Source organism: Lissotriton vulgaris, chromosome 10 (genome assembly GCF_964263255.1).
Source record: "Lissotriton vulgaris chromosome 10, aLisVul1.2, whole genome shotgun sequence".
NCBI lineage: Eukaryota > Metazoa > Chordata > Amphibia > Caudata > Salamandridae > Lissotriton > Lissotriton vulgaris.
The window spans coordinates 8,581,869-9,735,301 of NC_141698.1; the positions used below are offsets into that span (position 1 = coordinate 8,581,869).

Genomic DNA, 1,153,433 nt, shown 5'->3' on the forward strand with positions numbered 1-1,153,433 from the left:
CCTGTGCATGTCCATCACCAAGCCTGGCCAACCAGCAGAAGGGCTGCATAGTTAATCAAGCCAGCAGCCAGTCTATATTGCTCATTGCATGTTCTGTTTTGTGGTTTCTTGCTTTGCAGTCACCCAGTTTAGCAGTTGAGTGTGGGTGAACTATCACCGATCCAGTACCTGTCCTCGATCAGAATTTACTAATGTACATCACTGACTGACTGCAGAAACCTTGCCTCCTTGATATGTTGCCTGTTAACTCACCCCACCCACATCTTGTAGTCGGATTACTCCATGCATGTTAGCTCGCCCAGGGACCAGTCACCAGTTGGCTGTGGAATTAACCCGGAGCCGGAGGCCTCGGTGGGACGAGGATCACAGCTGACCAGCCTTGGTCGGGTTGCAGTTAATTGTCATCCGCTGCTGCCACAAGTACCCGGCTCAGCCAGAGGAGAGCCGCGCTGTGCCCCTCGCCCACTGCCTGGTGGATGACAGACCCCGGGGGCTGTGATCTGGAGACCCCTCTCTGCACCCATGCCCAGCCCCCGTCTCTTGCATGAGGCTCGCTCTGAGTAGACCGGTCTCCCCCCCGCCCCCAGCATGGCATCGGTGCCCGTCTACTGCCTCTGCCGCCTGCCCTACGATGTCACCCGCTTCATGATCGAGTGCGACGCCTGCCAGGACTGGTTTCATGGCAGGTGAGTGGCTGAGCCTTCCTTCGAGCCCTCTGGTGTTCCAGCCTCTTTATATTGTCAGAATTAAAAAATGTCCTCTCTATCTTACTGGTTAACAGTATTGCTAAAGTTTTCTTTCCTTTTCCTTGGTACTTACTTTCGTCACCAGTGTGAATTTTTTTTGTTGCATTTTTTTTAACCTTACCTCTTAAATCACGTTTCTAGGATTCCCTGTAAGTTCCGCCTGATTTTCGTGGCCCCTTTCAGTTGTTCTTTCCATGAGGTGGCTGTGTCCAGGCCAGAGAGCCTTAGAAGGATGAAGCTTGTATCATGGGAAGCGCTGTAACAGCTGACACAAGATGGGCTTACTTGGTAGAAACTCAACACCCCTGAAGTTTATATGTAAACTCCATGCTGCTCAGCAGGAACCAGTCAGGCAATGGAATGAGAGAGATCACATCTGGACGTTCTACCCCATGTATGGTTCATCATCTTGCTTCCCTCAGTCAGTGGACCGTGGAAGGGGTAGGTGTGCTCGTGCCTTCTCTCCTTACCACCCCCATGATCCGCGTCGCCTGACATGCCCTGCTGAACTGCAGCTCGCTCTGACCACTCCTGCCCGAGGGTCCTGGGTGATCTCCTCTGGTGATTGAGGCTACAGCGGCACCTGAGTGAGGGCCTGGTGGGTGCGCCTGGTGTGGCTACGCGCTGTTAGAATGAAAAACAACAAGGGTATGGAGGGATGAATCATTCATTTATTTCCGTCTAAGGCACCATCAATTACCCTGACGATCGCAATCGTTTATATTGCTGCACATACTAATGGTTCAATTAGATACACACACCATTGGGCAGGTCTCCGGCACATCAAATGATCTAACATAAATCCATCACAAGAACACACATGATTATACATATATACATTTCAGAAAACAACATACAAATGTACATATACACAATATCTACAATACCCTAACATTTACACATACTCGTGTGCACTCATAAATCTGAGTGTTGCATCAAGAGATAGTCCTCTTCGCACATGAGGTATCTCACCTCTCTATCATTTAATTGTGTGCGCATATAACATTTCAACCATGCTCAAACTAATTGGACTCCTCAATTATAGCTGTCGACGCGGTCGCGTTTCACTCGTCATGACAATGGTTTAAAATATCTACAATAATAATGGAAGCTTCCAATTACATATATGCACGTTATTTACACATATCTTTATCTATCCCATATTCGCCCACACAGTACTCCGTGGTGGTGATGGAAACACCCAAAACGCAGAACCACCTGCACCAAATCAAATAAAATGAAAAGTGAAGAAGGGGGTGTAGGTAATTGTATGTGTGTGGTTCTCGTGCATTAATAGGCGCTTGAGTATTTAGCCGGTTCCAAGGAGAATCCATTTTTGACTCCTGTCGGCCCATGTTGTACTTATAGGCTTCTAGATTGAACATGGAACCTGGTTATGTGGAGGGCGTACCCCCTCAGTAGTGGATTGGTGTCGACCCGAGAGCTGAGATAAGATTCCAGGTATTTAGATTTTGACCTGGTGTGTGTGATTAGATACTCCTGGGGAGCGCTGATGTAGTGACCTATTTAATGACACACACATTTGAATGTGCCCAGAGGAATTGTTTGATTTTGTGCACCCCCTTCCTAACTTTTCATTTTATTTGATTTGGTGCAGGTGGTTCTGCGTTTTGGGTGTTTCCATCACCACCACGGAGTACTGTGAGGATGAATATGGGTTAGTTAGAGATATATATAAAGAATGTGCATATATGTAATTGGAAGCGTCCATTATTCTTGTAGATATTTTGTACCCTTGTCCTGAGGATGCCGGAAGAAATTGACGAGTGAAACGCGACCGCATCGACCGCTAGAATTGAGTCCAATCAGTTTGAGCATGGTTTAAATGTTATATGCGCACATAATTAAATGTGCGTAGAGCTCTTGGTGTAACACCCAGATTTATGAGTGCACACGAGTACGTGTAATTGTTAGGGTATTGTAGTTATTGTGTATATGTACATTTGTATGTTGGTTTGTGAAATGCATATATGTATTATCATTTGTGTTCTTGTGATTGATTTATTTTTTATATCATTTAATGTGCCGGAGACCTGCCCAATGGTGTGTGTATCGCATTGAACCATTAGTATGTGTAGCAATATAATCTATTGAGATCGCCAGGGTAATTGATGGGGCCTTAGACGGAAATAAATGAATGATTCATTCTTGAGATGGTCGGTGCCCATGTATAGGAGGGTGATTTGGGCATACCCCTTTTGTTGTCCATTATGCGCTGTTAGGTCACACGTTGAGCGGGACGATGACCCCAGGACAAGAGAATAGAGGTGAACAGCCAGATTGGCCTCATGCTGGTATTGACTCTAGATGTGGACTGGAAATATAAATGTAGCTTTGGTGCCCAGCTCAAGTTAAAACGGTAGATGACCTACAGGTACATTGAGGAGCTGTTCTTTAGGGTCTGCCAACCTGACCGATGGTCTCCGCTGCAGATCCCTGGGTTACGCCACTGGGGCGCTGAGCAGGTAAGTGGGTATTCTGATAGCTATCAGAAGGCATTAAATATAATAATTGTGCTTAGGGAAGCCTTCATTGTTACCATAGGTTGGGGGAGCTGGCAAATTATGTTGTTTGGCATACAGTTAATAGAACAGCTGAATTAATTATAAAAGGCAGTAAATTTCGCCAGCCCAATCATTGGTCTATTTCTACTCCGCTTACTAGTGGCGTTCTCTTCTCCGGCTCTTACTACTGGCCCCAATCTCTTGTCAGTGAGGGGTCAAGACAGGTGTGTGGAATTTAATAAAATATCTCCTTGTCCATGGGGCAGGTTGCTTCAAAAATCGACTTGTCCTGTAACAAAATCCACTATGTCTGTTAATTAGCTGTCACACTGTACCGGGGCTGGGACAGTCCAGGCCCACTGAACAAAGGAGACAGTGGAGCCAGCATAGGTGGGGTTCCCCCTTGAAGTTTTGGTGGGAAAGTCTGTGGCAGTGATGTCAAGTAGGAGTGGAGCTAGGGCCCTCAAAGAAGCTGAGCACATAGTCCACTTGAAGGCGCCATATTGGATTGTCTGATAATACTCTGCAGGAGGGTTGGAGGTGTGACGTGACATCCTAGAATTTGCCTGGCGTGCCTGGCATCTAGAACCTTTCACCCACACTTTTACACTTTTGCACGAGAAAGAGATGGGGTCCTGGACCCTGGTCTTGGAAAGCAGCTACACCACTGACAGCTGGAAGGGCAAGCTCCCTGATGAACTAAGCCCTCTGTCTGCAGATGACCACAGGGCCAGTGGAGACCACTTTGAATAAGACCTGGACTTGTGTACCTCAGCAAGAGGCGAGGAACACCAGGCAAGCAAAGGAGGAAAGCTGGCGCAGGGACCCAGTGAAACCAGCTCCATGTAGAAGAGGCCTTCTGAAAATGTTCTAGGTGGTTGGTATTTTGGGGGTCATGACCCATTAGGGGTCAGATTTGATTTTAGAAGGTCATTGTGGTCGTGGGGGTGTAGCGGGCCGGCAAATCAGGCAAGGAGGCTGGATGTAGTGGGCTATAGTGGGGTTTTATTTGAGTTACAAGAGTCAAAGGAAGAGCCAGTACAGAGTATTCCAGATGGGTCGGGTAATTCTTCCTGGTCGGCTAGCCTCCACTCGGGTTGGTCCACGGCTGGGCTCTGTCTCCGTTGCTGGGGAGGTACCTCGCAGGGCAAAAAGAGAAACAAGGGACCGTTAGTCCGAACAGGGACTCAGTACGTATGCTCCTGCACCGACACCGGGAAGTGAGGGGGACAGAGAGGAACGAGTCGTGAGGGAGGGAGGTACGGGGAAGAGGGACAAAACGGAAGGGTAAAGAACTAGAATATAGCAAGGATGTCAGGGTGAGCATGACGGGAAGAAGGGCTTCTTATGGTGAGGGTGCTTTACGTTATTCACAGTGCGTCTACTACGTGATAAGTGCCTAAGAGGGAGAGAACTATACAGAATATGTACACTGAGCACCTAGCGTGCACACGGGGAGGTTTATGCTACTCACGCGGTCCGCCGTAGCTCTCCAGTGAGCCATGGCCGCTCTTCAGCCACCTCCTTAAGGACTCCACCAGTCCTCCGACCACTTGTCTTCTTCTGGTTGTTCCTCTTCTCCGTCTCCAACGCCAGTCTGAGTATCCTGCCACAATGCTCCGACGATGTCGCTTCCGCTTTTCACTTGTTCTGTCGCTGCCTCAGGGGTGGGACTTCCGGGGTTGAGGCGAAGTGCTTCCGGTTGTTGCTGGTCGCTGATTGGCTCCTGGAATAGAGAGAGGGGCGGGGAACTGTGGGTCATGGTTATCGCTCCGGCAATGTTACGGACCCGAGGAGTTTGGAGGAAAGTGCTTGTGCGTGACACCCCTGATAGCGGTAAGGGTTCAGGGGGGTACAGTCCTGGTGGGGGTGACAACGGGGCCAGATCACATCCCCTTCCCCTAGCTGTCCTTCTTGTACGGGTTGGGGAGGTGGGGTAACGGGATAAGAAGTCTGCATTGCCTTGTTCGGATCCTTTTCGGTGACGAGTATGGAAATGAAAGGGCTGGAGAGACAGGAACCAGCGGAGGACCCGGTCGTTATGTCCTTTGTTCCGGGCCATCCATTCCAAGGGGGCATGGTCGGTATAAATGGTAAAGTCTCGACCCTCCAGATAGTACCTAAGGCTTTCGATGGCCCACTTGATTGCAAGGGCTTCTTTCTCGACTACAGCATAGTTTAGTTCTCTGGGGAACAGTTTCCGGCTGAGATATAGAATAGGTTTCTCATTTCCTTGTTCGTCCAATTGTGACAGGACTGCCCCTAAACCCTGATCAGAGGCATCCGTTTGGAGTATGAAAGGCCGGGAATAATCAGGGCTTACTAGGACAGGGCTAGAGGTTAGGGCTCCCTTCAGGTCAGTGAATGCCTGCCATAAAAGGGGAGTGGGGTGCTTCAGGGCGAGCTCTGTGTGTGTAGCTTTCTTTAGAAGATCTGTAAGAGGGGCAGCTCTCTGAGAAAAGTTGGGAACAAATCTTCTATAATAGCCCAGGAGTCCGAGAAAAGCTCGGAGATCTTTTTTCGTCCGGGGGAAGGGAAGGGTGTCAATAGCATTGGTTTTGGATTTCTGGGGTCTGATCAGACCTTCGCCCAAAAGGAAACCGAGGTACTAGACGGTTTGTGCAGCCAGGGTGGTTTTGGCTGGATTTATGGAAAACCCAAATGAGCCTAGGGAAGAGCAAACATCATGCAAATGTACCAGGTGTTGTTGCCAGCTGTCGCTGTAGATGACTGTCGTCTAGATAGGTGCCTGCATATGGCTCGTGGGGACGTAGTACTTGATTCATGGCACGCTGGAAGGTAGCGGGGGCACCGCGTAGCCTAAAGGGCATGACAATGAACTGAAATAACCCCTCAGGGGTAGAAAAGGCGGTCTTCTTCTTGTCTTGGTCCCGGAGGGGAATCTGCCAGTACCCCTTGCAGAGGTCAAGGGTGGAAATCTATTTGGCCTTCCCTATTCTTTCGACCATTTCGTCAACCCTTGGTAAGGGATATGTGTCGAATCGAGATACCTTGTTTACCTCTCGGAAGTCTATACAAAACCTGACAGACCCATCAGGTTTTGGCACCAGGACTATAGGGGAGTTCCATTCACTGACCGAAGGCTCTATGATCCCCATTTTTAACATGTCCTCGGTCTCCCTTTTTATGACTGCTCTTCGAGCCTCAGGGACTCGCTAGGGTCGCAACCGAACCACTTTCCCTGGTTCTGTTTCAATTGCGTGTTCGATGACGGTGGTTCGTCCCGGATAGGACGAGAAGACCTTCATCACGGGGGACAGGGCTACTTGGAGTGCCCGGATTTGTACCTGGGTCAAAGCAGGATCTAGGCAGGGGTCAAAGGGAAAGGAAGATGGGGGCCTGATCCCCGTGAACACAGGGCGGAGTCCTTCCCATTTTTAGGTCTCGCCCTGCGATTGCAGGCCAAAGGCTTGCTGTCGCAGAGCGAGACTATTGCAATCATTCTGGCTTTCAAGGACTGAAAGGGAGAAGACAAGAGACTGGCACGCGCACGCAGCAGCCTGCCGGAATGGGATCAGGTCGCGCGCGTCAACACACGCTCCGTTTCCGGCAGGCTCTTCACACACACACACAATGCATACAAACGCGCACAACCAGACAGGCACACACAGACACATGTACACAGACACACGCACACACACACGGTCACACACACGCGCACACACACACACGCAGACATATGCAGACACATGCACGCACACATACAGAGACACCCCCCCCCGCCGTCGCACACATTCACACACATGCACACACACACACAAGCTCACCAAGCCCCCCCCTACAATTAAGGGCCACTTACCGCCACTCCGGACATCTGCAGCCTCTGCGGGGCTCTTCCTCTGGCCAGGCACTCCGTGGGCTTCACAAAACAAAAGTCCCGTCCCCACGATAGGTTTCGTTTTCGTCAGTGCGCGTGCACGCGCACGTCTTGTTTTTTATCCTGATGAGAGCTAATTTATAGCAGTGGCCACGGACAGACCATGCAGTTCGGTTACCTGGAAGCAGCAACTCATTTGCCAGCTTTTCACGTCTCTCAGATTTCGTTTCATTAAGCCTAGCTCTTTAGAAAAACATTTGCTGTTCCATCCTTTTGCTTTTGCCGCTTTTCTTTTTATGACGTTCAAACCCCCGAGGGTGATAATCATAGCTAGTGTAGGTCTCAAGGTTTCTAACCGTTTTTAGAGATCAGAATTGTAGTATTTGGGAGCGCATGCAGATCACGGAGGTTTCTCACGCTCCTCGTAGATTGCGTTGCAGCTTTAGCAATCGCTGCTAAATGTAGTTAATCAGCCAGAGAGGAGTGAATACATTCTCTCGGCATAGCTGATCCCTAAATAAATCCATGATACATAGCAACGCGAACCAAAGACACAGAAGGTGGCCAAACGTCCTACACCTATCTACTGTCTTTCCAGAGTTCATTTCACTGAACGATCGATATGCAACTAGCGATCCGCACCTGCACGCAGCTGCCATCTCGACTGGGCCCTTTCAGACGCCAGGCTTCCTGTTTTCTTTGTACCTAGAATGTAGACAAATGATGCTGGTCCCGTAGAGACCTACCATTTGTTCTGCCACTTAGGGTCGAAAAGTCCACTGTTCTAGGGAGGGGCGAGTAAAGAGAATACACCGGAAGTCTTGGAGACACCACAATCCATGCTCTTACAGGCTTATTAGGATTCAGCCTGCAACATATGTTCTGTTCTTTTGCAACTTTTCACGTGCACAGCGTTTACCCGTGCTCTGTGCCATCCACGTATAGCGCACTACAACAGAGATTTTAAAGGGTTATTGTATATAAACACATGAAATTACAATCCATAATTTTCACTGAGTGTTTTGATGCATTCATTTGCTCATGTTTGTACTTGGGTTGCCAATGTCAAGATACTTATATAATCATTTCTCTGGATGACAGATCGCATCATGAGTCTAAAAATTTGAGAAATATTCTCTATAAATGAGTACTTGGGTACCGCTGTTAAACATTTACCATGGAGCCTTAAGGGTCATCAGTCCAGATGTTAAGGTAGTTTAGACTTCTCGTACGACATAAGTATTGTCAGGTTAAGGGGAAGCAGGGGAAAATGGAGTTTGTTTGTAAGTTAGTTTTGGCAGTGGCGTGCCCGTCACCGCAGTGCTGTTGCATTTACATGGTGTGTATGTTGTTTTTGCTTGGTCGGGACGCCACGCTTTCCGATTTAATTTACAGTGTTTCTTGCATACTGGAAAAATGAGCTGCATGTTTTCAGGCAGCGCTTATTTTCTTGGTGTATATTGTTTGTGCGTTGCTGTGCTTATGTCAGCTATGTTCTGGCCTGCTCCATTAAATTACCTGCATGACAGAGCCTGGCTGGCGCCTCAGACTTGTTTGTGTGGTGTGTCCGCTTTCAGGCCGGTCATGAAGCTTGGCTCGTCCCTGCCATGCCTCCGGGAGGCCTTGGTTAGGAACATGTCTCAACAGCCCTTCGTTTCACACACTTGGTCAGGTGGTTGCTGGCCACGCTGTTCGACCTCCGCATCAGGCAAACACATTCAAGTCTGCTCCAATGACAGTACCTACACATCTATTAACCATTACACTGTTACAATTGTGCCAATTATGACAGTTCGAGGCCCCCAAAGCTATAAGAATGGCCTGGGCGGTAGTATTCGTTTTTAATGTATAATACATTAATAAACAACTGTTGTTCTGCTTATCTCTAAATTACACAAGCAGTACCAGCATGTTGCAGCTGTCAAATGTGCTGGTATTGACATTTAAGTGCTGGTGCCGATCACTGGAAAACAGCGTCTCAAATTAAGCACTGGTCTCACCACAGCTAGTGGTAGTGTGTGCCAGCAGACACCATGTGTACTAGAACTGAGCTGGTGTTTAACAACTTTATGCGATCTGGTAGTTGGACCCTCGGCTTGCTTCAGTGGAATCAACTAGAATAGCCAACCTGAAAATAATGAATTATAAAAACTCCCTTCCTTAATATTTTGTCGTTCATGACATGAAACAAGTGTAATCTTATTTGTGGCTAAGCCTGGGCGGCACACCCTGCCTTACCACCAAACCCGGTCACCTGCCCCACAGGCCTGGCAAATAACTGCTTTATTTGCCCATACCTGCCCTGTGCTCTGTATTTGGTTAATTGATTGCACCTCTAGGAGGGCTGTGTTATACCCAGTATGCAGCTGGGTTACGCCTGGTATGCAGCTGAGAAAGATACAGCTGATGAGGACACGCTTGACTAAAGGGACATTAGGTGAGGCCTATGAATAAACGCCTATGAGTTGTGGTTTCTGGTTTGTTTAAGAGATACTCCAAGAGAAAAGTTTATTTATGTATTAGCGAAATTTATTTCACATAATACATATAATTTCAGGGAAAAAAATCACAAATTAAATACACCTTTAGATTTCTGAAACGAGCATGCAAAGCAAACTTCATAATTTGAACAATTGCCCTCAGAAGTCACAGGAGTTACCACCGGCTGTGCATTTATATGCTCTTGCAAATTTTTACAATTGTATAACCATGAAAATAGTTCAATGAACATTATTTGATATCCGCCTTTTTCTAGGCATTTAGACAACTAAGTGGGTTCAAGTACCTACTGCTGAGATTTCTTTAAATCCTGCATTTCACAGCCATTTAACTTAAGCTGTATATAGTGAGTTAAAACCCTGATGCAGGTCTGAAGGGTGGGTCACAGTGAGGCAATGGTAGAGACTTGAACTACCATAAAATTATTGAGGAAAGTTGTCTTGTTTTTCAAGTCTGTATGATAGCAGGCTAGATCTGCATAAATGGTGGGACGAGCATGTGACTGCTATAAGAACAATCATTTGCAATGCAATAGGTCTCGCATGTGCAAGAGTTTGAGCTATTGACATTTTAAATGTCAATGTCTTTTGCAAGTGGTGTGTAAACATACACTGTGTACTTATATAGTCCTTGCATACGAGAAGCAAGGCTGGCAGTAAAAGAGGAAAAGAGGTGCAGTTATGACTATGTACAAAGTGCGTGTTTACACAACGCTTGTAGGTTTTTAAAACACATAAAAGGCATTGTCATTTATAATGCCAATAGCTCAACCTCTTGCAAATGCGAGACCTATTGCATTGCAAATGCTTGTTTAAGAGGTTTATGTGATATATCTGGGACGTGCCTCTTGCGGGGTCGAGTTCAATCTCATAAGTAACCGGGGTCACCCGTCGCCGGATGGCATAGGGCCCATGCCACTGGCCCAAGGGTTTTTGGTCGGATGAGGGCATCATCAGGAGGACTAGGTCCCCGACGGCGAAAACCCTGGCTTTGGTGCCCTTATCATATTGTTGTTTCTGTGTGTCTTGTGACCTCTCCATGTTTTGTTTAACTATTTCTCGTATCTCTGCTAGATGGGTCTTTAGGTTGTTTACATACTCGGGTAAAGGGCGTGTGCGGTCAGGTTCAGCTTCCCAGGCTTCCTGAGCCATATTCAGCAGGCTACGTGGGGGTCTCCCATACAGTAACTCATAGGGGGAGTAGCCTGTACTGCTCTGAGGTTTACACCGTATGGCAAAAAGGGCCAGCGGTAGGATTTCCTCCCACCGTTTGGCCTCCAGCCCTAACAGTTTTTTCAGGGTCTGTTTTAAGGTGGCGTTGTAGCGCGCGACCAGTCCGTCCGTTTGCGGATGGTATGCCGACGTCCTGATTTGTTTATCCCTAGCCTAGAGCAGACCTGTTTCAGCAGTGAAGAGACGACTGGGGTGCCCTGGTCAGTGAGGATCTCACAGGGAAACCCTACTCGGAAAAATAGTGTGATGAGAGCTTTGGCTATGTTCTGAGCTGTGGGTTGGCGTAACGGAATGGCTTCAGGGAAGCGGGTGGCATAGTCCACAATGACAAGTGTGTATCGACATCCGCTTCGGGAGGGTAATGGGGGCCCTATTATGTCCATTCCGACCCTACTGAATGGGATGTCGATGAGGGGAAGAGGTTGTAGCGGCACCCTATGGGGTCGGTATCGGCTATGTTTTTGCCAAACAGCACTTTAATGGCAGTAGGTTTTTTAAAACATTTTTTTAATTTTTTTTAATTTTTGAAACCTTTATTGTGCATCAGAAGAATACAGTTACGGGCCCACAACCACACGGGCCGGCCTCGAAAACAATCGATAGCACAAAAAGTAAGGATAGAGCAGCCCAGCAGTCCCAAACAACGAAATGCAAAAAGTGTCAAGGACGTGGCATATGGAAAAAGGGACCGCCGGGTACAGGAGGAATTAGGTTAATTTTAAATTTTGTAGATAAGAAGGACCAGACGCGGTCAATCCACCGAAAGTACATGGCAGGCAACGAACCAGCGAGTGGGCAACAGAACGAGGGAGAGTAGTTAAAAAAGCAGCGGAAAATAATACGCATCAGGATAATAGCACAATCAAACAGTACATGCTGGCCATCGCCCGCCCCACGGACTCAGTACTCCCAAATCCACGATAATAACAGCATAAGCAGCAGAGAGAATACGCCGCGCTACCCCTAAACACCCGCCTGACCCAAAGAAAAAGGGGAAAAGTAAGAGAAACCAAGAAAAGAAGGAAATTAAAGGCCCATAGAAACTGAAACTAAACAAAATCCCCCACCCTGCACGCATGCGGAGCTACGGCCTACCCTCCCCCCCCCTAGCAGTGTGCCTGTCGGCCTTAAATCGAACCCGAAATTTAGAACAGAAAAGGGAAAAGGAAAGAAATAACGTAATACACAGAAGACCGGAGGAGGGCCACAGTTACAGCCAAAACTACCAGCACATATCACTCCGGCCGCCCGTTCCCAGACCCCGCCACCGATACAATACCCATACTCCATATCCCCGGCAGTCCATCAGCATCCCAGCAGTACATGCGAAAACAGTCCGAACATAAGAGAAGACACCCTCAACCTTGCCCCCTGTGATGCGAAGCAGCGACATAGTCCAGCCTCATGGTAGACCTCTTGGAAGAGGCGAGCGAGCAAAGTGGCCACATCCGAGTGGGGAGTGTCCATCAAAGTCCATCCGACACACAGCCATGTAGATAACAGTGGTACCGGAAGAGGCAAAGTCCATCAGTGAACCTCCAAAATCGGCGAGCCCAGTCAATAGGAACCACTCCAGGATAGGGGAGCAAGTCATGCCAGTAACCCCGCGAGGAGTCGCCAAACGTGGCGCCCGGACATTTTTCTCCAGCCACATCGCAGCTCCAGAAACTGCAAGCCTCCCCGAGGATGTAACAGCCGGTACCTCAGCAGTAGTAGGGTCTCGCACCCCCAGTGTGTCAATAGCAACCGGGGAGGAGGAACAGAAGGCAGAAGCAAGGTGTGGCACAGTGTCCTGCTCCCAGAGGCGTCCGTGGTCAGGCAAGGGTGTTGTAGATAAAATCCCATCCAGCCGGTCCCCCAATTCACGGGCAGCAGTACAGAAAGCCACTCTCAGAATACGTAGGGCTCCCAAAATGTCACCAATCAGCACCGGTGTATCTGGGAGAGAGGACACAGCATTCCTCTGCACACAAGGCAAACAGATGCAACACCGTCCCGGAAGTCGGCCGCCATCACCCTCCACAGTCAGCTGGTCACCACTCCGACATATACCATGGCACAGCCCGACCGGGGGCACAAGGGAAGCACACTCCATGGCCACACAGTGTCGATGTAGCGTGGGCAGACGTCCGCGTCGTCAAGTGCAGCCCAGGGGCCGCCGTCGCAGGAGAGAAATGCAAGCTGTAAGATGGCGCCCAGCACTACTCGCCAAGAAACAAAGTATCAGGCAAGTCGTCCCCGGGCTGAGGACACAATACAATGTTTCCCCCGCAGCGGCGGTGCCCAGAGCCTGCGAAGCGATGAATCAAGATGCAGGGTACAAGACACGCCTGCCACGCGTATTCGGCCGATTCCGATCCGCCTGTAATGGCCGCTGTTGTTGTACGCAGTGCCGGCCAGCCAGAGAACAAAGACCCGGCACAGCCGCGCAGCGCCAGGAGGAGGCGGGGGCGTCTTGGCACTCTCGCTGCCGGGATCGAGCAGGGAAGCACATCGGTAGATCCGGGTTCGCCTCCCGTTTCCGCTACCGCCACTCGTTTACAGGATAGACAACAGGATAGGGCGGAAAACTGGAGAGAAGCGAGAGGGTCGGCGGAGCCGAGGAATCAGGCGGCCATCATGGTTGCGAGCCAGGCTCCTCCCCCACGGCAGTAGGTTTTGATGCGCTGGTAGACTCCGGGCCAATAGAATTTTTCTAGGACCGTTTGGCTGGTCTTTTCATCCCCAAAATGACCCCCTAACAGGTGACTGTGGGCCAAAAAGAGGACCTTGTCCTGGAAGGGACCAGGAATCAGTAATTGTGGGTTTTGTAGCGGGCCTCCCTTTCTGTATAATAACCCCCTTTCTTGAAGAAATATGCACCTACTTGTGTGGGCTCCTCGTTGTCTAGGGCCCTTCCCCATGCTTCTTGTAGGAGCGGGTCCTCCTGTTGAGCTGCTCGGAACTCTTGGTCGGTTTGCCAGGGATGTTCATCCACATTCACGGGATAGGCAAAGGTATGTATATTTTTCTCCTGTCTTTTCTGGCTCTTGGTTTTGTGGGGTTTAGGTTCTTTAGGGGTTGAGGACAGACCCTGAGGGTAGGGGGCCTCTTTCCACCACTGGGCCAGGGAGTCCGTAGTGTCCTGGAGAAGAGTAGGGAGTCAGGGATAATCACTTCCCAGGATAGCTTGTTCAGGCAATGCCGGTACAAGACCGACCGTGAGGTTGGTTCCCGGATCACCGGGGTGTTGCACCCAAACCTGAGTGGTGGGGTAGCGTTTTAGTATCCCCATGGATGCACTGGATGGCCACCACTCCTGTTGGAGAACTCTGGGGAAGAGCCAAGTCTTGAGGACGGAGGACGCTTTGCCGACACCCAGTATCAGCGAGGGCCAGGACTTCCTGTCCGTCAATGGACACGGGACAATGAAACGGAGGGGGAGTAGCCCCCGGCGTGTGGCAGACGTAGTTTCTGACCAGTCCGATTTCCATTGGCACCTCCTTCTGGGGGCACTTGCGGGATATTTGTCCAAAATTCCCACAATGGTAGCACTGGGGTCCGGGATTGGGGGGACGGTACAGGATTGGAGACGGCAAGAGAGGAGCAGGTTCGGGTCTCCGGGAGAGCAAAGGCCGGGGATGACGGTTGGGGTTATGAGGTCTGTGTGCGGCTTCCTCCTTACCGCGTTGCAGGTCCTGAGCACGGCCATAAGCGCAGGCTATTTCCACGGCCGTCTCCAGGTTGAGTCTGGTATGTTGACGTACCCACCTCTGGGTGGCGGGATGTAGGGAGTTCAGAAATTGTTCGAGATAGATTTTCTCTAAGATGTCCTCTTTCGTGGAGGTCTCCGGTCTAAGCCACTGGTTGGCGAGATCTTTGATTCGAAAGGATAGAGCCAGAGGGTTTTCTTGGGGCCCTTCCTTGGCCTGTCTTAGTTTCATCCTGTGTGTGTCATCGTCCACCCCCAGACGCTCTAGGATACATTTTTTCATGTCGGCATAAGGGTTGTTGCCTTGGATGTTGGCCTGTTGGTAAGCGGCCTGCAAGTCCCCAGTAAGAAGGGGACCCAGGTATTGGCCCCATCGCTCTACAGGCCAGTTCGCGGCTTGAGCCAACCTCTCAAAATTAGTAAAGAAGTAGTCAGGGTTCTTCCCCCAGGACGTACTTCTGCAAAACAACGGATGGGAGAGAGGCTATGGGTCGAGGTTGTCCTAGGACGTCGGTCAGTTTGCCCATTGCTTGTTCATGCACGGTTCCTTGGCCCTTAAACCTCCTGCAGTTGGCCTCTGTCATCCTCTGCTGTTTTCAGGAATTGTTCCATTAGCTTCCCCAGTTGCTCCTGGGAGTCGGCCATTCTCTTCATGACGGCCTCCATGCTTCCAGCGGATCCCACTTCTGATACCAGATGTGGTCGTGGGGGTGTAGCGGGCCGGAAAATCAGGCAAGGAGGCCGGATATAGTGGGGTTTTATTTGAGTTACAAGAGTCAAAGGAAGAGCCAGTACAGAGTATTCCAGATGGGTCGGGTAATTCTTCCTGGTCGGCTAGCCTCCACTCGGGTTGGTCCACGGCTGGGCTCTGTCTCCGTTGCTGGGGAGGTACCTCGGAGGGCAACAAGAGAAACAAGGGACCGTTAGTCCGAACAGGGACTCAGTACGTATGCTGCCACCGACACCGGGAAATGAGGGGGACCGAGAGGAACGAGTCGTGAGGGAGGGAGGTACGGGGAAGAGGGACAAAATGGAAGGGTAAAGAACTAGAATATAGCAAGGATGTCAGGGTGAGCGTGACAGGAAGAAGGGCTTCTTATGGTGAGAGTGCTTTACGTTATTCACAGTGCGTCTACTACGTGATAAGTGCCTAATAGGGAGAGAACTATACAGAATATGTACACTGAGCACCTAGCGTGCTCACAGGGAGGTTTATGCTACTCACGCGGTCCGCCGTAGCTCTCCAGTGAGCCACGGCCGCTCTTCAGCCACCTCCTTAAGGACTCCACCAGTCCTCCGACCACTCGTCTTCTTCTGGTTGTTCCTCTTCTCCGTCTCAAACGCCAGTCTGAGTATCCTGCCACAATGCTCCGACGAGGTCTTCGATGTTGCTTCCGCTTTTCACTTGTTCTGTCGCTGCCTCAGGGGTGGGACTTCCGGGGTTGAGGCGAAGTGCTTCCGGTTGTTGCTGGTCGCTGATTGGCTCCTGGAATAGAGAGAGGGGCGGGGAACTGTGGGTCATGGTTATCGCTCCGGCAATGTTACGGACCCGAGGAGTTTGGAGGAAAGTGCTTGTGCGTGACACCCCTGATAGCGGTAAGGGTTCAGGGGGGTACAGTCCTGGTGGGGGTGACAACGGGGCCAGATCACAGTCATTAACGGTATTTCCTCTGGTTTGTATTTGTACATTGGTGTGTAGTATTTAGTAGTTTGTGTGTAATCAATGTACTTGTTCCCTTTTCAAAGAAAAGAAGAGGCTGGCCAATCACTTGTTGAGTTTTATTATTGCATGCCTGCTCTGCTTTACTGCCCTTAATGTCGGGCTTTACAATTGGGTGCTTTGTTCCTAGTGAGGAGATAATTGTGGACTGATTACTTGTGCTGGCCTCACATCCTGCACAACCAATACCCCATTTCTTACACCTCCTATCTAGTAGTTTGTGGATTAAGCTGTTTGTCATTGAAGAAATTCAAACTGTTAGACCCAATTCCTGTTCACTCTCAAAAATTGCCCGAATGATAAATTATTGCACAAGCTTCAAGGGTGATCACTCAAATTCAGGATGCAGGAACCCCTCGTGTTTCAGTACCCATTGCTTTCAGGTTTTAATGCATTCTTCTAGAGACAACCGTGTACCCTACTGAGCCTGTGAATCCTTTATTACTAGGTTAGATACTTGGCTTTTGTCCAGAAGAGTCTCGTGCAGATGTTTGTCAATCTTCTAATTCTCCAATAGGGGAACAGAACATGCCACAATGCTTTAGAAGCATACCTCTGAACCAATCTGTGGCTCGTATGCCATTTCTTGTTCCACAAAAGATGCCTCCTCCTAGGATAATAAGTTAACTTCCTCTCCTAGTGGCCAATCTCCCTAGTTAGTGGAACCAGAGTGTGCAACAAGCACAGTAGTTTGAAAGAGGAGGGATGTAACTTGTACTTCATCTCCATGTTCTTCCAGAGGTCAAGGATCCCCTCCCGTCTGACTGTTGGTTAAGCAGCAGAAGAAGTAATCTGTTTTCCTTAGCTAGGACATCCTCCCAGGGGAGGTAAGTGAGACTCACCCACTTCCTTATAAAGGGGCTCCTACGCCGGACCCATTTACAGTGCATTCGCTATCCATGTTTCATACGTTGCTGTGGCGGCTGGTAGCCCACCTTATGTCAAGCCAGGCACATGTTAATAGTGCCTGCCCTGTAAGCTGGACTGTGTCATTTGAAAAATAGCATTTGGGGGCAGCCGGTGCAAAAGTCCAGTGTGGCCCAAAGCAGAAGTATGAGATCACTCCATGGCCGCTTTTTCTTTTTCCTTTAATTTCTGTTTTGTTGAGTTCTGCATACCACCTGGAAAGGAGTACAATGGGGTGGGCAAAATACATAACATAAAGCAGGAAAAGTGAAGTTCAGCAGATCGGAGTACAGTTTCTGGAGCAGATGTGTAGAATTAGGCGGAAGGAGGTAAGCATTTAGATGTTCATAACTCGGCGTAAACTATACAGCTGACGGCAGGATGAAGACGCCTTACATTACTTTCAGGGCTTAGGGAACAGCCTAATGAGATCGGATTTCTTACAGTGGAATGTAAGAGTAAGCAGGAGGCAGGAGGCAGTGGTAAGATCATTTCTGTTTAGTTCTTGGTGGAAAATGAAGGCCAGTCACATGAAAGTAGCGCAAGGTTTTGTAGACCGTCTAAAGTTCTCTTCAAGTTTCAAGGTGAGGGGTAATGAGTTCAGAACCGTCTCCCCTTAAAGTTGCAGTGTTGTAGAACCAGTTTGTTTTTAAGCCTTGGTGGCTAAACCGAAAGCCAGTTGAAGGAAGCCAATCTCTACTTGTCCGTGCTAATGAATGGTGTTCATCATGGAACCAATTTTCAGTCATCTTTTGAATCTTTCTGTTGGAGCATTTGTAAAAGGGAGTTTGTATTTGATTAAATTCAGTTCCTGTTGATGTCAACTGACAAAGTAAGGTCTTTTGATGTGATTCAGTGTGAAGTTAATTCTAGCCTGGCCTTGAGAACTGGAAGTAGTCTAGTATTTGGAGACGTGGAGTTATTTGCCGCAGTAAATGCAACATGTGGAAGTATGCTGTTTGTCTCAACTGGTGGAAGCCCAAGTTACATATTCCTTCTAGAACTCGTGGCCCAAATGGAATTCTTCCAAAGCAGGATGATTAATGCACTGCATTAGACGGGTGACCTCTTTTGAATATAAAAATGTTTTCCCATGCTCTGTATTGCCCCCCTAACGAAATGTTCTGTTCCAGACTATTTAATTATTTTAAAGAATTTTTAGACATATATTAATGTGATTTGGGGAGATGCTGATGAGTGTATTATTTGTTTATATTCAAGTGACTACTTCTGAAGCTGCATGTAACTTGTGTTTATTCTGCTATGATAATATGTATGTTATTTTATGTGGCCCTTAATAAGAGCCAAATCATAATAATAAAACTTTGAACTTTGGGTGACCTCTTTTTAGCCTTGAGCCCGGAATCAAGTGTTCTGTTGGAGTATTCCGCGCTGGGAATGCGTGGGTTAACTCCCACACATGCATCCTTCGCAATAGGTATTTGTAATAGGTGGGCTCCAAACTCTCTCATTGTGAGCATATCTTTGACCTCCAGTAGAGTGAAACGCTCAAACTCATCTCTACCCCATGGCATGTCTGTGGTCCTTAGGCATCCAAGCGGCCTCTCCCACACCCCCACCGATGGAGTTTGCATTGCAGGTTGATCGAGAATATTTGGCGCATATGTATATTCTATTTTCCCTGAAAGGTACTCTAGCTTGTTTTAATGTTGACAGAAGGTTTTGGTGGGACAAGACAGACTTGGGAGTAAATAAGAGTAATGTTTTAGAGCAGATTATTGGCTCAGAGGTCCATTGTTAATAAGGTGAGCCAGGGGACTACTGCAGAGAGATGAAACTTGCTTGTCCATTCCGGTCTTTCTCCATTATGGAGAGTCATTTTGAGCTGAACATATTTCATAAACATGTTTAACTTTTTACACTTGTTGAAGGGTTCCCTGCACTCATGATAATACCAAACTGTCCGTTTTCCCCTTGGAGTTCTGACTGTTGGTTTCACATCAGCTGGTCCCCTGAGAGGAATTAGGCTGGGTTCTAAGCATCAGCAGGCAAAGTGACCAACAGCACCTGGAACTCTCTGCAGTTGTACAGTACACCCTCACATGTTACCCTCACGTTATCCTTGCACCCTGTCAAATGGGGACTGCACCACGAGTGGGCTGGAGTGGGGCTTGAGAGTGGTTCATTGGTATCCTTCATGAATACTTTTTGTTTTTCCTGTAGCTGTGTCGGGGTAGAGGAGGAGAAGGCGACTGACATAGACCTGTACCACTGTCCAAACTGCGAGATTGCACATGGACCGTCTGTTAGTAAGTACAACTTTCTACTCTGCAGGTTGTCTGCCAGCATCTAGATTGCTCACCACCAGAATGAGTATTCGTATTTCTCTTCTCACATCGGGGTCTGTTAGTTGAGAAACTATCTGCCAAGAAAGCGTACTCTTTAGATCTTCCAGTAGATCATTCCTTGAGGCTTGGATGTGGAAGCTAGTTGTTGATTCCAACAACACATTTTGATTTAGCTTTTTTTCTTGTTCTTCAAAATGCTTCCCCCCCTTTTTCTTTTTCTCCTTCTCTGGGATCAGTGAAAAAACGTCGTGGTGGTCAGAAAGTGCAGGATCCGCAGGTGGTCAAGGAGGTGGCCAAGCCAGTTCAGACCGGCACCCAACTTTTCATCAAGGAGCTGCGAGGTCGGACGTTCCCCAGGTAACCTGCCGCAGCTTCCTTGTTCACCTCGGGGGTGTGCCACTTTTGTATCCCTGCATGACCTGGTGGGTAACGCAAGATATTTTTGTGTCCAGTGCAGACGAGGTGATTCTTAAACCGTCTGGGGTGCAGCTGACTGTGGAGTACCTGGAGGAGAACAGCTTCAGCGTCCCTATCCTTGTGGTGAAGAAAGATGGTCTAGGCATGACCCTGCCTGATGCCTCCTTCACTGTCTCAGATGTGGAGTACTATGTGGGTAAGGAGCTCCGCTTGGTTTTACAGGTTATATCGCACTTTTACCAAGTGACAGAACCTTGAAAGTGCTGGTTCTTTAGAGTAGATATGCTCTTGATGTGGCACTTAGTTACCAGGATGTGATATTTTGCATCACATAGGAGAACTAATGCAGCTTGTAGAGAGTGGCCCTTCTCGAGTGCCAGAGTTAAATAAAAATAAAACATTGGGAGAGTGGGCACCATGCTTTGTGTCACATTCCAACAGGAACGCAGAAAATATAACCGTGAAATCCAGGGGTTTACTGGCCCTAAGCCCAACACCCCCCTCCCCCCCCCCCCCAACCCCAGGACTGTCATCATAAATAGCCATTTGTAAGTCCAAAACCTTCTTTAGCATGCAATGATAGCATCACAGGAGGTTGGAGCAGATTGTGTGCAGAGGCCAAACAGTCCTGGAGGGATCGGGGATTGTGCCTGGCTGACCTTGGTAGCACGAGCCCGGATGGATGAGTGTGAATCAGTGTTTGGGTCTCCTCCAACTGCCAGTTTGCAAGGACTTTGGCCAGTATGTTTGTCTTTACGTTAAGGGTGGAAAAGGTTCCATAGGAGGAACTCTTGTAGCAACTGGCCAAGAGGCAATCGTGGTTTGTACTTAGAAAATGTCAATAGCATTTATAATGTTCTGCCGCTCTCCGCAACCCGGCATCCATGGTGTGCAAAGTGAAGGACTTACGGTCAGGCAACTAAAACATTCTAAAACAATTGACAACCACGTTGCACTGTTGTAAAATATTGGAAACAAGCCCATAACTTGTAGCGTTCTAATCTAGGACCCTGATCGATACTGTGACCTTATGCCCCTATACGGCTATAAATCCATTTATTCCCTATATTGGCATAACCGATCAAATGCAATATTCAGAAACTCGTCTCTGGCCTCACACGAACAGAGCCACATTTCAGAATCGCTTCCTATGCCACTTCCTTTGCAGCTAATTAGTGCAATGACAGAGCAGAAGTTACTATCTAAGATTCCTAGATTAACACTCCGAGTTCTTCAACAAGATAAAAACTCAGCAACCTGGGAAAGCCCGCTTGCTATGTTTTGATTAGTAATAGAACTCTAATGAGCACTGATAGACGATCACTTCCTAGTGACATCTTTATTGATGTCTTATGTCCAAAAACTTACGTCAAACAAGGCACCTTTCAGGTATAAATATTACCAACGTTGCCTTAAGCAAACGCTGAAGCTGCTGCTGAAGTTGCTGCTGTTATGCTGATGATACCATAGCTGCTATCGCAACTGCTATCGCTGCTAACGAGCGAACGATGGTGTGGTGAACTTAGGAGCTGAACAGCCGTCCCCCTGCAAGAGCCCAGCAGATGCAAGCTGCCCGCGGACTCTGCCCCTCCTCTTCCTCGACGCGCTGAGAGAGACGCTGTCTTTTCTCCTGCAGAGAAATCCAGCTCCGGCGTTTCCAGGCTACCCTTGCGGGTGACTGGGATATCGACCCCCTGAAGGAGATACCAGACCTCCATCATTCTATTTCAGAGGTATGGTGTTGACTAAACCCTTAGATAGAATTCTTGAAGCAAACCTTGGCAAAACCAACTTAACTTAAAGCTACTTACTCCCCTCCCAAGTATTAGGCTTAGGTCAGGTACACTGGGGTAGGCGTAGTTAGAAGCACCAGTTGAGTATTTTAGCCTAATGTATATATGAATGTATATATGTTTTATTCATTTTAAACCATTGTATGGCTAAGAAACCATATCAATGCTTTTACAGTATTATTTCGCAATACTCATCTTACTGTACGTACTTTTTATAATAACCAGTCTTGCAATTGTGGCAATTCATTTCTCTTGTACGAGAAGAAAGACTGTTCAATAAATGTTACCCTTTATTGAAAACGCCCGTCTCTCTATTCTCTACATATTGTGAAAGTAATCTGCACAACAACTGACTGAGTAAAATAACTGTCTATTGTTCACACGACTCTAGAGATTGACTCTTATCTGAGGAGCAAAGTTGTCATGTTGCACGGTTGTTGGAAAAGTGAATCCCTTGTCTGTACCAAGGAAGCTGATCACTTCCTATTCAGAGAAGAAAGTTTCCAGTGACCTCTGAGCTAGTTGGTAACAAACCCAATTAAGTTTAGCATAGTCAGTGGAGGCCTGGAAGATCCGCACTTCTACGTCGATACTACTGTTTGTTATTCCAATGCGCAGGGCCTATTGGGAAAATAGGAACTACACTACAAACTGTCATACAATGTTCTAAAGGCAGCATGGTGTATATGGATGAGGTTGCAAAGAAGAGCCCTTCTAATCTAGGACTCCGATCAATACTGTGACCTTATGCCCCTATACGGCTATAATCCATTCATACCCCTATATTGGCATAAACGATCAAATGCAATATTCAGAAACTCGTCTCTGGCCTAACACGATCAGAGCCACATTTCAGAATCTCTTCCTCTGCAGCTTCCTCTGCAGCTCATTAGAGCAAATGACACAGCAGAAGCCACTATCTAAGATTCCTAGATTACACTCCGAGTTCTTCAACAAGATAAAACTCAGCAACCTGGGAAATCCCCGCTTGCTATGTTTTGATTAGTAATAGAACTCTAATGAGCACTGAGAGACGATCACTTCCTAGTGACATCTTTATTGACGTCTTCTGTCCAAAAACTTACATCTAACAAGGCACCTTTCAGGTATAAATATTACCAACGTTGCCTTAAGCAAACGCTGCCTCAACGACATCGGCGAACGATGGTGTGGTGAACATAGGAGCAGAACAGCTGTCCCTTGCAGAGCCCAGCAATGCAAGCTGCCCACGGACGCTGCCCCTCCTCCTCCTCGACGCGCTGAGAGACACGCTGTCTTTTCTCCTACCGAGAAAATCCAGCTCCGGCGTTTCCAGCCTACTCTTGCGAGTGACTGGGATATCGAGTCCTGGAAGGAGATACAAGACCTCCAACATTCTATTCCAGAGGTATGGTGTTGACTAAACCCTTGGAGAGAATTCTTGATGCAAACCTTGGCAAAACCAACTTAACTTAAGCTACTTACTTACTCCCTCCCACGTATTAGGCTTAGGTCAGGTGCACTGGGGTAGGCGTAGTTAGAAGCACCAGTTGAGTACGTTCGCCTAATGTATATATGAATGTATATGTTTTATTCATTTTAAACCATTGTATGGCTAAGAAACCATATCAATGCTTTTACAGTATTATTTCGCAATCCTCATTTTACTGTACGCACTTTTTATAATAACTAGTCTTGCAATTGTGGCAATTCATTTCTCTTGTATGAGAAGAAAGACTGTTCAATAAATAATACCTTTTTTTATTGAAAACGCCTGTCCCTCTATTCTCTGCATATTGGTGAAAGTAATCTGCACAAAACTGACTGAGTAAAATAACTGTCTATTGGTTCACACGACTCTAGAGATTGACTCTTATTCTGAGGAGCAAAGTTGTCATGTTTATGCGGTTGTTGGAAAACTGAATCCCTTCTTGTCTGTACCAGGGAAGCTGATCACTTCCTATTCAGTCAAGAAAGTTTCCAGTGACCTCTGAGCTAGTTGGTAACAAACCCAATTAAGTCTAACATAGTCAGTAGAGACCTGGAAGATCCGCACTTCTACGTTCATACTACTGTTTGTTATTCCAATGTGCAGGGCCTATTGGGAAAATAGGAACTACCCTACAACTGGTGTCGAACTTTACATGTTGTTCAGTCATCCGCATTAACTATTCGATACAAAGATGTGAATCAAGTGGCCGAGATGTGTTCTGGGTTCTGTTGGTGCAGGTCTATGCAGTCTTGATCAGAATATCTGCATCACATCTAGGTCCTATCTATTTAGTCTCATGCTAACGTCTTGCTACATTCATCGGTTGATTTGTTCTTCATGTTTTGCTACCCAGGATCGGACCGAGAGATCGACGTGATTGATGTGACACGGCAGGCAGACTGCAAGATGAAACTGGGTGACTTTGTTAAGTATTACAACAGCCCCAACCGAGAGAAAGTGCTGAACGTCATCAGCTTGGAGTTCTCCGAAACAAGGTATTGCCTCTCCCAGCTCCCTTCATGTAGTGGAGTGAGTTGCAATGGAGTGGGGTTGTTGGGCCCTTGAAGGTGAAGGTAGGTTGGTTGCTTGGTTGGTTTGTGTGGGATTTTGAATAAGGAGCCATTCTTGGAATTGATGTTGCTTTGGCTTGTTTAAGTGATAGTCTTCATTTTGTACACTTCTCACTCCAGAAACAGTCTCTTGGTGCCGGTCCTTTGATTGTTGAAGCAATAGACTAATGTTATTTTCTTCTTTGCATCTTTCTTTCTTGGACGCTCGGTAACCTGCAGACTGACCAATCTGGTGGAAACCCCAAAGATTGTTCGTAAACTCTCTTGGGTGGAGAACCTTTGGCCTGAGGAGTCTGTGTTTGAGAGGCCAAACGTGCAAAAGTACTGCCTGATGGGCGTTAAGGACAGCTACACAGATTTCCACATTGACTTTGGGGGGACCTCTGTTTGGTACCACGTACTAAAGGTAGCTGCTGCTATGTATTTTATTGAGGGTTGTCTGAGGTGACATCTGTCTCACTCCTGATCTTTGGAATCCCTTTCTCTGTTTCAGGGCGAGAAGATCTTTTACCTTATCCGTCCCACAGCAGCCAACCTGGCCCTCTTTGAATGTTGGAGCAGCTCCTCCAACCAGAATGAGATGTTCTTCGGTGATCAGGTGGACAAGTGCTACAAGTGCTCTGTGAAGCAGGGTCAAACGCTCTTTATCCCCACAGGTGTGTGAGCTGCACTTTGTGCTGCTGGAAATTTGTGATCAGGGTGTCGTTTGGGTTGGCGAAACTAGAAAGCAGTGGCAGATGCTTTTCAAACCCACACATATATGTGGCCTGAGGCATGATTGTTGATGGTGAAACTACAAGGGTGGTGGAACTATGGAACTCGTGAAGCAGTGTGGGTTCCTCTGACCGCTGCTTCTGAGCTCGAGCAGCTTCTACAGGTTGTATTTTGCTAAGGATGTCATTTTTCTTGCTTTCAGTCTTTAGTCTGATTTCCAGACCAAGGGAACAACATCCTCTTCAAAAGATCTCTGGGAGAGATAAAGACGCCCAAGATCTCACTTATATGGGGTGCCATGTATTTGCTAGACCCAATAAGCAAGAAACCTCAGAAGAGGATTGCCCCCTCCTCCCTAGACCTCCATCTCTCAAGATTCATCGACTCGTGTAAAAGTGAGGGAGGCTTCAAGGAAAGAGCGCTTTATTGTGTATAGGAAATCAGCCTAGTAGAAAAGCTCGGACTATTTTGTTTTTGGAGGAAGCATGTGGCTAGCACCTTGTTTTAAAAAAAATGCCTGCTCCAGATATCTTTGTGCATGAATAATGCCTCCCTTATTGATTCTTAGGTTGGATTCATGCTGTGCTAACACCGGTTGAGTGTCTGGCTTTCGGAGGCAACTTTCTTCACAGCCTCAACATCGACATGCAACTTAAGTGAGTATTGTGAGACTTGAAGGGTCGACGTTTCTGAAAGCTACCCGTATTCATGGATGCTGCTGTGGCTTTGGTTAGGAGGCTACAAAGAGAGCTAACGGATATTATTGCTGACCTCACCTTCTTCTGAAGTGTAACGTTCTGATTGTGAATGTAGGATGAAAGTCTGCTGCATTCTTGGATAGTAAACAAAGGGGGGACCTTTTTGGACTGCCCAGTAATCTATTTGTGTTCTGTGAAGTTGACTGTTAGTTATCCTGTCCTTTTGCCCAGCATCATGTGCCCATCACCACTCCTTTTGTCCCCAAGTCTCTTGTCCTCTGAGTCCATACATGCTCCACTGACTCAGTATGTGCTGTTTGTCCCTGTATTGGCGTCTGATCTGCTTTTCTCCTTCTGTCCTGCAGAGCCTACGAGATTGAAAAGAGACTGCATACAGCTGAGCTCTTCAAATTCCCCAATTTTGAGACCATCTGTTGGTATGTGGGCAAGCACTTACTGGACACTTTCAGAGGTGGGAGCTCTTTCTGCGTCTGTCTCTTTTACCTTGCATGTCTTTCCTAGTATTCACCTGTTCCAAGCTTCTGCACTGGAATTAGTTGCACTAATATACGTTTCTTGGGTGAAATTTGTTTGTGTGCCATAAAGCCTTTTTTTTTTTTGACAGCCGTTCTAGGCCAGTGAATGATCCCTCTGATGAGCTAATTGTGAAAAGCCACAAAAGGACTGTCTTGAATCTCCGATTAGAGGAGTGTGGATGGCTCATACATGCGAGCCATGACTCTGCAACCAAAGCCTTTACATAGCATTTTTATCCAGCTCTCTGTAGGAATAGAACTGAACTCCTAACCCTTTCTTACCCAGAGATACAACCACAAAAACTTGTAACATGGGCTGATGGAGTAGTTTTTTTTAGGTCTCGTGGCGTTTACAGCGCAAATCGCTGTCTCGCCAGAGACCTATTGTGAGCAACTCCGCTTTCCAGGAGACAAGAGATGGCCACGCGCATCTTCCAAAAGTGGAGCGGGCCGCGCGCGCATGCTGTGGCCATCTCCTGGGAAGCTCCAACACAGCCACACCTCCCCCTGCTTTCACAGACTCATGCGCACACACACGAGCGCACATACACGCACGCACACAGACACCCCGCCGCATACATACATACACACACACACACACGCACACACACCCCCCCGAGACACCCCCCCCCCCTACAACTAAGGCCCACTTACCGCCACTCCGGACTTCTGCAGCCTCCGAGTGGTGATGACGTTGCGCCTGACTGAAATATGTTCCTTGGGCTCCCTACGCGCATATGAGCATGCGCAGATTATTAGTTGAGCCGCTCTGCTGCTCGGGCTTTCAGAGTGTCTGTGTTGACGTCATTCCTGTGGGCCACGACCCCGGTCCCCGCGCTCCCGGCTCCGCCCCTGGTGCCGTCCCCCGGTGTTCGAGCCGCTGCCACCGCAGCTCTAGTGACTGTCGCGAAACCCCCTTCACCTGACACCCCCCCCCCCCCCCCCGCACTGACAGACATGGCGGCGGCTCCCCCTGCACACCCACCCCGTGGGCCAGGTCTAGCCCGGATCTGATACTATGAGCTGGAGCGGACCATCGGCAAGGGTAACTTCGCCGTAGTGAAGCTGGCGACACACATCGTGACTCGCGCAAAGGTAAGCCCCCTTGCAACCCCACACCCAAAGGTGGACTGCTTCCTACGTGGACCTTCGAACTTCACTTTCCAATCCTGGGACTCCTAACACAGATAGATGAGTAGACTGGATAGTGCCAAGATGAACCCGTCCATGTACCCCCTGGGGTGGTGGGAGAGTCTGCAGTATGACCATTGCACTTCCTACAGAGGCATCCTGCTGTAGGGCCTGCCTGTACCTGGGGACCCTTGCTAAATGATCAATTGATTTATGTTCAGGTGGTCTCTTCCTTTTTTTGCTACCTGGCCAACACCTATGCACACAGACCTACACCAGCTAGCCTCATGGGACAGTTAATTCGAACAGAAATGTGAAACTTCCCTTATTGGACATATTCCCATCTAGTGTACCTGCAGTATACCTCTGCAAAGAGGTAGTAACAGAGACTTGTACCAAGGTAACCTCCTGTACCATGCTTGAGGTCGGTGGTTGTGAGGTGCGGGAATGCGAGGGATGGATTGGCACCTTGCCATATTGCCCTCTCGTATTTTTTCCTGCTAGCATCAATGACCGATATGTATCCGTAGACAGGTTAGTGTTGAGGTGAGTCCCAGTCATTCCTACTAGATGTGAACATGTGAAGACACTGCCTTCCCCACTCACTTCCGTGCATACACCTTGCACACATCAGCAGAGAGGTGCATCATCAGAGCTGTGTGAATAATAACAGCTGTGAGCCCCGTGCCTGAGGTACATCATCAGAGCTGTGTGAATAATAACTGCGTCAGCCCCGTGCGTGAGGGGCATCATCACAGATTGTGAATAATAACACCTGTGAGCAACAGCATACTCTTGCACACTCTCACTGCTCACCAATTCAAAGTTTGCTAAAAATTTTATGCACACATTGTCATACACAATGCCAACAACTCAAACTTTAATGCTGCGAGACCTATTGCATTGTAAATGCTTATTGTTCTTGGGGCTGAAATCTATGGTGTTTGTGGTTCACTTTTAAAGTTGCTGACTTTGCTGCTGTTATCCCCCAGCCACTAAGTGGGGCAGAGATGCCACTTGTAGAGAATCAGTGCATCATGTTGAATATTAAATGTTTGTTCTAGTTTTATGGTGGTCTTAGATGTCAGGTAAGTGCTCTCGGTGGGTTTGAGCCTTCCTGGGTGTTTCATTTTTCACTGAAGACAGTAAAACATTAAAAAATACATCTCTTGCACCGGAAGGTGATGGTGGGTGCGTTTCTGTGTTCACACAAACCCCAAGAATAGAGGGGTCAGAATATTAGAAGGATAGCAGATCAGGTGCTGTAGTTTTGAGGGTTCCACTGACTCTTGGTTCAAACTACGCTGGCATATGAAACTACTCGCATTCAAATGTAATTCAGAACCCGATGTCCAAAAAACCCGTAAGTAAACCACTGCGTTCATCGGTACGCTAATGCACATATGTAGAAAGCTGACTCCAATAGCAAGTATATTTATATATGTTTGGTATCAGAGAAAAATTGTTCGGGTAAGTACGTTTTAAAATATAAATTATTTTCACTTTAAAAAGTGGGCACACTGCAATTTCTTGAGTTCTGCAATTTTACCCTATGGAAGGAAAAACAATTTCTGCAACCAGTTACAGTACAGCGACTTATAAGACAAATATCCAGGAGTTGAGGTGAGTGATGGGTAAAGTCAAAAGGCAGCACGAACAGTACAATCAACAACACAAGGGCAGCTGGTTGCATGGCGCAGATCAGCATTGGGGGCCCAATGCATTTGGATTGGGATCAGTCACTGTAAAAAGTACCTGCGTGCTCTGGCTATGAAGCCAGTGGGGGTGAACCTACAGGGGCGTTCAAGGCTTTCGATGCTCTGGTACTGTGGGACGACATTGGTCCTCTTCTCCAAGGCTATGGGCTGATTGTTGCAGTGGTGTCTTTAGGCTTTCCTTACCAGAGCAGTCGTGGTTGACTGGGCCTGTGTGCAGAGAGTCTGCAGGCAAACTCTGGGAGTCCAGGAGGGGTGAAACCTCGATGGACCCTAGCTCTAGAGGGTTGGAGAACCTTGTTGGCACCCGTAGCCCACTTCAACATGGGCCGGAGTCGTTCGGTGCAGTGGGGGCTTCCGGTTTCAGATTTTGGTGGTTCCGGAGACCTCCGTCTTTTCTCTTGAAGTTTCTCTTTTTGATGCAGGGAACAGTTCGGCTGTTCTTCTGGAAGTCTTGGTCTTTACTGAAGGCAGGCAGTCCTCCCAGGTTTTGGAGGTACTCGGCTGCAGGACGAGTTGTCTTTGGCGCAGGGTTGACCGAGAACGGCAGACGGGACAGCAGTGCTCGGGCAAAGTCTGTTGCTCTCTTCAGTCTCCTGTGTCTCTTCATGTCTTTCTTCTTCATAGGTCGTCGGGATCTGGTTCTCAGGTACCAGGGATTCCCCTAATGCTGCATTCTGGGGGTTAGTGGAGTGTAGGGTAGTAGCTACCCCTCTATATGACCACTTCCTGTTCTTCACAAGCGCAAGTTCTCTAGAAAGAGTGAGTGTCAAAAAAGCCACATTTCGGCCCTAACTTCAGTATTCTGGAGTCTTAAGTGGGCTAGGGCTGAGCTCCCAGGATGTTCAGTTCTACCCCCACAAAAGTGGGGTATCTATTTCCCTTTCTGATGCGGCTTGCAAAAAGAAGCAAAGGCAATAGCTATTCATTTATTTTTGTTGTTGATTATTTTTTATTTTTTTTAAGGTGGGGTAAGTGATGTAGAGCCAACAGCCCCCATAAAAGGCATGTGCATCTGCCAATGTAGTTTTGCTCTACCTGCTGCCGCTACATTCTTGAAGCTGGTTTGTTGCCAGGTAGTATCTCCGTACTCGGATAGTTTTTCTTGCAGGGAAGAAATTAACTTTACTCCTCACTTCAGGGTAAAGTTATGCGTACTCAGCAGCAGAACAGTTGTTCCTTGTCACCTGTCTGTCTCTGGTGTCACCTTTCTCACTTTGAGCCTTCCTTGTTCTGGTTACTGTTGGATGATCAAGAAGATTATGATGGAGCACCTCTGCGGCAGCAGTGTCGTGGACTGCCCTGCTCTGCACCTCCGCGGCAGCAGTGTCGTGGACTGCCCTGCTCTGCACCTCCGCGGCAGCAGTGTCGTAGACTGGCCTTCTCTGCACCTCCGCGGCAGCAGTGTCGTGGACTGGCCTTCTCTGCACCTCCGCGGCAGCAGTGTCGTAGACTGTCCTGCACCTCCGCGGCAGCAGTGTCGTAGACTGCCCTGCTCTGCACCTCCGCGGCAGCAGTGTCGTGGACTGCCCTGCTCTGCACCTCCGCGGCAGCAGTGTCGTGGACTGCCCTGCTCTGCACCTCCGCGGCAGCAGTGTCGTGGACTGCCCTGCTCTGCACCTCCGCGGCAGCAGTGTTGTGGACTGCCCTGCTCTGCACCTCCGCGGCAGCAGTGTCGTGGACTGCCCTGCTCTGCACCTCCGCGGCAGCAGTGTCGTGGACTGTCCTGCTCTGCACCTCCGCGGCAGCAGTGTCGTGGACTGCCCTGCTCTGCACCTCCGCGGCAGCAGTGTCGTGGACTGCCCTGCTCTGCACCTCCGCGGCAGCAGTGTCGTAGACTGCCCTGCTCTGCACCTCCGCGGCAGCAGTGTCGTGGACTGGCCTTCTCTGCACCTCCGCGGCAGCAGTGTCGTAGACTGTCCTGCACCTCCGCGGCAGCAGTGTCGTAGACTGCCCTGCTCTGCACCTCCGCGGCAGCAGTGTCGTGGACTGCCCTGCTCTGCACCTCCGCGGCAGCAGTGTCGTGGACTGGCCTTCTCTGCACCTCCGCGGCAGCAGTGTCGTAGACTGGCCTTCTCTGCACCTTCGCGGCAGCAGTGTCGTGGACTGGCCTTCTCTGCACCTCCGCGGCAGCAGTGTCGTAGACTGTCCTGCACCTCCGCGGCAGCAGTGTCGTAGACTGCCCTGCTCTGCACCTCCGCGGCAGCAGTGTCGTGGACTGCCCTGCTATGCACCTCCGCGGCAGCAGTGTCGTGGACTGCCCTGCTCTGCACCTCCGCGGCAGCAGTGTCGTGGACTGCCCTGCTCTGCACCTCCGCGGCAGCAGTGTCGTGGACTGCCCTGCTCTGCACCTCCGCGGCAGCAGTGTCGTGGACTGCCCTGCTCTGCACCTCCGCGGCAGCAGTGTCGTGGACTGCCCTGCTCTGCACCTCCGCGGCAGCAGTGTCGTGGACTGCCCTGCTCTGCACCTCCGCGGCAGCAGTGTCGTGGACTGCCCTGCTCTGCACCTCCGGGGCAGCAGTGTCGTGGACTGCCCTGCTCTGCACCTCAGCGGCAGCAGTGTCGTGGACTGCCCTGCTCTGCACCTCAGCGGCAGCAGTGTCGTGGACTGCCCTGCTCTGCACCTCCGCGGCAGCAGTGTCGTGGACTGCCCTGCACCTCCGCGACCGCAGTGTCCTGGACTGCCCTGGCCTGCACGGCCTGCAGCAGCGTCGCCGTGGACTGCCCTGGTCTGCACGGCCTGCAGCAGCGTCGCCGTGGACTGCCCTGGTCTGCATGGCCTGCAGCAGCGTCGCCGTGGACTGCCCTGGTCTGCACGGCCTGCAGCAGCGTCGTCGTGGACTGCCCTGGTCTGCACGGCCTGCAGCAGCGTCGCCGTGGACTGCCCTGGTCTGCACCTCCCTTAACAGCGTTGTGGACTGACCTGGCCTGTAGCAGGAGCATCTTGGACTGCGACCGACTGTCTGCACCCCCTGCAGCAGCAGCTTCGAGGACTGCCCTGGTCTGCATCCCCGCAGCAGCAGCGTCATGGACTGGGGCGTTCTGCACCTCCGCAGCAGCATCGCGGACTGCAACAGACTGTCTGCAACTCGGCAGCATCGTGGACTGCGACGGTCTGCACCTCCGCAGCATCGTGGACTACTTATTTTTTATTTTTTTAAGGTGGTGTAAGTGATGTGGAGCGGCCGTGTTCTGCCTCAGTTTTTGGGAGATTAGCGCCGGGACACACTCTGTGAGTATCTGCGCACTTTATAAATACCCAATTTCATTTCATTTAATTTCATTACACACTACACCACAAGATTGTTGTCAGTCAAGCCATAGAGCGTTAGTTGGCCAGGAAATGTTCTATTCACTCCTCTTATGATTCTAGCTGTCAGAAAGCTCCAGTGTACGAAACCTGATTAGATTGCGAGTTTCCTGCATTCCTGTTGCTCTCATTGGTGGTTTGTGTCTAGTTGGACCATCTTTCCTGACCTATAACTTATGAAGATGTCTTAAACCAAAGGAGGAGTTATCGACAAGTAAAACATTCATATCTTAAAACAAAATCTTTCTTACTCTGAGTTTCCCAACAATTTCCTATTGCCTCAGTTGTAAACACACATATGTGATAGCACACTTCTCCTGTGAATGCAAGACTGCACGAATACAAATGTTCCTCACTTGTCTCCCCTTCTCCCCCTTTACTTATTCTGTTGTGGCATGTCATTCATCTCGCTACTCTCCATTTTCTAGGCTTGCGGGAGAACCGAAGACACCCAGCTTCATACCTGGTGCACGGAGCAAAGGCTCTAAATATGGCTTTCAGAGCCTGGACTAAGAAAGAGGTGAGTGCTCCCTGATTGTTTTTCATGTATGTTAGCCACGGTTTCACTGAAGTCTACAGAGACCGTCTACCTCACAACTTTACAGGTGCATAGATCGGCAAGCGCACTCTTGTCTATAGAGCCAGGGCTGGAAGAAACTGTATCGCCTCATCTTTCTCAGCGCTTGCATCTTTAGAACCTGGGTGTGGATAGTGCAGAGGTGTATTTAACTATGAATACATCAGGCAGGAGAACAGCTTTCCACTTCTCCAAGAAAAAGCTAAAGATCCTGTGCTTTTAAAAGACCTGCTTCCCTTTCTTCATTCTTTTGATGGCATGTACCAAAATTGTTTTCTAGTGACCGGATACCCTGTGCCTTGGGCAGCAGCGCCCTTTACGTATATTTTAACCAGGGCTCCCAGTTTTCCATTTCAACTTATTTTCTTTACAGATAAATACATTAGAAAAATCAATGTTTTCCTTCCTCCATTTTTAAATATGGAACAATAAAGACCTTTCTCTTATTTTATTATTCTCACTACTGTCTGATGCTTGGCAGGTCAGCTGGTGAGTCGATTGACAGGGGATTTAAAAAAAGGAAAACTATTTCTTAATGATGGTTAGATAAGTGCAAATCTAAAGCTGTATATACTGTTCTGCAAAGCCAATGTTTTCAGATGACTCTATAGTACCATAAACAGCTAAAGCCTCGGACATTGAAATTTGAGTGTATTTTTATCCGTTACATAAATGTGGAAATATGCCCTATGTGGGTTCGTTTATAGAGGAAACAGAAAATAAAAATGGATAAATAAAGATGGAAGTGTAATAATAAATATCATTAAACCAGGAGGCCTAATTATAGCTTAACTGATGTCACTAGAGCCATGACCAGACGAAGGGATATTGCCCTCTCAAGGGCTCCACAGGTGTGGATCTACAGATGCGTCCGTGTATCTGCAGCCTTGATGGATGAGAGGGATGCTTTTGAACATTTCCTGTTTATGTACACATGGACTTTTGAGAGATCCTGCCTGTGCTTCGTTTTTCATGTCCCATCATAATTGTGGAGTTCTGCTGAGTAATGTATGCCGTCACATGCATACACATGGGATTTACAGTGCGAGCTCCCCCTGGGAGCTGCTCACAAATCCACCATTTTAATGTCATCAACATGCTTCGTTCACTGTTCTGAGTGTTATGTCTGCTCTTACACATGCCTTGTTCACAGTCCTGCTGAGTCAATCAATCGAATTTTTAAAGCGCGCTACTCACCCATGAGGGTCTCAAGGCGCTAGAGGATGGGGAGGGTGGGTTTTGAGCAACTCCGTGGTCATCCGAAGAGCCAGGTCTTGAGATCCTTTCTGAAAAGGTGCAGTGTCGGGCATAGTCTGATGCGGAGGGGGAGTTCGTTCCAGGTCTTGGCCACAATGTAGGAAGGTACCTCCTGACTATGGTTGCCCCCAACTTTTTGCCCTGTGTTTTAGCTGGTTTTTGACATAGTCGACCTGGGGCCCTGCCAATCAGGACCCCAGGCCTACTGCTCTCTCTGTAAAATGGATTCCATGTACCCTAGGTGCATTTCCAATTGGTACTGGGCCACCTTATCAGACCCTGTAACTCAGGGCATAGGTGTACCCAGGGCTGCCAGGGGCTGCACATGTATTATGCCACCCCTGGCTGGCCTCCTAAATTTGACACAACTGGCTGCATGACAGCTGGGGCAAGGTCGTGTAATCACCCTTTGCTGTAGGTGTAGTATACCTATACCTAACCCTAAAATGGACACACAGATTCCTATCAGTCACTCCTATGGCAGGCCTTGACAATCCTGAAGGCAGAGTGCTTGGAATCGTGTGAGATGGTGCTCTGGCATGAGCTGAGCCTGTCTGCAGCTTGCGGAACCAAGTCCTAATAGCTGTTCCATGATATTGCATACCATATACTCTTAAGTGCATTATAATCCTCGCGGTTAAATGCTAACTTTGGTATTGCTTTATCAAAACATGTCGAGTAAGGTGTCATACGAATTGGAATACTAACCCCTCGCCAATTCTGGCGACGGGGTTAGCATTCCACCCTTCTAGAGGGACACGACATGTATGTAACTGTGAACCCTGGTTAAAGTTAACTAAAGCCTCAGCTCCACAAAATGGATGCTGCCACCACAGACACGAGTCTGACCTCCTGCTGCTGGGAGTCCTTCCAGCGAGGGAGGCTTGGACAAAGGGTTTCCTGTCCGGGGCGGTGCTAGCACCGTCCCAGACATGGTTTTGTGTATCCTGGGTAGGCAGGGCTTTTCAGGAAGGTGACTGCTGAGTGGCACCCCGGTGCTCACTACGCATAGGCCAGTCAGAACCAGTTCCAGGGGCACACCAGCCCTTGCCTGGGGAAGTCCGGCAGGGGAGAGGGGTGTAACCACCCCCCTCCTGGTCCCACCCATAGGCAGGACCTAGTCACCGGGTCAGCCCCCTTTTTTAGTATAAAGATGGGAGCGGGCCCCCTGTTCAAATTAGATCATCTTTGGAATCAAGACACGACTTTCTGCGAAAGGACTTCAAGATTTCTTCCTCAATATTCTCCCTTGTGGCTAAGGAGTAGTCACCCTGCATCAAGCGGGCACCATCCTAAGAACACTGCGGTCTGCTGCAAGTCCTTCTTCACGAATCCGACGACCCAGCTCGACGAGACCCGGCTTCCCTGGCACCTCTGACCTCTACTCACCTCTACAGCAAAGCTGAGAACCGTGAGTGCGACGAGACCTCGAGGGACCGACGATCGCCAAGACTGCACGACTTCTTTGTAACAAGCCCACCGAGTCTTCCACTGGTGAGTGCTTTGGGGTCCGAGAAGCCCCAACCCTGCGCAGCTCCAGCACCCAAGATCAGCCTCCCTGCATCTCCACGATCTGCGTGGGGCCCTTCTGCTGTTTGCTGTGCACCGCGTTGTTTGGCTACTAGCCGGCTGGCTTGTGGCCTTCTGAACGACGCCCGACGACATCACTGCTGCTGGTCTGGTTGCTCCAGACTGGCCCTTGCTTCCTTCTTCAAGAGAGGCACCCCGGACCCTCCTGGTCCACTCCAGACGCCATTTTAGGTCCACCGCGTGGGCTTGAATTTGCCAAGGCTTTGTTGCCCAATCCTGGGTCCAGCGACGCCGACAGCTTCTATCTTCGTGGGACAGCTCGATCCTCCTTCCTGGTCGTCGACAACGCCTCCTGGTCCGTGAGATCTTCGAGCACAGCGTCACCCACTCGCCTTGTCGAGGTGGCTACCATCCGGTGCCCTCCTGGTGCCCACTGACTACTGGCTAGTAGTCTCGAACTTGGTCCCCTCTGCTTTCAGGTGTCATCTTCCATCGATCCAGGCTTGGATCCACCGAACTTTCTTCACTGGTCGCCTGCCAGCAACTTCTTTCTTCCAGGCTCCTGGTCCGTCAACGAGGATTCCCGACGTCCTTTGAGTCCTATGCAGCTGCAGCCCCTGGGCTAGGTAACTTCGGCATTTCGGTGCCCCAGCATAGCCTCAGTATCCAAGGGTCAGAATCTTTCGTTTTCTTCCTACCAGGTCGGGTTCGCCCGAGAACACTAACTTTGCAAATTCTAGCTACCATAGACTTTGTCCCGCATCTCGCGTGAGAGTGCACACACTGCACCCGAGTCCCCTGGGTCTCCTAGAAGTAATCTAACGATTCTATAGTCAAGTCCTAGCGATTCCAAAGCCTATTAGTACTGTACTTACCTGCTAGTAATTTCGCATTCCACTTTTCTAGTATATGGTTTTCCGTGCCCCTCGGGCATTTGTATATACTGTGCTAACTTAAGTATTTTTGTACGAGTTTTGGTTTGTGCTTAGTACCCTGTCCTCATAAAGAGTACAGGGCTGTTGTGATTCTTAATAAATAACTGTTTATTTTCATAACACTTGTGTGGTGTCCTTTCACTTGGTGTTCAAGGGGTATATGTGGTATAACAGCTGGCTTAACACGCCCTCTCGAGTCTTTAGCCTTAGACTGCTCGTATCCACGCTACTAGGATAGCTGGTCTATAAGGTTGACTTACAACCAATCATCAATAAGGGTTGCTGGACTGATACATAGTGTTCACTAGAATAGTGAGCACTGCATATCAGGCCACCTTCTCACACACAATGTAGGAGAAAGATCTGCCACCTCCTCTGGTCCTTTGGATGCGGGGGACCGTGGCAAGGACTAGGTCAGCAGAGCGGAGGTTTCTCTTGGGGGCGTGGAAGGAGATTATTTCGTTGAGGTATTGGTGTCCGGTGGTGTGGAGGGCTTTGTAGGCGTGGGTGAGCAGTTTGAAGGTTATTCTTTTTTAGACAGGGAGCCAGTGGAGGTTGCAGTAGTGTTTGGTGATGTGGTCAAATCGTGGGATGTGGAGGACAAGTCTGGCTGTGGCGTTCTGGACGGTCTGGAGTTTGTGGAGCAAAGTTTTTTTTAATTCAGCGTAGAGTGCATTTCCGTAGTCCAGTCTGCTGGTGATGTGTGCGTGGGTGACGGTCTTCCTAGATTCGGGAGGGGGGGGGGATTCCAGTTAAAGGTCTTGTGGAGGGTGTTGAAGCATGTGGAGGACACAGCGTTGGTCTGGTGGCTCATTGTGAGAGAGGAGTTGAGTATGATGCTGAGGTTTCGAGTGTGGTCCGTAAAGGTGGGTGGGCTTCCGAGGACGGGGGGCCCCCAGGTGTTGTCCCATGCATGCGAAAGGGGTGGGTCAGAGGATGAGGACTTCGTTTTCTCCGAGTTGAGCTTGGTGAGGGAGAGGATGAGTTGGGTGTCATCTGCATATGAGACTGTTGAGTCCGTGTTTTCTATTGATGGTTGCAAGGTGAGCCATGTAGATGTTGAAGGTCGGCCTCTGCGGACTCCCCCTATCTACAACTGCACCCCTGAGAGCCTCTTTGAACGCTGCAGCAAGACTCATCACTGGATCAAAAAAACACTCTCATATTTCCCCTGACCTGAAATCCTTGAACTGGCTACCTTTTGAAGCCAGAATAATCTGAAAATTGCCTGCATGACTCACAGGGCTGTACACCACAACTCACCGGGCTACCTCACTCAGAAGCTGACAATATCTGGTGGCTCAAGAACCACTAGAAGTACAAAGAATCTTCTTCTGAAACCTCGGAGATCCCGTAAGGAAAAAACATATAAACGCTCCTTTTCAGGAATGGCACCCAGGATTTGGAATTCACTCCTTCCAGAAACCAGGCTTATCTCCTCCACTACATTTTTTAAGAAAGAAGTAAAAGCTATCCTCATGGCTAAATTCACCTGAACTTTTACTTTGGAACTATTTGAGACTCTGCACCTATTTGTACTACTCGTTTTTCTGATTGTCTATTTGTATTATTGGTTTAGCTGATTGACTATGCTCCCCCATGTACCTACCCTATTTTGCTACTCATTTATTACCTACAACTATTCTTTGCTCAAAAGTCTGTTAATCACTCTCTTGTTTTCTTACCCCTTGTCTTTGTAAAGCGCTCTGATATCTGCAAAGATCTTGTTCGCGCTATATAAAACTTTCCAAAAAAAAAAATGATTCTTGGGGTACTCCGCATCTAATCTCTGTAGGTTCTGAGAAGGGCGGGAGTCTTATTCTTTCTGTTCTGCCTGAGAGGAAAGATTGAATCCAGTTCACTGGATTCTGGCGTTGTGGAGTCTGGCGGCTAGTGGGAGACGGTGTCGAAGGCTGCTGACAGGTCTAGGAGGTTGAGGGCTGCCGGGTAGTCTTTGTCTAGGAGGGTGTGGATGTTGCAGTGGCGGCTTTGAGGGTGGTCTTGGTGCTGTGGTTGATGCGGAATCCAGACTGAGAGGAGTCAAATATGATGTTGGTTTCTATGAAGAGCGCTAGCTGGGTGTTGAGTACTTTCTCAATGACTTTGACGACCAAGGGGAGAAGAGAGATGGGCATGAAGTTCTTGAGGTCTGTTGGGTCTGCCGAGGGCTTCTTGAGGAGTGGTTTGACTTTGGCACGTTTCCAGTCATTAGGGAATGTGACTGTCTCGAGGGAGCAGTTGATTGTTTGTTGTAGTTCGGTGCGATGGTGGAAGATGTGCAGTGGGTAGGGGGTCAGTGGACGGTTTTCATAGTTTGTGTGCCGTCTTCTACGGTGAGAGGTGTCCAGGTGAGGAGGGTTGGCTGGATGGCGTAGCTGGTGGGGGGTGTTGAGTCAGTGCCGTGGTCTCGGTCTTCGAAGTTGTTGTAGAGCGTCTTGATTTTGTGGTGGAAGAAGGAGCGGAGTTTCTTGCAGAGGTCTTGGGAGGGAGGGACGTTGGTAGTTTTGATGTTCGGTCTGGTGAATTGTTGTATGATGGCGAAGTGTTCCTTGGAGTTGTGGGCGTTGGAGAGGATTCTGTCTTGGAATAATTTTCTCTTTGGTGATTTGATGAGTTGGTGGTGTGCCGTGGTTGTGGCCTTGTAGGCTGAGCGTGCTTCTGGTGTTTTTCAGTTTTTCCATGTTTTCTCTAGTCGGCAAAGCGGTTGGATTCTCGGAGGTCCGTGTTGAACTACCTGGCTTTCACGTTGTCGTCTGGTGGAATTCTGGAGGGGACAAGATTGTTGGCACAGTTGGTGGTCCATTGGTGAAGGTTGTTTGCTGCTGTGTTGGCGTCCATCGTGACAGGGGGAGGAGTGCAGCTGAGGGCGGAGGTGAGGTGTTCTTGTGTGTTATGTCGTCTACTCCTACACATGCCTCGTTCACAGTCCTGCTGAGTGTTACGTCTGCTCCTACACGTGCCTTCTGAACGCTTGTGCAGGGGTTTAGATGCATCTTTCCCCTCACAGGGGCTCATAAGCCCCATAATTTTAGAGTGTCCAATGTTCCTAGTTGAAAGTGGTGCTAAACGTAATGTCTGCTGCGTTCCCAGGCAATAGCGGACCACGAGGAAGAGATCCCGGAGACGATTACAACCATGCAGCTCATCAAGGACCTCGCCAAGGAAATCCGCCTGGTGGAAGTAAGTGGCCTGCTCATATAGACAAAGCCATGGAATGGAATGGATGGGTGAGCAGCAGGGGCTCAGAGTGGGGAGGCAGAGAAACAGCAACTCATGGAAGGGCCATCATGCCAAGGTTCAGCGTATCAGCAGGAATGACCACAGATAATTTGCATGTGGCCGTGCAATCTGTATTTGTTTTTATTAAACATCCTCTGCAGATTTTGCTTTATACAGGTGTCCATGGAGAAGGAATTGCACACTCTCTCTGATGGTAACTGCACCCTCTACGAGGTGCAGTCTCTTCCTTCACTGAGCTGCACATGGTTATTGTTCATGTGCATTTAAGAATATTTATTTTTCTCTTTTTGCCATAACTTCTCAGCAACATGCTGAATGACCAGATCTAAACAGAATATGTAAAAAAAAACCATATCATTTATTTCCGGGCCAGCTCTCCCCTTTTCACATCGATTTGATCAATAGCAGAATAGTAAAATAAAAATAAACTGTTTGTACATTAATGTTATTAAACATTTATTATGCATATTCAGCAATCAAATGCTTGATTGATCATATTATTAATTCTTGAACTCAAAAGTGGAACATGAAAACATGAAAAACTGTTTTGTTTCCTTGCTAAAGAGCAGCCAAATGGAAGCTTTGACTAAAGAACAACCCAGTGTCTTAAAGGCGTTTATGTCCTGGGGACAAGCCCTTTGATTCCAGATAGTGAACCCTGTATAGACCAGCAACTGCCATGAATGAGAGTGGGCTCTCAGAAATGACTACATGTCAATCAGTTGTTGTAAATATGTCTGCTTGCTTCGCAACAAGCCCATGTGATCGAGACCCCGCTGCGCTCCTCTGAGCACCTTTGCACATCCTACATGTTAACTCTGTAGTAAGTAATTGGCCAGTTGTATGTGTATTGCAGAGCAGCTGTGTGTGAAGTCATTACTAGGTGTGTGGCATGCTACATTCACTCCTGATCTTTCCACTGGAGAACCCCGTGAAAAATATGATAATAGTATTGAGTTCCAACTTCTGCTGGCCTAATGGTGTGCTCTCTTCTTTGACCCCTGCACCTGTAAGCAGCAAGTAACAATGCTAGTTCGATAAATACTCCGTATAGGAGTACATATTAGTTTTGTTTGTTAAGAGCTAGTTATTACCTCCATGAGACACTGATCATGCTGGCATGCTGCCTGCAGCGCGGCACTTTAATACATTATTCTGTTAGAAGAAATATTTTCTTACATTTTTCTTCCTGTTTGAATGTGTCACTATTTACAATATTAAATATTCTCCCTCAGGGAAGCAGGAAGTTTACGCTCTGTGTCCTTTGTAGGAAGCTGGCCTGCTTTATGTAGTGTACTACCAAGAGGTACACTACATAGAGAGTCCTGACTACCTGTATTGGCTTGTATTGCTTAAATAATAATCCAAAATGCTCTGTTTTGTGGAGGTGTGGGCGAGCAGTTTAAGCGTATCGGAGGGTAGTGTTAAGCTTTTCTTTTTACACACAGAGTAAATAAATGAGATACTCAAGAAGAAACTTGAGACCAATGTAGAAAAATGACAGATTTTTTTTTTTATAATTCTTTTTATTCAAATAAAACACCAGCAAGGAGAGACAGTACAGAGGTTTGCTCAAAGTTGCAGATTCTCCTTCAGGGGGTCACAGGATAATCAATACATACCATTGAAAGTAGAAAAACAGATTTTTATATTATTTTAGACACGAAGATCTTTAGAATTAGTAAGTACATTTTGAGTTATCAATTTTTACAGTCGAGCAAAAATGTCACACTCATGCGCTTTTGTGCATTAATGCTTTCCTATGGCGAAAGAAACATATACTGCATACAAGTATTTTCAATCTTATTTCGGACTTATTGGGGCTGTCGGGGGTAAAGGTTGCAAGATTTACTAGCGTTTCGGATTTACCTGCCTTAGTGTCCGAGTGCAGAGGTGCTGAATGGATTGGTAGCCTTGCACTACACCGTTGACAAAGAAGGGGTGGCCACCATGAAACAGGCTGCAGAGGGGGACTTTGGGACAAGTACGGAAGCTTCCAACCAGGCGTTCAGTTCGTGAGGGTCTTGGGAGTCGGAAGTACGGCGGGGGGGTTACAGTTAGTATTCGTGGGGCTGGGGAGCTCTGGTGCAGAGGGCTGTGGTCGGCTGTTCCTGTGTGTCTAAGGTGCTCACAGCTATTGGTCAGACCTGCAGAGGGGGACAAAACTGGACAGCAGGGCCAATCTCCGCGATGGTCTTTCTGCTGCAGGAGTCCCACGTCTGCAGATCAGTCTTAGTGGTGTTGGTGTCCGGGCTAGACATTAAACACGCCATTTTTGCTGCAATTGATCCGGTAACCCGGGTAGTGGTGCAGGGCAGGTCCTGGCGTATTTGGACTTGGTGGGGAAACTGATCTGACCCTCTAGAGCTCACTGACCTCCTGGTTGGCTGCTGCGTCGTTGGACTCCGCGATCAGCATAACGGTTAACCGGACCTTGTGATCTGTGCCTGCAGGTTGCAGGGAAGTGGTTCCTCGACTTCAGGGGAGATGCTGGCGGTTTAGCGAAGTGCTGGCAGTCCTTCCGATGATTTTAGAGGATGCACAGCTGCAGGATGAGGCTGGTATTTGCAATTGTATAGACAAAAGCAGGCAGACAGGGTTTGGCACCAGGTCCATGTATAGTCTTCAGTTGTTGCGTTCTGCGGCTCTTCTTTGTCCTTCTTTTTGTGTCAGGTGAATCAGCGTTCCTGGTGTCAAGTGGCTGCCTAAATGCTGGATTTAGGGGTGTTCAGGGGCGAGAAAGGTAGTAGCTAATGGGTTACTTAACCAAGATGTGCTTTGTGTCTGGTCCCAGAGAGTAGAGCTCTCGACCCAGGGGTCTAGAAACATGTCCGGTGGTGGCAGGCTGCCTAAAGCCAGTCTGTGGCCACACCAGGGTTGGTATTTTTTCAGGGGGCACTTCTGAGGCGCCCCTTTGAGTACAGGTTTCAATAACTTCCACACTGGTATCAGTGTGAGTTTGACGGGGTAGTTTGGTCCCAGATACTCCTGGGTTCAGAGAAGCCATCATGGTTTCCAGCCTATGTACTCTCTATGGCTTCACTGGCCCTTAGAATATCTAAGAATGGGCGTAAATATTGCAAGGGCAGAACTGCTCATGCAGATATGCCCACACCTGTGGTATCCTGCACCCTGCCTTAGGGCTGTAAGGCCCGCTAGAAGTGCTAGTTGACATGGCACACAGGCAGCGTGCCCTGTCAACTTTGTCTTTTGTCTGCACCAGGGCAGGCATGCTGCTGTGGCAGTCTGCATGGCCTAGGTGAGGGGTCCCTAAGGGACCCTCTCCGGTCCCAGTGCCCCATAGGTACCCAGGTACCTGAAGGGCCATTTGCCGGATCATTTTTAGGGAAAGAAGACCATTACTGGGATCCTGGAAAGCAGGGTCCCAGTACGCTTCGGTCAAAGTTGTCTCACAAGCCAGGCAAAAAGTGTGTGTTTTGCACACCTGCATATTGCTGATTGTGTATCCTCCCATAGGATAACATTGTACTGATTGCAAAATGTAGAAAGTGTTCTCTTTTTACATTGAAAACCAGAGATATTGCAAAACCTATTTTAATGCAACTAAGAATCTATGGTTATAAGTAATATTTTTACAAACCATTGGTCCCGGATTCAGAAATTGTGTGTGTAATTATTTCTTGCCTATTTGTGTACAACCGATGCTTAGCACTGCCCTCTGATAAGCCTACCTGCTCGCCCACACTACCACTAAAGAGAGCATTAGTCTTAGCTACTTGAGCCTCTGTAAACCCTCTGGGGATCCACTGGACTCTGTGCCCACTATACCTTACTTTGGTAAAGTATATGCAGAGCCAGCTTCCTACAGCCAGACTTTTTATCCTCTCCTCAGCCCAACCTAATGTCTTGTCATTGTCTTTGGACTCATTAGGGGCGCGACATATTGTGGCTGATGAGGGGTTGAGCTTTGGGCACTGCATCCTGCCTGGCACAGCGGGTGGGGGGGGGGGGGGGGGGGGGGGGGGTCTATGGAGCAGACCGGGATCAGTGGGGAGATAGGTGCATTGCAAGACGAACATGTGCCCAAATTGAAGCTTTCTCTTTTTGCAGGATATCTTTCAGCAGAACATTGGGAAGACTGGCAGCCCCTTCGGATTTAAGAGGAGCCCGCCATCCGGTGTTGTCTCGCCATCCAAGCCAGTGCTGCTGTTGGCTGCGTCGAGCAGCAAGAGTCAGGTGTTGATATCCAAGGAGTTGAAGCGTGGGCGAAAGTCCCGGGAGGGAACGTCTTTGATCCCCAAGAGACTTGATCTGGAGCTCCTCAGCCCCTTCGAGCTGCAGGCCCTGAAGGAAAGTGGCTCCCTGAAGAAGGAGGTTTGTGGGATTCCAGCTACTCCTTCCCTGATGAAAAGCATTTGTGATCTTTGTGCTATGAACCTGATCCCCCTCGTCATTCAGGCCCTATCCGGCGTTGCCTTTATGATCTGACTCTCCGCTTTCTAGTGCCTTTTCTGTAGGTGAAGCTGATGTTCCCTAGACCCCCCCCCCCCCCCCGCCCCCCCCCCCCCCACCTCTACTCTTCTGTGGCTATACTTTCATCCCTTAGTTGCTCATTTACCACTTGTGATATAACGCAAGGGCTTTGACTCCTTTTGTTAGATTGTTTTCCCACTGCCGTCTGGTTTGGGCTTGTGTGCCCCTCCCCTGTATTCCATTCTATTCGGTACGACTCTTCGGTTCGATCAGGTCTTCGGCAGTGCTGTTTGTCTCTGTCGTGCTTGTCAATTACTGTGCCGCTTTAAAACTTCATCAGGTCGGGCACCGACCCTTGCCCGTCTCGCCCTACTGTGCACAGTCGATGTAGAAGATGTGTTCCGGATGGAAGAAACACTTTCGATTTTACCCGCGAGGACACTCTAAATATCCTCATACAGATCAACGCCCGGTGTGCAACCTCTGCCACGCCTCAACCACTGCAAGGCTGTCTGCAAGTCTTTCCGTTCCAAAAAGAGTCTCCAGGACCGAAGGGCTCGTCATTTGGAGATGTTTCATCGGACTGAAGATGAGACTCCTGACATTTTTGGGGAGGAACATGTCCAGGAGGAGCCTGCTGCAGAAGAGTAAGAAGGGGCTTTCTCCGTTGAAGAAATCCCGGTGTGGAGGAGGAATTGGAGTACACCCTGACACCTTGGCAGTGCATGAGTACCATAACCCCAGACCCTGCTCCACAACACAAGCATAACTTAGAAGACGCTCCCTTCCCAATATTCGAGGTCACTGGACGGTCACTGCTATCTGGCCATGATCGGATAAAAAAAAAAACACTCTGGATGCCCGGCCCGGCACAGAAATTCCAGCAAAGCTATGCCCTATGTGTTGACTTTCTTGGAAAGAGCTTATGCCCAACCCTCGCGACTGACTCGGCCACCAACCCCATCTGTCTCCATGCAGAGTAAGAAAGGTTCAGCCATTTCAAAACCCTTAGGTCTGAAACAGTCTGAGAATAAAACCTCGAAGCATTCCTTGGTTTCAATGTCTCCTGTAGAGCCTATCCTTGAGACGATGGACATTTGAAAATCGAAGACTCAAATTCAAGAAGGCACTGGACGAGTAATGGCCTTACCTCCACCAAAGAGGCACTTGACCTTTGAGGATGCATTGGGCGCTCTTGTTCGCCCCAAAAAAAGAGAACAAAGGATAAAACATTCAGTCCTACTAGTCCTCGTGCTATGCCGCTACTGGTCCTCGTGCTATGCCCCTGCCACCACCACTACCTGATGCCACACCTTTAGAGTTACTAAAATAAGACTGGGCGAGTGGGAGAGCCGTAAGGGGATCCTGACCCACGGACACACATGACCCAGCTTGAGTTAACCTATGCACACAACTTGTAAATCGCTCTGATGCCTTCGGGTCTCACTAGCAGTATATAAAACTCAAATAAATACAGATCCCATGACGACAAATGATCCAGGCCTTTATCCAGCCCGCCCCTTCCCTTCGGAAGGTGCTAGTTCTTTCCAACAGGTCATTGCTGGAGCAGCTATTTATCATGGGATTAAGCTACGCAAGAAGTATTTGGAACAAGACTTCCTCTTCTATACCCCCTCGTCCACCCACAAAGATAGTTTTTGCTAATGCTTCCTGGCAAGTTACGACAATCAAATGACCGCTTCAAAGAGCCAGTCCATCCCCACGGGTAGATAAAAAAATACTAAGCGGCTCCGTCAGGCCCCTCTGTATATGGAGTCATGGACCAACAGACTCCATAATTGCCACTACTGCTCGTAAAAGAGCCAACCGCCGGGCAGCTAGGGATATGCCACCTCCTGAAAAGAAAACTACGTGGATTGACGCAGCGGGGAATAGAGTAGCAGCACAGGCATTTAATCACTGGCACATTGCCAGTTCACCAGGCCCTTCTAGTACATTATGACAATCCCATTGGGATGAGATGGGGGAGCTACTACAGTATCTCCCCGAGGGCCATTGTAAACGAGGACAACAAATTGTTGCAGAGGGTCAGCTTATCGCCAATAACTCCATTAGATGTGCCCTAGCTGCAGCAGCTAGAAGTATCAATACCAGCGTGCACCTTAGACACGCTTGGCTCACGTTCCGGCTTCAAGCCAGAGGTCCAGCAGGCAGTTTTCAACATCCCTGTGACAAAGAACATCGTTTAGTCTCACAGGTAGACTCCACCTTAGATGAAATAATAGACACAGACCCTGCTGAAGCTATGGGATCCTTCAGACTATTTCTCCTAAAGGATCCTTTCGTTGTTCCAGCTTCGAGGGAGGTCATAAAACCACCACCAGAGATGCATCCACTTCTCTATCAAAACAAGGCCAATCCATCTACTGTAAGGGCCATTTATGGGGCTCCTTCAGAGGTAATAACAATAAAGTAACGGGCAGGGCCACTGACCAACTCGTAGCAACATCCACTGCATAACCGTGACTACCCAATCCTTCCCCGACTGCACACACCGTCGCGGGTAGGCTACAGTTTTTTCACACGTCTAAGAGTCCATTACATCAGACCTTTGGGTACTGGCCTTTATCCAACATGGCTAATGTCTGGAGCTCTTTACCACACCACCCAGTATCTCACCTGACGTTCACAGGCTATCATAGGATGACCTAACACTTCCTAAACGAGGTGAAAGCCATTCTTCTCAAAGGGGCCATAGAACCAGACCCTCATCAAAAACCAGGCACAGGAGGATATTCTCTATACGTTCTGATTCCAAATAAGGGCAGGACACGAAGACCAATCTTAGACCTCAAACCTCTGAACCACTAAATCCTATCAGAGCACTTTCATATGGTCACTCTACAGGATGTCATCCAACTTGTACAACGGGGCGACTTTATGGCAACATTAGACCGAAGGATGCTTAATTTCATATACCCATACATCCTGCTCAACACGAATACCTCAGGTTTGTCATAGGAGGAAAACACTACCAATTCAAAGTTCTTCCGTTTGGGGTCACTACAGCACCCCAAGTTTTCACGAAGTGCTTGGCAATGGTCTCAGCACATCTACGACGACCAAACGTTCATGTGTTCCCATACCTGGACGATTGGCTCATCAAAGCCGGCACACTCCAGCAGTGCCAACAACACGTTCAGTTGACCGTGGATCTGCTCCACAATTTAGGGTTCACCATCCATGTCCCCAAATCTTACATTCAGCCTTTTCAACTTCAAATATTCTTAGGAGCAATCCTTAACACACAGTAGTGTTTAGCGTACCCCAATCCCGCTCGAATATTAAATATTCAAATAATTCTACCTCAATTCCAGCGAAACAAAACATTTGCAGTTCGGACTGTCCTGGGAACGATGGCGTCTTGCATTTCCATAGTTTCCCACGCAAGACTACACATGGGCCCACTACAGCAACGTCTGTCTCGCCAGTGGTCTCAATTACAGGGTCCCCTCGAGTTTCTAGTGTTGATAGACCGCCACACTCACCTTTCTCTGGAATGGTGGAACTCCAACAATCTGTTGAAAGGGCCTCCTTTCTTACACCCTGTACCTCACATCACTCTTACAACAGACGGTTCAGAGACTGGTTGGGGTGCCCACTTGCAAGACTTGACAATACAATGTCTTTGGGATCTCGGCACATCAGCGACCTGAAGCTTCAAGTGATCTTCTTTGTTCTGGAAGCTTTCCTTCCTTATCTATCCCACAAGGTTGTCCTATTCCGGATGGACAATATGACAGCCATGTACTATCTACAAAAGCAGGGGAGGACACAGTCCTCTCAGCTGTCACACCTCTCTGGGATCGTCGCCATCACATTCATCTGTTGTCAGAGTATCTGCCATGGATGGACCGCAATCTTTCAGACCTGCTCAGCAGGACGTCCCAACAGACCCACGGATGGGAACTCCACCCACAAGTCCGCCTGTCTTACTTTTAAAAGTTGGGGTTTCCCCTGATCAACCTGTTCGCCATAGTCCAAAAAATGCTCAGACTTCGCCTCCAGGTACCCACACCTACTATCCAAGGGCAACGCACTATGGATATGTTGCGCCGGGATATTCGCCTACGCATTTCCACCTTTCCCTCATTCCCTTTCTAGTTCAGAAACTCAGGCAAACTTCTCACCATGATCCTTGTAGCTTTAGCTCGCCAACAAGCCGGTGTAGGTCAGCCAGTGCTACGTACCCATTTTCAAAGTACTGCAACTCCCACAGGCTAGCCATAGCTTGTAAGGAGGGACTGCGTTACAGAGCATGTGTATCTACAACCATGCATTCCAGTGAACGGATTATGCTACTTACCCTAGAAGCATCTGTTCACGGCATGTAGTGCTGTAGATTCAGATACGGCCTCCCCGGATAGTTACGTTCCATACTTCTCTCATGCATTTAAATCCTTATTCTTACTCTTCTTACACTTCCTTCTCACCTGCCTGCGGGAAACAATCTAACAAAATAGCCTGTCCATGCGCAGTATCATTGAGAGGAGGAGACACTCTGTCTCCAGGCTCGAAAGATTTCTTTGAAGAAAAATAACTTGCACAACTGAGAGCCCAACACTAGATGGTAGGAGTATGCAGAGCTTATGAACCTACAGCATTATGTGCCACGAACCGATGCTTATAGGGTAAGTAACATAGTCCTTCTGCTGTCCCCCCCCCCGCCCCCACAGCACACTGTCTGAAAAGCATTGATGATTGGTTTGCTGCTCCAGATTCTCACATTCCCCTGCTCTAGATTGTTGGATTCTGACCCCTGTGTTCACTTTTAGTCCTACTGATGAGTAGTGGTCACGTGCAGCTCTCGAGTGCCCTCTTACTGGAGTTTCTCTGCTCTTTACAGTACGACCTCCCCAGCTCTCTCCTGGAAGGCATAGACGACAACTTTGACCTGGATCCCAGCTTGGCCGAGAGCCGGCTGAAGCTTGTTCTTTCTAATGGCAAGTCTGTTGGGTAAGTGGAGCCCAGATGATGGTCTTGTTCAGGGCCACTGGAATTATGAGGCTGGGGAGGACCAAATTATGCGGGAGGGTTGAGTAAATTATGAGGCAAGAAAAGGCAAATTGTGCAGAATAATGCAACATATTTTGTGATGGTATTGCTTTCTTTTATGATTTTTACTCATGGTAACACTGTCTTGCAAATATTTCACCTAATCCGTACTAGTTTAACACCCAAATACAGCAATAAGTAACTGAAATATGGCCAGTTAGCTTTTGCAAAGAGCCTCTGCTGCGCGACAACTGGGGTTGAAAAATGTTTTGTAACTTTTAATCTTTTTATTGTACGGAGCTTTATATAGCGCAAACTTGACCTGAAGGTATTGGGTATCGGAGCGCTTTAGATAACACCAGTTGTGTTACATGAGGACACATTCATTTTTGTTAGGCACAGGAGATTAGGTAATCCATTTAGAATGACAGGAGGTTTTGCGTCAATGCCGAGACTCAAATCCAGTTCCCCAGATTCGAGGTCATCCGCCCTAGCCATTAGGCCAACTGCTCTCATCTTTTGAGGGGTGTTAAGAATGGGTTTCCCCCATTTAGCACGCCATGATTTTTTGCAATGGATTTCCTAGTTTTTGGACCTTCTTTATAGGCGAGTCGCCCTAAAGAAGTCGCACCTCCAGAAATGTCATATAAATTGGGCTGCGAGTGTGAACCACCAGTGTCCTCTTTTAAGATACGGCTGCTGCGATGGAGGTAGGGTAAGGGCACTGGGTTAGTTATACGTGAAGAGTTGAAACCTAGGAGCTGTGCATAGGTAACCTACTTGTGTTTGTTTTAACCCCTTCCATGCTCATGACTAGCTGAGCTCGTCATGAGGCTCAGTTGAGCTGTGCTGATGACGAGCTGAGCTCGTCATGAATACATGAGAATTCCCATTTCCAGCACAGGGGAAAAATAACCACAGCAGCGATGTGGTTAAGCTGCAAATTTGACTTGTCAAAATACCCCTTTTGATAGGCATAAACCTTCCTTTTAAATATGAAGTCGCACATATCTAGGCCTTCGTTCCCATAAAGACAGGATTCCGATATTTCAAAGTAGGATGTGCCGACTTTAATGTTGTTTGTCCTTGCAGTGGAACATTTCCCAAAGTGGTTTGCAATGCAGCATAGCCAGCGGCGGCCTTGGCAATCATTGATCTGTATTATTACATTTATTAAATGCTACATTTAGAAAGTTGGCGGCTAGAAAAATATTTCTTTCACTCGTTTGAATTGTAATTTAAGGTCCTCTTTAATGTTTAAATTATTACTTTAGAAATGCCACTTCTAGTGAAGTATACAAAAAGTGATTGATGCAGTTCTTGAATTAAGCTCAGTTACTGGTAACTACTCAGTCTGTATCCCAGTCCATTGTTTTTTGCCCAAATGCCACCTCCGTTTGGACCTAGCCATATGCAGATCAGTCTTGATCCAGCTCCTACTGGGAACAGCCCAGCCCGAACGCCAGGCCAGGTCCTCCTTTGAACCGAAGGAAAAGCAGCCTAGGACCAGTTTTGTCCAAGTTAGGGGTCTTCAGCCAGGTATATAGCGGAGACTGCAATGTACCTACTTCCAGGCAACATGTGGAACAAGCATTGGAAATGCAATAGGTCTCGCAGCATTAGAGTTAGTGCTTTTAGAATTGTTTATGGGTTTTTTTTGTAAATCTTTAGCATTTTTGTTTCCTGTAGCCAATGCTAAAGAATTACAAATAAAAAAAAGCCATAAACAATTCTAAAAGCTCTAACTCAAATGCTCCGAGACCTATTGCACTGTGTGAGGGTGAGGGGTTGAGGGTGGGTGAGGGTGGGTGAGGGTGGGTGAGGGTGAGTGAGGGGTTGAGGGTGAGTGAGGGGTTGAGGGTGAGTGAGGGGTTGAGGGTGAGTGAGGGTGAGTGAGGGTGAGGGTGAGTGAGGGTGGGTGAGGGTGAGGGGTTGAGGGTGAGTGAGGGTGAGGGTAGGTGAGGGGTTGAGGGTGAGTGAGGGTGAGGGTGAGTGTGATGCTGAGGGGTTGAGGGTGAGTGAGGGTGACTGAGAGTGAGGGTGAGTGAGGGGTTGAGGGTAAGTGAGGGTGAGTGAGGGTGAGGGGTTGAGGGTGAGTGAGGGTGAGGCGTTGAGGGAGGGTGAGGGTGAGGGTGAGTGAGGGTGAGGGTTTGAGAGTGAGTGAGGGTGAGGGTGAGTGAGGGTGAGGGTTTGAGAGTGAGTGTGGGTGAGTGAGGGTGAGGGTGAGTGAGGGTGAGTGAGGGAAGAGAAACTTCGTAACATATCTTGAATTAGAATGAAATGAAGTTTTGCCAAAGACACACTATACGTGGCTACAGGTCTGAAAATTCCAAAGCCTGCATAGAGTTTTAGAAAAGTACAACATTCGCGCTTCAGCCGTAAACGCATCATATAAAAAAATCTATTGCATTTACACTTGTTTGAGTTATTGGCATTGTAAATGGTACTGGCTTTTATAATAGCTCTCGCCCCCCTGCGTGTTTCCTGACAGCTCCCCCTTGGTAGACATTAAAGAGTAGTGCAGGAGGGGGCAGGTGCTTTTTATTATTTAGGGTGTCCACCCCTCCCCCCGCTGTCACTAAACTGCCTGTTTGAGGGGACACACACCCATGTGCCTAGGATCATAGAAGAGAAAGGTGAGCTTGAGATGCCCTTGCATGGGCAGTAGTGGACTTACTCAAGAGTCGAGGCCGGGCTCCGTCCACCAGGACACAGGATGTCCCAAGGAAACCTATGCATGGAATGAACACAGGTTAAGGGGAATGGGTGAGGGGGTCGAAGTGTAGAGGTGACTAAAGTATGTTATAAGATATTCATAGCTAGTTGAACAGGGTGATTAGCGAAGGGTCAATCCATCGCAAAGGAGCTTGGGTATGCTGCCTGTGAGTTAGAGACGGAAGATAAATCAATGGTGTGTGCAAGTGTGGTATGCTGCAAAGTGCTATGTCTAGTGGTGGTCAAGAGGGGGGTTGCAGGGCCAGGGCGCAAGGAATGCGGTGGTCAACCCGCGTGTCAGGCTGTAATGTTTGCGCGAGTCAGATCACTATGGAAGACACTACTGCGAGTGCGAGGATCAGGAGCGGGACGGGAAGCTTGAGAGGCAGTGCAGCGATGCAGAAGGTTGAAGGAAGCATAGCAGGACTCTGAAGGAGAGTCCACATAGTCGTGACGGGAGGTGCAGCAATGAGGGAAGGAAGCATGGCAAGGCTCTGAAGGTCCACAGAGTCACGGTGGGAAGTGCGGAAATGAGCACCATAGTAGGGCGTCAGACGCGGAGAGCAGCAGGGAAAGGAGGGTTCGCTCTGGATCGGTTCAGAGAAGCGGCATGAATGTCCTACAGCAAGGGAGTCAACGGGATGGGGCAGCGTGTTAGAGAGGAGCGCTCCATATTGGAATAGCAGGGTGGAAATCCACAGGAGGGAAAAGTAAGAAAATGGGTCAAGGAGGCCCTACGATGGGAAAACCGCGGGACGCGCCAGTGTATTAAAGGGAGTGTTAGATCAGCGGGATGGAGGAACCCAGGAGGGGGGACACTTACTGGAAATAATCGGCAGCCAGGATCAAATCGCACGAGCCGGCATTAGTCAAGCTATGTGCGAGGTGCTCAGGGCGGAAATAGATAAGGACGCGCAGCCGATCTCGTGGGTGGAGGGAAAGAAACTGCTTAAAATTCTTGACGCGCTGGTTGTCTAGTTTTTCGCTGTCGGCCATGGTGAGTTGGGGACTACGGGCATCGCTGCACTAACCATCTGGTGAAAGAGACGGAGGGCGACGGGACTCACAGATGGTTCTCTGTCAAATGTTGCTTGGGCTCAATGCCGGGACAGAAGGAGGAAGCCTCGCTCTGGGAGGTGTTGGCGTGCCACGTCCATTACGAGGGACAACCAAACAAGACGGAGGGAAGAGAGGGGAGGGGGGAGGAGAAATGCGACACGGCGGGAAGGGGAGGGGGCGGAGCGGGTAAACCAAGACGGACGTGCACGCGCTTTTAAGCTCAATGCGCATGCGCATTGAGCTTAAAAGTCACGGGCACTGCAAGGAATCGCCACGATTCCTTGCAGTGTGGATAAAAAGTGGATAAGTCCCAATACTCTCGCTTGCTCGATGCGCATGCGCATCGACAGGCGAGACCTAAAAAGCGTAACAGTCTGTTCTTCAGGAGGTGATTTGACCTACTTTTTTTTATATTAACCATAAAAGTTGAGCAACTACATAACTGTGGCATTTATTAATCTTTTTACAGATAGTAGTCCTCAGTTATACGTTTATAGATCACAGTGGCAGATGGATACAGCCAGGTAATTGTTTTTGTGCCCATGACAAAAAGGGGTTTCATTTAAGCCCAATATTTCAGCCTATCCACCATGAGCTTAGTATATGGGCCGTTTCAGGAATTTTCCTGCACGTCTGCTTTCCTCTTGGAGTAACTCTGAGCTGTTCCGCCCCTCTATTGTTAGGCTACATCCTTCTCTGTAATGGCGGTACCCAAACCCACAAATGCTCAGTTGTAACCATCTAGGTCATTAAAAGTGTTGAAGTGCTTGCGAGGGAGTTGGAGCACTTGAGTAACCTATAATGTCCAACAGAACACTTCCCACTGCCTCCCAAAATCCGTTAATGAACCTTCAGCTTCATAGCATGTGGAGAAAGTGCATCTCTTCTGTCTGACATATCAGACAAAGGGAGTGGAAAAGTCTCTTCCCGTTGTCCAGTCTTGCTCTGGTGAAGTATACATATATTGAAGATAGTTCAGTTGACTGTGAGTCGAAGAGACATCAATGTCCTTTAGGGCTGTCGGTGCCAACTGTTAATTTGCATCTTCCTTTGAGCCAAGACCTGCCTCCCCGGTGGGCGCCAAAGACATTTGGAGCACGTAGCGCGTTTAGTTAAGGTCTATATTTAAGGTATATGTTCTTGTCTGGAAAGGCTGGACCTGTATGGCTTGCTTTAAAAGATTGAACCCCAGGAATTAAAGAGTTCAGTCAGGAGACGGTGCATGGTGGAGATGTAGATATTGAAAGGACTTGGATTGGGGGAAGCCACATTCTTCATGTTGGTCTTCAAAGGATGTGATCTAATTATGTATGTGAGATAACTGCTTCTAGCGTAGACCCACTGTAAGAAAGTGACTCTGTATATACTGGACCAAAGTAAAGTACAGTGTGCACAGAGTCCACAGTCCCCAGAGGTTTTGCTGAGGCTAAAGTTAGATATAATCTTACTCTCTAGTGGTAGCTTGGTCGAGCAGTAAGGCAGTATCAGAGGACAGTGTAAAGCAATTGTTGTACACACAGAGTTGTGCTTCACCTTGCCTCTCCCAACTGAGGGGTGGAGTAGGCACAGGCTGGCACACCCCCTTTCCTCTCGTAGGATTTCTCGCCAGAGTGGGGGTCCGAACTGGTGGTGGCCAGTTGCTGAGTACAGCAAGTGGCCCGGAGAAGCTCACAAAGGCTGCATGCCTTTTGAAGCTTCCCTCTGCCCATCCTGGGGGAGGAGACCTAGCACCTCGCCCAGGATGTGCATTGTTGCAGGCCCAGGAGAGCGGGGGCTCTCCACCCAAGGGTCCAACAACATGTCTGCTGTGTGGCAGCCTCTCAGACCAGACGCGGATTGTAGGTTAGGTTTTAGGGGGCATCTCTAAGATTCCCTCTGTAGTGCATTTTACATTAAATCCCACACTGGCATCGGTGTGGGTTTAATGCGCTAAGAAGTTTGATATCAAACTTGTCAGTCTTCAGTGGAGCCATTATGGTGCTGTGGAGTTCGTAATGACAACCTCCCAGCACCATATACTCTTAATGGCATCCCTGCACTTACAGGGCCCAGGAATGGCCCTGGGTACTGTAGGGGCATAGGGCACCCAGCTAGAGGGGTGGCTGTTGTATGCCAGGGCAGTGGGTTTGTGGGCATGGCACACAGGGATGTGTGCCATGTCGACTCCTTGTTTAGTTCTGCACCAGGACAGTCAGCCTGCAAAGACAGTATGTGTGTGTCAGGGCACAGGGCCCCTAAGGGTGGCACAATAAGTGCTGCAGCCCTCAGGGGTCTTCTCTGGTCACAATGCCCTGGCTACCTAGGTTACCATTTACCAGGGGCTGACATGTGGCCAGAGATGCCAATTGGGTTTAGCCTCTAGTACAGTTTTTAGGGAAGAAACACAGGCCCTGGATACCTGATTGGCAGGGACCCAGGGCACACCAAGAAAAAGTGCATCAGGTATCAGGCAAAAAGTGGGGGGGGTTACTGCAACAGAAACCCACTTCCTTACATCCACCAGCTGCGTCCTACTTCACGGAACCCCTCTAGTGCCACAACTAAAACGTTCCATCCCAAAAAAGAGGGGGGGGGGTCTCCATTGCCTTTTTATTATACTAACCATGTTGAGGGATACCTCCCATGCCACAATCACTGCATTGGTGGCCGAAGGGGCCCACACACCCCATAGAGGAAATTAATTGGGCGCATTGGCTGGGTTTGTTCCGGCAGTCATTGATGAACCCTAGTTGGTAAGCCCAATAGGAGGTCAGGAAATCAGCTGTGCCCAAGGTACCCTCATCTGCTGAATTGCAGCATTTAGCCATGGCTGTTCTGGTAATCAAATTGTTCCAGAGGACGACCCTGGGTATCACATTGATGTTCGTTATCCTTTAGGGACTTCACTTTCTCTTTCATTAAGGTCCTTAACCGTATGTTGCAGCTCAGGAACGCTCTTAGGACCCGGCTCTTTCCTAAGTAATTCTGAGTCTAGGCTTTGTTATCAACCTTCTAATGCACTCATTTTTACTTTTTGTGCTCTGTCGGGGGCTTTTACCTCATTCATGCTCTTGTGATCTTAATCATTTTAGAGGCAGCACCAGGATACCAATTGGTGATGGAACTCTCTTTATAAATTCTATAAATACAAATTAATAAGTGTACTCGTTGTGGATTGTGCGGAGGGCAAGGGATGGGTCTGTAGTTGTTGCTGCCTAGGGAGGAAAGTTTCACTTCCTTTATTTTTCGCTTTCAGTAATAAGAGGACCCTCATTTCTTCGAAGCGCCAAAAGACCAAGCACTCGCACAAGGCCAAGCTCCTTCAGCATAGCGCCTGCTTTGTGGATGGCATTGACCTGGATTCTGAGGAGGACCTTCAAATCGACGAGACACCACGGAAGGAGAAGAAGGTCCCCTCCCCAAGGAAGAAGCTTCCAAGTATGTAGAGATTGTCCTATCCGAAGTGTTTTTTGTTCTTGCCTAAGTTCAGAATGAACCTGCTAACCACATGGTGATCAGATGTGTGCAGAATGAGCCTGAAGAGATCGCTTTCTAGTATGAACCTTCATTCTCTTATTCCACAGCTCCCCCCCCCGGAGATGCATTCCTCTACATTCTGTGCGTCTTTGCTGCCACACGGTCTCCTACCAATAACCAGATTCTCAAAAAGAAGCTGAAGGGGCGGAGAGACCCCATTGCAGGGATAAGATCAAGCTCACAATACCATAGGGACGCCCCGGATGGTCCCTCTCTCCGCCCCTCCACCTGGCCCGCCTTCTCCCTGGGCTACTTCTCCCTCCCCCTGGAGCCCCCGGCCCACTAGATGAGCCACTCACCATGACCTAAGAATAAGAAATAAGGTGACAAACTTGCAGGCAGAGGACCCCCGGTAGATTAATACGTTTTAGTTTGATATCTATTGTTTCGCAGATGCCTTAAACTTGTTTTCTTTAGTTTTATATTACGACATATATACAGATACATATAGGGCATAATCGTGAGAGAACGATAGTGCGGACAATGGACACAACTACTCCCCACAGGGCCCCTTGACACAGGAGGAACATGTCGGTACCAGTGGCCAAACAGAGGGGCGGCAATTACCCAAGGGAATGTTGTCTGTTGGGGATGGACTTTCAAGGAATGATTATTGTTTTGCTTAAATGCCAAAGAATGCCATAGATCATGATGACTATATCCACTCCAAAGTGTGATCCTGCTGTTGATGTGAAAATCTACAGATTGTACCGAAGTTAATTTTTTAAATGCCAATAAAAACAATATTTAAAAAAAAAAAAAAGCTGACGCAGGCAGGACTCTCTGTGGGAGGTGATGAGACACATTAGGAAAAGTCCTCTGAATATTGGGAATGGGCACGGCTAAACAGTCGTACTAGAAGGGGTTATGGAGGGACCAAGGAGGTTCGTCCCCCATTCCCAAACTTAAATCCTGTAAATGACAAATGTTACAGAAACAGCTGTTCAGGGCCAACGTTTTCAAAATACCGGTCATCCTACGAAAACTAAGTATTCAGCCTCTTTTCAACTCCAAAATGTCTCAGAATCCCACCTCAAAGTTGTTTTTTGTACTGTATGGCATGTCTAACATTTCCTTTACTGATAGCTTTGTCCTTTTTCTTTTTCTTTGCAGAGTTCCCACGAAAACTGCCGCGTGCTAAACCCTGCTCTGATCCCAACCGCATTCGCGAGCCCGGTGAACTGGAGTTCGACGTTGAGGTAGGAGCATGTGCGTGTGTGGTCTTTTGCTTCTTCAGGCTAAAATTATCTTTAAAGTGTATGATTTTGGAATCATTCTTTAATGCCTTGAGTGATGAATGACCCCTTATTCTTATCTATAATTTCCACTTTGGTAACTTCGAAGTCATTCAGTCTACCAAGTGTGATGGTGTGGATCGCCTCTTGAAATGTTTTGTGCATTGTTTGAGTTGCTCTGTTGTGAAAGTGCCTCTTTTGACATGGTTAGGCCCCCACTTTTTTCCTGGACATTGATGTGTTTTCGATTGTAGTGCACAGGGTCCCTGCACGTCAGGTCCCCTGTGCCAGTGCTTCTTCCCTAAAAACTATTCCCCAATAGGCTCTTCAGGCCCCTTTAAGTCCCTATTAAAAGGTACCTGGGTACCAAGGGCATTTTGACTGAAGAGGGTCCCTTAGGGACCCCTCACCTAGGCAATGCAGACTGCCACAGCAACATGCATGGTCTTGTGCAGACAAAATGCCAAATTCGACATGGCACACTATCTGTCTGCCTTACCCGCTAGCATTGCCTAAGGCAGGGTGCACTATATCCCAGGTGTGGACATATCTGCATGAGCAGATATGCCCCTACAATATTGGGGTCTGTTCCTTAATGTTGTAAGTGCCAGGGAAGCCAGAGAGGTACACAAGGGGGTGGTGATGGACCGAGCATCTGAACCAAACAAACACGAACACCCAGTCAAAAGATCTGGGTTTGATCCATCACCGTTCTTTAGCCCACTCTGCCACCCCAGTTCAGACATGGCTATATGCAAATCAGTCTGACTCTGTGCCTCATGGGAACAGTCCAGCCCGAACTGCCAAACCATGCCTTCCCTGGACCGGAAACAAGCTTCCGAGGACCGGTTTCTGGCATTCCAGCCGTCTTCAGCCCGGCTTGCTTGAATCCAGTGGCAAAGTGAGCAAGGGACTCACGTCTGCACATACCCTGCCACACTTATGGCGGCCAAAGCGGTACAAAAGGGGGTGGTGATGGACGGAGCATCTGAACCAATCAAACATGGAATCCACGGCGACGCCTGCAGCCTGAATCGAGAGCCTCCCCCTGATCGCAACCGACTGTCATATGTAGATGTTCAAAGGCACCCGTCGTCTCTGGACCTTAATGAGCTGAATCTATGGTGCTCCTATGACCCCTACATCTCTCCTTACCTCTGCTGTCCTTGATCTCCCTTCTGCAACCTCTAGTGCGACAATTGCAGGCTATTTGTTGAAAGCAGAATCTCCATTGAAAAGCATTGGGCGCCTGATTCTGAATTTGCACCCTGCACCGGCCACCCCTGTGCTGGTGGTGTATATATGGTGCTGCTTTGTGCCCCCGCTGAACTTGACCTAACCACCAAAGCTTGGCCCATGCAACTGATTTGCTTACCTGCAAGTAGCGTAGCTCCGAGCACCCCCAGTCTCCATTGAAGCGCATTGGACAGACCTCGGTTTTTTTCCTCTTGTATCTTGCCGCTGGTGGTGCTTGTTTGGTACTCGCTTGTTGACCTTTGGTCCTGAAGACTTGTACTGTAAGGTGTGAACCTACTTGTTCACCGCATTACTATTTTCATTATTAGGATAACCTTGAACTGTTCAGAAATTGCAGAAAGTGTTTACTTTTGAAAGTGAAAAGTATTTTTATTAAAAACATACTTAACTTATTGCAAAGATCTTGGTCTTAAAATAAAGAACAAACAAAACTTTTTCTAAAATTGCGATGAATCTACTTCTAGAGTCGTGTGTGCATTATGGATCACTGTTGTGCAATAAAAGTGTTACACTCCTCTGTTAGGCCTAAGGCTGCTCGCCCACACTACCCCTGATGGAGCACTTTGGGTTTTACCTTGAGCCCGGTACACTTTTGGGGAACCCTTGGACTTTGTGCAGCCTACCCGTGGAACTGGAACCGCTCCATCACTATCAGTTTTCATACAATCTCTGAACATGTGGCTTTCGTACAGTAATAGGTGTGTTTTCTTTATGGATTATCACTGCCCATAACTAGGACCCCAGAATCTTAACCATCATGTCTCTTCAGCTCCAGGACACCTCCGGGCAGGAATATGCGCTTAATAAATCCTTCCTTCATTCATTCATTCATTCACTGTATAACCACCTAGCAGTATACCATATACAGAGTAGGCTTCCTAAATTGATGTTGCAGCAGTGGGCTCAAGACTTTCATTGAATTTTTGTTTATCCCTCTCCCCCCCCCCCCCCCCCCCCCCCCCCCACACACACACAAAAAAACAATTATTGGAACAGTGTTAGGGCCTTGGCCCCCACTTCAGTTTAGAAAATAAGTCTATTAAGTAGTTAGGCCTTAGTATTCCTTCTGCATATTTTTTAATCTCTAATAAGACCCCAACTACTTTCAAAACCATGTCCGAAACTCCAGGGACCAGCCAGGAGGTCAACCTGGCCCTCTATGCACTTCTGTAAGTTTCCCAACTTTAAGATTTATGCAAATCAAGGAAAAGTGCCCTGGGCCCTAAACCCACAAAAGGCAGTCTCCTGCAGTTGCTGGCAGAAAATGACAAGGCCATGACCAATCAAACGTTTTCCAATGGGGAAGAGGAGGAGGAGGAGGAGGAGTCCCAAGAAGTAGAAGAAGGGGACTATGAGACCATCACTATCCCTATCCAATGGGAGGTAGGGGGCCTTTGATGGGAGCAAAGCTCCTGGACTTAAGCTCAGGGCAAAGGGTGCTCTGGTTTAGCACAAGGTGCACCCATAGTGGCACAGGGGTGGCTGGGTGCAGGGTGCTGTTTTGGCCTTGGGTGCCCTCTTTTCAATGGAACTTGCCAGTTTTGGATTTTGGCTGCAGGCTCCGTCCAGCTTCCCAGGTAAGTTGGAGGGCTCTGGGACATAGGTGCACCTCGGGTTCTTTTCTTCAGGACGCAGGGCGGCTGCATGCAGGGGTGTCTTTTGAGGTTGTATGTCACCTTATCGGGCCACTCAAAGTTGGGTGGGTTGCTGTGCCGAAGTTGCAGGCAACGTTGGGGAGTCCTGGAAGGCTCCACCCACGGTGGACTCAGACTCTGGAGCGCTGGGGGGCCTCGCTGTGACTGGTGGGCCAGCCGGATTCGGGCCGTAGGCGTCTGGTGCAGTGGTGGTTCCAGGTGTTGGGTTCCTATTGTCTTCAGCAGGCTTGGAGTCTTTCTTTGGAGATACTTTTGAACAAAGCTGCTGTTAACAGGAGATCTGGTCTTTGTTCTAGGCAGTCAGCCCTCCCAGGGTCCTGGAGGTCGCTGGCTGCAGGACAAGGGGATCTCTGGAAACGGCAGACCGGTCGGTAGGGTTGGGGCCAAGTCAGTTCTCTGCAGTCTCCTCTGCTGGGCGTCTTCTTTCGTCCTTCTTAGGTAGCGGGAATCTGTCTAATTGGTTCAGGGCTGCCCCCTAAATACTGCATTTAGGGGATGTTTTAGGGGTCTAGAGGTCAGTAGCCAATGGCCTACTGACCTTAAGGTGACTACACTCTTGATGTGCTCACTCCAACCCCTAACCCTGATTGGGGAGTGCCTGCCATCTACAAGATGGCGGGCACTGGAGAGTGGGCTTCCCCACGCCTCCCCTACCTGAGGGGTGGGGTTGGCAGAGGTGCGCACACCTTCTGGGCTGGCTAAAAAGGTGGGGAGGTTGGGATCAGGCCCAGGAAGGGGGCCTGCTCCTGATAGCAATTAAGGCTGGGGGGTCGCATTACAAAGGCTCCCCTTCCACATACGGCTCTTCCTGGCCTGGGGGAGGTGTGAACACTTCCCAGGAAATGCTTCTGGGCTCAGGGAGCGATGGCGATGGGGGTCCAGAAACATGTCTTTTGGTGGCAGGCTGGTGTGTACCAGTCAGGGAACCCACCAGAGGCTGGTCGTTTTTCATGCAGCATCTCTAGGATGCCCTCTGTGTGCATCGTATAATCAATTCCAAACGGGCATTTGTGTGGTTTTATTATGCTGAGAACTTTGATACCAAACTTCCCAGTATTCAGTAAAGCCATTATGGTGCTGTGCAGTTCGTAATGACAATCTCCTAGACCATATACTCTTTATGGCTTTACTGCACTTATAATGTCTAAGAATGGACTTTGACACTGTAGGGGTACAATGCTCTTGCAACTGTACCCTCACCACTTGTATAGTGCATCCAGCTAGAGGGGTGGTTTACCTATATCATAGGCAGTGGGTTACAGGTATGGTAAATAGCATACATAGCTATGTCGAGTCTTCACATTTCTCTGCACCAGAACATGCAGCAGAGAGAGTGAGTGTGAGAGAACAGGGCCTCTAAGGGTGGCACAATATATTTTGCAGCCCTTAGAGGCCTTAGAGGCCTTCCCTGGTCACAGTGCCCTGGGTACCCATGGTACCTTATACAAGGGACTGATGTGGCCAGAGAGGTGCCAATTGGGGGTACAATGTACAGTTTTGTGAAAGAACACAGTCCCTGGGACCTTGTCTGTCTGGGATCCAGAGCACATCAAGTCAAAGTGCATCAGAAATCTGGCAAAAATTGGGAGGGTGGGGTTACTGCAACAGAACCCGAACGTCTGCCACCTGTGGAAAATTCACAAGGTGAGAAATCTGCGGTTATATAGAGAATCCACTAGAAAGAACATTACCGAAGGTAAGTAACTTGTTCGTTGGGTCTGCTGCCTTAGGGTGAGGGTCATTGAATATGGGAAGAGGGGGCAGAGGAGGGTTGTGTATAAGCCCTGGATCCCAGTACTCTTTTAGTATTGTGTTCTCCTGTGTTCATATCTGCTGTCTGGTGGGGAGGAGCAGTGAATTTGTAAAGTGGGAGGGGGGTATTTTTGGCAAAATGATGGGTGGTTTTGGTGCATACCTTAGAACCCACAGTATCTCCCCTGGTTTATGTTCTATTTCCTGGTTTCTTGTCTTTCAGGAGGACTACACAACGGACGAGGAGCTGGACAACATGATGAGCCAAAAGCTGGGTGCCAGCTCTGGCGCTGGAGGGATCCTTGATCTGCTCAAGGCCAGCCGGCAGGTGGGCGGGCCGGATTACGCAGCACTGGGGTAAGCGGAGGCTTGGAGATTGTTTTGTCTGTTATGGTTTTTCCTGTCCCATAATCCTGTACTTCAGCTTTTCATTTCAAGCAATTTTCCATGTTCTCTTTGCTTCTGTAACTTGATTGTCTACTTTTCTGCTCTTTCACACAGCAGAGTATTCAGTATGCACCTATCAGCCCCTTAAACATCACGTTGTTAAATCAAACCTTGATGCCCAAATGCCTTGGGATTGGATGCACCAATCCAAGTCTTTAGCCTAATGTACCTGCTTCTGTTTTTTATAAAGCTATTTTTGTAAAGATCTTGTATAGGGGTTGTAGGAAGCTGGCACTCTACACAGCATGGTTCGTTTTAGTGTTGTATATGAAGTGTCCAGGCAAACCTTATTGTTTTACAGATGCTAAAATGATAACCCTCAATGCTCCGTTTGTTTAGAAAAGTAACTTGTATTTTTACATACTTTTTTATACCAAGAAGTTCGTTATCAGTTAAATACCTTTTTAAATATTGATTTTTGCAGGGTTGTAAAATGTTAATTTAAATGCGTCTGCGCAGCAATGCTTACCTATGCCGAAAAAAGGCATATTTTGCCTACAGGTTTTTACAGTCTGTTTCCGGGTGTCTCTTTCAGGGTTGCAGTGGGCCAAGGTCCAAAGTACAACCAGCAGTTACTCGTTACCTGCCCTTGGGCATCTGGGTGCAGAGGTGCTGGTCGGGTTGGTAGCCTTATGCACTACACTGGAGGAGAGAATGAGAGGCCAACCTAAAAACTGGCTGCACATGGGGACTTAGGGACAACTCTGGGAACTCCCATTGGGGTGCTTGGTTCACAAAGGTCCTGGGAGCAAGGCAGAACAGTCCGTTCTCAGTAACCTAAGCCAGGGTGCACTGGTGAAGAGGGGTTTGGTCGGCTGGGCTGGTTCATCACCGGGCCTTGTGGTTGACTGCAAAAATCAGGACAGCTGAGACACTCTGGAAGTGAGTCTCTACGGTGCTGACGTCCCTCATCAGCTGCTCCGTCTTGGTGCGGTTGGAGTCCCATCTGGACTTGGTTGCTGCAAGGGGTCAAATGGGTAGTGGTGCTGTGCAGCTCCAGTTGGTCCTGGCATCTTCCCATTTGATGGGGAGACCGAGCTGAACTTCTGGAGCACGGAGACCTCTTCCTTGGCGACTGCTGCCTTAGTATGACCGGAGAGCGGCCATATGGTAAACCGGATTTTGCTTTTTGGTGCCTGCAGACTGCAGGGGAATAGCTTCTCTGCTCGAAGGAAGATTGCTGGTAATTTGTGACTGTCTGGCAGTCTGCCGGGGTTCTTGGTAGGGGCTCGGCTGCAGGATGAGCTGGTTTCTTTACGAGTGTCGAGACTGGTGCAGTTAGGAAGGGGTTGGCACCAAAAGCCCACACTAAGTCTTCAATTCTCGTTTTCGTGGCTCTTCTTTGTCTTATTCTGGATCTGTCGAATATGAATTCCTAGCATCAGGGGTGCCACCTTCAGGTTCAATTTAGGGGGCATTAAGAGAAGTGACAGGTAGTTGCTAATGGGCTACTTTAGGGTGACCACTCGTATATTACCATTTCCTGTGGGGAGTGGCCATAACCCTGCCTAATTCCATCAAAAACTGGGATGGTGGAATTCTAGTTGTCGTGTTAACAACAGGTAGTCAACCTTAGGGTAGTGTTGGTGTAGTAAGATGGCTCTGTATATACTATACCAAAGTGAGGTATAGTGTGCATAGTCAAGTGGAACCCCAAAGGTAGGCAGACTTAAAGTTAGATAGCACCTCACTCTCTATTTGGGGTAGTGGGGTCGAGCAGTAAGGCTTTATTGGAGGACAGTGTTACGCATTTGAATTCACACACTCAAAGACTTCAGACCAATTGTTTTTGTATAAAAAATATTCTTTGTGTTCTTTTATTTTGTAGAACTAAGCAGGCCTGGTACAGGTCAGCAATAAATACTTTACAGTAGTAATGCAGTTTTAAATTGCAATTGTAAATGTACTTTGATTTGATTACAGCAGTGTTACTGATAATGCGGCACTTTTCAGAATACAGTACATGTACTTTGTAAAGGATTTTGAGTAAAATGACCAGTAGATTATTTTACAGATTACTTTTCTTACACAGTGCAGTATGCCTGGATACTGCACTGGGACATTTCCTGTAAACAGGTGAGTAAAAGCGTTTTTGTTAATTAGTAACATTTTAAAGAATTTCTTTAGGTTTTTAAACTCCGCACTTAAAAACGTTTCCAAGAAAAACAGTCCATGCTATTCTATGGAGGAAAATAGTGTTATTGGTTTTCGGGTAAGTATTCGGTAGTGGGAGGTGAGGTTCTGGGGGTTGGCTCGGGGGTCCCCAAGAGTCAGGGATGCACTCTTGTTACACCCTCAGCGGCACTAGGGCGGCCGGGTGCAGAGTGCTGAGGCCCAATGTTATCCAACAGGGGCCTCCAGTTGGTGGCTGCTAGTGAGCAGGCCACTTGGTTGTGGAGGCAAAGCTCCTGGACTTTAGATCAGGGCAAATGGGAAAACAAAGTAGCACCAAAGCTGCACCCTCAGCGGCACTAGGGCTGCAGGGTGCTGTTTCGTCGTCTGGTGCCCTGTTTGCAATGCGGAACCTCCGGTTTGCAAAGGCACTGCAGGCAAGTTGGGATATTGGGGGTTGGTTAGGCACCGTCTGTTGGGCCACCCAAGGCAGTGGGGCGTCTGGTGCAGGAGTGCATTTTAGGGTCTAATCTTACAAGCTCCTGGTCATGGTTGGGGGGACCTTCCAAATTCAGGCTGCAGTTGTCGGCGGGTGCAGATTCGCAGTGTCCGGCCGGAGAAAGTGGTTGGAGATGAACAAACCTGGTGTTCACGGGAGACAGTCTTTGTGGTTGAAGGCAGGCAGGTCCTCTGGGGTTTTCCAGGTTGCTGGCTGCTGGACATACCAGGATTTCGCAAGAGCAGGTTCAAGGTGGAGACAGGCCGGTAGGGCTGGGGCCAAGTCAGTGGGCATCTTCCTCTTGTTAGCTTCGGCACAACTGTTCAGTCTGTGGTTTTTATTTTACTCCAGTATTGGAACTTTCATAGATTCCCATTGCTTGTATCATTCCCCGTCGTCGGAATGGGAGCCTCGGTAATAATATATATATATATATATACCTAGGTAAATACACCCTAATAGGTGTAAAAAAGGTAAAAAATTAGGCCTAGGCCTCATTATCTTTTGCAGCCTATTGCTGTCATTATGTAAAAAGACCCAAAGTCCCCTTAGCAACCAATCAGATCAGCCTCACCCTGTAGAACCTTCCTGAGAAAGCTCAGAGCCTCAGATTTTCTACCGCTTCGTTGGTGACAGGGAGTCTCCTTAGAGCTCTGCTCTAACTTCAACTTGAGGTACTGTTTAAACAGTTTTCTTTAAGGATTTCTTTCAGCTTTGTCATGGCTGATAAGGAAAAGAAGAGCCTTTTCAGGTCTTGTGCCACTTGTGGCAAAAAACGACTTTATACAGAGGATCAACATCAAGACTGTATTTACTGTCTATACCCAGACCATAAGGTCGATAAGTGTAGTATATGCAGGAGAATGTCTGTTAAAACCCTCCGTGATCGTGAAGGACGGCTGCTTCTGTGGCTCAGGAAGTTGGAAAGGAGGGAGGAAGTAGTGTCTGGTGATGAGGAAGATGCCAGATCAACATCTTCAAAGACTTCATTGAAGAGGGGCGGATCGTCTGTGGACACTTCAACTGAACCCCCCTTAAAGGCTGTGCGTGTGACCTCTGATAGGTCTGGCAAGCCAGGGCCTATCGAATCTCCTCACGTGAGTGTAAAGGAGAGGGAAAGGCAGGCACTGCAGGTGCAAAAGGCTAAACTGGATGAGAGCTCGGCTGGGCCTTCCCACCAGGTTAAAGTAGCCAAGTCCGTCAAAAAACCGACTGTAGAGGCTTCTACAGGGGTCAAGAAGGACTCTAAATCATCTGAGGTGATTTTGTCTCCTCAGTCGTCGACGAGCCATCCAGCGACGACGAGGACGACGACGAGAGCGTCGACGAGGACCTCGATGTCGATTCCGTCGACGAAGACTGGATCGACGACGGCGTCGTCGACGATGACCACGTCGACGGTGACCACCACGTCGACGAAGACCATCCCGTCGACGATGACTATTCCGTCGACGGTGGCAATCTCGATGACGACGATCCCGTCGACGAGGACGGTGAGCCCGTCGACGACGACAGCTCCGTCGACGAGCCCGTCGACGATGGACCCGTCGACGATGACAGTTCCGTCGACGATCCCGTCGACGGTGAACCCGACGACGATGATGGTTCCGTCGACGATGCCGTCGACGGTGAAGGGACTCTCGTCGACGATGCCGTCGACGACGATTCAGAATATAGAAACGGTGGATTTGTTTTCAACGCCGTTGACGACAGGAGCGCCAGAGAACAACAGAAGGAGGAGGATAACCCCAGATATGACTTCTCCAAGGAAGGTACCATCATTACCTCCACCCCTTTTGTTGGATGAAGATGACTACTCAGAAGAGGAAAATGAGATGTATGGGGACGCTTACAGTCCATCACAATTGAATCTGAAATACCATGATTCGGATTTGGATGAGGAATATTATTATCAAAAGGAACAGCGGCCAGAGAGACAGGTTGCATACCAAGATACCCAACCACAGCAGGGCATGGTATCGATGCCTATAAGTCTTTTGACAGACTTGAGGGCTATGCTGGAGGAGTATAGGAGCAAGAAGGGGTTGCAACCTGTGGAAGGTCAAGCACAGGTTCAACCGCAGGTGGTGGCAGCACAGTCAGTGCGGCCTGCACAGGAAGAACATGAGAGGGCATATCCTCCGCAAGTCCAAGTGGATACCTCGGATGAAGAGGAAACGGGGCAAAACCAAGATCAAGAGAGTGAATGGAACCAATATATTGCTCCGGATCCGGCTTCACCAGTGCCAGACCCGGTCGATTCGCCTCCGGCTGATGTAGGAGGTTTCTTCAGCCTGATGGAAAGAGCCACAGCGCGCTTTAAGTTAGCGATGCCGACAACATCTACAGATTGTTTTTTATACGATTTCAAAGAGGCATACCGTAAGGCCGTGCGCTCGATTCCCATTGTGGAGCACATATGGGAGGAAGGGAAGAAAGTGATGCAGACCCCAGCGACGGTCATTCCAACTCTTCCGCGCTTGGAGAAAAAATATAAAGCTCCAGATGACAGTCCCGCCTGTTTGATTGGACAACCTAGACCTGACTCGGTCATATCGCAGGCGGCACAGAAGAAATCGCGGAATCCTTCGGCCACCCTCACGACTCCGCCGGATAAGGAGGGTAGAAGGTTGGACAACGCTGGGAAGCGTTTTTCGTCGATGGCTAGCTTGCTGGTCAGAGCGGCGAATGCCTTGGTGATCCTAGCAAGGTACGACCGCCAGATGTGGAGTGATGTGGCACACTATGTGAATCTGCTAGCGGATGACCAGAAAGCGGAAGCACAGAAACTTCTGGAAGAGGGACAACGTTCCTCTTCGGAAATGATTGACTGCGCGATGGACATCGCCACCATCTCTTTCCGTGCCCTAGGCAGTGCAGCGGTTCTTCGGCGACAAGGATGGCTGAGAGCTACATACTTCCGGCCAGAGGTCCAGAATAGGATTTTGGATTTGCCCTTCGACGGGGACATGTTGTTTGGGAAACATGTCGACGATACCCTACAGGGTATAAAGAAGGACACAGAGACAGCAAGGGCTCTGGGGAACCTGCAATATAGAAAGACACCGTTCCGTGGAGCACGAGGAAGAGGTTTCTCTTCACCTAGAGGAGGTTATCAGCAACAGCGATATTCACAGCAGTCGCAGTCTTACAGGCCCCAGTACGGCAATCAATACTATCAGAGGCAGTCGCAATCCCAGTCTTTCTCTCGCCAGAACGCTCGTGGACGACAGGGGCGTCAGGGCAAGGACGCTGGCAAGCGTCAATAGCGGCCTCCCGACTCTGCCAACTGTTCCTCCGCTTCTGGGATCTCCAGTGGGCGGCAGGATATCACAACATCTGAGCAGCTGGGAAGAGAATACATCGGATCAGTGGGTATTAAATATCATCCGAAATGGGCATACTCTAGAATTCCAGGACTTTCCACCTACAAGAGCTCCCCACGCCGCTACTTCCAGCCATCTGAACCTTCTTCAAGAGGAAGCTCAACAAATGCTTCAAAAAGGGGCGATCCAGCGTGTTCCCCTATCACAAAGGGGAGAAGGTTTCTATTCCAGATTTTTTCTGATCCGAAAGACAAAACAAAAGTGGCGTCCTATCCTGGACTTGAGGGAGCTCAACACCTATCTCACGAAACTATCGTTTCGGATGATTTCACTCCAGGACATATTGCGCCTCTTGAACCCAGGCGACTACATGGCAACATTAGACCTGGAAGATGCCTATTTTCATATCCCGATCCATCCAGCTCACAGACGTTTCCTTCGCTTTACAGTAGGCAAGAGTCACTTCCAGTTCATGGTGCTCCCATTTGGATTAAAGTCCGCTCCTCGGATATTCACAAAGGTGCTGGCACCGGTAGCGGCATTTCTGAGAAGACAGTCGCTGGAAGTATTCCCGTACTTAGACGACTGGCTGCTGAAGGCCCCAAGCTTGCAAGAGGCATCGAAGGCAGTGGACACGTGCTTGAACCTCTTTATTCATCTGGGTTTACAACTCAACAAGGAAAAGTCAGTTCTTCAGCCTGCAAGTACGGTGAAGTTCTTGGGAGCGATACTCAATACTCAGGAGTGCAAAGCCTTCCCATCGGAAGAGAGACAGATGAAACTCATATCGTCAGCCACCCGTTGCCAAAAGAGAAGTTGGATGACAGTCAGGATGTACAAATCTCTTCTAGGGTCGATTTCATCCTGTATTCAATTGATTCCGCATTGCAGACTGCGAATGCGCCCCCTGCAGGAGGAGCTGGACCTTCAGTGGAGACAAGTGGAAGGTTCGTTCGACGACAGGGTGGCGATAACCCAGCGGATGAAACGGTCGGTTTCATGGTGGATGAAAAGATCTCACCTCACTGTGGGACTCAGTTTCAAGGCTGCAAGGGCTCCTCAGGTCATTACCACGGACGCTTCTCTTCAAGGTTGGGGAGCGGTCATGCAAGACCTCCAGGTCAGTGGTCACTGGACTCAGGAAGAACGTCATCTACATATCAACGTTCTGGAGTTAAGAGCTATTCGACTGGCAATGTTGGCTTTCCTCCCAAGGATTACAGATTCAGCAATCCTGGTGCGGACGGACAACACCACCGCAATGCATTACGTCAACAAGCAGGGAGGCACAAGATCGCCACTGCTTTCACAGGAAGCCCAAATACTGTGGGAATGGGCGATAGCGCAGAACATCACACTCGTAGCAGAACACCTTCCAGGAGTATGCAACACGAAGGCGGATACGCTAAGCCGCCTGAGAGCAGTCTCGCACGAGTGGGAATTGGAGGACGCAGTGATCAAGGACATCTTCTCCCGTTGGGGGACCCCAGCGATCGACCTGTTTGCAACACCGGGGAACAAGAAATGCCGGTGTTACGCAAGCAGGGAACACCATCGAGGGTCACTGGGGAATGCCCTTTCGATGTCCTGGTCAGGCGCGTTTGTTTACGCCTTTCCGCCATTTCCCCTAATTCCTCGAGTCCTCAAGAAACTCAAGATGGACAGGTGCAGGATGATACTAATAGCGCCTGCCTGGGCTCGCCAGTTTTGGTACACGGAGTTGCTTCTCCTATCAGAGACACCACCCATTCATCTGCAACCCAAACTGACACTTCTGTCTATGTACAACGGCCAAGTTCTTCACCCGAACCCGAGCTCGCTTCAGTTGGCGGCTTGGCTCCTGAATACAGAGAGTTTAAGGATTTAAACATCCCGGAAGAATGCAGGACCATCTTGGCACAGGCACGAGCCCCTAGCACTAATAAGACATATAGAGCGAAATGGAAGAGGTTCCATTTGTGGTGTCAGAGGGAAAAAGTACATCCTTTCTCGTCAGCTCCGCATCAACTCTTACCATATATTCTTTCATTGGCACAAGCAGGTCTGGCTCATGCTTCTATCAAGGTCCACTTGGCAGCTATTTCCAGGTATAGGAGAACGAGATCGGGTCCCTCTCTATTATCAGCGAGAGTAATCAAACAATTCCTGAAAGGACTGTTTAGAGTTTTCCCGCCAGTTAGGCCCCCACCTCCGGTGTGGCACTTGAATGTGGTCCTGGCTCAGCTAATGAGACCGCCATTTGAGCCAGTGCATAAAGCGGACCTGAAGTTCCTATCATGGAAAGTGGCGCTTCTTTTGGCACTCACCTCTGCAAGGAGAGTAGGAGAGCTTCAGGCTTTAACCATCAAAGAACCCTTCTTACAGTTCAAGAATGATACAGTTATCCTGCGGATGAACCCCAAGTTCATTCCGAAGGTACCGACAGACTTTCATCTTAACGAGCCAGTGGTTTTGAAATCTTTTTTTCCTCGGCCTTCAACCCAGGCTGAGAGGACACTTCATTCTCTGGACGTTCAGAGATGTTTGAAATTTTATCTACAACGCACAGCTGGATTTCGAAAAACACCCCAACTGTTTGTGGCTTTCGGAGCCCCAAGGAAAGGATTTCCTTTGTCAAAACAAGGGATATCTAGATGGATAACTAGTGCGATCCGGTTCTGCCACCAGGCGGCAGGCAAACCTTTACAAGGACAGGTGAAGGCACATTCCACAAGGTCGGTCTCAGCATCAGCGGCACTGTTTGCTGGAGTATCCATAAAGGACATTTGCAGAGCAGCCACCTGGAGCAGTACGCACTCCTTCACGAGACATTACTGCCTGGAGGCGGCTGCAAAGGAGGATTCGGCTGTAGGACAGGCAGTCCTGAGAAATCTCTTCCAATAAGAGGTGAGCTTTCCTCTCTTCCCTCCTCCTGTTTTTTCAAACATTTCGTTTATTATGCTTTGTTACTGCTTTATAGTTGTTATAATCTGTGAGGTCATTGGCTGATAATGATTCTATACTGTGCACGAAATGTTTGAGGTATGCTAACTGCTATCTACTCTGATACAAGCAATGGGAATCTATGAAAGTTCCAATACTGGAGTAAGAAACAAGTTACTTACCTGTAACTTTAGTTCTCCAGTATTGGTAACTTTCATAGATTCCCATGCGCCCACCCGCCTCCCCTGGGAAAGCTCACTTTAGGGCTAGGTGATTATGTGGCAAAGCAACGGCTACGAAAATCTGAGGCTCTGAGCTTTCTCAGGAAGGTTCTACAGGGTGAGGCTGATCTGATTGGTTGCTAAGGGGACTTTGGGTCTTTTTACATAATGACAGCAATAGGCTGCAAAAGATAATGAGGCCTAGGCCTAATTTTTTACCTTTTTTACACCTATTAGGGTGTATTTACCTAGGTATATATATATATATATATATTATTACCGAGGCTCCCATTCCGACGACGGGGAATGATACAAGCAATGGGAATCTATGAAAGTTACCAATACTGGAGAACTAAAGTTACAGGTAAGTAACTTGTTTCTTCTTTTCTTTGAAGTATCTTTTGGGCTGAGGTAGCAAGGTTCAAGGGTGCCCTAGATACCAGATTTAGGGGTGTTACCGGTAGGTAAAAGGTTGGAACTAATGGGTCCCTTCTCTGGGGTGCGTACACCCTCTATTAAGCCATCCTCCAGTGGAAGGATGGCTTTCCCTGGTTTGCTGGGTCCCCTCATCTGCAAGATGGCCAAGACTGAGAGTTGTGCTTTACCTTGCCTCCCCCACCTGAGGGGTCCAGTTGGCAGAAGTGTTATGTCCTTTTTCAGGGGGCATCTCTAAGATGCCCTCTGTGTGCATTTTTCATTAAATCCCACACTGGTATCTGGTTTAATGTACTGAGAAGTCTGATACCAAACTTCAGTTTTCAGTGCAGCCATTATGGTGCCGTGGAGCTCGTAATGACAAGCTCCAAGCACCATAGACTCTTAATGGCAGCACTGCACTTAAAAGGTTTAAGAATGGACTTAGACACTGTAGGAGTACAGGGCTCATGCGCCTGTACCCTCACCACTGGTATAGGGCACCCAGCTAGAGGGGTGACTGGTCTATGCCTGGGCAGTGGGTTGTAGGCATGACACTCCGGGATGTGTGCCACGTCAACTCTTATCTTTGTTCTGCACCAACACACGCAGCCTGCAAAGGCAGTGTGCGAGTGTAAAGGTACAAGGCCTCTAAGGGTGGCACAATAAGTGCTGCAGCCCTTAGAGACCTTCTCTGGCCACAGTCCCCATGGTACCTATGGTACCATTTACAAGGGGCTTAACTGTGGCCAGAGAGTGCCAATTGGGTTTGTTTTTCAGTGCAGTTTTAGGGCAAGAACCTGTTTGGCAGGAACCCATGGCACACGCAGTTTGACAACAAGCATTTACAATGCAACGGTTTCGCCTTTACAAAAGTTAGAGCTATTGGCATTGTAAATGACAATATTTTTATTTATGTGTTGGTTTTGAAAACAGATAAATAAATGGCATTGTTATTTACAATACCAATAGCATAATCTCTCACAAATGCTAAACACACACACCCACAGAGAGCCCCCCCCACAGAGCCCCACCCACACACACAGAGCCTCCCACACACACCCACACAGCCCGGGCGCGAAGCTTGACAAACTGGAAGCCCACGGCATGGGGGTCTCTCCTGAGCCCACTCCCCAGAGTGACCCACTCTTTGGGGGAATTGTCACTTCCCCTGATCCCATTAACACTGTTGGACTACTCCAAGCACCCTGGCACCTTATTACCTTACGATTGGAGGGCTGGCAGGAGTGAGTGATTGTGTGTGTGTGAGTGAGTGAGAGAGTGAGTGTGAGTGAGTGTGTGTGTGTGTGTGTGTGTGTGTGTGTGTGTGTGTGTGTGTGTGTGTGAGTGAGTGTGTGTGAGTATGCGAGCGAGTGAATGAGTGAGTGAGAGTGTGAGTGAGTGAGTACTTTGCACCATAGCACAACTCTAAATGAAATCACTAAAATAATGCGTTTTCTGCTTTTACACCCCGCCATTCCCTTAAACAACACCCTGCAGCTTTATAGATAGGCTGGTGCAGCATAGTTTTCGAAGCCTTACTAGCGATAGAAGGCACTATCAGATAATCATAACACACTGCAGCTACCTACAGCTCCTCCAGCCTGAACGGAGTGATCTCTCCCGTATGTTTTACATAGTTCTTCATACAGCCTGCCAGATTTCTAAGCACTGTCGGCTTTTGTCAATAAGAAAAGAGGGGAAAGGAGTGATTTGCCCAGGATCACCGCATTAAAGTACTTAGTCACACATGCAGAGCTCTCTGACATCTTTGTTGATCACAGTGCTCTCCGAAAAGGAGCCTCGCACCCAGCGCTTAATTTGCATATTACCGCGCTGCCAGTAAAGCACTGCCATGCTTCTCCCAACCGCATTTAATCCAGCCTTCCAAAGCAGGATAACCTTAGGACTTTCTCACCTTAATTACCCTTCTCCCCACTGGATAGACAAATGCCCTAATTTCAACTAACTGAGCGGTGAATCTGCCCTAGGGTAATTCCATTACTATATGTTGCACTTATCTCCAGGAAAAATTCACTTCACTATTCCGAATGCAGAAATGGAGGTACCACATCCTAATTCCCACTATTTTCCTCGTTCTGAAATGCCACCCTTTGTAAGCTCCCTCTTACATAGACACAAACACACACACACTCTTTAAGGTAGTACCTGGAGGAAAATGTGTTAGCAATTGCCATACAAAGTTTAATGTGGTTCAGATGTAAACACAGTCAGCACCAGAGTCTCCAATTACCTTCGTTAGTCGGAATGGAGCCCTGAGCGCCTCCGCTGTAGACTGATAAAAAATATTCTAAGGTAAAAGCAATGGGAGAAAATAACATTATCGCATAGCGGGAGATTTTAGGAAATATTGTGAAGTTTTGAATTTTAAAGTAAGCAAAACGTTATCTTCTTTTCCGACAGATTTCACAAGAAAAGTCCTCCGATTAATGGGTGAAGGACTTCAGGCAGGGAATATCCCCAGGACCCCGCGCAATTTGGGACCAAACCTGAATCTGAAGTGACACAAATACCATTTCTTCCCGATCTGAATTTAACAAGACACAGAATGATCCCTAAGACCAAAAAAATAAACTTATTTTTCCATTTTATGTAACCTTACATCCATCTCCACTTCCAACGTAACTTTCCAGGCTCTGTCCTATTTCTTCTAGGTCAATGGTTCCTTCCTTCCCTTATAAGTTAGTTTTCTTGTCATCAACCAGGCATTTTTATCTCATTGGCCGTTTCTCATCAATTGCCATCGCTTTTCCAGCAACAGCCATGTCACTTCAAACTTCTCTTTTTTATGTGGGGACCCTTACCTAAATTCAAATTAAGTTTGCAGTGTTGCACCACATAAAAGAATGTAAGAGCACCTACAAACAGAATAAACAGGAGAAGCCACCTGAAAACTGTGATGATCATATAGTGCCAGTAAGTCAAGGAATCGAGTGAAAAGAGTTATACTAGCCAAAGAATATGGGAGAATCTTTAAAAACTGTTTTACGATCGACAAGTATGGAAAAAAGAGGCAACATGTTAATTTGTAGTACATGCTCTTCTGATAAAACTGTAAAACAAAATAAAATATATTTATTTTTGAAACTGCATATGCTTTAAAACTAAAGGGAGTACTGATATGTCTATAATGTAGAATACATAATAACCCTTTACAAAGCAGATGTGTTTTGGTGAATAAGTAAAATGATACAGTGATTAGCTATTGCAAGTATTTGGAAGAGATGCGTCTGTCGAACATAAACTCAGCAGTCCTAGATTTATCTGTCTTCATCATGGTCTCTGCAATTCCCGATAAGACAAGCTCCAACCCCTTGTTCTACCTCATGCTCTTGCCCTGATCAGTCTCCGAGTGGCACCTTTACCTCTCTTTCATTGCATGCCATGCTAGTATTTCCTTCCTTGTAAGCCACTGTCCATTTACATGTATCATTTAGGTACCAAGAGACCATTCTATTTGTGGTGTACACTTTTTTATGCAATGTTATTATATTGGTTACTATCCATCCTAACTCCGCTGATCCTTCCATGGCCTGACAATTACTGAGCCACTCTTCTTATCTAGGTTCTCCTCCGTGGTCCCTACCTGTCATTTTTATTGTCCGTCACTTTACCATTCTTTTCTCAGTGTCTGACCGACCTGACTCTCCTGATCAGTGTCTTGCATGCCCCTTCGTAAGTGTTATGTCCCATCATCTGCCCATCTCACGTAACATGGTTCCTCATTTACCCTCGGCCTTGTTTACTTTCCTCACCATTCACAGCCCACGCGACACGTTGCCCCTCTCTCGTCATTTGTCCCGTCACTATTCAGACGCCACCCTTGTAGGTCACTCTCCTCCACAAATCGGCGCTCTAGTCTCTTCCTATCATCACTGTTGCCTTACTCCTCCCTCTGTGGTCCAAGTCACGGTCCTTATCAGTTCTCTCGTGTCACTGCCTCTTTCCCAGATACCTGCCTTCCCGTTTGTCAGACACTCCTCTTGCACCCATATTGCTCTCTGCCTTTTCCAAGTAACACTCTCGCACTCCTCCCCATCATCCTCTCTCACACTGTTCTCTTCATACTTCATATTCACTGTCGTATCACTCTCCTCATAAGCTTCCTCGCCCCCCTCTATAGCTGTACACACACCCTGACACCAGCTCCCCCATCGTCCCACCTGGTCCATGCATGCCTATGTCCTGAACACCCCTCACTTCTGCCTCAGCTTTCCTCCCCACTACCTGTCCTCTCCCAGCCACTCCGACCAGCCCCTCTCCTCTTACAGCCGTTCCCATACCTTCTTCCTCTACTCCAGAGGAGAACCATTGGCCTTCCACATACATACCCTGTACCTTTGCACATTCCAAGCTCTAAGTACTCTAAGTAACTGCCCTAACCGACCAAAATCTTCCCAAGGCGGGTTGTCGTCCATTCTTTACCTGCTGTAACGCGCTCCGGGCCCGTTCTCCTGGCCGTGCCTCCCTGCTCTCAGCGCCGCTCCCTCCCGGGCCGTCTCCGCTCCTCCTCCATCCCCGCAACTCCCACTGTAGCCTCCCGCACCCCGTACCGAAAACAACATTCGGTGACGTCACTCGCCATCACGTGACTGACCCAGCGTGCCAAAAATAGAATGCCCCCGCCTTCTCTGAAAATGGGGCGTGGCCATTGGCGAGAAACTCGGGGGGGGGGGGGCCTGGAAGAGAGGGAGAGAGCACGCACAAGCCATTTGGAAAAGTGAAGGAACAAGCATTTACAAGGGGCCGGAGACACAGACCGCGGGAGGGGGGGGCGGGAACGGGCACACCGAGAGGGGGGGCGGGAACGGACAGCGGGAGAGGGGGGCGGGAAAGGGCACGCCGACAGCGGGAGAGGGGGGGTGGGAACGGACACACGGGGAGAGGGGGGCGGGAAAGGGTATTCAAAAGGCAGAGCACTCACCTGGACTTCTTGGAGCAACGAGAAGTCGACAGGCCCCGGCGCCATCTTCGGCGCAATGACAAAAACATGACTTGAGGAAACCAAAAAAATAACCCCGCCCACCGCCGCATGACTACACAGAGGGAACGCCCATGGAAAAAATCTCGGGAACGCCCCCGAATCTGGTCCGTGAATGACGGACAGATCTCTGTTCCAATGGCTAGCCTCCATTTATGGAGCTAGCCAATGGAACAGAGGGGCGTATTCAAGTCCCCCTTACTGAAAACTAGAGATTTCTCCTGGGGGCGGAGCTAAAGCTCCGTGCCCAAGGCGAAACCTAAAAAGTGGGGGCAACCTTGCACAAAGAGGGCACTTTCTTACAATGCTTCACTGAATCCAGGAGTGTTTAGTATCAAACAAGTCCTCTTAATTAACCCACACTGATGCCAGTGTTGGATTTATTAGAACATGTACTCAAAGGGCACCTTAGAGGTGCCCCCTAAAAATCACCCTGGTGTGCTCTCTCACTGGCTTTAGGTTGCCTACCACCAAACATGTTTCTGGACCGCTGGGTGGAGAGCCCTGCTTTCCGAGGCCACAAACCAAGCCCATCCTGGGCGGAAGTGTTACACCTCCTCCCCCAGGATGGGCCCAGTGCACTAGAGGGAAGCTTCCAAGGCCTGCCACCTTCGTATTGGAACCCCAGCCTCTGCTGCTAGGGCAATGTGTAAAGCAATTGTGCAACACACTCACACAGCAGCGGCACACTAGGCACGCAACAAAAGGAACTCCCCACAATGTTATTTAAAATAATAGCCTTTGTATTATCCATAAAAACACATTAGAAAACAATCATTCATATATATAAACGGAAAACATTGATCAAAAAACCCAAAAAGGTTTTTTGATCCATGTTTTCCGTTTATTGACATGCTGGAACCGAAATGAATGAATAAATAGAAACATGAGCACACGCGCTTTCCTCGTTGGAATTTTGTGAAGGGCTGGAGTGGTAGTGCATTCGCACAGCGGCCGCTGTGCGTAGTGAGAAGTGTGTGTATATATATATATATATATATATATATATATATATATATATATATTTATTTACTTCCACTTCCAAATAAACGTTTAAACCTGCTACTCACTTGAGTTTGGATCGTTTGTGAGCTTTACATTTGGCTGTCTGCCACGGCGCTTTGAGGTCTGCACCCTGCTGCTGCCTGTCATTCACTGACAGGTTGGGATTCCTTTTCTCTTTTCATATATATATATATATATATATATATATATATATATATATATATATATATATATATATATATATATATATATATATATATATATATATATATATATATATATATATATATATATATATATATATATATATATATATATATATATAGTGTGTGCATACTTAGTGTGGGCTTTTGGTGCCAACCCCTTCCTAACTGCACCAGTCTCGACACTCGTAAAGAAACCAGCTCATCCTGCAGCCGAGCCCCTACCTAGAACCCCGGTAGGCTGCCAGACCTTCACAAATTACCAGCAATCTTCCTTAGAGTAGAGAAGCCATTCCCCTGCAGTCTGCAGGCACCAAAAAGCAAAATCCGGTTTACCATATGGCCGCTCTCCGGTCATACTAAGGCAGCAGTCGCCAAGGACGAGGTCTCCGTGCTCCAGAAGTTCAGCACCTGGTTGGCAGGACCCCTGTGCACTAAACCACATCAAAACCAGGCCAAACATTGGGTGGCTAACAATGGTAAACAAGCATTGGAAATGCAATAGGGCTCGCATTAGGAAAGTTTGAGCTATTGGTCTTCTAAATGAAATTTTTATTATTTGTGTTATTTTTTAAAATAGCTAAATTAATAGCTTTGTCATTTACAATGCCAATAGTTTTAACTTTCGCAAATGTGACACCTATAGCATTTGTAATGCAACATGTTTTATATTTACGGGACTTAGATGTATTGATATGACAAATAACAATTGCTTTTAATTTTTTTAAATAATTAATACTTAAATAATTTATTTAATTTGTAATGGCAATAGCTTAAACTTTTGTAAATAACTTTTGGGAAGATTATTTTAAGTGTTTTTTATTGTGACGAAAATCCAAGAACAGAAGTGAAATATTAACATCTTTTTATGATTTGTAATAGAGCTTGAAAGCTTGAAAACAGCTTGAAACATTGAAAGAACATATTTGAACCAGTGATGCTGTGGTTGCACTGAGTGATGCTGTGGTTGCGCTGAGTGATGCTGTGGTTGCGCTGAGTGATGCTGTGGTTGCGCTGAGTGATGCTGTGGTTGCGCTGAGTGATGCTGTGGTTGCGCTGAGTGATGCTGTGGTTGCGCTGAGTGATGCTGTGGTTGCGCTGAGTGATGCTGTGGTTGCGCTGAGTGATGCTGTGGTTGCGCTGAGTGATGCTGTGGTTGCGCTGAGTGATGCTGTGGTTGCGCTGAGTGATGCTGTGGTTGCGCTGAGTGATGCTGTGGTTGCGCTGAGTGATGCTGTGGTTGCGCTGAGTGATGCTGTGGTTGCGCTGAGTGATGCTGTGGTTGCGCTGAGTGATGCTGTGGTTGCGCTGAGTGGGAGATGGGGAGAGGGAAAAAAAGGAGAGCAGGGAGAGGGTAAAGAGATGAGAGAGGAGAGAGAGGGGGGAGGAGAGACGGAGAGGGAAAGGGAGAGAGGGAAGTGAGGGAAAGGGAGAGGAAAGTGAGGGAAAGGGAGAGAGGGAAGTGAGGGAAAGGGAGAGAGGGAAGTGAGGGAAAGGGAAAGAGGGAAGTGAGGGAAAGGGAAAGAGGGAAGTGAGGGAAAGGGAGAGAGGGAAGTGAGGGAAAGGGAGAGAGGGAAAAGGAGAGAGGGAGGGAAAGAAGAGAGGAGGAGGACGAGAGCGAAGGAGAGAGGAGAGCAGGCAGAGGGGTAGATGGGGAGAGGGAGAAAAAGGAGAGCAGGGAGAGGGAGAGGGTAAAGAGATGGAGAGAGGAGGAGAGAGGGGTAGAGAGGTGAGGGAGACAGACTGGGAGAGAGGAGAGGGAAAGGGAGTGAGGGAGAGGGAAGTAAGGGAGAGAGGGAAAAGGAGAGAGGGTAGAGGGAGAGAGGGAGGGGAAGAAGAGAGGGGGAGGACGAGAGCGAAGGACGGAGGGGGGAGAGGGGAGAGAGAGGAGAGCAGGCAGAGGGGGAGATGGGGAGAGGGAGAAAAAGGAGGGGAGAGGGGGGGAGAGGAGAGAGAGAGGGGGGAGAGGAGCGAGAGAGGGGGAGAGAGGAGAGAGACGGAGAGGGAAAGGGAGAGAGGGAAGTGAGGGAAAGGGAGAGAGGGAAAAGGAGAGAGGGTAGGGTGAGAGAGGGAGGGGAAGAAGAGAGGGGGAGTACGAGAGCGAAGGACGGAGGGGAGAGAGGAGAGCAGGCAGAGGGGGAGATGGGGAGAGGGAGACAAAGAAGCGAGTTCCTCTTGCAAACTAGCTTGAAAAGCCAGAGCTCGGGGTATGGTGGGTTGAGTCTGCACGGGCACACCATGCCGAGCAGCTGCAGCCCTGGCAGGGCTCAGAGGCAGCGTCTTCTGCCCTAGAGAGACGGCCGGGTGAAGTAAGAAATAGAACAAGACGGACATGTGGACTGTCAGAACTCCCGTCAGCCTTTGATGTAAAACACATTAAGAGGCATTCGCTGTCCTCATCTGCTTGGAGCTCTGGAATAAGACAAGAGGGTGGGTGCGAGCAGTTCACGGTCTGCTGCGAACATTGCCAAGCACAGGCACTATGAAAGGAAAACAAGGAATGCGAATGCGCGTGTGAAAATGCGCTGAAACTAAAAAAATAAATGTTACTAAATTCGACTAAATCAAGACTCTTGGGGGCGAACTGGCGAAGCCCTTGTGAGTAGACTTGGACATTTCAAACTCTCTATTCATGTTAACGTTTGGATATTTTCGATTGTAGCATAAAAGGAGACACGGCCTTGCGGCCGTGAAACAAAGTACGGCCGGCGCTGGGAGGAGAAATGCAGAGCGCACGCTGAGAAGCTTGTGGGAGGGAGGCTGGGCTGCCTTTGATGTGGTAATGCGAGGCAGGCAGGCAGGCGGCTGGTGGCATTGTGCACGCGCTTTTTAGGGCTTGCGCTTGCGCAATGACCTAAAAAGCACATGCACTGCATGGAATCGCCAGTGGTTAAACTCTGGATAAGCCACTATAGAGCTTCGCCAGCTATGCGCAAGCGCATCAGCAGGCGAGCCCTAAAAGGTGCTTTCTCACTCCAACTTTTATCTAGACAGGTGTGTAGTCTGAGCTTTATAAACTAAAGCATCTGCGCCGCTCACTTTCATTTACCCAAAGGGCCTCAGAGTTCTTGTAGGGCAAGGAGGAGAAAAGTCCAGGGATTCATGATGCTTTCTCTGGTTGCTGGTTGCTCTTCGATCCGTATGGATGATGTATAAAGAAGAAAAAAGCTTTGAAACTGACTTTTTAATACTATTTTGCTCATTTGACAAACTCGGAACCAAAACACTGAACCCATCCTTGAATAGCTGTGCTTGGGAAAATGTTTATCGCATTTGGTGTTTAAAACCCACTCTGCAGAGGATGCCAGTTTGTACAGCTTGTAATTGGGACTTAAGATGGGTGTGGTGGGTGGGTCCTCGGTGCGGGTGGTGGGGTCGGGGCCTCAGTGTGGGTGGTCGGGTAGGGCCTCAGTGTGGGTGGTGGGTCCTAATATACCACCTTTGTTTCTTGTACAGCACACATTTCCAGTACAGCCATTGTATTGTACATTCTTCATATATGCTGGAAATGGAGCACTATGGGAATGAGTGAGTGTAATGTTACAGTATTTTACAGTTTGTGCTATGGCAATTCGACTACTAAATGTTGGACCCAGCTTGTTTCCTTGTTTCCCTGTTGGTCTGGTTATATTTTGGAAAAATAAGACTAGCCAAGACAGCACAGGATTGTGGCTAATGCATGCATCTACTCTGTCTAGATGTTGCACAACAATGGCCCAGACTGTTTAAACAACTGAGAATCGGCGAGCTGCAGCAGTCCCTAACAGCGCCTTTTCAATCATCCCTCTAGTCTGCGTAAATTATTTAAAAAGTTACTCTTGAGAGAAATACCGGTTGGACCTCTTTCTTTCTGTGGCATTTAAAAAATGAGGCTGCTCGACTCTTGTGGATGCAGTCAGCCCCGTTACCGGTGTGTCCACCAGCCCCTGCTCATCTTATGACCGATCCAACAAACCCACATAGTCCTAATCAGCAATATCGTGCCTACAAATGATCAGTCTTGTGATGGGTGTTAACCCTGGTTCTAAATTTCACAACGCATATTTGGCCACAACCAGAATAATAACTAACAGACAGAAGGCTAATATACCACGTGTCCTCTGTAATGTAACATTCTCCTGAGATACTGTGGAGGGCATGCTGCTTGTTCCTCCTTTTGACGACCTTCACACATTATACAAATGGATGATGAAACTGACTTTGAATTGGGTGTTTTCAGCCTGTTCTATGGTTCACGAGCAAGCATACATTTGCTAGTACTGGGCTTTATGTTTTTGGTACCTGATGTGCAAGACTGTCTTTGTGTCCCCCATGAGTACTTGGATTTTTTATGAATACCTACATTTTGTCAGGTGTTTGCTAAGCAATCTGCAGTTGACTACTCTTTTGTCTGTCGTCCCCCTAGTGAAGCTCCTGCCTCCCCCAGCACACAAGAAGCCATTCAGGGGATGCTGTGCATGGCCAACCTCCAGTCCTCGTCGTCCTCTCCCGCAGCCTCTAGCCTCCAGGCCTGGTGGGCCGCCGGGCAAGAACGCAGCGGGATTGGAAATGCTGGTGGCAGTGGCCCCCTTGGCACACCAACGAAGAGTAAATCTGGCAGCAGGAAGGTAATAGAGAGGCCTGGAAAGAGGCCGGTGAAGCGGCCAGCCCACCACAGCATGGATAGCGATGAAGAGGAAGGCAGTATAGATGAGCATGAGACTCTCGGAACCTGTTTTAGAGATGCAGAATATGGTGAGTAGTGAGCCTCAGCGTTGCCTATCATGTCTGCCTCACTGTGTGTCTCTAATGCTATCTTTTGCAGAGCCCTCACTCTCCTCCCTCCTAAAGAATGTGCGCAGGATAGAGGTGCTTACGGATATCCTTTCTCTCACAGAAGGTGGACAACTCTTGTAATTGCTTGTTGTACATCCTTTGCAGTTTACCCCTCCCTGGAATCAGACGAGGACGACCCGGCCCTCCGATCGCGGCCAAAGAAAAAGAAGGCAACTGACGATGCTCCTTGGAACCCTAAAGGTAAGGGCTGCCCCCCGCCCCCCTCCCCCCCTTACCCATCTCTCAGAACCCTCTCACGGCGTGCCATTGCCCCTGAAGGCGTGCCATTGCCCCTGAAGGCGTGCCATTGCCCCTGAAGGAGTGCCATTGCCCTCGCCTCTGACGGCGTACCACTGCTTCAAACTTGCTAGTTGATGTGTGGCGCCTGCACGCTTCCGCCTCCTGTATCTAAAAGAGCCAGGTAGGCAGAGCCTATCATTGCTAACCTTTTGAACTTTCTTTTTGTTTCAAGCCCGTGTGACTCCAACGCTTCCGAAGCAGGAACGTCCAGTGCGGGAGGGGACCCGCGTGGCCTCGGTGGAGACTGGGTTAGCAGCTGCAGCTGCTAAGCTTACACAACAGGTACTTCTGTTGGGACACCACAAGGGAAATTGGTCTCATTTTAGGGGAAGGGGTAAAACACAACACCGTGTGATGCTGCCCCCTAAGCTCGGGTCCTAGTTTGTTCATGTATCGGTTCAGTTGCACCCAGCACACGTCGTCTTATGCTACTTTCTGAGCTTGTCAGTGGGAACTTGAAGAGGGCTCCTTTTAGAGGAATGGTGGTCCTTTGCTTTTGAATCCTGCCCTGATGGTTGATTGTGCTAGTGAAGGTAACACTTGCTGATCTGCTTATATTTGTCTCTTTCCTTGTGTAATGTGCCTGTTGTCTCTGCTTTTCATCACAGGAGCTGCTGAGATCGGAGCAGCGGAAACTTATCCAGAAGAAGCCAGCCATCATGGAAGCTGAACAGCTTCTGCAGGTGGAGGAAGAGGTTGAAACAGTGCTTGAGGAAGAGGATGAGGATGTGGAGGAAGAGGAGCAGACCACTCCTTTGCCAGCGGTGGTACCAGAGTCTCCACAGGAGGTGTTTGCTGGCAGTTTGGCTGATCACGAGTACACTGCTGGACCTAACATTTTTGGAATGGCACAAGTAAACCGAGGCACGACACCCATGGCTCCGGGTGTGTTTTTGACTCATCGGCGGCCATCGTCGTCCTCCCAGATCAGCCAGTCATCACTGGGTGAGTGTGGCAATTGCAGGCGAATCCCAAGCTGAGATGATCTCACCCTGTACTCCGTTATCAGTCACCAGTAATCATCACTGTGCAAGTTTAGTACTCCTCCTTATGCACCACTGCTAGATCACCGGTTACCCTTGAGCTTTACTAGTGAGATTCATTGCTCGCCCTAAGGCATGACATACCAGGCTTCAGTACTCCCTCTTAGGAAGGACTGCCTGGGTTCAATACTAACCCGTGGGTACAACTGCCCGGATTCAGTACTAACCCTTGGGTACAATTACCCATGTTCAGTACTGACCTTTGGGTACAACTGCCCAGATTCAGTATTGACCTTTAAGTACAACTGCCTGGTTTTAGTACTGACTTTTAGGTAGAGCTGCGCAGGTTCTATACTGACCCTGGATGAGATTGACCGGGTTCATTTCTGACCCTTGGGTTGGAACTTTTTTCGATGCAGCCCACTAGTGGTATTTTCTTGTTGTCTTGTTTTTGCTGTTTATAGCATCTGAGTGCAGGCTTGTAGGTGGTTCTGTCGCTGGTTTTGTGGTTGGCTCTCCATTTCCTTTCAGGCTTTTTACAGTGTTGTTGGGCCAGCTGGTACACAAGACAACCAAGATTCCAGTTTGTATGATCTACTATGCTTGTTGGGTTCGAGGAAGTCAGTGCAGTTCTTGATCCAGGTTGTCTTTGGGGCTAGGTTGATCCGTGCTAGGGGCGCTGAGCCAGTCTGCTTCTGAGATGTTGCCCCAGCTGCAGCTTGTACAGCTGAACCTGTATGGGTGTTGACTTAAGGCGTGTTAATTTCGAAGTGGAAGCTGGAATGGTCGGTCCATATGAGCAATGTGATGAAGATGGGGTCCAGTATGTATCTTGTGGTGCGAGTTCATTCTGGGATGGACTGGGTGGGTTCAATGTTGCTCATGCTTTGAAGGAGTGCTGTGGAATAATGGTCGTTCCAGGTGGAAGTCGAAGTCACTGATGAGAATGGAGGTAGCGGTGTCAATAGTGAGCGGAGCGACAAAGTTGATGATGAGGTTGGTAAAAGTGGCTTGTTGTCTGTAGGTGAGGGTTCCGTTCAGTGTGAAGTTTTCTGAGACTTGATGCTTCAAGTGCAGATGTTCCATGAATGATGTGGCGTTCTCTGTGCATGTTGTGAATTTGATAGATTCCTTTTAGGCGACAGCTAGTCCTCCTCCTGGCTTGTGAAGGTAGTCACATCACGCAATCTTGTAGCCCACTGGGATTGCCATGGTGATGTCTGGAGCCTATGAGGGGTTGATGTGCAAGAAAAAGAGAAACCGCTCGCTTCCAAAACAGTGCTCTTTTTAAAGAGTCAAATACTGAAATTAATAATACAAGAAGGTTTTTTATATCTAGAATTAATCGTATACTTGTTATTTATAAACTCAACACCGTAATCACTTTTTTTTAGAACATAGTAACTTATACATAATCATTGAGCAAAAGAGAACCATCTCACCCTCATGAACTAAATCTCATCACCCTCACCAACTTTATACATACCACTCACACTTAACACATCTTCCAACAATTTATTAAAACTATACTGTACCATGCTTCTTTGATCTAGAACAAACCTGAATCAAATGAAAATTAATTATAAAATGCAATGAATAATTTTGATATATTTTGGAAGGCTAGTAGCCAGAAAACCATTTACAGGTCACAGTCAGGCATATCTTCAAACAATTTAAAGTATTCATACTATTTATGGCATATGATTTTGTCGTCTTGATCATTAGTATTTCATTGCAATTTTAGAGAGGCAGAAACGCAGGTGCCGACCACGTTTCGGTGTACCATGGCCAGCCAACACCCACCTTCTTCAGGGCATAGGCTGGAAGTTCCAACCAAGATAAAGAGGGAAAAAAATACTGCCCACCTGTTCTTTAAAAATAGAAAGAGGTATTTGAATAACTAAACAACAAAAGGAAGTCCTCCATGCATGCATAGGCACCTCAGAAGTACAGGATTTTTTTTTTTATATAGCGCAAATCACCAACTGGTCTCTAAGCGCTTGCTTAGGGAACCCGTCCTGGTATTGTATGTATGTATTTGAGCTTATATAGCGCACAGCTACCCACAAAGGGTTTCCCGGCGCTTGCTTAGGGAACCCGTCCTGGTATTCCCCTGTGAGATAACCCCGGCAGGGTATCCACAAGGTGAAAGCCAGGCATCCCGCCGTGAGGGGCCGTTGTGGAGATTAAGCAAGCTATTGCCCAGAGTCGCAGAGTGTGAACCCATGAGTTGAGAAGGCACCGGAGCGAGAATTATCGAGTCCGTGGAATTTTTTGAGCCCAAGACCCGCCGAGGCGGGGAATTGAACCCTGGTCCCGGGCCGATCTCAGCTTCCAGGTCTGCCTCCTCTAACCCGTGAGCCACACTTCTCCACAGCTCCGTAACACCCAAGAGAGAAGACAAAGTGCAAGAGAAAATACAGTAACCCTATACTTACCCAAGTCCATAATCCATACACCCATAGAGTGTACCAATTAGGAAAATAAGTCAGGGAAACCTAAGCAACCATCACCTAGCCATGTGAAAAATAATGCACCCATCATCAACCAAAATTGGTGTGTATCATATTTGGCTGATATGTCAAAAACCTGCGGCAACATCTTCTAATCTTGTTATTAGTGATCTAGATATGTATGTAAATATGCACTGGTTTCCACATAGCTGGTATCAGGAAAGTGTAGAGGAAGTAGATATTTCCAAAGCAGTCACAGGGCTCCTCCTGAACTCCTACCAAGAAGAATCGATGAAGTAAATCAAAAGATTAGGCCATTATGAATCTAGGAGGCAGCCAATCTTCCAAGTAACTAAAGAATATGGAAAAGAAGAATATACCTACAGTGGCTGTTCCAGTTACCTTTTATATTGCTACACATAGATGTAAACCTCACAAGGGCCTCACAATGAAGAAAACGGGATGGAAAACGATCCCCATCAGAAAGAAAATGACCTAGGAAACATGCATCCTAAGTCTGGCAATCAACAAGCGATGTCCATGCCCCTGTGGGCCACTTAATTGGGGGTGAGGGAAAGCAAGTGAAAGCCACATGTCTACTTGCACCGTAGAGAGGTTCCGATCGAATACTACATGAGCAGGGAGACGCCGCGCCCTGGCGAATGCTCGCTCCTCTGTCAAACTTGCTCAAACAATGGTTGTGCAATTGCTTTGGTTATAAATCCTGCCTAGACACCTTCATAGCAGAGGAGGACGTGGGACCTTCCCTAATGCACATGGATGCGTTGCACCTGGGAAACGGTTGTATCAGAAAAAAATGGCAGCCATCTTCAGAGAGAGTGCCCATAAAACAAGAAATTTCAAACTTCACTGTGCACAAATTACTAAACCAATAGATTCGCGATCAAAGCTCAGGAGATGACTATTAGGAAACATTCCATTGAAGAAAGGGAAAGCCTCCAAACCCTTTCTCTGAAATGGAAAAATAGCGCAGACTTTGAAAGATGGCCTCCGGGGCGGCCATCTTATAGTGGTAGCCTTTTGTTAGGGGAAAATGCCGGGCTAATTGCATATTGCTAATGAAAATACAAAATAAGTAAATACACTTCCTACATCCTTCCTAATGAACTAAAGGAGGGTAGAGAACCATATCAAACAAGCATTGGCATAGCCAAAAGGTCTCGCTTTTGGGACCTTAGTTTTTAATTTAATTAAAACGATCACTTGATCATCGGATAGGAAACGAAAGGCTTTCCCAAATGGGGGCCACAACAGGGCCCGCGGAAGGAACCCAGTTTGAGGTCACTATATAAGTCCTCTATAGCCGCAGCAGCAGGCAGGCCAGTGTTCACTCGCTGACCCAAGAGGGCTGCTGGAACTGGCTTGTGCGGGGGTGGGGAGATGGCAGGCATGCAGCAATACTTTAGGCAAGCAGATAAACAGGGACACACAGCAAGAAATGGCCAGATTAGTAGAGCGAAGATCGGTTACATCAACTACCAGGACCACCTCTACCGGGTATAAAAAACAGGCCTAAGGCGGGGTCGGTTTAAGACCCCTGCTTTTAAATTTAGTTTAAGAATGTTCTACGAAACCCACACTCTGCCAGTATATGCTTTCCCGCAATATTACCGGGCGACGGAGGTTGGATGACCCTCCCACTCACTCCGTCCCCGAATAGCACGTGCTACCCCCTCCTCCTATCGGCTAGAAAGACTCACCGGTTCCACGGTCGCCATCTTATATCGATCTGCCGCTCATACTACGGGCAGGACACCAAGCATTCAAACCCGGTTGGTTTGAAGCTACCCACGTGACATACAAGGCCGTTGCAGTCGACTGGGGCGTGTGCACGCACAGTGTAGTGTCCAGCGCTTTCTACTTAGCCTCCTGTTGCGTTCCACGTCCACGCGCTTCTCAGAGAATCGTGACCCGGTGTGTGATCCGGGCGTTGTGACGTTATTGTGCGAGTGGTGAAGACGTCTTGGAGACCGGTGTGGGTGATGAATTAAAGAGGCAACAATATTTTTTTACCGAGAGTGGACGTGAGATAGTTTGCCAAGAAAGATCTAAAGTGACTGAGGTTCCGAACCCGATGTGATCTGCAACAAAGCGAAGCCCGCCGTTGAAAGAATGAACAAGCGCGCGGGCCTCGCTCTGAAAGGAGGCAGCAGGGGGAGGGGAAAGAGAAGGGTGCCGGAGCCTGTTTATTTTGCGGGAGCGAGCAGGAACCATCTGTTAATTACTAACAGATGGTTTTGAAAGCTCGCTCCTGCAAGGGAATCGCCAAACGTGCAATTAAAAGCAATGCAAAGCGTGCATGTTTTGGCTGAAAAGGCAATTTGATTGCTACAGGTCTTTTTCCTGCGCGCTGCGTAGGCGGAGACCTATAAAGGAAAAGCTACATAAACTGCCAAAACCACAAAATATGAAGGTCCGAGAAACCAGTTTGTGCCGCACCGATCGTGGATTTTCACACTGAATTCGGTCGTTGAGGCACTTAGACGTTTTCTGGATTTTTTTACTCGGACTCCTCTTTTTTTCCTCTATCTGCTGTTGTAGGAAGCTGGCTCTGTGTATGATATTATCACCAGGTGGTAATACTGTGCACAGAGTCCAGGGGTTCCCTAGAAATGTACAGGGCCCAATGCAAAACCCAAAGTACTCTAGAAGGGGTAGTGGGGGAGAGCATCCTTGGACTTAACACAGAGGAGTGTAAGACATTTATTGCACACACATGATCAATAAAGGACATGAGTCAAGGAGGTGATCCAGACCAATTTTTTAAAATTATACTTTGGTTGTGCTTTATTTTAAGACCCAGACCTTCATTATAAGGAGAATAAATGTTTTAATATAAATACTTTTCACTTTAAAAAATTGACACTTAGAAACTTTTTCACACTGTCCAATGTTATCGTATGGTGAAAACAATATTGCGGTTAACAGGTGACTATCGAACTTAGTTTGTCTTCAAAGCCAAAAGTCAGCAAGGGCCAGGTCAGGCAGGTACCAAAACTGAAGAACCAGCAGCACAGGTATGGTCAGGTGCAGAGGTCCAAATCAGAGTTCATCCCAATGCTTCCCAATAGAGACATGGGGTGCCTGAACCCACACTGCATGCAGGTAAGTAAATCATTTGCCAGGGCCAGGCTTTGGGATTTAGGTTAAGCATGGGGGTCACAAAGCAGCACCAAGCATACGCCACCAGCGGCACAGGGGCAGCCGGGTGCAAATTCGATGTCTGGCGCCCAGCTGAGATTTTTGTGACGGCTAAGAGGCTATGGGCGTGGTACCAGAGGTTGCAGGAAGACCAAAAACAGCAGAGGTAAGTTAGGGTGAGGGTTGGGCATAGGGGTACAGTTCGTTCAGCTCACCAAGGCCCAGGTGCTTTGGGTCCACTGGTGCCTTTCAACGTCCGAGTCTTCTTACCGGAGTCTGTCACATTCGGGGGGAGCCTCTGGATTCACACTTCAGGTGCTGTTGTGAAGGGCAGGAGAGGGCAACGCTGAACGCAAGGTCCAGATCACCGGGGAGACTTCACTGCACAGATGAGCCACTCAGACTCTGCCCCTGTCCGTCTTGTGTAGAGTGAGCTGGGGATGCTGATCTGCCTGGATCCAAAGTCTTTGGACTCAGTTTCTTCTGGACAGGTCTGCTGTCCTTGGGGGGGATTGGCGTCTTTATTGAAAGCAACAGTCCTTCCAGGGGTTTTTGAGGTCATTGTTGCAGGACAGGTCGCAGGTAACGTCCAAGCTGGAGACAGGCAGGTAGGGCTGGGGCCAAGGCAGTTATTGTCTTCTGGATTCTGCAGCAGTGTGTGTTATTTCTTCTTAGGTAGTTACAGATCTGGTTTCCAGGTCTGGGGTAGCCACCTAAATACTACATTCAGGAGGCGATTTAGGGGAGTGGCAGATAGGGCCAATGGGCACCTCACCCTGGGTGACCATACCCTGTATTATGCCACCCTCCTGCTGTTGGGGGAATAGACCTAGCCACGATTGCAGGGGTCCCCACATCCTCAAGATGCCGAGGACTGAAAAGTGTGCTTTACCTTGCTTCCACCCAACTTAGAGGTAGGATTGGCAGAGGTGGGTACACCTATCTTTTTTTAATTTTCCCGCTGGTTTTCCTGCCCAATGTGGGGGTGTAAACCGGGGGCTGCCATCTTCTGCTAGCAGCAGAGTCTGGGGGTTGCGTTTCAAAGGTGGAAGCCTCCCTCTTCGTGTACTGGCCCTTCTGGGGAAGGAGGTATGACACTTGGTACCAAACACTCCTTGGTTCGGTGAAGCCATCATGGTGCTGTGGAACTCGGGTTGTCCAGTTGCCAGCCCATGTACTCTCTAGGGCTTCACTGACACAATATGGGGAATTGGTGCCTAACATTGTATCTGCATAACTGTTCAGGCAAATATCCCCTCACCTGTGGTATAGTGCTCCCTGCCTTAGGGCTGTGAGGCCTGCTAGTGGGGTGAATTACTTATGCTGCCAGGCAGGGTAAGCTGGCATGGCATCCAGACAGAGTGCCATGTCACAGGGGCATGGAAGGTGCAGGGGCAGTGGCATGGTCCCAGCGAGGGGGATCCCAAGGGATCCTCTTCAGCTCGCAGGCCCTAGGTACCCAGGGCACCAGTTTCTAGTGACTTACAGGGGACAGACGTACCAATCAGGAGTTTGTTTTAGGCAAAGAGCACTGGCACAGGGCACCTGGTTGGCAGGGACCCTGGGCTCTACATTTGAAACTATATCAAAACCTGGCAAAAAGTGGGGGGATAACCATGCAAAAGAGGCCCTTTGTCACAGCCGTGTTGTCCTGATTATGGATATTGGCTATTTTCTGAAAAGTCCACCTTGGGTCCTTTTTCTTTGTCCAAGTTCAAGGCAGTGATCCACCATAGGGGCCGGTGCTTTTTAGGTCGAGCTAGAGGACGCAGGCGAAGCATGCGTCTAGCTCGACAACTATTGTCGCCGGTCTCCTGGGAATCTGAGACGGGGGTCGGGCACGCGCGTCAATTGCACCTCGTGGGCGCGCACGTCCAGGCAGGTGCCGTGCCCATCCCCTGCCTCAGATTCCCTGAGGCGCACACACACACACTCACTCACTCACTCACTCACTCACTCACTCACTCACTCACTCCCACCCCTCTCACCCCTCTCACCGGGGCTGTTGGACTCCTCGCGGTGACAGTCCACCCACTCACTCACTCACTCACTCACTCACTCACACCCCTCTCACTGGGGCTGTTGGACTCCTCGCGGTGACAGTCCACCCACTCACTCACTCACTCACTCCCACCCCTCTCACCGGGGCTGTTGGACTCCTCGCGGTGACAGTCCACCCACTCACTCGGGCTGTGGAAGGAGCGAAGACCTCGGCGCTGCCCGGGTGTAACTTTGCAGCCTCTCTCGGCAGGTAATCCCCTCGGGCAGCTTCTTTCCGCGGGAGGGAGTCTGTCGCAGTCACAGCGACCACCACGGCTGATAAGATCGCGTACAGGAATCCGGGGAGATGAGACTGCGCGCGTGGTCACGGGACCGCAGCGAACCAGAGGCCATGCAGTTGGCAATGCGACGTGACGCGGTAGAGGCCGGGTGGCTCTCAACCCACGGGTTGCGCAACAGAGAAGGTGCTGCGTAGTGAAGTTATTTTACTTATTATCAACTCTGACTGTATTGACGGCATGCATTTACAATGGTGACCATCTTGATTGCATTCTGACATCTGGGCTGTGCTCGCTGCCGCCCATAGGAGCCACTGGACATTTGATAGAGGAGAGGAATACAGACCCTCCCTTTTCGTGGTCTTTGCGGCTGTCCACGTTGCAACCTCGAGGCAACGGCCGCAGTGGAGGTGATTGGCAACTGGGGCGGTTGAGGCAGGGACCTCCAGGGCTGAGTTGAGTGGTGCCACGCTGTGAACGGCGGAGGCGACAGTGGTGCCAGGCAGGCAGGAACAGCAGGGCAGGGAGCTGGCGCCCGATTTCCACACCCATCAAAGGTATCGTAAGGAGCCTATTCCCACGCTTGGTGTTGTGACTGCTGCGAGTGCAGGAACTGTACTGCAGAAAGAAAAGACCAGAGTGACCTTGAAGGCGGGCGTCCAGGGCTCGGTGCAGCTTGTTTTCTTTAAATTACATACCTTTGCAGGCAGGACATGCTATCCCGCAACAGCATTTTTTTTAGCAAGCGTTGTGCGCCTTAACAAATGCATTTTTTTAAAGCACTGAAACGTCGCGCTTTTTCTTTAAATAATTCCTTTTTTCATCCTTTAACAATGGCGCAATTAAATAGAAAAGAAAGGCGGCGGCTGCCTTTACATCATTGCAGCTTTTACGTTGGCTATATCTTCAAACATGGTGACCGCCACCTTCCTTTTCTATTTGTTTGCTTTTCTAACATTCGCGGCACGGCACGCATGCAGTGGAAGCTATTTAGTGTATGGTGGCGAGGTGCTTCTGGCTCCTGTTGGCGCCTGCTTCCCCTTCCAGGTGTGAAGCTTGCAGAGATTAGGACCACTGGGTGGTGGCGAGATGATCGGTCGTGTGCTGTCTTCTACAGCACTACTTCCTTTCACTAATAATTCTCTCTTCTGCGGCGATTGCCAATGACGCATTGAAGTGCTGCCATGAAACTCTTACAATATTTCTCTACACTTCCGAGTGCAATCATGAAATACTGCATTACAAGTAGTAATCTTCACAAAAGTTATTTACAAAAGTTTAAGCTATTACCATTATAAATTACAATAACTTTTATTTAAGTTTTAATTATTTAAAAAAATTAAAAGCCATTGTTGTTTGTAATATTAATACATGTAAGTCACGTAAATACAACACATATTGCACTACAAATGCTATAGGTGTCACATTTGCGAAAGTTAAAACTATTGGCATTGTAAATGACAAAGCTATTAATTTTGCTATTTTTAAAAACAAAACATTAATAAAAAATTTGTCATTTACAATACCAATACCAATAGCTCAAACTTCACTAATGCGAGACCTATTGCATTGCAAATGCTTGTTTTAGTAGCAAATAGCCAATTTTTGTTAACTGAACCTCGTTCTCAACTCTCTTCCTGTCTTGCCAACATAGCTCAAATTGCTTGGGCAAATGATTAAATATGACGTTACACCTTTTACAGTTTACGGCGGTAGAGCTTGATTCTAGTCTTGCCACAAGTTAAATTGTCCGTGACAGTAGCACTGTCACAGGGGTGGCAATAGCCACAGCGATGATTCCCTTTGATAGGGTCACCTGAGATGGACTTCTGGGCAAACGATGACTGATATTTAGTTCTAGCTTTAACTTTCTGATCCCACAGATTCCTGTAGTGTGTAAATGTGGAAACCGCTTAGGGTAACGTTAGGCCATCATCTTATAGACATCTAGTCGCAGATTCCTTATACCTAGTTTGGATAAAATTGACTCAAGTAGGTATAAAATCCGAGGGAGGTTTTTAAACCAGAGAAGTTGGAATCTGATATCTGTTCCTTATTGGAGAAGAACTTTTTAGGTCTAGTACTTCAGAAGAAAGCATGAAAGCCCTTTTCCCAATTCAGATGTATCCAATCCTCTGTCTGGGTACAAAAGAAAGCCCTTTTGCAAGAACCACATTAGTTGCTGATCAAAATGGGAAATTGGTCAAGTTATATATAGGAAGATAATCTGAGGGGTTTATGGTTTACACTATTGCTGCCAGTGCGTCTGCAGATATTGATATCAAGCAGAACCCCCCCCCCCCTCCTTCCCGGTGGTTCTGATATCGTCCCCGGAACCCACCCCGTTTCGGCATAAAATAAAATGTTATTACCCGCAGTTAGTTGATCTCTCTCATTAAATTGATTATATCTATTAGAACCGCCCTCTATAAGTGGAAGCTCCAGAACTGTTCTAGAACACGTCAAGGGTGTTGGAATATAGTAGGGTCAGGAGATAGTTTGCAACATTCTTTCAGGTCTCCACCTCTGACAGCCTTTATGGCAGATGTACAACTTACCTGAGGTCTGGTGTGCCCTCTCGAACTTAGCGTTTTTATAATGCCTTTCCTTTGGGTCTGATGCGCCTCAAGGTTTCTCGTGAACTGAACTTTCTTCTGCTGTGTGGGTCTGATCGACTGCAGGCAGCCCAAGGCCCTGAATTTTGAATTTGTACTTGTAAAGCGCACTTATACCCCAACCAGGGCTTCCTGGCTCGGTACGCATACCGCTGTGGAACCCTTCCTGGCTTTTCCCTGTGAAATGTCCACTCCTGGGCACCCTCAAGGTGAAGCCAGGCATCCCAGCACTGTTGGGGCCATTGTGGAGATTGAGCAAGCTATTGCCCTGAGTTGCAGAGTGGGACCCATGATTAGAATAGGCACTGAGGCGAGAATTATCAGGTCCGAGGAAATTGAGCCAAGACCCGCTGAGGCGGGAATTGAACCCTGGTCCCGGGCCAGGCCTCTGCATCAGGGTCTGCTGGTCTAGCCATTGAGCCACACTTCTCCACATGAGGCCATCCTTGATAGATTCTGCCATCACAGAAGGAAAGAAAGAGGATCTTTTTCATGGCTGTGAAAGTCATTCTGATGTGAAAATGTTTGAATGAAATGTGATCAGAGTGGACATTTCTGTCAAGAACGCTGTGAAGCCTGAGCCCAGGGCTCCAGGATTTGGTTTAGAAGAGCAAGGAAAAAGAGCAGATAGGCCAGCACGTGTCATTGAGGGACTCTGGGGCTGTTGCCTTCCTTAAAAGTGCAGTGTTATCTGTAAGATTTTTGGGCGAGCCTCAGGATTTACCATCAATTGGTCCATGTCGGTACTATTTGTCCTCAAAGGCCCCCCACCGATCCTCCCGAACGACTGCCCTCTGATGGTCACTGACGGACTCTTTAAGTATCTGGGGGTGTGGGTGACACTGTAACTTGCAGCCACCGCTTGAACGGTTTCACACGGATGTTAGGCATTGGCATACCCTACCTCTAACTCTGCTAGAAAAAGCTGCGTTATTTAAAATGATGATGTTACCGCGACTGCTTTATATCCTGGAGAACACTCCATTTCTCGTGCCTTCCAAATACTTTCAGTCCATAAACGCGCTAGTTTCTGGCCTACTATAAGGGGACAAACCGGCACGCATTTCCCGACAAAAGTTGGTACGAGGATGGTTTGACGGAGGCATTGCCCTCCCGGATGTCCAGTTGTACTATTGGGCATCACAGCTAAAGATCATAAATCACTGGCTCCACGCCCCGCAGACGGAGCCCTCATTCAAGGCGGATAGATATGACCTAGGGGCCGGAGGAGTGATGGCCGCAATTTATGATCCTCGAGGCGTGGCGGCCCTTGTGGGCCCCAGCGCTCACACGGTGAAGCTCTGGCACATGGCATCGGCTCGTCTCAAGTGTCAGAACACGATCACACAGATGACGCCACTTTGGGTATCACGCCGCCTCGGCCGTCTCTGTAATAGTAAGGGATTTGAGACCTGGGATCATATAAGCATTTCGACAATTGGAGACCTTTATAGGCGGGGTAAAATCCTCACTTTTGACCAACTCACGGCCCAATTTACTTTGGCGGAAGCGGAACGTTTCCGCTATTTGCAAATCAGTCATGCCCTTAGGTCGGTGCTGCCGGCTGAAGGAAAGCTACCAGTCTGTCCTTTAGAGGACAGACTGCTTACGGAACACATGCTTAGCATGGCGACCTCATTGGTCTACCGTAAGTTGATTAACAACATGCCTGACCCCATGGACAGACTTAAAACCACCTGGACTGCGGAACTAGGTGACTTTGACGAGTTGGACTGGCCAACCGCTCTCTCGTCGCCCCAGGAGGTCGCTGTATCATCAAGGCTCAGACTGATACTATTGAAAGTCCTACACCGTGTCTACTACACCAGGGTCACATAAGATAGGAAGAACCACACACCAGTACTGCTTGATGCTGCGGGGAGGCGGGGACGTTCTACTATACTATCTGGGATTGCCCATTCATTGCTGATTACTGGTCCAAGGTTATGCGAACAATATCTCAAGTGGTTAATGTTTCGCTGCTCCCAGAGCCGCGTCGTTGTCTGCTGAACATTTGGGAGCCTAATGACTTAAGCAACTCGATGCAGGATTGGGCAACACTGGGTATTGTGTACGCGAAACGAAATGCGGCCAAGGCCTGGGGTCCCACGTGTCACCGGTGCTCAGAGACTGGAGCACGGATATGGACTCTGCAATGGTTGCCGAAAAGGTGGTGTATTTAAATCGGAAATGTCAGCGAAAATGGGGGAGAATCTGGGGAGCCTGGAATGAATATAGAGGATATATTTGTGAACCACCTCAGATGGAAAGTGATACTGATTCGGAATGATAGGGAGGGAAGATGGGATGTCCTGGAGGGGAGGGCTTGTGATGTACAGATAACCTGAATGTAGTAATGCTGCTTCCTTGAAGTCATGTGATGTGTCCACTATGTGTCTTTTTATTAACTGTGCACGATTGCACATTTTCAAGGTTTACATTGTACTTATCAATGTTCACTTTTTTTGACAATAAAAATGGTTTTAAAAATGAAAAAAAAAAGTGCAGTGTTGAAATTAGAGCTTCAAAAAGCTGCTTCTGTCTATGACTCAACTTCGTCTCATCCCAGTTATGGCATCCTTTTTAAAAGGAAACAGCAATCCAAGTCTGTTGCAAATGACTTCATTTTAAAAGAATAACAATTATAGCTCAGTTTTTGAGTCTTAACAAATTTGGACAAAATTGTAAATTTTTCAGAAAAAATGGAATGCAAGGGTAGCGCAGTTTAAACGAACTCCAAGATTCCAGGCGCAGTAGAAAGGAAAATGTTTGAGTGGGAAGAGGTGATATTTGGAGGTTTTGAGAGCGTTTACTCAGGGCCAGTAGACTGTCTCGGCCTTGGGTGAGCTCTGCCTCAGTTGGATGTCCCTTATTGAATGGCGAGCCGGCCGTCCGTAAATGAAACTTCAAGTGAGGCACTGAAGTATGAACAGGAGATAGATTGGGTTCTTGACGAACTGTGGGTTTGAGGCCAGTGACCCTATCGGCAGCTTGGTGAGGGGGCTAAGAAAGGGGCAGCGAGCTGAAGGCAGTACCTTGAGTACCCCTAATGGTAGCCTGGGCGGTGAAGTAGGAGGCCGCTGGTCCTGTCTGTTGCAAGCTTTACATGCTTTCCAAGCGTCTGCTGCTGTCGACATTATCAAAGGTGTACAGGGGAGGACTGCGGATCTAGTGGTAGTTGCAGCAGTGGGGCAAGGGTCACATCACATGCTACTTGACTCTAATCTATGCAGTTTGTTTGAGTCGTTGCTTTCTTCTAACCTTGTTGCCTGTCTTTAACAGGGAAACGACCCAAGAAAGGTTTGGCCACCGCAAAGCAGCGTCTTGGGAAGATCCTGAAAATCCACAGGAACGGGAAGCTGCTGATGTGAAGCGTCGACCAGCATGTCTGTTCTTCTTGCTGCTGTCCTCCCATACAAAAAGGGTTGACCTTCAATATCCCTGTGAGGGGCTTAGGACGCCGTACTTCTTGCCTCTGGTGTCTCTAGCTTCCAGTTCGAACATTCATCTGGCCACTTCGCACAAAGGACTTCGTTTTCTACAGAAACACAGAACAACTTGCAGTGTTAAACTCTTGAGTCAGATCCTAGTGGTTCCCTTCACCACAGTACCGTTAAGGCAGAGGCTGAGGCTCTCTGTGCATTGCCACCAGGTCTGCTCATCATCAGAATCTGGATACCAGAGGATGCAGTTTGCTTTGGGACTAAAAACCATGCTACACTGCTGTTTTCATCCTGTTCTGACCATTACTGCTTCGTTATCTTTGCAGTCTATACCCTTTCCCTGCCCACCCAACAGATTGCAGGGCTTAATTGGGGGGCGGGGGGGGGGGGGGGAGGGGGGGGGAGCGTTTGAATCTCATATGTTGGTCCTGAATTAGGACAGACAGAACCTAGGCAATTCTTTACATGTAAGAGCTCGAGGCTCCCAGTTGCCCTGCTGTGGCATGACAGATGTCCCCTTTTAGTTCCAGGAGCAGCTGGTCAGCTGCAGGAAGGGTTGTTGGGGTTGAAGCCAGACAGTAGTTTGAGTGGAAGGAGCAATCACCTATGTCCAAATAAAGGGTTCTTTTAGATGAGGGTTGAATGGAAAGGTGTGGCGATAGAGCGGAAGAAGATCTCTCTTTGGAGTATCCCTGCTTGGGATGTAATCCGCACATGGCAGGAGCTGCGAGCGAGCCTTCACTTGCCGTCTTTGGAGCATGGAAAGGAGTAGTCTGGTGTAGGTGGAGATGCACCTGAACACAGAGTAGACCAAAAATGTGAGGTATCAGCAGGCTGTGGGAGAAGCCACCACCGCCTTGAAACGAATCCTCAACCAGCTTGGAAAGAGCACCAAAGCATGCCCTCGGGTTGGTGAAGCAGCCCTGGCTGGAATGTGGAAGAGCCTGGGAACAGGATGTGAGGGACAGCCCGAGGCTGGGGTATGATTTGGAAACCTTACCTGGATTATAAAAGGTGGATTTAGAGTGGGATTTTTAGTGTGGCCTGCATGGGGTTTAGTGGTCTTTCTTGGAGGTATAGAAATGGTGGCAAATTGGGCAACAAATTGGCTTGGGGCTCAACGTATTAACGGCTGGGGCTTTGCCTGGAAGTCTGATACCATGATTGCATGGTGGATAGCCAAGGGATACGATGCAAAGGGCAGAGTGCCTGACTGTTCTGAAAATCTTAAAACTGATTTTGGAAAGCACTTGGAACAAAGTAACAAATATCATATTGGGGTTTGATGCAGTTGGGCCAGGTTTGGCAGTTCTCCTTACTACGAGGAGCGTATGTCTCTTTTTTTTTTTTTTTTAGAGTGAAGATGGCAGTGGCCCTTTCTCTGCGTTCCTGTGGGAAAGATACCCGTCCAAATGGAAGCCATGCCTTCCCCATCTTGTTTAGGTCCTCCTGATTCTTGTAGGCAGAGTTGCATCTCCTCCGGTTGGATGGAGGGGGCTGCTAGATGCGCATTCATTATTTCCCAACTGGTGCACCTTGGAGCGGGCAGGCACCACAGGGGACAAGGGGCTGCATCCAGAGATTGGCTGGTCTCCAAAGGGCCAGTGTGTAGTGATAAGTAGGTGGGGTGTAAATTTGAAAGCCATTCACCTACACAGAAGGAAAATAGACTAGGCATGAGGGCTTGCAAATTTTTTTTCTCCTCTTGTCTGTCCCCGATATGGAAGAAAACCTAAAGTTAAGAGGATTTGTTTTGTTTCTGTGCGTACTTCAATGTGGGGCATGAGACCACTTTGCATTGTAGTTTGAATGCAGAACAGTTTCATGGCCATATTGACACACACCACTTAAGTCATATCAGACCATGCACAGAATGGTACACCTTGTGAATTGGGTGGAGGTTATTCACCTCCAGGGGGTTTGATTGTTTGATATGAACTTTTAGAGGGTTGGTTGAAGTTTGTGAACTTCCATATGCTTGGTTGTGGTTCCTCCATCTCCAGGAGTTTAGCGGTATTTAGTGCAACGCTAAGGGTTTCTTTGATGATAGCTTATCATGTTAAGCGGTTTGGCTGTGGTATATCTCAGGATTTAGAGGTTGCGTGTGCACCTCATAGAGGCTTGTTCTCCTCCTTTGGTTGCACAGCTCCTGGGATTTGGTGGTGTTCAATGGCTCTCCATGCAAGGCACCTACAGGGATATTGTAGAAAAGGAGTTTAGCTGTGGCTTGTGCTCTTCCATCTGTAAATTGGGAGCATGTGCACTTCCAGGAGTTTGATGGTAGTGTCAATACTTCTGGGAGTTTGTTGGTGGCATGTTGCTCTTCCAAGTGTTTGGAATTAGTTTGAGCACTTTCAGGAGACTTGATTTTGTTTCTGTACATCCAGGGGATTGGTTGTATCCTATACAGTAGAAGAGGTTTCATGATTGTTTGTGTGCCTCCAGGGTATTGGTTGCTGAATGAACAACTGATAACGTCAGCTAGGCTCACCACCTTGACATTTTGCATTTTGAATTTTGTCTTTGTGGATCTTTGCAAGTTTTTATTGTGTTTCACTAGTTGTCCTTGGTGAATTTCCAGAATCCTTACTTGCTTACTGTGCTAAGCCTAACCACCACACAGAGAATTGGGAATGTCGCGGTAAAACGTTTGGGTCATCAAACACATCATGTTATTTCTTCATTAACCAGATTGTTGCTTTTGTAGAATTATGATCAAGCGCATTTATTTCCCAACTGAGTCCAGTGTGTAGATGTTGCCTGCTTGAAGCACACCTCACATTAAGTTGCGCTTCTTGGTGTCACCATAGGCCTTTCAGACCATGACAAAGCTTTTAATACTTGTCATTTCATACCTGGTTTCTAACAATCAATGTGTACTTTTTGGTTGTAGGGAGGAACTGTAGCATGGAGCTCATGAAGGTTCTGGATGTCCTTATGTGGTTGATTAAGGTTCAAGGTGTAACCTGGGTGGCAAATGTGAGGAGCCCAGTAAGACGAGGGTTTACACAAGCATTTCTTTTCCAAAGGCCTGCTTTTGATCCAGGACAAGGCCTGCAACCATTTAGAGCAACCCCTTTGGTGATCTATATAAGGCCTGCAATGACAGCCTGGCCAGGGCTGTGTGACTCAAGGCAACGCTTATGATGTGGTGCAAAGCAAGCAAGTCTGTGGCGGCACAGAAACAATCTTGGGTGCTATGCAATTAAATCTGTGAACCACCTGGGCTCTACCCCGTCCAGCTCCTTCAGAATTGGTGGAACCCATGACTGTCGGTCGTAGTACCGAGTGATTTCCCAATACCTACCGTCCGTAAGAACTCCTCGTTTAAGTGGCCAGTTGGACATGAACATCTTGGAACAAAGCACAACCAACCCTCACCCCCCAGTGAAGACCAAGCTACGAGTGTCTTGGCATAGGAAGATTAGGATAGCTGTAATGATGGAAGCATTCAGACCTCACACTTTGAAGGCCATTATGAGCAATGTGTTCCCTCGCTTCTGGATCGTCCCCACCAAGGGCATCTTATGACCAGCATCTCATCGATCCTCGATGCTGACTGTTTTTAGGAGTAATTTTCCTTTCCGTTAAGTTATTTTTCTTCTTCAGAATAGATTTATGTCTTCAATTTTTCACTAACTGTGTGGTGTGTAACTCTCTCCCCAGCCACGATCGCCAGCTGTGGGAGACCCATGATGTTTTATAGTGATTAACTGCTCCTCCAGAGATTTTGGACACACTTTTTGCATTTGTACAAACAGGACTGTTAACATTTCTCTCCTTTGTTTTATTTTTTTAGTGGGGGGGGGGGGGGGATATGAAAGAGCACTGAAGGAATATCTATAAATATAAACTTATTTTTTTTAAGCAGCGAAAAGGATGCGGTTGTGTGTTTTTTTTTTTTGTTTGTTTTTTTTTTAACTGTGATTTTTGTTTTTATAAACTAAACCCAAATGGGAAAAGAAACGAGAAAAAAATGTTATGTTCCTCCTGAGAAGGAGGCTTATAAGTTGTAAATGCATTTCTTTGCTTATTGAAGTGTGTATAGACTGCAGTGTGGGGGGAGGGGCATTGGCCCCACTGTCTTTGTAGGGAGTGGAGGTTGATCATACTACAGTTCCCACTTGGATTTTGTGTTCTCTGTTCATGATGTAATTTATATTTTTCTAGCGCTTTCTTCTTTCCTAGAGAAATGAAGTAAACCTTACGATCTGGTTTGATTCTTTTGTATTTGTATCCTCTTTCTTTGTGTTTTGTAATGAATGTAGATTTTACTTGCAATTGTGAATGTTGAGGATACAGGAGCGCACATTTTGCTTCATCTGACTTTACTCTGAGGTACTGGGCAACCTAATTGATCAGTATTTTATCAAAATAAAGTTGTTTACGGAAGAGAACCCTCTGATTCAGACTGACACCTCATATGGCAGTCACATCTTGTAAGAAGTCCTTAATCAGTGGAGCCGCCTTTGAAGCTGTACATTTTTTAAACTTTTTCCCAGCAAACATCAGAAACCTCTAAGACCACCTGCAGTGCAGTAAGGCAGTGAAAATGTCCCTGTTCCCAAGACAGCCCCCCGGGAGTAGACGGAACCACTTGCCATTGCCATGGAGGACTGAACGTGCCGAAATCAGATCAAGTCACCCTAAGCATGGCAAGAATAACATCATGCATAGCTGTATGCACTGCCTTCTCTCGGTTGTACTCCAAGGATACTTGAAGCTCCACATTTAGTGGCCTCCTACAAGAAGCCTCTGCACACATTCATGACACCATTTCACTGCCCATATCGGCTGTGCTGAATCCAAACATTTGTGTCCATCAAAAACACTGTTGATTGAAAAGTTTGTGTCCCGTCTTGCCTTCCTTTTTGCCTCACTGCATGCCAAGATTATGCCCCCAAAAAGTAGTGGCAATGGCAGCAGTTTTTATGTTTCCACCTGCAATATCTTTCCTGCACCACAAGGTGGTACCTGGCCGCGGCTCCATCTCTTGACATGTTGACTCAGGAGTGTATTTGATACTAACTAGCGCATTGGTGTAAATTCCTGCTTCTCAACGCAGTTGAGCTTGCTCATGGAGTCTCACAAAATTCTATTTTGACACCAAATTTGTCAAATATCTCCTCTAAATGTATGTTTCTGATGGATACATCTGCCTGTGGTTTCCTCACCGTATGAATATCCCCTGCGCCATCATTCTGCTGAATTGTTTCTTAGCTATCTACACCGACGAGGAAGTCCCAATGCCACGGCTCCGCTCGTGACTACGCATGACGTCACCGGAGCCATAAGAGAGCCTCGTCGGTGTGATGACCTGGGTAGTGGAAATCCTTGTCTGGTGCCCCGTTTTAGTAAACAGTTTGAAAAGGTTACCATTAATTCTTATAAATGCTTTTAGATTCAATTAAAAGGCCAATGTCCTTCTAAGGAAATCTTCTCCCAGGTCAAATTGGTTCTGGAGGTCCTTCAGAAAAGTCCAGAAGACCCGGTCAAAGGCCTTTCCTGTATTTACTGCTATTGCTGCAGCGGGGAATTTATTCCGCTTTACTCCTCTGTAATGCTGGGGCAGTACAGATAGAGCTATTCTTCCAAACACTGCTGTACTGAACCAGTGCCCTTCATCTGTAAGCAACACCATTAGGAGGACACTTTTTGAGCCAAATGTGTACAAATAAGGAGCACATGATTTGTAACTTCTAGTTTTCAAAATGGTGACCAAACTGAAATGTAACTGTCGCTTTATTGACACATGGCCATTACAGGTCTCAATCTAAGCAGGGTCCCATCCTAATCTTCTCAACACAATAATATGTACTACAGACCAGACAACTACTTATTATCTCCTGAGCGCAGAGGTCAACTATAACTAGGTCCAATTGGGATGAAAAAAGCACCAGGAAAAACGTCAAGTTAGCAGGTTAGAACATACCACTCTCACATCCCTGAATTGATACCATGCCTGTCCAAATGACTACCGGAGCTGCATTATTACACAACCCACAGTCCTCATATGCCTCAGTTACAAGAGTATTACAGTATTTGTGTAAAAGTCTCCAGACTGATTACTCTTAAAGCCATAGCTGAAATCAAGGAAAAAGATCAGATGCAGAAGACATCAAAACAGGCCAGAAAAGGGTTAAATCTGACCTACTTGTACCTGACTTGTTCATAAAATCTAATTTGGACCAAACAGCCAATATGAACCCAATCCTTCTGAGACTTTCATCCTATCATGACCTAGGCCACGGTCCAAAAACGAGAACGAATAACATGCAAGCAGATATCTAAGGTATAAGAAAAGACTTTCAAGACTTAGCAGTAAGAATTTCCGAAGCCGAATCAAGGATCCGCCATCTCGAGAAAAAAATATTTCACAAGCACTGAAGCTGACAGGATCCTTATGTACCAAAGTTGCAATCTTGACAAAATAAAAAAATTGATCTTGAAGATCGCAACCAAAGAGGACATTAGAGAATATTTGGCCTCCTCGAGGAATCAGAAAATGTGTCAAACTTGTTTGGAATTCCTAGACTCCTGGATCCTTAAACCCTGGACCTTTCCATTACAAAGGACTTTGAAAGAGAAAGAGTGCTTAGAATCCCAGCAGGAAAGCGCTCTACGGGGTCACCTAAAGATCTGAAATACCCAAGAGCAATGAACGTAAGGCCTCCAAGATTTAGACCTAAAGAAGAAATGCTCAAACACATGAAAGAGGTCAAAAGATCGCTTGTAACAGTGCAAAGATTTGAATTGCCCAGTTTAGGAACCTGGTTCTGTATATACTATACCAAAGTAAGGTATAGTGTGCACAGTCCAGTGGAACCCCAAATATAGGCAGAGGCTAAAGTAAGATAATACTTTACTCTCTATTTGTGGTAGTGTGGGAGAGCAGTAAGGCAGTATCCAAAGACAGTGTTACGCATTTGTTGTACACGCTCAGTTAGCAAATGAATTCACACACTCAAAGACTGAACTTCAGATCAATTGTTTTTGTATACAAATTTCTTTTAAGGCTTTATCAGAGGGTAGTGTAAAGCATTTACTGTACACACTCAGACAAGAAATTATGTCACACACTCATCGACAGAACTCAGACCAATTTTGTTTGAATACAAATATTTAGTTATCATTTTATAGAACCAAGCCAGACCTAGTACAAGTAAGTATAACAATACTTAATATTTACACAGTAAATTACAGTTGACTGCAGGTTCAATGCAATTTGATGATTTACAGGCAAGTCAACAGTAAAAATTAATTTCAGTTGCTTTATTTGATTTGATTTTTCTATTTGTATAGCGCGCGATTGCCCGAGGGCGTCTTGGCGCTGAGAAATCCCAATAGCTCATTAAAGGTGTGTGGTTAGAGATGTTTAGCGAAAAGCCATGTTTTAACTTCCTTTCTGAAGGATTTCAGGGATGGACTGGTTTTTATGTCTAGCGGTAGTTGATTCCATGTTCTTGCCGTCTGTACCAGAAAACTTCTACCGCCCCAATTGGTTCTTCTGAATCTGGGTACCTTTATGAGTTTCATTTGACTGGATCTGAGAAGTCTGTTTGGCTCATATAGTTGCAGATGTGTTCTTAGGAATTTTGATCCAGTTCCGTTTATTGCTTTAAATGCCAAGCATAGTGATTTAAATTGTATCCTGCTTGCGATTGGGAGCCAATGCAAACTTTTTAGTTTATGGCTTACTTTTTCATACTTTGGTATTTCCAGTATCAGTCTAGCTGCTGCGTTCTGCAGGCGTTGTAACTTAAGAAGGATTTTCTTCCTTGCTCCGGCATATAGGCCGTTTCCGTAGTCCAGTCTGGACAAGGCCAATGCTGTCACCACTGTCTTGCGTGAGTCATACGGTATGTATGGTAAAATCTTTTTAATCATTTTTAAGATGTACCAGAGTGATGAAGCTAGTTTGCTTGCTTGAGCGTCAAAAGAAAGGTTAGTGTCTAACATGATCCCTAGGTTTTTCACCTTTTCTGACGGCTCTGGGCATCTTCCCATGTCTGTAGGCCACCATAGAGGGGACCATATGTTTGTGTCTCCTCCTAGTATCATGACTTCACTCTTGTCGCCGTTCAATTTTAAGCAGTTCATTTTCATCCATTGGCTGATTTTTGTCATGCAGCATTGGAATTTTCCTGCTGTGTCTTGTACCTCCTTACTTATTGACACTACAATTTGGGTGTCGTCGGCGTAAGATATAGGGGTGAAGCCGTTGTTCCTTATTATTTGTGCAAGAGGAGCTACATATAAATTAAAAAGAGTGGGGCTCATTGATGAGCCCTGCGGGACTCCGCATGGTAGGCTGAACAAATTGGATTTCGCTTCTCCTGATTCAACTGAGAATGTTCTGTTCTCTAGGTAGGAGGCTGTAAGGGCGCAGGCTGAATCATGTATGTTTGCTGTTTTTAACCGCGTTATAAGGATTTCATGGCTGACCGTATCGAAGGCCGCTGATAGGTCGAGTAGTATCAGCGCGGCCTTCGATCCGTTGTCCATTATTTTCCTGAGTTCCTCCACTGCTGTGATCAGGGCTGTCACCGTCCCATGTTCTACCTGGAAACCGAACTGTGAATGGTCCAGCCAATCTCCGTCCATCAGGTGTTGAGATAGCTGTTTGTTTAACAGCTTCTCCAGAATTTTAGCGGCAAAAGGGATCCTGGCTATGGGTCTGTAGTTGTTGGGATTTTCGCAGTCTAGATTGGTTTTTTTTAACAGTGGTCTGATGGATATCATTTTCCAGTCATCTGGGAAGATGTTGGTATTAATGATTTTGGAGAATAATTTTTCCAGAACTAGGCTTAGTTCTATGGAACAGGCCTGCATGATTCTGGGTGGACAGAGGTCCGTTGGGCTACCAGAGTTGGTGGTGTGGATTTCTTTCTGGATCTGCTCAGCTGTAGGGGGTATAAATCTAAAAGTTGATGTTTGGTCTTGTTGTGTTACAGGATTTATTGGGTATGATATGTCCTTTTCCATTGTTTCGGTATTCTGATTTTTGAAGGAGTCATATACTGATGAGACTTTGTTAACAAAGAAGTCCCCTAGTAAGTTGCAGAAGTTTGATGACAAAGCTTCTGGGTTATTGTTTTCGAACTTTGAAAGTTTTTTGACAGTGTCAAAAAGAATTTTGCTGGAGTTTTTTGACTCGTTAATCTTATTAGTGAAGTATTTGCTTTTTTCTTCTATTAGTTTTTTGTAATTGTTTAAGGTATCTTTATATTCTTGTCTGAGGTGGGCGTCGTAGTTAGTTCTCCATTTTTTCTCTGCTCTTCTACACGTTTGTTTTTGTGTTTTTAGAGCTTCTGAGAACCATGGTTGTGATGGGGTTTTTCTTTTCAAGGTTGCCTTTTTTTGAGGGACGGTCGAATTGACTGCCTTGTCTATCCACTCATTAAATTGTTTACAGGCTATATTACTATTGTCGTTAAAAATGGGATGGGATGTTTGGAGTTTTTCTATGAATGCCTGGTTGTCAATTTTAGACTAGTCACGATAGGTTACTTGCTTGATAATTTCCACTGGTCTTCCAGTGTCCTTTTTAACTTCCAGCGTGAATCTTACTAGTTTGTGGTCTGTCCATGGGATTGGGAGGGTGTCTATTTTATTTAGGTTCTGGCAAGATGTGAAGATACCGTCTAGTGTATGTCCAGCGTTATGAGTTTCTAAATTGACTTTCTGTTTCAGATCGAAACTTGCCATTGCATCAATAAATGCCGCTATCTTGGGGTCTGATTTTTTCTCTAGGTGTAGATTGAAATCACCTAGGATGGTGTAATCGGGGCATGTCACACTAGATTCAAGAAAAGGGCTTAGCAGGTCGATTTAAGGGGGTTTTTGCATTAGGTGGTCTGTATATTAGTATTCCATTAAAAGTGTAATTATTTGTAATCTTTATTTGGAAGATTAATATTTCGCAGTCTGAGGTGTTACCTTTATCTGAGATTTTAATCTTAAGATCTTCTTTTGCTATGATCGCTAAACCTCCTCCTCGTTTTATTTTTCTGTCGACTCTGGAGAAAGAGTATCCATCCGGAATAGCTAAGGCTAGGTCAGCATCTGATGCCTCGTCTGCCCATGTTTCGGTGACGAATAATATATCAATTTTTTGCCCATCTATTAGTTCGGATGTCTGTATATTATGTTTGACCATTGATCTAGTATTGATCAGACCGATTTTCAGAATATGGTTTCTGTATTTCGGTATCCCGGCTTTATCCACGTTTTTGGCGGGAAGAAATTCGAATGTAAGTGGGCATGACAGACATTTCTTACCTTCTATGTGTGGCTCTATCTGAGAGCATGTGAAGTTTGGTCTCAATCTTCTTAGTTCCTGGCTGGAGTATTTCAGTAGCCCTTTATCGAGGTCATTTTGGCCAGGGGATATGGCTCTGGGCCGCTAACTCCGCTCCCCTTCCCCAGGCATGATCAGATCCAACCGGGAAAAACATGTGCTCCAGTTGGACACTATGAACCAGCAAAGAGAAAGCGCCTCACACCCCAGGCGATGGCACTCCTTCCAGAGGAAACTCAAGCAAGGATAGCCCCTGACCAACTATTGCAGTCCGCTCTCCCGGGGCAAGCACTGATACCTCTGGGAACCGTAATCTCGACAACACTCAAGGGAAACGGCCCCAACGATCTATGTGTAGCTGTGCAACAAAACCAGATGGTGACTTACCAGCCATCACAGCAAAATACTGCTGTCTACCAACCAGTGATCCAGGAAAGCATAGCACATCCTTCAAATGTTCAAATGCCGCATCAGAGCTATACATTGCTCAAACCAGAGTACATTATGAAAGGTCGCCATGACCTGCTGAACTGTGGGAATATACTAAAATTACTTCGGGCAATCCCCACCTTGAATGACCTGAATACTTCAGATTTGCTTACAATTGAGTTCCTCCCCGCAGATAATCCCGAAAATTTGGAAACAACAAGGGCACTATGGAAATCAGCGGCTACAGCGCAAAGAGTACTAAATCATTACACCACCTTTAAGGATTGGGGCATTCAAATCAGTCCCTAACATCTTCCAGCTTATCCGGCACCGCTATTAATCATGAGCCCAAGACAAGCTCCACAAAAATACTCTCTGCCTTCCACCTCGGTTCTAAAAGGGGCTCTCAGTTGCTCAGAGCCTAGAAGGATTGTTAACGGAGGTAAACAATTTTCTCCTTTAAGGGCGGAACTTTCAAGCAGCCGGAACTCTGGTCTTGCTGACCATTGTGTCAGAACAACAACCCTGGCAACAGTGACCCAATGACATAACAACTATGTAGCCCAGGATAAAGACACGCCGAAACTAGCAACGATACGCCTTTGCTCGTGGAACATAAATGGTTTGGCAGCAAAATCTCAGGACTCAGACTTCCTTCAATATCTTAACAACTTCGACATCATCATGCTACAGGAAACATGGCTCACAGAACCACTGCATATCCATGGCTTTCGCTGTTTCGCTCGCCTCTCCACTAAGAGAAGCAAAATGGGCCATGCTTCAGGGGGGCTGGCGACCTACATCTCAATAACATCTATACTAACAGCGGAAGTAACGGGGCCGGCAAAGGATGTAGCACTAGCAGTGAAATTCACTCTCCCATGGGCAGAAGCAAAGTCTGAAGTAATTCTGTTCAATGTTTACATCCATCCGAAACGAACAAAAACGGACACGGCAAAACTAATAGAACTAGTAACCTCGCATGTAGACAGCTCGAAAGTCTCAAACTTTATTCTGTCGGGGGACATTAATCTATTTTTAATGGGAACATCAGAGTCAAAGGAAGTATGCCTCCAATCACTATACTACAACTTAACACAGCAAAGCTCCTTTTCGCACGGGAGGCCGAACAAGCTAAATCGTCAGTTTCTGGAAGATCTTGAACATCTAAACCTGAGGGCCCTTAATGGAAGATCACCCAACGACACTTCCCCAGCGGCAAGCTACCACACTGAGCAATCAAACTCGCTTATAGACTACACGTTTGTTAGCCTTCCAATGCTGCAATATGTAACAGGTTTTAAAATGGGCGATATAGGGGACAGTGAACACCGCCCACAGGAGGCTACTCTATCGGGTACGGCTAAGCACAGTATATTCCCAGTTTTACAATTAGGCTCAAGCTACACAACCAACTATAAGAGGATCAAGTTCTCGACAAAATCCATAAAGATTGTAACAGATACAGCAATCAACCTTATATCGGCCCAATCACCTGGCGAGAACCAGATAAATGCCTGGGAACGTTTTACAAGTAACCTTAGCGCTCTAAAAGCAACAGCTATTAAACCAAGGCCCTTTTACGGGCAGTCACAACCGAATAAATTATCTACTAGTCAAAGATTACAAGTAAAAGGACTGAAAAAATCAATAAACGGCTTGCTTAGATCTTTACGCCTGGACCCACGCAATATTACGCTTAACTCTAAGGTGCGGGAACAGAGAACCACACTAAAGAGGCTGAAATGGAATATCAATAATAACAATGAACAGGACCTTTGGGCCAAACTCTTGCATAACATCAAGTATAATGCCAGCAACAGATTCTGGAAAACGGTCAATAAGATAATACACCCGAACCACGGGGGACTTACCTCCTTCATACTAGAGGAAACATGGGCAAGCTATCTAAAGTCCCACTTCAACAGCCAAAGTCTTACTGACTTAACGCCGGGGAAGATCGAAATAGCCAATGAACCAGTTGATTCTATCAACTGTAGCAGGGCAAGCGGCAGCTCCCCTCCCGCAAACCACGAAGATGGCTTTTGCTTAAAGACAATTAGCACATCTCAAACCGCTGGAGGAAAGCTATACGGCAACAAATGTTCACCCGCCACTGAACAGCTCTTAATCAAAAAACAGATCAAGAAGGGCAAAAAGGAGGGGGCACCGGGGCCGAACGGAATCCCACCAGCCGTGTTTATGGAAAAACTGGAGGACTGGGCAAAAATACTCCACTCACTATTTCTGGAAGTACGATACCTGGGCACAATTCCAGACTCATGGAAAGGGTCGATAATCATCCCAATCCACAAATCGGGCAGCAAGAATTTACCCGCTAACTATCGATTAGTACCCCTGATCGATAACGAAGCCAAATATTTTGCAGGCACATTGCTGGAGGAACTGTCAACCTAGGCAGAAAACAACAAAATAATCCCGTTAAACCAGACAGGATTCCGAAAATGCTCCAGTACAACAACCAATATTATGGCAATGTCACTGTTAATCAACATGGCAAAAACCAGGAAAATGCAGCTCCATGTCTGCTTTATTGACTATAGTGCAGCTTTTGAAAATTATGGTCCAAGTTGGTCAGATGGGGCATTCCCAACAACCTCCTATCAATGATCATGCTCCTACACTCCGACACCTGGGTTCAAGTAAAACTGGGCTCAGGAACGCACCTCTCAAGGAAAATCAAAACATCGAAAGGGCTGAAACAGGGTTGCTTGCTGGCCCCCATGTTATTCAATCTATTCATGGCAGAACTAACCCTGGTACTTCATAAATGCATTTCGCACGCACCCAGTTTAAGGGGTTCCCCAATATCTAACTTACTCTACGCGGACGACCTTGTCCTACTCAGCTACACAGCAGTGGGCCTGCAACATCTCCTGAATTGCCTAGAGGTCTATGCAGAAGAAAACAGTCTCTTAATAAACCTAAGCAAAACAAGTACCATGACAATCAATAAGAAACGAAAAAAGTCCCATCAATGGCACCTGGATAGTAAACACATTCAGCCAGTAGAGGCTTACAAGTATTTGGGAATCGAAATAGACAAAGAAGGTTTAATCAGCCGCCAGCAACAGGAGATCAAAAGGAAAGGGATGATCCTCGCACTCTCACTGAAAGGAGTATCAGCGAAACTACTCGGCCCCACTCTGAACCCTCTCCTGATGGCAGCCCGGGCCAATATATTACCTTCGATTACCTACGGCACCGAGGCACTGCGAGGGAGAGTTAGCAACCTCCTGGACAAAACACTGGTCAAAGCATATAGAACAATGTTCAGCCTCCCGACCTACAGATCACCGGCACAAATTCGTTTGAAGTTTGGTCTCATAAAGCAAACCTGGGCCAGCTATGGAGCTTTCATCAACTGCTGGCACAAGATTAGGTCAGCAAACCTTAACACATTAAATCACCTCCTTTGGAAAGAGATTCAACTGAGGCAGAACTCACCCACAGGGCAATATCTTAAAGAGGCTTTGATAACCACAGGCCTTTCCCCCTTATGGGACACACACTGCCTCCATTCAGCGTTCAAAAAAACAGTGTGGAAGACGTTGAAGACACATTCCTTGCTAGAGGACAAGGCAACCTTTTCGGCTAGAGCGCACGCCTGGATGACTCTGGCCACATATAAGTCCCTAGCCCCACAACATTACTTTAATTTGGGATACTCAAAAATACTGAAATAAATTTTTAAAAATTTCAGGCTAGGAGTGTTACCAACCACGCAGCAGCTCCCTCCCTGGAAATGGGTGCAGGCTTTCACACAATGCAGTCTGTGCAGTAAGGATCAAGGTGACATCGCACACATCATCTGCACCTGCACGGAGCGGAGTTAAGACAGGAGACAGCTGCTAAAAATCCCCTTCAATCAAAGAGGGATCAGGACAAGGAGACAAACAGTCCTGGCATGGTTTGATCCTTCATCGCCACAATTGAACACAAGGTTAGTCAGATTCCTCGAAGCAGCTCGGTCAAAATTGCCAAACGGACTCCTTTTCTGCAGACAACTGGTCTACGAGGGCAATCTTTATTAAGTGGACGGCCAACCGCCACAGCGGATGGCAACTTTTCTATAGGTCGCAAAGGCATAACTAGCCGGGTCACTATAAATGTAATGACATTGAAAATCCTTTGCAGTTCACGCTGCGACACTCATGAAAGAGCATGAACCTTTTAAATATGGACCTTTTTAAATTTGGATCATTTTAAAAATGGAATTATTTCTTCTTTTTGTATGTACTGCAATGGTTTTAAGTAACTATGCCAATAAAGTTTTACATATCCATAAGGGTGTTTTGGACATCAGCCGAAAAGTTGGCGCCACCGTGGTTGCCATCGCTCTGCCTAGCGAGTCCGTTGTATCCAGTTCACATCGGATGGAATACTGTGCAGCATCTCGACCCTCAGCAAGGGCTTGGGCGAGTTTAGTCCGGGCCTCCTCCGGACATTTTGGCAGCACGTCTGCGACCGTGTCCCAGAGAGAGTGGGAATAACGGCCCAAGAGGCACGCAGTGTTAACTGACCGCAACCCCAAACTCAGTGAGGAGAACATCTTCTTACCATACTGTTCATACCTCTTGGATTCCCGATCGGGGGAGCCGTCGGGAATGCGGTCTGGGAGTTAGAGACCTCTATGACCAGGCTCTCGGGAGTGGGGTGGGTGAACAGGAAGCAAGGGTCGCCCGGAGCCGGGCAGTGGCGTCTGAGCACGTTCCTATCTACAGGGAGACCTGTAGCGGGCCTGGACCAAGTGCCCAGAAGAACGTCAGACAAGGCCTCCTTAAACAGCAACAGAGGCTCCGAAGAGCTTGCTTGCAGTTTAAGGACCTCAGGGAGGAGGTTAGTCCTCACGGCCACAACGGTGAGTTCAAGGGATAAGGCCTTGGCCGCCTGCGTCAACATCACACTATAGGCAGCCCCCTCCTCCGTAGCCACGGTAAGAGGGGAGACAAACCAGTGTCTGGCGAAGTGTCCAAACCACTGGCATCCCCAAGATCACCTGCCCAGTCCTGATAAGACTGGCACTCACACCCTAGGGCCGGCGCCGGTGAGGTCGTAAGGTCGACTGGCGACGCCCCGGATCCGGAACCGGATCCAGTGGGGCCCTGCGGCGTCGGGACCGAAGTCGCCGACGGCGCTGGGGCCGAAGCACCCGGCCCACTTGGGCTCCCAGTCAGGACCGCAGGGCCCGAAGGCGCCGCAGAACCTGACGGAGGAGTAAGCGACCTCATGGCCGTGAGGAAGGCATCGATCTCCGGCGTCGCGTTCTGCCCAGGGACCGGCGGGTATGGAGCAGGCCTTGACACCTGCGGCGGACCCACGTGGGCGGTATCGCCCGAACCCCCGGCCGCGTGGCGCGAGCGTCAGGGAGAGTCAGAAGAGCGATGTCGCTTCTTCGACTTCTTGTGCCTCGTACCTGAGGACTTTGAGCCCGAGGAGTGGTGACGACTCTCCGAGCTGTGATGACTTAGGCCCGTGACTGGTCCCTCGACCTCCCTCCGTACCAGGACCTCGAACGGCGCGGGGTCGCCTGCCAGAGCTCGAGGCGCTTGTGGGACTGCTCCCGCCTAGCCTTCGACGTCAAGGCCCGGCAGTTGGGGCACGACTTGTCATCGTGGTCGGGCCCCAGGCAATGTAGACATCGGCTATGGGGGTCGGTAACCGACATCAGTTGGCTGCAGTCGGCGCAGGGTTTGAACCCGGGCATCCCTACCGGCACCGTCAGAGTCGATCGACTTCAAAGAAAGATAAAAAATGATCTAAAAAGTTTAGTCAAAAATTGACTAAAGATACCACTTTTTCCGGATCGGCGCTTGCTGGCGCGGAAAAAAGAAGAACTGATGTCAGCGCGCGAGGGCGGCATCTAAGTACTCCGGCGACGTCATCCCGGCGCCAAAGACGCCGAAGACTGACGCGGAGCCGCAGACGACGCCTACCAACATGCAAGGGTACTGCTACGCAAAAGTTTCCAGATCCAGTCTGACGCCTGGGGATATTCTGAGGCAGAGGTTGTAGGAGAGTGGGGTCTGCAATCCTATGGTCACCCCCGATTTTTGCTTCACTGGTTTACGACTTTCCCTGGCTGTGGGCCTGCTAATCAGACCCACAGCCTAGCTGTTCTCTCTCTAAATTGACACGCATGTACCTTAGGTGCATTTACCAATTGGTACTGGGCCACCTTATCAGTCCCTGTACAGCATACCTTAGGTATCCAGGGCATAGGTGTACCCAGGGCCTACCAGGGGCTGCAGCATGTATTATGCCACCCCTGGCTGGCCATCCAAATCTGACACAACTGGCTGCACGACAGCTGGGGCAAGGTGGTGTAATCACCCTTTGCTTTAGATATAGTATTCCTATATCTAACCCTAAAATGGACACATGTATTCCTATGAGTCACTCCTATGGCAGGCCTTATCAATCCTGAAGGCAGAGTGCTTGGAATTATGTGAGATGGTGCTCTGGCATGAGCTGAGCCCGTTTGCAGCTTGCGGAACCAAGTCCTAATAGCTGTTCCATGATAACGGTTACCATATACTCTTAAGTGCATTATAATCCTCACGGTTATTTGCCAACTTTGGTATCGCTTTATCAAAACATGTCGAGTAAGGTGTCATACGAATTGGAATACTAACCCCTCGCCAATTCTGGCGACGGGGTTAGCATTCCACCCTTCTAGAGGGACACGACATGTGTGTAACTGTGAACCCCGGTTAAAGTTAACTCGAGCCTCAGCATCACAAAATGGATGCTGCCACCACAGACACAAGTCTGACCTCCTGCTGCTGGGAGTCCTTCCAGCGAGGAGAGCTCGGACAAAGGGTTTCCTGTCAGGGGCGGTGCTAGCACCATCCCAGACAGGGTTTTGTGTATCCCAGGTAGGCAGGGCTGAGAGGAAGGTGACTGCAAGTGGCACCCCGGTGCTCACTGTGCATATGCCGGCTCAAACCAGTTCCAGGGGCACCCCAGCCCCTGAGCTGGGGAGAGACTGGACAAAGGAGAGGGGTGTAACTACCCCCCTCCTGGTCCCACCCATGGGCAGGACCTAGTCGCATGCCAGCCCCTTTTCTTAGAATAAAGGTAGGAGCGGGCCCCCTTCCCAAATTAGATAATCTTGAATCTTGAACTACTTTCCACGAAAGGAACTTTTGACTTTCTCTGAAGACTCTCCCTTGTGGCTAAGGAGTAGCCACCCTGCACCCGCAGGCACCACCTAAGCATCGCGGTTTGCTGCACGTCCATCCTCCGGATCAAGACTGACCAGCTCAACGAGACCCGGATTCCCTGCCATCTCTGACCTCTACCTGCATCATCAGCCCAGCTGAGATTCATGGGTGTGACGAGACCTGAGGGACCGGCCATCTTCAAAACCTGCACGACGCTTAACCAGCACGACCGCCGAGGGATCCTCGAGTGAGTGCACTGGGGTTTGAGAAGCCCCAACACAGAGCAGCTCCAGCACCGAAGTCCAGCCCCCCAGCATCCACGAGATCTGCGTGGGGCCCTTCTGCTCTTTGCTGCTTACCGCGTTGTCCGGTCACTTGCCCGTTGGCTAGTGGCCCTCCTGACGACGTACCACGACGATTTCACCGCTGGTCTGGTTGCTCCAGACTGGCCCTTGCTCCCTTCGAAAAGAGGAGCACCCCGGACCCTCCTGGTCCCCTCCAGACGCCATCTTGACTCCACCGCGTGTGCTTGCCTTTGCCAAGGCTTGTTGCTCCAACCCTGGTTCCAGCATTGCCGACAGCAGACACCCTCGTGGGACAGCTCGCACCTCCAGCCTGGTTGCCGACAACGCCTCCTTGCCCGTATGACTGCAGAGTCCAGCGTCGCCCACTCACCTGATCGCGGTGACCTCATCCGGTGCCATCCTGGTGCCCACACAATCACTGGCTAGTGATTAAGAACTGAGTCCCCTCTGCTTTCAGGTTGTCTCCATCACCGATCCAGGCTTGGATCACACTGAACATCTTCACTGGTCGCCTGCCAGCAACTTCTTCTTTCAGGCTCCATAGACTACAACGAGGATGCCCGACGTTTTTTGAACCCTATGCAGCCGCAGCCCCTGGGCTAGGTAACCCGAGCATTTCGGTGCTCCAACGCAGGTTCACTATCCAAGTGTCCAGATCCTTTTTCGTTTTAAGTCTACCTAGTCGGATTCGTCCGGAAACAGTAACTTTAGAAATACTAGCCTCCTAAGACTTTGTCCCGCATCCCGCGTGAGAGTGCACACTCTGCACCCGATCTCCCTAGGCCTCCTGCTCCTAACCTTAGAGTTCAGTAGTGTAGTCCTAGCGATCCTGAAGCCTCTGGATCGAGTAACTCACCTGCTAGTATTTCGCATTCCACTTTTAGAGTATATGGTTTTTCGTGCCCCTCGGGCATTTGTGTAAATTGTGCAACTTGAAGTATTTTCGTAAGAGTTTTGTATTGTGCTTAGCTCCATGACTCACAAAGAGTTCAGGGTAGACTGGTTATTAATAAATATACTTTATTTTTTATAACAACTTGTGTGGTGTCCTTTCACTTGGTGTTCAAGGGGTATATGTGATGCTAAAACAGCTGGCTTAACACGCCCTCTAGAGTTTAGCCTAAAGACTGCTTTTGTCCACGCTACTAGGATAGCTGGTCTATAAGGTTGACTTACAACCAATCATCAATAAGGGTCGTTTGGTATGATACACAGTGATCACTAGAATAGTGAGCACTATATATCAGGCCAACTTCTCACATTGGTGGCAGCGGTGGGATTTGAGCTTGCTGTTGTTTTATCACACACGTATCCTAAGATTATCATTTGAAAGATCACATAAGTACCAAGGTACATATAACTTAGCTTAGAATACTCTGAGTTCTACTGAACCAGCTGTTGTAGTGTAACAGGGCTTAGCACACCCTGACTACAACTCTTAGCACGGGATCAGTAGGTAAACCCATAGTGTAGGTAAGTGCACCACTTACACCTCACTAGAAGCATGTCTACCCATGGAGAGTCTGCAGAGACTCCCCTTGTGGTTATTGACCCTCCACAGGTCATTTCCAGATATGTAGCTCTTAGCTTCCAGGAGATGAGACAATTGTGTACCTCCAGGAAACTAAAACAGGGTTCTAACCCTACCACTCCTTTTCTGATAGGTCTCTTGGAGACTTATGAGGCCAGGAGGGCTTCTAACCCAGGCCCTTCTAATCCAGATGGGAGCATGCCCCCCTTAGAGGGAACCCTTGGGGACCCAGACCTCAACCTCAATGGAACAGAGAGTGAAGAGGAGGAAGAGGTACAGGAGTTGTCAGGGGATGAGGCAGAAAAAGGTCCAGTAGTAGTCAGTAGGCTCACCAGGACCAACTTAAGCATGCATGAGAATGGAACTGGGGGACCCCAGGCCCACTCTCAGGCAGGCTTAACCTGGGGAATAGACGAGTTAGGTCTCACTCCAGAGGCTCTAACAGATCTATCCATTCCCATGGCTCTCAGGCATCTTCTCACGGAGGGATGACATCCCCTCAGAGAAGAGAGCATGAAGCTAAAATGAGGGAAGTCAATCTGAGGATTGAGAGGGAAGAACTTGCCCTTGCCAAGGAAAGACTTGCCTTTGCCAGAGAGCAGAAATTGAGTGAGGCAGACCCCACTGGTGGCAGCATTATCCCTAGAGATAAGGACAGGAGTTTTGATACTAGACATCTGAGTAAAATAGTGCCCCCCTTTAAACAAGGGGATGACATCCACAAATGGATGACTGCTTTGGAGAGGGCCTGCACTGTCCAGTGCATCCCCCAGAGTCAGTGGGCAGCTATTCTGTGGCTCTCCTTTGAAGGTAAAGGTAGAGATAAGCTCCTCACTACTAGAGCTGAGGATGCTAACAATTACCAAGTCCTGAAGAATACACTGATTGATGGGTTTGGCCTAACCACTGAGCAGTACAGGTTGCTGTTCAGAGATACCCAGAAAATTCAGTCTCAGGATTGGGCTGACTTTGTTGATTGTGCCACTAAGGCTTTTGAAGGCTGGTTACTGGGAAGTAATGTTACTGATTATACAGGATTGAATAACCTAATTATGAGAGAACAAATCTTAAGTAATTGTCAAAGTCAGTTGTTGCATCAGCACCTTATTGACTCAGATCTGACCTCTCCCCAAGAATTGGGAAAGAAGGCAGACAGATGGGTCAGGACAAGGGTCAAGCAGCAGAACCAGAACCAGGGTGGTGGCCAGAAGAAAGCAGACCAGAAGGGTAATGAGAGTAAACAAAATTACAAGAAGTCTTCAACAGGGACCCAACAATCTAAGGAGGGTGGGTCCCAGAATTCCCAAAAGAAGAATAATGGTCAGAAGAAACCATGGTGCCAATACTGTAAAAGTAATACTGACTGGTTTAGTGAGTGCACCAAGAAAGGCACAGCTCCTATCACTACTGCCCCTAAGGGACCTGCACCCCCTAGTACAGTTAGTAGTGGTAGTGCTCCCCCTAAGGCTATAGTGGGGTTGACATTGGTCTCTGAGGCAGGCTCTGACCTAGTCGGAGTACTTACCCAGGCTGTTCTTGTTTGTACTGGGGACATGGATTTGACCCCTACAATAAGTACCAGTACTCTGGGCAAGTACAGGCAGACGTCTTTAATCAATGGAAAATTGGCTCAGGCCTACAGGGACACCTGTGCCAGTGTCACTATGGTGACACCAAACTTTGTGGACCCTGGACAGGTAATACTAGGTTCAGACTACCTAGTGACCAACGCTAGCAATGTCACTACCACCCATAGTATGGCACTTGTTAATTTCTCCTGGGGAAGGGTAAATGGCCTCAAAAGGTTTGTTGTTAGTTCAGACCTCCCAGTGGACTGTCTTTTGGGCAATGATTTGGAATCCTCCCTATGGTCAGATGTGGAGTATAGGACTCATGTGGAGATGTTAGGTCTGTCAGCACATGTCCTTGCTGTGACTAGGTCACAGGCCAAGAAATGCCCAGCTGAACTAGTGCTGGATCCTGGAACAATGGACCAGACACTCACCAAGAGAAAGAACAGTAGGGTTAAGGCAGTGCCTTCCCCCTTGTCTCAAGGAGAGGATCAGCTCTCACAGGAGACTGACCCAAAGACCCCAGAAGGAACTTGAGCCTGAGCAGGTTGAGTTTCTTGGGACAGGGGGACCTTCTAGGGCAGACTTGAGACAGGCTCAGTTAGACTGTTCTTCTCTGGAAACCCTCAGACAGCAAGCTGCTGTTGAGGCTGCAGGGAATGCCACAGGTGCCCATAAAGTGTATTGGGAAGATGGACTCCTTTACTCTGAGGCAAGAGACCCCAAGCCTGGTGCTACCAGGAGGCTGGTCATCCCCTTGTCTCTGAGAGGTTTCCTTCTCACCTTGGCCCATGAAATTCCCCTTGCAGGTCACTTAGGCCAGAACAAGACTTGGGACAGGCTTGCCCCACACTTTCACTGGCCTCATATGTCTGAGGACACTAAAGAGTTTTGTCGCACATGTGTCACATGTCAAGTCAGTGGCAAATCAGGTGGCACAACAAAGGCCCCCCTTATACCACTACCTGTGGTGGGGGTACCCTTTGAAAGAGTGGGGATTGACATTGTTGGACCAATGGACCCCCCCCAACAGCATCTGGGCACAGATTTATACTGGTGGTAGTGGATCATGCCACCAGGTATCCAGAAGCTATTCCCCTTAGGACCACTACAGCTCCTGTTGTGGCCAGGGCCCTACTTGGAGTTTTCTCTAGAGTGGGGTTTCCTAAGGAGGTTGTCTCTGACAGAGGTGCAAACTTCATGTCAGGCTATTTGACTGCTATGTGTAAGGAGTGTGGTGTCAACTACAAGTTCACCACCCCCTATCATCCACAATGCAATGGGCTTGTTGAAAGGTTCAACAAGACCCTAAAAGGGATGATAAAAGGGTTACCTGAAAAGCTTAGGCAAAGATGGGACATCCTTTTACCCTGCCTTCTGTTTGCTTACAGAGAGGTCCCACAGAAGGGGGTTGGCTACAGCCCTTTTGAGCTTCTATTTGGGCATCCTGTAAGAGGACCCCTGTGTCTTGTGAAGGAAGGATGGGAGTTACCTCTCAAAAAGCCTAAACAGGACATAGTGGACTATGTACTTGGTCTCCGCTCCAGGATGGCAGAGTACATGGAGAAGGCATCTAAAAACCTTGAGGCCAGCCAAGAACTCCAAAAAGCTTGGCATGACCAAAAGGCTGTCCTGACTGTGTATCACCCAGGACAGAAGGTGTGGGTGTTAGAGCCAGTGGCCCCAGCAGCTATCCAAGACAAGTGGTCTGGACCCCATACCATTATTGAGCAAAAGAGAGAGGTCACCTACCTGGTGGACCTTGGAACTCCCAGGAGCCCTCACAGAGTACTTCATGTGAACAGGCTCAAGGCATTTGTCAACAGGGAAGACATGGGCTTGCTCATGGCTACAGATGAGGGACAGGAGGAAGAGAGTGACCCTCTCCCAGACCTGCTCACTCAGAACCCTGATGATTGGTCAGTAGATGGTGTAGTCTTTTCTGACAGCCTCTCTGAGCATCAGCAAGAGGATTGTAAACAGATTCTTCAATCCTTCAGACAGATGTTCTCTCTGACACCCAGTCAGACAAACTGGTGCACCCATGAGGTGGACACTGGTGACAGTCTGCCTATAAAGAGTAAAATCTATAGGCAACCTGACCACGTCAGGGACTGTATCAAACAAGAAGTACAGAAAATGTTGAAATTGGGAGTCATTGAACCCTCAGAGAGCCCTTGGGCTAGTCCTGTAGATCTCGTGCCTAAACCTCACACCCAAGATGGTAAGAGAGAGATGAGGTTTTGTGTAGACTACAGGGGTCTCAATGCTGTCACTAAGACAGATGCCCATCCAATACCAAGAGCAGATGAACTCATTGACATATTGGCTTCTGCCAAGTTCTTGAGTACATTCGACCTGACAGCTGGTTATTGGCAAATCAGGTTAGCTGAGGATGCCAAGGCCAAAACAGCATTTTCTACCCCAGGAGGTCATTACCAGTTTGTGGTGATGCCCTTTGGTCTGAAGAATGCACCTGCCACTTTTCAAAGGTTGGTGAACCAAGTTCTCTCTGGGCTGGATGACTTCTGTGCAGCATATCTAGATGATATTGCTGTCTTTAGCTCCACCTGGGAGGATCACCTGATCTACCTGAGGAAAGTTTTGGAGGCTCTACAAAAGGCAGGCCTCACTATCAAGGCTACCAAGTGCCAGATAGGGCAGAGTCAAGTTGTATACTTGGGCCACCTTGCAGGTGGAGGCCAAGTTCAACCTTTGGAGAGCAAGATACAGGCCATAAAGGACTGGGGGGCATATTATCAAGGACAGGCGATACATTATCGCCGCTTTTATCGGCAGGAAACTGCCGATAAAGCGGTGATAATGGCCTTGATAATATGCTCTATGAATTCCAATCGAAGCCCATGTTAGATGTGAACACATCTAACATGGGCTTCGATTGGAATTCATAGAGCATATTATCAAGGCCATTATCGCCGCTTTATCAGCAGTTTCCTGCCGATAAAAGCGGCGATAATGTATCGCCTGTCCTTGATAATATGCCCCTGGGCTCCTCCAACCACCCAGACACAGGTCTGAGCTTTCTTGGGCCTGTCTGGTTACTATAGGAAATTTGTCAGAAATTATGGAACCATTGTGACTCCACTTAATGACCTGACAAGTAAGAAAATGCCAAAGAAAGTTCAGTGGACAGTTAGCTGTCAGAAGGCATTCAATGACCTAAAGCAGGCCATGTGCACTGCACCTATTCTCAAGAGTCCAGATTACTCCAAGCCATTCATTGTCCAAACAGATGCTTCTGAGTTGGGTGTGGGAGCTGTTCTTTCTCAACTGAATATTGATGGTCATGACCAGCCCATTGCTTTTATAAATAGAAGGCCGACCCCTAGAGAGAAACGTTGGTCAGCTATAGAGAGGGAGGCCTTTGCTGTGGTTTGGGCCCTGAAGAAGTTGAGGCCATACTTGTTTGGCACTCACTTCAAGATTCAGACCGACCATAAGCCCCTCTTATGGCTAAATCAAATGAAGGGTGAAAACCCCAAACTTCTTAGGTGGTCCATTTCCCTACAGGGGATGGACTTTACAGTGGAGCACCGCCCAGGAACTGACCATGGTAATGCAGATGGTCTCTCCCGGTACTTCCACTTAGAACAAGAAGACTCACCTGGTCAAGGTTAGTTTAATGTCCCTAAGTTTGGGGGGGGGGGGGGTTTATGTAGGAGAGTGGGGTCTGCAATCCTATGGTCACCCCCGATTTTTGCTTTTTGCTTCACTAGTTTACGACTTTCCCTGGCTGTGGGCCTGCTAATCAGACCCACAGCCTAGCTGTTCTCTCTCTAAATTGACACGCATGTACCTTAGGTGCATTTACCAATTGGTACTGGGCCACCTTATCAGTCCCTGTACAGCATACCTTAGGCATCCAGGGCATAGGTGTACCCAGGGCCTACCAGGGGCTGCAGCATGTATTATGCCACCCCTGGCTGGCCATCCAAATCTGACACAACTGGCTGCACGACAGCTGGGGCAAGGTTGTGTAATCACCCTTTGCTTTAGATATCTGGGGCCTCATTTATGAAAAGTGACGCATCGCTGCGTGAAAACAGCGATGCGTCACTTTTCACTGCGCACTCCTTGCGACACCAATGATGCGTCATATTTAATGTATGACGCATCATGTCGCAAGGACTTACAGATACGTCAGTATTTCTGACGCATCTGTAAGCGCAAAAGTGACGCATTGCTGGAGTGTGTCACAAAAGTGACGCAACTCCAGCAATGCGTCCTTTCACATGGGGAAAGCCCCATGTGAAAGAGCTTGCGTCAGTCTTACGCCTGCTGTGAGGCAGGCGCAAGATTTTGACGCAACAGCATCCTAAAAGTGACGCAGTGAAATCTAATAGATTTCACTGCGTCACTATTACGAGGGAACGCCCCCCCTGCATACATTATACCTCACGCAGGTATAATGTGGCGCAGGGGTTTAAAAAGTGACGCATCTACCTAGATGCGTCACTTTTTAAATATGACGCAACAAGGCGCATTTTGTACGCCGCTGGTGCGTCACAAAAAGTGACGCACCGGCGGCGCAAAACTGACGCAAGGTCTCATAAATAAGGGCCAGTATTCCTATATCTAACCCTAAAATGGACACATGTATTCCTATCAGTCACTACTATGGCAGGCCTTATCAATCCTGAAGGCAGAGTGCTTGGAATTATGTGAGATGGTGCTCTGGCATGAGCTGAGCCCGTTTGCAGCTTGCGGAACCAAGTCCTAATAGCTGTTCCATGATAACGCGTACCATATACTCTTAAGTGCATTATAATGCTCGCGGTTATTTGCCAACTTTGGTATCGCTTTATCAAAACATGTCGAGTAAGGTGTCATACGAATTGGAATACTAACCCCTCGCCAATTCTGGCGACGGGGTTAGCATTCCACCCTTCTAGAGGGACACGACATGTGTGTAACTGTGAACCCCGGTTAAAGTTAACTCGAGCCTCAGCATCACAAAATGGATGCTGCCACCACAGACACAAGTCTGACCTCCTGCTGCTGGGAGTCCTTCCAGCGAGGAGAGCTCGGACAAAGGGTTTCCTGTCAGGGGCGGTGCTAGCACCATCCCAGACAGGGTTTTGTGTATCCCAGGTAGGCAGGGCTGAGAGGAAGGTGACTGCAAGTGGCACCCCGGTGCTCACTGTGCATATGCCGCCTCAAACCAGTTCCAGGGGCACCCCAGCCCCTGAGCTTGGGAGAGACTGGACAAAGGAGAGGGGTGTAACCACCCCCCTCCTGGTCCCACCCATGGGCAGGACCTAGTCGCGTGCCAGCCCCTTTTCTTAGAATAAAGGTAGGAGCGGGCCCCCTTCCCAAATTAGATAATCTTGAATCTTGAACTACTTTCCACGAAAGGAACTCTTGACTTTCTCTGAAGACTCTCCCTTGTGGCTAAGGAGTAGCCACCCTGCACCCGCAGGCACCACCTAAGCATCGCGGTTTGCTGCACGTCCATCCTCTGGATCAAGACTGACCAGCTCGACGAGACCCGGATTCCCTGCCATCTCTGACCTCTACCTGCATCATCAGCCCAGCTGAGATTTGTGGGTGTGACGAGACCTGAGGGACCGGCCATCTTCAAAACATGCACGACGCTTAACCAGATTGCTTCCGCTTGAACAGCCAGGTCTTGAGTTGTTTCATGAAGGAGAGATGGTCCAGGGTCAGCCGTAGGTGAGTGGGGAGGGATTTCCATGTCTTGGCTGCCAGGTAGGAGAAGGAGCGTCCTCCGTCAGTGGATTTCCAGAATCGTGGGACGGAGGCGAGGGCGAGGCTGGCGGATCGGAGCTGGCGGGTGGGTGTGTAGAATGTGAGGCGGCTGTTAAGGTACTTCGGCCCCGTGTCGTGGAGAGCCTTGTGTGCGTGGGTGAGGAGTCTGAACGTGATTCTCTTGTTGACGGGGAGCCAGTGTAGGTCTTTCAGGTGGGCAGAGATGTGGCAGCGGCGAGGTATGTCCAGGATGAGTCCTGCTGAGGCGTTCTGAATGTGCTGGAGTCTTTTCTGGAGTTTGGCTGTGGTTCCAGCGTAGAAGGTGTTCCTGTAGTCCAGACGGCTGGTGACGAGGGCCTGGGTGGCAGTCTTCCTGGTTTCGGTGGGGATCCACGGGAAGATCTTTCGGAGCATGCGCAGGGTGTTGAAGCATGATGACGAGACGGCGTTCACTTGCTTGGTCATCGAGAGGGAGGAGTCCAGGATGAAGCCCAGGTTGCGTGCGTGGTCCGTTGGTTTGGGTGCGATGCCCAGGGCAGGGGGCCACCAGGAGTCGTCCCAGGCAAAGGGAGATGGTCTGAGGATGAGGACTTCCGTCTTGTCTGAGTTCAGTTTCAGACGGCTGATCTTTATCCATTCTGTGACTTCTTTTATTCCTTCCTGGAGGTTGGCTTTGGCGGTGGCGGGTCGTTGGTGAGGAAGAGGATAAGCTTGGTGTCGTCGGCGTAGGAGATGATGTTGAGGTTGTGTTGGCGAGCGATGGTTGCGAGAGGACTCATGTAGACGTTGAAGAGGGTGGGGCTGAGTGATGATCCCTGCGGGACGCCGCAGATGACTTCGGTGGGCGCGGAACTGAACGGGGGAGGCGGACTCCATCGGTTCTTCCGGCGAGGAACGAGATGATCCACTCCAGGGCCGCTCCTTGGATTCCGGTGTTGCTGAGGTGCTGAATCAGGGTGCGGTGGCATACGGTGTTGAAGGCTGCTGAGGGGTCTAGGAGGATGAGGGCAGCAGTTTCCCCGTTGTCAAGCAGGGCCCTGATGTCGTCGGTAGCTGCGATGAGGGCGGTCTTGGTGCTGTGGTTTGCTCGGAAGCCGGACTGTGAGGGGTTGAGGGATCCGTTGGTCTTGAGGAAGGCGGAGAGTTGTCTGTTGACGGTCTTCTCGATGACTTTGGCTGGAATGGGGAGGAATGAGATGGGGCGGAGGTTCTTGAGGTCCGTGGGGTCCGCTGTGGGTTTCTTCGGGAGGGCGCTCAGCTCGGCATGTTTCAAGCTCTCCGGGAAGGTGGCGGATGTGAAGGAGCTGTTGATGATGTTCCGGAGTTGGGGTGCGTAGATGGAGTCGGCTTTGTTGAAGATGTAGTGTGGGCAGGGGTCGGAAGGTGAGCCGGAGTGGATGGTGTTCCTCAGGCGGGTGGTGTCTTCGGTGTTGACAGGGGTCCAGGTCCGGAGGGTGGTGGTGAGGGGTGTTGGTTCGGTGGTAGGGTGCGTGGTCTGTGCGCCGAAGCTGTTGTGTATGTCGGCGATCTTGCGGTGAAAGAACGAGGCGAGTGAGTCGCAGAGATCTTGCAACGGTGTAATGTCGTTGTTGCAGGCGCTGGGGTTGGAGAGCTCTTTGACGATGCTGAAGAGTTCCTTGCTGTTGTGGGTGTTGTTGTCCAGTCGTTCTTTGAATGTTGTCCTCTTGGTGGTGCGGATCATCTGGTGTTTTCGGGTGGCGTTCTTGAGGGCTGCCATGTTTTCTGCTGTCTGGTCGTGGCGCCAGGCTTTCTCGAGGTTGCGGCTGGTTTTCTTGGAGTTTTTGAGGTCGATGGTAAACCACGAGGCTTTCCTGCTGCAGGGTCTGCTGGGCGGGGTCTTCAGAGGTGCGAGGTCGTCGGCGCAGTTGGTGAGCCACTGTGTGAGGTTGCGGGCTGCTTCGTTCGGGTCCGTTGTGTTAGTGGGTGGGTTCTGGCTGAGGGCGGTGGTGAGCTGGTCGGCGGTGGTCTTGCTCCAGCTTCTATGGGGAACCTGTTGCGGGTGATGGTGGGTCGTGGTTCTCCTGAAGGTGAAGTGGACGCAGCTGTGATCTGTCCAGTGTAGTCCAGTGGAGTGGCTGAAGGAGATGTGCTTGCTGGAGGAGAAGACGGGGTCAAGCGTGTGGCCGGCGTAGTGGGTGGGGGTGTTCACCAGTTGCTTGAGTCCGAGGTTGGCGAAGTTGTCCAGCAGGGTGGTGGTGTTGTAGTCCTTGTTGTTCTCCAGGTGGAAGTTGAGGTCCCCTAGGAGGATGTAGTCGGAGGAGGTGAGGGCGTGTGGACTGACGAAGTCTGCAATGGCTTCGCTGAATTGCTTGCGTGGTCCGGGGGGTCTGTAGATGAGGGTGCCTCTGAGGGTGGTCTTGGGGTCGGTGTGTATCTGGAAGTCAAGGTGCTCGGCGGCGGTGAGGGTGTCGTCGGAGTTGGTCGTGATGCGGATGGTGTTCCTGTGGACGATGGCGATGCCTCCTCCGGTCTGGTTGACACGATCCCTCCGGGTGATCTTGTATCCGTCCGGGATGGCTAGAGATGGTATAGGAATACACAGCAACTATCGGGGTTTAATGGGCCGAATCTAAATTAGGGCTGTGCAGGAGGCTTCTCCACACCACTGGAGTCAAGCTATCCTGGCTGAAGACAGCTGATAGCAAGAAACCGGTCCTAGGATGCTTCATTCCGGTCCAGGAAAGACATGGCTTGGCAGTTCGGGCTGGACTGTTTCCATGAGGCACAGGGTCAAGGCTGATTTGCATATGGCCATGTCTGAACTGGGGTGGTGTGGAGTGCAATAAAACGATGGATTTAGGCTCAGATCTCTGTACTGGGGTGAATGTATGACATTGTTGTGCATTCTGTCCATCAACTGTTGTTTTTGCGGAGGCTTCTTGACAGCACTATCACACATGAACAGGAATGGCAGCAAAACTGCAACAACTGGCCTGAAAATGCTTTATTATGGAAAATACTATGGCAAATGGTCAAATGTAATTTTGCCTCAAGCTCTGAAAATGCCTGCATCACAGCAGATTTGCTGAAGCCAAACTGCTGTTAGCTAAAACACCAGGACTCACAGAGATAAGACTCTCAAATGAAACCACTGGACAACAAAGTGTAAGGCCGCTAGGTTACCAGCATTTGCACAGCACAGTTATGCCCCATAATTTGTAGAATTGGAGTGACTCGGAGGCTACAATCTGAAAGACAGCGCGTGCTAAAGTTTCTGGCTATTACATTGTGAGTCTCTAATATTCCTTTCCCTTCTGATGGTGTTTAATCCCACCCAAGTTTTGTGAACCTTTTACCTGTTTTAAGGGCGTGTACAGTCCATGCCACTGTTGCATGCCCTACGTGTGTGTATTTATGTGTGAAAGAATATCAGCTTGTCTGATTAAGAGACCCGTGGCTGCAAACGACAAAGGATATATATAGAACACCATTGATACTCCTGATTATCAGGCAAACCCAATATTGCCTGTAGTTATGAATTACTACACTGACTTATACTCTTCTAATCATCATAGTACACAATGCATATTAATCACTATCTGAAGGACACAGTAATGGCCTGGATAATTGATGTATACAGACTATACTTTGATCAGTCCTAATAAGAAGAGATAAGGGAGCTGATAAATGGACGACCAACTGGCAAGACTACCATCCGAATGTTACAGAGAATTTGTGGATCAGCTGGCCCACACTTGCTGGCTTGAATTGAAGAGACATATACCAAGTATGTGCTGTCACCAATTATGAGAGACGTGCTCACTGCAGCATTAATAAAGCCAGGGACAGCATCAGATACAGACTAGTTGGAATGTGTGTATATCTTTAATATATTCCAATGCACAGGCTTCTCTAAATCGTTTGTGAATTGGATTAAAATATTATATACTAATACCTCTCGGAGCGTTCGAAACGGGAATATATCTCCTAATTAAAAATATCTAAGGGCACAAGACGGATGCACCCACTCTTATTTCTTGGTTGCTTTGCCACCAGAGCCGCTGGCAGCAGAGGTGAGGCAACAACACTCAGCATGTGCCTTTAGATACAAATCAAAGTCCCTCTTCATTTCACTATACGTTGCTGATATGATATTGTATAGGAGAGAAGCACAGACTAGCCTGAATCAGATTATGACTCACTTTCCCTACAATTGTAGAATATATTAGATTCCTTTAAGTACAAGGACATGTTGTATCAAAACTCAAGAAGTGAAAGATGAGGAGATTGGGAAGCGGGTATTTTTGCATGATTGTGCTAGCAAATTTATGATTACTGGCAAACCGTGGACAATACTGTATCAAAAATAGTAGACTATTGTATCCGTTTCACACCTCAGATGGCTTTGCTGGGATGAGTAAAAGAGATACTAAGCATCAACGGAAAGCTGGATGTTCTGGCATTACTGTTGGCTAAGATACAAGTGGCAAAACGTTAGGGCAGAGGATGGGCCCCCATGCACAGCTTGTGCCCGCTGGACCTTATTTACTGCAACAAACAATGCAAAATGTGTGAACACCTGTTGAGTGATAATGTTTGTGCAAGTGCTGTGAGGCAAAACTCGATTTATGTTTGGCAGTGGTTAAAAAACAGAAGTAGAGGAGTAAGGAAATTATACTGCAGGAAAATGTGTAAACTTGACCTACGAGTAGCTTCAAATGTTTAGACTGCTGAGCAATGAACCGATGCAAAAGGCAGCAGCAAGGACGCCAAAAGGCACCAGCAAGAAAAGCTAAGGCCATGGATGAAGCACCACTCTGCCTGCAAAGTAGCATATGTTTTTAAGTTTGATTTTGTTTCAAAGTGAAATTTGCTGCCATTTCCTACCTTTATGCTGCTGGGTCTCGGATTACAGGAATGTCAAAGTTAAAGTCTCCACGTATTTATTATTTGCTCTGACTGCTGCCTCCAATCAGAGAGAGTCCTGTTTGCGATGGTCAGGATTCTCGAGAATTAACGGCAGTAAACGTGCTTCACAAGTCGCAATGAATGATGTAAAGGGGAAATCTTTCTGTGAAGCTCCCGCCCCCCCTGGGATGTTTCCTCGCCCCCCCCTTGGGGGCGCGCCCCACAGTTTGAAGACCTCTGTTCTAAGGTAAGGAATCTAATACTAACCTGTTTCTTTCAGATATGTTCTTAAGTACCCTCTGGACCTCATAAAGGTGATTGACTGTACTGCCACCTGAGCCTAATACCATTGCTGTTAAGGATTGCTTTAAGTACCGGTATTTACTCTCCATAATTGAATTTCCTTCAGGATGATACGGAGAGGAGTACCACAAGACCACACCCAAACTTCCCATATCTTCTTTGTAAGCCTGAGAGCTAAACGTCGGGCCTAGGTCTGAATGTAATGTGCCAATTGTGTATATCTCTATAAAGACTCGCAAATCCTTTATAACAGTTCGCGCTTCAGCCAAGCACTGGGGACAAACCCACAGGAATCTAGAGCATGCATCCACTGCCACCAAGATGTACTGGTAAGCCCCGTCTGATTGTAAGGGGTCATAGTGGTCCAAATAGACACATGCAAGAGGTCTGTCTGATTTCAGTAATGGTGTCTGTGGTGAACGTGCAACGGTGGAACCCTTCATCTCCTGACAGATGTTGCACTTAAGAACAAAGCCCTTGGTCTATATGGTCAGACATAGCCACCAATACTGTTGTTTTAATAGAGAAACCGTCGCAGTAATACCTGCGTGTGCTGAACCCAGACCCTTGTGAGCAGCTAGAATTGACCCTAATCTGTGATCCATATTTGGTATTATTCTATCCACCCTCCTGGAACAGGGCCGGCCTTAGGCATGTGCAAGCTGTGCACCAGCACAGGGCCGCCAAACCCCAGGGGCCGCCACGAGGAATCGGATAAAATACATATTCGTGGGCGTGGTCTCCCCTGGCAGGGATTTGGCGGCCTCCGGCTTTCACTAACTTGCAAACACCCTGACCCCCCCCCCTTCACCCCCTCCAGTCCTCCCTTCACCCCCGCCGGCAACAGAAGATTGCCCAACTGATATTTCCCGTTCTTCCAGGGCAGTTCTCACTCACATGCTCGAGCACAATCCTTCTCAGGCCGTGCGCCAGGAATATGGAGCAAAATCTTTTCGCATCAGTACTGTCACCCTTACATCTGCAGTTGAGAAAGGAGTTTGGGGTCTTGTCTCTTTGCACATGTTATCCGCCACTCACTCGATGCTTCCTGCCTTCCACCTGGACCCAACGCTGGTTCTTGGATGAGATCCAAATGCCCCTTCTCTCGTGACGTAGGTGCGTTATTTCACGGCATATATGTCCCGTCTGCAGCTGGACTGTCTTCCTGCTCAGCCCCAATTAATGGCACCAAATGTCCTTCTGTACAAAATGCACTACGCAGCACTCGATTTTATATTAGAGTAGGGAGGTGGTCTACAGGAGTAAATCCATCACTAATTCTACACTGAAGTGTGCCAGTGAACTACATGCTGCCCGAGTTAGCACAAGGGTTTTTATTTTCATTTCCAAAAGATGCTCATGCTCAGAGGAAATGCTCTGTACCACCACTCCGACCCCAGACAATAGTGTCACCGGCTGCCCACGCCGTCTCACTCCACAGTCGGACTGCAGGCAGTTGTAATGGCACAAAGTGGTAATTGTGCACAGAGACAGTCGTGCACATATTAATCTGCTAGCCACGGGGCCCGCCATATGAAAAGCAAAACTCCAGCCACACTCGTGCACCAAGAATTGACACGCACGCACCACGCCCCCAAGTGGAGTGGTGAGAGCACGCACTGTCAGTAGTGCACTCATGGTGCACATGCGATAAGGAGCCAAATGCCTGGATCTCCTTAAGAGTTAATGTTAAAGTTGTTTCTCATTAACCGGAGGTATTTACTTCTGAAACACCATTTCCAAGTAAAACATTTCTCAGCCCAGTAATAATTCTCCAGAATCCTTTCCACAGTGTGGCTATTTAGGTCACGAGAACGTTGTAGAAAAGTGTACACACAGGGTCCGTTTAAAGCCTTTCCCCACAAGCGGGCATTGTGCTCTTCCGACACTGTCACCCCACCGGAGCCACAAATAAAGCGTGCCCCAGGCACTCCTCGCTAGGCTCCCTTCTCTTTGTCATGAATGCTCATGTCTTCTAAATGTAACAATATGAAGGCACCGTACCTAATGGCGGAATTAAGGGCAGGCACGCTGCAACATGAGACAAGCACTGTCAAAGCCAATAGGTCTCTCCTATACTAGAGCTATTGGCTTTGCCACTGTGTTTTAGCCATGTTGTACACCACTGTGGCTGCTGTTCAGCATGGCTAAAAGTTAGTGGTGTGGAGAGTCCTAGAATGGAGTGGTGGGAGTAGAATGTCATTGTGAGAAGTTGGCCTGATATATAGTGTTCACTATTCTAGTGAGCACTTTGCATCAGTCCAAACAACCCTTATGGTGATTGGTTGTAAGTCAACCTTATAGACCAGCTATCCTAGTAGCGTGGATACGAGCAGTCTTCGGGCTAAACTCTAGAGGGCGTGTTATGCCAGCTGTTATACCATCACACATACCCCTTGAACACCAAGTGAAAGGACACCACACATGTGTTATGAAAATAAACAGTGTATTTATTTAGATCACAACAGCCCTGTACTCTTTATGAGGACAGGGTACTAAGCACACAACAAAACTCTTACGAAAATACTTCAAGTTGCACAATTTACACAAATGCCCGAGGGGCACGAAAAACCATATGCTATGGAAGTGGAATGCGAAATTACTAGCAGGTAAGTACTGTACTAATAGGCTTTGGAATCGCTAGGACTACGTTACTGAACCTTCAGATTACTAGTAGGAGGCCTAGGGGACTCGGGTGCAGAGTGTGCACTCTCAGGCGGGATGCGGGACAAAGTCTATGGGAGCTAGTAAAGACAAAGTTAGTGTTCTCGGGCGAACCCGATAAGGTAGGTCGAAAACGACAGTGACTCTGGACCCTTAGATAGTGAGGCTATGCTGGGGCACCGAAATGCCGAAGTTACCTAGCCCAGGGGCTGCGGCTGCATAGGTCTTTACAGACGTCGGGAATCCTCGCTGACGAACCAGGAGCCTGAAGAAAGGAGTTGCTGGCAGGCGACCAGTGAAGATAGTTCGAAGTGATCCAAGCCTGGATCGAAGATGGATGACACCTGAAAGCAGAGGGGACCAAGTTCGTGACCACTAGCCAGTGATCAGATGGCACCAGGAGGGCACCGGATGGTAGTCACCTCGACTAGGTGAGTGGGCAACGCTGGGCTCTGCAGTCTCACGGACCAAGAGGCGTTGTCGATGACCAGGATGGAGGTGCGAGCTGTCCCACGATGGATGATGCTGTCGACGTCGCTGGACCCAGGATTGGGGCAACAAGTCTTGGCAAATTCAAGCCCACGCGGTGGACCTAAAATGGCGTCTGGTGTGGACCAGGAGGGTCCGGGGTGCTCCTCTTTTGGAAGGGAGCAAGGGCCAGTCTGGAGCAACCAGACCAGCAGCAGTGATGTCGTCGGGCGTCGTTGAGAAGGCCACAAGCCAGCGGGCTAGTAGCTAAACAACGCGGTGAGCAGCAAAAAGCAGAAGGGCCCCATGCCGATCGTGGAGATGCTGGGGGGCTGGACTTCAGTGCTGGAGCTGCTCAGGGTCGGGGCTTCTCGGACCCCAAAGCACTCACCAGAGGATCCCTCGGCGGTCGTGCTGGATAGAAGTCGTGCAGTTCTGATGATGGCCGGTCCCTCGAGGTCTCGTCGCACCTACGGTTCTCAGCTTAGCTGTAGAGGTAGGTAGAGGTCAGAGGTGCCAGGGAAGCCGGGTCTCGTCGTGCTGGTCGGTCGGATTCCTGAGGAAAGACGTGCAGCAAACCGCAGAGTTCTTAGATGGTGCCTGCGGATGCAGGGTGACTACTCCTTAGTCACAAGGGAGAAATCTTGAGAAGAAGTCGAGAGTTCCTTTCGTAGAAAGTAGTTTCTTGATTCAAAGATGATCTCATTTGGAAGGGTCCCCGCTCCTGCCTTTATCCTAAAGAAAGGGGTGGGTACGCGACTAGGTCCTGCCCTAGGGGTGGGACCAGGAAGGGGGGTGGTTACACCCCTCTCCCATGCCGGACTTTCCCCAGGCCAGGGGCTGGTGTGCCCCTGGAACTGGTTCTAGCCGGCAGATGCGTAGTGAGCACCGGGGTGCCACTTGCAGTCACCTTCCTGTAAAGCCCTGCCTACCCAGGATACACAAAACCCTGTCTGGGATGGTGCTAGCACCGCCCCTGACAGGAAACCCTTTGTCCAAGCTCTCCTCGCTGGAAGGACTCCCAGCAGCAGGAGGTCAGACTCGTGTCTGTGGTGGCAGCATCCATTTTGTGGAGCTGAGGCTTCAGTTAACTTTAACCGGGGTTCACAGTTACATACATGTCGTGTCCCTCTAGAAGGGTGGAATGCTAACCCCGTCGCCAGAATTGGCGAGGGGTTAGTACTCCAATTCGTATGACACCTTACTCGACATGTTTTGATAAAGCAATACCAGAGATAGCATTTAACCGCGAGGATTATAATGCACTTAAGAGTATATGGTATGCGTTATCATGGAACAGCTATTAGGACTTGGTTCCGCAAGCTGCAAACGGGCTCAGCTCATGCCAGAGCACCATTTCACATGATCCCAAGCACTCTGCCTTCAGGATTGTCAAGGCCTGCCATAGGAGTGACTGATAGGAATCTGTGCGTCCATATTTAGGGTTAGATATAGGTATACTATATCTAAAGCAAAGGGTGATTACACCACCTTGCCCCAGCTGTCGTGCAGCCAGTTGTGTCAGATTTAGATGGCCATCCAGGGGTGGCATAATACATGCTTCAGCCCCTGGTAGGCCCTGGGTACACCTATGCCCTGAGTTACAGGGTCTGATAAGGTGGCCCAGTACCAATTGGAAATGTACCTAAGGTACATGGAATCCATTTTTAGAGAGAGAGCAGTAGGCCTGGGGTCCTGATTGGCAGGGCCCCAGGTCAACTAAGTCGGAAAACCAGCAAAACACCAGGCAAAAAGTTGGGGGCAACCATAGTCAGGTATCCACCTTCCTACAGTCATTGACTAGGTTAGTTGTCGTAGAGTAGAGTAGCAGAAGTGGAGTTCAGTGGTTCATAGGCGGAGTCTGTCATACAGTGCAGTGTCGAAGAGTGAAGTGGCATAGAGTGGAGTGAAGTGTGATGGAATAGGGTGGAGTGGGTTGGAGTGGATTGAGGGGGATTGGATTGGGGTAGAGTGGGTTGGATTGAGTGGGGTGGCAGGGGCGGCCTTAGGCATGTGCAAGCTGTGCACCTGCACAGGGCCACCAAACCCCAGGGGCCACAATGCTAATATGTATCCTTAATACAATATATATTTGCATGGCGGCCCCTGGCAGGGATTTGGCGGGCTCCGGCTCTGTTCCACTTTCACTGGCCTTCGCGCTCTGCCCCGCCCGGACCCCCTCTTTCAGGGCCCCCTACCTACGCTCCCTGCACAGGGCCACCATGAGCCTAGAGCCGCCCCTGCCTGGAATTTGAGCATATGGAATGCTTTGAGCATCTAGCTTGTAGGAGTACTTGAGTGGAAAGCCGTTTGGCAAGGATGAGCTGTTACGCGTAGTGTTCACAGCTATCATTATCTGTCCGTCTATCCTCGTGCTAGAACGGGTGATTTCAGCAACGGCAGAAGTTCTCACTGTCGCCATGGCAGCTTAATCAGCCAGCGAATTCCCTTCAATGTGCACGCCAACATGCTGATGACTCAATGTGTGAATTACATGAGTCCGTGGCAAGCCTTTTTTCGGCTCCTCCACTTGTTGCCAAAGCAATTTGTGCTTTATTGTGCAACCTTTGGAATCTTTAAAGCCATTCTGGCCCCAATAGTGAAGATATTTGTTGTATGACTGGAAACAGTAAAATGAATCGCACACAAAGTATGGGGAATTCCTGATCCGTTTTTTTTAGCGACAGTATCAGGGCTTTTAGGTCTGCCAGCTGTGCCGTGCAATCTCCTAGAGACTGCGTATTGCTAGGACGCAACTTGCCGTCCCCCATATGTCCCTTTAAAATCGCACATGCGGCACTGTATTGCTGTTTACTTCCTACGGCAGGCTGGGCAGATCTGTCAGAGTAAATTATGTATTCATACTGATATACAGGCATTATCATTCGAGAGAGGAATTTCGTGTTTGTACTGCAAGGATGCTTGCGTTTTTAATGTAGAATCAAATGTGTAGTCTACAACTGTTGCAGTGAGAGAATTAGCCCATTGTAACCATTACAGATGCAGTGCTATTGCGTTTGGTACGCTTGCTTTAGTAACAGCCTCTAAAGTCAGTACTGGAGTCAACAATTATGTGTTTCCCCAAAGCTAGTACTCTTTCTCTCACTACAGCACTCTGAACTGCTGTCAGTATCTTTTCTTTAGATGCAAAACGCATTTCAGTGTTTGTGTACAAATGAGACTTGTATGCAATGGGTACCATTTCGCCTTCATTGAAGGTTAGGTAAGTATATCCTGATTGAGCCACTATTACACGGATCACCAAGCTCGTAGTGTTCACGTGTGTGTAAGTGTTTAGAAGCGATCAAGTCAGCTTGTAAGGAACAAAGAATTTCTGTGTTCCTGTGTCCAATGCCGGACTGAAAAATCTGGTCTAATTGAGTTGTAGAAAAGTTGACATTTTCGACGTAATCAAAAAATTTATGTTTTGCCAAAATTTAGAAATCCTAAAATGGATTGTAAGTTTTTCAGAGTCTTTGGAGGTTGGAGCAGCGCACATTTTTCTAAAAAATTAGCTGCCAGGCTGTTTTCTTCATTTGAGAGCTCATATCCTAGAAATAGGACACTGAGGTGGGCTATTTCTGATTTTGTGAAGATACATTTGTAGCCCTCAGAAGCGAACCCCAGAATTATGTTGTTCACCCTGTGCAAATGATCCAATAATGTGTTGTCTGTCAGATAAATGTCATCTACATAGGACAATGCCTCCTAATCCCTCCCAATTTAGAAGCAACTCTGAATCTCTTGCTGGGATCAACCCAGGGCTATTCTTATACCCTTGGGGCAGCATACAGAATTGGCATTGAGAGCCGAAAATGCAGTTAAATATCTGCTTTCAGGTGCTATATTTTGACAAAAGACTCCATTTGAGAGATCTAGTGTTTTGTTTTTCTTCTGCACAATGTTATTCATTTATAATGCAAATGTCTGTGTATGTGTTTAAATGCCTTTAGTCCAAGACCAGACAGTATGAATAATCAGGTTTCATTACTGGAAACAAAAGTGCATGGAAGAGGTGCAATTTTCAATAACAGCTTGATTTTCAAGTTGATCTAAGATCTCCCTGACTTGCTTTTTTGGGTCATGATTTTGGGGTACTGTCTCTGTGGAGTCGTAGTTTTTACTTTGATTTTATGATGAGGTGACTCAGCATCCCACCCTACATGATTGCGGTATAATGCAAGAGCTAGTGCTACTGCCTACTCTTGCGCAAATGTGTGTTTAAGTGATTCTGGAATGAGGTCGGAGAAGGCTGGTAATATTACGGCTTCTCCTTTGGGCAGTCCATAACAAACTCAGGTGGGCAATCTTTTTCAGCCAAAAGGATATCTTATCCATATGCCACGTTCTCCCAAAAGAGACCTTTGGTATATCCCCTTCCATTTGGAGTGTTATTTTGTATAACTGATGTGGGACACTTACCCTAATATCAGGGGTCCCCACAGTGATATGTTCATTCAACTCTGATGTCACCAGAAATTTCATCAGGTTCTGGTGAGCTATTGTTACTTCTGCTGTGCTGTCTAGCATCGTCATAGCCCATTCCCCGTTCAGTAGTTGAGGCCTCAGTAGCCTGGGTATTTCCTATTTTAAGGCCAGCTACCTTCTTCTTTTCAAATCGAGGTTTAGATTTTTGTTTATCTCCTTGTTTGATAATGTAGTCTGAAGTGCGATGTGTGTCTCTTGTCTTGACTCACGCTGCTGATCTGGGTCCTGACCATCCTTCCCCCTCCGAGTTTTTTGATGGACACGGAAAGTATCCTGATGCCTGTCAGGTTTTTTGACATTGCCATGGTTACTTATGTTACATGTTTGATCAGAGGGCTCCTGTTAGAGACCCACCCTGTGATTGTGATGCATTCTTCTTATTTTTTGTTTGTTATCCCATTTATTTTGAGAGGAATCGGGTGCTGGCTTTAAGTGATCCTTTTCAGGCGTACCAATTAATTGTGGTTTCACCTGTCTATCTCCCAAATTATCTCTACCCAGCAACACATCGGTATCTTCGATAATTTTAGGTAATTCTCGCTCCTGTTGTTCAGGAGTGCATTCCCCTAGGCGTTGGCAAACAGCCACTGCTGCTGCCTCCCCTTTTATTTTTGCTAACAAAATTGTGAATACCTGGGGAAAATTGCCTATCAATTTCTTCCTTAAGTCCAGGGCAGGTTCTGCCCTGTACATGTTTCAATACTTCTGGTATGACTGCTATTGATGGGGGTACCATGCGTTCTGGTGTAAACGGCAGTGAAAACTGTAACCTAAGTGGTACTGTCTGCTGTCGGGGAAGCTATCCCCATCGACAAACAAATTGTCAGTATTGCGTTTTTTGTGCAGGCCTCGATGAGGAAATACTGCCTCAAGCTGTGCTATTTTCTGTGCTATCCACAATGGCATTTGCTCATGTTTAGTGGGCATTCTTCCCGTAATCATGTTCAGCGTTTGTGGAGTGATTTTAGTTGTGGTCCCTTGTAGTTGACCTGCTAGAGTGACCATTGTAGGTTGAATTGTAAGTGTTTGCATTATGAACTGTTGCACAAGTTACTACTTGTGTAACGATATATCTGTAAGAGACATTAGTTAGTGATAGATTCCTTACCTTAGAATATCCCCAGGCGTCAGACTGGATCCGGAAAGTTTTGCGTAGCAGTACCCTTGCGCGTCGGTAGGCGACGTCTGCGGCTCCGCGTGAGTCGTCGGCGTCGTGGGCGCCGTGATGACGTCGTCGGAGTACTTAGACGCCGCCTCCGCGTGCTGACGTCAGTTCTTAGCCGCAGCTTTTCCGCGCCAGAAGCGCAGAGCCATGACAAAAACTGACACTGGTGCCAAGAAACTAGGGCCCTGAAAGGGGATGACCTTAACCCTAGATATCGGTTTGCAGAACGGGGAGGATGGGTGGGTCGGTAAGGAATCTATCACTAACTAATGTCTCTTACAGATATATCGTTACACAAGTAGTAACTTGTGCATCTGAAAGAGACACGTTAGTGATAGATTCCTTACCTTAGAATAGATACCCCAGCAATACCATCCCTGTGGTGGTGGGTCTGCGAACCAATATTTACACTAGAAAGTCCTGGAGAACGGAACGGCCGAAGTAGCCTTCCCTCTGGACTTGACTGTCCAGGCAGTAGTGCCGCACAAACGTGTGCAACGAGGCCCACGTAGCTGCCTGGCAAATGTCCTGCAAGGGCACACCTCGGCCCAAGGCAGTTGTAGTGGACGTGGCTCGAGTGGAATGAGCCCTCAGCCCAACAGGGGGTTCCTTCTTAGCCAAGGAGTAACACGCCTGGATGCACATGATAATCCATCTAGAGATGGTCCGTTTGTGCACCGCTTTCCCTTTCTTAGCGCCCGCGTACCCAACAAAGAGTTGATCATCCACCCGGAACTGGCGTGTGCGATCCAGATAGAACGAGAGCGCACGTTTTGGGTCCAGACGGTGGAGCCTCTCCTCCTCTCTCGAGGGGTACGGAGGCGGAAAGAAGGTGGGCAATGTGATGGACTGCCCAATGTGGAAGGCCGTCAAGTCAAGTCAAGTCATCCGGATGGACTGAAAGGAAAGGAGGCTTACAAGAGAGAGCCTGGAGCTCACTCACTCTCCTGGCAGAGGTGATGGCTACCAGGAAGGCAGTTTTCAAAGAAAGAAGGCGAAGAGGACAGTTGTGAAGTGGCTCAAAGGGAGCGCACATCAGAAATGTTAGAACCAGGTTCAAGTCCCACTGAGGCATCACGAAGGGAACAGGAGGAAAGGTATGAGTGATGCCCTTCAGGAATCGGTTTACGATAGGGGACTTGAACAAAGAAGGCTGGTCAGGCAGCCTCAGAAAGGCTGAAAGAGTCGAAAGATAGCCCTTGATAGTGCCCAGAGCAGAGCCCTGCTGGGCAAGAGAAAGAAGGAAGAGAAGAACCTCAGAGAGAGGGGCATTGAGGAGATCCACAGCCTTTGCTGTGCACCATGCCACAAATCTGTTCCACCTGCAGGCGTATACCGTCTTTGTGGAGGGACGCCTGGATGCCAGAATGATGTTGCAAACTTCAGGAGGCAAGTCAAATGGCCTCAACTGTCGCCGCTCAATCTCCAAGCATGGAGGTGGAGACTGGACAGGTTCGGGTGGAGGACCGTCCCCTGCTGCTGCGACAGAAGGTCCTCCTGAAGAGGCAGACGAACCGGGGGAATCGACTGACATACTGAGTAGCTCGGGATACCAGTACCTTCGTGCCCAGTCCGGAGCCACAAGGATGACTTGTGCCCGGTTGCGCTTGATCTTCTTCAGCACTCTGGGCAGAAGAGGTATAGGCGGAAAGGCGTACAACAGACCGCAGCTCCACTCGCGACGAAAAGCGTCTCCGAGCGAGTGCCGCCTTGGAAATTCCAACGCGCAGAACTGATGACATTGCGCGTTCTCTTCGGTGGCGAATAGATCTAACCAAGGCTCTCCCCATCGCAGAAAGAGCAGGTGTTGAACCACCAGAGTCACGCCCTGATGTTCCAGCCATTGCCAGAGACGCAGAGCCTCCTGGCAAAGGGTCCACGACCCCACTCCGCCCTGTTTGTTGCATTACCAAATGGCGGTGGTGTTGTCCGTGAACACCTGCACTGCACTCCCTCGGACAGACGGGAGGAATGCTTTTAGTGCCAGACGAATCGCCCGCAGCTCCAACAGATTGATATGGAGCCAGGACTCCGCCGGAGACCAGAGTCCTCTGATCTCCGCCTCTCCCAAGTGGCCTCCCCAGCCCTGGAGGGACGCGTCCGTCACAACTACGTGCTCCGGTTGGGGAAGGGAGAGGGATCTGCCGTTGACCCAATCGCGGTCCGTGAGCCACCACTGCAGCTGTCTCGCAGTGCCCTCCGAGATCAGGACATGGTCAGACAGGTTGCCCCGGTGCTGGGCCCACTGAAACTTCAGGTCCCACTGCAGAGCCCGCATCCGCCACCGTGCGTGATGCACCAGAAGGATGCAGGAGGCCATCAGCCCCAGAAGCCGCAGCGTCAACCTGACCGAAACCCGGGATAACGGCCGGAAGATCGGAATCAGAGCTTGTATATCCCGGACCCGCTGTTCGGGCGGGTAAACCCGAAACTGCGCCGAGTCGAGAACCGCTCTGATGAAAAGGAGCTTCTGAGAGGGGCACAGGTGTGACTTCGGCACATTGATGGAAAATCCCAGCAGGTGCAGGAGATCTGCCGTAGTCTGGAGGTGGTTGACGACTGCCTGGGGTGAGCCCGCCTTCAACAACCAGTCGTCTAGATAGGGGAAGACTGAGACCCCTAACCTGCGTAAGTGAGCTGCGACCAACGCCATCACCTTCGTGAACACCCGTGGGGTGCTGGTAAGGCCGAAGGGGAGCACGGTAAACTGAAAGTGCTCAAGGCCTACCGTGAACCGCAGGTAACGCCGCTGGGCCGGCAGGACGGGGATGTGGAAATATGCGTCCTGCAAGTCCAACGCTACCATCCAGTCTCCTGGGTCTAGGGCAGCCAAGACCTGAGCCAGTGTCAGCATTTTGAACTTCTCCTTCCGGAGGAAGCCGTTGACGTTCCTCAGATCCAAGATAGGGCGTAGGCCCCCTTTGCCCTTCTTGGGTACCAGGAAGTAGTGGGAGTAGCAACCACGACCTACTTCTGGCCCAGGAACGCTCTTGATGGCCCCCTTGGCCAAGAGGGCCGAAACTTCCTCCTGCAGGAGCCGCAAGTGATCCCCCGATACGCGGTGGTGTTGCGGTGGCATGGCTTGAGGGGTCGTCTCGAAGGGGAGGGAGTAGCCCCTTCGGACGATCTGCAGCACCCACCTGTCCGAAGTGACTGTGCGCCAGTGAGAGTGGTGATGGCGAACCCTGCCTCCCACTGGCGTCACATGGGCCGAAAAGCACGGACTAGGAGGGTTTAGAGGCGGATGCTGCGGGGGCAGGTGTGGACTGGCTCCGCTTGTTTCCCCGACCGCCTCCACGGCGGCTTCCACGGCCGCCGCCGCGCTGGACGACAGTTTGCGGCGAGTGGCTGGCGGCACGTGTGGGTGCGCCCCTTCCTTGGCCACGAAAGGAGCGAAAGGCACCCATTTGCTGGCGCCGGGCCGAGAGGCCCAAGGACTTGGCCGTAGCCCTGGAGTCCTTAAAGCACTCAAGCGCGTGGTCTGCCTTGTCGCCAAAGAGGCAACGGCCATCGAACGGCATGTCCATGAGTGTATTTTGGACGTCTGCCGAGAAGTTGGCAGATCTCAGCCAGGCGTGGCGTCGTATCGCCACTGTCGTAGCCATCGCTCTGCCCAGCGAGTCAGTAGTATCCAGTCCGCACCGGATTGAATACTTCGCTGCGTCCTGGCCCTCCACTAGGGCTTGGCCGAGTTTGGCCCGTACCTCCAACGGACACTCTGGCAGCACTTCCGCCACCGTTTCCCACAGAGAGTGGGTGTAACGGCCCAAGAGGCACGCGGTGTTGGAAGACCGCAGTCCCAAGCTAAGGGACAAGAATACCTTTTTGCCATAGGCCTCGTACCTCTTGGATTCCTGATCGGGGGGAGCCGTCGGGAATGCGGTCTGGGAGTTAGAGGCCTGGATAACCAGACTCTCGGGGGTGGGGTGGGTGGACAGGAAACATGGGTCGCCCGGGGCCGGGCGGTGGCGTCTGGCCACGTTCCTATCTACAGGCGAACCTGTAGCGGGCCTGGACCAAGTGCCCAAAAGAACGTCCGTCAAGGCCTCATTAAACGGCAGCAGAGGCTCCATGGAGCATGACTGCGGCTTAAGGACCTCAGTGAGGAGGTTAGTCCTCACGGCCGCGACGGGGAGCTCAAGGCCCAAGGCCTTAGCAGCCCTCATCAACACCACACTATAAGTAGCGCCCTCCTCCGAAGCCACGGTAGGAGGAGAGACAAATCCAGTGTCTGGAGAGGTGTCCAGGCCACTGGCCTCCCCAAGGTCTCCTGTCCAGTCCATGTTAGACTGACACTCCCTGGTCAGAGGGTCCTCAGACCCCTCCCAATTCTCCTCTTCCCCATCTCCTGAAATTCAGGGTCATAAGTGAATGAGGTCGGTTCATAGAAAGTAAAATCTCCGAACGGCGTCGAGAGCGGCGCCGATAGGCGTCGTCCCGATGTCGGAACCGATTGAGAGGAGGCATCGGGGACGGTGCCGCCCGAGATCGACGCCGGAGGGGACACCACACGGACCGACGCCGGGGGGGGTCGTAAGGTCCACCGGTGACGATCCATGGCCCGAGGAGAGGGCGCCGAGCCCGAAGGCGCCGACGACGCCGGGACCGCTGCACCCTGCGGCGCCGGGCCCGAGGGCACCGGCGGTGTCGGGATCATGGAGCCCTGCGGCGCCGGGCCCGAAGGCGCCGGCGGCGTCGAGGCCGAAGCACCCGATGGCGTCGGGGTCGTAGCCCCCGACCCACTAGGGCCCCCAGACGGGTTCACTGGGCCCGAAGGCGCCGCGGAACCCGTCGGAGGAGAAAGGGACCTCATGGCCATGAGGCAACGCTCGATCTCCTCCGGTGTCGCGTTCAGCCCAGGGACCGGGGGTATGGGTCCGAACGCGGCGCCCGCGACTCTCGAGGAGCCGCGTGGGCGGTGTCACCCGAACCCCCGGCCGCATCGCGCGAGCGTGGGGGGGGGGGGGGGGGGGGAGAGAGAGAGTCAGAAGAGCGATGATGTCTCTTCGACTTCTTATGTTTCTTACCTGACGACTTGGACCCGGAGGAGTGGCGCCGACTCCCGGAGCTGTGACTGCTCAGTCCCCGCGACCTGTCCCTCGACCTCCCGTGGAACCGGGACCGGGACCTCACACGGCGCGGGCCCACTGGCGGATCTCGAGTCGCCTGCGGGACCGCTCCCGCCTGGCCTTCCTCGAAAGGGCCCGACAGTCGGAGCAGGCCTCGTCGTCATGGTCGACGCCCAAACACATCAGGCACAAGCGGTGGGGATCCGTGACCGACATGGTACGGTCGCACTCGTCGCAATGCTTGAATCCGGGCATCCCTAACGGCACCGTCGGAGTCGTAAAGACTTCGAAATGGATCAAAAGATCACAAAAGTTTAGTCAAAAAGTGACTAGGGAACTGCTCTTTCCAGATCTGCGCTGGCTGGCGCGGAAAAAAGAAGAACTGACATCAGCATGCGGAGGCGGCGTCTAAGTACTCCGACGACGTCATCACGGCGCCCACGACGGACGCGGAGCCGCAGACGACGCCTACCGACGCGCAAGGGTACTGCTACGCAAAACTTTCTGGATCCAGTCTGACGCCTGGGGATATTCTAAGGTAAGGAATCTATCACTAACGTGTCTCTTTCAGATTCAGATTTCAGTGTAGCTTTATTATTTCTTTGTGAAGTGGACATAAGTCTGCTGCTGGCAATGTGTCAATCTCTGGATATGGTCTGTAGGCAGTTAGAACTGGCCATGTTGCGCCGTTTCTGCTGAGCGGACCGAGTCTCACTTTTGCTGTGGTATGTGGGAGGGCGCCTTTAAAACAATTTATATGCTCTTGGTAAGTTAACAGGACTTCTATGTCCTCATATGTAGAGTATTCATCTGGAGTGTAAGAATGAAATGTATGGGGGAGGAGCCTAGCCGGCGACCAAGATGGCCGCCTGAACCCTCGGCTCCGCTGGTCCGTTTCCTTCTTGTCCGAGCCGCTCACAATCCTGGAATTTACGGTGCACCCTTTCTGCGGCTTCGGACATGGGAGGCGACGCTGCGCCCGACGGTGTGCTCCCCGTCGCTCTCCACTCGGCAGAAGCGAAGGAACGTCCCAGTCTGCTTCCCGGCGTACCCTGATGGCGTTCAGGTCTTTGTCTTCGTGAAAGGCTGGCCCCGGCGGAGTGGAGCAGTGGCCGTAGACGGCGGATCGGAGTAGACTGGCTGTGAATGGTTGCTACAACGAGTCATCCGCAACATTGTTGCATCCGCTTTCCTCTCCGCGTTGCACTGGGATCGCGGCAACCAGCGATACATTGTATTCCTCCCTTGGAATCATTGTTAGCCTTCGCCTTCCGACGACTTCCCGGGGGCCATCTTGAGCCGGGCGCTCCTGAGCTTGCTGTTGCAGACACGGCCGGATCCTGACGATATTACTGTCTTCTGCCCTTATACTACAGCCGGGATATCGCCATTATGGAACATGCAGCCCTTGTCCCTGAGATCCGGGTGTGCAAGTTGAGACGCCGCAGGCATTCCGTGCAGCTGGACAGTGGTGCTGGCAGAGGGACCCAAGAACTGCCTCACGATTGTGAGCCCCACGGACATGATACTATGCCGTCCCTTTCTCCTGACCTGCCCCTGTGCCTAGGGGACATTCTCGACGCCCTGGTCGCCTTGCGGGCAGATGTGCGGTCCATAGCTCGGGACCTGGGAGGTCGACTGGACGCCGGTGGGCTCGCCCTGCCCCCCGTTGATCGAGCCTGCGTCCTCCTGCGGGGCGCTTCGCCATACCCTGTGCTCGGTCGTGGTGAACCGACTGGACGGCTATGCACGGAAGTGCTAGTAGACCTGGACCTAGTGACCGCCTCGACTTTGCCGGAGTTAAGTGCGGACAGTGTGGGAGCTCCTGAATTACCGCGCCGACTTGAGAAATGCCACTGGGAGCCATGTTCTGGACTTTCCGTGGGTACCGCTGGCGGCTCTGACTACTGTGGTGAACCCATGTCGCCACCGTATAGCTGGATTGTCGTGGGAGACTCGCTGCACTGCACTGCTTCTCTCTATACAGTTTGGGACTCCACGGCACTGGACTGGTTGGACGCTGGAGGCAGGCACCTTGTCCCGTGGTGGTTCCTGTGGCTGTTAGCACTGCACCGGACGGCTGTTTTGTCCCTACACCTGCTTGGCGCACTGGACCGAAAGGGACAGGGGTGAAGGCGATCCTTCTTTCTTGTTTGCTTCTAAGGGACTGATTTGCCGAGACTGTGGTGGGTAGACGGGAGTGCCAGGAGTTGGGTCGGGGTTTTTTTCTCGCCTGGGGTCGAGGGTGAGGTGGCCGTAGACATATAACTTTGCCGTCCTTTGGGCACTCACATCTGGCCCTCCTCCGGATACAACTGTGTACCTTTTTTCTTTCTTTCTTCTCTTCTTCATTTCGGGTACTCTTTATTGGGCGACAGACACACTGCAAGGGGGGGTAGGCCGTAGCCTCTGCATGCGTGTAGGGTGGGGGGGATTTTTCTTTGTCAGTTTTAGTTTCTATGGGCCTTATTTTTCTCCTGTCGTTGTTTCTTTTTCCTTTCCCTTTTTCTCTGGGTCACTGGACTGTGGTGGGGTGGGTGGCGTCCGGCACGTATCATCCCCTGTGATTATTGCTCCTTTTTCGATATCCTGGTACCGCCATCTTGGTTCTGTATTATTGCTTGCCTTTGTTTGCAGGACGTCGCCCATGAACGAATCTGAACGGATTGTTTGAGCTCAGACCCTTTTCAATGTTTACTATTTTATTGTGTTCTATGTATTATAAATTTAAACCTCCAATTCTCCTTCTTTTCGGTGGTGCACGTATTGCCAGTGTAACATTATATTTCCTTTCTTCCTTTCTCTATGGAACTCCTTTTCTTTCCCACTTTACTTGTTTCTACATTTCGGGTTCTTTTTTGGGGCGACAGACACGCTGCTAGGGGGGGGTGGGCCATAGCCTCTGCATGCGTGTAGGGTGGGGGGTCTTCTTTGGTTCCTTTTCGTTTCTATGGGCCTTAATTTTCCCCTGTTGTTTCCTTTACTTTTGCTTTTTCTTGGGTCAGTGGGTTGGTCTGGTGTTAGGAGGGTAGCGGCTGGCGTGCACCATCCGCTGTGTTTCAACATCCTGCTGTGCTAGCTCTGTGCCACCATTTTGGCTATGCTTATCGTTTGTTGGATTTTATTGAAAGACGTTGCCCCCTTATTACTTCAATGGATGTTCTGCACACTGATCCGTTCTAGCTTCTGTATCTCCTTATATAAAAAATCATTTGAAAATTAACCTTAACTTCTCCTGACACTCGGTGCTCGTGGCATTTAGTGTAATACATGTTGTACGCTTTTCTGTGCTGACGTGCTATCGAGTTGACGTATAGTTTGCTACAATGCTTGCGAAGTGTCGAGGCCGGCCGGCTGGTTGTAGGCCCGTATTTGTTTTCTGAAACTGCACAATAAAGGTTTTCAAAAAAAAAAAAAAAAAAAAAAAAGAATGAAATGTATGTATGCGCGCATCTGCAGGTGGGAATTAACCCCAAGAATAGAACACCCCTGTCCTGTATGCCTTGTGAGCCTCAATCACGAAGATTACGGTCCCACCTAATAATGAGACCAAAATCTGCTAGTTTTATAGTAAGTGCATTTCTGCAATTTTCTGAAATGTTTATAGCACCACCTGTTCAATCTCCTCACCACTAGCACCACTAGTATCACTATTACCTGTGTCTGCCCTTTGAGACATTATGGGTGGATGTTCGATGAAAAAAAAGAGAAGGTTTTGCACAACGTGGGGAACTATAATCCTTCAAGCTTGAATAAACCTACAGCCAATACATAGGGTATACCTACTCAGCTTAGGTGGATTTTCCCGCCCCACACCAGACATCCCTGGGTGTGAGTAGGGATCTCTGAGAAAGCAAAATTGGACTACCCAGATTTGACCGTTTAATAAGAACCAAACCAAGGTTGGTGGTGCCATGTCGTGAAGTTCTTATAACTCTATATAGAATTTGCACGTTTAGATAACAAACTAGGGTATTGCTGTCCGGACTGATTCCAGACACACCCAAAGGATATTTTAGTCTGTAGACCAGCTAGCTCACAGTGCCACTATTTGCCCCACAACCGTACCAAGGCGCAAATCGTTTCTACTATCGAACATAACAACCCTGACCCCTCAGGGATCGTGAAAACAGTACAGTACTTTTTGCTCAGTCACTTGTCCTCACTTCTTCTCAAGAGAGATATACAGAATAATTAAAGGGGACGTTTTCAATAAGCATTTATTAAACCAGCGTCATTCTAGTATAAAACATGTGCTGCGACAACCAATAGACAGAAGGAAAATCCTACTTACCACAGTATGCATCTCTTCTTGGCATGTAGAGCTGTAGAATCTCATGCTATGCATAAATCGCCATCTAGTGTTGGGTTCGGATGTTTGCACTTTGTTTTTGTTCGAAGAAGTCTTTCCAGTCACTAGGTAGGTGACTCCTCCTTTCGGTGATAGTGCACATGGGCATCAACGACATACTTAGATTGTTTTGCCGTAAAGGGTGATAAGGGAGTTAATAAGAGTAAAAAAGAAAAAAGATGTCCATGTATATTGTATCTAAGTAAGATAGTACTGCAACAGGTCTAGGTATCCGGGGAGGTGGGTGGGCGCATGAGATTCTACAGCTCTACATGCCAAGAACAGATGCATACTGTGGTAAGTAGCATTTTCCGTTTGAGGCATGTGAGCTGTAGATCACATGCTATGCATAGACTATATAGCAGTTACATCCCAAAGCAGTGGCTAACCTGTAGCTGTTGCAGTTGTTTGAAATAGTGTACATAAAACTGCCTGGCCCACACTAGCCTGTTGTCTAGCTAACACATCTATAGTGTTTTGTAAAGGTGTGTGGTGTAGCCCATGTTGCAGCTTTGCAGATGTCATTTAGGGAATATTTCCTAAAAATGCCATAGAGGCCCTAGTTTGCGAGTGGAATGGGCTCTTGGGGGAATTGTTAATGTGCGTTTAGCTTTAATGTAGCATATTTGAATGCACTCAACTATCCACGTTGCAATACCTGATTTTGATATTGGATAGCCTTTATGTGGTGGAGCAAAGGCAACACAAAGTTGCTTTGTTTACCTGAAAGGTTTTGTTCTTTCAATGTAGTACAGTAATGCTCTTTTAAAATCTAATGTGTGAAGAGCACGTTCTGCCACTGAATCTGGTCAAGGGAAGAACACGGGTAACTCAACCGATTGGTTGATATGAAAGGCAGAAATGACTTTAGGTAAGAATTTTGGGTTAGTCCTAAGAACTACTTTGTTTTGATGCATTTGTAAAAATGGCTCTTCTATGGTTAGTGCCTGAAGCTCACCTACTCTTCTCAGGGATGTGATGGCTATGAGGAAGGCTACCTTCCAAGTGAGAAATTGCATTTCACATTTGTGTAATGGTTCAAAGGGTGGACCCATGAGCCTTGCAAGAACTATGTTGACATTCCACACTGGAGCAGGGAGGAATGATTCTTCTAAGTCCTTCCATATATTCTTTAATAGAAGGCACTCTAAAAAGAGAGAAATTCTGTCTGTTTTGTAGATATGCAGCTAGATGTAAGTGTATAGATGTGAACACTAAATTTGAACTCTTCAAATGTAATAGATAGCAAATAATGTTTTGTATTCGAAGAGTCCAACGGATTGATTTGATTGTTGTTACAGTAAACAACTAACCGCTTCCACTTTGCTGCATAACAAGCTCTTGTGGTAGGGCGCCTAGCCTCTTTTATAATATTCATGCAGTCTGGCGGAAGATTAAGATAACCAAACTCTAGGACTTCAGGTGCCAGTTCCCAAGGTTGAGATGACTGGGATCTGGATGTCTTATCTCTCCGATGTTCTGAGTGAGAAGATTGTGTAGTTTTTGGTGAGGAACTACTGATAACTACAATAGGGTTGTGAACCAGGGTTGACGGGCCCATGTGAGAGCAGCTAGGATTAGTGTCAGGGACTGCTGTCTGAGCTTCCGAAACACTAATGGAATGAGTGAGAGAGGCGGAAGAGCGTAAGCAAATATCCCTGACCAATTCATCCATAGCACATTGCCGTTGGACAACAGGTGTAGATACCTGGATGCGAAGTTTGGGCATTTTGTGTTTAGGTGGGTGGCGAACAGATCTATTTGTGGGAAGCCCCACATTTGGAAGAATGGGAGGAGGACTTGAGAGGGAAGTTCCCATTCGTGGATCTGCTGTCAGTGACGACTGAGCAGATCTGCAATCTGGTTGTTTACTCCTGGAAGGTGTTCAAGGAGATATATTTTTTGAGGTATGGCCCATTTCCAGATGCTCTGGGCTAGCTGTGAGAGCTGGAGGGTGTGTTCCCCCCTGTTTTTGTATGTAGTTCATTGCTGTCATGTTGTCTGTGCAAATCAAGACAACTTTGTCTATCAGATGAAGTTAAAAGGCTTTTAATGCTAGAAAAATTGCTAGCAATTCTAGATGGTTTATGTGGAGTTGCTTTTGCTGCAGAGTCCACCTTCTCTGAATGGTATGTTTTTGAAGATGAGCTCCCCAACCAGTGAGCGATGCGCCTGCTGTTAGTACTATCTGTGGAACCGGGTCGACGAATGGCCACCCCGTTGGAAAGGTTTTGTATGTTGTTGTTCTTCCTCGACTCCTTGAGGTTGATGTTCAGTTTCGCTAAAGATGTCCTGTGCGGAGCCCCTCTGGTGTTGCATTTCGTGTCGTCGAGCCCACCGGTCACGAAGAGTCTTTTTCGATCGAAATGATCAACACGCATCACAGTTGTTCTCGTTGTGTTCCGGGGACAAGCAGAGGTTGCACACTTCGTGCAAGTCGGTCTGTGGAAACTTAGCACGACCTCCGGGACATACCTTGAATGGAGTCCGTTCCATCGACTGCTAGTGCGGTCGGCGCGGGTAGGCTCGTTGGCCTGCCATGAGTTTCCTGATCTAAGGTTTTCCGAAGTAAGACGATGCGCGTCTAATGGGGAACCGCGATCAATAACAATACTGTCGAGGGTAATGGATTGCACGTCGAAGGGGTCAGAAAACGGTACAGAACTGGAGCGCAGCAATACACATCCGATGGCGGAAAAAAACAATCTAAGAATGGAGTCGATGCCCATGCGCACTAGCACCAAAAGGAGGAGTCACCTACCTCGTGACTGGAAAGACTTCTTTGAACAAAAACAAAGTGCAAACATTCGGACCCAGCACTAGATGGTGAAATATGCATAGCATGTGGTCTACAGCTCACATTCTCGAGTTGGACACCCCGCAAGGAATGTCGGACCACTGTAAGCTGAAGTTTCTGCGTGCAGGGACTTCAGCGTCTCGTGTCAGCATGGAAGCTTCTCCTCTTGTTCGCCCAGCGAAGATGTGGTACTTATATACTCGAAAGGTACCCTCAGGTGTTCTACCTAGATGTGTCATGGTACTGTGGGCCTGTCGTCCAAGGAGGACGACAGCAGGATTTGATTTGATTTGTTTTAGGATTTGTAGAGCGCGTAGCTACCCAAGGGCGTCCCAGCGCTATAGTATCAGCATGAAGTGCTCCTGGGGGGGAATTATTGGGGGAAGAGCCAGGTCTTCAGTAGTCTGCGGAAAGGCAGCATGTTGGTTTCTTTACGGATGCTGAGGGGGAGGCTATTCCAGAGCTTAGGGGCGTTGTATGCGAAGCGGCGCCCACCCGTGCACGCTCTTCTTATTCTGGGGATGCTGGCAAGGAAAAGGGAGTCTGACCTAAGCTGTCTAGTGGATTTGTGGAGTTTGATGAGTGGTTTTAGTATTAATTAATTAATTGCGGGTTTATATAGCGCTAGGAATCAACTCCCGGAGGAGTATCTCCACGCTTCGTATGGGAGTATGGGAGGGCCTTTACCCTGTAGGATTTTGTGAGAGATGTACAGGGTTTTAAAGGCAATGCGCTCCTGAATGGGGAGCCAGTGAAGAGCTTTGAGGGAGGGTTTAGTCGAGCATCTGGGTTTCGTCCCCGTGAGGAGTCTAGCTGCGGCATTCTGAGCGTGCTGAAGTTTTTGATGACAGCTACATGTCGCCCAGGTACAGGGCGTTTCCGTAGTCCAATCTAGAGATAATAAGGCCCTGGATAAGAATTTTTCTAGACTGGGGGGGGATAAGAGGGAGGATCTCCCGGGCAGTTCGCATGAGCCCAAAGCATGTGCCGGCTGTCTTTCTAGCTTGGGCTCTGAAGCTGAGATCCTGGTCAAGCCAGAAGCCTAAGCTCTTGATTTCATTTTTTGGTGTAGGGGGGGGGGGTCCATGCTGGGAGGCCAGGCAAGGGACTTGGGGAGTTTGTGCGGGTCACCTAGGAGAATAATCTCCGATTTCTCGCCGTTGAGTTTGAGGCTGGAGTCGCCCATCCATTTAGATATGCTCTGTAGGCAGGAGACCAGATTCTCCATGGACTGGTCAGACTGATTGATGGAGACGACTAGTTGGGTGTCGTCGGCGTACATGACCACCTTTATGCCGAATGGTGAGGCTATGTCGTCTAAGGTTGCCATGTAAACGTTAAAAAGTGTGGGGCTCAAGGACGATCCCTGGGGAACCCCACATTGAAGGGGAAGGGCTTTGGAATGACCGTGACTATCGGCCACTTGGAAGGTCCTATGCTCTAAAAACGATTTTAACCAGGCCAGGGCAGTCCCAGTGATTTCAGTTTTGTGGAGAAGGATGGTATAGTCCACCATGTCAAAGGCGGCGCTCAGGTTCAGAGGATCACTGCCACTGATCCCCCTGCGTCCAAGATGGATCTAGTCTCCTCTGTCACGGCCAGGAGGGCGGTGTCGGTCCCCTGTCCTGGTCTGAACCCTGTTTGGGAGTGGCGAAGGAGGTGTGGGTCTCTAAAAAGGTGGATAGGTGTTCATAACTATAAGAAAAGAGGGGGGTCCTAGGGGATGTTTATCGACCGGTCATTGCTACTGCCCCAATGCATATACAACAACCAACAATAATGTAGCAATGGGTCAAGGAGAGAACTCTATTGTATGTGTCTGTCAGTGCGTGACCTCAACTGTTAATAGTAAACAGCGAAATCAAACCTCGGGTACATTCTCTCCGCAAAGAAAATTCCCATCAGATTACCAACCTGTACCGCCCAACATCATCTGGGAGCCTTCACCATGAAGGTAGATGATCGTACCCTCGGAAGATTTGGCCAGGCTCAGCCTAATCTCACCAGTATGTCCCAGTGTCAGTGTGATCTTTTTGGGTATCAAGTGGTAACTGAATGGCAGTGCTAACTAGTGAAAATCATAAGTGATTGAAGTGAAAAAGAGTAAAATTGGGTGGCGAGGAGGAAAAATGTTTTTAATAGGCACCTCCTGACTCTCAAATTTTAAAAAAACAGTGCAAGTAGTAGTGTGAACAAATAACTACTAGGATAGGTTTTAGGTTGACATGTTTCTGCAGTTAACCGGGCCCACAGGTCTCCTACTGCTTCATCAGGACCATGAATGCTACTGCTAAAATAATGTGAAACAAGTGAATTTTTTTTTTTTTAGATCACCTGAAATTCTCCTATGTGGTAGGAGAATGTAGCCCCACCTCACCTGGCCACAGCGCAGGTAAAACGGAGCACTGCTCTGTCTGTCGGTACCCCGGACGTCTTTCTGGGCTGAAGGTCTAAAGTTGGAGGGATCCGTGGGGTCTAGGTGGGGTTTCTTGAGGAGTGCGCGTACTAACGCGCTTTTCCAGTTGGCGGGAACTATCCCTCTGGAGAGGGAGGCATTAATCAGCCTGGTTAGGAGGGGGGATATTGTAGGAGCGAGTAATTTTAATTTGCTCATGGGCGCTGGATCCTCCGGAGACCAGCTCTTCACCTGGTTGAGGGTGGCCACCAACATCTCAATGGAAATGGGGGGGAAGGCGTCCAGGAAGGGGGCGTCTTGGTCGATGGGCCAGGCTGGTGGGTCTGTCGGGGGGTGGAGCGGGGGGAAGGTCTTTAGGATTTTGAGAATTTTAGAGGAAAAAAACTCGGCAAGTTGGGTGCATCTAGTGCTGGTAGGGTCAATGACCGGCTGAGGTTCGGGGACTTTCATAAGTGATCGTACTATACGGTAGGTCTCCTTGGAAGAGTTGGCTGCCGCTAGAATTTTTCCTTCAAAATAGGCAGCTTGCGAATCTTTTATAAGTATTTTATACTGTTTCATGGATGATTTATAAGTTTCTTTGCTGTTTGCTGCCCAGTCTTTCCTCCAGAGACGTTCTAGTTTTTTGCATTTTTTCCGCAGTTTTCGCAATTCAGGAGTAAACCAAGGTGACTTGAATGATCCCCTCTTACTGGGGAGGGGTTTATAGGGGAGGACCGAGTCTAGGGATGTTTTTATCCAGGTTCGAATTTGGGTGTCTGCTAGCGAGGGGTCCGGATCCAAGGTGGGGATGGAGGTTGTCAGCTGGCTGGTCCATGCGTCCGTGTCTAGTTTGTGCCACGGGCGGGAGGGTGCCTGGGGTGGAGGGCTGTGAGTGGGTTCGGTGGTGATTGGGTGATTAAGAAAGATCAGGTGGTGATCTGTCCAGGGGATGGGGAGGGGTGTTGATATGGTCAGTTCTGGGATATTAGAAAATATAGGGTCCAAGAGATGGCCCTTGATGTGAGTGGGGTGGAGATTTTTTAAGGAGAGGCTGAGTGCGGCTAGATCTTCTTTGAGGTCTACAACTATTTTGTTCCCTGGGTCGTCAAAGTGAATATTAAGATCTCCTAATACTGCAGGGACTTTTATACAGAGTTATTATGTAGAAGAAGGCAATCCTGCTGTGATATTAAGAATCCTCATGCGTATTATATGAGGCTAGTTTTAGAAGAAAAGCACACAACATTTATTTGCCACCTAACTAGGTAAAAGGTCTGCTTCAGAGGGGTTATGTAGAGCAAGGTAGGACAAATGTAGGTAAAAAGGTCATGCAGGTACCTAGGCCTATATTGAGGTACACTGGGGCTCAGAACAGTGCATCCCAAGGAGATAGTATTCTTAGAATAGGGAGGAGGTACTGGCCAAAAGAAGGTGGTGGTATCATCAGCAATTCCTGTATCTTGTCTGCTAGGCAATGATGTGGAGTCCTCATCATGGGCTGAGGTCGGAAGAAAGACCCATGCAGTGATGCTGGGTTTACCGGAATGGGTGTGTATAAAAACAAGAGCTCAATTTAAAGCCAAGGGTAAAAAAAGATTTGGAGCCTGGACAAGTGGCCCAAACTTTCTAAGAGGAAAGGTGCGAAGACTGGGAAGCCAGCTTCTGATCAGTCATCAGATCAGGTCCCCTCTCCTCAGGGAGAAAACTGGTCAGCCCCAAAGCTCTTGGGCAAGGGGGACCCTCTAGGGAAGTTCTGTGCCAGGGACAGAGGACCTGTCCCACTCTTGAAACCCGAGACAGCAAGCTGCTGATCAGGAAAAGGGAGATGTCAGTGGCTGCCACAGGACCTATTAGGAGGACTGACTCCTTTACACTGAAGCCAGAGACCCCAAACCTGGTGCCACTAAGAGAGAATGGTAGTGCCTCAGCACTATAGATAATTTATCCTCACATTGGCCCATGACACCTCCCCCCAGCTGAACATCTTGGCCAGGCCAAAACATTGGGTAGGTTAGTCATCTACTTCTTCTGGTCAAGAATGTCCCAGAAGGTGAAAGAGTTTTGCAACTCTTATGCCACCTGGCAAGCCAGTGGCAAGACAGGTGGCCACCCAAAACCTCCTTATTCCACTTCCAGTGGTTGTGGTTCCCTGTGAAAGGGTAGGGATTGACATTGTCGGTCCCCTTGACATCCAACTGCATCAGGAAATAAATTTATACTAGCAGTAGTGGATCATGTTACCAGATAGCCTGAGGCAATTCCCCTAAGAACTACTAATGCTGTATCTACGGCCCTCATTGGTATCTTTAACAGAGTGGGGTTTCCAAAGGAAGTGGTATCAGACAGAGGTAAAAACTTCATGTCTGGCTGACTAAAACATATTGGGAAGTGCAACAGAGGGAGTATGGTTTTTCCCCTTTGAACTTCTGTTTGGTCATCCTGTGAGGGGAACATTGTGTCTTGTGAAGGAAGGCTGGGAGAGACCTCTCAAAGAGCTTAAACAGGACACCGTGGATTATGTGCTTGGCCTTTGTCCAGGATTGATGAGTACATGGAGAAAGCATAGAAAAACCTGGAGGCCAGACAAACATTCCAGAAGCACTGATATGACCAAAAGGCTGCAATGGTGGAGTTCCAACCAGGGCAGAAGGTGTGGGTGTTGAAGCAAGCCTGTGGCTCCTAGGGGGCCCTCCAGGACAAATGGAGTGGACACTACCCTATTCTAGAAAGAAAAGGGGAGGTCAGTGTCTGGTGGACCTTGGCAGTTGCAGGAACCCTAAAAGGGTCATCCAAGTAAACAGCCTTAAACACTACCATGACAGGGATGATGTGACCATGCAGATGCTCACTGATGAGGATCAGAAAATAGAAAGTGACCTTTTCCCTGACCTCCTCGCCAACAGCCCTAAAGGTGGGTCAGTAGATGGAGTGATCTTTTCATACACCCTCTCTGCTCAACAGCAAGCTGGCTGCAGGCATGTCTTGGAGCAGTATACCAAGCTCTTTTCCCTTACCCCTGGTCAGACTAACTGGTGTGTCCATGATGTGGATACTGGTGACAGTCTGCCTGTCAAAAGTAAACTCTATAGCATCAAAGCTGAGGTCGGCAAGATGCTGGAGTTAGTGGTAAATGAGCCCTCTGAACGTCCCTGGGCAAGGCCAGTGGTCTTAATCCCCAAACCTGCTCTTGGGTTAAGAGAGCCAGGCAAATGGATGGCGACTACTCATGTTTCATGCTGGTGCTCACAGGTCAACAGACTCAAAACTTCTTGATAGAAAAGTTGAGATTCCACTAATCCCGGTTTTTGTTTCTTTGAATGGGTATAGCCCTCCCCTACAACTCATGAGCCCTCGGGAATCCAGAAAACAGGATGCCCATCCTTTCAGCGGCTGCACATGCTCCTTCAGAAGCAAACTATAGTAGCTTTCCTAGAAGTGCAAGAAAAAGGAAAAGGAGAAAGGCTGGTTCTGGAGGCCTGTTCCCTTGTCCTGACCTACAAAGTGGTTTTGCAGCTGCTGCATGGTCTGTGAGGGCAGGAACTGCCTTTACTGAAATCCCTTTGAAAAACCTTTGAATTTGCGAAATTGGCTCAAGTCCATCGCAAGGGTTTTGAGCTCTAGCTTTGACATGGCTGACATCCTTTCCACTTTAAAGTGTTATAACGCGGCATCACACTTGTCTTTGAAGAAATGTTCATCATCAAACAACATGGCCTTTACACTGCAAGAAAAGCCTGTAGATGGCAGCCAGGCGCAACAGTGTAAGGCCATTGAAGACCCCATGGTCCCAGCCACCAAATCAGATATGTCCATAGCTTTCCTGACTGTCCCACAATTCCTCCTTAAATATCCATCATGTTGCCAGACAAAGGCTGAATGAATGTCTGGTACATATTTTAACTGTGTGGACATAAGATATGGGAGGATAAAAACACTGGGTCCTTGAGCAGACACACAAACATGTTCTTGTAGCAAAGATATTACAAGCACAAATAATTTACCAGTTACAACGGGTCAGCAAAAAGAGAAAGGAGAAAAGACCAAAAGATGACTTTTTACTAAAAGAATAGACCTTTATTAAGCATTGTAAGTCTCTTGGCATTAACTGAACAGCAAACTTGTGTCCATCAAGAAACAAACCCAAAGCAATCCACTTCCCTTCACAAAAGCTTCCCCGAAGAGTCAGCCATTCAAACTTACATTGATAATCTATGGAGCTGTTGAAAGGGGGTTGGGTATGGTGCAGGACAGTTCGGGTGGGGAAGGAGTGGATCTGGTAGAGAGTTGGAACTTCAGGGGGTATATTTCTGTGTGCAGGGGGAGCAGGAAAAGGGAAGAGTAGCACATTTTGCACTCACTAAAACGGGTGTCATTAGCATAAAGGAACATATTACACAGAGAAGGAAACCAGGATACCATTCTCTAGTTTTTCATAAACATGTACGGCATCATTTAACAGGTGTAACTAAAATAGTTTTGTATTCTTTCCAGTGAATATTTAATCTAATCATATATATTAAAAAGAAAGGACTGTTTAAAAAGAGCATGGATTAGTGATAAAATCTGCAGCTAAACTTGATCAAGCTCGGAAAGGGAGGAAGGCTTACAATAAAAGTTTAAATGTCTATATTTGTTTTTTAACTGAAATTAAATTTTACTAGTTAAGTACTACAAACAAGGGAGAACCATAGTTCCATAGCATGGGAGCAATAGATACATCAAGGGGAAAGTGTTGGCCCCGATTAGACAGAGCCATGTTTTTATGTTATTAATTCATTTTTAAACATTCACGAACAAAAAACCCTTAGAAATTAATGACAATATTCAACTCCAAAGCCCTAAGCAACAACAGGTGGTGAAGAGTTGCATAATTTTTGAAACATCCTCTAGATAGCACAAACAATCCAAAAAAAGGAAGGAAGTTGAGATACTGAGAAAAATGTAACAACAAAATAAAAGTGAAAAATAGGTTTTAGAAAATACACTCCCGACCAGGAACTACACATCAGCAAAACTTTGGAAGGTGAGTAGTGACACTTGCATCACAGGAGGAGATTTTTCTGTTGTAACACACAGTTAGTAATGGTGAGACTTCCTATATTAGTCAGGCAACAGTGCAAATTACCAGCCTGTTTGACAATAACAAATCCTGAATTATAGCCTTCCCCTTGAGGTGGGACCTGTTACTGATCCCTGGAGTGTGTGTTCGCCAAAGGTCAGATACCCTACTGAAATACCTAAACCTAACGAAAATGACCAATTACATTGTATAATCATGTTTCACAATACATATGGGGATTATTATCAGCATAGCAGGTCTAGGCCTTCTGACAACAGGACCCAGCAGTAGTTTAAAGCGAGTTAAGATAGAAGATAAAACAAGAGGGAAAAACAGCGCCAATAACGCAGCATGTGTTCATTGGTAAGATTAAAATGCCTGCTAATCACAACAGAACAGTAATGGTTAAATATTAATGAAAACATTTGTGCAGCTGTAAAAATGTGGCTCGTGGACATGAGAAGATTTTTCGTAACTGTTCATAGCAGTATTCGCTCACAAAACGGCAGCGTTTATTGGCTACATCTCATAAAATGTTAACTTCCCATCTGGGTGTCAGAAGAGGATAGAGGGACTTTTGATCCATCATGGGGAGGGAAGGATGCAGGCATAGCCCTTTGCGGCCCTGCTAGAAAGTGTCCTAATATCAGAACAATGATGACAAAAAGCTGATGCCCCTAAAGCATCTTTGTTGGACTAACAGATGGTAGCTTCCACCACTATGAAAAGGGGTTTAAAAGTGGGCATAGTGCCTGGAAGCGATCCTACGGTAAACGTTAAGCAATCCTACCAAAGATAAAGGATGCTTCTGCATTCAACAATTGTATTGAAGTTGTGTTAAAAGTTTGAAATTAGGGGAAATTCATGAATGCTTCAATTCAATACAGCCATAAAAGGCTATGGCTGGGATTGGCTGAAGCCTGACAAAAGTAATTCACACAGAATTTAAGTATCTCAAGTTGAAAAACAATAATAATAAAAAATAAAAATATCCCTCATCATGATAAAAACCTTAAAGGTTTCATCAAAATAATCATAATTATGTATGTTAAAAGGTCGGTTAAATGACCCCAAAATATGCTCCTGTACAAAATAAGCGGTCCCCACACTTTTGAAAAGGGAGCCCGAGCTCACTTTTCCTCTTCATCAGTCTTGGAAATGGCAGGGGACGCCTCGCCTCATGAAGTGCGACTGGTAATCTGCAGGAACCACAAGGGCCATCTCTAGGTCCGGCTTGAAAATTAGGAAACAGCAGCCAGGAGTCCTGATGCATGTGTGCATGGGATGTATTTTGGAAGCAAGACATGCAAACAAGGGGGTTTACAAGAGGAGTTTCACAGCGGACACGAAAGGTCCTTATCCTCCTCCCCTGCAGGAATGATCTTGCCCAATATGCATGCAGATAAGCCAAAGATTCTTTGATCTTGGGGGGCACTGCACAGCCAAAAGGAGATGCCAAGTAGCTTCCTGGAATAACAGTATCAATTAACCTATGTTTTGAACAGAACCAGTAGTAATGAAGTCGGCTTGGAGACCTGCTACGTGCAACTCCAGCAACCAACATTGAGGTCACAGCATCTCCCTTACAGGGAAGCTGAATGTTTAGAACTATGGGTGTCACAGCAAGTTAAGGAGACACAGCTGAAAAAGGTCTTACATGGTCAAAGACGGTGTGCTGCTGAAACAGGCTTGTCTGTAAGTCACAATGAGTTCCTTTGCAAGGGTACTCACTGAGTCTGAATACTTCATGGATGACTGGTGACATCGCATTACATAAGCCTCTCGTAGTCCATATGAACCACTAGGTATCATCAGGTGGTTATCGGATGCCGCTCGGGTTTATGTCAATACTGAGAAAGGATGCTGTATGTTCTGCCCCATGAAGAATCAGTACATATATGTAGATGACCAGTTTGCAGCACAGTAGTGCAGGTCAAAGTCATAAGTGTGTTCAAATGCACTTTCACCAAGGTGGTCAATGCATTCAACTCAATCTCTGCTTCTCCCCCTCCTCTAACAATGTCTACTAGATGCTCAGGTAGGAAGGTTTGGTCTTTGCAGAGAGCCCCGTGATGTGATGGGAAGGAAGGCTGGCTGCAGAGGAGCCTGGGGAAGAATTCAATTGAGCCTCCGACACTGAGCTCACGGTCTGGTCATTCATGACCAATGCGGATTTCTCGGGTACCCACAACCACTCCAAGGATCTCTGACGAGCACAGCTAAAGGATTTACAGACATCAGGTCATGCATGCCTCATCACAGCCCTCCTTCTAGAGCCAGACCTCCAGATTGGCACATCCAGAAAAACCAAAAAGGTGCACTAGCAAAAGGTAAGTGAACACAACACGAAAGTGCAGATCAGTGAAAATAAAAGATTTAGAATGTATAGGGATTAAACCACTTCAATCACAAGTGAAGGCAGAGTGTGAGTCTTTACTTTTACTGCAGAGCATGCAACAACTGCAAATAGATATTCCTTGAAGAAAACACTCAATGGTGCATTCGACAGTAAAAAAAAAGGTGATGCCTGAGACCAAATGTCTCAATCCAGGCAAGAAGCTAAAATGATGGGCCTTTGAAGAGAAACATCCAGGAATAACAAAGAGCCATGGATTATTTTTTTAAATAAGGTAAAATATAACCTTCTCCCATATCCAGCCAGCAAGTGGCACCATTGAAATCTAGGGAGAAAAGGACACTGGGTAAACAAGAGCAATCCTGCAAGAAGTGACTTAAGTGAGGCTCATTAAGAAAATGTTTTATTCCTAAAACATCTCCCAGTTAACTTTGTTGTTAGGTGGCTCTGATTGTGAACTGTACATATATGTTGAAAGAAAATGTAATGATGAAGACTACACTGGGTCAATTTCAAGGCATGTGTTCCTTATGCCACATTAAAGAAAGAAGACCCTATGGGTGGACACAACTACCAAGAATAAAAAGTCCTAGTTGACGGATGGTAGGGATGACGCAATACAAAACGCTTCTCTTTTTAAGTTCCACTGCCAGAACAAGGTTTCTTGTGCTGTGGACACATTTTTTTCCTGGCTGGGAGCTTTATACCAAGGACTACAACAGTTCGGCCGTAGACTATCCTTTGCCAGACTCCTCTTGGATCCAGAGCGGTCATTGTCTGTGAGAAACCTCAGAAGAACAATAAATGTAATTTTACGGACATAAATGAGACTTGAACACACATGTGAAGAAGCCCCTCAATGTTGTAGATAATTTTACAAGCTCTCTCGTTGGCAGCAGATCTCTCCTAGTAAAAACTGGGGTGCAGGTCTCCTTTTTGACGTCAAGGAGAGTCATTAAGGAGTGCCTGCCAATCAAGAGCTGTCCTGTTTCAAACACTGCACTCCGTATCGGACGTGGAAATCAAATAATGCGCTCTAGTAATATTTTAAGGCCCCAAATGTAGGCCATTCACCAATGATTAGGAAGAGGAAGAAGACTGAAAACTCCCCTAAATACAATCTGTGGCCTCATGACATTACAAAGTAATCTCAGTCTCCGATGGAGTCCTAACATAATATTGTTTATTAAATAGTATTCATGAACTAGGTAAAGTCCCCAGCATGCAGCCAAGTAGTGTCATTGGCTGCTTCTCTTCGCGGCTTGTGGATTCATGGTGCTGTTTTGATGATGCTTTGCTGGCACCCCCACTTCAGTCTACCCAACAGCTGAAGGTGTCAATCCTCCTGTGCTGCTTGGGGATTCCAGGCCTGCTGTGCTCATTTAGTCTTGGTGGAGTAAACCAGCTGCTGTGCTTGTTTCTTGGGAAAGGCGTGTGCAAATGGTTTATATATGCGTTACAGGAGAGTCTAAGAACACTCGCCCTACCACAATGTGCCTGGATGCCCAGAGAACCAGAACATTAATGTTACTTATGCATGATTGAATGGCCACTGCTCCCACAAGACAAGCCAGCACCTTCATGAAGCACTGCATGTGTGTGTGTAAGCACAGCTTTGATATTACATCTGGTGCATGGTTTGTCTGATCGATCCCCCCACTCAGAGTTGAAACCCAGGAGCAGTCCTGAATACCGCTCTGGGACAAGGATTCGGCTGAGATGATCTCCTATTACAACGGGGTAGTAAGATTCAACGGGTAGGATGTGTCACCGTTTTGTAACCTGGGGCTGGCAGTCTGATTGCCAGAGCCATGTGCAGGGACTCCGCACCAGGACGAGTCCATTCGTCTGTGCTCACAGAAGTGATCAAAGTCTGAGGAACCACAGCAGGAATACAAATATCTGGTGTCTGCTAAAAACACCTCCACGTTAATACCTGGGAGCAGTCCGATTATCATTGCAAATCCCAATACCATCATTGTTGGGTAAATGCTCTGTCGCTGGTGTGGCAAATGAAAACATCCATCATTGGATCCTTTCGCTCTTGACTTCAATCATTTTTGGCATTTGCTGGATGCCACTGGTCAACACCCGAACCTGAAAGACACTTCACAAGAAATGCCCTGCTCCCCTAGGACACCGATAGCTTCCTAGGTATATATTTATATATAAACATCTTTCTCTCTACATACATATATAAAGTTTGTGTGCGGCCATGCATGTTTGCAGACACGCTCAGGAATATATATCATGTATATACACGCACATTCACTTTCTCATCAAATGAAGATTCTCTCCCGCTTTCACAACTCATCCATAACCCGCTCACTGATGCAAACGTTGCAATGTCTGTTCACTTGAACATCTGAGAAGTAGATTAGGTCAGTGACTCAGAGGCTCCGTCGTCTGTGCAGCGCCAATTGGCAGGAAAAATCTGCCAGTTACCTTCAGATCTCTAATCTCCTTGTACAAAGGTTCAATTCATATATTTGTATGTATGCATACAGTAGGAAATAAACGGGGACAAGCTCTAATCATGTACAGGGCTGATATGCAGACTGAGCTCACCAGACTAGACAGTGAACCGGGACGCCCACACCAAAGCTTGTGTTTTCAGGGAAGAAGAGTGCCAGTGCCACTCCATAGGAGCTTTAGAGCATGGCCTGTCCTCCCCAGCGCCCCCTCCAACATGTGTTCACAGTATATGTAACATTCATACTGGGGAAGAAGCTAGGTAGACACTTCAGGTCATAGGTCCATCATCTTTATACTCTCAGACCTCCCTAACCACACAGGGCAGGGAATATGGACAAGAAAGCCACATATGTGTCCCACTATTCTTTGTCAACTCCCCAAATCTCCCCTCTACCATTTATGTGCCATTACTTCCACCTCTTGAAAAAGGAGACTGGAAGGAGGGTAGGACTGCACAAGAGAATATTTTTTTTAAAAAAATGGCACCCATATAAAAAGGGATTCTTGCAAGCCTTCAAGTTTGGGGTCATTTCTTGTCCAGCTTCCCTCACCTGTTTCATTTAGGTTAGTGGGAGCAGAGGAGGGGCCTTCCTCACCAAGATAGCAGCCAAACTCTACCCAGTAACTGAAGCCCACCACCCTGGCCTTTCCCCAAGCTGAGTCTGTCCATCAGGTACTGTACAAGATTTCACCCCGTTTCTTCTTGGTCCTGTGTTTCACTCCTCCTTCTGAAGGGGAGCTGCTAGCACCTTTTCCTCTCGGCAAGAGTCACTGTTCTCTCCAAGAGTGCTAAAGTGGGGTCCCCCAGGACTGGTATCATTGCACACATCATTGTCTCTGGGTAAGGCACATGGGGGCAGCGGGGCGGTCGGGCCACTCTCCTCCTCTGCCGCTGTGCCGCCACTGCTTCCGTCGTTCCCATTGACTTGAAGGGGACTGCGGTTCTGTTCTGTTGGCTTCGAGGCTCCATCTGCTGAGCTCTGTAGATGAAAAAGTGCAAGTTACTTACCAAGGCAACTGTGGCTTGAGTACTTTCATCTCTAAAATCATGCAAATGAGATAGCTGAAGAAATACTTCAGAAAACAAGCAAAACAAAGCCAGAGAAGGTTATGTTCTATAAAGCACTCTGCCACTGAGCTTCTCAACACTGGCTAAAAAACTAGCACCACAATGACAAAGAAGAGCAACAGAATGTGGGACAGAGGCTAAAAAATGTTGTCGATTAGTAAACCAGGTCTGCAATACCTTTCTACAACCCATCAGAATGGGTTCATCATGTAGAGCAAGGTAGAAGGCATTCCAGAATGTGGCCGCTGCAACGGAAAAGGATAGCCCCATAGCTCGCAGATTTTGCTTTATAGACCACAAGAGGAAATTGGATAAATGAAATGGTCAATTTGGAGTATAGCACTCAAAATCTGAAGGCAGTAATGCAGCAGTCTTTTGGTGCACAGCTTATTCTTCCAGCTCTGAAACAGCGCCAGCTACGGATGGAAAGCCGTAGGAGAAAGTGCTCCTGGCTTCAGAGCCAAGCGACCACCAGGCAGCAGCATTCTGCACCAGCTCAAGATGAATATAGCCTTTTCTGAGTCAGGGCAGGGTATGTGTAGATGTTCCAATATGTCTATCAACTCAAACTTTTCTCATCAGTTCCCTTTCTATGCAGACGTAGAATCTATTTTAATGCAAGGGGCTAAGAGGGCACAGATCAGGAGCTGGATGCCTGAGAGCTGCCTGATTGACTAAGTAGAACAATTGTTACTTACCCGTAAACAGGTGGTTCTCCAGTATTGGTGTCTTTCATAGATTCACATGCTTGAATATTCCCCGTCGTCGAAGTGGGAGTCCCACGGTACATAAAATAGCAATAATGCTAAATATATATATGTAAATATATGTGAAAAAACATAATACATAATAAAAGAAGAGGTAAATACAAATGAAAAAACCTCCAGAACAATTCCTACATAGGAATGCATGGTAAAGAGAAAAAACACTTGTAACACATTAGTGTCATAATGTTAGTCCAAACTACAGCCAATCAGGCGCAAGTACCCTCTAGAACCTTCTCCTCAGAAGCCCAAGTCCTTAGATTTTCGTAGCACCAAAGAGACCTAGGGCCCGATGTAGGTAAATGCCATTTACCGATTTTAAAATACCGAATCCTACCGATTCGGTATTTCAGAATCGGTAAATGGTATGTAGGTCACAACATCTGGATTCGTTACCGAATCCTTAACAATTCTTTAATTACCGATTCGGTAAATACCGAATCGGTAATGGCCATTCATTCCTATGGGCTTTGAAGCCCATAGGAATGATTAGGCATTACCGATTCGGTATTTACCGAATCGGTAATTAAAGAATTCACAAGGGTGCAGGGGGTGTCACTTTGACACCCTCTGGCACCCCCAAAACAGGCACAGGTGCCATGTGGCAGGCATACCTGCCCTAAGGGCAGGTCTGCCTGTCACATGACATAGGTGTGCATGCACACATGTGCATGCACACCGGAATCGGTATTTTACCATGGATTTGTATTCCATGGTAAAATACCGATTCTGTAAGCCATGTGCAGAAGGTACATTGCCTACCTACATTGTATTTTCGGAAATTTTACCGAATCGGTAAATATTACCGAATCGGTAATTATTTTACCGATTCGGTACATATTACCGAATCGGTAAATTTACCGATTCGGTAATGATACCGATTCGGTAAAATTTCCGAAAATGTGCCCCTACATCTCAATAGCCCTTTACCGATCGGAAACGGCCAAAAATCGGTATTTTCGGCCGTTTCCGACCGGTAAAGGGCTACCTACATCTGGCCCCTAGAGTGCATGAGGAGAAGAGAGCCTCTGAGGGGAGGAACGGGTGGGTTGCATGTGAATCTATGAAAGACACCAATACTGGAGAACCACCTGTTTACAGGTAACAATTGTTCTTCTCCAGTATTAGGGGTGTCTTTCATAGATTCACATGCTTGAATGGAATAGAGAGCAGTAACCTCCGTAGAGCTGAGATTGCTAGGCACATATGGAAAAAGCCAAAGACAGTAATAATACAGTCATGTAACAATAATAGCAATCACAGCAGAACACAAGGAGGAGGGAACAGAGGCTCACCTTATTTGAAAAGATGACAAAGTACTGCCTGCCCCACTGCGGTATCTGCTTCATTGATGGCATCCAAGCAGTAATGCTTGGTGAAGGTGTGCCTGCTGGACCATGTCGCTGCACGGCAAATCTGATGAAGTGGCACACCAGCAAACAAGGCGGTGGATGAAGACATCGCCCTCGTAGAATGAGCCTTCACTGAAGACTGCAGTGGTTTGCCTGCTTGTTGATGACAGAAGGTAATGACAGAAGAAAGCCAGCGGGCAATTGTTGGTTTGGTAACTGGATGCCCCTTACGCAGTCGCCCATGAGCAATGAACAGTTGGTCGGACTTGCGGAAGGAGGCAGTTTTGGCAATGTAAAATTTAAGGCATCGTTTGATGTCCAAAGAATGCAAGCGCTGCTCGGCCGGAGACCTTGGGTCCGGAAAGAAAGTCTTTAGGAACACAGGCTCATTCAGATGAAAATCCGTAGGCACTTTAGGTAAGAAAGAGGGGTTGGTGCGAAGCACCATGCCATCAGATTTGAATTGTAGATAAGGTGGCTTGATAGTGAAAGCGTGAAGGTCGCTCACGCGATGAGATGAAGTCAAAGCTAAAAGCAACGCAACCTTCCAGGCGAGGAACTTGATATCAGCCCTATGGATAGGTTCAAATGGTGCCTTCATACGTTGAGATAGTACAACATTGAGGTGCCATGGTGGAGGAGGGCGCCGAACAGGTGGGAAATTACGGAAGAGCCCTTTGAAGAACTGGCGTATGATTCTGGATGAACAGAGGGAGGAAGAGCCATTGTGTCGGAAGCGAGAGATTGCAGCTAGGAAACCTCTCAAGGTAGCATATGAAAGTCCGGACTGAGCGATACTTCAGAAGAACGGAAGAAGTTGCTCCAGAGTAGAATAGATTGGATGGACATTTGCTGCTACCCACCAATGACAGAATCTTTTCCACTTGAGTTTATACGTTTTGATGGTAGACGGAGCCCTAGCATGAGCGAGGATGTCTCTGCTTTCTTGAGATATGTTCAAGTCTGCGAATTCAAGGTGCTCAGGTTCCATGCTGATAACTGTAGCGTGGAGGGATCTGGATGGCACACTTGGCCTCTGTCCATCGTTAGGAGGTCTGGACGAGGACGCAGAGGGATGGGCTCGCAGTGGGACAGCAGAAGCAGTTCGGAAAACCATGCCTGTCTGGGCCAACGAGGTGCGATCAATAGGATGTGACAGGGCTGCCTCCGCATCTTCCACAGCACCCGCAGTACTAACGGAATCGGCGGAAAAGCGTAAGCAAACAGATCGCACCAAATCGATCAAAAGGGCATTCCCGCACAAACCGGGGTGGGGATGCCAGCTTGCGTAAGATGGGCAGTTTCGATTCTCTGGCGTTGCAAAGAGGTCTAGAGTTGGACGACCCCATCGGTGGAACACAAGATCCAGAGTCGGCTGGTGCAGTTCCCATTCGTGTGTCGATGATGTGGACCTGCTTAGAGAGTCCGCTAGGATGTTGGACACGCCCAGCAGATGGACAGCCGTCAAGGTGATCTGATGACGGAGAGCCCAAACCCAGATTGACTGGGCCAAGCGAGACAGGTGTGGAGACTTGGTTCCTCCCTGTTTGTTCACGTAGTGCATGCTGGTGGTATTGTCCGTTTTGATAAGCACTGACTCTCCGTGAACTACAGGTAGGAATGATTTGAGCGCTAGGAAGATCGCCACCAACTCTAGCCTGTTGATATGCCACTTGCGTTGGGGCGGAGTCCACTTGCCTTTGATGGATAGGCCTTGGATATGAGCGCCAAGCTCTCCAGAGAGGCGTCTGTCGTGAGCGGGAGATCTGGTGAGTGAACGAGGAACAACGTCCCCATCTCAAGGTTGGTTGGCTGCGTTTACCAATGGAAACTCTTTCATGCGGGCTGGGACTGCAACTAGGTCGTTGAAGGACCCGGACACCTGACGCCACTGTCCGTCCAGTTCCTCCTGAATGGGACGGGTTCGCAACCTGCAATTTGGGATCAGTGCGATACAAGATGATGCCATCCCCAAAAATGATTTTAACGTCCGAACAGAAACGGACTGTTTTCTTCGGATGAGGGAGACCAGACGAAGGATCTTCTGTTGCCGCTCTTGCGAGACGAACGCTTTTAATAGTCTCGTGTCTAGGATAGCTCCCAAGAAATTTCTGGTTTGCAGCGGCGCAAACTGTGACTTTTCGACGTTGATGGCCAACCACAGGGATTGAAATACCTGCTGATAAAGATGAGTGTCCTGACATAGTTGACGGTGGGATTGAGATTTGAGGAGGCAATCGTCCAAGTATGGGAAGATTTGAACACCTTGGAGACGCAGGTGAGCCACCACAGGAGCCAGTACCTTCGTGAACACACGAGAAGCTGATCGAAGTCCGAAGGGCAAGACCTTGAACTGATAATGCGTTTGTCCCACCTTGAAACGCAGGTATTGGCGATGCTGTTGGAGAATCGGGACATGAAAGTACGCGTCTTGAAGGTCTATGGTGGTCATGAAATCCCCGCTGGATAGAAGATGCAGGATCTCTAGTAATGTCAGCATGCGGAAAGATTGGCTCTTGAGGAATTGGTTGAGAGCCCTCAAATCCAGAATGGGCTGCCAGTCTCCGGTCTTCTTGAGTATGAGGAAGAATCAAGAGTAAAACCCCTCTCCTCTTTGATGCACAGGGACCACTTCGACTGCACCTTTTTGAACAAGACGGACTTGATGGTAAAGCTCCTTGAGGTGTGGAGTAGGCAGGGCCAGATGGTGGAGTACGAGGAGGAATCTTGACGAATTCTAAGGTATGACCCCTTTGTACAATGTCTAAAACCCAGCGGTCCGAGGTGATGGAGGACCACTGGGAATAAAACAGAGCGATTAGACCTCCAACACTTTGGGGATGATAAAAATCTTTGGCACTTAGGAGTGGATCCGCGATAGGAGGATTTACCCCTATAGGGTCTGGAGGACAGCTGACGATTGGACCGCTGCTGATTGGATGCGTAACGCTGGTTGCCCAGATTGTATGAGCGATTCTGTTGTCCTCCTCGAAAAGTGGATGAAGTGCTGCGTCCGCGCGCACCTCGAAAGGGCTGTTTTCGAAATTGCAACGTGCCCAATGACTTAGCGGTATCGGTGTCCTTCTTAATGGACTGCAGAGCGTCATCTATGTGAGACCCGAACAGCGACTCCCCATCATATGGCATGTCAAGGATCCTGGATTGGACTTCCTGTCGGAAGGAGGTGGATTTTAACCAACCCTGGTATCGGAGGGCTGCTGCACTTGCAAGCAGACGGAAACCTGTACCAGCAATATCGACTGCACAGTCGATCATTTCTTCCGATGCTCTCTTCCCATCTTGAAGAATCTGTTGAGCGTCCGCCTTGGAGGCCTCCGGTATTAGATCCACTAACGCAGAAATGTCCGACCACATTTGTCGGTCGTAGCACCCCAAAATGGCTAAGGCATTGGCTGCTCGAACAGAAGTGGAAGCCATGGTAGAAAACTTGCGGCCAATAGCATCTAGGCGCCGACCCTCTCTATCGGGAGGCGCGGTGATTGGAGACGCTGGATTCCGAGCTCTACGTTGTGCAGCTTGAGTCACTACTGAGTCTGGCTTAGGGTGAGAGATCAAGCATGCTGGAGAACCGGTTGGGGCCTTGTATTTCTTCTCAAGGCGCAGCATCTGAGCAGGTAAAGTCTTTGGAGCCTGCATGAGTTTAAGTGCTTCCTTCCAAACAAAATCGATGATTGGAATCGTGTGGACTTGTTTGTAAGGTTTATTTTTAAAATCGTAAAGGAAACAGTCCTCCTCACGAAGTGTTCTAGGTAATTTAAAATGCTGAGCCGCTTTGTCCATTAGAAGATGAAAACTGGCGATATCTACTGGAGGTGAATCACCAGAGTCTCCAGGCTGAGGAGATGGCGTCTGCGTTAGGTAGTCGTCCCACTCCGCCATACCGGGTTCGCCTGCATCCTCATCGGAATCCTCAGGGACCTCTCCGTCCTCTCGCTCTGGAACCGCCTCATCATCCGCATCCTGCGGATACACGGTAGTTTGAATTCTGATGGACGTCTGAACTTGAGACGAAGTTGTGGGCGGTAAAATTGGTGGAAGAGACGGTGGAGTGCAACGGCAGCAGGATATTGCACAGAAGTACCTTGTGGCGTTGCTGGGAAACAACGGTTGTAGTCATCCAGCATATGCTGGAGATTGGAAATCAAAGAAAATGGTAATGTAGCCATAGGGACCTGGACAAACTGTTCTTCAGGTTGAGACTCGTGGTCTCCGCCATCGTCGTCCGGGTCAGACTCTTGACATTTGATGATCAAATCAGAGGGACTATGGGCTGCCCCAAACGTGTCATCTTCATTCTCAGAATTAGTGTCATGCTCAGAGGTAGAGGCAAACATTGGAGGTGGTTGCAGCTCTGGAGCAGATAACTGATGGCATGGAGCCTTACTGCGATGTTGGGAAAGATCAGCAGCTCCAGAGGATCTTGAAGACTTCAAAGGCACTAAAGGCAACGAGGCAAAGGAAGCCGGTGCCACCATCGACGGTGCCATCGACGCTATCGTCAACGGTGTTCATTTGGCGGTTGATTTTGAAGAATTAATCGTCGACGGTGTGGCCGTCGACTGAGTCGCCGTCATACCGTCGACGGGCGAATCGTAGTCGTTGTCGTCGACGGTGCACTCGTCTACGCAGACAGAATCTCCGTAGACGGAGCCCTCGTCGACGGGGCTTTGGTCAACGACGAAGATTTCTGAACGGCTTTCGTCAACGATGAAAGCTTCTTCGTCGACGAGGTGATGGGAATCGTCGACGATACAGGCTGAGAAGGCAAAGAAACTCTCGTCAACGTGAAGGCTGACGACGAGACCGTCGTCGATGAAGCAGAAGCTGATGTCGTCGTCAACGTCGACGATGAAGACACTGCGGCTCTCGTCGTCGGAACGCTCGTAGACGGTCCCGTCGACGACGGAACCTTAAGAGGCGTGGAAACACTCCTAGAAGGCAGCAGAAGACGCCTGAGAGACAGGTCACGTGGGCGTAATGGTAGTAGGAGTGGTAGGAGACACCACAGAGGCCAGAGGCAAGGCCAGTTTCTTCCTTTTGAGGAAAGGAGAAGGAACATCCTGAACACTACCACGCTTAGAAGCTGCTGAAGGACCAGAGTGAAAACTTTCTCACGCTTAGAAGCTGCTGAAGAAGGACCAGAGTGAAAACTTTCTGCGTCTGACAGAAGAGAGTCCTTGTCTTTAAGACGCTGGAGCCAAAGGAGAAGCCGGCCTTCTCTGTCCTTCAGAGTTTTTGTAGAAAATGTTCTACAGAACTTGCAGCTGCCAACTTCATGGTCAGGGTATAGGCAATAAATACACATCTGGTGGGGGTCTTTATCAAAAAGACGCAGCTTCCCACAAGAAGAGCAAGGTCTGAATAAAGACTTCTTACTTGACATGTTGAGAAGACTGGAAGTAGAAGATTTGAAGCAAAGAACTGAGCAGAGCTCAGGGAGACTCCCTTCACACGACGTGCAGTAGAAAATCTGAGGACTTGGGCTTCTGAGGAGAAGGTTCTAGAGGGTGCTTGCGCCTGATTGGCTGTAGTTTGTAATGACATAATGACACTAATGTGTTACAAGTGTTTTTTCTCTTTACCATGCATTCCTATGTAGGAATTGTTCTGGAGGTTTTTTCATTTGTATTTACCTCTTCTTTTATTATGTATTATGTTTTTTCACATATATTTACATATATATATATTTAGCATTATTGCTATTTTATGTACCGTGGGACTCCCACTTCGACGACTGGGAATATTCAAGCATGTGAATCTATGAAAGACACCCCTAATACTGGAGAAGCAAAGTTAGTTCTGTAAGGATAATGTTACTTACCCAGTAATCATCTGTTCTTGGCATGTAGAGCTGTAGCTTGAGCATTTTGCGTTTTCTGCTGTGAAAAACAGGTCTATTTGAGGAAATCCCCATTCCTGAAAGTAGGGAAGGAGAACCGGAGGATGCAGTTCCGACTCGTGCATTTGCTGCTTCCGTCTGCTGAGAAGGTCGGCAATCTGATTGTTTACTCCTGGAAAGTGTTCTGACAGCTGTCATGTTGTCCGTGCAGACTAGTACAGCTTTGCCTACGTAGTGAGATTGAAAGGCTTTGAGCGCTAGAAATACTACTAGTAGCTCTAGGTGATTTATATGGAGACTTTTGTGCTTTAGACTCCATAATCCTTGGATTGTATGATCCTGTAAGTGAGCCCCCTAACCAGTGAGCGATGCGTTTGCTATCATTGTCTGTGGAATAGGGTCGATGATGGGCCGTACTTTGGATACATTTTGTGGGTTCCACCGCTGCAGAGAGCGATGGGTGCGGCCGTCTAACAAGAGGAAAATGCTACTTACCAGTATGCATCTGTTCTTGGCATGTAGGGCTGCTGACATTCATACCACCCCCTTTTGTACCGCTTTTGGCCGCCATAAGTGTGGCAGGGTATGCTCAGACGTGAGTCCCTTGCTCACTTTGCCACTGGATTCAAGCAAGCCGGGCTGAAGACGGCTGGAATGCCAGAAACCGGTCCTCGGAATCTTGTTTCTGGTCCAGGGAAGACATGGCTTGGCAGTTTGGGCTGGACTGTTCCCATGAGGCACAGGGTCAGACTGATTTGCATATAGCCATGTCTGAACTGGGGTGGCAGAGTGGGCTAAAGGACGGTGATGGATTAAATCCAGATCTTTTGACTGGGTGTGAGTGTTTGATTGATTCAGATGCTCCATCCATCACCACCCCCTTTTGTACCGACATTCATATCTTAGCATAGATCGCCGCCTAGTGCTGGGTCCGGATGTTTGCACTTTGTTGTCCTGGAAGAGTCTTTGAAGTATCACGAGATAGGTGACTCTTCCCCTGGACTACAGTGCGCATGGACATCTTTTCCATCTTCAGATTGTTTTTCGCCATTGTGGCAAAGATAGAGTATAGAAAAGTAAGAGATGACCATGTACATGTATGTAGAAAGAAATACTGCAGCTGTGAAAGGCACCGGGGAGGAGGGTGGGCGATATGAATGTCAGCAGCCCTACATGCCAAGAACAGATGCATACTGGTAAGTAGCATTTTCCGTTCGAGGCATGGGGGTTGCTGAATTCATATCTTAGCATAGACTGTATAGCAGTATCTCTTCTAGCGGTGGTCACCTGTACCAGCTGCAGCAGTTTGAAAGAGAGTTTTTAGGACAGCCTGGCCTACAGCAGCTTGCTGCTTTGCTTGCACGTCTTAACTGTAGTGTTTAGTGAAAGTGTGTATGGTAGACCATGTAGCTGCTCTACATATGTCTTCGAGTGGAATATTTCCTAGGAAAGCCATGGATGCCCAAATTTTGCGCGTTGAGTGGGCTTTTGGGGGAATTGTTAAGAGTGCGTTTGGCCTTTTGATAGCATATTTGAATGCACTTAACTATCCATCTGGCTATTCCTGATTTTGAAAAAGGGTTACCCTTATGCTGTGGAGCACAAGCAACAAATAGTTGTTTTGTCTTTCTGAAAGCTTTAGTTCTGTCAACGTAATATAATAGAGCTCTTTTTACATCTAGTGTGTGTAGAGCTCGTTCAGCCACTGACTGCAGGTTTTGGAAGAAAACTGGCAAATCTATTGACTGATTGAGATGAAATGTTGATATAACATTTGGCATGAACTTAGGGTTAGTACAGAGCACTACCTAATTTTGAAGTATCTGCATGAAAGGTTCTTGAATTGTTAGTGCCTGTAGCTCGCTCACTCGCCTGAGCGAGATAATGGCCACTAAAAATGCCACTTTCCATGTTAGGAATTGTAATCCGCACGAATGGAGTGGTTCGAAAGATGGCCCCATAAGTTTGGTAAGTACTTCGTTTAAGTTCCAGACTGGCGAAGGTGGTTGTCTTAGAGGGATAATTCTTTTAAGTCCTTCCATAAACGCTGTGATAGGTGGTATTCTGAACAGGGACAGGTGTCTGTTTTGGACATATGCTGCTAAGGAGTTGGTACCCGGTCTGGGTAATACCGAGGAAGATGAAGTGGTTACCCTGAATATTATCTATAAGAGCATAATGGCCCACCGAGTGGAGACTAAGGCGGAAAGTATGAGAACTCAAGGAGCAGTGCGGAAGCTGCAAAATACGGTACGCCGGATGGCAAAATCGTATGCAGAGATAACCACGAGGGTAGTTGAAGCTCAAGAGCGTATTGCCGGCGCAGAGAACTCTCTAATTAAGCAACAATAGGCTATAGAGACATTACAGAAGACAAAAGCAGGCGTTGAGTGGAAGCTCACAGACCTGGAAAACCGCGCAAGGTGCAATAATCTACGCGTCCTGGGTATACCCGAGGCTAAGGAAGGACAGGATGTGTGAAAATTCCTTGTTGAAGTCTTTAAGGAGGCCTTTCCTGAATTAAAAGATTGGCAGTGGGAAACTGAGGTCATCAGGGCTATTAAATTTCCCTTTGTGCAACTCAGGCGCAATGGTGATTTCAGGGGAGGGGCAAATGTACAGTCCAGAGCAATCATAATATGTCTTAAAAATTATCTACTCCGCAAGCAATTTATGATTTGGAGCGCCCTGATAGACGTCGTTCTGGCAATAGATGTGAATTTTTTGTCCGTTCTGACTTCTGTCCCTCCACTGTCCAGCAAAGGTGGCAGCTGAGGCAGCTAATTTCGCTGTTTCAAGCGAAAGGGGGCCAGGCATTTCTTTTAAATCCGGCCAAATTAAAAGTTATTTATAAAGAACAAACCCGATATTTCACATCTGAGATTCTGGCTAGATTGCATCTTTGAAGATGTAATAAGTAACATATTATGTTTTGGATGGAGGCATCTAATGGATTGATTTGGTTATTATTACAGTAAATTACAAATCTATTCCATTTAGCTGCGTAGCATGCTCTAGTAGTTGGGCGTCTTGCTTCCTTGATAATGTTCATACAGTCTGGAGGCAAGTTAAGATATCTGAACTCTAAGACTTCAAGAGCCAGATCACTAGGTTCATCTGATTGGGATCTGGGTGTCAGATTTCTCCACGGTTCTGCGTTAAAAGCTGTGGACGATAGGCGCAGCCTTTGGTGAGGGACTACTGAGAGTTCTAGTAGTGTCGTGTACCATGGCTGTCTTGCCCATGAGGGAGCAACTAGGATCATTGTGAGGGATAGCTGCTTTCGTTTGCGTGCCACTAATGGAATTAGTGGGGTTGGTTGAAAAGCGTATGCAAATCTGCCTGACCAGTTCATCCATATCGCATTGCCCTGTGACAACGGGTGTGGGAACCTGGCGGCAAAGGACTGGCATTTTGAGTTTTCTTTTGTGGCAAACAGATCCATCTCTGGATGCCCCCACTTTCTGAAGAATGGTTGGAGGACTTGAGGGTGAATCTCAGGCTGTGTCTGCTTAGTAGATCTGCGAACTGATTGTCTATTCCTGGGAGTTGTTCTGCCAGGAGAAAGATGCTTTTTGGAAATGCCCACCTCCATATGCTCTGTGCTAGGTGAGACAGCTGCAGAGAGTGTGTCCCTCCCTATTTCTGTATGAAGTACATGGCTGTCATGTTGTCCGTCCGGATCAATACAGCCTTGTTGTCCAAGTATTTCTGGAAGGCTTTCATTGCTAGAAATACTGCTAGCAACTCTAAGTGGTTTATATGCAGTGTCTTCTGCTTGACTGTCCAGAGCCCTTGGACTGTGTATTGAAGTAGGTGGGTTCCCCAACCTGTCAGTGATGCGTCCGCTGTTAGCACTACCTGTGGAACTGGCTCTTGAAACAGTCGCCCCTTGTAAAGGTTTTGTGAGTTCCACCACTGCAGAGAGTTGTAAGTGTGACTGTCTACCAACACTAGGTCTTTTAGTTGTCCTTGAGCTTGGTTCCACTGCCGTGCTAGGCATTCCTGCAATGGACGCATTTGAAGTCGGGCATGAGGGACAATGAATATGCAGGAAGCCATCATGCCTAAGAGCTGCATGAACACTCGAGCTGGCAAGGAGTGTTGTGGGTGAAATCTTTGAATTAGAGACTGCAAGTTGGCTATCCTGGCTGGATTTGAATATGCCTTTGCCACTGAGGTGTCTATTGTTGCTCCCAGATATTGTATGTGGGAGGGCTGCAGATGTGATTTTGTGTAGTTTATGGAAAAACCCAGACTGTGCAGCCGCTGAATTGTCTGGGATTTGTGGCTTGCACACTGTGCGTATGAGTTGGCTTTTATGAGCCAATCGTCCAGGTAGGGGAACACATGGATATGTTGCCTTCTTAGATGTGCTGCTACTACTGCTATAAATAACAAAAAAAGATGCCAGTGCTGATAAACGTAACTTTAGAAGTATGATTAATCCTCCACAAACAGAAAATCAAATTCCAGAAAGGGAATGCTTCTTAATCGCAATTTTATTATATGTAGAAAATCAACAATATTTTATAAAATTCATTTTTACATTTGAAGAAAAAGACATTAGGAGAAAATCAAAAGTGAGAGTGGACACATGAGAATACAATTATTTGAAGCGAACCACCATTCGAAACTGCAATCATATCACATTCACCATGCATTCAACACATACATACTTAGCTTGAACATACCATATATACATTATCTACAAAAGGAAGGGTATATAACTGGAACTGCCTTAGTGGAACAGAACATTCAGGAGATGGCCTATCTCCTCACTGGTCTGCCCTGGTCTGCCCTTGGGTTTAAGAGTCACATCCATCCATAGACTCTTTTCCATTTAGTTGTAACTAAATATTTGAAATTTGAAAATCTGTTTGTGTTATACAACTTTTCAATCAAAAACCTGAATGTTCTGTTCCACTAAGGCAGTTCCAGTTATATACCCTTCCTTTTGTAGATAATGTATTGTAGATAATGTATATATGGTATGTTCAAGCTAAGTATGTATGTGTTGAATGCATGGTGAATGTGATATGATTGCTGTTTCGAATGGTGGTTCGCTTCAAATAATTGTATTGTCCACTCTCACTTTTGATTTTCTCCTAATGTCTTTTTCTTCAAATGTAAAAATGAATTTTATAAAATATTGTTGATTTTCTACATATAATAAAATTGCGATTAAGAAGCATTCCCTTTCTGGAATTTGATTTTCTGTTTGTGGAGGATTAATCATACTTCTAAAGTTACGTTTATCAGCACTGGCATCTTTTTTTGTTATTTATGATATAGGCTCAGCCTTGCTGATCAGAGCCAGCCCCTTTTTTGTTCTGCTACTACTGCTAGCCATTTTGTGAAAACCCTTGGTGCTGTAGTTACCCCGAAGGGGAGAACTTTGAATTGATTGTGTTGACCTTCTATTGTGAACCTGAGGTATTTTCTGTGAGCTGGATGTATAGGAATGTGAAAGTATGCATCCTTGAGGTCTAATGTAGCGAGGAAGTCGCTTTGTTGGAGTAACAGGAGTACTTGTTGAAGAGTGACCATATGGAAATGCTCTGAGAGTATGTATTGGTTCAGAGGTCTGAGGTCCAATATTGGTCTGAGGGACCCGTCCTTTTTGGGAATAAGGCAGTATAGGGAATATACTCCTGTCCCTTGGTGTTGAAAAGGGACTGGCTCTATGGATCCCTTTTCTAGCATGGATGTTACCTCTTGTTGTAACAGCGTGACGTGTTCCTTGGACATAGGACGGTGTTTGGGTGGTATGTTGGGTGGAGTAGAAGTGAGTTCCAGGCAATAACCATACTGGATAATTTGTCTCACCCACCTGCCTGTGGTAATTGCGTTCCAGACTGGTAGGAATTGTGTTAGTCTGCCTCCGACCGGTGTTAAGTGGTCTGGAGGGAGTGTGAACAAGTCACTTTTTGGTGGCGGTGGAGGCTGTGGTGTTGTTGCCACCATGTCCTCTGCTATTGTTATTATTGCCTCTATAACCTCCTCTGTTGGAGCATTTATTAAAGGTGCTCTGGGTATTACTCTTGAAAGTAGAGGAAGTTTGAGATGTGTTGCCTCTACCTGTGCCTCGAAAGGAGGAGCGAGTAAAGGAACTTCTGGATTGTTGGAAATGAAGTGCGCCCATTGACTTATCAGTATCGGTATTCTTTTTCATCTTTTCCAAGATGGTATCTACTGCAGGGCCAAACAGAAAGTCTTGGTTAACTGGTTGGTTGAGGATGGTTGACTGCACTTAATTTTTAAACCCGGAAATGCGTAACCACGCATGCCGGCGTAGTAATAAGCTAGTGTTAATGGACCTAGCTGCTGTGTCAGCTGCGTCAAGTGCACATATAATGGAAGCATTTGTTATAAATTTGCCTTCCTGTATTAGGTCGTTAACTTTAGATTTGAATGGTTCTGGGAGGTGTTGTAGTAAACCTTCCAGCTGGTCATAATGTGCTCTATCGTATCGTGCTAATAGAGCCTGTGTGTTTGCAATTCTCCAAGTGTTTGCTGCTTGGGATTCCACTCTTTTGCCTGAGGCTTCTAGTATCTTTGACTCTTTGTCAGGAGGGGGAGCATCTCCTGTTGTCTGTGAATTAGCTCGCTTTCGAGCGTTTGTTACCACTAAAGAGTCTAAAGGCAATGGTGATTTAATATAAGAAGAGTCTTTAGGGCCTGCCTTATACTTTTTCTCAATTCTGGGATTGAGGACACGCGCTCTGGCTGGGTCTTTAAATATGTCTGGCGCGTGTTTGAGTACCCCTTTTAACATAGGGAGTGTACGTACGCTCTTTTCTGAAGTAGGAAAGGTGTCAAATAGGAAATCCTCTTCTATTGGGTCAGTGTGCATGTCTACATTGTGATATTTAGCTGCCCTAGCCACTAGTTGGTTAAAGACAATGGTGTTGTCAGTAGGCGACAGCTTTGTGGGATATGTAGAGGTGTCAGGGATGGGTTGTGGGTCGTATGTATCATAGGGATCATTTTGGTCATCCCATGTGTTATCCTGCACATCCGGATCCTCAGGGACTCCAAAGTTTTCTTGAGGATCGTCCAATATGTTTTCTGCCTCATCATAATGTGAAGGAGAGTAAGGTACATTAGGCATGTCAGGAAAGAAAGGAGGAGGAGTGAAAGGCCTTGAGGGAGATGTTGCAAAGTCTTTCTTCTTTGGAGGAACAGGGGAAGAAGTGTCAGTGTCCAAAGGTCTCTTCTTCCTGTGGTAAACTGTTACCCGTGCTGTTTTAGGATCTATATACAGTTTAGGTTGTTGTTCTTCCACTGGATCAGGGTGGAAAAGTTCTTCCTCAACTGTTTTTGCGCCAATGATTTTGGCTTAGTCACTTGTTTTTGAGTCTTTGGCTCGAGGGCCTTAGGCTGTGGAGCTTCTTTCGGCTCGACTCCAGTTTTCGGGTCAGTGATCTTTTTCTGCTCGGGGACTCCCTTTGGTTCGACGTGTTTCGTCTTTACTGTATTTTTTGGTTTCGACGACCTTCTTTGGTTCGACGACCTTTTTCGGATCGACTGTGTTCTTTGGTTCAATAGCCTTTTTCGGCTCGACCAGTGTTTTCGGTTCGATAACCTTTTTCGGATCGATCGTTTTTTTCGTCGACTCGGTTGCCTTCTTCGGGTCACCAGGAATTTTAGTGTGACCTGTCTTTGGGAGGTCGACACTCTTTTTCGGCTCGACGGCCTTTTTCGGGTCGACTATTCTCTTGGGATCTAAGACCTTTTTTGTTTCGATGATTTTCTTCGGCTCGACAACCTTTTTCAGTTCGGCGGCCTTTTTGGGAATAGTGTAGCTAGTTCCCGGGGTCTCAGAAGGCTTGGGTTTGGTCTTCGGAGCCGAGCCGGAAGGCGGGGTCTCTGAAGGGGTTTGTCGATCTCGGCTAAAGCCTTTAGGCGATGCTTCGACCGGAGCCTTGTCTTGAGATGGAAGCTGGGTAGGGGGCGTGGTACTCACGGTTTGCCCCAGTGTGATCTGGTCATCGGAGTCCGACTGGTCTTCTACAGTGACAATTTCGAGGTGGGAGTCCGTCGCTTCTGGGAGGTCGTGTTCATCATCGAAAATGTTCTCCGGTTCCGGTGCCCGCCACTGCATCTCTTGTCTAGCGGCTGTATTGGAAACTTTCATAGATTCCCATGCTTGAATCATTCCCTGTCGTTGTGATGGGAGTCCCCGGTATATATATAACATAGCAATAGAAACTATTACAATAAGAAGAAACTGGGCCTAGGCCCATTCTAGTTTTGTAACATATCCACCTCTTTTTGTAAAAGAGACCAAATAAAGTGAACAAACAATCAGATTAGCCTCACCCCCTAGAACCTTCTGGAGAGAACCTCAGAGTTGTGTAACCATATAACTGAAGATGCTGAAGGCCGAGCTTACCCAGGGGAGGAGGGTGGGTTTTCTGTATTTTTCTTTTCTCAGCTTGTGTCCTTCCTGTTTGCCCGCCTACCCTCGCCGACCTCCGTCTTCCCTCCCCGCCACCACCGCAAGCCCCGCCCCTTTTTTCATTCTGTTCCCTCCCCGCTCCCGCCTCCCAGCTGCTCCGCCCACCCGCGCACTTGGCCTTTATATGGCGACCGTGCGACACAGGTGAGTGTGACCCACTTGTGGGACACCCCTGCGCCGCACGGCCGCCAGCTGCTGCGTGTGCCCCTCAGCCTTCCCTGCCTCGCTGCCTGCCTCGCTGCCGGCCGACTCGGCTGTCGATTGTTTTGACTTTGTTTTGTCCGACATTTGTGCTTGCTAAAATTGTTTTCTTGTTTCCTTGCCCGTGTTAGCGTTTGCCTCTGTTTTTTTTTTTTCTGTATTTTTCTTTTCTCAGCTTGTGTCCTTCCTGTTTGCCCGCCTACCCTCGCCGACCTCCGTCTTCCCTCCCCGCTCCCCGCCACCACCGCAAGCCCCGCCCCGTTTTTCATTCTGTTCCCTCCCGCCTCCCAGCTGCTCCGCCCACCCGCGCACTTGGCCTTTATATGGCGACCGTGCGAACGCGCAGCGGTCACGCGCAGCGGGCGCGCCGATTGTGCGCCGAAGGCGCGCCAAAGGTAAGCCCGTCTGCGCCCGTCCGCGTCTGGACCGCGCCCAGTGCCAGGACCCCTGGCCCACGAAGACCCCGACCGACCCGCCTGACGTACTCCGCCGCCACCCTCACCGCTCTCAACACCGGCCGACTCCCAGATTGCCATCAAGCCACTCCACGACGTACCCACGGACCTTTCAGCTGCCACGCCTGCAAGTTCACATGCATCCGGACCAGCCTCGCACCAGCACCCGCCAAGTCGAACACCAGCAGCACCCACCTCAAGTGCATCCTGCTCAACACCCGCTCCGTCCACAGACACGCCATCGAACTCTGGAACCTCCTAGACGCCACAGCCCCTGACGTCGCCTTCCTCACGGAGACCTGGATGAACACCTCTTCAGCACCCGACATCGCCATCGCTATCCCAGAGGGCTACAAGATCGTCCGGAGGGACCGAAACGCCAACCAGATGGGAGGAGGCATCGCCATCATCCACAGGAGCACCATCCGCATCACGACCAGCACCGACAACACCCTGACCAGCGCCGAACACCTGCATTTCCAGATCCACACCAACCCGAACACCACCCTCAGAGGCACCCTGATCTACCGACCCCCTGGACCACGCACGCAATTCAGCGAGGACATCGCCGACTTAGTCAGCCCGCATGCCCTCCCCTCCGCTGACTACATCCTCCTGGGAGACCTCAACTTCCACCTGGAGAACAACAACGACCGCAACACCAGCACCCTGCTCGACAACCTCGCCAACCTGGGACTCAAGCAACTGGTGTCCACCCCCACCCACCTCGCCGGACACACACTCGACGCAGTCTTCTCCTCCAGCACAGACATCGACTTCAGCCACGCCACAGAGCTTCAATGGACGGACCACAGCTGCGTCCACTTCACCTTCAAGAGAACGACGACCCACCAACACCAGCAACAGGCCGCCCGCAGAAGCTGGAACAAGATCACAGCAGACCAGCTCGCCACCTCCCTGAGCCAGCACCCTCCTGCCAGCTCAGCGAACCCCAGCCAGGCCGCCGACAACCTCACGAAGTGGATCAGCAACTGCGCGGACGAACTCGCCCCACTGAGGACCCCGCCTAGCAGACCCGGCAGCAAGAAGGCCCGATGGTTCACCGACGAACTCAAGAGCTCCAAGAAGAACTGCCGAGCCCTCGAGAAAGTCTGGAGAAGGGACCCGACACCGGACAACAGGACCTCCTTCAAACTTGCCACCCGGAAACACCACCAGCTGATCCGCGCCGCCAAGAAAACAGCATTCAAGGACCGGTTGGACAACAACGCACACAACTGCAAGGAACTCTTCAACATCGTGAAAGAGCTTTCCAACCCCAGCGCAGGAAACAACGACGTCACCCCATCGCAAGACCTCTGCAACTCCCTCGCATCATACTTCCACAACAAGATCGCGGACATACACAACAGCTTCAACAACCAACCATATGCACACCATGACCGAGCAACCACCCCCCACCACCACCCTCCACGCCTGGACCCCGATCAGCACCGAAGACACCATCCGGACGATGAACTCCATCCACTCCGGATCACCGACCGACCCCTGCCCTCACCACGTCTTCAACAAGGCCGACGCTGTCATCGCACCCCACCTGCGAGACATCATCAACACATCCTTCGACACCACCATCTTCCCCGAGAGCTGGAAACACGCCGAACTCAGCGCTCTACTCAAGAAACCAACAGCGGACCCCACCGACCTCAAGAATTACCGCCCCATCTCGCTCCTCCCGTTTCCAGCCAAAGTCATCGAGAAGACCGTCAACAAGCAGATGGCCGCCTTCCTCGAGACGAACGGATCCCTTGACCCCTCACAGTCCGGCTTCCGAGCCAACCACAGCACCGAGACCGCCCTCATCGCCGCCACCGATGACATCCGAGCCCTGATGGACAATGGAGAAACAGCGGCCCTCATCCTCCTAGACCTCTCCGCGGCATTCGACACGGTCTGCCACTGCACCCTAGTACAGCGCCTCAGCAACATCGGAATCCAGGACAAGGCGCTGGAATGGATCATCTCCTTCCTCGACGGAAGAACACAGAGAGTCCGCCTACCACCGTACGAGTCAGAGGCCTCCGAAGTCATCTGCGGAGTCCCCCAAGGATCATCTCTGAGCCCCACCCTCTTCAACGTATACATGAGCCCCCTCGCGGCCATCGTACGCAAACACAACCTCAGCATAATCTCCTACGCCGACGACACCCAGCTGATCCTCTCCCTGACCAACGACCCCGCCGCCGCCAGAGCCAACCTGCACGAAGGGATGAAAGAGGTAGCCGAGTGGATGACGACCAGCCGCCTGAAACTGAACTCGGACAAGACGGAGGTCCTCATCCTGGGCTTCTCACCCTCCGCCTGGGACGACTCCTGGTGGCCTCCCGCCCTGGGCACCGCACCCAAACCGACAGACCATGCACGCAACCTGGGCTTCATCCTGGACTCCTCCCTCTCCATGACCAGGCAAGTCAACAACGTCTCCTCGGCGTGCTTCAACATCCTACGCATGCTACGGAAGATCTTCTGGTGGATCCCCACCGAGACCAGGAAGACCGTCACCCAGGCCCTCGTCACCAGCCGACTGGACTACGGCAACGCCCTCTACGCCGGTACCACCGCCAAGCTCCAGAAGAGACTCCAGCGGATCCAGAACGCCTCAGCCAGACTCATCCTCGACATCCCACGAACCAGCCACATCTCCGGACATCTGAGAGACCTTCACTGGCTCCCCGTCAACAAAAGAATCACCTTCCGCCTCCTCACCCACGCACACAAAGCCCTACACGACCAAGGCCCGAGCTACCTCAACAGCCGAGTCAACTTCTACGCTCCCAAACGCCACCTCCGTTCAGCCAACCACGCCCTCGCCGCCGTCCCCCGCATCCGAAGAGCGACTACAGGAGGAAGGTCCTTCTCCCACCTGGCCGCCAAGACCTGGAACTCCCTCCCGACCGACCTGCGCCTGACCCAAGACCACCTCTCCTTCAGGAAGAAGCTGAAGACCTGGCTGTTCGAGCAGTAGCGGCACCCCCCCCCCCCCCCCCCAGCGCCTTGAGACCCTACGGGTATGTAGCGCGCTCTATAAGTGTCACTGATTGATTGATTGATTGGGTCGCATGGGAATCTATGAAAGTTTCCAATACTGGAGAACCAAAGTAACAGGTAAGTAACTTGTTTTCTTACTCCAGTATAGGAACTTTCATAGATTCTCATTGCTTGAATCAGAGTAGCTAGCAGTTATGAGCACATTTGTTTAGCCTGGATTTGTCTATTATTGATTATTAAAACCGAAAGCCATGAGACATTAATAGGTGTAAGCTAGAAAAGAGAAGTAGCCAATTCACCAAAATCACAAAGTCAATGGTAAATAAACACATTTGTAAACATAATGAAAAGGAAGAAACAAGCAAATGAACTTCAAAAATGAGCAAAGAGCTTAAACAAAGGCGAAAGGAGAGTTGTAAGGGAAAAGCTCACCATTTAATGAAAGAGGTTCCTCAGGACTGCCTGCCCCACTGCTGTGTCACTCTGCGTTGAAGAATCCAGGCAGTAATGTCTTGTACAGGTACGAGTACTGCTCCAGGCTGCTGCTCTGCAGATGTCCCGGATAGGAACTCTGGCACAGAGGGCTGTCGAAGAAGAAATCGCCCTCGTGGAGGGAGCACAGACACGACCTTCAAGGATCTTGCCCGCTGCTCGGTGACAATACTGGATAGCGCTGGTAATCCAACGAGCAATCCCTGCTTGGAAAGGGGAAAACCCTTACGAGGATCGCTGAAAGCCACAAAGAGCTGAGGTGACTTCCTGAAGTCCTTAGTACGTTGAAGATAGAATTTTAAGCACCGCTGAATATCCAGTGAGTGGAGTGGAGTGTTTTCCTTGCTGGAGTAGTAGGTTGAGGGAAAAAAGTTTGGAGTATAACCGGCTCATTCAAATGAAAGTCTGAAGGCACTTACGGTATGAACTTTGGGTTGGTATGGAGTACCACTGTCCCCTTTTTAAATTGGAGAAAAGGTTCCTAAATGGTGAGTGCCTGTAATTCACCTACTCTCCTGGCCGAAGTTAAGGCTAGAAGAAGAGCCACCTTCCAGGAGAGGAATTTGAAGTCCTCCCTATGAATAGGCTCAAATGGATGCTTCATGAGCTGGGCGAGAACCAAATTAAGGTGCCAAAGAGGCGGCGGAGACTTGACTGGAGGGAAAACTCTAAAAAGGCCCTTGAGAATCTGTTTAATTATCATTGCCGACCAGAGGGAAGGACCAGAAGATGTGCATCTGAAGCGAGAGATGGCAGGAAGAGGAACTTTGATGGATGAGTGAGCCAGCCCTGTTTCCACTAACGAAAGAATGTAAGGAAGAACTTCATGCGGTGCAGAAGAAAGAGGATGAATGCCCTCCTGCTAGCAACAAAGGCATGAATGCTTCCGGTTTAGCCGGTAGTATTTGTTGATACTTGGAGCCCGTGCCTGAGAAAGTACGTCTCTACATTCTGCTGAAAGGGTCAAACCAAGAAATTCTCGGTGCTCAGGAGCCATGCCGATAACTGCAGGGATCGAGGATCCGGGTGCCAGACTTGGCCCTGGGACATGGTCAGCAGCGAAGGAATCGCTGCAAAGGAAGTGGATGCTCCAGGGAGAGGAGATGCCGCTCTGTGAACCAAAATTGGCAGGGTCACGCAGGAGCTATCAAAATCATCTTGCAAGGCTCCGCCATGAGCTTCCTGAGAAGTCTGGGGATCAGCAGAATGGGGGGAAAAGCCTAGACAAAGGCACCTGAGCAGGCCATTGAAAGCGCATTCCCCAATGATCCCGGATGGTGAAGACTGCTTGCGGAGAATAGGCATTTCTTGTTTTCCGGCGTGGCAAAGAGGTCTATGGACGGCCTGCCCCAGAGGAGAAAAACCTGCTCCAGAGTGGACTGGTCCAGTTCCCATTCGTGGCTGACTGATTTCAGTCTGCTCAGCGTGTCTGCCGTCTCATAGAGAATACCTGGAAGATGATCCGCTTTTAGCGATATTCCATGCTGGATCGCCCATTCCCAGACTGTCTACCGCCCTCTTTGTTTATGTAATGCATGGCTGTCGTATTGTCCGTTCGTAACAGGACTTCAGACTTCTCTATCCGCGGGGGGAAAGCCTGAAAGGCCAGGCAAATCACTCTGAGCTACAGCAGATTGATATGCAGAAGACTATGTTGGGGTAGCCAACGGGCGTTTACGTGAAGGTCTTGCAAGACCGCTCCCCCGCCTTCCAGCGAGGCGTCCTTTATTATTTGAGGAGCTGGGGTGACCCTGAAGGAGAGGCCCTGAGAAATGTTTTCCTCGTTAGTCCACCATGATGCGGAGTCCCTCATGGACACGGTAACAAAAATCTTGACCTCGAAGGACCCGTCCACTTGGCGCCACTGCAAGTCTAGCTCCTCCTGGAGAGGGCGCATTTGTAACCTGCAGTGAGGAATTAGAGGAATGCAGGAAGAAATGGACCCTAGGAGGGACTTGTATAGGTGAACTGACAGTGATTGCCTTCTTATAAGTAGACTGGCCATGGCCATCAGCTTTTCTGGTCTCTCCAGGGTCGGAAAGGCTTTGTTGAGGGACGTGTCCAGAATGGCTCCCAGGAACCGGGCTGTTCTGGATGGGCACAGAGTCGACTTTTCCGTGTTGAGAGTAAGACCCAGATTGTTAAAAAGGTGTGTGCGCGCCGCAACTGATTTCTCTGCCACGTGCTTGGATGGAGCCTTTAGCAATCAGTCGTCCAGGAAAGGGAAAACCTGATGCTGTTGCTTTCGCTGAAAAGCTGCCACGGGAGCTAGTACTTTTGTAAAGATCCGCAGTGCAGATCTGAGTCCAAATGGTCAGACCTTGAAATGAAAGCGGCTCTTGGCTACTGTGAAGCGAAGGAACTTCCTGTGGCTGGATGGTTGGGTACATGAAAGTATGCGTCCTCTAGATCCAACGTGGCCATGTAATCTCTTGAGTTGAGGAGTCTAAGGATGTCCTGCAAGGAAACCATTTGAAACGACTGTTAGATGAGATAGGTGTTGATCTCCATCAGATCGAGAATAGGGCGCCACTTCTCTAAGGTCTTCCGAACTAGGAAGAACCGGGAGAAAAAACCCTCTCCCTGCTGAGAGAGAGGAACCGGCTCTATTGCCCCTTTCAGGAGCATTTGTTGGACTTCTAAACGTAGAAGACAACGATGTTTTGAGTCGATGGCGCAAGGGGGCTTGGGAGGCAGTGCATGGACAAACTCCACAGATCGCGCTTCAAAGATTGACTAATGAGCGAGGAGGCGGATCGTCTGAGCCCCTGTTGTCGTGCAGTAGCAGTAATACTTACCGAATCCACCGTGAAACCGTGGAAGCGTTGGTCTGCTCTGAGTTTTTGGTACCCTGTCTACCCTGAATGAAATTCAACCTCAGGGACCTGTTTTACGGAGGAACTTCTTTGAACTATACCTGAGCGGATTGAATAAATTTCTCTATTTCAGGATCCTCATTCAGTGCCCTGGTTGTTGCATCTGACTGCGGCAGTGTTCGCCCTCCCATCCTGCGGTGTCCTGTCCCACCTCTTATTGTTCTTTTTTCGCCCCGATGAAGGTGTAGCCCCGGCTGGGGCAACACAACAAAACGCGCATTGGCGTTGTTCGTGAGGGGGTAGCTGGAATAGATCTACCCCTTCCCCCCACAACATATAGTTTCTTACCTGTCGGTGTAGTTTTGCAGCTTGAAGATCTTTCTGGATTCACTATGCTATGCATTATTCCGCGGTCTAGTGGTTGGGTCCGGAATCGTAGTCTTTTCTTTTTTTTTTTGTTAGCCCAGGTGGGCGTCGACGTCCCACCTTTTGGTGTCTGTCCTGTGACGTCGGCATGCTTCCTGCGGAAGCTCCCACCCTTGGGCGCCATCTTCGGATTCTTTTTTCTTTTCCGTTTGTGTTCTGTTTCAGAATTGTATGGCAATGTTTTTATCTTTTCTCTTTTAGTTCTGTCTTCCTTGAAGTGCCATGAAGTCTTTTAATGATACATTTTTTTTGTTTTTTTGTTGTTTACCACCTCTTTTCTCCAGCCTCATCTTTCTGGCGGAGGTGGGTGGGTTCGCTAGTGAATCCAGAAAGATCTTCAAGCTGCAAAACTACACCGACAGTTAAGAAACTATTCGTTTTGCAGCGTGAATCTTTCTGGATTCACTGTGCTGTGCATAGACTTCGTAGCGGTTTGTTGTTATTGTGGCGGCTGGGTGGAAGATGAGCTTGTGTTCTTGAATATGTACTGAAGCACTTTCTGTCCCACTTGTGCTTCCTTGTTCATTTGTATGTCCACACAGTAGTGTTTTGTGAACGTGTGCAAAGAAGCCCATGTTGCCGCCAGGCATATGTCCTGAATGGGAGTGTTTGCCAAGAAGGCTTTTGTAGCTCCCTTCATTCTTGTTGAATGGGCCCTTGGCCCCTCTACTAGTTCTTGTCCAGCTTGTTTGTGGCAGAATTGTATAGTTTGCGCTGTCCATCGTGCAATTGTTCCTTTAGTAACAGCTTTTCCCATGAAACTTTCAGCAAAGGAGACAAAAAACTGTTTTGTTTTTCTGGATCTTTAGTTCTCTCTATGTAATGCATAACTGCACGTCTCGCATCCAGAGTGTGCAGTGCCCTTCCTGCTTTTGTTGTTGGTTTCTGAAAGAAACTTGGTATTTGAATCGTCTGGTTGATGTGGAACTTGGACACCACCTTTGGCATAAAGTGTGGGTCCGTAGGGTTCCTGTAGTGTTAACGCCTGCAGCTCGCTTACTCTGCGTAGCGAGGTGATTGCCACTAGGAATGCTGCTTTTAACGTTAGCATCTGTAGTGAGGCTTTATGCATCGGTTCAAAAGGTGCTTTCATGAGTTTTGTCAGTACTATCTTGAGGTTCCATGCAGGTGCTGGTAACCTTTTAGGTGGTGCTATTCTTTTTGCACCTTCCAAGAATATTTTTACAATTATAGAAGTAAAGAAGCTTTTGCCTGTTTCTCCTCTAGTGTAGGCGACAATGGCTGCTAGGTGTACCCTTAGCGATGATGAGCTCAGGTTAGTCTCGAGCAGGTGTGTGAGGTACTTAAGGACTGTAGAGTCTCTTGTCATCTTGTTGTGCAGACCCTCCTTTTTGCACCATAATGTGAAACTCTTCCATTTGGCCACGTAGCACTTACGTGTGCTTGGTCTTTTTGCCTCTCGAAGTACCCTCAGGGTGCTCTCAGGTAGCCTTAGGTGTGCAAACTCTATGTCCTCAGGAGCCAGGCTGCTAGGCTGAGACTTTCTGGCTCTGGATGCAACACCGCTCCGTTTTGCATGGAGAGTAGGTCTTTCCTCCTCCCAAATTTGTGAGGTGCACTCTGTGTCATTTCCATAATCTGTGAGTACCATGTTTGTCTGGCCCACTGGGGTGCGACCAGTATGAGGGTCATGTTGCTTGTCCTGCACTTGCTGAGTACCTTGTGTATCAGGGGAATCGGCGGAAAAGCGTAGGCAAATGTCTTTGACCAGCTTATCCATAGGGCATTCCCCAGGGACCCCTCCCCTGGTTGTCTCGATGCGAAGTGTTGGCATTTTGCATTCTGGTGTGTTGCAAACAGGTCTATTGACGGTGTTCCCCACCTGTCGAACAGTCTCTTTGTTTCTTGTGCATTCAGCTCCCATTCGTGCGAGGCCGATGTGTGTCTGCTGAGCCAGTCCGCTTCCACGTTGTCTTTTCCTGGCAGATGTATCGCCAGTAGATCTATTTTCAATGGTATTGCCCCTTTCCATATTTCTTGTGCTAGCTCTGACAGCGGTGCTGATTGTGTTCCTCCCTGTTTGTTTATGTAGAACATCGCTGTTGTGTTGTCCGTCTGGATCAGCACTGTTTGATTGCATAACTTCGTCTGGAAGGCTTTCCTAGCTAGGAGAACGGTCTTTAGTTCTAGGTAATTGATGTGTTTTACCGCATCTGCTTGTGTCCACAAGCCCCTCACACGTAGTTTTTCCATGTGTACTCCCCATCCCTTTTGGGATGAGTCCGTGGTGATGGTCACTGTTGGGTGTTGGTGGTGTTAGAAGTTTCCCTTTTGTCATGTTTTCTTTGTTTCACCGTGATATCTCCACTTGCACTGCGTGCGTCACAACCACTAGGTCCTCCCAACACCCCGTCGCTTGTGACCATTGGTCCTGCAGCCACTCCTGGAGTGGTCTCATGTGTAGTCGGACATTTGGTATTATGTGGATGCATGAGGCCATCATGCCCATCATCTTGCTCACCGTCCTCACTGTCAGAGCTTGCCCCTTCTGGTAGAGGCGCGCCTCCTTCAACAGTGCCGTCGTTCTCTTCTCGCTGGGGAACACCTTCCCCTGAATGGTGTCGATTTGTGCCCTCAGAAATATCTTGACCTGTTGTGGGTTTATGGAGGATTTCTTCCAGTGAATGGAGACACCTAGGGCGATTAGTGTGTCTGTCACTCTCTGAGCGTGCTGTTTGCATGTATTGTATGACTTTGCCTTTATGAGCCAATCGTTTAGGTAAGGGTATACGTGTATCCCCTCCCTCCTTAAGTGGGCTGCGACTGCTGCCAGACACTTTGTGAACACCCTTGGTGCTGATTTTAGTCCGAAGGCCAATGCCTTGAATTGGTAGTGGTCTGAGTGGATTGCAAATCGTAGCAGATGCTTGTGCAGTCTGTTCATTGGGATGTGTAGGTAGGCATCCTTTAGGTCTCTGGTGACCATGAAGTACCCTGTTTGGATCTGTGGGAGTACTTCTTGCAGGGATGTCATTTTGAATTTCTGTGTCTTTATGAATTTGTTGAGGAACTTTAGGTCCATGATGGGTCTCATTGTTTCGTCTACTTTGGGTACTAGGAAGTACGTAGAGTACACCCCCTTGTTCCTTTCCATGGGAGGTACAGGCTCGATAGCCTCCTTTAGTAGCAGTTCCTCTGCTTCCCTCTGAAGAAGCTCTAGTTCCTTTTTTGCTAGTGCTCTTTTCTTTGGTCTTCTGCTTGGTGGTGTTTTTTCTAACTATGCAGTACCCGTACTGTATTGTGTTGATGATCCATTTGTCCGTTGTAATGTTTCTCCACTCATGGAGGAAGAGTTTTAATCTTCCTCCCACTGGTGTTACGTGCTTGTGGTGTTTCGGTGTGTGAGACTCCTGTTTTTTTGCTTTTGTGCTCCACCCTTGGAGTTTTTTGTAGGGTGTGCACTGTCAATGAGGCCGAGTCACTTGGAGGTGGTTTGCTGTCCACCCCTCCTGGTGTTTCCACGTCCTCCGCTCTCCCGCGAAAGGACTGGCCCCTATGTTGGTATTGTCATTGCTGTTTTTGATGGCCATGTTGTGTATGGGGGTCGCTGTGGTGGGAATGTTGGAAGGACTGATGCGACGTTCCCGGCTGGTTCCCACCTCTCCCGTCTGGTCCCCTTGACGGGGTCCCTCTCTTCTCTCCCCTGAATTGCAAGGCCCCCATGGATCTTGCGGTGTCATTATCCTTTTTGAGCTGTGAGAGCTTGTCGTCCACTATTGCACCGAACAGTGTCTCACCGTTGAACGGAGTGTTCAGGATGTTGTGTTGCACCTCCGGTTTAAAGCCTGATATTCTGAGCCAGGCTTGTCTTCTTTCTGTGATGCCCAGCATCATAAGCCTGCTGGCCGTGTCTGCCCTGTCCAGTGCTGTTTTTAGGCAAGAGTTTGCCAAGTTCTTGCCTTCCTCTACTAGGTGCGAAGCCCTTTGTTGGTGCTCCTGAGTTAGGTGTTTCACCAACTGCCCCAGTTCCTCCATGATCTGGTAATGGTGTCTGTTGAGTAGTGCATTGGAATTAGCCATGCGCCAGTGCATAGTGCATTCCTTTCAATCTTCCTTCCTGTTAGGTCCATCGTTCTGCTCTCTTTATCAGGGGGTGGACCCGAAGTAGTTGGCACATTGGCCCTTCTTCTTGCTGTTGCCGTGATGATAGAGTCAGCAGCGACCGTCCCCTGTATGTAGGCTGGGTCCTTTGAGGAGTGCTTGTATTTTTTCTCCGTCCTTGGCGTGACGGGTTTACAAGTAGCAGGCTCCTTGAATGCCTCTCTTCCTTGCCCTTTGATGCTTTCAAGCATTGGCAGGTACTGGCTCCCAGTGTGCATTGGAAGTAGTGTCTCTACTAGGAAATCCCCTTTCGGCACCTCCTCTTCGAGCTTGACCCTGAACGCTGTTGCAGCGTTCTTGATGCATTCATTATAGAGCCCAATGTCGTCCGGTGGCGAGGGCCTCGCTGGATATGTGTTCACTCGTCTTCTGGACTTTCGGCGTCGATGTCCTGCCACTCGACCTTCTGTGTATCCGAGTATGTTGATTCTTGGTACACCGTCTGTTCGTCCTCTCTCTCCTCCTCGTAATAGGCATTATCATCTTCCTGATATGCCAGATCTTCCAAGCTCTCCGACGCTTGTTCTACTTAGAAATCTTCCTCTTCATCTTCAACCACATGTACCTCTGGTGACTTTGGCCTCGAGGGAATTGTGTAAGATTTCATTTTTTCTTCGAAATCTTACTTTCGCTGCAGGATGTTCTCCATCTCTGCTTCGAGTCTCCTCTTCTTGCTTTCCATTTCCGCCGGCTGTTCGGCGTCGAGTGCTTGTGCCGGTCTCTTTGGCGCGTTAGCTGGCGCCGAGATGGGTTTCGGCGTCGAGACTGGTTTCGGCAGCGACGCTGTTTTCGGCGTCGAGGCTGGTCTTGCGTCTTTCGTCGTCGACTTCGAAGATGTTTTCGTAGTCGAGCGCTCCTTTTCTTGGAGGCTTTTCGACGACTTTGGTTGGTCGCCGTCCTTCGGCACCAGGGAGTCCTTATGAGAGGATCCGCTGGGTCTGGATGTCGCTGCGGACGCCGAAGTTCTCGGCGTCAGCGCTTTCGGGGTCTTGGCCTAATTTTTTCGAGAGTCTTGGGTGGACTGTCGAGAGTCTTTCGGGCCTTTTTGGGGCGTCGATTCTCCTACCTTTTCAGTAGTCTTCTTATTATCGGTCTCTGTGACCCTGTAGCCGATGTCTTCTTCGGCGACGTAATCCTCCTCATCGGTCGAGAGTCCCAGGTCTCGAAGGGACGGAGGTTGGGCCTTGCCCTGCATGGTGTAGTTTGCGATCCTTTGCCTCTCTCTCACTTGAAGGGTCTTCGGAGTGAATGCGGAGCAGGCGTTGCATTCTCTGCTTTTGTGGTCGACCGGCAGGCAGAGGTTACAGACTGGGTGTTGGTCCTTCTGCGCGTACTTATGATGGCAGTTGCGGCAGAATTTGAATGGTGCGTTGTCCATGTCTTGCGTTCAGGAGGCTCCCTGATTGCGCATTCTCCTCTGGACGTCGAAGAATCTCGAAATTTTTCCCTTCTTCGTCGTCCTTTCGATGGTGTAGTCGTCCTTCGTCTTTTCCAATGTTTTTCTCCCAAAACTCGAGTCTTGCTTCTTCTTTTCTCCAAATCTCTGGAGCCCTCTCGGGAACGATCCAGACCCAACGGCGGAAAAAAGAATCTGAAGATGGCGCCCAAGGGTGGGAGCTTCCGCAGGAAGCATGCCGACGTCACAGGACAGACACCAAAAGGTGGGACGTCGACGCCCACCTGGGCTACGAAAAAAACAAAAAACAAAGAAAAGACTACGATTCCGGACCCAACCACTAGACCGCGGAATAATGCACAGCATAGTGAATCCAGAAAGATTCACGCTGCAAAACTATGATGATATGTTCCATGCTGTCACTTGACCATCTTGTGGGCGTTTCTGTATTGCTTTCATTAATGAATGAGTTGTGAATTGTGTGACTGAGGTATGGGTCTGTTTGGTGAATTTTGGGAACATTTGATGGATTGATTGTTGGGTGTGAAACGGGAGTGTGGGACTTGATGAATTGGAGTATGTTGCTATTTATTCCTAATATGTTATTCATCACTATCCTAAGTATTTAATAATTGTGAAATGTTTGTAAAAATATCAATAAAACTAATATATATGTTATGTATATCTTGATGTGATTGCGCTCTTCTTTACTTGATCTGCTCCGGTGATAGTGTGTCTATTGAAGGACCCCGTGCTAGGGCCTAATTAGAAGATTTGGGGTTGGTACCTTTTTGCCTTTGGTGCAAACTCCAGAGTATAGCCGTATTGAATGATATTCAGAACCCAACGATCCGATGTTATTTGCTGCCAGTTGTGGAGGTAATGTGAGATTCTGCCTCCCACTGGTGTTACAGGAGGAGAAGGAACAGCAGTTAGAGCCAACAAGCCACTATTGACGCTTAGAGGATTCCTTCTCCTGGCGTCCTTGTCGTCCTCTGATGTTAGATCTAGAGAAAGTGGATGATTGACCCAGCCGCTGGTTATATTGTGGGCGGTAAGATTGAGAGGCTGATGCATATGAAGAATACTGTTGTTGCTGGTATCCTCCTCTGTAGGTAGGAAGGAATCTGCCTCTGGCCTAACGAAAGGGTACCTTGCGGTATGGCAGAGTCCCTTAGGATTTTGCGATCTCTGTGTCATTTTTAATGTCCTGGAGCGCATCATCGATGTGCTTCCCAAAGAGCACCTTTCCATCGAAGGGAAGATCCAATATTTTGTTTTGGACCTCTGGACAAAATCATGTAGCTCTAAGCCAGCCTTTGCGATGAAGGACAGCAGCTCCTGCTAGGGAGTGTAACGCAGTTGTTGTAATGTCCATTGCACAGTCAATGACCCCTGAAGAGGTTCTCTATCACTCCTGAAGAATCTTTTTCATCTCCACTCTCGCATCTTCCGGCAATTGATCCAGATAGGGGGAAAGGTCACACCACATCTGACGATCGAAGCGACCAAGTATTGCAAAGGCGTTTGCAGCCCTGACGATCATGCTGGACATGAAGGAAAACCTCTTGCCGACGAGTCTGCCCTCTTTATCTGGAGGTGTTGTGAGGGGAGCTGAAGGATTTTTGGACTTTCTTTGGGCTGCCTGGGAGATGACAGAGTCTGGTTTAGGCTGACTGACCAGGCAGGCCGGGCTATCCTCAGGAGCCTTATATTTCTTTTCCAGGCGAGGCAGTGCTGGAAGCACCGTGGCTGGACTTCTCATCACCTTTAGACCATCTTCCCAGACATGACCAACTATAGGAATGGTCCGAACCGATTTTCTGTAAGGCTCTTTAAAGTCCTATAGGAAACATTTGGACTGCCCAGTGGGCATGGGCAGTTTGAACCTCTTAGCAGCCCTTTCCTCCAAATTATGGAAACCCCCTATGTCTCCAGGGGAAGAATCTACTGCAGCTGGTGCAGGCGAAGCTGGATCAGGAATTATATAGGCATTCCACTCCGTGTCTGGATCAGAGGTATCCTCCTGGATGAGAGGGACGATTGGCGGTGTATCTGGAGCCACGGGCAGTGGTGGAGGCAGTGGCAATTGAGGGGTAGAAGGCAGTGCAGGTGGAACAGCTGTAACTGGCACCCCAACTGGAGCCGGAGATTGTGTTGGGAATCTCAGTCCATAGTCCGAAAGCATAATTGTAAGTCCGTTAGTAGGGAGAAAGGCATAGAGACCATCTGTTGCTGGTAGACCTCTTGATAACCCAAGGGAGGATCATACTAATGCTCCTCCACGTATTCTTCCTCAGAGTTTGTCCTGGCACACAACGTGCAACTGAGACGGGCTATTCGCATACCCATACAGCCCGTCTTCCTCCTCTTCAAGAAGGAGTGCAAGTGGAAGAGGTGTTACCCTCCCGGGGGAAGTCATCTCAGGGGTAATGTGGCGCTTCCTGATAGTTATTGCAATGTTTCCCTCGTCGACGAGGTTGTCGACCAAGACCTGAACACCATCGACGGTACCGTCGTCAAGATCGTCGTCACCACTGCAGCAGATGCTGCCGTCGTCGTAGTAGACGTGGTTGCCATCGTCACCACAGCTGTCGTCATCCTTGGCGACGACAGAGTTGCCACCACTGCGGATCCCACAACCGGCGTCAATGCTGAACCATGCAGCGTAGGCGAAGGACTTTGACTGTACCTTTGAAGTCTTCGTCGACAGAGTCGTCGACAGAGTCGTAGACAGCGTCGTCGACAAATGAATTTTCTTCACAGGCTTGCCATCAGAAGAGACAAATGAGGGCTTTTTGAAGGCTTTTGGAGCTGTCGGAGGAGAAGATGGAACTGAGCTGGACTTCCTCTCTGATGTCACTCCTGCTGATAGTCCTTCCCTCTCCTTTACACCTGGGTGAGATTTGTTAGGACTGCGCCTTTCAGACCTATGAGAGGTCTTTTCAAGACATTACTGGGATGGTCTTTAGAAGGTGAAGAAGAAGACCTACCTCTTAGAAGATGAAGCGGGAGGCTTTATCAGTATCACTGGAGACTGGCTCCTTCCTTGACTTCAGCTTCTGGAGTCCGGTCAAGAGATGCCCCTCTCGGTCTTGCAAGGTTTTTGTTGAGAAGTTCCTGCATATTTTACAGTCTGCTGCTTTACGGTCTGGGTACAGACAGTAAATGCAATCTTTGTGCTTGTCCGCCACATAAAGTCTCTTCTTAGAACAGGTTGCACACAGTTTAAAGAGGACTTTATTCTCCTTGTCAGACATGTTGACACGTAGTCTAAGCAGGTCTTGTAGAAAAACAGGTGACAAAACTGTGGGAATAAGGTTGATAGGAAAAAACTGAGCAGAGCTCAGTGGAGACTCTCTTGCACAACGTGCGGTAGAAAATCTGAGCGTCTCAGGAAGGTTCTAGAGGGTGAGGTTGATCTGATTGGTTGTTCATTTTATTTGGTCTCTTTTACAAAAAAGAGGTGGATATGTTACAAAACTAGAATGGGCCTAGGCCTGGTTACTTTTTTATAATGGTTTCTATTGCTATTTTAAGTATACCGGGAACTCCCAACCCGATGACGGGGAATGATTCAAGAATGGGAATCTATGAAAGTTCCAATTCTGGAGGAACACTAAATTGGTTAATTGACCCTGCAATTGGTTCCACTGACTTGCTAAGCATTCCTGAGGGGGAAGCATGTGAAGTCTTGCATGGGGAATGATCAGTATACAAGACGCCATAATTCCCAGCAGTTGCATGAGGTCTCTGGCTGGTAATGAGTGGTTGGGCTGAAACAAAGTGAGAAGAGGCAGAATACTGTGAATTCTGGCTGCATTGGGAGTGGCTAGAGCTTTTTGAGTGTCTATGGTGGCTCCCAAATAAGTCTGTGTGTTTGGAGGCTGCAGATGGGACTTCAGGAAATTCACTGTAAATCCTAGTTGGTATAGTAGGCGAATTGTGGCTTGAATGTGTTGGCGACACTTCTGGTAAGTGCTGGCTTTGATGAGCCAGTTGTCCAGATAGGGGAAGACGTAGATATGCTGTCTTCTCAGATGAGCTGCGACTACTGCCAGGCATTTGGTAAATACTCTGGGAGCCGTGGAGGCTCCAAACGGTAGTACTGTGAATTGATAATGTTGACCCGCTGTCACAAATCTGAGATATTTGAGATGAGCAGGGTAAATTGGAATGTGGAAATATGCTTCCTATAAGTCTAGAGTAGACATAAAGTTGTCCTGTTTTAAAAGTGGGAGCACTTGTTGAAGTGTTACCAAGTGGAAATGTTCTGACAGTATGTAGAGGTTCAGTTCTCCAAGGTCCAAAATAGATCTTAATGAGCCGTCCTTTTTGGGAATTCAGATTCTTTATTTCATAAATAGTTACTTAAAACCATTGCAATATTATTACATATAACACAAAAATAAAGTAGCAAGTTCATCAGTGTGTGTATCTAGTTAAAACAAAATGTAAAAGCCCTTATTGGGAACATCTTTATCAGTATAAAGTCTGCGTTAGTTGTAGGCATTGTGTGGGACTTTGAGTGTCTTAGTACTATGAGTTACGGATACGTGGAATTTTAGTCCAGCCATGGGAACTTTTGCAGGTCATCATGATTGTTTTGGTTCAATTATCTCCGCTTGTTGTGAGGGTTAGCCCTTTACTTCTAGAAGTGTGTTCTTGTTATGGGCTGGTTAGGAACATATGCTTTTTAGCGTTGTACAGCTCGGGCCTTGTTCAGTTTCCGCTAACTTGAGCATTTTATGTTCAGGCAGGGTAAGGAATTTGACCAATCTACAATTTAATTGTGTATTTCCTGGGCTAAAGCATGCTAACACCGCTTGTCTCCTGGTCCTAATGCCTTTCTGTCGGAAGGGCTCTTTGAGAAGCTGATTCCGTGTTTGGCGCAGGTCCTCACATAAGCAGATTAAGTGTAGTATGTCACCTCGTTTGGTGTTGCACAGCCTGCACGACTCATTTGCTAGTGGCCTTTGCCATGGAAGAAGATGCTGAGCGCATAGGAGGATTCCCATCCTGTGCCTCAAAAAGTTCATTTTTATGGACTTCGAGTAGCCCTGTTGGAAATACAATTGTGGAGCCAGTGTTTTATAGGAGTGAAGGGTCATCCAGGCGTGCAATCTGTTTGAGAAGGTTGCTTTGTCTTCCACCAAAGAGATTTGTTTTAAGGATTTCCAGACCAGTTTCTTGAAATTGGAATAGCCGATTTGTGCATTCCAAAGTTCTGTGAGTTGGGTAGATTCTAGGGCAAATTGTAGGTAGCTTCTGGCTAATATTCCTCGTGCTGTATGTCCTGCCATAGCAGATAATTTAGCGTATTTGTAGTGGCAGTTCTGATCCTGTGCAAGCAGATTTTATACACACCATGCCTAGCTAGATCTTGCCGTAGGAGACCAAACTCCAGCCTTATTGAGCAGGTGATGGGTAGGATGGAAGACTGAACAAGGTTCTATAGGCCTTGACCTGTGAGCTTTCCAACTCTTTTGCATCTCTTCCCCGCATTGCCTCATTGCCATAGGTAATTGAGGGGAGTAATTTGTCCCAGACTACTTTCAATAGCGGTAGACTGGTAGGCCCCATCGATTTGCTTGAAAGATTTTTCATTGTTAAGTCAATCAGTAAACCTTTCATTCTAGCTTCCTCTTTCTGACGCCTAAACGTCCCATCCTTGTCAAATATCACCCCAAGGTACTTGTATTCTTGAACTGGGACAAGTTTTGGACCGCCAAGGAACCAGCTTTTTTGGAGGTTCTTTTTATTGACATTGTCCGTGTCTTGCTCAAGTTTATTTTTAGGTTGTTTACTGAGGCGTGGTTCTGCATTGCCATCAGTAGACGCTGGAGACCAACATGCATGTGACTACATCATCGGCATACATGAGATTTGACAGTGTTTGCCCTCCAATCCTTGGTGAGTGGGAATTGCAGGCGTGAGCGCCTTTGGAAGGTCAGCCATAAACAGATTAAACAGGGTCGGGGCAAGCACACAGCCCTGTTTCAGACCCTTTGTTGTGGGAACCTTTGCGGTATCCGTATGTAGAAGTTTTCGCATATTTAGAGTGTGCTGAGGTATGCTCCATTGAGCCAATTTCCCCCACAATCTGCCCCTATCAACGTTATCAAAGGTAAATGTAAAGTGATTTTTGAAGGCTTTGGCTGCATCGATTATTAGCGAGATTATGAGGATGTTTATGGATGTACTTGCCATTTTACGGAAGCCGGTCTGATTCAGCGGTATTACAGAATTCGTCTCGGCCCAGTTTGTCAGCTCCTCTAATACGGTGCCCAAGAAGTATTTAGCTTCATTATCTATTAGAGCTATTAGGCGGTAGTTATTGGCCTCAGCTTTATCACCTTTTTTGTGGATTGGCACTATAGTTGAGCCTTTCCATGATTCCGGTATTCTATTTAGCCGCCTAACTTCCAGAAATAAAAGATGCAGGATGTCCGCCCAGTCCTCGCTTTTAGCTTTAAACAGGGCTGGTGGGATTCAGTTCGGACCCGGGGCCCCTTCCTTCGGCTATCAGCTTCTTGATTAGGAGGGGCTGAGAGCAGTTATCTGAGGTGAGAGGGCTGTTTTCTTTGAGCGGCGGCTCCTAGTTCCTCGTCCCCGATTTACTTGCTCTATCTTGATCTTCAGATATCCTGCTTTCAGCCATTAGTGTTCCAGCACTATCGGTCTGATTGTTGAAGTGAATGGTAAGGAAATTTACCCAGTTTGCTTCGAAAAATGTGTGACCCAATACCCTTATGGTGTGGGTGAATAATCCAGTTCACCGGTTTCCAGAAGCGGGCACTATTATTACTGTTTGTGTTGTATAAGAGTTTTGCCCAAAACACGTTCTCAAGGTTGCTGTTGATGTTCCATTTCAGACTTTTTCATTTTGCCCTTTGCTTATTCAAGGACGCTCGTGCAGTGGCATTCTCTGGGGATCTTCTCAGCCAGCATAGGGTTCCATTTATTGATTTTTTGGCGTGTTTCAGCTGCCGTCTCTGATCCTTCGAGATTTTATTTTTCACCCATGCTTTCTGGGGGTTGTTTTTTGTTTCTGCATGTTGGTCTAAAAGCTTGTCCGTGAATTGTTCCCAGTGGGCAATTTTGTGTTCCGGACTGAATGTTGGCGAATTAAAGAGTTGAATTGCTGCTTCGGCCTGAGAGTTTGTATTATTTATTGTACATTTTATCCTTCTAAAGTTGGACATAGAAATGCGCCCCAGAATTGCATCTGTGCTAATAGGTCTTGCTACGGTCGCTGTTATTTGAAATTCTTGTGGGCGATGGTGGCTATCGCCCTTGTCCCCCATTCTGTACCCAAGTATGTATGTGAAGAGAGCAAGGCTTACAAAGCTATAGTCCAGTATGGAACTTGTTGTAAGAGAGTAGTAAGAGTCAACTGGTGGAGAGTCGTCCAAGAATCTTCAGTTTGAGGCTCGCAGATTTAGATGTTCTAGTTCTGCAAGTAGGCAACTATTGCAGTGCTTCTTCTTTCTATTCTGTGGATAACTTTGTATAGTGATATTATGAATTCCATTTTGTATAGCAACTGCCTCTCCTTGTGACAAACCTATAAGATACTGGCTTTCGGAGTGGAAGGTTTAGGCTCAGAAACCGTACTTGATTTCGGCGTGGAGGATTTCTGCTCTGAAGCAGTCTTCGGCTATGAGCTCAAAGGTTTTGGCTTGGTCCTGGACTGTGGCCGACTCGATCCTGAGCCTGAAGACTTGATAATAGGTTTTGGTGCAAAGCCAGGAGGTGGGGCGTCAGAAACATTGCCCCTGGGCCAAGGTCGGCACTGAGACAGAGGTGGAACTGAAGCCTTTTTTTTCCTTTGAGTTGGATTACAGGGCAATGGGTGTTCGGTACTCACAGGGCTTTGACCCTGCAGTAAGTCCTCTTCCATCTCGGAGTCCGATTGAGGAATCGATAAAGGGCGTTCTTCCGGTTTCCTATCCGGCCCCTTGTGCATCAAATTCTTCTTGCTCGGATCCTTCACCGAAGATGTCCGGCGTGTATTTGATGCTCTGGCTTTGCATGTCACGACATCGAGCCAGACGATCACGAAAAGTTTTCTAGGATCGGAAGGTTCTGCACGTGTCTCGGTCTTGTTCGTTGTGCTCTGGAGATAAGCATAGGTGGCACACTTTGTGCGAGTTGTAGCAAGGAGGGCAGAATTTGAATGAAGTCAGTTCCCTCGATTGAGAGGTGGACGCGGTTAGTCCCGACAGCCTTGCACAAGTTTTCTGATCGAAACTGAAATTTTCTTCGACCAAAACCATACGCAGAGAAGTGGGATACGCGTAAGGAGACAATACCGACGCAGGTATAGTGGATTGCACACAGAGGAGAACCCGAAGAAGGGTTTCGAACCGGAGCATAGCAATTCATGTCCGAACCCGATGGCGGAAAAAAATAATCTAACAATGGAGTCGATACCCATGTGCACTATCGGCGAAAGGAGAAGTCAACTTACCTCGTGACGGGAAAGACTTCTTCGAAGAAAAACAATTTGCAAACATCCAGACCAAACACTAGATGGGAGGAGTATGTAAAGCATGTGATCTACAGCTCACATGCCTCGAACACTTTATGTTCCAACAATACGACTGCTCGTATGTGTTTTCTAAACTTTTCATAATGTATTTTTTCCTTTGAAAAAACCCATTAAGAATAAGAAAAGATGTCCAAATTAGTCAGATTTATAGCTTAAATAATAAAACAGCCGCTCACTTACAAGAAACTAATCAATAACCTCCCAGACACACTCGGACCACTACGGGTAAAATGGGAATCGGACTTGGGCTTACTAGAAGACGATGAATGGAACGAGGCCCTGCAGTGCCCCAGGGAAGTGGCGATCCGGGCACGATTCCGTTTGGTACAGCTCCGTATACTCCACAGGTCCTTCACCCGCGCACGGTGCAATTTAAAATATGGTACGCTACGTCACACTTCTGCCTGAGAGGGTGCGGATACGAGGGCACATTATAATTATAATTATAATTTATAAATAAATTATAAATTATAATTTATTCATCCCAATGACTGTTTTAGATTGGACTGATGTGATTTTCACACTGTAAGCTAATACTGCTTTTTCACTGCTCCAAAATGTGTATTACGGTGGAACTGTTTTTCTTTCAATAAAAAGATTTTCACAAAAAAAAAAAAAACAGCCATGTTAGTGCTAAAAACACTTATTACAATTTTTTTAATGGCAAAGTAAAGGGAAACAAATAGTTTCTTACCTGTCGGTGTAGTTTTGCAGCTTGAAGATCTTTCTGGATTCACTATGCTGTGCATTATTCCGCGATTTGGGGGTTGGGTCCAGAATCGTAGTCTTTTCTTTCTTTTTTTTTGTAGCCCAGGTGGGCGTCGACGTCCCACCTCTGGTGTACTTCCTGTGACGTCGGCACGCTTCCTGCGGAAGCTCCCACCTTCGGGCGCCATCTTCGGATTCTTTTTTCTTTTTTTTTTTGGATTGTTCTGCTTTTCTAATCCTCTGGCAAAGTTTATCTTTCTCAGTAAATAACTTCTTCCCGCTTGTCTTTCAAGGTGTTTTTTTTCCCCCCTTGTCCTTGTTCTTTTTACCACCTTCTTCTCCAGCCTCATCTTTCTGGCTGAGGTGGGTGGGGTCGCTAGTGAATCCAGAAAGATCTTCAAGCTGCAAAACTACACCGAAAGGTAAGTAACTATTCGTTTTGCAGCGTGAATCTTTCTGGATTCACTATGCAGTGCATAGACTTTGTAGCGGTTTGTTATAGTTGTGGCGGCTGGGTGGAAGATGAGCTTTGTTTGTTGAAAATATGCTGAAGCACCCTTTGTCCTACTTGTGCTTCCTTGTTCATCTGTATATCCACGCAGTAGTGCTTAGTGAACGTGCGTACGGAAGCCCATGTTGCCGCCAGGCATATGTCATGAATGGGTGTGTTAGCCAGGAAGGCTATTGTTGCTCCCTTTTTCCTAGTAGAGTGGGCTCGAGTCCCCTCTGCTAGCTCTTGGCCTGCCTGTTTGTGGCATAACTGTATGGTCTTTGCGATCCATCGTGCGATCGTTACCTTTGTTACCAGTTTCCCCAGGTAGCAGATTGCGAAGGACACAAAGAACTGTTTTGTCTTCCTGTGTTCCTTTGTCCTTTCTATGTAGTGCATTACTGCCCTTCTAGCGTCCAGAGTGTGCAGTGCTCTCTCTGCGCTTGTTGTTGGCTTCTGGAAGAAGCTTGGTATTTGTATGGTTTGGTTGATGTGGAACCTTGACACCACCTTTGGCATAAAGTGCGGGTCAGTTCTCATGACTACCCTATCCTTGTGTATTTGGATGTAGGGTTCTTGTAGTGTTAGTGCCTGCAGTTCGCTCACTGTGTGCAGCGAGGTGATTGCCACTAAGAAGGCTGTCTTCATCGTTAGTAGTTGTAGTGATGCCCTAAGGACCGGCTCAAACTGCGCCTTCATGAGCTCTGTCAGCACTAAGTTGAGGTTCCATGCTGGCGGTGGCATCCTTTTGAGTGGTGCGATCCTCTTCGCCCCTTCCAGGAATCTTTTCACAATCTGAGATGTGAAGAGGCTCTTCCCCGTTTTTCCTCTTGTGAATGCCACTATCGCCGCCAGGTGTACTCTAAGCGAAGAGGAGCTTAGGTTCTCTTTTAGCAGGTGTGTGAGGTATCTTAACACCGTTGACTCTCTTGTCAATCTGTTGTGAAGTTTCTTCTTGTGGCACCATATAGTAAATCTCTTCCATTTGGCTGCATAGCACCGTTGTGTGCTAGGTCTTCTTGCCTCTCGTAGTACTCTTAGGGTGCTCTCAGGTAACTTCAGGTGCGCAAACTCTAAGTCCTCAGGAGCCACGCTGCTAAGCTGAGGCTCTCTGGGTGCAGGACCTCTCCGCCTTGCATGGAGAGTAAGTCCTTTCTTTTGCCGAACTTGTGGGGTGCACCATGTGCCATTTCCATTATCTTTGAGTACCAGGTCTGCCTGGCCCACTGTGGTGCCACCAGAATCAGGGTCATGCAGCTGGTTCTGCACTTGTTGAGTACCCTGTGTATCAGTGGTATCGGGGGGGGGGAGGGGGAAGCATAGGCAAATGTTTTCGACCAGCTTATCCATAGGGCATTCCCCAGGGATCCTTCCCCTGGTTGCCTGGATGCGAAGCTTTGGCATTTTGCATTCTGGTGTGTTGCAAACAGGTCTATTGTCGGTGTTCCCCACCTTCTGGACAGCCTTTGCGTCTCCTGTGCATTGAACTCCCACTAGTGGGATGCTGATGTCTGCCTGCTCAGCCAGTCCGCTTCCACATTGTCCTTCCCTGGTAGGTGTATGGCTAGCAGGTCTATTCTCAGTGGTATGGCCCATCTCCATATTCCCTGAGCTAGTTTTGATAGAGGTGCTGATTGTGTTCCTCCCTGTTTGTTGATGTAGAACATCGTTGCTGTGTTGTCTGTCTGGATCAACACTTTGTGGCCGTACAGTTTCGTTTGGAAGGCCTTTAGGGTGAGGAATACAGTCTTTAGTTCCAGGTAGTTTATGTGCCTGACCACATCCGCTGGTGTCCACAGGCCACGCACCCTGAGTTTGGTCATGTGCGCCCCCCATCCCTTCTGGGATGCATCTGTGGTGATGGTCACTGTTGGGGTTGGTGGTGCTAAGGGTTTCCCTTGTGTTAAGTTCTCCTTGTTCCACCACGATATTTCCTCCTATACTGCGTGCGTTACAACCACTAGATCCTCCCAACTTCCTGTAGCTTGTGACCATTGTTCCTGCAGCCATTCCTGGAATGGTCTCATGTGGAGCCGTACATTCGGGATCATGCGCATGATCTTGCTCGCCGCTCTCACTGTCAGAGCTTGCCTCCTCCAGTAGCGGTGCGTCTCCCTCAGTAGGGCCAGTGTTCATTTGTCGCTGGGCCGCACCCTGCTCTGTACTGTGTCGATCTGTGTCCCCAGGAAGATATTTACTTGTTCTGGTTCCATTGAGGATTTCACCCAGTGAATGGAGATTCCCAGTTCCACCAGTGTTCTTGTTATGTGGTGTCCGTGTTTTTTGCAAGCTCTGTATGACCCTGCTTTTATTAGCCAGTCGTCTAGGTAAGGGTATACATGTATCCCCTCCCTCCTTAGGTGCGCTGCCACCGCCGCCAAGCACTTTCTAAAAACCCTTGGGCGGATTTTAGTCCGAATGCCAGGGTCGTGAACTGGTAGTGGTTTCTGTTGATGGCAAATCGCAGTAGGTGTTTGTGCCGCCTGTTCATTGAGATATGCAGGTAGGCGTCTTTGAGTCTATGGTGGCCGTGAAGTCCCCCTCTCCTAGTTGAGGAATGACCTCCTGTAGTGACGTCATTTTGAACTTCTGAGTTCTTACGTACTTGTTTAAGAACCTTAGGTCCAGGATCGGCCTCAGTGTGTCGTCTACTTTCGGGACCAGGAAGTATGTGGAGTATGCTCCCCTGTCCCTTTCTGTGTAAGGGACTGGTTCTATGGCTTCCTTTTGGAGGAGCTCTTCCGCTTCCTTTTGAAGTAGGTCTAGGTCCTTTCCTGACCGCGCCCTTCTCTTTGGCCTCCTGTTTGATGGTGTTCTTTCCAGTTCTATGCAATATCCGAACTGGATGATGTTCAGTATCCACTTGTCTGTTGATATCTTCTTCCATTGCTCCAAGAAGTGACAGAGTCTGCCTCCTACTGGTGTTACATGGTTATAGGTGTTCTGTCCGTGCAACCCTTCGTTTGTTTTCTCGTGCTCCACCCTGGGAGGCGCTTTGTGGGTGGGCACGTAGTGCGAGGTCAAGTCACTTAGAAGTGGCTTGGTGGCCCCCTCTTTTATTCTGTCCATGTCCGTTCGCCCTCCCGCGAAAGGACTGGCCCCTTGGTTGGTAGTGCCAGGTTTGTTTCTGATGCCCTTGCTGAGACTGGCTGTCCCCTTGGCTGGACTGCTGGAAGCTCTGGTGGGACGTACCCTGCTGGTTTCCCCCTCTTTCGTTAGGCCTCCGTGCCCGAGTACCCCTTTTGTGCCCCTGAACTGTAAGGCCCCCACGGACCTTGCCGTCTCATTCTCCTTCTTGAGTTGGGTGAGTTTTTCATCCACTGGGGCCTCAAACAGTGTCTCCCCATTGAACGGGGTGTTCAGGATGTTGTTCTACACCTCCAGTTTGAAACCTGATATCCTGAGCCAGGCGTGTCTCCTCTCCTGCTATTGCAAACATCATCAGCCTGCTGGACGTCCAAGGCTGTCTTAAGGCAAGAGTTTGCCACATTTTTCCCCTCCTCCACGAGGTATGTAGCTCTCGGTTGGTACTCTTCTGGCAGATGTTTAAGCAGCTGTCCGCCATGATCTGGCACTGGTGCCTGTTTAGCAGGGCGTTCGAGTTAGCCATGCGCCAGTGCATTGCCGCATTTCTCTCTATCTTTCTCCCTGTTAGATCCATCCTCTTGCTTTCCTTGTCTGGTGGTGGGCCTGTTGTTGCTGACACATTTGCCCTTTTTCTGGCAGTCGACGCAATGATGGAGTCTGCCTTTACTGATCCTCTGATGTAGGGCGTATCCTTGGAGGAGTGCTTATAGTTGTCCTCGGCGTCACTGACCTGCAGGTTGCTTGCTCCTCGAACGCCTCCCTCCCCTGGGCCATGACGCTTTCCAGCATGGCAAGGTATTGGCTCCTAGTTTGTATTGGGAGCCAGGTCTACAAGAGGAAGTCCGCCTTCGGCTTCTCCTCCTCCAGCTTAACACCAAAAGCTGCTGCTGCGTTTTTTACGGCGATATTGTAGGCCCCAATGTCGTCTGGTGGCGAAGGCCTCGAAGGATACGAGTCTACGCCCTCTTCTGGATTTTCGGCATCGAGGACCTGCCACTCCAGGTCCTGCGTTCCAGAGGATATTGATCCGAGGACTGTTAGTTGATCGTCGTCGACCTTTTCTTTGTAGTAGGAGACCTCTTACTCTGTTTGTTCCAGATTCTCAGGACTCTTCGGCGGCTGTTCTGCCTCGAAGTTGTCCTCCTCTTCCAGCTCGACGATTATCGCTTTTTCTTTCGACAGTATCGCAAAGCTCCTTATTTTCCCATCAAATTCTTTTTCTCTGCAGGATGTTGTCCATCTCTGCCTCGAGCCGTCTCTTCTTCCTTTCCATTTTGGCGGCCTGTTCGGCGTCGAAATGCTCGGCTGATCTCTTCGGCACCGACGTCGAGAAGAGCTTCGAGACGGGCTTTGGATCCTTGTTCGACGCCGAAGCGCCCTTCGGGTCCTTGTCTTTTGAAGACGTACGCTCCTTTTCGGGGACGTTCTTCGACGACCTTGGCTTTTTGCCGGTCTTAGGCACCTGGGAGTCCTTCTCTGAGGATCTGCTGTGCTGCTTGACCCTGGATGCATCTGCGGCCGTCGAGGGTTTCGGCGCCAGTGCTCCTTTCGAGGACTTTGGGTCCGTTTTTCGAATGTCTTGCTCAGACCTTTGAGGGTCTTTCGGGGTTTTAGGGGTCGTCGACTCTCCTACCCCCTTTGAAGTCTTATCGGTCTCTACGAGCGTGTAGTCGTCGTCTTCCTCGGCGACGTAGTCCTCCTCGTCACTGGATAACCCCAGGTCTTCTAGGGACGGTGGTTGCCCCTTGCCCTGCATGTTGTAATTGGCTCTCCTCTGACGCTCCCTAACCTGGAGAGTCTTCAGCGTGAAGGTGGAGCAGGCATTGCAGGCCTTGCTCTCGTGGTCGACCGGTAAGCAGAGGTTGCAAACCGGGTGCTGGTCCTTCTGCGCGTACTTGTGATGGCAGTTGCTGCAGAATTTAAACGGTGTCCTGTACATCTCTCGTGCTCAGGGGGCCCCCTGTGCACGCATTCTCTGTCGGGCGTCGAAGTTCTCAAAGTTTCCCTTCTCCTTCGTCGCCCCTGCTCGATCGTGATGTTCCTCGTCGTCTTCCCTCGTCTTTCGTGTTACTTGCATTTTCTTTTCTCCAAAACCTCTGGAGCCCTTTCGGAAACGATCCAGACCCAACGGCGGAAAAAAGAATCTGAAGATGGCGCCCAAAGGTGGGAGCTTCAGCAGGAAGCGTTCCGACGTCACAGGAAGTAAACCAGAGGTGGGACGTCGACGCCCACCTGGGCTACAAAAAAAAAAAAAAGAAAAGACTACGATTCCAGACCCAACCACCAGATTGCAGAATAATGCCAAGCATAGTAAATCCAGAAAGATTCACACTGCAAAAGTATAGCTTCCAACACAGGCTGTGCATACAGTCACAAATAGTACTACACCTTTATGATATCCAGAAGCGGACACCTATCTATCCTCCTGCTCTGCTGCGACAGCCAGGCAGTTACTGTGTGAAGGTAACATAGTCAAAGGATTTTGGCACACCAACACAGAGGGAAGGAGGATGATCAACAGTTCAGAGTGAAACCGGTTCAAGGTAGAATAGAGTATCAAGATCAACACAGAACCTTGCTTCAAACGTGCCACTAACACCACTGATTGATAGAAAATAGATATATTAAGCACACAAATTACACAGAAAGGCCTGGCCCCTTAGGAAAGCAGTCTTGGTGTCAGAATCAGTACAATAGTATTTTGTCAACATATGAACAGGGACTTCGAAGCAGCCTCCCAAGCGTGGCATGAACAAATATTTTGCTTACCTTCTGTAATAATGTTTCTGGTGGATACTTTTAACTACAGATTCCTCACCTTTTAAATCACCCCAGGCACCAGACTGGATCCGGAAGTATTTCAAAGCAACTCCCTTGCATGCCAATTGCTGGTGCCCAGTGGGTCTACGTTGGATACGTCCACTCCCGGATGTGACAGCAGGGCCACTATATCTGTGCCACCTCTGCATGCTGACTGCAGTTTCTTTGTGATCTCTGTCCAAAGAAATCATAATACGCCAGTGTGCAGATGTTTCAGATTTGTGATCTTATTAATGGACTGTATGAGTCCATTTGACAGAACGGGGAGGAGGACATGTCGGTGAGGTATCTGAGGTTAGGTAGAGTCTCTGCCAGAATTCTATTGGGAGACCTCAATTTCCACCTGGAAAAGAGCAACAACAGCATCACCACCACCCTTCTGGACAATCTCGCCAACCTCGGACTCAAACAACTTGTTAATACCCCCTCCCACAATGCAGGTCACACACTCGACCCTATCTTCACCTCCAGCAAACATATCTCCTTCAGTCACACCACAGCTCTCCATTGGACGGACCACAGCTGCGTTCACTTTATCTACAAAAAGACCACAACCCAAAACCACCCTCAACCTTCTCTGCGAAGAAACTGGAACAAAATCACCATCGACCAGATCTCCTCATCGCTTCTTCAAAACCCCCCTGCCCACTCTTCGAACCCCAACCAAGCAGCCATTAACCTCACTCAATGGCTAACCAACAGCGCCGACAACCTAGCACCCCTGAAAAAACGTCAAATCAAACTAGGCAACAAAAACGCCCCCTGGTTCAATGATGATCTTAAGAAATCCAAGAAACTCTGTCGCTCCCTTGAAAAGGCCTGGAAAAAAGACCCAAACACCAGCACCAGGGACGCCTTCAAAAACGTCACCCGCACACACCACCAACTGATCCGGACTGCCAAGAAAGCCGCTTTCAAAGACCGACTTGACAACAACGCCCACAACAGCAAGGAATTATTCAACATCGTCAAAGAGTTTACCAACCCCACTGCCAACTCCAACGACATCACTCCCTCTCAAGCCCTTTGCAACTCCCTAGCTTCGTTCTTCCACGACAAAATCGCAGACATCCACAACAGCTTCGACAACCAACCCGGAGACCAACCCACCCAACCTTCTGCCGTACCTTCACCCCCCTTGAACATCCTTAATGACTGGAACCCAATCTCCACTGAGGACACCATCCGCCTGATGAACTCCTTCCACTCAGGATCCCCCACAGACCCATGCCCTCACCACATCTTCAACAAAGCAGATTCCATCATAGCACCACACCTCCGAGACGTCATCAACTGCTCCCTCAACTCCGCCACCTTCCCGGAAAGCTGGAAACACGCCGAACTCAGCGCCCTTCTGAAAAAACCCACAGCGGACCCCACCGAACTGAAAAACTACCGCCCCATCTCGCTCCTTCCATTCCCGGCCAAAGTCATCGAGAAAGCTGTCAACAACCAGCTCGCCGCCTTCCTCGAAACCAACAAATCCCTCGACTCCTCACAGTCCGGCTTCCGAGCCAAACACTGCACTGAGACCGCACTTATCGCAGCAACAGACGACATTCGAACTCTACTGGACAATGGAGACACAGTCGCCCTCATCCTCCTCGACCTCTCCGCAGCCTTCGACACAGTCTGTCATAGCACCCTGTTACAACGCCTCAGAAACAGCGGAATCCAAGGAAAAGCACTGGAATGGATCACCTCGTTCCTTGCCGGAAGAACCCAGAGAGTCCGCCTCCCACCATTCAAGTCAGAGGCCACTGAAGTCATTTGCGGCGTGCAACAAGGATCCTCACTCAGTCCCACCCTCTTCAACGTATACATGAGCCCCCTCGCGGCCATCGCACGCCAACACAACCTCAACATCATCTCCTACGCTGATGACACTCAACTGATCCTCTCACTCACCAAAGACCCTAACACCGCCAAAACCAACCTGCTTGAAGGAATGAAAGAAGTAGCCGAGTGGATGAAGCACAGCCGTCTGAAACTGAATTCCGACAAAACAGAAGTCCTTATCTTAGGTACCTCCCCCTCTGCCTGGGACGACTCTTGGTGGCCAGAGTCCCTTGGAAAAGCACCCATCCCGACAGACCACGCACGGAACCTGGGCGTCATCCTGGACGCCTCACTCTCGATGACCAGACAAGTCAACGCCGTTTCATCTTCTTGCTTCAACATTCTTCGCATGCTCAAAAAAACATTTCGCTGGATCCCCACCGAAACTAGAAAAACGGTCACCCACGCACTGGTTACAAGCCGACTGGACTACGGAAACACCCATACGCCGGTACCACCGCAAAACTTCTGAAAAAACTCCAACGCATCCAGAACGCTTCAGCCAGACTCATACTAGACATCCCGCGTAATGACCACATTTCTGGTCACCTGAAAAACCTCCACTGGCTCCCCGTCAATAAGAGGATAACATTCCGCCTCCTAACCCACAAAGTACTTTACGAACTTGGACCCAAATGCCTCAACACACGACTTTCCTTCTACACCCCCTCCTGCCAACTACGCTCCTCCAACCAAGCCCTTGCTGCTGTACCTCGCATCAACAAAACCACCATGGGAGGAAGATCCTTCTCCTACCTGGCGGCTAAAACCTGGAACTCACTTCCCATTCACCTTCGCCTCACTCAGAACCATCTAGCATTCAGAAAGCAACTTAAAACCTGGATATTCGACAAGTAATTCCCCACCCTTCTCCAAGCGCCTTGAGACCCTCTGGGTATGTAGCGCGCTATATAAATTAATTGAATTGAATTGAATTAATTGAATTGAAGGTAAGTAACTTGCTATTCTGATAGATATCCAACTGCAGATTCCTCACCCTGTGAATAGATACTAAAGTAGTACCTCCCCAGGTGGTCGTTCTGTGGAATGACTTCGACCTTGAAATCCTGCAGGACAGATCGGGCAAAGTGCCTGCCCTCCCAGACCTGGCTGTCCATACAATAGTGGTTCATGAATGTGAAGAGGGATACCCATGTAGGAGCCTGGCAGATGTCCAGGAGTAGCACACCATGTGCCAAGGCAAGGATAGCAGCCTTTGCTCTAGTGGAATGAGTGCACAAGCCTTCTGAGGGCTGCTTCTCTACAAGCCCATAGCAAATCTTTGTGCATGATACAGTGCATCTGGAGAAGGCTCTCTTTTGTACTGCTTTCCCCTTTTAGGCTACAGAGAAACCCACAAAAGTTGATTGCCTTATCAATGGTCTCTGGTCCGCTCAATATAAAAACTGAAGGCCCCCATAAAAATCAAAAAGGTGGATACACTTCTTCTTGCAACAGATAAGACTGGGCATAGAAAGACAGTAAAGTAATGAATTGCCCTTTGTAAAATGGCGTGACTACTTTTGGCAAGAAAGCTGCTTTTGTCTGTAGGACCAGTTTGTCTGTAAAGAAAGATGTGTAAGATTGCTGGACGGACAAGGCCTGGAGTTCACTCACTCGACGAATGCACATCAAGTAGGTGAGAACCAAATTGAAGTAGCACTGCAGCATCAACAAAAGGTATTGGTGGGAATATTTGGCTCCGCCCCTCTAGGAAACACAACACAACCAGTGATTTAAAAAGGGATGGCTGATCTTGCAACTGTCGGAAGGCTGATTTAGCTATACGATAAACCTTAACTGTCGCCACAACAAAAGCTAGCCAGACAAAGCAAAAAATGTCAGACAACTTTGCCTGCAAAGGCTGAATGTCACAGGAGGAACACCAGACAAACCTCTCCAGCATCATGTATAAACAGTTTTAGTGGGAGGCTGCCAGGATGACACCAACTACTTCAGGAGGAAGATCGAAAGACAACGACTGTCGCCGTTCAATCTCCACGCATGGAGGTGTAGGTTGTGCAGGCTTGGTTGCAAGACCTGGTCCTTGTGTAGCAACAGAAGATCTCGCGAAGGGACAGCCAAATTGGAGGATATATGGTCATGGTCGTAATTTCCAGTTACCACACTTGCCTAGCTCGCCCAGTCCAGAACCACAAGGATTTTCAATACTCTGGGCAGTAGAAGTAGGGGAGGAAAAGTGTACAGGAGTCCCGAGCCATAGCCCAAGCAGAAGGCGTCGCCAAGCGAGAACTGCCTCAGAACTCTAACGTACAAAATCTTGGACAATGTGCCTGTTCTGCGGTGGCAAATAGATCGAGTCAGGGTTCTTCCCATTGTTGGAAGAAACCCTGAGCCACCTCCAAGTGTAACTGCAATACGGGATCGACTAGGCAAAGTTGGCTGAGTTTGTCCCCTCTGGGGTTAAAGATCCTGCCAGGTGCTCAGGAAGATGCTTTGAGCATTCAGCCACTTTCAGAGGAGTAGAGCCTCCTGGCTCAGAATCCATGTATCAATCCTGGTCTCCAATGAGACTTCTACTGGATCCCCAGAAATGGATTGCTCAATCAGATTCTAGCAGGTTTATTGAGGACTGAGTTCAGCGGTTACCAAAGGTCTCACTGTACGATTTAGTTAGCACCTCATGATAATGTGTACCACAGTAGACACAGCTTTCCTGACCACTGCACAGGGTAAAATAAAATGGGGAAAACTAAAGAAAATTACAAAAAGTGACAAGAAAAATGAGAAGGGGGGCTCTGATACATATTAAAGGGTTCGAAAAAAGAGATCTGATATGGGTCTGCCAAGGTGGGTGTGATTTAATTCCAGTGAAATCATTCTGCCGTTGCTTTGGATGCTGGAATGGAGCCAGCACTGCCTACCAGTAAAAAAAGACCTAATGATTCTACAGGTGAGGAATCAGCAGGAATCTGTTGGTAGAAGTATCGTCAGATATACAGACTATGGATTTCTAGACAATTCTAAGAGAGAATTGTTACTTACTTGTAGTCCTACTTCTGCATCAGTGGAATCTTCCGTGAAGGGATAAACGAAGATCTCAAAACATTTCATTTACAGACTTAACAAAAGAATTAAATGGAGGGTATATCACTGCCATTTCCGAAACATAAGTTAGGATTATGATGCTGATTGTTTTTGCCTGTTAAAATGGAGGAACATACTGCTCAGAAACCCTTCCATGTTGTTATGGAGACATTCAATGATTGTGAATATTGATAAAGATCCATTGGAAAATCTTTTTTTCAGCATCCCTACATATTACAGGGGCTCTATCAAATTCAACTTACAAACATTTGCATGGAAAAATTCACAACACAGAGCAACTGCATTTCTTTTTACAGCCGTTTGGAAAAATGTGAGCATATGTTTACCTTTTTATTTCCTTTGGCAGTTTTTGCAGCCAACTCTCTCCCTCGTCTGTGAAGTGAAAAATATCAACGTCAAGATTACCGAATAAGCACATGCAAGTATTTGGTATTCACAGTTCAAACACTATTCTATCACATAAGACTACCTTAATTCTGCATGTGCAGAAAGAGAAAGTGAAATCGTTTAGGCTTTCCTCTGTTAAGAACAGTGGTGTAGGTCAGCTTGAAAGAAAAGTAAACTATGCCAGAGAAGCAAATACATAAGATGAAAATAAGTTCCTCACCTGTAACTGCAGTTATCCAGTATTGGTATCCTTCATAGATTCACATGCTTGAATCATTCCCTGACGAAGTGGGAGTCCCACGGTACTATAGTAATATCAAGCAGTAATATAAACTATCTTACGCTAGAATGGCCCTAAGCCATAGATTTAATAGCCGATCTATGTCCTTTAAACAAAAAAAAAGGGACTAAATTCGAACTATAACCAATCAGCCGCTAGCACCCTCTAAAACACTCCCAAAAGTGGCCGAGTCCGTCAGATTTTCACTGCACGTTGTGTGTTAAGAGTCTCTCTGAGCTCTACTAAGTTTCTCATTTCAATGCATGTTCTTCTGCATATTACCAATATGTCAGACAGGAAAGACCTCTTTCGCCCTAGTAAGCCCCGTGGAAAGAAGAGAGTTCATGTGGATATCCACAAAGGAAATGCATCTACTGCCTCTATCAAAAGCATGAGGGAAAAGAGTGCAACATTTTACGTCTTCCGACGCGGACCGTGAATCCTCTGCCAGGTCTCATAAGAGGGCTAGATCTTTGGAAGGAGCTTCAGAGGCGTCCAAGAAAATCCCTCCGTACTTCCCAAAAGCCTCAGCTCCAAGAAAAACGAGATGGTATGTAATTTCTTCTCAGACACATCTTTACCTGGCCCATTCTCATCTTTTGCCAGGGGAAAAAAGACAACCCTCATGCCTCATCTTCCAGCGGTGTGAAGTGATCTCGTGCCAGCGCTCTACATAAACAGAAATTTTTGCATCCACGTGTGGTGGGGGGATGGGGGGGGGGGGGCGAGGGGGGATGGGGTGGGGAAAGCTTGACTGGAACCCTGAGAAGCTCATTGTTTTCTGGCAGAATCCCGGCCTTCTTGTTGTGTCTCTTTCAGCCACCCTGGTGAGAGAAACCTGCCGTCGATGACTGATGGTAAGAGGATTGGGTGTACGTCTGTCGGTACTGAGGTTGGCACTGTCGATACTGCTGATTCGACTGATAGCCGCCCGATATGTAGAGAACCCTCGCCCTCTGGCTCCTCTGAAATGTATGCGTCTCTATTATATATAGAGCACCTAAAGATTTTGCAGTGTCTGTCATTTTTGATTGGCAAAAGGGCGTCATCTATATGTTTCCCGAACAGTGAATCCGCCATGTCCAGTATTTTCATCTGAACTTCGGGTCTAAAGGTAGTCGCCTTAAGCCAACCTTGGTGTCGAAGAATAGCTGCCCCAGCTAATTGCTGAAAGCTGGTGTTAGCGATATCTAGCGCGCAGTCAATTGTTTCGGAGGCAGCTCGTTCACCTTTTAATAAGATCTTCCGTGCCTCCTCTCTTTGATCCTCTGGGATAAGTTTATCAATCTCGCTATATCGGACCACATTTGGCGGTCATAACGGCAATGATTGCCAAGGCATTGGCAGCTCTAATTGAAGCTGCAGCCATAGTTGATAATTTTTTCCCCAAAAGGTCCAGATGACGTCCTCCTTTGTCTGGAGGGGTGGTAATTGGTGTAGCAGGTCTTTTCGAATGCTGTTGTGCAGCCGGAGATATTACCGAATCTGGCCTCGGATGACCTATGAGGCAAGATGGACTGTTTTCGGGAGTGCTGTATTTTTTCTCTATTCGAGCTAACACTGCAGTTATGGATGCCGGTGTCTTCATGATTTTCACTCCCTCTATGGAGCAAATGATCTTCCTAGTATCTTCTTTGAAGTCATGTAAAAAACAGTCTGTTTGACTGTAATAGGGAGCTGGAACCTAGAAGCTGCTCTCTGCATTAAATTATGAAGTCCTCCGATGACCTCGGGAGGAGAATCAGAGGGCAAATGTGGAGATGGTATCTCTATGATATTTTCGTCCCATGGATCTTGAGCATTTGCCTGTTTAGGTAACTCGCCTTCCTCGACCTCCTTATCCGAGGAGGAGGTGTCTTGCTGTCCAGTTGGATCTTGTGCATGAGCCGGTGTACCAGGTTGAGTAGGATCTGGTACCGGAATAGGAACCTCCACTTGTGGAATTGGGTTCTCTGGTAGAATCTGCTGTGGAGAAAATCTGACGCTAATTGGCAAACATGGCCTATAAGTCTTGTATAAGTGCTGGAGGAAGACAAGACATTTCCCTCTGACGAGATTCCTGCCGTTGATGGAACTGGTATGTATGCCGTGGAGCCATATATTGCCCATGGTAGTAGTGTTCCTCCTGGTAATCATCCTAGTCAGTATCTTGACATTTAACGTTAAGCTCAGATGGACTATGAGCCACTCTGTATGGATCTTCCTCTTCATAATCGTCGTCCTCCATGAAGCCTTCTAACAGATGGGAAGGTGGTAACGGAGACATTTTACTATAATCCTGAAAAGTCCTTTGAATTGTCTTTATTTGATAAACTCTCGTCGACTGGTGCGTCAACGGTGCAGAGATCTGAATGGTGGAAATGTCTCTCATCGACAGTCCCGTCGTTGACGGTGGTAGAATCACAGGCACGTTCATAGACTGTGCCGTCGACGGTGCAGTCGTTGATGCCTCTCCCATCGATGGTGTCGTCGTCGACGGTATTGTCGTCAATGTTTCTCCCGTTGATGGCGTTGTAGTCGACAGTGCAGGAGGAATCTTTGACGGTCTCGACGATGGTCTTGTCGAAATAGAAATTCTCGTCGATGAGATAGGTGATAAAATAGCCGTTGTTAAAATAGTCGCCGTCAACGATGGCGTCGACGACGTAACACATACCGTCGACAATGTGGTGAAAGTAGTTGTCGATAGATTCTTTGTGCTTTTTACTCACAGTTTCTGAAGAGGATGATCTTGGAGTAGAAGGCGGAGATGATGCTGGCTCAGGAGTGTTTAGAACTTCTTTCTTTGTGAAGAAATTTTTCTTGGGAAGTTTTCATATGTTTTCTTCCCTCACCTGAGGAACCTTCTTGAGACCTAGCCCTCTTGCTAGACGTAGAAGCTCGCTCCTCTTCCTCAGCCGAAGAAGGATGCTCTTAAGACTTGAGTCAAGTCAAGTCAAGTCAAGTCAAAGCATTTATATAGCGCACTACATACCCAGAGAGTTTCAAGGCGCTTAGGAAGGGGAGGTGGATTATTTGTCAAATATCCACGTTTTAAGCTGCTTTCTGAACGCTAGGTGATTCTGGGTGAGGCGAAGGTAAGCGGGGAGTGAGTTCCATGTTTTGGCAGCCAGGTATGAGAAGGATCTGCCTCCCATGGTGGTCTTGTTGATGCGAGGTATAGTGGCGAGGGCTTGGCTGGAAGAGCGGAGTTGGCGGGAGGGGGTGTAGAAGGACAGTCGAGAGTTGAGGCAATCTGGTCCGATGTCGTAGAGTGATTTGTGTGCGTGGGTAAGCAGTCGGAAAGTGATCCTCTTATTGACGGGTAGCCAGTGGAGGTCTTTAAGGTGACCGGAGATGTGTTCGTTGCGTGGGATGTCTAATATGAGCCTGGCTGATGCGTTTTGGATTCGTTGTAGTTTCTTCTGGAGTTTAGCGGTGGTACCTGCGTAGAGGGTGTTTCCGTAGTCCAGTCGGCTCGTGACTAGAGCGTGGGTGACTGTTTTCCTTGTTTCGGGGGGGATCCAGCGAAATGTTTTTCTGAGCATGCGGAGAATGTTAAAGCAGGAAGAGGATACGGCGCTGACTTGTCTGTTCATTGAGAGTGAAGAATCCAGGATGACGCCAAGGTTCCGTGCGTGGTCTGTCGGGATGGGTGCATTTCCGAGGGCTTCCGGCCACCAGGAGTCGTCCCATGCAGAGGGGGATTTACCTAAGATGAGGACTTCTGTTTTGTCTGAGTTCAGTTTTAGACGGCTTTGTTTCATCCATTCGGCGACTTCTTTCATTCCTTCGTGTAGGTTAGTTTTAGCGGTGCTGGGGTCCTTGGTGAGAGATAGGATCAGTTGAGTGTCATCGGCGTAAGAGATGATGTTGAGGTTGTGTTGGCGGGCGATGGCCGCGAGGGGGCTCATGTATACGTTGAAGAGGGTGGGACTGAGTGAGGATCCTTGTGGTACGCCGCAGATGATTTCGGAGGCCTCGGACTTGAATGGTGGAAGGCGGACTCTCTGGGTTCTTCCGGTGAGGAACGAGGTGATCTTGCCTCTCTATCCCTTAGAGTCTTGATGGAGAAGGTACAGCAGATTTGACAGTCTTTAGCCTCATGTTTGGGGTGAAGGCTATAAAGAGAATCTTTGTGAAGATGTTAATGTTAAGCTGCATTTATAAAGCGCACTGACACCGGAGGTTTCCTGGCGCTGAAATTGTGATTGGGGTAAGGCTGAGAGCTAGTGGGAGTTCGAGAAGAGCCAGGTCTTTAAGCTCTTTCTGAACCTCAGCAGAGTGTCAGAGGTTTTAATTTGTAGGGGGAGAGAATTCCACAGCTTGGGTGCCAGGAAGCTGAATCTACGGCCACCCAGTTTTTTTAGTTTGACCGCCGGGATGGTAAGCAGGTGGAGATGGGCAGAACGGAGGTTACGGGCCGGGCAGTGTGGGTTGATGAGGGATTTCAGAAAGGCCGGGCACTTGGTCTGCCGGGCCTTGTAAATTAGGCAACCGATTTTGAAGGCAGCCCTTTGTTCAATGGGCAGCCAGTGCAGCTTGGACAGAAGGGGTCTAGCAGATTGCCATTTGGGGGCTTTGCAGATGAGTCTTGCTGCCTGGTTCTGCACCATCTGGAGGCGGTGGAGCAGGGACCTGGGTAGGCCCCAGTAAAGAGAGTTGGAGAAGTCGAGGCAGGAGAGAACAAGAGAAATGACAATTTGCACCAATGCTTCATGGGAGAGCAGGTGGGAGATTTTACGGATTTTTCGTAGCTGGAACATACTGGCTGAGATGATGGCTCCTACATAGGTTTTAAGAGAGAGGTCATTATCAATAGTAACGCCCAGGCTTTTTACCGCGCTCGATGGGCTGGGAGGAGTGCCTAGCTCGTTTGGCCAAAATTGTGGCCCCCAGTGTGCCGAGCTAGTGCCAGGCAGGATAAGTCCACATGGATGAGATCATCCATGTGGACCCTCTTCTTCCCACAGGTCCTGCAGGAGCGGAAGAGGCCAGTCTTATCAGACATGCTTGCTTGAAGAGGTTAAGAGAAGAAAACGGAGTAGCACTCAGGGAGACTCCCTTCAACACGACGTGTGGTGAAAATCTGAGGAGGACTGCTTCTGTTGGGAGTGTTCTAGAGGGTGCTGATAGCTGATTGTTTGGAGCTGACTTTTGGTCCTTTTCATATAAGGCTGTAGATAGGCTACTAAGATATAACCTTTGGCTTCTTTTGGCCTATTTATTACTCATGGCACTGCTTTTGTATTTTACAGTGGGACTTCCATCTCTGCGACTGGGAATGATTCAGGCATGTGAATCTATGAAAGATACCCCAATACTGGATAACAATAGCTTCAAGAAAGCTAGAAATAAAGAATAAAGCATGTTAAGATCTTGATGCTTAAGGACTGTGGTGGAGCTTTCTGAAGGGTAGTAAATCGCCCATTTTTCTTGGATTAAGTTTCCCTCAATGTCGAGTGCCTATTCCCTGCTAAGTGGGTTGAATACTTTCCTAATAATTTGGACCTTACTGATATGCCATCTGACCTTTGCTTTTAGGGCACTATTTACTGTGAGGGTGCTTGAGAACTTAGCTGGAACATAGAAGTGAGGAAAATCAGCTTCGCTAACAATAGCCCTAACAGGAAAGACTCAAGGTTCGGACAGTGCACACATGGATGTAGTCATAGATACCATTCCTTCATCTGCCCCAATTTTAACCAATGCTATAAGAGCAGCGATTGTAAATACTATTCCTGCAGTCAAAGTTCCCATTTTGAGGGGGGACAGAAACTTGCTATCACTCAGTCTCATTAATTAATTCAACCACAACTATTTTGGGCACAGTACTATTGTCGAGGCTGGAGATATGGGCAGAGGAAAATGCCGTCCTGCTTATTGTATTGAAAAGGGTGGGCTGAGGGACGATCTGTGTGGGACAACGCATATCAATTTCTTGGTCTCTGATGTCAAGGGTGGCAGCCTGACTCTTTGGGTTCTTCCAGTGAGGAAGGAATAGATCCATTTGAGAGCAGATATATGTATGCCAATTTTGTGGCACCCTTTTCAACATATACATGACACCGCTTGCCAAAATCATCCAATTACCATCACCATCATCTCCTACGCCGATAACACTCAACTCATCCTCTACTTGAAGGACGAGACAACCACCACCAGGACAAACTTCACTAACTGCATGACCATGGCAGACTGGATGCGAAACAACTGCTTGCAACTCAACTCCGACATGAAGGAAGTACTGGTCTTTGTCAAGAAGATCTCCTCCTTGGGACTTCACCTGGTGGTTGCCGGAGCTAGGACCAACATACACACGCACCCACAGACCACACAAGAAATCTAGAGATCATCCTAGATGACAAGCTCAACATGACTGCTCAAGTTAACATAGTGTGCACCTCCTGCTTCCACATTCTACCCATGCTACAAAAGCTCTTCAAATGGTTACCTCAAAACAACAGATGGACCATCACACAAGCACTAATCACCAGCAGGCTGGACTACGGCAAAACTCCCTAAGCCGGCATATCCAAACAACTCCTACACAGACTCCAGACCATCTAGAACACCGCTGCAATACTCGACCTCCCACGCCAAATCCAAATCACACCTCAAGAAGCTTCATGAGCTCCCCACTCACAAAGAGCAACCAATTCACACTTCTCACACACAGATACAAAGCTCTACACAGCTCAGGACCAGAATACTTGAACAGCCGGATTCACTTTCACCAATCCCACAGACAATATCTCTGCCTCACTCGCACACATTCTCCACATCCACAAAAGCAAAAGCAAAACTGGAGGTCGCACATTCTCCTACATTGCACCCAAGACATGGAACAATCTCCCTCAATGCATTAGAGCCTCCTCCTCATTTCTTAAGTTACAACAATAAGCTGAAGACTCGGCTCTCCTTATAAGCACTTGGGGACCACACATGTACTCAGCTTCCCAAGCACCTGGATACACTCTTGGGCAATTAGTGCGCTATTCAAATCAATGTAATATAACACAACAAAACATAACATCTCAAAGCGATCCCAGATAGAGAAATCTAAAGTAGACACCAAGATCACCAGAAAACATTCCCTATGAATCTGGGCTCCACAAAAGGAATTGTTTAATTAATTTATTTGGTGTGTAAACTGTAAGTATACTGAAGTGGGTCAAGCTAGAAGTTATATTCAGGTGTGGGTCACGCACTCCTCTGTGTGATTAAGGTAAGCTGGTTGTGGTGTGCTTCAAAGATATCACCCCCTGACAAAGAAGGTGTGGAAATCAGACTTCTGGTTAGTGACACCTAGGGTAGGTGCCAGCTCTCTGAGCACAACCTCAGTGAAACAAACAAGTTTCTTTAACAAGTGCTTCAAATGTCGCAATAAATTAAACCAGTTTTGTGTTCATATTCTTCATGTGAATTAAACATGAAGAATACGAACACAAAACTGGTTTAATTTATTGCGACATTTGAAGCACTTGTTAAAGAAACTTGTTTGTTTCACTGAGAAATAGCAGAGGCTCACCTTATTGAAAAAGATTACGCAGGACTGCTATTCCCACCGAGGCATCGGTATCGCTTGAAGAATCCAGACAGTAATGCCTCGTGAATGTGTGCCTGCTGGACCAAGTTGCAGCTCTGCAGATTTGCAGGAGAGGCACCCTAGCAAACAAAGCAGTTGAAGAAGAAACTGCTCTCGTAGAATGAGCTCTGGGTAAGGTCTGTAAGGGTTTACCTGCTTGTTGATGGCAGAGCCCTATCGCTGAAGAGACCCACCTAGCGATAGTCTGTTTTGTCACTGCACAGCCTTGTCTCGGTTTGCCATGCGCAACAAATAGCTGATCCGTTTTCCTGATGGCAGCTGTCCTTGAAAGATAAAACTTAAGTCATCTTTTGATATCTAGCGAGTGTAAAGTACGTTCAGCTGGTGTCTGCGGATTTGGAAAAAACGTCTTAAGTATGACTGGCTCATTCAGATGGAAATCCGATGGTACTTTGGGCATGTACTTCGGGTTGGTGCGCAGTACCACCGAGTCATTTGTGAATTGTAAGAAAGGTGGCTTAGATGTGAACGCCTGCATGTCACTAACCCTTTTGGCTGATGTTAACGCCAGCAGTAATGCGACTTTCCAAGTGATGAACTTCAGATCAACTTTATGAATCGGCTCAAAAGGATGGCGCATGAGTTGAGCTAATACTATATTCAAATGCCAGGATGGAGGTGGCCGACGTACTGGTGGAAACATACGAAATAAACCCTTAAAGAATTGCTGGATAATTCTTGAGGAGTACAGCGAAGTCTTACCATCTTGACGGTATCGGGATATAGCTGCTAGAAACACCTTAAGTGTTGAGTGTGCCAATCCTGATTTAGCCAGATGTAAAAAGAAGGGTAAAATCCTGTCCGGTTCAGCATACATAGGATGTAAATTCATAGTTTTGCACCAAGCACAAAAGCGCTTCCATTTAAGCTTGTAAGTTCTGTTTGTGGAAGGCGCTCTAGCATTGGCCAGGACTTCTTGGCAGTCCTGTGAAATGTTCAGGTGAGCAAACTCATGGTGTTGAGGAGCCAAGCTGATAATTTCAGAGAATGAGGGTCCGGATGATATACCCTGCCTTCTTGAAGTGTTAGAAGATCCGGAATTTGAGGCAGTTGAATTGGTTCGCACTCTGAGAGGAGAAGAAGCTGTGTGAACCAATATTGCCGGGGCCACCGTGGAGCGATTAGAATCATACGACACGGTTGCCTTCTCATTTTCTTGATGACCTTGGGAATTAATGGAATTGGAGGGAAGGCGTAGGCAAAGAGCCGTTCCCAGTTCATTGACAGAGCGTCCCCGCAAGATTCCTTGTGGGGAATCCAGCTCGCAAAATGAGTACATTTCTTGTTGTGGTAGGTCGCGAAAAGATCGAGATCGGGGCGACCCCACCTCTGGAAGATTTGATCCAGTGCTGGTTGATGCAGTTCCCACTCGTGAGTGCTGCTCTTGGATCTGGTCAGGGAATCTGCTAGCACATTGGCTACTCCTTTGACATGCACTGCTGTCAAGTTGATGTTGTGTTTCAGAGCCCAATTCCAGATCTCCTGAGCCTGCTGGGACAACCGGGCTGATCTTGTGCCCCCCTGCTTGTTTAGATAATGCATGCTCGTCGTGTCGTCTGTTCGGATCAACACGGACGAGTTTGCCAGAGTCGCCTGAAAAGATTTGAGGGCGAGGAAAATGGCCCTCAATTCCAACAAATTGATGTGCCACTTCCTTTGCTGCATGTTCCACTTTCCACTGATCGTCATCCCTTGAAGGTGAGCGCCCCAACCTTCTAGCGAGGCATCCGTGGTTACGATGAATCTGGGGACTTCTGCGAGAAAGGCACAGCCCACCTGCAGGTTGCGTTCTTGAGTCCACCACAGGATTGCATTCTTCATTCGAGGCGTTAAGACGATGACATCCTCGAAAGAACCGGACACCTGCAACCATTGGTGGCTGAGTTCCTCTTGTAAGGGTCTCATCCTCAGACGACAGTTTGGAGAGAGGAGGATGCACAATGATAACATCCCTAGGAAAGATTTGAATCTCCGAACTGAAACGCACTTTCTTCTGAGGAGTGCAATCGCCATCTCCTGAATCTTTTCTTGCCTTTCGTTTGAAATGAAGACTTGAGCGAGCTTGGAATCCAGCGTTGCTCCTAGGAAAGACTTCCTTTGAGATGGTACCAGGTCCGATTTCTTGAAGTTTATTGAGAATCCTAGACTTTGAAACAGGCAAAGGCATTTCTGGATATGTGTGCTTGCGGTGGCGTAGGAATTGGCCTTGATAAGGCAGTCGTCCAGATATGGGTATATCTGAATACCCTGTAACCGTAAGTGGGCCGCCACAGGTGCCAACATTTTTGTGAATACCCTCAGGGCTGAACGTAGCCCGAAGGGAAGGACCTTGAACTGGAAATCCCTGCCAGCCACTCTGAACCTTAGGAACTTCCTGTGCCTGGGGAAGATGGGTACGTGGAAGTAAGCATCCTGAAGGTCGAGTGTTGCCATGTGGTCCCCTACCGTCAGAAACTGGAGGATCTCTTGGAGTGACAACATTCTGAACGTTAACTTCTTGATATATTTATTGAGGGCACGCAAATCGAGGATGGGGCGCCATTCCCCCGATTTCTTGCGTATCAAGAAAAAACGAGAGTAAAATCCTTTTCCTCTCTGATGTTGAGGTACTTTCTCGATTGCCCCTTTTCGAATCATTGCATTGATTTGGATGAATAGCTCCCCGAGATGTGCTGGGGGCGGTCCTTTTGGGGGTGAATTTGGAGGGGTCTTTATAAATTCCAATATGTGACCTTTTGAGATTACATCCAAGACCCATCTGTCTGTGGTAATATTTGACCATTGTGAGCAATGTAGGGATATTCTTCCTCCAATTTGTTTCTGGCTGGAGCAAAGTGGTGGCAGGATGCGTTTCTCACTTCTTGTTAGCGTTGTCCCTGCCCCGATAGGTTGCTTTCCCCCGGGGCTGTGTATAATTACTTAGTCTTTGGCCATAAGGTTGTTGTTTATAAGGCTGGTACCTTTGGTTGGTTTGGTTGTTAGTATGAGCGTTGTTGGTAATATCCTCCTCTACTTGAGAAGTTACCCCTTCCTTTAGCACCACGAAAGGAAGATTTACGGTACTGCAGAGTACCTAACGACCGTGCAGTTTCCGTATCTTTCCTAATGGCTTGCAAAGCTTCGTCCACATGTGAGCCAAAGAGAAACTCCACTGTAGTGGGGCGTCATCACGCCCCCAACAATTGCACTGCCAAGTGTGCCAATAGCCTTCATGTTTCCTTATTTCCTTTTATTTCTTCATATTCATCAAATTACTCCTTGTCGATTTCACATTTATCATCCTTCTTAATCAGTTTCAATGCGAGTCTGCGCGCCGAGTGTACTTGCTGTTTACGAGTTTTTACTGTTCACCCCATGTCTATCCGGACTTTGTGAATGAACAGAACCAAGGCAATAATTCATGTCAAGCAGCGTTTTATTAAAATACCCAATGCATTGGGGGCGTGATGACGCCCCACTACAGTGAAGTACTTAACCCCGTTGCCACGTGGGCATGGCAATCAACTCAATCTGCACGCACTCTGGAAATTAAAAAGGACAAACATGAAAGAAAAATAATTTAAAAAAGGTGTGCATCCTGACCCCCATATACACCCCAAAGAGAAACTCGCCATCATAAGCCATATTTAGAACCTTGGCTTGTACCTCTTGTCTAAAGGATGTAGATTTCAACCATCCCTCTCTTCTAAGTACTGCAGCTCCCGCCAATTGCCTGAATCCTGTGGCAGCCACGTCCACTGCCGCATCGATGATTTCAGACGAAGCACATTCGCCTTCTTGCAAAATTTTCGTGGCCTCGGAACGGTCTGGTTCAGGCAGTTTCTGAATGTATGGCGATATGTCGGACCACATTTGCCTATCATACCTGCCGAGAATCGCCAACGAATTAGCAGCTCTAACTGTGGTCGCCGCAATAGTAGATACTTTTTTCCGATGGTATCGAGACGCCTCCCGTCCTTGTCGGTAGGAGTCGAGATCTGAGATGACGGGTTCCTTGCTCTCTTCTGAGCTGCCTGCGCAATAACGGAGTCCGTCTTTGCCTGACCGATCAGACAAGCCGGTGAAGAGGCGGGCGCCCTATATTTCTTATCTACTCACGGCAATACCGCAGGCGAAGAATTTGACGTGGCCATGATCTTGAGACCTTCTTTCCAAATAAAGTATATAATAGGAATAGACCAACTTTGTTTCTGAGACAGACTCTTAAAATTCCCCTTCCTCATGGGTGTCCTCATCAGTATTGCCATCCTCCTGTTGGTGGTAGGAGACCGGTGTTGAAGGCCGGGCATGCTCTGCCCCTTCCGTCATCGCAGCCCCTGAATTTTGAGTTGCCTGAGGTTGTGGGGAAGTGATACGAGAATCGCCTGACTCCGAAGGCGGGAAACGGCGATAATAATCGCTTAACATATACTGCAAATTCTCAAAAAGTTCCATTGGCATTTGCATCCCTGGCGCTGGTGTATTCACCAAAGTAGGCGCTTGTATTTGCTGTTCCTCATCCTCCTGATCCTTTACTCGTATAAGTAAGTCAGATGGGCTTTCAGCTGCTTGAAACAGTTCATCTCCAGATCCCTCTTCCGAATCTAAGAGCCTGTTAGGCATTTGAAGTGGCGACATAGATGTGGACTGAGATGAACGTTTCTGCAATAGAGCCGCAGTTGTGGCTGGAGATGGTAGGGGTATGGCAGTGCTCCTTGCTGACCATACCTGAAGGTCTGTGCAAGACGACAGCTTTGGTGTGGTTGGATTCTCTTGTAGTAGGGTTAAATCCGAGTCTTGTGATGTTGTCTTCGTCGTCGAGGACAATTGCTCCGTCGACGTCAGAGGCGGTGTTATTTTCGTCGACGTGGCGGATTTAGTCGTCGACGAGGGAACCGTCGACGGAGTTACCTTCCTCGTCGACGGGGCCGTCGTTAAGACAATCTTCTTCGTCGACGAGGCCGTCGTTAAGACAATCTTCTTCGTCGACGAGGCCGTTGATGACGACTTCGTCGACGTGTCCGTCGACGGGGTCTTCTTCGCCGTCGAAGAGTTCGTCGACGGCATCTTCGTCGACGACGATGTCGACGTCGGCAAGGTCTTCGTCGTCGACGGTAAGGCTGCCGTCGAAGACGGGGGTTTTTTAGACGATGGTTTCATTTTCGTCGACGTCTGATCGTCGACGAGGGGTGTGACAATCTTCGTCGACGAGATGGGACGAATTTGGACATGAACATAAGTTGGAGAGGAGGCTGAGGACATCACCATAGACGGTTTTGGTGAGGAGAAAGTCATAGTAGAAGTTACAGCAGAGGCAGCCTGACTGGAAATTGGCAGAGCAGTTGGTGCCTTAATCATAGGTCTCTGAGGAGACACTAAAGTCGCAGTCCTTTTAGAGTCTGTAGGCTTCACAGACTTCTCAGAGGATTTCCTACTTTTAGAAGTAGAAGGCTCACCAGCATCTGAAGCGAGCTGGGCCTGCTTCGCCACTTTAGCCTTAGGAGCAGGCATAGCACCCTCAGCCATCCTCTTTTTTGATCCCATAGAAGACCCTGAGGCAAAACTTCCTACCTCAGAAAGTGGCGCATCTTTATCCTTAATTCGCTGAAGCCACAGCAGCAGGCGACCCTCTCTATCATTGAGGGTCTTAGGAGGAAATTTGCGACAGATCTTACACTCCTTAGCCTGATGATCAGGGTACAAACAGTAGATGCAGCGAGTATGCGGATCCTCCTTAAACAGCCTTGCTTTTTCGCAAGAGTCACAGGCCCTGAACAGGGACTTTGAAGTAGACATGTTAAAAGTAAATCCTTACAAGTAGAGAAAGAACTGAGAAGAGCTCAGAGGGACTCCCTATCACACGACGTGCGGTAAAAAATCTGAGAGCCTGGGTCTCTGGGGAGAGCATTCTGGTGGGAGCTGTGGCCTGATTGGCTGCAGTTTGGTCTATACATAATGACCTGGATAGTCACTAATGTGGAAGTTTTATATGCTGTAGCTGGGGCTACTTTACTTCCTGGTTGGGTATACTGTTATTTGTTATGTACAAATGGTATATTTTACTGATTTTTTATGTACCGTGGGCTCCCACTCCGACGACGGGGAATGATTCAGGCATGTGAATCTATGAAAGACACCCCTAATACTGGAGAATAAGAAATGTGATCGATAAACAATACCATCGAGGGTAGGGGATTGCGCGTCCAAGAGGGCCCGAAGAACATTGCTGAACCGGAGCGCAACAATTCACATCGGAACCCAATGGCGGAAAAAAACAATCTAACAATGGAGTCGATACCCATGCGCACTATCACTGAAAGGAGGAGTCACCCATTTCGTGACTGGAAAAGACTTATTTGAAGAAAAACAAAGTGCAAACATCGAGACCCAACACTAGATGGTGATTTATGCACAGCATACGATCTACAGCTCATATGCCTTGAACGTAACATTTTCTAGTATAGCATGTTGGGGCTACGGTACTGGTTTTATGAGCCAAGAAATAAACAACACCATGACTTTATAAAAGCATTTAATAAAAAACATCCCCATCTCAACGTAGAAACAGAAATACTTATTTCTGAAAGAAATGCAGCCTGCTTTTAGCTGGTTAAAAATAGGATAATTCAAAAGGTTACTGAACAAGGTACTGAAGAGTCTTGGAGTGGGGTAATGATGGAGGTAAGAATGACTAGACGATTGATATAGGAATGAGTAATTCATTCAGAAGTCAGGATAACTTCATGACTGACTTGTGTTGTCAATGTTATGGCATATTTTATATGTACTGTTATCTCAAAATCGACACAGGTATTTTGGGCAATCTTTTCCCTTTGAAACTTTTAGTTCAATAGTGACTATCACTCCTCTTGAACTTCAACTCCAATTACTAGATTGTGTCTCAAGAGACTAGATAGACTGCACCGGTGCTCATGCCACAAAAACAGGTTTCTGTTCAGGGACATGATTTTAGAAGCACATTATGTACAAACATGGTGAAGTTAAATCGTGATCAAACCCTTACCCCTTTCCTGGACCTCCAACCGACACCACCTGCATACCGAAGGATCCTCTTCCCCGTGAAGGCTTGCTGCCAGCCCACTGGCCAACAACCATTCCAGCTATCTCGAGCTTACCACCCTGGGGTGGGATCTGGTGAATACCTGTTGACAGAGGAGTAGAAAAAACATGAGAATCTGAAAATGAAGGAACAGACAAGTGACCCTATAGGAAGCTGGCTCTGTATATACTTTACCAAAATGAGGTATGGTGTGCACAGAGTCCATTGGAAGCCCAAAGGTAGGCAGAGGTAAATATAGATAGCACCTTACTCTCTATTTGTGGTAGGGTGGGCAAGCAGTAAGGCTTTGTCAGAGGGTAGTGTTAAGCATTTGTTCTACAAAATCATGGAAGAAATGATGTCCCACTCACAAAGACTGAACTCAGAACAATTTGTTCCTATATAAATATTATTTAGTTATTTTATTTCTAGAACCAAGTCAAGCCTAGTGCAGGTAAGTGAAATAATACTTTAGAAAATCTAATGCAGTGATATACAGTTGCATGCAGGTTCAAATGCAGTTGTTTGAATTGAACAAGTTCCTTACCTTCTGTAACAATATATGTAAGAGACATATATTAGTTATGGATTCCTCATCTTTGAATTACCCCCAGGCGTCGGACTGGATCCGGAGAATTTTTTCTTCAGCAGTACCTTTGAGCGTCAGTAGGTGGCATCGGTCGAGTCCGCCTTCGTCGTTGGCGTCATGATCGCCAGAATTACGTTGCGGTATTTACTTAGACGCAGCCTCTACGCGTTGACGTCAGTTCTTTAAAAGACATTCCACGCCAGAAGCGCAGCCCCATGCAAGACACTGACCACTGGTGCACAAAAACTCGCGCCCCGAAAGGGAGTCCCTTACCCTAGAATTCAGTTTGCAGAACGAGGAGGATGTGTGGGTGGGGCGGTGAGGAATCTAAAACTGATATAGGTCTCTTACAGATCTATTGTTACAGAAGGTAAGTAACTTGTTCATCTAAATGAGACTATTAGTTAATGGATTCCTCACCTTAGAATAGATACCCGAGCAAAACCAAACCCGGAGGTCGGTATGCTACCTAAGTTCACACCAGAAAGTCATGGAGAACTGAACGGCCAAAGAAGCCGTCCGTCCAGACTTGGCTGCCCAGGCAGTAGTGTTTAGTAAACGTGTGCCATGAAGCCCACGTGGCTGCCTGACAGATGTCATGAAGAGGGACACCACATCGATTAGTTACTTACCTGTAATCCTAGTTCTCTTCCAGGGGTATCCTCATCAAAGTCATAAGCATTAGAATATTCCCGCCCATGCGCGGGGCCCCGGAAACACTATATTATATGTGCCCCACATATATATACTCACACATATATATATATATATATATGTACATATATATATATATATATATATATATATATATATATATATATATATAGCATGTGAACAAGGGCTTTCCTAGCCCCAAACGCGTAGTGCCCTCTTGCCTACCGGCTTCTCTGCAAATAAAGATCCTGTGCAGCGCATTTGGTGGTCCGTCTCCTATGTTCCCTCGCCGGTCTGACGTTGGTTGACCTGGAAGTGGTGTTTTGGAGTTTTTGCGGATATATATATATATAAAAACAAGCCAAATACACAATAGAGCTGAATTATGCTGTAAAGAATTTCCACCATACATTAAACATATGCATTAGAAACATGAAAAACAACACCAAAGTTTGTTTTGAAACTGTTTTAATGCTGAAAAAGCAGTAGAAATTCTTATTATATCCTGAAAGCATAGAAAGCTCCCAGGCTGCATTGCAAACACACAGTCTAAGAAGACTGAAAAGCTAACCTGTAGCCGCATTTTACAAAAAACAGACACTGTGCCTTTAAGGCACTCATGACCCACAGTATCCCATCATTCCTCAGGGGTGACAGTTGGGTCAGTTGTTCTTTTCGGCGACTGAAAAACCATGGAAACAAATAGGTTAACAATATCTCCAAGTTAATAAAGATCCTTTGCCCGGGGAGGCGGGAGGGTTGCTTATAACTTTGATGAGGATACCCTTGGAAGAGAACTAGGATTACAGGTAAGTAACTAATCCTTCTCTTCCAGGGGATCCTCATCAATAGTCATAAGCATTAGAATAGAATAGCGAGCCTCACCTCATCCCTGCGGGCCAAGGAGTAACAATACAGTAATAACAATACTAAGCCTAGAAAAAAACTAAGCTTGTACAGGCCGCAGGCTACCCAAATAGATTCCTCAAAGAGGCTTGTCCTACTTGAGTATCAGCCCTGGAATCAGATTCTAGACAGTAATGCCTTGTAAAGGTATGAACTGTTCTCTAGGTTGCAGCCTTGCAAATCTCTGACATAGGGACATCATGCAGGAAAGCTACTGTGGCCGCTTTCCCACTAGTAGAGTGTGCTTTTGGTGACAAAAGTAAGGGCTTGACTGCAAGCTGATAAGCCAATTTAATACAGGAGACGATCCATCTGGAGATGGATCTCTTGGCAGCTGGAAAACCCGTTCTCAGTGGACCATCGTTGATAAATGATTGGTCCGTCTTCCTACTCTCTTTGGTCTTTTCCAAATAAAATTTAACCCCTTCGATGCTTATGACGGAACGGTTCCGTCAGCGTCGGTTGGGCTGTGCTGATGACGGAACCGTTCTGTCATGACCACGCCCGTTTTTAGAACCTTTAGCACAGCGCGAAAATTCGCGCCGCGCTGAAGTTGTTAAGGACTCTTTTGAGATCTAAGGAGTGCAGTGACCGCTGAGCCGGGGTCGTAGGGTTTGGAAAATAAGAAGGAAGAGAAATAGACTGATTTATATGAAAATCAGAGACAACCTTAGGTAAAAATGATGGATGTGCCCTTAAGACTACTCTGTTGTGATGGAAAACAGTGTAGGGTTCTTTTGTACACAGCGCTTGTATTTCACTTACTCTGCGGGCTGGTGTAATTGCAACTAGAAAAGAGGCCTTCCACGATAGGTGTTGCAAGGAAGCTCTGTGGATGGGTTCAAAGGGGGACCCATCAACTTAGACAACACTAGGTTTAATTCCCACGGAGAAGAAGGGTTTCTAACAGGGGGGTACACTTTCTTTAACCCCTGTAAGAAGTCCTTGACCACCTCCATCTGGAAGAAGGAGGGCTGAGTAGGAGACTTCCTATAAGCCATAATGGCCGAGAGGTGCACCCTGATCGAAGCATATTTAAGACCAGATCTTGCTAGGTACAGCATGTAGGGCAGAATCACATCCTCCTGTGCTGATGAGGGATCAAAGTGACGCTCTCTGCACCAAAGAAAAAACCGCTTCCACTTAAACACATAAGACTTTCTTGTGGAGGGTCGTTTTGCTTCCTTTAAATTGTGCATACAATCAGGTGGCAAATTTAAATGTCCGATTTGTAGGACCTCATGAGCCATGCTGTTAAGTGCAGTGAGGGAAGGTTGGGATGAAGAATCCTCCCCCCCATCTTGGTCAGCAGGTCCGGCCTGCAGGGCAGTCTCCTGGGTGGAAGCACCGACAGCTGTAGAAGGTCCGGGTACCACCACTGCCAAGGCCAGTCTGGGGCTACCAGGATCATGGTCATGCTGGATCTGATGAGTTTGGACACCACCTTCGGAATAAGGGGCAGAGGAGGAAATGCGTAAGCAAATGTCCCTGACCAGTCCATCAAAGGGGCATTCCCCTTGTCCCTGGACGGGGAATCTGGACGAGAAGGCGTGGCATTTTGAGTTTTCGTCGTCCGCGAACAGATCTATTTCTGGACGACCCCAGTGATGGAAGAGGTCTGCCACCACCTCGTCGTGCAGCACCCAGTCTGGCTGATCTTCGAAGTGACTGCTGAGTGCGTCTGCCTTGATATTTAGCTCTCCTGGGAGATGCACCGCTACTACTGTGAGGTTCCGGGCGAGCAGCCAGTGCCATATGGCTTGTGCCTCCAGAGAGAGAGGACGCGGCCGAGTTCCGCCCTGCTTGTTCAGGTAGAACATGGTCGTCGTGTTGTCCGTTTGGATCAGAACTGAGTGTGATTCGAGTGCAGGAAGGAAGGACTTCAGAGCCAGATGGACTGCTCGAAGCTCCAGCATGTTGATATGGTAGGTCTGTTCTTTTGCTGAACACTTTCCTTGAATTTGCAGACACCCCATGTGTACTCCCCAGCCTTGGAGAGACGAATCTGTGACTATAGACTGTGTCGGGAGAGGTTGGTGAAAAGGCACTCCCACCAGAAGGTTGCGAGGGTGAGTCCACCATTTGATGGAGGTCTTCGTCACCTGGGATAGATAGATCCGGTCTTCCCAGAGCCCTGTCGGCTGATCCTATTGACCCTCCAAAGCCTGCTGCAAAGGTTGCATCCTCAGCCTGGCGTGAGGAATCAGGAAGATGCAGGACGCCATGGAACCCAGCAGAGACGCTACTTGACGCGCTGTTAGATTTCGGGACTGTAGTAGAACTCTGCACTTCTGCTGCATAGAAAATAGTCTCTCCTCCGAAGGATACGCTTTTCCCAATTTTGTATCCAGAACGGAGCCCAGGTAGTGAATGGATTGGGGCGGTAGTTGTACTGACTTCTCCATGTTGACGTGGAGGCTGAGCCTGTGCAATTGTAGCTGGCAAAGGTGGAAGTCGTTCTCTACCTGTTGAGGAGATGAGCCTTTTAGGAGCCAGTCGTCTAGGTAGGGATAGACGAAAAGTCCTTTTTTGTGCAGAAAGGCTGCCACCACTGCCATGCATTTGGTGAAGACTCTCGGCGCTGACTTTAGCCCGAAAGACAGGACCCTGAACTGGTAGTGTTTGCTGCCCACCAGAAACCTTAAGAACTTTCGATGTCACATGGCAATTGGAATGTGGAAGTAGGCATCTTGCAAGTCCATCGAACACATCCAATCTCCTACTTGCGGATGCGGACATATTTGGTGAAGAGCAAGCAGGCGGAACTTCTCCTTGACTATGTTCTTGTTCAGAACACGAAGTTCCAGGATGGGCCGGAACTTGTTTTCCTGATCCTTTTTGGGGACAAGAAAGTATCTGGAGTAGACTCCTTTTCCCCTTTGTGAGGGAGGCACCTCTTCTATAGCTCGTTTTTGGAGAAGAGCCTTCACCTCTTTTCGGAGCAGATCGAGTTGGTGTGGACGAGATTTCTTTGGGGGAATGTCCTGTTGAGGCGCACGGAAACGAAGAGCATATCCATTTCGCAGTGTATTCAGCACCCACCGATCGTTCGTGATGCTGCCCCACTCTGCCAGATGTTTTGAAACACTTCCTCCCACTGGAGTGGACAACGGCGCTAGAGGAAGCCAGTGCTCATTGTTTTCCTCCTCTCGTCGAGGTAGAGGACTGCTGGTGACCTCTACCTCGGCTGGCTTTACCACCCCGAAACTGGGTCTTGTTTTGGGACCACTGAGGGGTTTGAACCCTCTGTTGAGCCCCTCTGCCGGTCTTGAAATGGCGTTTAAACTCTTTCTTTTTTTCTAAGCCGACTGCCTTGACGGTGTCGAGCTCGACTTTCATCTGACTCATCTCGTCATCTGTTTGCTGGCCAAAGAGAGATGTTCCGGTAAACGAGAGGTTCAGAATGCGCTGTTGCGCATCGGGCTTGAGGCCTGTCAGGCGCAGCCACGATGAACGTCTGGCACATACCCCAAGGGCATATGTATGCCAGTATTGCTCCATCTGCAGCAGTGCGAATTATCTGGTTAGCCACCAGACTTCCTTCCGTCAGGGTCTACTCGAAGTCTTGTTGGTCCTCCTTAGGCAATTTTGATTTAAAACACTCCATTGAGTCCCATAAGGCTCTATCGTACCTGCCTAAAAGCGCAGCCACACTAGAAACCTTCAGCGTCGAAGCGGAAGAACTGCAGACCTTGGGGCCCCATGAGTCTTACAACTTGCTGTCCTTATCAGGAGGAGTTGAGGAGGAGGGAGAGACTGAGTGGGTTTTTCGTGCCGCCGCCACGACTACTGAGTCGGTGGGCGGGTCCGCTTTCATAAAGATCGGATCAGAGGGTGCGGCCTTATACTTCTTCTGGATGCGAGCCGGCACCGCTTTTACCGATGCTGGAGCCAGGAACACATCATTGACAGGATCCATGATCCCTGGGACCAACGGTAGCACTGGACGAGACCCCAACTTTTGGTGAAAAGTCTCAAAGATCACTGTCGTGGAGACCTGTGGCACAGACAGCTCGGTGTTTAATTTCAGTGCACCCCTCTGTAGGACATCATGATAGGTGTTGATATCGTCCACCGGGGAAACCCTAGAGACAGGGCTATCAACCAAAGTGGGGGAGTAATCCCGTATGGAAGAGCGGGTAGAGGAGGTATGAGAGGTAGCTGGTGTTCGAGCTCTCCTTTCGCGAGATCTTCTGGCGGGTACCTCCCGTCTAGGGGAACGATTGTGCCTCCTCTCGTGAGACCTCCCTGAGCGCTCGTCTCGTGCAGGGGAACGAGATGGAGCTAGTCTCACAGGGGATCTTTCTCTGCGCCTTGAAGGGCTGCGACTATCCACTTCCTCGACCAGTCTTTGCAGAGGAGATCTGTGTACTGGGCTGACATATTCCTGCAGCCGTCTTGTAGCCCATGAGTCTCGCCAACTGTGCAGAGGCATATTCCATCTGGGAGACAACTGCACACCATCAGTGGGAGGTCTGCGGGCAGGACTTCTAGATCTGCGGGTAGGACTTCTGGATCTTGACGGGGATCTGGAAAAGCCCGAAGAGTGACTGGCGGCTGATTCAGTCACTAGGATCACTGAACCATCCCTGGATCTCGTAGCCGAGCGTCCTGCTCGTTCATGGTGTCTCGACGTCGATCTGGACCGTTCATGGTGCCTCAACGTCGAATACTCTGAAGGCGCATGCCTCGACTCCGAGCGATGATTACCTCTCGACCTCGACCGGCGCTGCTCCGCCTTCGACGGAGACCTTTCCCTCGACGCCGACTCTCTCTGTGGCATCGGTGGATCAGGCAATCTCGACGTCGTATGCCTAGACGGCGAACGTCGAGAGGAATGATGGTCTCTTGACGCCGAGCGGCACTGTGTGGCCGACGAAGGTGCTTCCTCTCTTGACATCGAATGTCTACGTGACGTCGGCGGAGGGGTATTGGTCGCCCTCAACGCCGAACGTCAACGCAACGTCGACGAAGATCTCCTCCTCGACGCCAATCGACGCCTGATTGTCGACGGCCGAGAACTTGGGGCTCTCGACGTCGAGCGTTTAGTCTGCGACGACGGAGGTGAGCCAGCTCTCGACGCCGAATGTCGTGACGACGCCGAAGGCCGAGGCTCATTACCCCTCGACGCTGATCGTCGCCTGGTTGACGTCAGCGGAGGAGTCACACTTCTCGACGCCGGTCGTCGCCTGGTTGACGACGGCGGAGGTGTAATGCCCCTCGACGCCGATCGTCGCCTGGTTGACGACGGCGGAGTGGTCTTATCTCTCGACGCCGATCGTCGCGGAGGGTCTGGACATCTCGATGACGACATACCTGATCTTGACGGCGAGCCCGCTGTCGACGGTGATAAACGTCGTTTTTTTGAAGAATGACCCACCGGTTGTTACTTTCTCAGCGCCGAGCTCGACGCTGAAGCTGCAGGACGAGAAGACTCGCCCTTTGAAGGTTCTCTGGACCTCTTGGAGCTCTTCTTGGCTGGGGACCTCCCTTTAGAAGACCTATGGGCTAGGCCATAGATTCGAATTCTCTCCCTGTCTTTCAAAGTTCTTGATGACAGAGACTCACAGTGAGGGCAGGTCCTTGGGTCATGGTCTTCAGGTAGGCAAAGGATGCATAACTCATGGCTGTCCGTCTTTGCCTTCTTCTTGCCACAAGAAGGGCATTTGTCAAAAAGGGAAGGCATATCAAGATGGAAATGCAACCAACATGAGAAAACCTACTTGACTAGATGAAAAACGTTGAAGTAAGATCAAAAATGTAGAAAACTGAGAGAATTTTCTGTCAGAAACAGAAAAAGAGTGGAGCTGTGTTACCAGGATCCTTCCTGAAGGAGGCGGAAAGAACAACTGACCCAACTGTCACCCCTGAGGCATGATGGGATACTGGGGGTCATGAGTGCCTTAAAGGCACGGTGTCAGTTTTTTGTAGCATGCAGCTACAGGTTAGCTTTTAAGGCTTTTTAGACTGTATGTTTGCAATGCAGCCTGGGAGCTTTCTATGCTTTCAGGATATAATAAGAATTTCTACTGCTTTTTCAGCATTAAAACTGTTTTAAAACAATCTTTGGTGTTGTTTTTCATGTTTCTAACGCATATGTTTCATGTATGGTGGAAATTCTTTGAGGTTTTGAGGCTTTTCGGATGGTAGCTTTCATAATGAAGCATGGTGTTTTTGTCCGTAATCTTGCGGTGTAGAGTGGTGGTCAATTTGCTGTCTTGTGGGAAAACTAAAACATCTAAGAAGGTAAGAGATGTTGTGCTACGAGTCATTGTGAATTTGATGTCAGGATGTCTGGTGTTGAGCCACTGATGGAATTGGGCAAGCATTTCTTCAGACCCATTCCATTGACACCAGATGTCATCTATGTAGCGATACCATGTTGTTATGTTTTGTCTGTATGGATTGTTCCGGTAAATGAAGCGGTCCTTATACAGGGCCATGAAGAGGACCACCATTTCCGGGGCATAAGGACACCCCATGGCGGTCCCCTTCACCTGCACTTAGAACGCGTCCATGAACCTGAAATAATCTCTTTTGCGGGCTATCCTCGCTAAGTCAAGGATGTAATCAGTGGGGACTCTTTGTGGTCTGGATCGTGTTTCCAAAAAATATTCCATTGCTTCTAGTCCTTCCTCTTGCGGGATTTGGGTGTATAGGGAAGTGACATCAAAGGATACTATGAGTTCGTGACTGTCATCAAATGGGACACCCTCAACTCTGTTGATAAAATCCATGGTATCTTTAAGGTATGATGCAACTTCAGGCATGAATGGTTTTAGAAAAACATCCACATATTTAGCCAGTGGTTCCAATATTGAGTCACACCCGGAGATGATGGGTCTTCCGGGTGGCTCAGTCAAGTTCTTATGTATTTTCGGTAGAAAATAAATAACTGGAATGCGGGGACTTTTTTTGTCTAGATATTCAAATTCTTTTGCTCCTAGTATTCCTTTGTCACGTCCCTCTTTTAGTTTAGTCTGGATTTCTGCTTTTATTTGTGGAGTTGGATCTTCTTTTAGTTCTCTATACCACTCAGTGTTTTTTATTTGACTGTTGGCTTCTGCAATGTATTTATCCCTAGCCCAAACCACCAATGCGCCCCCCTTGTCTGCGGGTTTTACGACTATCGATTCGTCGTTGCGGAGATTGTTTAATGCTATTTGTTGTTCTCTGGTGATGTTTCTCTTCAGAAACATCTTTTGTTTGCCCAACTGTGTGATGGAGGAAAGAACTATTTGTTCGAAGGCTATTATTTCCTTGGGTATTGTGTATGTTGGAGGAATGAATGTGGATTTGTTAGAGAGGTTCGAGGGTTCCATTGCTCTGGTGTCTTCTTTGTTATGGAAAAATGCCTTCAATCTTAGTTTGCGGCAAAATTCTAAAGCTTCAATTTTCAAATTGGTTAAATCTGTGTTGGTTGTTGGCACGAATTTCAGGCCTAATTCCAAGACAGATTTTTCATGTGGGGTTAGTTCTTTATTGGATAGGTTTACAATAGAGGTTGGATTTACGTCTTGTACTGGGTTCTTCGTGTTCTCATTTCCCATGGTTGAGGCTGTGGTTTGAATCTGACTCTGCCTTCGCCCTTCTCTAAAAAAGGATTGATACGTTTGGATGGGCCCTCTCTTGGGTCTGTATCGCTCGCCGACTCTGATGATGAACTTTCTGAGAACGTTACGAATCTGTTTTTAGACCTCCCTTGGTATTGGGATAAAACTCGTCTTGATTCGATTTGTGTGTAGTAGTCCTCTTTTAGATAGGGATAAACTGTCTCTATTTTAAAAGACTTAACGTCTTTCTCAAATTTGTTAGACCTGAAGTTGATGGTATTGTCCCTGAAAGTCGCAATTTCTTTGTCAATTTTTTCTAGTAACGCTTTTGCTTCAGTCACTGTGTGGTTGTCTTCTATAGCTTTAATTAAAGCCTCGATTTCCTCCTGCTCTTTTTGACATATTCTTTTAGCTTTTCCACTGTATGGACCATAAGGTCTCTGCTACATTTTGTCGCTATGTAACTAAAACCCTTCTTATATACTGGGTCCTCTGTGAACACCACCGGCATGTTTTTGACTTTTAGGCCCCAAGGAATGGTGCCTGATTTGAGATGTTCAAATAAAAAATGCCCGTGCAGTTCTGTGCGTATATGTTTCTTATTGAGTCTTAAGAGTTTGTCACTTTCGTTTTGTTGTTGTGCGTTCGTGCTAAGTTTGATTGAGGAGAAAGGAGAAGGTCCCGAAATTAAATTTTTCATATGATCTACAGAAAAGGAGAGTGTTTCCTCCTCTGACATAGTTAAACAGGTTATGTTCTATAAAACTTTTTGTTTTTTAATTTTCACGGGGTAAGCGCTGGGTGCGTTCCCATGTACGCTTCCAGGTACGTGTACCCCGAGCGTACCACAGGGAAAAACTGTGAAAGAAAATAGTGTAAAATAAGAATTTGGAGTGCTTAGAGGTAGGGTAGCTCTAAAAAGAGCTGTTGTGTTATGTGGGTGATTTAAGTACCTACAAGTAGGTACCGATGCAGAGTCTAAAATTCAAGAGAAAGACTCTGTTTCCCCTCATATGAGAAATGTACACTGTCTCCTCTGTAGATATCTTGCATGTTGTAACACAAGTTATTGTGGTATATGGAACCCATACCATAGTCTCTCAGGAAAGCAGAAACAGATCCTTCAGGGACCCCCTGAGAAGGCCTAGGGGGTCAGGGGCACTCTACCCTGCCCCTTTTTCACGTTCTCAACTATTACATTTCACTCTCTTCTGAAACTACACAAAATGGCGGCGATAGGGTGCATCAGAGACAGACAGTGAGAGAAAGGAGGCAGGAGATGAAGAAGAGATGTCAAATACACATTGGAGAAAATATAGTGGGAGAAGGGAAGTAACTATGAGTAAACTTACTATGTAACACAAACATTTTGCACTCTATACTATAAGTCTCACTTTATACCACAATCACTTCGCTACTACCTCATAAATTACGAATAAAAATGAATAACGTCTCAATTTATAATTTTAAAAAAAATGTAAAAAAAATTGGGGCCTGGGGGGTCCTTGTGGGACCCCCTGAACACGCCTAGGGGGCCAGGGTGCTTCTACCCTGCTCCCTTTGCGCGTTTTGCACCTTTGTTTCACTGCTTTCTTGTGCCTTCGTTCTAACGAGGCACAAGATGGCTGCCAACACTTCCTGGTTTGTAGTGTTGACAGACAGTGGCAGCCAATCAGCATGCCTTCCCGAGAAAGCTGCATGCTCATTGGCTGTCAACACTTCTAACCAGGAAGTGTTGGCATCCATCTTGTGCTCGATAGACAAATGCAAAAGAAAGCAAAAAAACAAACGTGAAGAACATAAAAAGGGGGCAGGGTAGATACACCGTAGGCCTGCCCAGGTGGTCCCACAAGGACAAAAAAGGACCACGTTTTTTGTTTTAAACCTGGTCTGTTTTTTAAAACATTACCCCACTGGGGGACCAAATCGCGGGGGCATAGTGATAAAGAAGTGTGGGGGGTCCACAATCCCCCCCACACTTCCCCGGGGACTGTCGCCCCCGGGGCAAAGCAACGCAGCCCCTTGGCGCATACTGGAGGCTCCTGGTTGGCTAGTTGCCCCCCAGGGACCCCCCCCAGTATGCAAGGGGAATTAGTTCCTACTCTGCAAACACGCAAGGGGTTGCGCTGCAGAGTGTTGTAAAAAGAGGGCGTGCCCTCTGAACACCTACCTGCAAAAATGTAGTAAATCAGTATAAAAAAAAACCCAAATCAATACATTTAAAAATTGTCATTTAAAAAAACGTCGAAATTCAATGATAAAAACATCGCTTTCAGGCCTTATATAGTTAGGAATTAGCATTTAAAAAACCTTGCAAATTCAATTAAAAAACCATAGGTTTCAGGCCTTATATAGTTTTTTTTTTTTTTGTAAGACCTTTATTGCAAATACGTGCTTATACACAGCAGTGTGCCTACAACCCTATACAGGGCCGGCCGCTACCAAATCAACAATTAGCAATTAGAAAGCACATATCAAATGACATCGTGCGAGCGCATACAAGATCGCAGAGGGTAATAATATGTCACAATGCAAACCCAGGCCGTCCTCCGCAGTCGCATCTCGCTCTTCACATATAGTCTTATTTTACAGTTTTTAAACCCAACTTGAACAACCCCCAACCCCCCATCCCAAACATTCCCGGTCCCAGTCGCAGTGAAAGTCCAGTTAAGTAGCACAGAATGACAGATTAATCCAGAAGGTACTGAAGACATCCTCAGTGGTCAAGCAAGCTGTGCAATCTTGGGACTCAAAGCCTCGCATGAGTCCAGTCAGTGGTTGAGCACCATCAAACCCCCAGAACCAGACAGCCCCTCTGCACGGTTCTCCTACGGCAAATGGTAAGAACAACTCATCCCCGGCAACGTCACAGCACATCCATTCAGGTAGGTAAACACTCAGGCTCTCTATCTCCCGGCAACAGACTCTCACCCTCAGCGTCGGAAGCATCATCATCCTCCAGAGATAGCATATACGCAGTGTATGGAGCCCAAATGTCGCGCGGACGCGACCTCATCGGCAGAGCTTCAGCATAGCAAGTCAATTGGTCCCTGCAGTAGGCCATATCTCTTAGCCACAACTGGACATCAGGCGCTCGTCTTCCACCCCACACCATAGCCACCCTCCGCTTGGCAAGTTGTAACGCCAGAAGAACCAACCTCCGCTCCCCACTAGGCACACCAGAGGCGAGCCCCAGCAAGCAAAGGCGTATATCCAACGCAACCTTCGTAGTCACCATCTTAGTCAGTGCCTCAGTCACAGCCACCCAGAAGTCATACACTCGTGCACACCCCCATGCCAAATGCACGAAATCCGCATCATCTTCTCCACACCGGACACATTGAGCAGAGTCGCGTAACCCGTACCTAGCTAGCTGTGTGGGTGTGTAATACCATTGATGCAGAAATCTAAAATGTAATAGGCGAAAATTGCCGTTGGCTACATATCCCCCAGTCATGGAGCAGCATTCAGTCCATTCATCATCCGCTAATGGCTCTGGCAGACATTTATCCCATCTGGCTCTAGCCAGCTCTGCACCCCCTCCTTCGTCCTCCTGAGCAGCGCGGTATAATCTGGAAAGTAATTTAACTCTGTCAGTCGCGGTGTAGAGTAACTGCAAGGCCCCCAATGCTAAAGGCTCCTCCGGATATGTAGGGTATAAGGAGTGTATAGCCGCCCGAAGTCTGACATAAAGGAAAGTAGCCTTTACCACATTCGTAGATCGCTCCGTCACAGTCTGCAACGAGAGGAACGTGGCTCCTGGGAAAAGGTCACCCATATTGTGCAGTCCAGCTCCCTGAAGAATCTGTAGACCACCGATTTCGCCCGACACCGATACTTCGGAATGGTATAATAGCGGCATGTTTGGGGCATACAACGGCAACCTGCCCGCTCTCCTACCCAGCTCCCGCCACGCATTCGCCGTGGAGCGCACCGTGTCCACCTCGCCCTTTTCGAATAGAGAGTGATTGTTACCCATCATAGCCCGCAGTGGGTACGGGAGAACAGAACTGGCTTCAAGCGCCACATGCGGGGTATACGGGGCGCAGACACCCAATATGCAGCAAAATGCGCTTGTGCACACAAATAATATAACTTCATATCCGGCACAGCGTAGCCTCCCAGAGTGTATGGCTTAGTCAGCACATCCCACGCCACTCGTGGCTTTTTCCCAGCCCAGATTAACGTGGTCAACAAGGATCTCAGCCTGGCAAAGAAGTGCGACGTCAGCGGAAGCGGTATGTTAACAAAAAGGTATAAAAATTTCGGGAGCACGACCATTTTGATTAAAGACACCCGATCTGCGAGGGTGAGAGGGAGCTTAGTCCATCGAGCTACCTGATCCTCCAGCTTGGATATCGCCACGCCATAATTGGCTCTAATGACTTCTTGACTATCTCGATGAACCCAGATCCCAAGGTAGCGCACCGAGTCCTTCGCCCATTCTAGTGGAAACTCCAAGGGAAACGGTAGGATAACATCAGTGAGTGGCAGCATAACAGACTTATCCCAGTTTATAGTCAGACCCGAGTGGTGGCCAAACCGTATGAATTCTCTAAGGATAGATTCTAGATGACGAGCAGGCTCGCGCACATAAAGTACCATGTCATTGGCATACATGGATACAGCCAGCGAGCGAAGGGGGAACTTTAGAGCTGCGTCAGCATACCGCTGCCTTAGAACACAGGCCAGGGGCTCCATCACAATGGCGAACAGCAAAGGTGAGAGGGAGCACCCCTGCCGAGTGCCTCTCTGTACCGAGAACGAGTTCGAGACGTGTCCGTTAACCCTCACCCGCGCTATAGGGTTAGTACAGAGAAGAGTCACCAACGATGTGAAAAAGAATGGAACCCCCATCCGGTGCAAAATGGCTATCATATACCGCCATGCGACTGAGTCGAAGGCCTTCGCGGCGTCAAGCAAGACAGCCACCGCCGCCAGCTCCGGTTTGAGCAGATGTAATACAGCAAAAAGAGCCCTGAGATTGTGGGTGGTAGACCGACATGGTACAAACCCTGACTGATCAGGTAGTATCATTACCGGGAGGAGCAGTTTCAGCCTAGTAGCGAGCACCTTGGCTATGATTTTAACGTCCGTGTTCATGAGGGAGAGAGGCCGGTACGAGTCACACTGGTTAGGAGGTTTCCCGGGCTTTGGCAATGCAACTAGTAGTGCCTCCCTCATTGTAGTTGGAAATTGGCCCTGCTCTACCGCTTCCTCCAGCACCATCGCCAGGTGCGGGAGAAGAAGATCGACATACTCTTTATAAAATTCAGACTGGAGACCATCTGTGCCAGCAGCTTTCCCATTAGGAAGCGCAGCTATCGCCTCCCGAAATTCCTCCTCCGTGATGTGGTGCATTAGGAATTCCTGCTGTCCCCTCGAAAGCCAAACCAAAGCTATATCCTCAAAGTAACGACCTATTTCCTCCTCCGTCGCCGTCTCCCGATGCTCGTACATTCTTTCATAATTTCGCAAAGCAGCTTAGAATGCCCGGCGTGTCTGTCACAACCTCCACCCCGTCTACTATTTCCTGCACCGTGCAGTGTTTGGCCCATGGCTCTCGTATGCGATCCGCCAGGCCTTTCCCGGGCCTGCCCCCTTCACCATATTAACGCGCCCTGGTATGCTTGGATAAGAACGACACCTCTTGGTCAGCCAATTCGTTGTACTCAGAGACTTTTGACCTAATGTCTGCTAATAAGGCCTCACCAGGGTAGTCCTCCAATTGGCGCTCAAGTGTCAACAGGTCTCTTTCCAACCTAGACATGGAATCTCTGAGCGATGTCAGTGTGAGAAGGTGGCCTGATATGCAGTGCTCACTATTCTAGTGAACACTATGTATCAGTCCAGCAACCCTTATTGATGATTGGTTGTAAGTCAACCTTATAGACCAGCTATCCTAGTAGCGTGGATACGAGCAGTCTAAGGCTAAAGACTCGAGAGGGCGTGTTAAGCCAGCTGTTTACCACACATATACCCCTTGAATACCAAGTGAAAGGACACCACACAAGTGTTATGAAAATAAACAGGATATTTATTAAGAATCACAACAGCCCTGTACTCTTTATGAGGACAGGGTACTAAGCACAAAACAAAACTCTTACGAAAATACTTAAGTTAGCACAGTATATACATATGCCCGAGGGGCACGGAAAACCATATACTTGAAAAGTGGAATGCGAAATTACTAGCAGGTAAGTACAGTACTAATAGGCTTTGGAATCGCTAGGACTTGACTATAGAACCTTCAGATTACTTATAGGAGACCCAGGGGACTCGGGTGCAGAGTGTGCACTCTCACGCGGGATGCGGGACAAAGTCTATGGTAGCTAGTAATGACAAAGTTAGTGTTCTCGGGCGAACCCGACCTGGTAGGAGGAAAACGAAAGTGGATTCGGACCCTTGGATAGTGAGGCTATGCTGGGGCACCGAAATGCCGAAGTTACCTAGCCCAGGGGCTGCAGCTGCATAGGTCTCAAAAGACGTCGGGAATCCTCGTAGACGGACCAGGAGCCTGGAAGAAAGAAGTTGCTGGCAGGCGACCAGTGAAGAAAGTTCGGTGGATCCAAGCCTGGATCGATGGAAGATGACACCTGAAAGCAGAGGGGACCAAGTTCGAGACTACTAGCCAGTAGTCAGTGGGCACCAGGAGGGCACCGGATGGTAGCCACCTCGACTAGTTGAGTGGGTGACGCTGTGCTCGAAGATCTCACGGACCAGGAGGCGTTGTCGGCGACCAGGAAGGAGGAGCGAGCTGTCCCACGAAGATTGAAGCTGTCGGCGTCGCTGGACCCAGGATTGGGCAACAAAGCCTTGGCAAATTCAAGCCCACGCGGTGGACCTAAAATGGCGTCTGGAGTGGACCAGGAGGGTCCGGGGTGCCTCTCTTGAAGAAGGAAGCAAGGGCCAGTCTGGAGCAACCAGATCAGCAGCAGTGAAGTCGTCGGGCGTCGTGTAGAAGGCCACAAGCCAGCCGGCTAGTAGCCACACAGCGCGGTGAGCACGCAAAAGCAGAAGGGCCCCACGCAGATCGTGGAGATGCTGGAGGGCTGATCTTCGGTGCTGGAGCTGCTCAGGGTTGGGGCTTCTCGGACCCCAAAGCACTCACCAGTGGAAGACTCGGTGGGCTTGTTACAAAGAAGTCGTGCAGTCTTGGCGATCGTCGGTCCCTCGTCGCACTCACAGTTCTCAGCTTTGCTGTAGAGGTGAGTAGAGGTCAGAGGTGCCAGGGAAGCCGGGTCTCGTCAAGCTGGGTCGTCGGATTCGTGAAGAAGGACTTGCAGCAGACCGCAGTGTTCTTAGGATGGTGCCCGCTTGATGCAGGGTGACTACTCCTTAGCCACAAGGGAGAATCTTGAAGAAGAAATCTTGAAGTCCTTTCGAAGAAAGTCGTGTCTTGATTCCAAAGATGATCTAATTTGAACAGGGGGCCCGCTCCTATCTTTATACTAAAAAAGGGGGCTGACCCGGTGACTAGGTCCTGCCTATGGGTGGGACCAGGAGGGGGGTGGTTACACCCCTCTCCCCTGCCGGACTTCCCCAGGCCAGGGGCTGGTGTGCCCCTGGAACTGGTTCTGACTGGCCTATGCGTAGTGAGCACCGGGGTGCCACTCAGCAGTCACCTTCCTGAAAAGCCCTGCCTACCCAGGATACACAAAACCATGTCTGGGATGGTGCTAGCACCGCCCCGGACAGGAAACCCTTTGTCCAAGCCTCCCTCGCTGGAAGGACTCCCAGCAGCAGGAGGTCAGACTCGTGTCTGTGGTGGCAGCATCCATTTTGTGGAGCTGAGGCTTTAGTTCACTTTAACCGGGGTTCACAGTTACATACATGTCGTGTCCCTCTAGAAGGGTGGGATGCTAACCCCGTCGCCAGAATTGGCGAGGGGTTAGTATTCCAATTCGTATGACACCTTACTCGACATGTTTTGATAAAGCAATACCAAAGTTAGCATTTAACCGCGAGGATTATAATGCACTTAAGAGTATATGGTATGCGATATCATGGAACAGCTATTAGGACTTGGTTCCGCAAGCTGCAGACAGGCTCAGCTCATGCCAGAGCACCATCTCACACGATTCCAAGCACTCTGCCTTCAGGATTGTCAAGGCCTGCCATAGGAGCGACTGATAGGAATCTGTGTGTCCATTTTAGGGTTAGGTATAGGTATACTACACCTACAGCAAAGGGTGATTACACGACTTTGCCCCAGCTGTCATGCAGCCAGTTGTGTCAAATTTAGGAGGCCAGCCAGGGGTGGCATAATACATGCTGCAGCCCCTGGCAGCCCTGGGTACACCCATGCCCTGAGTTACAGGGTCTGATAGGGTGGCCCAGTACCAATTGGAAATGTACCTAGGGTACATGGAATCCATTTTAAAGAGAGAGCAGTAGGCCTGGGGTCCTGATTGGCAGGGTCCCAGGTCGACTATGTCCAAAACCAGCTAAAACACAGGGCAAAAAGTTGGGGGCAACCATAGTCAGGAGGTACCTTCCTACACAACCCCCCCCCCCCCTCCTCCCAAACGAAAGGAGATAAGGCTATCCTTGTCCAGGTAAGCCTCTATTACCTAAGTGGCCATATAAGGAAGGACCCGCTCTGGCTTGGTTTCCCCCTGTGTCATGGTCCACTAGGCAACCCCTCACCCTAAGGGTATCTGAGGGTCTCCACCATAGGGAATCTCTGGTGTGTCTTGGGAAAGTAAGAGGCTGATGCTGGGATGGAGTACTGAAGTGAGGCTCCTCTACCTTTGGGCTCAACTTCCTCCAATCACCATCCATCATGTGTGCCTTTCTTTCTTTAGCTGAGATGCACTGAGCTCTCAGGGTCAGCCTCTGGCTACCTAAAGCTGGAGGCTGAGTCCCTCTGTTTGGCTTACTGGAGGGACAGGTCAGGTCTGGGGTTTTTAGGCCCCATGTTTGGCTGTGCCCAACAGTGTCCAGCTGTGGGAGTTCCCTAACTACTTTGAAGGGGGATCCCTCAGGAGTCTGTTTTATGTTCACTTGGCTAGGTTTACCAGCTTCAGTGATCCTGATCTGCTGATTAAGGGGTTCTTTTGGACAGGGGGCCCTTTGGGGTCCACCACTGGCCTCCCTGACCTCCACAGCCCTGGGCTGACCGAGGCAGGGTAGAGAGGTGCAGGTTACCTGCTCCAGACTGGGTCTCACCTGGGAAGGGTCCACTGCCATCAGGGGCTCTGCCAGGCTAGGCCTGACTACCTCTGGGGCAGTTCCTTCAACAGGGGTAGAGTCAGTTCCCTGAGGAGGCTGGCTCTCACCTAGTGTCTGGGAGGGGGAAGACTCTTCTTCCTCCTCAATGCTCTCTGTTTGAGTGGAGTGATCCATTGTTTCAGGCTTCACAACCTCACTATCTGTTTGAGTAGAGGCTGAGACCATTTCAACCTTGCCAACCTTTTCAGGAGGGCACTCAGTCTGTGTTTGGGCTGTGACTGTCACAGCCCTCCTATCCTGTTCTGGAAAGTCTGTCTGAGCCTGGGCAGTGGCTACCACTGCCCTTCCAACCTTTTCAGGGAGGAATGGTGCTTGGACTGGGGCTGTAGCTATTACTGCCCCACTAACCTGTCTGGATAGGCCTATCATTCTGGAGTGAGTTTCTTGTTCCACTTCAGCCCATGCTGAGAGTTCCAGGTCATTCCCCAGTAAGCAATCTACAGGTAGGTTATCTGTCACTGCCACTCTCATGGGCCCTGTGACATTACCCCAGCTGAGCTCGACTACTGCCATGGGATGCCTTCTCTTCACTCCATGAATGTCTGTCACCTGATAAGTAAAACCAGGGGTCAGTTGAGCAGAGGGGACCAGATGGTCAATCACCATGGTGATGCTGGCCTCTGTGTCTCTGAATGCCTCAACTTTCTGACCATTCACTAACACCTCTTGTCTATACTTCCCCAAAAGGTGGGGTCCAGTAGTGAAGTTGGCAAACCCCATGCCAGTCTCACAGACAAGAGTGTGGTCAGGGAACCTGGCTAGGCCATAGTCCTCCTGATTGCCCAAAGTAATGCCCACCACATTCTTGGGGGCACTCCCACCACCTGGGGGATTACCACTAGTGGTAACAGGAGGTTTAGGAGTATTACCTGGGGGTATATTTCCCTTATTACCATTTTTAGGGCAACTGGCATCACTTTTGTAATGACCCACCTGTTTACAGGTATGGCAATAAGGTTTCTTCTGTTCTGAAGGAGTGTTTTGGGACCCACCACCCTTGTTGGAGTTTTGGGGCCCTTGGGAAGTCTTCTCTGTGGATTTATCCCCACCCTTCTCTTGAGGCTTGGTTGATTCCTTTTTCTGGTCACCACCCTGGTTTTTAGGCCTAACCCTGGTTCTGACCCATTTGTCTGCCCTCTTACCCAATTCCTGTGGAGAGGTCAGATCAGAGTCTACCAGGTGCTGGTGTAATAACTGGTTCTGACAATTATTTAAGATTTGCTCCCTCATAATTAGATTATACAATCCTTTAAAATCAGTAACCTTACTACCCAGGAGCCAGCCTTCAAAAGCCTTAGTGGCACAATCAACAAAGTCAGTCCAATCTTGAGACTGAGTTTTCTGGGTGTCTCTGAACAGCATCCTGTATTGTTCAGTGGTTAAACCAAACCCATCAACCAGTGTATTCTTCAAGATTTGGTAATTGTTAGCATCCTCCACTCTTGTAGGGAGGAGCTTATCTCTACCTTTACCATCAAAGGAGAGCCACAAGATAGCTGCCCACTGACTTTGGGGAACACCCTGCACAGTGCAGGCCCTCTCCAAAGCAGTAATCCATTTGTGGATGTCATCCCCTTCTTTAAAGGGGGGCACTATCTTATTCAGGTGCTTTGTATCAAAACTCCTTTCCCTATTGCTAGGTTTATTGCTGCCACCAGTGGGCTGTAGCCCACATAATTCTTGCTCTCTAGCAAGGGCAAGTCTCTCTTTGGCCAGGGCAAGTTCTTCCCTTTCAATCCTCAGTTTGATTGCCCTTTCTTCAGCTTCATACACTCTCCTCTTAGGGGAAGACATCCCTCTGTGAGAAGAGTTGAGAGAGCCATTGGTTCGAAAGGATCTGTTAGAGCCTCTTGATAGAGACCTAACTCGTCCATTCCCAATGTTAAGCTGACCTGAGAGTGGCCCCAGGGGTCCCCCAGTACCAATCTCATGTCTGCTTAAGTTGGACCTGGTTAGTCTACTGACTTCTACCTGTCCCTTATCTGCCTCATACCCTGACAACTGGTCCTCATCCTCATCCTCAGCATCATCTGCTTCCTGGAGGGGATGTTCCTGGCTATCAAAGGGTCCCTGTAAGGAGGGCAAACTCCCATCTGGATCAGAAGGGCCTGGGTTACCAGCCCTACTGGCATCATAAGCCTCTAAGAGACAAATCAGAAAGGAAGTTGTGGGGTTAGACCCCTGTTTTAGCTTCCTGAGGGTACACACTTGTCTCATCTCATGGAAGCTAAGAGCAGCATATTTAGAAGTGACCTGTGGAGGGTCCACTGACACAAGGGGATACTCAGAGTTTCCTCCTTTGTCTGACATGCTGATTCTAGTGTGGTGTAAGTGATGCACCTACCTACACTATGTGTTTGCCTACTGATCCCTTGCTAAGAGTTGCAGCCAAGGTGTGCTAAGCCTTGAGGAGCTGCAACAGCTGGTTCAGTAGAACTCAGAGTATTCTAAGCTAAGTTATATGTACCTAACAGTACTTATGTGATCTTTCAACAAGATATTCTTAGGATACGTGTGGTAAAACAACAGCAAGCTCAAATCCCAACCGCTGCTCACCAATGTGAGAAGGTGGCCTGATATGCAGTGCTCACTATTCTAGTGAACACTATGTATCAGTCCAGCAACCCTTATTGATGATTGGTTGTAAGTCAACCTTATAGACCAGCTATCCTAGTAGCGTGGATACGAGCAGTCTAAGGCTAAAGACTCGAGAGGGCGTGTTAAGCCAGCTGTTTACCACACATATACCCCTTGAATACCAAGTGAAAGGACACCACACAAGTGTTATGAAAATAAACAGGATATTTATTAAGAATCACAACAGCCCTGTACTCTTTATGAGGACAGGGTACTAAGCACAAAACAAAACTCTTACGAAAATACTTAAGTTAGCACAGTATATACATATGCCCGAGGGGCACGGAAAACCATATACTTGAAAAGTGGAATGCGAAATTACTAGCAGGTAAGTACAGTACTAATAGGCTTTGGAATCGCTAGGACTTGACTATAGAACCTTCAGATTACTTATAGGAGACCCAGGGGACCCGGGTGCAGAGTGTGCACTCTCACGCGGGATGCGGGACAAAGTCTATGGTAGCTAGTAATGACAAAGTTAGTGTTCTCGGGCGAACCCGACCTGGTAGGAGGAAAACGAAAGTGGATTCTGACCCTTGGATAGTGAGGCTATGCTGGGGCACCGAAATGCCGAAGTTACCTAGCCCAGGGGCTGCAGCTGCATAGGTCTCAAAAGACGTCGGGAATCCTCGTAGACGGACCAGGAGCCTGGAAGAAAGAAGTTGCTGGCAGGCGACCAGTGAAGAAAGTTCGGTGGATCCAAGCCTGGATCGATGGAAGATGACACCTGAAAGCAGAGGGGACCAAGTTCGAGACTACTAGCCAGTAGTCAGTGGGCACCAGGAGGGCACCGGATGGTAGCCACCTCGACTAGGTGAGTGGGTGACGCTGTGCTCGAAGATCTCACGGACCAGGAGGCGTTGTCGGCGACCAGGAAGGAGGAGCGAGCTGTCCCACGAAGATTGAAGCTGTCGGCGTCGCTGGACCCAGGATTGGGCAACAAAGCCTTGGCAAATTCAAGCCCACGCGGTGGACCTAAAATGGCGTCTGGAGTGGACCAGGAGGGTCCGGGGTGCCTCTCTTGAAGAAGGAAGCAAGGGCCAGTCTGGAGCAACCAGACCAGCAGCAGTGATGTCGTCGGGCGTCGTGTAGAAGGCCACAAGCCAGCCGGCTAGTAGCCACACAGCGCGGTGAGCACGCAAAAGCAGAAGGGCCCCACGCAGATCGTGGAGATGCTGGAAGGCTGATCTTCGGTGCTGGAGCTGCTCAGGGTTGGGGCTTCTCGGACCCCAAAGCACTCACCAGTGGAAGACTCGGTGGGCTTGTTACAAAGAAGTCGTGCAGTCTTGGCGATCGTCGGTCCCTCGAGGTCTCGTCGCACTCACGGTTCTCAGCTTTGCTGTAGAGGTGAGTAGAGGTCAGAGGTGCCAGGGAAGCCGGGTCTCGTCGAGCTGGGTCATCGGATTCGTGAAGAAGGACTTGCAGCAGACCGCAGTATTCTTAGGATGGTGCCCGCTTGATGCAGGGTGACTACTCCTTAGCCACAAGGGATAATCTTGAATAAGAAATCTTGAAGTCCTTTCGAAGAAAGTCGTGTCTTGATTCCAAAGATGATCTAATTTGAACAGGGGGCCCGCTCCTATCTTTATACTAAAAAAGGGGGCTGACCCGGTGACTAGGTCCTGCCTATGGGTGGGACCAGGAGGGGGGTGGTTACACCCCTCTCCCCTGCCGGACTTCCCCAGGCCAGGGGCTGGTGTGCCCCTGGAACTGGTTCTGACTGGCCTATGCGTAGTGAGCACCGGGGTGCCACTCAGCAGTCACCTTCCTGAAAAGCCCTGCCTACCCAGGATACACAAAACCATGTCTGGGATGGTGCTAGCACCGCCCCGGACAGGAAACCCTTTGTCCAAGCCTCCCTCGCTGGAAGGACTCCCAGCAGCAGGAGGTCAGACTCGTGTCTGTGGTGGCAGCATCCATTTTGTGGAGCTGAGGCTTTAGTTAACTTTAACCGGGGTTCACAGTTACATACATGTCGTGTCCCTCTAGAAGGGTGGGATGCTAACCCCGTCGCCAGAATTGGCGAGGGGTTAGTATTCCAATTCGTATGACACCTTACTCGACATGTTTTGATAAAGCAATACCAAAGTTAGCATTTAACCGCGAGGATTATAATGCACTTAAGAGTATATGGTATGCGATATCATGGAACAGCTATTAGGACTTGGTTCCGCAAGCTGCAGACAGGCTCAGCTCATGCCAGAGCACCATCTCACACGATTCCAAGCACTCTGCCTTCAGGATTGTCAAGGCCTGCCATAGGAGTGACTGATAGGAATCTGTGTGTCCATTTTAGGGTTAGGTATAGGTATACTACACCTACAGCAAAGGGTGATTACACGACTTTGCCCCAGCTGTCATGCAGCCAGTTGTGTCAAATTTAGGAGGCCAGCCAGGGGTGGCATAATACATGCTGCAGCCCCTGGCAGCCCTGGGTACACCCATGCCCTGAGTTACAGGGTCTGATAGGGTGGCCCAGTACCAATTGGAAATGTACCTAGGGTACATGGAATCCATTTTAAAGAGAGAGCAGTAGGCCTGGGGTCCTGATTGGCAGGGTCCCAGGTCGACTATGTCCAAAACCAGCTAAAACACAGGGCAAAAAGTTGGGGGCAACCATAGTCAGGAGGTACCTTCCTACAGTCAGTACCCCAGATTGAAGACCAATGCATGCCCCGCGGATAGTCACCTTAAAAGCCTCCCACACCGTGCATGCACTATCTACCGTGCCGAAATTTTTGTCAAAAAATTCCTCAATAAGAGTTCTGAGCCTCTCACGCAGTACCTGATCAGTCAAGGTTCCCGGCGACAGGCGCCAAGTGAATGGGGCAGGCGTGCACGTCGGTATCCTCAACACCAAGCGGACTGGCGCATGATCGGAGAGTGTGCGCGGCAAATGATCGACATCCATAACCCAACCACAGACATCCCGTGTCACCATCCAGTAATCCAATCTCGACCACGTATCGTGAGCCGACGTATAGCAAGTACCTTCTCTTCTACCCGGGTGCCGCAGACGCCACACATCCACCAGTCCAAGTCCGTCCATTCCCTCATGAACCTCAGCAGCCGCTCTCTTTCTCACGTAGGGCCTGTCTTGTTTCCTATCCAGCTCCCCATCTAGTACAATATTAAAATCCCCCCCGCAGAGCACAGCCGATTGTGGCAGCATGTAGATCTTATTCCATAGTGCAACATAGAAATCAGGGTCATCCACATTAGGACCATAAACATTAAGAAGCGTGACAGGTGTTCCACACAAGTTACCATGCACTATAATGTAACGACCCTCCTTGTCGATATCCTCATACAGTTTAACAAACGGTACAGATTTTTTAATTAGAATCATCACACCACGTGCGTAAGAGGAGTCAAGAGTCCTTTCGTGGAAAGTAGTCAAGATTCAGAATTATCTAATTTGGGAAGGGGACCTGCTCCTACCTTTATTCTAAGAAAAGGGGCTGGCACGCGACTAGGTCCTGCCCATGGGTGGGACCAGGAGGGGGGTGGTTACACCCCTCTCCCTTGTCCGGACTTTCCCCAGCTCAGGGGCTGGTGTGCCCCTGGAACTGGTTCAAGCAGGCATATGCACAGTGAGCACCGGGGTGCCACTTGCAGTCACCTTCCTCTCAGCCCTGCCTACCTGGGATACACAAAACCCTGTCTGGGATGGTGCTAGCACCGCCCCTGACAGGAAACCCTTTGTCCGAGCTCTCCTCGCTGGAAGGACTCCCAGCAGCAGGAGGTCAGACTTGTGTCTGTGGTGGCAGCATCCATTTTGTGGAGCTGAGGCTTTGTTAAGCTTTAAACGGGGTTCACAGTTACATACATATCGTGTCCCTCTAGAAGGGTGGAATGCTAACCCCGTCGCCAGAATTGGCGAGGGGTTAGTATTCCAATTCGTATGACACCTTACTCGACATGTTTTGATAAAGCGATACCAAAGTTGGCAAATAACCGCGAGGATTATAAGGCACTTAAGAGTATATGGTACGCGTTATCATGGAACAGCTATTAGGACTTGGTTCCGCAAGCTGCAAACGGGCTCAGCTCATGCCAGAGCACCATCTCACATAATTCCAAGCACTCTGCCTTCAGGATTGATAAGGCCTGCCATAGGAGTGACTGATAGGAATATATGTGTCCATTTAAGGGTTAGATATAGGAATACTATATCTAAAGCAAAGGGTGATTACACCACCTTGCCCCAGCTGTCATGCAGCCAGTTGTGTCAGATTTGGATGGCCAGCCAGGGGTGGCATAATACATGCTGCAGCCCCTGGTTGGCCCTGGGTACACCTATGCCCTGGGTACCTATAGTACAAGGTACAGGGACTGATAAGGTGACTCAGTATCCAATTAGATATGTACCTAAGGTACATGGAATCCATTTTACAGAGAGAGCAGTAGGCCTGGGGCCCCGAATAGCAGGGTCCCAGGTCAACTAAGTCGGAAAACCAGCAAAACACCAGGCAAAAAGTTGGGGGCAACCATAGTCAGGTATCCACCTTCCTACACTTTGAGCCAGTCCATAAATGCGGTTTCTTTCTCTGTCTTTGAGAGTTCTCTCAGACAGGCGTTCGCAGTGAGGACAGTCCTTAGGATCATGATGATCAGGCAAGCAAAGTATACAGACATCATGACTGTCTGATTTTGCCTTCTTGTTGCCACAAGAAGGACAGTTGTCAAAAAGAGAAGGCATTTTAAAATAAAATGCCACACAAAAACTGTCTAAGAAGACAGAAACCTTACTTGACAAGGTGTTAAAAGTCAAAGTAAGTCCAAAAGTTAGAAAATTGAAGTCAATTTTTGTCAGAACAGCCAGAAATGAGTGGAGCTGTGTTACCAGGGTCCTTCCTGAAGGAGCCGGAAAGAACAACTGACCCAACTGTCAACCCTGAGGCATGATGGGATACTGGGGGTCATGAGTGCCTTAAAGGCACGGTGTCAGTTTTTTATTACATGCAGCTACAGGTTAGCTTTTCAGTCTTTTTAGACTGTGTGTTTGCAATGCAGCCTGGGAGCTTTCTATGCTTTCAGTGAGTTATAAGAATTTCTACTGCTTTCTGAGCATTAAAACAGTTTCTAAACAATCTTTGGTGTTGTTTCTCATGTTTCTAATGCAGATGTTCATGTATGGTGGAAATTCTTTACAGCATAATTCAGCTCTATTGTGTATTTGGCTGCTATTGCTTGTTTTGATTACCTACTGGAGGTGGCCAGTAGGTATATATAGTTAGGAACTAGTTTCCATAGGAAATCTGCAACATTCTATTGGGAATAACTTTGGCGCCGGTTGAGGAATTTGCGTATAATTTTCCAAAATTTAGGCCAGCTCCGCTCCTTCCCTGGAAGTTTCGGGAATATTCTAATGCTTATGACTTTGATAAGGATCCCCTCAAAGAGAAGTAGGCTTTTACATGTCAGCTTTTTTATCCAACTGCTGAGATGACTCAACTCATCATTTCAAAAACATATTTGTGATTGTTTCCCAACTGTCTGTTAATCTGCCCTCATGCCTTCCTGCTCTTTGTATATTATATCCATTGTGAGGCAAAGCTTCTGCATTATCTAAAAACAGCTTTTAGACAAGGTCTTTTGAGACACTAAAACCAGTCTTAGAACAGAAATTGTACCTTTTAAAGGATGCATAAAGCTCTTTACCGGTGCTGTACGCATGTAATACTCACCAGACAGCCCTCTGTTCCGTCCTGGAGGGGGTGGCGGCATTGAACCCATGGCTCGTGGATAGAGGGGGACTGGATAAAAAGGTGACATCATTGGGGGCACAAAGGCAGGGGGAGGCAGCAGAGGAGGAGGTGGTTGCCGGTTCAGGTTGACGCCCTCCAAGATACTTTGCCGCATCCTTTCGACTTTGGCAGCTTGCTCCGCCTGGGAAAGAAAAGGAAAGAAAATAAAAATTAAAACAAGATGCATTCTTTAACAAAATTGCACTGAAAACAGATGTGGCTACCCCATTCACACATCACTATCCAACACAATGACAATATTTGGTGCATCTATAAATGTAGCTGAGGCTCAGCAGTCCCAGGCATAGACAAAGAACTCTTGGATTAAGAAATCAGTAAGGAGAACTGGTAACAGTAGTTCATGAAAAGTATTGCAATTAAGTTCATAAACACTGAATCTCTCTGCTGAAGTGCATTATTTCAAATAAGTAAAAAAATGATACCTTACTAGACATTACAAATGAACAGTGAAGGGAACATAAAGGATATTAAGTAAGAAAATACAAGCATTGGCATATCAAATAGGTCTCGCTTTTGGGACCTTATAAATATTTAGTTATGTAGCAAACACTCATAGGGAGTGAAAGATTAAGTAAAGCATGTGAAATGTAAGCAGAAACAACATAGTTACCTTAACGATCTCTCACTCACTATTCAGAAATCAGTGGTTTTATCTAAAAAGTTAAGGACATGACTACAGGGCCCTGAAGGGAACTGTTTCAATGTTCATTGCTTATATCCTTAATAAACGTAAACAGTATGGCTTAAAAAGACCACATCCATAAACACAGAGGTACACGTTTTGTTTTCCAATCCACCCATCAACCAGGTATTGCAATACATCCAGGAATGGTGCACTTCCCAACCTGGCAACAACAATGCTGTTCAAAGAAATACGAGAAAATAAAAGTAGCGCTTCACTGCAAAGTCTGTAAAGTGAGGCTGATGTGTTTGGATGTGAATAAAACCATTCTGGCCACTTTGCAACCACTCGGTCTTGCTTTATTTAGTTATGTATTTATTTTTCATATTTAAAACCTTTTATTTCCCTCCCTCCCGAGGCTGCAATTTGGAATACAAAAATGTCAGAAAAAGGACATTCCCCGCACGAGCGTTTTTCTTTTTTAGATCCATTTCATAGGGAAGCAACTAAGGAAAGAGGTTGTGAACCGTTTCTTCAAGTCACGGTTTTCAGTAAGTGAGGCGCAAGACTGAAAGAGAGGGTATAATAGGAAGAGGGGGTGGGGGGTCATCTGCCAGCACAAGATAATGCTGTAGGGAATTAAAACAAAATGTAATTCCCTACAGCATTATGTTCCATTCCGCCGCCCCGGCCTGTTGCTCTGATTGCACCGCATGGCTCAATACTAGCCCGGTAGGTGTTTTCCTGTGCATACCCTCTCTGACTTAGTGAACTATCAGGCACAACTGAACCCCTCGTCTTTTCCCACAGCGGCCACAACCATCCACAAGCACCTTACTCTCAACGCTGCGCGTTTTCCAGTTCCGTTATCCACAGCACGTTAAGTCTGCCATAAGCCCCCAACCGGGTTGGAATTATCACCGGTTTTATGGTGAGCATCGCCTTATACTCATCCACTCCATTTCAGGAAGACCACGACTTGTGGTTGCCTCTCCAGCAGACTGACCCCTGACCTCTCATATCTCTTCCAAACCGGGGCTGGCTCAACTTCTTATCCATTCGCAATACAGGTAACCGGCTCTCTACCATGCATTAGCCACTGACCCAGCGATCTTAGGTTACAATTTCCTTGTCTGCGTAGTTTCTGACTTTTTCCACTTAGGGCCTCTCAATCCCCCGTAGCCAGTTTACTACCTGCGGTATGACCGTTCCTCTCTATTCAAGGCCTTTTAACTGCTAATGTTTGTTGGCGCACATTGCCTACTATGTAGGATACCGTTTCCACCGCCGCTATTGTATACTTTTTCCTTTTTGTCCAGTGTGTTAATCTCTGGCACCACTAATGCTCGCACTTGTCTTTTTATGCCACATCACCACATAGGACATGTTTTCCTGCGTTTCTTATCATGATAACCATTCCATGAGAGCGGCACACACAAGAGTAACTGTCTTACCATCCTTTCCCGCAACGTCATTATGGGTTAAGACTCATGAGAGCAGCACATTCACAAAAGTCACCTCTCACCATACGTGTTGCGCAGTGCTTTCTCTTTTTGCTTTTAAGATACAACAAGGGTGATCACTTCCTCACCATTCCCTGTGTATGTCAACGACTAGGTTACCCTATATTTACGAATACACAAAAGTGGGCTGCCCCTTGAATCAATTCCTATGTGTATTATCTACAGAGTTCTGTAGAGATGCACTACCAGTGGGGGCATCTCATAAAAATTTACGGACTGGCCTCACACACCACCCGGTGTCATGCTTCATCATCGGTTGTCCTCGCCCTCTAAAAACTTGGTTTGATAGAGGGCGGGCATACACCTGGAGAGACGGATGCACTTCTAAATCTAAGTGATGGCCGTGGGGGAGTGATAAGTGATTTAAAAACTATGACATTAGTCCATGTGCTATGTTTATTCAAATGGTAAATGTATGGTGGTTAAAAACGAAGTGGACGGTGGTATGGGATATTATTCTCCCTTCACCGTATTAAATGCGGTCAACATGTTTCCGCTGAGGTGTCCCCGAAGGGTACGTAGCATTCTTCAGGACCTAAAAAAAAAGGGAGGGGGGGAGGGGGTGTATACCCTCTGTGTCCACTTCCTTTTAACTAGTGAGAATGGAAGGAAAATCCTGTCGCTAGATCAGGGGAGGGGTTTGTGGTTAAAAACACTATGTAAATGGATATTTCCCTCTTGGTGTAGTACCACTAAGAGTATCTCTGTAGAGAAAGGAAAACAAAAACAAAGCATACAAACCAAACTGTGTGAGTATGTAAACAAATAGTCTATAATCATCATCCATCCTGCATCATACCTATAGCGCGTGTGGTGGTGTGAAGTAGTCTTTATGAGACACGTGGCAGGTGCAACGTGTACTCATACCGTTAAAAAATGGTTTCAAGCCAACTCTTACCCTGTATTTCCACCCTAAACGCTCCATGGGAGGACTGAGGTGGAAGGACCTACTTATTAGACTTTCTGTAGGGAAAAAAATACAAACAAATCACTACTGGTAGCTAAGGGTGAGTCACCAGTATGCAGGAAGAACCAGGACCAAGGTCCCTAGTTAAAGCAAACATAACAAGGTGAAATCCAGAACTAATGGACCACTTATTCATTCAAGTTCACACCAGCATTCCTTCAGGCATACTCTTACTGTCTAGTTTCAGTGCTTCCAGACATTCTTCCCAGAGGCGTCCTTTCTGTTTCCCCGCTGATGGTGAATGGTGAGAAACAGAGGGTTTTTTATATTGAAGAACAGTGACTAATTAGTGAACTAATCAGTGTTAATTGGGCCCATTAAGTGTGTTTCCTGTGTCCCTCTACGGGGCTGCCTGACCGCCTGGTGGGAGGCGTGACTGTAAATCGCCCCACCTGATTGGTCAAAACCTGCCTCCAACACTACCTCAGTGTTAATTGGGCCTGTTAAGTGAGTTTCCGGTGTCGCTCTACGGGGGTGCCTGACCACCTGGTTGGAGGCGTAACTGTAATCGCCCCACCTGATTGGTCAAAACATGCCTCCAACACTACCGTGGCCGTTTAGAAAGTTACAAATGGGCGAAGGTTTGTTTCCTGTGTCCCTCTTTGTGCGAGCCTGGCCGCCTGGTGGAGGGTGTGTATATTGGGACTATGGGCCATTGGTACCTCACTTGTTATATGTGTGATGTGTACACTAATGATAGTCAGAGTTGGTAATTATTATAGCTGGTGTCTGTGTTTGATAACATGGGATACACGCACCAATGTGGTCCCCATGCCAGCTTGATCTGTTTGAACTTCTCTTGCGAAAATAACAAAGGGCCCACTGTTAGTGAACCACTTAAAATAATGTAGACCAGGAGGGTAGCAATAGAGAATAGACCCTGCTCTATTAGCTTTCTTGGAGTTGGTTGTTAACTAAAGAAGGTGTACATGGTTAATTCTATATATTTTCTATTTCACAAGTTGACAGCTATGGTATCTCATCATTTAAGCCTTTATCATCACTGCGAAGTCTGCATACCCAACGCTGTTCTCGGATGTGGAGTTGTCTAGAGATATCGGTCTTTGGTTTATTCATAACCTCAAGCACCACCCATCTGAGGTCCAGGTCACTGTGGCCTTTCTCTGTGAAATGTTTTGTCAGTCTGGTGTTGGTCTTCCTGTACCTGATCGTACTCCGGTGTTCGCGGATCCACGTCTTAACCTTCCTGGTGGTCACCCTGACATACTTCAGGTTACATGGACAGGATAAGGAGGTACACCACACCTTCTGTATAGCAGTTGCTGAAATGTTTTAGCTTCCAGGGTCTCTCTGTACCTATGTCGAGTTCTTTTGTGGTAGTGGTCAGCTGGCAACACACACAGTTGCCGCATGGGTAGTGCACTGTTGGTCTCGGTTGGCTCCACAGAGTCATCTGATTCTCAATTTGATCATTGGGAGTTTTGGAGTGCACCAAGGTGTCCCTCAAGTTCCTACTCCGTTTGTATGCGAATAGTGGGGGTTCCCACTTCTTGTTCCTGCGGTTTAAGATTGCCCATTTTTTCTTTATAATGTTCTGGATTCTGTTCGACACGGGCGTGTATGTATAACGCAGACCAGGCGGTCTTTCTTTTCTTTTTGTGTTGTCTCCAAAAGGGCATCCCGGTTATTATTCCTCGCCCTTTTCTTTGCCTGTTTAACCATCTTCTTGGGGTAATGTCTCTCCAGGAGTTTCATCTCTAGTTGTTCTGTCTGTACCTGGAATGTATCTATCTCAGAACAGTTCCTTCGAACCCTCAGGAATTGGCCTACAGGAAGGTTCTCAGGGAGAGCCCTCGGGGCGTAGCTGTCATACATTAATAAACTGTTCTTGTCTGTTGGTTTAGTGTGGACTTTTGTGGATATTCCTTCTGATATTAAGGTTATATCCAGACCCAAGGAAACAGCCTGATTTTTGTCGATGGTATGTGCATCCCTGTCTCCAGGTGTATGCCCGCCCTCTATTAAACCAAGTTTTTAGAGGGCGAGGACAGCCGATGATGAAGCATGACATTGGGCGGTGTGTGAGGCCAGTCCGTAACTTTTTATGAGATGCCCCCACTGGAAGTGCATCTCTACAGAACTCTGTAGATACACATAGGAATTGATTCAAGGTGCAGCCCACTTTTGTGTATTCATGAGATAGTGGAGGCTGGCTCGCCCTTTGGCCCCGCGCCTCTGGTTCTCACCCTCAGCAATATTGCTGGGGTTAGTGTGTGTGTACCCTATGTTTACCCCTTTTTTACTCACCCTATGTTTTTTGTATCTTTCCCAGCCCTGATGAGTCACAGTACCTTTCCTAGTGACCAAACACGTGTCGGTTGGTTTTGTTTTGATCAACATAGTCGTTGCTGCAATATAAAAAACTTTTCTAATTCACACTGGTGTCGACCACTGCATTCATATAACACTTTGAGACTGAAATTAACATTGTAAATATCGTCATCATGTGTGCCCAGGACTGTGCCTACATGTTTTGTGAAGGTGTGTGGAGTAGACCATGTTGCTGCTTTGCAAATATCAGCAATAGGAAAGTTCCCTAAAAAGCCATTGAAGCTCCTATTTTTCTAGTGAGTGTGCTTTACGAGGAACAGCATAGCAAGTTTGGATGCATTCAACTATCCTTCTTGAAATTCCAGATTTATAAATTGCCTGAAGGCAATAAATAATTGCTTAGTCTTTCTGAATATGTGGGTCCTGTCAATATAATACATTAGAGCTCTTTTAACATCTAAAGAATGTAAAGCTCTCTCTGCAACTGAAACAGGTTGAGGAAAGAAAAGAGGTAAATCTATTGATTGATTTGAACGTTGGAAATCACTTTTGGAAGGAATTTTGGTTTTGTTCTAAGTACTACCTTGTCTATATGACGTTCGAAGAAAGGTTCCTCAAGGGTTTGTGCCTAAAACTTACTCTTCTAAGTGAAGTAATAACAATTAAAAAGATGAGCTTCTAGGATAAATATTGCAATTGACAAGAGTGCAGTGGTTCAATGGAGGTCCCATAAGTCTTGTCAGTACAAAGTTTAAGTTTCATGCTGGTGCAGGTGGAAGTCTGGGAGGAAATATTCTTTTAAGCTCCTCCACAAAAATTTTGATAACAGGAATTTTTAAATAATGAGAAATGTAGTCTATCTTGGAAATAGACTACAATAGCCTTTAGGTGTAATTGGATTAACGAATAGGCCAACCCTGTGGTTTGCAAATGCAATATGTAAATAATTATGTACTTATTTATCTGAAATGATTTATATAGTGCGAACATGACCCAAAAGGGTATCGGAGCGCTGAACAAAGAAGCAGATAAGACTGGCAAGTAATAGCGTAAATAATAAACATAAGTAAAGTTAACAAGCACATGTACAAAAAACAAACATGAGGTACATGTAAATTATTGTTTGTACTTTTGCATAGAGTGGGTTGATATTTTGTTCCTAACAGTATATAACAAATCTTTTCCATTTAGCCGCATAACATTGCCTTGTGGTAGGTTTGCGAGCTTCTTTAAGAATCTCCATATATTGCTGTGGTAAATGTAAGTATCCAAATTCCTTGGGATTGGGTGCCTTAGTGTACCTGTGTTCTGTGTGAGAAGGTCTTGGCTGAGATTAAGCTTCTCGCGTGGAACTAGGGATAGCTCCAACAGTGTTGAAAACCATGGTTGGCGAGCCGAAGTTGGAGCTATCAGTAGCATTGTAAGAGATGTCTGTCTGTGTTTCCTCACCACAGAGGGTAGTAGGGAAAGATTAGTAAAAGCATATGCAAATATCCCTGAGACGTTCATCCATAGAGCGTTGCTGCTGGACTGTTGGGGTGAGTACCTGCTTGCAAAGTTTGGGCATTTTGTATTTTCTGGGGTTGCGAACAGATCCATTTGTTGAAAACCCCATATTTGAAAGAATGGTTGGAGGACTGTGTCGTGGAGTTCCCATTTGTGTTCTTGTTGCTGCATCCAGCTTAGAAAGTCTGCAATTTGATTGCTTGTCCCAGGGACATGTTTTGCTAGAAGGTGAATGTTGTGGTATATTGCTAATCTCCATATTCTCTATGCTAACTGACAATTGTCGAGAGAGCGTCCCCTCTCATTTTGTATGTAAAACATAGTTGTCATACTGTCTGTTCAAATTAGGACAGTAGATGAGGTAGGAAGGCTTTCACTGCTAGGTTAACAGTTGGCAGCTGTAGGTGACTGAAATGGAGATCCCTTTGTTTGGAATCCCATATCCCCTGAATTGCAAGGTTTTGGAGATGTGCATCCCAACCAATTAGTGAAGCATCAGCTGTGAGAATTATTTGTGGAATTGGGTCTTGATATAGCCGCCCAATAGATACATTCTGTGCAGAGAGTGATGTGTGCGGCTGATTACCAACACTAGATCTTGAAGTTGACCCAGTGACTGGGTCTATTCCTGGAGAGGTCTCAAGTGTAGTCTGGCAAATAGGACTATGGAAATGCAATATGTCAGACTACACTTGAGACCTCTCCATGTGTTGAGCATGGCTCCTAGATATTGTTGCATGGTAGCTGGTTGTAGATGTGACTTTTGTAGGCTGATCGTGAACCCTAACTGAAGTAGTAAGTGTAGGAGAGTAGGGTCTGCAATCCTATGATCACCCAGATTTTTTGCTTTTGTTTCACTGGTTTACGACTTTCTCTGGCTGTGGGCCTGCTAATCAGACCCACAGCCTGGCTGTTCTCTTTCTAAATTACGACATGTACCCTAGGTGCATTTACCAATTGGTACTGGGCCACCTTATCAGACCCTGTAACTCAGGGCGTAGGTGTACCCAGGGCCGCCAGGGGCTGCAGCATGTATTATGCCACCCCTGGCTGGCCTCCTAAATTTGACACAACTGGCTGCATGACAGCTGGGGCGAAGTCGTGTAATCACACTTTGCTTTAGATATAGTAGCCCTATATCTAACCATACCATGGACACCCGAGTTCCTATCAGTCACTCCTATGGCAGGCCTTGACAATCCTGAAGGCAGAGTGCGTGGGCTCGTGTGAACTAGGTTCTGGCCCGAGCCGAGCCCGGTTGCAGCTTGCGGAATCAAGACCCAATGGCTGTTCCATGATAACGCGTACCACATCGGTAACTTCGGTGTCGCGTTATCAAGGCATGTCGAGTAAGGTGTCATACGAATCGGGATGCTGCCCTCTCACCAACTCTGGCGACGAGGTTAGCATTCCGCCCTTCTAGAGGGACACGACATGTACGTAACTGTGAACCCCGGTTAAAGTTAACTAAAGCCTCAGCTCCACAAAATGGATGCTGCCACCACAGACACGAGTCTGACCTCCTGCTGCTGGGAGTCCTTCCAGCGAGGAGAGCTTGGACAAAGGGTTTCCTGTCGAGGGCGGTGTTCGCACCGTCCCAGACAGGGTTTGTGTATTCTGGGTAGGTAGGGCTTTTGCGAGAAGGTGACTGCGGAGTGGCACCCCGGTGCTCACTACGCATCTGCCGGTCAGAACCAGTTCCAGGGGCGCCAGCCCTGGCCTGGGGAAAGTCCGGCAGGGGAGAGGGGTGTAACTACCCCCCTTCCTGGTCCCACCCTTAGGGCAGGACCTAGTCATGTACCCACCCCTTTCTTTAGAATAAAGGCCGGAGCGGGGACCCTTCCAGATTAGATCATCTTTGAATCAAGAACTACTTTCTACGAAAGGACATTCGAGACTCTTCTCAAGATTTCTCCCTTGTGACTAAGGAGTAGTCACCCTGCATCAGCGGGCACCATCTAAGAACTCTGCGGTTTGCTGCAAGTCCTTCCTCAAGGATCCGACGGCCCAGCTCGACGAGAACCGGCTTCCCTGGCACCTCTGACCTCTACCCACGTCATCAGCTCAGCTGTGATCTGTGGGTGCGACGAGACCTCGAGGGACCGGCCATCATCAAAACCTGCACGCTTTCTTAACCAGCACAACCATCGAAGTAATTCCCTGGTGAGTGCTCTGGGGTCCGAGAAGCCCCGACCCTGAGCCGCTCCAGCACCGAAGTGCAGTCTCCCAGCATCTCCACGATCTGCGTGGGGCCCTTCTGCTCGCTGCTCAGCACGTTGTCTGGTCACTAGCCGCTGGCTTGTGCCCTTCTGTGACGACATCCGACAATCTACACTGCTGGTCTGGTTGCTCCAGACTGGCCCTTGCTTCCATCTTTGCGAGAAGCACCCCGGACCCTCCTGGTCCACTCACGACGCCATCTTAGGCCCACCACGTGGCCCTGAGATCTGCCAAGGCTTGTTGCCCCATCCTGGGCCCAGCGACGCCGACAGCATCATCCTTCGTGGGACAGCTCGCACCTCCACCGTGGTCGCCGACAACGCCTCCTGGTCCGTGAGGCTGCAGAGCCTAGCGTCGCCCACTCACCTGGTCGAGGTGACGGCCAACCGGTGCCCTCCTGGTACCCTCTGACTACTGGCTAGTAGTACGAACTTGGTCCCCTCTGCTTTCAGGTATCATCAATCTCTGATCCAGGCTTGAATCTCTACGAACTATTCATCACTGGTCGCCGGCCAGCAACTCCTTTTCTTCCGGCTCCTGGCTCGTCAGCGAAGACCCCGACGCCTGTAAGACTTGTGCAGCCGCAGCCCTCGTGGCTAGGTAACTCGGCATTTCGGTGCCTGCATAGCCTCTTTACTCTAGGGTCCCGAGTCCCTCGCTTCCGACTTGCCTTATCGGGTCCGCCCGAGACCTTAAACTTTCCGTGTCCTCGGACACTTGTTTTAATTGTGCACTTGAAGTATTTTCCTAAGAGATTTGGTTTGTGCTTAGTACCCTGTCCTCATAAAGAGCACAGGGCTGTTGTGAATCTTAATAAATATCCTGTTTATTTTCATAACACTTGTGTGGTGTCCTTTCACTTGGTGTTCAAGGGGTACATGTGTGGTAAACAGCTGGCTTAACACGCCCTCTCGAGTCTTTAGCCTTAGACTGCTCGTATCCACGCTACTAGGATAGCTGGTCTATAGGTTGACTTACAACCAAACACCATAAGGGTCGTTGGAACGATACATAGCGGTCGCTAGAATAGCGAACGTTGCATATCGGGCCAACTTCTCACATTGGTGGCAGCGGTGGGATTTGAGCTTGCTGTTGTTTTACCACACGTATCCTAAGAATATCTTGTTGAAAGATCGCATAAGTACTGTTAGCACATATAACTAAAGCTTAGAATACTCTGAGTTCTACTGAACCAGCTGTTGCAGCTCCTCAAGGCGTAGCACACCTTGGCTGCAACTCTTAGCAAGGGAATAGTAGGTAAACACATAGTGTAGGTAGGTGCATCACTTACACCACACTAGAAACAGTATGTCGGACAAAGGAGGAAACTCTGAGTCTCCCCTTGTGTCAGTTGACCCTCCACAGGTCATCCCTTCGAGATATACTGTGCTGAGCTTCAAGGAGTTAAGACAGGTGTGTCACTCCAGGAAGATCAAGCAGGGGTCTAACCCCACAACGTCCTTTCTGATTGGTCTCTTGGAGACTTATGATGCCAGAAAAGCTGAGACCCGTCTTAGCTCTTCTAATCCAGAAGGAGACATGCCCCCCCTCGAGGGAACCAGAGACGATCCTGACCTCATCCACCTCGCAACTGAGAACGAAGATGTGGAGGATGATGAGGATGAGGATCCCTCTGGGGATGAGGCAGATAAGGGACAGGTAGAAGTCGTTAGACTAAGCAGGTCCAACTTAAGCAAACATGATAGTGGTACTGGGGGACCCCCAGCGCTACTGTCAGGTCCGCTTAACATTGGGAACGGACGAGCCCGATCTCTGTCGAGAGATTCTGGCAGATCCCTTCAAACCAATGGCTCTCACAACTCTTCTCAAAGAGGGATGACGTCCCCTCAGAGGAGAGTGTACGAAGCTAAGGAAAGGGCAGCTAATCTGAGGATTGAAAGGGAAGAACTTGCCCTGGCCAAAGAGAGGCTTGCCTTTGCTAGAGAGCAACAGTTAGGTGGGGCAGTCCCCACTGGTGGCAGCATTATACCTAGCAATAGGGAAAGGAGTTTTGATACGAAACACCTTGGTAAGATAGTGCCCCCCTTTAAACAAGGGGACGACATCCACAAATGGATTACTGCTTTGGAGAGGGCCTGCACTGTGCAAGGTGTTCCCCAGAGTCAGTGGGCAGCTATCTTGTGGCTCTCCTTTGAAGGTAAAGGAAGAGACAAGCTCCTCACCACAAGGGTAGAGGATGCTAATAATTACCACGTCTTGAAGAATACACTCGTCGAAGGGTTTGGCCTAACCACGGAGCAGTACAGGGTGCTGTTCCGGGATACCCAGAAGACGCAGTCTCAAGACTGGTCTGACTTTGTCGATTGTGCCACTAAGGCTTTTGAGGGCTGGTTGCTGGGCAGTAAGGTTACTGATTACCAAGGATTGTATAATTTGATGATGAGAGAACAAATTTTAAACAATTGTCAGAACCAGTTGTTGCATCAGCATCTTGTCGACTCGGATCTGACCTCTCCCCAAGAATTGGGAAAGAAGGCAGACAGATGGGTTCGTACATGAGTTAAACAGAACCAGGGCCAGAATCAAGGTGGTCAGAAGAAAGCAGACCAGAAGGGTAAAGATTCTAAGGGGGAACAAAATGACCAGAAGTCTTCGACAGGTCCCCAACAACCCAAAGAGGGTGGGGGTCAGGCTCCCCAAAAGAAGAAAGAAGGCCAATCCAAAAGATGGTGCCAGTACTGCAAAAGTAAATCTCACTGGTTTAGTGAGTGCACCAAGAAAGGAGGAGGGCAGACTCCTGCCACTGCAGCCCCTAAGGCACCTGTGCCCCCTAGTACAGCCAGCAGTGGTAGTGCACCTCCCAAGGGTTTAGTAGGGTTAACCCTGGGTTCTGAGGGGCGTGACAACTTAGTTGGCACACTCACTCAGGCTGTCCTTGTCAGTACAGGGGATGTGGATATGTCCCCTGACGTAAGTCCCAATACTTTGGGCAAATACAGACAGACGCCTTTCATAAATGGAAAGATGGCTCAGGCCTATAGGGACACTTGTGCCAGCGTCACCATGGTGACGCCTAACTTTGTGGACCCTGGACAGATCATGCCAGGTACAGAATTCCTGGTGACCAATGCAAGCAATGTCACTACCAATCACAGTATGGCAATTGTAGCTTTCTCCTGGGGAGGGGTAACTGGCCAAAAGAAGGTTGTAGTTAGTCCAGACCTCCCAGTGGATTGTTTGTTGGGCAATGATTTGGAGTCGTCACAATGGTCAGAAGTGGAGCACCGGACTCACATGGAAATGTTAGGCTTGCCAGCGCATGTGTTCGCTGTGACCAGGTCACAGGTCAGGAAATGCCCCACTGAACAGGTGCTGGATCCTGGAACAACGGACCAGACACCTCCCAAGAAAAAGAGCGGTAGGGTTAAGGCTGCGCCTTCCCCCTTGCCCCAGGTCGTGGATCAAGTCTCAGAGGAGGCTGACCTACAGGAATTGAGGGAAACTGAGCCTAGGGAGTTCGAACTTGATCAAGTTGAATTCTTGGGTTCAGGGGGACCCTCAAGGGAAGACCTGGGGAAGGACCAGTTAGACTGCCCTTCTCTTGAACCCCTCAGACAGCAGGCTGCTGCTGAGGCTGCTGGGAACGCCACAGGTACCCACAAGGTATACTGGGAAGATGGACTCCTGTACACTGAGTCAAGAGACCCCAAGCCTGGCATGACCAGGAGGCTGGTTGTACCCTTGTCTCAGCGTGGTTTCCTACTTACCTTGGCCCACGAGATTCCCTTAGCAGGACACTTAGGCCAGACGAAAACGTGGGACAGGCTTGTCTCGCACTTTCACTGGCCTCATATGAACGAAGATACCAAGGAGTTTTGCCGCTCCTGTGTCACTTGCCAAGCCAGTGGTAAGTCAGGTGGCACGACAAAGGCCCCCCTTATACCAATGCCTGTGGTGGGGGTGCCCTTTGAACGGGTGGGGATCGACATCGTCGGTCCCATGGAACCACCAATAGCATCAGGGCACAAGTTTATACTGGTGGTAGTGGATCATGCCACCAGGTATCCTGAAGCTATTCCCCTTAGGACCACTACAGCACCTGTTGTGGCAAGAGCCCTAGTTGGAGTATTCTCCAGAGTGGGCTTCCCTAAGGAGGTCGTCTCCGACAGAGGTGCAAACTTTATGTCGAGCTACTTAACTGCTATGTGGAAGGAATGTGGTGTCAACTACAAGTTCACTACACCCTATCATCCACAATGCAATGGGCTTGTTGAGAGATTCAACAGGACCCTTAAAGGGATGATTCATGGACTACCTGAAAAGCTTCGGCGTAGATGGGACGTCCTGATCCCCTGCCTCTTGTTCGCCTACAGAGAAGTCCCACAGAAGGGGGTTGGCTACAGCCCTTTTGAACTTTTGTACGGGCATCCTGTAAGAGGACCCCTGTGTTTGGTGAAGGAAGGATGGGAGAGACCTCTCAAAAAGCCTGCAGCCAACATAGTGGACTATGTGCTTGGCCTCCGCTCGCGGATGGCTGAATACATGGAGAAGGCATCTGAAAACCTTAAGGCCAGCCAAGAACTCCAAAAAGCTTGGCATGACCAAAAGGCTGTCTTGACTGTTTACCAGCCCGGACAGAAGGTGTGGGTGTTGGAGCCGGTGGCCCCAGCAGCACTCAAGGACAAATGGTCCGGGCCCTACACCATCCTGGAGAAAAAGGGAGAGGTCACCTACCTGGTCGACCTGGGAACTCCCCGGAGCCCCCACAGGGTGCTTCATGTCAACAGGCTCAAGGCATATGTCGACAGGAAGAACATGAGTTTGCTCATGACCCTAGATGAGGGACAGGAAGAGGAGAGTGACCCTCTCCCCGACCTGCTCACTCAGAATCCTGACGATGGATCGGTAGATGGTGTTGTCTTTTGTGGCAGCCTCTCCGAACATCAACAGAGCGACTGTAAACAGGTTCTTCAGTCGTTCAGACATATGTTTTCTCTAACACCCAGTCAGACCAATTGGTGCACCCATGAGGTCGACACTGGTGACAGTTTGCCCGTTAAGAGTAAAATCTACCGGCAGCCTGATCACGTTAGAGACTGCATCAAGAGTGAAGTGCAGAAAATGTTGGAGCTGGGAGTCATTGAACCCTCGGATAGCCCTTGGGCTAGTCCCGTAGTTCTAGTGCCGAAACCTCACACCCAGGGTGGTAAGAGAGAGATGAGGTTCTGCGTAGACTACAGGGGTCTCAATGCAGTCACTAAGACTGACGCCCACCCAATACCAAGGGCAGACGAGCTTATCGATAGATTGGCTTCGGCCAACTACTTAAGTACGTTTGACCTGACAGCTGGGTATTGGCAAATCAGGTTAGCTGAGGACGCCAAGCCTAAAACCGCATTTTCAACCCCTGGTGGGCATTATCAGTTCGTGGTGATGCCCTTTGGTCTGAAAAATGCACCTGCCACCTTCCAAAGGTTGGTGAATCAAGTCCTTACTGGGCTGGACGACTTCTGTGCGGCGTATCTTGACGATATTGCTGTCTTTAGCTCCACCTGGGAGGATCACCTGGTCCACCTGCGGAAAGCGTTAGAGGCTCTGCAAGCAGCAGGCCTCACTATCAAGGCCACCAAGTGCCAGATAGGGCAGACACAGGTTGTATACCTGGGCCACCTTGTAGGTGGAGGCCAGGTTCAGCCACTGGAGAGCAAGATACACTTGTTCTCTCAGCGCCGGGACACCTCCTCGTGAGGTAGCTGTTCGCGCTATACAAAATTCTGTATTATTATTATTATTATTATACAGTCAATCAGGGACTGGGCTCCTCCAACCACCTAGACTCAGGTTTGAGCTTTCTTGGGCCTGACTGGATACTACCGGAAGTTTGTCAGGAACTATGGTTCCATCGTGACACCATTAAACGAACTGACAAGCAAGAAAATGCCAAAAAAGGTTCAGTGGACAGCGAGCTGTCAAAAAGCATTCGATGACCTAAAGCAGGCCATGTGCACGGCGCCTATCCTCAAGAGTCCGGACTACTCCAAACCATTCATTGTCCAAACAAATGCTTCTGAGTTGGGTGTGGGAGCTGTTCTTTCTCAACTGAATTTTGATGGTCAAGACCAGCCCATTGCTTTTATAAGCAGAAGGCTGACCCCTAGAGAGAAGAATTGGTCAGCTATTGAGAGGGAGGCCTTTGCTGTGGTTTGGGCCCTGAAGAAGCTGAGGCCATACTTGTTTGGCACTCACTTCAAGATTCAGACCGACCATAAGCCCCTCTTATGGCTAAATCAGATGAAGGGTGAAAACCCCAAACTGCTTAGGTGGTCCATTTCCCTACAGGGGATGGACTTTACAGTGGAACATAGACCTGGTACTGATCATGGCAATGCCGATGGGCTCTCCAGATATTTCCACTTAGAACAAGAAGACTCACCTGGTCAAGGTTAGCTTATTGTTCCGACGTTTGGGGGGGGGTCATGTAGGAGAGTAGGGTCTGCAATCCTATGATCACCCAGATTTTTTGCTTTTGTTTCACTGGTTTACGACTTTCTCTGGCTGTGGGCCTGCTAATCAGACCCACAGCCTGGCTGTTCTCTTTCTAAATTACGACATGTACCCTAGGTGCATTTACCAATTGGTACTGGGCCACCTTATCAGACCCTGTAACTCAGGGCGTAGGTGTACCCAGGGCCTACCAGGGGCTGCAGCATGTATTATGCCACCCCTGGCTGGCCTCCTAAATTTGACACAACTGGCTGCATGACAGCTGGGGCGAAGTCGTGTAATCACACTTTGCTTTAGATATAGTAGCCCTATATCTAACCATACCATGGACACCCGAGTTCCTATCAGTCACTCCTATGGCAGGCCTTGACAATCCTGAAGGCAGAGTGCGTGGGCTCGTGTGAACTAGGTTCTGGCCCGAGCCGAGCCCGGTTGCAGCTTGCGGAATCAAGACCCAATGGCTGTTCCATGATAACGCGTACCACATCGGTAACTTCGGTGTCGCGTTATCAAGACATGTCGAGTAAGGTGTCATACGAATCGGGATGCTGCCCTCTCACCAACTCTGGCGACGAGGTTAGCATTCCGCCCTTCTAGAGGGACACGACATGTACGTAACTGTGAACCCCGGTTAAAGTTAACTAAAGCCTCAGCTCCACAAAATGGATGCTGCCACCACAGACACGAGTCTGACCTCCTGCTGCTGGGAGTCCTTCCAGCGAGGAGAGCTTGGACAAAGGGTTTCCTGTCGAGGGCGGTGTTCGCACCGTCCCAGACAGGGTTTGTGTATTCTGGGTAGGTAGGGCTTTTGCGAGAAGGTGACTGCGGAGTGGCACCCCGGTGCTCACTGCGCATCTGCCGGTCAGAACCAGTTCCAGGGGCGCCAGCCCTGGCCTGGGGAAAGTCCGGCAGGGGAGAGGGGTGTAACTACCCCCCTTCCTGGTCCCACCCTTAGGGCAGGACCTAGTCATGTACCCACCCCTTTCTTTAGAATAAAGGCCGGAGCGGGGACCCTTCCAGATTAGATCATCTTTGAATCAAGAACTACTTTCTACGAAAGGACATTCGAGACTCTTCTCAAGATTTCTCCCTTGTGACTAAGGAGTAGTCACCCTGCATCAGCGGGCACCATCTAAGAACTCTGCGGTTTGCTGCAAGTCCTTCCTCAAGGATCCGACGGGCCAGCTCGACGAGAACCGGCTTCCCTGGCACCTCTGACCTCTACCCACGTCATCAGCTCAGCTGTGATCTGTGGGTGCGACGAGACCTCGAGGGACCGGCCATCATCAAAACCTGCACGCTTTCTTAACCAGCACAACCATCGAAGTAATTCCCTGGTGAGTGCTCTGGGGTCCGAGAAGCCCCGACCCTGAGCCGCTCCAGCACCGAAGTGCAGTCTCCCAGCATCTCCACGATCTGCGTGGGGCCCTTCTGCTCGCTGCTCAGCACGTTGTCTGGTCACTAGCCGCTGGCTTGTGCCCTTCTGTGACGACATCCGACAATCTACACTGCTGGTCTGGTTGCTCCAGACTGGCCCTTGCTTCCATCTTTGCGAGAAGCACCCCGGACCCTCCTGGTCCACTCACGACGCCATCTTAGGCCCACCACGTGGCCCTGAGATCTGCCAAGGCTTGTTGCCCCATCCTGGGCCCAGCGACGCCGACAGCATCATCCTTCGTGGGACAGCTCGCACCTCCACCGTGGTCGCCGACAACGCCTCCTGGTCCGTGAGGCTGCAGAGCCTAGCGTCGCCCACTCACCTGGTCGAGGTGACGGCCAACCGGTGCCCTCCTGGTACCCTCTGACTACTGGCTAGTAGTACGAACTTGGTCCCCTCTGCTTTCAGGTATCATCAATCTCTGATCCAGGCTTGAATCTCTACGAACTATTCATCACTGGTCGCCGGCCAGCAACTCCTTTTCTTCCGGCTCCTGGCTCGTCAGCGAAGACCCCGACGCCTGTAAGACTTGTGCAGCCGCAGCCCTCGTGGCTAGGTAACTCGGCATTTCGGTGCCTGCATAGCCTCTTTACTCGAGGGTCCCGAGTCCCTCGCTTCCGACTTGCCTTATCGGGTCCGCCCGAGACCTTAAACTTTCCGTGTTCTCGGACACTTGTTTTAATTGTGCACTTGAAGTATTTTCCTAAGAGATTTGGTTTGTGCTTAGTACCCTGTCCTCATAAAGAGCACAGGGCTGTTGTGAATCTTAATAAATATCCTGTTTATTTTCATAACACTTGTGTGGTGTCCTTTCACTTGGTGTTCAAGGGGTACATGTGTGGTAAACAGCTGGCTTAACACGCCCTCTCGAGTCTTTAGCCTTAGACTGCTCGTATCCACGCTACTAGGATAGCTGGTCTATAGGTTGACTTACAACCAAACACCATAAGGGTCGTTGGAACGATACATAGCGGTCGCTAGAATAGCGAACGTTGCATATCGGGCCAACTTCTCACAGTAAGTTTAGAATTTTGTGGAGTATTTTGCTTGCAAATGCGGAAGCCCTTTGCTTTATTAACCAGTCGTCTAAATACGGAAAGACATGGATGTTTTGTCTGCAGAGATGTGATGCTACTACCGCTAGACATTTTGTGAATACCCGTGGTGCGGTGGTAATCCCAAAGGGAAGAACTTTGATTTGATAATGGCTTCCTTAGAACTGAAACCTTAGATAGTTTGTGTGCGAGATGGATAGGTATATGGAAGTAGGCGCCCTTTAAGTCTAAGGCAGTAATGAAATCACCTTTCAGTAGTAAAGGAATGATTTCCTGAAGCGTGACCATATGGAAGTGTTCCGATTTAATGTTATGATTTAATGGTCTGAGGTCTAGAACGGGTCGTAGCGATCCATCTTTTTGGAGAATAAGGAAGTGTAGACAGTATACTGACATTACTTGATACTGTTTATGAACTAGTTCTATTACTCCTTTTTAGGTCTCGCCTACACAGCACACATTCGCTACTTAGGAGGGGACCTTTTGGAATCGATCAGCATTTTGGCCAAAAACTTGCACGTTTTGCATTGCAACACGTGCACATTTGGCGTTTCCCTTGCAGGAGCGAGGTTTTGCGACATCTGTTTGTAATTATCTTGCAAACAGATGGTGCCCCTGTTCGCTCCCGCAAGGGAAATGCTGTGTGTGTTTGGTCCCTGTTACCATGCAGAGACTGCTTGTTTGCCTGTGACTTTGAGTACTTGGCTCAGTAGGGCACCGAATCACAATCAGTTTGTAATCACTGCCAGGTGTGAGACCTAAAAGCACCCGCCCTACTTAACATATAGCATGTCATTTCGCCTCCGTTTGTTTAAGAACGGCGCTGCATTCACTTGAAGCGCACCTTTAATTATTCATGAACGGCGCCACTTATTTTCATTTCTTTCAGACTGGCAAAGCAATTTATTGCCTTTCCAAACGTGCTCATCATCAGCTTTTTCACCCATCGCCCCCCTCCCGCAGTTCCTGTCCGAGCCCCTCTTCTCCACATCCCTCCTCCATTAACCCTTTCCCATGTTGCCCACTCGGGAGCTGCAGTCGCCACATTCACTGCAAGCGCGCCTTTGATTCTTGATGTAGGGCGCCGCTTTTATTTTAATTTCGTTCTAGGATTCCAGTGTAATGGTTTCTGAGGAACTGCAGTGTTTATGAGTGGGCATCATACCATGTAAATAAAATGATTACAGCAAGTGGCCACAGCTGGCTGTTTCAAAGTGCTTTTTAAATTCATCCTGTTTCCGGCCCCTCCCCGTCAGCCACCTCCACACAAATGCCAAAACCAATAGCTCACCCATTGGCGCGACCTATTGGCTATGGCCAAAGCTTGTTGTAAAAGAGCTGTTATTTCCTGTTGTAGGAGATTTTGATGTTATATTGATAGTTTGTGTTGGCGAGGTGGAATATTTGGAGGAGCTGTAATGAGCTTTGGACAGTAACCCTGTTGGATAATATCCAACACCCATTGAACTGTTGTGACTGATTTACAGGTTGAGAAGACGAACCCGACAGGTGTTAAATGGTCTGAGGAATGGTAAGGAAAAAATTGTTTGGCATTGTTGTTTGAGGTATGGATATTATTTCCGCAACCTTTCCCTTTAAAATTGTTTCCTCTATAAGAACCCATGTAGAATGTTTTAGGAGTAGCGGTTTGGCCCTTGTTCTTATATGCTAACCCTGTGTTGTCTGAGCAGGCAGATCTTGGGCCTTAATTATAGTTGGGCCTATGAGCTAAACTATGGTAGGTACTTGTTTGCAGGGCCCCCATTGATTTGGCGACCTCGCTATAATGTTTCATTTTCTCAAGGGCTGTGACCATTTTAGGGATAAAAAGAGGTTCTATACCCAAGGGGAGGTTTAAAAGTGCCTCTTGTACCTCAGGCTTAAATCCTGAAACACGTAGCCATGCATCCCTAGGTAACAGGATACTAGTATTCACACCGCTAGCAGCGGTGTCAGATGCATCTAATGCACATTTTATAGGATTGGAGGTGATGAGCTTACCCTCATTTACAATTTCCTGTGCTCTTCTAGGAAGTGTTAGAGGAGCCCCTCCAGTTTGTCCCAGTGGGCTCTATCATATCTAGCTAATAGAGCCTGGCTATTGGATATACGCCATGGTTAGCTGATTGTGCCGCTACACATTTACCAGCAGCGTTTATTAGTTAAGATTCTTTTTCTGGGGGAGGTGCATCTCCTAATGATTGGGAGTTTGCTCTTTTTCTTGCATTAGACACTACTAGAGAGTCTGGGGTTAACAGACTTTTAATATATATAGGATCTGAGGGTGCTATTTTATACTTTTTGTCAATGTGTGGTGTTATAATTCTAGCCTTGACAGGGTCTTTAAAAATGTCCTCTTCATGACGTACCATGCCTTTAAGGAGTGGTAGATACTGTGCCCCCCTTTGAGCATAAGATAAGGTTTAAAAAAAAGAAGTCCTCCTTTATTGTGTCCTTATGTAAAGGTACTTGATGGAAAGCTGCTGTCCTTGCTATTAAATCCTGATAAGCAGAGGCATCATCAGGTGGTGATGGTCGGGTGGGATAGAGATCAGTGTCTGCATCCCTTTGAGGTTCAATATGCAAATGCTACTTACCAGTATGCATCTGTTCTTGGCAAGTAGGGCTGCTGACATTCATATCTGTGCATAGTCCGCCACCTAGTGTTGGGTCCGGATGATTGCACATTGTTGTCCTGGAAGAGTCTTCGAAGTATCACGAGATAGGTGGCTCCTCCCCTGGACTACAGTGCGCATGGGCATCGCCTCCATCCCCAGATTGTTTTTAGCCATTGGCAGAGATGGAGTGAAGAAAGTGAGTGATGACCATGCTATGAGCATATGTGTAAATGAATAAATACTGCAGCTGCTACAGGCGCCGGGGAGGAGGGTGGGCGATATGAATGTCAGCAGCCCTACATGCCAAGAACAGATGCATACTTGTAAGTAGCATTTGCAGTTCGAGGCATGTGGGCTGCTGAATTCATATCTGTGCATAGAATACATAGCAGTCCCTCCATTAGCGGCGGCCGCCCGTGCCAGCTGCAGCAGTTTGAAAAAGCGTTTTTAGAACAGCCTGACCAACAGCTGCCTGCTGTTTGGAATGCACGTCTACACAGTAGTGCTTAGTGAAAGTATGTGTGGTAGACCATGTGGCTGCTCTACAGATGTCTTCTAAGGGAATGTTACCTAGGAAGGCCATAGAGGCCCCCAACTTCCTAGTGGAGTGGGCCCTTGGTGGGATAGTGAGAGTGCGCTTAGCTTTAGCATAACAGATCTGAATGCACTTTACTATCCATCTAGCAATCCCCGCTTTGGAGATTGCATTTCCCTTGTGTTGTGTGGCAAAAGCAACAAAGAGTTGTTTGGTTTTGCGGAAATCTTTTGTCCTGTCCACATAGTACATCAAGGCCCTTTTCACATCAAGAGTGTGGAGCATACGCTCCGCCAGCGTCTCTGGGTTTTGGAAAAACACCGGCAATTCAATTGTTTGGTTCATGTGGAACTGTGAGACCACTTTGGGTAAGAATTTAGGGTTAGTGCGGAGCACCACCCTGTTAGCATGTACTTGGAAGAAAGGTTCTTGGATGGTGAGCGCCTGCAGCTCGCTTACCCTCCGTAGCGATGTAATTGCTACTAAGAACGCAACCTTCCAAGTCAAAAACTGGAGTTCACAAGAGTGCAGTGGCTCAAAGGGAGGACCCATCAGCCTTGTAAGAACCACATTGAGGTTCCATTCTGGAGCTGGTGGAGTCCTTGGTGGAATGACCCTTTTGAGTCCTTCCAGAAAAGCCTTGATAGCAGGGACCTTAAAGAGAGACAGGTGCTGCCTATTCTGGAGGTATGCTGCCATAGCAGACAGGTGAATGCGGATGGAAGAGTACGCTAGATTACATCGATACAGGTGAAAGAGGTAACATATGATGTTCTGAATGGAAGCATCTAGCGGGTCAATGCTGTGGTCCGCACAGTAGATGACAAACCTCTTCCATTTAGCCGCATAACAAGCTCTAGTAGTGGGCTTCCTTGCCTCCCGAATGATGTCCATGCAATCGGGAGGAAGATTGAGGTAGCCATATTCTAGGACTTCAGGAGCCAGATCGAGCTGTTGCGGATCTGGGTGCTGAATGTCGCCATGGCTCTGCGTCAGAAGGCTGGGAGTGAGATGAAGCCTTTGATGCGGTACCACGGAGAGTTCCAGAAACGTGGTGTACCATGGTTGGCGAGCCCACGTTGGAGCAACCAGGATGAGCGTCATCGAGTGTTGCCTGAGCTTGCGTGCCACCAGCGGTATCAGAGGTGCTGGGGGAAAAGCGTACGCAAATCTGCCTGACCAGTTCATCCACATCGCATTGCCCTGTGATTGGGGGTGTGGGAACCTGGCGGCGAAGCTTTGGCATTTTGCGTTCTCCTTTGTGGCGAACAGGTCTATCTCTGGATGACCCCACTTTTGGAAGTACGGTTGGAGTACTGATGGATGTATCTCCCACTCGTGCATCTGATGGCTGTGTCTGCTGAGCAGATCCGCCATTTGATTGTCCTTGCCCGGGAGATGCTCTGCCATGAGGAAGATGTTCCTCTGAATGGCCCACTTCCACATGCTCTGAGCCAGATGAGACAGCTGTGGAGAGTGTGTACCTCCCTGCTTCTGGATGTAGTACATTGCCGTCATGTTGTCCGTCCGGATCAACACGACCTTGTTGCACAGATGTACTTTGAACGCCTTTAAGGCCATGAAGATTGCCATCAGTTCCAACACATTGATGTGCATCTTCCTTTGCTGAAGTGTCCATAGTCCCTGCACAGTGTAGTGGAGTACATGCGCTCCCCATCCCTGGAGAGAGGCGTCCGTCGTCAGGATGATCTGTGGGACAGGCTCTTGGAATGGTCGGCCCTTGCAAAGGTTTTGTGGATTCCACCAATGCAGAGAGTTGTACGCCCGACCGCTCACCAACACTAGGTCTGTCAGTTGCCCATGAGCCTGAGTCCACTGACGTGCCAGGCACTCCTGAAGCGGACGCATATGTAGTCTCGCGTGCGGGACAATGGAGATGCAGGAGGCCATCATGCCTATCAACTGCATGAACACCCTCGCTGGAAGCGAGTGTTGGGGTCTGAATCGTAGGATCAGCGCCTGGATACTGGCGATTCTCACTGAATTCGGCTGCGCGGTGGCTGCCAGAGTGTCGATCGTCGCGCCCAGATACTGTCGCACGTGGGCGGGCTGGAGATGGGACTTCGGGTAGTTCAGAGAGAATCCCAGATCGTGCAGGAGGTGAATGGTGCGTGACACGTGGTCTACGCACTGCTGTTCCGTCTTTGCCAGAATAAGCCAGTCGTCTAGGTATGGAAAGACATGGACGTGCTGGCGACGGAGATGCGCCGCCACAGTCGCTAGGCACCTTGTAAATACTCTCGGTGCCAGGGTGACCCCGAACGGCAGGACTCTGAACTGGTAATGCTGGTCTAAGATCTTGAATCTGAGATACTTTCTGTGGGGAGGATGCAGGGGAATATGAAAATAGGCATCCTTCAGATCCAGCGTTGCTAGGAAGTCCCCCTGTTGAAGCAGGGGAAGCACCTGCTGCAATGTGAGCATATGGAAGTGCTCCGAGTTGATGTACCAGTTCAGGGGCCTGAGGTCCAGGATCGGTCTGAGTGATCCGTCCTTTTTGGGGATCAGAAAATACAGGGAGTAAACCCCCGTTCCCCGTTCTTGCAATGGAACGAGCTCTATTGCCCCTTTTTGCAGCATGACCAGAACTTCTTGCTGCAACAAGGTCAAGTGCTCGTCGGACATAGCACGGCTCCTTGGCGGTATGTCCGGTGGAATGGACGTAAGTTCTAGACAGTACCCGTACTGGATAAGAGACCTCACCCACCTGTCCGTGGTGATGGACCTCCACGCCGGCAGGAACTGCTGGAGTCTCCCCCCGACAGGTGTCGTGTGATCGGGGGGAAGTGACAAGGCGTCACTGCTTGTTGGTGGTGGTGGACCTGGATGCATTGTTTCCACGTCCCCTGCCTTTGATATTGTTGCCTCTGTAGCCACCCCTGCCCTTGTTGTTGTTATACGAGGACTGGGTGTTACCCTTGTAGTATTGTGTGGATTGGGATGCCTGTCCCCTCGAGGTGCCTCTTGAATTGGAGCGGCGAAAGGAACTACCCCGAAACTGCTGACTTTGTAAAGCCCCCATAGATTTGGCAGTTTCAGTATCTTTTTTCATCTTTTCTAGGGAGGCATCCACCTCAGGGCCGAACAGATGGGCAGGGTTCACTGTTTGACCCAATATTGTGGTTTGTATGTCGGGTTTGAACCCCGAAATTCGAAGCCAGGCATGACGTCTAAGTAACACACTTGTATTGATAGCCCTGGAGGCAGTGTCTGCCACATCTAGGGCACATTTGATGGATGCATTTGTAATGAGTTTACCCTCCTGAATGAGCATCTCCCCCGCCTCCTTATATTGGTCAGGCAAGTGTTGTAGGATGGCCTCTAATGTGTCATAATGGGCCCTATCATAACGTGCAAGCAGGGCTTGAGTGTTAGAGATCCTCCAGATGTTCGCTGCCTGTGCAGCAATGCGTTTGCCTGATGCCTCAAAGATCTTGGACTCTTTGTCCGGGGGAGGAGCGTCACCAGTAGTCTGCGAATTCGCCCTTTTTCGAGCGTTGGAAACCACCAGGGAGTCCAATGGCAAGTGTCCCTTAATGTACGTGGGATCCGTGGGCGCCGCTTTATATTTCCTGTCGATGCGAGGATTGACCACCCGCGCCCGGGTGGGCTCCTTGAATACCTCCTGTGCATGCTTCAGCACCCCTTTCAGCATCGGTAGTGTCTTGACTTGTTTTTCGGCTACCGAGAAGGTGTCGACCAAGGAGTCTGCATCCACGGGGTCTGAGTGCAGTTCGACGTCATGGTTCGCTGCAGCTCTCTCTATTAATGCATTGAATGCCGCCGAGTCCTCTGTCGGGGACGTCTTTGCGGCGAAAAGTTGAGTGTCCTGCCCCGACTGCGGGTCGTCTGTGTCGCCTCCTGCTGTCCAGGGCACCTGCTCCTCCTCCGGATCCGAGTACGCAGGATAGTTGTACTCGGCCTCTTCCTCGTCCACATCAGGCACAGGGGAATGGGCCGGCGAGTGTTCCAGGGCTTGTGGAGACAGAGGTTCCATCAGAGCCGAAGAGTCCGCAGAGTACCTTTTGTTCTTGAGTGGAATCCTAAAAGGTTCCAAGGCCGGCTCCGACGTAATCTTTCGTTTGAGGAGCGACAATTTTCCGGTGTTGGCGTCGATGATCACCTCACGACGTTCCTCCACCGCAAGCGGCTGGAGCCGAAGCTTCGACACCACCAAGGCAGCCTTCGGCGTCAATACTTCCTGAGAGTGTCCGCTCTGCTTAGGCGCGAAGGCCTTCGGCGCCGACTTGGGAGGAAGGGTAAAACGAATGGGCGTTTGTTCCTTGGCAGGCTTCGGCGTGGGCCTAGGCACTACAGTGTCCTGGCTGGGAACCACAGTGGACTGTTGGATCCGCTTTAAGGATTCTCCCACCTTCTTTGTAAGGGATGTCGAGGGCTGAACTGTCTCGAGCGACTCTTCGTCTCCGAGAGCCCGGTCGCCGGTAGGCCTCTTCTTCGGTGCCGACGCCCCATGGCCTGGCGCACCGTCGGCGTGACGCTTCTTCGAAGCCGTCTTCGGGTCCGCGACCCCTTTCGGTGCCGACGCAGCCGCGTCGGATGCCTTCACCTTCGGCGCCGACCCAGAGGGCTTCGGGTCGGCCATTTTGGCGCGGCTCTTCTGGTCGGCCATTTTGGCGTGGCTCTTCAAGTCGGCCATTTTGGGTTTCGTGGAAGTTGACGCCTCCAGAACCTTCTTCACCAACGCCACTTTCGGTTTCGGTTTCGCATCCGAGGGTGCGAGACCAGTTGGCTTCACTTTCAGTTTCTTCTCAGAAATGTCCGTGACCGGGCCCGGAGGCGGGGACGTAGGACTCATAGTTAGATCTTGGGTAAGGCCCGAAGGCGATCCCTCGACCTGGGCCGTATGATGGGGAGTAACCCCAGAGTCTGGTTGGGGATGCTCTTCCTCCGAGCTATCACCCATCGTGGCACAAGCCAGATCGTCGTCCCCTACCTCGTCGGAGGCTTCGTCGCAGGCCTCCTCATCCGCGTCGTAGGTCTCTTCCTCGGACGCGGGGCCAGGGTCCGACCCTTGTACGTCGTCTTCTCCCTCGACCGATTCCTGGAAGATGTCATCGGGTGGGGGTGCCGAAGCCGACCATTGAGCCTGGAGCCGATTAGCCCGGCGAATCTTTAAAGTCTTCTTACTTCTAAATTTCGAACACGCCATGCAGGTGTCTTCACGGTGATCCGGTGACAAGCATGTATTGCACACGGGGTGCACGTCGAGGTGCGAATATTTAGAATGACACAGCGGACACTTCTTGAATGGAGTCCGCTCCATAGCAAAGGGTGTAGTGTAGGCCCGTCCGCTTCGAAAGCACGTGGAAGGGCAGCAAGAGATAGGAGCTGAGAGTCAGTAAGAAACCCGAACGCAACTATACCGACGCCCAGCCTAAAGACCTTTTGGTCTCAAGTAAAAAGTAGAACAACTATCGGTTCCGACAGAGGGAACCGAAACACATCCGAACCCAATGGCGGAAAAAAACAATCTGGGGATGGAGGCGATGCCCATGCGCACTGTAGTCCAGGGGAGGAGCCACCTATCTCGTGATACTTCGAAGACTCTTCCAGGACAACAATGTGCAATCATCCGGACCCAACACTAGGTGGCGGACTATGCACAGATATGAATTCAGCAGCCCACATGCCTCGAACTCATAGTCATCCCAAGCATCCTCATGATGTATGTTCTGTGGTATGTCAATGTCATCCTCTACTATGGGTAAGGGAAGAACATGTCACCTTCCTCAGAAGGTGTGGCGAATGAGGTGGTGGAGTGTAAGGTAGGGGTGGTGTTTGAGGGTTAGGTGAAGGTGGAATATGGATGTGCAAAGGGCTAGTAGCAGAATGTCCGAAGTCTCTTGGAAAGTTATTTATTTCTTAGAAGAGTGAGGTTTTGCAGGTTGAAGAACTATTTTCTTTGTTGTAAGCGGAATTTGGAGCGTTTTCTACCTCGGCATGAGACATTCCTGCATTACATCGAGGATCAGCTCCGGTAGAGATTTCGGTCCGAAAGTGAAACAATTAGGTGAAAGATGTTTCGATTTAGGTGCAGCTGTAGTCGGATCCGAAATTGTAGGTTTTTGTGCTGAAACAGATGGTCGAGGCATTGTAGACCCAGAGGTTGAGGCCACTGCTATAGGCCGGAGTTTTGGTGTCGAGCCTGAGGGCAGGGCTTCTGAGTCCATTTTTCGGTGCACGCCATGGCTTTTTTTGCAATGGCGGACCGTAAGCCGTCTTTTCGGGTGAAGCTGATGTTTTGGACTTTAGATCAGTGTGAGAAAGTGGCTCTATATATACTGGATCAAAGTAAGGTACAGTATGCCTAGAGACCACAAACCACAGAGGTTACAGTCAGGGCTGACCTTACTCTCAAAAGTGGTAGCTTGGTTGAGCAGTAAGACAATACCAGAGGACAGTGTAAAGCATTTGTTGTACACACTCAGTCAGCAAAAGGTTTCACACACTCAAGGACTAAACTCCAGGCCAATTGTTTTTGTATCAAAAGATATAGTTTTATTTTTAGAACCAACAGGTATAAAAATATACTTTTTTCAATAATGAGTGATCTCAGGTAATTACTTTGCAGAAAGGTAATGACTTTGTAAACACAACAGGTACAGGGGTTGCAGTAGGCAACACAGTTCTAAACACAATTTAGTATTGAGCTACATGGGTTTTTCTACACAAATACAGTTGATTACTTCGTAGATTACTTTTGTAATTCCAGGACTGGATCCTAGATTCAGTCCTGGGGTCTAAGCTGAAAATAGTTTAGTAAAAACGTTTTGGTTATTGCAATGATTTTTAAGGAATATAAAGGTATTCTAAAAGTTCATACTTAGAAACTTTTCAGTGAAAATCTAGCAATGTTATCCAATGGGAGAAAATTCAGGTCACAGGTAAAGTATTTTCTCGTTACTTTTGTAATCCAGTACTGGGATCTCTACTTAAGACAGGTAAGTAATTACGTTTCAGTAGTTGGTACGGTTTTTAAGGAATATTTCAAGTTTTCAAAAGTAGACAGAAGAAATTTCACAGAAAAGCAGTCAATGGTTTCCTATGGAGAAAATACTAATAAACATGGTCAGGATTACCTTTGCGGTTCAGTACTTGGCTACAAGGTCCAGTACTGACTCCTCTCCTGATCACAGGTGACTACTTCGGAATTCGGTATTTGGCTGATTTTAGATGAATATTTTAAAGTTTCAAATCTTCACACTTAGAAGATTTTGAGTCAAACCAGCCGATCTTATCCAATGGAAGGAAAGTGAGTTATCGGTTTCCAGGTGAGTACTCGACTGGCGAGGTTAAGGTTCTGGACATAGACTCAGGGGTCCCCCAGGGTCAGGTAGGTACAGTTGGTTCACCCTCAGCCGCACAGGGGCAGCCGGGTGCAGAGATAGTTAGGTCCAATGTTATCCAATGAGAGGCAGAGGGCCTTCGGTTGGTGGCTGCTGGCTAGCAGGCCACGCGGCTGTGGGAGCTGGGCTCCTGGTCACTTGCTCAGGGCAAATGGGGAAGTAGGATAGGGCCAAGGTTGCACTGCCAGAGGCACTCTGGCAGCTGGGTGCAGGGCGCTTTTGAGCCGTCGGGTGCTCAATGTTATTCAATGGGAAAAGTAAAAAGGGAACAAAGGCTGCAGACTCAGGGACGGTGATTCTTCAGGAGCGACCACCACTTCGAGAGGTAAGTTGGGATCTTGGAGAAGAGGTAGGTACCCCATAGGAAGGCACAGGGGGCCGCAGGGCGCGGGGAGCAGGGGTGTCTTTGGGTGTCGGAAAATCTTACCCTCAGCTGGTCGGGGATTGGAGGGGTCTCTGGTTCTGAGGCTGTAGGCATAGTCTGGTTCGTAGAAGAGGGTCTTTGGGCACTGGACTTTGAGTCCCAGTCGCCGGGGGGACGTCTTTGTGGTCTTGGATCACTCGGGCACGGGCCGCGCTCGGCAGGTGCAGAGGGGGTTGGTCTTGAGCTTCCTGGCTGGCACCAGGGGTTTGGTTGTTGAAGCAGAGCCTCTGCTTTAAGAGGGTCAAGGCAGGCAGGTCCTGCAGGTGTCCCAAGGTTGCTGTCCACAGGAGTCGCTGGGATTAGGCAGGGGCAGGTTCCAGGATTGACAGGTAGGGCTGGGGCCAAGTCAGTTGGTGTTGTCCTGTTAGCAGCTGCACGGCGGGTCTTCTTCTTGATCTTCTTTCTTCTTTTCTTATCGGGATCTGAGGATGGAAGGTTCAGGGTGCCCCTAAATACTGAGTTTAGGGGCGTTACAGGTAGGGCACGGGCAGGGACTCAAATTCGTACGCCCACCTTACTCACCCTGCAGTCACTCCTCTCACCCTTCTCTCACACTGTTGCATCGCTCACTGTGCACTCACATGGGCACTCTTGTCGCCCACACAGTGCAGAGGGTTAATGTGTCTGCTACAAAGAATATGTACCATGCAGATCACAGGAATGAGTGTGAGTAAACTATGAGTAGCGCTATAAAAAAATTGAATGTTTGTCAGAAAGGTGCTATAGAGAGATGAGGTGCATTGTTGGTGAGTGGTAGTGAGGGAATTCATGGAGAAGGAGGAAACGGGGGTGGGGGACCACAAAGAACAAGTTACTTACCTTCGGTAACGATATATCTGTAAGAAACAGTAGTTAGTATTAGATTCCTTACCTTAGAATATCCCCAGGCGTCAGACTGGACCCGCAAATTTTTGCGTAGCAGTACCCTTGCGCGTCGGTAGACGTTGTCTGCGGCTCCGCGTCTGTCGTCGGCGCCGTGATGACGTCTTCGGAGTACTTAGACGCCGCCTCCGCGCGCCGACGTCAGTTCTTAGACACAGCTTTTCCGCGCCAGAAACGCAGAGCCATGTTAAAAACCAACACTGGTGCCATTGAAACTAGGGCCCTGAAAGGGGATGACCTTAAGGAATATGCTACTTACCAGTATGCATCTGTTCTTGGCATGTAGGGCTGCTGACATTCATATCTGTGCATAGATCGCCGCCTAGTGTTGGGTCCGGATGATTGCACATTGTTGTCCTGGAAGAGTCTTCGAAGTATCACAAGATAGGTGGCTCCTCCCCCGGACTACAGTGCGCATGGGCATCCTCTCCATCCCCAGATTGTTTTTCACCATTGTGGCAGAGGTGGAGAGTAATAGTGAAAGTGATGACCATGCCTGAAAATGATTCTGAGTGCTACAGCTGAGACAGGCACCGGGGAGGAGGGAGGGCGATATGAATGTCAGCAGCCCTACATGCCAAGAACAGATGCATACTGGTAAGTAGCATATTCCGTTCGAGGCATGTGGGCTGCTGAATTCATATCTGTGCATAGAATAAATAGCAGTTACCTCCTTAGCGGCGGTTGCCAGTGCCAGCTGCAGCAGTCTGAAAGAGAGTTCTGAGAACAGCCTGTCCTACAGCAGCTTGCTGCTTGGAGTGTACATCTACGCAATAGTGTTTGGTAAATGTATGTATGGTGGACCATGCGGCTGCTCTACATATGTCCTCTAGAGGAATGTTACCTAGGAAAGCCATGGATGCCCCTAACTTGCGTGTGGAATGCGCTCTTGGGGGAACTGTTAAAGTGCGTTTAGCTTTTTGATAACAGATTTGTATGCACTTAACAATCGATCTGGCTATACCTTATTTGGAAATAGGGTTGCCTTTGTGTTGTGGGGAGAAGGCAACAAACAGTTGTTTAGTCTTTCTAAAGTCTTTTGTCCTGTTGATGTAATACAGGAGAGCTCTTTTAACATCTAAGGTGTGCAGTGCCCGGTCTGCCACTGAATCTGGGTTTGGAAAGAAAACTGGCAGTTCTATGGTTTGATTAATGTGGAACTGCGAGACCACCTTAGGCATGAATTTGGGGTTGGTGCGCAGCACTACCCTATTAGCATGAATTTGTAGGAAGGGCTCTTGAATTGTTAGGGCTTGAAGCCCACTAACTCTTCGTAGCGATGTGATGGCTATCAGAAAAGCCAATTTCCATGTAAGAAACTGTATCTCACAAGAATGAAGAGGCTCAAAGGGTGGCCCCATGAGCCTGGTGAGAACGATGTTTAGATTCCAGACAGGTGAAGGAGGGTGTCTGGGAGGGATCACTCTTTTGAGTACTTCCAAGAAGGCCTTAATGGCAGGCACTTTGAAGAGGGAAAGATGCTGCCTGTTTTGAAGATAAGTTGCTATGGCGGCCAAATGTATCCTAATGGAACTATACGCTAGATTGCATCGATATAGATGCAGCAAGTAACATATGATGTTTTGTGTGGACACATCTAGCGGATTAATGTCGTTATTGGAACAGTAGATGACAAAACGTTTCCATTTGGCTGCATAGCACGCCCTAGTTGTAGGTCGCCTTGCCTCTTTTATGATGTTCATACAGTCAGGGGGCAAGTTGAGGTAGCCAAACTCTATGACCTCAGGAGCCAAATCGCAAGGCTCATCAGTTGCGGATCTGGATGCTGTATGTCTCCATGGCTCTGAGTGAGGAGACTGGGCGTGAGGCGTAGCCGCTGGTGAGGCACCACTGAAAGTTCCAGGAACGTGGTGTACCAAGCCTGCCGTGCCCACGTTGGAGCAACCAGGATGAGCGTCATGGAGTGCTGCCGCAGTTTGCGCGCCACTAGCGGTATGAGCGAAGCTGGGGGAAAAGCGTACACAAATCTGCCTGACCAGTTCATCCATATCGCATTGCCCTGAGACTGCGGGTGTGGGAACCTGGCGGCAAAGTTTTGGCATTTTGCGTTCTCCTTTGTGGCGAAGAGGTCGATCTCTGGATGACCCCACTGCTGGAAATATGGTTGGAGCACTGAGGGGTGAATCTCCCACTCGTGCATCTGATGACTGCCTGCTGAGCAGGTCCGCCATCTGGTTGTCCTTGCCTGGGAGATTTTCCGCCATGAGGAAGATGTTCCTTTGGATGGCCCACTTCCACATGCTCTGGGCTAGGTGAGATAGCTGCGGGGAGTGTGTGCCTCCCTCTTTCTGTATGTAATACATGGCAGTCATGTTGTCCGTCCGGATCAACACGACTTTGTTGCACAGGTGCAACTTGAACGCTTTCATTGCCATGAAGATTGCCATCAGCTCCAAAAGATTGATATGCATCTTTTGCTGCTGTGCCGTCCATAGTCCTTGCACAGTGTACTGGAGGGCATTCGCCCCCCCAGCCCTGGAGAGATGCGTCCGTTGTCAGCACTACTTGTGGGACAGGCTTGTGGAACGGTCGTCCCCTGCACAGGTTTTGTGTGTTCCACCAATGCAGAGAGTTGTATGCATGACTGGTCACCAACACTAGGTCTTTCAGATGCCCATGAGCCTGGTTCCACTGTTGTGCTAAGCATTCTTGAAGGGGACGCATGTGTAGCCTCGCGTGCAGGACTATGAATATGCAGGAGGCCATCATACCGATCAGCTGCATGAATACTTGCGCTGGGAGCGATTGTTGAGGCCTGAATTTTTGAATCAGCAGCTGCATGCTGATGACTCTGGCAGAGTTTGGCTGCGCTGTTGCTGTCAGAGTGTTTATTGTTGCCCCTAGGTACTGTTGCACGTGAGCGGGCTGCAGGTGCGACTTTTGGTAGTTTAGTGAGAATCCTAGACTGTGTAGGAGGTGAATTGTGCGGCACATGTGGCTGGCACACTGCTGGGCCGACTTTGCTTGAACAAGCCAGTCGTCCAGGTAGGGATAGACATGGATGTGCTGTCTCCGAAGGTGCTCGGCCACGGTTGCTCAGCACTTGGTGAACACTCTGGGGGCAGTGGTGACCCCGAAAGGCAGGACCTTGAATTGGTAATGCTGGTTGTTGATGGTGAACCTGAGATTTCCTGTGACTTGGGTGAATGGGAATGTGGAAATATGCATCCTTGAGGTCCAGGGTTGCTAGGAAGTCGCCCTGACTGAGCAATGGCAGGACCTGCTGTAAGGTTAACATATGAAAGTTTTCTGACAGAATGTATTGGTTGAGGGGTCTGAGGTCTAGAATAGGCCGCAGGGAACCGTCCTTTTTTGGGATTAAGAAGTACAGAGAGTACACCCCTGTACCTTGCTCTTTTACAGGCACGAGTTCTATTGCCCCTTTTTGCAGCATGGAGAGTACTTCTTGCTGCAATAAGTGCATGTGCTCTGCGGACATAGGACGGTGCCTTGGGGGTAGGTTGGGGGGAGTGGAGGTTAGTTCTAGACAATAGCCGTATTGGATAAGTTGTCTCACCTACCTGTCTGTGGTGATGCCTTCCCAGACCGGCAGGAACTGCTGGAGTCTTCCCCCGACTGGTGTTGAATGGTCGGGGGACAGTGACAAGGCGTCACTGTTTGTTGGGAGCGGAGGATCTGGCATTGTTAATTCCACGTCCTCTGCCCTTGGTGCTGTTCCCACGATATCCACCCCTGTTATTTTTCGTATAGGTGGTTTGCGTGCTCCCCTTGTTGTACTGGACTTGCTGTAAGGCTTGTCCTCTAGAGGCTCCCCTATTACCGGAGCGACGAAAGGAACTGCCCCGAAACTGCTGTGACTGCAGAGCCCCCATGGATTTTGCCGTCTCAGTGTCCTTCTTAATCTTTGAGGGTTGTGTCTACATCGGGACCAAAAAGGAAGTCAGGGTTAACTGGCTGGTTGAGCAGAGTTGTTTGAATTTCTGGTTTAAACCCAGAGATGCGGAGCCAGGCGTGACGTCTCAACATTACACTAGTGTTAATGGCCCTAGCTGCCGTGTCTGCAGCATCCAGTGCATACTTGATGGATGCATTAGAAATTAACTTCCCCTCCTGTATGATTATTTCTGCTCCCTCTTTGTAAGCATCAGGCAGGTGTTGCAACAGCTGTTCTAATGTGTCGTAGTGAGCCCTATCGTATCTAGCCAATAGGGCCTGTGTATTCGAAATCCTCCAAATATTAGCAGCCTGTGCTGCCACCCACTTCCCTGAAGCCTCCAAGATCTTTGATTCTTTGTCCGGAGGAGGAGCATCACCACTAGTTTGCGAGTTTGCCCTCTTGCGAGCATTGGCCACTACGAGGGAGTCCAATGGGAGCTGGCTCTTGATGTAGGTAGGGTCCACAGACGCAGGTCTATACTTCTTTTCAATCCTTGGGTTGACAACCCTTGCCTTTGTGGGCTCTTTGAAAATGTCCGCAGCATGTTTGAGGACTCCTTTCAGCATAGGCAATGTTTTTGCCGACCTTTCAGAGGTGGAGAAAGTATCAAATAAGAAATCTTCTTCCACCGGTTCTGCGTGCATCTCTACGTCATGGTTGAGGGTCGCCCTTTCTATTAAAGCGTTAAACGCCGCCGTGTCTTCAGTAGGCGAGGTTTTGACATTGTAAGACTGAATGTCCGGTGCAGCTTGTGGATCGTCAGGGTCTGCAGCATCAGTCCATTGCTGAGGTTCGTCTTGGTCAGTGTCAGTAGGATAAGAGAATGCCATCTGACCGTATTCATCACCCACGCCCTCCTCGCTTTGCGCAGGAGAATATACAACTTGTTGTGAATAACTCTCAACATGTTCAAAGAGAACTGGTGAGGTGGTTGAGTCTTTTTTCCTTTTAAGAGGGATTTTGTACGCCTCCAAGGGATGTTCTGGTGCGATTTTCCGTTTATGGATGGTGAGCCTGCCAGATTCCGAGTCGATGAAGAGCTTCGACTGGTTGTCATGTTCATATGACAACCAGTCACCTCGACCTCGAAGGTGCGGACACCCTTTTGGATGTGTCAGAGCCTTTGTGCTGCTCGAGATGTTTGGGTCGAGCTGTTGGTGGCAGACCGTATTTAATTGGAGCGTGACCCGTGGACGAGCCAACCTTTTTAGAGCTTGCTGTAGTGTTCGATCCGAGTTGCTTCGGCGGCTCACTAGCATGCTTGTGCCCTTGCGTCGACTCGAGCTCACTGTGCGTAACATGTATGGCCTTGGGCGTCGATGCAATTTGCTGTTTCGGGTCGGGTTTGGTTTTTGACTCGAGAGCTTTGCTCAGTAGCGGTTTGAACGCTGAAATCTTCGGTTCGACAGCCTTTTTGGCCTAGAGACTTTTGGTCTTGTCGCCATGTTTGGGCGTCGACGTCGACTGCGTCGAAGAGACTAGCTTAACTGTAGAGCCTGGCTTCGGCGCCCCGGTCTTCGAGGCGGCGCCCCCTTGCAACCCCGAAGGGCTGCCGACACTCTTCGACTTGACTGGCGTGAATGAGCTTGATGGCGTCGATCCGATGACTACTTTTAGCAGTTTCGGTGTCGGTTTTGGCTCTGTAGGTTTCGGTTTTGAAGGATCGACCGATGGCTCCTTTGAAGTATTCTTAGCCGGGCCAGGACGCGGGGCTATAGAATGTGGAGGAAGATCTTGGCTAAGGCCTTCCGGCGATGCCTCGACCTGAGCCGTTGGGAGCGTATTGTCATTATTAGGCCCCGCTACTGCGGTTGGGCCTGGCTCATCACTGGAGTCGTCATCAACGGCCCCAATGGCCTCTGCGTCGTCCTCTACCTCGACGACGTCTTCTTCATGGACGTAGTCCTCATCTTCTTCGTCCACATCGAAGTTGGAGTCATGCTCCGACGCTGGGTCCGACTGCTGGTCAGGATCTTCCTCGTCACCGGCTTCGAAGATGTTGACCGGCTCGGGCGCCGACTTCTGCGCTGATTGTCTTGCTGCGTGTCGAACTCGAAGCGTTTTCTTGGACCGGAACTTCGAGCAGGCCATACAGCTGGCCTCGTCGTGGTCCAGGGATAAACATTTATTGCACACTGGGTGCACATCAAAGTGAGGGTATTTAGAGTTGCAGACGGGGCATCTTTTGAACGGGCTCCATTCCATCGTCGTCGTAGTTTGGGCCTCTGGTGTCGAAAGTCAAAAGCTGGCTTCGACGTCCTGTTCGAAGAACTGGAGAAAAACAGTCATCGAACGAGACAATACCGACGCCCCGAAGGCCTTTTGGCCTTAGTAAAGAGTTATAACAAAGTTTCCGAACTGGAGTCGAGAAAGTACATCCGAACCCAATGGCGGTAAAAAACAATCTGGGGATGGAGAGGATGCCCATGCACACTGTAGTCGAGGGGAGGAGCCACCTATCTTGTGATACTTCGAAGACTCTTCCAGGACAACAATGTGCAATCATCCGGACCCAACACTAGGCGGCGATCTATGCATAGAGATGAATTCAGCAGCCCACATGCCTCGAACCCCTAGATATCGGTTCGCAGAACGGGGAGGATGGGTGGGGAGGTAAGGAATCTAATACTAACTACTGTTTCTTACAGATATATTGTTACCGAAGGTAAGTAACTTGTTCATCAGAAAGAAACAGGTTAGTATTAGATTCCTTACCTTAGAATAGATACCCCAGCAATACCAACCCCGGTGGGGGGTCTGCGAACCAATAATCACACCAGAAAGTCCTGGAGGACGGAACGGAAAAAGAAGCCATCCCTCCGGACTTGGCTGTCCTGTCAGTAGTGTCTTGCAAACGTGTGCAGCGAGGCCCACGTAGCTGCCTGACAGATGTCCTGCAAGGGGACTCCCCGGCCCAGGGCAGTGGTAGCCGCCGTGGCCCGAGTGGAATGGGCCTTCAGCCCAACAGGGGGCTCCTTCTTCGCCAAGGAGTAACATGCCTTGATACACAAGACGACCCACCGAGAGATGGTCCGCTTGTGCACCACCCATCCCTTCTTAGCGCCCACGTAACCAACAAAGAGTTGGTCATCCACCCGGAACTGGCGTGTGCGATCTAGATAGAACAAAAGCGCACATTTTGGGTCCAGACGGTGGAGCCGCTCTTCCTCTTTTGAGGGATGCGGAGGCGGAAAGAAGGTGGGCAAGGTGATAGACTGCCCGATGTGGAAGGCCGTGACAACCTTGGGCAGGAAAGAGTCTAGTCCGCAACACAACCTTGTACGGATGGACACAAAGGATAGGAGGTTTGGATGAAAGAGCCTGAAGCTCACTCACTCTCCTGGCAGAGGTGATGGCAACCAGGAAAGCAGTCTTCAGAGTAAGAAGGCGGAGAGCACAGTTGTGAAGTGGCTCAAAGGGAGCGCACATCAGATATGTAAGAACAAGGTTCAAGTCCCACTGAGGCATCACAAACGGAACAGGGGGAAACATGTGTGTGATGCCTTTCAGAAAACGAGTTACAATAGGGGACTTGAACAAAGATGGTTGATCAGGCAGCCTTAGAAAGGCTGAAAGGGCAGAAAGGTAGCCCTTGATAGTGCCCAGAGCAAAGCCCTGCTGGGCACGAGAAAGAAGGAAGAGAAGAACCTCTGAAAGAGGGGCAGAGAGAGGATCCACAGCCTTTGCTGTGTACCATGCCACAAATCTGTTCCACCTGCAGGCGTATACCGACCTGGCTGCCAGAATGACATTACCGACTTCAGGAGGCAAGTTAAATGGCCGCAACTGTCGCCGCTCAATCTCCAAGCATGGAGGTGGAGACTGGACAGGTTCGGGTGGAGGACCGTCCCCTGCTGCTGCGACAAAAGGTCCTCCTGAAGAGGCAGACAAACCGGGGGATCGACTTACATACTAAGTAGCTCGGGATACCGGTATCTTCGTGCCCAGTCCGGAGCCACAAGGATGACTTGGGCCCGGTTGCGTTTGATCTTCTTCAGCACTCTGGGCAGAAGTGGTATAGGCGGAAAGGCGTACAACAGACCGCAACTCCACTCGCGACGAAAAGCGTCTCTGAGTGAGTGCCGCCATAGAAATTCCAACGCACAGAACGGATGACATTGCGCTTTCTCTTCGGTGGCGAATAGATCTAACCAAGGCTCTCCCCACTGCAGAAAGAGACCTTACGCCATGTCCGAGTTCAGACGCCATTCGTGATCCATCATGCACCGGCGGCTGAGTTCGTCCGCCCTGGCGTTCAGAGAACCTGCCAGGTGTTTAACCACCAGGGTCACGCCCTGATGTTCCAGCCATTGCCAGAGGCGCAGAGCATCCTGGCAAAGGGTCCACGACCCCACCCCGCCCTGTTTGTTGCAGTACCACATGGCAGTGGTGTTGTCCGTGAACACATGAACTACACTCCCCCGGACAGAGGGGAGGAATGCCTTCAGTGCTAGACGAATCGCCCGCAGCTCCAAAAGATTGATATGGAGCCGGAACTCTGCCGGAGACCAGAGGCCTCTGATCTCCGCCTCTCCCATGTGGCCTCCCCAGCCCTGGAGGGACGCGTCCGTCACAACTACGTGCTCCGGTTGGGGAAGGCAGAGGGATCTGCCGCTGACCCAATCGCGGTCCGTGAGCCACCACTGCAGCTGTCTCGCAGTGCTCTCCGAGATCAGGACATGGTCGGACAGGTTGCCCTGATGCTGGGCCCACTGAAACTTCAGGTCCCACTGCAGAGCCCGCATCCGCCATCGAGCGTAATGCACCAGAAGGATGCAGGAGGCCATCAGCCCCAGAAGCCGCAGCGTCAACCTGACCAAGACTCCGGATAAAGGCTGAAAGATCGGAATCAGAACCTGAATATCCCGAACCCGCTGATCGGGAGGATAAACCCGAAACTACGCCGAGTCGAGAACCGCCCCAATGAAGAGGAGCTTCTGGGAGGGGCACAGGTGTGACTTCGGCACATTGATGGAGAACCCCAGCTGGTGCAGGAGGTCTGCCGTCGTCTGACTGACGACTGTCTGGGGCGAGCCCGCCTTCAACAACCAGTCGTCGAGGTAGGGGAATACTGAAACCCCTAACCTGCGCAGATGAGCTGCGACCACCGCCATCACTTTCGTGAACACCCGTGGGGCACTGGTAAGGCTGAAGGGGAGCACGGTAAACTGAAAGTGCTCGTGGCCTACCGTGAACCGCAGGTAGCGCCGGTGGGCCGGCAGGACGGGAATGTGGAAATATGCGTCCTGCAAGTCCAACGCTACCATCCAGTCGCCTGGGTCCAGGGCAGCCAAGACCTGAGCCTGTGTCAGCATTTTGAACTTCTCCTTCCGGAGGAAACCATTGACGTTCCGTAGATCCAAGATAGGGCGTAGGCCCCCTTTGCCCTTCTTGGGTACCAGAAAGTAGTGGGAGTAGCAATCACACCCTACTTCTGGCCCAGGAACGCGCTCGATGGCCCCCTTGGCCAAGAGGGCCGTAACTTCCTCTTGCAGAAGTCGCAAGTGATCCCCGACACGCGGTGGTATTGCGGTGGCATGGCTGGAGGGGTCGCCTCGAAGGGGAGGGAATAGCCCCTTCTGACGATTTGCATCACACACCTGTCCGATGTGACAATGCGCCAGTGGAGGAGGTGATGGCGAACCCTGCCCCCCACTGGCGTCACATGGGCCTGAAAGCACGGACTAGGAGGGTTTTGAGGCGGATGCTGCGGGGGTAGGTGTGGACTGGCCTCGCCGTTGTCCCTGACCGCCTCCACGGCGGTTTCCACAGCCGCCACGGCGTTGGAAATTAGTCTGCGGTGCATGGCTGTCAGCTCATGTGAGGGGGCCCCTTCCTTGGCCACGAAAGGGGCGAAAGGCACCCGTTTTCTGGCGCGGGCCAAGAGGCCCAAGGACTTGGCCGTATTCCTGGAGTCTTTAAAGCGCTCAAGCGCATGGTCTGCCTTGTCGCCAAAAAGGCGACGGCCATCAAACGGCATGTCCATGAGAGTATTCTGGACATCGGCCGAAAAGTTGGCAGACCTCAACCAGGCGTGGCGACGAATCGCCACCGTCGTTGCCATCGCCCTGCCCAGTGAGTCGGTGGTATCCAACCCACACCGGATGGAATAACGTGCCGCATCTCGACCCTCCACAAGGGTTTGGGCGAGTTTAGCCTTGACCTCCGCCGGGCAGAGCCGGTCCTAGGCCTTCTGAGGCCTTCTGAGGCCCCGGGCGAAAGGGAAGATGTGAGGCCCCTCTAAGTGCGCTTTTCCCTACTCTGCAGGGCCGGCAGGGGGCCCCCTGAGCGCGAGGCCCTGGGCAGCTGCCCATACCGCCCATGCCTAGGACCGGCCCTGCCGCCGGGCATTCTTGCAGCACGTTTGCGACCGCGTCCCACAGAGAGTGGGTGTAGCGGCCCAAGAGGCATGCAGTGTTGGAAGACCGCAGTCCCAAACTCAGGGAGAAGAATACCTTTTTGCCGTATTGCTCGTACCTCTTGGATTCCCGATCAGGCGGAGCCGACAGGAATGCGGTCTGGGAGTTGGAGGCCTGGATGACCAGGCTCTCGGGGGTGGGATGGGTGGACAGGAAACAAGGGTCGCCCGGGTCCGGCACCGGTGAGGACGTTAGGTCAACCGGCGACGACCCGGATCCGGAAGCGGATCCAGCGGGGCCAGGCGGCGCCGGGCCCGAAGGAGTCGGCGGCGTCTGGGCCGAAGCACCCGACGGCGTCGGGGCCAAAGCACCCAACCTGCTAGGGCCCCCAGACGGGTCCGCTGGACCCGAAGGCGCCGCGAAGCCCCTCGGAGGAGAGAGAGGACCTCATGGCCACGAGGAAGCGCTCGATTTCCTCCGTCGTCGCTTGCTGACCAGGGACTGGAGGGATAAGTTACTTACCTGTAATCCTAGTTCTCTTCCAGGGGTATCCTCATCAAAGTCATAAGCACTGAATATTCTCTCCCATGTGTGGGACCCCGGAAACAATATAAAAATATATATGTAAAAACACATATCTCGCTCCCCATATATGTACATACATATATTATTTTTCTCACACCAATGCAGCTCCAAAACTGAGGCTAAAACAATGTAAACACATGTACATGTAATGCAATTAGTAAGGAAACAAAAAACACATTAGGTCAAATATCCCTTGAACTTTGTGTTTTAATGAGTAAAACCACTCATAAATTCTGAAAATTGCTTATAAATAGACATTGTTAGCCCTCAGGCTGCATTGAAAAGCAATAACATAGAAAATGAAACCATTTTCAACAAAAACTGGCACCGTGCCTTTAAGGCAGCCATGACCCCAGGCTTCCCATCATGCCTCAGGGGTTAGTTAGGTCAGTTGTTCTTTACATAACCCTGAAGACAGGGCTCAACCATAAGATTGCAATAGTACCGAAACTCATTTACCTGGGGAGGCGGGTGGGTTGCTTATGACTTTGATGAGGATACCCCTGGAAGAGAACTAGGATTACAGGTAAGTAACTTATCCTTCTCTTCCAGGGGATCCTCATCAATAGTCATAAGCACTGAATAGAATAGCAAGCCCATCAACCACCTGCAGGTAAATGAGAAGTACATGACCCAACTATATCATAACAGCCAATAACTCAGCTGCTAAACAGATTCCTCAGGGAGGCCTGGCCCACCTGGGTATCTGCTCTCGTGTCCGAATCTAGACAGTAATGTCTGGTAAATGTATGGACAGACCTCCAGGTCGCCGCTTTACAAATCTCAGACATGGGCACATTCTGTAGGTAAGCTGCTGTGGCAGCTCTACCTCTAGTGGAATGCGCTCTAGGGGTAAACCCCAGAGGTTTTTGCGCCAATTGGTAAGCAAGTTTGATACACGAGACGATCCATTTGGAAATGGAACGTTTCGATGCTGCATGACCAGTTCTGATCGATCCATAGTAAATAACTGATCAGAATACCGAATAGACTTGGACCTGTCCAGATAGAACTTTAAAACCCTTTTCAGGTCCAAAGAGTGTAAAGCCCTCTCAGCTGGAGTAGAGGGATTGGGAAAGAAAGTGGGCAGGGAGATCGACTGATTGACATGAAAATCTGACACCACTTTCGGCAGGAAAGAAGGGTGCGTTCTCAGCACTACTCTATTCAAATGAAACACTGTATATGGTTCCTTGGTACAGAGAGCCTGAATCTCGCTCACCCTACGGGCTGACGTAATTCTGGCGACGGGGTTAGCATTCCACCCTTCTAGAGGGACACGACATGTATGTAACTGTGAACCCCGGTTAAAGTTAACTCGAGCCTCAGCATCACATAATGGATGCTGCCACCACAGACACAAGTCTGACCCCCTGCAGCTGGGAGTCCTTCCAGCGAGGGGAGCTTGGACAAAGGGTTTCCTGTCAGGGGCGGTGCTAGCACCATCCCAGACAGGGTTTTGTGTATCCTGGGTAGGCAGGGCTTTACAGGAAGGTGACTGCAAGTGGCACCCCGGTGCTCACTACGCATCTGCCGGCTAGAACCAGTTCCAGGGGCACACCAGCCCCTGAGCTGGGGAAAGTCCGGCATGGGAGAGGGGTGTAACCACCCCCCTTCCTGGTCCCACCCCTAGGGCAGGACCTAGTCGCGTACCCACCCCTTTCTTTAGGATAAAGGCAGGAGCGGGGACCCTTCCAAATTAGATCATCTTTGAATCAAGAAACTACTTTCTACGAAAGGAGCTCTCGACTTCTTCTTAAGATTTCTCCCTTGTGACTAAGGAGTAGTCACCCTGCACCCGCAGGCACCATCTAAGAACACTGCGGTTTGCTGCACGTCCCTCCTCCGGAATCCGACCGACCAGCACGACGAGACCCGGCTTCCCTGGCACCTCTGACCTCTACAGCTAAGCTGAGAACCGTAGGTGCGACGAGACCTCGAGGGACCGGCCATCATCAGAACTGCACGACTTCTATCCAGCACGACCGCCGAGGGATCCTCTGGTGAGTGCTTTGGGGTCCGAGAAGCCCCGACCCTGAGCAGCTCCAGCACCGAAGACCAGCCCCCCAGCATCCACGAGATCTGCGTGGGGCCCTTCTGCTTTTTGGCTGCTCACCGCGTTGTCGGGCTACTAGCCCGCTGGCTTGTGGCCTTCCCGACGACGACCGACGACATCACCACTGCTAGTCTGGTTGCTCCAGACTGGCCCTTGCTCCCTTCCAAAAGAGGAGCACCCCGGACCCTCCTGGTCCACTCCAGACGCCATTTTAGGTCCACTGCGTGGGCTTGAATTTGCCAAGACTTGTTGCCCCAATCCTGGGTCCAGCGACGTCGACAGCATCAACCATCGTGGGACAGCTCGCACCTCTATCCTGGTCGCCGACAACGCCTCCTGGTCCGTGAGACTGCAGAGCCCAGCGTCGCCCACTCACCTGGTCAAGGTGACTCCATCCGGTGCCATCCTGGTGCCCATCTAATCACTGGCTAGTGATTCAGAACTTGGTCCCCTCTGCTTACAGGTGTCTTCCATCTTCGATCCAGGCTTGGATCCACCGAACAATCTTCACTGGTCGCCTGCCAGCAACTCCTTCTTTCAGGCTCCTGGTTCGTCAACGAGGGTTTCCGACGACCCTTGAACCTTATGCAGCCGCAGCCCCTGGGCTAGGTAACTTCGGCATTTCGGTGCCCCAGCATAGCCTCACTATCCAAGGGTCCAGATCCACTTTCGTTTTCAGCCTACCTAGTCGGGTTCGCCCGAGAACACTAACTTTGCTTTTACTAGCCTCTATAGACTTTATCCCGCATCCTGCGTGAGAGTGCACACTCTGCACCCGAGTCCCCTAGGCCTCCTACTAGTAATCTGAAGGTTCAGTAACGTAGTCCTAGCGATTCCAAAGCCTATTAGTCCAGTACTTACCTGCTAGTAATTTCGCATTCCACTTTTGTAGTATATGGTTTTCCGTGCCCCTCGGGCATTTGTGTAAATTGTGCAACTTAAAGTATTTTCGTAAGAGTTTTGTTGTGTGCTTAGTACCCTGTCCTCATAAAGAGTACAGGGCTGTTGTGATCTAAATAAATACACTGTTTATTTTCATAACACTTGTGTGGTGTCCTTTCACTTGGTGTTCAAGGGGTATATGTGATGGTATAACAGCTGGCTTAACACGCCCTCTAGAGTTTAGCCCGAAGACTGCTCTTGTCCATGCTACTAGGGATAGCTGGTCTATCGGTTGACTTACAACCAATCATCAATAAGGGTTGTTTGGACTGATACATAGTGATCACTAGAATAGTGAGCACTGCATATCAGGCCAACTTCTCACAGGTCCGACCCGTATGCTTGGTGATGAGATGATGAGAGAGGACAGCAAGGGAGTGAGAGAATTTGATTGAAGAGGTCAGGGATGAGGAGAAATGTAAATTTCAGAAGAGAAGTGTGGACACGCAAGAAGTGAGTGTGAGCCAAAGGTGAGGGCTTCTGTTAGAACAAAGGGGAGATGTGAAAGATGAATCGGGGGACTGGAGAGGTGTAAGATACAAATAGACAAAAAGTTGAATGGAGAGATGAGGTGAATGAGAAGTGCTGAAGGGCACGGGAAGTGGGGGGGTCAGAGAGGCCATGAGCTAAATGCGAGAGACTGTTAGAGATAAGGGCAGTGAAAAGAAAAAATGGCAAGAGGTGATTAGAGGTGAAGTGAGAGGTTGAAAGGGGAGAGTTCACAAGTTGTAAAAAGGGGTGAAAGAAAATGGCCTGCAAATTGAGAGAGGGATCCGGGTTTGGGAGATGAGAGGGATGGAAGGGAGGGGGTGAGAGGAAAGCAGCATGGGTAAATTGCTTAACTCGGACCCCTGCTCCTCCCGGCCAGGGCCAGGTGAGCTTCTAATGTGGCAGCACGTATTCCTGCGGAGTGGAAGGCCCTTCACCAAGGTTGACTAGAAATCTTTCAGACGTTAATTGTTGTATTTTGGATATAAACAAGTACTGATGGGGTGAAATCTTTCCTCAGTGTTACTGTGTGTAATAAATTAATTTCAAAATAATGAAGCAATGCTAATCCAAAATACAAATAATCTTTGTTGAGATCGACCGGGACGTGTGTTACATCCAGAGTGACTCGAGAAATAGTACTCGAACGTGTGTGGCAGAAAACCGCAGTTTAAATCACTTTAGATGATCAGCTCTGTATTTTCACGACATGGAGTGTTTGAAAGTGTACATGTGTTGAGTAAACTCCACATACAACGCGAAGAATCAGAAAGAAATCTGCCAACAACGAATACAAAGCCCCCTGCACCTTTCACTGCCAAAACGTTGGGGCATGAAAGAAAGAAAAATTTCCGAGCATAACAAGAGAGTCTTCCATAGTCCACCTCCTAAATCTGACAAAAGAAAAAAGGCCCTGATGAGATTCCAGAAACTGGTTTCCTGTAATCGAAACGTGTTGGCATACTTGGAGGCACAGGCATACTTGGAGGCACATTTGAAGGAATAATTTACTCACAAGAACTATTTGTTAGCTTTAACACCATGAAAGAGTATCATTAATTTGACTCTATTCCTTACGCTCTCCTTCCTTCCTGCCTTTCTTTTCCTCCTTTTGATTTTGTCTCATTTGTTGAGATTAAGTACACATCAATTTAATGTGTTTTTGTTGTGATGTTGTTTTTTGTTTGTGTAGATACATTGTGACATGTTTGTTTATAAATTGGTTTGTATAGTATTGTAAATATATGTACAGTTTGTCCTTTCTTTGCTAATGAATATATATGTAAAAAAACTTTGAAAGTAAAAAAAGAAGTCAAAGGTATAAAATATAAGTACCTGGTCAGAATTCAATAAAGAGTATTCTTGACCTTCATTAATTGTTCTTGTTTTTTTTAAAAAGAGTCGTCTAGGCATTTGTGTGTTTTTTTAATCCAAAATACGCGGCATCACATAACATGAAAACAAGGTACTTACCTGTAACTTTGGTTCCCCAGTATTGGTAACTTTCATAGATTCCCATGCTTTGTATCATTCCCCGTCGTCGGAATGGGAGCCTCGGTAAATAAAAAATAACAGTAGTAAGCACAAAGTGAAAAAATAGGCCTAGGCCTCATCTCATTTTGTAGCTTATCCACCTCTTTTTGTAAAAGAGACCAAATTCTTGCAATAGCCAATCAGAGCAGCCTCACCCCACAGAGCCTTCCTGAGAGAGCCTCAGATTTTCGTAGCCGTTGTGAACAGCAACATCATTGTACAATAATGCTGAGCTTTCCCAGGGGAGGTGGGTGGGCGCATGGGAATCTATGAAAGTTACCAATACTGGGGAACCAAAGTTACAGGTAAGTAACTTGTTTTGTTGCCCCAGTATTGGAACTTTCATAGATTCCCATGCTTTGTATCAGAATAGCTAGCAGTAAAGAGAAAGCATATTTTGTCATCTGTATATCTGTAAATGTCATACATAATCCTGATAAGAAAAAACAGATACACATTGGCATCACAAAGCAGAACAACCACATGTAATACAAAATATGCAATACAGGAAGGCGGGATAGAAAGGAAAGCTCACAGACTTATTGACAAAGGTTCCTCAAGACCGCTTGGCCCACTGCTGCATCCTCTTTCACAGAAGAATCCAAGCAGTAGTGGCGAGTGAAGGTGTGGACACTGCTCCATGTCGCCGCTCTACATATGTCCTTGATCGGGACACCTGAGAATAGAGCTACCGATGAAGCCATCGACCTCGTAGAATGAGCACGAACTGCTCGCTGAAGCGGCTTGCCTGCTATTCGATGGCAAAACTGGATTGCACTTGATATCCAGCGGGAAATACAGGGTTTAGAAATTGGACAACCCTTTCGCGGAGCACTGTATGAGACAAAAAGCTGGGAAGACTTCCTGAACAGTGTTGTCCGCTCCAAGTAGAATTTGAGACATCTATGAATGTCCAAAGAATGTAACGCCCTCTGTGCTGGCGTGGAAGGCCGCGGGAAGAAGCACTTTAAGATCACCGGCTCATTCAGATGGAATTCTGAGGGGACCTTTGGGATAAATTTAGGATTTGTCCGCAGGATGAGAACATCATTCTTGAATTGTAGAAAGGGTTCCTCAATTGTGAATGCCTGGAGCTCACTAACTCTTCCTGCCGATGTCAGGGCCAAGAAAAGAGTCAGTTTCCATGATACAAACTTCATATCGGCCCTGTGAATAGGCTCAAACGGAGCCTTCATCAGATGTGACAGGACCAAATTAAGATGCCAGGCTGGTGGTGGAGGCCGGACTGGAGGAAAAACCCTGAACAAGCCTCACTGTTTAAGAATCCTCGCAGACCAAAGGGAAGGACCTGATGATGATCGTCTGAATCTAGAAATGGCCGCCAGATGAACCTTTACAGAAGAATGAGCCAATCCAGATTTTGCAAGAGAAAGGATGTAAGGCAAGAGTTGGTGCGGTGCAGAAGTATATGCATGTAGACCTTGTCTCTGACACCAAAGGCAGAACCTCTTCCACTTCGCCCGATAGGTTTTATTCGTACTTGGCGCTCGGGCCTGGGCTAAAATGTCTCTACATTCTCCTGAAGATTCAAACCCTGGATCTCTCTGAACTCAGGAGCCACGCTGTCAATTGGAATGAATTCAGATCTGGATGTAGAACCTGCCCGTGAGCCATTGTTAATAGTGATGGAACAGGCCGCAGGAGAATTGGTTGATCTTGAGAGAGAAGAAGAAGTTCTGTGTACCAAAACTGCCTGGGCCATGATGGTGCAATCAAAATCATTCTGCACGGCTCCGCCTTGAGCTTGCGGATCAATCTTGGGATCAGCGGAATTGGTGGAAAGGCGTAAACAAATGCGCCGTACCAGGCTATCAAAAGCGCATTTCCCAAGGATCCCTGATGGTGATCCCTGCTTGCGTAGCACTGGCATTTGGCGTTCTGAGGAGTCGCAAACAGATCGATGGTTGGGGTCCCCCAACGTGAAAACAGTTCCTCTAGAATGGTCTGATCCAATTCCCATTCGTGGCTGATAGTCCTTTGGCGACTCAAAGCGTCCGCTGTGGCATTGAGTGTGCCCGCTAGATGTTCCACTGAGAGAGTGATATTGTGTTGGATCACCCAATTCCAAAGTTTCTGTGCTTCCTTCGAAAGGGTGCAGTTTCTCGTCCCGCCCTGCTTGTTTATGTAGTGCATGGCCGTGGTGTTGTCTGTACGAACCAGCACTGAACGGTTGCGGATCCTTGGAAGGAAAGCCTGTAAAGCTTGACGGATGGCCATAAGTTCCAGCAGATTGATGTGGAACTTGCCTTGGACTGTGCTCCAATGACCACTGACTTTCAGTTCTTGGAGGACCGCTCCCCACCCCTCCATGGAAGCATCTGTTGTCAACACCATGGGAGATGGTGGAAGTTGGAATGGCAAACCTCCTGAAAGATTCTCTTTTAGCAACCACCAGCTGCTTGCTTTCCGCATTCCTGGTGTGATCACGATTTTGTCGTCGAAGGAGCCTGTCACCTGACGCCATTGCGTGTCCAGCTGTTCCTGCAGTGGACGTATTCGAAGCCTGCAGTGCTGTATCAATGGTATGCAGGATGATATCGATCCGAGAAGCGATTTGTATTGGCGGACTGACAGAGACTTCCTTGTTTGCAGGAGGTGAGCTGAGAGAATCAGTTTGGTCTGGCGCTTTTCTGAAGGGAAAGCCCTGCAGCAATCTGTGTCCAGGATGTGAGAAGGTGGCCTGATATGCAGTGGTCACTATTCTAGTGAACACTATGTATCAGTCCAGCAACCCTTATTGATGATTGGTTGTAAGTCAACCTTATAGACCAGCTATCCTAGTAGCATGGATACGAGCAGTCTAAGGCTAAAGACTCGAGAGGGCGTGTTAAGCCAGCTGTTTACCACACATATACCCCTTGAATACCAAGTGAAAGGACACCACACAAGTGTTATGAAAATAAACAGTGTATTTATTTAAATCACAACAGCCCTGTACTCTTTATGAGGACAGGGTACTAAGCACAACACAAAACTCTTACGAAAATACTTAAGTTAGCACAGTATATACAAATGCCCGAGGGGCACGGAAAACCATATACTCTGAAAGTGGAATGCAAAATTACTAGCAGGTAAGTACAGTACTAATAGGCTTAGGAATCGCTAGGACTTGACTATAGACAGACCCTCCAGCTTTTCGCGATTTCGCGATTTGCAAAATAATCGCGAAATCAGCTGAAGGGCGCGATGACCGCGAAATTGACCTTTTTGGCCGCGAAAAAGGTCTTCGGCAGGCAGCAAAAAAGATGGTGACATATTATTGGCTGAACGTACCTACGTCACCACATGAGCGCGTACAGCCGTAATAGCTGCCTGTTTACTCCTCCGGCTTCTATGAGCGTGGCTGTGTGCGCTTAGATGGACTGGCATGTCTCCGAGAAAACCGAGCAATTGCCATTTCTTCATTTGACTGCGCACGCATCAAGATTCCCTCAAGACAGAGAGGGTTCTTTCTTCTTCGTGAAGCAAGACACGACACCAACATTCTCACCTAGTATCCCAGAACTCTCACAACATTCCTGTACCTAACACTCCGCCTTTCATTCCTCTCACCAAAAGTCACTGCGCATCTTCCGTTTCATGACATTCTGTCAAAACTGCATTTGCTTCGCCTTTTGTCTTAAAATGACTGCGACATCATAAGGGAACCTTAGGATTAAAGTAATAATGTATTTGGGACACTGAGTGGGTGCTGCCTCCTGCCGAGCCCCCAGCTTCACTGCACCCTAGCAGTGCAAACATCCGGACATTCTGTCCCTGCTTCACTGCCTCTCCCTCAAAGATAGGAAAGTGAGGGCCTCACATATTTAGCCTCCGTTCACCAATCTGTTTATTTTTTTCCAGGGCGCTGCGTGTCCCGGTTCAGTTTCAGCTGTGGCGGTTTCTTGCTCCAGAAGACATTACATGGTTCGTGCTGCAGTGAATAAAGGAAACACATGTCCAAGGGGACAGGAGAAAAGCGGGTTACTTTGGATGCAGGCGTTCGTGTGGTCGTCTAACATTTTTCAACTGGCTCATAAAGAGATTTTCAAAATGCAAACGAGGCTGCCACAAATATGTTTATCTTGTCCCCGAGAGCTTTCGTGAAATACAACACAATCATAATGAAGATTTATTTACAGCTGGACCAAAAAGTGGGATTGTAGCTGGCCATTGCACCTTGACTCGAATTTCGACTTAAGTGCTAAACCACAAATCATCTGATCATGGGCAAACAATGGAGGAATTTTAAAGGAGACACACTGAAATGCTTCAGCTTTACCCAGGAGTCTCTGGGCTACCTGTGATTGTAATATAAAACACGTTTCCCCCAAGCCCATTCCTCCCTTACCCGTCAGGAGGCAGGAAAAATTCAAATAAAAAAACTGTCGCCATGACTAAATATAAAGCGCAGCGCCAGTGCATATTCAAGTTATATGCATGGCGGCCCGTGAAGTGGACATCATGGTGCCTCCTCCGATAGGAAAAAAAAGCAGTTTAGAGCAGCTACCAGCCCAAACAGGATTAAGAGAGCCAATGGAACTCTTCTGATTGGTTTATGTAGAGCGAAATTTAACATGCTTACATTAGCCATGGCAATGCATTTCCACCCACTACGATCCTGTTCCCTAGGGTACCTGAGGAAGTGGTATCATGCCTCATGGGTCCAGGAGGCAGTGGTGCCCGGCAGGGGTGCGTACATGGGTGCTAGAATATTGCAGAGAGAAATAGGATCCCCTCTCATGAGGTTAGGATTGTAGCTGTGCTTCCAATGAGCTGAAGACACTTTAAACATGCCTATTTAATAGTGGAGTACTCTGCTTAAACAGTTTCCATCGATTTAAGGCTGAAAACGAGTGATTATGAGGAAAATAAAGTGCCGCAAAAATGCCGCTAAATTTCCATATTTGTGCCGCTAAATTTCCATATTTGTGCCGCTAAATTTGCTAATCCATGCCGCTATATCCTGGGGGGTCTGTATAGAACCTTCAGATTACTTATAGGAGGCCTAGGGGACTCGGGTGCAGAGTGTGCACTCTCACGCGTGATGCGGGACAAAGTCTATGGTAGCTAGTAATGACAAAGTTAGTGTTCTCGGGCAAACCCGACCTGGTAGGAGGAAAACGAAAGTGGATTCTGACCCTTGGATAGTGAGGCTATGCTGGGGCACCGAAATGCCGAAGTTACCTAGCCCAGGGGCTGCAGCTGCATAGGACTCAAAAGACGTCGGGAATCCTCGTAGACGGACCAGGAGCCTGGAAGAAAGAAGTTGCTGGCAGGCGACCAGTGAAGAAAGTTCGATGGATGCAAGCCTGGATCGAAGGAAGATGACACCTGAAAGCAGAGGGGACCAAGTTCGAGACTACTAGCCAGTAGTCAGTGGGCACCAGGAGGGCACCGGATGGTAGCCACCTCGACTAGGTGAGTGGGTGACGCTGTGTTCGCAGATCTCACGGACCAGGAGGCGTTGTCGGTGACCAGGATGGAGGAGCGTGCTGTCCCACGATGGATGAAGCTGTCGGCGTCGCTGGACCCAGGATTGGGCAACAAAGCCTTGGCAAATTCAAGCCCACGCGGTGGACTCAAAATGGCGTCTGGAGTGGACCAGGAGGGTCCGGGGTGCCTCTCTTGAAGAAGGAAGCAAGGGCCAGTCTGGAGCAACCAGACCAGCAGCAGTGATGTCGTCGGGCGTCGTGAAGAAGGCCACAAGCCAGCCGGCTAGTAGCCACACAGCGCGGTGAGCACGCAAAAGCAGAAGGGCCCCACGCAGATCGTGGAGATGCTGGAGGGCTGATCTTCGGTGCTGGAGCTGCTCAGGGTTGGGGCTTCTCGGACCCCAAAGCACTCACCAGTGGAGCACACGGTGGGCTTGTTGCAAAGAAGTCGTGCAGTCTTGGCGATCGTCGGTCCCTCGAGGTCTCGTCGCACTCACGATTCTCAGCTTTGCTGTAGAGGTGAGTAGAGGTCAGAGGTGCCAGGGAAGCCGGGTCTCGTCGAGCTGGGTCGTCGGATTCGTGAAGAAGGACTTGCAGCAGACCGCAGTGTTCTTAGGATGGTGCCCGCTTGATGCAGGGTGACTACTCCTTAGCCACAAGGGAGAATCTTGAAGAAGAAATCTTGATGTCCTTTCGAAGAAAGTCGTGTCTTGATTCCAAAGATGATCTAATTTGAACAGGGGGCCCGCTCCTATCTTTATACTAAAAAAGGGGGCTGACCCGGTGACTAGGTCCTGCCTTTGGGTGGGACTAGGAGGGGGGTGGTTACACCCCTCTGCCATGCCGGACTTTCCCCAGGCCAGGGCTGGTGTGCCCCTGGAACTGGTTCTGACCGGCCTATGCGTAGTGAGCACCGGGGTGCCACTCAGCAGTCACCTTCCTGAAAAGCCCTGCCTACCCAGGATACACAAAACCATGTCTGGGACGGTGCTAGCACCGCCCCTGACAGGAAACCCTTTGTCCAGGCTCCCCTCGCTGGAAGGACCCCCAGCTGCAGGGGGTCAGACTCGTGTCTGTGGTGGCAGCATCCATTTTGTGGAGCTGAGGCTTCGTTTAACTTTAACCAGGGTTCACAGTTACATACATGTCGTGTCCCTCTAGAAGGGTGGAATGCTAACCCCGTCGCCAGAATTGGCGAGGGGTTAGTATTCCAATTCGTATGACACCTTACTCGACATGTTTTGATAAAGCAATACCAAAGTTAGCATTTAACCGCGAGGATTATAATGCACTTAAGAGTATATGGGGGCTGACGCTTGATTGGGCACAAGGCTGCCAGAGACACTGCCGTTTTCACAGGCTGTTCTGAGAGGCTACACCGGACCAACTCCTCGCCGCACCCGCTTCGCAGGTGCCGCATCGCACAGAAGTGCGCACCACATCCTTGGCCAGCAAGAGGGAAGAAGGCAGAGGTAAGGGTTAGAGGCTTGGCGGGGCTGCGAGCGTGCGGGGACTCCAGTGACCAGGAGTCCCTGCGAGACCACGGACTCAGCATCCGGTCCGCTCTCCCCGCTGGCCCGCCCCTCGCCTCCACGTCCTCTATATCACATCATAGGACTCCCGCAGCGCGGGACGCAGCTCGGGGCGAAGACTGGGCAAAGACAGGGCCGTTTGAGGCCGTTCGAGGACTGAGCGGACTGGACTGGCCCACCCTCTTTCGCCCTCGACTCATAGGTGAATACCCCTTGCCCTATAAGACATGAGTACCAGGGTAACTCGGAGTAAGGCCTCCAAGGCTGCCCCATCAGTGGCCCCATGGACGATTTTATCACCCGCACTAATATAGCCATTGATAACGAAATATCTAAACTTCAAACCCGGGTGTCCTTAGAACTGGGAGCCGCTAGAAGACTGTCACAAGTGATAGCGCTTTCAAAAAAATCCTCCCTAGGCCATATAGCCACTTCGGTTACACCGGAGCGCCCTACCATTCCTCAATGCGTAGTTACACAGGCTGATGTCCATCGGACTTCGATCAACTCCATTCCCTCCCCATTGTTAGAGCGGTATTCAAACGCAGATGAAGCCAAGCTACCAGTTGCACTTGGCGTTCAGAATCCGACCCCTAACCCCCAGGTATCCTCAAACACCACTATTGGCAAACCATCTAAAAGGAAGCGCCGTACAGGTTCTGCTTATGCCTGTAAAAAAGCGAAAATTGTGTTTCCGCAACACCTATCCTCCACAAGACCAATGTCATCTAATGTAAATCTAGAAAAAACTACAGGGTCTCAACTCCCTAGTGAGGGAGGTACTGTGGAATCAGACGCCACCCCACTTAGCACCGCCCAAAAGGCTGAGGGCTTGCAGACTGAAGGGTTGGGTAATAATGAAAGGGAATTTATAGATCGGGTCTGGGCAACCTTAAAGAAACTTCTTTCCCCTCTTGACATTAGACTCTCGAGAATAGAAAATAACCTGCTCGAGATGGAAAAGAGCATTATTGCCTTGGCCACTCTCGGCTTGAGAACTCTTGAAAACCAGGGCCACCCTGTACCAGACGTAACACCACCAATTCCTACCATCCAAGTGCAGGATGTCCCGCCCTCAGTCCCAGCCACTTCACGGCCGATTCCTAAGCCGAGGTCTGTGGCCGTGGACCAAATTCCCCTTGCCACTAAACCTAAGGCTCTCCAACGGGCCCCTAATTCCCAATCAAGAAAGCCTAAACCTGGCGCCCAGCCCAAACCTACCCCGAGTACCGTACAGGATCCACCCACAAAGGACAACTTCAGAGGGGGGTATATCGACCTTCCCCCTGAGGCCAATGACTATGTGGTGGTACTAACGGGTGTTCCCCAGATTGGTGTAGACCAGCATGAGAACCACTGGTCGCTGAAAAATAAGATCATGTATTGGTTAAATGTAAATAGACCTATCCCTAATGGCCGGAGAAGCAGAGTCCTGATGGTGCGAAGAACTCGCTGGGTGGGCCCATCAAAGAAATCCAGTCCCGGGGACTGCATAGTGGTGACCTTTGAGGACCCACATACGGCACAATTCATCTGTTCTTGGCCTGGTTCTGAAGGGTCCCCGGTCATACCCAGACCTCTGTCTTTCTTCTATCCACTGCGCTTCCAATATACCCCGGCGGATGATTGGTCCTTAGTTCAGCACCAACCATGGAAGAGTCACCCTAAAACCCACAATCAAACCCAACCACATTGGAATGGCTTCCCAACCTCAAATAGATATGGTGGCCTGGAAGAGGTGGATTAACTTCCTAGCCAGTATACTCAACCCAACCTAGGAAAATCTTCATCTCTGTACACGCCAAGGCCAACTGAGCAAGTACCCTCATATCCCCTACTGGCCCCAGTAGGACTTGCAAATAGTTTAGCTACCGAGGAAGGGTTGATGCCTCCTGTTATTTCTGATCTACTTGTTTTGGAAGGCTGTCCAGTTCCACCTAGTATGACTCCCCGACCATTAATCCGAAGGGGCGCAGCAGAGGTGAACCTGATTGACACAATTACGGCTCCTATACCCCAGCATTCTGATCCTTCCGTAAATATCCCTAGAGGGTCTGCATATAAATTTTTCCCACCCACTTTTCCCCCTTCACAGCCCATCTCTGGTGCACCGTTAATGAAGATCATAAGCTGGAATGTGGCTGGGCTTGCCCGTAACTTTGATAATCCTGAATGGATCGCCTTCCTAGAACCCTACAGTATCTGCCTCCTACAGGAAACCTGGTGCCAAGAACCAAGACACAGAGTGGGGTTTACGACCCACTTTGTCCCAGCCGTTCAACAAGTTGGTTCTAAAGGTCGCCCGTCTGGCGGTCTTTTGATTTGGATCAGCATCGCTCTAGGGTTAGGTGTTACCCAAAGGTCCACCAAATCACCTGACCTTCAATGGATATCACTACAACGCAAAGGAGGGAGGAACCTAGAAGTCTTCAACATTTACTTGAGGGGCTCTAGTGGTGGGGCATCACGTCTAACATCAACAGGCTTAAGCAGTGAGCTAGCCTCCTGTAACATTGACTCTTATGTCCTTCTTGCGGGCAATTTTAATTGTTGCTTTGAGCCATTGTCCAGGGAAGATATTTTGGATACCTTTGAAGAGGACTCAAGGAGAGGTATCCCTATTTTAACCATTGACCCGATCCCCAAATGGACACAAAGCGTAATAGATATCAATGCCCTTTGCCTGGAACACAATTTGAGACCAGCCAACGGCCGTTCTAAATCGGACCCTATGGGAGCCCATACATACAACAGGACGGGGCGAACTTCCAGAATTGATTTCGTCATGCTCAATTACAATCTTTGGCCTTTCCATCAAGACATGGAGGTCATTGTATCCTGTGACAGTGACCATAACCCACTTTCTCTTTCGATTACTTTTCCTTGGCAAGAGGGGACCCATGTTATCTCAGACCATAAGTGGAAAACCTCACGTGAAATTGCTCCCTCTAACTGTGGTAGGCGCTTGAAGTGGGCAAGAGTCTCGGCGGACGAAGTGAGGATGGCACAAGCTGGGTCTATTCTGCTAGAGGCGGATTCCAGGCTTGATACACTAAGCCCCACTGGTAAAAAGACCTTACCACTGTTTACAGAGACCATAGAGGCGTTGAGTGACTTGTTTATTATTTCCCAATCGAGTACTAAGGTGGGTCCGAAAGGTGTTTCCTCGACCAGAGGCAAGTGGTACTCCCCCAAATGCCGAGCAGCGAAGGGGGCCCTTATCTCTGCAGTAAAAAATAAAGAGCCAGACAAAATAAGAGCTGCAAGGAAGATTTATAAAAAAGTTGTGGCTGAAGCAAAAGAGGCTTATGATCTAAATTTCTGGCGGGACTTAGCAGAAGCAAGCAAAAGGAAAAATGCCAAGGAGTTTTGGGATCTGTTAAGAGCCAGGGAAAAGCCTATCGATCAGCAACTAACCTGCAACATCTCTGGTGCTGTATGATTGGAACATTTCTCCAAGTTGTACTCCATTCCACTGGGGGCTTGTCACCATATCTTGGCTCCTTTACCTTGTCCCACAGCTGATCTTACAAGCAGTGATGGTCTATTTTCCAGGCAGGAGGTAGAAAATGCAATTAAGGGCATTGTCCCCAACAAGGCTGCTGGCCCAGACGGGATTCCGGGCGATTTGCTAAAATCCTATCCGGCGTGGTGGAGCAGACTGATAACTTCCCTCCTAAATGAGGCCCTGCTGGGAGGCTCTTTCCCTGATTCTTGGAGGGGTGCGGAAGTGGTTCCTATTTTTAAGAAAGGCTCCAGGGACGATCCGGCAAACTATCGCCCCATCAGCTTGCTGGACTCAACCCAAAAGGTGGCGGGCAAAGTTGTTTTGACCAGGATTTTGCAGTGGGCAGAGGAAAACCAGATCCTGTTCAACCTTCAAGCAGGCTTTAGAACGGGGACTGGCACCATTGAGCAGACATTTCGCCTCCTGATGCTCTATTGGAAAGTAGTGGTGCTGGGAGGGGGCAGTTTGTACTTGGTCTTCATAGACCTACGCACAGCGTTCGACCTGGTCCCACGAGCATTATTGTGGAATGTCCTCAATGGGTTAGGCTTACCACCCTATTTGTTAGCCTTACTCATAAAATTCCACGATAGCAATTTCGCCCAAATTAGATGGGGTTCTCAGGGCGAAAAAACACCTCGCATCCCGGTGAATAGGGGCGTCCGCCAGGGTTGTGTGCTTGCCCCCACTCTGTTTTCTCTTTATGTTAACGGAGTGGTGGAGCATCTCTTACAACATCCATCTGACGCACCATCCCTGGCGGGGAAGAAAATCCCGACGCTCCTGTTCGCGGATGACACCCTTCTAATTTCTAAGTCTCCAGTGGGCCTCCAAAAATTGCTATCCAGCTTTAAGTCCTTCTGTGATGATAAAGGTCTGGCCATAAACATAGGCAAGACCAAGTTCCTTGTCCTCAACCCTCCCAAGAAAGCAGTTGTTCCCCCCGTTCTAGACTCCGTCCATCTAGAGAGAGTCAAGGAATTCGATTATCTGGGCATACGACTTTCCGACTCTATGAGCTGGAGGGCACACCATCAGAAGGTGTTTCTTGCTCACAAGAGGGTAGCAGGAGCCCTGCTTAAACAACAGCGTGCCTCGCCATTGAAACCTATTGGGGCAGTCCTAGATATCTATAGGGCAAGGGTTGTAAGCGCAGCACTATACGGCGCGGAACTGTGGGGCTCACAGAGAATTGATACCTTGGCCTCCCTTGATAATAATTTTCATAAAGACCTCATGAGGCTACCCCACAGTACTCCCACAATCCCTATTTTGCTAGATGCGGGCTCCCGCCCAATATGTGACCAAGCAAAACTACGCCCTCTTTTACTATGGTCTAGAATATGGAATGTCCCTGAACTCCACAGCTACGCAGATGCTCTGGAAGATCTTCTGTCCCTTCCAGGATGTTACAAGATTACCTGGCTTAGGGAAGTCAAGTGCCTCCTCTACAAACTGGGTTTAGGAGATGCTTGGGATAATAAATCAGCTCCCTCAAAACAATTACTAAAAAAGGCATACTGGTCTTGGGTGGACAATGAACGAATGTGCAACTCTAATCACTGTAAATCTGTTGCCCAGTTTCTGTTAATTAAAGAGCTCCCTTTCAGGGAACCTTATTTGGATTCAATCCACAATTCTGGTGACAGATCACTGTATATCAAATTCAGGTTAGGTGTACTCCCTCTCGGACAATTTACCTCGACCTGGAAGCCGCCCTTACAAACTGTGCCATTTTGTCCCTTTTGTGATATGAGGGTTGAGTCTGTTGCACACCTTTTGATCGAGTGTAATACCTATGTAGCACCTAGAAAGTTGTGGCTGAAACCCCTATGCAGGAGTTTGGGAACAAGATCTCATCTGGAAGCCCTGCGCATACTGCACACTGATGCGAGACCCTTTTTCGCCTGCTGTATGGCAAAATTCTTAGGCTGGGCCTGGCGTATAAGAACTCTAAAAAAATTGTTGATACAGTAGTATGCTCTTCTCTTCTTTTATTCCTTCTTAAAAACTACTTTGATTGTTTTTATAATGTTTATTGTCAATTATGTTGGTCATCTTACTGCCTGTGCCAATTATATTTTTAACTGATGTGATGCTTTTATGATATGTTTTTATATCGAAAATAAAGCTTAAACGAGTATATGGTATGCGATATCATGGAACAGCTATTACGACTTGGTTCCGCAAGCTGCAGACAGGCTCAGCTCATGCCAGAGCACCATCTCACATGATTCCAAGCACTCTGCCTTCAGGATTGTTAAGGCCTGCCATAGGAGTGACTGATAGGAATCTGTGTGTCCATTTTAGGGTTAGATATAGGTACACTATATCTACAGCAAAGGGTGATTACACGACTTTGCCCCAGCTGTCATGCAGCCAGTTGTGTCAAATTTAGGAGGCCAGCCAGGGGTGGCATAATACATGCTTCAGCCCCTGGTAGGCCCTGGGTACACCTATGCCCTGAGTTACAGGGTCTGATAAGGTGGCCCAGTACCAATTGGAAATGTACCTAAGGTACATGGAATCCATTTTACAGAGAGAGCAGTAGGCCTGGGGTCCTGATTAGCAGGATCCCAGGTCGACTGTCAAAAACCAGCTAAAACACAGGGCAAAAAGTTGGGGGCAACCATAGTCAGGAGGTACCTTCCTACACAACCCCCCCCCCCCCCCCCCCCCCAAACGAAAGGAGATAAGGCTATCCTTGTCCAGGTAAGCCTCTATTACCTAAGTGGCCATATAAGGAAGGACCAGCTCTGGCTTGGTTTCCCCCTGTGTCATGGTCCACTAGGCAACCTCTCACCCTAAGGGTATCTGAGGGTCTCCACCATAGGGAATCTCTGCCTCTGGTGTGTCTTGGGAAAGAAGAAGGCTGATGCTGGGATGGAATACTGAAGTGAGGCTCCTCTACCTTTGGGCTCAACTTCCTCCAATCACCATTCATCATGTGTGCCTTTCTTTCTTTAGCTGAGATGCACTGAGCTCTCAGGGTCAGCCTCTGGCTACCGAAAGCTGGAGGCTGAGTCCCTCTGTTTGGCTTACTGGAGGGACAGGTCAGGTTTGGGGTTTTTAGGCCCCAGGTTTGGCTGTGCCCAACAGTGTCCAGCTGTGGGAGGTCCCTAACTACTTTTAAGGGGGATCCCTCAGGAGTCTGACTTATTTTCACTTGGCTAGGGTTACCAGCTTCAGTGATCCCAATCTGCTGATTAAGGGGTTCTTTTGGACAGGGGGCCCTTTGGGGTCCACCACTGGCCTCCCTGACCTCTTCAGCCCTGGGCTGACTGAGGCAGGGTAGAGAGGTGCAGGTTACCTGCTCCAGACTGGGTCCCACCTGGGAAGGGTCCACTGCCATCAGGGGCACGGCCAGGCTAGGCCTGACTACCTCTGGGGCAGTTCCTTCAACAGGGGTAGAGTCAGTTCCCTGAGGAGGCTGGCTCTCACCTAGTGTCTGGGAGGGGGAAGACTCTTCTTCCTCCTCAATGCTCTCTGTTTGAGTGGAGTGATCCATTGTTTCAGGCTTCACAACCTCACTATCTGTTTGAGTAGAGGCTGAGACCATTTCAACCTTGCCAACCTTTTCAGGAGGGCACTCAGTTTGTGTTTGGGCTGTGACTGTCACAGCCCTCCTATCCTGTTCTGGAAAGTCTGTCTGAGCCTGGGCAGTGGCTACCACTGCCCTTCCAACCTTTTCAGGGAGGAATGGTGCTTGGACTGGGGCTGTAGCTATTACTGCCCCACTAATCTGTCTGGATAGGCCTATCATTCTGGAGTGAGTCTCTTGCTCCACCTCAGCCCATGCTGAGAGTTCCAGGTCATTCCCAGTAAGCAATCTACAGGTAGGTTATCTGTCACTGCCACTCTCATGGGCCCTGTGACATTACCCCAGCTGAGCTTGACTACTGCCATGGGATGCCTTCTCTTCACTCCATGAATATCTGTCACCTGATAAGTAAAACCAGGGGTCAGTTGAGCAGAGGGGACCAGATGGTCAATCACCATGGTGATGCTGGCCCCTGTGTCTCTGAATGCCTCAACTTTCTGACCATTCACTATGACCTCTTGTCTATACTTTCCCAAAATGTGGGGTCCAGTAGTGAAGTTGGCAAACCCCATGCCAGTCTCACAGACAAGAGTGTGGTCAGGGGACCTGGCTAGGCCATAGTCCTCCTGATTGCCCAAAGTAATGCCCACCACATTCTTGGGGGCACTCCCACCACCTGGGGGATTACCACTAGTGGTAACAGGAGGTTTAGGAGTATTACCTGGGGGTATATTTCCCTTATTGCCATTTTTAGGGCAACTGGCATCACTTTTGTAATGGCCCACCTGTTTACAGGTATGACAATAAGGTTTCTTCTGTTCTGAAGGAGTGTTCTGGGACCCACCACCCTTGTTGGAGTTTTGGGGCCCTTGGGAAGTCTTCTCTGTGGATTTATCCCCACCCTTCTCTTGAGGCTTGGTTGATTCCTTCTTTTGGTCACCACCCTGGTTTTTAGGCCTGACCCTGGTTCTGACCCATTTGTCTGCCCTCTTACCCAATTCCTGTGGAGAGGTCAGATCAGAGTCTACCAGGTGCTGGTGTAATAACTGGTTCTGACAATTATTTAAGATTTGCTCCCTCATAATTAGATTGTACAATCCTTTAAAATCAGTAACCTTACTACCCAGTAGCCAGCCTTCAAAAGCCTTAGTGGCACAATCAACAAAGTCAGTCCAATCCTGAGACTGAGTTTTCTGGGTGTCTCTGAACAGCAACCTGTACTGCTCAGTGGTTAAACCAAACCCATCAACCAGTGTATTTTTCAAGATTTGGTAATTGTTAGCATCCTCCACTCTTGTAGTGAGGAGCTTATCTCTACCTTTACCATCAAAGGAGAGCCACAAGATAGCTGCCCACTGACTTTGGGGAACACCCTGCACAGTGCAGGCCCTCTCCAAAGCAGTAATCCATTTGTGGATGTCATCCCCTTGTTTAAAGGGGGCACTATCTTATTCAGGTGCTTTGTATCAAAACTCCTTTCCCTATTGCTAGGTTTATTGCTGCCACCAGTGGGCTGTAGCCCACATAATTCTTGCTCTCTAGCAAAGGCAAGTCTCTCTTTGGCCAGGGCAAGTTCTTCCCTTTCAATCCTCAGTTTGACTGCCCTTTCTTCAGCTTCATACACTCTCCTCTGAGGGGAAGTCATCCCTCTGTGAGAAGAGTTGTGAGAGCCATTGGTTCGAAGGGATCTGTTAGAGCCTCTTGATAGAGACCTAACTCGTCCATTCCCAATGTTAAGCTAGCCTGAGAGTGGCCCCAGGGGTCCCCTAGTACCATTCTCATGCCTGCTTAAGTTGGACCTGGTTAGTCTGCTGACTTCTACCTGTCCCTTATCTGCCTCATCCCCTGACAACTGATCCTCATCCTCATCCTCAGCATCATCTGCTTCCTGGAGGGGATGGTCATGGCTATCAAAGGGTCCCTGTAAGGAGGGCATACTCCCATCTGGATTAGAAGGGTCTGGGTTACCAGCCCTACTGGCATCATAAGCCTCTAAGAGACCAATCAGAAAGGAAGTTGTGGGGTTAGACCCCTGTCTTATCTTCCTGGAGGTACACACCTGTCTCAACTCCCTGAAGCTAAGAACAGTATATCTGGAAGTGGGGACCTGTGGAGGGTCCACTGACACAAGGGGAGACTCAGAGTTTCCTCCTTTGTCTGACATACTGTTTCTAGTGTGGTGTAAGTGATGCACCTACCTACACTATGTGTTTGCCTACTGATCCCTTGCTAAGAGTTGCAGCCAAGGTGTGCTAAGCCTTGAGGAGCTGCAACAGCTGGTTCAGTAGAACTCAGAGTATTCTAAGCTAAGTTATATGTACCTAACAGTACTTATGTGATCTTTCAACAAGATATTCTTAGGATACGTGTGGTAAAACAACAGCAAGCTCAAATCCCAACCGCTGCTCACCAATGTGAGAAGGTGGCCTGATATGCAGTGGTCACTATTCTAGTGAACACTATGTATCAGTCCAGCAACCCTTATTGATGATTGGTTGTAAGTCAACCTTATAGACCAGCTATCCTAGTAGCATGGATACGAGCAGTCTAAGGCTAAAGACTCGAGAGGGCGTGTTAAGCCAGCTGTTTACCACACATATACCCCTTGAATACCAAGTGAAAGGACACCACACAAGTGTTATGAAAATAAACAGAGTATTTATTTAAATCACAACAGCCCTGTACTCTTTATGAGGACAGGGTACTAAGCACAACACAAAACTCTTACGAAAATACTCAAGTTAGCACAGTATATACAAATGCCCGAGGGGCACGGAAAACCATATACTCTGAAAGTGGAATGCGAAATTACTAGCAGGTAAGTACAGTACTAATAGGCTTAGGAATCGCTAGGACTTGACTATAGAACCTTCAGATTACTTATAGGAGGCCTAGGGGACTCGGGTGCAGAGTGTGCACTCTCACGCGTGATGCGGGACAAAGTCTATGGTAGCTAGTAATGACAAAGTTAGTGTTCTCGGGCAAACCCGACCTGGTAGGAGGAAAACGAAAATGGATTCTGACCCTTGGATAGTGAGGCTATGCTGGGGCACCGAAATGCCGAAGTTACCTAGCCCAGGGGCTGCAGCTGCATAGGACTCAAAAGACGTCGGGAATCCTCGTAGACGGACCAGGAGCCTGGAAGAAAGAAGTTGCTGGCAGGCGACCAGTGAAGAAAGTTCGATGGATCCAAGCCTGGATCGAAGGAAGATGACACCTGAAAGCAGAGGGGACCAAGTTCGAGACTACTAGCCAGTAGTCAGTGGGCACCAGGAGGGCACCGGATGGTAGCCACCTCGACTAGGTGAGTGGGTGACGCTGTGTTCGCAGATCTCGCGGACCAGGAGGCGTTGTCGGCGACCAGGATGGAGGAGCGAGCTGTCCCACGATGGATGAAGCTGTCGGCGTCGCTGGACCCAGGATTGGGCAACAAAGCCTTGGCAAATTCAAGCCCACGCGGTGGACTCAAAATGGCGTCTGGAGTGGACCAGGAGGGTCCGGGGTGCCTCTCTTGAAGAAGGAAGCAAGGGCCAGTCTGGAGCAACCAGACCAGCAGCAGTGATGTCGTCGGGCGTCGTGAAGAAGGCCACAAGCCAGCCGGCTAGTAGCCACACAGCGCGGTGAGCACGCAAAAGCAGAAGGGCCCCACGCAGATCGTGGAGATGCTGGAGGGCTGATCTTCGGTGCTGGAGCTGCTCAGGGTTGGGGCTTCTCGGACCCCAAAGCACTCACCAGTGGAGCACACGGTGGGCTTGTTGCAAAGAAGTCGTGCAGTCTTGGCGATCGTCGGTCCCTCGAGGTCTCGTCGCACTCACGATTCTCAGCTTTGCTGTAGAGGTGAGTAGAGGTCAGAGGTGCCAGGGAAGCCGGGTCTCGTCGAGCTGGGTCGTCGGATTCGTGAAAAAGGACTTGCAGCAGACCGCAGTGCTCTTAGGATGGTGCCCGCTTGATGCAGGGTGACTACTCCTTAGCCACAAGGGAGAATCTTGAAGAAATCTTGATGTCCTTTCGAAGAAAGTCGTGTCTTGATTCCTAAGATGATCTAATTTGAACAGGGGGCCCGCTCCTATCTTTATACTAAAAAAGGGGGCTGACCCGGTGACTAGGTCCTGCCTATGGGTGGGACTAGGAGGGGGGTGGTTATACCCCTCTGCCATGCCGGACTTTCCCCAGGCCAGGGGCTGGTGTGCCCCTGGAACTGGTTCTGACCGGCCTATGCGTAGTGAGCACCGGGGTGCCACTCAGCAGTCACCTTCCTGAAAAGCCCTGCCTACCCAGGATACACAAAACCATGTCTGGGACGGTGCTAGCACCGCCCCTGACAGGAAACCCTTTGTCCAGGCTCCCCTCGCTGGAAGGACCCCCAGCTGCAGGGGGTAAGACTCGTGTCTGTGGTGGCAGCATCCATTTTGTGGAGCTGAGGCTTCGTTTAACTTTAACCGGGGTTCACAGTTACATACATGTTGTGTCCCTCTAGAAGGGTGGAATGCTAACCCCGTCGCCAGAATTGGCGAGGGGTTAGTATTCCAATTCGTATGACACCTTACTCGACATGTTTTGATAAAGCAATACCAAAGTTAGCATTTAACCGCGAGGATTATAATGCACTTAAGAGTATATGGTATGCGATATCATGGAACAGCTATTAGGACTTGGTTCCGCAAGCTGCAGACAGGCTCAGCTCATGCCAGAGCACCATCTCACATGATTCCAAGCACTCTGCCTTCAGGATTGTTAAGGCCTGCCATAGGAGTGACTGATAGGAATCTGTGTGTCCATTTTAGGGTTAGATATAGGTATACTATATCTACAGCAAAGGGTGATTACACGACTTTGCCCCAGCTGTCATGCAGCCAGTTGTGTCAAATTTAGGAGGCCAGCCAGGGGTGGCATAATACATGCTTCAGCCCCTGGTAGGCCCTGGGTACACCTATGCCCTGAGTTACAGGGTCTGATAAGGTGGCCCAGTACCAATTGGAAATGTACCTAAGGTACATGGAATCCATTTTACAGAGAGAGCAGTAGGCCTGGGGTCCTGATTGGCAGGATCCCAGGTCGACTATGTCAAAAACCAGCTAAAACACAGGGCAAAAAGTTGGGGGCAACCATAGTCAGGAGGTACCTTCCTACACAGGATAGCACCCAAAAACTTCGCTGTTTTGGAGGGGTGCAAAATCGATTTCTCCTTGTTGAGCCGAAGGCCCAGCTGCTCGAATAGTTGACTACAGCTTGTGACTGCCCTGGACGCTTCTTGAAACGAAGGAGCCTTTACTAGCCAATCGTCCAGATATGGGAAGACTTCGAAAGACTGCTTCCTGAGAAAAGCTGCAACAGGAGCTAGTACCTTTGTAAAGATCCTCGGTGCGGACCGGAGACCAAAAGGTAGTACTCTGAATTGAAAATGGCTCTTGCCTACTGTGAATCTAAGATATTGCCTGTGAGCTGGATGAATGCATCCTCTAAATCCAGGGTTGCCATGTAGTCCCCTGGATTGAGAAGACGGAGAATGTCCTAAAAGGTGACCATCCTGAAAGACAACTTGATGAGATAGGTGTTGAGCTCCCGTAGATCTAAAATCGGCCGCCACTTCTCCTTCGTTTTGCGAACCAGGAAGAACCTGGAATAGAACCCTTTCCCCTTTTAGGAGTGAGGTACAGGCTCTATTGCCTCCTTGATGAAGAGTTGGTGGGCTTCGAGACAAAGAAGTCCTAGATGTTTGGGTGTAATGGCGTCTGGAGCTCTCGGAAGAAAGATGCTGAAACTCCAACGTGTGTCCTCTTTTGATGATGTTCAGGACCCACTGGTCTGATGTTATGACCTTCCAGCTGTTTAGGCAATGGGCAATCCTGCCCCCCACTGGTGTTAACGAGGGAACAGGAACAGTAGAAAGAGCCACATGGCCACTATTTTCTCTTAGCATTGTCTCTCCTCTGTTGCCCCTGTCATCCTCTCGGTGGCTGGAGAGAGAAAAACCCAGACAGACCTGCCTCTGCGAATATTGGGGTTTGTATGACTGACCAGGTTGAGAGTACTAAGAGTAGCGTTGCTGATTGCCGCCTCTGTAGGATGAGAAACCTCTTCCTCTTGCCCCCTTAAAAGGAACTTTGCGGTATTGTAATGTTCCCACGGATTTAGCCGTGTCAGTATCCTTCTTTATGCCTTGTAGGGCGTCATCCACGTGTTTACCGAATAACATCTCTCCGTCATAAGGTAAGTCCAGAATTTTGTTCTGTACTTCTTGTCTAAACCACGTGGCTCGCAGCCAGCCCTGGCGTCTCAAAACAGCCGAGCCTGCTTGCGCCCGGAAGGCCGTTGTTGCTATATCCATAGCGCAGTAGATTACCTCTGAAGAGGGGCGCTCACCTTCCATCAAGATTTTCCTGACCTCGTCCTTAGACCCATCCGGAAGTTCTTCCACAAACGGGGATAGGTCCCACCACATCTGGCGATCATATCTCCCCAGAATCGACATAGCATTAGCCGCCCTAACGAGGAGACTGGCCATTGTGGACAATCTTTTTCCTACATTATCCAGACGCCTCCCCTCTTTATCAGGAAGTTTCGTTAGCGGTGTTGATGGCTTCTTGGACTTACTTTGTGCGGCCTGGGAGATAACAGAGTCCGGTTTTGGTTGACCTGTAAGACATGCGGGGCTACCCTCCGGCGCCTTACATTTTTTCTCCAGTCTGGGAAGCACTGGGGGGACCTGCATAGCCTTTATTCCCTCTGACCAAACATGCTCAATGATGGGGATCAAACAAACTGACTTCCGGAATGGTTATTTGAAGTCGTACAAAAAACAGTCAGATTGAACTGTGGTAATGGGAAGACCAAATCTCGTTGACTCTCGTTCCATGAGGTTGTGAAAAGGATTAGTTACTTACCTGTAATCCTAGTTCTCATCCAGGGGTATACTCATCAAAGTCATAATCTATGAATAATCCCCGCCCATGTGCGGGATCCCGGAGCATATAGAAAATACATATAAATATATATGTATAAATATGTGAAACATATAATTGCAGCCTAAAAAACATTTTCTAACTGGCAAAAAATGCCGCAAAATTACATAAATTAGTATACATACAGTAGTACCCTTCCAAACCCTAAGGAAGAAAGAGCAGAAAACATTTTGTATACAACAATGCTTTATTGCCATAGGAAAACCTGTAATTGCAGGCATTTGCCAGTAGGCTGCAGTAGAGTATAAAGCAAACAGAGAAAAACTGACACCTTGCCTTTAAGGCATTAGAGTAGGGGTACCGTGCCTTTAAGACCTGAAGGCAACCCCCTGCTCCCATGGTGCACCACAGGTGACAGTTGGGTCAGTTCTTTTTTGAGGTGAATAACACCTGAGGAGATCCTTAATAAACAAGCACTGGCGTTGCCAATAGGTCTCGCAGTAGGAATGTTGGAGCTATTGGTTTTGTAAATGACAAAGCCCTTTATGTATTTAAAATGATAACCAAAGTGAAATGCATTGTTATTTGCAATTGTAATGGCTCCAACTGTCGTACTGCGAGACCTATTGGCAACGTGAGTGGTTTTTCGTGTGTGAGTGGCGTTGTGTGTGTGAGTGGCGTTGTGTGTGTGAGTGGCGTTGCGTGTGTGAGTGGCGTTGCCTGTGTGAGTGGCGTTGCCTGTGTGACTGAGGCGCATTGGTGTGAAGCACATCAAAGGGCTTCTCCTCCCCTAATTAGGTGAGGAGAAGCCGTTCCGGGGAAACTGAAAGTAAGGCCGGCCTGCGGCCGGCCATGAATGATTAGGGGAGGAGAAGCCCTTTGATATGCTGGGCTGGCTGGCCCTGAATGCGCGTGCATGTTATCACGTGGTTCACGTGCACAGCATGAAAACCGCGGGGCTGAAAGCCCTTTGGTTTGAAGAGAAAATAGCCGACTTGAATTCTCCCCATTTCCCATTCCTGCGGAATGGTAAAGGCGAGACCTAAAAACCTCATAACTTAGTAACTTTGCTCGTCCGGGGAGGTGGGCGGGAGCTTATGACTTTGATGAGTATACCCCTGGATGAGAACTAGGATTACAGGTAAGTAACAAATCCTTCTCATCCAGGGGATACTCATGTGTGTGAGTGGCGTTGCCTGTGTGAGTGGCGTTGCCTGTGTGAGTGGCGTTGCCTGTGTGAGTGGCGTTGCCTGTGTGAGTGGCGTTGCGTAGTCTAGTGGCGTTGCGTAGTTGAGTGGCGTTGCGTAGTTGAGTGGCGTTGCGTAGTTGAGTGGCGTTGCGTAGTTGCGTGGCGTTGCGTAGTTGCGTGGCGTTGCGTAGTTGCGTGGCGTTGCGTAGTTGCGTGGCGTTGCGTAGTTGAGTGGCGTTGCGTAGTTGAGTGGCGTTGCGTAGTTGAGTGGCGTTGCGTAGTTGAGTGACGTTGCGTAGTTGCGTGGCGTTGCGTAGTTGAGTGGCGTTGCGTGGCGTTGCGTAGTTGCGTGGCGTTGCGTAGTTGCGTGGCGTTGCGTAGTTGCGTGGCGTTGCGTAGTTGCGTGGCGTTGCGTAGGTGAGTGGTGTTGCGTAGGTGAGTGGCGTTGCGTAGGTGAGTGGCGTTGCGTAGTTGAGTGGCGTTGCGTAGTTGAGTGGCGTTGCGTAGCTGCGTGGCGTTGCGTAGTTGAGAGTAGTTGCGTAGTTGCGTGGCGTTGCGTAGTTGCATGGCGTTGCGTAGTTGCGTGGCGTTGCGTAGTTGCGTGGCGTTGCGTAGTTGCGTGGCGTTGCGTAGTTGCGTGGCGTTGCGTAGTTGCGTGGCGTTGCGTAGTTGCGTGGCGTTGCGTAGTTGCGTGGCGTTGCGTAGTTGCGTGGCGTTGCGTGGCGTTGCGTAGTTGCGTGGCGTTGCGTAGTTGCGTGGCGTTGCGTAGTTGCGTGGCGTTGCGTAGTTGCGTGGCGTTGCGTAGTTGCGTGGCGTTGCGTAGTTGCGTGGCGTTGCGTAGTTGCGTGGCGTTGCGTAGTTGCGTGGCGTTGCGTAGTTGCGTGGCGTTGCGTGGTTGCGTGGCGTTGCGTGGTTGAGTGGCGTTGCGTGGTTGAGTGGCGTTGCATGTGTGAGTGGCGTTGCATGTGTGAGTGGCGTTGCGGCGTTGCGTGGTTGAGTGGCGTTGCGGCGTTGCGTGGTTGAGTGGCGTTGCGGCGTTGCGTGGTTGAGTGGCGTTGCGTGGTTGAGTGGCGTTGCGTGGTTGAGTGGCGTTGCGTGGTTGAGTGGCGTTGCGTGGTTGAGTGGCGTTGCGTGGTTGAGTGGCGTTGCATGTGTGAGTGGCGTTGCATGTGTGCGTAGTGGAGAGGCGTTGCGGCGTTGCGTGGTTGAGTGGCGTTGCGTGGTTGAGTGGCGTTGCGTGGTTGAGTGGCGTTGCGTGGTTGAGTGGCGTTGCGTGGTTGAGTGGCGTTGCGTGTGTGCGTGGTTGAGTGGCGTTGCGTGTGTGCGTGGTTGAGTGGCGTTGCGTGTGTGCGTGGTTGAGTGGCGTTGCGTGTGTGCGTGGCGTTGCGTGTGTGCGTGGCGTTGCGTGTGTGCGTGGCGTTGCGTGTGTGCGTGGCGTTGCGTGTGTGAGTGGCGTTGCGTGTGTGAGTGGCGTTGCGTGTGTGAGTGGCGTTGCGTGTGTGAGTGGCGTTGCGTGTGTGAGTGGCGTTGCGTGTGTGAGTGGCGTTGCATGTGTGAGTGGCGTTGCATGTGTGAGTGGCGTTGCGGCGTTGCGTGGTTGAGTGGCGTTGCGGCGTTGCGTGGTTGAGTGGCGTTGCGGCGTTGCGTGGTTGAGTGGCGTTGCGTGGTTGAGTGGCGTTGCGTGGTTGAGTGGCGTTGCGTGGTTGAGTGGCGTTGCATGTGTGAGTGGCGTTGCATGTGTGAGTGGCGTTGCATGTGTGCGTAGTTGAGAGGCGTTGCGGCGTTGCGTGGTTGAGTGGCGTTGCGTGGTTGAGTGGCGTTGCGTGGTTGAGTGGCGTTGCGTGGTTGAGTGGCGTTGCGTGGTTGAGTGGCGTTGCGTGGTTGAGTGGCGTTGCGTGGTTGAGTGGCGTTGCGTGTGTGCGTGGTTGAGTGGCGTTGCGTGTGTGCGTGGTTGAGTGGCGTTGCGTGTGTGAGTGGCGTTGCGTGTGTGAGTGGCGTTGCGTGTGCGAGTGGCGTTGCGTGTGCGAGTGGCGTTGCGTGTGCGAGTGGCGTTGCGTGTGCGAGTGGCATTGCGTGTGCGAGTGGCGTTGCGTGTGCGAGTGGCGTTGCGTGTGCGAGTGGCGTTGCGTGTGCGAGTGGCGTTGCGTGTGCGAGTGGCGTTGCGTGTGCGAGTGGCGTTGCATGTGTGAGTGGCGTTGCATGTGTGAGTGGCGTTGCATGTGTGAGTGGCGTTGCATGTGTGAGTGGCGTTGCATGTGTGAGTGGCGTTGCATGTGTGAGTGGCGTTGCATGTGTGAGTGGCGTTGCGTAGTTGAGTGGCGTTGCGTAGTTGAGTGGCGTTGCGTAGTTGAGTGGCGTTGCGTAGTTGAGTGGCGTTGCGTAGTTGAGTGGCGTTGCGTAGTTGAGTGGCGTTGCGTAGTTGAGTGGCGTTGCGTAGTTGAGTGGCGTTGCGTAGTTGAGTGGCGTTGCGTAGTTGAGTGGCGTTGCGTAGTTGAGTGGCGTTGCGTAGTTGAGTGGCCTTGCGTAGTTGAGTGGCCTTGCGTAGTTGAGTGGCCTTGCGTAGTTGAGTGGCCTTGCGTAGTTGAGTGGCCTTGCGTAGTAGAGTGGCCTTGCGTAGTTGAGTGGCCTTGCGTAGTAGAGTGGCCTTGCGTAGTTGAGTGGCCTTGCGTAGTTGAGTGGCCTTGCGTAGTTGAGTGGCCTTGCGTAGTTGAGTGGCCTTGCGTAGTTGAGTGGCGTTGCGTAGTTGAGTGGCGTTGCGTAGTTGAGTGGCGTTGCGTAGTTGAGTGGCGTTGCGTAGTTGCGTGGCGTTGCGTAGTTGCGTGGCGTTGCGTAGTTGCGTGGCGTTGCGTAGTTGCGTGGCGTTGCGTAGTTGCGTGGCGTTGCGTAGTTGCGTGGCGTTGCGTAGTTGCATGGCGCTGCGTAGTTGCGTGGCGCTGCGTAGTTGCGTGGCGTTGCGTAGTTGCGTGGCGTTGCGTAGTTGCGTTGCGTAGTTGCGTGGCGTAGTTGAGTGGCGTGGTTGAGTGGCGTTGCGTGGTTGAGTGGCGTTGCATGTGTGAGTGGCGTTGCATGTGTGAGTGGCGTTGCATGTGTGAGTGGCGTTGCATGTGTGAGTGGCGTTGCATGTGTGAGTGGCGTTGCATGTGTGAGTGGCGTTGCATCCGTGGCGTGGCGTAGTTGCGTGGCGTTGCGTAGTTGCGTGGCGTTGCGTAGTTGCGTGGCGTGGTTGAGTGGCGTTGCGTGGTTGAGTGGCGTTGCGTGGTTGAGTGGCGTTGCGTGGTTGAGTGGCGTTGCATGTGTGTGTGAGTGGCGTTGCATGTGTGAGTGGCGTTGCATGTGTGAGTGGCGTTGCATGTGTGAGTGGCGTTGCATGTGTGAGTGGCGTTGCATGTGTGAGTGGCGTTGCATGGTTGAGTGGCGTTGCATGGTTGAGTGGCGTTGCATGGTTGAGTGGCGTTGCATGGTTGAGTGGCGTTGCATGGTTGCGTGGCGTTGCGTGGTTGCGTGGCGTTGCATGTGTCAGAGGCTAAATGTAGCACAGGGAGACCTCCAGCGGTAAGACAATCAAAAACAACTTAGAAAACATTTCACAGTATGAAGAGATCAAACTCATGAAGGAGCGTGAGACACCTCAGCTAAAAATCATGATAAATAACAACACACATTAGAAGTGAAACTGCAAGTACAGAAGGACCAGCTTTGCTTGTTTAAAACTCCCACTTCAGGCAGATGAGTGTAATGTGGTCTTGTGCACATGAGCAGATCGGAGTCTGGAAGCAAATACAAACAAGAGGAATGACTGAGGCGCATTGGTGTGAAGCACATCAAAGGGCTTCTCCTCCCCTAATTAGGTGAGGAGAAGCCGTTCCGGGGAAACTGAAAGTAAGGCCGGCCTGCGGCCGGCCATGAATGATTAGGGGAGGAGAAGCCCTTTGATATGCTGGGCTGGCTGGCCCTGAATGCGCGTGCATGTTATCACGTGGTTCACGTGCACAGCATGAAAACCGCGGGGCTGAAAGCCCTTTGGTTTGAAGAGAAAATAGCCGACTTGAATTCTCCCCATTTCCCATTCCTGCGGAATGGTAAAGGCGAGACCTAAAAACCTCATAACTTAGTAACTTTGCTCGTCCGGGGAGGTGGGCGGGAGCTTATGACTTTGATGAGTATACCCCTGGATGAGAACTAGGATTACAGGTAAGTAACAAATCCTTCTCATCCAGGGGATACTCATCAATAGTCATAATCTATGAATAGATTAGCGAGCTCATACCCAAAGTCTCGCGGACGAGCAAGAAGTGTAAATAAACTTCACAGAAACGCTAAGACATATATTGACAATACATCTTAAGCAAACAAGTTCCTTAAAGAGGCCTGCCCTACTCTGGCATCGGCCTGAGTATCTGAGTCCAGGCAATAATGGCGGGTAACGGTATGGACAGACCGCCAAGTTGCCGCTTTACAAATTTCAGAGATAGGAACATTACGAAGGAGAGCTGTAGTGGAAGCTTTCCCTCTGGTTGAATGTGCATGTGGTCTACCCTGCAAGGTTTTGTTGGCTAGTTGATAAGCGAAAGCTATACAGGAGACAATCCAGCGAGAAATTGACCGTTTGGAAGCTGACAGGCCAGTATTAGTACTACCATAGTTAACAAAAAGCCGGTCAGACTTTCTCAGAGGCAGGGTTTTTGACAAGTAAAACTTCAGGACCCTCCGGAGATCAAGGGAGTGTAATGACCTCTCCTGGGGAGTGGAAGGATTAGGAAAAAAGGTAGGTAAGGTAATAGACTGGTTGATATGAAAGTCTGAAACCACCTTAGGCAGGAAACTTGGGTGTGTTCTTAAAACCACCCTATTGGCATGAAAAACTGTGTAAGGTTCCTTGCAACACAAGGCCTGGATTTCGCTGACCCTACGGGCAGAGGTAATCGCCACTAAAAAAGCAGCTTTCCAGGTCAAGTGCTGCAAAGAGGCTTTATGGATGGGCTCGAAAGGAGCACTCATCAGCTTAGTCAGTACAATATTCAATTCCCAGGGAGGAGAGGGAGACCTCACCGGTGGGAAGACTTTTTTCAGGCCTTCTAGAAAATCCTTAACTACAGGCATAAGGAAGAAAGATGTCTGATTGGGAGACTTCCTATATGCTGTGATGGCAGCTAATTGAAACCCTGATGGAGGGGTATTTCAAGCCTGATCTTGCTAAAGGTAAAAGGTATGGAAGAATCACCTGCTCTTGGCCATGTATCGGGTCAAGAGAATGTTCACAACACCATAAGAAAAACCTCTTCCACTTGAAAGCGTAAGATTTCCTAGTGGAGGGTCGCTTTGATTCTTTAAGAATAGTCATGCAGTCTGCTGGAAGGTCTAGATGTCCATACTCGATGACCTCAGGAGCCATGCCGTCAAGCGAAGGGAAGGAAGGTTGGGGTGCAACACCCTCCCCGGGTCTTTGGTCAGCAAGTCTGGACGGCATGGTAGGCGCCGGTGAGGAACTTCCGACATCTGAAGGAGATCGGGGTACCACCACTGGCGTGGCCACTCTGGTGCTATCAGGATCATTCTGGTGTTGGTCCTGTAGAACTTCTGGATCACTGCCGGGATCAGAGGCAGGGGGGGAAAGGCGTAGAGTAACGTTTGAGACCAGCTGATCAAAAGGCCATTCCCCAGTGATCCCTGTTGGGGGAACCTGGACGCGAAGACGGGGCATTTTGCGCTGTCCGCGTCTGCGAACAGGTCTACGCCTGGTACGCCCCAACACCGAAAAACTTCTTGAGCCACTTCCTCGTTGAGCACCCAATCGTGCGCTTCGACGAAGATTCTGCTGAGGCAGTCTGCTTGGACGTTTTGAATGCCTGGTAGATGAACTGCCACGACGGACAGGCCTCTTGCCAGGAGCCAGTGCCAGATGGCTTGTGCTTCCAGAGACAAGACTCTTGACCTTGTGCCTCCCTGCTTGTTCAGATAGAACATCGTTGTTGTGTTGTCCGTCTGAATCTGGAGGTGCTTGGTGCGCAGGGCAGGATAAAGAGACTTGAGAGCAAGATGGACTGCTCGCAGCTCCAGGAAGTTTATATGGTAGCCTTGCTCTATCTCGGACCAAAGGCCTTGAACTTGGAGTTGGTCCATGTGAGCACCCCAGCCTTGGAGGGAGGCATCCGTGACGATTGACTGAGACGGAGGAGGGCGATGAAACGGGACTCCTCGTAGAAGATTGGATCGTTTCAACCACCATCTGATCGAGTCCCTGGCTCCTTGAGGAAGCATGACTCGGTCTTCCCACTGATCCGATCTTTGAGACCACTGATCCTCGAGGGCTTGCTGCAGAGGTCTCATGTGAAGGCGAGCATTGGGCACAATGTAAATGCATGATGCCATCGATCCCAGCAGAGAGGACACTTGTCTGGCTGATGGGGCCTGATTGTCCAGAAGAAGGCGAGCCTTCAGAAGCATAGATGACAACCACTCTTCCGAAGGACACACGCTTGCCTGACGTGAGTCCAGAGAAGCACCCAGGTAGTGGATCCGCTGGGAGGGGCTGAGAACTGATTTCTTCAGATTGACGTGAAGACCCAACGACTTCATCAGTTTGAGGCAGAACGAGAGATGGTTCTGAAGCAGAGACGGAGTGGAGCTCTTCAACAACCAATCGTCTAGATATGGATAGACGAAGATCTTTCTTTTGCGGAGAAAAGCAGCCACCACTGCCATGCATTTTGAGAATGTCCGAGGTGCAGATTTCAGGCCAAACGGCAGTACTCGATATTGGTAGTGACGACGTCCGATCTGAAATCTTAGAAACTTCCGATGTTTGATGGACACTGGTATGTGGAAGTAGGCGTCCTGCAAGTCGATGGCACACATCCAGTCCCCCTGATGTAGGTGTGGGAAGATCTGGTGCAGGGCCAGCATACAGAACTTTTCTTTTCGTATGAACTTGTTTAACCTTCGAAGGTCTAGGATGGGTCTGTATTCTTTGACAGATCCTCGTTTTTGAACCAGGAAATATCGAGAGTACACTCCTTGATTTCTGTGAATCAAGGGAACCTCTTCTATGGCCATTTTCTCTAGGAGGACGGAGACTTCGTCTTGTAGCAATTGAGTCTTGTAACGTGGAAGATGTTGCAACTGGGGAAACAGCTGAGGAGGAGGGGATTTGAACCTCAGCAAGTAACCATGCTGCACAATACTCAGCACCCATCTGTCTTTTGTAATGGATTGCCACTCTGTCAGATGATGAGAAACACTCCCTCCCACCGGAGTGGTGAACGGACTTGGAGGAAGCAATGGCTCAGGGCTTAGGAGGTTGCTTTGAGTGGAACTGCTGTCTGGTATTGCCACCTCTTCCTCTGCCAGGACGACGCTGCTGGAACTGCGTCTTCTGTTGCGACTGGGTCTGCCACTGAGGGGTTTGAACCCTCTGTTGGAAGGCCTTGCGGTCACCTTGGCGAAAGCGTTTCTTGAACTCCTTGCGCTTTTCTAATCCCACAGCTTTGACGGTGTCCATTTCAGCTTTCATTTTGGACATTTTGTCGTCCGCGTGTGGACCAAACAGGGTTTTCCCATTGAAGGGCAAATTCAGAATCTTCTTCTGGGCATCTGGTTTGAGCCCTGTTAGGCGGAGCCAGGCTGACCGACAGGAACAAACGCCACTTGAGTAGCCATGAGCTGCAAGATCTGAGGCATCAACTGCGGCGCTAATAACCTGATTGGCTACCAGGCCTCCCTCCTGCAAAGTCTCTAGGAAATCTTGGCGATCTTCCTTGGGGAGCTTGTCTGTAAAACGAGTCATGGAGTCCCAAAGAGATCTGTCGTACCTTCCAAGTAAGGCAGAGGCACTCGCCACCTTCATAAAGGAAGAAGAGGTGTTGCATATCTTCCTTCCAAAAGAGTCCATAAGCTTGCTATCTTTTTCAGGTGGTACTGAGGAAGACGTAGAGCCTGCATGGGACTTCATGGCAGCCGCCACAATGATAGAATCCGCAGGAGAATCCGATCTAAGGAACAAGGGATCCTCTGCCGGGGCCTTATACTTTTTGGCTATTCGAGATGGAACAGATCCCACCACTGCTGGTGTGAGGAATGTAGCCATAGCTGGTTCTAGGAGGCCAGGGACCAGGGGAAGCAGAGGCCTGGGCGCTGTACGATGTCGGAGGGTGTCAAAGATCACGGAAGTGGGAACCACTGGAGTGGTCAGCGTGATATTGAGCTTTGTTGCTCCTCTGACTAATGCATCTGAGAAAGTAGCGAGGTCATCAATCGGAGAGACTCAGGAAGGTGGCGTAGATGAATAGGTCGGAGAATAATCTCGGTAAGAAGACCTAGTTGATGACGACCTTGTGGAAGACCTTGTGCGTCGCCTTCTATGGGACCTGTCACGATTCCTGTTGTGACTGTCCCTAGATCTAGACCGATGTCTTGATGGAGACCTTGGTCTTGGCCTGACTGGAGATTTGGATCTTGGTCTTGGCCTGACTGGAGATTTCGATCTTGGTCTTGGTCTGACTGGAGATTTTGATCTTGGTCTTGGCCTGAGTGGGGATTTAGATCTGGCAGGAGTCTTTGACCGCACTGGAGAACGTGATCTGACTCGCGATCTCGGTCTGGGTGACCTCCTGGGGCTCCGAGGAGATCTAGCTGGTCTAGCTGGAGTCTTCGCCTTAGAAGGTGAATATGTACGGGAGTAGTCCGAGCCCGGACTACTCTGTCCAGATACAGCCCCTTGAGGATGAGAAATCAAGCTGCCCCCTGATTTGGGCGTAGATTCTGGAGAAACCTGCACAATGTTCAAGCCAGGAGATGAAGATTTTCCTCCTGAAGACTTTGAACCCGGTGACTCCACCTCTGCAGTCACTCTATCCCTCGACGGAGAGATCCTCGACGTCGAAGAAGTCTGGGTGACTAACGGCGTTGAGCGGTGTCTTGAATCACGCCGTGAAGAGACCGACTGAGAGCCTCGACGTCGATCCGGAGACCTTGACGTCGATCTTCTTTGACGTCGAACCTAAGACCTCGACGTCGATCAGGCTGAGATACTTCATGACGTCGAGTCGACGACGTTGCTCGACGTCGTCTCGACGATGATCTTCCTCGACGTCGAGTCGACGTCGACCTTTCCTGACGTCGCCTCGGCGTCGACCTTCTTGACATCGAAGGATGGGATCTGACAGTCCCTTTCGACGGCGGCCCGCTTGCCAGCGGCGACCTAGATGCCGTCCTAACTCTCGACGCCGATCCCTCCCGGGGTGGCGGAGAGTGTCTCGACGTCGACGGAAGCCTCGACGTCGACGGAGACTTAGAAGTAGTAGCAACCATGGACTTCGAGCCCGAAGCATGGTGCCTCGACGCCGACTTACTGGACTGCGGCGGAGATCTTCGACGTCGTGAAGATGATCTGGGCCTTTTCGACGGCGTCCTCGACGTCGACGGAGATTTTCGACCTTCATTCCTCTTTCTGGAGACAGGAGAGGTGGAATGACGCCGTTTCTGGGCATGCTTGCTTGTAGGAGACGATCTAGGGACTGGGGAAGCACCCACCTGGTGACTCTTGTCCATCTCCTGCATGGCATGAAGTCGAATCCTCTCCCTGTCGCGAAGAGTACGACTTTTAAATTTTTTACAATGATGGCACTGATCAGGAATGTGTGAAGATGGAAGACACACAATACACACAGAGTGTGGATCATTCTGAGCCATCTTTTTGTCACAAGAAGGACATTTCCTAAAAAGAGCAGGCATTCTGACAGGAAATTCCTATGGGTTACAACAGAAAAATAAATCAGAAGCCTTATTTATTCAAAAAATGTCGAATATCTGAGAAAAACTCTCTCAAAAACCAATTTCAGTTGAAAACTGAAGAGCTAAAGCTACAGGATCCTCACAGAAGGAGCCGGAAAAAAGAACTGACCCAACTGTCACCTGTGGTGCACCATGGGAGCAGGGGGTTGCCTTCAGGTCTTAAAGGCACGGTACCCCTACTCTAATGCCTTAAAGGCAAGGTGTCAGTTTTTCTCTGTTTGCTTTATACTCTACTGCAGCCTACTGGCAAATGCCTGCAATTACAGGTTTTCCTATGGCAATAAAGCATTGTTGTATACAAAATGTTTTCTGCTCTTTCTTCCTTAGGGTTTGGAAGGGTACTACTGTATGTATACTAATTTATGTAATTTTACGGCATTTTTTGCCAGTTAGAAAATGTTTTTTAGGCTGCAATTATATGTTTCACATATTTATACATATATATTTATATGTATTTTCTATATGCTCCGGGATCCCGCACATGGGCGGGGATTATTCATAGATTATGACTATTGATGAGTATCCCCTGGATGAGAACCTCCAATATCTGCTGGAGGAGAGGTTGCGGTATCAGGCCCTGTTACATCTAGATCTTGAAGGCCATCCTGATTCCAGTCCACATTCCGATCTTGGTCAGGGTCCCCCTGCTGATCCGCATCTGATGAGGCATCATCATCATCATCATCCCGAGTGGCAACTGTAGAAGAGTAGGGTCTGCAATCCTATGGTCACCCCCGATTTCTGCTTTTTGCTTCACTGGTATACGACTTTCCCTGGCTGTGGGCCTGCTAATCAGACCCACAGCCTAGCTGTTCTCTCTCTAAATTGACAACCATGTACCTTAGGTGCATTTACCAATTGGTACTGGGCCACCTTATCAGTTTCTGTACAGAATACCTTAGGTATCCAAGGCATAGGTGTACCCAGGGCCTACCAATGGTTGAAGCATGTTTTATGCCACCCCTGGCTGGCCATCTAAACAGACACAACTGGCTGCATGACAGCTGGGGCAAGGTGGTGTAATCACCCTTTGCTTTAGATATAGTTCCCTATATCTAAACCTAAAATGGACACATATATTCCTATCAGCCACTCCTATAGAAGGCCTTATCAATCCTGAAGGCAGAGTGCTTGGAATTATGTGAGATGGTGCTCTGGCATGAGCTGAGCCCATTTGCAGCGTGCGGAACCAAGTCCTAATAGCTGTTCCATGATAACGCTATACCATATACTCTTAAGTGCATTATAATCCTCGCGGTTAAATGCTAACTTTGGTATAGCATTATCAAAACATGTTGAGTAAGGTGTCATACTAATTGGAATACTACCCCCTCGCCAATTCTGGCGACAGGGGTAGCATTCCACCCTTCTAGAGGGACACGACATGTATGTAACTGTGAACCCCGGTTAAAGTTAACTCGAGCCTCAGCATCACAAAATGGATGCTGCCACCACAGACACAAGTCTGACCTCCTGCTGCTGGGAGTCCTTCCAGCGAGGGAGGCTTGGACAAAGGGTTTCCTGCCTTGGGAGGTGCTAGCACCACCCCAGACAGGTTTTTATGTATTAGGTAGGACATGGCTGAAAGGAATGAGACATGCCTGGGGCACACAAGGTGTCCCTGTGCATTCCATGGTCTAAACCAGTTCCTGGGGCACTCCAGCCCCAGAGCTGGCGCAAGACCGGACAAAGGAAAGGGGGTGTAACCACCCCCCTTCCTGGTCCCACCCAGGGGAGGGACCTAGTCGTAGTGCAGCCCCCTTTAGCCGAATAAAGGTAGGAGCTGGTCCCATTCCAAATTAGACTATCCTGATCAACTTTACAAGAAGAAACTCTGGACTTCGACGTTCTGCTCCACAGAAGACTGAAGAAATCTCCCTTGTGGGCAAGGAGTGTCCACCCTGCACAAGCAGGCACCATCAGCGTACCGCGGCTTCCCTTTGTCGTCTTCCTGCAAGGATCCAGACTTCAGAGCCCGACGAGACCCGGATTCCCAGACCTCTCCGACCTCTACCTACATCTGCAGCACAGCTGAGATCCGTGGGTGCGACGAGACACGTGGGACCGGCCATCTTGAAAGAAGCAGCACTTCGCTCCAGCACGACTTCAGAGGCATCCTCGTCCAAGTGCTTTGGGGACTGAGAAGCCCCGACCCCGAGCAGCTCCTGCATCGAAGACCAGCCCTCCAGCATCCACGAGATCTGCGTGGGGCCCTTCTGCCTGGTTGCTGCTCGACGCGTTGTCTAGTCACTTGCCGGCTGGCTAGTGACCTCCTAGACGACGAACTCTGACAACTTCACTGCTGGTCTGGTTGCTCCAGACTGGCCCTTGCTCCCTTCCAAAAGAGGAGCATCCTGGTCCACTCCAGACGCCGTTTCCACTCACCCCGTGGGTTGCCTTTGCCAAGGCCTGTTGAACCCGAATCCGGAGACGACACCGCCGACAGCGAGAGCCTGCGTAGGACAGCTCGTGCCTCCGTCCTGGTCGTCGAAGACACCACCTGGTCCACGTGGCTGCAGAGACAAGCGTCCACCTTCACCTGATCGCGACGACGACATCTGGTTCCACTCCAGTCACTGGCTAGTGCCTTTGAACATTGTCCCCTCTGCTTTCAGGTTCTTCTCTTCACTGATCTACCCTTGGATCACACCGGACATCTTCCTCCTGACCGCCTGCAGCATCTTTTCCTCCAGGCTCCATAGACTTCAACGCCGGAACCCGACACGACTTGGCACCTATGCACCCGCAGCATGTGGGTGAGGTAACACGAGCATCTCGTGCTCAAGGGTAGCTTGACTCTCCTAGTGTCCAGTTCCACAGTCGTTTTAGTCCTATCTAGTCAGGGACGTCCGTACTCACCTTTTTCTTAAAACTGTACTGTCCATAGACGTTTGTACGCATCTCGCGTGTGAGTTCACACTCTGCACACGCGCTCCGTGGGCCTCCTAGTACTTACCTCAAGTTAGTATAGCGTGGTCCCAGCGATCCTACAGCCTCTGGACAGCTCCATTCCTTTGATTGACTTTCACATTCCACTTACTTGGTATATGGTTTGTCGTGCCCCTAGGGCACCATTGTAAATCGTGCAACTTAAACGTATTTTTCCTAAGAGTTTGTCATGTGCTTAGCCCTCTGACCTCATAAAGAGTTCAGAGGTGTATGTTAGCTAATAAATACTTGTTTATTTTCATAACAACCTGTGTGGTGTCCTTTCACTTGGTATTCAAGGGGTTATATGTGGTAAAACAGCTGGCTTCACATGCCAAAAGAGTTTAGCCTAAAGACTGCTTTGTCCATGCTACCATTAGGATAGCTGGTCTATAAGGTTGACTTACAACCAATCACCATAAGGGTTGTTTGGACTGATACAAGGTGATCACTAGAACTAGTGAGCATCATATATCAGGCCAACTTCTCACATCAACCACCTCCTGAGAATGTTCTATGGGCTCTGGGTCATGCACCCTTAAGGGCAAAGAGGCGTCCGCCACTGCTTGCGGTACTGGAGGTAGAGGTGTTGGAGGACGTCCGTGTTGAACCTTCTGTTGAGTTGGAAACCGCCTCCGACAGTCCTGCAACATTAATTGCAGGTCTGAGATGAGTGAGGACGGCATCGCTACCATCTCCTGTTGAGACCTTCGTGGAGATCTCTGCAAATGATCATGCATGCAAGGCCCCTCTTGCTGGTCATAACAGTCTTGCGGAGCCTAGTGGTGTTGCTCCGTCTCGCCTTCCTCAGAACTGACCTCCTGTAATTTGACTTGCAAGTCAGATGGGCTATAAGCTGGCCCATAAGTGCTGTCATTCTCCTCCTCAGAGTCATCAAGTAGTAATGAAGGAGGCAACGTCGTAACCCGCCATGGAGATGTCATTTCTGGAGTTATACTTCTATTCCTTTGGGAAATGCAGATTTTCCCAGTCGTCGACAGTTGAATCTTCGTCGACGGAAGTGCCGTCGAAGAGACTGTGCTCGTCGTGGAAGGCCGAGTCATCGACGGTGAGATGGCTTTCGTCGACGAGCTCGTCGTCAGAATCATGGCAGCTGTCGTCGTGGTCGACGTTGTTCTCGTCGTCGTCATCGCCGTCGACACTACTCTCGTCGTCATGGAAAATGTCAGCTTCGTCGACGACGAACAGAAATCAGGCGTCAAACATAGACGACGGTGTAGATGCAGTCAACGTAGCCATCGTCGACGAGGCCATTTTCAGAGAAAAGTCTTTCTTGACAGGAATCGTCGACGTACCTCTAGTTTTCACCGTCAACGGATGCTGTTTCTTGTCTAAAGCAATGTCCTGAGGCATAGACAAAGGCTTTTTCACCCCTCTTTCTTTCTCTGAAGTTGGTGAAGTCACAGAGACGATTTTCTTAGCCTTCTTTGTAGGTTGCAACTCCTCAGGCTGTCCCTGCCTCTCCTTTTCACCGTGGTGAGGAGATTTTAGGGAAGCAGGCCTATCAGACCTATCAGAGGTCCCAGGCAAGGCCTTCACATGGGGTTCATAAGATGTTGAAGGGGAAGACCTACCCCTCTTCCTTGATCTTCTTGATGACACAGCAGAAGAAGAGCCCTCACTGTCCGACGACAGAATCTCTATGCGATCCTTCATCTTTTGCAACCAAGTCAGCAGACGGCCTTCTCTGTCCCTCAAGGTCTTAGTGGAGAAGGTCCTGCAAATCTTGCACTCAGTGGCCTTATGGTCCGGGTACAAGCAGTATATACAGTCTTCGTGTTTGTCTTCAACAAACAACCTCTTTTTTGAGCAGGTAGCACAGGCTCTAAAAAGTGCTTTCTTCTCTTTGTCAGATATGACGAAAAACAGGCAAAAAGTTGTAGATATCTACTCAAAAGTGAAGAAAATTGAGCAGAGCTCAATGGAGACTCCCTTGCACAACGTGCAGTAGAAAATCTGAGGCTCTCTCAGGAAGGTTCTGTGGGGTGAGGCTGCTCTGATTGGCTATTGCAAGAATTTGGTCTCTTTTACAAAAAGAGGTGAATAAGCTACAAAATGAGATGAGGCCTAGGCCTATTTTTTCACTTTGTGCTTACTACTATGGTATTTTTTATTTACAGAGACTCCCATTCCGACGACGGGGAATGATACAAAGCATGGGAATCTATGAAAGTTCCAATACTGGGGCAACATTTACATTTTCTTCCCACACAATTTAGTCAAGCCTGTCGCTTAATTTGGTCCTCAACTGCCTCATAATTCCAGTAGCCCTGCCTACAGGTTTAGAAATTTTTGTCAGGAGGGGGTCCTTACACCTCAACATGTAGACAGGGGGGTCTCAGCATTCAAAAGTTTAAAGACCTCTGCTGTAGACTCTTCACACCTTCTATGCTCACCTCATCTGTCAGTAGATTGTTTATAGTCTATATTAAACGCATACAATTGACTTTTGTGTGCACACCTTGGACCAATTTCACTGCCATCAAACCTATCTTTAGTCTCGGCTCACACCATGCACCTATGAGATTACAGTAGGTACTCCCTGCCAGACACTAGGTTGTCTGTATGCATTGCGGAAAAACAATCTCTCGTCATTAGCCACTGCCCACACTTTGCACTAACTTTAAATGCCTCTGTACTCTGTACACAGCCAGTCTTTAATATTCATGCATAACTCTGCTTTGTTTGACAGAAGATGTGGGTTAATCTCAGGAGCCAATGAGAGGTTTGGTAGCTAGAAGAGGAATTCTGACACTGGTGTTCAAGATTTAGTAGAATGTATGGAATAGGTTATTAACCCTGTGCGATAAAGTACCGCTTTTCACATGGTTAGCTCCCACTTTTTACTCGGTATGTGATGTGGTTTCAATCGTAGTGCAACCTGTCAACCAGGTTCACTGTGCCAGTGCTTCTTTCTGAAAACTATTCCACAACTGACCCTTCAGGCCGCCCTCTAAGTCTTTAGTAAATAGTACCTGGGTACCTAGGTCAATGGGACTAAGGAGGGTCCTCTAGGGACGTCTCACCTAGGCCAATCAGACTGCTGCTGCAGCATACATGCCAACTAGCACTGCCTAAAGAATTTTAGGTACGTCTACCCTCTAGTGGGTCACACAGACCCAAGGGAGGGTGCACTATACCAAAGTATAGCAAATATACCCCTACAATACCCATTCTTAGATATTGTAAGTGCCAGGTAAGCCATAGAGAGTACATGGGCTGGAAACTCAACTCAAGTTCCTAGCACCATGATGGCTTTTCTAAACTAAGGAGTGTTAGAGTACCAAATAACTCCTCTCAAACCCACATTGGTGCCAGTGTGGGATTTATTGTAACATGTACTCAGAGGGCACCCCTGAATACCTACCAACCATGACGGGCTCACAAACTGTCTGCAGACAGCCTGCCACCACCAGAAATGTTTCTTGACCGCTGGGTCGAGAGCCTCTGCTCTCTGGGACCAGAAACAATGCACAATCTGGGAGGAAGTGTCACATCTCGTCCCACAGGAACAGCACAAGTGCTTGAGACGGAAGCTTCAAAGGCCTGCCACCTTTGTAATGCAACCTCCAGCCCCTGCTGCTAGCGGATGGCAGCCCCGGGTTTACGCCCGCACTTTGGGCGCTTAGCCTAGGAAGAATAGGAGCTGTGTCCACCTCTGGCAACTCCACCCCTAAGGTAGGGGAGGCAAGGTGAAGGAAATATTTCTGTCACTGCGATCTTGAAGATGGGGAGACAGCTCCAATCAGGACTAGGACTATGCCACCTCCCACAGAAGGGTGGCATAACTGAGGGTAAATTCATCCCAGGTAAAATGCCCGATGGCCGTACCTGTTACTCCCCTAAAACGCCCCTAAATTTAGTATTTAGGTGGCTCCTTATGACCTGGAAGGAAAATGCTACTTACCAGTATGCATCTGTTCTTGGCATGTAGAGCTGCAGATTCACACACTAGTGCATAGATCGCCATCTGGTGGTGGGCCCGGATGATTACACTTTGTTGTTGTCCTGGAGGAGTCTTTGTATGGTAGATGACTCCTCCTCTGGAGCATAGTGCGCATGGGCATCGACTCCATCTTCAGATTGTTGTTCGCCATTAGGGAAGTGATGGAGCTGTACAAGAGGTAGTGATGTCCATGTGATTTGTATCTAATTAAGATAATACTGGAACAGATAGAGGCAGCCGGGGAGGCGGGTGGGCGTGTGTGAATCTGCAGCCCTACATGCCAAGAACAGATGCATACTGGTAAGTAGCATTTTCCGTTTGAGGCATATGGGCTGTAGATCACACACTAGTGCATTGATTGCATAGCAGTTCTCTCCCTTAGCAGCAAGTACCAGTATCTGTTGCAGTGGTTTGGAAAGGTGTTTTGAGTACAGCCTGGCCCACAGCAGCTTGTTTTGCTTGCACATCTACACAGTAGTGCTTTTTGAATGTGTGCGGTGTAGACCATGTGGCTGCTTTGCAGATATCATCTAAGGGAATGTTTCCTAAAAATGCCATAGTTGCCCCTAGTTTACGGGTGGAATGAGCCCTAGGGGGAATGGACAGAGTGCATTTTGCTTTTTGGTAGCAAATTTGAATGCACTTGACGATCCACCTTGCAATCCCAGTTTTTGAGATGGGATTACCTTTATGTGGAGGACAAAAGGACACAAAAAGCTGTTTTGTTTTACTAAATGGCTTTGTCCTATCAATATAGTAGAGGAGAGCTCTTTTGACATCTAATGTATGTAGAGCTCTTTCAGCAAATGTTTGAGGTTTGGAGAAGAATACTGGCAACTCAATAGACTGATTGAGATGGAACGGTGAAATGACTTTTGGGAGGAATGCATCTTCCTCCTCAACCGGTGATTGAGGTTGTTCTTCCTGCTTGACATGGTTATGACAGAAAATGTGTGGAGTGGTCTCTATGCTCCACTGTGACATCTCGAGCCTACGTGCGCGATGGTTTTGAAGGGTTTACTTGGAGCAGAAGCTTTCGCAATCAGCTTTGCGATGTTCCGGCAACAGGCAAAGATTGCAGACCTGGTGCACGTCGATCTGTAGGTACTTGGCGTGGCAGTGAGGACAAAAACAGAATGGCGCCCGTTCCATCACCAGCAAGTTATTCTCAGACACCGCGATGGAGGCTGGAGGCCCCAAACAGCGGGGCCCTGTGGGGGCTGCGGTAGAAGCAATACAACTCACTGAAATATGTATACCTCGATATGTGAGAACTGTAAACGTGATTGAAAACAACACCGACGAAGGGGGAGGTAGTGAGCAAACTGAAAAGAGCTCCAAGACCAAGACGAACCGGTGCTCAGGCACACAAGTCCGAACCAGACAGCGTGAAATAAAACAATCTAACAATTGTGTCAATGCCCATGCGCATTATCGCCAAGAAGAAGAGTCACTTTACCTCGTGACTCGAAAGACTTCTTAGAAGAAAAACAGCTTCCACACATCCAGGACACAACACTAGTCAGCAGGAGTATGCAATGCATGTGTATCTACAGCCACACATACCTCGAACATAAATGTTACTTAAGTGCTCTCTGCTGGCATGGAGATTGGTTATCAAAAGGAATAAAAAACATTGACAATGAAGACTATTCCACATTATACCTGTCCATCACAGAGATCGATCAAGGGTGCTCGCTCTCGACCTGCCCGAATGAGCTTGCTCTGGAAAAGCTTTCCATCAAAATAGATCCAAGGACAGCAGTGCTCCCACGGAACCGGCTGTCCACAGGCGTCATTGGCAAAAAGGGCTGTGTCCACCCCACTCATGAAAAGGGCAGCAAGCTGAATACCACGGACATCCAACCTCTCAATCTGTATAGAACACAACCAAAAGAAAACAACAAATAGGAAAACTGGGTGACCGCAATCTGGTATTAAGTGATTCTCAATCCTGAACAGATGTCTGTGCGAGATGTTTACAGTGGTCAGTATCTGGTTTTTAAATTATACATCTTTATACAATTTTCACAACCTGAAGATAGCCAATTAAACCTTTAACCTGACAAATTAAAAGCACCATCCTCTTAACTTTCCTCCTGTTTTTGAGTATGTGCATAAGTGAAGTTGGCTGTCAAGTGAAAAACAGATAAGTTGCTTATCAGTAACAGTTTACCAGCGACGGAAACTAAATCCTGAATCATAAACTTCAGAAAAATCTCCTGCTGCTAGGCGGAGCCTCTGAAATACACTTATTTTTACAAATATTTCCATGAATAAAAGCATTTTACATTTTGTAACAAATAATTTTTTTGATGCGTATTGCAGATCCCACATATTGTAGGATCTTTTATCCCAGGTGCCAGATTGGATGTGGTAAATTTGTAAACGTCTTGCGACAGTCAGAGCTTTTGGACCTTAAAACTTGATTAAAGAGGAAGCACTTAATGTATTTCTTACCAGTTTAGTTTCAACAATTCAGAGCAATCCTAAAGTTCATAATACAATTACATTTGTTTGATCCATAGAAGATGAGGGAGCCACAACATGATTTCTTTTAAAGCATCTTTTTTTGCATTCCAGAAATATTGCGCACTTCCGGACAGCCTAGCCAGTCGGTCTAGGGCCCACACTGCTCTGTTTCATAGAGTGTGATTCAGTTGAAGCTGAACCCTGGTTGTGTTTTACCAAACATGACACTGCAGGTCCAGGCAAAGCATCACAGGTACTGGTGATGCCCAATCTGTTGTTTTACTCACAACTCCACAAAGACTAAGGTCACAGGGGCAGAGTTAAGTAACGGAAAACAAAATGATCAAACTCTCAAGAAAGGGGGTATGTGGAAGATGAGCAATCTGCTTGAGCAGAAAGTAAATTAAAGAAGAACAAGTTGCTTACTTTCATTAACGCAGTTTCTGTTCGAAACTTCATCTAACTGCAGATTCCTCCACTTAGAAATAATCAATGTTTGGGCCAGAGTTTTCCTGGAGAAGCAGGGGGTGTAATGGGAGGGTTTTACTGATCATCTTTAACATGAAGCACAAGCAAGAATGATTATTGATAGAACCTCAAAAGTAAGTTTGTTATCACATATAATCTACAGCTTTCGAGCAGAAGTAGGAGGGATGGAAGCCTTGCTGAGGACACCAGGTCACTGAGGAATGGGCGGAAGGATTGCCGATCTAAGGAGCTCCGTTTTATCAGTATTTAGCCTGAGCATGTTCAAAAACATCCAGTTCGCAGCGTTCTGAGGCAATCCTAGAACTGGCTCTATATAAAACTCAAGGCCTCCAACAAGGAGGAGGATCCGGTGGGTGTCCTCAGCATAAGCATAAAATCGAAGATCAAAAAAAGAAATAGAAGTGGCAAATGGAATCACACAGATGTCATAAAACGTGGGACTCCGTGACGAACCCTGGGAAACCCCACTGGTGATGGCTTTGCTGTGAGAGCCAACATGGGAGTATCCTTGAAATGGGTTAAGTAACTAACTGATTGAGCTGGAAAGTCGTGCAAGAGGGTTTGCTGTCTTGGGCCATTCTGTCCGAAGCGTCATTGACCTGAAAACTAGAATTGCCCAAGACTATTAACGGGTCAGTAGCTAGACTAATGCCGGAGATAACTTCGAGCAATGAAGAGATAAAGCGTTTAATATGACCAGGTTTGTAAATAAATACAATTTTCACTTTGTTATTAATGGTGAGGGTCACAGATCTTTCTGAGCAGTACACCTACACTTCAGCAGTAAATGTCATGTGGCTCCGCAGTAACCCTATAACACCCTGGAAGTGACTGAGCGGAACGCATGCAAGCAGCACCCCTGCATGTGGTTGTCACATTCCATGCCTCCAGACATGGAAACAGGGGTGGAGGAATCATATCGCCCGACGCCCAAACCTATTAGATTGTTAGAATGGGCAAAAGGATTGAGGGCCAGATGTAGGAGCCCAAATACCGGTCTGTAACAGCCGAATTCGGCCGTTACCGACCGGTATTTGGTGATTGGGATGTAGGGGCATCATCTACAGATTCAGTAAATTTACCGAATCGGTAAAACCCAGATGTAGGTGGGACTCTTCTGAGTCCCAAAGGCCTTTCAGATTCGGTATTTTACCACCCAATCCAATTGGGTGGTAAAATACCGAATTCAGGTGTGCATGCACATCTGTGCATGCACACCTGTGCAATGTGACACACAGACATGCCCTTAGGGCATGTCTGTGTGCCACATGGCACACAAGTCCGGAATTGGGGTGCTAGAGGGTGTCAAAGTGACACCCCCTGCACCCTTGCAGGATTCGGTATTTACCGATTCGGTAAATACCGAATCGGTATTGCCCATTGATTCCTATGGGCTTCATGGCCCATAGGAATCAATGGGCAATACCGATTCGGTATTTACCGAATCGGTAAATACCGAATCCTACCGATTCGGTAATTCTCAATTTGGAATTACCTACATCTCCCCCCCTCATATTTACCGACTCTTAAATACTGAATCGGTAAAATTCGGTATTTAAGAGTCGGTAAATATAAATTACCTATATCTAGCCCTTAATGTCTATTTGTGCCTATGGACAAGTGGACATTCAATCACTAAAAATATATGAGCTGATGGCACTCTGGGGCTCACGGCCAACTGCCGTCAGAAAGCATTTGGAGCCCCTTGAGTGGCTGGATGCCTGTGACTGGGCTCTAGCCACTGATTGGCTGGGGGAGCTTGAGCCAAACATCAGTGTTCTGTTTGAAAAGTGGGGGTTCAACACAGGTGCACTCCACCTGCTTAACCCAGCCGCAGAACATGCAAAGCTGGGCACGGAGATAAGGAACCCTTTTTGTGCTGCTGGGTCCCAGCACTGTGGCCAGGAAGCCATGTGGTCTCTACCGCTGATTGTTGCATGGCTTAATGCTCCTGTTCAGGGGTATCCGTCCAAGGCAGGCCACTCGTTTTTGGGGAACTGTGGCACCTGTGTGCACTTCCTGGAATCGAAAGCAGCAGGTCGGCATCTCAGACACACTGTATACTCCCCCAGTGGAGTAACATTAGCTCTCAGGGTGCAGGGGTGAGAGCTTCTGACATTGTGCACGGGCCTCCTTACATTTCATTACGCCACTGGCTCCCCTGGCAGGTGAGTCAGCCTGATAATGGTTTATGCAGTGATCAGAGCCTTTAGAAAATGATCTGAGAGCTGTGATGCTGCTTTTTCAAGGGCTGTGTTCTGTGAGCCTACAGGCAGGTCAAGTAGATTTGTGAGATGTGATGCTGCCTGTTCAAGGGCTGTATTCTGTGAGCCTACAGGCAGATCAAGTAGATTTGTGAGCTGTGATGCTGCCTGTTCAAGGGCTGTATTCTGTGAGCCTACAGGCAGGTCAAGTGGATTTGTGAGCTGTGACGCAGCCTGTTCAAGGGCTGTGTTCTGTGAGCCTACAGGCAGGTCAAGTGGATTTGTGAGCTGTGACGCAGCCTGTTCAAGGGCTGTGTTCTGTGAGCCTACAGGCAGGTCAAGTGGATTTGTGAGCTGTGACGCAGCCTGTTCAAGGGCTGTGTTCTGTGAGCCTACAGGCAGGTCAAGTGGATTTGTGAGCTGTGACGCAGCCTGTTCAAGGGCTGTGTTCTGTGAGCCTACAGGCAGGTCAAGTGGATTTGTGAGCTGTGACGCAGCCTGTTCAAGGGCTGTGTTCTGTGAGCCTACAGGCAGGTCAAGTGGATTTGTGAGCTGTGACGCAGCCTGTTCAAGGGCTGTGTTCTGTGAGCCTACAGGCAGGTCAAGTGGATTTGTGAGCTGTGACGCAGCCTGTTCAAGGGCTGTGTTCTGTGAGCCTACAGGCAGGTCAAGTGGATTTGTGAGCTGTGACGCAGCCTGTTCAAGGGCTGTGTTCTGTGAGCCTACAGGCAGGTCAAGTGGATTTGTGAGCTGTGACGCAGCCTGTTCAAGGGCTGTGTTCTGTGAGCCTACAGGCAGGTCAAGTGGATTTGTGAGCTGTGACGCAGCCTGTTCAAGGGCTGTGTTCTGTGAGCCTACAGGCAGGTCAAGTGGATTTGTGAGCTGTGACGCAGCCTGTTCAAGGGCTGTGTTCTGTGAGCCTACAGGCAGGTCAAGTGGATTTGTGAGCTGTGACGCAGCCTGTTCAAGGGCTGTGTTCTGTGAGCCTACAGGCAGATCAAGTGGATTTGTGAGCTGTGATGCTGCCTGTTCAAGGGCTGTGTTCTGTGAGCCAACAGGCAGGTCAAGTGGATTTGTGAGCTGTGATGGTGGTTGTTAAGAGCTGTGTTAAGTGAGCATGGGGGCAGGTCTCTTACCAGCTCCGGTCGCGGTCGGGGGATCCTCCAGAAAGAGGCTGCAGGCTTCGCTGGGATATTGGAAGCAAGTCAGAGATCACAAGATCTTGGGTCAAAATCGCCAGGGAGACCTCCTCGTGGTGTTGGGTCACTTGCACTGGGGCCGGGGGCGACGGGTGCAGAGTGGGACACACTCGCAGATTTGGCCAGAGCTGGGAGTCTGTGGGTGAACAAATCCTGTGTTAACGGGAGGCAAAGTCTTTTCTTTGGAAGGCAGGGCAGGTTCATGAGGTTGCTGGCTGCAGGATACACCGGGCTTTTGCTTCTGCAGGTTCGAGGTGGGGACAGGCCGGTAGGGCAAGGGCCAATTCAGTGGGCGTCCTCCTCTTCTTAGCTTCATAAAAGGTGTTCAGTCCGTCCTCTTCTTTTCCTCCTAGTCGTTGCTTGTCTGAGGAGGCAAGATTCAGGGGTGCTCCTAAATACTAGGGGTGTTACAGGTAAGTAAAGGTTGGGACCAATGGGTCCCTTCCTTGGGGTGGGTACACCCCCTATTATGCCACCCTCTAATGAAAGGGGGGTATATGCCTCACTCTGGTTGGCTGGGTCCCCCATCTGCAAGATGGCGTGGATTGGGAGTTGTGCTTCACCTCGCTGCTCGCACCTGAGGAGTGGGATTGGCAAAGGTGGGCACACCTCCATTCCTCACTTGGTTTTCCCGCTGGTTCTCCCGCCCAAAGTGGGGTTTAGAACCTGTGGGGACCAGTTGCTGGGAGTAGCAAAAGGCCTGGGGACTCACACAAAGAAGGCAAGCCTTTGAAGCTTCACCTTCGTGGACCCTGCCCATCCTGGGGGAGGAGGCTTGGCACTTCGTCCCAGGATGTGATTTGTTTCAGATCCCCCCCCCCCCCCCATCCCCCCCCCCGCCCACCTGAGAGCAGCAGGCTCACGACCCAGAGGTCCAGAAACATGTCTGGTGGTGGCAGCTGGTGAGAAGTCACTTAGCCTGGACACTAGTGTTAGGTCATTTTGCAGGGGGCATCCCTAAGATGCCCTCTGTGTGCATTTTTCATTATATCCCACACTGAAATCAGTGTGGGTTTATTGCGCTAAGAAGTGTGATGCCAAACTTCCCAGGTTTCAGCAAAGTCATTATGGTGCTGTGGAGTTCAAACTCAGCACCATATACTCTTAATGGCATTACATCACTTCCACTGTCTAAGAATGGTTCTAGACACTGTAGGGGTACAGGGCTCATGCACCTGTATCCTCACCACTGGTATAGGGCACCCAGCTAGAGGGGTGTCTGATTCATGCCAGGGCAGTGGGTTGTAGGCATGGCGCACAGGGATGTGTGCCATGTCGACTCTTCACTTTGTTCTGCACCACAACACGCAGCCTGCAAAGGCAGTGTGAAGGTACAGGGCCTCTAAAGGTAGCACAATAAGTGCTGCAGCCCTTAGAGGGCTTCCCTGGCCACAGTGCCCTGGGTACCTGTGATATCATTTACCAGGGGTTGACCTGTGGCCAGAGTGCCAATTGGATTTTGTCTTCAATGCAGTTTGAGAAAGAACATAGGCCCTGGGTACCTGACTGGCTGGAGCTCAGGGCACACTCAGTCAAAGTACACCAAAACTTCAGCAAAAAGTGGGAGCAACCATGCAAAAAGAGGGCACTTTCTTACACACTTGGTTGAATCACTGGACACTGAGGTACTGATGGACCCTTTAAAATCCCATAGGTATAGTTGTCCCCAGCATATTCCATTGCTGTTGAATGCTTTCATCCAGCTACAGTGGGATGCTTTGGCTCCTAGTGAACTGGATATCATCTCTGCGGTACGGTTACAGGATTAATCGGCGGCTGCTGTGAGGACTGGATTGGACCACCTTTGCTCTATAAACCTGCTTCGGGGTGCGTCTTTAGGAATGTCATCTGTGGTTGCTGACAACAGGAATATGGTGTCCACCACTTTCAACACAAACTAGGCTATTCCGTTTGGTGGGAACTTTTTATTTGGCCTGTTTTCAAACAAAAAGAAAAAAATGATGTTTTTTTTCTCTTCTCTTCTCTTCTCTTCTCTTGCCTCTGGGCACCTTGGCTTTCTGTGTGCATGGGGATTCAACCTGCCTGAAGGTTGCTTTTTATGTTTTGTTTAGGGAGATTATTTATAGGTGATTTTAGAATGGCTTTAAATTTTATAATCTTTTATGGACTGCTGTTTTTAGATATCTTTTAGGTCGACCTTAAGTATGAGGAGTGCGTGCTATGTGCCCGAGCAAGGCCCCTGTAGCAACGCAGCACATTTCTTACATCGCCATCGTTTTGCATAATAACATTTTACGATAACCTTTTGCACATATTCACATGCGTGATGACGTTAGATTAGTTTCTCACAAACTGCTTTGCTTACACATTCCGTTACGCACATCATTATCATGATGCTTCGAACATGGAGTACAAGTCCTTTGCACATGCTGTACAATGTTGTTCTATCTTCATCCACGGGGCGAAAGGGCTATCTGCAAACCCATAAGAATGATAATTGCATATACATTGCAAGGATGCTTTTTATTATAAATAAATAAGTCCGAGGATTAGCCAGAGGAGACACTTCAGCTGACCACGAGGGGTCCCTGCATGCTGATGCTTCAGCAAGCAACTATCTAACATCTCTGTGAGAGGTGTCCAGTTTGTGACCAAGACGGGGTCCTACATTCTTTCCTGCCAGGTAATGTGGTTGGATCATCCTGTGGGGGGATTCTTGGCTGCACACTCACACACACATCGGATAGGGACCCTAGACACACATCGGGTAGGGATTACATATCAGGAGTACGAAAACAAGTTACTTACCTGTAACTGTAGTTCTCCAGTATTGAAAGCTTTCATAAATTCACATGCCTGAATAATTCCCCGTCGTCGAGACGGGAGTCTCCGGTATATGAAAAAGCAATGCTTAGATAGATAGCAAACTGTAAAGAGGTCTAGGCCTATTTCCCTTTTGCAACCCATAACCTTCGTTATGTAAAAGAGACCAAAATTGTCCCTGAATCAATCAGAACCTCTCACCCTCTGGAACACTCCTGAGAGAACCTTTTGCCCCTCAGATTGTCTAGCACTTGTGCCTTAGATATCATTCATGCTAAATCCAAGGTGAGCCTCTCAGGGGAGGAGGGTGGGCCGCATGTGAATCTATGAAAGCTTCCAATACTGGAGAACTACAGTTACAGGTAAGTAACTTGTTTTCTCACTCCAGGATTGGAGCTTTCATAGATTCACATGCCTGAATCGGAATAGCGAGCATTAAAACATGGCCCATTTTTCTCACATACGATCTGGAATTAGGCAATATATATATATATATATATATTAATCCAAATTTGCTCAGATGTAAGGCCGCACACCACACGCAGGACAGTTTTCAAAACCTTTAATGAGAAACATGCAGCTTCTCATCCCGATGTTTAATCCCTTGGCCTGACGCGTTTCGAAGCCTTTTCGCTTCTCATCAGAGGCCACATGTCAGGAATGCAGTTCATTGCTCCTCCATTTCCCTCGCTTCTTATTTCAATTTTGATTGGCCTCAGGTGTGCCCCCATTATCGTCTTTCAACAGTGCATGCTGGGAAATGAAGTGAAATTACGCAGTTCATACCCTCCAATGGGCTCGATTCTTGCATGAAATTTTGGGATAAAATTAAAGCCCTCCAGTGGGCCCCCGGATAAGACTCTGCATATTTAAATGTTCAGCCTGCTGCGCCATAACATAAGAGGAACGTTACCTCTCATGCGGTCCTTTATTTTCAATCAGGCAGTGCGATCCCTCCACGGCCGGAGCCGCCGTGATGACAAATTAATCCAAATTTGCTCAGATGTAAGGCCGCACACCACACGCAGGACAGTTTTCAAAACCTTTAATGAGAAACATGCAGCTTCTCATCCCGATGTTTAATCCCTTGGCCTGACGCGTTTCGAAGCCTTTTCGCTTCTCATCAGAGGCCACATGTCAGGAATGCAGTTCATTGCTCCTCCATTTCCCTCGCTTCTTATTTCAATTTTGATTGGCCTCAGGTGTGCCCCCATTATCGTCTTTCAACAGTGCATGCTGGGAAATGAAGTGAAATTACGCAGTTCATACCCTCCAATGGGGTCGATTCTTGCATGAAATTTTGGGATAAAATTAAAGCCCTCCAGTGGGCCCACCACAGACACGAGTCTGACCTCCTGCTGCTGGGAGTCCTTCCAGCGAGGAGAGCTTGGACAAAGGGTTTCCTGTCCGGGGCGGTGCTCGCACCATCCCAGACAGGGTTTTGTGTATCCTGGGTAGGCAGGGCTTTACAGGAAGGTGACTGCGGAGTGGCCCCCCGGTGCTCACTACGCATCTGCCGGCTAGAACCAGTTCCAGGGGCACACCAGCCCCTGGCCTGGGGAAAGTCCGACATGGGAGAGGGGTGTAACCACCCCCCTTCCTGGTCCCACCCCTAGGGCAGGACCTAGTCATGTACCCACCCCTTTCTTTAGGATAAAGGCCGGAGCGGGGACCCTTCCAAATCAGATCATCTTTGAATCAAGAACTACTTTCTACGAAAGGACATTCAAGACTCTTCTCAAGATTTCTCCCTTGTGGCTAAGGAGTAGTCACCCTGCATCCGCAGGCACCATCTAAGAACTCTGAGGTTTGCTGCAAGTCCTTCCTCAGGAATCCGACTGCCCAGCTCGACGAGAACCGGCTTCCCTGGCACCTCTGACCTCTACCCACATCGTCAGCTCAGCTGAGATCCGTGGGTGCGACGAGACCTCGAGGGACCGGCCATCATCAGAACCTGCACGATTTCTTAAACCAGCACGACCGCCGAGGGATCCTCTGGTGAGTGCTTTGGGGTCCGAGAAGCCCCGACCCTGAGCAGCTCCAGCACCGAAGCGCAGCCTCCCAGCATCTCCACGATCTGCGTGGGGCCCTTCTGCTTTTGCCGCTCTACACGTTGTCTGGTTACTAGCCGCTGGCTTGTGACCTTCTTGACGACACCCGACAATCAACGCTGCTGGTCTGGTTGCTCCAGACTGGCCTTTGCTCCCTTCTGAAAGAGGAGCACCCCGGACCCTCCTGGTCCACTCAAGACGCCGTTTAGGTCCACCATGTGGCCCTGAATTTGCCAAGGCTTGTTGCCCCAACCCTGGGCCCAGCGACGCTGACAGCATCAACCTTCGTGGGACAGCTCGCACCTCCATCCTGGTCGCCGACAACGCCTCCTGGTCCGTGAGACTGCAGAGCCTAGCGTCGCCCACTCACCTAGTCGAGGTGACGATCATCCGGTGCCCTCCTGGTACCCTCTGACTACTGGCTAGTAGTTACGAACTTGGTCCCCTCTGCTTTCAGGTGTCATCCATCTCTGATCCAGGCTTGGATCTCTACGAACTATCTCCACTGGTCGCCGGCCAGCAACTCCTTCCTTCCGGCTCCTGGCTCGCCAGCGAGGACTCCCGACGTCTGTAAAGACTTGTGCAGCCGCAGCCCTTGGGCTAGGTAACTTCGGCATGTCGGTGCCCGCATAGCCTCCTTATTTAAGGGTCCCGAGTCCCTACCGCTTCCGACTTGCCTTATCGGGTCCGCCCGAGACCACTAAACTTTCCGTGCCCTCGGGCACTTGTATTGATTGTGCACTTGAAGTATTTTCTTAAGAGTTTCGTTGTGTGCTTAGTACCCTGTCCTCATAAAGAGTACAGGGCTGTTGTGATTCTAATAAATACACTGTTTATTTTCATAACACTTGTGTGGTGTCCTTTCACTTTGAGTTCAAGGGGTATGTGATGGTATAACAGCTGGCTTAACACGCCCTCTAGAGTTTAGCCCGAAGACTGCTCGTATCCACGCTACTAGGATAGCTGGTCTAAGGTTGACTTACAACCAATCACCATAAGGGTCGTTTGGACTGATGCATAGTGATCACTAGATTAGTGAGCACTGCATATCAGGCCAACTTCTCACAGTCAGGTTGCCTGTAGATTTTACTCTTTATAGGCAGACTGTCACCAGTGTCCACCTCATGGGTGCACAGGTTTGTCTGACTGGGTGTCAGAGAGAACATTTGTCTAAAGGACTGAAGAACTTGTTTGCAATCCTTTTGTTGATGTTCAGAGAGGCTGTCAGAAAAGACTACACCATCTACTGACGCATCATCAGGGTTCTGAGTGAGCAGGTCTGGGAGAGGGTCACTCTCTTCCACCTGTCCCTCATCTGTAGTCATGAGCAAGCCCATGTATTCCCTGTTGACAAATGCCTTGAGCCTGTTCACATGAAGTACTCTGTGAGGGCTCCTGGGAGTGCCAAGGTCTACCAGGTAGGTGACCTCTCCCTTTTGTTCAATGATGGTATGGGGTCCAGACCTTTTATCATCCCTTTGAGGGTCTTGTTGAATCTCTCCACAAGCCCATTGCACTGTGGGTGATAGGGGGTGGTGAATTTGTAATTGACACCACACTCCTTCCACATTGCAGTCAAGTATCCTGGAATTAAGTTTGCACCTCTGTCAGAGACAACCTCCTTAGGAAACCCCACTCTGGAGAAAACTCCAAGTAGGGCCCTGGCAAAAACAAGGAGCTGTAGTGGTCCTAAGGGGAATAGCTTCTGGATACCTGGTGGCATGATCCACTACCACCAGTATAAATCTGTGCCCAGATGCTGTTGGGGGGTCCATTGGTCCAACAATGTCAATCCCCACTCTTTCAAAGGGTACCCCCACCACAGGTAGTGGTATAAGGGGGGCCTTTGTTGTGCCACCTGATTTGCCACTGGCTTAACAGGTGACATATGAACGACAAAAGTCTTTGGTGTCCTCAGACATATGAGGCCAGTGAAAGTGTGGGACAAGTCTTTCCCAAGTCTTGTTCTGGCCTAAGTGACCTGCAAGGGGAATTTCATGGGCCAAGGTGAGAAGGAAACTTCTCAGAGACAAGGGGATGACCAGCCTCCTGGTAGCACCAGGCTTGGGGTCTCTTGCCTCAGAGTAAAGGAGTCCATCATCCCAGGACACTTTATGGCCACCTGTGGCATTCCCTGCAGCCTCAGCAGCAGCCTGCTGTCTGAGGGGTTCAAGAGATGAACAGTCTAATTGTGCCTGTCTCAAGTCTGCCCTGGAAGGTACCCCTGTCCCAAGAAACTCAACCTGTTCAGGGTCAAGTTCTTCTAGGACAGTTCCTTCTGGGGTCTTTGGGTCAGCCTCCTGTGAGAGCTGATCCTCACCTTGAGGCAAGGGGGAAGGCACTGCCTTGACCCTACTGTTCTTACTCTTGGTTAGTGTCTGGTCCATTGTTCCAGGATCCAGCACTAGTTCAGCTGGGCATTTTTTGCCTGTGACCTAGTCACAGCAAGGACATGTGCTGACAAACCTAACATTTCCACATGAGTCCTATACTCCACATCTGACCATAAGGAGGATTCCAAATCATTGCCCAAAAGACAGTCTACTGGGAGGTCTGAACAAACAACAACCCTTTTGAGGCCATTTACCCCTCCCCAGGAGAAGTTAACAAGTGCCATACTATGGTTGGTAGTGACATTGCTAGCATTGGTCACTAGGTAGTCTGAACCTAGTATTACCTGTCCAGGGTCCGCAAATGCTGGTGTCACCATAGTGACACTGGCACAGGTGTCCCTGTAGGCCTGAGTCATTTTTCCATTGATTAAAGGCGTTTGCCTGTACTTGCCCAGAGTACTGGGACTTATTGTAGGGGTCAAATATGTCCCCAGTACAAACAAGAACATCCTGGGTAGGTACTCTGACTAGGTCAGAGCCTGCCTCAGATACCAAGGTTAACCCCACTATAGCCTTTTGAGGAACACTACCACTACTAACTGAACTAGGGGTTGCAGGTGCCTTAGGGGCAGTAGTGGTAGGAGTTTGGCCTTTCTTGGTGCACTCACTAAACCAGTGAGTATTAATTTTACAGTATTGGCACCATGGTTTCTTCTGACCATCATTCTTCTTCTTTTGGGAATTCTGGGTCCCACCCTCCTTAGATTGTCGGGGCCCTGTTGAAGACTTCTGGTCATTTTGCTTATTCTCATTACCCTTCTGGCCTGCTTTCTTCTGGCCACCACCCTGGCTCTGGTTCTGCTGCTTGACCCTTGTCCTGACCCATCTGTCTGCCTTCTTTCCCAATTCTTGGGGAGAGGTCAGATCTGAGTCAATAAGGTGCTGATGCAACAACTGATTCTGACAATTACTTAAGATTTGTTCTCTCATAATTAGATTATACAATCCAGTGTAATCAGTAATGCAAATGCTACTTACCAGTATGCATCTGTTCTTGGCATGTAGGGCTGCTGACATTCATATCTGTGCATAGTCCGCCACCTAGTGTTGGGTCCGGATGATTGCACATTGTTGTCCTGGAAGAGTCTTCGAAGTATCACGAGATAGGTGGCTCCTCCCCTGGACTACAGTGCGCATGGGCATCGCCTCCATCCCCAGATTGTTTTTAGCCATAGGCAGAGATGGAGTGAAGAAGTGAGTGATGACCATGCTATGAGCATATGTGTGTATATGAATACATACTGCAGCTGCTACAGGCGCCGGGGAGGAGGGTGGGCGATATGAATGTCAGCAGCCCTACATGCCAAGAACAGATGCATACTGGTAAGTAGCATTTGCAGTTCGAGGCATGTGGGCTGCTGAATTCATATCTGTGCATAGAATACATAGCAGTCCCTCCATTAGCGGCGGCCGCCCGTGCCAGCTGCAGCAGTCTGAAAAAGCGTTTTTAGAACAGCCTGACCAACAGCTGCCTGTTGTTTTGAATGCACGTCTACACAGTAGTGCTTAGTGAAAGTATGAGTGGTAGACCATGTGGCTGCTCTACAGATGTCTTCTAAGGGAATGTTACCTAAGAACGCCATAGAGGCCCCCAACTTCCTAGTGGAGTGGGCCCTCGGTGGGATAGTGAGAGTGCGCTTAGCTTTAGCGTAGCAGATCTGAATGCACTTTACTATCCATCTAGCTATTCCTGCTTTGGAGATTGCATTTCCCTTGTGTTGTGTGGCAAAAGCAACAAAAAGTTGTTTGGTTTTGCGGAAATCTTTTGTCCTGTCCACATAATACATCAAGGCCCTCTTCACATCAAGGGTGTGGAGCATCCGCTCCGCCAGCGTCTCTGGGTTTTGGAAGAACACCGGCAATTCAATAGTTTGGTTTATGTGAAACTGCGAGACCACTTTGGGTAAGAACTTAGGGTTAGTGCGGAGCACCACCCTGTTGGCATGTACCTGGAAGAAAGGTTCTTGGATGGTGAGCGCCTGCAGTTCGCTAACCCTCCGTAGCGATGTGATTGCTACCAAGAACGCCACCTTCCAGGTCAAAAACTGCAGCTCGCAAGAGTGTAGTGGCTCAAAGGGAGGACCCATCAGCCTTGTAAGAACCACATTGAGGTTCCATTCCGGAGCTGGTGGAGTCCTTGGTGGAATGACTCTTTTGAGTCCTTCCAGAAAAGCCTTGATAGCAGGGACCTTAAAGAGTGACAGGTGTTGCCTATTTTGGAGGTATGCTGCCATAGCCGACAGGTGAATGCGGATGGAAGAGTAAGCTAGATTACACCGATACAGGTGAAAGAGGTAACATATGATGTTTTGAATGGAAGCGTTTAGCGGGTCAATGCTGTGCTCCACGCAGTAGACGACAAACCTCTTCCATTTAGCCGCATAACAAGCTCTAGTAGTGGGCTTTCTCGCCTCCCGAATGATGTCCATGCAATCGGGAGGAAGATTGAGGTAGCCAAACTCTAGGACTTCAGGAGCCAGATCGCCAGGTTGAGCTGTTGCGGATCTGGGTGCTGAATGTCGCCATGGCTCTGCGTCAGAAGGCTGGGAGTGAGATGAAGCCTTTGATGCGGTACCACGGAGAGTTCCAGAAACGTGGTGTACCATGGTTGGCGAGCCCACGTTGGAGCAACCAGGATGAGAGTCATCGAGTGTTGCCTGAGCTTGCGTGCCACCAGCGGTATCAGAGGTGCTGGGGGAAAAGCGTACGCAAATCTGCCTGACCAGTTCATCCACATCGCATTGCCCTGTGATTGGGGGTGTGGGAATCTGGCGGCGAAGCTTTGGCATTTTGCGTTCTCCTTTGTGGCGAACAGGTCGATCTCTGGATGACCCCACCTTTGGAAGTACGGTTGGAGTACTGATGGATGTAACTCCCACTCGTGCATCTGATGGCTGTGTCTGCTGAGCAGATCCGCCATTTGGTTGTCCTTGCCTGGGAGATGTTCTGCCATGAGGAAGATGTTCCTCTGAATGGCCCACTTCCACATGCTCTGAGCCAGATGAGACAGCTGTGGAGAGTGTGTTCCTCCCTGCTTCTGGATGTAGTACATGGCCGTCATGTTGTCCGTCCGGATCAACACGACCTTGTTGCACAGATGTACTTTGAACGCCTTTAAGGCCATGAAGATTGCCATCAGTTCCAACACATTGATGTGCATCTTCCTTTGCTGAAGTGTCCATAGTCCCTGCACCGTGTAATGGAGTACATGCGCTCCCCATCCCTGGAGAGAGGCGTCCGTTGTCAGGATGATCTGTGGGACAGGCTCTTGGAATGGTCGGCCCTTGCAAAGGTTTTGTGGATTCCACCAATGCAGAGAGTTGTACGCCCGACCGCTCACCAACACTAGGTCTGTCAGTTGCCCATGAGCCTGAGTCCACTGACGTGCCAGGCACTCCTGAAGCGGACGCATATGTAGTCTCGCGTGCGGGACAATGGAGATGCAGGAGGCCATCATGCCTATCAACTGCATGAACACCCTCGCTGGAAGCGAGTTTTGGGGTCTGAATCGTTGGATCAGCGCCTGGATACTGGCGATTCTCACTGAACTCGGCTGCGCAGTGGCTGCCAGAGTGTCGATTGTCGCGCCCAGATACTGTCGCACGTGGGCGGGCTGGAGATGGGACTTTGGGTAGTTCAGAGAGAATCCCAGATCGTGCAGGAGGTGAATGGTGCGTGACACGTGGTCTACGCACTGCTGTTCCGTCTTTGCCTGAATAAGCCAGTCGTCTAGGTATGGAAAGACATGGACGTGCTGGCGACGGAGATGCGCCGCCACAGTCGCTAGGCACTTGGTAAAAACTCTCGGTGCCGTGGTGACCCCGAACGGCAGGACCCTGAACTGGTAATGCTGGTCTAAGATCGTGAATCTGAGATACTTTCTGTGGGAAGGATGCAGGGGAATATGAAAATAGGCATCCTTCAGATCCAGCGTTGCTAGGAAGTCCCCCTGTTGAAGCAGGGGAAGCACTTGCTGCAATGTGAGCATATGGAAGTGCTCCGAGTTGATGTACCAGTTTAGGGGCCTGAGGTCCAGGATCGGCCTGAGCGATCCGTCCTTTTTGGGGATCAGAAAATACAGTGAGTATACCCCCGTTCCCCGTTCTTGCAATGGAACGAGCTCTATTGCCCCTTTTTGCAGCATGACCAGTACTTCTTGCTGCAACAAGGTCAAGTGCTCGTCGGACATAGCACGGCTTCTTGGCGGTATGTCCGGTGGAATGGACGTAAGTTCTAGACAGTACCCGTACTGGATAAGAGACCTCACCCACCTGTCCGTGGTGATGGACCTCCACGCCGGCAGGAACTGCTGGAGTCTCCCCCCGACAGGTGTCGTGTGATCGGGGGGAAGTGACAAGACGTCACTGCTTGTTGGAGGTGGTGGACCTGGAGGCATTGTTTCCACGTCCCCTGCCTTTGATATTATTGCCTCTGTAGCCACCCCTGCCCTTGTTGTTGTTATACGAGGACTGGGTGTTACCCTTGTAGTATTGAGTGGACTGGGATGCCTGGCCTCTCGAGGTGCCCCTTGAATTGGAGCGGCGAAAGGAACCACCCCGAAACTGCTGACTTTGTAAAGCCCCCATAGACTTGGCAGTTTCGGTATCTTTTTTCATCTTTTCTAGGGAGGCATCCACCTCAGGGCCGAACAGATGGTCAGGATTCACTGTTTGACCCAGTATTGTGGTTTGTATGTCGGGTTTGAACCCAGAAATTCGAAGCCAGGCATGGCGTCTAAGTAAAACGCTTGTATTGATAGCTCTGGAGGCAGTGTCTGCCACATCTAGGGCACATTTGATGGATGCATTTGTAATGAGTTTACCCTCCTGAATGAGCATCTCCCCCGCCTCCTTGTATTGGTCAGGCAAGTGTTGCAGGATGGCCTCTAATGTGTCATAATGGGCCCTATCATAACGTGCAAGCAGGGCTTGAGTGTTAGAGATCCTCCAGATGTTCGCTGCCTGTGCAGCAATGCGTTTGCCTGATGCCTCAAAGACCTTGGACTCTTTGTCTGGGGGAGGAGCATCACCAGTAGTCTGCGAATTCGCCCTCTTTCGAGCGTTGGACACCACCAGGGAGTCCAATGGCAAGTGTCCCTTAATATACGTGGGATCCGTGGGCGCCGCTTTATATTTCCTGTCGATGCGAGGATTGACCACCCGTGCCCGGGTGGGTTCCTTGAATACCTCCTGTGCATGCTTCGGTAGTGTCGGTAGCATCGGTAGTGTCTTGCATCGGTAGTGTCTTGACTTGTTTTTCGGCTACCGAGAAGGTGTGAACCAAGAAATCCGCATCCACGGGGTCTGAGTGCAGTTCGACGTCATGGTTCGCTGCAGCTCTCTCTATCAAAGCATTGAATGCCGCCGAGTCCTCTGTCGGGGACGTCTTTGCGGCGAAAAGTTGAGTGTCCTGGCCCGACTGCGGGTCGTCTGTGTCGCCTCCTGCTGTCCAGGGCACATGCTCCTCTTCCGGATCCGAGTACGCAGGATAGTTGTACTCGGCCTCTTCCTCGTCCACGTCAGGCACGGGGGAACGGGCCGGCGAGTGTTCCAGAGCTTGTGGAGACAGAGGTTCCATCAGAGCCGAAGATTCCGCCGAGTACCCTTTGTTCTTGAGTGGAATCCTGAAAGGTTCCATGGCCGGCTCCGACGTAATCTTTCGTTTGAGGAGCGACAATTTTCCGGTGTTGGCGTCGATGATCACCTCACGACGTTCCTCCACCGCAAGCGGTTGGAGCCGAAGCTTCGACACCACCAAGGCAGCCTTCGGCGTCAGTACTTCCTGAGAGTGTCCGCTCTGCTTAGGCGCGAAGGCCTTCGGCGCCGACTTGGGAGGAAGGGTAAAACGAATGGGCGTTTGTTCCTTGGCAGGCTTCGGCGTGGACCTAGGCACTACAGTGTCCTTGCTGGGAACCACAGTGGACTGTTGGATCCGCCGTAAGGATTCTCCCACTTTCTTTGTAAGGGATTCCGAGGGCTGAACAGTCTCGAGCGACTCTTTGTCTCCGAGAGCCCGGTCGCCGGTAGGTCTCTTCTTCGGTGCCGACGCTCCATGGCCTGGCGCACCGTCGGCGTGACGCTTCTTTGAAGCCGTCTTCGGGTCCGCGACCCCTTTCGGTGCCGACGCAGCCGCGTCAGGTGCCTTCACCTTCGGCGCCGACCCAGAGGGCTTCGGGTCGGCCATTTTGGCGCGGCTCTTCTGGTCGGCCATTTTGGCGTGGCTCTTCAAGTCGGCCATCTTGGGTTTTGTGGAAGTTGACGCCTCCAGAACCTTCTTCACCAACGCCACTTTCGGTTTCGGTTTCGCATCCGAGGGTGCGAGACCAGTTGGCTTCACTTTCGGTTTCTTGTTAGAAATGTCCGTGACCGGGCCCGCAGGCGGGGACGTAGGACTCATAGTTAGATCTTGGGTAAGGCCCGAAGGCGATCCCTCGACCTGGGCCGTATGACTGGGAGTAACCCCGGAGTCTGGTTGGGGATGCTCTTCCTCTGAGCTATCTCCCATCGTGGCACAAATCAGTTCGTCGTCCCCTACCTCACCGGAGACTTCGTCGTAGGCCTCCTCATCCGCGTCGTAGGTCTCTTCCTCGGACGCGGGGCCAGAGTCCGACCCTTGTACGTCGTCCTCTTCCTCGACCGATTCCTGAAAGATGTCATCAGGTGGGGGCGCCGAAGCCGACAACTGTGCCTGGAGTCGATTAGCCCGGCGAATCTTCAAAGTTTTCTTACTCCTAAACTTTGAACACGCCATGCAGGTGTCTTCACGGTGATCCGGTGACAAGCATGTGTTGCACACGGGGTGCACGTCGAGGTGCGAATATTTTGAGTGACACAGCGGACACTTCTTGAATGGAGTCCGCTCCATAGCAAAGGTTGTAGTGTAGGCCCGTCCGCGTCGAAGCACGTGGAAGGGCAGTAGGAGATCGGAGCTGAGAGTCAGTAAGAAAACCCGAACGCAACTATACCGACGCCCAGCCTAAAGACCTTTTGGTCTCAAGTAAAAATCGAACAACTATCGGTTCCGATGGAGGGAACCGAAAACACATCCGAAAGTCAGCCCAATCCTGAGACTGAATTTTCTGGGTGTCTCTGAACAGCAACCTGTACTGCTCAGTTGTTAAGCCAAACCCATCAATCAGTGTATTCTTCAGGACTTGGTAATTGTAAGCATCCTCAGCTCTAGTAGTGAGGAGCTTATCTCTACCTTTACCTTCAAAGGAGAGCCACAATATAGCTGCCCACTGACTCCGGGGGATGCACTGGACAGTGCAGGCCCTCTCCAAAGCAGTCATCCATTTGTGGATGTCATCCCCTTGTTTAAAGGGGGGCACTATTTTACTCAGGTGTCTAGTATCAAAACTCCAGTCTTTATCTCTAGGGATAATGCTGCCACCAGTGGGGTCTGCCCCACTCAATTTCTGCTCTCTGGCAAAGGCAAGTGTTTCTTTGGCAAGGGCAAGTTCTTCCCTCTCAATCCTCAGATTGACTTCCCTCATCTTAGCTTCATGCTCCCTTCTCTGGGGGGATGTCATCCCTCTCTGAGAAGATGCCTGAGAGACATGGGTGTGAATAGATCTGTTAGAGCCTCTGGAGAGAGACCTAACTTGTCTATTCCCAAGGTTAAGCCTGCCTGAGGATGGGCCTGGGGGTCCCCCAGTTCCATTCTCATGTATGCTTAAGTTGGCCCAGGTAAGTCTGCTGACTCCTCCCTGACCATGGTTTACCTCACCATCAGATGAGTCTCCATCTCCCTCCACTTCATCAGTTTCTGGGAAATTGGAGTCCTCCTCTAGTGGGGGTATGTTCCCCTATGTAGGGTCAGATGGGCCTGGATTAGAAGCCCTTCTGGCATCAAATGTCTCTAAGAGACCTATCAGAAAAGGAATTGTAGGGTTAGAACCCTGTTTTAGTTTCCTGGAGGTACACAATTGTCTCATCTCCTGGAAGCTAAGGGCTGCATATCTTGACATGACCTGTGGCGGGTCGACTGCCACAAGGGGAGCAACTGTGTTCTCTCCTGTGGTAGACATGCTTTTCTAGTGAGGTGTAAGTGGTGCACTTACCTACACTATCGGTTTACCTACTGATCCCTTGCTAAGAGTTGTAGTCAGGGTGTGCTACTCCCTTTTTACTACAACAGCTGGTTCAGTAGAACTCGGAGTATTTCTAAGCTTGTTATATGTACCTATGGTACCTTATGTGATCTTTCAAATTATATCTCAAGATTATATTTGGTAAAAACAACAGCAAGCTCAAATCCCAACCGCTGCACACCAATGTGAGAAGTTGGCCTGATATATGATGCTCACTAGTTCTAGTGATCACCTTGTATCAGTCCAAACAACCCTTATGGTGATTGGTTGTAAGTCAACCTTATAGACCAGCTATCCTAATGGTAGCATGGACAAAGCAGTCTTTAGGCTAAACTCTTTTGGCATGTGAAGCCAGCTGTTTTACCGCATATAACCCCTTGAATACCAAGTGAAAGGACACCACACAGGTTGTTATGAAAATAAACAAGTATTTATTAGCTAACATACACCTCTGAACTCTTTATGAGGTCAGAGGGCTAAGCACATGACAAACTCTTAGGAAAAATACGTTTAAGTTGCACGATTTACAATGGTGCCCTAGGGGCACGACAAACCATATACCAAGTAAGTGGAATGTGAAAGTCAATCAAAGGAATGGAGCTGTCCAGAGGCTGTAGGATCGCTGGGACCACGCTATACTAACTTGAGGTAAGTACTAGGAGGCCCACGGAGCGCGTGTGCAGAGTGTGAACTCACACGCGAGATGCGTACAAACGTCTATGGACAGTACAGTTTTAAGAAAAAGGTGAGTACGGACGTCCCTGACTAGATAGGACTAAAACGACTGTGGAACTGGACACTAGGAGAGTCAAGCTACCCTTGAGCACTGAGATGCTCGTGTTACCTCACCCACAGGCTGCAGGTGCATAGGTGCCAAGTCGTGTCGGGTTCCGGGGTTGAAGAATATGGAGCCTGGAGGAAAAGATGCTGCAGGCGGTCAGGAGGAAGATGTCCGTGTGATCCAAGGGTAGATCAGTGAAGAGAAGAACCTGAAAGCAGAGGGGACAATGTTCAAAATCACTAGCCAGTGACTGGAGTGGAACCAGGAGTGGAACCAGATGTCGTCGTCGCGATCAGGTGAAGGTGGACGCTTGTCTCTGCAGCCACGTGGACCAGGTGGTGTCTGGAGTGGACCAGGAGGGTCGGGGTGCTCCTCTTTTGGAAGGGAGCAAGGGCCAGTCTGGAGCAACCAGACCAGCAGTGAAGTTGTCGGAGTTCGTCGTCTAGGAGGTCACTAGCCAGCCGGCAAGTGACCAGACAACGCGTCGAGCAGCAACCAGGCAGAAGGGCCCCACGCAGATCTCGTGGATGCTGGAGGGCTGGTCTTCGATGCAGGAGCTGCTCGGGGTCGGGGCTTCTCAGTCCCCCAAAGCACTTGGACGAGGATGCCTCTGAAGTCGTGCTGGAGCGAAGTGCTGCTTCTTTCAAGATGGCCGGTCCCACGTGTCTCGTCGCACCCACGGATCTCAGCTGTGCTGCAGATGTAGGTAGAGGTCGGAGAGGTCTGGGAATCCTTGTCTCGTCGGGCTCTGAAGTCTGGATCCTTGCAGGAAGACAACAAAGGGAAGCCGCGGTACGCTGATGGTGCCTGCTTGTGCAGGGTGGACACTCCTTGCCCACAAGGGAGATTTCTTCAGTCTTCTGTGGAGCAGAACGTCGAAGTCCAGAGTTTCTTCTTGTAAAGTTGATCAGGATAATCTAATTTGGAATGGGACCAGCTCCTACCTTTATTCGGCTAAAGGGGGCAGCACTACGACTAGGTCCCTCCTCTGGGTGGGACCAGGAAGGGGGGTGGTTACACCCCCTTTCCTTTGTCCGGTCTTGCGCCAGCTCTGGGGCTGGAGTGCCCCAGGAACTGATTTAGACCGGTGTATGCACAGGGACACCTTGTGTGCCTCAGGCATGTCTCATTCCTTTCAGCCCTGTCCTACCGAATACACAAAATCCTGTCCGGGGTGGTGCTAGCACCTCCCAGGGCAGGAAACCCTTTGTCCAAGCCTCCCTCGTTGGAAGGACTCCCAGCAGCAGGAGGTCAGACTTGTGTCTGTGGTGGCAGCATCCATTTTGTGATGCTGAGGCTCGAGTTAACTTTAACCGGGGTTCACAGTTACATAGATGTCGTGTCCCTCTAGAAGGGTGGAATGCTACCCCCGTTGCCAGAATTGGCGAGGGGTTAGTATTCCAATTCGTATGACACCTTACTCGACATGTTTTGATAAAGCGATACCAAAGTTAGCATTTAACCGCGAGGATTAAAATGCACTTAAGAGTATATGGTATAGCCTTATCATGGAACAGCCATTAGGACTTGGTTCCGCAAGCTGCAAACGGGCTCAGCTCATGCCAGAGCACCATCTCACATAATTCCAAGCACTCTGCCTTCAGGATTGATAAGGCCTTCTATAGTAGTGGCTGATAGGAATATATGTGTCCATTTTAGGTTTAGATATAGGGAACTATCTCTAAAGCAAAGGGTGATTACACCACCTTGCCCCAGCTGTCATGCAGCCAGTTGTGTCAGATTTGGATGGCCAGCCAGGGGTGGCATAATACATGCTGCAGCCCCTGGTAGGCCCTGGGTACACCTATGCCCTGGATACCTAAGGTATGCTGTACAGAGACTGATAAGGTGGCCCAGTACCAATTGGTAAATGCACCTAAGGTACATTGTTGTCAATTTAGAGAGAGAACAGCAAGGCTGTGGGTCCGATTAGCAGGCCCACAGCCAGGGAAAGTCGTAAACCTACACTACACTACTCCTACACTACGCATAGCTTTGTTATATACCGGATTCTCCCGTCTCGACGACGGGGAATGATTCAGGCATGTGAATCTATGAACGCTCCAATACTGGAGTAACTCACTTGACAGAAAGCACTAACTATAATAAGAGAAATAAAAGTAAAACACATTTTACATGAACAGATTGAACAGATAAGCAACAATTAGTGAAAAGAAAAACTGACATTTGACCTCTGTCCTTGAAGAGACAGCAAATGTGTCCAGACAAAAAAGATTTAAAGGCTTCTATATTGCTCATTCACTTTTTGAATGAACAAAACACTTGTTCCTTCCAGTTTAAATTAAATCGCCAGCATGGTTGAGTAAATGCTAAAAATAGCTCGACCTGCTAAAATGTCATTCGACAGTACGAGTGGATTTTGAGAGGCCTGAGCGTGACCTAAGCAATACCGTCAAAGACAATAAAAGATCTGAAGAATCGTACAGAGCGGAGTCGAAAGACGGAGCAGAGGCATACACGCCCGAAGCTGATGGCAGAGAGAAAACAAACAAACAAAGGAGTCAATGTCCGTGCGCAGTATCACTGGAAGGAGGAGTCACTCTGTCTCGTGACTCAAAAGTCTTCTTTAAAGAAAAAAAACTTGCACAACTACGTACCCAACACTAGATGGCAGGAGTATACAGAGCATACGTATCTACAGCCACACTTGCCATTGAACATAGAATTACATTACAATACAAATTTGCAATGATTAAAATATGAAAGCTTAATCACAACCCTAAATATTGCAATTACAATAAATGTATTTTAAGAGAATGTTTTGAGAAAAGTAACTTGGAATACTAGCTCCAAGATGAGGAAAAGGGAACCATCTTGCACCAGGGTGGCACCTTATGCAGCTCTGAGACATATCTGAAACGCAGCCCAGAGCCACGATGAAACCTTACTGCATGTGAGGGTTGTTAACAGTTTACAGATCCAGTCTGGCATCTACCAGAATTCAAGAGGCGAGGAATCAGCAGGTAGAATTATCTAGAAGAATGATATACAACAAAACGAATCTCCGAACGATACAGGTAGCTAGATTAAGTAGGAAAGCAAAAATTACCAACATGTAGGATTTCAATTTAAGACTGCACAAGAAATCTCAATCCTTTCATGCCCGGCTTTGATAAGCCCAGTTAGGTGCAAGCTGGTTTGAATGCAGCTGAAGATCAGCAGTAACCACCCCATTCACTCGCGCTTTCTTTCAGTGTACCTTGAGCTCTTGAAGTTGGTCGGGTTCGTACAGCTGCGCAGAGACCGCCTGAGCTAGGAAAGCATCCAACTCATGCCGGAGAAGGATTCTGCCACCCGGCCACTGCATGATGTAACTAAAAAAATACAAAAAGGGATGATGGAAATGTGAGCACAGTGTTACACTATGCAGATCTGTAGAGCACGCTATTAAGAGGAAGGGTATCCTGGCACTGAGCAGTAGGGAGTTTAGACACGCCTAGGGGAAATACTTAAAAAGCCTGGTCTTCAGCTTCGGGCGGAATGCAAGAAGTGAAGAGGAGGCTCTTAAGGATAGCAGTCGGCCATTCAACGCTTTAGGAGCAATATAGGAGAAGGTTCGACATCCTGATCTGGTTTACTGTATGTGTGCGATTTGTGCAAGCAGGAGTCCAGACAAGGGGAGGTGTCTGGAAGGTAGTGCTTGCGCCATTGGGTTATGTGCTATCATGTTGTTACTCATACATTCAAGGGATGTGGTTAGGTCACTCCATAGTGTGCCGCTCATGCTATACTGTATCTGTGTACTCGCAATGTGCCTGTATGATGAGCTGGTTTAGTAAAAATATTTTACATTTTTTTAAAAAGTCTTGCGTAGTGCCTTGGAAGTATGCATTCAGCAGTTCAACCAAGCAAACATTCATACTGCAAGAAACCATTCTAGAATCAATGTGGCATTAGAAGGGAAAACTGGGTTGTACCTGTCCCACAACAGAGGAAGCACTGGCATGGAGTAATGCATCATTGAAGAAAGAAGCAGAAATGCTGAAATTCAGACTATTCACAAACCCCTGCCAAGACCTGCAAGTGTTACACCTACAAACGTTATACTAGAGCGTCAGCTTATCTACTCAAAGCAGGTGCACTCATTGTGATTTGGAAATGACCCTTGAAGCACATTATACATTCATAAGACTCGTAAGCATGATACCGTAGCGGGAACTCACCTGCTCGCTGTTGCTACGTAAAGGCAGCTCACATACAAGCGACTAGTTAAATGAAAAGGTTACTTTAATGTAAAGAGTAATTCCAGCGCACAGGATTGTCCAAACATTCAAAAGCTCAGACATCAGGAAACACCAAAAACATTTTTTATTTTCCACCACCTACTTTTTTCATAAAAGTTTTCAAAATGGAAATTGATACAGAAAGACAAACTGCAACGCTTACAAAATGGGTTTATCTAGGAAAAAAGTTCTGCTATAATCTGAGTTTACATTAGGTTAATAAAACCAGTCCACAAGCAGACATTTTAGCCTCAACTCTTTTTTGAGGAGTTATTCTGCCAAGCCAGTAATTACGGAAAGATGGGCGTCTTTCGTTATTTTCCTATGTTATCCATCCTAGTAGTGGATACTATATTTTACTACAGACTCTTTGCATTGGGATTCCTCTCCTTTTAACTTTCCCAACATAGAGACTACATATAGAACATTTTCTGCAATCGCAACTGCGCACTGGAGCCCTTTCCCTCCACTGCAAATCCATCTAACCTCCAGATTTAGTTGAGGTCCCACTGTGGCACGACAAAAGGAGAGGGAGGAAACAAAAGAAGCACAAGACTTAAAAAGAGCTGACCAGGCACCGGTAAAAAGGCTAAAAGAGCCCAAAGCTACCCATTAGCTGTGCCCAGAGCCAAGCCATGTTGAGCTAGGGACAAAAACAAAACCGATAACTGTGCCTGGAAGAAGCCTACCGGCCAAGTTCTGCACCAAGCCAAATATGTTCCAACAACAGACGTGTGAGAAGTTGGCCTGATATATGATGCTCACTAGTTCTAGTGATCACCTTGTATCAGTCCACACAACCCTTATGGTGATTGGTTGTAAGTCAACCTTATAGACCAGCTATCCTAATGGTAGCATGGACAAAGCAGTCTTAGGCTAAACTCTTTTGGCATGTGAAGCCAGCTGTTTTACCACATATAACCCCTTGAATACCAAATGAAAGGACACCACACAGGTTGTTATGAAAATAAACAAGATATTTATTACTAACAAAACACCTCTGAACTCTTTATGAGACCAGAGGGCTAAGCACCTGTCAAGACTCTTAAGAAAAATAAGTTAAGTTGCACAAATTACAATGGTGCCCTAGGGGCACGACAAACCATATTATTAGAAAGAAAGAGTTCTCCCAGTTAATTTTAGGTCCAGAGGGGGGAGAGACAAATCAGGCAAAAAGATACTAGAACCTCTGTAGGGACCTATATTGCTTTTAACATTGAGTGAATCTCAAACATTAATAAGAGAGATGCCAGAAAGGAAACTACAAAATATTATCAAAACATATATATTTTATTAATCTTTTTTGTTTTCTAAGAAAGATGTTTTTAGGAACATTTATAAGACTGTGCATATCATTTTGGTATCAGAAGAAAATTCATCGCTTTTACATACATTTTTTCTTTTTGTAACATTCATAAGCAAAAAAAGGCGTGCCCTCTCATAAAAGTTAATCCTAACATTCATACACACTTACTCACAATCCAATCATACTGTTTCTATTAGTTTAAAAAAAAAACATACCTATCTACAAAAACAACAGGATCTAATTCATACAAAACACGAGACTAACATTAATGGCAACTCTAAGGTGTGCTATATAAGATGGTGTGGGGATCTAGATGGTACAGTTCCGCTAGTCAAGTTGGAATTCACTAGTTTGTGTCCAAGACAGTAGGTGTTGAGCCGACGTACGTTTCGGTGAGTATCACCTTCCTCAGGGCCATAGACAACATATACAGAAATGCGACATAGGTAATATTAGAGAGATCGAGGGCACATTACAATTTTCTATGGTGTGGATGGTCTCAGCATGGATTGTATTGAGGAGCGGATGCTGGGCATTCTTTTTGAGGCAAAGGCTTGATTTCAAAGATGAAAACTCTTTAGTTATCTTGAATGGCGATCTTTATGGTTAGGAGCCTGTGTATTTCTCTGGTTATTGGGATCTAACTCTTCAATGTTTAAAATTTGCCAGCCTCTCTGTTTTCCGATTTCCTAATATTGAAAGTCTGGCGCCGCAATCAGGGATTCCAACGGCTCAGCCTGGTATGGAGCATATTTGCGACGTGTTATAAGGAGTTTCAATGTGACCTTTTGTGCAGGTAGCTGGAGTCGTAACCGGGGGTTCTTGAGGAGAAATCCTTGAGCACGACAAACCATATACTAAGTAAATGGTATAAGGAAATCGATAGAAAGAATGGAGCTGTCCAGAGGCTGTAGGTTCGCTGGGACTACACTACCCTAACCTTAGGTAAGGAGCAGGAGGCCCATGGGACGCGTGTGTAGAGTGTGAACTCACACGCGAGATGCGGGACAAAGTCAATGGACAGTACAAATTACGAAAAGGTAAGTAAAAGACAGTTCCGACTAGTTAGGACTAAAACGACTGGACACTAGGAGAGTCAATCTACCCTTGAGCACCGAAATGCTCTTGTTACCTCACCCACGGGCTGCGGGTGCATAGGTGTGAAAGTGTGTTGGGTTTCTGCGTCGAAGTCTATGGAGCCTTGAAGAAAGATGCTGCTGGCGACCAGGAGGAAGCTGTCCGGAGCGATCCAAGGGTGGATCAAGGAAGATGAAGACCTGAAAGCAGAGGGGACAATGTTCAAAGTCACTAGCCAGTGACCGGAGTGGAACCCGAAAGGAACCAGGTGCTGTCGTCGCTTTCAGGTGAAGAGTGGACGCTTGACTCTGCAGCCACGTGGACCAGGTGGTGTCTTCGACGACCAGGATGGAGGCACGAGCTGTCCCACGCAGGATCTCGCTGTCCCACGCAGGCTCTCGCTGTCGGCGGTGTTGGTTTCGGATTCGGCGTCAACAGGCCTTGGCAAAGGCAACCCACTCGGAGAGTGGAAAAGACGTCTGGTGCGGACCAGGAGGGTCCGGGGTGCTTCTCCTTTGCAGGGAGGCAAGGGCCAGTCTGGAGCAACCAGACCAGCGGTGTAGATTTCGTGGATCGTCGTCTAGAAGGCCACTAGCCAGCCGGCAAGTGACCAGACAATGCGTCGAGCAGCAATCAAGCAAAAGGGCTCCACGCAGATCTCGTGGATGCTGGAGGGCTGATCTTCTGTGCAGGAGCTGCTCGGGGTTGGAGCTTCTCAATCCCCAAAGCACTTTCTCTAGGATACCTCTGAAGTCGTGCTGGAAGCGAAGTGCAGTTTCTCCAAGATGGCCGGTCCCACGTGTCTCGTCACACCCACGGATCTCAGCTGTGCTGCAGATGTAGGTAGAGGTCGGAGAGGTCTGGAAGTCCGGATCTCGTCAGGCTCTGAAGTCTGGTTCCAGGCAGGAAGGACGACAAAGTGAACGTCTAGGACGCTTGATGGTGTCTGCTTGTGCAGGGTGGTCACTCCTTGGCCACAAGGGAGATTTTCTTCAGTCTTCTGTGGTGCAGAACGTCGAAGTCTAGAGTTTCTTCTTGTAGATTCAATTCAGGATAATCTAATTTGGAATGGGATCAGCTCCTACCTTTATTCTCCTAAAGGGGGCTGTACTATGACTAGGTCCCTCCTATGGGTGGGACCAGGAAGGGGTGTGGTTACACCCCCTATCCTTTGTCCGGTTTCATGCCAGAGCTGGGGCTGGAGTGCCAAAGCAACTGGTTTGAACCGGGGTATGCACAGGGACACCTTGTGTGCCCCAGGCATGTCTCATTTCTTTCAGCCTGTCCTACCTCAATACACAAAATCCTGTCTGGGGTGGTGCTAGCACCTCCCAAGGCAGGAAGCCCTTTGTCCAGGCCTCCCTCGCTGGAAGGACTCCCAGCAGCAGGATGTCAGACTTGTGTCTGTGGTGGCAGCATCCATTTTGTGATGCTGAGGCTCGAGTTAACTTTAACCGGGGTTCACAGTTACATACATGTTGTGTCCCTCTAAAAGGGTGGAATGCTACCCCCGTCGCCTGAACTGGCGTGGGGGTAGTATTCCAATTCGTATGACACCTTACTCGACATGTTTTGATAATGCTATGCCAAAGTTAGCAATAACCGCGAGGATTATAATGCACTTAAGAGTATATGGTATAGCGTTATCATGGAAACAGCTAAAGGACTTGGTTCCGAAAGCTACAGACAGGCTCAGCTCATGCTAGAGCACCATCTCACATAATTCCAAGCACTCTGCCTCCAGGATTGTTAAGGCCTGCCATAGGAGTGACTTTTATAGGAGTATATGTGTCCATTTTAGGGTTAGATATAGGTATACTATATCTAAAGCAAAGGGTGATTACACCACCTTGCCCCAGCTGTGCCAGGGGTGGCATAATACATGTTGCAGCCCCTGGTAGGCCTTGGGTGCACTTATGCCCTGGGTACCTATGGTACACTGTACAAGGACCTACAAGAGTGACCCAATACCAATTGGTTATGTACCTAAGGTACATGGAGTCCATTTTAACAGAGACAGCAGGAAGCCTGGGGTCCTGAATAGCAGGATCCCAGGCTAACTAAGACGAAAACCAGCTAAACACTAGGCAAAAAGTTGGGGGTAGCCATAGTCAGATATCCACCTTCCTACAAGACGTATGTAAGAAAGTGGCTGTATATATACTGGACCAACGTAAGGTACAGTGCATATAGAGTCCGCAGTCTCCAGAGGTATAACAGAGGTTAAAGTTAGATATAACCTTACTCTCTAAAGTGGTAGCTTGGCCTAGCAGTAAGGCAGTATCAGAGGACAGTGTAAAGCATTTGTTGTACACACAGTCAGCAAATGGTCTCACACACTCAAGAACTGAACTCTAGGCCAATTGTTTTGTATCAAAAGATATAGTTGTTTTATTTAGAACCAACAAGCTATCCAATGAGTGACTTCAGGTAATTACTTTGCAAAAAGGCAATAGATTTTGTAAATACAATAGCTATAGTGGTTGTAATAGGCAACACAATTTCAAACACAATACAGCATTGAGCTCAATGGGTTTTGCTAGATAAATGCAATTGATTACTTTATGGATTACTTTTCTAACCACAGGACTGGATCCTAGATTGAGTTCCGGGACATATGCTGTAAACAGTTAAGTAAAATCGTTTTGGTTACAGTAGTAAATTTTAAAGAATATAAATGTATTTTCAAACTTGACACTTAGAACCTTTTCAGTGAAAACCAAGCAATGTTATCCTATGGAAGGAAATTCAAGTTTCTGGTAAGTACAGTTATATTTACTTTTTCGGTTCAGCACTGGTCTGAAAGGTACAGTACTGGCTTCTCTCCTGATCACAGGTGAGTAATTTGGAATTCGTTATTCTGCTGTTTTTAGGTGAATATTTTAAAGTTTCAAAACTCCACACTTAAAAGAATTTCCAAGTGAAACCAGTTGAGTTGAGTTTTCGGCTTTTAGGTAAGTACTCGACTGGTAGAGTTAAGGTTCAGGGCATAGACTCCGGGGTCTCCCAGGGTCGGAAAGGTACAGTTGTTACACCCTCAGCGGCACAGGGACAGCCGGGTGCAGAGAGAGTAGGCCCAATGCAATCCTATGGAGGCTAGGGGGCCTTCGGTTGGTGGCTGCAAGCAAGCAGGCCACGTGGCTGTGGGAGCTGAGCTCCTGGTCACTTACTCAGGGTAAGTGGGGAAGTAAAGTAGAGTAGTTGTTGCACTTCCAGCGGCACTCGGGCGGATGGGTGCAGGGTGCTTTTGAGCCGTCGAGTAATCAATGTTAATCAATGGAAAAAAAAGTGAACAAAGGCTGCAGACTCGGGGACGGAGATTCCTCAGGTGCGACAACACTTTGAGAGGTAAGTTGGGATCTCGGAGATGAGGTAGGTACCCCAAAGGAAGGCACAGGGGGCCACAGGGTGCCGGGGTGTCAGGAAATCTTACCATCAGCTGGTCGTGGTTGGAGGGGTCCCTGGTTCTGAGACTGCAGGCATTGTCTGGTTCGTCGAGGAGGGTCTTTGGGCAGTGGACTCTGGGTCACAGTCGCCGGGGGGACATCCTCGTGGTCTAGGATCAATCAGGCACAGGCTGGGCTTGGCGGGTGCAGAGTGGGTTGGATTCGCGGTTCCTGGCTGGCACCAGGGGTATTGCTGTTTGAGCAGAACCACTGCTCGTGGGAGTCCCAGTCTTTTGAGAGATTCAAGGCAGGCAGGTCCTCTGGGGTTTTCGAGGTTGCTGTCTGAAGGAGACGCCGGAGTTTCGCAGGAGCAGGTTCAAGGATCAACCGGCCTGTAGAGTTCTGGGGCCAAGCCAGTTGAGGTCGTCATCTTGTTAGCAGCTGCACAGCAGGTTTCCTTGTTCTTCTTGTTGCAATCGGGATCTGAGGAAGAAGGTTCCGGGTGTCCCTAAATACTAAATTTAGGGGAGTTACATGTAAGGCTAGGGCAGGGACCAATGTGTCCTTGTCCAGGGGTGAGTACACCCCCTAGCCTGCAACTCTCCAGTGGGAGGGGGGCAGGAGCCTACCTCTGATTGGGCAGGGCTCTCCATCCTCAAGATGGCCGGAGCCCCGAGTTGTGCTTCACCTCCCCTCTCCCACCTGAGGGGTAAGATGGCATAGGCTGGCACACCTCCTTTTCTCACTTAGGGTTTCCCACCGTTCTTCCTGCCAGAGTGGGGGTCAGAACCGGAGGGGGGCCAGTTACTGAGTACAGCAAGTGGCCTGGAGAAGCTCACAAAGACGCATGCCTTTGAAGCCTCCCCTGCCCATCCTGGAGGAGGATGCTTGGCACCTCGTCCCAGGATGTGCATTGTTTCAGACCCCCCGAGAGCGGCAGGCTCTCGACCCAGGGGTCCAGAAAAATGTCTGGTGGTGGCAGCCTCGGTGGCCACGCAGTTAGGACACTGGGAGTTGGTTAGGTTCCAGGGGGCATCTCTAAGATGCCCTCTGTTGTGCATTTTACATTAAATCCCACACAGGCATCAGTGCTGGGTTTAATGTGCTGAGAAGTTTGATATCAAACTTCTCAGTCTTCAGTGATGCCATCATGGTGCTGTGGAGTTCGTAAACACAACCTCCCAGCACCATATACTCTTAATGGCAGCACTGTACTTACAGTGTCCAGGAATGGCCCTGGGTGCTGTAGGGGCACAGGGCTCATGTATCTGTGTCCACACTGCTGGCATAGGGCACCCAGCTAGAGGGGTGACAGATGGATGCCAGGGCAGTGGGCTTGTGGGCATGGCACACAGGGATGTGTGCCATGTCGACTCTTTGTTTAGTTCTGCATCTAGCCACTCAGCCTGCAAAGGCAGTATGTGGGTGTCAGGGTATAGGGCCCCTAAGGGTGGCACAATAAGTGCTGCAGCCCTTGGGGCTCTTCTCTGGTCACCATGTCCTGGGTACCCAGGGCACCATTTACCAGGGGCTGACATGTGGCCAGAGATGCCAATTGGGTTTTAGTTTCAACACAGTTTTTGGGAAGGAACACAGGCCCTGGGCACCTGGTTGTCAGGAGACCAGGGCACACTCAGTCAAAGCACATCAGCAATTCAGCAAACAGTGGGGGCATACCATGCAAGAAAGATGGCACTTTCTCACAATGTATACAGTTCTTGTCAACTTATGCTGTCTGCCAACATGACATCAACTACCTTTGGAGGAAGGTCGAAGGTGTACAGCTATCGCTGCTCAATCTCCAAGCAGGAAGGTGGAGATTGCAAAGGCCCAGTTGCAGAACCCTGTGCTGCTTCTAAGACAGCAGATCATCCTGGAGGGGCAGTCTAATCGGAGGACAGATGCTCAAACTCAAGAGGTCATGGTACCACACGCTCTGTGCCCAATCTAAGGCCATGAGAAAAACTTGGTACCGGTAAGTCCTGATCTTCTAGAAAACTCAGGCCCGAGTGGTATCAGCAGAAAGGCATACAGGAGTCCACTCGAGGTGGAACGCACCTCCAAGTGAGAGACGCCTAGGAAACTCCAACATGCATAAGTGTTGATACTGTGCGTTCTCTGCGGTGGCAAACAGATCAAGCCAAGGTTCTCCCCACTTGTAAATGAGACCATGCGCCAACTCCAGGTGTTACCTATAGGTGCTGATGGCTGAGCTCATCCGCCCTAGTGGTTCACCATCAGGAAAATGCCTTGTTGGCCCCACCATTTCAGAGATGCAGGATCTCCTGGCACATGTTTCAAGACCCCACCTAGCCCTATTTGTTGCAGTAGAACATGGGGGTGTTGTCCGATAACACCTGTACCACCCTCCCCTTGAAGGACAGAAGGAAGGCTTTAAACGCTAAGTCGATGTGTCTCAGCTTGGGAAGATTGAATGGAGCCGGGTCTCTGCTGGGGACCAGATGACTGATCTCCACCTCTCCCAGATGGCCACTGCAACTGAGAAACAATGAATCAGTCACTACTTTCAGTTCTGGGTAAGGAAGGGAAAGGGGCCTAACTTTGATCCAATTGCAGTTGAGCAACCATCACTGTAGATCTTTTGCAGTCCCCTACGAAATCTGAACTTGGTCAGAAAGGTCCCCTTGATACCGTGCCCACTACGTCTTCAGAGCCGGCACATTCCGCCTTGTGTCCTTCACCAGCATGATGCAGGAGTCCTTCAGCCCCAGAAGCCGCTGAGTCAACTTCAGTGAAATCCAGGATCATAGCCTAAATGTACTGGACTCTCTTTTCTAGGGGAACGGAACTAAACCGAACCATGTTTAGAATGGCTTTGATGAAGGGGAGCATCAGACGAGGGGTCAGGTTTGACTTCGGCACGTTCATATTAACCCCCAATAATTATAGGAAGTTAGCCTTCATCTGGAGGTGATAAATTATTGCCTTACCTCCCCCCTCGTACATTGCGCTCTAGTAAATAGTCTCTTTTCAGTGCCTACATTAGGACGTGGGCGATCCTTTTCCTTTATTGGTCCCAAATTATGAACATACTGCCAGAGTCAATTACAGGCTGTAACTCTCTGACCTCGTTCCGCAAACAGTTGAAAACTTGATAATTCTTGACACCCCAAGTAGGTTAACAGCCAATGTTTTCCAGCGCTGGGAAACCTTTTGGGTAGCTACGCGCTATATAAGAATTTAATAATAATAACTGCCTGGGGTAAGCCTTCCTTCAACAGCCAGTCGTCGAGGTAGGGGGAAGACTGGAACACCTGACCACCGCAGGTGTGCTGCAACCACCACTTGAGGGGCACAAGCAAGACCAAATTGGAGTATACTGAACTGAAAATGTTCTTGCCAACCATGAACCGCAAGTTGCGCTTATGGCCCTGCATAATGGGTGTATGGAAATTGGCATCCTGCATGTATAAAGCCATCACCCAGTCTCCAGAGTTGAAGACAGCCAAGACCTGGGCTAGTATAAGCATCTTGAATTGTTGCTGCGAGAAGAAGGCATTGAGAGGCCACAGGTCTAAAATGGGACAAAGGCCTCTGTCCTTTTTGGACACCAGAAACTAGCAGGAATAACAACTTACTTCTAGCAAGGGTCCCCTCTAGAGAGCCACTTTGACCAAAAGGTGTTGCACTGCTTGAAGCAAAATAGATGGTCTTCCATCAGTAATTGAGGGTATGGTGGGAGGTGCGGTGGAGTGGAAATGCAGGGTAGGGCTTATCCCGTCTGAACAATTTGCAGGACCCCGCCTGTCTGATGCTATAACCTGCCAACACAGCAAGAATTGTCTGATCCTGGCTGTGCTCCACTAAGGGCAGGCTGAAAGGGTTTAGCAGGTGGGGCTGAAGGGGGGCAGTGGACTGGGCGGCTCCTTGACTTTGAATGAGGGGGCAGGTGGGTATCGCTGCCTCAACCACTAAATTGCCGGGCACCTTGTGGAGATTGGATTGACAGACAGTATGGGGTAACTCAGCCGAAGCTGTAAAAGAGCAACTAGGCTGATGTGGCTAGCAAGGTGGCCCAGGCAGAGTGGTGGGGCCCTAGTCGCCTTGAACTGCTCTAGAGCAGAATGTGCCTTGCACCCAAACACAAAAAGAACAATTGATGGACAGAATGCAGAACAATGTCATACATTCACCACATTACAGAGATCTGGGCCTAAATACATTGTTTGTTTGCTCACAATGCCATTCCAGTTTGGACCAAGCCATATGCAAATCAGTCTGGACTCTAAACCCAATGGGAACACTCCAGCCCGCACTGCCAGGCCAAGTCCTCCCTGGACTGGAAACAAGCATCCTAGGACCAGTTTCTTGCTTTCAGCCCTCATCAGCCAGGATAGCGTGACTCCAGTGGCATGGAGAACACGGGACCCATGTCTGGACATACCCGTCCCACTTGGGGTGACAAATGCAAAAACAACAGTTGATGGACAGAATGCAGAACAATGTCATACATTCATCCCAGTACAGAGATCTGGGCCTAAATCCATCATTTTTCTGCTCACCATGCCAGTCCAGTTTGGATCCAGCCATATGCAAATCAGTGTTGACCCTGCGCCCAATGGGAACAGTCCAGTCCGAACTGCTAGGCCAGGTCCTCCCTGGACTGGAAACAAGCATCCTAGGACCGGTTTCTGGGTTTCACCTTCCTTCCCTTCACCCAGGATAGCTTGATTCTGGTGGCATGGAGAGCACATGACTCACGTCTGAGCATACCCGTCCCACTCGGAGTGACAAATGCAAAAAGAACTGTTGATGGACAGAATGAAGAACAAGGTCATACATTCACCCAAGTACAGAGATCTGGGCCTAAAGCCATCGTTTTTTTGTTCACCGTGCCATTCCACTTTGGACCCAGCCATATCCTCTTTGGTTTTGCTTTGTTTGCCCTAAGTTGGCAGGGTATGCCCAGACATGGGTCCCTTGCTCACTTTGCCACTGGATTCAAGCTAGCCTGGCTGATGACGGCTGAGTAGCCAGAAACGGTCCCAGGATGCTTGTTTCCAGTCCAGGGAAGACATGGATTGGAAGTTCTGGCTGGACTGTTCCCATGAGGTACAGGGTCAGACTGATTTGCCTATGGCCATGTTTGAACTGGGGTGGCAGAGTGAGCTAAAGAATGTTGATGGATTAAACCCAGATCAGTTGACTGGGGGTGAGTGCTTGCAATGTTCAACACTCCGTCCATCATCCCCTTTGGTTTTCCTTTTACAGAGGGGGCTCACAAAATATGTTCGAGGCATGTGAGATCTAGATCACATGTAGGCTTTCCTGTTTTCAGTTTCTATTTTTGGTCAATTCTGGTGGTGTTTTTTCAGGGTTTTCCAGTGATTTCAATACCTCAAAAAAACAGTGCTTTTCAGTGCTTACTCATTTTCGCGCCATAAAAAAACAACTAAAACTGTGTTTTACCAGTGTTTATGGAACGCTTTGCTTTTATTATTGCTTGCTTTCTTCTTTGATGCATGGTATATAGACAGTGTACGTACAGTACATATGAGGTCAAAATACATTTTTACAAGTCGAACTCATTGTACAATATTTCTTCAGTGAGACTTTGGTCATTCGCGCTTTCTCTTTCCTTCCCGTGTAAACTTTTATTTGTGAAAAGGCCCTCTCTACCACATTGGCACTTGAGACTGGCAACACCAAAACAGCTAGTACATTCACACCTCGGTTCCCCAGCAACAAATGCAAACAATGTAATAAACATAAAACAAGCAAAAAACACTCTCCATTCAGTGAATGTAAACTAAGCAAATGACTCACTGACCACTACTTTGAGCAGCAAGTGTGCAGAAAACAAACACACACAACAACGGATACACTATGAGCATTAACAAAGAATGAGTTGAATAACACACTGAGAAACAAAAAACATGTATGTTTATGTTTAATAGACAGTATGAAAATAATATGAAATGTTCTGTTTAATTCAGATATGGAATATGCTACTTATCAGTATGAATCTGTTCTTGGCATGTAGGGCTGCTGACATTCAAATCTGTGCATAGATCGCCGCCTAGTGTTGGGTCCGGAGGATTGCACATTGTTGTCCTGGAAGAGTCTTCATAGTATCACGAGATAGGTGGCTCCTCCCCTGGACTACAGTGCGCATGGGCATCCTCTCCATCCTCAGATTGTTTTTCGCCATTGTGGCAGAGATGGAGTATGATACAGTAAGTGATGTCCATGCTTGAGATTAATTCTGAGTGCTACAGCTGCACCAGGCACCGGGGAGGAGGGCGGGCGATATGAATGTCAGCAGCCCTACATGCCAAGAACAGATGCATACTGGTAAGTAGCATATTCCGATCGAGGCATGTGGGCTGCTGAATTCATATCTGTGCATAGAATAAATAGCAGTCTCCTCCTTAGCGGTGGTTGCCCGTGCCAGCTGCAGCACTCTGAAAAAGAGTCCTGAGAACAGCCTGTCCTACAGCAGCTTGCTGTTTGGAGTGTACATCCACGCAGTAGTGTTTGGTGAATGTATGTATGGTGGACCATGTGACTGCTCTTCATATATCCTCTAGAGGAATGTTACCTAGGAAAGCCAAGGATGCCCCTAACTTGCGTGTGGAATGCGCTCTCGGGGGAACTGTTAATGTGCGTTTAGCCTTTTGATAACATATCTGTATGCACTTAACAACCCATCTGGCTATACCTGATTTGGAAATGGGGTTGCCTTTGTGCTGTGGAGAAAAGGCAACAAACAGTTGCTTAGTCTTTCTGAAATCTTTCGTCCTGTCTATGTAATACAGGAGAGCTCTTTTAACATCTAGTGTGTGCAGCGCTCGGTCTGCCACTGAATCTGGATTTGGGAAGAATACATGCAGTTCTATCGTTTGGTTAATGTGGAACTGTGATACCACCTTAGGCATAAATTTAGGGTTGGTACGCAGCACTACCCTATTAGCATGAATCTGTATGAAAGGCTCTTGAATAGTTAGGGTTTGAAGCTCACTAACTCTCCTTAGTGATGTGATCGCTACTAGAAAGGCCACTTTCCATGTCAGAAATTGCATCTCACTAGACTGTAGAGGTTCAAAAGGTGGTCCCATCAGTCTGGTCAGAACTATGTTCAGATTCCAGACAGGTGAAGGCGGGTGTCTGGGAGGAATTACTCTTTTGAGTCCCTCCATAAAAGCTTTAATGGCTGGCACTCTGAAAAGGGAAAGGTGCTGCCTGTTTTGAAGATAAGCTGCCATTGCAGCTGAATGTATCCGTATGGAACTATATGCCAGATTGCATCTGTGTTGATGTAACAAATAACATATAATGTTTTGAGTTGATGCATCTAGCGGATTTATGTCATTATTGGAACAATAAATGACAAATCGCTTCCATTTTGCCGCATAGCATGCCCTGGTTGTAGGTCTTCTTACCTCCTTGATAATATTCATACAGTCAGGGGGCAGGTTCAGGTAGCCAAACTCTATGACCTCAGGAGCCATATTGCAAGGCTCGACTGTTGCGGATCTGGGTGCTGAATGTCTCCATGGCTCTGAGTGAGGAGACTGGGTGTGAGCCGCAGCGTTGATGAGGCACCACGGAAAGTTCTAGGAACGTGGTGTACCATGCCTGCCTTGCCCATGTTGGAGCAACTAGGATGAGTGTCATTGAGTGCTGTCGCAGTTTGCGCGCCACTAGCGGTATGAGCGGTGCCGGAGGAAAAGCGTACGCAAATCTGCCTGACCAGTTCATCCATATCGCATTGCCCTGAGACAGCGGGTGTGGGAACCTGGCGGCGAAGGTTTGGCATTTTGCGTTTTCCTTTGTGGCAAACAGGTCTATCTCTGGATGACCCCACTGCTGGAAATACGGTTGTAGCACCGAGGGATGCATCTCCCACTCGTGCATCTGATGGCTGTGCCTGCTGAGCAGATCCGCCATCTGGTTGTCTTTGCCTGGGAGGTGTTCTGCCATGAGGAACATTTTTCTTTGAATTGCCCATTTCCACATGCTCTGAGCTAGGTGTGACAACTGTGGAGAGTGTGTCCCTCCCTGCTTCTGGATGTAGTACATGGCAGTCATGTTGTTCGTCCTGATCAGCACGACTTTGTTGCACAAATGCACTTTGAACGCCTTCATCGCCATGAAGATTGCCATCAGTTCCAGCAGGTTGATGTGCATCTTCTTTTGCTGCGTCGTCCAGAGTCCCTGCACTGTGTAATGGAGGACATGCGCTCCCCAGCCCTGGAGAGATGCGTCCGTCGTCAGCACTATTTGTGGTACAGGCTCCAGGAACGGTCGTCCCCTGCAAAGGTTTTGTGGGTTCCACCAATGCAGAGAGTTGTATGCACGACCGGTCACCAACACTAGGTCTTTCAACTGTCCTTGAGCCTGGTTCCACTGCTGTGCTAAGCACTCCTGAAGCGGACGCACGTGTAGTCTCATGTGAGGGACTATGAAGATGCAGGAGGCTATTATACCTATCATCTGCATAAACACTTGCGCTGTGAGTGAGTGTTGGGGTCTGAATCTCTGAATCAGCAATTGCATGCTGTTGATTCTCGCTGAGTTTGGCTCTGCTTTTGCTGCCAGAGTGTCTATTGTCGCTCCTAGGTACTGTTGTACATGTGCGGGTTGAAGATGAGACTTTGGATAATTCAGTGAAAAACACAGACTGTGTAGGAGGTGAATTGTGGGGGACATGTGGCTGGCACATTGCTGGGCTGACTTTGCTTGGATAAGCCAGTCGTCCAGATAAGGATAGACATGGATGTGTTGTCCCTGAAGGTGCGCAGCTACTGTCGCCAAGCACTTGGTAAACACTCGGGGGGCTGTTGTGACCCCGAAAGGCAGGACCTTGAACTGGTAATGCTGGCTGTTTATGGTGAACCTGAGATATTTCCTGTGTCCCGGGTGAATCGGAATGTGGAAATATGAGTCTTTCTGGTCTAGTGTTGCTAGGAAATCTCCCTGACTGAGCAATGGTAGAATTTGCTGCAAAGTGAGCATGTGAAAATGTTCTGACAAGATGTATTGGTTCAGGGGTCTGAGGTCTAGTATGGGCCCGAGAGACCCGTCCTTCTTTCAATTAAGAAGTACAGCGAGTATACCCCTGTACCCTGTTGTTCTAAAGGCACGAGTTCTATGGCCCCTTTTTGCAGCATGCTGATGAGCTCTTGCTGCAATAATTGCATGTGCTCTGCGGACATAGGACGGTGCCTTGGGGGTATGTTGGGTGGAGTGGAGGTCAGTTCTAGACAATAGCCGTATTGGATAAGTTGTCTCACCCACCTGTCTGTGGTAATGCCTTCCCAGACTGGCAGGAACTGATGAAGTCTTCCCCCGACCGGTGTTACATGGTCTGGGGGCAGTGACAAGACGTCACTGTTTAGTGTTGGCGGAGGATCTGGCGTTATTATTTCCTCGTCCTCTGCCTTTAGTGCTGTTGCCACGGTATCCACCCCTGTTGTTCTTGTTATAGGTGGTCTGTGAGTCTCCTTTGTTGTATTGGGCCTGTTGTGATGCTTGACCTCTAGAGGCTCCCCTGTTACCGGAGTGACGAAAGGAACCGCCCCTGAACTGTTGTGACAGCAGAGCTCCCATGGATTTGACTGTCTGTGTCTTTCTTAATTTTTTCTAGGATTGTGTCCACATCGGGACCAAATAAATAGTCAGGGTTAACAGGCTGATTTAGTAATGTGGTTTGAATCTCAGGCTTGAATCCAGAGATGCGTAGCCAGGCATGCCTTCTGAGCATCACACTTGTATTGATGGCCCTAGCTGCTGTGTCTGCTGCATCTAGCGCACATTTAATGGATGCATTTGATATCAGTTTCCCCTCCTGTATCAGCATTTCTGCTCCCTCCTTATAAGCATCAGGCAAGTGTTGTAGCAGTTGCTCTAATGTGTCGTAATGAGCCCTATCATATCTGGCTAATAGGGCCTGTGTATTTGAAATTCTCCAAATATTTGCTGCTTGAGCCGCTACTCGTTTTCCAGAAGCTTCCAAGATTTTGGATTCTTTGTCCGGAGGAGGAGCATCACCACTTGTCTGAGAGTTCGCTCTCTTACGAGCATTCGCCACTACTAAGGAGTCCAATGGGAGCTGGCCCTTGATGTACGTAGGGTCTACAGGCGCAGGCAGGTATTTCCTGTCGATTCTTGGGTTCACAACCCTTGCCCGTGTGGTTTCTTTAAAAATGTCACCAGCGTGTTTAAGACACCCTTCAGCATAGGCAATGTCTTTACTGATCTTTCTGAAGTTGAAAAAGTGTCAAACAAAAAGTCTTCCTCTATTGGGTCAGCATGCATTTCTACATCATGATTATTTGCTGCCCTCTCAATTAACGCGTTAAACGCAGCTGTATCTTCAGTTGGGGAGGTTTTGACCGTATAGGATTGAGTGTCAGGCGTGGTGTGTGGCTCACCCAGGTCAACAGGGTCAGTCCAGGGTTGAGACTCCTCTTGATCTGTGTCAATAGGATAATTAAATCCCTCCTCATTGTAGCCTTCCCCCACATCCTCATTAGTATGTGTGGGTGAATAGGTATATTCCTGTCCATAGGACTCCACAGGCTCAAAAAGAACAGGTGAGGTGGAAGAGTCCCTCTTATTTTTGAGTGGGATCTTGTACGACTCCATAGGATTTTCTGGAATGATGTTTCTTTTATAAATAGTGAGTCTGCCAGAATCCGAGTCGATGAACAGTTTCGACTGGTTATCATAGGAGGGCGCTTGAAACACAATGTCCTCTTCTATGGGCTGAGTCCTTTTTATTACTAACACCTTTTTGGTCGTTTCGATGCTTTGTTGTGGCTCGAACGCCTTAGGCCGTGCGGTTGGGGGCAGTCCGAATTTAATCGGTGGTGTAAGCATTGGAGACGGACTGACCTTCGAGGGTGGCGCCGTCTTCGATCCGACCGACTTAGTCTTATCACCAGTTTGTTTCTGGCCTAGCGTCGACTCGAGCTCTTGGTGCGCAGCAGACACGCTCTTTTGCTTCGACTTGACGTGCTCTTTCGAGCCGATCTTGGTCTTCGACTCGAAGGTCTTGACTACCAGTGGTTTGGAGGCTGGAAGCTTCGGATCGAGAGTCTTTTGAGACTTGAGACCCTTGTTAGTGTCGCCATCTTTTGACGTCGACGTTGATGGCGTCAGTGCAACGTGCTTGACCTTAGTCACAGGCTTCGGCGCCCCGATCATCGGGTCAACACCCCCTTGTGACCCCGAAGGGTCGATGACACTCTTCAGTTTGATTGGATCCGATGAATCCGAAGTCGTCGATCCGAGGACTGTCTTTAGCAGTTTCGGTTTCGATTTTGATTCTGTCGGTTTCGGTTTTGATTTCACCATCGACTGTGGTTGATCGACCGATGGCTCCTTAGATATATTCTTAGCCGGGCCTTGACGCGGGGCTATAGAATGTTGTTGAAGATCTTGGCTAAGGCCTTCCGGCGATGTCTCGACCTGAGCCTTTGAAAGTAGTGTCATCATCGGCCCCCGCAACTGCGGTTGGGCCTTGCTCATCGCTCGAGTCGTCATCGACGGCTCCGATGGCATGTGCGTTGCCCCTACCTAGACGACGTCTTCATCATGGACGTAGTCTTCTTCTTCGTCTTCATCATAGTTAGAGTTCTGCTCCGAAGCAGGATCCGACTGTTGTTCAGGATCCTCCTCATAGACGCCCTTGTCATCTTCAGCCTCGAAGATGTTCTCCGGGTCGGGCGCTGTTTTCTGCGCAGACTGTCTCGCGGCACGTCGAAGCCGAAGTGTTTTCTTTGACCTGAACCGAGAACAGGCCATGCAGCTGACCTCGTCGTGGTCTGGAGATAGGCATTTATTGCACACCAGGTGCACATCCATGTGAGGGTATTTAGAGTTGCAAACGGGGCATCGTTTGAACGGGCTCCGTTCCATCGTCGATCGTTGATGGGGCCTTTGGTGTCGAAAAGGCAAGCGGCCTTCAACATCCTGCTCGAAGAACTGAAACAAGTACGCGGCACCGAACGAAAAGACAATACCGACGCCCCGAAGGCCTTTTGGCCTTGCGAAAAGTTTTTTATATTGATTCTGAACTTGAGTTAACAAAGTACATCCGAACCCAATGGCGGAAAAAAACAATCTGAGGATGGAGAGGATGCCCATGCGCACTGTAGTCCAGGGGAGGAGCCACCTATCTCGTGATACTTCGAGGACTCTTCCAGGACAACAATGTGCAATCATCCGGACCGAACACTAGGCGGCGATCTATGCACAGATATGAATTCAGCAGCCCACATGCCTCGAACATGGTTGTTTTGTTTTCCATATGTATATAAAAACAAAAAGGTGTTGGTTTACTACTGTCGAACAAACAGATATTACCAGTAGTATGTAAGTTGCCGTACTTAATTTGAAAAAGAAAAACTGGATAAAAGCAATTCTTGATATAACTGGGTGTTTATGAAGAAATTCCCTCTATTTGAGAAATGATGTTCACTGTTGTGACACTATTGGAAATAAGAAATAATGTTGAATGATTCCTCTAGGGACATTTATATCTTGTGACTTTGAGAACACAGACAGGGCCCTGGTGTGGGATATTGCTAATTTACAAGCACTGTAAATGCACAAAACATTCAAAATGTTTTGCTATTTCCTGACTGCAACATAAGGTTGAGTCTCATCGGACAGGTAACATAATTTTGCTGTTTTATACATTACACTTTTTGTGATAAATTGATCTGCAAAGTTTTATTTTTGTGATGTTAATAGTGCTGTTGGGTACCTGTTCTTGCATCTCATACATTTCCTTTGAAGGACTGCTTGTGCTAAGGTTTCAAGAAAAGCTTGGCATTTCTCGCAGAAACAAGCTTTGAATTCTAGGCACTAGTTTGTTTAACTTAGTGGGGAATTAGTGAAAGTGCACAAAGATATAGCTATACCCAGGTTAGAGGGATAGCATATTCTTTGTTTTAGGTTCAAGCAAAGCTGGCTTCCCCGAAGAAAAGTGTTCCCTAATGTAAAAGTGAAAAGGAAGAGCAGAACTTGCAGTAAATCAAAGAACAAACTACCTTCAGCACATTCCCGGATTTCACTTACCGGAGCACACAGCACATGAGCAGCAGGTGTGTGGGTATGTTGGCTGGATTCAGCATACTAGGAGTATCAGACTTCATACAGGCAAGAAATGCCCGCATTCTTCGGTTCTTGTCCTCCACAGCCTTCCCAAGCCAGAGTTTCTTGAGGTTTGGACATGTCCATTCCCTAAAGGTAAGCGCAGAAACCAGTTCGGGGGTTTGAGGAGACTTTCCCTTATAGGCAGACCACTCTTTGACAATGACCGGAGGTACTGCAAGAATCGCAAGGAAATGTGTTAGTATTTGACGAAAGCACTACAAAATGCACTCTGGTACACATAAAAGGTTCAGCAATCAAAAGCTACACTTGCAGCATGAAAGTGACACAATTACAAGCAAAGTGACAATGTTCTAATCCTAGTTAGCCAACAAGAGTGTTTCTTGAAATTGGTAAACAGATTAATTCTACCATGAGGGGATATCCAAGAACAAACAAGAATTAAATTTCTGACGGAAGTAACATTTTGTATCTTTAAGATATGATTATTTACAATCCAAATTATATTTATTGAGTACAAAAGCATGAACATTACTTATTTAGAATACAATATGAAGAAGGAAAATTTCAGTAGCAGAAATCCTTATTCTCGGTCATGGGTATTCTCTCAGAATCTATAAACAGTAGAATATCTCTGCGCAATAACCCCAGAATGCCATTTTTAAAACTCTGTTATACATAATGAAAACACACCTATAGTAAGCAACCGTTTCTACTTATTTTTTAATTTTTGTTTGAAAAAGTAAATTCAGTTAGCCATACTGAAAGCCCCAAAAATAAACAAAATGTTAAAATCGTGCATTCTATTATGTTTGGACAGGGGTTTGACCCTAGCACTCTGTATGACTCTTCGCATTGTCAATTTCTGTAATCGTTTTTTTAACATCACTCATGTGAAGAACGCAATGGTAATGTAATACGAAGTACTTTGCCAAAATCCTTAATAAAAATAAGTTTGACAAAATGTTAAAATCACCCACTTTTCAGCTTTAAAACAGAGGGGAGCAAAACAAAATTCACCAATTATCTAAGTGCTGGTTAATAGTTCCTATTTTGCAGCTTTTGCCCACTTGCAATTTGTGTGAAAAACTGGAGTAAAACCTAGTCATACAGTCATGAAATACAGTATTCTCAATTGAGCAACGGCTCCAATTATTCAGAAGAAACAATCTGTTGAAATAATGAATAGCGAACGTAAATGAGAAAAAGAGATACAAGCAAGGTGAAGTTATTCTTAACCCAGCACCTCATCATGGGCATGTGCAAAATTCCGGAACATGTTTACAAGCAAAAAAAAAAATGCCCGAAAGTGGCATTATCCTTTTTTTTTTAAACAACTGCACAAAAATAAATTAATGGTACATCTAGTTAAAAGCACCACTCATAACAGTTTATATTACAAAACAAAAAAGCAGAAAATGGTGGTCCAATTTAGAACAATGTACAAACCTGCTCCTTTGAGAAGCATGGAAGATTGCACTATCCCATCATGCACAGAAGGGCGTAGCACGGGATAGATACCGATGTTCAGAATCTGCAGCCCCAAAAGCAGGGCGGTGGAAGAGGCTTTTATGAATTCAGAAAGTCTACACAAAGGGCGAAGAATTAGGATTACACAGTAGGAACCTTCCATTCTTCACCATGGGATTCGCTGAGATATTAATAAAATACCCAAAGGAGTAGCAAGTTAACCCAAACTTAAAGGCACAGTCAGAGCACAGAACTTATCCTGCAGGCAAATACGTTAGGTAGCGAGTCCAAGCAATAGTGCCAGAGTTATAGACTGATCTCCATTTAGACGCCTTATACATCGCCAACTAGTAGTCACATTTCACAAGTCTTTATTTGCGATTCTTCATCATAAAAAGACAGTAATTAACAAAAGAATACATTATTACATATATCATCCATTGACAATACTTCAGGGTTATAAAAATATAAGTTCGCAAATATTACACCGTCACAATAATAAATACATCCATATACATTAACATTGTCATTATTAAAATCAGTTAAAAATATATTAAACATTTAACCCGGCAAAAAGACTTAGGACACACATTGATTGTCATTAACTATTAATTCTATTTAAAAAACGCGTTATAAAGTGCAGTGAAGAAATAAATGCCGGGACCTTACATGCTTACTTTATCCCCCCCTTTTTGGCACACAACACCCATGCCCAGCTCAAAAACTTAGCAACTCCTATAACTGCATAATCGGAGGAGTCAGATTTCAGCAATCTCTTTGCCACCATGGCTGATCTAGTGCCCATGAGTTTACACACAGGTTTTAACCAGGTGCTTCTTGGATTTTAGTAGATCGGGCAAACAAATAAAAAGTGATCTATAACTTCTATCTGATCTTTGCAGAACTGGCACTTATTACTAGTGGCGGTATCCCACTTACTTGTAAGCCACCTCAAGGGTAAAGTGCCAACCCTGAACTGAAGGAATAACTTACGATCTAGTTGTTTCGTTACTAAGCCCCAATAGGCCTCCAAATGGGGTTCATCCCTGATATCAAGGTAATCCCTTGTCAATGACGAAATAACATGGGTGGAGAATCTTTTAACTTTGATCAGCTCCCAGTATGCTGCTTTAAAGAGCTTTTTTGGTGGAAATTCAGCAGTATCGTGGTGATACCAGAGATTCCTCATCCCCATGTCAATCAACAGCGATTTGACACCAGAGAACCATGGGATCCTATGGGAACGACTTAGCCCCCTAACTTCCAACAATGCCCTGGCATATAGGTGGAGCTCTGGAGTAGTCCAGAGACGTCTCCAGAATGCCAAAGGTCTGTAACGGGCGACATCTTCCAATGCTTGACAACCGAGATCGTAAAGCAGTGGGATTCTAGGGGAAGATTGAGGCAGTCCCAATATGGATCTCATGAATTTTTTATGGGCTGTTGAGAGGGGGGATAAGTTGGTAAAACCCCAAAGATCGGCTCCATATAGGATTGCTGGACAGATTTTAGATGTGTAAATGTTAACAATCGGAGCAATAGGCTTGGAAAGGGACAAACTATGTTCCTTAAGCAAGGCACCAAATAACTGAGCGTGTTTTAACGCCAAGACATCTATTTGAGGCTTCCAGCTCAGTTGATCATTAAAAGTAACACCCAGGTAGGTGAAAACATCCGTCTGCTCCAAGGGTTCGCCATCCATAAGGACTCATGCTTTTAATGGCTTTGAGCCGTGGAGCACCATGAAGTTAGTTCTCCCTACATTGACCACCAGCTCATGCTCGCGGCAAAACACCTCAAACCGTAACAGGGCCAGTTGTAATCCCGGTCTTGTTTTTGATATTAACAGGGTGTCGTCCGCGAACATTTATTTATTTATTTATTTTTAGAGTTTTCTATAGCGCGAACTTGAACCGATTAGGTTATCAGAGCGCTTTACATAGCACCAGTTCCGTTACATGTTATCACAGCAGTTTACATAGAATCAGTTACGTTGCACATTTCAGGATCTTGAACCGATTAGGTTATCAGAGCGCTTTACATAAGACAGCATTCGATGTCCAGTGCCCTCCTCCGCCGTGTAGCGGGGGACCACTTCCAGCCCTCCGAAGTCGTCGAGCTGTCGGGACTAGGCTCCTGGAATTTCAGCTGCCCCTTTACAAGGCACTTTACATAAAATCAGTTACGTTACACATTTCAGGAACACCTTTCTTTTTGCTCTAGTGGATAGGGTTATCTCTTCACACGGGGGAAGGGGTACACCTGGCTATATTCCAACAGTTCCACCGGCGATTAGTCGTAAAAGCTATGATTCTAACACAGGGAGGGGATACACATGGATACAATCTAAAAATCAAATAGTATACTAGTCATTAGAGTTATCTTCTATCTTGACAGGAGGGATGTGACTGGAAACACTCTAGGGGTAATATAGGGGTGGTAGAGAGTACAAAGGACCGCTGCAAACACTACACGAGTACCAGCATAGAGGAGGGGTGGGTGGGATGCAAAGGTCTGGAGGGAAGGAAGGGCTAGAGTCCAGCGAGAACTGTCCAAGAAAAAAACAGCAGCATTCACCGCATAGAGGAAGGGTGGGTAGGATGCAGGGTATGGAGGGAGGGACTAGTCCAACGAAAAAGTCCTCCAGAGTCCACCAGGGCACTATCCTCTGCGTTCGTGTTCCCGTAGCCTGCGTCGGGAGCTGTAATTATGGTCATACAATTCTCCAAAGCGTCTTATAGGAGTGCCCCTAATCAAAATAAGGTGCCCTGTCCGGCCTGATGCCTGCTTGTAAAGGTGCACTCTGGTGCTACATGAAATCGAGCTCATCATGTGTGGTCTCGGCCATCTTGGAAGCAGGCAGACCTTGTGTCATCTGCCTTTGAGCCTCCGGTGTCCCCCCTTGCAGTGCTATGTCAATCCTCAGTGTGATCACCGGAGCGGGCTCCCTGTATGCTCCGTGCTGTGCGTGACCTCCGCTTCAATCAGTATTCAGCCCAAGAGTGCCTTTGTTGCAATGTCAGCCACCGCCCGCCATCTTAAAGTCAGGCACTGTGTGGGGGCAATACTCCGGTGCCCCGGTCCGCCCCGCAACTGCCCTCCAAGTCTGGCTCACCGCTGCAGCTGGTGTGCGCTCCGTTCCAGCACCCGACGGGCGTTCTCTTCCCAGATCGCCTCCGCGGAGGATCGCCGTAGTCCGCCGGTGCGCTCCCTGTGCACACGCGTTGGGACACACACCGCTCTGCTGACTATGCCCTCCTGATGACCCTCAGAGGTCAGGGTCCCTCCGGTGCTCCGGTTATTTTATAGCGAGGGCTGCTTGTTACGCCGATTACCTCAGGCGCGGTCCGTTGCGGCCATTCCCTGCCGTTGCTGCCAAGATGGCGGTCTTTGTCCACGGCGTCCACAGATATCACCCTCCGTTACAGACACCACTGCTCCACTTGCCCTGAGACTCGAGCCAGACATGCTCTGGGGTATCGGACAGCAGAAGTCCCCTCTATGGCGCAGTCTGTAGGCTGAATGACAGCGTTATCCCCCCGAATAGGGGACACAGGTCGGGAGCCGAGACGGATCACCTCCGCCTCGGCTCCGCCCCGCCCCGCCCATGAGCTGGGGCACGTTGATGCCGGCCAGCATTGGCACATCTGTTGGGTAGTTGGTGAAGTACTGGACCACCCCGTTAATAAATATAGAAAACAGGGTGGGAGCCAGAACACACCCCTGTCGGACGCCTTTGTTCACCTCAAACTTTTCGGGACCTCACCTGGTTTGCCCCAACGTACCTGTGCATTTGTGTGTTCATGCAATTTGACTAATATGGAAACCAACTCTTTAGGCATCACTATCTTGAGTAATACCTCCCACAGCCTTACCCTTGGGACAAGATCGAAGGCGGATTTAAGGTCCACAAATGCTGCAAAAAGCATACCCCCGCCTAAAATGACCTCCTTCCAAAAGATCAAAACAAATCTAAAGGCTTGATTGAGGGTGCTTATGTGGGACCGAAATCCTGCCAGTAAGGGAGACAAAGAATCCTCTACCATCAACCATCCCTGTATCCTGCCCAGGATCAAACGTGCAACGATCTTTTGCATGGCATCAATTAAGCTGATGGGCCTATAGTTTGAATTTCCAGTCCTGTGGTCGCCAGAGAAGAGGTAACCTTTGTCCCCTCATGTGAGACTGAAACCAAAATGACTTGGACAGGCGGATTATTATTTTGTTATTTATTTATTTATTTACTAGTTTTCTAAAGCGCGACAGCTACCCAAAAAGGGTTTCCTGGCACTGAGAGACACTATCTTACAGAGCAGGATGTATAACTCTGAGAGGGAAGCTAGGGCAATTTACTGATTAAAGAGCCACGTTTTAGTTGCTTTGCGAAAGTGGTTGTAGCGAGTTTCCATACGTAAGTTCAATGGGAGAGTGTTCCATAGTTTGGGGCCCAGCAGTGAGAAAGACCTTCCTCCGATCTTAGCTCTGCGCACTTTCGGTACGCAAAAAAGGCCTTGAGATGCTGACCTAAGACAGCGAGCCGGCATATAAGCCTGCACAAGGGACTGTAGATATTTGGGGGCATTCCCCCATTTGATTCTGTGCATAAGGCTCAAAGTCTTGAATTTCACGCGGTTTTCGATTTTTAACCAGTGGAGTTATGATTTTGTTGTGAATTTGAATGTGATTTTTTGTTTACTTGCACAGTTACATTTTACTTGGTGCACTGCACGAGCAGTTTCACTTTGCACTTATGAAGCATTGGTCTTGTACACTGATGTGAATTAATTTACTTAATCATTTGAATATATTAAAGACTATAAGTGAAACAGACCCGTGTTTACTTTAGTCTTTTTGTGTTTTTTATCTATGGGGATTTATGCCCTGCATATACAGCTATATGGTAAATGTATGCACACTAGCAGATTTTGCTTCCACAGAACCATTTGTTTTTATGTGCTAATTGATACCCATGTTCTAAGCAATACAGGGTAACTCCATTGAAACTTACCACCATCCCAAATGAAAGCATTATATGAGGTACCCCATAGAAGGAGAGGGCCTGGAGGGTACAAAATTCCAGTTAGGGCAAAGTGTGAAGTGCATTGGCCTCCGCAAGCTCTGGGTAATCCTCAGGGACATCATAAGGGTCCCCAGCCTCATTCGGCTCTGAATCCATGCCAAGGAGGCGTTATATGGAGTCGTTTTTATCGCTAGATCTCTATTCTAGACCTCTGAATCTACCCTAAAGGCAGTGAAGTCGTGGGAGCTGGTTCCGATGTCGGCATCAACGCCTAGACTGGGACTGGTGTTGCAAGGCTAAGTCAGCACCACCAATAAAGCCATTGGGACCAACTACACCATCTTCTGGGGCATGAAAGATGCAGATTGTGCCATTGGTAGACCCACCAGCAGTATTCTTCACAACAAGATGAAATGCACCAGGAAAACAAGGGGTTCAGGTACAGTGCCAGATCCATACTAGTTGAGTTGTGCGCTGGTCACTGGAGGTGGCAGTGGCTCAGGAGGTCACTGAGGTGCTGCCTCCAAAGGAGCCCATTTTTCGGCTAACACTGGCTATGAAGAGGAACCTGAAGGGAGAGGAGAACCGCTCAGAGACTTCTCTCTTTTTCCCGCTGCGGTACGGCCTAAAAAAACCCTCTGAAAAGCTCACGACTGTTTCAAGTGCACAGAAAAAAAGAGAACTGATGTTGTCTTGATGGGGGGGGGCGCTTAAGTATCCCTGTGATAACACATGCAAAACGGTGGAGGTGAGGCCCAGTACCACTGGTGGGATGGGTGAACTTTGGCCGGGGTCGGCCGGATCAACGGCAGGAACCATTGACAGACATCTGACTGGAGGCCTGACATGTCCATGGAGAAGGAAAAAATCCTGTGGGTGCTGGAATAAACTTGGAACCTCCAATCTGCTGTAGATTCGACAACTGTCTGGTGAACTCTGGTGCATCAGCCACAAAACCTGCATCTAGTCCGAGTTGGCCAACAAAGTCAAAATTGAATGATGTTGCGGAGACTTCGCTTTAGCTCTACTGGACAAGGATGACCTGGATCAAGACTGAGCCTGTTTCTTGTGTTCCACAACATAGTTTGGTCTCCTTTTCTCTGTTGGTCTTCGGATGCAAGGAACACTTGATGCACGACTTAGAGTCATGCTTGGGTCCAATGCCCCTCAGACAAACTTAGTGTAGGTCTGTCACCTTTATCTGTTTGAGGAAGATTCCAATCTTAGAAAACACCTTCTAACACTCTGTTAAGAACAAATTCATTGGTCTCCACATAGAATATGTTAAGTATCTTTGCTTGGGTATTTTGGAGGCAAGAACTAGGAATGGCTTTTACAGAATAATTTCTCGAAAGTCGCCAGTTCCAGGTAGTATGGGCTTCCAGTGAAAGGTTCTGGGTTTGGTGCTCCTAGCTAAGCATCCAGAGAAAATCAGGGAAAGTAAAAGAGTCAAGGAAAATCATTCCAGAGGAACCACAAATGAAAATCTAACTGCAAGGAGCAAATATCAAGAACAAAAACAGAAGCAAAGGGGTCATGTATGTAAAAAATATATATATAAGGAGAGAACCCATTGTGATTCACACACTCATGAATGCCTTCTTAAAATACGATTCAAACATAATTTATCATCACAGAAAAAGACTAAACTTCATTGTGAATTGGGAAACTCAGGTCTCAATCCCTAAACAGACCACCATTTTGTACAGGGTACTTTGCAAGGCTTGATCACACCACTATATTCTAACACATGACATTAACGTGGCTCACGAAGAAGAAACCGAAGTCTGTCGCCTTTCCCAATGCAGGGCTCTGCAGCCCCAAATGCCGCCCTTCCCCGCTGAAGCTCCATATAAGTTCTGTAGTACCTCTCTGGGTGACCGCATTCATGGAAAACCCAGCACGGTCTAGCGAAGCATGAAGTCCGGACATGCTGCCTAACTGTGCGACAAGCAAATCAACTGCTGCCTGAAACTACCACCCCAGTGAAGTCAAGGCACTGTGGCCTGCATGGGAGCAAAATCTTTTCGTAACCAGAATGTCATGCAAAAGGCAAATTTTGAAGAATAAAACAATCCTCATATTACCGGAAAGGTTTAGAATACGTAAGAAAAGGCAAACATCTTATAATACAGCAATCCCATAATTTTATTAATAAAAAGGGTAACCTACCCCTATCAAAGGGTGGGTCTTGTGCTCACAGCCAGAAAATTCCAAAAACATGATCACAGACAGAACTTGAAAAGTTCTTTAGCACCTGTCGTTTTTGGAAAATGTGTAGTTAGCAGGCATGTGTTGGCTGGCTTATTAGCAGATTCTAAGTTGCCTAATGAAGGGTTGTTTTTGGCATGAGAACAGCTGCCCATATTTAGGCCTGGGAGCAGAAGGTACATGTGCAAACCTACGATGCGCAGATGTTTCTGAAAAGTAGAGCACCGGGTGAATCCTTAATTGTGTAACTTGCAAAATCCCTCCAACTCTGCCTACAAACAAATCAACTTGATTACTTATGGGAGATGGCTGCAGTGTTTGACCCCAGGTTCATCTGGCTCCCAGGGAACCCTACAAACCACTGGCAGTTCTGAAGACTAAAGATTACACTGAGTCACCAGCAGTGTTGTCTGAATGGATCCAGCACACAGATAGCATTTCTCTCCGTTTCCACAGGAATAGGAGGGACTGCTGCACCCATTTCCACAAATTATGTCGAATATGATACTTACCAGTATGCATCTGTTCTTGGCATGTAGGGCTGCTGACATTCATATCTGTGCATAGATCGCCGCCTAGTGTTGGGTCCGGATGATTGCACATTGTTGTCCTGGAAGAGTCTTCGAAGTATCACAAGATAGGTGGCTCCTCCCCTGGACTACAGTGCCCATGGGCATCCTCTCCATCCTCAGATTGTTTTTCGCCATTGTGGCAGAGATGGAGTGTAATACAGTGAGTGATGTCCATGCTACATAGTAATTCTGAATGCTACAGCTGCTACAGGCGCCGGGGAGGAGGGTGGGCGATATTAATGTCAGCAGCCCTACATGCCAAGAACAGATGCATACTGGTAAGTAGCATATTCGGTTTGAGACATGTGAGCTGCTGAATTCATATCTGTGCATAGATGATACAGCAGTCCCTCCTGTTAGCGGCGGCTGCCCGTGCCAGCTGCAGCAGTCTCAAAAAGAGTTTTGAGAACAGCCTGTCCTACAGCTGCCTGCTGTCTTGAATGCACATCTACGAAGCAGTGTTTCGTAAATGTATGTGTAGTGGACCATGTTATTATTATTATTAATGGACATTTATTAAGCGCCTGGTTACGCCACTGGCGTGTCCCCGCGCTATGACAAGTGGAGTGGCTGTCCCCCCTCCTCCCACACAAGCTATCTGCTGAAAAGGTGCGTTTTAAGTTTTTTCCTGAACTGGACTTCGGAAGGTTCAAGCCGAAGTTCCAGCGGAAGATTATTCCAGCGCTTGGGAGCAAGGTATCTGAAGGATCTACCTCCCATACGGGCTTTGAATATTCTTGGGACTTTTAACAGCCCGGTCTGCGAGGATCGAAGACTGCGTGCAGGCTCATAATGGGATACTAGGCTCTGGAGCGGAAGAGGTGCTTTGCCGTTCAGGATACGATGACAAGTGGCAAGGGCCTTAAACTCCACTCTCCTCTCAATGGGAAGCCAATGGAGGGCCCGTAAAGCTGGTTTGGCGGATGACCTCCTAGGGAGTCTGAGAACCAGCCGCGCTGCCGCATTTTGAAGAACCTGCAGGCGGCCCATAACCCTGCCTGTGGCCCCCAAATAGAGCAGGTTCCCATAATCAAGTCGGGAGGTGACCAGGGCATGCACCAGCGTCTTACGAGCAGAAATGGGAAGCAGATCTAATACTTTCCTAAGGGCTCTCAGAACACTGAAGCATATCCCTGCCACCCGACCGACCTGTGGGCCAAAGGTGAGGTCCTTATCCAGCCACACGCCAAGGTTCCTGGCCTCGCGGCAGGGAGCAGGACCTTCCCCCACACAGGGTGGCCACCACGCCGACGACCACGCAGACGGTGCACCCCCCACCACGAGCACCTCGGTCTTGCTCCCGTTCAACTTTAAACAGTTTGCGGACATCCAGGCAGCAAGGTCTTTCATGCAATTCCTGAAGATGTCCGCTGCAAGTCCGGGCGCGCGCGATAGGGAGATGACCAACTGCGTGTCATCGGCGTAGGACACCAGGCGGAGACCATACCCCTCCACGATAGCCGCCAGGGGGGAGACGTAGATGTTAAATAGAGTTGGGCTCAGGGACGAACCCTGAGGTACGCCCTGGCCCAACTCAATCTCCCTGGAGTAGCAATCACGCAATCTGACTTGAAAGCACCTATCAGAAAGGAAGGACTTGATCCAGCCAAGCGCAGCTCCTGTCACCCCATCTCCATTCAGACACTGTAGCAAGGTGGAATGTGCTACAGTGTCGAATGCTGCGCTTAAGTCTAGTAGGATCAATGCCATCGTTTGGCCTTCGTCTACTCCCTGTCTGAGTGCTTCCACCGCCACGAGAAGAGCAGACTCCGTCGAGTGACGGGGGCGGAAGCCAAATTGCGAGTCGTGGAGTAGCGAAGCCGTCTCCACGAACTGCATAAGCTGTATGTTGGCTATTTTTTCCGCCACCTTCGCCATATAGGGAAGGAGGGAAATAGGACGGAGGTTGTCCAGTTTTTCGAAGCTACCGTTGGTCTTCTTTTGCAGAGGAAGTACCACTGCCTGTTTCCAGGCCTTCGGGACCACCTGAGACTCAAAGGAGATGTCCAGTAGCTGACGCACATAGGGCTCTAGTACTGGCAAGCTGTCCTTTAGCCGACTAGGAGTGGTCGGATCTCTGGGGGAACCGGATTTTATGGATCCACAGATACGGAGGAGTTCCGTAGTGGAAGGAGTAACAAAAGTGGTTAGCCGATGTTCCCCTTTCATTCTGGGGGATTCCGAGGGGGCAGGGCCACTGTCTGTCCTCTGGGGGAAGGAGTTGTAAATGTTGGTGACCTTGGTTGCAAAGAACTCAGCAATTCGGTTGCAGCCCTCCGTGGTGCAGAGTTTCTTAGGCACCGCGGCGGGTTTTCCTATCGCAATAGATTTATAAATAGAGAAAAGCTCCTTGGTGGACTGCTTTGCTTCCTCTATCTTATTGCAGTAGTACAATGATTTGGCCTTCCTAATCAGCGTGTGATAGGCACGTCTGCAGTCTATGTAAACTGTTTTGGCCTGCGTGGAATAGGCTATCCTCCATTGCCTTTCGGCACGTTTACATGCTGCTTTGGCCGTTCGCAGATCCTCATTGTACCAAGGTGCCGATCTTTGCACTCGGCCCCCTATTTTCGCCATACCCAAAGGTGCCACCTGATTCAGGGCTTCCAAAATGCGTTGGTCAAGGTTGGAATTAATTTCATCTACCCCATCGCCCCCAGGATGACCTTTCTCAGTGAGTGCCAGATTGAATTTGGCCTGGGAGAACGCTGTCCATCTACGCCTAGGGTGTTTATCAGCGGGGGGGTCATTGGGGCGAGGTCCCTGTATTTCGATGGTAAAGGGGACGAGGAGATGGTCAGACCATGCAATGGGAATCGGGGTTTGGGCGTCCACTTGGTTCCAGTTTGCGAAAACTGGGTCCAGAAGGTGGCCCAGCTTATGGGTGGGTTGCAATACCTTCTGTTCGAACTGCAAGCTGGCCATCGTGTGACATAGCTCACTCGCCACCCTGTCCGTGGGGGTATCTAGATGTAAGTTAAGGTCCCCTAGGACCAGGTATTTGTCCGAGCGTAAAGCGGCTTCTGTGACGCCTTCCACTAGCCTTTCAATAAAGGCTGCAGTGGAGCCTGGAGGGCGGTAAATTAACAGGCCTTTCAGAGTGAAACAGCCATGGATAGAGATGGAAAAGGCACCAGCCTCACTGTCGTCAATCACAGTACGATCTAGCTGACATTGATAGTCTTGTCTAGCAACAATGGCTATGCCGCCCCCTCTCCCCCGTATTCTGTCTAGCCTTTGCAGACAGTAGCCTTCTGGAATGGCCTCAATGATCTCCGGCATGGAGTCTTGATCAAGCCATGTTTCCGTGAGGAAAAACAGATCCCATTGTTTTCCAGTGAGAAGGTCATGGATGTCGAGGGAGTGTTTGCGTAGGGAGCGTACGTTTAGTAGACCACATACCAAAGTATGCTGGCCTGCGGTTAGTGCCTTACCTGTGTCGAAGGTGTAATTACAGTGGCTGCAGCCCACATTGTTTCCTGCCTCAATGCTGTGAGAGCAAGGCCCACGCAGCTCTCTGCGGAGGAGAAGTAAATCATCTCGACTCCAGCAGACTTGGCAGGAGGAAGAGGCAGGGGGACAGGCCCTGGGCCGCAGTCGGCCGCGGACGGGGGCAGACGGGCTTAACTCAGGCGCAACTCCGGCGCAACTCCGGCGCGCCTTCGTCGCGCCCGCTGCGCTCGTCCGCTGCGCTGCCGACAGCACATCCGCCTTATATCCCCCCCAGCGTAGAGCGCTGCTGTCCCCTGCCGGAAGTGCCTGGCTCGGACCCTCCACGCCCTCTGCTCAAACGGCGCTAATCACCGGCGTCAGACCGAGGCGGGAGGGAGGGGCGAGTCCAGCACTCCGTTGTCCGCCTACCGAGGCTCAGCCGAGCAAAATGCGGAGGGCACAGATAACACGCTGTGCAAAGCAGCTTTCCCAGCCAGGTGAGGAGAAAATATTGTGCAGATTTTAAAAGTATTAAAACGCTCACGCGCCGCAAAGCATGCGAGCTACACGCAAATGCGCTTAAGTTAAAAGCGGTAGGGACGCTGCCACAGTCCACTTACCACACAAGGCTCCTGTATCCAGTGCCTTACATATACACAGTGGCTGCTTTACATATCTCTTCTAAAGGAATATTCCCCAGGAAAGCCATGGATGCTCCTAACTTACGAGTGGAGTGTGCTCCTGGAGGAATGGTTAGTGTGCGTTTAGCCTTTGCGTAGCAAATCTGTATACACTTAACGATCCATCTGGCTATTCCTGCTTTGGAAATGGGGTTGCATTTGTGCTGTGGAGAAAATGCAACAAACATTTGTTTTGTTTTCCTGAAATCCTTTGTTCTGTCTATATAGTACATAAGAGCTCTTTTGACGTCTAATGTGTGCGAAGATCTCTCTGCGACATTTTCTGGATTGGGAAAGAAAAGGGGCAGTTCTATGGTTTGGTTCATGTGGAACTGCGAAATCACCTTAGGCATGAATGTAGGGTTGGTGCGTAGTACAACTATTTGCGTGGACCTGTATGAATGGCTCTTGAATAGTTAGTGCCTGGAGTTCACTAACTCTTCTTAGTGAGGTAATGGCTCCTAGGAAAACAACTTTCCAGGTACGAAATTGAATCTCACAAGAGTGTAGAGGTTCAAAAGGTGGTCCCATCAGTCTGGTGAGGCCCACATTCAGGTTTCATACAGGTGAAGGTGGGTGTCTGGGAGGGATCGCTCTTTTGAGTCCCTCCAGAAAAGCTTTAATGGCAGGCACTCTGAATATTGAGAGGTGCTGCCTGTTTTGAAGATAAGCTGCTATTGCGGATAAATGTATACAAATGGAACTGTACGCCAGATTACATCTGTATAAGTGCAACAAATAACAGATAATGTTTTGAATAGATGCATCCAGTGGGTTAATGTCATTATTGTTACAATATATGACAAACCTCTTCCATTTAGCCGCATAACATGCTCTGGTTGTGAGTCTTCTTGCCTCCTTGATGATGTTCATACATTCTGGTGGCAAGTTGAGGTAGCCAAATTCTAAGACCTCAGGAGCCAGATCGCCAGGTTGAGCTGTTGCGGATCTGGGTGCTGAATTTCGCCATGGCTCTGCGTTAAAAGTCTGGGTGTTAGCCGCAGTCTTTGATGCGGAACCACGGAAAGTTCTACTAGCGTGGTGTACCATGGCTGGCGTGCCCACGTTGGAGCAACCAGGAGGAGTGTCATCGAGTGTTGCTTCAGCTTGCGTGCCACCAGCGGTATTAGAGGCGCTGGGGGAAAAGTGTACACAAACCTGCCTGACCAGTTCATCCATATCGCATTGCCCTATGACTGCGGATGTGGGAACCTGGCGACGAAGCTTTGGCATTTTGCGTTTTCCCTTGTGGCGAATAGGTATATCCCTGGATGACCCCACTGCTGGAAGTACGGCTGGAGTACCGATGGATATATCTCCCACTCGTGCATCTGGTGGCTGTGTCTGCTGAGCAGATCCGCTATCTGGTTGTTCCACCATGAGGAAGATGTTCCTCTGAAGGGCCCACTTCCACATGCTCTGAGCCAGATGAGACCACTGTGGAGAGTGTGTTCCTCCCTGCTTCTGTATGTAGTACATGGCAGTCAGGTTGTCCGTCCGGATCAACACGACCTTGTTGCACAAGTGTACTTTGAAAGCTTTCATTGCCATGAAGATTGCCATCAATTCCAGAAGGTTGATGTGCATTTTCTTCTGCTGTGCTGTCCATAGTCCCTGCACTGTGTAGTGGAGTACATGAGCTCCCCATCCCTGGAGAGATGCGTCCGTCGTCAGTATAATCTGTGGCACAGACTCCTGGAACGGTCGTCCCTTGCAAAGGTTTTGTGGGTTCCACCAATGCAGAGAGTTGAATGCCCGACCGCTCTCCAACACCAGGTCTTTCAATTGTCCTTGAGCCTGATTCCACTAACGTGCCAATCACTCCTGAAGCGGACGCATATGTAGTCTCGCGTGCGGGACTATGAAGATGCAGGAGGCCATCATGCTTATCAACTGCATGAACACTTTTGCTGGAAGCGAGTGTTGAGGTCTGAATTTTTGTATCAGCAATTGCATGCTGTTTATCCTCGCTGAATTTGGCTGAGCTTTGGCTGCCAGAGTGTTTATTGTCGCGCCAATGTACTGTCGCACGTGGGCGGGTTGAAGATGTGACTTTGGATAATTCAGCGAGAATCCCAGATTGTGAAGAAGATGAATGGTGTGGGAAATGTGGCTGGCACACTGCTGGGCCGCCTTTGCTTGAATAAGTCAGTCGTCCAGATAAGGGTAGACATGTATGTGCGGTCTCCTTAGGTGTGCTGCTACTGTTGCCAGGCACTTTGTGAACACCCTGGGTGCCGTTGTTACTCCGAAAGGGAGGACTTTGAACTGATAATGTTGATTCTGAATAGTGAACCTGAGATACTGTCTGTGTGATGGGTGTATGGGTATATGGAAATACGCATCTTTTAGATCCAGTGTTGCGAGGAAGTCTCCCTGACTGAGTAACGGCAGAACCTGCTGTAAGGTGAGCATATGAAAATGCTCTGACAGAATGTATCTGTTTAGAGGCCCGAGGCCTAGTATAGGTCTGAGAGACCCGTCCTTTTTGGGTATTAAAAAGTACAGAGAGTACACCCCTGAGTCTTGGTCTTCTACAGGCACAAGCTCTATGGCTCCTTTTTGCAGCATGCTGACGACCTCCTGCTGCAATAAGTGTAAGTGCTCTGCGGACATAGGACGGTGTCTTGGTGGTATGTTGGGTGGAGTGGATGTTAATTCCAGACAATACCCGTACTGGACAATGTCTCTCACCCACCTGTCTGTGGTGATGGATTTCCAGACCGGCAGGAACTGTTGTAGTCTCCCCCGACAGGTGTTATATGGTCGGGGGCAGTGACAGGGCGTCACTGTTTGGTATTGGCAGAGGATCTGGAATTTTTGTTTCCTCTTCCTCTGCCTTTAATGTTGTTTCCACGATATCCACCCCTGTTTTTATTGTAGGTGGATTATGTACCTCCTTTATTGTACTGTGTCTGCTGTGTGGATTGGCCTCTTGAAGGTCCTCTAGTATTGGAGCGACGAAAGGAGCCACCCGAAACTGCTGTGACTGCAGAGCCCCCATAGACTTTGCAGTCTGTGTCTTTTTTAATTTTTTCAAGGGTGGTGTCAACCTCAGGTCCCAATAAGTAGTCCGGGTTAACTGGCTGATTGAGGATAGAAGTTTGTATTTCTGGTTTGAATCCCGAGATTCTTAACCAAGCATGTCTCCTTAACATGACGTTAGTGTTAATGGCCCTGGCTGCAGTGTCAGCTGCGTCTAGCGCGCACTTGATGGAAGCATTGGTTATAAGCTTTCCTTCTCGGATAAGTAGTTCCGCACCCTCCTTGTACTGATCTGGTAGGTGTTGCAACAGTGTCTCAAGGGTATCATAATAGGACCTGTCATATCTGACTAAGAGTGCCTGAGTGTTGGCAATGCACCAGATGTTAGCTGCCTGCGCTGCCACCCTTTTCCCTGAAGTTTCTAGCACTTTCGACTCCTTGTCGGGAGGGGGAGCATCACCTGTAGTCTGTGAGTTTGCTCTCTTACGTGCATTCGAAACAACTAATGAGTCTAATGGCAACTGGCCTCTTATATAAGTAGGGTCCACAGGTGCCGGTCTATATTTTTTTTTCAATTCTTGGGTTTAAAACCCTGGCCCTGGTGGTTTCCTTAAAAATGTCACCAGCATGCTTAAGGACCCCTTTGAGCATGGGCAGGGTCTTGACTGTTCTTTCTGAAGTGGAAAAGGTGTCGACCAGAAAGTCTTCCTCCACAGGGTCAGCATGTAGTTGCACGTCATGGTTACTTGCCGCTCTTTCAATAATGGCGTTAAAGGCAGTAGTGTCCTCAGTAGGAGATGTTTTTACACTGTATACATGTGTGTCAGGGGCAGTCTGCGGATCCCTTGGGTCAGCTGGGTCTGCCCATGGTTGGTTTTGATCATTGGGTTCAGTGTCCACATGATAAGGGTCATCCTCATTTTCGTCATCCCCTGCATCCACATCTGAGTATGTGGGTGAAAAAGTCTGAGGTTCTTGTCCATAGGATTGGAGAGCTTCCACAAGAACTGGCGATGTTGTTGAATCCCTCTTCTTCTTTAAGGGAATCTTATATGACTCCATGGGTATTTCTGGTATTATTTTCCTTTTATATATGGACAGTCTACCAGTTTCCGAGTCGATGAACTGCCTCGACTCCTGTTCTTCAGGCTCCTCAGTAGCCTCCACTTCCATCGACACTTTTTTAATGGCTCCGATACCTTTTTTTGGTTTGAACATCTTCAGACGCACTGTTGGTGGCAACCCGAATTTGATTGGTGTTGATGCGGTCTGAACGTTTCTGACCAGCTTTGGTGTTGGGGCCTTCTTTGGCCCGACTGCTGTAGCCTTGTCGCAGAACAAGGTTCAAGTCCCACTGAGGCATCACGAAAGGAACAGGAGGAAACAAATGAGTGATGCCCTTCAAGAACCTATTTACAAATGGGGACTTGAACAAAGAGGGCTGAACAGGGAGCCTTATGAAGGCGGAAATGGCAGAGAGGTAGCCCTTTAGAGTGCCCAGAGCAGAGCCCTGCTGGGCAAAAGAAAGAAGAAAGAGGAGAACCTCAGAAACAGGGGCAGAAAGCGGATCTACAGCCTTTGCTGTGCACCATGCCACAAATTTGTTCCACCTGCAGGCGTATACCGATTTTATGGAGGGACGCCTGGCTGCCACTCTCGAAAAGCGTCTCCGAGCGAGTGCCGCCTTGGAAATTCCAACACGCAGAACGAATAGTTTCTTACCTGTCGGTGTAGTTTTGCAGCTTGAAGATCTTTCTGGATTAACTATGCTGTGCATTATCCAGCAGTCTTGTGGTTGGGTCCGGAATCGTGGTCTTTTCTTTGTTTTTTAGGGCTCAGCCTACGTCCACTGCGTCAGCAGTGGGGCAGAGCTCCAAGCCGTATTGTTAAGGGACTCAGAATAGTGAAGTAAAAATTCCTCAGTGCGCTAGATTTTTCGGTCGGTTTTTTTGCCATCTGCATGGTAATTGGTCCTCGCGGTGCTGTGTTTCTAGTAGCCTTCACGCAATAGGCCATATGGATTTTAGTTTCGGCACTTCCTGCATATTCTGTGTGGTTATGCGCACGGGAGTGTAATACATTTTCAATTACGAGCTGTCAGGGTGCTGCGGTAATAGAATCAAGATGGTCGGGGCGCGTTCACCAGTCTGCAGTGAGTTTGGTGGGCGGGCTCACACACGCACATTTTTCCCTCGTTTTGGTTTGGAATAGAATGAGGTTACCTAAAGACCAACAGTTTAGCGTTTGATGTGTTTCTTCGAGGAGCTTTGTTACTTCCTGCATTGGATAATATTGATTTTCTTTTACTATGTTTCAAAAATTTTCCTTAAGTTTAATTACGCAGCACACACGCCAAGGGGTTAAATTTCAAATCAGTTTCGTGAAATAATGTATTTACTTTTATAGTATTTACTCTGCTATTTTTTCTGTTTTTCGGGCGGACATTTCCGTTGTATTTACTCTATCTCCCCCCCCCCTTGTAACACATTGTTGTCCGCCTTCTCCGAGAGCCTTTCTGATAACCAACCACTGCTCAATCCAAGAACGCCCACATTACTCCAGTGTTTACCAACACAGCGCCTTGCCCAGCTCATAGAAGCAGCTTTCCCAAATGTTCGGCGCTGCGGACCCTCAATCTAGGAACGTTTTACAAATAAAAGAATGAACGCGTGTACTCACTAAAGACCACAGAAATCCGTCTACCTGGGCAGCAGGAGGGCCGCCACCCTTGGTGCCCGGCCGGGCATGGCGGGAGGGAGAGCAGTCCTGAGGCGGCAAGGAGGGGGCGCTGTCTAACCTTGGGCCCGATGGCAAGTAGGTTGATTTTAGGTGCAGGAATACACAGGCACTGCTCACACACACAGACACTGTTGACACACACAGACACTGCTCACACACACAGGCACTTCCCACACACACAGGCACTTCTCACACACACAGGCACTTCTCACACACACAGGCACTGTTCACACACAGAAAGAAATGCGTTACTTACCTGTAACTGCAGTTATCCAGTATTGGTGTCTTTCATATATTCACATGCCTGAATCATTCCCTGTCGTCGAGATGGGAGTCCCGGTAAATAGAAAAGTAATGTCCTATAGACATACATAGAGAAAAGTAGGCCTAAGGGCCTTGCCTTAGTAGCCTATCTATGTCCTTTCGTAAAAAGGACCAAACTCTAGAAGGTAGCCAATCAGCTACCACCTCCCTCTAGAACCTTCCTGCCAGGAGCCTCAGTCTCTCAGATTTTCGTACGCACCAAGCTAGGTAGGCGTAATATATAATAGAAAGAGAGAGAGGAGACCTTCCTGGGGAGGCGGGAGGGTTGCATGTGAATCTATGAAAGACACCAATACTGGTAACTGCAGTTACAGGTAAGTAACGCATTTCTTATCCAGTATTATGGGCGTCTTTCATAGATTCACATGCCTGAATCAGAGTAGCGAGCAATACATTACGCACATTTGTGATGAGACAGTATAAGCAGTCTGAGATAATACATATCATACGACTTGCAATCATCAACAAGTGAATATAAAAAGAAGAAAATAAGCATACCAATAAAGGATGGAGGGAAGAAGGAAGGCTCATCTCACTGGAATAGATGGCGAAGTACAGCCTGGCCTACAGCTGCATCCTGCATCAGTTCTGTATCCAGGCAGTAGTGCCTGGTGAATGTATGCGGCGACTTCTAGGTCGCTGCCCTGCAAATGTCCAGAATGGGCACTCCAGCGAATAGTGCCGCCGATGTTGACACAGCTCTTGTGGAGTGGGCTCGAACTGTGGACTGTAGTGGTCGTCCAGCTTTAATCATGGCAAAATGCAATTGCAGAGGATATCCATCTTGAAATGCTTTGTTTAGAAAGTGGCATGCCTTTTCTTGGTCTGCTGAAGGCAATGAAAAGCTGGTTCGTTTTCCTGATATGTTTTGTTTTGTCTAAGTAGAATTTAAGACATCTTTTTAGGTCTAAAGAGTGAAGTGATTGTTCCGCTGCAGAACTGGGATTAGGAAAGAATGATCGGAGGACTAGTGGCTCATTTAGGTGGAAATCCGAAGGGAACTTGGGAATGAAGCGTGGATTAGTCCTTAAAATCACTCTATCTTCTCTAAACTGCATGAAGGGATCTTGAATGGTAAGAGCTTGCAGCTCGCTGACCCTTCTTGCTAAAGTCAAGGCTAATAGTAATGCTGTTTTCCATGAGATGCATTTGATATCAGCTCTATGGATGGGCTCACACGGATGTTTCATTAATTGGTTGAGTACCACATTAAGGTGCCATGTTGGTGGAACTGTGCGTGGTCGAGGAAAGGATCTGTAGAGTCCTTTCAGGAATTGCTTAATTAATCTGTCGGACCATAGCGATGTTCCTTTTGATGTTCTCGTGAAGCGGGAGATGGCTGCCAGATGAACTCTGATAGATGCATGGGCAAGACCAGTTTGTGCCAACTGTAATAAATATGGTAGGAGCTGTTCCGGAGTGATTTGAAAGGGATGGAGGTCATTATCCATACACCAAACACAAAAGCGTTTCCATTTTAGTGAATAAGTTTTGTTTGTGCTATCAGCTCTTGCCTTTGCTAGGACATTCTTGCACTCCTGCGGAATGTTTAGTTGAGAGAATTCTCTGTAGTCAGGAGCCATGCTGTTAATCTGAGGGATTTCAGATTTGGGTGGAGTACTTGGCCTTTGGACATTGTGAGTAGGGATGGATGATGTCCCAGATGGATTGAAGGTTGGACTGAGAGGCGACGAAGGTCTGTGAACCAGTGTTGCCTCGGCCAGAACGGGGCAATGAGAATCGGTGTGCAGTGCTCCGTCTTCATTTTCCGAATGACTCTTGTTAGTAGGGGAAAAGGCGAAAATGCGTATGCAAACACGTTGCGCAATGCGATGGAAAATGCATTTCCTAGTGACTGCGATTGGGGATGCCAACTTGCGAAGTTGCGGCATTTGGCGTTCTCCCTGGTGGCAAATAGATCTATTTGCGGTCTCCCCAATGTTGTGAAAATGTAGTTTAGAACATTTTGGTTGAGTTCCCATTCATGGGACAGAGACCTCTGTCTGCTCAAAGCGTCCGCTATGACGTTGTCCTTGCCCGGGACATACTCTGCCGTGAGGTTGATGTTGTGGAGTACTAGCCAGTTCCAAATTTTTTGTGATTCTAGAGATAGTGTCAGAGAACGTGTTCCTCCCTGCTTGTTTAGGTAGTGAATTGTGGTTGTGTTGTCCGTTCTCACAAGCACTGCTGAGTTTTTGATGCGGGGGAGGAAGGTTTAGAGAGATAGGAACACTGCCCTCAGTTCTAGGAGATTGATGTGGAGTTTCTTCTCTTTGTCCGTCGACTTGCCACTGATTTGCAACTTGAAGGACTGCTCCCCATCCTTCTAGAGAGGCGTCTATAGTTATGACATGTGGAGTTGGAGGCAGAAGGAACGTTAGTCCTTGTGATAGGTTGGTGGAAGTTTTCCACCAGCGTAATGCCTTGGTGATTTATGGAGTAATCACTATGTGGTCCTCGAAAGAGTCTGTACACTGAGCCCACTGTTTGGTCAGTGCCTCCTGGAGTGGGCGCATCCTGAGCCGACAGTGAGGAATGAGTAGTATACACAAGGACATCATCCCTAGAAGGGACTTGAAAGTACGGACTCGGATGGTGTTCTTTGAGGTCACTGCATTGGCCGTAGCAATTAGTTTCTGTTTTCTTTCCTGTGATGGGAATGCTGTTGAAGATGTCGTATTTAGAGTTGCCCCTAGAAAAGTTATAACTTTGGAGGGTTGTAAGGTTGACTTCTCGCGATTGAGTGTCAGGCCCAGTTTGACGAAAATATTGAGACAGGCGTTGGAAGACATTTGTGCGCCTTTCATAGAAGGTGCTTTCACCAGCCAGACGTCCAAGTAGGGGAAGACCTGGTGGCCTTGCTGTCTTAGGTAAGCTGACATTGGAGAGAGGCACTTTGTGAAAACGCGAGGCGCCGATTTTAGGCCGAATGGTAGGACACAGAACTGGTAGTGTTGTCCTGCTACAGCAAATCGTAGGTATTTCCTGTGGCGCCTGTGTATTGGGATGTGGTAATATGCGCCTTGGAGGTCCAAGGACGTCATAAAGTCTCCTTCCTCTAGAGATCCTAATATTTCCTGAAGGGTTACCATCCTGAACGATTGGCTCTTTAGGAATGAATTGAGTGCCCTGAGATCTAGTATGGGCCTCCACTTTTTTCTTTTCTGTTGAATCAGAAAGAATCTGGAATACAATCCTTTTCCTTTTTGAGCTGATGGGACTCGTTCTAGTGCCCCTTTCTTCAACATTGATGAAATCTCCTGGAGGAGTAATCGCAAGTGTGAGTGTTAGATCTTGCGAGGAGGAGTTGTTGGAGGGATTGAACTGAATTCCAATGAGTGTCCGTATTGGATTAATTGTATCACCCATCAATCTGTTGTTATTGCTTTCCAATTGTGGAGGAAGTGTGATATTTTGCCTCCAATTTTGAAAGAATGAGATGGTGGAGGGACTAGCTGCTGGAAACGGTCATTGGCGTCCGCCTGTTGGTTTCCTCTGGTTTCTCCCTCTGAAATTTGTTTTCCCGTAGGAGGTCTGGCGACCTTGTTGCTGCTGTCGCTGCTGGTATTGCGATCTGCCTTGATTATATGCGTAGGAGGATTTTCCCTGGTATGATCCTCTGTAAGAGGGCTGACCTCTGCCTCTATGTCCTCGAAAGGACTGGTTTCTGAACTGTAAGGTGCCTAGAGCTCGTGCAGTATCTGTGTTTTGATTGCCTGTAGGGCTTCGTCAATTTTGTCCCCAAATAGATGCTGTCCGTTATAGGGCATATCCAGTACTTTAGTTTGGATTTCTTGTCTGAAGGATGTTGCCTTGAGCCATCCTTATCTCCTTAATACTGCTGCACCTGCCAGTTGCCTGAAGCCTGTCATTGCGACATCTACTGCGCAATCGATGATCTCTGATGCTGACATTTGTCCTTCCTTTAGGAGGGATTGGACTTCCTCCTTCAAGTCTTCTGGTATTTCTTTCAGGTATGGGACGATATCATCCCACAATTGTCTGTTGTATCTGCCTATTAACGCAATGGCGTTCGCTATTTTGACAGTCATGGCGGAGGTAGTTGAGAAGCGTTTGCCTATGCTGTCCAATTTCCTGCCCTCCTTGTCTGGTGGTGCTGACAGTGGTGAGGATGGATTTCTAGAATTCTTTTGAGCCGCTTGTGTGACTACAGAATCTGGTTTGGGGTGTGCATTAAGGCAGGTAGCTGCTGTTGATGGCGCTTTGTACTTTTTATCCAGTCTGGGCACTACTATAGAGACCGATGCTGGCGTTTGCATCAACTGCTGACCTTGCTCCCATATGTGTTCTATTATGGGAATAGATCTAGTTGTCTGTCTGATCGGATCTTTAAAATCATAAAGAAAACAGTCTGTTTCTTGTGACTCTATAGCCATGTGGAATCTTGTGGCTGCTCTTTCCACCAAGTTGTGGAAACCTCCAATGTCCACTGGGGGGATTCTGAGGTCTGAGGTTCAGGTGTGGCTGGAGAATGAGCTATATAATCCTCATCATCCCTGTGAGAGGAGAGGTCATCCCGTACCTCCCCTTCTTCTGGTTCCTCTCCGTCGTCATCCGTTGACTGAACATTATGAACTGGTTCTCTCTCTTGAGTAAGATCCAGAGGTGGTGGCCTTGTTTTTGGAGATGAATGCGTTTTGGATGATAATGGAGATTTCTCTTTTGAAGGTGCTGCAGGTGATTCAGGAAAACGTTTCTTGTAGTCTGCGATCAAGAATTGGAGATCTGAGACAATTGAAACTGGAAGGCAAACCATAGGAGTGACCTGTTGTGTATGAACGGTCTCTTCTGTAATAACTACATCATCTTCATCTGTGCTCTGGCACTTCACAATAAGATCTGAAGGACTAGTAGCTTGCTCATAGTGGTCGTCTTCAGATTCATCACTCTGTAGAAGGCAAGATGGGAGTAATCCTTGTACTCTACTTGGTGATGTTATTTCTGGTGTAATCAGAATCTTTTCATTCCGTTTTGGGGAATTAAATCAGCTTTTTTCCACGGCGTCGACGATGTCGTCGTCGATTTTCTCGTCAACGGTGCAGACGCCGATTGTTTTTCATGTGTCGACGATGAGGTCGTCGACGGTTCCTTCGTCGACGGTTCCTTCGTCGACGGTTCCTTCGTCGTCGATTGTGTGGTCGTCGACGGTACCTTCGTCGTCGACGATGAAGTCGTCGACAGTGTCCTCGACGACGTTGTCTTTGTTGACAGCGTGCTCGACGCCGATACCTTCGTCGACGACGATGCGCTTACCGTCGTCGATGTCTTCGTCGACGAAGCGCCTGGTGTTAATGGCGTCTTCTTCGTCGGTGCAGGCGTCGACAGTTTATGTTTCGTCGTCGACGTTGTCGTCGCAGACGATGCCGTCGACTGAACTTTAAGTAACGTTGATTGCTTTTTTAGAAGTATAATCAATGACAGAGACTTACCCGCCGTCGACGATTGAGTTATAGATGTCGTCGATGAGGAGGCTCATGATGCCATCGTCGTTGAGACCGTGGTCGTCGTGTGGAAACATAGGTTGTCTTTAGTGAAGAATGCGTCGACGAACTCGTCGTCGATGATTGAGATGGCTTTCTGAAGGTGGTAACTTCCTTTTCAGACGTGACAGATTTTACCTCAGAAGACTTAGTCGCAGTCTTTTTAGGAGGAACGTCCATAGGGCCAGAGGAACTCACCCTTGGCCTCTTCAAGGACAGCTTGGATGACACTGAAGCCATTTCTCCTTCCTCTGAAGATACTGCATCATCTCTGTTTTTAAGTCTACTTAACCAGAGTAGCAGTCTTCCTTCCCTGTCTTTAAGAGTCTTTGTAGAAAATGTTCTACATATTCTACATTCTTTCACCGAATGGTCAGGGTAAAGACAGTAGAGGCAAGTTTCATGCTGGTCATCCACATGCAGTCTTTTCTTACCGCAGGATGAACAGGCTCTGAAAAGCCCTTTCTTCTGCTGAGTAGACATTGTTGTTTGTAGAAGAAAATATTCAATTTCTGTGAGGAAAAGAAATAAATCTTGAAATCCTGAGGAGAACTCAGATGGAGACTCCCTAGCATAACGTGCGGTAGAAAATCTGAGAGACTGAGGCTCCTGGCAGGAAGGTTCTAGAGGGAGGTGGTAGCTGATTGGCTACCTTCTAGAGTTTGGTCCTTTTTACAAAAGGACATAGATAGGCTACTAAGGCAAGGCCCTTAGGCCTACTTTTCTCTATGTATGTCTATAGGACATTACTTTTCTATTTACCGGGACTCCCATCTCGACGACGGGGAATGATTCAGGCATGTGAATCTATGAAAGACAATCAGAGATAATGTGGAGATGGCGGCACTCGTGGTAAGAAATGTTCATCAATGTAAATAATGTATACTGAATTGTTGGTCTTTTAGAGTGCCAGGAAATAGTCCCTTCCGGCCGGTAAGGACTGTTGCTTGAAATGAAAAAAGGAAGGAGTGCAAGGACTGCTTGCACTGTTTCCAAAGGCACTCCGTTCGGAGATTAGACTCCTGAATTATAATTTCATCACAAAATTTCGTACGAATCAAGCAAGTGTAGTCAATGGTAGTCTTTTGGAAAGCTCATTTAATTGGTAGGTTACATATTATATCTTCATAGTAACTCTTTTGAAAGCAATGCGTCAAATGTATTTTTTAATAACATCCATTGATCAATGCATCATCCCTATGCATTTCGGGCGGGGCCCTTCGTCAGGGGATAGCAAAAGATCAGTGGTTCAGTGCAGCAACACACGGAGCGCCGGGTTGCCGAGGGTTAGTAAGCGATCTGGTGTACGCGTACCTGGAGGCAGCGGGGTGTGCGAGCTCCGAGACAACTTGATTCCATTTCACCTACCCAAATCTCTGCTCCCTCCCTTTGTCCCGTAGGAAGTGACATTCCTGAGTCCATCCAAACCCTCGGGTAGAGGATGTCCGGTACCTGGGACATTGTACACTGGCCCTGTTGGCCTGTTTTGGTTTTGTTTCTTCTCTGCTCCTCTACTCTTTTTCCTCTCTTTCCTCTTCCTACTTCTCTCTTACGCTATCCTCTCTCACTACTCTCTCCCAGCGCTTGCGGAGGGGTGGCATGGTGGGCCCGGCGGGGGTTGGCGCGCCGGAGGCTAGCTGAGGCTACCGCTGTCCTCCCTGCGGGGGGGTCTGCTGCGCTGGGTCCTGCGCGACTTCATTCCCCCTTAGTGCTATGACAGCGAACATCCCTACGCCCCTGAAGGTCCTCTCCCTTAACGTCAAAGGGCTCAACTCCCCTAACAAGCGGAAGCAAGTATGGCGCTACCTCTTACATCACTCCCCTGACATTATCTTCCTCCAGGAGACACACCTTCTCAGGGGGGACACCAAACGCATGGCACACCCTAGATACCCCACACAATACTGGGCATCCTCTGACACCAAGACAGCGGGGGTGGCAATCCTTTGCAGGGCTGGCATTAGGCGGGGATCCGTGAAACCCTTCAAGAGTGCTGACGGGCGATTCCTCCGAGCCACGGTACAGATGAGCAGTACACAGTTCACTCTAGGATGTGTGCATGCGCCCAACCAGTCGCAGGACAAATACCTCCAGGCGTTTATTCGGGATCAGCTCCCACCGGGCGACACCAATGTGATCCTGGGCGGAGACTTCAATCTTGTTTGGGACCCCAAGTTAGATCGTGCGGGAGCCCCCTTCAGTGGTGCGGGAGCAATGTCCTCTACCCTTAGAGCGCAACTTACTGACCTGGGGCTCGTAGATGTGTGGCGTTACCACAACCCGGGGACCAGAGACTACTCCTTTTACTCGCACTCCCATCGGACATACTCCCGGATCGACTACCTCTTCACCTCCCTTGAACTGGCCCGAGACTCCTTAGCTGCCGCTATGTCCGACATTTCCCTGTCGGACCACGCTCACGTGGAGCTTTTACTTCAGGATCCCCTGGCCCGCGCCCCTCGTGAACGCAGGTGGGTGCTTCCGCCGAGGGTCCTTCGGGATCCAGACGACGTCGCCAGCATCCGTGACGCCATAGACTCGTATTTCGCCGTTAACGACACCCCTGACGTACCCTTCCACACGGTCTGGGATGCATTCAAGGCCACCATTCGGGGCCACATCACCTCCCTGGCGGCGGCGCGGAGGAAGGAAGCGTTCAAGATGGAAGCCGACCTGGCGGCTGAGATCAAACTGGCGGAGGCCCGAGACCGGGACTCTCCTTCGAGGGCGTCAAAGAGGACTCTCGCTACTCTCAGGGGGGCAACTCCGCACTCTGCGAACTAACAAGGCGGAGCACTCCCTGCTAGCGCTTAAACAGCGGTATTACGAGGGTGGGGACAAGGTTGGTCGCCTGCTGGCCGGCAGGCTGCGGGCACGTGCCGCTAGGGCCCACATCGCCACTGTCAAGCGGCAGGATGGCACCAGTGCCACCTCTGAAAAGGCCAAGCAGGCTGCATTCGTCGATTATTACACCTCTCTATATGCTGAGGAGCCCACCTCTGCGGAGGCACGGGAGGCCGTCCTCGCGGATTTCGAGGGGTCCCCGCTGTCCCCGGCGTGTGCTGCCGCGTTGGAGGGCCCGCTGCTGGAGGAGGAAGTAACGGAGGCTGTCAAGGACCTCCCCGTGGGAAAAACCCCGGGGCCGGACGGCCTGCCGTTGGCCTTCTATCGCCTGTTCCTGACCCAGCTCCGCCCGCATCTGCTGCGGCTCTACGGCTCCTTCTCCGATGCCACTGGCCCGTCCCCCGATATGGGTCTGGCGGAAATCGCCCTGATCCCCAAGCCAGGAAAGGCTCCCGACCTCTGCGCCTCATATCGCCCCATCGCCCTCCTTAACACCGATCTCAAGATCTACACTAAGATCCTGGCCAAACGGCTGGACCCGCTCATGCCGGGATTGGTGAACCCGGACCAGGTGGGCTTTATACGGGATCGCCAGGGGGCTGATAATGTTCGCAGGCTGGCACACCTAGTGGGAAAAGTGCATCACTGGAAAATCCCGGCCTGCCTCCTCTCACTGGACGCGGAAAAGGCCTTCGACCGGGTCGATTGGGCCTTCCTTCGGGCGGTTCTTAAGAAACTTGGTCTTGGTCCTAACATGATATCCAGGTGCATGGCCCCTTATCTCGGGCCGCAGAACAGAATTCGGGTCAACGGCCAACTGACATCGCCGCTTTCCATCCACAGGGGCACGCGGCAGGGGTGCCCGCTCTCGCCGCTCTTGTTCGCCTTAGCGGTTGAGCCGCTGGCGGAGCTGATTAGGCGCGCTCCCGACATTCACGGTATCCCCCCCACGGGGGACGCTCCAACAAGGTGGCGCTGTTCGCGGACGATCTGATTCTTACTCTTACGAACCCTCGGGTCTCCCTTCCAGCGGTGCACGAAGCCCTCACACTATTTGAGCAGGCGTCCGGCCTTAAAATTAACCACACCAAATCTTGGGCTCTCAACCTCACCATCCCCGAAGAGGAGGTCACCTTTCTGAAGGGGGTCACGCCCTACCGCTGGGCGGATGATCACATTAAATACCTGGGTCTGGACATTACACCCCACCTTGACTCGTGGTCCTCCAGAAACTGGGCCTCTTGCCGCAAGGAAGTCCTGGCAGACCTGCGGAAATGGAAACCCTTGATGATATCCTGGCTGGGGCGGCTCAATGCGGTCAAGATGTCGGTCCTCCCCCGCATCCTCTATGTCTTCCAGTGCCTCCCCACTCCGATCCCGATCCACTGCATCAGGAACCTCCAGCACGACCTCACGTCCTTTATATGGGGGGGTAAACGACCCCGGTTCTCGCAGAAAGTCCTCATGGAACCGAGAGACAGGGGTGGCCTCGCCTGCCCGAATCTCCTCCATTACTACTGGGCGGCACACCTACGGTTCGTGATCGAGTGGGGTGCGCGCGAGAGCGACAAACACTGGTTCCATATGGACCGAGTGGTCACGGGGCGCACCATATGGGACCTGCCTTGGTTACCGCGGGTGGCGCGTTCCAGAAGCGCATATATGGCAGTCCCCACGAGGACGGTGCTTGAGGTATGGGACCGAGTGGCAGTGTCTAAGGGATTAACCACATTCCCCTCTCCGCATACCCCCATTGCGGGCAACCCACACTTTCCCCCGGCTGCCCGGACCCGAGCTTTTGAGAGCTGGACACAAGGGGACTGCAGGGTTGCAGGAGATCTCTTTCTCGGTGGGTCACCTAAGTCATGGCCAGACTGCAGAGAAGAATTTGGCCTCCCTTTAACCGCTAGCTTACAATACGCACAGCTGCGCCACTGGATCTCGGGAGACGACATGTACCAGGCTGCTTCCAGGGCATATACTCCTTTTGAGAAGCTGGCACGTTCCCTAGGGGGACTGAAACGACTTATCTCCCAAATCTACGACATCTTGCAGCACCCCTCCACTCCGCCCGCGCATCCCTACCAGAGGCAGTGGCAGGCGGCGACTGGCACTGAAATCACACCTTCTCAGTGGACTAGGCTCTGGAATGACATCCCCAAAACCTACCGCAGCATCCCGCAGAGGGAAAACGCGTATAAGATGCTAACGCAATGGTACTACACCCCCCTGCGACTCAGCAAAATGTTCCCCACTTCCTCGCCACTGTGTTGGAGATGTGGTACTGAGACTGGCGACTTCATACACATCTGGTGGTCGTGCCCTGCCCTGGCTGTCTTTTGGAAGGAGGTCCTCAGTCACATTAAGAAGGTGTTGGGTTTTCCCCTCCCTGAAGAGGTTTGCACACTCCTGCTGGGCATTCGACCCCCCATACTTAGAGCCCTCACGCGCAGCGACTGGATCCTCACCCTCCACATGTTAGGAGCTGCCAAGCAACTCCTTGCTTTGTATTGGAAGCGGGCTGAGGCACCGCCGATAGCCTCCTGGTTCGTGCGCCTCTGGCAGGTCTTGACCATGGAGCTGCTCACGGCGCGGATACAATTGAGGGGGGTACGCTTCAAGGCGGTGTGGGAACCTCTTGTGCGTCACCTGTGCTCCATCAGCTATGCCCGCCAAATGCCTCCCAGGCTCCGCGCTCTGCAATTGTTCGAAGACGCCCTCCTCCCTGCGGATCCAAGCAGATTAGGCTCTTAATCGCTTCCCCCTGTGCTGCTTTGCATTTTTGACCCCCCCTATAGGCGCCCGCAGACACACCTCCCTAGCCCCTCTCCACCTCGCCCTTGCTCCTCCTCTTCCGACTTTTTCTTCTTTCCTACTTGCCACTCTGGCTTCCGCCCCTTTTGGGGCAGTTTGGTCCCTGTTGGACCTTTGAAAATGTGATACCGCTACTCTCTTTCCCATGCGCGCCTCCCCCGTACAGCGGCACATTGTCAGCATATAGCCTCCTCTTGCTATATTTTTCCCCTAAGCCACGCGGCCGGCCCCCTCCGGGGGTTGTGGGCAGTACGCTGTGTTAAAGATTCCACCTCCCCTAGTTACCTATATCTGCTGACTTTTATCTGCGCGGCCGGCCTCGATCAGGGGTTGTAGGCTTATCGCTGTGTTCACATTAAAAACAGATTTGAACAAAAAAAGAAAAAAAAAAAAAGAAGTAAGCACCAAATTCAAGTCCCATTGAGGCACAATAAAGGGAGTAGGAGGAGACTCTTCCAGGACAACAAAGTGCAATCATCCGGACCCAACACTAGGCGGCGCTCTATGGACAGATATGAATTCAGCAGCCCACATGCCACGAACATTTATTTGTTAGACCCTTTAGAAACCTTAAAACAACAGGAGATTTAAACAAGGACGGCTGATCCGGCAGACAGAGAAATGCCGACAACCTTTGACTGAGCTACAGCAAACCCTTGCTGAGCTAGGAAAAGAGCAAACTAGTATGTCAGACAAACGAGCCTTCAAAGGGTCAATGGACCTCTCTCCACACCAAGTAACAAATTTAGACCATCTGAAAGAATAGTTTGACTTAGTGGAGTCACGCCTAGCCAACAGAATGACATCCACAACATCATGTGGGAGAGAAAAGGAAATCAGGTTGCCCTGTTCAATCTCCAGGCATGAAGGTGTAAGGTCTGGAGGTGGGGGTGTAGAACCGGCCCCTCCATCTGAGAGAGGAGATGTGCCCTGAGAGGGAGACGGAGCGGCGGGCACGAGGAGAGGCGGAGAAGATCTGTGTACCACACCCTTCTTGGCCAATTCGGGGCGATCAATATGACTTGGGCCCGGTCTTGGCGAATCTTCCTCAGAACCCGAGGAGGTCTTGTTCCTCGGGTTGGTGAACTGGAGTCGTCGAGCCCTGAGGAACATCAACTTCTTCCTCATGTCCCGAAGACTGAGACGGATCAGGAGACGGATTCGACACCAGAGCCGGAGAATGCTCCCGAACTGGAGAGGGAGATATCATGTCCTTCCAATGCCTTCTAGAAGACGACTCCGTTTTCGAATCCGACTCCTTTCCGGAATGGTGCCTTGAACTATGCTTCCTTCTCCTATGCTTCTTCTTCAAAGATCTGGAAACATGTCCCGGAGTCAACTTGGACGCCGACCTCGACCGGGACCGGGACTTCAACCTCGGGCGTCTCGATCTCGACCTCAAACCCTTCTTGGCATCCTTGCCCTTCAATTTGGCAACCAGAAGCTTTGCTTCATGCTCCCGAAGAGCCTTTGGGTTCATCTTCAAACAGGATCGACTACCCTGGACGGCGTGATCCGAACCCAGGCACCAAAAGCAGTCACCATGCGGATCATCTTCCCGCATGAATCACACGGCTTAAACCCAGTCTTCTTCAACGACTTCACGACAGAAAACAGCAACACCGAAGAGATACAGAAAACACACAATAGTAACAAAGTTACTATCAACTCAACAGAAGATCCCTCGAAACCGTTAGCGTTGACGACGCGGAAAAAAGGGAACTGATGTCATCACGCCGACGTAGGCCTAATAAGGAGTCAGTGACGTCAGTCGGAGTCGCGCGCGATGCCGTGCTCCTATGACGCCGTCCACGCCGGCGTGCTACAAAAGAATTTTCCAAACGTTGCTGACGCAGAGGGGATATTCACAAGGTGAGGAATCCACTGGCAGATGTATCCATCAGAAACCTTATGTTCCAGCTCGCCAGCTGACATCCTCCAGTCTCTCACTCTTGTGTATGTGATTTTCCATATGCTACAACTTATGACATCCACAGCAGTAGAACATCCAAACCCATTATTAAGTAGTCTATAAACAAAATCTCGTTTGACCAGTTTTCCTGAGCAAATGTCAAATGTGGGATGTTCACAACATGCGACACTAAAGAGCCCACCTATCCCTGGGGGAACCAGATACCCCCTACTCCCCCGTACAGATATCATGCTTTAAAATAAACCATTTGCAACCGACTTTCTCCTCAAAATAAAACTCACTGAATGCTTCAAAATATCACCGTTAGTCAAGCATTTTTTCAAAACTTACCGCATTGAACCTATGCCTCCTTCACCAAACCCTTAATTGTTGGGGGTCATGGCCATCAAAACATTTTTCTGGCTAAGGTTCTGATCTGGCCCTCTTAAATTGTATCTGAATCTAACCCATAGTTGCAGTTGTACACTTGATTGAGAAGGACCAAGAAGAGCACACCGACAGCCTCATGAGCCAATAGCAATTAAGGCATTACATACAGTTCCAGCTGCATCCCCAAAATACTTCCATAGAGGGGTAGTTCGCCCATTCAAGTGATAATCATAATTACCACAGTTACCAACATTTCCACAGCAGACTCAGCAGTGACAACCCCCTCATCAGACTCTTCCCAACGACTTAGGTCATAACTTAGAAATAACAACATTCTCGCAGTGCAATGATACATCAGACATTCCCGTAGTTTAAACCATTCCAGCGATTGACACCACTGATATGTCAAAGACAGATCTGTGCACCAATTACGCTTGGCCCGCAAAACGGTACAATATTTATTGCACCCAATAGGGCTCAACATTCAAGTGTTATAAACATCACCAAATACATTATTGATAGTACATTTTCCCCCTGTAAACTTCAGCACCATATATATGGGAATTAATTGGACAAACCATACTTGAGCCCTAACTTTAATTTATCTATTCATGTCTGTTTTCAAATAGTACATGGAGAAATGTGTTGGTTGGATAACATTTCTCTTTATAGAAGTGTTATAGCAACTCAGAAAAGGCAGAGATATTCCGTTTATTATGAATATAAAAGAACATGCTCTGAAAGAGAATACCTCATCAGATCAAAACAGAATGATTACCTTCCAATGGCATCCGCCTGCGCATGGCCAAGCGCTCTAATCTTCTCTGGGTTTCTGCCAAGCTGAAGAGGACACCATACACATACTGACGGGCGTTCCGGAAGAGAATAGTGGCAGGCGGGAGCTCCATGTTACATTCATCCTCTATGCACACTGGGATTTTAATCTCACCCTGAAAAGCAAACAACCAGGAAAATAACAGTGAATTGCAGAAAATCAAAGTTCCTCAATTACACACAGAAGCTGACGTAGTGAACAAGTTACTTAACAAACAATTTACTTACCTTCGATAACAATATATCTGTAAGAGACATATTTCAGACATAGATTCCTTACCTTATAATTGCCCCCTGGCGTCAGACTGGATCCGGAAAATGTTTCTTCAGCAGTACCTCTGCACGTCAGTAGATGGCGTCGGTCAACTCCGCGTTCGTCGTTGGTGTCGTAATCGTCGAAATGACGTTGTGGTATCTACTTTGACGCCGCCCCTGCGTGCTGATGTTAGTTCTTTACACGACATTCCACGCCAGAAGCACAGAGCCATACAAGACACTGACCACTGGTGCACAAAACTAAGGCCCTAAAAGGGAGTCCCTTTCTCTAGAAGTTAGTTCGCAGAACGGGGAGGATGGGGCGGGCGGTATGGAATCTATAACTAATATAAGTCTCGTACAGATATATCGTCACCGAAGCTAAGTAACTTGCTCATCTGAAAGACTATTAGTTACAGATTCCTTACCTTAGAATAGATACCCCAGCAATACTAACCCCGGAGGTGGGTCTGCAAACTAAGTTCACACCAAAAAGTCCTGGAGAGCTGAACGGCCAAAGGAGCCGTCTCCCCAGACTCGACTACCCAGGCAGTAATGCTTAGTGAACATGTGCAGTTATGCCCATGTGGCAGCCAGGCAGATGTCACCGAGAGGGACTCCACGTCCCAAAGCAGTAGTGGCTGCCGTCGCCCTGGTGGAATGGGCGCGCAGCTGGAGGTTCCTTTTTCGCCAAGGAGTAGCAGATCTTAACGCAAAGGACGACCCATTAAGAGATGGTCTATTTTTGCACAGCCCAGCCTTTCTTGGCGCCCACATAGCCAACAAAGAGTTGCTCGTCCACCCGGGATTGTCAATCCAAACAAAACGATAATGCACGTTTGGAATCCAGAATCTGGAGTCTCGGTTTCTCCTTGGAAGGGTGAGGGCGGGAAGAAGGTGGGCAAAGTGATGGTCTGTCCTATGTGGAAAGAGGTAATCACTTTGGGTAGGAAAAAAGGTCTAGTTCGAAAGACAACTTTGTCCGGATAAACAGCAAGGGAAGGAGGTTTAGAAGAAAGAGCCTGAAGCTCACTCACCCTACGAGTAGAGGTGATGGCAACCAGAAAAGTAGTCTTTAAGGTCAAGAGTCTGAGAGGACAATTTGGTAGTGGCTCGAAAGTAGTACACATAAGTTAAAATTAAGACCAGATTCAAGCCCCACTGGGGCATTACGAACGGAATAGGGGGAAAGAGGTGAGTAATCCCCAGATTGTTTTCGCCATTGTGGCAAATGATGGAGTTTGTATAAATACATATAAAGATGACCATGTGTTGTGTATCTTAATAAGATACAGGTAGCCGGGGAGGCGGGTGGGCGTGTGTGGTTCTGCAGCCCTACATACCAAGAACAGATGCATACTGGTAAGTAGCATTTTCTGTACGAGGAATATGGGCTGCAGACCACACACTATAGCATAGATTGCACAGCAGTTTCTCCCTTAGCGGCAACCTTCCGCATCTGTTGCAGTAGTTTGAAATAATGTCTTGAGTACAGCCTGGCCCACACTTGCTTGTTGTATTGCCTGCACATCTACACAGTAGTGTTTTGTGAATGTGTGCAGAGTAGACCATGTAGCTGCTTTACAGAGGTCATCTAATGGTATATTTCCTAGGAATGCCATAGATGCTCCTAACTTACGGGTAGAATGAGCCCTAGGAGGAATGGGTAGAGTGCGTTTTGCTTTCTAATAACAAATCTGAATGCACTTAACAATCCATCTTGCAATGCCAGATTTAGAAATAGGATTGCCCTTATGTGGTGGTGAAAAGGACACAAACAGTTGTTTACCTTTACGAAATGGTTTTGTCCTATCAATGTAGTAGAGAAGTGCTCTTTTTAGATGTAATGTATGTAGAGCTCTTTCTGCAACCGTTAGCGGTTGGGGAAAAAATACTGGCAACTCAATAGATTGGTTGAGGTGGAACGGTGAAATGACCTTTGGCAGAAACTTTGGATTTGTTTTAAGAACCAGTTTATTGTGATGGAGTTGTATAAATGGTTCTTGAATTGTTAATGCCTGAATCTCACTTACTCTCCTCAGTGAGGTAATTGCCACTAGAAAGCAACTTTCCATGTAAGAAACTGTAATTCACACTTATGTAATGGTTCCAAAGGTGGACCCATACGTCTGGTGAGAATAATATTTAAATTCCATACAGGAGAGGGTGGGATTCTGGGAGGAATTATTCTTTTGAGTCCTTCCATAAACGCTTTGATTGCAGGTACTCTAAACAATGACAAATGTGGTGTGTTTTGGAGATATGCTGCTATAGCAGCGAGATGTAACCTGATTGAAGAGTACGCTAAGTTAGATCTTTGCAGATGTAACAGATAGCATATGATGTTTTGTATGGAAACATCTAGTGGGTTGACGTTATTTGTGCAATACACAACAAACCTTTTCCACTTTGCTGCATAGCATGCTCTAGTGGTAGGACGTCTTGCTTCTTTAATGACAATCATGCAATCAGGGGGTACATTTAGATATCCGAATTCTAAGACTTCAGGAGCCAGATCATTAGATTGAGCTGCATGGGGTCTGGATGCATTATCTCGCCATGGTTCTGTGTTAGTAGATGTGGGGGGAGTTGTAATTTGTGATGTGGTACTACTGAGAGATCTAGCAGTGTGGTGTACCACGGTTGCCTTGCCCATGTTGGTGCTATGAGAATCAATGTGAGAGAATGTTGCTGCAGCTTGCGTACCACTAATGGAATTAGTGGGATAGGTGGAAAGGCGTACGCAAATTTGTTTGACCAGTTCATCCATACCGCATTGCCTTTGGGCAATGGGTATGCGTATCTGGGGCAAAGCTTGGGCATTTGGAGTTGTGATGCGTAGCAAACAGATCTATGTCTGGTTGACCCCACATTTGAAAAAATGGCTGAAGAACTGGAGTATAAAGTTCCCATTTGTGTATCTGTTGTCTCTGACGACTTAACAGATCTGCCACTTGATTATGAACTCCTGGTAGATGCTCTGCTAGCAGGAAAATGTTTTGAGGAATAGCCCACCTCCATATGCTCTGCGCCAGCCGGGAGAGCTGTAGGGAGTGTATCCCTCCTTGCTTTTGAATTGCTGTCATATTGTCCGTCCAGACTAGTACAGCTTTGTTCGACGGTTTGAAACGATTTTAGGGCCAGAAAAATCGCAAGTAACTCCAGATGATTTATGTGGAGTAATTTTTGTTTCAGTGTCCATGTACCTTTTACTGTGTGTCTTTGTAAGTGAGCTCCCCATCCGGTGAGAGATGCGTCTGTAGTTAGTATCATTTGTGGAACAGGCTCCATAAATGGCCGGCCCTTGGAAAGGTTTTTGGTGTTCCACCACTGCAGAGAGCGAAATGTCCGGTCATCTACCACCACTAGATCTGTTATTTGTTGCTCACCCTGATTCCACTGACTTGCTAAGCATTCTTGTATGGGGCGCATTTGTAATCTTGCGTATGGTACTATGAAAATGCAAGTTGCCATCATTCCTATTAGTTGCATGAACACTCGAGCTTGTAGTGAGTGTTGTGGCTGGAATCTTTTGATGAGATTGTGCATATTTTGAATTCTTGTTGGGTTGGGGTATGCTATTTCTTTGGAAGTATCTATTGTGGCACCTAGATACTGTTGAGAGAGGGACGGTTGGAGATGTGACTTCTTTTGATTTACTGTAAACCCTAATTTGTGCAGCAGACAGATCATCTGATGCATGTGTTGCACACATTGGTTGTATGATTTTGATCTTATTAACCAGTCGTCCAGATATGGGAAGACATGAATGTTGTCCCTTCTTAAGTGTGCAGCTACCACTGCTAGACAATGTGAACACTCGAGGTGCTGTAGTTACTCAGAAGGGGAGTACTTTGAATTGGTAGTGTTTGCCTTCTAGTACAAACCGTACATATTTTCTGTGAGATTGATGAATGGGAATTTGGAAGTAGGCATCCTTGAGGTCTAGTGTGGCAAGGAAGTCGCCTTTCTTTAGCAACGGTAGAACCTGTTGTAGTGTGACCATATAAAAGTGGTCTGATTGTATGTACAGGTTTAGGGGTCTTAGATCTAGAATAGGTCTGAGGGACCCATCCTTTTTGGGTATGAGAAAATAAAGAGAGTAAACCCCTGTGTTTTGATGCTGTGTTGGGACTGGTTCTATTGCATTCTTTTGCAGTAGAGATTCCACCTCTTGTCTTAATAGTATGAGGTGTTCCTGTGACATGGGACGCTGTCTGGGTGGTATTGTTGGAGAAGTGGAAGTGAGCTCCAGGCAATAACCTGAATGAATTATTCGCTCACCCACCTGTCTGTGGTGATGGAGTTCCAGACAGGTAGGAACTGTTGTAATCTCCCCCAGACAGGAGTGGAATGGTCTAGGGGGGATGGGGAGTGAAGTCACTTATTGGGGGTAGAGGCATTACGATTGTTGTTGCCTCTACCTCTGCCCTTATTGTGGTTTCCTCTATACTCTCCTCTATAATATCCATTACTGGGGGGAGGTTTGGTTGAGCGCTTTGTAAGAAGAGGAGGTGTTATCAGTTTGGAAACCTTCAGAGGCGCCGCTATAGGAGGAGCGACGAAAGGAAGGTCTATGGGTTTGCGTTTGCAAGGCTCCCATTGATTTTGCCATATCAGTATCTTTTTTCATCTTTTCTAGTGCACTGTCCACTGCTGGGCCGAAAAGATGCTGTTGGTCAAATGGTTGGTTTAAGATACTGGCTTGTACTTCTGGTTTAAACCCAGAGATGCGTAACCATGCATGTCTGCGCAACAGTACCCCTGTGTTTACTGATCTAGATGCTGTGTCTGCAGTGTCTAGTGCGCATCTTATGGAGGTATTTGTTATAACCTTGCCTTCCTGTGTTAGGTCAGAAGCCCTAGGCTTATACTGTACTGGCAAGTGTTGCATGAGTGACTAACTCATCATAATGAGCTCTGTCATATCTAGCTAACCGAGCTCGAGTGTTAGCAATCCTCCATATATTGGCTGCTTGTGAGATGGTGCGTTTTCCTAAAGCATTCAAAAGCTTATACTCTTTATCTGGGGTGGAGCATCTCGTTGTCTTCAAGTTAGCTCTCTTTCTCGCATTTGACACTACCATTGAGTCTAGTGGCAACTGACCTTTAATATATGCCGGGTCAGTTGGAGTGGCTTTGTATTTCTTTTCTAGCCTAGGGTTAATTACTCTGGCTGTGACTGGGTCTTTAAATATATCTTGTGCGTGTCTTACCACTCCATTAAGTATTGGCAAAGTGGTAGTGGTTTTATGTGAAGATAGCAGTGTGTCCATTAGAAAGTCTTCTTCTATTGGATCTGTATGTAAGTCCACTTCATGGAAAGTGGCTGCTCTATGAATGAGCTGTGTGAACCCAATGGTGTCATCAGGGGGAGATGGCCTAGACGGTATGCCTCGTCATGTGGTAGACCTGGTGCATTATAATCTTCCTATGGGTCACCTGATGTCCCTGCCATATCATCTGGATCATTAATATCATCCATTTGATGTTCACTCTCTACCTCTTGTGAGTAGGTATCCCCATAGTCCTCATGTTGTGGTATAAAGCTATGTATACTGGCTGGAGAATGTACAGGGGAGATCTTGTGAGAAGTTGGCCTGATATGTGATGTCCACTATTCTAGTGGGCACCCTGTATCAGTCCAAACAACCCTTATGGTGATGGTTGTAAAGTCAACCTTATAGACCAGCTATCCTAGTGGTAGCATGGACAAAGCAGTCTTAGGCTAAAACTTCAGAGAGCATGTGAAGCCAGCTGTTTTACCATATGTAACCCCTTTAACCCCTTCCATGCTCATGACGAGCTCAGCTCGTCATGCAGTACACTGGTCGTGTGCTTATGACGAGCTGAGCTCGTCATGAATAAAGGGATTCATGGATCTGCAGCACAGGAGGGGAATTGCCTTAGCAGTCAAGGTGTTAATACCAAATTAAAGGACATCACACAGGTTATATATAAATATATATGTATTTATTACTAACACAACCCCTCTGAACTCTTTATGAGGTCAGAGGCACAAGCACATAACAAGATACTTTAATTATCATACAACAAGTTGCACAAAATACAGTCGTGCCCTAGGGGCAAGGTACACCATATACAGAAATAGTGGTATAAGAACCACGTCACGAACAAGGAATAGGCCTAGGGCCTAGGGAATCGCTGGGGCTACACTGAACTACCAAAGGTTAGGAAGCAGGAGACCCACGGGAGGCGCGTGCAGTGTCTAAACACACACGCGGGTTCTCATAGGAATACAATGGGAACGAAAGAATTAGACACTAGTTGATTTAGGACACTTCCGGATGGACTAGGAGAAAACTACTGAAAACTAGAACACTAGGATAGTCAATACCCACAGGAGCACCGGAGTACACGAGTTACCTCGCCCACAGGAGCCGGGTGCATAGGTGTCAAAGTGTGTCGGGTTTCGTTGCTGAATCCTATGGAGACCTGTGAAAAGATGCTGCAGGCGACCAGGAGAGAAGTGTTCGGTTGGATCCAAGGGCGGATCGAGGATGAAGAGTACCTGAAAGCAGAGGGGACAGAGTCTGGGTCACTAGCCAGTGACCAGGAAGGAACCAGGAAGGAACCAGGCGATGTCGTGAAGCAATCAGGTGATGTCGTGAAGCTCGTCTCCGCAGCCACGTGGACCAGGAGGCGTCGACGACGAGCAGGAGCAGGATACGGACTGTCCCACGAAGGATCTCGCTGTTGGCGGTGTCGGCTTCCCGATTGGTGTCAACAAGCCTTGGCAAAGGCAACCCACGCAGGAATCGAAGATGGCTTCTGTTGCAGACCCGCAAGGTCTGGGGGGCTTCTCCTTTTCAGGGAAGCAGGGGCCAGCCTGGAGCAACCAGGCCAGCGGTGTAAGTTCAAAGGTTCGTCGTCACAGAGGCCACTAGCCAATGGGCAAGTGACCGGACAGACACGTCGAGCACAAAAACACTAGCAGGCCCCACGCGGCACTCGTGGAGTGTGGAGGGCTGTGCGTCGGTGCAAAAGGTGCTCGGGCTGGGGCTTCTCAATCCCCAATGCACAACTTCGAGGGTGCCTCAGAAGCTGCACAAGTAGCAATGAGCAAGTTTTCCAAGATGGCCGGTCCCATGTTTCTCGTCGCCTCCACGGGTCTCAGCTCTCAAAGAAGTCTGGAAGTCGGGTTCTTGTCGGGCTCTGTGTTCGGGCTCCGGCGGGAGCGTCGACAAAGCAAACCGCAGATCGATGGATGGTGCCTGTTTGCACAGGGTGGTCACTCCTTGACCACAAGGGAGATTCTTTAGTCTTCTAGTTGCAATAGAATGTCAAAGGTCCAGAGTTTCGTTTCAAGTTTCAGTTCAGGATAAATCTAAAGTCTCTTGACTCAGCTCCTACCTATATACTAATCTAAGGGGCTGGATTACCTGCTAGGTCCCTACTATGGGTGGGACCAGGGAAGGGGGTGGTTACACCTCTTTCCCTTTGTCCAGTTTTGTACCAGAGCTGGGGCTGGAGTGCCCCAGCAACTGGTTTCAGCCGGGCTATGTATGAAGCACCTTGTGTACCCCAGGCAGTGTCTCATTTCATTCAGCCCTCCCTGCCCCAATACACTATGGATTGTCTGGGCGGGTGCTAGCAGCTCCCAAGACAGTAAACCTATTATCCAAGCCTCCCTCGCTGGAAGGACTCCCAGCAGCAGGAGGTCAGACTTGTGTCTGTGGCAGCAGCATCCATTTTGTGATGCTGAGGCTCTGGTTAACTTTAACCGGGATTAACAGGAACAACATGTCTTCTCCCTCTAAAAGGGTGGAATGCTACCCCAGTCGCCAGAACTGGCGAGGGGGTAGTATTCCAAAGCGTATGACACCTTACACAACATGTTTTGATAAAGCCAAACCAAAGGTAGCATTCAACCGCGAGGATTATAATGCACTTAAGAGTATATGGTATGGCTATATCATAGAACAGCTATAAGGCCATGGTTCCAAAAGCTGCAGACAGGCTCAGCTTATGCTAGAGCCTCATCTCACATAAAACCAAGCACTCTGCCTCCAGGATTGTTAAGGCCGGCCATAGGAGTGACTTATAGGTATATATGTGTCTATATGTAATGGTAGGTATAGGGATACTATACCTTAGCAAGGGGTGATTACACGACCTTGCCCCAGGTGACTGATCAGCCAGTTGTGTCAATGTGGATGGCCAGCCAGGGGTGGCATAATACATGCTGCAGCCCCTGGTAGGCCTTGGATGCACCTATGCCCTGGGTACACTATACAGGGGCTCACAAAGGTGACCCAATTCCCAATTGGATATGTACCTAAAGTACATGGTATGAATTTAGAGAGAGTACAGCTGGGCTGTGGGTCTGATTAGCAGGCCCACAGCCACATTAAAGTCGAAAACCAGTAAAGCAAAAGCAAAAAGTGGGGGTGAACACAGAAAGCAGACCCTACTCTCCTACAGATCTCTACTGGCATTTCTACGTCTGGAGAAGGAATTCTTATAGGGAAGTTTGAACATTCTTTTTAAGAGGAACTGGCGGTGGTTTAGGATAGTCCATTTTCCTCTTTTCAGGCACTGTATATAAATGTCCAGTCTTTGGATGAATTTTAAGAGTTTTTGCCTTACATCAGGCTGGAAAAGCTCTGCTATTGGCAAATCCTTTTTCGGCGCCGACTTATCTATTTTGGGGCCGAAAGTTTTAGACTTTGCAGTGTCTATTGTCTTTGGAACGGTTCTTGCTTTCAGATCCGAAGGCTTTTCTTGTCTTTTCTTTGGATCTGTACTTTTTGGATCCGAAGCTTTTGTTCCCATATCTCTAGATTCACCTGCCTTTGAACCCGAAACATGTTTCGATATCGGAACTGTTTTCGGGTCCGCTTTTTTCGGAAACTGAGTCGTTTTCGGTTCGGTAACTCTGCGAACCTCTTTCGGCGCCGAACTTGGTTTCGGCTCGCCTGTTTTCGGTACCGATGGATGTTTCGGTGTCGGTGTTGACTTTGGCTTTAACACCTTCTGCTTTTCGGGACCAACAGACTGACTCAAGCCTGAGTCGACTGGAGGCTTTTTAGTACTCTTCGCTGCCGAGCCTGAAGGCGGGGCGTTGAAAGATTTTGGTCGGTGTGCACCTGGACCCGAAGGTGGAGGTGGAACCGAAGTCTGTCCCGATATGGTGGGGTGAACAGGGTCGACGCTCTTACTCACCACCTTTTGACCAGCTGGAGAAGATAGTCATCTTCGGATTCATTCTCGTCTCCGGAAGCTGAATCCTCTGCTTTGGAAGCGACGTCTTCTTGCTGTTCTTCGGCGTGTACTTCAATCGGCGCCTCGTCGATGATGAGGTCTGGTGTCGATGAAAAAGACTGCTCCATAGCTCTTAGAGCTCGACGGTCCCTGATGGTTTTCTCGGACCAGAATAAAGCGCAGGCCTCACAGTCTCGACTCTCGTGCTCTGGAGACAAGCACAGGTTGCAAACCTCATGAAGGTCAGTGTGGGGAAATTTGTGTCCACACAGAGGGCACTTCTTGAAGGGTCTTCTTTCCATGAGCCAAAGGCCCAATGGCGCAGATGGGCCAGACGGCCCCGACGAACGCTGGAATCGAGAAGTGTATTCTTTCTTCGACACGGGTAACCGGAATCAGTGTGAAAGACAATGTCGATGTTATAGATTGATTTATGGGTTCGAAAAGGGATCGGTAGCGGGACCGAACGACGAACACATCAGAGCCCGATGGCGGAAAAAACAATCTGAGGATGGAGTCAATGAACATGCGCACTACGATCTAAGGGAGGAGTCACCCAACAGACAAAGACTCTTCCAAGACAACAACAAAGTGTAATCATCCGGGCCCACCAACAGATGGTGATCTAATGCTATAGTGTGTGGTCTGCAGCCCATATGCCTTGAACATCTATTTACAACAGGGAACTTGAAAAGAGAAGGCTGATCAGGAAGGCCAAGAAAGGCCAAAATGGCCGAAAGATAGTTTTTAAGGGTGCCCAGAGCAGAGCCCTGCTGGACCAAAGAAAGAATGAACATTTGTCACATCTGAAAGCGTATACCATTTTAGTGGAGGGACGCCTGGCTGCCAAGATGACATTACAGACTTTGGGAGGAAGGTCGAAGCTGTCAACTGTCGCCGCTCAATCTCCACGCAAGGAGGTGGGGGCTAGACAGGTTCGGGCGGATGACCGTCACCTGTTGCTGTGAAAGAAGATCCTCTCGAAGAGGCAGTCTTATTGGCGGATCGATGACCATGTTCAAGAGCTCGGGATAACAGACTCTTCCTGCCCAAACCAGAGGCACAGAATGACTTGGGCCCGGTCACGCTTGATCTTCTTCAGCACTCTGGGCAGAAGTGGTATAGGCCTATAGAAGACCACAATTCCACTCGCAACGAAAAGCGTCGCAGAGCGAGTGCCGCCTTGGAAATTTCATTGCGCAGAACTGCTGACATTGCACATTCTCTTTGGTGGCGAACAGATCTAACCAAGGCTCGCCCGACTGCTGAAAGAGATCTTGCACCACCTCCAAGTGAAGACGCCATTCGTGATCCATCATGCACTGGTGGCTAAATTAGTCCGCCCTGGCGTTCAGGGAACCTGCCAACTATTGAACCACCAAAGACAGGCCAGGATGTTCCAGCCACGCCCAGAGGAGGAGAACCTCTTGACATAGGGTCCACGACCCAACCCGCCCTGTTTGTTGCAGTACCACATGGAGGTGGTGTCTGTGAACACCTGCACTACTCTTCCTTTGACATAATGAAGGAATGCTTTCAGTGCAAGATGGATCACCCAGAGCTCCAACAGGTTGTTGTGGAGCCCGGACTCCACTGGAGACCAGAGGCCTCTGATCTCCACCGCTCCGATGAAAAACTGCTGGTAGTACTTTGAACCTTGGCCTGCTACTATTTCGATCCCAGAAGGTGAACGCCTTTAAACCGAATGTATCTAATCTTAATGCACCTTTGACTTTTCCTCCCTTAGGATTGCATTGTGCGCAAAAGAGCAATCGATCAATCAATCATGAAATTTGTATAGAGCGCTACTCACCAGGAGGGTCTCAAGGCGCTTGGGGAGGGGCGGTCCGCTACTGTTCGAACAGCCAGGTTTTGAGTTGCTTCCTGAAGGAGAGGTGGTCTTGGGTAAGACGGAGGTGGATGGGGAGGGAATTCCAGGTCTTGACTGCCATGGTGGCTCTTCGGATGCGTGTAACGGCGGCGAGGGCGTGGCTGGTCGATCATAGTTGGCGGGTGGGAGTGTAGAAGGTCAGGCGGTTGTTGAGGTACCCGGGGCCTAGGTCGTGGAGGGCTTTGTGTGCGTGGGTGAGGAGGCGGAACGTGATTCTTTTGCCGACAGGGAGCCAGTGCAGGTCTTTCAGGTGTCCGGAGATGTGGCTGTGACGGGGGATGTCCAGGATGAGTCGTGCGGAGGCCTTCTGGATGCGTTGGAGTCTTTTCTGCAGTTTGGCTGTGGTTCCGGTGTAAAGGGTGTTTCCATAGTCGAGTCGGCTGGTGACAAGTGCCTGGGTGACCGTCTTCCTGGTTTCGAAGGGGACCCATCGGAAGATCTTTCGCAGCATGCGTAGGATGTTGAATCACGATGACGAGACGGCGTTGACTTGTCTGGTCATCGATAGGGAGGAGTCCATGATGAAGCCCAGGTTGCGTGCTTGGTCCGTGGGTTTGGGTGCGCTGCCCAGGGCCGGGGGCCACCAGGAGTCGTCCCAGGCAGATGGTGAAGATCCAAGGATGAGAACCTCCGTCTTGTCTGAGTTCAGTTTCAAGCGGCTGTTCTTCATCCACTCGGCTACTTCTTTCATCCCTTCGTGTAGGTTGGTTCTGGCGGTGGCGGGGTCGTTGGTGAGGGAGAGTATCAGCTGGGTGTCGTCAGCGTGGGAGATGATGTTGAGGCTGTGTTGGCGTGCAATGGCTGCGAGGAGGCTCATGTACACGTTGAAGAGGGTGGGGCTGAGTGATGATCCTTGTGGTACGCCGCAGATGACTTCGGTGGCCTCGTATCAGAAAGGGGGGAGGCGGACTCTCTGGGTTCTTCCGGCGAGGAACGAGATGATCCACTCCAGTGCCTTCTCTTGGATTCCGACGTTGCTGAGGCGTTGTACTAGGGTGCGGTGGCAGACAGTATCGAACGCTGCAGAGAGATCCAGGAGGATGAGGGCCGCTGTTTCCCCGTTGCCGAGCAGGGCTCGGATGTCGTCAGTGGCTGCGATTAGGGCGGTTCCGGTGCTGTGGTTGGTTCGGAAGCCGGACTGTGAGTGGTCGAAGGATCCGTTCGTCTCGAGGAAGGCGGCGAGCTGTCTGTTGACGGTCTGCTCGATGACTTTGGCAGGAAACAGGAGGAGCGAGATGGGGCGGTAGTTCTTGAGGTCGGTGGGGTCTGCTGATGGTTTCTTCAGGAGGGCGCTGAGTTCTGCATGCTTCCAGCTCTCCGGGAAGGTGGCGGTGTTGAAGGAGCAGTTGATGATGTCCCGGAGTTGGGGTGCGATGACGGAGTCGGCCTTGTTGAAGACGTGGTGGGGGCATGGGTCGGTTGGCGAACCGGAGTGGATGGTGTTCATCGTGTGGATGGTGTCTTCGGTGTTGACTGGGGTCCAGGCGCGGAGGGTGGTGGTGGGGGGCGTTGGTTCTGCGGTTGGGTGCGTGGATTGTTCGCCGAAGTTGTTGTGTATGTCTGCGATCTTGCTGTGGAAGAACGTGGCGAGTGAGTCGCAGAGGTCTTGCGAGGGAGTGATGTCGTTGTTTCCGGCGCTGGGGTTGGAGAGCTCTTGGACGATGCTGAAGAGCTCCTTGCTGTTGTGTGCGTTGTCTAGTCGTTCCTTGAATGCTGACTTCTTGGTGGTGTGGATCAGCTGGTGGTGTTTGCGGGTGGCGTGCTTGAGGGCTGTCATGTTGCCTGTGGTTTGGTTCTTTCGCCAGGCTTTCTCGAGGGTGCAGCAGTTCCTTTTGGAGATCTTGAGGTCGTCGTTGAACCACGGGGCTTTCTTGCTTCCGGGCCTGTTGGGATGGGTTTTCAGGGGTGCGAGGTCGTCGGCGCAGTTGGTGATCCACTGTGCGAGGTTGAGGGCTGCTTGGTTGGGGTCCGTTGATCTGGCGGGACGGTTCTGGTTCAGTGATGTGGTGAGCTGGTCGGTGGTGATCTTGTTCCAGTTCCTGCGGGGAGACTGTTGTGGGAGGTGGTGAGTCGTGGTCTTTCTGAAGCTGAATTGGACGCAGCTGTGGTCTGTCCAGTGAAGTCCGGTGGCGTGGCTGAAGGAGATGTACTTGCTGGAGGAGAAGGCTGGGTCAAGCGTGTGCGGGGCATAGTGGGTGGGGGTGTTCACCAGTTGCTTGAGTCCGAGGTTGGCGAGGTAGTCCAGCAGGGTGGTGGTGTTGTTGTCGTTGTTGTTCTTCAGGTGGAAGTTGAGGTCCCCTAGGAGGATGTAGTCAGCGGAGGGAAGGGCGTGTGGACTGATGAAGTCTGCGATGTCTTCGCTGAATTGTGTGCGGGGTCCTGGGGGTCTGTAGATGAGGGTGCCTCTGAGTGTGGTCTTGGGGTCGGTGTGTATCTGGAAGTGGAGATGTTCGGCGGCTGTGAGGGTGTCGTCGGAGTTGGTCGTGATGCGGATGGTGTTCTTGTGGACGATGGCGATGCCTCCTCCATTCTGGTTGACGCGGTCCCTCCGGATGATCTTGTAGCCGTCCAGGATGGCTATGGCGATGTCGGGTGCTGAGGAGGCGTTCATCCAGGTCTCCGTGAGGAAGGCGACATCCGGGGAAGTGGTGTTGAGCAGGTTCCATAGTTCCACGGCGTGTCTGTGGACGGAGCGGGTGTTGAGCAGGATGCACTTCAGGTGGTTGCTGGTGGTGCTTGGCTTGGCGGGTGCGGGTGAGTTGCAGGTCGGATGCAGGAGAACTTGCAGGAATGGCAGGTGAAGGGTCTGTGGGTGCGTCCTGGGGTGGCTCGGTGGCAGCCGGGGAGGCGGCCGGTGTTGAGTGCGCTGAGGGTGGCGGCGTTGTACGTCCGGCGGGTGGGATGGCAACTGCGGGGGCCAGGGGGTCTGGCGCTGGGCGCGGGCAAGGCACGGACGGGCGCAGACTGGCTTGCCTTTGGCGCATCATTGGCGTGCCCGCTGCGCGTACGTGTGGACTCTGCCATAGATGGAGAGTGGGGGGGTGGGGGGGCGGAGCGAGAGAGGAGCAGCTGGGAGGCGGGAGTGGGGTGGCAAGTGGGGAGGGGAGAAGCGGTGATGCAGGAGGGAACGGGAGTGGGGCCGCGGGGGAGCAGCGGCGGGGAGCGGGGTGGAGGGGCACAACAGCGAACACAACAAAATACAATGGCAGATACGGTCAAAAAGCAAAGACTGTCAGAAACAAAATTATAGGCACAACATTAAAACTGGCAAAAACGAGATACTATACGGTCAGGCACAACAGAGGCACACGGGCAGCGGCAGCGAGCGGAGAGCTCAGGGGCACAACAGAGGCACAACGGGCCGCGGCAGCAAGCGGAGACCGGGCACACCACGCTTTTCTTACGAGTAAATATTTCCATCAAAAACTGTACTTACCTTAAAACAAAGTACTTGATTTCAAAATATTTATAAAATGAAGTGTTATTTTTTTCTAAATTTAGTCTTGGATTTATTCTTTTGATTGTGTCACATTTTCTTTTTTTATGTTGCTTTACATTAAGTACACAACATACTTGCAATGCCAGTCTGCCTTTTCCCAAGAAAAACAACTTCAGCGACCCAATCCCGCCAAAGCCATCCCAGCCCAAATAAATCCCCCCCACCCCCCAACAAAACAAAACCAGTGTACTGCACATTTGGGGTATACCCAGGTAGGAGGCGCAGAGTGCTACTAGCCTGCCAACTAGTAGGAGGGGCAGAGCAGATCTAGAAAAGTGCCAAACAATCAAACTTCACTTCACACAGCGTACAGCATTATGGAGTATGTAGCCTCTAGGAAGACGCAGGTGTCCAACGGGAGCTCAAGCACTAATGAGACATACAGAAACATGGTAAGAGTACAATCCTGTGATTGAGAGGGAGGTAAATAGGTAGATAATATTAACACAGAATCAACATGTATAGCATTCAATAATCTTCTTCCTGTGGCGTGGCAGATCTGCGACTCCTACGTTTAAGCTGCTTCACACGTTCAAGGGCTGCTTTAGGGTTGGAGAATGTTTGAGCCCTCCTCTGGGCCTATGCGCAATCGTGCAGGATACAGCATTGCATAGGGGACCCCCTCAGATTGCAAACATTTTTTTACTACATTAAATTCTCGTCTAGCAGACTGAACAACCACAGTGAAAACGAGAAAAAAAGTGTTGCCCCGGTGTTCAATAGTCCCTTTGTCCCGAGCCAAACGTAGAATAGTGTCCCTGTCTCTGTAGTTTAATAGTCTAGCTATTATGGGATGAGGAGGAGCGCCAGGCACAGGTCTCGCCACTAGGGAGCAGTGAGCGAGTTCGATAACCACATTGGAGAGGTGTTCAGTGCTAAACAGCTCCTTAATCAAATTCTCCAGAAAGAGCTCAATTTTCCTCACATTTGTAGACTCCGGCAGCCCTGTGAGTCTAATGTTATTGCGCCAGAACCGCGCCTCCAAGTCCTCATTCTTGGCCTGGACGAGGGACACCACCTTCTCCATATGGAGTGCCTGGTCAGCAACCTCACTCAGACCATCCTATTAGCAGGCTTGCGAGTCGCACAGGTGAGGCAAGGCTACGATTTGTCAGTTCTCGGTAGGTCGAGCTAAATTTGCCCCCGGGACAAGCAAGCACAGCCAAGACACGATGAGATGTGCGCCAACCAGGCCAAAGGTAGAGCACGGGCCAGGGTAGCAGGGATCTGAAAGGATAATCGTTGCAGCTCCCCAGAGCCAAGGAGGATCTACCAAGTTAGTGCCAGATAGTGAAGGCCCAGCCCAGGCCAAAGGCGCCAGTGGTTTCTCCCAGACCAGAAGACCCACAGAAGATACACAGCACACCCAGGCAACCGTGTACTGTATAAAGCACTGGATAGGCTTGCCGCTGGGTAAAAGCAGCGTAGATGACATGGGGCAGCTTTAATTGCTGTGGCAGGCCTCTCGAGATGTGAAGCGATGCAAACCCCTCACCAGCAGCCCAATCTAGCTTAGCACACCCAGCGATGTCAGACGCCAGCTACACAGACAATGAGGGGGCCAGTGGCAGGGCAGCAAGTACAGGGTAGCGTCCCCAGACTCAGCAATCCAGTGGAGGAACCAGCGCCCCAGCGGGGACACAGGCCCAATGATCCGCAGTTTTAAACAGCACAGCATCCCAGGCCCTCGCTCCTCAGAGCCGCTGCCTTGCCAGTAGCGCGCTCCCACCAGTCCCAGTAGCAGCAAACAGAGTACCGCACCCACCAGGGCCCCCAATCAACTCCGCAGCTGCAGGCCCCTCACCCCATTCACCACCGCTAGCACCAGGAGCAATGCGGTCCGCCGGCAGCCTCCTGCAGCTCAGCCCCGTGTAAGAAATTGGCTCTGTATATACTGGACCAAAGTAAGGTACAGAGTGCACAGAGTCCACAGGCCCCAGAGGTTTGGCAGAGGCTTAAGTTAGATATAACCTCACTCTCTAAAGTGGTAGCTTGGTCGAGCAGTAAGGCAGTATCAGTATCAGGTCTCACACACTCAAGAACTGGACTCTAGGCCAATTGTTTTGTATCAAAAGATATAATTGTTTTATTTTAGAACAAACAAGGTATCAAAATATACTTTCTAAGAATTAGTTACTTTAGTTAAGTACTTTTCAAATAGGCAATAGACTTTATGATTACAATAGTTACAGTTTGTTGCAATAGGCAACACAATTTCAAACACAATGCAACATTGAGCTCAATGGGAATTTCTAGTTAAATGCAATTAGTTACTTTGTAGATTACTTTTCTAACCACAGGTCTGGATCCTAGATTCAGTCTTGGGACATTTCCTACAAACAGTTAAGTAAAAGCTTTTTGGTTATAGTAGTGATTTTTAAAGAATATTATTGTATTTTAAAAGTTGACACTTAAAAACTTTTTTCACATAGAATCACCAATGTTAGCCTATGGAAGGAAATTCAATCTGCAGATAACTTATTTTTGCTTTACTTTTGTAATCCAGTGCTGGGCTCCTAGGTTCAGCACTGAGACATCTATCTAAAACAGGTAAGTAATCGTTGGCACGATTTTGAAAGAATATTTGTAAGTTTCAAAAGTTTCAAAAATCGACACTTAGAAACTTTTTAGTTAAAAAGCAGGCAATGATACCCTATGGAAGGAAATTCAAGTTACTGGTAAGTACGGCTAAAGGAATATGCTACTATCCAGTATGCATCTGTTCCTGGCATGTAGGGCTGCAGACATTTATATCTGTGCATAGATCGCCGCCTAGTGTTGGGTCCGGATGATTACACCTTGTTGTCATGGAACGGTATTCCAAGTATCACGAGATAGGTGACTCCTCCCCTGGATTACAGTGCGCATGGGCATCTTCTCCATCCTCAGATTGTTTTTCGCTATTGTGGCAGAGATGGAGATAGTAAAGTAAGAGATGGCCATGCAAAAGATAATGCTGCAGCTGCGACAGGCACCGGGGAGGAGGGCGGGCGATATGAATGTCAGCAGCCCTACATGCCAAGAACAGATGCATACTGGTAAGTAGCAAACTCCGTTCGAGGCATGTGGGCTACTGAATTCATATCTGTGCATAGACTGTATAGCAGTATCTCCTCTAGCGGTGGTTACCTGTGCCAGCTGCAGCAGTTTGAAAAAGATTTTTGAGGACAGCCTGGCCTACAGCAGCTTGCTGCTTTGCTTGCACGTCTACACAGTAGTGTTTTGTGAAAGTGTGTATGGTAGTCCATGTGGCTGCTCTACATATGTCTTCAAGAGGAATCTTTCCTAGGAAAGCCATGGATGCCCCCATTTTTCGCGTAGAGTGTGCTCTTGGGGGGACACTTAAAGTGCGTTTAGCCTTTTGATAACATATTTGAATGCATTTAACGATCCATCTGGCTATTCCTGACTTTGATATTGGATTTCCTTTATGTTGTGGTGAAAAAGCAACAAATAATTGCTTTGTTTTCCTAAATGATTTCGTTCTGTCCACATAATAAAGCAGAGCTCTCTTCACATCCAGTGTGTGTAGGGCTCTTTCAGCTACTGACTGTTGATTTTGGAAGAACACTGGCAGTTCTATTGATTGATTAATATGGAAATTGGATATGACCTTTGGTATAAACATAGGGTTTGTTCTAAGAACCACCCTGTTAGCATGTACGTGCAGGAAGGGTTCCTGAATTGTTAGTGCTTGTAACTCGCTAACTCGCCTGAGTGAGGTAATGGCAATCAAGAATGCCACCTTCCACGTTAAGAATTGCAGTTCGCATGAGTGTAGAGGTTCAAAAGGAGGTCCCATAAGTCTGGTAAGTACTATATTTATATTCCGGACTGGGGACGGTTGGTGTCTTAGAGGGATCACCCTTTTAAGACCCTCCATAAAAGCCTTTATTGCTGGTACTCTAATTAGTGAAAGGTGTTGCCTGTTTTGAAGGTATGCTGCTATAGCCTCTAGGTGTAGTCTTATGGAAGAGTACGCTAGGTTGCATCTTTGATGAATGCAGCAGGTAACATATAATGTTCTGTATGGAAGCATCCAAAGGGTTGATTTGGTTATTGTTGCAGTAAATAACAAATCTCTTCCATTTAGCTGCATAGCACGCTCTCGTAGTTGGTCGTCTTGCCTCTTTAATGATGTTCATGCAGTCTGGAGGCAAGATAAGGTATCCAAATTCTATGACTTCAGGAGCCAGATCGCTAGGTTCAACTGATTGGGATCTGGATGTCTGACTTGGGAATGGTTCTGATTTAGAAGATGGGGTGCGAGGCGCAGCCTTTGATGAGGAACTACTGAAAGTTCCAGGAACATTGTGTACCATGGCTGTCTCGCCTATGTGGGAGCAACTAGGATCATTGTGAGTGACTGTTGCCGTAGTTTGCGTGCCACCAGCGGAATCAGTGGTGCTGGGGGAAAAGCGTAGGCAAATTTGCCTGACCAGTTCATCCATATCGCATTGCTCTGAGACTGCGGGTGTGGGAACCTTGCGGCGAAGTACTGGCATTTTGAGTTTTCTTTTTGGGCAAACAGGTCTAACTCTGGTTGTCCCCACTGTTGGAAGTATGGTTGTAGCACTGTGGGATGAATCTCCCACTCGTGCAGCTGTTGGCTGTGTCTGCTGAGCAGATGCGCCATTTGATTGTCCTTGCCTGGGAGGTGATCCGCCATGAGAAAAATGTTTCTCTGAATGGCCCACTTCCTCACGCTCTGAGCTAGATGTGACAGCTGTGGAGAGTGTGTTCCTCCCTGTTTCTGTAGGTAGTACATTGCAGTCATGTTGTCCGTCCGGATCAACACGGTCTTGTTGCACAGATGTACTTTGAACGCTTTCATTGCCATAAAAATTGCCATCAGCTCCAGTAGGTTGCAAAGGTTTTGTGGATTCCACCAATGCAGAGAGTTGTATGCACGACTGGTCACCAACACTAGGTGGTTCAATTGTCCTTGAGCCTGGTTCCACTGACGTGCTAGGCACTCCTGCAGCGGACGCATGTGTAGTCTCACGTGACGGACTATGAAAATGCATGAGGCCATCATGCCCATCAGTTGCATAAACACTCGGGCTGGGAGCGAGTGTTGGGGCCTGAACCTTTGGATCAGCGTCTGAATGCTGTTTATTCTGGCAGAATTTGGCAGTGCTTTTGCTGCCAGAGTGTCTATCGTCGCTCCCAGGTACTGTTGTACGTGGGCAGGCTGAAGATGGGACTTTTGGTAGTTCAGCGAGAAATCTAAACTGTGCAGGAGGTGAATAGTGCGTGACATGTGGCTGGCACATTGCTGGGCTGACTGTGCTTGTATTAGCCAGTCGTCCAGATATGGATAGACATGAATATGCGGTCTTCTCAGATGTGCAGCTACTGTCGCTAGGCACTTGGTGAACACCCTTGGGGCTGTTGTCACCCCAAAAGGAAGGACTTTGAATTGGTAGTGCTGATTTTGTATTGTAAACCTGAGATATTTCCTGTGTGCCGGGTGTATCGGTATATGGAAATATGCGTCTTTGAGGTCTAGTGTTGCGAGGAAGTCTCTTTGACGCAACAGTGGTAATACCTGCTGTAGAGTGAGCATGTGGAAATGCTTTGATAAGATGTATTGGTTTAGGGGCCTGAGGTCCAAAATTGGTCTGAGAGACCCGTCCTTTTTGGGGATTAGGAAGTACAGTGAGTACACCCCTGTACCCTGGTGTTCTAAGGGTACTAGTTCTATGGCCCCTTTTTGTAGCATGATGATGACTTCTTGCTGTAATAAGTGTAGGTGTTCTGCGGACATAGGACGGTGTCTTGGAGGTATGTTGGGTGGTGTGGAGGTTAATTCCGGGCAATAGCCATGCTGGATAATTTGCCTCACCCACCTGTCTGTAGTTATGTTTTCCCAGACTGGCAGGAACTGCTGTAATCTTCCCCCGACCGGTGTTACATGGTCTGGGGGTAGTGACAAAAAGTCACTGTTTGGTATTGGTAGAGGATCTGGTGGTGTTATTCCCTCGTCCTCTACCCTTGTTGTTATTACCACGGTATCCACCTCTACTGTTTTTTTGATGTAGGTGTTTTGCGTGTTCCCTTTGTTGTATGAGGTTTGCTGTGTTGAGCCTCCTCTTGCAGCTCCTCTGTTGTCGGAGCGACGAAAGGAGCCGCCTCTGTATTGTTGTGACTGCAAGGCTCCCATAGACTTGGCTGTCTCGGTATCCTTTTTCATCTTGTCTAATATTGTGTCCACATCAGGACCAAATAAATAATCAGGGTTTACAGGTTGATTGAGTAAAGTGCTCTGAACCTCATTCTTAAACCCAGAGATGCGGAGCCACGCATGTCGTCTGAGCATGACACTGGTATTGATAGCCCTGGCTGCTGTGTCTGCCGCATCTAGCGCACATTTGATGGAGGCGTTAGATATTAGCTTTCCCTCTTGTATTAGGAACTCTGCCTGATCCTTATAAAGGTCAGGCAGATGCTGGAGAATTTGCTCTAGTGTGTCATAGTGTGCCCTGTCATACCTGGCTAACAGGGCTTGTGTGTTTGAAATTCTCCATATGTTAGCTGCTTGAGCAGCTACTCTTGGACTCCTTGTCTGGAGGTGGAGCCTTGCTAGTAGTCTGAGAATTAGCACGTTTACGTGCATTGGATACTACCAAAGAGTCTAAAGGCAGCTGTCCCTTAATGTATGTAGGGTCCAATGGTGCTGGCCTATATTTCCTCTCTATTCTGGGGTTAATGACGTGTGCCCTCGTTGTTTCCTTAAATATGTCCCCTTCTTGTTTAAGCACCCCTTTTAACATTGGCAATGTTTTGACTGATCTTTCAGAAGTGTTGAAAGTGTCAAAGAGGAAGTCTTCCTCAATGGGGTGGTGATTGTATGCTGCTCTTTCTATCAATGCATTGAAAGCAGCTGTGCCCTCTGTAGGTGAAGTCTTAACCTCATGCGCGCTAGCGGAATTCCGCTCGCACGCTGAGATTTTTAAAAACGCACTTTACGTGACGAGCTGGGCTCGTCATCAGCGTGCGAGGAGGCTACGCCATGACGAGCCCAGCTCGTCATCAGCGTGGAAGGGGTTAACAGGGTATGCAGTATTGTCTGGAATGGGCTGAGAGTCTCCTGGATCTACAGGGTCAGACCATGGTTGATTCTGGTTGTCCTGGTTATGTCCACCGGATAATTGTACTGTTCATTATCCTCATAGTCTACATCCTCATCTGTGAGTGTGGGAGAATATGTATAAGTCTCTTGCACATGTGGTCTGATAGGCTCAAAGAGAATTGGAGATGTAGAAGTGTCTCTTTTCTTTTGGAGTGGTATCTTATAGGTCTCAGCGTAAGTGTCTGGTCTGATTTTCCTCTTATATAGGGTAACTCTGCCAGTATCGGGGTCAACATATAGTTTTGACTGTTCATCTGTTGAGGGCTCTTGCTCTTCAGGTGCTTTAGCTCTTTTCCCCGTTATCGCCTTTTTTGTCTGTGTCGGTTCGATTCCGGTTGTTGATTCGACCGCTCTTGGCTTTACGTGTGTTGGAATTCCGAATTTTATCGGTCCGAGGGACTTTTGTGTTTCAACAGTCTTTTTAGTCTGTATGAACTTCTTTGGAGCCGTAATTGTTATCGATCCGACTGTTTTCGTCTGTTCGATAACCACTTTTTGGCCTTGTGTCGTCTTCGGAGCTTGCTGCTTCAGAGCGATGTTTTGCTGCCTCGGCTCGGGACTCCTTCGGTTCGATCCTTGCCTTCGGCTCGAGTGTCTTTGTGTGCACCGGCCTTGGTTTGTCGACTTTGTTTCGGTTCGACAACCGTCTTCTGTTCGAGTCCCTTGTTTGTGTCGCTTGGTGTCGACATCGATCTCGTCGGTTCGACGGCCTTTAGCTTAGGCGTGGACATGGGTGTACTGGCTCTCGGCTCGACAACCCTAATATGCGACCCAGCCGGGTCGACGACCATTTTCTTTTTGGTCGGCTCCGATGGATCCACACCTCTCGGTCCAAAGACTGTAAAGTCTATCAGTTTCGGTTTCTGTTTTGGTTCCATCACTTTCGGTTTCGATTTTACCATGCTATGGTAATGTTGCACTGATGGCTCTTGTCTTATACTCTTAGCTGGGCTGAATTGCGGGGCTATAGAATCGATGTCATGATCTTGGCTAAGGCCTTCCGGCGATGCCTCGACCTGAGCCTCTGGAAGCCTATTAGTAAATGTACTGGGCTCCGTACTCACGGTTGGCCCAGTGTCCTCGCCGGAGTCGTCCTCGAAGGCTCCGATGCCTGGATCGTCATCCCCTACCTCGACGATGTCTTCTTCTTCGTCGACGTAGTAGTTGGAGACATGTTCTGACCCCTGCTCCGACAGCTGATCTGAGTCTTCAGCTTCGACGACCTCTACGTCGTCTTCAAAGATATTTTCCGGGTCAGGCGCTGGCTTCTGCATTGTCTGCCTTGCTGCTCGTCGAATCCGAAGTGTCTTCTTTGATCGAAATAGTGCACAAGCTAAGCAGTCGGCTTCATTGTGTTCTGGAGATAAACACTTGTTACACACAGGGTGTTTATCTATGTGTGGATATTTCGAGTTACAGTTGGGGCATCTTTTGAATGGACTTCGTTCCATCGACGATCGGTCCATTGGTGTCTCCCTTGGTGTCGAAAAGGCCACGCGGCCCGATTCGACGTCCTGAGTAGAAAACAACAGGAATAAAGTTGTCGGCACCGATCGAATAACAATACAGACGACCCCGAAGGCCTTTTGGCCTTTTAGAAAGTTTTTAATCGATTCCGAACTCCGAGTTAAGAAAATACATCCGAACCCAATGGCGGAAAAAAACAATCTGAGGATGGAGAGGATGCCCATGCGCACTGTAGTCCAGGGGAGGAGCCACCTATCTCGTGATACTTCGAAGACTCTTCCAAGACAACAATGTGCAATCATCCGGACCCAACACTAGGCGGCGATCTTTGCACAGTTATGAATTCAGCAGCCCACATGCCTCGAACTACTAAATTTAGGGGTGTTACAGGTGGGGTGATTACACCCCTATCCTGCTCCTCCCCTGTGGGAGGGGAGCAGGAGCCTATCTCTGATTGGGCAGGGCTCCCCATCATCAAGATGGCCGGAGCCCGGAGTTGTGCTTCACCTCGCCTCTCCCACCTGAGGGGTGGAGTTGGCACAGCCTGGCACACCCCCTTTCCTCAAGTAGGGTTTTCCGCCAGTCTTCCTGCCAGAGTGGGGGTCAGAACCGGTGGGGGCCAGTTGCTGATTACAGCAAGTGGCCTGGAGAAGCTCACAAAGGCAGCATGCCTTTGAGGCATCCCCCTGCCCATCCTGGGGTAAGAGACCAAGTACCTCGCCCAGGATGTGCATTTTTGCTGGCCCAGGAGAGCGGGGGCTCTCCACCCAGGGGTCCAGCAACATGTCTGCTGTGTGGCAGCCTAGGCAGCCTCTCAGACAAGACGTGGATTGTAGGTTAGGTTTCAGGGGACATCTCTAAGATGCCCCCTGTAGTGCATTTTACATTAAATCCCACACTGGCATCAGTGTGGGTTTAATGTGCTAAGAAGTTTGATATCAAACTTGTCAGTCTTCAGTGTAGCCATTATAGTGCTGTGGAGTTCGTAATAACAACCTCCGAGCACCATAATGGCCCTGGGTACTGTAGGGGCACAGGGCTCATGCACCTGTGCCCACACCACTGGCATAGGGCACCCAGCTAGAGGGGTTGCTGATGTATGCCAGGGCAGCGGGTTTGTGGGCATGGCACACATGGATGTGTGCCATGTGACTCTTTGTTTAGTTCTGCACCAGGACACTCAGCCTGCAAAGGCAGTGCGTGTGTGTCAGGGTTCAAGGTAAGGGTGGCACAATAAGTGCTGCAACCCTTAGGGGACTTCTCTGGTCACAATGCCCTGGGTATCATTTACCAGGGGCTGACATGTGGCCAGAGACGCCAATTGGGTTTAGGTTTTAGTACAGTTTTTAGGGAAGGAACACAGGCCCTGGGTACCCGATTGGCAGGGACCCAGGACACACCAAGGAAAAGTGCACCAGGCAAAAAGTTGGGGGGGTTACTGCAACAAAAACCCACTTCCTTACACCCCGGTCTCGAGGAAACGTAGGTAGACGGCCTCTCTTCTGTTTGCCACTCCTCACTCAGCGGTGCGCCAATCGGCTCGGTGCCCTCTCACCTTCCACCTGCACAGGTCTGGAATACAGCTCCGGAGATGGCCCAGACAGCTAGGGCACAGCGGCGAAATCAATACTAGATCTTCAAGAGCGCCCGGGAGCCGCCATTTTGGGAGTGCAGTTCGGGTGGGCCGGCGGGATGAATATAGAGCATTGTGGAGTACAGAAATGCGATTCTTTAATCCCAGCACCAGCAGGCAGGCACCCTAACACTGCCCAATCCCATCAGGGGATGAGATGGAGCAATTTCAGGTAGATATTTGTCGGATGTTGGCTCGGCCGGGCAGAGCAGCACTAAGGTGAGGCCATTTTGCCGTGAGCCCTCTAGCGCCCCCGAGTGTGTGTCCCATTTATTGCCTCTCAGAGTAAAACAAATGCTTAACACTACCCTCTTATAAGCCTAACTGCCTGCCCACACTACCACAAAAGAGAGTGTTCGTATTATCTACTTTTGCCTCTGTAAAGCAATCAGGGACCCATTGGTCTCTCTGCCCAGTGTACTTCCTTTTAGCACACTATGTAGAGAGCCAGCTTCCTACACCAGCCAACTTAAAGTCTTGCATTACGCGAGTCAATGTGGTGGGAATGGCAGGACGAAGTGGAACTGTATTTGGACTGGTTGCGTTTCTTTGGCTTTTTGGTCTTACCTCAAAACTGCGACTTCGATGAAGAGTGATCGCGAGAGTGCACCTGCAGTCTTGACTTCAAACAAGACCATCCAGTCTTCAACTTCTTTCCGTATTTTGTGACATATAGATTAGCTTTGTGGTCACAGATTGCCTTTCAGCTTACCTTCAAAATTACAGCTGGCCTTCAAGATTTATACTCGCTCATCTGTCACAGGACACAGAGTTTTGTTTGGAGCAGAGTCACCCGAGGCAGAGCTGATGAGGTCTGTCATTGACATTCTGCTTATGGCAATCCTTGCACAGTTTTAACCCTGTTTTCGGTGCAGGACATGTCAATTGAACACTGGAAACAATCTGTCTGAACTCTAACAGCATCTAAAAGGAACTGATGTCAGCACGCAGAAGCAGCTGTGTATATTGGCTCGATGTCTTTTGGAAAATCGGGGCCCCTTACTTAAAGGATAAACCCTAGCAAGGTATAGTACTTTTTGTAAAAATAGAACCGTACACACCGGGTTACGTGCACTTCGATATATCATATCAGCAGGGTAGGGCCGACTTATGGCACTGGGATAATCACAGCAGAATATACTAATAGAATCATGTATATAGAGAAAAGAATAGAAGTAATTTGTTAGACGTTGTTGGTGAATTACATGTCGTAAAAGATAAAATACTAAACTACTATCTCTCATCATTTTAGCAACTGTTGATGTAAAATGCAGAATTCCTGAGGAAGGCGAACGGCCGAAACGCGTTGAAAGGAATATATTCTGTATTTAAAGAAAGAAGTTATAAATTGTTCAGATATTTTATGGATCATTTAATGCAAAATTATTGTCATGTGCTATATGTAAAAAAACTTTGCACAAAAATAACAAAAATGTGTTGATAAAATATAGAAATGAAATAAGATTTAAGAGAAAATAATTAGATACACTTTTAAGAAATAAAACTAGAAATACTTAACAGAAGCTACTTGGTGGAAATTGATTTATCCAAAACAACGTCTTCCTTACTCAAAAGCACAAGTGCACGTAACCCGGTGTGTACGGTTCTATTTTTACAAAAAATATATTGGCTCAATGTCACATCTGGGGCAGGACCAATTGGATGTGGAGACGCATAACACCACCTATGGGCATGTGACGGAATTGCTCTTTAAAATTATCCAGATCCAGTCTGGCACTTAGGGATATTCTAATAGCGAGGGATCTGCATTTAGAAGTATCTATCAGTAACCATTATCAATCAAATCAGCAATAATCAAGTAGTAAAGGCACACTGAACTTATCTGGCCACAAAATGACACAGATGCTGACTTTTAGATATCCAACTGCACCTAATCTTACTCACCTTTGTAAGCACATGGTAGATGTACGGATACATAAGTGCTCTCCGATGGCGATGTTCAGCTACCCGAAGAACTTCAGGTGCTACTGGTGGTAGAGGTGGGGTAGTGATGTCCATATGGTTTCTTGTCGACATGGAGAGTAATGATGGTATCTGAGTGCCTGCAGAGCTATTGAGGTTCGTAGTAGAATCGCCTGCACCAGACTGAGGTCCCCATCCAGGGGGCATTTTCTCACTAGATGGATCTTCCCAGCCAGACTTGTGTAAGTCCGCCACATGACTGACAAAAGACAAAAACAACTATTGACTTTTAAACCTTTAACTTTAAGACATCATGTAAAAAATGTCACTTATAACTTCAATAATAATGTTCTTATAAATTATGCTACAGAATTCAAGAACAGAAAGAAGGAAAAATTTGCCAATTGCTCTGAGGGTAAAGAATGATGCTGTAATTTAACTAACACTTCAATTTTCACATCCATTTGGCCATAAAAAGCGAAGACATCATGGTACAGGAAGCCATCTCCTTCATAAATAGAAACAACAATAAGTTTGTGACTAGTAAAGAGAAGACAGCCCTGCATAATGAGCACTCCCAACAACACAAAAAAGATCTTCTGAAGAAGTTTAAGCTGCTATTAACCCCTTCCAGGCTCATGACGAGCTGGGCTCGTCGTGGAGTACCCTCCTCGCACGCTGATGACGAGCCCAGCTCGTCATATATAATGGGAATAACGATTTCTCAGCACAGCAGGGGAATATGCTGAGCAGCCATGGGGTTAAGAAAAACACAGTCCCTCGACACCTCCTCCACTTTCTCAATCCCATGGTTACAGATAACCTTTGTATGAACTGTTCAAACAGCATGAACTGACAGCACTTTTAATTCTCTGATTGTTAAGTTTTAACAGTAATAGACTGCAGTAAATGAGTACATAGCTATAAACCAAGCTAATCACCACTCTTGCAGGCTGTTTAAAGTCTTTCAAGTCTTATTGGTATTTTTTTTATAAAACACAGATCAGCACCAGACAGCAAACAAGGAAAATGATGCTAGAAGATAAAAAGATGATGCTATAAAATGTTCATTATCTCACAAGCTGTCTCTTCCTGATCAATTAATTTGATCCATGATATTTTTTGACAGCCACTCATTTTATTTACAACTGTCTGACAGGAAAAGGATGCATAGGTTATGAAGATTATTTTCCGTTTTTTTGTTTTGTTTATTTGCCACAGGGGGCGCTTCACAAACTGTGAAGTCATTAAGGCTAAATGAATAAATGCAGGAAACCACACATTTCAAGTCTTGATAGTTCGAAACAACAATCAAAGAAATTCTGAGGTGAAAATGCATCATCCAAAAAGCAAGTGAGGAGGCGGGTGCTCTTCACCAGTGCCTCTAATGGTCATTCTGTACTGTGCACTGCTGGTGGACAGTCATGAACTCCCAGGTTTTCCAGAGTTGCCTAAATGTGCAAAGTCTAACTGTCAGGAAACCTATGCCCAAATAGTGTTAAGATACTAACAGCCCTCATCCAACAAAAACTATTTTAAGAAGTTCTTTAACACCTAATAAGACAAACTGTCCTGAAATACCAGAATGGTGGGAAGATTATGGGAATTAAAAGTAATCAAAAACCCTACACCTCAATACAGCGATAGCAGCCTACATGTGAAATAGGGAGCACTCCTCTGTCTTGCGTTTAAAGCATTCATGAAAGGTCTTCAGAGGGTCACTTCTAACAGGGTTCCACCAGCACCAGTATGGAACCTAAACATTGTCCTCACCGGATGCAGGGATTCCCCATTTAAGCTTTTACACTAATGTCCTCTCAAGCATCACTCTTGGAAAGTGGCACCTTTTCAGCTGGCAATAACGTCCCTACAATGCATTAGTGAACCGCAAGCCCTCACTTGGCAGGAACACTTTATCCAAATTCCGAAGGACAGGGTAGTGCTCAGGATTAATCTCAAGTTCCACCCTAAGGTGGTTTCTCCTTACCACCTTAACTAGATCATAGAGCTACCAGTATTTTTCTCTCAGCTACAGTCGGTAGCAGACAGAGCACTCTGCACCCTAGATGTGAAGCGCAAACTTGTATATTAAAGAGACAGAACCAAGTCTTCTTGCAAAGCAGACCAGCTGTTTGTAGCCTTTGCAAAACCCCACAAGGTTGAGCCTATATGTAATGCAGACATTTCCAGGTGGATAGTCAAGTGCATTCAGACTTGCTATCTTAAAGACAAGAAAGCCCTCCCTGTCACACCCAGGGCACACTCTACCCAGAAGAAGGCTGCAATTATGGCCCTTCTATACACTTACTAAACATTTAAACATTACTGTATGAATATTCTAGCCAGACAGTCTGAATGGCCTTTTTTTCAGACATCTGCATCATTCACACACTACTTATGACTTATGAAAGGAAGTGCTTTACAGTCTGTGCAGCGCATATGTATCTGCAGCAACACATGCTATGAATGGAAAATGTTGCTTACCCTGTAGCATTGGTTTATAAAGTGTAATACTGTAGATTCACATGTGCCCACCCTCCTTCCAAGATGTGTGTGATCCTGATCACAGGTCTCTTCTCTAATTTAATTACATTCTTTTTCATGCAACACATGTTTGCATCATATTGTGCTCCCTCACCATTCCATAATGATCTCAATCCACTGTGCGAAAAGCAATCTAAAATGAAGTCAGTGCCCACGCGCATCGCCAACTAAGTTAGGTGTCACTATTTATCTAGTGACTCAAAAGACTTCTTCGAAGAAAAATAATTTGCCAATGTCTACGCCCTACACTACATTGCAGGACTGTAGGAAACTGGAATTTTGTTGCAGTTGTCCCACCCCCTTTTATCCCCCAATAGAACTTCTAGATTCTGGTTTTTGACTCTGACAGTGCACAGAAGCCTGTTAACCAGTCTCCAGGGCTCTTTCCCTGAAGCAAAGTAATGGTCTAATTGTAGTATCTTTAGCACATACTTTAGCAACTGTAGAAAAGTGGGTGTCTGTTGCAGTAACCCCTCCTGCACACTTTTTGCCTGGCTTTTGATTCCACTTTGAGTGTACAGTACTGGGTCGCTGCTAATTAGGTTCCCAGTACCAGAGTTCTTTCCCTAAACCCATGCCACACTTGGAACAACTTCAGACCCCCGTAAGTCCTTAGTAAATGGTACCCCTGTTACTTAGGGCATGGGGACGGAAGAGGGTCCACTAGGGTGCCCTCACCAAGTCCATGCCACTGCAGCTTGCATGCCCTGGTGCAGTAAAAAACTCCAGTCGTCATGGCACACTGCCTGTGTGCCATGCTCCGCAGCAATGCCGCTCATCACCACCCCCTTTTCTGAATCGGAAGGTTTAGGTAAGTCATTCCTCTAGCAGGCCTTACAAGCCCTATAGCAGGGTGCACTATATCTCAGATGCATGAGCAGATACGACCCCACAATATTTACGTCCATTCCTTAATATTGTAAGTGCCAGGGAAGCCAGAGTGTTTAGTCCCAAGCAACTATCATTGAAAAACCAACATTAATGCCAGTGTTGGATTTATTAACACATGTACTCAAAGGGCACCGTAGAGGTGCCCCTTGAAAACCTATTAACCCTAGTGTGGTCTCTGACTGGCTCTAGGCAGCCTGCCACCACCAGACATGTTTCTTGAACCTTGGGTCAAGATCCCCCGCTCGCTGAGGCAAGAAACACAGTCCATCCTGGGTGGAGGTGTCACCAGGATGGGCACAGTGCTTAGAGGGAATCTTCAATCCATGTAATGCCAATCATCCATAGATAAATGGCATTACAATTCTCAAAACATTTACACATCTCAGGTATGGCCCCATCCTTGCCACTTCTCCTGCCTTCCAACCCCTATCCCTCCCTCCTTGACATTGTTTAGTAGTGCGCCTACCAACTTCATATTCTTCATAATACCAACTGACTTCTACTACTTGTATGATTGCCTCTAGATTATTCTGCAGGATAGCACATCCAACGAGAAAGTTCTCTGCCACATCTACCCACCAACATCCAATTTTAGGACATTTTATTGATTGTTGATCTCGCCCCATATCTTTTCGAATTCCTTCATGCATCCCATATTATATATATATATATATATATATATATATATATATACACACACATATATATTCCAACCGAAGATCAATCCTTAACTTCCATGCGGCGATAAGCACTGCACGAACTCCTTGTTACTTGTGCGAATAGTCTTTATTTAACTCTCATGCCCTGACGCGTTTCGGCCGGAGAAACCGGTCTTGATCACATGATATATTGAATATGCTACTTACCAGTATGCATCTGTTCTTGGCATGTAGGGCTGCTGACATTCATATCTGTGCATAGAACGCCGCCTAGTGTTGGGTCCGGATGATTGCACATTGTTGTCCTGGAAGAGTCTTCGAAGTATCACGAGATAGGTGGCTCCTCCCCTGGACTACAGTGCGCATGGGCATCCTCTCCATCCTCAGATTTTTTTTCGCCATTGTGGCAGAGATGGAGTGTAATACAGTGAGTGATGTCCATGCTAGATAGTAATTCTGAATGCTACAGCTGCTACAGGCGCCGGGGAGGAGGGTGGTCGATATGAATGTCAGCAGCCCTACATGCCAAGCAGATGCATACTGGTAAGTAGCATATTCGGTTCGAGGCATGTGGGCTGCTGAATTCATATCTGTGCATAGATTACATAGCAGTCCCTCCTGATAGTGGCGGCTGCCCGTGCCAGCTGCAGCAGTCTGAAAAAGAGTTTTGAGAACAGCCTGTCCTACAGCTGCCTGCTGTTTAGAATGCACATCTATGCAGTAGTGTTTCGTAAATGTATGTGTGGTGGACCAAGTGGCTGCCTTACATATCTCTTCTAAAGGAATATTCCCCAGGAAAGCCATGGACGCTCCTAACTTACGTGTGGAGTGTGCTCGTGGTGGAATGGTTAGTGTGCGTTTAGCCTTAGCAAAGCAAATCTGTATACACTTAACGATCCACTGGGCTATCCCTGCTTTGGAAATGGGGTTGCCTTTGTGTTGTGGAGAAAAGGCAACAAAAAGCTGTTTTGTTTTTCTGAAATCCTTTGTTCTGTCTATATAGTACATCAGAGCCCTTTTGACATCTAACGTGTGTAGGGATCTCTCTGCGACATTTTCTGGATTAGGGAAGAAAACTGGCAGTTCTATGGTCTGGTTCATGTGGAACTGCGAAATCACCTTAGGCATAAATGTAGGGTTGGTGCGTAATACAACCCTATTTGCGTGGACCTGGATGAATGGCTCTTGAATGGTTAGTGCCTGGAGTTCACTAACTCTCCTCAGTGAGGTAATGGCTACTAGGAAAGCAACTTTCCAGGTCAGAAATTGAATCTCACAAGAGTGTAGAGGTTCAAAAGGTGGTCCCATCAATCTGGTGAGGACCACATTCAGGTTCCAGACTGGTGACGGTGGGTGTCTGGGAGGAATCACTCTTAAGTCCTTCCAGAAAAGCTTTAATGGAAGGCACTCTGAATAATGTGAGGTGCTGCCTGTTCTGAAGATAGGCTGGTATGGCGGATAAATGTATACGAATGGAACTGTACGCTAGATTACATCTGTATAAATGCAACAAATAACAGATAATGTTTTGAATAGATGCATCCAGTGGGTTAATGTCATTGTTGGTACAATATATGACAAACCTTTTCCATTTAGCCGCACAGCATGCTCTGGTTGTGGGCCGTCTTGCCTCCTTGATGATATTCATACATTCTGGCGGCAAGTTGAGGTAGCCAAATTCTAGGACTTCAGGAGCCAGATTGCCAGGTTGAGCTGTTGCGGATCTGGATGCTGAATGTCGCCATGGCTCTGCGTCAAAAGCCTGGGTGTGAGGCGTAGCCTTTGATGCGGTACCACGGATAGTTCTAGAAACGTGGTGTACCATGGTTGGCGTGCCCACATTGGAGCAACCAGGATGAGGGTCATCGAGTGTTGCCGTAGTTTGCGTGCCACCAGCGGTATCAAAGGTGCTGGGGGGAAAAGCGTACGCAAATTTACCTGACCAGTTCATCCATATCGCATTGCCCTGCGACTGTGGATGTGGGAACCTGCTTGCGAAGCTTTGGCATTTTGCGTTTTCCCTTGTGGCGAACAGGTCTATCTGTGGATGACCCCACTGCTGGAAGTACGGTTGGAGCACTGATGGATGTATCTCCCACTCGTGCATCTGGTGGCTGTGTCTGCTGAGCAGATCCGCCATCTGGTTGTCCCTGCCCGGGAGGTGTTCCGCCATGAGGAAGATGTTCCTTTGAATGGCCCACTTCCACATGCTCTGAGCCAGATGAGACCACTGTGGAGAGTGTGTTCCTCCCTGCTTCTGTATGTAGTACATGGCAGTCATGTTGTCCGTCCGGATCAACACGACCTTGTTGCACAAGTGTACCTTGAAAGCTTTCATCGCCAGGAAGATTGCCATCAGTTCCAGAAGGTTGATGTGCATCTTCTTTTGCTGCGCTGTCCATAGTCCCTGCACTGTGTAGTGGAGTACATGAGCTCCCCAGCTCAGGAGAGATGCGTCCGCCGTCAGTACAATTTGTGGCACAGGCTCTTGCAAAGGTTTCGTGGGTTCCACCAATGCAGAGAGTTGAATGCCCGACCGCTCACCAACACTAGGTCTTTTAACTGTCCTTGAGCCTGATTCCACTGACGTGCTAAGCACTCCTGAAGCGGATGCATGTGTAGTCTCGCGTGCAGGACTATGAAAATGCAGGAGGCCATCATGCCTATCAACTGCATGAACACTTTTGCTGGAAGCGAGTGTTGAGGTCTGAATTTTTGTATCAGCAATTGCATGCTGTTTATTCTCGCTGAATTTGGCTGAGCTTTGGCTGCCAGAGTGTTTATTGTCGCGCCCAGGTATTGTCGCACGTGGGCGGGCTGAAGATGTGACTTTGGATAATTCAGTGAGAATCCCAGACTGTGAAGAAGATGAATGGTGTGGGACATGTGGCTGGCACACTGCTGGGCCGTCTTTGCTTGAATAAGCCAGTCGTCCAGATAAGGGTAGACATGTATGTGCTGTCTCCTGAGGTGTGCTGCTACTGTCGCCAGGCACTTTGTGAACACCCTGGGTGCTGTCGTTACTCCGAAAGGGAGGACTTTGAACTGATAATGTTGATGTTGAATAGCGGACCTGAGATACGGTCTGTGTGATGGGTGTATGGGTATATGGAAATACGCATCTTTTAGATCCAGTGTTGCGAGGACGTCTCCCTGACTGAGTAATGGCAGAACTTGCTGTAAGGTGAGCATATGAAAATGCGCTGACAGAATGTAACTGTTTAGAGGCCTGAGGTTCAGTATAGGTCTGAGAGACCCGTCCTTTTTGGGTATTAAAAAGTACAGAGAGTACACCCCTGACCCTTGGTCTTCTACAGGCACGAGCTCTTGCAGCATGCTGACGACCTCCTGCTGCAATAAGTGTAAGTGCTCTGCGGACATAGGACGGTGTCTTGGTGGGATGTTGGGTGGAGTGGACGTTAATTCCAGACAATACCTGTACTGTACAATGTCTCTCACCCACCGGTCTGTGGTGATGGACTTCCAGACTGGCAGGAACTGTTGTAGTCTCCCCCCGACAGGTGTTATATGGTCGGGGGCAGTGACAGGGCGTCACTGTTTGATATTGGCAGAGGATCTGGAACTGTTGTTTCCTCTGCCTCTGCCCTTGATGTTGTTTCCACGATATCCACCCCGGTTGTTCTTATTGTAGTTGGATTGTGTACCTCCCTTATTGTATTGTGTCTGTTGTGTTGACTGGCCCCTTGAGGGGCCAGAGTATTGGAGCGACAAAAGGAGCCACCCCGAAACTGCTGTGAATGCAGAGCCTCCATAGACTTTGCAGTCTCCGTTTCTTTTTTAAGTGTTTCAAGGGTGGTGTCAACCTCAGGTCCGAATAAGTAGTGTGGGTTAACTGGCTGATTGAGGATAGAAATTTGTATTTCAGGTTTGAATCCTGAAATTCTCAACCAGGCGTGTCTCCTTAACATAACGCTAGTTTTGATGGCCCTGGCTGCAGTGTCAGCTGCGTCTAGAGCGCACTTGATGGAAGCATTGGTTATCAGTTTCCCCTCCTGGATGAGTAGTTCTGCCCCCACCTTGTACTGATCAGGTAGGTGTTGCAACAGTGTCTCAAGGGTATTGTGAGAAGTTGGCCTGATATATAATGTTCACTATTCTAGTGAGCACTTTGTATCAGTCCAAACAACCCTTATGGTGATTGGTTGTAAGTCAACCTTATAGACCAGCTATCCTAGTAGCGTGGATACGAGCAGTCTTCGGGCTAAACTCTAGAGGGCGTGTTAAGCCAGCTGTTATACCATCACATATACCCCTTGAACACCAAGTGAAAGGACACCACACAAGTGTTATGAAAATAAACAGTGTATTTATTTAGATCACAACAGCCCTGTACTCTTTATGAGGACAAGGTACTAAGCACACAACAAAACCCTTACGAAAATACTTTAAGTTGCACAATTTACACAAATGCCCGAGGGGCACGAAAAACCATATACTCTGAAAATGGAATGAGAAATTACTAGCAGGTAAGTACTGGACTATTAGGCTTTGGAATCGCTAGGACTACGTTACTGAACCTTCAGATTACTAGTAGGAGGCCTAGGGGACTCGGGTGCAGAGTGTGCACTCTCACGCGGGATGCGGGACAAAGTCTATGGAGGCTAGTAAAGACAAAGTTAGTGTTCTCGGGCGAACCCGATAAGGTAGGTCGAAAACGACTGTGGATCTGGACCCTTAGATAGTGAGGCTATGCTGGGGCACCGAAATGCCGAAGTTACCTAGCCCAGGGGCTGCAGCTGCATAGGTCTGAAAAGACGTCGGGAATCCTTGTTGACGAACCAGGAGCCTGAAGAAAGAAGGTGCTGGCAGGCGACCAGTGAAGATAGTTCGAGTGATCCAAGCCTGGATCGAAGATGGATGACACCTGAAAGCAGAGGGGACCAAGTTCTTAATCACTAGCCAGTGATTGTGTGGGCACCAGGATGGCACCGGGCGAAGTCACCTCGACCAGGTGAGTGGGCGACGCTGGGCTCTGCAGTCTCACGGACCAGGAGGCGTTTTCGGCGACCAGGATGGAGGTGCGAGCTGTCCAACGATGGTTGATGCTGTCGACGTCGCTGGACCCAGGATTGGGGCAACAAGTCTTGGCAAATTCAAGCCCACGCGGTGGACCTAAAATGGCGTCTGGAGTGGACCAGGAGGGTCCGGGGTGCTCCTCTTCTGGAAGGGAGCAATGGCCAGTCTGGAGCAACCAGACCAGCAGACCAGCACACACCACCAACTAATCCGAAAGGCCAAGAAAACAGCATTCAAGGATCGACTTGACAACAACGCCCACAACAGCAACGAACTTTTCAACATTGTCAAGGAATTTTCCAATCCCTCGGCCAACTCCAACGACATCACCCCCTCTCAAGCCCTCTGCGACTCCCTAGCCTCATTCTTCCACAACAAGATTGCAGACATCCACAACAGCTTCGACAACCAACCCGGAGACCAACCCGCCCAACCATATGCTGAACATTCTCCCCACGTGAACACCCTTAACGACTGGAACCCAATCTCCACTGAGGACACCATCCGCCTGATGAACTCCATCCACTCAGGATCCCCCACAGACCCATGTCCTCACCACATCTTCAACAAAGCAGACTCCGTCATAGCACCGCACCTCCGAGACGTCATCAACTGCTCCTTCAACTCCGCAACCTAACCTGAGAGCTGGAAACACGCTGAACTCACCGCCCTTCTGAAAAAACCCACAGCGGACCCCACCGAACTCAAAAATTACCGCCCCATCTCGCTCCTTCCATTCCCGGCAAAAGTAATCGAGAAAGCTGTCAACAGCCAGCTCGCCGCTTTCCTCGAAGCCAACAAATCCCTCGACTCCTCACAATCTGGCTTCCGAGCTAAACACAGCACTGAGACCGCCCTCATCGCAGCAACAGACGACATTCGAACTCTACTGGACAATGGAGACACAGTTGCCCTCATCCTCCTCGACCTCTCTGCAGCCTTCGACACAGTCTGCCACAGCACCCTTTTACAACGCCACAGTAACATCGGAATACAAGGAAAAGCACTTGAATGGATCACCTCGTTCCTCTCCGGAAGAACCCAGAGAGTCCGCCTTCCACCATTCAAGTCCGAGGCCACTGAAGTCATCTGTGGCGTACCACAAGGATCCTCACTCAGCCCCACCCTCTTCAACGTATACATGAGCCCCCTCGCGACCATCGCCCGCCAACACAACCTCAACATCATCTCTTACGCGGATGACACTCAACTAATCCTTTCTCTCACCAATGACCCCAGCACCGCCAAAACTAACCTACACGAAGGAATGAAAGAAGTTGCCGAATGGATGAAACTCAGCCGTCTGAAACTGAACTCAGATAAAACAGAAGTCCTCATATTAGGTACATCCCCCTCTGCATGGGACGACTCTTGGTGGCCGGAAGCCCTTGGAAAAGCACCCATCCCGACAGACCACGCACGGAACCTAGGCGTCATCCTGGACTCTTCACTCTCAATGAACAGACAAGTCAGCGCCGTATCCTCATCCTGCTTCAACATTCTTCGCATGCTCAAAAAAACATTTCGCTGGATCCCCACCGAAACCAGGAAAACAGTCACCCATGCTCTGGTAACAAGCCGACTGGACTACGGAAACACCCTCTACGCAGGTACTACCGCTAAACTCCAGAAGAAACTCCAACGCATCCAAAACGCCTCAGCCAGAATCATATTAGACATCCCGCGCAACGAACACATCTCTGGTCACCTGAAAGACCTCCACTGGCTACCCGTCAATAAGAGAATCACTTTCCGACTGCTAACCCACGCACACAAATCACTCTATGACATCGGACCAGAATGCCTCAACTCACGACTGTCCTTCTACACCCCCTCCCGCCAACTACGTTCTTCCAGCCAAGCCCTCGCCACTGTACCTCGCATCAACAAGACCACCATGGGAGGCAGATCCTTCTCATACCTGGCTGCTAAAACATGGAACTCACTCCCTACTTACCTTCGCCTTACCCAGAACCACCTAGCATTCAGAAAGCAACTTAAAACGTGGATATTTGACAAATAATCCTCCTCCCCTTCCTAAGCGCCTTGAGACCCTCTGGGTATGTAGTGCGCTATATAAATTCTTTGACTTGACTTGACTTGACTTGTTGTCGTCGTTGATCGTCGTCGGGAAGGCCACAAGCCAGCGGGCTAGTAGCCAGACAACGCGGTGAGCAGCAAAAAGCAGAAGGGCCCCACGCAGATCGTGGAGATGCTGGGGGGCTGGACTTCGATGCTTGGAGCTGCTCAGGGTCTGGGCTTCTCGGACCCCAAAGCACTCACCAGAGGATCCCTCGGAGGTCGTGCTGGATAGAAGTCGTGCAGTTCTGATGATGGCCGGTCCCTCGAGGTCTCGTCGCACCTACGATTCTCAGCTTAGCTGTAGAGGTAGGTAGAGGTCAGAGGTGCCAGGGAAGCCGGGTCTCGTCGTGCTGGTCGGTCGGATTCCTGAGGAAGGACGTGCAGCAAACCGCAGAGTTCTTAGATGGTGCCTGCGGATGCAGGGTGACTACTCCTTAGCCACAAGGGAGAAATCTTGAGAAGAAGTCGAGAGTTCCTTTCGTAGAAAGTAGTTTCTGGATTCAAAGATGATTCAATTTGGAAGGGTCCCCGCTCCTGCCTTTTATCTTAAAGAAAGGGGTGGGTACGCGACTAGGTCCTGCCCTAGGGGTGGGACCAGGAAGGGGGGTGGTTACACCCCTCTCCCATGCCGGACTTTCCCCAGGCCAGGGGCTGGTGTGCCCCTGGAAATGGTTCTAGCCGGCAGATGCGTAGTGAGCACCGGGGTGCCACTTGCAGTCACCTTCCTGTAAAGCCCTGCCTACCCAGGATACACAAAACCCTGTCTGGGATGGTGCTAGCACCTCCCCTGACAGGAAACCTTTTGTCCAAGCTCTCCTCGCTGGAAGGACTCTCAGCAGCAGGAGGTCAGACTCGTGTCTGTGGTGGCAGCATCCATTTTGTGGAGCTGAGGCTTCAGTTAACTTTAACCGGGGTTCACAGTTACATACATGTTGTGTCCCTCTAGAAGGGTGGAATGCTAACCCCGTCGCCAGAATTGGCGAGGGGTTAGTATTCCAATTCGTATGACACCTTACTCGACATGTTTTGATAAAGCAATACCAAAGATAGCATTTAACCGCAAGGATTATAATGCACTTAAGAGTATATGGTATGCGTTATCATGGAACAGCCATTAGGACTTGGTTCCGCAAGGTGCAGACGGGCTCAGCTCATGCCAGAGCACCATCTCACACGATTCCAAGCACTCTGCCTTCAGGATTGTCAAGGCCTGCCATAGGAGTGACTGATAGGAATCTGTGTGTCCATTTTTAGGGTTAGATATAGGTATACTATATCTAAAGCAAAGGGTGATTACACCACCTTGCCCCAGCTGTCGTGCAGCCAGTTGTGTCAGATTTAGATGGCCATCCAGGGGTGGCATAATACATGCTTCAGCCCCTGGTAGGCCCTGGGTACACCTATGCCCTGAGTTACAGGGTCTGATAAGGTGGCCCAGTACCAATTGGAAATGTACCTAAGGTACATGGAATCCATTTTAGAGAGAGAGCAGTAGGCCTGGGGTCCTGATTGGCAGGGCCCCAGGTCAACTAAGTCGGAAAACCAGCAAAACACCAGGCAAAAAAAGTTGGGGGTAACCATAGTCAGGTATCCACCTTTCTACAGGTATCATAATGTGACCTGTCATATCTGGCCAAGAGTGCCTGAGTGTTGGCAATGCACCAGATGTTAGCCGCCTGCGCAGCCACTCTTTTTCCTGAAGTTTTCATAACTTTTGACTCTTTGTCAGGAGGAGGAGCATCACCTGTAGTCTGAGAGTTTGCTCTCTTACGTGCATTAGAAAAAAACAATGAGTCCAATGGCAACTGTCCCCTTATATAAGTAGGGTCCGCAGGGGCCGGTCTATATTTCTTCTCAATCCTTGGGTTTAACACCCTGGCTCTAATGGTGTCTTTAAAAATGTCACCAGCATGCTTAAGGACCCCTTTTAGCATGGGTAGGGTTTTGACTGTCCTTTCTGAAGTGGAAAAGGTGTCGACCAGAAAGTCTTCATCCACAGGGTCAGCATGTAGCTCGACATCATGATTACTGGCTGCCCTTTCAATAAGGGCGTTAAAGGCCGTTGTGTCCTTAGTAGAAGATGTTTTCACACTGTACACATGAGTGTCAGGGCCAGTCTGCGGATCCCTTGAGTCAGCAGGGTCCGCCCATGTTTGGGCTTGATCATCGGGATCAGTGTCCACATGATAGAGGTCATCCTCATGTTCATCATCCCCTGCATCCACATCTGAGTATGTTGGGGAAAATTTTTGAGGTTCCTGTCCATAGTGATGGAGGGGTTCCACAAGAGCTGGAGATGTTGTCGAGACTCTTCTTCTTCAAGGGAATCTTATATGATTCCATGGGTGTTTCTGGCATTAATTTTATTTTGTATATGGACAGTCTACCAGTTTCTGAGTCGATGAATTGCCTCGGCTCCTGGTCTTCAGGCTCTTCTGCAGCCTCCATTTCCGCCGACACTTGTTTAGTGGCGCCGATAGCTTGTTTCGGCTCGAACATCTTCGGACGCATCGAGGGTGGCAACCCGAATTTGATAGGTGTCGACGCGGTTTGAACTTGTCCGACCAGCTTCGGTGTCGGGGCCTTCTCTGGTCCGACCACTGTAGCCTTATACTTGATGCGTTGGAGTGACTCCGACACTTCCTTGGCTATGAATGGACTAGGGCGCGTCGACTCGACAGGGTCCTTGGAGCCAGTCTTCGACTTGTCCATAGGCCTCGACCGAGGATCGATCCCATCCTTCTGTTCGAGCCTTTTGTGTGAATCGACTCCCTTCGGCGTCGGCCTTGGTGGTTCGACCGCCTTGACCTTGGTCTTTGGTGCCCAAACCATCGGCTCGATGACCTTCTTGAGCTTTCCGGCATCGACGGACATTTTCTTTTTCTTCGGCTCCGAGGGGTTTGAGGCCTTGGAGCCGACCAGAGTCACTTGCACTTTCGGTTTCGGTTTTGGCAATGATGCTGTCGGTTTCGATTTCTTTGTATCGACCGATGGCGGTTTCGAAACCGAAGGCTCTTTAGTAATATTCGAAGCCGGGCTTTTATGCGGGGCTGTAAAACGATATTTGTAGATCTTGGGTAAGGCCTAGTGGTGATCCCTCGACCTGAGCCTTATTGAGTGCGTTATCGTCGGCCCCCGTACAGCCGGTTGGGCCTAGCTCTTCGCCTGAGCTATCTTCTACGGCCCCAAGGGCCTCCACGTCGTCTCCTACCTCATCGACGACGTTTTCGTCTTCTTCTTGCACCGCTTCGTCTTCGGCATCATACTCGGAGTCATGGCCCAAAGGCGGATCGGAGCAGTATTCCTGATCCCCCAGATCAACGGCCTCTTCGTCTTCAGTCCCAAAGATGTTCACGGGAACAGGCGCTGACTTCTTTGACTCTAATTGAGCCGCGCGTCGAATCTTAAGAGTTTTCTTTGACCTGAACCGGGCACAGACCATACAGTTGGCTTCGTTGTGGTCTGGGGAGAGGCACTTGTTGCACACTGGGTGGACATCGATGTGCGGGTATTTTGCATTGCAAAGGGGACACCTCTTGAATGGACTTCTTTCCATTTGAGATCGAAGATCGGGTCGAGTGTGGAAAGAAAAACCTGTCGAGTCCTCGATGTCCTCTCGAAACAAAGGCACTGATACCGAACGAAACGATACCGACGCTGTCGAAAGCCTTTTGGCTTTGTAGAAAGTTTTCCTAACTTGAGCTAAAATAGTAACATCCGAACCCAATGGCGGAAAAAAACCAATCTGAGGATGGAGAGGATGCCCATGCGCACTGTAGTCCAGGGGAGGAGCCACCTATCTCGTGATACTTCGAAGACTCTTCCAGTACAACAATGTGCAATCATCCGGAACCAACACTAGGCGGCGATCTATGCACAGATATGAATTCAGCAGCCCACATGCCTCGAACATATATATATAATATATCTCCAATAAGCTGCACTGTTCCATACCTAATTTTTAGTCGCGATAGCAGAGTTGTGTTTCTTCTCTCAATTTCTGGGAAACATCCGATTTGGCTACCATGTATCCCGTGTAAGCAGGATCCTTTGGCCTAGTGTTAGGTCTGTGGGACCCCAAATACCCTGTATAGCTACCTGAGGTTTTAGATCCATGGGCATTCCAACGGAGAGTCCAACAATGAGTCACACACCCAATACCAGAATGAACACAATCTGTGACAGGTCCAGATTGTATATAGTAGTCTGCCTTCCATCCCAATACCTCAGAAACACATCACATTCACTGTTTTCCCTATTTAGTAAAGTAGTACCCTAGTGTGATGCGCCCCTTGCAATATTTTAGGTTAGATCACTTTGTAACTGGCTTTTAGCGCTGTTGCAGCAGGGAATCCAAGTTCCGTTTACCAATCTATATCTATCTCCCCTACATCCTGTTCTATCTTCACTTCAGCCATGCAATGGAACCCATTGTATTTCTCATAAGTGTGCTGTAGGTCAGGGAGATACGTTTTTTCTCTATTCTGCCATCCAACATCAGCCCCTCTAGCGGGGATTCTCTTGTGTTTCTTCCTCGCACGTATGCTGTCATGGAGCGCGTCTCAACTGCTTGCACCGCTGCCACTGTCGCTGGCATTTGGTATTCTACCTGTAAGTGTTCAAACAGAACCATTCCATTCACATTCTAGACACCAGCAAATGTAGAGAGGCCTACAATGTCCCATCCCCGAAAAACCTGCATTGTGGCGATCTGCGGCAGCCTGGTCCCTTCCCACAGAGGGCTTTTGGGGATCAGTCGCTTGTCCCACTTAATTTCTCTATGCAATCTAGACCAGCTATCTACTACTAACTTGGTGGCATGCCCTGCTTTTCGCTTACAGCACTTGTAGGTAACTCCCATCAACCACGCCTTCCCTTTCCAACCATAAAGCTGGGTCAGCGAAGTCCAAATAGGCACAATCACTAACCACCCCAACCTGAGCCGCTTCGTAATAGGTTCTCACGTTGGGAACGGCTATGCCACCATCATATTTGCTGCACTGGAGAACGCGTATTGCTATCGGAGGCTGCCCCACATTAATGTTCTGTTCATACTATCTACACCTGAGAAAAAAGCATTCAGAATTTTATATGGGCAGTTCTGGAGGATGTACAATAACCGTGGTAGTGCAATCGTTTTCAACACAGCTGCCCTGCCTAGAAGAGACAGCAGCAGTTTATGCCAGTGTCTCATGTCCCTTTCTAGTCACAGAATCGCTGGTGACAGGTTGGCGCCATAGTGTACTGTTGCACTCCTAGCTACATATCAGTTCATTTTGATGCTTCAAAGTTGACGATATTTTCCACCAAGGTGGGGAGATGTTAATTACGTTTTCAATGGAGATTCTCATGAATGAGAATCAGGATTACAGGTAAGAAACCAATCTTTCATCTTTCGAGGATCTCTATTAATAATCTTAGGCACTAAATAGATTAGCTAGCTCATGCCAGACTTTGTAAGTGAAGAGATCAAAAACAGATCCATAGACCACAGAATAGAGATTTTTCAAGGAGGCCTATCCCACTTGGGGATTTGCTCTAGACTCTCAATCGGGACAATAGCGTGCTTTATAGATCTCAAAAATGTGAATATTTCTCAACAAAGCAGCAGTAACTGCTTTACCTCTTGCTGAATGGGCATTTGGTCCATGGATAAAGCTCTGTTAACTTTTTGATTCCACAGAAGAATGCAAGAAATTATCCATCTAGTCAGGGATTGTTTCAATGTGGCAAACCCTGCCTGTAATGGACCATAGTTGCCAAAACTGGACTTTAAGTATTTGGTCTTACATACATAAAACTTTCAAAGTCTTCTCATGTCAAGTGTGTAGAGAGACCTTTCTGCAGTAGAGTGGGATTCTAAAATAAATAACTTTGTTTTGTTAAACACTAAAGAATGAAACTACCATAGGGAGGAACTTGGGGTGAGTTTTCATTACTACTCCATTACTGTGAAATACTATATAAGGTTTAAGAACATTTAGGGCCTGTATCTCGGCAACCCTGCATGCAGATATTTTCACAACCAGGAAAGTGGCCTTCGCACAAAGATGCTGTAAGGGAGCCTTATGAATAAACTTGAGGGCAGGGCCCATGACTGCCCTGCAGGAAATCACTAACTACAAGGAATTTCAAAAAAGAAAAGTTTGTCAATTACATTTTCTGCATGCAGTGAATGTTGATACATGGATTTTTATAAAATAATATTAAAGCTCAGCTTTGGTTAAATGAAGAAGACCGGTAAGTATAATTTTAAGGGACCCAGCCTTCCTCCTCCGCCCCATCACAGGTGGCAGGTGAGTTTATTTTTATGGTACCCAAGCGATCCTGGGTACAAGATGAAAACATTGCTGCACGTTTTCGTGTCTGGGGTAGTAGCAGGGTTGCTTAAGGCACTGATAACGATTTGCCAGGAAAAAACTAGGATTAAAGAGAAGTATGTTTCCTTCTCTTCTATTGGAACCTCATCAATTGTCTGTTGCACTGATTAGACTACAAAGCCCTTGTTATCAAAACAGGCAGATATGAAAACAAAACAGAATTAGCGAGAATGTAAACAGGTTCCTCAAAGTTGCCTGTACTTATTGGGCATCTGCTTGAGTCTAAATCGAGACAATAGTGTCTCACAAATATGTGTCCAGACCTCCATGTACTAGCATTGTATATCTAAAATAGGGACATTTGTCAGAGCTGTGATAGCTTTCTCTAGGTCAAAGGTGCTTTAAACCTATTGGGGAAAGATTTATTTATGAATTATCGACCTTGAGATGGACTGAATTGTCATAGGTAGAGGATAAGTTACTTACCTGAAATCCTAGTTCTCTTCCAGGAGTACCCTCATGAAAGCCATAAGCACTGAATATTCCCACCCATGCGGGGGGACCCCGGAAATATTAAAAAATATATATGAAAACATATATATAGACATATATTTTTTTCCCACATCAATGCAGCCTCTATAAAGGAGACTAACCAATATAACAATAATTAACTGCTTTTGCATTCACATACTATAGAATATAGGCCACAGGAGGGAAAGCATTACTTGAACTCATTTTAATGAGTAGACCACCTGAGGTCTCTATTCTATAGTATGTGAATGCAAAAACAGGTATTTATTGTTACAGTGGTTAGCCTCCTATACAGAGGCTGCATTGATGTGGGAAACGGAAAATGCTACTTACCAGTATGCATCTGTTGTTGGCATGTAGAGCTGCAGAGTTGTACACTTAGCATTAGATCGCCACCTGGTGTTGGGCTCGGATGATTGCATGTTGTTGTCGTCTTGGAAGAAGTCTTTGTAGTCACGAGATAGGGGACTCCTCCCTTGGACGATAGTGCGCATGGGCATCGGCTCCATCCGTAGATTGTTTTTCGCCATGATGGGAAATGATGGAGTTAGTAGAAGTAAAGAAAAAAGATGTCCATGCGTGTGCATCTAAGTAAGATAAAACTGGAACAGATACAGGTCCTGGGGAGGCGGGAGGGCTTGTACAACTCTGCAGCTCTACATGCCAAGAACAGATGCATACTGCTAAGTAGCATTTTCCGTTCGAGGCATTTGAGCTGCAGATTGTACACTTAGCATCGATTGTGCAGCAGTGTCTCCCCTAGCAGTGGTCACCTGTATCTGTTGCAGTAGTTTGGAAGAGAGTTTTAAGGACGAAGCCTTTTGCCACTGTTTTTGCAGTTGTTCTTGAAAAGGCCTCATCTTCAGTCTGGATAGTGGCACCAGATTTATTGCTGAAGAGCACATCTCCAGGAGCGACTTTTACATTCGCACAGCAACTAACACTTTTTTAGGTCTTGCCTATACAGCGCGCATGCGCTGCTTAGGAGGAGACCTTTAGGAATTGATTAACTTTTACGGCTAAAAACGTGCACGCTTTGCGTTGCTTTCAATGGCAATGCATGCACGTTTGGGGATTCCCTTGCAGTAGAAAGCTTTGAAACCATCTGTTTGAAATTAACTTGCAAACAGATGGTGCCCCTGCTTGCTCCCACAAGGGAAACGACCCACTGAAACCCCTTTGAGAGGGGCCCCGCTTGTCTTCCCTTCTCGCTGTCTTCAAGTCTTCCTTTTGCGTTTATGTTACTCTTTCACTCACCTTATGTTATTATTCTTTCTAGTCGTTTATTTTCCGTTTATTTTTCCTTGTTCACTTTCTGTATTTTGCTCGCTAGTTTTAGTTTATTTTTCCTAGTTTATTTTATGTTTCACATTCAGTATTTTGCTCGCTTCTCTTCTACCCAGTGTTAAAAAGCAGAAATAGGCATGGCTAAGGCAATCTGACATTCTCTTAGAGAGGACATTGTATTAATCTCGGAGGAGCCTAGAAAAGGGAACTGCTAAACACACTAGGGCTAGGGAAGAAAGACATGCTCGAGAAAGCATTCACGAGCCGAGTCGTCCAATGAGGGACGTGATGCGCGTGTGCGCGAGGCTGCTCATATTTATAGCCCTCTCTCCCAATCGATCCTACGCTGCGTGCAACACACAATTCAGGACAATAACTGGACCATGCATGTGAGTTTCACCTTGTGTTCAGTTATGCGACTCGGAAGTGCTGAAATTCTGGACAAATGACATTCATTAAAAGTAAGGCTAGTGGGCATTAGGTTTTATTCAAGCATGTAATTAACGGGCAAGTGGTCACCTTAATGCTGGGTTTCAGGATTTTGACACTGACATTAAGGAGCTGCCCCCCCGTAACACTAGGATACATATGAGTGGAGCACTGAAGCTGAGTATCCGTCAGGCTCTAGCTACCCAGGCAGATCATGGAGAAAAGCAGCAGGAGGTTCTTGTGAAGGTGAGTTGTTTAAGTCTACTGCTCTGATGTATGTATTTACACATCACCCGTAATAATAGGTGCATACAAAAATGCGTTAAATATGTGCAGTTTAATTCTCCTTTCTGTAACGGCACCTGGGTTATCAAATTGAATGGCATATGTGTACAATGTCCACTTGTCAAGTAGGACACTGCACCTGGGTTATATATTGAATGGACATATGTGTATAATGTGCCCTTGTCACGTATGAAACTTTCAGCCAGTCCAGCATGTTGTATTTTGGGACTAGGAGTTTGATAAAACTCAAGCACTCTAGAGGCAGTAGTGCTGGAACAATTATCAGAGTGGGGTGCTGCCATCAATGCTACATCACTGAAGTCATAGGGATTGTGAGAAATCAAAGTATAGCAAGCGAGCCACGTTTATTCAGCAGCAAAGTGGTACAGATTTAGTATGTAACACCTTTGGGAGCTTCTAAGTGTTTAGCCTTGCAACAGTTGATGTTGTTGCACCAAGGATATTGTGCTGCACAACTAAATACTTATAAGGTCCCAAAGGCGCGGCCTATTGGCTATGCCAATGCTTGTTTGATATGGTCATTGCAAGCATTTGCAGAAGTATCTGTCTTTCGACAGATAGGAACACTTTGCATTGAATGGTGTCTATGGACACTCCCAGAAATTATATTACTTGAGTTGGGTGCAACAACATTTTCTCCTTGTTTAGAGTGAGCCCCAACGTCCTGAACATGTGAAGTAAAGTTCTCGTTGCTCAACTGGTATCCTGTGCTGTTGCTGCTTAGAGCAGCCAGTCGTTTAGATACGGGAATACTAGAAACCACTGAGTAGCTACGGACGCCAGGCACTCGATGAAGATCCGTGGTGCTTATTGGAGGCCAAACGGAAGTACTTTGAATTGATAGTGGGTACCAGCCACTGTGAATCTTAAGAATTGCTGATGTTTCGGATGGATTGGGATATGAAAATATGCATCTTCCATGTTGAGCGAAGTTATGAAATCTCCTTTGTTTAAGCCGCCAGGATGTCGGAAAGCGTAACCATTCTGAACGTCTGTTTCTTATGAAACTTGTTGAGATTTCTTAGGTACAGAATCGGTTTCCATTCTCCTGATTTCTTTTTTATTAGGAAGAAGAGAGTATAAAACCCTTTTCCCTTTTGAGAGTTTTGCACCTCCTCTACGTGAGAAAGTGGCTCTATATATATTGGACCAAAGTAAGGTACAGTGTGAATAAGAGTCCACAATCCCCAGAGGTATAACAGAGGTCAAAGTGGTAGCTTGGTCCAGCAGTAAGGCAGTACCAGAGGACAGTGTAAAGCATTTGATGTACACACTCAAGTCAGAAAAAGGTTTCACACACTCAAGGACTGAACTCCAGGCCAATTGTTTGTATATCTAAAGATATGGTTGTTTTATTTTTAGAACCAACAGTTATAAAAATATACTTTTCAAGTTACGAGTACTCTCATGAAAATACTTTGCAGAGGAGCAATAAGTTTGTACACACAATAATCACAGGTTAGCTAATAAGCAATACAGTTCTGAACCACACTCTAGCATTGAGCTCAATGGGTTGTCATAGGAAAGCACAGATGATTACTTTATGGATTACTTTGGTAGTTCCAGGACTAGATCTTGGATTCAGTAATGGGGTCTAAGCTGAAACCAGATTAGCAAAAACATTTTAGTTTTTGTAGATTTTTCCTGAATATAAAGCGGTTTTAAAGGTTCACACTTAGAAACTTTTCGAGGTGATTCTCACAGTGTTATTCAATGGGAGGAAATTCAGGTTACAAGTAGAGTACGATCGCCTTACTTTTATAACCCAGCACTAGTCTCCTAGGGCCAGCACTGGGGGCTTAACTCAAAACAGGTAGGTAATTGTGTTTCAGTATTTCGTATGATTTTGAAAGATTCAATTCAAAGAGGCTTTATTCGAGCATTTCTCATAAAAGCACAATACATACAAAATATTAAAACAGTATTAAATAATTGCCTCGAACAAGTAAAAGCAAGAACTTTTAGGTAAAAATCATATACATATATACATACAATATAAAATACGAGTGACGTCAAGTAGCTTTTAGTAGTAAAACCCACCCACTATAAACAGTTCGACTATCAATTTATTCCTAATAGACCATGCCCACCCCAGAAATTTCGCTACTGCTATAGCCAATGGCAAACAAGAGCTAGTACAAATAATTCTCAAAGCTACAATACTACTTTTGGTGCCTAGATTTTTACATGCAGGTTTTAACCAAATTTGCCTAGGGATGGCATAGGCTTGACAGGCGAATAAAAAGTGCCCAATATTCTCCTTTTCAGACCCACACGCGGGGCAGGAAATATTTGATGAACCCCGCCACCTGCCAGTAAGTGACCTGAGTGAAAGAGTACCTATCCTCAATTGAAATAGAAGCTTCCTATCCTGTGGCTTTGTTATTATGTCCCAGTAAGGTTCGTGATCAGGAGAAATTTTAGATTCCAGATAACATCCTGCCATAGATCTAGAATCAGTATTTCTCCAGTCCCGCTCAGTCACATAATCCCAATACAACTCCTTTACAGTAATTTTACTAGGAAATAGTGCACCTGACGGGTTGTCCCAAAGGGTTTGGAGACCCAACAAGCATAACAAAGATCTAAGGTCTTTTAGCCATTTGATTTTATGAAAAACATCCCCTTTAATGAACGCCAAAAAACCTTCGGCATAGTGCTTAAGTTCTGGAGTGGTCCAGAGTCGTCTTCAGTACAATACCGGGCGAAGCTTTGCCAAATCGACCACTGCCTTTCTGCCCAACTCATATCTAAGGGGGAGAAGGGGGGTACTTTTGGGAAGACCTGCAATTGTCCTAAAAAACTTATTTTCGGACCTTTGTAATGAATCAAGTTTTCCAAATCCCCACAACTCAGCCCCATATAGTGCTGGACCAAGGGCTTTTGCCTTGTAAACCTGTAGGGCTGGCATGATTGGTTTGGTTTCTGACTTTCTATGTTCTGCCCCGAGGGCTCCAGCTAATTGTCTATGCCTTAATGTCGCTAGATCAATGTGCTGGGACCATTTAAGATCATTGGTTATATAAATGCCAAGGTAGGTAAAAGCTTTGACTACCTCTTTTTAAAGAATATTTGCAGTTTTCAAAAGTAGACACTTAAAACTAGCAATGTTATCCAATGGAATGAAATTCAAGTCACAGGTAAAGTAGGTTCTCGTTACTTTTGTAATCCAGGACTGGACTCCTAGGTTCAGTACTGGGGTCTCTACCTAAGACAAGTAAGTATTTACGCTTTAGTAGTTGGTACGATTTTTAAGGAATATTTGTAATTTTCAAAAGTATACACTTAGAAGGATTTCAGAGCAAAACAGTCAATGGTTTCCTATGGGAAAAAATTCAAGTTATGGTTAAGTACGGTTAAAATTGCTTTTGTGTGTCAGTACTGGGCTGAAAGGTACAGTACTGGCTCCTCTCCTGATTCCAGGTGAGTATTTCAAAATTACATTTCTCGGCTGATTTTATAGGAATATTTTAGAGTTGCAAAACTTCACACTTAAAAGATTTTTTGAGTAAAACCAGTCAAAAGGATCCTATGACAGAAAAGTGAGTTATCGGTTTCCAGGTGAATATTCGCCTGGTGAAGTTAAGGTTCTGGACATAGACTCAGGGGCCCCCCAGGGTCGGGTAGGTACAGTTGGTACACACTCAACAGCACAGGGGCAGCTGGGTGCAGAGGTAGTTAGGCCTAATGTTATCCAATGAGAGGCAGGGGGCCTTCGGTTGGGGGCTGCTGGCTAGCAGGCCACGTGGCTGTGGGAGCTGGGCTCCTGGTCACTTGCTCAGGGCAAATGGAGAAGTAGGATAGGACACAAGGTGCACTGCCAGAGGCACTCGGGCGGCTGCGTGCAGGGTGCTTTTGAGTCGACGGGCGTTCAATGTTATTCAATGGGAAAGGTAACAAGCATTGGAAATGCAATAGGTCTCGCAGCATTAGAGTTAGTGCTTTTAGAATTGTTTATGGTTTTTTTTGTAAATCTTTAGCATTTTTGTTTCCTGTAGCCAATGCTAAAGAATTAAAAAAAAAAAGCCATAAACATTTCTAAAAGCTCTAACTCAAATGCTCCGAGACCTATTGCACTGTGTGAGGGTGAGGGGTTGAGGGTGAGTGAGGGTGAGTGAGGGTGAGTGAGGGGTTGAGGGTGAGTGAGGGTGAGGGGTTGAGGGTGAGTGAGGGTGAGGGGTTGAGGGTGAGTGAGGGTGAGTGAGGGTGAGTGAGGGTGAGAGTGAGGGTGAGTGAGGGTGAGGGTGAGTGAGGGTGAGGGTGAGTGAGGGTGAGTGAGGGTGAGGGTGAGTGAGGGTGAGTGAGGGTGAGTGAGGGTGAGGGTGAGTGAGGGTGAGTGAGGGTGAGGGTGGGTGAGGGTGGGTGAGGGTGGGTGAGGGTGAGTGAGGGTGAGGTATTGAGGGTGAGTGAGGGTAGAGGGTGAGAGAGGGTGAGGGTGAGTGAGTGTGAGGTGATCTTCTAGGTATGTATGTGCAAAGACTCAAAGACTTACGCATCATTTGTGCCTGCCATGCCAGTAATCTTGTAGTCCACACCTTGCCTTGCCTTCTGCCGCCACATTGCTTGTTGGAGTTCATGTTTTAATGAGGAATTGTTTCTAGTACAGTGTGGGTGAGTGGGGTGAACAACACGCTAATTTTACAGCTACAGTTTCTGCACTAACATAGCTTTTCTGCTTTTGTAGTGCAACTCTCCAAAATAGCGAGTGCATCGCAAACTCAATTTTGCTGCAAAACTACAGTGCTGTAACAATTAACGTCTGTTCTTTGTTGTGAAAACACACTTCTGTGCTCCAGTCAGTATTTTTGTGTGTCAAATGACTCAATATCTTTCAGAAGTGAAAGGTGGGGGGGCTTCCGAACGTCATTTTAAAACTCAGTTTGGGCCGGGTCTACACTATACTAGTCTGCCAACTTGAACTCACATTAAGCAGGACGCTTCCAAACTCACTACATGTGGCGTCATACAAAGTAAATAACTGACTCACTTCAGTGTTCAAACTAGTCTTCCCTCTTCCTGTTGAAGAAGAGTGTTGCTATGTTGCTCATTCTGAGAGAGCCGACAGTGCCGATCATAAATTCTCCACGTTGTTCGTTCGTATTTGCTTGGTCTGCTTCGGTTCAGTGTTGCTGGGGGCGGGCCAGGGCTGCATTTGGTCCTGTGGGGGGTAGGGGCAGTCTACAACAGCCTGCGTAACCTTTTTTTTCCAAATTAAATTCCACGTGACCACGCCCCGGCACACGCACCGCAAGAGTCATTGCCGCCAGAGTTCAGCACGACGTGGAGGCGGGCACTGTTCTTGGAGCAGCAGCAGTATTTAGCAGGCCTCTTATAAAGGCAGTGCCACCAGCAAAGTAAACCTGTGAGTAAAAATGAAAAACCAAACCATTCTACGCAATTGTATATTAGCGTTATTTTCTCCTCAAGCGAAAGGATCGGAGACACGGCGACACGGCGGGCAGGGGAGGGGGCGGAGCGGGTAAAATAAACAAACAAGACGGAGGGAAGAGAGGGGAGGGGGGAGGAGAAATGCGACACAGCGGGAAGGGGAGGGGGCGGAGCGGGTAAAATAAACAAACAAGGCGGAGGGAAGAGAGGGGAGGGGGGAGGAGAAATGCGACACGGCGGGAAGGGGAGGGGGCGGAGCGGGTAAAACAAGACGGACGTGCACGCGCTTTTAAGCTCAATGCGCATGCGCATTGAGCTTAAAAGTCACGGGCACTGCAAGGAATCGCCACGATTCCTTGCAGTGTGGATAAAGAGTGGATAAGCCCCCATAGTCTCGCTTGCTCGATGCGCATGCGCATCGACAGGCGAGACCTAAAAAGGGAACAAAGGCTGCAGACTCTGGGACAGTGATTCTTCAGGTGCGACCACTTCGAGAGGTAAGTTGGGATCTTGGAGAAGAGGTAGGTACCCCAAAGGAAGGTACAGGGAGGTGCAGGGGTGTCTTTGGGCATCGGGAAATCTTACCCTCAGCTGGTCGCGGATGGAGGGGTCTCTGGTTCTGAGGCTGCAGGCATAGTCTGGTTCGTCGAGGAGGGTCTTTGGGCATTGGACTTCGGGTCCCAGTCGCCAGGGTAAAGTCCTCGTGGTCTTGGATCACTCGGGCACGGGCCGGGCTCGGCGGGTACAGAGTTGGTTGGTCTTGTGCTTTCTGGCTGGAACCAGGGGGTATGGTTTTTGAAGCAGTGCCTCTGCTTATGAGAGTCCCAGTCTTTAAGAGAGTCAAGGCAGGCAGGTCCTCCGGGTGTCCCAAGGTTGCTGTCCGCAGGAATCGTCGGGATTAAGCAGGAGCAGGTTCCAGGATCCACAAGCCGGTAGGGCTGGTGCCAAGTCAGTTGGTGTCCTCCTGTTAGCAACTGCACGGCGGGTCTTCTTCTTGATCTTCTTTCTTCTTTTCTTATCGGGATCTGAGGAAGGAAGGTTCAGGGTGCCCCTAAATACTAACTTTAGGGGCGTTACAGGTAGGGTGAGTGCAGGGACCAATAGGTCCCTGTCCTGGGGTGGGTACAGGGATGTGTGCCATGTCGACTCTTTGTTTAGTTCTGTACTTAGACACTCAGCCTGCGAAGGCAGTGTGTGGGTGTCGGGGTACAGGGCCCCTGAGGGTGGCACAATAAGTGCTGCAGCCCTTAGGGGTCTTCTCTGGTCACCATGCCCTGGATACCTAGGGTACCATTTACTAGGGGCTGACAGGTGGCCAGAGATGCCAATTGGGTTTTAGGTTCTATCGCGGCCAGAAAGGTTTGCAAGCAGCTGTAATGCATATGGGGGTGCTCGTATGATCGGACGTCAAAAAGGAAATATTGTGCAGCGATTCAGCATTACTATACGCTTATACAGCAAGCTTGTGCCAAAATCCTGACCAGCACCAACCCTGCTAAAACCATCTTTGCTGTTCTGAAGAGCATGAAAAGCGGAGGGGCCATGGAGACCTCTGCGATCTCGTCGAACAAACAGTGTACAGAGCTGGCCTTGCACTTTGTGAACAAAGTTGATAAGATCTACCAGGGGTTACCCACCCCCATCCTGCCTCTGGCGGGGGAGGACTTGGGGATTCTGGGATGACTGACTCAGTCTGAGTTTGAGGTTCTCTGCTCTAAGATTAAATCCGGTTCGCCGGGGGGAGGAGCTACGACACCAACCAAGATGGCCGCATAGTCTCCCGGCTCCGCTGACCTCCGTCCTACGCTCTACTATCCTGCCACCTATCCTGATTTCCTGCTCCGGATCCGTGTGTGTGACCCGATTTGCACTCCGATGATGTGCTCCCGGAGTTTCTCCGACATCGTGGAGCGGAGTAACGTCGAGGACCGATTTGAGGCCTAACCCAGCCGAGAAGCCGGGGTCTCGAGTGCTGGCCTAGCCGGGTCCGAGTTGAACAACAACGGACTGCTGAATGCGGTTGGGTCCTGTCTCTGGAACATTCGGAATTTTGGGATTGCTCTGCTACCATCTGCTGCCTGGTGCTTTATAGGAGGCGAGGTGACGAGTGACGCACGGTGCTGTGTTGCGGGGGTCCGGCATTCATACCGCCGGTGCCCCTTGGGTTGGAATCTCGCTACGCGCTACTGCACGCTAACAGTCTGTCCCTCATGGCTAATTCCTGCTCCGCCTAATCTTCCCCCGGAGAAGGCGCTTCTCCGTGGGGACCACCATGCCCGAGGAAAAATGGAGGCTGACGGAGCAGGCTCAAACGGGCCCGTCATTGCGAACGGTGCTGGAGGCCCTTGTGGCACTCCAGGAGACTGTTAAAGCTCAGACCTGCAGCCTGTTGTTGGCGGCGGATGGAATCAAAGGATTGAGACCGGATCCTGACTTGACGCCCGAGACCCGGCGGCCAGCTCGCCTTTCGATTGACGCCCCGGTGTAGTACTTAGGCCCGGCGCTGGAAGCTGTATTTGCCCCTATCGCAGTGGAGCTACCCGAAAGTACTGTGCTTGGTGACTCAATTAATCCGTTGGAATCCCCGGTTTTGCAACTGTCGGAACATTGCATGCTGTCCCCACTTCGGTTCCTTTTAATTGGTACTGTGAACTGTTTTGGACTGTGTCGACCCCCCTCCCCAGTCGGTCTATCAAGATGGCGGATGGGATAAAGCCTGGCTTCGGAGACGGGGAGGGGCATTGTTGGTACCAGCGAACTAATTTGGGACCTGCCGATCTTTTTTCATCTGTGGACCCCTGTTCTGCCAATTTCTGTGTAACATTCGACATTTTGAGGACGGGGCTTTCTTCCCCTTACGGACTAAGCAAATTTCATCGACGGGGCCAAGGCTGAGATTATTTTCTGGGTTGTTCATTGTGGTGTTATGGTTAACAGGATTGTTTTATTGAATTAACAAGAGTCCGGGGCGGGGCTGTTTAGGACGGGGCAAGAGACCGGGAGTGCGTTGAATAAAGCCCTCCTCCATTTCCCCTCTTCGGGTGGGGTTTAATTTCCTTTCCTTTTTTCCCTGTTTCTTCTATATTTCGGGTTTAGGTTTTTGGGCGACAGGCACGCTGCTAGGGGGGTAGGCCGTAGTCATCTGCAGGGGTGCAGGGTGGGGGGGATCGGGGATGGGAGTTTTGTTTTTCTTTGTTTCTATGGCCTTTTTTCTCTTCTTATCTTTCTTTGGCCTTTTCTTTTCTCCTCTTCCGGGTCAGTGTAGTGGGTTCCTTGTTTGGTCCATCTCTGCTTTCACATCTGTGCCTCAACTCTCGCGATGTTTTGGGGCCACAGGGCGGGCATAAATGTTGGCGCGCACCGTAATAGTATGCTTGTTTATCCGGGTGTCGTCTGCTTAAACGCCACTGACCTACATGAAAACGGATTAACTGTGGACACATAGTTATTTCGCTCGCCCCCACTTCATAGCTTGATAAATTGTATGGCACCTGATCCTTCTATCTTATATTATAAAATGAAACCTTTTGTATCCTGTTTCCAATTTGATATGTCTTCCAACCAGTACGTATTGTGGATGAAGAGACTATGCTCCCGAGAGGCTGGGTCTGAAGTTTTAATCGTAGTATTGTGTTGCAAATGCTTAGCGGCCAGCCCTGGGGGTTGTAGGCCCATGTTTGTATCTGGTTGAAAATGTCAAATAAAGGTTTTTTTTTAAAAAATCCGGTTCGCCAGCGGACCCACTGACGCCTACTCACTTCCGCCAATTCCATTCGCTTCTTGCTCCTCTGAACTTCAATCTGGTAAACCTTTCCGTGACCTCAGCGTCTGTCCCCAGGGCTTGAAAACAGGCCAAGGTTATTACTTTGCTCAAGAAACCCTCGCTGGACCCCGCCGAGCCAGCTAATTACCGTCCAATCTCCCAACTGCCTTTCCTGGCTAAGGTGACTGAATCGCATGTGAATGCCACACTCTCCAGGTTTGTGGAGCAGAATGACATCTTCGACTCATCCCAACATGGCTTCCGGGCCCGGCACAGCACTGAGTCGGTGTTATTGGTTGTCACGGAGAACCATCCAGGCCAACCTGGAGGTTGGAGACTCAGCGGCCTTGGTCTTGTTGGACCTAAGTGTCGCTTTCGACACTGTCTCCCATGCAACACTCTTGCAACGCCTACAGGAAATTGGCATTAGAGACCTGGCCTTGGAGTGGCTTCGGTCTTTTTTGGAAGAGAGGTCCTTCCAAATCCATGTCCCACCTTTCCAGTCACAGGAGTTTGCTCTGCGCCAGGGTGTACCGCAGGGGTCAGTGTTAAGTCCCCTATTGTTCAACATTTATGTCCAGCCGTTGGCTGTGTTGGCGAGGGATAGGGGCTTGGCACTGGTATCTCACGCTGACGACACCCAGCTGGTGATTGCATTCTCCAAAAAAAAGTCACAAACTTGTTGAAGTTTAAGGAGGATATTGCTGTGATTGCGGACTGGATGGCAGAGAACTCCTTGCAGTTGAAAGCTGGCAAGTCTGAGATCCTGCTGTTTGGGAAAGATCGGGGGACATGGTCCGAGAGTTATTGGCCCGACCAGCTGAAACCTGCCCCCTTGCCCAAGGAGACAGTGAAAAATCTTGGCATCTGGTTCGACAGTGAACTAACATTTGACGCCCAATCTAAAGCTGTGGCTGGGATGTGTTTTGGTGTCCTGAGGGGCTTGAAACCGCTGTTGGGTTTTTTTCCCCCCAAAAGTCCGCCAACTCATCCTCCAGGCGACCATTTTGTCAAGATTGGATTACGGGAACTGCCTATATCTAGGTGCAAACAAGGCTAGCGTCAAGCCTCTGCAGAGGGCACAGAACGCTGCTGCCCGTATGCTAGTGGCCCTCCCGTACACCTGTTCGGTCTCCCATGTTCTGCAGAAGCATCACTGGCTGCCGATAGAAAAGCGTAACCAATTTAAGACGCTTTGTTTGGCACACAAGATCTTATCACCGCAGGCACCGGCTGGTTTGAGGAGACTGCTAGAGTTATATGCACCCCGTCGTCCTTTAAGATCTGCCACCTTAGCACTGGCATGCACCCCGCGTGTTTGGAAAGCCAGAGCTGGTTGCCGTTCCTTCCGCTGCCTGGCTACGCAACTGTGGAACTCGCTCCCAGGGTCCATCAGAGCAATTCAAAATCATCTTGCTTTCCGGAAGGCCATTAAGACCTGGCTTTTTTCCGGCTTAATGCGGTTTGCCTCGGTTTCTTGTCTGGGAGTGGTTGGTCTCCGCTGGGACGCCCGTCGCTGGGGCAACCATGCGCAATATAAATCTAACAAATAAAATAAATAAAATAAAAAAATACATTTTTTAGGGAAGGAACACAGGCCCATGGCACCTGGTTGGCAGGAGCCCAGGGCACACTCGTCAAAGCACATCAGCAGTGCACCAGAAATTGGGGGCAAACCATACAAGAAAGATGGCACTTTCTCACACTCTATCGCTTCTTTGTAAGCATGGTCAAGACTTCCTTTCGTAGCAAGTGAAAACGAGGGGGTGGCGGAGTTGGCGGGGGCTGAAGGAATTATAGAGTGTGACCATTGGTGACAAGGTCCAACAACCAGCGATCGGATGTTATTTCACACCACCGGTGTACATAACTGGAAATTTGCGCACCCCCAGGCTGGGAGGGGAGGGTGGCTGGTACACTAACGTGATCATTGTTTTCTGCCTGAATCACAGCCTTGTTGAGGTGTTAGTTTGCGGCCACCCTGGCAAGAGAAACCAGCTGTAGACGGTTGGCGATAAGATGGAGGATTAGAAGAATGTCAATATTGAGACCAGTATGGCTGACATTTATTTATTTATTTTATTTTGAAAGTTTTTTATAGCGCGGACAAGATCTTTGCAGATATCAGAGCGCTTTACACAGAAGGGGTACATGAGGGAGCATAGCCAAACAGGTAAGTCAGAAGAGCAAACAGTACAATCATGTAAATCAATAATACAAGTAATACAAATAAGCAACGGGGTCAAATAAGTAGTACAGATCGGTGCAAATTCTTTAAAGAGTCCGAAATAATAGTTCAGGTGTATTTTGCCATGAGGATAGCTTTTACTTCTTTCTTAACACCTTGGCTGCTAAGGGTTTCCCCCCCGGTGCTGGATTCCCACATTTACCATTGTTTGTGACACGGTCAACTCGTCATAAGCCCAGGGCAGGTAAAGCCCATGACGAGTTGACCTTGTCACTAGCATGGAAGTGGTTAAAGAGTGTAGTGGAGGAGATGAGCCTGGTTTCAGGAGGGAGTGAGTTCCAGATCCTGGGTGCCATTCCTGAGAAGGAGCGTTTATAGGTTTTTTCCTTCCAGAATCTACGAGGTTTCAGCAGAAGATTGTTGTTGAGCCCTCTGGTAATCTCCTTTATAAATGGCGAATCCTCACCCTCTAGCACCTCTGAACGGTACCCTTCTGTATTGTAGAGAGCCCAACGATTTTGTGGTGTCCGCATAATTTTTAATTGCCAATAGCGCCTCATGGATTAGTTACTTACCTGTAATCCTAGTTCCCTTCTAGGGGTATCCTCATCAAAGTCATAAGCATTAGAATATTCCCGCCCATACGCGGGACCCCGGAAACACCATATTATATGTGCCCCACATATTTATACTCATATATATATACACACACACATATATATATATATATATATATATATACAAAAGCAATAGCAGCCAAATACACAATAGAGCTGAATTATGCTGTAAAGAATTTCCACCATACATGAAACATATGCATTAGAAACATGAAAAACAACACCAAAGATTGTTTTGAAACTGTTTTTATGCTGAAAAAGCAGTAGGAATTCTTATATCCTGAAAGCATAGAAAGCTCCCAGGCTGCATTGCAAAAACACAGTCTAGAAAGACTGAAAAGCTAACCTGCAGCTGCATGCTACAAAAAAATGACACCGTGCCTTTAAGGCACCCATGACCCCCAGTATCCCATCATGCCTCAGGGGTGACAGTTGGGTCAGTTCTTTTCGGAGACTGAAAAAGGATAAGTTACTTACCTGTAATCCTAGTTCTCTTCCAGGGATATACTCATTAAAGTCATAAGCACTGAATAGTCCCGCCCAAGTGCGGGACCCCGGAGCAATAGCCAATAATATGCATATATCTACATATATATATAAATACACCCATATATATATATAGATAATATGCATATACACATACATATGCAGCCTGAAATACACCATACTAGGCTAAAAGAACTGCCAGTATTGCATGTAACACTTTTACATTTGCTAAATAAAGACCTATATATTACATTATATGATAATGTAAAGAAGAAACACTGCCCTGGGTTTCTTTGAAACACTCAACCTTTATTTTCAAAGATAAAAACAGGCAGGATCATAGAGGCAGAATTAGCCTAGATAGACTGCATAGTAATAACTGAAAATTTGGCGCCGTGCCTTTAAGACCTCCATGAGCCCCCAGGCTCCCATCATGCACCACAGGTGACAGTTAGGTCAGTTATTTGGACGGCGTATAACAGTGTAATCACAGCATGGGTAACATGTAAAAATAGACAATCCTGGTATTCGCCCGGGGAGGAGGGTGGTTTGCTTATGACTTTGATGAGTATACTCCTGGAAGAGAACTAGGTTTACAGGTAAGTAACTTATCCTTCTCTTCCAGGGGATACTCATCCATAGTCATTAGCACTGAATAGAGTAGCAAACCCATCCCATACCCTGCGGAGGAATACCAGTCTCTCTAAAAAGTATACTAATAAACATTACCCAAACAAATTCCTCAGGGATGCTTGACCAACTTGAGCATCCGCCTGAGCATCAGAATCAAGGCAGTAATGGCGTGCAAAGGTATGAACTAAACGCCACGTAGCTGCCTTACAAATCTCATGAATAGGAACATTTTTAAGCATGGATATCGTAGCTGCTTTTCCTCTAGTGGAATGCGCTCTCGGCTTGCCCGGGAGCTGTTTCCGTGCCAACTGATAAGATAACATAATGAATGACACAATCCATCTAGAAATGGAACTCTTAGATGCAGACAAGCCTTTATTCAGAGGACCATAGTTCACAAACAAATGATCAGACTTTCGAACACTATTGGTCTTGTCAAGATAAAATTTCGGAACTCTTTAAGTCCAAAGAGTGTAGAGCTTTCTCAGCTGGAGTGTTCGGTCTAGCAAAAAACGTAGGCAGTGTAACTGAATGGTTAATGTGAAAATCCGAGACTACCTTAGGAAGGAATCTCAGATGAGTGCGAAGCACCTCTCTATTCGCATGGAAAACAAGATAAGGTTCTGTAGAACAAAAAGCCTGTATCTCGCTCACCCTCCGTGCAGAAGTGATAGCTACTAGGAAGGCCACCTTCCACGACAGATGTTGAAGGGACGCATTATGAATAGGTTTGAATGGAGGACCCATCAATTTGGACAAAACCACATTCAGCTCCCAAGGAGGAGAGGCAGCCCTCACCGGAGGGTAAACTTTCTTGAGACCCTCCAGAAAATCTTTTACCACTGGCATTTGAAGAAATAAACCCAAGTCGGGGACCTTCGATATGCTGTTATTGCTGCCAGATGGACCTTTATAGAAGAATACTGTAAACCTGCTTTGGCCAAAGAAAGTAATGAATATGCTACTTACCAGTATGCATCTGTTCTTGGCATGTAGGGCTGCTGACATTCATATCTGTGCATAGATCGCCACTAGTGTTGGGTCCGGATGATTGCACATTGTTGTCCTGGAAGAGTCTTCGAAGTATCACGAGATAGGTGGCTCCTCCCCTGGACTACAGTGCGCATGGGCATTGACTCCATCCTCAGATTGTTTTTAGCCATTGTGGCCAAGATGGAGTGAAACTAAGTGAATGATGACCATGCTAGAAGTATATGTGAATCCTGCAGCTGCTACAGGCGCCGGGGAGGAGGGCGGGCGATATGAATGTCAGCAGCCCTACATGCCAAGAACAGATGCATACTGGTAAGTAGCATATTCGGTTCGAGGCATGTGGGCTGCTGAATTCATATCTGTGCATAGAATACATAGCAGTCCCTCTATTAACGGCGGCTGCCCGTGCCAGCTGCAGCAGTTTGGAAAAGTGTTTTTAGAACAGCCTGCCCTACAGCTGCCTGCTGTTTGGAGTGCACATCAACACAATAATGTTTTGTAAATGTGTGTGTGGTAGACCATTTGGCTGCTCTACATATGTCTTCCAAAAGAATATTTCCAAGGAAAGCCATGGAGGCCCCCAACTTTCTGGTGGAGTGGGCCCTTGGTGGAATGGTGAGAGTACGCTTGGCTTTCAGATAGCAGATCTGAATACATTTAACAATCCACCTAGCTATACCAGCTTTGGAAATGGGGTTACCTTTGTGTTGTGGCGCAAAGGCACCAAAGAGTTGTTTAGTCTTCCTAAAGTCCTTGGTCCTATCGATGTAATACATCAGGGCCCTTTTGACGTCAAGGGTGTGGAGCATTCTCTCCGCCAATGACTCAGGATTTTGGAAGAAAACAGGCAATTCAATAGTCTGGTCAATATGGAATTGAGACACTACCTTAGGAAGGAATTTAGGGTTAGTGCGAAGCACCACCCTGTTGTTATGAATTTGAATAAATGGCTCTTGGATAGTTAGTGCTTGGAGCTCACTAACTCGCCGCAGTGATGTAATTGCTATAAGGAAAGCCACTTTCCATGTCAAGAATTGAATCTCGCAGGAATGCAGTGGTTCAAAGGGAGGACCCATCAGCCGGGTGAGAACTACATTGAGGTTCCCCTCTGGAGCTGGTGGAGTCCGCGGAGGAATGACTCGTTTGAGTCCTTCTAGAAAGGCTTTAATGGCAGGCACCCTGAAAAGTGAGAGGTGCTGCCTGTTCTGGAGATAAGCGGCCATTGCGGATAGATGTATGCAAATTGAAGCATAGGCCAGATTACATTTGTACAAATGGAAAAGATAACAAATGATGTTCTGAATAGTTGCATCTAGCGGGTTAATGTTGTGGTCTGCACAATAAATGACAAACCGCTTCCACTTTGCCGCATAGCATGCTCTTGTAGTGGGCTTCCTCGCCTCCCGGATGATGTCCATACAGTCAGGAGGCAAGTTTAGGTAGCCAAACACTAAGACCTCAGGAGCCAGATCGCCAGGTTGAGCTGTTGCGGATCTGGATGCTGAATGTCGCCATGGCTCTGCGTCAGAAGGCTGGGTGTGAGGCGTAGCCTCTGATGCGGTACCACGGACAGTTCCAGAAACGTGGTGTACCATGGTTGGCGAGCCCACGTTGGAGCAACCAGGATGAGAGTCATCGAGTGCTGCCTGAGCTTGCGTGCCACCAGCGGTATCAGAGGTGCTGGGGGAAAAGCGTACGCAAATTTGCCTGACCAGTTCATCCATATCGCATTGCCCTGCGACTGTGGGTGTGGGAACCTGGCGGCGAAGCTTTGGCATTTTGCGTTTTCCCTTGTGGCGAACAGGTCTATCTCCGGATGACCCCACCTCTGGAAGTACGGTTGGAGTACTGATGGGTGTATCTCCCACTCGTGCATTTGGTGGCTGTACCTGCTGAGCAGGTCCGCCATCTGATTGTCCTTGCCTGGGAGGTGTTCTGCCATGAGGAAGATGTTCCTCTGAATGGCCCACTTCCACATGCTCTGAGCCAGATGAGACAGCTGTGGAGAGTGTGTTCCTCCCTGCCTTTGAATGTAGTACATGGCCGTCATGTTGTCCGTCCGGATCAACACGACCTTGTTGCACAGATGTACTTTGAAGGCTTTTAGTGCCATGAAGATCGCCATCAGTTCCAGAACATTGATGTGCATCTTCCTTTGCTGTGGTGTCCATAGTCCCTGCACAGTGAAATGGAGTACATGAGCTCCCCATTCCTGGAGAGAAGCGTCCGTCGTCAGGATGATCTGTGGCACAGGCTCTTGGAACGGTCGGCCCTTGCAAAGGTTTCGTGGATTCCACCAAGGAAGAGAGTTGTATGCCCGACCGCTCACCAACACTAGGTCTTTCAACTGCCCGTGAGCCTGAGTCCACTGACGTGCCAAGCACTCCTGAAGCGGACGCATATGTAGTCTCGCGTGCGGGACTATGGAGATACAGGAGGCCATCATGCCTATCAACTGCATGAACACTCGTGCTGGAAGCGAGTGCTGAAGTCTGAACTTCCGTATCAGCGATTGAATGCTGCTGACCCTCACTGAATTCGGCTGTGCTGTGGCCGCCAGAGTGTTTATGGTCGCACCCAGATACTGCCGTATGTGGGCGGGTTGGAGGTGGGATTTTGGGTAATTCAGTGAGAATCCCAGATCGTGAAGGAGGTGAATGGTGTGGGACATGTGGGCGGCACACTGCTGGGCTGACTTCGCCTGTATGAGCCAGTCGTCCAGATAAGGGTAGACATGGATGTTCTGTCTCCTTAGGTGCGCCGCCCCTGTCGCCAGGCACTTCGTAAACACCCTGGGTGCCGTGGTGACTCCGAAAGGCAAAACCTTGAACTGGTAGTGCTGGTTTTGGATGGTGAACCGGAGGTACTTCCTGGGTGAAGGGTGCAGTGGAATGTGAAAGTACGCATCCTATAGGTCTAAAGTTGCGAGAAAATCCCCCTGACTGAGCAACGGGAGCACTTGCTGCAGGGTCAGCATATGGAAGTGCTCCGACAGGATGTAATGGTTGAGTGGCCTGAGGTCCAGGATGGGCCTGAGGGACCCGTCCTTTTTTGGTATTAAGAAGTACAGGGAGTAGACCCCGGTGCCTCTTTCCTGCACAGGCACGAGCTCTATTGCTCCTTTTTGCAGCATGACGAGGACTTCCTGCTGCAATAAGTGCAAATGCTCGGCAGACATAGGACGGTGTCTTGGGGGTATGTTGGGTGGAGTGGATGTTAACTCCAGACAATAACGGTATTGTATAAGTTTTCTGACCCACCTGTCTGTGGTGATGGTTTTCCAGACTGGCAGGAACTGCTGGAGTCTCCCCCCGACCGGTGTTGTGTGGTCGGGGGGCAGTGACAAGGCGTCACTGTTTGTTGGTGGCAGAGGATCTGGAGTTGTTGTTTCCACGACCTCTGCCCTTGGCGCTGTTACAACGATATCCACCTCGACTCTTGTTGGTGTATGTGGACTGATTGTTGCCTTTGTAGTACTGCGTGGATTGGGAGAGCTGGCCCCTGTAAACGCCTCTAGTGCTTGAGCGACGAAAAGACCCACCCCGAAACTGCTGGGACTGTAAGGCACCCATGGATTTAGCAGTTTCCGTGTCCTTTTTAATTTTTTCTAAGGTGGTGTCAACCTCCGGGCCAAACAGGTGATCTCGATTCACTGTTTAATTAAGGATGGTGGTTTGTATTTCCGGCTTAAATTCAGAGATTCTCAGCCAGGCATGTCGTCGTAGCATAACACTAGTGTTGACAGCCCTGGCTGCGGTGTCAGCCGCGTCCAGAGCGCACTTAATCGAAGCATTAGAGATCAGCTTCCCTTCCTGAATAAGCATCTCAGCTGCCTCCTTGTATTCATCAGGCAGGTGCTGCAACAGAGTCTCCAGCGTGTCATAGTGTGCCCGGTCATACCTCGCCAGAAGCGCTTGTGTATTCGAAATGCGCCAGATGTTGGCTGCCTGTGCTGCTACCCTCTTCCCCGATGCCTCAAAGACCTTAGATTCTTTGTCTGGGGGAGGAGCATCACCCGTAGTCTGAGTATTAGCCCTCTTCCGGGCATTCGAGACGACAAGGGAGTCCAGGGGCAACTGTCCTTTGATGTAGGTAGGATCAGTAGGTCGCTGACTTATATTTCTTTTCAATCCTAGGGTTTATCACCCTCGCCCTGGTAGGCTCTTTAAAGATCTCGCCAGCATGTTTCAAAACACCTTTCAGCATAGGCAGAGTCTTGACAGTTCTCTCAGAGACTGAGAAGGTATCAAAAAGGAAGTCGACATCAACAGGGTCAGCATGGAGCTGGACGTTGTGATTGTTAGCAGCCCGTTCAATGAGGGCATTGAAAGCTGCAGAGTCTTCTGTAGGAGACGTTTTCGCAGAAAATAGTTGAGGGTCTTGTCCTGATTGAGGATCACCTGCGTCAGCACCAGCGGCCCAGGGTTCGTTGGTATCCTCAGGGTCTGTATAGACAGGATAGCTGTACTCATCCTCATAATCGCCCTCCTCAAAGTCCACATCAGAGTAAGTGGGCGAAACATTATGAGTCTGTGGAGAAAGTGGTTCCACCAAGGCAGGAGTGAAAGCAGAGTCCTTCTTTTTCTTGAGAGGAATCTTGTAGGACTCCATTGGACGTTCTGGGGCAATTTTCCGCTTGTGGAGGGAAAGCCTGCCCGTTTCGGCATCAATGAAGTGTTCCTGATGCTCGTCCACTGAAGTTCGTTGAGGCTGTGGGCCGGGGACCACCGTTGACGACTTCGGCGCCGAGGAAACCTTCTCAGGGACGGTGGCGACCGCATTGGGAGCGAAAGCCTTCGGCGCCGCCTTCGGCGGCAACGTACAATGAATTGCCGTGGACGCCTTATGAGGTTTCTCAACCGGCTTCGGAGGCGGAGGATCCTTCGGTCCGACCGATAAGGTCTTGTCCCTGATGCGCTGTAGGGAGTCCGTCACCTTCTTGGTGAAATCGGCGGATGGACACGCCGGTATCCTTCGAGGCCTCACCAGGAGTAGACTCTCGGGGTGCGCCGCTTTTGGCCCTGTCCTGTTGACGCGGAGTCACGAGAACCTTCAGGTCATGTAGTCTTTCTTTGGGTAACAGAGAGCTTTCTTCGGGTCGCCGAGTCCCTTGCTGGTGTCGACCGTCTTCGGCGCCGACGTGCTCGGCTCGACCACCTTGACTTTTGTCTTCGGCGCGGCAGACTTTGTCTCGACGCCCTTGACTTGAGCCTTCGGCTCGACAGCACCCTTCTGCTTCTTCGGCGCCGAGGGCTCCGAGGCCTTGGATCCGACCAAAGCGATGCGCACTTTCGGTTTCGAGGACGGCACCTGCGCAATTTCTTGTGTCGAGACCGTAGGTTTCACTTTCAGTTTCGATTTGCCAGGGTGCGGCTCAGCAGCAATGTCCGTGGCCGAGCCCGAAGGCGGGGCCGTAGAACCCATTGTAAGATCTTGGGTAAGGCCTAATGGCGATCCCTCGACCTGAGCCTTATGAATTGGCACGGCCCTAGAGTCAGTTTGAGGAATCGTCTCCTACCTCGTCGACGACTTCTTCGGCCTCGAACATCTCAGCATCCGCGTTGTAGTCGACGTCCGACGCGGGGTTCGACTCACTAATGTCCTGGATAGATTCTTCCTCTGCATCCCCTGCATCGAAGATATCCACAGGCGCCGGTGCAGCATGCTGGGCCTCCTGGCGCGCAGCTCGTCGAAGCTTAAGCGTCTTCTTGGACCTGAAGCGGGAACAAGCCATACACTTGGCTTCATCATGGTCCGGCGACAGACACTTGTTGCACACCGGGTGGACGTCGATGTGGGGATACTTCGAGTTGCAGACGGGACATCTTTTAAATGGACTACGGTCCATGATGAACGGTCGATAGGGTCTGAAGCGTCGACTAGGCCTTCCGCGTCGAAAGCACACGGGTGTAGGGAATCGGGCTCGGGACCGAGCTGGAAGAGCTAAGATCGAACGCAAGACTATACCGACGTATTAGACTAAAGACATTTTGGTCTTAAGAAAGTTTTTTATCGATTCCGACAAGAGGGAATTCAAAGACATCCGAACCCAATGGTGGAAAAAAACAATCTGAGGATGGAGTCGATGCCCATGCGTACTGTAGTCCAGGGGAGGAGCCACCTATCTCGTGATACTTCGAAGACTCTTCCAGGAACACAATGTGCAATCATCCGGACCCAACACTAGGCGGCGATCTATGCACAGATATGAATTCAGCAGCCCACATGCCTCGAACGTTCCCACTCGTGGATCTGCTGTGTTTGTCGACTTAGCAGATCTGCGATAATGTTTTGTAATCCTGGGACGTGTTGGGCTAAGAGGAAGATCTTTAGCGATATAGCCCATCTCCATATCTGCTGTGCTAACAGAGAGCTGCAGAGAGTGTGTCCCCCCTTGTTTGTTTATGTAGTACATAGCTGTCATATTGTCTGTGCGGACTAAGACAGCCTTGCCGGACACTTGAGTTTGAAATGCTTTCAGAGCTAGAAACACAGCTAGCAAATCCAAATGATTGATGTGGAGTAACTTTTGTTGCGGTGTCCACCTGCCTTGCATGGTGTGATGCATTAGATGGGCTCCCCAGCCGGAGAGCAATGCGTCCGCTGTCAGGACTACTTGAGGAACTGGCTCTAGAAACGGTTGCCTTTGGAAAGATTTTTGCAGAGAACGCGGAGTCAGACCGTCTACCAACACTAGGTCTGTTAATTGGCCTTGAGCCTGGTTCCATTGGCGTGCTAGGCACTTTTTAAGTGGACGCATTTGCAATCTTGCGTGAGGTACTACAAATATGCAAGATGCCATCATTCCTATGAGCTGCATGAACACTCGAGCTGGTAGCAAGTGTTGTGGTTTGAATTTTGTTAGGAGAGTTTGTACACTTGTTATCCTGGCTGGAGAGGGATAAGCTAGTGTTAGTTGGGTGTTTAATGTAGCGCCAAGATACTGTTGTATATGCGAGGGTTGCAGATTCGATTTGACGTGATTTACAGTGAATCCCAAGTCGTGAAGCAGTTGAATAGTAGCCTGAGTGTGTTGCACACATTGTTTGTATGAGCTGGCTTATATGAGCCAGTCGTCCAGATATGGGAAGACGTGAATGTGCTGCCTTCTTAGGTGTGCTGCTACTACTGCTAGGCATTTTGTAAACGCCCTTGGCGCTGTTGTGACTCCGAATGGAAGCACTTTAAAGTGGTAGTGTTGTCCGTCTAGCACAAATCTGAGATATTTTCTGTGTGCTGCGTGGATGGTAATATGGAAGTAGGCGTCCTTGAGATCTAGAGTGACAAGGAAGTCATTTAATACCAGTAATGGGAGTACCTGTTGTAGTGTGACCATATGAAAATGATCCGACTGTATCAATCAATCAATCACGGCATTTATAAAGCACGCTACTCACCCGGGAGGGTCTCAAGGCGCTGGGGGAGAGGGGTGTGTTACTGCTCGAACAGCCAGGTCTTGAGTTGCTTCCTGAAGGAGAGATGGTCTTGGGTACGTCGAAGGTGAGTGGGGAGGGAGTTCCAGGTCTTGGCTGCCAGGTAGGAGAAGGATCTTCCTCCGGCGGTGGTTCTGCGGATGCAAGGTACGGTGGCGAGTGCGTGGCTGGTAGATCGTAGCTGGCGCGTGGGCATGTAGAAGGTCATTCGGTCGTTGAGGTACTTGGGTCCCAGGTCGTGTAGGGCCTTGTGTGCGTGGGTGAGGAGTCTGAACGTGATTCTCTTGCTGACGGGGAGCCAGTGCAGTTCTCTCAGGTGTCCGGTGATGTGGCTGTGTCGGGGGATGTCCAGGATGAGTCGTGCGGAGGCGTTCTGGATTCGTTGGAGTCTTCTCTGGAGTTTGGCTGTAGTTCCGGCATAGAGGGCGTTCCCGTAGTCCAGTCGGCTGGTGACGAGTGCCTGGGTGACGGTCTTCCTGGTTTCAGTGGGGGATCAATCTGAAGATCTTACGGAGCATGCGCATGGTGTTGAAGCACGAGGAAGAAACGGCGTTGACTTGTCTGGTCATTGACAGGGAGGGGTCCAGGATGAAGCCCAGGTTGCGTGCGTGGTCTGTAGGTTTGGGGGCGGTGCCCAGGGCCAGGGGCCACCAGGAGTCGTCCCAGGCGGAGGGTGATGATCCCAGGATGAGGACTTCCATCTTGTCTGAGTTCAGTTTAAGACGGCTGTTTCTCATCCAGTCGGAGACGTCTTTCATCCCTTCGTGTAGGTTGGCTCTGGCGGTGGTGGGATCGTTGGTGAGGGAGAGGATCAGCTGGGTGTCGTCAGCGTAGGAGATGATGTTGAGGTTGTGTTGGCGTGCGATGGCTGCAAGGGGGCTCATATAGACGTTGAAGAGGGTCGGGCTGAGAGAAGATCCTTGTGGTACGCCGCAGATGACTTCGGTGGCCTCGGATCTGAACTGAGGGAGGCGGACTCTCTGGGTTCTTCCGGTGAGGAACGAGATGATCCATTCCAGCGCTTTCTCTCGGATTCCGATGTTGCGGAGGCGCTTCACTAGGGTTCGGTGGCAGACTGTGTCGAACGCTGCGGAGAGGTCCAGGAGGATGAGGGCCGCTGTTTCCCCGTTGTCGATCAGGGTTCTGATGTCGTCAGTGGCAGCGATCAGGGCGGTCTCGGTGCTGTGGTTGGCCCGAAATCCGGACTGCGAGTGGTCGAGGGATCCGTTTGTCTCGAGGAAGGCGGAAAGCTGTATGTTGACGGTCTTCTCAATGACTTTGGCCGGGAAAGGAAGGAGCGAGATGGGACGGTAGTTCTTGAGGTCGGTGGGGTCCGCTGTTGGTTTCTTCAGGAGGGCGGTCAGCTTGGCGTGCTTCCAGCTCTCCGGGAAGGTGGCGGTGTGGACGGAGGAATTGATGGTGTCTCGGAGATGGGGTGCGATGGTGGCGGCGGCTTTGTTGAAGACGTGGTGTGGGCAGGGGTCGGTTGGTGATCCGGAGTGGATGGAGTTTATCGTGCGGGTGGTGTCTTCGGTGCTGATCGGGTCCAGTTGCAGAGGGTGGTGGTGGCGGGCGTTTGTTCGGTGGTAGGGTGCGTGGTCTGTGAGTCGAAGCTGTTGTGTATGTCGGCGATCGTGCGGTGGAAGAACGAGGCGAGGGAGTCGCAGAGGTCTTGCGTGGGAGTGATGTCGTTGGTTCTGGCGCTGGGGTTGGAGAACTCTTTGACGATGCTGAAGAGTTCTTTGCTGTCGTGGGCGTTGTTGTCCAGTCGTTCTTTGAGTGCCGTCTTCTTTGTGGCGCGGATCAGTTGATGGTGTTTGCGGGTGGCGTGCTTGAGGGCAGTCCAGTTGTCTGTGGTGCGGTTGAGCCGCCAGGCTTTCTCGAGGGTGCGGCAGTTGTTCTTGGATTCCTTGAGTTAGTCGGTGAACCAGGGGGTTTTCTTGCTTCCGGGTCTGCTGGGAGGGCTCCTGAGTGGTGCGAGCTCATCGGCGCAGGCGGTCAGCCACTTGGTGAGGTTGCTGGCTGCTACGTTGGGGTCCGTTGTGCTGGTGGGAGTGTTCTGGCTGAGGGAGGCGGTGAGTTGCTCGGCTGTGATCTTGTTCCAGCTGCGGCGGGGGACCTGTTGCGGATGGAGGTGGGTCGTAGTTCTACTGAAGCTGAAGTGGACGCAGCTGTGGTCTGTCCAGTGGAGTCCGGTGGCGTGGCTGAAGGAGACGTGCTTGCTGGATGTGAAGACAGGGTCAAGCGTGTGTCCGGCGTAGTGGGTGGGGGTGTCCACCAGGTGCTTGAGTCCGAGGTTGGCGAGGTTGTCCAGCAGGGCGGTGGTGTTTCTGTTGTTGTTCTCCAGGTGGAAGTTGAGGTCCCCTAGGAGGATGTAGTCGGCGGAGGGAAGGGCGTGCGGGCTGATGAAATCTGCGATGTCTCTGCTTCCATGGTCCCGGTGGTCTGTAGAGGAGGGTGCCTCGGAGGGTGGTTTTGGGGTCGGTGTGTATCTGGAAATGCAGGTGCTCGGCGGCGGAGAAGGTTTTGTCGGAGTTAGTCGAGATGCGGATGGTGTTCTTGTGTACGATGGCGATGCCTCCTCCGGTCTGGTTGACGCGGTCCTTGCGGGTGATCTTGTATCCGTCCGGGAGGGCTGTGGCGATGTCGGGCGCGATGTAAATGTTTAGATGTCTGAGGTCTAGGATGGGTCTTAGGGATCCGTCCTTCTTTGGTATTAGGAAATATAGGGAATATACCCCTTTGTTTTTCTGATGTTCTGGAACTATTTCTGTTGCATTTTTCTGCAGGAGGGATATTACCTCCTGTCTGAGCACTGTTAAATGTTCCTATGACATCGGACGCTGTTTGTGAGTATGTTTGGGGGGGTGGATGTTAGTTCCAGACAATAACCTGACTGAATTATTTGGAGCACCCACCTATCTGATGTGATGTTTTCCCAGGCTGGCAGGTACTGTTGGAGTCTTCCCCCGACAGGAGTGGAATGAGGCGGGGGAAGTGGAGGGAGTCATTGGGCAGGGGAAGAGGCAGAGTGTGAGTTGTTATTTTTGCCTCTGCCTTTAATATTGTTACCCCTGTACACACCCCTTTGGTAGCCTTTACTGTAGGTAGACTGTGTAGGGGCTTTGTACGAGGTAGAAGCTGTGTCTGAAGTATATCCCCTGGTGGCACCTCGATAGGATGAGTTACAAAATGAACGTCTGGGAGCCTGCGACTGCAGGGCTCCCATAGATTTGGCCGTGTCTGTATCTTTCTTCATTTTCTCTAGTGATACGTCTACCTCGGGTCCAAATAGGTGCTGTTCGTCTAAGGGTTGGTTAAGAATAGCGCTTTGTACCACAGGTTTGAACCCTGATATGCGCAGCCAGGCATGTCTGCATAGCAAAATGCTGGAGTTAACTGCCCTAGAGGCCGTGTCTGCTGCATTGAGGGCACACCGGATAGAGGTGCTTGTGATGTTTTTCCCCTCTTGGAAGTGCTTGTTTGCTCTATTCTTGTACTTGTCAGGGAGGTGCCTCATTAATGACTCTAGCTCATCGTAATGTGCCCTGTCATATCAGGCTAGCAGTGCCTGTGTATTGGCGATACACCACATCTTTGCTGCTTGAGACGCTGTTCTTTTGCCCGATGTGTCAAGTAGCTTAGACACCTTATCTGGTGGTGCAGCCTCACCCGATGTTTGTGAGTTTGCTCTCTTGCGTGCGTTGGAAATTACAAGTGAGTCTAATGGTACTGGGCCTTTAATATAAGCTGGGTCTGAGGGGGCAGCTTTATGTTTTCTCTCTATTCGGGGGTTAATGACCCTAGTTCTGACTGGGTCTTTGAAGACTTCAGAGCATGCTTGATCACTCCTTTAAGCATGGGTAAAATGGATGAAGACCTTTGTGCATTATCAAATGTATCCATCAGGAAGTCTTCCTCAACAGGGTCTGTGTAAATATCTACCCCATGATAATGTGCAGCCCTGCGATTAATTCGTTAAACCTTATAGTGTTTTCTGGTGGGGAAGGCCTTGAGGGGTATATATCATCCTGAGGGACATCTGGGGTTGTATAATTGTCCCACGGGTCTGGGGATCCTGTGGGCATGGTTGCATCCGGTATGTTACCCCCCCATATCATCAGAGCTATCATCCCTGTGTGGTGTGATAGGGGATGCTCGACTCCCACCGCACTGGACCACAATCCCTGTTCACAACCGCGAAAACCGCCCCCATCGCTCCTGCAACCCTCTCTCGGACCTCGACACAATCGCCCTCCTCCGCTCCTACGACCCAGCTCCCCATAGCAACACACCCGACACTCTCATTGCCATTCCTACGATTCACTCCAATCCCCTTAGACCCCCCCACACTGAACAACAGAATCGCTATCCAGAGTAAAGTCCCCCTCGCTCTAGAACCCCCTTCCACCCTCGACACACCCCGTCTCAAATGCACTCTCCTCAACTGCAGATCAGCCGCAAGACACTCCTTCGCTATCGCTGATCTCATCCTAAAATTGGATCTTGACTTAATCATCATGACTGAAACATGGCTAACAGAATCTTCTACACCTATAATGGACATTCTGGTTCCCCCCCAACTACCACATCACTAGACTTGACAGGTCTGGCAATAAAAAAGGTGGCGGAATCGCATGTATATACAGGCGCAACCTCTCTGTCTTGAAAGTAACTTCCCCTTCCCTACCCTCCCCAACCTCCTGTGAATACATCTGCCTCGATATTATCAGTGAGGGCCAACCGATCTGCACTCTTCACGGCGTTTATCACCCACCCGGCGACAACCTTACCTTCTCCCAACAAATCATGGATATGATCTCAACCAACTCCGGGCGACAACTCACACAAATATACCTTGGTGACTTCAACCTCCACTGGAACGATCATAATGATGCGGTGGTAAAAGGTCTGAAGAATTTCCTTAACGCCCTTGACCTCACTCAAATTTGCAACAGTCCAACTCACGAGAAAGGCTCTATCCTCGACCTTATCATCTCCAAAGAGGCCTCTATCCAACTCGAATCTATCCAACCCTGTGACTGGTCAGACCATCATATTATCACATTCTTCATCAATGAAAAAGTTAAATTTAACCCTATTCAATCCGCCAGGCCCAAAGTCTGGTAAAGAGACATGAAAAAACTCTGCCCCCCAACAGCTGCAACTTACTACTTCCTCCTACTGGCGTTAAGGACGTCCAATCCTTGACTGATCACTATCTTAACACTATGTCCTCAATAATTAATGAAGTCGCACCCTTGCAGCTAAAAAAAGCCTCCGCAAAAATCTCCAATCCCTGGTACGACGGGAGTCTCAATGACGATAGACGCGCCATGCGAATGGCGGAGCGCACCTGGAGATCAGCTCCCTCTGCAGTGAACCTAAAAACCCTGAAGAAAAAGAGAAATGCCTACTTCAGGAAAATAAAACGCTCAAAATCCGACTTCTTCAGCAGTCAGCTCGACCAAGCCAAAAATCGTCCGAGAAAGCTGTTTGAGCTTATCCGAACGCAATCCAAAGAACAACCCCAACCTCTCAACACTATGTGCGAAGCTCCCTCCTGCGAAGACTTCGCCTCTTTCTTTAACCAAAAAACTGACAACATAAAGAATGATCTACTCATGGACGCAAGCCTCTATCCCAAACCCCACTGCATAGCACCCACTAAACCAAAAAACAATGCCACCTGGCCAACCTTTGTCACCTACACGGAAGAAGAAATTGGCAGACTGCTCAACATTCTGAAACCATCCAATCACCTCACGGACCCCCTTCCTGCGAACGCTGTCAAAGTCCTTACCCCGTCGCTCCTTCCACTCTGGACTAAAATCATTAACAGCTCACTTCAACAAGGGACCATTCCCGACTCCCTCAAAGTTGGACAAGTCACACCCTTGCTAAAGAAACCTACAGCCGACCCCTCTGACCTCAACAACTACCGTCCCATCACCAACATTCCGACTCTTGCCAAACTGCTGGAAAAATGCGTACAAATACAATTGACTAAACACATTACTCAGTTTGATCTCCTCAACTCTCATCAATCAGGCTTCAGAGCAAATCACAGTACTGAAACAGCTATGACTCACGATGACGCCCTCCAAATCCTAGATCATAACGATACCTGCCTCCTCATCCTCCTTGATCTCTCCTCCGCATTTGACACCGTCAAACATGAGAATTTACTCGAACTATTAAACACAAGAATGAGCCTATCTGGAACTGTGCTCAAATGGTTCACGTCCTTTCTGCATAACAGGTCGCAGAAATTCAAGAGCAACAACTTGATGTCCGCGCCAAGACCTGTATCGCTAGGCATACCACAAGGATCCTCCCTATCCCCAACTTTGTTCAACCTAGTTATAGAACCTCTCACCACCTTGCTACAAGAATCCAATGTACACTTCCACATGTATGCTGATGACACCCAACTTTATATCAAACTACAATCACCCAATGACATCACGCTCTTGCACTCAACGATCAGTAGCACCCAATCCTGGCTGGCCGCTAATCATCTCAAACTCAATGCCCTTAAAACAGAGTTCCTTCTGATCTCACCTCCCGCGAAGATCACTACCGCACAAATGTGGCTTAAACACCTAACGGCACTCAATGTTCAACCCACCATCGTGGACTCAGCGAAATCTTTGGGCATAACACTTGACACCAATCTCAGCATGCAGGAACACATCAACAAAGCAACTAAGGGAGCGAACTACCAAATCAACACCCTTAGGAAACTTAAACCCTTCCTTCCAGCCAAAGACTTCCAAACTGCGGTACAATCACTAGTCATACCTCGAATAGAATACGGCAGCACCGCCCTCTGCGGTCTCCCCCTAGCTACTACGGCACCCATAAGAGCCTCTTTAAACGCCGCAGCAAGACTTATCACTGGATCAAAAAAACACTCACACATTTCCCCTGACTTCAAATCCCTGAACTGGCTGCCTTTTGAAGCCAGAATACACCTGAAAATCGCTTGTTTGACGCACAAGGCTGTCCACCTGAGCTCACCTAGATACCTCGCTCAGAAGCGGACGATTTCTGGAGGCTCCAGAAACACTAGAGGCACAAACAATCTTTTGCTAAAGCCTAAAAGATTCCGCAAAGAAAAAACCTATAAACGCTCTTTCTCAGGAATGGCTCCCAGGATTTCGAACTCACTCCCCCCTGAAACCAGGCTCATCCCCTCTACCATACTTTTCAAGAAAGAAGTAAAAGCGATTCTCATGGCTAAATGCACTTGAACCACTACTGGGGATCAACTTCAAAGACTCGGTGCTCATCTGTACCACTTGTTCGAACGCTTTGCATTTTTGTTTGACTTTGAAATTGACTTACTTGATTGTTTATGATATCACTTCACTGTACTTTTAACACTATAGATGTATCTGTGTATATTTGCTCCTCTCCTCTGTAAAGCGCTCTGATATCTGCGAAGATCTTGTTCGCGCTATATAAAACTTTCAAAATACATAAATAAATAAATGGTGGTGGTGATGGTACAGGAGAAAGAGAAGGGAAAGGCAGTTTTAAGGGAGAGGTAGCCATGACCTTTTTTGAATTTGGAGCTGGAATGTCCAGTGGTCGCTTTTTTGGAGCCAAAACTAGGTGTCCAGTGATTGGATCCTTGGCCAAAGTCTTTTGAGCTGGATCTGGATAGGGTAAATCCACTTCAGGGGATTGATCTTTTGGTGCGGAGGGAGTCTTGTGCACCGAGATGGCTTGTTTTGGTTTCTTGGCAATGTCTTTCACTTTCACCGGGGAGGCAGCCGTGTTTTTCGGCTCTGAAGCTTTTTTCTGTTCCGTTGTGGTTTTTGGATCCGAGGGCTTTTTCGGGCCCGATGATTTTTTCGGTTCCGGTATGGTTTTTGGATCGGATGACTTTTTCAGATCCGATGATTTTTTCGGTTCCGGTGTTTTGGAATCCGAAGCGGGTTTGTTTGATTCCGGCCTAGGTTTCAGTGCCGAAGGAGTAGTGGTGTGCTTTGGTGCCAATGTTTTGGGTATCAGGGTCGTTGTCTTCTTCGGTGCCGGTATGTGTGCGCCGGCACCGTGTGAAGGTCGACTCGAGCTCGAGTCGCCTGTAGGCTTGGTTAGCTTCTTAGCCGGGCCTGAAGGTGGGGCAGTAGAATCAGTTTGACGGAGTGCACCCGAGCTGGAGGGCAAGGGTGTAACCGGGGCCTTCTGTGTCGAGGAGGGGTCGGGGTGGACGGTCTTACTTACGACCCGCTGCGCTGGAGTTATGTCCTCGACATCGGAATCTTCTGCTTCGGAGCTGCAGTCGACGTCGTGCTGTTCTGGGACGTTGACGCCCTCCTCGAATATGTCGCCCGGACTCGGAGCTGAAGATCTTTGAGCCATTGTTCTCCTCGCTCTTCGGTCCCGGGTAGTCTTTTTGGAGCGGAAAGAGGCACAAGCTGAACAGTCTTTCGCCTCGTGCTCCGGAGAGAGACAGAGGTTACACACCTCGTGAAGGTCGGTATGGGGAAACTTCGACCCACATTGAGGACACTTCTTAAATGGCGTCCTTTCCATGAGCTGGAGTCGAGGCCTAGGAAAGCCTGAAGGCTGTCAACGACGACCGGAATCGAGATCCTTGATGTTTGGAGATTAGCGTCGACAGGAAAGCGTTCGATACAAAGTTTTTGTAATTTGGCGAGGATTTCGTGCCAAAGGAAATCGGTTCCAACACTGAGCGCTAGAAACACATCCGAGCCCGGTGGCGGAAAAAAACAATCTGGGGATGGAGCCGATGCCCATGGGCAGTATCATCCTAAGGAGGAGTCACCTATCCCGTGACTCCCAAAGACTTTTCTACAATAAAACAAACTGCAAACATCCGGGCCCAACACTATGTGGCCATCTATGCATAGTGTGTAATCTGCAGCTCATATGCCTCTAACACATGTTTTTCACGTAAACCAGTACAAGCTGGTGAGAGGCATCTCGTGAGGATGACTCATGAGGTTATGTTGTACCTTCAGCGTGTTTTTGTGCATTCTAGGCTTATCTCTAGGACAGAGGGAGGATGGTCGTGCAAAGCTCCAAGGCCAGAGATAGGGAAAGGAATGTCTTTTGCCTCAGCACAGCCCAAACAGAATCTGGCCAGGTCTGTCTGGGTGGGTCTGATGCAGAGATTGGGCAAGCACCTGTGAATAGATGGGCGAGAGCGCCTGCTAGAGGCTTCTCGAACATGTTGATTTAACTACAAAAAGCGGTGTCTGTGGGGTGGAGCTCAGGAACTCAGTCTTGGAGTAGACTCACTCGCGGGACAACTTTGGTGCCCGGAGAGATTACTTCCTGAGCCCCCGGTCTCTAGAGGGTTCCCGACTTGGTGTTCAGTGCTTGGCCAGGGATGTTGGAGTCTCCGGTGCGGACGCATCTGGTGAGGTGCTTTGTACATTAACTGTTGATATACCTGTATTCACAGTTATATATATATATATATATAGTGCTGTATTCATTGTTTATTGCCTTTCACTCGGTGCCTAAGAATTTATTAGCTTCAGTGACTAATTGCCTTTGCCTACAATATCAATAAAGCTCATTTTTCACCTCCAGAGGAGTGTTGGAGTTTCTGTGTGAGTAAGTGGTGTGCGTAAGTTCAGATTATGCAAGTGGGCAAAGCAATACATTTTAGCGTAGTCGGTGGCAGGATTCGTAAATTACGCGGGGAGAAACCGGTTTAAAAAGACGAAAGGTGGTTTTGGCTCTTTGGCACCGAGTGAAATCCCTTTAGCCCACATGCAAATTCCTGGATGGGAGGAGACGCCGTACTCCGCGCTGGCGCGCGAGTATTCTAAAAGCTCAGGATTAAGTAAGAGCTGGTTTGACTGTCTGGGCGAAGCAACGCCAGAAGATGTTTTAAATTGTTTACAGAAGGTTCCTGTGGAGAAAGGCAAGGAATTATATACAGTGGGTCGCAGAGGTTGGGTTCTCTTGCATGCCTACCGTCAAGTTTTTGACAAATGTTTATCTCTGCAGCGAGAACAGTTGAGCTTAAACAACTTATTGAAGCTAAGAATATTTCTATGATGCTTTCCTGTCAGAATAAGTTATTACAAGATAAGTTAGAAACTTATCAAACGATAGCAGAAAGGGCAGCAGTCCGTGTTGCTGAATATAGATACAAGAAAAGGAGAGGACGAGTTAGTAAGAGGAAGGTCCATTTAGCGATTGGTCCATTTAGCGATTGCCATAGCAGGCTTAGATTCTGATCCATCAACTTGGGACTCCAACATCTGGGAATCGTCAGAATTCTCCTCAGAAGGAGAGCAGCCCTTAGAGGAGGAGAGACAGGACAAGAAGGGAAAAAATGCTAAGAGAGTAGAAGCACAGCCCATTCTAAGACGGAAACTTCAAATCGCTCCAGGGAACCCAGATGGAGTAATGTTAAATAGCCTGGAGGATTTTACACAGCAGGAAATAAGTGAACTTTTAGTGAGGTTTAGACAGAAGCCTGGCGAGACGCTATTAGCTTGGGTGGTGCTCCTCTATGATCACGGCCCTTCTGGGGTCATGTTAGACAAGGGGGATGCTGCCAAATTTTGTACTCTCAGTACTGATCCCACTGTGCAGGGATACTTTTGGACTTTCCATGGTGATGATCAAACTACTCTGTTGCAGTTAGCTGCCCGAGGGTGTGGTCACAGGTACCCCACAGATTCAGATTGGCCTGGAAATGAAAAACCATGGTTTACCCTAAGAAATGCATCACAACGAATTAAGGAGGAGGGGATGAAGCTAGCTGTTCTTGTAGGTGAGGCGCATAATTTGATGGGTCAGTTAATGACTGTCAATGTGGAACAAAATCATTCGTTTGGCGCCTCCTGCATACAAAGCGGTGATAATGACTTGTTAATTAATCAAACTAGTAATACCATAGGAGAAGTAGTTGTGCGGTCCATGAGCTGGGAGAGCTTGGGGAATGGGCAAAGCCATACAGAGCTTCACGCCCAAAGTCCTGTACTGATAACAACCGAGTGACCAGACGTGATATGTTTTTGGCGCTGTTAAAGGATGGGGTGTCAAGGAGTGAGATTGATGGTATTGAGACCAAAAGCATGTGGGAGATGTACCGTAAGCGAGGACTGGATAGGAAGGAGGGGAGTAGGCATGTGAATAGAAAAGATCACAAGAAAGTGAGTCGCAGGGAATCGGAGCCTGAGGAGAAGCCCGGAAAAGCAGGTCAGGAGAGAGAGAGGGAACCTCATGTGAGTGACAAAAGAGAAAGGTTGGGACAGAGATTGCACAAATTCAGATGGAGACCAGGAAGAGGAGGAGTTGTTCCCCGAGGGTTACCCAACATTGTATTCAGATCTGCGCCGGGACCTGTGCCGGGCAGATGCAGAGCTGCGCATGCGAAAATTAGATAAGCCAAGCTCCGGTGCAGGGATGGGCTCGCAAAGATAATAGACCACATGTGAGGGTTGAGATCTATTGGAAAAATAGAAATGGTCAGGAGGTGCGGGCTTTAGTAGACACTGGAGCGGAGGCCACATTGATACATGGCAATCCACGAAAATTTAAAGGACAGTATTTTACTATCACAGGCTTGGGAGGACAGGAGACACCAGCAGTGCAGACAGTACTTCAGATGAAAATAGGCAGACTTCCCAAGAGAGCATACACTGTTTTGATTGTGCCTATTCCCGAGTACATCATTGGCATTGACATTCTGAAAGGTATGACCCTATACTTAGATGACGGATGCTATCAGTTTGGGTCAAAGCAGTACTTCTCAGTGGCTGTTGTGAGGGTGGGGCGCTTTATAATTCCCCCAGTGAAGGTGCCCCAAGCAACAAAAGTAGTTCACATAAAGCAGTACAGGATTCCAGGGGGACATGATGAGATTACCGCAACCATACAGGACTTGGTGCAGGCGGGGGTGGTGAGCCCAATTACCACGGCGTGGAATAACCCTGTGTGGCCCTTGCGCAAACCGGACGGAAGCTGGCGCATGAGTTGATTACCGCGAGCTTAATAAGCATACGCCCCCATTGACAGCCGCGGTCCCAGACACCATCACTTTGTTTGAGAAAATTCAGAAACACAATGGGACATGGTATGCGGCACTTGATATTGCCAATGATTTTTTCACAATTCCAATTGCCCCTGAGTCCCAGGAAGTCAAGTCAAGTCAAGTCAGAGAATTTATATAGCGCGCTACATACCCAGAGGCTCTCAAGGCGCTTAAGGAGGGGTGGGGAATTACTTGTCAAATATCCACGTTTTAAGTTGCTTTCTGAATGCTAGGTGGTTCTGGGTAAGGCGAAGGTAAGTGGGAAGCGAGTTCCAGGTTTTAGCTGCCAGGTAGGAGAAGGATCTACCTCCCATGGTGGTTTTGTTGATGCGAGGTACAGTGGCAAGGGCTTGGTTGGATGATCGTAGCTGGCGGGAGGGGGTGTAGAAGGACAGTCGTGTGTTGAGGCATTCTGGTCCGATTTCGTAGAGTGCTTTGTGTGCGTGGGTTAGGAGCCGGAAAGTGATCCTCTTATTGACGGGTAGCCAGTGGAGGTTTTTCAGGTGCCCAGAGATGTGTTCTTTACGCGGGATGTCTAGTATGAGCCTGGCTGAAGCGTTTTGTATTCGTTGGAGTTTTCTGGAGTTTAGCGGTAGTACCGGCGTAGAGAGTGTTTCCATAGTCCAGTCGGCTCGTGACCAGAGCGTGGGTGACCGTTTTCCTAGTTTCGGTGGGGATCCAACGAAATGTTTTTTTGAGCATGCGAAGAATGTTAAAGCAGGATGAAGAGACGGCGTTGACTTGTCTGTTCATCGAAAGTGAGGAATCCAGGATGATGCCCAGGTTCCGTGCGTGGTCTGTCGGGATGGGTGCTTTTCCAAGGGCTTCTGGCCACCAAGAGTCGTCCCATGCAGAGGGGGAGGTACCTAAGATGAGGACTTCTGTTTTATCTGAGTTCAGTTTCAGACGGCTGTGTTTCATCCATTCGGCAACTTCTTTCATTCCTTCGTGTAGGTTAGTTTTGGCGGTGCTGGGGTCATTGGTGAGTGATAGGATCAGTTGAGTGTCATCGGCGTAGGAGATGATGTTGAGGTTGTGTTGGCGGGCGATGGCCGCGAGGGGGCTCATGTATACGTTGAAAAGGGTGGGGCTGAGTGAAGATCCTTGTGGTACGCCGCAGATGACTTCAGTGGCCTCTGACTTGAATGGTGGAAGGCGGACTCTCTGGGTTCTTCCGGTGAGGAACGAGGTGATCCATTCTAGTGCTTTTCCTTGGATTCCGATGTTTCTGAGGCGCTGTAGAAGGGTGCTATGGCAGACTGTGTCGAAGGCTGCGGAGAGGTCGAGGAGGATGAGGGCGACTGTGTCTCCATTGTCCAGTAGTGTTCGAATGTCATCTGTTGCTGCGATGAGGGCGGTCTCAGTGCTGTGTTTTGCTCGGAAGCCGGACTGTGAGGAGTCGAGGGATTTGTTGGCTTCGAGGAAGGCGGCGAGCTGGTTGTTGACAGCTTTCTCGATGACTTTGGCCGGGAATGGAAGGAGCGAGATGGGGCGGTAGTTTTTGAGTTCGGTGGGGTCCGCTGTGGGTTTTTTCAGAAGGGCGCTGAGTTCAGCGTGTTTCCAGCTTTCCGGGAAGGTGGCGGAGTTGAAGGAGCAGTTGATGACGTCTCGTTCTCATGAAGTGGTAGGCAGTTCACGTTTCAATGCCTGCCTATGGGGTATTTACATAGTCCCACGATCGGTCACTGGCTGGTGGCAGAGCATTTGGACGAGGTGTCAGCCATTCCTGGAGTACAACTCTGTCATTACATTGATGATGTGTTGATTCAAGAAGAGACCCAAGAACAGGTGCAGGCTCAGCTAGACAGAATTGTAGAGCACTTGCAAAGCAAAGGGTGGGTGATTAACCCAGAGAAGGTGCAGGGACCCTCCCAGAGTGTGAAGTTTTTAGGCATTCAGTGGCATCAGGGACTCAGAGAAGTGCTGCCGCAAGTGAGGCAAAAGATCAAAGAGTTTGCAGTGCCACGAAACAGGAAGGAGGCGCAGCTTTTCATTGGATTGTTTGATTTCTGGAGACAGCACATTCCCCATTTGAGTCAGATTTTGGCCCCTCTGTACAAGGTTACGCGGAAGAAGCATGAGTTTGAGTGGGGGGAGGCCAGCAACAGGCATTTGAGTCAGCGAAGGAGGCTATACAGCGGGCCTTGGATATATGGCCCATACAAGAGGGAAGCATTGATTTAAATTTAACTGTCCAGGATCAGTATGCATCCTGGAGCCTGTGGCAAAAGCAGGGGAGACAAAAAGTGCCCCAAGGGTTTTGGGCAAATAAATTACCTGATTCTGGAGAGCGGTACACTCCTTTTGAGAAGCAGTTGTTGGCATGTTATTGGACTCTGGTGGATACCGAGCAGTTGACCCTAGGGCACAATGTGTTTTTGAGACCTGAGATACCTATCATGCAATGGGTGATGAGCTCACCCAAGACACACAGGATTGGGCATTCACAGGAGGCTAGCGTCATAAAGTGGAAGTGGTACATACAAGACAGAGCACGAGTCGGTTCCAAAGGCACCGCCGTGCTGCATAAGCAGGTGGCACGGACTCCTGTAGCAGATGCAGAAATGTTGCACGATGTACCCAAAGTGCGAGAGTCCCCTGTAAAATGGGGTGGGCCTTTTTCAGAGTTGTCCGCGGAGGACAAAAAGCATGTGTGGTTTACAGATGGCTCAGCCAGATATGTGGGGACCAAGAGACATTGGAAGGCAGTGTGATATAATCCGGTGACCAAAAAGTTGTTGTCAACTACTGGAGAGGGAAGAAGTATGCAGAATTGTATGCTGTTTACCAGGCATTAAAGCAAGAGCTCCCTGGTACATGTCACATATACACTGATTCATGGTCTACGGCCAATGGGTTACCCACTTGGCTTCAATGGCATGCTCAGAATTGGATAAATTCACAATAGGGAGGTTTGGGGAAAGGAGTTGTGGCAGGAAATTTGGGAATTGTTGTCCCAGAGTACATTTACAGTTTATCATGTCGATGCTCATTGCCCGACTGACTCACTAGAGCGTTGGTGCAATTTCTTTGCAGACCAAGAAGCGAAGATTCATAAAGCTGAGGTTGAGACGCAGGATTCTGACTTGGTGGGCATGGCTAAATGGGCGCACCAGAAAAATGGACATTTGGGCGAGCGAGCCACTAGCAGGTGGGCTGAAAGTAGAGGGATGTGTATTCCCCTAGATTTGATTAAGACTGCAATCATTCACTGTTCTGTTTGTCAGCATACTCAGCACAGACCAGTTCCACAGGTAGTGAGAGGCCAGTTAGGCAGAGTGAAGTTACCAGGGCAAATATGGCAAATGGATTTCATCGGGCCGATGCCAATGAGTCGAGGATGTCAGTATGCATGAAAGGTGGTGGATACCTATTCTGGCTATCTCATCGCCTTTCCATGCAAGAGAGCAACCCAGTCTACTACTCTGAAAAGTTGAATTTGTTGATCTTGTATCACGGAATTCCATTTCAGGTCCAAAGTGACAATGGGTCACACTTTAGAGGAAAGATGGTGCAAGATTTTTGTTTGCAGCTTAACATTGAGTGGATCTATCACATACCCCACTACCCACAGGCAGCGGGTTTGATTGAGAGAATAAATGGTTTGCTGAAAGAGCAGTTGAAAAAGTTGTCTGAAGGGTCATTGAAGGGGTGGAGGGATCACTTGTCTGATGCATTGAACAACCGACCCCTTGCCAATGCAGAGACTCCTTTGTTGTGCATGTTGACCCCAGCTTTGCAGATTAAGCCCCATGTGGCCACAAACACAATTCTGTACTGGGAGACAGCTCCTGGAGCTTTAGCTCCATATCGTGCCACACCAGAGGCTGCTGGTCTTGATTTACATGCCTTGAAACTCTTCCTCGGGAGCATTTTGGGCTGATCGCCCCTCGATCTGGGCTTGCCCTTAAAGGCATCAAGATTTTGGGAGGTGTGGTCGATGCCGATTACCAGGGGGAGATCAAGGTTATCCTATTGAACAGTGGAAACAATGATCTGATTGTGCAACCCGGTGACCGTGTTGCCCAAATGGCCATCGTACCGTTTATGAAGGAAATGTCATGAAGGGGACGGCCCCAGCCCTTCTAACTGTGCGAGGAAAGGGCGGGTTCGGATCTGACAAGAACCCTGGGGCAATATTGTGGGTGGAGTCCCCAAACAAACCTCCTGAACCTGCAGAATTGAACGCTAAGGGCAAGGATAACATCCTAGTCATCATGAAACCCGGACAGGGAAAGTAGGAAAATGTACCTGCTGAGAAATGTTATTTGCGAGAGTGATTATACCAGTTTGTTTTCCGTTTCTAGATCACAGTATGGCTTGCCGCTGCAACGCTTGCGCTGTGTGGTCGGTGTTTGGAGGGGTCCTGGAGGGCCCGGGGATGTCGAAGGGGATCAACCGCCCGAGTCGGATGACATATCAAAATTAATATTGATCTGTTGCTTACAATTCAGAGCAAACCAAACAAAGTGGGTTGGCATTTTCTTTCCTTTTTTGAACGTACATAATAAGGTCCAGCCATTCCCACACCTCAAGGACCTAACTCCTTTACTTTAAATAGTCTAGGGCGGGTGCATACCCGCGAGAGTAGAATACGGGCATCTAAAAGTGTACCCTAACTACTTATCATCAGAAACGCGGAGGGTCCTCTGGTCCCTCCGAGGTAATGTTGGAAAAAGACACACTGTCTTTTTCAGAATCACACATTCAAAATTTAATAGCCTCATCTGCTTTTGATAACATCACTTTGAGCACCTCCGCACAACAACAAAACGAATCGGATAAACTTATCAGACTTAGGAAGAAGCATATCCGGACGGAGCTTCACGGGCATTTCCTCCTGAAACACCTCAGGGGTGGGACCATCCCATGGGGTCTTCAGGTTAAGAATGTCCCTGTCATATTTACGGAGGACACCGAATATAAAAAAGGCTTCAGTGGCATAAATACCAAATGTAGCCGGGACCTGATGGTCCATACGATTGAGACAGCCCAGAGACTCTGCTTGAAAGAACTAGAGGAAATTGAGGTTCTAACAAAAAGCCTACAGGAGAGCCCAGGGGTTACCGGTGCAAAAACACTGCTAGAGAAAATTGATAAAGACATCCAAACATTCAAAGACATTACTATTAATACTAAATCTGCACAGTACGAGAGGGATTCAAAAGCATTTACCCTAGAGAGGGCCTACCCGTTCATGAAGGAGGATTATTATACTCAGACTGAATCACGTGGAGCCCTATATAATTTTCAAGGTCGATCAAGAAATCGATTTAAAACCTTCTTGGATACATCCTCCTCCTCGAATTCGTCAAGCTCAGAGTATAGGGGCAATAACTCAAACAAAAAGGTGTTTTTTTTAGAGAAAGGCCAACAAGCCAAAACACGATTCAAAACCCCGTGGGAAATGCGCACGCGCAGAAACTTTTACAAATCGTAGAACTCCCACCATCTACAGTAGTCAATTTATCCACGAAAATATTAACCAGGGATGAGGAATCTGTCCTCAATCTAGGTTTAAAATTTGTTCCCAGACAGCAAACTGATTTTACAAAACTTAAATTGGAAACTATTGCCTTTTGTCGAAAAATTCGTCAGAGCCTTTTTTGCAAATAAACCACCCGTTGTTGACATGGAAGTAACAGGCCTGAGGAATAAATCTACGTTTATTCCATATCAAAATATCCCCAAGCAGGTTGTTGCGTTTGAACAGATCATGTTATCATCGATAAACAAATTGGAGAAAAATAAGAAATATGTTAAACAAAATATCACGAAAGGCCAACGTGCAGCCCTTAGAAACCTGAAGGATGACCTGTCGGTCGTCATCAAACCCGCGGACAAAGGCGGAGCAGTGGTCATCTGGTCAAGAGATAAATATCTTAAAGAAGGGACAACACAGGTTAACAACGCTGAGTGGTACAGAGAACTTCCTGAGGACCCAGTCAGAGCAATTCAGGGACAAATGTGTGGAATCATACAAACCGGACTGGAGAATGGATTTGTGGGGCACAAAGAAAGTGAATTCTTGATAAAAAAAATTCCGAGAACGCCCATCTTATATTTCTTACCCAAGATTCACAAGAATCTGGATGAGCCCCCAGGACGACCAATCGTCTCTGGGTGTGAGTCTTGTCTTGAGTCACTCTCGAAGTATATAGACCTTTTTCTTAAACCTTTTGTTGGCACTGTTAAATCATACTTGAAGGATACCACCGACTTCTTGTTAAAAATTGAAGGAATGGAGTTTGATCCGTCCACAGAATTGATGGTGACAATGGACGTTACGTCCTTGTACACCCAAATCCCTCAGGACGAGGCGTTAGAGGTATTAGAACTATACCTCGAGAGGAGGGAAAGACCACATCAAGTCCCAACCTCGTTTATTCTGCAATTAGCGGAAGTAACATTAAAGAAAAACTATTTCAGGTTTAATGACCGATTTTATATGCAGATTAAAGGTACAGCCATGGGCTGTCCCTATGCGCCGGAAATGGCCATATTGTATATGGCTGAGTATGAAAACAGATTTATCTATTCCAACAACCCCTTTAGTAAACACATGTACATCGACGACGTGTGGCTCCTGTGGCAGGGGAGCCACGCGGAGTTGATGGACTTTCACATGTGGATCAATAGAAGGCACCAGGACATTAAGTTTTCCTTGGAGTCCAGTAATGAAAAGATGACATTTCTTGATATTGAAATAACTTGCACGGATGGGTATTTGAAGTCATCTCTTTTTAAAAAGAAGATGGACAAAAATACGATCCTCCATCATCAAAGTGCACATCCCAGAAGTCTAAAAGACAACTTGCCGTATGGGCAGCTACTTCGGATCCGAAGGAACTGCTCTGAGGTGACTGAGTACGAAAAACATGCAACAAGGTTTTGTGAGGAGATGAAGAATCGAGGGTACCCAAAAAAACTGTTAAGTCATTCAAGGAAAAGGGCACACTACACCCCGCGGGAGTGCCTACTTGAACGAAAAGTAAAACGCGACCTGGATAGGTTGGTATGCGTAACCACGTTTGGACCGGATACCCACAGAGTACGACAAATGGTCCTTAAGAACTGGCATTTGTTGGAGGAGCTTGAATGTGCTTTCCCACGGCCCATATTCGCCTACAAGAAAAACAGGAGCATTGGCCAATGCGTTATTAGAGCGGATGTATTAACCCCCAAACCAAAAAGTGATTTACTCTCGAGATGGGGTCTCAAACCCATCGAGGGTCACCACAAATGTGGTAACTGCATATCGTGCGATTCAACAATAGAGGGGGTTGAATTCGAACATAGGGGCATAAAGTGGAAAAACAATGGCTTCTCAAACTGCAGGACACGGAATGTGGTATATGCAGTCGTTTGTGCCTGTGGAAAAATTTACATAGGCAAAACCACACAGCAGGTTAACAGCAGGATCACTCAACACAGGTCAAGAATTAAAAAGAAGGTGTTGAGTGCACCGATGGTCCAACATTTTTTGGATTCAAATCACAGTGAAATCGATTTCGGATGGACTATACTGAGTACCATCAGGAAATAAAGGTCCCATTGATATTGAAGACACGTTGCTTAGAAAAGAAGCATACCTGATTCTCAAATTTAATAGCACGCAAAACGGATTGAACTCTCTTTCTGAGGTATCAAGATTGTAATGTAAAATGTAAGAATCTACATAGGGCTCCATGTGAAACTGGTAATCCTCGAGTCAGGAGTGGTAAACTAACAGTGAGGCAAAATGTGATACAAGTTTCTAAGTTTTCGGGCAATATAATAAATAAAAACACATGTAAACACACGTGATTCGGATGTAGATAACATTGCACATATGCCGCTAGAACGAACAAAAATGTAAAACTACAATTCCCAGAAATACAAAGGTCACATGACCGCTTTAAATAACCAGGTTAAATGGCCGCCGCCCTCCACAGTGAAGCGAATAAGACGCTGTAGCAAGTTGTAAAGAGGTAAAGAGAGCTTGAATGGGACATGGGTTGTACCCGAAGGGATGTGAGAACTAAACGGGGACTTAAACCGCGCACCGTTTTTTATTCGTAACAGTGCACCCACTGGAGAGTAACCCGTAGGGAACAACGCGGCGCACGTAGCGGGAGCCCGGCAGACCGTTTTAAACAAGGTCAGTACGGACGTGCTGTGAGCTTCACACAGCCGCTTTGATCCAAACAAGTGAATTTAGAACCTGTACAATGTTATATTTTGACAGATTGCCCGCATGTATAAAATAATGTGAACACGAGGTGAGACGCTCCCAAAGCTATCGGTGGACCTAGTAAGGTCTGAAGACACTTGAGAGCTGTTTAACATATTTGAATGGTCACATAAGCCCACAAGTAGTAAACCAGCCTTGTATTGCCCGTAGGTTACAAGTGTTTCCGAGCCATAGGGGGACGCCCAGACATGGATATAAAAAGGTATGTCATGCAGTGTTTTTGTGAAGTAACCTAAAGGCTGAAACTGAGTCTGGCTCTAACAGGATTCATTTATATCCTGTAGATTGCAGCTCAAAGACCCAGAATCAGAAATAGGAGAACAACGGCTACAGGAAAGGTAACATGGATTTTATATGCAGTATAATGGAAGTATAGCAAAAACAGGAGGCTATGGGAAATTACACTAAACATTTTTTGGTGTTTTTTCTCTACACACATGCAGATAGAAGTGACAAGGCCCTGAGGAGAACCCATAACTGTTGTATGGTGTTCGAAACGCGTCGGCAGAACGGAGAGAAAAACTAGAAATACTTATAATTATTGACTCACAGAACTATTGTTTATTATCTCTGGTTGATCGTGACTTTGTTCACTACTGTTCTTATCATTGTAAATCACTGATGGTTAATAAGGCGAAGAGTTGATATTTGCTTTTGGAACAGTTAAAAATAGAAATGCATAAGCCATGTTGTGTACAGTGAATGTATATATTTATGTAATAATGTCTTTTGGTAAATGTTTTGTATAAGCTGATTTACATATGTGTTATATGTGTTGTGTTGTCTTTCTGACATAAACCAATGATTTTTTCAAGAAAAAGAATCTAAAGAAAAGGTAAAAATAAATATACCTAACATATCAAAATTAATATTGATCTGTTGCTTACAATTCAGAGCAAACCAAACAAAGTGGGTTGGCATTTTCTTTCCTTTTTTGAACGAGTCGGATGACAGCATTGTTGCAGCAACCAGATAATATATGGACCTACTTGTCCGGGAATGTGCTGAACACTTCCCACTTCTGTTTGAGAAATCTTCAGAGTACAGCTGATATGATATCAACGTGCCTTGTCGCTGCACCTACCCCTGCACATGTGCTTCTGCACATTTTCAACCAAACTAACTTTGATGAGGTAGTGGAGGAAATTGATGTTCAAACACATCTGAGTCTTTATGAGTACTGTCGCTTTTGCCCGGAGGTTACAGATAGCCTCTGGAGGAACATGACGAGTATTGTTACTTACAATATCTCTACTGGAGATGTTTGCTATCAACTAACTTGTGACCCTACCAAGGTTGGCAAATGTGGCCAATTGAAATTAGAGAAAAGCAAACAATTGACCACTGATCAAAAAACATGTCAATCATAACATGGCAACTTTTGTAGTAATGTTACCAATGACATGGTCTGTAATCACACAGTATTAGCCGCTGGCCATGTTAACCATGTGAAATTATCTAAAGGATGGTTGTTCTCGTGTGGTAATATTTCATACACTTACATACCAGCTAACATAACTGGAGGACCTTGTGCCTTATCACAATTAAGTCTTATGCTTTTTCCCATGCATTCTGTTACACGTTTTCGCTCTTCTAGAGCCGCTATTCAATTACCGGAGGATTGTGACTCCTAATATACGAGTTTGTCTCTTTCCATTGTAGGAGTGCCAGGACTGTCCGTTTATAATGCCAGAACGATTGCTAAGCTTGCCTGTTTAATTGTGAAGAATCTCAATCATACTTCTGCCACTTTAGCTGAATTGTTACTAGATGTTCAAGGAACAAGAAAAGCTGTTTTGCAAAATAGGGCAGCTGTGGACTATTTGTAGCTAAAACATAACCGCGGTTGCGAGGACTTTGATGGGCTCTGTTTCAATTTATCTGATCATTCTATGTCTATCCATGCACATATTAATGCTTTAAAAGATTTATTAAAAGGGGTTACCCAAGACGTGGACCAAGGACGGCGGGATTGGTCGTTTGGGTGGCTGCCTAATTTTGGACAGCTTCAGTATATCTTGGGTGTTATTATAGTCATTATTTGCGTTTTTATTTCATTTTGTTGTTGGATTCAATGCATTCCTAATCTTCTCTCCCTTTTTTGTCACAGATCCATGGTATTTAGGCAAATGGGGTATGATGGGTGAATCGAAGGTCAAGGGGTGGAATGTACTGCATTTGCCATTCTTACACATGCTAAATTACATGTTGACCTCGATTCCATGCAATGCTCTGATCTTCCATTTTGTTGCATCGCACTTCCATTTTGTGCTACCTTGCCCTGTAGTTACACTTCAGCAGTAACATACATGTTTTTCACGTAAACCAGGACAAGCTGGTGCGAGGCATCTTGTGAGGATGCCTCATGAGGTTATGTTGTACCTTCAGCGTGTTTTTGTGCATTCTAGGGTTATCTCTAGGACAGAGGGAGGATGGCCGTGCAAAGCTCCAAGGCCGGAGATAGGGAAAGAAATATCTTTTGCCTCGGTACAGCCCAAACAGAATCTGGCCAGGTCTGTCTGGGTGGGTCTGATGCAGAGATGGGGCCAGCACCTGTGAATAGATGGGCGAGAGCGCCTGCTAGAGGCTTATCAAACATGTTGATTTAAACTATAAAAAGCAGCGTCTGTGGGGTGGAGTTCAGGTACTCAGTCTTGGAGTGGACGCACTCGCGTGACAACTTTGGTGCCCGGAGAGATTACTTCCTGAGCCCCCGGTCTCTACAGGGTTCCCGATTTGGTGTTCAGTGCTTGGCCAGGGATGTTGGAGTCTCCGGTGCGGCCGCATCTGGTGAGGTGCTTTGTACATGGACTGTTTATATACCTGTATTCACAGTTTCATATTTATAGATATATATAGTGTGGTGTATTCATTGTTTATTGCCTTTCACTCGGTGCCTAAGAATTTATTAGCTTCAGTGACTTATTGCCTTTGCCTACAAAATTAATAAAGCTCATTTTTCACCTCCAGAGGAGTATTGGAGTTTCTGTGTGAGTAAGTGGTGTGCGCAAGTTCAGATTACGCAAGTGGGCAAAGCAATACAGGAGCGAAACAATTTCCTTGTGTCTTCCTTGAAGTCATATAGGAAACATTCAGTCGGTTTTAGTACAATAGGAAGATGAAACCTGCTAGCTGCCCTCTACATTAGGTTATGAAATTCCCTGATATCTTCCGGAGGAGAGCCTGATGGAAGGTGTGGAGGAGGGGATGGAGCTGGAATAACAGTCATACCAAGGGTCAGGAGCAGATACTGGATCCTCACCTTCCTCTCTATCCTCTTCCGAGGAGGAAGTGTCTTGTGCTCCAGGGACAGCTGTTCCCGGGTCAGGCATATTCACAGATGTGCTAGGCGGTTCAGGATCTGGTGTACTGTAGGATCAGCTTGAGGTACCAGTCTGTCTGGTTGATTTTGCTGCGAGGAAACCTTGGTCTATAATCCGCCAACATGGCATCAAGATTTTCAAACAACGATGGTAGCAGATGGGCCATGTCCCTGGGGCGTGGTTCTGGTTGAAAGCTACATTCGTAACTAACGCGGAGCCATATTCCTTTGTTGGTAATATGGAGTCTCATCATGATAATATTCATCCTCCTCATCCTGATCCTCTTAACACTTCACATAAAGCTCAGATGGGCTGTGAGCCACCCCAGGAAGACCATCATCAACCTCATCCTCCTTTTATACACAACCTTCCAACAAATGTGACGGAAGCAAAGGCCAAACTTAGCTATACTCCTGCATGGATGGGCATAGGAATGTCTAGGTTACTCAGGTGACTTGAGGAATCCTCGTAGACCGAGGCGTTGACAGTGCAGAAAGTACAGGAAAAGGAAGTTCTATCGTCGACTATGTCGTCGTCGACAGTCAATGGTGTCTTCGTTGACGGTGTCTGTCGTCGACGGGCCACTCGTGGACGAGTCAGTTGTCAGGATCTTCGCCGATGGCATTTCTGTCGACGAGAGTGCGTCGACGGTCCTAGACGTCGATGTAGAGACTCCAGTAGACCGTATAGGAGCCTGGATTGCATTCGGTGTCGACGACTGTGTCTATGCCACACAATGTCGTTGATGAGAGAGAAACTGTCGTCAACTAGGACTTTTTAAAGGTTTCCTTACCCACAGGATCTGATGAGGAGGCTCTAGGACAATCTCCTTCCTTCCTGACATGTGTAGAGGACACATATAACGCTGGATCAGAGGCGTGCTTGGAAACCTTCTCCTTACTAGAAGTCTTTGAGTCCTGGGAAGGCTTATGAGGTTTTCTTCCTTCACCCAGGAACAGTCTTTGGATCTGGCCCCTTTATGGGATGTAGAGGCTCCGTCCTCTTTTTCATCAGAAGAAAATGACTGTTGTTTAGTGGTTTGAAGTCATAATAACAACCTTCCCTCTCCGTACTTGAGAGTCTTATTTTAGAAGGTACAGCAGGTCTCTCAACTCATGCCTTGGATAGAAGCAAAAAATACATTCCTTGTGTGGATCACTTACATGGGCCATTTTCTTACCACAGGCTTTACAAAGGCGGAAAAGGCCTTTTTTGTTTGACATGATGTCAAGATTTGCTGAAGAGAAAACGGAGTAGCACTCAGGGAGACTCCCTTCAACACGACGTGCAGTGAAAATCTGAGAAGAACTTGCCTCTGATAGGAGTGTTCTAGAGGGTGCTAGCAGCTGATTGGCTGGAAGCCATTATAGCCTATGAAGTGTTTGAATCACTGCTTGAATATTTTACAGTGGGACTCCCATCTCGACGACGGGGAATGATTCAGGCATGTCAATCTATGAAAGATACCCGAATACTGGATAAAAAAGGGAACTGACGTCAGCACGCTGAGGAGAGCTCCTTATGGCTCCGTTGACATCACGCTGAGTCATGGCATTATGATGTCCTGGAAGTCATAATGCCACGGCTCCGCATGACATCATCAGAGCCATAAGAAACCCTTGTCAGCATCCTGACATCAGTTCCCTTGTGGTGGTCTTTCTTTGGATCTCCCCCTGGGAAGTCCTTTCAGGCACAGCCTTCTCTGAGGGAGCATGAGAGGGTGTTTCTTCGATTTTTTTCTTCTCTCTCTTTGTTCTTCTGCCTTGAAGCGTCCCGTTGAATCTTATGCCTTCCCCGTGTCTGAATCTCCTATTGGACTTTTTTTATAACTAATACTGTGCTTTTTCAAGGAATCTGAGGCTGGGCGGCACAAAACAAAGACCACGTGGAGATCTGAGACTGCCTTTTTGCTCCAAACGGTGAAGTGCTTCTCAAAGAAAGAAAGTGAATGATTGAAAAATCTCATCAGAAACAAGAAGAAAAAAATCCCTGCAGTCAACACTAGGGAACATGTGAAACCTCATGTGCTCTAAGGTCATACTTCGAGAAGCCAGAAAGAAAATTATTCTATAATACAGAACAAACGTTTACTCTTGATGTGACAAACCCCCGGTGAGATACTTAAACGGCAACAACATTTGAACTAGCCCAGTAAGACATCCTGAGCCATTGCTAAACAGCAGCTAAGTTTCACATGTTTCAGCACTGCACATGTGCCACTGTCTCACAGACACCAGAACTCACATTTGTTGCCATTTCCCTCATTATGAAAGGAAATTCAACAGTTTTTTTTCCTAGTGGCTCACAATCATTCATGTTGCTTCTAAGATAAACAGTTTCCTGCTAGACCACTCATCAGCGTGGGAAAAGAGGGCAGCTGCATGACAGTAAAATTAGATGTTCTGCTTTGTTGCTCCCTAATTAATCTGAAAATGCAACAGCTATGCAAAGAAAAAGCATAGTACGCAGCACAACAGCATTGAAAATTCTTAAGAGGAATGCGAGTCATACTGACAAACTAAGGCAGAAAGAGGTGCAGCAACTGGAGAACAGAACAAGACGTGCTACACTAGTGATGTAAAATGCATTAGACATTGCTAGAGCAATGCAAACAAAATGCATATCACACAGCACTACAGCAGTGACAATTTTTAAGAAAAATTTGATTCATATGTAGACAAGCTACACATGCCCTAATTCTAATAGAGCAATACCTTCCATTACAAATCTTCAGAAGCATTGCCCCACATGTAGCATTAACATGGTCCTTCTACCTGCCCACGACTACTGATCAAAAAGTAGGGGGCTGGAAGAGCACCAGGGACATTCTGAACACATGAAATGTGCTAGAACGGGTGGGTTACAGTGCTTACTTGGAGCTGCCTCCGTTATGTTCCTCGTCATCTGAGGAAGTTGTGGGAGTAGAGCCTGGCCCAGAAGGAGAAGCTTTGGAGGTCAAATGATTGGGAAACTTGGGGGCAGGCGAATCGTGGGAGACTGACCAGTTGGTGAAGGGAGCCCCCTTCAGCATGGGCTCATCCGGGAAAGGGGGCATGTTGCCAAGGTGGTGATGCTGCTGGTGAGGGCTGAAGATTGAACCAGACATTGGTCCCGGGGGGAAAGAGTGCTGGTACTGCAACTTCTGCTGCATCTGGTGAGAAAACTGAAGGAAAATAAGATGGTAAGAAAACAGACAACTTCTAGTGAGTGGCCTACTACAAAGAATGCAATTATCAGAAACCATGAAACTACTTTAGTTCCTTACCATGTGCTTTCCTGTTGGCACCCCGCCCATCTGATTAGGCTGCATAGGAGGAACTCCAAACTGATTTTGGCCGTATCCTGAAACTAAAGCAAGATACATTTACACTAAAATATGCAGACATCTAAGAAATACACAGACATCAAGCTTATTCATTAAGCACACTGCCTTACAAATAATAAATCACTTAACACTTTAAAGCAGAAAGAGCTGCTGCACAGGTGAAAAGGTTACACACCTGTAACCATGTTTCTTCACCATATCCTGACCCAGCGTTTCACTGTGAAAGCCACATCAAGAGTGGATGGTGAGCGTCTGTGGTATTCTCCAATTAGCTCCTTAATGTGCGTCTTGGAGAGGCACACCATAGTTCATGATGCTTTGGATGCTCTTCGCCTCGTCAATAGGGTTAGGTTTCTTCCCAGCAACTGTGATTCCCTTGCCATACCCAAATTTATTTCAAGATGTAATATGTGCAATCCAATTGGCAATGGTACATTTTGAAAAATACTCTCAATACCGGCACCAGATGCAATGCTGAGTTTTTAAAGTTGATTGATCTGTCCAAACAACAGTACACCTTTCTTTAATGTCCAGTGTACATGACTGACAAACTAGACAAAAAAAAGCAACAAACAAAACAGGGTGGCATTGAAAACTGAAAGTATCTTCGAAATTAAATTCAAGTTTGCACATAAAATAAATATCTTGCAAAAGGCTGCTTCATAAAAAGTTATGGTTCGGACACTGTATGTGAAATCAGTTACCTATACAAACTTGTTACTTACCTGTAACCCTGGTTCTCTAGTATTGGTATAGTTCATAGATTCACCTGCTTGAATCATTCCTGGTCATTGAGGTGGGAGTCCCACAGTACCTTCTAAAGCAGTGGAAGTTGTAAACTTACTTTATAATGGAAAGATACATTGATTTTAATATCTTATCTACATCATTTATAAAGAACCAAACTCCAGCCAATCAGGCGATAGCACCCTTTAGAGGTATCTTAACTCAGATTTTCAAGAATTAGTAGGAAACTGTCACCACTTACAAGAAGGAGAGCTTCTATAGGAAGGAGGGTGGGTCACATGGGGATCTATGAAAGATACCAATACTGGAAAACTGCAGTTACAGGTAAGCAACACGTTTTTTCTCCAGTATTGAATCTTTACTGCTACTACTGCTCGAACAGCCACGTCTTGAGCTGCTTCCTGGAGTTGAGATGGTCTAGGGTCAGTCGTAGGTGGGTGGGGAGGGAGTTCCACGTCTTGGCCGCAAGGTAGGAGGAAGATCTTCCCCCGATGGTGGTTCTGCGATTCCCTGGGACGGTGGCGAAGGCGAGGCTGGTGGATCGGAGTTGGCGGGTGGGTGTGTAGAATGTGAGGCGGTTGTGGAGGTATTTGGGGTCCATGTCGTGAAGAGCCTTGTGTGTGTGGGTGAGCAGCCTGAATGTGATTCTCTTGCTGATGGGGAGCCAGTGCAGGTCTCTCAGGTGGGCAGAGATGTGGCTGTGACGGGGGATGTCCAGGATGAGTCGTGCGGAGGCGTTTTGTGCGCATTGAAGTCTTTTCTGTAGTTTGGCTGTGGTACCCGCGTAGAGAGCGTTCCCGTAGTCCAGACAGCTGGTGACGAGGTCCTGGGTGACAGTCCTTCTGGTTTCCGTGGGGATCCACCGGAAGATCTTACGGAGCATGCGTAGGGTGTTTAAGCATGAAGACGAGACGGCGTTGACTTGCTTGGTCATCGTGAGGGAGGAGTCTAGGATGAAGCTCAGGTTGCGTGCGTGGTCTGTGGGGATGGGGGCGGTGCCCAGAGCCAGGGGTCACCAGGAGTCGCCCCAGGCGGAGGTGGATGGTCCGAGGATGAGGACTTCCATCTTGTCCGAGTTCAGCTTCAGACGGCTGAGCATCATCCATTCCGCGACGTCTTTCATTCCTTCCTGGAGGCTGGCTCTGGTGGTGGCGGTGTCGTTGGTGAGGGAGAGGATCAGCTGGGTGTCATCAGCGTAGGAGATTATGTTGAGGTTGTGTTGGCGTGCGAAGACTGCGAGGGGGCTCATGTAGACGTTGAAGAGGGTGGGGCTGAGCGAGGAGCCTTGTGGAACGCCGCAGATCTCTGTGGCTGCAGAGAGGAAGGGAGGAAGGCGAACTCTCCGAGTTCTGTCTGAGAGGAAGGAGGTGATCCATTTCAGAGCTTCTCCTTGGATCCCGGCGTGGTGGAGGCGGGCTGTTAGGGTGCGGTGGCAGACTGTGCTGAATGCTGCTGATAGGTCGAGGAGGATGAGGGCGGCTGTTTCCCCGTTGTCGAGCAGGGACCGGTCATCGGTGGCTGCGATGAGGGCGGTCTCCGTGCTGTGGTTTGCTCGGAAGCCGGACTGCGATGGGTCAAGGGAGCAGTTTGTCTTGAGGAAGGCGGTCAGTTGCTTGTTGACGGTTTTCTCGATGACTTTAGCGGGGAAGGGGAGGAGCGAGATGGGGCGGAAGTTCTTGAGGTTCGTGGGGTCCGCGGTTGGTTTCTTCAGGAGAGCGCTGATCTCCGCATGTTTCCAGGTCTCCGGGAAAGTGGCCGATGCGAAGGAGTTGTTGATGAGGTTCAGGAGTTGGGGTGCGATGATGGGAGCCGGCCTTGTTGAAGATGTGGTGTGGACAGGGGTCGGATTGGGAGCCGAAGTGGATGGTGTTCATCGTGTGGGTGGTGTCTTCTGTGCTGACGGGGTCCAGGTGCAGAGGGTGGTGGTGGGGGGGCGTAGGTTCTGTTGTAGGGTGCTTGGTTGGGTGCGTGGATTGGGCGCCGAAGCTGTTGTGTAGGTCGGCGATCTTATTGTGGAAGAATGAGGCGAGTGAGTCACAGAGGTCTTGCGAGGGCGAGATGTCGTTGTTGCTGGCGCTGGGGTTGGAGAGTTCTTTGACGATGCAGAAGAGCTCCTTGCTGTTGTGGGTGTTGTTGTCCAGCCGTTCTCTGAATGCTGTCTTTTTGGTGGTGCGGATCAGCTGTTGGTATTTGCGGTTGGCGTTCTTGAGGGCTGTCATGTTTACTTTTGACTGGTCGTGGCGCCAGGCCTTCGAGGCTATGGCAGGATTTCTTGGAGCTTTTGAGGTCGTTGGTGAACCACAAGGCTTTCTTGCTGCCGGGTCTGTTGGGAGGAATCTTCACTGGGGCAAGGTTGTCTGCACAATAGCTTCGTTCAGATGAAAATCCGTTGGAACTTGGGATTAGTTCTTGGAATCACAGTGTTATCCTTAAACTGTAAGAAAGGTTCCTATATAGTGAACGCTTGAACCTCACTCGCTCTTCTAGCTGATGTCAAAGCTAGAATTAAGGCTACTTCTTTGTTAGTAATTTGAGTTCTGCCTTGTGAATAGGTTTGAAAGGGCTCTTCAACAACTGTGAAAAGTGCAGTGTTAAGTTACCAGGGTGGCGGCAGCGCCTTTATCGGAGGGAATACTAGGAATAACCCTTTAAGAAATTGTTATACCGACCTGCTAAATCAAAAAGAAGGGGGTCCAGAAGTCCTTCTGTATCTTGAAATGGCCACTAAGTGTACTTTAATTGAAGAGTGAACCAGGCCCAGTCTAGCCATAGACAGAAGGCATGGCAAGACCTGTTCTGAAGATTATAATATAGGGTCAATCATTTACCTCTGGCACAGTAAGTGGAAGCGCTTCAATTTTAGCCGATATGTTTTGTTAGTGTTATCAGCTCTGGCCTGAACAAGGATATCTCTGCAGTCCTGTGGGATATCTAAATGGTGAAGCTCATGGTATTCAGGAGCCAGGAAGTTAAGTGCAGAGAAGTCTGGTTCGGGTGAAGTACCTGCTTGTGGCTCATCGATAGCAAATTCTTCCAAGGGTCCAGCTGAATTTGATTCTCCTCTGACAGCAGTAGAGGTTCCGTGAACCAGTGGTACCTGGCCACAGTGGGGCAATTACTCTCATCAACACAGTTTCCTCTTTGTCTTTCTGAGGAGCCTAGCTATGAGAGGGATCGAGGAAAAGCATATGCAAAGATCCCTGACCATCTGAAAACGCATTTCCCTAAGACCTTTGTGAGGATCCAGGCTTGTGTAAAACAGCATTTCCGGTTCTCTTACGATGTAAAGGTACCTAGTTCTGGCGTGCCCCATTGTTGGAAGATTGTGTTCAGAATTAATTGATTTAGTTCCCATTCGTGGCAGCTTTACCTTGTTCTACTTAAAGTGTCCACCAAAACGGTCGATCACTCCCTGTAGATGTTCTGCTTGTAGTGTTACTTGTTGCAGCAAAGCCCATTTCCATCTTTCTTGCGCCTCCAGCGACAGGATCGGAGATCTTGAGCCTCCTTGTTTGTTCAGATAGTGCATACTTGTTGCATTATCGGTTCGTAAACCTGAAGATCCTTTTAATCTCGGTAAGAAAGCTTGGAGGGAAAGTTACACTGCTCTGAGCTCCAGGAAGTTTGTTCATTTTTAGGTCTCGCCCTGCGATTGCAGGCCAAAGGCCTGCTGTCGCAGAGCGAGACTATTGTTATCATTCCGGCTTTCAAGGACTGAAAGGGATAGGACAACAGACTGTCACGCGCACGCAGCAGCAGCAGCCTGCCGGGATCAGGTAGCGCGCGTCAACACGCGCTCTGATTCCGGCAGGCTGATCCCCGTCACGCGCACATAGACAGACACACACGCGGGCACACACGCACACACAGACACACGAGCACACACACGCCGCCGCCGCCCCCCCCCGCCTCGCCGCGGGCACACACACATGAGCACACAGAATGTGCCGATCTTACCTTGCGCATCACCTGTGCCCAATGTACCCGGGAGATAGTCATGGCCCGAGCAAAGAAAATGCACCACTAATCCCCTGCCAAACCATACCCGTCATTGCGCATGCGCAGTACAGACCCGGCGCAGGCGCACTCCTGCCAATTGCTGTTCGATGGTAAACCATAACCGTCATTGCGCATGCGCAGTACAGACCCGGCGCAGGCGCACTCCTGCCAATTGCTGTTCGATGGGCAAAATAAGAGTCTGGCCCGGCAGGGAACAGGTAAGAAGCAGCCAGAAGGAGGGTAAACACCGGGGTGGCTCAGGGCAGGGCAGCGCATTAGAGGGAGGGCAGTCAACGCTCGTGGCTGGCCGTGCACGGCAACGCTTGTTTTCTCTATTTCCGTTTTAAGCTTCTTTCTCCACCATCTGACAGAGTGTCTATTGGCAGCAGAAGTGAAAGAAAGGCTCCCGCCCCGCACCTCAAATTAGTCAACACGACAGGGAACATGTACAAATATTTAACAAGAACATCATCATGAGATAAGATGGCCGATAGCCAGAACGGAGTACAGGTGTGATTGGGCAACTGCTTGAATTTATAAAGCTATGACACAATGTACTCACAATTTTAGTGTGGAAGCAGAGCTTCTCAGAGTCTTATTGACACTTTTATTAGACAGCGAAGCACTGGATTTTCCCGAGATAAGAGTGGCCAGAATCGTTAACGGCAGAATACGGGTCGAGCAAGAAAGTGGCGAGTGGTTTTCAGATTCTGACTCAGATGGAGAAAGAGGTGTTTAGTGCTTGCTCTATACCAACTTCCTTTAACTCAGAACAAAACAAACAGGTAAAGCATGCAGTTGAGAAGTTGTCCCAGTCATTATCTCATTCCCGCATGCTTAAATGCACCGCTCCAATGGACCAGAAACCTCACCCACATTTCATGGCGTGCTTCATAATTAGTGCCCCATCCACATTCTTAGGTCGATTGTCAGGGTGGACTCCACCGGTCAGGAAGCTCTTAAGATTCATTATTGGAAGGGAACAGGAGTTCTCGAGATGGGGCAAGCAGCTAAGTACAGTCTGAGTCTTCGGATGGTATCTCAGTACGCATGACACTGGAGCAAGCTGTCAAGTGTGACGTTATTGCCTTGATCTGCTTGCCATTAAGAATGTGTATTCTACCTGCATCCGGGCCTCATCATCAGTAACTTCTTAATTGTATCTAATACCTCTCATCTAGCAGACAGTAGAGTGTATAATTGGTATGAAAAAAACATGAAAAAAGATGTTATCAATTCACACCAAGTGATAACCCAAGAATAACCCGAAAATGGACTGCAAATACAAGAATCACTTATATGTTTTCCTAATCGGACGCAAATGCTTTAATGTAACGGGGACTTGGAAACATCACTTGTAGTCCAGTTCATTACTCAGGCCAACATTTTATTGAGTCAAGAAACAGACACGTATTTATGAGAAGACCTGTTATAAAAAGCATTTGCAATGCAATAGGTCTCGCATTATTAACGTTTGAGCTATTGGCATTGGTAAATAATGCAACACCAATAGCTCAAACTTTAATAATGCGAGACCTATTGCATTGCAAATGCTTGTTTATTGTGTTAGGGTTAATTACCCATTGATTTGGAAATCCTGCAAATGGAACCCCCAACCTTCTATTGAAGTTAAGACATATTCAGGAATTTGGGACAAGAACGTGAGCCCCAATAAGAGATTGTATGAGTTTATCCACCAAGAAAGAGCTTTTATCATTGGTTTGATGACATCGTCGAATGAACCTTCTATCTGAACCCCATTGTGCGTCTAATCCCTCCTGGAAGGGTCGCATCCATAGAAAGGCACCAGTAAAATGTCCGATGACATCCTGCAGAGAAGTGATTTGAGAAGGCAAACAAACTGGTTTTCTTTTTGATAAGTTTTGTGCCAACGTCCCGAATTTCCTTTGTCTTTCTTCTGACAAGAATGCGACGTCTTGTAATGTATCCAGAATTGCTCACAGAAAATCTGTCTTTGTTGAGGGACAAAGAAGAGACTTTTTGTAACTGTTAGGCCCAATGATTGGAACTACATTTTTAACGCTTGGCAGGCAGATAGCGCTTTTATCAGCCAGTCATCGCGGTACAGGAAGGGCTGGAGGCATTTTTGTCCTAAGTGGGCTGCCACCTGAGTGAGACACTCTGAAAAATCCAGGGAGCTGTCCTGATAACAAATGGGAACACTTTGACTTGATAGTCAGTGCCGGCTACCGGGAAGCTGAGAAATGTGCGATGCTTTGGATAAATAGGGATGTGGAAATAAGCACCCTACAGATCTAAGATCGTCGTGTAATCTCCATGATTGAGCAGGTGCAGGATTTTTTGAAGGGTGATCATACGAAAAGAATGCATTTTAAGGTATTTATTCCATTTCCCAAGGACCAGAATGGGTTGCCATTCTCCCGATTACTTCTTTATGAGGAAAAAGCGAGAAAAGAAGCCTATTCCTTGCTGTCAATGTGGGGCATTCTCTATGGCTCCCTTGCTTAGTATAGTGAGCACTCTTTTTAGTGGAGTGCATGTGATCAAATGAGATGAGACCCAGGACACCTTTGTCTAGTGTTGTTTTCCACCATAGATGAGGAAATTTTGACATTTTTGCTTCCAAAGGCTGATGTGCTATAGGGGGCGTAACCGGCATTACAACATGGTCACAGTTTCCTGCCAGTGTCTCTTTTCGGCGCGGTCTGCCTTCTCCTTGGTGGTTACTTGGAGTAGACTGCTGCTGCCCTATATGGTAAGTGTTGCTTGCAAGTTGCCGTAAATGGCTGCAGAGAGCGTTGACAAGTCTGATACCTCTGGTATCCTCTTCGATACACAAGTATCTCTTCCACAGGCCTTTCTAAATGGTGTTCTTTGAAATTGTAATGTGCCCAAAGATATGGCAGTGTCAATGTCTGCCTTGATTGCTTCCAATGCGTCGACATGCTTGTCAAAGAGCGTCATCCTATGGCATATTTAAAAGGTTGTGGCCTTTAACCAACCTTGGTGTAAGAAAGTGGCTCTATATATACTGGACCAAAGCAAGGTTCAGTGTGTATAGAGTCCCCAGTCCCCAGAGGTTTGACAGAGGCTAAAGTTAGATGAAAACAAGTTACTTACCTGTAACTTTGGTTCCCCAGTATTGGTAACTTTCATAGATTCCCATGCTTTGTATCATTCCCCGTCTTCCGAATGGGAGCCTCTGTAAATAAAAAAATATATTAGAGCCATAGGTACAAAAGAGAAAATTAGGCCTAGGCCTCATCTCATTTTGTAGCATATCACCCTCTTTGTGTAAAAGAGCCCACATTTCCGCAAGGACCAATCAGAATAGCCTCATCCCATAGAACCTTCCTGAGAGAGCCTCAGAGCCTCAGATTTTCGAAGACGTTGTGCCAACAGCCTCTATCTCAGTAAAAAGGCAGAGCTTTCCCAGGGGAGAAGGGTGGGCGCATGGGAATCTATGAAAGTTACCAATACTGGGGAAGGAGTAGTTTCTGTCCTGTAACTCGAGTTCTGTAGTAGGGGTATTTCTGTTATAGTCATAATCTAGTGAATAGTCCCGCCCATGTGCGTGGACCCCGGAGCAATCAAAAATAATCTCCTAAGTTGTCAAAAAGTGCAGAACTGCAAAGACACTTAAGAGAGAATTTAAAGACAGATAATGCAGCCTATATCCACAGGCTACACTGTCCAGTACTTCAACTAGAAATTCCACCAAAACAACCACACAAACAGCACAGCTTGCCCAGTTTCCTCACAGAGAAAACTTGCCTCTACCAGCAAAAGCCTCTGGAATGATAGAGAGGACGGTATGGACAGACAAGCCCCATAGACTGCCATTATGTGGCTCAAATAGGATACTGTGCCTTTAAGAAAACTTTCCAGAACTCTCTCAGTATCCCAGAATGCACAGCAGGTCCCTTTTACTTTCAGTTTTTTTTGAAGGCGTAACACGCCAGACCTGTAGCATTCCTTACATGAATATCTTTCTCCACCGGGGAGGAGGGCGGGAGCTTATGACTATAACAGAGACCCCCTACTACAGAACTGGAGTTACAGGACAGAAACTACTCCTTCTGTAGTAGGGGATCTCTGTGTATAGTCATAATCTAGTAAATAGAATGGCAAGCCCATCCCCACACCAAAACGGCGGTGGAGAATCAAGACATAACACCACTACTGTGCGAACAGATTTCACAGTGAAGCCTGCCCAACCTGAGCGTCTGTCCTGACATCAGTGTCCAGACAGTAATGCTTAGCAAAGGTATGGACCGACTTCCAAGTGGCCGCCTTGCAGATTTCTGCAACTGGAACATTACTAAGCAAAGCAGTCGTGGCAGCTTTGCCCCTGGTGGAATGAGCCTTAGGTTTACCTCCTAAGGTCTTATTAGCTTTATGGTAACACAATTGTATACAGGACACAATCCACCTAGAAATGGACTGTTTGGAGGTAGCAAGACCGGTCCCGACTGATCCATAATTGATAAACAATTGGTCTGACCTACGAATATCTTTGGTTTTATCCAGATAAAACTTCAACACCCTCCTAACATCGTGGGAATGTAAGACCTTTCCGCTGGAGATGAAGGATTCTGAAAAAACGTAGGCAAAGTTATGGTCTGGTTGACATGAAAATCAGAAATAACCTTGGGAAGAAATTTAGGGCGAGTACGCATAACAACCTTAGCAGCATGGAATACAGTATAAGGTTCTTGGCAACACAATGCCTGAATTTTACTCACCCTGCGGGCCGATTTAATGGCCACGAGGAACGCCGCCTTCCAGGACAGGTGCTGCAACGAAGCCTTATGAATAGGTTCAAAAGGCTCCTTCATCAATCTGGACAGCACCACATTCAATTCCCATGAAGGCGAAGGAAGCCGGACAGGAGGGAATACTTTCTTCAAGCCTTCCAAAAAATCTTTGATCACAGGGATCTGGAAGAAGGAAGTCTGTGAAGGGCATTTTCTGTAGGCAGTCAGCGCAGCGAGATGAACCTTAATGGAATGGAAATTAAGGCCAGATGCGCCAAATGTAGAAGATACGGAAGGATGACATCCTCCTTACACGTCGTAGGGTCATAGTTCTTGGACTGGCACCATATGCAGACTCTCTTCCACTTGTAAGCATAAGAAGTCTTAGTGGAAGGTCGCTTAGACTCCTTCAGTATGTCCATACAATCTTCGGGCAGATTCAAATGGCCATATTGCACTATCTCAGGAGCCATGCCGCCAAACTCAAAGACGAGAGGTTCGGGTGCCCCATCTGTCCCCCGAACTTCGTGAGAAGGTCCGGGCTGCACGGCAACCGCATGTGAGGAAGGAGAGACCGGTGAAGCAGGTCCGTGAACCACCACTGTCTGGGCCATTCCCGGGCCATCAATATCATCCGAGCCCTGGACCGCGACAGCTTGATGAGCACCGCCGGAATCAGGGCAATGGGTGGAAAAGCTTACAGAAAGCTGTTCGACCAGTTGATCCTAGGCATTCCCCAGCGTCCCCTGTTGGTAGTACCTGGAGGCGAAGTCTCGGCATTTGCTGTTTTCGGCGGTGGCGAACAGATCTACGTCTGGAGTCCCCCACCTTGGTTATATGTCGTTACAACGAATTCCGTAGCAACGCATGCCTTTACCAGGCATGCGTTACAACGGAATTCGTTTTCTACGCATAACCTTTACCACTAATATTCCTTTACCACGCATAGATTAACAACGTTTTTCGTTGTTAATTTATGCATGGTGAGGGTATATTTTTATTAAAGGTTACACCTCTCCACTTACAAGTCCCCAGCCTCCACTCCTTACAATTACCCCTGCCCTTAACCCTTAATTTCTTTTTTAATTACATTTCCCCTTACCTTTTTCACTCGTCTCCTCTCCATCTTCTTGCTTACGTCGGCCGTACGTCGTAAAGAGGAAGCAGAAGTTTAATTCTGTTTCCTCTTTAACAACGCTGATTGCTTGATCTTCGGCACTTCAGGTTAGTTATTTTTTGGGGGGGGGGGGGGGAGCCCCCCCCCCCCCCACCCCCTTTATTAAGCCCACGCTTTTGTAATTTTGGGGGGGGGGGGGGGGGGGGGGGGGGGAGACCCCTCAAACCCCTCCCCCCTTTTTTCTTCATTTACCACACATACCTTTACTACGTATTTCTTAGTAAAGGTATGCGTGGAAAGCCTCTCGTTACCACGCTTCTCCTAGCACTTCGTCGTTTATGACCCATTCATGGTTTTCCTGAATCAGCCTGCTCAGTGCGTCTGCCTGAACATTCTGCACACCTGGCAGATGGTTAGCCCTTACCGTCAAGTCCTCTGGCCAGAAGCCAGTGCCAGATCGCCTGCGCCTCCTGCAACAGAGTGCGTGATCTCGAGCCCCCCTGCTTGTTGAGGTAATACATCGTGGTCGTATTGTTCGTCTGTACAAGCAGAGAGTTGGTCTGAAATGACGGATGAAAAGCCTTCAGTGCCAAGTGAACAGCTATGAGTTCCAGGAAGTTGATGTGGTACGTGGACTCAGACGGAGACCACGTCCCTTGAATCTGTAAGTCTCCGGAGTGCGCTCCCAGCCTAGGATCTGGAACTCACTTCCTCCTGAAACCAGGCTCATCTTCTCCACTCCTCTTTTTAAGAAAGTAAAAGCTATCCTCATGGCTAAATACACTTGAACTACTACTTTGGACCTTTTTAAGACTCTGCGTCGATCTGTACTACTTGTTTGATCTCTTTGCCCATTTGTATTACTTGTATTATGACTTACCTGATTGTCCATGCTCCCTCCTATTTGTACTATTTGTACTAATGACTTACCTACCTAACTATGCTCCCTCGTGTACCTACCCTAGCACTCACTTATTGCCTACAATTACGTTATGCCCAATTGACTGTTGGCACTCTCCTGTTCTTACCCTTTGCCTTTGTAAAGCGCTCTGATATCTGCAAAGATCTTGTTCGCGCTATATAAAACTTTCAAAATAAAATAAAATAAAATCCGTCACGATCGTCTGTGCGAGACTGTCCTTGTGGAAGGGAACCCCTCTGAAGAGATTCTCCGCTGAACACCACCACTTCAGAGACTGAAGAGCATGCAGAGACAGTCGTATCCTGTCGTCCCAAGAACCAGTCCTCTGTTCCCACTGATCCTCCAAGCACTCCTGCAGTGGTCTCATGTGCAGCCGTGCATGAGGAGTGAGGAAGATACAAGAGGCCATCGACCCTAGTAGAGAAGACACCGTCCTCACTGTTGTAGATGGAGCGTTCATAAGAGCCTGAGCCTTCCGAAGGAGTGATAACCGTCGCTCCTCTGAAGGAGACACGCTTGCTGACAGCTAATTGATCGAGGCTCCCAAGTACTGTATGGATTGGACCGGAGTCGGGACAGACTTGGACATGTTGATGTGCAACCCCAGCTTGTTCAATAGAACGCACGTCTTCTGGAAGTGTGCTTGAGCTTCCGAGAAGGAGGAGGCCTTGATCAATGAGTCGTCCAGGTACGGGTAGACAAACACCTTGTTCTTCCGCAGGTGTGCCGCTACCACTGCCATGCACTTCGAGAACGTCCTGGGCGCAGACTTTAGCCCGAATGGCAGTACTGTGTATTGATAATGATTGGCGCCGACTTGGAATAGCAGGAACCTCCTGTGTTTCTGTACAATGGGCACATGGAAGTACGCATCCTGTAGGTCTATAGTACAAAGCCAGTCTCCCTGCTGCAGTTGAGGGTAAATCTGCTGCAACGACAGCATAAGAAATCTCTCTCTGCGAATCCACTTATTTGCTTGCCGCAAGTCCAGAATGGGCCTGAACTCGTTCTTGTCCTTCTTGCAGACAAGAAAGAACCTAGAGTACAGACCTCTTCCCCTTTGAGGCCGAGGTACGTCTTCTATCGCCCTTTTCCTTAATAGGATGTCGGCCTCTGCCTGGAGCTCTCGCAGCTGAAACTGCGAGCTCAACGGCGGAATTGCTGGAGGCGGGCTGGTGAATCGAAGACTGTATCCATTGCAAACAATATTCAGCACCCACTTGTCCGGAGTAATTTTTCTCCACTCTGCCAGAAAAAATTGAACGCTTCCCCCCACCGGAGTGGGTAACGGATGTGGGGGAAGTAGACGCTCAGGGCCTAGACCCGGCCGGGCCTTTGGTCGCTGTTGTGGACTGTTGGTTTCCTCTGGCCCTCTGGCGCTTCTGGAAGGGCTTCCGGAATTGCTGCTGTTTTTGCTGCTGTCCGGAAGTTTGCCCCCGCCCTCTGCCTGAGTTTCCGAACTGTCTCTGGAACGGGCGGTAATTCTTCTTTTTCTCAGGCTTCTCTAACCCGACCGCCGTCAGGGTTTCGGCTTCTGCCTTCATACAGGCCATCTCATTGTCCGCATGTTTGCCGAATAGGGTTTCCCCCGAGAAAGGCAGGTTGGCCACCCGCTGTTGCGCCTCCGGTTTGAGTGAGTTGAGGCGAAGCCAAGCAAGGCGCCGCTGATTGATGCCGTGGCAGTATCCGTGCGCTGCCAGAAGAGATACATCAGCACCTGCGCTGATCTGGTTTGACACCATCATCCCCTCGTTTAATATCTCCAGAAAGTCCTCTTTCTTGTCACGAGAGAGGAGCTCAGCATACTGCTGGAGGCACTCCCACATGGCACGATCATATCGCCCCAGCAGAGCCCCGGCACTTGCAGCCTTCATGGTGGTAGATGCCGTCCCACAGACCTTTCTGCCCGCCGAATCCAGCCACCGGCTGTCCTTATCAGGCGGCACTGTCGAAGAAGGAGTGGTGGCATGCTGCTTCTTAGCCGCTGTCACAATCACGGGAGTCTAGTGTTGGGTCCATTCAAAGGAAAGCCGGGTCAGATTCCGGAGCCCGGTATTTCTTGAGGAGCCTGGAGGGGGCTGCCTTTGTCACTGCCGGAGTGAGGAACAACTCCTTGGCGGGCTCCTCCAATCCGGTTACCAACGGCAGCAGCGGTCGAGACAAATGTTTTTTGTGAAGTGTCTCGAAGATCACGGACGTCGTAGGTGTTGGCACCGTCACCGTGATCCCTAGCTTGGTCGCACCCCTCAACAGTACTTCCTGGAAGAAGACGATATCGTCCACGGGCGACACCCTCATCCCTGGAGACTCCGACAGCGTCGGTGAATATTCCCTGGTGGAAGAGCCTGTGCAGGATCTGGATCTGCGCCTCCTGTGGCTTCGTCTAGATCGAGATGACGACCGGCCACGGCTGCGCGATCTCCCTCTCCGGCCGGAGTGGGAGCGTGAACTTCTCGGCCTCGGTCGATCCGCAGGCTTCGCAGGCGATGTCGGCCTGGTCGGGGCCCTCGGCCGAGGTGTCCCCTTAGGAGGAGTTGGATACCGTGACAACGAGGCCGTCCTGGGTGGAGGCACAGGTGGAGGAACGGAGGGAAGAGGCGGTAAGAGCTGAGGCGGTGGTGACCGACGAGGAGCCGGCCCACGAGGCGGCGGTGGTGGAGGAGGCTGGGTGGTGTTCCACGGAGGCTGACTCTTCGGCATAGGAGGAGGAGTAGGTGTTCTAGGTTTAGTAGGCGTATACACCACTGAGTACACCGAGCCCGGTGACTGTCTTCTTCCTTGGCGACGATGGCGAACCAATCGGTGACCTCCTAGCGTCAGGACTCCTCCTGCGCTTCCTTGGCGTCAAAGAACGCCTTCGAGACGTCGACCGATAGCGCCTCCTCGACGTCGACCGCCGCCTCGACGGCGAACGCCTCCTCGACGCCGAGGATCCCCTCGACACCGATCTTCTCTTAGCCGACGGCGAAAGGCGGTGTCGCCTCGAGGGCGAGCGCCGACGCCGGGCCTTCCCATGACGTCGATGACTCAACGACGGCCAAGTCGACGACGATGCTGTCGACGGTGGTCCGTTCAGCTCCTTCGACGCCGAACGTCGACGCCTCTTCTCCCCAGAGCCCCGGGGAGATGTGGAACAGACCGTTGTCATCCCCCTCGACGCCGCAATCGACGCTGGCGGAGAATGGGGACGCTTGCTGGACTTCCTGCACCTGGGGAGCCCCCAGAGGCCCCAGCATGGGCAGATGAAGCATGCCCTGACCCACCTTGTACCTTCTGACGTCTCTCCTCGAGGCCTTGGAGCCTGATCCTTCATCCTCTCTCTCAGGGTCCTGGCAGAGAGGGTGTTGCAGATTTCACACTCCTCTGGGAGGTGAGAAGAGGGGAGGCAGACGATGCACACTCCATGTGGGTCGGATTTGACCTTTTTTCTATCAGACTCTGGGCAATTGTTAAATAAGCCAGGCATTTTGACAATATAGTGAAGAAAAAGGGCTTCGTACTTAACAACAAGCACTACACACATGAAAAAGTGAAAAAAAACCACCAATTAAACCCTTGAAAGGGAGAGCTCAATGCTCCAGGGTCCTGCTAGCAGGAGCCGGAAAAAAGAACTGAAAGTAAAAGGGACCTGCTGTGCATTCTGGGATACTGAGAGAGTTCTGGAAAGTGTTCTTAAAGGCACAGTATCCTATTTGAGGCACATAATGGCAGCCTATGGCTCTTGATTGTCCATACCTTCCTCTCTATCATTCCAGAGGCTTTTGCTGGTAGAGGCAAGTTTTCTCTGTGAGGAAACTGGGCAAGTTGTGCTGTTTGTGTGGTTGTTTTGGTGGAATTTCTAGTTGAAGTACTGGACAGTGTAGCCTGTGGATATAGGCTGCATTATCGGTCTTTAAATTCTCTCTTAAATGTCTTTGCAGTTCTGCATTTTTTGACAATTTAAGAGATTATTTTTGATTGCTCCGGGGTCCACGCACATAGGCGGGACTCTTCACTAGATTATGACTATAACAGAGATACCCCTACTACAGAACCAAAGTTACAGGTAAGTAACTTGTTTTCTTACCCCAGTATTGGAACTTTCATAGATTCCCATGCTTTGTATTAGAATAGCTAACAGTAAGTCACCAAAGCACATTTTGTTACATAAATATTATTGCATGACACCATAGCAATGCTCAAAGTAACAATGAAGAAATGTTATCATAGAAAAAGAAGCATCACCAATACAAAATGTGCTACACAGGAAGGCGGGATTGTAGGGAAAGCTCACCTCTCAATGAAAATGATTTCTGAGGACTGCTTGTCTAACAGCAGCGTCGTCCTGTAGACTTCAAGCATGAATGCTTCGTGAAGGTATGTGTACTGCTCTACGTCGCTGCCCTGCAGATGTCTTTGATAGGGACTCCAGAAAAAATAGCCACCGAAGATGCCACTGATCTTGTGGAATGTGCACAGGCTTTTCTTTCAAGGGGCTTGCCCGCACCTTGATGGCAGAACTGAATAGCGCTGGAGATCCAGCGGTAAATGCTGGTTTTAGTTAGAGGAAATCCCTTCCGCGGTGCACTGTAAGACACGAACAGTTGTGAGGATTTTCTAAAGGATTTCGTGCGCTCTAAATAAAATTTCAAACACCTCTGAACATCCAAAGAATGCAATGACCTTTCTGCCAGAGTAGTAGGCCCTGGAAAGAATGATTTCAAAATCAAAGGTTCATTCAGATGGAATTCAGAGGGAACCTTAGGGATGAACTTTGGATTCGTCCAAAGGATGAGGACATCTTTCTTGAATTGAAGAAAAGGTTCCACTATTGACAGCGCCTGAAGTTCACTAACTCTCCTAGCAGATGTCAGTGCTAAAAGGAGGGCTAGCTTCCAAGAAAGGAATTTAAGACCCGTTCTGTAAATGGGCTCAAACGGAGCTTTCATTAGCTGAGCCAACACCAGATTAATTTGCCAAATTGGTGGCGGGGGGGGACTGGAGGATACATCCGAAACAGGCCTTTTAAGAACTGCTTGAAAATTCTAGCAGACCAAAGAGAAGGACCTGAAGATGTCCGCCGGAATCTTGAGATGGCTGCTAGATTAACTTTTAAAGAAGAATGAGCCAATCCAGATTGAGCCAGTGATAGGATATATGGTAAAATTTGATGTGGAGCTGACTTGTAAGGGTGGAGCTGTTGTCTCTGACACCATAGGCAGAATCTCCTCCATTTTGCTTTATACGTCTTGTTAGTACTTGGTGCTCGAGTCTGCGACAAAACCTCCCTACACTCCTTGGGGAGATTCAGATGTTTGAATTCCCTGTATTCAGGAGCCACGCCGTCAAGTGAAGCGAAGTCGGATCCGGATGCAGCATCTGACCCTGAGACTTCGATAACAGGGACGGAACTAGTCGTAGGCGAATGGGATGATCCTGGGAGAGCAGGAGAAGTTCTGTGTACCAGAACTGCCGGGGCCAGACCCGGTGCAATCAGAATAATTTTGCACGGTTCCGCTTTGATCTTTGAGTAACCTCGGTATTAGGAGTATTGGCAGAAAAACGTAGAAGAATGTGCCGTACCAGGCAATCGAAAGTGCATTCCCCAAGGATCCCGGATGGTGATCCTTGCTTGCGTAGAACCGGCATTTGGTGTTCTCCGGAGACGCAAAGAGGTCTATGGTCTGGGTCCCACAGACCGAGAACTCCTCCTCTAGAATGAACTGATCTAACTCCCATTCGTGATTGGCCTACTTTTGACGACTTAGTGCATCCGCTGTGACATTGAGCGAACCTGCCAGGTGTTCTGCTCTCAGAGTGATCTTGTGAAGAATTGCCCAATCTCAAATTCGTTGAGCTTCCTTCAAAAGAGTTAGGGACCTTGTCCCCCCTCCCCCCCCCCCCTGCTTGTTGATATAGTGCATGGCCATTGTATTGTCTGTCCGGACCAGCACTAGATGATTTCGAATCCTCGGGAGAAAAGCTTGCAAAGCTAATCAGATGGCAGTCCGCTCCAACAGATTGATGTGGTACTGGCGTTGCTGTGGATCCCAGTGGCCACTGACTTGCAGCTCCTGGAGCACCGCTCCCCAGCCTTCTAACGAGGCATCCGTGGTTAGGACCATAGGAGACAGAGGAAGCCTGAACGTCAGACCCTCTGCGATGTTGCTTCTCACTATCCACCATTCGCATGCCTCCTTCATCTCTGGTGTTACCAAAATGTTGTCGTTGAAAGAGCCTTCTGCTTGGCGCCATTGTTTGTAGAGTTGCTCTTGTAGAGGACGCATTCGCAGCCTGCAATGCGGAATCAATGGTATACAAGATGAAATCGATCAGAGCAGAGACTTGTAGAGCCGTACTGACAGATCTCCTCTTCGGCACTTGGCGAGTCGAGAGCATTAACTTGTTCTGACGCTCGTCTGAAGGATAAGCTTTGCACTGCTCCGAGTCCAGAATGGCTCCTAGGAACTTTGTTGACCTGGAGGGTTGCAGAACTGACTTGCTCTTGTTGAGTTGAAGGCCCAGGTAATCGAACAATTGAATGCAAGTTGCAATGGTCTTGGAAGTTCCCTGGAAAGAAGGAGCTTTGACTAGCCAGTCGTGCAGGTAAGGGAAAACTTCCAGAGATTGCTTCCTGAGGAAAGCTGCCACCAGGGCCAACACCTTTGTAAATATTCTTGGTGCAGATCGAAGACCAAACGGAAGCACTTTGAATTGGAAATGGCTCTTGCCTACTGTGAAGCGCTTGCCTGTGAGCTGGGTGGATCGGTACGTGGAAGTACGCATCTTCTAAATTCAGAGTCGCCATGAAGTCCCCTGGATTCAGTAGACGAAGAATATCCTGGAGAGTGACCATCCTGAAGGACAGTTTGATGATAGGTGTTGAGCTCCCGTAGATCCAATATGGGGCGCCAAGTCTCTGTAGTCTTGCGAACCAGGAAGAACCTGGAATAAAAACCTTTTCCTCTCTGCAAGAGAGGTACCGGTTCTATTGCCCCCTTGATGAAAAGTTGGTGGGCTTTGAGACGTAGTAGTCCCAGATGTGATCGACTGGCGCCTGGAGCTCTGGTTGGAGGAAGATCTTGAAATTCCAAGGTATGGCCACTCTGAACAATATTCAGGACGCACTGGTCCGATATTATAATTCTCCAGCTGTCTAGACAAAAAGATATCCTGCCCCCCACTGATGTCCTCGGGGAGGAAGGAGCAGTAGTAAGAGCCAGGAGGCCGCTATTGCCTCTTGGAAGTGTCGCGTCCTTGACGATTCTGACGTCCTCTCTGAGATTGACGAGAGTAAGAAGCCGACTGGCCCTGGCGTTGGTTAGAATACTGCGGCTTGTATGATTGTGAGGATTGCGAAGAATATCTCTGTTGGTTGCCACCCCTATAAGAGGAGAAGCCTTTTCCTCTCGCACCTCTGACTGGGACCTTACAGTAATTTAAAGACCCCAAGGACTTCGCTGTGTCGGTGTCCTTTTCAATACTTTGGAGGGCCTCATCAACATGCTTACCAAAAAGCATTTCTCCATCAAATGGAACGTCCAGGATTTTGTTTTGGACTTCTTGGCGAAACCAGGTCCCCCGCAACCAGCCCTGTCGTCGTAAGACAGCTGAACCTGCCAGAGCACGAAAAGCCGTAGAAGCTATGTCCATAGCACAATCTATGACCTCTGACGATGATCTTTCTCCCTCCACTAGAACCTTTTTGTCTTTCACCTTTGATGAATCTGGCAGCTGTTCTATAAACGGGGCCAAATCACACCACATCTGGCGATCGTACCTGCCCAAGATGGCCAGAGCATTAGCCGCTCGAACGAGGAGACTAGCCATAGAGGAGAATCTCTTGCCCACATTGCCCAAGCGCCTCCCTTCCTTGTCCGGGGGTGTAGTAAGTGGCGTGGAAGGATTCTTTGATTTGCTTTGTGCCGCTTGTGATATTACAGAATCCGGCTTAGGTTGTCCAAGTAGGCACACTGGACTGCCATCAGGGGCCTGCTATTTCTTCTCCAGCCGGGGAAGAAGGAGTAGTTTCTGTCCTGTAACTCCAGTTCTGTAGTAGGGGTATCTCTGTTATAGTCATAATCTAGTGAATAGTCCCGCCCATGTGCGTGGACCCCGGCAATCAAAAATAATCTCTTAAGTTGTCAAAATAATGCAGAAACTGCAAAGACACTTAAGAGATAATTTAAAGACAAATAATGCAGCCTATATCCACAGGCTACACTGTCCAGTACTTCAACTAGAAATTCCACCAAAATTCACCACACACAGCACAGCCTGCTAGTTTCTACCATAGAGAAACTTGCCTCCCCCAGTCAAAGACTCAGGAATGATAGAGAGGAAGGCAGGGACAGACAAGCCCCATAGGCTGCCATTATGTGGCTTAAATAGGATACTGTGCCTTTAAGAGAACTTTCCAGAACTTCTCCCAGTATCCCAGAATGCATAGCAGGTCCCTCTTACTTCAGTTCTTTTTGAAGGCGAAGCACGCCAGACCTGTCGCATTCTCGTATGATGAAAAAATCTCCACCGGGGAGGAGGGAGGGCGCTTATGACTATAACAGAGATACCCCTACTACAGAACTGGAGTTACAGGACAGAAACTACTCCTTCTGTAGTAGGGGATCTCTGTGTATAGTCATAATCTAGTGAATAGAATGGCACGCCCATCCCCACACCAAAGCGGCGGTGGAGAATAAACACATAACGCCACTACTGTGCGAACAAATTCCGCAGCGAAGCCTGGCCAACCTGAGCGTCCGCCCTGGCGTCAGTGTCCAGGCAGTAATGCTTAGCAAAGGTATGAACCGACTTCCAAGTGGCTGCCTTGCAGATTTCAGCAATCGGCACGTTACGGAGCAGAGCCGTCGTGGCAGCTTTGCCCCTGGTGGAATGAGCCTTAGGCTTACCTCCTAAGGTCTTATTAGCCTTTTGGTAACACAATTGTATGCAGGACACAATCCACCTGGAGATGGACTGCTTCGAGGTCGCAAGACCCGTCCTGACCGACCCATAATTGACAAACAACTGGTCAGACCTACGAATATCCTTGGTTTTATCCAGATAAAATTTCAACACCCTCCTAACATCCAGGGAATGGAGAGACCTCTCCGCTGGGGATGAAGGGTTCTGAAAAAACGTAGGCAAAGTTATAGTCTGGTTGACATGAAAATCAGAAATAACCTTGGGAAGAAATTTAGGGTGAGTACGCATAACAACCTTAGCAGCATGAAATACAGTATAAGGTTCATTACAACACAACGCCTGAATTTCACTCACCCTGCGGGCCGATGTAATGGCCACGAGGAACGCCGCCTTCCAGGACAGGTGCTGCAACGAAGCCTTATGAATAGGTTCAAAAGGTTCCTTCATCAATCTGGACAGCACCACATTCAATTCCCATGAAGGCGAGGGAAGCCTGACAGGAGGGAATACTTTCTTCAAGCCTTCCAGAAAGTCTTTGATCACAGGGATCTGGAAAAAGGAAGTCTGTGAAGGGCATTTCCTGTAGGCAGTCAATGCAGCCAGATGAACCTTAATGGAATGGACATTAAGGCCAGACTGCGCCAAATGTAAAAGGTAAGGAAGGATGACCTCTTCCTTGCAGGTCGTTGGATCATGGTTCTTAGTGCTTCTGACACCAGATACAAAACCTCTTCCACTTGTAAGCATATGAAGTCCGAGTGGAAGGCCTCTTAGACTCCTTCAGTATGTCCATGCAATCATCGGGCAGATTCAGATGGCCATATTGCACTATCTCAGGAGCCATGACACCAGATACAAAACCTCTTCCACTTGTAAGCATATGAAGTCCGAGTGGAAGGCCTCTTAGACTCCTTCAGTATGTCCATGCAATCATCGGGCGGATTCAGATGGCCATATTGCACTATCTCAGGAGCCATGCCGCCAAACTCAAAGACGAGAGGTTGGGGTGTAACATCCGTCCCCCGAACTTCGTGAGAAGGTCCGGCCTGCACGGCAACCGAATGTGAGGAAGGAGAGACCGGTGAAGTAGGTCCGTGAACCACCACTGCCTGGGCCACTCCGGGGCGATGAGTATCATCCGAGCTCTGGACCGGGCCAGCTTGATGAGCACCGCCGGAATCAGGGGAATGGGAGGAAAGGCGTACAGAAAGGTGTTCGTCCAGTTGATCCATAACGCATTCCCCAGCGTCCCTTGCTGGAAGTACCTGGAGGCGAAGTCTCTGCACTTGCTGTTTTCGGCGGTGGCGAACAAATCTACGTCTGGAGTTCCCCACCTTGCGAAGACTTCTCCTAGTACTTCGTCGTTTATGACCCATTCGTGGTTTTCCTGCAGCTGTCTGCTCAGTGCGTCTGCCTGAACATTCTGCACACCTGGTAGATGGGTGGCCGTTATCGTCAGTCCTCTGGCAAGGAGCCAGTGCCAGATCGTCTGCGCCTCCTGCGACAGGGTGCGCGATCTCGAGCCCCCCTGCTTGTTGAGGTAATACATCGTGGTGGTATTGTCCGTCTGTACAAGCAGAGAGTTGGTCTGGAAGGACGGAAGAAAGGCCTTCAGCGCCAAGTGAACAGCCCTGAGTTCCAGGAAATTGATGTGATACGTGGTCTCCATCGGTGACCACGTGCCCTGAATCTGTAGAGTCCCGGAGTGCGCTCCCCATCCCAGAAGAGACGCATCCGTCACGACAGTCTGCATGGGAATGTCCTTGTGAAAGGGAACCCCTCTGAGGAGATTCTCCGCCGAACACCACCACTTCAGAGACTGAAGAGCATGCAGCGACAGTCGAATCTTGTCGTCCCAAGATCCTTTCCTCTGATCCCACTGGTCCTCCAAGCACTCCTGCAGCGGTCTCATGTGCAGCCGTGCGTGTGGCGTCAGGAAGATACAAGAGGCCATCGATCCCAGTAGAGAAGACACCGTCCTCACTGTTGTAGATGGAGTCGTCATAAGAGCCTGAGCCTTCCGAAGGAGTGATAATCGTCGCTCTTCCGAAGGAGACACGCTTGCTGACAGCGTATTGATGGAGGCTCCCAAGTACTGTATGCATTGGACCGGAGTCGGGACAGACTTGGCCATGTTGATGTGCAGCCCCAGCTTGTTCAGGAGAACGCACGTCTTCTGGAAGTGTGCTCGCGCTTCCGAGAAGGAGGATGCCTTGATCAACCAATCGTCCAAGTAAGGGTAGACGAACACCTTGTTCTTCCTCAGGTGTGCTGCTACCACCGCCATGCACTTCGAGAACGTTCTCGGCGCAGATTTCAGTCCGAATGGGAGTACTGTGTATTGATAATGATTGGTGCCGACTTGGAACCGCAGGAACTTCCTGTGTTTGTGTGCAATGGGCACATGGAAGTAAGCATCCTGTAGGTCTATAGCGCAAAGCCAGTCTCCCTGTTGCAACTGAAGATAAATCTGATGCAACGACAGCATGCGGAACTTCTCTCTGCGAATCCATTTGTTTGCCTGTCGCAAATCCAGAATGGGCCTGAACTCGTTCTTGTCCTTCTTGCGAACCAGGAAGAACCGGGAGTACAGACCTCTTCCTCTCTGAGACAGAGGTACATCTTCTATCGCCCTTTTCCTTAACAGGACATCCGCTTCCGCCTGAAGCTCGCACAGCTGAAACTGCGAGCCGACCGGGGGAATAGCCGGAGGAGGGCTGGTGAACCGAAGACTGTATCCATTGCAAACAATATTCAGCACCCACTTGTCCTGAGTAATTTTTCTCCACTCTGCCAGAAAAAGTTGTATGCTTTCCCCTACCGGAGTGGGTAACGGATCCGGGGGAAGTAAGTTCCTAGGGCCTAGACCCCGCCTGGCCCTTGGGCGCTGGAGCCGACTGCTGGCCTCCCCTGCCCCTCTGCCGCTTCTGGAACGGCTTACGGAACGGCTGCTGCTGTTGTGCGTGCCCCGAAGCCTGTCCTCGTCCACGGCCTTGTCCGCCGCACCGCCGTTGGAAGGGGCGGTACTGCTTCTTGGTCTCTTTGGGCTTCTCCAGGCCCACAGCCGTCAGCGTTTCTGCCTCCGCCTTCATGCGGGCCATTTCATCATCCGCATGCTTCCCGAAGAGGGTCTCACCGGAGAACGGTAGATTGGCCACCCTCTGCTGTGCGTCCGGTTTCAGGGACGTAAGCCGGAGCCAAGCGTGGCGCCGCTGGTTGATCCCGTGGCAAAATCCGTGAGCCGCCAACAGGGAAGAGTCCGCAGCCGCGCTGATTATCTGGTTGGCCACCAGCATCCCCTCACTCAGGACTTCCACGAAGTCTTCACGCTGCTCCCGAGGCAAATGCTCCGCAAAGCGCTCAAGGGAGTCCCAGAGGGCGCGGTCGTAGCGTCCCAACAAAGCTGTGGCACTTGCCGCCTTCATGGAGGTAGCGGAAGTTCCACAGACTTTTCTCCCCGCCGAATCCATCCACCTTGATTCCTTGTCCGGAGGGACCGTGGAGGTCGGGGTGGTGGCATGCTGCTTGCGGGTCGCTGTGACGATGACGGAGTCAGGCGGGGGCTCAGCTCTCAAAAAGGCCGGATCCGAGTCGGGAGCCCGGTACTTCTTTAATAATCTCGACGGAGCCGCCCTCGTCACCGCCGGGGTGAGAAACAGCGCCATAGCCGGTTCTTCCAGGCCCGGCACCAGGGGCAGGAGAGGACGAGACAGATGCTTCTGATGTAGAGTCTCGAAAATGACCGAAGTCTTTGGCGTAGGCACTGTCAGGGATATGCCTAGCTTCGCCGCGCCCCTCAACAGGACGTCCTGAATGGCAACCAGGTCATCTATCGGGGACACTCTGGTGTCCGGTGACCCCGATAGGGTAGGTGAATAATCCCTGGTCCCAGAGGACCTCGTGTGTGAGCGCGATTCGCGCCTCCTATGGCGATGCCGCGATCGCGTGGATGATCTGTGCCGCGACCTCTCCTTCCGCCCAGAGCGAGAGCGAGACCTGCCCGCTCGTTGGCGCTCCTTTGGTTTACGTGGGGGGGGTCTTTCGTGGTTCATCACGGGGTTTCTTCGGTTCCTCCCGGGGTTTTGGTTTCGGAGTCCCCTTAGGAGGAAGAGGCAGGGACGAGGACCTCGGCAGAGGAACCTTCGGCTGCGGTGTGGGCCCATGCGGAGGGATCGGAGGTGGAGAGGGATCTCCTGAAGGCAGCGGTGGTTTGGGTGGAGGGTCCTCCTTAGGCACGGGGGGAGGAGTAGGGGTCCTGGGCCGAGACGGAGTGTACACTTCCTCGTACACCGAGCCCGGTGATCCCTCAGGCGAGGGGTGCGGAGAGCCATCCCCATCAGCAGGCGACCTCTTCCTCTTGCGACCTCCACTGGACGCAGCGTGACTCCTGGGACTAGAGTCCCTTTTCCGCCGTTTTGGAGAGGGTGACCTACTCCTCGACGCTGACCGCTGTCTGCTGGACGCAGAACGACGCTTCTCCGGCGTCGAATGCCGTCTCCTGGACTCCGGCGTCGAACGCCGTCTCCTCGGCGTCGACCCTCTTCTCCTCGGCGTCGAACGCCGACTCCTCGACGTCGACCTCCTCTTTCGCGACCTCTCCCGTCGTCCTCTCGACGTCGGGCGGCCCGCTCTCGACGACGAGCGCCGCCGTCTTGATGATCCCGACGTCGAGGAGCCCCTCGACGTCGATCGGCGGTGTCGCCTCGACGGCGATCGACGGTGTCGCCTCGACCGACGGTGTCGCCTCGACGGCGAGCGTCGGCGCCGCTTCGACGGCGAGCGTCGATACACGTCACTGTGCCTTCGTCGACGGTAGGAAGATCTCGACGTCGACGACGACGATGACATCGACGGCGGCTTCGACGTCGGCTTCTCCTTCGCCGTCGAGCCATCACGCCGTCTCGACCCGGAGCCCCGGGGAGAAGGGGAGCACGCCGTCGTCATCCCTCTCGACGCCGTCGTCGAAGCCATCGACGTCGACGGAGAATGGGACCGATTGCTGGACTTCCTGCCCCCGGGGAGCCCTCCGGAGGCCTCAGCAGAGGCAGAGGGAACCTTCCCATGCTGCCTAGACCCACCTGCAGCCCGCAGACGCCTATCCTCCAGGCCAGCCAGCCTGATCTTCAATCTGTCCCTCAAGGTCCGAGCAGAAAGCTGCTGGCAGATTACACACTCCTCAGGGACATGATCTTCCGGAAGGCACACGATGCAGACCTCATGGGGATCAGTCTTGGCCTTCTTCCTCTCACATGCTGGGCACTTCACAAAAAGGCCAGGCATCTTGGAGCCCCAAAACACCTAAAAACAGCACAAAAGCGAGAGGAGAGCACCAAGAAACAAACTGTAACACTTTTAAAATTCAAAAGTGCAATAACAATTCCAATAAACCCTTGAGAAAGGGAGAGCTCAATGCCAGGGTCCTGTAAGCAGGAGCCGGAAAAAAGAACTGAAGTAAGAGGGACCTGCTATGCATTCTGGGATACTGGGAGAAGTTCTGGAAAGTTCTCTTAAAGGCACAGTATCCTATTTAAGCCACATAATGGCTGCCTATGAGGCTTGTCTGTCCCTGCCTTCCTCTCTATCATTCCTGAGTCTTTGACTGGGGGAGGCAAGTTTCTCTATGGTAGAAACTAGCAGGCTGTGCTGTGTGTGGTGAAATTTGGTGGAATTTCTAGTTGAAGTACTGGACAGTGTAGCCTGTGGATATAGGCTGCATTATTTGTCTTTAAATTATCTCTTAAGTGTCTTTGCAGTTTCTGCATTATTTTGACAACTTAAGAGATTATTTTTGATTGCCGGGGTCCACGCACATGGGCGGGACTATTCACTAGATTATGACTATACACAGAGATCCCCTACTACAGAACAGGAATGACCGTGGCCGGATTCTGCATGACCTTGATCCCTTCTGACCATACGTGTTCTATTATAGGAATCGATCTGACTGACTTTTTGTATGGCTCTTTAAAGTCATAAAGGAAACCGTATGACTGCACTGTTGTGATTGGCAGACCAAATCTTTTAGATGCCCTTTCCATGAGGTTATGGAAACCCCCAATGTCAGCTGGAGGAGAAGTAGCAGTGTCCTGTCCTGTGGCATCTGGATCTTGAAGGCCACTATCATCATAATCCAAGTCTGGGTCATTAATAGGGTCTTCCTGAACGTCATCATCCAAAGACACATCATGCACAACTTGTCCGGATTACTCTCTGGGTTCAGTTTCCACAGCCCGTGGGACCACCGTTGTCACGATGATTGTAGATGTCTGGGGTACAGTTGGAGAAGGAGGGCGTTCCGATTGTACTGCTGGATGAGTCGGATATCTATTTCTATAGTCTTGCAGCATCAATTGCAAATCCGACACCTGAGAGGCTGGCATAGCCACCATGCCCTGACCCAAGCCTCGAGGAGGTTGTTCCTGTTGAACATACTGGTGTTCATAATACTCCTCACTATCTGTATATTGACATTTCACATTCAAATCCGAGGGACTGTAGGCATCCCCATAATGGATATCGTCACCCTCTTCATCAGACTCATCATCCAGCAGCATATTAGGAGGTAAAGGTGTAACTCACCTTGGAGAAGTCATTTCCGGTGTTATCTGCCGATTCCGTGAGGAAATCTGCATTTTTTGAATCGTCGACTGAGTAGTCGTCGAAAGAAACGACGAAGCCATCGTCATCGAAGGATTCGTCAACGGAATCGTCAACGCTGGAAAGGTCTTCGTCGACGGAATTTTTATCGTCGACGATGGGTTGATCGTCGACGGCATTGTCGACTAGCTCGTCGTCATTAACATCACAGCCGTCGTCATTAACATCACAGCCGCCATCGTCGTTGTAGTTCTCGTCGAAGCAGCCGTCGACAGTATCTTCGTTGACATGATCGTCTACGTCGAGAAGGTAGTCATCGTCGACGAACAGGAAGGCATTTTAAATGTCAACGCAGTCATTGAAGGTGTCGTCGACACAGCCGCCGTCGACGGAGCCACCGGAACACTCAAATCCTTATGAGAGACAGTCGTCGACGTACCTGCTGATTTCATCGTCGACGGACGCTGTTTCTTGTCATGTTTTGTCTCTTGAGAGTTTCTTACCGTCTTTCTCTTTCTGGGATGTTTGTGAAGGAACAGAAACTTCCTTTCTCACCTTCTTGGCTGTGTCCTTCTCCGCAGCCTGTCCCAGCCTCTTCTTTTCACCTCAGTGAGGAGATTTAAAGGGACTAACCCAACCAGACCTATCAGAGATCTTTTGGTGGGTTTTGACAGGGGGCTCAGACGAAGTAAAGGGAGGAGACCTACCCCTCTTTTTAGATCTTCTGGAGGAAGTTACAGATGTAGAATCCTCCTCATCTGAAGATAGTACTTCCTTCCGTGCCGTCATCTTCTCTAGCCAGGTCAACAATCGGCCCTCCCTGTCTCTCAAAGTCTTCATTGAAAAGGTCCTACAGATTTTGCAATCTGTGGCCTTGTGGTCAGGATACAAGCAATAAATGCAGTCCTCATGCTTGTCCTCCACAAAAAGCCTCTTTTTCGCACAGGTAGCACAGGCCCTGAATAAAGCCTTCTTCTCCTTGTAAGCCATTGTAGATTTTGAAGAAAAAAGTTGAAGAATCAAGTTGAATAGAAAGAAAAACTGAGCAGAGCTCAGTGGAGACTCCCTTTCACAACGTGCGGTAGAAAATCTGATGCTCTGAGGCTCTCTCAGGAAGGTTCTATGGGGTGAGGCTATTCTGATTGGTCCTTGCGGAAATTTGGGCTCTTTTACACAAAGAGGGTGATATGCTACAAAATGAGATGAGGCCTAGGCCTAATTTTCTCTTTTGTACCTATGGTTATGATATATTTTTTTATTTACCGAGGTTCCCATTCCGACGACAGGGAATGATACAAAGCATGGGAATCTATGAAAGTTCCAATACTGGGGTAAATACCTTACTATCTAAAGTGGCAGCTTTGTCGAGCAGTAAGGCAGTATCAGAGGACAGTGTAAAGCATTTGTTGTACACACTCAGTCAGCAAAAGGTTTCACACACTCAAGAACTGAACTCTAGGCCAATTGTTTTGTATCAAAAGATATAGTTGTTTTTATTTTAGAACCAACAAGGTATCAAAATATACTTTCTCAGAATGAGTTACTGTAGTTAAATACTTTTCAAATAGGCAATAGACTTTTTGATTACAATAGTTACAGTTTGTTGCAATAGGCAACACAATTTCAAACACAATGCAAGATTGAGCTCAATGGGAATTTCTAATTAAATGCAATTAATTACTTTGTAGATTACTTTTCTAACCACAGGACTGGATCCTAGATTCAGTCCTGGGACATCTCCTGTAGACAGTGAAGTAAAAGCGTTTTGGTTACAGTAGTGATTTTTAAGGAATATTATTGTATTTTAAAAGTTGACACTTTGAAACTTTTTCACACAGATTCACCAATGTTATTCTATGGGAGGAAATTCACTTAGCAGGTAAGTGGTGTTATCGCTACTTTTTCTTACTCAGTGTTGGATCCTGGATCCAGCACTGGTGCATCTCCTGTAAACAGTTGAAAGAATGCGTTTAAGTCAAACAAGCAATTTTTGAGGAATATTTGTAGTTTCTGAAAATCGACACTTAGAAACTTTTCTGATGAAAACCAGACAATGGGTTCCTATGGAAGGAAATTCAAGTTACTGGTAAGCACGGTTAAAATTACTTTTCAGGGTCAGGACTGGGCTAAAAGATGCAGTACTGGGTTCTCTCCTGATAACAGGTGAGTAAATCGGAATTTGTTGTTCGGCTGATTTTAGATAAATATTTTAAAGTTCTAGAACTCCACACTAAGAATTTTTTTTAAGTGAAACCAGTCTATGTTAGCTTATGGAAAGTGAGTTATCCGCTTTTAGGTAAATTCTGGACTGGCAGAGTTAAGGTTCTGGGCATAGACTCAGGGGTCCCCCAGGGTCAGGTAGGTACAGTTGGTAAACCCTCAGCGGTGCAGGGGCAGCCGGGTGCAGAGGTAGTTAGGCCCAATGTTATCCAATGAGAGGCAGGGGGCCTTCGGCTGCTGGCTGCTGGCAAGCAGGCCACGCGGCTGTGGGAGCTGGGCTCCTGGTCACTTGCTCAGAGCAAATGGGGACAGTAGATGAGGACAAGCGTTGCACTGCCAGGGTCACTGGGGCAGCTGGGTGAAGGGTGCTTTTGAGCCGTCGGGCGCGCAATGTTATTCATTGGAGATCTTGGAAAGTGAACAAAGGCTTCAGGATCGGGGACGGAGGATCGTCTAAAGCAACCAGCACTTTGAGGGGTAAGTTGGGATCTTGGAGGATAGGTAGGCACCCCGGAGTTGGGCACAGGGGGGCGCAGAGTGCAGAGGTGTCTTTTGACGGCGGGAAGTCTTACCCTCTGCTGGTCGCGGTAGAAGGGTCCCTGGTTCTGAGGCTGCAGGTGTCGTCTGGGTCGTCCTTGGGCACTGGATTCCAGGTCAGAATCGCCAGGGGAACGTCCTCAGGGTCTTTGTCCACTCGGGCACAGGCCGGGGCTCGAGAGGTACAGAGTGTGCTGGATTCGCGGTTCCTGGCTCTTTGAGCAGAACCACTGCTCATGGGAGTCCCAATCTCTAAGAGGGTCAAGACAGGCAGGTCCTCCGGGGTTCTCAAGGTTGCTATCCGCAGGAGACGCCGGGATTTAGCAGGAGCAGGTTCAAGGATCAACAGGCCTGTAGGGATGGGGCCAAGGCAGGTGGTGTCGCCCTCTTGTTAGCAGCTGCACGACAAGTCTTCTTCTTGGTCTTCTTTTTTGGTTCGAAATCGGGATCTGAGGAAGGAAGGTTCAAGGTGCCCCTAAACACTAAATTTAGGGGAGTTACAGGTAGGGGAAGGGCAGGGGCCAATAGGTCCCTGTCCCGAGGTGAGTACACCCCCTATCCTGCTCCTCTCCTGTGGGTGGGGGGCAGGATCCTATCTCTGATTGGGCAGGGCTCACTAGCCTCAAGATGGCCGGAGCCTGGAGTTGTGCTTCACCTCGCCTCTCCCATCTGAGGGGTGGAGTTGGCACAGGCTGGCGCACCCCCTTCCCTCACGTAGGGTTTCCTGCCAGAGTGGGGGGTCAGAACCGGTGGGGGCCAGTTGCTGAGTACAGAAAGTGGCCTGGAGAAGCTCACAAAGGTGGTATGCCTTTGAAGCTTTCCCATGCCCATCCTAGGGGAGGAGACCTAGCACCTTGCCCAGGATGTGCATTGTTGCAGGCCCAGGAGAGCGGGGGGCTCTCCACCCAAGGGCTCAGCAACATGTCTGCTGTGTGGCAGCCTAGGTAGCCTCTCAGACAAGACGTGGATTGTAGGTTAGGTTTCAGGGGGCATCTCTAAGATGCACTCTGTAGTGGTTTTTACATGAAATCCCACACTGGCATTAGTGTGGGCTTAATGTGCTGAGAAGTTTGATATCAAACTTGTCAGACTTCAGTGTAGCCATTACGGTGCTGTGAAGTTCGTAAGGATGACCTCCCAGTGCCCAGGAATGGCCCTGAATACGGTAGGGGCACAGGGCTCATGCACCTGTGCCCACACCACTGGCATACTGTACCCAGCTAGAGGGGTGATTGAGGTATGCCAGGGCAGTGGGTTTGTGGGCATGGCACGCAGTGATGTGTGCCATGTCGACTCTCTGTTTAGGTCTGCACGAAGTCACTCAGCCTGCAAAGGCAGGGTGTGTGTGTCAAGGTACAGAGCCCTTAAGGGTGGCACAATAAGTGCTGCAGCCCTAAGGGGTCTTCTCTGGTCACAATGCCCTCTGTACCTAGGGTACCATTTACCAGGGGCTGACATGTGCCAGAGCTGCCAATTGGGTTTTAGTTTCAACACAGTTTTAGGGAAGGAACACAGGCCCTGGGAACCGGATTGGCAGGAACCCAGGGCACACCCAGTCAAAGCACATCAGCAATTCAGTAAAAAGTGGGCACTTTCTCACACAAAACAAACCTGATCTTGAAATCCTCCGGCAGTCAACTGGAAACTGGTGCTGAACATAGCGGCACAATTAGTATGCAAAGCTATGCAGACTGCCAGTCATCATCTCAAATCCCAATTAAAGTCAGCCAATCATGACCTAAGCCTAGCCACACAGTCTGATCTCACTACTACAAGTCAAGCCATTTTTAAACCAGTGAAGATAGCCAATCAACATCTGAAAATCCCCCAAAATCCAGTAAATCCCTGCAATTCAGCCAATCGGCATCAGAACCTACACAATGCTGATAAATCCCTAGTGTGCAGCCAACCACACACCAAATCCTCACAGCAGAAACAAGCCATGTTTAATCCACTGAGAAAAAATTAACTACAGATCACCGAATATATTGTAAATAGGAACCAGTATCCCAACATACGCAGGTCTGAGATCACCCCATTGAACTTTTCATGCTGTGAATGGACGGAGTGAAATAATGAAGGGGGAGTAAAACGAGGAAGAGAGGGGAAGCGAGAGGGGGGAAAAAAGAGGAGAAGTGGATGGAAAAGGGAACCGAATGGGCAAAAGGGTGAGAACTGAGTCACAGAGAAAAATGTGAGGGAAGGGAAAGAGATAAGTAAGTGGAGGGAGACAAAGGAGGGACAGAGAGAAGCGAGAGGGTGAAGAGAGAGAAAAGGCGAGGTAGAAACAGGAACAGACAGGAGGGCAGTAAGCGCAAGGGAACAGAAGGAGTTAAACGAGGGGACAGAACAAAGACATGAGAGGGCAAGTAAAGAAAACAAGCGCGCGCCTCACGCTGAAAGGTTTTTTTAAAAAAAGGCAAGCAGGCTGCAGCGGGAGACAGAGGCGAAGGGGTGCACCTGCGAGTGGTGTGCGCGCGCTGGGGAGAGCAGTCTGCTCTTTTTAAAAGCACATACTCCTGCTTGAGGCGCGCCACTGCCAACTCTCGCAAGGCGTATGCAGCCACAGGCACGAGTATGTGCTTTCAAAAAGAGCTGCACGACGGCTAAAGGTCTCCTATGCAGAGCATGCGCACTGCGTAGGCAAGACCTAAAAAGGGGCAATTTCCTACAAAGGGCATCTATGGCTCTGCCAAAAGAGTCAGTAGAATCCAAACCATAATAAACTGAACTTAGCAGCGTTGCGACCATCCTGCCTGGCCTGTGACAAAACAAAACATACACCATCAGGGACAGTTGGAAGAACCTGTGCTACAGAGTCCCAAAAAACAAGAGAACGGCAGCCTAAAAGGCAGCTGGCATTGACAGACATTAATGCTAGATTTGGAGGAAAACATAATTTTCCGGAATAGCCCTATTCATTTGGATTCCCTATCTAATGGTTTAGTATGGAGAGTTATAATTAACCCTACTCGCTGAGGCCTGCACTATAAGGCTCTCTGTAGTATGGTATGCCTATAAGATGTCGGGGACACCATGGGCAAGGCAATGGCGCCTCACAATCTGCCGAATGACTGGAGGTTCAGAGCAAGGTTTTGCCCACATCCCCATAAGAGTTTTCGTGCGGGCCTCATTAAAAAGGAGAAGGCTCAATTAGTTTGCCCCAAATGGAGGTCCTCAATCAGTATGTTGGTATTGACTTCCATAATAAGAGGACGCAAATCAAGCACCTAAGCTACTGTTCGTACGACGATTGCGAAGGAGATACTCACTTTAGGTGCAGGGCCGGTGGGAGAGATCAAGTTAGTGTCTGGTGAGATGCTGAGGCCACTTTCATCCACGAGATTCTGGTACCAATTAGCCTCAGTGTATGGCTGGACAAATATCCCCAGCATCATAAACGTCATGGTCAAATCAGTGGCACAAAGTATAGAGGGTATACACCTGTTGCTGTGACGAAAGTAGTGCATTTGATTCAAAAGGGTTGTTAAAAGGCTGCAACCCAGGTGGATCAGGGTGTGTACTCTGTCGATGTTGAAGCTGCGCCAACTTTGAGTTGGACAACACTATGGGCTGTTGGTTGCAGTCTGGCGTCAATATCCGCATTCTTATGCCATACTCCAGCATGGTTTGTGGCACCAGGATATAAGTCAGTGCAGAACCTATATCGAGTCCAACTGGTGCAGAGGGTGGTCCGGCTGGTAGATGCCCAACTGGGAACCCTCTTGGCTCCTTGGGACCTGGAGGGTATTGGTAACCTAACAGAGGCGAAGGAATATGCTACTTACCAGTATGCATCTGTTCCTGGCATGTAGGGGTGCTGACATTCATATCTGTGCATAGATCGCCGCCTAGTGTTGGGTCCGGATGATTGCACATTGTTGTCCTGGAAAAGTCTTCGAAGTATCACAAAATAGGTGGCTCCTCCCCCGGACTATAGTGCGCATGGGCATCCTCTCCATCTTCAGATTGTTTTTCGCATTGTGGCAGGGATGGAGTATGATACAGTAAGTGATGTCCATGCTAAAGAATAATTCTGAGTGCTACAGCTGCGACAGGCACCGGGGAGGAGGGAGGGCGATATGAATGGCAGCAGCCCTACATGCCAAGAACAGATGCATACTGGTAAGTAGCATATTCCGTTCGAGGCATGTGGGCTGCTGAATTCATATCTGTGCATAGAATGTATAGCAGTCTCCCTCTTAGCGGTGGTTGCCCGTGCCAGCTGCAGCAGCCTGAAAAAGAGTCTTGAGTACAGCCTGTCCTACAGCTGCTTGCTGTTTGGAGTGTACATCTACGCAGTAGTGTTTAGTAAATGTATGTATGGTAGTCCATATGGCTGCTCTACATATGTCTTCTAGAGGAATGTTTCCCAGGAAAGCCATGGATGCCCCTAACTTGCGTGTGGAATGCGCCCTTGGGGAAACTGTTAATGTGCGTTTATCTTTCTGATAACAAATTTGTATGCACTTAACAATCCATCTGGCTATACCTGATTTTGAAATGGGGTTGCCTTTGTGTTGTGGTGAAAAGGCAACAAATAGTTGCTTAGTTTTCCTGAAAGGTTTTGTTCTGTCTATATAGTACAGGAGAGCTCTCTTTAACATCCAGGGTATGTAGAGCTCTTTCTGCCACTGAATCTGGATTTGGGAAGAACACTGGCAGTTCCATAGTTTGATTGATGTTAAACTGGGAGACCACCTTCGGCATAACCCCAGGTAATACTCCTAAACCTCCTGTTACCACTAGTGGTAATCCCCCAGGTGGTGGGAGTGCCCCCAAGAATGTGGTGGGCATTACTTTGGGCAATCAGGAGGACTATGGCCTAGCCAGGTCCCCTGACCACACTCTTGTCTGTGAGACTGGCATGGGGTTTGCCAACTTCACTACTGGACCCCACATTTTGGGAAAGTATAGACAAGAGGTCATAGTGAATGGTCAGAAAGTTGAGGCATTCAGAGACACAGGGGCCAGCATCACCATGGTGATTGACCATCTGGTCCCCTCTGCTCAACTGACCCCTGGTTTTACTTATCAGGTGACAGACATTCATGGAGTGAAGAGAAGGCATCCCATGGCAGTAGTCAAGCTCAGCTGGGGTAATGTCACAGGGCCCATGAGAGTGGCAGTGACAGATAACCTACCTGTAGATTGCTTACTGGGGAATGACCTGGAACTCTCAGCCTGGGCTGAGGTGGAGCAAGAAACTCACTCCAGAATGATAGGCCTATCCAGACAGGTTAGTGGGGCAGTAATAGCTACAGCCCCAGTCCAAACACCATTCCTCCCTGAAAAGGTTGGAAGGGCAGTGGTAGCCACTGCCCAGGCTCAGACAGACTTTCCAGAACAGGATAGGAGGGCTGTGACAGTCACAGCCCAAACACAAACTGAGTGCCCTCCTGAAAAGGTTGGCAAGGTTGAAATGGTCTCAGCCTCTACTCAAACAGATAGTGAGGTTGTGAAGCCTGAAACAATGGATCACTCCACTCAAACAGAGAGCATTGAGGAGGAAGAAGAGTCTTCCCCCTCCCAGACACTAGGTGAGAGCCAGCCTCCTCAGGGAACTGACTCTACCCCTGTTGAAGGAACTGCCCCAGAGGTAGTCAGGCCTAGCCTGGCAGAGCCCCTGATGGCAGTGGACCCTTCCCAGGTGGGACCCAGTCTGGAGCAGGTAACCTGCACCTCTCTACCCTGCCTCAGTCAGCCCAGGGCTGTGGAGGTCAGGGAGGCCAGTGGTGGACCCCAAAGGGCCCCCTGTCCAAAAGAACTCCTTAATCAACAGATTAGGATCACTGAAGCTGGTAAACCTAGCCAAGTGAAAATAAATCAGACTCCTGAGGGATCCCCCTTAAAAGTAGTTAGGGACCTCCCACAGCTGGACACTGTTGGGCACAGCCAAACATGGGGCCTAAAAACCCCAGACCTGACCTGTCCCTCCAGTAAGCCAAACAGAGGGACTCAGCCTCCAGCTTTAGGTAGCCAGAGGCTGACCCTGAGAGCTCAGTGCATCTCAGCTAAAGAAAGAAAGGCACACATGATGAATGGTGATTGGAGGAAGTTGAGCCCAAAGGTAGAGGAGCCTCACTTCAGTACTCCATCCCAGCATCAGCCTTCTTCTTTCCCAAGACACACCAAAGGCAGAGATTCCCTATGGTGGAGACCCTCGGATACCCTTAGGGTGAGGGGTTGCCTAGTGGACCATGACACAGGGGGAAACCAAGCCAGAGCTGGTCCTTCCTTATATGGCCACTTAGGTAATAGAGGCTTACCTGGACAAGGATAGCCTTATCTCCTTTCGTTTGGGAGAGGGGGGGGGGGTTGTGTAGGAAGGTACCTCCTGACTATGGTTGCCCCCAACTTTTTGCCCTGTGTTTTAGCTGGTTTTTGACATAGTCGACCTGGGGCCCTGCCAATCAGGACCCCAGGCCTACTGCTCTCTCTGTAAAATGGATTCCATGTACCCTAGGTGCATTTCCAATTGGTACTGGGCCACCCTATCAGACCCTGTAACTCAGGGCATGGGTGTACCCAGGGCTGCCAGGGGCTGAAGCATGTATTATGCCACCCCTGGCTGGCCTCCTAAATTCGACACAACTGGCTGCATGACAGCTGGGGCAAAGTCGTGTAATCACCCTTTGCTATAGATATAGTATACCTATATCTAACCCTAAAATGGACACACAGATTCCTATCAGTCACTCCTATGGCAGGCCTTGACAATCCTGAAGGCAGAGTGCTTGGAATCGTGTGAGATGGTGCTCTGGCATGAGCTGAGCCTGTCTGCAGCTTGCGGAACCAAGTCCTAATAGCTGTTCCATGATATCGCATACCATATACTCTTAAGTGCATTATAATCCTCGCGGTTAAATGCTATCTTTGGTATTGCTTTATCAAAACATGTCGAGTAAGGTGTCATACGAATTGGAATACTAACCCCTCGCCAATTCTGGCGACGGGGTTAGCATTCCACCCTTCTAGAGGGACACGACATGTATGTAACTGTGAACCCCGGTTAAAGTTAAACGAAGCCTCAGCTCCACAAAATGGATGCTGCCACCACAGACACGAGTCTGACCCCCTGCAGCTGGGAGTCCTTCCAGCGAGGGGAGCCTGGACAAAGGGTTTCCTGTCAGGGGCGGTGCTAGCACCGTCCCAGACATGGTTTTGTGTATCCTGGGTAGGCAGGGCTTTACAGGAAGGTGACTGCTGAGTGGCACCCCGGTGCTCACTACGCATAGGCCGGTCAGAACCAGTTCCAGGGGCACACCAGCCCCTGGCCTGGGGAAAGTCCGGCATGGCAGAGGGGTGTAACCACCCCCCTCCTAGTCCCACCCATAGGCAGGACCTAGTCCCCGGGTCAGCCCCCTTTTTTAGTATAAAGATAGGAGCGGGCCCCTGTTAAAATTAGATCTTTGGAATCAAGACACGACTTTCTGCGAAAGACATCAAGATTTCCTTCTTCAAGATTCTCCCTTGTGGCTAAGGAGTAGTCACCCTGCATCCGCAGGCACCATCCTAAGAACACTGCGGTCTGCTGCAAGTCCTTCTTCACGAATCCGACGACCCAGCTCGACGAGACCCGGCTTCCCTGGCACCTCTGACCTCTACTCACCTCTACAGCAAAGCTGAGAACCGTGAGTGCGACAAGAGCTCGAGGGACCGACGATCGCCAAGACTGCACGACTTCTTTGCAACAAGCCCACCGTGTGCTCCACTGGTGAGTGCTTTGGGGTCCGAGAAGCCCCAACCCTGAGCAGCTCCAGCACCGAAGATCAGCCCTCCAGCATCTCCACGATCTGCGTGGGGCCCTTCTGCTTTTGCCTGCTCACCGCGCTGTGTGGCTACTAGCCGGCTGGCTTGTGGCCTTCTTCACGACGCCCGACGACATCACTGCTGCTGGTCTGGTTGCTCCAGACTGGCCCTTGCTTCCTTCTTCAAGAGAGGCACCCCGGACCCTCCTGGTCCACTCCAGACGCCATTTTGAGTCCACCGCGTGGGCTTGAATTTGCCAAGGCTTTGTTGCCCAATCCTGGGTCCAGCGACGCCGACAGCTTCATCCATCGTGGGACAGCTCGCTCCTCCATCCTGGTCGCCGACAACGCCTCCTGGTCCGTGAGATCTGCGAGCACAGCGTCACCCACTCACCTAGTCGAGGTGACTACCATCCGGTGCCCTCCTGGTGCCCACTGACTACTGGCTAGTAGTCTCGAACTTGGTCCCCTCTGCTTTCAGGTGTCATCTTCCTTCGATCCAGGCTTGGATCCATCGAATTTTCTTCACTGGTCGCCTGCCAGCAACTTCTTTCTTCCAGGCTCCTGGTCCGTCTACGAGGATTCCCGACGTCTTTTGAGACCTATGCAGCTGCAGCCCCTGGGCTAGGTAACTTCGGCATTTCGGTGCCCCAGCATAGCCTCACTATCCAAGGGTCAGAATCCACTTTCGTTTTCCTCCTACCAGGTCGGGTTCGCCCGAGAACACTAACTTTGTCATTACTAGCTACCATAGACTTTGTCCCGCTTCACGCGTGAGAGTGCACACTCTGCACCCGAGTCCCCTAGGCCTCCTAGAAGTAATCTGAAGATTCTATAGTCAAGTCCTAGCGATTCCTAAGCCTATTAGTACTGTACTTACCTGCTAGTAATTTCGCATTCCACTTTCAGAGTATATGGTTTTACGTGCCCCTCGGGCATTTGTATATACTGTGCTAACTTAAGTATTTTCGTAAGAGTTTTGTTTTGTGCTTAGTACCCTGTCCTCATAAAGAGTACAGGGCTGTTGTGATTCTTAATAAATATCTTGTTTATTTTCATAACACTTGTGTGGTGTCCTTTCACTGGGTATTCAAGGGGTATATGTGTGGTAAACAGCTGGCTTAACACGCCCTCTCGAGTCTTTAGCCTTAGACTGCTCGTATCCATGCTACTAGGATAGCTGGTCTATAAGGTTGACTTACAACCAATCATCAATAAGGGTTGCTGGACTGATACATAGTGTTCACTAGAATAGTGAGCACTGCATATCAGGCCACCTTCCCACACTTGTAGCTCACTAACTCTAAGTGATGTAATCGCCACTAAGAAAGCCACTTTCCACGTTAGAATTTGAATCTCACACGAGTGTAGAGGTTCGAAAGGTGGGCCCATCAGTCTGGTTAGAACCACGTTAAGGTTCCAGACAGGTGAAGGTGGGTGTCTTGGAGGAATCACTCGTTTGAGTCTTTCCATAAAAGTTTTTATAGCAGGTACTCTGAAGAGTGAAAGGTGTTGCCTGTTCTGAAGATAATCTGCCACTGCAGCCAAATGTATGCGTATGGAACTACAGGCTAGATTGCATCTATGTAAATGTAACAGGTAACATATGATGTTTTGAGTGGATGCATCTAGTGGATTTATGTTGTTATTGGTACAATAGATGACAAATCTTTTCCACTTCACCGCATAGCATGCTCTGGTTGTAGGTCTTCTTGCCTCTTTGATAATATCCATACAGTCAGGAGGCAGGTTCAGGTAACCGAACTCTATGACCTCAGTAGCCAGATCGCAGGGTTCAACTGTTGCGGATCTGGGTGCTGAATGTCTCCATGGCTCTGCGTTAAAAGACTGGGTGTTAGTTGCAGCCTTTGATGAGGCACCACGGAAAGTTCTAGGAACGTGGTGTACCACGGTTGCCTCGCCCACATTGGAGCAACTAGAAAGAGTGTCATGGAGTGTTGTCGCAGTTTGCGTACCACTAGCGGTATGAGCGTGGCTGGGGGAAAAGCGTACGCAAACCTGCCTGACCAGTTCATCCATATCGCATTGCCCTGAGACTGCGGATGTGGAAACCTGGCGGCGAAGTTTTGGCATTTTGCGTTTTCCCTTGAGGCGAACAGGTCTATCTATCTCTGGGTGACCCCACTGCTGGAAGTACGGTTGCAGCACTGAGGGATGCATCTCCCACTCGTACATCTGGTGGCTGTGCCTGCTGAGCAGATCCGCCATCTGGTTGTCCCTGCCTGGGAGGTGTTCCGCCATGAGGAATATGTTCCTTTGAATGGTTTCTTCGTAAGTGCGCTGCTACTGTCGCTAGGCACTTGCTAAACACCCTGGGGGCCGTTGTCACCCCGAAAGGTAGTACCTTGAACTGGTAATGTTGATTTTGTATGGTAAACCTGAGATACTTCCTGTGTGCAGGATGTATTGGTATGTGGAAGTGCGCGTCCTTTAGGTCTAGCGTTGCCAGGAAGTCTCCCTGAGTGAGCAATGGCAGAACCTGTTGTAAAGTGAGCATGTGAAAATGTTCTGACAAGATGTATTGGTTTAGGGGCCTGAGGTCCAGTATTGGCCTGAGAGACCCGTCCTTTTTGGGTATTAAGAATTACAGCGAGTATACCCCTGTGCCTTGTTCTTGTATGGGGACGAGTTCTATGGCCCCCTTTTGCAGCATGCTGATAACTTCTTGCTGCAATAAGGCTATGTGCTCTGCGGACATAGGACGGTGTCTTGGGGGTATGTTGGGTGGAGTGGAAGTGAGCTCTAGACAATAGCCGTACTGAATAAGCGGTCTCACCCACCTGTCTGTGGTAATACTCTCCCAGACTGGAAGGAACTGTTGTAATCTCCCCCCGACCGGTGTTACATGGTCCGGGGGCAGTGACAAGACGTCACTGTTTATTATTGGCGGAGGATCTGGTGTTGTTGTTCCCTCGTCCTCTGCCTTTGCTGCTGTTTCCACGGTATCCACCTCTATTGTTTTTATTATAGGTGGTCTGCGTGCTCCCTTTATTGTATGGACTTTGTTGTGATGCTTTGCTCCTCTGTTTCTGGAGCGACGAAAGGAACCTCCCCTGAACTGTTGGGACTGCAAGGCACCCATAGACTTGGCTGTTTCTGCGTCTTTTTTAATCTTTTCTAAGATTGTGTCCACATCAGGACCAAATAAAAAGTCAGGGTTTACAGGCTGATTTAGCAATGTGGTCTGAATTTCAGGTTTGAACCCAGAGATTCGCAGCCAAGCAAACTAAAAAAAGGGGATACTAGCAGTCTCAAGGCGCTCCTCACTAAGTATCAGGGATAATTTATATTAAATTCTTAGTCTAAATAAGGTGCATCTAGAGGGAGGGCGTGTATCCTACATCCCAAATTTTCCGTTATACACAGAAATCACCAGTTCAAAATACCTCTGAGCACTCAATTGCTATACATTTTGGACTAGTGTACCGAAATAATGAACTATTGCTCCAGATTACTCAGCAGTCCACAATTCAAAATAGTTGCAAGTCCATTCATCCAAAGTAATAGTCTCTTGTACGTCTTCACAAGTTTATTCCAAAGTTCCAAGTTAGTTCCAAAGTTCCAATTACAAGTCTTCAATACATCAATTTCAATGAGGATATTACAGCTGCCATACATCTGCCAACACGTGTTTCGTCGTGTGTAAATCTAACACATAGACTTCCTCAGGGCTGTAACAAGAATATATATTGCCCACCATTAGAAAAATTTAAATTATAAAATTTGTAAGGAAAAAAAAAGGGATAGTCCCCTTCACCTCAAGAAAGTATTATGTGCATACTAACATGTAGGCATTTACGTGAGAAATTCATAGAGAAAAAGTATCCCATTGAAAATCAAACATAATATGCCTTCTGAGTATCTGTGACTTCCTTATAACCCAGTAGCACTCAAACAGGAGGTAATAGAGAATATTCACCTCAAATTAGTAATCCTCTCCTGTAATTACGACCTCCTCTTCCTGTTAACCAGGCAAAGCGTCTAAATGGCAAAATAAGCGCAAATAGATATAAACCAAACATTATAAATACATCTCCAAAATTCGCAGCCAAGCATGTCTCCTGAGCATGACACTTGTGTTAATGGCCCTGGCTGCAGTGTCTGCTGCGTCTAGCGCGCATTTGATGGATGCGTTTGTTATGAGCTTCCCTTCCTGGATTAGCATTTCTGCTCCTTCTTTGTAGGCCTCTGGCAAATGTTGAAGCAGTTGCTCTAAGGTGTCATAATGCGCCCTATCGTATCTGGCTAATAGGGCCTGTGTATTGGAAATTCTCCAGATATTAGCTGCTTGAGCAGCCACCCTTTTCCCTGAAGCTTCCAATACTTTCGATTCCTTGTCTGGAGGAGGAGCATCACCCGTAGTTTGCGAGTTGACTCGCTTACGAGCATTAGAGACGACCAGAGAGTCCGATGGCAACTGTCCCTTAATATATGTAGGGTCCACAGGCGCCGGTCTGTATTTTCTTTCAATCCTGGGGTTTATAACCCTTGCTCTAGTGGTTTCTTTGAAGATGTCCCCTGCGTGTTTAAGGACACCTTTTAGCATTGGTAAAGTTTTAACAGATTTCTCCGAAGTGGAGAAAGTGTCGAACAGGAGGTCCTCCACCACTGGGTCAGCGTGCATGTCCACATCATGATTTAGCGCTGCCCTTTCAATCAAAGCGTTGAACGCAGCTGTATCTTCTGTTGGGGAAGTTTTAACAGGATAAGAAGGAGTATCCGGAATAGTCTGTGACTCCCCCTGGTCAGCAAGGTCCGTCCAGGCTGGAGAAGTGTGGCTCAAGTGGTTGGAGCGGCAGACCCTGATGCAGAGGTCTGGCCCGGACCAGGGTTCAAGTCCCGCCTCGGCGGGTCTTGGGCTCAAATTTCCCCGGACCTGACAATTCTCGCCTTGGTGCCTATTCCAATCATGGAGTCCCACTCTGTAACTCTGGGCAATAGCTTGCTTAATCTCCACAACGGCCCCTCGCAGCGGGATGCCTGGCTTTCACCTTGGGGATGCCCAGTAATGGGTTATCTCGCAGGAAAATACCAGGACGGGTTCCCTAAGCAAGCGCTGGGACGCTTTCGGGCAGCCATGCGCTCTACAAATCAAATTTCATTTCATTTCATTTCAGGCTGGAGTCTGGTCATCCTGATCCGTGTTCACAGGGTAATGATATTGTACATCATCGTCATACCCCATATCCTCAGTAGTGGGCGTGGGAGAGTATGCAGAAGCGTCCTGGCCATGGTACCTTACAGTCTCAAAAAGGACAAGCGACGTTGAAGAATCCCTTTTCTTTTTGAGTGGGATTTTGTATGATTCCAGAGGATGTTCCGACTGAATCTTCCTTTGATAGATAGTAAGTCTATCAGATTCGAAGTCAATATGTAGTTTCGACTGGTCATCATACGAAGGGTCCTGATACAAAGCATCCTCTTCTAGTGGATGTGTCCGTTTTCCCAACGACACTGTCTTGGTTGTTTCGACCCCAGGCTTCGGATCGAGCGCTTTAGGGCGCGCAGTCGGGGGCAGACCGAACTTTATTGGCGGCACAGTGTCTTTAGACAGACCGACCTTCTTCGGGGCCGGCGTCGATGGAGGCCCGACCGATTTTGCCTTTTCGCCAGTAAGTTTATGTCCTTGCGTCGACTTCGGCGCTTGTGGCGTCAGAGGCGCGCTTTTTTGTTTCTGCTCGACGTGGTCTTTTGAGGCGGTCTTGGATTTCGACTCGAGGCCTTTGACGAGCTGGGGCCTGTTGACTATATGCTTCGGATCGAGAAGCTTCCGAGACTAGAGTCCCTTGTTTGTGTCGCTGTCCGTCGACGTTGACTTAGTCGGCTCGACGTGCTTGGATTTGATGGTGGACTTTAGCGCACCGATCTTCGGTTCGACACCCTTCACTTTCGACCCCGCAGGGTCGTCGACACCTCTTTTGTTCGTCGACTCCGATGGGTTGGAGCTCTTCTATCCTAAGACTGATTTCAGCAGTTTCGGTTTTGATTTTGACTCGAGGGCTTTCGGTTTCGTTTTTAGTAGGTGGACCGATGGCTCATGTGATAGATTCTTAGCCGGGCCTTGACGCAGGGCTATAGAATGTTCTTGAAGATCTTGGCTAAGGCCTTCTGGCGATGCCTCGACCTGAGCCCTTGGAAGTCTTTGAGTGTCTGTTTCCGGCCCTGTACCCACCGCTGGGCCTGGTTCATCGCTTGAGTCGTCAACGGCTCCGATGGAGGGATACGTCGTCCCTTACCTCGAGGACGTTTTCATCCTCGACGTTATCCTAGTCGGCTTCATAATAGTTGGAGTCATGCTCCGAGCCGGGATCCGACTGCTGTTCTGGATCCTCAGTCTCGACGACCTCATCGTCTTCAGCGTCTAAGATACTCACTGGGTCGGGCGCTGGCTTTTCGACATAGTTTGCCTCGCTGCACGTCGGAGTCTACGCGTCTTCTTTGACCTGAATCGAGCACAAGCTAGACAGTTGTCCTCGTTATGCTCCGGTGATAAGCACTTGTTGCACACCGGGTGTACATCGATGTGCGGGTATTTACAGTTACAAAGGGGGCATCGTTTGAACGGGCTCCGTTCCATCGACGATCGTCACCGGTGTTGAAAAGGCCACGCGGCTCTCATCGACGTCCTGCTTAAGAATAACTGGAACAAGATTTCGGCACGGATCGAAACCATACCGACGCCCCGAAGGCCTTTTGGCCTTTAGAAAAGTTTCCGAACTTGAGCAAAGAAAAGTACATCCGAACCCAATGGCGGAAAAAAACAATCTGAGGATGGAGAGGATGCCCGTGCGCACTGTAGTCCGGGGGAGGAGCCACCTATCTCGTGATAATTCGAAGACTCTTCCAGGACAACAATGTGCAATCATCCGGACCCAACACTAGGCGGCGATCTATGCACAGATATGAATTCAGCAGCCCACATGGTGTGTAACAAGGATGGAGTCGGCTCAGAGGACTGACTTCAGGAGCGAAACCAGAAGGCACGTTCATACCCTCGCACCTTCTCTGTAGATCGAGAGTGGTATTAATGAGCAGAGTCCCACTTGGATTTCTTGCATTTCTTCTTGGACTTGGTTAAAGACAGTGACGAAGATCTAGTGCGTTAACAAATTAGGGAACAGGACCTTCCCTTCGACCTTGACCAGTCATGGTATAGCATTTTCCAGTATTTCATGACTTAGAGCTTCACTTTCCATTTCCAAATGGCCTTAGTGTGCATTAGGTCATATTCACTTAAGGCCTCTGAGTCCCGGTCCGATGGGGATTTGTCCCCAAAAATTTTTTGTAACAGTCCCTACATGGTTTAAGTCCTGTAGTTTTAGCGGGAAGACATATTGCAGACTGGTTAGTAGAAATTTTTTGAAAATTAGTCTCTAAAGATGAGGGATAGGGGCGTGGCCAAGATGGCGGGCTGAGAGGTCGCACTTGCCGAGAGCTCCCGTGCCCCTGAAACCCTGCACCGCTTGCAACCGCTGATTCCCCCCCGGATCAAGATGTGACTGCGCCTGGTGACCCCGGTGGTGGTGTGGAGTGGCCGTTGAGCTTTGATTGACTCGCCGGAGGTGCGAATCTGACCGAGATAGCCCGGGGCGGAGCCCGCTGGGCGGCTGGTGTGCGATCCCGGGGCCGCGAGGCTTCCAGGCTTGGGGTCTCGAAGGCGTGCTCAGCTACCTGTGCTGTCCCGGTGGAGTGTCTGAGCCGAAGTGGCCGAGTAGGTGCCGGCGGAGGCTTCGCCGGCGGAGCGGAGCCGAACAGAGGAAATCGGAGATAGCGGAGCCGAGCGGAGGAGAGCGAGGAAGGCGGAGTCGGCCTCCGGCCGCTACGCAAGACCGGGGCCTGGAGAGTCCTAGCCTCGTACGGCCGTTCCGGCCGAGCCCTGGTTGTGGAGGAGCAGTGTTACGCCCCCGGAGCTGTTATTCAGCTAGGAGTGCCGGCCCCGACTGCCTACGCCTGCCCTCCGGCGGTGTTTTTCGCTACTGGACCAGCGACGGAGGCAGGCCTCACTCCCTGGGCGTTGGCCCATTGACTGTAACGGGCGGCCATTTTGTGAACCCCGGACCGGCTGCCCGGCCTTGCTTGGGGCCTCTATGTGACGGAGCTTTCTGGCCGGAGTATAGCTGCCTTGGTCACCTTTTCGCCGAGCGACGGCCATCGTTGATTCCCGTACCGCCAGGATGTCGAACGCTAGGGGCCAGAGGAGGGGTGATCGGACTTTGCCGGACATGTTGGGGCGCGGGGCCCTACGCAGCGGAGGGAGCCAAACAGCCACGAACTCCCCGGCCCCTTCCAGAGGCGCTGAGGGCGGTGAACCCCCGGTGACGCGATCGTTCCTCGAGTCGCTGTTTAGCTCCTTGCGGGAGGATTTTCAGACTTTGAAGCAGGAGGTGGCCGGGGAGGTCCGCGAGATCCGGCGAGAGGTGGACTCCCTGGGAGAACGAGTCAACACCGTGGAAGAAGCAGGTCACTCCAGGGACGAGGAGATCACCCACCTGCAGCAGGAGGTCCTGCGGCTGCGGGAGCAACAGATCGAGCTGCAGGCCCACGCCGAGGACCTCGAAAATCGGTCCAGGCGGAACAACATCAGGGTCCGGGGCGTCCCGTCCGGCGAGGAGGGAGAGGACGTGACCGCATACCTGGAGGCCCTCTTCCGCTCAATTCTGGGGGAGTCAGAAGAATTCCAGGTTCGCATAGACAGAGCGCACAGAGTGGGCCGCCCCCGCAGAGCCACGGCGCCCCCCCGGACATCTTGGCCTTCCTGTCGGACTTCCCCCTAAAGGAACGGATCCTTCGCGAGGCGCGGCGGCAGCAGCCTTTCCGATTCCGTGATCGCCCGGTGGCCCTCTATCAGGATTTATCTACGGTTACACTGCAGAAAAGGAAATCCTTTAAAATCGCCACGGACTTCCTCCGGGAACAGGGGACACAGTACTCTTGGGGGCACCCTTTCCGCCTGATTTTTCGGTGGAACGGAATATTGCACCAGCTCCGGTCCTTTCAGGATGTCTGCACAGTATTGGGCATCACGGCATCGGATACAGACACCCCGACGCCGCGCCGCAGACGCAGCACCCGGGACGGCTGGCAGCAGGCTGGGGAGAGGCGCTCCTCGCCGCCGGAGCGGCCGGACTCGCCCACGATTCGGGCGGATATGTCGGCCGCCATCCAGGAGGCCTCCAGAGCGACGGCGACCGGTGAAGTGGCCCTGACGGCCTGAACTCACTCCGGGGGGAGTCTGCATTAGCCTTTTCTTATCGCAGGTGCGGGGGTTCTGGGGGCGGGATGGCGAGTGCAGGTGTTGGTGGCTGGACGTCCACTAAATTGACTTTCCACAGCCTTGTCCGTAAAGGACCGGACTGGGACAATGACTTCGTTCTATGGTTTGAGAAGCGGGGAACGGGAATGGGAATTGCAGGGGGGTGTTTTGAGTTTGGGGGTCAGCGAGGGGACTGGGAGTTGGGAGTGGTGTGGGGTTGGGTTTGTGATGTTCCAGGGGAAGGGGGGGGTTCCTCCTGTTGTGGGGTTCGGGGTCTGTACTGTGCCGCAGAGATGCCTATGTTGCTGCGCGCTGGGGTTTCGTGAAGTGGCTCATATGTTCGCTTGCTGGGCCTCGCCCGCTTATGTGCGTTTCGTTGGTTACCCTCCATGATGGCTCTTAAAGTTGTCACTCTGAATGTGAAAGGGCTGAACAATCCGGTTAAAAGGCGAGCGGTACTGTCTCTGCTAGAGAATTCCCAGGCGGATATCTGCCTGTTACAAGAGACCCATTTGCTGGCAAAAGACTGTCCCAGAATGCGTACCCCTAAGTTCCCCACGCAGCTTTTCTCCTCCAGCGCTTCCAAAACGGCAGGGGTTGCACTTCTGTTCTCCAGGAGGTTCCGGGGGGAGATCTTACACAAGGTGGCGGAGCAGAAAGGGAGGCTCTTGGCGTACAGGATTAGGGTGGGAGGTTTGGTGCTGACTGTAGGCTCTATCTACGGCCCCAATGACCGCCAGGAGCAATTCTTGCATAGGGCACTGGATGATGTGGCGTCCACCTCTGATTGGGGGGGGATCTGAATCTGGTTTTTGACGCGGCGCTAGACAGGTCTGTGCAACGGCGCCACCAGTTGGGAGAGCTTTCGGGCTCGGTTCGCACCCGACTTGAGGAGCTGGACTTGCATGACATGTGGCGCCACCTCCACCCTGCTACCCGCGCGTACTCTTACTTCTCCCACGCACACAAGTCTTATGCGCGGCTTGACCATTTACTTGTGTCGGGACCGATGCTCGTTTCCGCCTCGAACGCTGACATGGGGTCCTCTCTCTTTCCGATCATGCGCCGGTAGAGGGCACCTTCAATCTGCCCCCGGTGGCCCGGCCGAGGGGGGTTTGGCGACTCCGGGACACATTATTGCACAAGCGGTCGACGGTGGAACAGATTCGCGCGGCCATCGCGGAATTTCAGCGCGTAAATGACAATGGCGAAACCTCCCGCGCGACACAATGGGCAGCTCTGAAGGCTGTGCTTCGGGGCGAGTTTATCGCTCTCTCCTCGGCGGAGAACAAGGACCGACAGCTCAAACGGGACGAGCTTACCCGGCTGGTGCGGGAGCTGGAGCAGGTTCATCACAGAACGGGAGCCCCCAGGATCTGGAGGCAGCTGAAAGCCGCCAGAAAACTCTGGTCTGCCCTGGACACGGACCGGGCGGAATACGCGATGCTTCGTCTGAAGCACAAGTATTATACCGGTGGCGACCGCTGCGGACGGCTCCTAGCCAACAAGCTCAGGGTGCAACACCAACAGCACCGAGTGAAGGAATTGGTTACCCCGGCCGGGCGCCCGGTCACGGAGGATGAGCAAATAGCGGACGTTTTCCGTAGTTTTTACGCAGATTTCTACACCGGTGAGGTCCCTTCTGCTCAGACAGAGGCGGACTACCTGGAGTCGGTGCAGCTCCCTTCGTTGACACCGGAACAGGCCCAGTACTTGGAACGGGAGATCCGTATCGAGGAGGTGGTCACGGCGATCTCCCGGCTCAAGCCGGGCAAGGCCCCGGGCCCGGATGGCTTCATCCCTCTGTTTTATAAAACCTTTTGTCAGGAGCTGGCGCCTCTGTTGACCCGCCTTTTCAACACGTTCGCGGAACCGGGTGCCATTCCCCCTGAATTCCTGCAAGCCACGGTCTCCGTGATCCCAAAACCGGGCAAGGACAGGACTGCCTGTGGGTCTTATCGCCCTATCTCGTTGCTGAACACGGACTTGAAAGTGTACACCAGCATATTGGCAGCACGCTTGGCACTTCATCTCCCGGGCATGGTCGACCCGGATCAGGCGGGCTTTGTACCTGGTAGGCAGACAGTGGACAACACAAAGAGGGTAACTCATATTCTTGAGAAGGCCTCCAGGATCCCCGGGGAAAGAATGCTCCTTTCCATAGATGCGGAGAAGGCATTCGACCGGGTGCACTGGCCCTACCTGGAGAAGGTCTTGGGCAAGTTCGGGATAGGCGAGAAGTTTCGGCACTTAATCTTCAACTGTTACCGGTTCCCGTCTGCGGTGGTCCGAGTGAACGGGGGCAGTTCCCGGCCCTTCCCCATAGAGAGGGGCACGCGACAGGGATGCCCTCTGTCCCCATTGCTCTTTGGTCTTTATATGGAGCCGTTTGCTCAAAGGGTTCGGCAGAACCCCGACATTGTCGGGGTTAAGATGGGCGCATTTCCCCACGCGATCAGCCTATATGCAGATGACGTCATTTTGACGCTCGATGACCCACGGAGGTCGCTGCCGGCTTGCATTGCTGAATTGGACCTCTTCGCCGCGGTGGCGGGCTTCAAGGTCAACCTTGGGAAATCAGCTGCCCTCGACATTTCGCTCACAGGCGCCACCAGGGCGGAACTGCAGAGACTTTATCCTCTGAGCTGGTCCAGGGACCAAATTCCGTATTTAGGGATCCTGTTGGCGCCCTCCCTCCCGGCGATGGTCACGGCCAATTATGCGGCTTTGAGCTCCAAAATCAGAGAGGAATTGGGCCGGTGGGACAAAGGCACGTTGTCGCTGCTCGGTAGGGTGGCCGCAGTAAAGATGACCCTCCTGCCTCAGGTGCTATACCTGTTTAGAGCGTTGCCGCTCCAGCCTCCCACAGGGTGGCTTGCAGAGACTCAATCGGCCATTGCGCGGTTTGTGTGGCAGGGCCGTAGACCGCGGATTAAGAGGAACATTGCAACGCTGGCGCCCGAATCGGGGGGGCTGGGGATACCAGATTTACGGAAATACTTCCAGGCCGCCCAACTTCGCTACCTGGTGGAATGGAGCCGGTGGGAGTCGGACAAGCACTGGCTGTTCCAGGACCAGGCGTTAGCAGGCAGAACGCTACAGGAGGTGCCGTTCTTGAGGAGGCCACACCGGCCCTCCAACCTCTACGCATCTTTTGTGACACGTGTCCCACTTCGTGTGTGGGACTCGGTGGCCATTAAGCATGAATTTACCACCTTCCCCTCCCCCCTCACGCCGTTAACTGGCAATCCGGACTTCGGTCCGGGACTGGAGCCTGGTGCTTACGACAGCTGATGGGAGGCCCGCTGTTGCACTTTGCATCACCTATATGGCCCCAAGGGTGTCATCCCCTTTCAGGACTTACGGCGGGAATACGGCTTCCCTGAGACGGAGCGCATGAGGTATATGCAGGCGCGCCACTGGGCACTACAACCCCAAGTACGCGAATCGGCGGATCGGGAGATCACGGTGTACGAGCGCTGGTTAATCACTCGCACGTCGGACGCTAAACTTATCTCCGATTTGTACAAGATGCTGCAGCCCCCCCCCCCTTTTACATTCACAACCCCGGTAGGGAGCGCTGGGAACGGGAGCTCGGACGAGTGTTGAGCCACACAGAATGGGACCACATCTCCTACCGCTCACGCCACTCGGCCTATCACATGGGGCTCACGGAGACCTTCACTAAAATTTCGACCTACTGGTACCGCACTCCTGAGAAATTACATGAGATGGATAGGTCAATCCCGGGGACGTGCTGGCGTAACTGTGGCCAAACTGGCACGCTTACACACATACTGTGGGACTGTCCCCTTTTGGCTTCTTATTGGGAGGAGGTTCTTGATGAGGTGGACAAATGTTTTGAGATAGAGCTGCCACGGTTCCCTGCCTATGTCCTGCTGGGGTTGCCGAATGGGTTGATGTATCCTCTCAGGTATAGAAGGGGCAGACAGATTGCGATAGCCTTAGGGTCGGCGGTGCAAAACATTCTCATACACTGGTGCTCCACCACACTTCCCACTGTTGTCGGCTGGCTGCATAGATTGTGGCATGTCCTTGGCATGGAAAAGATGTCTTTGGTAGCACTGGGGGATACAGATGCTTTTGAGGAGCTGTGGGCGCCTTTCCATAGCTTGTTGTGTTCTGAGTTCAGGGAGATCACCTGCCCCAGGTATCTTAGGTTGCTACGACTGACACCGCCACCGGATCCGCCTGTTTGATTGGTCGGAAGTTGGCGTTGAGTAGCGGAGTCGACCGGAGGGTCGCTATCAGGGGAGAGCTGGAGGTCATTGGCACAGTACAGGGGGTGGGTTGGGGTGTGGTAGTTGGGGGGCTTTGTAGGTTGGGTAGGTTGGGTAGGTTGTGGAGCAGGGTTGTTTCCCCATCCCCCCTTTTTTCCCTCCCCCCCTCATTTCCCCCTCCGTCCCCCCCTTTCCCTCACCCCCCCTCCCCTTCCCTCCCCCCCCCCCTTCTTTCTTTTTTCATTTGTCCTTCACCACAGGCGCACGAGCTGTGTATCCATGCCGGAAGGAGCCTATGGCGGGAACTGAACTGCTGTGATGTATCTAATATACTGTATGCATTTATTGTGGAGCACCTGTGGTTCTTTCTTTTCATGCCCTATTGTTTCCTTCTTTACCCTGCTTCAATAAAATACTTTAAACCTAAAGATGAGGGATAGCCTCAAATATATGTGTGCAGGTGCAGAAACAAAGGAACTGCCATTAGCGCACATGGTAGCGTAAATATACAACTCTGCACTTGACTTTCAGAGCGAAACTGTAGTAAGGCCCTCATGGACCCACTTTGGTTCGTCTTTTAGTTTTACATTTTACACGTTGTAGCAGACTTCATTTTAGACATTCTATTTACACAATATTATTCTAGGAAGACACTGTACATGTTGCTTGTTTTTAGAAAGCCTTTCCTGCTACATTGCCTGTACATTTAGTTCAAGACTAAGAAGATATCTTAGTGTTTGTGTTGCCAGTTTGGAGACCACTATTATCAAGACACATCAGTGTATCAGAGCTAACATAGTAGTTTTATTATACAAACAGTGCACTGTCCCTTTACTGGACTGGGAACACTCCAGCCACGAAGGACCTGGAACCAATGCTGTGTACGACATGCAGCTCTGTTAACGCTGATCTTCCATCCTGATCCTGCAGAGAGGGATTGCCAATCCTGCTCTAGACCAAGTAAGTTCGGTATGGGTCCTCAGCATAACCTAAGATCATGCAGAGTGTACATACTCAATGCCCTCAGAGTATGGGTAGGTATAGCTCATAATATATATAGAAATGTTGGTTACATTGCTTTGTTTTATCTGCCTAATAATCACAGCTCACTCTTTCTATCCAAGATTACATTTGTTTCAATAAATGCATTGAAAACATTATTCATATCGTTCTTGTATTTACCATGGCATGCACAAGTAAATAACAGAAAGGGTAAGATCTGTTTCCAAGATACCCTTGGGGATAATGTGTCATGTTCAAGGTTGCCAAAATCACCTGCCACCACAGGAAAGTTAGGGGCTCGGGTGAGTCACTGAGTTAGCTAGGGATTGGGACAACAGTCTCTGATGGTGTAAATGAACTCAATCCCTGCACTTTGACGTCCTGTTGTCATAATACGCACTCCTACCTCTTCTAGTGGGAACGGTGTAACAGAACAATGTCTCTGCAGAGCCAGGTGACACCACCTACCGGCGTGCAGGACTGCTGCTGAAGATTTTCCGGATCCAGACTGACGCTTGGGGGAACATTCAAAAGATGACGAATCTGAGGTCACAAGTCTCCATCAGAAAATAGTTCTCGCTCAGTTATGTGGTCACAATCTTTCATCCAACCATGGATGCTGCACGGTTATGTGGGATTACTTCTTTCCACAACTGCAGATACTGCTATGTCTCATCTTACTTAACACTTATTATTTCTACTCCCTCTTGATCTCAAACACACACTGGCTCTTACACTACCTATAAAACAAATTACAGATTACCTTCATTCAACTCAACCACTGCCTTCCCCACCATAAATACTTATAAGGGTTGCAAAAACTTTACAACTTCAGAAGACAACACAACACTCGACCAATTTCTTATGGAATTGGATATCCCTCTAAAAAAATCCATTAGTATTTTCTACAACATACCCAATGCTGAGATCTTATGTATCATCAACACCCATGCCGTCCTTACCCTTTATCTATTCCTGTCAAAGTTTACTGCAGGCCTCTTATTCTCACAAAATTCGAGACTTCTTTCTAGAAACCCTGGGCCTTGCTAGTTAGGCACATGGGGGTTGTGGGCACTGGTGGCAGTTTGCAACAGAGCATGCTGCCTCTCAATTCTGAATGCTTTAATGAACAAAATTGTTAGTGAGGTTTAGCATGCAGTTACGAGAGAAATATAATGTTCAGGCATTGGCTGCAGGGGAGTGGAGGTTCTTGGCAAAGGGCAATGAGGAATTGGATGGAAATGGAGGTACAAGGAAGGTTGATAAGTACGTTTTCTGCTGGGTTCACGACTGCCCAAACAGGATTGATGGGTGATGATGTCACTGACAGGACATGCTGTGATGGAGTTTAAACATTCTGGTTTCGCACACCTATCATCCCATTTATTTGATAAAGAGCTTTTGTACTAATTGATTGCATTAAAGTATTGCTAAACATATTTTTGATTGGGGAGGCTTTGAAAGCAGGTGATGCCACAAATATATGGAATCTTAGCTTCCGTGTTCACAGAAGATTCCATGCTAAGATGCTAAGTGGCACCGATAATGATGAAGAACTAAGAAGATGGCTCCGGAGGCAGACTATGGATGTCATCTTGGATGGGGGAACCTGGCATGGCCTGTCTAGTGTTTTGCACACAATGTCCTGGACTCAGAAGAGGATTAGAAACAATGAGGTTTACGCTGAATAAAGAACACTCACAGCCAACCTCCCCGTTCTGAAGGTTCACCAGACAGACCTTAGACACAGATCTGGGGACAAATACCAATATTAAAAGTGTATATTTGAAAAACAATTGCCTTCCTTGTCAACAATCACAAAAACCACTCATGACATGACATGACAGGCTATTAAATTGGTACTGATTGGGTCGTCGGGGGCACCTTTCACCAGTTGTCTGGAGTGCAGGTAAAAGTGGACAAGCTCATAATTAGGACGCTCTCAGACTTTGAGCTAAAGCTGTAGTGCACTCAACCAAGAAAGTTTTTTTTATGAAAGAATGCATGCCGAAGAGCAGTTCTTAATGCTTACCTAGGAATGGAGAAGGGCCCAAAGGTAATGGTCGCGGCTTGGTGGCCACAGAGTAATATTCTACTGCTTTCTTAAAACGCTCAATCTTCTCTTCAGTCCTAGACTAGACAGCAAAGAGTGGAATAACAGTATAGGAGTGAAAGTGAATTATCGGCATGCAAGTCACTCTTCAAAAAGCTCATCTGCAGAGAAAAATCATTTAGCCACAGTGGCTCACGCAAACACAAAGATCATCCTAAAACATGCCCATTTATCTGCTAATAAAAAAAACAAAATAAAAAAAAAGTGTACTTGAAATAGTTTATCTTGTTTCCTTCAACGTAGCAGGGATGGTCAAAAAATTAACATAGTCGAGTGTGATCCCACAGCTAACTGTCAGTTTAGAATGAATAATTCTATATTTTGTTACATCATCTCGCACACAAAACACCTAAAAACAATGGCAGGTGCATCCACATTGCTCTCCATTAGCCCAGCTCTCTCAGTACTACTTTAAAGTTCTATAAATGACGAGCAATTCATCAGACAATAGGGAAGGAGAACAATGTGAATACAAAACACATAACAAAAAATAACCATTAAAATGTAGCTACATTTTCTTTTGACCTCACGTTTTTCATTATTTTTTACAACCAACAGGACAAGCACAGAGTGCAAACAGTTCTCAACGTTAGTATTAGGGATAGCACAAGTCACACCTTGCACCCAATGACTCCCAAAGACATTACAGAGACTTTCACCTCAATGAAATACAGAATATACCCTCAATATTAAGAAAATACAATAGGTGTAAGATTCACAAAGAAATGTTAATCATAATGCAACTTCAGGGTAACATACGGATAATATAAACATTTGTACTATTTTAAAGATATGGAATATGTAAATTACCCTGTAAGCATTCGATTGCGATATACAATGCTGTAGATTCACACACTCTGTATATTCTTGCCATCTAGTGAGCAACTCATTTTTCTTCGAAGCAGCCTTTCAAGTCATAAAGTATAGTGACTCCTACTAAGATTGATAATGGGCATTGGATCCAAGATTGTTTTCCGTATGGTGGGCGAGGATGGAGATGGAGCATAAATAAGAAAAGTTAGATGACCACGCAAAAGGAAGAAAGTTAAACGGACATATGCAACAACCAGAGGCTTTCGGGTAGGCACATGTGAATCAACAGCGCTACATGCCACAAACAGATGCTTAAGGGGTATGTAACATATTCCATTTGTGGCATGTGCAGCTATATATACATATGCGCTGCATAAACTGCAAAGCAGTACTCCCATGTGCGGAAGTCTCATTTTGGGAGTGGGGTGAGATTTGGGTAGAGCAGGCAGCTGCCTTTTGGCTTTTGTGCAGCAAATTTGGATATTCTTAACAAGCCATCTGGCTATGCCCCTTTAGAACAGGACATCTCCTTTATGTGGTATGGAGAAAGCAACGACGAGTGGCTAAGTTTAATGAAAGCGTTAAGCGTTCCCTCGTGTACTACATTAATGGAGCCTAACTTCTTGGGTATGGAATTCCTCTCTCCTGCAGTCTGTCTGAAGAACACATGGCAGTTCAATGGTTGGAATTAAATGGAATGTGGATACCACCGTTGGGATGAACTTTGGAATGGTCCTCAGGGCAACTGTTTGGTATGGGCTCGGAAAAAGGATTCTTCTAGGGTAAGAGCTTGTAATTTTCTGATGTACCTTAAATAAGTGATAGCAACTGGGAAGGGAACCTTCCAAGACGGGAACCGCAGTGGGCCAGAGAGTGGAGGTTTAAAAGGTTGGCCCATGGAAGTGGGCTACGTCCCAAGAGCTGTGATGTACACCGCAGAGATGGGGCCTTCCTTTTATGTACGTGTCACCATTAATTGCAAGGAGATACGGGCTCTGCTAGACTCCGGGTGTAGGCGATTGGTAATACAAAAAGCGTTAGTCCTTCCCGAACAGGTTGTCCCAGACCAGATAGTACACATCAGGTGCATCCATGGTGATGTCAAACCCTACTCATTAGCCATAGTACCACTCTGTCCCAGGGGAAGGTCTCCCTGTAAGATAAAGGTAGGAGTAATAGAATCTTTACCGGAGGACCTAATCAAAGGGGTGGATAATCCTGATTTCCAGTCCATGTTTCAAACTGAGATAAGGGAGGTAACGAAAGGAAAGGAGCACCTAGCACCGGCCCTGATTGCTTTGGACCCCTGGGTATTAGACCGAAACTTTAGATTTGTGCAAGCTAATGATGCCACCCTGTTCAATGCGTGGGAACTGGCTCATGTCGCTCAGACCAATAGTAATTGCCCCTACCCTAGGTTCATCATAGACTACGATTTGTTGTACAGAGAGGGAAAAGCCGGTGAGACAAGACAGTTACTAGTACCAAAAGCCTTTAGGGAGCAAATCCTTTTCTATGCTCCTATCCACTTAACCGCTGGACATTCCTGGGGGAGGGGGGGGGGGGGTGAGAAAACACTACAGAATATCTTTATAAGTTTTTACTGGCCATGCATTTATAAAGAAGCCTCTGAGTATTGTAAAACGTGAGAGGTGTGTCAAAACAGTAATTTATGTAAACCCCCAGCTGTACCCCTGAAGCCACTTCCTATTATAGGGACTCCATTTGATAGAGTGGGCATGGACATCATTGGGCCCCTTCCAAAGACAGCTAAGGGACACACTTACGCGCTGGTAATAGTTGACTACACCACTCGTTTCCTGGAGGCCTTTGCCCTACGAGCCCCTACCACTAGGAATATAGCTGAGAAGTTCTTGGAACTGTTTTCGAGCGTGGGGTTCCCCAGGGAAATTTTAACGGACCAGGGGACCCCGTTTGTATCGCCGCTTATGAAAGAGGTCTGTAAGTCGCTAAATCTGAAACATATACGAACCTCAGCCTACCATCCCCAGACCGACGGTCTGGTGGAAAGGTATAACAGCTCCCTAAAGACCACCTTGCGTAAAAGGCTATCCCTAGAAAAAAAAGATTGGGATCTACTCTTGCCTTTGGCCTTTATGTCCTCAGGGCGCAGACTCAAAGCAGTACAGGGTATTCCGCTTTCGAGTTATTGTATGGAAAACGGCCCAGAACATTATTGGAAATAACGAAACAAGCATGGGAAAAAGAAGATAGAGAGGAACAAATATCGATATTAGAATATACGCAACAGCTAAAAAGCAAGTTGGGAAAGTTAAGAGACCTGGCCTATTCAAACCTCGCAAAGAGTCAACAGCGACAAACACTATATTACAACCGTGGAAGAAAATGGAGAAACATGATAGTAGGTGTCTGGGCTTTGGTCCTTTTGCTGTCTTCCAACAAAAAGTTCCAGAGCGAATGGATGGGACCGTACCCAGTCATAGAAACGTTGGGCAACACCACCTATAGATTGCAGATTTCTCCTTCGAGAACCCAATGTCTTCACAAATCTCCTTAAAAAACGGTTGGGGCCGATTCCAAAGTCCTCCCAGTTCGGATTGCCCGTCCCAAGTAAGACCACAACACTGGAACAGTTACCTGTAAACGAGAAATTACCTCAGGAAAGGAAAAAAGAGCTACAGATTGCCCTCCAGCCTTTTGCCCCAATGTTCTCCGACACGCCTGGACGTACTAATCTCATTGAGCATCGAATTGAAACGGAAGAAGGTAAACACGTCAAGATGAGACCGTACAGAATACCGGCATCCAGAAGGCATGACATCAGGCGAGAAGTAAAAGAAATGTTAAGGCTGGGAGTGATACGTCCGTCTAGAAGTAGTTGGTCATCACCGATTGTCATGATACCAAAACCAGATGGCTCCACCGGGTTCTGCATGGACTTCCGCTCCCTTAATGCAAGCAATATCCTCATGTGACGCATACCCAATACGTAGGGTGGATGAACTGATAGAGAAGATTGGAGAAGCTCATTTTATCACAACGCTGGGCCTAACGAAAGGTTACTGGCAAGTGCCCCTCAGGGAAGAAGACCAATGTAAAACCGCATTTTCCACCGACAAGGGACTCTTTGAATTTAATGTATTACCGTTCGGGCTCCATGGCGCACCGACAACCTTCCAGAGACTGATGAATGACATCCGTATAAGAAGTTTTGTTCAGTATATTTGGATGACATTGTCATTTTTAACACCTCATGGACCGAATATTTGCAAAATATTCAAGCCATTCTAACAGCCCTGAACACCGCCGGTCTGCATGTAAACGCCAAAAAGTCCAGGGCAGCCTTCTCCAAAGTTAAATACCTTGGATACATGTTGGGAGACGGAGTCATTGCGCCACAAGAGGAAAAGGTCAAGGCAATAGTAAAAAAAAACTTTCCCATCATCCAAAAATGAATTAAGAGCCTTTTTGGGGTTAATCGGATACTATAGAAGATTCCTCCCGAGCTTTGCTGAAATAGCTAGGCCCCTCACGGACCTCCTAAAAAAAGATATACGCAATACGGAGCTCAAACATCCCAATGAGTCTGCTAGACAAGCATTTGAAAACCTAAAACAGGCCATTACCACTAGTCCTGTACTCCTTTCTCAAAATTTTGACAAACCTTTCTTACTAGCCACCGATGCCTCTAACACTGGCATAGGGGCCGTATTGTCTCAAAAAGGTCCCGATGATATGGAACACACTATTCTCTTCATAAGTAAGAAGTTGCACCCTCGCGAAACCAGGTACCCCACTATTGAAAGAGAATGTCTGGCCATACGATGGGCTGTGGACAAACTAAAGTATTATATGGATGGGCAACCCTTTGTTCTCTGTACTGATCACGCTCCACTACAGTTGATGTACCAGAACAAATCACAGAATCCCTGGATACTTAGGTGTTTCTTGTTTCTACAGCCCTTCTCCTTTAAAGTTAAGCACAAAAAGGGCAAAGAAAACTGTAATGCAGACTTTCTATTTCGGGCTTCTTTCGTCCCCGATCGGGAGAAACCAGGGGGGAGGTATGTAGCAAGGGGACCCCGTCCGTAGAAAATATCCCCTCAACAATGGAATGGTGGGTCGCTGATTCTGCCACTCTCCCCTCTCTCCACTTACTGCAGAGCGAGTGGACAACGGACACAGAACCTTTTTGGAAATCTCAAGGAGATGTAGATGAGGACGGCTCCGTTAATTGTGCCTATTCAACGTTTGAAGCCCCGCCCATGGAGGAAGCAGGTCCAACCGGGTTCGTCAAAAAGGAGGAAGCACAAGACTTGGCGTGTGACGTCACCGAGGAGGGAGCAGAGCGGGTGAAGTTCGAGAATCGAGGGAGGCCGAGAGCGCAACAAGCATCGGGAGAAGATGAAAGAAGAACCAATTAAGCAGAGAAGCCAGGAGGCCACCGTCCCCACGATTCGCCCAGCCGCACTCCTGGAGGAGTGTGGCTAAGCCAGGTACGGCAGAGAGCGTCGGGCTGGGTGGGGAGGCGGGGAGACTTCCCGAAATGAGAGCGCTTGTAAAGAGTCGGCGCCTGGGGGCACTAATTGTATACAAGTCACCACACTTCCGCAGGTTTCTTCCTTCCCCCCTGTTACCCTTATTTCACCTCCTGCACTGTCGCTCACCATCGTTCCCTTTTGTATATAGTATTTTGTATATACACAGACAGCGGTAGTCCCTCACTCCCTGGTTTACCCTAGGGCATTGTATAAAGAGGACTATTGCCTGACGGCGGCTAGATCTTTTTTCCTTCTGCATGTCGTATGGTGGAGATGCTTCAACCAAGCCGACCCAAGAGCGTCCCTCGAAGGAAGCGAACAGCAGGAGAAGGTCCCCGGGATTAGCTGCAACAACGGACCTGCAGTTTCACGGACGGTGGACTGGCCGGATGACTGTCGAGTGCATCTCTTGTTGAATGTTTATCTGGGGAGCTGAAAGGTGTTGAGGTTTCCCCGTGAGTCAGCTGAAGGTGTGTGAAACGCCCATGTGTGTGTTTAGACACACGACCCTGGAGTCTTTACGTTGTTGACCCAGAACTGTTATTTTGGAGTATTAAGGAGAGCCTGAACTGTATGTCCCTGAAGAGGAGGTTGGCTGTACCCCCAGGGTTGTGTCCCCTAATTGTTTTTGGGGGGGACCGCGTGAGCCTTTTAAGTACCCTTGTCCTGATGAAGCCACAAGAAACTGTTGGCGGAAACGCGACTGCGTCGACATCGGATTAAGGAGTCCTACCATACTGTATATTTTGTAAATAATATCAAGCGCTTTTTGTAATCATTACTTTGTTTTTGATTAGGAGAAATAACTTTTGCGCTATAAGGACTACCTTGGTTGAGATACTCCACTCAAATTGAGGAGTGGGTATTTACAGAAAATTGATTGTGCTTTTCTCTTTTTTCTTTTTTGTTTAGGGTACACACTGTTGTATATATAATGTATATATTGCATTGATAGGATTATTTTTCTTATTGTATATTGTATATATGTTGACCTCCTTGTCTTTTGACTCTTTATATTGTCCTTATTAAATCATATCATTTAATGACGACAGAAATCACTGTAAAAAACAGGATAATAAATTGTATCTTGTTTTGAAGTAGCTTATACGTTATTGATTCCTCAATACCTCTTTTTCTATTTTTTCATCTTTACGATGCTCCTTGCCCAGGTATGGGAGGGTAATTTGGGCAGAACCCCTGTTTATTACGTAGCAACAACGGACCCAGCTAGTTTTTCACAGGAAAGACTATCTATTACTAAAATGAGGTCATTCATAAAAATAAAGCCATATATACCTCGATCCAGTCTCCGGTCCCTTTCTCCTACCCCACCACACTCCCATAGGATTACATTGGTGATTCTATGTGAAAAAGTCTCAAAGTGTCAACTTTTAAAAAACAATCATATTCCTTAAAAATCACTACTGTCACCAAAACGCTTTTACTCAATTGTTTACAGGAGATGTCCCAGGACTGAATCTAAGATCTAGTCCTGTGGTTAGAAAAGTAATCCATAAAGTAATGAATTGCATTTAACTTGAAATTCTCATTGAGCTCAATGTCACATTGTGTTTGAAATTGGGTTGCCTATAGCAACAACTTAACTATTGTACTCAAAAGTGTATTGCCTATTTGAAAAGTATTTAACTAAAGTAACTCATTCTGAGAAAATATATTTTGATACCTTGTTGGTTCTAAAATAAAACAACTATATATTTGTATACAAACAATTGGCCTAGAGTTCAGTTCTTGAGTGTGTGAGACCATTTGCTGACGTTGTGTACAACAAATGCTTTACACTTTCCGATGATACTGCCTTACTGCTCGACCAAGCTACCACTTTAGAGAGTAAGGTTAGATCTAACTTTAGCCTCTGCCAAACCTCTGGGGACTGTGGACTCTGTGCACACTGTACATTACTTTGGTCCAGTATATACAGAGCCATTTTCTTACAATCACTGAGACCGCTGCCTGCATCGGAGCCGAGGTCACTGTCCATAATACTCACGACGCAGTGCCCAGACCTCACCGGCACGTCATCATCGTGGAGCAGATACTTGATGTGGGCAAATCCATAGACCTCCCCCCCTCGTCGTAAGGAACCGATGCCACCTGCTTGGCAACAGTAAGGATGGAGCCTTATGGCTAGAGTGGTCGACCTTGAAGCTGGGGAACCAGGTTTGAGTCTCGGCAAGGACGCTCAACATACTGTGATTCTGGGCAAATCACTTACGCTCCCGGAGCTTAACAAAAAAGGATGTTTCCATCTGTAAGGAAACTAGTGCTCGTGAAAAGCACTCCGTAAGTTATCTTCGGGTCTAGTTCACGCTACATAAAACGCTTTTAGAAATGGAACAGGGGCCTCACCTCCCCTGGATCGCAGTAAGGAACCGACGCCGCACCTCCCCTGTGATCATAAGGAACTGACGCCGCCCAGCGCCAATTAAGCGTCACCTCCCCAACACCGTGCAGCGTCTTTTTTTTCATCGTTTGCCAAGGCACTGTTCTTTTGGGTCCATGTGACTCCAGGCCAGATGCCACGCACCTCGCGGTCAGTGCCGCAGTTTGGGATTTTCGTCCGTCACAGCGTCTAATAGCCCCACAAGGAGCTATTTGTTTCTACAAGCTTTATTTTTGTGAATAACCTATTTTTTGTGATATCTTGGCAAATGTATTGTGGATTTTTATCATTTTGGTCTTGTTTGCTTTGGATAAAGATTTCCTTTTTTTTTAACTAGTGTGGTGTCCATTTGTAGTGTTTTAACTGTGTTACTGTATGTGTGCACAAATGATTTACAGTCCCTGAGATAAGCCTGACTTCTTATGCCAAGCTACCAAGGGGGTGAGCAGGGGTTGTCTAAGGGTGTAACTCCCTTACCCTGACTAGAAGCAAGGGTCCCTACTTGGACAAAGGTGCAAACCATTGCCAACTAGAGACCCCCATTTCTAACATATACCAAAAAGAGGGATAGTGAGCACAGAGTCTAGTGAGTCCCCAAAGGTAGGCAGAGGTAAAAGTAGATAATACCTTACTCTCAATTTAGTGGTACCTGGGCTGAGCAGTTAGGCTTATCAGAGGGTAGTGTGAATGCATTTGGTGTACATACTCATATAAGGCATGAATATGCTCAATTATTGACTCCAGGCCATTGTTTGTAGAACAATATTACTTTAATTTCTAGGAACCAAATTGAACTCCGTTACAGTTAAGTAGAAATGTATGCAATACTTTCAGTTACTGGCAATAGGTTTTATATAGCAGTAACAATACTTTGCAAGTGCACGGAATGCTATTCAATACAGAAAGAGATACTTTGTATTTAGAATCACACTTACGACAACACAGTGAAAGACCAATGCAATTCTATGGGGAAAACGACAGGTGAGTAATTAACAGATAAGTAAGCGGCTTGGGTTAACACTGGGCAAGGGTCTGACCAAGGTAGGTACTGCACCACCAGTGGCACTGGGGTGGAAGGGTGCAGAGATCACTGGGCCCAATGTTATCCTATGGAAGCTGGGGGCACCTTGAAGAGTTCAGGGACACAGGCCCTGGGGGTTAAGATCAGCACAGGAGGGGCCACCAAAGAGCACTGAGACTGCACCACCAGCGTGCCGGGGCAGCTGGGTGTAGAGTGCAAAGAAGGCATTGGGCCCCGTGGAAAATCAATGGCGATCCTCAGTGGAGGGAAAAGGTTGCAGGCTTGGTTCCTGAGGTTGGCTGAAGGAATTGGGCGACTGGAGAGGTAAGCGGGATAGTGGGGGCGGGGGGGGGGAGACTGGGGGGGATACCTGCACGCCAAGCCTGGGGCGCTGCAGGTGCAGGGCTGTCTTTTAGCATCAGGTTCTCTCACCAGTTATAGTGGCATTCAGGAGGACCCTTCAGGTAGAGGCAACGGGCGTTGAGGAGAAAGTCAGGAGAGATAGTCCAACTCTGGGTCCCAGGTCAGGATCGCTGGGGAGACTTCACTGGGTCGGTGGGCCACCTAGACTCGGGCCGTGGGCCTCGGGTGCAGAGTGGTGCAGGTGCAGCGGATCTGCCTGGATCCAGAGTGCTTGTGTTGGTTTCTTGCTGGACAAATCCAGTGTCCACAGGAGACGAGAGTCTTTGTTGAAGACAGCACAGTTCCTCCAGGTTTCTTGAAGCAGGGTCGCTGGAGGAGGAGACAGGCCGGTAGGGCTGAGGCTAAATCAGTTGTCTTCTTCTCCACTGCTGCATGGCTCTTCGGTCCTTCTTCGTAGGTCATCGAATCTGAGAAACAAGGTCCAGGGGAGCCCTTAAATACTAAATCTAAGGTCTTTACTGAGGTCGGGAGCAGTAGCCAATGGCTACTGTCCCCTAGGGAGACTACACCCTTTGGGTGCCCCCTTCCTTTGCAGAGAGGCGCACATCCCTGTTCCTATTGGGCCTAGTTCTCCAATTCAAGATGGAGAATTCCTAAGAGAGGGGGTTCACCTCAGCTCCTGACTACCCCAGGGGTCTGCCAGGCTAAGGTGGACATTCCTACTCTGCTTAATAATTTTCCTGTCTGTCTTTCCGCCATAGGTGGAGCCTGGACTGGAGGGTGGGCATCTCCACTAGTAGCCCTTTCTGGCGAGTAGGAAGACAAACTAACTTTTGTCCTCTGTCTTTGAAAACAAATCATAAGTGACAAGATCACAAGATTGAAAGGCATTTTTATTGCTCACAAAGGGAATGAGCAATAAGGATGCCTTTAAATCATGTTATCTTGTCACTCTTGCTTCGTTTTCAGAGACGGAGGTCAAGTGGGTTAGTTAGGTCGAGGGAATTTTCTAAGGTACTAGACCTGCAGGACTAGTACCATTGTGGGATTTTTCGAGCCCCGTTAGTTATTAAAATTATCACGTACCACATTTACACATGCCAAAACATTTGCCTACAATGGTAAACTTTGAGATTACATGTAACCAACTACCTGTATACAGCCTGTAATAGAGTGTGAGAACAATCCACTCTGAGAGGTTAATTGGCTTTAAGAAATGATGATCACAATAAATAAACAAGCATTGGCATAGCCAATAGGTCTCGCTTTTGGGACCTTACAAGTATTTAGTTATGCAGCACAATATACTTGGTGCAACAACATCAACTGCTGCATGGCTAAACACTTATAAGGTCCCAAAGACGAGACCTATGGGCTATGCCAATGCTGGTTTTCTCTGGTGGCCAGCTTGGGAGACTTTCTTATAAAGCTCCCTAATTTTCTCATTTAGTGCAGTATCGTCAATACAAAATGCTTTCAGTTTTCCACTTCAATTCCCCCAAGATGGCATTGAGATGCACCACACTTGCCATACATTGAGAATGCTAGCACTCCTTAGAACACTGTGGTAAAGCTGCTGATTACCAGGGACTTAACTGGCAGTCTGCTGCTGGTGTTGAAAGTGCATGGTTCAGTCTGCATGTCAGAATGACAGAGGAGGAAGATATTTGAGAATTAATTTAAAATGCGTCATGATTTTTGTAGGAGGCTGGCTTAGTATAGGTCTATGTAATGTATCTGTACAGCGCAACCGTTACTCCAAGGAGTGTCCTAGTGGTAGTGCAGAAAGAACAGTCAGCTGGAAAATGAGAGTGAAGACCTAGGGACTAGAAAAGAGCCAGGTCTTTAGTTTTTTTCCGAAACTCAGGTGTAGCCTTGATGCATCGGAGTGTCAGCAGGAGTTTATTCCACAAGGAGGGGCCCGGGCCGTTTTCGTGTAGAGCTTTCTGAGTAAAAAGCAGAATCTTAAAGATGATCCAGTTCCTTACTGGGAGCTAGTGTAGACTCTGAAGAAGTCCTGTAGCATGTGAATTGCGCGGTAATCTGAAGATAGTATGAGCTGCTGCATTTTGGGCCAACTGCAGCCTACCAATCAGGTATTTGGGAAGGACCATGTAAAGTCTGTAGTTGGCTGGATCAGTGGGAAGTGTTTTTTTTTTTTTTTTTTTTTTTTTAGAAGCGGTGCAATTTTCGCCGGCTTTCATTTTTTGGGCATAGTAGCGGCGGAAAGGGAGGTGTTAAGCAGCTGATTCACCAGCAGGTTGAGAGCCTCCGCCCCGGGAGAAAGAATAAAAGTGGCAGCTGGATCAGAGGGAGATCCTGATTTTTTAGTCGATTCAAAGCTAGAAGAGAATCTTCTATGGAAATTGGAGAGAAGGATTCAAGGAAACTGCCTTTACCATTAGTGACAGCTCTGGACTAGCCACTCCCATATTCTCATTGCGGGTTATCATATCAATGACATATTCCACGGTGTCGCTTTGGACTCCAAATGGTGGAAGGCTAGCCTGGATAGTGTTCTTTTTTCATGAAAGATAAGGGCGAGTTGTTCACATCATTCCTGGGAAGGAAGATTATGATTTGTGCCTACTTCAGGAAAGGTGAAAGATTTAACAAGTTTAAAAACCTCCCTGGAATGGTTTCCCGTATTTAAACTTTTAGCCTTAAAAATTTTTTATTTTTTTTTTAAACAAATTTAATTTCTTTATGATATTGTCCTAGAGCTGCTTTATATTGTTCTTTTTCTGTTGTGCAATAGGTCACCCTCCATTGTCTCTTTTTACTTTTACATGCTAGCTTGGTTATTTTGAGGGAACGATTATATGCTGCTGATTCCCTCTTTCTGGATCTAGGGCTTGGATGGAGGACTCGATCCAATTATCTAGCAGACTAGCTTCATTGTCAACCTTGCAGGAGAGAGGGATATTTTCTCTCTTCCAGCCTACTAGAAAAAGCTTCAGATTGAAATTTATGACGGGCTCTTACAGTACGGGATAAGTTGTCTTTATTAACAAGTGGGCCTCTGAGCTTTGCCAAGCTAAACTTTAGCATGTAATGGTCAGACTAGAGGGATAGGAATGTCAACTTCAAGAGGTAAGGAGGTGAAGATTTGGTCTCAGGTGTGGCCAGCAAGATGTGTGGGGGCAAAGATGGATTGAGTAAGGACCATGACAGCCAAATTCTCTTTAAGTAGCTCTCTCTCACATTTTCACACTCCATGTGTAGATTGAAATCTCCCATCAGGATGCAATGAGCATATCTGAGAGTTAAAGGGGCCAGGACATCGCATAGTGAGGATATGAACCCTCCTGTGGGGCCTGGGGGCCTATAAATAAGTGCCTCAGATACAAATTGATTAGGTGAGAGGGAGAGAGAGAGAAGCCTAAGATCTCCGCTCCATCCAATTCCATTGGGGCAGGAGGGCCAGGGTATAATATGCCTTATAGATAATCGCAAGCCCTCCCCCTCCACACTTGTCTCGATCTTTCCTCAAAATGTTAAAGCCTTTGGGGACTACCATCCTGATTTCTGGGCCAGAGGAGTCTGTGAGCCAGGTTTCTGTCACATATAAAGCATCTAGATCTTCCTCATACAGGTGATCATGGACATTGTCCTTGTCATGATTGCGCCGGAGTCAGAGTTCATGCCGCCGTAAAGAAGGAGGTGGAGTCGGAGTCTCTCCCTGTATAAAACGTGACGCGTCAATGATACAGACACTTCGCGTTCTAGTTGTTGCCTCGTGTCGTCACTTCCGGGTCTTGTTCTTCTCTTCCGGATCCCGAGTTCCATCGTTCTAACGTTGCGCCTGGTTCTGGTTTTCGTAGTCGGGAGTTGTTGTGTGCTGTTTCCCGATCACTGTAATCCCTGAAGACGGCTCAGGATCTCCCGATCGCTCCTCCATTCGTTTGTTACCTTTGTGATAAAGTTCTCAATTTGGCGGTAACGAGCTAGCGCTTGTCAGGCGGCCCGCTCTCCATATGGATCCCTTGGCTTGCTATACCGGGGCTCTTTTCAGCGGCATTCTAGCTTCTGCATTCCCCTTATATTGTTAATTTGTGCACAGTACCCTCTCACTTTATTTGGCATATTTTATGTGGTGTTATTTTTGCAACAAACGTACAATTACCTCAGCTTCTGTAGTTAAGGAGCTCATAGCTGGACTTTGAAGGAGCTCACGGTCTTGGGAGTTGGAACGTGTTTATACTCTCTTTTTGAGCTCTATATTAGTCTGTTGGCTTTATTATTAGATGGCTACTCATTACAATTGAGTTGGTCATTAAGGAAGGTTGTGTTGTTAACAACCTATACATATTTATTTTCTTTAAGCCATCATGCATTACATGTTCCTCAGATGTTCCAGGGGAAGGAATATGCTACTTACCAGTATGCATCTGTTCTTGGCATGTAGGGCTGCTGACATTCATATCTGTGCATAGATCGCCGCCTAGTGTTGGGTCCGGATGATTGCACATTGTTGTCCTGGAAGAGTCTTCGAAGTATCACGAGATAGGTGGCTCCACCCCTGGACTACAGTGCGCATGGGCATCCTCTCCATCTTCAGATGGTTTTTCGCCATAGTGGCAGAGATGGAGTGTAATACAGTAAGTGATGACCATGCCTGAGAATGATTCTGAGTGCTACAGTTGCGACAGGCACCGGGGAGGAGGGCGGGCGATATGAATGTCAGCAGCCCTACATGCCAAGAACAGATGCATACTGGTAAGTAGCATATTCCGTTCGAGGTATGTGGGCTGCTGAATTCATATCTGTGCATAGAATAAATAGCAGTTACCTCCTTAGCGGTGGTTGCCCGTGCCAGATGCAGCAGTCTGAAAAAGAGTTTTGAGAACAGCCTGTCCTACAGCAGCTTGCTGTTTGGAGTGTACATCTACGCAGTAGTGTTTGGTAAATGTATGTACGGTGGTCCATGTGGCTGCTCTACATATATCCTCTAGAGGAATGTTACCTAGGAAAGCCATGGATGCCCCTAACTTGCTTGTGGAATGCGCTCTTGGGGGAACTGTTAATGTGCGTTTAGCCTTTTGATAACATATCTGTATGCACTTAACAATCCATTTGGCTATACATGATTTGGAAATGGGGTTGCCTTTGTGTTGTGGAGAGAAGGCAACAAACAGTTGCTTAGTTTTTCTGAAATCCTTTGTCCTGTCTATGTAATACAGGAGAGCTCTTTTAACATCTAATGTGTGCAGTGCTCGGTCTGCCACCGAATCGGTATTTGGGAAGAAAACGGGCAGTTCTATGGTTTGATTAATGTGGAACTGCGACACCACCTTAGGCATGAATTTAGGGTTGGTACGCAGCACCACCCGATTAGCATGAATCTGTATGAAAGGCTCTTGAATAGTTAGGGCTTGAAGCTCACTAATTCTTCTTAGCGATGTGATTGCCACTAGAAAAGCCACTTTCCATGTCAGAAACTGTATCTCACAAGAGTGAAGAGGTTCAAAGGGTGGTCCCATTAGTCTGGTGAGAAATATGTTTAGATTCCAGACAGGTGAAGGGGGGTGTCTGGGAGGAATCACTCTTTTGAGTCCTTCCATAAAAGCTTTAATGGCTGGCAACCTGAAAAGAGAAAGATGCTGCCTATTTTGAAGATAAGCTGCCATTGTAGCCAAATGTATCCTGATGGAACTATATGCCAGATTGCATCTGTATAGATGCAACAAATAACATATAATGTTTTGCGTGGATGCATCTAGCGGACTTATGTCATTATTGGAACAGTAAATGACAAATCGCTTACATTTGGCCGCATAGCATGCTCTGGTAGTAGGTCTTCTTGGCTCCTTGATGATGTTCATACAGTCAGGGGGCAAGTTGAGGTAGCCAAACTCTATGACCTCAGGAGCCATATTGCAAGGCTCAACTGTTGCAGATCTGGGTGCTGAATGTCTCCACAGCTCTGAGTGAGGAGACTGGGCTTGAGGCGCAGCCGTTGGTGAGGCACCACTGAAAGTTCTAAGAACGTGGTGTACCACGCCTGCCTTGCCCACGTTGGAGCAACTAGGATGAGCGTCATGGAGTGCTGCCGCAGTTTGGTTGCCACTAGCGGTATGAGCGGTGCTGGAGGAAAAGCGTAGGCAAATCTGCCTGACCAGTTGATCCATATCGCATTGCCCTGAGACTGCGGGTGTGGGAACCTGGCAGCGAAGGTTCGGCATTTTGCGTTTTCCTTTGTGGCGAATAGGTCTATCTCTGGATGACCCCACTGCTGGAAATATGGTTGGAGCACCGAGGGGTGTATCTCCCAATCGTGCATCTGATGGCTGTGCCTGCTGAGCAGGACCGCCATCTGGTTGTCCTTGCCTGGGAGATGTTCCGCCATGAGGAACATGTTTTTTTGAATGGCCCACTTCCACATGCTCTGGGCTAGATGAGACAATTGTGGAGAGTGTGTGCCTCCCTGCTTCTGGATGTAATACATGGCAGTCATGTTGTCCGTCCGGATCAGCACAACTTTGTTGCACAAAGGCAGTCTGAAGGCCTTCATCGCCATGAAGATCGCCAGCAACTCTAACAGGTGGATATGCATCTTTTGCTGCTGCGTCGTCCATAGTCCCTGCACTGTATAATGGAGGACATGCGCTCTTAAACTCTGGAGAGATGCGTCCGTCGTCAGCACTATCTGTGGTACAGGCTCTTGGAACGGTCGTCCCCTGCAAAGGTTTTGGGTGTTCCACCAATGCAGAGAGTTGTATGCATGACCGGTCACCAACACTAGGTCTTTCAGATGTCCTTGAGCCTGGTTCCACTGTCGTGCCAAGCACTCCTGAAGCAGATGCATGTGTAGCCTCGCGTGAGGGACTATGAAGATGCAGGAGGCCATCAAACCTATCAGCTGCATGAATACCTGCGCTGGGAGCGAGTGTTGGTGCCTGAATTTCTGAATTAGCAATTGCATGCTGTTGACTCTGGCAGAGTTTAGTTGTGCTGTTGCTGTCAGAGTGCTTATTGTCGCACCTAAGTACTGTTGTAAATTTGCGGGTTGAAGGTGTGATTTGGGGAAATTCAGTAAAAATCCTAGACTGTGTAGGAGGTGAATCGTGCGGGACATGTGGCTGGCACATTGCTGGGCTGACTTTGCTTGGACAAGCCAGTCGTCCAGGTAAGGATAGACATGGATGTGTTGTCTGCGAAGGTGCGCAGCCACTGTCGCCAAGCACTTGGTGAACACTCTGGGGGCAGTAGTGACCCCGAAAGGCAGGACCTTGAACTGGTAATGCTGATTGTTTATGGTGAACCTGAGATATTTCCTGTGTCCTGGGTGAATGGGAATGTGGAAATATGCGTCCTTTAGGTCTAGGGTTCAAGTTCAGGGATTTATATAGCGCACTACTCACCCAGAGGGTCTCAAGGCGCTTGGGGAGGGGGAGGTTCATTTTTTGTCAAATAGCCAGGTTTTAAGTTCTTTTCTGAAGGAGATGTGGTTTTGAGTAAGACGGAGGTGAGTGGGGAGTGAGTTCCAGGTCTTGGCCGCCAGGAAGGAGAAGGTTCTACCACCCATGGTGGATTTTCGGATGCGCTGGACTGCGGCGAGGTCTTGATTGGAGGATCTTAGTTGGCGAGTGGGTGTGTAGAAGGTCAGTCGAGTATTGAGGCACTCAGGTCCTAGTTTGTAGAGGGCCTTGTGTGCGTGGGTGAGGAGACAGAACGTAATTCTTTTGTTGACGGGAAGCCATTGGAGGTCTTTTAGGTGTCCGGTAATGTGATCTTGGCGAGGGATGTCCAAAATGAGTCTCCGTTTTGGATGCGTTGGAGTTTTTTCTGTAATTTGGCTGTGATTCCGGCGTATAGTGTGTTTCCATAGTCCAGTCGACTCGTGACCAGTGCGTAGAATACGAAGTACGTTGAAGCAGGAGGATGAGACTGCGTTGACTTGTCTGGACATCGAGAGTGAGGAGTCTAGGATGAAGCCAAGGTACGTGCGTGGTCTGTGGGTATGGTTGCTGTGCCCAGAGCCGAAGGCCACCAAGAGTCGTTCCAGGCAGAGGGGGAAGATCCTAGGATGAGCACCTCAGTTTTGTCTGAGTTGAGTTTTAGGCGGCTGTGTTTCATCCATTCGGCTAATTCTTTCATGCCTTCGTGAAGATTGGTTTTGGCGGTGTTAGGGTCTTTGGTGAGGGAAAGGATTAACTGGGTGTCGTCAGCGTAGGAGATGATGTAAAGGTTGTGTTGGCGCGCGATGGATGCGAGTGGGCTCATGTAAACGTTGAAGAGGGTGGGACTGAGTGATGATCCTTGTGGTACGCCACAGATTACTTCAGTGGCCTCTGAGTTGAATGGGGTGAGTCGGACTCTGAGTTCTCCCGGCGAGGAAGGCTCCCTTGTTACCGGAGCGACGAGAGGGACCGCCCCTGAACTATTGCGACAGCAGAGCCCCCATGGATTTTGCCGTCTCAGTGTCTTTTTTAATTTTTTCAAGGGTCGTGTCTACATCAGGACCAAAGAGAAAGTCAGGGTTAACCAGCGGATTGAGCAGAGTTGTTTGGATCTCTGGCTTAGCCGCTTAACTGCTATGGAACGTCCAGCTCCAGTGCTGGACGTTCCATTGCGCAGGTGCAGTTCGAACGTTCAACGGCCGACGGCAGCACTACGGAGGTAGTGGTGCCGTCGGCCTTTGAACGTGCGCAGCACTTAAGGGGTTAAAGCCAGAGATGCGTAGCCAGGCATGCCTTCTAAGCATCACACTTGTGTTGATGGCCCTAGCTGCTGTGTCTGCTGCATCGAGCACACACTTGATGGATGCATTGGAAATTAACTTTCCCTCCTGTATCAGCATTTCTGCTCCCTCCTTATAAGCATCAGGCAGGTGTTGTAGTAGCTGATCTAACTTGTCGTAATGAGCCCTATCATATCTGGCTAATAGGGCCTGTGTATTTGAGATCCTCAAAATATTAGCCGCTTGAGCCGCTACTCGTTTGCCAGAAGCTTCTAAGATTTTGGATTCTTTGTCCGGAGGAGGAGCATCACCACTTGTCTGAGAGTTCGCTCTTTTACGAGCAATAGCCACCACTAGGGAGTCCAATGGGAGCTGGCCCCTGATGTACGTAGGGTCCACAGGCGCAGGCCGGTATTTCCTTTCAATCCTCTGGTTTACAACCCTTGCCCTTGTGGTCTCCTTGAAAATGTCAGTAGCATGTTTAAGGACACCCTTTAGCATAGGCAATGCCTTTACTGATCTTTCTAAAGTTGAGAAGGTATCAAACAAAAAGTCTTCCTCCACTGGGTCAACGTGCATTTCCATGTCATGGATATTGGCTGCCCTTTCAATTAGTGCGTTAAACGCAGGAGTATCTTCAGTAGGCGAGGTCAGGCGTGGTATGTGGCTCACCAGGGTCCACAGGGTCAGTCCAGGGTTGAGGTTCTTCTTGATCAGTGTCAGCAGAATAAGTAAATTCATCCTCATTGTATCCCTCCTTGGTGCGTCCTCATTGGTGCGTGTGGGAGAATAGGCATATTCTTGTCCATAGGACTCCACCGGTTCAAAAAGAACAGGTGAGGTGGCAGAATCCCTTTTCCTTTTGAGAGGGATTTTGTATGACTCCAACGGATTTTCTGGGACGATTTTCCGTTTGTAAATAGTGAGTCTGCCAGAATCCGAGTCAATGAACAGTTTTGACTGATTGTCATATGAGGGTGCTTGGAACACCACATCCTCCTCAATGGGCTGAGTCCTCGAAACTACCGACACCTTTCTGGCCGTGTCGGTGCTTTTTGTGGCTCGAACGCCCTGGGTCGAGCGGTCGGGGGCAGTCCGTACTTAATTGGTGGCGTAAGCATTGGAGACGAACCGACCTTCTTCGAGGGTGGCACTGTCCTCAATCCGACCGACTTCGTCTGATCACTAGTCTGCTTGCGGCCTTGCATCGACTCGAGCTCTCAGTGCGCAGCAGGCATGCTCTTTTGCTTCGACGCAACATGCTCTTTCGGGTCGAGTTTGCTCTTCGACTCGGCGGCCTTGCCCACTATTGGCTTGGAGGCTGAAAGCTTCGGATCGAGAGTCTTTTTAGCCTGGTGTCCTTTGCCCGAGTCGCCATCTTTGGACGTCGACAGCGTCAATGCGATGTGCTTGACTGTAGAGACGGGCGTCGGCGCCCCGGTCTTCGGGCCGACGCCCCTTTGTAACCCCGAAGGGTCGATGACACTCTTGCATTTGATTGGAGCCGACGAGTCTGAGGCCGTCGATCCGAGGACTGTCTTTAGCAGTTTCGGTTTCGATGTAGCATCTGTCTGTTTCGGTTTCGATGTCACCGCTGATTGTGGTTGATCGACCGATGGCTCCTTAGAAGTATTCTTAGCCGGGCCTTGACACAGGGCTATAGAATGTGGATTGAGATCTTGGCTAAGGCCTTCAGGCGATGCCTCGACCTGAGCCTTAGAGTACAGTGTCAGTATTGGGCCCCGCGACTGCGGGTGGGCCTTGCTCATCGCTCGAGTTATCATTGACGGCTCCGATGGCCTCTGCGTCGTCTCCTACCTAGACGACGTCTTCCTCATGGACGTAGTCTTCTTCTTCGTCCACATCATAGCTAGAGTCGTGCTCCGACGCAGGGTCCGACTGCTGGTCAGGATCCTCATCGACGCCCTCGTCATCATCAGCCTCGAAGATGTTCTCCAGGTCTGGCGCCGTTTTCTGCGCCGACTGTCTTGCGGCGCGTCGAAGCCGAAGTGTCTTCTTTGACCAGAACTTGGAACAGGCCATGCAGCTGGCCTCGTCGTGGTCCGGGGATAGGCATTTATTGCACACTGGGTGCACGTCAATGTGAGGGTATTTGGAGTTGCAGACGGGGCATCGCTTGAACGGGCTCCGTTCCATCGTCGATCGTTGTCGGGGCCTTCGGTGTCGAAAAAGGCAATCGTAAAAAATATCCCCCTGACGAAGGGGATTAGCGCCCCGAAACATGTTGACCCGCACAGGAGAGTAAGCTATTAACTTGCTTTACCTCTCCGAATCACTTTTTTAACAATACCAGCCAGTGTCTATTAAATAGTTTTTTCTACCACTAGGCCAGGTATTTTTTAAACCCCACTTATTCACAACACTGACCCTACTGACACTCACTCCCATTTACTCACATAGCACCCACAATAAAAAGGTGCTCCAACGTAGTCGCTTGTCGCAGCACTGCCCCGTCCCGCAGCGGGCATGAAGACCCCGATGATGAAGCATGACACCAAGGGCCCTTTTGGTATGTGAGGGGTATTTTAACACAGAGTGTGTATTCCACGAACATCAGGATACATACCAACTCCACGTGAGGTGGACCTTTGTTGATTAATTATACTTTCAGGAGAGGAGGATAGGCCCACCCTGGTGCCGCTGAGCACCACCTCTTCACTCCCCCCATTGATATTTTTTACTCTTCAGACAGCGCACAGCTGTGGGAGTTCCTTTCCCCATTAAAGAAACCAGTATTCCTGGACCCAAACAGATTAGCCAATTCGGTTTTCTCTGTTCTATTTTTCATCCTTCATTATTTATCACTCTCTTTTGTCTCGAACATCCCAGTTAAGTCGCACACACAGTTAGTTAGCCATCCAGCATGGAGGACGCTGGCGGCCTCACCTTCGACGACAAAGAAGTTGATAGGATCATAGCTACCTTGCGCCCTTTTGAAGGGCTGAGCAATTCCGAACCCGGCACGAATGATGGTAACTGGGATGAACTAGCGGCTCTAAGGAGAACACAAATAAAGACAGCCTTACATGGCCTTCTTATGTCAGAGTATCTTAAGTCAAAAACAGCTCCACAGGGCCTAATAGTGAAAAACGAACCATTCATTTTCACTCATGATCTCGAATTTAAGAGAGACTGGTCCCTAATAAGTTGGAGATGCACTAGGGACTGGCTAGTCCTTATCATAAAAACTGCAAGCAAACGGACACAAGAACTCAAAATAGAAATAACAAAACTAGAGGTGAAGATAAAAAGTTACCTATCCCCTGCAGCCTTAAAATTACGACTAGAAGAACTGAACCAAGAAATGACGGAATTTGAACTTACTCTGAAAAAAAGTAAATACAAGAAACATAAGAAAGACACAGAGAGCTTCACACACGAACGCATATATCCCTACATCAAAAAAGACTATGTGTCTAGGAATCACAACAGTGATCAGGATACTGACTTTTCAGACACAAGCTCAAACAGCTCAAATTCAAGCAGAAATAGTAACCAAGGAACAAGAGGAGGGACATCTTCCCGCAGAAGGCCATATTCACATGGCGGCAGAGGCTGGGTACCTTACCAGGGGCCACCAGGCTTTATGCAAGGCCCCCCGGGCTATATGCAATACACACAAGTTCCACCCTATATGGGCAATCAATTCCATCCATGGGACCCACAGGCACCGCCACTAAACTACTATGGCCCACCGCCTTTTTTAGGCCAGCGCCAAGGCCCCAGAAGGGGCAGAAATCGAAAAGGCACACGGGTGCACTGGAACCCCCAGCCAGTAGTGCCCCTGGGAGTATCGACCAGGAGCCAAACAGCATCAACCAGCCGGGGAACCTAGTAGTAAACCTATCAGATTACCAACTTACAGAGGACCAAGAAAATGTCTTGGGCAAGGAATTAGGATTTGTATCTACCAACAAGATGGACAAATTCAAAGTATGTCAAGAAATTAAGGAATTTATGCGGAAATTAAAGCTAAAAGCCTTTTTTTCAGAACTCTCAAAATGACACTGTTGATCAATCAGACACAGGTCTAAAGAAAAAATCCACTTTCACCCCAGTAGACTCGTCCAACCAAGTTGAACTGCTGGCATTTGAGAAAGCGGTCATGGAGGACCTAGAAAACCTCCCTACAGATATGAACAATACCTACCAAAACATCACCAAGCTGGAGAGAGCTGCGCTCCATGAACTTTCCAACAACCACGATATTGTAATAAAACCAGTCGATAAAGGTGGAGCCACCGTCATACAGACCTATGACAACTATGATAGAGAATGCAGGAAACTGTTAGAGGATACACGTAACTATCAGGTACTCAGAGAAGACCCCACCGAAGAGGTGAGGATCTGCATTCTGATAATGATCGAGGAAGCCAGAGCACACGACTGGATAACCAAAAAAGAGAGTGACTTCCTAATCCAGGAAAACCCAAAAACACCATACTTCTACACAATACCAAAGATTCACAAGGATGCACCCTATCCACCAGGTCGCCCTATAGTGTCAGGGATAGACTCAATCCTTGAGCCTTTGTCAAAATTTGCAGACGCGTTCCTTAGACCTATAGTGCAAGCGACCGACACCTACTTGAGAGACACCAAAGCTGTCCTCCAATTGGTTAAGGAAGCGCCTTTTGATCCTGAACAAGATCTTCTTTTAGGCTTAGATGTAGAAAGCCTCTACACTAGCCTCCCTCACCAAGAAACTTTGGAAATAATAGAAGAAGTCCTTTTCTCCACACCTTGGGAAAACCACACACCGAGACAAGTAGTACATGAACGCATCTCCCTATCACTAAAGAAGAACTTTTTTCAATATGAGAGCACATACTACCTACAGAAACACGGCACGAGCATGGGGAGCACGTGTGCTCCTAGTCTAGCCGGTCTGTACGTGCACCACCTTGAAACAACTAAAATTCTCAATGATGTTAATCCCTACAGGAACCATGTTGTAACATGGAAAAGGTACATTGACGATGTGCTAGTGATTTGGAGGGGAGACCAAGATTCAGTCAACTTTTTCATGACTTGGCTTAATCAACAAGATCGTTTTCTCAAATTCACTCACACAGTCTCAAAGGAGAACCTTGTGTTCCTAGATTTAAACATCTATCCCATTGACGGGAAGTTGGAAACATGCACCCACTTCAAACCCACTGCTAAGAATAGCTTGCTACTTTATAGCAGCTTTCATCCGCGACATTTGCGCGATAATCTACCTTATGGGCAATTTCTCCGTTTGCGGCGCAACTGCAGTAATATCAATGATTTCAAAACCCAAGCAGCTGACTTGGAGTGCAAACTACTGGACAGGAACTACCCGAAAACTGTTGTAAACAAAGGGAAAAAAAGAGCCCGAATAACAACAGAGAGGCCCTTCTAGAACCTACACAGATAAGAGAACCTGATTCACGCCCCATCTGTGTAACAACATACAATACAAATTCGAATCGCATCACAAAAATTGTGAATAAACACTGGAAAATACTTAACTGCGGCAAACTGAATTTCCAGAAAACCCATGTTCTCACATAGACGAGGTAAAAATTTAAAAGATCTCTTGGTCCACACAAGACCAAGGAACATTGGCAACAATGACCCTCCAAAACTAACAGCAGTCAGTGGACATTTTCCTTGCGGCACTTGTGCATCCTGTGAATATACGCAAAAAAGTCGTAAAATCACTTTCTCCAATCAGTCCACATGGGAACAACGCTCCTTCACCAACTGTAATAGCCGCAACGTGCTCTACCTGATCACTTGCCCCTGCAAAAAAGAATATGTGGGCATGACCACAAGGCCAGTGAAAGTTCGTATGGGCGAACACCGCAGTAATGTGCGTTGTAGGAAAACAACAACAAAAATGGCAACGCACTATGCAACGATGGGACACAGTGTTCACGATTTGAAATGGACAGTGATAGAAGCTTTCAAGAATGACAAAAACATTTTTTCTAAAGAGCAACGTTGGGTGTATCGGCTAGGTACCCACCAGACAGGCCTGAATGATGAAATACCATGGTCCCAACTCAAGATTTGAAAAACATAACCCTACCCAACCAAAGTACTGTATGTCATACTTGATATGTACGAAAAACAATAGCTCAGTCCCTGTGGCCACACAATCTGATTGCTAAGGTGCCCGCAATTATGTTTGCGGACGACACACTGTTGCTATCTAAAACACCCATGGGCATACAAAGGATACTTGATTCCTTTGTGGCTTTCTGTCAGGATAGAGGGCTAGAAATCAATGCCACAAAAACCAAATTCATGGTTCTGAACCCAAGCCTGAAACAGCGCCCGAATCCGTAACTGGGAGCTGTGCGGCTGGAGAGAGTAGCCACCCTTGAATATCTGGGTGTGACGCTCAACGAAACCATGACCTGGGGACCCCATCAGAGTAGGGCAAACCTTAAACTAATACAAACTACTGGGGGTATTGCCCGGATGATGACCGGCTCGACCTACCGCCCATTGGGGGCTCTAATCCAGATATATAAGGCCCAGGCCAGGGGGGCGATTATGTACGGGGCTGAACTGTGGGGCCATACGCCATGCCGGAACCTGTCACTAACGGAAAATAAGTTCACAAGACAGATAGCCGCACTTCCCCCTAGCACTCCACTCCTCCCCCTGAGGCTTGATCTAGGGCTAAGACCACTCGCTGACGAGATAAGCTTAAGACCCATTGCCTTTTGGCGTAGGCTATGGAGCAGCATTGATCTCGCCGACTATAGGGCGGAACTGGCCGAATTACTAAATCATCCCAAGGCGCTTAGCATTCCCTGGGTCAAAAACATCCAAGCTATCTGCACGGATCTGGGGCTCCATGAACTGTGGACTGAGCCGGCAAATGCAGCAACTAGTATCTCCAAGAGATCCCTGACGAATTTGTATCATGAACACAAAAGGGTAAGGGCCCAAGCTACCCAGATAGAGGGGTCCCCATCATCTGCGTTCCTGCAAAGCAAGGATCTCTATAGATTTGAGAAGGCATTGGACCCCATATATCCCACACTTGCTAGGAAGTTGTTCCTCCAATGGAGATACGGTTCATTGCCCTTTCGGTCCTTCACAAGCTCCTGGTCACCGGCCCTCTCCACTAAGCACTGTCCTCTTTGTGATGATAAAGAGGAAAATGACTTGCACGTGGTCTTTTTCTGCCCAGCCTACAAGGCAGCCAGAAAATATTGGCTCCTTCCTTTGATTAAGAATTTGGGTGGCAGGGAATATGCACCTATGTATAGGATTTTAAAATCCGATGTTTCCGGCCCAACTGTTTTTGCACTTTCCAAATTCTTTACGAATGTGTGGCACACGCGTAATCGCTTTTAAAAAATGCTGGGTAGGACCTAGAAATGTTTCACTTCTTTTAAGTTGTTCTTATGTCTTTGCTTTTTAACTTATGTACTGATGTTTTATCCGTTCATGACAGAGTTTCATGTGATTTTATGTGTTATGTGTATCTTTTATGACCGAATGGTCGAAATAAAGATTGAAAATGAAATGATTGCTAAGAATTCTTCTTCCTCCCCTGGATAAAATTCTTTCTTCACAGAGATAACGTCATAATCACTTACAATAAAAAAAATCCCCCCTTAAAAATCATTCCCAATACACCAGACAATGATTAAACATGATTGCTGGTTTTAAATTACTATTTTATTCAATTTAATTGCTGGACCTCCTTTTCCCAGGAGCAACCCAGGATCCATCTCCCCTTCTTGCACATACGCGTCGAGATATCCATCTCCGCGCATGCGCACACAGATCAGCATCCACTCCGTATCTCGCACATGCGCGCTGGGACACCAATCTCCGCTGATGCGCGACCGGATCAGTTCTCTTGTTCAGAGCCCGCACACGCGCAGGAGCATCTCCGCCTCGCGTATGTTTACCCCATCTAAGACTACACCCCTATACTCCGCAGCGATATCCAAACAATAACCGAGCAGACAATTCGTACTTAAAGCTATATTAACAAACAGGCATTGAATAACCATTTAACAATGGCCGACTCACTAACCTAGGATTGAGATCCATTAAGGACACACCTAAAACGAGTACGCCAATTTAACAAGTAATTACCCAATTATCGCTACTATAAAAGAACCCCACCCGACCATGGCTTCTCACAACCACGGAAGCCACGGACGAAGGAGGAAGCACCGACATGCTGGGGGTTGAGTAAGTACGGCATAGCCGATTGGGACACATAGCCAGTAGCCCACAACTGCGACTCACTGCAAAAAACTACCAGCATTAGGAGGGCCAAAATATATGGGACAAGAAAACATTTTCTTTCTCCCTTTCTTTTGCTCTCCCACCTTACAGATGGACCTCCATTACCCTTTGTCCAGACTTGGCTCATGAGGCATGGATTCCAATCTCCCTAAGTATGTATCACCATCAGAATACATGCTGTATTCCAAGCTAACAGACTGAGTGTGTGTTCTAGTGTATGTGTAGCTAATTAAGATGTTGTATAGCACCTTATGTTACCCCACTGAAAAACCTCAGGATTCATCAGATATAGGCAGCAAATAGGTCTATATATATGTGTGCAGTCCTTCAATTTCTTTCTCCCTTACAGGTGACTATTATGTCAGCGCATTGGGATCCGCGCATTAATAACCGCGTTCTCTTGTGGTTTCAGGCTTATTACATCAGAAATACTGACATAGCCAGGGACACGTGTAAATATAAAATTATCTTTACACATTGATAAATAGTACATCACTTTCCTTTGTACATACACCCTTTATCTTTTGTGGAATAACATGAGTGAGTGACAGGGGGATCCAACCCTGGTCCTGACGAAGGGGATTAGCGCCCCGAAACATGTTGACCCGCACAGGAGAGTAAGCCCATTAACTTGCTTTACCTCTCCGAATCACTTTTTTAACAATACCAGCCAGTGTCTATTAAATAGTTTTTTCTACCACTAGACCAGGTATTTTTTAAACACCACTTATTCACAACACTGACCCTACTGACACTCACTCCCATTCACTCACATAGCACCCACAATAAAAAGGTGCTCCAGCGTAGTCGCAGCACTGCCCCGTCCCGCAGCGGGGCGGGAAGACCCCGATGATGAAGCATGACACCAAGGGCCCTTTTGGTGTGTGAGGGGTATTTTAACACAGAGTGTGTATTCCACGAACATCAGGATACATACCAACTCCACGTGAGGTGGATCTTCGTTGATTAATTATAGAAAAAGGCAAACGGCCATCGACGTCCTGTTCGAAGAACTGGATCAAGTACGGGGCACCGAACGAAAGACAATACTGACGCCCCGTAGGCCTTTTGGCCTTGCGAAAACTGTTTTATATCGATTCCGAACTTGAGTCAAGAAAGTACATCCGAACCCAATGGCGGAAAAAAACAATCTGAAGATGGAGAGGATGCCCATGCGCACTGTAGTCCAGAAGAGGAGCCACCTATATCGTGATACTTCGAAGACTCTTCCAGGACAACAATGTGCAATCATCCGGACCAAACACTAGGCGGTGATCTATGCACAGATATGAATTCAGCAGCCCACATGCCTCGAACACATTGCACCAGTTGCCCTATTCTTTTCATTTTACTGTGGACACAAGCGGAAGAGGGGAGATTTCCAGGAATTTTTCCGGATCCCAGTGAAGCTTTTCGTGGTGTTGGACGTGTGTCGGACCTGCCCTGTCTCTCCTTCCCTTGTCGCCTCTCTTCCCCCTATTCACTGGCACTGCTTTGAACTAGGTGGGCGGGCAAGTGGTAGAGGGAAGTTGGATTCTATACATGTGGCTCCTGCTTCCTGCCCCTACGGAGACCTCAGGTGAGCCTGACAGTCTTCACGTTTTGAAAGACAGCGAGAATTAATCAAGACTGCTACAAATGTAGGAATCAGCCCTGGTTGATCTATTATAGATGGGTGCCTGGGATTAGTATAAAAGTAGCATGGGGTACACTTACTCCCTGAAGAATCAAGGATAGAAGGACTAAAGGGTATACAAGTGGGAGCTGGAGCCAAATACCGAAGATGAGAGGGGCTGTAGAAAAGACGTGGAGTACCTTTTGTAGTGGCACCGGCATAGTGGCTGGCGCTGGATTCTTCCAGTACGCTTGCAGGCACAGACAGGCTTGCCTTTGGCACGCCAGCGGCTCGTCTGCGCTGCATCTCTGATTAAATACATGGAGGGTAGGTAAGCTACAGCACACACTCACCAAAATGTCCGCTCTATCTGTCCCTAACTGTCCCTCAAGGAGTAAAAATCACTGCCGTGCACAAGCACGTTAAAGCTAGGAGCCCTATGAGAAGTTTAAGCTGCTCCCTCCTCCCGCAATACCAAGGAGTGGTTTGGATCAACAATACAGGTCCGATTCTAATTCAAACAGTATGTGCTATTAAAAATTATTAGAACATTTAAAAAGACTCTGGAAACAAAGAGAAAGTTCTGTAACTCACCGGAATCTTTACTGCAGATGGTGCACACTTAAGGAAGCACCCTGCACTAATTTAGACAATCCTTATGGTAATTTTAGTGGTCTTAGACAACCATAGAAAGCTCTCTAAGTAGTAGCTGTGGAGAGCAGCATTCAGGCTTAGTCCAGGAGTGTAAAGCAGCTTGCTTTACCAGTACTAATCATATAACGTAGGTTAAGTGGAAAAGACCACACAGTGTAGTTATAGAAATGAACAAGTTACTTACCTTCGGTAACGCTTTTTCTGGTAGATACAGTATCTGCCTGTGGATTCCTCACCTTGTAAATATCCCCTGCGCAGCAGCCAATCGGAAACTTTTGTAGCTCTCCACGCCGGCGAGGTCATAGACGACGTCACAGAGGGTACGACTCCGCTCGTGACCCCGCTGACATCACTGGATCCATAATAGGGCCTCGTCGGCGTGATGAAGTCCGTTCCGCCCTTTTTTCCGTGCCCCCAAAGCACACGGACGGACCGACATAACAGTAATAGTATTCATAGTACACAGTATTTAAAACAGCACACACAGTGTGAAACCGATGCAATATGCATGAACATATAAATACATCTATTTTAAAATTTTAAAGAAATATACACTTAGTAGGTATAGAAGAGTGGACAACGGGGAGGTGGGTGGGTCAGTGAGAAATCCACCAGAATCTGTATCTACCAGAAAAAACGTTACCGAAGGTAAGTAACTTGTTCTTCTGATAGATACATCTGCCAGTGGATTCCTCACCTTGTGAATAGAATCCCACAGCAGTCCCCACTCCGGGAGGAGGGTGTCCACTCTGCTATACCAAGAAATCTTGGAGGACAGAGCGCGCAAGGTGGCCATTGTGAGAAGTTGGCCTGATATATAGTGCTCACTATTCTAGTGATCACTGTGTATCATACCAAACGACCCTTATTGATGATTGGTTGTAAGTCAACCTTATAGACCAGCTATCCTAGTAGCGTGGACAAAAGCAGTCTTTAGGCTAAACTCTAGAGGGCGTGTTAAGCCAGCTGTTTTACCATCACATATACCCCTTGAACACCAAGTGAAAGGACACCACACACGTTGTTATAAAAATAAAGGATATTTATTAATAACAAGTCTACCCTGAACTCTTTGAGTCAGGGAGCTAAGCACAATACAAAACTCTTACGAAAATACTTCAAGTTGCACAATTTACACAAATGCCCGAGGGGCACGAAAAACCATATACTCTAAAAGTGGAATGCAAAATACTAGCAGGTGAGTAACACGATCCAGAGGCTTCAGGACCGCTAGGACTACACTACTGAACTCTAATGTTAGGAGCAGGAGGCCTAGGGAACTCGGGTGCAGAGTGTGCACTCTCACGCGGGATGCGGGACAAAGTCTATGGATGCTAGTAATTCTAAAGTTACTGTTTCCGGACGAATCCGACAAGGTAGACTAAAAACGAAAAAGGATCTGGACACATGGATAGTGAACCTGCGTTGGAGCACCAAAATGCTTGGTTTACCTAGCCCAGGGGCTGCGGCTGCATAGGGTTCAAAAGACGTCGGGAATCCTCGTTGTAGTCTATGGAGCCTGAAAGAAGAAGTTGCTGGCAGGCGACCAGTGAAGATGTTCGGTGTGATCCGAACCTGGATCGGTGATGGAGACGACCCGAAAGCAGAGGGGACTCAGTTCTTAATCACTAGCCAGTGATTGTGTGGGCACCAGGATGGCACCGGATGAGGTCACCGCGATCAGGTGAGTGGGCGACGCTGGACTCTGCAGTCACACGGGCAAGGAGGCGTTGTCGGTGACCAGGCTGGAGGTGTGAGCTGTCCCACGAGGGTGTCTGCTGTCGGCGATGCTGAAACCAGGATTGGAGCAACAAGCCTTGCCGAAGGCAAGCCCACGCGGTGGAGTCAAGATGGCGTCTGGAGTGGACCAGGAGGGTCGGGGTGCTCCTCTTTTGGAGGGGAGCAAGGGCCAGTCTGGAGCAACCAGACCAGCAGTGAAATCGTCGTGGTACGTCGTCAGGAGGGCCACTAGCCAACGGGCAAGTGACCGGACAACGCGGTAAGCAGCAAAGAGCAGAAGGGCCCCACGCAGATCTCGTGGATGCTGGGGGGCTGGACTTCGGTGCTGGAGCTGCTCTGGGTTGGGGCTTCTCAAACCCCAGTGCACTCACTCGAGGATCCCTCGGCGGTCGTGCTGGTTAAGCGTCGTGCAGGTTTTGAAGATGGCCGGTCCCTTAGGTCTCATCACACCCACGAATCTCAGCTGGGCTGATGATGCAGGTAGAGGTCAGAGATGCCAGGGAATCCGGGTCTCGTCGAGCTGGTCAGTCTTGATCCGGAGGATGGACATGCAGCAAACCGCGATGCTTAGGTGGTGCCTGCGGGTGCAGGGTGGCTACTCCTTAGCCACAAGGGAGAGTCTTCAGAGAATGTCAAGAGTTCCTTTCGTGGAAAGTAGTTCAAGATTCAAGATTATCTAATTTGGGAAGGGGGCCTGCTCCTACCTTTATCCTAAGGAAAGGGGCTGGCACGCGACTAGGTCCTGCCCATGGGTGGGACCAGGAGGGGGGTGGTTACACCCCTCTCCCTTGTCCGGACTTTCCCCAGCTCAGGGGCTGGGGTGCCCCTGGAACTGGTTTGAGCCGGCATATGCACAGTGAGTACCGGGGTGCCACTTGCAGTCACCTTCCTCTCAGCCCTGCCTACCTGGGATACACAAAACCCTGTCTGGGATGGTGCTAGCAACGCCCCTGACAGGAAACCCTTTGTCCGAGCTCTCCTCGCTGGAAGGACTCCCAGCAGCAAGAGGTCAGACTTGTGTCTGTGGTGGCAGCATCTATTTTGTGATGCTGAGGCTCGAGTTAACTTTAACCGGGGTTCACAGTTACATACATGTCATGTCCCTCTAGAAGGGTGGAATGCTAACCCCGTCGCCAGAATTGGCGAGGGGTTAGTATTCCAATTCGTATGACACCTTACTCGACATGTTTTGATAAAGCGATACCAAAGTTGGCAAATAACCGCGAGGATTATAAGGCACTTAAGAGTATATGGTACGCGTTATCATGGAACAGCTATTAGGACTTGGTTCCGCAAGCTGCAAACGGGCTCCGCTCATGCCAGAGCACCATCTCACGTAATTCCAAGCACTCTGCCTTCAGGATTGATAAGGCCTGCCATAGGAGTGACTGATAGGAATATATGTGTCCATTTTAGGGTTAGATATAGGACTACTATATCTAAAGCAAAGGGTGATTACACCACCTTGCCCCAGCTGTCGTGCAGCCAGTTGTGTCAGATTTGGATGGCCAGCCAGGGGTGGCATAATACATGCTGCAGCCCCTGGTAGGCCCTGGGTACACCTATGCCCTGGGTACCTAAGGTACACTGTACAGGGACTGATAAGGTGACTCAGTATCCAATTAGATATGTACCTAAGGTACATGGAATCCATTTTACAGAGAGAGCAGTGGGCCTGGGGTCCTGAATAGCAGGGTCCCAGGTCAACTAAGTCGAAAAACCAGCAAAACACTAGGCAAAAAGTTGGGGGCAACCATAGTCAGATATCCACCTTCCTACAGCCATCCCTCCTCACCTCGTAATCCAAGCAGTAATGCTTCGCGAAAGTGTGGAGGGAGGCCAAAGTCGCGGCTCTACAAATATCCTCAACAGGTACACCCCTAGATAAAGCAGACGTTGATGACTTTGCTCTAGTAGAGTGAGCCCTTCCACCCTCAGGAGGTTCCTTACCAGCAAGGGCGTAGCAGATCTTTATACACAGGATGAAATGCGTTACTTACCTGTAACAGCAGTTATCCAGTATTGGTGTCTTTCATAGATTCACATGCCTGAATCATTCCCCGTCGCCGAGACGGGAGCCTCCGGTACATAAAAAAGTAATGTCCTATAGACATACATAGAGAAAATAGGCCTAAGGGCTTCCCCCTTAGTCGCCTTTCCTCGTCCTTATGTAAAAAGGACCAAACTCTCACAGTTAGCCAATCAGCTCCGACCTCCCTCTAGAACCTTCCTGGGAGGAGCCTCAGTCCCTCAGATTTTCGTACGCACCCAGCTAGGTTGCCGTAATATTGTTAGAGAGGGATGTGAGCCCTTCCAGGGGAGGTGGGAGGGTTGCATGTGAATCTATGAAAGACACCAATACTGGATAACTGCTGTTACAGGTAAGTAACGCATTTCTTATCCAGTATTTGGGTGTCTTTCATAGATTCACATGCCTGAATCAGAGTAGCCAGCAATTATATATGCACGATCGTAAAGCAAGTAGGTCTACAGACATGTCAGACAATACGCAGATCATCAACAACATGGTAAAAACAGCGTAAGCAGAAACATACAATCATAATGAATGTGCATACCTGGATGGTGGGATGTAGGAAGGCTCACCTCACTGAAAGAGATGGCGTAGCACCGCCTGGCCCACTGCCGCATCCTTCTGAAGCTCTATATCCAGGCAGTAGTGCCTGGAGAAAGTGTGCGGAGACTTCCAGGTCACCGCCCGGCATATGTCCAAGATTGGCACTCCAGCGAATAGCGCCGCTGACGTGGACATCGCCCTTGTGGAATGAGCAGTAACACGATCAGTCAAAGGCCGTCCGGCCTGGTCGTGGCAGAATGCAATCGCCGAGGAGATCCATCTGGAGATACTCTGTTTCGTAAGAGGCAGGCCCGTTCTTGGGCTGCTGTATGCCACGAACAGTTGTGTAGACTTTCTGAGATCCTTGGTTTTATCCAAGTAGAACTTTAGGCATCGTTTGAGATCCAAAGAATGCAGCGCCCTTTCCGCCGCCGTGGAAGGGTTCGCAAAGAAGGACTTAAGGACAATCGGTTCATTGAGATGAAAGTCCGAAGGCACCTTAGGTATAAATTTAGGGTTCGGTCTCAGCACCACCCTGTCCTGTCTGAATTGCAGATATGGTTCCTGAATGGACCATGCTTGTAGCTCGCTAACTCTCCTGGCCGATGTCAGAGCGAGCAAGAGCGCCGTTTTTCAAGAGAGGTGTTTGATAGACGCCCGATGAATGGGTTCAAACGGATGTCTCATGAGCTGGTTGAGTACCAGATTCAGTTGCCAGGTCGGAGGGACCTTCCGAAGCCTCGGAAAGGATCTGTAGAGCCCCTTCAGGAATTGCTTGACCAGCCTACTTGACCACAGGGAAGGCCCTGTAAAAGTTCTGGTGAACCTAGAGATCGCTGCCAGGTGAACCTTAATGGAAGCGTGTGCTAGTCCTGACTGTGCCAGATGTAGGAGGTATGGCAGTATCTGTTCAGGGGCGACTTCAAGCGGCCGCAGGCCCTGGCCCGAACACCAAATGCAGAACCGTTTCCACTTGAGGGAGTAGGTTTTGTTCGTACTACCTGCCCTCGCTTTCGCCAGAACCTCCCTGCAGTCCTGCGGGATATCTAGGTCACAGAACTCTCTGTGCTCAGGAGCCAGGCCGATAACTTGAGCGAGTGGAGGCTCGGGTGCTGTACCTGTCCGTTGGACATCGTTATGAGGTTCGGGTGCTGCCTCAGGCGAATCGGAGGCCTGATGGAGAGGCGAAGCAGATCCGAGAACCAGTGTTGTCTCTGCCAGAACGGAGCAATCAGGATCAGGGTGCAAGGCTTCGCTTTCATCTTCCGGAGGAGCCTCGGGATCATCGGAAACGGAGGAAAAGCGTAAGCAAACACGTTGAACCAACCGATGGAAAAAGCATTTCACAGTGACCCCTGTTGGGGATGCCAGCTTGCGTAGCTTGGGCATTTGGCGTTCCCCCTGGTGGCGAACAGGTCGATTTTCGGGACACCCCACTGAGAGAAGATGTGAGCCAGAGTGTCGTCGTTCATTTCCCACTCGTGGGAGAAGGATGTCTGTCTGCTGAGGGCGTCCGCGATGGTATTGTCCTTTCCGGGAACATATTCCGCTTTATAAAGATCCATCAAGGTGGTCTCTGATAATGATCCCCAAATGAACCCAAAGAAAGGTAGCCGCCAATGGTGGGAACTGTGTGCTCTAGTCTGCACCACTGAATCTTCTGGGGAGGTATTAGGTTCAGTTTCCTTTGAGTCTAGGGTCACCCACCTTCACTTTGGTCCTTTAGGGCTCTCTACAGATGTACCCTTGGCACACTGTTTGCCTATATGTGAGTTTGAACTAACAAGCAACATCATTATTCTGATATGGCAGGCACAGCACAATATTGTACTGTTTTGACAGCCCTCTACCACTTCAGTCTTTGAAGTGAGGGGCGGATGATTCAGCCCCCCTCCTCTTCCTCCCCCCTTCCCACCATTGGCTACCTTTCTTTGGGTTCATTTGGGGATCATTATCAGAGACCACTTTGATGGATCTTTATAAATAGACATCAGCTCGGTCGACTATTTCGCGCTTGCAAACACTTGCGCTATGGTTAAATAAAGCACCTTTATTTTTGACCTAATTTAAACTACAAAGATGGCCGTAATGATGTCATCTTGTAGTTCTTGGGTGAACTACAACACAGTGGATTGTGACATCACTCTGTAGTTCAATCGAATCCCGCGAGAGTACGTGATACTCCGCCCCTATCTCCTTTATAAGCTTCCTGTGGGCAGCCTTTTTTGCCTCCCACGAAGCTCGGGTCCTGCAATGAGACAACGCCGGACAGGTTAGTGGCTCATTAGGATTTATTTTTGGCCTTTTTTCTTTTGGGGTGGCATAGACTGGTTCACCTATGTTTCTGGGATATGAGACCAGGCTTGGTCTGTCAAACTTTTGCTAGCCCAGATCTAAACCTGCTACAGTTTAGCTCCATCCTATTGAGGACACTCATATTTAGAAGAAAGCTTTTTACATTAAGTGATGGATCTTGGGAACCTGGGACTTTTATGGGCTCTGTGACTTATTCCACCCTTAGGATTTTTTGTGGCTCTGTGAAGCTTGACTGTTATAGGGGCTATATTATGTATTGGAGGGAGAGATAGAGTAGTACTGTCCACCCTTCCGTTCATTACCCCTTCCTTGCCTTCACAGAGCGGGGCCTCCTTTTTCCTGAGCTGGGTTCCAGGAGAGGTGAGGTACACTCCCTGTACTATTCAGGTGAGTAACATTAGTAAAATTAATTGGCTTACTTAGTAGAAGCCAGTGCCAGGTCTTTCCTGTTTTGATAGGACTTACTACAATTTATTTCTTGTTTCTTGTTAACAGATGTAAGAGACACCGTTTGGAACAGAGGAACACGATTTTGGACTATTTATGTATATCCTTTAAAGATTGTCGTTACGTTCACTCTATGTATGCAGTAGCTAATGTTTAGAACTCTGGCCCTGAAGAAAGCCATGGGATCTTTTCCCTACCGGCTGAAACATGTTGGCCTTGTAAATGCAGTTATATGTTTAGACTGCTTCCTCTGCATTGTTCTTGTTTGTTTGAGGGAAAGGACAAATTACATTAGAGTTTTTCGCCTATTGATCCTTTTACCCCTTGTTTTTAACTCACACATCTTTTGATTTTTGCACTGCACTCGATCCCATCTTTATCATTTGTTCATGGGTACCTTAGCGATTGATGGTGCGACCCAATTGAGTAAGGGCGATGGATGGGTCTCATTGATCAAGAGACATACCACCCCATTTTTGGATGACCAAATGAGAACACTTGATCTACATACCTATTTGATGGGAATCCAACACATCTCTGTACGGGTCTTACCAACAATCTCAGTAGGTCCTTCGACAGGTTTGTCCTGGCACACATTCTGATATAGAGACTTATATAGCTCTATCAGCGCCTAACTCACTTATGTAGGAGTTTTGCAGCAGCTCGGAGTACTTGAAGCTCCGTTATAGACCCACGGTTCTTTTTGTTGTTAGGATCTTTTAACAATACCCACATCACCTAAGACTGCAATCAGCGTGGAGCACATTGCTGAAGTACAGCTCATAACAGACATGCAGAAGAAGAATCTTTCATCCGTCACTGAAGCTTCCCAGCTACCTGTTAACACACTATGGGACCAGGGCACGTCTGATGTAACCCCCACCTATGTTCAACCAAACCAGAGTTCAAGTAAACAATTTGAGAAGTCTGTGGGACAGTCTCACCTGAGAGTGTTTAAAGACATCCTTTCCCACCATATCAAGGTTTGATGGATCTCGGATTGAAGCCACATACTCTGACACAGCCTTGATCACAACATCGCAGGGCGGAAGGACTAGCTGATGAGCACGCACCTATAAAAGAGCAAAGAGACATAAAATACAAAGCAAGTTAAAGAAGACTCCCATAATTCCTAAAATAACCTCCCTCAGAGGTCTGGGTGTTGAGGGCTTGATTGACTGGAGAGGTAGTCTTCTTTGGGTGTGTGCATACAAGTGTGAGTGAGGATTTTTCACATTTCAGAAAACAAGACATTCTTTTGTCTAAAGCATAATTTAGCAGTGGAAAATGACAGGGAAATGGATCAGGTAAAAACAGAGTTCCGCTCAATATAGTGGAAATGGGTGAACGGAGAAGAGAGCGTCAGGGCAACAAAACTCTGCATAGAAAAGGAACAGGCATCACCTTCAGTGAGGCCAAAGGGTGATCTGGTCCGAGCAGGCTCCAGTGAAAAGCAGCTAGGTCTTCATCTGGAAGAATGTGATTGCCTGAAATAAATAAAAGTTTATTTGTACATTTCCCATGTGCAGCCTTCCAAAGAACCATCTCAAAGCAGTACACAATGCTTTTTAAATGTAAGCGCCTCGTTTTAGCAACGCAACCAGTCCCAGTGTTGAGTAATATGAAACAGGCAACCAGCCTCCAATGGGAAGCACAAATGGAATGCAGATCTACCTCCATCACTAACTTGTCTATATTTACCAAGAAGGGCTGCAAAAAGAGGAAAGTGAGCAAGCTTCAGGCCCAGCTGTTTGGCAACCTCTTGCATGAGAAACTGATTGGTTGTAAGATTTTTCCCGTTCCAGCTGAGTTTCAAAGCATGAGAACTGTAGTAGGAAGGTATGTTGCAGAGGGCATATTCGGAGTCGTGGGCAATTAAACCATGAAAGCCGTTCTCTCTGTAGAAGGCAACCACTTCAAGGTGATGGTCTTCAAGGGTCTGGAACACCTAGAGAAGAATGGGAGAAAGAAGACCCTTAGCAGGAATCAAAAAACCCCAGAAGGCCACAAACCAAGAATCTGCCTTAACCCTTTCGCTGCGGCGGCTATACCGCTGCAGCGCTAAGTGGGCGGGGCGGCCGCATGCTGGTGCCAGAACCGCTCCGTCACCAGCCGCGGTTGAGCTGTGCTGGTGACGGAGCGGTTCCGTCATGACCCGCCCCGCTCATTAAAACTGCCGCGCAGGCGCGAAATCAGCGCCGCGCAGGCGCGGCGGCCGGGCCATGACGGAACCGCTCCTTCATCAGCACAGCCAAACCGTAGCTGATGATGGAGCGGTTCCGTCATCAGCAGGGGAGGGGTTAAAGGCCGTCTTGATCAATTTACTAAACATTGGATTTTAATGTCACCTCACGCACACAGACCAACAGTAGCAACTTATCTAATTTATACTTGCAATCTCAAACAAACCTGTACTGCAACACTTCAACGCTACCTACTTACCTATCTCAGTACTGGTCAGCAAACTATACTGACAATCTACTTATCTATTATAAATTTGAGATCCAAAAAAGGGGATCTTTTCCGAATCCAGAGGGTTCAGAGGTCCCTTCACAACTGAAGGGGGTATGGGGGATACATTGAAAATACGAGTATCCCACATTGAAAATACGAGTATCCCACCTAAGACACCTAAGACCACAGGTGTGGTCCTTAGAAGAACAGAGGGAAAAAGGGGTGGTAAACCTGAGTGGGCACAGTGGCTCCGTGCAACTAGTGCAGTGAAGGAAAAGAATATATATATATTTATATATATATATATATATATATATATATATATACACACACACACACACACACACACTGAAAAAACCATAGGTTTCAGTTTCAGGCCTTATATAGTTAGGAATTAACATATAAAAAACCATTGAAATTGCTCCTATATAGTTAGTTGGACTAACTATATTTGGCGCACCCGCAATCCACTGATGATGTCACATATTACATCATTCATGACATGGTCAGTGACATCACTGATGACATCTCAAATGACATCACTGATGACATCACTGATGACATCTCATTTGACATCACTGATGACATCATCCAGTGACTGTTTTTCTGTAAAGTTTAAATATGTTTTACATATTGAAAAATGAGTGGATGTATAAGTGTCTGGATGAAGGATTTATTAGGTGCGTGACTGACTGTATGAGTGAGTGATTAAACGTGTCTTACTGAATGCATAGGTTAGTGACTAAACTGTGAATGTGTGCATCAGTAGGTCTGTTGTTGTGTAAGCTGCTGCATGTGTTGATCATTAGCTATATGACTGGCTATATGGGTTATTGATTGGTTGCCCAAGTATTTGTATGGGAGACTGAGTGTGTGTGTGGCTGGCTGGGAGGTGTGTGACTGTGCAGATCAATGTGTACTTGTATCAGTGATTGTATAAGAGAGTAAGTATGTGTTAGTATATGTTTGAATAAGTAAGGTGTTGTGTGTATAACTATATAGATGAGGAAATGGAAGTGTGATTGATTCTTTACATGACTGACTAGGTGTGTGAGTAACTCCATGGATGAGTGGCAGTGTGTGAGTGTCTGCATAGGTGTATGAGTGCATATGATAGTGTTGCATTGATGAGTGACTGTATGTATGAGTGATTGTATGGGTGAATGAGGGATGTGTGTGTAGACCTAGGAATCAGTGAGTGCCTATGTAGTAACTGGTATTGGTGTGTCAATGGTTTCAAGAATGGTAGTCTGTATTTAACACTGGGTGTATCAAAGGTTATATTAGAGTGTGAGGCGGTGCATCGTATTATCACATGAATGATGTAATCAGTGATGTCAAATGAGATGTCATCAGTGATGTCAAATGAGATGTCATCAGTGATGTCATCAGTGATGTCACTGACCATGTCATGAATGATGTAATATGTGACATCATCAACAGTGGATTGCGGGTGCGCCAAATATAGTTAGTCCAACTAACTATATAGGAGCAATTTCAATGGTTTTTTATATGTTAATTCCTAACTATATAAGGCCTGAAACCTATGGTTTTTTCAGTGAATTTTCAAGGTTTTTTAAATGCTAATTCCTAACTATATAAGGCCTAAAACCTATGGTTTTTTTCAGTGAATTTCAAAGGTTTTTTAAATGCTAATTCCGAACTAAATAAGGCCTGAAACCTATGGTTTTTTCAGTGAATTTGTAAGGTTTTTAAAATGCTAATTCTATTGGCGGATAACGTTTTAATATGTTAATATCCTTGTGGGACCAAAAAAATTGAGACAAATCACGGCAGACGTGTTTCAGCAGAACACCCTTTGACTGGGCCTACATACAATTAATGGTGGCTTATTTTCCATATGTATAGGTTAAAACTCCATTCTTCATTTCCATGACTCCCAGCTACTAGAACGCCAGCACAATCATTATCCTGGGAGCCATTTTCCAACCATCATCCGGCAATACATCTGAGTGCATGATTACTCCGTGAGTTCACATTGGATCAACTAAGGATTTCAATACCCCACATTATCATGAACTCAAGTCCAGTTTTCACTGAACGCGGGCGAGCGCAGCGAGCGAGCACCAACCACCCAGCGCCACCCCAGCACCACTCAGCGCCACCCCAGCGCCACTCAGCGCCACCCCAGCGCCACTCAGCGCCACCCTAGCGCCACTCAGCGCCTCCCCCCCACCACTCAGCGCCTCCCCATCACCACTCAGCGCCTCCCCAGCACTTTTCCCGTGGACATACATTTATGCATGGAAATGCCCCACACCGTACGCACTAGGGCACAAGTTAAAGTTACTTCAGTTAACTATTAGGGGTGATTTTCAGTGGGCTTTTTAGGTTTAAAAATGTTTCGTTTCATTGGACATTTTCACCTAACTGTAGCATCACTAACGGGTTTTTTTTCTCGGTGAATGTAAACTTTTTTTTCAACGTAAAGTAAGAAGTTATTACCGCACCAAACTGCAACTTCACTCTAACCTTTCTTTTGTTCAGTGAATTTCTGAGGGTTTTGTATTTTTACATAAAGGAACTATATAAAGGGGTTTATTTTCATTCAGGCAGACCTACTGGCTTTGTCAAAGGGTAGGAATACCAAAACATAACAAGCATTGGCATAGCCAATAGGTCTCGCTTTTGGGACCTTATAAGTATTTAGTTTTGCAGCACAATATCCTTGGTGCAACAACATCAGCTGTTGCATGGCTAAACCTTCTACCTTATAAGTGTTTAGCCATGCAACAGTTGATGTTGTTACACCAACAATATTGTGCTGAGCATAACTAAATACTTATAAGGTCCCAAAAGCGAGACCTATTGGCAATGCCAATGCTTGTTTCTCTGCCTGTTTTACTGATCACACTGAAAGTTTCACGGAAGGAGCTGGCGTAGATAAGACTTTTTGTGGGGGAAAGTTTCAATAAGGTTTGTCAAATGCCACCAAATGTATTAAACAACCCAAAAAAATAAAACAATTTCCTATAGGAAAGTGGTCCCAACCCTACCCAGTGGCAACTGCCACTCAGATATATGAAATATATATATAAAGAGAGAATGTGTATTTGAAGGGGTGGGGGTTTTCGGGAGGATGTACAGTGGAAGCCGTAAACAAATTAATATATTAATCTATTAAGGTACAACTTAGCTTTGGATGGAGCCAGAAAAGTAAGTCAAGTGATTTTGATGGTGCAAGTGAATGAGGTGGCGAAACAATAGCATAACATCCTTTGGCAATGTAGCATTTATGGTGCTCACACTTCATTAAAGTTTTTAGACCGCTTGTTGTTTTTCCAAATCAAGTCACTCTATGCTGCACCTACTCCTGCCTTTTCGACTCCATCCATACGTGTTAATGAAAAGTAACAAGCGGTAATTTCACAAACTGAGGCGACCAACACATGAGACACCTCTATTATGTCTTCTGGGCTGGAAATCAGACCCATCAGAGCTCCGGAAGCAGACGCCCAACTCGCTTGTAAATGACCGAAAGAGAGGGCATCGCCACGACGACTGCGGAGGTGTATGCCAATAGTGCTGCTTTTTCGCCATGTGGTTACTCCAACTCAGACCGATGCGGCACCGTAGAGAGGTTTAGTGCGCATATAACGCAAATGTGAGGCTGAAGGAGCACTTCCGCTCAGCCGGGTAATTACTTCCTGCAGCTCACTAGATTTGTTTCTTCTCCATTCGGTGACCGTGTTTTCTTGGGAGAGTCAGAGTTTGTAACCAATGTCAGGTTTGAGGGGCTAGTCACCGGAGCACCTCCAATAACCGGTATTTAGATTGTCAATAATCATGTCTCGTCCTTTCCAGTAGCCTTTGCTTACTCTCGTTTAGTCTAGGGAAGTCGGTTAAGAGACGAAAGCAGAGAAGAGGTAAGGTAATTTTTCATTTTTATGCATCTGTTAGTAGGCGGGGTATATTAGGGAAGGGCTCAGTTTCCGGAATCTCCCACCAAATTCCGTGGGTTTGCTTTTATGGCCAAAATGTGAACATTTAAGTGCTTAATGACAAATGTGCTCCCTAGGCGTTTGTAAAGATGAGGGATTGGACTGACAATCACCCGTTCGGTTATCCTGAAACCTCAAATTGCTGAAAATTGGAAATTGGACAGGAACAGATTGCAATTTAAGGTAGCTGGATAGGAGGAGAAGCTTACGGTACTCGAGCAAAAAGTTCTGTGTTTTTTTAGCAGCTTTCTGGGTGTAACCATGGTAAGATGGCTTAGACGGTCAATGCTTTAAGAGACGTAGCCGTGAAAGTGATCGATAGTGATACGGCCGCGCGGCCGTGAGACGCGCTCTGTGGTGGGGAGGAGACAACAAAGGAAAGGCAGATGGCAGCGCTTGCACGCGCACGAGCACTCAAGCTTGTAGCCAGCAAGCAAAAGGCTGGGTAGCACTTTTGAGATCCCCTTTACTAAAAGTCGAGCAAACTGTTCTAGGCTCGACCTAAACAGCAGACCTACTGGCTTAATCATGGGGTCAGCACATCAACATATATAAATCAGAACTACTGCCTTTGTCAAAAAAAAAAATCACTGGTGATGCCCGTCCTCTTTAGGGTACCACACAAACAAAATAAGCCAACCAATACCTCGCAGGGCAATTGGGCGCTTCTCTCAAGAGAAATAAACATATAATAAGCCAAGTTAATGCAATTTTTATATTCGCCATAATGTCATGCGTTTCTTTTATAAAAATTCTGGGTGTCCTGGTCCCACCTTGGGCACCCACACCTTTTGATATTGTTGGGGACTGGGACGCCAGCTTGAAGGCCGGCACTCATACTTTTAAAACATTGGCTTCAATTAAGTGCATTAAGTGAGTGGAAATCTGGGCAGCAGCAGGGCAAGGGAAGTATGGACTCTCATATTTGTAGAACCTGCAGGGGCCTATGCCAGATACCAATGCTCAGCCAGAGCGAAGTTCGTTAATTGGAAGTACCATGAGTCTTGCTCGGAAAATGTTGAGCCTGTTCTCCCTGCTAAGTGCAATTTGAAATAAGAATGCATCGTCATTCCTTAATAAGATTTTGCAAATGGGGCAGCATAGCTGCTTACTTGGACAGTGTCTTTTTTGAGAAACACTAGGTCTGTTTCTTCAGGGTGTTTTTTTTATGCCTGAATAAGAGAACGTGGTGGCAGCTAAAGTAGCCATGTTAACTTTTAAATCTTTGGCCACCTGTTTTTGGTACTGATACCAAGGGTTACCCAGCTTGGCGTAAATCTTCTGAAGGGCTTTCTTTAAGGTATAAGGTTTGGCTTGCTATGTGGAGTAATATTTAAGAACAGACGCCTTACATTCACAATCTTGCCCAGTTAAGCTAAACTCCAGGCAGAGAGCGAGCGGCGGATGTATTGTGGCAGATGGAAGCGTCTTCTGTCGGCGATGCATTGTAATGTATCCAGTTAAGAATAACATTTCCTGTGGTAAACATGGTGACCATAAGAGACTTGGGGCCCGATGTAGGTAATTCTAATTTACCACTTCTAAAATACTGAATCATACCGATTCGGTATTTAAGAAGTGGTAAATTAGAGGGGGAGAAATGTAGGTAATTCTGCATCGGTAAATACCGAATCTGTAAGATTCGGTATTTACCGATTCTGTAAATACCGAATCGGTATCCCCCATTGATTCCTATGGGCCTTGAAGCCCATAGGAATCAATGTGGAATACCGAATCGGTATTTACCGATTCGGTAATTACCTATTCTTGCAAGGGTGCAGGGGGTGTCACTTTGACACCCTCTAGCACCCCAATTACAGGCTTGTGTGCCATGTGGCACACATACATGCCCTAAGGGCATGTCTGTGTGTCACATGGCACAGGTGTGCATGCACACCTGGATTCGGTATTTTACCACCCAATTGGATTGGGTGGTAAAATACCGATTCTGTAAGGCCTGTGGGACTCAGAAGAGTCCCACCTACATCTGCAAGTTACCGATTCGGTAAAAATACCGATTCGGTATTTTACCGATTCAGTAAATTTACCGCATCCGTAAATTTACTGAATTGGTACAATAGGGCCCCTACATCACAAATGACCATTTACCGGTCGGTAAATGGCCACCTAAGTTCTGGCCCTTGGTATTAGCTTTCCACATACAACTCAAGTAATGGCATCAACTGATAGTCAATAGAGCTAGAAAATTAATTAGGGTAAGGCAAATAGGACTCTAACAGACTTTCTAGTGAAATGCTGAGGATTACGAGATGATTCGGTGCCCTAACCCATCTGTTCTTGTATCTCCAGAGAGTCTTTACCCTGTGTTTTAGCGACACGGTCTATCAGTTAATTGTCTACATAATTACTGTTCAGCATGGCGAGGGATTTGAATACCCTTTTTAGTATGATCAAGGATGAGCAAATTATCAACGTATTGGATTATTGGCAGTCTGTATGGGCCAATCCACGGTGGGATGGTATTTGCCTTTGCTGGTGTGCGGCCTATGTCTTCAGTAGAGAGGTTAAACATCATAGAAGCTAACATATACCCTTTTTTTAAACCCCGATTGTTGCATTTTGGTTTGTGACTAAGTCCTCCTTACTGGTCTTAATAAGGACCCATGTGTCGGAATAAAGTGATGGTTGCTCCGCGTAAAGATGGCGCAATTCCCCAATCCACAAATTTAATCCGAGTTCGATGAATTCCACTGAGGGCTGCCAAATAGTCTACAAAACATGCAAAGAGGAGTGGCTGAGAGGGCAAAAAAGCATGGTGCACCAGACAAGACAAGGCAACAATGTTGTCGAAAGTAGAGAAGAGTCAACTGAATCCTGTCTGATAAAAGGGAATATCTTAGCCCCAAACCTCCAGTTCTTGCAATAAAATGTTTGCATAAGCTTTTGCTTCAACATCCAACAAGACAATTAAGTGAAAATTGCTTGGGATATAGCTGTTCCCTTTGTAGTTTGGATTGAGGACAAACCTCTCAGCCAGCTGCTAGGAGGTCGTTGTGGTGGTTTCTTGGAGAGTAACGCTTGTTTAGTGGTGCAAAATATACATTCTGCTCAGTCAAGAGCTTTCATGGTGTTACCCACTCGGCTACAGATCTGACAGACTCTATGCACGATTAGTTGCTCTTACAGCTTCCCCTCCAGATACAATCGCTCTTCACTCCTAATATGTTTAAATCTGTTCTCCGTTTATATGAAGATCCACAGAGAACAGACTTCAGCCTGTCCCATTGAACACCAATAGATATGCCTTTTACATTAGTGTTCTTCACGAAATTCATTACTGAATCTTTGGCATCTCTGGAATGGGTCCCATGATAGGTGGCGATGTAATTTCCACGCCTCAGTCGAGCAGCCCCTAAATGACAACAAAACACGAGCATAGTGAGACAGCAATATAAGGCCTTTTTTGTCATCCACAACACTGTGTTGCAGAACCTTCCCGGCCAGCAAATAGCCCAGTCTACTACAAGAGTGGTGTGCAGCAGAGTGAAGTAATGAATCTAGTGTCCAGGTTCAATAACCTCCATAAATCTGTCTAGCCCATAATTTGCATCCAATCTTTGAAGCAACAACACACCATCACCCATCCTTTCACTTTAAGGTGTCCATCACTCTGTTCTGGGCTCACCAATCACTGTTTCCCCTTTCACTATTTCCATTATGTTGGGTCTCGCAATGACATTATTTTGAGCAACTGACATTGTAAATGTCATTGGTTTTTTACCCCTTCGTGAAGCATTAATCAAATGGTGTAATGCAAAATGGCAATAGCTCACTTTGTTGTAACTGCGAAATCTATTGCATTGCATTTGTACTAGTGTGAGTTTTGTATTGTAAATGGTACTGGCTTTTATCAATGTGATTTTTTTTAATCACAATCTAATGCATAAAAAATGTTAATACCCACTCATTTTGGAATAAGGACCGAGTGGATATTACATATACCCATGTTTTGTTACTATGACTGCAGGACACTGCAAAGCGCCAGAAAAAATCACTTTCAAATAATGACCCTGACCCTTGAACCCATACATACTGTCAAAAGATCAATGATACACACAAATCGTGTTAAATTAGAGGCCTGAAATTAGATTTTGCACGCAGCTTCACCGAAGTGGGAAATAAATCATCACACTAGATGTCAGTGCATTACTGAGCACTCTTTTCAGATTTCGACAACATATTCCAGAGATGTTAGGTATCATGAAGCTATGCCTGGGATTGAAACGTTTGTGATTTAATCAGGTGTGTCGGTTTACAGCCATTAGCTCAGAGATAGGCTGCGAGATTAGATTGCTTATGTTACCGGCTGCAGCAGGAATTAAAATGCCTGGCGGTGAAACTGATGGTACAAAAATGCCGCATACAAATGCCACATAACCGGGCATTCCGACTTTTATCCTTCTGGAGCCTATCACTATTAAACATAGTCGTGTAGATCAGTGTATAAACAATGTTACAATAAAGACAACAAGGGGTGGATTCACAGATCATCCATACAGGTAGGCAGTATAGTTGAAGAGTACTTGGTCTGAACCAGCACAAACTCTGAATTTAAAATGTAACCCAATGGATTGGGGCGCTCTATAATAATAAGAACGGATTTGAAACCAAATGAACCCTTTTTGCACCATTAGAATAATTAAAGTCTGGGGGAAAATCAATATGCCCCAATCTATACCTTGAAATCTGCACGCAGTTCTTTGACATTTTATAGCTCAAAGTATACTGTAAACCACTGACCTATTGACATTACACTCCTTTTGTGATCCGATGGTATACGTTCTTTGCAGCCTCGGCGCTGCTTACCATGAATAAAAACTTCTGAGTCAAAACTCCTACTACACAAGACTCCGATCTCGCCAGGAAGAACGTTAATCACCGGAGTTTTCTTGCATTTTAATTGTTTCTAAAAATGTAGATGTTCGCGGCAGCAAAAGCCCGCGGGCCCCCAAATTAAAGTAAATCCACGGACTGGTCAATCTTTCATCTCCCAACCGGTTTTTGAATGAAGTCACATAGGAATAGAATAGCACCAATATTTAGCAGCACACGGCTAAATCATATTTGCAATATGCCATCAAATTTAAGTGAATGCAGCATCAGTGCATCATCGCCCTTCTTTCCTTCCACCTTCCTTCTCTCACTTCATAAGCCCTGCTTCATCTTCTTTATCTTGCCCTAAGTGTGGCCCTGTTTATTTTTCTCCCCTTCCCCACACCATGTTTACCTGAACTGTATGCAGCTTACCTTGCGTCGACCAGAAAATCTCGCATTGCTCTGATCCTTATACTTTCGCTTAGCTTATCCGTGAAACAAGTGTTTCTGCTCCAGATTACACGGCATAACCTTGAGTGTTCACCACTAGTCAAAGCCCCCCATTGGTGCTCAGCATGGGGTACTGTGAGGAGCTCTGATGCCTCCCGTTGCTTCTTGCGTTCTGCACAAGGCTTTCCTGCACCCGTCCCTACTATGCCCACAAAGCACGGAGCCCTTTGCCTGTGCAGGCTCAATTTTGGAAAAGGTGATGGACAGAGTTTCTGAATGATGCAGAATACTCATACCCAGTCAAGAGATCAGGGCTTGATCCATCACCGTTTTTTAGCTCACTGCACCATCCCAGCTTCAGAACCTGGCTATATGCAAATTAGTCTGTTCCTGTCCCAGTGCATGATGGGAACAGGGCAAACCAAACTACCAAGCCAATTCTTATACTGGGAAGGAGACAAGCTACCGGGGACCGGTTTCTGGCATTTCAGCCGTCTTCGGCCCGGCTTGCTTGAATCCTGATGGTGCAATGAGCTAGGGACTCACGTCTGAGTATACCCTCCCACACATAGTGTGGATAAAATCAATTTTGGAAAAGGTGATGGACAGAGTTTCTGAATGATGCAGAATACTCCTACCCAGTCAAGAGATCAGGGCTTGATCCATCACCGTTTTTTAGCTCACTGCACCATCCCAGCTTCAGAACCTGGCTATATGCAAATTAGTCTGTTCCTGTCCCAGTGCATGATGGGAACAGGGCAAACCTGTGCAGGCTCAAACCAGCCAGCGCCTGTGACGGAGTAGTAGTCTATTTGAGCTAGTGGGACCGTCCCCACTGACCCCATCAATGTATCAATGCCAGCTGTTCCGGCAGTTTCGGATCCACATCAAGATGACATATAAGCCACACAGTCTTTGATATTTTTAGCACTACAGACCAATGCGCCGCTCGCAGCCCCGTCCGAGCTGCGCTCGTATTCTGCAGACTAACCGTGGCTGTAATGCGCCCCCACGGTCCATTACTGTTAACGGATTAACGGCCTGTGCTCACCTCGCGATAACCGTTTTCACCCAATTGTAAACAAGGTAGGGGTCCTGAGATAATCATTCTCTGCCGCGTTGAGCCCCAAATAATGCCAAGCTGGATTCTACCCATTTGAAATCTAGAGCCTCCTGGTAAATCTCGTGCTTTAGCAACTCTTCCAGTGCCCGAAAAACTATACCCGGTAAGCCAAAGCATTAACCCATGGCTACACTGTGCTCCCGTGACCTACGTTGTTAACCAGAACCTTGCTGTTGTGCTTACCTTCACCACATGATGTCCAGAGACATTGTCCTCAACCATTTCGGGGGCACCAGCGCCCGCGCCGACCTACAATGCAGCGGCTGGCCATCCTAAGTTAATGCTGCCATGCTCTACTGAGCACTGCCGTACTAGCTGCAGGGGCTGGTAAGTTCCAAGTTGTGAGATCATGAGCCTTCTGTCCATCCATCCTCCCAGATCACATGAAATGGCCAGCGCCCGCACCGACCTACAATGCAGCGGCTAGCCATCCTAAGTTAATGCTGCCATGCTCTACTGTGCACTGCCGTACTCGCTGCAGGAGCTGGTAAGTTCCAAGTTGTGAGATCATGAGCCTTCTGTCCATCCATCCTCCCAGATCACATGAAATGGCCATTCTTCAGATTCCTCACTGACACTCATCTCTCCTGAGTTCGCAACCATGCCGCTGCCTGCACCTATTGCTGCCTCTCCTCCTGCCCGCTTTTGCATCCGGCTCAGTGGTGCTCCCCCCAGCTGATTCTTTTTTGCCGCAACCAGGGCATTGCGCTCACAGACTGCACTGACCGCACCTCGCAAACCACGAGAAAGTACAAAATGCAAGGGCGACGGAATACTTTTAAAAACAAGCAAGGCCAAAAGTATACAAAATGGTTACCAACCGAGGGGCCTGGTGCCTGGTGCCTGACTCTGCATCGTGGCACTCTCTATGATGGGCTCCAGGCCTCGGGTCAGGCGCGCCTCCCAGCCCTGCCGGGCACACCTCTGCACCTAGCAGTCCCAAGGCTGCTCGGCGATGTCCCCGAGACCTGCATCCTTTTTTCCTGCGCCGCATGCTGGAACAGTCACGTGGACTTGTGTGGCGTGGGGGCTGGTGCCTGGAGGTATGGCAGATGGCATGTAATGATGGAGGCTTTTTCTGTTTACAACTCACAGAAAGTTGGTAACAAGCGGTCGGAAACATGATCCAGCAGTACACTCCTCCTGAAGATAAGAAAGTGCTTCATGACAGCCGTGAAGCAGACAATCCAGTCCGGATGGGCTGGACGAAAAGGGGAAAGGGCATCAACCAAAAAGGCTCAGTTACAACCCTAGGCCAACGTTTTACATAAACGATGATGCCAGCCAATGAAATTGAGGGGTGGGGCTTTCAAGTCCCCTTCTGAAATCCCCTCATCCACAACATATCTCACAGAGCAAGCAGCGCATGCGCGCTGCAACGCTAGGCAAGACCTAAAAAGGTCTCCTGATGAGCATTAGAGTGTATATGGATGGTATTTCAAGTGTGTTGGCCCTCGATTTTAAACACCAAGCACAGTTACCTACCTTGGTCATCTCGACTTTTTTATGTTATTGGTAACATTTGGTGAACAAAGTATTGCCAACCCCTGATGACAAGTAGTATTGTATGGGAAAACATTTCAAGTTCATTCTATTCCAATCCGGTCTTCACAGATCTGTCTCCTGTAGAAGGAATATATGCCATTTAGTTTCACCTCAAGTTAAGTGTCGCGAGGCGCTTTCCGGGTGTTTTGAGTCCCTTTACATAAAGGATGATTTTCTTGACCACTGTGCAGCATAAGAGGAATTTTGTCTGTGACCCTCCCATGACCCCTTCATCCTATTCGCTGCTTCCGCTAATCTCTTGCCCCATGTGTTAGAATGCCTAACAGACCACTGACGTTCACACTAAAAGCAACCACTGCCTCCCCTGCTGTCCACCTGGGATGAAGTAGTGGGTGCAGGTGTCCCATGAACCCCTCCAATGTAGACAGCCGTAGGCTAGAGCGATCTTTGGAACTCTGTTTATTGCACATAGAGTTCAAGAGATGCACAAACTTTTTTTCCAAACACAAAGGATGTCGCACTAATGTCTCCGTTAGTCCAGAGTTGTCCTTCTCGGGTTCCTCCTGGGGGAGGAGGGGGATGGTACTTCAACGAGAAAACAAGTTTTAGGCCACTGGCCTTTGATGCTTAATGAGGGAGGGGAGGAGTGTGCACGCCTTCATCAGTGCCCTAACAGTGTGGTGCCTAGGTGAGGGATTTGATATTTATCTGGGTGTCTTTCTTAGTCGTGCCCACAAGATCTTTAACGAAAAGTAACGTGCAACTGGCACTTGCCTGTATCTACGGCTCTCCTGGGCAGTGTTGATGGGAGATCCAGCCTCCTTAGTCTCCCCAGGAGTATAGGTCTCCATCACAGTGCTCTGGGAGCGTCCCTCGTGGTTTTCGATCTTCTTTTACTCTGGTTCTTCTGGGGCCGTTTTCTCCTCGATACCGCTCTTCTCTCTGTCTCCTCTGCTGCTGCTCGACCTGGTCCTCCTGCACTGTGATTCTTCGTCTCATCTCCGCTCCGGTCGTAGAACACCTGTGTGTTTTCACGGCTTTCCTTTTCTGCTCTCCTTGCATCTTCGCCAGAACGTGCCCCTACCACTAGCACGCTAACATCACTTCCTGGTTGGGTCACGGTCGCTGCTATTTAAAAGTCCCAGGAACGGCGGACTGATCACACCACCATATAACAAGAACCTCTGAAAACATAACATAAGACCCTCACTCTGGTACCAATCCAGTGTTTTGTCCCAGTTTGTGTTCCTTCACTGCTCTGATGCGATCAACACCACTCTTACTCTTCTGTTTATCTGTGATGCAAAACCCCTATTACTCTTCCCCTTCAACAAATACTCAACATCTGTGCCAGGCCTATAGTTATCTCTCTAGTTAACCTACAACTCGTCTGTCGATTTCCCTCTCCTGGGAACCATACTGTGCGCCTCTGTGGCTTAGATGTTCTGTATCTGCAGTGCCGCTTGCGGCTTGACTTGTTCAACATCTGTAGCCAATGTGTGCACTCCACTTTGCCATGAAACTCTCCACCCCTTAGGTACCTAAAGTCTTTGTTTCTCACCTCTAGGTTCAAGGTCTACATTGTCACTGTACTCTGGAAGAGTAAGCACCCCTCCACAGTTCGTATCATGCTTTTAGTTTCTGCAAGCTCGGAAATGGGGGCGGGGGTGGGAGGCGTGGTCCCACTGCTATATTTTTGGACCAAAAATAATTGGTGCCTCCCCAAGCGCTCTTCGTTTGAGGGTGTCTCCTGTCCAATGCTGGAATAATAACAGTTCTTGCCCATAAGATGAATTTACATTGCTTTCTAACAATGGCCATTAGTTCCTCATTTTCTGCAAAATGGTGGACCCTGTCTTCTTGCATCCCATTCTGAGAAATCTGTGTGTGCGATCTAGCTGAATAGGAGGGTCGCCGGGTCGTCCCCTGAAAGCATTGAAGGGTTGGCAAAATGCGATCTTGTCCTCTGCATTGCATGGTAATCCACTTATTCGAATGCCGTTTCGGCAGGACAAATATAAATGTTCTTCGTTTTGAAGGATCACTTCCTCGCATTTCTCCTTATGTATCAGGATTCTACTTCTCAGGTATTTCTGTCCTTCAGAGTGCTCATTCAACAGCATGTCAATGCTATGATGCTGTGTCCCAAGGAAGCTTCTTCCATGTTTAATTTTGCAAATGCATGTCTTCAGGTCCAACCCGATGGCACCCACTTCCTCTGAGAGATAACAAGCTCTTGCAGCAGGAACACCTCCGGTACCCAAGAGGACATGCATGAGTGCATGCCTGTCTCTCATCAACGTTGGTCCATTTGGGCAATCAAGCGTCCTTTACAAATTGGCACATTTTGCCTCTCAAAGTAGCCAATTCACTGCATTTGAGAGACATCATGTATGGGTGCCATCTACATGTAAAAGAGGAAGAATACCAGGTTAGACTGCACACAAGTAAAGGTAACACAGGTTATGGCAACTCTCATTAAACACAAATTAGCTAGTATGAACAAAACAATAGAAACAAACGCAGTATTACAGAGGGGCGCAATTCGATGAGCAGACCACTTGGTTGACTGAATGTGGCGCACTTGGTTGTTTGGGACTGCGCTGTGCAACTAGAAAAAGTAAGCGTGCTTAATAAATATGTGATACAGCAAAACCAATTAAAAAACATTCAGCAGAAATTATATAGCGACAAATAACTACACATGGTGCAGCTACAGCTTCATGCAAGGAGATCAGTGAATTAATTTGCAGGTAACCAAGATTAACTAAGTGATCAATACACAAAATATTGAAGGATATTCTGAAACAACTACCTTAAAAATACCGCAAAATTCAGTTTATTTACAATAAACTACTGTATTATTTTGTTGTTGTAAGTTTATTATTTTAGATAATTAAGTTGGTTGTTTTCTTTCACAAAAATGGCAGCTACAAGTATTTCTCGATCACCACAATTTCTGTCGAAATCTCAATAGCCTTTACTACCATGGAAAAAAACTATTTGACAGATAAGATCAACATGGTACTAGAGTGCCATAAGTGTTTCACCGGGTATAGGTGATGGTAAAAAGATTTGTAGTGCTGTTGCTAGTTTGAAAAGTCTTTCCAGAACTTTTCTCTTTGGGGCCAATACAGATTTTCTCATACGAGACCAGTTAGTATGTTGCACTAATAACCCTAGAGTACAGGAAAAGCGTCAAGCTAAAAAAAACAACATAGTTTGAAGAAAGCCATTGACATTGTAAAAAAGTATGGAAAATACATCTGGATGGATGAAAGAGAAAAGAGGACCATGAACAAAGATAAATGAGAGCGACATCAAAGTTGTGTGGAGAAGATCATAATGAAGTTGTGCGGAGACCGAGTGGTGATGAATCAAAGGGTCCTACTCCGAAGGAAACATAGTTAAAGTGCTGTCATTGTGGTAACGTAGGACATTTGCCCAAGTGTTAATTGTTTTGAAAGTAGCTCCTCTTGATTAAAAAAAAAAAAAAGCAAATGTGGACATTTTGTGCATGTGTGCAGTGGAGGATAAGAGCAGAATGCGAAGGGGTGTTTGAGCAGAGTTCTGATACTAGTCCTGCAAGTTGCTGATACCTCCAAGTGGAGATTAATACAATATGTGATTGTCCAATGACGATTCTAGAGTGCAGTATTGAAAAGGGGGAAAAATGAATAACAGTTCTAGTAGATATAAGCGACAAGAATTGGGAGAGAATTTCTAAAAGGGAGACTACCATACTATCACCTCAGAATATTAATCCTAGTGGATATGGGGGAATTGGGATTGAATTCATAGGTTTCACTGTCATGAGAATTGTATTAGGGAAAGGGAGACAACTGAAAAGGCTGGAGTCACCAACAAGGCTTAGGTATTACACTTAATTCGAATTCTCTGGATCAAGTATTGACGCCAACTGATTTCATCGATGACTGGACACTATAAAAAATGGACAAGAATTTAGAAATCGGCTAGGGCTGCTTAAAGATTCTGAACATAAGATAGGGGTGACGTCAGCTGTACACACAGTTAGAAGGCTCTCCAAACCATCTTGTTGCCCCATTAAGGAAGAAACTGGACAGGTTACTGGAATTGAAAGAAACAAAATTGAAACCTCTGAGTGGCTTGCACCTGTGGGTTTGTATCCAAGAATGGTGAGATAAAAATCGGGATGGGCATATCTTTGAGATCCTAATCAACGCATATGGGTGGGCCTTCAAACACTGTCAAATATACCAGAGCCCTTAACCATGTTAAGTGAAGCAAGAATGTTTAGTGTCATTCAAATCCTAAGCAATGGCTGAAAGACATGGCTTACTGCAAAGATAGACTGCTTACCTATGAAGAAGAACTGCCAGCCAAGTCACGCCCTAAAGATTATTGGGGCTATTTGACAGACTTCTTGCAAAGCACGGATGTAGATACGTTGTACTAAGCGATGATGATTTCCTTTCCCGACTACTGAAACCCCAACAAACCGTATTCCTACTCTGTTCTATCCTAAATGACGAGACTCGATAACACTAGTTGTTTCACGGACCATGACACGCACTCATGGATAAAGAATGCAGAAATGTACTGGCTTTATTACTCTTGTTTTATTTTTATTTTACCTATTCGGTTTTTGATGTTATGAAAATGAAGTTCTCTACCAATGCTCTAACTTCTATAACTACTGCATGGGAGGCGTGTTCAGTATGCCTACCTCAAACTCACCGCCGGACCCCTGGGTTGTCGGCTGAAGGGCTGTGTTATTCCAGAGACTGGTGGAGTGTCACGTGCTGCCGGCCCCAGGGTTGTAGGCAAACAGCTGTGTTTTTACATATGTACACTAATAAAGATTTCTGAACTTAAAAAAAAAAAAGTTTCGTGTAATTGACCTTTCTGCAGCATACCATCAGGTATTGCGTCACAAAGAACGCAGAGCCCGGACTCCTTTCGTGATGCCTTTGGGAGCTTTCAGGTTTGAGAATACTGCTTGGTTTTGCCATTGCAGCAGAGTGCTTTCAAAGCAGGTCTCGAAAACCCATAAAGATTTTACCAGACCGACAGGTCTAGTGACCGTAACTATCTACTCTACCTAATTGTGATACGCTTGACCCATAAACTGGTCTCAAACTGCGTGATCCTAGGCAAATATTTTATTTCACATTCAACTTTTTCTTCACGATCACATATGAGTGCACCTTCAAACATAGGAGTTCAGCATGCCTGCTGTACAAAACATTATTTGGTTTTATTTAAAAGACAAAATGTTTGTTCCACGTAGAATAATAACCTAGCCCCCCAATAGGGTACACATGATTGGTGACCTGCTTCTTAGTTCACTATTAGCACTGTCATCAGGGAGGAGCAGGACTGTTTCTAAGTCCATGTTTAAATATATTACTAAAGCATGATGTAATAGTGCACTGTCAATTACAGACAGCACTATTTAAATGGCCATAATCTTTCCCATTGACATGCAATGTTACTGACAAAACTATTTACCATACACACAAGTGTGTGAAAATCTGGTTTCAGCAAATATTTATCATTTGAACATTACCAAGTAAAGTGTTCAGATTTGTTTTGATTCTATTAAAATCTGTGTTTCCATCACAGTTCAGAATTACCAAAGAAATGTATTTTCCTAACCGCTATCTTTTACAATCTTTGTACAGTTCATTTACAATCTATTTACATGTTGTTTGTTGGAAAACAAATGGATATCCTACAGCATTTCATTTCACATTCCCTTGTCAGACAGTTCACTTTACAAATCCCTCCAACTCTGAAGTCAGGGAAAGAAAAGCTCACACAAAACTCCAGGACAAAAGAAACCGCAATCTATAAGAAGATATAAACTGACATTTGACCTCTGTCTTTGAATGCATACATATCAATGTGAAAAGATAAAAACAAGATTAAAAAGGCATCTCTATTGCTCATGCACCTTCTGAATGAGCAGAACACCTGAGCTTCGCCAGCTTGAGGTATTTTGCCAGAAAGGACCAATAGGCCTTAAAAATAGCTTGTGCTGATAAAATCTGAGTTGCCATACCAAGAGGAGGTAAGTAGATTTTTTGAAGCCTGTAAAAAAATCATAAAACGTGCTACATATAGGGTATTTATAGCATGATATTTTTTTTCAGAAGATACTTTGGTCTATGGAAAGACTAGAGAATAGCATGACAAAACTATGAGCGAAGCAAAAAAAATATTCTGCAATTGAGCTTAAGACACTCGCTTGTTCAGGAGCAGTTATTTCAAGTTTCATCTGTGGGGTTTGCCGTTTGTGGTGCAGGCCAATGATTCTAAACTGCCTGGTCCACGTTTTCACCAGCGATAGAATGTGTTGCCCTCTTCATTCCATCAAGAGATGGATAGAAGGTTTGGTGGAGTTTAATTTCAAAGATGAACATCTTCCAGGATTGAAGGAAGTGGAAGCTGACTGCCTTTCTCATTTGCCCCTCGAAAGGCCATTACTCTGCGACACTTAACAGTTAATATTCTGGGTAAGGGAAGCAGCTGTGTTCTGGAAAGACTAGGGGAATGAAGTGAAATGGACACAGAGGCAAGAGATTATAGTATGTAGTGGAAAGGTTGGCTGGTATTTGCAAACTTGTGAAGGAGTTATAGAATGTGAGTGGAGAGCTCAACATATCTGGCACCGATCTTCTCTGGGGTGATCAAGTAATTCCTTCTGGAATAGGCAAGAACAAGTTACTTGCCTTCGGTAACGCTTATGCTGGTGGATACAGTATCTGCCTGTGGATTCCTCACCTTCTGAATTACCCCTCGTGCAGTATTCCATGGAAAGTTTTCTACATAGCTCTCCCATGTCGAGGAGGATGGCATATTGGAAGGGCGCAGCACGTGATCCCCAGATTTTTTTAAAACAATTTTTATTAAAATATAGCAGTCATCATTACTTGATTTTGTTTTTTTTTTTAGACGGAGGGGAGGGTGAAAGGAGAGGTAAAGGAGGTCTGTGTACACCACCCTTCGCAGCCAATCTGGGGCAATCAATATGACTTGGGACCAGTCTCGACGAATCTTCCTCAGAAGGAATCAAGGGTATGGGAGGAAACGTGTCCCCCCCCCCCCCAACCCCGCCCGCATCAGATACTGGAGACCGCAGAATGACAGGCAGTGTGCGTTCTCGGGGGTATCAAACAGGTCCAACCGAGTGAATCCCTACATCCTGAAAATGCGATGGACCACCTCTGGATGGAGATGCCACTCGTGTTCGGCAGAGTACTGTTGGCTGGGACTGTCGACACGCACATTCAGCACCCTGGCCAGATGATTCGCAATCACGCAAATCTGATGGTACTGAGCCCAGGACCAGAGTTGCAGAGTCTATACGACACTACTCCTTCCTGTTTTTTGTTGTACCACATCGCTGTAGTGTTGTCCGTCAGGAATTGAATCGACTGACTGTGAAAGGAGGAAGGAAAAAAACCTTGAGAGCCAAACATATCACCCGCAATTTCAGAAGATTGATGTGAAATAATCTTGCCTCTGGAGACCAAGGGCCTTTGACCTCCAGATCCCCCCCACTGAGCTCCCCATCCTAGAGTGGAGACATCCGTTATCACTGTGGCCACCAGAGAAGGAGTTTGAAATGGTGTTACCGAGACAGGTTGTCCGAGACACTCCACTATAACAGTCCCACTGCAGGTTCTCTGGAGATTCTGACCACCTCCTTGAGATCTGTTGTATTGAAAACTCTACATGCGGAGGCACCACTGGAGGGCCCTCATGTGCCAGTGTGCATGGTTGAACAACAGTATGCAGGAAGTAAACATACCAAGTAGGCGCAAGACCTTTAGGACTGGAAAAACCGCTACATTGTGAACAAGCATTTGCAATGCAATAGGTCTCGCATTTACGCAATTTTTAGCGATTGACGTTGCAAAATGACAATGCCTCTTATTCTGGTTTTCGTTTTTAAAACCTAAATAGGAGGCATTGTGATTTAAAATGCCAGTAGCATAAACTTGCGTAAATGCGAGACCTATTGCATTGCAAATGCTGGTTATCCCTCCTGCTCAGAAAGGATGAAAACCACATGGCTCCAGGGGGCCCCTCGTCGCCTACTATTGCGATATAGCAGTAATGCACCAACTCAAACCTTACAGGGCGGGGGCTCGGAAATGTACTACTCCGAGGAGGATGCATGCTCTACTCACAGATACAGGGGAATCCTCAGAGCAGGAGGTCCGAGGCAGACCGTGCCCCTGGCGACCACTTGGAACAGGCTAGCTGGGCCCCACGACCCGCGTCCTTGGCTCCCTTCCTGGTGAGAGATGCGCCTCGAAGGGCCACTCTGCTATGGTGACCACTCCCTGACGTCACCGGCGCTCGGCTGTCAATTACCGTCCTTTAATGTGACCGGATGCAGCCATTCCTGCAGTGATTCTGACCCCATCTTTCAGCACCCTGCACCTTCCCAGGGAATGTGGCCTCACTTGTACCCCCGGGACACGTCCAGGTGTCCCTAAATCACCCCGGCAGCTCTCCTCGACCGAACCAAAACAGCCATAATTCAGGTTTTTGTAACCTGCCGCATTCCGAAGTCGATGCATTCTTTTTAAGTTGTTGAAAGATCTTTGCCCACACAGTGTGCTTGTGCCGCTGGCCCAAAACTTGCAGATGCGAGCCTCGCACTGATGTATAAGCTATAAGAAGTGAAAATAGCTGGGCAGGTTGAGCGTCAGGTCCGGAGACAAATGAGCAAGGCCTGTAGGTAGATGGTCCGAATCCATGGCAGGGCTGACTCTGCCTTTCATCTTTCTACATTAAATACAAGCCGTAAAAGTAAACTGGACTACAGCAACTACTTAAGGCACAAAAAGTTATTTATTTTGAAAAGTGCTGTGAGAGTTACATTTTGTTTCTTTAGACATTGGTTTGTGAAACATCAATAAAAGACTTTGAATTTGTCCATTATTAACGCAACTATACAAAAAGCAAACAAAAACAAGCAATAAAACATTAACTGGAACATCTAATTAAATACCATGCTACTACAATTCTGAATTCTCTACGAATTTAAAACAAGAGAAAGTGCGATGAGTTAGCATTAGGAAAAGAGAAAGCGCGACATGCGGGCGCTGTGTTCATGTGGAGACAAGAGATGTGCACGCATGCGGAGTGCACATCTTTTGTCCCCCTTCAGATGAGATGTCAGAGAGGAGACGCCATGCGTGTGCACATCGCCTGTCCATGCGCGCACATGGTTGGTCTCCCTTCGGCTAGCAAACCCACAATAGTCTCGCCAAGGCGAAGCAACGCATGCGCTGGTTCGCTAGGTGAGACCTAAAAAGGGGAATCGTAGCCGAAAAACCCAAGTCAAGCAACAGTTATCTGCAAATGATGCAGCACCATCTCTGGCGACTTAGCTTTGAGCAGCCAGTCATCCACATAGTGAAAAACAGGAATCCCCAAACTTCTGAGGCATGCTGCTTGCAGCCCCATCATCTTCGTGAAAACCCAAGGTGCAGAAGTAAGACAGAACGGAAGGACAGCAAACTGGTAGTGTTGAGACCCCATGGTAAAACAGAGATACTTCCGATGCAACTAAAGGATGAGAATGTGAAAATATGCATCCTGCAAATCGATCAACACCATCCAGTCTTCCTGCTGCAATGCCTAAAGAACCTGAGCCAGGGTCAACATTTTCAACTTCTCCTGCTTGAGGTAAAAATTCAAGATCCTAAGGTCTAGGAACGGCCCCAACGGCAATCCTTTTTGGGAATCAGAAGTACAAGAAGTAGCATCCCTGACCCCTTTCCTGCTCCGGAACCATCTCTATTGTAACTTTCTACATCAAAGATAGAACTTCCTGCTGTAGTAGCAACAGGTGCTCCTCTGAGCACCAACCTTGGTGAGGGGGAAACTCACAGAAGGGTAGGGCATACCTAATCTCCATGAGATTCACCACCCAGAGATCTGAAGTAACAGACCTCCAATTTCGCAGAAAATGGGACACCTGTCATCCCACGGGACTAACATGCTCTAGAATGGAGGAGCTAGAGCAGCTTCCCTGCCGTACCAGTTGGAGGGGCAGGAGAGGAAGAGGAGAAGACTTGCTGCAGAGATATTCCTCGCAGACGACCTCTACCTTTTCCCCTGTATGTCCTGTACAGAGGGTTAGCCTGTTGAGACTGCTGCTGCTGGCTCGAAAGGAAGAAGGCCTGCGAAAACTGCCAAACCTGCGGTGTCCAAAACCCTTGGATTGGGACTGAAAGGCCAAAGATCTTATTGTGGCTCTGCTATATTTAAAACACTATAGTGCTGAGTCCGCTTTGGCGCCAAAGAGACGAGAACCGTCCAAAGGCAAGTTCAATGGGGTAGTCTGTACGTTCGGCAAAAACCCAGGCCCTCTTAGCTAAGCGTGCCTCCTGGTTTCAACAGCGGAACCCATTGCCCTGGTAACAAGAGTCCGAACTATCCAGACATGATTGAATGACCTGACGGGCCGCAGCTTGAGTGTCAGAGAGTACTTCCGCAAAATGGCCCTGAACATCCTACGGACGTTTCGAGATTGCCTTCCTCGCTGAGTCCATCAGAGCATGGATATAGCAACCCAAAAGGCAGGATGCAATAGTTGATTCTAGAGCCATACTACCAGATGAAATTACTTTATTTGCCGATTGCTCCATCCGTTTGGATTCTCTATCAGCAGGCGTAGATGGGAATGAGCCTGCAGACTGTTTAGAGGAGCATGATGCCCCGACTAGCAAACTCTCAGGAGACGGGTGGGTGGGAAGAAAAGCAGGATCTTCCGGGGCCACTGTATACCTCCTTGAAACAGACCTGGACACCGCAGGAGCAGTCTTTGGTTTCTGCCACACCTACAAGATAGGCTCATTCAAAGCCTCGTTAACCCCTTCGAAGCTAATGACGAGCTGGGCTCGTCATGGCGCTTACCTGCCGTGCGCGGATGACAAGGCCAGCTCGTCATGATTTATGGTGTTTTATATTTTTCAGCGCAGAACGGGAAAACGCCTAGCAGCCATGTGGTTAAACGGAAGGAGGGGTTCCGAAACAGAAGAAGGGGAACAAAGTCCCTCTGTTAAAATGTTCGACTTAAGTTCAGCAGTAGGCAATGGCAAATCCAGCAGCTACGCTGCCTTTCTTATCACAGGATTATATGAAGACACCTCCTGCGTTGAAAGGCATTTCTGTGAGTAGAGCTCCCATTCAGGAGATGTGTCCAGGCCACTAGCCTCACGTAGGCCTCAAACTCTTGTACAGGGTCCACAATCTCACCCTCTTCAGCCTCCTGCTGCTGCTCTTGATATTCCTCCTCTTCCATCAACCTTTGTGCTTCCCTTCTGGATCTCATCTTTGGGACCGGTGCCGGCTGTGCCAGACAGCCCCTGTGACTTCGGGACCGGCATCGATGGAAGCTCCAACGGAATAGTAGAAGACACCAGGAGAGGTTGTACCGTAATGTGGTGCCCACGTGTTCAGTGCCAGACCACAGCCAGACAGTTCCGGAGAAGATCCAACTGCACTCTTCCCTACAGGGACTGCACCGGCATAGAGAACCTCGACGTCGGGAGATGCCAACCCCTTAGAGCCATTGACATAAAAAGCATGAGAGCAGCCTGAGAGAAGTGGGGGTGGTAAGCCTCCAAGGGAGCCATGGGGCCAAACGGCGCATCAGCAGGGTTAACCGCTCTGGCAAACATGGCAAACATTGCATTAATGAAATGAGATGGATCCGTACCTAGAGCTGGAAAGGCTGGATATCCTGGACCTGGTACTGATGGTTGGGAGACCGCTCGAGGAGGTAGTCTAATTTGCTCTGGCGCCGGAGACCCTAGTGCCGGGGTTGAAGTGGCCGGCACGAAGGCGTTGCTTTTCTGGGGCGCTGGTTAGACTCTCGGAGACGGAGACAGGGCCGGAGTCACCTGAGAAGGGGAATCAATCATAGCATTTGTAAAGCGCACTACATACACGTGAGGGTCTCAAGGAGCTGGGCGGCGGGGGGGGGGGTTAACGCTGCTACTGTTCAAAGAGCCAGTTCTTGAGGAGTCTCCTGAAGATTAGGAGGGTGGGGGTGTAGAGGCGAAGTAGGCTGTTGAGGTACGCTGGTCCGGTGTCCTGAAGTGCCTTGTGTGCGTGGGTGAGGAGCTTGAAGGTTATCCTCTTGTTGATGGGGAGCCAGTGCAGGTCTCAGGTTGGGTGTGATGTGGCTGCAGCGGGGGATATCGAGGATCAGGCATGCAGAGGCGCTCTGGATGCGTTGGAGCCGTTTCAGGAGTTTGGCCAGGGCTCCTACGTAGAGTGCGTTGCCATAGTCCAGTCTACTGCTGACGAGGGCCTGGATGACAGTCCTTCTAGTTTCGGTGGGGATCCACTTGAAGATCCAGGTAAGCACATGGAGGGTGTTGAATCAGGAGGAGGAGGAGACGGCGTTGACCTGTTTTGTCATGGAGTGTGTGGAGTCGAGGATGACCCCTAGGTTTTGAGAGTGGTCAGTGGGTGTGGGGGTGCTCCTAGTACCATCAGGCACCAGGAGTCGTCCCAGGCCAAGGGGGTGGATCCGAGGAGGAGGACCTCCGCCTTGTCAGAGTTCAGCTTCAGTCAGCTGTTCCTCGTCCAGTCGGCGACAGCCTTCATTCCTTCGTGGAGGTTAGTTTTGGCAGTGTGGGGGTCCTTGGTGAGAGAGAGGATCAGCTGGGTGTCGTCGGCGTAGGAGATGATGTTTAGGTCGTGCCGTCGGGCGACGTGGGCGAGCGGTGCCATGTAGACGTTAAACAGCGTTGGGCTGAGGGATGAGCCTTGGGGTATTCCGCAGATGATCTTGGTAGCTTCGGAGTGGAAGGAGGGGGGGAGGGGGGGGGGGGGGTCGAACGGGGGGATGCTCTGGGTTCTTCCGGAGAGAACGGAGGTGGTCCAGTCCAGGGCCTTCTCTTGGATTCCAGCGTCGTGGAGGCCTGCTCTTAGTGTGCGGTGGCAGACTGTGTCGAAAGTGGCCGACAGTTCCAGGAGGATGAGGGCCGCGGTTTCTACGTTGTCGAGCAGGATCCTGATGTGGTCGGTGGCGGCGATGAGGGCAGTTTCGGTGCTGTGGTTGCTGCAGAACCCGGACTGAGATGGGTCCAGGATGTTGTTCTCTTCGAGGAAGCTGGTCAGTTGTTTATGACGGCCTTTTCAATGACCTTCGCTGGGAACGGGATCAGAGAGATGGGTCGGACGTTCTTGAGGTCCTTCTTGGGTTTCTTTAGTAAGGCATTGATCTCTGCATGCTTCCAGCTCTCTGGGACGGTCGCTGTCTCGAAGGAGATGTTGATGGTTTTCCGGAGGTGGGGTGCGAGGGTGCTGCTGGCTTTGTTCAAGATGTGGTGTGGGCAGGGGTCTACGGGGGATCCGGAGTGGACGGTGTTCATGATCTTGATGGTGTCGTCGCTGATGTCGGTCCAGGTGAGCAGGCAGTTTGTGCGGGTGGTAGTCGTGGGAGCGGGGGTGTCAGCCGTAGCCGGGGTGGTGACGGCGTTGAAGCGGTCGTGGATATCTGCGATCTTGCGATGGAAGAAGGTGGCCAATGAGTCGCACAGGTCTTTTGACAGTGGGATGTCGTTGGTGTTGGAGCTGGGGTAGGAGAGTTCCTTCACGATGCTGAAGAGCTCTTTGCTGTTGTGTGCTTTGTTGTCTATGCCGTGGGTCCTGTTGGCGGATCTGATGAGTTGGTGGTGTCGGCGGGTGGCGCTCCATTGGGCTGTGTAGCTTTATGGTGTTCTTTCGCGGGTCCAGTTTTTTTCTAGTTTTCGGCAGGTTTGCTGGAAGGCCTGGAGGTCTTCGGTGAACCAGCTGGCTCTCTTGCTGGTGTGGGTGTTGGGGGGAGGGGCTTCTTGAGCGGGGCGAGGGTGTTGGAGCAGTCGTCGATCCATTGCCTGAGGCTGAGGGGTCGTTCGGGTCTGCAGGTAGGCTCTGGGCGAGGGCAGTGGTTAGCTGATCCTCTGTGATCTTGCCCCAGCTGCGGCAAGGCATCTGCTGGGAGCGGTGGTGTGTGGTGGGTTTCCGGAAGGTGAAGTGGATGCAGCGGTGGTGGGTCAGTGGAGTACGGCGGTGCGGTCGAAGAAGACGTGGGTCCTTGCTGAGAAGATGGGGTCAAGAGTGTGGCCGGCGGAGTGAGTGGGTGTTGTGACAAGTTGTCTGAGTCCAAGGTTGCCGATCAGGGTGGAGGAGTTAGAGTCGTCGTTGTTCTCGAGGTGGAAGTTCAGGTCCCCGAGTATGATCTAGTCCGTGGAGACGAGGGCGTGTGTGCTGATTAAGTCGGCTATGGAGTCGCTGAACTGTGGTCAGGGTCCGGGGGGGGGGTCTGTAGATGAGGGTGCCTCCGACTGTGGTGTTGGGGTCGGTGTGGATCTGGAAGTGTAGGTGTTCGGTGGTGCTAAGGGAGTCGTCGTCTGTCGAGATTTTGAGAGTGTTTCTGTGGACGATGGCAATTCCTCCTCCTACTCCGTTGGTGCGGTCCTTGCGGGTGATCTTGTAGCCTTCCAGGATGGTGATGGCGATGTCAGGTGCCGAGGAGGGGGTCAGCCAGGTCTCCGTCAGGAAGGCGACATCTGGGGCGTTGGTGTTGAGTAGGTCCCAGAGTTCGACGGCGTGTTTGCTGGCGGAGTGGGTGTTGAGCCGGATGCATCTGAGGAAGTTGGGTTCTTCAGAGGGAGGGTTGGTGGGCTGGATGCTGGTGAAGCTGCAGTTCCGGCAGGAGAAAGGTCCTTGGGTGCGTTTCAGGGCGGCCAGGCAGCAGGGGCAGGATCGTCCGGAGTGGAGTGCGTGGAGGGTGCTGGAGTCGTAGCGGAGGCGGGCGTCGTGGTGCGTGCGGGGGCCTGGGGTCCTGGCACTGGGCGCGGTCCTGGCGCAGACAGGCTTGCCTTAGTCTCGCATCGGCGCTTCCTCTGAGCGGCCTCCATATGAAGGGATGTGGGAGGGAGGAGCAGCTGGGAGGCGTGAGCGGGGTGGCAAATGGCCTTTCAGCAGGGCGGGGCTGCAGGAGACACAGCGGCGGGAATCCTGAAGGGGGAGCGGGCGGGGGTCACAGAAGGCAAGGGGACACAGAAAAAAAGGAGGCACGATAAAAAAAAGGGGCACACGGGTGGGAAACAGGAAGAGAAAAACAGAGGGAGCACAGAAATATAGTTACAGTAATAGCAGGTAGTAGGCACAGAACCCAAAACGAGTGGCAGCAACACAAGGGGGCACAAGGCTGGAGAACAGGAAGAGAAAAATCGAGGGAGCACAGTGGTACAATTACCGAAAAAATGCACGAGTGGCAGCAGCACAAGGGGGCTCAGGTCACACAGGGGGCTGCGTGGCAGTGAGTGGACCGACCTGCCTGGTGACAGGGTCATGGGTCGCTCTCTCTACCGCTGCGCGGCCTCCATAAGAGAGAGACTTCATCCTTGCAGTGACCTCAGTGAACTGGGAGACCCCCAACTTCAGTGTTTAATCTTTTGATGATTGACATAGAGATCCATGGCACAGCTTCTTTTTATTTTTCCTTGACAACGTCGAGGTATGCGGAGTCAGTGACTTGGATCTCGACCTCCTGCAACCCTTTTCAAAGTTATCACCTTGGCCATAAACAGCTTGGCCTCCCTCTCCTTTAAGGCTTTGGGGTTCATGCGCATGCATGACGAACACCCTTCAATGTTGTGGTCCAACGAGAGGCACCGTAAACAATCTTCATGGGGGTCAGTAATCAACATATGATCCCCCACAATCCCTACATGGCTTAAAATCTGACTTCTCCTGCGTAGCCAGGATGGCTGATATAATTACACTAAATACTTGCAACAAAAAAAACGTATAGAAATGGAGAACCCTGGAAAAACAGTTACGTATTGACGGCGCGGAAAAATTATAGTAAATTTGGCCCATGAAGGACATCTGGGCAGGAAGCAGACTAAAGAGAGAGTCAAGGAAAAGTACTGGTGGTCAAAAGTGGACAAAGGAGAAAACTGTAGTCCGCGATCGTGTTTTTTGTTTGTTTTATATGTCGCAAGTGAAACATCCAAAGTAGTCCGGAATGTTCCCCTTTCGCCTGTAGAATTCCTGGGGAGCCTTGGTCTACGCTAGGCCTGCACACAGTGGGACCTTTGGAACTGTTGTCTCCATCTCAAAGGTATGTGCTTGTATATGTAGACTATACTATACCATTAGCAAAGAAAATGGCTTTTACTTTAACAAAGGCGAAACCTATTGCATTTTCAATGCTTGTTTTAGTGGCGAGGGATACAAATCCCACATTCAGTCAATAACCAGCTGTACAGGGGTGACAAGTAGTAAGGTTTGCGTGCTGGGGCAGTTCTTTGCACAAGGTGACATAAGAACCAGTACAAACAAGTGTTTAGTAAAAATTAAAAAAAAAAAAAAAAAGACGTGGGTTTACCAAGGACTTTTACGCTAAAATTGCTAGAACTGTGAGAAAAGGACTCAGTACACTCAGCTGCTCCAAAATAGGGATTCATTGACAATGTGCTGGAAAGTCAACCCCATGTTATAAAGTCATTGTTGAAACCATAGTAAACCTGCATTACAACGCAAATGTTACGGTTGAGCGCAGAAAAAAAGAGAAGTATAAAGAGAAATTTGTAATTTATACTGTAACTTTCTAGGATTGGAGAATAAATTGAAACAGCTACGTATTTATCATACCACTGACAGGAATGAGATGGAAATGGGCAACATGGGCTCACCATGTCAGCTCTGAATGGTGAGCACAAACAGAGTTCAGGGTCATTTTGTTGATCTGCCGCCAAGTCACTAGTTTCAATAGTACTTATTAAATTGGATTACTGCAATAACCTACTAAATTTTACTGCAACCGCACATCCCTCCCCTGTGCTCCCGAATATCAGAGTCTGCCCCGCTCATTGGATTCAGAAGAACCCTGAGAAGCTATCTGCAGAGTCGGGAACAAAAGAATAATTAATGACAGCACCAGAAGTATAAACAGGCCCATCCATCACTACTCCTTGCCCGACTGTACGATTCGTGTTTTCTTTCCAGGGTATACCTCCCCCGGTCACAAAACAGCTTCTTTGCTGAAAACCTCACTTTTCTCTCGCTTCTCTATTCCATCATATCTACCTAACATGAAGTACCACAACTGACCTTTTGGGGGGGGTCCGGTCAAAAAGGTCATGCTGCTTTTGCCTAAACAAATGGGTACATTTAGATAATTTTATTTCATCACTGGATGGTGGGTGTGCCCACTCGAGGGGGCCTTTCACAGTCACAGTAAAAGGCCTTCGGATAATCCGGATTTCCCCCTCCCTCCATCGCCAAAGCTGCCTTCTTACCCCCACCTATCTGGATCACATGTACTTACTCAGTTATCTCTTTGGATTACAGGTTCTCTTTATTCAGACAATTGCGGTCACCTCAAACTTCAATCCAACTGGCACTTACTGTGAACCACGGACTACAGCTTCCAGAATGCAATGGGTTAAACTAATACCCGCCCGCACTACGATTTAATGGCGAGATCATATTCCATCCAGTTTTTCATTCTCGAAAAGCATTGTAATCTGAACCGCTAGGCCAGTTGTGAACTGAGACTACAGCTCCCAAAATGCACTATGCTTAAATGAATGCCTATGACTTAAACGGTGTCACTACAGAGAAGGAGTCTTCTGTTAGCCTTATGCAAATATACTCAATATTCGATTCAGAAACTGTGTAAAATGTGCATTCTTTTTAATAAAAAAAAAATGAATAAGCTCTTGTTGGAAATGGCCCTTTTTGCAGGGTTATCCCCAAACTTTTTGCTTCTTCCTACTTTATTTTTCCTGACCTGTGGTTTTTGGCAATAGGACTCTGGGCACTTTACCACTGCTGCTCAGTGCTAAAGTGCATATGCTCTCTGTATAAATTGTTATTGTGATTGTTTAACCATGGTTGGCATATTTTTTTTACAAGGAAGTCCCGAGTAAAGTGCACTGAGTGTGCCAGGGCTGGGGATTCAAATGCTACTCGTGGGCCTGCAGCACTGATTGTGCCACCCACAGGAGTAGCCCTAAAATAGTGTCTCAGGCATGCCACTGCAGTGCCTGTGTGCAGTTGCTAACTGCCATGCTGACCTGACCAGTGTCCACGCTGGCCAGGCCTAGCCCTTCCCTTTCTGTACACTTTGGACAACCCTATGGAAGGCCCAAGGTACCCTCTGGGCAGGGTGCAGTGTATGTGAAAGGTAGAGCATGTACTAGTGTAGGTGACATGCTCTGGTAGCGAATTACAGCCATTTTAGTTTTTCACTATTGAAAGGCTTTCTTGCCCATGGGCTATAATCGGGAACGATGTGTATAATGTTTACCTGCATATCTTCCCATAGGAGCAAGATACAAAATTGAAGTCTGGTATCCCTGAACTCAGAATTTAATAATACATCTTTTAGGAAAAATGTTTTTTAAAGCCTGTGTTTGAAAGCGGCACTTTTAGAAAGTGGCTGCTTTCTTGTCTGACCTTTCTGTGTGCCTTTGGCTGTTTGTGAATTGACTGTCTGGTTTGTGAGTGACAGGGCTGGGGGATTCCAGGAGACAGAAGGAGTCCGTCCAGTGGTGAATAGAGAGCTCTGCATCTAGCTGGGGGGTGGAGGAGCTGCACCTGGGACCTGAATAGGATTGTGCCTGCCCCCCACAGTGCTGGCTCCACCTCCTGTGGGTCGTCTGATGTTTCTGCTCTGCGAAAGGAAAGAAGAAGTCATGTAAACAGAGTGCTCCAGAACTGGTTTGGACCGGGCTCAGAGCCCTCCTGCACAAAGGGAACACAGACTTTTTGGGGTATAAGTACAGGACTGAAGAGGAAGGACTGTCCAGCTGTGTGTTTGTGGGCTGACCTGCAGTTGCTTTGCTGCCAAGGAGAGGGGAAGGACTTTGTTGTTGCTTTGTCACCTTGCTAGAAGAGATCTGGCCTTCTGTTAAGAAGCCCCAGGAACAAAAGGACTTCACCCCTAGCTTCCCCCTGAACTCTGCTGAGAGAGTTCTGCCCTTCCTGGAATGCTGAGTCCGACTGAGGGGCCTTTGGAAGTTGTGCCTGCTGTTTGGGAAGCTGGACTATTTGGGAAGCTGGACAAGGAGAAACAAAGACAATCTGCAATTTTCACTCATCGCTCGCTTGCGGAGCGCATCCCCGATTGTGGCGGCGGGAATTTCCTCGCACTAAGATCGAGATACTCAGAGCGCCTGTTGCCGCTGCAAGAACCGACGCATCGTTCGCTTGAGGAGCGCATCGCCCGCTGCGGGAAGTTTCCTGTTGCTGCGAATATCGTCGCACAGCCTGTCATGGCTGGGTGAGAACGCAGCACCGCTTGCTTGCGGACCGCATCACGTCGCTGCAAACATCGTCGCAGAGCCATCGCATCAAGGGGCCGCGAGAGTAGAAGATCGAAGCTGTGCCGCGCATCGTCGCCGCACCAGAGATCGTCGCCGCACCAGAGATCGCTGCATCGTGCCTGTGCAAGACGCTTCCAACGGACCCTGCGCACCGGAATCCATACAAGGTATCGCCTACCTCCCCATACAGACCGGATTCATCGCAACACGCCCGCTGCACCCAATGGGGCTGTCGCATCGCCTCCCCAGGGTCTCAGGAGTGACGCATCGCTTGTTTTTCAATGCTGCAGCTTCATTTTGGAACTTTGTCCCATCTACAGGTACTTTGGGCAAAACGTGACGCAACTGTGGATTATTTTAACGCAAACCCTAGAACTCTTGGAAAATCATATTCTTGAACTGTGTATGTTGTATTTTTGTCGTTTTGGTCTTGTATAGTTTAGATTAAATACCTTTATTTTTCTAAACTGTTGTGGAGTACATGTGTGGTGTTTTCACTGTGCTACTGTGAGTGTTGGTACAAAAACTCTACATATTGCCTTTGATAAGCCGGATTGCTCTTGCCAAGCTACCAAGTGGGTGAGCAGGGGTTATCTAAAGAGTATAACCTCCTTACCCTGACTAGAAGCAAGGGTCCCTTTTTGGACAGTGGTACCTACCTCTGCCAACTAGAGACCCCCAGATCTAACATTGGTGGTCAGCGGTGAGGATTTGAACTTGTATTTGTAATTGACCCACAGTAATTGGTGTACATCACTAGTTCAGTGCAGACCACTACGCAGCCACATACTGTTTGTTTTGTTTCCTGGTGTCCTCCTGGAAGTATTTTTGGGATACTGAGACTCTGGCTAGTGTTGCACCTGTGAAGTCTTGCCAAAATGCCAACTAGAGACCCCCAGATTGAACAACTCTGCACTCCAAGAAGTCACTGCATGTGTCGCGGACTATTGCCTATCTCATCCCCCGTGGGAACCCCGTGTTTGCCTGCCTGGAAGGCAGCATCACTATCTCCAGCCACACAGGCCTCATCCGTGCACCAGGGCTTGGCCCCACCCAGACGCGACACTTAGTTACACTGTCGCTCTGTTATGAAGTGCCTCAGGAGAACTGCTCATACAAAAGGGTAACATTGTCAGCTGCTGTGGCCACCGCTTTCGCTCCCACACACACTTCCGATCGCGTTACAAAACCTCCCACCTCCAACCTTCCCACTGCAGACTCAGCGCAAACACAAACCTGGCAATTAACAGGACTTCCGGTAACCGGAGAGGACTGCACGGGCAGCGGCGCCTGTTCATGCACAGTGTGCACACAGGCTGGATGACGGCATGCAAATCTATGATACATGTTAAACTTGAATTTAAAAAAAAGAAACAAACACCACCATGTTTCAATCCTTCGTTGCAATTTTCAACCATGCTAAGAAATCTGTGCAAACTGGTGCCGCAGCGAGCATAGGTTGTGGACTCCCACCGGTTGGCAATCCATTTGTAGTGGATAACAAGAGCACTCGCTTCTTGGTGCTTTATTGGGCATAGTTTGATAAACGCTCCTACAACGGACAGCGAGTTTATTTCACTACAATGCCCATTGGAAGAACGGACTTCAGCACAGTGAGAACCCGTACCTGGAGTCGTAGGATGGCACACCGCTGTGCTCTTTGCTGACAGTATTCATATATAGTGCCTGCCGTGTAAATAGCCTTGTAGCGCTCTAGCTGGTTTTCTCGCTGCCCATACGCAAAGTCACCCGGAATCACTACAGTCCCGAAAGTATACGAGGACCACTCTGCAGCCGGAGCATGGGGATCTCGTCTTTTATCGGGCCATGTATTTCTAATTAGGAACACATGGCGCAATAAAGATAAGAAAGTGCTTTGCGACAGCAGCAAAGCAGGCCACTGAGTACGGATCGGAGGCAAAAAGGCGTGAACCAAAAACCCTCAATTCCAATGGCAGGCCACCGTTTAGCATAAACGCTGACGCCCGCCAATGGAAATGAGGGGCGGGGCTTCAAGCCCTCTTCTGAAAGTCCTCTTCAAAATAAATCTCGCCGAGCGAACAGCGCTTGCGCTGCCACGCTAGGCGAGACCTAAAAACCCTAAACAACTACCACTCACAATTGAAGAACACCAAGAAGGAAGCAGTCAAAAACCGCCTGGAAGCCCTCTCCAACCGCAGCAAGGAACTCTTCTGCATTATCAAGGTGTTCTCCAACCCCACAGCAACCAAGAACGCCATCACCCCTACCAGGACCCCTGCGACTCCCTTGCCAAATTGTTCCAAGACACAATCACAATCATATAGGAACACTTTCACTCCCAACCACCCTTAGCCATTATCGAATGACTCCCCACCAAAGACCACAACCTAACCATCATCAGCATGTGGGACTCACTCAAACACCAGTCCACTGCCACCATCATGGGTTCCATACACTGAGAAGCCCCCAAAGATCCCTGCCCCCATCACATGTTAAACAAGGGAACGAACGCCATCTGCAAGGAACTCGCGACCATCATCAACACCATCGACGCTGCCAACTTCCCAGAAGCCTGAAAGCATGTGAAGGTCAATCTGCCCCTAAAAAAAACTTCTGCAGACCCAGCAGAACTCAAAAGCTAACAACTGATATCCATACTCCCCTGCTCAGCAAAAGTCCTAGAAAAAGTTATAAATATCCAACTAACCTAACCAACTAACCAACCACCTGAAAACCAACAATCTCCTGGACCACTTGCTTCCACGCAAACCACAGGACGGAGGCAGCCCTATTCGCTGCCACCGATATCAGAGCTCTCATGGACAGGAGAGAAACAGCAACCCTGATCCTGCTCGACCTATCCGCAGCTTTCGACACTGTGTCTCACTAGTTCCTCCTACTTTGCCTTCACCAGATGAGAATCCAAGGGAAAGCCCTGAAGTGGATCACTTCCTTCCTTAAAGGGATGGTGCAAGACATGCACGGACCTCTTCTGCAAAAAGTTGTTCACATTCATTGCAAACCAGACCAGATGTTTGCTTTACCAGAGTACTAGTTACATTAAGAATGTTTTTATTCCAACGTCTGAAAGACGAGCATTGGGCGGTACACACAGACCCAAGACGTATCACGGAGCTACTCGCTGCCCATTTCGAGCGGGTGTACACCCCGGAACGTGTGATCACACCCGAGATGGCCAAAGACCTCCTAGCTCCGATTGAGGTCCAAACATTGTCACCGGAGGCGTCAAATGAGTTGGAAGCGGACATCACTGCCGATGAAATCCAACTGGCGATTCGGGCCCTAAACCCGGGCAAATCAATGGGACCCAATGGTATACCCATTGAATGGTACCAAGCAGTGCCTGAGACCCTCAGTGAACATCTATTGGGAATGTTTACCGAATGTCTGGAGAGGGGTTCCCTTCCACCGGATCAGCGGGCGGCGACCATTGTAACTATTCCAAAACCGGGCAAACCACCTGATGAGTGTTCCTCTTATCGCCCCATATCCCTACTGAATGCCGAAGTTAAGATTCTGGCCAAACTCCTAGCGACAAGAATCCTGCCCCATCTATCGTCGATTATACACCCGGACCAATCAGGATTTATGCCGCACAGAAACACAGCGTTGAATCTGTGAAGGCTGCACGGTGTGCTGGCTAGAGCAGATTCCGTCGACTCACCAGCGGTGATTTTGGCGCTTGACGCTAAAATGGCATTTGATCTGGTGGAGTGGGCATACCTTTTTGAGACACTGAAGCGCTTAGGATTCGGGCCTCGCTTTATTGCGTGGGTCAAACTATTATATGCTGACCCGATGGCGCACGTGGTAGCTAATGGCCATATCTCGCGCACGTTCCCACTGGGGAGGGGTACCCGGCAAGGATGTCCTTTGTCACCCCTGCTGTTCGCTATCTCTTTGGAACCCCTTGCGACCCTTATAAGGACCTCACCTCTCCTCAAGGGCATATCATGGAGTGGGGGATGGGAGGACCGACTGTCCTTATATGCAGACGACATGTTGATTTATTTAACAGACCCTGAATGTGGAGTGCCGGCCTTGTTACACATTTGTGACACCCATGGCAGCATTTCCGGCTATACGCTGAACTGGAATAAGTCGGAACTGTATGTTTTGCAGGGGCAGGTCCCGAATCTTGGCGAGGCGTGCCCACTAACAATAGCGGGCTCGTCGTTTAAATATCTGGGCATCCATGTCACTAGGGACCCAACGGAATTCATGGATAAGAATCTGAAGCCTCACTTGGATACACTACAACGAGATGTTACGTTCTGGTCGGGTCTTCCGCTAACACTCTTGGGTATAGCTGCACTCTATAAAATGATGGCGTTGCCACGTTTTTTATATGTCCTAAAAAAAAAAACACCCTATCCTGTAGCCCCTAGGTTTTTCCAGAAAGTGGCAGCGCTAGTTTTCAACCTTTTATGGGGGAACCTCCCTGCACGCATTGCACAATCCAAGCTGCACAGAGGCTGGTACGACGGGGGTATTGCACTACCTAACTTAAAACTGTATTACTGGGCAGCACACCTTAAGCCGATCAACCAATGGATTCATGCACCTCAAACCGAGCCAGCGTTCCAGTCAGACAGGGCACAATTGGGCACGAACAGTCTGTTGGGTCCGTTGTATGATCACCGTAAAGCTCGTGCCTTCCTAGGCCCCACTAGATTGACAGTTCAGTTGTGGCATACAGCAACAGCAGCGCTGGGGTAGAAAGGGAAGATTACCAGGATGACCCCGCTGTGGGACTCTCGGGTGCTGGACAATATGAGGAACAGCAAGGGTTTTACACATTGGGATACCATAGGGATTTCCACGGTGGGTGATCTTTGGGAAAGGAATGGGGTGATGCCTTTTGCCCGGCTAAAAGAATTATATGACCTTGGTGACAGGGAACTTTACAGGTACATCCAAATACAACATGCATTCCTCGCAGCTCTGCCCCCCAACACACCTCTGCCCGAGTCCTCGCCATTGGAAGACCGCCTCCTTACGGATTGTATGTTGGAAAGGGCAACATCACTCACCGCAAACTGCTCAACAATTTCCCGGATCCAACACTCCTGTTAAAGGGGAAATGGGAGGGCGACTCTAGCGAAATGGACGAACATGAGTGGAATGAGGCACTTGGGTCCCCTAAGGAAGTGGGCATCTCGGCGCGAATGCGGCTAGTACAACTCATGGTACTACACAGGGTTTATTATACTAGTACCATGTTACACTGCATCCATAGGACACCACATCCTTACTGCCTTCGTGGGTGTGGGGAGGAAGGGACATTTTTCCACACCATATGGGAATGCCCCAAGATTCGGGAATATTGGAAACAGATACTCCGCACAATCTCACAAACATTAGATCAGTCACTGTTGCCTGACCCATGGAGGTGCTTACTAAACATATGGGAGCCTACCGACCTTTCCAGGTATGAACAGCTCTGGGTCACGGTAGGATTAATGGTGGCAAAACAAGACATCGCACAGCGCTGGGGGGCGGCAGAAATGCCGACCAAGTCACAATGGTGTCTGAATATGGACAGGGTGATGGTAACCGAAAGAGCAGTTTATTCTAACCGGGCCTGCCCGGGGAAGTGGAATAAGGTTTGGATGAAATGGAATGTGTACAGGGGGGAAATTTGTGATCCTCTGCGGGAAGATGATCAAGATGTCTCCGACGAGGAAGAAGAAGATGGGTGAAGCTAGGTGAGATGTGTGAGGAGAAGGGAAGCCAAAGATACTGTACGGGATCTCCTAGTAGAACTGATACGGGGGAAGCAGGGGGTTGATGTAAAGGTAAAATTGGTGGGGAGCGATCGAATACCGGGATATGAGATTAGAGTAGGCCTCTCCCTAGAGGCACTTGTAACTCAAACTGTGTTGATTCATGCAAGAACGTATTATTATTCCTAACATTCTAAGTTGAAGTTTGTTGTTTTTTTTTCTTCAAAAAAAGTAAAATCAAAAACCTCATCCAGCGTCAACACATATCTGAGATGCACTTTTATTTTGCAGCAACCTTATTTGAATATCTACAGAGACTGATGGCTTAATGACTATTTTGCAATGTTGCATTTTGAACCACAAACCGTGTTAGCGGCCGGCCCACTGGGTTGTAGGCATTTCGCTGTGTACTATAAAATGTGCAATAAAGGTTTAAAAAAAAAAAAAAAGAATGTTTTTATTTTAGACACAGGAATTCGATTTGCCCAGAATCAGAGGATGGTGAGCCAACGCTGAGGCTCAAACCTGGTTCACCAGCTCAAAAGGTAGGCAGCTCTGGCAGTAATGCCAAAGTCTCACCCCCTGTGAGTTTTACACTGATGCTTTATGACGATAAGCAAATAGATAAGATGTCTAGGACCCACTACCAGAGAGACGTATTACATTAATATATATTTTTCTTGTTCAACTTAATACTGTAACTAGCGCTCGGTCCGTAATAACGTTGTGGCTTTCAGAAAGAAAGGCCCATGGAATGCTTATGGATGTAATCTGCGGTTCCATATAGCGAGCACTCTATATGGGAGCATTTCAGCTCTTCGCAACATAACTGCACTGTTTCACATGAGCACTAAACGTAATATTCTAAATATCTGCTCAACTGTTAGCTGCAGCGTGACAAATGCAGTAACTCGCATCATGGATTATTGAGCTGAGGCTAGGATTTCCCCAACTACTTCCTTAATTACGAAGACAACAGCTCTCTTGCACATCCTGTAAACTCATTCGCAGTGACCGCTAGACTTTTCAGCACTGAACAGCAAAATTACAAAGGCAAAAAACCTGGATGCTGGGAACGAAAGTTCGGATATGGCTCATGGAAAGGGAGTGGGGAATAGACCACATGCCCAGCTGGGGCAGATGTTCAAAAACCGTAGTAGCGGTGAAGCCTAAAACAAAGCAATACTTTCGATTTAACTTCCCTAAATCTCATGAACCCTGCTCGGCTGATAACCGCTGAGAGGTTCAAATATCCATTAAGTACAGCAGGCTGGCGATACGTGCACTTGCAAGGATGGTACAAAGATAAAGAAACAAGTGAAAACATAAGCGATTGTGTTAATCAATGAAAAAAATAGTCCCAAAAATATTTCCTAAATAAGACAAGTGTAAAAGCTACAAGTAATGAGTTGGTGCTCCATGGAAGGGACCAACCCACAGAAAGGAGGGGCAAATAGGAAAGAATAGCCACTTAGAAGCAAGATTTCTAAAGGAAACTCGAAGAAACAAATCAAAAGCAATGGGTGTGCTGTAAGCCCACAAAGTATATGAAACATATCTAAAAAACAGCGATATCTAGGCTAGACCTTAAAAAATACTACTAAGGAGGGTATAGGTATGCCCTGCACTATTTAGGTTTCAATTCCATAGCCCCTTAAACCATGTATAAGGTTTCACTGAAAAGAGGGATGTGTTTGTGAAAACCAATAAGAAAATATTTACACGAAGGTAGCAATATGAAAGCAAGTAAATGTGTGGTAATGGGAACAATCAGTCATCTCTTCTGGTTTAGAGAGGTCATGGAAATGACTAACTTTTAAGTGCTTGGAGCCAGAAAGGCATGTCTACATCTTATGTCCTCAGCTTTTTACAACACTCCAGTAACTCCTCTCATTACATCTGAGGCTGCTGTCCACCGTCCTAAGACAACGCAATTTTCCTCACCACTCTTACACCCAAGAATGTTGTGCCATCTTTCATTACTTTTAGCTGATACTCATTAGAAGCGAATGAGTAGTTTAGTTTTAATCTTTGGGACTACGAAATATTAATCCAGCCCAAGGGAAGCAGTACAGAAACTGCTATGCTAGATATCACTGACGACATTCATCGCTCCCTAGACAAAGGGGAATCCTCATTACTAATCCTCCTCTACCTCTCAGCTGCATTTGATACCGTCCACCACCTCACCCTTCTCAACACTCTCAAAGACCAGTTCGGATTAGGTGGCAATGTATTCAAATGGTTCTCCTCATTCCTTCAAAACAGATCACAGCAAATCAAGCTCAGCCACTTTCTCTCTAAACCTCAACCTGTCTCAATCGGCGTCCCTCAAGGATCCATCCCCTCCCCAACCCTATTCAATCTGTTCATGGAACCACTCGCCCTCATCCTCAAACAAGCTAATATCAATTACCACCTCTAAGCCGATGACACCCAATTATATTACAAGATCAAATCCCACAAAGACATTCTCCACCTCAATGAGACCTTGAACAGAATTCAAACCTGGTTCCATCGGAACCATCTCAAACTGAAACAGAATAAAACTGAAATCATCCTTTTCTTCCCCAAAAACAACTCCCTTCCCATTCAACTCTGGATAAAGGACATCAAAGCTCTTAACTGCCCACTCTCCACCTCTAATTCTGTCAAATCCCTAGGCATCAGTATAGAACAGAATCTAAATCTCATCCCCCAGATTAAAAATGCATCCAAAAGTGTGCTTTTCACCCTTCGCCACCTCAAGAAACTTAAACCATTTATTCCAGCAGATGATTTCAAACTTGTTGTCCAATCGCTTGTCCTTTCCAGGATTGACTATGGCAACGCCACTTTGGCTGGCACGCCTAAAATCCATCTTGCACCGATTACTTCTGTCCTCAATCTAGCTGCAAGACTCATCTCTGAGTGTAAAAAATTTGATCACATCTCCCCGTCCTCAAAAATCTCAATTGGCTTCCAATAGAAGGAAGATCCACCTACAAGATTGCCTGCATCACACATAAAGCTCTTCACCAAAACACCCCTTCTTACCTTACAACAAAACTACACAAAGCAGGTTGCTCCAGGTCCCTGAGGAGCAAAAACTCCCTTGTCTTGATCCCACCCAGACTCAAATGTCAAAAGACCTAATCCTGTGCGTTCTCTGGTAACGCTCCTACAATTTGGAACTCTCTCCCTAAGGATCTTCGCTGCAACCCCTCTTAAAAAAGGAACTCAAAGTACTTCTTCTCAACAAGTATTGGGGTATCTAATGTTACTGACTTTCACTCCTTTCTCTTCCCTTATCCACTCCTCTTCCCACCCCCTCTCAATCCCTTCATTTTCTCACTCCCCCTCTCATCACCCCCCTCTCTCTCCTAACTTTTAATCTTAATTTTCCACTTAATTTTATCTCTCGGTTTCTTAGCCTCCTTAGCCCTGTTGAATGCGTTCTCATACTGTAACTCTTATTCGCGTAATTGTTAATTTTATCTCATTATTTTCACCATCCTTGTAAAGCGCTCTGATACTCTTGGGTCCAGTAGCGCTATATAAATCCTTTGAAATAAATAAATGTACAATTCTGTACACTTAAAGTAAATTCAAGTAGATGTAACCTTCCAAAGAAGAAGGACTTTATCGCACCTTATAATTACTAAGTACAGTAAACTCCACACAACTTATAATTCTATTCGTACAGGGCCCCAAAAATTCCGACCCACACACAATCACGGTATTACAGTTCTTTTATACCAACTGAAAAATCAGAACAATTCCACAATGGCACAAAAGGCACAAATTCCCATGCATGCATGCCCCTGGGACATTGAAGAGCTCTGCCCAGGACCTGCCGCACTTCACATCCAAGGAGCGGACACCTTTTATTTTTTTTAAATATAAATATGCACCTTGATAGCTTTGTAACTGCATAAATGAAACTTATTGGCGTGCTAAGCCTATATCTTGTGTACCTTGGAAACTGTATATATGTAACTTGTTTGTGAGTTGAGCCTATCTAGTGTACCTTTAGTGAGTTACCTGGTTCTTTTGTAAAGTGCACTGACACCTTTGGGTAAAGTTCGAGGTATATAAAACTGCATTAAATAAAAAACTAAATTAATGCACAGACCGGTGCATACCACAACCCTGCCCCAGGCAGCACACCCTCCCTGGCCCGGCCCCCTCCACACCACACCCCCCTCCTCCAGGCTTCCCACGCCCTCCTCAGCTGACACCTGGACACTGGCCAGTACTGGGGGTTACACCCCCTCCCGAGGGAGCAGGCGGCTGCACAGCGCCAGCACCCCGCTGAGACTACACCTCCCAGAGTGCACTGCGCTGCTGAAGGAGTCCAGGAACGGAGCAGCTGACTTTACGCTATTGCTCCGCCCCGCACAGCCTGGGCGAGCCCCGGAGCCCTCAGCCGGTCACCCCCCCCCCCCCCCCCTCGCCCCCCTGAGTCTCACCTTGACTCTGAAGCGCAGCAGGGCCAGCCTCAGGCAGTGCTGCAGGCAGGCCGGCGGCAGGAACCAGGCCCGGGGCGGCGGGGTGCCCTTGTGTCCCACGTGGCCCACGATGAGCTGGGCGGTCTGGCGCTCGGCCTGGGCCCGGCGGGCCCACTCGGGCAGGCGCGGCTTGCCCAGGGCCCCGGGCAGGGCCAGCGCCAGCTCCAGGCCGCCGGCGCCCGCCAGCGCCCACAGGTAGCCCAGCATGGCGCCCCACTGGCCCCCGCACACCCAGTCCGTCTGGTAGCCTCCATAGAGCCGCTGCATGGCCGAGCCCGCGTCCACCAGCACCCGAGCCGGGGGAGGCGAGGCCCCGGGCGGCAGCGGCGGCCCCGGGGAGCCCCGCCAGACCGCGCGCGCCAGCTTCAGCAGGTCCACCGGCACCACGGCGCCCGGGCAGCGCTTCTCCACGAACTCCTGCAGCCCCTGCACGCCCATGGCACCGGCAGGGCCTTCACAAGATGGCGAACACCGAGCTTGACAAAATGGCGGCTACCGGCAGGGCCTGCGCTCAAAATGGTGGCCACCGGCCCGCTCAAAAATGGCGGCCTCCAGGGGGTGAGCTCTTCCCGCCAAAAACAACCTCGCGCGGCAAAGTCCAGGACCGTCCGGCGCGCGCGCCTCAAGCTCCAGGCGCCATGTTGCGCCTTGACTCTCGCGGGCCGTGGCCGGTATCGCGGCCTTTTCCAGTTTTTGACAAGCCACGAGGCCGTACTGGGAACTGTAGTTCTTTTCTTAAACATCGCCCGGGTCTTGGTACGTACAGGGAGTCGCGCTTACACTACGTTTCCCAGAGAGCAGTGCGCGCGAGCACCGGCCCGCGCCTCCCATGGGAAGATCGAAACTTCGGTACACCTGTGTCCATTCCTTCTGGGAGAGGTAGTTTCAAACCCTCTGCTGCCGGCCGGGAGCTCTCGGTTCCTGAGGGGTTGATTTGTTTCGTCTCCGTATGTGTATACCTCCCCGTATTAATTGGTCTAATATATGACCTCGACTCCGTGCATTGTGAAGCGCTGAATCCAGGCTTTGGATCAAGTTCGCACCATATTATAGCATGTCAAAATGGAAAACAAGCATTGGCAAAGCAAATAGGCATCACATATGTATGCAAAAGCTATTGGCTTTGCCAACAGGTTGGCCATGTTGTTCACTAACACGAGTCAGCTGTTCAGCATTGTAAAAGTTAGAGGGGGGTCTAGGGACAGTAGTGTGTCAAAGTTCAGTGTTGAGGGGAGTATGGTGTGTATTAGAATAGTCTTGAGTGCAGGGTGGAGTTTAGCAACAGTGCACGCATCCTTGCTAAGTGTCGTAGGTTCATTGGCATGGAAAGTGGTGGCAAAGAGCGCAGTGGTTTAGATCACATTGGCTTTGAATAAAGTGGCATAGAGTGCAGTGTTTGGAATAGAGTAGATTGTTTCGGAGTGGTGCAAGGTAGCATGAAGTAAAGAGGGGAGTGGCAGAGAGTGCAGAGTAGACTGTTGTAGAGTACGGTGGTGCAGACTAGAGTGGCAGAGTTACTTGGTTTAGAGTTGCTTGGTTTTGAGTAAAGTGGTGAAGCATGACAGTTCAGTGGCATAGAGTGCAGTGCTGCAGAGTAGAATGGGGTGGCCTAGAGTTCAGTGACCTACAATTCAATGATGTAGAGTATAATGGTGTACCGTGTTTCAGAGTCACTGGTGTAGAATGCAGTGACGTTGAGTGTATTGGTTTTGAGTAACATGGCATAAAATAGATTGTTTCAGAGTGAAATGGCAGAGTAGATTACAGTGGATTGGCAATGAGCTCAGTGGCAGACCAAGCCGGACTAGCCATAGAAGGCATCTGGCATTTGCCCAGGAGGCTGGAAGAGTGGGACCTGTTTTGGAGTGCAGGGGTCAGTTCTGAAGCAGTGGGTGCCCAATTTTTTGCTGGGGGACGATTTTTCAGCAATGGTGCAATATCGGCCCCCAGTAACAAAAGCAGCAGAGCTTCATGTCTAACCCAACACCCTCCCACCGGTGATAAGGGCCAGTCTGACAAAATTGCCAGGGCTACTTTGGGTTCCCAGTCCAACCCTGGTGGCAGAGAGTGGAGTGATGTAGAGTGCATTGGTGTGGAGTGACAGTTCAGTGGTGGAGAGTAAAATGTTGCAGAGTAGATTGTCGTAATGGTGAAGATTGTAGTGGTTTAGTGTGTTGTAGAGTAGATTAGCATAGAGTGCATTGATTTTGATTAAAGTGGTGTAGAGTGCAGTGGTTAGAGTATAATGGATAAATCAAGTTTATTACAAACTAGATCTACGAAATCACGTTCAAAGAGCTTGTAAACGAAACAGTAAAAATCATCTCTCCAGTGGAGGACAAAGCAGCATTAAAGAAAGAGGCCCATGGTTGGTTTGTCCTTCAGAGCTACACAAGGGGCTCCCCTCAACACTACTTGGGCTCAGGGTTCACACGGTCAACCGGGGAGAAATACGTACATCTAAGACTGGCCCTGAGTGAGCTGAAGAATGGTGATGGATTAAACCCAGATCAGTTGACTGGGAGTGAGTGTTTAATTTGCTCAAACGCTCCATCCATCATCCCCTTTTGTTCCGCTTTGTTCGCCCTAAGTTAGCAGGGTATGCTCAGACGTGAGTCCCATGCTCACTTGGCCACTGGATTCAAGATAGCCTGGCTGATGAGGATTATGAATCCGAAACCGGTCCCAGGATGCTTGTTTCCGGTCCAGGGAAGTCATGGCTTGGCAGTTCGGGCTGGACTGTTCCCATGAGGCACAGGGTCTGACTGATTTGCACATGGCCATGTCTGAACTGGGGTGGCTGAGTGAGCTAAAGAATGGTGATGGATTAAACCCAGATCAGTTGACTCTGGGTGAGTGTTTGATTTGCTCAATCGCTCCGCCCATCATCCCCTTTTGTTTCGCTTTGTTCGCCCTAAGTTGGCAGGGTATGCTCAGACGTGAGTCCCTTGCTCACTTGGCCACTGGATTCAAGATAGCCTGGCTGATGAGGATTATGAATCCGAAACCGGTCCCAGGGTGCTTGTTTCCGGTCCAGGAAAGGCATGGCTTGGCAGTTCGGGCTGGACTGTTCCCATGAAGCACAGGGTCATACTGATTTGCACATGGCCATGTCTGAACTGGGGTGGCTGAGTGAGCTAAAGAATGGTGATGGATTAAACCCAGATCAGTTGACTGGGGGTGAGTGTTTGATTTGCTCAAACGCTCCGTCCATCATTCCCTTTTGTTTAGCTTACATCTAAGACTGGGCTTTTTTTCCATCACTGTACCGTCTGCCCATGTGAAAACGCTTACAAACAACTGCAGACTATGCAGGGATTCATAAGAGGACATTGAATTGAATTACGCATTTGTATAGCGCATGGCTACCCGGAGGCATCCCAGCGCTTTAGACGAATTCTTTCTCTGAGGTTTAAGCAAACAAGAAAGTTTTTAGCACCTTTATAAATCTTAAATGGTTTACTTCCATTCTGATTGATTCGGGGAGGGTGTTCCATAAATTTGTGGCTTGTAGGGAAAAGCGTCTCTCCTCCCCCCCCCTCCTCCCGGACGCACACTCCTTGTTTTAGGAACCACTAGCTAATTTTTGTTATTGGATCTCAGGGTCCGCTTGGGGTTATATGGGCAGAACATTGATTGAATAAGTGCGGGTCCGATTTTATTGACTGCCTTGTGTACCATAGTCAAGGCTTAAATTCCACTCTCTGTTGCACTGGTAGCCAGTGAAGCTGGCGCAATCCAGGCTTAGTGGATGACTTTCGTGGGACATTCAACAGCATTCGTGCTGCATAATTCTGTACTGTCTGAAGAATTTTAACTGTCCCTAGAGAAGTCCCGAGGTATAGTGTGTTAGCATAATCTAGGCGTGATAAGATCAGAGCTTGCACCATGATCTGCCTAGCTTCAAAAGGAAGAAGCTTAACCATTTTTCTCAATAGCCTGATCAGAGCGAAGCAGGTACCTGCTACCTTCCGGGCCTGTACCGCAAAGTTCAGAGCTGGGTCCAGCCAGACCCCCAGGCTCTTGATTTGCTCCTTTGGTGGGGCGGCTGGCAGGCCACCAATTTTCAACAGTGGTGGGTGGGTTGTATCCCAGCATCATCACCTCCGTTTTCGCGGCAGAAGGATTTATCCATCCATTCATGGATCTTGTCAAGGCAGGTGGAAAGATTATCATACTGGGCGGCTTGAATAGACAAGGCGATGAGGAGTTGGGTGTCGTCTGCATACGTCACCAGTTGTACATGATACATCTATTATGCATATGCAGGCGATTGGATAGGGAGTGCATATGTATATTGAAACCAGCTTTAAAAAAACAGGAATAAGATCATGCAGGTATGCAGTTAAAGCATGTTTCAAAGGCAAAGATACCCTACTAGCCTACCGTCTTGTCCAATTTCTAGACAAAGGAGGGAAAATGCTGAACTCCAACTGGCAGCCAAAAGGTGGGGCCACCACATAATGTTGGCACCAGGCACTACAGTTTCAGTAACTCTCGTTGTAGCTACCTGGAACTATGCAGCACCCAAATTGCCCATACAAGAGGATCAACAGAAAACTGGCAGCTACCCGCAACTTTACGATGCAAAATTCTTAAAACTTTTTAATTACTCTTCTTTTGTTCTTAACAGACTGCCTGCAAAGCCCTGAGACTAATGAATTGGTACATGTTACCACACAAACAAGGTCTTGAACTAAGAATATGATTTTAATTCTAGTCTTATATAATGAAATGTTTTGATATATTGTTTTATAATTGTAATGGTTTTTAAGTAATTGCGCAACAAAAGTTTATTGATTGATTGAAGTCTAATAATCCCGCGGATTAAAATAAGCCAGCATTTCATGATCATAAATATATAATGGAAACAGAGTTCAGATGTACTGAACAGAAGTCATGAATATTTACTAAGAATATAGGTAAAATATACTAAACACAGGATGATAACACTATAGGCATGATTTAAAGATGTTATAATGGGGACGTCGCGAAGATGGCGGTCGGGTGAGACATGTCTCTGAGTCTCTTCGACACTGCCAGCATTCAGCAATCTCATAGCTCCCTGGGCACCATTCCGGGGCGACACACTAGGCCCAGTTGGGAACCTATGCTGTGACAGAGAACCACGCCGGAGACACAGACCCAAGCCTCGCAACAGAGACAGAAGATCAGCCTGGCATTCACGGCAAGGTAGAATTGGCAGAGAAGTAGGCGAGCCTGATCACCACCTGAGGACAGATTCTCCCCGGGCAACTCCTCTGTGCCTACGGAGGGGCAACTAGAGTCATTGGTGGCCGGTGTAGAAGCCCAATACCCCGTAGGAGGTGCAGCAAGAGGGTGCAGGAGGCGCAGCCGCACCCAGACAGGAAAGAGATATGGGAGGAGTGTGAAGAAGTGGGTTTCTGTTGCAGTAAATCTCCCCCCCTCCATCCCTTTTGCTAGATTTCTGCTGCATTTTGACTTGATGTGCCCTGGGCTCCTGCCAATCAGGTGCCCACGGCCGGTTTTCCTTCCCTAAAACTGTACTAAAGCCTAAACCCAATTGGCATCTCTGGCCACAGGTCGCCCCTCGTAAATGGTACCCTAGGTACCCTGGGCACTGACCAGAGAAGACCCCTAAGGGCTGCAGCACTTATTGTGCCACCCTTAGGGGCCCTGTACCCTGACACACACACACACACTGCCTTTGCAGGCTGAGTGTCCTGGTGCAGAACTAAACAAAGAGTCGACATGGCACACATCCCTGTGTGCCATGCCCACAAACACACTGCCCTGGCGTAAATCAGTTACCCCTCTAGCTGGGTGCACTATGCCAGTGGTGTGGGCACAGGTGCATGAGCCCTGTGCCCCTTCAGTACCCAGGGCCCTTCCTGGGCAATGTAAATTCAGTGATGCCGTTAAGAGTATATGGTGCTGGGAGGTTGTCATTACGAACTCCACAGCACCATGATGGCTACACTGAAGACTGAGAAATTTGATACCAAACTTCTCAGCACATTAAACCCACACTGATGCCAGTGTGGGATTTAATGCCACATGCACTACAGAGGGCAACTTAGAGTTGCCCCCTGAACCTAACCTACAATCCACGTCTTGTTTGAGTGGCTGCCACACAGCAGACATGTTGCTGGACCCCTCGGTAGAGAGCCATCTGCTCTCCCGGGCCTGCAACAATGCACGTCCTGGGCGAGGTGATCGGTCTCCTCCCCCAGGATGGGCAGGGTAAGCTTCAAAGGCATGCCGCCTTTTGTGAGCTTCTCGAGGCCACTTGCTGTACTCAGCAACTGGTCCCCACCCCACCAGTTCTGGCCACCACTCTGCGGTAAACCCGAAGGAAGGGGCAGGCGAGGTGAAGCACATCTCTGGACTCTCGCCATCTTGAGGATGGGAAGCCCTGCCCAATCAAAGATAGGCTCCGGCTCCCCTCCCACAGGAGAAGAGCAGGATAGGGTGTGTATTCACCCCAGGGCAGGGACTCATTGGTCCCTGCACTTGCCCTAACTATGACGTCCCATTATTTAGGGGCAGCCTGAACCTTCCTTCCTCAGATATGATTGCAACAAGAAGACCTGCGTGCAGCTGCTAACAAGAGGACAACACCAACTGACTTAGCCCCAGAACCCTACAGGTCTGTTGATCCTTGAACCTGCTCCTGCTAAACCCCGGCTTCTCCTGCGGAAAGCAACCTCGAAAACCCTGGGGACCCTGCCTGCCTTGAACCTCTAAACAGACGGGGACTCCCACGAGCAGTGGTTCTGCTCAAACAGCAACACCCCTGGTGCCAGCCAGGAACCGCAAATCCAGCCCACTCTGCACCCGCCAAGCTCGTCCTGAGTGAACTAAAACCACGAGGACGTCCCCCTGGCGACTGACCCGGAGTTCAGTGCCCAAAGACCCTCCTCGAGGAACCAGACGACGCCTGCAGCCTCAGAACCAGGTACCCCTCCTACCGCGACCAGCTGAGGGTAAGATTTCCCGGCGCCCTGCGGCCCCCTGTGCCTTCCTCTGGGGTACCTACCTCTTCTCCAAGATCCCAACTTTCCTCTCAAAGTGGTCGCCGCACCTGAAGAATCTCCGTCCCAGAGTATGCAGCCTTTGTTAAATTTTTAACTCTCCCATTGATTAACATTGAGCGCCCGACGGCTCAAAAGCAACTGCACCCAGTCGCCCGAGTGGCGCTGGAAGTGCAGCAACTATTCTACTTTACTTCCCCACTTGCCCTGTGTAATTGACCAGGAATCCAGCTCCCACAGCCGAGTGGCCTGCGTGCTTGCAGCTACCAACCGAAGGCCCCCTAACCTCCATAGGATTACATTGGGCCTACTCTCTGCACCCGGCTGCCCCTGTGCCGCTGAGGGGGAAACATCTGTACCTTTCCGACCCTGAGAGGCCCCAAAGTCTATGCCCAGAACCATAACTCTACCAGTCAAGTACTTACCTAAAAGCTGATAACTCTTTTTCCTTCCATAGGTTAACATTGACTGGTTTCACTTGGAAATTCTTCTACGTGTGGAATTTTAAAACTTTAAAATATTCATCTAAAATCAGCAGAATTCAGATTTACTCACCTGTTATCAGGAGAGAACCCAGTGCTGTACCTTTCAGCCCGGCACTGAACCGAAAAAGTAATTATAACTGTACTTACCAGTAACCTGAATCTCCTCCCATAGGATAACATTGCTTGGTTTTCACTGAAAAGTTTCAAAGTGTCAACTTTGAAAATACAATAATATTCCTTAAAAATCACTACTGTAACAAAAACGCTTTTTCCCTATTGTTTATAGGAAATGTCCCGGGACTGAATCTAGGATCCAGTTCTTTGGTTAGAAAAGTAATCAATAAAGTAATCAATTGCATTTTACTAGAAAAACCCATTGAGCTCCTGTTAAGCACTCCTCCTTGCTAGCTCCCTATCTATTGTGCTTGTGTTTATTTCTACCCTCTTGCTGTTACTGCCTTGCGTGTTCCTGTTTGATTGCCAGGATCCGTGGGCAGAGCGGACTAGCTAGGTGGTGTTTCTTGTTCACTGTGAGTATTGTCTTTGAGTTACATGTATAACATCACCATAGGTATAAGCTCCACAGACCCTACCTTTGCACTTATATCCTACATGTGGCTATTTGCAGTCAGTATCTGTAACAGCAATTGTGGGTGAGAAACTTACTGAGCTTCAGTCTTACCATGTGGAGCTCCTGAGTGCTTTACCCCACAATCCCCTTTATTGTTAATGTTGTTTCATATATATGTCTTGCACGTCCGTCTTGGGTGTAGTTAGTCTGAATGCTAAATTGCCTTGTGAGTACCCTTCCTTTCTGAGTCTTAGCCATCTTGTTCACTTATACAGACTTCCCCTTTGGATCCCTTTTCCTCTTCTGTACTCTTCTGACTTCCTGTGTGATCCTGGGCAGCACTGGATCCCTTTTCCTCTTCTGTACTCTTCCGACTTCCTGTGTGATCCTGGGCAGCACTGTACACCTGTGTACGTTTTCTACCGCAGCCCTTGCCCAAGTCCCTGACTGTGTTCCTGACATAGTCCAGGACAGCCCTAGACATCTGTGCACACTGTCCCTTACTTGGTCCAGTATATACAGAGCCACTTTCTTACAAGGAGGGAAGCCGCTACCTGCTCCTGAGCAGTCAGCGACTTTGGGGCCACAAATCTAAGCACCCGTGTAGATGGCTCCTCCCTATTTTGCAGGTGGGAGTCAACACCCCAATCTGAGGCTCCAGTGTATGCCATGCCTCATGGAGAGCTTTGCAGGCCGCCACAAATGTAGCGTAGCACAAGGGGAGCAGTCAGCCGCCACGGAGCTGGAGAGGCAAGGTCGTGTTAGGCTCTCACCTTTCACCCCCAACAAGCTGAGGCCTAATACCTAGGACCACTGGAATCTGCCCGGGGTCAATAGCCCCTCCAGCACTCACAATTAAAGAAACAGTGCGACTGCCCAAGACATGCCACTAGAGTTCACCTGCACTAGGAAGGTGGCAGCTCGAGATACAACCACGAAGGGGAATGGTGGATATAGCTGAAATGTCAGGAGCAGATGGACAGAGCAACATCTCCCTAAGCAGGGCAGAAGATAGCTGGGGTACACAAGAAAGAGTATATACCAGGTCCACGGGCGGCCAGGACGTTGGGGCACTGGTGACTCCCAGGGGCATGTACAAAGGAAGGACCAGGGAATGTAACGCTCTTAGTAGGCATCTGAAGTGGGACCTCAAGAGACAGCCAATGCTTGGGAAGAGAGTGCTCAGAAGAGGCCCACCTTTATGCCTGTGTCGCTAACTTACCGCAGCCCGAGACAGCGTTGCTCTGCAAGACACTGAGGATAAAAGACACGAGAGGTGGCGGAAGTGGGCCTAGCATAAAGAAGGGGCGATTGGGAAGTCGCTAGAGCCCAACCATATCCCAGCCTAGAAGACCCAAACCATGGCCGCCATTCCTGAGCGGCGTTGGGCAACAAGACGGAACAGAGGAAGCAGGTAGCCTTGCCACAAAGGCATATATGACCTCACTTTTCACCTCCCTTCTGTAGGAGCTCCAAGCCATGTAGGTGCATCTCTGAAAGAAGTGGGGAGGGACCTGGGAGCAGGAATCTGGCAGGGAAGAATCGATGGAACTGATGCAACAGGAGAGCCTCCGCCTGAGAGAACAGCACATATAGGTGCAGGCAAAAGCAGAGGACTTGAAAAACCTATTGAGGCAAAATAATGTCTGCATCAGAGGAATACCAGCTCAACACATCCTAGGATACGGGAACAATGCAGACATACAAATAGACCATATACTCCGCGTTGACCTGTCAAGAGGAGGAAATGCTCCCCTGCAGGACATCCTGGCATGTGTGCATGGTTTCCAAATCAAAGAATCCCTCATCCGCCTAGCCAGGGAGGTTTACCCTGTGCAATTCCGTGGGCATATGCCAACACTATCAGATCTTTTCAATGACCACTCTTCACAAACTGAGGAAATTCCGTCCCATCAAGGCCCACCTCAGGGAGAAAGGGATAACATATTTCTGGGGGCACCCCTTTCGTATCATTTTCCGCTACAATGGAAAACGGCGACAGCTGGTATCCCTGAAAGAAAAGCAGGAGGTTCTGGGTCTTCAGGAAGAGAACACGCAGGAAAATGGAAGTGAACACCCTGAGATTGCTCCCCACAAGCAACATCGCTGGCGCAAAGTCAGGAAACCCTCCTCAAATCATAAACTAGACACAGAGACAATGGATAAAGAAAGACAGACAGTTCTCACTACGCTCTCTGGTTCACCGGGCCTGCTAGACCCCATCTGAGCTAAAACAACGACAACAGCAGGAGGATCCTTTACCGGTGAGGTCGGAGGGGCGAACTCACTTTACGTCAGATTTTTCACAAGATCTGCACGATGACAAACTGTCTATTCTAGTTGTACGAGTTACTTACCTTCGGTAACAAGGTATCTGGTAGAGATGATTCTAGCCGCAGATTCCTTCACGTAGAATTATCCCCAGGCGTGAGACTGGATCCGAAAACTTTTTTTGCCACAGCATCCCTACACGCCGGGGGCGGGATGACATCACACGACTCCGCCCAGGCGTTGTCCGCGCACGTGACGTCAGCTAGGTCACATTAGACCCGCCCCGGCGCGCCTACGTCAGTTTTCTTCAGAGATCTTTTCCGCACCACAATGCAGAACCACCAGATAAAAAACTGTGGAAACAAGGGAACAGTGTGCGAAGAGCAGCAAAACTGGAAAGAAACGGTGACTAACAACACCCCAAGAGAAGTGTCAACACTGCAGAACCCAAAGGCAGGGAAAGAAGAAAGAACAAGCAGAGCCCTGTGCAGCCACCCTGCCAGCACACATACAGCCTCCCACCCCTGTGCCCCAGAGGCAAGGAACATGTGTAAAAGTCATGGTACATGTAGTAACCTACCACCCCCAACCAGAGCAAGGAAGGGGACCAGTCCCCAACACCGACAGAGACAACAAACCTCCAAGCCACCCCAACAAAAAGGGTAACCCCCCCCACAAGGGCACGACATGGCCAGATGACCCTTAGTCAGAGAACAGCAATGGAAGGAAGGGAGAGGTGGGAGGACAGGAATAGAAAGCAATCACCCTCAGACCTGCAGGAGCCAGAGCAGCAGGGCACCGAAACACCGGGACCCCATCCTCCAAGAACCAAGGGTGTAATGAACCGCCCCCAGACGGGAGTCACCCGTCAAGAACAAGAAGGCACTCACAGGAGGTACAGCCTCCACCGGGAGGCGAGTATCGAAGACCAACCCAAGGGTCCTTGCAGAATAGGGGAAGAAGGGCTGGCCCTGAAGGAAACTGCGGCTAGAACCGTCTGTACCAGATACATCATTACCGAAGGTAAGTAACTTGTACATCTGATAGAGACTACTATTTTTTTTTCTTTTTTTCTACTAGCCGCAGATTCCTCGCATAGAATAGATATCCTAGCAATACCCCCTGGGACGGATGGTCTGCGATACAGAACAGAGCGCGCCACAAGGAACCAGATCTGCAGACCAGGTAGAACCATGTCTCTGCCAGGCAAGGTGAACCCTCTCCAAGCAGGCCCCCACCAACCCCAAAAGGATGTATGGGGGAGAAGGCTGAAGAGGAACCAAGGGCAAGGTTAGTGAGGCTGAAGCACCCCACCACCCCACAAGGCAACACAGCTTCCACCCAATGCCAAAAGAGAAAGAAGAAGAAGAAACCTAGAAGACCCAAGGAAGCGAGGGAAAGAAGGCCAACCCACTCCAGGTGGGGAACAACCTGCCAGCCGAAATAGTGCTGACAGTCAGAAGCCGCCAGAACCAAGAAGAACAGCCAGAGGCCCCAGAAAGGCTGAGTAAGCGGCGCCTGGCAAGGAAGAACATGGGATCAACCCAGACCTCAGGGCTGGAGGGGGGAGAGGAGGAGGGGCCCGTGCACACCACTATGAGTGACAGTGCACACTACCTCAAGGAGCAAAGCAACCTACACAAACGCTATGAAGAACAGGCACCCGAAGGCAACCAAAACCCTCCAGCAGAGCACAAGCCATATGACATATACCACTACCCCACCTAGGGTACGACAAGTCCCAAAACAAGGGAACCCTCTTTGGAAGAACTTCTGCAGCAGAGGAAAAACAAAAGAATCACAGGGAACAAAACACCCCTGCGAAGGGCTTGACAAGCAGCCCAAGCAAGAAGAAGGCCTAATCTCCGGGCTAAGTCTGCGCAACAATTCCAAACACACATAATCAACAAAAGGGCCGTCCAGCAGCCAACAATGCCAAAGTCCCAAGGAACGAAGCAATAGCCAAAAACACACTCCATAGCCAAAACAATTGGCTTAAGAAGGCCCAGAATCAACCAGACTCAGGATTCACTGAGGAGGGGACAGAGGAGGAGGAGAGTAAGGCGGAGGAGGACGGAGCCCTGCCAAGAGCCTCTGGATGGAGGAGTCGGCCGAGACATGGAACAACAGGCTGCCATCAAACGGAAGGTCAATGAGTCGCTCCCCAATATTCTGAGGGAATACTCCATCCGAAGCCAAGCATGGCGACGGAGAGTGACCAAGGAAGCCATTGCCCGGCCCAGCACCTCTGAGATGTCCAGATCGGAGCAGAGAGTAAACGCCGCAAGCTCCCGGCCATTCAACACATGATGCCTTAAGTCCACCTGACCACCCTCCTGGGACGCTGCAGATCCCAGAGACTCAGTCAAGTCCCACAAACAGGAGGAGGCGCGAGCCAGCACACACAAGGTGTTCAGGGCCCGCAGGGCAGCACTGGTCGAGGCGAACATGTTGCGCCCCCAGGAGTCCAGCCAGCTGGCGGCAGGGAGGGAAAAGCAGTCTGCAAGAGAGGACTGGAGGCAGAGGGTTGGAGGGAAAGGCACGCCGGGTCACCCGGTGCCGGTGCAGAAGATGCTGAGGCACCGGGTCCCCTGAGGCAGGATGCCTCCAATCCCCCATCAAGGAAGAAAGGAGGGAACCTTCAAAAGAAAGTAAGATTTCCCTCCCACCAGAGCCCTGGTGGAGGACCTCCGATAGATGGTCTGCCGGAAAATGAGCCATCGGGTCACACACAGGCAGGATGCCCACAGCCGTGGACACCGCGTGAGCGAAGGCCACACCCACCTCCGTTGGGCGATGGCTGCAAGCTAATACGGCAGTCCCTGAGGCCAAGCAGGATGGGTAAGGGCCAGAACTGGAAGTCAGAAGGAGCCGAAGAATTAGGGTCTTGCTGCCCTTCCGACAAACACCTCTGCCTCAGGAAGGGCGGGGAGCCACCCTTAGACGCCGGTGAAAGAGACACCACACAGCGACCAGTCTCCGGGGAGGACGACACCAACATACAGCCTGCCTCTGAAGAAGAAGGAGCGTCCGAAGACGAATCTGCGGTACGACCCCTGCTCGGAGCCGGAGAGTCTGCTGCCTGAGGCAGGTTGTCGGCACCATCCGGCGTTGCCGGACAAGGGTCCTCCAAGTCACCTCGCACCGTAGTGGAGCTGGAGTCGGGATGGTGCCAACCCGACCCTCGCCGAGGTAGCCACCTGCGTGGGGCAACGAGACGGGCCTGAGGAGGGACACTAAGCCCTCCGCCAGCCGCGGCCCAGAAAGAGGCAGAGATCACTCAGCACCCCACGTGGTAGTGCCAGGGAAGATCCAACTTCCAACTCGCCCCCCAACGAGGCAGCCGCCTGTGGGGAGGGGCGAGAGGGGCCCGGAGAAGGACAAGTGGTCCCCACCCGGCCTCGACCTGGAGCGGGACAAGGAGGGTCCACCGACCCCTGTGGCTCCGCACGGTCCCGCGGGCGCCGTAACCTCGGCCTTAGACAGGACCACCTTGTCAAAGGACCGAGAGGGGCTCAGGGATGCGACCGAGCCCCGGCGACCTCCCACGACACCACAGGGACTCCCCGCAGGAGTTTGTGGCGAGGCAGAGACACCATGGCCTGAAGTAGGTGCCCCAGAGGAACCGCACCCCAACAGCACCACATCTTCAAAGTCTGGAACCGAACCAGGCGGCGCCGGAGCCACTCGCGGCTCCGCGGAGGGCCCTAAGACCTTGCTGTGAGGTCCCCTCCCACAAACTGTCACATTTGGGCCAATAAGCAAAGCTAGAGATCTTGGCGAGAAGGCACAGACAGACATGGGCAAATACAGAATGAAATAGACTGGTGCACCCCAGGAGCATGAGGCTGCCCCCTCGGACCCCCAGCAAATTAATCTGCAATCCCTGCTACTGGAGGATCCAGTACAGCAGCAACTGGACAAAATCCTGGAGGCCATAGCGGACACCAAAGACACACTACACATGGATATAGAAACAGATTCGGTAGGGGCAGGGACTCTTGAAAGCGGAACACCACAAGTCATCCGATTGAGTTAAAACAGTAGTAACCACCATAGCAGACCTACCACCAGAGGCAACAACACTGCAAATGACAGACATGGCCAGCAGGGTGAAAACATTATAGCATAGAGCGGAGGAGGCGGAAGGATGCAACAGAAGGAATAACATTCACGGAGAGACATAAGCTACCTAGAACTATAGCTCCGTACAGTGGCTGTGCCAGAGGGCCTGTCCCCCTTCTACACACTGGAGATGGCACATCGAGTCCCGTCCAGACCTCCGGCCCCTGGCTGCCCTCTCGTCCTGTAGTTGATAAGCTGTTGCACTGCAAAGATAGAGACCTGGTATTGCAGAAAGCACACCGACTGCCCATACACACTTAACAACTGCAAGGTCTCCATCTACCCAAACTACACTTTGGAAGTCGAAAGAAGGAGGATCTTGTATCTTGAAGTGAAGAAGGCCCTACGCAGTGAGGGACTGCAGTACACTCTGATGTTCCCGGCACAACTCCATATCATACTAGATGGGCAAACCCACTACTGCGAAGATCCTCAGATGGCATGGGTTGGCTTGAGGCGTACAGGGCTGCGAGACCGGCACTCAGAGGAGGATCATGATCCACGTTGGAATTAGTTAATTTGTTAATGTTTTGTTTTTGTTGAAATTTTATTAATATTCTCAAGTACAAGAAAAACAACTGACAATTAAAACACAAAAAGCCAGCATGGTGTTACAGCAGCACAAGTAATATAATAGTCATGGTCAAAATATTTCGAAATACTGTTAATGACACTTTAACCATTGCAGTGAGATTGGGTAAAAAGATCAATTGGATGTAGAATACCCACTACTAATATCGCCTATTGCATAACTGAATCTAGCTTTTTACTCTGTAATGTTTTTATTAACGCTTGCTTCTTTTTTTACCGTAAAATGTAACTTTTTTAATGATGTATTGTGATCCCTGGACCATTTTTTATGTGTGTCTTGTACTTTTATGGTTTTGAAAATTGAACCGAATAAAGTTTTTCTTGACTTGACTTGACACTGAGTGACCCACATCACTGCAAAAAAGGTATAATTTCCACAACTTCAGGCATCAATCTTTTACATTTAATACACTGTTACCTTACGTTCTATGGACGTGCTTATGGACAATGGACGTGCAAGATAGTATACGTATCATAGAAAGGCACTGGAAATACAAAGGCTCATACCACAACTGATTCCTCCTCCGTGTGTGCAAGCGTAGAAGACTCAAGCTGACCTTGACTCAACGAGGGGCGGGTATACACACTATTCAGCATATCATGATACCCATACAAGAATCGACTACTGGCTGACATCTCAAGCCTGTATTAAAAGCATTAAGGGGTGCACGATATTGCCACGCACTCTATCGGACCACTCTCCTCTGCTGTTGGTAACTCCGGTAAGAAGAATCCCCCCATTCACGTGGCGTTTCCCACCTTACTCCTTGTTGGATGAAGTATTCAGGGGGGAGCTGGCGGTGGAAATAGATAGTTTTTTTAAAATCTAACGTGGGATCAGTCGATAGTTTTCAGACAGTATGGGAAGCATTAAAGTATACATCCGTGGTATTGCAATGTCTAAACACTCAAGTGTTCTAAAAGCGATAAGGCAAAGACTGAAGCATCTCAAAACTCAATTGTCGACCCTAGAAAGGCAGCAACAGGGTAATTTAGAGACGGCCACTGCAGAGCAAATCAAAACGCTCATTTCTGATTATAATGAAGAGGCGGACAGGGAAGTACAACACATGGGCAAATATGCCACTGTACGTACCTATGGCGAGGGAGAACGACCCAGTTCTCTTCTGGCTAGAATGATGCGAAATAACAGACGACCTCTGGTGATAGAGGAACTGATAGCGTCAACGGGGGAGGTACTCACGGGTGAAACGGAAATACTCGAAGAGTTCAGAGACTATTATTCCGGACTCTATAAGACCAGATCTTCTCAAATGGAAGAGGAAATAGATGACTACCTTAGCTACATTATTTGCCCCTACTGTCCAATTCTCAAAGAGAGTTTTTGATGATGCCTATACACCAGGATGAGATTATGGAGGCGCTGGAAATGATGCGTTCTGGTAGTGCACCGGGAGCGGATGGGCTGACAGTGGGCTTTTATAAGGCCTTCAGAGATAAACTAGTTCCGCATCTGTCAACTTTGTTTGATGACATCTGTGTAGAGGGCAGTATGCCTAGCTCTATGAGGGAGGCACTTCTTGTCACAATCCTGAAGCCTGGGAAGCCTCCTAACGCATGCGGTTCGTACAGACCACTCTCCCTGATTAATGTGGACGCTAAATTGTATGCGAAAGTTCTGGCCACGCGCCTGGCGTTGCTTGTACCAGAAATGGTGGCCCCGGAGCAAGCAGGATTTATTCCAGCCAGAAACCTCACCTACAACATCCGCACGGTGCTAGGGACCATGCAACATATACGTCAGGAGAATAAAGCGCTAGCGATTTTCCTCGACATGGAGAAGACTTTCGACTCGGTTGAGTGGCCTTTCATGCTGAGAGTACTGCGAAAACTGGGGCTAGGGGAACCCTTTTTGCAGATGATAGGAGCATTATATTACCAGCCCACGGCGAGACTGCGCCTGGGAGATCGTGTCACGGAAGCTTTTGACATAAGCAGAGGTACTAGGCAGGGCTGCCCTCTTTCGCCCTTATTATATGCGCTGGTGGCGGAACCATTGGCATGCGCGATTAGGGAATACCACAGGTACGAAGGGATTAACTTTCCAACGTATCAGATCGGTGTCTCTACATACGCTGATGACACTTTGTTATATGTCCGCGACCCAGAAACAAATCTCTCCTCAGTACTAAGGGAAGTAGTTAGGTTTGGGGCTCTGTCCGGTCTAAAAGTGAACTGGAACAAATCAGTGGCGTTCCCATTAACACCAGTGACATTACAATTTGATATGGAATACCCGCTGCAATGGACTACGGAACCGGTCAGGTACTTAGGGATTCAGCTACATACGGATCCGGACGTTCTAGTGCGGGAAAATTACGGGGTTGCATTCACAAAGTTGACTGAGGATGTGGAGGCATGGTGCAAGCTACCCTTGTCCTTAATGGGAAGGATCACCATCATGAAAATGGTGGTGTTACCTAGATTCTTGTTCCTGTTTAATAATATCCCAGTGGTCCTGTCTAAGGCGTTTTTCAAAAGCCTGACTCAAGTGCTAGTTAAAGTCGCCTGGGGCGGTCAACAGCCCAGAGTCCAGTGGAAAATGTTATCGCTCCCTTATGAGAAGGGAGGGCTGGGTGCACCAGACATGGAAAGATATTACAGAGTCGCACAGGCGGCGCACCTCCACACGTGGATACACGGGAAAACTGATATCCCCCACGTGATACTTGAGCGCTTGTTTGCAGACCCTATCCCCTTACCAGCCACTGTGTTTTACCCAGCGGATCGCGGTATTGGTAAGCTGGACTCGCTTCAGGCCACGAATCACGCGTGGCATGCACTCTTAAGGGACAAGAACAGTGTGCTGCTATACACCCCTCTTATGTCAATAGAATGGGCAGTGTGACTTGCCCCTCTGAAAGAAAAAGGAGTTGTGTCTGCGCTCAACAAACTGGGTATCGCAAAGATGGAGGATTTATTTATAGACGGGGCAGTAAAAACATGGGAGCAGATTCTCTCCTCGGGTGTTGAGACCACACTGTTACTGCAATTTCAGTTTCATAGGGTGCGCAGTGCACTATTGGGACTATTGGGCGCAGACCTGGCTGAGCCTCCGGAGATCCCGGAACTCACTTACGTGATTAAAACGGAAGCCCCTCACAAGTTGGTTACAAACTTAATTAAAATAGGAGCTCAACAAGCAGAACAGCAACACTCAAAGGCGAGGATGGCGTGACAGCACGATTTACAAATACAGATAGATGTCAAAATGTGGAAATATTGTTGTGCAAATACGAGGAGGATATCTCTTAACGGGAGACAAAGGCTGATCCATTTCAAATTTTTGCAGCAGGTCTATTACACGCCAGAGAGGCTGCATAGATACGGGCTCCGACAAACGGCTGAATGTGAGCGTTGCCATACACAGGAGGCAGATTTCATCCATATGGCATGGAGCTGCCCTGGTGTTAATACATTTTGGAAAGAAGTATTTTCAGAGATGAGTGTGATCTTAGAGATAGAGATGCCAGCCAACCTGCACTGGCACTGCTGGGTTACTCCAAGCCGCTTCCGGTTGCACTGAGACGTCTGGCAGATATGGGTATGTTGGTAGCTAGGCGGGTGCTCGCTGCATGTTGGATGAGAGTACCGTTGCCAACTAAGAAGAGGTGGGCAAGAGATATGCTGTACTGCAGCACGCAGTCGGAAGCTTACAGCGAATTGCTTCCACCTAAGAGCCGACCTAAGAATTTTTGGAGTCTGTATCGGACGTATTTGCACACTGGGGATAGTGAGGACACCACACAGGGTGAGGCGAGCGATGACCGGGAATTGCGTGCAGGGGATTGGGTGAGGACGACACAGAGTGAGGCGAATAACTGACAGGAGCTGATTAAGGAGGGGACTGGGCAGCCTTAACGGAGCAATCAACTAAACTAAGAAGTATAGAGGGCAATAAGGACCATGGAAGATGTGGACCTCTGTATGTAGAGAGGGGAGGGATTGGGAATCTGGAATTAACTGATGGTTAGTACAGGAACGCAGAACTGGAGAGTGAGCTGCGTGGTGATGGCCTGATTGTCTTAGGAAGGCAGGAACAGAGCTGATGTTAGGTACCTCTTGGGGTGGGATAGGTGGAGCGGTAAGTTACTATACCCTCAGAATGGTGGGATGAGACGGCGAGTTGATGACGAGTTCTGGGTGGGGGCGTTGTTGGGGTTGGACTTTGTATTTGTACATAAGGAACTCTTTTAGGCCTGCAGCTTAATGGGGTAGGCACAGCAGTGATTGGCAAGATACTAAAAACTTACACGGACGGAGGGCCTGACAGGTTCGAAACGGCAGACCTGTAGATAAACTAGTGATTCTTGCAATGCATATTAATTGAATACCGCCGGACCTCCGGGATGTCGGCTAATTGGCTATGTATGATGCGACCAGATGATAGTCTCACTACCGTTGATTTGCTGCCGGCCTCCGGGTTGTAGGCTACAAGCCGTGTGATATGTTCAGTAGATGAATAAAGGTTTTCGAAAATTAAAAAATATATATATATTTAAAGTGGTTCAAATGTAGTCTATAGTTTGGAGATAGTTCAGTGAGCTGCCCGCAACAGAAATCCCACTGGGCCTCAGTCAGTGGAGTGGGGAGCTCGCTGTTCCAGCACTGGAGGGACTTCGGTTTCACCAACAGGTTTGTGTTTTGCATTTGGGTATATATGCGTGTTATAAGTTTTCGGGGAGAAGAAGATTTCAACACATTCTCCAGTGCAGGCAACGATGGAGGAGCTGCAGGGAAGCCGTCCCAGAGGGCACGGCATGCTGCACGTAGTTTGTGATATAAGAAGAGCTCAGCAAAGGGTACCGTCTGATCTACACCCGCCTCAGGAGGAGGCCTGTATATGTCTCCAGTATACAAATCTGCAAATGTGTGTAGGTTCATGTCATGAGTCAGGGTCTTACTGACCCCATCCCGAATAAAAGGTAGCATGGAATTCTGTGCCAGTGGGACGGAAAGAGCATACAGCAACAGGATGTCAGCTCTTCTCCGCAGCTCTCCCCATGCCCACCGCAGAGTCCCGGCCGTATCTATGTCTCCGCGGGGGTGCCGTGAAGCCTGGTAGAGCACTACCTTATTTGGAACAGGGGCTACCGCATCAATCTCGACTGCCACATGGGGCTGATAGGGCGTCGGATGGACCTAATAATGTAAAAAGTGGGCCTGAGCGCATAGTGCGTATAAATGCATATCTGGAGCCCCTAAGCCCCCCCCCCTGTCGTAACGGGAGAGTCAGCAGGTCCCAGGAAACCCTGGGCCTAACCACTCTCCCAGACCAGGGAAATCAGCTGCGATTTGAGGGTGTTAAAAAAATGTTGCGTAAGAGGGATTGGAATATTAACAAATAGATATAAAAACTTCAGTAAAATAACCATTTTAGCTAATGCTATCTTCCCAGCCATTGACAGTGGCATTTTGGACCAAATTTTAACCTTCTCCTCCAGCCAAGTGAACGCCTTCCCAAAATTCAGATTCCACACCTCTTGTGTGTCCCGACTTAACCACGCCCTCAAATATTTAACTGCCTCGGCTACCCATCTCAGGGGGAACTCAGATGTCACCTGGGGTCGTGCCACCCGTCAGAGGAAACATCACTGATTTTGCCCAATTGACTGAGACACCAGCAAGGCCCCCAAAGCGAATAAACTCTCTATGGACCGGGTCCAAGTTGTCCTTGGGGTTAATGATGTATAAGGTCAAATCATCCGCATAAAGCGAAATGAGTAGGTTTCTAGTACTAAAGCCAATGCCCGAGCTGTGTGATGCTGTCTGATGCGGGCAGCCAGGGGCTCCATCGCAATGGCAAAGAGCAAGGGAGAAAGTTGATACCCCTGCCTAGTGCCACGCGATATTCAGAATGGATCTGAGAGTAAGCCGTTCACCCTAATCCGGGCTGCTGGCAAAGTATATAACACCCGAATGCGGTTGATGAAAAGCGGGCTGAACCCCATACGACTCATTTTGGAGAACAAATAAGTCCACTCAAGCGTATCGAATGCCTTTGCGGCGTCTAGAAATATAGCAGCATCGTGCACCTCTGGGTGAAGGTAATGCAGCGCTGAGAAAATGGTTCTCAAATTATGAGCAGTCGACCTCCCAGTGATGAACCCCGATAGGTCGGGGAGCGCATCTATGGGAAGCAGTGGTTGCAGTATATTTGCAATCAGCTTTGCAAGGATTTTAACATCCACATTTATCAGCGATAGTGGCCTACAGGAATCTATCTCCGTTTCTGGCTTTCCGGGTTTCAATAGGGTGATATTTATTGCTTCTCTCGTGGACTGAGTTAGGACACCCACCTCCAGAGCCTCCTCATAAAGAAGCAGCTCTACATTCCCCGAACCGTGGTGGAGGACATCCTGCAGAGGTTCCACGGGCAGGGGGTCAAAGGGGGTTGCATACTTAGAACACGGGCGACCAAGGAGACAACTCTAATGAACGCTGCACCGGCCTCGGTAGCCCTCCGAGGAGGGGACAGCAACTCATCCGTAGGTGAGGGCTGTAAATTAAGTCTTCCACCCCAAGGGGGTTGACTAATGAACTGAGGATGCGACCAATGCCCAAAAGAAGGAAGCCCCATTGACGAATGGGGGTCCTGATGGGGCTCCTGAGGAGGCGGGGATTCCGCCGGGACCACAACTTCCAAGTGGGGGGAGAGGCAAGGACAGATCCGGCGTTGCAGGATGGTGAGGCAACGCCAATCACCCCCCGGAAGCCTCCAGAGAGAACTACGGTTGGCGCCGACCCTGCCGCGTCCGGCGCCGACAACATCAACCACGACATACTCCGCTTCCGAAGAAGGGGACGGCGCCGGACTGGTGCCGACTCAGTCTCAACGACAACAGGCTCCGACTCCATAGTAAGAAATGGAGTCGGAGGCCAGTTTACAGTGCCGGACCGCCGCCGACCTGCCTCTGGGCAGGCAGCCGTCTGCCCGGAAGGCCGAGGTGGGCTCGAAGCACAGGGAGCCCCACAGGACTACGTGGCGCGATGGGTCGGAGAGGGGGACCCTGCCGAGCCACGTCCTGACAAGGCCATATCTCCATCATCCCTAGAGGGCAAGGGCTCATTTGGTGCCAGGGGCTGCGAGTCAGTTGGATACCCCGTATTTAGCGGAGGCACGAGGAGTCCCCAGTGAGAGGAGAGGATCCAAGGCAGGCCTGCAGAGCCGCGGCACAAGCCTCCATCTGGGTCAGAGTCGCCCCCGCGCCTGGGTAAGGTGGATAGGGGAGCGGTGACCCCCGGGGGCCCATGTCCGGAGGTTTCTAGGGAGTAGTGCCCCCGGCAACAGAAGAAAGTGAGGTCAAGGACCTCAGCGACATGCGCCGTGACTTACCCGGTAGAGGCGAACAACGTACCAGAGGGCGACCGCCGCCGCAATTGGAACCCACTGCCAGCAGGGCCTGCCGCCGATGAGGGCGCCGGAGGTCGAGATGACTCCGACCGGGACAGGTATGCCAAAAGCAGCTTCATCCGGCACTCCCGCCTGGACTTCGGCTTGAGGTGTTGGGAGGCGTCGCAATCCGTCGAGTCGTGGTGTTCGCCCAGACACCACCTACAGATACGGTGTGGGTCCGTCGCGAACATTTTCCATGAACAGGAGGTACACGTTTTAAAGCCCGATGGCATCACACACTGTTCCAGACATGAAGCGTCAAAAAGGAGCCTGAAAACAGGCCAGGGGAACCGCTTGCTCCAGATCCACGTTGCACGTGGAAAAAAAGGAAACGGACATCAGTGCACCGGGAGGGACTTATAAGACCTCACTGACGTGACGTCAAGTAATAGCAACTATAACTTGAAATTGTTAATTTGTGCCATACGTATGAATACATTATACAAAAATAATGATTTCTTCTTGACAAACACAAGTGCCTGATTTAAACGACAGTTCAGACTGGCAGTGTAAGCAAGTGAGAGACAAAACACGTTTACATCAATAGCTTACGTTATTGCAATGAGGAATTTAAAATTGGCGACTACTATTGACTGACGCTATATGTAGACGCTTGGAATGGTTTAATAAAGTTTTTTTCCACTTACGTAACATCAAAAGGACGTAACATCAAAAGGACGCACAAGGCAGGATAAAAAATGAAGGTACACCGAAGTGGTTAATTTATAGACGAGGGAACCTCTTTTTGGTCCCCATCAGGCTGCACAGCCTATTATGAATGAATTTAATGAATTAAATTTGTTTTCCACCATTAATGTATTTCATCATATTTTACTCCATTATTATTTCCTTATTTTCTTCATTCTTAATTATTTCAATCCATTACACTCATTGCTTCTTCTTATTCAAAGACCACAGGAGCAACGTAGTTTCCACATGCCACGTTTTATTATCAGTCACCCAATGCATTTCGGGAATCAGTCCCTTCTTCGGGGGTTTCTAAAGTACAAAGAAATTATTTTTATCAGTTTCATAGTCCTTATTATACACGAAGCAAAAAACATGCTCATATTATCCCTATTGCAAAGCTAACGAGACAGTGTAGTAGCAATGGGCTGGTCATGACCATCAATATTCAGTTGAGATAGAACAGCTCCCCCACCCAACTCAGAAGCATCTGTTTGGACAATGAAAGTTTTGGAGTAGTCTGGACTCTTGAGAATAGGTGCAGTGCACATGGCCTGCTTTAGGTTATCAAATGCCTTTTGACAGCTAACTGTCCACTGTATGTATGTGTCTTGTAAAGCGCACTGCTGCCCTGAGGCGTTGTGGCGCTGTAGACCGCTGGGGAACCCGTCCTGGCTATCCCTGTGAGAAGGCCCCTACTGGGTATCTCCAAGGTGGAGCCAGGCATCCCCGGCGAATGTGGGGGGCCGTTGTAGAGATGAGGCAAGCTAATGCCCAGAGTTGCCGAGTGTGATCCCTGGTTAGAGTAGGCACCGAGCCGAGAATTATCAAGTCCGCTGACCCTGGTCCACGACCCTGCCGCGTCGGGAATTGAACCCTGGTCCTGGGCTGTTCTTCTTCCGGGTCTGCCGGCTCTAACCAGTGAGCCACACCACTCCACTGAACTTTCTTTGACATTTTCATACTTGTCAGGTCATTAAGAGGGGTCACAATTGTCCCATAATTTCTGAAAAATTTCCTGTAGTAACCAGACAGGCCCAAGAAAGCTCTGACCTGTGTCTGGGTGGTTGGAGGAGCCCAGTCCTTTATGGCCTGTATCTTGCTCTCCAATGGTTGAACCTGGCCACCACCTACAAGGTGGCCCAGGTACACAACCTGACTCTGCCCTATCTGGCACTTAGTAGCCTTGATAGTGAGGCCTGCCTTTTGCAGGGCCTCCAAAACTTTAATCAGGTGGATCAGGTAATCATCCCAGGTGGAGCTAAAGACAGCAATATCATCCAGATATGCTGCACAAAAGTCATCCAACCCAGTGAGAACTTGGTTCAACAACCTTTGAAAAGTGGCAGGTGCATTTTTCAAACCAAAGAGCATCACCACAAATTGGTAATGACCTCCTGGGGTAGAAAATGCTGTTTTGGCCTTGGCATCCTCAGCTAACCTGATTTGCCAATAACCAGCTGTCAGGTCAAATGTACTGAAGAACTTGGCAGAAGCCAATTTATCTATGAGTTCATCTGCTCTTGGTATTGGATGGGCATCTGTCTTAGTGACAGCATTGAGACCCCTGTAGTCTACACAAAACGTCATCTCTCTCTTACCATCCTGGGTGTGAGGTTTTGGCACGAGAACTACAGGACTTGCCCAAGGGCTCTCAGAGGGTTCAATGACTCCCAATTCCAACATCTTTTGTACTTCTTTCTTTATGCAGTCCCTGACATGGTCAGGTTGCCTGTAGATTTTACTCTTCATAGGCAGACTGTCACCAGTGTCCACCTCATGGGTGCACCAGTTTGTCTGACTGGGTGTCAGAGAGAACTTTTGTCTAAAGGATTGAAGAACTTGTTTGCAATCCTTTTGCTGATGTTCAGAGAGGTTGTCAGAAAAGACTACACCATCTACTGACCCATCATCAGGGTTCTGAGTGAGCAGGTCTAGGAGAGGGTCACTCTCTTCCTCCTGTCCCTTATCTGTGGCCATGAGCAAGCCCATGTCTTCCCTGTTGACACATGCCTTGAGCCTGTTCACATGAAGTACTCTGTGAGGGCTCATGGGAGTTCCAAGGTCTACCAGGTAGGTGACCTCTCCCTTTTGTTCAATGATGGTATGGGGTCTAGACCATTTGTCTTGGAGAGCTGTTGGGGCCACTGGCTCCAACACCCACACCTTCTGTCCAGGCTGGTAAACAGTCAGGACAGCCTTTTGGTTATGCCAAGCTTTTTGAAGTTCTTGGCTGGCCTCAAGGTTTTCAGATACCTGTAGCATTCATTGCAGCCCCAGCAGCAGCCTGCTGTCTGGGGGGTTCAAGAGAGGAACAGTCTAACTGTGCCTGCCTCAAGTCTGCCCTGGAAGGTCCCCCTGTCCCAAGAAACTCAACCTGTTCAGGTTCCAGTTCTTCTAGGACAGTTCCTTCTGGGGTCTTTGGGTCAGCCTCCTGAGAGGGCTGATCCTCACCTTGAGGCAGGGGGGAAGGCACTGCCTTAACCCTACTGCTCTTTCTCTTGGGTAGTGTCTGCTCCATTGTTCAAGGATCCAGCACTTGTTCAGCTGAGCATTTCTTGGCCTGTGACTTAGTCACAGCAAGGACATGTGCTGACAAACCTAACATTTCCACATGAGTCCTATACTCCACATCTGACCATAAGGAGGATTCCAAATCATTGCCCAACAGACAGTCCACTGGGAGGTCTGAACTAACTGCAACCCTTTTGAAACCAGTTACCCCTCCCCAGGAGAAGTTAACAACTGCCATACTGTGATTGGTAGTGACATTGCTAGCATTGGTCACTAGGTAGTCTGAACCTAGTATTACCTGATCAGGGTCCACAAAGTTTGGTGTCACCATAGTGACACTGGCACATGTGCCCCTGTAGGCCTGAGACATTTTTCCATTTATTAAAGGCGTTTGCCTGTGTTTGCCCAGGGTACTGGGACTTACAGTAGGGGTCATATCCATGTCGCCAGTACAAACAAGAACAGCCTGAGTAGGTATTCTGACTAAGTCAGAACCCACCTCAGATCCCAGGGTTAACCCAACTATAGCCTTGGGGGGGTGCACTACCACTACTAACTGTACTAGGGGGTGCAGGTCCCTTAGGGGCAGTAGTGATAGGAGCTGTGCCTTTCTTGGTGCACTCACTAAACCAGTGAGTCTTACTTTTACAGTATTGGCACCATGGCTTTCTCTGACCATCATTCTTCTTCTTTTGGGAATTCTGGGACCCACCCTCCTTAGATTGTTGGGGCCCTGTTGAAGAGTTCTGGTCATTTTGCTTATTTTCATTACCCTTTTGGTATGCTTTCTTCTGGCCATCACCCTGTTATGTTATGTTATGTTATTTGTTCATTTTTATAGCGCACGGCTACTCAAAAAGAGTGTCCCGGCGCTTTTATTGGAGAAGGCAAAAAAGCTGCAACATAATAACATAACACCAAATGAAAGACTAAAAGAGCAGTGAGCCAGGAATTCAAGAGAGAACGGCTACTGAGTAAAAAGCCACGTTTTAAGGCCTTTCCTAAAAGCCAGCAAGCTAGTGGCTCCCCGCAGGGCCAGCGGCAAAGAGTTCCACAGCTGTGGCGCCAGCAATCCAAAAGAGCGCCCGCCAAGGCGTGCTTTCTTTACCCGAGGGACAACAGCAAGGTGCAGGGATTCCGACCTCAGAGACCTGGTCGGATGATAAAAGACCAGCCTCTTTTGGAGATACTTAGCTCCCCCCTTGTGAAGAGCTTTATAGACCAAGGCCAGAGCCTTAAAGGCGATCCTCTTGCGGATGGGCAACCAATGTAACGTTACCAGCAAGCCCGAGGCACTAGAGCGCCTACTAAGGCCGAAGATTGCCCTGGCCGCGGCGTTCTGCACCACTTGAAGGCGCTGCAGCAAGTACTCTGGAAGGCCCAGGTAGAGAATGTTGGAATAATCCAACCTGGACCCAATCAGAGCCTGAACTGTCAGCGTCCTATGTTCCACGGATAACAAAGGAAGGAACCTCCGCAGCATCCTAAGGATGCCAAAGCACATGCCCGACACCCCCAGGATCTGAGATTTCAGGGTTAACCTGTTATCCAACTTCACCCCTAGATTCTTTGCAACCTGAGAGGAGCAGGATGGAGGGAACATATCCCGTGGCCACCAAGTCTGCCAGTCAGGCTCGGTGTCGCACCCAAAGAAAAGTACTTCGGACTTGTCGGAATTGCACTTAAGGCTGTTTAGATGGAACCAATGAAAAACAGCCCCAAGGCAATCCCGAATACTCTCCCCATCAAAGTCGCCTCCTCTCGTACAAGAGAAGAGGAGCTGGGTGTCATCCGCATAGGATACGATCTGGGCACCATGCGACTCCACCAGTGCCGCCAACGGGGTCATAATGATGTTAAAGAGGGTCGGGCTCAAAATAGAGCCCTGAGGGACCCCGACTCCCAAAGGCGGCATCACGGCGGAATCAGGCGGGGCCCAGATCGTTTGCCGGCGGCCGGCAAGGAAGGAAGAAAACCAGTCGAACACCGTCCCCCGTATGCCTATCTCGCGAAGTCTTGCGAGAAGACCATCATGGGGAACGGTGTCGAAAGCCGCCGACAGGTCTAACATCACCAGCATGACTTTGCCCCCAGAGTCCAGAACCCCTTTAATGGTTTCCGAAACCTCCAGGAGCGCAGTCTCCGTGCTAAGATGGGGACGAAAGCCCGATTGGGTGGCGTGCAAGATCTCATTAGATTCAAGGAAATTGGAAAGCACGCCTTGAACGTGCTTTTCCAGAATCTTCGTGAGGGCCGGCAGCAGAGAGATGGGCCTATAATTAACTGGGGCCTTCGGGTCTAGGCCAGATTTTTTAAGCAAGGGAATCACCATCGCCTGCTTCCAGGTTTGCGGGACCACACCTAGCCTCAACGAAAGATTCAAAAGCGGATTAGCCAACGGGTTGATCACCTCCGCGACTTTCGCTAGAAATTTAGCCGGGCATGGTCAAGGGGAGAACCCGATTTTAAATTGCCCATTAGAGCCAGGGAGTCCGGAGCAGAGATTGGAGGAAACACACTCAACGTCGCCCTAGGCCCGGCCTGTGGCAGTGTGATGATGTCACGTTCAGTTTGGCCCACAGACATTGGTACCAGGAATGACTCCTGGATGCGTTGGATCTTGCTCGTAAAGAAGTCAGCAAGATCCGCAGCCCAGGTACCAGATGGTTTTTGGTCCGAGGTGTTCGACCAAGGTGAGGTGAATTCTCTCACGATGGAGAATATCTCCTTGCAGGAGTTGGAAGCAGCATCAATTCTCCTGGCTAGATACGCTTTTTTTTCCCTGGTTCTGGTGCTTGACCCTTGTCCTACCCATCTGTCTGCCTTCTTTCCCAATTCTTGGGGAGAGGTCAGATCTGAGTCAATCAAGTGCTGATGCAAACTGGTTCTGACAATTATTTAAGATTTGCTCTCTCATAATAAGATTATACAATCCTGTGTAATCAGTAACTTTACTTCCCAGTAACCAGCCTTCCAAAGCCTTAGTGGCACAATCAACAAAGTCAGTTCAATCCTGAGCTTGAGTTTTCTGGGTGTCTCTGAACATCAACCTGTACTGTTCAGTTGTTAGGCCAAACCCATCAATCAAGGCACTTTTCAGGACTTGGTAATCATTAGCATCCTCATCTCTAACAGTGAGGAGCTTGTCTCTTCCTTTACCTTCAAAGGAGAGCCACAATATAGCTGCCCACTGACTCTGGGGTTCCTGCTGTAGTTTGCAGGCCCTCTCCAGAGCAGTCATCCATTTGTGGATGTCATCTCCTACTTTAAAGGAGGACACTATTTTACTCAGGTGTCTATTATCAAAACTCCTGTCTTTATCTCTAGGGATAATGCTGCCACTAGTGGGTTCTAACCCACTCAATTTCTGCTCTCTGGCAAAGGCAAGATTCTCCTTGGCAAGGGCAAGTTCTTCCCTCACAATCCTCAGATTCGCTTCCTTCATCTTTGCTTCATGTTCTCTTCTCTGAGGGGTAGTCATCCCTCTGAGAAGATGCCTGAGAGACATGGGTGTGAATAGATCTGTTAGAGCCTCTGGAGCGAGACCTAACTCGTCTATTCCCAAGGTTAGTCCTGCTTGTGGATGGGCTGGGGCTCCCCCAGTTCCATTCTCATGTAGGCTTAAGTTGGCCCTGGTAAGTCTGCTGACTATAGCCTGACCATTGTCTACCTCTCCATCAGTGGAGTCCCCATCTTCCTCCCCATCTACATCTTCTGTTTCAGGGAGGTTAGACTCAGGGTCACCTTCTAAGGGGGCATGATTCCATCTGTAGGATCAGAGGGGGCCTGGATTAAAAGCCCTTCTAGCATCATATGTCTCTAAGAGACCTATCAGAAAAGGAAGGGTAGGGTTAGAACCCTGTTTCAGTTTCCTGGAGGTACACAATTGTCTCATCTCCTGGAAGCTGAGGGCTGCATATCTTGAAATGACCTGTGGAGGGTCACTAGCCACAAGGGGAGCCACTGTGTTCTCTCCTGTTGGAGACATGCTTTCTAGTGAGGTGTAAGTGGTGCACTTACCTACACTATGTGTTTTCCTACTGATCCCTTGCTAAGAGTTATAGTCAGGGTGTGCTACTCCCTTTCTACTACAACAGCTGGTTCAGTAGACCTCAGAGTATTTCTAAGCTTGTTATATGTACCTATGGTACCTTATGTGATCTTTCAAATGATATCTCAAGATTATATTTGGCAAAAACAACAGCAAGCTCAAATCCCAACCGCTGCACACCAATGTGAGAAGTTGGCCTGATATATGATGCTCACTAGTTCTAGTGATCACCTCTTTTGGCATGTGAAACCAGCTGTTTTACCACATATAACCGCTTGAATTCCATGTGAAAAGACAACACACAGGTTGTTATGAAAATAAACAGTATATTTATTAATAACAAACACCTCTGAACTCTTTATGAGATCAGAGGGCTAAGCACATGAAAAGACTCTTAGGAAAAATACGTTTAAGTTGCACGAATTACAATGGTGCCCTAGGGGCACGTCAAACCATACACTAAGTAAATGGGTTGAGAAAGTCGATAGAAGGAATGGAGCTGTCCAGAGGCTGTAGGATCGCTGGGACTACGCTATCCTAACTTTAGGTAAGTAATAGGAGGCCCATGGAACGCGTGTGCAGAGTGTGAACTCACACGCAAGATGCGTAACAAAGTCAATGGACAGTACAGTTTACGAAAAAGGTAAGTACGGACAGTTCTGACTAGTTAGGATTAAAACGACTGTGAAACTGGACACTAGGAGAGTCAATCTACCCTTGAGCATCGAAATGCTCTTGTTACCTCACCCACGGGCTGCGGGTGCATAGGTGTCAAAGTGTGTCCGGTTTCCGCGTTGAAGTCTATGGAGCCTTGAAGAAAGATGCTGCAGGCGACCAGGAGTAAGCTATCCGGAGTGATCCCAGGGTGGATCAAGGAAGATGAAGACCTGAAAGCAGAGGTGACAATGTTCACAGTCACTAGCCAGTGACTGGAGTGGAACCAGGAAGGAACCAGATGCTGTCGTCGCGATCAGGTGAAGAGTGGACGCTTGACTCTGCAGCCACGTGGACCAGGAGGTGTCTTCGACAACCAGGTGGAGGCACGAGCTGTCCCACGCAGGCTCTCGCTGTCGGCAATGTTGGTTCCGGATTCGGCGTCAACAGGCCTTGGCAAAGGCAACCCATGCGGGGGATGGAAAAGGCATCTGGTGCGGTCCGGGGTGCTTCTCCTTTGCAGGGAAGCAAGGGCCAGTCTGAAGCAACCAGACTAGCAGTGAAGTTTTCAAGGATCGTCGTCTAGGAGGCCACTAGCCAGCCGGCAACTGACCAGACAACGCATCGAGCAGCAATCAAGCAAAAGGGCCCCACGCAGATCTCGTGGATGCTGGAAGCCTGATCTTCTGTGCAGGAGCTGCACGGGGCTGGGGCTTCTCAATCCCCAAAGCACTTTGTCGAGGATACCTCAGAAGTCGTGCTGGAAGCGAAGTGCAGTTTCTCCAAGATGGCCTGTCCCACGTGTCTCGTCCCACCCACGGATCTCAGCTGTGCTGAGGTAGAGGTCGGAGAAGTCTGGGAGTCCAGGTCTCGTCGGGCTCTGAAGTCTGGATCCACTCGGGAAGACAACAAAGTGAACCGCTGGAACACTTGATGGTGCCTGCTTGTGCAGGGTGGTCACTCCTTGGCCACAAGGGAGATTTCTTCAGTCTTCTGTGGAGCAGAACGTCGAAGTCCAGAGTTTCTTCTTGTAAATTCAATTCAGGATAATCTAAATTGAAATGGGACCAGCTCCTACCTTTATTCTCCTAAAGGGGGCTGTACTATGACTAGGTCCCTCCTATGGGTGGGACCAGGAAGGGGGGTGGTTACACCCCCTATCCTTTGTCCGGTCTTGCGCCAGAGCTGGGGCTGGAGAGCCCCAGGAACTGGTTTAGACCGGTGTATGCACAGGGACACCTTGTGTGCCCCAGGCATGTCTCATTCCTTTCAGGCCTGTCCTACCCAATACACAAATCCTGTCTGGGGTGGTGCTAGCACCTCCGAAGGCAGGAAATCCTTTGCCAAGCCTCCCTCGCTGGAAGGACTCCCAGCAGCAGGAGGTCAGACTTGTGTCTGTGGTGGCAGCATCCATTTTGTGATGCTGAGGCTCGAGTTAACTTTAACCGGGGTTCACAGTTACATACATGTCGTGTCCCTCTAAAAGGGTGGAATGCTACCCCCGCCGCCAGAATTGGCGAGGGGGTAGTATTCCAATTCGTATGACACCTTACTCGACATGTTTTGATAATGCTATGCCAAAGTTAGCAATAACCGCGAGGATTATAATGCACTTAAGAGTATATGGTATAGCGTTATCATGGAAACAGCTAAAGGACTTGGTTTGGAAAGCTGCAGACAGGCTCAGCTTATGCTAGATCATCATCTCACATAATTCCAAGCACTCTGCCTCCAGGATTGTTAAGGCCTGCCATGGTAGTGACTTATAGGAGTATATGTGTCCATTTTATTATTATTATTACCGTATGTTTCTTATATAGCGCCTGAATCGACCCCCGAAGGGGTATCTCCGCGCTTGCCTTGGGAACCCGTCCTGGCTTTTCCCTGTGAGATAGCCCCTACAGGGCATCCCCAAGGTGAAAGCCAGGCATCCCGCCGCGGGGGGGCCGTTGTGGAGATTAAGCAAGCTTAATGCCCAGAGTTGCAGAGTGTGAACCCATGATTAGGTCAGGCACCAAAGCGAGAATTATCGAGTCCATGGACATTTGAGCTCAAGACCCTGCCGCGTCGGGAATTGAACCCTGGTCCCGGGTCTGACCTCTGCTTCAGGGTCTGCCTGCTCTCACCAGACAGCCACACTTCGCCTCTTCTTTTAGGTTTAGATATAGGTATACTATATCTACAGCAAAGGGTGATTGCACCAACTTGCCCCAGCCGATTGATCAGCCAGTTGTGTCAGATTTGGATGGCCAGCCAGGGGTGGCATAGTACATGCTACAGCCCCTGGTAGGCCTTGGGTTCACCTATGCCCTGGGTACCTATGGTACACTGTACAAGGACTTACAAGAGTGACACAATACCAATTGGTAAATGCACCTTAAGTACATGGATGTCAATTTAGAGAGAGAACAGCTAGGCTGTGGGTCTGATTAGCAGGCCCACAGCCAGGGAAAGTCGCAAACCAGTGAAGCAAAAAGCAAAAATCTGGGGTGACCATAGGATTGCAGACCCTACTCTCCTATAGTTAGGTCAACTGGCGACGACCCGGATCCTGAAGCGGATCCAGTGAGGTCGAAGCACCCGACCCGCTAGGGGCCCCAGATGGGTCCGCTGGGCCCGAAGGCGCTTTGGAACCCGTCGGGGAAGAGAGGTTCCTCATGGCCATGAGGAATTGCTCGATCTCCCCCGGCGTCGCGTCGTGCCCAGGGACCGGAGGGTGTGGAGCAGGCCGCGACTCCGGCGGAGCCGCCTGGCCGGTGTCACCCGAACCCCCGGCCGTGTCGCACGAGCGTCGGAAGAGCGATGACGTCTCTTCGACTTCTTGTGTTTCTTACCTGACGACGACTTCGACCCGGAGGAGCGATGCCGACTCTCGGAGCTGTGATGGCTCCGGCCCTGCGACCTGTCCCTCGACTCCTGCGGGACCGGGACCTCTCTCGGGGCAGGGCCGACTGCCGGAGTTCGAGTCGCTTGCGGGACCGCACTCGCCTAGCTTTCGAAGTAAGGGCCCGGCAGTCGGGGCAGGCCTTGTCATAGTGGTCGACGCCGAGACAGTGGAGACAGCGACGGTGAGGAGCCGTGACCGACATCAGTTGGGCGCAATCTTCACAGGGCTTGAAATCAGGCATCCCTAGGCACCGTCCGGAGTCGCAAGACTCGAGAAAAGATGATCAAAAGAGATCAAAGAGACTAGTCAAAAAGTGACTAAAGTACTGCTTTTTCCAGATCTGCGCTTGCTGGCGCGGAAAAAAGAAGAACTGACATCAGCACTCGGAGGCGGCGTCTAAGTACTCCGACGACGTCATCACGGCGCCCACGACGCCGACGATGGACGCAGACGACGCCTACCGACGCACAAGGGTACTGCTACGCAAAAATTTCCGGATCCAGTCTGACGCCTGGGGATATTCTAAGGTAAGGAATCTATCACTAACGTGTCTCTTTCAGATCCTAGAGATCGGTTCGCAATTTGGGGAGGATGGGTGGGGCGGTAAGGAATCTAAAACTGACTACTGTTTCTTACAGATATATCGTTACCGAAGGTAAGTAACTTGTGCATCTGAAAGAAACAGGTTAGTATTAGATTCCTTACCTTAGAATAAATACCCCAGCAATACCAACCCCGGTGGTGGGTCTGCGAACCAATGATCACACCAGAAAGTCCTGGAGAATGGAACGGCTGAAAAAGCCATCTCTCTGGACTTGGCTGTCCAGGCAGTAGTGTCTTGCGAACGTGTGCAGCGAGGCCCTCGTAGCTGCCTGACAGATGTCCTGCAAGGGGACTCCCTGACCCAGGGCAGTAGTAGCCGCCGTGGCCCGAAGTGGAATGGGCACGTAGTCCCACAGGAGGCTCCTTCCTAGACAGAGAGTAACAAGCCTTGATGCACAAGACGACCCATCGAGAAATGGTCCGCTTGTACACCGCCCGACCCTTCTTAGCGGCCACGTAACCAACAAAGAGTTGGTCATTCACCCGAAACTGGCGTGTGCGATCCAGATAGAATGAGAGTGCACGTTTTGGGTCCAGACGGTGGAGCCTCTCTTCCTCTTTCGAGGGATGCAGAGGCAGACAGAAGGTGAGCAAGGTGATGGACTGCCCGATGTGGAATGCTGTGACTACCTTGGGCAGGAAAGAGGGTCGCGTCCGCAACACAACTTTGTCCGGATGGACAGAAAGGAAAGGAGGTTGAGAAGAAAGTGCCTGGAGCTCACTCACTCTCCTGGCAGAGGTGATGGCAACCAGGGATGCAGTCTTAAGAGTAGGAGACCAAGAGGACAGTTATGAAGTGGCTCGAAGAGAACGCACATCAGAAAAGTCAGAACAAGGTTCAAGTCACACTGAGGCATCACAAAAGGAACAGGAGGGAACATATGTGTGATGCCCTTCAAAAACCTATTTACAACTGGGGACTTGAACAAAGAGGGCTGATCAGGGAGCCTTAAGAAGGCGGAAATGGCAGAGAGGTAGCCCTTCAGAGTGCCCAGAGCAGAGCCTTGCTGGGCAAGAGAAAGAAGAAAGAGGAGAACCTCCGAAAGAGGGGCAGAAAGGGGATCCACAGCTTTTGCTGTGCACCATGCCACACATTTGTTCCACCTGCAGGCGTATACCGATTTTGTGGAGGGACGCCTGGCTGCCAGAATCACATTACAAACTTCAGGAGGCAAGTCATATGGCCTCAACTGCCACCGCTCAATCTCCACGCATGTAAGTGGAGACTGGCTAGGTTCAGGTGGAGGACCACACCCTGCTGCTGCGACAGAAGGTCCTCCTGAATAGGCAGACGAATCAGGGAACCGACAGACATGCTGAGTAGCTCGGGATACCAGTATCTTCGTGCCCAGTCCGGATCCACAAGGATGACTTGGGCCCGGTCGCGCCTGATCTTCTTCAGCACTCTGGGCAGAAGTGGTATATGCGGAAAGACGTACAACAGACCGCAGCTCCACTCGTGACGAAAAGCGTCTCCGAGCGAGTGCCGCCTTGGAAATTCCAATGCGCAGAACTGATGACATTGTGCGTTCTCTTCTGTGGCAAATAGATCTAACCAAGGCTCTCCCCACTGCTGAAAGAGGCCTTGCGCCACGTCCAAGTTCAGACGCCATTCGTGATCCATCATGCACCGACGGCTGAGTTTGTCTGCCCTGGCGTTCAGGGAACCTGCCAGGTGTTGAACCACCAGGGTCACGCCCTGATGTTCCAGCCACTGCCAGAGGCGCAGAGCCTCCTGGCATAGGGTCCACAACCCAACCCCGCCCTGTTTGTTGCAGTACCATATGGCGGTGGTGTTGTCCGTGAACACCTGCACTACACTCCCCCGGTCAGAGGGGAGGAATGCCTTCAGTGCAAGCCGGATCACCCGCAGCTCCAGAAGGTTGATGTGGAGCCGGAACTCCGCTGGAGACCAGAGGACTCTGATCTCTGCCTCTCCCATGTGGCCCCCCCCAGCCCTGGAGGGACACGCCCGTCACAACTACGTGCTCCGGTTGGGGTAGGGAGAGGGCTCTGCCACTGACCCAATCGCGGTCCTTGAGCCACCACTGCAACTGTCTTGCAGTGCCCTCCGAGATCAAGACATCGTCGGACAAGTTGACCTGATGCTGGGCCCACTGAAACTTCAGGTCCCACTGCGGAGCCCGCATCTGCCACCTGGCGTGATGCAAGAGAAGGTCAAGAGGCCATCAGCCCCAGAAGCCGCAGCGTCAACCTGACCGAGATTAGGGATAACGGCTGACAGATCGGAATCAGAGCCTGAATATCCCGAACCCGTTGTTCAGGAGGATAAACCCGAAACTGCGCCGAGTCTAGAACCGCTCCGATGAAGAGAAGCTTTTGAGAGGGACACAGGAGTGACTTTGTCACATTGAGGGAGAACCCCAGCAGGTGCAGGAGGTTGGCCGTAGTCTTGAGGTGGCTGACGACTGTCTTGGGCGAGCCCGCCTTCAACAACCAATCGTCGAGGTAGGGGAAGACTGAAACCCCTAACCTGCGCAGATGAGCTGCGACCACCGCCATCACTTTTGTGAACACCCGTGGGGCGCTGGTAAGGCCGAAGGGGAGCACGGTAAACTGAAAATGCTCGTGGCCTACCTTGAACCGCAGGTAGCGCAGGTGGGCCGGCAGGACGGGGATGTGAAAGTAAGCGTCCTGCAAGTCCAATGCTACCATCCAGTCTCCGAGTCCTAAGACCTGAGCCAGTGTCAGCATCGTGAACCTCTACTTCCGGATGAAGCCGTTGACGTTCCGCAGGTCCAAGATAGGGCGTAGGCCCCCTTTGCCCTTCTTGGGAACCAGAAAGTAGTGGTAGTAGCAACCACACCCTACTTCTGGCCCAGGAACGCGCTCGATGGCCCCCTTGGCAGGAGACTCAAGTGATCCCCGACACGCTGTGGTACTGCGGTGGGATGGCTGGAGGGGTCACCTCGAAGGGGAGGGAGTAGCCCCTTCGGACGATCTGCAGCACCCACCTATCCGATGTGACAGTGCGCCAGTGGAGGAGGTGATGGCGAACCCTGCCCCTCACTGGCGTCACGTGGGCCTGAAAGTACGGACTAGGAGGGCTTTGAGGCAGGTGCTGCGAGGGGTGGATGTGGACTGGCCTCACCGTTGTCCCCGGGCACCGCCACAGCGGTTACCACGTCCGCCACCTCGCTGGATGTTAGTCTGCGGCCCGTGGCTGGCAGGACGTGAGGGGGCACCCCTTCCTTGGCCGCGAAAGGAGCGAAAGGCAGCAGTTTGCTGGCACGGGCCGACAGGCCCAAGGACTTGTCCGTAGCCCTGGAGTCCTTAAAGTGCTCAAGCGCACTGTCTGCCTTGTCACCAAAGAGGCGCCGGCCATCAAACGGCATGTCCATAAGGATGTTTTGGACATCAGCCGAAAAGTTGGCGAACCTCAGCCAGGCGTGGCGACGAATCGGCACCATCGTTGCCATCGCTCTGCCTAGCGAGTTCGTTGTATCCAGTCCACACCAGATGGAATATCGTGCCGCATCTCGACCCTCGACAAGGGCTTGGGTGAGTTTAGTCCGGGCTGTAGGAGAGTAGGGTCTGCAATCCTATGGTCACCCCAGATTTTTGCTTTTTGCTTCACTGGTGTGCGACTTTCCCTGGCTGTGGGCCTGCTAATCAGACCCACAGCCTAGCTGTTCTCTCTCTAAATTGACATCCATGTACTTTAGGTGCATTTACCAATTGGTATCGTGTCACTCTTTTAAGTCCTTGTACAGTGTACCATAGGTACCCAGGGCATAAGTGAACCCAAGGCCTACCAGGGGCTACAGCATGTATTATGCCACCCCTGGCTGGCCATCCAAATCTGACACAACTGGCTGATCAATCAGCTTGGGCAAGGTGGTGTAATTACCCTTTGCTTTAGATATAGTATACCTATATCTTAACCTAAAATGGACACATATACTCCTATAAGTCACTCCTAAGGCAGGCATTAACAATCCTGGAGGCAGAGTGCTTGGAATTATGTGAGATAGTGCTCTGGCATGAGCTGAGCCTGTCTACAGCTTTCGGAACCAAGTCCTTTAGCTGTTTCCGTGATAACGCTATACCATATACTCTTAAGTGCATTATAACCTCGCGGTTATTGCTAACTTTGGCATAGCATTATCAAAACATGTCGAGTAAGGTGTCATACGAATTGGAATACTACCCCATCGCCAATTCTGGCGACGGGGGTAGCATTCCACCCTTCTAGAGGGACTCGACATGTACCTAACTGTGAACCCTGGTTAAAGTTAACTCGAGCCTCAGCATCACAAAATGGATGCTGCCACCGCAGACACAAGTCTGACCTCCTGCTGCTGGGAGTCCTTCCAGCGAGGGAGGCTTAGACAAAGGGTTTCCTGCCTTGGGAGGTGCTAGCACCACCCCAGACAGGATTTTGTGTATTAGGTAGGACCGGGCTGAAAGGAATGAGACATGCCTGGGGCACACAAGGTGCCCTGTGCATACACCAGTTCAAACCAGTTGCTGGGGCACTCCAGCCCCAGCTCTGGCGCGACACCGGACGAAGGATAGGGGGTGTAACCACCCCCCTTCCTGGTCCCACCCATAGGAGGGACCTAGTGATAGTACAGCCCCCTTTAGCAGGATAAAGGTAGGAGCTGGTCCCATTCCAGATCAGATTAATCCTGAACTGAAATTATGCAAGAAGAAACTCTGGACTTCGACATTCTGCTAAGAAGACTGAAGAAATCTCCCTTGTGGGCAAGGAGTGTCCACCCTGCACAAGCAGGCACCATCAGCGTCCAGCAGCTTCACTTTGTCGTCTTCCCTCGAGGATCCAGACTTCAGAGCCCGACGAGATCAGGATTCCCAGACCTCTCCGACCTCTGCCTACATCTGCAGCACAGCTGAGATCCGTGGGTGCAACGGGACACGTGGGACCGGCCATCTTGGAGAAACTGCACTTCGCTTCCAGCACGACTTCTGAGGTATCCTCGACCAAGTGCTTTGGGAACTGAGAAGCCCCAGCCCCGAGCAGCTCCTGCACCGAAGACCAGCCCTCCAGCATCCACGAGATCTGCGTGGGGCCCTTCTACCTGTTTGCTGCTCGACGCATTGTCTGGTCACTTGCCGGCTGGCTAGTGGCCTCCTAGATGTTGATCCACGACATCAACACCGCTGGTCTGGATGCTCCAGACTGGCCCTTGCTTCCTTCCAAAAGAGAGGCATCTCGGACCCTCCTGGTCCGCACCAGACGTCTTTTCCACTCACCGCGTGGGTTGCCTTTGCCAAGGCCTGTTGACTCCAAATCCGGATCCGACACCGCCGACAGAGAGAGCCTGCGTGGGACAGCTCGTGCCTCCATCCTGGTTGTCAAAGACACCACTTGGTGGCTGCAGAGTCAAGTGTCCACTCTTCACCTGATCGCGACGACAGCCTCTGGTTCCATTCCTGGTTCCACTCCAGTCACTGGCTAGTGACTGTGAACATTGTCCCCTCTGCTTTCAGGTCCTCTTCTTCCTCGATCTACCCTTGGGTCGCACCGGACATCTTCCTCCTGGTCGCCTGCAGCATCTTTTCTTTCAGGCTCCATAGACTTCAACGCCGGAACCCAACATGACTTCGCACCTATGCACCCGCAGCCCGTGGGTGAGGTAACAAGAGCATTTCGGTGCTCAAGGGTAGATTGACTCTCCTAGTGTCCAGTTCCACAGTCGTTTTAGTCCTAACTAGTCAGGATTGTCCGTACTCACCTTTTCCTTGAACTGTACTGTCCATAGACGTTGTTACGCATCTCGCGTGGGAGTTCACACTCTGCACACGCGTTCCGTGGGCCTCCTATTACTTACCTAAAGTTAGGATAGTGTAGTCCCAGTGATCCTACAGCCTCTGGACAGCTCCATTCCTTTAATCGACTTCCTTATACCATTTACTTAGTATATGGTTTGTTGCGCCCCTAGGGCAACATTGTAACTTGTGCAACTTAACGTATTTTTCTTAAGAGTCTTGTCATGTGCTTAGCCCTCTGATCTCATAAAGAGTTCAGAGGTGTTTGTTAGTTAATAAATATCTTGTTTATTTTCATAACTATCTGTGTGGTGTCCTTTCATTTGGTATTCAAGGGGTTATATGTGGTAAAACAGCTGGCTTCACATGCCAAAAGAGTTTAGCCTAAGGCTGCTTTGTCCATTCTACCATTAGGATAGCTGGTCTATAAGGTTGACTTACGACCAATCACCATAAGGGTTGTTTGGACTGATACAAGGTGATCACTAGAACTAGTGAGCATCATATATCAAGCCAACTTCTCACACGGGCCTCCTCCGGACATTTTGGCAGCACGTCCGCGACCGTGTCCCACAGAGAGTGGATATAATGGCCCAAGAGGCACGCACTGTTAACTGACCGCAACCCTAAACTCAGTGAGGAGAACATCTTTTTACCATGCTGTTCGTACCTCTTGGATTCCTGATCGGAGGGAGCCGTCGGGAATGCAGTCTGGGAGTTAGAGGTCTGTATGACCAGGCTCTCGGGAGTGGGGTGGGTGGACAGGAAGCAAGGGTCGCCCAGAGCCGGGCGGTGGCGTCTGGCCACGTTCCTATCTACAGGGGGTCCTGTAGTGGGCCTGGACCAAGTGCCCAGAAGAACGTCAGACAAGGCCTCATTAAACGGCAACAGAGGCTCCGAAGAGTTTGCTTGCGGTTTAAGGACATCAGTGAGGAGGTTAGTCCTCATGGCCACGATGGGAAGTTCAAAGGATAAGGCCTTGACCGCCCGCGTCAACACCACACTATAGGCAGCCCCCTCCTCCGTAGCCACGGTAGAAGGGGAGACAAAACCAGTGTCTGGCGAAGTGTCCAAACCACTGGCATCCCCTAGCTCACCTGCTCAGTCCTTATAAGACTGGCACTCACATGCCAGAGGGTCCTCAGACCCCTCTCAATCTGCCTTGCCACCCATCTCCTGGTACTCAGGGTCAAACGATGGGGCCAGATCATAGAGGAAAAAGTCTTCTCTCGACATCGAAGGTGGCGTAGAGAGGTGCCGATTCGGCGTCGGAACTGGTTCGAGGGGGGGGACTAGGGATGACGTCCGGGGACGGCGTAGGGGCGGCACCCTAGGGGCCGGTGCCGGCGAGGTCGTAAGGTCGACCGGCGACGCCCCGGATCCGGATCCAGCGGGGCCCTGCGGCGTCGGGACCAAAGTCACTGACGGCGCTGGGTCCGAAGCACCCGACAGCGCCGGGGCCGAAGCACCTGACAGCGCCGGGGCCGAAGCACCCAGCCCACTTGGGCTCCCAGTCGGGACCGCGGGGCCTGAAGGCGCCCCGGAACCCGACAGAGGAGTGAGCGACCTCTTGGCCGTGGGGAAGGCATTGATCTCCTCCGGTGTCGCATTCTGCCCAGGGACCGGCGGGTATGGAGCAGGCCGTGACGGCTGAGGCTCCGGCGTAGCCGCGTGGGCGGTGTCGCCCGAACCCACGTCGCGCGACCGTCGGGGGAGTCAGAAGAGCGATGTCGCTTCTTCGACTTCTTGTGCCTCTTACCTGAGGACTTGGAGCCCGAGGCGTGGTGACTTCGGCCCCGCGACCGGCCCCTCGACCTCCTTCCGGACCGGGACCTCGAACGGCACGGGGCAGACTGCCGGAGCTCGAGGCGCTTGCAGGACCGCTCCCGCCTAGCCTTCTACGTCAAGGCCCGACAGTCGGGGCACGACTTGTCATCGTGGTCGGGCCCCAGGCAATGTAGACACCGGCGATGGGGGTCGGTAACAGACATCAGTCGGCTGCAGTCGACGCAGGGTTTGAACCTAGGCATCCATACCGGCACCGTCTGAGTCGTTCGACTTCGAAGAAAGATCAAAAATTATCGAAAAAGTTTAGTCAAAAATTGACTAAGGGTACCACTTTTTCCTGGATCGGCTCTTGCTGGCGCGGAAAAAAGAACTGACATCAGCGTGCGAGGTGGCGTCTAAGTAGTCCGGCGATGTCATCACGGCGCCGACGACGTACGCGGAGCCGCAGACAACACCTACCAACACACAAGGGTACTGCTACGCAAAAGTTTCCGGATCCAGTCTGACGCCTGGGGATATTCTAAGGTAAGAAATCTAATACTAACCTGTTTCTTTCAGATAGAGATATACGGACCTCAGTCATTTGTCAAATTGATAGTGTTTATTATTCCAATGCACAGAGCCTATGGGAATATAGGAACTACACTACAAAATAGGAGTTAGATTATGTAGCTTTGATGTCAGGGTATAGAGCTCGGACACTATCTATACAATACTGGGGCATTGCCGCGATAGATACCCGGACAATGTCATAGGCTCATTGGGGGGACTTAAAAATAGATGGAGGGATTAACCGCCCCTGTCCATGCATTAATATAAGTAACAAGGGAGTATGACATTGGCATTATAAGAGGATCGCAAGTGAAGATAACCAAAATATACATGTGCAAAAATATATTCCTACATGTTGATTTACATTATATTTAGCCACGAAAACGCGATCCTGCTGCCAGTTATATGGGATAAATTGAGACCCGCTATTTGTGTTACACATGGTGATACATATCCTTTGATAACATCTTGTTTCAATAGTCAATGTAGACGTTTAGAATAAAGACAGTGACTGTTAAAATGGTCTTTTTAAAATGTCATACACCGAGACGTGTTCCGTTTTTTTAAAAACATTAACAATATATGACTGATACCCAAGTCAGTCCTTAAAGGTGAGGTCAGTTTAAAATACATTGTAATAGAGTAAGGCAATATATTCATTAATTAATAAAATAAGTAAACTCATGATGCCAACACACTCGGGTAGGAAATCGGGGTAACATTAGACAAACATGGAATCCACCTATACGCTCCAAAACTGATGAACATTAAAAATGTTTTTTTTAAAAAAGTAAAAATAACGGGATGAATTGAAAATGTCCCAGCGAACTGTTACCATGTTGATAAACACAGCAGGACCAAACACGAGGAGTCTTCTCTAATATTCTAGAATTCATTGAAACACCTCGATTCGGCTGTGAGTAGAGTGTTTTGTGTGTTAAATAAATTCCCAACTTGGGATGATTTGAGCACTTATAAATTGCGAACTGTATATTCTCAAGGGATTTTGACTAAACTGATGTTGCATAAAATGTTAAAAAGATTTAAATTTATGAATGAGTTACTTTTGTTTATATCGATAAAGTTCATTGAAGTGATATGCATTTTCTTTCATTTTTACTTCATAATAGCTGTGATACAAGATCCATTTATGAAGGAGAAAATATCTATGTCCTGAAGAAAGTGGTCCTATTGTGAATGTGCCACTGAAAGCGTCGACGCCTAGTGTTTTTCTGGTGTTAAATTTGGATAAGTCAGCAGTTAGTTATAGACCGGGAATTTAGACCCATGCTTTGTGCGGTCTGTAAGTGTATCCAAATTAACATTTCTAATACAAAGTGGATTGTCTTTGTGTATTCTCCTTTTCACATTTATACATTATGCTTTTTAGATATATGAATAACTGTGTTCAGAATTCATGTGCTTTTAACTGTTTTATGAATTGTCCGTGTGGACTCAAAACCTGTACAGTTTTATATTGATTACACTTTTTTTTTTTTTTTTTTTTTTTTCCAAAACCTTTATTGCACCTTTTAGTCTTACACAGCACTTGGCCCACAACCCAACGGGCCGGCCGCCACAACATGACTGAATGAGCCTCAATACTGGAAAAGTCTGTACATTAGTTACTGTGTCCATGTTCTGGTTATTTCGCTCTCTAGGAAAGGCGCGTTATTCACAATTAAAATCCTGATCGACAAAGGTTTAGGTTTTGTTTTTTGTGTTTTAAACAATAAACAATCTTAAAAATCAACAAAGAAATCTCAGACAGGTCATCACGTGCTGAAGCGATTCCGCACACATTGTGCTTTGCAAAGTTCCTGGCAAATTGGTCTACAGGTATGTTCTTACAGTTACTCATACTAAATAGTACTAATGTTAAGTTTACATGGAAGTCCTACGGTGCACTTGCCCTGTTGGCCCCTTCGTGTCATCCCTCCCATCTCCCCACTGTCTCCCGTTGCCCCTACCCCTCCCCCACTCCACCTCCTCTTGGGGACGCTAATCGTCCTCTCCTTCCTCGTCAGATGATATTGGTTCGTCCTCTGGTAAGGGTTCACAGATGTCCCCCCGGTAAGAGTTCCACGGGGTCCAGATCTTATTCCATTTTCTCGGGCAGGCCCTGTTCGTATATACCTCTCTTTCTGTGATCATTACCCTGTCCATATTCTCACACCATTGTGATCTCGTTGGCACCTCTGTGGCCCCCCATTTCTGTGCTATGTCTCTTTTAGCTATAACCATTCCCAATGTGACCCACTGCAATCCGTACCTGGACAAATCATTAGGTTCCCACACGTTAAGTAAGCATTTGCGCGGTTCAGGGATCAGGGAGGTTCCCACCGTTTGTGATATGGTGCGTAGTATACTTCTCCAGTATTCTTGAATGCGAGGGCAGTCCCATATTGTGTGGAAGAAAGTCCCTTCCTCCCCACACCCTCGGAGACAAAATGGGTGTTGCGCGCGGTGTATGAGGTGTAGTGTCGTCCTAGCATAATATACTCTATGTAGTATTTTGAGCTGTATGAGCCGGAATTTAGCTGAGATACCTACTTCTTTGGGCGAAGCCACTGCTTCGTTCCATTCGGTTTCATCCATAGCTGCCACGTCCCCCTCCAAATTTTCCTTAAGTTTGATCATGGGGTCCAGCAAATTGTTGCTCAACTTTCTATACGTGAGTGAGGTGGCTCGTTCTGGCATATAGTCCGTAAGGAGACGGTCTTCAAGTGGCGAGGCCTCTGGCAACTCCGTTTCTGGGGGGATGGCTGTGAGTAGTGCGTGTCGGATCTGAACATATCGGAATGTTTCTCGTGGCCCAAGCTCGTATTGTTCTCTCAGTTGTGCAAATGGAATCACCGTGCCCCGTTCCCACAGGTCCCCCACGGTGGACAGGCCTATCATATCCCAATGGGAGAAGCCCTTACTGTTCCGTAGGTTCCCTAGCTCCCGAGAGTCCCACAGGGAAGTAAGTTTCGTTATTTTCCCTTTCCACCCTAGTGTCGCCTGAGCCCTGTGCCATAACCCCGCTGTGAGTTTTGTGGGTCCCTGAAGTGAGCGTACCATTCGTTGGTCGTACAAAGGGGCCAATAGAGTACTAGCTCCTAACTGTGTCCTGTCTGCTCTGAACGCTGGGTCATTTTGGGGGGCGTGGATCCACTGATTTACGATTTTCAGCTGCGCTGCCCAATAATATAGTTTCAGGTCTGGTAGTGCAATCCCTCCATCGTACCACCCTTTGTGCAGCTTGGCCTGCGCTATGCGGGCCGGGCGATTACTCCACAGGAGACTCGCCACCAACGCCGACACTCTCCTAAAGTAACCTGGTTCCACCTGGTACGGCGTATTCTCCAGGATGTATAGGAAGCGGGGCAGTGACATCATTTTATACAATGCTGCCTTACCCAGCATCGTGAGGGGCAGTCCGGCCCAGAACCCAATGTCTTGTTTAAGCCGTTCTATAGGTGGCACCAGGTTTTTCCGCGCAAATTCAGTCGGGTCCTTGGTGACATGTATGCCCAGGTATTTGAAGGAGGAACCGGCTTCGGTCAAGGGGCAACGAGCATCCAGTGTCGGGCCTGGTCCCTTCAGTACATATAGTACCGACTTATTCCAGTTCAACGTGTATCCCGAGACTTTCCCGTGATCATCACACAGAGTCAGAAGTGCTGGAATACTATGGTCCGGGTCAGTGAGGTAAACCAGCATGTCGTCTGCATATAGTGAGACGCGGTCTTCCCCTCCCCCAGCCCAGGAAATCCCTCTAATCAGTGGGGTGGAACGTATCAGGTGTGCTAGTGGTTCCAGGGCGATCGCAAAGAGCAGTGGCGAAAGGGGGCAACCCTGTCGGGTTCCTCTTCCCAAGGGAAATGTGCGCGAGATATGGCCATTCGCTACCACCTGTGCCACTGGCCCCGCATATAACAACCTGACCCATGCTATGAATTTGGGTCCGAACCCCAAGTGCGCCAGGACTTCGAACAGGTAAGTCCACTCGACCAGATCGAATGCCATTTTCGCATTGAGTGCCAATATAACTGCCGGCTCGAGAATCGACTCCGCTCCCGCCAACACTCCGTGCACTCTTCTCAGATTCAATGCCGTGTTTCTATGCGGCATGAACCCGGACTGGTCGGGATGTATGAGGTCCGGCAGGTGTGTCAGTAATCGGGTAGCTAGTAGTTTGGCTAGTATTTTAGCTTCTGCATTTAGCAGGGATATGGGGCGATATGAATCGCAGTCTTCCGGTGGTTTCCCAGGTTTAGGAATCGCGATTATGGTCGCTAGTCTTTGGTCTGGCGGGAGCTCGCCCTTCGTTAGGCAATCCTTGTACATGGCCAGTAGGTGTTCACTGAGCCTTTCCGATGTGGCCTGGTACCACTCAATCGGGATGCCATTTGGGCCGATCGCCTTACCGGGCTTCAACGCTCGTATTGCCATGTGGACTTCCTCCACCGTTAGGTCTGCCTCTAGTTCCGCTGAGGCCTCCGGCTGCAGCCTCGGTGTGTGGATCGGCTCTAGTGCTGCCCTGGCCATTTCCACTGTCACCTCCCTGTCAGACGTGTAGACACCCTCAAAATGGACAGCGAGTACGTCTACGATTCGCTCCGGGCCCGTGTGCAGTGTACCTCTCCTGTCTTTCACCTGTTGGATACCTCTTGAGCTCCCTCCCTTCTTGTCTAACCAGGCCAGCATCCTGCCCGCTTTGTCTCCTATATCATATATTCTGCTCTTAGTTTCCGTTATCTGCCCTCTGACTTGATGCCGCAGATATTCCGTATATGTGTGTTGCTGGAGGCGCAGTGTGTGGGCAGTGCCCGGCGTGGGGTGTGTTTCGTGTTTTACTGTCGCTTCTCGCAGTGCCAGCTCTATTTCGGCCAATTCGCGCGCCTTTTCTCTCCTATAGCCTGTAAGTGTAGTTATTGCGTGCCCCCTCAACACTGTCTTGTACGCTTCCCACAGGGTCGCTGCCGATTGTACGGACTCTAGATTCTCTTCGAAGTAAAGCTTCGTCGCCGTCTTGAGTGCTTTCCTGACTTTAGGCGCCTTGAGGTATGCTGCCGGTATGGGGTATAACCGTTTGCGCGTTTTCCCCTGGGTGGAGAGTGTTAAGAGAACCGGGGAGTGGTCTGAAATGCCCCTAGGGTGAATGTCTACGGTGTCCACGTGTTGCATGCATTCTCCCAGTGCCAAGAAGTAGTCTATCCTCGAAAGACTGTTGTGGACAGCTGAGTGGTAAGTGTATTGATTCATGTTAGGGTGGGCATGCCTCCATATATCCACCAGGCCCATAGCAGTCAAAAAACGTTGGAAGCGTGAGGGACCCCCTGACGGGCCTGTGGTTGGGAATCTATCAAGTGTAACGTCTACAGTGGCATTAAAATCCCCCCCAAGTATAATGTCTCCCTCTGGAAGGGCCAGTAGGAATTCACCCAGAGCTGGCAGCATGACTGAATGAAGTGCCGGTGGGATATATATCGAGACCAAATTAAGAAGTCTTCCTTCCCACTGTCCCTGTAGGGCCGCAAAGCAACCCTGCCCATCAGTTTTCGTGCTCAGTGGTATAAATTGTGAGGATTTCTTAAGTAAAATCCCAGTCCCCCGAGATCCAGATGAGAACTCTGAATGCACCATCATTCGATAGCCTCTTCTATCAAGTGCCTTGACAGTCCCCCCTTGTAAATGAGTTTCTTGTAGGAGCGCCAGAGCCGGCCCCTGTCTTTTCAGTGCAGTGAGTACCAGCCCTCGTTTTACCTTATCTCCCAGGCCCCGTACGTTCCATGTTAGTATGCGAAGGGGTGCACCCCGGGAACTAGGTGCACCCACTTCCCCCCTACGTTGTGAGCAATCTGCCATAGTCCATCGTGTGGTTATCCATGTGACCAATGTGTCCTGCGGTCATTGTGTCCCACCCTTCCTGCCCAATGTAGTATTGCGGGTATCCGCCAGCACAACCCGACCAATCCAGTAGATTTCTAAAAGACTCAACTAACTCCCCTTCTCCCTTCCCCAACTGAACCTGGAGAAACTTGCAGCTTAATACAATTTGCGGTTCACTCAGAACATTCAAACATCCCCCCCCTCCCTGCCTCCCTGCCAGACGGGCTTAAAACTGTCCGCCTCCCCAACTCAGCAGAGTGCTTTACCCAACCCATTAACAGTACTTGCTTGCTGGGGTGAAGTGTCCTCCGGAGTAGACATGACCCCTGCCCTCTCCGGTCTCCCCCGGGCCAGTGTCTAAGCCGGGTCTCACCCACGAAGCCACGGCAATGTTCATTCCGTTCGTTGTCGCGGGTCTATTCCTCCACTTCTTCCAGTCTAACGGTGTTGTCCTGCGCCTGGGAGTGTGTTGATTCAAATCCACCTGATGCTTGGGATCTCGGCTGGCTGTCTCCTCGTTGGCTCAGGTTCGTTCTCTGAGAGCGGCGGGGTAATCCTACTTGTCGCCACCCATCCAGCCATTCACGCGCTGACTCTGGCGTGTCAAAAAACCAAGCCTTACTGTCCGCGACCACTCGCAGCCGGGCCGGGAACAGCATCGAGTACGGCAGTTCCTTAGTCCTCAGTTCCCTCTTGATATCGAGGAAGGTCCTCCGTCGGCGCGCCACCTCCGCCGTATAGTCCGGGGAAAAAGGCTATCGTGGAGTTCTGGACTTGAAGCGGCGTAGCCCTCCTAGCCGCCTGTAGGATCGCATCCCGGTCTCGAAAGTTGAAAAGTCTCGCAATTATGGGTCTAGGGGCGGCTCCCGGCTTGGGCTGTCCCCCTGGGACTCTATGCGCCCTTTCTACGGAGAAAAATTGCGATAGGCCCTTGGGTTTGAGCTGTGTCGTGACCAGGTCTTCCACGTACAGGTCCATGGCTTTAGTTCCTTCCGATTCCGGGACCCCAAGAATTCTTATGTTGTTGCGCCTCGAGCGCCCTTCCTGATCGTCCAGCTTCTCTTTCAGTGTCTTGTTCTCAGCCGCCACTCGTTCCATTGCCAATTGTAGGTCGGAGACGTCCTCCACCAGAGATTTAGTGACCACTTCGACCTGTTTCACTCTTTCTCCCATTTTTTGAAAGTCCGCCCTCAGGAGCGAGACTACAGTGGCCGTGGATCCCACTGTTGCCTGTACTTGTGCCAGCGCCTTCATCACGTCTTCAAGCGTTGCTTTTTTCGTCCCATCAGTCTCCGGTGTCTTTCCCGTTGATGTGCGTGGTTCAGCCTGAGACTGCGCCTGCCTCTCATACGCAAATTTGTCTAGTTTAGACTGCGACGAGGCGTTCTTCAGGCCCCTGCCAGCCATGTTTCGTCCCGGCTCCCTTGTGGTCTGTAATTGCCCCCCGAGCCCAGTGATCCCCGTTGTGGGGTGTCAGTGAGTAACAGGTGAAGGGTGGACCTCGATGGTTGCGCTCACTTACTTCCACTACTTGGAGAGCGGGTAGTCCGTGGACTGCAATGTATCGTGCGAAATCCCGGACCAGGAAATCTGTTAGACGAAGGCTTTAGTCCATGGGCAGGCCCGAGTCAGTCCCAGTGCACCGAGTTGCCTGCCACTCTTTGTTCCTCCTTGCCCTTGGGCGCCGCCCTCCCCTTCAATCTGTGCTATGTGATGACGCTTCACCACACTCCAGTGCCAGCTACGTTCGAGTGATGTGGAGTGAAAGTCTCTCCCAGCCCACCGATAGATTCTGGGGCTTTATGCTGTTTACGGGGCACCTCGCCCGTGCCTTCGTTTCTTCCCGGGCTCTTGCTTCCTCCTCTGCCGCTCCCCAGTTCCCTCTCCCCCCCCCCCCAGCCGTGCGCACTGCAGAGTTCGCTTCCTTTTAAAATGCGGGCGTTTTCAGAGTGGCACCGACTCACTTTGTGATGCGGCGGGTGCCGCGAGTCGCGTGAGTACAGGTCCCTGTATTCGTCAGTGCGCCAGTAGTGTTCTTGCTCCGCCGCCGCTCGGCGCCCCTCACCCTCCGTGGGCTTCCGGGAGCGCAGTCACTCGGGGGAGCCAGGGAGGGAGTGCTCCGATCAGTGGTTTCGGCGTGTTGCCGGGGGGGGGGGGGCGGGCAACGCTTACTTCCGGTCGCTCTGTGCTGCGTCCCTCTCACTTCCGCCCGGTCTCCAAATCTACCTGATCCCGGTGTTGCTGGATCGATGTAGGCCCCCTGACGACGGATGCTGGAAGTTTGCCTCCCGGTGTCCGATTTTGTCCGTTTCGCCTCCGGGTGATTCCCGCTCAGTCCTGGAACCGGGTTCCTCCGATCCGAGGTTACTTGTGGTCGGATTAGTGGTCGGATTGTGGTGGGGTCGCTGCCTCACTCACGGAGCCCTACAGCTATGCGACCGCCATCTTCAGCCGCCAAGCCACACCCCCGATTACACTTTTTTTTTTGCACATAAGTGCTTTAATTCATTCTGAGTGAATTGATAATTAATATTTGTTTGAGGTATGAATGTGGTCGCAATTCTGGCGTGAATTGCTTTATATAGGTCTTGGCCAAAGGGAACATTTATTTTTAACTTTTCAGTTATTGGGAGCTCCAACCCTTTGGATCTTGGAGCCCCCTCTTCTTGATTTCAAGGTCTTCGTTGAACCTATACAGTGCTCCACCATCTTTCAGCTAGGTTCACACTATAGAAATATCATACGAAGAGGTTAGTTACCTTTGGTAATGATCTTTTTGGTGTGTACTCTAGCTAACCCTAGATTCCTCACCTTGTGAGTATTCCCCAGGCATCGGACTGGATCCAGAAATTTCAGAGCAATCCTCCTGCGTGCCTGTAGTTTGCATTGTGTGGCTCCTGCTCAACATCGATCCACTCCAAAAGTGACGAGCGGAGCCACATATATGCACCACTCATGGATGCTGCAGTCAGTTGCTTTCCAAGGCTGTCTGCACTCTCAGATGCATAGCTTATCAGAAGATTGGCATGACCTCTGTGCAGACCTTCAAAATAGGACCTTTATATACGGAAAGAATCCAGTTCACAGAACAGGAGTTTTGAGGGTTGGTGAGGAATCTGAGGTTAGACTATCCACCAGAAAGATTGTGACCTAAGGCAAGTAACTTATTTTTCTAACTGCAGATTCCTCAGTTTGTGAATAGGTAGCAAAGTACTATCTCCTCAGGAAACGGATCTATGAACTGCCTCAGACCAAAAAGTCCTGCATGTCCAAGCAGGCAAAAGGCCCCTCGACGGACCGGACTTTGGAGGCAGTAGAGCTTCATGAACCTATGTACGCCCATGTAGTTACCTAGCAAGTATCCAGCACTTTCACAGCGTGCCACTATAGTGGTAGCAGCTTTGGCTCTGGAGGAATGAGCCCATAAGCTTTCTGGAGACTGCTTCTTAGCCAGTGTGTAGCAAATATTTATGCAGAGACCAATCCATCAGGAGATAGTTTGCACAATGCCTTGCCCTTCTTTGCCCTGGAGAAGTCCACAAAGAACTGATTGTCTATCCGATGTTCTTTAGTCTAATCTATATAAAAGCTTAGTTCCCTCTTAGGGTCCAAAAGACGGAGGCTCTCTTCAGGAAGAAGTGGGGTAAGGAATGCCGGAAGGGTGATGGAAGTGACCACCTTCTGCAAAAGGAAGCATGATCCTCAACATCAACCAATCTGGGAAGAATATTGTATAAGATGGGTTGACAGAAAGAGACTGGAGCTTGCGCACATGTCTAGCCGAGGTTCTGGCAATGAGAAAGTCAAATCAGAAGTCTCAATGGACAAGCCTGCAACATCAAAAGGGGTGCATATCAAAAACGTCAAAACTAAATTCAAGTCCCACTGTGGTTTTACAAAGGGTGTTGGAGGAAATAAATGTTGCAAACCTTTCAAAAATCTCCTCTCAACAGGTTATTTAAATAAAAAAGGCGAATCCAGCAGCTGTAAACAAGACTGAAGAGCCGAAAAGTATATTTGAACAATGTCTTGCTAGGCTGGGACAAAAACAAAAAAAAAACTCAGATAATTTGGCTTGCAGGGTACACCAACCCACAAACCTGTTTCTCCAACTGGAGTACTCCAAATTTGTACATGGATGCCTAGTCACCAAGATGACCCCAATAACTTAAGGAGGAAGGTCATATGAGGTCAGTTGCCAAGCATGGGCTTGCTGATTGTGCAGGGCCAGGTGCATCATCCTGCCCAGCGATAGAACCACCTCCGAAGCAGCAGCTTTATTTAAAGACAGATGCCATGCCCTGAAGTTCCGAGTACCATACTCTCCTGGACTAATCAACTGCCATTAGGATGACTTGGGTCTGGCCGTTCCTGATCTTCTTTAAAACTCATGACAAGAGAGGCTGTGACAAGAAGGTATATAGGCTCCCTGCGCTACTGGAGGAAGAATGTGTCTCAGAGGGAGGGCCTTCTTGAGAACATCCACGCACTAAAGTGCTGACATCGAGCCATTTTCGTGGTGGCGAGAAGATCGAGCCAGGGTTCTCCGCATTAATAGAAGACACCTTCCACCACCTCCGGGTGGTAACTGCCATTTGTGATCAGTTATGTGTCCGTGGCTGAGTTCATCTGCTCTGGTGTTAAGATATGCCTCCTGGTGGTTCACCACCAGAGAAATTCCCTAGCACTTGATCCAAGACCCCACCACACCCTGCTAGCTCCTGTACCACATGGCGGCAGTGTCGTCCATGAGCACCTGCACCAAAAGCCCACTGATGGTGTTCAGGAAGGCCTTCAACGCCAAGCAAATTTTCTTCAACTCCAACAAACTGAAGTGTAGTTGAGCTTCCGCGAGGCACCAGAGGTATCTTACTTCTCCGCCTCTCCCAAATAGCTTCCCAAACCAAGAAGCACTGAATCCGTTGCCACTGTGAAATCTGGATGGAGTATGGCGAGAGGTTGGTCACTGACCCAATTGTCGCTCAACAGCCACCACTGTAGGTCTTTTGCTGTGTCCTCTGAAATCTGGATACAATCAGATTCCCCTGGTGCTGTATATAGCTGGACATCAGATCACACTGCAGATCCTGCATACACCATCTGGCATTTTTCACCAGCTGTATGCAGGACCCACAATCTTAGCAGCCTCAGAGTCATCTGCACTAAGATCCAGGACAGAGGCTGATACATCAGGATCATAGTCCAGATGTCCTGGACTCTCTGCTCTTGGAGGAGGGTGTGAGAAGTTGGCCTGGCATATGATGTCCACTATTCTAGTGGGCACCTTGCACCAGTCCAAACGACCCTTATTAATGGTAGGTTTAGACAACCTTTATAGAAAGCTCGTGGAGTGTAGGCCCACAATCTTCGATGCCAAAGGTGCACATGGCTTGGACTACAAGTAGCCCGCTGCACAACTTCGGGAAAGCCTGGGAAGTCGAGGCACTAGCAAATGTGCTGGATGTCCAGGAGTTCCGGTCCCACGTCTCTTGTGATGGCTACAGGTCTCAGCTTTGCTGGGGACTCGTGTCAGCTTCGGAGATGTCTGGAAGTCTGTGTCCTGTGTTGCAGTTTCTTCGGGATCCGGTGGGAGCCTCGAAAATACAGACCAACAAGAAACTTCTTTGGTGCCTTTTTGAACAGGGTGGTGACTCCTTCACCACAAGGGAGATTTCTTCCGTCTTCCAGTCGAAATGGAATGTCGAAGGTCCAGGATATGCGTTACAGAATTTCGTCCAGGTTAAACTAAAGTCCTAGGGACTGGGGTTCTATACTTATAGCAAGTTTAGGGGTTGGACTAACTCTAAGGTCCCTCCTATGGGTGGACCTGGGGAGGGAGTGGTTATGGTTACACCTCTTCCCCTTTGTCCAGTTTCGCGGCAGAGCTGGGGTGGAGTGCCCACGCAACCGTTTTCAACAGGGAAATGCATGGAGCACCTTGTGTGCCCCAGGCAGTGTCTGGAAAGCATTCACCTAATGCAACCCACCCTGCCCATATACACTAAAGCCTGTCTAGAGAGGTGCTAGGACAGGAAACCTACTGTCCAGGCCCCCCCTTCCGGAGTTTCGTCAAGCAGCAGGAGGGCAGACTCGTGGCTGTGGCAGCAGCATCCATTTTGTGATGCTGGGGCTCTGTTTAACTTTAACCGGGTTTACCAGTAACTACATGCCTTCTCCCTCTAGAAGGGTGGAATGCTACCCCCGCTGCCAGAACTGGCGGGAAGGGGGGTAGTATTCCAAAGTGTTTGACACCTTACGCAACATGTTTTGTTCAAACCAAAGTTAGCATTAACCGCGAGGATTCTAATGCACTTAAGAGTATATGGTACGGCTATAACATATTTTACCCTTTAGAATGGCAGATCTAGAACTTAAAACTGCATTATATGCGGACGACCTTCTCCTCTATACTTCCAATCACACTGAGGCTATTCCACGGTTATTTGAACTTGCTGAGGAGTTTGGAAATTTATCTGGCTATAAAATCAATAATGAGAAAACGGATATAATGGGGTGGAATAATACAACGGTCATACAAAGGGCCAGAGAAAAGATCAGGTATCTGGGAATTTATTTAACTCAAAAATCGACAGATATCCCCGGGATTAGCTGGCAGAGGGTAGCAAAGGAAGTGTGTAGGTTATTATTAAGGGGGGGTAATTTGCCATTGAACATCTATGGGAGAGTCAATCTGGTGAAAATGACGATTCTCCCTAAAATAACTTTCCTCTTTAATACAATCCCACTGCCATTTAATCACAAGGATATTGCCAGCCTTCAAGGGAACATAGGATCCTTTATATGGGCTGCTAAAACACCCAGGATAGCTTGGAAGAAATTGAGGAGAGGTTTGAAGATAGGTGGGTTGGCTCTACCTGATTTATTCTTATACTGCCTTGCCTTCCATTTTAAGAATTTTAGGATATTGGCCAATAAATTAGATTCTTCCTCACAGGGTCGCCTCTTTCAGGCAATGTTGCAGGATCAGCCACAGGGTCTAGAATTTTTTCTTTTTAAATTCGGGGACCCCAAATACTACAAAAAAATCCGTCTTAAGACTTTGCTAGCAGCTCTCAAGAACTGGGGGTATATTCGTAGAGTTTTAGGGATACCATACTACAACTTTCAGGCCCCAATTTGGGATTCCCCTGGTACCCCAGATTGTCTCTTAGATCAACTGTCACTGCCACTTAAAGTGGCTGGTATTAAGACGTGGGGGGGATCTTAGCCTCAACTCCCAGCTCATGAATTGGGAGTCCCTTACGAATTTAACCAATGGAACCCTAACCAGACTCAAGTTTTACCAGCTCTCGGCATGGTGGGCAAGACAGTCATGGGAGGCTGGTGAGGACAGTTTGCCCCTTGATTCTATCTACAGAAGGGGAGTTTGGAAACCAGAGGTCTTCTTCAGGTATAAGACATTTACTGGAGTAAAAGATAGCCTGGATTCCGAACTGACGAATCTCTGGGGGAATGTTCTAACCGGAAGTTGTGAGGAGACACAGAGAATCTGGAGAGACTCCTTTTCTATGTCCCAGAGAGTTATTAAACCAGCAAACCTGAGGAGAAATCACCTTTTTACAGCTTATGGGGTGTTTTGGACCCCGGCAAAATTATCTAGGGTATCAACGAATATATTTTATTGTCCCTGATGTAAATATCCTGCAGCAGACAATAGACATATGTTTATGGATTGTCCACTGATTTCTGGGTATTGGGAGGCGATCTGCAAGTTTCTCGAGGAGGTCCTATCAATGCCGTTCGTTTGCTGTCCTAGATTGGTCTTTTTTGGGTTGCCATCAGGTTATAATTTGAACAGCTTCGAATCACAATTCCTGTTTTATGTGGTAGTCATTGCTAGGAGAGAAATTTGTAGAGGCTGGAAGTCGGAGCCCCTCCCATATTTGCTGATTGTTTAAAAAACATCATGATGACAAGTCAGTCAGATATGGCTTGCGATGAAGCGAGTGCCAATAAAATCTGGTCCGCTTTAGTTCCCTGGACGAAGAACTAATTTTGGTCCAATGATTATGCCAGAGGTTTGTTGTTCTGTCCTCCCTGTTATCTACGAATGCTTATCAAACGGAAAGGGAGTTTGACTAGGAGACAGCCCTACCTCTGGGTGATCCTTGTTTGCCGGACACAGTTACCAGGGGCGGAATAGATAATTTCTGTGTGGAAGGCGCAGAGAGATCCCATCTAGAGAATATATTTTCTGGTGGCATGTATGAGGACTAACCACCCCCCCCCCCCCGAGGTCCAGGAGGCGCGATGACAACCAGGAGCTGGATTCGAGCTGCCCCATGAAGGATCTAATTGACTGTGATGTTGGTATCCGAATTGGACCCAACAAAGCTTTGGCAAATGCAATCCACGCAGGATGTCTAGATTGGCTTCGGTTCAGACCAGCAAGGTCTGGGGCATTTCTCCTTTGCAGGGAAGCTGGAGCAAGCCTGGAGCAACCAGGAAAGCAAAGTAATTTCAAGATTAGTCTTCTTGGGGGCCCACTAGCCAACGGACTAGGAACCGTGAAGACACGTTGAGCTGAAATGCACAAAGCATGCCCACGGGACACTCGTGGAGTGTGGGCCTCTGAGCTTCGGTGCAAGTGGTGTTCGGGGCTGGGGCTTCAAGCACCCCAATGCACAACTTCGGGATTCATCGGGAAGTAGCTGCAGCTTGCAAAATGCAGGATGTCCAGGAGTTTCGGTCCCACGTCTCTTGTGTCTGCCACGGGTCTCAGCTTTGCTGGGAACGAAGGTCGGGTCAGAGATGTCTGGAAGTCCGTGTCCTGTGTCGCAGATTCTTCAGGGTCCGGCGTGCGCCTCGAAAATGCAGACAGGCAAAGATGCAGTTGGTGCCTGTTTGAACAGGGTGGTCACTCCTTGACCACAAGGGAGATTTCTTCCGTCTTCCAGTCGAAATGGAATGTCGAAGGTCCAGGATATGTGTTACAGAGTTTCGTCCAGGGTAATCTAAAGTCCTAGGGACTGGGGTTCTATACTTATAGCAAGTTTAGGGGTTGGACTAACTCTAAGGTCCCTCCTATGGGTGGACCTGGGGAGGGGGTGGTTACACCTTTTCCCCTTTGTCGAGTTTCGCGGCAGAGCTGGGGTTGAGTGCCCCAGCAACCATTTTGAACTGGGAAATGCATGGAGCACTTTGTGTGCCCCAGGCAGTGCCTGAAAATCATTCACTTAATGCAACCCACCCTGCCCCTATACACTAAAGCCTGTCTGGAGCGGTGCTAGGACAGGAAACCTATTGTCCAGGCCTCCCCTGCCGGAGTTTCGTCAAGCAGCAGGAGGGCAGACTCGTGGCTGTGGCAGCAGCATCCAAGACATGTTTTGATAAAGCCAAACCAAAGTTAGCATTAACCGCGAGGATTATAATGCACTTAAGAGTATATGGTATGGGTATATCATAGAACAGCTATAAGGAGATGGCTCCGAAAGCTGCAGAGGGGCTCAGCTCATGCTAGGGCACCCTCTCACACAAAGCCAAGCACTCTGCCTCCAGGATTGTCGAGGCCTGCCATAGGAGTGGCTTATATATATATATATATATATATATATATACTCACTGAAAAAACCATAGGTTATAGACCATATATAGTTAGGAATTAGCATTTACAAGACCTTGAAAATTCACTGAAAAAAACATAGGTTATAGACCATATATAGTTAGGAATTCGCATTTACAAAACCTTATTTTACTCACACAAAACCATTGAAATTCCATATATAGTTAGTTGCACTAACTATATATCGCGCACCCGCAATCCACTGCTGATGATGTCACATATTACATCATTCATGACATGGTCAGTGACATCACTGATGACATCTCAAATGACATCACTGATGACATCTCAAATGACATCACTGATGACATCTCAAATGACATCACTGATGACATCACTGATGACATCTCATTTGACATTACTGATCACATCACTGATGATATCATTCATGTGATAATATGATGAACCTCTTCAGACTCTAATATAACCTTAGATACAATCAGTGTAAACAGACACTCACAGACTGTGACTCATCCATGGAGTTACTCACACACCTAGTCAGTCATGCAAAGAATCAATCACACCTCCATTTCCTCAACTATACAGTTATACAAACTTTACTTATTCAAACATATACTAACACATATTTACTCTCTTATACAATCCCTGATACAAGTTCACAATGATCCATACAGCCACTCACACATTCACTGGCTCTTATGCACAGTTATTTATATATGTCAACTCTCACATGTACTGTGTTTTACATATGTACTTACTTTGACATGTAGCACTGAGATATCCATTCACTCACCAATACACTCATGCACACAGTCAACCGCCCATACAGCTGTTTCCACATGCACTTTTGAAACCATACATCTAGTGAATCAACTGCTCACACATCTATAGACAGAGTCATACACCTCCCAGCCACCCAGACACACACTCAGTCTCCCATACAAATACTTGGGCAACCAATCAATAACCCATATAGTTACTCATATAGCTACTTATCAACACATGCAACAGTTTACAGAACAACAGACATAATGATGCACAAATTAAGACAGTTTAGTCACTAACCCATGCACTCAGTGAGACACATTTAATCACTCACTCATACAGTCAGTCATGCACCTACTAAATCCTTCATCCAGACACTTATACATCCACTCATTCTTCAATATGTAAGACATATTTTAACTTTACAGAAACATACAGTCACTGGATGTTGTCATCAGTGATGTCATCAGTGATGTCATTTGAGATGTCATCAGTGATGTCATCAGTGATGTCACTGACCATGTCATGAATGATGTAATATGTGACATCATCAGCAGGGGATTGCGCGTGCGCGATATATAGTTAGTGCAACTAACTATATATGGAATTTCAATGGTTTTGTGTGAGTAAAATAAGGTTTTGTAAATGCGAATTCCTAACTATATATGGTCTATAACCTATGGTTTTTTCAGTGAATTTTCAAGGTCTTGTAAATGCTAATTCCTAACTATATATGGTCTATAACCTATGGTTTTTTCAGTGAATTTTCAAGGTTTTGTAAATGCTAATTCCTAACTATATATGGTCTATAACCTATGGTTTTTTCAGTGAATATATATATACATACATATATAAACATATATCATCTGTATATCTATATAAATACAAACATAAATGCATGCATACATATACTTATATGCATACAGATGCATGTTATTTACATGAAAGTTGAAAAAACACTAATAAAAGCAAAGCTAAAAAGCCACCTCATTACAAACAGAATGGCTTTAACTTAAACGAGGGCGAGATCTATTGCATTTTCAATGCTTGTTTACTTTGGTTCCATCAAGAAGGCATTCAGATGCGTCACACATTTGCCATAAATTCTGAATGTTAGCACTCTAGTTGCACATTAGATCACTGTAGTAAAGCTACTGCTCACCAGGGATGTCTGCTGCTGGTATTCAAAGTGCATGTTTCAGTCTGCATGTCAGAATTTTTTTAATGAAATTGAAGAGGGTTTGAGAAGTCACTCAAAATGTGCCCTAATTTTTCTTTCTGCAGCACTAATCATGATTCATATGGCAAAATATACCCCCTCATTTTGTTCCTTTTTAAATTAAATGTTTTAAGAGTTACCACTTTATTCCAATCAAGATGGCTTCAGGTGTGCCATACCTTTGTAATAAGTAGGACTGTTAGCGCTCTAGTTGTTCTTTAGAACACTCTGGGACATTCTGTCATTGGGCTATACTTGGGCTACATCTGGGTGATATTTGGCTACATTTGGGCTCTTTTGTCTCTGGTGGCCATTTTGGGAGACTGCATGTCAGAACTTTTTAATGAAATAGAAGAGGATTTGAAAAGTCACTCAAAATGTGCCCTAATTTTTCTTTCTGCAGCACTAATAATACCTTCTATTGCATAATATACCCCCTCATTTTGTTCCTTTTTAAATTAAATGTTTTAAGAGTTACCACTTTATTCCCATCATGATGGCTCCAGGTGTGCTATACCTTTGTAATAAGTAGGACTGTTAGCGCTCTAGTTGTTCTTTAGAACACTCTGGGACATTCTGTCATTGGGCTATACTTGGGCTACATCTGGGTGATATTTGGGCTACATTTGGGCTCTTTTGTCTCTGGTGGCCATTTTGGGAGACTGCATGTCAGAATGTTTTAATGAAATAGAAAAGGATTTGAGAAGTCACTCAAAATGTGCCCTAATTTTTCATTCTGCAGCACTAATCATACTTTCTATGGCAAAATATACCCCCTCATGTTGTTTCTTTTTAAATTAAATGTTTTAAGAGTTACCACTTTATTCCAATCAAGATGGCTTCAGGTGTGCCATACCTTTGTAATAAGTAGGACTGTTAGCGCTCTAGTTGTTCTTTAGAACACTCTAGGAGGCTGCAGTAGAACACAAAGGAATCAACTGACAGTCTCTGTCCTTGTTGGATGTACATGTTTTACTGAGAATGTCAGACTTCATTTTCACATGACTGAGAAAGATAATGTGAATTTACAGAAAATATGCTTTCAGTTTAGCTTATAGATCCCCTTCCAAACCACTGTGGGAAAATCATGAGATATTAGTTTCTTTCAAACAATATTCATGATATCACAGCAGAAGGTTTTTTCACATGGTAAAATCACCTTAGAACCCACCACAATTCCTAAAACGAGTATGGTACCATCAACAAATGATTTATAATGTAACTAAAGTCCTAAAACCCTCTATTAACTACAATGCTTTTTAATGAGGTGCTATCATGTATATTGGTCCCAAGATGGCTGCCAACACTTCTTGGATGAAGTGCTGACAGCCAATCAGATCAGATGTGTGGTTAGGCTCCGCCCAGATATATATCTTTTTTTGAACCTAAATTACTCAAAATCCACTGGAGCACATATATTGAGACCTAGCAAAGGCACATCGGGCTAACAGTCCCTACAATTTTGCCAAGTTTCGTGCAAATCCATTCAGCCGTTCGAGCTAAAAGTGAGGCCAACCGCCCTATGGAAATTAACATGGGAAAAACGTGTTTTGGGACCCCCCTTTTTTCTCGGCCCCCCCTTGATGAAACCCCCCCAAATTGTCAGGGGCTGCTCAGAAACAAAGTGTTCCATTTTCCTGAAAATTTCAGTCAATTCCGTCCACAAACGCCAAAGTTATTAGACATAGAATTTTCAAAAATCCCATAGAGAAAAAATCCTAACTATATATACCTACTGGCGACCGCCAGTAGGTAATATATACATATATATACACATATATATATCTCTAAGTAAGGGGTGATTGCACCACCTTACCCAGGTTGCAATTGCAGACCTGTGGTGTCAGTTTGGAGGGCCAGCCTGGAGTGGCATAATACACGCTGCAGCCCCTGTTAGGCCTTGGGTGCACCTATGCCCTGGGTACCTAAGTCACACTATACAGGGGCTCACAAGGGTGACCCGGTAACCAATCTGGTATGTACCTAATGTACATGGTATCAATTTAGAGAAAGAACAGCTAGGCTGTGGGCCCGAATAGCAGGGCCACAGCCATACTAAAGTCGAAAAACCAGAGAATCACATGAAAAAGTGGGGGTAACCATAGGAAGCAGACCCTACTCTCCTACAGCTGGCACCTCCTTGGACAGGAAACCTATTGTCCAGGCCTCCCCTGCCGGAGTTTCGTCCAGCAGTAGGAGGTCAGACTCTCGTGTATGGCAGCAGCATCCATTTTGTGATGCTGGGGCTCTTTAAAACGATTACCGGGTAAGTAAGTGTGCACATGTCTTCTCCCTCTAGAAGGGTGGAATTCTAATTCTACCCTAGCTGCCAGGACAGGCGGGGGGGGGGGGAGATAGGATTCCAAAGTGTTTGTCACCAAACACGACATGTTTCGATGCAGCCATTCCAAAGTTAGCATTTACAGCGAGGTTATAATGCACTTAAGAGTATCTGGTATGGCGATATCATAGAACAGCTATAAGGAAGGGATTCCGAAAGCTGCGGAGGGGCTCAGTTCATGTTTGGGCACCCTCTCACACAAAACCAAGCACTCTGCCTTCAGGATTGTCAAGGCCTGCCATAGCAGTGACTTATAGGTTTATATGTGTATATATATATAGGTAGATAATATATATAGGTAGATATTGGTATACTATATCTAAGTAAGGGGTACAAATACCACCTTACCCAGGCTGCAGTAGCAGACCTGTGGTGTCATTTTTCAAGGCTTTCCAGGGGTGGCATAATACATGCTTCGGCCCCTGGTGTACGTATGCCCTTGGTACCTAAGGTACCATATATTAGGGACTCACAAGGGTAACCCAGTAACCAATTTTGGAGTGTACCTAATGCACATGCAATCAGTTTAGAGAGGAAGCAGTTAGGCTGGGGTCCTGGTTAGCAGCAGATAAATCAAAGAAACACAGCAAAAAGTGGGGGTAACCATAGTAAGCAGATCCTACTCTCCTACAGCGGGGGGCACAAAACCGTATGGTAGCGAAGGTGTTAGGATTCTGCTTAACTGTGGCGGCCTGTACCACCAAGCCCTCGGGCATAGAATTGTATAAGAACATTGGGGTCGCCTGGTGCTGGTGTATGCTGACAAGCGATCTGTCCGTTTACTGTAGGTCCAGAGTCCAGCTGTGCCCAAGCTTCCAAAAGAGTATCTGTGAGGTCCCCATTGAAGTGCAAGAGAGGTTCTGTAGGCGCCTGGGCCGATTGTAGAACCTCTGTAAGGACATTCATTTTCACCTCCATAGTAGGTAACCGCAAATCAAGTACTTCAGTTGCCTGTCGCATCACTACAGCGAAAGAGGTGCTTTCTTATGTGGCAGGGCTGTATGGGGGAGGTAACCAGTCTAATATCTATGGAGGTTCAATGCCACTGGAATCCTGCATCTTTTCAACCCAATTATCCACAGTATATTTTGGGAGATAAAGTTATCCCTTCCTCAAAGTTGTCATTATCAGAGTCTGTGCCAAAGATATTGTGCAACACCTGGGCTCTGCCATTGGGTAAGGACAAAGCATGGGAATCAGAGGAGCTGCTGGATGGCTGTGCCTCAGAAGGATCAGGATGTGGCTGCAGCCGACGTCAGGACGCGTTGAGCTTCCTTCTCCGGTGCTAGCAGTGTTAATGCGGAAGCAAACATCATGGGGGATGGAAGGGTGATTGAAGTGGGTTCAGAGGGCACAGAGAAGGCCAAGGGCAGACCCTCCAGCAATAGTTTGACCCAAAGGCATGCAGGAAGAAACAGATAAAGTGCAGAAGATCAGCAGCATGGCCTCAGAAAAGGCCTCAACCTGCTGGCATCAGCAGCAGACCCAGAAACTGTGATCGAAGCAAGACCTAGAGGCACGCTGACACCCTTGCACCTTATCTAGAGCTTGAAAAGGGGTCAAGTCCCACTTGGACTATTTATGTTTCCTCTTAGACTTACGTAAGGACTTTGACTGCGACAAAGATCTGGCATGGGAATGGGACCTTCATTTTGACTTCCACCAATCACAGTGAGGTGTCTTTCGGTGTTTGGCAATGTAAAGTTTCACCTCGCAGTCCTGAAGGGCCTTTAGATTACTTAGACGCAATCGTCACAGGTCCTGGAGTCATTTTTCAATCTCAGGCACCACAGGCATACCTCATGGGGGTCTGTCACCTACATCTGTTTGCGACAGTCCCTACAAGCCTTATACTGTGTTGCTCTGACTGGTGTGGTGTGGTCTACAAAAAGTAAGAAACCTTATGTCAAAGTATTGCTTAGTTTAAAACCGTGCTCGGTGGAAGAAGGGGTAGGTCCGATGCCTACTACACGGAGAGCAGTAGCCTACTAACCAGAGGCTTCTCTTTTGATGTACAACCCGCTGAGTATTGATGGGGCAAATAAATACTGACCTTTAGGCAAGGAACAACATAATTAAGGTAAAAACATTTTCCCAATTATTTAAACTAAGCAATACTTTATGACATAAGGTTTCTTACTTTTTGTAGACCATACCATATAGGTCCTGACGAATCGCAAGTCATTGCTACACAGCGAGAAACATGTCGACCATTTTATACTCCCCAGCCTAGTCTAGAATATGGAAACATTATTTTCCGGTTAAGTCTAGTCTAGCTCCACCGTTTAATTGTAACGAGGGACCACCCGAATAAAATAGTCTTAGATACCCTGCGCTACATTTTAACTCACACCCAGGTCTGCAAACCCCTTGGCCCCACACCCACACTTCACCCATAGGCAGTTTGATTCAAAAGATCTCCGCTAAGGAGCCCCTCTCTGAGGTGAGCCCGTTGGGAATTGCACCGCCTACCCGACGAGGAGCAACGCCTATGATGAAGCATGACACCTGCAAGGGTGTGTGAGGCAAACATATCCAATACAATGGATACCCAGTGGGAGGTGAATATTGTTTAAACCACCACTTTTCCTTTGACCAGTGCACCTCACTTCCCGTTCATCCCCGAGGAACAGCCTTGCCAACTTTTGATCAATACACTTATTGAGGGCACGCACTTAGGCTGGACCTTCCGCTCTTAATTGAGTGGTAATTACGCCCTCCCTGATCCCCTCTGGATCAACTGCTCCCTCTTTTTGTACACAACTTTCATAGATTCCCATGCTTTGTATCAGAATAGCTAGCAGTAAAGAGAAAAGCATATTTTGTCCTCTGTACATCTGTAAATGTCATAATAAGAAAAACAGATATACATTGGCATCACAAAGCAGAACAACCACAAGTAATACAAAATATGCAATACAGGAAGGTGGGATAGAAAGGAAATCTCACCGACTTATTGAAAAAGGTTCCTCAAAACCGCTTGGCCCACTGCCGCATCCTCCTTCACAGAAGAATCCAAGCAGTAGTGACGACTGAAGGTGTGGACACTGCTCCATGTCGCCGCTCTACATATGTCCTTGATCGGGACACCTGAGAATAGAGCCACGGATGAAGCCATTAAACTTGTAGAATGAGCACGAACTGCTCGCTGAAGTGGCTTTCCCGCTTTTTGATGGCAAAACCTGATGGCACCTGATATCCAGCGGGAAATGCAGGATTTAGAAATTGGACAACCCTTTCTCGGAGCACTGTATGAAACAAAAAGCTGGGAAGACTTCCTGAACAGTTTCGTCCGCTCTAAGTAGAACTTGAGACATCTATGAATGTCCAAAGAATGTAGCGCCCTTTCCGCTGGCGTGGAGGGGCGCGGGAAGAAGGACTTTAAGATCACCGGCTCATTAAGATGAAAGTCTGAGGGGAACTTTGGAATAAATTTAGGATCCGTCCGCAGGATGAGAACATCATTCTTAAATTGTAGAAAGGGTTCCTTAATTGTGAAAGCCTGGAGCTCACTAACTCTTCTAGCCGATGTCAGGGCTAAGAGAAGAGCCAGTTTCCAAGACACAAACTTCATGTCGGCCCTGTGAATAGGCTCAAACGGGGCCTTCATCAGATGTGACAGGACCAAATTCAGATGCCAGTCTGGTGGTGGAGGCCTGACTGGAGGAAAAGCCCTGAACAAACCTTTCAGGAACTGTTTAACGATCCTCGCAGACCAAAGGGAAGGCCCTGATGAAGATCGTCGAAATCTAGAAATGGCCGCCAGATGTACCTTTATAGAAGAATGAGCTAATCCAGATTTTGCAAGACACAGAATATATGGCAAGAGTTAGTGCGGTGCAGAAGTATATGGATGTAGACTTTGTCTCTGACACCAAAGGCAGAACCTCTTCCACTTCGCCCGATAGGTCTTATTAGTACTAGGCGCTCAGGCCTGGGCTAAAATGTCTCTACATTCTCCTGAAAGATTCAAACCCTGGAATTCTCTGAACTCAGGAGCCACACTGTCAATTGAAGGGACCTCAGGTCTGGATGCAGAACCTGACCCTGAGCCATTGTTAACAGTGACGGAATAGGCCGAAGGAGAATCGGTTGATCTTGGGAGAGGAGAAGAAGTTCTGTGTACCAAAACTGCCTGGGCCATGCTGGTGCAATCAGAATCATTCTGCACGGCTCCGCCTTGAGCTTGCGGATCAGTCTCGGGATCAGCGGAATAGGTGGAAAGGTGTAAACAAATGCGCCGTACCAGGCTATCAAAAGCGCATTCCCCAGGGATCCCTGATGGTGATCCCTGCTTGCGTAGCACTGGCATTTGGCGTTCTGAGTCGCCGCAAACAGATCGATGTTTGGGGTCCCCCAACGTGAAAACAGTTCCTCCAGAATGGTCTGATCCAATTCCCATTCATGGCTGATAGTCTTTTGGTGACTCAAAGCGTCCGCTGTGGCATTGAGTGTGCCTGCCAGATGTTCCGCTGAAAGAGTGATATTGTGTTGGATCACCCAATTCCACAGTCTCTGTGCTTCCTTTGAAAGAGTGCAGGATATCGTCCCGCCCTGCTTGTTTATGTAGTGCATGGCCGTGGTGTTGTCTGCACGAACCAGCACTTAACGGTTGCGGATCCTTGGAAGGAAAGCCTGTAAGGCTAGACGGATGGCCATAAGTTCCAGTAGATTGATGTGGAACTTGCCCTGGACTGTGCTCCAATGACCACTGACTTTCAGTTCTTGGAGGACCGCTCCCCATCCCTCCATGGAAGCATCTGTTGTCAACACCATGGGAGATGGTGGAAGTTGAAATGGCAAACCTACTGAAAGATTTTCCTTTAATAACCACCAGCTGCTTGCTTTTCGCATTCCCAGTGTGATCACGATCTTGTCGTCGAAGGAGCCTGTTATCTGAAGCCATTGCCTGTTCAGTTGTTCTTGCAATGGACGCATTCGAAGCCTGCAGTGTGGTATCAATGGTATGCAGGATGATATCGATCCGAGAAGCGATTTGTATTGGCGAACTGACAGAAACTTTCTTGTGTGCAGGAGGCGAGCTGAGCAAATCAGTTTGGTTTGGCGCTCCTCCGAAGGGAAAGCCATGCAGCAATCCGTGTCTAGGATCGCACCCAAAAACCTCGCTGTCTTGGAGGGGTGCAAAATAGATTTCTCCTTGTTGAGCCGAAGGCCCAGCTGCTCAAATAGTTGACTGCAGCTCGTGACTGCCCCGGATGCTTCTTGAAATGAAGGAACTTTTACCAGCCAGTCGTCCAGATATGGCAAGACTTTGAAAGACTGCTTCCTGAGAAAAGCTGCCACAGGAGCCAGTACCTTTGTAAAGATCCTTGGTGCAGACCGAAGACCAAAAGGCAGTACTCTGAATTGGAAATGGCTCTTGCCTACTGTGAATCGAAGATATTGCCTGTGAGCTGGATGAATGGGCACATGGAAACATGCATCCTCTAAATCCAGGGTTGCCATGTAGTCCCCTGGATTGAGAAGACAGAGAATATCCTGGAGGGTGACCATCCTGAAGGACAACTTGATGAGATAAGTGTTGAGCTTCCGTAGATCTAAAACCGGACGCCACTTCTCCTTCGTTTTCCGAACCTGGAATAGAACCCCTTCCCCTTCTGGGAGTGAGGTACAGGCTCTATTGCCCCCTTGATGAAGAGTTGGTGGGCTTCGAGACAAAGAAGTCCTAGATGTTTGGGTGTACTGGCGTCTGGAGCTCTCGTTGGAGGAAGATTTTGAAACTCCAACATGTGTCCTCTTTTGATGATGTTCAGGACCAACTGGACAGATGTTATGACCTTCCAGCTGTTTAGGCAATGGGCAATCCTGCCCCCACTGGTGTTAACGAGGGAACAGGCATAGAAAGAGCCACATGGCTGCTATTGTCTCTTAGTATTGTCTCTCCTCTATTGTCCTTGACATCCTCTCGGCTGCTGGCGAGAGAAAGATCCCGACTGACCCCTCTGTGAATATTGGGGTTTGTATGACTGGCCAGGTTGGAAGTAGGAAGAGTAGCGTTGTTGATTGCCACCTCTGTAGGATGATAAACCTCTTCCTCTTGCCCCCCTAAAAGGAACTTTACGGTATTGTAATGTTCCCAAGGACTTAGCCGTATCACTATCTTTCTTTGTGCCTTGTAGGGCGTCATCCACATGTTTACCAAACAACATCTCTCCGTCGTAAGGTAGATCCAGAATCTTGTTCTGTACTTCCTGTCTAAACCACGTGGCTTGCAGCCAACCCTGGCGTCTTAAAACAGCCGAGCCTGCTAGCGCTCGGAAGGCAGTAGTAGCTATATCCATAGCGCAGTCGATTACCTCCGAAGAGGCGCGCTCCCCTTCCATCAAGATTTTCCTGACCTCATCCTTAGACCCATCCTGAAGTTCTTCCACAAATGGAGAGGTCACACCACATCTGGCGATCATATCTCCCCAGAATCGCCAGAGCATTTGCCGCCCTAACGAGGAGGCTAGCCATTGTGGAGAATCTTTTTCCAACATTGTCCAGACGCCTGCCCTCTTTATCAGGTGGTGTCGTTAGTGGCGTGGATGGATTCTTGAATTTAGACTGTGCGGCCTGGGAGATAACCGAGTCCGGTTTTGGTTGACCAGTAAGACATGCAGGGCTACCCTCCGGCGCCCTATACTTTTTCTCCAGTCTGGGAAGCACTGGGAGGACCGTGGCTGGATTTTGCATAGCCTTTATCCCTTCAGACCAAACATGTTCAATGATGGGGATTGAACGAACCGACTTCCGGAATGGTTCTTTGAAGTCGTACAAAAAACAGTCAGATTGAACTGTGTGAACTGGAAGACCAAATCTTTTGGACGCTCGTTCCATTAGGTTGTGAAAACCTCCAATATCTGCTGAAAGGAGAGGTTACGGTATCAGGCCCTGTAATATCCGGATCTTGAAGGCCATCTTGATTCCAGTCCATATTCTGATCTTTGTCAGGATCCCTCTGCTGATCCACATCAGATGAGGCATCATCATCCCGAATGGCAACGACCTCCTGAGGATGTTCTACGGGCTCTGGGTCATGCACCCTTAAAGTCAAAGAGGCGTCCGCCACTGGTTGCGATACTAGAGGCAGAGGTGTGGGAGGACATTGTTGTTGAACCTCCTGTTGCGTAGGAAAACACCTCCGATAGTCCTGCAACATTAATTGCAGGTCAGAAATGAGAGAGGACGGCATCGCTACCATCTCTTGTTGAGACCGACGTGGAGATTTCTGTGAATGATCCTGCATGAAAGGCCTCTCTTGCTGGTCATAACAGTCTTGCGGAGAATAGTGGTGTTGCTCCGCCTCGCCTTCCTCAGAACTGACCTCCTGTAATTTGACCTGCAAGTCAGATGGGCTATAAGCTGGCCCATAATTGCTATCATCTTCCTCCTCAGAGTCATCATCAAGCAATAAGGTAGGAGGCAACAGCGTAACGCGCCGTGGAGATGTCATTTCTGGTGTTATACGTCTCTTCCTTTGAGAAATGCAGATTTTCCCAGTCGTCGACGGTTGAATCTTCGTCGACTGTTCCGTTGACGGAAGCGCCGACGAAGAGACTGTGCTCGTCGTCGAATGAGTCGTCTACGGTAAGATGGGTTTCGTCGACGATGGCTGAATCGTCGACGGAGTCGTCGACGAGCTCGTCGTCAGAATCATGGTAGCTGTTGTCATCGCAGTCGACGCTACCCTCGACGTCATCGTAGTCGACGTAGTAGACGTTGAAAAGGTCAGTTTCGTCGACGACGAACAGGAATCAGGCATCTTAAACATCGTCGACTGAGGATGCCGTCTATGTATCCATCGTCGACGAGCCCGTCGACGAGGCCAATTTTAAAGACAAGTCCTTTTTAACAGGAATCGTCGACGTACCTGTGGTTTTCACCATCGACGAACGCTGTTTCTTGTCAGAAGGTATGTCCTGAGGCGTAGATGAAGGCTTTTTCACCCCTTTTTCTTTCTCTGAAGGTGGTGAAGTTACAGAGATGACTTTCTTAGCCTTTTTTGAAGGTTGCAACTCCTCAGGCTGTCCCTGCCTCTCCTTTTCACCATGGTGAGGAGATTTAAGGGAAGCAGGCCTATCAGAGGTCCCAGGTAAGGCCTTCACATGGGGCTCATTAGATGTTGAAGGGGGAGACCTACCCCTCTTCTTTGATCTTCTTGATGATACAGCAGAAGAAGAGCCCTCACTGTCCGAAGACAGAACTTCCTTGCGATCCTTCATTTTTTGCAACCAGGTCAGCAGGCGGCCTTCTCTGTCCCTCAAGGTCTTGGTGGAGAAGGTTCTGCAAATGTTGCAGTCAGTGGCCTTGTGGTCCGGGTATAAGCAGTATATGCAGTCTTCATGTTTGTCATCAACAAACAACCTCTTTTTGAGCAAGTAGCACAGGCTCTAAAAAGTGCTTTCTTCTCTTTGTCAGACATGACGAAAAGCAGGCGAAAAGTTGAAGAAATATACTCAGAAGTGAAGAAAAAATGAGCAGAGCTCAATGGAGACTCCCTTGTACAACGTGCGGTAGAAAATCTGAGGCTCTGAGGCTCTCTCAGGAAGGTTCTGTGGGGTGAGGCTGCTCTGATTGGCTGTTGCAAGAATTTGGTCTCTTTTACAAAAAATGGTGGATAAGCTACAAAATGAGATGAGGCCTAGGCCTATTTTTTCACTTTGTGCTTACTACTATGGTATTTTTATGTACCGAGGCTCCCATTCCGACGACGGTGAATGATGCAAAGCATGGGAATCTATGAAAGTTCCAATACTGGGGCAAGTCTTTTTTTTTGAGCATGTGACATTTTACCTTCCTCATCTAAGGCATCAATATAGTTACAGAAGTAAGGTTTCCACTCCATCCATTTGAGTGGAGGTTCATTGCCCGAGACCCAAAACGCTTGAGGCGCACTAATATTGTAATTAGGTTGAGTCATAGTATAAAATCAATTTAACCTTAAATTGATATAGTCACATTATAAATGACAATGTTATCTTATAGAATACAAATTTGCTGAACCATAACTTTTAAAATTCTGGATTACATATGTCAAACAATTTGTAATAAAAAAAAATGATCTGTTATCAATATTTATAAATACCTCACAAAGATGTAAGAATGTGAATAGCTATTGCGTAAGAATCACTGTCATTTGCGAAAACAAAAAAATAATAACTAATTGTATTTAGCAATAAAAATAACAAAGACATAAAAATATTATCGCAAATAATCGATGAAAGGTGTGCAATCACCGATGAAGGTAACGCACGAAAATTCGTTGGTGAAGATCGTCCTCTTTGAAGACTTCAAGTTTCACCAAAATGGCCGCCAAATACGTGCAACGTATTTCGTCACACGCAAGGGTACCCACAATGCATCTTCGAACCCATAGTCTTACGAAGGAGTCGATTCTTGAGCGCAGAAGAAGAATTCCCTAGTCCGTAATCGAACTCAAACAGGTGATTATTTTTTAAATAATGGTGCGTGCTGATAACGAGGCATGAAATGTTTTCTTTTGAAATAAGGTCTGTATCGCGCTGGCAAACAATGTCAATTCACCAATTCCAACACCTTGTGAAAAAGGCTTCGCCAAACAGGATAATCCGTTAATTCCAAATGGCAGTCAAAGGAATAGATTCTAGGTTAAAGAAACCTCTTCAACCGTAGCACAGCAAATCCAATATTTCGGAATAAATCCATCAAGTAACTTAAAAATTACAAAACGGTGAGAGCGTTTCCAAAGGCTCTTTCCTCCGAATTTTCTTAAAAGATCCTAGTTAAATAATCCATATATATTTCGTAAAAACAGCAATCCAAGTAGAATAATAATAAATCAGAGTTGCCCACGTAGGTTCTGCTCTTCGAATCCCGTCGCCAGTGTCATAAAGGAAAAATGCAGGAATGTAGATAAGTTTCCTTTAATAACTCGAAGAGCTCAATCATATGTCAACCAGTAAGTTCAGCATCCAAGGAACAACTGTCCTTTACAAATGATGCACAGTATGATGACACATATAGCATTCTACATTCTAACAATGACCTAAGCTGGCACATGCACAAGGGAAGAACTAAAGTACATTTAAGAAATGCAAACACAACAGGAACAGAAGTCAGTGTGCATGGGTGCTGCTTACATACAGCTTTGTTTGTTGCTTCTTCAGTGGAGCAACATCGTTTCAGGGCACACAATGCCACCTACCGCACGCTTTGAATATAATTTAGACTTCCGGTTTTATGGTATTTATTTTTTTGACATTTGTTTTTTTTTGTGCTACTTTTATCCGTATTTATCCATATTTTTTTTTTGCTACTTTTATCCGTATTTATCCATATTTATTTTTTGCTACTTTTATCCGTATTTATCCATATTTATTTTGGGTTATGTGAAAAAATGACTGAAATTAGTATATTTCTACATTTATTCAACTAGGAAATAAGCACTAGCGCTTGAATGCCTGTCACGTTTCAATGCTATAAACACCTGCAGAAGATAAAACAATGCACATATATGAAAACATGCACATTTCAGTATCAACCCTGTGCACATCTGCTGCTGCTGAAACCTATTTACTAAAAAATATTTTCTTTTTTAAACCCCCCTTACCTATTAATCCACACAATTATTGGCCTGGCAGTCAGTATTTAGAATCCCTCAAAAAGCAACACAATTCTCATTTTTTCCACATTTAAAAATAAACACAGACAAGAAAATAAATGGGTTCTATAAAAATCCTTAAAAACGGAAACAGGGAGCCTTAAAGATAATCTTTCTACTATGGAGGAAATGCCTCTGCTCATGGTGTATCTAGTGCTGCTTCTAAACAGGATACAATCTTCACATGAGATTTTACTGACTTTGGAAGGGTTACCTGCACATCCAAGTACTTCAACAGCTGTAGTTTGTTTTTGTCTGAAAGTCCTGCATTACTCTCTATAGATCATGGGCGTTTACCAGCCAGTTATTTGTAGAAGAACATTCCCTGTCAACAGAGGTAGCCTGCCACTGCTGCCTTGACTTTGGAAGGCTTTAGGCCAGAGTATAACTGCTTATACGCCGTTCTGCCTAAGAAATCAATGGAAAAGAAGAGCAGGGTTTTTAAAACACCATGGTATACTCCAGAACTTCGAGAATTAAGGAAGATTTGTAAAAAATCAGAACGTATTTGGAAGAAAGACTGGGCCTTCCATAGTAAAGCTGAATATAGAGTAGCCATTAAGACCTATAAATCATCCCGGAAATTAGCGCAGGCCGTATACTTTGAGGAGAGAATTAGAACTGCCTCTAACTCTTCTAGAGAGACATTCAAGATTGTGAAAGATCTCCTCAAAGTACCAAGTCCGACGATAATGCAGGAAGTGTCGGAAAACAGATGCAATCAATTTGCAGCTTTTTTCGAAAGTAAAATTCAAGCTATATTAAAAACTTTAGACCAAAATGATCTAGCCCCTGATCTGGTCAAACCGACTGCCCATACCACTGGCTCCCGACTAGAGGCGTTTGTTCCAATTACAATAGACGAATGCCAAAAAGTCCTATCCACTATGAAAAGTGGTTCTCCTAGTGACCCTGCTCCCATGTATATTCTGAAACCGGTAACAACCACCATTGCCCCATTAACTACTGATCTTCTCAATGCTTCCTTTGCACAGAGAACTGTCCCCCCTGGTTGGAAGCAGGACACGGTTATGGTGCTCCTAAAGAAACCAGAGCTTGACCCCTTGGAGATGGCTAATTTTCGGCCAATCTCGCTGCTACCTGGAATCGGCAAGGTGGCGGAAAAAATAGCCAACCAGCAGCTCTCCGTTTTTCTGGAAAGTAATAGGTTGCTCCGTAATTCCCAAACGGGCTTTCGCCCAGGTCAGGGAACAGAGTCCGCCCTGTTAGCAGTGGCTTAAGAGGCAAGGTGTATCTTGGATTCGGGAGGATCAACGGCTGTGATCCTCCTGGATCTAAGTGCAGCCTTTGATACGGTGCATCATAAGATTTTAATCCACCGTCTCAGTTCTCTGGGAGTATCACGCACAGCTTCCTTCCTTCCTGGAGAATCGAACGTTTCAGGTCTGGGAAGGTGCAGCACGCTCCAAAGTGACCCCCTCCAGTGTGGGGTCCCACAGGGCTCATCGTTGAGCCCTACCTTATTAAATGCCTATATGGCCCCTCTGGAAGATGTGATGATTCCCTTCGGGATCAAAGTAGTCACCTACGCTGACAACACCCAACTAGTCGTCTCGATCTCCCATGAGAAACATTGTGTGGAAAATTCTCACTCATGCCGCTCGGAAATCCACTCCTGGATGAATAGGTCTCGACTCAAAGTGAACGGAGCAAAAACAGAACTCATGCTGTTAGGCCACCACATAACATCGCTACTGAATGCCATCTGGCCTGCATGCTTGGGGACTGCTCCCACTCCAAAGAAGGAATTTAAAAGCTTTGGGGTTTGGTTTGAGCAGGATCTGTCTTTCAAAACCCAAGCAAAAAAGACAGCGGGCATATGCATAGGGCTACTTCGCTCTACCCGGAAAATCTTACCGCGGCTGCCAGAGCAATCAAGAAAGCTACTCATCCAAGGTCTAATCCTATCAAGGTTAGACTATTGTAATGCCTTATATCTGGCCGCCCCGGAAACTACCATCAATATTCTTCAACAGGTCCAGAACTCGGCCGCAAGGCTGCTGACGTGCACATAGCGCAGAGCTTCAGCCAGACCGGCCCTCAGAGCCCTTCACTGGCTACCAATTCGCAAACGAATCAAATTTAAATCCTTATGTATTGCACATAAGTCCCTACAGGGGAAGGGACCCCCTATTTTAGGGAATCTGGTTCCGCCCCTATAAAGCCTCCAGATCCCTCCGCTCTGACCATGGCAATTTGGCAATCGTCCAGAGAATCAAGAGGTCCCGTGCAGGGGGTCGCCGATTCTCAGTGAACACGGCAACACTGTGGAATGCCCTCCCTGTGAGGATTCGTCTTGAACCAAGCTATAATAGGTTCCAAAAACTTCTTTAAACTTTTCTGTTTCCCCAGGACTCTTAAATTCTTGTGCTTTCCTCAGTATTCCTTGTTCTACAGCGCTGCGACGCTCTCGGGCAGCCATGCGCTTTATAAATCTATTTTCATTTCATTTCATTTCATTAAAGGTGGCAAAGATTTACAACTAAGCCTGGATATTTTCTGTATTTTGTGGAGAATGAAGTAATTGTTTGCTGATTTAGGGCACTTGCCTGATGAGCCGGCAGGTTGATTCGGAGACATCTTATTTCTTGAACCTCATCTTTCATGGTCCAGGTACCTTTGGCCCTGATGGTGTTACTTCTATCGTTAGGGCCAACAAGGGGATTGAACCCTCCTTCAAAAGTAGTACATGGGATCTTTCTGCCTCAGTTATTACCTGCAGTCTCTGTGGCTCTTCACCAGGTGAACAGCTTAAGAATCATCTTGTTTTCCATTTTTTGCATCTCTTCTTCGGGTGTTGACCAAAGAATCTACTGAAAGTTAAATTTTTTTGCTGGGCTTCTGCCTTCAAAGTGGGAAGACGTAACCAAGAATTGCATATTAGGGTTATTCTGAGACAGCAGCTGCAAGTCGTTCGTTCTGATCGATCAATTGTGGTGCGGAGGACCTGAAGAGACAGATCTCAAACTGGGCCTTGTTGGGGAGGCTTGTATGTCTGTAGTAAGCATGGAATATCTGATTTTACAATGGGACTGGTAAGAATTGCTGTTTCATGACCTTCAATACACCTGGTACAAGAGGCAATAAAGGTCTGGGTGGAGCTTTTGGTTGGCAGGTCTCTGTGCTGATGGGAGCGTTAGAGGGTGACGTTTCTGGAAAGAAGCTCGGTTTTGTTACTTCCTGGATTAGTATCTCATGAAATGTGTTGATATAGTCCACAGGTGAAATCCTAGAGAGAGTGGCTATTAAAGATGTGGGTGTATATGAGGAAATGTCACCAACAGAATGGAAGGACACAGCTGGAGATGGAGCAGACCACCTTTTCTGCCGATGTTGGTGATGGTTGAACAAAATCGCAGGCGACAAAACAGGCTCCTAGGAGTGTACCTAGGTGTGACCGGCCTCTTCCTTATAGGGGACATGGAGGGATGCCTTGTCACTTGAGCAGGGTAGAATGCAGCAAGAGGCAAATCAAGAAGTTGCAGATCCTCTAGAAGCAAAACTACTGCAAGAATGGTACAATGCAGCAGTCAGGCTGGACCAGCAGATTGAGCTGGTGAGAGTCTCAACCTCTTCTTAGGAGTTTGGTCTGGTGAATGGCTTGACAAGAAGAATATCAACATCAATCTCGTTACTGAGTAGTGCCATTGCATCCTGCGGCATCTTGGGGGAGAGTGAAGTCTCAATGTTGAATGAGGTCTCAACGTCAAATGGCACTCCAAAAACAGTTGAGGCGCTGTTAGGAAGAAAGACACATGTGAAACTGAAATTGCTAATGAGGGCTTCAATGTCATAGATTTGTCAGTTGGAAAATGATGGTGGTGACGTGTTTTGATGCTGACCCACCGTTGATGTTGTTGCTTTCTATATTGAATGTTGACAATGTTTTTCCGGCCTTTTGTGATTTTCTCTTTGATTCTCTCCATTTGGCAGTTCTCAGAGGGGCAGTAGGATGACACAGTAAAAGTACATGCTGAGGCTTCCTGGGGGTTATTTTCACTCCTCTTCTCTTCTCTTTGGCTCTGAGGTCTTCCAGCTTAATTCGCAGCCTGATCCGTTCTCTGTCTTTTACAATTTGTAATGCATTTTTGGGCAAAATTCCCATTCCTTGACTGAATGTGAAGCTGTGAGACAGATTCACACACACCATTGAAGGGTCTGAGGCAGTTTTTCCTTCCATAAGAAAGGCACTTTACAAAATGTAAAGGCACTGTGCTGGGAAAAAAAAGAGGAAGTCAAGGGTAAAACACCCCTAAACTGTATTCTAGCACTAAAGAACAAGTCACTTACCTTCGGTAAAGCATTATCTGGTAGAGACTACCTAGCTGCAGATTCATTTCCTTTGAATTCCCAGGCATTAGGCTGGATCAGGATATTTTTGCTGACCAATACCCCTAGCTCACGGCGTCGGGTGGCTCCATTTGGCTCCACGTGTTGTCAACCGTGTCGGCAGCGTCAGTTATGGCACTGCAATACCATAACTGCCACCCAGGCACACGGACGACAGTACTTTTCTTTTTTTCACGCCAATAGCACAGAGCCACGAAATAACTGTCGTAGTCGTGTGCGAAACTAGGACCTTGAAAATAGGGAATAACCCTATCCCTAGAACATTAGCCCGCAAAGCAGGGAGGCATGGGCGGGGCTGTAAAGAATCTGCAGCTTGATAGAGGCTCTACCAGATAATGCCTTATCGAAGGTAAGTAACTTGTTCATCTGATAGAGACTTCTAGCTGCAGATTCCTTATCTTTGAATTAGACACACAAGCCATACCATCCTGGCAGTGGGCTGCTGATCCAGCATGACCGAACGAGCACAATTTCGGTCTCTGCGGACCTGACCGTTCAAACAATAGTCTTCTGCAAACATGTGCAAAGATGCCTCGTTGCAGCTTGACATATGTCTTGCACAGGGACACCCCGAGCCAAGGCCATAGTCGCAGCCTTTCTCCTGGTGGAATGGGCCCTTAATCCCTCAGGGGGCGGCTGCTTCGCCAGGCCGTAGCAGATCTTGAGAAATGGTCCTTTTCTGCACTGCCCTTCCCTTCTTCGCTCCCACGTACCCCCCCAAAGAGTTGGTCATCTACCAGGAACTCTTTAGTGCAGTAAAGGTAGAACAACAATGCTCTTTTTGGGCCCAGACGGTGGAGACGCTCTTCTTTAGAGGGATGCAGGGGAGATAAGAAGGTGGGTAAAGTGATGGACCGACCCAGGTGGAATGGGGTCACAACCTTTGGCAAGAAGAAGCCCTGGTGCAAATCACCACCTTTTCCAGAAAGGGCATAAGTTAAGGAGGCGAACAAGATAACGCCTGCAACTCACTCACCCTCCGGGCAGATGTAATCGCCACTAAGAAGGCGGTTTTTAAGGTCAACAGTCTGAGGGAACAATTATGCAGACGTTCAAATGGATCACACATCAGGTAGGTGAGGACCAAATTAAGGTCCACTGTGGCATCACAAAGGGAGTAGGTGGGAACAGATGAGCCAGCTCTTTTAGGAATATATGCAAAATGGGAGATCTGAAGAGAGAACTTGGTCTGGCAGCTGCAAAAAAATGCAGACAGATCAGAAAGGTAACCCTTAAAAGTGCCGAAATCAGAGCCCTACTAGGCAAGGCTGAGAATGAACAAAAGGACAGTAGAAAGAGAAGCAGATAAGAGGGTCAATAGACCTCTCAGTGCAGTCCAATACAAATTTCTGCCAACTACAGGAGTATACCATCTTGGTAGAGGGCCGCCTGGCAGCCAGAATAACGTTACATACTTTGGAAGGAAGGTCAAAAGCTACAAACTTACGCTGCTCAATCTCCACGCATGGAGGCGCAGAGATGACAGGTTCGGGTGGAGAACCCTCCTCTGCTGCTGCAACCGAAGGACCTCCCGAAGGAGCAGCCTGACCGGAGGATCAACACTCATTCTCAGATGCTCTGGATACCAGACTCTCTCCGCCCAATCCGGAGCACCAAGGATGACTTGGGCTGGTCGTTCCTGATCTTCAGAACACTGGTCAGGAGTGGTATGGGCTGAAAGGCATACAGCAGGCCTGCGCTCCACTCGCGACGAAAGGCGTTGCTGAGCGATCGTGGTCTTGGAAACTCTAGCGTGCGGTACTGCTGACACTGTACGCTCTCTTCAGAGGAGAACATATCTAACCAAGGTTCTCCCACCTGCTGAAAGAGACCTTGCACCACCTCCAACTGGAGATGCCATTTTTGATCCGCTTGGCATCAACGGCTGAGTTTGTCCGCTCTGGCGTACAGAGAAATTGCCATGTGTTGAACCACCAGGGTTTCGTCCTGATGTTCCAGCCACTTTCAGAGACGAAGTGCCTCTGACATAGGGTCCACGACCCCACCCCATTTGTTGCAGTACCACATGGCGGTGGTGTTATACGTGAACACTTGCACTACTCTCCCTTTGACAGAAGGAAGGAATGCCTTCAGTGCAAGAAAGATCGCCCAAAGCTCCAGAAGGTTCAGGTGGAACCCAGACTCCGCTGGAGACCATAGGCCTCTGATCTCTTCCTCTCCCATGTGGCAGCCCCACCTCAGAAGTGATGCATATGTCACCACTGTGAATTCTGGCCTCGGAAGGGAGAGGGACCTGCCGTTGATCTAATCCTGGTTCATTAGCCACCACTGCAATTGATGTGCAGTGCCCTCCAAGATCTGGACGCAATCAGAAAATAAGTGGGCACGGGTTCCCGTGCCCACTGGAACTTCAGGTCCCACTGCAGAGCCTGCATTTGCCACCTGGCATAGTCCACCACCAGGAACCAGGAGGCCATGAGGCCCAGTAGCCAGAGGGTCATTTCGACTGAAACCCGGGATGGAGGTTGAACGATCGGAATCATAGCCTGAATATCCCAGACTCACTGCTCAAAACTGTGCTGTGTCCAGAACCGCTCTGATGAAAAGGAGCTTCTGACAGGGAATCAGGTGTGACTTCAGCACATTGATGGTAAACCCTAGCGAATGCAGGAGGTCGAAAATAGTCTGGAGGTGGGAGACGACAGCCTGAGGTGAGCCTGCCTTCAACAGCCAGTCGTCGAGATAGGGGAAGACTGACACCCCTGTCCTGCGCAGGTGAGCTGCGACCACCGCCATCCCCTTCGTGAACACCCGAGGGGGCACTGGTAAAGCCAAAGGGGAGCACGGTAAACTGAAAGTGCTCGTGGCCTACCGTGAACCGTAGGTACCGCTGATGGGCCGGCAGGACGGGGATGTGAAAATAAGCGTCCTGCAAGTCCAACACTACCATTCAGTCTCCAGGGTCGAGGGCAGACAGGACCTTAGCCACTGTCAACATTTTGAACTTCTCCTTCCAGAGGAAGCGGTTGATGTTCCTGAGATCCAAGATAGGATGCAGGCCCTTGTCCTTCTTGGGCATCAGAAAGTAGTGAGTACAACAACCACAACCTACTTCTGGGGCAGGAACTCGCTTGATGGCTCACTTGGCCAAGAGAGCTGTAACTTCCTGTTGGAGATGGGCCAGGTGATCCTCCGACATGAGATGGAATTGAGGTGGCATGGATGGAGGGGTAGTCTCAAAGGGGACGGAATAGCCCCTTCAGACTATCTGCAAACCCCACCTGTCCGACGTGATGTTGAGCCAGTGGGGGAGGGGATGGCGTATCCTGCCACCCACAGGCGATTGGTGGCCCTAAAAGGTCAGACTAGGAGGGCTTGGAGGCTACTGCAGGGGGGCCCTGGTGGACTGGCCCACCCACCAGCTCCCAGACCCATAACAGTGGGTCCCACGTCCCCAGCCACGCAGAGGTTGGTCAGCTTGTGCAGGCCTGTGGCTCTGGGTGGAACGTGGCGGGGAAGCCCTTCCGTTGCCACGAAAGGGGCAAAAAGTAGACTGCACAGGGTGAGAGGTGGAAGCGAGCTCCAAGGATCTGGCCATAGCCCTAGAGTCCTTAAAGCGCTCAATCGCGTAGTCTACAAATAGGCGACGGCCATCAAAGGGCATGTCCAAAAGTGTCGCTTGGACATCAGCCGAAAAGCCATTGGACCTCAGCCAGGCATAGCGTCGAAGGGCTACTAACGTTGAAATTGTCCTGCCAAGCGAGTCAGCGATGTCCAGCCCTCATTAGATGGTGAACTTTGCTGCGTTACTCCCTTCGACCGCTGCACGGGAGAGCACGGCCCGGGTCTCCTCCGGGCACTGTGGCAGCACCTGCGCGGCCGTGTCCCACACAGATTGGGAGTAACGGCCAAAGAGACATGCGGTGTTCACCAACTGCAGTCCTAAGCTGGATGAAGAAAACATTCTCTTCCCAAGATGAACCAGCATCTTGGATTACCTATCAGGTGGTGCAGCAGGGAATGCGCCCTTGGAAGTTGAGGCTTGAACCACCAAGCTCTCAGGGGTGGGGTATTGGGAGATGGCAATGGCGTTGGGCAATCATCCTGTCCACAGGTGCCCCTGTGTTGGGCTTGGACCAAGTGTCCAAAAGGATGTCCGTGATGGCGTTGATGAATGCCAGCAGGGGGTCCGAAAAGGTTGCTGCCAGTTGAAGCACCTCGGTCAGGAGATAAGTCCTAACTGCCACCGTAGGAAGCTCGATATTTAAGGCCTTTGCCGCCCTACGCAACACCACTGCATATGATGCACCCTCCTCAATAGCCACAGTAGGGGGAGCAAGCATGCCAAGGTATGGAGGAATGTCCAGACCACTGGCCTCCCCCAACTCCTCTCTCCAGTTTGGTTCTTCCAACTGGTCTGCCAGAAAGTCCACAGACCCCTCCTAGTCCTCCTTACCCTCTTCTGGTAGCCACTCAGGGCGATAGGGAACACCAGGGGAGAACAGTGGAATAAAGGTACCGGTTGGCACTGGTTCCAACGTCCGATGACGACGATCCGGCTCAGTGTCCACATTGAGGGGGAGGCCAGGGTTGACTTCCGCTGGGGACACAACCTAGTGTCAGAGGGGGCGGAGATGTCGCCAATGGATTTGGCGCCGGAGGAGGTGTCACAAGGTCGACCGGCACCAATCCGGATCCACGCCTTGATCCCTGGGGGTCCTGCGACACCAAAGCTTCTGGCATCTAAGGCCTAGAGCCCCCAGCTGAGTCCCAGGGCTCGAAGGCGTTCCGGCAGAGTCGGGCTGCACAAAAATAGAATGGAGGGCTTCGTAAAAACTATGTAGTTGGGCAGGGGTCGCTCCAGCTCCCGGAAAGGGAGTGAGGTTCGGAGTCAACCCAATAGGTTCCTCGGAGGACTACCATCTGCATCCCGCGTCGCGTTGGTCGATGAACGGGGAGAACGCGAAGAGTGACAGTGCTTGTTCGCCTTGTTTTTGTGCTTAGACTTACCCGAAGACTAAGACTGCGATGAGGAATGGTGGTGATAGCTCCGCGACGGGTCCCGTGACCTCCCTCTCAACCGGGACCTCGAGCGGCGCGGAGCCTTCTGCCGGGCCTCCAGAAGCTTTCGGGTCCGCTCCCACAAAGACTTCAGGGCCGTGGCCCGGCAGTCGGAGCATGACTTCGGGTCGTGGTCGCGCTCCAGGCACCAAAGGCACACAGGATGGGGGTCCGTCACATACATCAGCTTTTGGCAGGAGCCACAAGGCTTGAAGCGGGTCCGCCGAGATGACATCCCTGTGCACCAGGAGTCGTAAAGACTCAAAAAGGCGTTGACAAAAAGTCGCAAAAATAGGGTCAAAAAGTGACTCGAAATACCGCTCTCAACAGATCTGCGCTGGCTGGCGCGGAATTAGAAAGAACTGTCAACGAGCAGTGGCGGGGTCTAAGTAGATACCGCGATGTCATTCCGGCGACCACGTCATTCCGGGTACCACGAAACAAACAACGAAAGCGGAGTTGACCGATGCCACCTACCGACGCTCAGGGGTACTACCTGGGGGTAATTGTCAGCTGAGGAATCCATAATTAATTGTCTCTTTCAGATGTCTCTATCAGATAGACTGTAAGTTCAGAGTGGATGTTTGAGGGAAAAATAGGTATTCAATCACCCAACGTGTTCCAGGATCCCACTCATATGAACTGGAAAAAAGAAGTGACTGATGCTATTGCCAGTACAAGGCAAGAGGGGTGGAAGTCCCTACACTCTTAAAGGGGCAGAATGCGACTAACTCGTTACAAGCCCCGTAGGCTCTTTAGGTCTCGCCTAGTGAACGCAGAGCATGCGCTGTTTGCCTTGGTAAGACTATTGTTGTCGGTTTGGTGCGCCAATGGAGACAAACCATGTGCGCGCACGGACATGCGATGTGCACACGCATAGCGTCTTGTCTCTGCCTCACATGCTCCCACCGCGCTCTTGATTCAGCATTTACTTTCACTGCGCGCTGCAAATATACAAGGCAGACTCGCGCTTGTCTGTTCTGGGCTCTGTCTCACCAGAGATGTCTGTGCCAGGTCCCCATGACGTACGTGCCTTTGACCTTCCCCTAACCTATCCAGAGTTTTATAGCGGTCCCGGTTTGTGACAGAGCCCATGACCAAGAGCACTATGGGAAGATGTCCTATCTGCCTCGAGCTGTATACACCGAGTAATGTCCTCCAGACCTGTCTGTTTGTCCATACGCCTCGTTTGTGGCAGGTTGTCTGCTGTTTGTGCCTAAGTCCATGCACGAGACGGCTCCCCTCAGATGTGTCTTTCGAACCCTCTCGTCCCTAGGGCTGCCTTTCGTACCCCCGCACTGTAATGTGTGTCTCATTCAGAGCGGTCCTGGACCCAGCCCCATCGATTCTTGCCCTTGAGCAGTGGCCCTCTAGACTTGTCTCAACCTCATTCTGCCCCGCCTCCTTCCCAACAGAGCTCTGTGTACCAGGCCCTGAACTACCGCGGGTGTCGGTACTGGTCTTTGTTCTCCTAGACTTGGGTATTCAGGCTCTGTTTTACTCTCTCTAGACCGGTCTTTATTGCGTCTTGTCTACAGAAATTCCAGATACAAATCTGTACCTGGCTATCGCCAGTATTCACTGCGAGATTCAATCCAATTAGGGATGGTGACCTGCAAGGGTCATCAGACCACCATGAATGCTTTTGATTAAAGAACACCTTTTTTTAAAAGCAGCCTTAAAGGAAATGGAGTTACTTTTGAAAACATAGTTTTCTGTTTTTTTTTTAAAAGTGTAATTTACAGTTGCCAGTGGTTTCCCTGGACCACTGCCTAGTCTCCCTAATACTTTTCCACAAAGTTAACAAGCATTGGAAATGCAATAGGTCTCACCTTTAATTAAGTTAAAGCCATTTGCTTTGCTAATGGTATTGTATAGCAAAGCAAATGGCTTCAACTTAATGAGGAGAGACCTATTGCATTTTTAATGCTTGTTTTTCTCTCTAATTAGACTTGTTAAGCAGCAAGCTCTTTTTTATAGGTGCTGCAATGCAGTTTTGAGAGGAGGCTCTGAACTTATTTATATACATCTTATACAGTAAATATATGGAATATTTCACCAGGATACTCTTTGGCAGTGATTCACTACATTCCGTCATGCTGAACTATTCCCTTTCTAACAATTGCATATGTTAAATGTTAGTGTTCCGGGGTATCAATGAAGATGCAGAGCTGTTGGTGATACATGGGTGTGAAAGGGCTTGTGCATGTAGAGAAAAGTTAGCAATGATGGCCTTCTAACTATTTTAATCATATCATTTACCATCCTTCCTAAGGATTCAAACAAATTCCCAAAGCAGCAGCAATGCTATGACAGTTGGAGAAAGGACAAGAGTATAAAAAATTGCGACAGAAGGCTACAAGAGTAGAAACCAGGCAACCCAGTGGGGACAACCACACATAAAAGAGGTGAGAACCGGATTACAAAGAAGAGTGGAGATGGGCTTACAAAGTAGGGGAGAGGATTGTACTGCAAAGAAGGAGAAAGGGAACAATATTATAGACCTACAAAAGAGGCTGGAGTAAAATGACAGAATTAAGAAAGCAAACAGGAGACAATAAGTGGATAAATGGACTAGGGATATACAGAGATGAAGAGAAGAGCAAGAGTATCAAGTTTGGGAAGAGATATAATAAAAGTGAAAACAAGAAACACAAACATTCAAGCAAAAAAAGACATGTGGAAATAAATGAAAAGACCAGTATACGAAGGACATCCGATTGTTTAATGCCTTTTTAAAATTTGAAAATCCAAAGATGACATGTAATCAAAAGCAAATATATATTTGAAATACACACAGTGGCCAAAGGATGGCAATACACCTCCGGGGAGCAGGAGGAACTCTTCCTGTAACAAACATGTTTAAAATACAGTACATTCCAAACATGGGGATCCCCAGGTAACTTATGACTCCGTGTCCCATCGTAGATCCACTATGGGAACTCTCTTGGAACGGCTCAAGACCTGGAAAAAGCCCAAGCGTATAAAAACAAAAGGCAACATGGAAGTTATCATCCCTCAGGCATGGGCAATTGTGCCCTTGACAGCACTGAAACGAGGTAGATAAAAAAAAACAAGTTTCTAATTGCAACATGAATGAACTTAAATGTTTTACTCTCCATAGATTACCTACTAGGCAGGATACAGCAGCTCATTTGCAGAGATCATGAAATGTCCCCCTTCCCTTTTAAAAGAGAGGGGTTGGAAAGCAACACTCCTTCCAAATGAAGGGGGAAGCAGCACCATGTTGAGAAGGAGGGTACACCTTGAAGCTCTCGCAGGGAGATGGGGGAATGTCTAGAGCATGTTACATATGCAGATGAAATGTGAGGTCGCCATTGCAGTGGCAGGGGAAACAAAGGTCACCTGCTGCTGGAACAAAGAAGGGAATGTTGAGGCTCTGTCACAATGTTAGAGGAATGTCTAGATACTGTTTCATATGGAGAAGGAACCATGTCCCACCATGAGGAGCTCAGTAAATTTTAAAGTTCTAGCTCAGAGCAAGGAAAATGTGAATCAGTAGGAGAAGCAGGATTCATAATCAGAAGAACCTCAGAAGCTTCCACACAATTGAGAGGTCAGAAATCCTACTAACCACAGTACCAACCCCCCACCACACACACATACTTAAGAATTTGAAAAGGACTTATGTTGAGGTTGTGAAAAGCTTGTAGGGGGGGGCCCATAGCAAACACGGAGCAGGTGGAAAACCCAGAGAACAGTAGATCTGCCGAAAGTCTTCAAGACCTTGTCATAGGATGTGCTAACTTAAGGCAGAAATCACTTGTTCTTGGAAATCTGGCACATCTCCCTAGAGAAACCCAAGAACTTGGAAAAAGATTACAAACTGTGCTTACATTTTGAAAAGTTTTCAGGTATCACTAACAAAGAGGGTGCAAACTACTTTGTTACTTCTGTGATGAAATGACAGGTGCCTGAAGACCCAGTCGGACTGCATGTTATTTGTCTTCTCAGGCTTAACCATACATCTGTAAGGTGTTTAGCTTTCAATATGGCAGCTGAAGGATCCCGCTTAGTAGGCAATCTATGAAGTAGCCAGCAGTTAAGAGAAACCAACTTCATGTATTGCAAACACAAATAAATTTGCTAGACAGTAGTAACTAAGTCTGTGATAAATAAGAAGGCTACATTCCGTGCTGATGTGCATCCGTCCATACTCGAGCGGCGAGGCCAGGGCAGATGGAGTAAATAATCCTTCTTGTACATTCTTATGAAAAGTTTCATGCTTGATATAAAATCTGAGGGAAGTGAAAAAGGCCCAAACAAACGCAGAGTTCACAGTTCTATCAACAACTAGTTACTTCAAAAGAAAAGAATCAAACAGCAAAAAATAGCTCAAAGTGTTCTTTTCATCTGGCTCAGATAAGTTTTCAATGGTGCATGACTGGGCCCAAGAAGGTGGACTCAGGCCTTCATGGGTGGGAGGCAGAGGAAGGGGGTCTCTTACATGGACAGCGACAAGCTTAAGGAATACAGTATGCCTCACCATGGGTAAACAAGTTCTTTAAGGTGTCACATCACAGTAAACAAACATACAAACAGCACTTCCCCTCTTTCATTGCTGGCTCACAAAACCAATTCCTTACAGTTATAGAGTACAGAGGATACAGTACTGCAGTACAAGAGCTAAGCCTCAAGACCAAAAGGAACTCTACAGGGCCCCCAGGGTGCGACAAGACGACATGGGTAAGTGGTCAATTTTTATAAAGGTGCAATAAAGGGATGCTTGGGTTCAAGATATTTGTTTTGTTCACTTCATAATGTCCCAGATCTTCATGTCAGTGTTTGCGCAGTCAGCAATGTGACTTTAAAAGCAGCATAAGGGAGGTGTTTATAATGAGTCCAAGGATCTAACGGGGCATCATGAAGCAGCCTCCACCCATGAAACTGAGCATGCCATTCCCACAAGCCGCCTCACTTATGGATTCCGTGAGATGTTGCACATGGTAGCACATATTGTTGCACCAGGTAGTCTAGCACTGCCACACACAAGTCACAAATGAGTTGCAGCCATAGGGAGGTCATGGAAAGTTCTTGACTGTAGAAAAAACGTCTCTCCAGAGAACCAGGCTGGCTATGAAACTCCTGGTCAGCAAAACACATGCCAATAGTGCTACATGTAAAGTGAGGAACCCAATTGTGAATGTGAGGAGCCCAATGATTGAAGCAAGGCAACCCCAGTGTGGAGTGAAGCATTCTGGCACTGTAGTCTCATTCATCCACAAGGAGTGGCTGGGATAGAGTCGAGTCCCTGGGGTCTCGGGACAGAACAAGCACCATCTCACTGCCCACGGAGTGGAGTGCTGGAGACGTGCTATCAGGCAGACGACATCTTAGCCTCTCCTTGCCACTTGCTGCTTGCTCAGGGAAAGGGAACCGTTAACAAGCTTAAAGTGAAGACAAAATTGCAGAATATAATTTTCACGTAGCAAAAAAACTTACTAAACAATGCAAAATGTTCAAGTATAAAACTATCCAGTATTTACAGTCAAGGAGCCTACAACCTCCAAGCAATTTGTGTTCCTCATTTAAAAGAACTATCCCGCCCACCCGACCCAAAAAAATATGAATGTCAAAGTTCAACGAAATAAACAGCGGCGTGAATTAACACTGTTTTCTTTCTCAAATCTCCACAAACAAGCTATCTTTTGTTGTTTTTTTGGGGTTAGGGAGGTGTACAAAGTTTCTCTCACCCCTCTAAACCCTACAGGGATCAGGATAGAACCACAACCCCATGCTACTATACATCAGGAGATACAAAGCAAAAACATCTCTATTCCAGCAAAGACCCAATGTGTTTTAAAAAATATATCTATTTATTTATCACAAGGCACTGCAAAGTCTGCAGTCGAACATGAAGGAGGGGAGTGTGTTAAGCATCCACGTAGCAGAAGCAGAAGAGGGTACTGTAGGTGTCCCTAGCCAGTTTGCACTCACTGGCAATGCAGCAAGCAGACAGGCTTCAAGAGGCAGAAATTGCACAGATTAACGCATCAACCCCCACTGGTCTTGCTGACAATGCAGCTTCTGTCGCTCTCTGCAGCAACCAATGGGATACATGTACAAATGTTCCTGGTGAAAGCCTGGCCTATAACAGAAATGAAAAATACCCCAGCAGCACTGTGAGAGTCTGCATGCAAACGAACCTACACTACTAAGCAAGATTTTCTCTTAGGTGGACCTTAGAATGTTCCTTTGTTTTTGATCTTGTAATCCACCACAAACACGTACTCAAAATCTTCAATATTCTTCAAACTGCTTCTTACTGAGTCTTCTGTCTACGACAAAGAAATACCAAAATTCCTGCATTACTTTTTGTGAGAAAGCGAGTAAGGACCAAAGAGCTGTCATGAATGCTAGAGTCCAAACAATTTGCAACTGTGCACGTTGTTTCCACTGCTTGTTGCGCCCGTCACTAAACTCAACTAGGCTATAAGCCATATTGAAATACTGAGTGGAGTTTGCTTCAATAGCAAGAGCATGCGTAGCTGTCATCTTCAGATGTCGTCAAAATCTAATCCCTGACACCCAAGCAGGCCTGGCTGCTTCAAATGAAGGCGTGGAGACTTAACATCAAAAGCAATAATCCAGGATCTTGGTGTCAGAAAAGCAGCAGCCCTCAAAATTCCTGTAACCATAGTGGTTGTAGCGTGGCCACACAGGTGAACCATCTGACCCTAGACAGTCAGACGAAGGTTCATAGTAAAAACATTGCTCTAGAATCATCACAGACATCTACTTTGCTGCATCGCTTCAATCGTGGCAATTGGCGGCATGAGCCCACAAGGAAATGTCCAGAAAAGACAACTGGCATATCCCTTAGGGTAAAACCTTGGCGTGTTCCAACGCCTATCTTAAAATTTCCGTCTGTTGCAAGCCAGCACTGCCAGTAAAAAGTGACACCTAACCCAGTTTTTATTTCTGCTTCTGAATTCTATGTGCTGAGGATAATAGTTGTAGGCAATATAACAGTACACAAAGAAAAAATAATAAAAACAAGGCAAAGATTTATCTTCAAATAAAATTTAAAAAAAGCTGAACATGGTCTTCTGTTATCAACCTGTAAATGCAATAGTCTTTGTCAGTACAATAAAAACAAGGGGAGGAAAACTTGAAACAGATCTTGTTAGCATTGCCATGAACTACTAGAGGTAACTCCATTCGAAGCCCCAGCATTGCATGCTGAGGGGACCAGGATGAGGAAACCTCTTTCCAAACTGACCTAAACAAAAGCAAGCCCAGGATAAGGACAGAGGGGCGCAGAGAACTGTTCTGCAGCTCTCTCTTCACAGTACAGCTTGAATGTGTGCTGGAAAGGGTGACGTCTGATCAATCCGTGTTCCCCAACGAGGGGTGCTTGCTGGACTTCTGCTGTACCCAATGCCCTCTCACATCTACTCATATTTCACATCTTCTAGGAATAATTATGAAAAAGATCTCTTGGCATGGAAAAGGGAGCTGGCACTCCGGGAAGACAGGCTCTACCATTCTCCCAAATCCACAACTGATTTATAATGAAGAAATGGTTCGCGTTCAGGTGCAGTTTGAAGCGCATGCTAAACGAGCCGGGGCAGCAACAACAGCAGAGGGTGATGTGGGAACTTAACTACCGTGTTGAGGGTACTGCTGCGATGTGATGCCTACAACAACAAAAATCTTTCCAAACCATTTCGACCACAGAAACAAAATTGGCAAGAATACAATTAGACAGTATCTGAATGAAATGCCTCTCCTGCAGAAGGAGTACCCTTAATGCCACACTTCTCCCGGCAAACGTGCAAACGCTGGACCCAACAATACCAAAAGGCTACAGCAGGGTTGCCGATGGGAAAGGCGGCACCAGGGATCTTGCCCTGGAAGAGAACTGCAGGACGCCAGCAGAGGAGCTGGGAGACACTGGAAGGTGCAAGTTAATCAACCATATATTCCTGGTTTGATGTTTCATTTGGGGCTTGGGGGAACAGTGGCTTGCTTCTGTGCTGGGGCAGCTGGATAGCCCTGCAAACTCAAACCAGACTGGAAGGGTCCAAGAGGTGGTGTAGGTAGGACAGCTGGCGGTGCAGTTCCTGGAATTCCTGGCCACGGCACTGCATATCCACTTCCTCCTATGGTATTGTACTGACAAATGTGTGGCACGCTGTATGCTGGTAATGGTGGCCCAGGGAAGGGCGCAGCAGGAAGTCCTGGTGGCAGGGTAGAAGGCAAAGTCCCATGGATCTGAGGCAGCGAAGATATCCAATTGGGTGTGTAGCCATGCGGCGAAGTGGTATTCTGGAAAGAAACAGAGAATTTATCGCACATTTTTCACAAGGGCCAGTTTGCTTTATCACTGCATTATAATTCAATTACAATTCCACTTCTTAAGGAGTACACAAAGCAGAGAAATAAACTAAGAGGCAATCAAACAAGTTACTTACCTTCGGTAATGTCTTATCTGGTAGAGATTAAATCTAGTTGCAGATTCCTTACCTTTGAATTTACAGAGGCATCAGACTGGATCTAGAAGATTTTTCGTGAGCAGTACCCCTGCGTGCCGGGTTGTGGTGTCAGTCGGTTCCGCGCCGGAAGTGAAGTCCGTGTTAGCTATATAGTTGCCACTTTGTCACGCTGATGTCAGTTACTTTTCAATACTTTTCACACCAGAAGCACAGAGCCATGAAGAGCACTTACACTGGGGTATCTACAGTAAGCCCCTAAAAGGAATCATCACTGACCCGAGAGATCTGTCCTTGGGGAGGAAGGGTGAGTCGGTAAGGAATATGCGGCTAGAATTAGTCTCTACAAGATACGGCATTAACGAAGGTAAGTAACTTGTTCATCTGATAGAGACTTCTAGCAGCAGAATCCTACCTTTGAATAGATACCCAAGCAATACCATCCCCGGTGGAGGGTCTGAGGACAAATATAAACTAGGAAGTCCAGCAGCACTGAATAGGCAAAATGTCCATCACTGCGGATCTGACTGTCCAGGCAGTAATGCTTAGTAAACGTACACAGGGAAACACAGGTTGCTGCATGACAGATGCCCAGGACAGGGACTCCACTTCTTAACGTAGTGGTTGCAGATTTCGCTCAGGTGTAATGAGCCTGTAAGCCTTCAGGAGGCTGGTTTTTAGCCAGTGCATAGCAGATCTGATGCAGAGAACCACCTATTGATTGATGGTCTGTTTATGCACCACCCGCCCTTTCTTCTCATCAAAATACGGCGGGATGCTTAAATCGTTTCAGGACTTGCAGGTCTACTTCAACTTGCATCAAACCCAGTTTTTCCGCTATATTCAGCTCCAACATGCCCTTCTTCCCACGATACAGGCGCTGGTTGACATCCCTGATTTTTTCCCATTGCAGGCCAAGATCTTACTTACACACCTTCAGAACATCCGCTGTCAGAGCTCTATAAAATGTTATTACGCAATGTGCTTGACCCTATGGTGGGGGTTTGGATGGCTTGGGAGGGTGACCCGGGCCAGCTGAATAATGATGACTGGCGGGAGGTGGTAGAGGCCCAAAGGGAGGCAGCGATAGCTTATTTTCGGCTGATTCAACTGCAGTTACTTCATAGGGTGCATTACACCAGAGCCAGACTTCACAGGATGGGTTTCATCTTATCTGTGGGTGCTTGAGGTGCGGTGATCTGCTGGATGACTTTCCTCATACGTTCCAGCATTGCCTGAGCTAAGCCCACTTCTGGGGGATTGTGTTAAGTAAGCTTGAGGGGGTGCTGGGAAGGGTGATCCAGGCTTATACTTCTACAGATCACTGATGACCTACGAGGCACACGTTACCAAAAGGCACTTTTGTGGCTGGGCTTAATTGTTGCTAAGGTAGATATTGCCAGGGCTTGGAAGAAGGAAGTAGCACCAGTGTCAGAATGTGGGCAAAGGACATGGATCGTTGCATGGGATTGGAATGCCCGATTTATTTGGGGCTATCCCCAGAAACACGCTAAGATATTGGGGGCGTGAGTATAGGGATATCCAGCTGGAGCGGCATGGGGGAGGGTGCCGGGTGGGGCCCAGGCTGCTGTGTTTCCACCACATGGTGGGGAATGATGGGTCTGGGCACTGTATCTTTTGAGATTTTTGGTCTTAAAATCTCGGTATGGGGATCATTCCATATGTCGTATTTCTTTGTTTGGTATTGCTGTACATGAATGAGATGCTGAGCGCTATGTTCTCATTTAGCTAACAATTAAAAAGTAAAAAATAAAAGGAGACAGGAATAGTTACCGACCTGTACATGTAAGGAAGTTAAATTAATCAATATTTCAGAGCGGTAGCTCTGAATTGTCTTCAACTAAAATCTTGTATCTGCCTTTTCAAACAATAATACGTTCAACTAGGTTCAACTAACTATTTAAAACAATAGTACTTTAATAGTAAGGAGAACAAAGCACAAATTTACAACAGCAACGCAGATATTAGAAATCCTAGTCAGAAAAAGTCCTCCATAAAACCCCCAAAAAGAAAATAATGTATTTTTGATATTACATTGCAACATTTAGGAAGGACTTCATTTATGCCATCAGACAGAGAGAAAAAAGTTACTTGAAATCTTTATTTTGTATTAAAAGAATAGTCACTGAAATTAAAAACGCTAAAATAAAATGTGTACACAATTTATTCCAGCACCCACATGGATTTTCCAGTGTCTTGTGCAGCAGTCTGAACCTTCACCAGGGAGGCAAAAGGACTACACTGGGGGCACTGCTTATACTCCCAAAAGGGCAGCTTGATCAGAGGTCCGATGACCATGCTTAAGAGCACGGGATATCAACCCCGCCGAGTGGGGGTAAGAGTGCGGGGAGCCTTGGTACATACGTGCAAGTCTGTGGGGCATGAGATGTGTGGTGGAGATAAATACATTGGAAATTTGAGTCTGGCATTCATGGAGATGCATTTCGGTATTCCCAGACATTACTCCCACTGTTTATCCGTGAACGCTGTCAAGAGTTCACCGTCCCAGTAGGCTCTGAGCAGTAAGAGTTATATAATAGTGATGGCACGACAGCTGAATCATTGTAGGAGTATGGTTTGGAGGAGTCGGGATGTTTCGGGTTCATCCTGTGTTCCGCCCCAAACGTTGTGCCAGTGTCGAGTCAGAGAGGAATACAATAAAAAGGAGACGGTGGGATTCAGTAATCATCCATCATATTCTCAAACATATTAAGAATCTTGTCGGAGAGCAGATCTCCCCAAGACGTGAGGCCTGCATTGGTCCAGGCGGTTGCCTCTGGGGTAGACCCTATGTCTATGCAACCAGGCAACACCTAGAGGGATAGCTCAGGAGCGTAGGGTGGAAAAGGTAGTTTCTTATGTAAGTAAGTAGTCCAGCAGGAACGGGCCGTAGTCATGAGGATATTTCCTACTTTCTTTGGTATGGTGCCTTCTGAGCACAGTAACCACTCCAACACCTTAGTCGGATGCATTCTGTAGGAGAGTAGGGTCTGCTTTCTATGTTCACCCCCACTTTTTGTTTTTGCTTTACTGGTTTTCGACTTTAATGTGGCTGTGGGCCTGCTAATCAGACCCACAGTGTAGTGGGAGTGAAACGACGAAGGATGAATCCAGGAAACAGCGTAGATAAATAGGCTTCTGTATTTATTCCTTTGAATAATAAGTATCCTTAAAGAGAGCCCACGACAGATGTAGTGAATGAAGGAAACCCCAAAAGCTATCTGACCAAGCAGAATTAGAACCAATAAAACATGACACTCTAATGGAATGAATAAGAGAAAAGAACTAAAGAATTAAAGACACAGTATATACTACATACCCCCTCCCCATAACAAAACAAAACCCTCCCATAACCAAAACAAAACATCTCAATAAAGAACATAGTCCTTAAATTTAACAGGAAGTCTGTGAGTACGAGTATTGACAGAAACATCAGCATCATTAGGAACATCATAGTGAGAATTATCCACATTACAAGAAGAATCAGTGGAAAAGTTAGAGCTATCAATTAGTTGACTAGTACAATCAAATCCTGGACCAAATGTAAAATCAGCATTGCTATCAGACTCTTCATCAATACATGTTTTGTTAAAAATATCAACATGAGATTTAGAAATCTTAACAACATTGTTTTTGCTCCACCAACCCTTGTTATCAAGTAATACAGAAGAACTTGTGACCTTAATAACACGAGCAGGTAGAGAAAACTTGGATTGACCTTTGCAAATTCTGAATGGTTTCTTGATAAGAACCCAGTCATTCATCTTAAAATCAAAATTTGGACATTTACTTTTCTGATCATAAAACTTTTTCTGAATAGCTTGTTTGTTAGCAACACATTTTTTAGTAGCTTGCAAATCTGTGATAAGACTCCTTTTTTATTAAGACTTTGACCTACAGAGAAATCAGAGAACCACTTGGGTAGCAGTTTGGACTTCGCTTCTCTACCACGAAGAGCCTTAAAAGGTGTAACATTGGTTGTGGAATGTGGAGTGTTCAGATATGCCCAAATTTTGTTACGTATGAATACAGCTACATCAACTTTGGATGAAAGAGCAGTTTGGATACATTCTTTAATAAACCGGTTAGCTCTTTCAACGAGACCATTTGAAGATGGACTATACAAAGCAACTTTAAGGTGATGAATCTCATAGGAGTTAAAGAAATCCACCATTTGATTAGAAATAAAATGTTGGCCATTGTCAGTGACAACATAATTAGGAGTGCCTTCAATTTTAAAAATGTTTTGAAGAAAATTAATAACAGAATCAGAATTAGCATTCTGTACAAAAGAATAGTAAATCCATTTGGAGTGGTAGTCAATAGCAACAATACAAAATCTTTTATCTGGTGGAAGCAGAATGAAAGGACCTGAAAAGTCTACCGCAATTTTATCCCAAGGTTGATCAGGAAAAGGTACTGGGTACAAAGGTTTTTTGTTGACTTTCCAGTGTTTATCAGAAACAATGCATGTAGGACATTTGTCAATAAAGGAGTTCACATGTTTGTCTATGTTAGGCCACCAATAAATAGACTTAATTTTTTTACAAGTAGCAGAAATGCCCAAATGTCCCTCGTGAGCTATGCTGATAATTTTGTCTCTTAACAAAGAAGGAGGAACAAACAAGCCGTTCTTGACACAGATCCCGTTTTCAAACATAAGTTCTTCACGAACTTGTGCAAAAGACCTTAACTCACCATCTATATTCTTACTATTTGGCCATTTAGTTCTAATAAAAACTTAAATTTTCTTTAAAATTTCATCATTTTCCATGGCAGATGCCCAATCATCTTGAGAAATGTTGACGGAACATGATGCAACAGCATCAATCAAACCAACAACACATTCAGAATTAATGTGATCCTCATCTTCGCCATTGTTGGGAAGAGGTAACCGTGAAAGACAGTCAGCACGAACATTTTTCCCACCTTGACTATATTTTATAGTTAAATTATATTCTTGTAATTTCGATAGTAATCTCACTAATCTTGCAGAAGATTTACCTAATCCATTGCCAGATAACAGAGACACTAATGGTTTGTGATCAGTGTAAACTTCACAAGAAACACCCCAAATATATGTTTTAAATTTTTGAATAGCCCAGACAATTGCCAATGCTTCCCGTTCAATAGTGCTGTAATTTTCTTCAGCAGTGGTTAGTGCACGAGAAGCAAAAGCAATGGCATTTTCTTTACCATCCACCCATTGTCCAAAGACAGCTCCCAATCCTTTCTGACTTGCATCCACTGACATAAAAGATTTCGCCTTGGGAACAAGAGGTTGTAAAGCTGGGGCATTGATGACTAAAAGTTTAACCTTCTCAAAAATTTCTTGGAGAACAGAGGACCATTCAAATTTACAACCTTTTTTTAACAAATTCCGAAGTGGTTGTATGGTATTAGCATATCCTGGCACAAACCTTGCGTAGTATTCGCAGAGGCCAAGGAAAGACCTCAAGGTGTCCTTGTCTAGTGGAGAAGGTGCATTGCGTAGTGCTTCAATGTTACAAAATGTTGGTTTAATACCATCTTTAGAAATTAAATGACCTAAATACTCTACTTCATGAACCAGTAATTTACATTTGTTGGCTTTAACTGTCATACCCTTCTCATGTAGGATTGAAAGCACTTTCCTGAGAACGATCAAATGTTCTTCCTCAGTTTCAGTATGTACTAATATATCATCCTGAAAAGCCTGGACTTGATTTAAGCAACCAAACAAATTGTCCATTACTTTCTGAAACACACTTGCAGCTGACGCAAGGCCAAAGGGTAATCTTACATATTTGAATGCCCCAAATGGAGTCACGAAAGCTGTAAGTGGTTGGGAATCAGTAGATAATAGAATCTGATGATATGCGGAGTGGAGATCTATCGTAGAAAAGAATTTTGATTTACCAATGTTAGCTAACATTTCATGTATGTGTGGCAGAGGATGGCAGTCAACCAAAATATTTTGGTTGAGGGACCTTAAATCCACACATAACCTTAAATCGCCATTCTGTTTCTTTCGCAAAACTACTGGCGAAATGCACTCTGAAGCATTTATAGGTGCTATAATACCTTCATCTTGAAGATTAGAAAGTAGGTTTTTAAGATCTTCCCTAACACTAATGGGAATGGGTCGAACCTTGTGTACAATAGGTTTTGCATTATCTTTTAACACAATAGTATGTTCAAAACCTTTTACTTTACCAACTGTACTTTTGAAAACATCAGGAAAATCTGCTATGAGTTTGTCAACAATAGAAATTTCATTATTCACAGATAAAATGTTTGAAGGCAATTCACCTAGAATTATGGGAGGATCTTGTCCTGGCCGTAAAATAATTCCCAACAGGGCAAGATCTTTCCATCCAACTATATTCCTTCCTTTAATTGCTACGTAAATCTTTGTTTTAATAGACCTACCTAAGCAAGTAAGTATGTCCCAAAAATATCCTATCAAGTCGATGTCTTGTTCGCCAAATGCCTTAGGATTAATATCAGGAGCAATGAGAGGAAACATGTCAGGCCATAAATCGTAAAATGTAACATCTGCAATATTGGTAACAGGGGCACCTGAATCAGCCATGGTAGGAATAACTTTGTTATCAATGATGATGTCAACAAATGGACCTTTGATATGTTGCGAGTTTATCTAGGATCCTGATCGATACTGTGACCTTATGCCCCTATTCGGCTATAAATCCATTTATTCCCTATATTGGCATAACCGTTCAAGTACAATATTCAGAAAGTCATCTCTGGCCTCACACGAACAGAGCCACATTCCAGAATAGTTCTCTGCCACTTCCTTTGCAACCAATTAGTGCAATGACAGAGCAGAAGTCACTATCTGATATTCCTAGATTAACACTCCGAGTTCTTCAACAAGATAAAAACTCAGCAAACCTGGAAATCCCCGCTTGCTGTGTTTTGATTAGTAATGGAACTCTAATGAGCAACTGATAGCTATCACTTCCTAGTGACATCTTTAATTGACGTCTTATGTCCAGCAAACTTACGTCAAACAAGGCACCTTTCAGGTATAAATACTACCAACATTGCCTTAAGCAATTGCTGGTGTCCCATTGCTGTTGTATGCTGTATGCAGTACGCTGATGCTGCTGCTATCCCGTTGCTGTTGGTGAAGCTACGGATACCATTATCGCTGCTAAAGCGCGAACGATGGTGTGGTGAGCTTAGGAGCTGAACAGCCGTCCCGCTGCGAAGAGCCCAGCAGATGCCAGCTGCCCGCGGACGCTGTCCCCCCTCCTCCTCCTCGACGCGCTGAAGAGAGACGCTGCCTTTCTCCTGCAGAGAAATCCAGCTCCAGCGTTTCTGGTCTACCCTTGCGGGTGACTGGGATACCGAGACCCCCTGAAGGAGATACCAGACCTCCATCATTCTATTCAGAGGTATGGTGTTGACTAAACCCTTAGAAGAGAATTCTTGAAGCAAACCTTGGCAAACCAACTTAACTTAAAGCTACTTACTTACTCCCCTTCCACGTGTTAGGCTTAGGTCAGGCACACAGGGGTAGGCGTAGTTAGAAGCACCAGTTGAGTATTTTAGCCTAATGTATATATGAATGTATATATGTTTTATTACTTTTAAACCATTGTATGGCTAAGAAACCATATCAATGCTTTTACAGTATTATCTCGCAATACTTATCTTACTGTACGTACTTTTTATAATAACGAGTCTTGCAATTGTGGCAATACATTTCTCTTGTACGAGAAGAAAGACTGTTCAATAAATGTTAACCCTTTATTGACAAACCCCGTCTCTCTATTCTCTACATATTGTGAAAGTAATCTGCACTAATCTGACTGAGTAAAATAACTGTCTATTGTTTCACACGACCCTAGAGATCGACTCTTGATCTGAGGAGCAAAGTTGTCATGTTGCACGGTTGTTGGAAAACTGAATCCCTTCTTGTCTGTGCCAGGGAAGCTGATCACTTCCTATTTCAGTCAAGAAAGTTTCCAGTGACCTCTGAGCTAGTTGGTAACAAACCCAATTAAGTTTAGCATAGTCAGTAGAGGCCTGGAAGATCCGCACTTCTACGTCGATACTACTGTTTATGTTATTCCAATGCGCAGGGCCTAGTGGGAAACTAGGAACTACACTACAGATAGGCTTGTCAGTATGTTCAGGAACATCAATAGCAACAATCATATTAGCAAATTGTGAAGTACAATCTGGAATTTCAGGTGAATCTACGGAAACAGTACTAATTCTAGGTCTAAAATTCTTATTACTAGAACTCGGGGTCCTTTTATTGCAAACATTATAAAAATGCCCAGTTTTCTGGCACTTAGAGCATCTTTTCCCCAGAGCTGGGCATAAAGGATTGTTACCAATGTGATTATTAGATCCACAGCGAAAACATAATAATTGAGGTCTAATTTGCTGGATCTTGAACATTCTTTTATCAGTATTTTGTTTCTGAGAGATAGCATACACAGAGTTATCTTCAGAAACTAGATTCATAGTTTGAGATGAATCAGCCTGAGAAGAAGTCGCAAAATGTTGATTAGTGGCTAGAACTTTTGATGTGACAATTGACCTTTCAATGCTTTTTGCTATATTGATTGTTTCTGCTAATGAAGGGTTAATAGAGGTAAGTAATCGTTCTTAAACTTTTTTGGAATGACAATGAAAAATGAATTGGTCTCTAATATAAATATCAGCATTAGTTCCAAAGTCACATTTTTCAGCAAGAACTCTCAAATTTGCAATATAATCTTCAACGGATTCTTCTGACGACTGCTTGCACATAGCAAAATTAAACCTTTCTAAAATGACACTTGTAGCGTCAGGATATTGCTTCCCCATTCGTAGTTTAGCTTCAAGGTATACATTCCAAACGGCATCTTCTGAAATAGGTGGAGGATAATGAGGGAGGTTTTGAAAGACTCTGCGACCAGCAGTTCCAAGATGGTTAATTAATAGTGCTAACTTCCTAGTACTTGAATATTCGTCAGCATTAATAGCAGTCAGGTAGTTTTCAAAATCTTTAATCCACTCAGACCATTTTAGTTCAGGTTTGCCAGGTTTTTGTAAAAATGGAGAAGGCTGTATGACACCTTGAAAAGTAGCCATGTATTGAAATGAATAAATAAATAAAATAAAATATTAAAAGAAAAAACTTACGAATGGCAGCAGTAGATGAATAGATCCGTCGATATTACGCTGTAAATATGTGAAAATATAAATAAACTGTGGTAAAATAAAGTTTAAATTGTTTAAGAGTCAGCGTGAAATGAAAATCTCGAAGTTCGGGAAATTTCCAAGATGGCGCCTGGACGTATGACGTCAGCGTGCTACTCCCAGAGTGCTTTGCGAATCAAGTGACGGAGACTTAATCCCACAAATCCATGCGGCAAGAAGGGAAGAAGAATGTCACCGATGGAACACGCCACAGTGAGTAGAATGCAGCTGTTTGAATGCAGGTCGCGCTGCTCGCGTGCATGCAGTTTTGAATGTCGCCGAAGAAATCGAGCGACCAACTGAATGCAAAGTTCCGATAATTAATTAAGTCTGACCCACCTTTGGGAAATCGATGATCGAGTCGAATATGAATGTGGTCGAGTCGAGACGGATGTGTCTGTAGGCTCCAAAATAATAGGAAGACGATCTTTTGAGTAGAAATAAAGGAAACTTCGAAAAACGAGGAAAAATTAGTTTACCCCACTTCTGGTACCAAATTGTAGTGGGAGTGAAACGACGAAGAATGAATCCAGGAAACAGCGTAGATAAATAGGCTTCTGTATTTATTCCTTTGAATAATAAGTATCCTTAAAGGGAGCCCACGACAGAGGCAGTGAATGAAGGAAACCCCAACAGCTATCTGACCAAGCAGAATTCGAACCAACAAAACATGACACTCTAATGGAATGAATAAGAGAAAAGAACTAAAGAATTAAAGACACAGTATATACTACACACAGCCCAGCTGTTCTCTCTCTAAATTCATACCATGTACTTTAGGTACATTACCAATTGGGAATTGGGTCACCTTATGAGCCCCTGTATAGTGTACCATAGGTACCCAGGGCATAGGTGCATCCAAGGCCTACCAGGGTCTGCAGCATGTATTATGCCACCCCTGGCTGGCCATTCACATTGACACAACTGGCTGATCACTCAGCTGGGGCAAGGTCGTGTAATCACCCCTTACTTAGGTGTAGTATCCCTATAAATACCATTACATATAGACACATATATACCTATAAGTCACTCCTATGGCAGGCCTTAACAATCCTGGAGGCAGAGTGTTTGGTTTTATGTGAGATTAGGCTCTAGCATGAGCTGAGCCTGTCTGCAGCTTTCGGAACCATGTCCTTATAGCTTTTCTATGATATAGCCATACCATATACTCTTAAGTGCATTATAATCCTCGCGGTTGAATGCTAACTTTGGTTTGGCTTTATCAAAACATTTTGTGTAAGGTGTCATACGCTTTGGAATACTACCCCCTCGCCAGTTCTGGCGACGGGGGTAGCATTCCACCCTTCTAGAGGGAGAAGACATGTTGTTCCTGTTAATCCCGGTTAAAGTTAACCAGAGCCTCAGCATCACAAAATGGATGCTGCTGCCACAGACACAAGTCTGACCTCCTGCTGCTGGGAGTCCTTCCAGCGAGGGAGGCTCGGACAAAGGGTTTCCTGTCTTGGGAGGTACTAGCACCACCCCAGACAGGCCATAGTGTATTGGGGCAGGGAGGGCTGAACGAAATGAGACACTGCCTGGGGCACACAAGGTGCTCCAGGCATAGTCCGGTTGAAACCAGTTGCTGGGGCACTCCAGCCCCAGCTCTGGCGCGAAACTGGACAAAGGGAAAGGGGTGTAACCACCCCCTTCCCTGGTCCCTCCCATAGGAGGGACCTAGCAGGTAATCCAGCCCCTCAGATTAGTATATAGGTAGGAGCTGAGTCAAGAGACTTTAGATTAATCCTGAACTGAAACTTAAAACTAAACTCTGGACCTTCGACATTCTATTGCAACTAGAAGACTGAAGAATCTCCCTGTGGTCAAGGAGTGACCACCCTGTGCAAACAGGCACCATCCAGCGATCTGCGATTTACTTTGTCGACACTACCGCCGGAGCCCGAGAACAGAGCCGGACAAGAGACAGACTTCCTTGAGCCCGATCCACAGCCACAGCAAAGCTGAGACCCGTGGAGGTGACGAGAGACGTGGGACCGGCCATCTTAAATAACCTGCTCTTTGCTACTTGTGCAGCTTTTGAGGCACCCTTGAAGTTGTGCATTGGGGATTGAGAAGCCCCAGCCCGAGCACATTCTGCACCGACGCACAGCCCTCCACGAGTGCCGCGTGGGGCCTGCTAGTGATTTTGTGCTCAACGTGTCTGTCCGGTTACTTGCCCGTTGGCTAGTGGCCTCTGTGACGATGAACCCTTGAATCTACACCGCTGGCCTGGTTGCTCCAGGCTGGCCCCTGCTTCCCTGAAAAGGAGAAGCCCCTCAGACCTTGCTGGTCTGCATCAGAAGCCATCTTCGATTCCTGCATGGGTTGCTTTTGCCAAGGCTTGTTGACTCCAATCCGGAAGCCGACACCGCCGACAGCGAAATCCTTCGTGGGACAGTCCGTGTCCAGCTCCTGGTTGTCGTCGACACTTCCTGGACCACGTGGCTGCAGTGACAAGCTTCACATCATCACTGGATTACTTCACGACATCACCTGGTTCCTTCCTGGTCACTGGCTAGTGACCTAGACTCTGTCCCCTTTGCTTTCAGGTACTCTTCATCCTCGATCCGCCCTTGGATCCAACCAACTTGTCGCCTGCAGCATCTTTTCACAGGTCTCCATCGGATTCAGTGACGAAACCTGACACACTTTGACACCTATGCACCCGGCTCCTGTGGGTGAGGTAACGCGAGTACTCCGGTGCTCCTGTGGGTATTGACTATCCTAGTGTCCTAGTTTCCAGTAGCTTTCTCCTAGTCCATCCGGAAGAGTCCTAAAAGAACAAGTTTCCAATTCTTTTGTTCCCATTGTATCCCTATGAGAACCCGCATGTGTGTTTAGACACTGCACACGCCTCCCGTGGGCCTTCTGCTTCCCAACCTTTGGTAGAACAGCGTAGCCCCAGCGATTCCCTAGGCCCTAGGCCTATTCCTTGTTCGTGACGTGGTTCTTATACCACTATTTTAGTATATGGTTTTACGTGCCCCTACGGCCCTACTGTATATTGTGCAACTTATTGTATGATAATTAAGTATCTTCTTATGTGCTTGTGCCTTTGACCTCAAAGAGTTCAGAGGGGTTGTGTTAGTAATAAATACATATATATTTTATATATAACCTGTGTGGTGTCCTTTCATTTGGTATTAAAGGGGTTACATATGGTAAAACAGCTGGCTTCACATGCTCTCTGAAGTTTTAAGACTGCTTTGTCCGTGCTACCACTAGGATAGCTGGTCTATAAGGTTGACTTTACAACCATCACCATAAGGGTTGTTTGGACTGATACAGGGTGCCCACTAGAATAGTGGACATCACATATCAGGCCAACTTCTCACACATTCCAGTTGTACAGCGTCCTAGTTCCATTAGATTTTGGCTGGCTAGCCAGCGCATTGACAATTGGAGCTACGCTGCCACATAATACACATAGTTCGGGCCACCAGGCCTCCCTTCGTCAAAGGGGTGTACAATTTCGTAAGAGAACCCCACTTTCAACCTCTTCCCCATATTAAAGTGATTATAAATGACTTGAAATCCTGAAAGAATTAATGGGGGGTTGGTAGGGGGATGGCGGCAAAGAAATCTAACAATCTGGGTAGGACCAGCATCTTAGAGATGGCTATGTGACCCATAGGAGAAAGCGATAGCTCAGTCCAGAATGTTAAGGAGGACCTGGCGCTGGCTAACGCCTTACACAGATTACCGTCCAACAGATCTTTAGGCGAGTGGCACACCCGGATTAACAGGTATTTGAAGGAATCACAGGACCACTGAAGTGGGGTGGGCAGGAGTGTCCTCCTCTGTTCGGGATTTAATAAAGTCATCGGGAACAGAAGGGATTTATTCCAGTTCACTTTCAGGCCTGATGTGCGACCAAATTGTTCCAGCAATGCCATAAGGTCTGCAAATATTGCTCCATCTCTGTTCAAATATACAAGCGCGTCATCTGCATACAGTGATATATGCCACTGGCTGTACGCCCTTATCCCCCAGCTCATGACTCAATGTTGAAGTGTGCATTCGAGGGGTTCCATTGCAAGCGCAAAGATATTGGGGGACAAGAGGAGACCCTGCCGGGTGCCCTGCTCTATAGTGAAGGGTTTAAAGATTTTAGAACAGGTTCTTATTTGTGCCACTGGGGAGATGTACAACAACGAGATCCACTTAAGGAGCTTAGGGCCCATTCCAAACTTAATAAGTACCTCTGTCAGATAGCGCCATTCCAGGGTGTCAAAAGACTTCTTGATATCGAGTGAGGCGATTCAAGTGTGTACACTAGTTACTCGCACCCAGTCCATCAGCATAACAAGTCTATGCAGTTTAAGGAAGGTGTTGCTACCTGGTATAGCCATTCTGGTCATGATGCACTACTGTTTGCGTTACCACAGTCAACTTGTTGGCCAGCACCTTGCAGATATAATCAGAGTTCAAGAGGTACAATGGCTGGTAGGACCCCAGTAGAAATGGGTCCCCGTCTGATTTAGGCAAGACAACCAGCACAGCTTCCTTAAGAGAGGGGGCCTCAGTATAAGTACAATGTAATTGGGGGAACCAGCTGCGCAGTGAAGGTAGAATAAAATTCTAAAGGCCGACCGTCTGCTTCAGGGGTTTTGTCTCGCGCCATCTGCTTAATGGCATCAGTAATCGCTGCTTTGGTGATGGGATACTCTAGTTCTCAATATTGCGAGGTTGGTGTATAGGGGAGAGCAATGTCCTCTAAGAAGGACTGTATTGCAAATGGGTCATCACCTCGAGGGGCTCTGAACAAGGAAGCATAATAGGAGTAAAAAGTGGAGTTGATACCATCTTGTGTGTTTACGATATGTCCCATATCGTCCCCAATAGCTGTGATCGGGTTCATGAGGGGAGTCTGACTCTGGCAGCCAGGCCAACAGTCTGCCAGCCTCATCTCCTTCAGCATGTCTACTAGCCAGGTATTCCTTGTGGTCGAGAGCGCCCAGGTTTTCTAGAAGTGTTTTTTTATCCTTTTCACAGAGGAACAAATAAAGGAAAGGAGTAATGGCTACAAGGCCCAGGGAAGGGGCCCCCCATACCTGGGCCTTGCAGCTCGCTTCAGTGCTTAGAGGCCCAGGGAAGGCCCCCCCCACACCTGGACCTTGCAGCTCGCTTCAGTGCTTAGAGGCCCAGGGAAGGGGGCCCCCACACCCGGACCTTGCAGGGTGCTCCAGTGCCTAGAGGCCCAGGGAAGGGGGCCCCCACACCTGGACCTTGCAGCTTGCTCCAGTGCTTAGAGGCCCAGAGAAGGGGGCCCACACCAGGTCCTTGCAGCTTGCTCCAGTGCCTAGAGGCCCAGGGAAAGTGGGCCCCCTCCCCTGGGCTTCGAAGCAGTAACAAGGCATTTCGCAAAAGACTACCCTACCACAGCAGTTCAACATACATTTTAAATGCACATTACTATCATAAACTTCTTTGCTATGGGTGATGCAAAGGTTAATAAAAGCCAGTTGATCTGGCTGCTCCCTCCTCCCTTCACCCACCTCTCATTACCCGTGTCTGGCTGGTCCTGGAAACAACAGGGCCTTCTGTCACCTAGAAACAAAATGCAGAAAGGGAATGGCGGTACTTAACAGAGGTGCTACCCTGCCCCTAACACTGTGAGCCAACATCATTGCTGGTCCGTCTGCTGTGCCTTCCCCATTCTGTTTGTCCCTTCGTCCCACCCCTGAACCCCCAGGAATGCCACCACACCCTGACCAGCAAGGTCAAGACATTTGTATTGTAATTGTGTGGGTAAGGGGCCCTGGAGAAGCAGGTGGGCAAACTGTGAAAGAGTGGCATTTCACAGTGAAGCAGGCCCCCTGTTTTTCTAGCTGAGCGCGAGGCCCTGGGCAGCTGCACACATTGCCCATGCCTAGCGCCGGCCCTGGACAAGGTTACAGCAGTGGCATATCTGCTTATACAGATATGCCCTCAAAGGAAAAATAGAGAACCCTGCCTTAAGGATAAGGCCTATTAGAGGGGTGTCTTCCCTATATCTGATGCAGTGACTATAGGCATTGCACACAGGAATGTATGCCATGTCGACACTTTAGTTTTGTCAGCACCAATACACACAGGCTGAAGTGTGCATGTGCTATTGAGAAGTCATTTAGTGAGGCACAGATTGTGATGCTGCTGCCCTTAAGGACCTTATTTAACTACAAGACCCTTGGTACCAGGGGGTACCTTTTACAAAGGACTTATATGTGAGCTTAAGGGTTGCCAATTGTGGGAACAAAAGGTGCAGTTGGGAGCAGGAGATCTGGCATAGGGAACCTGTTTAGCTGGCACCCTGTGCGCTTCCAGTCGAAACTACATAATTATCCTGGCAAAAAGTGGGGGCTAACCTTGTCCAAAAGAGGCGCTTTCCTACACAGGAAGCTTGCCATAGTCTTGAGGTGGGAGCCACCAGCATGGGGGTGAGTCCGCCTTCAACATCCAGTCTTCGGGATAGGAGAAGAATGGCACCCCTGATCTTCGCAGATGAGCTTCAACCACTGCGATCACCTTGGTAAACACCTAGTGGGCGATAGTGAGGGCAAATGGGAGCACTTCGAACTGAAAGTGCTTGTGGCCCACCCCGAACCGCAGGGAACGCCTGTAGGCAGGCAGGACAGGAATATGGAAATATGTGCCCTGCAAGTGCAACGCTGCAATCCAGTCTCCTGGGTCCAGGGCAGACAAGACCTGAGTGAGTGTGAGCATTTTGGACTTCTCCTTCTAGAGTAAGAAACTGAGAGGGCGCAGGTCTAAAATAGGACTAACGCCTCCATCTTTCTATGGCACCAGAAAGAAACTGAGTTACTTACTTGTAACTATGGTTCTTCAGTATTTGTAGGTTTCATAGATTCACATGCTTGAATTATCACTGTTGTAGAGGTTGGAGACCCAAGGTAACTTCTATAAAAGCAGTAAATGCTATACATAGGCTACCATGAAATGAGAAATCACTGCCACAGCCTATCCAGATTCTTTTGTAAAAAGAACCATAGTTGAAACTATAACCAATCAAATGCCAGCACCCTTCAGAACACTCCACGGAAAGACTGGGTCCTTTAAAAAAAAAAATATATATATATATCTTTATTTAGATATAAAACAAATATCTTTAAAAGAAGATTACAAGTTCACGTTATATACAAACTATTAAAATGACGACAACAGAAACGATCGATTAAACAGCCTTAATAAAAATAGTGATCTTCCACATCCTAAGCCTTCTAATTCCATAGCATTTTAAAAGAGAGGTAAAAACACAAAAGGAAAGATAAAGACAAAGGAAAATGTAAAACATAATGTGCAAAACTCTTCACCCCTTTTATATTACTCCCACTATCTATGATTTTAGATATAAAAACAAACCAATATTCTTAGGGGTACTGCGCATGTTCTATTCGTTTCGACCTCCCTAGAAATTTGGGATATGTTGTAAAGTGCATTATGTAATTAAAAAGATAGGGGGAAGCGTTAACAGACCTCTTTTGCTTAAAATTACGATACACTTGCTGAATGAAGTTTGTTAGTGTTATATTTAAGTCTGTATTTTCAGGGCTCGGAGCCACAATGATGGCTTGCCTGCAGGTCCGAGCACCCAGCCTATTCCATTCAGCCCTAAGTTTGCGCCTACGTTGGGCTGAATCCTTTAGATTTTCAAACACAAGTGTGATAAGAGTTAATCTTGATTAATAAGGGAAGCCTCTCAGGGGAGGATGGTGGGTCGCATGTGAATCTATGAAAGATACCAATACTGGAGAACCGTAGTTACAAGTAAATAATTAATTGTCTTCTCCAGTTTTGGATCTTTCATAGATTCCCATGCTTGAATAAGAATAGCAATTAGTATTGTTTGAAATCGAACAGATGTATGTGTCTTGTAAAGCGCACTGCTGCCCTGAGGCGTCGTGGCGCTGTAGACCGCTGGGGAACCCGTCCTGGCTATCCCTGTGGGATGGTCCCTACTGGGTATCTCCAAGGTGAAACCAGGCATCCCCGGCGAATGTGGGGGGCCGTTGTAGAGATGAGGCAAGCTAATGCCCAGAGTTGCCAAGTGTGATCCCTGGTTAGAGTAGGCACCGCTGCGAGAATTATCGAGTCCGCTGACCCAGGTCCACGACCCTGCCGCGTCGGGAATTGAACCCTGGTCCCGGGCCGTTCTCTGCTTCCGGGTCTGCCGCCTCTAACCAGTGAGCCACACCACTCCACAGATACATATATCCTTAGAGGATGGTGGGTAAATGGCAAAATATTTGAACAGATATAAGCTGATAGATTCAGAGCAACAAAAGGAAACAGATGTAACAGATGCATATAAATACTTCTCAAAACAATATATGTATACACCCACGTGTGTGTGTGTGTGTATATATATATATATATATATATATATATATATATATATATATATATATATAGCAGTAAACTCCTCCCAAAGAAAGAAGTAGCGACCCATGTGGAGAATACAAAGAAGCACTTTATTGAGGAAAAGTCTCTTAGCGAATGCATTTCGGCGTGTCGGCCTTCATCAGCGTTCCTCTCCAAATGCTTCATGTGCTGTGGCGTAGGCAACCCTGCCTTGGTGGAGATTTAAACACCTTGCTCCGTCCCCTGATCTGATAGGGCTCTCCTGTGTAGTCCTGTGGACACGGACTACATGTCCCATGATGCAGCAGTGTGGTGCATCCTGGGGAAGGAGAAGCTGCGTGGGGTGACACTGACGGAGTGGTCGTCAAAGCAGGCACAGCGTCAAAGTAAGTTGGGAGGTGAGGCAATTCAACAGTCCAGTGCCCCCTCGAATCCCCCGCATATACCGCTGCACCCTTTCGCCTGGAGCCTTTCACGGGGGTTGGCGCAGGAAACCCGGTCACCCAAAGTGGAAGTAAAAATACCTCCTCACCGCTGTGTCCCCCAGGCGTCGTGGTGGGTTCAGGACGAGATTGCTAACACAATCCAACTGTAAGAATTGCTCAGACGAGCCTGCCAAGACGTCCTGACCTCTTGTGCTGCGTGGGTTCACTTGAATGCGACTTGGCTGTTCGCATGGGTATATGGCAGTAAACTCCTCCCAAAGAAAGAAGTAGCGACCCATGTGGAGAATACAAAGAAGCACTGTTGGAACTGGGGTCACCAGTCCCCTAGGGTAGCATGGCACGAGCGGGTAGGCATCCGAAAGCATATGTGTTAAGCAACCATGCAGCACACGCAACCACTGAGTCAGAAACCTGGGCACGCAATTAGTGACACCACTCCAGTGAGTTTGTGTAAAAACTCAAGTTAACTTTATTAAAATAGAGCAGGATCAGGGTATTAGGAATTCATCATAAAATTAACTTCTTAGCTCTCTTTTCGGACACCTGTGTGTCAACACTTAGCATTAGTCTTCCGTTGAATAAATATTAGATATTTCATAAATAATCAATATTGGATAAATACATTTTTAGTAAAACACAGGCCTGACCTATGCCTTGCTCCTGGTCAGCACCTGCATCAAATACATTTAGGAGTTGTAACAGTAAGCTTTTCAATAAATAACAGTAGGTTTCCACTTTCCTTAAATATGAAACATCACATCAGGGGGAACCTTAGCTGTGCATAACTCTTCTCCCCTATTAGGAGTAAAACATCTCATAAATAGATAAATAATGTATCATAACTGACTAGAGGTCAAAGTTATCACTCTCCTCACACAGGGGAAAGACTTCCTGAAGAAGTCAATGTAAAACATTTCATTTAACCAGCATTACCCATTTCATCAGGTAAGAATCAACCTTTCTTTTAACTAGGTTAAACTACTACAACACCTGAGGCTGGAATAGCAGTGCATTATCCCTATTAATCAGGAATAAACCTCTCCTCAAATGGGAGTAACCATCTCCTTATATACCTAGAGGTCTTTGGGAACCATTGCATTAGGCAGGAGTATGCATGACATATGACCCAGGAACTATGTAACTATGTAGTATAAACATTTCCTGAGGTAGCAACAGCATTCATATAACAGTGCCTTAGGCAGTAATATACATGTCATGAGAGTAAAGGCAGAACATTTCATTAGTCATAAACTAACCAGACAGTTAATTACCAGTTGCACTTGGGAGGAATAACCATTCCATTACCTAGAGCTTTACGCAAAGCGTATTTGAATGAACCTTACATTGGGCATTCACTAAGGCATTTAGCTAGAAATAAACAGTTCTCTAGGCAGAAGTTAGGACATTTCTAAAGGCATTGTCCTAGGCAGAAGTGAACATTTAATTAGCCAGTACCCAGTATTTCAATAGGCCCCAAGTATTTCCTTAGCACCCTATAAGCCCTGCATCAGGCTTCAAATAGGCATTACATCACTTCCAACCTGGCATTAGGCAAACTACACATCGGCTGGTGCATAAATGAGCAGTAAATTGCTCCTATTAATCAGGGAACATTCCCATAAGGTAAGGGAAAAACATTCATCAACAATGCAGCCCAATTTAATAATTATCTCACTGCAGGAGTACAAGGTTCCTACTGCAGAGGACCCACAGTGACCTTCGTGGGCCCAGTCCCCATGCCTGAAGGGCTTCTGTAATTAATTAGGGCCAACAGGACCCAGTCACCAGTTCTCAGCAATTAATGAGGGCCAACGGGGCCCAGTGACATTTACCCCCGGGGAGGGGCGAACACGGGGCCTTACCCGGCCTTCCGCCCTCCTCCCCTGGGGGATTACCTTTTTCTTCGGCCCTCCGGGGCCCTTGCGCCGGTTCTGGAGCCTCACACGACCGGGCGCGGTGCAGGGAGCAGCTACAGAGCACCAGCGCCGGTCGCGAGGCAGTTCCAAGACGTTGTGGGGCAAATCGGAGGGGGCTCTCAGGCTTCACGTCGGCCCCCTCCGCGACGAGTGCTGGCAGTGAGGGGGGCTCTGACACTCTCTTGGAGCCCTCCCCGTCGATGACAAGCGGTTCCCGGGCCTTCTACAGCCTCACCGGCCCAGGAACCAATCGCGATGTGGTGCAGGAGAGGCTCGGCCACGCGGCCAATCAGTGCACGGCGGGGCCGGGACTTGATGTATCCCCGTCACGTGATACGGGGATTCCTGCCTCAGGGCCTAACGCGACCTTACTGGAATGCGCGGAGGCCTCCTCAGGCGTACAATACGGCGGCCCCCTCCTGGTACACGGGGGCCGCCGAGGGGGGTCACGAAGACGGCGCTGGTTCCGCTGGGATCCCTCACTCTCCGGCCGGGCCGCGGCGATGACAGCGGCCCCAGGTCACGCTGAGACACAGCGCCTTTTCTCCCTCACGCCTCCGGTTGCTGAGGCGGCCCTCTCCTGGCACTGGGGGCCGCCTGGGGGCAAAGCACGGCGTTTCACTAGGCGCTACAGGTAGGCGCTTGGCGAGGTTGCGGTCAGTGGCGCTCTTCCACTACTTCCGGTCGCTTCACCGGCACAGCGACATAAGAGCGCTTTTCAGGGGTCAGCAGTTCACAGGACAACAATCCAGGCAGATATAGCGCTTCAGGATTCTAGCGCTTCCGGATTCTAGTGCTTCAGGATTCTAGCGCTTCAGGATCACTATAGCCTCAAGAATCACAGCGCACTCTGGCAATATCAGCAGGCTCAGTGCTTCTCACAGGGACACAGTAGATAAGCGCTTGGAGGGCAATGTAGCGCTTAGGCAGTTTCTAGGAGGCTAGCGCTTCAGCAGTAGCTGTCTTCAAACAAGGGCAGTTCACAGGTCAAGCCACACAGCAGTGGCAGGTTAGCGCAGGAACCCCAGGTGGCGTCAGGGGGGCACAGGGAGCGTCACAGCGCCAATACCTGGGTGGTTCCTCAAAAGTCCTGTGGTGATTTAGTTTTTCTTCTTGGCGTGATGTTTCTTGCGCCCTTAGTTCAGTTACTTGGTTTCTGGTTCCTTGGTTTCTTCTTGGCGCAGCTGTTTCTGGCGCCCTTGTAAATAGCAGTTGGGTTCTTGTTTCCTTGAAGGGGGTTAAATTGGTGGCTGGTGTTGGATCTCCTCAGCCAATCCCCTCAAGGGGTCCCTGGGGGTTCCCTTCCGCTGGGCTAGGTCAGGGGGGATTTACAGGTGTGCTCAATACTTGAAAGGCAGCACTCAAAGTACTGTCACTTCCAGTATCATAGTCCCTGACTAGGCCCCTCTGCCTAAACTCCTGCGTAGGTTCCTCCCCCAGGTCCTCCCCTCAGCTTCTCTCCTTCTTCTCCTCAGGAAAGTTCCCTCCCTTTCCTTTTATAGTGCCAGTTGACAGTTGGTAGTGTCAGTTGGTGTCACCTCACCTGTTCCAGAAGGTTCCAGGAGGTGCTAGGTGGTTCCACCATTCTACCTATGGACAGGCTGGCAGGCTAAGATGGATACATTGCCTGAGGGTTCCAGCCTGCCCCTGGCTACTAGAATGCGCCCTCTAAACCACGCTGCTGCAGCAGAGGTCTGTGGCGGCCATGTTAGGTGTAGAAGGTACCTGCATTTTAACACAAGTTTTAAACTAAACAGGGCATTCTCCACCACCCAAAGCCTATACAGTGTTGTTTCAATGGGGGCATTCTAAATTAACAGGGGATAAAAAGCGAAAAAGTTCTGGGGAAAGGGCCAAGTCTCACACATCTCCCCCCCAGCCAAAAGCCAGGGTAGACTGGTCATTCCCTTGACGGGCTTCCCTGCTTGGGGCGGAAAAAGGTGGACGCAGGCCCAATACCACCATGACATCCTCGCTAATCCAACCACCCCACTGGTGTTCCTAGTGGGATGCGGCCAGGACAGACCTCCAATCCAGATGTCTCTGGCCCTTACTCTCTCTCAGAGTGGGGGGCAGTCGCCCCAGGCCCGTGGTACCTTTTTCCACTCTCCTCCTCAACCTAGGGTCTAAACCCTTAAGTTGAATTGATGACAGGGGCGAGACCTACCTCTCCCTGCACCCCCTCCCAGGGTTCCGCACCCTCCCACCTGGAGTAGTACCCCTGAGAGTCACAACCGGGGGAACTCTGAATACAGAGATTCCTCCCGCCAGGTCAGGCAACCCCTGAACCTGGCCACCCAACCCAGGATCTTAACCCCGTGGCTGGACTGGTGCCAGAGGTGAGTCCTTCCTCCCTCTGCACCCCCCTTCCAGGGTTCCGCACCCTCCTCCCCGGATAGGTACCCCTAGAAGTCACAACCGGAGGAACCCTGAATACAGAGATTCCTCCCGCCAGGTCAGGCAACCCCTGAACCTAGCCACCCAACCCAGGATCTTAACCCCATGGCTGGACCGGTGCCAGAGGAGAGTCTTTCCTCCCTCTGCACCCCCTCCCAGAGTTCCGCACACCCTCCTACCCGGAGAGGTACCCCTGGGAGTCACACCGGTAGGGTCCATAGTTACTGGTACCCCACCCTCCAGGTCAGGCAATTCCTGATCCTGAAACCCCAGTCCAGGTCCTTCCCCCTGTGACTGGTCCAAACCCCGAACCTCGGGTACGCTGCCACCATGGAAGCACCTGGTACACAGAATTCCAAGGCCTTCAGCTCTAACTCTTCTAGCTGAAGCTTGTGCACCAGCTTCCTCTCATCCATCATTGCAAGGCTCTCACTCTCCCTCTCATGCTCTAACCTCTCTGACGGCACACACCCCCTTCCAAGGTTCTCCGGTGTGCCCGCCTCCCTGGGTGTGACCTGCCCCTCCTGTCCCCCATCCCCTCTCCCCTCTGGGTGGGCTCCTACCCATGCCCTCAAAGCGGTACGGAGTTCCTTCTTCCCGGTTCTCCGCCCAACAGGCACCCCCATCCCCTGACAAAACTCCATTATGCCAGGTGGGGACTCAGATAAATCTGGGAAAAGATACCAGGACGTGGGTGACAGGATTAGGTCTAACAGATCTTGATACACTCACAGGCTAGACAGTGGAGGGGTCAATTACTTTGGCTTACACACAATAATTGTGCAGCCCAATTGCTGTGCACCCTGTCCCAATGGAGGGTGCTGCATGGTCACAAGTTCTGGATCCCACCACTCGACACCAATATGTTGGAACTGGGGTCACCAGTCCCCTAGGGTAGCATGGCACGAGCGGGTAGGCATCCGAAAGCATATGTGTTAAGCAACCATGCAGCACACGCAACCACTGAGTCAGAAACCTGGGCACGCAATTAGTGACACCACTCCAGTGAGTTTGTGTAAAAACTCAAGTTAACTTTATTAAAATAGAGCAGGATCAGGGTATTAGGAATTCATCATAAAATTAACTTCTTAGCTCTCTTTTCGGACACCTGTGTGTCAACACTTAGCATTAGTCTTCCGTTGAATAAATATTAGATATTTCATAAATAATCAATATTGGATAAATACATTTTTAGTAAAACACAGGCCTGACCTATGCCTTGCTCCTGGTCAGCACCTGCATCAAATACATTTAGGAGTTGTAACAGTAAGCTTTTCAATAAATAACAGTAGGTTTCCACTTTCCTTAAATATGAAACATCACATCAGGGGGAACCTTAGCTGTGCATAACTCTTCTCCCCTATTAGGAGTAAAACATCTCATAAATAGATAAATAATGTATCATAACTGACTAGAGGTCAAAGTTATCACTCTCCTCACACAGGGGAAAGACTTCCTGAAGAAGTCAATGTAAAACATTTCATTTAACCAGCATTACCCATTTCATCAGGTAAGAATCAACCTTTCTTTTAACTAGGTTAAACTACTACAACACCTGAGGCTGGAATAGCAGTGCATTATCCCTATTAATCAGGAATAAACCTCTCCTCAAATGGGAGTAACCATCTCCTTATATACCTAGAGGTCTTTGGGAACCATTGCATTAGGCAGGAGTATGCATGACATATGACCCAGGAACTATGTAACTATGTAGTATAAACATTTCCTGAGGTAGCAACAGCATTCATATAACAGTGCCTTAGGCAGTAATATACATGTCATGAGAGTAAAGGCAGAACATTTCATTAGTCATAAACTAACCAGACAGTTAATTACCAGTTGCACTTGGGAGGAATAACCATTCCATTACCTAGAGCTTTACGCAAAGCGTATTTGAATGAACCTTACATTGGGCATTCACTAAGGCATTTAGCTAGAAATAAACAGTTCTCTAGGCAGAAGTTAGGACATTTCTAAAGGCATTGTCCTAGGCAGAAGTGAACATTTAATTAGCCAGTACCCAGTATTTCAATAGGCCCCAAGTATTTCCTTAGCACCCTATAAGCCCTGCATCAGGCTTCAAATAGGCATTACATCACTTCCAACCTGGCATTAGGCAAACTACACATCGGCTGGTGCATAAATGAGCAGTAAATTGCTCCTATTAATCAGGGAACATTCCCATAAGGTAAGGGAAAAACATTCATCAACAATGCAGCCCAATTTAATAATTATCTCACTGCAGGAGTACAAGGTTCCTACTGCAGAGGACCCACAGTGACCTTCGTGGGCCCAGTCCCCATGCCTGAAGGGCTTCTGTAATTAATTAGGGCCAACAGGACCCAGTCACTAGTTCTCAGCAATTAATGAGGGCCAACGGGGCCCAGTGACATTTACCCCCGGGGAGGGGCGAACACGGGGCCTTACCCGGCCTTCCGCCCTCCTCCCCTGGGGGATTACCTTTTTCTTCGGCCCTCCGGGGCCCTTGCGCCGGTTCTGGAGCCTCACACGACCGGGCGCGGTGCAGGGAGCAGCTACAGAGCACCAGCGCCGGTCGCGAGGCAGTTCCAAGACGTTGTGGGGCAAATCGGAGGGGGCTCTCAGGCTTCACGTCGGCCCCCTCCGCGACGAGTGCTGGCAGTGAGGGGGGCTCTGACACTCTCTTGGAGCCCTCCCCGTCGATGACAAGCGGTTCCCGGGCCTTCTACAGCCTCACCGGCCCAGGAACCAATCGCGATGTGGTGCAGGAGAGGCTCGGCCACGCGGCCAATCAGTGCACGGCGGGGCCGGGACTTGATGTATCCCCGTCACGTGATACGGGGATTCCTGCCTCAGGGCCTAACGCGACCTTACTGGAATGCGCGGAGGCCTCCTCAGGCGTACAATACGGCGGCCCCCTCCTGGTACACGGGGGCCGCCGAGGGGGGTCACGAAGACGGCGCTGGTTCCGCTGGGATCCCTCACTCTCCGGCCGGGCCGCGGCGATGACAGCGGCCCCAGGTCACGCTGAGACACAGCGCCTTTTCTCCCTCACGCCTCCGGTTGCTGAGGCGGCCCTCTCCTGGCACTGGGGGCCGCCTGGGGGCAAAGCACGGCGTTTCACTAGGCGCTACAGGTAGGCGCTTGGCGAGGTTGCGGTCAGTGGCGCTCTTCCACTACTTCCGGTCGCTTCACCGGCACAGCGACATAAGAGCGCTTTTCAGGGGTCAGCAGTTCACAGGACAACAATCCAGGCAGATATAGCGCTTCAGGATTCTAGCGCTTCCGGATTCTAGTGCTTCAGGATTCTAGCGCTTCAGGATCACTATAGCCTCAAGAATCACAGCGCACTCTGGCAATATCAGCAGGCTCAGTGCTTCTCACAGGGACACAGTAGATAAGCGCTTGGAGGGCAATGTAGCGCTTAGGCAGTTTCTAGGAGGCTAGCGCTTCAGCAGTAGCTGTCTTCAAACAAGGGCAGTTCACAGGTCAAGCCACACAGCAGTGGCAGGTTAGCGCAGGAACCCCAGGTGGCGTCAGGGGGGCACAGGGAGCGTCACAGCGCCAATACCTGGGTGGTTCCTCAAAAGTCCTGTGGTGATTTAGTTTTTCTTCTTGGCGTGATGTTTCTTGCGCCCTTAGTTCAGTTACTTGGTTTCTGGTTCCTTGGTTTCTTCTTGGCGCAGCTGTTTCTGGCGCCCTTGTAAATAGCAGTTGGGTTCTTGTTTCCTTGAAGGGGGTTAAATTGGTGGCTGGTGTTGGATCTCCTCAGCCAATCCCCTCAAGGGGTCCCTGGGGGTTCCCTTCCGCTGGGCTAGGTCAGGGGGGATTTACAGGTGTGCTCAATACTTGAAAGGCAGCACTCAAAGTACTGTCACTTCCAGTATCATAGTCCCTGACTAGGCCCCTCTGCCTAAACTCCTGCGTAGGTTCCTCCCCCAGGTCCTCCCCTCAGCTTCTCTCCTTCTCCTCAGGAAAGTTCCCTCCCTTTCCTTTTATAGTGCCAGTTGACAGTTGGTAGTGTCAGTTGGTGTCACCTCACCTGTTCCAGAAGGTTCCAGGAGGTGCTAGGTGGTTCCACCATTCTACCTATGGACAGGCTGGCAGGCTAAGATGGATACATTGCCTGAGGGTTCCAGCCTGCCCCTGGCTACTAGAATGCGCCCTCTAAACCACGCTGCTGCAGCAGAGGTCTGTGGCGGCCATGTTAGGTGTAGAAGGTACCTGCATTTTAACACAAGTTTTAAACTAAACAGGGCATTCTCCACCACCCAAAGCCTATACAGTGTTGTTTCAATGGGGGCATTCTAAATTAACAGGGGATAAAAAGCGAAAAATTTCTGGGGAAAGGGCCAAGTCTCACAAGCACTTTATTGAGGAAAAGTCTCTTAGCGAATGCATTTCGGCGTGTCGGCCTTCATCAGCGCTCCTCTCCAAATGCTTCATGTGCTGTGGCGTAGGCAACCCTGCCTTGGTGGAGATTTAAACACCTTGCTCCGCCCCCTGATCTGATATATATATTACCTACTGGCGGTCGCCAGTAGGTATATATAGTTAGGATTTTTTTGAATAGGGATTTCTGAAAATTCTATGTTGAATAACTTTGGCGTTGATGGACGGAATTGGCTGAAATTTCCAGCAAAATGGCACATTTTGTTTCTGAGCGTCCCCTGAAAGTTTGGGGGGGTTTCGTCAAGCGGGGGCCGAGAAAAAAGGGGGGTCCCAAAACGTATCTTTAACATTGAGTTTTCCAGAGGGCGGTTGGACTCACTTTAAGCTCGAACGGATGAATGGATTTCTATGAAACTTGGCAAAATTGTAGAGACTGTTTGCCCGATGTGCCTTTGCTAGGTCTCAAGATATGTGCTCCAGTGCATTTTGAGAAATTAACGTTCAAAAAAATATATACATCTGTGACAGAGTCCCGGTTAGCGCCCCGGTTCGCGTACCAGACGCGTAACGGAACTTTGCGAGGAGAAGCGGATTGGCTCTCCGTGACTGTCAACATTCTAAACAGTCCGGAGCGGCCGCCATCTTGTCTCTCGGTAGGATCGAGAGACAAGAGGTGGAAATAAACGAAGGGGGAAATGAATGAAAGGGGGCAAGGTAGACCCCTCCTGACCCCCTAGGATTGATGTGGGGGCTATTAAAGGGCCCCGCGTGGCAAAAAAATAAAATACATTTTTTTCAGATTTTTCGCGGTGGAAGCGCTACCCGGTACGCAAACCGGGTAGCTCACCGGTAGCATAATGGGAGTCCGCCATCTTGTGTTTCGGACGAATTTAGTCACAAGATGGAGGATAAACAATGTTGGGAATGGGTATAAGGGGCACGGGAGACATATCCTGACGCCCTAGGTTTTCTGAGGGTGGCTGAGGAGGCCCATATATGTTAAAAAAACATAGCGCCCGGTCCGCGCACCGGGTAGCGTTCCGGAAAGCGTAACAAGGGAAAAACCAAGGGAAATAGTAAAATAATATTTTAGAGTGCTTTGAGGTAGGGTAGCTCTGAATAGAGCTGTTGTGTTGTGTGGGTGATGTAAGTACCAACATGTAGGTACCAATGAAGAGTCTAAAATTCAATGTACACCGTCTCCTCTGTAGATATTTTGTATGTTCTAATATGGGGTATTTAAATGTAAATGTGTGGAAAAGCACTTCATGCTTTAAAGCAATTGTATTTTTGAACTGATTGTTCTTTCCTCTTAGTCCTCCTCTTTGTTTTTTTTTCCCCACCCTCTTCTTCAGCAGGATAGTTGCTAAATTCGTTCCCTCAAAAAATGTATATACATAAAAAAATTATATTAAATACATATAAAATATATTTTTCCTTTAAAAGAAGAATACATTTTACAGCTTTTGATATTTGCTATTAAAAAACCATTGAAATTCACTGAAAAAAACATAGGTTATAGACCATATATAGTTAGGAATTAGCATTTACAAAACCTTGAAAATTCACTGAAAAAACCATAGGTTATAGACCATATATAGTTAGGAATTAGCATTTACAAAACCTTATTTTACTCACACAAAACCATTGAAATTCCATATATAGTTAGTTGCACTAACTATATATCGCGCACCCGCAATCCACAGCTGATCATGTCACATATTACATCATTCATGACATGGTCAGTGACATCACTGATGACATCACTGATGAAATCTCAAATGACATCACTGATGACATCACTGATGACAACATCCAGTGACTGTATGTTTCTGTAAAGTTAAAATATGTCTTACATATTGAAGAATGAGTGGATGTATAAGTGTCTGAATGAAGGATTTAGTAGGTGCATGACTGACTGTATGAGTGAGTGATTAAATGTTTCTCACTGAGTGCATGGGTTAGTGACTAAACTGTCTTAATTTGTGCATCATTATGTCTGTTGTTCTGTAAACTGCTGCATGTGTTGATCAGTAGCTATATGAGTAACTATATGGGTTATTGATTGGTTGCCCAAGTATTTGTATGGGAGACTGAGTGTGTGTGTGGGTGGCTGGGAGGTGTATGACTCTGTGCATAGATGTGTGAGCAGTTGATTCACTAGATGTATGGGTTCAAAAGTGCATGTGGAAACAGCTGTATGGGCGGTTGACTGTGTGCATGAGTGTATTGGTGAGTGAATGGATATCTCAGTGCTACATGTCAAAGTAAGTACATATGTAAAACACAGTACATGTGAGAGTTGACATATATAAATAACTGTGCATAAGAGCCAGTGAATGTGTGAGTGGCTGTATGGATCATTGTAAACTTGTATCATGGATTGTATAAGAGAGTAAATATGTGTTAGTATATGTTTGAATAAGTAAGGTGTGTATAACTGTATAGTTGAGGAAATGGAGATGTGATTGATTCTTTGCATGACTGACTAGGTGTGTGAGTAACTCCATGGATGAGTGACAGTCTGTGAGTGTCTGTTTACACTGAGTGTATCTAAGGTTATATTAGAGTCTGAAGAGGTTCATCGTATAATCACATGAATGATGTCATCAGTGATGTGATCAGTAATGTCAAATGAGATGTCATCAGTGATGTCATCAGTGATGTCATTTGAGATGTCATCAGTGATGTCATCAGTGATGTCATTTGAGATATCAGTGATGTCATTTGAGATGTCATCAGTGATGTCACTGACCATGTCATGAATGATGTAATGTGACATGATCAGCAGTGGATTGCGGGTGCGCGATACATAGTTAGTGCAACTGACTATATATGCGAATTTCAATGGTTTTGTGTGAGTAAAATAAGGTTTTGTAAACGCTAATTCCTAACTATATATGGTCTATAACCTATGGTTTTTTCAGTGAATATATATATATATATATATATATATATATATATATATATATATACACACACACACACACACACACACATATATGCATACACTAGTTATTGAATATAAATAAGAAGCAATATGGTACAAAAAACATTTTATATACCGAATATGTATAGCCATGAACTAGAAGAAATGCGTTACATACCAGTCACTGCAGTTATCCAGTATTGGTCTCTTTCATAGATTCACATGCCTGAATCATTCCCAGTCGTCGGAATGGGAGTCCCCGGTACATAAATAAAGTAATGTCCTATAGACATATAGAGAAATAGGCCTATAGGCCTCACATTAGTAACATATCCATGTCCTTTTGTCAAAAGGACCAAACTCTAGAAAAGAGCCAATCAGCTGTCACTTCCCTCTAGAATCCTCCTGGAAGGAGCCTCAGTCCCTCAGATTTTCTACTGCACGTTGTGCTAAGGGAGTCTCCTCTGAGCTCTGCTCAGGTTTGTTTCTTGAGAACTGGTTTCCAGTGTTTTGGGATATTTTTTTCCTGTTTCTTCAGTGACTACTTGGGAGTATGGCTGACGCACCAAAAAAGGGTATTTTTAGATCCTGTGGTTCTTGTGGAAAGAAAAGGCTACATATTGATGACCAGCATAAAGACTGCCTGTATTGCCTGTATCCGGATCATTCTGCTAAGGACTGCAAGGTATGTCGTACATTTTCCACTAAAACCCTCAAGGACCGCGAAGGGCGCCTCTTAATTTGGCTCCAGAGGCTGACGGACAGAGACCACCTTGATTCCTCTGAGGAGAGTGAAGGTTCTTCAGTCTCTTCAAAATCATCTCTGAAGAGACCAAGGGTGGCTTCACCAAGCCCTACGGCTCCTCCTCAAAAGAAGACATCAAAAAAGTCTTCAGAGGTTCTGGCTAAGACAACTTCTGTGAAGGAAGTTCACACCTTCAAGAAGCCGGTTTCGACATCGTCGACGACATCTTCATCGTCGAAGAAAACCATGTCTGCAGCTTCTTATGTTTCTACGTCGACAGTTTCTACGTCGACGGCATAGTTGTCATTATCATCGTCGACGACTACAACCCCATCGCCGACGGCAGGTGAAGGGCTCGTCGACGAAGACACCGTCGACGAAAGAACCATAGACGAAGGAACCATCGACAAAGACATAGTCGACGACAGGAATATCTTTGCCGTCGACGGCGGCCCCGTCGACGATGACTCCATTGGCTAGGTCAACTGTCGATGCTCCACCGTCGACTATCATACCGTCTACGGGCTCGTCGACTGTGATGGATTCTGGCCTACAGGCAACATGTGTACGCCTTAAAATCACAAAAAGGGCGCTGACACCAGCGTTAACATCACTGAGCCGGGTCCAACCAATTCTTCCAGCATGTCTCCTCCAGGAGGAAGTCTCAGATGTGGGTGACATTTTCCAAATGGCGACAAGTCCTTCGGAGCTCAACGTGAAGTGTCAGAGTTCAGATGAGGAGGAAGATCAGGAGGAGGTATATCATCAGCCACCTACTCCTACGACGGGGAATGATTCAGGCATGTTAATCTATGAAAGACACCCATAATACTGGATAAAGGAAATTCCTCCATGAATAGAGGCTTACCTTATTGAAAAAGGTGACATAAGAACGCTTGTCCTACAGCTGCATCACTGTAGTGCGGGGTGAAAAGGTGAGGATTCTTCCACGTAGCAGCATGGCAGATTTTGTCCAAAGGACACCAGCGAAGAGAGCAGCTGAGGTGGAGACTGCTCTTATGGAATGTGCTTTAATCCTGCGTTGTAGAGGCTTGTCTGCCTTAACATGGCAGAGCTGGATTGTAGCATCGATCCCACGTGCTACAGTTGCTTTAGTGACTGCTGCACCTTGTTTAGAAGTACTATAGGCCACCAGCAATTGGTCAGTCTTTCGAATTGTTTTAGTTCCTTGTAAATCAAATCGTAAGCATCTTTTGATGTCCAAAGTGTGTAGTGCTTTTTCAGCTGGGAAATATGGATTCGGAAGAAAGGTTAGTAGAATCAAGGGTTCGTTGAAGAGAAACTTCGATGGACCATTAGGAATAAAACATGGATTGGTTCTAAGAAGGACAGTATTTTCTGTAAAGTGTATAAACGGTTGTTTAATTGTCAATGCTTGAATCTCGCTAACCCTTCTAGCAGAAATGAGGGCTAGCAGTAATGAGAGTTTCCACGTGAGAAATTTGAGATCTGCTTTGTGAATTGGCCCAAAATTTGACTGAGTTGCGAAAGAACTGTGTTGAGACTCCATTACGGAGGAGGTGCTTGAATTGGAGGAAATACCCTGAATAAACTATTCATGAATTGCTTCACAATCCTTGCAGAACAGAGTGAAGAGGAGTTAGAAGTACATCTGAAACGAGAGATGGTAGCTAACTGAACCTTCATAGATGCATATACCAATCCTTATTTGGCCAAAGAGGGAGGTAGGGTAAAATTTGCTCAAGAGAAGTGTCAAGCGGATCAACTTTATTTTGAGAGCACCAAACACAAACATTTCAATTTTAATTAATAGGTTTTGTTTGTGGAATCAGCACTTGCCCATGAATTTTTTCCCCTGCAGTCTTGAGGGAGATCTAGATCTTTAAACGTGATAAAATCAGGACCCATGCATGCAAATGGAGAGAAACAGGATGGGGCTGAAGCCCTGGCCATTCTTCATAGTCAACAGGTTCAGCGTCATTGGGAGGCGATAAGCCTGGGCTTCTTAGAGCAGCAAGAGCTTGGAGAACCAATGCTGTTGAGGCCTGCGAGGCGCAATGAGAATTAGCCTCCACAGTTCCCTCTTCATTTTTATGAGAATCCTGGGAATTAGAGGGCATGGGGAAAAGCGTAATCAAAGGTCCCTGAACATCTTATCAATAACACATTCCCCCATGACCCTCTGAGAGGTTCCCTGCTGGCAATGAACCGGCATTTCTGATTTTTTTGAAAAGCGAAGAGATCAAGAATGGACTCGTACCATTGGTGGAAGATGTAATAGAGAATCGGTTGATTTGGCTCTTACCCGTAACAAGTTTGGCTGGTTCTGCTCAGAATGTCTGCAAATCTGTTCTGCACTCCCGGCAGATGTTCCTCGATTCGAGATGCTGTCCATATTTTTGCATTTCCATAGACAGGATGTGGGATCTAGTACCTCCCTGCTTGTTGTGGTAATGAATGCAGGTGGTACTTTGTCCGTATGAGGACGGAGGAGTCTCATATTCTTGGAAGGAAAGACTGAAGTTCTAGAGCGATGACTTTAGGCACTCCGTCTGCCTTTGATTTGGAGTAGATACGCTCCCCAAACGTCCAGAAAAGCTTCCGTGGTGATAATGAAATGTGGAACTGGAGATAGGACAGTTAGCCCTTCCGATATGTTTTTGGAGGATTGCCACCAAAGAAGTGCTTTTGTTCATTGTAGGTGTTACCCGATACAGATCGTTGAACGATCCGGTGACCTAGCCATTGGCTGTCCAGTTGCTCCTGAATCAGTCTCATTCGAAGAAGTGCACAAGAAATTGAAAGGATGGTGGAGGGCATCCGGCCCAGTAGAGATTTGAGGAGACGGAGAGAAACAAACTTTTTTGAAGAGAGTTTGTATACCAGACTGATTATCATCTATTTTCTTTCTATTGATAAGAATGCTTTGTCCTGTAACGTGCCTAGAGTGTCTCCCAGGAAAGTTCACCTTTGCTTTGGAGAAAGTTTGGATTTTGGGTAATTGACGACGAGCCCCAGAGAATGAAACAGTGCATGCATGCAGACGTGGCTTCCAAAGATTGTAGACGAGATGGAGCTTTCACCAGCCAGTCGTCTAAATACCGAAAATGTTGAAGACCCTTTAATCGAAGATGTACTGCTACTGGGGTAAGGCATTTTGTAAAACCTCGAAGGGCTGAACGTAGGCCGAATGGCAGGACTTTGAACTGATAATGATCTTCTCCTACAGTGAAACGGAGGAACTTTCTGTGCTTGGGGTGTTATACGGAGGTGGAAGTATACACATCTTGCAAATCGAGACTAGTCCTGAAATCTGCGTGATTGTTCATTTGCAATATCTCCTGTAGCGTGACCATGCGAAAAGATTTCTCTCTCAGGTATTTGTTTAGTCGCCTGAGGTCCAGAATGGGATGCCACTATTCAGACGTTTTCCTTACTAGAAAAAAGCGGGAATAAAATCCCATTACCTTGTGAGAAGATGGAACTCTCGCTATCGCCCCCTTCTGTAGCATAGTAAATGCTTCCTGCTTCAGCACACGTAAGTGCGTCAGAGTTCCTGGAAGACATGGATGAGGAGGAGGGGTTTCCGTAAATTCTAATGCATGTATAGATATTGGTACTGGGATGTCTTTGTTTTCGGACAGTGTCCCTTGACTGTGATGGCTGTCAACGTCTGGACTGTTGTCTGGGATATGCAGCTCCTGGTTGAGCACAGTAGACCTGGTATTGTTGGTAGGCAGGGTGAAATGACTGGTACATTTGAAATGAATGAATTTCTTGTACCCTCCGCGAAAGGAGTAGGAACCTCCTCCTCTGGCACCTCTAAAGGGTGTTTTTTTAAACTGTAAAAATCCAAGGGATCTGGCCATGTCCGTATCAGATTTGATGGCTTTAATGGCATTGTCAATATGATATCAAAAAGCGCTTCGCCATCAAAAGGCATATCTGAAATTTTGCTTTGTACTGCTGGGCGAGAGGTGGCAGCCTTAAGCAAGCCCTGGCATCTAAAAACCACTGCTGCCACTAGTTGTGGAAAGGCAAGTGATGCCACACCTCTCGCAAAATCAATTTCAGAGGCTGATCTTTCTCCCTCTATTAGTATCTTTCGTGAATCCTGCTTTTTATCTTATGGAAGGAGATCTAAATATGATGAGATATCCGACCACATTTGGTGATCATACCTCCACAGAATCGCTAAAGAATTGGCAACGTGAACTGTCGTGCCAGAAGTTGCGGTAAACCTTTTTCTGATAAAATCAAAATGCCTTCCTTACTTGTTAGGTGGAGCAGTGACCGGCGTAGAAGGATTTTCGGATCTGTGCTGCGCGGCCTCGGAAATGACTGAATCTGGTTTTGGTTGTCTTACCAGACACGATGGAGTGTCATCTGGAGCTTTGTACTTTTAGTCAATCCTGGGAAGGACTGCAAGCACTGAAGCCAGTGTTTTCATAATCTTCACACCTTCCTCCCATATCAACTATACGAATTCATTGAACGGACATCCTGGACTAGTCCTTAAAACCATAAAAAAAACAGTCAGAGTATTTAACTTACATAGAAGTTGGAACCTGGAGGCTGCTCTCTCCACCAAGACATGAAAACCATCAATGTCCTCCAGTGGCAAATCCGTTGGTTGAGGAATGGGACGGGAAGGTGTGGGAATTAAATATAAATAATCATCCCATTCACTGATTGGCAAATGGGTGTCTGGACGTTCACTTTAGTCACAACAGTCGTCCTGATTATTATCCTCATCGTCATCCTGTCTCTGATGCACAGCTATATTTGAAAACAGTGTCATTAGAGGCACAGGAGGTGGTATATGAGGCGGAGACGCTGGTATGACTGGTGCAACCGGAGGTGAAACTATGTCTTTAGATCAAGGAAAGTGTTTGCGAAAAATCCTGGAGCATTGCTTGTAGATCCTGAATCAACGCAACTGGGTGGTGAACCATCAGTTCATGAACAGTGTCCATGTATGGCTGTTGTATGTAGCGCTGATGAAGGTAATCCTGGACGTAATACATTTCCTCATCATCTGCCTCCATCTGAAATTTAACATTAAGCTCTGATCGGCTATGAGCTTGGCCAAAAAGTTCATCATCATCGGATTCCTGTGCATCCAGTATGTGGTTTGGTGGCAATGGTGAAACCAGGGAAGAATTTTGTAATAATCGCCTCATCGACGTTGGAAAGACTGGTTTGAGTAGTAAAAATAAAGGTCTTTTGGGTTGTAATAATGATGTCGCGGACAAGTTCTTTGTCAACAGTGGCGCGGCAGAGCAACTGTCAACGATGCGGTGGTCGTCGATGCTGAAGTGGTAGTAGTATAAGAGACAATGGTCGTTGAAATAGTCGACGAGGAGGTCGTCGATGGAGGTACAGACACCGACTAAGTTATCGTCGATGGAACCTGTAACATAGGGGGCGCAACTGTCTTGACTGTTGTCAGCACGATCGTCGTCAGCAGTGCCAGAATAACTGACTGCGCTGGAAGCGTTGACGAAGCAGGCAGAGGCATTAATGAAGCCGCCGCCAACAGTGCTGAAGCAGTCGTCTGTGATTTACTCATCGATGAATGTCTCGACGAAGACGATAATTTATTGGCGGATTTGTGCTTTGATAATGAAGAGTCTGAGGAGGATTTCTTTGGTTTTGACACCAAAGAGATGTGGAAGTAGAGGATCAAAATGTAATTCAGCAGGAATTGCATGTTTTTTCCTTTTTGAGGAACTTGTAGAAACATGGTGATGCTTTTTAAAAGAGTTTGCGCCCCTCAGGAGACTCGAGACCTTTCTTTTTTCTTTAATAGAAGAAATAACTGAGAGCTCACTGTAGGAAGCTGACTCTGTATATACTATACCAAAGTACGGTATAGTGTGCACTGAGTCCAGGGAGTCCCCAGAGGTATAGCAGAGGCTGAATGAGGTAAGTACTAACAGCTCTCTTGTGGGTGATCAGTTAGGCTTATCCAGAGGGTGAGTGAAGCATTTATTGTGTTCACTCAATCAGGGAGTGGTGCACACACTCAGAGACAGAATCCAGATCAATTAGGCAAGTATAAAAACATACACTTAGGTTTTATTTTAGAACCATGAAGGACTTGGCACAGGTGAGTAGAATATCCTTACAAAATGCAAGACTGTTCAAGGAAATGCAATAGTACTTGGAATTACAATCTTTACAAGATTGCATCACCTTTAAATGCAGTTCGTATCATACAGTAAATACTTTTAGATTCCTTTTGAATTACTTTAGATTACTTTGAGTTCTGGGGGTGATATGCTGAGATACCACACCCTAACAGTTCTACATACAAGGTAAGTATGACTTTTTATACTGTGCAATTGAATTCACTTTTCACCACACATTAGCAGTTCCCCCACACAACATTTTTAGGACCAAAATCTTATAACATGGGTTCCTATGGGAGAAAAAAGGTTATCTATTTTGGAGGTAAGTACTCGACTCACAAGGGTGAGTTTTGGGGGTTAGGACCAAGGATCCTGAAGGTCTAGAAGGACACTCAAGTTGCAGCAGCACAGAGGAGGCCGGGTGCAGAGTGCAGTGGCCCAACGTTAGCCAATGGGGTTAAGGGGGCCTTTGGTTAGGGTCTGCTGACAAACAGGCCACTTAACTTCTGGAGTTAAGGTCAGCACTGCAGGGGCCAATGACCAGCACAGGAGCTGCACCACCAGGGGCACTGGGGGGCCAGGTGCAAGTCAGACGTTGGGAACCCTATGGTTTCAAAATGAGAACTTCAGTTTCAGTAAGTTGCTGCAGGCTTGGGCAGGGAGGCTTCCTGAAGGCGACCACCAGCTGGAGAGGTAAGTTGGGATCTTGGGGGATGCCTGAACACCGTCGGTTGGGCTATCAAGGCTGTGGGGCGTTGGATGCAGGGGTGTCTTCTAGCGTCAGGCTTTTATTACCAGCTCCGGTCGTGGTTGGGGGGGACCCTTCAGGTTGAGGCTGCAGGCGTTGTTGGGAACCTTGAGGGAGGTCGGGGATCACCAGATACCAGTTCAGGATCCCTGGGGAGACCTCCTTGGGGATTTGGGCCACTCGAAATCAGACTGTAAGCGTTGGGTGCAGAATCCCGGAGTCTACGTAATATGGATTCTGGAGGTGAGACTTTGAGCAAATCCGGTGCTCACGGGAGGCAGAGTCTGTGGAAAGGTTGCAGGGCAGGTCCTCTGGGGGCTGCTGGGCTCGCCGGGGTTCTTGCTGTAGTCAGGCTGTAGACAGGACAGGCCGGTAGGGCTGGGAGCAAGGCAGTTGGTGTCCTCTTCTTCATCCTGTGTCAGCACGGCTTTTTGGTCCTTCTTTATTTCTCGAAGCTGAGGCGACAAAATTCAAGGTCGCCCCAAAATACTAGATTTAGGGGTGTTAAAGGGGTGTGCAGATTGGGACCAATAGGTCCCTTCCTTCGGGTGGGTAAATCCCCTATTATGCCACCCTCCAGTGGGAGGGGGCATGAACCTCTTCCTGACTGGCTCTTCATCTTCAAGATGGAAGGTACTGAGATGTGTGCTTCACCTCGCCTCCCCCACCTGAGGGGTGAGGTTGGCATAGGTGGGCACATTTATCTTCCTAGCTTGGATTTCCCACCGATTCTCCCGCCCAAAGTGGGGGTCAGAACCGGTGGGAGCCAGTTGCTGGGGGCAGCAAAAGGTAGGGACAGCGTACAAAGACGCCAGGCCTTTGAAGCTTTCCCTTTCATGGGCCTAGCCCATTATGGGGGAGGAGGCATCAAACCTCTGCCCAGGATGGACTTTGTTTCTGGATCCAGAGAGTGGAGGCTCTCCAACTAGGAGTCCAGAAACCTGTCTGGCGGTGGCAAATGGCGGGCAGCCATTTAGGAACCACACCAGGGCTAGGTGATTTTCAGGGGGCATCTCTAAGATGCCCTGTGAGTGCTTTTTACATTAAATCCCACACTAGCATCATGGTGGGCTTAATGTGCTGAGAAGTGTGCTACAAAAATTCCCAGTTTTTAGTAAAGCCGTTATGGAGCTGTGGAATTTGTAGTGACCAACTCTCAGACCATATACTCTATATGGCTTTACTACACTTACAATGTCTAAGAATAGAGGCTCAAGCCTCTGTACCCTCACCTTAGGGCTAGTGCACCCTGCTAGAGGGACGACTTACCTAGGCCTTAGGTAGTGGATTTCAGGCACGGCACACAGGGCAATCGTCCTGTTCATAGGAGCCCCTGTGCTGGGCTTGGACCAGGTCCCAAGTTGGATGTCTGTAAGGGCTTTATTAAATGGGAGAAGTGGTTCTGAGGGAGACACTCCTGGCTGAAGCACCTCCATCAAAACGTTAGTCTTGATTGTTACAGAGGGACTGCTTTTAAAGCCTTTCTAAAAACAAGCAAACTTGGTAAGGCCTTGAGGTGAGAAGGGAACAGATTCCATTATTTTGCCGTTGAGGTCACAAAACCTCTTCCACCCCAGGTTGTAAGCCTAAATTAGTTGACCAACAATTTCTGCGTGCTCAAGGACCAAAGGTTTCTCCCCTGTCTGTACCATATAAAGGATTGCTTCGGGAAGTTGGGGTAGCTCCATAGAGGGCCTTATTGGCCAAGCATTGGGCCTTGAATTTAAACATGCTGCCTGACCAGCAACCAAAGGAGCTTGTTGATGACCTTGTGCAACAGACTTATGTTCGGGAATGCGGGGCAGCATTCTGACAGCCACTTTTTGTAGAACCTGTAACCTGTGTAAATGTTGATGCTGCATATTAAGGTACAGGGCATTGCAATAATCTATTTTGGATACGACAAAAGCAGGTATTACAATTTTTTGTGAACGGGAACTTGAAAGGAAAAACGTTTTAAAGCATTTAAGGATTAAGAAGGCAGAAGATGTGATTGCTTTAACCTTTAACCTGCAGTCCAAATGTCAATTTATTGTCCATGACCACACCTAATGTTTTTACCTTACTCACTGGGACAGGAAGCAAACCCATTTCTCTGGCCACCAGGAAGGGGATCACAGTTAGGGGTTATTTCTGAACAGGATGACTTCTGTTTTTCCAGACTTGAGCTTTAGACAATTTTGGTCCACCAATTTTCCGATGGCTCCCATACAATCATGGAAATTTCCACCTCCATAGTTGTTGGGGGACGACATAGATAACAAAATTTGAGTATCAACTGCGTAAGAAGTAAGATCCAAGCCGAATGATCTGATCAGTGCTGCCAAAGGTTTAACGTAAACGTTGAAGCAGGTAGGGCTAAGAGCAGATCCCTGCGTGAGTCCACATGGCAGACAGAACTGTTTGGAATTAAAAGGATCCAGCGCCACCATTTGTCTTCTTCCAGATAGAAATGACTTTAGCAGTGTTAGAGCTGAGCCCTCGACACCACAGACCGGAGACAGTTGACCAAACAACTGAAAAGATAAGAATCACTCGTGAACGATGGTGGCAGTTCAGCGCGTGTAGTCCTTGATTTATCGGCAGCCTTTGATACAATCGACCACAAAATTTTGGTCTACTCTATAAAGAACACAGTTGTAATAATAATAATAATAGTAATAATAAAAGACATTTATAAAGCGTGCAGCTACCTCAACTGAGGTATCCCAGCACTAAAGTGAATAACATCGGACCATACTAACAGAGAACTAGTCTCTATGGCTGAACAGCCAGGTCTTCAAGGCCTTTCTGAACTTCTGTTCAGAGTGCATCATACGTAGTTGGAGGGGCACGTCATTCCATAATTTAGAGGTTCCCACCTCAAAAGTTTGCCCCCCCCCCACCTTCTCGCTTTAACAAAGCGGGGGATAAAAGGTAGCATTTGGAATTGGACCTAAGCGATCTAACCTGAAGGTAGGGGCGAAGTCTCATCCTCAAATACTTAGGGCCTCTTCCCTGGTAGACACGGAAAGCAAAAGTGAGGGCCTTAATTCAACTCCCTTGGCCACAGGGAGACAATGGAGTTGTCTGAGATGGGGGAGATATGGTGGCGGAGGGGGACCTTGCGGACCTCCACAGTGGGTAGGAGTCGCTGCCACTAGATCGGGCCCAGACACCTGGTCGGGTCGGGTCGGGTCTCCGTAACCCAAGTTATGTCTAGTCGGTGACTGTCCATAAATTCAACTACTTCGAATTGATATTTTATTGGGGGCCTAGAGTTTAATAGTGCGCATCGAATGTTACTGTCTGGAATACCAGACATTTTACTTAAATTAGGCAGGGGATAGACTGACGTCCTCAGAACCACCCCTTCGGCGTGGAACACCTGGTGGCCTAAGCGCCCTCGGCAGCCCCTCCAACCCCACAGACCATGCCAAGAACCTCCGCATCGTACTTGACTCCTCCCTCTCCATGAATCGACAGGTCAACGCCGTGACCTCCAGTTGCTTTAACCCTCTCTACATCCTACGTAAGTCGTTCAAATGGATCCCCCCTCCCCGAGGCAAGGAAGACAGTCATCCACGCACTCATCACCAACAGGCTGGATTAGCATGGTGAATTTATATCTCTGGTAGATATCCTGTGAGATCAGTTAATTAATACTGACTGTATATATCGTTTTATAGCATACTTCAGTGCTCTATATGACATTACCTGGCCCTGCAAAAGCAAATGATTTGCGAAATATGTTGGACAAAATGTGTGGTTTTTTTTAAGTGAGAAAAGTATTAATGAAGACTATTTCATAAAACAAAGAGGTTTCCCCTCCCTTTACACATGATTTGAATTGATAATATTCGAGCTATACCAGTTTGAGCTCACTGGTAACATTAGAGGGTGCATATACACCCGTCAATTGCCCACTGAGATCCAGAACCCACTTGGCAGGGTGGAGAAAAGGTGAAGATTGATATCAAAGAAAATGGATGGCTGATAAGGGGCAGATCCAGGCAATATAGGTAGCCACTTGTTCTCAAGTCTTACAGCAGTTTAGGCTTCTGTGCTATGATCGCTTTCCTCCTCCGGTCTAGTAGGACACGTGATAGTTAGGACCAAAGGGTTAGGGACATCAGAGTGTGGTTAAACCCTTATAGCCAGCTCCAGCATCTCAGAAGAATATCAGGCTCTCGCTTACCTCAGGCGTTCTCCTCCAAACAAGATGGGAGGAGCATTAGACACTTGGGTTTCCTCCTAAGTTGCATGCACTAGATGTTAGGTGGGTTAAAATAATAGTGGTGTACCTCAAGCATACGGTCAGAGTGAAGCAGAATATTTGTGTATACTTTATGGGCTTTGGTGTTTATCAGGTGCTCATCATAATCATTAAATTTCAGAAGAATGAGATGGAAGACTGGGTTCACCATAGTCTTGTAAGCAGAGACCAAGGATTACATCACATGTTAAAAAAACTAGAACATATGCTGACCGTGTCCAAAAGGCTTACTTCATATGTTCGGCTCCAGCTGTCATTTTCTAAGCGGGTTTGATTCTGCTTGATCTGGTTGAGGCTTGGCTTCATAAGTGAGTTCCCAGCAGTCTCCTTTGCCCAATCGTCCACTAGCTTGTGGAGATCATCTGTAAACATGCCCTTTTTGCTTCCTGAAGACTGTTGGAACGAGTCCAGGTTGCTCGCCAGACACAGGCGTTCTGCATATTTGGACAAGGAGAAAGAAAAAGGACTAGCATAAGCATAAGCACAGAAAACTTAAAAGTCCTAACAAATGCACTTCTTAATCAGCGCTCTCTTTCCAACTGTTAATGACATCACTTTTTGTAAGCGTCAGAAAAGGTTTTACTGCTTAAGAAAATGGTAAACCACAGGTCCATCCATATTTTCCCAGTTCTTATTCTGCACCCACATCTCGCCTTGACTTCTTTGGTAAACAATGGTCTCTTGTTGGTAATAAGAGGTGCCTTACTTGTAATTGAGTTTTCCATCATGGGTACATCACCTGAATTTATAAATTGCCGAATATCTCCACATATTTTACATTTAATTTCTGTATGAAAAACATGACAAAAGTGTAAGAAAGTGAGTTTCAGTTGCAGTACCCCCCCACACTTTTTGCCTGATACCTAATGCACTTTTTCCTTGGTGTGGCCTGGGGCCCTGCCAATCAGGTACCCAGGGCCTGTGTTCCTTCCCTAAAACTGTGTTAAAACTAAAACCCGATTGGCATCTCTGGCCACCTGTCAGTCCCTAGTAAATGGTACCCTAGGTACCCAGGGCATGGTGACCAGAGAAGAACCCTAAGGGCTGCAGCACTTATTGTGCCACCCTTAGGGGCCCTGTACCCTGGCACCCACACACTGCTTTTGGAGGCTGAGTGCCTAAGTACAGAACTAACCAAAGAGTCGACATGGCACACATCCCAGTGTGTCATGCCCACAAACCCACTGCCCTGGCATACATCAGTCACCTCTCTAGCTATGCGCCCTATGACAGTGGTGTAGGCTCAGGTGCATGAGCCCTGTGCCCCTACAGTACCCAGGGCCATTCCTGGGCACTGTAAGTGTAGTGATGCCATTAAGAGTATATGGTGCTGGGAGGTCGACATTACGAACTCCACAACACCATAATGGCTACACTGAAGACTGACAAGTTTGGTACCAAACATCTCAGCACATTAAACCCACACTGATGCCAGTGTGGGATTTAATGTAAAATGCACCACAGAGGGCAACTTAGAGATGCCCCCTGAAACCTAACCTACAATCCATGTCTTGTCTGAGAGGCTGTCTAGGCTGCCACATAGCAGACATGTTGCTGGACCCCTGGGTGGAGAGCCCCCCGCTCTCCTGGGCCTGCAACAATTCACATCCTGGGTGAGGTGCTAGGTCTCCTCCCCCAGGATGGGCAGGGGGAAGCTTCAAAGGCCTGCTGTCTCTGTGAGCTTCTCCATACCATTTGCTGTACCCAGCAACTGGCCCCCACCAGTCCTGACCCCCACTCTGGCAGGAAGACTGGCGGGAAAAGCTACGTCAGGAAGGGGGGTGTGCCAGCCTGCACCAACCCAACCCCTCAGGTGGGAGAGACTAGGTGAAGCACGACCCCGGGCTCCGGCCATCTTGAAGATGGGGAGCCCTACCCAATCACAGCTAGGCTCCTGCCCCCCTCCCACAGGAGAGGAGCAGGCTAGGGTGTGTACCCACCCCAGGACAGGGACCCATTGGTCCCTGCCCTTGCCCTACCTGTAATGCCCCTAAATTTAATATTTAGGGGCACCCTGAACCTTTTTCCACAGATCCAGATTCCGAAACAAGAAATATGAACAAGGAACACGAAGACCTGCCGTGCAGCTGCTAAAAAGAGGAAGACACAAACTGACTTGGCCCCAGCCCTACCGGCCTGTCGACCCTTGAACCTGCTCCTGCTAAACCCCGGCATCTCCAGTGGTCAGCAACCTCAAAAACCCCAGAGGACCTGACTGCCTTATGACTCTGACTACCTGGGTCTCCCAAGAGCAGTGGTACTGCTCAAAGCAAGTAACAAGCGCTGGCATCAGCCCGGAACTACGAACCCAGCACACTCTGCACCCGCCAAGCCTGGCCTGTGCTGGATGCTGGAGTGAACCAAGACCCTGAGGACATCCCCCAACCCCCCCCCCCCGGCGATTCTGACTCGGAATCCAGTGCCCATGGACCCTCCTCGACAACCCCGACGACGCATGCAGGACTAAGGGCCCCTCCGACCGCGACCAGCAGGGGGTAAGATTTCCCGACTTCAAAGGACACCCCAGTGCCCCACGGTCCCCTGTGCCCAACTCCTGGGTGTCTACCTATCCTCCAAGATCTCAACTTACCCCTCGAAGTGTTGGTTGCTCCAGAAGATTAACCGTCCCCGAGCCTGCAGCCTTTGTTTCCTTTTCAAGATCCTCATTGAATAACATTGAACGACCGACGGCTCAAAAGCACCCTGCACCCAGCTGCCCGAGTGCCCCTAGGAATGCAACCGTTGTCCTATCCTACTTCCCCATTTGCCCTGAGTAAGTCACCAGGAGCCCAGCGCGACAACCGCATGGCCTGCTAGCCAGCAGCCACCAACCGAAGGCCCCCTGCCAATCATTGGATAACATTGGGCCGAACTACCTCTGCACCCGACCGCCCCTGTGCCGCTGAGGATGTACCAACTGTACCTACCTGACCCTGGGGGACCCCTGAGGCTATGCCTGGAACCTTAACTTCACCAGTCGAGTGCTCACGTGAAAACCGATGACTGACTTTCCTGCCATTGCATAACATTGACTTTTTTTTTTTCAAAACTAGATTTTATTAACATTTCAGATATGATTGCAAAACTTCCACAGCACTCCGAACACCAGAGGGGCTGTGAGCATATAATCAAGTGGCACAGTACAGCAATCAGTACAATAATCAGGATAAGACAGTGATATTAAACTACCCGGCCCCCCCAACCCCGTAACACCGCCCCCTCCCCGGTCCCACCCTAGCCCCGTTCACGATGGCCACTCGGAACTAAGCAAAGCAGTCTATACAATAAAGGTAATACACTCTCACCCTCACCCTGGTACACAGGACAGCTGATCTACTGTCGCATCCTGCCGCGGCGGTGGCTCCAGCCACAGCCCCCTGTATTCCACCCACCTCTTCCAAATTTTATAGTGTTTCCTGGGACAGCCACGGGCCTCAAACACTGGACGTTCCAGTCCCATACAATAATCCATGCCCCGTTTCCATACCTCAATCGGAGGAGCCCTAGGGTCTTTCCAGGCGCGGGCCACATCCCTCTTGGCCACTGTAAGGCCTAGGAGCAACAGGTGTCTTTTATATATGTTGCCGCCCACCTGCTCCAAGACGTGCAGGAGGCCCAGCTGCGACGTACGCGGGAGTTGCCAACCCAGGACCTCATCCAAACAGTCCCATATACGCCTCCAATATCTCTCCATTGCCCCACAGGTCCACACAGTATGAAGGAACGTGCCCACCTCTCTGCCACACCTCAGACAATCGGGGGAGGCTATCAGTCCGGCCCGCCACAGCCTCTCTCTTGTGTAAATGCCCTATGTAGGTACTTAAATTGGATAAAGAACATTGACTGGTTTGACTCGAAATTTCTTCTAAGTGTGAAGTTTTGAAACTTTAAAATATTCATCTAAAATCAGCCGAATAACGAATTACTCGCCTGTGATCAGGAGAGAAGTCAGTACTGTACCTTGTAGCCCAGTACTGAACTGCAAAAGTAATCACAACTGTGTTTGTTAGTAATCTAAATTTGTGCCATAGGAAACCATTGACTCTTTTTCTGTGAAAATTCTTCTAAGTGTGAAGTTTTGAAATCTTAAAATATTCATCAAAAATCAGCCGAATATCGAAATCCGAAGTACTCCCCTGTAATCAGGAGAGAAGCCAGTGCTGTATCTTTTAGCCCAGTACTGAACTGCAAAAGTAATCACAACCGGGGTTACTAGTAATCTAAATTTCGTCCATAGGAAACCATTGACTGTTTTTCTATTAAATTTCTTCTGTCTTCTTTTGAAAAGTATGAATATTCCTTAAAAATCGTACCAACTACTAAAACGTAATTACTTACCTGCCTTAAGTGGAGATCCCAGTGTTGAACCTAGGAGTCCTGTACTGGATTACACAAGTAACGAGAACCTACTTTACCTGTGCTTTGAATTTCCTTCCATTGGATAACATTGCTGGTTTTTCACTGAAAAGTTTCTAAGTGTCAACTTTTAAAATACCTTTCTATTCTTTAAAAATCATTGCAATTGAGCTCAATGTTAAATTGTGTTTAGAATTGTGTTGCCTACTGCAACCATTGTATCTACTGTGTTCACAAAGTGTATTGCCTCTTTGCAAAGTAATTACATGAGAGTACTCATATTGAGAAAAGTATATTTTGATACCCGTTGGTTCTAAATATAAAACAACTATATCTTTTGATATAAAAACAATTGGCCTGGAGTTCAGTCCTTGAGTGTGTGAAGCCTTTTGCTGACTGAGTGTGTTCAACAAATGCTTTACACTGTCCTCTGGTACTGCCTTACTGCTCAACCAAGCTACCACTTTGGAGAGTAAGGTTACACCTGGCTTTAACCTCAGTTATACCTAAGGGGTTTGTGGACTCGATACACACTGTACCTTAACCTGGTCCAGTATCCATAGAGCCACTTTCTCACAAAAAGAGAACATTCTGAATTATTTTTCTAATGCCCAATCGTAAGCACTGTAAATTACACTCTACTTGTGGAAACATTATCCTACTAAGAATACAGAGCAAAGATCAGAACTGCAGAGATGGCACCAGTTAACCTCCAAACTTTTTAAAATTACTTTTAAACTCACAGCACTCTGTCTCAGAATTACCGCACTACCTGGCACAAGATAAAGGTATCTCCTAGTTCTCCAGGGGAATGTCCATCAAAATCATAAAAATGTAATTGTCTCACCCATGAGTGGGATCCTGAAGCACTTCTTTAAAAATGTTCAAAGGGCTAAGTTTGGGAAAGGTATATCATTTTGGGGAGAACTGCCATTTTTACCGTGGCTATTCTCCCTAACAAGGAGAGAGTGAGTTGCTTCCAACGCAGAAGCTCAGCACATATCTGCAGGAGTAGAGTGTGGTAATTGATGGTCAATGTCTCGGATATCGTGGAGGCGATCAGTATCCCTAGGTACCGAATATGGGAAGTAGCCCACTGGAGGGGGAAGTCCTGCTGGAGTAAGGTTAGCGCCTGTTACAGCACTGTTAACTTTAGGGCTTCCGATTTTTGAATACTTATTTTAAACACTGCCACCCGTCCAATGCCCTCAGCTTGTTGAGGAAGGCAGGAAAGGATATAGCTGGGGACTCTAGCATGGGATTCGCCGCCAAATTGGATTCCTTTGTTTTCTGGGTGGGAGCGAACTCTATGAGCCAGGTGCTCCATGTATAGTGCGAAAAGTAACGGTGACAATGGACACCCTTGTCTGGTGCCCTGTTGATTGTGAGCGGGGTGGAAGAGTAGCCATTCACTCAGATCACTGCTGTGGGGCAATCGTATATGCTGGGGATCCACCACATGAATCCGTCCCACATGCCAAAATGCCCTAGGGTGGCCCCTAAGTAAGGCCAGTGAACTCGGTCGAACGCTTTTTTAGAGCATCAACAGAAAGGAGAATGCTTTCTTGACCATGCCCCTGGGCCTTGTCCATCAGGTGGAGAACTCTTTGCGTATTATCCCCACACTGGCTCTGTGGGACAAACCCTGCCTCTTCTGGGTCAATCAGTCCCGGAATTAAGAGGTTAAGATGCGCCGCCAAGATACCAGTGAGTATTTTGAAATCAATATTCAGAAGAGAGATCGACCTGTATGAAGAGCATTCGGTTTTATCTTTCCCTGGCTTAGGGATCACTTTGATGGAGATTTTTTTCATTGAGGGAGAGAGGGTCGCTGAAGTTCAAAGGGCTTTAAACAGCGGGTGAGTGGTGCCAGAATATGGCAAAACGTTTTATGAAAAATGGCGAGGAAGCCATCTGGCCCAGGTGATTTAGAGAGCTTTAGCTTAGCTATAAAGGAGATGAATTCCTCTAGCTTGATCAGGCTGTCCAGCTCATCCGTCTGATCAGAGGAGAGGGAGAGGTGTGTGCCTCCCAAAGGCACATTTGGATTTCTTCCGGCCGCAGGTTCTGTGCCGAAAAACCTTAACAATGAGCAGATCTGTCTGCACATGACACTCAAGAGTCCACCACCTCCTGGACCTTCTGCTCCTGCCTCCTTATACGCAGCTTGTTGGCAAGCAGGTGCCCTGCCCTATCTCCCCTGATGTAGAATTGATGCCTTAGGCGGAGTGCCGCGTATTCGGGCCTATCTATGTCCAGACCTGCTAGTTGGACTCTTGACTACCTCAAGCTGTCTCCACACCCTATGGGGCTCCGTCAGTTTATGGATGCATTCAAGTTCTGATTAAACAAAACGGAATCCACTCAGAAAGTGGTGGTGGTCCCTAAAGTGATGGGGAGCAAACAGTGTTGTTTAAATGCCCCTCACACACCAACAGGCCCCTTGGTGTCATGCTTCATCATCGGGGCCTTCGCACCCCTCTACGGAATGAGGCGTGCTACGACTTACGACTACGTAGGAGCACTTGGTAGTGAACTATGTGAGGGTGTGTGTTTAGGGAAGAATTGTGAGTTAGTGAGGTGAGGTGAAAAAAGTGAGGTTAAAAAATACCTGGCTCGTAGGAAAAAAATATTTATTATGTCCTCGGCTGGTATTATTAAAAAGGTGCAGAGTGAGGTTGATTATATACGTATTAGGGTATATCAACCATTAAGAGTGTCAACATGTTTCGGAGTACAACAATTCCTTCTTCAGGACAAGGATATGCACGTTATCCTCACCTTACTCACATGTAATGTTAAAGTGTATTCTACAAATTTTTTTTTATAGACTAGGTGAAATGTACCTATCAATGTTATTATTATGAATAAGCTCAGTTGCGCCCAATTGGCGTTGAAGAGAACTTATAGTTCATAGTATGATGACCTCATGAGCCTAAGCGTGGTATTGGGGGATTCCTTCCTCACTGCTCAGTAAAGCAACGGTTACTGCATGGTCAAATCGCCTGCCTTCCCCTCAACGCTGCGGGGATGAAGCATGACACCAAGGGGCCTGTTGGTGTGTGAGGGGCATTTAAACAACACTGTGTGCTCCCCATCACTTTAGGGAACACCACCACTTTCTGAGTGGATTCCATTTTGTTTAATCATATTGCTAAGGGAGACTGAATCCACTTTTCTCTCTCTCTCTCTCCCCTCTTTGTTGTATTTGCGTTCAAGTTCTGCCACCTGTCGGGAGAGGTCTTCCCTTTTTTCCTTACGCTCTTTGCTTTGGGCCGACGATATGGCTATCAGTTCTTCCCTCACCACTGCCTTCAGCGCGTCCCAGCCCACTGTCTTCAGCACGTAGAGACCGCGGTTTCAGGGTTGTCGTTAATAGCCAGGTACTCAGTGATTGTTCTAGTTAGTTGCTCCACGTTAGCAGGACGATGTAGGAGGCTGTCTTGTAGTCACCATGCTCTAGGACCCAGCCTATGGCAGGGGAGGTCAATAGTGACGGTCACTGCCGAGTGGTCGGACAGGGATCGAGGTTCTATGGCAACGTCTTGTACCCTATGTGAGAAGGTGGCCTGATATGCAGTGCTCACTATTCTAGTGAACACTATGTATCAGTCCAGCAACTCTTATTGATGATTGGTTGTAAGTCAACCTTATAGACCAGCTATCCTAGTAGCGTGGATACGAGCAGTCTAAGGCTAAAGACTCGAGAGGGCGTGTTAAGCCAGCTGTTATACCACACATATACCCCTTGAATACCCAGTGAAAGGACACCACACAAGTGTTATGAAAATAAACAAGATATTTATTATAAATCACAACAGCCCTGTACTCTTTATGAGGACAGGGTACTAAGCACAAAACAAAACTCTTACGAAAATACTTAAGTTAGCACAGTATATACAAATGCCCGAGGGGCACGGAAAACCATATACTCTGAAAGTGGAATGCGAAATTACTAGCAGGTAAGTACAGTACTAATAGGCTTAGGAATCGCTAGGACTTGACTATAGAATCGTTAGATTACTTCTAGGAGACCCAGGGGACTCGGGTGCAGAGTGTGCACTCTCACGCGTGATGCGGGACAAAGTCTATGGTAGCTAGGAATTGCAAAGTTAGTGTTCTCGGGCGAACCCGACCTGGTAGGAGGAAAACGAAAGTGGATTCTGACCCTTGGATAGTGAGGCTATGCTGGGGCACCGAAATGCCGAAGTTACCTAGCCCAGGGGCTGCAGCTGCATAGGACTCAAAAGACGTTGGGAATCCTCGTAGACGGACCAGGAGCCTGGAGGAAAGAAGTTGCTGGCAGGCGACCAGTGAAGAAAGTTCGGTGGATCCAAGCCTGGATCGATGGAAGATGACACCTGAAAACAGAGGGGACCAAGTTCGAGACTACTAGCCAGTAGTCAGTAGGCACCAGGGGGGCACCGGATGGTAGCCACCTCGACTAGGTGAGTGGGTGACGCTGTGCTCGAAGATCTCACGGACCAGGAGGCGTTGTCGGCGACCAGGAAGGAGGAGCGAGCTGTCCCACTTAGATGGAAGCTGTCGGCGTCGCTGGACCCAGGATTGGGCAACAAAGCCTTGGCAAATTCAAGCCCACGCGGTGGACCTAAAATGGCGTCTGGAGTGGACCAGGAGGGTCCGGGGTGCCTCTCTTGAAGAAGGAAGCAAGGGCCAGTCTGGAGCAACCAGACCAGCAGCAGTGATGTCGTCGGGCGTCGTGTAGAAGGCCACAAGCCAGCCGGCTAGTAGCCACACAGCGCGGTGAGCACGCAAAAGCAGAAGGGCCCCACGCAGATCGTGGAGATGCTGGAGGGCTGATCTTCGGTGCTGGAGCTGCTCAGGGTTGGGGCTTCTCGGACCCCAAAGCACTCACCAGTGAAAGACTCGGTGGGCTTGTTACAAAGAAGTTGTGCAGTCTTGGCGATCGTCGGTCCCTCGAGGTCTCGTCGCACTCACGGTTCTCAGCTTTGCTGTAGAGGTGAGTAGAGGTCAGAGGTGCCAGGGAAGCCGGGTCTCGTCGAGCTGGGTCGTCGGATTCGTGAAGAAGGACTTGCAGCAGACCGCAGTGTTCTTAGGATGGTGCCCGCTTGATGCAGGGTGACTACTCCTTAGCCACAAGGGAGAATCTTGAAGAAGGAAATCTTGAAGTCCTTTCGCAGAAAGTCGTGTCTTGATTCCAAAGATGATCTAATTTGAACAGGGGGCCCGCTCCCATCTTTATACTAAAAAAGGGGGCTGACCCGGTGACTAGGTCCTGCCTATGGGTGGGACTAGGAGGGGGGTGGTTACACCCCTCTGCCATGCCGGACTTCCCCAGGCCAGGGGCTGGTGTGCCCCTGGAACTGGTTCAGACCGGCCTATGCGTAGTGAGCACCGGGGTGCCACTCAGCAGTCACCTTCCTGAAAAGCCCTGCCTACCTAGGATACACAAAACCATGTCTGGGACGGTGCTAGCACCGCCCCTGACAGGAAACCCTTTGTCCAGGCTCCCCTCGCTGGAAGGACTCCCAGCTGCAGGGGGTCAGACTCGTGTCTGTGGTGGCAGCATCCATTTTGTGGAGCTGAGGCTTTAGTTAACTTTAACCGGGGTTCACAGTTACATACATGTCGTGTCCCTCTAGAAGGGTGGAATGCTAACCCCGTCGCCAGAATTGGCGAGGGGTTAGTATTCCAATTCGTATGACACCTTACTCGACATGTTTTGATAAAGCAATACCAAAGTTAGCATTTAACCGCGAGGATTATAATGCACTTAAGAGTATATGGTATGCGATATCATGGAACAGCTATTAGGACTTGGTTCCGCAAGCTGCAGACAGGCTCAGCTCATGCCAGAGCACCATCTCACACGATTCCAAGCACTCTGCCTTCAGGATTGTCAAGGCCTGCCATAGGAGTGACTGATAGGAATCGGTGTGTCCATTTTAGGGTTAGGTATAGGTATACTACACCTACAGCAAAGGGTGATTACACGACTTTGCCCCAGCTGTCATGCAGCCAGTTGTGCCAAATTTAGGAGGCCAGCCAGGGGTGGCATAATACATGCTGCAGCCCCTGGCAGCCCTGGGTACACCTATGCCCTGAGTTACAGGGTCTGATAAGGTGGCCCAGTACCAATTGGTAAATGCACCTAGGGTACATGTTGTAATTTAGAAAGAGAACAGCCAGGCTGTGGGTCTGATTGGCAGGCCCACAGCCAGAGAAAGTCGTAAACCAGTGAAACAAAAGCAAAAAATCTGGGTGATCATAGGATTGCAGACCCTACTCTCCTACACCCTAGGTACTAGGTCTCTAGAACTTAAGAAACAGCCCAGTCTGGCGTACGTTTTCTTTGCAAAGGAGTAAACTGTGTAGTCTTGGGTCTGCCCAAATGTCTGAGTCCCCGGCTAGTGAGCCAGGTCCTAGCCCCCCTCAGAGAGCGCTCCTGTCTACCCATGTCTTTGTGCAGATCTGTCCAAGATGTTGTCAAAAACAAGATTTAAGTCGCCCCCTAACAAAGTCAGTCGGCCTGGTGTCCCTAAGGTCTCTGTAACCACTTGTTTAAGGAAGTCCTTTGGTCTCTCTTTGGGCGAGTATATGGAGGCAATTGGGATTATGTCTGCGCCGATTCGTAGAGAATATGCTAAGAGTCTGCCCTTTATTTCCGCTTCTTTAGAGATAACCTTGCCCCTAAAGTGTTGGGAGATTAAAATGGCCACCCCTGCTGTTTTATTTGCTTGGGAGGAGAAGGAATATGCTACTTACCAGTATGCATCTGTTCTTGGCATAGAGGGCTACAGAGTGGTACATTATGAATAGATCGCCATCTGGTGTTGGGCTCGGATGATTGCACAGGTTTTTCTCTTGGAGAAGTCTTTTGTCGTCACGAGACTGGTGACTCCTCCTTTGGGTGCTAGTGCACATGGGCATCGGCTCCATCCTTAGATTGTTTTGCCATAGTAGGGTTAGATGAAGTAGTATGATAGAATACAGATAGAAATGCCCATGTAAGTGTATATAAATAAGATAGTGTTGGAACAGACACAGGTTTCGGGGAAGGCTGGGAGGGCATGTACCACTCTGCAGCCCTCTATGCCAAGAACAGATGCATACTGGTAAGTAGCATATTCCGTTCGGGGCATATGGGCTGCAGATGGTACATTATGAATAGACTATACAGCAGTTATCTCCCTAGCGGTGGCCACCAGTGTCTGTTGCAACAGTCTGAAATAAAGTCTTTAGTACAGCTTGTCCCACTCTAGCCTGTTGTGTTGCCTGCACATCTACACGGTAGTGTTTTGTGAAGGTATGCGGTGTAACCCAGGTAGCTGCTTTGCATATGTCATCTAGGGGAATGTTTCCTAAGAATGCCATAGATGCTCCTAGTTTACGTGTAGAGTGAGCTCTAGGAGAAACAGTTAATGTCCTCTTTGCTTTTAAGTAGCATATTTGTATACATTTTACAATCCACCTGGCAATGCCTGCTTTAGAGATAGGATTGCCCTTATGTGTAGGAGAAAACGCTACAAATAGTTGTTTTGTCTTTCTGAAAGTTTGTGTTCTTTCTATGTAGTACAATATTGCCCTTCTGACATCTAATGTATGTAGGGCTCTTTCTGCTACCGTCTGTGGTTTTGGAAAGAATACTGGTAGTTACACTGGCTGGTTGATGTGGAATGCTGAAATTACTTTAGGCAAGAATTTTGGGTTTGTTCTAAGAACCACTTTATTTTGGTGTAGCTGCATAAATGGTTCTTGTATTGTAAATGCTTGCAACTCACTTACTCTTCTGAGTGAAGTAATAGCTATAAGAAAGGCCACCTTCCATGTGAGGAATTGTATTTCACACCTATGCATAGGTTCGAAAGGTGGTCCCATTAGTCTGGTAAGTACTATGTTGAGATTCCAGACTGGGGCAGGTGGTAGTCTTGGTGGAATGACTCTTTTGAGACCTTCCATGAAAGCTTTTATTGCTGGTACTTTAAACAGGGAATGATGTTGTCTGTTTCGTAGGTACGCCGCTATAGCTGCAAGATGTACTCTAATAGAGGTGTAGGCAAGGTTACATTGCTGCAAGTGTAGTAAATAGCAAATAATCTGTTTAGTGGATGCGTCCAGAGGGTTGATGTTGTTACTGTTACAGTGTACAGCAAACCTTTTCCACTTTGCTGCATAGCATGCTCTGGTGGAAGGACGTCTTGCTTGCTTAATGATTTCCATACAGTCTGGAGGTAAATCTAAGTATCCAAATTCTATGACCTCAGGAGCCAGATCGCTAGGTTCAATTATTTGGGATCTGGGTGCATTATTTCTCCATGGTTCTGTGTAAGGTGCATGGGTAATAATCTCAGCTTTGATGTGGCACCTGTGAGAGTTGCAGTAGCGTGGTGAACCATGGCTGTCTTGCCCACTTTGGTGCTACTAGTATCATTGTCATTGAATGTTGTTGCAGTTTTTTCGATCTTCATCCGAACCCGATGGCGGAAAAAACCAATCTAAGGATGGAGCCGATGCCCATGCGCACTAGCACCCAAAGGAGGAGTCACCAGTCTCGTGACAACAAAAGACTTTTGAGGGGTATAATTGTGAGTCGTTATCATCGTCTGACCCTGCATCATAATTTTCCCATGGGTCTTCTTTATCTGGCATAGTGTTGTCATCACCATGAGGTTCTCCCTCCCTGCATCACTGTCTACATCTGTTTGAGGTATAGATGGTCTTGGTGTAGAAGGTGGAGGAATAGCTGGCCTAGTGTGAGGAATAGGAGAAGAGGGTGAGTCTCTAAGCTGAGGGGAAAGAGGGGGAGTTGTATTTGTCCCCATTGTTCTCTTTTTAGGAGGAGGAGCTTTGTCATCTAGTTCATTCTTCTTCTTTTTTGGTGATTTTGTCACCACTTTGCCAGTTTGCGGATCGATAAACAAAGTCTTTTGTTTTGGATCTGTCTGCTGCTCCTGTGTCGATACCAAAGTTTTTGGTTCCGAAAGGTGCCTTTGCTTCTGACCGTCAATGTTCTGTGTTTTTGGCACCGAGAATTTGCTTGATTCTGATTTTTTCGGTGTCGAGTAAGTCTTCGACGTCTAAGCATGTTTCGGTTTCGACATGGAATGTTTCGATGCCGAGCTTTCCTTTGTATGGAGCTTCGGTGTCGATGTCGATGTCGACCGTTTCTCGGATCCGACATGGTGGGAGGCCGAGAGTTTCAGTTTCGTTGCCGGGCCCGAAGGCGGGGCGTCGGAAACTTTCTTCGGTGGTCGGTACCACACGGGGTCGGTTTTTTGGTAAGGGGACGTTGTCACTCACGGTTTGTTGAACGTCGATTTCCTCGACATCAGACTCGTCCCCTTCCGACCCCGACTTGTCTTCATGTTCCTCTTCTTCTTCTTCGAGGTGTTGGTCTTCGAACAGCTCCGGGATTGCCTCCGACTGCATTCTTGAAACCTCGTGTCTTCGGGCTCGACGGTTTCTAATCGTCGACTTGGAGGAGAATGCTGCACAGGCTTCGCAGTCCCTGGATTCGCGTTCAAGCGATAGGCAGAGATTAAACACCTCGTGTAGGTCCTTGTGTGGGAACTTAGCACCACACGTTGGACATTTCCTAAATGGAGTCCTTTCCATGGACTCCGGACATGACTACGTCGAGAAAGGCCTCCCGGTCTCGTCGACGTAGAAGAAAATGTTCTATTGTTGGAGTCGAAACGCGTCAGAATGGAAATGAAATCGCGTTCGATAACAATACCGTCTAATTGGAAAGGGAATACACGCCGAAATATCACTTTTCTCGAAGTCGATCTGGAGCGCTTCGATCTTCATCCGAACCCGATGGCGGAAAAAAACAATCTAAGGATGGAGCCGATGCCCATGCGCACTAGCACCCAAAGGAGGAGTCACCAGTCTCGTGACGACAAAAGACTTCACCAAGAGAAAAACAAGTGCAAGCATCCGAGCCCAACACCAGATGGCGATCTATTCATAATGTACCATCTGCAGCCCATATGCCTCGAACATATTGATCTGGAAAGTGTCAAGAGCAGAGCCTATGTTCATCTCTGGGAAGGAGGGGAGTCTCCTGTAGTAGGCATATCTCTGCCCCTGAATGTTCTAAATAAGACAGTATGGAGCTTCGTTTCAGGGGGTGGTTAAGGCCTTTAACGTTTAATGTAAATTCACTTTGTGCGACATCGGATTGGAGTAAAACGTGCTATGTAATGGCTATGTGAGTAGAAGATAGGAACCATACGTGTTGCAATTGTGTGTCCCCCCCCCCCCCCCCCCGGGCCCAAGGGGACAGTGGTCTCTGATCCAGAAAGCACTGCGTGAAGGCCAGGGTCCCCGCCAACTCTTCAGATTCCGGGTCAAACTGCTGCTGCGAATAAGCTATGAGGGCATCACCACCGCCACAGGGCAAGGACCGCCAGCAGACTTCTAAGGGGGGGATATGCAATAGTTAATGTACGTAGGCGTGCCGGGGTGGGACTTACGTCATGTATGCGGACAACGCAAGGGCGGAGAAACGTGATGCCATCCCCCCGGCGCGCAGGGATGATGTGGCAAAAAAAATTCCGGATCCAGTCTCACTCCTGGGGATAATTCTACGTTAAGGAAGACATGCGTTACTTACCTGTAACTGCAGTTATCCAGTATTGGTGTCTTTCATAGATTCACATGCCTGAATCCTTCCCAGTCATCGGAATGGGAGTCCCCGGTACATAAATAAAGTAATGTCCTATAGACATATAGAGAAATAGGTCTATAGGCCTCACATTAGTAACATATCCATGTCCTTTTGTGAAAAGGACCAAACTCTAGAAAAGCGCCAATCAGCTGTCACCTCCCTCTAGAACCCTCCTGGAAGGAGCTTCAGTCCCTCAGATTTTCGTACGCACAAAGCTAAGTAGGCGTATTACTGAGAGAAGTAGGTGAGCCCTTCCAGGGGAGGAGGGAGGGTTGCATGTGAATCTATGAAAGACACCAATACTGGATAACTGCAGTTACAGGTAAGTAACGCATTTATTATCCAGTATTATGGGTGTCTTTCATAGACTTACATGCCTGAATCAGAGTAGCAAGCAATGAACAAAGCACATTTCGGATGGTATAGAATATGCAAGTCATTAGATAAGAACATATCAAGCGACTAATAGGAGCATACAGTTGTAAGCAAGAAATACCATCAAAATATACAATTGAGAAATGTGTGTACATGAGAAGGATGGAGGGATGAAAGAAGGCTCACCTCTACTGAAATAGATGACGAAGTACTGCTTGTCCCACCGCAGCATCCTTCATGAGTTCTGCATCCAGGCAGTAATGCCTAGTGATGGTATGTGGAGACTTCCATGTTGCCGCTCTGCAAATGTCAATGACAGGCACCCCTTCAAAAAGTGCCATGGATGTAGACATCGTCCTAGTAGAATGGGCTTGTACTTTAGATTGCAGGGGGTGCCCTGCTTGTTCATGTCAAAATTAAATAGCTGCGAAATCCAGCGTGAAATGCTCTGTTAAGTGAGCGGCAGACCCTTCCTGGGCCTACTGTAAGCCACAAATAGCCGATTTGATTTTCTGAAAGTCTTTGTCTTGTCGTTATAAAATTTCAAGCAACGTTTAAGATCCAGGGAGTGTAATGACCTTTCCGCTGCAGTACTGGGATTTGGGAAGAAAGAGCGCAAGACCACAGGCTCATTGAGATGGAAGTCCGATGGGACTTTTGGAATAAATTTCGGATTTGTTCGCAAAACCACTCTGTCCTGTTTAAATTGCAGAAAGGGATCCTGAATCGAGAAAGCTTTTAGCTCACTCACCCGCCACGCGGAGGTGAGCTCAAGCAGGAGAGCTGTCTTCCAAGAGAGATATTTCAGGTCAGCCCTGTGCACCGGTTCGAAGGGATGTTTCATGAGCTGATTCAGGACTGTGTTAAGGAGATCTTCTGTAACGGGATATCGCTGCCAAGTGGACCCTGATGGAAGCGTGAACAAGGCCTGAGGTTGCGAGATGGAGAAGGTAAGGCAAAACTTGTTCCGGAGAGGAAGAGAAAGGGTGTATTCCTCGATCTTTACACCAGATGCAAAACCTCTTCCATATCAAAGTGTATGTTTTATTGGTGCTATCCGCCCGTGCTCAAGCTAGGACGGCTCTACAGTCAGGTGGAATATTAAAATTCCGAAGTTCTCTGAACACAGGAGCCAGGCGGCTAATCTGAGTGAGGCTAGATTCGGATGCTGGACTTGCTGGTTGCTCATCGTGAGCAGGGACGGAAATTGTTTCAAGTGCATTGGCGGTTTCAGAGATAGGCGATGGAGTTCCGTGAACCAATGTTGGCGTGGCCAAGTTGGAGCTATTAAAATGAGAGTACAAGGCTCCGCCTTCAATTTCCTGAGGACTCTGGGAAGCATAGGGAATGGGGTACGCAAAGACGTTGCACCGTGCGATCGAAAAAGCATTCCCTAGAGACCCTGTCTGGGGATGCCAACTTGCGAAGTGTGGGCATTTGGCGTTGGATCTTGTGGCGAACAGGTCGCTTCCGAGGGGTGCCTCATCGCGAGAAGACTTGGCTGAGGACCTCCTGATCCAGTTCCCACTCGTGAGATGTGGTTTTCTGTCTGCTCAATGAATCGGCGTGTACATTGTCCATGCCTAGGACGTACTCCGTCCGAAGAGATTGAATATGCTACTTACCAGTATGCATCTGTTCTTGGCATGTAGGGCTGCTAACATTCATATCTTAGCATTAGATCGCCACCTAGTGTTGGGTCCGGATGATCGCACATTGTTGTCCTGGAAGAGTCTTCGAAGTATCCTGAGATGGGTGGCTCCTCCCCTGGACTACAGTGCGCATGGGCATCGGCTCCATCCCCAGATTGTTTTTCGCCATTGTGGCAGAGGATGGAGTGAAAAGTGTAAAGGATGTCCATGCTAATGATTGAATACAATAGTATATCTGCAGCTGCGACAGGCACCGGGGAGGAGGGTGGGCGATATGAATGTTAGCAGCCCTACATGCCAAGAACAGATGCATACTGGTAAGTAGCATATTCAGTTCGAGGCATGTGGGCTGCTAAATTCATATCTTAGCATAGAATACATAGCAGTCCCTCCATCAGCGGCGGTTGCCCGTGCCAGCTGCAGAAACCTGAAAAAGTGTCTTGAGAACAGCCTGTCCTACAGCCGCTTGCTGTTTGGAATGTACATCAACACAGTAGTGTTTTGTAAAGGTATGTGGTGTAATCCACGTGGCTGCTCTGCAAATGTCCTCTAAAGGAATGTTTCCTAGGAAAGCCATGGATGCCCCCAATTTGCGTGTGGAGTGCGCCCTTGGGGGTATTGTTAAAGTGCGCTTTGCTTTTTGATAACAGATTTGAATGCACTTAACAATCCATCTGGCTATTCCTGCTTTGGAAATCGGGTTGCCTTTGTGTTGTGGTGAGAAGGCAACAAAAAGTTGTTTTGTTTTCCTAAAGTGTTGTGTCCTGTCTATGTAGTACATCAACGCCCTCCGTACGTCTAATGTATGGAGCATTCTTTCCGCCACTGTTTGTGGGTTCTGGAAGAATGCCGGCAAGTCGATAGTTTGGTTGAGATGAAAATGTGACACCACCTTTGGAAGGAATTTGGGGTTAGTGCGTAGCACTACCCTATTTGGATGAATCTGAATGAATGGCTCTTGGATTGTGAGCGCTTGTAGCTCACTAACACGCCTCAGTGACGTAATAGCAATTAGGAAAGCTACTTTCCACGTCAGGAATTGCAGTTCACACGAGTGCAGTGGCTCAAATGGCGGTCCCATCAGTCTGGTGAGGACCACATTGAGGTTCCACACCGGAGCTGGCGGTGTTCTTGGGGGAATGACTCGTTTCAGACCTTCAAGAAACGCTTTAATGGCAGGCACCCTGAAGACTGAGAGGTGCTGCCTATTTTGAAGGTAAGCTGCGATGGCGGATAGATGTATCCGAATAGAAGTGAACGCTAGCTTGCACTTATAAAGGTGTAACAGATAGCAAATGATGTTAGGGATAGATGCATCTAGCGGGTTTATGTCATTGTCTGCACAGTAAATGACAAAACGTTTCCATTTTGCGGCATAGCATGCCCTGGTTGACGGCTTCCTCGCCTCCTTGATGATGTTCATGCATTCAGGAGGTAGGTTGAGGTATCCAAACTCTAAGACTTCAGGAGCCAGATCGCTAGGTTGAGCTGTTGCGGATCTGGATGCTGAATTTCTCCATGGTTCTGCGTCAGAAGTCTGGGCGTGAGGCGCAGTCTTTGATGCGGCACCACTGAGAGTTCGAGGAACGTGGTGTACCAGGCTTGGCGCGCCCACGTTGGAGCAACTAGGATGAGTGTCATCGAGTGTTGCCTTAGTTTTCTCGCCACCAGTGGTATCAGAGGTGTCGGGGGAAAAGCGTAAGCAAATTTGCCTGACCAGTTCATCCATATCGCATTGCCCTGCGATTGGGGGTGTGGGAACCTGGCGGCGAAGCTTTGGCATTTTGCGTTCTCCCTTGTGGCGAACAGGTCTATGTCTGGACGACCCCACCTTTGGAAGTACGGCTGGAGTACCGATGGATGTATCTCCCACTCGTGCATTTGATGACTGTATCTGCTGAGCAGATCCGCCATCTGATTGTCCTTCCCTGGGAGGTGTTCTGCCATGAGGAAGATGTTCCTCTGAATGGCCCACTTCCACATGCTCTGAGCCAGGTGAGACAGCTGTGGTGAGTGGGTGCCTCCCTGCTTCTGGATGTAGTACATCGCGGTCATGTTGTCCGTCCGGACTAACACCACCTTGTTGCACAGATGTACAATGAAGGACTTGAGTGCCATGAAGATCGCCATCAGTTCTAGATAGTTGATGTGCATCTTCTGCTGCTGCGTCGTCCATAGTCCCTGCACCGTGTAAGTGAGCAGATGAGCTCCCCATCCCTGGAGAGATGCGTCCGTTGTCAGGATAACCTGTGGCACTGGCTCCTGGAACAGTCGGCCCTTGCAAAGGTTGTGTGGAGTCCACCAATGCAGAGAGTTGTATGCCCGACTGGTAACCAACACTAGGTCTGTTAATTGACCCTGAGCCTGTGTCCACTGATTTGCTAAGCACTCCTGGAGCGGGCGCATATGCAACCGTGCGTGAGGGACTATGAAGATGCAGGAGGCCATCATGCCTATCAACTGCATGAACACTCTTGCTGGAAGTGAGTGTCCCGGTCTGAACTTCTGGATTAAAGACTGTATGCCGTCTATCCTGACCTGGTTTGGTTGCGCCTTGGCCGTCAGGGTATTGATTGTCGCACCCAGAAACTGCCGGACATGTGCCGGCTGAAGGTGTGACTTTGGGTAATTCAACGAGAAACCCAGGTCGTGAAGGAGGTGAATGGTAGTCGACATGTCCGCGGCGCACTGCCGTTCCGACCTGGCTTGAATGAGCCAGTCGTCGAGGTAGGGGTAGACATGGATGTTCTGCCTCCTGAGGTGCGCTGCTACTGTCGCCAGACACTTGGTAAACACCCTTGGGGCAGTTGTGACTCCGAAGGGTAGGACTTTGAACTGATAATGCGTGCCCTGGATAGTGAACCTGAGGTACTTTCTGTGGGACGGATGTAGCGGAATGTGGAAATAAGCATCCTTGAGATCTAAGGTTGCTAAGAAGTCTCCTTTGTTTAACATAGGAAGGATCTGTTGCAGTGTAAGCATGTGGAAATGCTCTGACAGTATGTACAGATTGAGGGGACGGAGATCCAGAATTGGTCTGAGAGATCCGTCCTTCTTTGGAATGAGGAAGTACAGGGAATAAACCCCTGTTCCTTCCTCCCCCACTGGCACGAGCTCTATTGCCCCTTTTTGCAGCATCACCAACACTTCCTGCTGCAATAAGTGCAAGTGCTCTGCGGACATAGGTCTTTGCCTTGGTGGAATGTTGGGTGGAGTGGACTTTAACTCTAGACAATAACCGTACTGGATAAGCTGTCGCACCCACCTGTCTGTGGTGATGTTGATCCAGACGGGCAGGAACTGCTGTATTCTCCCCCCGACAGGTGTTAAATGGTCGGGGGGCAGTGACAAAGAGTCACTGGTTGCTTGGGGCAGAGGAGCGTGAATTGTTGCCTCCTTTGCCACGTCCTTTGTTGCTGTTTCCCCTGTAGCCCCTCTTGTTTTGTTTGGGGTACGAGGACTGTGCTCCACCTCTAGGGAACTGCGATTGTTGACCCAACTGTCCTCTGGTGACTCCACGGGCACCTGAGCGACGAAAATTATTGCCACGAAACTGCTGTGATTGTAGGGCCCCCATAGATTTAGCAGTTTCAGTGTCCTTTTTAATTTTTTCCAGGGTGGTGTCAACATCTGGACCAAACAGTCTATCCGGATTGACTGGTTGATTAAGTATGGTTGTTTGAATGTCAGGTTTGAACCCCGATATGCGGAGCCAAGCCTGTCTTCTGAGCATGACACTGGTGTTAATGGCCCTAGCGGCTGTGTCCGCGGCATCAAGTGCACACTTTATGGCCGCGTTGGAGATCAGCTGTCCTTCTTGTATAATCATTTTGGTGCCCTCTTGAAACTGCGGAGGCAGGTGTTCCACAATCTGCTCTAGTGTGTCGTAATGTGATCTATCATAACGTGCCAGTAGTGCCTGTGTATTTGCAATACGCCAGAAATTGGCAGCCTGTGCAGCCACTCTCTTGCCTCCTGCCTCTAGCACTTTGGACTCCTTATCCGGGGGAGGAGCTTCACCCGTTGTTTGGGAGTTGGCCCTCTTGCGTGCGTTTGCTACCACCAGGGAGTCAAGCGGCAACTGTCCTCGAATGTATGCAGGGTCTGCAGGCGCTGGTCTGTACTTCTTTTCAATACGTGGGTTGACCACCCTCGCCCTGGTAGGCTCTTTAAAGATGTCCGCAGCATGCTTGAGGACCCCTTTGAGCATAGGCAGGGTCTTTACGGTTCTTTCCGAAACTGAAAAGGTGTCGAATAGAAAGTCTTCCTCAACTGGGTCAGCATGCATGTCCACATCATGATTAGCAGCTGCCCTCTCAATGAGTGCATGAAAACCTGCAGAATCCTCTGTAGGGGATGCACGTGTACTGAAAGTCTGTGGGTCTTGTCCCACATCTTGGGTGCCTTGGTCCCCCATGACATAATAAGAATCTGGCTGTGCATCAGGTTCATTTACTGGGAACGTGTATTGTTCATCTTCACCATAGCCCTCACTGTCCGAGTGGCCTGGAGACGGTGTTGGGCTCCTTCCCAGAGGAGGCTGGATAGGTTCCATGAGGCCTGAGGCGTCCTGTGGAAACTTCTTCTTCTTTAGGGGGATGACATAGGATTCCACCGGCTGCGAAGTTATTTTCCTTTTGTAAAGGGTTAACTTCCCCGTGTCCGCGTCTATGAAACACTCCGAATCCTCTTCTGGGTCGAGCACTTGACCCGAAGATGCCCCTGCCGTAGAAGATTCCGACTTCTTTGGCGTCGATTTTGATGAGAAGGCCTTCGGCGCCACTTTTGGCGGTAGAAGGAAGAGGAGTTTACTTGCGGGCTTGACCGGGACGTCTGCCGCCTTCTGCGTCGATGGCGTTGGCGTCGACGAAGAGAAAGCTTTCTCCTTAATTCTTTGCAGTGAAGCAGCCACGAGAGATGCGTCGGTGACCGATGTCTTTGGCACCGACGAGGTGGCCTTGCCTTCGGATGCGACGCTCCGTTGGTCTTTTGGAGGGATGGACGGCGCCGACCCCGAGTCCTTGGCGCGATGCGCAGATGCCCCCGTTGGAGCCGGGGCTGTGTCTGTTGGCTTGGCTGGCTTTGCTTGCGCCGGCGCGCTTGTCTTGTGCGTGCCGCCCTTCTTAGAGGATCTCTCCTCCGGCGCCGATTTCGACCCTGCGGAATCGCCGTGTTTCTTCGGCTTCTGCGGACCGGAGGTCGACGGAGTCGATGCGGCCGCCGGTTTATTTGTCTTTGCCGTTGCGACCGCCATCTTAGGGACGATTGAGTCCTTTACTTTCGGTTTCGGTTTCGGGTCGGCCATTTTAGGTGCAGTCGAGACCGTTGCTTTCAGTTTCGGTTTCGAAGCCCTCGGCGCAGCAAGTATGTCCGTGGCCGGGCCAGCAGGCGGGGCCGTGGCTTGCGCTGCAGGGTCTTGGGTAAGGCCGACAGGCGATCCCGCGACCCTCTCCAGATGTCCGCCAACTTCGGGGCATAGCTCGTCCCCTGAGCTATCTTCCGCGGCCCCATAAACCATATCGTCGTCCCCTACCTCGTCGACGTATTCAAGGCCTTGACCCACGACTCCGTCGTCGTCATATTCCGGATCAGCCTCGACCTCCGTCTCAGGCGGGGAGATTTGAAGATGATGGCTCCGGTCCTCCTCTTCTTGGTCGTCGAATATGTTCTCCGGATCCGGGGCCGCCTGTTTGGCCACAAGGCGCACCGCGCGCCGAATCGTGAGAGTTTTCTTCGACCTGAAACTCGCACAGGCCCTGCAACTTCCTTCGTCATGGTCTGGCGAAAGGCATTTATTACAGACCGGGTGCACATCTATATGTGGGTACTTAGACCCACAGAGCGGACAGAGTTTAAACGGGCTCCGCTCCATGTTGGGAACTTAGTGTCGAGTCGCGATGAGAAGGCCTCGATGTCCGAAGAGTAGTAAAAACTCCGCTGATTCCGGCTCCGAGAGACGGAAGAACTCGAGACCGTACGCAAACAATACCGACGTAAAGAACCCAAAGCCTTTTGGCCGTTAAATTAGATGTTTATTCGGTTCCGACGGAGAGACGTCGAGACCGCATCCGAACCCAATGGCGGAAAAAAACAATCTGGGGATGGAGCCGATGCCCATGCGCACTGTAGTCCAGGGGAGGAGCCACCCATCTCAGGATACTTCGAAGACTCTTCCAGGACAACAATGTGCGATCATCCGGACCCAACACTAGGTGGCGATCTAATGCTAAGATATGAATTTAGCAGCCCACATGCCTCGAACACCTTGTTTGCGATTAGCCAATTCCAGATTCTCTGCGACTCGTGAGAGAGTGTCAGCGAGCGCGTCCCTCCCTGTTTGTTGAGGTAGTGCATCGTCGTAGTGTTGTCTGTCCTGACGAGCACGAGGGAATTCTTGATTCTTGGAAGAAAAGCCTGAAGGGCAAGGAAGACTGCCCGCAGTTCGAGGAGATTGATATGGAGCCCTATCTCGAAGGGGGACCACTTTCCGCTTATCTGCAGCTCCTGGAGAAAAGCTCCCCAACCTTCCAAGGAAGCATCTGTTGTGATAATATGAGGAGCAGCTGGAAGGAGGAATGGCAAACCTTGAGAAAAGTTCCGAGAAGACATCCACCATTGCAGGGCCTTGACTATCTGAGGCGTCACTTTTATGAGGTCGTCGAATGACCCTGTGCATTGGACCCATTGCTTCGAGAGTGCCTCCTGGAGAGGTTGCATCCGCAGACGGCAGTGAGGAACCAAGAGGATAAATGATGACATCATCCCCAGAAGGGACTTGAAAAGACAGACAGTCAAGGCCTTCTTTGAAGCTACTAGAACAGCTAGTGCCAAAAGCTTGTCCTTCCTCTCTTGAGATGGGAAGGCTTTCTTTGAATGCGTGTCCAGGGTTGCACCTAGGAAGTTGATGCGCTGAGAAGGTTGAAGGACTGATTTGTCCTGATTGAGTGTGAGACCCAAACAATTGAAAAGCTGTAGACAGACGTTGGAAGACCTGGGCGCGTCTTCTAACGATGGAGCCTTGATCAGCCAGTCGTCTAGATATGGAAAGACTTGATGATGGTGCTGCCTGAGATATGCAGCTACTAGGGAAAGACATTTTGTGAAAATGCGAGGTGCAGAACACGAAATTGAAAGTGTTTGCCTGCCACTGCAAATCTTAAATATTTTTTGTGATTCCTGTGAATCGGGATATGGAAGTAAGTGTCCTGAAGGTCTAAGGATGTTATGAAATCCTCCTCTTCCAGTAGTTGTAAGACCTTCTGGATCGTCATCATGCGAAACGACTACTTCTTCAGGAATTTGTTGAGGGCCCTAAGGTCCAAAATCGGTCTCCACTAATTTTCCTTTTTCTGAATCAAAAAGAAGCGAGAATAAAATCCTCTTCCCCGTTGAGATGGAGGTACCTTCTCTATTGCCCCCTTCTGGAGCACAAGCGAGATTTCTTGGAGAAGCAGCCAAAGATATTTGTGATGCATTGGGCGGGGAGGAGTTTGAGGGGAAATTTGCATAAATTCCAGAGAATGGCCGAATTGAACTAATTGCAGGACCCAACGGTTCTTGGTAATCTTCTTCCAATTTTTTTTATAAGTGGGAAATCTTTCCTCCAATTTTTGATGAGGGAAATGAATCCGGGACTGGCTGAAGAGACATGTCATTGTCTACGTCCGTTGTTTTTTCGCTGGCCTTTACCACGAAAGGACGACTTGCCATAAGAAGATTGTTGTCCCTGTTGCTGGCGTTGCTGGTATTGGGGTCGACTCTGGCCTGAAGAGTATGAAGACCTGTATTGGTAGTTATCTCTATAAGAGGACTGTCCCCTTCCTCTAGACCCACGAAAGGACTGGTTCTTGTACTGAAGAGTGCCCAGAGCTCTCGCAGTGTCCGTGTGCTTTTTTATATTCTGCAGTGCTTCATCAATTTTGTAGCCGAAGAGCAACTGGCTATCATAGGGCATATGGATATGACCAGGAGGGGGGAGAGAGAGAGAGAGAGAGCAAGTGGATTCAGTCTCCCTTGGCAATACGATTAAACAAAGTAGAATCCACTCAGAAAGTGGTAGTGGTCCCTAAAGTGATGGGGAGCACACAGTGTTGTTTAAATGCCCCTCACACACCAACAGGCCCCTTGGTGTCATGCTTCATCATCGGGGCCTTCGCATCCCTCTACGGGATGCGGCGTGCCACGACTAACGACTGCGTAGGAGCACTTAGTAGTGAACTATGTGAGGGAGTGTGTTTGAGGGAGAGAGTGTGAGTGAGGTGAGGTGAAAAAAGTGAGTTAAAAAATACCTGGCGCGTAGGAAAAAATATTTATTATGTCATCCCAGTTATGTATGTATGTATGTATGTATGTATTGGTTTTTATTGAGCGCCTATATCACCCATAGGTCTCATAGTGCGAGCTGAAAGCCGAATGCGTAGATTGAGCATCTTGCAGTTCTCCCTCTTCTCGCTGCTCTTCCTCATCAGAAGTGGGAGGATGCGGCAAATCAAACCTCTCCGGCTGGACATTCAAGGATGGAGGCCGTGGTCTTGGTGATGGAGATACTGCAGTAGGTGGAGGAGCAGGAGACTCTGGAAACCTCTGTTTGTAATCTTGAATGAGGTACCTTAAATCAGTAACTAAAGATGCTGGAAGGAAAACCATAGGAGGAGGTGGCGGATGATATTCCTCCTCCTGATACTCTCCTTCATCCGAACTCTGACATTTTACATGAAGCTCCGAAGGGCTTGTCGCTGTCTGGAACATGTCACCTTCGTCTGAATCCTCCTCCTGAAGGAGACATGCTGGAGGCATTGGATGTTAACGCCAGCGTCAGTGCCGTTTTTGTGATCCTTAGGCGTACACATGTTTGTAGGCCAGAGTTCATCATCGTCGACGAGCCCGTCGACGGCGTGGTCGACGGTGGAGCGTCGACGGTTGTTATAGTAGGTGGAGGCATCGTCAACGGTATCGTCGTCGGCGAGCCCTTCGTCAAGGATGTTTTCGTCAATGGTGTAGACTAGAGGTCTCCAAACCGGTCCTGGAGGGCCGGATCCATGCCAGATTTTTAAAATAACATGTATCTCAATGGGGATATCCCAAAAATCTTGCATGGACCCGGCCCTCCAGGACCGGTTTGGAGACCCCTAGACGTCGACAATATTTGCTTTGTCGTCGAGGTCATCGCCGATGCTGTCGTCGGCGAGGTCAGCGTCGACAGGGTCTTTGACGTCGACGGTGTTTTCTTGATCGCAATCATCGACGACAAAGCCTTACCTGCCGTCGGCGATTGGTTCGTAGTCTTCGCCGAGGATAATGATGATGCCGTCAACGTAGAAACAGTTGTCGTTGAGACATACGAGGCAGTAGACACAGCTTTTTTCGACGATGGAGCTGTCGTCCACGCTATCGTCGTCGACGGTGTTGAAACTGGCTTTTTGAAGGTGTGAACTTCCTGAGAGGAAACCTTCACAGAAGTTGCCTTAGCCAGAACCTCTCAAGACTTCTTTGCTGTCTTCTTTTGAGGAGGAGCCCTAGGGCTAGGAGAAGCTACCCGTGGTCTCTTAAGAGATGATTTTGAAGAGACTGAAGAACCTTCACTTTCCTCAGAGGAATCAAGGTGGTCTCTGTCTTTCAGCCAAATTAAAAGGCGTCCCTCATGGTCTTTGAGGGTTTTCGTAGAAAAGGTACGACATACCTTACTGTCTTTAGAAGAATGGTCCGGATACAGGCAATATAGGCAGTCTTTATGCTGGTCATCAACATGTAGCCTTTTCTTTCCACATGAACCACAGGATCTGAAAAGACACTTTTTTGCTGTGTCAGCCATGATATATCAGCAATCACAGGAGAAACAGGATAAAATATCCCAAAACACTGGAAACAAGTTGTGAAGAAAAAACCTGAGCAGAGCTCAGAGGAGACTCCTTTAGCACAACGTGCGGTAGAAAATCTGAGGGACTGAGGCTCCTTCCAGGAGGATTCTAGAGGGAGGTGACAGCTGATTGGCTCTTTTCTAGAGTTTGGTCCTTTTGACAAAAGGACATGGATATGTTACTAATGTGAGGCCTATAGGCCTATTTCTCTATATGTCTATAGGACATTACTTTATTTATGTACCGGGGACTCCCATTCCGACGACGGGGAATGATTCAGGCATGTGAATCTATGAAAGACACCCAAAATACTGGATAATCTGCGGATAGTAGTCTATCAGATACTAAAATATTATCAAGTCTGTTAAAATTACTGTGGGTTGGAGAGAAACAGGTAAACTCCTGCTTCGCCGGGTGAGACAACCTCCAAACATCGCACAACCCCAAATGCCCCATAACTTCTTGCAGCGTGGAAGTCATTCTTGGTTTGGTGTGTCCTCTAGGAGGGTGACGGTCAAGAGCACCATCCATAATGCAGTTGAAGTCCGCCGCTCACATAAAATTGGTGTTAACTGCTGGGGAGACCACATCCCGCACTGTGAAATAAAAGGACTCATCATATGTGTTCGGCCCATAGGAATTGACAAAAGCCACTTTAACACCATTCAACCTACTCTGCAACCACAGACAGCAACCCTCCACATCCGCCTCCATGTAAGTAAACAGCACCCTTGGGGCAAATCCACACTCCATTTCTTTGCCAATTTCACGGCCTCAGTGTCAGTAAGGTGGGTATTATGTGGGCACACTCAAGGAGAGAACAACCCATTTTTTGAAGGACCCCAGTCCCTGCATGCTCCAAAAGAAGAGCCTGTACTTGCTCGGGACAGCCATTAAATCTGAGCCCCAAGTGGCCAATCCACCTACCTACCCACATGTCAAGATGGCATTGAACCTTGAAACCTAAACACAAACCCCCTCGAAAAGTAGCATTAAACAAGAACAATGCCAAGTCCAAAGTGATTGATGGGCCAGGGTGTGTATCATCGCCTCCCCGCCTCACACAAACACCCAACCCTCCCACACCCTGCCAAGATCATTCAGACCACTTACATGAAACAATAAAAATATAAATCGCAATGCCCAGGAACGGGACCATGTAAACATACACAGAATGAAGTGCAACCACAGATCATACATACTCACCCCACTGCCCACACTACCCACCCCCAAAGAGGAGTCATCTACAAATTTTTGCAGAACATGCATGAGGAAGAAATGTGCCATCTTCTTCATACACATATCACACGCACTCCAATCCACCAGTGTGGCACTCAAAAGCACGCCTAGCACCAAACTTACAACTCCCACTCACTGTTTCAACCCGCAATGCAGTCTCATTAAGGAAACTGCATGGGGCACCCCTCAGATTCCAGTGTCTGGAACAATGTCACCTGTATTCGCTGGAGTTTCCGAATCACCATCATCCTTGGAAGAGGTTTCCTCATGCAACTCCAACTCAATCTGCATTTCCGTCACGCCCATTGTGCCATCATCAAAGATTACCTCCCAGCCTGAGCCACCCTCCTTAGACTGCGATGTACTCCCAGCTCGATGTCGTCTACGTCGCCGACCACTGGAATGGAATGGTTCCGCTTTACTCAAGGGACGCCTCTGGAGAGCGTATGACATTTCCAGCCACGACCAGGCAGCTTCCGGACTTTCAAAGTAATGAGACTTGCCAGCATCTATGACTCGAAATTTAGCAGGGTAAAGGAGCAAATACTGAAGACCCATAGTGTGGAGCTGCCTCTTGACCTCCAGGAACATTTTCCAGTGCTCCTGCACCTTCTGGGTATAGTCAGGGTAAACAGCAATATTCCTGCCCTCATACTGGGGTGTTGAGCCCTGCCTTGCTGCCTGCAATATAATATCTCTTACTCCGTAGTTCAACAGGCGAGCAATAAATGACCTCAAAGGAGCACCCGGTCAAAAAACCGGGGCCAATGCTCTATGGGTGCGTTCTATAACGAAGATGGTGGACAGCCCTGTGGGTCACTGTTCATTCCTCACACACTGTTCCAGGACCTGCTCTGCCGACTGCCCTTCCGTCCACTCTGGAGAGCCCAGCAGGCATATGTTATTCCTCCTTGAGCGCCCTTCTGCATTTTCAACACGGTCCTCAAGGATGCCAGCAACTGTGGGTCGGTGTTACTGGCTGCTTAAGTTGCTGCACCTCCGTCTGGAGAGCTGTGATGTTTGACTGAGCAGTATTTACTTTATCTGCAACCTTACGCTGGTCGGCCCAAAGCAGATGCACCTCAGAAACACCTGCAATCTGTTCCTACAATGCCACCCTTGATTCCTGAACAGCTTCCAAAAGGGCAGCACGAGATGGCTCCTCCTGCCGCTGCGGGGAAGACTCAGGTGTTCCCAGGGGCCCCCGTCTACTAAACCTGTGTGTGGCCTGGAATGGAGTGGTGTACTGGGTGATGGTGCTGCCATGCACTTATGTTTGTGGCCTCTTTTCCCATGGAAGAGCTCTGTCAACACAGAGTGTCTGCTCTGAGTCTGCCCTCAGGAGAAAGTCACCAGTCAAAATACAGCAGAAGGTAAAAGCAGGGGGAAACGTGCCTTCAAACAAGTGAAGTGCACCCACAAAGCAAGCAGAGCATGGTACCAGTAGGAGGCCAACCATTAGAGGGCACCACCCAGTAGCCGCAGACTTCAAGCATGGACCCAGCAGCCACAAAGGTTCACAGGCCTAACCAATGACTCAATCAGCTGTGGTAATGCCTCGCCACCAAGTCCAAGCAAGCGCTCAGAAGCCACTGGCTTGGCAGGTGACACAGGACTGACAAAAGCCCTTCACATTCTGGGACACCCCTGGTCAGTAGAAGTGGTTGACTAACCTACTCCAAGATTTATCCTGGCCACGATGCCCAGCTAAGGTGATATCATGGGCCAAAGTAAGGAGGAACTCTGTAAAACCCTGAGGCAGTACCACTCTCCTGGTTGCCCCAGGTTTGGGGTCTCTGGCCTCAGTGTATAGGTGCCCAGCCTCCCAGTAGACTATATGGATCCCACGGATATCACCCTTTTCCTGTGCAGCAGCTTGCTGCCTCAGGCTCTCAAGAGTGGGGCAGGTTGTTTGGCCCTGGCACAGATCCATCCTAGAGAGTCCTCTTGGGCCCAAGGGATCTGCGTGGTAAGGCCCAATTTCTTCAGGCTCAGTTCCCGTTGAGAATACTAAGTACTTTTCTTGAGAAGAGGGGCTCTGACTTGGGATCTGTTTAGAAGTTGGTCCCCCAGTCTTCTTCCCTTTCTCTTGGAGGGCTAGTCCAATCTGCCAAGATCCAGCTACTCTTATTTTCACTCGGAGCTCTGTACTATGGCTGGCTGTAACACAACCCCATCCTGAGAGACCAACCATGTTGGCATGGGTCCTCAGTTCGACTTCGGTCCAAGGAGAAGTCTCCAAGTCATTTCCAAGCAGACAATCTACAGGAACATCGGGGGACACAACCACCTCTTTCTGTCCAACTACTCCCCCCACAGTCCAAAGTGACCATAGCCATTGGATGGACTGTGGTGACATTGTTAGATTTGGTGACTGGATAGGACCTTCCAATCAGGTGCTGATCTGAGTAAACAAGCTGCTGCGTCACCGTTGGGACACTAACCCCAGTGTCCCTCAAGGCCTCTATCCTGGACCCATTAATCTTGGGAAACTGCCTGTATTTGTGCTTGTTAGCTGGCCAGGGAGCACAAACTAAGTCTATCTCTTCCTCAAAGACTAATGTTGCCTCAGTGGTGTTATTGATATGGTCAGGCCACACCCGGGATCCCATCTGGATGTTAGCAACTGCAGGTCCTGCAGGTGGACTAGAGGCATTTTTCTTAATTTTAGAGCTAATATCTCCAGTTTGGTGTCCTAGTGCTTTATAGTCATGACACCAAGCCTTGTTAGGATCCCAGTTCTTACCCTGGTACCCACCCTTAAACCGTGTAGAGACACTGGGTCCACCCTTCTGAGCAGGTTTTTGAGGGCCTGTAGAAGACTCAATTATTTTTAGGGTTACCCTCTTTCCCTTTGAAGGGCGTTTTGACCTCTTTCTTTTGATCTCCCCCACCAGAGTTAGTTTTGGTGACTCCCCCACCAGAGTTAGTTTTGGTGACTCGTCTTGACCTAGTGATCTGCCTTATCTAATTCTTGATGGAGAAAGAGGACCTAGGTCTAAAAGGAATTAGTGTAGTTTCTCATGGTGACAATTACTTAAAAGGTGCTCCTTCATAACTAAATTATAAAAGCCCTTCATAATCATGCACATTGTTGCCACTCAACCAACCTCCCAGTGTTTTCACAGAGTAATCTATGAAATCTACCCAGGATTGACCCTGGGTTTTCTTGGCCTCCTTGAACTTTATCTTATATTCCTCAGTGCTGAATCCAAAGCCCTCAATCAGGGGACCCTTCAAGAGGTCATAGGCTGCAGCATCTCTCCCATTGAGTGTCTGGAGTAAATCCCTGAACTTTCCTGAGAACATCTCCCACAGGACAGCACTCCACAGGTTCCCGTGGACCTCTCTACTAAGACAGGCTCTCTCAAAAGCAATGAACCACTTAGTGAGATCATCACCCTCAAAATATTTAGGGACAATCCCTTTGGGAATTTTTGAGTCTACAGAACCTGCCTCCATATTTATTATTTTACTGCCACCAGAGATGGGACCGAAGCCCATCTCATCTCAACTCTATTTTTCTATGGCCAGGAGTTTAGCTTCCAGAGTTCTTCTCCTGGTCAGTTTCTGAAGATCTAAATCTTCAGTTAGGGGCACTGCTGGGGGTCACTACTACCAGAAGTGTTGTTATCTGAGGAGGTAGTGACCGCGTCAACAGCCACCCCTTCTACCGCTGCACCGCCAATGTAGGAAGCTGGCTCTGTAGAAGATATTGCCACCAGGTGGTAATACCGTGCACAGAGACCAGGGTTCCCCAAAAGTGTACAGGGCTCAATGCAAAACCCAAAGTGCTCTATTAGTGGTAATGTGGGCGAGCAGCCTTAGGCCTAACAGAGGAGTGTAGGACATTTTTTGCACAACAGGGATCAATAATGGAAACCCAATTCAAGAAGGAGATTCAAACCAATTTAATAAAATTATACGTTGTACATCATTTTAAGACCCAGGTCTTCGTAATCAGGTAATTACGTTTTTAATAAAAAATACTTTTCACTTTGAAAAATGGACACTTGGAAACTTTTTCACACTGTCCAATACTAGCCTATGGGGGAAACAACATTGCGGTTAAACAGGTAAGCATGAAACTTACAATTTCAGTCTTCGGAGCCCAACGTCCGCAAGAGCAGGGGCCAGGTAGGTACTAAAACTGCACCACCAGTAGCACAGGGGCGGCCGGATGCAGAGGTCAAAATCTGCGATCGACCAGGCTGGAGCCTCACTGCTTGAAGGTAGGTAAATCAGTTGCAGCCTTCGGAGTCATCTTTTTGCAAGAAGAACAGTCTTCAACGTCATGGTCGGAGCTCAAGCACCAAACAGCACTCATGTGGATCAGTGATGGACATCATCTTGCCACATTCTCCGCACGCTTTAAATCAAGTTTTCTTCGAAGACATCCCGACAGAAGACAAAGAAACACTAGAAAAGTCACAAAGTAACAAACTTACTGTACAGCTACAGACGATCCGATGAAAACCGTTCGCGTTGACGCCGCCGAAAAAAGGGAACTGATGTCATCACGCCGGCGTGGGCCTATTATGGTGTCGGTGACGTCAGCGGAGTTGGCGCGCGATGCCGTGCCTCTATGACGTCGTCCATGTCGGCACGAAGCTACAAAAATAATTTCCGAATGTTGCTGACGCAAGGGGATATTCACAAGGTGAGGAATCCACTGGCAGATGTATCTATCAGAAATTATATATAGACACATATACACCTATAAGTCACTCCTATGGCAGGCCTTAACAATCCTGGAGGCAGAGTGCTTGGTTTTATGTGAGATGAGGCTCTAGCATGAGCTGAGCCTGTCTGCAGCTTTCGGAACCATGTCCTTACAGCTGTTCTATGATATAGCCATACCATATACACTTAAGTGCATTATCGTCCTCGCGGTTGAATGCTAACTTTGGTTTGGCTTTATCAAAACATGTTGTGTAAGGTGTCATACGCTTTGGAATACTACCCCCTCGCCAGTTCTGGCGACGGAGGTAGCATTCCACCCTTCTAGAGGGATAAGAAATGTTGTTCCTGTTAAACCCGGTTAAAGTTAACCAAAGCCTCAGCATCACAAAATGGATGCTGCTGCCACAGACACAAGTCTGACCTCCTGCTGCAGGGAGTCCTTCCAGCGAGGGAGGCTTGGACAATAGGTTTCTTGTCTTGGGAGGTGCTAGCACCACCCCAGACAGGCCATAGTGTATTGGGGCAGGGAGGGCTGAATGAAATGAGACACTGCCTGGGGCACACAAGGTGCTCCATGCATAGGTCAAGGAGTGACCACCCTGTGCAAACAGGCACCATCCAGCGATCTGCGGTTTGCTTTGTCGACGCTCCCGCCGGAGCCCGATCACAGAACCTGACAAGAACCAGACTTCCAGACTTCCTTGAGCCCGATCCACAGCCACAGCAAAGCTGATACCTGTGGAGGCGACGAGAGACGTGGGACCGGCCATCTTAAAAAATCTGCACTTTGCTACTTGTGCAGCTCCCGAGGCACCCTCGAAGCTATGCATTGGGAATTGAGAAGCCCCAGCCATGAGCACCTTCTGCACTGACGTACAGCCCTCCACACTCCACAAGTGCCGCGTGGGGCCTGCTAGTTTTTTTTGTGCTCGACGCGTCTGTCCGGTCACCTGCCGGTTGGCTAGTGGCCTCTGTGATGACGAACCTAGGAATCTACACTGCTGGCATGGTTGCTCCAGGCTGGCCCCTGCTTCCCTGAAAAGGAGAAGCCCATCAGACCTTGCTGGTCTGACCAAGAAGCCGTCTTCGATTCCTGCGTGGGTTGCCTTTGCCAAGGCTTGTTGACTCCAATCCGGAAGCCGACACCGCTGACAGCGAGATCCTTCATGGGACAGTCCGTGCCCAGCTCCTGGTCATCGTCGACACCTCCTGGTCCACGTGGCTGCAGAGACAAGCTTCACGATATCACCTGATTGCTTCACAACATCGCCTGGTTCCTTCCTGGTCACTGGCTAGTGACCCAGACTCTGTCCCCTCTGCTTTCAGGTACTCTTCATCCTTGATCCGCCCTTGTATCAAACCGGACACTTCTCTCCTGGTGGCCTGCAGCCTCTTTCTTCAAGTCTCCATAGGATTCAGCGACGAAACCCAACACAGTTTGACACCTATGCACCCGGCTCCTGTGGGTGAGGTAACGCGAGTACTCCGGTGCTCCTGTGGGTATGGACTATCCTAGTGTCCTAGTTTTCAGTAGCTTTCTCCTAGTCCATCCGGAAGTGTCCTAAAAGAACTAGTTTCCATTTCTTTCGTTCCCATTGTATCCCTATTGTAACTCGCGTGTGTGTTAAGACAGTGCATACGCCTCCAGTAGGCCTCCTACTTCCTATCCTTTGGTAGTACAGTGTAGCCCCAGCGATTCCCTGGGCCCTAGGCCTATCCTCTGTTCGGGACGTGGTTCTTGTACCACTATTTTAGTATATGGTTTTATGTGCCCCTAAGGCCCTACTGTATTTTGTGCAACTTATTGTATGATAATTGAGTATCTTGTTATGTGCTTGTGCCTCTGACCTCATAAAGAGTTCAGAGGGGTTGTGTTAGTAATAAATACATATATAATTTTTATATAACCTGTGTGGTGTCCTTTCATTTGGTATTAAAGGGGTTACATATGGTAAAACAGCTGGCTTCACATGCCCTCTTGAGGTTAGCCTAAGACTGCTTTGTCCATGCTACCACTAGGATAGCTGGTCTATAAGGTTGACTTTACAACCATCACCATAAGGGTTGTTTGGACTGATACAAGGTGCCCACTAGAATAGTGGACATCACATATCAGGCCAACTTCTCACATTGGTGGCAGCGGTGGGATAAGAGCTTGCTGTTTTACCAATTGTAATATTTGAGATATCATTTGAAAGATCACATTAGGTACCTATAGGTACATATAACAAGACTTATAATACTTAAGTTCTACTGAACTTAGTTGTTGTAGACCAAAGGGCCTAGCACACCCTGACTACAACTCCTAGAGAGGTTCTAGTAGGAAACACTTAGTGTAGGTTGGTGCACACACCACACCTCACTAGATCATGTCTACCAGAGCAGAGAATACCTTGTCTCTCCCTGTGGGAACTGACCCTCCAAGGGCAGCTTCTAGATATGATGCACTCAACTTCCATGAGCTGAGACACTTGTGTACCACAAGGAGGTTGAAACCGGGTTCTAACCCTACTCTTCAGACCTGATAGAACTCCTAGAAGGATTTGATGTTCAAAAGGCCTCTAACCCATGCCCTTCAGGTACTGCAGATGAGGGCATACCCTCCACAGATGATGTCCCTGACCCTGCTGTCATAGAAGATGATGAGGATCAGGTTGAGGAAGATTCTGAGGAAGAGGTAGACAGCCAGGCCCAAGTTAGGAGACTTAGCCAGGCTAACCTAAGCCTCTTTGGGGCTGAGAATGGGGCAGCCCCATTCAGGCCTACAAGTGGACTTAACCAGAGGTATAGGAGGGAAAGATCCTACTCTAGGGAATCTCTACACTCCAATGCTTCAAGGGGTTCTCAGAGGGGAATGACTTCTCCTCAGAGAAGAGAGCACCAGGCTAGGATTAGGGAAGTCAATCTCAGGATTGAGAGAGAGGAACTTGCCCTAGCCAAAGAGAAACTTGCTCTTGCAAGAGAGCAAAAGTTAAGTGGACTAGAGTCCACTGGTGGCAACAATATCCCGAAGGATAAAGATAGGTCCTATGATAATAGAAACCTAAGTAAGATTGTACCCCCTACACAGATGGGGATGACATCCACAAATGGATAAAACTGCTTTGGAGAGGGCCTGCAAAGTACAGCAGGTACCCCAATGTCAGTTGGCAGCAATCTTGTGGCTCTCCTTTTCAGAAAAAGGTAGAGATAAGCTCCTCACAGTTCGTGATGAGGATGCTAAAAACTACTCAGCCCTGAAGAGTGCTCTAATTGATGGGTTTGGCTTAACCACTGAGCAATATAGGTTGTTGTTCAGGGATACCCAGAAGACAGACTCAGGACTGGACTGATTTTGTAGATTGTGCTACTAAGGCTCTGGAGGGCTGGTTATTGGGCAGCACAGTACATGACTATACAGGATTGTATAATTTGATTATGAGGGAGCAGATCCTTAGTAATTGTCAAAACCAGCTTCTACACCAGCACCTGGTGGACTCAGATCTGACCTCTCCACACGAATTGGGTAAGAGGGCAGACGAATGGGTCAGAACCAGGATTAGGCCTAAAATTCAGGGTGGTGACCAGAAGAAAGATTTTACCAAGCCTCAAGAGAAGGGTGGGGATAAATCAAAAGACAAGTCCTCCACAGGGCCCCAAAACTCCAATGGTGGGGGTGGGTCCCAAAACACTTCCTCTAACCAAAAGAAGCCTTATTGCCATGTCTGTAAACAGCCTGGCCACTGGACGACTGGCAGCAGTTGCCCAAGGGCCAACAATAAGGAAAACATTCCCCCAAGTAATACTCCCAGACCTCCTGTTACTATTAGTAGTAATCCCCCAGGTGGTGGGAGTGCCCCCAAGAATTTGGTTGGGTTTACTTTGGGAACTCATGTGGACTCTGGCCTAACCAGGTCCCCTTCCATAGCTACTCTTGTCTGTAAAAATGGCATGGGGTTTGCCAACTTCACCGCTTGTCCCAACACTTTGGGCCAGTACAGACAGGAGACCCACATCAATGGCCAGAAAGTTGAAGCCTATAGAGACACAGGGGCTAGCATCACTATGGTGACTAACAGTCTAGTCCCCTCAGGACAACTTTTACCTGGGTTCACCTATCAGGTGATCAACATTGATGGAGAGCAGAAAGATCATCCCATGGCAGTAGTAAATCTCAGCTGGGGAGGTGTCACTGGCCCCAAGAGAGTGGCAGTGTCTACAAACTTGCCTGTACATTGTTTACTGGGAAATGATCTAGATATCTCTGCCTGGGCTGGGGTAGAACAAGAAACCCATTCCAAAATGGTAGGCCTTTCAAAAAAGGTTAGTGGGGCTGTGATGGCCACAGCCCCAGCTCAAGCAGAATTCCTTCCTAAAGAGGTTGGAAGGGCTGTGATGGTCACAGCCCAAGCTCAAGCAGACTTCCCTGAAAAGGTCGGCAGGGCTGTGATGGTCACAGCCCAAACTCAAAAAGATCTTAGTGTTGTGAAGCCTGAAACTATGGATCACTCCACCCAGAGAGTATTGGGGAGGAGGAAAAGACTCCCTCCCACCAGACATTAGGCGAGAGTCAGCCTCCTCAGGGAACTGACCCTACCCCTTGTGAAGGAACTGCCCCAGAGGTAGTCAGGCCTAGTCTGGCAGAGCCCCTGGTGTCAGTGGACCCTTCCCATGTGGAACCCAGTCTGAAGCAGGTAACCTGCCCCTCTATACCCTGCCTCAGTCAGCCCAGGGCTGTGGTTGTCAGGGGGGGCAGTGGACCCCAAAGGGCCCCCTGTCCACAGGAACACCCCCATCAGCAGATTAGGGGCACCAAAGCTAGCATCCCTAGCAAGGTGAACATTTCAAAAACTGCTGAGGGATCTCCCTTACACCTAGTTAGGAACCTCCCCCAGATGGACACTGTTGGGCACAGCCAAATATGGGACCTGATGGCCCCAGGCCTGTCCTGTCCCTCCAGTAAGCCAACAAAAGGGACCCAGCCTCCAGCTGTAGATAGACAGAGGTTGACCCTGAGAGCACACTGCAACTCAGTCCTGGAAAGAAAGGCATGCATGGTGGAAGATGAATGGACGAAGCTGAGCCCTACATTAGAGGAGCCTCACTTCAGTACTCCAGCTCAACACCAGCCTTTTACTGTGCCAAAACACACTACAGGTAGAGATTTCCTATGGTGGAGACCCTATGATATCCTTAGGGTAAGGGATTGCTTAGTGGACCATGAGACAGGGGGTAACTATGCTAGTGCAGGTACTTCCTTATATGGCCACTTAGGCAATATAGGCTTACCTGGTCAAGGATAGCCTTATCTCCTTTCGTTTTGGGGAGGGGTGGGGGTTGTGTAAGAAGGTGGATACCTGACTATGGTTACCCCAGATTTTTTGCCTAGTGTTTAGCTGGTTTTCGACTTAGTTGGCCTTGGATCCTGCTAATCAGGGCCCCAGGCAATATGCTCTCACTGTAAAATGGAATCCATGTACTTTAGGTACATCTCCAATTGGATATTGGGTCACCTTATGAGCCCCTGTATAGTGTACCTTAGGTACCCAGGGCATATGTGCATCCAAGGCCTACCAGGGGCTGCAGCATGTATTATGCCACCCCTGGCTGGCCATTCACATTGACACAACTGGCGGATCACTCAGCTGGGGCAAGGTCGTGTAGTCACCCCTTGCTTAGGTATAGTATACCTATATCTAACATTATATATAGACACATATACACCTATAAGTCACTCCTATGGCAGGCCTTAACAATCCTGGAGGCAGAGTGCTTGGTTTTATGTGAGATGAGGCTCTGCATGAGCTGAGCCTGTCTGAAGCTTTCGGAACCATGTCCTTATAGCTTAACTATGATATAGCAATGCCATATACTCTAAGTGCATTATCATCCTCGCGGTTGATTGCTAACTTTGGTTTGGCTTTATCAAAACATGACGTGCAAGGTGTCATACGCTTTGGAATACTACCCCCTCTCCAGTTCTGGCGACGGGGGTAGCATTCCACCCTTCTAGAGGGAGAAGACATGTTGTTCCTGTTAAACCCGGTTAAAGTTAATCAAAGTCTGCGGTTTGCTTTGTCGACGCTCCCACTGGAGCCCGAACACAGAGCCTGACAAGAACCAGACTTCCAGACTTCCTTGAGCCCGATCCACAGCCACAGCAAAGCTGAGACCCGTGGAGGCGACGAGAGACCGGCCATCTTGAAAAACCTGCACTTTGCTACTTGTGCAGCTCCCGAGGCACCCTCGAAGCTGTGCATTGGGGATTGAGAAGCCCCAGCCCCGAGCACCTTCTGTACCGACGCACAGCCCTCCACAAGTGCCGCGTGGGGCCTGCTAGTATTTTTGCGCTCGACGTGTTTGTCCGGTCACCTGCCCGTTGGCTAGTGGCCTCTGTGATGACAAACCTACCAATCTACACGGCTGGCCTGATTGCTCCAGGCTGGCCCCTGCTTCCCTGAAAAGGAGAAGCCCATCAGACCTTGCTGGTCTGACCAAGAAGCCATCTTCGATTCCTGCGTGGGTTGCCTTTGCCAAGGCTTGTTGACTCCAATCCGGAAGTCGACACCGCCGACAGCGAGATCCTTTGTGGGACAGTCCTTGGCCAGCTCCTGGTTGTCGTCGACACCTCCTGGTCCACGTGGCTGCAGAGACAAGCTTCACGACATCACCGATTGCTTCACGACATCGCCTGGTTCCTTCCTAGTTCCTTCATTGTCACTGGCTAGTGACCCAGACTCTGTCCCCTCTGCTTTCAGGTACTCTTCATCCTCGATCAGACCTTGGATCCAACCGGACACTTCTCTCCTGGTCGCCTGCAGCATCTTTCTCCAAGGCTCCATAGGATTCAGCGACGAAACCCGACACAATTTGACACCTATGCACCCGGCTCCTGTGGGTGAGGTAACACGAGTACTCCGGTGCTCCTGTGGGTATTGACTATCATAGTGTCCTAGTTTTCAGTAGCTTTCTCCTAGTCCATCCGGAAATGTCCTAAAAGAACTAGTTTTCAATTCTTTCGTTCCCATTGTATCCCTATGGTAACTCGCGTGTGTGTTAAGACACTGCACGCGCCTCCCGTGGGCCTCCTGCTTCCTATCCTTTGTTCGTGACGTGGTTCTTATACCACTATTTTAGTGTATGGTTTTATGTGCCCGTAGGGCCCTACTGTATATTGTGCAAGTTATTGTGTAAGAATGGAGTATCTTGTTATGTGCTTGTGCCTCTGACCTCAAAGAGTTCAGAGAGGTTGTGTTAGTAATAAATACATATATATTTTATATATAACCTGTGTGTTGTCCTTTCATTTGGTATTAAAGGGGTTATATATGGTAAAACAGCTGGCTTCACATGCTCTCTGAAGTTTTAGCCTAAGACTGCTTTGTCCATGCTACCACTAGGATAGCTGGTCTATAAGGTTGACTTTAAAACCATCACCATAAGGGTTGTTTGGACTGATACAGGGTGCCCACTAGAATAGTGGACATCACATATCAGGCCAACTTCTCACAGCGGGGACTGAAGTTTCTGTTTATTTATTTATTTATTTATTATAAAGTTTTGTATAGCGCGAACAAGACCCGTGGGTATCAGAGCGCTTAACATGAGAGAGAAAAAGTGTAAACATATATATAAACATTTAGCGAGCAACCGCTGTGAGGTAGATGATATATATATTCGTAACACCTGTGGACGTTAGCGTACATAAATATGCTATGACAAAATTACTAACAAAGGCATGTATATATAACAGATATGACAAGATTACTAACAAAAGCATGTATATATAACAGATATGAGGTAGCTCGGTATATGTTCGTGCAAGATGCTGTTCTCCAGTTCACTCAAAGTAGCCATTACTAATGGCCTTTCGGTTGTTCTCATATCATAGGATACGTATTCCATTATAGAATTACCTATGTCTCCCTTTCTAATGGCGTACAAATCAGTACTGGGCAGAAGTAAATCCGAACCAAGAACAGTGTACTAAGTAATGTATCTATTCATCAGCAGGCTCTTCACTTCACGCTTGAATGTTACCAGATTCTGGATCTTCCTGATGTTTGGAGGGAGTGAGTTCCAGATTCTGGGGGCAGCTCCCGAGAACGCTCTGTCATAGGTTTTTTTCTTTCGGAAGAAGGCTGGCCGTAGAAGCAACTCCTTAGCACTCCTAGCTGGTCTGTTGCCACCGGACAACTGAATTTTCTTGGCTAGATATCTTGGGGTGTTCTCGTGTAATGCTTTGTGTGTGATGCATGCTATCTTCATTTGGATTCTTGCTTCATACGGTAGCCAGTTCAATACTTTCAGGTGCTGGGATATATGATCATATTTCCTGGTTCCGGTGATAAGTCTTGCCGCAGCGTTAAGGCAGGCTTTCAATGGTGCTGTGGACGTTTTTGGTAATCCAGCCAAGGTAGTGCAACCATATTCAATCCTCGAGATAACTAAGGATTGGATTGCCACTTTGAGGTCAGACTCTGTGATGTATGGTTTCAATTTTCTTAAGTAGTTCAAGTGAAAGCGGGCACTTTTCGCCATTGAATTAATATGGGCTTTCATGTCTAGATTCTCGTCTAGGGTGATTCCTAGAGATTTAGCTGAGTTGACAAGGGTTGGGGTGCAGTTTAGCGCAGTCACGACTTTCGTCCAATCCTTTATTTCTGTATGGCTCCTTGGTGGGGAAATTAGTAAGAACTCTGTTTTATGTGCATTCAGCTTCAGGTGGTTTGTGGTTAACCATTGAAGTGCCATTTTTAGTGTCTCATTCATTAATTCCAAATCTTTTAGGGATGCGATCTTTAAGTATATTTGCGTGTCGTCAGCATACATGTGATAAGATATTTGAGATTTTTGGAGAATTTCTGTGAGTGGTTCAACGTATAGGTTAAACAGATCAGGGGATAATGTCGAACCTTGCGGGACTCCAATTGAGATAGGGCACGGAGGTGAAGTTGATTGGTTAACCAGGAAGCGTTGCGTTCTGTTCTGTAAAAAGGACTCAAACCAGTTCAGCACAATTCCCGATAGTCCCATCCTGTCCCATAGCCTGGCCAGTAATGCCTCATGATTTACCGTATCAAATGCCGATGACAGGTCTAGGAGAATCAGTAAGCATGCTTGATTTTGGTCAAGGGCCTGCAGCGCGTCATCAATAATATGGAGAATCGCTGTTTCCGTGCTGTGCCCTGCTCTGAATCCCGATTGACATTCGTCTAGCAAGGAGAATTTGGTGATGTGTTGGCTCAGTTGGTTCTGCACACATTTCTCAGTCAGCTTGGCCAGTAGAGGGATGTTGGTCACTGGGCGAAAGTTATTTGGATCTGATGCATCCGCTGTGGGTTTTTTGATCATGGGAACGACTTGACCTGTTTTTAGGCAGTCGGGAAGGATCCCTTGTGAAAGTGACGCATTTATTATTTCGGTCCATATTGGAATCAGGATGTGATTAATTTCTTTTACGCATTTTGCAGGCAGAGGGTCTTGGTAGTGGTTGTTAGGTTTGATTCCTGCGAGCGTCTTAGCAATCGTGTGTTGGTCATATAGTTCGAATGATTCCCAGCTCGCCTTGTTTTTTGCGATGGTGCAATTCGTTGTGCAATCCGTTGTAGAGTCAGCATCATTAGTAAACGGGGGTTCGTTGGGAAGGTTCGACGCCGAGTTTCTAAACTCTACTTCGAGTGTTTTGGCCTTTTCACTTCGCTTCCTCACACATTAGGGGTGGGTTTGGCAGACGTGGGGACACCACGTCTTTTTTCACTTACACACCAGTCTTCACACCCATAGCAAGGGTGTGAACCAGGGGCTGCCATCTGATGCTAGCAGGAGAGGCTGTGGGTCGCATTACAAAGACTTCAGACCTTTGATGCTTCCCACTTCCGAACACTGGCCAATCCTGGGGAAGGAGGCTTGACACCTCTGTCAATGATGTGCATTGGTTCTGGTCCCAGAGATCAGGGGCTCTCTACATAGGGGTCCAGAAACATGTCTGATGGTGGCTGGCTGCCTACAGCTGATCAGAGACCACACCAGGGTTGGTAGCAATTCAGGAGGCACCTCTGCAGTGCCCTCCGAGTACATGGTATAATAAATCTCACAATGGCATCGGTGTGGATTAATTAAAAGGAGTCGTTTGGTACCAAACACTACTATATTCAGTAACGCCATCATGGTGCTGTGGAACTAGAGTTGTCGAGTGTCCATCCCTTGTACCGTCTATGGCTTCACTGGCACTTGCAATATTGGGAAATGGAGCCCAATATTGTAGGGGCCCATCTGCTCAGGCACATATGTCCTCACTCGGAGTATGGACTTGCATGAGGCAGACTTACCGATTGCGGGTTTGTTTTAGGGAAGAAGCACTAGCACAGGAGACCTGGTTGGCAGGGACCCTGTGCACTACATCTGAAACCACAACAGAACCAGGCAAAAAGTATGGGGCTAGCCATGCAAAAGAGGCGCTGTCTCACAAATCCACGTTGGGAATCATATTAAAGATTACTTGAAAACTGTTACCAGCTACTACAGTTTCACAGTTTATTAATTTTCTTGGATAGAAGTGTTACCCTCAGTGGAACACACAGAACATGACCCCCTCTTTTTCTAACAATTCAAGGGCAGTTCCAACCTCCTGGCCAGTTAAAACCTTTAGCTACTGCAATTAAAATGCGCGCACATCTCTGGTGCGCACTGTTAAATGTGTACCTTGCAAATTCCCATGTGAGCTGCTCTGGTGCAGAAGGTGTGCCTGAAGACTCAGCTGGTAGTCGATGGCGGACTCGGCAGTTGTGGCACAACAGCATTCTACGGAGATAAGCAGAGAAAGGTTCAACGTTGCTTACCATAGTAACTTCTGATACGGAACCTCAGGCACTTGGTCATTTTATGCAAATACAAAAAAGTCATTGCTCTACGTTTTACCCCTGGTTTAATTGACCCTGCAACTGGTCTGGTCATTGCCATTATCAGAACTGGGGCTTTCTTGGCATTTTAATGGAGTCCAGCAACAATCAGAGATATTATTTCTTGCTGCTGGGGTCCCAATACTGGCATGTATATGGTTTTTTGATAGCACAAACCTAGCCAAAATGGTAAAAGTGTAGCGCTGTGCATGACCAAAGACAAGAATGATAGAGGAAGCTGGGTTATGGATGGTTCATGGATTGCGACAGAGGGTTCTTCAACAAGGCGAGTCTTCAACTCTTTCCTAAGATGAAACAGCTTCAGGGCGGTCCTGATGGGCACGGGATGTTGTTCAAGCTCCTGGGTCTCGTTTTTTGTCTTTTTGACACTTCTTAGTCAGTCGTCAGATGGGGCCTTGGTGTTTCGAGAACCACCAGATAGTGAGGTATAGGGGGTGCTGCTCATGATGGTTCTGTAAATAATACAGGTGGTTTTTAAAATAGGGCTGGCCAGCAAAGGAAGCCAATGGAGTTCCATCAGGATGTGGGTGATGTGATCATATTTCTTCAGGGCCTGGATGAGACATGCTGCAGTGCACTCGAAATACGGGGCCAAATACTCCTAATAAACCCTTGACTCTAAGGGTAAGAGGGACAAACCTTCAGACAAAATACAGTTTCATGAGTAGAATACATCTCCTCCCCCTCTGGTGGCCAAAGTCGGTCAAACAGGGAGGCTGAACCCTTGGAATGTTGGATGCCTTTCCAACCTAGTGCAGCATTCTTTCTGCTCTGGGGTCCTACTTTTGGAGGCTCACTGCCCTGCGGTCCTTCTTGAGACCAGATTAGTCTGGGTTCGATGGATGTGTAAAGGAACTGGCTGCACAGCTATTTCAGAGTGTGATGTGGCTCACATGAAGAAGAGGGGGGAAAGTTTGTTTTGCTGTGGTAGGGAAAACCCAAATGCGTCAAAGGGGTGATCTGGCTATCTCATCTACTCCACAGGCACAGCTAAGTTCAGGGATGGGTTATCCATGGGAGATGTGTGCATTAGCATGTTCAAAAAGGCAAAACCAGCGTGGCTCAGTTTTCTTATGCAACACATGTGAAGTCCACGGAACATCAGAACCCAGCAGCCCATTTACACAGTAAACATCCCTTTGGAAACACATTGAACACATGCACCATTCACACATTCTGACATGCTGAAGGCAAAGGACACCAGTTAGGTGAGGGCCACGTTATGCAGCAGAGTTGCTTAAATTACGCAGCAAGAAGAGGACATTTATGCGGCATAAGGTACCACATTTTGTAATAGTTTTACTTCATTATTTGTCATTTTTAAACTTGGTAACTCTGTCTGGGCATTGGTTACATCTCATTAGTACCAGTTTAACAATCAACTATTGCAATGAGCAATAGAAAGATGACCAGTCCAGTTTTTCAAAGCCTTCCACTGTGTGTCAACACCCGTCGCTGCATTTTTACTAGCTTTTGAATTTTTTTGTTAAAATTAGCGGATTATGTGACTGATGATGGATTGTGTGGCAAATTAGCGGTGGTATGATTAAAGATATTGCCGACTTGCACATTTGCACATTGCTTTTTGCACTGAACCTGCAGATATTTTAAATTGACCAAAGGATTTTAATAATTGTGTGTAATTGTGTGATATTTTTAGCCTTTCTTAAATACACGTGTTACCTCATAGCCGCCTCACTGATGCCCGTTGCTCTGCTCGCCGGCTCCCCGTTCCACCACGGGTTCGTCCCGCTTGAAGTGGAGGGAGTGAAGGGGGGCAGTGACAGGTCAGAGGTCGGAGGGCGGGAACTACCCTGTTGAAGCACTACTTAGTGCTGAGCTTCACAAGGGACTCGCTGGATCAGTCGCACTGTAGGGCTTAGCAGTGGTATGATTAAAGATATTGCTGACTTGCACATTGCTTATTGCACTGAACCTGCAGATATTTTAAATTGACCGAAGCATTTTAATAATTGTGTGATATTTTTAGCCTTTCTTAAATACACGTGTTACCTCATAGCCGCCTCACTGATGCCCTTTGCTCTGCTCGCCGGCTCCCCGTTCCACCACGGGTTCGTCCCGCTTGACGTGGAGGGAGTGAAGGCGGGGCAGTGACGGGTCAGGGGTCGGAGGGTGGGAACTACCCTGTCGAAGCACTACTTTAGACGGTCATGTGCTCGTCGTGCAGCGGGCGCGCCGGCGGTGCGCCGAAGGCGAGCCAAAGACGGGCCCGTCTGCGCCCAGACGGGACCAGGGGCCACCCCCCCTGCTCAAAATCCTACAGCTCCCAGCTATTCGAGGACACCCTGCTAGCACTTAGGGTAAGATGCAACGATAACTGTAGGACACTGCTCCCAGAGATTCCCACTAGATGCTGTGAGAAATGCAAATTCTCCTTTTCGCACTCCCAATTGGGAATCACTGGTGAATCTGGAGCTGTCACACTTTCTTATCTAAATAAGCCCAGTAAGCAAGACACTCAATTCACCTTCCTTAGAACCAATTTTAGATCACTCCCCAAACACAAAAACAATATTTTTAATCTTTTAACTGACCAGAAGGCAGATGCGCTATTTCTCAAGGAGACTTGGTTAACCGATAGTTCCGGACCAGACATAGCCCTAGCCCTCCCTCCCAATTACTCTATCGTTAGAAAAGATCGTGCGAACCAAGGAGGTGGTGGCATCTGTATTATTTTTAAAAACTTGTTTCAATGTAAATGGACAGATACTAAGTTGGGCAACTGCGAAGCAGGACTTTTTAAACTTACATTAACTTCCCAAATCACACTCTCAGGACTCCTGATACATCGCCCCCCAGGGGCAGCAGGGGAATGGGCGGCTGCCCTATCTGAATTTATAGCACCTCTCCTGTTGGAGGCCTCCATGTTTACCATTTTAGGAGATCTAAACCTACATTTAGAAGACCTTAACTGCCCTATGATTGCTAACTTTCTCTCAGATCTTGAGGCACTAAATATCCATCTGTGGAACTCTGGCGCCTCTCATCAAGCCGGCCACTTACTTGATCCTATATTTGCTAACTCTGATCGTATTAAATGGGAGTCTACACTACCAATTGTATGGTCGGACCATTTTCTCAGCAAATTTATCATCTGGGCTCCCGCTCAGAGAAACCTTAAGAAATCAGAGGTGTGGCTCAGAAAATGGCAAAAAGTCCACATAAAGGATCTCGATGAACAATTAATCAGATCCAGCCCAGGTTTTGATATAGATAAAATCACAACTGAGGACCATAATAGAATTAATAGCTGGCTATCGGATGCTGCTCTGACTGTCATCCCCCCGACCTTAAGTAAACAAAAATCATGCAATCCCCCTGTTCCCTGGTTTACGGATAAACTAAAAGAAGAAAAAAGCCTGTGCAAGAAACTAGAAAGACAATGGAGAAGAGATTACAACTCTGCTAATAAAGAAAAGTACAAGCTAGCACTTAATGTATACCATTTATCCTGTAAAATCGCCAGGGGAAATTTTACTAAAAATACTATCTTAGGAGCTCAAAATCATTCAGGGACTCTCTTTAAGGTCCTCAAGAATCTAGCTGGGGCAACAGCCCTACCTGAACCTCCTATCTTATCACCCACCCAATGCAACTGTATTGCGAATTTCTTTCACGAGAAAATAGCCACTATATACGCTAACTCTACATCTAACGATGATGGTATCGATATCAGCCCCACTGTGCCCATCATCGGTGATGAACAGGAGCTCCCATGAAGCAAGAAATTAGGACATGGCAACCAATAGATACTCTTGCCTTCAGTACTGCATTAAGTAGCATAAAATCAGGCTCACCCCTAGACCCTTTACCTGCGCATGTCCTCAATTAGACCCTCCTATTCCTGAGGTACTCAGAGCACTGTTAAATGCCTCCCTGAAGGAAGCTGTAATACCAAACGACTGGAAGCATGCCATGGTAGTTCCCCTGCTAAAAAAGGCTAACAGCGACCCTGAAGTGTTTTCCAACTTTCGCCCTGTATCTCTGCTGCCGATCCTGTCTAAGATTTTAGAAAAACATGTCAATAAGCAGCTGGCAGGCTTTGTCAATGACAACAATCTTCTGAATTATTCACAATCCGGCTTCAGGAAAGGCCACTCCACTGAGTCCACCCTACTTGGGGTCACTGAGGTCATACGCCAAGAACTTGACACTGGAGGCACGGCGGCACTCATTCTTTTAGATTTGAGTGCCGCATTCGACACCATCTGTCATATAACCCTCATCAAGTCCCTGAAGGATATTGGAATCAGAGGTAAAGTATTGAAATGGTTGGAGCAATTTCTCCTGCATCGAACATATCAGGTCTTCTCCAAAAGTAATCTCTCAGAAGTATATGAGTCCCCTTATGGAGTGCCCCAGGGCTCTATTTTGAGCCCCCTCCTTTTTAATGTGTATGTCACTCCCCTAGCCAAAATTGCTGAAGATATGGGCATTACCATTTATTCTTATGCGGATGACACACAACTGGTGTTCTCCCTCACATCTACAGAAAAATCTGACATCTCTCCCCTTCGATCTGGACTACTTAGAATGGCCAACTGGCTCCATTCTAAAAAATTAAAGTTGAACAGGGATAAAACAGAGTTACTTATTATTGGCAACCAAAAGAATCTCTGGGGCCCGACTCACTGGCCTGCTGAAATGGGCGCTACCCCGACTGCGGTACACTCCGCACGCAATCTAGGGGTAATAATTGACGATAAGCTGTCTATGCGTATGCACACAGCCAAAACTGCCTCCACATGCTTTCTGATCCTCAAATGGTTGAGAAAAATACTGTGGCAATTGCCAGGTGGAGCACCGAGGACGGTCCTACAGGCCTTAATTACGTCAAGATTAGAATTTGGTAAAGTCCTATTCTTAGGAGTTACGAATAGCACTCTGAATCGACTTCAAGTCGTTCAGAACTCTGCGGCCAGAATGCTCCTCAATCTCCCAGGTCGCACGAGTATGACAGAACATCTTAAAAAACTGCACTGGCTGAGAGTGGCAAGTAGAGTAAAGTTCAAGGTACTTTGCTATATGTATAAGATCAGCCCCGGAGTACCTATGTAAGATGGTACAGAAATACCTACCCTTGCGTAACTTACGCTCAATGAACCAGGCGAAATTCATCGTTCCTAGGGTAAAAAGAGCTCGAATGGGCGGTTGTTCCTTTGCCTATATGGCACCCGTACTGTGGAATTCACTCCCCCTTCAACTACGGCTAGAACCCTGTTATCTACGCTTTCGCAAGGGAGGGAAATCATGGCTGTTCGATCAATAATTGTCCCCTGCTTTCTTGTCAGTAATACAGATCCAGGGCGCCGGGAAACCCTCAGGGTAGCTGTTGCGCCATACAAATGCAATAAATAAATAAAAATAAATAAATCTAGCATTATGCGAAAATCGACGCGGCCGCACAAGCGCATAATTCCAGTGGTCCAGTCACATAAGAGGGGGGCGGGTGCAGGTGGCCAGTCAAGCCCAGCTCTGGGGACAGCCTTGGATTGGCAAGGCGGGCAATCGGGCATCGGCCGATGGGCCTCTTGCTCAAGCCAGTTGGAGGGCCGTTTTTTTCCCACCATCAAGGACTTCACCTCTAGTGCAGAGCGTGAAAAGCTCTTGTTGAAGCCTTAAACACGACCCCATGCACGTGAAGTCAGGCCAGCGGCCTAGCGTCAGAGGCAGAATGACAATGAGCTACCCTCCGACTGCCACAGCATGAGGTGTGCCTGCCTCCCTCCAGGTGTGACAGAGGCCTCAAGGAGGTGCTGATGGGAAGCCAATAGCACCTACTTTTTTAGGGGCCTGCAGCAGGGGAGTGGACTGGAGCAGCAGGTGAAATGAAATGAAATGAAATGAAACGTAGACTTGTAAAGCGAGATTGCTGCCCTGAGGCATCCAAGCGCTAAATAGAGAGTGGAGCCACTTGTCAGAGGCGGTCAGCTAGGGGGTCAGTTATGAGCGTTAAAAAAGAAGGTCTTTAATTGCTTACGGAAGGAAGGCAGATCAGGGTTGGACCTAAGTTGGAGGGGAAGGGAGTTCCACAGTTTGGCGGCATTATAAGAAAACATCCTGCCACCAGCTCTTGTTCTCTTGATTCTGGGAACTGTGGCTAAGAAGGCCTGGCTAGAGAGAAGGTGTTTTCTGGGGTGGTAGTGTGTGATTAGTTGGCGGCTAATTGCCGGTCCTTTTTGCCAGAAGGCTTGGTGGGATATGCACATTGCCTTAGAGGCAACTCTTTGCCGGACCGGGAGCCAATGCAGGCTACTCAGCCCAGGTTTGACTGACAGTCTGCGTGGCAACTGGAGCAATGTGCAAGCCGTGCAGTTTTGGACAATCTGCAACTTGCGCAGTATGTAGTCGGGTGCACCGAGATACAGGATGTTGCTGAAGTCCACCGAGACTGGATCAGGCCTTGGACTGCAACTTGCTTGGCCTCCATAGGCTTTTTATGTTGTCCTTGGGTACTGGGGGAGTGCCTAGGCATGGAGGCCAGAGGGAGTCAAAATGCATTGGAGCAGGGGGGCCCAGGAGCATCAGCTCAGTTTTATCCCAGTTGAGCTTAAGGGAGGATGTCGTCATCCAACTTTTTACTTTCTCCAAACACTTCATTAACCCCATTTGTGCTGATTGGCTGTCCTCCTGCGCCAGGGAGACCACTAGCTGGGTGTCGTCCGCGTATGAAATGATCTTAATACCAAACGGGCGGAATACCTCAACCAATGGTCTCATATAGATGTTAAATAACGCAGGGCTTAAGGAGGAGCCCTGCGGTACCCCGCAGCTCAGAGGTTTTCTGGAGGAGACCGTATCGCCCTCAAAGATCTGAAAAGACCTGTTGCTCAGAAAGGCTTTGAGCCAGAGTATTGCCCCACCAGAGATTCCAACATCGGAGAGGCGGCGCAGCAGCATATCGTGACTAACCGTGTCAAATGCTGCGCTCAAATCGAGGAGGACCACTGCCACTGTTCCCCCTCGATCTAAAATCCTTCTGGTTTCCTCTGTGACTGCTAATAAAGCAGTGTCCGTCCCATGTCTAGGTCGAAAGCCCGTTTGGGTGGCATCCAGCAACTGGTTATTCTCGAGAAACATCAGATGTATATTAATGTGCTTCTCAAGAATTTTGCTCACCCAGGGAAGCAGGGAGATGGGGCGGTAGCTGCTAAAGTCGCCAGGGTCCAGAGTCGGTTTCTTCAGTATAGCACGTACCATAGCCTGCTTCCAGGGGGATGGGACAATGCAGGAGGTGATAGAGGCATTGAGGAGGTTCATGATAGTAAGGAGGACGGCCTGAATTACCGAGATCATTACCTCTGGTGGAGCTGGAGCGCATGGTGACCCTGATTTCACTTGCCGAGCTAGAGATTCCAGGGATTCTTGTTCCAACAACGGAAAGTATTCCTAAGTTGCAGGGGGTTGCGGGGAAGCTTCCACCGGACTTGACCACGCCTGAGCAGCGGGGTCAAGATCCATGGCAGGAAAGGAGGAGTAGATTTGGTGAACTTTTTGATGAAAGAATTCTGCCAAGTCATTACAGTGGGCTATTGTTTTACACGGAAGCGTAGAGGGTAGAGGAGGTTTAGTGAGGCTTTTTACTATATGAAAGATTTCTTTAGGTTTAGATTTTGCCCGTATGATTTGTGTAGCGAAATTGGTTGATTGGTCAATTTTTACCTCCTCTTTGTAAGCTCTAATCACCTCTCTATATTGGATTTATCGTCCAAGGAGTAATGGGGGTAGGTTAGTGAACGCCTCTGTTTATTTTTGTCCTCCTCTACTCCATGCAAGCTCTGAAGATAAATCTCCCTCGTCTGCCAGATAACAATTGCTAGTTTAAACAAAAAACGGTTCTGTTGGGTCGGACCAATTACTTGTGAAAACATTCAATTAATGAGAACAGAAACAAGAACTCTCTGATACAAGTCCAACAATTTGAGGAATAAATCAATGGACACTCAAGAGCTTTAAATCGTGTATTCGATCAATTGTATTAAAGGCTTTCAAACATTTGGTATCTGAATTGTATTCATTCTTAGATAACATTCAATGCTTGTAGTGACTGTCAAATAAAGGTGACTTTCGGTGAAAGTGCTCAGTGCATAGCAATATATACGGTGCAATCTATGTACAAGTATATACAAGTTTCTTCATTGGCCAGATAATGCTTTTTAAACCAAGGATTCCTAAAGTTCCTATCCGGATCCTGGTCTTTCTGGGCCTATGATGCTCGTCGACGTTTCGACCCTCTTGCGCCCCGGTTGGTGGTCGCGGCGGGTCTTCCTCAAGACAGGGGGACAGTATATGGGACAGACCGGATAACTTCAGTCTGAGGCCGGTGTGGCAAACATGCCAGTCAACTCTTTTGAAATGATTACTTTCCAAGGCAAACGGGGGTGCTTCTTTCCTCTTGTATGCGCTCCCACCGTACGCTCCGCTGAGCCGGGTCAATCCAAACAACCAGCCTGCCAGGCGGCGTCTGCGGAGGTCCGCCGTCAGCGCCCCCCTCCTCCGTGCTCCGAAGCTCCACAGCGCACCCGCGGGAAAGCCAACCAGGAACGCCGAGGGCCACAGGTCCGCCGGGTCGCAGAACTGCTCCAATCTCTGTCCCCAACGGCACCAATAGACACGGGACAGTCCGGGGCGTCAGGCGAGCCGGGATTGGGCTCAGCTGGGCATCTGATAGGGCTCCACTCAAAGCTTAGCAAAAGGCGGCGCCTGAGAGACGGAGATTCGCGTCTTACTCCGCCGCCATCTTGGACACGCTCCAGCAGAAGGTTTTTTACCTCCCTTTTGCTTTTCAGATGTTGGGGAAGTAACAGATAAACTTTTCTTCACCTTCCTAGCTGTCTGCGTCTCCTCAGTCTGTCCCAGCCTCTCCTTTACACCTCGGTGAGGAGATTATAAGGGGCTAGCCCTTTCAGACCTATCAGAGGTCTTTTGTAAGGCTTTCACAGAGGGCTCAGTAGATGTTGAAGGGGATGACCTACCCCTCTTCTTGGATCTTCTGGAGGACACAGCTGAGGAAGAATCCTCACTGTCAGATGTCAAAACCTCCTTACGTGACTTCATTTTCTGGAGCCAAGTCAAGAAGCGGCCTTATTTGTCTCTCAAAGACTTTGTAGAGAATGTTCTGTAGATTTTACAATCTGTGGTCTTGTGGTCCGGGTACAAGCAGTAGATACAGTCCTCATGCTTGTCCTCCACAAACAGCCTCTTCTTAAAACAAGTAGCACAAGCCCTAAATAACGCCTTCTTCTCCTTGTCAGACATATTAAAGTTGAAGAAATGGAAAAGAATCCAATCTGAAGAGAAATCTGAGCAGAGCTCAGTGGAGACTCCCTGGCACAACGTGCAGTAGAAAAATCTGAGGCTCTCTCAGGAGGGTTCTATGGGGTGAGGGTATTCTGATTGGTTGTGGCAGAAATGTTGGTCTCTTTTACAAAAAGAGGTGGATAAGCTACAAAATGAGATGAGGCCTAGGCCTAGTTTTCTCTTTTGTACTTACTGCTATGGTATTTTTTATTGACCGAGACTCCCATTCCGAAGACGGGGGAATAATACAAAGCATGGGAATCTATGAAAGTTCCAATACTGGGGCAAGCATTTTTTTTAACAAGTGTTGACCTAAGCAACGGAAATATTCAGTTTGACTGATTTAAGTATTAAGGCATGCACAAATACGATTTAAAAAATGTATTAATTTCTTAAGAATGAATAGATCTTTCTGGCACTGTGGAAGACTGAGGAAAAAAATTAAGGAGAATGCCTTGCTGGTTAAGGTAAACATAATGAAGCCAGTAAGTCTGGAGGTGATTACTGCCTTAGCATGACTGTTCTGATTAGATCTCAGGAGGAATACAGAGGCAGACACTTGCAGATGCTTCGACACTCAGTGTGACCTTAACACTAGTTCGCAGAACGGGGAGGATGGGAGGGGCGGTAAGAAATCTATCACTACTAATGTCTCTTACAGATATATCGTTACACAAGTAGTAACTTGTGCATCTGAAAGAGACACGTTAGTGATAGATTCCTTACCTTAGAATAAATACCCCAGAAATACCAACCCCGGTGGTGGGTCCGCGAACAAGATTACACCAGAAAGTCACAGAGAACAGAACGGCCAAAGAAGCCGTCTCTCCGGACTTGACTGTCAAGGCAGTAATGCCTGTAAACGTGTGCAGCGAGGCCCACGTAGATGCCTGACAAATGTCCTGCAAGAGAACGCCACGTCCCAAGGCAGTAGTGGCTGCCGTTGCCCTTGTGGAATGGGCATGCAGCCGCACAGGAAGCTTCTTCTTAGCCAACTAGCAACAAGCTTTGATGCAGAGAACGACCCACCGAGAGATGGCCCGTTTGTGCACGGCCCGATCTTTTTCTGGCACCCACGTAGCCAACCAAGAGCTGGTCATCCACCTGGAACTGCTGTGTGCGCTTCAGATAAAATGGGTATCAAAATTGGGTCCAGACGGTGGAGCTTCTCCTCCTCTTTCGAGGGATGCGGAGGCGGAAAGAAGGTGGGCAAAGTGATGGTCAGCCCGATGTGGAAGGGCGTGATAATCTTTGGCAAGAAAGAAGGAGGGGTCCTTAAAACCACCTTGTCCGGATGAACAGAAAGGAAAAGTGGTTTAGAAGAAAGGGCCTGGAGCTCATTCTCTCTTCTGGCAGAGGTGATAACTACCAGGAAAGCTGTCTTTAGAGTAAGAAGACGCAAAGGACAGTTATAAAGGGGCTCAAAGGGAGCGCACATCAGATATGTCAAGACAAGGTAAGTCCCATTGAGGCTTTATGAACGGCCTGGGAGGAAACGTGTGCGTAATGCCTTTCAGGAAACGGTTAACAACCGAGGACTTAAAAAGAGAAGTTTGATCAGGAAGCAGCAGAAAGGCAGAGATGGCAGAAAGATAACCCTTGATAGTGCCCAGAGCCGTGCTGGGCCAAGGAAAGAAGGAACAGAAGAACTTCGGAAAGAGGGGCAGAAAGAGGATCCACAGACTTATCTGTGCACCATGCCACAAACTTGTTCCACCTGCAGGCGTATACCGTTTTAGTGGAGGGACACCTGGCTGCCAGAATGACATCACAGACTTCTGGAGGAAGATTGAACGCTGTCAACTGTCGCCGCTCAATCTCCACGCATGGAGGTGGAGGCTGGACAGGTTCGGGTGGAGAACCGGCCCATGCTGCGGCGACAGAAGATCCTCCCGAAGAGGCAGTCGGATCGGGGGATCGATCGCCATGTTGAGTAGCTCGGAATACCAGTATCTATGTGCGCAATCCAGAGCCACAAGAATGACTTGTGCCCGTTCGCGCCTGATCTTCTTCAGCACTCTGGGCAGAAGTGGTATAGGCGGAAAGGCGTACAACAGCTCCACTCGCGACGAAAAGCATCGCCGAGCGAGTGCCGCCTTGGAAATTCCAACGCGCAGAATTGATGACATTGCACGTTCTCTACGGTGGCGAAAAGATCTAACCAAGGTTCTCCCAACTGCAGAAAGAGACCCAGCACCACGTCCGAGTTCAGATGCCATTCGTGATCCATCAAGCACAGGCAGCTGAGTTCGTCCGCACTGGCGTTCAGAGAACCTGCCAGGTGATGAACCACCAGGAGTAATGCCCTGATGTTCCAGCCATGTCCAGAGGCGCAGAGCCTTCTGACATAGGGTCCACGACCCCACCCCGCCCTGTTTGTTGCAATACTACATGGCAGTGGTGTTGTCCGTGAACACCTGCACTACACTTCCCCGGACAGAGGGAAGGAATGCAGTCAGTGCAAGTCGGATCACCTGAAGCTCCAAAAGATTGATGTGGAGCAGGGACTCCGCCTGAGACCAGAGGCCTCTGATCTCCACCTCTCCCAAGTGGCCTCCCAATCCCAGGAGTGACGCATCCATCACCACTGTGTGCTCCGGTTGGGGAATGGGGGGGGGGGGGGGGGATCTACCATTGACCCAATCGCGATTCGTGAGCCACCACCGCAATTGGTGTGCAGTGCCCTCCGAGATCTGGACGTGGGAATAGCGGCACAGGAGGCATGCAGTGTTCACTGACTGCAGCCCTAGCCTGGACGAAGAGAACAGCCACTTGCCAAACTGCTCAAATTTCTTAGAGTCCTTATTCCGCGGAGCCGTGGGAAAGGCACTCAGAGCTGGAAGCTTGAATGACCAGATTCTCTGGTGTAGGATGAGTGGTCAGAAAAGCAGGGTCACCAGGCACCGGGCGATGACGCCTGGCGAAGTTCTTGTTCACTGGGGCCCCTGTGGCGGGCCGTGACCAAGTCCCCAACAAGACTTCCGTGAGGGCATCAATAAAGGGCAGCAGCGGCTCCGATTGAGTGGAGCCCGGCTGAAGTACCTCAGTGAGAAGATTAGTCTTCAGGGTCACCGTGGGGAGATTGAGGTTAAGGACCTCAGCTTCCTGATGGAGCACCACCGTATATGAGGTACCTTCCTCCATAGTGGGCGGGGGAGAGGCGAAGCCCGGATCGGAGGAGACGTCAAGGCCACCGCCCTCCTCCAAGCCATCCACCCAGTCCTGCTCAGGATCACACTGACGAGCAAGCGGGTCCTCGGACCCCTCCCAGTCATCCTCCACCGCCGGCGTAGTAGGCACAAGCCTTGGCGGCAGGGCATGGAGCGGGGAAGGAATAAACGGCACCAGAAACAGCGTAGGGAATGGGGCTAGCCGGGTCCGGGTCCCTATTCGGATCCCAGGCGGGGACAAACCCGTGCAGGAACCGGGGCAGAGGTGGAACCAGCGGTATCCACTGCGGCGCCGCCGGGGCCGGCAGCATGGGACCTCTTTGCGCCGAGGCCGGAGTCCGCGGCGCAGGATCCTGCGGCTCTGGGGCTGGATCCGCCAGAGGAGTCGGCGGACCAGCAGGATCCTGACACGGGACCGCGCGGCCCGAAGGCGCACCAGCGGGAGCTCGAGGCCTAAACAGGCGGTCCATGGCAGCAAGGAATTCTTGCATTTGTGCGGGAGTCGCCGATGGGTCCGGGTAGGCCGCGGGACTCCCGGGCTCCAGAGGAGCCTCAGGGGCGGAGCCCCTATCCCCCTCATCCGCGGATCGACGGTGGGACGGAGTGCGATAATGCTTCTTCAACTTCTTTTTGTGTCGTCTCTTACCCGAATCAGAGGGTGAACACTTGGAACCCGAGGAGCGGTGATGGCGGCTCCACGAGCGATCACAGGAATGACCCCTGGACCTCAAACGGCACGGTGACGAGTGCCAAACTTCAAGCAACTTCCAAACAGGACCGGGAGTCATGATCTTGCTCCAGGTAGTAGAGACAGACGTCATGAGGGTCCGCCACCGACATATTGCAACGGCAGGTCCCGCAGGACTTAAAACCAGGCATCCCTACTAGTACCAGAGAGAACCAAATTGAGACAAAAGTCTCAAAAAGATAGTAAAAACATTACTGAGGTATGTGCTCTATCCGTATCTCCCCTTGCTGGTGCGGAAAAAATAAAGAATTGACGCCAGCGCGCATGAGTGGCGCCTAAGTAGTTTCCGTGACGTCATCTCGGCGCATACGACACCAGCAATGGACGCGGAGTAGCAGGACGCCACCTACTGATGCACAGGGGTACTGCTAAACAAAACTTTCCAGATCCAGTCTGACGCCTGGGGTTATTTTAAGGTAGGGAATCTATCACTAACGTGTCTCTTTCAGATACATGTGATTAAGTTGTTTTGACGTCACCCTGAGGGGTAGACTTGAGCTGTGTTGCCATGCAAGCAAACAGCCGTTCTTGGAAAGCTCTGAAAGCTGGGGATTGTGCCAGGACACCACTTGTAACTGCCAAGAACCACCAGTCAATCAGACAGAAAAACTGAGTGCTACTGCCGAAAACCCAAAGTACAGGGAAGGAATGATTGTTTGCTATATTTACTATACTCTTTACAAAACAGCAAACTAAGAAAACTCATTATAGATGAGGAACCTCTACCTGGACTGTGTCTCTGCTTGATTTATTTTGTTTGTGTGGGCACAATGTTTGAAACAAGGGCCAAACAAGGTAAACAAAAGTAAAGGCTTGTCAATATGGCTGACAAACTGTCCTGTAGAATGTCTGGAGGATAACTTGGAGCTATCTGAATCATGAACCTCGGTTTCCCTAGAAAGTGCACCCTGCGACATTGTAGGAGTGCAGATGAACACAGGAAAACAAGAGCTGGTTATGACCACGCCACTGGACACGGCCAAGCACAATGTTATCATCGCTGATCATCCTATGGATGGGGAAAAGTGCACTCTAACAACACTATTGGACCAATACACATTAAGAACTTGGCACAAAAAAAGGTTCATATAGATCGGCTCAAAAACCGGCACCACAGTTTCAATCACCATTTACTACCAGTAGTCCGGGCCAAATAAACACTATATTATAAATTATTACAGCAACAGTCAAGTCAACTTCGATCTTCATTACACCGGGATCATCAAGTTAAGTTAAACGAGCGTTCATTCTGGTCACCTATAGCACCGAAACTACAAAGAGTGGAACGTTTCCCTGGTATGTCACAAATTAGATAATCTCTGGTTGTAAAGGCGTCTATTTACACATCAGTAAAAGCAATAACAGACCAAAGTCTACCAAAAATACCACTAGAAACATCCCTCCAAATTTAACCTGATCCTGATCGGAAAAAGCCAGTTCTTGGGAGAATCTTTGAGCACCACAGAAATCCTGGAGTTTCCTGTTCTATTATCTTCTGATGAACGAAACTGTGCAGGTTTGCACTCTGATATAGGCATGATAGAAAACCTATCAATATGCATAAAACCAGACGCCACAAAAGTGTCCCCAAATCAGAATCTATCCTGTTCAACCCATTAAGTTATAAACAAACTTTAACTGTGGCACCCAGTGCCTGGACTCCTCTCTAATCAAATATGGAGGCCCTGGCACAGGACACATCAGGACGTGATGGGGTTGGTTCACAATTGGAACCCTTAATATTCGATGATTTCTACTTATCCCATAATGAACAATCAGTGTACAAAGGTTGCAAGACAGATCTACAGATGTAGATCAAATAACAAATGATCTATCATTGGATCAACCAATATGGAGTATCATTAAGGTCCTGTGCAAAACTCTGGACATAATTGCAGATGCAATCAAAACACAGTCTACAAAACTCTATGCCCAATTAGAATTTACTAAGCAATTTACAACTTCTGTAGTGACCATCGATCACAGGATGGCCGTGGTCAAAGAAGTTGTAAAAGAAAATCTAATTACAAACTCCAACCAAAGGGCATTAGAGAACCAAAATGTATTCCCTTGATGGAAACGTTGCTAAAGTACCAAAGGTTATAAATTACATTATAGAAGACTGTAGGCAAAATTTGTCAACCAATTTACCTACTGTCCAAAATACAGCATCTGTATGCCTAACAGCCCTCAAGGCAGCATAGCCCCTGCAACAGGCCTTGGTTGAGCTGAATCATCATTTGAGGATGGGAGACTCAGTTGAAGAATTAGGAAACCCTCATACCTCCAATATTGAGACAACTACTTCAAACAAAAATGTACAAAGAAAATAGAAAAAGCTTAAAGAAAAAACTCATAAGAAATAATCGAAAGCATACGCTTTAAAAAGATCAAAACCTCTTTCCGTTCCTTTAACTATAAAACAACTGCTTCAAATTATTACACAGCCATTTGAAGAGACACATTTTTAAGAATCAGGAAAAGTTACAAGGCAATCACCCAAGAAAGTAATTAAAATTGATCAAACTGATTTCTTTGCAAATCAGAATCCAGGACTGGGGTTTAGTAAATCACGCATTCTTTAGTCCCACATAAACAGAGGGTTAACAGGGTATATAGGTTGATCCACTCAGCGTAGCTGGAAAACATAAGTGGGGCAAATGTATCAACTATTGAGGTAAAAAATCTGCCACCTACTACAGAGGGTGAGAACCATGAAATTGATTTAAATCAAACAAATCAAATGACTCAACGCAACCAAAGAAGTCAAGCTCAACTTCAATATGGTGAAATAGATGCAAAATTATCATTGACCTTTGATTCAGATCAGCAACTCACAATCAAGGTCCCACATCCCGATGGAGGAATTTGCCTACAACATGAAGTAAGCCCAGAACAAATAGATCCGAGCATCATAAAAGCCTTACATGGGAAACCCCAAGCTTTGGCTCCAGGTGATTTAACCCCCTCGGCCATTGGCCCGGCTCCCGATCTTTTACATTCTTTGGTAAAAATAGAAAATACCACACATGACAAGGATCAACCTTGAGTATCAGACAGCTGGAAATCAATTAAAGAAATGAGTCTAGGTAACCTGCAAACTAATACGCTGCATAACTTTAATCAAGGCAGCATAAATGGTACCGAAGAGCAGATCATATTTACCGAACAGTATGCATCTCTATTGAGATATCCTCAATAGAGGCAGCATCTTGCGACTTATAAACATTTTGCCAGGTTTACAAGATAGAAGGTCAAACAAGCTCATGCCTGTATGCTTTGATCAACACAGTAAGAAAATGGGGGAAAAGAATCCACACATACAGTAAGGTCCAGCAGAAAAGTAACAAACGGAATCGTCGCTCATATAAAGAGGCTTCAAGGGTGGGGCGTTCACGTAAAGTCACCAAAAACTGAATCCTACCCGCTAATTTTCTTAGAGCAGCCGAGCTCAAATACATTAGTCAATCAACTAAAGCTTAAACGAAGCATAAATCTAACCTTGAAAGCTGCAGTTGGCTCTTTCCAACCTCTTCCATGGTGAGCTGATTTGACGGAAATGAAATTCTGTATTGCGAATAGTCTACCACAAATTCAACAAGTTTCCACAACTGTAGAAAAACAACAGCAAACAACTTTTTCAAATCAAACGTACAATTATTTACCATTAAAAAGACCCATATTATCAGTTCATTCAGATAATCGCTTATAGGATAAACCCAGAATCTCTAATTTGGTAATTGCAACATTAGCACACCTAAAAGTATTAAGCTGGAATACAGCAGGCCTAAGTTTAAAAATGGACAATAAGGATTGGTTCACTTTTATAAAACAGGACATCTGCTGTTTGCAGGAAACGTGGGCTGTTGATATCATTGACCTTGATGGATATTTTCCCAACAAAAAGGCAGACCCATAGGAGGTTTGATTGTCTGGGTAAGAACCCCGTTGGCTGTCAATACTGAAGTGATTTATACCAAAACCAACAAGAACATACAAACCGTGGTGCTAATAAATCAGGAGTGATCACTCAAGATAGTGAATGTATACTTTCCTCTAGCAGGGTGGGCCTTCGTCAAACCAGATGTACGGCTATTCAAAGAATAGCTCAAGGCTGGCGGTGCCAATAAAGATGCCGATAAGAAGTAGACACGGAGCGCCTTGGACTGTCGAAAGTGAATACACATTATTGTGTGGTGATTTTAATTCCAAAATGCACCCCTTACTACTGGTGCCCACACTAAAGGACGAAGACAGTGTAAGGAATATTCCTTCACTTTCCATACAGCACTGTGTTCGTACAAGGAAAGGTGAAGCCATCTTAGAAACTTTAGTTAAGGAGGTTATATGTTCATTGAAAGTCCAAACTCCTTCAGACGACCCCCCCCCCCCCCAACCTAAATTGCACTTTCAGAGCTAGGAATAGGCAAAGTGTTATTGACAATATGGCAATTAACTTTGCAGCATGGCACCTTGTCGATACATTAAAGAAAGAATTGAAAGCGACGACAATCACCTACTCTGTGATATATTACACCCATACCTGAGCTCTCTTGCTTCTCAATCAAAACATTTTGTAGATGGTCAAAATGTTGCATTGAAACTAACATCAAAGATCATTATTGGCACCAACGATATATGTGACCAAAAGATTTATACTTTCAGTAAAAAATGGGTGGCACTGCAAGCTGATCTCCGCCTCTCCCTGATGGCCACCCCATCCTAGGAGTGACGCATCTGTTACCACTGTGAGGTCTGGTTGAGGAAGGGGGAGGGACCTGTCTTTGATCCAAGCTTGTTTCGTTAACCACCACTGCAGTTGTTGTGCAGTTCCCTCTGAGATCTGGACGTGGTCAGAGAGATTCCCCTGATACTGCGCCAACTGGAACCTCAAGCCCCACTGCAGAGCCCGCATATGCCATCTGGCATGATCCACCAGCAGCATGCAGAAGGCTATGAGGCCCAGCAGCCTCAGGGTCATTCTCACCGAAATCCGGGATAGAGGCTGAAACATCAGTATCATAACCCGAATATCCCAGACTGGCTGCTCTGGAGTATAGGCCAGAAATTGCCCTGTATTCTGAACTGCTCCGATGAAAAGGAGCTTCTGAGAGGGAATCAGGTGCGACTTCGGCACGTTGATAGTGAACCCCAGCGAATGCAGGAGGTCCACCGTAGTCTGAAGGTGGGAGATGCCAGCCTGGAAGGATCCCCCCTTCAACAGCCAGTCGTCGAGATAGGGGAAGACTGGAACCCCTTATCTGCACAGATGAGCTGCTACCACCGCCATCACTTTCGTGAACACCCAAGGGGCACTGGTATGGCCGAAGAGGAGCATGGTGAACTGAAAATGCCAGAGGCTTACCGTGAACCACAGTTAGCGTCTGTGGGCCAGCAGGACGGGGATGTGAAAATAGGCATCCGTTGAGGCCCCTGAGGTCTAGAATTGGGCGCAGACCTTTGTCCTTTTCGGGCACTAGAAAGTAGCGGGAATAGCAACCACAACCTACTGCTGGCGTTGGAACCCACTTGATAACTCCCTTGGCAAAGAAAGTTGCTACTTCCTGGCGGAGAAGCGCCAAATGATCCCCCAACATGAGATCGAAAGACGGTGGCATGGAGGGAGGGGTAGTTTCGAAAGGGAGGGGTAGTTTCGAAGGGGAGGGAGTAGCCCCTTCGGACTATTTGCAAAACACACCTGTCTGACGTGATGGTTTTTCAGTAGGGGAGGTGATGGAGAATCCTGCCGCCCACTGGCCTTTGGTGGCCCTCAAAGGTCTGACTAGGAAGGTTTGGAGGCCGCTGTATGGGGGGAAAGGGTGGACTGGTCCATTTGCTGGCTCACAGACCCGCCTCACTGGGTTCCACGTCCGAGGCCTTGCTGAGCCTGGGCAGCATGCATGAACCGGTGGCTCGACTGGGTCGGACATGGTGGGTGCTCCTTCGGTAGCCACAAAAGGGGCGAAAAGCAGACTGAGGTGGATGGGATGATGCAGCGAGGCACAATGATCTGACCATAGCTCGAGAATCCTTAAAGCGCTCTAGCGCCGGGTCCGCTTTGTCACCGAAAAGGTGACCGCCATCGAAGGGCATATCCAGCAAAGTTGACTGGACATCCCCCTTAAAGGTACACGTCCCCAACCAGGCGTAGCGCCTAAGGACTACTGATGTGGCAATCGTTCTGCCTAGTGAGTCGTGGTATCCAGTCCACAGCGAATCATGAATTTTGCTGCATCCCTACAATCTGACACCGCTTGGGAGAGAACAGCCGGGCCTCCTCCGGGCACTGATGCAGCACTTGCGTGACCGTATCCCAGATAGTATGGGAGTACGTGCCAAAGAGGCACGTGGTATTCATGGACCGCAGAGCTAAGCTGGAGGAAGCGAGTACATGCGCTTCCCAAGATGATCCAGCTTTTTGGATTCCCCCATTGGGGGAGTAGACGGGAATGCGCCCTTGGAAGACGAGATTTGGACCACCAAGCTCCCGGAGCCGGGCGGTGATCAAACGTCCTTTCATCAGGAGCCCCGTGGTGGGGTGGGACCAGGTGCCCTGAAGGACGTCAGTGAGGGCTTTGTTGAACGGCAGAAGGGGTTCGGAGACCGTTGCCGCCGGTTGAAGCACCTGTCAGGAGGTTAGTCCTGACCACCACGGAAGGGTGCTCCAGGCCCAGGGCCTCGGCTGCCCTTCGCAATACCACAGCACTCTTCTCTGTAGCCACGGTTGAGGGAGAAAGCATGTCAAGGTCTGGAGAAGTGTCCAGACAACTGGTGTCACCCAGGTCCTCTCTCCAGTGCGGCATTTCAAAATAGTCTGCTACAGGGTCCAGTGACATCTCTCAATCATCATCACCAGGGATGAACAGGGGCACAAAAGTACCCTCCGGCATAGAATCGGACGTCAGTCCGGCTCCATCTCGGGGGTGATGTTGGCCGAGGGCACAGCCGGCGCAGGTCGAGTGAGGTCGACCAGTGTCGATCGGGATCCAGGCCTAGATCCATGGGGGTCCTCCGGCGCCAGAGCCGCTGGCATCGAAGGCCCAGAACCCCCAACCGGCTCCACAGGGCCCGAAGGAACGTCAGCAGAGTCAGGCTGCCCCAAGATGGAATGGAGGGCTTTGTAAAATGCATGAAGTAGGGCAGAGGACGCTCCGGCTCCTGGAAAAGGGGGGAGATGCGGAGTCGTACCAGAAGGAGGCACCGAAGACGGAGACTTTGAATGACAACGCTACAGGTCCCGCGTCACGTCAGCTGACCGACAAGGAGAAGGCGAAGAGCGCCGGTGCTTCTTCGCCTTTTTCTTGTGCTTCGACTTACCCAAGGATTTTGAAGACTTTAAGTGAGACGTGGTGTGGGAGCTCCGCGAGCGGTCTCAAGACCATCCTCTCGATCGAGACCAGGAACGACGCCAGGCCTCCAAGAGCTTTCGGGACCGCTCCCGCAAAGACTTAGGATTCATGGCACCAGAAGCACGGGTCCGTCTCAGACATCAGTTTGAAGCCAGTTTGACGATGGGACATCCCTCGCCCACCAGGAGTCGACGACTCAAAAAAGAAGTCGACAAAGTTGAAAAGAGCTTAGACAAAAAAATGACTACAGGGGTAGCTCTCTCCGGATCTGCACTAGGCTGGCGCGGAAAAGAAAGAACTGACGTCAGTCCGCAGGGGCTGTGTCTAAGTAGGCACAGCTATGTAATCCCGGCAAACACGACGACAGACGTGGAGTCGACCAACGCCACCTACCAACGTGCAGGGGTACTGCTAAGAAAAAAAATCTCTGGATCCAGTCTGATGCCTGGGGGCAATTCTAAGGTAAGGAATCTATAACTGTCTCTTTTAGATCATATCTCATAATATATGAAAACATTTAGTATTATGTTACGAAAGAAAACATATTATAGGAAATGTGTGGAACTAATAAGAGGCTAATGGGAAGAAAGAGGTAGCCCACATTTACTGGAAAAGATGTCTCAGAACTGCTTGGCCTACTACCAGATCCCCTTGAGGAGTCGTGTCTAGACAGTAGTGTAGTGTAAAAGTATGCATATTCTTTCAGGTAGCTGCTCTGCAAATGTTCAGGGGTGGCACATCAGCAAACAGTGCGGTTGAGGTTGATACAGTTCTTGTAGAGTGAACATTCACCAATGTTTGTAATGGTTTCCTGCTGCTTAATGAAAGAAGTGAATTGCAGCAGATATCCATCTAACTATAATCTGTTTGGAAAGGGGTTGTCCCCTCACTGGTGCGCTGTAAGCCGTATACAACCGTTTAGATTCACGAAAACTCTTGGTCCTGTCTGTGTAGAACTTGATGCATCTCTTGGTGTTCAAAGAATGAAGAGCCCTTTCTGTGGATGTTTAAAGGTTTGGAAAGAAGGTCTTCAAGATCACTAGCTCATTGAGGTGGAAGTCTGAAGGGACTTTAGGTATAAACTTTAAGTCTTGTCGAAAGATTACCCTGTTCTCTAAATTATAGGAAGGGCTTTTAAATAGTGAGGGCTTGGTACTCAGCAGAGCAACTTTCCAGGAGAGGTACTTTAAATTTGCTCTATGAATAGGCTCAATGGGTGCTTCATTAGCTGTGATACCACTGTGTTCAGATGGTAAGATGGAGGAGGAGGTTTTACTGGAGGGAAAACCCTAAATAAATCTTTGAGGAACTGTTTGATTATTCTGAGGGACCATAAAGAGGGTGACTTGGGTGATCATCTGAATCAAGATATGCCCGCCAGGTGAACTCTGATGGATGAATGAGCTAACGCTCCAGACGCTGCTCCCCGCTCCGCCTGCCTGCTGAAGTGCCTCTGCATCCCCACCTCGCTCTTCCGCAAGTACCCACAGAGTGTGAACTGAACTGCCTGATAGGCAGGAACCTCGTTGTGCATTAGTCTGCCATAGCGCTCCGCCTGCCTAACTACGCTGCTATTAATAACTTGGCATTTTGAATATTGCTGCGCTGTTGTTACTGTTGTCTGCCTGATCTCACCGGTGCCTTTATTATCAAGATCGCGCTATTCGATTTCTGTGCCCCATTCCGGTCAGATCTTGGCTGAGGCCATTTTGTTATTGCTGTTTGCTTCCTGTGCCTTCCCCGACCAGTTCCCCGCCCAGCTCCCGCCTCCCAGCTGACCACCCCTCCCACTGACACCATTTGCCCCGCTCGCCCGCTACAGTGCTGTGACCGTCCTGTTCTCAACATACACGGTCGCTCCAGACGCTGCTCCCCGCTCCGCCTGCCTGCTGAAGTGCCTCTGCATCCCCACCTCGCTCTTCCGCAAGTACCCACAGAGTGTGAACTGAACTGCCTGATAGGCAGGAACCTCGTTGTGCATTAGTCTGCCATAGCGCTCCGCCTGCCTAACTACGCTGCTATTAATAACTTGGCATTTTGAATATTGCTGCGCTGTTGTTACTGTTGTCTGCCTGATCTCACCGGTGCCTTTATTATCAAGATCGCGCTATTCGATTTCTGTGCCCCATTCCGGTCAGATCTTGGCTGAGGCCATTTTGTTATTGCTGTTTGCTTCCTGTGCCTTCCCCGACCAGTTCCCCGCCCAGCTCCCGCCTCCCAGCTGACCACCCCTCCCACTGACACCATTTGCCCCGCTCGCCCGCTACAGTGCTGTGACCGTCCTGTTCTCAACATACACGGTCGCTCCAGACGCTGCTCCCCGCTCCGCCTGCCTGCTGAAGTGCCTCTGCATCCCCACCTCGCTCTTCCGCAAGTACCCACAGAGTGTGAACTGAACTGCCTGATAGGCAGGAACCTCGTTGTGCATTAGTCTGCCATAGCACTCCGCCTGCCTAACTACGCTGCTATTAATCACTTGGCATTTTGAATATTGCTGCGCTGTTGTTACTGTTGTCTGCCTGATCTCACCGGTGCCTTTATTATCAAGATCGCGCTATTCGATTTCTGTGCCCCATTCCGGTCAGATCTTGGCTGAGGCCATTTTGTTATTGCTGCTGTTGTTGTTTGCTTCCTGTGCCTTCCCCGACCAGTTCCCCGCCCAGCTCCCGCCTCCCAGCTGACCACCCCTCCCCCCTCTCCATCCACTTATGACAGTTGTCTGTTCGCGCAGCGTTCATGCGCAGCGGTCGCGCCCCAGTCGCGCCAAAGGTAAGCCCGTCTATGCCCATCCGCGCCTGGACCGCGCCCAGCGCCAGACCCCCTGGTCCACGCAATGCCCAGCCCTCCCGCATTACTTACGATGCCTCCACCCTTCTAGCCCTTAACCCCGGCCGACTCTCCAACTGCGCCCAAGCCGCTCCTGGACACACCCATGGACCCTTCACTTGCTACTCCTGCAAGTTCGACGGCACCAAGAAAAACTCCTCATCCACGATCACACAACAGATATCTGACTCCAACCACCTAAAATGCATCCTGCTCAACACCTGCTCAGTCCACAGACACGCCATCGACCTCTGGAACCTACTAGACACCATTTCTCCCGACGTCGCCTTCCTAACAGAAACATGGATGAACGCCTCATCAGCCCCAGACATCACCATTGCCATCCCGGAAGGATACAAGATCATCCGTAAGGACAGCACCGACCAAACAGGAGGAGGCATCGCTATCGTCCATAAGAACTCCATCCGCATCTCAACCAGCTCAGACGTCAACCTTACCAGCGCCGAACACCTTCACTTCCAGATCCACACCGACCCCAAGACCACACTCAGAGGCACACTCCTCTACCGACCTCCAGGACCCCGTGCACAATTCAGCGACGTAATCACTGACTTTATCACCCCACACGCCCTCCCCTCCGAGGAATACATTCTGCTGGGAGACCTCAACTTTCACCTGGAAAAGAGCAATGACAGCAACGCCACCTCCCTTCTGGACAATCTCGCCAACCTCGGACTCAAACAACTTGTCACTACGCCCACCCACATCGCTGTCACACACTCGACCCTATCTTCACCTCCAGCAAACATGTCTCCTTCAGTCACACCACTACTCTCCATTGGACGGACCACAGCTGTGTACACTTCATCTACAATAAGACCACAACTCACAACCATCCTCAACCTACTCTGCGAAGAAACTGGAACAAAATCACCATCGACCAGAACTCCTCATCGCTTCTCCAAAACCCCCCTGCCCACTCCTCCATTAACCTCACCCAATGGCTATCCAACAGCGCCGACATCCTAGCACCGCTGAAAAAACGTCAAATCAAACTAGGCAGCAAAAACGCCTCCTGGTTCAACGATGATCTTAAGAAATCGATGAAACTCTGTCGCTCCCTCGAGAAGGCCTGGAAAAAAGACCCAAACACCAGCACCAGGGACGCCTTCAAAAACGCCACCCGCATACACCACCAACTAATCCGATCTGCCAAGAAAGCCGCATTCAAAGACCGACTAGACAACAACGCCCACAACAGCAAGGAATTATTCAACATCGTCAAAGAATTTACCAACCCCTCAGCCAACCCCAACGACATCACCCCCTCTCAAGCCCTCTGCGACTCCCTAGCTTCGTTCTCCCACAACAAAATCGCAGACATCCACAACAGCTTCGACAACCGACCCGGAGACCAACCCACCCAACCTTCTGCAGGACCTTCACCCCCCTTGAACATCCTTAATGACTGGAACCCAATCTCCACTGAGGACACCATCCGCCTGATGAACTCCATCCACTCAGGATCCCCCACAGACCCCTGCCCTCACCACATCTTCAACAAAGCAGACTCCATCATAGCACCACACCTTCGAGACGTCATCAACTGCTCCCTCAACTCCGCCACCTTCCCGGAAAGCTGGAAACACGCAGAACTTAGCGCCCTTCTGAAAAAACCCACAGCGGACCCCACCGAACTCAAAAACTACCGCCCCATCTCGCTCCTTCCATTCCCGGCCAAAGTCATCGAGAAAGCTGTCAACAACCAGCTCGCCGCCTTCCTCGAAACCAACAAATCCCTTGACTCCTCACAGTCCGGCTTCCGAGCCAAACACAGCACGGAGACCGCCCTCATCGCAGCAACAGACGACATTCGAACTCTTCTGGACAATGGAGACACAGTCGCCCTCATCCTCCTCGACCTCTCCGCAGCCTTTGACACGGTCTGCCATAGCACCCTTTTACAACGCCTCAGAAACGTCGGAATCCAAGGAAAAGCTCTGGAATGGATCACCTCGTTCCTCACCGGAAGAACCCAGAGAGTCCGCCTCCCACCATTCAAGTCAGAGGCCACTGAAGTCATCTGCGGCGTACCCCAAGGGTCCTCACTCAGTCCCACCCTCTTCAACGTATACATGAGCCCCCTCGCGGCCATCGCACGCCAACACAACCTCAACATCTCCTACGCGGATGACACTCAACTGATCCTATCACTCACCAAAGACCCTAACACCGCCAAAACCAACCTACATGAAGGAATGAAAGAAGTAGCCGAGTGGATGAAGCACAGCCGTCTGAAACTGAACTCAGACAAAACAGAAGTCCTTATCTTAGGTACCTCCCCCTCCGCCTGGGATGACTCTTGGTGGCCAGAGGCCCTTTGAAAAGCACCCATCCCGACGGACCACGCACGGAACCTGGGCGTCATCCTGGACTCCTCGCTCTCTATGAACAGACAAGTAAACGCTGTTTCATCATCTTGCTTCAACATTCTTCGCATGCTCAAAAAAACATTTCGCTGGATCCCCACCGAAACCAGAAAAACGGTCACCCATGCACTGGTTACAAGCCGCCTGGACTACAGAATCACCCTATACGCCGGTATCACCGCAAAACTCCAGAAAAAACTCCAACGCATCCAGAACGCATCAGCCAGACTCATACTAGACATCCCGCGTAAAGACCACATCTCTAGTCACCTGAAAAACCTCCACTGGCTCCCCGTCAATAAGAGGATCACTTTCCGCCTCCTAACCCACGCACACAAAGCACTTTACGAACTGGGACCTGAATGCCTCAACACGCGATTATCCTTCTACTCCCCCTCCCGCCAGCTACGATCCTCCAACCAAGCCCTTGCCACTGTACCTCGCATCAACAAAACCACCATGGGAGGTAGATCCTTCTCCTACCTCGCAGCTAAAACCTGGAACTCACTCCCCACTCACCTTCGTCTCACTCAGAACCATCTAGCATTCAGAAAGCAACTTAAAACTTGGATATTCGACAAGTAACTCCCCACCCTTCTTCAAGCGCCTTGAGACCCTCCGGGTATGTAGCGCGCTATATAAATCTTTTGACTTGACTTGACTTGACTATCTATTATCTGTTCAGGTGAGGTGGATAGAGGATGTATCTGCTCCAGGTAACACCATAAACAAAATCTTTTCCAATTGTGAGGATTAGTTTTGTTAGTACTGTCGGCTCAGGCCCTGGTAAGTATCCCCCTATATACAGGAGGGATGTTTTGATGGACGAATTCATTGTGCTCAGGAATCTGGCCGATAAGCGAATAGACTCAGAATCTGGGTGCAAGACTTGGCCCTTGCTCATTATCAGGAGATAAGGTGAAATGTTCAATCGAATGTGAGGATTCTTGGACAGAAGGAGGAGTTCTGAAAGACAATGTCGGTGAGGCCACATTGGTGCTATCAGTATCAGATCTTCATCTTCATGAGAACCTTTGAAGTCAGGGGAATGGGCGGAAAGGCGTAAGCAATGATTCTGGACTATGCCATCGAAAATACATTCCCCCATGATCCCAGATGGGGATAGCAGCCTGCAAAGAATCAGCGTTTGGTGTTATGGGAGTTCATAATGAGGTCGAGATTGGGTATTCCTCACTGAGAATATGTGGTTGATTGTCTGCTGATCCAGTTCCCACTCGCAGCAAGAGGACCTTAGTCTGCAGAGAGTGTTCGCTTTCTCGTTTTGCTTTCCTAGGACATATTCCGCTCGCAGATGCACTCCATTTCATATGGCCCCATTCCAGATGTCTTGTGATGCTCGAGAGAGAAGTGATCTCGTAACCCCTTGTTTGTTTATGTAGTGCACTGCTGTTGTATTGTCCATTTGTATGAGAACCTTGGAGTTCTTTATCTTGGGGAGAAAAGCCTGCAAGGCTAGATGTACTGCCTTGAGCTCGAGCAGATGGATGTGAAAATGCTGATGAGGCTTCTGCCACTTGCCGTTGGCCTGTAAGTCTGAAAGGCATGCTCCCCATCCCTCCAAGGAAGTGTCGGTGGTAACGACTAACGGAGAGGGTTGAGCCAGGAATGAAAGGGCAACTGAGAGGTGTATCTGTAGTGTCCACCAAGATAGGGCTTTCATCATGGCTGGAGTGAATGATCACATCAAACAAACCTGTTGCTTGTACTCATTGGAGGTCTAGTTGTTTCTGAAGGTAGGTCGCCCTCTTAGATGGCAAAACGGAACTAGAGGAATGCACGATGACATCATCCTTAATAATGACTTGTAAAGGCATACTGACTGAAGCTTTTTACTGAATTGACTTTGCCAATGATATTAGCTTCACTTGTCTTTCTGACGTAGGGCAGGCTTTGTTGCTTATAGTATCTAGCACTGCTCTCAAAAAGGTTTTAGTTCTTGATGGTTGTGGACTTGACGTTTTACATTTCAAAGTGAGACTTAGCTCATTGACCAGGGCTAGCATTTGTTGATTTTGGTGCGGCGTGACTGGAAGGTGCCTTGATGAGCCGGTCGTCTAAGTATGGGGACACCTGGTGTTTTTGTTTCCTTAAGAAGGCTGCTACAGGAGCCAGACACTTTGTAAATCTGCTGGGGGCTGACTTCAAACTAAAAGGAAGAACTCTGTACTGGTAGTGGCTGCTGGCTACTGTGAAAATGAGGAATCGTCTGTGGGAAAGATGGATGGGGATGTAAAAATATGCATTCTGCAAGTCCAGAGTTGACATATAATCTCTGTGGTGTAGACATAGGAGAATATCTTGTAATGTTACCATGCAGAATGATTGCTTTTGAGATATGTGTTGAGATACCCGAGCTCGAGGATAGACCACCATCCCTTCCACTTTTTGCGAATCAGGAAGAAACAGGAATAGAATCCCTTTCCTTGTTGCAAAAGAGGAACTCTCTCGATTGCTCCCTTCCGGAGTATGGTTTTGACCTCCAATTTGAGCTGTTGCAGATGTTTGGGAATGGAGATGTGCAATGGGTTTGATGATGAGCTCTGAATGAATTCTAGGGTGTGGCCAAATTGAACAAGGTCTAGGACCCATTGGTCTGATGTTATTTCGACCAGCGTCGGATGAACTGGGATATTCTTCCTCCTAGTCTGAATGAGGAGGAGACTGGAGTAGCTAGAGCCTGCGACAGGTTATGGGTGACAACCAGCGTTCTTTCCCGGACGTGTTGCTCTTCCTCTAGGCGTAGGTCTGTTGTAGGCTGCTGAAGGTGGTTGTCTCTGTGACTATTGTGGCCAAAACTGTTGGGAGGTAGATGTGTAGGAGGGCTATTGATACTGCTGATGACCTCCACTTTATGATGGCATGCCTCTTCCCCTGGCTCTGTGAAAGGACATAGTTTTGAACTGTAGAGTCCCCAGTGACTTAACAGGCTCTGTGTCTGTTTTAATTGTTTGTAGGTCTTCAATGACTTGCTTGATGAACAGGTCCTCTTTATCAAAGGGAAGATCTAAAATCTTATTTTGCACTTCAGACCTAAAGGAGGTAGCTTTGAGCCAGCCTTGCCTTCTGAGCACAGCAGAACCAAAGTGTTGTCTAAAAGCAGTGGTGGTTATATCCGTGGCGCAGTTTATGATCTCTGCTGATATGTGCTCCCCGTCCTGCAAGATCTTTTTCGCTTCCATTTTCGCCTCTTCAGGAAGTTGATCTATATATGGGGCAATGTCAGCCCATAGCGGCCAGCCATATTTTCCCAAAACAGCTAGAAAATATCTGCCCTGATATTGATGAAAAACGCTTGCCGATATTATCCAAGCACTGGCCCTCCTTGTCCGACAGCGCAGAGATCAGAGTGGACGGGTTCTTGGATCTTCGTTGGGGTGCCTGCATAATCATGGAGTCTGGCTTCGGATGGCCAGTTAGACAAGCCGGAGAGCCCTCTGGGGCTTTATATTTTTTGTGGAGGTGCAGAAGAACTGCCATTACGGTTTCTGGATTTTTCATTACTTTTAAGCCATCTTCCCACATATAGCTTATAATTGGCATAGACCTTACTGAAATGACTCCTTAAAATTGAAATTTAAAAAAAAAAGTCCATCTGCTTGGTGGGCATGGTGAGCGTGAATATTTCAGCTGCCCTTTCTAGCAAATTATGAAAACCCCCAATATCTTCCAGTGATCAGCCCACTGGGATGGGTGATGGAGATGATAGCGTAGGGATGAGGTCGTCCTCCCATTCCGTATGGGCATCACAATGCTCCCCGTAGGTCTTTGAGCTGGAGTGGATGGTTGAGCAGCGGGTGATCTGATAGGCATTGATGTTTGTTGTGCAGCAGCTGTAGTAACTGGAAATCGCTTCCTAAAAGCATGAATTGCAAGTCAGAAACCAGAGAACCAGGTAGACAAACCATTTCTTCCTGGAATTGCTGCTGGTACTGGTCATGGAAAGAATAATAATGCTGTTTATATTCCTCATCATAGTCCTCCTTTTCTTATTGGCATTTGACATGCAATTTAGAGGGGCGGCATGCGACCCCAAATGGCCCGTCAGAGTCCTCTTCATCCAAGAGATGAGCTGGTATCAGGGGTGTCACCTTGCTGGTAAGGTGTGTTCTGGGATCAAAACATGCATTTTTGATGTTTTGCATTTTTTTCTGTCGTTGACGGTGTTGTTAACAACCTCTTATCTGCCGTCGGCGGTGAGTCATCGGTAATGCTGTAGTTGGCAAGGGTATCTATGTAGACGGAGGAACTGTCGAAAGTGTCGTCGATGAGGCGATCAAGGAAATCTTCAGTGTCAACATTCTAGTCAAAGATGCCGTCGACGAAGATGTCCCTGTCGAGAAAGAAGAGGTGGTGTCACCATATAAGTTTTTGTCATCGATAGTGCCGATGACCATGTACTCGTCAATGGTAGGATACTCGTCGTCACTCTGTCAGCAGGCAGAGCTGAGTAAGGCTTTCTGAATGACTAACTGACCTTAGGAGGTGGTGTAGGCAGTTCAGAGGATGACCTTTTAGCCTTTTCTGAAAGGCAGAACGTTCTTTTTGGAAGAAGACTTGCATTTGTGAAGAGGTTCTGAAGGACTGCAGCTTTTGTAAGACCCATGAGCAGTCTTCACTGAGGCGCTTTTAGGCTGCTCAGAAGAGGATCAGGAAATGGGGTGATCTCTCCCTCTTATGAGATCTTCCAGACGATGAAGAGGAGCCATCATTATCAGTCAGAAACTGGCTCTTTTCTAGTCTTGAGCTACTGAAGCCAGATCGGCAGCCTTCCTTCTCTATCCTTCAATGTTTTGGTTGAAAAGGTATGACATACCTTACAGTTCTTGGCAGAACGATCCGGGTGGAGCCAATAAATGCAGTCTTGGTGAGGGACTTCAGAGTGAAATCTCTTTTTACAGCAGGCATTGCAGGCCCTGAACAACCTTTCTTCTACTTGTCTGACAGGATGTTTAAAATGAAGATTATGTCAGATTTCTTGGAGGAAAGCACTGAAGGTAAAAGGCAACTAATTCGACAGCACTGAGATATTGAAAATAGTCCTTGAAAGTAACCAAGTAGGAAATAACTGAGCAGAGCTCAGTGGAGACTCACTAGCACAACGTGCAGTACAAACTCTGTTGTGGGACTGGAGCCTCTCTCAGAGTGTTGTAGAGAGCAAATCTGCCTGATTGGTTGAAGTCTAAGTTTGGCCTCTTTTTTAAATAGACTATGATAGGTTGCAAAATTGAAGGGCCTAGGGCCTTCATGCGCAATCTTTAAAACTGCATTGCTATTGTATGGTATTGGGGACTCCCATCTCGATGACAGGGAATGATTCAAGCATGTGAATCTATGAAAGTTCCAATACTGGAGTAATGGAGGAGCTGTATAAAATGTGTGTGTTAAGCTTCTCAGAAGAAGCTTATACCACTAGGCCTCAGATGGCCTAGCAATCTGAAGGTATCCTGCCAAGCCAGAGAAAGCTTACTCCAAAGCAGCCAGAATGGGTTTCCAACAAGGCTTCTTTCAAAAGCAGTAGAGGCTCCGAGGCTGTAGAGCTGCAAGTGTCCTAACAAAATGTTAGATTTAGCCTTAGCAATAGGCCAAGTCAATTGTAGTGCTTTTCATACCACTGTAGTGAATGAAGAGACTTCTTATGAAGGAAGTTCAGGGGGGTGTCCTTTGTCTGGAGATGTATGCAGGCCAGCAGTGAATTTGAAGACCAGGAGGAGACCAACAGACGTGTAATAAGTGAGAAGGAAAGGTATCTACCTCTGAATTATTACCTGTAGAGCAAATGTCTTAGTTAAGTATGACAGTCAGATCCAAAGAGTTCCTCCATGTAGGCAAATCACTGATCTCTAAGAAGGTGTTGTGCCAGCAGTTCCTCACAGATCTGACCTTTTTCTTTGGCTCTCGGATAATGTCCACTGACTTCAATGGGTTCAAAAATGGTGCCAATAATGGCTGCGAAGACACTGTTGAGGGCACAGGATTTGTAGCCTTGGAGGACACCGACTTCACCTGAAAGCCAATGGAACGGACTGAATCACCTCCACCAATGAGGAAGAGTCTCGTGTCTGAAAAGTAAGACTCCATAAGGTTGCGAGAGCAGGGATATTCCTCTAGGAAAGAAAGTATTTCTCTTTCATATGGCGTTTTCTGGGTTTGTTGAGTGCAAACCATTTCTTGTTGGGGAATTTAACTGAAGCAGAATGCTTCGCCTATCTCTGCAGGTCTTAGCCAAAAATACTCTGGCCACCTGCTCATGATAACCTTTGGCTGCATCAATAAACAGAAGACACAGGCAGAGGAGTCAGATTCAGCACTAGGTAACCACATGCAGATGCCATAGGGGCCTGACTGACAAGGACATCTTTAGCTGCATTTTGGACAGAGTTTAAATCCTGAAAGCTTAGGAAGAGACCTTTGGCATAGTTGCTATAGAAAGCTGAGATATTTTGTCACTGAAGCCTCCAGAACATTGGGTTAACATTCATGAGGTGTTGAAAAAAACAGGTAGTGATGCCACGGCATTGGTGGGTGTCCTATATATTCCAATGTCATGACATCATGGGTAGGGAGAGTTGCGGCTGAGGCTGAATGGTATCACCTGACAACACTCAAAAGCACCTGCTGACGAACTAGTTGCCCTATCTAGTCTGGTTTCTGGAGGACGGAATCAGCAGAAGAAGGTGTCCATCAGAAATCATTTCTGTTTGATATTACAGTGTCTGCCATTAAAGAAGACCGTGTGTTTGCAGTACATACCCGACTTTACAATACCATTGTCTGTGTGTGTCAGCGACTGCGGGCGGCTGCGCAGTTTGCTTTTCAGGGAACGGGGACGTCGTGGGGATATAGGCTGAGAGGAGAGCTCTGCTGTCTCTGGCTTACTTTCCCTCATGGATCGAAGGCGGTTATAGAGGTCCTGAAGTTCTCGGTTCTGCTGAGCCTGAAGTGTCACCACCTCCTGGATATGCCTGTGAAGACGTGATTAAGAAACTAGTGTGAGATATAAAGAACATACAAAAATGCATATTAATAGTGGAAAAATTACTGTATAAGAAGCTCCTTCACACCATTAGCATCTAGCCTCCTTCTACAGGGTCCCAAAACCTGCCTTTCACTTAAAAACTAGGTAAAGTCTAATTTTCAATAATTCTTTATCATTCAACAGTGATGCATTGAAACACTCATATTATCCACATCCACAAATGTGGAAATGAAAAAATCCCCTTCCCTGAATACTTAAACAAGTTACTTACCTTCGGTAATGTCTTATCTTGTAGAGACTAAATCTAGCCACAGATTGCTTACCTTAGAATTATCCACAGGCATCAGACTGCATCTGGAATTTTTTTTGTGAGCAGTACCCGTGCGCCAGTTGGTGGCGTCATTCGACTCAGAATGGCGTGTCAGCATCTTCCGTGGCTGGATGCGAGGTGAGCGGTGCCAATATAGGCGCCACCGATGCGTGCTGACATCAGTTTCTTTTCTTTTTATGACTTTCCCGCCAGAAGCACAGGGCCATGAATAACACGAACCACTGGAATGGAAAACTAGGGCCCTGAAAGGGTAACAGCCTTGTCCCTAAATATCGTTTGTAGAGTGGGGCGGCAGGGTAGGTCGGGAAAGAATCTGCAGCTAGAGATAGTCTCTACCAGATAAGGTGTTACTGAAGGAAATTAACTTTCTCATCTGACAGACTTCTAGCTGCAGATTTCTTACCCCAGAATAGTTGCCAAAGCAATACCATCCCCGGAGGTAGGTCTGTGGACCAATTTCATACAAGGAAGTCCTGCAGTACCGAACGGACAAAATGCCCATCTAAACAGACCTGACTGTCCAGGCAGTAGTGCTTTGGGAACGTGTTCAAGGAGGCCCAGGTTGCTGCCAGGCAGATGTCCAGGACCAGAATTCTGCGTGCTAACTCGGGGATCTCAGCTTTCGCTCTGGGGAAGTGAGCATGCAAATCCTCAGGGGGTTGCTTTTTAGCAGATCTTGATACAGAGCACGATCCATCTGGAGATGTTCCACTTCTGCACAGCCTGCCCTTTCTATGCTCAGACATACCCCACGTAGAGTTGGTCCTCCACCAGGAACTATCGTGAGCAGTCAAGGTAGACGATAACACTCTTTTTGGGTCCAGCCGGTGAAGTTGTTCTCTTCTTCCTTGGAGGGATGCGGCAGACCATCAAAAGTAGGCAGAGTGATGGATTAGCCTACGTGAAAGGATGTGACCACTTTGAAGTAAGGAGGCTTGGATGATCAAGCCTGAAGCTCACTGACCCTCCGAGCAGACATTATAGCTATGAGAAACGCAGTTTTGAAGTTAAGAAACCTGAGTGGACAATTGTGCAAAGGCTCAAAAGGAGTGCGCATAAGAAAAGTGAGGACAAGACTGAGGTAACACTGGGGCATAATGAAAGGGGAAGGTGGAAACAAATGTTGCAAACCTTTTAAGAACCGATTTGCAATAGGGGATTTGATGAGGGATGGCTGGTCAGGCAACCGCAAAAAAAGCAGAAAAACAGAAGAGAGATAGCACATTAGAGTGTTTAGAGCAGATTAAGGATGGAAAGGAGAACATGAGAAAGTGGGGGCAGAAAGGGGGATTGTTCTGTGTTTTGTGCATGCTACAAATTTTCATCATCAGCAGGTATATACTGTCTTGGTGGAGGGACGCCTGGCTGCCAAGACAACGTTAGAGACTTCGAGAGGAAGGTCGAAAGTTGTCAACTGTCACCGCTCAATCTCCATGCAAGAAGGCAAAGAGGTGACAGGTTCTGGTGGAGAACCCGCCCCTGCTGCTGAAACAGGAGATCCTCTAGAAGGGGTAGCCTGATCGGAGGATTGAAGGCCATGCTCAATTTCTTGGGACCCCAGACTCCACGTGCCCAGTACGGAGTCACAAGGATGACTTGTGCCTGGTTGTTCCTCATCTTCTTGAGAACTCTTGGCAGTTGTGGTATGGTCATAAAGGTGTATATAAGGCCTGAGTTCTACTTGAGATGAAAAGCGTCTCTGAGCGAGAGTTACCCTCTGAACTCGAGAGCGCACAACTACTGATATTGCGCATTCGACGGTGGCGAACAGATCTTACCAAGGCTCTCCCCACATGATGAATGAGACCATGCGCCACTTTGGATGGAGAAGCCATTTGTGATCTGCTAGGCATCTTTGGCTGAGTTTGTCCGCTGTGGAGTTCAGAGAGCACACCATATGTTGAACCACCAGGCAAATGCCCTTACGTTTCAGCCATGTCCAGAGAGACAGAGCCTCCTGACAGAGGCTCCACGACCCCACCCGCCCTGTTTGTTGCAGTACCACATGGTGGTGGTGTTGCCCAGGAACACCTGCACTAGCCTTCCTTTGATGAGAGTAGAAAAGCTTTCAATGTCAAATGGATCGCTCGGAGCTCCAACGGGTTGATGTGGAGACCGGATTCTGCTGGAGACCAGAGTCCTCTGACCACTTCTCCCAGATGTTCGCCCCATCCTGGAGTGATGCATCTGTCACTAGTGTCAGATCTGGTTGGGGACAGGAGAGGGGTCTGCCAATGACCCAATCGTGGTTTGTAAGCCACCACTGCAGAGGTTTTGCAGTTCCCTCTAGAACTGGACCATGTCAGAGAGATTTCCCTGATGCTGCGCCCACGGGAACTTCAGGTCCCACTCCATAGCCTGCATACACCAGCAGGATGTAGGAGGCCATGAGGTCCAGCTGCTGCAGTCTCACCAAAATCCAGGATAGAGGCTGACAACAGCATCATGGTCTGAATATCCTACACTAGCTGTTCGGGAGGATAAGCCCAAAACTGCACCATGTGCAGAACAGCTCCGATTCAAGGGAGAGTCTGAGAGGGAGTCAGGTGTGACTTCAGAATGTTGTCACTGAACCCAGTGAGTGCAGGTGGTCCACCAAAGTCTGGAGGTGGAAGACGACAGCCTGGAATAAAGAAAGGTAGGGCTGTTCAGAAATGAACCATCTCACAATGGATAGTACTCTACATAAAATTATGCTGCACACTGACCAAAAAGCAACTCCTGAGGGCTTTCACACTCTTCCCCGAGTCCCTGTCCTGGACAGTCAGGTCTGTTGCAATTGGTATTTTGTCCGTTGGTCCTGCAGGACTTTTTGGTGTGATCTGCTCGCAGACACACCTCCGGGGAAATATTGCTTGGGTATCCATTCCAGGCTAACTAATCTGCAGATATGAGTCTATCAGATGAACAAGCTACTTAACTTCAGCAATGCCTTCTCTGGTAGAGACTATCTTGCCGCAGATTCCTTACCAATCCTCCCCTCTGTGAACTAATTTCATTATAGGGTCACCCTTCTGAGACTATTAGCAATGCACACCAGTGCATCAGCATTCTTCGTTGCCCTGTGCTTCTGGCATGGAAAGTCGCGAAAAGAAACTAATGTCAGTGCACTAGGTGGTGCCTATGTGGCCACAGCGCACGTCACATCCACTGCGACCAACAGGAAGCTGAACGAAATCAACTACGGCACACAGGGGTACTGTTTAAAAATTTCCGGTTCCAGTCTGATGCCTGGGGATAAGTCTAAGGTAAGGAATTTATGGCTAGATAGAGTCTCTACCACATAAGGTCTTCCCAAAGGCAAGTAAATTTCTTTAATGAAGAAGTGATACAAAGTGAAATAATTTAATCCATAAGGACTATAGAGACACTTTTGTGGAGATGCCCCGTCACCATGCAAGTTAACTTAGACGCTTTGTGTCTATGGAAAGAGCGTAGTAAATTGCTGCCATTAGAAAGGCACCCAAGACTCTTAAAATTACTTTGCAAATATAACAGCCAAAGACATACCTTTTTACTGAGATTTTAGCAGACCAATAGGTGGCTAATGCCACTCAACCTACCTCTATTGCCTGTGCCCAATCAAGGGCCTCTTTGGCTAAAAGGGCAAACACTTCCCGATGGAGAAAGGAGAGGTGGCCCTCCGCCAGCCGATGGAAAGTGGGTGGCATGAGAGGAGGGGATTCGAGGAAGAAGATAGAGTAGGCCCCTTCCTGACTATTTGTAGAACCCACTTGTAAGATGGTATGGACTGCAGTGGGACAGGTCCTGCCCCCCACTGGGTGCCCATGCTGGTGTAAGGGCAAATTAAAGGGGTTTTGAGGCTTCCAAAAGGGGGTGGACTGGCCCAATTTCTGGCTGGTTGTCCCAAGTGGTCTGTGAGAACCATGACCACAGCCACAAAAGGCTGAGAAGCTTGTTGGGTGGGAAAGAATGCGGTTGGTAGCCCCTCCTATAACCATGAAAGGGACGAAAGCCAGACTGGGTCTGGCGGGGCCATGGATAGACCCTAAGACCTGCCCCTATCTCTCTTGTCTTTAAAGCGTTCCAGCGCTGAATATTACTTTTTGTCAAAAAGACGGAAGTCGTCAAAAGGCGTGTCCCCAAAGGAAGCTTGGACATCCTCTGTAAAGCCAGTGATTCTAAACTAGGGATGGCGTCTAAGTGCCACTGACAACTCAGTTGTTCTGCACACAGAGTAGGCAGTGTCCCGCTCACATCTGATGGTGAACTTTGCTGCATCCCAACCATCAGAAAATGCTTGAGTGAGAATGGTTTGGGCCTCCTCTGAGGCTGAAGCACCTTTGTCAATATGTTCATTTTAACTACCACTAAGGGCAGCTGATGGTCAAGGGCCTAAGCCGCCCTCCACATCACCATAGCAAAAGAGGCTCCCTCCTTTGTAGACACAGTGGGAGGAGAGACCTAGCTATTGTCTCATGAGGTGTCCAAACCACTGGTATCTGCCAATTCCTCATACCAGCTGTCCACTGATTCCTTAAGGGGGTGACGGGTATCCATTGTGGTCCTGACTCCTCAATTGTCCAACTCTCCAAGCCTACTGAAGGAAAACAGCACTGGCTCCGTTTCGGAGGGAATGGTACTGGTTGGCAAACACCCATCCGGTCTGTTTCGGAGTAAAGTATGGTAATGGGGCCTGTGCGGTCACGGGCGTCAGGAACAGCAGCACTGGAGTTGGCTCCGTGGAAAGTCACAGCCTCACTTATGGAGCCACTCCGGATCTAAGGGGCCGGACAGGCATCAAGGGCAGACCCGCCGGTGGGAATCCAATAGGAGCCCTCCAGAGGAGTCGGGCCATCCAAATATGAGGTGGATGGCCTCATACAACTTTTAATTGGGCAAGGGTCGCTCTGGGTAACTGTGGGAGGCGTGGATCAGACTCAGGCACAGGCTCCGCGGAGGAGTGATGCCTCGAGCATTGTTGTCGTTCTCGCGTCTCTTCCAATAACTTGGACTGGCAATGAGAAGTCGAACAACGCTTCAACTTCTTTGACTTCTTCTGCTTGTGGGGCTTACCCAACAATGTATTCCAGGACGACGATTGTCAAGATAATTTTGTGAGCGGTACTGGAACCTTTCACATGATCTTGAAGATCGCCTTAGTACACAAGAATACATTCTTAAAAATATCTTCAACAAAAAGTCGAAAAGAGGTCAATCAAAAACGGAAAGTAGCTCTCTCTGGGTCTGTGCTGACTGGCGGGGAAAGAAAAGAACGGATGTTAGCACGCCTATATAAGCACCACAGACGTCACATCCAGAGAAGATGATGCCAACAACAGATCTAGTCTGATGCCTGGGGATAATTCTAAGGTAAGCAATCTATGGCTAGAAGTCACTATCAGATAGATTAGAACAGCACTGCTAGAAATTACTATTCAAATTAAGAAGAATAGTGGTGGTCCTTAGGAAAATGATCGAGGGAGCCAAATCAAAATTCCCCTAAAATATTTCAGATGAACCAGTTTAGATGGTGCCAATGAGCTTACATTTAGAGGATAGAAATAAATAATCAATTCATTTTATTACAAACGTACCAAGAAGCTGAATGGACAGTAATTCTACTGCAGGTAGAGCATGGCAATTGCATCAGGTCATCATTCAAATTGTGACATGGATGAAGAGAACGAATCTAAGTCACGTAAGTGCTCTGTTTTCAGGAAATGCAGGCGACTCCATTTTTTAATCTGAAGGGACTCTTGTTTCCTCAAACTATAACTCTTCTGATTAGTAGTCATAAGAAAGGATCTGGTCTGCTTAGATGAAGGGGGAAGAAGAGTCCCAGCTGATAAAGTCATTCCCAGTGCTGACAATGAACTGTAGAAAGAAAAGATAGGGCAGAAGCCAAAGCTGATGCAGACATTGCTTGAAAACCCAATACTGGTTTAAAAGCAAGTTATGTTATGTTAATTGGATTTATGTAGTGCATGGCTACCCAGTAAGGGTTTTCCAGCACTATGTCACCAAAATACATCGGCTGTAGTTCCTATTCCAAGAGGTTTAGAACAACCAGGTTTTCAACCTCTTTCGGAAAGTCAAAAGGGAGTGACATGCCCTCAGTTCCGGAGAGAGGGAACTCCATAGCTTTGGGCCTAAAAAATAGAAGGCTCGACCTCCTTGCCACGATCTCCTGATTCTGGGAACCAAAGTGAGGTCAAGATTACTTGACTGCATGGGGAACCCGGAGGAATAATGCATGGGAGAAAAGGATCTCCCTATACGCTGAGGATATTTTGTTGTATGTTACAAAGCGGCCCCTCTCAGTGAACAGTATATTACATATTTTTCACCTCTTTCAAGGTTACTCGGGTTACCAAATCAACTGGGATAAATCCCTCATCTTCCTTTTGGCAGCAGGCCACATGGGTTTAATGCCCATTGTTGGCTCCAGTAGTAACTCAGTGCTTTCGGTACCTGGGCCTCTTTGTAACCAGGGACGCATTGGATTTCATGCGTCTGTATCTATTCACTGAGCTTTAGTGCCTTAGGGATGATGTGGCACACTGCAGGGCGCTTCCGATAACTCTGATGGGCAGGGCTGTGCTTTTTAAGATGATGACCCTTCCCCGTATGCTGTATGTCCTCCAAAATACCACATACAGTGTGCTGTAAGAAAGTGGCTCTGTATACACTGCACCAAAGTAAGGTACAGTGTGCACAGAGTCCAACAGTCCCCAGAGGTTTGGCAGAGGTTAAAGTTCGATAGAACCTTACTCTCTAAAGTGGTAGCTTGGTCGAGCAGTAAGGCAGTATCAGAGGACAGTGTAAAGCATTTGTTGTACACACAGTCAGCAAATGGTCTCACACACTCAATAACTGAACTCAAGGCCAATTGTTTTGTATATAAAAATATATTGTTGTTTTATTTTAGAACCACAGGTTGGTATGAAAATACTTTCTCAGAATGAGATGCCACAGTTGAATACTTTCAATGAGCAATAGACTTTTGAATGCAATAGATACAGTGGTTGCAATATGCAACACAAACTTAACACAATTATAACATTGTGTTCAATGCGAATTTTAAGCAAACTGCAATATCATTTACTTTACGAACGGTTTTCTTACTCCGGGCTGGATCCTGGATTCAGGCGATTTTTAAGGAATATTTGTATGTTGTAAAAATCGACACTTTGAAGAATTTCTGGTAAAAAACAGGAAATTTTATCCTATGGAGGAAAATCGGAAAATCACAGTTGTTATCACTTTTTCTAGCCAGTGCTGGGTTCCTAACTCCAGCACTGGGGTCTCTCCTGGTAATAGGTGAGTAATTTAAAAACTCGACACTAAGAAGAATTTCCAAGTGAAAACCAGTCAATGTTATCATAGGAGGAAAAATTAGTTATCAGTTTCAAGGTAAGTAATCGGTCTTTTGAGTTAGGGTTCTGGGGTTAGACTCAGGGGTCTCCCAGGGTCAGGGATGAACTGTTGTTGCACCTTCAGCGGCACTCGGGTGGCCGGGTGCAGAGTGTTGAGGCCCAATGTTATCCAATGGGGGACAGGGGGACTTAGGGGGACAGGGGGACTTCGGCTAGTCGTGGCTGGCAAGCAGGCCACAGGGTTGTGGGAGCAAAGGTCCTAGGGTTAACCTCAGGGCAAGTTGGGGACCAGGTAAGCACCAAAGGGGCACCCTCAGCGGCGCTAGGGCAGCCGGGTGCAGGGTGCTGTTTTGAGGTCGGGTGTCCTGTTGATTTCAACAGGATTTCTCCGGGACAAAGGAACACTGCAGGCTCAGGGACGAGGATCTTCCAAGAGTGACCACCACTTTGAGGGATAAGTTGGGATGTAGAGGGATGGTTAGGCACCGCTGGGTTGGGCACACAAGGCCGTGGGGCGTCAGGTGCAGGGGTGCCTTTGGACATCGAATTTTCTTACCCGGTCTGATCGCGGTAGGGGGGGGGCTCTGGATTGAGGCTGCAGGTGTTGTCTGGAGGCTTGAGGCAGGTCAGGGGTCGCCAGATCTCGGGTCAGGATTGCCAGGGGGACCTCCTCGTGATGTTTGTTCACTCAAACACGGGCCAGGCTCGGCGGGTGCAGAGTGTGCTGGATTCGCGCTTCCTGGTTGACACCAGAAGCTGCAGTTCAAACACGTCCGGTGTTCACCGGAGAAACAGCTTGGGAAGTGAATGCAGGCAGGTCCTCCGGAGTTTTTGAGGTTGGTGGCCACTGGAAAAGACAGGATTTCGCAGGAGCAGGTTCCAGGGGAGACAGGCCTGTAAGCTGGGGCGCAGTCAGTGGGCGTCGTCCTCTTGTTAGCTCTGCACGGCTTCTCGTCGTCCTTTTCTTGTCATTGCTAGATCTGAGGAAGGAAGGTTCAGGGTGCCCCTAAATACTAAATTTAGGGGCATTACAGGTAGGTAAAGGTATTAGATTCCTTACCTTAGAATATCCCCAGGCGTCAGACTGGATCCGGAAACTTTAGCATAGCAGTACCCTTCTGCGTCGGTAGGCGTCGTCGGTAGGCGCCGTCTGCAGCTCCATGTCCGTCGTCGGCGTCGGGATGACGTTGCCTGAGTACTTAGACGCCGCCCTCGAGCGCTGACATCAGTTCTTATGCACAGCTTTTCCGCACCAGAAACGCAGAGCTATGATAAAAACCAACACTGGTGCCATGAAACTAGGGCCCTGAAAGGGGAAGACCTTAACCCTAGATATCGGTTCGCAGAACAGGGAGGATGGGTGGGGCGGTAAGGAATCTAATACTAACTACTGTTTCTTACAGATATATCGTTACCGAAGGTAAGTAACTTGTGCATCTGAAAGAAACAGGTTAGTATTAGATTCCTTACCTTAGAATAGAAACCCAAGCAACACCAACCCCGGTGGTGGGTCTGCGAACCAATGATCACACCAGAAAGTCCTGGAGAACGGAACGGCCAAAGAAGCCATCTCTCCGCACTTGGCTGTCCAGGCAGTAGTGTCTTGCAAACGTGTGCAGCGAGGCCCACGTAGCTGCCTGACAGATGTCCTGCAAGGGGCTCCCCGACCCAGGGCAGTAGTAGCCGCCATGTCCTGAGTGGAATGGGCCCTCAGCCCAACAGGAGGCTCCTTTTTAGCCAAGGAGTAGCATACCTTGATGCACAACACGATCCATCGAGAGATGGTTCGCTTGTGCACCGCCCGACCTTTCTTAGCGCCCACGTAACCAACAAAGAGTTGGTCATCCACCCGCAACTGGCGTGTGCGATCCAAGTAGAATGTGGTGTCCATTTTTTAGGGCACATACGATGTCGAAGGAGTCCCTCTCTTACTCTGAAGAATACATTGCTTCACTTACGGCTGGTCCTTCACTCCTTTCTGGATCACTCCCTGTACCCTCCTCCTCTATCACACCCAATACTTCTAAAGCATTACTAGAAAAATTGGAAAAACTAAAAAAGAAACAAATCAGAACAGACCTCCATGCCCGTATGTTGACGGACTATCTTAGGTCTGGTGTTATCCCCTTGGGACTACAAATTCGCAATACTCCTGCCATTTTCACCACTGATCCAGTATTCCGCACTAAATTCAGCTACCTTGCCACTACATGCTCCCGCCATTGGATGGTTTAGGTATAGACACGGCCATTGAACACAACCGCCAGGAACTTCTGGAAATAGCAGAACTTGAGAAACTAATTCTAGCAGACACCTCTCATACAGATGCCAAAAGCCTTCTGGAGAAGATTAATACAACAATCTTCACTTTCAATACATTTGAGGTTAACAAAAAGGTCAATAAAGTCCAAAAGGACATAAAAAACTATAAAGTGGAGTACACCTATCCATATTTAAACGAGGAATTTTTCAATACCCCGTACGTTCCCCCGAGAACACGCAACTGGGGTCGATTCAGAAACAACCAACGAGTAACATTTTCGGACTCATCCAATACTTCTGTGGAGGACTCTGACTCAGACAACCGTCCAGGACCTTCCTCTGCATCCAACCGACCACAACCATTACTCCCGCCCGGTTTTTTAGGACAGGGCCGCGGTCTACCTCCACCCTCAAACCGCGGCGCAAGGAATCGACAATACCAACCACAATTACCCGGCGAACGTCAAACACGGAATCGATATTACCAATGGGGACACCCCCAGTAAGTGAAACCAGCTTGGTCCCTGCTACGGATCTACAAATACCTATTTTCAATCTCTCGGACCACGTCTTCAATCATGATTAAACTGCTCTCCTCTCACGAGGTCTAACCTTCGTACCAACTGAACGAACCAATTTCTTAGACCTCCAATCCAGTCTGCTGAAATTCTTCAGGCGAATAAGACTGAGACATTTCTTTTCCACCGGGCAGACCTATCGTCTCTGGATGCGGGTCTATATTGGAACCCCTTGGCAAATATATAGATTCAATCATCAAAGAATTTGTCCCTGCAACAGATACCTACATTCGGGATACAATGGATCTCATCAACACAATAGAGGATCTACCCTTAGACACCACCAACCAAGTAATGGCAGGACTGGACATAGAGTCCCTTTATACAAACATTCCACATGATGAAGGCCTACAAGTCATTCAGACTCTTCTTCTTTCCAGACCCCAAGCCACTCGGATTCCAACGGACTTTGTTATGAACCTCCTAAAAATTGCGCTTCAAAATAACTACTTTCTGTACCGGGATACATTCTACCTACAGATCAAGGGTGTCTCTATGGGCGCTTGTTTTGCCCCAAATTTTGCTATTCTTTTTGTCCACAATTTGGAGAGAACCTTGATTTTAACACCAATTAATCCCTTCTTCCAACAAATCAATCTATGGCGTTGATACATAGATGACGTGCTGTTACTATGGAATGGTACTTCTGACACTCTGGATCCCTTCATCGCCTGGCTCAATGGATCCCAAGAACATCTGAAATTTACTAGTGAATGTAAGAACAACGACCTTCCATTCTTGGATGTAATCATTCATGCCGAAGAAGGACTACTGGGCACTTCCCTATATAGGAAGCCCACTGAAAAGAATACCTTACTGCTTTATTCCAGCTACCATCCGAGCGGCCTACGTGATGGCTTACCATACGGCCAATTCCTGCGGATTCGACGTAATTGTAAATGGCGGAAAGACTTTTTTAAGGAAGCAGACATCCTCTCCAAAAAACTAATACATCGTGGATATCCAAGAAGGCTGGTGAATGGATCGAAAAAAAGAGCATGGTATTGCCATCGAGATCTTCTCCTCACGACTCAACCCAAGAAATCCATGTCAAGGATTCCATTTGTTTCCAGATTCAGCCCACACAGCAACAAGGTCAGTGCGATTACCAAGAAGAATTGGCCCTTCCTTCGCGCCCACGAACATTTCCTTGAAGCCCCGCTTTTCTCGTACCAACGCGGTGAAAATTTGGCCAGTCACTTAGTGCATGCCATCACATGGCCACAAACCTGTCCTAAAAGAAACACCATCACAGCAGCCTGGGACCTTGACCCAATCGTGGGACACTACAAATGTCAAAATTGTAGTGTGTGCAGCCTGACTTTCAACACAAAGGAATTCAAAGTCAACGACCGTTCATACAAGCTAAAAAATCACACGAACTGCAGATCGCAAAACGTCATCTATGCGATAAAGGGTCCATGCGAACTTCTCTACATTGGACAAACAACGCAGATGATCAAGCAACGTATCATCCAGCACAAAAGCAGGATAAACTGTAAAACACTGACGGCACCGTTAGTGGCACACTACCTAGAAGCGGGACATGCGGACACAGACATTCTTTGGCAAGTGGTGGAGAAACCCTCTCTGCCCATCCGCGGAGGGGACATCAGATCTCTACTTAATAAAGAGGAGGGCAAGTGGATGACCATCTGTGATTCGGTGAATAATGGCCTCAATAACATCGATGAGTGGAATAGTACTGTCACTACATGAAACCATCAAGCCATTCCTATGACTCTGTAAACCAGTACTCCGGAACATCAAGTTCCCCATCTAATTCTGTATCCAGTACCCTGGTCCAATTGGCCTTCCCCTTCCATTTAAATACCTTGCTTTCCTTTCCCTCCCCCCCCCCCGCCCTTTTATTCTTTCCATTCCACCCCTCCCCTTTAAAAAGCCTCAGTATAATGTTAGGAGATATGTTTATATTATTGCCAGTTAATTTTACATCCATTGCATAACTCTGCAACTGTCAATCTGTGTGAACCTAGACATCACTCATGTCTTTACTGATATTAGTTCATTACTTTTGCAGTCCTAACCAGGCCGCCCTTGCAGATATTAGATAACTGGCTATGATTAATTATGTAGAATGTACAATCGTTCATCATGCTATGGTTAGCACGTAATCATGCCGAATATTGCCACAAATGCCCCAGATCATGTTCATGATGTAATTTGTACGATAATTGAAGCATAATAACTACCTGTTAAACCGAAATGAATGTATATGTTTAAATATGCCCTGATTGCCCGTCCGACGTCACCATAGCAACAGAATTACCAGTGTTTACTGACATCATCGCTCCCTCCCCGCCCCCTGTCCCGCCCTGTTACCCGCCCCTTGTACGCTCTGTCTAATGACCTAGACCACGCCCCTTTCCCGCCCACATGCAGAAGTAAATCACTCGCCTTCCCGAACGCCAGCATTCACCAGACCATTGGATTTATTCCAGCTACAGCACGAAGATCTATAGGTAAATACTTACGGAGCCCGCTCCCGCTGGCTCTATGCCCCCGCCACTACCTTGATTACCGGTCAGTGGTTTCCCACGTATATTGATTACCCCGTTCGTGTCTCTACTTCTTGCAGGACACGTGCAGAATTTCGGCGGATTACAGATGACCGCTTAGCCCTCCAGAGCCAGTATGTATACATGCCCTCTTGATACCCCAGACTATCACCACATTGAATCTATGACTATTAATATTGATTCATTACTCTGATTCTTCTAATTACAGTGCCCCCGCGCAGGCTCCCAATTCATTATTGACGATCGCCTTGATCGCTTTCAAACCAAGCTTTCTCCCAGGTAATTACCTTCATACTCCTATCTTCACGTCCCCAAGCATCCCTGGTTCCCTGTACACAGTCCCTGATTCCCTTTCTTTCCCTTGCAGCACGCCCCGAGTCAGACAACCAAGTCCTGATGACTATCCTGACTAACGTGGATCGAAACGCCGTCGACTTCACAGCTTATTAATTGGTGCACTTTACTAATGTGGTTCAAATAATGCAAAAAATCTGTAATCTGTGATATCACTTTGTCACATTATACGAGCCACCCACTGTAGATAACTTGCACCTTGTTCACAGTGCCCCGTTCACGCTGTCTATTCCCTCACTTGCGTCGCCACTTTCACAACAGTCACTTTTGTAGAGCACCAAGTTTTATATGGTTGTCACGTAATTGAGTTTATGCAGTGCTGCTTAATAACTGTATTACCGACCATGAACGTACATCATAAATAAGATGATTTAACTATCTTGTCTTAAAACTTAACGAGTGTTCTCCTTCTTTCCGTTCAGCAATGCGATATGCATGCATGCTTAATTGACTGTTTATCATTACCTATTGGGACATTGTTTTTTTGATTGTACCAAGTAGAATGAGAACGCACGTTTTGGGTCCAGACAGTGGAGCCTCTCTTCCTCTTTCGAGGGATGCGGAGGCGGAAAGAAGGTGGGCAAAGTGATAGACTGCCGATGTGGAAGGCTGTGACTACCTTGGGCAGGAAAGAGGGTCGCGTCCGCAACACAACTTTGTCCGGATGGACTGAAAGGAAAGGAGGCTTGGAAGAAAGGGCCTGGAGCTCACTCACTCTCCTGGCAGAGGTGATGGCAACCAGGAAAGCAGTCTTTAGAGTAAGGAGGAGAAGAGGACAGTGTGAAGCGGCTCAAAGGGAGCGCACATCAGAAAAGTCAGAACAAGGTTCAAGTCCCACTGAGGCATTACGGAAGGAACAGGAGGAAACATGTGAGTGATACCCTTCGAAAACCTATTTACAACCGGGGAGTTGAACAAAGAGGGCTGATCAGGTAGTCTTAAGAAGGCAGAAATGGCCGAGAGGTAGCCCTTCAGAGTGCCCAGAGCAGAGCCCTGCTGGGCAAGAGAAAGAAGAAAGAAGAGAACCTCTGAAAGAGGGACAGAAAGGGGATCCACAGCCTTTGCTGTGCACCATGCCACAAATTTGTTCCGCCTGCAGGCGTATACCGATTTTGTGGAGGGACGCCTGGCTGCCAGAATCACATTACAGACTTCAGGAGGCAAGTCAAATGGCCTCAACTGCCGCCGCTCAATCTCCACGCATGTAAGTGGAGACTGGACAGGTTCGGGTGGAGGACCGTCCCCTGCTGCTGCGACAGAAGGTCCTCCTGAAGGGGCAAACGAATTGGGGTATCCCGAGCGGAGTAGCTCGGGATACCAGAATCTCCGTGCCCAGTCCAGAGCCACAAGGATGACTTGGCCTGGTCGCGCCTGATCTTCAGCACGCTGGGCAGAAGTGGTATAGGCGGAAAGGCGTACAACAGACTGCAACTCCACTCGCGACGAAAAGCGTCTCCGAGTGAGTGCCGCCTCGGGAATTTCAACGTGCAGAACTGATGACATTGCGCGTTCCCTTCTGTGGCGAATAGATCTAACGAAGGCTCTTCCCACTGCTGAAAGAGGCCTTGCGCCACGTCCGAGTTTAAACGCCATTCGTGATCCATCATGCACCGACGGCTGAGCTTGTCCGCCCTCGCGTTCAGGGAACCTGCCAGGTGTTGAACCACCAGGGTCACGCCCTGATGTTCCAGCCACTGCCAGAGGCGCAGAGCCTCCTGGCATAGGGTCCACGACCCCACCCCGCCCTGTTTGTTGGAGTACCACATGGCGGTGGTGTTGTCCGTGAACACCTGCACTAGACTCGCCCGGACAGAGGGGAGGAATGTCTTCAGTGCAAGCCGGATAGCCCGCAGCTCCAGAAGGTTGATGTGGAGCGGGGACTCCGCCGGAGACCAGAGGCCTCTGATCTCCGCCTCTCCCATGTGGCCCCCCCAGCCCTGGAGGGACGCGTCCGTCACAACTACGTGCTCCGGTTGGGGTGGGGAGAGGGATCTGCCGCTGACCCAATCGAGGTCCGTGAGCCATCACTGCAACTGTCTTGCAGTGCCCTCCGAGATCAAGACATGGTCGGACATGTTACCCTGATGCTGGGCCCACTGAAACTTCAGGTCCCACTGCAGAGCCCGCATTGCCACCGGTCGTGATGGACCAGAAGGATGCAGAAGGCCATCAGCCCCAGAAGCCGCAGCGTCAACCTGACCTGAGACTCGGGATAACGGCTGAAAGATCGAAATCAGAGCCTGAATATCCCAAACCCGCTGTTCGGGAGGATAAACCCGAAACTGCGCTGAGTCTAGAACCGCTCCGATGAAGAGGAGCTTCTGAGAGGAACACAGGTGTGACTTCGGCACATTGATGGAGAACCCCAGCAGGTGCAGGAGGTCGGCCGTAGTCTGGAGGTGGCTGATGACTGTCTGGGGCGAGCCCGCCTTCAACAACCAGTCGTCGAGGTAGGGGAAGACTGAAACCCCTAACCTGCGCAGATGAGCTGCAACCACCGCCATCACTTTCGTGGACACCCGTGGGGCGCTGGTAAGGCCGGAGGGGAGCACGGTAAACTGAAAGTGCTCGTGGCCTACCGTGAACCGCAGGTAGCGCCGGTGGGGCGGCAGGACGGGGATGTGAAAATAAGCATCCTGCAAGTCCAACGCTACCATCCAGTCTCCCGGGTCCAGGGCAGCTAAGACCTGAGCCCGTGTCAGCATCTTGAACCTCTCCTTCCAGAGGAAGCCGTTGACGTTCCGCAGGTCCAAGATAGGGCGTAGGACCCCTTTGCCCTTCTTGGGAACCCGAAAGTAGTGGGAGTAACAACCACACCCTACTTCTGGCCCAGAACGCGCTCGATGGCCCCCTTGGCCAAGAGGGCCGTAACTTCCTCTCGCAGAAGATTCAAGTGATCCCCCGACATGCGGTGGTACTGCGGTGGCATGGCTGGAAGGGTCGCCTCGAAGGGGAGGGAGTAGCCCCTTCGGACGATTTGCAGCACCCACCTGTCCGAAGTGATGTTGCGCCAGTGGAGGAGGTGATGGCGAACCCTGCCCCCCACTGGCATCACGTGGGCCTGAAAGCTCGGACTAGGAGGGCTTTGAGGCGGATGCTGCAAGGGTGGATGTGGACTGGACTGGCCTCGCCTTTGTCCCCGGGCACCGCCACAACGGTTACCACGTCCGCCACTGCGCTGGATATTAGTCTGCGGCCCGTGGCTGGCAGGACGTGTGGGAGCACCCCTTCCTTGGCTACGAAAGGTGCCAAAGGCAGCAGTATGCTGGTGCGGGCCGACAGGCCCAAGGACTTGGCCGTAGCCCTGGAGTCCTTAAAGCGCTCAAGCGCACTTTCTGCCTTGTCGACAAAGAGGCGATGGCCATCAAACGGCATGTCCATAAGGGTGTTTTGGACATCAGACGAAAAGTTGGCGGACCTCAGCCAGGTGTGGCGACGAATCGCCACCGTTGTTGCCATCGCTCTGCCCAGCGAGTCTGTTGTATCTAGTCCACACCGGATGGAATACCGTGCCGCATCTCGACCCTCCACAGGGGCTTGGGCGAGTTTAGTCTGGGCCTCCTCCGGACATTGTGGCAGCACGTCCGCGACCGTGTCCCACAGGGAGTGGGTATAACGGCCCAAGAGTCACGCGGTGTTAACTGACTGCAACCCCAAACTCAGTGAGGAGAACATCTTCTTACCATACTGTTCGTACCTCTTGGATTCCCGATCGGGTGGAGCCGCCGGGAATGCAGTCTGGGAGTTAGAGGCCTGTATGACCAGGCTCTCGGAGTGGAGTGGGTGGACAGGAAGCAAGGGTCGCCCGGAGCCGGGCGGTGGCATATGACCACGTTCCTATCTACAGGGGGACCGTAGCGGGCCTGGACCAGGTGCCCATAAGAACGTCAGACAAGGCCTCATTAAACGGCAACAGAGGCTCCGAAGAGCTTGCTTGCGGTTTAAGGACCTCAGTGAGGAGGTTAGTCCTCACAGGCGCGACGGGGAGTTCAAGGGATAAGGCCTTGGCCGCCCGCGTCAACACCACACTGTCCCCTCCTCCGAAGCGAGGGGAGACAAAACCAGTGTCTGGCGAAGTGTCCAAACCACCGGCATCCCCTAGTTCACCTGCCCAGTCCTGATAAGACTGGCACTCACGTGCCTGAGGGTCCTCAGACCCCTCCCATTCCGCCTCGCCACCCATCTCCTGATACTCAGGGTAAAGTGATGGGGCCGGATCATAGAGGAAAAAGTCATCTCTCGACGTCGAATGCGGCATCGAGCGGCGACGCTCCGGCGTCGGAACAGGGTTGAGTGTGGGGGACTGGGGACGACGTCGTCCGTGGACGGCGCCAGAGTCGACACCCTAGAGGCCGGCGCGGCGAGGTCGTAAGGTCGACCGGCGACGACCAGGATCCGGATCCAGCGGGGCCCAGCGGCGTCGGGACCGAAGTCGCAGGCGGCACCGGGGCCAGAGCACCCGGCCCGCTTGGGGACCCAGTCGGGGCCGCTTGGCCCGAAGGCACAGCGGAACCCGACGGAGCAGCGAGCGACCTCATGGCCATGAGGAAGATGTCAATCTCCTCCGGCGTCGCGTTCTGCCCAGGGACCGTCAGGTATGGAGCAGGCCGCGACGCCTGCGGCTCCAGCGGAGCCGCGTGGGCGGTGTCACCCGAACCCCCGGCCGCGTCGCGCGAGCATCAGAAGAGCGATGTCGCTTCTTGGACTTCTTGTGCCTCTTACCTGAGGGGCCGACTGCCGGAGCTCAAGGCGTTTGCGGGACCGCTACCGCCTAGCCTTCGACGTCAAGGCCCGGCAGTTGGGGCAAGACTTGTCATCGTGGTCAGGCCCCAGGCAATATAGACACTGGCGATGGGGGTCGGTAACCGAAATCAGTCGGTTGCAGTCGAAGCAGGGTTTGAACCCGGGCATCCCTACCAGCACCATCGGAGTCGTTCGACTTCGAAGAAAGATAAAAAATGATCGAAAAAGTTTAGTCAAAAATTGACTAAGGGCACCACTTTTTCCGGATCGGTGCTTGCTGGCGCGGAACTGACGTCACGGCGTGAGGGCGGCGTCTAAGTACTCCGGCGATGTCATCCTGGCGCTAATGACGACGGACGCGGAGCCGCAGACGACGCCTACCGACGCACAAGGGTACTGCTACGCAACAGTTTCCTGATCCAGTCTGACGCCTGGGGATATTCTAAGGTAAGGAATCTAATACTAACCTCTTTCAGATGGACTCCAATCCAGTCAGGACTTGGTTCACCAACCTCTGGAAGGTGGCAGGGGCATTATTTAACCCAAAAGGCATTACAGTAAACTGATGGTCCCCATCAGGGGTGGAGAATGCTGTTTTCTGTTTGGCTCCTGGAGCTATGCCAATCTGACAGTACCCAGCAGTCAAATCAAAGGTCCTGAGGAATTTGGCTGCCCCTAGCTTGTCTATCAACTCATCTGCTCTTGGAATGGGGTGAGCATCTGTCTTGGTGACAGAGTATAGTCCTCTATAGTCCACACAGAACCTCATCTCTCTTTCCACCGTGTTGATGAGGCTTGGAGACCAGAACCACTGGGCTAGCCCAGGGGCTCTGAGAGGGTTCAATCACCCCTAGCTCCAGCATCTTGCCGACTTCAGCTTTGATACTTTCCTTGACTTGGTCTGATTGTCGATAGATTTTGTTTTTGACAGGGTTACTTTCACCAGTGTCCACATCATGGGTACCCCAGCTGGTCAGACCAGGGGTCAAGGAAAAGATGCTAGCAAACTGTTGCAAGACTTGATTGCAGTCAGTCTGCTGTTGGGGAGAGAGGGTGTCTGAAAAGACCACTCCATCCACTGACCCATCTTTTGGGCTGGAAGAGAGGCGATCAAGGAGAGGTTCACTCCCTGCTTCCTGTTCATCAGTCACCATCAGCATGGTGAGGTCAGCCCTGTCATGTTATGTTATGTTATGTTATTAAAAATGTATAAAGCGCACATACGCCTAAAGGCTTCTTGGCGCTGGAAAGAGCTAAAAAACATAACAAGGGGTGAGTCTGCAGGAATCTTTATTTCAAGTAAGCCTGTGTGAAGAGGTGAGTCTTCAATGCCTTTCTAAAGGCAAGGAGGTCCTTACTCTGTCTGAGGGCTAGTGGCAGAGAGTTCCATAGGGTAGCTGCTAAGAAATGGAAACTGCTGCCACCTTGTCGTTTTTTCTTAAAGCGGGGTACTTCAAGTAGGTCTTTGTGGGCTGATCTCAGGTTACGTGAGGGAACATATCTTCCAATCAGCTGCCTGATGAATAGAGGTCCCTTGCCTTGCAAAGCCTTAAAGATGATGCACCCGGCTTTGAATTCGGCTCTTTGAGCCACGGGTAGCCAGTGCAGGGTCTCTAGGCCTGATTTGATCGATTCCCATTTGGGTACATTGCAGATCAGCCTGGCGGCCTGATTCTGCAAGTACTGCAGTCTTCTAAGTTGTCCTACAGGTAGGCCAAGGTATAGGCTGTTTGAGAAGTCGATGTGGGAGAGGACTAGGGCCATGACCACCTGAATTAAGGCGGAAGGAGTGAGGAAATGGGCGATTTTCCTAATTTTCCTCAATTGGAAAAATCCAGAGGAAACCACGGTTCCAATTTGGGATTTTAGCGAGAGGTCCTCTTTGATGGTTATCCCCAGACTTTTTACAGTCAGAGATTTCTTAGGGGGGAGGCCCATATCAGCAGGCCAGAAGTTAGGGCTCCAACTGATTTCGCTCTTGCCGGGCAGGATCAACTCAGTTTTCCCTGGGTTTAATTTAAGGTGATTTGAGGACATCCAACTCTGGATTAAAGTCATAGTGGCTTGGAAGTCCTCCACAGCATTTGGGGAATTAAGAACGAAAACTAGCTGCAAGTCATCTGCATAATTGTATACAGTGACTTTGTGCTTTCTCAGGGCAAAAAGAAGGGGCCGCATATACAAGTTAAACAATAGGGGAGATAACGAAGAGCCTTGGGGCACCCCGCAGAAAGACTTGACTTTGGCAGCAGAAAAGGAGCCTAAGCGGACAGACTGAGTACGTTCAAAAATGAACGATTTCAACCAGGCTAGGGCAGAGTCTATAAGGCCCACCTGTTCGACACGGTTGACCAGGATAGAATAGTCAACCGTGTCGAATGCGGCGGACAAGTCAAGAAGTACCAGGGCTTGATGAAGGTTTTTGTCAGCGTAGAGTTTAAGGCGGTTCACATGGATAACCCTTTTGGGTATCCTGCTGGTGCCCAGGTCCACTAAGTAAGCGACCTTACTCTTTCACCAGGATAGGGTAAGGGGCACTCCATCTGTCTTGGAGAGCCCTTGGTGCCACTGGCTCCAAAACCCACATCTGTTGTCCAGGTTGAAATTCAACCATGGCAGCTTTTTGGTCATACCAGTGCTTCTGCAGCTCCTGGCTAGCTTCAAGATTCTGGACCTTAGGCCAAGCACATAGTCCACTTTGTCTTGTTTGGGTTCTTGGAGAGGCCTCTCCCAAACTTCTTTCACAAGACACAGTGGTCCCCTTACAGGATGACCAAACAGACGCTCAAAGGGTGAAAACCCCACTCCTTTCTGAGGCACTTCCCTATAAGCGAAAAGCAGGCATGGCAACAGGACATCCCACCTCTTTTTGAGTTTTTCAGTGAGTCCCATGATCATACCTTTCAATGTCTTGTTGAATCTTTCAACAAGACCATTGGTTTGTGGGTGGTATGAGTAGTAAACTTGTACTGCACCCCACACTCCTTCCACATGTGTTTCAGGTAAGCAGACATGACGTTGGAACCTCTGTCTGAAACCACCTCCTTAGGAAACCCTACCCTGGTGAAGACACCCAGGAGGGCCTTGGCTACTGCAGGAGCTGTAGTAACCCTAAGGGGAATTGCTTCAGGGTACATAGTAGCATGATCCACTACTACTAGAATGAATTTATTCCCTGAGGCTGTGGGAGGTTCAAGTGGACCCACAATGTCCACCCCTACCCTTTCAAAGGGTACCCCCACCACTGGCAGTGATATTAGGGGGGCCTTTGATTTGCCACCTGTCTTGCCACTGGTCTGCCAGGTAACACAGGAGCTCACAAACTCCTTCACCTTTTGGTTCATCGGTGGCCAGTAGAAGAGGCTAACTAGCCTTTCCCAAGTTTTGCTCTGCCCCAGATGTCCAGCTAGGGGGATGGCATGAGCTAAAGTTAGGAGGAACTCCCTGTACTTCTGTGGCACTACCACCCTCCTGGTAGCTCCAGGAGTGGGGTTTCTTGCCTCAGCATACAGTAATCCCTCTTCCCAATAAGCTCTGTGGGTACCACTGACATCTCCCTTTGCATCTGAAACAGCTTGCTGCCTCAGGCTTTCAAGAGTGGGGCAGTCTCGCTGACCCTGGCACAGCTCTTCCCTAGTGGGTCCCCCTGGGCCCAGAAGTCCAACCTAGTAAGGCTCAAGTACCATGGGCTCAGTTCCCTCTAGGGTTTCCAAGTCTTCTCCCTGAGGAGAGGGGTCCCGAGAGGCTTGCTGTGTAGAAGATTTTGATGGAGAGAGTATCCGCGAGTGCCTTGGGGCTGTTTTTAAATGGTTCCAGCTCAACAGCCTCAAGTGCAACTCAGACAAGTCTGAGGTACTCTTCTTCGGCTGCCCACACGACCCAGACTGGCAGGAATGGTGGCCTATCAACATGTTTCCTCCAGCGCACTCTTCCCAGCTAGCTAAGAATCTGGGGATCAAGATGGATAATGGCCTGGCGTTAAGATCTCACATCCTTGGTCTCACGGGGATATGTTTTGGCCTATTGAGGATGCTCCGAAAGTTTCTTCCTCTGCTCTCAGAAGATCCTAGGAAGACAACGGTGCAGGCCTTAATCGGCTCAAGATTGGACTATTCCAACGTCCTGTATCTTGGCCTGCCGGAATATCTTTTACAACATCTGCAGGTCGTCCAGAACTCGGCCGCGCGGGCCATTTTTGGCCTTTATAGACGTTCTAGAGTTTCACGCCTTTTGCAGTCGCTCCATTGGCTGCCTATCCGGAAGCGGATAGTTTTTAAGGCCTTGACCCTGGCCCATAAGGCTCTCCATGCCTCGGGAGCTAAATATCTCCAAAGGAGGATTGCCTTCTACCAGCCGACCCGATCGTTGAGATCTGAATCACTGTTCCTCGTGGTGGTACCCCGAGTAAAGAGGGCCCGCATTGGGGGTCGCTCTTTCAGGCTGCTGGCACCACAGATCTGGAATACGTTGCCTCTGGCACTACGCAGCACCTCTAATCTGTTGAATTTTAGGAAGGGCCTTAAAACTTGGCTTTTTGCCCAGTGATTCTTTTCGCTCTGTTTTTTGCTGTTCCTTTTTGCTTGTTCTGTGTTGTGTTACTCTACGACTGGTTTTAATAAAAGCGCCGGGACACTCTCTGGAGTAGCCGTGCGCTATAAAAGACAAAACTAACATAACATAACAAGCTGGTCCCCCAGTCTTCTTGCTTTTTCTCTTGGTCGGTTGGGCCATACTTTCAGGCTCCAAACCTACTTGTTCACCCATCTTTTTGCTCTGTGCTCTGGTTTGCACACACACCAGTCTAGGGATAACCAGCATGGCTGCATGGGTTATTTGTTCAACCTCTGCCCAGGCTGAGGTTTCCAGGTCATTTCCAAGCAGATAGTCAGCTGGCAATTGTGGAGAGACCACTACCAGTTTCAGGCCAGTAACCTCCCCCCAACCTAATGTCACCATAGCCATAGGGGGTTGGGTGGTAATCTGTCAGCATTGGTGACTGGGTAAGTTTTCCCAACCACGTATTGCTCTGGGGAAACCAGCATTTCCTTCACCATAGTGATGGTGGCACCTGTATCCCTCAGGGCTTCTACTCTAGGTCCATTAATGGAGGGGTATTGCAAATACTTTTTACAGATGGGTGGCCAACCAGCTACAGTGGCAACCTCCATTTCCCCCAAGGAGACTAGACTAGCTTGAGTGTATTCACAGATTTGCTCTGGGCACTCCTCTGATCCCATCTGTAGACTCACTGTCCCTGGAGTAGCTGTATTGGGTGCTTTAGGGACTTTGTTGTAGGGGCAGTTTTTGTCTACAGTTAAATGTCCCAACTTCTTACAGTTGTTACAATAGGCCTTGTTAGGATCAAAGTTCTTCCCCCTATAGGGCTGAGGCATATAGGGAGTAGTTTGGGACCCACCCACCTGTACAGGTTTTTGGGGCCCTTTGGAAGACTCAGACTTTTTATCTTGGGGATTCTCACCACCTTTCCCCTGGGGAGGTTTTGTAACCACCTTGGTAATATCATCACCTTCCTCAAATTTAGGGACAATCCCCTTTGGGGATTTTAGGATCATAAGATTCCTCTCTATCCTTGTTATTGATATTGCTGTCACCAGAGATAGGGGCTAAACCCATCTCTTTCCTTTCTTTGTCCAGAGCCAGGAGTCTGGACTCTAGATCTATTCTCTTGGCCAACTTGGCTAACAAGCTGTCCTAATCACTGGGACTAGTCCCAATGTTTTCTCTGGGCCCTGGCCCACCTGTGTAGGTTCTAGGGTCCCAGAGTGTAATTCTTGGAGTTAAGGGTACAGGGCCCCTCCTCTCCCTAGAGATGATGGTGGGGGGGAAAGTCTCCCCCTCCTCTAGCACCTCTTCTTCCTCTGACTGGTCATCACCGTGTTCAGAGGGGTGGCCTTTAGCATACTCAGCCACGAGCTCCTGGAGCTCTACTTTGGTTGGATGCAGGCCCACTGGTATATTTTTCAATTTGCATTAGGACCTTACTTCTCTGAAATTTAGGTGTAAGTAAGGTGTGAGGTCGAGCTCCTCCACCAGGTCCTGTGCAATATTATCCCCACTAATAGTTGGGGGTGGTTGAGACATTCTAACCTGATAGTTCTAACCCTCTACCCTGACTATAGTCACTTATATTTTTCTGAAATTTTAAAGGGACTTAAGCAAGGTCCTGACAAGACTTTTAGTATTTTGGAAAACCCAATTTCAGAATTCTAAAGACAATTTATGAGTTCCTTTGTGTGATCAGATGGTAACCAAGTAGTCCAACAAATGCAAGTTTGTATCCCCCCGCTGATCCACAAATGTGAGAAAGTGGCTCTATATATACTGGACCAAAGTAAGGTACAGTGTGTATAGAGTCCACAAACCCCAGAGGTATAACAGAGGTTAAAGTCAGGGCTGACCTTACTCTCAAAATTGGTAGCTTGGTCGAGCAGTAAGGCAGTACCAGAGGAGAGTGTAACGCATTTGTTGTACACACTCAGTCAGCAAAGATTTTCACACACTCAAGGACTGAACTCCAGGCCAATTGTTTTTACATCCACAGATATAGTGGTATTATTTTTAGAACCAACAGGTGTCAAAAATATACTTTTCTCAATATGAGTGATCTCAGATGAGTACTTTGCAGAAAGGCAATACACTGTGTAACCACAATAGGTACAGGAGTTGTAGTAGGCAATACAGTTCTAAACACAATTTAGCATTGAGCTCAATGGGTTTTTCTACCTAAATGCAGGTAATTAGTTAATAGATTACTTTTGTAATCCCAGGACTGGATCCTAGATTCAGTCTTAGGGTCTACGCTGGAAACAGTTTAGTAAAAACATGTTAGTTATTGCAGTGATTTTTAAGAAATAAAAAGCTATTTCAAAAGTTCACACTTTGAAACTTTTCAAGGGAAATCTGGCAATGTTATCCAAGGGGACAAAATTCAGGTTGCAGGTAAAGTACGATCTCGTTACTTTTGCAATCCAGTACTGAGCTCCTAGGTCCAGCAATGGGGTCTCAACTTAAAACAGGTAAGTAATTACGTTTCAGTATTTCGTATGATTTTTAAAGAATATTTCAAGTTTTCAAAAGTAGACACTTAGAAGAAATTTCATATAAAGGCAGACAATGGATTCCTATGGAGAAAATACAGGTTACTAGTAAACTCGGTTAGGATTACTTTTGCGGTTCAGTACTGGGCTACAAGGTACAGTACTAGCTTCTCTCCTGATCCCAGGTGAGTACTTCGGAATTCGGTTGATTTATATGAATATTTTAAGTTTCAAAACTTTACACGTAGAAGATTTTTCGAGTCAAACCAGTTAATGTTATCCAATGGCAGGTAAGTGAGTTACCGGTTTCCAGGTGAGTACTCGACTGGTGAAGTTAAGGTTCTGGGCATAGACTCAGGGGTCCCCCAGGGTCAGGTAAGTACAGTTGGTTCACCCTCAGCGGCGCAGGGGTGGCCGGGTGCAGAGGTTATCCAATGAGGGGCAGGGGGCCTCCGGTTGGTGGCTGCTGGCTAGCAGGCCACGCGGCTGTGGGAGCTGGGCTACTGGTCACTTGCTCAGGGCAAATGGGGAAGTAGGATAGGGTGCAGGTTGCACTGCCAGGGGCACTCGGGCGGCTGGGTGCAGGGTCCTTTTGAGCCGTCAGGTGCTCAATGTTATTCAATGAGGAACTTGAAAAGGGAACAAAGGCTGCAGGCTCTGGGACGGAGGATCTTCTGGAGCGACCAACACTTCGAGGGATAAGTTGGGATCTTGGAGGATAGGTAGGCACCCAGGAGTTGGGCACAGGGGGCCGTGGGGCGCCGGGGTGTCTTTTGAGGTCGGGAAATCTTACCCCCTGCTGGTCGTTGTCAGAGGGGCCCTTTGTCATGAGGTTGCAGGCGTCATCGGGGTCGTCGAGGAGGATCTTTGGGCACTGGACTTCGGATCCCAGTTGCCAGGGGGGATGTCCTCGTGGTCCTGGAACACTCGGGCACGGGCCGGACTCGGTGGGTGCAGAGTGGGTTGGTCCGGAGCTTCCTGGCTGGCACCAGGGGGGTTGTTGCAGCAGAGCCTCTGCTGATGGGAGTCCCAGGCTTTGAGGGGGTCAAGGCAGGCAGGTCCTCTGGGTGTCCCAAGGTTGCTGTCCGCAGGAGTCACCAGGAGTAGGCCGGAGCAGGTTCCAGGATCGACAGGACGGTAGGGCTGGGGCCAAGTCAGTTGTTGTTGTCCTGTTAGCAGCTGCACGGCGGGTCTTCTTGATCTTCTTTCTTCTTTTCTTAGTGGGATCTGAGGAAGGAAGGTTCAGGGAGTCCCTAAATACTGACTTTAGGGGCGCTACAGGTAGGGCAAGGGCATAGGTCCCTGTCCTGGGGTGGGTACACACCCTAGCCTGCTCCTCTCCTGTGTGAGGGGGGCAGGTGCCTAGCTGTGATTGGGCAGGGCTCCCCATCTTCAAGATGGCTGAGCCCAGGGTCATGCTTCACCTCGTCTCCCCCACCTAAGGTGTGAGGTTGGCACAGGCTGGCACCCCCCCCTTCCTGACATAGTTTTTCCCGTCAGTCTTCCAGACAGAGTGGGTGTCAGGACTGGTGAGGGCCAGTTGCTGGGTGCAGCAAATGGTCTGGAGAAGCTCACAGAGGCGGCAGGGCTTTGAAGCTTCCCCCTGCCCATCCTGGGGGAGGAGACCTAGCAACTCGCCCAGGATGTGCATTGTTGCAGGCCCAGGAGAGCGGGGGGCTCTCCACCCAGGGGTCCAGCAACAAGTCTGCTGTGTGGCAGCCTAGGCAGCCTCTCAGTTCAGACGTGGATTGGGGTTAGGTTTCAGGGGGCATCTCTAAGTTGCCCTCTGTGGTGCATTTTACATTAAATCCCACACTGGCATCAGTGTGGATTTAATGTGCTGAGAAGTTTGATACCAAACTTGTCAGTTTTCAGTGTAGCCATTATGGTGTTGTGGAGTTCGTAATGTCGACCTCCCAGCACCATATACTCTTAGTGGCATCACTGCACTTACAGTGCCCAGGAATGGCCCTGGGTACTGTAGGGGCACAGGCCTCATGCACCTGTGCCCACACCACTGGCATAGGGCACCCAGCTAGAGGGGTGACTGAGGTATGCCAGGGCAGTGGGTTTGTGGGCATGGCACAAGGGATGTGTGCCATGTCGACTCTTTGTTTAGTTCTGTACTTAGGCACTAAGCCTGCAAAGGCAATGTGATGGTGCCAGGGTACAGGGCCCCTAGGGTGGCACAATAAGTGCTGCAGCCCTTAGGGGTCTTCTCTGGTCACCATGCCCTGGCTACCTAGGGTACCATTTACTAGGGGCTGACAGGTGGCCAAAGATGCCAATTGGGGTTTAGTTTCAACACAGTTTTAGGGAAGGTACATAGGCCCTGGGTACCTGGTTGGCAGGAGCCCAGGGTACACTCAGTCAAAGCACATCAGGAGTCAGAAAAAAGTGGGGGCATACCAATGCAAGAAAGATGGCCCTTTCTCACACCTGGCCACTGTACTTAAAGATAGGGTTAATTTTGGCGGCGCTTGGGGGTAAAACTTAAAGTCGCAAAGACGTGGGGGTGAGTGGACCCCCGAGTGTTCAAGACTGGTGTCAACAAGCTGAATAGGAGATTTATCAAAGTCAGGGCTGTGCTCGAAAATATGAGAACATTTGGGGCAAAGAAAGCTCATATAGGGAAACTTAAAAACCTCTTCTGAGAGTTTTAGGAGGGAGGAAGGATTGTGGTTCGAACAAGGATTGAAATAATAATGCAAGTTTGACTTATTTTACATCAATAATGATTTGTCTGCCGATTTTTTCACTGCCTGAAACTTTTATGCTGGATTTCTCTCCATCTTGGACTGTCATGTAATTGTCCACAAATGTATACTTTGATGCGTACTGAGCAACTGTTTAATAAAAAGATTTCTTTAAAAAAATTAAAAAAGATAACTTGACCGCAGAGATCGACTGGGTGTGTAAGAAGACACCAGAGATTTAAGATAGATCGGGCTGGAATTAGATAGGCATTTATGCACATAACACAGTGCTTTGAATTTGACACAATGCTTAATAGGAAGCCAATGAAGTTCCCGGAGTAGATTGGCAGTCAAAGAGAACTTTACTGGATGGAGTAAAAGTCTAGCCGCGCCTGAGTAAACTCTTCTTGACCCTTAGATCAAGAATGTTTCCATAATCTAATCTGGACATAACTAGAGCCTAAAATGACTGTTCTTTGGGCAAAGCTGGAAAGACAGCCCAAGATTTTCTCAAGCAGTCTTAGGATGCCAAAACTAGTGGCCGTCACCTTTGAGATTTAGTGACTCATAGATAATTCCTTATCCAGCCAAACTTACAAGTTTCTATCCACAGGGGGGGGGGGAGGGGGGGGCTAGAAATGGTTGCTACCACCTCTGGCCTTAGATGGGTGCCCCAGAGATGAGGAAGGTTACCCACCAGCAGCATCTCTGTTTTGTCCCTGTTTAACAATGGAATTGGCATTCAGCCATGTAAAGACTTGCATAAGACAGCTGTTCAAAGCCCCTGTGCAGTTTTTTTTCATGAGAGAACAAGGACACAGCAATCTGAGTATCATCAGCATATGGCAAAACCAAAGGGGATGATGGACGGAGTGTTGAACAATGCAAGCACTCACCCCCGTCAGCTGATCTGGGTTAAATCCATCATCATTCTTTAGCTCACTCTGCCACCCCAGTTTAGACATGGCCATATGCAAATCAGTCTGACCCTGTGCCTCATGGGAACAGTCCAGCCCTAACTGCAAAGCCATGTCTTCCTGGACCGGAAACAAGCATCCTGGGAACGGTTTCTGGCTAATCAGCAGTCATCAGCCAGGCTAGCTTGAATCCAGTGGCAAAGTGAGCAGGGGACCCACGTCTGGGCATACCCTGCTAACTTATGGCAAACAAAGCAAAACCAAAGGAGATGATGGACGGAGTGTTGAACAATGCAAGCACTCACCCCCGTCAGCTGATCTGGGTTAAATCCATCATCATTCTTTAGCTCACTCCGCCACCCCAGTTTAGACATGGCCATATGCAAATCAGTCTGACCCTGTGCCTCATGGGAACAGTCCAGCCCTAACTGCAAAGCCATGTCTTCCTGGACCGGAAACAAGCATCCTGGGAACGGTTTCTGGCTAATCAGCAGTCATCAGCCAGGCTAGCTTGAATCCAGTTAGCCAGTAACCGGTCCCAGGATGCTGGTTTCCGGTCCAGGGAAGACATGGCTTTTCAGTTCGAGCTGATGGATTAAACCCAGATCTGGGACTGGGGGTGAGTGCTTGCATTGTTCAACACTCCGTCCATCATGGCATTAAAAATGTCGGTAAGGCATGGATCCAGCATCTCAGGAGCTTGCTTGAAGACGTTGGGGGGAAAAGGGTCATGGGGGGAGCCTGATTTAGTCTGTTGAATAAAAGTGGTGATCATCTCATTTGTGACTGATTTAAATTTAGAGACGCTCAAGGCATCGGAAGAGCCAACACTGATGTAGGTGTGGTTGTCTGGACGAGTGTTGGTGTCGAATATGTCATAGATTAGCTCCAATTTCTTTAAAAAGTGTTGTGCTAGAGAGTCACAGAAGGATTGTGATGGCTCAATGTAATTTGTTTCTAGGGGACCTGATAGTTTTGAAACAATTTGAAAAAGTTCTCTGGTGGCGTTCTTTGCCAATTTGATTCAATTGGTGAAATAGATGCATTTTTCTGAATTAATTAGGTTTTTATATTCAGTCAGTAGGATTTTGTAGGTGGAGAATTCTCAGGTATTTTAGTCCTTTCTCCAGCACCTTTCCTGTTGCCTACATTCCTGTTTTTTTGCCCTGAAAGTTTCAGAAAACCATGGGGTAGTAGGTGATTTTCTTTTATTTGTGGCTTTTTTAGAAGGGGCTAACTTATCAGCTGCTTGTAGGAGCCAATTGTTAAATTGTAAAGAGACCACTTCCACATCTTCTGAGAGCTCAATTTGATTTTTAGATAGTTGGCCACTCAGCGTGTTACCGTCAACCTGTTTCCAGCTACGGTCGGTCCTGGTTAAATGTTTCAAACAATTCCCTTTGTGAGTGGGCTGGTTGAGTAGCTCAAAAATGTAGCTAAGTGATCTGTCCAAATCAGAAACAGCATCTCCTTGACTAAAATGTAGTCATTATTGGTAAAAATACCATCAAGAGTGTGCCCTGCTCAGTGTGTAGGGCCTGTCATTGTCATAAGATTGGTTAGGGTGTCAGTATTACTATCTGAGCTATCTTCCAAATGGAAAGTAAAGTCACCTGGAATATGTGTTGAGTTCTCAATTGCATATGCCTCATGCAGTGATTTGATTGTATTTAAAAAACCTGCTTTGCTTCCTGGTGGTCGGTAAAGTAGTATTCCTTTGAAAGTTGAGCGACTGGCAATTTTTACATTGAAGGAGAAAGCTTCGCAATCATGACTGGGTATGGGCTCACAGGAAGCTTTTAAGATGTCCCGATAGATCATAGCAATCCTCCCCTTTTTTCTCTGTTCTGTCAAACTTAAATACCTTGAAGCCTTGTGGGACAGCATGGTAGAAGTCAGAACCTGCCGTTTTGTCACCCCAAGTTTCAGTGATAAAGAGTATGTCAAGCTGTTTAGCATCAATCAGCTCGCCGATCTCTAGCCTATGCTTGGGCAGAGATCGGGAGTTGATTTGAGCACAGCGAGTAGTGCCGAAAGTATTTGATATTAAAGGCGCATCGGAGGGGAAATATACCTGCGACACTGGGTTAGGTTGGAGTATGAAGCCACAAACAGGGTATTTTCCAGGTGATTTTACGGGGAGTTTGCAAAGGTCTAAGCCTATACAATTAGTTGGTTTGCTATTCAGCCTGTGCAGCTCCTCACCAGAGTAACTGTAGTCTACCCTGGAAAACCTTGCAAGCCGATCAGCATCCCTGGCACGGTCTTAATGCGGACGGGCGCAGATAGGCTTGCCTTTGGCGCGCCAGCTTCGCGCGTCCGCTGCACGTTTGATTTCCCATGTGCCCTATATACTCACCCCCACTTCCAAATGTAGATTTGGGCGGGACAGCCAACCACCACCACCAAGATGGCGACCGTCACAGCCTGAACCCTGGAGAAAAACGAAGAACACACTCTGCTCCAACGGAACACTGCAGCGGACCAGAGAGTGAAATCTGGGAGAGGTAAGTGCTATAGTGCAATTGGAGGCTAAAACAAAGTTTAAAACGTAGGCAATTCAGTTTCTAGCAACAATTCTTGGTGCCAATAGCCCTTAAAGTGAAAGGCGCTATTGCTATGTAAACTGTTGGCCATTTAGGTTTAAAACTGAAAGTTTTGAAGTCTTATCTAAACCATCTTTATCAAATTCTAGAGGTGGAATTTTGGAACCTTTTGTAAACCATTGTTCACTCTGCCCTATTGGTGTGGGCTTTACCCCTGAACTAAACACTGATGCCCTACATATGAAGGGCTCTAACCAAGTGGAACCTTATGACTATCCAGCCCTAACAGTGGAACGTTCTGCAGCAATGTCCCTACTCTTCAGACCACTGACTGGTCAGCATCGGAGTTGAAAGGATCCAACTATACGTAAATGATTCACTATATAGTTCTAGAATAGGAAATCTTAGCTGTTACACACTGTTCCAATCATATACAAACCACAACACATAGCCAGAGAAGGAAAAGGTTACTCTCCTCAATATTTAAAGCAATATGGGCAAATCTTACTTTTTGCGCAGCCTCTGCAGCTCCACCTTCAAGTCTTCATCCTCAACTTCAGACTCATCATCACTGCTCATCGGGGAGGAGGGAGAGTAGAACAGAGGATTTTGACACTGGACGTAGCATCCTTCAGTGGGCTGCTGCCGGATCTCAGCCGAGTGCTCCAAAGTGTCGGTTTGTTCATCCTCGACACACTGGATCGCTGATGGTTCACTGTCTGTGCTGGGCTGCTTGCTTAAAGCATCTTTTGAGTGCAGCTCTAAACTGCCTGCTGTAAGACTCTGGTCTTTCGTAGAGGCTTCCAACTCATTTGCTGTGGTGATAACAGATCCATCCAGCTGAGCTGCAGAGTTAACCGACAAGACTGTGTCTTCAACGGAACGACCTGGAATGAATGTAAGCGGCTTGTTGGATGACAAGGTCTGTGCACATGCGGCAGTTGGCTCAGTGTCTATCACAGGCTGAAGCATCTCAGTGCTGGGTGAAAGCTCTTGTGGGTGTGACAGCACAAGATGCAGGTCATTAACAGTGGAATCAGTCTCCTCCAGTTGCTGAGGCACGGAAATAACCTACACAAAAACACAGAAAATATCATATACTAGCACAAGATAGCCTTACCGTTTGACAAACACAGTCACCATCAGCTGCAAAAGTATGTATTAACAACGCTTTGTCTGAAGATGGACTCCTGGTACTCATGTGCTCTGACCAAGATATGTAGCATTCAATTATTCAAATACTGAAACCCGCACAGCTTTGACAATGCACTTAATTCTCGCACTCCCACACATCCGCTTTAAAAATGGTCACATTACATATAACCTGAATGGGAATACACAGGGCATTCGGTGGCTGTGCACAGCATAAGATACCCACCTGGAAGCGCCCCCGCTTGAAGGCACTCGTTGGTTTGGTTCCCTTTGCAGCATGATTAGCATTGTCAGAGGCACCGATGTTCTTTGCTTCCACTAGCACCAAGTTATAATGGAGAAAAAAGGCAAAGGAGGGAAGAGAAGGGTGAGATCATTACTCATCAATAGTTTTGGCTGCACCAAAGAAAGAAAAGTTAAAAAAGCAAAAGAGTAACCTGCTGCTACATAAGAACCAATAATGGAAAGAGGGAAGGATAGCATTGGGGGAAAAGAGGAGCAGGGTGGGGGGGTTGGGGAGAGGATCAGTAAGACGAATAGCTAAAGCGATGCACCAGACAATCAGAAAAAAACAGCAATTAAATGCATCATGACTGAACCTGCACACACGCACACGAAGTTCCGCCCGCCCTTGCACATGGCAGACATAAAGGCACACACAAGTTGTGGGGAGAAAACACAGGAGAAGTTAAGACATTTCAAATGAAATAAATGATAAAGAAATTAAAGGATATACATACGTAAACCAACCAAAAGGGGGTGTCCCTAGTCTATGGCCCTGACTGTAAGCACACTACCTTGCTGGACTCTGGATCTCTTGAACAGGCTGCTGGACTGCCGTAGCCTGCATGCCCAGCTTTTTAATTTGCGAGTCCACGACCTCTTGCTAATAGGATTTTTGAGACTAGGACAAGTAAAGCTTAGGCCAAAATATCCACCTCCTGTCTGCAGATGCGGGGCTCCGTTGGTAGTGTAGGCCGCGAGGTCTTCAGGGGGCAAGGCTTCCAGGGAGCTCTCCTGAAAGGAAAGGAGATACAAAAGAAATAAAGGCAATCCCAACACGGCCTTTAGGAGTGAGCACTTGCCCGCCCATACTACAGATCTGATGGTCACGGAAACGCTTCTATCATTCTGAACCACTTTTAATTATTCTAGACACATTTGACTCCATTGCTCTTTACCTCATCGGTGTCAATACAGACAAAAGACAATGTCCACCCATATGAAAGTAACTCTTCGACTGTTTGAAAAAGTAATCCAAGTCTGAAGAACAAGTTACTTACCTTCGGTGACGCATTATCTGGTAGAGACAAGATATAGCTGCATGTTCCTTACCTTTGAATTTCACAGGTATCAAACTGGATCCAGAAGATTTTTGCACGAGCAGTACCCCTGCGTGTTGAAAGGTGGCATTGATCGCCTCCACGTTGCGTTGTCTGCGCCGGAATTTACGTCCACGCCACCTATATAGGTGCCACCTCAACACGCTGACGTCAATTACTTTTCACGACTTTCCACGCCAGAAGTGCGGAGCCATGAAGTGGACTGAGACTGATATGTCCAAACTAAGGCCCTGAAAGGGATCAGCTCTGACTATAGAAACTTGACTGCGAAGTGGGTAGGATCGATGGGTCGGTGAGGAATCTGTGGCTATATCTGGTCTTTACCCGATAATGTGTTACCAAATGTTAGTATTGTTCATCTGATAGAGACATCTAGCAGCAGATTCCTTAACTTTGAATAGATACCCATCCAATATCATCCCCGGTAGTGGCTGCAGATAAATACTTAACTAGAAAGTCCTGCAGGACCGAATGGCCAAAATGCTCGTCCCTGCAGACCTGACTGTTCAGGCAGTAATGCTTGGTGAATGTGCACATTGCTACCTGGCAGATGTCGAAACCTGGGACTCCACATGCTAACGCAGTGGAAGCAACTGTTGCTACTTGTGTAACGATATATCTGTAAGAGACATTAGTTAGTGATGGATTCCTTACCTTAGAATATCCCCAGGCGTCAGATACCCCTGGCCGTCGGTAGGTGTCGTCCGCGGCTCCGCGTCCGTCGTCGTAAGCGCCGGAATGACGTCGGAGTACTTAGACGCCGCCCATGCGCGCTGACGTCAGTTCTGATGCACAGCTTTTCCGCGCCAGATACGCAGAGCCATGATAGAACCAACACTGGTGCCATGAAACTAGGGCCCTGAAAGGGGATGACCTTAACCCTAGATATCGGTTCACAGAACGGGGAGGATGGGTGGGTCGGTAAGGAATCTATCACTAACTAATGTCTCTTACAGATATATCGTTACACAAGTAGTAACTTGTGCATCTGAAAGAGACACGTTAGTGATAGATTCCTTACCTTAGAATAGATACCCCAGCAATACCAACCCCGGTGGAGGGTCTGCGAACCAATAATCACACCAGAAAGTCCTGGAGGACGGAACGGCCAAAGAAGCCATCCCTCCGGACTTGGCGGTCCAGGCAGTAGTGTCTTGCAAATGTGTGCAGCGAGGCCCACGTAGCTGCCTGGCAAATGTCCTGCAAGGGCACTCCTCGGCCCAGGGCAGTTGTAGTCGCCGTGGTCAGAGTAGAATGAGCCCGCAATCCAGCAGGGGGCTCCTTTTGGCCATGGAGTAACATGCCTGGATACACAAGATTATTCACCGCGAGATGGTCCGCTTGTGCACCTCCTTTTCCTTCTTAGCGCCCACGTAACCAACAAAGAGTTGGTCATCCACCAGGAAATGGCGTGTGCGATCCAGATAGAAAGAGAGCGCACGTTTTGGGTCCAGACGGTGGAGCCTCTCTTCCTCTTTCGAGGGGTGCGGAGGCGGAAAGAAGGTGGGCAAGGTAATGGACTGCCCGATGTGGAAGGCCGTGACAACCTTGGGCAAGAACGAAGGTCTCGGCCGCCACACAACATTGTCCGGATGAACAGAGAGGGAAGGAGGTTTAGAGGATAAAGCCTGGAGCTCACTCACTCTCCTAGCAGAGGTGATGGCAACCAGGAAAGCAGTCTTCAGAGTAAGAAGGCGAAGAGGACAGTTATGAAGTGCCCTCCAAGATCAGGACATGGTCCGACAAGTTGCCCTGATGCTGGGCCCACTGAAACTTCAGGTCCCACTGCAGAGCCCGCATCCGCCACCAGGCGTGATGCACCAGAAGGATGCAGGAGGCCATTAGCCCCAGAAGCCGCAGCGTCAACCTGACCAAGACCCGGGATAAAGGCTTAAAGATCGGAATCAGAGCCTGAATATCCCGAACCCGCTGTTCGGGTGGATAAACCCGAAACTGCGCCGAGTCTGGAACCGCTCCGATGAAGAGGAGCTTCTGAGAGGGACACAGGTGTGACTTCGGCACGTTGGAGAACCCCAGCAAGTGCAGGAGGCCGGCCGTAGTCTGGAGGAGGCTGACGACTGTCTGGGGCGAGCCCGCCTTTAACAACCAGTCGTCGAGGTAGGGGAAGACTGACACCCCTAACCTGTGCAGATGAGCTGCGACCACCGCCATCACCTTCTTGAACACCCGTGGTGCGCTGGTAAGGCCGAAGGGGAGCACGGTAAACGGAAAGTGCTTGTGGCCTACCGTGAACAGCAGGTAACGTCGGTGGGCCGGCAGGACGGGGATGTGAAAATAAGCGTCCTGCAAGTCCAACGCTACCAGCCAGTCTCTAGGGCAGCTAAGATCTGAGCCAAAGTCAGCATCTTGAACTTCTCCTTCCGGAGGAAGCCGTTGACGTTCCGTAGGTCCAAGATAGGGCATAGGCCCCCTTTGCCCTTCTTGGGTACCAGAAAGTAGTGGGAGCAACAACCACACTCTACTTCTGGCCCAGGAACGCGCTCGATGGCCCCCTTGGCCAAGAGGGCTGTGACTTCCTCTTGAAGAAGTTGCAAGTGATCCCCGACACGCGGTGGAATTGCGGTGGCATGGCTGGAGGGGTTGCCTCGAAGGGGAGGGAGAAGCCCCTTCGGACGATCTGCAGCACCCACCTGTCCGACATGACAGTGCGCCAGTGGGAGAGGTGATGGCGAACCCTGCCTCCCACTGGCTTCACATGGGCCTGAAAACTCGGAAGGTTTTGAGGCAGGTGCTGCGGAGGGAGGTGTGGACCGGCCTCACCGTTGTTCCCGACCGCCGCCACGGCGGTTTCCATGGCCGCCACCACGCTGTTGAACATTCTGCGGTGCGTGGCTGGCAGCACGTGTGGGGGTGCCCCTTCCTTGGCCACGAAAGGAGCGAAAGGCACCCGATTGCTGGCGTGTGGCCGAGAGGCCCAAGGACTTGGCCGTAGCCCTGGAGTCCTTAAAACGCTCAAGCGCATGGTCTGCCTTGTCGCCAAAGAGGCGACGGCCATCGAATGGCAGGTCCAAAAGTGTGGCTTGGACATCGGCCGAAAAGTTGGCGGACCTCAACCAGGCATGGCGTCGAACCGTCACTGTCGTTGCCATTGCCCTGCCCAGTGAGTCCGTGGTATCCAGCCCACACCGGATGGAATATCGCGCAGCATCCCTACCCTCCACCAGGGTTTGGGCGAGTTTAGCCCGGACCTCCTCCGGATATTGTGGCAGCACGTCCGCGACCGCGTCCCACAGGGTGTGGGTGTAACGGTCCAAGAGACAGGCAGTATTGACAGACCGCAGCCCTAAGCTTAGGGACGAGAACACTTTCTTCCCGAACTGTTCATATCTCTTGGATTCCCTATCGGGCGGAGCCGACGGGAATGCGGTCTGGGAAGTGGAGGTCTGGATAACCAGGCTCTCTGGGGTGGCATGGGTGGACAAAAAGCAAGGGTCACCCGGGGCCGGGCCGTAGCGTCTGGCCACGTTCCTATCCACAGGCGGACCAGTGGCGGGCTTGGACCAAGTGCCCACAAGAACGTCACACAAGGCATCATTGAACGGCAGCAGAGGCTCGCTGGAGCTTGACTGCGGTTTGAGGAGCTCAGTGAGGAGGTTAGTCCTCACGGCCGCGACGGGGAGCTCAAGGTTTAAGGCCTTGGCCGCCCTCGTCAACACTACACTGTAAGTAGACCCCTCCTCCGAAGCCACGGTTGGAGGGGAGACAAATCCAGTGTCTGGCGAAGTGTCAATACCACTGGCCTCCCCAAGTTCATATGTCCAGTCCTGTTGAGACTGGCACTCCAGTGCCAGAGGGTCCTCAGACCCCTCCCAATCGCCCTCGTCCCCCGTCTCCTGTAAAACAGGATTAACAGACGGGGCCTCCTCATGGAAATAAAAATCTCCAAAGGCCGTCGGAAGCGGCGCCCAGCGGCGCCGTTCCGGCGCCAAAGTCGGACCGAAGGGAACATTGGGGACGGCGTCCACAGTGGGCGCCAGGGGCGACACCCTTGGGGCCGGCGCCGGTGAGGTCGACCGGCGACGACCCGGATCCGGAAGCGGATCCGGTGAGGTCCTGCGGCGCCGGGACCGAAGTCGCGGGCGGCGTCGGTGCCGAAGCACCCAACGGCGTCGGGGCCGAAGCACCCGACCCGCTAGGGCCTCCAGCCGGGACCGTTGGGCCCGAAGGCGCCACGGAACCCGACTGAGGAGGAAGGGACCTCATGGACATGAAGTACCGCTCGATCTCCTCCGGCGTCGCGCTGTGCCCAGGTACCCGAAGGTGTGGGGCAGGTGGTGACGCTTGCGACTCCCTCGGAGCCGCGTAGATAGTGTCGCCCAAACCCCCGGCCGCATCGTGCGAGCGTCGGGGTGGGTCGGAGGAACGATGACGTCTCTCCAACCTCTCATGCCTCTTACCTGAGGAGTTGGATCCTGACGCACAAGTTACTACTTGTGTAACGATATATCTGTAAGAGACATTAGTTAGTGATAGATTCCTTACCTTAGAATATCCCCAGGCGTCAGACTGGATCCGGAAAATTTTGCGTAGCAGTACCCTTGCGCGTCGGTAGGCGTTGTCTGCGGCTCCGCGTCCGTCGTCGGCGTCGTGGGCGCCGTGATGACGTCGTCGGAGTATATAGACGCCGCCTCCGCGTGCCGACGTCAGTTCTTAGCCACAGCTTTTCCGCGCCAGAAGCGCAGAGCCATGACAAAAACCGACACTGGTGCCAAGAAACTAGGGCCCTGAAAGGGGATGACCTTAACCCTAGATATCGGTTCGCAGAACGGGGAGGATGGGTGGGTCGGTAAGGAATCTATCACTAACTAATGTCTCTTACAGATATATCGTTACACAAGTAGTAACTTGTGCATCTGAAAGAGACACGTTAGTGATAGATTCCTTACCTTAGAATAGATACCCCAGCAATACCATCCCCGTGGTGGTGGGTCTGCGAACCAATATTCACACCAGAAAGTCCTGGAGAACGGAACGGCCGAAGTAGCCATCTCTCCGGACTGGACTGTCCAGGCAGTAGTGCCTCGCAAACGTGTGCAACGAAGCCCACGTGGCAGCCTGGCAAATGTCCTGCAGGGGCACACCTCGGCCCAAGGCAGTTGTAGTGGCCGTGGCTCGAGTGGAATGAGCCCGCAGCCCAACAGGTGGTTCCTTCTTAGCCAAGGAGTAACACGCCTGGATGCACATGATAATCCATCTAGAAATGGTCCTCTTGTGCACCGCTTTCCCTTTCTTAGCGCCCGCGTACCCAACAAAGAGTTGATCATCCACCCGGAACTGGCGTGTGCGATCCAGATAGAATGAGAGCGCACGTTTTGGGTCCAGACGGTGGAGCCTCTCCTCCCCTCTCGAGGGGTGCGGAGGCGGAAAGAAGGTGGGCAATGTGATGGACTGCCCAATGTGGAAGGCCGTGACCACCTTAGGCAAGAAGGAGGGCCTAGTCCTCAAAACAACCTTGTCCGGATGGACTGAAAGGAAAGGAGGCTTACAAGAAAGAGTCTGGAGCTCACTCACTCTCCTGGCAGAGGTGATGGCTACCAGGAATGCAGTCTTCAAAGAAAGAAGGCGAAGCGGACAGTTATGAAGTGGCTCAAAGGGAGCGCACATCAGAAATGTTAGAACCAGATTCAAGTCTCACTGAGGCATCACGAAAGGAACAGGAGGAAAGGTATGAGTGATGCCTTTCAGAAATCTGTTAACTATAGGGGACTTGAACAAAGAAGGTTGGTCAGGCAGCCTCAGAAAGGCCGAAAGAGCCGAAAGATAGCCCTTGATAGTGCCCAGAGCAGAGCCCTGCTGGGCAAGAGAAAGAAGGAAGAGAAGAATCTCAGAGAGAGGGGCATTGAGAGGATCCACAGCCTTTGCTGTGCACCATGCCACAAATCTGTTCCACCTGCAGGCGTATACCGTTTTTGTGGAGGGACGCCTGGCTGCCAGAATGATGTTGCAAACTTCAGGAGGCAAGTCAAATGGCCTCAACTGCCGCCGCTCAATCTCCATGCATGGAGGTGGAGACTGGACAGGTTCGGGTGGAGGACCGTCCCCTGCTGCTGCGACAGAAGGTCCTCCTGAAGAGGCAGACGAACCGGGGGATCGACTGACATACTGAGTAGCTCGGGATACCAGAACCTTCGTGCCCAGACCGGAGCCACAAGGATGACTTGTGCCCGGTCGCGCTTGATCTTCTTCAGCACTCTGGGCAGAAGAGGTAAAGGCGGAAAGGCGTACAACAGACCGCAGCTCCACTCGCGACGAAAAGCGTCTCCGAGCGAGTGCCGCCTTGGAAATTCCAACGCGCAGAACTGATGACATTGCGCGTTCTCTTCGCTGGCGAATAGATCTAACCAAGGCTCTCCCCAACGCAGAAAGAGGCCTTGCGCCACGTCCGAGTTCAGACGCCATTCGTGATCCATCGAGCACCGACGGCTGAGTTTGTCCGCCCTGGCGTTCAGAGAACCTGCCAGGTGTTGAACCACCAGAGTCACGACCTGATGTTCCAGCCACTGCCAGAGGCGCAGAGCCTCCTGGCAGAGGGTCCACGACCCCACACCGCCCTGTTTGTTGCAGTACCACATGGCGGTGGTGTTGTCCGTGAACACCTGCACTGTACTCCCTCGGACAGACGGGAGGAATGCTTTCAGTGCCAGACGAATCGCCCGCAGCTCCAACGGATTGATATGGAGCCGGGATTCCGCCGGAGACCAGAGTCCTCTGATCTCCGCCTCTCCCAAGTGGCCACCCCAGCCCTGGAGGGACGCGTCCGTCACAACCACGTGCTCCGGTTGGGGAAGGGAGAGGGATCTGCCGTTGACCCAATCGCGGTCCGTGAGCCACCACTGCAGCTGTCTCGCAGTGCCCTCCGAGATCAGGACATGGTCGGAAAGGTTGCCCCGGTGCTGGGCCCACTGAAACTTCAGGTCCCACTGCAGAGCCCGCATCCGCCACCGTGCGTGATGCACCAGAAGGATGCAGGAGGCCATCAGCCCCAGAAGCCGCAGCGTCAACCTGACCGAAACCCGGGATAACGGCCCGAAGACCGGGATCAGGGCCTGAATATCCCGGACCCGCTGTTCGGGCGGGTAAACCCGAAACTGCGCCGAGTCGAGAACCGCTCCGATGAAAAGGAGCTTCTGAGAGGGGCACAGGTGTGACTTCGGCACATTGATGGAAAATCCCAGCCTGTGCAGGAGATCCGCCGTAGTCTGGAGGTGGGTGACGACTGCCTGGGGCGAGCCCGCCTTCAACAACCAGTCGTCTAGGTAGGGGAAGACTGAAACCCCTAACCTGCGCAGGTGAGCTGCGACCACCACCATCACCTTCGTGAACACCCGTGGGGCGCTGGTAAGGCCGAAGGGGAGCACGGTAAACTGAAAGTGCTCGTGGCCTACCGTGAAACGCAGGTAACGCCGGTGGGCCGGCAGGACGGGGATGTGGAAATACGCATCCTGCAAGTCCAACGCTACCATCCAGTCTCCTGGGTCTAGGGCAGTCAAGACCTGAGCCAGTGTCAGCATTTTGAACTTCTCCTTCCGGAGGAAGCCGTTGACGCTCCTCAGATCCAAGATAGGGCGTAGGCCTCCTTTGCCCTTCTTGGGTACCAGGAAGTAGTGGGAGTAGCAACCACGTCCTACTTCTGGCCCAGGAACGCGCTCGATGGCCCCCTTGGCCAAGAGGGCCGAAACTTCCTCCTGCAGGAGCCGCAAATGATCCCCCGATACGCGGTGGTGTTGCGGTGGCATGGCTTGAGGGGTCGTCTCGAAGGGGAGGGAGTAGCCCCTCCGGACGATCTGCAGCACCCACCTGTCCGAAGTGACTGCGCGCCAGTGAGAGTGGTGATGGCGAACCCTGCCTCCCACTGGCGTCACATGGGCCGAAAAGCACGGACTAGGAGGGTTTAGAGGCGGATGCTGCGGGGGCAGGTGTGGACTGGCTCCGCTTGCCTCCCCTACCGCCTCCACGGCGGTTTCCACGGCCGCCGCCGCACTGGACGACAGTTTGCGGCGAGTGGCTGGCGGCACGTGTGGGGACGCCCCTTCCGTGGCCACGAAAGGAGCGAAAAGCAGCCACTTGCTGGCACGGGGCCGAGAGGCCCAAGGACTTGGCCGTAGCCCTGGAGTCCTTAAAGCGCTCGAGCGCGTGGTCTGCCTTGTCGCCAAAGAGGCGACGGCCATCGAACGGCATGTCCATGAGTGTATTCTGGACATCAGCCGAGAAGTTGGCGGACCTAAGCCAGGCATGGCGTCGAATCGCCACCGTCGTAGCCATCGCTCTGCCCAGCGAGTCAGTGGTGTCCAGTCCGCACCTGATCGAATATTTCGCTGCGTCCCGGCCCTCCACAAGGGCTTGGCCGAGTTTGGCCCGTACCTCCAACGGGCACTCTGGCAGCAATTCCGCCACCGTTTCCCATATAGAATGGGTGTAACGGCCCAAGAGGCATGCGGTGTTGGAAGACCGCAGTCCACAGCTAAGGGACGAGAAGACCTTTTTGCCAAAGGCCTCGTACCTCTTGGATTCCCGATCAGGGGGTGCTGACGGGAAGGCGGTCTGGGAGTTAGAGGCCTGGATAACCAGACTCTCGGGGGTGGGACAGGAAACATGGGTCGCCCGGAGCCGGGCGGTGGCGTCTGGCCACGTTCCTATCTACAGGCGAACCTGTAGCGGGCCTGGACCAAGTGCCCAACAGAACGTCCGACAAGGCCTCATTAAACGGCAGCATTGGCTCCATGGAGCATGACTGCCGCTTAAGGACCTCAGTGAGGAGATTAGTCCTCACGGCCGCGACGGGGAGCTCAAGGCCCAAGGCCTTAGCAGCCCTCATCAACACCACACTATATGTAGCGCCCTCCTCCGAAGCCACGGAAGGAGGAGAGACGAATCCAGTGTCTGGAGAGGTGTCCAGGCCACTGGCCTCCCCAAGGTCTCCTGTCCAGTCCATGCTAGACTGACATTTCCTTGTCAGAGGGTCCTCAGACCCCTCCCAATCCTCCTCATCCCCCATCTCCTGAGACTCAGGGTCGTAAGTGAATGAGGATGGGTCATAGGGATGGAAATCCCCGACCGGCGTCGAGATCGGCGCCGACTGGCCCCGTCCCGACGCCGGAACCCATAGAGAGGAGGAATTGGGGACGGCGTCGGCCGGGACCGACGCCGGCGGGGACACCACACGGACCGACCCCGGGGGGTTCGTAAGGTCCACCGGGGACGCTCCATCGCCTGACGAGGGCCGAACGGCACCCTGCGGCGTCGGACCCGAAGGCACCGACGACGCCGGGACCGCCGAACCCTGCGGCTCCGAGCCCGAGGGCAGCGGCGGCGTCGGGATCGCAGAGCCCTGCGGCGCCGGCGTCGAAGACGCCGGCGGCGTCGAGGCCGAAGCACCCGACGGCGTCGGGGTTGTACCCGACCCACTAGGGCCTCCAGACGGATTCACTGGGCCCGAAGGCGCCGCGGAACCCGTCGGGGAAGAAAGGGACCTCATGGCCATGAGGAAGCGCTCTATCTCCCCCGGCGTCGCGTTCAGCCCAGGGACCGGGGGGTATGGAGCCGAACGCGGCGCCCGCGACTCCTGAGGAGCCGCGTGGGCGGTGTCACCCGAACCCCCGGCCGCATCGCGCGAGCGTCGGGGGGAGTCGGAAGAGCGATGATGTCTCTTCGACTTCTTATGCTTCTTACCTGACGACTTGGACCCGGAGGAGTGGCGCAGACTCCCGGAGCTGTGACGGCTCCGCCCCCGCGACCTGTCCCTCGACCTCCCGTGGGACTGGGACCTCACTTGGCGCGGGGCCGACTGGCGGATCTCGAGTCGCCTGCGGGACCGCTCCCGCCTGGCCTTCCTCGAGAGGGCCCGACAGTCGGAGCAGGCCTCGTCGTCATGGTCGACGCCCAAACACGTCAGGCACAGTCGGTGCGGATCCGTAACCGACATGAGACGCTCGCAACCGCCACAGTGCTTGAAGCCGGGCATCCCTAACGGCACCGTCGGAGTCGTGAAGACTTCGAAAGAGATCAAAAAGATCCAAAAAGTTAGTCAAAAAATGACCAGGGAACTGCTTTTTCCAGATCTGCGCTGGCTGGCGCGGAAAAAAGAAGAACTGACGTCAGCACGTGGAGGCGGCGTCTATATACTCCGACGACGTCATCACGGCGCCCACGACGCCGACGACGGACGCGGAGCCGCAGACGACGCCTACCGACGCGCAAGGGTACTGCTACGCAAAATTTTCCGGATCCAGTCTGACGCCTGGGGATATTCTAAGGTAAGGAATCTATCACTAACGTGTCTCTTTCAGATGACCGATGTCCACTCCCGGAGCTGCGATGACTCCGACCCCGCGACCGATCCCTCGACCTCCCGTGGGACCGGGACCTGGAACGGCGCGGGCCGACTGCCGGAGCTCGAGTCGCTTGCGGGACCGCTCCTGCCTAGCTTTAGACGTCAGGGCCCGGCAGTCGGACCTAAACACTTCAGGCACCGGCGATGGGGGTCCGTAACCGACATAAGTCGGTCGCACTTCTAGCAGGGTTTGAACCCGGGCATCCCTACCGGCACCGATAGAGTCAAAGACTCGAGGAAAGAAATGATCAAAAAGATCAAAAAGTTCAGTCAAAAAATGACTAGGGGTAGAGCTTCTCCGGATCTGCGCTAGCTGGCGCGGAAAAAAGAAGAACTGATGTCAGCGCGCATGGGCGGCGTCTAAGTACTCCGACGACGCCATTCCGGCGATGCCGACGACGGAGCCGCGGACGACGCCTACCGACGCGCAGAGGTATTGCTACGCAAAAATTTCCGGATCCAGTCTGACGCCTGGGGATATTCTAAGGTAAGGAATCTATCACTAACGTGTCTCTTTCAGATGGAATGAGCACTTAAGCTCCTAGGAGGCTGCTTCTTGGTCATCATAAATACAACTTTATTTGGCCACCTTATGGCCATAAAAGTACATTTACACAAAGAATAACCCACAAATACAGTACAAATGGATAGTAAAAAGGATCAGAGCTACTTTTACATATACAGTTATTTTAAAAACAGTTACCTATCCCTTAAAAACGGTTACTTAGCCCTTGCTTCTTGGTCAGTGTGTAGCAGATTTTAATACAGAGAACGACCCAGCAAAAACTTGATTGTTTCTGTACTGCTCGACCCTTCTTCGCTCTAACATTTCCCACAAAGAGTTGGCCGTCCACCCCAAACGCTTGTGTAGGTCAAGGTAGAATGACAACACTCTTTTTGGGTCCAGTTGGTGGAGTCCTCCTCTTCTTTTGAGGGATGTGGAGAAGCGTAGAAAGTGGTCAAGGTGACGAACTGGCGCACATGAAATGGTGTTATCACTTTCGTTAGGAAAGAAGAAAACAAGTTACTTACCTGTAACCGTAGTTCTCCAGTATTGGAGCTTTCATAGATTCACATAACTGAATCATTTCCCCGTCATCGAGACAGGAGTCTCCGGTATATAAAAAGCAATGCTTAGCAGTATAGCTAACTGAAAAAAAGGCCTAGGCCCATTTCTGTTTTGCAGTCCATAACCTTTGTTATGTAAAAAAGGACCAAACTTTTCTCTTAGCCAATCAGAGCTCCTCACCGGTTAGAACCCTCCTGAGAGAACCTTTTGCCTCTCAGATTTTCGGGCACTTGTGCTATAATACTTTTTGTGCCTAATCCAAGGTGAGCTTCTCAGGGGAGGAGGGTGGGCGTATGTGAATCTATGAAAGCTTCCAATAATGGAGAACAATAGTTACAGGTAAGTAACTTGTTTTCTTACATAGACATATCGCCCATAAATCAATCAATCAGTAAAATTTATAGAGCGCAATACTCACCCGTAAGGGTCTCAAGGCGCTGTGTGTGGGGGGGGGGGGGGGGGGGGGGGGGGGGGTTGGGGGGGGGGGTCGCTACTGCTCGAACAGCCAGGTCTTGAGTTGTTTCCTGAAGGCGAGATGGTCCCGGGTCAGCCGTAGGTGAGTGGGGAGGGAGTTCCATGTCTTCACTGCCAGGTAGGAGAAGGATCTTCCTCCGACAGTGGTTTTCCGAAAACGAGGGACGGAAGCAAGGGCGAGGCTGGCGGATCGGAGCTGGCGGGTGGGTGGGTGTGTAGAATGTGAGGCGGCTGTTGAGGCACTTCGGGCCTGCGTCGTGGAGAGCCTTGTGTGCGTTGGTGAGGAGTCTGAACGTGATCCTCTTGCTGACTGGGAGCCAGTGAAGGTCTTTCAGGTGGGCAGTGATGTGGCTGCGGCGAGGGATGTCCAGGATGAGTCGTGCCAAGGCACGACATATCAAATAAATAAATGACATATCAAACAGTCTACAATAATAAAATTTGCTTATCTTACCAACCAAAGGAAGGAGGGATGACAAAGAAGGCTCACCGTTATTGGAAAAGGTTCCTCAGTACAGCTTGTCCCACTGCTACATCGCCTCTTGCATGAGCATCCAGCAAGAGCATCCAGGCAGTAATGCCTGGTAAAGGTATCGGTACTCCTCCAGGCAGCCGCCCTGCAGATGTCCTGAATAGAGACGCCTGAAAACAGAGCAGTAGAGGTTGATACCGCTCTTGTGGAATGTGCACTAACACTTGCATTCAACGGCTTCCCCGCCGCCTGATGATTGAATGGCGTTCGAGATCCATCGTGCAATTCCCTGTTTTGACAACGGGAAACCTTTCCTGGGGGCGCTAAAAGCCACAAACAATTGTGTAGATTTTCTGAAAGCTCTTGTACCTTGTAAATAAAATTTCAGGCAACGCTGAACATCCAGAGTGGGGAAAGTCCTTTCCGCCACCATAGATGGTTGAGGAAAGAATCTTTTAAGGATCAATGGCTCATTCAAGTGGAAATCCGTTGGTACTTTCGGAATATATTTTGGATTTGTTCTGAGCACCAATCTGTCTTCTGTGAATTGCAGAAAAGGTTCTTGCATTGTAAGTGCCTGTATTTCTCCCACTCTTCTGGCTGATGTCAGAGCTATTACTAGAGCCACCTTCCAGGATAGGAATTTCAGATCAGTTTTGTGAATTGGCACAAATGGTGGTTTCATCAATTGTGATAAAACAATGTTCAGTTGCCCTAGAGGAGGTGGAGGTCTGATATGAGGGTAAACTCGAAACAACCTCTTCATGAACTGTTTCACAATTCTCTCCGACCACAGAGATGGACCTGCCGAGTTTCTCCTGTACCTATCCAGGATTTCTCTGCATTCTGCCGGAATTTTCAAGCGATTAAAATCTTCGTAGTCAGGAGCCAGGCCGCTAATTGTAGTGATGTCGGGTCTGGATGCCGCACTTGTCCCCTTGCCATAGTCAATAGTGCAGGTATTGGCTGTAGAGGTATTGGCTCCGTCTCTGATAAAAGGAGCAGCTCTGTGAACCAATGCTGCCCGGGCCACCAAGGGCTATTAGTATCATCCTGCACGGTTCCTTCTTCATCTTCGTGAGCACTCGTGGGAGGAGGGGAATCGGTGGAAAGGCGTAGGCAAAGACCGCGGATCATGCCATCGAAAACGCATTCCCCCACGATCCTCTTTGGTGATGCCAGCTTGCAAAGAATTGGCCTTTCTTGTTCTGGGCTGAGGCAAAAAGATCCACCGTTGGTGTTCCCCACTTGGCAAAAATGGTCACCAGCGTGCCCTGATCTAGTTCCCACTCGTCACAGGTAATTTTTTGCCTGATGAGGGTGTCTGCTGTCGTGTTTTGATCGCCTGGAAGATGTATAGCCTTCAGAGTTACTACGTGCTCCATAGCCCATTTCCATATTTTCTGAGCTTCTTTTGACAGAGAGAGTGATATTGTGCCCCCCTGTTTGTTTATATAGTGCATTGCGTTAGTGTTGTCCGTTTGCACTAACACCGATCTTCCTTCTACTCTTGGCAGGAAGGCCAACAATGCCAATCCTATTGTCCTTAATTCCAATAGGTTTATGTGAAGGTGTTGTTCTTGTTACTTCCATCGGCAGCTGACTTGTAACTCTTGAAGGACTGCTCCCCATCCTTCGAGAGAGGCATCCATGGTAACTACTAATGGAGCTGGTTCGGTCAGGAAGGACAGGCCCACCTAGATATTGTTTCTGTGAGTCCACCACTTTACCGCCTGCAACATTGGTTGCATGACTTTGATCTTGTCTTTGAAAGATCCCTTTGCTTGGCACCACTGAAGGTCTAACTCCTCTTGTAACGGCCGCATTCTCAAACGACACAGGGGAATGAGTGGTATGCATGAAGACATCGTCCCCAGAAGCGATTTGTATTTTCGGACTGAAAGACACTTTCTTCTCCTGAACTCTTTGGCTAGAGAGACGAGTCCCAATTGCCTCTCTATGGATGAGAATGCCTTGTTTTGTGAATTATCTAGGATTGCACCTAGAAACTTGATCCTTCTGGATGGTTGAAGAGATGATTTTTCCACATTTAAAGTCAGACCCAGATCGGCAAACAACTCCATGCAAGCCGAAGTTGAAGCGTGAGCCGCCTGCTGCGATGGTGCCTTTATCAATCAGTCGTCTAGGTATGGGAATATTTGGTGTTTTTGTCTTCGGAGATAAGCTACCACCGGCGCCAGACATTTTGTAAAAATTCTCGGTGCAGATTTGAGGCCGAATGACAGCACTTTGAATTGATAATGGTCTTTGGCCACTGTAAAACGTAGGAACTTTCTGTGGGAAGGATGGATGGGGATATGAAAATATGCATCCTTTAAATCTAGGGAGGTCATCTGATCTCCTGGGTTTAAGAGTAGCAGAATATCTTGGAGCGTCACCATTCTGAATGACTGTTTCTTGAGATAGGCATTTAGACAATGTAGGTCCAAGATCGGACGCCACTTAAGAGCATCCTTCCTGATCAAGAAGAAACGGAAATAAAATCCTTGTCCTCTTTGGGAGTTCAGCACCGGTTCTATTGCTCCCTTTCGGAGCATTGCCCGAATCTCCCCACGCATCTGAGGCAGGTGTTTTACTTCTTGATATGTTGGTGGCGTGGGAGGAGAGTATGTCAGAATTTTATTATGTGGATGACCCATTTGTCCGATGTTATTCTCGGCCACTGATGTAAATAATAAGTTACTCTTCCACCCAGGGGAACATCTGACCAGGTAGGAGGATAAGAATCCGGAACTTGAAGGTTGTCATTGTCTTTTATTGTTATCTTTCCCTGAACAACCTCCCCGTCCTCTGGGAGTGGACTTAGAGTAATTTCCAGAGTGCTTCTGGCCATACTGCTGCCGGTAAGGCTGTGAGGAGGAAGAATAGGAGGTGTATCTTCCTTGCTAGTATCCACCTCTATAAGAAGGTTGTCTTCTTCCACGGGCACCTCGAAAGGGCACCTTCCAGTACTGCAACGTTCCCAAGGATTTTGCCGTATCTGTGTCTTTCTTAATACTCTGAAGGGTCTCATCCACCAGAAGTCCAAACAAGTCTTCCCCATCAAAAGGTAGATCCAGAATCTTATTTTGGACCTCCGGTCTAAAGGCTGTGGCTCTCAGCCAATCATGGCGCTGTAAAACTGCTGCTCCTCCTAGGGAACGAAAGGCTGTGGTAGCTATGTCCATAGCACAATCGATGACTTCAGCTGAAGTCCTCTTCCCTTCCTGCAGAACCTTCTTCGCCTCCTGCTTACTGTCTTCCGGAAGAAGGCCAACATATGATGCTATATCGCACCACATCTGCCTGTCATATCTGCTCAGAATGGCAAGGGCGTTAACTGCTCTGACCAGGAGAGCTGACATCGAGGAGAATCTTTTACCTGCGCTGTCTAAACGCCATCCCTCCCTGTCCGGAGGCGCAGAAATAGGCGCTGATGGGTTTTTCAATTTTTGTTGAGCTGCCTGCGAAATGATAGAGTCTGGTTTAGGATGGCCCAGCAAACACGCCGGAGCGGGCGCCTTATATGTTTGTCCAACCTAGCGAGTACAGGCGTAACCGTCGCTGGAGTTGTCATCACTTGTAATCCTTCCTTCCATACGTGGTCGATGATTGGTATGGATCTGATTGATTTTTGATAGGGCTCTTTAAAGTCATAAAGAAAACACTCTGCCAGAGTTGTCTTCATCAGCAGCTGAAATCTCTTTGCAGCTCTCTCCATTAAGTTGTGGAATCCACCAATATCCACGGGTGGAGAATCCGCCGGCCCTTGGGTGGGTAATGGTGGAGAGGGGATTAGATAGTCATCCCATTCTCTGTGGGGCTTCGTTAGCTCCCCTTCTTCATGGTCCTCATCATCCATGGTCCCCGGATCCTGGTGCTGTTGGACCTGAGGTGTTTGTGGAGTAGTGTCCAGTAGTGATTCCCTGCTGCGAACTGGACTGGCCGGAATAGAACAAGGACGTGAAGGCGGAACCTCCTGAGGGACCACTGATGGAGAAAACCTTATAATCCGCCAACATGAATTGCAAATCCATCATCATTGAAGATGGCATTGCGACCATCTCCTCCTGAGGCCCTTGTTGGTAGAAATTTGAAAGGCTGTGGTATTCTTCATAACCCTCTCCTTCGTCGTCCTCTTGACATTTCACGTGGAGTTGCGATGGGCTACTGGCATACCCGAAGGGTCCGTCATCCTCCTCCTCATCTAACTCTTCCTCCTCCAAAAGGTGCGATGGAACCAGAGGAGTAATCTTGCTCGGGGAAGTCACTGCCGGTGTAATAATCTTTTTCTGGAGTTTGTCTCGTCGACGAGCCTGTCGACTAGATAGTCGTCGACACTACTGTCGACGAAGTTGTTGTTGTCGTCGACCGTGCACTAGAACCATTCCTCACCGACGACATAGTAATCGTCATCGACGTTCCCGTCGACGACCCAGCTGTCATCATCGTCAACATTTTCGTTGTCATCACCACCGTCGTCGACTAGGTCGTCGTCGATATTACTGCCGTCAACGCTCCCGTCGACGCGGACACCGTCGACACTAATACAATCAATGGTAGTTCTGTACCTCTTTGGTCGTTGCCGTAGACGTTGACTTCTTCGTCGACACTCTCGTCGACGGTCCCGTCGACTATGTCGATTTTTTGCTTTTCTCCTCAGGTATACTAGAGGATGGCTTCTTGAAGGACTCTTGAACCAAAGGTGGTGTCTTTTAAGGCTCAGAAGAGGCTCTCTTTGGTACTTTTTCCTTATAAGTGTGTCCTTTGCTCTCCTTTTCTCTTGGCTGAGGAGATTTGGAAGGACTAAGCCCTGAAGACCCTTGAGTGATCTTTTTTAGGGCCTTCTCAGGACGGTCCCCTGAGGAATGAGCCTGAGGAGATCTTGCTCTTTTTTGAGATCTCTTAGATGAAGAGGAGGATTCCTGGTCACTATCACTAGAAACCACCTCCTTTCTGGCATTGATCTTCTGAAGCCAAATTAAAAGGCGTCCCTCACGATCTCTAAGGGTCTTGCTATAGAAAGTGCGACATACCTTGCAATCCTTTGCTTGGTGGTCCGGATAAAGACAGTAAATGCAGTCTTCATGTGGGTCATCAGTGTAGAGTCTTTTTAGAGCAGGTGGCACAGGCTCTAAAAAGACCCTTTTTCTCTTTTCCAGACATTCTATAGGATATAGATGAGAAACAGATCCCAAAATTCTCAAATCCACAAGAAAATAGAATGAAATCCAGCTTCTACAAAGTTGGAAATCCAGAGTTTGAGCAGAGCTCAAAGGAGACTCCCTAGCACAACGTGCCGGTAGAAAATCTGAGGAGCAGAAGGTTCTCTCAGGAGGGTTCTAGAGGGTGGGGAGCTCTGATTGGCTAAGAGAAAAGTTTGGTTCTTTTTTACATAACAAAGGTTATGGGTTGCAAAAGAGAAATAGGCCTAGGCCTTTTTTCAGTTAGTTTTACTGCTAAGCATTGCTTTTTATATACTGGAGACTCCAGTCTCGACGACTGGGAAATCATTCAGGTATGTGAAGCTATGAAAGCTCCAATACTGGAGTAAGTCCTAGTGTGAAGCACCAATTTGTCTGGAAAGATAGAGAGGAATGGAGGCCGGGTTGACAGAGCCCGCATGTCATTTACCTTCCAGGTAGATTTTATTCCCACGAGAAAGGCTGTTTTGATGGTAAGCAGCCCGAGGGGACAATTATGTAAATGCTCGAACGGAGCACAAATCAGGAATGTGAGAACCAGATTAAGGTCCCACTGAAGCATAATGAAGGTGGGAACATATGTACAAGACCTTTCAGAAATCTATTTACAAAGGGAGATTTAAATAAAGAGGGTTAGTCCTGCAGCCTCAAGAAGGCAGAAAGATACCTTTTCAGAGTGCCCATAGCCGAGTCCTGCTGGGCAAGGTTCAAATCTCCACACAAGAAGGCGTAGAGTTGAAAGTTTTGGGTGGCGAACCCTCCCATGCTAATGCGACAGAAGATCCTCTCGAAGGAGCAGCCTGATCAATGCTCATACTGAGAAGCTCGGGATACCAGACTTTTTGTGCCTCGTCTGGAGCCACAAGGATGACTTGGGCCTGGTCGTTCTTGATCTTCTTGAGAACTCTGGGCAGAAGTGGTATGGGAGAATGAGCTACAGGAGCACAGCTCCACTCGAAATGAAAAGAGTCTCCGAGCAAGAGCAAGAGCCGCCTTGGAAACTCCAGAGTGCCAAACTGCTGACATTGCACATTCTCAGTAGAGGCGTACAGATCTAACCAAGACTTTCCCCACTGCAGAAAGACACCTTGCCATTCGTAAGCCGCTAGGCATTGATGGCTGAATTCAGTCCGCTCTGACGTTCAGGGAACCTGCCAAATGTTTAACCACCAGGTCCACCCCACCCTGTTTGTTGTAGTACCACATGGCGGTGGTGTTGTCCTTGAAGACCTCTACTAGCCTTCCTTTGACAGAGGGTAAAAAGGCTTTCAATGCCAGTCAGATCGCTCGTCGCTCCAGCATGTTTATATGGAGTCTGGATTCTGCCAGAGACCAGAATCCTCTGATCTCTATCTCTCCAGATGGCAACCCCACCCCAAAAGTGACATCTGTCACTACTGTCAGATCTTGTTGGGGAAGGCAGAGGGGTCTGTCGCTGACTCAATTGCGGTTCACTAGCCACCACTGAAGGTATTTTGCAGTTCACTCTGAGATCAGGACCATGTTGGAGAGATTCCCCTGGTGCTGCATCACTGGACCTTCAGGTCCCACTAAAGAGCCTGTACATGCTATCTGACCTGTCTCACCAGCAGGATGCAAGATGCCATGAGGCCCAGGAGCCTCAGTCAGTCTCACCAAAACCCGGGATAAAGGCTGGATCATCAGAATCACAGCCTGAATATCCTGGACTTGCAGTTCGCAAGGAAATGCCCGAAACTGCACTGTGTCCAGAACAGCTTCGATGAAAGGGAGCATCTGAGATGGAGTCAGGTGTGACTTCTGCATGTTGATAGTGAACCCCAGCGAATGCATGAGGTCCACCGTATTCTGGAGGTGGGAGACAACAACCAGGGGCAAGCCTGCTTCAGCAGCCAGTCGTCGAGATATCAATCATAGACATTTATAGAGCGCTCTACCTACTCGGAGGGTCTCAAGGCGCTGGGGGGGGGGGGGGGGGGGGGGTGCTGCTACTACCCGAACAGCCAGGTCTTGAGCTTCTTCCTGAAGGCGAGGTGGTCTTGGGTCAGGCGCAGGTCGGGAGGGAGGGAAGACTGGCAGGCCTAATCTGCGCAGATGAGCTGCGACCACTGCCATCACCTTGGTGAACACCTGAGGGGCACTGTTAAGTCCAAAAGGAAGCATGATGAACTAAAAGTGCTCATGGTCTACTGTAATCTGCAGGTAACGCTGAAGGGCAGGCAGGACGGGAATGTGAAAATAGACATCCTGCAAGTCCAACTCTACCATCCAGTCTCCTGGGTCTAGGGCAGACAAAATCTGTGCCAATATGAGCATCTTGAACTTCTCCTATTCGAGGAAGAGGTTGAGGGTTCGAAGATCTAAAATAGGGCGAATCCCTTTGCTCTTTTGGGAACCAGAAAGTAGCGGAAATGGCAACCACTGCATACTTCTGACATTGGAACTCTGGCTATGGTTCGCTTGGCCATAAGAGCTGTGACTTCCTTGCGAAGCAAGGACAAAATGATCATCCTTAAGCCGATCGTGAGATGGAGGCAAGGGTGGAGGGGGGAATATTCGAAGGTAAGGAAGTATCCACTCTGAATGATCTGTAAGACCACTTGTCGAATAGTATGGACTGCCAAAGGTGGAGATTATGGATGATTCTGCCATCACCTGGACAGCCATGTATGTGTGCGTGTGTGTGGAGGGGTAGTGGTTGTGCCAGACCTCTGACTACCTGACCTCAGAATGAACGGCGTCCTCGCTCCCGCACAGTCTGGGAAGCTTTCATGGATGGTGGCTGGAGTATGGCTGATGTGGCTGAAAACCCATTCCAGAGCCATAAAGGGCGCAATAAACAGACTGGGGTTGACGTGGGGCAATTGAGAAGCCCAAGGTCTGGGCCATAGCCGGTGAGTCCTTAAAGCACTCCAATGCAGAGTCTGCCTTGTCGCTGAAGAGACGGCTGCCATCAAAGGGCATGTCCATGAGGGAAGCCTGGACATTCCCTGAAAAAAATCCAGATGTTCTCGGCCATGCGTGGTGTCTATGTGCCATCATTGTCGAAGCCGCACTGGTCGGCGAGTCGGTTGTATCTAAACCACATCTAATGGTGGACTTCGCTGCATCTCTTTCATCCTGGTCCACTTGGGAGTGTACGACCCGGGCCTCCTCCAAGAACTGTGACAGCACTTGCTCAACTATGTCCCACAGAGTGTGGGAGTAGCATACCCAATAAGAATGCTGTGTTCACCGAACACAAAGCAAGGCTGGTGGAAGAAAACTTCTTACCCAAGCTGTTCAGCTTCTTGGATTCCCTGTCAGGGGTGCGCCAGGGAATGTGCTATGGGAAGAAGCGGCTTGGACCACCAAGCTCTTAGGAAGTAGTCCGGGGTGGGGTGTTGAGTACGGACGTTCGGGTCCCCAGTGGTGGGGCGGCGGGCAATTGTCCTATTCAGAGGAGCCCCTGTGCTGGGCTTGAACCAGGTTCCCAGTAGGACATTTGTAAGTGCTCCATTAAAAGGGAGCAAGACTTTGCAAGAAGAAGCTCCCGGCTGCAGCACGTCTGTCAAGATGTTAGTCTTGACTGCCACTGAGGGCATCTCGAGATCCAAGATCTCAGCTGCCCTCTTAACCGTTATGGAGTAAGACACTCCCTTTTCTGTAGCCACGGTAGAGGTGAGAAAGCATACCAGTGTCTAGGGATGTGTCCAGCCCACTGGCATTGCAGAGTTCCTCACATCATTCCATATCACCTTCTAACTGGTATTCTAAAGTGTCCAGTGACCGCTCCCACTCTTCTCCCATGCCTAGCCGCTTTTTTAATTATTGATTTTCCTTCCTCATTCATTTTTCTCTTCTTCCACTTGAGCACGTTCCTATTACACTCTATACTGCACCTGGCAGCACCCCTATGTGTTTTTTAAAATGTGTATATATATATATATATATATATATATATATATATATATATATATATATATATATATATATATATATATATATATATATATGTATGTATGTATGTATGTATGTATGTATGTATGTATGTATGTATGTATGTATGTATGTATGTATGTATGTATGTATGTATATGTATATATATATATATATATATATATATATATATATATATATATATATATATATATATATATATATATATATATATATATATATATATATATATATATATATATATATATATATATTCATATATATTCACTGAAAAACCCATAGGTTTCCCACCAGTTATAGTTAGGAATTAGCATTTAAAAAACCTAGTAAATTCACTGAAAAAACCATAGGTTTCACACCAGTTATAGTTAGCTGGAAATTTTACTGCCATAAAACCATTGAAATTCCCACGTTATAGTTAGTTGGACTCACTATAACTTGCGCGTGTAATGCACTGCTGATGACATCACATATTACATCACTCATGACATGGTCAGTGACATCACTGATGACACCATCCTTGTGACAAAGTAACAGACCTCCTTTCAGTGTAATGTAACCCTTGAAACACAGTCAAAAAAGGAAACTAACATTTTCGAAAAAAAAGAGATATCCATACCAGTTACAACCAATTCAGTATTATCACCATCTATATGCACATCCACCAATAGTTCTATATAGTCACTCATACATATACTCACTCATCATATGTAGTGATACACCTATACATCCTGTTACACACCGACAGTCATCAAAAAGTTACTCACACACATACTCACACATGCAAATAAACTATTGAACATCCATTTATTTACATATACAGCTATACACACACTACCACCTTACTTCTAAGGAAACTTACACATACTTACTCTCTTAAACAATCACTTATAGAAACACATACTTATTTAAACAAGAACTCTTTCAATCTCTCACTCTCACATATACTCACTTATATACATCAATACTCACGTATACTAGATTAAAACATATGTAGTTACTGATAAATACACTAGTGAGACAGTCATTCACTCACTAACACACACATATACACACTCATCCACCCATACAGTCCTGCACATATGCTGTCTTCAAAACTCATACAGTGAGTCAGTCACCAACCCATGCAGCCAATTATACACAAAATGAAACACTGATACAAACATTTTAATATTTAAACAATACTCGCTAATATATGTATTCACTAAGATACACTTAAGCCAGTTAACCAATCATTTTTTTTAAAAAAATATCCATTAAGACACTTATTTAACCATTTATTCTTCCATCGACCTTTACATATGCGTATATAAAACATTTATTTTTCAGAAAGACACACATTCACTGGATGGTGTCATCAGTGATGTCCTGAGTGATGTCACTGACCATGTCATGAGTGATGTAATATGTGATGTCATCAGCAGTGCATTACACGCGCAAGTTATAGTGAGTCCAACTAACTAGAATGTGGGAATTTCAATGGTTTTATGTCAATAAAATTTCCAGCTAACTAGAACTGGTGTGAAACCTATGGTTTTTTCAGTGAATTTACTAGGTTTTTTAAATGCTAATTCCTAACTATAACTGGTGTGAAACCTATGGTTTTTTTCAGTGAATTTCAAAGGTTTTTAAAATGCTAATTCCTAACTATATATAGGGCCTCAAACCTATTTTTTTTCCAGTGAATTTCAAATGTCAAATCTCTATAGGTATGAAATGTAATATTTTTTATAACGAATTTTATATTTTATAATTATGTAATATATATATATATATATATATATATATATATTTTAAATTTGTTTGCCCCGGTGCGCTCCCGGGGCGCGTACAGGTGCGCTCAACAGTAAGCGCATTGCTATGGCGCGCCCCAGGGCGCGTACCGGTGAGCGCCCCGTTAGCGCTATTGCCGCGAACGAAAACAACATTGTGACGTATCGCGTAGCCGCGTGATGCGTCATATGACGCACAGCGTAAGCGCACCCGGAAGCACGCATGCGCATACGATCGCAAAACGTTCTGACACGCTTACGCTACGCGCCCCGGGTCGCGTACCGTAAGCGCGTCGGGTCATGTGACCTGAAAATAACACTTTTCATTGGTTCACAACACTTTTGGTTTCAAAATGATGAAAGCCCTACTCATGTGACTTGAAAATAACACTTTTCATTGGTTCACAACACTTTTGGTTTCCAAATGATGAAAGCCCTGGTCATGTGACTTGAAAATAACACTTCTCATTGGTCCAGAACAGTTTTTTTTTCAAAATGATGAAAGCCCCCTCCTTTTTTCTTTATTCTGACTGTGTCCTTTGACTGAGGAAGACCGGTTTTGTTTTGAGATCTGTCTCTAATATATTCTACTTAAAAATGGCTACATTAGCAGCAGCAGCTGGAGCATCTGCCCCACCACCACCACCACCACCACCATCAAAAAGACCACCAGAAGATCACATTGGTGGTCAAGAAGAAGAGGAGGAGGTGGAGGAAGAGGAGGAAGGCTCAAGGCAGTTCCTGCAAGAAGTTCATCAGCCCTACAAACCAAAAGAGCACTTCGTATGGCAGTTCTACAAAATCCCAAGGGGTTTCAAAAAAGTCAACGCTGCGAAGGTGACTTGTTTGATTTGTGATGCAGAGCTTTCCAGGGGGAACCCTAACAAAAAATATTCCTTCGGGAATCATACCATGATTCGGCACATGATCCGTTGGCACCCAATCAACTATTCTGCTGCAGAGGTAAGGGACCTCTGCAGTAAGCTACCCCCATCATCTAGACCCTCAACATCAAAAGAACCAACTCCATCGGGTTCAGAGGCAACACAATGCCTATCATACAACCCAAATTTAACGATTTTAAAATCATGTGCAAATATTGTGGTAAGTTAATTTGCTATGGTGAGCAAAGTGTTAAACTTATCATCTGTGCTGGGGATAACCATAAGTGCCCGAAAAAACCCTAATTTTTTGCAGAATTTTTTTTGCTCCAGTTGAGCCATTTACAATTCCCTGTTTTTTGTTTCTCCCCCAAGAAAATAAAAAAAATATATAAAACTGTTCAGAAAAGCCATAAAAAGTAAAAAAATGTTCAAAAAAACAATAAAAAAATATAAAACAACAAAAAGAAAAAAAAACAGTTCTTTTCAGAACTACCTCCCATTTATATAAAATGAATTACATTTTTGAACTCTTTTCTGACCGGTGCGCTCCCCGGTGCGCGTACCGGGCGCTTCCCCCGCGCAAATCGGAAAAAAAAAAATATATATATTTTTGCCCCGCGGGGCCCTTTTATAGCCCCCACATGAAACCTAGGGGGTCAGGGGGGTCTACTCTGCCCCCTAATGGTCTTTTCCTCCTTTGTTTTGGCCACCTCTTGTGTCTCGATCCTACCGAGACACAAGATGGCGGCCGCTCTGGACCGTTTGGAATGTTTACCGACACCCGAGAGCCTCAGCTTTCCGTGCGCAAGTCGCGAAGTGCGCTGGTTCGCGCCCCGGTGCGTGTACCGAGGCGAGCTTACAGATATATATATTTTTTTGAACCTAAATTACTCAAAAACCACTGGAGCACATATTTTGAGACATAGCAGAGGCACATCGGGTTACCAGTCCCTACAAGTTTGCCAAGTTTGGTGGAAATCCATTCAGCCGTTCGGGCTAAAAGTGAGGTCGACCGCCCTATGGAAATTAACATGGGGAAAACGCGTTTTGGGACCCCCCTTTTATCTCGGCCCCCGCTTGACGAATCCTCCCCCAAACTTTCTGGGAAGGACCGCAGCTCGAAGAGGCCATTTTGAGGAAATTTTCAGGCAGATTCGTCAACCGGCGCCAAAGTTATTCCAAATAGAATTTTGAGATTTAACATTGAAAAAAATCCTAACTATAACTACCTACTGGCGACCGCCAGTAGGTAATATATATATATAACAAAAATATGAAATAAATTGAGAATTTAACATGACTCTATAACAAGAAGTGTTTTTTGGGTACTTCTGATCAGACAGTAAAACGTGCTTGGCTTGTTTTGTATGTATTTCTCTTTCTCCTTTGATTTTTCAGGAGTAAGTCCAATGAAGTAAAATTGGACTTAATACTAATATGATAAGAAACATTGTCTTCCAATTTAAAGTATGTCTAGGACCACTTTGTTGCTGTACCAATTGATACCCAGGTCCTCGGACTTTTGCTGGGTGATACCCCATTTTCTTAGTGGTAGCCGGCGTTGGGAGCATCAATGTCCAGGCCGGCCCGACTGAACCCGATGGGGCCGCTTGCAACCCCAAGGGGCCCGAGGGCATGCCAGAAGGGCTGGACCGCTCAAATACTTGGCGTATGGCCCTGTAAAATTCTTTTACTTTTGCGAGGGCCACTCCAGCTCCTTGAAAAGGTGGGAGACTCAAGAGTCAGCCCTGCCAAAAACTCAGAAGAACTGTGCTTTTTAAAATTGATGCTTCTTCGTCAAGTCGGCCGACAGATGAGGGAAAGTTGAAGTACGCTTAGACTTCTTGTTTCTCTTGTGCTTCTTTCCTGAATGGCCCAAGGACCAGGAAAGGGAAGAAGTGGACTTGGGGCTTCTGGACCGGTCCCGCGACCTCCCTTTCGATCGGGATCTCTGCGGAGTTGCACAACAGGGTGTCACATGCCAGCTCGCCAGCAGCTTCAGGGACCGCTTCCTTGGAGCCTTTGGTGCCATGGCCCAGCAGTCAGATCACGGCTTGGAGTCGTGGTCATGCTCAAGACACCACAGACACATGAGGAGTGGGCGTGTAACGGACATGGCACGATGAAAGGCTCCACATGGTTTAAAATCGGTCTTCCCTGAAGACATCCCTCGACACACCAGGAGGAAGTATTTCCTTAAAAAAAATTCTACAAAACATTAAAAAGAGTCTAACAAAAACTGAAAGAGGGGTAGCTCTTTCTCCGGATCAGCGCTAACTGGCATGAAACGAAAAGAAATGATGTCAGAGCAACGGAGTGATACCTATATAGGTGGTGCGAACGTCACTTCTGGCGCAGACGACGCCACACGGAGCGGATCAATACCATCTACCGTCACGCAGGGACACTGCTTGCGCAAAAATTTTCTGGAGCCAGTCTGACGCCTGAGAAATTCAATGATAGAGACATCTAGCCGCAGATTTCTTATCAGATAGAGAATACAAGCAACACACGGCTGGCATTGACCTGGTTGGACCTCACCAGTAAGGTGCAACTTGTGCCCTACTGCCTAGCTAGTTTGGATCCTAAGTCTTGCTTATCAAAAGAATAATTATATGCCTGTTGTGTGTGTTTATAACCAGGAATACACCTCTATGTGAAAATGGACCAAACTCTTTCATGGTATCAATAGGACACCCAGACGTGGAGATTTTTACCCACATGTAAATGTGTGGGCTGGAGCTTACATTCCCTGTGATCTTTTCACAGTTTCTACACATGTAATTTGAGAATTATTTTAAATTATACTACCACTTCTCTAAAGATAGTTCTGTTTAATAAATTCAGACTTAGTACCCTTCCATTTGCTACTGTCACCTTTAAACAGTCAGTTAATAGCCCTAGCTTATGTGTTTGCCTAATTTGTAATCGCTCAAAAAACAAAGGAAGGGGCCTTTTTGCTCTCTCCGGGCCTACCACAAACTAAGATCTAAATGGATTGTTCCCTTATGTCAACTCCTGGAAATTTCACGGTGGAGGTTAGATGGAGGATTTGTTTTATGGACGCTAGTGTCATAGTATTTGCTGTGTCTAAATTTTACAGTCCGGTTGGTGTTTAAAAATTAAATGTATTCAATCTTGAATGTATTAATATAATAACTGCATGTATTTCTACATATTTTATGATAGTAGGGACTGTGTAGTATATAGTTTGCACGGGGCAGAGGGATGATGCTAGTCTAACTTTGTCAATGGCATAATTCTAATGATTGGATGCATTTTTACATGTATTTCTTACATATTCTATTTGTTTTTATTATGTTGATGGGTCACTGAACTTCAGCTAACAAAATAAAAAAAAGCAAAGGACACTGTGTTGGACCTTCCCTTTAATAGGGACGTTTTCTTTCATAAAATCCACGAATGAAATGCCAACTTTGTACAAGACTGAACATTGACAGCAAAGTCTCTTGTAGAATTTCTTAAAGAGCATTCAATAATCCCATATCTACATCTGACATTCAAGAGGAAAAATTAGGAGAAAAATCGAATAAAGAACTTTTGGAAGAAACAACTCTTCTTAAACATATTTAAAAAAACACAGAGTAAGACGCATAAACAACTCTTCTTAAACATATTTTAAAAAACACAGAGTAAGACGCATAATCAGTACCAATATAAGGGGGGTGCACAGTTTCCCATTCTAACAGAATATCTAAGAACCAAAATGTACTACCCACTGTGGTCGACCAGAGCTCGGTCACAACAAACTGTCTGAAGAGCCTGGGCTCATGAATTAAGGATACTAGAAGATCTTGACATTGCTTACAGACGCATACTTACACATTTCAATATGCGTTCAAACCGAAAACCCCTTGATTTATAATGAAATAAACATAAGGAACTTGAGGGTTTGACATAAGGTAATGGCGAAATTGTGAATGACAACTTTCAGAAACTACTGGTCCAAGGTAACTGTGCACTAGGTGGGCAGTAAAAACATTCTACCCTCTGTAGCCTCAAATGTCTACATAACATGGACATGGAGTGGTATAGCAGCATTCAGGGTACTGGAAGAGGAAAATGAGAACTGGCCACGTTGTTAGACCAGTACTCTGCAACCAGAATAACCCCTGAAGACAGAGCAGGCTGATGAAGGGGCTGAGATGGCCGCATTTGGCAATAACCCAGGCCCCAGGAGTAACCTCTGAAACTCTGAAATTGCTGGTGAAACTGGTGGGTTGCACTAGCAATCTCAAGGAGTGAGCTGTGGCATGGCTATCTTTGAACTGCTCCAGAGTCGAATCCATCTTGCCTTCAAACTATCATGGTAGATTTTCGTCTTGTCCGGGGACTGTGGTAAGGGACAGATTCTTGAGGCTCTAGATTACATGAGGATATTTCCTTGAGCTTGGGTGCTCTATGTCCTCATCTGAGATGCCTAATTTCTCATTAGAAGAGCATTTTTACAATGGGGGAATCAGATTCTCTCAACATTGCCATTTCTCCCCATAAAGGGAGAATATTTTGTTCAAACGTCTCAATGTCTTTGGTTTAGTAAATGAACACTTATAGTCTCAGGTATTTAAAAACATGAACACTGCATGTTTGCTATAGAAAGCAAAAGTCATGTGGCTGCGCAGGAAAACTTTAAACAGCATGAGAAAACAACCTCCACCATACAGATTGTGACTTTGTCACAGACCACAGTGCAAAAGCTATTCTCTGCCCTTCGTGCTGCCTCCAGTCATTCAATCATCTTCGTCCATATGCCATTTTTGAACTAGCTGGATATACACCTTGGTAGGCGCCGCCATCTAAAATGGAAGTCACGGTTTGGTACGGTTAACATCACAGTAAGTCAGACTCAGTCTGTCGTCAATGACAAAAGTAAAAGTTTGGGTTTAAAGATGTACTTCTGGACCCAAAAACTAGATTGTAGAATAATGCTCAGAATGAGAATAGAAAACGCACCATAACTTTTTCTTTTAAAACTGAACTTGGAATCTACATGCTTGCAGGGGGCCCTAGACAGAGCTGACTTGTGTCTGTTCTGTGAGGAGGAAGGCGCCTCAAACTCATCTTAGTAAGGGAGGCTGGAGCGACCCCAAACAGAGCTGACTTGTGTGTTCTTCTGAGGAGGAAGGTGTGTTCCTCTGAGGAGGAAGGTGTGTTCTTCTTGAACTCTTCTCCTTTCCCTATTTCCTCTCTCTTTAAGGCCAAGAGTCACAGGAAGCCTGAAGGCAGCATATCCGTGCATAGGTCTAGTAGTGTTTAACTCTCACTCATTGTGCGGCGGTACTAAGGTTTGAAGATGTGACATACTAGAGGTATAAAAACCTTTAGTCACCCGTACTGTTGAACTCTCACTCATTGTGGGCTCGGTACTAAGGGATGAAGCTGTGACACACTTGAGGTATAACATCATTTAATCACCTGTACTGCTGAAGAACAAGTTACTTACCTTCGGTAACGCATTATCTGGTAGAGACTATCTAGCTGCAGATTCCTTACAGCTCCACCCATGCCTCCCCGCTTTGCGGTCTAGTATTGTAGGGATAGCATTACTCCCCCTTGTTCATCTGATAGAGACTTCTAGCTGCAGGTTCCTTACCTTTGAATTAGATATCCAAGGCATACCATCCCGGCGGTGGGCTGCGGACCAATATCCTATACTAGAAAGTCTTGCAGAACGGAGTGGGCAAAGTGCCCGTCCGTGAGGACCCGACTGTCCAGACAGTAGTGTTTTGCAAACGTGTGCAAAGATGCCCACGTTGCTGCCTGGCAGATGTCTTGCACAGGGACACATCGAGCCAAGGCAGCAGTGGCAGCCTTTCCCCTGGTGGAATGGGCCCTTAATCCCTCAGGGAGCTACTTCTTTGCCAAGACATAACATATCTTGATGCAGAGAACGCCACAGCGAGAAATTTCCTTTTCTGCACTGCCTTGCACTTCGCTCCCACGCACCACACAAACAGTTGGTTGTCCACATGGATCTCTTTTATGAGGTCAAGATAGAAAGACCATGCTTTTTTTGGGTCCAGCCCCTGCAGACGTCTCCTCTTCCTTAGAGGGATGCGGGGGAGCAAAGAAGGTGGGCAACGTGATGTACCGACCCAGATGGAATGGGGTCACAACTTTTAGTGAGAAGGATGCTCAGATGCGAAGCACCACTTTGTCCGGAAAGGACATAAGATAAGGAGGCGAGCAAGATAACGCCTGCATCTCACTCAACCTTCGGGCCGATGTAATCGCCACTAAGAAGGCTGTTTTCATGGTCAACAGCCTGAGGGGGCAATTGTGTAAAGCACCAAAGGGAGCACACATCAGCTAGGTGAGGACCAAATTAAGTTCCCACTGTGGCATCACAAAAGAAAAGGGCGAGGGTGGAAACAAATGAGCCAGTCCTTTTAGAAATCTATGAACAACAGGAGATTTGAAGAGCGAGGGCTGGTCTGGCAGCTGCAAAATAAAACCAGACAGAGCGGAAAGGTAACCCTTGAGATTTCCCAAAGCAGAGCCCTGCTAAGCAACGGTCAGAATAAATAAAAGGACTGTGGAAAGAGAAGATGACGGAGGGTCGATATAACTTTCTGTACAGTATAATACAGATTTCTGCCAACAGCAGGCATATACCATCTTGGTGGAGGGCTGCCTGGCTGCCAAAATAACGTTACAGACTTCTTGGAGGAAGTTCAGAAGCTATCAAATGCCGCCGCTCAATCTCCACGCATAGAGGCGTAGAGTTGACAGGTTCGGGTGAAGGACCCTCCCCTGATTCGGCAACAGAAGATCCTATCGAAGGGGCAGCCTGATCGGAGGATCGATGCTTATTCTCAGAAGCTTTGGATACCAACTCTCCTTGCCAAGTCTGGAGCTACAAGGATGACTTGGGCCCGGTCGTTCCTGATCTTCTTCAGAACCCTGGGCAGGAGTGGTATGGGAAGAAAGGCGTACAGCAGGCCTGAGCTCCACTTGCAACGCAAGGCGTTGCAGAGCGATAGCCGACTTGGAACTTCCAGCGTTCAGTACTGCTGACACTGCGCGTTCTCTTCGGAGGCTAACAAATCTAACCAAGGTTCTCCCCACTGCTAAAAGAGACCTTGCGCCACCTCCGACTGTAGATGCCATTCATGATATGCTAGGCACTGACGGCTGAGTTTGTCCGCCCTGGCGTTCAGAGAACCTGCCAGGTGTTGAACGATCAGGGTTATGCCCTGCTGTTTCAGCCATGTCCAGAGACGCAGGGCCTCTCGACAGAGGGTCCACGGCCCCACCCCACCCTGCTTGTTGAAGTACCAAAAGTTAGTAGAGTTGTCTGTGAACACCTGCACTAGCTTCCCCTTGACAGAGGGAAGAAATGCCTTAAATGCCAACCAAATCTCTTGAAGCTCCAACAAACTGATATGAAGCCCCGACTTCGCCTGAGACCAGCGCCCCCTGTTCTCCACCTCTCCCCGATGGCCGCCCCATCCCAGAAGTGACGCATCTGTCACTACAGTGAGCTCTGGTTGGGGAAGGGACAAGGGTCTGCAGTTGACCCAATCGCAGTTCACCAACAACCACTGCAGATCTCTCGCAGTTCCTTCCGAGATCTGGACCATGTCGGTGAAAATTCCTCAATGATGTGCCCACTGGTACTTCAGGTCACATTGCACAGCCCGCATTCGCCACCTGGCATGTTTTACCATAAGGATGCTGAAGGCCATGAAGCCCAACAGCCTCAGAGTCAGTCTCACCGAAATCAGGGATAGAGGCCGAAACATTGTAATCATAACCTGAATATTCTGTACTCGCTGCTCGGCAGGATAGGCCCGAAACTGCACTGTGCGCAGAACTGCTCTGATAGAAGGGAGCATCTGAGAAGGAGTCAGGTGTGACATTGGCACGTTTAAGGAGAACCCCAGCGAATGCAGGAGGGACGCTGTAGTCTGAAGGTGGCAGACGACAGTCTGGGGCAAGAACACCTTCAACAGCTAGTCGTCGAGGTAGGGAGAAGACTGACACCCCTAACCTGCGTAGATGAGCTGCGACCACCGCTATCACCTTGGTGGAAACCCGAGGGACACTGGTACGGTCGAAGGGGAGCACAGTAAACTTTAAGTGCTCGTGGCCTACCTTGAACTGCAGGTAATACATGTGGCCCGGCAGGATGGGGATGTGAAAATACGCATCGGCATCCTGCAGGTCCAACGCTACCATCCAGTCTTCCTGGTTTAGGGCAGACAAGACCTGAGCTAGAGTGAGCATCTTGAACTTCTTCTTAAGAAAGAGATTGATGGTCCAAAGATCTAAAATGGGACACAACCCTTTGTTCTTCTTTGGAATCAGAAAGTAGCAGGAAAAAGTACTACTGTCTACTTCTGAAAACCAGGACCCTTTCTGTAGCTCCTTTGGCCAAGAGAGCTTTAACTTGCTTTTGGAGCAATTTCAGATGATGCTCCGTCAGCCGTTCCTGATTTGGCAGAATGGGAAGCGGAAAGGAAAGGAAGAGAATAGCCCTCCTGGACGATCTGCAAAACGTACTTGTCCGTTGTTATGGATCTCCACTGGGGGAGATGACGACAAATTCTTCCACCAACTGGAGTATTGTGGTCTTGTATAGTCGGCCTAGGAGTGCTTGGAGGCTGCAGCTGCTGGGGGCAGCGTGGCCGACGACTTCTGGCCTCCATTCCTGAATCGGAATGCACCGTGTCCACGTCCTCGCACGGCATGGGCAGTCTGAGCAGGAAAGTGGCTGGGACAGGGCTGACAAGGCTGGAAACACCTTCTGTTGACGCAAAAGGATGACTGGCCACGAGGAGTGGAGGAGAGGCCCAAGGATCTGGCCGCAGCTCGAGAGTCCTTGAACCTGACCAGGGCCGAATCTGCCTTTTCTCCACAAATACGGGTTCCATCAAATGGCATGTCCATCAGATTGGACTGGACATCGCCCGAGAAACCAGTTGTTCTCAGCCAGGCATGGCACCTCACGGCCACTGTCGTTGAAATTGATCTGCCCAGCGAATCGGTCGTAGCTAGGCCACATCGTATGGTGAATTTTGCTGCATCTCTCCTATCCTCGACTGCTTGGGAGAGCACAGCCCTGGCCTCCTCCAGGACTTGTGGCAGTACTTGTGCAACTGTCTCCCAAAGAGAGTGGGAGAAACGGCCCAATAAACATATGGTATTCAAAATGCACAATGCTGGGCTGGAGGAAGAAAACAATTTCTTAATAAATTAGTCCAACCTCTTAGATTTCCTATCTGGAGGGGTGGAAGGGAACAAGCACTGGGAAGTAGAGGCCTGTACTACCAAACCTTCAGGGGTGGGATTGGGATGTTGGCTGAGGACCTTCGGATTACTCCGTGCAGGGCAATGGCGACATGCAATCGTCCTATTCACAGGAGCCTCTGTGCTAGGCTTGGACGACGTTCCTAGCAGGAGGTCTGTAAGTGCTTCATTAAAGGGCAAAAGGGATTTGGAAGTGGAAGTCCCAGGTTGAAGCACTTCGGTTAGGAGATTAGTCCTGACCTTTACAGAGGGCAATTCTAGTCCAAGGAACTCAGCTTCCCTTTTAACCACCATGGCATAAAATGCCCCCTCCTCCGTAGCCACTGTTGGAGAAAGAATGCCAGTATCTGGAGAAGTGTCCAGTCCATTGGCTTCCTCTAGTTCCCCATACTAGTCCAAAGGCTCCGCAGAGTCTTCCTGTTGTTCCAGAGGGTCCATAGACCCCTTCCATTCATCTCCTGAGCCTAGCACATCTTCAAAGAACTCAGGTGACAACATAGAACCCCTGGCTTCAATCAGCGTCAAGCAACGTCGTTCCGGCTCCATGTAGTCGGGGATGAGGATGGGGCTGGTGCCACCGCTGGCACCGACTTCAGGTCCAACGTCGGAGGAGGTTGCGTTGGTACGACCAGCATCGACCCAGAGCAGACTGCGTCAAACCCGATAGGGCCTCTTCAGACTCCGCAGGGCCCGAGAGCTCACCAGCGGGGTTGGCCCCCTCAAAAAAGGTAGCACTTTGCCTTGTAAAAATCTTTTATTTGAGCGGGGGTCGCTCCGGTTCCCAGAAAGGAAGGGAGGGAGGTGTGATGTCGACCCAGGCTCCGGCGAACCGTGCCTAGAGCGTCGATGCTCCTTACATCTCTCGTCGACGGACGACAGCCGAGGTGAAGATGAAGTCCTCTTGGACTTCTTCTTATGCCTCTTCCCCGATTGTCCTGAAGACCTTGAGTGGGAGGAAGAGGACTTAAGGCTCTGGGAGCAGTCCTGCGACCTCCTCCTTTTCGATTGGGACTGGGACCTCCGCGGAGTCTTGCTCAATGATGTTGACTGCTGGGCTGCAAGGAGCTTCATAGTCCGCTCCCTCAAGGCCTTCGGAGCCATGACCAGGCAGTCTGAGCACGACTTCGAATCGTGGTCGCCCTCAAGACATCAAAGGCAAACAAGAGGGGGATCAGTTACCAACGTGCGGTGGCAGGCACTGCATGGCTTTAAACCGGTCTTCCCCAAAGACATCCCTCGCACACGAAGTGGAATTTGTTTTCCACTTTGGCAAAAGGCGACAGAGGGGTACCTCTTCCAGGAACGATGTTTAACTGGTACAGAAAGAAAAGAACAGACATTCGCACGTCTGGATGGCACCTATATAGGCACCGCAACGCTGACTATGTCACGCAGAGCCGAATGGAGTCACCCGATGGAGCACGCAAGGGGTATTGCTCAGCAAAAGTTTCCAGATCCAGCCTGACGCCTGAGAAATTCAAACATAAGGAATCTGCTGCTAGATGTCTCTATCAGATTTCTCACTTACTATGGGGTCCGCACTAAAGGGTGAGGCTGTGACACTAGAGGAAGGACCCATAACCACCTGAGGGATTAGATGTCACAATGCCTTTGATATTTGACTGCTCTGTGAAGCAGCAGTGGTGCCATCAGCTTGCTAAGAACCCGGCTGGATGGGAGACGGACAGGGGCCCGGAGAGGCAGGAGTTAGAGGGAAGCAAGCGGAGAGGGGGTCCTTACAGACAGTAAATGAGACCATGACATCAATGCATGTGTGAATAAATCCGAAAGTCAACCACGAACGGGCGATGAAGCTTCTGGCCGCTCACCACACCGATCCAGGTCGTATTCCGGAGGGAGGTCCTGGGACCGCACCTGAAGTCACTCACGCTCACCATCGGCGCAACCTCGAACTTCTTCATGTAAGTCCCATCATCATTGCTATGGTTTCATGACGAGCTCAGCTCGTCATCAGCACAGCTCAACTGTGCCTCATGACGAGCTGAGCTCGCCATGAGCATGGAAGGGGTTAAGGGGGGGAGACGATCAGCTGCTCCGCCAGGCTAAGGAAGGAGGATAGAAGCAAGCTGGAGAAGCTCATTTCAGAGTTAGTAGTTTCAGAGAATCGGCATACAGAGGAAATAGGATCAGGCAAGGATGGTAGTGAAACAGCTAGAACTATGGCTTTGATCAAGGGAGACATCTTAAAAGTGGTCACGCAAAAGGAGATTAGAAATTATCAGACGTCTCGAGCAAAACGATATGAGACAGGGGAACAAGCCGGTAGAGCACTAGCGTTGCGTATAAGGCAAGAAACCAATAAAAACAACATCCACAAGATTGAAGATAATGGAATAGAATATACGGATCCGAAAGAGATAATGGGTGTGTTCCAAAAATGTTATCAAAAACTATATGATCAGGAGGCTGGGTGGGTACCATCTAGGCAAGAGTCCGGACTTGCATGTTCGGCATTAGAGGATAAAGATAGGGAGCAGTTGGAAAAAGATATAACCCTGGAGGAGATAAGGGTTGCATTACAGGATCTGGCAGCAGGTAAAGCTGCAGGTCCAGACGGGATACCTATGGAAGTATATAAGACCTATGGGGAGGAAATTCTTCCATTGCTCATAGATCTCTTTAATGGAATAATTTGCTCTGGGAAGATCCCTGGCTCCTGGAAACAGACCAATATTGTAGTATTCCATAAAAAGGGTAAACCTGAGGAAAATCCGGGCTCTTATCGGCCAATATCGTTGATAAATGCGGATACCAAATTGTATTCTAAGGTGTGGGCTAAGAGGTTAGGGAGGATCATTGGCCAACTTGTCTCTCCGTGGCAGCATGGATTCGTTCCAGGGAGAGGCACTACGGATCACACCTCGCGTGCGATCTCGCTATTTGATGCTACGGCTGTCACGGGGGGAGAAATGGCCATGATCCTCCTAGATGCCGAAAAAGCCTTCGACCGCGTGGTTTGGGAATTTATGTGGGAAGTTTTGGTCATTAGAGGTTTCGGAGAGAAATGTAGGAAAGCAATAAAGGCTATGTACTTAGACCCGGTAGCCAGAATTACAACTATGGGATTACAGTCGGAAGAAGTGGTAATTAGGAGAGGCACTCGTCAGGGATGCCCTTGCTCTCCTATACTCTTCTCACTTTATATAGATCCCCTAATTAGGGAAATCCTAGCTTCAGATAAAATCTCCCCTGTCATATTAAATGAGCATACTACCAAATTATTGGCTTATGCGGACGATTTGGCAATTGTCACCACCAACCCGCAGACGGCTATAGTAGAATTGAGTCAACTGGCTAAGGCCTTTGGAATCCGCTCGGGTTATAAGTTGAATGAAGAAAAAACCATAATAATTAGCACTAATAATATCCATAAAGTCGACCAGAGGTATGTGGAATCTGCAGTTTATCTTGGGGTGAGGATTAACGCAAATGAGGAGAAAATCATACAAGAAAATTATGTACCCTTGATCACAGCAATAGATAAAGAATTAAGAAGAATAGATGTTTTACACTTATCTCTGATTGGCAGAGTTAATGTTTTGAAGATGTCAATGTTTCCAAGAATATTGTACTTATTTCGTGCCATACCTCTGCTAGTTGAAGAGGGTCTGTTGAAGAAAATGGAAGCTGTTTTTTCACAATTTGTATGGCAATATGGGAAAATACGCAGATCTTTGGCTCGTCTATCAGCACCATTGGAGGGAGGCGGTCTGTCTGCACCAAATTTGAGACTGTATCACTGGGTGTGTCTAATGATGCAAATGAATGTGCTATTTAAATATGATGATATAGCTGTACCGATTGGTCTGGACAGAACCCCCACAATATATGAACTGCTAGTAGGAAGAAAAGCACTGGGGCTCCTTACACGTGAAATTAACTGTAGGTACTTTAAAAGGGGTGAAAGAGTGATGCTTAGCGCTTGGGGCACCTGGAAGTTAATAATGAGATTCCTGAAGATTCCTAAAATTAATAGCATATTAGATCTGTGGCGGTCAAATCCATTTGTGCATCTTGGGCAGAATAGTAATAGTTGGTTATGGAAGGAGTTGGGTATTTGTTGTTTGGGGGATGTTATGTTTGGGGATGAACTATTGGGATTTGACACACTTCAGCAAAAATTTGGTATACCTGCTAGTCAATGGCTTTTATATAGACAATTGGAGCAAACAGTTAAATCTATCAGACCTAGGATCTCAATTCAGGAGCCTAATCCAATTGTGAATTATGTAAGGAATGGTGGCAAGAAGATTAAAATCGGGTATAGCTATCTCGTGCAGGGTTTGGGGGATGACATTGGACAAATTGAATCAGACTGGGCGGAAAGAATTGGGGATCCGGATATAGATATAGATTTTGCACTTGCAATGAATAAGAAATTTTTAAGAGCTTCAAATTTAAAGGCACAGCATTACAAGACTATTTTTAACTTATATTACACGCCTGCCAAGCTGTTCAAGTGGGGTAAGAGAGAACGATAGGTGTCCTAGGTGCGACCAAAGCCCAGCAGATTTACCCCACATGTTTTATAATTGTCAGAATCTCATTCCAGTATATAAAGAAATCGAAAAAATTTTAACGGGGCTGCTAGAGCAACAGATCACTCTATCCCCTACTATTGTTTTGATAGGCAGGGACGAAAACCTAAAACTAGAGTACGAGGCTGAAGCATTTATTTTTCTATCTATGGCTGTTTTTAGGATTTTAATTTCGGCTGGTTGGAAAGACTCTGTAGCTCCCACTTTCCAGATGTGGTTAACTAGGCTGTTGGGAACTCATAATATAGAGGAATGTTTGTACGATTTTAAAGGAAAGAGGTCGAGAGAATTTGGTAAAAAGATATGGGCTCCGCTTAAAATTGGAGAGAAATCAGATGAACAAGAGTTTAAAGATCTATTGGTGATGCTGATTGTATTCCCCTATGTGCTATTGTTCGAAACAAACTAGGTTTTATGATTCCTACAATTGTATTTATAAGATGTATTTTGCACTTTCATTGCCTGATTTTATCCTGTTGATTAATGTATTTTTGTGATACCCGGAACCATCTCAATAAAAAAAAAAAAAGCTCAAAGTTGCAGCCAGCTCCATAAGCTTGTGTGGCCCCCAGGCCCGCCCCTGTTCCTTTTATTTTCTTTGAGCATGAGACAAACATCTGCTTCTGCAGCTCCAGAACACTCACAGCACTGGCATGAAAGAGGCTGCCTTATCTGCCTCTTGGCCCCTTGCTCTGACTTGAACTCTATGACCCCTGTGTTTTAATCTCGGCTCCACTCTTAGGCCTCATATGGCCCCAAGAGCAGTGCTTTCCCTTCTCATGCACCTCGTGCATCCCCTTCTTAGCACTTTGCCTTTCCTGTGCACTTTGTTTCACCCGGTGCCTAAACCTGCTAACACCGCCCTCTCTGACAGCCCGGACCTGCTCCCCTAGGCCTCTCGTTTTCTTAGTCATTCAGGGCTTACATTAAAGCTCATAAGTTTCTCCATGAGGCTTTCATGCAGGCCTAAGGCCACCCCCATTTCGGTCCGTGCACTAGGCCTCTCATCTCACTTTGTGCATACACCAGGGGCATTTTGAACACACTTCCATAGCAACTACAGCAGCTGTGAAGTTCTTAATGGGCCTCTTCAGTCTACAGGTCTGCACACAAAGGCCCATAATGGTTTTGAAAGGGGTGGGTGGATGAGTGATAGGGTGGTTTAATAGATGCATTGATGAATGAGTGAAAGGGTGGATTGATAGATGAATACATTAATGAGTGAAAGTGTGGATGGATAGATGCATGTATGAATGAGTGAAAGGTTGGATGGATAGGTGCATGGATGAATGGGTGGAGTGAAAGGGTGGATGGATAGATGCATGAATGAGTGAAATGATGGATGTAAGGAAGGATGCATGAAAGAATGGATGGGCAAGGGTGAAAGGATGGATGGCTGAGTGGATGGATGGGGAAGTGGATGGATGGGGTGAAAGCGGATGGATGAGTGAAAGGATGGATGGCTGAATGAAAGGGGGATTAATGGGTGAGAGATAGAGTAGATGAATAGATGGACGGCTGAGTGGGTGGGTGGATGGGTGGATGAATCCGTGGGTGGGTAGGTGCCTAGCTGGGTGGAAGGGTGGATGGATGGATGGGTGGATAGTTGAGTGTAAAGGTGGATGGAGGGATTAGTGAAAGGGTGGATGGATATATGAGCGAAATGGAAGATGGATGGGGTAAAAGGGTGGATGGATGAGCTAAAGCTTAAATGGAGGAAGTGAAAGGGTGGAAGGATATAAGAGTGAAAAGGAGGATGGATGTATGAGCAAAAGGATGGATGGAGGGATGGGTGAAAGGGTGGATGAATATGAGCGAAAAGGAGGATGTGTGGGATGAAAGGATGGATGGATGAGCGAAAGGGTGGATGAGTGAAAGGAAGGCTGGATTGATGAGTTTGCTAGATAGGTTTGGAAATTGAAGGATAGGTATGAACAGGGGCTTCGTGAACACCCCACTTTAGCAGCTACTGTAGAGGTGGAGCTCTTGATGGGCCTCTTCTGTCTGCAGCTCGACAAAGGCTCATAATTAATGTGAAAGGGTGGGTGTGAGTGAAAGGATGGATGAATGTTTGGGTGAAAGGATGAGCGAGTGTAAGTGTTGCTGGCTAAATGCATGGATGAATGAGTGACAGGGATGGTTGAGTGACGGGGATAGTGGATAGACAAAGGATGTTATAATGAAGGAAAAGGTGAATGAATGGATGGATGGGTTACATGGTGTATGGATTAGGGAGCGAAAGGATGGATGAGTGTAAAAGATAAATGGATGAGTGGAAAGATGGATTGATTGGATTGATGGATTGGTAGATGGGTGGGTGGGTGGATGAGTGAAAGGGTGGATGGATGAGTGGATGGATGGATGAGTGAAAGGATGGATGGATAGATGGATGGAGGGAATGGGTGGCTGTATGGATGAGCGAAAGGATGGACAGACGGGTGAAATGGTTAGGTTTGGAGATGGATGGGTAGGTTTGGATATTGATGAGCGGATGGACTGACAAATCAACAGATGGACGAACATATTGGTGAAAGGCTAATGGATGAAAGAATGAATGGATGACCATGTAAAGATGAAATGCTAGATATCAGTAGGTGAAAGGATGAATGGATGGATGCTTAGATGGAAGAGACAGAGCAATTCTGGAGAGGACTCCAGTGACTTTTTTCGCTTGCTTGGCGGCATAAGAGCTTTGGATCAAAGTGGGGGGTATTTCAATTTTCTGGTTACTCACTTGGCCTACCCTATGCTCCTTTCTCTACCTGGGGATTATCAGGTAGGTGTGGTGCTGTTGGCCAGCATGTTCTTACTAGACAGCCAGTATTTGGTCTCATAAAGGCCTCATTGCCATAGAAATTGCTGGTACTGAACAAAACTACTTTGTAAAAGAGCAGAATGTTGTCACACACAATGAAGCCAGCCTATAGATAGGATGAGAAAGCATTTAAATAAAAACAAAAAGTCTTGGTTAACTCAGATTGAATTATGGGCTCAAATGTTAAAGTAAGTCACCCAGGATATATGTCCTTATATTATTGCAGATTTACGTTTTTCATGAATTCACATGAATTTCCTTAAGTAGGCCAGGAAACCGTAATTCTAGAAAATATTTGTGAATTGCATTTTAGCATGAGCAAAGATGAATGTTCCCCAGTGGAAATCTGAGTGTTTACAAGTTCACTTTTCCTCGAATCACATTTTCCCAGCCCTGGAAGAAACTTTACTTCTGCCGATGTCAGGGGTAGTAAATTTCCAACCTTTCTCAGTATGGGAAAAGATTAGAGAAAAGCTAGTGAACCCCCCCAAAAGTCAAATCCTTTTATAGTATTATCCTGACATTAACCAGAGAGGCTACTATCAGAGCTCTTCTATATTGAGATGGCTGCCATTATTTTACGGCGCACTATGTGGCACCAAAGGGACACGTGGATTTTGTTACAGGACAAGTAGATTTATAAAGCTACTTGTCCCTTGGACAAGTAAATATTTCATTAAATTCCACACCCCTGCTAGTAGAGTCCATGGCCGATGACACTTGGTATAAGGACCTGGCCGCAAGTGTTTGGGACACCTCACCACTTCAGTCTCTTCTTTTCTCCCACAGTGGCTATGGAGGAAGGGGCTTCCTTTGCGGTGGTGATCCAGAGGGCAGCTGAGGTCCTGGACCTTCAGCTGACCACGGTTAAGGTCAAGACCATTGTTTTGACAGAGGTGCTTCAGTCAGTGGTGTCTCCATCAGAACCTCAAGTCCCCTTTAATTAAGCCCTCACTGATGTCCTACTTGGGGCCGGGGCCGGGGCCAAGCCCTGCACAGGTACTCCGGTCTCTTCCACCAGTCTGGTACTGCGACCCATGAGCATTGCTTGCTTATTGGGCTGTTATTCCCATACTGTGTGGGATACGGTTACACAAGTGCAGACTATGGTCTTGGAGGAGGCCCGAGCCATACTCTCCCATGGTATTAGTGAGGAAGAAATGAGTTGAAGTTTATGATCAGATGCAGACTGGATACAACCGATTCACTGGGCAGAGCTATTGCAGTCATGGTGGCGCTCCGACATCAGGTCTAGCTAAGGACAACTGGCTTTTCAGGGGATGTCCAGGCATCCCTTATGGATATACCCTTCAATAAGACTCGCCTTCTTGACAACAAGGTGGATTCGGCACCGGAGTGCTTTCAAGACAATAGGACCACAAGCCTCAAGGAAACCAGGGCCAGAGATCGGCCCAATGCGCTCTCCCCTTCAATACCCATCAGCCGCAAATTCAAAGCTTTCTTAATATTCTCTTGAACCATCATGGGCACTCGGTTGGTGGCAGGATTCAGTACCACCCATCCCAATGGTGGGAGATTACTTCATACATCAATCAGGGGTTTTTACAGCGCTAGCTCCTAATCCGGAGTGGGTCTCAAGGCGCTGATGGGGGTCGTCACTGAGTTCCGTTGAAGAGCCAGGTCTTGAGCTCCTTCAGGAACTTGGGGAGTGATGCAGTCTGTCGGAGGTGTAGCGGAAGGGAGTTCCATGCCTTGGCCGCAAGGAGGGAAAAGGAGCACTCTCCTGTTCTGCTTTTCTTGATCAGAGGTAGTGCTGCGAGGGAGAGCTGTGCCAAGCAGAGAGAGCACTGGGGAACGTGTAAAACATGAAGCGGTGGCTCAGGTTGGCTGGTCCGGTATTGTGGAGGGCCTTTTGTGTGTGGGTGAGAAGCTTGAAGGTGATTCTCTTCTCGAGGGGAGCCAGTGTAGGGTCCGTAGGTGCTGGCTGAAGTGGCAGTGCTGTGGTAGGTTCAGGACTAGTCTGGCAGTGGCGTTTTGGAGTTTCCTTGTGAGGCTCTTGCTGATTCCAGCGTAGAGTGCGTTGCCGTAGTCGAGTCTGCTAGTGTTGAGGGCCCGTGTGACAGTTTTCATGTGTTCGGTGGGGATCCACTTGAAGGTCTTGTGGAGAAGGCGTAGGGTGTGGTAGCAGGAGTAGGTAATGGCACTGACCTGGCAGTCCATTTTGAGTTCAGTCCAGAATGATTCCGAGGTTGCGTTTGTGGTCTGTGGGGGCAGGGGAGTCCCAGAGGGCAGGAGGCCACCAGGTGTAGTTCCAGGCATCTGGGTGTAGGCCCATGAGGAGTATCTTCATTTTGTCCGTGTTGAGTTGGAGGCAGCTGTTCTTCATCCATCTGGCGACGGCTTCCATTCCATTTTGAAAGTTGCGTTTGGTAGTGTTTGGTTCGTTGGACAGGGAGAGGATAAGCTGGGTGTCGTCTGCGTATGATGTGATGTTAAGTCCTTGTGCTCTGAAGATGGATGTGAGCGGGCCATGTAGATGTTGAATAGGGTCGGGCTGATGGAAGATTCTTGTGGGACTCCGCAGATGGTCGGGGTTGGTTGAGAGGGGAATGGAGGGAGTCTGACTCGATGCGTTCTGCCAGAGAGGAAAGAGGATCCAGTCGATGGCCTTGTTCCGGATTCCTGCTTGGGTGCTCTGGATTGTCCATCGAGGCTACGCCCTGCCATTCTAACAAATCCCATCCCCCGATCGGCTGACTGAGAACCACATTGTGCTATTAAAACAGGAAATACCAATGGCCAATGGAGCAATTGAGAGCGTTCCAGCATTAAAAGTAAGTAGTGATTGTCATTCCCACTACATTCGGGTGCCAAAGAAGGATGGAGGACTCCTATCCTATCCTAGGCCTTCACTCCCTCAGTAATGTCCTGAAAAAGGTAACATTCAAGATTCTCACTTTGGCTCAGGTACTGCCTGACCTCGACCAAGGAGACTGGATGGTAGTGTTGGACTTGCAAGAGGCCAACTTCCATATTTGGTTATAACTTATTTAAGTGTAGCACCCTACACTAATCCAGATAACCCTTATAGTAGTTTTAGTGGTCTTAGACAAACTTAGAAAGCTCTCCAAGTGGTAGCTGTGGACAGCAGCCTTCAGGCTTAGTCCAGAAGGAGTGTAAATCAGCTTGTTTTATCAGAACTAATCATATAGTGTAGGTTAAACGAGAACTAATCATATAGTGTAGGTTAAACGAAAACAAACCACACAGTGTAGTAATAAAAAAGGGGTTATTTATTATACACACTCACACATTCGTATACCTCCCACCCGCAGATATCAACACAATACACAATAGTTCAAACATAACCAAATAAGTAAGCCGAAATACACAGTGGTCTTCAGGGGGAGTCCAAACCATATACTAAAGTAGTGAAATGCGAACTGCGACCGAAGTCCGGATTTGGACCAGAAGACTCAAAAGACCTTGGGACACAAGGAACCACCCGCGGTAAGGACCCAGGAAACTCCATTGAGGCTGTATGTTGAGTGGAAACAGATGCATACTCAATGCACGTCAATGAGAAAGTCGCCGTTGCAGTTTTCAAGAAGGGCCCTTCCCAGTGGACCCTGAAGAAAGCCCGTGGAAGACAAAGTTGGAAAGTCACCCCACCCGTGGATATCCCAGGAACCAGGATACCTGCCCCAGGGAAGTTGGAGGCATAGGTGCAAAGTGATGTCAGAAACCGCCATAGACCACAATAGAGGACTTTAGAAAAGATGCCACTGGCAAAGAAGGTGAAAGAGTCCAGTGGAATCCAAGGGTGTATTCTTGAAGAGGAAAACTTGCAAGCAGAGGGGACAGAATCTATGCCACTCGGAAGTGACCAGAAGGCACGGAATTTCAATGACCACCGATGATGGAACATGTAGGAGTGATGATGGTGACCTGTGAGGACCAGTCTAAGCTTTGGAAGACCAGGAGACATTCATGAGCTGTCCCACGTCGGAGGTCAAGAACCAGTGGGTAGGTGTCCAACGGGAGCACCAACAGACATGGGAAACCAAAAAAGCATGGGAGCAGAGGATGTGGCGAGGAGGAAGATCTTGGCAGGAAGAGATGGAGGCTGGAGCTTCTTGAAGCCCGGAGAGCTTTGGAGGACAGAGCCAACAAGCCTTAGCATTGGCAAGTTGACGTGGTGCACAGGGGATTCAAAACAAAAGGATCCACCTCAAAGAGGTTCAAAGGGAAGTGTTCCCAAACTTGATTGCATTCACAGTGTTTGCTTAAATTCCCCTCACACACCAAAAGGGCCCTTGGTGTCATGCTTCATCATAAGGGTCGTCCCGCCCGCTGCGGGACGGGGTGTGCTACGACTAGTGACTACACTGGAGCACTGTTTTTGTAGTGCTATGTGTGATGTATGGGTAGTGAGAGAAAGGTTCAGGGGTGGATGAGGTGAGTGGGTTAAAAGGTACCTGGCCTCATAGACTTAAAGAATGTAATAGGTCATAGGCTGGTACTGTTAAAATAGTAATTCGGAAATAACCCGAATTTTAATGTGCAGATACTCCTGGTCAAGTCAACATGTTTCGAAGCAACAAGGCTTCTTCTTCAGGACTAAAGATGATCCCTTTAGTGCTCACTATGTTGCTATCAATTGGTGCAGAATAAAAAGAGTGCTATGTACAAAAAGTGATATTAAATACAGTACCCAGTCTGTATTGTTAGTATGTAAGCTGAGTCAGTATTTCTGAAAGTAAGCTAGAAGTGATAGGAGTCAATGCTCCATGAGCCTTCTTTTACGGGTGGGGAGGAATTGGCCACTGTGATTTAGTGGTTAAGACATCCTCGCCTTGACTTGCGCCAAGTTTCCCAGGCGGCTCTCGCTGGGAGATGCTTTTAGTCTTGAGTGGAGCTCATGACTTCTGCATGCCTTTCCACCAATACCACTCCTGCCCAGAGCTCTCAAGAAGATCAGGAACTACTTGGCCAAAGTCATATTAGTGGTTTCGGATTGGGCAAGGACGGTCTGGTATCTCAAACTCCTTCTGTCTTCTGATCAGACTGCCCTTTCTGGGAGATCTCTTGTTGCAGAAACAGAGCAGGGTCCTTCACCTGTATCTACACACTCTCCATCTTCAGGCATGGGGATTGAGTGGTGACAGTTGAGGGGTTTGATTCCCCTCCGGACATGTGTGATGTCATCCTACAAGCCAGATGTTCCTCCACCAAAAAAATGTACACCTACTAGTGGGACAAATGTGTGGCTATGTGTGCTACCAAATCCGCGGATACACTGTCTGCATTGTTATCTGAAGTTTTTTTGTTTCGCTTGTCTCTTGTCCGGCAAGGTCTTGCCTTGGGTACAGTTAAAGAGTACCTTCCCACCATTTCAGCCTTCCTGCCTGATCAAGTCACTGGTTGTTACCAGTTTTCTGAAAAGTTTACAGCGCATGTTTCCACCTACACCTTTCATCATGTCTCAATAGGATTTGAATTCAGTTCTCACCTTTCTAATGTGCTTGCCTTTCTAGCCCATGCACCGTTGCCCTATGAGTCTGCTCACTATTAAGACAGTCTTCTGTGTGGCTATAGCATCTCCTAGGAGGGTTAGCAAATTGGATATGGTTTCTGTTACCCCCCCGTACACATCCTTTTTGCCTGAATAAGTTGGTCCTTAGGATCAGTGCCTCCTTCTTGCCAAAGGTGTTTACGTCATTCCATTTAAGGCAAAACGTCACAATGCCTACTTTTTTTCGCACCACCTCATCCTACCAATGAAGAGGAAGAGACTCCACTGCCTGGAGCCAAAAAGAGGCGTTTTTGTTGTATATCTATCGAAAAAAAGACTTTCGTGTGGATGGTCAACTCTTTGTGATATTTGTGGCTGCGAAGAAAGAACAGTCAGGTCTGCCCTTATGGACATTTCGCCCATTTGGTCCTCCAAGATTTTTTTGTATAATCAGTTTGCATACCCACCTAAGGGGAGGTATTGCTTGGGTATTTATTCTAAGGTGAGGAACCTGCGGCTAAAACAAGTTAATTACCTTTGGTAATGCCTTATTTAGTGGAGACTATCTAGTTGCAGATTCCTTACCGACTCTCCCATCTCTAAGTCTGCAAACTGTATTATAACATCAGAGATCTGTCAGGACCTCACCTTGGCACACTGGTCATTCTAACTCAGCTGGAATCCATGCTACTGGTGTGGAAAAATAGTCATGAACTAAGGTGAACGTCCTAAGGTTGTGATAATTATCATACACGTCATTTCTAGCACAGACAACAACGCCATGTGGAGCTGAACAACACCCCGTACCGGAGCGCAAGAGGTTTGCTCAAAATTGTCCAATCTAACACCTGGTGCATATTCCAAGGTAAGGCATCTGGGGCTAGATAGTCTCTTCTAGATGAGGTGTTACAGAAGGTAAATAACTTGTTCTTTAAAGTTAACTGTCTTAAAATATGCTTCCAGGGATTTGAACACCTTCTGCTGTAATAAGTTAAAAGAGAAAAATTAGACTAAAAAAGAACCAAAGGAGAATGAAATGTGAAACAGGCTTGCGAACAAGTGGATACTTACAAAGGTGCTGGATTCGCCTGGCGCACTGGTCACCACGTTGGGATCTCTCACTTCTTTAGGTTCGTATGCAGGAGGCTCCTTCAGAGACTCCTGACATGGAGTATCTAAGTCGACGAGCTCATCGGGTGTGGCCTGCAGGCCAGTGAGCATGCCCATCTGAGTCTCCGGGACTGGACAGGAAAGGGTATCCTCTGCAGACGATGACAATGGGGAGTCCGTACTCTGTGTCTCTTTCTGACTGTCTGGGTTCGACCCGGAAGGGCTATGCTCAGGGTATAGAAGAGTTCTCAGCTTCTCATCCAAGGTCTTGATCCGGTTGTCCACAAAATCTATTTTGGGTGGGCCATCAGCATCCGACTCTTGCACAGAGGATGAATGAATGAGGCTTGGTTCTAGAGCTGGTGTCTGAGCTTGTTGATGGGCGTTGACTTCCCTGTGTGTTCTGGTTTCCAGCTCATGCAGAGGGAGCTCCATGTCCTGACTGGTCAGCCGCCCCGTCATGGGCTGAGCGCTTTGATCAGATGCAGCTGGGGTACAATCAAAAGACGTACTGAGAGGTTGGGGGTCCACAGCATGGGTTGACGCTGCTTCATTTAACACCGCCTCAATGTCTACAACTGGAATCTTCTCCTCTTCCTGGGGAGCTGGTAGAACTGTGCAGTCCCCCTGCGAAACGGAAGGCAGAGGCATGTCCATCTCATTGTCCGATACAAGAGCTAGACTAAGTAGGCTTGCCTCTTCTCTGGGGTCCTTGTCATCAGCAGCCTCTGTTTTCTCAAGAGTTGATGTTGGCTGATCCACCAAAAGAGGATGGGTGATAACAGTCGGTACAGTTTCCTTTGAGGTAGGGCGCTGCTCCTGCTCACACTCTGGACCTGGTGGGGGGGGGAAGCAAAGACAACAGTCAAACACCACGTGCTGAAGGTCGATGTCTCTCTACAACCTGAGGTGTCGTAGACAAAGATCAAACATAGTGCTCTAAAGTAACAATAAGGTGAATCACTGTGCTTTACAGAACTTATATTAAATAAATAACTTTAGCCAAATGGCGAACTTCAGGATGAAATCATGAACCTAAATGTCTGGCTGTTCTTCTCTTCTTGAACCATGGGAGGTATAATGCGCCAGGATACCCTCACAGATGGTAACGAGCTTTATAAATACATGTAACACAAATGATGAAGGTTAATTAGTTCGAAAAGCCCCCACATTATCCAGACATAGGTCCCTTGCACATCAAGTCTTAACTCAAAAGTTATAGTATGCTATGATTACAGTGTAGAGGACAGGACCGTAAAGTGAAATCCGATAGCTTGGACAACCTGTGAATACACAACTGTCATAATGTGCAAAACATCCTTAAAAAGTAGGTCAAGCAGAACCTGCAAGGAATAGTTACTTCTTTTCAATCCTAGTTCTCCAACAGGAGTGTCTTCAGAACGTCTCCTGAACCCTAAAACATGCAGGCTTGCTTTTTATAAAGGTGCAACAGACATTTAGAGCTGCTCGTACATTCACTGGGGTCCTAAATATGTAGAGACAGTTGCAGTGGTATCTCTATTTTTTCCAATATGTTCGGGACACACTAAAGACAAAGAGTTGGTACGTTTTGAAAAGATATGCTGCTCTGTATGTTGCTTCAAGACGTCTGTTTTTCCTTCAGTGTACTCAAAAATCTGGAAGTACATTGGAAGTGCTACAACGTTTTACACTATTCCCTATCTGCAGAGCTATATTTTGCTGGTGAAGTCACCTAAAGTGAATATTCAACGTGAATGCAGATGCTGCTGCTCTATTTTATCTGAGGTCTAGCAGTGTCTTCGTATTGCAGGGGACAGGTATTTCTACCTCTTGGGCGACAGACTCCTGAAACGCTCAGACCCCCACAGCCGATACCTTATCTTCTGCATGGCTCCTTTACAGACCCATAGGGAAAGGGTTGCATTGATGGGGCAGTGCATGTGTGCATGGGCAACAGACTCCTGACACGCTCAGACCCCCACAGCCGATACCTTATCTTCTGCATGGCTCCTTTACAGACCCATAGGGAAAGGGTTGCATTGATGGGAGCAGTGCATGTGTGCATGGGCAACAGACTCCTGACACGCTCAGACCCCCACAGCCGATACCTTATCTTCTGCATGGCTCCTTTACAGACCCATAGGGAAAGGGTTGCATTGATGGGAGCAGTGCATGTGTGCATGGGCAACAGACTCCTGACACGCTCAGACCCCCACAGCCGATACCTTATCTTCTGCATGGCTCCTTTACAGACCCATAGGGAAAGGGTTGCATTGATGGGAGCAGTGCATGTGTGCTGGGGCGACAGACTCCTGACACGCTCAGACCCCCACAGCCGATACCTTATCTTCTGCATGGCTCTTTCACAGACACATAGGGAAAGGGTTGCATTGATGGGGCAGTGCATGTGTGCATGGGCAACAGACTCCTGACACGCTCAGACCCCCACAGCCGATACCTTATCTTCTGCATGGCTCCTTTACAGACCCATAGGGAAAGGGTTGCATTGATGGGAGCAGTGCATGTGTGCATGGGCAACAGACTCCTGACACGCTCAGACCCCCACAGCCGATACCTTATCTTCTGCATGGCTCCTTTACAGACCCATAGGGAAAGGGTTGCATTGATGGGGCAGTGCATGTGTGCATGGGCAACAGACTCCTGACACGCTCAGACCCCCACAGCCGATACCTTATCTTCTGCATGGCTCCTTTACAGACCCATAGGGAAAGGGTTGCATTGATGGGGCAGTGCATGTGTGCATGGGCAACAGACTCCTGACACGCTCAGACCCCCACAGCCGATACCTTATCTTCTGCATGGCTCCTTTACAGACCCATAGGGAAAGGGTTGCATTGATGGGGCAGTGCATGTGTGCATGGGCAACAGACTCCTGACACGCTCAGACCCCCACAGCCGATACCTTATCTTCTGCATGGCTCCTTTACAGACCCATAGGGAAAGGGTTGCATTGATGGGGCAGTGCATGTGTGCATGGGCAACAGACTCCTGACACGCTCAGACCCCCACAGCCGATACCTTATCTTCTGCATGGCTCCTTTACAGACCCATAGGGAAAGGGTTGCATTGATGGGGCAGTGCATGTGTGCTGGGGCGACAGACTCCTGACACGCTCAGACCCCCACAGCCGATACCGTATCTTCTGCATGGCTCTTTCACAGACACATAGGGAAAGGGTTGCATTGATGGGGCAGTGCATGTGTGCATGGGCAACAGACTCCTGACACGCTCAGACCCTCACAGCCGATACCTTATCTTCTGCATGGCTCCTTTACAGACCCATAGGGAAAGGGTTGCATTGATGGGGCAGTGCATGTGTGCTGGGGCGACAGACTCCTGACACGCTCAGACCCCCACAGCCGATACCTTATCTTCTGCATGGCTCCTTTACAGACCCATAGGGAAAGGGTTGCATTGATGGGGCAGTGCATGTGTGCATGGGCAACAGACTCCTGACACGCTCAGACCCCCACAGCCGATACCTTATCTTCTGCATGGCTCCTTTACAGACCCATAGGGAAAGGGTTGCATTGATGGGGCAGTGCATGTGTGCATGGGCAACAGACTCCTGACACGCTCAGACCCCCACAGCCGATACCTTATCTTCTGCATGGCTCCTTTACAGACCCATAGGGAAAGGGTTGCATTGATGGGAGCAGTGCATGTGTGCATGGGCAACAGACTCCTGACACGCTCAGACCCCCACAGCCGATACCTTATCTTCTGCATGGCTCCTTTACAGACCCATAGGGAAAGGGTTGCATTGATGGGGCAGTGCATGTGTGCATGGGCAACAGACTCCTGACACGCTCAGACCCCCACAACCGATACCTTATCTTCTGCATGCCCCTTAACGGACATATAGCATGTTCTTAGTATGTCTTATTGGGTAACATACAGTGTTTCTTTCGTACCCTGTTTAAGATAATTCTTTCTGTATGACAGATTCACACCTATGTGATAACTGCTATCTACTCTGATTGGCGCTAAAAACAGAAACAGAAACCAGTCTTCTGGCTTTCCGCAAAAAATTGAAGACTTTTCCGTTTTAAGTTCTTCTGTTCTGTTTTTCTTTTTCTCTCAGCAATTGCTTGTTTTCTTCTCCAGTCTGTCCCTGGCGCCGGGAAACCCATTGCGGGTAGCTGTGCGCAATAATAAATAAATAAATAAAATTAAAGCATGTGAATCTTTGAAAGATACCCCAATACTCGAGAGGAAAATAAGTTACTTACCTGTAAACTGTGGTTCTCCAGTATTGGTATCTTTCATAGATTCACATGCGACCTACCCACCTCTCTATAGGAGCTCCCCCTGTTTATTGTACGATTAAACTTCACTTGTGTTGAACATCTGAGAGCCTGGAGCCTCTGTGGAGAAGGTTCTAGAGGGTGCTGTCTGATTGGCTGGAGTATAGACCATATCTAATGACTAGGATGAGTTATTAAAGTGCATGTTTTTTTCTCTATTGACTTTAATGTTTGAGTGATTACCTATTGCCTTATTGCTATTTTATGTACTGTGGGGCTCCCTCTTCGACGACTGGTAATGATTCAAGCATGTGAATCTATGAAAGATACCAATACTGGAGAACCACAGTTTACAGCCAAGTAACTTTTTTTCTTAGTCCTCTTGTGCGGTTTCCCTGCAAGCAACTGTACTTGTATAGTGTACGTGGCCAGTACAGACCGGTCCATGTTAAGTTCCTTCCTGCTTCCGAGCCTCTCTTGGCTTATGGTGTCTGCGTTGATCTGTTGTGTACCACTTTAGATTCGAATGGATTTCCCGATTCATGTCCTTATATAGGTACAATTCACGTTGCCCTTATATAGGCATAGAAATCAAGCCCTTATTTAGGCATAGGCCATGCTACCCAAATACAAGCATGGCTCTCCCATACGTTCACCAAACGTCACAACGATTTCTTGGAAAACCAGCTTAAGCCGTTAGGGACTTCCCCTTGCTTGAATATCGAGTTCTCCAAGAACTCAGTTTTACAATGAACAACTATTCCCCAGGGGTTCATTCATGACGTTCATATGCCCGACTTTACGTCAACTATGGCAATCCTAAACACCTTCAAGGTATAAATATACCTTCACTTACTATGGCAAACTACGGTGGTTCGGAGCAGTTCAATGACCTACTTGCCCGACGCAGCTCGCTACAGCAAGTGCAGAAGGAAGCAGACTCTCCAGCTGACGCACTGATCAGGAAGCTGCCCTGCTCAGAGCTCCAGCTCCAGTGTTTCTGACTCCCCTTGCGGGGTGTTGGGAAATCGAGTTTTGAGACTGAGATACCAGACCTCATTCATTCTAAAGGTATGTAGCTGATTAGAACCTAGAGAAACCTTTGGTAGATTCTTTCAAAACTAAACCTATGCAAAAGACAATACTTACTTCTTCCCACTTACTAGACTTACGTTAGGTACATTCGGGTAGGCGTATTTTAGAAGCACTAGTTGAGTATTTTAGCCTGTATATTTATGTATGTATTTTTATATGGCTTAGAAACCATACAATGCTTTCAGTATTGTTTTAGAATACTATTCTCGCTGTACGCATTATACTTTGCAGTCTGCCTAACTATTGTAGCAGTTCACTTCTTTTGCTTGAGAAAGAAGACTGTTCAATAAACCTTTTATTGAAAACGCCAGTCTCACTATTTCTCTGCAAACTCTGTAGAAACGAAGCATGCATGATTGACTGAGTGAAATACTTATCTATTGTTTCCACAACTCTGAAGATACGTTTTATTCTTGAGGAAACAAAGTTGTCATGTTTATGCGGTCGTCAGAAACGAATCCCTTCTTGTGAATTCGAGAACATTTCTAGTGACCTCTGAGCTAGCTGGCCCTCACAATTAAGTTTAGTATATTCGATAGAGACCTAGTCGACATAAGTCCTACGTCAAATCTATAAGATATATTATTCCAATGCGCAGAGCCTATTGGGAATATAGGAACTACACCACATGGCGCCCAACAATTGGTAAGGTACTAATTTAACGCTAGATACTAAAGTAACTCAGTCGTGCTTTTCTCAGAGACCCTTTTTTCCGTAAATACTCCAATAGAAGTCTGGAGTGGCTAAAAGGATAAAATATCCGCCATAACGGAGTAGGACGAAAATCCTAAGTATTAGTTTTTGGTTTGTTCAACGTTGAAGGATACAGTGTTCCAAAATATTGTGCACCTTATCTTTGTTTCCTTGAAACTTGCTCTGCAAACTTCCAGTCAACAAAATGTCGGACGGCAATAACACAGAGAGCGGTGGAGCTACGGCTGATCCAGTCGTTGCAGCTTTTGACACAACAGGCTTTAATGAAGTCGACGAGGATGCTAAAAGCATTCCAGAAAATGTAAGGAAAGCCATCACTATAAAACTTATAAGAAATGGCCTATCAGCAAGAGGTGGTAGGGTAGTTTTTGTGATAGAGGCACATGAATATCACCAGACAGAGGTATTCGGATTCATGGATAGTCTTCCCTGAAGCAAATCCAGTAACAACATTTTTTTACTTCTACAAAGAAGATGATCCACCAGAGGAATACATTCCTTTCGAGGATATTGAAATTCCACTAACATACCAAGAGCATGCGCTCTGGTTTAAAGGCACCCTAAAACATAGAACATTACCAGGCTCGGTCCACTAGGTAGACCAGGACCAACATGGCCGATTTTAGCCAGCTACACACCACATCCTGACATTAACGAAATGTCAGATGCGGAACTATTAGTACAACTCAAAGAGCTAATTAAAATCTATAGACAATTGGTCCAATATGTCATGCGGACACTAACAGTCCAACCGGCAATTAGGATTCCACAACACGCCCCTTATCAGGGGAACACAAATAAAATGACACCGCAGACTCCACATTCAGACGTTGGTAAATTACCCGCAAAACGGGAACATATTCCATTCTGGATAGCTCCCAAAATTACTCAAATCGAAGCAGTATTTCCTGATACTACCCCTCATGAAAAACACAGAATTCGTCCTTGTGGAACGGAAACCCCTTGAGGAGATTCCCTGCCAAATACCACCACTTCAAGTATTGTAGAGCGTTTTGAGACTGTCAAATCCTGTCCTCCCAGGTCCCTCTTTTCTGGTCCCATTGATCCTACAGACATTCCTGCAGCAGCCTCATGTGGAGGTGTGCATGTGGGGTGAGAAAGAAACAAGAGGCCATCGACCCCAGTAGAGAGGACACCGTCCTCACTGTCGTTGATGGAACGGACATGAGAGTCTGAGCCTTCCGAAAGATCGATAAGCGTCGCTCCTCCGAAGGACACACGCTTGCCTTGAGAGTATCGATGGAGGCTCCCAAGTACTGCAGACACTGAACAGGAGTCTGGACAGACTTGGACATGTTGACGTGCAGACCCAGTTGGTTTAACAGAACGGCTGTCCTGTTGAAGTGTAGTTGCGCTTCCTGGAGCGTGGATGCTTTGATCAACCAGTCGTCCAGATACGGAAAAACAAACATCTTGTTCTTCCTCAGGTGCGCTGCAACCACCGCCATGCACTTTGAAAAAGTCCTGGGTGCAGACTTCAGCCCGAACGGAAGTACTGTGTACTGATAGTGATTGTTGCCGACAAGAAAGCGCAGGAACTTCCGATGCTTCTGTGCAATGGGAACGTGGAAGTACGCGTCCCGCAGATCTATGGCGCAGAGCCAGTCTCCTCGATGCAACTGAGGATTAATTCTGGTGCAAGGACAGCATGCAAAATTTTTCCCTGCGAATCCATTTGTTTGCTTGCCGCAAATCCAGAATGGGCCTGAACTCGTTTTTGTCCTTTTTGCGCACAAGAAAGAAGAAAACAAGTTACTTACCTGTAACTTTGGTTCCCCAGTATTGGTAACTTTCATAGATTCCCATGCTTTTGTATCATTCCCCGTCGTCGGAATGGTAGTCTTGGTAACAAAATAAAATAGCAGTAGGTACATATGTATCATATCCGCCTCTTTTTGTAAAAGAGACCAAACTTAGGCATCAGCCAATCAGAAGAGCCTCACCGCTTAGAACCCTCCTGAAGGAACCTCAGAGCCTCACATTTTCGTAGCTGTTGTGTAACAGTCACCATATCTGCTGAAGGCTGAGTTTTCCTCGGGGAGGTGGGTGGGCGCATGGGAATCTATGAAAGTTCACGGAACGCTGGTATGCGATCTTGAACCGTTGCTCTCTTGACTTGATTTTGTTAATTGTTGAAGAACTTTCAAAAGTTATAAATGACCTAGAGAAGGAGATCACTCAAATCCACCAGAATTTGGATAAAAACAGGAACTGGACAAAGCCTTAGAAGACATTAATATCCAGTTGGATAAGTATACAAAGGAAATCAATGATAGAAAGATCAGAAAGTATAAGCGTGACACTATGGACTATAAACTTGGAGAGGTCTACAGTTGGGCCGAAGTGTACGCCCAACGTAGACAACAGAGACCTTACAATAATCCCTCATCTGATGAGGGTAGTTCAACTGATGGATCTACGTTCCAAAGAGCTGGCTCATTCCAGGGGAGAGCACCAAGAACTGTCCCACATATTAGAGTGGTTGATCACATTGCTCAAACAGCCCCTACAACCGCTGGTGTTTCTTTTTTAGAGTAAGGCCCTACTATTGTTGTCGAACCCGGAGGAGCAGAAGCCGCAAAGGAAACAACATCTATAGCCCAAGCGACCAGAAGCAAGAAAAATTAGTGATCAACATTTCTAAAGTCTCCTTAACCAAACTTCAAATGAGTGTGTTACAAAAAGGGACATCTTTTGTCCCCACCTACCATGCTAACGACCTTGAGCTTGAAGTGAGTCTATATAAATTCATGCGTAATTTACGACTACGTCACTTCTTCACCAATGTGAATCCCACTACTGGTCCTCCTACGCAACACACTTGTAAAGACTTAAGAAGCAAAAGCTCGTTTTTGGCCCCAGTCAGCCATAAGATTTTTGACTCTTATGAGACAATCACTATGAATGCCATAAAGGAATGTTAAAAAAAAACAAAAACACCAAGGCTGATAAAGGGGGAGCGCTGGTCGTTATGGACCAGGAATTCTATCACAAGAGCGTGACAGACCACTTTAAAGATAAAGATCTATATATAAGATTGACCTCAGATCCGACTGACACGTTTTTGAAGATTTTGAAGACCATATTGGACAAAGCTATGGAAAAGGGTACCATCACAGACAAGGATCACAAATATCTCATTCACCCTCACCCGAAATGTCCTAGCATCCACATGCTACCTAAAATTCACAAAAAATTACACCAACCTCCATTCCGACCAATTGTGTCAACCAGGAATTCCATCCATGAGCCTGCGGGCAAATACATCAACATGTACCTTCAGCCCATTGTGAAGAGCATGTCCACGTATATACGTGATACCACTGATTTCCTTAACCAACTACTGAAAGTGACTCTAGACCTTGACACTACATATACTTTAGTAACTATTGACTTATGTGCCCTGTACACTTCAATACCACACAACAGGGGCATTGAAGCCATGGAATCTTTTTTTACTATCCCATCCATTGGAAGAGGATTTGAAAGTTTTACTGCTGGAGTTGGTACAATGCACCCTTTACCACTGCTATTTCACTTGGGACAACAAGTATTACATGCAACTAGTGGGCACGTCAATGGGAAATTGTGCAGCCCCCAGCTAAGCAAACCTATTTATGCACCGTCTAGAACTCGACCACATTTTGATCAACACCCATTGGTCTAAGAAAATAAGAACTTATTGGCGATACATAGATGACTTTTTTGATTTAGGCAGGACCACCTGAAGATATACCTGAATTCATCACTCACATTAATGGTGTTGACGATCACATATGGCTCACTCATTGTGCAAGCACCAAGAGTTTACCTTTTTTGGATGTTCTAGTCACTCTAGAAAAGGGTGAGATAAAGACTTCATTGTTTGTGAAAGCCACTGACAGAAACAACGCGTTATTATAGACCAGTGGTCATCCCACCCTGTTGAAGAAACATTTGCCATACTCGCATTTGATAAGGGCCAAAAGAATTTGCTCGGATCCAGAAGAATACAATCACACTGAACTGCATATTCTGCAGAAATATAGGGAGAGAAAATACCCAGAATTTACCTTACAAGCAGCACACGAACGCATAACACTGAAGAGCAGAAATGAGTTCTTAACTCCCCGCACCAACCAAACCAGCAATGAGAGGCCGGTATTTGTGTCAAAATATTCATGTAGAAGTTCGAGTGTAAAGAGCATCATTCTGAAAAATTGGCAAATGATTCAATCTGAACCAGATTTTGGAGGAATCTTCAACCACACCCCATTGTTTGCATACCAAAGAGCCAGCAACTTAAAGAATCTTTTGGAAACCAAACCTAAGTCGTTGGATGCTGTATTTCTGGGAACTAGACCTTGTCATAATTGCAGCGACTGCAACAATATCATCAAAGGTAATTTCATCAACCATCCATCGTCTGGAATACCCATAGAATTGCGGACCAACGCCACTTGTGATTCCAAGAATTTGGTATATTTGCTCAAGTGCCCTTGCGGCTTACCTTATGTCGGGAAGACTGAAAGGAAAGTTAAAGTTCGCCTCACCGAACATAAAAGCACCATAAGGAATAAGACTTTGAAATCACCCTTAGCTGCACATTTCACCTCATCACAACACAATGTCAGCCAGTTAAGGTTCCTTGTACTGGAGATTGTCCCGATGAGACCAGGCACTGACAATCGCAAAAAACTACTACAGCGCGAAACCTTTTGGATAAAGAAATTGGACGCTTGCCAACCTAAAGGACTCAACGAGAGGATGGAGTACAGTTGCTTCCTTTGAACCTTTTTACCCTACTCTCTCACCTTTTATTCTTCTACCTTCACCAGCACTCATTCTACTTGACACACATCTGTCTGTAATTTTCATATCATCTGAACTGTCTCACTTATTTACCTTTTGTGTTCAATTGAAGCCTTTCTTTTTCTTCTTCTTTTTCCCTTGATGTCCCTGTCTTTGACTGTATCCTTCACTTCCACCTCCATCCCTGCTCTGATCTGCTTTATATCCTTTTACTGTGGTAGACTCTGTGGGTTCATTCCCCCTTACGTTTCCATTACATTTCCCATGATCCTCCATATGTAGCATGTTTGGACTAAATGTTTGTGTAACCTGTATCCAAGTTGGATATATTTTTTTCCTTTAGTTTAATTTTTCCCTGCCCAAGATGGCCTTCACCGTTTGTCCATCTTTTGTGTTTACCGCTTTAATTTAACTTTGATACACCCCGGACTTGAGCATTGAATATCCATTTTTGGATTTTTTTCCTGTGACTGGCTTGTTTTTTTTTTGCTCCAAGTTGCAGCCCTGCAAATGTCTTTGATGTGCACTCCCGCGGAGAGTGCTGTTGAAGAAGCCACTGATCTTGTGGAATGCGCTCTAACCTTGCTGGTCAGTGGCTTACCCGCTGCAGTATGGCAGTGTAGAATGGCACTTGTAATCCACCTCGCAATACCTTGCTTTGATATAGGGAGACCTTTGCAAGGACCACCAAAAGCAATGAACAATTGGGAGGATTTACGGAATCCATTGGTGCGATCCAAATAAAATTTTAAGCACAGTTGTATGTCCAGAGAATGCAATGATCTTTCCGCTGGTGTAGTAGGGTGAGGAAAGAAAGCTTTAAGAATAACCGGCTCATTTAAGTGGAAGTCCGAGGACACCTTGGGTATGAATTTCGGGTTCGTTCTCAAGATTACTGTATTCCTTTTGAACTGGAGAAACTGCTCTTGGATCGTAAGAGCCTGCAACTCCCCAATGCGACTTGCAGTTGTGAGAGCAAGAAGGAGAGCCAATTTCCAAGAAATGAATTTTATGTCTGCTCGATGTATTGTTTCAAATGGGCCCTTCATGAGTTGAGTGAGGACCAAATTCAATTGCCAAGTAGGTGGCGGAGGTCTCACCAGTGGGTAGACACGGAACAACCCTTTGCAAAATTGTTTCACTATCCTGGAAGACCAAAGGGAAGGTCCAGACTCAGAACGCCTGTATCTAGAAATTGCTGCCAAATTAACTTTAATGGACGAATGGGCCAGCCCAGTCTTAGCCAAGGACAAAAGATAAGGCAGAAGTTGATGAGGTTTAGAAGAAAAAGGGTCAACCCCTTCCTTTCTGCACCAAATACAAAATCTCTTCTATTTGAGACGGTAAGTCTTGTTCGTGGAAGGGGCTCTAGCCTGGGAGAGAACTTCTTTTATTTCATTAGAGATAGGAAGATTCATAAATTCTCGCTGCTCAGGAGCCATGCTGTCAGGTGCAAAGACTCCGGATCCGGGTGCCAAATTTGTCCTTAGGACATTGTGAGAAGGTCTGGAATGGTTCTCAAGGGAGGAGGAGGAGCCAGCGACAACAGATAGAGTTCCGTGAACCAGAACTGTTTCAGCCAAGCAGGGGCTATCAAAATCATCCTGCAGGGATCCACTTTGATCTTCCTGATGAGTCTCGGGATCAGTGGAATGGGGGGGGAAGGCGTAGACAAATGTCCTTGACCAGGCTATCGAAAGAGCATTCCCCAATGATCTTCGGTAGTGAAACCTGCTTGCATAAGACCGGCATTTCTTGTTGGTCGGTGTGGCAAATAGATCTATTGTAGGCTTGCCCCACTGTTGAAAGATCTCGTCCAGAATCCGCTGGTTCAGTTCCCACTCGTGACTGATCAAGGACAATCTGCTTAGTCTGTCTGCACTCTCATTTAAAACCCCTGGTAGGTGTTCTGCCTGCAGAGATATCTAGGGAAAGATCGCCCATTCCCAGATTTCTTGAGCTTCCTGAGACAATGGGAGAGATCTGGTTCCTCCTTCTTTGTTGACGTAATGCATGGCCGTGTTGGTGTCCGTTCGGATGAGAACCTTTGAAGCTCTTAGGCGAGGGAGAAAAGCTTGAAGAGCCAGTTTGATTGCACTGAGCTCCAAGAGATTGATGTGGAGCCGACGGTTCTGTGGAGACCAATGTCCACTGACATGCAGGTCCTGCAGCATTGCTCCCCAACCATCCAACGACGCATCCGTCGTTACCACCTGAGGAGACGGATCGCTTACGAAGGATAGACCTTGGGACAAGTTTTCCTGTTTTGTCCACCACAAGGCTGCTTTTTTCATTTCCGAGGTGATGGTCACATTGTCTAACGACCCATGGATCTGTTTCCATTGGATGTCCAGCTGCTCCTGAAGAGGACGCCTCCTCAATCTGCAGTGTGGAATTAGAGGAATGCATGATGAAATCACCCCCAGAAGAGATTTTTAGCGGCGTACTGAAAGACACCTTTTTTGTAAGTCTAGCGCCATGGTCTGCAGTTTTACTTGCCTCTCAAGGTTGGGAACGCTTTCTTGAGATCCGAGTTCAAGATGGCTACCAGGGAGCTTGCTGTCGTGGACGGGACCAGAGACGATTTCTCTTTGTTTAAAGTGAGACCTAAATTCTGAAAGAGGTTGGTACATGCCTCGACCGCATCCCTCGCGGCCTCCCTGGACGGAGCCTTCAGTAATCAATCGTCCAGGTAAGGAAAAAACCTGAAAGTGATTCTTCCGCAGAAACGCTGCTACTGGTGCCAGCACCTTCGTAAATATTCTCGGGGGTGAGTGAAGACCAAAGGGTAAAACCCTGAATTGAGAGTGGCTCTTGGCTACTGTAAATCGTAGAAACCTGTGTGCTTGGTGAATCGGAACATGAAAGTACGCATCTTCGAAATAGAGTGTGGCCATGAAATCCCCCAGGTTGATTAGACGTAGAATGTCTTGAAGAGAGACCATCCGGAAAGACAGGGAGAGGAGATAGGTGTTGAGCTCCCTGAGATCTAAAATGGGGCGCCATTTCTCTAGCGTCTTCCTTACCAGGAAGAACCTGGAATAGAATCCTTCTCTTCTTTGAGCGGAGGGGACCGGCTCTATAGCACCCTTCAGGAGCATTTGATTAACTTCGAGCCGCAGAAGACGCAGATGTTTTGATGGAATGGCAGCAGGGGGCTTGGATGGAGGGATTTGGGTGAATTCCAAAGTATGGCCCTTTTGAATGATGTTTAGCACCCAACGGTCTGACGTTATCTTGAACCAATTCTGAAGGTATTGTGACACTCTGCCTCCTACTGATGATCTTTCGGAGGTGGGCACAGTAGGAAGAGCCTGGAGGCCGCTATTGTCTCTTGGACGTATCACGTCCTTGGCGAGCCTGCTTCCCTCTGTTGCTCGATCTCGAGAAATTCGAGGACTGGCCCTGCCTTTGCTGATAAGGTTGGCGGTATTGTTGTGATCCTGAGCCATATGATGAGTACCTTTGCTATTGATAAGAACCTCTGTAGTTGGTGCTCTTGCCTCTGGAAACTCTAAAAGGAGCCATACGGTACTGAAGCGTACCCAGAGCTCTAGCAGTCTCAGTATCTTTTTTTAATATCTTGGTGAGTGTCATCTATCAATTTTCCAAATAATGCTTCTCCATCAAAAGGAAGATCCAGGATCTTATTCTGGATTTCAGGTCTAAACCAAGTCGCCTTTAGCCATTCCTGGCGACGAAGGACCGCAGCTCCAGCCAAAGAGCGGAATGCCGTTGTGGCAATGTCCATTACACAGTCAATGATTTCCATTGATGTAGCCTCACCTTCCTGCAAAACTTTTTTAGCCTCTGTTTTTGCATCTGGAGGAAGTTGCTCCAAGTACGTCGAAACATCACACCATAGTTGGCGATCGCATCTCCCCAATATCGCCAAGGCATTAGCCGCCCACACTAGTCGACTCGCCATGGAAGAGAATATTTTCCCGGCGTTATCTAACCTCCTGCCATCTATATCCGGAGGAGTTGTCAATGGAGCTGAGGGGTAGCATGACTTTCTTTGGGCCGCTTGAGAAATAACTGAGTCTGGTCTTGGATGTCCCGTCAGAGACGCCTGACCATCTTCAGGCGCTTTGTATTTCTTGTCGAGGCGTGGTAGCACAGGAACCACTGTCGCTGGATTTTTCATTGCTTTAAGTCCCTCATCCCAAAGATGCTGGACAATAGGGATAGATCTTGTTGTCTTCTTATAGGGCTCTTTAAAATCGTATAAAAACATTCAGTGGCAACGGAGGGCATAGATAGCTTGAATCTCCCAGCCACTCTCTCTATTAGCTTATGAAATCCCCCTATATCAGCTGGCGGGGAGTCCACCGGATCCGGACATGGAGATGCTGGGTCCGGGATGACATCCATCCCATTCGGTATCTTGATCAGTCCGGTCATCAAAATTCTGAATCTCACCTGAGGAATCATCATTGGGTTTCACTGGAATCGAAGACTCCTGTGGAACCGGTGTCTGTGGCCGAGAGGACTCCTGGGCCGGCAATTCTGATGCAGCCATTGCTGGAGTCGCAGGGACAGGCATGGCTTGAGCAAATGGAACAGCAGCAGCAGGTTGTGAACACCTAGACTTATAATCCTGTAGCATACTGTGAAGGTCCTGTAAGAGAGACGATGGTACCAACACCATGTCTTGTCTCGAGTACTGTTGTGGTTGAGCAGAATGATGATGATAACCACATTCCTGGTTGTACTCTCTGTCAGAATCTGTCTCTTGGCATTTAACTAGAAACTGGGATGGGCTGTTTGCATAGCCATAAGAGTCCTGATCATCATGCTCGGATTCATCCTCATCCTCCTCTAAAAGTAGAGCTGGAGGCAAGGGGGTAACTCTCCTAGGAGTAGTCATGTCCGGTGTAATCCTGGTCATTGAAATTGTAATCCTTTTTTCCAATTTAAAAATAGAAGACTATCCCGCCGACAATGGTGTTGTTAATACTGCCGTCGTCGGCCTCGTCGACGGAACAGTCGTCGAAAGAACACTCGACGACGAGATGTGCGTCGTCGATGCCGTCGACAACGAGACCGTTGACGCCCCTGCCGCCGTCGTCGTCGTCAAGGTTGTCGTCGAAGCCCTCGACGACACTGTCGTCGTCATCACCGTCGACGAACACTTCGTCGTCGCTGTTGTCGTTGGAATCTTCGTCGACACCGCTACAATTGCCGTCGACACAGTCTTCGCGACGATCCCGTCGACGTCGATTGCTCCGTGGACGAGCACGTCGACTGTACCTTTTTAAGCTTAGGCTTCGATTTCTTCGCCGAAAACTTGGAACTTCTATCAGACTTTCCAGAAGACTGAGAAGAGGGTTTCTTGAAGGCTGGAATAGTCTTCACACCCAAAGAAGGCGTAGATGGTCCTACCCTCTCCTTTTCACTAAGGTGAGGAGATTCTACTGGACCTTGGCTCTCAGACTCTCTGGGGTCTTTTTTGAGGCCTTAGAAGGATGCTCCACAAAAGGAGAAGGGGAACCCCCACCCCTTTTGACTGACCTTCTAGGTGATGACGTTGAAAAAGAGTCCTCATCACTGGAGACTGACTGTGTCCTTTCTAGACTTCAACTCTGGAGCCATGTAAGAAGCCTACCCTCACGGTCCCGGAGGGTCTTGGTTGAAAAGGTGCGGCAGATCTTGCAGTCCGCAGCCTTATGATCAGGATAGAGGCAGTAGATGCAATCTTTATGCTTATCCTCAACAAATAGCCTTTTCTTGCCACAGGTGGAACATGGCTTGAAAAGGGCCTTCTTTTCTTTATCTGACATCCTGAAGAAAAAACTACTGAAAGAGTAGAGATTGAGCAGAGCTCAAAGGAGACTCCCTAAGCACAACGTGCAGTAGAAAATCTAAGGCTCTGAGGTTCCTTCAGGAGGGTTCTAAGGGGTGAGGCTCTTCTGATTGGCTGATGCCTACGTTTGGTCTCTTTTACAAAAAGAGGCGGATATGATACAAAAGGGAATGAGGCCTAGGCCTTTTTCTTTCTCTTTTGTACCTACTGCTAGTAGTAATCCCTCAGGGCTTAGACCCAGCCGGGCCCTTATTCCCCGATGTGGACTGTTGGTTGGCTCTGCCCCTCTGGCGTCTCTGAAAAGGCTGCAGCTGAAACTGCTGTTGCTGCTGCCCAGCTTGACGACCCATCCCCGTGTTGGAACCGCTGGGAGGATTAGCGTTGTTGGTAGGGGCAGAAAGTTTTACGCTGTTCTTTGGGCTTCTCCAAGCCAACAGCCTCGAGTGTCTCAACTTCCGCCTTCATTTTTTATTTATTTTGTACTTTTTAAAAAAATTATATTTATTTGTAAACATTTAGCATTCAACAATGTACGGTGTACAAATGAATACAAGGCATTGTGCGATGTATACATTATCATAGAGGAACTCTACCCCTCCCTTCCCCACCCATTCCACCCCCTCCCAACTTTACCCCTCAAGATTCCCCCAAGCGGATGTATGACGGTACAACGCGTGCTTTTACAACGCGTACCGTTAGGACGCAGGATTTACAACGCAATTCGTTACAACGACTTGCGTTGGGGGGTGCGGGGGGGGGGGGGGGTCTTGATAGTGAATAGTTTAATTTACTATTCCAACTCCAGTCCCCATGGGTAGTAGGGAAGGTGTTGGATAGTAAATTAAACTATTCCCTATCCTAGAGCGCCCTCCAGCGAAAGTCAGTGTAACGACTTTCGTTGTAAAACTTGCGTGGTAATGGTACCGCGTTGTAAAACATTCGTTGTAAAGGATGTTCCCCCCCCCCCCCCCCCCCCCCAAGCAAACATCCAAGAGATGACCAAAGTCGACCGATTGTCCGTATGAGTACAAAACACAAAGTTTGTGACAATATTCTCCTAGCAAATTAATGTCTCGAGAACAAGAGATAGCGATCCCTTCAAGTCAAGAGGGCCTCCCCAACCTTCCCCTCCCCCTGGAACTTCAATGCTCTGCAATGATCAACACTCCCAACTTAACCAGACATCTGATTCTCGCCTCCGCCATAGCCTCTGCTCCAGGTGAGATGCTTTCATCCCTCGCATGCTGACCCAAAAGATAAGACAGCAGGGGACCCCAAATATCCCTAGGCCGGGATTTCAGTGGTAATTGTTCTGCATATGTGTGGAGGTACTCCTGCCAAGTAGACATGTCACTTATCCACGTCTTAAATTTAGGTGCTCTGCCCCATCTTCATGCTACTTGTCGCTGGGCCAGGAGTATACCCATTACCAGGAATTTGCGGTGGGGTGTTTTTATATCAGCAACCAGACCCAGCAGGGTCCTAACAGGATTCGGCTAAATGGGGGTCCCCAGCATCTCCTTCAGTCCTGCAAAGACGTCCCCCCAGTAAGCAGGTACCCGAGGACATTCCCATGCCAGGTGTATGAAATCGGCTGGGCCCTGACCGCAACGAGAGCACCTGTCATCTCAGAGATGGAGCTTGTGTAACCTTGCTGGGGTATGATATAGCCTTTGTAAAAATTTTAAATGCAGCAGACGCAACCTACTACCTCCAAAAACCGCTTCAGTCTGAAGGCAAGCCATATCCCACTGGTCATCAGTCAGCGGTTCGTCCAAGTCCTTATCCTACTGCCTTCTGGCCCTCACTAGAGAACGCAGAGGTGCTGTGCGTACTCGCGAATACAGCATAGACGTGACATGCGCGGGGGCTGTTGTCTATAGCATTATGTGGAGGGAGACAAACGTTTCCGGCTCTTTCGGAAAGTCCGGAGTCCTGGCCCGTACACTCTGTCGAAGTCTGGTGTAAAGAAAGAGGTCCATAAATGAGTGCAGAGCTTCCCCAAAGAACTGGTCTTTTGTACGAAATTCACCCCCAAGATATAAATCACCCCAAGTTGCATATTGCAGTTTAGTCAACAGGTTTTGACATATCTTTTCGGTCGTAATAGGCAGCAGGGGACAACAGCGTGAAGGTATCCTTGGGGAATACATCTGGGACACCCCCTCCGCTAGTGTCAGCCAGTGCCATGCTTTGACAGTGCAGTCCACAGTGGATGGGTCTCCGCCTTTTTCCTTGTATGGTGTGAACACATACCCTGATGTCTGGACAGGGGCCATGTATCCATCTTCTACCGCGAGATGGGGTATGTACGGGGGAGGGTGGAACCAGTACACTGCAAAGTGCGCCTGTGCACTATAGTAATATTGTTCAAAATCGAGTACATCAAACCCCCCAAAGCGGTACGGCAGCATAAGCGTGTCCAATTTCAACCGAGCTGGTTTACCCCCCATATTAGCCGTATTAATTGAGTTTTCAATGTTAAAAAAAAATGGGCACCCGGGTGGTAAGGGATGTTTATGAATAAGTATAAAAATTTGGGCACTATAACCATTTTGATTAAGGATATCCTCCCAACTTCCGCCTTCATGCGAGCCATTTCCTCATCTGCATGGGCACCGAAAAGCGTGGAACCCAAAAAGGGCAGATTGGCAATCCGCTGTTGCGCTTCCGGTTTCATGGAGGTAAGCCGCAACCAGGCGTGCCGCCTCAAAGTCACACCGTGACAGTATCCATGGGCTGCCAGGAGAGATATGTCTGCAGCCACACTGATGATTTGGTTAGAAACCATAATGCCATTAAGAATCTCCTGAAAGTCCTCTTGCTTGTTCCTCGTGAGGAGTTCAATAAATTGCTGTAGAGACTCCCACAAGGAGCCGTCATAGCGGCTCAAAAGGGCAGTTGAACTTGCTGCTTTCAGTGGAAGTGGCTGCTGTACTGCAGACCTTCCTCCCTGCTGAGTCCAGTCTTCGGCTCTCCTTGTCCGGTGGCACTGTGGACGATGGAGCCGAAGAGTGTTGTTTCTTTGCCGCCACCACTATAAGGGAATCCTGGGGAGGATCCGTCTGAAGGAATGCGGGGTCCGAGTCCGGGGGCCTGTATTTCTTCTGAAGTCGTGATGGAGCCGACTTTACAGAGGCAGGCGTCAGGAATAGTTCCATTGTCGGTTCCTCCAAACCAGGCACCAGAGGAAGCAGGGGACGTGAGAGTTGCTTCCGTTGCAGTGTCTCGAAGATGACTGAAGTAGAGGGGGTAGGTGCAGCCAGCGCAATCCCCAGTTTAGCCGCTCCCCTTAGCAGCACATTGTGAAAGGTGGCGATGTCATCAACAGGAGAGATCCTCATAGGAGGCGAGTCAGACAAGGTCGGCGAATATCTTCCACCACTAGAGGACTGCGTGTCCCTAGTGTATCTTGAGCGTGATCTCTCACGGCGGTGATGTTGAGATCAGGTGGAAAACCTGTGTCGGCTACGAGAGCGATGTCTCATTCGGGAGCAAGATCTCGGAGTTCTGGGCACAGGCATTGGCGGAGCCAGAGGTGGAGGAGGTGGTGGAGGGGGTGGAGGGGGCGGAGGAGGAGGCGAAGTCAGAGGCCGTGGAGGTGACAGATGAGGGACCACAGGTTGGTCCGTCTCCGGAGACCTAGATGGTGAATAGGTCCTGGAGTATTCAGAGTCTGAGGAACGAATCACTCTTCTCCTCTTACGGGCAGGCCTCGAAGATGGCGCCCTGGAGGCCGTATCCCCTGACGCAGAATGCCTGCGGCGCCCCGACCTAGGGAAGTCAGATGTTGAAATGCTGACCAATGAGTGTGACCTGCTCCTTGTAGACGACCTTCTCCTAGACATCGACCAACTCGAAGTCTACTTTCTTTTCCTCAACGTCGATTTCCTGCGCGACGTCTACTTTCCTCTTGACGTCGACTTGCTCTTTGACGGCGAAGATCTCCTTCTTGACGCCGACCTGAGCGTCGACAGCGAATGGCGGTGTCGCCTCAACGGCAATCGCCGATGTCTTCGGGACTCAGACCGACTATGATGATGTGTCGACGTCGTCTGTGATGTCCTCGATGTCGACCTCCTCCGAGGTCTGGACGTCCTTCCCCTTGACGCAGAGCGTTGACATCATTTAGACCCAGAGCACTGGGTCGACAGGGAGCATAAGGTCATCATACCTTTCGACGTCGACGTCATAGCCATCGACGTCGACCGGGACCAATGTCGTTTCTGGGCCTTCTTGTGACTGGGGAGCCCCCCAGATGCCGCAGCACTGGAAGTGGATGATGATAAATTCCCTCCATGCCCCGAGGTCCCACCTGTATCCTGTCTTCTCTGTTCCAGGCCTTCAAGACGAATCTTCTCCCTGTCACGCAGGGTCCTCCTGGAGAATGACTTGCAGATGACACAGGAGTCAGGAACATGAGAAGATGTAAGACCGAGTATGCAAACCCTGTGAGAGTCTGACTTGGCCTTCTTCCTGCCACACTCAGGTCACTTGTCAAATAAAGCTGGCATTTTGAAAAAAAGAGGTGGCTTAGCTGCTCCAAAAAAAACAGCAAATGGAAGATAAAGGCCCCAGACGTCGAGTGAAACATCAAAACTTATCAAAAAGCACCAAAAATTGAAGTTATACCAATAAAGGTAGAGCTCAATGCTCCAGGGTCCTGCTAGCAGGAGCCGGAAAAAAATAACTGAAAGTAACTTGCCTTTGGCTGTGCATCATGGGATACCGAGGGTCTCTGGAGGGTTCCTTAAAGGCTATCATGACAAAGGATTTTTATGAAGGGGAGTTTCTCTATGTGTGAAACTCTGTAAAATGTGTAAATTTCTTTATTATTTGGCTATCCTTTTTCACTTCAGGATGAAGTGCTGGCCAATGTAGCCTTGTTAATGTCAGGCTGCATTATTTGTCTTTGATTTTATCTTAAGTGTCTGTGCAGGACTGCAGAAGAGGACAACTTAAGAGACTATTTGGATTGCTCCGGGGTCCACGCACATGGGCGGGACTATTCACAGATTATGACTATACACAGAGATCCCCTACTACAGAACATAGCCTTCTTAAAGGTTTCAATATTTTCTGCGCTGCGGATGGCCTAGGGAAATCACCACCTGGAGAATCTGATCTGCAATTGGAGATCAAGAGGGAGACCTACTGGATTCCCAATGTCCTTCCACCTTCCCGTTAGATCCAAGAGTGGAAGGATGGGGTAGAGTTCTACTTCACTTTCTTGCATTTATGTTTGGATTTCGACTGACTTAATAGTGGAATTACTGAGAAGTGGATCTCTCGCGTGCACAGTATCGGGAATGGCAGCAGGTTTGCACTTTCGACGTGGATCAAGAATTAGGCGAGTCACGCAACTATTCCTTGTGTTGGTGATGTACACCTTCGCTTACCGGTCCTGGATCACTCCTTTGGGTGCAGGAGTGTGCCCTTGGCTGCACCACTGAGTTGTGCCTGAGCTGAAGCACCAGAGATGACCTCTTGCAGGTCTGTCACAGCACTCTCTTTCCAACAGTCTCAGTCTGGTTGAAGTCTTATGGGAGCATATAGTTCCCTAGCACAATGGATTTAGTTTACAATCCCAGAAGACCGACGAAATTGGAAGCAGAGCTTTGAATCCATATCAGAAGGCTTGGAAAGAAAGGAATTGATGTCAGTTTGGATGAGTGGTATTTAAAAGCGACGCGACTGGTGGTAGCAGGAGGCTGCATGGAGCTGCGCCGCATGCAGGAGTATTGTACAAAACATTCTGTTCCATGCTGGCTCCTGAGGAATATTGTTGAGGTGAGGTATCTGTGGTTAGAAGTATCCTTCAGTAATTTCTAGTGGATACTAATAACATTACTGATATGAATGGACCACAAGGATCATCACTCAGCCACACGCTCTTCAACATCTACGTGGCCCTCCTCGCCGCCATCATCAGACAGCATGGCTCAGCATAGTATCCTACACAGACGACACCCAGCTATTCCTCTCCCTCACCAAAGACCCCATCACCACCAGACTCAACTTCCAGGAAGGTATGAAGGACGTCACATCCTGGATGAGCAGCAGCTGCCTGAAGCTCAACGGAGAAGAAAGAGGTCCTCGGAACCTCCCCCTCTGCATGGGACAACATCTGGTGGCACACTGCCCTCGGCAGCACACTTACCGCCACGGACCACGCCCGAAACCTTGGCATCGTACACGACTCCTCGGTCTCCGTGACCCGACAGGCCAACGCTGTTGCCTCCACCTGCTTCAACACCCTCTGCATCCCCCGAAAGACCTTCAAATGGATCCGCCCCGAATCAGGGAAGATCGTCATCCACACACTCATAACAAGCAGACAGGACTACAGAAACGCCATCTACACCGGGATCCTCAAGTCTCTGCTCCGCAAACTCCAGACTATACAGAACACCTCAGCCAGACTCGTCCTCTGCATCTCTCGACACGAACACATCACCAAACACCTGCGCAACCTCCACTGGCTTCCCGTTGAGAAGAGCATAACTTTCAAGATACTCACCCACACCTACAAATGCCTCCACAACACCAGACCCTAATATGTCAACGAAAGAATCTCCTTCCAAGTACCCAAGCGGAACCTCCAATCGGCTGACTTCGCCACACTCCTGCGCATCCACAGAGCAAGAACAGGGGGCATAACCTTCTACATCGCAGCCAAAACCTGGAACAAGCTCCCACTCTACATCAGATGCGGCCCGCCCGTTACATCTTCAGGAAGACCCTTAAGACCTGGATCTTCTATTGACCGGAGCTGCTTCCCCCAATTCCCAGCGTCTTGAGACCCTCACGGGTGAGTAGCACGCTTTAAAGATTCCCTGATTGATTGATGAATATCGGAGGAGAGGATCACCTTGCTGAGAGGTGGAGTTTTCAGACCGTGCACCTCATTATCGGATGCTTGTGCTACCATAATAAGGTGAATAGCCTATTCAAAATTGTTTACTCTGCATAAATGCATTTATTTAACAATGCAGTATCAATATGTACCAACTTAACCAACAGGAAATTGGGACTAATTTAAGCATAAGAATTTAAAACAAATCCACTACCTGAGAGGGGAAAGATATTGAATGTGTGGGCACGTACCCATGACAAATTTCAATATGTTCAAGAAAGATCAATTTATATATTCTGGATCAAATGGGAATCATTAATATAGCAGTCATGACAATTGGGCAGGCTCTCAATAATATTACTCTCTAATAAAAGAGAGAGGGACCCTCTACCAAAGGGATGGGGTACCAACTATTGACTGTCAAAAAAGAGAGATTCCCTTTGGGCACATTAACAAAAACAAAATGACATAACATACAACAATACTTCAAGCACACTCAGAGCAATACAATAGTTAACCAAATTCTGAAACGACAAATAAATTCAATATGCACAGTTTTATTTTATAATTAAAATTGAATTAAAAAACAGATTAAAAAGTATATCAATCAAGGGAAAACAGACAATATATGGAAACAAATTATACTCTAAAGTTCATCAAATGAGTTCCTAAAGCTAAAACGAGGGAGATACTCAAAAGGTATATTCAGCGCCAATCAGAATAAATAAGTAGGGGATTCCCGCGTGCAGCCTCCGTGGTGTTCGATAAAAAACATATCGAACACCACGGAGGCTGCATGCGGGAATCGTATTCTTCTAGCCTTGAAGAGGCAGCAATTGTAAAGACTGAGAAGACCAAGGCACCCTCTTTAAGTCTTAGCACGCCTGTTAGAATTTTAATTGGTGCTACTGTTTCGAATTTTAAGAATCGGAACAATTCTACCGCGTGCAAGCAGGACAATCTGCATTTTTTATTGGCAATACGATCTATAAAAAGACTGCGAGCTGCTGGAAGTACGTCCTATCAGAGAGAAGGGAGATACCTATCCCCTACTTATTTAGCACGCCTCATTTAAAGTTATCTGGGGAAGACAGCTAATATTTTTCCTGAGGAAGACAGCTGTATGATAATTGGTCCGTCGAAACGCGTTGAGAATTGTGGAAGAGAATCCATCTTATAGTAAATCAAGGAGTATTCTGACTGGCACTGAATATACCTTTTGAGTATCTCCCTCGTTTTAGCTTTAGGAACTCATTTGATGAACTTTAGAGTATAATTTGTTTCCATATATTGTCTGTTTTCCCTTGATTGATATACTTTTTAATCTGTTTTTTAATTCAATTTTAATTATAAAATAAAACTGTGCATATTGAATTTATTTGTCGTTTCAGAATTTGGTTAACTATTGTATTGCTCTGAGTGTGCTTGAAGTATTGTTGTATGTTATGTCATTTTGTTTTTGTTAATGTGCCCAAAGGGAATCTCTCTTTTTTGACAAAATCTCAATAATATTATCCAATATCAGACAACTAATCCAAGGCATAGATTTTGTACATAGTAAGACACTGCAGATTCTATGCAGATTCCAACGGATGCACGCTCACCTTTGCTGGGCTGGTCTGCCAGGGTCTGCTTGTCCACAGCTCCCAGGGCTTGCCGTGAAACAGAAGAGGGAGACTGTGCATCCCGGTTCTTCATGGTTTGGTTGATAAAAAACCTCCAGCGACCAACTGGTGAAGACTGAGGCATAGCCTCGCCTGGGAAAAGGAGCGGTAAGAAAAGATGAAAACAAACATGTAGAAAATGTTTTATGGAGGCATTCAAACTACATGTCATGGAAGGTAATGCTGAAACGTAAAGTCATTCACAAATACAGAAATGAAGACTGAAGATCAGATCATGGGGCGAGGCCAACCACCGCTTACTTCACTTTTAATGCCTCAATATATTCTGCATTCTGAGTGCTTCAAATTTCGAAGCAATCTTAAAATATGGACCCTAGCCCTAACATGTGCAGAAATTAGCAGAGGCACCACTCCTGACGAAGAGTTTCATATAGAAAACCCTTGAGGCTGACGGAGAGGCTGTGCCTGTAGAAAGTTGGCAGTTCAGGATCAAGTTTGCAGCCATAAATAAAAATGTTTTTGAAGACTGAACCAGACAAATCAACTTTTCACAGACACCAGCCTACCAGAAAATCTTCATATGTCCTCATGGGGAAGCCTGCTGCTGCACAATGCTGCTGTGGAGGAACCCGTATGTACAGCAAAGCGGTGCAAGACAATTCACTTCCACAGCACTGAAAACCTGCGGGGGTACCACTTCAACTCTGCGAGAAGGAATCATTGATGTGAGGAGGGGCTCCCACATCAGCAAATGCCACCATTCAGCTTGTGATGGCGGCGTGGAGGGAGCCTACACAGGATTAATCAGTGAAATTAAGCATGTGCCATTGGATGACATCAACATATCTACGCAAACATCCTCACAAAAGAAAAGCTTGTAACTCTTATACCTATGGTAAGGCATTTCTGTATGGCACTAATTCCCTGGACATATACCAGTCCGATCCCTTTTACTGGTTTTGCTTAAAAAGAGTTCTGCTATGGCAACATCCATAACAAATGTATTTTTGTTCTTTTGCTGCTACTATTTGCCCTTTTTCTTCATCTTCTGGGATGACCAATCATAATGGTTATAATTTGTTAATTTGCCTGCAGACTCAGGGGTTTAAAAAATGATGAAAAAAGTAAAATATGAAAGATAATTTGTTGTCTTCTTTAGATTCTTTTGGTTTTTCGAGATACAAAATGAACAAGATTATCGTAGCAGACAAACACTATTACTTCCCACTGTATCATGAGTGCTGCTACTGCCCGGTCCATCAAAATTTCAAGACGGGCAGAGGAAGAAAACATAACCCCAGATAGGATACCCCTTTGCCAGGGGTGGTTAAGCAAGGGTACAAGGGTGATGAAAATGCTCCCTATTGGTCAGTGGCAGCACCCCCACAGGCACGGAACACGCAGGTTCTACACGTTTCAGCAGCAGCAGCACACCCATGTCAATATTAGTCAACACAGAAATTGGTACGCTACCTCCATCCGAAGCCACACTTGATATACGATATACTTACTGCCAGTCTGAGAGGATGCAGGATTTATCTGGATGTGCTCAGACGACCCTGCCTGAATTAAAAATGAATAGTTGAGTGAAAAGAACAGTTCATATGTTGCTCAGAAGACCCATATGCAATACAAAAGCAGCCCTTACTTGACTGCTAGTCTCAGACTTTGCAGACTCTGCCGCAGACGCAGGACGCTCCTCCACAGGAAGGCTCTGCAGAATCTCCCGTGCTTGGGCCACGATCAGTCTCAGCTCCTCTTCAAACTTCTCTTTCTCAGTTTCCAGCACAAAGTCATCCTCTACCTGCCAAGAATAAAGGGCTGGTTACAGGAAGTAGCAGCAGCACCCTGAACATGCCTCACAACGATGAGCACTCAAGGCAAGATTTTCCAACCTCAGACCACTAGTGTCTTTGTACGTAATGTGCCATCCCATTGCCATGACAGTAACTACAAGGACTCAGGGTTGACAATAAATCAATTGAAATTCAGAATTCTCTTGGGACAACCAAAAGGTTCTCACCTAACACATACATTCGTATAACTCCCAGTATCCAGTAGGCTAGAGGCACACAACTCTTGCACAAAATATTTAAAATGAGGGGGTCGCTCCCTGTTTTGATTAGTATTTTGACAATAAATCAGATAGGATTAAAAGCATGAGAAATGTAGTGCTTGCCTCGTTAAACGAGACAAGGAAAGGCAGTGGACACCTCTGCACTGGCTGCATAAACCCTGCTTTGGAACAGCCAGGGGCAAAAGGAGCATAAGTAAATATACATCAAGGCTAGCCCAGATCTCTCTAGATGGATCACCTCAAACAGCCATTCAGTTCCTGGCCCTGATAGGATCGTTTAAGGGGGCACACCCTTTCAATCCTTGGCCTCCCTGGAGGATCAATGGACATGAGGTAGTCTGCATCACTTATTCAGTCCTTCATTTTCGAGCAGGCATCAGAGATCCCATTTTAAGGGTCTGTGTCAATTCACGTTATATTCTCGGACTCGCTCTAGGGAGTGCTCGAGTGTCTGTAAATGAAAGGGTGTTCAGTTTCCGTTCAGGTTGACTTCCTATCAAGGGGAACAACTGAATTGACTGAGTTTCATGGGAATAATAATGATGGAAAGCGCATTTTTAGATTTCAGTGATAAACTTAAATACCATGCAGAGTTTGGAATACCCAGCGGGCAGTAAAAGGTTAAACCAAAGGGGCCTTGCAGTACTTACTTGTAAAGAACAGGCAGATTAGATGGGCCCTAAAAGTCCTTTGTGCCAATAAAACAGTTATTTGACTAGTGTGAAGGATCTTTTCAACTGTACATGACAAAGTTTGCATTGAAGGATCAGTAAGGAACTGGCACCTAGATAGAGTCTCTACCCGATAAGGCATGACTAAATGTAAGTCACTAGTTCATCTGACCGAGGCTTCTAGCAGCGAATTCCTTGCCTTAAAATAGATATAAAAATAAGTAACTTACCTGTAACTGCAGCTCTCCAGTATTGGTATCTTTCTTAGATTCACATGCTTGAATCTTTCCCCGTCGTCGGAGTGGGATTCCCACAGTACCATAATAAAGCAGTATTTATCACTATCAGATGCTATAAAGGCAATGAAAAAGTCAGTTTAATAGCCTACCTATGTCCTTTTTACAAAAGGACGAAACAGACGACAGCACCTTCCAAAGCACTCCCAATAGAGGCGGAGTCCCTCCGATTTTCAAGCAGAAGTGGGAATAAATAATGCAGAGCTAGAAGGGGAGCATCTTCAGGTAGGAGGATGGGGTACATGTGAATCTATGAAAGATACCAATACTGGAAAACAGCAGTTACAGGCAAGTAACTGATTTTCTTCTCCAGTATTGGATCCTTCATAGATTCACATGCTTTAATCAGAAATGCAAACTGTTACTGTATTTGTACATCTTATAGTATTAGCTCAAATAGCGAAAGGTGGGTAGAAATATATACATAACATTCACATGCAATTTCATGAAATAATAAATAAGGAAAATGCTAATTACCAGTATGCATCTGTTCTTGGCATGCAGAGCTGCAGAGCTGCACACTGTGCATAGATCGCCACCTAGTGTTGGGCCCAAATGTTTACAGTTTGCTTTTGTCCTGAAAAGTTCTTTGGAAGTCACGAGATAGGTGACTCTTTCTCTGGACCATATTGCGCATGGACATCAGCTCCATCCTCAGATTGTTTTTCGCCATTAGGGAAGTGATGGAGCTTTGCAAGAAAAGGAAGGATGTCCGTGTAAACTGTATCTTATTAAGATAATACTGGAGCAGACAAGGGTAGCCGGGGAGGCGGGTGGTCGTGTGCAACTCTGCAGCTCTACATGCCACGAACAGATGCATACTGGTAAGTAGCATTTTCAGTTAGAGGCTTGTGAGCTGTAGATTGTATAGCAGTACCCACCGTTATCGGCGACCACCCCTATCTGCTGCAGTAGTTTGAAATAATGTTTTGAGAACAGCCTGGCCCACATTAGCTTGTTGCTTGTTTTGCACATCTACACAATAGTGTTTTGTGAATGTGTGCGGTGTAGACCATGTAGCTGCTCTGCAGATGCCATCTAAGGGAATGTTACCTAAAAATGCCATTGAAGCCCTTATCTTTCTTGTAGGATGGGCTTTAGGAGGAACAGAGAACGTTCGTTTAGCTTTGTGGTAGCAAATTTGTATACATTTGACAATCCATCTAGCTATCCCAAATTTAGATATGGGATTACCCTTGTGTGGTGGTGAGAAAGGCACAAAAAATTGTTTGGACTTACGAAAAGGTTGTGTACTCTCAATGTAGTATAGCAATGCTCTTTTGACATCTAGGGTATGAAGAGCTCTTTCTGCTACTGTTTGTGGCTGCGAGAAGAAAACTGGCAGTTCCACAGATTGATTGAGGTGGAAGGGAGAAATGACTGAGTAGGAATTTTGGATTAGTACGGAAAACGACCATTCTGATGCATTTGCAAGAAAGGTTCTTGAATGGTTCGTGCTTGTAGTTCACTAACTCTCCGTAGAGAAGAAAACAAGTTGCTTACCTGTAACTTTGGTTCCCCAGTATTGGTAACTTCATAGATTCCCAAGCTTTGCATCATTCCCCGTCGTCGGAAGGGGAGCCTCGGTAAATAGAAAATACCTTAGTAGTAAGTACAAAGTGAAAAAATAGGCCTAGGCCTCATCTCATTTTGTAGCTTATCCACCTCTTTTTGTAAAAGAGACCAAATTCTTGCAGTAGCCAATCAGAGCAGCCTCACCCCATCGAACCTTCCTGAGAGAGTCTCAGAGCCTCAGATTTTCGTAGCCGTTGTGAACAGCAACATCATAGGACAATAAGGCTGAGCTTTCCCAGGGGAGGAGGGTGGGCGCATGGGAATCTATGAAAGTTACCAATACTGGGGAACCAAAGTTACAGGTAAGTAACTTGTTTTCTTGCCCCAGTATTGGAACGTTCATAGATTCCCATGCTTTGTATCAGAATAGCTAGCAGTAAAGAGAAAAGCATATTTTGTAATATGTGCACCTGAAAATGTCATACATAATTCTGATAAGAAAACCAGATACACATTTGCATCACAAAGCAAAATAATAACAAGCAATACAAAATATGCAAACAGGAAGGCGGGATAGTGAGGAAAGCTCACCGACTTATTGGAAAAGGTTCCTCAAAACCGCCTGGCCCACTGCCGCATCCTCTTTCACAGAAGAATCCAAGCAGTAGTGGCGAGTGAAGGTGTGGACACTGCTCCATGTCGCCGCTCTACATATGTCCTTGATCGGGACACCTGAGAATAGAGCCACCGATGAAGCCATTAATCTCGTAGAATGAGCACGAACTGCTCGCTGAAGTGGTTTCCCCGCTGCTTGATGGCAAAAGTGTATTGCAATGGATATCCAGCGGGAAATACAGGGTTTAGAAACTGTTTAACAACAAGGGGTGGTGATGGACAGAGTCTCTGAATTAAGCAGAATACTCTCACCCAGTCAAGAGATCAGGGCTAGATCCAACACCGTTTTTTAGCTCACTGCACCATCCCAGCTCAGAACCTGGCTATATGCAAATTAGTCTGTTCCTGTCCCAGTGCATGATGGGAACAGGGCAAACCAAACTACTCCATCAGGATTCAAGCAAGCCGGGCCGAAGACGGCTGAAATGCCAGAAACCGGTCCCCGGTAGCTTGTCTCCTTTCTGGTGAAGAATTGGCTTGGTAGTTTAGTCTGCCCTGTTCCCATGATGCACTGGGCCAGGGACAGACTGATTTGCATATAGCCAGGTTCTGAGCTGGGATGGGGCAGTGAGATAATTACGGTGATGGATCAAGCCCTGATCTTTGGACTGGGTAAGAGTGGTCTGCTCAATTCAGACACTCTGTTCATCACCACCCCCTTTTCGGAATCGGGTTTAGAAACTGGACACCCCTTCCGAGGAGCACTGAATGAAACAAAAAGCTGGGAAGATTTTCTGAATAGTCTTGTTCGCTCCAAGTAGAACTAGAGACATCTGTGAATGTCCAAAGAGTGCAAAGCCCTTTCAGCTGGCGTGGAGGGCCGCGGGAAGAAGGATTTTAAGACCACCGGCTCATTCAGATGAAATTCTGAGAGTACCTTCAGAATAAATTTAGGATTTGTCCTTAGGATGAGAACATCATTTTTGAATTGTAGAAAAGGTTCCTCAATTGTGAAAGCCTGGAGTTCACTAACTCTTCTAGCCTATGTCAGGGCCAAGAGAAGAGCCAGTTTCCATGAGAGAAACTTCAGGTCGGCCCTATGATTAGGTACAAATGGGGCCTTCATTAGATGTGACAGGACCAAATTAAGATGCCAGGCTGGTGGTGGAGGCCGGACTGGTGGAAAAACCCTGAATAAACCCTTCAGAAATTGTTTAATGATCCTTGCAGACCAAAGGGAAGGACCTGATGATGATCGTCTAAATCTAGAAATGGCCGCTAGATGTACCTTTACAGAAGAAGGAGCCAATCCAAATTTTGCAAGAGAAAGGATGTAAGGCAAGAGTTGGTGCGGTGCAGAGGTATATGGATGTAGACCTTCTCTCCGACACCAAAGGCAGAATCTCTTCCACTTAGCCCGATAGGTTTTGTTCGTACTAGGCGCTCGGGCCTGGGCCAAAATGTCTTTACATTCTCCTGAAAGATTAAAACCCTGGAACTCTCTGAACTCCGGATCCACGCTGTCAATCTTAGTGACTTCAGGTCTGGATGCAGAACCTGTCCGTGAGCCATTGTCAACAGTGACGGAACAGGGCGCAGGAGAATTGGTTGATCTTGGGAGAGGAGAAGAAGTTCTGTGTACCAAAAGTGCCTGGGCCATGCGGGTGCGATCAGAATCATTCTGCACGGTTCCGCCTTGAGCTTGCGGATCAGTCTCGGGATCAGCGGATTAGGAGGAAAGGCGTAAACAAATGCGCCGTACCAGGCAATCAAAAGCAATTTCCCCAAGGATTCCCGATGGTGAACCCTGCTTGCGTAGGACTGGCATTTGGCGTTTTGGGGAGTTGCAAACAGATCGATGGTTGGGGCTCCCCAACGTGCAAACAGTTCCTCTAGAATGGTCTGATCCAGTTCCCATTCGTGGCTGATAGTCTTTTGGCGACTCAAAGCGTCTGCTGTGGCATTGAGAGTTCCCGCCAGATGTTCCGCTGAAAGGGTGATGTTGTGTTGGATCACCCAACTTCAAAGCCTCTGTGCTTCCTTCGAAAGGGTGCAAGATCTCGTTCCGCCTTGCTTGTTTATGTAGTGCATGGCTGTGGTGTTGTCTGTACGAACCAGCACTGAACGGTTGCGGATCCTTTGAAGGAAAGCCTGTAAGGCTAGACGAATGGCCATAAGTTCCAGTAGATTGATGTGGAACTGGACTTGGACTGGGCTCCAATGACCACGGACCTTTAGTTCTTGGAGGACCGCTCCCCATCCCTCCATGGAAGCATCTGTTGTCAATACCATGGGAGATGGTGGAAGTTGGAATGGTAAACCTATTGAAAGATTGTCTTTTAGCAACCACCAGCTGCTTGCTTTCCGCATTTCCGGTGAGATGACAATCCTGTTGTCGAAGGAGCCTGTCACCTGACGCCATTGTTTGTCCAACTGTTCCTGCAGTGGACGCATTCGCAGCCTGCAGTGTGGTACCAATGGCATGCAGGATGATATCGATCCGAGAAGCGATTTGTATTTGCGAACTGACAGAAACTTCTGTGTTTGTAGAAGGCGAGCTGAAAGAATTAGCTTGGTTTGGCGCTCTTCGAAGGAAAAGCCCGGCAGCACTCCGTGTCTAGGATCGCACCCAAAAACTTCGCGGTTTTGGAGGGCCGCAAAATCGATTTCTCTCTGTTGAGCCGAAGGCCCAGTTGCTCGAACAGCTGTCTGCAGCGCGTGACTGCCCTGGATGCCTCTTGGAACGAAGGACCCTTTAGCAGCCAATCGTCCAGATAGGGGAAGGCTTCGAAAGACTGCTTTCTGAGAAAGGCTGCCACCGGAGCCAGTACCTTTGTAAAGATGAGCGGACCGGAGACCAAAAGGCAGTACTTTGAATTGAAAATGGCTCTTGCCTACTGTAAATCGAAGATATTGCCTGTGAGCTGGATGAATGGGTACATGGAAGTAAGCATCTTCCATATCTAGGGTAGCCATGTAGTCCCCTGGATTGAGAAGGCGGAGGATGTCCTGAAGAGTGATCATCCTGAAGGACAACTTGATGAGATAAGTGTTGAGCTGCCGAAGATCTAAGATCAGATGCCACTTGTCCTTCTTCCGAACCAGGAAGAACCTGGAATAGAACCCTTTCCCCTTTTGGGAGAGAGGTACAGGTTCTATTGCCCCCTTTGTTAAGAGTTGGTGGGCCTCGAGATGAAGGAGTTTCAGATGTTTGGGTGTAAAGGCGTCTGGAGCTCTCGTTGGAGGAAGATCTTGGAACTCCAACGTGTGTCCTTTCTTGATGATGTTTAGGACCCACTGGTCTGTTATGACCATCCAGTTGTTGAGGCAATGGGCAATCCTGCCCCCCACTGGTGTTAATGAGGGCACAGGAACAGAAGAAAGAGCCACCTGGCCGCTATTGTCTCTTGGTATTATCTCTCCTCTGCTGCCCTTGTCGTCCTCTCGGCGGCTGGCGAGAGAAAGAACCCCTCTGAGAATACTGGGGTTTGTATGTTTGGCCAGGTTGTGAGCTGGAAGAGTAGCGGTGCTGATTGCCGCTTCTATAGGAGGAGAATCCTCTTCCTCTTGCTCCTTTGAAGGGCACTTTGCGGTATTGTAAAGTTCCTAAGGACTTGGCCGTATCCGTATCTTTCTTTATGCCCTGTAGGGCGTCATCCACGTGTTTGCCAAATAACATCTCTCCATCGTATGGCAGATCTAGAATTTTATTTTGTACCTCCTGTCTGAACCACCTGGCTCTCAACCAACCCTGGCGTCTCAGAACTGCCGAGCCGGCTAGTGCTCGGAATGCCGTAGTTGCTATATCCATAGCGCAGTCTATTACCTTAGAAGAGGCTCGCTCTCCTTCCAGTAAGATCTTTTTGACCTCGTCCTTAGATGCATCCTTAAGTTCTTCCACGAACGGGGAGAGGTCACACCACATCTGGCGATCGTATCTCCCCAGAATCGCCAAAGCATTAGCCGCCCTAACGAGGAGGCTGGCCATTGCGGAGAATCTTTTTCCAACATTGTCCAAACGCCTGCCCTCTTTATCCAGTGGCGTCGTTAGCGGAGTGGATGGGTTTTTAGATTTACTCTGTGCGGCCTGGGAAATGACCGAGTCCGGTTTTGGTTGACCTAGTAGACATGCCGGGCTGCCATCTGGCGCCTTATATTTTTTCTCCAGTCTGGGGAGCACCGGGAGGACCGTGGCCGGATTCTGCATAGCTTTTAGGCCTTCAGACCAAACATGTTTAATGATGGGGATTGAACGTACGGATTTCCGGAATTGTTCTTTGAAATCGTACAAAAAACAATCGGACTGAACTGTGGTAACCGGAAGACCAAATCTCTTGGAAGCTTGTTCCATCAAGTTCTGAACGCCTCCGATATCTGCTGGAGGAGAGATTGCGTTATCAGGTCCTGTGACGTCTGGATCTCGAGGGTCATCCTGATTCCAGTCTACATTCTGGTCTTGGTCAGGGTCCACTTGCTGATCTACATCCGATAAGGCATTATCATCATCTGTATCGTCCTGAATGGGCACCACCTCTTGTGGATGTTCTACGGGCTCTGTGTCTCGCCCTCTTGAAGGCAAAGAGTGTCCTGCCACAGGCTGTGATAACTGAGGCGCACCTGTTGAACCTCTTGAGGAGTAGGAAATCGCCTCCGATAGTCCTGCAACATTAGTTGTAGATCAGAGATGAGAGTGGATGGCATCGCCACCATCTCCTGCCGAGATTGACGTGAAGGTTTCTGCAAAGGAACCTGCATGCTTGGCATTTCCTGTTGTTCATAATAATCCTGTGGAACATATTGTTGTTGTTCCATTTCCCCTTCCTCAGAACTGATGTCCTGAATTTTTACTTAGAAGTCAGAAGGCTATAAGCCTGGACAAAATCGCTATAAGCCTCTTCTTCAGAATCCTCATCCAGTAATAGGTTAGGAGGAAACCTTTGGACTTGCCGTGGAGATGTCATTTCCGGTGTTATTTGCCTCCTTCTACGTGAAAAAACAATTTTTTTAGTCGTCAACGACGTCGTCGACGGAGTCGTCTGCGAAGGTAGTGCCTTCAGAAACAGTTTAGTCGACGGAGGCGCCGACGAAGAAACTGTGCTCGTCGTCGAGGATTGAGTCGTCGACAGGGAGATGGTCATCGTCGACGAAGGTTGGATCGTCGACGAGATCGTCGTCGAACGCGTCGTCAGCAGCAAGGTCACCGTGTCGTCGACATGGTCGTCGTCGACGTCGAAGCGGCTCTCGTCGTCATCGTCGTCGACGTGGAGAAAGTCATTTTCGTCGACGACGAACAGGCGTCAGGAACATCGTCGACGGCGCAGGTGCCGTCGTCGACGAGGCTAATTTCACAGACAAGTCTTTCTTAATAGAAATCGTCGGCGTACCTGTGGTTTTTACCGTCGACGAACGCTGTTTCTTGTCTGAAACGACCTCCTGAGTCATAGTAGAAGGCTTTTTCACCCCTCTATCCTTGTCAGAGGGTGGTGAAGTCACAGGGACGATCTTCTTCGCTTTTTTTGAAGGATGCAACTCCTCAAGCTTTCCCTGCCTCTCCTTTTCACCGTGGTGAGGAGATTTTTGGGAAGCAGGCCTATCAGACCAATCAGAGGTCCCTGGCAAGGCCTTGACAAGGGGCTCGTCAGTAGTAGGGGGAGACCTACCCCTCTTTTTCGACCTTCTTGATGACACCATCGAAGAGGAGCCTCACTGTCAGAAGACATAAGTTCTTTGCGGTCTTTCATTTTCTGTAGCCAAGTGAGGAGACGTCCCTCTCTGTCCCTCAAGGTCTTGGTGAAGAAGGTTCTGCAAATCTTGCAGTCCGTGGCCTTATGATCCGGATACAAGCAGTATATGCAGTCTTCATGTTTGTCCTCAACAAACAACCTCTTTTTAGCGCAAGTAGCACAGGCTCTGAAAAGTGCTTTCTTCTTGTCAGACATGACGAAAAAATAGGCACAAGTTGAAGAAAATATACTAAGAATTGAAGAAAAGTGAGCAGAGCTCAATGGAGACTCCCTTGCACAACGTGCGGTAAAAAATCTGAGGCTCTGAGGCTCTCTCAGGAAGGTTCTATGGGGTGAGGCTGCTCTGATTGGCTACTGCAAGAATTTGGTCTCTTTTACAAAAAGAGGTGGATAAGCTACAAAATGAGATGAGGCCTAGGCCCATTTTTTCACTTTGCGCTTACTACTAAGGTATTTTCTATTTACCGAGACTCCCATTCTGACGACGGGGAATGATACAAAGCATGGGAATCTATGAAAGTTCTAATACTGGGGCAAGTAATAGCTACTAGGAACGCAACCTTCCATGTTAAAAATTGTAGTTCACATTTATGTAAAGGTTTGAAGGGAGGTCCAATTAGCTGTGTGAGAGCAATGTTCAAATTCCACACTTGTGAAGGTGGCATTCTGGGAGAAACTATTCTCTTAAGGCCTTCCATAAAGGCTTTAATTGCAGGCACTTTGAAGAGAGATAGATGCTGTCTGTTTTGAAGATATGCTGCTATGGCTGCAAGATGTAGTCTAATAGACGTGTAGGCTAAGTTACATCTTTGGAGGTGCAGTAAGTATCCTATGATGTGTTGAATACACATGTTTAAAGGATTAACATTGTTGTTGTGACAATATATTACAAAACGTTTCCACTTAGCTGCATAGCATGCTCTAGTGGTTGGACGTCTAGCTTCTTTTATGACATTCATGCAGTCTGGAGGAAGGTTAAGATATCCAAATTCTAGGATTTCAGGAGCCAGATCGCAAGGTTGAGCTGAGTGGGGTCCGGGTGCCTGATCTCTCCACGGTTCTGTGTTAAAAGGCGTGGAGACAGGTATAGTTTTTGGTGAGGCACTACAACAGTTGTAGCGGTGTGGTGTACCACGGCTGTGTGGCCCACGTTGGAGCAACTAGGATGAGGGTCAGAGAATGCTGCTGTAGTTTGAGTACGACTAGTTGCATGAGTGGTAGAGGTGGAAAAGCGTACGCAAATGTGTTTGACCAGTTGATCCATATCGCATTGCCTTTGGACAGTGGGTGTGGATATCTGGCGGCGAAGCTTGGGCATTTGGCGTTTTCGTGGGTGGCAAAGAGGTCTATCTGAGGTTGTCCCCACATCTGAAAGAATGGTTGAAGAACCTTCGGATGAAGTTCCCACTCGTGGATCTGTTGTGTCTGACGACTTAACAGGTCTGCTATGGTATTCTAAATTCCTGGGACATGTTGGGCTAAGAGGAATATGTTTTGAGGTATTGCCCACCGCCATATGTTCTGTGCTAGCTGAGAAAGTTGCAGGGAGTGTGTTCCTCCCTGTTTCTGTATGTAATACATGACTGTCATGTTGTCCGTGCAGACTAACACAGCTTTGTTTGATACTTGCTGTTGGAAAGCTTTAATGCTAGGAATATAGTTAGTTACTCCAGATGATTGATGTGGAGTAACTTTTGTTGCGGAGTCCACCTGCCTTGCGTGGTGTATTGCAGTAGGTGGGCCCCCCAGCCGGAGAGCGATGCGTCCGCTGTCAAGATTATTTGACGAACTGGTTCTAGGAACAGTCATCCCTTGGAAAGGTTTTTGGTGTTCCACCACTGCAGAGAGCGAAGAGTCCGACCGTCTACCAACACTAGGTCTGTTAAGTGACCTTGAGCCTATTTCCATTGACGTGATAAGCACTCTTGCAGAAGACGCATTTGAAGTCTTGCAAGGGGCACTATGAAAATGCAAGAGGCCATCATCCCTATAAGCTGCATAAACACTCGTGCTGGAAGGGAGTGTTGTGGCTGAAACTTTGTGAGAAGAGTTTGCATGCTGGCTATCCTGTCGTCTATGCAATTACCGTAGAGAATCCTGGCTACACTTGCTGTGCTGCTGCACAAAGCTGGCCAATGATCGCCATCGCTTGCTGCTTCCGATTTTACGGAATACGGACTATAGAACTTGCAGAGAGGCTTCGGACTGGTGCCTCTCAGTCTCCACGACCTGTTTGATAGCCAGAGTTGCGAAATTTATACACCAGGTAAAAATGGCACTCGACTCCCACTTAACGGCATTGTCTGCAAAGTAACTGGAAGCCTTCCGCCCCAGTTATCCAACCTGGGCTGGTTTAAAGACCCACGAAGAATCCATCTTTCGACAACAGCCCTTGGTACATGAATTGACTCTACCGAACTTTCATGTGCCTCCCCTTATCAGTTGGGAAACACTGGTACAACCTATACATTACTCCTTTTAAAAGAACTCTGCTTTGGACAGCTAATCAGGACTAATATGTTAATATTTAACCTAAAGTGACTCTCACTTTTATGTGTGGATGGGACTTGTGAGGGGGTGAGTCGGGACGTTCATAAAGCTTCTTTTTTTTTTTTTTTATCTTATACTGTAAAGATTTTAAGTAATCATGCAGTTTATTAATAAAATTGTCAAATTGCTGGCTATCCTTACTGGAGTGGGATAGGCTAGCGTTGTTGAGGTGTTTATTGTGGCACCGAGGTACTGTTGTACCTTGGATGGTTGTAGATGAGACTTGGTGTGGTTTATTGTGAACCCCAAGTTGTGGAGCAGTTGGATCGTGGCGTGAGTGTGTTCCACACTGTCAAGCTGCTCCAATCACTTCGCAGAGGCAGTATTGATGCAAGTCCCAATCACCCTCTAACCAGTGTCTCCGCTTCTAAGAGCAAAGAACACCAGCCAAAGGGAAAGGGGAAGTGGAAGAAAAAGGAGACACCTTGAATTCTTCTGCTACACTCACTGGCAGCTGGACGCTAAAACTTCTCTCCACTGCCCAGTTGTAAGCCTAATGCACAGAATGGGGAAAAGAATAAACAACAACCCACCTTTTCTTACTACACTATATGACATAATAAAGCTTATCCTACCAGTGGTGTTGAAGGCAATGGCAACTCTTCATGTAAATGTGTTATGTTCAGCAGGAAGCTTTCTGTCTGTAAGATAAGGAAGGCTACATTAATAGATAGATATACCTAATTTTCTATGGACTCTTGTATCTGCTATTCTCATTATTCTGTACCTGAAAGACCTCCTACTCTTGACTTGAAAGGGTTCTTAAGTATCCAATAGTTCTCCTAGTAGAAAATGCAGTCTTTAGTCCTTGAATTCCGTAAGGCGCGCAAAAAGGTAAAGGGAAGGAGCAAGGGGGAGGTAAGAATGGGTAAAGCGCAAGTAGGAAGGTACTATAGGACTATTACGCTGCTGGGAAAGACAAACGCTGCAGTTGTAATCAAGCTTTCTCTTGATGCAAAGTTCAGCTCCTAACATGAAACGCTCCTTCCTCGAAAGCTGCTCAAAGAAAGTGTCCACTCACTGACAGAAGCGTTTCTCCAGCAGTTGTCTCTCAGGTTACAGAACTCAGCACACTGAAGAGTTGCGCAGTGACGTCTAAGTACTCTTAAATAACAGAGTTCACTTACGGAAGACTGTTCACTCGTTGTCCACCGCTGTACTAACTTAAGGTTCTGAAACACGAACCTGGAACCAAAACGGAATGACTGGAATTCTAAATATAGTTCTATGTGAAGGTGGAGGACGCCTTCGTGACTAACTGAGGAAATTTTATATTAATTGGAAACCTGAAGCTCCCGTCAGAATAACAACGAAGAGCCTCAGAATTCCACTGCGGTTTCTCTGAAATCTTTGTTGAAGTGTGCAGTTACTTACTCGCGCGCTTCCCAGGAACACTAGCCAGATTCCACTGCTGAGAAACTAGAGCCACCGCGGCAGCCATCTTGGGAAGGGGAATGATTTACCAACAACCAAGGGGAGCTATGTACAAGATTGCTAGAGGTCTAACCTAACCTTGGCAGGGAAACCAAACATTTACCTGATTGGTTTTAAAGGTAGTGCAAGACCTCATCCTTCGTTTGGGAATAATTACAATGGCAATGCTAAGGTTCCTGACAGTACCCCCTCTCAATGACCGATTCATCGGTCCTGGTTTGTGGGGTTTTTGTGTGTGAAATCTCTTAATCAAATGTGGTGCATGAATGTTAGCAACTGGTTCCCAAGATCTATCTTCTGGGCCGTAACCTTTCCAGTCCACCAAATAGTGTAGTTTTCCTTTTTTCAACTTTGAATCTAGAATTTCTTTGACTTCATACTCAGACTTGCCCTGAATATCTAAAGGTTCCGGAGGTTTACTCAATCGCACCTGTTGCTTAACCTTTTTCAATAAGGACACACTTTGAATGGTGAATGCCTATCTTAGCTGGCAATTTTAGTCTTACATTCACAGGACCCAAAACCTTCTCAACAGTATAAGGACCCACAAACCTAGGTTGAAATTTTCTATTCCCTTTTAAATGAAGATTCTTAGTAGAAAGCCAAACTCTATCTCCCTTCAGAAGTTGTGGAGCTGACTGTCTATGTCGGTCTGCAAATTTCTTATAAGAGAGTTTAGCTTTAATCAAATTTTGTTCTTCAGATTTATGAAGAGAAGTGATTTTAGAAATCAAATTCTTGACTGCAGGTACCACCAAATCTTCTTGAGTAACAAAGGAATTTGGATGGCGGCCGAAATTCAAGTAAAAGGGAGAGTAGCCCGTAGAAACACTCTTAGCGTTGTTGCAAGCAAACTCGGCCATCCACAATCGATCTGCCCATTCACCACCCTGATCAATGAGAAACAAACGGAGTCAATGCTCTAACTCCTGATTTATTCTCTCCGTCTGACCATCAGATTCAGGGTGATAACTGGTAGATAATCTACTCTCAATTCCCAAACCTTTAAGAAAGGCTTTCCAAAAATGTGAGATAAACTGGGGGCCATGATCTGACACCACAATCTTTGGAACTCCATGCATCTTGACTATGTTTTCACTGAAAACTCGGGCTAACTCAGGAGAGGTAGGGGTTCCATTAAGGGGAATAAAGTGACTCATCTTAGTGAAAGTATCCACAATCACCAAAATGGTGTTAAACCCCTTACTGACTGGCAAGTCTACAATGTGATCCATGGAAATTGTGTGCCACGGATGGGTAGGAGTGGGAAGTGGTTGTTAAAATCCCTGTGGAGCCTGCCTACTTGGTTTTCTTCGTGCGCACAACTCACAAGACTGCACATACTGTTTGACTTGAGAGGATAACCCAGGCCACCAAAAGTAACGTTGCACCAAATCAAGAGTCTTGGAAACTCCTTTATGACCAGCTAAAGGATGATAATGACAGCTTTGTAACGCCTTCTGTTGGAGAGTGGACGTGGGAAGGTACAAAGCCTCCTTGTAGTAAGGTAATTGCTGATGACAACGTCTTTCTTCTCCAAGCAACACCCACTTCTGAATTTCTTCCAGAGTCAAACTTTTCCGCACTTCTTCTTGAAAACGGTCTATGGAAAGAGTACAAATAATCTTGGTCTCTGGAATGATTGGTTGTGAATCGACAGCATGTTCACGATCTTCTGTATTCAAATGGGATAATACATCAGCTTTCCCATTCTTAGTGCCTGGATGATAAGTGATAACAAAATCAAAATCGGCAAAATATAAGGACCAACGTAATTGCCACGGAGTTAAAGTCTTGGCCGTCTTTAGAAACTGCAAATTTTTATGATCCGTGAATACCGTCACCGTGTGTTTGGCTCCCAACAAATAATGTCTCCAATCTTCAAAAGCGTCTTTCACAGCCAATAGTTCTTTTTCAGTAATTGTGTAATTCAGTTCGGCTGGATTCAGTTTCCTTGAACAGTAAGCTACCGGCTGAAGTTGCCCAGTTTGCTGATGACGCTGAGAAAGGACTCCTCCAATTGCTTGATCAGAAGCGTCTGCTTCCACGAAAAAGGGTTCTTCAGGATCCGCATGTAACAGAATAGGAGCAGACACAAATTTCTTTTTCAAATCCAGAAAGGCCTTTTCTGCTTCTAGATTCCACTCGAACTGGACTCCTTTTTTCAACAGTCGAGAAATGGGAGCAATTAACTGAGAGAATCCTTGGATAAAGCGCCTGTAAAAATTGGTGAAACCCAAAAATCTTTGTATCTCCTTAATCTTATGAGGAGTTGGCCAATCCTCCACTGCTAACACCTTTCCTGGGTCCATAGTGATTCCCTGAGAAGAAATGACAAATCCCAAGAATTCCACTCTGCTCACATGGAAGACACATTTTTCCAACTTGACGAACAAATGATGAGATCTTAGTCTTTCCAACACCAAACGTACATGTTGGAGATGGTCTTGTAAGTTCTTGGAGAAAATCAAAATATCATCCAAATAAATTATGGCAATGTTGTCAATCAAGTCACCAATGATGTCATTTATGAAGTGTTGAAACACCGCAGGTGCATTGCACAAACCGAAAGGCATCACACAGTATTCAAAAAGGCCGAACTTGGTACGGAGAGCTGTTTTCCACTCGTGCCCTTCTTTCATACAATTAAGGTGGTAAGCACCTCGCAAATCCAGATTGGTAAATATCTGAGCCTCCTTAACTTGATCCAACAAAACCGAAATTAACGGTAAAGGGCATCTGTTCTTGATAGTCACTTGATTCAAAGCACGGTAGTCAATACACGTTCTTAGGCTCCCCTCTTGCTTCTTAGGGATAAAAAATAAGGGAGAGGATACCGGCGATTGAGATGGTCTAATAAAACCGTTAGCCAGAAAACGATCCAAATACTCTTTAAGGTGTTCATTCTCTGCTTCTGTAAGAGCATAAATCCGACTACACGGAAGAACTGCCCCAGGCACCAAGTCAATAGTGCAATCGTAGGAACGATGGGGTGGTAACACCTCAGCTTCTTGTTCACTAAAGACAGCCTCAAGATCTCGGTACTCAGGAGGGATTTCTCCAGAAGAAATAACCCCAATAGATTGCCCTCCAAACGAAAGCAAGGATGCCTGAGAGGGTTCTTCCAAAACTTCTTTAGGACCATATCAATGTTCCAAGCAAAATTTTGATTGCATACTGATTGTTCGGTTCTCACAGTCGATGATCGGATTGAGAGTGATTAGCCAAGGTAACCCTAAAATCAATTGAAATTGTGGTGCATCAATTAGATTGAATTGTAAAATTTCCCAATGACCATCAGATTGAGTCAACATTAATTCCTCTGTATGACTGGTGATGGGCCGGAAGTCAAATTCGTTCCATCCACTGCACGTACTGGTTCCTGTCTTTCTTTTCTGATAGCATGGATTCCCATACGACGGGCGTATTTGATGTCACAAAAATTGCCTGTGGCCCCAGAGTCCAACATTATGGCCACTCCAGAAATTTGATGTTCCAGAAACTTTAAGGTCATATGAAGAATCACATGTGGAGACATAGTCTGAAGAGTGTTTAAAATCTGATGAGGTTCTGGAGCCGTCTCATTCTACTTCACCACCAGAGCGACTCCGCCTACTGATGGCTTGTCTCGTTTCCCTTCAATAATGGTGACTTGGGTCGCTTAGTCCATTCCTTCACAAAATGTCCGGAGCCACCACAGTATAGACACAACCTTTTCAATCGTCTTTGTTCCTTTTCCTCTTTACTTAAGGGACGTCTAACTGCTCCAATCTGCATTGGTTCACTGTCATTATTTCCAACAGTTCCTTTCTCAGATCGTGTCCGATCAAAACGAGGAAAACTGACTTTCCAATCTTTTCTCTTCTCTCCTTTGCGTTCAGAACTAAGGAAATCCAATTCTAACACCAAATTCACCAACGCAGATAATTGTGTAGGACTTTTCGGAACTTGAGCTAAAGTGTCTTTGATCTCATCCCTCAGACCTCTGTAAAACAGTGCTGCTCTCTTTTCTTCAGGCCAGTTGGTTTCCAGAGTGAGTTTATTGAATTGAGTGAGATAAGTTATGAGATCCTTAGAACCCTGACGTAACTCTAACAACTCATTATCGGTAGCCTGGGAAATCCTTCTCCTGTCAAAAATTCTAAGAAATTCATTCTTAAATCGAGCAAAATCACTCAGAAGGGGATCATCTGCACTAATCAATGGCATTGCCCAATTAGCTGCATCGCCACCAAGATAAGATAGAATAAAGGCCACCCTGGACTGAGCATTGGGAAAGAGTGTGGGACGGCACATAAAATGTAAGGAGCATTGCGTTAAGAAAAGTTGTGCCTTTTGGGGATCCCCAGTAAATCTTTCTGGAGCTGCCAACAGAATTAAAGGGGACACTGAATGTATTACCTGTGCAACTGCCTTAGGATCAGGGCTTGGGTTACTGGTACTAGGAATTGACGTACTCTGAACTGGATTTCCCATAGCTAATCCATCTACCTTCTGAGCTAATGTCCTAGTCTCAAGACGGGACGCAACCAATTCTTGTTTCAACCCTTGATTCTCCTCACGAACTGCAACTATCTCTCTTTGGATTCCCTCTAGGATGTTTCCCAAGGCCTTCAAATCCATTCCCTCAGCCATACTGCCCGGGCGAAGTAAAATACGTGGGCACTTCAATCTGTCAAGCTGCTCCAAGCACTTCGCAGAGGCAGTATCGATGCAAGTCCTAATCGCCCTCTAACCAGTGTCTCCGCTTCTAAGAACAAAAAACACCAGCCAAAGGGAAAGGGGAAGTGGAAGAAAAAGAAGAGACACCTTGAATTCTTCTGCTACACTCACTGGCTGCTGGACGCTAAAACTTCTCTCCGCTGCCCAGTTGTAAGCCTAATGCACAGAATGGGGAAAAGAATAAACAACAACCCACCTTTTCTTACTACACTCTATATGACATAATAAAGCTTATTCTACCAGTGGTGTTCAAGGCAATGGCAACTCTTCATGTAAATGTGTTATGTTCAGCAGGAAGCTTTCTGTCTGTAAGATAAGGAAGGCTACATTAATAGATATACCTAATTTTCTATGGACTCTTGTATCTGCTATTCTCATTATTCTGTACCTGAAAGACCTCCTACTCTGGACTTGAAAGGATTCTTAAGTATCCAATAGTTCTCCTTGTAGCAAATGCAGTCTTTAGTTCTTGAATTCCTTAAGGAGCGCAAAAAGGTAAAGGGAAGGAGCAAGGGGGAGGTAAGAATGGGTAAAGCGCAAGTAGGAAGGTACCATAGGACTATTACGCTGCTGGGAAAGACAAACGCTGCAGTTGTAATCAAGCTTTCTCTTGATGCAAAGTTCAGCTCCTAACATGAAACGCTCCTTCTTCGAAAGCTGCTCAAAGAAAGTGTCCACTTACTGACAGAAGCGTTTCTCCAGCAGTTGGATCTAAGGTTACAGAACTCGGCTCACTGAAGAGTTGCGCAGTGACGTCGAAGTGCTCTTAAATAACAGAGTTCACTTACGGAAGACTGTTCACTCGTTGTCCACCGCTGTACTAACAAGGTTCTGAAACACAAACCTGGAACCAAAACGGAATGACTGGAATTCTAAATATAGTTCTATGTGAAGGCGGAGGACACCTTCGTGACTAAGTGAGGAAATGTTATACTAATTGGAAACCTGAAGCTCCCGTCAGAACAACAACGCAGAGCCTCAGAATTCCACTGCGGTTTTTCTGAAATCTTTGTTGAAGTGCGCAGTTACTTACTCGCGCGCTTCCCAGGAACACTAGCCAGATTCCACTGCTGAGAAACTAGAGCCACCGCGGCGGCCTTCTTGGGAAGGGGAATGATTTACCAACAACCAAGGGGAGCTATGTACAGGATTGCTAGAGGTCTAACCTAACCTTGGCAGGGAAACCAAACAGTTAACTGATTGGTTTTAAAGGTAGTGCAAGACCTCATCCTTCGTTTGGGAACACTTACAATGGCAAGCAGTCGTCGAGGTACGGGAAGACGTGGATGTGCTGTCCTTCGTAAATGTGCTGCCACTACTGCTAGGCATTTGGTGAATACTCTTGGTGCTGTAGTGACTCCGAATGGGAGCACTTTGAATTGATAGTGCTGCCCGTCTATTACAAATCTGAGATACTTCCTGTGAGCTTTGTGAATGGGAATGTGGAAGTATGCGTCCTTGAGACCTAGAGTAACAAGGAAGTCGTTTTGTAATAGGAGAGGAAGGACTTGTTGGAGTGTGACCATGTGAAAATGGTCTGACTGGATGTATGTTTAGCGGTCTGAGGTCCAGAATAGGCCTTAGAGAGCAGTCCTTTTTTGCGATAAGGAAGTATAGTGAGTAAACCCCCCTGTTTTGTTGGTGCAGAGGAACTGGTTCTATTGCCAAGCCATGCCTTCCCTAGACCGGAGACAAGCTATCGAGGACCGGTTTCTGCCATTCCAGCCGTCTTCAGCCCAGCCTGCTTGAATCCAGTGGCAAAATGAGCAAGGGACTCACGTCTGAGCATACCCTGCCACATTTATGGCGGCCAAAAGCGGTACAAAAGGGGGTGGTGATGGACGGATGAGGCACAGGGTCAGACTGATTTGCATATAGCCATGTCTGAACTGGGGTGGCAGAGTGGGCTAAAGAACGGTGATGGATTAAACCCAGATCTTTTGACTGGATGTGAGTGTTTGATTGAGTCAGATGCTCCGTCCATCACCACCCCCTTTTGTACCGCTTTTGGCCGCCATGAGTGTGGCAGGGTATGCTCAGACGTGAGTCCCTTGCTCACTTTGCCACTGGATTCAAGCAGGCCGGGCTGAAGACGGCTGGAATGCCAGAAACCGGTCCTCGGAAGCTTGTTTCCGGTCCAGGGAAGACATGGCTTGGCAGTTCGGGCTGGACTGTTCCCATGAGGCACAGGGTCAGACTGATTTGCATATAGCCATGTCTGAACTGGGGTGGCGGAGTGGGCTAAAGAACGGTGATGGATTAAACCCAGATCTTTTGACTGGATGTGAGTGTTTGATTGATTCAGATGCTCCGTCCATCACCACCCCCTTTTGTACCGCTTTTGGCCGCTATAAGTGTGGCAGGGTATGCTCAGACGTGAGTCCCTTGCTCACTTTGCCACTGGATTCAAGCAAGCCGGGCTGAAGACGGCTGGAATGCCAGAAACCGGTCCTCAGAAGCTTGTTACCGGTCCAGGGAAAGACATGGTTTGTCAGTTCGGGCTGGACTGTTCCCATGAGGCACAGGGTCAGACTGATTTGCATATAGCCATGTCTGAACTGGGGTGGCAGAGTGGGCTAAAGAACGGTGATGGATTAAACCCAGAACTTTTGACTGGATGTGAGTGTTTGATTGATTCAGATGCTCCGTTCATCACCACCCCCTTTTGTACCGCCTCTAATGTAAGCTGGATCAGAAGGGGAGGCTTTGTACTTTTTCTCAATGCGGGGGTTGAGTACTCACGCTCTGACGGGATCTTTAAAGACCTCAGTCGCATGCTTAAAGACCCCCTTAAGCATTGGCAGAATGGAAGAGGACCATTGTGTATTATCAAATGTGTCCAATAAGAAATCTTCCTCCACAGTGTCAGTGTGCAAATCTGCCCCATGATACTGGGCAGCCCTCTGGACTAGTAGGTTAAAACCTATAGTGTCCTCTGGGGGGGGGGGGGGGGGGAAAGGCCTGGAGGGATATACATTGTCTTGAGGGACGTAAGGCACATCAGGGGTGTTATAATCATCCCATGGATTAGGTGACTGAGGGGGGATATTGTTTCCTACAGGCTAATAAGCACCCCCACCTGTGTTATCAGAGTCTGTGTCTACATCATCACCTGGATGAGGGGATGGTGTAGCAGAATGATGTGGTGGAGGAGGTGGAAGAGTGTGGGGAAGTGGAGAATAGACCCTTAATGGAGAGGTTGCAATGTCTCTCTTCTTTGGAGGAGGAGGAAGTGGTACAGGCGCCTCTAATGGTCTCTTCTTAGAGCTAAGAGACCGTTGTCCAGTCTTAGGATCATTTATGAGAGTCTTTTGAGTAGGATCTGGTAAGGAAGGCTCTTCTGTGGATGGTATGTCCTTCGGTGTGGAAGGTATCGGTACAGGCGGTTTTCTCGGCACTGATTCGGTAGCTGGTCTAGGGTCTTTTGGCTTAGAACTGTGACCTTTGTCTTTAACTGGAACGTGTTTTTCGGTTCCGTGAGGTTTTTCGGTTCCGAAGCGTGGGAGTCGGGACCCTTAGGTAGATGTTTACTCAGCTCCGAGTGCGGTTTTGACCAGAGAAGACCCCTAAGGGCTGCAGCACTTATTGTGCCACCCATAAGGGCCCTGTACCCTGACACCCACACACTGCCTTTTCAGGCTGAGTGTCTAAGTACAGACCTAAACAAAGAGTCGACATGGCACACATCCCTGTGTGCCATGCCCACCAGACCCACTGCCCTGGCATACCTCAGTAACCCCTCTAGCTGAGTGCCCTATGCCAATGGTGTGGGCACAGGTGCATGAGCCCTGTGCCCCTACAGTACCCAGGGCCACTCCTGGGCACTGTAAGTGCAGTGATGCCATTAAGAATATATGGTGCTGGGAGGTTGTCATTACGAACTCCACAGCACCATAATGGCTACACTGAGGACTGACAAGTTTGGTACCAAACTGTAGTGTAGTTCCTATATTCTCAATAGGCTCTGCGCATTGGAATAATATATCCTATAGATTAGAAGTAGGACTGAGGTCGACTAGGTCTCTATCGAATATATTACACTTAATTGTGAGTTCCAGCTAGCTCAGAGGTCACTTGAAATTTTCTCGAATAAACAAGGGATTAGTTTCTGACAACCGCATAAACATGGCAACTTTGTTTCCCAAGAATAAGAAATGTATCTCTAGAGTCGCAGAAACTATAGATAGATATTTCACTCAGTCAATTGTGCATGCTGTAGAGAGAAATAGAAAGACAGACGTTTTCAATAATAGTATTTATTGAACAGTCTTCTTTCTCATACAGAAGAAATTAACTGCTACAATCGTAATACTGGTTGCAAAGTATAATGCGTACAGTACGAAGAGTAGTATAAAATAATACTGTAAAAGCATGGTATGGTTTCTAAGCCATAAAATACATAGAATACATACATTAATAAATAAAGACTAAAAGTACTCAACTGGTGCTTCTAAAATACGCCTACCCCGATGTACCTAACCTAAGTCTAGTACGAGGGAAGAAGTAAGTGAGGTGTAGCATAGGTTTAGTATTCTTTTTGCCAAGAATCTATCCAAGATTTCTCTTAGGGGCTAATCAGCTCCGTACCTTGGTTTAGAATGAAGGAGGTCTGGTATCTCTGTCTCAGGACTCGATTTCCCAACAACCCACAAGGGTAGATTGGAAACACTGGAGCTGGATTTCTCGGCAAGAGAAAAGACAGCGTCTCTCTCAGTGCGTCTGCTGGAGGATTCGCTTCCTTCAGCACTTGCTGCAGCATGATGCGTTGGGCAAGTAGATAGTCGAACTGCTCCAAACCACTGTGTGTTTGCTTGGGCAAGTGTGGGCATATTTATACCTTGAAGGTGCAGAGTTTGACGTAAGGTTGGACATAATAACGTCATCAAAGAGTCTCAGTTCTTTGAAAACCCCATGAGTTCTTGGATAAATCAATATTCAAGCAAGGGGAAGTCCCTAGCTGCTGAAGGCGAGTTTTCCAAGAAATCGTTGTGGATTTTCGGAACTAGCGGAAGTAGCCATGCCGTATTTGGACTTCATGAGCTATGTCTAAATATGGTTATGATATCTATGCCTATATAAGGATAGGGTGATTTACACCTATATAAGGGCATGAATCGGGAAATTTACACTAGGGTCCTAAAATGCTGTACAACAAAACTTCTCAGCACATTATACCCACACTTAATGTAAAATGCAGCAGAGGGCATCTTCGAGATGCCCCCTGAAAACCTAACCTACAATCCACGTCTGGGCTGAGTGGCTGCCGAGGCTGCCACACAGCAGACATGTTGCTGGACCCCTGGGTGGAGAGCTCCCCCGCTCGCCTGGGGCTGCAACAATGCACATCCTGGGCGAGGTGCTAGGTCTCCTCCCCAAGGATGCCCAAGGGAAGCTTCAAAGGCATGCTGCCTCTGTGAGCTTCTCCAGACCATTTGCTGTACTCAGAAACTGGCCCCCACCAGTTCTAACCCCCACTCTGGCGGGAAGACTGGCGGGAAACCCTAAGTCAGGAAGGGGGGTGTGCCAGCCTGTGCCAACCCCACACTTCATGTGGGAGAGGCGAGGTGAAGCACGACCCCGGGCACTGGCCATCTTGAAGATGGGGAGCCCTGCCCCATCACAGCTAGGCTCCTGCCCCCCTCCCACAGGAGAGGAGCAGGCTACTACCACAGGACAGGGACCTATTGGTCCCTGCCCTTGCCCTACCTGTAACGCCCCTAAAATTAGTATTTAGGGGCACCCTGAACCTTCCTTCCTCAGATCCCGATAAGAAAAGAAGACCCGCCGTGAAGCTGCTAACAGGACGACACCAACTGACTTGGCCACAGCCCTACCGGCCTGTCGATCCTGGAACCTGCTTCTGCCTAATCCCGCCGACTCCTGCGGACAACAACCTTGGGACACCCGGAGGACCTGCCTGCCTTGACCCTCTTAAAGACTGGGACTCCCATAAGCAGAGGCTCTGCTTTAACAAACATACTCCTGGTGCCAGCCAGGAAGCACAAGACCAACCCACTTTGTACCCGCTGAGCCCTTCCTGTGCCCGAGTGATCCAAGACCACGTCCCCCTGACGACTGGGACCCGAAGTCCAGTGCCAAAGACCCTCTTCGACGACCCAGACGTCACCTGCGGCCTCAGGACAAGGACCCCTCCAACCCCGACCAGCAGGGGGTAAGATTTACCGACTTCAAAAGACACCCCTGCACCCAGCGCCCCACGGCCCCCTGTGCCCAACTCCTGGGTGCCTACTTATCTTCCAAGATCCCAACTAACCCCTCGAAGTGTTGGTCGCTCCAGAAGGTCCTCCGTACCCGAGCCTGCAGCCTTTGTTCCCTTTTCAAGGTCTCCGTTGAATAACATTGAGCGCCCGACGGCTCAAAAGCACCCTGCACCCAGCCGCCTTAGTGCCTCAGGCCATGCAACCTTTGTCCTATCCTACTTCCCCATTTACCCTGAGCAAGTGACCAGGAGCCCAGCTTCACAGCTGCATGGCCTGCTAGCCAGCAGCCACCAACCGAAGGCCCCATGCCTCTCATTGGATAACATTGAGCCTAACTACCTCTGCACCCGGCCGCCCCTGTGCCGCTGCGGGTGTACCAACTGTACCTACCTGACCCTGGGAGACCCCTGAGTCTATTCCCAGAACCTTAACTTCACCAGTCGAGTACTCACCTGGAAACCGATAACTCACTTTTCTGCCATAGGATAACATTGACTGGTTTGACTCGAAAAATCTTCTAAGTGTGAAGTTTTGAAACTCTAAAATATTCCTATAAAATCAGCCTAGTAACGCATTTTGAAATATTCACCTGGAATCAGGAGAAGAGCCAGTACTGTACCTTTCAGCCCAGTACTGACCCGCAAACGTAATTTTTACCGTACTTACCCATAACTGAATTTTCTCTCATAGGAATCCATTGACTGTTTTTCTCTGTAAATTCTTTTGTCTACTTTTGAAAATTACAAATATTCCTTAAAAATCGTACCAACTACTGAAACGTAATTGCTTACGTGTCTTAGGTAAAGTTCCCAGTGCTGGACCTAGGAGCCCAGTACTGGATTTCAAAAGTAACAAGAAACTACTTTACCAGTGACTTGAATTTCCTGCCATAACATTGCCAGTTTTTCAATGAAAAGTTTTGAAGTGTCAACTTTTAAAATACCTTTTTATTCCTTAAAAATCATTGCAATAACCAAAATGTTTTAGACCCCAGGACTGAATCTAGGATCCAGTCCTGGAGTTACCAAAGTAATCTACAAAAGTAATCAACTGCATTTATGTAGACAAACCCATTGAGCTCAATGTTAAATTGTGTTTTAAATTGTGCTGCCTACTGCAACCCCTGTACCTATTGTGTTTACAAAGTTAATTGCCTTTCTGCAAAGTACTCACCTGAGATCACTCATATTGAGAAAAGTATATTTTGATACCTGTTGGTTCTAAAAATAAAACTATATCTTTTGATATAAAAACAATTGGTCTGGAGTTCAGTCCTTGAGTGTGTGAAACCTTTTGCTGACTGAGTGTGTACAACAAATGCTTTACACTGTCCTCTGGTACTGCCTTACTGCTCGACCAATCTACCACTTTAGAGAGTAAGGTCACACCTGACTTTAACCTCTGTTATACCTCTGGAGATTGGGTACTCTATGTACACTGTACCTTACTTTGGTCCAGTATATATAGAGCCACTTTCTCACAGTCCGTTCTCACGAGTTGTTTAGTTTGCTTTAGATATCATTTGATACCTAGCGTATGAATAGACCTCTACGCTGGTGATGTTGGATTTAGGGAGAAAGTCCAAAATATTTATTATAGGTTAATTTAGGCGAAATCGGAAGGAACCTTGGGAATAAATCTTTGGATTGGTTCTGAGAAGTACCGAATCGCAGAGCCTCAAGAAGGTTCTTGAGTTGAGGAAGCCTGCATCTCCTCTACCTTCCTGGTCGCAGTGAGTGCTAGTAACAATGCGACCTTCCATGTGAGAAATATAAGGTGTGCTCTGTGAATGCGTGCAAACTCTTCATGAGTTAAGATAGAACTATGTTCAGGTGCCAGTCCAGGGAAGGAGCCCCAACTGGAGGAAAAAAAACTCTGAATAGTTCTTTTATGAACTGTTTGATGATTCTGCAAAAGCAGAGAGAAAATGTGATGAGCATCTACATCTTGATACTGCTGGAAACCGTACCTAAACAGACGCATGTACCAACCCTGATGTCATGCCCAGACAGTGGGCACTAGGACTCTGGGGTCAGGGGAAGGGGACACCGGACACCACTTCCGGTCAGGGGAGCAGGGCGGGACATTACAGGACCAGGGGAACGGGAGGCAGGAGGCTGATACAAGCTGTACAGTAAAGAAGAATAAAGTTACCTGAAGACGAAGTCACTGTGTCGTGTGATCCTTGGGGGCTTCAAGACACTACAACTGGCGACGAAGGACTAAGAACACACGTGTGTGTCGACTGCCCAGCAGCTCTAAATCAGGAGCCCACCCTGGATCGTGTCGAGCGCCAAATGACTATCACAGCGAAGCCAGGAGCCCACCCTGGTTCGCGCAACGAACGAGAACAATGGCGCGGGAGCCCACCCCGACCGCTGCAGAGGAAAAGAAGAAACATCCTGATTGCCCGGTAAGCGCCGATTTTAAAAAGAAAGTGAGCGCGAAGATCGAGTCTCGCGAGAGTCTCGGCGGCCATTTTGAAACCAGGCAGAAAGGGCCAATCAGCGCGCGAGAAGATCGAGCGGACATCTTTAAACAAGGCAACACTCAGATTGGTCCCAAAGTTTTGCAAGAGTCTCCGCAGCCATTTTGAAACCAGGCAGAAAGGTCCAATCAGGAAGCGGAGAGGGCCGGCGGCCATTTTGAGGCCAGGCAAAATCGAAAATTTAACAAGAGTGCCAGAGAGAGCACCAGGAGGGCTGAAAGACAGCCCAAATCAATGGAAAGAGCAATTGAGTGCCAGAAAAGGGGAAATAAATAAGAGAAATAACAAAAAGGCACAAAGAGAGGCCATAAGAAACAAAAGAGGGCCAAAGACAAGCAAGTGAAAGAAAGGTGGAAATAAAGAGAGGCTCAAAGAGATGCTAAAAGGAAATAGTCAAAATAAGAAATAACGTAAAAGAACATTGCAAACAGTGAAAGAAAGGAGAGAGCACAAGTGCCACTAAGAGAACAAAGGAAAGAAAGATGGCAGAGCAAAGGAGTGAAAGGCAGAGCGCCCAATATCGCAGACCTCTCCCATTCAACCGCAAGTGGGAATAAGATGGGAGCGATGGGTCAGGAGATTCGAGAGGTACATGGAGGCCACAGATGTGACAGAGGCCAAGCAACTGGGTCAGTTTCTCAACTTAGTGGACGATGAAGTAGATGACCTACTAGTGACCCTACCAGAAGATGAGACATCGACATACAAAGGGCTAATAAAATGCCTAACGAACAAATTTGATCCACAAAGGAACATTGAATTTGAGCGCTACACTTTCACCATAGCGTTCCAACACGCGGACGAGTCGCTGGATGATTTTGCGACGAGACTACGGAAACTAGTAACTCACTGCGAGTTCGAGAAGTACGACAACGAACAAGCGATTAACCTGCACATCATTAAAGGATGCCGTGACACGGACTTCCGTGCGAGAATTCTGAAGGAACCAACCTCACTGGAGAAGATCCTGTCATTAGCTAGGGCAGAGGCAAGAGCGACAGTACAAGCAAAGCACATGGAGCGGGGAAAAGAACGGCGAGTCGAACAGGCACATCTCATGACAGAGAGCAACTGCACAAAAAGCTGGAAGGGGCACAATGAACAAGCGACAAGAAAGCAACCTGAATCAACCTGCTACAGATGTGGACTTGAGTTTCCACACAGAGGCACGTGTCCAGCGTTTGGCCAAATATGCAGGAAATGCAACAGAAGCAACCACTTTGCCAGTGTCTGTCAGGGGCTGCAGTTTAGAGGTGAAAGAGGAAGATCGGGAAGACCACGGATAACGAAAAGCAGACATGTCAGACATGTAGAAACAGCAAACAGAAGTTCCTCGATAGAGCCAGGAGACGAAGGAGAAGAAGAAAAAGTAGAACAACTATACCTCTTGTCAGGCACCGCTGCCCTGCCCATGGATGAAGGCAGAACTCAATAAAGCATCCGCATCGTGGACAAGAACACCATAAAGAAGATGGAGTCTTTGACCATTTACGTGGGACCACACAAAGCACGGTTTGTGCTAGATAGCGGCGCAACATGTAACATGTGTGTGTCGGAATATGAGAGGATAGAAGGGAAGCCAGCACTGAAGCCGTCAAAAGTTGAGGTATTCACATGGGGGTCAAGGAAACCAGTGACCAACATGGGAAAATTCACAGAGAACCTGACATACAAAGGTCAAACGATAAAAGAAGAAATTCACGTGCTGAGAGGTGACATTCCAGCACCGTGCCTATTAAGCAATGTCACAGCCCAGGTGATGGGCCTCCTCGAAATGACATACAGCATGTCAGAAAAAAAAGCATCTTGAAGGAATATCCCAAACTACTGCAGGGACTAGGGAAGCTAAAGGGGCGCCAAATAACGCTGCACATCGATGAAGCAGTGAAGCCAGTAGCTCAACACCACCGGCGAGTGCCAATACACCTACAACCGCAAGTAGAAGAGATTGAAGCGCTGCTCAAACAGGACATCATAGAACCAGCCGCAGGACCGACGCCCTGGGTGTCACCAATAGTGGCAGTACCAAAAAAAAAAAAACACGTCCAAGATTCGCATTTGTGTTGACATGAGAGTACCGAACACAGCAATCGAACGTGAAAGACACCCTGGACCTCACCTTGATGATATGATCAGCTGCCTAATAGGCACAAGACGCTTCTCCAAATGAGACTTGTGCAAGGGATATCACCAATTAGAGCTCGACCCTCAGTCCAGGTATATCACAACGTTCTCCACACACCTGGGTCTGTTCTGATATAAGCGTCTGAGCTTTGGAATATCATCCGCTGCAGAGATATTTCAAGAAACAATAAGGCAAGTAATAAGGCCAGTAAAGAATAGCCTGACCTACAGTGACAACATTCTGGTGTTCGGCAAGTCAGATGAGGAGCATGACAAGGCACTACGAGAGGTGTGTTCCCAACTAGAGCAGGCGGGGCTAACGCTAAATGAGGACAAGTGTGAACTGGGGCGAGATGAGTTGGTATTCTTTGGTCACATCTTTTCCAAAAAAGGAATGCGGCCATATCGCAGTAAAGTGGATATACTGGAGAAAGCTAGACAGCCAAGCGACGTTGCAGAAGTGAGGTCATTCCTTGGGCTTGCTAACTACTGCGCAAGGTACATAAAAGACTTTGCCAACGTCAGCGCACCGCTGCGAGAACGAACGAAACAGGGGCAGAGCTTTGCATGGACAGAGGAATGCAGCAAAGCTTTTGAAGAGATCAGACATGCCGTGACAGCAGTAGACCACCTAGCGTACTTTGATCCGCTACTTTGTACCGAATTGACGGTGGGTGCCAGCCCAGTGGGGCTGGGGGGGATACTGGCACAACACAGACCAGCAAAAATCACAGTTGATGGACAGAATGCAGAACAATGTCTTACATTCACCCCAGTACAAAGATCTGGGCCTAAATCCATCGTTTTTTTGCACTCCACACCACCCTAGGTCAGACAATGGCTATATGCAAATCAGCTTTGACCCTGTGCCTCATGGGAACAGTCCAGCCCGAACTACCAAGCCATGTCTTTCCTAGACCGGAATCAAGCATCCAAGGACCGGTTTCTGGCTATCAGCCTTCTTCAGCCTGGATAGCTCGACTCCAGTGATGTTGAGAGCCTGGGACTCACGTCTGAGCATACCCAGCCCACTCGGGGTGAAAATTGCAAAATACACAGTTGATGGACAGAATGCAGAACAATGTCTTACATTCACCCCAGTACAAAGATCTGGGCCTAAATCAATCGACAATGGCTATATGCAAATCAGCCTTGACCCTGTGCCTCATGGGAACAGTCCAGCCCGAACTACCAAGCCATGTCTTTCCTAGACCGGAACCAAGCATCCAAGGACCGGTTTCTGGCTATCAGCCTTCTTCAGCCTGGATAGCTTGACTCCAGTGATGTGGAGAGCCTGGGACTCACGTCTGAGCATACCCAGCCCACTCGGGGTGAAAATTGCAAAAAACACAGTTGATGGACAGAATGCAGAACAATGTCTTACATTCACCCCAGTACAAAGATCTGGGCCTAAATCCATCGTTCCACAGGATGGCGTAAGCAGCACCAGAACGTTGTCACTATAGGTAAGCTAGCCTAAGGGCTACTGATAGTATTGCTAAGTCTGACACCTCTGGTATCCTCCTTGATACAGATAAATATCTCTTTCACCGGTCCCTCTAAAGGGTGCTACTTTAGAAAATGAATGTGCCAAAAGATCTTGGGGTGTCAGAGTCTGCCTTGACTGCTTGCAAGGCGTTGTGGATGTGCTTGCCAAACAGCGTCACCATGGTAGGGTGAAAATATTCAATAAATTTGCACCGTAGGTTCTAAATGTTGTGGCCTTGAACCAACCTTTGCATCTCACCCTGCCAGTTGTGGGAAACCTATTGAAGCAATATCTATAGAGCAATCTATGGTTTCGGAGGAGGACGTTTCGCCTCCCTGCAGAATCTTTTGTGTTTCTGCCCTTTCTGTCTTCCGGCACAAATTCTATGTATGTGGCGTTGTTTGATCACATCTGGTGTTTGTACCTACCCAGTAATGCCAGTGAATTGGCAGCCCATACAATAGCACTGAATATAGTTGAGAATGCCTCCTTGCTGGTTAGACAGGGTTATGAGTGACTGATTGTCATTCCTCCTGGATATATCAACAATTGGATTAGATCTCACAGGTTTTCTATTTAAAATCGTAAAGAAAACAGTTATTGGAAGTTAGAAGCATTTGGCCGCCCATTTACTAAGTGTCTGGAAATCCTAAAAAAAAATCACCGGATGGGGAATCCACCAATTGTTGTCGTTCCCTCTCATCACAAGATGTGAAAAAGATGTTCTGGGGAAGCATGGTAATAATTTTCACTGAGATAATTCTTTCAGAGGCAGGAGCATCGGCGGATGCTGACATATTGGGCACTATGTGACCTTGCAGGCTTGGGAAAGTGTTAATAGTAATTCTGTAACATGCCCTATAGGTCTAATACTAGAGCTACATAGACGTGACCCATGTTCTGAAGTTGGAGGCGGAGCGAAGTGGTGAAATTGCTCCACATATTGCCTCTCCATATATTGCTGACTGTTGTAGACATGGTCATATTAGTCCCCTTAAGTCTTGACATCAAGTTATTCTGGATGTGTCTTTTGTTCTTGTTGAGTAACTACAGTGCTTTCGCCGTCGTTTGTATTGTCATAGAGATCGTAGTCGATGAGGCGGACATAGATGACTAGGCTTACGTCTGCAATGTTTTTTGTCAACAAGGCCGTCGTAGAGGATGCAGTCATCGATGAGGCCGTCATAGTCAAGGCTATCGTAAACAAGAATATCGCAGATGAGGCCGTCGTCAAAGACGTCCGTTGTAGAAAAGGCCGTCATAGACTATGCCATTCGTGGATGAGGCCATTCGTATATGAGGGTTGTTCGTAGAGGAGGGCCATTTGTAGATGAAGCTGTTAACGAACATCGTAGGTGAGGCTGTTGTCGACACCAGTCGTAGATGAGGCCGTCGTAGAAGACCATAAAAGATGAGGCCTTCAAAGACAGTTCTAGAAAATGCCATCATAGATAAGGCCATTTGTAGTCTACGGTCATAGATGACCATCGTGGATGAGGCATCATCGACAACCGACGTAGATGAGGTCGTCATAGATGAGACCATCGTAGACCAGGCCATCATTGGTGAGGCAGTAATAGTCGATATGGTTTCTTAACGATGATTCAGATTAGCGTGAGTCTTTGTGAATTGCCTGCGTAATGGCAAAAGGAGGGTCTGAGGGTCTTTAATTTCGACTCCATCTTACATTCGCCGCCATTTTGTGTTGCCTTTACACAGGCTGCTCGATGAACAAAGTGTCTCTGCCCTTTGGACTGCAACGTGTCGAAAACCCCCCCGTCCTTGTTTTGAAACCAATCTCAGACACCAGCCGGCTTTACTAATCCTTGTCTGGACTACCTAATCCCCGTATCAACTATCTGTTAGCCTTTAGTATTCTTCTCTTGCCGTATCTTATCTTTTGGCCTTCGCTATTCTCTCCCTGTGTTTTCCCATTTCACAACCTTTCTTTTGAAGCATACAGACATGTCCTGTCATTGCAACACTGAACCATGGGTACCAGTATTGATTAACTTTGGGGGCTGGATAACACACAACATGCAAGCAAAGAGCATTCTGGATGCACAACACCTTGTTTTCAAACTTTTCTGATTGGCTAAAACTTTGTGCATTGGGTGTATGTTTGTACAGATGTATTTTGAATATAAAAGTTTGTGAGCCACAGAGTTAAGTGGCAGTCTCCTGAGAACCTACTTGATGTACTTCTTGGACAACTGTGCTTAGCTACAGCTAATAAACTTGGTCTTTCTACGCCAACAGAGTATTCCGTGTCTCTGTGCAACAAGGCATGTGAACTCTAAGATTTCAGGCGTGCCCTGCGCCGCCAGGCCCAAAGGCCTGGTTATTCACCCCCTCCCCTCCTGGACTGATTTGCTGGACTCCCTCCTGCGCGAGGCGCTTGTGGACACAGCCTGTAACCTGCATCATAGTGAGTGACAAGCTCCACTCCCCTAACTACCATTGTTGCTTTGTTCTGTCCCCCTGCTCACGCCTGGGCTCTGGACACTCTGGTGGCGGTGATCCGGAGGAGGTGGTGACTAACTGCCTGGACGGGTGTGGTGGGATCTTTCTCCGGTCTGATCGCGTTTCGACCCACGCCACTGGACTACACTGTGCATGTTGGCTCTCACAATGGCTTCCAGTAAAGGCAACAGGCCATACACTCGGAGACAGATCAATAAACTCTCATGGGAATTTAAAGGGGAAAACAAAGAGGCGAACCCCGAGGCAGCACCTAAAAATGCAACCCCTCCACCTGCAGCGCGACCGCCCACACTGGAAGACGTGATGGAGGCGATAGCTGGTGTCCGCTCCTCTCTGGAGCCCCGCATAGACTCTGTGAACATAGAGGTAACCTTGTTGCGGGCAGATCTCATCAAAATGGACTCTAAAGAACTTTTATGGTTTTGTTTTGTCAAAAACGAATAAAGTAAATTTTGACTGCAAAGTCAGAGACATAGAATTTAAAACCACAGCACTTATAGATGACACCTCCACCCTCCAACAACTGGTGACCCAACTCCAAAAAAAACCAGCTGCAAATGGGAGAGCTCCTCGATGATTACGAAGGACGCGCATGGCGCAATAACCTCCGCATCCTGGGGGTTCCGGAACGAATGGAGGGGCCGGCCACCGATCTTTGTCGAGAATCTGATCCTAAAACACCACCAGCCAAAGCAACTATCTAATTATTTCTCCATTGAGCGGGCACATAGGGTCCCGGGTGGTTGGCTGAAACCGGGCGCTCCCCCCCCCCGCCCCATAATTGCTCGAGTGTTTAACTTCCGGGATCGGGATGTCATCCTTCAGACCGCACGTGCAGGGCCACCCCTACACCTGGATAATGCCCATGTCACGATCTTCCCTGACTTCACGGTGAAAGTACAAGCTAATCGGCGCAGTTTCCTTGAAGTCAAAAAGGCCCTCCGTGCTAAGAGTATAAAATACGCTATGCTGTTTCCCGCTAAACTGCGTGTGGAGTCGGAGTGTAAGACTTGGTTCTTTGTGTCCCCTGAAGAGGTCTGGGACTGGCTCGAGGGTTGGCGTCAATCGGGTACGACTCCGAATCATCGCCGAGAGTCGGCCGATCATTCCGGCTAGAACCCGCTCCCCGAAAGCCAGGATTTGTTCACCGATGGCAATCAAGATGACCAGTGACGTTTTTAGTTGCCTGAACTTTCTCCGCTAGTCGGTCAAGATGCAGCTCCTGGATTCGCCTCATAATGCTGGACCCTTTTGCCCTTGACCGGCCCCATATCGACTGGTTTGTACTCAATCATGGTCTCCATGCACTCCTTTCTCCGGTCCGGACACTATGGACCGTCCAGTTTTTCTCACTGTTTATCGTAATATGTAAATGCCACCACTGATACAAGGTGACTTAACATGCGCAAGGCACCACCATCTTGTTGGCTTTAGGCGAGGGCGCACATGGCTCTCCACACACCCAGTCTATGTTTGGGAGGGCGACAGGCACTCTGCCTAGTTGGGGAGTGGATAGTTTAAAGTCCGCGGGCAGGGGGGCAGGGTGGGGGGGGTTGGACAGAGAGGGTGGAGGTTCTGGGGTATTCTGTTCTGGCTTTGTTGTTTTTTTTGGTTACAGAGCGTGTCGCAATTTGGGACGATGTGAGCCACGAGATTTGAGTCTTTGCAATGTATGGTCTTGATCCTTCATGGGCGGGTCCCCTACTGTTTCTTTGTTAATCAATGGGCCCCGTAAGTTTGGAGCACTCCACAGATCCTTTCCTCCATTCAGTTCTTCTTTTACCCACCTTGACGTCAAACCGCCTTGATAGAAAACTCACGCTTATGACGTGGAATGTCAATGGGTTGGGCAATAAAATCAAAAGAGGGATTGTACTGCAGTTCATCAAACGCCATGCCCCCGATCTCGTCCTCCTACAAGAGACACACCTAGTGGGTAACTGCTGCAGAGCACTCCAACACTGGGGTTATAAACTGCTGATACATGCCGGGTTTACGCCAGGGTCCCAGGGCACCGGTACCTTATAAAAACAACTCTCACAGTTACACCTACACGTACATGGGCAGACCCGCAGGGAAGGGTCGCAGTCATGGAGGCCACATGGGAAGGCAGACCACTGAATGTAATCTCAGCCTATATTTCACGTGCATTAGGAAGGGAGTCGTTACGAGCTCCTGGTAAGATACTACTGGACATCCCCCAGGGCACTCTGATCATTGGGGGTGACTTTAATATGACGATGGACGACACAGTTGATAGACACCCCCAGAGACGCTCCCATAGGGCAGGGTTTGATCTCGCAGACTTTACACAGGCTATGGGTTTGGAGGACCTTTGGCGGAGACATCACCCCAACACTCCTTATTTCACCCACTATTCCAATGCCCACAACAGCATGTCTCGCATTGACTACATCTTCTGTCCCCTGGCCGATGTTGGCCATCTCCGCAATGTGCGGGGTCTTCCACGAGGCATCTCCGATCACTCCCCACTCAGTATAGAACACACTTATCACCAGCAGTACACCCGAGGGCCGATCATAATTACCCCCTGGATTTTAAAGATCCCTGATATTAGGGAGGACTTGATTAACCACACTGTTTATTATTTTGCCGAAAATGTCGGCTCCGTGACGTCGGCAATAACATTGTGGGAATCATATAAAACCATTCTTAAGGGGAGGACACTGGCTCTTAAGATGGGGTATATCCGCAAACACAATGAGCAAGTAAGCAAAACTGAAACTGATCTGCTTAGCCTTGAATCCGCCCACAATGCTAATCCATCCGAGGACACGGCCCATCGGCTCCAGTCTAAACAACTAGAATACAGGGCTTTGGCCTCGGAACTGACGCAGGGTAGGTTTCTCCAGACTCGCCACAGAATATACGAATTAGGAGACCGTGCCGGTAAAATGCTGGCTTGGCTTGAACATCGTGACCAAGGGTCGAGATGGGTTCCACTGCTTGTCCATTCTGATGGGACGCGCATAACAGCCACCCAGGAGGTAGCGGCCGCCTTTGCTGATCACCTCGAAAACGTCTATACTGCTAGGGCACATTAAAATGCCGAAGAATCACAATCCCTTTTGGATGAAATGCACCTGCCCTCCATATCGGATGAGGAAAGGGAGGCCCTAGAGGCAGACCTCACCTCCGAGGAGGTCGGTAATGCCATCTTTGCTATTAAATCTGGCAAAGCCATGGGTCCAGACGGGGTCCTGATTGAATTCCTGAAATAAGTCACCCTTGGGGTCACTCCACATCTGAAACACATGTTTGAAGAAAGCAAAGAAAAAGGCGTTCTGCCGCTTGATCTGAGGTTGGCATCCATCATAGTCATTCCTAAACCGAATAAACCCCTACGGACGTTGGTTCTTATAGACGGATCTCCTTAATCAGTGCTGAGGCCAAAGTATTGGCTAAGCTCCTAGCTACCAGACTCCTCACAGTCTTCCCATCGCTCGTCCACGCTGATCAATCGGGATTCCTCCCTCATAGCAACACGCCTCCGCCGAGTTCATAATGTACTTGGTAGACAACAGTATTTGCAAGAAGACGCCGCCATCCTCTATCTCGACACCACAATTGCGTTTGATTCGATCGAGTGGACATACCTCTTTGCCGTCTTGACGAAATTCGGGTCTGGGCCCAATTTCATACAATGAGTCAGGCTCCTCTACACTGACCTTTGGGGTCACGTTAGAATCAATAATCACACTTCCCGATGATTCCAACTGCACCGAGGGACCCGACAAGGTTGCCCCCTGTCCCCGTTGCTGTTTGCCCTCACTTTAGAGCCACTGGCATACTGGGTCCGCACGGACCATTCTATCTGGGGCCTTAGGTGGGCCGAAGGTGTTGTCGGCGAAATTTCACTATACGCAGACGACATTTAGGAATACATGTCGCCTCTGTTTATAATCTCTTTCACGTCCTGGCCAACTTTGGAAAAAACTTTGGCTACTCCATAAATTGGTCCAAATTGGTCCTATTTATGCTTCATGGCCCACCGTCTACACTACCCAGAGGTTATTCAGTTCCTCTGGCTGTTGAAGGTCTTAAGTATCTCTGCATTTTTTGTCACCCCAGATCCCCAACTTTTTTACGACTGCAATCTTAAAGGCTCCCTGCAGAGACACTACATGACGATATCTCTCACTGGAGATCCTTGCCTCTCTCCCTCCCTGGCCGAGCCGCCCTATTTAAAATGCTGTGGAACAGTGAAGGTATTGGATCCTACATCTGGCCAGCCCGGATCTCAACAAGTGGAAAAACAGAACAGGTTGGCTGGTCAGGATGATTAACAAAAGACTCTGGAACCACGCAGCCAATATGTACTACGTGACCAATGGAATTATATTCCAAGAGAATTTATTTTCATATAAACTTAGATTTCATTGGTTTCAAAAACAACAGACATAAACGGAAGACTGTCAGTACAGTTAGTTCAGCAACATGCAATCGTGTATACAATATATACAAATGTACAAACAATTAAGGTGAAGAATCAAACAAAAAACATTATCACACCAAAAACGATAGAACGCATACTATTCCAAATCAATTGCAAAATACAAAATGCTATTAGGGACAGTGCATTACTCGTGCATGGAGAGAGAAGAAAAAGGAAACCAGTTCTTAGAACTAAAAACCAATGGACAGGCGGAACTGAGGTGGAAAAAGGGTGCCTGCCTGTCTCACAAGACCTGTGGTCGAATGTTTTGTAGGATTTCACGGCTAGGGCCCGTAGGAGTGGTATGATTTACACCCTAACTGCACCCTTTGGTCTTGCCACAGGTTGGGGATGTCAACGCGTTTCGAACCTTGGATGTTATAGGTTCTCCTCAGGACAGGGACTGGGAAAGGATTAATCTGCACAGCGGGCACGAAGGTTGCCGTAGTGTAGGTGTACCGCAGTTCAAAATGAAAGTCTGTGCTTGACAAGATAATAAACTGAAGGCACGATGCCCGCAACGCAGTGCGAACTCAGGTGGGAGGGCGGCTCACATGTTTAAGCGCTGGTGTTGTAGGCTGTGTTTGAAAAGAAATACGGGGGACGACTGGTCAATGAAACAGATTCAAGCAGTACACCTACACTACGGCAACCTTCGTGCCCGCTGTGCAGATAAATCCTTTCCCAGTCCCTGTCCTGAGGAGAACCTATAACTTCCAAGGTTCGAAACGCGTTGACATCCACTCCTACGGGCCCTAGCCGTGAAATCCTACAAAACATTCGACCACAGGTCTTGTGAGACAGGCAGGCACCCTTTTTCCACCTCAGTTCCGCCTGTCCATTGGTTTTTAGTTCTAAGGACTGGTTTCCTTTTTCTTCTCTCTTCATGCACGAGTAATGCACAGTCCCTAATAGCATTTTGTATTTTGCAATTGATTTGGAATAGTATGCGTTCTATCGTTTTTGGTGTGATAATATGTTTTTTGTTTGATTCTTCACCTTAATTGTTTGTACATTTGTATATTTGTATATATTGTATACACGATTGCATGTTGCTGAACTAACTGTACTGACAGTCTTCCGTTTATGTCTGTTGTTTTTGAAACCAATGAAATCTAAGTTTAAATGAAAATAAATTCTCTTGGAATATAATTCCATTGGTCACGTAGTACATATTGGCTGCGTGGTTCCAGAGTCTTTAGTTAATCATCCTGACCAGCCAACCTGTTCTGTTTTTCCACCTATTTAAAATGCTGGCGCTTCCCCGCTTCTTGTATGTCCTCCAGAACTGCCCATTTCCGATGGCAGATTCCTTTTTCACCACTCTAGAGGGAGAAATTCGTTTATTACTATGGGACGGCAAGGCACCTCGCATCGCGCTCCGTAAACTCACGAAGGGTTGGTATGATGGCGGCATTGCTCTACCTGACATACACCTATATTACTGGGCGTCCCAACTGGTGGCCACTAATCAGTGGATCCACGGTACACCTACTGACCCGGCATTCCATCTCGAAGGCTGTCAGACGGGGCGTGAGGGATACCTGGGGGCTCTATATAGCAGACCACAGCGTAATCGCTATGTAGGTCCCATGCAACAGACGGTGGCCATATGGCACTGCGCTACCAAAAGTCTTGGTTGGTCCAACAAGTTCACTAAGGCGACGCCCCTTTGGTCCTCGCAAAACCTGGGCCTCCTCGGTTTCCAGCCGGGCTTTGACAAATGGGATGCTATTGGCATCTCCACCGTCGGGAGATATGATACACAAGGGGAAACTTCTCTCCTTCCCTGAATTGCAACAGAAACATGCACTCTCACACAAGGAGGTCTTTCGATACCTCCAGATTAAACACACTATTCAGACAAGTATACCCGACCTTTCTTCAGGAAATCAATTTCTGACTAGATCAAAATTTGACGAACTCAATGATCCAGGATACTTACAGAAGGAGTCAGAAAAAGAACTGACTTAACTGTCACCTGTGGTGCATGATGGGAGCAGGGAGGTCCTGGAGGTCTTAAAGGCACGGCGCCAGTTTATTATGGTTGTGGTTTTCTCCATGCAGCCTATGGGCTAATTGTCTGTTCTTACTTGCCACTTTCTTTGAAAAGAAAGGGCTTTGTGGGAACACTAAAAGAGTGCATATTCGTTTTTACAGAAATGTTATATGGGTTTGATTTTATTTTAAAGGAAAAATCCAATGCAATCTTGGCATCTTAGCCTGTTTGAGTTAGGTTAAGCTGCATTTGTTATGTATATACATGTATATACGTATGTTTGAAGGTACTACATACAGGTTGTTTTTTTTGTCTAAAAATACACATATATATGTATTTTATGTATTGGCTCCGGGGTCCCCACAAGTGGGCGGGACTATTCAGTGCTTATGACTATTGATGAGTATCCCCTGGAAGAGAGCTTCTGAGACAGGCATCACAAGGCTTGAACCAAGTAGGTTTCGTCTGGGACATCTCCAGAGAGTAGTTTGAGAAAAAAAGGCACACTAGTCGACTTCGACAAAAGCTAGTCAAAAATGACTGTTGGGAGTTTGTTTGGGACGCGCTGATGGTGTGGAAAAGAAGGAACTGAAGTCAGTGCACTGGGGTGGCATCTATACAGGCATCACACACGTAAATTCTGGCGTGAACAACATCACGCAGAGCCGACAATACCAGCCGGTGTGCAGGGATTTGCTCAAAAATTTCCAGACCCAAATCAGACACCTGAGGATATTCTAAAGGTAAGGAATCTGTGGCTAGAAATGTCTATCAGATACATATATTTACAGAACAAAAATGAAGGTAAAAGTGAAGTTCTAGGTTAGGATTGCTTAGTTCAGCATAATGTATGCTTAAAAAACTGACAGAAAATAAAAACGCAAAGTTCAAGAAACTTTATAGTTACAAAATGTACAGGTGGCCAACTTCTCCTGCACAAGTGCGGTGGATTTAGGAAGCAGTGGTTGGCCACACAGACTGCCCTCCACAGCCACTGCCTGGCTGCAGAGGCCGAGTCCTGCAGAAGAGACAAACTCTCCAAAGACAGTCAAACCCCACTGCGCATGGTCCACCTGCCAGAACCTGTGCCACACTCTCCACGAGTGAACAACACCCTCTGCCCACATCCTTTGGCCATTTGCAGCAGCGGTCGAAGCGGCAGACTCAGGTCTCCAGGCAGGCAGTACAAGTCTTCTAGATCTACTGTGCTAAAAAATCCTCATGCATTGATGGACTAGACACACCATTCAGCAGCCAGATCATCCTGATACTTTTCTTCTTTACAGAGGTTTAATGCTCTCAAGTCCAAAATGAGGCGCCATTCCCTGTTTTCATGTGAATCAGCAAACATATGATAAAAAACCCTGATGTCTTCAAGGTTTCAGGACTGGTACTATGGCTGCCTTTTGAAGCAGTCTGATCATTTCCAACAACAGGGCCTCCAGATGCTTATGAGGTTTCTTTTGTGGAGGCATTGTTTGTGGTTTAAAAATTAACTCCATTGTGAGTCCAGGCTTCACAATGTCCAACACTTATTTATGAGGCGAGTTTGTTGCCACACTTATAGATACACCTGAGCCTTTACCTCAACAGGCATGTAAGCTGAGGGAATAGGCTGCCCAAACATTCAGGTATGTTGGGCTCTAGCTTGGTCCCTGTTGAACGATGGGCCTTTGCCTTTACTCTGCTGTCGTCTTCCAGACTGTCGCCTTCCATTACGATAATAATAAAAAAAATTACCATTTCCCCCGCAGCCTCCGACGCAGCCGATGGCCGCCTCCCACCTTGGAGCTCTCCCACCAGTCTCTGGGAAGACAGAGGCTGCTCAGCCAATACAGACATTGCTCTGCTGGGAGAGCAGCGTCTGGATTGGTCTGAGCGGGCTGCTCTGCCACTCAGACACTATTTGTGAGCCTGAGACATTTCTCCAACCACAGCCTGAATCACAGCAGAGTTGAACAAATAGAAATAGAAGTGCACATGCATGTTTGGCCGGCTTATGACAGCCAAACAAACATGAACACTTTTAAGTGCCACCACCTGCCTGTCATGGCCCCACCCCGCCCCACCTCCACGCATGCCAAATCCAGTCAACGAAAAATAAAATTACATTGATTCATTATCATTTTATTTTTCTTTGACTGTCTCGGACAAGTGGGACGACATGCCTCTGCCATTACTGAGGAGCAGTTCCTGCATAGACTAGTGGCTCCACGAGAGGCCATAATGGGGAGAGGATGTGGCCTAACGGGCTAGGGCGGTCAATCTCAAATCTGGGGAACTGGGTTCGAGTCTCGGCAATGACGCTCAGCATTCTGTGATGGTGAACAAATCATTTAATCTTTCCGTGCCTAACAAAAATGAATGTGTCCTTGTGTAAGCAACTGGTGCTCATGTAAAGTGCTCGGATACCAGATACCTTTGGGTCAAGTTTGCTCTAGATAAAACCCGGGGGGAAAAAAATTCTCTTATTTCTCCTTAGCTACAAGATGGCAATGAGTCGTCTTAGAGTTACGTTGGTAGATCTGGAGTGATACTAGTGGCAAGAGAGAACACTGAAGATATTAAAGTCTTTGGATGGGCCAAAGTTAGTGAAGGTGTCACTGTTGTGAACAAGATCATGGTCAATGGTTTTGCGGTTAAAGGAGTGGGTGCAGAGACCGTGACCGCTAGGGTTGCTTCCATGTTAAAAGGCACAGGTGTCTGTGGAATGTGTCTTTGTCAACAGTGTCTTTGTTGATAAGATGGCTTTCGACTGCGATGATGCTGTCCTCGCCAAATGCTTCACTGACGGACAGAATGTTGGCGAGTAGCTCTCCACCAACCGGACTTTTGCAGGTTTTTTTAAATTGCTGGGACGGGTTTTATCACAGCAGGTCTCACCACCGACAGTAAGGACATCAAATATGTAGCCTTAGATAAAGGTTCTTGCCATTTGGAAGTTAACAGAGAAGTTATCAACCCTACTTTATTCTTTTATCATTGAGTGGACGTTTTCGGAGATCTTCCTCACTCCATACACAGAACAAGGCCGAAGTAAATATTTGGAGTGAGATGCCTCAGCCATGAGGATGTCAAAAATACCTCAGAGCTCAGCCTCCCAGACACAAGAGAGCAGACTCTGTCTACCTTGTGCTGCGGGGGAGTGGAAAAGGAGCTTTACCTAGATAAAGATCCACAAATCTGCAGTTTTGAAGAAAAAGAGCAGAGCTCAAAGGATTCCTGGTCACCTGTAACATGAGATAGGAAATCCGACAGGCTCTCCGAGGGTAAGAGCTCTGAGCCCCTGCACCTTACTAGCGGCCTGGTGACATTTGGTGGATGTGTAACAAGTAGCCTATTGGTTTCGATGTTATTTGTGGGGTTGGGGTAGTGCGGTGTCTACCAAGGGTTCCCAGCCCGACATGGAGAAAGAATTTCAGCACATGAATCTATGAAGGATCCAATGCTGGATAAGTGGAGCGGAACTAATCACCAGATCTATGCATGGTACAAAAACAGACGAAATCGAGCTCAATTCCTTACTAAGAAGGGTCTGATCCTGCACCCTAATGTCTATTAATAAAAGTCCTTCTTGGCTGTTATCAATAAAAAACAGGGCCAAGCGCACAGAGATGAAACAGACAGTGTGGCCAGTGGCTCTCCACAGGACTGCACCTATGTTCCTGGCTTAATCCTATATTTAGGAAGTGGCACAAAACAGTATGGTTAACTTGGTGGAATCAGCACTAGCTGAAAAAACACGGGGATCTCAGCTCATCACGCTAAATTTAATCAAAAATATTGTTGGCCTTCCACCCAAAATTGACTTTTCTAGTTCTATACAAGTATGGTGCTTACGAATTAGTCTGATGGCTCATCAAATCCACAAACATAATTGATAAACGTAAGTAACCCAGTGGAATGCAACATTATTGTGCCTATTTGGAGAGGGAGAACACCCATCAGAAGAAATATGAGGAAGCTACTGTTGACAGCCAAGAATACAAACACATTTGGTCAGAAAGGAAATCTGCAACATTCTGTACTAGGCTGCACTTTGTACAAAGTAATGAAGGAAAAAAACACTATTCAATAAAGCCCTAGATACTAGGATGGATGGAGTTTTCGATTTAGTGACATTTCACACAAAACTACGACAGTAAGGGTGCAATACCTAGCGGAAGGGTGGGATTTAAGGAAAAAATGGCAGGGCGATTAGTGAAACTGAAAATAACGTTTTTCAAATAAGTCTTACATAAGTTAATGAAAATGATCACGTGTTTGAGGTTTTAAATCTGCTAGATTGCACATAAACGGGTAACTGCCATACTTTTTTTTTTTTAATTTGTTTTTATTGCAGAATTAGAAACCACAGCTTACAATTGTTCAACCATCCCATTCATGGTGTCCCCCCGCATCAATCGTGAGAGCGTGTACCATACACAGCCATTCAGCCCGCATCCCGGGGGCCGGGTGGCGCAGTGTCCTAAATAACAGTAAGACATCATGGTGAGCGTCCCTATGGGACAATGGTCGAAAGACGTTTTACGTATCTGCATTTTACCCCCCCAACCACAACCTATACCCAACAACAGCCTTCCTACATGTGCAGATCAATGCTACAAAACCACCACCGTTCCACTCCCGTGCTCTGTGAGGCCTCCTCATGTCTGTCCCGTATCCCCCTGCCACCTCCTGCTATCCACCCATGCCCCACAGGCCCATTCTCAGTCCCAGAATCGCTACTGCAGTCAAACTACCTCCCGGCTCCTAACCCACCCCGAGCACCCTCTAAACAACCCCCTAGTGCTCCCTCCCCGGCAACCGCTAATGGCGTGTGTCATGTTCCTGATTATAGTATGGGTTCCGCTACAATGTCAATGATAACTCTGAGCTAGCATGCCTCGCGGCGTCCTCAGGTCCCATCCATTCAGTCCTCATCCTCCACTAATGAATCACGCAAGGCCTGCACCACCAATTCCCACGCACGCGCTGTTTCCAAGGCTTTTTCATTATCAAGCTTGACAGCTTGCTTCATTCGGAGCACACTCTCACACTCGGACCACCGCAGCAAGTCATTCTTCCACCTCCTTACAGACGGCCCTCCCTTAGATTTCCAATGCCATGAAATCTCTCTTTGAGCAAGTATCAACCCCAGGTCAATGAATTTGCTCGTCACCTTGGTGTGTTTGGTGTGCGGGAACCAGAGCAGCAGACACGCCGCCATATCAAATTCCACCTCCCTGTCAGTCACTTCGTTAAGAAGGTCCCCCACCTCTGCCCAATAGGCCCTCAGATTCGGGCAACCCCAGAACAGGTGATCCATGTCCGCCTCCGGTGACAAGCACCTCGGGCACCGTGCGCCCTGCACCTGGAAGTACCGTCGTATCTTTTCCGGAGTCAGGTAGGCCCTATGTAACACAAAGAAGTGCACTTGCTGGAAACGCGCGTTCCTCGTGCCTTTCCACGTACGCTGCAATATATGGCTCCATGCTGTGTCCGGAATGGGCCTACCTATACTCTCCTCCCATTTCGCCTTGAGCCCCAGGAGCGGTTCCAGACCCTCGTTCAGCATCCTATTATGGAGGCAGGTCACCGCCTTAAAGGTGCCCGCTGCCATCACTACGTACTGGCATGCCATAGTCGTGTCCGGTTCGATGAGCCCTCCCCTCCAATGCTTCTGTATGGCCGCCACCACCGCCGCGTGTAAGAGGAAACCCCCTTCAGGTAGCCCGAACTGTTCCTGTAGTACCCCGAAGGGCACCAAGATTCCATCGACATACAGGTCCCCCACCACTTGAAGACCCGCCTCCTCCCATTCCAACAATGGGGACCAATCGCCCCCATGTGGTAGGGCCGTCAGCATGCCAATCGGTATCTCCGGCGCATACGGTCGAGTCGCCTTCGTCCTCCTGAGACTCCTCTGCCAGCATAACCTGAGCGTCCGCTCCTCCATAGTGAGGCCTCGCAATTCCAGTTTCTGCTGCATGACAATATAGGCCAGCACATGGCGCTGTATTCCCAATTCACGATCACACTCCGGCCCCCTAAACACCCGAGCCATGTGCTGCGTAAAAACCTGGAGCTGCGCCGCCAAGTAATACAGTTCAAAATCGGGGACGGCCATCCCCCCCTCAATCTTGGGGCGTAGCAACGTGCTCAGTGCCACTCTACGGCGGCCATGCCCCCACAGGAAACCGATAACCATCGTCCTCAGGTCCCTAAAGATCCTCTGAGGAATCCAAATGGGCAGCGTCCGAAAGTAGTACAGGAGCCGGGGGAGCGCCACCATTTTCAAAAGAGCGATCCTACCCAGCACCGTCAGTGGAAGGGTTGCCCAAAAAGACATACTACCTCTCAGCGCCCGTACGCACCGTCCAACATTGCCCTCTAGTAGGTCCGCGGCCACGTGGTAGATGCGGACTCCCAAATAAGTGAAGCAAGATGGCTCCCAAACCACCCCCAAGTCACGTGCGGGGCAGGGCGACCCCGCTCGCAGCGGGAACACACAGGTCTTCGCCCAATTGACCTTGAGGCCCGACAACTGGCCAAACTCCGACAACAGGTCCATCGCCCCTGCTAATGCTCGTTCCGTGTCGTTCAGATAAAGCAACAGATCATCCGCATACAGCGAGATGTGGTGTAGCTGCCCTCCGCTTTCAATCCCCGCGTATCTGTCTCCCGACCTAGCATGGACCGCCAAGGGTTCCATCGCCAGAGCGAACAGAAGGGGGGAAAGGGAGCACCCCTGCCGCGTGCCTCTACCGACCGGATAAGCCGCAGACACCAAGCCACCCAGGCGTACTCGCGCCGTCGCCGAGGAATACAGCACCTTCGTCCATCTGCGGAACCCCTCACCAATACCAAACCTCTCTAGCACTCCATCCAGAAAAACCCATTCCAAACTATCGAAGGCCTTCTCAATGTCCACTGACAGTACCGCTTGGGCCCCATTCTCATCCACTACCGCATCCAGTATCCCAACCAGGCGACGAACATTCAACGCCGTACTCCTCGTGGGGATAAACCCCGCCTGATCCCTATGTACCAGGCCAGTCATATGTGGAGCCAACCTGGTGGCCAAGATCCGGCTTAGTATCTTGTAGTCCACCGTCAGCATGGACAACGGTCGATAGGACCTCACATCCGCCGCATCCCTGCCGGGCTTTAGCAGCGGCACTATCAATGCTTCCCTCATGGATCCGGGCAAACCCCCTGACTCATATGCCTCCGTGTATACCACCAGCAGTCTGGGTGGGAAACTATCTACAAACTTCTGGTAGAACTCTATCGGCAACCCATCCACACCGGGTGTTTTATTTCGCGCCATATGCTTAATGGCTGCCCTTATTTCAGCTAGTGTGACCGGTCCGCCCAGATCTTTCGCGTCCTCGTCGTCAAGGACCGGAAGCTGCCTCGCCTCTAGGTACTCTGCGATTTCGTGGGCTTCTACTCCCAGCTGACTCTGGTACAATTCCTCATAATACACACGAAAGCACTCCAGCACCGCTGCCTGAGAATACACCGTTTCCCCCAGTGCGTTGTTGACGCTAAGGACCGGGCAGCCCCTAATTTCGGGATTAGCAAGTCTGGCCAGAAGCGTGCCCACCTTATCTCTTTCAGCATGCGCTCTGATGGCGTATTGCCTATAGTCGTAGCTCCTCAACCGTTCCGTTTCGGTAGCGACCACCTCCTTAGCTTCTAGCAACCGGGCCTGCAAATCCGGTCGAGCCGGCCTGCGCCGCTCCAGGTCTCTCAGTTTCTCTTCCGCATTGGCAAGTGCATTCAACACAGACGTACGAGCATTCGAAAACCTACCCAGGCATACCCCTCTCACCACCACTTTCATCGCATCCCACTCAGTGGACCTACATGTAGCAGTACCCTCATTCTCACTGAAATAATGATCGATGCCCTGCTGGACCGCTTCACTGAACACAGAGTCCTCCAACGTGTCTGGCCGGAGCCGCCATGTTGGAATCGCTGAACGCTCCCGCTGCCACTGGACATGTACCAATAGGGGATTATGATCCGATATGGTTCTGGCCAAATAGAGAGAGATCAGTGGGGCCAGGGACCCGCCACAGAGCACCGAATCAATTCTCACATGTAGTGCATGGAGGGCTGAGAAAAAGGAATTGTCCCTAACATCCCTGTGTTGTTCCCGCCATACATCCAGCAACCCCCACCTTTCCTGCCAATCTTTCCTGTGCATGGCTAACTTGCGTACCGGGGAATCAACAAGGGGAGGGTGAGACCTGTCCAAGGCCACATCCGTAATCAAATTAAAATCCCCTCCCAGAATCACCGGGCCCGCTAGGAAGGAGGCCAAGGACCCGGAGAGGCCATCGAATAATCGGGCCTGATCAGCATTTGGTGCGTACACACAACAGAGAACAACATCCCGACCATACAACCGCCCCTCCACCGCCACAAACCTGCCCTCAGGATCCACCACTTGATTCAATACCTGAAACGGTATCCCCGCTCTCACCCATATCAGCACCCCACTAGCAAACGCTGAGTAAGTGGTGCCAAACACCTGACCCCGCCACCTCTTTTGCAGTGCGGAACATTCTTTTTTCGTCAAATGGGTCTCCTGCAGCATGGCAACCTGGACCCCCTTCGCACCAAATACGCATGTACCTTGTGGCGCTTGACCATAGTTCGAAACCCCCGGACATTCCACGTCAGGCATTTTAAATTAGGTAACGTCCCCATACCAGCAGTGAACAATCCAAGTCAAACCTTGCCAGTTCGCGCCCACACCATAGCAGTTGCCCCCCCCCCCCAAAACAAACTTCGAAAAAGAAAACACCCCAAACCCCACTCCCCAGGACAGAGCCCACAAACCCAGTGTCAGCCCCGATCCAAACCTCAAACCAAACACACATCCGTCTAACCTGTGGTCGCCACCACAGAAGGCCTTAAGGGCCCTGGGGGGGTGAGTTATCGCCGACCCCAGCGTGCGGAGCCTGCACACCGCACTCCCATCCCATCATGTCAACGCGGCACCCTACCCGGCAACCCACCCATCTCCAACAGGATACCACCCTACCAAAAACCGTGTCCAAGTCCCAATGAAGCATCAACCATGAAAAATCCCATCAGATGTCTGGGGGGTGACCACCGGCCCCTTCGAACTCTCCGCCTCCGAAAGGTCCTCTCCAGTCCTGCCGCCTTTGTCGCCAGAGTCCGTATCCGCCAGTTCACTTTCCGGCTGCGATCTCGTAATGGCCGCCGTCGCTGCAAGTGCCTCTCTCCTGTCCGCAGCCATTTGTGCCTCCCGTTTCTCCCGCTGGCGCCTATTGCGGGACCGGATCCGTTGTGATCGTCTGACCTGAGGTTGTTTGGGCTGATCTCGCCTACTTTTGTGAGACCTATCCGTCCCAGCCCTGTACGATTCTAGCCACTGCCATGCTTCGTCCGGGGTCTGAAAGAAGTGCGTGGTCTCATCCAGGATGACCCGCAGCTTGGCCGGGAAGAGCAAGGAGTACTGGATGCCTTCCTCCCTCAGTTCCTTCTTCACCGCCAGAAACGATGCCCTATTTTTCTGGACCGCCTGGGTGTAGTCCAGAAAGATCGTGACCCTGCTGTTCTCCACCTCATACGGGCCCGATGCCCGAGCCCTCTGGATGAGGAGGTCCCGGTCCTTATAATGGAGGAGCCGCACCACCATCGGTCGGGGAGGGCGGCCAAGCGCTGGTGGGCGAGCCGGCACCCTGTGGGCTCGTTCCAGGGTAAAGAAAGGAGTAAGTCCCTCCGGTGCCACCACAGTTCGGAACCAGTCCTCCATGTAGGCCACCGCATCCTCCCCCTCAATTCGTTCCGGCAGGCCGACAACCCGCACGTTGTTCCGCCTATTGCGGCTTTCGGCATCCTCCGCACGTCGTTCCAGCGAATCCAACCGGGCCAGGATGTCTGTTATCTTATGTTCCGCGGTCACCACCGACGGTTTCAGGTCCAATAAGAGTTGGTCATGGTCCTTGACCTTATCCGCCAGCTTTGCATGGTCCGCTCGCAAGAGCCCCAGCCCCGTGGCGACCTGTGCAATGTCCTGTTGCAACGCCTCCTTGGTCGAGGTGATAGCGTCCAGTATGGCATCCAGGCGCCGATGCAATCGCTGCTCCTGGTCCAACATCGGCAGGGGGGTCTCGCCCACCTGGGACAGGGCAGCCAAGTCCTCCTGTCCCTGCTCCACGGCCGCCGCTCCTCCTGCAGCCGCCATCTTAGGTTACTGCGTCACAGGCTAAAAGAGTCGCTTAGTCCCGGCAGTCGCCGTAGGACGGGGCGAGCGCCTCAATAATGTACAGGATCAAGTGCCACCACTTATGCCCGCAGCTCCAAGGACCAAATGGGCCAGCACCGTCCGATTCGCCCCCTCCTGGTCCAGAGGGAGGAGGGGAAGGAGGAGGAAAAGCGACGAGTAATCGTCCCCAATGTCCGAGCAGCGCCGGGTTCCCGGTCCCCCAAACTTCAGGACCGTCGCCACAACCCCCACAGCGTTGATCTCACAGCAGTGGGTCCCCCCGCCAATCGGCGCTAGGACTGCTCAATGTCGTCGTCCAGATCCATCGGTCCGCTCCGCCGCCATTTTCTTCGCACTCTCGGCAACACCCTGACCGTCGTTCGTTGGGGTCACCCCGGGGCCAGCTGACCCCCAACAGCTGTCCACCGATGCCTAGTGGCTCCCCTACACTTCGTAGGCCAGGATTATCGACCACGGGTCGCTCCGGGTGCAGAAATCAGGAGAATTAGCGGGATTCCGCGCGGAGCTGCAAGCTCACGCCGCCATCCCGATCGGCGTCCAAGCCACGCCCCCGTAACTGCCATACTTCATCCGTTTTTTTAAATTAAGAAATTCTAAAGCAAAGGAACAGAATACCAAGCTAGAGGCTGAAGAATAGTGGACAGAACCAAATGTTTATACATTGGATAGGGGAGGCACTTAAGCATTCTTAGATAGGAATTTACAGCCATAAAATGACTTCACAGAACTAAAACGAGTGGAGGTAAAAACCTGATAGGTTTCCCATTGCCTCACACTTTAGAAGTTTTATTTTTTGCAAATGCCCATACTTGTTCACTTTGGACCTTGTAGTGATATAGTGAAGTGATATGTTTTTTAAGGCATAGCTGTTTTAACTCTATAGGATTTATAAATGAGAAGGAAAGTTTTTTCTGTACTAAATGTTAATGATTTTATGATGTTTAAAGATCATCTTGTCAAGTCTTAAAACGTCTTTGTAATTCTTGTGTGAAGGCAAAGTATGGTGAAAACAGTTTAAATTAACTAAACAAAGGTGAAGGTGTTCTTCAAAAGTTGGAAAAAAGGGGATGGGGCGGTAGTTCTAACTGGGTCAAGTGTATGAGGCAAAATAATGCTATCCCCACCAGAGCCAGGCACCATACTAACATCAAGACATAAAACAAAATTCATATATTTCAATACCATGCAGTCGGCAATAATGTTCAACCGAAGGGGTCAGGAAACAACCTTGCAGCTAAAGAAAGAAAAAACCATCACAACTTTCAACACTCACCATGTAGTCAGCAATATCTTCTGGGGCATCTCCATCTGCGTCAAACTTGAAGGTCACCATTTTATTGTTGTGAGTCTCAAGCTGACACTCCACCATGTTGTCTCCAGAGGTTGAAACCTAGTTACAGAGGAACAATAATCAAATGCTTTGCATGCAAGAGTCTTTGCATTAGAGGCAAAGCAAACTTACAGGGTGCAAAATCCAGTCAAAAATCGAAGGGGCCAAAACAGACATGTTACTCTCAAACAAATAACTTTCTAGAAACATTTATATTTTTATAAAAATAGTTGTCCCGGAGGAAAAATATAGGATTTTAAGAAGAGGCCACGGGAGAAGCACAATATTTCTTGAAGTGGCTTTTCAGTTATGTCAGAAGCTCAGTTACTAAGTACTCAACACAAACAAAAGTTACCTGAAATACAAGATTTTAGTCATTTGTATTACCTACAAATCGATAAACAGAATATCTCCAAGTATGGGGGATCTCCAGAACACTGTTTATTATATATTGTTTTCTTGTGAATAAGACAAAGTCATACAAATGAAAGAAATATGACTATAGAAAGCAATATTCTCTCATCTTTTCTTTAGGTTTTTAGAAAAATATATTGCAAATAGCAGAAGTTGTCAAATGGTACATTCGGCTTTCATAATATATAAAAATAAAGAAAAATGTAGCCTTTAGACAAGCATTAGATATACTCCTTGGCAGTTCTGGAAGGCTTAAAGCCATAACATCACACATGGGAGGATCAGATAGTTATCTTGGTTTTCAAGAAAACACAGTGAAACGTTAAAGATACACATTCAAATATTAGACTATGCTCCTGGAACTGAGGGACGGGGGTATATTAATAGATTCAGAGAAAATATGTAAATGACTGCTAAGAAACTTTGCCTTCTGTCATGGTTTTCCCTCGAATATTCAAACAATAGACTAGAATAGCAAGCTAATTAAAATGCCCTGCCCACAGAGAAGGGATCTAAAAGCAGATAAGGAAAAAGGTTATTCATTCAGGGAAATTACTTGTGAGTAAAGCTTGATCCACAAGGGAATTGCGACTGGAGACTTAATCAATATCATAGGTGACTTCCAGGTAGTCGCTTTGTATATGTCAGGAATGGGAACATTCCTGAGGACAGCAGAAGCCGCATTCTTGCCACATGTGGAAAGGAATTTAAGTTCCCCGAAAGAAGCCAGTTCTACTTTGGGTGCAATGCATTTATACAGAATCCTACTCACCCAGCTATGGGCTTCTTTTGGGATGCGATTCCTGCATTAACCAACTACTAGAACCAAATATTAGATGACAAACATTTGTTTAAATGGCAAGATCTTTTTTCTTCCCTAAGAAGAATCCTATCGAGGACATCTAATGCATGCAAACACCTTGCTGTCAGATAAAGAAGGGTTTGCAAGGATACTTTTCTATGCAAAGAGGCTGAAGCTCATGCTAAACAAGATAATAACTACAAGGAAAGCCAAGGTCTATGACAGTTGTTTTACGTTTTATTGGAGCATCAGCGTGAATGGAAAATCTGAATTGCTAGGACAATGTTTAGTTCCCAGGGAGGTCTCCTGATTTGGGGGGCGAGGGGCTCTTTCATTGCGTTCTTGGAGCACTTTCCATCTGAAGCAGAATGGGCCATGCTTAAATCAGTGGCGGCGTTCGAGGGCTAGATGAAATGTCCTCAGCGGCAGCATGTTGATGTGACATACCTTTTCTACAGAAGGACGCTTCCCTTCATCAGAGAGCTCCTCCAAGTGAGCTTCCCACTATTCCATGGAAGTATCCACTACAAAGGATTGCCCTGGCCAAGGCTTCTGAACAGAAGTTCTTGAAACATGGTATACTCCCCGCACCCACAGGAGGACTGCATGGCACTTCTGGACATCTGAATCTTTTCCTCCCAATCGTCCATCTTTTGACAACTGATCCTTTAGTAGATCTCGGCTCAGACCTTTTCTAGACATTCCAGACGAGGATGCATTCTCAGCCTGGCACTGTGTACCAAGAGGGTTCATGATGAAGCCATACGACCACTACCATGACATTTGTGAATAACCAAGATGCGTTGGTAAGGCCGAAGACTAGAACCTAGACCTGATATTGCTCATATCCCACCTGAAACCACAGGTAGAGCCTGTGGGGTTGCAGGACAGGGAAGTGAAAATTGGCGTCCTGCAGGTTCACCACCACCATTCTGTCGCCAGGATCAGGGCAGACAGACCCATGGCCAGGGTGAGCATGCTGAACTTGTCCTTCCTGAGGGAGAAGTTCAACGGGTGAAGATCAAATATAGGTTGGAGGCCTCCATCTTTCCTCAGCACCAGGAAGTAACAGAAATAACAACCAGTCCCAACTTCTGATGCCAGCATCTTCTCTATGGCTACCTTGGCCAAGAAAGCCTGAGCATCCCTTTGCAGGATCGCGATATGGTCCTCCAGGAGGCATTGTGGTGTGGAAGGTATGTTGGAAGGGGTGGAAAGGACGGGGAGGGCATATCAGGTCTGGACAATTTGGAGCACCTGCTGGTCTGCTGTGATGCTCTGCCACCCGTGCAGTAAAAAGGTAATTTGAACTGCTACTGGTTGCGGCATCTAAGGCAAATGAAAGTGGTTTTGCTGCAGCTGCAAGGGAAGGGGTGTGGTATTGGGTAGGAATTTGTGTAGTTTGTTGCCCTTAGAGGGGTGCTGGTGGGCGGATCCACCGTCTCTGCCAGGACTTGGGTGGTCAATGGCCAAAGTCCCTTCTGAAACCACAAAAAGATTCAAAACTTGGTGAAACTACAGTACAGGCAGGAATAGCCCAAGGGAGTGTGCTGTTGCCTTGCTCTTCTTGAAGTACTCCAAGGAGTAGTTTGCCTTGCCGTCAAAGAGGTGTGAGCCATCAAATGGCATCCCCATCAAGGACTGTTGTAGGTCACTAGAAAATCACATTCAATCGATCCAAACATGGTGCCAAAGGACCACACTTGTCTCAACTTTCCTACCGAAGCAATTGGTGGTATCCAGGCCTAAGCGAATTACATACCTTTAAGTGCACTGACGATCCTGAAAAACACGCTGAAGGTTGGTTCTGAGGTGTTCTTTAACAGCTGGCAAGATATCCCCACCTGCCCCAGAACACATGAGAGTATCTACCCAGCCGGCAACTCAAGTTCACTAAACGGAGGGCAAGGTTAATAGAGTACAACACAAACTTTGTGATTGTTTCCATTCATTTGAGTCTATCCAGCAGGGTGGATATGTGTGCTCTCCCTACTCAAAGACTCCCTGCACTACCAGGCTTTCTGGCATACGGTGTTGGAAGAGAAAGGTAAGCGCTCCTGGAGTAGGTCTGACTCTCCTCACTATTTAGCGTTCACTGATGGGCAAGATCCAGGTTTGGAACCAGTACCGAGCAGTGTGTCGGGCCACATTAAATGCAGGAGAGGCTCCAGTGTTTCCTGTACAGGTTGTAGGACCTCTGTAAGGACCTTAGTTGTAACCTCAATGATGGGAAGTTGTAAATCAAAAACCTCTGCTGCCCTTCTAATAACTATCACAAAGGATTCAGACTCATTAGGGGCTGGACCTGGTTTAGGGAGTGTAGGGCCGTGTCAGGTGAGATATCAAGCCCATTTTCATAACCATGACTGTCTTCACTATTGTGGTCAAGAAGGTCATAATGGAGCAGAAGCGTCTCTGAATCAGAGTGACCTAATGGGCGTGAGAGGTGCAACTTCGGTCTAGGTCACGTTCAATTCACTTCAGTCGAAAATGACTATTGGCTCCCCCTCCAGCATCAGTGCCGTCATCGACACAAAGGGTTCCAGCATTGGTCTTGACGCCATGAGTAGCATTATGCCAAACGTTGCAGACTTGGGACTGACACCGAAGCAGGGTCAAGGAGCACAGACTGCATTTGACACAGATCCGTCAGCGGTAACCTGACTGTATCACCCCCGATGCTTAACCCCTTCGAAGCTAATGACGAGCTGGGCTCGTCATGGCGCTTACCTGCCGTGCGCTGATGACAAGGCCAGCTCGTCATAAAACAATGAAAAACAACAATTTGCAGCACAGGACGGGAAAACGCCTAGCAGCCATGTGGTTAAGGCCAGTAGACACTCCAGAGAGATTTGGTGGTCGAAAAGCCAGTGGGATGAATGGGAGCCACGCATGGAAATCTTCTGCTTTTTCTCTTAACTAACTGGAGGAGTTGGACCTCGAAGGAGGTCATTCACGGGATCGGCCTTGAGAACACGGCCTCTACTTAAAGCGGTATTGGGCCTTCTTTTTGGGTGGTGTTCTGCGACATATAACTTGGCTTCGCAATCACGTATGGCCTTTGGATTCATCTTCAAGCAAGTGTCGCACAACATCAAATCATGTGAGGAGTCCAGACACTGGAGAGAGACCTCATGAGGGTCGTTCACCAACACTTGCTTGTGTCCTATGCACTCTGGAAAAAATTAGACAGAGATAGTTGGTGAAGATTTAACAAAATTCGAGGGAACAAGCCCCGGGTGTGAGTTGGAAGGTCCATAAAGAAAACAACTGACGTCACTGCGCAGAGGTGGCGGCTATGTAAGAGCTCACTTATAGAATTGGCAACCAGGTCATAAGTCAGGCGCACAGCTGGAGGTAAAACAATAGCAAATAAGTTGTGGTATTAGTGAACTCCAAGAGAGAAAGGGACAGGTTACCATACAATCCCCAGAAAACCCTGAATAACAATCCAGAGTTTGTCACACATTGCCACTGGTATCTCCCTGAGCTCCACAAAAATAAACAACAATGCAATATATGCAAAAAAGTATAGAGAACAGTTCCACTCAAGTGCAGAAGTAATGTCTTTCATGGAAGAAAGTATATCCGTTGAAGTAAAGTGATCCACAAATCCAATGTTTTTTTTTTTTTTTTTTAAAACCTTTATTTTTAAAAAACACAATACACAGCGTCTGCCTACAACCCCTCGGGGCCGGCCGCTATGACATATGGTAAAAGGATAAAAAAGGATCCAATAAGGCAGAACGTCGTTAAAGCAGTCTCTGAGCAAAAAGTATCGTGTAGAACCTGGAACCATGGCACGAGGATAGGAAAAAGGTTTAATTTTATGATTTTGTCGAATACAATTTGAAAAACTACGAAAAGAGTCGAAGCTAATCTCTGACCAGGATAGCTATTATCTGTCAAGGAGCACTCGGAAGGAAGCTTGATAGAGGAAGGCACTAGGCAGAAAACAAGCGCTCACCATCAATGAACTAGGACCATCCGCTATGTCGCATAAGGGTATAATACAATAAACTCCCTAATAACACAGAACCCCGACCCCAAAAGAGAAAAGAAGAGTGAGATAAGGAAACAGAAGGAGAAGAAAAAGAAAGAGGGCCATAGAAACAAAGAAAAACATAAAACACGTCCCATCCCCCCACCCTGCATACCAGCGGAAGGCCACGGCCCACCCCCCCCCCCAATAGGCATGCCTGTCGCCCCTAGAGAACCCCCAAGTGGGAAAGAGAGTAGAGAGAGTGAGAAAAGACCATCCCAGTCTCCAACCCTCAGAAAAGGCGGGAGGAGGTAAGTTCAGCATACTCCCGGTCTCCACCAGCCCCGTAAACATCCCCCACCCCAGGTATCATCAGCACTACATAGGTAGCAAGCAAGTCAGCAGGTAGGGAGAGTCATTTCAAAATGCGCAAGTAAATCGGACTAAAAGCAGTCCCACCCCGGTCCCCGCCCGTCAATGCGTACATCTCAGTAAAGAAATCGCCCAGCCCTGACCCGATCCTGGGTGGCCCCACGTACCCACCCCCCATGAGGAGCCAAAAGCGTTGGAGAAAGGAAGATAGCCAGCCCCAGTGAGAACAAAGAGGCAAAATGGCCGCACTCGATGATGAAGAAATACCCAGGGACAAAATGGCCGTTGCTAATCCAGATCAGGGTCAACACATAGTAGGAGCCGCATTTTCAATATAGTAAGTCTTTGCATTGCAGATCACCACCCAATCCCCACAAGTCAAGAAGCAGTACCATAGAGAGACTGCCTAACCCTGGCCCGATCTCGGATGCATCTCCGAACACACCCCTCGATGACTGCCAGCCCCCTCCGAAACAAAGAGACAAAATGTGCGCCAAGAGGGAGGGGGAGACCCACAGAAACAAGGGAAACGGTACCAAATATCCAAAAGTTCGTCGGTGTCAGCCAAAAGGGCCTCCGAGTCATCCTGGCGACACAAGTACAACAGCTGGGAAAGCGGAGGCTTCAATGGAAGAGCCGTCGAGAGGGTCAGGAGTCGCTTAGCCGGCAGTCTCGTCGCTGATAGCGGCAGCGAAGACAAAGTAGCAGTCCCCGGATGGGGAAACAAAGTATCACAGGCAGAGTAGGTAGACGGCCATCCACATGCGTCAAACCAATCGTCCCAGGTCTCATCACCGCCGATAGAATTTGGTAACACAGTAGCGAACTCAGGCACCAACAAGGGAGTGTGCAATTGTTGCTGGGAACAGTCCCTCCGCGTCTGTCCTGAATCGAAAATTATATCCTCTAGTTTTTGGCTGAGCCTGTGGGAGCCATGAAACAGCGCCGATCGCAGATCATCAAGGGCAATCAGGATAACGCCATAGGACGGGGCAAGCTGCGGTCCTCCTGCATCTGGAGCACATGAAGGGATATTCGATGCGATTCCCAGCCCAAACATAGCGCCGCAGTCCCAGGGCGAGGGTGGGCGATCCTCTCCTCCCCGCGATTCAGCGGATATATCCATCATGCCGATAATCCGGTTGCAGAAACATGGGGGATGCGTCATGAAAACAGCAACTGCCCCGTCCCCCGTTACCGTCAGCTGCAGCCAAGCGCCACCAGCAAGACAAATAGTCAGGGCGAAAGGGCAAACCACCGATTCCGGGCAAGCCCCGTAGTGAAGTCGGAGCAGCACTCACCCAGCGCTGAACAAAGGGACCATTCGTGCCGTGCGGTCTACCCTCCAGGCGTGAGATAGTTGTAGCATACGGCAATCCAAGGCAATCCGTGCGCAGCGGTCTGCGAGACAGTAATGAGCAGCTCCTCCCAGGCTCCGGGCATCCTGCAGGCAGGCCGGCCGTCACCGCTCCAGCGAGGTCCGGCAGCCAGCGGCAGTGTATACCGGGGTCCAAGGCGTCGGAACGATTAGTAGGCTATCTCCGCACTCCGGACGAGCAGAGACTCCGGAGGGACATCGGCGAAGTCAGCAAACATTCCCCGGTCGGATAGCCGAGAAAATAGAGCAGGATTCAGACAGGATAGCAATGCGGGGCTCACGGGCCGGTGGAGCCGGGAGCCTACACGTCTGCTCCGGTCGCCATCTTGGCTCCTCCCTCCACAAATCCAATGTTATGATTGTCCAATGTATTTTAATGTACTTCAAATAAATCCTTTAACAGCCACACAGCCAACACGTGTTTCGTCAGATGCTTATTATTGCATCAACTGACTTCATCAGGGCTGCAACCCAGAAAATAAAACATGATATAAGTAAACCAGTCTTGTACTAATTTCTTAATAACCATCACCGAAATTCAAAAGGTTGAAAAGGAAAGTAGCAACCAGTTAGAGAGATAACCAAGCAGCTAGTGTGAATCAATAAAAGGCCACCTCAGTGAAACTACATATGCACCATAGTTTGAAAGACCTGCTTCAGTTATAAGGTAAAAGGTAGTCCCAACGTACCATATAAAGACAACTCAACATAAAAAGACAATAGTTTACCTTTAACGTTATCTAGTCTTCCCTGGACTATTAATCATAATATTCAAAGTCTGAGACAAGTTTGAAAATGCCTGGAATAAAGGTATACCGGCCTGATCAATTTTAGTAAATATATAACCAATCCAATTATCAATGTACTGAATACAATGCCATGACACCTATTATTAGGGTTGTATATTAGAAAATCATCTATCTCTGACCACCGTGTGTAATTACAAATAAAACTGCACTATCACAACTATCCAGCAAATTTAGCTACATATTTCAAAGTCCCAACTCTATCCAAAACGTCTCCTATACAATACATGCCACATACATATCTGTAAATATTTAGTTAGGCGTATAACCTCACCTCATTTCATCCGCTTCTTAGACTCCACACATTATCTAATCATCAAATTCTACATCGATAGTAATTCGTCCAAAAAAGCAAGATACACGAGTACATGTACCTGTAAAGATAACGGTAATAGGTTTTAATATATGTTCCACTAATAAAAATGTCTCTCTAACTGGTTGCTACTTTCCTTTTCAACCTTTTGAATTTCGGTGATGGTTATTAAGAAATTAGTACAAGACTGGTTTACTTATATAATGTTTTATTTTCTGGGTTGCAGCCCTGATGAAGTCAGTTGATGCAATAATAAGCATCTGACGAAACACGTGTTGGCTGTGTGGCTGTTAAAGGATTTATTTGAATTACATTAAAATACATTGGACAATCATAACATTGGATTTATGGATCACTTTACTTCAACGGATATATTTTCTTTCATGAAAGACATTAATTCTGCACTTGAGTGGAACTGTTCTCTATACTTTTTTGCATATATTGCATTGTTGTTTATTTTTGTGGAGCTCAGGGAGATACCAGTGGCAATATGTAAGAGCTCCACTGTAACAGGATCAAATGCGGAATCGCACAAATTCACTCAAGCCATGTGAGAGAACTGCTGAAGAAAATTCTCTGGATTCAGTCTGGCACCAGGGGATATTAACAAGGTGAGAAATCTGTAGTTAGAAGTATCCAACAGAAAGAACTAAAATCGTATTATCTGTCAAAAAAGAAGCAGCATTACAAAATCTTCTTATTTCGGCCAGACTTGCAATTTCTCTTATATTAAGATGTAAGTGGCAGCTACTACTTTCTACACAAAATGTCCTTAACGCACCTCTTTTTTCAAAATCACAGAGGTTAAGGACTTGTTGAAAGAATTAAAGTTTTCCCCTTATCAAGAGACTGCCTTCTCTGTGGGAATGAAAAATTGTTTTTTAGAGGCTCCTGCAGCTTCTGTTGAGCCATTTACAAACATCTATTGTAGAAAACAGCTTTTCTTGTAGCTACATCTACAAGCAGCGTCAGCGAAATTTGATTGACATCTACAAAGTCTACGCTAGAGGGATCAAGGCGGGAAAGAGGTCAGATAAGATAGATGAGCTGGAGGCTCTCCTGGAGGACAGAGCACTCCACCTCAGCTGATTGTGGCAGGCGTCTTTAATGTCACCTTTGAACCCCTGGATAGTGAGGATACCTGTGCGCTAACGAGGAGGGCAAGTTGTGGTATGTCCCCCACCTTGACCTCCCCCTTATGAAAATATTGACCCAAGTAGCACTTCAACGAAAAGCGTTTTCCTTGGAGTTTGGCTTAAGGGCAGCAAATGGCCGCACCGCTTCTGATCTAAGGGGGGCTAATACTTTTAACAGGACCAACAATTTAAGTTGTATCACTATATTTTGTTGGGCCTCGGGTGTTGGTCCAGAGTGTTCGACATGAGTGTGGTTCTATTGAAGGTAGCAACCATAATCCCTTACAACTCTCGTTGAGGTAACTCTGGGTGGGTCCGCCCAGTTCTTCAAGCAAAGTCCTGCCCTCTAAGGAGATATTGCCTTCTAATGACGACCATCGCCTTAAGTAGCCCCAGGTGGCTATGAAAAAAGACAAGCTGAAATTTATCAAACAGAACCTGTTGACATTCACAGCTGAGATCCAAAGTTTAACTCATTATCCGGGAGGACTGGACAAGAAGAGGGATTGCCACACTCAACTCTTTGACCAGTTAACCACACTCTTCCAAGAACCGGAGCGCCAATCTAAATCTGCCCTGAACAGAAGACCGCAGTTGACCTGGTACAATAAGGAATGTAGAGTCCCCAGACACCAACTAGCCCCGGAAACCAGAGAGAACAATCGGATTCTAGTGAGGGATCTGGGGAGCAGGTATAAGTCACCTCAAAAGAGGGCCAAAAGGAAGTGTGATATAGGTAGATGGGCCCTGATTAGGAGTGCTGTGAAAGCAAGGACACACAGAAGTTTAGCTTCTTGTAGTTAGGGGGGCTGTCAACAGGCCTCCTCTCTCTACCAACATTATCTCTACCACTGCGTATAGAATAGAGCCTCCATTGTGGAAAGGCCAAGTAACGACCCCTACTATTCTGGTGTACTCTACCTTTCCAGTAAGATTGGCTAGATTCGTGATGTGAAATCCTCTCTAAGAGCATTAGGTCTAGAGGGCCTCTGGGACAATAAGGACCATTTACCGCCCCCTAGCAAAGATGCTCTTAAGAGATACTATTGTAATTGGGCTCAGCCACCAGCTCCTTGTGGGGACACCTAACCTTTGATTTTATGAATTTTAAAATTATTGGTTTATACGAGTAATGTTCTGAAATCATCACCATTCCCCTCGACAGGCAACTCTATATGCAATTTTCCTTTGGAGCACTCCCTCTAAACTTATATACTAGCACCTGGAGGCAAACATCCACTTCCTCGCAGCACTAACCCAGGTGCACATCTGCTATGGAGCCCATTGCCCACGTGTTTTTGGTCTGTCCCAAGTACTTTTACACATGACGCAAATGGCTGAGACCAATCTGTAAGCAGCTGGGTACGCGCCGTTATGTCGAGGCGCTGTGTATCCTAAGATCAGATCCTAGCCCGACAATTGTTTGTGCTGTTGCCATGTTCTTTGGCCACATGTGGGCATAAAAAAGGCTTCTGTCGAATTTGTGAAACCTTTGCAGAGATTATTAATTTTTTATCCACCGTATCCAGATGATTATAAATTACCCTTGTGTCATTGGTTTGGATCTACTGGGCAGCCTCTTATTGGCTTAGGGTGTGTGAAAAGCATAGAAACTTGCCAGCATCGTGGGCCATGTCGCTGGAGTGGTTTATGCAAAGGCTTTTGTTGTCATGGTTCTTACTCCATACCAGTGTTAACCTAAATCACAATGGACTATTAGATTGTGTTCCTATGGATACTTGTATTCTCTGTTTTAGCCTACTGTTTTCTCTTTTAACTTCCAATTGGTTACTTATGCTCATTGCACTTCATCTCATGTGGTGTACTACTCCTTTTGGTTCCCAATGTATAGGTCTGGTTTAATATTCTCTGTATGCTGCACTTTGCACTAGCACTTTTATGGTCTACGACCAAAAGAAAGTTGGATGATGATGATGTTTGCTTACACAGAATTCTAGATCTACGCCGGGGGATTGCCATTGAAATCCTGTTGGTTTATTACCTCCTTCAGCCCACCCTCCATCCTCTAATCCATTTGGAATGCCCCTGATCATTGCTCTGAAGGTTCTACAGCTGACTGGAACCTGGTGGTGGTGAAAGATGTGAATAAAGTCTATTTTATGCTTACTCAGTGTTTTCCATTTTATGACAGAATCCTCCATACATAGTCCAGTATTTAAATTCTTTCCTTCCAATTGCGTTTAGAAAGGATGGGTTTGCTCTTCTATTCCTTGCTTATGATGATCAACTCTCTGAAGGAGAAGGAACGCTTGCTTACCTAGAATTCTAGCTCTCCTTCAGGGGAATTGCCATTGAAATCATAATAGAAGGAATAAAGGATGACGATGGCTTCAAAGCAAAAAAGAACTGGAGCAACTACCACTGAGAAAGAACAATGGGATACTGGCAGACAGAATACTATAAAGTATTGTCAGCCTTACATGGCCATATTATTCCCTTAATTTCCTTTAAAAAAGATCTGGAAAAGTTTTTTGTTTCTTGCCACCTACTCCCTCTCGCGTCTTTTATATTTTTTAATAGGGTATGGATTTGTAAAGTAAATAAAAGGAACTGGTCAACACAGACTTTTTAATAGGCTGCTAAATTAGTTCACAAGAAGTAACATATGGCTTCTCTAAAGAAAATGCAAAGGAAAATGCTTCTTGCTGTGTAAGCATACGTTCGTAGTGCCGTGAATCTGCATGTTTAGTATACTCTTCCCATCCAGTGTTGGGCTCGGAGGTTTGCAAGTTGTTTTTTGTTCGTCGTTTCTCGAGTCACGAGATGTGCTGTGATTCCCTCGGTGTACATTGCTCATGGGCACTGACTCCATCTTAGAATGTTTTTCGCGAGTGTGAACAAAATGTATGGTGCAACCAGCAGTGTGACTGTAATACAGGGGAAGATGATGTTCAAAAGGCACATGTCACCAGAGAGGAGGGCAGGTGTATGTGAATCTCAGCACTACTTGTAAAAAAACAGATGCTTACAGAGTAAGTAGCATGTGTTCAGCATGTGTGGCTGTAGATGCACATGCTTAGCATAGACTGTATAGCAGTATTCCCCCCACCCCCCCTACTGCTATGGCTAGCGTGCTGATGATGCAGATGTCTGCAACAAGGTTTTGAACACTGTCTGATGAATTAGGGCTTGTTGCCGGACTGAGATGTCCAAATAATAGTGCCTGGTAAAAGGTGTGTGTGTCAGAGAAAGTGTGTGTGAGTGTGTGCATGCGTGTGGGGGCGAGGGGTTGTCTACCCTTCATTTGAGGCGCGTCTCACTTTTGCCATTTTCCTTTCGCTTTTTTGGGGGGCTGGGCTAGTGGGGTTCCTGATTTCCTCACTTTTATTTTCATAGAGAGGTAACCCCTTTGCTTTTTCATTTCTTTACAGGATCCTCCCATAACTCTTTTTTTTCACCGCCTGCACCTGCCACAGTGTGGAATCTCTCGTTGCAGTGCACCAGAAAGAGGTGTACTGTGTAAAGAGTCCAGGAACACCCCACAGGAATTAAAGAGGCACGAATGACAACCCAAAATTCTCTATTTTGTGGTAGTGTCTGCATGCCGTTAGGCAAATTAGAGGGTAGTGCTAAGCATTTATCAAACACACAAAGGCAGTATGTGAGACACACTCAAAGAAATCCAACACCAATTTCGAAAAATAACACATAATGTTATTCTATGGAGAAAAAACATGTATTGCATTTGGGCACATGTCAGCAATTTAGGGGACTGTTTTTCTGGACTTAAGGTGAGAATGGGGCAAGGTCCAAGGCCACACTAACAGGTCACCTCGGGAGCGTCTGGGTGCAGAGGTCTGTTACGACGTCGGGTGTTCAATTCACTTCAATAGGGAACGGTTCGTCGGTAAAGAGGCAGCAAGCTTGGACTGGGGGACTAGTCTGGGGAAAACCAAAGGGAGCTCGACCCTTGAGATGCTTGGGCACACAGGGACACCCTTTCTCACTGCTGTATGGATTGTGGGGCTTGGGTGCAGTGGATTATTTTGGCATCGGATCCAGTGCTGGAGTCTCTAGCGGTTGAGGGGGCCTGCAGAAAGAGGCTGCAGGCAGGGATTGGAAGTCTAGTCTAGGCAAACACCAAGGTTGTGCTTAGCTCTTATGGGCCTGGGGACCCGTTGGCACTGTCACCTCACTTGAACTCGGGTACTGGGCGCAGGTGCATAGGGGATTTGAGGTGTTGAGGCGGTGGTCGCAGACTCACTCCTTTGTCTTGGTTTCTGCTACAAAGGGGCAAACAGGACAGCTGGGTCACTCACAATACGAGTCTGTTTTCTTGAAGGACCTAGATGTGTAGGTCGGTTTTTCCTTGGCGTTGGTGAACGGACTAAACACAACAAGCCTTGGCTGCTGCAAGGAGTCCAGTAACTCAGGTATTGGTGTTGTGTGGCTCCGATCGGCCCTGGGGTCCCCACACTTGGAGGGAGGATGTATCTGACCTGTGGAAGCATGGCTACCTCTTCCTGGGTAGCTGCTGCGTCGGTAGACTCCCTAGGCAGCACACCGATGTACTGATTCTTGCTTCTTTGGTTCCTATGGCTGTGGTGGGGTAGCTCCTCTACCCTAAGGGAGTTCCTTTGGCAATTGGCGAAGCACTGGCAGCCCTCTGAGTTGCTTGAGGTCTGCACAGCAGCAGGACGAGTCAGTTGTACCACGGGGAGTGGATGCAGCAGGAAGGCTGCCAGGGTTGGCGCCGAGTCAGTCATGCTCCTCGGTTCTTGGCTCAGCAGTCTTCTTCTTTGTCAACAACTTCTTTGGTCCATCGAAATCTGAAATCCTGGTATCAAGGGTCCCCTAAATACTCAATTTAGTGGGTGTTGAGGGGAGTGAGGGATAGAAGCCATTGAGCTACTGACCCCTGGGGTCACTACACAACCTAGATGTCCACTTTCTTTGGGGAGTGAACATCACCTTGTCCCAGAATTCCTAATTCCACCACACACAAGATGGTGGAATCTCTAAAGTCACATTCAGTTCCAGCTGGTCACCCTATAGCAGTGTCCAGCCTGGCAGTACAACACGCCTTCTGCATTGCTAATTCCCCATCTGTCCAGGAGCCAGATGGCCCAGGGTAGGGGGTTGCCAACCTCTTCTGTAACGGAAGCCAGATTTGTATACCAAAGGCGGTGGGCTCTTTGACGCTCCCCGCCTTGGAATGCAGATCATCTTGAGGGAAGGGGTGTAAACACCTTCTGCCTGAGTAGGTTTTGTTCTTGACCTGCTGAGAGCAAAGGCCTTCACCTCTGGGGGTCAGAAACTCATCTGTGGTGACAGGATGACTAAGACCAGTCAGCAGGTACACCAGTAGTTGGTAGGTTTTCATGGGGCAACTCTAAGGTGCCCTCTGGGTGCATGTATTAACAGATCCATCATTGGAATCAGTGTGGGTTTCTTAATACGAGGTGTTTGATACCAAACATCCCTATTTTTAGAGAAGCCATCATGTAGCTGGGGAACTCATCTGAAAGAAACGCATAGTGATCGATTCCTTACCTTAGAATTACCCACAGGTGTCAGACTGGATCCGGAAAGTTTTTCTTCAGCAGTACCTCTGCACGTTGGTAGGTGGCGTTGTGCGGCTACGCATCCCTTGCTGGCGTTGTGGTCACTGAGATGACATTGCGGGCGCTACTTAAGACGCTGCCCACGCGGGCTGACGTTAGTTCTTTCTTTTTCCACGCCAGCAAGCGCAGATCTGGGAAGAGCAGGTACCCCCAGTCATTTTTTGACAGATTTTTTGAGGCATTTCGTCTCTATTTTTTCATTGAGTCTTCGACTCCTGGTGCAGTTAGGATGCCAGGTTTTAAGTCCTGCAAGGACTGTCATCGCATGATGTCGATGACGGATCCGCACTGAGTGTGTCTTTTCTGCCTGTGGCGTGACCACGACCCCAAGTCGTGCCCCGACTGCCGGGCCATGGCGTCGAAGGACTCTGCAGTGTGACCTGAAGTTCCAGTGGGCGCAGCATATGGGCAACCTGTCCGATCACGTCCAGATCTCGGAGGGCACTGCACAACAGTTGCAGTGGTGGCTCACGAACCGGCGTTGTATCGACGGCATAGCCCTCTCCCTTCCCCAAACGGAACTTACAGTGGTGACAGATGCGTCCCTCCTGGGATGGGGCGCCATATGGGAGAGGCGGAGATCAGAGGCCTCTAGTCTGCGGCAGAGTCCAAGCTCCATATCAACCTTCTAGAGCTTCGGGCGATCCGGCTTGCACTGAAAGTGTTCCTTCCCTCTGTCAAGTGGAAGGTAGTGTAGTTTTTCATTGTCCACACCACCGCCATGTGGTACTGCAACAAACAAGGCGGAGTGGGGTTGTGGACCCTATGTCAGGAGGCTCTGCGTCTCTGGACATGGCTGGAACATCAGGGCGTTTTCCTGGTGATTCAAAACCTGGCAGGTTCTCTGAATGCCAGGGCGGACGAACTCAGTCGCAGGTGCATGGCGGATCACGAATGGCGTCTTCACTCGGAGGTGGTGCAAGGTCTCTTTCAGCAGTGGGGAGAGTCTTGGTTAGATCTATTTGCCACCGAAGAGAACGTGCAATGTCATCAGTTCTGTGCGTTGGAATTTCCAAGACGGCACTCGTGCGGCGACGCTTTTCGCCGTGAGTGGAGTTGCGGTCTGTAGTACGCTTTTCCACCTATACCACTTCTGCCCAGAGTGCTAAAGAAGATCAGGCGCAACCAGGCACAAGTCATCCTTGTGGCTCCGGACTGGGCTCAAACAGTATGGTATCCCGAGCTACTCAGTATGAGCATCGATCCTCCGATCAGACTGCCTCTTCGGGAGGATCTTCTGTCGCAGCAGCCGGGGACGGTCCTCCACCCGAACCTGTCCAGCCTCCACCTCTTTGCGTGGAGATTGAGCAGCGGCAGTTGATTCCTTTCGACTTGCCTCCTGAAGTTTGTGATGTCATTCTGGCAGCCAGGTGTCCCTCCACAAAATCGGTAAACGCCTGTAGGCGGAACAAATTTGTGTCATGGTGCACAGCAAAGGCAGTGGATCCCCTTTCTGCAGTACTACTGTTCATTCTTTCTTTGGCCCAGCAGGGCTCTGCTCTGGGCACTATTAAGGGCTATCTTTCTGTTATTTCGGCTCCCTGATCAGCCCTCTCTTTTCAAGTCCCCTGTTGTAAATAGATTCTTGAAGAGCATTACACACCTTTTTCCTCCTATTCCTTTCGTGATGCCTCAGTGGGTCTTGAACCTGGTTCCTACATACTTGATGAGCAATCCCTTTAAGCCTCTTCACAACTGTCCTCTTCGTCTCTTGACCTTGAAAACTGCCTTTCTGTTGGCGATCACCTCTGCTAGGATAGTGAGTGAGCTCCAAGCCCTTTCTTGTAAGCCTCCTTTCCGATGAGTCCATCCGGACAAGGTTGTACTAAGGCCCATCCTTCCTTTTTCCCCAAAAGTTGTTAGGGCCTTTCACATTGAGCAGACTATTACCCTGCCCACCTTCTTTCCACATCCTTCCAGGGAGGAAGAGAGGCTCCACTGACTGGACTCAAAGCGTGTGCTCTCATTTTATCTCAACCGCACACAATAGTTTCGGGTGGAAGACCAACTCTTTGTTGGGTACGTTGGCACCAAGAAAGGTCGGGCGGTACACAAGAGGACTATCTCCCGCTGGGTTGTCTTGTGTATCAAAGCCTGTTACTCGTAGGCTATAAAGGAACCGTCGGTGGGGCTGCATGCTCGTTCCACCAGAGCTACTGCAGCCACTACTGCATTGGGACATGGCGACCCCCCAAAACAAAACCAGATAGGAAAAGGGTCTAAGGGAGGTTTTCAAGACCTGCGCGGATCAATCCCCACTCCATATATGACAAAACACAAAATCCGCAGGCCTCATAAAAGAGTACAGACAGTACAAAAGGCAAACCAACTGGGAAAGAAATACAAACTAGGGGAGTCCTATTTAAGAGGACGGAATCCCCTCACCCACCAAAGTGTCATGCTTCATCATCTGGGATCTCCTCTTGACTGCAAACCTAGTGCAGCCAAGGAGCAATGACTCCTTGCACGTGTTAGAAGGAGCTCGCGGATGTTTTGGTATGATCCAGTGACTAGATCTCCTAAGATCGTCATCTCGGCGACCACGACGCCAGCGACAGATGCGTAGCCGCCGCCACTTACAACACCATCATATGCATTAAACTGAAAAAAATCACCTTGACATATGTTATCCAAGGTTACAAACATAGAGAAATGACTTGGTTGACTTTTTCATGGACAATTTAATCAAGTAAGATTCTGTAGTAATCATATGTATATACTGTTCTTGTTTTCACTTAGTGCTGGGACCATGAGCAGAGTTCTCTCTACACATTCTCTCTCATAAGTTCTAATGATGCCGGGGAGCTATTAAAGTATGGGTTGGATCGTTGGAGAAGGCGGTTGGAGCTGGCTGTGAGGACCTGTCTACCGTGTAGCCTTCTTAATAAAGAAGCAGAAACCTACCTTCGTCTGGCCTCAGTACTACAAATTCTTACATCGAACAGGTAGGAGTATACTCTTTCAATTACAAATAGATTTCTCCTTAAGTTTCTTACTGAGATGAGAAATTCCAAAGACTAAACACATGGTGGCTGTTTTCACATCATATTTGAACTGGCTTTATTTTCTCTAGCATCATTAAAAAAATCAGAACAAGAGACTAGGTTTTTTCTAAAAATGTTCTGCTGCCACATTAGCTTAGTTAACATTTATTCAAAGGATGATACTAAAGTTCAGCCACACATAAACTTCAGTGTTGTCATTGCATTGGATGTTGGGAAAGCGAACGCCTCTGGGTAGCCCTAGGATGGCAGCTGCAAACAAGCTTCCTAAAGCTTTTCCTTGTTTTCTAATTTTAAAGTACAAAATAAGAATTGTATTTTAGGCAATGCTGCTAAATGCTGAAACATTTTTCTTTATATTCCCTTTTTTTGTTTTTAGATGTTTACACTTTTGCATTGGTATTAAAAGTACTAAATTAATTTTCTTAATGTAGGCATTACTAGCACAACTCCCAGATTTTAATTTCAATAATTAAAAAAAATACATTCATACTAAAACAATCTTTCTCCATGTCTATGTAGAAAAAGCTAAAAAAAAATTCTTTCAGAGATTCCATGTGCAAAGGGCCACTAGCTATGCAAGGTCAGAGCAGAGGGAATTCCTGCAACTGTGTGCGCTTTTACTGCAATGCTAGTATTCAGTGGCAAGTATATTGTGTAATTGTGTGTAACTACTTTGCATACTAAAACCCAGGTAACAACGTACGAGGGTACATTTATTGGTTAAATACTAGCCATAACTTGCTGCTTTCACTAACCCCCTCAAAAAAATAGAATGAGATTTAATGTCACAGACCCTCACATCAGACACTGAAGTCTGCAGATAAAGAGGAGGAGTGTGGACACTGCCTTTAGAGTGGCTCTAAAATGAAAGAGGCAGAAGAATGGAGCAAACTAGATAACTTAAAGTTAGGGAGCAAGAGGCCACAAACCTGCAGGACTGTCAGCTGAAATCTGCTCCCTTTGTCAGGACGAGCACATGATGACCGTCTCAGCTTCAATTTCTCCAGCTTTTCATAGCCACTCAAGGAGTCATGGTCATTGCCTTCCATAGAAATCACGGAGTCTTGAGGACCGCTGAAGAAAGAAAAACGCAAACTGCAAATTTGGTCTGATACCATCTTATGTAAAAAAAGACAAGAAGTACAGTTGGAAAAAAGAAAGAAAACCAAAACATCCTGCGCTTATTGAGGATGACAGATGTTAGGCTAAAAGTTTCCCTTTTGAGAGAGCATAGGGGTGTAACATTCTAAGAAACAGAGCAACAGACTTGAAGGGTAGCAAGCAAAAGCTGCCTGAAATACACATGCCATGCTTGTGAGAAGTTGGCCTGGCATATGCTGTCCACTATTCTAGTGGGCACCTTGCACCAGTCCAAACGACCCTTAGTGATGGTAGGTTTAAAGACTACCTTATTGAAAGCTATCCTAGTGGTAGCTGTGGAGAGCAGCCTTCAGGCTAAGTCTTGAAGGAGTGTAATGCAGCTTGGTTTACCACATTATAAGCTCTTGAATGGCCAAATCAAAGGAGAACCACACAAGGTATAAATAAAATATATGTATTTATTACGAAATACTCTCTACTAACCTCTTTATGAGATTAGAGAACAAGATACACAATATCAACACACTAGAACGTAAGTAAATAGCACAATATACAATGGGCCCCAGGGGGAGACCAAACCATACATTAAGTGGTATAAGAACCACGACTTGACTAGACAGTGCCTAGAGCACGTAGAATCGCTGGGGCCCCAAGTAACCATCCAAGGTAGGGACACAGGGGACCCACGGGGAACGTGTGCAGTGTGAGAACACAGCCGCGAGCTCTGGACAATCCTATGGGAAAGTCACGGTTCAAATTTTAAAGATTAGGGACACTTCGGAGAGGACTTGGAACAAACCCTTTTAGACTTGAAAGGTTCTAAGGCCAGCACCCCTGTGAGCACCGGAGTACCCATGTTACCTCACCCAGGGAAGCTGGGTGCATAGGTGCCAAATGGTGTCTGGAATCATCGCTGTTTTCAATGAAGATTTGCTGCAAAGTGCTGCTGCGGTGGAAAGGAAAAGTGTCCGGTGCGACCGAAGCCTGGATCGGAGCTGTGAAGAACCTGAAAGCAGAGGGGACAGAGTCTGGGTCACTTCAGGGTGACCAGGGGCACGATAGACCAATGCCCACCAATGTCGGGTGTTTCTGGTGCAATGAGGTGAAGCTTGACTCCGCTGCCACGGGGACCAGGAGACGTCGACGACGACCAGAATCCGCAGGCGAGCTGTCCCACGAAGGATGTCAAGTGCTGGGGGGGTCGGTGTTCGGATCAGAGACCAACAAGCCTTGGCAACAGCAATCCACGCGGTGAGAGTAAAAGGGATTTGGGATGGACCAGCAAGGTCCTGGTGACTACCCAAGCGATGGAGAGTCAGGGCACGTCTGGAGCAACCAGGTAAGCCTGTTCAAAGTTACAGTACCCTTATCAGGGACCCACAAGTCGACGGACAAGGGATCGCAAAGGGGCCTCGAGAGGAATCACTAAATACCAGCCCACTGGTCACTCGTGGAGTGTAGGCAAGTAATCTTCAGTGGAATCACTGCTCGGGGTCTGGGCTACAAGTAGCCCAAAGCACAGCCTCAGAGATCGCCAAGAAGCATATGCTGCTGCAAATGCACGGTGTCCAGAGGTTTGGGTTGCACGGTCCCCACGAGGGCTTGGGATCTCAGGTTTGCTGAGAGCACGGATCGGCCTCGGGGAAACTTGGAAACCCACCTCCTGTGTTGCAAAGTCTTCAGAATCCTTCAGGAGCTCCGAGGTTGCAAACCGGACAGATGCATCTTTGGTGCCTTCCTTGCAGGGGAGTAACTCCTTTACTCCAAGAGAGATTCTTTGGTCATCCAACGAAGTGCAGTTAGTTGAAGTGCTGGGATTCTGTCGCAGAGATTCGTCCAGGTAAATCTAAAGTCCTGTAGTCAGGGGTACCTACTTTATACCCAAGAAAGGGGTGGGACAAACTCCGGGGACCCACCTATGGGAGGGTCAGGACAGAGGGGTGGTTACACCCATGTCCTTTGTCCAGTTTTGCGCCAAAGCAGGGGCTGGTAGCCCCTGCAACCTGTTTGAGCTGGACTATGCACAGGGACACCAAATGTGTCCCCAATGCAGACATCAAAGCACTCTTGGAGTGCACCCACCCAGCCCCAATACACTAAAAGATGTCTGGGAGGAGGTTACACCTCCCTGTGACAGGAAACCTATTGTCCAGCCTCCCCTGCCGGAGTTTCGTCCAGCAGCAGGAGGGCAGACTCGTGTCTGTGGCTGGCAGCATCCATCTAGTGATGCTAGGGTTCTGTGAAGCTGGTACTAGGTGTACCGGTGTAGTCAAATTTCTCCCTCTAGAAGGGTGGAATCATACCTCCCCCGCCAAGACTGGTGCGAAGGTATGATTCCAAGGTGTTTGACACCAAACACAACAGGTTTCCTTGCAGCCATCTTAAAGATAGTATTTACCGCAAGGTTATAATGCACTTAAGAATATATGGTTGGTTGCATGACAGAACAATCCCGGAGAATAGATGTTGTAGGTTGCAGAGGGGCCCTGCTCATGCATGGGCACCCTCCCACATAAAACCCAGCACCCCGACTTTAGGATTGATAAGGCCTGCCATAGGGGTGAATGATAGGTTTATATGTGTAGTGATATAAGGGAGATATAGCAAACCTATATCTAAGTAAGAGGTGCACACACCACCTTACACAGGCTGCTGTAGCAGACCACTTGTGTCATTTTGAGTGGTCTCCCAGGGGTGGCATAATACATGCTGCAGCCCCTGAGAGGCCTCTGGGGTACCTATGCCCCCGGTCTATAGGATATCATATACTAGGGACTTATAAGGGTACCCCAGAATCCAATCTGTGGTGTGCCTTAAGTACATGCAATCATTTTAGAGAGGAAGCAGCTAGGCTGGCGTCCTAGATAGCAAGGCCCCAGCCAGACTAAAGTCGAAAAACAGTGAAACATCAGCAACAAGTGGGGGTAACTATAAGAAGCAGAACCTACTCTCCTACAATGCAAGCAAGATTCTTTGCTTCAACAGGATTCTTTGTGCAATACGAATTAGGCAGAGGGGTTGCAGTTTGCAATCTAAATAAGGGAAGCAAGAAACATTGATCCTAGTCAGGCACTTGCCTCTCTTCAGACACAGTCACCCATCCTTGAGCTGAACCCATATTCTTTCAGTCTGTCCAGAGCTCCAGTCTTTAGCCTCGAGGGATGGCTGCTGAACAGACAGCAGTTGGCTGTTGATGTTCATCTTCTTTGCTGGATGGTGAATGGTGTTCAGCAAGCATGGAGACGTTCACCACTAGTGATAAACGGTGAATGATAACCAACGCAAGGCACTCATAACTTTAGAACTCAAAGCCCATGTCTCCTTCAAAAAGGTTGCATGGCTCTTATGCTAGCACTCTTCATAGAATGCCAATTCCCGTGCAACACTCAGTTACGCTGGTAAGCCAACTTCCAACGTGACCTATGGCCACTATGCAGATATTTCCCACACAAGCCCATTTCAGTTGTCTCCATCTCCAACTCAAAAGCCAAAATTTGCTCTGTGCCACAACGCCACAAAATTAATACTCACCCTTCCACGGGCTCCTGTCTCTGCAAGTTTGTCAGTTCAGACATGATTGGCTGAGAGATAGCCTGCAGAGGATGTAAAACATAAATGGTTAAAAGCCAGGGAAATGTAAATTTTCCCTACCTGAACTCGTTCCTGGCCTAAATACCAACACAAAAGAGTTTTGTAAATGTGAGTGCCCTGATGACCATGTTGCAGCCATACAAACTCATTCAATGGTATATTTCTAATGCTAGTTGAACACACCTTCAGTCTTATCAGTGTTGTGAAGTGTAACAGTACTGTATAATCTGTAGAACACACCCCTGACCGGTTATGAACAAGCCACAAAAATCATGATGGGATTGCCTAAGGAATAAGTTACTTACCTTTAGCCGTGATCTTTCTGGTGGATACTCTAGCTTCCCACAGATTTCTTACATTTTCATATCCTCCAGGTGCCAGACTGGGTCTGGATACTTCTATCCAACAGAGGCTCCTTGGCCCCAACAAGCGCACCACCATGGCTTTGCTCTATTCCTCCCACATGACACACATGACAACACAAAGCCACTAATAACTGTCTTACTCTTTTTTCCACCATCTTCAGAGGCGTGTGAAAGAATAGCAACCAACTACTAGAATACCTGAGCAGATGACCAGCAAAACAGATCTATCTAAAACCAAATGGACACTTAATAGCGTAGGTCAGAACTCATGCCCGGGCCCTGTTGAGCACAGGACAAAATATGTTTTAAGTGACAAAAAAGTGAGATTTAAAAGGGTTGTTCTCTTATTGTACAACTTCAAGTCATGACTGGAGGCCAAGCATCACAGGCAAATGGCGCATGTCTCCGTAACAGACATCTGCTTCCTGCAATCATGGCACAGTTTGAATCCTGTCGTTTACCAGGGGATCTTTTCTCACACGCTGTCTGGATAATTTTGCAGTTGACAAAGTTGGAAGCAAAGATCTGGATATGTGTCGAAGAGCAAGGAAAGAAAGGAGCTGATGTAATTTCTCAGATATGGCACTTATGCACGGCCCCCACTTCTAGGACAGTACGAAGTCACTGAGGAGCCGTATCGCGTCATCTAGAGGCACTTGGGGAGCACTGGTGAAATAATTCAGAGATCCAGTCTAGAGTCTGGGAACATTCTAAAAGTGAGGAAGATGGGATTAGAAGTATCCATCAGAACAAACTGACAGGATTAACAGTGAGCAGGAAAATTGAAATCCACCACTTCTGATGAAGGATAAAAACCTCTCCGTGGATTCACCTCAACCTCAACGCTTGGAGGTGCAGATTAAGGAGGTCCGGTGCAGGGCTTTCCCCTGCAGCTGTGACAGCAGGTCCCTCTCTATGAGCTGAGTCTGGTCCTGCCTGACCTGTTTTAGGACTTGTGGGGTTTGCAGCAGAGGGGCAAAATGCATAAAGAACACCTGAGCACCAATGAAAACGAATACATCTCCTTTAGATCCGCAATGAGGACACTCAAGGTGCAAGCAGGCATTGAGTGTTTTTGGAGGTAGCAAAACAACTTCCTGAGAGTGAACCCCACTAAGGGAAGATATTCTGTACCACCACCGAATGGAGATGACACTCACGATCAGTAAGAGGACGCATTAGGCGTTAATGAGCGAAATTTTCAATACTGCTGACGGCAAGTGTGGAAAAGAACCCCAGGGACCAATCTGTAACAATGCTTATCTTTTAAGTTTTCCAGCACTGAAAAATAGCATTTGCAAAAAAAAACTGGCCCCATCTAAGGGCCTCTCTGGAAAATCTAATGGCGTGCACCTAAGCATTTGCTAGATAACAGAGGTGCAAGTAGAACAGCCCAGTTTGTGCAGTCCAAGCCAAACCTCAGAATGCACTTTGCTTCGTTCTGGGCTCTTGTACAATCTCGGCAAAAGATCGCTGGAAAAGCTCACACAGGGCAGTCAAAATATTACTTGCTATATCTCAGAAGGCGTGGGTATATCAACCCAAGAAGCACAGATCATTTTTTAAACAGAACAATGGGCTGGCTCAAGGGAAGTCACTTGTGCACATATTGTTGATTTTCTTAAACTCCCTGTCCACTGGGTCAATGGGAAATGCATTAGGATTATCTTTACTTTTAGAGACTTGAGGGATAAGGCACCCAGGAGAAGGGGGTTCCATTAAGAAAGGTGGATGATCTGGTGCAAGTCTGTGCCTCTGAGCTATAGTGCAACTCACAGGCTGGGCAAAATCTGGACTAGGGTGTCATGAGGAACTAAGTCAAGGCTTTGTTAAATGGAGGAAAGGGTTCCAAAGGAGACAGCGCAGGTTTTAAGATCTCGGTTAAAAAGTTAACCTTAGTTTCCACTGAGGCCAAGTGTAGGAGAGTAGGGTCTGCTATCCTATGGTCACCCCAATTTTTGCTTTTTGCTTCACTGGTTTTCGACTTACTGAGGCTGTGGGCCTGCTAATCAGACCCCCAGCCTGCTGTTCTCTCTCTAAATTTGTAATACATGTGCTATAGGTACATACCACAATTGGAAATGGACTCCTTGTCAGCCCCTGTACCATGCACTATAGGTGCCCAGGGCATAGGTGCCACCAAGGCCTACCAGGGGCTGAAGCATAGCTTTTGCCACCCCTGGCTGGTTCTTAAATTGACACAACTGGCTGATCACTCAGCTGGGGCAAGTGGGTGTAATCACCCCTTGCTTAGATATAGTATACCTATATCTAAACCTATATCTGGACACATATATAGCCTGTAAGCCACTCCTATGGAAGGCCTCATCAATCCTGGAGGCAGAGTGCGTGGTTTTATGTGAGATGGTGCTCTGGCATGAGCTGAGCCTGTCTGCAGCTGTCGGGAACAACTCCCTAAGCTGATCCGGGATAATGCCATACCATATACTCTTAAGCGCATTATAATCCTCGCGGTTATATAGCAACTTTGGTTTGGCTTTATCAAAACATGTCGTGTAAGGTGTCATACGAATTGGAATACTATCCCCTCGCCAGTTCTGGCGACGGGGATAGCATTCCACCCTTCTAGAGGGAGAGGACATGTTACTTTACTGAAACGCGGTTGATTTAAAATGAGCCTCAGATCCACAAAATGGATGCCCCTGCCACAGACACGGGTCTGACCTCCTGCTGCTGACCGAAACCCGGCAGAGGAGGCCTGGACAAAGAGTTTCCTGTCACAGGGCGGTGTCAAACCACCCCAGACAGGAGATAGTGGATTGGAGTAGGGAGGTTTCAATGAAACCAGACACTGCCTGGGGAGCACAAGGCTGCCCCTTGCAGGATCCGGCCAAACCGGTTCTGGGGCCTCCCAGCCCCTGTCCCAGCGCGGCCAGGATCAAAGGAGAGGGGTGTAACCACCCCCTTCCTGGGTCCCACCCATAGGAGGGGACCTAGCAGGATGTCCAACCCCCTAGATTCGAATAAGAAGGGGAGCAGTCCCAACGGACCTCAGATCATCCTGAAGAAACATAAGAAACGAAATCTGGACCCTTCGACTTTCTACACGACGTGAGAAGACTGAAGAATCTCCCTTGTGGTCAAGGAGTGACCACCCTGTGCAAACAGGCACCATCCAGCCCTCGACCCTTGCTTTGTTGCAGTTCCCGCCGGAACTCGAGCGACAGAGATCGACGAGATCAAGCTTGCCTGCCTTCTACCTGCCCGATCCACAGTCCCTGCAGAGCTGGGACCCGTGGAGGCGACCGGAAGCGTGGGGCACGCCATCTTGAAAAGGCCACGAGACGCTGACCGTGCGGCCCACGAGTGACCCTCGAAGCTGTACACCGGGGTTTGAGAAGCCCCAGCCCCGAGCTCCACTTGCACCAAAGCTCACCCCTCCACACTCGCTGAGTGCTGCGTGGGGCCCTTCTGCTTGTGTGCGCTCGACGCGTTGGCCCGGTCACTTGCCAGCTGGCTTGTGGCCCCTGTGCCGACGAACTTTGAAATCCGACTTGCTTTTCTGGTTGCTCCAGATCTGCACCAGCTCCTGTGAAAAGGAGCACCCACTCTGACCCTCCTGGTTCGAGTGATAAGCAATCTCCCGGTTCCGCGTGGATTGCTTTTGCCAAGTGCTGTTTGCTACAATCTTCAAGCCGACGGTGCTGACGGCGAGAGCCTACGTGGGACAGATCGTGACCTGCTCCTGGACGTCGCAGATGCCCCAGAGCCCACGTGACAGCGGAGAGAAGCCTATCGACAACCGCCTGATTGCGCCCGACATTGCCTGGTTCCGTCCTGGTTCCACCCTGGTCACAGCTGAGTGACCCAGACTCTGTCCCCTCTGCTTTCAGGTACTTTTCTACATCGATCCACCCTTGGATCGCACCGGACACTTCTGCTTCACAGCGCCTGCAGCTGCAACAGCTCCAAGCACCAAGAACCTGCGTGACAGAACCCGACGCCACTTCGACCCTGTGCACCCACGGCCTGTGGGTGAGGTAACTTTGCAACGCCGGTGTCTTTACACTGGTACACACCTCTAGGGTCTGTGTCTAAAGTTTTGTGTTCCTAGGTTCAGCGGAAGTATCTTTTTATTCACTTTAATTGACTTTTACGCACCATTGACAGTGCAGTGGTGCGCGCCGCACTTTCCGTGCTGCATCCGTCTCCTGTGGGCTACTCCCGACTTCTTCATTGCTTGTCCTGACTGCTCCCAGCGAATCTCTAGGCCCTAGGCCTAACCATTGTTCGTAAAGTGTTACTTATACCACTTTTTTAATATATGGTCTGAGTGGCCACCCGCCCTCATCCATAAACGTGCAACTTTATATGTGTAACAGTGCTTTTGATTTAACGCTTGTGCCCCTTTCCTCATAAAGAGTACTGGGGAGTAATTTAGTAATAAATACATATATTTTTATAATATATACTTGTGTGGTGTCCTTTCATTTGATTACAGGATTGTATGTGGTAAAACAAGCTCGCTTAACACGACCTCTTAAGTTAAGCCTTTAAGGCTGCTTAGTCCATGCTACCACTAGGATAGCTTGTCTACAAGGTTGACTTACAACCTGACATCTTTGGGGTTTGTTTGGACTGATAACCAGTGGTTCCAGAATTGGAAACACTACCTATCAGGCCAACTTCTCACATTGGTGTGCAGCGGTGCGGATTTGAGCTTGCTGTTTGTTTTACCATTGCAATCTTTATCAAATTGAAAGATCACATCAAGTACCTCTAGGTACATATAAATCAAAAGCTTAGCATATTAAGTTCTACTGAACTTAGTAGTTGTAGATTAAAGGGATTAGCACACCCTGACTACAACTCACTAGCAAGGGACAGTAGGAAACCACTTAGTGTAGGTAAGTGCACCACTTACACCTCACTAGCAGTCATGTCTGATACAGAAAGAGCCTCAGGCTCTGCTCCTGTAATAGTTGATCCTATAGGGACAACATCCAGATATGACAACCTTAGCCACAAAGACCTGAGTGCCTTGTGCACAGCCAGGGGGCTAAAAAAGGGCAGAGGCCCTACCATTCCTTCCCTAATAGCTCTCCTAGAAAAGGATGACCTAGACAAGGCGGTTCAGACTCCCTTAGAAACAGAGGAAGGGATAAACTCCCCTGAGAATGAGGATCTTCAAGAAGGAGTAGAGGAGGAAGAGGAAGACCCAGAGGAAGGCTCTGATGTAGAAGAGCCTGAAGATCAGGATCAGGTGGGAAACCAGGTACAGGTTGCCAGGCTTAACCAGGCCAACTTGGACCTACATGGGAATGGAGGGGGCCAGCACCACTCCAGATCTCATAACCAAATTCTCCCAGGTAATAGAAGGGAGAGATCTCTGTCAAGGGACTCTCACCTTTCTAGTGCCTCAAGAGAATCTCAAAGAGGAATGACTTCCTCCCAGAGAATAGAGCATAGGGCCAGGATGAGGGCTGTCCAACTCCAAATAGAAAGGGAAGAGGTAGCCTTGGCTCAAGCTAAACTTGCTTTAGCAAGAGAGAAAAAATTGTGTGGCTTAGATGCCACTGGTGGCAGCAAAGTTCCTAAAGAAAAAGACAGGGCCTATGACAATAGAAACCTGACAAAAATTGTGCCCCCCTACAAGGAAGGGGATGATATCCACAAATGGATGACTGCTCTTGAGAGGGCCTGCATGGTACAGCAGGTCCCTGAGGATCAGTGGGCAGCAATTTTATGGTACTCCTTTTCTGAGAAAGGGAGGGACAGGCTCCTCACTGTTAGACCTGAGGATGCCAAAAACTACTCTGTTCTGAAGAGTGCTCTTATTGAAGGGTTTGGCCTAACCACTGAGCAATACAGGTTGTTGTTCAGAGACACCCAAAAAGCACAGACTCAGGACTGGACTGATTTTGTAGATTGTGCCACTAAGGCTCTGGAGGGTTGGCTGCAGGGAAGTAAAGTTTCAGACTATACAGGATTGTACAATCTTATGATGAGAGAACAGATCCTTAATAACTGTCAGAACCAGCTGTTGCATCAATACCTTGTTGACTCTGATTTGACCTCTCCCCAAGAGTTGGGAAAGAAGGCAGACAAATGGGTCAGAACAAGGATTAAGCAGAAAAACCAGAACCAAGGTGACCAGAAGAAAACAGACCAGAAGGGTGGGAATCAGAAAGATAAAGAAAAGGACCAGAAGTCTTCAGGCCCCCAAACTAGCAATAAGGAGGGGGGTTCCCAAAATGGAAACAAGAAAAAGAAGAATGATGGCCCAAAGAAACCTTGGTGTAATACCTGCAAATCAGTTTCACACTGGGGCAGTGAATGCACTAAGAAAAATCCAGTCCCCACCACTGCAGCTCCTAAAGCAACTGCACCCCCTAGTACAGTCAGCAGTGGTGGTACACAGCCAAAGGGTTTAGTAGGGTTGACCCTGGGTACTGAGGTGGAATCTGGCCTAGTCAGAATCCCCACACAGGCAGTTCTCCTATATGATGTGGACATATCTTTGCCCACTGCAGTAAGCCCCAGTAACCTGGGCAAATATAGGCAGACTCCCTTAATTAATGAGAAACTGGCTCAGGCCTACAGGGACACTTGTGCCAGTGTCACAATGGTGGCACCTGGCTTTGTGGACCCTGGACAAATTGTACTAGGTGAAAGTTACCTAGTGACCAATGCAAGCAACTCCACTACTTCCCATAGTGTGGCTGTTGTGAACTTCTCCTGGGGAGGGGTAGATGGCCTAAAGAAAGTTGTTGTGAGTGCAGACCTCCCAGTAGACTGTCTGTTAGGCAATGATCTTGAAAGCTCAGTTTGGTCAGAAGTGGAGTACAGGACTCATGCAGAAATGCTAGGGATTTCAGCTCATGTCCTTGCAGTGACAAGGTCTCAGGCTAAGAAGTGCCTTCCTGAACCAGTGGTGGATCTTGAAACAATAGACCAACCACAACCCAAGAGAAGGAGCAAGAGGGTTAAGGCTGTGCCTTCCCACTTGCCCCAGGTTGAGGATCAGGTTTCACAGGAAACTGATTCTGCAGTCCAAGAGGAGACTGTCTCTGAGGAGCTTGAACCTGATCAGGTTGAGTTTCTGGGGACAGGGGGACCCTCAAGGGCAGACCTGGGGCAGGCCCAATTAGATTGCCCTTCACTTGAACCCCTCAGACAGCAAGCTGCTGCTGAGGCTGCAGGGAATGCTCAAGGTACCCATAAAGTGTATTGGGATGAAGGACTCCTTTATTCAGAGGCTAGAGACCCCAAGCCTGGCACAACCAGGAGGTTGGTTATACCTTTGAAGTTTAGGGGCTTCCTTCTTACCTTGGCCCATGATATTCCCCTTGCAGGACACTTAGGCCAGAATAAGACTTGGGACAGGCTTGTTCCACACTTTCACTGGCCTCACATGTCAGAAAATGTCAAGGAGTTTTGTCGCTCCTGTGTCACTTGCCAAGCCAGTGGTAAGTCAGGTGGCACAACAAAGGCCCCCCTGATACCACTACCTGTGGTGGGGGTACCCTTTGAAAGAGTTGGAATAGACATTGTGGGTCCCATGGATCCTCAAACAGCATCTGGGCACAGATTTATACTGGTGGTAGTGGATCATGCCACCAGGTACCCAGAAGCAATTCCCCTGAGGACCACCACAGCTCCTGTGGTGGCAAAAGCCCTCATTGCAGTTTTCTCAAGAGTGGGCTTTCCAAAGGAGGTTCTTTCAGACAGAGGTACTAACTTCATGTCTGGATACTTAAAAGCAATGTGGAAAGAGTGTGGAGTAAACTATAAGTTTACCACACCCTACCATCCACAGTGCAATGGGCTTGTGGAAAGGTTCAACAAGACCCTAAAGGGAATGATAAAAGGTTTACCAGAGAAGCTTAGGCGGAAATGGGACATCCTTTTACCCTGCTTGCTCTTTGCTTACAGAGAGGTCCCACAGAAGGGGGTTGGCTACAGCCCTTTTGAACTTTTGTTTGGCCACCCTGTAAGAGGTCCATTGAGTTTGGTGAAGGAAGGATGGGAGTTACCTCTCAAAAAGCCTAAACTAGACGTTGTGGACTATGTACTTGGTCTCCGCTCCAGGATGGCTGAATACATGGAGAGAGCATCCAAAAACCTTGAGGCAAGTCAGGAATTACAGAAAGCCTGGCATGACCAAAAGGCTGTTCTGGTTGAGTACCAGCCAGGACAGAAGGTGTGGGTGTTGGACCCAGTGGGGCCAGCAGCTCTCCAGGACCAATGGACTGGACCCTACCCTATCATTGAAAAGAAGGGAGAAGTCACCTACTTGGTTGACTTTGGCACCCCTAGGAGCCCCCACAGGGTGCTCCATGTCAATCGTTTGAAAGCATTTGTTGACAGGGAGGACATGAGTCTCCTCATGGCCACAGATGGGGAACAGGAGGAAGAGAGTGACCCTCTCCCAGACCTGCTTTCCCAGAACCCTGATGATGGTTCAGTTGATGGAGTAGCCTTGGCAGGCAGCCTCACTGAGCAGCAACAGGTGGACTGCAGACAGGTGTTGCAGGCCCACAGACACTTGTTTTCACTCACACCCAGTCAGACTAGCTGGTGCACCCATGAGGTGGATACTGGTGACAATCTGCCTGTGAAGAATAAAATCTACAGGCAACCTGACCATGTCAGGGATTGTATAAAGGCTGAGGTGCAAAAGATGTTGGAGCTTGGAGTGATTGAGCCATCAGAGAGCCCATGGGCTAGCCCAGTGGTCCTTGTGCCAAAACCTCATACCAAAGATGGAAAGAGAGAAATGAGGTTTTGTGTGGACTACAGAGGTCTCAATGCTGTCACTAGGACAGATGCTCATCCCATTCCAAGAGCAGATGAGCTCATTGATAAATTGGCTTCTGCCAAGTTTCTGAGCACATTTGATTTGACAGCTGGCTACTGGCAAATCAGACTAGCTGAAGAGTCAAAAGCCAAAACAGCATTCTCTACCCCTAGTGGGCATTATCAGTTTGTGGTAATGCCCTTTGGTTTGAAGAATGCACCTGCCACTTTCCAAAGGTTGGTGAACCAAGTCCTTGCTGGGCTGGATGACTTTTGTGCAGCATATCTAGATGATATTGCTGTCTTTAGCTCCACCTGGGAGGATCACCTGATCCACCTGAAGAAGGTTCTGGAGGCCCTGCAAAAGGCAGGCCTGACTATCAAGGCTACTAAGTGCCAGATAGGGCAGAGCAAGGTTGTGTACTTGGGCCACCTAGTAGGTGGGGGTCAAGTTCAACCACTGGAGAGCAAGATCCAGACCATACAGGACTGGACTCCTCCAACTACCCAGACACAAGTCAGAGCCTTCTTGGGCCTGACTGGGTATTACAGAAAATTTGTAAAGAACTATGGGTCCATTGTGACACCATTGAATGACTTGACATCCAAGAAGATGCCCAAAAAGGTTCAGTGGACAGTTAGCTGTCAAAAGGCATTTGATGACCTGAAGAAGGCCATGTGCTCTGCACCTATCCTGAAGAGTCCTGACTACTCCAAACAGTTCATTGTACAGACAGATGCTTCTGAGTTGGGGGTGGGAGCTGTGCTTTCACAACTTAATCAAGATGGTCAAGACCAGCCCATTGCTTTTATTAGCAGAAGGCTGACCCCCAGGGAGAAACGTTGGTCAGCTATTGAGAGGGAGGCCTTTGCTGTGGTTTGGGCCCTGAAGAAGTTGAGGCCATACTTGTTTGGTACTCACTTCCTAATTCAGACAGACCATAAGCCCCTCTTGTGGCTAAATCAGATGAAGGGTGAAAATCCCAAACTGCTCAGGTGGTCCATTTCCCTACAGGGGATGGACTTTACAGTGGAGCACCGCCCAGGGACTGACCATGGTAATGCAGATGGTCTCTCCAGGTACTTCCACTTAGAACATGAAGACTTATCTGGTCAAGGTTAAGTTTAATGTCCCTGCGTTTGGGGGGGGGTTATGTAGGAGAGTAGGGTCTGCTATCCTATGGTCACCCCAATTTTTGCTTTTTGCTTCACTGGTTTTCGACTTACTGAGGCTGTGGGCCTGCTAATCAGACCCCCAGCCTGCTGTTCTCTCTCTAAATTTGTAATACATGTGCTATAGGTACATACCACAATTGGAAATGGACTCCTTGTCAGCCCCTGTACCATGCACTATAGGTGCCCAGGGCATAGGTGCCACCAAGGCCTACCAGGGGCTGAAGCATAGCTTTTGCCACCCCTGGCTGGTTCTTAAATTGACACAACTGGCTGATCACTCAGCTGGGGCAAGTGGGTGTAATCACCCCTTGCTTAGATATAGTATACCTATATCTAAACCTATATCTGGACACATATATAGCCTGTAAGCCACTCCTATGGAAGGCCTCATCAATCCTGGAGGCAGAGTGCGTGGTTTTATGTGAGATGGTGCTCTGGCATGAGCTGAGCCTGTCTGCAGCTGTCGGGAACAACTCCCTAAGCTGATCCGGGATAATGCCATACCATATACTCTTAAGCGCATTATAATCCTCGCGGTTATATAGCAACTTTGGTTTGGCTTTATCAAAACATGTCGTGTAAGGTGTCATACGAATTGGAATACTATCCCCTCGCCAGTTCTGGCGACGGGGATAGCATTCCACCCTTCTAGAGGGAGAGGACATGTTACTTTACTGAAACGCGGTTGATTTAAAATGAGCCTCAGATCCACAAAATGGATGCCCCTGCCACAGACACGGGTCTGACCTCCTGCTGCTGACCGAAACCCGGCAGAGGAGGCCTGGACAAAGAGTTTCCTGTCACAGGGCGGTGTCAAACCACCCCAGACAGGAGATAGTGGATTGGAGTAGGGAGGTTTCAATGAAACCAGACACTGCCTGGGGAGCACAAGGCTGCCCCTTGCAGGATCCGGCCAAACCGGTTCTGGGGCCTCCCAGCCCCTGTCCCAGCGCGGCCAGGATCAAAGGAGAGGGGTGTAACCACCCCCTTCCTGGGTCCCACCCATAGGAGGGGACCTAGCAGGATGTCCAACCCCCTAGATTCGAATAAGAAGGGGAGCAGTCCCAACGGACCTCAGATCGTCCTGAAGAAACATAAGAAACGAAATCTGGACCCTTCGACTTTCTACACGACGTGAGAAGACTGAAGAATCTCCCTTGTGGTCAAGGAGTGACCACCCTGTGCAAACAGGCACCATCCAGCCCTCGACCCTTGCTTTGTTGCAGTTCCCGCCGGAACTCGAGCGACAGAGATCGACGAGATCAAGCTTGCCTGCCTTCTACCTGCCCGATCCACAGTCCCTGCAGAGCTGGGACCCGTGGAGGCGACCGGAAGCGTGGGGCACGCCATCTTGAAAAGGCCACGAGACGCTGACCGTGCGGCCCACGAGTGACCCTCGAAGCTGTACACCGGGGTTTGAGAAGCCCCAGCCCCGAGCTCCACTTGCACCAAAGCTCACCCCTCCACACTCGCTGAGTGCTGCGTGGGGCCCTTCTGCTTGTGTGCGCTCGACGCGTTGGCCCGGTCACTTGCCAGCTGGCTTGTGGCCCCTGTGCCGACGAACTTTGAAATCCGACTTGCTTTTCTGGTTGCTCCAGATCTGCACCAGCTCCTGTGAAAAGGAGCACCCACTCTGACCCTCCTGGTTCGAGTGATAAGCAATCTCCCGGTTCCGCGTGGATTGCTTTTGCCAAGTGCTGTTTGCTACAATCTTCAAGCCGACGGTGCTGACGGCGAGAGCCTACGTGGGACAGATCGTGACCTGCTCCTGGACGTCGCAGATGCCCCAGAGCCCACGTGACAGCGGAGAGAAGCCTATCGACAACCGCCTGATTGCGCCCGACATTGCCTGGTTCCGTCCTGGTTCCACCCTGGTCACAGCTGAGTGACCCAGACTCTGTCCCCTCTGCTTTCAGGTACTTTTCTACATCGATCCACCCTTGGATCGCACCGGACACTTCTGCTTCACAGCGCCTGCAGCTGCAACAGCTCCAAGCACCAAGAACCTGCGTGACAGAACCCGACGCCACTTCGACCCTGTGCACCCACGGCCTGTGGGTGAGGTAACTTTGCAACGCCGGTGTCTTTACACTGGTACACACCTCTAGGGTCTGTGTCTAAAGTTTTGTGTTCCTAGGTTCAGCGGAAGTATCTTTTTATTCACTTTAATTGACTTTTACGCACCATTGACAGTGCATTGGTGCGCGCCGCACTTTCCGTGCTGCATCCGTCTCCTGTGGGCTACTCCCGACTTCTTCATTGCTTGTCCTGACTGCTCCCAGCGAATCTCTAGGCCCTAGGCCTAACCATTGTTCGTAAAGTGTTACTTATACCACTTTTTTAATATATGGTCTGAGTGGCCACCCGCCCTCATCCATAAACGTGCAACTTTATATGTGTAACAGTGCTTTTGATTTAACGCTTGTGCCCCTTTCCTCAAAGAGTACTGGGGAGTAATTTAGTAATAAATACATATATTTTTATAATATATACTTGTGTGGTGTCCTTTCATTTGATTACAGGATTGTATGTGGTAAAACAAGCTCGCTTAACACGACCTCTTAAGTTAAGCCTTTAAGGCTGCTTAGTCCATGCTACCACTAGGATAGCTTGTCTACAAGGTTGACTTACAACCTGACATCTTTGGGGTTTGTTTGGACTGATAACCAGTGGTTCCAGAATTGGAAACACTACCTATCAGGCCAACTTCTCACACCAAGTGTAAATCCAACACCCCTATTGGTCTGCATACGCCACTGCAATAAAGCACTTTCTTCAGTTTGGTGCCCAAGAGCAAATTCATCTCTTTCTAGTGAAACACGTAAGCCACTAACATTCTTTAAGTCTAGATACAAACGAGTATTCTTGTAACGGGGAGAGAGCAGGCTGTCTGCCTCCTCACTGTAATCTTCCATCGAAGGCAAATATGAAAATCCTTACAGAACCTCAAAGTTAGAGTCAAATATGGACTCCCATCTCTCTGAAATGCTGATCCAGAGGCAAGGGATATTTGATATTTATTAGTTTATATATAGCGTCCAAATCACCCTGTCAGGAGTCTCCGCGCTGGGGCAGCGTGCTTCAGCCAGACAAACACACCTCAGAAAAGATAGGTTTTTAGTAGCTTCCTGAAATGCAGGAGGTTCTGGCATTCGCGTACTTGGCAGGAAAGTTTGTTCCAGAGAGAAGGGGCGAATGCCCTGAATGGTAGGAAAGTCATTCTGAACCTGAGGTTGTGGCATGGGAAACATGTAGTGTGACATGAGACGTGTCCTAGCTTACTGTGGCTCTGGATCCCCCAACATAGTCAGCACAAAGGAATGACCTGCTGGCAGAAGTCTGAGGGGAGGCTCAATGGTTCATGGGACCAAAGGCACAACAGAGGGATCCGAATTTATTTTGAAAAGCTGCAGCACAACCCTTGTGAAGGCTGCAATGTGCTGTGGTGTCAAAGGTGGCCTGGGAAATTTAGGCAGCAACGGTTCCAGAACCATCTATCAAAGGCAGGGAAGACTAAGCGAGCTATTACCCTGAGTCACAAGGTTCTGGGCTACCCTGCCACCGAGGATCGCACCGTGAGCCCCCATGTTCTGGAGTCAGCCGCCCTGGCCGCTGCATCACGCCTCTTTCCTAAGGAATCTACCTGGTGGTCGACCAAACTAGGATCTGCACCCAGCCATAGCACACGCGCCAGGAACCTCATTATGACCATAAACAGCAATCCAGACATAACCACAAAAGTCCACACCGTCACAGTATCCTGCTTCCACACCCTGAAGATAATGAGGAAAATCTTCAAATGGCTCCTGAGCAAAATCCGCAAGACCATCACACATGGCCTTGTCATTAGCCAGCTGGACTACAGTATGGAAACTCCCTCTATGCGGGAATAAGGAAGGAACTCACCAGGAGACTACAAACCACCCAGAACTCGGCAGCCAGAATCACATTTATCCTCCCACAAAGCACTCACATTAAAGCCCACCTCAAGCAGCTCTGCTGCTTCCCAAAATACAAAGGCTTCCAATTCAATCTCTACACGCACACCTTCACAACACTACACAACATAAACCCTTCGTGCTTTTACAGTCGCATTGCGTTTAACTAACATATCAGATATCTCTGCTCGGCCAAACTGTAACTCGCACACATCCCACAAATACTAAGAACAAAATCCAAAGGAAGGGATTTCTCCTACATTGCTTCTAAAGCATGGCACAGCCTCCCACTACACATCAGAGTCTCCTCTCTTCTGGAGTTCTGCAATAAACTTAAGAACAGGTTCTTCGAATAGAAGGCATGGCTGGACTCGCATCTGCTCAGCCAGGATCCCCTCCTGGGTGATAGTGCGCTCTGGCTGGACTCACACCTGCTCAGCGCTAGGATACCCTCACGGGTGATAGTGCGCCCTGGCTGGACTCACACCTGCTGAGCCAGGATACCCTCCCGGGTGATAGTGCGCTCTGGCTAGACTCACACCTGCTCAGTCAGGATACCCTCCCGGGTGATAGTGCACTCTGTTTAGACTACACCTGCTCAGTGCTAGGATACCCTCCCGGGTGATAGTGCGCTCTGGCTGGACTCACACCTGCTCAGCGCTAGGATACCCTCACGGGTGATAGTGCGCTCTGGCTGGACTCACACCTGCTGAGCCAGGATACCCTCCCGGGTGATAGTGCGCTCTGGCTAGACTCACACCTACTCAGTCAGGATACCCTCCCGGGTGATAGTGCGCTCTGGCTAGACTCACACCTGCTCAGTCAGGATACCCTCCCGGGTGAAAGTGCGCTCTGGCTAGACGCACCCCTGCTCAGCCAGGATACCCTCCCGGGTGATAGTGCGCTCTGGCTAGACTCACACCTGCTCAGTCAGGATACCCTCCCGGGTGATAGTGCGCTCTGGCTAGACTCACACCTGCTCAGTCAGGATACCCTCCCGGGTGATAGTGCACTCTGTTTAGACTACACCTGCTCAGTGCTAGGATACCCTCCCGGGTGATAGTGCGCTCTGGCTGGACTCACACCTGCTCAGCGCTAGGATACCCTCACGGGTGATAGTGCGCTCTGGCTGGACTCACACCTGCTGAGCCAGGATACCCTCCCGGGTGATAGTGCGCTCTGGCTAGACTCACACCTACTCAGTCAGGATACCCTCCCGGGTGATAGTGCGCTCTGGCTAGACTCACACCTGCTTAGTCAGGATACCCTCCCGGGTGAAAGTGCGCTCTGGCTAGACGCACCCCTGCTCAGCCAGGATACCCTCCCGGGTGATAGTGCGCTCTGGCTAGACTCACACCTGCTCAGCACTGGGATATCCTCCCGGGTGATAGTGCGCTCTGGCTAGACTCACACCTGCTCAGCACTGGGATATCCTCCCGGGTGATAGTGCGCTCTGGCTAGACTCACACCTCCTCAGCGCCAGGATACTCTCCTGGGTGATAGTGCGCTCTGGCTAGACTCACGCCTGCTGAGCCAGGATACCCTCCCGGGTGATAGTGCGCTCTGGCTGGACACACCTGCTCAGCCAGCATACCCTCCCGGGTGATAGTGCGCTCTGGCTAGACTCACACCTGCTGAGCCAGGATACCCTCCCGAGTGATAGTGCGCTCTGGCTAGACTCACACGTGCTCAGCCAGGATACCCTCCCGGGTGATAGTGCGCTCTGGTTAGACTCAAACCTGCTCAGCCAGGATACCCTCCCGGGTGATAGTGTGCTCTGGCTAGACTCACACCTGCTGAGCCAGGATACCCTCCCGGGTGATAGTGTGCTCTGGCTAGACTCACACGTGCTCAGCCAGGATACCCTCCCGGGTGATAGTGCGCTCTGGCTCGGCTCACACCTGCTCAGCACTAGGATACCCTCCCGGGTGATAGTGCGCTCTGGTTAGACTCAAACCTGCTCAGCCAGGATACCCTCCCGGGTGATAGTGCGCTCTGGTTAGACTCAAACCTGCTCAGCCAGGATACCCTCCCGGGTGATAGTGCGCTCTGGTTAGACTCAAACCTGCTCAGCCAGGATACCCTCCCGGGTGATAGTGTGCTCTGGCTAGACTCACACCTGATCAAAAACAATTGAGGGAGGTAGAGCAAGTCGTTGGATTCGTGCTCCACAGGGATAGTTACATAAACAAAGTGAATCCAACAAGGGAAGGGGAAAGAGTGATCAATAGTTGTTGAAGCACTCAGTGTTTTGAAAGATACCCCTCACACACCAAAAGGCCCCTTGGTGTCATGCTTCATCATCGGGGTCTTCGCACCCCTCTATCGGGATGCGGCGTGCTGCGACCTACGACTACGCGGGAGCACTTGCGGTGTTGACTATGTGTGGTGTCCAGTGTGTGGGGTATATTAAGAGTGAGTGGGGGGGTGTGTAGTGAAAAATATTAAAAAGTACCTGGCACTAGAGTATAAAAAGAATTTTTTTTTATTCTGAACTCTGGCTGGTACTGTTAAAAGAAGTGCAGGTCGAGGTCTAAGTTGTATAATGAACTAGACCTCTGGTGTGCGTTGTTGTCGACATGTTTCGGAGACAAGCTCCTTCCTCAGGACGGGGGCTCAACCTCCCCTCCCTACTCACGTCTTGTTATAAAAAATAGTGTATTTACAGAAAAGTGAATTTATAATTATAGGCTAAGTGTGCCTACAGCGGTCTGCTACAAGCACAATGACCTGTAGAAAGACAAAAATCACAACTAATGGTTACCCATGTAGCGGGTAGTTCAAACAGGTGCAGTCACCAGGAACCATACCATTTGCTTATTTTATAAGCCTATTAAAAACGGACTCAACACATACAACATAAAACACATAAAGTACTAGGGTGTACTGTAAGATGTATTCCTACTTGTGAAGCTTCTTTGTAGGCTTCATGAGCATAATCAGGACGTCGGGGTGTTGCTCCAATGGCTATCTGTGGTGGAGAATGATGTAGTTGTAATCATTCATTCTATCACACTTACGTTTGTAGAGGATTGTCACTGGTCGTATTTGCTTAGTTTGTTCTGTATCATACTCACAAGAACAGGACTCGCTGGTCACCGTCTTACCCCGCACGCTGCTCCGCTGATGTGGAGTGAGGATGTGGTTAAGGATATTTATACCTTTTCATCCTAATTGGCGCAGGTAAGGGTGTGTTAATTAGGGGTGTTTCCGGCTACTGATTGTATGTCCATGTATGGAGCATCCGCTTCCTGACCATACAGGGCTTACGTATGTGCTCGAGCGGGCGCCGACCTGGGATTAGTGTCTGCATCATAGATCAGGTATAGACGGCGCATGTGCACTATCGTTACAGCATACATCCATACATGCGTGAAGGTAGTAAGTGTTTTTTCACGCGCATGCGCGATACACATACATATGTGTCGCTGCTTACTTCCATTTAGAACTGTTGGTCCTTTTTTTTATAATGATAATTGACTCCAGGGTACATCATCATTAAGCCCATTCAGATGGGTCCCCAGTCTGAACACCCAACGTTGTTCCTTCTGGAAGAGGCCAGCCTCTGAGGGTAGTTGTTCTATGACCGTCCATTTCAAATCATTGACGCAGTGTTGTTGGGTCAGAAAATGCGTTGCCATTTTGGTTGTGCTTTTTTTGCACCTCACGTTGCTTTTATGTTCATTCATACGTGTTTTTATGGCTCTTGTGGTCATCCCCACATATTCCAGGTTGCATGGGCATTTGATCATGTAGATTACGTTTTTTGAGTTACAATTTGAGAATCTCCTTTGTTCCCATGTGGTGCCATTGCGAAAAATAAGTCTCGTACTTTTTTCTGTTAAATGGCAGCTACTGCAATTACCGCAAGGGAAATGGCCCTGGATACCAATCGATGGTTGAAGGGCTATTGTTGTCGGTCTCGGTCTTGTGTGTACCAATATGTCTCTCAGGTTGCGTCCCCTGCGGTGTGCAAACATTGGTTTCTCCAAATCCAGTTTTCCACATGTTAATATTCGCCAATGTTTATTTACAATTTTGGATACATCATTTGACAAGGTGTTGAATGTTGTCACACAGATTGGCCGCTTGTTCTCTGTGGGTTCCTTTGTTCTCTCCTCAAGTAATGCCTCTTTGTTGTTATTTTTTGCCCTCTTCATTGCTTTGTTGATGATTTTGTCGGGGTATTCTCGTTGTCTGAGTTTCTCTTTGAGGTCGTTCGCTTGTTGTCTGAATTCGGACACCTCTGTGCAGTTGCGCCTAAGGCGTAAAAACTGTCCATATGGCAGATTTTCCCGTAGATGTCTCGGGTGGAAGCTGTCGTATCTCAACAGGCAATTTCTGGAAGTAGGTTTGACGTGAGTGGTGGTTTTCAGCACTCCTGCTTCTGCATAAATGTTCAAATCCAGGAAGACCAATGTCTCGTTTGAAATTGTGCTCGTGAATTTTAGGAAAGTGTGATAGTACGCTCTGGCTAGACTCAAACCCGCTGAGCGAGGATACCCTCCCGGGTGATAGTGCACTCTGGCTAGACTCAAACCTGCTCAGCCAGGATACCCTCCCGGGTGATAGTGCGCTCTGCCTAGACTCACACCTGCTCAGCACCAGGATACCCTCCCGGGTGATAGTGCGCTCTGCCTAGACTCACACCTGCTCAGCACCAGGATACCCTCCCGGGTGATAGTGCGCTCTGCCTAGACTCACACCTGCTGAGCCAGGATACCCTCCCGGGTGATAGTGCGCTCTGGCTGGACTCACATCTGCTCAGCCAGGATACCCTCCCGGGTGATAGTACGCTCTAGCAGGACTCACATCTGCTCAGCCAGGATACCCTCCCGGGGGATAGTGCGCTCTGGCTAGACTCACACCTGCTCAGCGCTAGGATACCCTCCCGAGTGATAGTGCGCTATGGCTAGACTCACACCTGCAGAGCCAGGATACCCTCCCGGGTGATGGTGCGCTCTGGCTAGACTCACACCTGCGGAGCCAGGATACCCTCCCGGGTGATAGTGCGCTCTGGCTAGACTCACCTGCTCGTCGCTAGGATACCCTCCCAGGTGATAGTGCGCTCTGGCTAGACTCACACCTGCTGAGCTAGGATACCCTCCCGAGTGATAGTGCGCTCTGGCTAGACTCACACCTGCTGAGCTAGGATACCCTCCCGAGTGATAGTGCGCTCTGGCTAGACTCACACCTGCTCAGCGCTAGGATACCCTCCCAGGTGATAGTGCGCTCTGGCTAGACTCACACCTGCGGAGCCAGGATACCCACCCAGGTGATAGTGCGCTCTGGCTAGACTCACACCTGCTCAGCGCTAGGATACCCTCCCAGGTGATAGTGCGCTCTGGCTAGACTCACACCTGCTGAGCTAGGATACCCTCCCGAGTGATAGTGCGCTCTGGCTAGACTCACACCTGCTGAGCTAGGATACCCTCCCGAGTGATAGTGCGCTCTGGCTCAGCTCACACCTGCTCAGCCAGGATACCCTACCCCAGGATACCCTACCGGGTGATAGTGCGCTCTGGCTAGACTCACACCTGCTCAGCGCTAGGATACCCTCCCGAGTGATAGTGCGCTCTGACTAGACTCACACCTGCAGAGCCAGGATACCCTTCCGGGTGATAGTGCGCTCTGGCTAGACTCACCTGCTCAGCGCTAGGATACCCTCCCAGGTGATAGTGCGCTCTGGCTAGACTCACACCTGCTCAGCGCTAGGATACCCTCCCGGGTGATAGTGCGCTCTGGCTAGACTCACACCTGCTAAGCTAGGATACCCTCCCGGGTGATAGTGCGCTATGGCTAGACTCACACCTGCTCAGCGCTAGGATACCCTCCCGAGTGATAGTGCGCTCTGACTATACCCACACCTGCTCAGCGCTAGGATACCCTCCTGGGTGATAGTGCGCTATGGCTAGACTCACACCTGCTCAGCGCTAGGATACCCTCCCGAGTGATAGTGCGCTCTGACTATACCCACACCTGCTCAGCGCTAGGATACCCTCCTGGGTGATAGTGCGCTATGGCTAGACTCACACCTGCAGAGCCAGGATACCCTCCCGGGTGATAGTGCGCTCTGGCTGGACTCACACCTGCGGAGCCAGGATACCCTCCCGGGTGATAGTGCGCTCTGGCTAGACTCTCACCTGCTCAGTGCTAGGATACCCTCCCGGGTGATAGTGCGGTCTGGCTAGACTCACCTGCTCAGTGCTAGGATACCCTCCCCGGTGATCGTGTGCTCTGGCTAGACTCACACCTGCTCAGCCAGCATACCCTCCCGGGTGATAGTGCGCTCTGCCTAGACTCGCACCTGCTCAGCCAGGATACCCTCCCGGGTGACAGTGTGCTCTGGCTGGACTCACACCGGCTCCGCACCAGGATACCCTCCCGGGTGATAGTGCACTCTGGCTGGACTCACACCTGCTCAGCACCAGGATACCCTCCCGGGTGATAGTGCGCTCTGGCTAGACTCACACCTGCTCAGCGCTAGGATACCCTCCCGGGTGATAGTGCGCTCTGGCTAGACTCACACCTGCTCAGTCAGGATACCCTCCCGGGTGATAGTGCGCTCTGGCTAGACTCACCCCTGCTCAGCGCGGGGATTCCCTCCTGGGTGATAGTGCGCTCTGGCTAGACTCACACCCGCTTAGTGTTCGGGTACCCTCCCAGGTGATAGTGCGCTCTGGCTAGACTCAGACCTGCTCAGTGTTAGGATACTCTCCCGGGTGAAAGTGCGCTCTGGCTAGACTCACACCTGAGCCAGGATACCCCCCAGGGTGATAGTGCGCTCTGCCTAGACTCAAACCTGCTGAGCGCCAGGAAACCCTCCAGGGTGATAGTGCGCTCTGGCTCGGCTCACACCTGCTCAGCACTAGGATACCCTCCCGGGTGATAGTGCGGTCTGGCTAGACTCTCACCTGCTCAGTGCTAGGATACCCTCCCGGGTGATAGTGCGGTCTGGCTAGACTCTCACCTGCTCAGTGCTAGGATACCCTCCCCGGTGATCGTGTGCTCTGGCTAGACTCACACCTGCTCAGCCAGCATACCCTCCCGGGTGATAGTTCGCTTTGGCTAGACTCACAACTGCTCAGTGCTAGGATACCCTCTCCGGGATTGAGGTACTGTAGAATTTTCAATAAAGTTAACATTCGGAATTTATGTGATCTGATGAACTTGTTTAGGGCTCTTAAGTCAAGAATGGGGCGCCACTCTCCCGACTTTTTCCTGATTAAAAAGAAACGGGAATAAAAACCCTTGCCCTGTTGATCTCGAGGAACCACTTCGACAGCCGCTTTTTGTATCATGATCTTGACTTGAGCCAACAGTTCTTTCAGACGAGCTGGGGGCGGGCCCGAGGGTGGGAGGAAATTTGTGAATTCGAGAACGTGTCCCTTTGAGATGACATCTAGAACCCAATGATCAGAAGTTATATGTTATTAAGTGTAGAGCTTTTGAGAGATTCGACCTCCAATTTTCAGAGTCGGAGAACACTGTATCCTGCGAAAGTCACTGCTTTTTAGAGGTGGTACCGCCTCTGTAGTTGTTTCTTCTCCGATAAGGTCTTGAATCGGATTGGCGATTTTGAGACCGATAGTTGTACCTCTGCTTGTTGTCGCCATAGGAACGATACTGGGAGGAGCCATGAAAATTTGAAGAGTTGCCTCTGCCACGTGCTCCCCGAAAAGGCCGCTCCCTGCATTGGAGGGTTCCTAAGGCACGGGCAGTATCGTGTCTTTTTTAATGGATTCCAGGGCATCATCGACATGTTTGCCAAAAAGGGAATCACCTTCGTATTGCAAGCCGATAACTCTCGCCTGTACTTCAGGGCGGAAAGCTGTAGATTTGAGCCAGCCTTGGCGTCTTAAAACAGCAGCTCCAGCAAGTTGCCTGAATCCTGTTGACAAAATGTCAACAGCACAATCAATAATCTCTGATGAGATCATCTCTCCATCTTGGACAATTGTCTGGGCTTCGGCTCGGACGGAATCTGGAAGTTGTGTGACCAAAGCTGCAATTTCTGACCTCATTTGACGGTCATATCTTCAGAGGATGGCCAGGGAGTTGGCTGCTCTAACGGTCGTGGCAGCCATGGTGGAGAATTTTTTTCTGATATAGTAATCAGTGCCCTTCCTGGTCCGGAGGAGAAGTAAGCGGAGTGGCAGGATTATGCAACCGTTTCTGGGCCGCGTGCGTGATGACTGAGTCCGCTTTTGGATGTGTAACAAGGCATGCAGACGAATCCGCCGGCGCCTTGTATTTCTCTTCAAGACGTGGCAGTACAGCTGGGATGGAATTTGGCTGCTCCATAAGTTTAAGACCTTCTTTCCAAATAAAGTCAATAATTGGTATGGTATGGGTCTGCTTTAAAGGCTGGTCCTTGATATCATATAGGAAGCAATCTTGTGTTGCACCTCCAAGGTTAAATGGAAACGTTTGCCAGCACGAACCATTAGATTGTGGAAACTTCCAATGTCCGCTGGCGGGGAAGCCAAGGGCGACGTCGGTGGCGTAGATGGCGTTTGAGCCCTATAATTATCCCAATCCTTGAGGATGTCATCTTGATCTGTGTCCTGATGCACATTGTCATCATTATCTGTATCCGGTTGTGGACGAACTGGTGATCTTGGCGTTACAGCAGGTACTGAAGCTGGCGTCGAAGGTTGAGGAGGAGGTGAAGTGGGCGCAGACGGAGGGAATCTGCGATTATAATCGTCCAGCATATGTTGCAGGTTGGACACCAAGGAGAACGGTATTTGCGTCATGGGTTCCTCCTGAGCCGCATCAAACTGATCGACATGGACAGGAAAAAGAGCGCTCCCCTCTTCCTCCTGGTCATCTTCATCTTCTTGGCACTTAATATTAAGTTCAGAGAGACTGGACGCAGGACGAAAAACTTCATCCACATAAGAACCATCATAAGAGTCCTCTCCTGCAGACTCAAATAGCTGTGCCGGAAGATTAGCACTACTAGTAATAGGACTCAAGTGTAGTGAAGCCGGACGTCTGACTACTGAAGCTGTTAAAACTGTAAAAGCAGTATCAGTAGCAAGTGAATGGTGCGTCATCGGCAATCCCGTCGACGAGGCGATCGTAGATGGTATTGTCAAAGCGGGAACCGCTGACAAAGGTTTTGGATCTGTCGACGGTGGCAGTGTCTTCCCCTTATCTTTCGTCGACGTAGACTTTCGGGCCGTCGACGAAGAGGATGCCGTCGTCATTGGTTTTGCCGTCGACGAGGCAGTCGTCGAAAGAGGTATCGTCGGCGTAGACGGCACTGTCGACAAGGATGTCGCCATCGACGGGCTGGTCACCGTCAACGATGATGTTGTCGTCGACGAAGATGGGACCGTCGTCGACTTGGAACGCACCCCACAAAGTCTTCGTCGACTAATGCTTTTTAGTCGTAGCCATCGACGAGACAGGTTTGACTGTCGTCGACGAGATTTTAATAATGGAGGAGATAGGTCTCACCTCTGGAAGCGTCGTCGACGAAGTAGACGTTGTCGTCGTAGTCTTTGTTGACATTGAACATGTCGTCATGGTCGGTACAGCGTCGACGGACCTCGTAGTCGTCGACGGACACGTCGACGAGCCGGCGCCCATTTTTGATGACTAGGGCACAGCTTGGGACAGCGATACCAGAGAACCAGGTCCCGTAGGCGTAGAGATTGGCAGATCCCGTGGGGAGACTGTTTTAGAGACGTCGACAAGCTTTTTCTTCAGAAAAGGAGAAGGCATCTCTGTCTCTGACCCACGCTTAAGAGAGGCCTTAGCCTTGCTGCTCGTGTCACGTTACCTAGAGGGTGAGCAGGGGTTATTTTGGCATGTAACTCCCTTGCCGTGACTTAGAGTGGTGGTCTCTGACTGACTTTGGCGCAAGCCTTGGCCAGCCAGAGATCCCATTTCTAACAGTGTGTATATGTATATATATATTTTTTTTTTTACTACTATTTTATGTACCGTGGGACTCCCACATCGACAACGGGGAATATTCAAGCATGTGAATCTATGAAAGACACCCCTAATACTGGAGAAGTTGTAGTTCTCTTACCAAAGCTACAGTGACCTTGATCAAAGATTCTGTGATATTTGAGTATAATGAACGTAAAGATCATACCCACACTGCCAAGGATCATCATCTTGATGGTCTTTGAAAAGTTGATAGGAACATTTGATATTAGGGTCTTTTCTCACTAAATCAATGGGAAAAACTTCTTCTTACCTATATTCTTCCGAGTCCGGCTCTTTACACTTTAGTTTTGAATGTGTTGGACTGTATGCATGACCAAAAGGAGCATCAGATCTTTTCGTATCTAAGAGCCGTTGTTATGAATATGTAGTTCACACACACTAACCTCAGCGCTTGCTAAGTGTGGGAACTAGAGGCACGTGGCTTAGGAGCAAGCCAGCCTCCAAACTACTATGCGAACACAAAATTAGTAGAGTGTGTTCCTACAATTACCTACTGAGTTAACAGGAGATGCGGCACCAGTGGGGGCATCTCATAAAAACTGACGGACTGGCCTCACACACTGCCCGATGTCATGCTTCATCATCGGCTGTCCTCGCCCTCTAAAAACTTAGTTTGATAGAGGGAGGGCATACACCTGGAGACAGGGATGCACTTCTAAAGCTAAATGATGGCCATGGGGAAGTGATAAGTGACTTAAAAACCATTACATTTGTCCATTGACTAAGTTTATTCAGGGCACAAATGTATGGTGATTAAAAGAAGTAACCGGTGATGTGGGATATTATTCTCCCTGCATCGTTTTAAGTGTGGTCGACATGTTTCTGCAATCATGTCCCCGTAGGGTACGCTGCATTCTTCAGGAACAAAGGGGAGGTAACTACCCAAGGGTTCACCCTTTCACACCTAGTGTAAAAAGAGGGGGAGGGAAAGTTTCTCTCAAAAGGTGGGGGCTATGAGCTTAAAGCGCCTCTCGTGGTGTAGTACCAATCGAAGTAACTCTGTAAGCAAAAAGGAAACAAAAGGAAAGACATACAGACCAAAGTGTGTAAGTATGTATAAAATAAGGCACATTTTATCATTCATTCTGCGTCACACCTATTTACGTTCGTGGTGTGGTCTTTATGAGACACACGACCGGTAAAGATCAGTTACTTACCTGTAATCCTAGTTCTCTTCCAGGGGTATCCCCATCAAAGTCATAAGCACTAGAATATTCCCGCCCATGCGCGGGACCCCGAAAACACAATCATATATGTACTCCACATATATATATATATATATATATATATATACACATATATATATATATATATATATATATATATTCACAAACAGCTGCGGTATACTGGCGTGCTGCCTGATCGCTGGTAGTGCACAAAGAGCGCTCCGCTAGCACTGGAAATGTAAAGAAATATTCTCAACCGATTAATATTGAGAAACAGGCACTCGTCGTCATGGGGATTCTCCCGTTTATTGCCTTAGTCACAACAGACACATGAACAATGGAGGGATGCGTTTCGGCAGTCTAGCTGCCTTTTTCAACCTAAAAAATGCACCATATTGGTGCTCTTTTTAAAGCTAGTCTTTCATAATAAAAACAGATGATGCACTTTGTTACACAACTGATGGGTATACACAAGTGTGTGGGAAAATCACCATTATTCACAGTGCTACATAACGCTATAAATTACAAAGAGAAACACTCTAGCATGAATCTTATCAAAATTAATTTAAGCTCATTTGCTAGTTGCTAAATAAAGTTATGCTGTTTAATTCGTTCTACCGTATCCCATCATACCACACTATGTTTTCTACAAAACCCGGACTGGATTATTTGCGAGTTCTTAGAAAACAAAGGCATCACAAACGTTTTTTGTTCCAATTAAAAAACTAACAGTCACGCATTGTTGTTCGATCAAAACAGGATTCCTCATAGTGCAGTCGCTCCGCGTACTGTCTTCACATGTCTCTTCCCAAACAAACTTCCACGAGCAAGTTGTTTCCCCATTTGGAAACAGTTTGCTTCGAGACTTGAAATAGCCAAGTTTAAAGGAGAGGAACTCACAGAGACGACTGCATACTGTTCCGGATTCCTGTTCATGTGTCCAATGCAATCCGTGAGAGGGATCCCATGACGCCACCGCTAAAATATATATATATATATATATATATATATATATATATATATATATATATATATATATATATATATATATATATATAAAAAGCAAATGCAGCCTTAAACACACCAGAGCTGGTATACATTAGAAACAGGGAAAACAACAGCAGAACATGTTTTTTAAAACTGTTTTAATACTTAGCAGTCAGCAGAAACTCTCACATAGAACTGAAAGCATATACAGCTCCCAGGCTGCATTGCTGAAACATAGCCTAAAAAGGCTGAAAAGCTAACTCATAGCAACATAGAGATAAACTGGCACCGTGCCTTTAAGACAGTCATGACCCCCAGCTTCCCATCATGCCTCAGGGGTGACAGTTAGGTCAGTTGTTCTTTGCGGTGACTCGAAAAGCCATAACACAAAGAGTTGACATTACCTTTTTCTTAAAAATACAGTGCTCCTTTGCCCGGGGAGGCGGGAGGGTTGCTTATGACTGATGAGGATACTCCTGGAAGAGAACTAGGATTACAGGTAAGTAACTAATCCTTCTCTTCCAGGGGATCCTCATCAACAGTCATAAGCACTAGAATAGAATAGCGAGCCTCACCTCATCCCCCTGTGGGCAAAGGAAACAGAACGGTAAATTAACCAACCAGCTCAGATAACTAAGCCTGGATAGATATATTACTATCTGAATAGATTCCTCAAGGAAGCCTGGCCCGCTTGCGTATCCGCCCTGGAATCGGATTCTAGACAATATTGCCATGTGAAAGTGTGAACCGATCTCCACGTTGCTGCCTTGCAAATTTCTGACATAGGTACATCATGCAAGAATGTTACTGTGGCTGCCTTTCCCCTAGTGGAATGTGCTTTAGGAGACAACAAAAGGGGTTTATGAGCCAACTGGTAGGCCAATTTTATACAGGACACTCCATCTTGAAATGGATCTTTTGGAGGCTGGGAAACCTGTCATGGCACCATAATTCAGAAACAATTGATCTGATTTCCTTATGCTCTTTGTACCCTCCAAATAGAATCTGAGCACTCTTAAGGTCCAAGGAGTGGAGCAACCTCTCCAAAGGAGTTGCGGGATAGGAAAAAAAGGTGGTAGGGAGATTGACTGATTAATATGGAAATCAGATATAACCTTTGGCAGAAAAGCAGGGTGAGCCCTTAACACTACCCTGTTGTGGTGAAACACAGTATATGGTTCTTTTGCACACAGGGCTTAGATTTCACTTATTCGCAGCATTTTTTGTTTTTGTCGTCTGTGAACAAATCTATTGACGAACGACCCCACTGCAGGAAAAATCTGCCACCACCTCGTCGTGCAACACCCAGCCTGGCTGATCTTCGAAGTGCTGTCTGAGCGCGTCTGCTCTTACGTTCTGCTCTCCCGGAAGGTGCACCGCCACTATGGAGAGGTTCCGAGCCAGAAGCCAGATCGCTTGAGCCTCCAGGGAAAGAGGGCGAGAGCGCGTACCACCCTGATCGTTTAGATGATACATGGTGGTCATGTTGTCTGTTTGGATCAGGATTGAGTTGGACGTGATCGATGGCCAAAAAGCTTTCAGAGCAAGATGGACTGCCTGTAACTCCAACATGTTTATGTGGTAGGCCTGCTCTTTTGTGGACCACCGGCCCTGCATTTGAAGGCCTCCCATGTGTGCTCCCCATCTTTGCAGAGATGCATCCGTTATCAACGATTGCACTGGAACTGGTTGATGGAAAGGGACTCCCACCAACAGGTTTTGCCGCCGAGTCCACCACATGATGGACGATTTTGCTGCTTGGGAGAGAACAATCCGGTCCTCCCAGCGACCCGTTGCTTGGCCCCATTTGTTTTCTAGATCTTGCTGCAATGGTCTCATTCTGAGCCTGGCGAGGGGGGTTGAGAAATATGCAGGAGGCCATTGACCCCAGCAGAGATGCCACCTGTCGGACTGCTAGGCGATCTGTCTGAAGCAGAGCTTTGCATTTCTGCTGCATTGAGGAAACGCTCTTCCTATGTTTGAGTCCAGAGTCACTCCCAAATAATGTATTGTCTGGGTAGGCTGTTGAACTGACTTCTCCATTTTCACATGAAGACCCAGTCTGTGGAGTAGGTTTAGACAGACTTGGAAATACTTCCTTACTTTTTGAGGCGATGGCCCCTTGAGGAGCCAATCGTCTAAGTAAGGGTAGACGACCAGACCTTTTCTGTGTAGGGCGGCCGCCAACACGGTCATGCACTTGGTAAAGACTCGTGGGGCAGATTTCAGTCCGAAGGGCAAGACCATGTACTGATAGTGCTTGCTGCTGACCACAAATCGAAGGTATCTGCGATGACGTGGAATGATAGGTATGTGGAAGTATGCATCTTGGAGGTCCACTGAACACATCCAATCTCCTGCTTGTATATGTGGACATATTTGATGAGGGGCCAACATGCAAAACTTCTCCATGACAATGACTTTGTTGAGCAAGCGAAGGTCCAGGATCGGTCTGAACTTGTGCTCCTGATCCTTTTTGGGCACAAGAAAGTACCTGGAGTAGACTCCCTTCCCTCGCTGCACTGAAGGAACCTCTTCTATGGCCTTTTTTCGCAGAAGGATTATCGCTTCCTGCCGAAGCAACTTTAACTGGGGAGGACGAGATCTTTTCGGAGGAATGTCCTTTGGAAGCACATGAAAACGTAGTGCGTATCCATTGCGCAGTATACTTAGCACCCAACGATCTTTTGTTATGCTGCACCACTCTTCCAGATGATGTGAAGCACTTCCTCCCACTGGAGTGGGCAACGGCGCTAGAGGAAGCGCCAGTTCATTGCTTCCCTGCTGACCTGGCCTTGTTAGAGGACTGCTGCTGGTGACCTCCTCTCCCTCTGTTGGATTTACGGCTTTGATACTGTGACTTGCCTTGGCCTTTACTCTGGGACCATTGAGGGGTTTGAACCCTCTGTTGGTAGCCCTTGCGTTGGTTGTGTCTGCAGCGACGCTTAAACTCTTTCTTCTTTTCCAATCCAACGGCTTTGAGGGTATCAAGCTCTGCCTTCATCCTACCCATTTCCTCATCAGTATGAGTGCCAAACAGGGAGGAGCCGGACAAATGGAGATTCAGGGTTCTCTATTGAGCATCTAGTTTGAGAGCTGTCAGTCTCAACCAGGAGGATCTCCTGGCGCAGATCCCATGGGCATAAGAGTGCGCCGACAGTGTAGCACCATCCGCCGCCGTGCTGATCACTTGGTTGGCAACAAGCGACCCTTCCGTGATGACCTCTTCAAAGTCCTTTTGATCCTCTTTTGGCAACTTCTCTTTGAAGCGGTCCAAGGAGTTCCACTAGGCCCTGTCATAGCGACATAATAAGGCTGCTGCACTGGAGACCTTCAGTGATGATGCTGCAGAACCGCACACCTTACGTCCCCAAGAGTCCTGGGACCTACTTTCTTTATCGGGGGAAGGGGGCCGATGAAGATGCAGTCACAGCATGAGTTTTTCTCGCTGCCGCAATAACAGAATCCGCAGGCAGATCTGTTTTCAAGAACACAGGGTCTGTGGAGGCCGGCTTGTACTTCTTTTGAATCCTAGCCGGAGCGGCTTTGATCGCAGCTGGAGTCATGAAAATGTCCATCATGGGCTCCAGAAGACCAGGAACCAGTGGAAATTTCGGACGAGAGGCTGCTCTCTGATGCAGAGTCTCAAAAATACCTGTTGCCACCTGAGGGGTTGACATCTCGATGTTTAGCTTCTGAGCCCCTCTCTGAAGGACATCATGGTAGGTGTTGATGTCATCTACCGGAGACACTCTAGACAAAGGGCTGTCCGATAGGGCAGGAGAATAGTCCCTCTTCGAGGATCGAGTTGAAGAAGAAGAAGACCACGTAGGTGACCGTCTTCTTTTGCGATGGGAACTATGTCTGCGCTCCCATGAACTGCCCCTTCGCGTCTCATGCCTGGGCGAATGCGATCTGTCCACTTCCTGCACCAGCGTCTGTAGAGATGACCTATGAAGAGGACTGGCGTACTCTTGCATCCGCTGTGCTGCTCCTGTATCTTTTCTCCAGTGAGGCAGGGGAAGGAGCCATCTTGGAGACAAGTGCACAGCAGGGGAAGCTTCCCTGTGCTGAGCAGGGGACCTATGACTTGGTCTGCTTGAACACATTTCTGGAGAGGCAGATCTTGTTGAAGGATGTCTTGATGAATGAGAGGAAGAGTGGCGTGACGCTGATTCTGTTACCAGAACCACCGATCCTCCTCCAGACCTCACTGAAGCGGGTCTTGATGTCGGGCGGACCTCTCGACGCCGACCTGGTCCTCCTTCTCGACGTTGATCTCCGGTCTGTTGTTGGACCCGGTCTCGACGACGTTTCCCTGTTCCTCGACGTCGAGTGGCTTGCAGACGAGTCTGAACATCCCTTCGTCTCGACGTCGAACGTCAATGAGCCGGCGACGGCAGAGGGGTTCTGCTCCTCGACGCCGAACGTCGTCGTGCAGATGAAGAGGAAGGACCTCTGCTCCTCGACGCCGATCGTCGCCGCGGCAGAGGGCTCTTCTTCCTCCACGCCGATCTTCGTCGAGACGACAGCGGAGGGGTACCGATCCTCGACGCCGATCGTCGCTGAGTTGACGACGGCGGAGGACTCCTGACCCTCGACGTCGATCGTTGAGGAACTGACGATGACGGAGGGGTACCTTCCCTTGACGCCGAACGTCGAGCTGACGACGGCGGGGGACTCCTACTCCTCGACGCCGAACGTCGAGCTGACGAAGGCGGGGTACTCCTAATCCTTAAAAAAAATGATCACCACCAGGTTGACGGCAGAGGGCTGATACACCTCAACGCCGATCGTTGCCGAGTTGACTATGGCGGAGGGCTTCTGCTCCTCGACGCCAATCGTCGTCGGGTTGACGATGGCAGAGGATCACGATTCTTCGACGTCGACGTACCAGTATGTCGATGTCTTCATCGATGGCCTTTTCTTGGAAAAATGACCCACCGGTTGTAGATTTTTCAGCGCCGAGCCAGACGCTGAAGTAGAAGGGCAAGGGACCTTACTTCTGGATGTAGATCTCGCTCTCTTGGAGCCCTTCTTAGCTGGTGACCTGCCTCTGGAAGACTTTGCTGCCAGCCCATAAAGACAAATCCTTTCTCAGTCCTTTAAAGTTCTTTTGGACAGGGTCTGGCAATGAGGATAAGCCTTAGGGTCATGATCCTTAGCAAACAAATAATACAGACCTCATGAGAGTCTGACCTGGCCTTTTTTCCACAAGAAGGGCTGGGTCAAAAAGAGATGGCATTTTGAGTGGAAGAAAAGCTCAAAACTGTCAAAAAAACAGAACCTTACTTCAAGAGATGAAATGCGTCGAAGTAAGTAAAGAAATTCCAAAAAAGTGAAGATTATTTCTGACTAAAATCAGAAAGAAGTGGAGCTGTGTAACCAGGATCCTTCCTGAAGGAGCCAGAAAGAACAACTGACCGAACTGTCACCCCTGAGGCATGATGGGAAGCTGGGGGTCATGACAGCCTTTAAGGCACGGTGCCAGTTTATCTCTATGTTGCTAAGACTTAGCTTTTCAGCCTTTTTAGGCTATGTTTCTGCAATGCAGCCTGGGAGCTGTATATGCTTTCAGTCCTATGTGAGAGTTTCTGCTGACTGCTAAGCATTAAAAAAGTTTTAAAAACCATGCTCTGCTGTTGTTTTTCCCCGTTTCTACTGTATTCTTTTATGATATAATGGGGAGTCCTTACAGCAGTATTCAGCTCTGGTGTGTGTAAGGCTGCATTTGCTTTTTTTAATATATATATATATATATATATATATATATATATATATATATATAAAACTGTTTCTCGGGGTCCCACGCATGGGCGGGAATATTCTAGTGCTTATGACTATTGATGAGGATCCCCTGGAAGAGAACTGTATCATCTTTCAATCCAGTGAAAAAGAGGTTACCATACCCACTCTTACCCTAAATCCTATCCTACTTGCTCCATGGGAGAGTGGAGGTGGTAGGACCTACTTAGACTTTCTGAAATTGAGAAATACATGGCGTCAGAGTCAGTGGTCAGACAGGTTGCCAACATACATTGTTTAATTTAAAATTGTTAAAAGGGTTTAAAGTTTTAAAGTAGGACAGTGTCACACCAACCTGGTTCTCAGAGGGTGAAAACACCCCTCCATTCACACATTCTTAAACAGTCATACACTCTCTTACTGTCTAGCTTCAGTGCTTCCAGACGTTCTTCCCAGAGGCGTCCTCCCGGTCTCCCCATTGATGGTAAATGGTGAAGACCCAGGGAGTATATATACTGTAGTCAAATGGCCAAGTATCTGGATAACGAGCGTTAATTGAGGGCGTGAGCTATACTTCCTGTGTCCCTCTTGGATGGTGCTTGGCTGCCTGGGAGGAGGCGTGTCTCTATGTTACTGCGCGAGTCATTGAAATGCAGGTGGAACCCTATTGCCAGCCTTGCCTCGGGTCTGCCCATCATGTCTGCTAGTGGCACCCCATTGGGTAGCCGATATCAGTGACATAGTATGTGCGCTCGGGGAGAAGCATTAGAGCTTTACACATGCGCAATGTTAATACTCAGTGCCGGGTCCGTGGGCGCTGGCAGAGTGCCCTTTTGCAGCGAATGCGCATGCGTGGAATTGCAAAGAGAGGGGCGTGTCCCTATTATACTCCGTGCGTAGTCTTGGAAGTCTAAGAGACAAATGCCTTTGCTCAAAAATGCATATGCGCATTACGGCCTATTGATGTAGCCCCATAAATGTGTCAAAGCAAACACTGTGGCGTACACGCTCCCGGGAACGTCCCCCACGTGCGCACCATTATCACTGGTAGCCGGCTCCCATGTTATTGGCCGTGCGTTAAAGTGTAAGTGTCCCATGTGTAACACTCTATAGTTTTTGGAGCCTATCCCTTGGCGCCAATCTTCCTCTAGTGATTAATAATTGTATGTCCTGGTATACAGGTGCTATGGGGTGTGTTACAGGCAGCACACCCCATCGTTGTTGCTTATGCTGTAGTCTAAATGGTTAAGGTGCCTCTGTCAACGTGTATTGACCACGGATAGTAGATGGTTGTGCTGTTAAATAGTGGCCCGATTGAGGCCATATCTGGGTATCAAACAAGTTTCTTCCTAGAAGAGACGGAGTCTAGATCTACATTCATATCAGACTTAGTATCCCCACGTACTAACAGTGGATAGAAAACTACACGTTTAATATGAACCGTCAGGTGCTGTTGAGATCACCCTGGCTGCGTCCATGCTGTATCGTTAAGTGCCAGTTGCGCATCTGGTTCGTCGCCCTAGTGGCATGGGTCGTGGATTGTCTGATAAAACCATGTGTGTCAGATAACATTCCTAAGGGGGAGAAAGACAGTGTTTTAATCTTGCCAGTTGAAGCCATGGTATGTCATCACTGAGGCCTCTCTCCCAGGTGCGTAGCCTGTACACCCAGTGTTGTTACCTGATGTGTAATTGTCTGGTATTAGTATTGCACTGATGCACCGCACAATTGTTCAATTTTTGAAGCTTAAAAAAAACGGACACATGTAATGGTTTTTAAGTCACTTATCACTTCCCCATGGCCATCACTTAGCTTTAGAAGTGCATCCCTGTCTCCAGGTGTATGCCCGCCCTCTATCAAACCAAGTTTTTAGAGGGCGGGAACAGCCAATGATGAAGCATGACACCGGCCGGTGTGTGAGGCCAGTCCGTCACTTTTTTATGAGATGCCCCCACTGGTGCCGCGTCTCCTGTTAACTCTGTAGGTAACTGTAGGAACACACTCTAGGGGCAGCCTAATTTTGTATTCGCATAGTAGTTTGGAGGCTGGGTTGCTCCTAAGCCCAGTGCCTTTAGTTCCCACCCTTAGCAAGCGTTGAGGTTAGTGTGTGTGGATAACAGTACAGCTTTTTAGCTGTGAGAACCCTGAGGGGAAAGTAAGAGGTCACTACGGACCAAGGCACGGGTTAATAATTTACCGGCCTTTTGGGAATCATACCAGTCAATAAGGGTGGTGTCATCTACTCCACCCTGCCACTGAATACCCTAGTATCATAGCCATGGAGACTGAACTGGCTTTCAACGAGAGTACGTATGCAGACATACTGAGGAACCCATCTATTCTAGCACCCGCAGTAGTGTCGCAAACCATCAAGAACTCAGATGAGTGGGAGGCACTATCAGCCAAAAAGAAGGAACAAATCCGTACTGCCCTGCACGGGGCATTTATGACAGAATACCTGAGGAAGAACACGGCACCACAAGGCCTTGAGGTTACTAATGAACCAAGGCTCTTCTTAAATAACAAAGAGTTCAGAATTAAGTGGTTCAGCATAGCCTGGAAATGCACCAAAGATTGGCTGGTGCTGATAATCAGCACGGCCAGACAGCTAGAGGATGCCTTGCTAGTTGAAATTCAACAGAGCGAGAGCAAACTAAAAACCTCAGTACATGTGACCGTCTTTAAGAAAAAACTTGAAGAAATAAACAACGATCAATCGGCTTACAGGGAGTACCGCATGCAATCAAAAATAACCAACTACAAAAAGATGTCCAGAAGTTTAAACGGGAGACAGTTTACCCCTACACAACTGATGAATATTACGATAAACACAACAACAACCAACGCCTCGACGCCCACCACGCTTCAGACCTACACACTAGAATTGGACTTAAGGGGAAGAAAGAAGCGACAGCAGTAGTGATGAGAGCACAGGCGGACAACAGGCACGGAGGTATCAAAACCCGAACCCACCGATATTTGCACCACCATTCGGCTTCTGACCACAACAATTGTATCCTGTGGGGTATGGGCCCCAACAAGGACAGCAGCCTTTTTTATTCCGAGGACGAGGGAGAGGCAGACAGAAACCGAGGAGAACATCCAGGGTCCAATGGGACGACGAGGCAACCACCAGCGGGGCAGTGACACGGAGCAGGGGCAGAGGCACATCACTAACAATGAACAAGGAGTGACGAATATCGTGAACCTGAGTAAGCATACACTCAGTGTGAAGGAAGAGGCGGTTCCAGCAAAGGGCCTGAGCTTTGTCCCCACTACAGACAACGATCCTTTTTTTCCTCAACTCAGAACTAGCCCAGTTCTTCAGGAAAATGAAGCTGAAAGACATCTTTGGCGAGCCTGAAGGACCAGACAACAACCAAACCAACACGGGTCTACGGAAGAAGTCCACTTTCTGCCCCCAACCCAGAATGTCTCTTGCAATGTTCTGGCTTTCGAACAGGCAGTCCTCACCAAGGTGAATAAAATCGACTTCAACAACTTGAGGGGATTCCAAAACATGAACAGAGGAGAAAGGACCGCCCTGGAACAACTGAAGAACAACCGCAAAGTGGACGTGAAACCAGCGGATAAGGGGGGCGCCATTGTCCTGATTGATTACACCATGTACAAAGAGCAATGCCTGCGCCTCCTATCAGAAGTGACCAGCTATGAGGCACCAGGAAGACCCAACACCTCACATTATGACCAAGATTAAGAACATGGTCCGTGAAGCAGAGACCCATGATTGGATCACTAAGCGTGAGGCGGACTTTCTAGTCAACACAGAACCAAGGATACCCAGGTTCTACACCCTCCCCAAAATCCACAAAAACAAAACACCACTGCCAGGAAGACTGATAGTGTCGGGATAGGGTCAGCACTGGAACCCCTGTCGCAGTTTTGCGACTGGTTCTTGAAACCAATAGTGCAAAAACCACGATCCTACCTGAGGGACACTAAGGATGTACTCTGCCATCTTAGAGACTTGGAGAATGATGCCAATGAGGATATGTTCATAACCATGGACATCGAAGCACTCTATACGAGTATCCCTCAGAGACTGACTCTGGAGGTGGTGGAACAAATCCTACGAGACCAGGGGTGGACATACATGACACCTAAGCATTTCATCATGGAGTGTGCTGAACAAGCGCAGTTTTCCACGTCAGAAATTGCAGTTCACATTTAAGTAGAGGTTTAAAAGGGGGTCCCATGAGTCTCGTAAGGACAAGATTCAGGTTCCATACAGGAGAAGGTGGTAACCTGGGAGGGATTATTCTTTTTAATCCTTCCATAAATGCTTTGATTGCAGGTACCCTAAAAAGAGACAGGTAATGCCTGTTTTCTAAATAGGCTGCAATTGCTGCAAGATGTAGGTGTATGGAAGAGTATGCCAAATTAGACCTCTGTAGATGTAAAAGGTAACAAATGATATTTTGTATGGAAGCATCCAGTGGATCAATGCGATTATTTTTGCAATATATTGCACATCTTTTCCATTTAGCGGCATAGCACGCTCTAGTAGTGGGTCTCCTAGCCTCTTTAATGATATTCATACAGTCTGGTGGTAAGTTAAGATAACCAAACTCTAAGACTACAGGAGCCAGATCGCCAAATTCAGTTGGCTTGGGTCTGGGTGTCTGATTTCTCCATGGTTCTGTGTTAACAGCGAGGGTGTGAGCTGTAACTTTTGATGTGGAACCAGAGAGAGATCTAGTAGTGTGGTGAACCACGGCTGGCCTGCCCATGTGGGAGCTACCAGTATGAGCTTGAGAGACTGTTGTTTGAGCTTGCGCACAACTAGTGGAATGAGGAGTTGTGCTTATGCTGATTGGGTGAAATCTTTACCTTTAAAAATGATGTGGATGGGGGACTTCTGTGATTGTGTTAAATCTTTTCTGTGTATATTTAACACTGACCTGCTCTCTATTGTTACCAGGGGACACACACCTTAACACTGGGGATGAATCAAGCATGTGAATCTATGAACTATCTAAAAATTGAGAATCTGGGGTTAGTAGTATCTATCAAGAAAGCTACATGAGGAAAAAACATTATGCCCCATTGTGTCAATGCAGTTCAACTCCAAATCTAGGGTAGGAACTTGGACTAAAATTTGACAAAGAAGCCTGAACCACTTAGTTTCTCTGGAGAATGGTGTGTGCGCAAAGTATCTTGGACCCGCAGGGGTGGACAATTGTTCATCACCGATGTGAAACAGATCTACTGCCAGGTAGCCACATTTGGATTTTGTAACTCCTTGTATAAGAGAAGCAGGGGATCCCAAAAAGTCCTAGTTGTTGCAGAATTTCTATCAACTAATTGGATTTGACCGCTTATTCAGGAAGGGGAAACTTCAAGATCTCAGACTCTTGAGGTACAAACACAGCCCAGTAGCCACATACTTGGTCAGCAACAAGTTGTCTGCTTCACTGTCCTCTTCAGTGTGAGCAACTTCTGACACAGGCAACTTGAGGGAAGTTTCAGTGGTCTTGTGAGGAGCTGTACTAGGGCTTGATCCTCAACAAGACATGCAACCACCAATATTTGCTTCCTACACAGCAGGTAATGCTTAAAGAATGAGAGCCTCAGGGGAGCTATCATGAAAGTATTGGAAAGCAATCTTAAAAAACTGAATTACTTTAGCAGAGAGAGATCTGTATCTCTGTCTGACGGGTGCAGAAAAGTAGGACTGGACATCAGTGCACAGGGTGGCTCTTTTTAGGTGCTCCGTGTTGTGATGTCAATAGAATGGAGTGGAGTGGAACCAACAGCAGGGTTTTGGAGACACTCTTGGGGAAGAAACCTCTGGATAACAATTTATGATATGCTGTATCAATTAGAAAACATTAGTCACTTCTAGCAGAAGTTATCTCTACTAAAAATACAGTTTTAAAAGTAGGAAGCCACAACCGGCAACTGTGTAAGGATTCACAAGGAGAACACATCAGATATGTAAGCAACAGATTAAGATCCCACTGAGGCATAATAAACATACTGGGAGGAAACTTATTAGTAAGCCCATAAATGAACCATAAAGCTCTAGGAGACTTAAAAAGGGGAAGGTTGATCAGGCAAACAAAGGAAGGCCAATAGGGTAGACAGATGAATTCCCTTCAACTATTGTAACCGCGCAAACTTGTTGCGCCAGGGAAAGAGCCAAACCCAAAACATTCGACAAATGGGCCTTCAAAGGGTCAATTGACAACTCTCCACACCATTTCACACATCTGCTAGCATAGACTGTCTTGAAGGAGTGTCTTCTAGCCAATAAAATAACATCCACCATGAATATGCGATGTTACAACGCATGCGTTACATCGCATGCCATTACAACGCGGCTGTTACAACGACATGCTGTAGGGGGCGCTGGATGTTGAAATAGTATAATTTACTATTCCAACTCCAGTCTGTGCAACAGTAGGGAAGGCGTTGGATTTTAAATCCAACATCTTCTGACCCCCATAGCAAGTCGTTGTAACGACTTGCGTTGTAATTATTTGCGATGTAACAACGAGGTTGTTGTAACAGCCACGTTGTAATGGCATGCGATGTGTCGTATGCAATGTAAAGGATGTCTCCCATCCACCACATTCGGTGGGAGAGAGAAGGAACTCAGGTTTCCCCGTTCAAACTCCAGGCTGGAAGGTGCAGGCTCTGGAGTTGGGGGGTGTAGAACCTGCCCCAGCGACAGCAAGAGGAGGTGTGCCTTAAGAGGGAGACTGAGCAGAGGGCACAATGAGAGGTAAAAAAGGTCTGTGTACTGCACCTTTCACTGACAATCGTGGCTACATGACTTGGGCCTGGTCTTGGCAAATCTTCCTCAGAACCAGAGAAATCAAGGGTGTGGGGGGAAAGCGTAAAGCAGCTAAGAGCTCCAGTCCAATTGAAATGCGTCCCCCAAAGTGCTCTGCATCGGATACTGGAGCCTGCAGAATGACGGGGAGGGGGTGTTCTCATGAGTGGCAAACAGGTCTAACAGGTCCCCCACATCCCAAGAATGTGCTGAACCACTTCTGGGTAGAGACCCCACTCGTGATCAGTTGATTAATGCTGATAGACTGTATGCACCCACATTCAGTACTCTAGCCAAGTGATTTTCTAATATGCAAATCTGATGGTCCTGAGCCTAGGACCATAATCGCAGAGCTTTTCTGCAGAGAAGGCACAACCCTACTCCTACCTATTTGTTAAATTACCACATTGAGGTAGTAGTTTTTATTAGGCTTGAACTGACCAACGGCAAAAGGCCTTGAGAGCCAGACATAGTACGCAATTCCAAAAGATTGATATGCAACAATCTTTCCTCTGGAGACAAAGACCTTTAAAAACCAGACCCTTCAGATGTTCAGCCTACCCTTGAGAGGAGGCATCAGTTATTACTGTGGCCACCGGAGGTGGATGGTGAAATGGCTTCCTTTGGGACAGATTGACGGACAAACCCTACCATTGAAATGCAGTGTCTCTGGAGATCTTGACCAACTCCTTGAGATCTCCATTGTACTGAAACCATGGTCTGCAGAGGCAGCACTGAAGATCCCTCAAGTGCCAGCATGCATGATTGACCAACAGACCGAGCAGGGGCAAGATCTTCAGGACTGGAACCAAAGTTCTGTTCTGAAACTGCGGAATCATACCCTGTATGTCCTTAATCCTCTCGAGGAACAGGCTCAAAATCCTGAGCTTGAAGATTGGTTGTAAATGTCCATCCATTTTGGGAATCAGAAAGTATTGTGAATAACATCCCTGACCCCGTTCCAGCTCTGGAACCAATTCTATTGCGCACTGCTGAAGCAGCGTTTGCACGTCCTGCTGGAGCAGTAGATGCTCTTCTGAACAAAGCTCTTGTTGGGGGGAGGCAGTGATCCATCGAAGGGCACATCCATCAATGTTGCCTGTACATCTGGCAAGAAGTGCAGCCCCCTCAACCAGGCATGTCTCGTTGTGAAAAAATGAAAAATGAAAAAGGGTTTAATTAAGCGCAACAGCTGCCCTGAGGTGTCCAGGCGACAGAGGACCACAGAGGACGCATAGCCCTTGCCAACATGTGAGCTATGTCTAAACGGGCCTATCCCCTGGCAAGCTGCTATTTTATCATTCAGGAGTTCCAAAAAATGACCCTGGAGATCCCCAGGCAACTTCGGAACAACTCCCTTACTGAGTGCATTAAAGCATGAACATAGCACCCAAATAAACATGTAGCATATGTTGATTTTAGGGCCATACTTTCGGAGGAGAAAAACAATTGTTACTTATCTGTAAACAGGTGGTTCTCCAGTATTGGTGTCTTTCATAGATTCACATGCTTGAATAATCCCCGTCGAAGTGTGAGTCCCAGGGTAAATAAAATAGCAATAACATACCAATCTATACTACTATTATAAAGAGAGAACTGTGTCCTTTGAGCCAGGTAAACTCGAAAAGTACACCACCAATCCAAACATCCAATACATGTTTTAAAACGTCAGGGCAAGCAGAAGGATATATGCTATATAAATTTAAAAAATAAACGTTATTTACAAAATTTATATTAAAAAAAAAAAGTAGTCCCTCCAAAGTAGCGCCGGCCGCGACGTGCGTGCTCACGTCAGGAGCACTGGGAGGAGCGGCGTCCGAGGAGCGGCGGACATGGTGCGGGGAAGGAGCAGCGGACAGGCCAGCGGCGGTGCGAGCAGCGGAGAGGCGGACATGGCACGGGGGAGGAGGGGCGGCGGACAGGCGGTGAGGAGCAGAGCGGCGAGGAGCGGTGAACTGAGGAGCAGCAGCTGAGGTAAGGCTCTGGGGACAATGTCGGGGCAGGCGGGTGTCGGGCCTGGCGGGGGACGGGGAGTTACAACAACACAGGCGGCGAGGAGCAGAGCGGCGAGGAGTGGTGAACTAAGGAGCGGCGGCTGAGGTATGGCTCCGGGGACAATGTCGGGGCAGGTGGGTGACGGGCCAGACGGGGGACGGGGAGTTACAACAGCACAGATCGGCTGAGGAAAGGCAATGTCGGGGCAGGCGGGGGTCGGGGACTAACAAGGTGACGGGTGGAACATTTTGCAGGTGGTACTGTCCAACCTCCATTGACTCAGGCCAGGCGGGGGTCGGGCCAGGCGGGAAAACAGATCGGCTGAGGAAAGGCAATGTCGGGGCAGGCGTGGGACGGGGCAAGCGGGGGCACGGGCTGCTTGCCAATGTCGGGGCAGGCGGGGGTAGAGGAAGCCTGAATGCTCCCGGACAAGGTCGGGACGGGCTGCTAGTAACATGTATGTAAAACCAATTCCTACATAGGAATACATGAGAGAGAAAAAACACTTGTAACATATTCCTGTCATTATGTTAGTCCACACTACAGCCAATCAGGCGCCAGCACCCTTCCAGAACCTTCTCCTCAGAGCTCAGACCCTCAGATTTTCGTAGCACAAGAGTGACAAAAGAGTCGATGAGGAGAAGCGAGCCTCTGAGGGGAGGAGGGTGGGTCGCATGTGAATCTATGAAAGACACCAATACTGGAGAACCACCTGTTTACAGGTAAGTAACAATTGTTCTTCTCCAGTATTAGGGTGTCTTTCATAGATTCACATGCTTGAATAGAATAGAGAGCAGTAACATCCGAAGAGGTCCGATAGCTATGCAACAGCATGGAGAAAACCAAAGAGATAGTAATAATACAGTCATGTAAGTACTGATAGCAATCATAAAAAACCATAGCGGAGGAGGGAAGACAGAGGCTCACCTTAGTTAAAAAGATGACGAAGGACAGCCTGTCCCACTGCTGTATCCGCCTCGTTGATGGCATCCAAGCAGTAGTGCTTCGTGAACGTGTGCCGGTTGGACCACGTGGCTGCTCGGCAGATCTGATGAAGCGGCACACCAGCAAACAGGGCAGTAGAGGATGACATCGCCCTGGTGGAATGAGCCCTCATTGAATATTGTAGAGGCTTGCCAGCCTGCTGATGGCAGAAGACAATGGCTAAAGAAATCCAACGTGCAATAGTTGGCTTGGTAACAGGGCGCCCCTTACGCATGCGTCCGTAGGCAATGAACAGTTGATAGGACCTGCGAAAAGGGGCAGTCCTGCTGATGTAAAATTTAAGGCATTGTTTGATGTCCAAAGAGTGCAAACGTTGCTCTGCAGGAAATTGAGGATCGGCAAAGAAAGGCTTTAAGAAAACAGGCTCGTTTAGATGGAAATCCGTAGGCACTTTCGGCAGGAAAGTTGGGTTGGTGCGAAGCACCACACAGTCAGGTTTGAATTGAAGAAAAGGAGGTTTAACAGTGAAAGCGTGAAGATCACTCACGCGACAAGATGTCAGAGCAAGAAGGAGGACTACCTTCCAGGTCAGAAACTTTAAGGCCGCCCTATGGATAGGATCGAATGGCACCTTCATTAGTTGCGCTAAGACGACATTGAGATGCCAAGTGGGAGGAGGACGCCGAAGAGGTGGAAACTTCCGGAACAGTCCTTTGAAAAACTGATGAATAACTCTGGAAGAGCAGAAAGAGGAAGAGCCATCCTGCCGGAAACTAGAGATTGCCGCCAAGAAAACTCTCAAAGTAGCACGGGAAAGCCCGGATTGAGCCAGGTCCAGAAAGAACGGAAGTAGCTGCTCCGGAGTGGAATGGATAGGATGGATATTCGTACCCACACACCAATGGCAAAACCTCTTCCATTTAAGTTTGTAAGTCTTAATGGTAGACTGAGCCCTGGCCTGAGCGAGAATGTCTCGGCATTCCGGCGAGATATTTAAATGCGCAAATTCAAGGTGCTCAGGTTCCATGCCGACAATTGTAGAGAAGAGGGGTTTGGATGGCAAGTCTGACCCTTGTCCATCGTCAGGAGGTCCGGTCGAGGATGAAGGAGGATGGGCTCGCACTGGGACAGAAGGAGCAACTCCGAGAACCATGCCTGACGGGGCCATCTGGGAGCGATCAGGAGAATGTGGCAGGGCTGCCTCAGCATCTTCCACAGCACATGAGGAACAAACGTGATCGGAGGAAAAGCGTAAGCGAATAGATCGCACCAATTCAACAAAAGGGCATTCACGCACGACCCGTGGTGGGGATGCCAACTTGCGTAAGATGGGCATTTTCGGTTCTACGGTGTTGCAAAGAGATCCAGAGACGGACGACCCCATCGTTGAAAAACGAGGTCGAGAGTTGGTTGATGTAACTCCCACTCGTGGGTTGAAGACGTGGACCTGCTGAGGGAATCCTCTAGGATGTTGGAGACGCCCGGCAGATGCAAAGCCGTCAGGGAAACTCGATTACGGATTGCCCAATCCCAGATCGACTGAGCCAGCCGAGACAAGAGTGGAGACCTGGTTCCGCCCTGCTTGTTGACATAGTGCATACTGGTGGTATTGTCCGTCTGAATGAGCACTGATTCCCCTTGAATCACAGGAAGGAACAACTTGAGTGCCAGAAAAATTGCCATCAGCTCCAGACTGTTGATGTGCCAGGAACGATAAAGCAGAGACCATTTGCCTTTGATGGAAAGGCCTTGAAGGTGAGCACCCCAGCCTTCTAATGAGGCATCCGTTGTGAGCATGAGTTCTGGAGTGGTGGAGAGGAAAGAAGTTCCTATCGCAAGGTTGGACGGTTGGGCCCACCATTTGAGAGCTGATCTCATGCGAGCGGTGACACTCACGAGGTCATTCAAAGAACCGGAGACCTGTCGCCACTGTACGTCCAATTCCTCCCGAATGGGGCGAGTCCGAAGTCTGCAATTGGGGATCAGTGCAATACAAGACGATGCCATCCCCAGAAATGACTTCAAGATCCGGACAGAAACGGACAGTCTTGCCCGAATCAGAGACACCAAGCGAAGGATCTTTTGTTAACGCTCTTGGGACACGAATGCCTTCGAAAGCACTGTGTCCAATGTTGCTCCCAGAAAGTTCCTGCTTTGAGCCAGTTCGACCTGAGACTTGTCGACATTGATGGCCGAGAGATCGAAACACGTCCTGACAAAGAAGGGTGTGTTGACACAGCTCTTTGTGAGACTGACTTGAGGAGGCAGTCGTCCTGATATGGAAAGATTTGGACACCTCGGAGACGCAGGTAGGCCACTACTGGAGCTAATTCTTTCGTGAAGACACGAGGGTCAGATCAGAGGCCGAAAGGCAACATCTTGAACTGGAAGTCCCTCCGTCCCACCTGGAAGCGCAAGTACTTCCGATGCTTTTGAAAAATTGGAACATGGAAGTAGGCATCCTGTAGGTCGATGGTGGTCATGAAGTCGCCCATGGAGAGAAGACGCAGGATCTCTACCAGTGTAAGCATGCAGAAGGATTGGCTCTTGAGGTACCTGTTGAGCGCTCGCAAATCCAGAATCGGTCCCCAATCTTCTGTCTTTTTGAGTATTAGGAAAAAATGGGAATAGAAACCCTTTCCTCTCTGAGACTTGGGAACCACTTCGAAGGCACGTTTCTGAATTAGAAGACGAACTTGATGGAAAAGCTCCTTGAGGTGGGGAGGAGGCTGGCCAGACGGTGGAGTGGGAGGAGGAATCTTGATGAACTCTAGAGCATGGCCCTTGTTGACAATGTCCAGAACCCAGCGGTCCGAGGTGATGGAGGACCACAGAGAAAAGAACAGAGAGATTAGACCTCCAACGCTGGGGGGATACAAAAGTCATTGACATTTGGGCGTGGATCCTCTATAGGAGGATTTTTACCTGTAGGATTTTGACGACTGCTGTTGGTTGGAAGAGTAACTTTGGTTACCTTGTTGGTAAGAGCGGTATTGAGAGTTTCCTCCATGAAAAGTTGAGGAGGTGCCACGTCCGCGAGCAACCCGAAATGGCTGCTTCCGAAACTGTAAAGTCCCCAAGGAGCGAGCAGTGTCAGTGTCCTTTTTAATGGCCTGCAAAGCCTCGTCTATGTGCGCTCCAAAGAGCGACTTACCGTCGTAAGGCATTTCCAGGATCTTGGATTGAACTTCTTGGCGGAAAGAGGTGGACCTTAACCAGCCCTGCCTTCGTAAGACCGCTGCACCAGCAAGCTGACGAAAGCCAGTACACGCAATGTCAACTGCACAATCAATGATTTCCTCCGATGTCCTCTCTCAGTCCTGCAGGATTTGCAAAGCTTCAGCCTTGGAAGCGTCAGGGATGAGGTTCACCAGGGCAGACAAGTCCGACCACATCTGGTGGTCGTAGCGGCCTAAGATGGTTAAAGCATTAGCCGCACTCACTGTAATGGATGCCATAGTGGAGAACTTGCGTCCAATAGCGTCCAGGCGCCGACCCTCTCTATCTGGAGGAGCTGAAATTGGCGATGCCGGATTACGGGAATTACGTTGTGCGGCTTAAGTGACCACTGAGTCGGGCTTTGGATGAGCGACAAGGCACGCTGGAGATCCTACGGGCGCCTTGTATTTTTTCTCAAGGCGAGGCAGTTGAGCTGGCAGTGAATTTGGTGTTTGCATGGGCTTCACCCCTTCAGCCCATATAAAGTCTATGATGGGTATAGTGTGGACTTGTTTGAATGGCTGATTTTTAAAATCATAGAGGAAACAGTCCTCCCTCTGGACCCTAGGCAATTTGAAACGTTGGGCCGCTCTATCCATCAGCTGATGGAAACTCGCAATGTCCACCGGAGGGCTCTACCGGGGGAGGGGAAGGCATCTGTATTTGGTAGTCGTCCCACTCATCCATTTGGGTGGCTCCGTCATCATCATCATCATCATCATGGACTTCACCATCTTCCCGTTCGGGAGCGATGTCATCATCATCAACGGGGTACACAGTAGTGTGGATCTTCACTGACGTCTGGACCTGTGGTGAAGGCATGGTGGCAAAGGTGACCGAACAGGGACAGGAGCCGAGCAGTCGCAGGCACATGAGGCACAGGCGTACCCTGCGGAGAAGGCGGAAAACGCCGGTTGTAGTCATCCAACATATGTTGGAGATTAGAGATGAGCGACAATGGCAATGTCGCAGTAGGAACTTGTATAGAGCGTTCTTCTGCCTGAGAGTACTGGTCTCCGCTATCATCATCATCACCGTAATACTGACACTTAATAATGAAATCTGACGGACTGCGTGCCACTCTGAAAGAATCACCCACATCATTATCAAATTCAGAATCCGGCTCAGAGCTCGTGGCGAACATGGGCGAGGGAGGCTGTGGATCTGGAATAGATAGTTGGTCAACTGGCCGTTGACGACGATGGTGCAAGGGGTCGGCGTTGGAAGAGCCAGACCCAGTGGAAGACAAAGGCACCAAAGGTAATGAGGCAAACGATGAAGGAATCACTGTCGACGACGCTGGTAGAGGCGTCGACAAAGTTGTTGAAGAGCAATCCGTTGTCGACGGAGCAGCCGTCAACGGGACCATCGTATACGTTAAGGTCGTCGACAAAGTCTTCGGGGAATATGAAGCCAATGTCGACGGTGTTGATGCCGACGGAGTCCTCGTCAATGGGACCGTCAACGAAGAAGTCTTTTTGTGAGCTTTCGTCGACGATGACTTTGCTGACGACGAAGCAGATTTCTTTATCGACCACGAGGAAATAGGTATCATAGACGAGACAGTCTTGAAGCCGAGTGATACCTTAGTCGACATGGACGACGTCGACGTAGCCGTCGTCGACGATCCGCAGGCTGTCGTCATCACTGTCGCCGTCGACGCTCCGGAGACGGCTGATTTCGTCGTCGGGACGATCGTCGATGCTCCCGTCGACGATGAGACATGTTTCGGAGCAGAAACATGATGGGAGGCAGCAGAAGACGCCTGAGAGCCAGGTCTCGTGGACGTAGCGGTAGTAGGAGGTGGTGAAGACACTGCAGGAGCCACAGACATGGAAAGTTTCTTCATTTTTAGAAAGGGTGAAGGCATATCCTGCACACTACTACGCTTGGAGGCTGCATGAGAAGGGCCAGACTGCAAACTTTCTGCATCTGACAATGCTGAATTCTTATCCTTAAGACCTTGGAGCCAAATGAGGAGACGGCCTTCTCTGTCCTTAAGGGTTTTAGTAGAGAAAGTCCAGCAAAACTTACAGCTACCAACTTCATGGTCGGGATAAAGGCAATAAATGCACTTCTTGTGGGGGTCCTCAGAATAAAGACACAGTTTCCCACAAGAAGAGCAAGGCCTAAATAAAGACTTCTTACTTGAAGACATGTTGAGAAGACTGGAAAACTTGAAGAAGTAAAGAAAACTGAACAGAGCTCAAGGAGACTCCCTTCACACGACGTGCGGTAGAAAATCTGAGGGTCTGGGCTCTGAGAAGGTTCTGGAAGGGTGCTGGCGCCTGATTGGCTGTAGTTTGGACTAACATAATGACAGGAATATGTTACAAGTGTTTTTTCTCTCCATCATGTATTCCTATGTAGGAATTGGTTTTTGAGCCTTTATTATGTATTTACTACTACAATTTCATGTGTTATGTATTTACATACATTTGTTATTGGTATGTTATTGCTATTTTATTTACCGTGGGACTCCCACTTTGACGACGGGGAATATTCAAGTATCCCTGTCAGCCAGAGCTGTTGGAAAATAGCCAGGCAACAATTTGGTGGAACAAGAAGCCTTGACTCAATAGCTTTCAGGTGTGGGGTGTGACGACAAAAACACTGGACCTCCTGGGGCCGGCTTCTACCTCCTGGCAACCAACCTCAACACAGCTGCCAAAGGCAAGAGCTTTTGTCATATTCCAAGGAGAGGTTCAGTAAGAGCCTCATTAAGTGGCAACAGCGGTTCAGATGATAAGACAGAATGAAGCACCTCAGTCAACAAGTTCAACTTTAACTTCACAGAAGGTAGAGGCACCTCTAACATGTCTGTTGCCTTTCTGAACACAGTGTGATAAGATGTGACCTCAGGTGGCACAATACCCTTTGGGGAAAGCAATTCCCACTCTGGGGAGGTATCCAGACAACTTGCCACCTCCAGTCCTTCAAAATCTGGATCCAAAACCAACATATCATCCCCTTCAACATCCTGATTTTCCTACAAATGCCGCTCTTCCTCCAAAAGACTAAGCCTCTTCGAGATCTTATCTTCGGCAGCGCCAAAGGCAGCGTCAGTTACTATGGCAACTATGCCAGCGGTTGCTTAGAGGGCGGTGGTATCGGTTCTGAGCGACATGGCACTGGTTCAGATCCAGACAATGACGATGAAGGATCAATTTGCGTCAAAGACTCTTGCCCTACTTGTAACGGCGCTAGTTGTCTCGGAGCCCGCAGAGGCCAGAACACCATTCAACGGCATGAAAGGCATAAAAGGTACCTACTAGAAACGTGCTAGAGGCCTCCTAAAGAATATGAAAGTAGACACCTGGGGCCAGTCGGTGCACCAGATGGAGTCGGGCCCTTGCAAAAATGCTAAACATAGCATTTAAGAAGGCCGATGGATCTGATTACGGAGTCGGGAACGCTGGATACTCCTGCTCCTGGAGCTGCACTGGTGCCGAATAAGGCAGATGGACCACTAGATCCGAATCTGGCTCCAGCAGAGGGCGTTCAGTCGGAGCAAGAGACGATGCCGGAGGCACCCATGAAGATGGAGTCGGCGATATCTCATCTCTTCCCTCACGAGTCTTCAGATCAAGGGGCACTGACCTCAGCAAACCATCCTTGGAAATACGACATCGAGAACAATGGCGCCACTTCTTCTGCTTGGACGACCTTGAAGTATGGGGAGACAGAGACTACGACCGAGGCATGAATCTAAGACAAAATCTCTTCTGCTTTTTTGCCATGTTAAGCTTTGCCTACCTTTCTTTTGAAGCCTTCGGATTTATCCGACGACATGATGAATAGCCTTCGACATCATGAGCAGACAATAGGCACCAAAGGCAATCATTGTGCGGTCGGTGATGGACATTTGACTGCCGCAAACCCTGCAGGGCTTGAATCCTAACTTCCGCAGAGGAGACATCTTCACTTGCAACATTGTTGCACCTACAGAAAAGGACAAATTCTCCAACAATATAGAGAGCGTACGATAAACAGTTCTGCGTCGACGGCGTGGAAAAAAGGGAACTGACGTCAGCACGGTGAGGAGAACTTATTGCTCAGATGACGTCATGCAGAGTCGAGGGTTGAGCACTGGTATTGAGACGTCCTCGCCTGGGAGAGCTGGAGAGAAAAGTTTCAGTGGAATGCTTCCCATGGGTGATATTCAAAAGGTGAGGAATCCACAAGTAGATGCATCTATCAGAAACACCCTTTTTGAATTGTGTGTCAAACCCTTTGAAGAGCCTCTGTTTCCCACCCCTTTTCTGAGGCAATAGTCCTGGCATGGGTTGATGTCAGTTCAGATTCAGAGACCAGCGTTGCAACAGTATTCAGCACTGGCGGACTAGGCACAGTGGGCACTGGAGTGGACCCATAGGCTATAGTGAAAGTTGGATCCAGCTTAAATAAAGATTTGGGAACAGGGCCTAAGGGGCAGTCGCCACTGAGAGAGGGACCGTCAGTGGAATCCTAACTGGGGGCCTTTGTGGCTCTATGGGGCCCAAAGGTGGGTAAGAGGGAGCTTGAAACTTTTCTATCGATGAAGGCCTGTCAAATTTGGTGGATTCCAGGACCAAATATGGGACTGGCTCTGAGTCCAATGAGGCTGGACCCTTCAAGGGACACCTTTGAGACTAATCGTCAGACTTCAAGTGGGAGGATACAGATGAGCTCTGCTTGGCTTTTATGCTCTAATGCTGCATTTCTGACTTCAACTTACTGGAAGAGTTTGAGCACGAACAGGGTTTCGCGCAAGACTGACCTTGCAGCCAAGAACCGCACAGTGACCGGGAGGTAGACCCGTAATTCAAACCTGGCCCCTTATGCTCAGTGATGCAGATCTCAACCTACCACTGATTGCCTTTGGGTGCGCGAAGGCCCACTTACTGCATGAGTGAGTCATGTCCCAGAGCCCAGCAACACAGGCACACATCCAAGATGGATTTGCTGGCAGTTACCCAACTGGAGTCCTCCTCGGATGCTTCGGGAAAGAAGGCATGTTAGAGGGAGCCAGAAGGTTATCAAATATGCACACCATGGACTCCAACAGCTTTGACTGGTTGCGGATTTGCCAAAAGAATAGAGCCAATAAGATAGAGAGGCTTGAATGAATCCAAGTGGCCATACTTGGCAGTTCCTTTTTACAGCATCAATTAATTCAATCTGCTCTATCAAAAAAACTTAGTGTTGACACTATGTGCTGCCCTGAACCCAGGACCAGTAGGGTTACTCGCCCAGACATCTTTTCGCAAAGCAATTGGGATCTCCCTAAACGCTCTAAAAAAGTATTTTCGTCCTGATGATGAACCTCTAAGATTCTTTTAAAGGTCAAAACGTTGACTGTGGCAGGCATAAATACAGTTTATTAAGAGGCTGATCCGTCAGGAGCTGTTGATTATAAATTACTAATTTCATTTTATCATTAGGATTAGTTATTTAATGAATTAGCCCTAGAACTGACCATCTCTCATTGTCTAATGCTTGACCCATGAGAACGTTATTCCCTTTTATCACTGCACCCCACTGGCACCTTGTGATCACTTTTCCCAGAACAACATTTTGACTTGCTGTAATTCCTTTTATCTATACTTTGTATATAAAATATTGATGCACAGTATTTAGGTCTCCTAATATTTGTATTTACATGTTTGTTTGTTTGATTGGACTAACTGATAATTCTCAATTGTTGCAGACTAATTTGTTAAATGATACCTAGACGTACCTTTGTTGTTCTGAACTATTACGTACCCTCCTTGGGTCTATGGGTAGCTCTTGTAGTCTTCATGGCATTTTAGGGTCATTAAAATGTAAATAAAAATAAAAAATTAAAACAGAAGGTTTTTCTGACTAAACGTTACTAAATGAAAGCTTCCTGGGAATCCCTCAGCTGGGGGCGGAGATATGCTATGTTCATGAATACCAGAAAAGATTCTACGACAGACTTAAATTTATTTGGCTGTTTAATAATGGCCCTATTGCACAACACAGTAAGGATCTCATCTCTTTTTTTCAAGCCGCTATAAGAGGTCTGCGGTTGAATTGGCATTCTTACAGTTGGTGTCATTGACTGGTTGGAGAACATTTGTAAAAGTTAGGGCACTGCCTACACATGGCCAGGGGTCAAGTTTCATTCTAATTCTTTAACTCGTTGCTGTGCAGATTTTTGCAATGCCAAGTCTAAAGACCAGATACACCACAAGTGGAGCAGAAGATGGAAACTGTATATGCAAGTACAGCGAGCAGAGAGCAGTGCTTTGGGTGTTCCAAACTTTTCCAAGTAGGAAGTCTTCATCGTCTGATGCCGCTCACAGAATATCTAGCAGTTTAATTCTACACCCTAAAGAGGAACTCCTTATCACATGCAATGAGAGATACAGTGCTTCACATTGACAGATTAGGAAATGTTGTGGTTGTTAAATACCTGCTGCATATCGTGGCTCGGCTCAGGTACCATCGAGGACAGTAAGCTGAAGGAGGAGAGCACTGGCGGGATGCTTGGAGTAAGTAGTTGCTGCACAGCAAACTGGTTTGGAGTCATACTGGGGTCGTGGAAGGTATCTGGCTGTGAAAGAGAGGACACCTGGATGCAGGCTTGCGATCCAGGCTGCAAAGCACAGGTCAGGTACTCCTGTTGAATGGTGCTGGGCTGTGTAGCAGTACTGGGGTGCTCAGATGCCTGGACAGGTGGCTGTGGAGCTAAAAAGCCTTGCTGATCCGACCCAGATTGCAACTGTGTTGAGTAAGCAAGAGCCGGGTCAATGGTGCCTCCAGTCTGTTGCAGGGGACTCCCAGACTGAGGAGCTAGGGCAAGTGCCTCTACATAAGCAGCCTGAATGAGGTCATGTGGTCCATGCGCTTGTTGACTGGGTTGTACCCCTTGAGAAGAATGGAGCTGGGTCGACAAAGGGTATATTTGGGCTGAGTTAAGCACTGGCTGATTACTGACAAAAGTCTGCTGGGACACATGGCCTAGCTGCACTTGGAAGGAAGTGGTCTGCTGCTGTCCTTCCATGACTTTTTGAGTCCCGCTTGGAGTGATTAGAGGCCCCTCTGGAAGCTGTTGCAGTCCCAACACATTGCCATTTGGTTGTGGGTGAGCAGCTGACTGTGGTACTGCATATGACTGTTGCTCTGAAGGTTGAGCAGTGAAGGCATGTTGGAGAGAATAGGCATGTTGCTCCTGAGATGGAGCATGAACAGTCTGATGGTCAGAGTAGATCGGCCTACTTTGCTGCGCTTCGGCTGAACACGCCTGCTCCTCAGCTGGTTGCAGAGAAACTGAATGTGCTTGCAGAGTAGTATGCTGTGCCAAGTCACTTGGAGTAGGCACTGCGTAGGCTTGCTTTGTAGTAAAGACTTGGTGTTCATTAGGCTGTGTAATGTAACCTTTTTGCATCGATGGCAGCACATTGTAATTTTGCGGTACAGGAGCTTGATTCTCGGAGGGCTCTGGGGTGCAACTCTGTTGAACCTTTGGCTGCTGAGTAAACCCCTGTTGCTCTTTAGGTTGAGGGAAGTAAGCCAGTTGCTCAGGGGCCTGCATGACATAATCTTGCTGTTCGGTTTGGAATGTGTAAACTTGCTGAACTGGAGGCTGAGCAGCGTAAACCTGCCTAGCTGGTGGCTCACTGATGTAAGTAAGTTCTGCAGGCTGTGTAGTAGAGGTAGGCTGCACTGGTGGCTGCTGGCCAATGCTCTGCGGCATGTAAACATTCTGCTCTGTAAGTGGAAGTGGTGGAGGCTGTTGCTCCTGTGACTGAGTGGTGCAAATCTGCTGCACCTGTGGCTGTGTTGCACATGCTTGCTGCTCTAGTGGCTGTGGAACAAAGGTTTGCTGTACTTGTGTGTTGGGGGCACTGTCTTGCTGCACAAGTGTATGAGAAACATGAGCTTGCAGATCTCCAGGCTGTGCGGTGTAGCTTTGGTGCACTGGAGCACTAGCTTGTTGCAATATTGGATTTGCCGTGTAAGCTTGCTGCAAATGCAGTTGCTCTGTAGAATGTTTGCTGTGAGCTTGCTGTGACATGTATGTTTGCTGTATTGAGGTCTGTGAGGTATAACTCTGCTGCAAGGAAGGCTGAGGTGTGTATGCTTGTTGCAGGGGTGGCTGTGTTGTGTAAACTTGCTGAACTGGTAGCTGAGTGGGATAACTCTGCTGTTCTAGAGAAGCTGGTGCTGAATAAGTTTGTTGCACAGGAGGCTGCTCAGCTGATTGGGAGCTGTAAACTTGTTGAGCAAAGGGCTGAGAGGTATAAGCCTGCTGCATGGATGGCTGATCTATTGATTGCGTGTTGTAAATTTGCTGCACAGGCAGCTGTTGGGTGTAGGTCTGTATTGGAGGCTTCTCTGCAGAAGGTGCACTGTAAACTGGTTGTACAGGGGGCTGTGGTGTATAAGCATGCTGTACTGTTAGCTGCTCAGTGGATTGCACGGCGTAGGTTTGTGGAAGGGGTGGGTGTGAAGTGCAACTTTGCTGATCTGTGTTCTGTGTCGTCGTTTGCTGCAAGGATAGAGGCTGACTGTAGGCTTGATGAACAGCTGGCTGCGTGCTGTAGACCTGTTGCATGGGCGACTGATGAGGATAGGCTGGTTGTGCTGGTAGTTGCTCCGTAATTTGCTTGGTGTAGCTCTGATTAGATAGTGGCTGGGTGCTATATGCTTGCTGTTCTGGAGGTTGGGTGGTGTACACTTGATGAACAGGAGGCTGCTGCTCTGGAAACTGAGAGGATGAGGCTGGCTGCAGTGGTGACGGTTGGGTATAGGACTGGTGTAAAGGTGGCTGCTCAGTAGGCTGCACAGAAATACCTTGCTGTATTGGATTCTGGGGAGTAAAAGCCTTCTGCTCTGCAGTCTGGGTTGGATACACCTGTTGAGCCATTGACTGAGAAGTGTAGCTTTGCTGTACTTGTGCCTGGCTGGTGTAAACTTGTTGTAGCAGTGGCTGGGTGTGGTATGCTTGAAGTACAGGAGCCACAGTGGTGTAGGCTTGCTGCTCTGAACTTTGTGCGGTATAGACATGTTGCATCACTGGCTGAGTGGTGTAACTCTGTTGTATTGTAGGTTGAGGATACATTTGTTGCACCGGAGGCTGCATGGTATATCCTTGCTGCATCTGCTGCTGTGTAGAGTACATTTGCTGCATCTGATGCTGTGTTGAGTAGATCTGATTCAGGTGGGGCTGTGTCATGTAAGAGGCTTGTTCTAGATTCTGTGTGGCATACTGAGGATGCTCAAGAGATTGCAAGGAGACTTGTGTCAAGGCTTCTTGGGGATTGTCTCTTTGAGAGAGATCTCCTGTGGTTGCCTGAAGAATAACCTGATGTTGGGGTAGAGAAGGCTGGTAGCATGTCTGCAGTGTAGAGGACTGACCATAGTCCAGTGACTGTTGGTTGTGAATAGGCTGTGCTTGGTGAAGGCCAGCAGATTGCAATAAGGAGTCTTGAGGTCCCGAAAGGAGGTGGTGCTGCTGAGCAGGAGGAATATGGTGCAATATCTGCTCAGCCCCTGCCGGGGCAGCCATGGGATTTTGCAACTGTTGCCAAGAAGCTTGCACACCACCTGGGCACAAAGCTGAGGCAGGTGGGTGCAGAATGGGGGAATCTGAGAAACCAACAGTGGAACCAAGTTCAGGTTGTGCCCCAGCCACAGGATTGTGGGTCGACGTCAGCGAGGCTGAAATCGGCTCAACTGGAGTACTTGTAACCATGGTCTGCAACACTCCCAATACGGCTACATCAGGCTGAGGTACCATCTGCACATCTCCTCCAAAGGAATGCTGGCTGTCACCATGCTGATAAATGGAAAAAGAAGAAAGGTTATTACCAGAGAGGCTAAACAGTCCTAGTGTCTTCCTAGAGTACATTTTCATCGCATGAAAAGGAAGAAGTTACTTACCTTACAGGCATTTCGTCAAAGAGTGCAGTGCTGTAGATTCACATACTTAGGATACTCCTACCATCTAACCTTGGCCTCAGAGGTTTTCAAGTTGTTTTTGTGAGGAGAAATCTCTCAAGTCACAGGATAAGGTGTGACTCATTCTCTTGTTGTGCATAGGGACCAACTCCATATTAAATTGCATTTTCACAGCATGTTACATTATACATGGAGTAGGATAGTAAATAAAGTGTGTGATGTGCAATGTGAATTGAGAGAAAAAGATTTCTGCAATGAACACATGCTACCGGGGAGATGGGAGGGTGCATGTGAATCTACAACACTACCTGCTATGAACAGATGATTACAGGATAAGAAAACAAGTTACTTACCTGTAACTACGGTTATCCAGTGTTGGTATCTTTCATAGATTCACGTGCCTGAATCATTCCCCGTCGTCGAGGCGGGAGTCCCACGGTAAAAATATATACAATAGCAGTGCCTAAAAACTTTCTTGTAGTAGGCTGGAAAAGCTTAAGGCCTAGCTAGGCCCAAAACTTAGCAACCTATCTACCTTATTATGTAAAAAGACCTGAAATAGTAGCCTCAGCCAATCAGCTGTCCTCACCCTCTAGAACCTTCCCAGCTCAGGCAGTTCTCCTCAGATTTTCCCAGCACAAGTGAGAATAAGTATCCATAAAACAGAACTGCCCTGCCGGGGAGGAGGGTGGGTGCATGTGAGTCTATGCAAGATACCAATATTGGATAACTGTAGTTACAGGTAAGTAACTTGTTTTCTTATCCAGTATTGGGGTATCTTTCATAGATTCACATGCCTGAATCAGAGTAGCAAGCAGTAACATCATGTCTGTCGTTAGATGAAGGTGGAAGACAAAATAAATTGTATACACCCCCACACAACCTGGAAGGTTATAGAGCACAAATTTGTTTACATAACATATGCATCAAAAACCTTCATAAAGAACATTAAAGAATAGGACAGCGTTTGAAAAGATTAAAACATAATGAAATACATATGGTTAAAACAGTTAAAAGAAGGATAAAAGACTATAAAGAGTCTAACCTTAGTGAAGAAGATGCTGCAATACCGCTTCCCCAACTGCGGTATCATCCAGATTTGCCGACTGCAGACAGTAGTGCTTCGTGAAAGTGTGCACACTTTTCCACGTAGCAGCTCGGCAAATGTTCTCCAGCGTCACTCCAGCGAAAAGGGCTGTCGAAGCCGACACTGTTCTGGTGGAATGCGCTTTAACCTTTCTTGCTAAAGGTTTGTTAGCTTTGTCATGACAGAAGAGAATCGTAGATGACAACCATCTAGCTATAGTTGCCTTTGTTACAGCCTGACCCAAGGTGGCTTGACCATAAGCAACAAAAAGATGATTAGATTTGCGTATGTCCTTTGTTTTTTGAAGATAAAACTTTAAACACCGTTTCACATCTAGGGAATGCAAAACCTTCTCCGCCGGAGTTTCAGCATCCGGGAAAAAAGTCTTGAGTTTGACAGGCTGATTGATGTGAAATTGGGTCGGCACCTTTGGGATGAATCTTGGGTTGGTTCTAAGCATCACAAAGTCTCTAGAGAATTGCAAGAAAGGGTGTGCAATCGTGAAGGCCTGTATCTCACTGACTCTGCGAGCTGAGGTGAGAGCCAGTAAGATCGCCACTTTTCAAGTTAGAAACTTCAGCTCCGCTTTATGAATAGGTTCAAAGGGCCTTTTCAGAAGTTGGGACAAAACAATATTGAGATCCCACTCAGGAGGAGGAGGACGAACTGGAGGAAAGGCTCGGAATAGCCCTTTAAGGAATTGTTTGATCAAAGATGATGAACATAAAGATGGTTTGTTGGAACTCTTTATGAATCTGGATATTGCCGCCAGATGTACCTTAATGGACGAGAAAGCCAGTCCTGCCCTAGCTAAGGACAGCAGATAAGGAAGGATGTCCTCAGGTGGAGCTTAGAGTGGATGAACATTATTTTCTCCACACCAAGAACAGAATCGTTTCCACTTAAAACGATAAGTCTTGATGGTACTTTGAGCACAGGCCTGTGATAAGATCGCCCTGCAGTCTGAGGAGATGTTAAGATCCTTGAACTCTAAGAAGTCAGGAGCCAGGCGTGCAAGTGCAGTGACTGAGGATCCGGATGTTGGATCTGGCCCCCTTCTCTTGTTAACATTGACACGCTCGGTTTGAGACGAAGTGGAATCTGCTGAGAGAGTAGAAGGAGTTCCTGAAACCAATACTCTCTTGGCCAACGGGGAGCAATGAGGACGAGAGTGCATTGCTCTCTCTTCATTTTTTGAAGTACTTTCAGTATGAGCGGGATCGGAGGATAAGCGTATGCAAATATCCCGGACCATCTCATCAAAAGGGCATTTCCCCTTGATCCCTGTTGAGGAAACCTGCTGGCATAAAATAGGCATTTGCTGTTCTGTTGTGTGGCGAACAGATCCAGTGTTGATGTTCCCCATGTTTGAAAGATGCTCTCCACTTGCTGTTGCTCGAGTTCCCATTCGTGACAGCCTGTAAAAGCACTGCTGAGGTTGTCGGCTAGAGAGTTCTGAATACCTTGTACATGTTCGGCTCTGAGGGATATGCCATGGAGTATGGCCCATTCCCACATTTCTTGAGCTTCCAACGACAGGGTGAGAGATTTCGTTCCCCCTTGTTTGTTTATAGAATACATGCTGGTGGTATTGTCCGTGCGCACCAGCACTGACGAATTCGCAATCCTTGGAAGGAAGGCTTGAAGGGATAGAAAAATGGCTCTCAGCTCCAGGCTGTTGATGCGTTTCTTCCGGTACTGACGAGACCATCGCCCTTGAATCTGAAGGTCCTGGAGGTGACCTCCCTAGCCTTCCATGGAAGCGCCTGTTGTAAGGATGAACTCCGGTATGTCTTGGAGAAATGTGAGGCCGGGAGACAAATTGTGCGCCTTCGACCACCAAAGAAGGGCTTGCTTCTTCTTGGATGTTACTTTGATGCAATCGTCGAACGATCCGTCGACTTGCCTCCACTGTCGAAGTAATTCCTCCTGCAGTGGCCTCATTCTGAGTCTCGCCATAGGGATGAGGCTGATTGCAGACTAGCACATCCCTAGAAGGGAAGCAAATGTTCGAACCGAAAGTGACCTTCTTGCAAATATTTGTTTTGCCAGCTTTAACAGTTTGTTTTGCCGTTCCTGATTCAAGAACGCTTTGCACTGGCATGTGTCCAACACCGCTCCCAGAAAGGTCAACTCCTGGCGAGGTTGAAGCTGAGATTTGCTGGAATTGAGGGTCAGTCCCAGATTTGAGAATAGGGAGAGGGAACTCTTGACCGCCTCCATCGTGGATTTTCTTGATGGTCCTTTTAGCAGCCAGTCGTCGAGGTATGGGAAAACTTGTATTCCCTGTGATCTCAGCATGGCTGCCACCGGGGCCAAACATTTGGTAAATATTCTTGGCGCTGATTTCAGGCCGAATGGAAGCACTTTGAATTGAAAGTGGACGCCAGCCACTGCAAATCTTAGGTATTTGCGATGTTTTGGGTGAATAGGAATGTGGAAGTAGGCGTCATCCAGATCCAGAGAAGCCATAAAGTCCCCTTTGTTGAGACAATGCAGAATGTCTGTTAGCGTTACCATGCGAAAACTCTGTTTCTTCAGATATTTGTTGAGTTTGCGCAGATCTAATATTGGACGCCACTCTCCTGAATTTTTCTCTACGAGGAAGAAGCGAGAATAAAATCCTTTCCCTTTCTGAGAGGCAGGAACTCGTTCTATCGCATTCTTGTTTAGCATCTTTAAGGCCTCTCTGAATAGTAAGTGAAGACGAGGGGAGGGCGACCCCTGGGTGGCGCTGTTGGTGGTTTCTGTAAAAACTCCAGAGTGTGTCCATTCCTGACAAGATCTAGGACAGACTGATCCGAAGTTATTTTCCGCCACTGTTGGTAAAAAGCGGAAATGTTGGCGCCCACGGGAAGGGGAGGATAAATTACTGGCGTCCGGCAAAGCTCTTTGGCGCTTGTTGGAATCACGCCCTGGATTGTTTGAGCGCCATTTCCCTCCCTGACAAGAGAAACTACCAGAGGCAGGTTGTCTGTAGGATGACTGATAGTATGGTTGTTTGTACTGGGACTGGTACTGTTGATTTTGCTGGTTGGAATAGTTCCCTCTGGAAGAGTAACAACGGCCTCTTGCTCCTCTAAAGGACCCTCTCTTGTATTGTAGGGTACCTAGAGATTTGGCAGTGTCCGTATCAGTTTTTATTGCCAGTAAAGCGTCATCGATGTGTTTTCCAAAAAGTGAATCCCCATCGTACGCCATGTCCAAGATCTTCGTTTGGACCTCAGGTCTGAAGGTGGTAGCCTTAAGCCAACCTTGGCACCGAAGGACTGCTGCTCCCGCCAATTGCCTAAAGTTGGTGTCGGAAATATCAAGGGCACAATCAATGATTTCCGATGCCGCCCTTTCTCCCTCAAGTACGATTCTGCGTACCGCCTGTTGACTATCCTCAGGGATCAGATCAATGAACTCAGACAGATCTGACCACATTTGCCTATCATAACAGGCCAGAATTGCTAGTGAATTAGCTGCCTTAATGGAGGCTGCCGCATTAGCAGAGAACTTCCTCCCAATTGCATCCAGTCTCCTGCCTTCCTGGTCAGGTGGCGTTGAAATAGGAGTTGAAGGGTTCTTGGACCTCTGTTGTGCTGCCTGAGATATGACCGAGTCCGGTCGAAGGGTGTCCAATTAAGCAAGATGGAGTATCAGTGGAGCTCGATACTTCTTCTCAATTCTTGGAAGGACTGCCGGAATGGAAGCAGGTGTTTTCATGATGTTGAGGCCCTCCTTCCAAATGTAATCTATAATAGGTATCGCTCTGGTGACTCTGCGATACCCCTCTTTAAAGTCATGCAAAAAGCAGTCAGACTGCTCAACTGTGACAGACAGTTCAAATCTACTAGCAGCACGGTGCATAAGATTGTGAAATCCGCCAATATCCTCAGGCGGAGAATCCGACGGGCGTGGAACAGGCGGTGAAGGCATGGGAATGATAATCATCCCACGGATCCGTAGGTGTATGATCCGGCAACTCGCCCTCTTCCCTGCCCTCATCATCATACTGAGAAGAGGTATCAGTGTCAGCTTGGGGTGCAGGGCCAGTGTCCTGCCTTGGTGACAATAAAGCTTGCGGTAAAGGAGGCCTTGGTATGTCAACTGGGACAGGCTGCACTGAAGGTGTAACTGGAGCTGGAGGAAATCTCTGGCGATAGTCTGCCAGCATAGCTTGCAAATCTTGGATCAAAGTAGGTGGGAGATGACTTGTGTCCTCTGAACGAGAGGGTCTGGTATGGGGCGAATGGTATGGCATTGACAACTCTTCATTCGCATAATGCTCCTGGTCATAGTCCTCATCATCCTCCTGATATTTGATGTTCAATTGGGAAGGGTGGCGGGCAACCCCAAAAGGTCCCTCATCCTCTTCGCCGTCATCCGATTCTTCGTCCATATAAGTCTCCAAAAGATGTGATGGAACGAGTGGAGAAACGTGAGAGTAGTCTCTCTGAAAAGTTTTCATCTGAAAATGAGTATATTGCATCCTCTTTGGAGGTGTGCTGTGCAGCAGATGAGCTGATGTCAATGCTCTCATATAATTAGTCGACGACGAACCTGTCGACATTGGAATTGCAGATGACATTTCCGTAGACGGAGCTGCCGTCTACGGTATTGATGTTGCCGTTGACGAGACCGTCGATGATGTCTTTATCGACGAACACTTCATCGACGAGGCCGTCGATGGTGTCTTCGTCGACGAGCCCTTAGTCCACAAGGCCGTCGATGGTGTCTTTGTCGACGAGGCCGTCAATGGGGTCTTCGTCGACGAGTCCTTTGTCGACGAGGCCGTAGATGGTGTCTTAGTCGACGAGACCTTCGTCGACAAGGCCGCTGATGACTTCGTCAACGGAACTGCCGTCGACGGGCCTGTAGATTTCGTCGACGGGGCCTTAGTCGACATGGCTGATGGAATCTTCGTCGACGGAGCCGTCGACGACGGGACAGTCGACGATGATTTCGACTGCAAAATTTTAGCAGATACCACAGGAGAAGTAATAGCCGAAGTGGTGACCGAAGTAGAAGAAATTGAAGAAGTAGACGTCAAAGTAGTAGTACTCACAGTGGACGGTCCTGAAGGAGAAGAGGCACTCTTTGAGGGTTCTGAGACTCTGAGAGGATTTAAGTTTTTTCTTCCTCTCAGGAGAAGAGCTCTCTCTGGATCTGGCTCTCTTGCTGGAGGTAGAGGCCTTGTCCTCATCATCTGTGGAAGATGATTTTAACCACAAAAGAACCCTTGCCTCTCTATCCCTGATAGTTTTTGAAGGGAAGGTACGGCAAATTCTACAATCCTTCACAACATGTGAGGGGTGCAGACAATAAATGCAGTCAGAGTGCTGGTCGTCCACATGGACCCTCTTCTTATAGCAAGTTCCACAAGCCTTGAAAAGAGCCTTCTTTTCAGACATTTTGAAGAGAAAAAAGACAAAAACCGAGTAGGCACTCAGGGAGACTCCTTTACACACGAAGTGCGGTGAAAATCTGAGGAGAACTGCCTGAGCTGGGAAGGTTCTAGAGGGTGAGGACAGCGGATTGGCTGAGGCTACTTTTTCAGGTCTTTTTACATAATGAGGTAGATAGGCTGCTAAGTTTTGGGCCTAGCTAGGCCTTAGGCTTTTCCAGCCTACTACAAGAAAGTTTTTAGGCACTGCTATTGTGTATATGGAATATGCTACTTACCAGTATGCATATGTTCTTGGCATAGAGGGCTGCAGAGTGGTACATTATGAATAGATCGCCATCTGGTGTTGGGCTCGGATGATTGCACTTTGTTTTTCTCTTGGAGAGTCTTTTGTAGCTTGGTGACTCCTCCTTTGGTTGGTAGTGCGCATGGGCATCGGCTCCATCCTTAGATTGTTTTGCCATAGTAGGGTTAGATGGAGTAGTATGATAGAATACAGATAGAAATGCCCATGTAAGTGTATCTAAATAAGATATTATTGGAACAGACACAGGTTTCCGGGGAGGCTGGGAGGGCATGTACCACTCTGCAGCCCTCTATGCCAAGAACAGATGCATACTGGTAAGTAGCATATTCCGTCGAGGCATATGGGCTGCAGATGGTACATTATGAATAGACTATACAGCAGTTCTCTCCCTAGCGGTGGTCGCCGTGTCTGTTGCAACAGTCTGAAATAAAGTCTTTAATACAGCTTGTCCCACTATAGCTTGTTGTGTTGTGTGCACATCTACACAGTAGTGCTTTGTGAAGGTGTGCGGTGTAACCCAGGTAGCTGCTTTGCATATGTCATCTAGTGGAATGTTTCCCAAAAATGCCATAGATGTTCCTAGTTTACGTGTAGAGTGAGCTCTAGGAGGAACAGTTAATGTCCTCTTTGCTTTTAAGTAGCATATTTGAATACATTTTACAATCCATCTGGCAATGCCCGCTTTAGAGATGGGATTGCCCTTATGTGTAGGAGAAAACGCAACAAATAGCTGTTTTGTCTTTCTGAAAGTTTGTGTTCTTTCTATATAATACAATATTGCCCTTCTGACATCCAATGTATGTAGGGCCCTTTCCGCTACCGTCTGTGGTTTTGGAAAGAAGACCGGTAGTTCCACTGACTGATTGATGTGGAATGCAGAAATTACTTTTGGTAAGAATTTTGGGTTTGTTCTAAGAACCACTTTGTTTTGGTGTAACTGCATGAATGGTTCTTGAATCGTAAAAGCTTGTAACTCACTTACTCTTCTGAGTCACGTGATAGCTATGAGGAAGGCCACCTTCCATGTGAGGAATTGTATTTCACACCTATGCATAGGTTTAAATGGTGGTCCCATTAGTCTGGTAAGTACTATGCTGAGATTCCAGACTGGGGAAGGTGGCCGTCTTGGTGGAATGACTCTTTTGAGTCCCTCCATGAAAGCTTTAATTGCTGGTACTTTAAACAGGGAAAGATGTTGCCTGTTTTGTAGGTACGCCGCTATAGCTGCGAGATGAACCCTGATAGAGGTATATGCTAAGTTACATTGCTGCAAGTGTAGTAAATAGCAAATGATTTGTTTAGTGGATGCGTCCAGAGGGTTGATGTGATTACTGCTACAGTGTACAGCAAACCTCTTCCATTTTGCTGCAAAGCATGCTCTGGTGGTAGGACGTCTTGCTTGTTTAATGATTTCCATACATTCTGGTGGTAAATCTAAATATCCAAACTCTATGACCTCAGGAGCCAGATCGCTAGGTTCAATTGTTTGGGATCTGGGTGCATTATTTCTCCATGGTTCTGTGTAAGGTGCATGGGTAATAATCTTAGCTTTTGATGTAGCACCTGTGAGAGTTGTAGTAGCGTGGTGAACCACGGCTGTCTTGCCCACGTGGGTGCCACTAGCATCATTGTCATTGAATGTTGTTGCAGTTTCCGAACCACTAACGGAATTAGTGGGAGAGGGGGAAAAGCGTAAGCAAATCTGTTGGACCAATTTATCCATAGTGCATTGCCCTGGGACCGGTGGTGTGGGTACCTGGATGCGAAGTTTTGGCATTTTGCGTTCTGATGACTGGCAAACAGATCTATCTCTGGTTGCCCCCATCTTTGGAAGAATGGCTGCAGTATCAGGTCGTGCAGCTCCCATTCGTGTACTTGTTCTGACTCTCTGCTTAGGATGTCTGCTATCTGATTTTGAACTCCAGGTAGGTGTTCTGCTAACAGATAGATCTTTTGAGGAATGGCCCATCTCCAAATGTCCTGTGCTAGTTTGGATAGTTGGAGCGAGTGTGTCCCCCCCTGTTTTTGAATATAATACATTGCAGCCATGTTGTCTGTTCTGATCAGGACTGCCTTGTTGGTTATTTGCATTTGGAAAGCTTTTAGTGCTAGAAATACTGATAATAGTTCCAAGTAGTTGATGTGCAGTTTCTTTTGCTGGACACTCCCTTACCCTGCACTGTGTATTTGTCCATATGCGCTCCCCATCCGGAGAGCGATGCGTCCGCTGTCAGTATCACTTGTGGAATTGGTTCTAGGAACGACCGTCCCTTGGAAATGTTTGTTGTGTTCCACCACTTCAGAGAGCGATGCGTACGGTCGTCTACCAACACCAGATCTGTAATCTGACCTTGAGCCTGATTCCACTGTGTCGCTAGACACTCCTGTAGTGGACGCATTTGTAGTCTGGCATATGGTATTAGCAGTATGCAGGAGGACATCATGCCTAACAGCTGCATAAACACTCGTGCTGGTAGTGAGTGTTGTGGTTGAAATCTTTGTATTAACTTGACCATTGTCTGTATCCTGATTGGATTGGGGTATGCTATGGCTCTGTGTCTATAGTAGCCCCTAGGTATTGTTGAATTTTGTTTGGTTGCAGGTGTGATTTTTTGTAGTTCACCGTAAACCCTAGGTGGTGCAGCAATTGAATGGTCTTCTGTGTGTTGTGAAGGCATTCTTCTTGTGACTTGGCCTTTATTAGCCAATCGTCCAAGTAAGGGAAGACATGTATTTGTTGTCTTCTTAGGTGTGCTGCCACCACAGCTAGGCATTTTGTGAACACTCTTGGTGCCGTTGTGACCCCGAACGGAAGGACTTTGAATTGATAATGTTGTCCTTCCACTACAAACCTTAGGTATTTCCTGTGGGCTTTGTGAATTGGGATATGAAAGTAAGCGTCTTTTAGATCCAGTGTAGAAAGAAAGTCCCCTTTCTTCAGTAAAGGAAGTACCTGTTGGAGCGTGACAATGTGGAAATGTTCCGAATTTATGTATGCATTGAGAGGTCTTAGGTCTAAGATTGGTCTTAGAGACCCGTATTTTTTGGGGATTATGAAGTATAGAGAGTATACTCCTGTCCCTTGTTGATGTTTTGGAACCATCTCTATGGCATGCTTTTGTAGCAGTGATAGTACTTCTTCTTTTAACAATGTCAGATGATCTTGACTCATTGGACGCTGTTTGGGGGGGATGTTTGGTGGGGTAGCTGCGAGTTCTAGGCAATAACCATGTTGGATAATTTGTCTCACCCATTTGTCTGATGTGATGTTTTCCCAGACAGGTAGGAACTGTGATAGACGTCCCCCGACCGGTGTTATGTGGTCTGGGGGGAGTTGTATTAAGTCACTGTTTTGGGGTTTGGGGAGTTGCTGTTATTATTTCCGTGGCCTCTACCCTTGTTGTTGTTACCTCTATTACTATCTCTTGAATTACCTTTGGGTGACGTAGGTGTAAAAGAGGTGGATTGCTGATTTGTTCCTGTATTTTTTGAGCCTCCTCTATAGGTGGATCTACGAAAGGAACCCCTTTGTGTTGGCTGTTGTAATGCTCCCATTGACTTAGCCGTTTCTGTATCCTTCTTCATCTTTTCTAAGGTCTCATCTGCTTGAGCCAAAAAGTGTTTTTTGATCAAAGGGTTGGTTCAATAAAGATGTTTGTACTTCTTGTTTCAACCCTGAGACTCTAAGCCATGCATGTCTCCTTAACATGACACTGGTATTGATGGATCTTGCTGCAGTGTCTGCCGCATCTAGGGCACACTTAATGGAAGTGTTAGTTATTATCTTTCCTTCCTGTATTAGCTGATCTGCTCTCTTCTGATGTTCTTTGGGAAGATGTGTGATGAGTTTTTCTAACTCACCATAATGTGCCCTGTCATAACGTGCAAGTAGCACTTGTGTATTGGCTATACGCCAGCTATTTGCCGCTTGTGATGCTACTCTTTTGCCTGATGCATCTATTAATTTTGACTCTTTATCGGGTGGAGGGGCCTCTCCTGTAGATAATGAGTTCGCTCTCTTGCGAGCGTTTGAAACTACAAGCGAGTCCAGAGGTACCTGTCCTTTGATAAATATTGGATCCTTTGGAGCCGCTTTATATTTTTTATTAATTCTTGGGTTTAACACCCTAGCCCTCACTGGGTCTTTGAATATTTCTGCTGTGTGACTGAGAGGACCATTTAGCATAGGTAGAGTACCTGATGTTCTTTGTGCAGTAGGTAGTGTCTCTAATAGGAAATCCTCTATCTGAGGTTCTGTATGTAGATCTACCTTATGATATTTTGCTGCCCTATTAATGAGCTGTACAAACCCTGTGTTATCATCAGGTGGTGAAGGCTTTGAGGGATATAACTGTGGGTCGTTGTCATCATCTGACTCTGCGTCATAATTTTCCCATGGATCCTCCTTATCTGGGATAGTGTCATCATCACCTTGAGGTTCTCCCTCCCCTGTGTCACTGTCTACATCTGACTGAGGTGTAGATGGTCTTGGTGTAGAAGGTGGAGGAATATTTGGCATAGTGTGAGGAATAGGAGAAGAGGGTGTGACCTTAGGTCGAGGAGAAGTAGGAGGAGTTGTATTTGTCCCCAGTGTTCTCTTTTTAGAAGGAAGCGGTTTGTCTTCTAACTGTTCATTCTTCCTCTTCTTCGTCACTACTTTGCCAGTTTGTGGATCTATAAACAAAATCTTTTGTTTGGGATCTGTTTGCTGCTCCTGTGTCGGTACCGAAGCCTTTGGTTCCGAATGGTGCCTTTGTTTTCGATCGTCAATGTTTGGTGTTTTTGGCACCGAGTGTTTGCTCGATTCCGATTTTTTCGGTGTCGAGTGAGTCTTCGACGTCGAATCATGTTTTTGTTTCGATATGGAGTGTTTCGATGCCGAGCTTTCCCTTGCATGAAGCTTCGGCGTCGAAGTCGATGTCGACCGCTTCACGGATCCGACATGGTGGGAGACCGAGAGTTTCGGTTTCAGTTTCGGTTTCGTTGCCGGGCCCGAAGGCGGGGCGTCGGAAACTTTTTTCTGCGGTTTGACCGGGCTCGACGGCGGGGTCGTTACCACACGGGGTCGGTTTTTTGATAAGGGGACGTCGTCACTCACGGTTTGTTGCACGTCGAGTTCTTCGACATCCGACTCGTCCCCTTCCGACCCCGACTGATCTTCATGATGATCTTCTTCATCGAGGTGCTGGTCTTCGAACAGCTCCGGGATCGCCTCCGACTGTATTCTGGAAACCTCGTGTCTTAGAGCTCGACTGTTTCTAATCGTCGACTTGGAGGAGAATGCTGCGCAGGCTTCGCAGTCCCTGGATTCGTGTTCAGGCGATAGGCAGAGGTTGCACACCTCGTGTAGGTCCTTGTGTGGGAACTTAGCACCACACGTTGGGCATTTTTTTAAATGGAGTCCTTTCCATGGACTCCGGGCTTGACCACGTCGAGAAAGGCCTCCTTTTCGTCGACGTAGATCAAAGTTTTTCTTCGATGTTGGAGTCGAAACGCGTCGGAATGGAAATGAAATCACGTTCGATAACAATACCGTCGAATTGGAAAGGGAATACGCGCCGATAAGTTACTTCTTTCCGAAGTCGATCTGGAGCGTCTCAATCCTCATCCGAACCCGATGGCGGAAAAAAACAATCTAAGGATGGAGCCGATGCCCATGCGCACTACCAACCAAAGGAGGAGTCACCAAGCTACAAAAGACTCTCCAAGAGAAAAACAAAGTGCAATCATCTGAGCCCAACACCAGATGGCGATCTATTCATAATGTACCATCTGCAGCCCATATGCCTCGAACATGTTTTTACCGGGGGACTCCCGCCTCGACGACGGGGAATGATTCAGGTATGTGAATCTATGAAAGATACCCCAATACTGGATAAGCAACATTTTCTGTTTGTAGCATGGGAGGCTGCAGACACCTGCTAAGTACAGACTAAAGCAGAACCCTCCTAAAGTAGAGGCTAGCCCGTGGATGCCTTAGATAAGAGCTGTTTTTTTGCAGCTTACCAAATGCTACAAATAGCGGATTTAATTTTCGAAATGCTTTGGTTCGGAGTAGTACACAAGACCTCTTTCTGCATCAACTGGAAAAGTGCTCTCTCCATGATGGATTCGGTGTGCAGAAAGAATAGCCACTAGACATTAAATAAATTGAATAGGACATAAATGCATGGTCTCAAAGGGCAGTGAGGACTACATTAAGGTTCAACAGACAAGCAGGAGGGACTCTTAGAGGAATTACCCTTTTGAGACACTTCATGAAAGCCTTAACTGGAATTCGAAAACAGGGCTGGTGCTCCCTATACTGCATGTGCACCTTAATGCAAACAAACTGATGTGTTAGGGGGCCTACTTTCTGCAAATACAAAAGGTAGGAGTTGAATGTACTCTACAAAGATTTTAATAGAGATCTAGGTTCATAGACACACAGTCAGAAGCAAACGTTTCCATTTAGCTGCATGACTTGTTTGAGTTATGGGCCTCAGCGGCCTCTTCAGGCGGCATGGTGTGATTCATACGTACAGAGTGCTCCCATAGTCCAGCCTCCTGTGGACGAGGGCCTGAGTGATGGTCCTTCTGGCTTTGAGTGGGAGCCACCTGAAAATCTTACGGAGCATGTGCCGGGTGTGGAAGCAGGCAAACGACATCCAGTCATTAGCAACCTCCTCCTTATTTCTCCCTTTCGCCCCTTCCCAGTTTGTCCCCTTCCCTATGTTATACCATACCCCAGCGGCCTATGGATGTAGGTCGGGTGAAGGTTTTGTTTTCTCTGAAAATCAATAAAACAGATTTAAACCTAAACCAGAAATAAGGAGCCAGGTGTGCCTTATATGCAACACAGCTGTGTTGATGTCCAAGCACGCAAGTCTGTACCCTCTAAGGAGCAACTGGCATTAAATAATACCTTTCCCTCAGCTGCTAACACTTCCCCACACTTCCTATCCTCCTCTGGGAGATACTTTAGCAGCTAGCTTTTGCATTGTCTCCCAGTGTCATGTCCTAGAGCAAAAGAAGCGCCACAGAACCAGCTATTCACCAACGAGTTGCTGCTCCAATGACTAAAGGGTCAGTGTAACCTGTTGCCTAATATCAGTGGTGTCATTAGGACAGGGCTTGAATTTCTTCTTTACCCTTGGGAGTTACACCTCTCTCTCCGACGGGTGGTATAGGCAGACTTCAATATATCCTTTAACATAGGGAAGAACTGCATGCTATGCTCAGTTTTTGAGTGCTTCAAGAAGGAAAGCCTCCTCCAGCATATGCATATCCATATGTTAACAGAAGCAACAGGACAACACGACCAAGGTTCAGCACAACCAAAACACTAGTCCAGCTAAGAGTAAAGGTGGTGCAGCACATTTCCCGTGCCCGTTGTCCCTGGGCACAGATACAACAAACAGATATGGAAACGGAAAGGTCCTGGACTTACTCCTGATCGGTGCCCGTCAAAGCCTGGTTCATGCTCTGGTGACAGCTAGGTCGGATTACGGGAACCTGTTGTACCTGGGGGCTCCAGAAAAAAGCTTGGCACGCCTGCAAGTGCTGCAGAATGCGGCAGCACGTTTGATTCTCAGGCTGCCCAAAAGGGCGCCTTCTAAGGCGGCCTCCAGAAGCTACACTGGCTCCCTGTGAGGAGAAGAGTGGAATACAAAGCCCTCTGCACCTGTCACCGAATCTTGAATGGCAGGGCACCTGACCCTTTGAATAAACTGATTGAAGTTTATCAACCTGCTCGAGCGCTTAGATACGCAGGGGGCGGTCTACTGAGGATCCCCAGAGTTAAGAAAGCCCGCATGGGAGGTAGGTCCTTTAGATGCTTAGCGGCAAATAATTGGAATAAACTACCAGTGGACCTGCGCCTGGAACCGGAGGAAACTAGGATCCGAGCGAAACTAAAAACATTCCTTTATACCAAATAATTGTCTGCTCAGTTTCTGTGCTCCCTGCACGCTGCCTCTCCCACTTTTAGCGCATGGACACGCCGGTGCGCGTAACTCAGCGCTTTATAAATGTCCCTATTATTATTATTATTATTAGGCGCACTCAAAGGAATTACGCAGGTACTTGTAGTCTTGAATTTTCTTTTCTTTATTTGGGTAATTATACCAAAAAGGACATACACAGCCAACGCGTTTCGTTACTTGTTGTAAATTCGTCAGGGCTGAAAACAAACATGACATAATACAAATTACTTACATATATCATAAATAAAACTTAATGTACAGACCATTTTTAATCATAACCTTAAAACACCAATTCAAGACGGAAGACACGACAAACCTGTGTATTGCAAATAGAGATTAACATGGTCACACATAACCTAAGAGATCTCAACAGATCTTCTAGTGGGCCTTAAAACTATTCAGAACACATGTCAATTCATGTGTGATTCGCAATCATTTTTTACAATACACATAAAACTTAATTAAAAACAATTGATCCTTGTATATACATTATTATAAAGTGACTTTGAGACTTCCCATAAGCTCCGGCAATGTACCCAAAAAGCACACTGGGAATGAAGAAGGGGAGAAAGAAAGAAATATGCAGGAAGAACAGAGATGAGAGAAAAACATTAACATGTCATACTGGTATAAAGGTGACATCTTGATATCTTCAAAGAGAACAGGAGACCTTATACGTCTGTTATGCTTATATAGAGGTGGCATTCTAGTATACATATCACTGTGTGCTCATATCCCTCCTGAGGCGGACGGGAGCCGGGAGGTCTGTTGTGCATTGCTCGCTTTAAAAAAAAGTATTTTTCACACTTGCTTGATTACAAAACTTTTTAAATTGATCTCACCTTTCCCCTTCGCCTCGCTGCCCAGCCCACGCTTCAGCCGACTAACAGCGCTGATCGGTCTCGGCAGGGCGTTCTAATTTTTAGCGGCCATATTGGTTGAGAATTGGCGCTGTGACGCGCTCTAGTTTTCTTTAAAAGGGAACGGCTATGACTCTGCGCAGCGGACGTGCCGGACCCGTGCCGGAGTCGTGACAGAGTCCTGCCTGTCTGCGCCAGTCAGCACCAAGAAGGTGCCAGGGGCCAGTCCAGCTGCTGATTTCAGTCCCTCTCCCATTATATACACTGCATATTCCATTAGCACCATGAGAGCACTCTGGCCACCGAGGTTAAATTGTCACTATAAGTACCGGCCGGAGGAGTTGCATAAAGGCTGTAACTGTCGGTGCTTTAGGAAGATGCGACATACTTCCCCTCTCATACCCCCGGTCGTCACGACTGTCATTGAGACACACACCCCCTCTCTCCACTCCGGAGTAACAGGCTTTCTAATAAATGCCCGCTCCTTGGTGAAAAATAATATCGCATTTAGTGACTTTGTCTCAGACAGAAAGCCCTCGTGGGCTTTTGTCACAGAAACCTGGGGCTCAAACTCAGCCGTTCCTAACCTGGTTGATGCTATTCTCGATGGCTACGCCCTTGTGAGACTGGATAGAGTTGGCCGGAAAGGTGGGGGAATTGGCATTCTGCATAAAACTTCATCAAACTGCTGTATTGAATGCCTCCAATCCCCTCATAACTCCTTCCAGGCCGCTCATTTTTCACTTAGCCCCTCTCCCACGGTGTCCTTTACGGGCGTTTTAATTTACAGACCCCCTGGTCCCAGGTCGACCTTCACCGCTAGTCTCTTGGAAGTCCTTGAACCTTTTATTGATGTACCCAATTTTACTATCCTTGGGGATTTCAATTTCCATCTCGAAAACTCCAACTCGCCTGACATCATATCGCTTGTGGATTCCCTGGCTTCTTGTGGGCTTCTACAAAAAGTGAGATGCTCCACCCATTCAGCAGGCCATACTTTAGATGGGGTCTTTACAAATGACCCCAGATTGGAAGTAGGCCTTCCCATCTCCCTCTCATGGTCTGATCATAAGGCAGTCCCCTTTGAGTTCGATCTTGGGCGACGGGATCTACCTCCAAAGGAAAATAACATCTGGACTCTCAAAAGGAACTATAGAGGCCTCAACAACGTAGCCCTTAGGCCCTTCATTGCTAATCTCATGTCCTCTTCCAAATCTGATACGTATACTGCCGCTCAGGAGGTGATCAACACCATTTCGGAAGCAGTCAATACTCTCGCCCCTGTCACACCCCATTACTGCGCCAGGAAACGTCCGTCGGCCCCTTGGTTCTCTGACTCCCTTAGACTACGTAGGCAGGAATGTAGGAGGCAAGAAAGATTCTGGAGAGCACACTCTGACCCTGACGAAAGGACCAAACATAGAAATCTTATCATAGGTTATAAGGCCGCAATTCTAGTGGTTTTACAATCCTACTTTACCGACCTGACCACCTCCCTCAGTTTCCCTAGAGATCTTTTTAAAATTGTGGACTCTTTGTCTCTCACTCCGTCTCCAGATCCCACTGTCCCGTCTCAAGAACTTTGCGACCAGATCTCCATGTTTTTTCACACCAAGATCGTGGATATTCACACCGCTTTAGAAGCCCTCAATTCCACTCAGGATTCCGCCTTACCTTTGGACCCCCCCGCCCCGTCCCGCTTTACTCTCGGTATCTCTAGGACACTTGTCCAATTTCCCCCTCCTACCCTATGAAGGCTTAAATGTTCTTCTTGATAAACTTAAAATCGGGATCCCCCTTGGACTCCTGCCCTCTCAAAATATTGAAAGACTGCAGAGAAGTCCTGCTCCCCCCTTATCTTGATGTAATGAATTCGGCAATTTCAAATGGCGTTTTCCCTGCATCATGGAAGCTGGCTATTGTAAAACCCTTATTTAAAAAGCCAACTCTGGATCCTGGTATCCTTAAAAATTTTCGTCCCATATCCCTTCTCCCTGCCCCAGCCAAGATGCTTGAGGCCCACCTCAATTACCACCTCAGCGCCTTTCTGGAAAATGCCAGCCTGCTAGATTCTTCGCAGCATAGCTTTCGAAAGGCGCACAGCACCGAGTCGGCCCTCACAGTGGTGGTCAACAACATCTGCGCTAAGGTCGACAGAGGTCATTCTACCATCTTGATCCTGCTCGACCTTACAGCCGCCTTTGACACCCTGTCTCCATCCATCTTGTCTAGGCGGCTCGGTGAGATGGGAGTGGAAGGACCGGCCCTGGGTCTCTTGACATCCTTCCTTAACCAACGTGCCCAAAAGGTCAAACTGGGTGACTTCCTTTCCTCTGCTAAGCCTTTGCACTGTGGGGTTCCACAGGGCTCATCCTTGAGCCCTACACTGTTCAACATATATGTGGCCCCACTTGCAAGGCTTGTTAGATCTTATGGACTGGAAGTCCTATCGTACGCTGACGATACCCAGATAATGGTCTCCCTATCTCATTCTGTGGAGTCCACGGCCCTTAATTTTAAGAAATGCATGGAAGCCGTGGCAGGCTGGATGTCCTCAAACTTCCTCAAGCTCAATGGGGAAAAAACTGAGATCCTCATCTTTGGTGGCAAAAAAGATCATTGGTCGCATGACTGGTGGCCACCCTCCCTTGGAACCTGTCCCAAGCCGTCTCTGGTTGCCAGAAATTTGGGGGTCACCTTTGACACCACACTGGCGTTTGACGAACAAGTGAACAAAACTGTTTCAACTAGCTGTGGGGTTTTGAGGATCCTCAGGAAATTAGTACACTACCTCTCCCCCGATGCCCGGAAACAGGTTGTTGTTGCCCTCATTTCTCCTCGCCTGGACTATTGCAATGCCCTCTACCATGGCATTTGCAAAAAGCTTATTCATCGCCTCCAGATTATCCAGAACGCTGCAGCCAGGTTTGTTGTGGATATTCGTAACGACACCTCCCTTTTTGCGGACCCTTTGGTCGCACAAGCTATATCCCAGACAACTGATTGGGATAAACTTAGCGAACAAAGAAAAGAGAGAATTAGAGCAATTTTACACGGAACCATGATGAAGGAATACCTCAACAACAAAATGGCCCCCAAGGGACTTTTGGTCACTAATGCCCCACGAATATTCCTCGAGGACAGTGTATTCAGAAAAGAATGGGCACAAATAGCCTGGCATTGCACGCATGACTGGGCTATCCTTATCATCAAGACAGCTATGCGTCTTTCTGAGACCTTATTAATAGAGATCCAGGCAACAGAAGCCCACATAAAAGCAACAGTCACAGGCTACAAAAAAAAGCTTGATGAATTTAATAAAGAGCTGAATGAATACAAAGAAAACCTTGCACAGTCAAAAGTAGCCAAATTCCAAAAAGACTTAAAAAGATGGTCTTATGACAAAACCTACCCTTATGCTAGTGATGCTTATGTCCCTCCTACCCGGGCCAATGATGACCCAGATACTTCTGCCGACTCGGACTCAAGTAATTCGAGCACTGACAGTAGAGGGAACAAACAACGAGGCAGAGGTAGGGGAAAACAAAATTACAACCAATATAACCACCATTGGTCCCCTTATCCACATCAAGGCCCTGGAGGGTTTCATCCAAACCCTTTTAATCAACCTCCATTCCCACCACAATTTGGTTGGAACCCACACTTTGTTCCCCCACCGCAGCAATTTCATCAAAACATGTACCCGCAGCCTTTTTTAGGTTTTGGCAGGAGGGGCAGGGGGAAGAGGAGAGGAGGCAACCAAGTATACTGGGGTCCCACAGAAACAATGGGGGACAACACACGGAGCAAGGCCCAGGATCAGAGAGCTGGACCGAGCAACCAGTAAGCTTGATAACAAACTTATCCAAAGTGGTTCTGACTACAGACGAAACTTCAGTGCTAGAAAAGGGACTCGGTTTTATACCCAGTCCTCGATTGGACCGTTTCAAACTGAAATGTGAACTGGGAGAGTTCTTTCGGAAACTCAGATTAAAATCTTTCTTCGAACAACAAAATGCTCTTTTTCCTGTTGCTACGGGGGATACTCCTTTTAAAAAGAAATCGAATTTTACCCCTCCAACACATATGATACCGGCGGATATCATAGCCTTTGAACAGGCAGTATCCCTAGAAGTAGAGTCTTTGATCGAACCTACCCCCTTCAAAAATCTGACGGCAGGAGAATTCAAGGCTATAAAATCCCTACAAGAGAATGAGGAAATTGTGATCAAGAGTGCTGATAAGGGGGAGGCATAGTGATCCAGGATGCCACGGCTTATGACGCTGAATGTAAACGGCTCCTAGGGGACACTATTAGTTACACCATACTCCAACAAGACCCTTCTCCTTTTCTTAAAGATGAAATCCTGGAACTGGTTTCTACCGCTGAAAGAGATGGATACATTACTAAACAAGAGGCTGATTTTCTTACTACTTCTGAAGAGAAAGTCCCGTACTTTTACACCCTTCCCAAAACTCACAAGAACCGCACTCCACCTCCGGGAAGACCCATAGTGTCAGGGATTGGCTCTCAGTTGGAACCACTCTCTAAGTATTGTGATTTTTTCTTCAAGCCCTTAATCCAATCTACCAGCACCTACATTAAGGATACTAAAAGTCTTCTCTCAATGTTGCTTAATGTTCAACTTCCTGACGAACCATGCTACCTAGTGTCATTGGACATTGAAAGCTTATATACATGTATCCCTCAAGACGCCACTTTGAAAGTTCTGGCGGACATTCTAGACCAAACTACATGGTCGTACCAAACTTCCAAGACCTTTGTTATAGATTGCGCCACTTTGGCACTAAAACGAAATTTCTTCCAATACAAAGATACCTTCTATTTGCAGAAGACTGGCACTTCAATGGGCAGTACTTTTGCCCCCAGTATAGCGGGGTTGTATGTTTACAACTTTGAAAAAACCCACATCCTAGCAAACTCCAATCCTTATGCTCTCAATGTTATCCTGTGGCAGAGGTACATTGACGATGTGCTTTTAATCTGGAAAGGGTCCGAGGAGAGTTTACTCTCTTTTTTTGATTGGGTCAATACTTGCGACCCTCACTTAAGATTTACCCACCAATACGATCTTAATTCCATTGTCTTCCTTGATGTTACACTCACAAAAACCGGAAATCGGTTAACGAGCAAAACCTACTATAAACCCTCCAGCAGGAACAATCTTTTGCATTTTTCGAGTTTTCACCCGCGTTCACTACGTGAAAATCTCCCATTCGGCCAATATTTACGTGTCCGAAGAAATTGTAGCAACATCACTGATTTCAATAAACAATCAGATGACCTCACAACTAAATTAGAACAAAGGGGCTATCCCAAAATTTTTTTACGAAAGAGCCGCAAAAGAGCAAGAAATAATAACAGGGAAGCTCTTTTGGAAGACAATGAAAAACATGGAGAATCGGAGGTTCCCCTGACCTGTGTAACCACTTACAATAACATTTCCAACTTTGTGAGTCGCTGTATTGGTAAACACTGGCAGATTCTGACCAGCAATGGAAGAAATTGGCGGAAACCACTCTTTTCATATAAAAGAGATAGGAGCCTGCATGATGTCCTAGTACATACGCGTCCTAGAACTAATCAATCCACACATGACGCCTCTATTTTGAATGCTTGGGGTTTGCCGCCTATCACTGGCCATTACCCCTGTGGGGGGTGTAGTGTATGCCATCTTACGCCATCCACTAAAACGTTACAATTGGAAGAGGGCAAAACATGGCACCTACGAGGCCACACTAACTGTAATTCAAGTAACGTCATCTACTTAATTACTTGTCCGTGTGGTCTCCGTTATGTAGGGATGACTACTAGAAAAATTAAGACCAGAATAGGAGAACACCGCAGCAACATTCGATGTGGCAGGAACACCACTAAAATGACTACTCATTTTCTCGAGCAAGGCCATTGTCCTAACGATGTCAAATGGGTCATAATCGAACAGTTGAGCACTAAGAACGAGGGTACTTTATATGAGAAGGAACAACGATGGGTTTATCGTCTTTCTACCCATATAAATGGCTTGAACGATGATATCCCATGGGGATCAGTCATACACAGATAGTTCAAAAATACCATCTCTGTCAACTAAGTGCCCATCCATATCTCATGGTGTCTTAACCTACCAATACTGAGTCAAGAACTACTAATTTAACAATACTATGGTTTTGATTAACTATGAAGAAAATACACTCCTTTATTATATGGGCCATTATGGGCATATTATTGCATTCTACTTTTGCTACTGATCGTGCTTAAATCATAGCCTTAATCTGGGCATACTGAGACACGAACTGGTGATTCTATAGCACTCATGTGCTGATTAGTTATGGGGGATATATACATCTCTAATAAACCAGTTACTATGGACATGATTTTGCATCCGTTTTCCTTTATAACATTAACTTTGCCACTGCCCATGTTTGTACCTTAACCTTGGGGTCCTTTGAAGTATTCCCGTAATCATGTTCCGTTTGTTATTGAACACTTGCTCGCTTTTAATGCGCCTCAGCACGTCTGTAAACAGACGGGCGCCTTTAAGGATTTGACGCGATCACTTTGAACACGTGATCAAGACGTGCCGCGTCACACGCAATCCTCTCCCGGTTGCTTTGTTTTTAATAACGAAGGCTTTGGCTTCTGCGTTTGTTATTTCGGGCGGCGGACGTGGCCGTCTGTAGGTAGACCGGCGGAGAGGCGTTCGGTGAAACGTAAGTAACGCTTCTTTGGCAACGTGTCTGGGCTAAAAATAGCGGGAGGGTTGCATTCTCACTTAAACGCTCGTTTCTGTTGTTTTCTTGACAGAACTCCGAACGTGAAGATTTTCCCCTGCCGCTATGCCCATGGGGCACTTTATCTAAAAATCCCAAGTAAGTTTTTTAACGGACTCCCCCTCTCTACCAGTGTACTGCGCCCGTTGTGCTTCATGTAGAGGTGTACTAAGGAGCTACTACTCCTAATTCGGTTTCCACCTATATGAACAGGAGCACTTTTTGTTTGCCATTTATTACTCCTGTTAATTAATTTCTCTTTTTATTTGAGAACACCACAGACAATGAAACATTGTGGTTTAGACTGAGAAATAATCAATAAATTCGGGTCTAGAATGGCAATACCGAGAAGAAGTACTCAATTTTGCATGCATATTGTTTGAGGTAGTGGTGTGCACATGCTCAGATTGTATCAACATATATGTATTCTCTAAGGGCTTATAACTGAGACTTCTCTCTATCCATCCCTACAGATTACTTCAGTAGCTCCTACAATAAGGAGTGAATTTCAATCTGAGGAAGACTAGCCTCACAGAGCATCGACACTCACAGGTCGTATTGTTTCATATAACCACCACTGATTTCGAGCGCTTTAGCGTGCTCTGACCAGTGAGTGGTATCAATCCTTTGGTCCTGACGAATGCTGAGCAGAGTAGCGCTCGTAAAGCAGAAACATGTTGACCTTTTTTAGTTTTACTTTTTGCACTATGTTAAGGGACTGATTGGTTTCAATTTGCATAATCTCTCACTAGTCCAGGAAAATAAGTCAACCCGCACCCATTTCTATCATAACTACATGTTCTAGTTATGATAGAAATGGGTGCGGGTTGACTTATTTGTCGCCGTTTCCTTTTCTGTAATTTACAGCACATAGATGTTAAGACTGCATTATACTTGGTTTGCCAATTAATTTAATTTATTTTTGTTTACTTATTGTCATTTTAAATATGACCAGGGCGGGGATGGTATTTTTCTTGCCCTCTGCTGGTTATTGTCACTTCGGTCTATTTTTACATATATCTAGTTTTTGGAATCCTAATTACTAATTATTATGTTTTTTCTCCACTACACATTTTCATATCTTTCTGAACATTAAATACGGTTCTTTATCTTTCTTGTCCTTTTCGGTCCACAGGATTTTCCGTTACCTGCTACTGCGCCTGCCCCAAACTACGCCTATCCTCTTTACTTCATTGTTACTTATGATCTAAATCCAACAATACAGATCTAGGTGAGCATTTGTAGACTTAGAGCTATCTGTGGGCACTTGTCCGGTTAGGGGTATATGGTCTCACTTTTGCCTCTGGATATGTATACTAGAATGCCACCTCTATATAAGCATAACAGACGTATAAGGTCTCATGTTCTCTTTGAAGATATCAAGATGTCACCTTTAAACCAGTATGACATGTGTTAATGTTTTTCTCTCATCTCTGTTCTTCCTGCATATTTCTTTCTTTCTCCCCTTCTTCATTCCCAGTGTGCTTTTTGGGTACATTGCCGGAGCTTATGGGAAGTCTCAAAGTCACTTTATAATAATGTATATACAAGGATCAATTGTTTTTAACTAAGTTATATGTGTATTGTAAAAAATTATTGCGAATAACACATGAATTGACATGTGTTCTGAATAGTTTTAAGGCCCACTAGAAGATCTGTTGAGATCTCTTAGGTTATGTGTGACCATGTTAATCTCTATTTGCAATAGACAGGTTTGTCGTGTCTTCCGTCTTGAATTGGTGTTTTAAGGTTATGATTAAAAATGGTCTGTACATTAAGTTTTATTTATGATATATGTAAGTAATTTGTATTATGTCATGTTTGTTTTCAGCCCTGACGAAGTTACAACAAGTAACGAAACGCGTTGGCTGTGTATGTCCTTTTTGGTATAATTACCCAAATAAAGAAAAGAAAATTCAAGACTACAAGTACCTGCGTAATTCCTTTGAGTGCGCCTTCCATTTCGTTTCCATATCTGTTTGATATGCATATCCACACTGTAGCAGACGGCCACCCTTTAAATAACCTGGTCATATGTTCTAGGGCCATCAGCTTTTATTGGGTAGTGTTCTATGTCCCCCTGGATATCCTGTTGATACCAGGAATCTCATCATACGGCTAGCAAAGACCGTAGGGGCTACCCAGGTCTGAGTAGGACACTGGCGACCCCTCCTTGGTGGCTCAGGTGGAAGCAGTTGAGGAATAGGGTATGACTGTGGTTGTAGTGGTGGTAGAGGTGGAATTTGGGGCAGAAGAAGTTGGCTTGTAACCCTGTCCTTATGCCTTTTCCGCACTGGTGCTGGAGAAGGTGGCCTGGAAGAGGGATGCCCCTCAAAGACTATTCTCCTCTTGAATGAAAGAGGAGTAGGTGCTGTCTTTGTACAGATTTTGCATATAACTTGATGGAACAAACAGTCATGTTTGACTGGCCTCTAATTTCTGTTGGACTCTTTAAATAAAAGGGGCCTCTATATTATACACTGTGAGTGCCGCCTTCGGCATCAAGGTATGCTTTGGTGCTGACAAAAGTTTTAGCATCGACATGCTTATCTGCACTGGTACAGGAGTCTTTGGTCCATATTTCTGAATGGATTGATGGTGCTCAGAATCTCTGTGACGGCTTGGGCTTCACACCCTTCGCTGGAGGTTTACTGAACTCTTGCTTGACTACAAAGCTTTGTGCAGTACCGGCAGGATCATTAAACCACTCGAGGGAAAGGGAGGACTAAACACCGCACTTACTCCCACAACACAAGATGAAAAACACAAGCAGGTGTAGTGAGTCAGTCTCCAGAACTGGAGACATCCATCCCTAGCTCCTTGTCCCAAGGTTTTCAGGCCCCTTGTAAAGAAATATTTGGGTCAGGTGGTCTCACCCACGTGATCTGGCATGCTTCATCATTGGCCACCTCATCCCACCCTGGTAAGTTGATGCTACCAAGATGGATCCTAGTCGGTGGGACAGTTCTTAAGATGTATAATTTAACTAAACAATACTGGGATCCAGCTATTTAGTTAAACATGCTTACAGATATACCACAAGGATAACCTTTATTTGGTTGCATCTCAAGGATGATTAAAACAAGGTTATTGGATATTACAGGCCACCATCACCCCACCATCGTTGGGAAGTGTTGACATGTTTATGCTCATTCAAAGTGCCAGAAAACTGGACAGGGGCACCCCACAGGGTGGTCAAAAGATGTTATGTTATGTTAATCTGATTTGTAAGGCACGCAGAAACTCGGATGTGCCCCGGCACTCAGACGGAGGACAACAGACCAAGAAACCTAGATTGACTGTTTGAAGAGCCAAGTCTTTAGTTTCCTCTTGAAAATATCAAGGTTATTTACCAAGCGGAGGTCTAATGGAAGTTTGTTCCAGTTGAGTGGCCCCAAGTAGGAAAAGGATCTCCTGCCTATTCTGAAGCGGTTGATGTGGGGCATTCTTGCAGAGTGCATGCTGGAATGTATTCGCGGATTCTCTCATAGATAGACCGCACCTGGATCTTGCATGGCCTTATGAATTAGGACCATAGCCTTAAAGACAACCCTCTTTTCTATAGGGTGCAGTGGAGGGCGCTCAAATGGGACGTCAGGTGAGACCCAGGTGGAAGTCTGAGTAGAAGTCCAGCCGCTGAGTTCTGCACCACCTGAAGTCTATTGAGAAGAAAGTCAGGGAGACCGAGGTAAAGGGCATTCCCGTAGTCCAGTCTCCTCATGATCAGGGCCTGTCCAACTTTCTACCAGCAGACTCAGATAAGAGGAGAAGAATTGTTTTTTAGCATGCGGAACGTGCTGAAGCAAGAACCAGCAAGGGTTTGAATCTGAGGTTGGAAGGAGAGGGAGCTGTTTTTAATCCCGAGGTCTTCACACACTTTTGGGGGAAGCCAGGTCCTGTAGGCGATGGAAGTCCATGACCTGCCTTGTCTAGACACCAGTGTTCGAAGCTGGACTCCTTTGGTGGTTTCTTGTTCAATGGTCTCATGGAAAACATGTCTGTACCCCAAAGGGGAAGAAAAAAAACACTCATTTAAGATGGAGACTATATTCTGGTGCATTGTGGGTTTTGAGGGAAAGATTATTAAAAAACAAAAGAGAAACCTTTTATTCTAACAAAAAAAACTTGGAATGTCTGCGCCCAACACTAGATAGCAGAAGTGTGCAGAGCACATGAGCTATGACAGGCCATGTTGCAAACACCATTTTTATGAGCAGAATCTGAGAGCTTTCTAACATTTACAATTATAAAGAGTCCAATCACATGAATCTTTTAATGAATCTCTCACCTACTGTGACCTGCCGCAGGTTCTATATCCCTCCTTTATGTTTCACCTGTCAGCACCAAGGAGAGAGAGGGACATCAAGGTAGGAGTAGCTTGTGTGCCTATTAATGATCAAAGGTGAATTACTGGAGACACAGATGTTAAGATCTTTGCATACTGCCAAATTATTGCCACGTACAGGGTATATTGCGAGGAAACCCGGGGCTAAGGTAGCAAATATCAACAAAGTGATCTAGGAGTGCTTTCTTAAGTGTAGGAGGTTCTATTAAAAGTTCAAACAGACTAGATGTTTCACCACCCACTAAAATTCGTAATTAATCTACACATCCTTTAAATACAGCTGTTTGGTTAAATCATATTTCAATAACACACTGCACAGACTTGATTTTGGCTCACTCTTAAAATTTCTTTTCTTAATTTATAGTCTTTTTTATATAAAACAATCTTCCTTGATGTAGCCAACGTGTTTCGTCTCAAAACTAAGACTTTTTCAGGGATTGGAATCTGAGTTTCATCTGTATATTATGTTAGTCATCAGAATCAGCCTCGGGCCACGAAATGTGCTGTATATTTCCATATGGGAGGAATGACACAGGGTTAAAAATATGCATGCACATGGTGTGGCTGGCCGCTGTGCAATATGCCTGCCTCACTAACTTGGCTTCGATCACCCGCCACAAACATCTTCTAAAATCCCCCACAAAATCCGTAGGCCATGGTGAGATCAACAATGGCACCTTTTCTCCTCACTGCATCAATACCATAGCAATAGAAACAACGACACCCGATTAACTGAGGCCTGAAGAAGAGGCAGGGCCTGTGCGGAGAACTGAGCCAGCGGTCTAGTATAGCAATACGTACCTGACGCAGATATGGCAGGAGAGACCGAGGGCACTTGGGCGGCTCCCGCAGTGGCAAGTGTTCAGGTGGGTATAGGCAGCAGCAGAGCTGGGGAGTGAAGAAAGGGCGGGCCTCTCACGAGCGGTCGAGGCACCGCGTAGCCTGTCGCCAGACCCTGCAACAGCTCTTCCCACTGGACACCTAATAAAGGCGGTCCGCTACCCTGGGTCTATGGTTGAGGGACCCCTGAGGCAGGGGTAATGTGTCCTACCTTGCCACTTAACGATGCAAACCGGGCACTCTACAGCGCCATCACCCGGACTTCTCCAGGCTCAACGGAGGGCCCCATCCGCGATCAGAAGCCAGCTTTGATATAAAAGGGAGGCTGCACACATAGGTGTACACAAGCATTGGCTGAACAGTATTGTAGCACAAGGCCCCCCTGGCTGCACCCCCACGGTGCAAACTGAGTATTTACAGAGATCAGCTGCGATACTCTTTGCTTTTGATGCAGGCATACCAACTTAGAGGCCGCTTGACAGAGTGCGGTGAAACTAGAGGCTTAACGAGCAATCAGGGACATGGGGGTTGGCCAACGGAAACCAGACAAGTCGCAGGGGGTTAATCCATTATCCCCCGGCCGGCGGTGGGGAGTACTGAGGACCCTCCCCACCCCCATTTATTTCTGATAATAAATTGTGTAAAGTGCTAAATTAACACATGAGAAACCTAGTTGACATGCCAGGCGGGAGGGGTGCCCTCAACACCCACCAGACAAAACTAGACCGGTATACACTACTAAGAGATGCTGCTACAATGCTGGGGACTGATGTCTCGCAGGCGCCGGCTACTCAGTCACCCCCAAATGACAGACAGACACAATGGCGGTAATCCATTGAGTGTGAAGCACCCTAGAGGGCAAAATAGACACGATATCCACCGAAGTGGCATGGAAACGATCAGACGTACGCAAGGTGGGCTATAAAAAAAAGAAGCACAAGACTCAGTGTAGGAAGCTGGCTCTCTATATACTATACAAAAGTAAGGTATAGTGTGCACAGAGGATCCCCAGAGGTATCCCTCAAAACCTGCGAAACCTCCACTGGCTCCCCGTCAAGTACAGAGTAACGTTCAAGGTACTCACCCACGCCTACAAATGCCTCCACAACACAGGACCCCAATATCTCAACGAAATAATCTCCTTCCATGTACCCAAGAGAAATATACGATCCGCCACATCGCCCACGCCGAAACCCCGTGCATTCGCAGAGCCAGAATATGGGGGGGGGGGGGCCTTCTCCTACATCGTGGCAAAGACCTGGAACAAGCTCCCTATTATCATCAGACACGCCCTCACTGTGCACACCTGCAGGAAGAGCCTCAAGACCTGGCTTTTTGACTGACCTGGAGTAGCACCCCCGTGCCTCACAGGTGAGTAGCGCGCTTCACAATTCTCTGAATGATTGAAGCTAACCAAGGTTCTACCCACTGCTGAAAGAGACCCTGCATCCTCTCTAGATGGAGGTGCCATTTGTTATTCGCTAGTCATCTTCCGCTGAGTTTATCCGCTCTGGCCTTCAGAGATCCCACCAGGTTTTGAACCACCAGGGAAATGTCCTGACATTCCAGCTATGTTCAGAGATGCAGGGACTCTTCACAGAGGCTCCACTTGGTGCAGTATTGGAGTGTTGTTGTCTGTGAACATGTGCACTAGCCTTATTGATGGAGGGTAGAAAAGCCTTCATAGCCAGTCGGATTGCTCGAAGCCCCAACAAATTGATGTGGATTCTAGATTCCGTCGGAGACCAGAGTCCTCTGATCTCCACCTCTCCTAGATGGTCTAACCAGCCAGAAGCGACGCATCTGTTAGATTTGGTTGGGGAAGGGATAGGGGTCCGTGCCTGACCCAATCGCGGGTTGTTAACTATCACTGCAGATCTTTCGTAGTGCCCTCCGAGATCTGTACCATGTTGGAGAGACTGGCACTGATGCCGTGCCCACTGGAACTTTATGTCCCACTGCAGAGTCTGCATATGGCAGCAGACATAGGTCGCAAGCAGGATACAGGAGGCCATAAGGACCAGCAGCCTCACCTCAGAGTCCATCTCACCGAATCCAGGATAGAGGCCAGAACATCACATCAGTATCATAGCCGGAATATCCTGGACTCACAGTTCAGGCGGGGTGGGGGGTGGGTTGGCGGGGGGGGGCTTAGACTGCACTGTGTCTAGAATTGCTCTCATGAAAGGGAGCGTCTGAAACTGGGTCAGGTGTTTTGACTTCGGCACATTGGCAGTGACCCCCACTGAGTGTAGGAGGTACACTTTATTCTGCCTGGGAAGAGTCTCCCTTCAACAGCCATACATCGAGATACGAGAAGACTGGTAACCCGATCTCCACAGAGAAGCTGTAATCACCACCGTCACCTTGGTGAATATCTGAAGGGCAATCTTAAGGCCAAACGGGAGCATGGTGAACTGAAAGTGCCTGTGACCTACCGTGAACCGCAGGTAACGACTGAGCAGGCGGAACGGGGATGTGGAAGTAGGTCTCTGCAAGTCCAACGCTCCCATCCGGTTTCCCTGGCAGACAGGACTTGAGCAAGCATGAGCATTTTGAGTTTCTTCAAAAAGAAATTGAGACGGCACAGGTCTAGGATAGCATGAATGCCTCTGTCCTTTTTGGGCACCAGAAAGTAGCAGGAATAGCAACCAGGACCTACTTCTTATGCCAGTACCCTCTCTATAGCTCTCTTGGCCAAGAGAGTCGCCAGTTCCTGGAGGAGTAGGGAGATGTGGACCTTTATCAGCCTGTCGCAAGTGGGTTGCATGGGTGTAGGTGTAGTCCCAAAGGGGAGGGAGTATACCCTATGGACAATCTGTAGAACCCAGTGGTCAGATGTTATCAACCTCCAGTGGTGCAGGAGATGGTCAATCCTGCCTCCTACTGGGTGCCTATGATGTTCTGAGGGCTTGGGAGCTGCGGCTGCCAGGGGAGTGGTGGACTAGCCCGACAGCTGGCTCCCTGACTCAAAGGCCTTCGTGTATCCCGTCCTCAACCACGCAAACGCTGGGATGCTTGCATGCCGTGGAGCTGGATGGATAGAGATGTAGCTGGAAGCCCTTTCCGTGGCCACTAAAGGCAGACTGGGATTGACAAGAGGCTATGGAAAGGCTCAAAGACCTGGCAGTAACTCTGCTGTCCTTGAAGCGCTCTAGCGTGGAGTCCGCTTTGTGTCCAAAGTGACAGGAGCCATCAAATGAAAAGTCCATGAGCGAGGCCTGCACATCTCCTGAAAAGCCAGTGGGTCTCAACCAAGAATGACGCCTAAGGGTCACCGACGATGAAACCGCTCTTAGTAAGTCGCTGTGTCCAGTTCACAGCGTACGTAGAACTTAGCTGCGCCCCTACCATCAGCAATAGCTTGGTAGAGTATGGCTCAGGCCTCCTCCAGCCCGTAGGCAGCACCTGCACAACCGAATCCCAGAGTGAATGTGATTATCCGTCTAAAAGGCACACAGTGTTCACCGACTGCAGTGCCAGGATGGTGAAAGAAAATATCCAGCCTCTTGGATTCCCTGTCCAGTGGAGAGGTAGGGAATGAACCTGGATTTAGTTTGGAAGTGGATTCTTCGACCATCAAGCTCTTAAGGGTGGAGTGTTGGGTGAGGAAGTTGGGATCCCCTATCTAGGGTGGGGCAATGGGGTAGGCTATTGTCCTATTCACAGTAGCCCAGGTGAAGGGTTTGGACCAGGCCCCGAGTAAAACGCCTGTGACCTTTTCGTTAAATGGGAGAAGCAGTTCGGATAGGGAGACTCCCGGTTGAAGCACCTCCATTAAGACATTGGTCTTGACAGTCGCAGTGGGCAGCTTAAGGTCCAGGACCTCAGTTGCCCTCATCATCACCGCTGCAAATAAGGGTCCTTCATCCATAGCCACGGTAGTAGGAAAGACCAAACCAGTATCTGGAGAGGTGACCAGTCCAGTGGCATCCTCCAAATCCTCACGCCAGATGTCGTGAGTGGGGTCTAAAGGTTCGATTTCATATGGATCTAGTGGCCCCTTCTAAATTTCCTGAAGTCCTAGCTCATACGAATAGGCCTCAGGCTCCGGCCAGGAAGGGACGGCTCGAGTCGTAATCTGATGATGCCCATCAGCTCTGTGTCAGGGATAAAAATGGGGACAGTACCGCCGGCAGAGGGAACGGCACCGAGAAGGTAAAGGTGGCTCGACTGAGGTTGGTCTAGATCTGGCCACTGATTCAAGGGGCCCAACTTGCCATGGGGGGTACCCTGCCAGTGGGAAACCAGTTGGGGCCCCTCCCAACACCGCAGGCACCCCAGCTGGGACAGGCCACTGAAATCTGTGGTGCATGGCCTCATAAAATTCATAGAGTTGGGTGGGGGTCACTCTGGCTCCGGGAAACTCAGTAAGGTGAGGAGATAGCTAAGGAGAAGACTCCTAAGCGGAGCCAAGGCTTGAATGTGGACATTCCCACTTTTTCTCGGATGACTTCAACAGACAGGGCAAAGTCAAAGACCTCTTCGACGACATCTTGTTCTTTTTGGGGGATTATCTGAATGCCCAGATGACTTTGATGATGATTTATGGCTCCACGACCAAACCCCGGACTTCCTCTCAACCCGAATTGAGACCGTTGCGGTGTCGCACATCAAGCGGCAATTTTTGTTGTGCATGACTCAACAATCGATAGAGGTCTAGTGTTGTGGTCATGCTCGAGACACCAGAGGCATATGAGGTGTGGATCCATCAATTACTTAAAACTAGCCTTCTGGACATCCTTGTCACACCGAGAAACAATGCCTCAAAAAGACTTCAACAAAAGGTCAAAAAAGTTTGTCAAAATGTGACTGGGTAGCTCTTCTACGGATCTGCACTGACTGGCGCGTAAAGAAAAGAACTGATGTCAGTGCACTTGGTTGGTGCCTATAGAGGCACCGCACATATCTCTTCAGGCGTAGACACCGCAATGCGGAGATGGAGGATGTCAACAACCAGCAGATAGCGGTACTGTTCACAATTTTTAAAAAATGCTTCCAGTCTGACGCGTAGGGATAATTCTAAGGTAAGAAGTCTGTAGCTAGAAGTCTAACATTAACCAAGACAAATAACTTGTTCTTCCGACGGATGCTTCTAACCGCAGATTTCTCAACTTAGAATAGATACCAAAGCAGTACCCCCTAAAGGTGGAGGGTCTGTGACATACGCTAAAACCTAAAAGAATTGTCAAATCAAGCAGCCGAAGAAAACAAGTTGCTTACCTGTAACTTTGGTTCCCCAGTATTGGTAACTTTCATAGATTCCCATGCTTTGTATCATTCCCCGTCGTCGGAATGGGAGCCTCGGTAGTATCACAACCATAGACACAAAAGAGAAAATAGGCCTAGGCCTCACCTCATTTTGTATCCTATCACCCTCTTTGTGTAAAAGAGACCAAACTTTTGTGAGGACTAATCAGAGCAGCCTCACCCCATAGAATCTTCCTGAGAGAGCTCAGAGCCTCAGATTTTCGTAGCCGTTGTGCAAACCGCCACTATCTCTGTAAAAAGACTGAGCTTTCCCAGGGGAGGCGGGTGGGCGCATGGGAATCTATGAAAGTTACCAATACTGGGGAACCAAAGTTACAGGTAAGTAACTTGTTTTCTTGCCCCAGTATTGGAACTTTCATAGATTCCCATACTTTGTATCAGAGTAGCTAGCAGTAAATCACCAAGACACATTTTGTAGATACAAGGCATCACATAACCATATAGCAATACTTATAGCATAGTAAAACAAGAAACAAAATGTGCTCACCAGGAAGGAGGGACTGTAGGGAAAGCTCACCTCTCAACGAAAAAGATTCAGCAGAACTGCTTGACCAACAGCCGCGTCGTCTCGTCCTGCAGGCTCCAGGCAGTAGTGTTTTGTGAAGGTATGAGTACTGCTCCACGTTGCTGCCCTGCAGATGTCCTTAATGGCGACTCCAGAGAAAAGAGCCACAGACGATGCCACAGACCTTGTGGAATGTGCACAGACTTTTCTATCCAGTGGCTTGCCCGCCTCCTGATGGCAGAATTGAATCGCACTTGAGATCCAGCGGGAAATGCCACTCTTTGCCAAAGGAAATACCTTCCGTGGTGCGCTGTAGGACACAAACAATTGGGCTAATTTTCGAAAGGGTCGTGTGCGTTCTATGTAGAATTTCAAGCATCTTTAAACGTCCAAATAATGTAATGTGCGTTCCGCAGGCGTAGAAAGACTTTAAAATCAAAGGTTTATTCAAGTGGAACTCAGACGGCACATTCAGAATACATTTCGGATTGGTGCGAAGGATAAGTACATCTTTTTTGAATTAAAGGAATGGATGCACTATGGAGAGGGCTTGAAGCTCACTAACTCTCCTCGCTGATGTTAGAGCCAAGAGGAGGGCAAGTTTCCAAGACAGGAATTTCAAATCCGCTTTGTGCACCGGCTCAAACGGAGCTTTCATGAGTTGAGCCAGGACAAGATTGAGCTGCCAGACTGGCAGAGGAGGGCGAACAGGAGGATACATCCGAAACAATCCTTTCAAGAATTGTTTAACAATCCTAGAGGACCATAAGGACGGACCTGAAGAACTGCGCCGAAACCTCGATATGGCTGCAAGATGTACCTTCACAGATGAATGCGCCAACCCAGACTTAGCCAATGATAGTATATATGGCAAAAGTTGATGAGGCAGAGATTTGTAAGGATGGAGACCTTGTCTTTGACACCCCAGGCAGAACCTCTTCCATTTCGCCTTTAAAGTTTTATTAGTGCTTGGTGCTCGAGCCTGGGACAACACTTCTATACACTCCTTGGGGAGATTCAGATGACTGAACCCTCTGTGTTCAGGAGCCACGCTGTCAAGTGCAGCGATTTTGGATCCAGATGGAACACCTGCCCCCGATTCCTCGATAATAGGGATGGAATTGGTCGCCAGCGAATTGGAAGATCCTGGGAGAGTAGAAGGAGTTCTGTGTACCAGAATTGCCGGGGCCACGCCAGTGCAATGAGAATCATCTTGCAAGCTTCCGCCTTCATGTTCCTGAGTACTCGTGGGATGAGGGGAATTGGCGTAAAAGCGTAAAAGAATGCGCCGTCCAGGCAATCGAAAGGGTGTTCCCCAGAGATCCCTGATGGTGAACTTTGCTTGCGTAAAACAGGCATTTGGCGTTCACCGGAGAGGCAAAGAGGTCGATGGTCGGTGTCCCCCAGACCGAGAACACACTCTCCAGAATGGACTGATTCAATTCCCATTTGTGATTCACCTCTGTCTGGCGACTCAGGGCATCCGCCGTGACATTGAGAGAACCTGCCAGGTGTTCGGCCTTCAAATTGATCCTGTGAAGAATCGCATAATCCCAGATTCTCTGAGCTTCTTTGGACAGAGTTTGCGACTTCGTTCCTCCTTGCTTGTGGATGTAATGCATGGCAGTCGTATTGTCCATCCGGACCAGCACTGCTTGATTTTGAACTCTGGGAAGGAAAACCTGCAAAGCCAACCGAATGGCCGTCAGCTCCAAAAAAATTATATGGCACTGGCGCTGGTCTGGACTCCAGTGTCCGCTGACTTGAAGCACTCGGAGCACTGCTCCCCAGCCTTCCAAAGAGGCCTCTGTAGTCATAATCAGGGGGGGGATGGTGAAATCCTGAATGTCAGACCTTCTGCGATATTGTCCTTTACTAGCCACCACTCGCATGCTGTTTTCATTTGTGGTGTCACAAACACCTTGTCGTTGAATGATCCCTCTTGCTTGGCACCATTGTTTGTCCAACTCTTCCTGCAGAGGACGCATTCGCAGCCTGCAATGCGGTATTAATGGTATGCAGGATGACATCGACCCGAGCAGGGACTTGTATTGTCGGACTGAAAACCATTTTTTGCTGAGCACCTGGCGAGCCGAGACAATCAACTTTTGTTGACGTTCCTCCGAAGGACGAGCTGTGCATTGCGTTGTGTCCAAAATGGCCCCAAGAAACCTTGTGGATCTGGAGGGCTGCAGAGCAGACTTGTGTTTGTTTAGCTGAAGGCCCAGGTGACTGAACAACTTGATGTAAGTTGAAACGGCTTGAGAAGTTTCCTTGAAAGATGGAGCCTTGACGAGCCAGTCGTCTAAGTAAGGGAAAACCTCCAGGGATTGTTTTTGTAGAAAAGCTGCTACTGGTGCTAACACTTTGGTGAATACCCGTGGCGCAGACCGAAGGCCAAACAGAAGCACCTTGAATTGGAAATGGCTCTTGCCCACTGTGAAGCGTAGATATTGTCTGTGAGCTGGGTTTATCGGTATGTGGAAATACGCATCTTGTAAATCCAGAGACGCCAAAAAGTCGCCTGGGTTCAAAAGAGGAAGAATATCTTGGAGAGTGACCATCCCGAAAGAGAGTTTGATGAGAAGTGTTGAGCTCTCGTAGGTCTAGTATGGGGTGCCAAGTGTCTGCTGTTTTCCGAACCAGGAAGAACCTGTAATAAAAACCTTTGCCCCTCTGAGAGAGAGGTTCCGGTTCTATTGCCCCCTTGATGAACAATTGGTAGGCTTCGAGGTGGAGCAGTCCCAGATGTTTTGTGCGGTTGGCAACAGGAGCTCTTGTTGGGGGAAGATCTTGGAATTCCAACGTAAGGCCACTCTGAACAATATTCAGGACCCACTGGTCCGATGTTATACACTTCCAGCTGTTCAGACAAAAGGATATCCTGCCCCCCACTGATGTTACTGGGAGGGAAGGAACAGTAGGTAGAGCCAGGAGGCCGCTATTGCCTCTTGGCATTGTCGCGTCCCTGGCGGTTCCGACGCCCTCGCTGAGGTTGGCGAGAGAAAGACGCAGATTGTCCCTGCAGTTGATTCGAATATTGAGTCTTATAAGACTGCGAAGACTGAGAGGAATATCTCTGCTGGGTGTTGCCTCTATAAGAAGAGAAAACTCTGCCTCGTGCACCTCTAAATGGGACCTTACGATAGTTCAGTGATCCCAATGACTTCGCTGTGTCCGTATCTTTCTTTATACTTTGCAGGGCATCATCAACGTGCTTACCAAAAAGCATCTCCCCATCAAATGGGAGGTCCAGGATCTTATTATGGACCTCCTGACGAAACCAGGTGGCTCTCAGCCAGCCCTGACGACGTAGCACTGCTGACCCTGCTAAGGCACGAAAAGCCGTGGAAGCTATATCCATAGCACAGTCGATTACTTTGGAGGGCGATTTTTCTCCCTCCATAAGGACTCTCCTGGCCTCTTCCCTCGCGGAGTCTGGCAGTTGTTCCACACATGGCTCCATGTCACACCACATCTGGCGATAGTATCTGCCTAGAATGGCAAGAGCATTCGCTGCTCGAACAAGCAAGCCGACCATGGAAGAAAACCTCTGTCCCACGTTATCCAGGCGCCTACCGTCCTTGTCCGGAGGCGTAGTCAAAGGCGTTGATGGGTTTTTGGATTTGCTTTGAGCGGCCTGTGAGATCACCAAATCATGCTTCGGCTGACCAAGAAGACAAGCTGGACAGCCCTCCGGAGCCTTATATTTCTTTTCCAGCCTGGGAAGAACCGGGATAACAGTGGCTGGAGTTTGTATGATTTTTATCCCTTCATCCCACACATGCTCAATTATGGGAATGGATTTGACTGACTTTCTGTATTGTTCTTTGAAGTCATACAGGAAACATTCAGACTGTTCCCTTGTAATTGGTAGTCCAAACCTCTTTGACGCTCTCTCCATGAGATTATGGAATCCCCCTATATCGACTGGAGGGGAAACAGAAGTATCTCGACCAGTGGCGTCTGGATCTTGTAGTCCACTGTCACCGGAATCCAAGTCTGGGTCCTGCAATGGATCAGTCAATGGATCCACCTGTACTTCATCATCAGAAGAGGTATCCTGCTGAACGGTATTGGCGGGCTCGGGATCCGATGTCCGGGAAAGGACCGTTGGTATGATCACTGGTGGGAGAGGTACCACTTGCGAAGGGGGCAGTACGACAACTGGTTGCGTTTGCGGCAACACTTGAGGTGGAGGTTGTGCAGGCTGCATTAAAGGTTCTGAAGGAAACCTGGTTCTATAGTCTTGCAGCATTATCTGTAGATCAGAGACTAGAGAGGCCGGCATGGCCACCATGTCCTGTCCTAAACCTGATGGACGTCGCTCCTGAGGAACATAGTGATGCACCTGTTGATCATATGCCTGCTCATAATATTCCTCCGTGTCAGTGTCTTGCAATTTCACATGTAAATCTGAGGGACTGTAGGCATCCCCATAATGGCCTCCATCATCCTCCTCCTAATCATCCGACTCGTCATCCAGAAGCATTGTTGGTGGAAGCGACGAAACCCGTCTTGGAGACGTCATTTCAGGTGTAATTTTCAGCTTTTGAATAGGAAATTGCAGTTTTTGACCCGTCGACGACCTTGTCGAGGGAGCAGACATCGACGGTGCGGCAGTCGGTATCATCGATGGAATCGTCGACGGCACAGTGGACCTCGTCGACGGAGTCTTGGACGTCGTCGACGGTATTATCGTCGACGGTTTCGTTGACTAACTCGTCGTCATCACCATCAGTGTCGTCGAAGTCGTTGTTGTGGTCGACGTAGTCTTCGTCGACGACGAGGCCGTCGACAGCACCTTCCTGGAGATCATGAGCATCGTCAACGAACCTGGTACCTTAAACGACAACAAAGTCATCGACGTCGAAATTGCCACCGACGACGATCCCGTCGACGGAGCCAAGGAAACAGCAGAAATTTTCACAGTAGCAATCGTCGTTGCCGTACCTGATGTTTTTGTCGTCGACGGACGCTGTTTCCTCTCAGGCTTGGTCCCTGGATTGACTGTAGAGTATTTTTCACCAGTCTTTTCCTTTTTGGACGGAGGAGAAGTGATAGAAACCTCCTTTTTGTCCTTAGTGGCTGTAACCAATCCAGCAGCCTGTCCCGGACTCTCCTTTTCACTTCCGTGAGGAGATTTATTGGGACTAGCCCTCTGAGAGCTGTCAGAGATCTTATGAGAGGCCTTGATAGGGGGCTCGGCTGAAGAAGAAGGAGACCTACCCCTCTTCTTGGATCTGTGAGAGGAAGCCAGAGATGTTGAATCCTCTTTATCTGATGAGAGCACCTCCTTCTGAGTCTTCATTTTCTGAAGCCAGGTGTAGGAGAGTAGGGTCTGCTATCCTATGGTCACCCCAATTTTTGCTTTTTGCTTCACTGGTTTTCGACTTACTGAGGCTGTGGGCCTGCTAATCAGACCCCCAGCCTGCTGTTCTCTCTCTAAATTTATAATACATGTGCTATAGGTACATACCACAATTGGAAATGGACTCCTTGTCAGCCCCTGTACCATGCACTATAGGTGCTCAGGGCATAGGTGCCACCAAGGCCTACCAGGGGCTGAAGCATAGCTTTTGCCACCCCTGGCTGTTTCTTAAATTGACACAACTGGCTGATCACTCAGCTGGGGCAAGTGGGTGTAATCACCCCTTGCTTAGATATAGTATACCTATATCTAAACCTATATCTGGACACATATATAGCCTGTAAGCCACTCCTATGGAAGGCCTCATCAATCCTGGAGGCAGAGTGCGTGGTTTTATGTGAGATGGAGCTCTGGCATGAGCTGAGCCTGTCTGCAGCTGTCGGGAACAACTCCCTAAGCTGATCCGGGATAATGCCATACCATATACTCTTAAGCGCCTTATAATCCTCGCGGTTATATAGCAACTTTGGTTTGGCTTTATCAAAACATGTCGTGTAAGGTGTCATACGAATTGGAATACTACCCCCTCGCCAGTTCTGGCGACGGGGGTAGCATTCCACCCTTCTAGAGGGAGAAGACATGTTACTTTACTGAAACGCGGTTGATTTAAAATGAGCCTCAGATCCACAAAATGGATGCCCCTGCCACAGAGACGGGTCTGGCCTCCTGCTGCTGACCAAAACTCGGCAGGGGAGGCCTGGACAAAGAGTTTCCTGTCACAGGGCGGTGTCAAACCACCCCAGACAGGAGATACTGGATTGGAGTAGGGAGGTTTCAAAGAAACCAGACACTGCCTGGGGAGCACAAGGCTGCCCCTTGCATAATCCGGCCAAACCGGATCTGGGGCCTCCCAGCCCCTGTCCCAGCGCGGCCAGGATCAAAGGAGAGGGGTGTAACCACCCCCTTCCTGGGTCCCACCCATAGGAGGGGACCTAGCAGGATGTCCAACCCCCCAGATTCGAATAAGAGGGGGAGCAGTGCCAATGCAACTCAGATCATCCTGAAGAAACATAAGAAACGAATTCTGGACCCTTCGACTTTCTACACGACGTTAGAAGACTGAAGAATCTCCCTTGTGGTCAAGGAGTGACCACCCTGTGCAAACAGGCACCATCCAGCCCTCGACCCTTGCTTTGTTGCAGTTCCCGCCGGAACTCGAGCGACAGAGATCGACGAGATCAAGCTTGCCTGCCTTCTACCTGCCCGATCCACAGTCCCTGCAGAGCTGAGACCAGTGGAGGCGACCGGAAGCGTGGGGCACGCCATCTTGAAAAGGCCACGAGACGCTGACCGTGCAGCCCACGAGTGATCCTCGAAGCTGTGCACCGGGGTTTGAGAAGCTCCAGCCCCGAGCTCCACTTGCACCAAAGCTCACCCCTCCACACTCGACGAGTGCTGCGTGGGGCCCTTCTGCTTGTGTGGGCTCGACGCGTTGGCCCGGTCACTTGCCAGCTGGCTTGTGGCCCCTGTGCCGACGAAACTTGAAATACGACTTGCTTTTCTGGTTGCTCCAGATCTGCACCAGCTCCTGTGAAAAGGAGCCCCCACTCTGACCCTCCTGGTTCGAGTGATAAGCAATCTCCCGGTTCCGCGTGGATTGCTTTTGCCAAGTGCTGTTTGCTGCAATCTTGAAGCCGACGGTGCTGACGGCGAGAGCCTACGTGGGACAGATCGTGACCCGCTCCTGGACGTCGCAGATGCCCCAGAGCCCACGTGACAGCGGAGAGAAGCCTATCGACAACCACCTGATTGCGCCCGACATTGCCTGGTTCCGTCCTGGTTCCACCCTGGTCACTGCTGAGTGACCCAGACTCTGTCCCCTCTGCTTTCAGGTACTTTTCTACTTCGATCCACCCTTGGATCGCACCGGACACTTCTGCTTCACCTCGCCTGCAGCTGCAACAGCTCCAAGCACCAAGAACCTGCGTGTCAAGACCCGACGCCACTTCGACCCTGTGCACCCACGGCCTGTGGGTGAGGTAACATTGCAACGCCGGTGTACATACACTGGTACACACCTCTAGGGTCTGTGTCTAAAGTTTTGTTCCTCTAGGTTCAGCGGAAGTATCTTTTAATTCACTTTATCTAACTTTTACGCACCATTGACATTGCATTGGTGCGAGCCACACTTTCCGTGCTGCACCCGTCTCCGGTGGGCTACTCCCGACTTCAGTATTGCTAGTCCTGACTGCTCCCAGCGAATCTCTAGGCCCTAGGCCTAACCATTGTTCGATAAGTGTTCCTTATACCACTTTTTTAGTATATGGTCTGAGTGGCCACCCGCCCTCATCCATAATTGTGCAACTTTATATGTTTTACTGTGCTTTTGATTTAACGCTTGTGCCCCTTTCCTCATAAAGAGTACTGGGGAGTAATTTAGAAATAAATACATATATTTTTATAATATATACTTGTGTGGTGTCCTTTCATTTGATTACAGGATTGTATGTGGTAAAACAGCTTGCTTAACACGACCTCTTAAGTTAAGCCTTTAAGGCTGCTTAGTCCATGCTACCACTAGGATAGCTTGTCTAACAAGGTTGACTTACAACCAGACATCTTTGGGGTTTGTTTGGACTGATACCCAGTGGTTCCAGAATTGGAAACACTACATATCAGGCCAACTTCTCACACCAGGTCAATAGCCGGCCCTCTCTGTCCCGAAGTGTTTTTGTAGAGAAGGTTCTAAAAATCTTGCAGTCAGTGGCCTTGTGGTCTGGGTATAAGCAATAGATACAGCTTTCATGCTTATCTTCTACAAAAAGTAGTTTTTTCCCACAAGACGCACAGGACCTGAATAAGGCCTTCTTCCCCTTGTCAGACATCTCTTGATTGTAGTAGAAAAGTTGAAGAAATAACTAGTAAGAATGAGAAAACTGAGCAGAGCTCAGTGGAGACTCCCTAGCACAACGTGCGGTAGATAAATCTGAAGCTCTGAGCTCTCTCAGGAAGGTTCTATGGAGTGAGGCTGCTCTGATTGGTCCTGACAAAAGTTTGGTCTCTTTTACACAAAGAGGATGATAGGATACAAAATGAGATGAGGCCTAGGCCTATTTTTCTCTTTTGTTTCTATGGTTGTGATACTACCGAGGCTCCCATTCAGACGACGGGAATGATACAAAGCATGGGAATCTATGAAAGTTCCAATACTGGGGCAAGCATCGTTCTAGCCAAACCTAGCTATCAAGGCAGGAGTGCTTTGTAAACATATGCACCACCGCTTATGTTGCTGTCCTGCAGATATCAAGGACAGACACTCCTCGACAACACAGTGGTAGGGTTTCTCACCCTGATAGAATGAGCCATCAGACAGCTGCTTCTTGGCCAACGTGTTCCAAACCTTAATGCCAAGGACTATGCACCACAACAAGTTCCTCTTCTGCACAGCCATCCCCTTCTTTGCTTCAGAGAACCCCAAAGAAAGTTGATTGCCAACTGAGTGGTCCTTGGCATGATCTGTGTAAAAGTTTAAAGCCCTTTTGACACCAACCATAGAGCTTCTCCTCCTCTTCCGAGGGGTAAGTGTGAGCAAAGAACCCTGAAAAAGTGACAGACTGCCCAATGTGGGAGTCATTACTTTTTGGAAGAAGGATGTCTAAGCCATAAGCACAAATGTGTGTTGAAACTACGTGGTATAGGGAGGTTTAACAGACAGTGCATTAAGTGCATTCACACAAGAAGCAGATGTAATCAGGAGATAGCGAATAGCTTTACATAGACAAGAAAGGCACATATATGAGGAATGTGAAGACCAAATTATGGTTCCACTGTGCATCATCATTGGTCTGTGAGGTGATGTGAGCAAAATGGTAGGGCAGACAAATGCAGAAAGGCCAAAATAACTGACAAATAGCCTTATACAGTATTCACTGTAAGTGAAGGATTGCTGCACTACGAATAAAAAAAGACAAAAAGGGTGTCAGGCAGCTTCGCTTTGAACCCGGGCACCAGGTTATCAGCTTGTCCTAAAATCCAGTGTAGATGAATTTCGTGGAGTGGTGTCTGTCAGAGAGGATGAGATCTACTTCCTCAGAAGGCAGATCGACGGCCAGTAGCTGATGCTGCTCGATGTCCATGCATGGAGGAATACACTGTGCAGATTCGGAAGGAGGACTCTTCCCTGCTGCTGGACAGGAGGTCTTCTCAAAGTGGGACCTTGACTATACAACAGAGGCTCATGCTGAAGTACTCTTAGAACACTGTCCCGGCCAATGCAGTCACCAGGATGACTTGGGCCTGGTTGTTCTTGATCTTCAGTGCACGGCACAGGAGCGGTAGTGACGTGAAGGTATATAGGAGTCCCATGTTCCAATCCAGACCAAATGTATCTTGTAACATATGTTCTTCTCGAACCTCTAACTCACAAAATCCTTAATACTGTGCGTTCAACGTTGGTAAAAAGATCCAGCCAGGGTTTGTTCAAGGCGGAAGATGCCCAGTGCCACCTCAGGATGTAGAAGCCACTTGTGATCGGCCAGATGACATCTGCTCAGCTCGTCCACTCTAGTATTGAAGGATACTACCAGATGGTTGTTAACCAGAAGAATGCTTTCGCTCTCTCTCCACCGCCAGAGATGCAAAGCCTGCTGGGACAGAAACAGGAGCAGACTCCATCCTAATTAATGTAGGGCCACGTGACGCTGGTGTTGTTGGTGAGAACCTGTACCAGCCTCTCCTTGATGACGGCAAGAAGGACTTCAGGGCTAGACGAATAGCCTCTAGCTCCATCAGTTAGATGAGGGGCCTGCCTCGATTGGAAAATAGAGCCCTCTGACCTTCTATAAGCACCACCAGGCCAATCGCCCCTGCCGTCAACCCAGTAGCGATAAGTTTCTCCCCACTGTTAGCTCTGGGTCAGGAAGAGCAAAGTGTGATTGCTATGCCACCATTATAGATTATACAATGCCTACCTCCAGCCCTTGGTGGCCGCACACACTCACATGGAGTGCCAGGTATTTAACTACGTGGACGACACCCACATCATCAACCAGATAGACAACTCCCCTACTGCCCACACACAAATGCAAAACATTAAAAAATATATAGTCAACTGGATTACCGCCAATTCCCTCAAAACTAGTCCTGATAAAACCGAGGTATTGGCCATCACCACGGACACCAATCCCTATAGTGACCTCTTTTGGCTACAAGAACTTGGCACAAATCCTAAGCCTGCCCAGGCCGTAAAAAGCCTGGGCATTAAAATCGATGCCGAGCTCTCCATGACCCACCAGGCATCTACCGTAGTAGGAACATGTGTTGGTCTGTTAAGATAGCTATGTAAACTAGCTCCCCTTCTTTACTTCGCAACACTCAGAATGGCAGTATCAGCCATGATAGTGTCAGGACTGGATAACGGAAATTCCCTGTACATTGGCCTCCCAGAAAAGCTGCTTGCCAAATTGCAGGTGATTATGAATGATACAGCCAGACTGATCTTTAGACTTCCTAGGAGGGCCCACGCCACCCCCTTCCTACGACAGCTGCACTGGCTTCCGCTCAGGCAGAGAACCATGTTCAAGGGTCTTTGCATTGCGCATAAAGCCATTCATGGACAGGCCCCAACCTACATCAAAGACCGTCTGGTAAGCTACACGCCCAGCAGGTCTCTCCGCTCCTTGGAGGCAGGCTTGCTGGTCTGTCCTTGTTTTAGCACTGCGTCCAAAGGAGGTAGAGCCTTCTCGACCCTAATTCCTCAACTATGGAACAAGCTACCGACAAATCTTTGTAAGGAACCCGCCCTCCTCCCATTTAGGAAGAAGCTACAAACACTCCTCTTTGTGGAAGCCTGGGGCTCAACTTAACCAATCTTAACCATACCACGTGCCGGTAGGGCTCTCTCTCATAGCACTTTGGGACCTGGTGGTGATAATACGCTCTAGAAGTCCCAATTACAATAGATCTAGAGCCGTTTACTCCGAGACCTGGATCGCGTCAGAAACACACGCTTGAAGCTGGGCCCACAAGATTTTCTGGTTCCACTGCAGGAATCTCCTGTGCCACCTGGAGTGGATGATATAGAGCATGCACAAAGCTAAGAGACTGAGAAGCCTCAGACTCCCCATTAATGAATCAAGCTTGAATCATCGGGATCATAAACCAAACACTGCGGACTTGTTGCAGCAACCACGGCCATCACTTTTGTGTACATCTGAGGGGCAATGGTGAGGCAGAAGGTTCGCACAGCTAACTGAAAATTATCCTGGCCCACCTTAGCACGTAGGTAATGTCTGTGAGACTACAGGACGGGTACATGTCCTGCGGGTCCAAAAACACCAGCTTCCCAGAGCAGGTAGGATCTGAGCCAATGTGAGCATCTGGAATGTGTCCTTCCTCAAGAAATAATTCAGATGTCAGAGGTCCAAAATCAGCTTAAGACTAAATCAAAACTGAAGAGTAAGGATAAGTTACTTACCTGTAATCCTAGTTCCCTTCCAGGGGTATCCTCATCAAAGTCATAAGCACTTGAATATTCCCGCCCATGAGCAGGGGACCCCGGAAAATATATAAAAATTATATTTGAAAACATATGGAAAATGCTACTTACCCAGTATGCATCTGTTCTTGGCATGTAGAGCTGTAGAATCTCATGCTTATGCATAGATCACCATCTAGGGTTGGGCTTGGGTCATTGCACTTTATTTTTCTTCGAAGTAGTCTTTCTAGACACGAGGCAGGTGACTCCTCCTTTCGGTGATAGTGAGCATGGGCATCGACTCCATCTTCAGATTGTTTTCCCGCAGAGGGTGAGAGAATGGAGTAGTAGTAAAGAATAGAGATGACCATGTGTAAGTATGAATAGTATTAAGAGAACCACAGCAGTTACAGGTATCTGGGAAGGTGGGTGGGCACAAGAGATTCTACAGTTCTACATGCCAAGAAAAGATGCATACTGGGTAAGTAGCATTTTCCGTTCGAGGCATGCGAGCTGTAGATCACATGCTATGCGTAGACTATACAGCAGTCTCTCCTAAGTGGTGGCTATCCTGTTACTGATGGAGTCTGAAATAGCGTTTTAAGTACTGCTTAGCCCACATTAGCTTGTTGACTTGCTAACACATCTACACAATATTGCTTGGTCAATGTGTGTGGTGTGGACTATGTTGCAGCTTTGCAGATGTCAGTAATAGGGATGTTTCCTAAGAAAGCCATAGTAGCTCCTAGCTTATGAGTGGAATGTGCTCTAGAGGGTACCGTTAGAGTTAGTTTGGCTTTTGCATAGCAAATCTGAATATTGGTTTGGATATAGGATTGCCCTTGTGAGGTGGTGCAAAAGCGACAAAATGTAGTTTGTTCTTACAAAAAGATTTTGTTCTTTCAGTGTAATACAACAGTGCTCTTTTAACATCTAAGTTGTGTACGGCTCATTCTGCAACAGAGTCAGGTTGAGGGAGGGAAATAGGTAATTCAACCAACTGATTTATGTGAAATGCAGATACTACCTTAGGTAGGAATTTGCGATTGGTACGAAGAACCACTTGATCTTTGTGTAGCTGGAACAAAGGTTCTTCTATGGTTAGTGCCTGAAGTTCACCCACTCTCCTGATGAAGTGGCTGCAATGAGGAAAGCTGTTTTCCAAGGGAGGAATTGTAGATCACATTTGTGCATAGGTTCAAACGGTGGGCCCATTAATCTTGTGAGGACTATATTAAGATTCCACTCTGGGGCAGGTGGGAGTCTTGGTGGTATAACTCTTTTCAGTCCTTCCATAAATGCTTTGATTACAGGCACTCTAAAGAGCGATAAATGTTGCCTATTTTGCAGATAAGCTGCAATTGCAGCTAGATGCAGTCTGTATAGGCCAAAGATGACTGCTGTAAATATAACAGGTAGCAGACAATGTTTTGTATGGAGCATCAATAGGGTTGATGTTGATGTTATTGTTATTGCAATAGATAACAAATCGCTTCCATTTGGATGTGTAGCAAGCTCTTGTGGTAGGCTTTCTGGCCTCCTTAATGTTTATACAGTCTGGTGGAAGTTTCAGATAACGAAACTCTAGGACTTCAGGAGTCAGATCGCGAGGTTCAACTGTTTGGGGTCTGGGTGTTTGCACCTTGTTGTCTTCGAAGTATCACAAGATAGGTGACTCCTCCCCTGGACTACAGTGCGCATGGGCATCTTCTCCATCTTCAGATTGTTTTTCGCCATTGTGGCAAAGATGGAGTATAGGAAAGTAAGAGATGACCATGTAAATGTATGTAGAAGAGATAACCCTGCAGCTGTGACGGGCACCGGGGAGGAGGGTGGGTATATGAATGTCAGCAGCCCTACATGGGCGCCCCAAGAAGAGCCTCTGCAAAACCATTGCTGAAAGCCCTGCATTGGCTCCCAGTTCGTGAGCGCATTTTCTTTAAATCATCATGTATGGTCCATAAAGCGCTCCAAGGCAAAGGACCTCAGGCACTAAGAAGCCTGATACGCCCGTACAGACCTCCACGTGCCCTTCGATCAGATCTTGAACATTTAGTCATTGTCCCCAGAGTTAGAAAAGCTCGCTCGGGAGGCCGCCGCTTCTCTGTAAATGCAGCAAAGACCTGGAACGCTCTCCCGAGACACATTCGCACTGAACCATCCCTTGTCAAATTTCGTAAATGTCTTAAATTTTTTCTTTTTCCCAAAGACCCTTAAAAACTCCTGCCCCCCTTAGAGCTTCTTATTTTTGTCAGGTAGCGCTGGGACGCTTACGGGCAGCCATGCGCTTTATAAATCCAATTTCATTTCATTTCATTCATTACATGCCAAGAACAGATGCATACTGGTAAGTAGCATTTTCCGTTCGAGGCATGTGGGCTGCTGAATTCATATCTGTGCATAGACTGAATAGCAGTATCTCCTCTAGCGGTGGTTACCTGTGCCAGCTGCAGTGGTCTGAAAAAGAGTTTTAAGGACAGCTTGGCCTACAGCAGCTTGTTGCTTATCTTGCACGTCAACACAGTAGTGTTTAGTGAAAGTGTGTATGGTAGACCATGTAGCCGTCCTACATATGTCTTCTAAGGGAATATTTCCTAGGAAAGCCATGGTTGCCCCCATTTTGTGCGTTGAGTGGGCATTTACATCTACATCTGGGGGAACTGTCAAAGTGCGCTTTGCCTTTTGATAGCATATTTGAATGCACTTAACTATCCATCTGGCTATTCCTGTTTTAGAAACGGGATTACCCTTATGCTGTGGTGAGAAGGCAACAAACAGTTGCTTTGTCTTTCTGAATGATTTTGTTCTGTCAACGTAATATAGCAGGGTCTTTTAACGTCTAGTGTGTGTAGAGCTCTTTCAGCTACTGCTTGCGGGTTCTGAAAGAAAACTGGCAACTCTATGGAATGATTGATGTGGAAAGTGTAGATGGCTTTTGGCATAAACGTAGGGTTTGTACGAAGCACTACCTTATTGTGGTGTATTTGCATGAAGGGTTCCTGAATGGTTAGTGCATGTAGCTCACTCACTCGCCTGACAGAGGTAATGGCAAATAAAAATGCCACCTTCCATGTTAAGAATTGTAGTTCACGAGGGGGAGGAGCCTAGCCGGCAACCGTCATGGCCGCCTGAGCCCTCGGCTCCGCCGACTACTCCGCTTCCCTACCGAGCCGCTCTTCCTCCTGCGAGCTATCCTGTCTTCCTGATGCGGTATCGGACCTGGGAAGCGACGCCGGTTCCAGCGATGTGCTCCCCATCGATCCTCCTGCGGTAGAAGTGTCTGAACATCCCTGCTCCCTTGCTGGTGTGTGCCGACGGGGACGGTCCTTTGTTCTCGGGAGAGGCCATCTTGCTCCAGATACCTTCGGCCAATTGCAAACGGGACGGTGACGGCCGGCGGCCCACGGCAGCTGTTTGAGCTTCCCCACAGCAGCGCAATACTTTTTATCGGCCACCCACGTTCCCACGGCTCCATCGCCCCATTGCTACAATTGTATCTGCTTCCCCGGATACCTCCGTCAGACCATTGTCTTCCAGCTCTTCAAAGGGGGCCATTTTGGACTGAGTGCTTGAGGCTGGTAACTGTTGCGGGCACTTGTTACCATCGCCGCTGTCCTGCCACGGTTCATGGAGCTGTAATGAAGGGTGCTACCCCGGTCCCCCCGCCCTGGCTGCACTCGCCGGAGCACCGGTGCGGTAATCGGCTGCTGAGAAGGTCTGCTGACGGTTGTGCACGGGGATTGCACCTTGTCTGTGAGCCCTGGGTTCAGGGAGCTGCTCCATCATTCCCGCTCGAAACGCCCTTCCATATCTGAGATGTTCTGAGTGCCCTGGATGCCTTGCGGGATGCCCTGTGTAGCGAGGCCCGTGACCTGGGTGGCCGGATAGACGTCATCCTGCCCCCGCACTTCTCGAATGGCCGACTTGGTTTCCACATACAGGGCGCTTCGCCACACCCTGGGTTCGACTGCAGCGAGCTGCCTCTCCTGAGTCGCACTGAAGCGCTGAAGGTGGGAGAGCCGCTCACCATCGCCACAGTGCCTGCCACAACAGTTGAGGAAAGTATACTTTCTGGCCTTGCATCGGCGCTGGGGAGTTGCCCCTGGACGCCATGTTTGGAGCCTCCTGTGGGAAATGGCGGAATGTCTGGCATTCTTATTTTGGACACACTGCTTTCGCCTTGGTTGTTCGCATCGAACAAGTTACTTACCTTCGGTAACGATATATCTGTAAGAAACATTAGTTAGTGTTAGATTCCTTACCTTAGAATATCCCCAGGCGTCAGTCTGGATCCGGAAACTTTTGCGTAGCAGTACCCCTGCGCGTCGGTAGGCGTCGTCTGCAGGCGTCCCCTGCGTCTCCGCGTCCGTCGTTGGCGTCGTGCGCCGTGATGACGTCGCTGGAGTATATAGACGCCGCCTCCGCGCGCTGACGTCAGTTCTTTGCACACAGCTTTTCCGCGCCAGGAGACGCAGAGCCATGAGAGAACCAACACTGGTGCCATGTAAAACTAGGGCCCTGAAAGGGATGTCCTTAACCCTAGGTATCAGTTCGCAGAACGGGGAGGATGGGTGGGTTCGGTAAGGAATCTAACACTAACTAATGTTTCTTACAGATATATCGTTACCGAAGGTAAGTAACTTGTTCATCTGAAAGAAACACGTTAGTGTTAGATTCCTTACCTTAGAATACATACCCCAGCAATACCAACCCCGGTGGTGGGTCTGCGAACCAATACAAAACTACACCAGAAAGTCCTGGAGGACAGAACGGCCAAAGAAGCCATCCCTCCGGACTTGACTGTCCAGGCAGTAGTGCCTCGCAAAGGTGTGCAGCGAGGCCCACGTAGCCGCTTGGCAAATGTCCTGCAAGGGGACTCCCCGGCCCAGGGCAGTAGTAGCCACCGTGGCCCGAGTGGAATGGGCCCTCAGCCCAACAGGAGGCTCCTTCCGAGCCAAAGAGTAGCACGCTTTGATGCAGAGAACGACCCATCGAGAGATGGTCCGTTTACAGACCGCCCGTCCCTTCTTCGCACCCACGTAGCCAACAAACAGTTGGTCATCCACCCGGAACTGGCGTGTGCGATCCATGTAAAATGAAAGCGCACGTTTTGGGTCCAGACGATGGAGCCGCTCTTCATCCTTTGAAGGATGCGGAGGCGGGAAGAAGGAAGGGAGGGTGATGGACTGCCCGATGTGAAAGGCCGAAACAACCTTGGGCAGGAAAGAAGGTCTAGTCCTCAGAACCACCTTGTCAGGATGAATGGACAGGAAAGGAGGTTGGACAGAAAGAGCCTGGAGCTCACTCACTCTCCTGGCAGAGGTGATGGCAACCAGGAAAGCCGTCTTTAAAGTCAGGAGACGGAGAGGACAAGAATGAAGGGGCTCAGAGGGAGCACACATCAGAAAGGTTAGAACCAGGTTCAAATCCCACTGGGGCATCACAAACTGAACAGGTGGAAACATGTGAGTGATGCCCTTCAAGAATCGAGTTACAATCGGGGATTTGAACAAAGAAGGCTGATCAGGAAGCCTCAAAAAGGCTGAAAGGGCAGAAAGGTAGCCCTTGATAGTGCCCAGATCAGAGCCCTGCTGGGCAAGAGAAAGAAGAAACAGAAGAACCTCCGAAAGAGGGGCAGAAAGAGGATCCACAGCCTTTGCTGTGCACCATGCCACAAATCTGTTCCACCGACAGGCGTATACCGACTTAGTGGAGGGACGCCTGGCTGCCAGAATAACATCACAGACTTCAGGAGGCAAGTCAAATGGCCTCAACTGCCGCCGCTCAATCTCCAAGCATGGAGGTGGAGACTGGACAGGTTCGGGTGGAGGACCGTCCCCTGCTGCTGCGACAGAAGGTCCTCCTGAAGGGGCAGGCGGATCGGGGGACCGACTGCCATGCTGAGTAGCTCGGGATACCAGTACCTTCGAGCCCAGTCCGGAGCCACAAGGATAACTTGGGCCCGGTCGCGCCTGATCTTCTTCAGCACTCTGGGCAGAAGTGGTATAGGCGGAAAGGCGTATAACAGACCGCAACTCCACTCGCGCCGAAAGGCGTCCCCGTGCGAGTGCCGTCTTGGAAACTCCAACGCGCAGAACTGATGACATTGCGCGTTCTCTTCTGTGGCGAATAGATCTAACCAAGGCTCTCCCCATTGCAGAAAGATGCCTTGCGCCACGTCCGAGTTCAGACGCCATTCGTGATCCATCGAGCACCGACGGCTGAGTTCGTCCGCCCTGGCGTTCAGGGAACCTGCCAGGTGTTGAACCGTCAGAGTCACGCCCTGACGTTCCAGCCATTGCCAGAGGCGCAGAGCCTCCTGGCAAAGGGTCCACGACTCCACTCCGCCCTGTTTGTTGCAGTACCACATGGCGGTGGTGTTGTCGGTGAACACCTGCACTACACTCCCGTTGACAAAGGGGAGGAATGCCTTCAGTGCCAGACGAATCGCCCGCAGCTCCAACAAGTTGATATGGAGCCGGGACTCCGCCGGAGACCAGATGCCTCTGATCTCTGCCTCTCCCAAGTGGCCACCCCAGCCCTGGAGTGACGCGAACGTCACGACGACGTGCTCCGGTTGGGGAAGGGAGAGGGATCTGCCTCTGACCCAATCGCGGTCCGTAAGCCACCACTGCAGTTGTCTCGCAGTGCCCTCCGAGATCAAGACGTGGTCGGACAAGTTGCCCTGATGCTGGGCCCACTGAAACTTCAGGTCCCACTGCAGAGCCCGCATCCGCCACCGGGCGTGATGCACCAGAAGGATGCAGGAAGCCATCAGTCCCAGCAGCCGCAGCGTCAACCTGACCGAAACTCGGGATAGCGGCTGAAAGATGGGAATCAAAGCCTGAATATCCCGGACCCGCCGTTCCGGAGATAAACCCGAAACTGCGCCGAGTCCAGAACCGCTCCGATGAAAAGGAGCTTCTGAGAGGGACACAGGTGTGATTTCGGCACATTGATGGAGAACCCCAGGTCGTGCAAGAGGTCTGCCGTCATCTGAAGGTGGTGGACGACTGTCTGGGGCGAGCCCGCCTTCAACAACCAGTCGTCTAGGTAGGGGAAGACTGAAACCCCCAACCTGCGCAGATGGGCTGCGACCACCGCCATCACCTTTGTGAACACCCGTGGGGCGCTGGTAAGGCCGAAGGGAAGCACGATAAACTGAAAGTGCTCCTGGCCTACCGTGAACCGCAGGTAACGCCGGTGGGCCGGCAGGACGGGGATGTGAAAATAGGCATCCTGCAAGTCCAACGCTACCATCCAGTCTTGTGGGTCTAGAGCAGCCAAGACCTGAGCTAACGTCAACATCTTGAACTTCTCCTTCCGGAGGAAGCCGTTGACGTTCCTTAGATCCAAGATAGGACGTAGGCCCCCCTTGTCCTCTTGGGTACCAGAAAGTAGTGGGAATAGCAACCACGCCCTACTTCTGGCCCAGGAACGCGCTCGATGGCCCCCTTGGCCAAGAGGGCCGTAACTTCCTCCTGCAGAAGTGTCAAGTGGTCCCCCGACACACGGTGGTTCTGCGGTGGCATGGCTGGAGGAGTGGTCTCGAAGGGGAGGGAGTAGCCCCTTCGGACGATTTGCAGCACCCACCTGTCCGAAGTGATCGTGCGCCAGTGAGCGAGGTGATGGCGAACCCTGCCACCCACTGGCGTCACATGGGGCCGAAAGCACGGACTAGGAGGAGTTTGAGGCAGATGCTCCGGGGGGAGGTGTGGTCTGACCCCGCCGTTGTCCCCGACCGCCGCCACGGCGGTTTCCACGGCCGCCACCGCGTTGAAAGGATTGTTGCGCCGCGTGGCTGGCAGCACGTGTGGGGGCGCCCCTTCCTTGGCCACGAAAGGGACGAAACGAACCCGTTTGCTGACGCTGGGTCGAGAGACCCAAGGACTTGGCCGTGACCCTGGAGTCCTTGAAGCGTTCCAGCGCGTGGTCCGCCTTGTCACCGAACAGGTGACAGCCATCGAACGGCATGTCCATCAATGTATTCTGGACATCAGCCGAAAAGTTGGCGGATCTCAGCCAGGCGTGGCGACAAATCGCCACTGTCGTTGACATAGCTCTGCCCAGCGAGTCGGTCGTATCAAGACCACACCGTATCGAATATTTCGCTGCATCTCGGCCCTCAGCCACAGCCTGACCGAGTTTTGCCCGCACCTCCATGGGGCATTCTGGCAGCAGTTCCGCGACCGTATCCCACACAGAGTGGGTGTAGCGGCCCAAGAGGCAAGCGGTGTTGCAAGACCGCAGGCCCAAACTAATGGACGAGAAGACCTTCTTGCCAAACTGGTCATACCTCTTGGATTCCCGGTCGGGCGGGGCCGACGGGAATGCGGACTGGGAGGTCGAGGCCTGGATCACCAGACTCTCAGGAGTGGGGTGGGTAGACAGGAACTTGGGGTCGTCCGGACAAGGACGGTGGCGCCTGGCCACGTTCCGATCAACAGGCGCACCTGAAGCGGGCCTGGACCACGTGCCCAACAGAACGTCTGATAAGGCTTCATTAAACGGCAGCAGTGGCTCCTGTGGGCATGACTGCAGTTTGAAGACCTCAGTGAGGATGTTAGGCCTCACGGCCGCGACGGGGAGCTCAAGGTGTAAGGCCTTGGCAGCCCTCATCAGCACCACTGAATATGCAGCTCCCTCCACCGATGCCACGGTTGGAGGAGAGATCAAACCAGGGTTAGGAGAGTCGTCCAAACCACTGGCATCCCCCAAGTCACCTGTCCAGTCCGGGTCATACTGGCACTCGCGTGACAGAGGGTCCTCAGACCCCTCCCAACCTTCACCGAACTCTTCATCCTCTCCGTATTCGGAGTCAACGATGTAGACCGGCTCCTCGGGGTTCATGGGCCCCATCGGCGCCGGGACCGGCGTCGAGCGACGCCGGTCCGGCTCCGCGTCCGGCGTCGGGGAAGGTAGGGGAACGGCGCCGCCCGGAGCCGGCGCCGGAACCCCGCCGCCGGCCGGAGCCGGCACCGGAGAACCGGCGCCGCGCGGGGGCGGCGTCGGGGGTAACCCCGATGGCAACGGCGCCGGGGAGGCCGGAAGACCAGCCGGCGCCGATCCTGAAGGCCCTTGCGGCGCCGGGGTCGGAGCCGTCGGCGGCGCCGGGGCCGGAGCACCCGACGGCGCCGAGGCAGGGACACCCGAACCGCTAGGGCCCCCAGACGGTAGCACTGGGCCCGAAGGCGCCGTAGGCCCCGTCGGAGAAGCGAGCGCCCTCATGGCCATGAGGAATGCCTCGATCTCCTCAGGCGTCGCGCCGTGCCCAGGGACCGGAGGGTATGAGGCAGGCCGCGCCGGCGACTCTCGCGGAGCCGCGGGGTTGGGGTCACCCGAGCCCCCGGCCGCATCGCGCGAGCGTCGGGGGGAGTCGGGGGTACGATGACGACGCCCCGACTTCTTGTGCTTCTTACCTGATGAGCCTGACGAGTGGTGTCGACTTCCGGAACGCTAGGCGCGGCTCCGCGACCGCTCCCTCGAACGCTCTCTCGACCTCCGGCCGGACCGGGAGCGCTCCCGGTCCTGACGTGGGGCCGACACCCGGAGCTCCAGTAGCTTGCGGGACCGCTCCCGCCTAGCCTTGTTGGTGAGGGCCCGGCAGTCGACACAGGAGTCCACGTCGTGGTCGGGGCCCAGACACCGGAGACAGAGGCGGTGATGGTCTGTGACCGACATCGTGCGCTCACAGTCATCACAGTGCTTGAACCCAGGCATCCTATCAGGCACAAAGAGAGAAAAACTATCGAAAAACTTGGTCAAAAGACCGGAGTACTGCTCTTCAGATCTGCGTCCACTGGCGCGGAAAAAAGAAGAACTGACGTCAGCGCGCGGAGGCGGCGTCTATATACTCCAGCGACGTCATCACGGCGCACGACGCCAACGACGGACGCGGAGCCGCAGGGGACGCCTGCAGACGACGCCTACCGACGCGCAGGGGTACTGCTACGCAAAAGTTTCCGGATCCAGACTGACGCCTGGGGATATTCTAAGGTAAGGAATCTAACACTAACGTGTTTCTTTCAGATTGGAGGATTACTGCTGTGCGCTGCTTCGTTTGGAACATTTGTGGTTCGAATGGCTCTGCAAGTGATGGACATTGATGGACGGTGCCTTGTTTCGCAGTGGTCATCCCGGCTGTTTCTCCTGTTCCACAATGCTTCTCCACTATTATACCTCACTGGAACACTGGACCGCAAGGGACAAGGTTGATGTTGCTTTTTCCTCTTCTTACTCGCTGCGGACTGCATTGCCGAGACTGTTGGGGATCGGCGGGGGTGCTGAACGTTGGAAATGTGTCGATTAGGGGCTGGGGGTGAGGCGGCCGATACTGTACATGATAGGTGATACGGATATATACGATCGGCCCTCCTCCGATAATTCTATGGGAGTTTTAGATTGGGATATTCCTTTCTTACTCTCTATATTTCAGGTCTTATTGTACTTTTTCTTCTTTTCCCTTGTTTCTTCCTTGTTCTATATTTCGGGTTTATTGGTCGACAGACACACTGCCGGGGGGGGGGGGGGGGGGGGGGGGGGGTAGGCCGTAGCCTCTGCATGCGTGTAGGGTGGGGGGTTGGGGGATGGGGTTTTTAGTTTCCTGGTTTCAGTTTCTATGGTGCCTTGTTTTTTCTTCGTTTCGTTTCTTCTTCTTTATTCTGTCTTGGGTCCGTGTTTGAGATTGCTAGCGGGCGGGTGACGGTGGACATTGGCTAGGAATTTAGGTCCGATACCCGTGCTGCACACACTTTGAGCCGCCATGCCGCCTGGGGGGACTTGTTTTCTGGGTTGTTGGACTATGTGGTGAATTTGTCGCTATTGTCCTGTTACGCCTGCACGGACTCTGCTTTCTTAGTCTATAGTTTACCATTTAAAATTGAACAACGGAAGTCGAAGTCTAATAGCTGCAATAAAAAACATTTAAAATTAACCTTCATTGATCCTGAGACATGGTATCACGATGACCTACAGTGTAACTTTAAATGCTTGCTTATGGTAATAATGTGTTACTGTGTCACCGTATTGCATGCGCTGGTGCTTTAACAGTGTTCGTGGCCGGCCTGATGGTTGTGGGCCCGTATTTGTCCTTTTACCAATGCACAATAAAGGTTTTCAAAAATTAAAAAAAAAGAAATAAAAAAAAAAAAGAATTGTAGTTCACATGAATGAAGTGGTTCGAAGGGAAGTCCCATGAGTCTGGTAAGTACTACGTTTAAGTTCCAGACTGGCGAAGGTGGATGCTTTGGAGGGATAACTCTTAAGTCCTTCCATAAAAGCTTTGGTAGGTGGTATTTGGAACAGGGACACGTTGTCTGTTTTGAAGATATGCTGCTACAGCAGCCAGGTGTAGTCCTATGGATGAGTATGCTAGATTGCATCTTTGCAGATGTAGCAGGTAACAGATTATGTTTTGTACGGAGGCATCTAATGGATTGATTTGGTTATTATTACAATAAATTACAAATCTTTTCCATTTAGCTGCGTAGCCTGCTCTGGTAGTGGGGCGCCTTGCTACTTTGATAATGTTCATGCAGTCTGGAGGCAAGTTAAGGTATCCAAACTCTAAGACCTCAGGAGCCAGATCGCTAGGTTCATCTGATTGGGATCTGGGTGCCTGATTTCGTCATGGTTCTGTGTTAGCAATTGTGGCAACATGCGTAGTCTTTGGTGCGGAACTACTGAGAGTTCTAGGAGCGTTGTGTACCATGGCGGTCTTGCCCAAGAGGGAGCAACCAGGATCATTGTGATTGACTGTTGCCTTAGTTTGCGTGCCACTAATGGAATCAGTGGGGTTGGTGGAAAAGCGTACGCAAATCTGCCTAACCAGTTCATCCATATCGCATTGCCTTGTGACAAAGGGTGTGGGAACCTGGTGGCAATGGACGGGCATTTTGAGTTTTCGTTTGTGGCAAACAGATCTATTTCTGGATGTCCCCACCTTTGGCAGAATGGTTGGAGAACTTGAGGGTGAATCTCCCATTCGTGTATCTGTTGTCTGTGTCGGCTTAGTAGATCTGCTATCTGATTGTCTATTCCTGGGAGGTGTTCTTGCCAGGAGAAAAATGTTTTTCGGGATCGTCCATGTCCATATGCTTTGTGCTAGGTGAGATAGCTGCAGAGAGTGTGTCCCTCCCTGTTTTTGGATGCAGTATATGGCTATGTTGTCCGTCCGGATTAAGACAGCCTCTTTGCACAAGTATTTCTGAAAGGCTTTCATTGCTAGAAATACTGCTAGTAATTCTAAGTGGTTTATATGTAGTTTGTTTTGCTTGACTGTCCAGAGGCCTTGGACTGTATATTGAAGGAGATGGGCTCCCCAACCTGTCAGAGATTCGTCCGCTCTTAATACTACTTGTGGAATTGGCTCTTGGAACAGTCGCCCCTTGGAAAGGTTTTGTGGGTTCCACCACTGCAGAGAGTTGTAAGTGTGACCGTCTACCAACACTAGGTTTTTTAGTTGCCCTTGAGCTTGGTTCCACTGCTGTGCTAGGCATTCCTGTAAGGGACGCATGTGAAGCAGACTATGAGGGACAAAGAATATGCAGGAGGCCATCATGCCTATGAGTTGCATGAACACTCGAGCTGGCAGGGAGTGTTGGATTTGAAATCTTTGAATGAGAGACTGTATGTTGGCTATCCTGGCTGGGTTTGGATATGCCTTCGCCACTGAGATATCTATTGTTGCTCCCAGATATTGTTGTATGTGGGAGGGTTGCAGATGTGATTTTGGGTAGTTTATGGAAAATCCTAGACTGCGCAGTAGCTATATTGTTGGAGACGTATGGCTTGCACACTGTGCGTATGACTTGGCTTTTATGAGCCAATCGTCTAGGTAGGGGAAAACATGGATGTTTTGCCTTCTGAGGTGTGCTGCTACTACTGCTATTTATAACCCAAAGGAGTTAGGTCCTTTTTG

The 1,153,433-nt window shown here is 48.4% G+C and overlaps 3 protein-coding genes and 1 pseudogene across 6 annotated transcripts in view; 2 read left to right on the top strand and 2 right to left on the bottom strand.

Moving 5' to 3' along the window:
• The first annotated feature begins 443 nt into the window (after positions 1-443).
• Positions 444-102,922, top strand: PHF8 (PHD finger protein 8). Its single transcript, XM_086940171.1, has 21 exons — positions 444-686; positions 19,342-19,427; positions 19,703-19,823; positions 19,919-20,079; positions 24,001-24,142; positions 24,437-24,623; positions 24,711-24,873; positions 25,500-25,587; positions 25,995-26,101; positions 32,750-32,841; positions 39,711-39,800; positions 43,932-44,195; positions 49,162-49,271; positions 56,320-56,501; positions 57,714-57,799; positions 62,723-62,856; positions 83,056-83,384; positions 83,571-83,666; positions 83,938-84,047; positions 84,374-84,710; positions 98,540-102,922. The coding sequence occupies exons 1-21, from the start codon at positions 589-591 to the stop codon at positions 98,626-98,628; spliced, it is 3,072 nt and encodes a 1,023-aa protein (XP_086796297.1). The 5' UTR covers positions 444-588; the 3' UTR covers positions 98,629-102,922.
• A 55,455-nt stretch (positions 102,923-158,377) lies between these two features.
• Positions 158,378-651,417, bottom strand: FAM120C (family with sequence similarity 120 member C). Of its 2 annotated transcripts, none has more exons than XM_086940173.1 (16): positions 650,720-651,417; positions 608,564-608,810; positions 608,267-608,349; positions 607,807-607,935; positions 571,360-571,462; positions 517,218-517,300; positions 516,955-517,115; positions 448,758-449,034; positions 421,692-421,863; positions 387,984-388,233; positions 368,141-368,255; positions 344,121-344,330; positions 257,766-257,967; positions 230,467-230,605; positions 215,535-215,580; positions 158,378-165,195 (listed from the first exon to the last, which is right to left on the bottom strand). In XM_086940173.1, exons 1-16 carry the CDS (start codon positions 651,194-651,196, stop codon positions 164,932-164,934), a joined length of 2,958 nt encoding a protein of 985 aa, XP_086796299.1. In that variant the 5' UTR covers positions 651,197-651,417; the 3' UTR covers positions 158,378-164,931. The 2 variants fall into 2 exon arrangements, with proteins under 2 accessions (XP_086796299.1, XP_086796298.1); XM_086940172.1 differs by having other exon boundaries at positions 516,826-517,115.
• Positions 511,577-512,371, top strand: LOC147684303 (uncharacterized; annotated as a pseudogene).
• Positions 651,418-738,081: 86,664 nt separating the features above from the next.
• Positions 738,082-1,153,433, bottom strand: part of WNK3 (WNK lysine deficient protein kinase 3) — a 794,746-nt gene continuing 379,394 nt past the window's right edge. For 2 of the 3 annotated variants that reach the window (XM_086940174.1, XM_086940175.1), the window contains exons 10-24: positions 1,091,815-1,095,183; positions 1,040,273-1,040,334; positions 1,036,570-1,036,714; positions 1,017,791-1,017,907; positions 967,029-967,184; positions 966,892-966,943; positions 965,360-965,512; positions 940,184-941,058; positions 892,441-892,519; positions 891,729-891,820; positions 890,859-891,421; positions 858,760-858,971; positions 825,967-826,065; positions 782,699-782,901; positions 738,082-740,797 (exon numbers count right to left, since the gene is read on the bottom strand). In XM_086940174.1, the coding sequence (XP_086796300.1) occupies positions 740,468-740,797; positions 782,699-782,901; positions 825,967-826,065; positions 858,760-858,971; positions 890,859-891,421; positions 891,729-891,820; positions 892,441-892,519; positions 940,184-941,058; positions 965,360-965,512; positions 966,892-966,943; positions 967,029-967,184; positions 1,017,791-1,017,907; positions 1,036,570-1,036,714; positions 1,040,273-1,040,334; positions 1,091,815-1,095,183 (6,507 nt within the window). In that variant the 3' untranslated portion in view covers positions 738,082-740,467. The remainder of the gene's footprint in view (positions 740,798-782,698; positions 782,902-825,966; positions 826,066-858,759; positions 858,972-890,858; positions 891,422-891,728; positions 891,821-892,440; positions 892,520-940,183; positions 941,059-965,359; positions 965,513-966,891; positions 966,944-967,028; positions 967,185-1,017,790; positions 1,017,908-1,036,569; positions 1,036,715-1,040,272; positions 1,040,335-1,091,814; positions 1,095,184-1,153,433) is intronic. The other variant, XM_086940176.1, reaches the window with a different exon arrangement.

Bases quoted from the DNA above. Each gene is read 5' to 3' on its own strand.
- PHF8 (XM_086940171.1), top strand. From the start codon at position 589: ATGGCATCGGTGCCCGTCTACTGCCTCTGCCGCCTGCCCTACGATGTC. The intron at 19,428-19,702 runs GTAAGTACAACT...CTCTGGGATCAG, and splicing joins TGCACATGGACCGTCTGTTA to TGAAAAAACGTCGTGGTGGT. The intron at 56,502-57,713 runs GTATGTAGAGAT...TTTTCTTTGCAG, and splicing joins CCCAAGGAAGAAGCTTCCAA to AGTTCCCACGAAAACTGCCG.
- FAM120C (XM_086940172.1), bottom strand. From the start codon at position 651,196: ATGGGCGTGCAGGGGCTGCAGGAGTTCGTGGAGAAGCGCTGCCCGGGC. The intron at 517,301-571,359 runs GTAAGCATTAAG...ATCTTGCTTTAG, and splicing joins GGGCCCTTCTCCATTCCTAG to TTTCAGGATACGGCCAAAAT. The intron at 388,234-421,691 runs GTAATCATTCTG...CGATTCTTGCAG, and splicing joins CAGGCGGATGCCATTGGAAG to TACCTCCGGTCATTGTCAAA.